At 41.1% G+C, this 1153433-nt stretch overlaps 35 protein-coding genes, 4 long non-coding RNA genes and 4 other non-coding genes across 57 annotated transcripts; 20 read left to right on the forward strand and 23 right to left on the reverse strand.

The window, feature by feature from the left end:
* Nucleotides 1-16459: 16459 nt before the first annotated feature.
* Nucleotides 16460-58770, forward strand: LOC141783038 (uncharacterized). The gene is made up of 5 exons (XR_012597199.1): nucleotides 16460-17269; nucleotides 35061-35214; nucleotides 42349-42600; nucleotides 57733-57933; nucleotides 58493-58770. It is a non-coding gene; the product is annotated as an uncharacterized LOC141783038 (long non-coding RNA).
* Nucleotides 38035-45479, reverse strand: LOC141783015 (hatching enzyme 1.2-like). The gene is made up of 4 exons (XM_074659915.1): nucleotides 44920-45479; nucleotides 42384-42562; nucleotides 40446-40527; nucleotides 38035-39391 (listed from the first exon to the last, which is right to left on the reverse strand). Exons 1-4 carry the CDS (start codon nucleotides 44991-44993, stop codon nucleotides 39259-39261), a joined length of 468 nt encoding a protein of 155 aa, XP_074516016.1. The 5' UTR covers nucleotides 44994-45479; the 3' UTR covers nucleotides 38035-39258.
* Nucleotides 53423-58979, reverse strand: LOC141782961 (hatching enzyme 1.2-like). Its single transcript, XM_074659811.1, has 6 exons — nucleotides 58745-58979; nucleotides 58489-58606; nucleotides 57768-57946; nucleotides 56117-56198; nucleotides 54825-54949; nucleotides 53423-54041 (listed from the first exon to the last, which is right to left on the reverse strand). Exons 1-6 carry the CDS (start codon nucleotides 58977-58979, stop codon nucleotides 54034-54036), a joined length of 747 nt encoding a protein of 248 aa, XP_074515912.1. The 3' UTR covers nucleotides 53423-54033.
* A 10342-nt stretch (nucleotides 58980-69321) lies between these two features.
* LOC141761678 (hatching enzyme 1.2-like) lies at nucleotides 69322-75331 on the reverse strand. Its single transcript, XM_074625220.1, has 8 exons — nucleotides 75266-75331; nucleotides 74761-74782; nucleotides 73364-73498; nucleotides 73107-73224; nucleotides 72385-72563; nucleotides 71220-71301; nucleotides 69964-70128; nucleotides 69322-69382 (listed from the first exon to the last, which is right to left on the reverse strand). Exons 1-8 carry the CDS (start codon nucleotides 75329-75331, stop codon nucleotides 69322-69324), a joined length of 828 nt encoding a protein of 275 aa, XP_074481321.1.
* Nucleotides 75332-80978: 5647 nt separating this feature from the next.
* On the reverse strand, nucleotides 80979-86986 carry LOC141761686 (hatching enzyme 1.2-like). Its single transcript, XM_074625234.1, has 8 exons — nucleotides 86921-86986; nucleotides 86416-86437; nucleotides 85019-85153; nucleotides 84762-84879; nucleotides 84040-84218; nucleotides 82875-82956; nucleotides 81621-81785; nucleotides 80979-81039 (listed from the first exon to the last, which is right to left on the reverse strand). Exons 1-8 carry the CDS (start codon nucleotides 86984-86986, stop codon nucleotides 80979-80981), a joined length of 828 nt encoding a protein of 275 aa, XP_074481335.1.
* Nucleotides 86987-93399: 6413 nt separating this feature from the next.
* On the reverse strand, nucleotides 93400-107865 carry LOC141782666 (protein NLRC3-like). Its single transcript, XM_074659282.1, has 13 exons — nucleotides 107756-107865; nucleotides 107579-107674; nucleotides 107374-107490; nucleotides 107143-107253; nucleotides 106586-106711; nucleotides 105092-105170; nucleotides 103568-103793; nucleotides 100263-102060; nucleotides 99995-100168; nucleotides 98158-98331; nucleotides 98005-98051; nucleotides 94917-96294; nucleotides 93400-94677 (listed from the first exon to the last, which is right to left on the reverse strand). Exons 2-12 carry the CDS (start codon nucleotides 107656-107658, stop codon nucleotides 95711-95713), a joined length of 3516 nt encoding a protein of 1171 aa, XP_074515383.1. The 5' UTR covers nucleotides 107659-107674; nucleotides 107756-107865; the 3' UTR covers nucleotides 93400-94677; nucleotides 94917-95710.
* A 34789-nt stretch (nucleotides 107866-142654) lies between these two features.
* On the forward strand, nucleotides 142655-732576 carry LOC141783034 (uncharacterized). The gene is made up of 2 exons (XR_012597198.1): nucleotides 142655-142940; nucleotides 731384-732576. It is a non-coding gene; the product is annotated as an uncharacterized LOC141783034 (long non-coding RNA).
* On the forward strand, nucleotides 217269-222962 carry mex3b (mex-3 RNA binding family member B). The gene is made up of 2 exons (XM_074659296.1): nucleotides 217269-217999; nucleotides 220191-222962. Exons 1-2 carry the CDS (start codon nucleotides 217720-217722, stop codon nucleotides 221597-221599), a joined length of 1689 nt encoding a protein of 562 aa, XP_074515397.1. The 5' UTR covers nucleotides 217269-217719; the 3' UTR covers nucleotides 221600-222962.
* Nucleotides 253668-320114, reverse strand: efl1 (elongation factor like GTPase 1). Its single transcript, XM_074659384.1, has 23 exons — nucleotides 319960-320114; nucleotides 319582-319684; nucleotides 318603-318670; nucleotides 318434-318518; nucleotides 318146-318279; nucleotides 317632-317769; nucleotides 317229-317458; nucleotides 315558-315681; nucleotides 314772-314851; nucleotides 314088-314224; nucleotides 313853-313975; nucleotides 312503-312602; nucleotides 303317-303474; nucleotides 302808-302968; nucleotides 301025-301160; nucleotides 273337-273468; nucleotides 272984-273131; nucleotides 266259-266388; nucleotides 266004-266130; nucleotides 265539-265743; nucleotides 263942-264435; nucleotides 261127-261311; nucleotides 253668-254271 (listed from the first exon to the last, which is right to left on the reverse strand). Exons 2-23 carry the CDS (start codon nucleotides 319670-319672, stop codon nucleotides 254083-254085), a joined length of 3375 nt encoding a protein of 1124 aa, XP_074515485.1. The 5' UTR covers nucleotides 319673-319684; nucleotides 319960-320114; the 3' UTR covers nucleotides 253668-254082.
* Nucleotides 328510-328616, reverse strand: LOC141762224 (U6 spliceosomal RNA). Its single transcript, XR_012592755.1, has one exon. It is a non-coding gene; the product is annotated as a U6 spliceosomal RNA (small nuclear RNA).
* On the reverse strand, nucleotides 329576-329682 carry LOC141762216 (U6 spliceosomal RNA). Its single transcript, XR_012592751.1, has one exon. It is a non-coding gene; the product is annotated as a U6 spliceosomal RNA (small nuclear RNA).
* Nucleotides 330641-330747, reverse strand: LOC141762222 (U6 spliceosomal RNA). The gene has a single exon (XR_012592753.1). It is a non-coding gene; the product is annotated as a U6 spliceosomal RNA (small nuclear RNA).
* LOC141762228 (U6 spliceosomal RNA) lies at nucleotides 331535-331641 on the forward strand. The gene has a single exon (XR_012592757.1). It is a non-coding gene; the product is annotated as a U6 spliceosomal RNA (small nuclear RNA).
* Nucleotides 338619-362901, reverse strand: LOC141782751 (ADAMTS-like protein 3). Its single transcript, XM_074659429.1, has 16 exons — nucleotides 362773-362901; nucleotides 358670-358880; nucleotides 358386-358565; nucleotides 357457-357610; nucleotides 353122-353868; nucleotides 352465-352705; nucleotides 349231-349358; nucleotides 348846-348983; nucleotides 348377-348559; nucleotides 348110-348235; nucleotides 347655-347915; nucleotides 345921-346104; nucleotides 343897-344101; nucleotides 343706-343809; nucleotides 342450-342664; nucleotides 338619-342142 (listed from the first exon to the last, which is right to left on the reverse strand). The coding sequence occupies exons 2-16, from the start codon at nucleotides 358805-358807 to the stop codon at nucleotides 342024-342026; spliced, it is 3123 nt and encodes a 1040-aa protein (XP_074515530.1). The 5' UTR covers nucleotides 358808-358880; nucleotides 362773-362901; the 3' UTR covers nucleotides 338619-342023.
* Nucleotides 378533-512515, reverse strand: LOC141782833 (ADAMTS-like protein 3). The gene is made up of 15 exons (XM_074659609.1): nucleotides 512246-512515; nucleotides 509430-509545; nucleotides 490930-491049; nucleotides 423886-424013; nucleotides 415202-415247; nucleotides 411523-411759; nucleotides 402541-402667; nucleotides 392061-392135; nucleotides 389597-389754; nucleotides 384904-385015; nucleotides 384652-384790; nucleotides 384222-384272; nucleotides 381753-381963; nucleotides 381154-381301; nucleotides 378533-378621 (listed from the first exon to the last, which is right to left on the reverse strand). The coding sequence occupies exons 2-15, from the start codon at nucleotides 509493-509495 to the stop codon at nucleotides 378533-378535; spliced, it is 1707 nt and encodes a 568-aa protein (XP_074515710.1). The 5' UTR covers nucleotides 509496-509545; nucleotides 512246-512515.
* On the reverse strand, nucleotides 518353-519289 carry LOC141761884 (uncharacterized). Its single transcript, XR_012592659.1, has 3 exons — nucleotides 518936-519289; nucleotides 518659-518829; nucleotides 518353-518543 (listed from the first exon to the last, which is right to left on the reverse strand). It is a non-coding gene; the product is annotated as an uncharacterized LOC141761884 (long non-coding RNA).
* lmnl3 (lamin L3) lies at nucleotides 522229-532744 on the forward strand. Of its 2 annotated transcripts, XM_074659582.1 has the most exons (12): nucleotides 522229-522866; nucleotides 526369-526525; nucleotides 527328-527453; nucleotides 527587-527757; nucleotides 527855-527980; nucleotides 528990-529210; nucleotides 529300-529519; nucleotides 529661-529768; nucleotides 530483-530599; nucleotides 530871-530981; nucleotides 531109-531180; nucleotides 532432-532744. In XM_074659582.1, the coding sequence occupies exons 1-11, from the start codon at nucleotides 522454-522456 to the stop codon at nucleotides 531145-531147; spliced, it is 1809 nt and encodes a 602-aa protein (XP_074515683.1). In that variant the 5' UTR covers nucleotides 522229-522453; the 3' UTR covers nucleotides 531148-531180; nucleotides 532432-532744. The 2 variants fall into 2 exon arrangements, with proteins under 2 accessions (XP_074515683.1, XP_074515674.1); XM_074659573.1 differs by lacking the exon at nucleotides 531109-531180.
* On the reverse strand, nucleotides 534323-543438 carry LOC141761889 (E3 ubiquitin-protein ligase MARCHF3). Its single transcript, XM_074625548.1, has 5 exons — nucleotides 542727-543438; nucleotides 538763-538971; nucleotides 537742-537946; nucleotides 534843-535049; nucleotides 534323-534582 (listed from the first exon to the last, which is right to left on the reverse strand). The coding sequence occupies exons 2-5, from the start codon at nucleotides 538945-538947 to the stop codon at nucleotides 534424-534426; spliced, it is 756 nt and encodes a 251-aa protein (XP_074481649.1). The 5' UTR covers nucleotides 538948-538971; nucleotides 542727-543438; the 3' UTR covers nucleotides 534323-534423.
* On the forward strand, nucleotides 548590-550083 carry gjd6 (gap junction protein delta 6). Its single transcript, XM_074625560.1, has one exon. The coding sequence runs from the start codon at nucleotides 548732-548734 to the stop codon at nucleotides 549908-549910; it is 1179 nt and encodes a 392-aa protein (XP_074481661.1). The 5' UTR covers nucleotides 548590-548731; the 3' UTR covers nucleotides 549911-550083.
* sh3gl3a (SH3-domain GRB2-like 3a) lies at nucleotides 554608-589232 on the reverse strand. 2 transcript variants are annotated; one of them, XM_074659688.1, is made up of 11 exons: nucleotides 588995-589227; nucleotides 567331-567399; nucleotides 566930-567002; nucleotides 566695-566838; nucleotides 566240-566373; nucleotides 564153-564311; nucleotides 563850-563953; nucleotides 562528-562652; nucleotides 562345-562377; nucleotides 560026-560091; nucleotides 554608-559856 (listed from the first exon to the last, which is right to left on the reverse strand). In XM_074659688.1, exons 1-11 carry the CDS (start codon nucleotides 589037-589039, stop codon nucleotides 559654-559656), a joined length of 1155 nt encoding a protein of 384 aa, XP_074515789.1. In that variant the 5' UTR covers nucleotides 589040-589227; the 3' UTR covers nucleotides 554608-559653. The 2 variants fall into 2 exon arrangements, with proteins under 2 accessions (XP_074515789.1, XP_074515800.1); XM_074659699.1 differs by lacking the exon at nucleotides 560026-560091 and having other exon boundaries at nucleotides 588995-589232.
* Nucleotides 599790-671392, reverse strand: bnc1 (basonuclin zinc finger protein 1). 3 transcript variants are annotated; one of them, XM_074659396.1, is made up of 5 exons: nucleotides 671245-671392; nucleotides 611659-611761; nucleotides 608819-609054; nucleotides 604640-606711; nucleotides 599790-602790 (listed from the first exon to the last, which is right to left on the reverse strand). In XM_074659396.1, exons 1-5 carry the CDS (start codon nucleotides 671260-671262, stop codon nucleotides 601977-601979), a joined length of 3243 nt encoding a protein of 1080 aa, XP_074515497.1. In that variant the 5' UTR covers nucleotides 671263-671392; the 3' UTR covers nucleotides 599790-601976. The 3 variants fall into 3 exon arrangements, with proteins under 3 accessions (XP_074515497.1, XP_074515505.1, XP_074515514.1); XM_074659404.1 differs by lacking the exon at nucleotides 671245-671392 and adding an exon at nucleotides 623608-623959; XM_074659413.1 differs by lacking the exon at nucleotides 671245-671392 and adding an exon at nucleotides 620527-621140.
* Nucleotides 691710-695912, reverse strand: LOC141761903 (uncharacterized). Its single transcript, XR_012592663.1, has 3 exons — nucleotides 695328-695912; nucleotides 692177-692252; nucleotides 691710-691764 (listed from the first exon to the last, which is right to left on the reverse strand). It is a non-coding gene; the product is annotated as an uncharacterized LOC141761903 (long non-coding RNA).
* Nucleotides 708984-711615, reverse strand: LOC141761906 (C-type lectin LmsL-like). The gene is made up of 6 exons (XM_074625581.1): nucleotides 711531-711615; nucleotides 711049-711166; nucleotides 710829-710968; nucleotides 710146-710301; nucleotides 709781-709907; nucleotides 708984-709161 (listed from the first exon to the last, which is right to left on the reverse strand). Exons 2-6 carry the CDS (start codon nucleotides 711116-711118, stop codon nucleotides 709091-709093), a joined length of 564 nt encoding a protein of 187 aa, XP_074481682.1. The 5' UTR covers nucleotides 711119-711166; nucleotides 711531-711615; the 3' UTR covers nucleotides 708984-709090.
* LOC141761908 (C-type lectin LmsL-like) lies at nucleotides 714873-717286 on the forward strand. The gene is made up of 6 exons (XM_074625596.1): nucleotides 714873-714906; nucleotides 715266-715383; nucleotides 715464-715603; nucleotides 716154-716309; nucleotides 716548-716674; nucleotides 717124-717286. Exons 2-6 carry the CDS (start codon nucleotides 715314-715316, stop codon nucleotides 717192-717194), a joined length of 564 nt encoding a protein of 187 aa, XP_074481697.1. The 5' UTR covers nucleotides 714873-714906; nucleotides 715266-715313; the 3' UTR covers nucleotides 717195-717286.
* On the forward strand, nucleotides 719217-732053 carry hdgfl3 (HDGF like 3). Of its 3 annotated transcripts, none has more exons than XM_074659851.1 (6): nucleotides 719217-719512; nucleotides 721891-721967; nucleotides 725326-725464; nucleotides 726665-726826; nucleotides 729394-729531; nucleotides 730795-732053. In XM_074659851.1, exons 1-6 carry the CDS (start codon nucleotides 719429-719431, stop codon nucleotides 730819-730821), a joined length of 627 nt encoding a protein of 208 aa, XP_074515952.1. In that variant the 5' UTR covers nucleotides 719217-719428; the 3' UTR covers nucleotides 730822-732053. The 3 variants fall into 3 exon arrangements, with proteins under 3 accessions (XP_074515952.1, XP_074515962.1, XP_074515971.1); XM_074659861.1 differs by having other exon boundaries at nucleotides 719219-719512; nucleotides 729397-729531; XM_074659870.1 differs by lacking the exon at nucleotides 719217-719512 and adding an exon at nucleotides 719513-719598.
* A 1428-nt stretch (nucleotides 732577-734004) lies between the features above and the next one.
* Nucleotides 734005-741747, forward strand: LOC141782681 (histone-binding protein RBBP7). 2 transcript variants are annotated; one of them, XM_074659309.1, is made up of 13 exons: nucleotides 734005-734167; nucleotides 736421-736565; nucleotides 736997-737142; nucleotides 737648-737824; nucleotides 737939-738054; nucleotides 738348-738508; nucleotides 738662-738788; nucleotides 738876-738953; nucleotides 739174-739250; nucleotides 739692-739749; nucleotides 740024-740134; nucleotides 740657-740769; nucleotides 740863-741001. In XM_074659309.1, exons 1-12 carry the CDS (start codon nucleotides 734152-734154, stop codon nucleotides 740759-740761), a joined length of 1317 nt encoding a protein of 438 aa, XP_074515410.1. In that variant the 5' UTR covers nucleotides 734005-734151; the 3' UTR covers nucleotides 740762-740769; nucleotides 740863-741001. The 2 variants fall into 2 exon arrangements, with proteins under 2 accessions (XP_074515410.1, XP_074515417.1); XM_074659316.1 differs by lacking the exon at nucleotides 740657-740769 and having other exon boundaries at nucleotides 737651-737824; nucleotides 740863-741747.
* A 2619-nt stretch (nucleotides 741748-744366) lies between these two features.
* txlng (taxilin gamma) lies at nucleotides 744367-756801 on the forward strand. Of its 2 annotated transcripts, none has more exons than XM_074659654.1 (11): nucleotides 744367-744476; nucleotides 747918-748026; nucleotides 748619-748763; nucleotides 748852-748943; nucleotides 749045-749215; nucleotides 750098-750292; nucleotides 750839-750958; nucleotides 751082-751156; nucleotides 751698-751790; nucleotides 751880-751975; nucleotides 752583-756801. In XM_074659654.1, the coding sequence occupies exons 2-11, from the start codon at nucleotides 747934-747936 to the stop codon at nucleotides 753018-753020; spliced, it is 1518 nt and encodes a 505-aa protein (XP_074515755.1). In that variant the 5' UTR covers nucleotides 744367-744476; nucleotides 747918-747933; the 3' UTR covers nucleotides 753021-756801. The 2 variants fall into 2 exon arrangements, with proteins under 2 accessions (XP_074515755.1, XP_074515764.1); XM_074659663.1 differs by having other exon boundaries at nucleotides 744411-744523.
* Nucleotides 756802-758195: 1394 nt separating this feature from the next.
* ccdc102a (coiled-coil domain containing 102A) lies at nucleotides 758196-828709 on the forward strand. Of its 3 annotated transcripts, none has more exons than XM_074659543.1 (10): nucleotides 758196-758373; nucleotides 792098-792559; nucleotides 792660-793046; nucleotides 800563-800804; nucleotides 800888-800996; nucleotides 801880-801996; nucleotides 802998-803207; nucleotides 813394-813564; nucleotides 814178-814281; nucleotides 822712-828709. In XM_074659543.1, exons 2-10 carry the CDS (start codon nucleotides 792191-792193, stop codon nucleotides 822845-822847), a joined length of 1845 nt encoding a protein of 614 aa, XP_074515644.1. In that variant the 5' UTR covers nucleotides 758196-758373; nucleotides 792098-792190; the 3' UTR covers nucleotides 822848-828709. The 3 variants fall into 3 exon arrangements, with proteins under 3 accessions (XP_074515644.1, XP_074515664.1, XP_074515654.1); XM_074659563.1 differs by lacking the exon at nucleotides 758196-758373 and adding an exon at nucleotides 761467-761558; XM_074659553.1 differs by lacking the exon at nucleotides 758196-758373 and adding an exon at nucleotides 781875-782191.
* A 43388-nt stretch (nucleotides 828710-872097) lies between these two features.
* dok4 (docking protein 4) lies at nucleotides 872098-938936 on the forward strand. 2 transcript variants are annotated; one of them, XM_074659712.1, is made up of 10 exons: nucleotides 872098-872193; nucleotides 895516-895636; nucleotides 908708-909123; nucleotides 928736-928843; nucleotides 930117-930231; nucleotides 931347-931466; nucleotides 932504-932693; nucleotides 935612-935750; nucleotides 936379-936493; nucleotides 937244-938936. In XM_074659712.1, the coding sequence occupies exons 3-10, from the start codon at nucleotides 909058-909060 to the stop codon at nucleotides 937393-937395; spliced, it is 1005 nt and encodes a 334-aa protein (XP_074515813.1). In that variant the 5' UTR covers nucleotides 872098-872193; nucleotides 895516-895636; nucleotides 908708-909057; the 3' UTR covers nucleotides 937396-938936. The 2 variants fall into 2 exon arrangements, with proteins under 2 accessions (XP_074515813.1, XP_074515821.1); XM_074659720.1 differs by lacking the exon at nucleotides 895516-895636.
* Nucleotides 938937-946976: 8040 nt separating this feature from the next.
* nadsyn1 (NAD synthetase 1) lies at nucleotides 946977-961970 on the forward strand. Its single transcript, XM_074659510.1, has 21 exons — nucleotides 946977-947265; nucleotides 949264-949324; nucleotides 949550-949666; nucleotides 950309-950362; nucleotides 950469-950558; nucleotides 950979-951030; nucleotides 951129-951217; nucleotides 951322-951439; nucleotides 951622-951753; nucleotides 952743-952814; nucleotides 953457-953575; nucleotides 953710-953758; nucleotides 953863-953965; nucleotides 954633-954801; nucleotides 955005-955140; nucleotides 956036-956142; nucleotides 957659-957790; nucleotides 958814-958883; nucleotides 959514-959642; nucleotides 960219-960395; nucleotides 960995-961970. The coding sequence occupies exons 1-21, from the start codon at nucleotides 947181-947183 to the stop codon at nucleotides 961112-961114; spliced, it is 2181 nt and encodes a 726-aa protein (XP_074515611.1). The 5' UTR covers nucleotides 946977-947180; the 3' UTR covers nucleotides 961115-961970.
* Nucleotides 961971-964912: 2942 nt separating this feature from the next.
* Nucleotides 964913-989180, forward strand: tpcn2 (two pore segment channel 2). Of its 2 annotated transcripts, none has more exons than XM_074659359.1 (25): nucleotides 964913-965321; nucleotides 970494-970542; nucleotides 972088-972164; nucleotides 972379-972556; nucleotides 972714-972830; nucleotides 974195-974301; nucleotides 975416-975488; nucleotides 976868-976967; nucleotides 977074-977139; nucleotides 977897-977961; nucleotides 979575-979666; nucleotides 979820-979901; nucleotides 981023-981112; nucleotides 981215-981334; nucleotides 981426-981485; nucleotides 982604-982732; nucleotides 984265-984314; nucleotides 984463-984559; nucleotides 984677-984748; nucleotides 985838-985911; nucleotides 986145-986250; nucleotides 986573-986655; nucleotides 986775-986856; nucleotides 988607-988698; nucleotides 988789-989180. In XM_074659359.1, the coding sequence occupies exons 1-25, from the start codon at nucleotides 965152-965154 to the stop codon at nucleotides 988865-988867; spliced, it is 2310 nt and encodes a 769-aa protein (XP_074515460.1). In that variant the 5' UTR covers nucleotides 964913-965151; the 3' UTR covers nucleotides 988868-989180. The 2 variants fall into 2 exon arrangements, with proteins under 2 accessions (XP_074515460.1, XP_074515453.1); XM_074659352.1 differs by having other exon boundaries at nucleotides 964915-965317; nucleotides 970487-970542.
* A 10089-nt stretch (nucleotides 989181-999269) lies between these two features.
* pop4 (POP4 homolog, ribonuclease P/MRP subunit) lies at nucleotides 999270-1008710 on the forward strand. Its single transcript, XM_074659328.1, has 7 exons — nucleotides 999270-999418; nucleotides 1002526-1002584; nucleotides 1003464-1003699; nucleotides 1003858-1003935; nucleotides 1004020-1004081; nucleotides 1005306-1005407; nucleotides 1007883-1008710. Exons 1-7 carry the CDS (start codon nucleotides 999412-999414, stop codon nucleotides 1008017-1008019), a joined length of 681 nt encoding a protein of 226 aa, XP_074515429.1. The 5' UTR covers nucleotides 999270-999411; the 3' UTR covers nucleotides 1008020-1008710.
* Nucleotides 1008711-1017103: 8393 nt separating this feature from the next.
* On the forward strand, nucleotides 1017104-1021281 carry LOC141782700 (pleckstrin homology domain-containing family F member 2-like). Its single transcript, XM_074659341.1, has 2 exons — nucleotides 1017104-1017476; nucleotides 1020293-1021281. The coding sequence occupies exons 1-2, from the start codon at nucleotides 1017230-1017232 to the stop codon at nucleotides 1020892-1020894; spliced, it is 849 nt and encodes a 282-aa protein (XP_074515442.1). The 5' UTR covers nucleotides 1017104-1017229; the 3' UTR covers nucleotides 1020895-1021281.
* A 3468-nt stretch (nucleotides 1021282-1024749) lies between these two features.
* Nucleotides 1024750-1026590, reverse strand: LOC141782723 (pleckstrin homology domain-containing family F member 2-like). Its single transcript, XM_074659371.1, has 2 exons — nucleotides 1026218-1026590; nucleotides 1024750-1025790 (listed from the first exon to the last, which is right to left on the reverse strand). The coding sequence occupies exons 1-2, from the start codon at nucleotides 1026462-1026464 to the stop codon at nucleotides 1025192-1025194; spliced, it is 846 nt and encodes a 281-aa protein (XP_074515472.1). The 5' UTR covers nucleotides 1026465-1026590; the 3' UTR covers nucleotides 1024750-1025191.
* A 12873-nt stretch (nucleotides 1026591-1039463) lies between these two features.
* Nucleotides 1039464-1043550, reverse strand: drc8 (dynein regulatory complex subunit 8). Its single transcript, XM_074659903.1, has 7 exons — nucleotides 1043390-1043550; nucleotides 1043199-1043283; nucleotides 1042144-1042216; nucleotides 1041740-1041816; nucleotides 1040456-1040498; nucleotides 1039887-1039953; nucleotides 1039464-1039727 (listed from the first exon to the last, which is right to left on the reverse strand). Exons 1-7 carry the CDS (start codon nucleotides 1043409-1043411, stop codon nucleotides 1039609-1039611), a joined length of 486 nt encoding a protein of 161 aa, XP_074516004.1. The 5' UTR covers nucleotides 1043412-1043550; the 3' UTR covers nucleotides 1039464-1039608.
* A 2120-nt stretch (nucleotides 1043551-1045670) lies between these two features.
* Nucleotides 1045671-1060056, forward strand: pcsk6 (proprotein convertase subtilisin/kexin type 6). The gene is made up of 21 exons (XM_074659477.1): nucleotides 1045671-1046010; nucleotides 1047357-1047461; nucleotides 1048472-1048582; nucleotides 1048667-1048810; nucleotides 1048912-1048988; nucleotides 1049198-1049286; nucleotides 1050326-1050498; nucleotides 1050596-1050808; nucleotides 1052605-1052705; nucleotides 1053405-1053508; nucleotides 1053676-1053793; nucleotides 1054230-1054418; nucleotides 1055526-1055662; nucleotides 1055772-1055927; nucleotides 1056292-1056394; nucleotides 1056473-1056669; nucleotides 1056759-1056846; nucleotides 1056935-1057038; nucleotides 1057249-1057378; nucleotides 1058636-1058748; nucleotides 1059635-1060056. Exons 1-21 carry the CDS (start codon nucleotides 1045849-1045851, stop codon nucleotides 1059730-1059732), a joined length of 2712 nt encoding a protein of 903 aa, XP_074515578.1. The 5' UTR covers nucleotides 1045671-1045848; the 3' UTR covers nucleotides 1059733-1060056.
* A 1926-nt stretch (nucleotides 1060057-1061982) lies between these two features.
* rwdd3 (RWD domain containing 3) lies at nucleotides 1061983-1064514 on the reverse strand. The gene is made up of 5 exons (XM_074659788.1): nucleotides 1064382-1064514; nucleotides 1063252-1063487; nucleotides 1062893-1063114; nucleotides 1062439-1062557; nucleotides 1061983-1062334 (listed from the first exon to the last, which is right to left on the reverse strand). Exons 1-5 carry the CDS (start codon nucleotides 1064497-1064499, stop codon nucleotides 1062220-1062222), a joined length of 810 nt encoding a protein of 269 aa, XP_074515889.1. The 5' UTR covers nucleotides 1064500-1064514; the 3' UTR covers nucleotides 1061983-1062219.
* Nucleotides 1064515-1066504: 1990 nt separating this feature from the next.
* On the forward strand, nucleotides 1066505-1092796 carry plekho2 (pleckstrin homology domain containing, family O member 2). Of its 2 annotated transcripts, none has more exons than XM_074659531.1 (7): nucleotides 1066505-1066910; nucleotides 1081979-1082128; nucleotides 1082980-1083102; nucleotides 1087177-1087281; nucleotides 1087370-1087468; nucleotides 1088759-1089079; nucleotides 1089174-1092796. In XM_074659531.1, the coding sequence occupies exons 1-7, from the start codon at nucleotides 1066902-1066904 to the stop codon at nucleotides 1090476-1090478; spliced, it is 2112 nt and encodes a 703-aa protein (XP_074515632.1). In that variant the 5' UTR covers nucleotides 1066505-1066901; the 3' UTR covers nucleotides 1090479-1092796. The 2 variants fall into 2 exon arrangements, with proteins under 2 accessions (XP_074515632.1, XP_074515624.1); XM_074659523.1 differs by lacking the exon at nucleotides 1066505-1066910 and adding an exon at nucleotides 1069294-1069426.
* A 1069-nt stretch (nucleotides 1092797-1093865) lies between these two features.
* ankdd1a (ankyrin repeat and death domain containing 1A) lies at nucleotides 1093866-1106183 on the forward strand. Of its 2 annotated transcripts, XR_012597176.1 has the most exons (16): nucleotides 1093866-1094155; nucleotides 1096201-1096304; nucleotides 1096427-1096525; nucleotides 1096690-1096788; nucleotides 1096865-1096969; nucleotides 1097856-1097954; nucleotides 1099211-1099309; nucleotides 1099955-1100053; nucleotides 1100173-1100271; nucleotides 1100820-1100918; nucleotides 1101042-1101140; nucleotides 1101359-1101454; nucleotides 1101745-1101946; nucleotides 1102902-1103033; nucleotides 1103360-1104268; nucleotides 1104416-1106183. XR_012597176.1 is itself a non-coding variant. In XM_074659635.1 (15 exons), exons 1-15 carry the CDS (start codon nucleotides 1094122-1094124, stop codon nucleotides 1103419-1103421), a joined length of 1527 nt encoding a protein of 508 aa, XP_074515736.1. In that variant the 5' UTR covers nucleotides 1093866-1094121; the 3' UTR covers nucleotides 1103422-1104396. The 2 variants fall into 2 exon arrangements, 1 of the variants encoding a protein (XP_074515736.1); XM_074659635.1 differs by lacking the exon at nucleotides 1104416-1106183 and having other exon boundaries at nucleotides 1103360-1104396.
* A 1455-nt stretch (nucleotides 1106184-1107638) lies between these two features.
* znf414 (zinc finger protein 414) lies at nucleotides 1107639-1111747 on the forward strand. Its single transcript, XM_074659733.1, has 5 exons — nucleotides 1107639-1107796; nucleotides 1108005-1108115; nucleotides 1108587-1108692; nucleotides 1109495-1110042; nucleotides 1111437-1111747. Exons 1-5 carry the CDS (start codon nucleotides 1107745-1107747, stop codon nucleotides 1111610-1111612), a joined length of 993 nt encoding a protein of 330 aa, XP_074515834.1. The 5' UTR covers nucleotides 1107639-1107744; the 3' UTR covers nucleotides 1111613-1111747.
* Nucleotides 1111748-1114078: 2331 nt separating this feature from the next.
* Nucleotides 1114079-1124148, reverse strand: mtch2 (mitochondrial carrier homolog 2). The gene is made up of 13 exons (XM_074659745.1): nucleotides 1123992-1124148; nucleotides 1119717-1119801; nucleotides 1118536-1118642; nucleotides 1118237-1118263; nucleotides 1118092-1118145; nucleotides 1117907-1117964; nucleotides 1117663-1117714; nucleotides 1117506-1117565; nucleotides 1117041-1117134; nucleotides 1116434-1116481; nucleotides 1116269-1116336; nucleotides 1116111-1116186; nucleotides 1114079-1114904 (listed from the first exon to the last, which is right to left on the reverse strand). Exons 1-13 carry the CDS (start codon nucleotides 1124076-1124078, stop codon nucleotides 1114818-1114820), a joined length of 903 nt encoding a protein of 300 aa, XP_074515846.1. The 5' UTR covers nucleotides 1124079-1124148; the 3' UTR covers nucleotides 1114079-1114817.
* Nucleotides 1124149-1130017: 5869 nt separating this feature from the next.
* LOC141782954 (hatching enzyme 1.2-like) lies at nucleotides 1130018-1135020 on the reverse strand. The gene is made up of 8 exons (XM_074659798.1): nucleotides 1134922-1135020; nucleotides 1134266-1134328; nucleotides 1134017-1134172; nucleotides 1132946-1133066; nucleotides 1132679-1132857; nucleotides 1130477-1130558; nucleotides 1130261-1130385; nucleotides 1130018-1130141 (listed from the first exon to the last, which is right to left on the reverse strand). Coding segments are annotated over exons 1-8 (807 nt in total). The 5' UTR covers nucleotides 1135001-1135020; the 3' UTR covers nucleotides 1130018-1130139.
* A 2254-nt stretch (nucleotides 1135021-1137274) lies between these two features.
* LOC141782919 (low choriolytic enzyme-like) lies at nucleotides 1137275-1145196 on the reverse strand. The gene is made up of 10 exons (XM_074659776.1): nucleotides 1145032-1145196; nucleotides 1143862-1143892; nucleotides 1143702-1143767; nucleotides 1143058-1143210; nucleotides 1142140-1142260; nucleotides 1141384-1141562; nucleotides 1140995-1141076; nucleotides 1139187-1139308; nucleotides 1138836-1138899; nucleotides 1137275-1137519 (listed from the first exon to the last, which is right to left on the reverse strand). Exons 1-9 carry the CDS (start codon nucleotides 1145095-1145097, stop codon nucleotides 1138844-1138846), a joined length of 876 nt encoding a protein of 291 aa, XP_074515877.1. The 5' UTR covers nucleotides 1145098-1145196; the 3' UTR covers nucleotides 1137275-1137519; nucleotides 1138836-1138843.
* Nucleotides 1145197-1153433: the final 8237 nt, after the last annotated feature.

Below are 1153433 nucleotides of genomic sequence, written 5' to 3' on the forward strand. Positions count from 1 at the left end.
GACGGTCTTATGACTAAAATGTGTATATACTTCTTTTTTTTAGGGCTGTCAATCGATTAAAATATTTAATCACGATTAATTTCATGGTTTTCCATAGTTAATTGTGATTAATCGCAAATTAATCACATTTTTTATCTATTCAAAATGAACCTTAAAGGGAGATTTGTCTCCCTTTAAGGCGAGTGGGCAAATATGCTGCTTTATGCTAAATGTATGTATATATTTATTATTGGAAATCAATTAACAACACAAAACAATGACCGATATTGTCCAGAAACCCTCACAGGTACTGCATTTAGCATAAAATCATATGCTCAAATCATAACATGGCAAACTGCAGCCCAACAGGCAACAACAGCTGTCAGTGTGTCAGTGTGCTGACTTGACTATGACTTGACCCAAACTGCATGTGATTATCATAAAGTGGGCATGTCTGTAAAGGGGAGACTCGTGGGTACCCAGAGAACCCATTTACATTCACATATCTGGAGGTCAAAGGTCAAGGGACCCCTTTGAAAATGGCCATGACAGTTTTGGAGTTTGGAGCGTTATTTAACCTCCTTCATGACAGGCTGGTATGACATGGTTGGTACCGATGGATTCATTAGGTTTTTGTAGTTTCATATGATGTCAGTATCTTCACTTCTTAGCTATAAAACTGAGCTACAACCTAACCATCACAAGTTGCGGAGCGCTATATACCCTCGACCACGTTGTCGCGGGGGTATATTAATGTTGAGTGATAACGTATGTTATGTATTATCTAGATTCTCTTGATCATTCTGATTTGATTAGAGAGCTGTCTTGAGAACCCACAGAGCTCTTTTTCTTCGTTTAGCTGAGTTATCACTTGCACAAAGAGTACATTGCTGTTAACGATAAAGATACTTTAAGAGAAAACAACATGTTTATTGTTTTAGGCTTGCTCAAACCTTTAATATACAATCCACAAAAAGCTAATGAGTTTGGTAAAAGAACAAATCGACAGGCGTTTTGACAAGGAGCCTTCAGTCTGTCACATTCTTGTGTTGTTTGTTGTGCCTAAATTAGAGCAGCATCCGCTTTTTATCTTTTGTGATTTTTTTATTGGTTTCAGCAGCTCGTCTCAGTCTCCGAGACGGTTCAGTCTGGAATTCAGACACACATCTTCGTGAGCAGCACCGTCTCTGGTGTTAATCACAGGAATTTTGGATCTTTTAGAGAAGCTCACATCAAAGCCTTTGTGTGTTGAGTCCGTTTTTTTTTGGATGAAAATGAGATTATGGAAAGGTACATGAAAAGACCCAAAATGAACACTATAAGTGTACTACTTGAATACTATAAGCAAATTATTTAAACAGCATTGTATAGGAATGATTCTGTCCCACACTTTTTTGGTGAATAAATCATGACGTAGACGAAGCCTCCACTGAAGCTTGACCAAATGTGTGAGTTTATCGATCTAATCTCATAGCACGAAGGTTGTATTTTGACTAAATGTCTCACCTTTTCAAATGAATAATTAGAAAATAGGGCAGAAGCTGAATCACCCACCAATCTCCCTCATGGACGTCTATTTCTGGGCTCTTAATTCTGCCATCTGCCACCTTCAGCAGGTGTTTCTCTTCCTGCACCACGAGACCGGCGTAACACAGGACAGACTCGGCTAATGACCCGCCCCAGCTATCAGTTAATGATGGGAGAAGACCTCAAATTGGTCCCGATGTCCCTCTCATTCTCTCTTTCCCCCACCTTCTCTCCATCTCTACCATCGCTGTCAGTCTTTTACTGACTCTCTCCATGCCTCTTCATGGTCATCAATCCCTCCATCCACTTGGGATTTAGCCAATTAACCTATAGCCGGTGTAAATGTGCCAAGCTGAGAGATGAACAGCACCAATGCCTTGCTCTCTCTCTCTATATCTGTGGAGTGTGGGGGAAACAGAGAGCTTGTGTTTCTGTTGCTCTTGGTGAGTGCATGTCAGAGTCATCTTGGCTGGCATTAATTAGTGAGAAAAGCATCTGCTGCAAATAGTCCAAAAATCTTTGAAATGTCATCTCTTGGAATACAAATTTTAAGAGTTAGAGGATGTGGGAAATATTTCATCATAAACAAAGACGGCAGTTGGATTTTTTATTTTATTTTCCCCAGTGTTAAAATTAAGACTTGTCTTCAGATAGAAGGTGACGTGATGCGTAGGCAGCTCCAGGCAACCTTGTTAATAACAAAGCACCGTCTCATCTGTGGAAATAGGGGATATGGTGATAAGCCTGAAACATGACATCTTCATCATCCCTGACATTAGGCTTTTATTACTGCTCCATGCCTCCCAGAGAGACTGATGGATGGAGGGAGGGAGAGATGGATGAGGTGAGGATGGATAGATAAATGTGGAAACGATTATAGAGGGTGAGAAGCAGGGGAAAAGAAAGATGGTTGAAATCCTTGTAGAGTAATTAAGGCCTTTACACACTGAAGGCGTGACGAATATACGACACGAAAACGCGAAATACTTACCTGTTAATATTATGTGTTTAGGGCTTTTATTGTGAAAGGTGAGAACGGAAAGAGTGGATCTGGTCTGCGCTGCCTTTGTCAAGATTGAAAGGAGTAATAAAAAAGTTTGCCATCCTGGTTCGGACTACGGATCCTCCGTGTTGTTGTTTCAAAATTCGCTGTTTTGAATCTGAAATAGGTCACCTACGTCATTCATGCAGATCTGATATGGATCTTCATGGATTTTTTAAATGAGTGCCAGGGCTCCGTCTAATGAAGTATTTCCCTCGAAAGGGAATTATTCCGCCATAGTCCGATTATTTTTACTGCTAATGCAAAAAAGATTGATGCACGTAATGCAGAACAAAAATCCACAACCGCGAGCTCCGCACGGAGAGTCGGAAACATACATACTTTATAATTTCATACATACAATAAAACAAAAACAAAACAATACATACCAGTTAAAGGGATTGTTTGTAACTTCTTACTCGTATAAATCACTGCGGGTTGGTGTCCTATGCGCGCTCGCGTGTGGCTACGCTGTTCAGACAAGACTCCAACACAAACTACACGGAAGCACCAAAACAGCAAAGTTGTATCTAGTGAAGCCCGTCTGTTAAACAGTGTCGGAGGACGCGGGGGAGACCGTAGCTTTGGTCTCGGGGGCTGGAGTCTCTGCTATACTCCGTTCCTCCGCCTGCCTGACTTCACTCACACATCGCGCTCGTTCTCGCTCTTTGGCTCCACTCTCACGTGTATGTGTGCACACAACACACCGCAGAAATCGCCTCACTGTTTTGAGCAATGCTCGTCCCTTTAAAGGGACTGTTTGTAAGAATCAGAAATTGCTTGTTAATAGCGACGCCTGTGGTCGTTAAGTCAACGAAAGACAGCGTCCTATTTCTCGCGCTTGTGCTCGCTCTACATAGACATGAACGAGCATCGCTCAAAACAGTGAGGCGACACATGTCAGCTAAAATCACAATATCACTCTATATTTCAGCTGCTTGGCAGTAATGTTAGCTGACCAGACAAAGGTCTCTCCATGAATCAATGCTGATCCTAGTGTTGGCTTTTCCTGCCTCAGCCTCCCGACCGCAGCCAGAGGAAACAGGGAAGACACCGGCACCCGGTCGGAGACGATTTCGTTTTGGAGCCCCGTCACTTCACAAGACACGGGAAACCTCTGTTGGTCTGGAGGAGCTGCAGCAGTTATTTATGCTCAAACGTCACTAGACAGAGCTACGAAGTCTTCTGCAGTGTGTAGTGTGCACACATGCGCGTGAGGTGGAGCGAGCTGAGTGAAGGCAAGCAGGCAGGCAGAGGAGCAGAGTACAGCAGAGACTCCGCCCCTCGAGACCAAAGCTACGGTCTCCCCCGCGTCCTCCGACCGCGGCCAACACTGTTTAACAGACGGGCTTCACTAGATACAACTTTGCGGTTTTGGTGCTTCCGTGTAGTTTGTGTTGGAGTCTTGTCTGAACAGTGTAGCCACACGCGAGCGCACATGTGACACCGACCCGGGTGATTTATACGTGTAAGAAGTTACAAAGCAGTCCCTTTTAAGGGTCCTGGTTTTGGGGTTTGAAAGTACGGTGCTGGTTGATTGCCGTGTAGTGTGTTTGTGTGTGTGTGTATGCATACATATATTTCTTACAAACAGTCTTTTCCTCAGCCTGGATTTATGCCTCTGTGGAAACATGTGCAAATGTGAATATGAGTAGATAAGTAAAATGAGTATTCCTCCACGGCAGTGATGTAACAGGCTAATTTCATTAAAAGGGATCCTGATTTGCCTCTGGTTAATTATTCATCACAGCGATCCACGAGTGTCTTCAGACTCCATCTCAACCTCCGTGGAGGGAAGATGCCGCCTTCCACTATCCTGAATATTTCAAATATTTGAATATGATAAGGTTATATTGAGTTGGTGGTGTGATTTGTTGTGTTTAATTTTTAATGATTATGTATCTACCATATATATCTATCTAGAATATTTTTAATATCTTAAATTGCTTTTTTATATCTTAGATCCATATCTCAGGCTTAACTCCCTCATTTTCAAACCACAGATGGCAGCCAAGCGTGCGTCATGCCCCATACAACTCTTCGGTGTGTTTGCATACTAACCAGTAGCCTTCCTGCAGCCATAAATCATCAATCTGTCTCGTATACTTCAAAAAAACTCAATTAAGAAAAAGATCGAGTCTTTAGATTAGCCATCTGCTTACTAACATACTGCAGAAAAAATTATTTGGGTGTTTAATTTATCTTCTCCATGGTGGAGTATGTTGTTGGGAAATGAATTTCGCAGGTTCTTGGGGTTGTTATTATTAACATCAAGGGCTTCGGAGAGCGTTGCTTCAGGTTGCGAGGGGCCCTGTCACTGTGGGCTGCTCTAGTTTCATCATTAGGTCTGTTTTTATGGAGCAGGCTGGCAAACTAAATATAGCCGCATAGTGGGATCAGTCGCACAGCAGAAAGAACAAAACCGGCGCTGTTGTTGTTGTTGATGGTGATAAACGCAGATGATGCTGTGAGTCAGAAACAATGCTTTCCTCAACTCCAAGTTACGTAGAAAGAATTTGTCCCAGATGTATCGTTGAGATCCAGTGTTGGGTGACATTACTTTTAAAACTTATTAACTTATTATATTACAATATTACTGCCATTAAAAAGTGACTCATTTAGGTTACAGCGTAACCTACTAAATGACTAACTCATAACGGTGAAAACACACCAGGCAGCAATGAGGTGAGGCTCGCCGAATAATCACAACTTTCTGCGGCCGGGAGGCGTATTTGTTTGAAATTCTTTGTAACATAGGTCAACATGTCACAAGAGTCACTTATTATTATTATTATTATTATTATTAATAATAACTTACGGAAACATTGCGTGGAGTACTTTCACCTTCCATCTTTATCTCGCAATCGACACGGCGCCCAGTAATCTCTGTAATTGTCTCCATCCTCAGTCCTATTTATTGAAAAATGATAAATACAATCATCTCCAAAATTCACAACATGTTTTTATCTAATGAAATATTCTATACTTCTAATATAATAATGTACTTCTCCAAACTGGGGCTGCCCGACCGCCATCTACTGTAGGTAATACACTGACCGAACAAATCCTTTCAGTTCAGGTACTGACCATTGTTCCGACGGCCCATTGCTCTGAATATTCACACTCTTCGTGCAAGAAACAGAAGTAGGTGGTTAATTACTATGATATCATCGGACCTTTTTACCAAGGTACCAGTACTAGTTATGGTATGCACTACCTTGGTACTGTCAAATATGTAAGGGATAATGTACAGCAAGCCGGTCATTGTTGTGAAAGAATCCCCAACAGGGTCTTTCGTCGCCCTGGAGGGGATTCTTTCACAACAATGACCCACTAGCTGTACATTATCCCGCTTATTACACAGCTCCTTACTTAATAAATCAATAATTTGACACAAAAACGGTTCACCAGAGCCCGACATCAGAACTGCGCCCATGGCAACGGTCTGCTATAGAGAAATTACAGACCGCAGAACGCCGTGATTGACCAATCAGAATCGAGGATTCAACACAGCCGTGTAATAAATCATGGTATATGTACCTATTGTCAAAAATACCATAGTATGTTAAATATATCATGATGCACCACGGTACTATCAAAATCACCATGGTATTGGTGCCATTCCTAACATACCTACTACTGTAGAATGTACAATGGTATATCAAATAAAATAATGGACTGAGGCAAATGAAAAATACAGTATCCAACAATTTGATTTTGTGAATTAAAATATTGAATCCAAACAGATTGCCTAATGTGAAAATACATTACATTAAATAAGTGTAATGTTTACAGAAAACATAGAGACAACTTAAAATACTAAAATACATAGGCCAATAATAAAACAATGGTCTAACAAATTCTTTAACAAATGTGTGTGTGGCAAAGAACAACAAATCGAAATGTCTGCATAAGGGGTAAATCTGTGGAGTAGCATGATTTTCTCTTCATGATCTTGGCCCGATTGGACAACTTCTGACGAATGAATGCCTTTATTTCAGCGTCGGTTTTGTCTGGGATTACTTGAGATGGGGCTGTTTACTTGAGAAATCAATATCTTGACACAAAAATGGTCCGACATCTGAACTGCTGTGAGCGTCCCCGGAAACCTCTGCAGCCAACATCAACTGGAAATAACCAAGCCTGCCACCTTTTTGTCCCTGCGTTGTTGAACCAGGTCCTGGTACTTGGTGGCTTTCCTCTTTGAGGCCTCTTCGCGTCCGACTTCCCACGAGACCGTCAGTTCAATCAGGATGATCCTCTTCGCCTCCTCGGACCATTATGACCATGTCAGGCCTCAGGGATGTTTGAACGACCTGGCGAAAGTCTGCAGGAGTCTCTTCTTGGTCTTCTTGGAGGAGGGTGGCCTCTCCTCCTCCTCCGTAATGAACTGGATGGATGGAGCTTGTCTCACATCAGTTTGATGCTTTTTTTCATCTCTCCTGCTCACAGATGTCAGCCAGCTGCTCCGGCTGGACCTTGTCGTGACACCATCTGCATCTGTGTTAGAATTACCAAGTTATTATTATGTCATACTTATAAACATTTTTAGCCTGAACTAAATAACTGAAAGTATTTCCTTTATTTGGCAAAGACAAAATAAACACTCTCCCTGCAATTTCCCCGGATGATTCAGAATATAACCAGGGAAAAATGATTGTTGGATTAAATACCAGACTGCGAGGTCCGACGGCCATAATTATACCCCTGAGACAACGTAGTCGGGTATATAGCGCTCTGTCCATCCGTCTGCGTGTCATACTTTCGTTTCCGGAGTACAACTCGAAAACTATTTAACTTAGGAACTTAGAATTTGGTATGTTGGTTGACTGTGTGGTGTAGTTGTGCCTTTTGGGGGTTAGAAGTCCAAGGTGCCCAACATTTTTAAAATTTTGGCCAAAAACTATAATTTTTTTTCCATTTCAATTTCGTTTCCGGAGCAGAACTCGTTCTATTAGTTCCAAAAGGGCAAAACCTCTGGCCCTACTTTAGTAGGAGTCAAGCAGTGAGCGGGGGGGGGGGGATGTGACCCATGCTCACTTTTGCCTTGTTCTGCATAATAATTAGCCATTATTATTATAATGGAATAATTGTTTAATCCATTATTGCCATGGAAGCAAAGGGTAGAATAGTTGGGAAGGTACTGCCGCAGATTTAGACCCGGGAGACCCATGGAATGTCAGGAGCGCGTGGCGGCTGCGTTACCTGTTGTTTTTTATTCCGGCGTCCGTGTTAACAGTTTAGAGCAGCCCCACTGCCTGCGTGAGACGCGGGTCTCAGCTGCGTCTCTTCTAGAGAATAGAGCTCTTGCCTATTTTTGACGCGTGCCGCGCGTGTTTCACAGCAACAACAGACAGTGAAGGTGATCTATTGGGTTTATATTGACATCATACCAGCAACATTACTACAGTTTCAATGTCTAGACATCTGTAGAATATGTCACAGACAGTGAAGGTGATCTATTGACTGTATATTAACATCATACCGAATACATTACTACAGTTTCAATGTCTATCTGTAGAAAATGTTACGGAGATGAAAAAAAGTAAAGACTTATTTTTAAATCAACACTTCCTGTTTTCATTTCAAAATAAAAGCCCTCAAGCGTTTTTTCTGTGGAAAGAATTCCTTCATTTGTTAACACGAGGCTTTTATTCTGAAATATGTGCCGGACAGTGTTGTAGAACATGCAGTGACTTGGAGAGCTCCATGATTGAATATAGTACGGAGTTTTAATTGTGGATTATTACTATTATTTACAAATCACTACACGTTTCTTAACCTTTCTCTGTCTAAAATAAATATAAATGATATTTATAATGAAATGAAATGGCCATTTAAAGGCAGACTCTGTGTAGAAAGAAAGAGCTGACAGCAGCAGAAAGGCAGCTGGTGTGAACACTCGACGCTTGAATCACGCAGCCGCCACGCAGGCGTTACAGTAAAGTGAGTCACCGTCCATTAAAATGTTTTTTGAATATTTCTGGTCGATTTCCTCATCAAGTTCATCTTTAATATTAGAAAAGGACTTTAAAAATCCCTGAAGTATATGAAATATATCTGTCAGCTCATAAACATCTTGTCAAATAAACATGTTTATGTGTAAGGAAGTGATATATATTCCTGGTATGTACCGTTTACCTGAGCAGCCTGGAGTGTTTCAGTGTCTATATTCGTCTCAGTTGATGTTAGCCTTGATAACCTCTCTATCCAATTTTCCTGTTAGAACTAATGGACTGTTGAAGGACATCTCTGTGGTGGACATTTCCAGACCTTTGAAAAAATCACAATAGAACTACCTGGAAAGATGCAGCTCTCCGTATGTAAGAGAGAGAGAGAGAGAGAGAGAGAAAAACGATAAAATTGTATATATTTTTCCGTCTCTGCCAACAAAATTTTGCTCACATTTCCTGGAGGAAAATAAGATATAACAAGAGTTCCTGGCAAAATCCCTGACGTCTCTCTCTCACACACATCAGGATATTTTGTACTGTCAGTTAAGACTGAAAAAAAACACAGCAGTCAAATTTCTGAATACATGGAGGTGAAATTTTGCCTCAAATGGGGACGTGAGAAAGACATGCAACTGACTTACAGTTTCTCAGGAAGACTTGACTTGGACTTCTCCCTATAGTGCTTGAAGTGCCACTACTCTCTAATTCACGTGTTGGCGTGTAGATCGGCCGGTATCGGCAATCTCTTGCAACTTATTCCTATTTATTCATTATTTTTTAAGCATGTGTCAGTCATAGTCAGCTGTGGTTTGATTGCTATTGGGATATGCATCTTCTATAGTAGACCTACAATACTCCAATAATATTCCAACTGGAACATTATAGGGTTAAGGTGGTGTGTTTAGTGTTAATAGTTAACCCTCTGAGACCCACAATAGACCCGTTTTAGTCTTTTTTTAGGGGAGTACAGGGGGTCTTTAGGGGGAGATAGCAGGTCAACAGTAGATGTCACATAGAAGTGGTGTACATCATCTGAAAGCTGGTAACCTAAAGATTAATTTGAGATGCAGCTCAGCACTGTGTGTTAAGTTGGTCTAGTCATCACATTGTGATAGAAGTATATGATTCTCATGTATGTCTCATAAGTTGTTGTAGCAATTTTTGGGTTGATACCATTTGTTACACAGATTTGGTGCCAGATTCAACCATTTTGTACCACTTGAGAATTGATAAAAATGATCAATAATCCCTCCAAAATACCATATAAAGACACCAAGACCTTGAGGAACACCATAGAAAAAGACTTGCTGTTATTTGGTTTCAAAAACTTTTGACATTTTGGAGATTTCTGCAAGAATTGCATTTTTCGGCGATTGGATGGCGAGCACTTCTGTTGTGTAAACTGCTCAGAAACCCCCTTATTGTCAATCCAGCTAGGAAAGCCATCCATCCTCTGAATGCTCTAGGTCTCTAGTTTGTGGCTGTAAAGTTTCATGAGGCTGTGATTATCCTAGAGGTCACCACAAGGTCATTTTATACAGTGAGGTCACGTTTAAAAAAAAAAAAATGGTCTCACTACAATGAAATGGTTACTATGGAGACTAACATCATCACACATGAATACAGTTGGGCTCATTGAATCCACAAGAGTCTCAGCTTTACAGAGATACACAATTTATGTAATTTCAAGACTGTTTAGGGACCCCAGTATGCAGAAATATTCAAATACACCATTTTAGAATAGGCGAAAATAACACATTTATACTGCAGTCAAAAAACTGCATGATTATTGCCCAGAACTGCATGTGATTATCACACTCGTTGGTACCCATAAAACCCTTTTTCATTCATATATCTTGAGGTCAGAGGTCAAAGGACCCCTTTGAAAATGGCCATAAAAGTTTTTTAGTTGGGAAGCCTCCTTCCCAACTAGTTAGCATGACATGATTGGTACCAATGGATTTCATATGATATCAGTTCTTTCACTCTACCTCTCAAAATGAACCTGCTACAGCCTCTGAAAGACAGTAAAGTCGGTCGGGATCATCTGCGATCCCGCGAGTCTCGGGGTTAATGCATGTGTACAGGTGAGTGAAAAAATTTCCCCTAGAGGGATTGATAAATGCCGCCGCCTTCTCCATAAATTTCACATCTCCTGTTGCATTTAAACCTGCTCAACACGTGACTTGAAATTGCTGCCCTGAAATCAAACTGCCTGGAGGTGCAGCAGAGGAGATATGTGACAGACGGGCATCCCATGTGAGCCATAAATCACTGCAGGAAAACAACATATCAAACATTCACGTGGAACATCCAATCTGCTGTTTATCATCCCTTCATGTGGTATTTTGAAACCCCCTCAATGTGTAAATTAAGACCTGAGCTCATCCAGGGAGACGTATTTTTCTTCGTCACACTGTTTCTTGATGGATGACGAATGTGAGGCGGGGAGTGTAGCGTGACAGCTGAGAGAGAGAGCGAGTTTCTAAATTTCTTCAATGTGACTTTGAGTGCTCTCAGACAGACTGTGTTTGTGCACCACCGGCCATAATCCTGTTAGGACACCTTGACGCTGAAAATCCAGACAATTAAACGAATGTGTGTGTGTGTGTGTGTGTGTGTGTGTGTGTGTGTGTTCATTTCACCTCACAGATGGGCGGAGTGGAGTGGCTGTCACAGTGTGAGCACAAATATCCGTGTGTCAGACTTGAGGATGGCAGGAAATCATCACTTCACACACAGGTGGCAGTAATCTCTCTGTGCTGACATGACCGTCTCAATCTGTCTCTCTGCCCCGAGGCCTCCATCGCAGACCGGATTCAATTTGCCTCCATCAAAATGCAATTTTTCTGCTTCGCCACCGCTCACCTCTCCTCCCTCCCTCCCTCCTTCCTCCTTGAACTTCCTTTTCATCTTCCTATCTGACACCTCCCCTCGCCATTTACTTCCTGTCTCTCACGTCATCTCATCTTTCTCCCCCTCTCTCTCTGTTTTCATCTTTCAGACTCTTTTTTTTTTTTTTTCCCTCACAGGTCGGATCCTGATATTTCCCCTGAGGTTCCTTCACCAGCTCGTCTTGTGTTGTTTCTCCCTGTATGATTGGGGGGTGGAGACGGGAGGCGGTGGTAACTTTATCCCCTCGCAGGCCGATAGATGCTCTCACATCAGAGGTTAGGGATGATCGGATATAAAAGAAGATGAGGTGGCGTGAAGGTTTCACGGCCTGGAGCCTCTCTCGGGCTTCTCTGCTGGTAAAGAATCTCTGCACCGGGCCGGCTGACGGCTTCATAAAAGATGATGAGATGCATGTAAAATGGTTTAAAATGGGGCGTTTTAAAGGCAGAGTTTCGTCAGATAAAGATGTCAACGCTCCTGTCACAGAGACATTGGTATGACTACACTGGAAATAGAATAAAATTAAATACAGTATATTCCGAATGGAGCATTTTCTGATTAGGACATGTGCGATATGCCGATATTCAGGTTTTAGGAGCATTCTTTGGACATGTAAACGGTGCATTCTTAATATGTGTCTCAATTAGGATCTTTATGTCAGTTTGCGACACGCGGTCTCTTGCCTGTTTATGGTTAGCTCTGTGCGTTGGACACAAACCAACAAGCAGACAGTTGCAAGCACAAAAGAAAAGCCCACATTTTCTGGTCGGAAGGAGAAACACACCTACTTTTAAATATTATGAAGACTTTGATATCAACAGGTTTTTGGATATGCGCAAATATCTAGGGCTGTCAATCGATTAAACTAGTTAATCATGATTAATCGCAAATTAATTGCGCATTTGTTATCTGTTCAAAATGTACATTAAAGGGAGATTTGTCAAGTATTTAATGCTCTTATCAACATGGGAGTGAACAAATATGCTGCTTTATGCAAATGTATGTATATATTTATTATTAGAAATCAATTATCAACACAAAACAATGACAGATATTGTCCAGAAACCCTCACAGGTACTGCATTTAGCATAAAACAATATGCTCAAATCGTAACATGGCAAACTGCAGCCCAACAGGCAACAACAGCTGTCAGTGTGTCAGTGTGCTGACTTGACTATGACTTGCCCCAAACTGCATGTGATTATCATAAAGTGGGCATGTCTGTAAAGGGGAGACTCGTGGGTACCCATAGAACCCATTTACATTCACTGATCTGGAGGTCAGAGGTCAAGGGACCCCTTTGAAAATGGCCATGACAGTTTTTCCTCGCCAAAATTTAGCGCAAGTTTGGAGCGTTATTTATCCTCCTCCGCGACAAGCTAGTATGACATGGTTTTCTAGTTTCATATGATGTCAGCATCTTCACTCTACAACTCTTCCTACAACCTAAAGATCTCAAGTTGCATTAATGCGTTAAAGAAATTAGTGGCGTTAAAACGAATTTGCGTTATCGCGTTCATTTTGACAGCCCTAATTGATAGACTACTTGACTAATATAATGCAGTGTGACTGTAGATTAATCATCCTGTGATGTCTTTGAAACATTTGTGATACCAGATTCAAAATCTTTCTTTTTGAACTCATGCAAAGCATGTTTAACAGGGTTTTTTAGCTTCTGCTCGCAAAATGTGTTAATTACTTTTGATAAGAGCAATTCACATTGTTTTCCTCAGAGAGTAAACAGACAAGGAGAAAGCTAATAGCGTTAAAGCATTTAGCAACAACCTGTTCCCTCAGGAGCAACGGATACCTGCAGTATGACTCGACAGAAGGGGAATTTAGAGCTATTAATACTTGATGTTAGCAATGAGTCACCTTGGTAAATAACTTTTCATACATTTTCCATACCGCTGGATTTTGACAAAACATGTTATCTCGGCTGAATGGAAGCGTGTATTTTCATTTGAAGAATTGCAACATGCATTTAAAAACGATAATCTCTCAGCTATGATGGAAATGCACAAAGTGTAAACAGAAATAACCTGTTATGGCCATTTTAAGAAGTCTGCTAGAATGAATCATTACGCTGAATTATACTGTAATTAATTACTGAAGGAGTTAAGAAAAGATAAACTTTTATTGATCCCCAAAGGGGAGATTATTTATAAATATTCTTTATGGGTGAAGACAGAAGGCCGGTGCGTCCGAGGGTAGGAGGGAGAGATATTTCTTCTATAGATGAAACAGGACAGAGGATTGTCAGGCCGTTGTGCTCTCTTTCTTCTCCTCCTGTGGGTCATTGTGATTCTTTTGAATGCTTGTTGAAGGCCAGGGTTGCATGCTTAAGCTTGTTTTGGTCTCTTTTGATTGATTTCGATTGGAGTGAATGACGTGGGATTTGAGCTGCCGATTGGCCTCATTTCCCCTGTGCCAGAAGAGTAGTTGAAAATCAAACCACACTTTGTTTACTAGCCCCTCGGGAGTGTCGGGATCCAGCACCTTCTTTATCACTCTGAAGTCATCTTCTGATATTGACGCATGATGAACTGTTGTGTCGGGTCCTTTCTTTCTGAGGGTTTTCACTGTTGAATATATTGTTGCTTGTTGTAAAACTCTGTGTCTTTGATGAGACACCAGGACCGACTGAGCGGTGGGTCATTAATGAAACCGTTAAGTTCAGCACGGAGACCAACTGAACCGCTCAGGCCATAGAGCTTGTGGGTCTGTGTACGTTCAGCCAGTTACGCTTTTTCGTTTGAAGCCAAAAACGAAAATACCGTGGTTTTCTTCTTTTTTCGTTTTAAACCAAAAGCGGAAAAGCGTTTTTGATTTCTGAATCAAAAAAAGAAAAAAGGACAAAACCAAATACAAAAAAAAATCTAATTTAGTTTTTTTGCCAATTCTTTTTGTCGTTTTTTCATTTTGAATTGAAGACTAAAGAACGGCAGACAAGGAACCCCGAAGTAAAAGCTAAACATTTCAAATTAAAAGCCAAGAAGAGAGATGGGTCATTCTAAAAGTGTATAATATTATGCGAGCACAGGATCTAGGCAAATTAAATAAATACATAAATGCATACATAACCAACATAAATAAAGATTCTTTTTGTTTTGCTCTTTTCATCTAGACCTGACGTAATACGATAGGTTACTCTGTGACGGGCGGCTGGTCTCTTCATGGGCCACCAAGCTAGCCAAATCACAACTGATATCTTACTTACACTTAGACTGGTACACCAATACCTTTCCCGGCTTCGGCTATACTCTTGGCGGCAATTCTTCTTCTTCTCCTGTAGATTTTATGGCAGGGAGAAACACTCAAGATGACACAACGGGCTCTAATATACTGAAAATATAAATCACCGATTTATTTTTGCAGATTTATGTTGGCCTATTTATTTATTTTTCTTCTAACGTTACCCTGGTATAGATCCTGTGCTCGCATTTATAAATGTTACACCTTTATAGAATTCTCTCCTCTTGGCTTTTATTTTGACATGTTTACTTTTACTTCCGGGTCACATGTCTGCCGTTCTTTAGACTTCAATTCAAAAGGAATAATGAAAAAACAGAATAACCAAAATTTGATTGTTTTTTTGTATTTGGTTTTGTCGTTTTTCGTTTTTTGATTCAGAAACCAAAAACAGAAAACGACTCTGCTTTTCCGTTTTTGGCTTCAAACGAAAAAGCAGAGCTGCCTGAACGTACATGGATCCTTGTGATACTCTAAAGTGAAAATTAGACGTCAAAGCAGTGGTATGTAGATATTACATCACTGCCAGGAACCCGTCAGATTGCTTGATTAGAGCTACCCATTTTATAATACAGCAACACAACATAGACTAGATTAAATAAGTAAAATTAATTCAGGACATAAAAACAAATAGCTGTTTAAATAAATATGAATAGAAGAGTTGTTTATTATGAATGGGAGTGACTGATCTGCACCATTAAATGAAAATCGTTTTAAAATGTGGCGGTGTGACTTCAAATCCCTCTGCAATTGTCCTTTAAATCCACAAACAGTAACTGGAAACAGACGAGGATGTTTTTGTCCCCTGGGTGAGAGACAATATGCCCCAACACATTTAACAGTCAGCCGTCTCCGAGGAACTTGTGTGAATTATTGCCACCAGCTGCAAGTGATGATGAACATCCACAAACAGGACGGCTGTTTCTGTAAACACACATCTCTCTCCGTTTAAAAAAACTCAATACCACAGAGCAAAAAATACGTCACACTTCATCACATTTGTGTCAATTTGTTGACAATTACTGTTTAATCAGTGAAAAGATTATTGAGTCCAAGCTAATGAGATGGATTTCCAGTACATCAATTGATGCTTCGCTACGCCCCACCACCACCACCTCCACTTAATTACTGTTGCTATGCCTTTTAAAGAAGGAGCAATGTGTACCATTACGGGATCTATTAGCAGATATGGAATATAATATTCAGAAATATGTTTATTAGTGTATAATCACCTGAAGAATCGTTGTTTTTTCGTTAGCTTATAATGAGACCTTCATATCTACATAGGGAGCGGGTCCTCTTCACGGAGTCCGCTATGTTGCTCCGCCATGTTTCTACAGTAGAACGGACAACCTAACTCTGGCTCTAGAGAGAGACTCTGATGTTTTTACGCAGACACTGATCGACCGTGTTGCTCGACATTTTTAGGAAAATGCAAGAAAAATACCAAAATAACTTTTCGTAAACTATCATACGAACCGTTGTGTGACGATACGTTGATTATTGTGCTTGAAGTGTGGTTAGCTAGTTAAGCCGTGGACACACATGGAACATCAGGAACGCGTGGCGGCTGCGTTACCTGTTGTTTTTTATTTCGGCGTCCGTGTTAACAGTTTAGAGCAGCCACACTGCCCGTGTGAGACGCGCGTCTCACAGCAACAACAGAAAGGGAAAGTGATCTATTGACAGTATATTAACATCATATCAGCAAAATTAGTACACTTTCCATGTCTAGACATCTGTAGAATATGTCACAGACAGTGAAGGTGATTTTTTGACGGTATATTGACATACCAGCAAGACTTTAATACAGTTTCGATGTCTTATCTGTAGAATATGTCATGGAGATGAAAAAAAGTAAAGACTTATTTTTAAATCAACACTTACTGCTTTCATTTCAAAATAAAAGCCCTCAAGCGTTTTTTCTAAGGACAGAATTCCTTCATTTGTTAACACAAGGCTTTTATTCTGAAATATGTGCCGGACAGTGTTGTAGAACATGCAGTGACTTGGGGAGCTCCATGAATGAATATAGTACGGAGTTTTAATTGTGGATTATTACTATTATTTACAAATTACCACACGTTTCTTAACCTTTCTCTGTCTAAAAATAAATATAAATGATATTTATAATGAAATGAAATGGCCATTTAAAGGCAAACTCTATGTCGAAAGAAAGGGCTGACAGCAGCAGCAGCCACGCGTGTCCCAGGGCTTAGCCTGACACTTTAGTTCTTGTATATTTGGTTTTAGAAAGGTCAAACAGCAGGTTGAGAGACCCAATCCTGAACAAACCTGTCCTGATTGGACAATCACTGTTTGGGGGAAAGTGATTTTAGTGAATGATCAGTTCCCTGCTGACTAATGCAGTTATTTGCCAAATTTATAGCACTTTCACTTTTACGTTTTTTTTTAATTTTTTGTGATATCTAAACTAGATTCCTGTAGAGAGAATGTCAGGACACTCCGGCTGTTTTAAATGAAAGCAAATCAGTGGAAAGTAAAATCTCTTGGATGTCTTTTGATCCGCATGAGAATGTGCAGAGAACCACACGGATACAAGAGAAGAAGAAGAAGAAGAAGAAGAAGAAGCGGAGAAAATTTCACAGGTTTTCTCAAGGTCAGTGGAGTGTGCCCGTCTCTGCTGTTATTGAGTAAAGACATGGCTCCCACGCTGCTCTCCAGGGGCTCTCTGATTGGCTGGCTCGCTGCCAACACGTTACCATGTGAATTAATGATAACAAAGACAGATCGTCTCTAACTCCACACAACACACGGTGCATCTGTGGGCTGTTTAACTTTGCCAGAATGGTACAAGAAGAAGAACAATGCAGATTAGATAAATACCGCTCAATACGGCCGTGATTGGAAAAACTCAGTCTGACAAGGAATAGTTTCTTTCTTTTTATGAGGCTGATTTGGACCAACAAGTAAAATCCATGTTGTGACTGTAATTTTTGGGGGCAAGGGGATATATTTCTGGGGTTCCGGTGTAGCCAGCGGATATCCGGAAAGATACTGGCATCATATGAAACTAGAAAACCTAAAGAATCCATTGGTACCAACCATGTTATACTAGCTAGTCGTGAAGGAGGATAAATAACGCTCCAAAGTTACGCTGAATTTTGGCGAGGAAAAACTGGCATGGCCATTTTCAAAGGGGTCCCTTGACCTCTGACCTCCAGATATGTGAATGTAAATGGGTTCTATGGGTACCCACGAGTCTCCCCTTTACAGACATGCCCACTTTATGATCATCACATGCAGTTTGGGGCAAGTCATAGTCAAGTCAGCACACTGACACACTGACAGCTGTTGTTGTCTGTTGGGCTGCAGTTTGCCATGTTATGATTTGAGCATATATTTTATATGCTAAATGCAGTACCTGTGAGGGTTTCTGGACAATATCATTGTTTTGTGTCATTAATTGATTTCCAATAACCCATAACAAAGGAACAAAACTGACTGAAGAAGGAAGGACAACCACCGCTGTAGTCATGGCAACCGCGGCTAATGCATGAGCTAATGCAAAACGTGAAGCATAAAGTAGTAGTAAGATGGAGCTCAGAAATGGAGGACCAACTTGTTAATTTGTGGCAACAACACGTTATTTAACGTGTCCCCATGACTTCAACCATTATTTTTCTTTTTTATTTGTAAATTTATTACTAATTCTTTCTGCCCGTCATCCACCATGTTTGTTTTACACAATTTTTTTTTTGCATGTTCAGATGCTTCATTACAGTTCTGCAAAAATACCTTACTGTATAAAAATAATATAAAAAATAAATTATAAATTATACAACAAATGAACTGTAATGAAAGGAAAAGATGAATAAAAACAAAATAAATACAAACAAACAGAAAACATTCGGGGTCTGCTAAACAATTGGAATAAATTTGAATGTCTTAACAATTTAATTGTTTACACAAAGTCACGTTTGATCGCGAGAGATTTTGCGAGATTCCTGTTTTTTTAGTCGGACTCTTGTTGTTCATGAATGAATCTGTTAGTGTGTGTTGTTTTGACTGTTTTGGTGAAATCGTTGCTCTCCACACACTATAGGAACAAAACTGTTAAATTGAACACAACATGCTGTTATGTGTGAAGTCTTTGAAAAGTCTTTTAGTGTAGTTCAGCCTTTAGTCCGTCACATTTAGTGTGCAAGGAGATTGAAGAAACACAGATTTTGGGAAATTAAGACGTCCTGCTCACAGAAGTAAGAACTCAACTTCACCCCGACACCCCCCTCTGGACGGTTTTTACACTTACTTCACCATGACAGGCCCTTTGAGGCGAATTTGTGATTTTGGGCTGTATATATAAAATTGACTTTACTTTAAGGAAAGTAGCTGTAGACTCTTGTGGAGTTGAATATTTTTTTAACACAGTGGGATCTCTCTTTTTTTTTTTTCCAACCCGTAGCAGAGCACAACTTCAAGATCACCCAAACACAGAGCAGTAAGAAGAGTCTCCCAGGAGACCAGCCATATATCCCTCGAGCTGAGCCTGGGCAAAGACAGATATTGGTTTTCCTGATACTGCAGTAACCCTTGTGGCACATTGTTGGCCTGTTTGCCTACATTCTGCTCCATCACCCTGATCTGAGCTGACAGGAGCATCTAAAGCTGCTGAGCCTCAGCTCCTGGTCCAGCAGCTATCGACTGGCTGGTCATCAAGTCTCTCAGGCACCTAAATTGATCTTCACGCGTAAACGCACCGACACAAAACCCACAACTCTCACAGTGGCATCCTCATTAAAGAGTAAATCAACTCTAAATCATTGTTACATGCTGGGCCGCTCCCCAGTCAGGAATATCAAAGCAGCTGTTTCCAATTAGCTTTCAAAGTTAGTGTTTTTATTTAAAGTGGACCTATTATGCTTTTTCCCTTTGCCTTAGTGTGTTTTATATTTTATTTTTTTTGTGCATGTAAAAGATCTGCAAAGTTATAAAGCCCATGCCAAAGGGAGTTACTCTTAGTGGAGCGGCTAAGCTGAAATATTCATAACATTATTGTGCATTTTGCATAAACACAACACATTTGGCACAGATGTAGATTTATATTTTATGAAAAAATATAGATATCGTGGCGCTGCAAAATGTGGCCCCTGGGGGCCGTGCCTGCCCTTTTTCAAAATAGCCGTCAGATAGGTGCTAAATATTCCAAAATGTTGCAAAAAACTGATTTTATGACTTTTGATGATATCCAAGGTGTGTTCAAGCTGATTATATCAGATGTCAGAAGATCACAGGCATGTTTTTTTGTCCCCCCATTTTAACCCAAATTGCGATCTTTTCCTAACTAAGTAGTTTTTGTCACGTAACCTCCGTACCTAAGTTACGCCACTTCCGGTGTTATTTAAACCTAAACCGCGATCTTTTCCTAAACCTAACCTAGTAGTTTTTGTCACGTAACCTCCGTACCTAAGTTACGTCACTTCTGCTGTTATTTTAACACTAACGTAACCTAGTAGTTTTGTTGCATAAGCCTAACCAAGTTGATCTATTCCTAAACCTAATTAAGTAGTTTTATTTTGAAAAGACTGGAGCGGAAACTGACAGACGCGTCCCGTGTTGCTGGACATTCGTAGGAAAAAGCATGTGCTGTGTGCTGAGCGTCACGAAAAAAAAAGAAAGGGAAATTTGTTTCCGTAGACACAAATCAAATAGATTAAATATCGTGACTATTTCACGAACTGCCGTGAGACTATGTTGGATGTCACCAAGTATCACACTTTGCCCATCGGCTGTTTAGCCACGCCCTCAAACAAAGCTAGTTAGATCGGAGCTGAAGCAGAGTCCGAAAAGTTTGGTTCGGTTGACCAATCAGAGCAGACTGGGCTTTGCATGTAAACATGTTCTAGTAGAAACAAAAAATACAAGTATGCACCTGGAAATAAGCGTAATATGTCATCTTTAATTCCCCTCAATCTGCCTCATCTGCTTCTACATCATTAGATAAATTGCTTCAATCGACAGGATCCATTATAGTCAATCCGATCACAGTTGAGCTTCACATCGAGGTGGAGACGGTGGAAATAAGTCTGAGGCTGCTGTTAAAGGTCCTTTTTGTTCCCAAATGTCCCTGGAGGAGGTCATTGTATTTCACACATTATCAACAACAGATCCTGACTGCAGCCGCATTGCATTCTGGTTCTTTTCCTTAACCCCCCTGTGGAAGTAGAAATTGGTCTCCGTGTGTCTTCTCAGATAGATTTCTCCCGGTGTGATTTAACATAGTTAGAAGCCCCTCTCTCGCTTTGATTCTGACAGACAGACTACGAATACAAATTTTTAGATCCCTGAAAAATGTCTGAAAACTCCACTGCAGGTGTTCTGGAAATATATTAAATTGTTGTCAGTGGTGGCATATATAATCCAACCCTTTACTCAAAGTTGCATCACTTGAATATGGGCTTCACTGTGCAGAATGATGTATGAGTTTGAAGCCCCAAGTGAGCTAACCTGATCTCATGGGAAGGCGTATAAATACCACGGCATTTTAAGGGCATTCCACGTGTCATGATAACGCATTTCAGGCTTTTCATGTGTCACAACCACCGGTCACCTGGTTGAAAGTTGTTGACCTGTCCACCTCCGTTCTCGCTCACCATAAACTGGCATAAACTGACCAGCCCGTTCTCATTCCCAGGGCGTTAAATACCGAGGCTTTTAAACTATAAAGTGCTCTGAAAATGTAGTGGCGTTGTAGAAAAAATAATACTAAACTGGTCAGACTGGTCTCATACACCGTTCGTAGCTATTCCTACGAAAATGAATACACTGTAATTTGTATATTTCCCATGAAATCAATTTGTATGTAATCAACATAATTATGAACCAGGAAAGAGCGACAAACGCCATGTTGGGAGGAGGTCACGGTGGACTTCCGCCCAGGAGACGTGCTCGTAACTCGTGTCAAACCAAGAGTCAACGTTGATGTATTTGTCACGTAACTTAAGTTACGCCACTGCCGGAGTTATTTTAACCCATACCGCGACCTTTTCCTAAACCTAACTAAGTAGTTTTTGTCACGTGACTTCTGTATTAAGTTACTCCACTTACGTAGAACTTTTAACCCAAACCACAACCTTTTTCTAAACCTAACTAAGTAGTTTTGTTGCCCAAACCTAATCAAAACTGTATGCATGTATGCATGAGTGGAAATTGACACATGCGTCATGTGTTGCTGGACATTCGTTGGAGAACGCACAAAAAATAAGGAATCATTTTTCGTAAGATATCATACGAACCGTTGTATAGAGGATACGTTGAACTGGTTGTTGACGTTTGGCCAGTTAATGAGGTATAAAAATTACTCTGAATAATAAAATGGAGAGAGAAATGCAAAATACTTCAACCCAGCTCAACCATATAAGGAGAAATACTTTTATTCTATGAAGCTTTACTGGATTTTTACAAAATTTTCTTGAATTAGGGACAACGCATCAGCTCTTCATTTTTGTAATATTATTATGAACTGAATCTACATCATTTAAGTTTGGTCCCACGGTAAGCCTTTTGTTTGCAGAGCCCATCTTCCCCCCCACCCCTCCAGGTTTTAAAGAGCTCCATAGAGGAGAAACTCTCCTCTCATTACCTTCATCTAAGACCAATAACAGATGGAGGTAATGAGAAGAGAGCCAGCCTACCTCAGCCACATAATGAGCTCAAATGAATTGTGCTCTCTTCTATGGCAACACTTTGCATCCCATAACAAAGACTGAATGCTGAGCACAACACACACACACCCCCGCCTCCAATTCACACTCAAATTAACGGACATCCACATGAGTTGAATTTGAAGTGAAAGGCCGGACGTGTTGGAGAGCGAGCGGCTCAGACATCAAACACCTGGTGGCTTCGGTTTGTGTCGTGATCTGCGGCGCTCATCGTATGAATCCATTCAGACATTAGCATCACGTCAAACGGATTAGACAAGGACACAGAGGCTCATTTGTTCATAATATATCAGGTGTGTTGAGTAGAATAGACTAGATAATTACAGTAGATGATATTTGGATAATTTTGGTTGCAGAATTAAATATTTATAATCAAAATGTCTGTTGTTTATTAGACTTGGGACTTCATGGAAATTAGGATTTGGGACTTGTTGATCAACTGTTTTGGCTCAAGTTTTAAGATTTCACCGTTTACAGTGTTTCATTTTAATTCACATAATTTAAAGAAACTTCTCCTGTGTGCTGAGCATGTAGGAGAACTATGGTGGCCAACGTGAAAACATTATTTGCCATATTTAGAGTGTTTGGTTTGTCTGTTCTGGGCTACTGTAGAAACATGGGGGTCAGCTCCATGAAGAGGACCCGCTCCCTTTGTAGATATAAACGGCTCATTCTGCAACCCGGTCTCACGGGAAGGCGTAGAAATAGCACATTACACAGACATTCTGCATGTCTTGAGCATGCATTTCAGCCTTTTCGCGTGTCATTTGTACGCCACGCAAACGTCCGCAGTTAAGTTCAGGCAATAAAACCACTTAGGTTAATATGGAGCACACACTACACAAGAATTAAGCTGATTTTGGGCCCGATTCCTCCCTCTCGACAACGGTCAACTAAACATTATCTTTCCAGATGTTCCAGTGGTGTGAGAGATGTCAAGAGTGTTTTTTACATCCCCTGATCGGCTCTGAAGTCCATCCTGGACGCACCGATTTCATATCGTGAATATTAAACATGTTCAATATTTACGATTGGATATTCTGTTGTGTGTGAGGAACCCCGAAGATGGACGATGACGCAGTCACGTGGGAAAGAACGATAGCCAATTGATAACCAAGCTGACTGAAGAAGGAAGGACAGCCACTGCCATCATGGTGGCCGCAGCTAATGCCTGAGCTAATGCAAATTGCGAAACATGTCTCTATGACTTCATCCATTATTTTTATTTTCTTTGTGAATTTCCAGTAGGCCTACAAAGTAGTGCAAAAACTAACAGCGCTAATTCTTCCTGCCCGTCGTCTGCCATGTTTGTTTTCACTAAAGTCGCGTTTGGTCGCGAGAGATTGTTTTTTTAGTCGGGACTCTTGTTTTTCATTAATGAATCTGTTAGTGTCTTGGTACTGTTTTGGCAAAATCGTTGCTCTCCACACACTATAGGAAGAAAAAACCTAAGAATCGTTGTGGAGGCAATTTGTGTAAAGAAGGACTCGAAAATCAAGAGAAAATCTTTTAAAGGTTTAATAAACACTTGCAAGTGGGCAAACAACCATCAACATAAATGTTCAGGGCTGAGAGCCCTGAAGCTCTCCGTTTCGTGGCATTTATACCCTTGCGTGCAGGCTCACAGTCGTATATCTCAAATTGTCTGTCTGACTGACACTTCTGTCCTTTTTAGGGTTACTTGTCCTCAAATAGGCGCTACAAGTTCGTTGACTAGGTGACCGACACCGAAACAGAAATAGGCCTTAAGGGCAATGAGTGTCACCTGTCATGACCTGAGGAATGTGCACGTTTGTATTTTTCCAACACAATCGTAAATTGCGTTAATTTTTACGTGGAAGCGCTTACAATGCAGTCCATACAGGATACACAAATGACACGTGGAAATCAAGAAAGGTGTTCTTATTGCACGCTAAATGTCTTGCGCGTTATCATGGCATTTATACACCTTTTCGTATGAACGGGCTTTATTCTAAAGTAACGAAAACACAACGATTCATAAGGAGCCGTACTGTGTGGAGCTTTAAAAGTGATCTCATAACGAAGATATTAATTCTAAAACTGAAGTCAAAGAACAGTCGTATTTTTCTTTTGTCTCTCAGTCCATTTTAATCATTCAGTTCACTCTATTGTTTACTTATAAACTGAACTACTTCTGATTCATTGGCACTTCTGAGACTCTGCGGCCCTCCACACCCTGAGAGCTGATGGGAGTGTTGCCTAAATGCTGTTTTGATTCTGAGTTAAGATGATGGATAATCCAAATCAATTGTCTGTGATAAATGAGTTGTAAAAAAAGCCTTTTAAGTGTGTGTCTGTGATTGTCTGTGTATGTATGTGTGTGTGTGTATGTGTGTGTGTTACGCCCTAGAGGAGTGAAAAAATGTTTCCGGAGATGAAACGCAACAAGCTAGAAGCCGATTGGTGTCAAGACATCGCAGATTGCCTCTGACATGACAGTTGGCCCTGACGGCTCGGTTACCTTTTTCCAGCTCTCTTTCTGCTCTATACTTTGCCGGTGTACTAACTGCAGGCTAACAATAGAGCCAGATATGAGATAGGAATGTTAGCATGGCAATATATATGCCATATATCAGCATAATCCCAAGCCTGCGGGCGGATCTCCGTGCTCCTCTGAGTCCAATTATAGAGAGTGTGTGTTGTGTGAGCAGACAGATTGTGTTGCAGATCGAGCCCCGGATCCAGCCAGCGCCAGCGCCTGCCACCTCCTCTCATCCTCGCTCTGACACCCACACACATATACCCGGCTATAGAAACGCACACACAGGGTAGATGAGATGTAACGAGGCATGCTGTGCCGCTGCATTGTTGTTTACTCTGCCACATTTTCCCCTCATATGTATAGTTAACAAGACAGACTATAACCATTTAATGGTGTGTGAGCAAAGGGAGGAAAAAAACACCAGCTCGCACTCTCTTTCAATTTATACATCAGCCCTACTTCTGCAAAATGTGTTTATATATACTTCTAATTTGATTTACCAATTGGTGCCTGGATTACTTTCAGTGTGACAGCCTATAAATCCTTCGAATTAAATGACAAAATACCTCCCAGAACGACCCACTTTCTGTTCTGACGCCTTCCAAATCTGTTAAAAATCACTGTGGCAAAACATTAAAGCGTTTTCTAATCTGACAACACGAAGATTCAGTTGGGTTAAGGCACAAAGACTATGGAAAGCAAGCCCTTCTACCACTGTGAAATTAGGTGCCCATGGGTGTTTTCAGACTACTGGGTTAGTCTTTGAGCTACTGGGTTAGTCTTTGTGCTACTGGGTTAGTCTTTGCACTACTGGGTTAGTCTTTGTACGACTGGGTTAGTCTTTATGCTACTGGGTTAGTCTTTGAGCTACTGGGTTAGTCTTTGAGCTACTGGGTTAGTCTTTGTGCTACTGGGTTAGTCTTTGCGCTACTGGGTTAGTCTTTGTACGACTGGGTTAGTCTTTATGCTACTGGGTTAGTCTTTGCACTACTGGGTTAGTCTTTGTACGACTGGGTTAGTCTTTATGCTACTGGGTTAGTCTTTGAGCTACTGGGTTAGTCTTTGAGCTACTGGGTTAGTCTTTGAGCTACTGGGTTAGTCTTTGAGCTACTGGGTTAGTCTTTGTGCTACTGGGTTAGTCTTTGTGCTACTGGGTTAGTCTTTGCGCTACTGGGTTAGTCTTTGCGCTACTGGGTTAGTCTTTGCGCTATGGGGTTAGACTTTGTGCTACTGAATGCTTCGAAGCTTCGACCATTACCATGGTAACCAACCTCCAAATCAGTATTTAAATGCTTTGTTTTTATGTTTTCGAAATAAATAATGAAGGAAAGAAAGAAATAAGGAATAATCCCACAACATTATTTATATTATTAGTTATTCTCAGACAGATATCGCTATTAATTATTTGTAGAGGTGCGTGTGTCTACAGTAGTGCCGCAGCGGCGCTGTCCCGAAGCTTCGAATATCTTTGAATATTTCTCACCGAAGCTTCGAAGCCCAAAAAATGGTATTCAGGACAGCCGTGGATCGCTGAATATTTCCTTTTAATCAGAGGATGAATCCGACTGACTTCGGTTAATACCCTGACTTCTCCTGCAGCACCACCAGTAGTTTGACACGTTTGGGTTTTAGTTTTAGTGTTGTGTCTTTACAACTATTGGATGGATTGACATGAAAGTTTGTACAGGTAATTTCAGTTTGTCCCCTACTTTAGATTATGTCTGACATTCCCATAACCCTCAGCTCCACATTGTGTTTAGTGCTAATTAGCAAATGTTTGCACGCTGACACATTCCTCTGTTCTGCTTCTGTGTCCTCGTTAAAATCATCAACAGACAAAAAATGTCACAGAAGTGAAGGTCGGAGGTCGTAGGCAGGGAGTCGCTGGAATGAGTCATGTCATTGTGCTGTGATCATGTCCGGCTTAGCGCTGTGTGGCCCTGTGGAGTCTTTAAAGCCACTGATCAGAGGCTCTGAGGCTGTAATGACACCCAGTGGGAGGAGGCTATTGCTCAGTGCCAAAGACCTTCTTCCTCTCTGAACACATCTGCTTCTCATCTTCCCTCCTCACCTTCCCACCTCACTTTGATATATCTTTTAACTGACACTCTGTCCTTCAGCCTGCCATCTCCCTCAGCATCCCTTTCCTCGCCATCCCTGCTCCACGATTCCTCAGACTTCAATTTTCTTCCCGCGAATAAAAACTGATTTTACATCACAGAATATCTTCCAGCGAGAAAATGTGCACATCCAGTATTTCTCATGGTGTAGAGAAGCTCAGTGTCTTACATAGAAGGAGCTTCTATTCTTGCTTTTATATTTAGTAAATCAGTACCTCAGTCTTTAAAGACACGCACATGGAAGTGCAGGTTTATCTACTGCAAAGTTTGCCTTCACCTCCATCGCACATGTTTCTGCACCAGGAGGTGGAGGAAGAGAGTAAAGACACCAACTGACTTTAAAAAACACACCACTCCGACCTCTGATAGCATGCTACCAAGGTCAAGTGCCATTTTCCTGGATCCTGGATAATAACCTGCTAATGCAACACGTGACTGCTGGATAACGTTACAACCTACTAAACTAACTAATCTGGTCTCATTGGTTAATGTTAACTTTCTGCTAACTATTTCAACAGTTTATCCATTAGCTACTCTTAGCTAACTATTTCAACTCAACTAACACTCGTGATCCTGGAGAGTGAGTGACTGAACATATTGAGAGAAATTAGTATTTTCTTCAGCCATTGTTAAAAAAACAAGCCAACATTACTTGCTAGCCAGCGTTAACTAACGTGTTCAGAAGAATTTTTCTACCTCCACTTAACGCTCCGCCCACAAAATACCTCATCATGTTTACTAACAGAAAAGGGGTTTATTTGTGAATCAGAATCAGGTCAGATCCGAGTCACAAAAGCCCTTCTCTCTCTCTCTCTCTCTCTCTCTCTCTCTCTCTCTCTCTCTCTCTCTTTACCTCCATCTCCATCCCTCTCCTCCCCCCATCATCTCTCAGTTCATCCATCCATGCATCTTTTCTGGTCCCCAGTGAAGCCAATCCCATTCACACCCTGGAAGAGAGAAACACCTCTCAGAAGTGTGAGTGTGACGGTGTGAGATGGAGAAAGTGAGACAGACAGCCCGAGAGAGGTGAAGAGGCATCATCAAAACAAGACGGGCCAAAAAGTACAGATTTAGATTTGATAGAAGTTGAGGGGGAGACACAAAACGAGGACGACAACGGGGGGAAGGCAGTTTAGAAAAAGAAAAAAGATGTCGGACTCAATTTTAAATAGCAGCTGGAGCCTTCTTCTCTCTGTGTGATCCGGCAACCAAAGACGGACTGATATCCAGTCAGTGTTGTTCATCGCCTGGAAGAGTTCACTTTCTTTGCAAAGGGAATTCATTGTGTTTAAATGACTAGTTCAACATTTGTTTTGGATATACACACATTTGCTTTCTTGACTAGAGTTAGTAGAGAAGAATGAATGTGAAGTATGAAGCTAGAGTCAGCAGGTGATTAGCTTAGCTTAGCATAAAGACTGGAAGCAGAGGGGAATAGGTAGCTCTGTTCTGGCCAAAATGTCTACATACACATCTAAAGCTCATCTTGTTTGTTTAATTCGTACAAATAACACAATCTAAAAACTTGGGCTGTCAACGCAAATTCGTTTTAATGCCATTTTAAAGCTAAATACTAGCTAGATACTGACATCACATGAAACTAAACAAGACTCGGTCAAACCGAGTCTATGGCTGGACCATATCAGTCTGTGAATTTGTGGCTAAATTGATAGTCAGAGGTCATGTCTATTATGTTTTGTGAACAGTTTTTTCCACTTATATCTTATATCTTTGATTGAAACTTAGAATGAAGCAAATTACATTCAATAAGAGTAAATGGTAACATTTACTAGTCAGTATATTATACATTTTATACAAGGTGAAAAGGTATTATCATGACATACAGTATGATAGGTTAAAAGTGTTTCAGTTTTTTATTAAAGCACTGACTTTGTTGCTGCCGTATTTATTAATGAAAATAGAAAAATGATATGAAAAAAATGTACAATGTAAAGTTAGGGTAGTGATTAATAGCAGTGACAGCGAGTCTATGTTAACAGTGTACACCAGACCAGTGGTGGAAAGTCCTCAAGTATTGTACTAAAGCACAATTTTGAGGTACTTTACTTGAGTATTTCCATTTTATGCTACTTTATACTTCTACTCCACTACATTTCAGCGACAAATATTGTACTTTTTACTCCTCTACATTTATTTGACAGCTTTAGTTAATTTGCAAATTCAGATTATAAATGCAAACTATAAATCAACAAATAAATGATGTCTTATTATTATAGATGAAGCTACCCAGCAGTATATAAAGTAATTTAAATGAGCTCCACATTTACCAGCTGCAACATTAAAGTGATGAACTCATTAATGCATCAGTAATTATACTTTAGTAATATAATAAACATTATAACAAAATGGGGCCATTTTGCATAGTGAGTAAAACTGTTTGGTATCGATCAAGCGAGAAATGCTGAACTAAGAGAAGTCATTTAAAAGAAATTCCAGCAGACCAAAAGCAACCAGAGAACATACAATGTGATTACCCATGCAATATAAAGTACATACAGGATTCCTCTCTCTCATTTCAGACACAGCTGAACCTATTTTTCTATGATTTCCATGTCTATATTGAATATTTATGACTATACTCCTGTGGTGAAATAATGATGCAGCTTTTACAGTTGCCATGAAATTCCCTTTAATGTCAACTACATGACCCATTTTAAAGGAGACATGATCATTTGTTCCTTTTTGAGGTAAGAAGTCCAGGGTGCCCAACATGTATTCCCAAGACACCCTGGACTTGAGGACAGTGATCTAATAACAAGCTAGATTGTGCTCAATAGACTAATTTCATTAGATCCAAAATGGCAAAACCTTTGGCTCTACTTTACTAGGGGGCAAGCAGTGAGCGAGGGTATGTGAGCCATGTCTTTTTTATCGATTTAGGAAATTTTCCACCTTGCTAAGACAAAAGGCCATGCCAGTTTTTCCTCGCCAAAATTAAGCGGAAGTTTGGAGCGTTATCTAGCCTTCTTAGTGTCAAGCTAGTATGACATGGTTGGTATACCAATGGATTCCTTAGGTTTTTTTGTTTCATATGATGTCAGTGTCTTCACTTTAGCTTTAAAAAGGCATTAAAACAAATTTGCGTTGACAGCCCTAGTTTTTAAATGTTGTTATTTGTATGAATTAAACAAACAAGAAGAGCTTTAAATGTGTACATAAACATTTTGGCCAAAACAAAGCTACCTATTCCCCTCTGCTTCCAGTCTTTATGCTAAGCTAAGCTAATCATCTGCTGACCCTAGCTTCATACTTCACATTCATTCTTCTCAACTAACTCTTCTCAAGAAAGCAAATGTGTGTATATACAAAAATGTTGAACTAGTCCTTTAAACACCATATATTCCCTTTGCAAAGAAAGTGAACTCAAAATTATGCCCAAGGCACCCTGGACTTGAGGAAGGTCAGCTAATAACAAGCAAGATTGTGCTCAATAGACTAATTTCATTAGATCCAAAATGGCAAAACCTTTGGCCCTACTTTACTAGGGGTCAAGCAGTGAGCGGGGGTATGTGAGCCATGTCTTTTTTATCGATTTAGCAAATTTTCCACCTTAGCCAAGCTTAAAAACGTATTAGATAAACTTAAGATTAGACTTAATAGACTTATATTTAGATTTTTCCGCGTACAAATGGAAAATGCACATGGAAAACAGGTGGATGCAAACATACTTAGTGTTTCAGGGGGGTTTTGAACTTACATATTATGGCATAAAAGTTGGCTGAATATGAAATATTTCCAGTAGCTTTTGACCAAAATGAACATCAGAATCAGCTTTCAAAATGGTGCAGAAGTCCTGAAAACACGAAACAACTCTCTGTGACTCCGACCTGAACAACATGGAGCTCAAACAGAAAACCTTTTGTCTGCTGTCCAGGGGCTCCGGCTACAAACTACCCCATTAGTGTTGAGTCTTGACATGAATGAATGAATGTGTGTGTGTGTGTGTGTGTGTGCGTGTGCAGAGTCTCAGTAGTTTGGTACACCATCCACCTTCACCGACGCATTCTCCCCTCCTCCTTAAACGTGCTGTTGCTAAGATACCAGCCGCTCATCTTTACTCCTCCACACACACCCAGCCCTTGTATGTGTGAAAGAGATGTTTCTCCCTACCTCCTGACTATCCTTGACACACACACACACACACACACACACACACACACACACACACACACACACACACACACACACACACACACATCTGTATAAATCATACCGCCACAGCCGCTCGTCACCTTAAAGGTCACTGTTTGACGAGGAAGAAAGGTGTTTTTTTTTTTGCTCCTGCCTCACACTCGCCTGCAGACACGTTCCCGCCTCCTGAAACCTGGAGACAAATTAAACAAGAGCGTCAGACTGACCCGAGAGCAGCTGAGACGCTTCAAACAACAACATTTACATCCCACAACTCTTTAAACAAAATGCCATCATGCGCCAGTTCTCCATTAAAAATATATATTTTATTTTTTACAGTATGTGTTTGTTTTGTCTCCAGACACTCAGCATATGGCCGCCGGCAGTAGAAATCCAACACATTGAGGTAAAACTCCCATGAGGCTTTGACAGTGTGCCAGTGGAAAAGACTCATGGGATACAGTATGCTAATAAAATACTCTTGTGTTAGCGATCTGAAGTTTTACTGTCCAGTACTGCAGTCGATATACATTCATGTTTCAGACACTGATGAAAGAAACTCAAGTCACAGCCACGATCATAGACTGTATATAAGAAGTGGACATAGTCAACGTGGCGTCACCCATTGGCTTGTGGATTACGGTTTTGAAGCCCCATGTTTGGTTTTTGGCCGTCGCCATCTTAAATTTTTGCCATCACCATTTTGGTTTTTGGCCATGGCCATCTTGGTTTTTGGCCCGTCACCATCTTGATTTTTGGGAATCGCCATATTGTTTTTTTGCCGTCGCCATCTTGATTTTTGACCGTCGCCATCTTGGTTTTTGGCCGTCACCATATCGGTTTTTGGCTATCGTCATCTTGAATTTTTTTTGGCCATGACCTTCTTGGTTTTTGGGCATCGCCATATTGGTTTTTGGCCCGTCACCATCTTGGTTTTGGGGCAACGCCATATTGTTTTTTTGCCGTCGCCATCTTGATTTTTGGCCGTCATCATCTTGTTTTTTTGGAAACAGAAGTGCATTTAGCATAAAACAATATGCTCCAATCATAACATGTCAAACTGTAGCCCAACAGGCAACAACAGCTGTCAGTGTGTCAGTGTGCTGACTTGACTATGACTTGCCCCAAACTGCATGTGATTATCATAAAGTGGGCATGTCTGTAAAGGGGAGACTCGTGGGTACCCATAGAACCCATTTACATTCACATATCTGGAGGTCAGAGGTCAAGGGACCCCTTTGAAAATGTTCATGTCATTTTTTCCAAGTTTGGAGCGCTATTTAGCCTCCTTCGTGACAAGCTAGTATGACATGGTTGGTACCTATAGATTCTTTAAGTTTTCTAGTTTCATATGATACCAGTATCTACACTCTGCCTCTTAAACCTTTAATTTAAAAACATTAGTGACGTTAAAATAAATTTGCGTTAATATTGCGTTAATTTTGACAACCCTACAGATAATACTTACAAACTTTTACTTCAGTAAGGTTTTGAATGCTGGACTTTTACTTGTAGTGGAGTATTTTTACAGTGTGGTATTAGTTACTTATTAGTTATGGTGACTTTTAGTCAAGTAAAGGATCTGAATACTTCTTCTACTGCCATAAAGGCAGCTGAAAGTATCTGAGAGGAGGCTCTTTATGGACCACTACGACCTACAACATGAGTGTCACGTGACAGACAAAGCCGTCAGCAGGCTACTTTTTGGTAGCTTTACAAGCTTGTCTACTTGAACAGTGAGGGTAATCGGTGTAAAAGCCTACCTTACAAATACTGTAATTACTTCGACGGTATTTAAACATGGTGTGGTTTTAAATTTATCTAAACCTACAGTGGTTAGTTCTTCTGTTAGCTTATTGTGATTTGACTTGCAGCAACGTACTGGCTTATTATTACTAGTAATTGGCATGATGCACCTTTAATATATTCAACAAATAATCAACTTTTAAAACTATTTATCTATGTCAACAGATCAGACAACATTTTGGTTGCAGTTATAACACAATCTGTGCATTAAAACAGCTGATATGTAGTCCAAATCTTCCTGGTTGAATAAGTTATTAATGTTGCTTATGAGGAAACCGCCCCAGAAAACCATCGATCACATGGGCTCAGTAGTCATGTAATATTTACCAGCTGACTAAAGGCTGTAAAAATGTCCGCCTCATGCTCACACACACACACACACACTGAGTCAGACACTGTAGGGATTGCTGGTGTTTGTCTGTACACATTTGTACCCATATGTAAGTGTGTGTGAATGCCTGCAGCACATTAGATGGGAGGGATGCCTCTCAAAATAAAAGCTTACTGTGGAGAGACACTTTCTGCTGGCGCTAAAAAACTCGCCTAATTTTAGTTTTTGCCAGGGAAACGATGAGAGCGCACTGAGCTGGGAGACGAGTCCCAGCGCTGCCGAGTGATGAGTCACTTCAGTCGAATAAACAGCAGAGAGAGAGGAACCAGCGAAAGGAAAAAACAGGAGAAATGATCTGTTTATGTGGACCGTCCATGCTCCAAGTGTCAGCTACCGGTCGGCTGATGAAGTTGGGGAATATTTTGCTTTCTGAGCACCTAAAATGTCAGAAAAATTTGAGTTAATAAATGAGAATGTTGTGAAAAGATTGCTTCTCTGTGTGTGTTGTCCAACAGCTAACATGAGGCGTCTGCATACCTCTCCGTCACGACTGCTGCCTCAGTTGTTTTTATTTTGCTCAGTCAGCCCCCCCGCCTCCAGCCATCACTTAACCCAGGCCCATCATGCATTTCTGAAGCACTTCCTAGACCTCCACTTGTCTACCAGATGCCCTCGGGACTTTCCCACACAGCGTTCGAATTGCACCGTGGCTTTCGGGGGAGATTATTTTTCAGGGTTGGGGGGTGTTTCAGTACTCAAGCTTTCTGGGGAGTTGAGGTCCATGTAGCTCCCCTGTAGCTCCCTTGTATTTCAAACCCTGTTTCGAGGAAACAAGTTGTTTAACCTGGAAACCGTAGCAAAACGTTGCACACTGTTGCACACTGTTTTCAGGTTGAACGTGCCCCAGTTCACATTCCCAAATCATCCCCACCTGCAGACTCACCTGCCTCTCATTAACTCATGAATCCTTCAGTGTATATAACCAGCTCACCAGATCTTTCCCTTTGCCAGTTCATCATGTTGTGCACTTCTCTTCCAGCCGTCTGTATCTGGTACCTGTGTTTTGACCTGTTTCACTGCCATCTCATGTCTGATTGTAAGCCTGATCAAAGTCCTTTTTCTTTGAACTGTTCCGCTTTTGGGACCTCAATCCTATACACTGCTTCAACGGAACTGCATTGCTAGGTAGAAGCTTGTGCCCATGTTTACTTCCTGTCAGCTGATATTATTCACATACACTGCAACAGGAAATATGGTGCCTTCAAATGGGGTCGTGTTTACCATGTTCACGAGATGAGTCCATATGAACGCCACCCTCATGTCGTATTCACGACCTCGTAAGTGGAAAGTTTCTGAAAGCTCAGAGTTCACGACTTGTGACGTGTTTGTTGATGTTGTGAGAAATGGCGGAGGCCAGGGAAGTTAATTTTTTAGCGTATAATAAGTTAATATATTGTAATTTTGTTTTTCTTCGTAACGTTTTTTTGTCTGAGGAAAATGTTCATATTCCCAACTGCCTCATCTTTTTCCTCTGTCATTATGCCTTTGGATTTACTGCATTATGTTACCCGCTTGTTAGCTTGCTAAATTGTTAGCCTCTATGGCTTCTAGACGGCAACAGTAACGTGAGTATTGCCGTTCTCACGACTTTAACCACTTGAACCGCAAACATACCGCATACACAACTTCCCATGTTGTAAACACAAGCTCAGTTCCATTTGAAGGCGCCAATAAACTGGGAATGTTCAGGTTTACAACTGTGAAATGGTTAATTGCCTCGTACACACATCCGTGACACTCTCCTCTCTTTTCAGTACTGAGGCTTTTCTGCACCGGACCATGGTGGACCGTCCTGGGACCTCTCTCTCTCTCCCTTTGGCTGTCGGTGTCTCAATCCAGACTTCTCAGACCTTCCTCCTCAAAGATGACTCACCTCTTGTCTCGTCTCCCTCTGCATGAATGGTATCGGTGAGTTTTGCCTCTTGTGTAGTCTGTCCTCTTTCCATGTCTTCATGCAAAGGCTGGCCCACTCCAAAAGATTTTTCAAATCTTAACAGATGTTGAAAATGTGAGAGAGCCCAAACATAACAACATGAGTTAAATATAACAGTGTTGTTCCTATAGTGTGTGGAGAGCAACGACTTGACCAAAACAGCGCCCCACACACTAACAGATTCATTCATGAACAACAAGAGTCCGGACTAAAAAAAACAAAACAGAAATCTCGCAAAATTCTCTCGTGATCACGCGTTACTTTAGTGTAAACAAACATAGCGGGACGACGGGCAGGAAGAATTATAAATGTTAGTTTTTACTTCGTACTGAAAATTCATGAAGGATGGATGGATGAAGTCATGGAGACACGGTAAATAAACTTGTGTTGTTGCCACAAACCAACAAGTTGGTCCTCCATTTCTGAGCTTCATCTTACAACTACTTTATGCTTCCTGTTTAGCATTAGCTCATGCATTAGCCACGGCCGCCATGACGGCAGTGGTTGTCCTTCCTTCTTCAGGCAGCTTGGTTCACTGTTGGCTATCATTCTTTCCCACGTGACTGCGTCATCGGCCGTCCTCAGGATCCCCCACACACAACAGGAGATCCGATCGTAAATAATGAACATGTTTAACATTTACCATTTCAAATCTGTGCGGCCAGGATGGACTTCTGAGCTGATTGGGGGATGTAAAAAACACTCTTAACATACCTCACACCACAGGTACGTCTTGAGAGATAATCTTTAGAACCATCAAAAAATCAGGGCTTTGCTGAATATTGTCAGGAGGGGAGAACTGGGCCCTTAATTCTCGTGTAGTGTGTACCTGGCGTTGGAGAGGAGGTTGTGTGGCTCAGGTCTTACCAGTTTTGCTGTCTTGGATGTAAAAGCGTTCTTTTCAAGTAACATATCCAAACCGTTTTTTAAATATCTGACATGGCTTTCTGGATGGCAGTGTTGTTGGGTCGGTCCACGACTTTGGTCCAGATTGAAATATCTCAACAACTATTGGATGGATTGCCATAAAATTTTGTAAGAATTATAGAGTTACCACATAAAGATCAAGATAATGAAGACTTTAACAATCATAATAGTGTGTTTTCTTACTTCGTCGACTAGTCTAAGTTTAAACTTTCGTTTCAACGTCAGGGTAATTGGTCATCAGGAACATCCCTCCTAATTACTACCAGTTACTTTTCAGATTAAGATTTTTGAAGTGCCTAGTTGGGGCCCATTGTCATGTCTCATATGTCCATGAATTGTCATAACAATTCCCCTCTAAACATCTCAGTTGGTTTAATTTAAATTTAAACTGTTTGAGGCTCAAAGAGGTGAAATTATTTCACAATTGCATGTTTTTTCTTGCATCTCCTATTAATCATATCATTATCTGTTGACCTTTGGAGGGGCTCGAGTCCGACCCGTAGGCTGGGACTTAATGGACTAAAACCACCAAACTATATACTGTACATCCTGTAAAGTCTGTAGACGGTCATGGACCTGAACAGTACATCCATCTACAGCAGTGGTCTCAAACTCAATTTACCTGGGGGCCGCTGGAGGCAGAGTCTGGGTGAGGCTGGGCCGCATCAGGTATTCCACAAAAAAAGCTTTGTTAAAAAAAAAACAATCTTCTCAAACGTCATTATTAACAGTTCTTTAACTTGAATGGGTTCTTCTGAACATGAACGGTTCTTCTGAACATGAACTGTCCTGAACATTAATGGAACATTGAAGAACATGAACGGTTCTTCTGAACATGACCTCTATTGCGTCTCCCACTTTTCCTGAAATTGTCTGTGCTCGTCACCAACCTTTCTCTTCACTGCAGGCTTTGAAAAAGACATGATTGGGGCTGTGTGACAAGATATATATTCATTCCACTTGGTGTCACTCCGCAATAAAGTTGTGCCTGCTGTGTTTGTGTTGCTCTGCAATTACACCACCAAACCGCTAGTTGGCGGCGGCGTCTCTATGAGTTTCCTTCTTCTTCTTCTTCTTCTTCTTGTACTACAAACAGAAACTGAGCGGAGTTGGAGCTAATAACTGTTGAACCACAGAACTTTTACTGACATTACTGGAACGGCGAAAAGAGAAAATACATCTGAGTCGATTTGTGTGAACAAACATTGAAAAGATCGAGGCAGAGAGAAGTTGAACTTTCTGTGGTTGTCCGGGGTCCTGGCCGCTCAGCATCGCTGAGAGACTGGACCAATCACAGCTGTTGCGGTCTGCGTCGCCGCGACGTGTAGTTACATTTCTGGAGAGGTGCACGTCAGGCTACGGCGTCGATTCAACGCAGAAGTATAAATCAAGCTTTAATCAAGCTTATGCGATGTTACACGGGCGCCGCCATAGTTGTTGTGAAATGTTTCTCTGCTTGCATCAAGCCCGGCCGATTGCCCGCCCCCGGGAGCCATATACCCCACTGTGATTGGTAGGTTCGTTCAGCTCGGGCTCGCGCAACAAAGGGACCTTCCACACACAACGCGGCAAAGGGCCATTCACATAAAACTTGCGGGCCGCACTAACATTAAACTTTCATATCAAGGTGGGGGCCACAAAATATCGTCTTGCGGGCCGCAATTGGCCCGCGGGCCGCGAGTTTGAGACCCCTGATCTACAGTAAAACAAAGAACTGATGTGTGATGTTACACTGAAGAGCTGAAAAGACCAAATGATCCAAACTGTACACTCCCGTAAAAACCATGGAGGGGTGCTGCCTCCTTTTGGTGGAAAAATAAAATGACATATTTTTTGTTTTTGTAGATTGTATATTTATTGGACACATATTTCCCTTCATGGTAGAGATGAATACAAAGTCATTGACTATAAATCCCAAATTTCAAGAAGAAACCACAAAATTAAAAAAGTAAGGAAAAAGGACATTTAGCTCAAATTGTCCTGATTATATTAATTGTTATTGCCAGGTAATTCAGAATACTTATTTTTTTAAGTTATTAATTGCTATTGGATCCCATCAGACTTCCCTGCTTGTGTCTGCACACAATTACCATAGCTGTAACACATTCTGAGTTATTTCTATTTTATGTTACATTTTGGTATATTTGGTTTTAGGTTTTGCATACTTTTACTACACTTCATGAATACAGGACTTTTACTTGCAATGGAGTATTTTTACAGCAGTGTGTTGCAATATTTACTTAAGTAAAAAATCTAAATGCTTCTCCTACTGGTAGTTCATATGAAAGATAGATAGATAGATAGATAGATAGATGAGTCATAGATCATCGTCTCTTGGCTCTGTGAGCCAGCTCAGTAAAACCTTAACCAAATCATAAAGTTTATTGGTTTTAAAACCAATGAAAAAGTGAGTCAATGATTTAAATCAAATTACAAATTGTTAAAACACAAAGTAAGAACAAAGTAATCTCCCCATTAATTCCCTGGTTAGGAAACAAACAATCAGATTCTGATTAATATCTCATATCAATATTTACTTTCCTTGTTATTATGGTACATGGTAACCCAATCAGTGTAGTGGGATGTGTTCACTGTGTTTTAGGAGGAAACACTTCATTTTACAGGTCCGTACATTTCATGGTAATTAGGTGATATTTAGCAAGTAACCTATTTGAAATGTATTTGAAAATACTGCCAATTTACCCCAATATTTACCTTAAAATTACCTTATTATAAACATGATTTAATAATTATTTGCTAAAATAGCATATAATGGTTAAAATAGGGCCCTTAGGCTTGAGAAGCGGCTGCTCTTCATCGGAGGTGGAAAACTAATAGAAGACACTTCTGATCAGGCACAAATCTCACCATTGTCTGACTCATTGTCTACACAAATGTAACCTGGTAGCTAATATCATGATTCAGGGAGTTTTTTAAAAGAAATTTCAAATAAGTTATTTGCTAATTATTATCTATTTATCAGCAGACATGTAAATAAAGCATATCAATTAACTTTAATTTAAACAATTAAATTTGCAGGCCTGTAAAATTAAGTGTTACCTTTTAGTTTTACAGAATATAGTGTTAATTCTTCACTCACTGCATCCGTAAAGCTTGTTGACGCGAAGGATGTCAGTTTGGCTCATCTCTTTGGCTTTTCCAAGGACTTGGTCAGGGTTGCGCTTAGCGACGATGGTTGGCTGCCCGTTTTTGGAGAAGGCGTACCTTGAGGAGCACACAAACACAAGATTGTTGTTATATAGTTTATATACTTGCTCCAAACCCACAATTGATTTTGTAAACAGTGCTGCAGGAATGAGTTCTAAAACCTAGAAATGAGTTAGCATTTTAACACTTCCTGTTCCCTTGTCTGGAAGTCAGTGAGTTTTTTGAATGGGTTCTTTAGTTAGATGACTGTAATAAGCTTAAGAGATTTTAACGTTTTGTTCTACGATATATAAAATCCGTCAGTAAATATCCCACTCATGAATTTTGAAGCTTCTATGTGTCTTAAAAAAGGCGGTTGCTAACAGGTGGCTAAATGAGACTACTACGCTGACGTTAGCTTTTTTACTTCTGGCAATTGCTTCAAAAATTATAAAAGTGGTGTTCATTTGTGAAGATTATCTTGCTGAACAAAACGTGTAAGTATCATAAACGTGTGTTTGCTATAGAGTTTATTTTCTGCAAAAATTAAAAACGCAAGGTACCGCATTTAGCATAAAAATATGCTCAAATCATAACATGGCAACCTGCAGCCCAACAGGCAACAACAGCTGTCAGTGTGTCAGTGTGCTGACTTGACTATGACTTGCCCCCAAACTGCATGTGATTATCATAAAGTGAGCATGTCTGTAAAGGGGAGACTCGTGGGTACCCATAGAACCCATTTTCTGTACATTCACATATCTGGAGGTCAGAGGACAAGGGACCCCTTTAAAAATGGCCATGACAGTTTTTTCCTCTCCAACATTTTGCTTAAATTTGGAGCGTTATGGATCCATTAGGTTTTCTAGTTTCATTTGATACCATTAACTTCCCTCCAGCTTTAAAACTGAGCCCACTACAACCTAAAAATACCAAGTTGCATTAATGCGTTACAGAAATTAGTGTTGTTAAAACAAATTTGCATTAATACGTTATTATCGCGTTACCTTTGACAGCCCTAGTATTATTATAGGTTAAGCTACACAGAGTATTAGTTAGCATTAGCTCCACCTTTACCAGCTGCAACATTAACATGCACACATTAATGTTAATGCATCACTAACACACTTACTTGCTGTAGTGCATGATAGAGTTGAAGTCGTAACCAGTACCCAAGTTGTTAGTGTTCTTCTTCTGGAAGTTTCTTTCAGCTCCTGTACAGAGGGAGAGTTTTCTTCTTCAGTAACAGTGCAACTTTCTGCAACCTTCTGCAGTCTGGTGCATGCAATCAGGAGTTTACATACTAGTTAATATCTTGGCTGACCTGATGGCAAACCATCTTCCTTTCTGCAGTTATATGTAGATATAAGTCTGGCTTCTATTTGGTTATTAGATAACCTCAAAGGTTGTGTACTGACATTATTGGCTTTTGCTTACATTGAATAGGATTGAAATTTAAGTTCTGTGATCAGGAGAGCAAAACAAGCGCGAATACAAGAAATTTAGTAGTCGATACCAATACAAGTGAAATACCAATATTCCCGACTCAGGACTGTGCTGCTTACCGGCTGATAACAGCTACGTTAGTAGCTCTCCCCATGCCGGTTTCAACACAAATTTGTTGTTCCCGATGTCGCATTATCGGGGAATAAAAAGGGTGCGTCTCCTGGACGCGTCGATAGTGAGTTTACTGGATCCCAAACACATTTTATATCATCTCCAGAACGCCGTTATTCTCGAGCCCTGACGGTACCTACGGTACTGTAGTAAAATGAGTACCGTCACGTTTTCAGAATTTTGCCATCGACTTGGTACCGAAGTATCAGTTCTTATTAATATACAGTGTTGTGAATTTTGTCCAATTCTTTTTTTTATGATTAAATACATGCACAACGCCTACGCCTACGATGTGTCCTCCTGTTGGTTGAAAATGCACCGGTATGTTTACGTATTATATTGTTTTATTCTGTTATCTACGTATGTTTGAATAGTGCTCGTGGCTCCGCCCCTTCCGCTACGTAGCCAAGATGGAGGCAGTTGAGTGTGGAAAGTGTCCAGCGTTCCACACTCAACGATCTGACCGTTTTGAGTACAACATCCGGGTACTTTGAGTGCACTGCATTTGCCGTACTACCCAATTGGAACGCACTATGCACTCAAAATAATGAGTATGTAGTACAGAAGATGGTAAACATGACCCAATTAGCATCGTCATTGTGAGCATGTTAGCCTAACACAGAGCTGCTAGCATGGCAGTAGACTTTGTTATTCTGTTATAGAGAGGCGAAGTCCCGCCCCTTCCGATGGACCACCATGGGACCTTATTTTTGAAAAAAACATGATCGGTAGTCAACGGAGAGAGATAAATATTTTTTTTGTAACCTGTTTGAATTGCACCATGAATCACACATATGATGTTTGTGATTTTAAAAGATAATTTTGCAAGTAAAGAAAGTCTCAGTTTGTTGTAAAACTGCTGAAGTATCAGACTGTGAAAATACGTAATTAGAAAGACGACACACCCAAAAGTGTCGTAATGACTTCTCTCTCTCTCTGAAGCTACGATGCCTGTGTGTTTCCTATTGGGATGAACTCACACCAGCAACGGGTCTGACTCGTTCTTTCTCTTCCCGGCTGATAAAAAGACCAGGAGTCGCTGAATAAAACACATCAGGTCAGATAATGTTTCATTTGTGCGTGAATTGAGCTAAGTTAGCTAGCTAGCTAGTGTTGGTGACGTATATTGTGCGAGACGAGAGCTGTAGATCACTTAACGGTTTCATGCAAAACTAGATGATATTACAACAAACTGCAACTTTCTGAAATTGACAAACATCATTTGTGTGATTCATGGCGCAATCCAAACAGGATCAAAAATGATTTGTCTCTCGTCATTGACCACCGTACATATTTTTTCTGAAATAAGGTCCCATGGTGGTCCACCTGACCGCCTCTCTATTGGTGACTCTTCAGTCAATAAGCTATAAACTCACCCCTCCATTGTTCTCATCTCATTGTGCAACACATGAAACCAGGACTGTGAAATAAAGGTTCTCGTGGAATAGCTGACCTGGCCTGATGTTCTGGGTGAGGATGGAGATGTATCGGTCTCTGTCGGAGCGGACTTGCTCGTGGTGGAAGCCCAGAGAGTGGAGAGCTTCGTGCTGCACCGTGCCCTTGTACACGCAACTACCTTGCTCCAGGGAGATGAGCTGTCTACCCCCCGTTTGGCCCAGGAAGGACCAACACCTGTCACACACACAGTGGAATCCCAGTAAAAAAAACAGGTATTGTTTTAAAAATATTCTAAATATAGCGTACACTCAAACGGATATTGCTTCTTTTTTTTTTTTTAAGTTAGTTTAGGTGGCTAAAATATTTTTTTCTGCCGTCCCTGTCCACATCACTGTATTGCTTTGCTCTGCTGTCGGTGCTCCTGTCTGTTTCTCCAAACTGGGGGCACAACGCCGGTCATCCACTGTAGGTAATACACCTACAACACCCGAACTATCCCTTTAAGGTTAGGATAGGTCATCAAGCAGAGAGTCTTGCAAGAATTTTTTGCACATTTTTGCAACTCGTGGTTTACCTTCCAGACACGACCCTTTCTCGTTAACCAGCCAAAGTGTTTATGAGGCATACCGCACCACACATGTCACTCACAAAAGCAGAATATAAACCAGTGTGTAGTGGTGGAAAATTACTCAAGTACTGTACTTAAATAAAAGGTACTTTTTTGCTTTACCTGAGTATATGATTTTTATGTTAATTTATACTTATAGTTCAATACATTTCAGAGGGAAATATAAATATTGGGTATTTCTGCAACTACCGGAATTTTTAAGTCCTAGCGATGAAATTTTGGATGTATGTTAAAGTTTTCAGTGCAATGATTGATAAATATATACACGGTATTATTACCCATCTTGACATAAAAAATAAATAGTGTGATTTAAGAAAATGTATGCATTATTTTACGGTTAAATGCCACTTTTCTTCATGTCCCTCAACTGTGATTCTCAATGTTGAGATACGTAAAATGAGCTAATTCAATTATAATATGATATTATTTAAAATGGAATTATTTTATAGACATATTACTTAACACCGTATTCAAATTATATATTTGTTTACAAATCATTTATAGGATTTAAATGTTCCACACTTCTGAGTCCTTACCGCGACACTGAACAAATGCCACAGTAAAAGTTTAAACAAATCTAGTTTCTATGGAAACAGAAGTTAGCAGGTGAGCACATGGATGACAGGTTCAGCCGCCCACATAGGTGACCCTCAGGATCAAGAAAAAACAAGGTGAAGATCACCTTTTCTTCTCAAGTATTTGTTATGTGTCCTTTCCATACAGCTTGGTAATTGTGTATTTTGAACTACATTTAAAAAATAACTTAATATTACTGTTGAATTCATTTACAGTATATTAGATGCTAAGAGTCAAAGCTAACATAGCACACCTTTCTAGCTGCCATTTATCTGCAATATCAGAAAAAAAAATATTTCCGCAACAGCTTTAGGCATCATAAAAACACCAACATATTTTATATTTTTTGTGTATTAAGACTGACATCTATAGTTACTTCATCTATAGTTAGTCTTACTGAGAAAATCATGAAATCCCCCATTTTTAGAAAATGTTTTTATATTGATATTTATAATGATGCACAAAGCTGGATGAAAATGAACATAAATGTCTTAAAATATTAATTAAAAAAAGGAAAATGTATAAAATTACGGATATCTAGAACTAGAGTTTTGCCTAGTCAAAATAGAATGCAGATATCTCTACAAATATCCTGTAGCTATTAAATGTTGAAATGGCTTGCCATAGTGAATCACGAGAGTCGCTAGTCAGTGAAGTTAATCCCTAACTAAGTGGTTGTGTTAGTTATACCTAACTTCCTGTGAAAACGGAAGTTTATTTTGAAAGGACACTATGCATGTAATGAGCGTATATTGACACGCCGTCCCTGGTCCATCTAAAAGTAACGCAAGAGGGGTACCCCGTGTGTCGGCCTCCGATGCCGAGGGGCGCTGACCAAGCGGCGGTATTTGATGAGTGAGAATGTGTTGACTGCAAAGTACTTTTACTTGTAATACTTTACATTTTGCTGATAAATGCAGGATGAGGTCTGAATGCAGTATTTTTTACTTGTAATGGGAGTACTTTCACGTTGTTGTGCTGCAACTTTTGCTTAACGGATCAGAGAACTTTTTTCAACACTGACAGAATGCAAGATGATGACCAAACACAAGCAATCAGAAAATGGGTGCAGAAAGTAACACATGTAATCACAGATTAATGAGATCTACTTCTCATTAAATCCTGTGTGTGTGTGTGTGTTTGTGTGTGTGTACTCCTTTTCATGACAAATGAGGACAATTCTATGATAACACACCTTCAATATACCTTAGACAACATCTCAACAGATGGATGTATTTGTAGAAGCATGGCTCGGAAACACTTTGATTCCCAGGTCTCTAGGACCTTGGGAAAAGCACGGCCCCATTTGTCACGTCTTTTTCAAAAGTCTTGATATTGTCTATAAACCTGTATGTGTGCGTGTGTGTGTGTTGGTGTATGTTCCTACCCAGATCCAGGGAAGAAGTCGAGGTAATCCCATTGCCAGGTCTTCATGACAAAGGTAACGCAGGTGTCAGTCATGAAGCTGTTCAGGGCATTGACGATGATGATTGTCTCGTCTCTGGCTACAGAGACAAAGAACAGGCTGCTGAGAAGTGTTCTCCTTAAACAGGCCTTCCTTCCACCTTAGTAACTCACATACCAAACAAAGCTGACGTTGACTAAACAGGTTTTTAGGAGGCAAAAAGGTCACTGCAACTTACTGTAACTGGAGGAGATGACATAGGGCACATAGACCTTGCCGCCTCCGGACCTGGGCCACCTGCAGGTTCTACCCCGGCAGCGTAATGCATTCCTCTGCCTATTTGACATAATGTCGCCGTCCTGTAGTATTGTTGCTACAAATAAACAGAAACTTATATGAATATTCACACCAGGAATCTGGCGTTTAACATGTTTGATGGACATCGACCAATGAGCTAAGGCTTTTTTTTCCATTATTGATTAACCCTATGACACCCATAATAGACCTATTCTAGTCTTTTTTAGGGGGTACAGGGGGTCTTTTGGGGGAGATAGCAGGTCAACAGTAGATGTCACATAGAAGTGGTGTACATTAGTAACTCACATACCAAACAAAGCTGATTTTGACTAGACTGTTTCTTTAGGAGGCAAAAAGGTCACTGCAACTTACTGTAACTGGAGGAGATGAGATAGGGCACATATACCCTGCCGTTTCTAGACTTGGGCCACCTGCAGCCTTTAAACGAGCAGAGTAATGCATTCCTCCGCGTATTTGGCATAATGTCGCCGTCCCGTAGGATTGTTGCTACAAATAAACAGACACTTATATGAATATTCACACCAGGAATCTGGAGTTTTACATGTTTGATGGACATCGACCAATGAGCAAAGGCTTTTTTTTCCATCATTGATTAACCCTATGACACCCATAATATTCTTGTCTTTTTTAGGGGGGGTTTAGGGGGAGATAGCAGGAGATGCAGCTCAGCACTGTGTGTCAAATTGTTCTAGTCATAAATCAGAAATAAAATTTGATTAATAAATTAAAATAATTATAAAAGTGTATAAGGGTTTACAAAATTATCATAAAAGTATATGATGACCATCCCCATGCTCAAATATGTCTCATAAGTTGTTGCAGCAATTTATGGGTTGATACCATTTGTTACACAGATTTTGTGCTAAATTTAACCATTTTTTTTACCACTTGAGAAGTGATAAAAAATGACCAATGATCCCTCCAAAATAGCATATTAAGACAGCAAGACCTTGAGGAACACCATAGAAAAAGCCATGCTGTGATTTGGTTTCAAAAGCTTTTGTCATTTTGAGATTTCTGCAAGAAATGCATGTTAAGGCGATTGGATGGCGAGAACTTGTTTTGTGTAAACTGCTCAGAAACCCCCTTATTGTCAATCTAGCTATGAAAGCCATCCATCCTCTGAATGCTCTAGCTCTCTTGTTTGTGGCTGTAAAGTTTCATGAGGCTGTGATTATCCTAGAGGTCATCACAGGTCATTTTATAGAGTCAGGTCAAGTTTGAAAAAAATGGTCTCACTACAATGAAATGGCTATTTTAGGGACTAACATCATCACACAAGAATACAGCTGGGCTCATTGGCTCCACAAGAGTCTCAGCTTTACTGTGATACCCAATTTATGTAATTCAAGACTGTTTAGGGACCCCAGTATGCAGAAATATTCAAACACACCATTTTAAAATAGAAAATAGCAGATTTATGCTGCATTCATAAAACTGCATGTGATTATCATAAAGTTGGCATGTCTGTGTTTTCGCCATCATGTATTTATAGATTATATAAAACTTCTGTCTTACTTAAGTTTTGGTTCGCTCTCTCGATGCCTTCAATAGTTGATTCACTTTCCAGCTCTTCTGAAAGAAAACCAGATGATACCAGAAACTATTAGCAGCAGTTTAGCTTGTAAATTGCTCACATGTCAGATGTGAATCGAGAGGAAAGAGAAAAGAAATACATTTTAATTTCAATATTTGAGAGAATTCTCCATTAATCAACTCACCTGTTTCGATTGCACTCTGCAAAACAAAAGCACAACAATGCACAATTTAAAACCATGTTTTCTAGCGATAGTTCTGTTTCTGTCAAGTGAAAACCAGAATAAAAATGTCCTTTGTTTTTAAAAAATTCCATTCATGTAAATTAAAGAATGCTCTTTTATGGATTTTGACAATCCTCCAACATCTTAAAGGCTCATAAAATGATTTTAAAAAACAACTGAACTATCTCAAAAATGCATCAAGCTCAAAACAAATTTTTTTTTTTCTATTTTAGTTCATTAAAAGAGAAAAAAATAAAAAAAATTTATGAGCTAAAAGAGATGTTGAGAATTTTTTTTACCCCAGATTTTGAAAATTCTCCACCATCTTAAAGGCTCATAAATTATTTAAAAAAACAACCGAACTATCTCAAAAATGCATCAAACTCATAACAAAATTTCCTTTTTCTCTTTTAGTTAATTAAAATGAAAGATTTTAAGGATTTTTTTATCACAGATTTTGACAATTGTCCACCATCTTAAAAGCTAATGAAATGATTTAAAAAAACAATTGAACTATCTAAAAAACGCATGAAGCTCATAACAAAATTTCCTTTTTCTCCTTTAGTTAATTAAAATTAGAGATTTTTAGGGTTTTTGTCTTTAATCCCAGTGTTAAAAGAGTCAGACTTACCCAAGGAGCGGCCGTCACCGAGAGGAAGAGGAGGAAAAGGCAAACTGGAGTCATGACGGTGGTCATCTTGAGTTCAATCTGTAAATAAAGTCAAAATGTGAACAGTGTTTTTTCAGTTAAATACAATAAGTTAAGAACAAAAAGAATAAGAAGGAGATGAGAGGAGTTTACCTGTTGCACCTGTTGAGTCTGATGCTCGATGCTGCAGGTGCTCAGCCCATCCCTCTTTGTAGGCAACTCTCAGAGGGTGCGTCCGAGGATTCATCATTATCTGTTGCACCCAGCTGTCACTCAAATACTTCATGTTCAAATATATGAATATTATATATACGTTATAATTGATTAAGTTATTTAACAGTTTTATTGTGGCACAAATTACAACTTTTTATATTCTATATTATAAATATTTGTTTATTTTTATGAAATGGAAAGAAATTGTTTGTAAAACAAAATCTATAAATATTACATACATATTTGTAACACTTTATTAATATAACTGGATAATATAGTATAGTATAGTATTATAATAACTGGATTGTAAACCGTCCATAAACATTATTTGGATTAATATTATAAAGTTGAAAATCATGATTATAATACATTGTTAAATGGTTAATAAATACTTTGTAAAGCATCTATAAACATTGGTTTCTTGTCCATTTATCTATGTAATGTTTATAGATAGTTTTACAAATGATTTATTAAAGGTTTGCATATCATTTGGTAAATATTTACAAATACTTAATATAGAATATAAAATGTTATAATGTGTACAACAATAAATTAATAATAAATGCTTTACTACTGAAATCAGAGTGTAATTATCACAAACAATGATAGAATAACAGAAATGATAGCATTATTAATAATTAGTAAACATTATTAATTATCATTTCATTGTTTGTTAATAGTAAAATAACTATTATCTAAGTTTAATTAACATTTTTTAACCATATATAAACAAACTCACTGTTTGGTAGTAGCTATAATCAATAACAGAACATCATAGTTTATAAGCTCATCATATGTTTTGTATTTCAAATCTTAATTTGTAAAGTACCTATATAGCTGCCAGATGAGTGTGTTTGGAGCAAAAAATACAATATTTTGCTCTTTGCAATGTAGTTGAGTAGATGTATAAAGTAGCATTACATGAAAATACATCGAGCAACCCTTGTGTAGGTTAAGTTAGTTGCACTCCACCACTGATGATATCAGATATAACCAAAAAAAAGAAAGGAAAATAAGAGTAAATGCAAGAAAAACAAAATCAACAATGAGCCCTCAGGCCTGTTGTGTCAAAAACTGTTCATGACATCGAGAAGCAGTGGAATGTATTTAGAAAAGTGTTTCTGTAAAACTCAACATGTTTCTGGGTGGTAAAACTTCTTCTCAGGGATGAGGCTATTTTTACCCAAAGTACAGATGTTATGTAACTTCTTTTCTCCGCAGGTCAGAGCACAACAACCTTCATCAGTCAACACTCAGTAAGTAGATCGTCTTAGATGGGAGAATGCATGTGAATGGATGAGTCATTGTCAAGTGACAAACTAACAAATGGCTTATTGATCACTTTGAGAAAGAAGGGGTTGGTAAACATATATTACTTCATGAAGCTTTCCTTAAAAGTGACTAGAATAAGTTAAATCTTTATTGATCCCCAGAAGGGAAATTCAGGTGTTTCAGCAGCACAAAGACAGATATAAGCACAGATAAATAGATAAAATAGGGCTGTCAAAGTTAATAATTTGTAAACGCATTAACACAACTTGAGATTTTTACGTTGTAGTCAGTTTTAAAGATAGTGAAGATACTGGTATCATATTAAAGTAGAAAGCCTCCTGAAGGAGGTTAAATAACGAACTTCCGATTCGATGATTCCGATGATTTCCAATAATAAATATATACATACATTTGCATAAAGCAGCATATTTTTCCACTCCATGTGATTAATCGCAATTTTTACAACAGTTTGTTTAAGTGGGATGTAGGTTAGCATACAATAGATTTATCTGCGATTGACTTTTTGGCAAATAAAAGAAATATGCAATATATTTGCACATCATCACTGTGCAAGCAGAGTTTGTGGCAAAGGAACTGCAATACTTTTCCACATGTTGGGTTTTAATAAATGTTTAAAGGTCAGAAAAAAGTGTTGATTTTGAAACTATTATTATTATTTTACACATACAGCAGTTGGATCTGAGGGACTCCAAACAACGAGGAAGTAAAGTCAGTGTTAAAGGGTTAAAAGTCAACAGCACTCAACTCCAACAACAAAAAAAAACAAAACTTGTTCACCAGGAAAAACACATTCAGAGTTCAGAACGGACAGATTCAAGTTTGTTCATCTGACAGAAATATGCAAGAGGCAGTGATTTTCGTCACGTTAGGACACTCATCGCTCATGTCAGTTTGGTTATGACACAAAGCAGGACGTCTTTTAGTTGGAATTCGTACATAACGTTACATAACAACAACACAAACCGGTTGTTTGGGAACAGAGACGTTAATACATCCACCACGGTACAGGCTTACAGCATACAGCCATTGAGTGTATTTGAAGGTAATAAAAGTGATGAATTCAACATGCTGAATTGTCTGAAGTTAGTGTAAGGGAAAAGGTCATGGTTGGGCTTAAAGTAAGTACCTGAACTAAGTAAAAACGTACGGAAACAACTACAAAAAACACAAACGTCAATAAAAAACACGTGACAAACGCCAATGTAACATACAAAACAAAACAACGGTCTCGAACTCAGGTCTCCTGCTCAAAAGTTTGTTGTTTGTCGAACCCATCCACCTCCTCATCCGCCTACCGCAAGTGGTCTTTCTCGCTTTTTATACTACATCACTAACTCTTATCGTAGCATTGACATGCATTTTACATTGCAGTCAGTGCAGGATACATGCCGTACAAATGACACACGGAAATGAACAAAGGCGTACTCATTATCGTGGCATTAATATATGCAAATGTGCGTACGCCACCTCCCACGCAACAGGTGTGATCTATAAAAACAAACTTGATGGTAGAATGTGCGCACCAGTACGTAAACTTTGACCCATGCGTACGCACATTATGGAAGCACCGTGGTATGGGAAACTGCCGACGCAGACGGTGAGGTGGTGAATTGAAGCCAGACTGTAGATATTAAATGTCATTATACGTATAATGATGCCTCAGATTTAACTTCACTAAACTATCAATTTAGAACTTTGATTAATAATTAAATGAATAACTATAACCAAAATAGATAGTAAAGGTTGAAGGATATCGGAGTTCTTGACACAGCAGCGGTTGGCATTATTCACTCTTGTACAACATTAAACAGACCAGCATGTTTAATCCACAAACGTTTATTTACAAAATAATAAAGGTGTAAAACACAATATTAATCTAACTAAATAACTAAACAAAACAAACCAAACACTGTGTGTGAGCATGTGTGTGTGTGTGTGTGTGTGTGTGTGTGTGTGTGTGTGTGTGTGTGTGTGTGTGTGTGTGTTTGAATGTGTGTGAGAGAGTGAGGGGGAGAGAGAGAGAGACAAGATGTCTCAAGATGTCTGCACATGCCTACAGACAATATGGCTGACTGTAAAACTACAAAGATGGCTGGATTAAAGTTGGCCGCCAGGATGTCACCACATGGCCTCTTTGTTCTTCGGAACACATGTGCTCAGGAAGGACAAAAGGGGGTGTGATGTGGGGGTTGAGATTATCTGAATGTGTATGTTATGTTTTAAAACTAATTCACTGTTTATGTATGTGATCTTAATGTGTGTCGGACTATGCAGTCGGTTAGAAAAGATGGTTAATTTGCATGCAAGACCTTTTGTCTATGTGGCATAATTTAACACATCAGATGTGGCAAAACCAGCTACCCAAATATGTTAACTACAAATAATATCACAACAATCAAACTCAATGAATAACATTAAACATATCAATACAGGTACATTCACAGAAATCAAATTTGAACAGTCTTGCTCAGGCGTGTGCAATTGCAAATACTAAAGTAAGCCCAATACGTTACCAATCCATGGCAGAAAGGGTTGCAATTCCATGTGTTGAAGTTGTGGTTCCAAGTCAAAGATGTTGTCTTTGCTGTGTGAGATCCAGTTGTGCAGCTTGGAGGGAAACTGGTCATGTCCTGTTTCTTCAGCTTGGTAGCTTGATGCTAACTTCCTTGCTCTTGTTGCTTGAAGTTAGCTGGTCAAAAGGCAGGCTCTCGCGTCTTTTGCCTTAGAAGTTCCTTGTGTTTCTATGTCTGTTTTCAAACAGTTCATAGATCAGAGCAAAGCTACTTCTGCAGCTTCTGGTCTGCAGGGAGAGCTGAGGTGAGAAGAGCAGCAGCTCAACTCCTGCCGGTCAGCAGTTATTGAGGAGAAGAAAAAGAGAAAAAAACAAAGGAGTGTCCTTTGGTTTTGTCCTGGGTGAATTTCACAAGTACATGTGAATAAGTCATCATGCTACAGTAGCAAATGGTTACTGAGCTGAATCCATGGGTCAAGGATCATGTGACTGAGTTCATGTGGTTTCTTCCACCATCTTGATGGTGGGTCCCAACACAGATCCAAACCTTTTTTTAGTCATGTGATTGGCTTTTGGATGGCAATATCATTGGGTCGGTCCACCACGTTGGTCCAGATTGAAATATCTCAACAACTATTGGGTGGATTGCCATAAAATTTGTTTCAAACATTCATGTTCCCCCTTCAGGATGACGTGTGATCATTTTGGTGATCCCCTGATTTTTAATTTAGCACCATCAGGACAAAATCTTAATTTGTTCAATACTTTCTGACCAAATACCTGCAAAGATTATGATATCAGTTTTTGTTCAGTAATAATTAGTAAGTGTGAGCACCAGCATAACATCAACATTAGGGATCATGTGTACCACAGTGTTACCACATAAAGATCAAGATAATGATGACTTTAACAATCATAATAGTGTGTTTTCTTACTTAGTCGACTAGTCTAAGTTTAAACTTTCGTTTCAACGTCAGGGTAATTGGTCGTTAGGAGCATCCCTCCTAATTACTACCAGTTACTTTTCAGATTAAGATTTTTGAATTGCCTAGTTGGGGCCCATTGTCATGTCTCAGATGTCCATGAATTGTCATAACAATTCCCCTCTAAACATCTCAGTTGGTTTAATTTAAATTTAAACTGTTTGAGGCTCAAAGAGGTGAAATGATTTCACAATTGCATGTTATTTCTTGCATCTCCTATTAATCATATTATTATCTGTTGACCTTTGGAGGGGCTCGAGTCCGACCTGTAGGCTGGGACTTAATGGACTAAAACCACCAAACTATATACTGTACATCCTGTAAAGTCTGTAGACGGTCATGGACCTGAACAGTACATCCATCTACAGTAAAACAAAGAACTGATGTGTGATGTTACACTGAAGAGCTGAAGAGACCAAATGATCCAAACTGTAGACCCCCGTAAAAACCATGGAGGGGTGCTGCCTCCTTTGGTGGAAAAATAAACTCACATATGTTTTGTTTTTGTAGATTGTATATTTATTGGACACATATTTCCCTTCATGGTAGAGATGACTACAAAGTCATTGACTATAAATCCCAAATTTCAAGAAGAAACCACAAAATTAAAAAAGTAAGGAAAAAGGACATTTAGCTCAAATTGTCCTGATTATATTAATTGTTATTGCCAGGTAATTCAGAATACTTATTTTTTTAAGTTATTAATTGCTATTGGATCCCATCAGACTTTCCTGCTTGTGTCTGCAAACAATTATTTCTATTTTATGTTACATTTTGGTATATTTGGTTTTAGGTTTTGCATACTTTTACTACACTTCATGAATACAGGACTTTTACTTGCAATGGAGTATTTTTACAGCAGTGTGTTACAATATTTACTTAAGTAAAAAATCAAAATGCTTCTCCTACTGGTAGTTCATATGAAAGATAGATAGATAGATAGATAGATAGATAGATAGATGAGTCATAGATCATCGTCTCTTGGCTTTGTGAGCCAGCTCAGTAAAACCTTTACCAAATCATAAAGTTTATTGATTTTAAAACCAATGAAAAAGTGAGTGAATGATTTAAATCCAATTACAAATTGTTAAAAAAAACATAAAGTAAAAAAAAAGTAATCTCCCAACAGGTTACTGGTACCATGTCTGACCTTCCTTCATCAGTCTCTCTGACAAGCTGAAACAATTTCCTGAAGGTTTTCTGTGCACATTATAAGCTAATATCTTAATGAGAGACAGCATGTTGTCAAAGCTGTCTGTTTGTTGTTTGAGGTTATATTCTTGCCGTAGAACAGATTGGGGCCTTTGGTTGAATCACGACAAGTCGAGAGTTGAAGTTATCTGGAGGTCGACCCTTTTCCTTCCGTCATTAATTCCCTGGTTAGGAAACAAACAATCAGATTCTGATTAATATCTCATATCAATATTTACTTTCCTTGTTATTATGGTACATGGTAACCCAATCAGTGTAGTGGGATGTGTTCACTGTGTTTTAGGAGGAAACACTTCATTTTACAGGTTCTTAAATTTCATGATAATTAGGTGATATTTAGCAAGTAACCTATTTGAAATGTATTTGAAAATACTGCCAATTTACCCCAATATTTACCTTAAAATTACCTTATTATAAACATGATTTAATAATTATTTGCTAAAATAGCATATAATGGTTAAAATAGGGCCCTTAGGCTTGAGAAGCGGCTGCTCTTCATCGGAGGTGGAAAACTAATAGAAGACACTTCTGATCAGGCACAAATCTCACCATTGTCTGACTCATTGTCTACACAAATGTAACCTGGTAGCTAATATCATAATTAAGGGAGTTTTTTAAAAGAAATTTCAAATAAGTTATTTGCTAATTATTATCTATTTATCAGCAGACATGGAAATAAAGCATATCAATTAACTTTGTATTCTTTTCCTGGAAATGTATTAAATAAATTACCAGCTATTGGAAAATAGATGAATATAATTGATAAATAATGTTTATAATAAAGTAATTTTTCATAAATGTTGAGTTAAATATTGCGGTAATTTGGCAGTAATTCCAAAGAAATTTCAAATAGGTAATTATCATCTAATTACCTTGAAATTTGCAGACCTGTAAAATTAATTGTTACCTTTTAGTTTTACAGAATATAGTGTTCATTTTCCACTCACTGCATCGGTAAAGCTTGTTGACGCGAAGGATGTCAGTTTGGCTCATCTCTTTGGCTCTTCCAAGGTCTTGGCTAGGGTTGCGCTTTGCGACGATGGTTGGCTGCCCGTTTTTGGAGAATGCGTACCTTGAGGAGCACACAAACACAAGTTTGTTGTTATATAGAGCTGCACACAAACACACTGGCTCAAAACTGGAATGAGTCCTAAAACCCTGAAATGAGTTAGCATTTTAACACTTCCTGTTCCCTTGTCTGGAAGTCAGTAAGTGTTTTGAATGGGTTCTTTAGTTAGATGACTGAAATAAGGTCTGTGGTTAACACAAGCTTAAGAGACTTTAACGTTTTGTTCTTCGATATAAAATCTGTCAGTAAATATTCCACTCATGAATTTTGAAGCTTCTATGTGTCTTAAAAAAGGCGGTTGCTAACAAGTGGCTACATCAGACTACCACGCTAACGTAGTACTTCTGGTAATTGCTTCAAAAATTCTAATGGCAAAACTGCAGCCCAACAGGCAACAACAGCTGTCAGTGTGTCAGTGTGCTGACTTGACTATGACTTGCCCCAAACTGCATGTGATTACCATAAAGTGGGCATGTCTGTAAAGGGGAGACTCGTGGGTACCCATAGAACCCATATACATTCACATATCGTGAAGTCAGAGGTCAAGGGACCCCTTTGAAAATGGCCAGGACAGTTTTTCCTCACCAAAATTTTGCTTAAATTTGGAGCGTTATTTATCCTCCTTCACGACAAGCTAGCATGACGCGGTTGGTACCAATGGATTCTTTTTTGGGTTTTAAATATAATATAATATATCTTCACTATAAATTTAAAACTGATCCCGCTACAACCTAAAAATTAGTGGCGTCAAAACAAATTTGCATTAACACGTTATTATCGCGTTAACTTTGACAGCCCTAGTATTATTATAGGTTAAACTACACAGAGTATTAGTTAGCATTAGCTCCACCTTTACCAGCTGCAACATTAACATGCACACATTAATGTTAATGCATCACTAATTATAATCCAGGTGTATATATATATATATGAATCTGAAATGGGCCATTCTGCCTAATTAGCACTTTTACTTTCGGTACTTTGAGTATATTTTGATGTTCATACTTTTGTACTTTAGCTTGAGTATGATTTTCAATACAGGACTTTTACATGTAACATTATTCAATGTAGTATTGCTACTTTTACTTAAGTAAAAGATCTGAGTACTTCTTCCACCACTGGCTATGCATCCAAAGACACACATGCATGCACTCACACAGACACACTTACTTGCTGTAGTGCATGATAGAGTTGAAGTCGTAGGGAGTACGCAAGTTGTTAGTCTTCTGCCTCTCGAAGTTTCTTTCAGCTCCTGTACAGAGGGAGAGTTTTCTTCTTCAGTGACAGTGCAACCTTCTGCAACCTTCTTTAACCCCCGTTGCGTGCAATCAGGAGTTTACATACTAGTTAATATCTTGGCTGCCCTGACGGCAAACCATCTTCCTTTCTGCAGTTATATGTAGATATAAGTCTGGCTTCTATTTGGTTATTAGATAACCTCAAAGGTTGTGTAGTGACATTATTGGCTTTTGCTTACATTGAATTAAAGTGAAATTTAAGTTCTGTGATCAGGAGAGCAAAACAAGCGAGAATACCAGAAATTTAGTAGTCAATACCAATACAAGTGAAATACCAATATTCCTGATGCAGGACTGTGTGCTTACCTGCTGATAACAGCTAAACTAAGATGGTAAACATTACCCAATTAGCATCGTCATTGTGAGCATGTTAGCCTAACACACAGCTGCTAGCATGCAGTAGACTTTGTTATTCTGTTATCGAGAGGCGAAGTCCCGCCCCTTCCGGTAGACCAAACATGATCGGTAGTCAATGGAGAGAGACAAATATTTTTTTTTAACCTGTTTGAATTGCACCATGAATGACACATATGATGTTTGTGGTTTTAAAAGATAATTTTGCAAGTAAAGAAAGTCTCAGTTTTCTGTAAAACTGCTGAAGTATCAGACTGTGAAAAATACGTAATTAGAAAGACGACACACCCAAAAGTGTCGTAATGACTTCTCTCGCTCTCTGAAGCTACGATGCCTGTGTGTTTCCTACTGGGATGAACTCACACCAGCGACGGGTCTGACTCGTTCTTTCTCTTCCCGGCTGATAAAAAGACCAGGAGTCGCTGAATAAAACACATCAGGTCAGATAATGTTTCATTTGTGCGTGAAACGTAGCTAAGTTAGCTAGCTAGCTAATGTTGGTGATGTATATTGTGCGAGACGAGAGCTGTAGATCACTTAGCGGTTTCACACAAAACTAAATGATACTACGACAAAGCTACTAACAGGCGGCTGTGGCTCAGAGGGTAGAGCAGGTCGTCGACCAATCGGAAGGTCTGTGGTTCGATCCCTGGCTGCTCCGGGTCACAGGTCGATGTGTCCTTGAGCAAGACACTTAACCCCAAATTGCTCACGAAGGCATAGCCATCGGTGTGTGAATGAGTATTTAGATTAGATCCTGATGGGCAAACTTGGCACCTTAGCAGCCTCTGCCATCAGTGTGTGAATGGGTGAATACTGACATGTAGTGTAAAGCGCTTTGAGTGGTCGGAAGACTAGAAAAGCGCTCTATAAATGCATTCCATTTACCATTTACATCAAAATGCGGCTTTCTTGACTTGAAAAATTATGTTTTAAATTGACAAACATCCTTTGTGTGATTCATGGCGCAATTCAAACAGGATCAAATTGTCGTTGACCACCGTTCATATTTTTTCTGAAATAAGGTCCCATGGTGGTCCACTGGACCGCCTCTCTATTGGTGACTCTTCAGTCAATAAGCTATAAACTCACCCCTCCATTGTTCTCATCTCATTGTGCAACACATGAAACCAGGACTGTGAAATAAAGGTTCTCGCGGGATAGCTGACCTGGCCTGATGTTCTGGGTGAGGATCCTGATGTATCTGTTTCTGTCGGAGCGGGCTTGCTCGTGGTGGAAGCCCAGAGCGTGGAGAGCCTCGTGCTGCACCGTGCCCTTGTACACGCAACCCCGTTGCTGCAGGGAAATGCGCTGTCTTCCTCCCGTACGGCCCAGGTAGGACCAACACCTGTCAGACACACATACACAGTGAAATCACAGTGAAAAAAACAGGTATTGTTTTAAAAATATTCTAAATATAGCGTACACTTAAACGGATATCGCTTTTTTTTTTGTTTATTTAAGTGAGTCTTTATTTTAGGTGGCTAAAATAAGTTTTTCTGCCATCCCCGGCACTGTATTGCTTTGCTGTGCTGTCGGTGCTCCTGTCTGTTTATCCAAACTGGGGCACACCAACCATCAACTACTGTCAGTAATACACTTACAACACCCGAACTATCCCTTTAAGGTTAGGATAGGTCATCAAGCAGAGAGTCTTGCAATAATTTTTGCACGTTTTCCAACTCGTGGTTTACCTTCCTTCAATATACCTTAGACAAAATATGAGCAGATGGATGTATTCGTAGAAGCATGGCTCGGAAACACTTTGATTCCCAGGTCTCTAGGACCTTGGGAAAAGCACGGCCCCATTTGTCACGTTTTTTTCAAAAGTCCTGATATTTTCTATAAACCTGTATGTGTGTGTGTGTGTGTGTTGGTGTATGTTCCTACCCAGATCCAGGGAAGAAGTCGAGGTAATCCAGTTGGTCAGTCTTCAAGACAAAGGTAACGCAGGTGTCAGTCATGAAGCTGTCCAGGGCATTGACGATGATATTTTTCTCGTCGTCGGCTACAGAGACAAAGAACAGGCTGCTGAGAAGTGTTCTCCTTAAACGGGCCTTCCTTCCACCTTAGTAACTCACATACCAAACAAAGCTGACGTTGACTAAACAGGTTTTTAGGAGGCAAAAAGGTCACTGCAACTTACTGTAACTGGAGGAGATGACATAGGGCACATAGACCTTGCCGCCTCTAGACCTGGGCCACCTGCAGGTTCTACCCCGGCAGCGTAATGCATTCCTCTGCCTATTTGGCATAATGTCGCCGTCCTGTAGGATTGTTGCTACAAATAAACAGAAACTTATATGAATATTCACACCAGGAATCTGGCGTTTAACATGTTTGATGGACATCGACCAATGAGCTAAGGCTTTTTTTTCCATTATTGATTAACCCTATGACACCCATAATAGACCTATTCTAGTCTTTTTTAGGGGTTACAGGGGGTCTTTTGGGGGAGATAGCAGGTCAACAGTAGATGTCACATAGAAGTGGTGTACATCATCTGAAAGCTGAGAACCTGAAGATTGTGTGAAATTGTTCTTGTCATAAATCAGAAATAAAAATGAATGAATGAATTAAAATTAATTGTAAAAGTGTATAATGGTTTAGAACATTATGATAGAATATGATGTCATCCCCATGCTCTATTATGTCTCATAAATTGTTGCAGCAATTTGGGGGTTGATACCATTTGTTAGACACATTTGGTGCTTGATTTAACAATTTTTTTTACCACTGGAGAATTTATAAAAAATGATCAATAATCCCTCCAAAATAGCAGACCAAGACATTTTGAGATTTCTGCAAGAATTGCATGTTTCGGCGATTGGATGGCGCTCAGAAACCCCCTTATTGTCAATCTAGCTAGGAAAACCATCCATCCTCTGAATGCTCTAGGTCCGTAGTTTGTGGCTGTAAAGTTTCATGAGGCTGTGATTATCCTAGAGGTCACCACAGGTCATTTTATACAGTGAGGTCAAGTTTGAAAAAAATGGTCTCACTACAATGAAATGGCTCCTATGGGGACTAACATCATCACACATGAATACAGTTGGGCTCATTGGATCCACAAGAGTCTCAGCTTTACTGTGATACCCAATTTATGTAATTCAAGACTGTTTAGGGACCCCAGTATGAATAAATATTCAAATACACCATTTTAGAATAGAAAATAACACATTTATGCTGCATTCATAAAACTGCATGTGATTCTCATAAAGTGGGCATTTCTGTGTTTTCGCCATCATGTATTTATAAATTATATAAAACTTCTGTCTTACTTAAGTTTTCGTTCGCTCTCTCGATTTCTTCAGTGGTTGATTCTGTTTCCAGTTCTCCTGAAAGAAAACCAGATGATACCAGAAACTATTAGCAGCAGTTTAGCTTGTAAATTACTCACATGTCAGATGTGAATCGAGAGGAAAGAGAAAAGATATACATTTTAATTTCAATATTTGGGGGAATTCTCCATTAATCAACTCACCTGTTTGAGGTTCATCAACCATTGCAAGCTGCAAAACAAAAGCACAACAATGCATATTTTTTAAATCATGTTTTCTAGCGATAGTTCTGTTTCTGCAAAGTGAAAACCAGACAAATAAAAAATGGCTTTGTTTTTAAAAAATTCCATTCATTTAAATTGAAGAATGCTGTTTTATTTATTCTGACAATCCTCCATCATCTTAAAAGGCTCAAGAAATTATTTAAAAAACAACTCAAAAATGCATCAAGCTCTTAACAAAATTTCTGTTTTCCTCTTTTAGTTCATTAAAATTAAAGAGATTTTGAGGATTTTTTTTATCCCAGATTTTGACAATTCTCTGCCATCTTAAAGGTTCATAAATGATTTCAAAAACAACTTAACTATCTAAAAAATGCATCAAGCTCATACCAATTTTTTTTTTCTCTTTTAGTTCAATAAAAATAGAGATTTTGAGGACTTTTGTTCTTTAATCCCAGTGTTTAAAGAGTCAGACTTACCCGAGGAGCGGCCATCGCCGAGAGGAAAAGGAGGAAAAGGCAAACCGGAATCATGACGGTGGTCATCTTGAGTTCAATCTGTAAATAAAGTCAAAATATGAACAGTGTTTGGTGGTTAAAAAAGAAGTTATAGTGCTAAATACAATAAAGTAAGAACAAAAAGAATAAGAAGGAGATGAGAGGAGTTTACCTGTTGCAGCTGTTGAGTCTGATGCTCGATGCTGCAGGTGCTCAGCCCATCGCTCTTTATAGGCGACTCACAGAGGGCGTGTTCGAGGATTCTTAATCATCTGTTGCACCCAGCTGTCAATCAAATAATTCATGTTCACATGAAGCTGCTCAAGAAGAAGAATTGAACTCACAGTGATTTTCCAGGAAGCACTCAGTAATTATACCATTATGTCATCGTGCACCAAAATAGCCCATGTTGGTTGGATAATTATTACTGATGCATTGATGTATAAGCAGCATTGATAGCAATTTATAATAACCATCATTTATAATTAAAATTTAGTTGATAGTTATTTTACTGTTATCAAACCATAAAATAATAATTAATAACGTTTACTTATAATTAGTAATGCTATAATTTGTTATTTAACAGTTTACTGTAGCACAAATTTTATATTCTATATTATAAATATTTGTTTATGTTTATGAAATGATTTGTAAACCTTTAAGAAATTGTTTTTAAAACAAAATATATAAATATTACATAGATATTTGTAACACTTTATTAATGGTTAATAATGGTTTGTAAACCGTCCATAAACATTATTTGGATTGATATTATAAACTTTCAATTGATGATTATAATACTTTGTTAAATGGTTAATAAATACTTCATACTCCATTTACCTCTGTAATGTTTATAGATGTTTTGCAAGGGATTTCAAATGATGCTTAATATAGAATATAAAATGTTATAATGTGTGGAGCAATAAATTGTTCATAAATACTTTACTACTGTAATCAGAGTGTAATTATCGTCTCCTATCAGCTTTGGTACGATATATAATTTATGAACTAATTATTTCATATTACACAAACTGATGATAAAATAAAAGAAATGATAGCATTACTAATAATTAGTAAACAATGATTATCATTTCATTGTTTGTTAACAGTAAAATAACTATTATCTAAGTTTAATTATACATTATTTAACCATTTACCATATGGTAGTACCTATAATCAATAACAGAACAACATAGTTTATAAGCTCATCATATGTTTTGTATTTCAAATCTCAATTTGTAAAGTACATATAAAGCTGCCAGATGAGTGTATTTGGAGTAAAAAATACAATATTTTGCTCTTTGCAATGTAGTCGAGTACAAGTATACTGAAAATACATGAAAATACATCGAGCAACCCTTGTGTAGGTTAAATTAGTTGCACTCCACCACTGATGATATCAGATATAACCATAAAAAAGAAAGGAAAATAAGAGTAAAGGCAAGAAAAACAAAATTAACAATGAGCCCTCAGGCATGTTGTGTCAAAATCTGTTCATGACATCGAGAAGCAGTGGGATGTATTTAGAAAAGTGTTTCTGTAAAACTCAACATGTTTCTGGGTGGTAAAACTTCTTCTCAGGGATGAGGCTATTTTTACCCAAAGTACAGATGTTATGTAACTTCTTTTCTCCACAGGTCAGAGCACAACAACCTTCATCAGTCAACACTCAGTAAGTAGATCGTCTTAGATGGGAGAATGCATGTGAATGGATGAGTCATTGTCAAGTGACAAACTAACAAATGGCTTATTGATCACTTTGAGAAAGAAGGGGTTGGTAAACATATATTACTTCATGAAGCTTTCCTTAAAAGTGACTAGAATAAGATAAATCTTTATTGATCCCCAGAAGGGAAATTCAGGTAGGGCTGTCAAAGTTAATAATTCGTGTGAACGCAAATTTGTTTTAACATCACTAATTTCTTTAACGCATTAACGCAACTTGAGATTTTTAGTCAGTTTTAAAGATAGAGTGAAGACACTGGTATCATATGAAAGTAGAAAGCCTCGCGAAGGAGGTTAAATAATGCTCCAAACTTACGCTAAAATTTGGCGAGGAAAAACTGCCATGGCAATTTTCAAGATATGTGAATGAAAATGGGATCTATGAGTACCCACGAGTCTCTAAATGCAGTAACTGTGATTTTTTCTGGACAATATCTGTCATTGTTTTGTGTTGTTAATTGATTTCCAATAATAAATATATACATACATTTGCATAAAGCAGTATATTTGCCCACTCCCATGTTGATATGAGCATTAAATACTTGACAAATCTCCCTATAAGGTACATTTTGAACAAAAATGTATGATTAATTTGCGATTAATCAACTATTTTAATCAATTGACAGCCTTAAGAAAAAGAAAAAAAAATAGATAAGAACTGATTGATTTTTGGTGGAGTTTTACAACAATTTGTCTCAGTAGGATGTAGGTAAGCAAACAATAGATTTGTCTTTTGGCAAATAAAATAAATTTACAATATATTTGTACATGCATAGCTCATATTATATATAAAACATGAAGTATTTGTTTTTTTGTAAAAGCAACCCTGATGTGAGCTAAAGGAACAAACTGTTCTCCGAGGTACACAGGAATGAGGCACGGCTGCATGTTACTGTTGACTGTACATTACATACAGTATGTAACATACGGTACAACTGCTTTGTTGTTCACACTTGAGCATAGATTACACACCCACAGTAGATAAGAATAGAAAAGATCAGACAATGGTCTCCTGGGTGTGTTTGTTCTATGAACCATCCACCAACCCTCCAACCTGCCCTTAGTGGATTTTCTCGCTTGTTATCCTCGTTGTTATCAAAGAACGTATATTGATAACACGTGAGAGTCAATTGGTCGTTCCATTGAGACATCAGCGTCCAGCAGCAGAGCTACGCTGCCGCCATTTTGGACTGAAAGCGACTACCAGACGCCAGTAAAACGTCCGCTTACAAAGTGCTGTACAAAAGTAAAACTAAATTATTTGTACTCTACTCTCATATTTAATGTCTCTACTGAAATTGTTCTAGTGTTGTACAATATAAATATTATAAATATGCATACTATAATAACTATTTACTTACTTTTTAGCTTTTTTGCTTCCTAGAGGAGCATAAAGTTAGCGATGGACATAAATAGAAGATAGAAAAATCCAGATTTTGAGAGCCATCTCAAACGTTTTCATGTCAAGGATCTAAAATGGAGTCCAATAGACCACAGACCATGGATGTAGAAGAGGTTGTGTTCTGTGCTTTTGCCCTGCGTGTTAGTAAACCTACAACTCCATTAAATTCTGTTGATGTCGTGCTAATAGCACCACTAGCTACTGGCCGATAGCCGGTTGTTTGGGAACAGAGACGTTAATACATCCACCACGGTACAGGCTTACAGCATACAGCCCATGGGTGTATTTGAAGATAATTAAAGTGATGAATTCAACTCTGAATCGACCGAAAAACCTCCAACACGGGCAGACTAGAGCCGACGGTGCAGGACACACTGCAAAAACTAGGCCGACGGACGCTCGCCAATGGCCCCAAACTGTCCGACGCCCGACCGTCGCCTTGTTGTGTCGGGTTCTTTAGGTTTAGAATAAGATCGACTTGGTTAGTCTTAGGCAACAAAACTACTTAGTTAGGCTTAGGAAAAGATCGCGGTTTGGGTTAAAATAACTCTGGAAGTGCTGTAACTTAAGCCCGGAAGTTACGTGACAAATAAATCAACTTTGACTTCTGGTTTCACATGTTTATTTTAAGCCAATCATGAGGTTTTTCCAGAACCTAAATATGGGATTTTGTTGCCTAAACATAACCGTGACTGTTTCACGGTAACGTCATGGCGTATAAATGACACGCGAAAAGCCTAAAATGCCTCATCATGCAACACGATGTCACGTTTTGCCTCACTGAGGCGTGAATATTACACGTGTTTATTTAAGTTAACTAAAACCACTCACTTAAGTTGAGGTAACGAAACCATTTAGTGAGGTTTAGGAAAAACATCATGGTTGGGCTTGAAATAAGTACACAAACTAAGTAAACTACGTACGGAAACAATGTTACATCAGTTCGGAAAGCACAAAACCACAAAACGTGACAGGCTTCACTAACGTCACCTGCAAAACAAAACACCTCTCGAACACATCGTCTCATAGTTGAAGTATTGTTTGTTGTACCCATCCACCTCACCTCCCGCCCACCATAAGTGGTCTTTCTCCATCTTTAATTTTAGGTCATTGCATTTCAGTCAGTACAACATGTTGCTAAAATGACACGCCTAAAGCACAAACGGCGTCCTCGTCACATGTTTTTGCGTTGCACATCAATCCTGTCATCCACATGCCTTTCCGTCTGTCTCGGGGCTGTATCGTGACATGCAGAATGTCCTTCAAGGTTCGTGCTGCTGTATTTACGCCCTCCCATGATATCGGGTTGGGTGAACACATTATACCGTCAAGTCATTGTATAGACGTAATGAAGCATACCAAGCTAAATGACTGAGAGCGAAAAGTATAGGTTATGGAAGGATCACTTAACCAGCCAATCAAAAGCTGTGACAACAGTCAAAGTGAAATATGCTATGTCAAATACATGTTTGTGGTTCAGGCAGGTCATCAGTCAGACTGCAGTTAACATATCTGTCTTTAACCCAACTGAAACTCTCACATTTGGGTTTTTTCCACCTTTCAAAAACCCGTCTGTTTACATTGAACTCCCCCAGTGTGCACAGTGTGACCTTCTAAAGCTTCAATTATTATACCACAATATGAAAAACAACTTTTGTTGACTTGAAAGTCAACTTTCCACAGTGAGAAGGAACCAAGCAGGTTTTGAATGGGAAGAAGATTGATTTTGTGACCATCGTTTCCGGCTGAGACGGGTCAGTATGTAAAGAGACTGTCCAACTCAGAAAAACAGCAGCACTTTGTTCAAATGTTTTTAGATCTTTATGGCCAACTCTCGTCTCTCAATGGCAAAGGCAAGTAGCACAACATTGTTCAACATAGTCAGTCACAGTGAAATAGTCACAAAATTGTATCTACTTGATTCGTGTACATATACACGAATTTCCCTTTTTTTCCCGTGACGCTCAGCACGACTTTCAATAACGTATTTTTTGTGCGTTTTCCTACGAATGTCCAGTAACATGTGACGCATGTGTCAAGTTCCACTTCAGTCTTTTCAAACTAACACTAGTAAGGTTTAGGAATAGATCGACTTGGTTAGGCTTAGGCAACAAACTACTTAGGTTTAGGAAAAGATGGACTTGGTTAGGATTAGGCAACAAAACTGCTATTTCAACTGTTTACCCATTATTTTTAGCTAACGTTAACTTTTAGCTAACTATTTCAACTGTTCATCCAATACTTTTAGCTAACTTTTAGATAACTATTTCAACAGTTTATCCATTACTTTTTGCTAACATTGAACCTGAAGTGTCTTACTTCACCCATAAAGCATTGCATGACAGGTTATCTAAGTCATTCCTGCATTATTCACTCATAGGGATGCTTCAACAGTTAAATTAAAGTGTCTACAGCAAGTCTAACTTCATGTTATATCTAACACAAAGAATAGGTCTAATTGCATGCAACTGGCCCTGCTTTTGTCTTGTTGAAACAGCTAAGGACCGTCCCCAAACTGTTGCCGCAAAGCTGTAAGAACACGCTGCTTTGGGTGTATTTTGTTTATTTTAGGTGTCTATAACTTGTTAATCTGAGTTTTAAATTGAAGGAGCAAACAGGAAAACAGGAACTTGCAAATAAAACGACCCATCAACTCTCCAGTTTAGCAGTGAAGCTGAGAAGGAAGCATCTTGAGTTATTCATCAGCTTTCTGGCTCAGCAGGTTACAGCAGTGATTAACATGTGAAATGAAGAAATAGAATGTGTATGATTATCTCCCTAGTACAGTACATCCTAAATGATTGGAATGTAATTATGAAATAGTGTTTTTAAAACGTGTTGTGTGTGTGTTTGACACAAGGGCGCAATTGTGTATCGTGAGCGATTAAAGCTTGGCACGTAACATGGAATAAAATGTTCATTTGATTATTTATACAACAGATAAAGATTTTTGGATGACAGTGGACTTATGCGGTACGGTGACGCAACCTACATTTTATCAGGCTGTTGCCTCACACTTCAGACTTGTTAGTAGTGTTATGTTGAGACTGGTGTCTGTTTCAGAAAGTAAGATTAGTGAAAACTCTGAATTTTTTAACCCTGAGATGAGGGAAACTCTTGACTTTTCATTTCCAGAAAGAGAGGTAACTTAAACTCTTTATACTATGAATTTGACCGTACATGATTTTCTTCTGAATAATTTATTTTTCTTTTCCTGACATCATTCCATTGAATTCCATTTTGTATCATATGTGCAACACAAAGAAAGAAGCCATAGCCAAAGCAAGTTCATCGGCCACTTTGTGACATTTATTATACCCCCGCGACAACGTAGTCGGTTTCCTCCTTCCGTCCACGTGTCACACTTTCATTTCCAGAGCAGAACTCGGAAACTATTGAACTTAGGAACTTCAAATATGGTATGCTGGTTGACATCGTGGTCTAGTTGTGCCTTTTGGGGGTTTGAAGTCCAAGGTGTCCATTAATTAATTAGTTAATTAGTTAATTAGTTAATAAGTTAATTAGTAAATGCCCATTAATTCCATTAGTTCCAAATGGGCAAAACCTTTGGCTCTACTTTAGTAGGGGTCGAGCGGTGAGCGGGGTATGTGAGCCATGCTCACTTTTGCCTTGTATTTACTGTATATACCATAGTACTATCTTCATGAAGATAATACTTAATGGCCGCAAAGGTTTGGCTGGAATTCAAACATATGTCTGGTTCTGCCTGCAGTTACATTTATATAACAGTTACGCTGCTGTTAAGAACGTTGGAATCTGTGTCGCTAATCCTGTTCTTTGTTCAAGATCTCAAACTCTGATCAGTTAGACAAACAATATTTCAGCCTGAGAAGACGAGACAAACAGAGAGAGACAGAGAGAGAGAGGAGGGGAGACATGTTTCTGTGGCTCAAAGAAGTCAAAGATGTTATCTTTGCTGTGTGAGATCCAGTTGTGCAGCTTTGAGGGAAACTGGTCATGTCCTGTTTCTGCAGCTTGGTAGCTTGATGCTAACTTCCTTGCTCTTGTTGCTTGAAGTTAGCTGGTCAAAAGGCAAGCTCCCGCGTCTTCTGCCTTAGAAGTTCCTTGTGTTTCTATGTCTGTTTTCTAACAGTTCATAGATCAGAGCAGAGCTACTTCTGCAGCTTCTGGTCTGCAGGGAGAGCTTAGGTGAGAAGAGCAGCAGCTCAACTCCTGCCGGTCAGCAGTTATTGAGGAGAAGAAAAAGAGAAAAAAACAAAGGAGTGTCCTTTGGTTTTGTCCTGGGTGAATTTCACAAGTACATGTGAATGAGTCATCATGCTACAGTAGCCAAGGTTTACTGAGCTGAGTCCATGTCACAAGGATCATGTGACTGAGTTCATGTGGTTTTTGCCACCATCTTGATGGTGGGTCCCAACACAGATCTTCAAGATCTTCTGGGACGTGTGGCCCAGATCCTACCAATTTTGCTCTGAATATGTCTTGGGTGTAAAAGAGCCCTTTTCAAGTAACATATTCAAACCTTTGTTTAGTCATGTGATTGGCTTTTGGATGGCAATATCATTGGGTCGGTCCACCACTTTGGTCCAGATTGAAATATCTCAATAACTATTGGGTGGATTGCCATAAAATTTGTTTCAAACATTCATGTTCCCCCTTCAGGTGATCATTTTGCTGATCCTCTGATTTTGAATCTAGCACCATCAGGACAAAATCTTAATTTGTTCAATACTTTCTGAATCAAAAATGATGATATCAGTGTGTGTTCAGTAATAATTAGTAAGTGTGGGCACCAGCATAACATCAAAATTAGGGTGTATGTGTACCTTTAAGTGTTACCACATAAAAATCAAGTTAATGATGAATTTAACGATCATAAAAGTGTGTTTTCTTACTTCGTCGACTAGTCTAAGTTTAAACTTTCGTTTCAACGTCAGGGTAATTGGTCGTTACCTAATTACTACCAGTTACTTTTCAGATCAAGATTTTTTAAGTGCCTAGTTGGGGCCCCTTGTCATGTCTCAGATGTCCATGAATTGTCATAACATTTCCCCTCTAAACATCTCAGTTGGTTTCATTTAAACTTAAACTGTTTGAGGCTCAAAGAGGTGAAATGATTTCACAATTGCATGTTATTTCTTGCATATCCCATTAATCATATCATTATCTGGTGACCCTTTGGAGGGGTCAGAGTCTCAGTACTGGACTAAAACTACCAAACTATATACTGTACATCCTGTAAAGTCTGTAGACGGTCATGGACCTGAACAGTACATCTATCTATAGTTAAACAAAGAACTGATGTGTGATGTTACACTGAAGAGCTGAAGAGACCAAATTATCCAAACTGTAGACCCCCGTAGAAACCATGGAGGGGTGCTGCCTCCTTTTGGTGGAAAAATAAAATCACATCTTTTTTGTTTTTGTAGATTATATATTTATTGGACAAATATTTCCCTTCATGGTAGAGATGAATACAAAGTCATTGACTATAAATCACAAATTTCAAGAAGAAACCACAAAATAAAAAAAACACATAAAAAAATAGAGGACATTTAGCTCAAATTGTCTGGATAATATTATAATAGTACAACAGATCTGGGCCTTTGGTTGAATCACGACAAGCCGAGAGTTGAAGTTATCTGGAGGTCGACCCTTTTCCTTCCGTCATTCACCCTGGTTAGGAAACAAACAATCAGATTCTGATTAATATCTCATATCAATATTTATTTTCCTTGTTCTTATGTTACATGGTAACCCAGTCAGTGTAGTGGGATATGTTCACTGTGTTTTAGGAGGTAACACTTCATTTTGCAGGTCCGTAAATTTCATGATAATTAGGTGATATTTAGCAAGTAACCTATTTGAAATGTATTTGGAAATACTGCCAATTTACCCCAATATTTACCTAAAAATTACCTTATTATAAACATGATTTAATAATGATGTGCTAAAATAACATATAATGGTTAAAATAGGGCCCTTAGGCTTGAGAAGCGGCTGCTTTTCATCGGAGGTGGAAAATCAAAACTAATAGAAGACACTTCTGATCAGGCACAAATCTCACCATTGTCTGACTCATTGTCTACACAAATGTAACCTGGTAGCTAATGTAATGTAATGTAAATTCTTTAAAGATATTTCAAATAAGTTATTTGCTAATTATTATTTATTTACCAGCAGACATTGGAATAAAGCATATCAATTAACTTTAATTAAAACAATACAATTTGTAGACCCGTAAAATGAATTGTTACCTTTTAGTTTTACAGAATATAGTGTTAATTTTCCACTCACTGCATTGGTAAAGCTTGTTGACGCGAAGGATGTCAGTTTTGCTCATCTTTTTGGCTCCTCCAAGGTTTTGGTTAGGGTTGCGCTTAGCGACGATGGTTGGCTGCCTGTTTTTGGAGAATGCGTACCTTGAGGAGCACACAAACACAAGATTGTTGTTATATAGAGCTGAACACAAACACACTGGCTCAAAACTCACAATTGATGTTGTAAACAGCGCTGCAGGAATGAGTCCTAAAACCCTGAAATGAGTTAGCATTATAGCACTTCCTGTTCCCTCGTCTGGAAGTCAGTGAGTTTTTTGAATGGGTTCTTTAGTTAGATGACTGTAATAAGCTTAGAGATTTTAGCGTTTTGTTCTACGATATATACAAATCCCAACAGGCAACAACAGCTGTCAGTGTGTCAGTGTACTGACTTGACTTTGACTTGCCCCAAACTGCATGTGATTATCATAAAGTGAGCATGTATGTAAAGGGGAGACTCGTGGGTACCCAGAGAACCCATTTTCATTCACATATCTTGAAGTCAGAGGTCAAGGGACCCCTTTGAAAATGGCCAGGACAGTTTTTCCTTGCCAAAATATTGCTTAAATGTGGAGCGTTATTTACCCTTTCTCCTGACAAGCTAGTATGACATGGTTAGTACCAATGGATTCTTTAAGTTTTATAGTTTCATATGATACCACATTTTCCCTCTAGCTTTAAAACTGAGCCCGCTAAAACCTAAAAATAGCAAGTTGCATTAATGCGTTAAAGAAATTAGTGTTATTAAAATGAATTTGCATTAACACGTTGTTATCGCGTTAACTTTGACAGCCCTAGTATTATTATAGATTTAGCTACACAGAGTATTAGTTAGCATTAGCTCCACCTTTACCAGCTGCAAAATTATCATGCACACATTAATGTTAATGCATCACTAATTATAATCCAGTAATATTATATTTTTATATATATATATATATATATATATATATATATATATATTTGAATCTGAAATGGGCCATTCTGCCTAATGAGTACTTAAATATTAGTTATATTTTGATGTTCATACTTTTGTACTTTAGCTTGAGTATGATTTTGAATAAAGGACTTTAATGTAACATTATTCAATGTAGTATTGCTACTTTTACTTAAGTAAAAGATCTGAGTACTTCTTCCACCACTGACTATATTTCCAAAGACACACATGCTCGCACTCACACAGACACACTTACTTGCTGTAGTGCATGATAGAGTTGAAGTCATAGCGAGTATCCAAGTTGTTAGTCTTCTGCCTCTTGAAGTTTCCTTCAGCTCCTGTAGAGAGGGAGAGTTTTCTTCTTCAGTGACAGTGCAACCTTCTGCAACTTTCTATAACCTGGTGCGTGCAATCAGGAGTTTACATACTAGTTTATATCTTGGCTGCCCTGACGGCAAACCATCTTCCTTTCTGCAGTTATATGTAGATATAAGTCTGGCTTCTATTTGGTTATTAGATAACCTCAAAGGTTGTGTACTGACATTATTGGCTTTTGCTTACATTGAATTAAAGTGAAATTTAAGTTCTGTGATCAGGAGAGCAAAACAAGCGAGAATACCAGAAATTTAGTAGTCAATACCAATACAAGTGAAATACCAATATTCCAGATCCAGGTGCATAAAACACATCAGGTCAGATAATGTTTCATTTGTGCGTGAAACGTAGCTAAGTTAGCTAGCTAGCTAGTGTTGGTGATGTATATTGTGCGAGACGAGAGCTGTAGATCACTTAGCGGTTTCACACAAAACTAAATGATACTACGACAAAGCTACTAACAGGCAGCTGTGGCTCAGAGGGTAGAGCAGGTCGTCCACCAATCGGAAGGTCGGTGGTTCGATCCCTGGCTGCTCCGGGTCACAGGTCGATGTGTCCTTGAGCAAGACTCTTAACCCCAAATTGCTCCCGAAGGCATAGCCATCGGTGTGTGAATGAGTATTTAGATTAGATCCTGATGGGCAAAGTTGGCACCTTAGCAGCCTCTGCCATCAGTGTGTGAATGGGTGAATACTGACATGTAGTGTAAAGCGCTTTGAGTGGTCGGAAGACTAGAAAAGCGCTCTATAAATGCATTCCATTTACCATTTACATCAAAATGCGGCTTTCTTTACTTGAAAAATTATGTTTTAAATTGACAAACATCCTTTGTGTGATTCATGGCGCAATTCAAACAGGATCAAATTGTCGTTGACCACCGTACCTATTTTTTCTGAAATAAGGTCCCATGGTGATCCACCGGACCGCCTCTCTATTGGTGACTCTTCAGTCAATAAGCTATAAACTCACCCCTCCATTGTTCTCATCTCATTGTGAAACACATGAAACCAGGACTGTGAAATAAAGGTTCTCGCGGGATAGCTGACCTGGCCTGATGTTCTGGGTAAGGATGGAGACGTATCGGTCTCTGTCAGAGCGGACTTGCTCGTGGTGGAAGCCCAGAGCGTGGAGAGCCTCGTGCTGCACCGTGCCCTTGTACACGCAACCCCGTTGCTGCAGGGAGATGGGCTGTCTTCCTCCCGTACGGCCCAGGTAGGACCAACACCTGTCAGACACACGTACACAGTGAAATCACAGTGAAAAAAACAGGTATTGTTTTAAAAATATTCTAAATATAGCGTACACTTAAACGGATATCGCTTTTTTTTTTGTTTATTTAAGTGTGTCTTTATTTTAGGTGGCTAAAATAAGTTGTTCTGCCATCCCCGGCACTGTATTGCTTTGCTGTGCTGTCGGTGCTCCTGTCTGTTTATCCAAACTGGGGCACACCAACCGTCAACTACTGTCAGTAATACACCTACAACACCCGAACTATCCCTTTAAGGTTAGGATAGGTCATCAAGCAGAGAGTCTTGCAATAATTTTTGCACGTTTTCGCAACTCGTGGTTTACCTTCCTTCAATATACCTTAGACAAAATATGAGCAGATGGATGTATTCATAGAAGCATGGCTCGGAAACACTTTGATTCCCAGGTCTCTAGGACCTTGGGAAAAGCACGGCCCCATTTGTCACGTCTTTTTCAAAAGTCTTGATATTGTCTATAAACCTGTATGTGTGTGTGTGTGTGTGTTGGTGTATGTTCCTACCCAGATCCAGGGAAGAAGTCAAGGTAATCCCATTGCCAGGTCTTCATGACAAAGGTAACGCAGGTGTCAGTCATGAAGCTGTTCAGGGCATTGACGATGATGATTGTCTCGTCTCTGGCTACAGAGACAAAGAACAGGCTGCTGAGAAGTGTTCTCCTTAAACAGGCCTTCCTTCCACCTTAGTAACTCACATACCAAACAAAGCTGATTTTGACTAGACTGTTTCTTTAGGAGGCAAAAAGGTCACTGCAACTTACTGTAACTGGAGGAGATGAGATAGGGCACATATACCCTGCCGTTTCTAGACTTGGGCCACCTGCAGCCTTTAAACGAGCAGAGTAATGCATTCCTCCGCGTATTTGGCATAATGTCGCCGTCCCGTAGGATTGTTGCTACAAATAAACAGACACTTATATGAATATTCACACCAGGAATCTGGAGTTTTACATGTTTGATGGACATCGACCAATGAGCAAAGGCTTTTTTTCCCATTATTGATTAACCCTCTGACACACATTATATACCTAATCTACTCTTTTTTAGAGGGGTACAGGGGGTCTTTAGGGGGAGATAGCTGAAGACCTGAATACCTGAAGATAATTTGAGATGCAGCTCAGCACTGTGTGTCAAATTGTTCTAGTCATAAATCAGAAATAAAAATGAATGAATGAATTAAAATGAATTGTAAAAGCGTATAAGGGTTTAGAACATTATGATAGAAATATATGATGACCATCCCCATGCTCTATTGGGTCTCATAAGTTGTTGCAGCAATGTTTGGCTTGATACCATTTGTTACACAGATTTGGTGCTAATTTAAAAAAAAAATTTACCACTGGAGAATTGATAAAAATGACCAATAATCCCTCCAAATAACACATTAAGACACCAAGACATTTTAAGGATTTCTGCAAGAATTGCATGTTTCGGCGATTGGATGACGGGTGCTTCTGTTGTGTAAACTGCTCAGAAACCCCCTCATTGTCAATCTAGCTAGGAAAACCATCCATCCTCTGAATGCTCTAGGTCTCTAGTTTGATCCATCCATCCTCTGAATGCTCTAGGTCTCTAGTTTGTGGCTGTAAAGTTTCATGAGTCTGTGATTATCTCAGAGGTCACCACAGGTCATTTCATAAAGTGAGGTCAAGTTTGAAAAAAATGGTCTCACTACAATGAAATGGCTCCTATGGGGACTAACATCATCACACATGAATACAGTTGGGCTCATTTGACACACAAGAGTCTCAGCTTTACTGTGATACCCAATTTATGTAATTCAAGACTGTTTAGGGACCCCAGTATGCAGAAATACTCAAATACAACATTTTAGAATAGAAAATAACACATTTATGCTGCATTCATAAAACTGCATGTGATTCTCATAAAGTGGGAATGTCTGTGTTTTCGCCATCATGTATTTATAAGTTATATAAAAATTTGTCTTACTTAAGTTTTCGTTCACTCGCTCGATTTCTTCAGTGGTTGATTCTGTTTCCACCAATAACTCTTCTGAAAGAAAACCAGATGATACCAGAAACTATTAGCAGCAGCTTAGCTTGTAAATTACTCACATGTCAGATGTGAATCGAGAGGAACGGAGAAGATGTACATTTTCATTTCAATATTTGGGGGAATTCTCCATTATTAAACTCACCTGTGTCATCAACAATTGCACCCTGCAAAACAAAAGCACAACAATGCACATTTTTAAAATCATGTTTTCTAACGATTATGCAGTTTCTGCAAAGTGAAAACCAATAAACGAAATAAATAAACAAATAATGTGCTTTGTTTCTAAAAAATTCCATTCAAGTATATTAAAGAATGCTTATTTATGGATTTTGACGATCCTCCACCATCTTAAAAGCTCATGAAATGATTTTTAAAAAACAACTCAAAAATGCATCAAGCTCATAACAAAATTAATTTTTAGAGATTTTGAGGATTTATTTTTATCCCAGATTTTGAGGATTTATTTTTATCCCAGATTTTGACAATTCTCCGCCATCTTAAAGATTCATAAATGATTTAAAAAACAGCTGAACAATCTCAAAAAAGCATCAAGCTCATACCATTTTTTTTTCTCTTTTAGTTCAATAAAAATAGAGATTTTGAGGACTTTTTTTCTTTAATCCCAGTGTTAAAAGAGTCAGACTTACCCGAGGAGCGGCCGTCACCGAGAGGAAGAGGAGGAAAAGGCAAACTGGAGTCATGACGGTGGTCATCTTGAGTTCAATCTGTAAATAAAGTAAAAATGTGAACAGTGTTTGGTGGTTAAAAAAGAAGTTATAGTGCTAAATACAATAAGTTAAGAACAAAAAGAATAAGAAAGAGATGAAAGGAGTTTACTTGTTGCACCTGTTGAGTCTGATGCTCGATGCTGCAGGTGCTCAGCCCGTCGCTTTTTATAGGTGAATGACAGAGGGCGTGTCCGTGGATTCATCATTATCTGTTGCACTCAGCTGTCATTCAAATACTTAATGTACACATGATTCATTTTCCAGGAGGTATTTAGTAATTATGCCATTATGTCATCATGCACCAAAATAGCCCATTGGTTGGATAATTATTACTGATGCATTGATGTATAAGCATCATTTATGTAAAAATTTAGTTGATAGTTATTTTACTGTTATCAAACAATGATTTTGGCTGTCTGTACTGATTGTAATGCAAATGCATCCGCGTGAATATGCTGCGTTCAGAGCTAGTGACGTAAAATAAAAAATGAGAGACTTCTTTCTGGTGGCCAGGAGGGGAGGTGGATGGGTCCAACAAACACAGGACTTTCAACCAGGAGAATCCCGGCCATCCTCTTTCTTTCAGTGTTGAGTTATTTTGAAGTTACGTTGTGTTTACATATGGTACATATTTTACTTAGTTTACATATTCTTATTTTAAGCCAATCATGACGTTTTTCCAGAACCTAAATAAGGGATTTTGTTGCCTTGTTTGTTTCACGGTAACGTCATGGCGTATAAATGACACGCGAAAAGCCTAAAATGCCTCATCATGCAACACGATGTCACGTTTTGCCTCGCTGAGGTGTGAATATTACACGTGTTTATTTAAGTTAACTAAAACCACTCACTTAAGTTGAGGCAACGAAACCATTTAGTGAGGTTTAGGAAAAACATCATGGTTGGGCTTGAAATAAGTACACAAACTAAGTAAACTACGTACGGAAACAATGTTGCATCAGTTCGGAAAGCACAAAACCACAAAACGTGACAGGCTTCAATAACGTCACCTGCAGAACAAAACACCTCTCGAACACCTTGTCTCATAGTTGAAGTATTGTTTGTTGTACCCATCCACCTCACCTCCCGCCCACCATAAGTGGTCTTTCTCCATCTTTAATTTTAGGTCATTGCATTTCAGTCAGTACAACATGTTGCTAAAATGACACGCCTAAAGCACAAACGGCGTCCTCGTCACATGTTTTTGCGTTGCACATCAATCCTGTCATTCACATGCCTTTCCGTGTGTCTCTAGGCTGTATCGTGACATGCAGAATGTCCTTCAAGGTTCGTGCTGCTGTATTTACGCCCTCCCATGATATCGGGTTGGTTGAACACATTGTACCGTCAAGTTATTGTATAGACGTAATGAAGCATACCAAGCTAAATGACTGAGAGCGGAAAGTATAGGTTATGGAAGGATCACTTAACCAGCCAATCAAAAGCTGTGACAACAGTCAAAGTGAAATATGCTATGTCAAATACATGTTTGTGGTTCAGGCAGGTCATCAGTCAGACTGCAGTTGACATGTCTGTCTTTAACCCAACTGAAACTGTCACATTTGGGTTTTTTCCACTTTTCAAAAACCCGTCTGTTTACATTGAACTCCCCCAGTGTGCACAGTGTGACCTTCAAGGACATTCCCTTTCTCTAAAGCTTCAATTATCATACCACAATATGAAAAACAACTTTTGTTGACTTGAAAGTCAACTTTCCACAGTGAGAAGGAACCAAGCAGGTTTTGAATGGGAAGAAGATTGATTTTGTGACCATCGTTTCCGGCTGAGACGGGTCAGTATGTAAAGAGACTGTCCAACTCAGAAGTTTTTAGATCTTTATGGCCAGCGACATCTTGCAGCGCTGCAAGTAACAACTCTCGTCTCTCAATGGCAAAGGCAAGTAGCACAACATTGTTCAACACAGTCAGTCACAGTGAAATAGTCACAAAATTGTATCTACTTGATTGGTGTACATATTTCCCTTTTTTTCCCGTGACGCTCAGCACGACTTTCAATAACGTATTTTTTGTGCGTTTTCCTACGAATGTCCAGTAACATGTGACGCATGTGTCAAGTTCCACTTCAGTCTTTTCAAACTAACACTAGTAAGGTTTAGGAATAGATCGACTTGGTTAGGCTTAGGCAACAAACTACTTAGGTTTAAGAAAAGATGGACTTGGTTAGGATTAGGCAACAAAACTGCTATTTCAACTGTTTACCCATTATTTTTAGCTAACGTTAACTTTTAGCTAACTATTTCAACTGTTCATCCAATACTTTTAGCTAACTTTTAGATAACTATTTCAACAGTTTATCCATTACTTTTTGCTAACATTGAACCTGAAGTGTCTTACTTCACCCATAAAGCATTGCATGACAGGTTATCTAAGTCATTCCTGCATTATTCACTCATAGGGATGCTTCAACAGTTAAATTAAAGTGTCTACAGCAAGTCTAACTTCATGTTATATCTAACACAAAGAATAGGTCTAATTGCATGCAACTGGCCCTGCTTTTGTCTTGTTGAAACAGCTAAGGACCGTCCCCAAACTGTTGCCGCAAAGCTGTAAGAACACGCTGCTTTGGGTGTATTTTGTTTATTTTAGGTGTCTATAACTTGTTAATCTGAGTTTTAAATTGAAGGAGCAAACAGGAAAACAGGAACTTGCAAATAAAACGACCCATCAACTCTCCAGTTTAGCAGTGAAGCTGAGAAGGAAGCATCTTGAGTTATTCATCAGCTTTCTGGCTCAGCAGGTTACAGCAGTGATTAACATGTGAAATGAAGAAATAGAATGTGTATGATTATCTCCCTAGTACAGTACATCCTAAATGATTGGAATGTAATTATGAAATAGTGTTTTTAAAACGTGTTGTGTGTGTGTTTGACACAAGGGCGCAATTGTGTATCGTGAGCGATTAAAGCTTGGCACGTAACATGGAATAAAATGTTCATTTGATTATTTATACAACAGATAAAGATTTTTGGATGACAGTGGACTTATGCGGTACGGTGACGCAACCTACATTTTATCAGGCTGTTGCCTCACACTTCAGACTTGTTAGTAGTGTTATGTTGAGACTGGTGTCTGTTTCAGAAAGTAAGATTAGTGAAAACTCTGAATTTTTTAACCCTGAGATGAGGGAAACTCTTGACTTTTCATTTCCAGAAAGAGAGGTAACTTAAACTCTTTATACTATGAATTTGACCGTACATGATTTTCTTCTGAATAATTTATTTTTCTTTTCCTGACATCATTCCATTGAATTCCATTTTGTATCATATGTGCAACACAAAGAAAGAAGCCATAGCCAAAGCAAGTTCATCGGCCACTTTGTGACATTTATTATACCCCCGCGACAACGTAGTCGGTTTCCTCCTTCCGTCCACGTGTCACACTTTCATTTCCAGAGCAGAACTCGGAAACTATTGAACTTAGGAACTTCAAATATGGTATGCTGGTTGACATCGTGGTCTAGTTGTGCCTTTTGGGGGTTTGAAGTCCAAGGTGTCCATTAATTAATTAGTTAATTAGTTAATTAGTTAATAAGTTAATTAGTAAATGCCCATTAATTCCATTAGTTCCAAATGGGCAAAACCTTTGGCTCTACTTTAGTAGGGGTCGAGCGGTGAGCGGGGTATGTGAGCCATGCTCACTTTTGCCTTGTATTTACTGTATATACCATAGTACTATCTTCATGAAGATAATACTTAATGGCCGCAAAGGTTTGGCTGGAATTCAAACATATGTCTGGTTCTGCCTGCAGTTACATTTATATAACAGTTACGCTGCTGTTAAGAACGTTGGAATCTGTGTCGCTAATCCTGTTCTTTGTTCAAGATCTCAAACTCTGATCAGTTAGACAAACAATATTTCAGCCTGAGAAGACGAGACAAACAGAGAGAGACAGAGAGAGAGAGGAGGGGAGACATGTTTCTGTGGCTCAAAGAAGTCAAAGATGTTATCTTTGCTGTGTGAGATCCAGTTGTGCAGCTTTGAGGGAAACTGGTCATGTCCTGTTTCTGCAGCTTGGTAGCTTGATGCTAACTTCCTTGCTCTTGTTGCTTGAAGTTAGCTGGTCAAAAGGCAAGCTCCCGCGTCTTCTGCCTTAGAAGTTCCTTGTGTTTCTATGTCTGTTTTCTAACAGTTCATAGATCAGAGCAGAGCTACTTCTGCAGCTTCTGGTCTGCAGGGAGAGCTTAGGTGAGAAGAGCAGCAGCTCAACTCCTGCCGGTCAGCAGTTATTGAGGAGAAGAAAAAGAGAAAAAAACAAAGGAGTGTCCTTTGGTTTTGTCCTGGGTGAATTTCACAAGTACATGTGAATGAGTCATCATGCTACAGTAGCCAAGGTTTACTGAGCTGAGTCCATGTCACAAGGATCATGTGACTGAGTTCATGTGGTTTTTGCCACCATCTTGATGGTGGGTCCCAACACAGATCTTCAAGATCTTCTGGGACGTGTGGCCCAGATCCTACCAATTTTGCTCTGAATATGTCTTGGGTGTAAAAGAGCCCTTTTCAAGTAACATATTCAAACCTTTGTTTAGTCATGTGATTGGCTTTTGGATGGCAATATCATTGGGTCGGTCCACCACTTTGGTCCAGATTGAAATATCTCAATAACTATTGGGTGGATTGCCATAAAATTTGTTTCAAACATTCATGTTCCCCCTTCAGGTGATCATTTTGCTGATCCTCTGATTTTGAATCTAGCACCATCAGGACAAAATCTTAATTTGTTCAATACTTTCTGAATCAAAAATGATGATATCAGTGTGTGTTCAGTAATAATTAGTAAGTGTGGGCACCAGCATAACATCAAAATTAGGGTGTATGTGTACCTTTAAGTGTTACCACATAAAAATCAAGTTAATGATGAATTTAACGATCATAAAAGTGTGTTTTCTTACTTCGTCGACTAGTCTAAGTTTAAACTTTCGTTTCAACGTCAGGGTAATTGGTCGTTACCTAATTACTACCAGTTACTTTTCAGATCAAGATTTTTTAAGTGCCTAGTTGGGGCCCCTTGTCATGTCTCAGATGTCCATGAATTGTCATAACATTTCCCCTCTAAACATCTCAGTTGGTTTCATTTAAACTTAAACTGTTTGAGGCTCAAAGAGGTGAAATGATTTCACAATTGCATGTTATTTCTTGCATATCCCATTAATCATATCATTATCTGGTGACCCTTTGGAGGGGTCAGAGTCTCAGTACTGGACTAAAACTACCAAACTATATACTGTACATCCTGTAAAGTCTGTAGACGGTCATGGACCTGAACAGTACATCTATCTATAGTTAAACAAAGAACTGATGTGTGATGTTACACTGAAGAGCTGAAGAGACCAAATTATCCAAACTGTAGACCCCCGTAGAAACCATGGAGGGGTGCTGCCTCCTTTTGGTGGAAAAATAAAATCACATCTTTTTTGTTTTTGTAGATTATATATTTATTGGACAAATATTTCCCTTCATGGTAGAGATGAATACAAAGTCATTGACTATAAATCACAAATTTCAAGAAGAAACCACAAAATAAAAAAAACACATAAAAAAATAGAGGACATTTAGCTCAAATTGTCTGGATAATATTATAATAGTACAACAGATCTGGGCCTTTGGTTGAATCACGACAAGCCGAGAGTTGAAGTTATCTGGAGGTCGACCCTTTTCCTTCCGTCATTCACCCTGGTTAGGAAACAAACAATCAGATTCTGATTAATATCTCATATCAATATTTATTTTCCTTGTTCTTATGTTACATGGTAACCCAGTCAGTGTAGTGGGATATGTTCACTGTGTTTTAGGAGGTAACACTTCATTTTGCAGGTCCGTAAATTTCATGATAATTAGGTGATATTTAGCAAGTAACCTATTTGAAATGTATTTGGAAATACTGCCAATTTACCCCAATATTTACCTAAAAATTACCTTATTATAAACATGATTTAATAATGATGTGCTAAAATAACATATAATGGTTAAAATAGGGCCCTTAGGCTTGAGAAGCGGCTGCTTTTCATCGGAGGTGGAAAATCAAAACTAATAGAAGACACTTCTGATCAGGCACAAATCTCACCATTGTCTGACTCATTGTCTACACAAATGTAACCTGGTAGCTAATGTAATGTAATGTAAATTCTTTAAAGATATTTCAAATAAGTTATTTGCTAATTATTATTTATTTACCAGCAGACATTGGAATAAAGCATATCAATTAACTTTAATTAAAACAATACAATTTGTAGACCCGTAAAATGAATTGTTACCTTTTAGTTTTACAGAATATAGTGTTAATTTTCCACTCACTGCATTGGTAAAGCTTGTTGACGCGAAGGATGTCAGTTTTGCTCATCTTTTTGGCTCCTCCAAGGTTTTGGTTAGGGTTGCGCTTAGCGACGATGGTTGGCTGCCTGTTTTTGGAGAATGCGTACCTTGAGGAGCACACAAACACAAGATTGTTGTTATATAGAGCTGAACACAAACACACTGGCTCAAAACTCACAATTGATGTTGTAAACAGCGCTGCAGGAATGAGTCCTAAAACCCTGAAATGAGTTAGCATTATAGCACTTCCTGTTCCCTCGTCTGGAAGTCAGTGAGTTTTTTGAATGGGTTCTTTAGTTAGATGACTGTAATAAGCTTAGAGATTTTAGCGTTTTGTTCTACGATATATACAAATCCCAACAGGCAACAACAGCTGTCAGTGTGTCAGTGTACTGACTTGACTTTGACTTGCCCCAAACTGCATGTGATTATCATAAAGTGAGCATGTATGTAAAGGGGAGACTCGTGGGTACCCAGAGAACCCATTTTCATTCACATATCTTGAAGTCAGAGGTCAAGGGACCCCTTTGAAAATGGCCAGGACAGTTTTTCCTTGCCAAAATATTGCTTAAATGTGGAGCGTTATTTACCCTTTCTCCTGACAAGCTAGTATGACATGGTTAGTACCAATGGATTCTTTAAGTTTTATAGTTTCATATGATACCACATTTTCCCTCTAGCTTTAAAACTGAGCCCGCTAAAACCTAAAAATAGCAAGTTGCATTAATGCGTTAAAGAAATTAGTGTTATTAAAATGAATTTGCATTAACACGTTGTTATCGCGTTAACTTTGACAGCCCTAGTATTATTATAGATTTAGCTACACAGAGTATTAGTTAGCATTAGCTCCACCTTTACCAGCTGCAAAATTATCATGCACACATTAATGTTAATGCATCACTAATTATAATCCAGTAATATTATATTTTTATATATATATATATATATATATATATATATATATATTTGAATCTGAAATGGGCCATTCTGCCTAATGAGTACTTAAATATTAGTTATATTTTGATGTTCATACTTTTGTACTTTAGCTTGAGTATGATTTTGAATAAAGGACTTTAATGTAACATTATTCAATGTAGTATTGCTACTTTTACTTAAGTAAAAGATCTGAGTACTTCTTCCACCACTGACTATATTTCCAAAGACACACATGCTCGCACTCACACAGACACACTTACTTGCTGTAGTGCATGATAGAGTTGAAGTCATAGCGAGTATCCAAGTTGTTAGTCTTCTGCCTCTTGAAGTTTCCTTCAGCTCCTGTAGAGAGGGAGAGTTTTCTTCTTCAGTGACAGTGCAACCTTCTGCAACTTTCTATAACCTGGTGCGTGCAATCAGGAGTTTACATACTAGTTTATATCTTGGCTGCCCTGACGGCAAACCATCTTCCTTTCTGCAGTTATATGTAGATATAAGTCTGGCTTCTATTTGGTTATTAGATAACCTCAAAGGTTGTGTACTGACATTATTGGCTTTTGCTTACATTGAATTAAAGTGAAATTTAAGTTCTGTGATCAGGAGAGCAAAACAAGCGAGAATACCAGAAATTTAGTAGTCAATACCAATACAAGTGAAATATCAATATTCCAGATCCAGGTGCATAAAACACATCAGGTCAGATAATGTTTCATTTGTGCGTGAAACGTAGCTAAGTTAGCTAGCTAGCTAGTGTTGGTGATGTATATTGTGCGAGACGAGAGCTGTAGATCACTTAGCGGTTTCACACAAAACTAAATGATACTACGACAAAGCTACTAACAGGCAGCTGTGGCTCAGAGGGTAGAGCAGGTCGTCCACCAATCGGAAGGTCGGTGGTTCGATCCCTGGCTGCTCCGGGTCACAGGTCGATGTGTCCTTGAGCAAGACTCTTAACCCCAAATTGCTCCCGAAGGCATAGCCATCGGTGTGTGAATGAGTATTTAGATTAGATCCTGATGGGCAAAGTTGGCACCTTAGCAGCCTCTGCCATCAGTGTGTGAATGGGTGAATACTGACATGTAGTGTAAAGCGCTTTGAGTGGTCGGAAGACTAGAAAAGCGCTCTATAAATGCATTCCATTTACCATTTACATCAAAATGCGGCTTTCTTTACTTGAAAAATTATGTTTTAAATTGACAAACATCCTTTGTGTGATTCATGGCGCAATTCAAACAGGATCAAATTGTCGTTGACCACCGTACCTATTTTTTCTGAAATAAGGTCCCATGGTGATCCACCGGACCGCCTCTCTATTGGTGACTCTTCAGTCAATAAGCTATAAACTCACCCCTCCATTGTTCTCATCTCATTGTGAAACACATGAAACCAGGACTGTGAAATAAAGGTTCTCGCGGGATAGCTGACCTGGCCTGATGTTCTGGGTAAGGATGGAGACGTATCGGTCTCTGTCAGAGCGGACTTGCTCGTGGTGGAAGCCCAGAGCGTGGAGAGCCTCGTGCTGCACCGTGCCCTTGTACACGCAACCCCGTTGCTGCAGGGAGATGGGCTGTCTTCCTCCCGTACGGCCCAGGTAGGACCAACACCTGTCAGACACACGTACACAGTGAAATCACAGTGAAAAAAACAGGTATTGTTTTAAAAATATTCTAAATATAGCGTACACTTAAACGGATATCGCTTTTTTTTTTGTTTATTTAAGTGTGTCTTTATTTTAGGTGGCTAAAATAAGTTGTTCTGCCATCCCCGGCACTGTATTGCTTTGCTGTGCTGTCGGTGCTCCTGTCTGTTTATCCAAACTGGGGCACACCAACCGTCAACTACTGTCAGTAATACACCTACAACACCCGAACTATCCCTTTAAGGTTAGGATAGGTCATCAAGCAGAGAGTCTTGCAATAATTTTTGCACGTTTTCGCAACTCGTGGTTTACCTTCCTTCAATATACCTTAGACAAAATATGAGCAGATGGATGTATTCATAGAAGCATGGCTCGGAAACACTTTGATTCCCAGGTCTCTAGGACCTTGGGAAAAGCACGGCCCCATTTGTCACGTCTTTTTCAAAAGTCTTGATATTGTCTATAAACCTGTATGTGTGTGTGTGTGTGTGTTGGTGTATGTTCCTACCCAGATCCAGGGAAGAAGTCAAGGTAATCCCATTGCCAGGTCTTCATGACAAAGGTAACGCAGGTGTCAGTCATGAAGCTGTTCAGGGCATTGACGATGATGATTGTCTCGTCTCTGGCTACAGAGACAAAGAACAGGCTGCTGAGAAGTGTTCTCCTTAAACAGGCCTTCCTTCCACCTTAGTAACTCACATACCAAACAAAGCTGATTTTGACTAGACTGTTTCTTTAGGAGGCAAAAAGGTCACTGCAACTTACTGTAACTGGAGGAGATGAGATAGGGCACATATACCCTGCCGTTTCTAGACTTGGGCCACCTGCAGCCTTTAAACGAGCAGAGTAATGCATTCCTCCGCGTATTTGGCATAATGTCGCCGTCCCGTAGGATTGTTGCTACAAATAAACAGACACTTATATGAATATTCACACCAGGAATCTGGAGTTTTACATGTTTGATGGACATCGACCAATGAGCAAAGGCTTTTTTTCCCATTATTGATTAACCCTCTGACACACATTATATACCTAATCTACTCTTTTTTAGAGGGGTACAGGGGGTCTTTAGGGGGAGATAGCTGAAGACCTGAATACCTGAAGATAATTTGAGATGCAGCTCAGCACTGTGTGTCAAATTGTTCTAGTCATAAATCAGAAATAAAAATGAATGAATGAATTAAAATGAATTGTAAAAGCGTATAAGGGTTTAGAACATTATGATAGAAATATATGATGACCATCCCCATGCTCTATTGGGTCTCATAAGTTGTTGCAGCAATGTTTGGCTTGATACCATTTGTTACACAGATTTGGTGCTAATTTAAAAAAAAAATTTACCACTGGAGAATTGATAAAAATGACCAATAATCCCTCCAAATAACACATTAAGACACCAAGACATTTTAAGGATTTCTGCAAGAATTGCATGTTTCGGCGATTGGATGACGGGTGCTTCTGTTGTGTAAACTGCTCAGAAACCCCCTCATTGTCAATCTAGCTAGGAAAACCATCCATCCTCTGAATGCTCTAGGTCTCTAGTTTGATCCATCCATCCTCTGAATGCTCTAGGTCTCTAGTTTGTGGCTGTAAAGTTTCATGAGTCTGTGATTATCTCAGAGGTCACCACAGGTCATTTCATAAAGTGAGGTCAAGTTTGAAAAAAATGGTCTCACTACAATGAAATGGCTCCTATGGGGACTAACATCATCACACATGAATACAGTTGGGCTCATTTGACACACAAGAGTCTCAGCTTTACTGTGATACCCAATTTATGTAATTCAAGACTGTTTAGGGACCCCAGTATGCAGAAATACTCAAATACAACATTTTAGAATAGAAAATAACACATTTATGCTGCATTCATAAAACTGCATGTGATTCTCATAAAGTGGGAATGTCTGTGTTTTCGCCATCATGTATTTATAAGTTATATAAAAATTTGTCTTACTTAAGTTTTCGTTCACTCGCTCGATTTCTTCAGTGGTTGATTCTGTTTCCACCAATAACTCTTCTGAAAGAAAACCAGATGATACCAGAAACTATTAGCAGCAGCTTAGCTTGTAAATTACTCACATGTCAGATGTGAATCGAGAGGAACGGAGAAGATGTACATTTTCATTTCAATATTTGGGGGAATTCTCCATTATTAAACTCACCTGTGTCATCAACAATTGCACCCTGCAAAACAAAAGCACAACAATGCACATTTTTAAAATCATGTTTTCTAACGATTATGCAGTTTCTGCAAAGTGAAAACCAATAAACGAAATAAATAAACAAATAATGTGCTTTGTTTCTAAAAAATTCCATTCAAGTATATTAAAGAATGCTTATTTATGGATTTTGACGATCCTCCACCATCTTAAAAGCTCATGAAATGATTTTTAAAAAACAACTCAAAAATGCATCAAGCTCATAACAAAATTAATTTTTAGAGATTTTGAGGATTTATTTTTATCCCAGATTTTGAGGATTTATTTTTATCCCAGATTTTGACAATTCTCCGCCATCTTAAAGATTCATAAATGATTTAAAAAACAGCTGAACAATCTCAAAAAAGCATCAAGCTCATACCATTTTTTTTTCTCTTTTAGTTCAATAAAAATAGAGATTTTGAGGACTTTTTTTCTTTAATCCCAGTGTTAAAAGAGTCAGACTTACCCGAGGAGCGGCCGTCACCGAGAGGAAGAGGAGGAAAAGGCAAACTGGAGTCATGACGGTGGTCATCTTGAGTTCAATCTGTAAATAAAGTAAAAATGTGAACAGTGTTTGGTGGTTAAAAAAGAAGTTATAGTGCTAAATACAATAAGTTAAGAACAAAAAGAATAAGAAAGAGATGAAAGGAGTTTACTTGTTGCACCTGTTGAGTCTGATGCTCGATGCTGCAGGTGCTCAGCCCGTCGCTTTTTATAGGTGAATGACAGAGGGCGTGTCCGTGGATTCATCATTATCTGTTGCACTCAGCTGTCATTCAAATACTTAATGTACACATGATTCATTTTCCAGGAGGTATTTAGTAATTATGCCATTATGTCATCATGCACCAAAATAGCCCATTGGTTGGATAATTATTACTGATGCATTGATGTATAAGCATCATTTATGTAAAAATTTAGTTGATAGTTATTTTACTGTTATCAAACAATGATTTTGGCTGTCTGTACTGATTGTAATGCAAATGCATCCGCGTGAATATGCTGCGTTCAGAGCTAGTGACGTAAAATAAAAAATGAGAGACTTCTTTCTGGTGGCCAGGAGGGGAGGTGGATGGGTCCAACAAACACAGGACTTTCAACCAGGAGAATCCCGGCCATCCTCTTTCTTTCAGTGTTGAGTTATTTTGAAGTTACGTTGTGTTTACATATGGTACATATTTTACTTAGTTTACATATTCTTATTTTAAGCCAATCATGACGTTTTTCCAGAACCTAAATAAGGGATTTTGTTGCCTTGTTTGTTTCACGGTAACGTCATGGCGTATAAATGACACGCGAAAAGCCTAAAATGCCTCATCATGCAACACGATGTCACGTTTTGCCTCGCTGAGGTGTGAATATTACACGTGTTTATTTAAGTTAACTAAAACCACTCACTTAAGTTGAGGCAACGAAACCATTTAGTGAGGTTTAGGAAAAACATCATGGTTGGGCTTGAAATAAGTACACAAACTAAGTAAACTACGTACGGAAACAATGTTGCATCAGTTCGGAAAGCACAAAACCACAAAACGTGACAGGCTTCAATAACGTCACCTGCAGAACAAAACACCTCTCGAACACCTTGTCTCATAGTTGAAGTATTGTTTGTTGTACCCATCCACCTCACCTCCCGCCCACCATAAGTGGTCTTTCTCCATCTTTAATTTTAGGTCATTGCATTTCAGTCAGTACAACATGTTGCTAAAATGACACGCCTAAAGCACAAACGGCGTCCTCGTCACATGTTTTTGCGTTGCACATCAATCCTGTCATTCACATGCCTTTCCGTGTGTCTCTAGGCTGTATCGTGACATGCAGAATGTCCTTCAAGGTTCGTGCTGCTGTATTTACGCCCTCCCATGATATCGGGTTGGTTGAACACATTGTACCGTCAAGTTATTGTATAGACGTAATGAAGCATACCAAGCTAAATGACTGAGAGCGGAAAGTATAGGTTATGGAAGGATCACTTAACCAGCCAATCAAAAGCTGTGACAACAGTCAAAGTGAAATATGCTATGTCAAATACATGTTTGTGGTTCAGGCAGGTCATCAGTCAGACTGCAGTTGACATGTCTGTCTTTAACCCAACTGAAACTGTCACATTTGGGTTTTTTCCACTTTTCAAAAACCCGTCTGTTTACATTGAACTCCCCCAGTGTGCACAGTGTGACCTTCAAGGACATTCCCTTTCTCTAAAGCTTCAATTATCATACCACAATATGAAAAACAACTTTTGTTGACTTGAAAGTCAACTTTCCACAGTGAGAAGGAACCAAGCAGGTTTTGAATGGGAAGAAGATTGATTTTGTGACCATCGTTTCCGGCTGAGACGGGTCAGTATGTAAAGAGACTGTCCAACTCAGAAGTTTTTAGATCTTTATGGCCAGCGACATCTTGCAGCGCTGCAAGTAACAACTCTCGTCTCTCAATGGCAAAGGCAAGTAGCACAACATTGTTCAACACAGTCAGTCACAGTGAAATAGTCACAAAATTGTATCTACTTGATTGGTGTACATATTTCCCTTTTTTTCCCGTGACGCTCAGCACGACTTTCAATAACGTATTTTTTGTGCGTTTTCCTACGAATGTCCAGTAACATGTGACGCATGTGTCAAGTTCCACTTCAGTCTTTTCAAACTAACACTAGTAAGGTTTAGGAATAGATCGACTTGGTTAGGCTTAGGCAACAAACTACTTAGGTTTAAGAAAAGATGGACTTGGTTAGGATTAGGCAACAAAACTGCTATTTCAACTGTTTACCCATTATTTTTAGCTAACGTTAACTTTTAGCTAACTATTTCAACTGTTCATCCAATACTTTTAGCTAACTTTTAGATAACTATTTCAACAGTTTATCCATTACTTTTTGCTAACATTGAACCTGAAGTGTCTTACTTCACCCATAAAGCATTGCATGACAGGTTATCTAAGTCATTCCTGCATTATTCACTCATAGGGATGCTTCAACAGTTAAATTAAAGTGTCTACAGCAAGTCTAACTTCATGTTATATCTAACACAAAGAATAGGTCTAATTGCATGCAACTGGCCCTGCTTTTGTCTTGTTGAAACAGCTAAGGACCGTCCCCAAACTGTTGCCGCAAAGCTGTAAGAACACGCTGCTTTGGGTGTATTTTGTTTATTTTAGGTGTCTATAACTTGTTAATCTGAGTTTTAAATTGAAGGAGCAAACAGGAAAACAGGAACTTGCAAATAAAACGACCCATCAACTCTCCAGTTTAGCAGTGAAGCTGAGAAGGAAGCATCTTGAGTTATTCATCAGCTTTCTGGCTCAGCAGGTTACAGCAGTGATTGACATGTGAAATGAAGAAATAGAATGTGTATGTACTGTTTATACCGGGATTAGACTGTATTTTCTTCAAACTAGGGTTGTCAATCGATTGAAATATCTAATCGCGATTAATCTCATGGTTGTCCATAGTTCAAAATGTACATTAAAGGCAGATTTGTCAAGTATTTAATATTCTAATCAACATGGAAGTGGGCAAATATGCTGCTTTATGCAAATGTATGTACTGTATATATTTATTATTGTAAATCAATTAACAACACAAAACAATGGCAGATATTGTCAAAATATTGAAAATGGCCATGCCAGTTTTTCCTCGCCAAAATTTAGTGTCAGTTTGGAGCGTTATTTAGCCTCCTCTGCGACAAGCTAGTATTAGTATAGTATATAGTTTTATACGATACCAGTATCTTCACTTTAGCTTTAAAACTGAGCCGGTTACAACCTAAAAAACGCAAGTTGCAACAACTTAATTGATTCCAGTCAGATGTTTTAGAGGACGACTCTATATGTCTGAATGGTCTTTCATGCTTTTAGGTTGTAGAAAGTCCTCTTTACATATGGATACTATTTTGTTTTGTACATGGAGAACAAAACGCTGTACGATGCTTCAACCAGACTGACGATTGAAAGGTATGTTATAATGTGTACAGATTTAAACAGAAACAGGATCCTGTTTCAGTGTCAGTGCACGATAATACATCCTAATTTATTAGTGGATTATATTTTGTCTTTAATAATTAGTATCTGCAAAGTAAATAAAGCTGTCAGATAAATATAGGGCAGTGAAAAGTAAAAAAAAATTGCCTCTGAGATGTAGTGGAGTAGAAGTAAAAGGCAGCATAAAATGTAATTACTTACATATTATGTAAGTACCTCAACATTTTACTTAAGCACAGTACTTGAGTAAATGTACTTAATTACTTTCCACCACTGTCTACTACACATGTTAAACCTCTGTATAAGGAAGAGACATCTGCTGGCACAAAGCCAGTTGGAATACTGTACATTTGGTTTTAGTAAATGCCAGTGGTGGAAATTAACTAAGTACATTTACTCAAGTACTTGTACTTTACTTGGGTATTTCCATTTAATGTTGCTTTATACTTCTACTCGACTACATTTCAGAGGGAAATATTGTACTTTGTGCTCCACTACATGTATTTATGACAACTTTAGTTACTTTGCAGATTATAAATACAAAATATGATCAACAAATACATTTAATTTCACAAGCTTTCCACAGTATTTAAAGTAATTAAAATTTGCTCCACCGTTACCAGCTGTAACATTAAAGTGATAAACAAATTAATACATCAATAATTATATTCCAATAATATAATATATATGATTCTGAAATGGGCCATTCTGCATAATGAGTACCTTTAATTATATTTTGATGCTATGCTTTTGTACTTGATTTGAAAGCAGGACTTTCACTTGTAACATACAGTATTTGTACACTGTATACTTAAGATCTGAGTACTTCCACCACAGGTAATTGCCACTCTGCTCTCGTGCACACATGTTAATGGTATGTAAGTACATGTGATGAGATGTGACTGGAGTGAAGGGTGTGTCCAGGGCTGCTCTGGGGTGCAGTTTTGTGTCCTAGTTACATGTAACTCAAGTACAGTATGTACGTGATACCTGTGTTTCAGGTTAATTCAGTAATGCAACAACCATAAAATGTGCTGTGCTAAATACGGTAAGACTTCCTTTTACAGGTCTGCATATTTTAATGGTAATTAGGTGATAATCAGCAAGTAATCTATTTGAAATTTCTTTGGAATTACTGCCAAATTACCCCAATATTTACCTAAAAATTGAGCAAAAATTACTTTATTATAAACAATATTTAATAATTATATTCTGCTATAGCTGGTAATTTAGTTAATACATTTCCAGGAAAAGAATACAAAGTTAATTGATATGCTTTATTTCAATGTCTGTTGATAAATAGATGATAATTAGAAAATAACTTCATTCAATCATGACATTAGCTACCAGGTTACATTTGTGTAGACAATAAGTCACACAATGGTGAGATTTGTTTTGGTTTTCCACCTCCGATGAAGAGCAGCCGCTTCTCAAGCCTAAGGGCCCTATTTTTACCATTATATTCTATTTAAGCATATAATTATTAAATAATGTTTATAATAAAGTAACTTTCGATACATATTGAGGTAAATATTGGGGTAATTTGGCAGTAATTCCAAAGAAATTTCAAATAGGTTACTTGCTAATTATCACCAAATTACCATGACATTTGTGTTACCCAACATTGTTGTTTCATGTCTCTGTTTTCCAGACACCTGTACCTGCACCTGCCTTTCTGTCTACCCGCCTGTCTACCTGCACCTGCCTGTCTAGGCAAGGCAAGGCAAGGCAAGGCAGCTTTATTTGTATAGCACATTTCAACAACAGGGCAATTCAAAGTGCTTTACAGAAACAACTACCTGCACCTGCCTGTCTATCTACCCGCCTGTCTACCTGCACCTACCTGTAAGCTGATTTTCTTCAGCTAATCACTGAAATTCTTAATTTTTACCTGGACTATCTGCATTTGAGTCCTTCCCCTGTTGCCCCGCACACACCAGCCGTCATTCTTTAAAAGTTATTACCAAACAAATAATAATAATAATAAACTTTATTTGTATAGCACTTCTCCAAACATAGTTACAAAAGTGCTATACATAAGTTAAAATAGTGCAAACATCAAGATATAAACAATACAGAATAAATAAATAAATAATAATACTAAATAATAATAATGAAAATTATAATAATGAAGGGATTGCTTTAAAAAGGTAAATGGCCGTACACGATGCAGTTTATCTTTTGAAAACTAAATTCACACACATCAATGAGAAAAATTGCAATTATAGTTCTTCTCTTATCACATAAAAAGACTTTAACTTTGATCCCCTCATACATTACTGTAGCAAAACTATGTACTGCCCTGCTCTCTAGTGGCTTTAACCGTGTATTGCACTTGACAATAGTTTATTGGAAAATCCACCGTAAAAAAACAGAATTTATACTGGACTGTATTGACTTTTGTAAATATATTTGTGTAAAAAAACGTCATAAAAAAATGAGTAGTATAGTTTGTTGAAAAACATCATTAAAAGTCAGTGCAGTATGTTGTAAAAAAAGTCATATGTTGAAAAACGTAAAAAAAAGTCATAGTATAATATGCCATAAAAAGTCATAAAAAAGTCATAGTATGGTATGTCAAAAAACATAAAAAAGTCAAAGTATAATATGTCCTAAAAAGTCATAAAAGTCATAGTATAGTATGTGAAAAAACATCAAAAAGGTCAGTATAGTATGTCAAAAAACATAAAAAAGGTCATAGTTTAGTATGTCGAAAAATGTCAAAAAGGTCATAGTATAGTGTGTCGAAAAAACATAAAAAAGTCAAAGTATAATATGTCATAAAAAGTCATAGAAAAAGTCATAGTATAGTATGCCAAAAAACATCAAAAAGGTCAGTGTAGTATGTCAAAAAACATAAAAAAGTCATAGTATAGTATGTCGAAAAAATTAAAACAAAATCATATCAGAGCAAAGAAACACATATAACACATGTTACCTCAAGCCCCAGATAGTGTAACTGAGTCCTTGTTTTTGTTTAATTAGTTTTTTTATTGTCTTTAATGAAACTATACAAACTACATCAAATACATCTCACTTAATCAAACTTTATTTGTCTACAAAGGTCAATTGGTTGTGCAGCAGTGAGACACTAAAGATAAAAACACAAAAACACATGAACACACCTTAAAGATACAAAATAGACAAGTTAAGAGGATTTTAAAACTATTTGAGAATAAATTCAATTATAAATTAAAACTTGGGGTCCTGGATGGGTATACTGTTTGTGCAAAAGAGTGAACCAATATCAATATTAAAGGAGACATATCAGGCTTATTTCCAGGTTCATACTTGTATTTTTGGTTTCTACTAGAACATGATTACATGATTTAATATTCAAAAAACACACTATTGTTCTCATAGTGTCTGTCTGAATATGCCTGTATTCACCCTCTGTCTGAAACGCTCTGTTTTAGCGCCCGTCTCTTTAAGAAGCCCAGTCTGCTCTGACTGGCTTGGGGGTTGGTAGGAACTCCAGATACCCAAATGTATGAACACAATATCACTGAAAAAGTGAGTTTTTCATGACCCGTTTAAGAGAAATAAGGCCTACTGCATATTTAATCACTCATTCAGTAGTTTTAGATTATGTTGCTGTGTAGATTTGTAGATAAATACTGGACTTAAACTAAACGATAAATAAAAAAGAAATATGCAAATGTTAATTGTTAAATGTAGTTTTTTGTAAAATTAGATTACATTTTAGACGTATCATGCACTCCCGAGATGTCTCTTGAGCTGACTGCATTACATTCCACATTTTTGGTGTGGGACAACAGGATTTTCCAGTCCACCAAAAAAGCCAGAAGCCCAGGTTTGGCTTTACAGATTTCAGTTCTTTTTAACTGGCTCAGGTGTGTTGGTCTCAGTCTGTGTTGAGAGCTGAAGTGAATCAGTGCTCTACAGTCACTATTTCTAACTCCTGTATCCCTTGAATATGGAGGACGGAAACAATAAAAATAGATGAATGAAAAAATAAATGACCCAATAAATAAATATGTAATTAAATGCAGCAAAAATTTAAAATATATGTGGCCATTAATTAATTGATAAAATGTGACAATAAAGTTTTAATTTTAGTTATCATCTTTGTATTAATTCCCTTATTTATTTACTTTTTAGAAAAATGTCCCTTTCATTTATTTGTATTAATTTATTTAGTTTTACATTTATTATTATTTATTTTATATTTATTTTTTAAATGTATATATCAATTAATGTGTTTATTTATGCATTTATTTATTTCTTCTACATGCATTTATTTATTTCTGCAACATAGTCATGCACCCTGACCCTGTGATTGAGTGACAGCCATCTCATTTGCATAATGAGGCAGAAATAGATAAAGAAATGTAAAAAGAAAAGAATGCAGAAATACATTTTGAAATAAAGTTTGGGGAAATAAATAAGGGGTGAAATGCAAAGGGAAATTTGTGCATAAATAAATATATAAATGCATGAATGCATAAATAAATACATACGTTTACAAATAAATGCAAAAATAACTAAATAAAAAATGTATGCAAAAATAAATAAATACAAATAAATGTTAAAATAAATAAATACATTTAAAAATCGATAAAAATATATACATAAATAAATAAAAGGTAAAATTAAACAGAGGCATAAATAAATAAGGGAATTAATACAAAGATAAATAAATAAAGAAGCAAATTGAAACAGAAATATCAATTTGTCACATTTGATCAATTAATTAATGCATTTATTTTTAATATTATTTTTGCTGCATTTAATGACATATTTATTGAGTCATTTATTTATTTATTAATTCATTTATTTTGTATTTTGGCAGGTTCCGTCCACCATACTGGAAAACCCATATACATAAATATATAACATATATAACTGAGTTTTTAAAATGCTGATTTTAACATTGTTATTTGGTGAAACTTGAACTGAAGGTCCTTTCAGATGCAGCGTGAGAGCGGCCACCGCTGCGTTCTGAAATCCGTTATTTCCAATGGCTTGCGCCACGCAACGCTGCGTCGAGCAGCGCGTTGTGAAGTGCGGCGAGCGCAGCTCAAACCGCATTGTGTCGTGAGCAGGTCTCTTCTGCTGGGAAACGACATTAGGTGTAGCTGTATTCTCGTCCGGGTTGAAACAGTAGGGATTAAACACGCTGTACAGCGCCAGAAACATGTTGAGGAAAGGAAAAGGAAAAAAAAATGTGGAGAAAAGTGTCTAGGGAAAATTGCGAGGGTTGGCAAGCATGCACGCCTCGATGTGATCGCCTCAGTTTGGGAACCACAGGAGACAACACTCACTCTTCAATCGGTGACAGATGAACTGAGGATGGTGAAAATCTCGAGTCCGCCCCAAGCTCACGCATTCGTCCGAACCCAAACGCAGGGTAGAGGGGTCCAGTGAATGTGGAGTGGAAGGTGTGGAGGTGGATCCGTTTGACCGAAGACACGATGGAAGGAAGACAGTAGAAGGACACAGAGCCAGCGGGCCAGTCCAGATACACCGCTACTCTGTTGGAGTCGGAGGGCGGGAGCGTGGCCACGTCTGTTGGTGCGTTATTGTGCCAGGCGGTGTAACTCTGAGCAGAGCAGAACAGACTCCAGGACTGATCGTTCCAACCGATACAGCAGTCGTCACCGTCTCCTCTCCTGTTGATTCCTCCGTACGTCACGCCGATATGAACCCTTCCTTTCCACTGGACCTCCCAGTAACAACGGCCAGTCAGACCGTCGCTACACAGCAGCTGTTTCCAGCCGTCGAATCTCTCCGGATGATCAGGATACGGCTGCTTCTCTTTCACCAACATCACTCGTCTGTGGTCGTCAGACAGTGAGAGGTTTCTGTCTGCTGTGTTTGGGTCCAGTGAAAGCTCACAGAAATCTGATGGAAGGAAATAAGACACAAAAACACAGCGTTAAGGTTGACTTGCAACCACTACTGCAGCTTCCATGGCAATAGAAAATGACGTTACACGGATACATCCCTCGCTACTGATTGGTACGGGCAAATGTCAACAGGAACACAGTGACCGGCTGAACGAAGTGAAACATCATTGTATAATAATTAACCACTTTTAATGCGGGACTTCACAGCAGTCATTTTTCACATCCACTTCAGATCTGAGAAGTGTAGCCAATGCTGAAGTGCCTTAAACTTGCATTCTCTCTAACAGCCAGCAGGGGGCGACTCCTCTGGTTGCTAAAAGAAGTCTAATTGTATAGAAGTCTATGAGAAAATGAGCCTACTTCTCTCTTGATTTATTACCTCAGTAAACATTGTAAACATGAGTTTATGGTCTCAATCGCTAGTTTCAAGTCTTCTTCAATACAACATGATGCTCATTTAGTAAATGATGGTCCCATTTAGAGTCAAATAGACCATAAAGCAGGGGATGCTTTAGGGCGGGGCTACCTTGTGATTGACAGGTTGCTACCACGACGAGTGTCAGAGCCTTTCGAGGTGCTGGTAGGCTTGTTATGTTATCTTTGGACAGAGCCAGTCTTCATGCTGAGCTAAGTTGTCTACGAGGCTTATTGAAAGAGGCTGCGACACAGTCTTGAGCTTTATGGGGTATGACACACGTTCAGTGTAACTGGAGCTGCGGCCGTGCGTTACTATTGGCTAAAATTTTGGCGAGTGCCAATCAGATTTTACTGCGCACGTGTTGTACCCCAAAGATATGACGCGATGATGATGCGTGACATCTCCTCTTTTCACCCTCCTTGGCTGTCTCCTGGCTTTAGCTTCATATTTAGCGTACACACATTAGAGGGGTCGATCGTCTCATCTAAGTCTTGGCAATATAAGCGGATAAGAGTATTTACCAAAATGTTCAAATATTCCTTAATGCATAATCTTTTTTACATGAGGATTTAGTCAATAATCAGATCACTAGCCGTGTTTCCATCCACGTATCTTTTAGCACATTTTGAAGTACGGCATTAGAAAAGCTGTATGGAAACAACTGAATTGCAAAAATAAGTTTTTACGCTCGCCTGATGTGGTTTTTGTCTTTGTCAAAAAAAGAGTTGATGCACTAAATGGGTTATGGAAACGAATACATTTTGACGTAGCAAACACTTAACTCACATGACTGATAAACTGTTTCTGCTGTCAGTATCTTCCAGGATATATATTTATATTGTCTTTGGTCTCCAGACAACATGAAACGTGGCCAATACTAGCTGATATGAAGAAAACAATCAAAACTTGTCCAATAGGGAATGGGAATCACAGAGCATTGTGGGGGTGCGCCGCCATTTTTGGAGGGTAGTGTACGGACCTACAACTAGACTAGACTAGAAACAAATTCCTCAAGATCTCTGCATTTTTCTCTCGTAGATAGTTAGATGGCCAAGTTGACTTGTTTTGTTTCCGGTTCACAACCTCTACCTCTTCTTCTACTCTGTTTACTGGCGGATTACAGCGATGCGTCACCTATAGCGACCAAACTACACCGTAGCCAAGTTTATTTGCCAGTCGATGGAAACGCGGCTAATTTGCATTTCTTTTTTTTGCGACATTGTGCTTAAAATTCGCTTGACAACTGAATGGAAACACGTCTACTGAAACTAGAAACGTTTAACTTACACCTAAGAGGTGATGGGTTCAGTCGACACTTTCCACAATGATCCATCCTGTGGAAGAGGTAGAGAATTGTGAATGACAGAGAAAGACACATGAACATATGAACACATATGCAACAGGCATAATGTATCTGTACTATTATATAATCTACTCTACTTGAGAGTTTCCAGTTTCCAGCGTGGGTCATCCCGTCCAGCACACAGCAGCGTCACTCCTGAGTCTCCTGGGTGGTTGAAGCTCAGATCCAGCTCTCTCAGATGGGACGGGTTGGACTTCAGAGCTGAAGCCAGGAAAGCGCAGCCTTTCTCTGTGACCAGACAACCTGAGAGCCTGCAAACACATTCACAAAACTTCATGTTAGATTTACACCTTCATTAATCAGTCATTTAGATACTGCAAAGCTTCATCAACTGTTACATTGAGAGGTTCACTCACTTTTTACCAGGACAGTCAGTGTTCAACATCTGCATGACTGCAGACCCTGCAACAACCTGCCTGTCAATGTCATTGCTTCCTCTAACCCTCATTTTAGCAACCCAGTGATTAAGTCTGTGATTTGCTCCATTGAATGCTCAACTCAATTGGTCAGAAATCTTTTGTGGTATTTTTGGTATTTTTTTTTATCACCGTAAGCCAAAAGGAGTGGAAACAATGAAATATTTTCTCATGCAACATGTTATTATTCTGGTTGTTTTTAAGAACAAACAGAAACTGACTTCTAAAGAGGTCACATAACTTTACTGATTAGGGATGTCACAATACCAGAATTTTAAAGGGACTCTATGTAAGAATCAGAAATTGCTTGTTAACAGCGACACCTGTGGCCGTTAAGTCAATGAAAGTCAGCGTCCTGTTGCTGGCGCTTGTGCTCGCTCTACATAGACATGAACGAGCATCGGTCAAAACAGTGAGGCGACACACGTCAGCTAAAACCACAATATCACTCTATATTTCAGCTGCTTGGCAGTAATGTTAGCTGACCAGACGAAGGTCTCTCCATGAATCAATGCTGATCCTAGTGTTGGCTTTTCCTGCCTCAGCCTCTCGACCGTGGTCAGAAGGAACAGGGGAGACACCGGAGTTTTGGTCGGAGACGATAATGTAACTCTTCTGCAGTGTGTAGTGTGCGTGCATGCACGTGAGAGGTGGAGCGAGTGAGAACGAGCGCGGTGTGTGAGTGAAGGGAAGCAGGCATGCAGAGGAGCATAGCACAGCAGAGACTCCGGCACTGGAGACCAAAGCTACGGTCTCCCCTGTGTCTTCTGACCGGGGGGCTGAAGCAGGAAGAGTTAACACTGTTTTGCAAGACGGGCTTCACTAGATATAACTTTGCGGTTTTGGTGCTTCCGTGTAGTTTGTGTTTGAACAGCGTAGCCACATGCGAGTGCGCATGGGACACCGACCCGCAATGATTTATACGTTTAAGGAGTTACAAACAGTCCCTTTAAACACATGGATTTATTCAAGTTTCTCACCAACATTTACACCTACATTTTACAAGATTACATTTGAACACATCATGACAAAAGTTAGAATTTACCTTTGCCTAATTACACATTTTTACTGAATAGAGCCTGAACGCATCATAATGTTGTTAGCTGTTAGCAGCTAGTAGGCAGAACAGTCCTGCACGGAGCTAACAGCAAACGTCAACTGGCTCTCATCCTGCTGATTTCCAAACAGATTTGTTGTTCACAATGAGGCATTATCAAAAGGAAAAAATAGGGTGCATCTCCAGATAATGAGTTTACTGCGTCCCAAACACATTTTATATTGTGCCCGGATAGATGGGACGCCGTTAGTCTTGAGCCCTGACGGTACCTATGATACCTACGTCGTGTAGAAAAACAAGTATTGTCACGTTTTCAGAATTTTGGCATCGACTTGGTACCTAACTATTGGTTCTTGTGACATTCGTTAACGGTGAATAATGTGAATGGTTCTAAATGGTTATAATTCATCTATTTTGTTAATCTGTTGAACGAATACTGACCTGAGAATCTCCAGTCTACAGTGTGGACTCTTGAGTCCAGCTGAGAGCAGCATGACTCCCGTATCCTGCAGGTCGTTGTTACTCAGGTCCAGCTCTCTCAGACTAGAGGTCTTGGAGCTGAAAACTGAAACCAGAGCTTCACAGCTTTTCTGTGAGAGTTTACAACCACTCAGCCTGAAGAAGACAAAGTTTGAATATGAAGTGTTAGCCTTTACAGAAATTATCATATTGAACATATTTCATGCTTCCATGTATCTGTACAACCTACAGCGCTGTTTTGGATGCTTTGACCACTGGCAGCAGCCTCAGGAAAGCCTCCTCTGAAGCAGAGAATTTCCTCAGGTCAAGCACGTCCAGATCTTTTTGTGATGACAGCAAGATGAAGACGAGCGCCGACCACTGAGAAGGAGAGAGTTTGCTTCCAAAGAAACTTCCTGACGTCAGGTACTGTTGGATCTCCTCCACTAGAGAACGATCATTCAGCTCATTCAGACAGTGGAACAGATTGATGCTCCTCTCTGGAGAAGGATCGTCCCTGATCTTCTTCTTGATGTACTGCACTAGTGTCACTTTGGCGTCTTGCTTACTTCCTGTCGTTTTTAGCAGGCCTCGTAGGAGAGTCTGATTGGTCTCCAGTGAAAGGCCAAGGAGGAAGCGGACAAACAAGTCAAGGTGTCCATTTGGACTCTCTAAAGCCTTGTCCACTGCATTCTGGTAGAAGTGTTTAAAGTTAAATTCACGCTGTAATGGCACTGAGTTGAACCGCCTTTGTCTTCTCAGGAGATCGATGCCGGTGTTGATGAACTTCAGGAAGACATAAAGTGCAGCCAGAAACTCCTGAACGCTCAGATGGACAAAGCAGAACACCCTGCCCTGGTTCAGCTCATCTCTGAAGATCTCTGAGAATAGTCCCGAGTGGACAGCGGCAGCTTGTATGTCAACGCCGCACTCTTTCAGGTCTGCTTCATAGAAGATCAGGTTTCCTTTCTCCAGCTGCTCAAAGGCCAGTTTTCCCAGAGTGAGAATGGTGTTCTTGACCTCTCCGTTCCAGACCGGATCCGCCGCTGCCGCCGCACTGCTGTGATACTTTACATTCCCCTGTTTGGTCTGAACCACCAGGAAGTGGATGTACATCTCAGTCAGGGTCCTGGGCAGCTCTGCTCTCTCTCTGAGTTTCAACAAACGGTCCAGGACCGTGGCAGTGATCCAGCAGAACACCGGGATGTGGCACATGATGTGGAGGCTCCGCGACGCCTCGATGTGGGAGATGATTCTGCCGGCGTGTTCCTCGTCTCCGAATCTCCTCCTGAAGTACTCCTCCTTCTGCGGGTCACTGAACCCTCTCACCTCTGTCACCATGTCGATGCATTCAGGAGGGATCTGATTGGCCGCTGCGGGTCGTGTGGTTATCCAGATGTGAGCAGAGGGAAGCAGTTTACCTCGAATGAGGTTCGTCAGTAGCACTTCCACTGAAGTCGACTCTGTGACGTCAGTCAGGATCTCGTTGTTGTGAAAGTCCAGATGAAGTCGACACTCGTCCAGGCCGTCAAAGATGAACACAACCCGGAACTTTTCAAACCTGCAGATTCCTGCTTCTTTGGTTTCAGTAAAGACGTGATGAACAAGTTCCACCAAACTGTACTTTTTTGCTTTCAGCAAATTGAGCTCTCGGAAAGTGAATGGAAAGACAAACTGTACGTCGTGGTTGGCTTTGTCTTCAGCCCAGTCCAGGATGTACTTCTGCGTTAACACAGTTTTCCCGACGCCGGCCACTCCCTTTGTCACCAGAGTTCGGACTGGTTCGTCTCTTCCAGGTAAAGGTTTGAATATATCCTCACAGCCGATTGTTGTTTCTGAACTTGCCGTATTTCGGGATGCCGCTTCTATCTGTCTGACCTCATGTCGTTCGTTGACCTCACCGCTCTCTCCCTCTGTGACGTACAGTTCTGTGTAGATCCGGTTCAGAAGTGTCGGGTTTCCTGCTTTGGCAACTCCTTCAAACAAACACTGAAACTTGTCCTTCAGTTTAGACTTTAGTTTACGTTGGCAAATCACAGCAAGAGTTTCTGAGGAAGTAACAGATGACATCAGTCAATAGATGTTTTAGTAAATATGTGAAATATAACTGTATCCTGCAAAATTACCTTCCCACACCAGGGCCGTCAATCGATTAAAATACTTAATCGCAAATTAATCGCACATTTTTTTATCAGTTCAATAATCAAAATGTACCTTAAAGGGAGAATTGTCAAGCATTTAATACTCTTATCAACATATGAGGGGACAAATATGCTGCTTTATGCAAATGTATGTATATATGTATTACTGGAAATCAATTAACACAAAACAATGATAAATATTGTCAAAATTTAGCGCAAGCTTGGAACGTTATTTAACCTCCTTGCGACAAGCTAGTATGACACGGTTGGTACCAATGGATTCATTAGGTGTAGGAGCCCGCTACAACCTCTGAAAGATTGATTGCATTAATGCATTAAAGAAATTAGTGGCGTTAAAAGGAATTTGCGTTAACGCATTATTATCGCATTAACTTTGACAGCCCTATCCCATACAACTAAACAGAATTCTCAATTACGTTTCGAGGGATATGTAATACTTCCAAGATTACGGTCGCATTTTTAAACAGTTTTAAACACGTGGTTAACGTTGTTTATCGAAAAAAACAACAAAAAAAACAACAACACTACTTCCTTAGGTTGAGGCATAGACTGTATATAAAGATGTACAGAAGTGAAGCCAAAATATCCCGGATACAGGAGCTGCCATCTTGAGGTTTTGACGTCATTTGGAGCCAGAGTCTGCGCAGTAGTGATCGGGCGGTGGAGCCGCGGTATCGAGGTCATCCGCCCGAACAATCGCAAGCCGAGCACGGCCGCAGGTCGTCAGCGAGAGAGACTCACAGCTGTCAATCATGACGTCTCGCCCCCTTTTTATAGCATCAAATAACTAATTAAAACCAAACTTATAACATCAGTGTGATAAGAACTACTTAAAATGACAGAAACCATCTTTGGGAAAAATATATTTGATGTGTACCTTGACTTTTTAGTTTGGCCCATGCCCCATCCTCTGACATGGAGGAAGTGGAATTTATGACCTTATACTCGTCCGTCTTTATATAACTTTTTTAGAATCATATTTGCTCCAATCTTGCCTACTGCTGCTTTAATTAACGTTTGCTCGTTGTACTACGTCGCCGCAAACGATCATTACAAACGTATTTGTGATACATCAAAGACAAACGTAATCTGCGACAAAATACGTTCACTCAAAACGTAATTGAGAATGCAGTTTAGTTTGGGTTTAGTATGGGAATATAATTTTTGGGAGACAGGGCATGTGAGATGTCACATTTTGACGAATGCATACATTTCTCAACGCTCCGGTTCTGCTAATCAAAACAACCTTAATTTAAAATAATGTTGCTTAATAAAATGTACTTTATTCAGGAATCCAACTTCATGTTTTGTAGTTTCAAATCTGGAGTTCATAGATCTAATAGAAAAATTCCATATTTCTAGAAGCGTTATGTGATTAATAAAAGCATCTTACTGCTCTGCAGAGAGTCAGCCAGCTGCTCCTGCTTCATGTTCCTCAGGAAGTTCAGCGTGAGCTTCAGAAATGCGTCGATGTTGCTGCTCCTCTGCTCGTCTTTTTCTTGACCACCTGCGACTTCATCGTCTTCTTCCAGCCCCTCAAAGCCTTCTGAACTTTCTAGAACTTTCTTGAACTTCTTCAGCTCGTTCTTCACAAAAGTCACAATGTTGTCTTCAAGAAGCTGGAAGAGTAAAGTGTATAATTTATTCACAATGATGGAAACAAAGGTACACTTTGTAATAACCATCATTTATAAATGGTAAATTGATTAATTAAACTTAGTTAATAGTTATTTTTTCTGTTAACAATGACATGATAATTAATAATGTTTACTAATTATTAGTAATGCTATCATTTCAGTTATTTTATCATTAGTTTGTGTAATATGAAATAATTACTTATAAATTATATATTGTATCGTAGCTGATAAGAGACAATAACAATTACATTCTGATTACAAAAAAACAGTAAAGTATTTATTAACAGTTAATTGTTGCACACATTATAACATTCTCTATACTATATTAAGTATTTGTTAATAATTACCAAATGATTTGTAAACCTTTAAGAATGTGTGTGAAACATCTATAAACATTACATAGATAGATGGACCAGAAACCAATTATTAACCATTGACTAAGTATTAACTATATATCTAATAAATGTTAATAGATGCTTTACAACATATTTATTACCCATTTAACAAAACATTATAATCATCAGTTGCAACTTTATAATATTCATCCAAAGACGGTTTACAAAACAATTATTAACCATTAACAAAGTCTTACAAATATCTATCTATGTAATGTTTACAGATGTTTTACGAACAATTTCTTAAAGATTTACAAATAATTTTGTAATCATTATTAAATACTTATATAGATATACAGTATATAGTATGTAAAATGTTATAATGTGTGCAACAATAAACTGTTACGTGACAAATAAGTCAATGTTCACTTCTGGTCTCACCAACAGCGATCTCCTGGGTGAAAGTCTGGTGTTATTAGACCCACCTGTCCACCCCGACCTCCACCCTATGCAGACTTTATCGCTCTTTATATTACATCACCTGTCCCGTCTCACGATTACATGGATTACACACGAATTATAGTGCATTACTTTTCGTAGGTATAGCTATGAACGGTGCATGAAAACAGCTTGAAAATGCGTCACATTGGAACATAATCCACTTGGAGCTCAGCCAACGGATGAACAGTCATTGTGTGATCTAACAGGTTTTGAATGCACGGGACTTTCCTGACGGTAACTTAAGAAGACTTTGGGTGACAGACGGTGCCAAAACAAGATAAACACAGGAAGTTCAGCTGCTTTTGAATTTGTACTTGTATTTGTGTTTAAAACTGTAGACAGAAATCATAGCATTCGTTTTCACTCATATACATTCAAATTCAGAACACAAAGATTCAATGTTTGCACCATATGAAGTAAAAAGTGCTGTTGTACTTATATTACCATGAAAATGGAGTCCAGGTTCTGTTGATGCTTCTGTGCAGGTCGATTACTGAGAACGCCTGACCTCTTCCGGTGAGCTCTGTAGACCCAGAAAACATGAAGTCATATATACACACCTACACACACACTGATGGTATACAGTATGCCCACAGCCTCCATCCTTCCACGCTTCCCATTCATTGTCTATGTGAGCAACCGTATAATGCATTCTGGTAGCATGGCGGTGCGATTCGAGAGGCGGTCCGTCACGTTGGCCGCTCCTAATTGGCCTAAAGTTGAGGCTAATTTTAAATCGGGGGTGTCCAGCGCGACTCGCCGTCTCTGGAAACTCCCTAGAAACTTTTAAACTAACCATCGTCGATCTAAAATAAAGACGGATTCAGCAACTGCAGGGCTTATTTCTCACACAAAATATTTTCAACACATTTCGGTGAAAGAAAAGTTTCCATACGAGCCGCCATGTTTGGTTCCGGTTTGATAAAACACGCCCCTGTGGACACGTACCATCACAGATGTTGTATTCTGCTGTGAATTTGTGGATGTGATGTCTTGAGTGAAAAAAGTTTGATGGATATTTTTCAAAATCATTGATTTCAGTCTACCTGCACTGACGAACATTTATTGTCATTATAAACCCATCCATTATCTTCACCCACTCAGCCTTTGCAGGGGCAAATTCACCAAAACGTTGAGTTGTGGGAGGAAAGGAAGAATGTTGGCCAACCGCCAGGTACCTTCCAGTTACTGACGACAAAAACAATATAGCTTTTTTCCATCACTTACTTCCTTGAAGTACCTGAGTTAAGGGGTTGTGGTTTGGGTTAAAATAACTACGTAAGTGGCATGACTTAAGTATGGAAATTACCTGACAAATAAGTCAATGTTGCCTTCCGGTTTCACACGGGACACCAACAGCGATCTCCTGGGTAAAAGTCTAGTGTTTTTAGACGCATCTGTCCACCTCGACGTCTATGTGGACGTCATCGCTCTCTATTAGGGCTGTCAAAGTTAACGTGTTAACACAAATTTGTTTAAATGCAACTTATTTCTTTAACGCATTAACAAAACTTGCAATTTTTAGGTTGTAGCGGGCTCAGTTCTAAAGCTAAAGTGAAGATAAAACCTAAACCTAGAAAACCTACGGTATCCGTTTGTATACCACGTCATACTATCTTGTCGAGCAATAGGCTAAATAACGCTCCAAACGTACGCTAAATTTTGGCAAAGAAAAACTGGCATGGCAATTTTCAAAGGGGTCCCTTGACCTCTGACCTCCAGATATGTGAATGAAAATGGATTATTTTGGTAACCATGAGTCTCCCCTTTACAGACATGCCCACTTTATGATAATCACATGCAGTTTGGGGGGCAAGTCCTAGTCAAGTCAGCACACTGACACACTGACAGCTGTTGTTGCCTGTTGGACTGCAGTTTGTTATGATTTGAGCATATTTTTTATGCTAAATGCAGTACCTGTGAGCTTTAAATTCTTACCTTGGCTCAATAATCGGCCCTTCATTCTTGAATTCAATAGGTACACTTATAGATCGGCCACTCTTCATGGACAAACAGTCTGGAACATCTGGAACAGGTGAGTCTGGTCTCTCCTGCTTCACCGGGCTTCAACACAACATAAACATTCAACATTCAAACTCCAGGTTATGAATTGAACTTTAATTTCTGACTCTACGCTGCGGTCCAAATCTTTTTTAAAGTAGGAGTCTTGAAAAAAAGGGGTGTCTCACAATCAAGGTCAATATGGTAGCTATATTATAAGCAAGTTAACACTGAAAATAACACTGTTTAAGAACGCGACAGGGCGCGCTTTGCAAGTGCACTAGAACATTTTTTGACGGCGCTTCTGCGGGCTCTGTCTGCAACACAATACATAGACGTCTTTGACATAACGTCGACACTTGAACCTCTTCACATTCTGTTGATAACGTTAGAAAATGAAAATGAAAATTCTGGCCAGATCTTACACATTGCATCTTTAAATCATGAATAATACAGGTCAACTGCAATAAAATATTCATGCTTTAAATTCTTACCTTGGCTCAATAATTGGCCCTTCATTCTTGAATTCAATAGGTACACTTATAGACCGGCCACTCTTCATGGACACACAGTCTGGAACATCTGGTCTCTCCTGCTTCACCGGGCTTCAAAACAACATAAACATTCAACATACAAACTCCAGGTTATGAATTTAACAAATTTTCGACTCTAATTCAAGTCAGCTAAGTCACGCAATAACAAACTTGTGTGTTTTAAATTCTTACATTTGATTATCAGATTGGCCTCTGTCCTCGAACCCGATTGGCTCCCACGTAGACCAGCCGCTCTTCGCGGACACACAACCGAGTCCAGGCAAGTCTGGTCCCTCCTGGTTCACCTGGCTTCAATGTAACATAAACAGTACACGTTTAACTTTAGAGCTCTGAGAGGATGAACAGTCATTAACAGTCAGAGAAATGTTTATCTCACCTCTGATGATCTCTGGTCCGGCTGTCGTGTTGCTCAGAAGTGGAGAAGTCGTCGACCTCTCTCTTGTTGGACACATTCATGTTGGAGCGTATACACCTTTTACAGAAATCATGATGATCACCTCTATCACCAGTATGTCACATTAATTACAGTTCATTTGTGAGTAAAGATTCTTACCTGCCAAACTCACATCCATAGGTTATCAAATTTTAAAAACACTGTAGAGAAGCATTAAAACAGAAATCCCTCCTCATTCTCCGACTGTTCCTGAGTGTTTGTGTGCTTCTGATTTATTTCTGTCACATCCTCCTCACATAAGTTTCACATGCTCAAACCAGTCCAACCTGTTGCAGAGGCTAAATCTGTCACAGTCACAGATCACCTGACGTAGTTATATTGTGTCCCCAATAGATGGTGGTAATTAACATCATAACCTGCCTACCTTTGACCTTAAAGGCTCTGAAAACATACGTGATGGAGTCCTCCAATGAAGACCCAATTTCAAAAGATGATTTCTCTTTTTTAGTCTGTGCTCTTCTTACTGGTTTGGAGATGGGCTGGGCTTAGTTGGGAAAAGGTGATGCAAGATCTCTGTAAATCTTATCAAACCACACCCACACGTTCCTCAGACTGCAGCAGATTAGATTTCTGATAACTAATACTGTTTCTTTTCACCCCAAACTTTAACTTTGACTGTTGCTTATTTACTCAGGATTTTTTAAATTTTATAGAGGAATATTTAAAAGTAAGTTTTAACCTTAAAATAAGTTAAACAAGTGAGGGATAATGTACAGCGAGCCGGTCATTGTTGTGAAATAAGTGAAATAATTCATAGTATAGTATGTCGAAAAATGTAATTAAAAAAAGTCATAGCATAGTATGCTGTTTTTTGAGCCTTAATGCCTTTATTGATTGTGACAGAGTAGTATTGAAAGGAGGAGAGAACAAGGGGAGGACATGTAGCAAACGGCCACAGGTCGAAAACCCGGGCCGCTGCGGTAAGGACATTGGGCACCTGCTCTACCAGGTGAGCTACAGTGGCACCCCTACTATGACTTTTTTTAATGAAATTTCTCGACATATTATTCTTCGAACAAAAAAAGTAATAGCACACTATATCAAAGAAATTCATAGTATTTATGTCGAAAAAAGTTGTAAAAAATGTATATTGTAGTATGTCGAAATAAGCTGAACTGTATGATGAAAAAATTCATAAAGTATGTTGAAAAAAGTAAAGTATTTATCTCTGAAAAAGTGATATAATATGTCGAACGAAGTAAAAAATGTAAAAAAATATGAAGAAAAAAGTCTTGGTATGTCGAAAAAGCCATGAAAAAAGTCATTGTATAGTATATTATGTATGTCGATAAAAGGTGTAAAAAAGTTAAACACAACGTTGTCGTAAAGCTTTTCTCCGAAGACAACTGTCTATTGACGTGGCTCAATAAGTTTAATGACAGATGACAGATTGTGGTTGACAGAGGAAGATAGCTAGCTTGAACAGGATGAATTCATGTGAGGAAAATCATCGCTCAACTTTTAAATTCACGCGGGCAGTGTGGCGGCTCTAACCTGTTAACATGGATGCCGAAATAAAAATCAACCGGTTCCGCAGCCGCCACGTGCTGCTGACGTTCCCTGTGTGGACGGGCCATGAGGCAGCAGACCCTCAAGTTCAACCATGTTGGTTTTTCAACCAGTAGGAGATTGTAGCTACAACATTACTCAGCCAATAATAACGCTGAGAGTGTGGTAAACCCACCCCTCCTATTGTTTTGGACAAGAATGCTTTTATTATTCCAGGGAAACTCAGATAAACTGACTTTATCAATACTCTTGAAGAATGAATAATAAAACATACATTGGATCCTGCCACTCAACAGATGTGGGGTTGAAGGAAGGTCTCTTCACCCCCTCTCTTTCTCTCTGTGTGTTTCTGTCTGTCATGCTCTGATCATGGAGCCGAAGAAGGAGAACGCCAGCCAACTGTAATGTGGATTAAGGCCCTGAAAGAGTGTGTGCCAGCCGCCAAGGCCCTGCTGTTCCAGGATGACAAGCTTAAAGTCAAAGCTCCACGGCAAAAATATATATCTGTTGGAGCAGGAGGGTTCATCCTTTTAAAAAATGACGGTCCTCCTAAATTAGGGTGATGAGTGAGGTACCGGCTCAATGATTAATGCCACCTAATCTCATAAACAGCTCAAAGCTAACACTGAATATTATCAATTCCCTGCAGATTTGCGTGTTTTTTCTCTTTATACAGTGTATGTGCTTTGAGCAGGATCAGATGATAGTTGAGGGTGGCATTTGTTTTCAGCTCTACAGCATCCACAGAAACACACAAGCCCGTTCCAGCCGTGCTTTACTTTTAAGTCATCTTTCTTTAAAGGTCCAGTGGATAGGATCTGGCGGTATCTAAGCGGTGAGGTGAGGAGATTGCAACCAATTGAAGACTCTCCCGTGTGCCAAGTGTGTTGGAGAGCTACAGTGGCCCTCTCTAGAGCCAGCTGGAGCAGAACCAGCGCATAGAGTGTGTGTACGTGGGAAATGAGTGATGAAGCAAGAGAGAGAGAGTGGTGGCGACGGGAGCGAGAAATGTTATTGACTCCAATTTGTCCGTTCTGGGCTACAGTAGAAACATGGCGGTGCAACATGGCGGACTATGTGGAGAGGACCTACTCCCTATGTAGATATAAAGGGCTCATTTTAAGGTAACGAAAACACAATGACTCTTATTATCAAGTGATTATACTAAATACTAAAACATTTCTGCCAGTAGATACCCCTAAATATTACACACTGGTCCTTTAAAAAGCCAGCATAACTCTCTCTGAATACCGTATGGGTTAACTTAGCCCTTATTTTAGTTTTCAGAAATCGGCAAGCTGGGGCATAAGAACACTCCTGTCTCCTGTCTCCCATCATTGAAGTGAGTTATATGGTACTTTTCTGATGACAGAAAGTGATATTCTACACCACTGTTCGTGAACCGAAGGTCTGTGGACCCCTATAGTGCCTGGCTCATTAAAGTTAGACATATACTTATGTATGTTTTTGATATAGAGATGTGAAGTCCCGCTCCTTCTGGTGGAAAATATATGTACAGTAATCAACGGCGAGAGACAAATGTTTTTTTGATCCTGTTTGAATTGCGCCATGATTCATGTGATGTTTGTAAATTTAAAACATAATTTTGAAAGTCAAGAAAGTCTCAGTTTAAAGGATAAGAATAAGAAAATATTCTTATGCAAGGCCCAATGTGTGTCTGACGTTCAGTTCTCAAGACAAAGGCTGACAATGGACAAGCTTCTGACCTGCAGCTTCAAGGTACTTTCTTTTGAGTTGACTTTACTCTTGCAACATATATATAGGTATGCAGGTTTTGTATTAAGACAGACTGTTGTTGATTGTTGTTTGATCCTGCAAGAGATCAGCTCCAAGGGGAGGATTCACGAAAGGATTGTGTGGGTTTTGCGCCTGCTAAACCTGCACAAATAAGAACAAAATAAATTCTCAAAGCACCCGCAAAGGGTGAAATGCACCCCTGACTGCGCTGCGAAGCAAATAGTGTCTCATGCTCCTGTGCTATTTGCAGGTATTTAAATGAGGTAATACACAGACATTTAGCGCAAAATTGGCCCTTTTCTATGCAAATGAGCCTCATTGCAAAAACAGTCCAATTCCCGGTCGAGATCAAGCGCTAATAGCCACACACAGTTACAGTGTAATTATAGCGTCTTCAGAGAGTTGGTGGTAACTGAAGAGTATTTATAAGGGGTGTCACGCCCAGACTTTCCAGCTATCTTTGCATATTTAATCCCAAATCTCTGTCACATTTAAATTCCTTGCCTGAAGTTTTGAGGAATGCACCTCATCGGTCAGGACCTGTAGCTCGAGATCTGAAAATATTCTTTTTCTTTCTCTCTCTGCCATTGTTCAGCCTACTGTGTTCTTGGCGCAAAGGCAACATTTATACATTGCCACATGGATAATTGAGGCAAAAAAAGGGCACATTTTGCACTCAGCTGCAAAACTTTGTGGGTGTGTTTGCGCTGTCATATCATTGGCGCGGTATCTTCATTGAATCGGACATTGAGACGAGGCAGACAACGGTAGCAAGTGATGCGCAATTCATGATGTTACCAGCGGCCGCAATCCATTCTTTGTGAATTCTCCTGTTTGCCATCGTCCAGGTTGACATTACAAGGGAGGCTGACACAGTGTTTCACTCACACTAGAAGTCTGTCTTGCATTTTCAAAGAGTTTTCAGCAGATGCAACACTCCGGTGACGGCTAAGCAGTGACCCTGCAGCAGCCGTCTATCCAGCCTTCCCTCTCTCCTCCAAAATCACACTGAACCAAGCGTAACTTTATCTCACCCCAAAGGCATGGTCACTCCTCTTTCATCCCCTACCACCACCACCACCACCTCCTCCTCCCCATCCCACTCCCATAAGCCCTCAGTCAGACACTTGACCTTGCCTGCACAACCCGTCACCCATGGCTGCATAATAAAACACATCAGTGTCTTTATTCTTCTCTCCTCCCTCTGGCCAAATGATGTCAAGTCTTCAACACACACGCACACGCTTGAACATACAAACATAAGTACACACAAAGATTCCCATGTGTTCAAAGCCGAATCCTCCACTAATTTGAACCATTTGTTTGTGACTCATACTGATTTCTCTCTGATTGTTTTTATGTATTTGCATCTGTGTGTATGTTTGTGTTTTCCTAGTTATCTAGAGCAACATACAATTAGCTCATAACGGCTGCCAACGGAAAGCAACGCAGCACATGGTTCATCATGCATCCATTGATTGACTAAAACAGGTAGAACCCAGCGGCCCCGCAGGGAAAGCTCTACCGGAGAGGCCAGACACACACCGTCACCCGACGGTAAAGATCAAAGTAAGCGCGCTACACATATTGACCGTCATCTTTTCTTATAAAACGTCCGGTGTAATCGGTAACACCGGTGTCGTCACAAGTTTATTAACCCGTGGGAAAATTTCCTCACCGTCATATCCCTAGATTAGAGACTACACATTTATAACAGAAAGCCAAGGGGCGTGAAGTTTGAAAGAAATAGCCTTCGCCAGGTAGACAGGCACTAACGAAAAGATGCTATTTGTTGCATGATGGGAAATGTAGGATCCAGTGTTATTCGTGCTTGACCTGTATTAAGGGTTGTGTCTCGAAGGTAACCTTCAAATGGTGAAATCTGAGCTGAGGTCTGCAAAAACTTGCAAAAACTCTCGTGGCCTTAACCATTCAAGATCAATGCCTAACCTTAACCATCTCGCGAGGATTTCCCCAACTTGCGGGTTCCCTTCTAGACACGTCCCATATTAGGTACTACAAGTCGGGATATCTCGGCCTCTGCTGTATTGATCCCCTGTGTCCCCCGAATTTATGGCAGTGCGTTAGTAAATCAATGAGGCACCCCTTTAACATCAAATCAATGTTTTAAACACACTTTCTCCAGACAGTTTAATCCTTTTAATTATTATTTTTTTTTCATTATTGTATTGGCAGTCTACTATAAAAAGTGACATAAATGTGAACATGTAATGCATCATCACTGTAGATTGATTTTTTGCGGTTGGGATCACAGACGCAGTTTGCGTAGAAAATGCATCTTATATTTTTTTTATAATAACGCAGAACTAATAATTTATTATAATGATGAATAATATTGGCCTTGATGTGTCTTCTTATTGACAGAATAAGAAACCAACAAGATAAGGAAATAGATTTGCGGTCTTTTTATTTACTTATAGCCTAATAACATCGACCACTCTGTTAAATCTGCACTTCTCTTACGCCATGTACAAACCACGGACCTCTCAGCTGTGCGGTCAAGGTCAGACTAGAAACGTAGCCACTTAAAAGATGGGTGAGTAGTAGTTGGTCTCTTCTGACATTTGTGTTTTTTAGACAGAAAACAGGTTTTATACTGCGATATTTACTGAAAATGACATACAATACAGCCAAAAGTAGCCTCAGTAAACTTTTAGGTGATCTCTTTTAGGTCCGACAAAAGCTCAAAACGGCGCGTTGCACAGTGCTTCGTCGTTCGCGGCCAGTTAGGAGTCGGACATTCCAATAGAAAACAATGCAATCACACTGATTTTGTCAGCTACGCTTGTATTATGTAGGCCATTAGACCTCTTTGCATTGTATACATCACATTCCCTCTAGATTTTTTTTGGTGTGAAGCCCCAACCTTAAAGTTCAAACTGCCCCTATGGTTGGGATATGATCAAACATCCAAATAATGACATAATACTCCCCTCCCCTCCCCCAGTTGTTGTTAGTGTTGGTCTGAAGCTCTATTCTGGTGTTGGACCACTAGGGGTCGCTGTAACACCGGCTGCCACCCTGTTATGAAACCTTTGTTCCTCTTTGTCTGACTGCAGCACTGCTGCAATGTAGACAGACAGGGGTGGGGACCTTCTCCTCACTGCTCTGTGTTTCCTCTATGTGTGTGTGTGTGTGTGTGTGTGTGTGTGTGTGTGTGTGTGTGTGTGTACGTGTGTGCATGGATATGTGTGAGAGCGCATGTGGTGTGTGTGTGTGTGTGTGTGTGTTTTGTCTTACTGCAGCAGTCCTGTGCTGTAGACTTTTCTAGGGCGGGGTCTCTTTTTCTGTCCGTTTGCTCTCTTCATTTCTCTTCATTTATTGTCATGACTACTCATCAGAGACTGTACTGCACATGTAAAAACCATGAATGAAAACAGGAATATAAACATGGTTTAATACCACATAATCAATAGCTCTAAAAAACAACATTTTTAATATGCAAATGTGCAAACCATTCAGAAAGATCATTTGAGTCTAACTCTGAGCAGTATTATTATTATTCATGTCATGTCTGGCTCTGCTGATTGCTCTCTGGCAGATAGATTAAGCAGACATCTGATGCTGATGCTCATCATGAATGAAACAAGACACACACACACACACACACACACACACACACAGCAGCATGTCTACATAGCATAGAATGAAACACACATCCCAGAGCAGAGGAACAATGCCAGACAGGTGTGATTCAAACATGAATCCTTCTAGGAAATATTGCCACAGATGTGCATAAGACTATATATTCTCCCAGCTCACATTCAAACCATACTGACGGTGCACTCAGGTCACTCTGTCTTCACTGCGACCTCAGTTTAACCCTCCTGCTCATGTCTGGCTGCACCATGAATGATGCTGCAATGTAGGGCTGACCGATAAATCGTATTTTCATCGTCATCGCGATACGAGCATGCGCGATAAACACATCGCAAAAGGCTGTCTGAAACACGATGAATAAAGAAAAATGTATGTATTTAGGGATGGTTACTGAGACCTGACATTAAACTGGCTCCGGGGCTAAAGACTGTAGTATTTATCATCACGCTGCAGCATCTTCTGCTCTATGTCGGAGCTCTCCACACACACACACACACACACACACACACACAGCTAAGTTAGCAAACAGCTCAAGTCGAGTTGATGACAAATATGCTCATTACTGTAAGTAAGTGCAATAAAACTTTGCAAGTGTAACGGCGTGTCCACCCCCCGCGTGAGCAGCGCCTGCGGAACCTGCTGTTTTTTATTTCGGCGTCCATGTTAACATGTTCGGCTCTGGGTCAGCTGCGCTCTTCTAGAGATTTGAGGTCTCGCCTATTTTTAACGCGAGCCGCGCATGGTTCACAGCAACAACAGTGACAGTGAAAATTATCATTTGATAGTATATTGACATCATACCAGCAACATTACTACAGTTTCAATGTCTAGACATCTGTAGAATATGTCACAGACATGAAAAAAAAGTGAAGATTTATCTTCAAATCAACACTTCCTGCTTTCATTTTAAAATAAAAGTTTGTGTGGACAGAATTCCTTCATTTGTTAACACGAGGCTTTTATTCTGAAATATGTGCAGGACAGTGTTGTAGAACATGCAGTGACTTGCACGGCTCCATGAATGAATAAAATACAGGGTTTTAATTGTGGATTATTACTAATTATTTACAAATTACCACACGTTTCTTAACCTTTTTCTGTCTAGAATAAATATAAATGACATTTATAATGAAATGAAATGGCCATTATGAAAGGCAAACTATGTAGATAGAAAGAGCTGGCAGCAGAAGCAGATACGTAGCAGAAACGCAGATGGTGTGAACAACCGACGCGTGAGTCACGCAGCAGTTCAGCGAGGCAGCCGTAAAGCTAAGATACGTTATCATTACACCTTTTCAACAGCCAATTGTAAACGAGTCCAAGTTATGTAGTTGAGTTGTGAAGGACTTTAGTTCCCTCTAGTAAGCCGTGTTACAGTGTTTGTGTTTTGGGAGTTCATTGTGTAGGGTGGAAAGGAAGGCGTGAAGCAGGGATGCGCTGTTATTAACAGACTACGGAGCCTCCGTGTCATAATTTATTATCTTCATAAAGTATAGGAGCAACGTAACCCTCGGCTACACAAGCTAAAACAAAAGCTGGCAGTAGATCATGTAACTGTTTAGGTTGGTTTGCCATATATCTTTACTTATAAACTTATCCCATAAACTTAGATTTGTTTCCATTGAGATATTAATGAGGTTATATGGTGACTTTGCTGTTGTAAACATTCCAGTTGTTGCTCTAGAAACAACATTTAGCCTAGTTGTATTTAAAATATATGTATAGCTAATATGCACACTTCAATATTTGTTTATTTATCGCAAGTCATGTCGTCATCGCAATATTGAACAATGTTATCGCACGTCGCACATTTTCCTCATATGATGCAGGCCTACCGTGCAGCACTGACGTCTTCAACTCAACCATTCACATTCTCCTGTGCTACTTGAGGGAAGGAAGAGAGAGAGAGAGCAGTATAGGTAAACACTGCAGCACCCCAGGGCCCGCTCTGTCAGGGTGGGTTAGAGTGCACATCTAATAGCTGGGAGCTGATAAGACAGCCCTGCTAATTGCCGCTCATTATCTTCTTACATTTGCTGCAGTAACGGCACTTAACTGGTGAGTGTGTACTGGACCCACTGACCCACTTAGAATGGGAGAGATGGCCGACAGCACCCATGGGAGTCCTGTAGCCTGCTTGAGATGCTGAGGTAGAATGTCAGATAGTCGCTGTTCAGTGGAGAGTCTGGCTGTCTGAAGACACGGTGACAGTCGTTACCTGTCAGCTGTCTGCACCGGCAGTGACCTCGCTGTATTATGACAGCTGTCAGTCACTGTGTGATATTGGTTTAGAGCAGGGTCTGAAATCTTATCTGCCACTTTTGAAATCTCTGCGCTAAATGAAGGAATAACATTTTAGATCTGATGTCATTCAATGTTTGATGTATTTTACATAAAAAAATATTATATACATGGTAAATTACAGTGTTCAAATTACACTGTAGCTTCCGGGGGATCCCTAGTTTTTGGGGATGGGAGGGTACTGTACAGAGTACTGTACTTTGTTATTGTCATCTATAGTGGTTAGTTGCATAAAAACACACAATTCAAATGATTGATTATTTAAATATTTGCTTTGATTAAAAAAAAACTTTAGATAGATAGATAGTAACTTTATTGATCCCGTGGGAAATTCAAGTTTACGGCATCACAGTTCCATAGTGCAAACATATTAGTAAAAACGGCACAAGTAAGTAATACAGTGTATAAAAAAATATACCAGATATAAAAATAACAGGAGATGAAGAAACTGTTAAAAATGAAAATAGTGCAGGGTAACAACTGAGATACGGGACTATTAAAAATGTGAATACAGTGCAGAAGGTGATATAGTGCTGGATAATAAAATATAGGAGATATAGATATTAAGAAATGTCAAATATGTAATATAATGCAGGATAAGAACTGAGGTAGAGAGTTTTTTTTTTTTTAAATAGACTGAAGTGCAGAATAAAGCTGTACATTGTTGTAGAATACTTGGTAAGTTCTTAGGAAGTTAAACAGGTCATAATTTCTCGCCAAAAACGTAATTTTACAAGATAAAATTTGAACGTATCATGATAACTTTGTTATTTACCTTCATCCAATGGTCATTTTACTGAGCAGAGTTTGAACGCCTCATACTAATAACTCAATGGCACCTCCGTTAACGTTAGCAGCCCTGTGCTGCCCACCGGCTGCTAACAGGTAACGTTACTAACTCTCCTCCTGTTGATTTCAACACAGATTTGTTGTTCACAGTGAAGCATTATCAGGGGAAAAATATGGTGCGTCCATTAGTAGCGCCATGCTGTTGAGTTTTTTTTCTCACTGTCGTGTCTACGGTCCCAAACAAACTGAAACATTATACAGCATGCGTATGCGTCATTGTGCATGCGTAACTGTCGAAAAGCATCAATAAGAGGAACAGCGATGTACCCCTGTAAGAAGTGAACCACCGTTGTGACGGACGAAAAACCCTTAAGTTTCCTCGCTTACCCTAAATCCTGCTTCGGATTACAGGCCTCTGATGTTGTCGAGGGGAAGTAAAAGTGACAAAGACTTGCATTAGGAGGTGCAAGATAACAGGACAAGACTCAAAGCAGCCTCCAATTAAAGTGTTAGACTTGGACCAGAAATGTCCCAGTACAGTGCTGATAGGGTGCGTCTCCTTGTAGCCAGAACCGTCTGCTTTGTTTGCCAGCCGTGTGTTTGTTGTTTGTAAGCTGACATGAATTAGCTTAATTGGAAACTAGAAGCCTGTTAAAGATGTAAAGCCACAAGAACAGCTGGATGTCTTAATTACTCAGCATTGATTAAACATCAGCATCGCAGACATTCTGTCTCAGTCACTCTCACTGGATGAACAGCAGGCAGCACAAAGTACCTCATCTAAGTGTTTTTCATTATTCAAAAGTTATTGACATTTCATTAATGGGAAACTGGTGATTATACAGTTGAGCTACTCTTTCAACTCGTGAAGTCAAACTTTCAAAAGACGACTGTTGATCAATGAATTTTGAATTAATTTTCACTTTTAATAATCAAATTAACTTGAAAATAACCCACAGATATATAACCTGCAATCAATTATTTTCAAATGACTCTGTTTAGTGTGACACGGTTACTTGTAGTGTCAAACCTACACAGAAAAGCTATTATGCAGCTATTAAGGTCCTGCAGTGACGTTGCCATCTAGCCCCGGGTGCCATATTGAAGGGCAGAAGCAATATACTGTTTATAAATAACAATGGGACAATGCAACATGAAATAATTTCCTCTACACTTCAATCATGCATGCAAGTGATGGAACAGAATTTTTCAAATCGCTTTTGAGAAACAGGCCTTGGTCTTAAGAGCTTGATTGATACATTAATACATTTATTTTAGACATAAAAAAGGTTAAGAAGCGTGTGGTAATTTGTAAATAATAGTACTATATTATATACTATAATAGTAATAAAACCCTGTACTTTATTCATTCATGTAGCCGTGCAAGTCACTGCATGTTGTACAACACTGTCCTGTAAATATTTCAGAATAAAAGCCTTGTCTTTACTAATTCTGTCCACAGAAAAAAAACGCTAGAGCGCTTTTATTTTGAAACGGAAGCAGTTGATTTAAAAATAAACCTTTATTTTTTTTCATGTCCGTTACATATTCTATAGATACAGACATTGAAACTTTAGTAATGTTGCTGGTATCAATTTCACTGTCTGTTGTTGCTGTGAACTGTGCGCGGCAAAAATAGGCGAGTTTACATGCGTATAACTAGTGTGACGTAGCCTGAGTTGACAGCTGTATTGAGATTGAATGAAATGTATTTAAAATAGGAGCGTATATTGTTTATGAGTGCATACTGTTGTTTTCAGCAGCTGAACAAATGCTGTTTCAGAGCAATGAGACCCGTGATGTGCCTGTTTTATTGATCACACACCACACCCTTTCCTCTATATCCTACTTCTCCCAGCACTTTTGCTCTCTGCACTGCTGCACATACATAAACCAAACTAGCCGGTGCACACACAGTCCGAGATCTGCCACTTTGCGCTTGTAGTTGCTCTTGTGCGATTCAAATTGGGCGCTCTAGAGTTAAATGTAAGAGCAACACAGATGAAGGCAAAGCCAGTTGTGATGGCATAAAGTAAACGTAAAAATACTGTTGTCTAAAGGGAAAAAAAAATCCACCTTCAAATTATTTAAATGCTTCACATCCGTGCATATCTTGAAGAAATGGTCCAGTCAACTTCTTGGTGTCCTCACTTTCCCTCAGCTGGCTTCATCTACTTCTACCTGAGTTAGTGATTTTCTTCATTTCCAACAGTAAAAATCAACAGTGCCAGAGAGGAGGGAATAAAAAGCCCTGAGCACATGCAGAGAGGCCGCTAGCAATAACAACAATTGAGAAGAAGTGAGGCACCCCACTCAATGAAAAACACCTCTATTGAGGCCATGTGCCACTTCCTGCTGCTCTGTAGCCAGTCTGTGAGCGTCAGGGGCCGGCTGGCGAGCGAGCTATGCGGTGATTGTGGAGCTTTGCAACTTCAAAAAGGCAGATAAACACAGGTTCCTGTTAATTTAAAATGGATATTTGTGTTGTGATATTTAAACAAACTATCCGTCAACAAGGAAATAAAAGCCTCTCGTCTACAGACCGGTCTCTAGAAAGCACTAAATGGTTTAGGGCCAAAATACATTTCTGATCTTCTGCTGTGTTATGAACCATCCAGACCTCTCAGGTCATCTGGATCAGGTCTGCTTAGTGTCCCCAGAGTCAGAACTAAACATGCAGAAGCAGCGTTCAGTTTTTATGCACCAAATATCTGGAACAAGCTCCCAGAAACCTGCAGGACCGCTCCAACTCTCACTTCTTTTAAAACAAAGCTTAAAACTTTCCTGTTTGCGGGTGCCTTTTATTCTGACACTGCACTATAACTTTTACTCTTGAGTTTTATGCAATTTTAGCTTCTATCCTAGCTTTTATTTTTAGCTTGTTTTTATTTTCTAATCTTTAATGTTTTAATGTTTTTATAACTGTTTTAATTATTTCTTGAATGTTTCTGTAAAGCACTTTGAATTGCCCTGTTGTTGAAATGTGCTATACAAATAAAGCTGCCTTGCCTTGCCTTGCCTTGCCTTGCCTAGAGAGCTCCAGCCAGCTCATAGCGGTCTGTGAGCGTGACCGCCCGGCTGGAGAGGTAGCGACTCCTACAGGCGCTAGTAGCTGTCACGGCAGTTTGTGGAGCTTCTAAACTCAGAAAACGTTGGTGCAAATGTTGGATTCGCCATCTAATATCGTAAAACTGCCAATATTCAAAATCTACACAGTTGATTTCTCGCTTCAAGTGAATTTAGTGATGAAATAGCTACGAAAAATGTAAAAAACAAGCCGTTTTTGGCTGATGTTGTTGTACCCATAGCCTGTACCGTTCCAGCGCTTTGCATTGTGGGATACAGTAGGCGAGGTAGACTGGTCCGATGCATACTGGAGATTTTTTCCAAATCAGTATGACATCTGGGTATTTTTGTCATACTGTAGATTTTGCTTTTGTTCGCATACTACATGCTACATTTTGTCCAAATCAGTACGTACTACTAGTATAGTAAGAGGTTTCGGATACTGTGTTCTGTACATTGTATTTTTTTCCTGTGACTGTTACTTTCTTTTAAACCAAAGGCTGATAAAACTGCTTTACTACTGCACAGGAATGGCTCCAGGTGAAACTGAAGTCAAGTCCTTGATTACAAGTTGCTCTGCTATCTCCTCATTTCAAGATATACTGTATAGTTCATTGTTTTGGCAGGCTTCTCCACAAGTATCAAGATAAAAAAACACTGAAACAAACTCTTCCATGAAGTTGGAAACAGGTGGACTTGTTTTACTGCTCTGGCAACATCAGTTTTAATCAAAATACAATTTTAAATGAACGACTCCATCGGTGCTCTTTGTTGTAAACGCCCAGGTGTCTTTTTTCTGTCTATTCCTTTTCACCGAAACGCAAAAGCAGCCAGAGGAGGAGTCCCAGTGGACATGTACACTGTGACAGATAGCAGTATTGATGCCTCTACATGAGCTGCAGTCGTGTCTGGTGGTTAATGAGGCTGTGCAAATCCCCCCCACCCCCCAACTACAGTGTTGTTCTCAGTGTACCTGCACGAGGTGTCCTCCACTGACCCCGAACCAGCCTGTGGGAGGAAAGAGAACCCTTCCCTCTAGGAGGATTAATAAAGAAGATGAAATCAAACGCTTGTGTCTTCAAACAGATTAGAATAATATGCATGTGATTAATGGCCCAGCTGAGCCGCAGGGTTGTGATAAATGACCTTCCTGTGTATGATCGGCTCCAGCTGCTGCAGAGCCACTGTTCTGCCCGGCAGTGGAGACACTGGCACTGACTCTGCATGTCCATGTAGCACATACACTCGCACACATTGACTCTGAAAGGACACAACGCACACGCCAGACAGAGCGCTGGATGATTCTGAACAACTTAAGCTGGACATACGCTGTACGATTTTAGCCCGTTTCTGGCCCAAATTTTGAGCCGCACAACTCATTTTAGAGTCGGACTGAACTTCAGCTTTGTCGTTTAGCCGTGCAGCGTACAGGGGGACCGAGGACCGATTAACAAGGTCTTCATCCTTGAAGTCTCTTCAGATACAGATGCTACCACACACTTCTAGTAGGTCACAAGTGATGATTGAAAGGGATTATTTTTGTATCAGTCTATACATGTTTTCTTTTGGAAAATCCTGCTCATTCTGTCTTCAAAGAAACTTAAAAAGGCTGAATTCACATGCCAAGTCCTTGTTAAATTTTACAGAGGAGCAATAGAAAGCCTCCTAGCTGGAAACATTACAACTGGCATGGTTTGTGCACGGCCCAGGACAGGAGGGCTCTGCAGATCACAGGTACATATCTACCGAGCAACAGTGATATTGGTGAGGTGCCTGTGTAGAGACACTAAGGATACTATAAGACAATACCCACCCAGCCACAGCCTGTTCACCCTGCTGCCGTCTGGCAAGAGACACAGAAGTATCTGCTGTCGTACCACGGGACTACAGAGCAGCTTCTTTCCTCAGGCTTTGAGACTTCCCAACTCATCTTCTGTTCTCCACCATGTTTTTCTTGTGTAGTATAAAAGGGACTACAACTTGCAATTCGTTGTGCAACCGTGTGTTGTAGAATGACAATAAATGAACCTTGTAACAAAAACCAAACCAACCACAAAGAGGAACATGCTGTATTTCATGGTCATCCCGTTTGTGGTCGGTTTGGTCAGGTTTGGTTTTGGTCAGACCATTTTAGAAACAAAAGGGGTAACTCAAAGATGAACACTACTAACTAAACTACAAATTAAACAAAACAGAACAATTAGTCAGTTGGTTCATCAGTTTAAATATTTTAATAATCAACCAAAACGAAATTACCACTGGCTTCACTATAGCCAGGATTCATTGTGGGTCATACAAAAAGTAAGGCACAAAAAACTCTTCGGAATAAGGAGACACACATCTAATTGTCCCTTTCCTTTTGTACCAAGTTGGGTCCCAGAAAGGTAACAATGACCTGTTTAACATCCTAACAAAAACCTGTATGCAAACAGTAATAAGGGAGTAGATGTTGAAGTACATGGGATCTATTGTTTTACTTTTGTTTTTTACCGTAGTATCGAATTGGTATCGAGGATCGTGGAATTTCACTGGTATTGGTATCGACTACTAAATTTCTAGAATTGTGACATCCCTAATGTAGGCCTATGGGAACTGACAAAACGCTTAAAATGTATTATTTCAACGGCAAAAGGCGCAATGAAAAATTTCGGGTGCACCTAAATTATGCACCAGTACAACCGATTTACTCCGAGTTACTCTGGAGCCCTACAAGCGCAGATAAACTGGCAGCTAGTGGAGCTAGTGGCAAGTTTCCTATGCAGTTAGCTACTAGCTCAGCCTGGGGGCTATATGTTTACTTTAGGTTTTTCTCAGAGAAAACATCTGTCTTGTGTTCCTTGCCCAGTCACGTTTCCACTCCTTCTACCGTACAACTAGAATGAAGTAAAACTGTTGTAATCTTGTTGTGTCATTGTCTTTGACGCCTCTTTCAGCATTAATATTCAAAAGGTATATTTATCCAAGCTTTTCTGCTAAATGCCAAACAACACTTCCACTTTTTTTTTTTTATTTAGCATCTCGACACTTTTTGAGTAATTAAAAAGGGGGGCAATAAATCACCTCAGCTTCAAACACAGCTATTTACATTATTCATATTTACCCAACAAGCCGGCTCGGGAGAGATTAACACATGGGAGCCATCTTTTTGTTCTTTTTATGCTGCAGCTCAGCTTTGAATTGCCCACATGGAGCTAACAGGATAAATCCACTATTATGATCGAGGTCTCTGCTACATTAAAAAAAACAACACAAGGCCCCCTCTCTCTCTCTCTGAGCCCTCAGGAAGACTTTCCACCGCTATTACCTGTAGGTTTGATGGGCTTTTAGACTCTAACATCCTGAACGTCTCCTTAGTCAACAAGCATGCAGCTGTCAGATGCTATAAAACGTCTTGTGCTTTGGGTGCAAGCTAACATGTGTGCACAGATGTGCAGGTAAAGTTTGCTTGAAATCACCACAGGTTTGTTTATTCAGCTTCAAAACTAAATAGTTTTGTAGTTTAGTGTCAGTTTTCTTTTAGGATGTTTTCACATCTAGTCCCTTTTAAACAAACCAAACTCAGTCTCAGTCTTAGTTCCTCTGGAGCTCAGACCCACATATAGTCCTAATGAAATAAACTCATTAAGCCCATAAACATCTGAGTGGTGTGTATGGTACTGATGGATTAGTAGGTTTTCTAGTTTTATATGATACCAGTATCTTCACTCTAGCTTTAATACTGAGCCCGCTACAACCTAAAAATCGCACGTTGTGTTAATGCGTTAAAGAAATTAGTGTCGTTAAAACGAATTTGCGTTATTATTGCATTAACTTTGACAGTTAACATTCATTGTCCTTTAAAAATTGTGACGATTTAAATTACGTTTATACATCATTAAACACAGGAGAAGTCGTCTAAGGTAAGTCTATCTGCAATTAATAATGACATGAATAATGTTGGATGCGATAGCAATGGGGTGAAACAGAAAACAAATTGGCCGGGGTCGGAAACTGGTCTGTCTGCCCCAAACGCCGGGATTTCTCTGTGTCTAATGAGCAGGGGCTAAAAAACATGTCACTAACAAGCATAAGAAATATCATCAGAAGGTAACAGCCTGAAACACAGAAAGAGACTCGATTTTGATGTCGCTGTTTGTCCTTTTACTGCGGAGCTTTCAGCATGCGGAGCCAAAAGGAGGAGCAGCAGCGGTAATGATGTCTAATGATAGAAACTAGTTAGACCTCCAGATGTAGGTCCCAGAGTGTGCGCCATGCAGCCAGACATCCATCTCTAATTCCTGTGTTTATTTTAAGGCCTGTTCGCCCTATATGTTACTCTAGCCCTCTGCAGCTGGCCTGACTGACTGCCTTTGTTCACAGTAACCCACCACCACCACCCCCTCAACCCTAACCCCTCTCCTCTTCCTCCTCCTCCTCCTCCTCCTCCTCCTCTTTCTCAGCCTCCGCTCCCAAAAAACGCTGCCTGTACTTTTATTTTTCCTGGCAGCGCTCACCTCCTGCAGCTCTGTCAGTCTGTCAGAGGAAAGCACAATACTGTGGGAGAGAAGCAGAGGAGATACCTCTCCATGCAAATCACAACCAGATGCTTTTCCTTTCCTTCCAAATTTCTTCTTTTTTCCCCTCTCTTCTTTTTTCATCCTCGTCCTCTGCTCCTCTCACCTTTCTCCTAGAAAAGATTTAGCAGAATTCAGCATACATAAACAGCTCTTCCAACAGCAAACTTAGTTCATTCAACATTTTAACAACAGCTGAATGTCATATTTTCAAAAGTTCGACCTTTTGATATTCTAAATATATCGAGGACAGTGAAAGACAGCTTTCTAACTCACTTTCGAGGTTTTTCTAACACTCTTTCTTCGGTCTATTTTTTCATTGCTCGGCTCACTCGCCCTCTTTTTCCCCCCCTCAGAACTTAAAGGCTCTTAATATTTGCCCAAGGAAGTAAAGCGAATAGGAAAAGTATTTCTTGGCTCAGCATGGTAGGGGCGGCATGTCCCCCCCCCACCCCCCCACCCCGCTACAGCCAAATCATATCCAGATGGAGTATAAAAAAGGAAGGAGTCATGGATTAGCTGGAGGTAGCTGCCATGTAAATGGACGTTTCCTGTTTGTGTTGGTCTGTTAAAGACGGTTCTACTTGTGCGAAGGCTGAGGGGAGCTTCTTTATTATGGCAACCAATGATGGCGGATCACCAAATAACAACAGCGGGTCAGGCAGTAAAGGCAACCGTCACCTGTGGATCAGTGCAACTGCTGGGGAGTCGCAGTGAATACAGTACAGCAGCATCTGTGGCATGCACCACCAAGGACAGGAACATTTTACATGTAGTCCATCGGTTACTTGCCCCTTTGCCCCCCCTTGATAGAACCACACCTATCTTTGATCTCTGCCTTCAGTCGATCTCAACTACACCTGCACAGTTTCATGACTGCATCTTGCAGGGTTGCGAGGCTATCGCTGTTACAAAATCTGACATCCGAAATATAAACACTTAATTTCACAGGTCCGCAAATTTGCAAAGATTTGCAAAAGCTCTCGAAAGACACGCTGCCCGACGACCAATCCTAACCTTAACTATTCAAGATCAATGCTTAATCCAGGGGTCAGCAACCGTTACTATCAAAAGAGCCATTTTAGGCACAAAAGAAAATCTGTCTCGAGCTGCAAAACATTTGAGAATTGTGATGAAGGTAACAGTTTATAGTCTAAGTATATAGTATATAAGTCTAATGCAGTGAGGGCCAAAGTGCAAATGTACTTTATAAATTAGGGCCACATTGAGGGAAAAAACATCTAAGATTTCCACAATAAAGTCATAATATTACGAAAAAAAAGTCGTAGTATAACGAGAATAAAGTCATAACTTTACGAGAAAAAAGACGTAATATAACGAGAATAATGTCATAACTTTACAAAACAAAAAGAAAATAACACGTAAAATTACTTCTTTATAATATTATGACTTTATTCTCTAAATCTCAGATTAATTTTTTTTCCTACAACAATGAAAAATGAAAATGAAAAATGAAAAAATATTTTTTTCATTTCCATTTTTATAAATCCACAGGGAGCCACTGGAGAGGGGCTAAAGAGACACATGTGGCTCTGGAGCCGCAGGTGGCAGACCCCTGGTCTAACCTAACTGATGCACCAGCGGGGGCGCTGTTTTACAAAGAAGAAGCCTTATTACGTGCTGTTTAATAAGTGACATCAGCATCAGAAATACTTTATTGAAAATGGGAAATTACAGTTTTAAGTTCCATGTTCAGTCATCTATTATTACATTACTTTTCCTGATGTTTGAGATTTTTGCTGTGGTATCATTTTCAGTTTAGGCAGGATATCATATCGAAGTCCAAATGTTGGTATTGTGATAACACTAGTTCAGACGGGACGCTCTGCTCTGCTGCAGTCCTGTGTTGTGTTTTATCCTGATAAGATATTTGGATTTTTATCATTCGGTTCTTACCTAGAACCTGCATCCTGTCCTTTTCATGCAGATACGATGTTTCCCTTTATGGATATGCAGGGACATAAACAACCATAAATGCTGAATGAACTGGCTCTCTGTGTCTGTCAGTGGTGACTCACCCGGCCCACTCTCAGACTCGGTTAGGAAACTGACCTGAATTTCAGCTTCCAGAGAAGAGAGGTGCCCGTTGAAGATGCACTATAACAAAGATCATGCATTTCAAGCTCTAATAATATATATTTTTTAAATAATATATATTTGTTTTTATTTAAATTTTTAAAAAAATTATTATTATAATTTTTTTTTAAATATTTAATTTTTTATTTACATTTTTTTTTAAATTAATTATTATTCTTTTTTTATTTAATTCTTTTTTTTTTAATACTTTGGTACTTTTTTTAAAAGGATTGTCTAGTGTATCCTATGATAATAAAAGAAGCATTCAAGCAACTTTCCTTAGCATTTAGAGGTTTCTTTTTTTAATTAAAACAAAAATTATATTTTTTATTATTATTATAAATATATATATATATATATATATATATATATTTAATTAAAACAAATTTACTTACATTTTTTTAATTCTTTTATTAAATTAAAAATAAAATGTAATTAAAAAAGAAATACATATATTTTTAAATTTCTTTAATTTCTTTGTAATTTTTTATATTTTATTTTAAAAAAATGAAATTGTAATACTTTGGTACCTTTGGTAAAGGATGGTCTAGTGTATCCTATGATAATAAAGGAAGCATTCAAACACCTTTCCTTAGCATTTAGAGGTTTCTTTTTGATAAAAAAATATAATAATAATAGGTTTTTATTTTTTTGTAATATTTTCTTAAATTAAAAAAAATATATATATATATAATATATATATATATACATATATATATTATATATATATTTTTGAAAAGAAAAAAAACGTTTTTAATTTTTTTTTACGCACCCTCTTATGGTATTCACAACCTCATAATTTCAAAGTTTCTCAAAGCTCCGAGTTCACGAGTTGTGACATGTTTGTTGACGTTGTGAGAAATGGCGGAGGCCATGGAAGGGACCAATATTTAGGGCATTTAAACACTGTAACAAAAAAGGTGTTTTGAATTTCTTTGACTCTCTGACTTGGGACTTGCAAAACAATGACGTTGTCCCACATCTGCACGTCGCAATTCTAGCTATCGCTTGTGCCATCAGCTGCGTATTCACATGTTCTTATACTCCAATGCTTTGGAGGTCACCCATGGGACACAACTTAAACACACACAACCATTCCCCCCCCCCCAATCAGATGTAATGTGATATATTTTCTCTTGCAGACAGGTGTGCTTTCAGGTCCCAGAGGACAGCATGGCGGCAGCAGATAATACTAACCACAGACCACTGCTTTCTCGTATCACTCTCTCTCCATATCCACAGGAAAGAAAAGAAACATATTTGACTGTATGTGAACTGACAAAAGGAAATTTTCCCCTTCCAAGGAAGAGCCAAACCCCCGGGACAAAGCAAACAGTTTCAGGAAACTCATTCTATACAAATGTTCTGATGAACTGCCAGCAATTCATTACAGTCAATCACTTTTAATAACCTCCATTAGACTAATTACTGTTCCAGTAAAACGCCAGGAAACTGCACTTTTGACCATTCTTTTAACCCCGAGACCCGCTGACATTACCGAGGCTCTAGTAGGTTCAAGTTTTAGGGCTAGAGTGAAGACCGAGATGTCAGAAAACCTAAGGAAACCACTGGAACCAACCATGTCATGCGACCGTGTCAGGAAGGAGGCTAAATAACGCTCCAAAGTTGGGCTAAATTTTAGCGAGGAAAAACTGCCATGGCCAAGCGGTCCCTTGACCTATTCTAAAATGTCGTATTTGAATATTTCTGCATACTAGGGTCCCTAAACAGTCTTGAATTACATAAATTGGGTATCACTGTAAAGCTGAGACTCTTGTGGATCCAATGAGTCCAACTGTATTCATGTGTGTGTTTGAAACCTGACCTCTCTGTATAAATTGACCTGTGGTGACCTCTAGGATAATCACAGCCTCATGAAACTTTACAGCCACAAACTAGAGACCTAGAGCATTCAGAGGATGGATGGCTTTCCTAGCTAGATTGACAATAAGGGGGTTTCTGAGCAGTTTACAAAACAGAAGCGCTCGCCATCCAATCGCCAAAAACATGTAATTCTTGCAGGAATCTCCAAATGTCAAAACGTTTTTTGATCCCAAATCAAAGCATGGCTTTTTCGATGGTGTTCCTCAAGGTCTTGGTGTCTTAATGTGGTATTTTGGAGGGATTATTGATCATTTTTATCAATTCTTAAATGGAAAAAAATGGTTAAATTTAGCACCAAATCTGGGTAACAAATGGTATCAACCCAAAAATGGCTGCAACAACTTATGAAACATAATAGAGCATGGGGATGACCATCATATACTTCTATCATAATGTTCTAATCCCTTATGACTTTGACACAGTGCTGAGCTGCATCTCAAATTAATCTTCAGGTTCCCAGCTTTCAGATGATGTACACCACTTCTATGTGACATCTACTGCTGACCTGCTATCTCCCCTAAAGACCCCCTGTACCCTCCTAAAAAAGAGACAAAAACGTGTCTATTGTGGGTCTCAGAGGGTTAAATGTTAACAAGGAAACTTGGAGTATAAGGAGTATAGGAATATAATGATATGAAAATGATGAAGATGAAATTGTAACTATGTGTTCTACTTGTTCATATGACTTTTAGTGTTTGTGTGTCTACAAGTATACATTGATTTGATTCTGTGGTAAATTTCCCCGGCGTTTTTTACAACAAGGAGAGATCCCGTCTCTCACGGCCACCGCTGCCCGGTTCAATCAGTGTCCAGTCAAGCACAAAGCATTGGCAATTCAGAGGGCCGGGTCGAATGTCACCAGAGGTGGAGGACCCTCTGCACCCCCCCACCACCTCCCTCCACTGTGCCCTGACCCAGCAGATCGCCTCTCAAAGGTCTTATTGTGAGAGCAGTAGAGAGGAGAGACCATCAATCTTCTGCCTCAACCATGTTCAGGAAAAGCATTGTGTGGTGCAGAGGATGTGAGGCGTCAGAGTTAAATACGCCTGGCATTCTTCATGCACGCATAGGTGCACACCAAATGCCAGCAAGTGCACGCTAGTAGCAAACACACATAAGTCCGATTCTGACAATGTAATCATTCCATATAACATATCTAATGAGAGAAATGTAAACTATATAATGAATGCAATGAAATTGTTATAGCAAAATGTGGTCTTCAAAGTTTTTCAGTAGTTTTATGGCTTTTTTTTCCTTCTTTTTTTTACAAATTTCAATCAAAATCAAATCAAATCAATTTATTTTTGTATAGCGTCAAATCACAACAGAAGTTATCTCAAGACGCTTTATATGTAGAGCAGGTCTATGACCGTACACCATAGTTTTGAGACCCAACAGGATCCACCAAGCGCACTGTGGCCAGGAACAACTCCCCGATTACTGGGAAGAAACCTGGAGCAGAACCGGGCGCAGGGCGGGCGGCCATCTGCCGAGACCGGCTGGGGGGATAGATAGATAGAGTGAGAGAGAGAGAGAGATAGAGAGAGAGAGATATAGAAGCAGCCACAATAGCAGTCTAGCAGCTGTAATAACTAATACAAGTAGGGCTGATAACACAAAACCAATAGTGGTGGATGGAAAGAGTGATAATACAACTATCGGAAAGCCAGCACTGTCCAGCATCTCTCCTCAGTACGTCCATGTGTATTGGTGTGGGACGTCCCTGCGATCGATGCCCGTGCATTGGTTCCTGCAGCATCAGCATGCTTGCTGGGAGCTCTTGATGTCTTTGGCAGTGATTGAGAAGTGTTATTCTCCAGGCTGCCACATTGTCATTAGGTGTTGGAAATCCCTCGTTAGCATTGGTAGTCCCTCGTACAGACGTAGTTAATTAGGGATGGTAGCAGTTGGTGTCAAGCAGGCACCGACGCGATGCAGCCACAATACCGGAGACCACCAAGATCCAGGTGAAACCCTGCTCCAAGTGTACCCATGCTCCAGGTATAACCTCGCTCCCTGGTGTGATCCCGCTCCAGGTATGACCTCACTCCAGGTGTGACCCCGCTCCACGGTTAGCTGCGAGACAAGGAGGCACAAGGACTCCCGGGAAGGAATGAAGTTAGTAACAACATGGACATGGGACATGAGTATATACAGAAGGAGAGGGGAGCTCAGTGTGTCATAGGAAGTTCCTTATGACAGTGTGTCATAGGAAGTCCCCCGGCAGTCTATGCCTATAGCAGCTTAAGTATAAGCGTTATCAAAGAGGAAAGTCTTTAGCCTACTCTTAAATGTAGAGACGGTGTCTGCCTCCCGGACTGAAACTGGGAGCTGGTTCCAGAGAAGAGGAGCTTGATAGCTGAAGGCTCTGGCTCCCATTCTACGTTTGGAGACTCTAGGAACCTCAAGTAACCCTGCATTCTGTGAGCGCAGTGCTCTAGTGGGGTAGTAGGGTACTATGAGCTCTTTAAGATATGATGGGGCCTGACCGTTTAGCGCTTTGTAGGTGAGGAGGACGATTTTAAAATCTATTCTAGATTTTACAGGCAGCCAGTGTAGAGAAGCTAATACAGGCGTAATATGATCTCTTTTTCTAGTTCTAGTCAGTACACGTGCTGCAGCATTCTGGATCAACTGGAGAGTCTTAAGAGACTTATTGGAGCAGCCTGATAATAAGGAATTGCAGTAATCGAGTCTAGAGGTAACAAATGCATGGACTAATTTTTCTGCATCATTTTGACACAGGATGTGTCTGATCTTCGCAATGTTACGTAGATGAAAGAAGGCAGTCCGTGAGGTTTGTTTTATGTGAGAGTTAAAGGACATATCCTGGTCGAAGACAACTCCCAGATTCCTTACGGTGGTGCTGGAGGCCAGGGCAATGCCATCTAAAGTAACTATATCATTAGATAATTTTTTTCGGAGGTGCTCAGGGCCTAGTACAATAACTTCAGTTTTGTCTGAGTTTAACATCAGGAAATTGCAGGTCATCCAGGTTTTTATGTCCTTAAGGCATGCTTGAAGTTTAGTTAACTGGTTTGTTTCGTCTGGCTTGATTGATAGATATAATTGAGTATCATCTGCATAACAATGAAAGTTTATGGAGTGTTTTCTAATAACATTGCCTAAGGGAAGCATATATAAGGTAAATAGAATTGGTCCAAGCAATGATTTCTCAAAGTATTTTATTTCATTAATAAACAAAATATAATTCTGTTTTTCCACTTACATACATGGATATGATGCTTTCTCATTAGAACTACTGAATTAATTACAAAAGAAATGTGACTCCATGCATAATTGTCCAGCACAGTTTTTGTCTATGCAAAGTGGAGAAAACTCTGAAGATGTTTCACAAAGAAATATGGTGTACATTATAATAAGACCTTGGTAGTCTACATATGCCTGGTTGGTAATCAAGGGAAAACATAAACAACAAAAATATATATACTCCCCTCAAAATTCAGGTATCTATAATGCCTATATGAATACATTTAGTAAAGTGAGAAGAGCTCCAAAAAATGAATATCTAGTGACAAATGTAAGAATGTTTGAATGTTCAAAAGACAATAAAGCTCTCTGGAATTTTAACATTCAAAACCGCTCGCTCTGGCTCTATATATACGAAGTTTCGCGCATCTACAGCCTATTTTCACTGATCAAAACAACGCTGAGAGCAACTGACTCTGTTGAAAGAGTTGAAAAATCTCAACTTTGTGCAAATGAGCCCGTCCAGCGTGATGCGTCAGGTAGGGATGCACCGATACCGATACCAGTATCGGGTATCAGGTCCGATACTGTGCTCATGTACTCGTACTCGTACGCAGTACTCGCAGTGTGACGTCAACCTCTCGTCACCATCTTTCGGGTCCCAATGCACGCGCTAACGCTCCACCTCGGCCGGCGCGCGCCAGCCCTCACTTTCATTGCGCCACAGGGTTTTGTTTGCACCCTCTAACTCGCATGGTGTTAGACTCCTTGGTCCGTGTTTCAAGACGGGTTGGGTGGGTTATCGACATCACCGCAGACCCCTGGCGCCTTTTTACGTGGGCCGAGCCCCGCACTGAGGACAGTCCGTCCCGGTCGACAGTCGCACCGGGAGCAGGGAGCCCCGTCCCTTCCCGGCGGGGAGAGAGGGCGCAGCGAGCACTTTGTCCACGGCCCCGGGAAGGACCTTCGCCCCAAGCCTTTCCAACCCGACCTAGAGCCGGTGGTGGCGCACCGCCTCGTATGTGGGAATCCCCAGCCTGCCGTGTGTCGCTCACACCCTCCAGCTGGCTGTTAACGAGGGTCTTTTGGCACAGAGAAGTACTCGTATCGGTACTTGGTATCGGCGAGTACCCAAATGTAAGTACTTGTACTCGGTCTGAAAAAAAGTGGTATCGGTGCATCCCTAGCGTTAGGCTCACAAAACTTGGACCAAGCAGTGAAGCTAGGCGATCTAGTTCTAAAATTAAACCAGATTCAGCAGCGGCATCGCCTATTTCTTGCTTAAATTGATTTTTTGGTGGCTTGTTTAGATGGAATAACAGAAAGTTTACGAGTAGGCCGCCACGCTGTTTCCTGTTTGAAACGGCGAGCAGAAAACCAGGGACCAATCAGGTCAAAACACCCAAACTATCCCTTTAATCTCACCTTCACTCTTTCAGTGCATATCTGTGTCACAACAACTAAATAACCAAATCTGAACGATCATTGCCAAATCGTTGTGTTAAATTATGAATATTGTCCATAATAGCGTTATTTTAACTCTTACATATATGTATCGGCCTAAAAGAATCCCATATCGGTAGGAGTCTAGTTTTATATTCATCTAGATCGTACCATTTCTAGATGATTATTCCCAGAGTCCATGTTGCATCAATGAAAATAGATTCTAACAAAAACATTTTATCACAAGACAGTTGCCTCATTTAGCCGTGTGCTCATTATCGAACGGAGACATGCATATGAATGGAGTGCCAGCAGCCCAGCTAGAGACAGCCTACATGAACAGATGGTGGAGAGTTGATGCTGTTGGGTGAACGACAGTCAGTCGTTTCCTGATTTTGGTGGCAGCGGGCCAGTCAGATTATTCATCCATCCGCAGGATGTTTATGAGGACGCCTGTTAAGTCATGGCAGTTTTATTAACGGCGGTACCGTCCCATATGGATATATAAGTGAGGGACAGAAGCTATTGATTAGAGACATTAGATCTTATTTTCTCTCGCTGGGTTACTTTTGCCCAACGGAGTTTTAATAGTGGATTACTACTATTATTTACAAATTAGAACACGTTTCTTAACCTTTCTCTGTCTAAAATAAATATAAATGACATTTATAATGAAATGAAATGGACATTATGAAAGGCAAACTATGTAGAAAGAAAGGGCTGACAGCAGCAGCAGAAGCAGCAGAAACGCAGCAGACACGCAGCAGACACGCAGCAGACACGCAGCTGCAGACTGTCCAGGGCATTAGGATTAGAAAACGGTTGTGGTTGACGTTAACTTCACTAACTAACGACTCATGTGACAAAATAAGTCGTTACTTTTAGTTTCACACGGGACACGAACACCGGTCTCCTGGTTGCAAGTCTTGAGTTTGTTTGACCCATCCGTCTGCCCGCCGTTAGCGGATTTTAATGCTATTAATACTACGTCACTCGTTCCGACCGTCGAATAACACCACGGCTGGGTTTACACTGCAGTTAGCTGAAAGCACGGTTCTTCACATACTGGTGTTAAAGGGTTCCTCCGTGCGTCAGTTTCCGATGCCGAGGGGCGCTGACCAAACAGCGGTATTTGACGAGTTGGGAGTGAGAACAGGTTGTTTACTTATATACTGTAGGTCATAAAGAGGCATCAGTATTACATCGAGACTGTTGCATTACCAGTTAAAAGTTCCTTACAGTAAGTTTAACCAACACCGCTTACGTAAGTTTGGTTGCACGCGTACTTATTATACATAACAAGTATTTACAAGTACTTATTTTAACCAAGTAGTTCTGTTGCCTCTACAACAGGCGCACTGATCGCTCGTGTTGCTGGACATTCGTAGGAGAACGCTTGATTGTTTCTCTGTCGTACTAGTGACATCGCTCAAAGCGTGTCTGCTGTCCCCGGTGATGATACATGTCTTTTCAAACTGAACTCTTGCCATGAACACCAGAAACCACAGGTGTTGCCAAATCAACCTGAACTGAAATCTTTACACGTGACAGGAAACTCTTACTGCATGTAGTACTTCCAGCCTCATGACAGCGCGTACATAAGAATATGCATGAATGCGTGTGTGATGCCACAGACAGTTACCTGCTGCTGTGTTTGATGGAAGCAGTCTCAGTGCAGCTGTGCGATCCTGTTACAGCTCAGCCTGCGGACCATGAAACCTCCCATCAGACCGTGACCTGATCTCATTCCCAGAGCCAGATACCAATCTCAGCGTCCCATTCCACCAAAAGAGTCGGCTGGGGCCAAAGCTGAAGGACGGCCGCTCTTCTGCCCTTGTTTAGGTACCACAAGTCCTCCAAATTCAAAGCAATTTTAAGGGGTTTAGCGGTGGGGCTGTTAATGTTTCACATCAATAAGTTCAGACCTCCCGTCTGCGGCAGCTGTGGAGAACTTCTGTGCTGCGAATGGCAGCTTGTGAAAATGTCAGAGCCGCACACATACAGGGAGTGATGTACTGCATGTAACAAATCCCCTCCAATTAGAGCAGATACTTTGGGTTCAACATATTTTAACTGGAAATGACACTTTTAGAGGCTACGCTAATATCACTCATGAAATTAGGCTGATTTGCATCTGCTGCTTGACACAGAGAGTCGAACGTAACATAATTCCTGTTTAGTGGATTCTGTACATGTCAAGTCAAGTCAATTTTATTTGTATAGCCCAAAATCACAAATCACAAATTTGCCTCGGGGGGCTTTACAATCTGTACAGGATACGACCACCTCTGTCCTTTACAGTGCGACCCTCTGTGAATCAATCTTAGCGTTAAAGGGACTCTATGTAAGAATCAGAAACTGCTTGTTAAAAGCGACACCTGTGGCCGTTAAGTCAACGAAAGTCAGCGTCCTGCTGCTCGCGCTCGCTCTACATAGACATGAACGAGCATCGCTCAACACAGTGAGGCGTCACACGCCAGCTAAAAGCACAATATCACTCTATATTTCACTCTACAAGGTCTCTCCATGAATCAATGCTGATCCTAGTGTTGGCTTTTCCTGCTTCAGCCTCCTGACCGCGGCCGGAGGGAACAGGGGAGACACCGGAGTTTTGGTCGGAGACGATAACGTTACCCGCTCCGGTGCTCCGTCACTTCACAAGACACGGGAAACCTCTGTTGGTCTGGAGGAGCAGAGACTCCGGCCCTGGAGACCAAAGCTACGGTCTCCCCTGTGTCTTCTCACCACGGTCGGGGGGCTGAAACAGGAAGAGTTGACAATGTTTTGCAAGACGGGCTTCACTAGATAGAACTTTGCGGTTTTGGTGCTTCCGTGTAGTTTGTGTTGGAGTCTTGTCTGAACAGCGTAGCCACACGCGAGCGCGCATGGGACACCGACCCGCAATGATTTATACGTGTAAGACGTTACAAACAGTCCCTATAAGGGGTAGCCTGTTGCTGCCATTATAGATTAGCTCTGAGCCTATTCACCCACAGCTAACACAGCCTCGCTAACTGTTACCGTGGTTTGTGTCAACTGTTGCACTTTTGCAGATAGGGTGTCTCTTCTAGAGAGACGTGTCCGTTAGAACAGCTCATCCCCAGATGAACAGTAGGCTTACTTCACTGAACCACTGGCTGGCTCGTTACTGTAGTGAGCAGGGATTTGGTTTTGTCCATCACTGGCCTTCTTTCTTGGGTCATCTGACATTAGGGACTTGGTCCTCGGCAGGTCGCAGATGATCCGAGAGTGTAGACTTGGAGTCCACTAGCTTAGTCATGATGTCCAGCGAGAGAGTATCCGATTCATAGGGGCCGGTGTTGCTTTAGTCTACAAATCTATTTTTAATTTAACCTCCAAACTCAATATTTAATTCAACTCATTTGAGGCTCTTAAATTCATCTCCATCAACAATGAATTGCTTTGTCCTGGGTAACAGGCTCCACTTAGTGGTACTCAATAGACTCTATATTTCAGACCCAGTTTGCCATGTTATGATTTGTTTAATGCTAAATGCAGTACCTGTGAGGGTTTCTGGACAATATCTGTCATTGTTTTGTGTTGTTAATTGATTTACAATAATAAATATATACATACATTTGCATAAAGCAGCATATTTGCCCACTCCCATGTTGATAAGAGTATTAAATACTTGATAAATCTTCTTTTAAGGTACATTTTGAACAGATACAAAATTTGATTCCTTTGCGTTTTCTTGTGTTTTTCGTTAGCTTAGAATGAGCCCTTCATATCTACATAGGGAGCAGTTCCTCTTCATGGAGTCTGCCGTGTTTCTACAGTAGCCCAGCTTTTGTGATTCCAGAGAAGAGCACATTTAATTCCTGAGTCTCAACATTATCATTTGTTTTGATAACTTCACATTCCTATTATCTTCAGCATTACAAATGATCCAAAAGTAAGACTACAGCACGCTGTTGGGTCTAATAAATCAGATCAGAGATAAGGTTATCAACCAAGTAATCAATAACGTATAATAAATGACATTTTGAAAGTGAGTGGTGTGTTCTACTCCGTCTGAACTGTAGTGTGTGTGTGAGTCCGATCCAACTCAAACAGTGTCTGGTTCTGCAGCAGACTACGGCTGTGAACTCTCTCTCGCACCGAGATGCATTTATCTCTAAACACCCCTCCGACATCAGGTTACAGCAAGAGACCGAAAGAAATACGTTCTAGCATGTGCATGAATAATTTCCCCTTCACTTGAAATGGTTTTATGTATCTGTGACTGTGTTGCTAAGAAAACAAATAACCCAGAGTGTGTCTTAGAGGGGGAATGTTGCAGCTGCAGTTTGGTAATTCATTACTCAGTGTGTGTTTTTTGGGCAGGCGGTGAGCATCCAGACTTCATTCCCCAAAGGATCACATGCCTTTCCAGACCGTAGCAGTGTGAGCATTTACAGTATCAGACAGTTATTGTAATTCTCACTAGAGCACCACGGCTATCAGAGACAGTAGCAGTTGAATGAGTGTCCACTCTGCAGTAAGACCTCGTCATTTTAACAAAGATAAATTCAACAATTGCAGCTCACTCATTATTATCAACCACACATGATGTGTTTGTTAACAAATGAAACCTTCATTGCACAACATGAGACTAATATCCTACAATCTAGCGTTAAATATTACAATTACACAGAAAGTTCTGACTTTCTACAACACGTGGTGTTCGCTGTCAAAACTAAGAGCTAATCAGCTCTTTGATCAGGCGACAGCCAGGCGTTTCCCATAATGCCCTGTGTCTTGCAGTCGGTGGAGAGCGACTGCGGTGCCTGGCTCTAAAAACTGCGGCCGCCTCGATCTCGTGAGGTTATCGTTGCCCGTGTGAATGACGTCAGAGCGAATCGGCCTCAAGTCGGACACAAATCTAACCAGCATGCATTGCGCGGCGACGATTCTGCGCAGGCCTGGCTCATCACGAACGAGCCTAATGGCGGTTAGTGATGGTCGGGATGGCTGTAACCATCGAATGAGAGCAGTGCAGAGCAGCGTCCGTGAGCTAGCCAGTGGGGCACGCTCACATGCACTAAAAGCACGCCGGCCCGGCAATGTCAACAAAGCACAGAGAAGTTCTGATTACAACTCACAAACAGAGGAGAGAGACTTCATTCTCTGCTCAGGTAGACATTACTGCTCTATATCTTTAATAGCTGTTTGCTGCTATATTAATGCACTGGATATCGTATAGAGAACCTTTAAGTAAAGATCTAAGTACTTCTTGCACCAATATAAAATCCAATAAGTGGACATTTTTTACCACCAGTGGCAGCCCTGGTGTGTGTGTATGTGTGTGTGTGTGTGTGTGTGTGTGTGTGTGTGTGTGTGTGTGTGTCACAGTTCTTTTTGTGCTTTTCAGCAGTTAGCCTTCAGACAAGAGAGGAGAGAAGAGGGTTACTACAGTATGTAATGTACGGTCACACTCCAGTAGACTGATAGATAAATGCTGGGGGGGGGTCTGATCCTCACTCTAACTCGGCACTCGCCACATTTCATTTCATCTTTTCAAACCACTCGGCAGCTTATTCAGTCCAAAAGGTTACCTTATTCTATTAATGGGCTGCTGCTGCTGCCTGAGGATGTCATCCATACCGGAGAACTCTAACGCAACATTTCTTTCTTCTTCTTCTGACCCTATATTTACTGGGTACGTGTGAGAGTGAGAGAAGCAGTATATGTTTGCATAGTCATCTCCTGTCTGGTCACCTGTGGGGTCACATGCTGCATTCTACGCCCTCAGATTATTGAAATACTTTTTCTGCTTCTGTAAAGGAAGAGCTTCCAGCCGTGTTGATGCGATGTTCTTGAATAAGGAAGGAAACAACGGGACAATATTTAAAATCTCTACACCTCCGTCAGGGCTGTGATTGGCCCACATGACGTCTGAACACCTCATGTGTCTCAGCTGCTTCGCGGAGCAACAGCAGCATGTGTTAAAATGAGCTGCTGTTGTGAAATGAGTTTGTGAATATTGAAGGTGACAGTGGATTGTCTCTTTTCTTCTTCACTTGAAGCTCCCAGAGTATGTTAAGGTTGTTCTAACGAAGAAACACTTGAAGAGTCAATCATCAAGAGTTTTATGCTTGAGCGGTTTTCCTGATGAGGGTTTGCACGCTGAGTCCAAAAGTGTTTTGGGGATATCCTTTTATTTTTGTATTATACTGTTTTATTATGCCTCCGCTCCGGTCCTCAAATTTGGCACAAACGTCCTCTTGGACTCAAAGATGAACTGATTCAATTTCGGTGGTCAAAGGTCACTGTGACCTCACAAAACATGTGTTTGGCCATAACTCAAGAATTCATATGCTAATTATGACAATTTCACACAAATGTCTAACAGCATCAAATTGATGAAGTGATGACATTTTGGATAGACATGGATATAAACTGCAACTTGACTGGTTGGCGGAGGCAGACAACCTTGGGAAAACTGAAAATTAATAAATATATTAAATGAAATAAATTGGTTGAGCTATGTTTTAACCAACTTCAAGTCCTCACTGATATATAGGACTGATCTCACTAGAAGGCGTATAAATAGCACGACATGTTAAGGATATTCTACTTGTCATGATAACGTATTTTAAGCTTTCCGCGTCATTTAATGCCACGTTGTAGTTGTGAAACGGTCACACAAAATCATTTAGTTAGGTTTAGGAAAATCATCATGGTTGGACTTAAAATAAGTATGTAAACTAAGTAAAATACATACGGAAACAACGTAAAAGAAGTACAGAAAACACGTCACAAACGCCACTAAAGTAACTTCACAATAACTCAACAACACTTGGGGACATGATAGCATACACATGAGACGCCAGAAGCAACAACAGCGTTGTTATTGCACGTGAAATGACTTACACATTGTTGTGTCATTCATACGCTATTTGGTGAGACCGGACTGCTCTCCCTCTGTGTCCAATGAAAGAGCGGAGCACAGATTTTACAACTACTCCTCTGCTTAAATTTCAGACGCCATTTCCTCTGACGTTGTGGTCATTCTGCGGTGATAAACCCTAAATAGGAATGTCGAAACATATAGTGGGTGTCACTTTTCTTTCATTTCTCCTGCTCAAAAGCTCGGTGCGGTCTGTTATTAAATAAGGACAAATGCAGTTTGACTATTTAGTGCCTAAAAACAGCAGCAAATCCTTAGTTAATTAATCTCCCCCAAAAAGTCAGCAGCTCTGTGAGGCTGTACATCCACAGTGGTGCTCTGAGTAAAATGCTAATGAAAGCATGCTAACATGTTCACAATGTGAAAGTATTGGACAAATTGAAATTTTGACTCGATGATGGCACTACATGATGCATCCCGTGGGACACGTGAACCAAATTTTTTCACGTGCCAACCCATCAACTATTCACTAAATGTCAGCGGACCGCCAAAGCCATTAGGATCCATTTAACGAGGAAACCATGAATGTCTGTACAAAATGTCACAACAATTCAAACCAAAGGTTGTTGAGATATTGCAGTCTAGAGGAGATGGACATCTTTGGGTCTTTGCATTTCTATGACAATTTTGTGAATGATATCACCAGTGTTCATACTTGCCAAGCTTGAGACCTCAAAAAAAAGGGAGGATTCTAAACCAAACATTTGAGTTTCAGACACTTTGTTTCCTGCATTCTGGTGACTTTTAAACAATGAAAATAACAAAAATTAACTTTTAATTTTGCTATATATTCACAGGAAGGAAAATGGAATATTTCGCCCCTCTGGTGTGAACTTGACATGTGAATCTCTTGTATAAACTAATATTCATCTGTTTTTATTTATTTTTATTTTAGTTCTCTCCATTTCTCTCTCCTTCTCTCACTCACTGAAGGTCCTTTCAGACACAACGTGAAAATGCCACCACTGCGCTCTGAAACCTGTTATTTCCAACGGCTTGAGTCGCGCCACGATGGCTTTTCGCAACGTCAAGCAAAGCCCAACTTTGGGCGCTGCACGCCATGATGTGCACTGAACCCAACTGGCGAGTGCCGTTCAAAGATGAGCTCAAACTGCACTATGTCGAGAGCATAGTCTGCTCTCTTTCGCCAAGAAACGACAGTTGGTGTAGCTCTAATGTCGTCCGGGTGGAAACAGTAGGGAGAATCGTCACCATGGGAGGAAACTGGAAGAGAACGATGAAAAACAGGAGTGTCCCGGGAAAATCGAGAGGGTTGGCGGGTATGTATTATAATACAGTACTAACAATATATACACATGCAGTATTACAGTGTACTCGTATCAAAGTCAGGTTGCTTTATCATCGCAGTGAATATTTCTTATGGGAACAGTTGAATCCTTGTTATCCGTCACATCTGCGAAGTGAATTGAAACAGCAGTCCAAAGTGAGGAGGGGGGGGGAGATACTTTCTATGCCGCTCACATTGGCAAAGAGATCTATAATTCCCTCCAGTCCGCCGTCTCCCACACAAAACATCTCTATCTCCCCACCTTCATCAGCTCTACATTCTAACTCCATCTCTCCTTTTCTGTCCCCTTCCACCTTTCCTTCCATCCTCACTCCTCACTCCATGGGACGGGTGTTTGGTGTGATTATGAAATCAGATCACAGAAGACACGTCTGCTGATAGACAGATACAAAAAAGAAAAATCAAAAGCAAAAAGGTTTGATCCGTGTCTTTAACAAGAATTCTCAAGGTAAATACAGATGTGAAGTGAAAACAGATGTTTTTATTGGAGATTTTTTTTCCTGACATTTCTGCCTAATACGCAAAAATACGATAAAAAATGATCAATAATCCCTCAAAATACCACATTAAGACACCAAGACCTTGAGGACAACCATAGAAAAAGCCATGCTGTGATTTGGGATCAAAAACTTTTTGACATTTGGAGATTTCTGCAGAAGAATTGCATTTTTCGGTGATTAGATGGCGAGCACTTCTGTTGTGTAAACTGCTCAGAAACCCCCTTATTGTCACTCTAGCTAGGAAAGCCATCCATCCTCTGAATGCTCTAGGTCTTTAATTTGTGGCTGTAAAGTTTCATGAGGCTGTGATTATCCTAGAGGTCACCACAAGGTCATTTTATACAGTGAGGTCAAGGGGAAAAAAATGGTCTCTTACTACAATGAAATGTCTCCTATGGGGACTAACATCATCACACATGAATACAGTTGGGCTCATTGGATCCACAAGAGTCTCAGCTTTACAGTGATACCCAATTTATGTAATTCAAGACTGTTTAGGGACCCCAGTATGCAGAAATATTCAAACACACCATTTTTAGAATAGGCGAAAATTACATTTATACTGCATTCAAAAAACTGCATGTGATTATCATAAAGTGGGCATGTCTGTAAAGGGGAGACTCGTGGGTACCCCTAGAACCCATTTTCATTCACATATCTGGAGGTCAGAGGTCAAGGTACCCCTTTGAAAATGGCCATGACAGTTTTTCTTCGCTAAAATGTAGCCCAAATTTGGAGCGTTATTTAACCTCCTTCCTGACATGTTAGTATGACACGATTGGTGCCAATGGATTCCGTAGATTTTCTGGTCTCATATGATATCTGGAGCTTCACTCTAGCCCTAAACTGAACCAACTAGAGCCTCTGAAAGACAGTTAAGTCAGTCGGGATCGCCTGCAATCCAACAAACATATCTCCTGAAAGGACTTCCTTGCATTTTTGTGTTATCACGTTATTATCGCGTTAACTTTGACAAGCCTAATATTGACCCTGCTCCATCACCTCTCCCTCACTTTCTTTTCTGCATCCCCCCCCTCCTCTATCTTAGCTCCAGCACCATCTGCCTGGTGGAGGGAGCAGCTTGCCTGCTCTGCTGCCTCCTTTTCCCCCACGAATAGCACAAGGCCAAACAAACACAAACCAGCCACCAGCAAACACACTACTGCCTGCTCCATTGGAAATGTGGACATCTGAATACATACTCGCGCTGAAGCAGTTTGTTTTTTACCTAATGTGCTTCACAATGTTTGCAACCGTTGTATAAAGGTTCAATTCCTACATTACAGCAAAATATGATAAACTAAAATTCAGTTTCAGAGCCCTTAAACAGTACTGTTGAGACCAGGAAATGACAACGTGAGAGTAAAATAGACGAGGAGAACAGCAAAAGGATCAGCTTCGATGTAGTATCAGAGTGATAAAACAGGTGTAAGAGCACGGAATCAAATAAAAGGACGGTGTTTCAGTGCCCTCAATTCAAGCACTACAGGACGCCCGGCTCAGGAAAAAGGGCAGGAAGGATTGCCATGGACCCTGCAGACCCAGCCATCCATCTGCTCCAAATAACGTCTCACTAGAAGAGGAACACCTTCAACCGAGAGGATCTTTCCCAGCCCAGGTCCAACCTGCACAGTTTGTGCTCACTATCTCCTAAAGCTGACGAAACTAGTACTGTTAATATTACTTCTTAAATGTTACATTCAATTTTATATGTAATCATTATGGCTGGGACGATTCACCTATTTCCCGATTCGATACTATCACGATACTTGGGTGCCGATTCGATATGTACTGCAATTAAAAGTATTGTGATTCTACAAGTATTGTGATTCAATATTGCGATTTATTGAGATTTTGTTAACTTTTTTAACACTAAGCCATGGAAAAAAGTTGAATCATACACTTCTAGGGACTTTTACTTTGGAAAATATCTAAATTAATACAGTAAGAATGTTTGATTTCCAGCATGTATGTAGTCGGAGATGTCCTGAAGTCAAATATATCAATCATTGTCAGGCATTATTTATTACATTTTTCCAGCAACGACATTTCCTTCACAAATTAGTGGCATTTTCTTTTTAATTTATAAGGGACATGTAATGTTTTATACTTCTGGTGAATATAATCCATCAATCTTATTTCCATATATGTATTTTTTATATACAGTTCCTTTTGTTAACACCTTATTTTGAAAACCGGACGTAGTCAAACGTGTATATTTCCGCTAACTTCGTTGCAATCTCTGAGCTCTTTATGCATCCATGGTCAGCTCCATCTGGGCCGTTTGAATGCATTTAACATAAATGTCAGTATATGGGTGCTCTACAGTTGTAGCGTCGGCCCATTTGACCACGGAGATGAGAATGACAGCCGGCTGAACCTCACGTTACTGTGATACGATGATGTTTCCTGTCCATGACAGAGTTAGCATGCAGCTTTAGCCGTGACGTCTAGCTCTGCTTTTCCTGCAATGTGTGAAACCCAAAGTGTTTCCATCCTTTACTGGATGTGTAGTGTTTACCACGCTGGATTTAACATGTGAGGATGCAGGTCGTATCCATAAAGACCCTCCGCCCTTTTCTGCTTTTTCATTTCGGCTCACGGCGGCCGGCTGGTTTGTTTTTGTCGACGGATACGGAACGGATATGACGTCACGTTACTCAGACTACAACAATAAAAGCGGTAACTTCCTTCTACCTCCACATAGACTCAAATGAAGCAAATATATCGATTCCAGCATTAAAAAAAATATTTCAAAATCGTAGTTCACCTCAGTACTGTCACCTCTTACTGTACATGGTGAAGGTTTTTCCTCTACTTAGCTTGGCTCTAGCTACCGATCACCTGCCCACTCGCTGAATTTTTTGGATTGGATGTCCCAATGCTTACAACCACATCTGGGAAGCATCTGGACTGCAACTTGGACATGAAAATCCTTACCAAACATGCGTGATATGTTTGTTAGTGGTCACCTAGGCCTCATTAAACCTGCTATTATCAGGCCATCTGTTATCGTGGGTGTTTACAGCTGGTATAACGTTATCTCAGTTTGTACCACCAACTTCATACATATCTATTCAACATTTATTCATGTGCACTATTATTTGTTTACAATTTACAGATAGTTTGACTTGTATATAGACATCATCCATCTCTATTTCTAATGGAACTGTGTGTGTCATTGAGAGCAACGGAAACCAGAGTGAAATTCCTTGTATGCGTACACATATGTCTAATAAAGCTGGTTCTGATTCTGCCTGATATATGTCGTCTTCCTCTGTGCCATAAAGCTCCATTGTTGTCCAAAAACTATTAATAACACATCAATGAGCCACACTGTTGCACTGGGTGACATGTTCCTTCATTATCATGAACTCCCACATACACTTCGTACTCCTTTTAATTCTCACAAGACCCCAAAATGTGATTTAATCCACCTCTGAAAATAGTCCCCCAATGAACGTACTAGTTGCTGACAATATTTTCTTAAAATAATCAATTAATCGTATTTCTGATTGGGGGTTTTGCTTTAAAAAAATACTTCAATGGTGAATAGATTATAAATTGTGGTTGATTAATTTCCTGTCAATCGACTAATTGACTAATTTATTTCAGCTTTAATGGACTGTATTTAGACCTGGCCGAGATCTGATCACAGTTTGTTCCAGACAACATCCAGATGTAGTCATGAGTTCTTAACATTGACCAGTGCTCTCTTGGCTTCAAAGCTTCCATGTCAACTGAAAATGAAGTCAGATGTCAAAAATTCAAAAATCAAAGCCCCTCACCAAGAAAGGAGACAGAAAACGTCTACACTTGTCCACAGCTGGTGACTACACTATGTGTATCTCAATTCTTATGTTTGACCATAGAAATCTTTCCAGTGTGGTGTGGGTGGATTTTACTCAATAGCCTGACGAGAATAAAATTGTGAAGGAAACACTGAATCCTCAAGTTCCTGGCATGAAAATGGTCAAATATAGAAGCTGATTAATAGAAGAAACGAGCACATTGACTACTAGGATGAGATCATCTTGTGTGCAGGTTTATTAGGACCCGAGCAACGACAACGTCGGGCAGCGAAGACTCTATTGAAACTGTAGGAATTATTCTTTTTCACAAAGATGATCGTATTTTTGAGGGCCTTAAGGTGCTCAAAAAGTTGTTGAACTTTGCACACTTATCAGACGCGGTGTAAAATTTTATATTTTAAGGGTCTCGGGGTTGGTTGTTGCAAAATGGCTCGCTAGCGCCCCCCTACAAAGTTTGAAAAATTTAGCCCCTCCTTCAGGTTTCTCTTACATGTATGAAATTGGGTAGGAAGATGTAACATGTGGAGACACACAAAAAAGCCTCTTGGAGGTATGCCCAAAACTCAACAGGAAGTCAGCCATTTTTAATTCAATGTGCAATTTTCGGCCATTTTTGGCATATAACAGGCTGTGTACTTTTACGAACTCCTCTTACAGATTTGATCAGATCGACTAGAAATTTGGTCAGGACCATCTAAAGACCTTAACGATGAAAAGTTATTAAAATCCTGATTTTTCATTGAATGACCTTGCCGTGGATAAGGTCATGAACAGCTGTCTTCTTGTTGAAAGTCTTGTGTTTCTTTGACCCGCCCGCCCTGAGCGGACTCTCACGCTATTAATACAACGTCACTTGCTCCAACCAGCAAATAACAACGGGGGTGGGTTTGTATTGGAGGCAGTTGAAAGCCCGGTATGTCACATACTGTTGCTAAAGGGTGCCTCCGTGCGTCGGTTTCCAATGCTGAAGGGGCACTGACCAAGCGGCGGTATTTGAGTGAGAACGGGTTGTCTTGGAAACCAACCTGATCTCATGGGAAGGCGTATAAATAGCACAACATTTTAAGTACATTCGGCTTGTTATGATAACAGATTCTAAAGCTAGTGGACCTTGGGTTGAGATTCTTTTGGCAAACCCGCTGATTCCATTGATTTAGACTGTGCTCTTTCAGCCTGGACATCAATGATGTTTCATGGAATTACTGTATGTTTCCATTTGTTCTTGTTCTTTACTCTAAATCCCATCTGAAACAAGTCGTCTTGTTTGGTTTGATTCCGTCCGTCCTTGGTTGTCCGTTTAGCTATACCACCCATCTGTCTGACTTCTACATCCCTCCGTCTCTTTCACCCTGCACCCTCCCCTCAGTTTTTCTCTCTCATCTAGTCTCACTCTGCTAGCCTGGAGGCTGGCCATCTTTGTTTCTCTGGGCTCTACTGGCCTGCCTCAACACTATCAAATATGTAACAGGGACATAGATCTTGGATAGTTTTGCATTGACACTCCCTGATGCCCTGATGCAATGATTTTGTTAAAGAGCCCAACACCACCCCTGAATCCCCAAAATACGCGCGAAGTAAATTTGGGAATTTGGGAGAAACATAATCTGGAGGTGTATTTTTAACCTGAGAAAGTCCAGATCTCTTTTTAAATCTTCCGAAATAGCTGCATGAGCCACCACAGGAGACAGACATCAACAGGGAAAATTACGATGAAGTATCACTAATTTGAAGACCAAATTTGCAGGCCAGTGATTTCACAGTGATACAAACACATTTTGGCTCTTGGTTGTGTACTTTGTGATCTCAAACAAATCGACTAGTAGTTTATGTCAAACCTATTGTGAGACAGAACTTTATAACATTTTTAGCAATTCTGCAAAACCCCAGATTACATTCAGTGACAGCAGTTTTAGCATTCAGTGGTGACATTTGTATTGCTTTCTACATTATACATGTATTTACAAGTCCAGTATCCCTAATAGTATTATGTTCATATTAGGCACTTCACAATTTATGTCTGATGCCATGCTCAGTACCAATGCAATGAATGCAATGTGCCCTTCGTACAGCTAGGTGGAGAGTAAGGCTGTGGAGGTTGACTTTGAGTCCACTGTCCAGGTCCCATTCATAAACTGTATATAGGAAGTGGACGTAGTCACCCTGACGTCACCCATTGGTTTGTGGACTGCCGTTTTGAAGCCTCAAGTTCAGTATTTTGGACGTCACCATCTTGGTTTTTTGGTTGTCGCCATCTTGGTCTTTCGCACCAGAAGTGACACGAGAGGGTGGAGCCAAGTACAACCCAATGCTAAATAAGACAATTTTTGGCAACCAAAAAGGTTATATTTAACTTTCATGAACTGAAAACACACTGTGAAAGGGTTAAAGTTCTACGACGAAAACACGGACAACTCCCTGACCGGACAACGCTGTGGTAGCGACTTGTCAATCACAAGGTAGCCCCGCCCTAAAGCATCCCCTGCTTTATGGTCTATCTGACTCTAAATGGGACCATAATTTACTAAATAAACATCATGCTGTATTGAAGAAGACTTGAAACTAGCAATTGAGACCATAAACTCATGTTTACAATGTTTACTGAGGTAATAAATCAAGTGAGAAGTAGGCTCATCTTCTCATAGACTTCTATACAATCAGACTTCTTTTAGCAACCAGAGGAGTCGCCCCCTGCTGGCTGTTAGAGAGAATGCAAGTTTAAGGCACTTCAGCATTGGCTTCACTTCTCAGACCACGGAGTTGCCCACTGGTCCCATTACATACCTCAAATTAACGATGGCCTTTGTATTAAGCACAACCGTAACCATAGATAATGAAGAAGGTGGGAATTTAAAGAAAATTGTTATTGGATGTAAAATAACATCATTGAATACAGGGTTTTGCAAAATCCTTCAATATCAACATTCTTGTCTGGTAATAGGGTTGGGTTAAGGTTAGAGAAATATTGTGATAATGGCAAATAAAATATGGTTAAGGTATGATTAACTTTAGGCAACCATTGGTTGAGGTTATGGAATGATCATTAATAATAAAGTGAACGCACTGTAGAATTTCAAAATACTTGTTTTGTCAATGTAGTTTAATGGAATCACATCAAACTGGCTTTGAACTGCAGGACATCATATTGGTACAAATTGGATTGTGGACCATGTATATTGATGTGTATTGTCTGAGATGCACGCCCCTATTGACAAAATAGGAAAGAAACTCCCAGCTGATCCAAGGATTCACACCATGTTCATCCCTCTCACTATCTTACTGAGGTATATTTAAATGTTTTTGTTATATTTTTCATCTTTGTGACCAACCGTTTAATGAGCCTCTGTATCTGCAGTCTCATTTTCCTTCTTCAGGTTCCCAGAGTTAACACAGAGAAGTACTGAAGCATTTTGTTCTGGACCACCCACATGCGCCAACAATTTCCCCTTAAATTAGACACAGAGGTGCACTTTAATTGGTATATATATTAAGCATTTAGCAACAGTCTGTACATGTTGCAGCAGAGCAGCTCTGTATTGAAATAGCTTAAGAGTGAGAGGAGGGGTTTTATAATTAGTGCTTGGAGATGCAGATTATGGCCTATGGTGATTTGATCTGACCTATTTTGGAGGAAGTAGGGCAGCAAACTGACTTTTTTTTTTATTACAGAGATAGGTGCCCCGCTGCAGTGCTGTCTCTCTGACAGAAAGTGCTAGGTGGACACACACTCCAGCAATGACATGGTTTATCAGGATTAGACTGGTTTAAGTGAAATCTTACCCCCATTATTCACCTGACCAAAGAATATTCATTGGTCTTTTCTCCAAGTCCAAGAATCTGTTCACAACCTCCCCTAACCTCTCTAACCTTAATTAAATGTTTAACCCAGATGTCACTCACAGATATTGTAGAAATGTGAGTTTTAATAACCAGGGTCTGAAATTAACTTTTTCAATTTCCTTCGCTCCAAGTATTTTTTTTTTGTCTGCCACTCAGAAATTGTATCTGCCACTTTTGAAATATCTGCGCTAAATGAAGGATCTGATGATGTTTTTTTGTTTTTTTTGGATCTGATGTTATTCAATATTTGATATTTTTTACGTAAAAAAAAACATATGCATGGTAAATTACAGTGTTTGAATTACACCGTAGATTCTGGGGGAGCCCTATTTTTAGGGGGAGGGAGGGTACTGTACACAGTACGGTACTGTCCTCTATAGTGGTTATTTGCATAAAAACACATAATTGAAATGATTATGATTATTTAAATATTTGCTTTGATTAAAATAATTCTTGGCAAGCTGTTATGAAGTTAAACATGTCATAATTCTCTCTCTAATATCTATTTTATAATGCAAAAACTTCATATTACGAGATTACATTTGAACACATCATAACGTTGTAATTTACCTTCAACCAACAGTCATTTTACTGAGCTTGAACGCCTCATAATAATAACTCAATGGCACCTCCTTTAACGTTAGTAGCTCCGTTATGTAAGCATGCAGGACTGTGCTGCCCATCGACTGCTAACAGGTAACGTTAATAACTCTCCTGCTGATTTCAACACAGATTTGTTGCTCACAGTGTGACAGTATCAGGGAAAACATACGGTACGTCCCCTCAGGTTTAGTAGCGCTATGCTGTTGAGCGCTTTTTTTTTCTCTCCGCCGTGGCTCCAGTTGCAAACAAACTGAAACACGATACATTGTATGCGTCGTTGTGCATGCGTAACTGTCGGAAAGCATCAATACAATCAATCAACAGTCACAGAGGCATGAGATGCCAAGGAATCAGAAAACTAAGAGCCAAAGAGAACCAATTCTCTATTCTCATCTCTAGCGTTTTCCCTATCTGCCAAAGTGGTGTGTGGCCTGAAGATTTCACCCGCCACAACCAGCAATTTACCGTTGGTATAACGTTGGCATTGGACGTAAAGCAACAACAACAAAGGGGTTCTGGGCCAAAAAAACATCATCCTCCAAAAGATTCAAAATGACGAACTCATGTCACATTCTGTGCGGTCTTCAAAACATTTTGTACAGAAAAGGCCATTGAGCAACTCTATAAATTCAATAACATCAATAGCATCATGACATTATTATGACTTTACACTGCAACCTAAGGGGCACACAGTTACATACAGTTCATGGTCATGAAAAAGAAGCCAGCGAGACATAAAAGGTAAACATATATGTTTTAAAATTAGAATTCGTGATTTGCCTTTTGACAATTCTAATAATGCAGAGATAAGGAATGCATTGCTTCATCATTCCATAGAGCCAAAAGGTATTTTCAGATTTCACACATTCCCACACATGCATAAAAACAAAACAAAAAACAGATGAGAGCAGCAATGTGAGCAGGCTGCAGAAACCCCAATGCACTGCTGTGTGTAACTGAGGGGAGACATTAACGCCATGCACTCCCTGATACAAGAGGGGAAATACTCACCATTGACGATTTCTCCTTCAAACACATTCAAACATTTTCCTACTCAATGTGTATTTTGTTTTAGAGATTATATTACTGAAGCTAAAATGTTGTGAAAAAAATTATGAGAAATTATGGTCCCATTCAGAGTCAAATAGACCATAAAGCAGGGTATGCTTTAGGGCGTGGCTACCTTGTGATTGATTAGTCATTACCACGGCATCATTATTACGGCGTTGTTAAGTGTTCGGTTATACTGAAAGACATTCTAGGAGTCGGCTGGTTTTTTTCCAGTAAGTATTTCATTTTAAGCATGTTTCTCACCAGCCAAAATTAGCATCCCAATTAATATCACACTTAACATGAATTGCTGATACAACTTGGTAACCAAGCTAGCTAGCTAGCGTACGTGTTATCTGGCAACCTGGTGTTTGCTATGCTAACGGTACCTGGCCCCGCCGGGCCCCGCTCCTCTTTAGCCCCTCCTCTGATCGTCCAAATTTATGGTCACTTCTGGCTCCAAAAATCCAAGATGGTGATAGCCAAAATGCCAAAGTCGAGGCTTCAAAACGTTGGTCCACAAACCAAATGGTTGCTATAAAATTCCATGCCAATGTAGGCAATCCTTAGAGCCATGCATTGTCTGAATTATCAAGTTTAGTAGACATAAGTTACTGTGTGTGCATACACTCAGCCTCTCCAGTCCATTAAGGAAGTGTTCCCAGGCTGTGGCTTTCTAACTGTGATGTTAGAGACACATTATTTTCCCAGAGAGAAGGCCACAAAGAGCAATAATCTGCACTACACCACCCCACTCGTATGTAGCACTCTAACCTCAGAAGTGGTCATTAAGATTCAGGGCACTGAAGAGACGGCTGAAAGTAAAATGACTTATCTTGCCTGACGCTCCTCCGACTCAATTCGGAGAAAGGTTGAGATGAGCACTCAGGGCAGCAGAGGGAAAATGCCAGCAGTGTGTTAAATGGATGTTATTGAACAAGTTTTGATTCCATTCATACCGATGCCTGTTTTGGATCGAGGACGTCATTTGGTGTCTCACAGCCCTCGGAACAAGATGGTAATGAGTGTGGTTGTGTAAGGGCTCTATCTAGGTAAATGTGTCAGAGGTGGGAGACATCCTTTTTGTTTTTCCTCTTGTCCCCAGACCGGTGGAGAGGCTCATTAATGCAGCAGGGAAATGTTGCCTCTCGGTTGCAAACTCCCACGCGTTGTCACTCTGAAAACACAGACACACACACACACATGGCACATACAGACACATGGACGTTTATAAAAGCATCTGCACAGAGTGTAGGCGTAGAGCAGATTTTCAGGTGCAGATAAAAAGCTTCTGCTGTTGTTATTGTCTCTCTGCCGACAGGAGAGGAAGACAGTGTGGGAGCAGAGAGAACCCAAAGGCTGCCATACTTCCCCAACTGATATTATATTAGCCAGCTACTGCATCTACTGATCATGTATGCAAAAATGTCCATTTAATATCCAATTTCCATTGCCTTATATTCAGTTTTGAGGCATTCTCTTTACTCCACTCATTTTATACATCAAGATCAGTTTATTTGAATGTTATTACCACTAAAAAACAGTTGTATGGTCTTCTGTGACAACCTTGATGATGTCATTAGTCTCTTCTTGGAGATTATAACGGGTATGTAATCACGAGAAAGAATGTATTTCTCATCTTTTGTCTGACTCAACAAAACCTAAAACCCCAATCAGAGATATGGCGTCATATGTTATGAGCACGATAATATATAAAATATATATTATTTCACACATGCAGATATGAACTGCCACTCGCACAATATAAAAGAGTTGTACAGGCAGCTGTGAGTGACAAGCTCTCCAAGTTGAGTTCTGCTCGCGCAAATCGACCTGACTTTCGTCAATTTGAGGGTGGAAACCAAAGGGAGGCACTGACCCTATATGATTGGACACTTTCAACGCGATCACACCCAACAGACTGCTGTATGTTGCCGCCATTCATCTGCGTGTCTGCCATATTGGAGTGGTCAAGATCCGCTTGTAAAGAAATACAATTGTGTATTGAGAGATGCAGACTTCTCTACAAAATCGACTGTAGTCGTCTTTCCATTCAATTGTCAAGCGAATTTTAAGCAAAATGTCGCAAAAAAGAAATGTGAGTTGGGCACGTTTCCATCAAAAGGTTTGGAGTGAATAAACTAGGCTGCGTAGTTTGGTCAGAAGTTGACGCTGTAGGCTACGCATGGCTGTAATCTGCCAGTAAACAGAGTGAAAGTAGAGGTTGTGAACCACAAAGAAAACAAGTCGGCTTGGCCATTTAACCATCTACCAGAGAAAAATGGAGAGAGGTCTTCAGGAATTTGTTTCAATTGGGCACGTTTTAATTTTTCTTTCACCTCAGCTAGTATTGGCATCACCTCTTTTTCGATAAAGGCAAAAACCAAAAGACCCATCCACCTCCCTACCGTCCACCATAAGTGGTCTTTCTGATGCATTTATATTGCAGTAAGTACAGGATGCATGGCGTACAAATGACACACGGAAATCAAGAAAGGTGTACTTATTGCACGCTAAACGCCTTGTGCATTATCGTCGCAATACCTATTGCAATGCAGATTTGATTGGCTGAGTAGCATCTTGTGAGAACCGAGTAAGGGTTAAATCAGCAGCAACTGGACTTGGTTTAGGTTCTTGAAGACGTTTCACTTCTCATCCAAGAAGTTTCATCCAAGCTGAAGAAGAATCCAAGAGCTTCTTCAGTTCTCAACTGAAGAAGCTTCTTGGATGAGAAGTGAAACGTTAACCCTTACTCGGATACCATGACCTGGATGACTGAGAACCTTCACAAACATATCTTGCGAGAAGATTTACAAATCATGCAATTGGTCTGTGAGTTTCCTGGGCTGCTAAAGCAGTGGCGTAAAGGCTAGAAAAGCTGCAACAGTGAAAAAAGAAACGTTCTGTCAAAATGTAATAATTCTCAATAATTTATTGGTTATAGGTCCGATATCGTATATTGCGATATAGTCTCGGCCAGCCCTATTGGGACATACTATACCAAAAATACTGATTATTGAAGCTTTATACTGCAACAGTGACAAATGGACAGAACAAAAAACAAAAGGCATCTTGGCTGCAGTCAAGTTCAGTTGGCATCACACCTGCTCCAACAGCTCCAATAACACAATAAATCTGAAACAAAATATGCAACATTCACCTCTGAGTAGGTGTAACGAGCTATGGAAACCAAACCAAGAGTCCAATGAAAGCTTCTGCTAACTTAATTATTATTCCAGCTGCAGTGGACATCATGTTGAAACTGGTGAAATAACCTGCAATTATTCATGAAGTTAAAAACTATTTTTCCTCAGCAGTTGCAGACACAAATCAATATGTTTTATTTGTACAGGGACAGGAGGAAAATAACCAATAGTCAGACTAGTCTAGACACACAAACATACACCTAAATCCATCCTTGTACATCACTATGAATGTATATTCCATAAATAAACAAGAGTGTCAGTGTCAGATGCAGTCTGATTAATTCTATATACAGATTTGACATTTTGATAAGATTATACACAAGTTTGCACAAGTAGTATTTATTAGTGATTTATGATTATTTAGTAGTGGAAGTGGCAGTAACAGTACCAGTGTTAAGGCCTTTACACACCAGGGACGTTTTTTTCGTGTGATTATTTCGTCAATAATATTTTTTAGAGCCGTTGTTTTCGTCATCAATACTTTCACACAGAACGTACTTTTTTTCAGAACAAGGTAGATTTTTCTGAGCTTTCACACCGCAAATAAAGGCATCAACCAATCACGTTGTGCAGAACGGGCTGAGTTGTACCTTTATTTAGGAAACAACAACACAGAGGCTCCGTAGTCTGAACCAAGACGGCAAACTTTATTGATCCTTTCAAGCACAGACCAGAGGCCTGTACTACGAAGCGAGTTCAACATACCCAGGGTATCTCCTCGTTATCTGGCTTCACTAACCCTAACAACTGCGATACAGTTTAGCGGTCCTAAAACGCTGGTTATGAACTCGGTAATTTAACCCAGGGTTTCTCAGTCTGGCTGCGAGCGCGTTCACGTGAACTGGGCGGTGTTTGCAGCATCTGACCAATCACAGACATGGACAAGTCCACAGATTTGCAGACAGACAGGCAGAGCAGCATATTCTACAAAGTGTAAACTATATTAGACAATTACGAAGAAATTAAACATATAATCCAGGCTAAAAGTAACACAGTTGAAGCTGCCAAATGCAGGAAGGACAGCTGGCAAGAAAAAATAAGCTATTTTAGCATCTAATTATTAAATAATATTTATAATAAAGTAATTTTCGATAAAGTTTGAGGTAAAAATTGGGTAATTTTTGCAGTTATTCCAAAGAAATTTCCAATATCTTACTTTCTAATTATCACCTAATTACCATGAGATTTGCGGACCTGTAAAATGAAGTGTTGTTGTTTTTATTTTTTCATTAAGTTATTTATTTTACAACTATCTATAGTGCTTTAAATCACAGCAAATCATGCTGCAAGATTAAGATTGTTACCACATTGACAAAAAATGTTACTTGTATTTTTCATCACGGTTTTAAATTGTACTTTTTTATTTACATTTCACGGTGGAAAAAGTGTGAATATATTTTGTCAACATTTTCTCCGACAAAACTAATACCGAATGATGTGTTTTTCTTGGTTTCCATTGAGTATTGTGATATTCTAAATGTCGTCTCACAGGTTTTTCCACCCTGACAAAACAGAGCATACTGAGGGAAAAAGGCTGAATGCTTGTCAACATTTATCCTCCAGTGTGTTCAATCAGTTGTGCAAAGAAGCCACGATGTGATTGGCAGCGAAGGGGACGCGTCTCTGGATTCCTTCACTCTCGTCCTAAAACTCTTTGTTTCGACCCTTTTTCTCTTTCATAATGTGCTTCTCTATTTATATCGGCGACTCTTTTGTCGTGTCGGTATCCTCTCCTTCCACCGCTGACCTCTCTTGACCCCTCTAAGCTGCCGTGATGTCACACTATATAGGCCCAAATGACCTTTAGAGGGATCTGTAAGCCTTATAGCCCCTGACCAGTGGGAAAGTGTACCCTTCCCATCGAGACTGAAGAAGGATGATGTGTCACACACACACACACACACACACACACACACACACACACACACACACAAATTCAAACATGCAAGACAAGAAGAAAGCACAAGCATGCATGAGCAGATCAATGAACGATCCCAATGAGCGATGGGGGGAAGGGTGGGAGAGTTGGGAGGAGGATTTCCACTATTATTGATACTCCTCAGAGGAGAACTTTGGCTGCCTCTTTGTTCAGACCACTTCTGCACTACAATAAACTCAATGAAGTGAATGCAGCAAACAGCACACGGAGGAATATACCAAGGTCTTGGTAGATTGTCTCAGTAATCGTGTGTCCCTGAGAGGGTTCACTGGCTCTGCTCCTCTGTCTTAACGCTTAAAAGATGTACATCCTGATTTGTGATAGCATCGAATACTAGCCCCCGAGATCCACAATTTAAAACTCATTTTACAGGTCCGCAAATTTCATGGTAATTTTAGGTGATGATATTATATGAAATTTCTTTGGAATTACTGCCAAATTACCCCAATATTTACCTCAAAATTTATCAGAAATGACTTTCTTATAAACATTATTTAATGATTATATTTCCCAATAGCTGGTAATTTATTTAATACATTTCCAGGAAAAGATTACAAAGTTAATTGATATGCTTTATTTGCATGTCTGCTGGTAAATAGATTAAAATTAGCTTTTAAAAAATCCCTGAATCATGACATCAGATACTAGGTTACATTTGTGTAAACAATATATCACACAATGGGGAGATTTAATTATTAAATCGGGTTTATAATAAAGTAATTTTCGATAAATTTTGAGGTAAATATTGGGGTAATTTGGCAGTAATTCAAACAGATTACTTGCTTATTATCACCTAATTATCATAACATTTGCAGACCTGTAAAATTAAGTGTTACCCAACAATTTTATTTATTTTTTAATTTTTTATTATTAAGTTATTTATTTTACAACTATCTATAGTGCTTTAAATCACAGCTAAGCATTCTGCAAACCATGCTGCAAGATTAAGGAACACTTAATGAACACATAAATGGTAAATAAATAGTTAATTAAACTTAGTTAATAGTTATTTTAACAATGCCATGATAATTAATAATGTTTACTAATTATTAGTAATGCTATAATTTCTGTTAATTTATCATTAATTTGTGTAATGTGAAATAATTGGTTTATAAATTATATATTGTATCATAGCTGACATCCAACCCGACAGAGTTTCATAATGAACCGAAAAATATTTTTTCTCAAAGGAAAATATTTCTCCTTCTGCCAAGAGTTTGATTGACAGATGGTTCATCCAATCACCTGCCAAGTATTTTTTAATTGAAAGTGCCTGCCCTTTGCCAAACAGTTTCTAATGGCAGCTTCTCGGATGGTTCTGTGTAACAAACCATCTGGCGGGTCGGGTTAGGAGAACATACAAACTCCACACAGAAAGTCCTTCATGCTGCGAGGAGACAGAGCCATGTATAAATATATTACTTGAAATGTTTTCACACCAGTTTAATTTCTTGTTTGCAACACTTTAATAACCACTAACTGAAAGGGATTTACAGTCAATAAGCATACTTGCCAACCCTCCCGATTTTCACGAAAATAGTTCACCGAATTGTGTTTCTGAAAACATTTGAGGCGAGAAATAATGCAGTCGTTGAATCTGTCTTTTGGATCGACAACATTTATTTTAAATGATTCTCGGGAGTTTCAAGAGGCGGCGAGTCGCGTCGGATGCCCGGGATTTGCATAAAGTAGACTAGACCTCAACTTTATGCAAATAAGAAGCGGCCATCATGACGCTCCGTCTCTCGAATCGCGCCGCCAAGCTACCAGAATGCATTGCACAGCTGCTTACATAGACAATGAATGGGAAGCGTGGAAAGGACGGAGCCTGTGGACATGTACCATTACTCGATGCAGCGAAAAGCTGTCGTGGCGCGGCGCTGGCAGTTGGAAATAACGTGTTTTAGAGCGCAGTGGTGGTGTTGTGTCTGAAAGGACCTTCACTGAGTGAGAGACGGAGAGAGAAATGGAGAAAACTAAGAGAACGAAACATTCAAGCAAGATTAAAAATAAATAAAAACGGATGAATATTAGTTTCAAAATCAAAAGTTTAACATAACAATGCTGTTGCAGTGTACTTATTATTTTGTTATCTCTTTTAAAGTCACCAGAATGCAGAAAACAAAGTCTCTGAAACTCACATTTTTTGGAGGGAGGACCCCAAGACTACCCCCGCTTTGGTTTAGAAATCCTCTCTTTTTTAAGGTCTCAAGGTTGGCACAGTATAACCACAGCGAACTCATTAACGTAACCGTTTGATTCATGTGTTTCTCCAATGACCTGCCATCTAGTTCATGACCTCTGTGACCTTAGTGCCTCAGTATTGCCTTATCTGCTTCTAACTGTGTACATGTAACAGAATGAGACACACCAGGAGAAGGAGGACATGTTGCTACAAACATAGAGGAGAGAAAGAAAGACTAGGCGAATAGAAACGTATAAAGATAACCTATGGTTGGTGTTTATTTTGACAGCAGGAGGGCTGTTTCCTGCTGGGTAAACTAATTGGTATATCCTGCCATCAGGACTGAATATTGTACCACGAGTTCAGCTGCCAGCTAATGAGCATGTTGCCTCTCCAAGACTGGTAGAGGGAGAGAAAACAACTCTCAGTTTCGGCTTCACAGTTTGGGATCACAAATATATTTTAGATTCTATTGTTGTATATTAATAACTCTCATCATGTATGAGACGGTCTGTTTGTATCAGGGCTTGATTGGTTTATCTTTTTAGCCCCACTAGTAGCTAACGTCTCACCCATCTCACTCTCAGGAGGGAAAAAGCTCAAGAGAATAGTTCCCCAAATGTTGAACTAGTCCTTTTCTACATGAAACCTTCTGAAATATAAAAGGGTTCTCGGTAGAACCCCCTGGTTGGATTATTGTTGCCTTCCAATGAAACTCGTGAGCACGTGTTTGGTTAAGTCGTGAAGAACATCGCTGCTAGGCAACGGTTCTAGAACCATTCTACGGTGTAACGGTGACACCCATATGGTGCCTTCAAATGGAGTCGGCCACCTGGTGGAACCTTTTATAAAGGAACCAAAAAGGGTACTCTTACAGTATGAGGACAAGCTGAAAAACCCTAAATGGTTCTAGTTAGCACCTTTATTTCTAAGAGTGTACGATTAACAGTGCATTTATTGCAAAGTTTATTACAAATTTTAACGCAAATATCCTAACTGCTGCAAATAAAGTAATTCTGGGTCGCAATAATTACAAATACACGCAATATTTGTTAGAGGCGAAATGTGTAAATACTATTTAAAAAAATTAAATATTGGGGTGCTGCAGAGATGTCCTGGCCTACACATCATATTCTACAGACTTAAGAAAACATCTTTGTTTGGTTCAGGTCCCTGCAAAAATAAAAAATGATGATGCAGGGATATTAAGGATGTCAATTGATTAAAATATTTAATCACAACTCATTTGATTATCTTTCAAAAAGTACCTTAAAGGGAGATTTGTCATATTTAATACTCTTATCAACATGGGCAAATATGCTGCTTTATGCAAATGTATGTATTTATTTAATATTGGAAATCAATTAACAACACAAAACAATGACAGATATTGTCCAGAAATCCTCACAGGTACTGCATTTAACATAAAACAATATGCTCAAATCATAACATGTTAAACTGCAGCCCAACAGGCAACAACAGCTGTCAGTGTGTCAGTGTGCTGACTTGACTATGACTTGCCCCAAACTGCATGTGATTATCATAAAGTGGGTATGTCTGTAAAGGGGAGACTCGTTGGTACCAATAGAACCCATTTACATTCACTGATCTGGAGGACAGAGGTCAAGGGACCCCTTTGCAAATGGTCATGCCAGTTTTTCCTCACCAATATTTAGCGCAAGTTTGGAGCGTTATTTAGCCTCCTTTGCGAATAGCTAGTATGACATGGTTGGTACCAATGGATTCCTTGGGCTTTTAAGTTTCATTTCATACCAGTATCTACAACCTAAAAAGTGCGTTAGAAATTAGTGGCGTTAAAATGAATTTACATTAACGCGTTATTATGGCGTTAACTTTGACAGCCCTGAATGATGTAAAAATGATGCCCACGTCTTTAAATTCCTGCCCCCAGTTTGTGATGCAGGCTGACTGCTGAAACGTTTGAGTCTCTAAACCCTGATAGCCGATAATGACAGTAACCCTGAAGACATCATTTTTGACTTGATGAAGCTCTTCCAGAGACACGGAGGACATTATACAACTGTCACAGACATTTTCACAGACTGAGTAGAACTCTCCGTGACAAGTAAGATCATTTTGATGTGTAAAATTGCTGGATTGCTCCTTTTAACTACAGCTGTTCCTAATTTGTGGATGTTTGCGACACTGTCATTAGATACAGCTATCAAACAGAAGAGTGAGTTGTCTTGATCGTTTGGCTACTCTTTTCTAACAGTTTGTCTCTCTGAATCTGTGCGTCCCCTCTCTCCATCATTTGGTTTCATTCGTCTGACATAGCCACACATAACTTTGAGTTATGGAGTCATCCAGTTCATGTCAGAGCAGAGTGGAGCAAGCGTTTGAGTCTGATCACTGGAAATACTGATGGATGGAAAGTCTGACCCTTGGAGGCATGCCTACTTCAGCACCCAAAACCATTTAGACATTACCAGGCTGGTAGAGTTGTGCTGGTGGAGTTGTGTTTCCATCACTTTAGAAGACATTACGTTGGCATTCATTTCCTGGAGACTTACCCCAACCATAACCACTACTTGCCTAATCCTACTGTAACCTTAACCTAAACCTAAACCTAAAGTCTTCATCTTAAAATGTGATCATTTGTTACAGCCCTCATTTTATTTCAGCTTGGCCACATGACATCACACACCTCCCAGAATACATCGATACTCTCAATCATCCCGTTTCATTCCCAGGGCGTCAAATACCGACGGTATTTTTGGTTTCATTAACAAAAACCTTGATGAAATATGTTCGTCAACGACCTTTTTTTCCATGACTAAGACAGGACGATGACGAGACGGCACCGACGTCATTAAACACTAACAGTGACGATATCAAACATGCAATATTGTTGACAAAAAAAGACAAGACTTAAATGTAGTTTAAAAACATAAAAACTTTACCAAAATCTCTCTATTTTTGTCACCTTCCATAGACATCGCGCTGCGGCGGCGGCGCTTAGTCCGTCGCTGTCGTTCTTGTCTCACACCTCAGTCTTGACAATTGTGCTACTATAATGCATAATTGGCGGTTTGCAGGTCGGGTTGGGTTTGGGTGATTGAGTAACGCATATTTTTACATGTTGGTCGGTTGGATTGGCTTTCATAACGGACCGCTGGGTACGACTGAACCGTGCATCTTAAATGAGCGTCAGCAGTCAGGAGGACTCAAACCCGTCCATCCACACCGACCTCCTCCCTAAGTGGACTTTTCTTGCTCTTTTTGCTACGTCAGTTGCTCAGACTGTCTAATACTGACGCGGATGGGTTTACAATGAAGTTGGTTTAAAGCCCAGTGTATCTCATACGGACACTAAAGGGTGCCTCAGTGAATCGGTATCAGAAGCGCGTGGCGGCTGCAGACCCTGTTGTTTTTTTTTATTTTGGCGTCCATGTTAACAGGTTAGAGCGGCCACACTGCCCGCGTGGGCTGCGTGTCAGCTGCATCTCTTCTAGAGATTCGAGGTCTCGCCTATTTTTTACCGCGAGCCATGCGGTTCCAAGCAACAACAGACAGTGAAAGTGATCGTTTGACAGTATGTTGACATCATAGCAGCAACACCACTACAGTTTCGATGTCTAGATATCTGTAGAATATGTTATGGACATGAAAAAAAAGTAAAGATTTATTTTTAAATCAACACTTCCTGCTTTCATTTCAAAATAAAAACCATCAAGTGTTTTTTTTGTTCTGTAGACAGAATTCCTTCACTTATTAACACGAGGCTTTTATTCAGAAATATTTAGCAGGACAGTGTTGTAGAACATGCAGTGACTTGTACGGCTCCATGAATGAATAAAGAACCGGGTTTTAATTGTAGATCTTTATCAAATGAGCACACGTTTCTTAACCTTGTTCTGTCTAAAATAAATATAAATGACATTTATAATGAAATGAAATGGCCATTATGAAAGGCAAAATTTATGCATAAAGAAAGAGCTGGCAGAAGCAGAAAGTGTGGACGCCGCACGTGTGAGAGACACAGCAGTTCAGCAAGGCAGGCAGCCGCCACGTACAGCGTCAGTATTTGACGATTTGGGAGAGAGAATAGGTTTGAAATAATCAACTACATACTACCAGTATGAACATTTTTATTCAATAGTTTCCTACGTGTCAGGTCATTACAGTATCATTGTACAGTATTAAACCGTGTCTACACAGGAGACGTCAGCTTCAATACACTGATATACTTTCTGCTGCTGATGCTGATAACTTATATTACTGTAACATGTTTCATCTCTGTCATGTTCCCATGAGCGTATTATGTCAGTGTGCAAGTGCAAATCTGCAGACTCCACCGTTCATTGAAATGTTAATGGAAATAATCCTCTTTTCTTTTAGTTTGAGAGTTTATAGTTTTAGAGCCTCCGCGGTGCCAGATGGGATTCATTGTTGTGCCAGTCAGGTTCAATCAATGAGAGGAGACTGAATGGATCCATTCAGACCTGGTCCTGATTGCAGTCTCTTCAGGGTGCGCTGGAGGTGCCACATTTTGTTTGGTCTGAAATGATGAATGAGCTTTGTCAAAAACACAACTGAAAAAAGGAGAAAGACCAAAGCCATTAAAGTAAATCTAGAGGGGATTGAGTCATCCTCATATAAATAAAAAACGTCATGTGTGCTCGTCTGTGGTGTTTCATTTGGATCTTTGTGCAAACAGAGGTTTCCTGAAGTGGACTTATTGAGTATAGGACCGTGCAGAGGTCTGGGTGAGACGCAGGTAGCAGGCCTGCGGTCCATCATGTGTCCAGCAGATGCCGGATGAAGGCGGATGTATAACTGCTGTGTTGTGGCGAGCTCCAGCGTCGCCCTGCGGATGTTGCGGTCGCTGTCATATCCCAACAGTTGGGAAGACAAAAGAAACAGCTGGGCCCAACGCAGCCCCAGCTGTGGTCCGTGGCTGGGCACAAGCCAGCCGCTTTGTAGGCGAGTCGATCGGTCAGTCAAGTTCACGAAATGTTAACTGTTCATGTCTAGTCTTGTATTGTCATCAGGAGTGAACATCTGGAGCAGTGGGAGTTTTCCCGGTGGGTCAGTCGACTTCAGTCCAGCAATTTAACACTAAAAAATATAAAAAGTTTTACTATTCAGCTGTTTCCAAAATTCATTCTCAGCTGAGCTGAGCTCCAGAACATCAACAGTGAGCTAGAAGGATATTTTGGGATTTAGCAGCACTATTGGGTGCCTTACCTAGGGCTGCACAATTAATCGAATATTAATCACGATCACAATTTTGGCTTCCCACAATTAATTGAACATGATCGCCTGCCATATTGATGTTTAAAATGTGCGTTCTGCTCATAGAAAACTGCTGCATATCAAATCAAGCGCTTCCTAAACTAACAACTAGCCACCAGCCGGTGATGGAGATGTTTTGTCTTCACTTTTGGGGATAGATATTTTGACCCCTGTACTAGAGGACGGAGGAGGATACGTTATAGAAGGAGGATAGAGGATACGATTACGACCGCACCGGGGGTTTAAACCGCTTCAGAGTTCATGTGTTGACACAGTGGCCTGCAATATCAGTTCAAAACAGATTTAATATGAATTGAGAAAAACGACTACCTGCATGCCACTGTTCATTAAATACTTACAGGCAGAGAGACGGGGGGTGCAGAGGAGGGAGTAATACAGCGAGGGAGAGACAGACTGGTGGGTGGACGACTCCCTGGCTGTGAGCAGATTACTGTGATGCTGCTGCTGAGATGAAACAGGGAAGAAGAGCACATGGCTGCACTGAGAGATGGAGGAATGTTGTCTGAGGGAGAGACTCGAGTGGAAAGGAGGAAGATTACTGTTAGAATCTCACACACACACACACACACACACACACACACACACACACACACAGTACATAAAGCCAAAGATCAGCCTGAGGGAAGTGGAAGGGCTGACTGGGCTGGCTTGAAGGTGTGAAGCAAGAAAAGAAAAAAAACGGAAGACGTTGAGATAAAAGGAGGTGGCACTTTGCCGGTGGGTTGTTATACAAACCATTTTTTTTGTCAGTGACAGACACTCACATTAATAGAAAGGAATGACACAGCAGAGATACCAGCAGACATGGAAATAGCATATCAATTAACTTTGTATTCTTTTCCTGGAAACGTATTAAATAAATGACCAGCTATTGGGAAATAACTGAATATAATTATTAAATAATGTTTATAATAAAGTAATTTTTGATACATTTTGAGGTAATTTGTCAGTAATGCCAAAGAAATTTCAAATAGGTTACTTGCTAATTATCACCTAATTACCATGAAATTTGCAGACCTGTAAAATGAAGTGTTACCTAAAGTTGTCACTCATAGTGACAAACCCACTAACTCTGCAGTCACTGCACATTAAAAGGAATTTAACTTTTTTTTCTCAATGTATCAGCCTGTTCTCATTCCCAGGGCGTCAAATATCGATGCTTTGTCACGGCCATCGCTACCCTTTACCCAGTATGAAACTCACCAGGCGTTCCATTAACTGTAATGTAAATCCGCGGCAACAGTAAGAAAGTGCAAAAGTGAGAAAGTGCGCCGGGAGTGCGGTGACGTGCGGGGAGATTGGATGGGTCCAACAATCATCCAGGAGGCCGCTGTTCGTTAAGTTTCACCTACACGTTACAATCAGCTGTTTGTGTTGTGTTGTGGGAAAATAGCATGCAGAGTCAGTGTGAAGAGTGCGTGTGCACGTGGGAAGTGAGTGGTGAAGCAAGAGAGAGAGAGAGTGTGAGAAAAACGAGCGAGCAGCGGAACAGAAGAGTTAAATTAGCTCTGAGAATATCAGTGAATGTTCAGTGGAAGTTGTAGTTTGTGCAGTGTTACGTCCACTAGGTGGAACAATAACTGAACAACCAATGATTAGAGAAAGTCAAAGTGATGTGCAAATGTAAAGGTTTTTATTAAAGATTACTAAAGGTTAACAAAAAAAATGCGGTGTAGGTATAGGGACAAAATGGTTGTGCCAAATAAATGAAATCAATAAATCAAAACCAGGTCTAACTGATTGTCTGCCTTCTCTGGAAACAACACAAACAAGGCTGACTAAATTATGCTGAGTGGAGTGACGGTTAACTATGGAGCGAGTAACGCTATGGACCAAAACTACGGTGTCTCCCCTGTTCCTTCCGACCACGGTCGGGAGGCTGAAGCAGGAAAAGTTAACACTCGGATCAACATTGGCCTTCGACTCATGGAGGGACCTTCGTTTGATAAGCTAACATTACTGACAAGCATGTTAAATATATAAAGATATTGGGGTTTTAGCTGGCTAATGTTGCTAATCAACATGATGCCTGTCAATCAGTCTCCTGTGTGTCATCTCTCTGTTTTGACCGATGCTCGCTCGCGTCTACGTAGTGCGTACACAAACGCGAGCAACGGGACGCTGACTGTCGTTGACTTAACGGACACAGGTGTCACTGTTAACAAGCAATGTCTGATTCTTACAGAGAGTCCTTTTAAGTTTCGTCTTTTCCTTTGGAAGTTTTCTCTGATGACGACCTTCTTTGGACACGGTGATAACATCCACTCCAGCCACTGCAGCTAATAATAAAGCACATCTGGGAATGAACTTAGAATCAGAGACGGTAAACGGCCGGGGCACGGTGACTTCACTGTTATTCATTATTTGTGCTCTGTTGCATATTAGTCTTTTGGGACCAGCAAAACGCAGCCTGTGGTTTCACTCCATGTGTAAAGTGAAATGTATTTATTTAACATGTCAGTATTTTATTTTGAGGCCAAACCATGATTTCCTGTGTACGTGTGGAAACAGCATATTGGTAGTTGGCTATTAGCAAGTGGGCAGAATACACAACCCTGCCTGTTTGCCTGTCATATGACACATGAATCTTTAATCCTTATTATGTAATGCTAATGTCACATATGATCAATTAATGAGGATGCCATCATGAGCTTTCCATATATTATTGATGACACTGAGCATGTAGCTTGTTCTATAAGATGATCTTTTCATTTATAATAAGGAAGAAACTATATATTCCTGGTGATCTGGGTAATTTGAGGTGTGAAGCATTAGTGGTGAAGTTATTTAGTCATGCTTTTTAGACTACAACTATGTGAGCCTCACAGATTTCTTCTAGCATTCATGTGCAAGATCATCTGTTCACTTTAATGCTGAAAAGACCAATATTGTCTTAAATCATAAAATGACCATATTATGTCATCCCTAAAAGGGTTTGTTATTTCCACGGACAGGCTCAGATTGTTATTATAAGTGTCTGACGACATCATGGAAAGGACCCGACAGAGAAATATAACATTTTCTTTACCTTTCGCTTGATCCGGTCTGTTCGTTATTGTGTCCAAGGCTCTGTGCAGACCTGGTATTAACATGCGTCCTCAGTGATCCTCCGAGTGGAGGTGTGAACGCACTCAAGACGCATTGAGGACGCATTGAGATCGGATCTTTCAGACCACATTCAGAGGTGGTCTGGGCCACATATGACCACTTTAGCAGTGTGTACGTGAATGCGTCCTGGGCCACATTAAGGACTGCCTACTCATCTGATGTCCAGCTGGGATCACCGCGCTCCTCAGGTGAATAAACAGGCAGACACGGGCGCTTGTCGGCATGGAAACGGCCTCTGTGCTCTACTGTATCCTGACGGTACAACTGTATTTTATTAAAATATATCTTCTTTATAGGCTAAATATCTACAGACTATCAGACTAGGCATGTGAAGTGCATTATTATCATACTGTCGGAGACGTGTTGGAAACGTGTCAGTGTTTTTGTTCCGCTGCTTTGCGCGGAGCTGACACGCAATCGCCCGCCCGCCTGTTCTCTGTCCTCACCGGCTCTCGAGCGCTGTACCCCGGTGTTTTCTGGCAAAAGCAGCAGTGCCGGCGGCGCAGAGGTCCCGGGGGACGCCGGTACAATAACCTTTTATTTTGATGTTAATACAATGTACCAGAATTCACGAATATGAAGGATATTACTACTATTATGTCACAGCGGCTGCTGTATTAGCCGTGTGTTTACTACGTGTTTATTTGCATATAGAGCGGGGAAGTGAGATCGGATCACAAATGGCCACTGAAGACGCATGTGGAGACGCATTCTAATACCAGGTGTGAACAGACGTACTTAAAGCTGTCCACTTTTGATCCGATCACTGAGGACGCATGTTAATACCAGGTCTGAACAGGCCCCAAGTCCCGCTCAAGAAGTCTCGTTGTGAAATCTGAATATCCGTCTACTCTGGCTCAAATAAATACGGGCGGCCATTGAATTCAAAGATCTCATCCACATTGTTGAAATCATCTAAATATTCATTCATGACATTGAACATCTTCTAGTTAACACTAAGCTACGCTTTCTGTACGCCAACACAACAAACACTTTCCACCATGGATGTGTTCCACTATTCCACCGTTGTCTTCTGGCAACAAGTCACCTCGGCAGATTTCAGACTTCTCTTTGAGCGAGACTCTTTCTATAATGTTGTCAGACACTTATAACAACAATCAGAGCCTGTCATGGCGAAAACAAGCATTTTTAGTGCCGATATCTGTGGTGGAGTTCCCAACACTGAGAAATGTATAGTAGGCTTCGTCAACAGATCAGATCCAGGCCTGTTGACTTGTCTCTATGTGTTTACAAAAGAAGAGAACAGAACAGGAAACAGTATCTTGGTGTATAGAAACGTGTAGAGTAGAATCATTTAGAAGCCTTCTTGATGTTGGCCATCCCTTCAGATGGTAAATGTGTGGGTGGGTCAAGTAAGGCAAACGAACCCCATGGGAACAGCAGCCGATCTGATGCCTGTTAGCCTGGATTTCATTACCACAACTTTCTAATGACATCCACACCTCTGTACAGAGAGACATGAGGTCCCAGCCCCGGAACATCTGCCCAGGCTGATGTCAGGGAGGAGCAGGCGGAGCAGCTGTCAGCTCGGGTTAATGCTGACGCGGAGCAGGAGGAGACACTACGGCAAGCCGTTTTAACATCTAACAGCTAAGCTTAACTATTTCAGACCGAGTACAAGTACTTACATTTGGGTACTCGCCGATACCGAGTACCGATACGAGTACTTCTCTGTGCCAAAAGATCCTCGTTAACAGCCAGCTGGAGGGTGTGAGCGACACACGGCAGGCTGGGGAGTCCCGCATACGAGGCGGTGCGCCGCCGTGACCGGCTCTAGGTCGGCTTGGAAAGGCTCGGAGCAAAGGTGCTCCCAGGTACGATACCAGATACTGGTATCGGTATCGGTACATCTCTAGCTTAATTACATTGTGACGAGTCAGAGTTCCAGTTATTCCAGATATCTATGACGTCATCCTGACTAGTCAAAACGACAGTTAGAGATATCCTAAATATCCTATATAACAGTTAAAATGCCCAACATTACGGGCCTGATGATGCTGAATGGACCAAAGATTCGGCTGACGGTATGACAGACGACACAAGAGCTGCCCAATAAATGTCACATCTCCAGGGTTTTTAGTTTCGTTCGTCCCATCGAGGCGGCTCCTTCACCACACCAGATCTTTTTACTTCTTTCTAGGGAATTTCAGTTTACAGCTATACTGCTCCAAAAATAACTGTTGCAAGTGGAAAATAAATATTTTATTTCGCCGAACACATACAGGCCTGTCTGAGAACTGACATGAGGGTGTTCAACAGCTTGGGAAGCAGGTGCTCTCAGATGGCTATTGTTGCTTAGCGGGGCCTTTTCTTCCTCGTTGAGACTATTGAGATAGATGATACAAAATGCATTGGCCGTATGGACGAGGGGTTTACAGAGCTGCTGCATTTTTGTTGATTCAAACCAGGACTTGTATAGATTTTAGAGACTTTTAGGTTATTCATTTGAGTCCTTTTCAATCATTTACAATCACAATCATGTATCATTAACATGCCAATTAATGTTGCAGTGGTGACTAAACACATCGATAAACTATTTAACCTCTAGTCAGTGATCAACATCAAGAAAATATCAGCAAAATGAGATTGAGATGTATACACTTGAGGTATTTTTATGTTCTAACTCACACACAGGCTCCTCCCTCTACTGGACTCTATGCATAATACTCTCCTCCAATCCAAACAAACCAACAAATCAACAAACAAACAAACAAACCAACGCCGGTGAAAACATAACCTCCTTCCTAGGACTTCGGCCTAGGAATAACGACCTCCTTCGGCGGAGGTAATAATACATTGGCCTTATACAGCGCCTTTCAAGAAACCCAAGGACGCTTTACAAAGATGAAGATGAAGACAATGTGAGGCTGTGAGCTCTGAACTGCGAGCTGCAGTAGCACGAGTTTGACTTAATGCAACATAAAAGCATAGTTACAAACAGCATATGTAGTTAATGTGACCCAGTTATTTCAAAGATGCTACCTGTCAAACCCTTAAACATCACCATCACCCCCACAACCCCTTATAAACAAACACACGAGAACAGTGTGATTTACTTTCTTTTATTCATGATTTTTTAGTTTCAACTGGAGCAAGAAAACTGCCATCAGTGATGAATGTGTTTGAATAAGCGTATTTCACGCACTGTGTACAAACAGAAGCTGACAGACCATTAACAATGCTTTTTCCCAAAAGAGCACACTGTAAGTGTAAGACAGCGCATTTTAGTTAAAGACAGATCCCAGACTCGACATTTCAGCAGCCAGGCCAAGAATCAGTTTATTTCACTATTTAGATGACAGGTAAAAACTTGTTATTCATGCTCAACTTAAAGGCATAGTGAGTAGTGTCGGTTGCAGTTATTAAAACACAACATTCAAAGTTGGCCCCTTTTCCCCGCCTCAACAAGGGTTAGGGTGATCGCTAGAGGGGTGAAAGCCAACACCAGATTCACTCTCGTTTTGTCCATTTGCCGTTTGTGTTCGCCTTTTTTGTAGCGTCCTCTTTGGCACCTGGTCGCCACGTTTTTTATAGAGGTTGATGCCCAGAAATGTCCTGCAAAATAAGAAAATCCAGGCAGAGGGCAGATGATTGAGAGGGATTGTGTTTATATCAGTCTATACATTGTTTTTTAGGAAGATCCTACTCATTCTACCTTTAACTGATGATATCAATGAGTTTTAGCCATGCTTGCAGTGTGGCTCTAAGAACTGGGTAACACTTCATTTTACAGGTCTGCAAATTCCATGGTAATTAGGTGATAATTAGCAAGTAACATATTTGAAATTTCTTTGGAATTACTGCCAAATTACCCCAATATTTACCTCAAAATTTAATCCAAAAATACTTTGTTTGGCTGTCTTGACTTGTGACTTGATTCTGCACTTTTATTATTATTATTAAAATTATTTTATACCTATTATAAATATTATTTAAATAATTATATTCCACTGTTTCCCAATAAGCAGTAATAAATAGCTGGTAATTTATTTAATACATTTCCAGGAAAAGAATAAAAAATTTAATTGATATGCTTTATTTGCATGTGTGCTGATAAATAGATAATAATTAGCAAATCATTTCTTTGAAATTTCTTTAAAAACTTGGTTTTCCACCTCCGATGAAGAGCAGCGCACAGCCGCCTCTCAAGCCAAAGGGCCCTATTTTAACCATTATATGCTATTTTAGCAAATCATTATTAAATTATGTTTATAATAAAGTGATTTTTGAGGTAAATATTGGGGTTATTTGGCAGTAATTCCAAAGAAATTTCAAACAGTTTACTTGCTAATTATCAACTAATAACCATGAAATTTGCAGATTTATAAAATGAAGTGTTACCGAGATGTATTGATATTGAACAGTTGTCAGTTGTCATGATCCGTAATGATGAGCAGCGCCTTCAGTGTCAGACGCGGTAACAATGAGTTTATTATGTAAAGACCGCCTGCTGCTGTTACACACTGACCTGCAGCAGATCCGCCTACACGGGGGCTCTCGTACTTGATGTGCGATCAAGAGAGATGGCTTAAGTGCTGTTGCTGGACCATTAGCTTTGCATCACAGGCTTTTACACTCCCACCCGCACCCTCCCATGTGGAAGCTGGCTCTCTCTCCTTCTTCTGTCTTTCTGCTGTTCTACTTTGTCTTTGACTTACCAAAGTGGAACTGTTTTTACTAAACAGTTTTAGTGAATGGATCATATTTAGGATCCATAAATGTAGTGAAAGTTATAGGAAATCAGTTGTGTACTCAAACCTGGTAATCCATTCTGCCCGCGTTAGACCGAAATCCATTCTGCCCGAGTTAGACCGATAACGTGCACTCACTGGTCACGTCAGCTCATTGGAGATCGTTATGTCAACTCAATAATATTAATAATGCAGGACTCTGCCTGCACCAGGAGAAGCCTTTTCAGCAGCCCTAATGTTGAATGCACACTGTGGTTGTTATCTAGCGGCAAATTTAGGGGACTAATTGTTATACAGTAATTACCATCATGGCCACAACATTTTGAATTTTCAGTTTAACAGGGTATTTACCACTGATGATGTACATGAGCACAACCACAGATGTATTCATTTTAAAGGTTCTATATTGTAAAAAGTGAGATTTCCTTTTAAATATGGTGGAGTAAAACTGTAGACGTCACTGCCTTGATGAGATTACTATTGTGAGTTAAAACTAGAGACCATCTTGTGATGGGATCACACCAGCCGCCAGCTGGGCCAGGGGCATAAAGGCCCAGACACACCGACCCGACATCAAAGAAGTAACGGCGACAAAGGCGGACCGTTGAGTCGCCTCACGCTGCCTTTGTTTCTGCCAAAAAGTTGCACTCAAACACACCGCAAAGACTACAGCTGACGGCCGACTACCACATACGTTCTGCGCGAGATGAAATAACTCTCCACACAAGCAGGCGGCAGTAGTCTGTATTCGTCATTCAAAAAGGGAAAGCTGTTATGATACGTGAAACAAAGCGGCGTATGTCGACCATTTTCTCACCACTTGGCTTCATTCCAGCTGGCCATGTGGTTGTGAAAATATCCGTGTATTCTGATCAGATGAGATGAAGATGAAAAATGAGAAGAGCCTTCTGTGTTTTTCGTTTAACCTGAACAGCCAATCAGAGTGATTTCTCTCACTGACGCTGAATCGTCCGAAAAAACGCACACACTTGTAGACTAGAGCCGACGGTGCAGGACACACTGAAAAAACTAGGCCAACAGAAGCTCATCGACGACCCCAAACTGTCTGACGGCTGACCGTCGGCTTAAAGTGTCAGGACCTTAAAGTGGACCAATCGCCCTTTCCCCACTTCCTACCCCCTACTTCCTTCGCCCTTACGCAGAGCTCAACCACACACCTGTAAAGTTTTGCGTCAGCATCTCGCACGGTTGCGTTGCTATCACAGTGGACAAAATCTGTCCACAGACAGACAGAAATATAAATACCTGGCAAAGCACTTTAAACCTCCTCTGTGGTAGTTCCTGCTACAGCAGGTGTCTCCAGGACCACATCCTGCTCTGATGACTCACACAAACACTCACAAGGTGGAAACAACACCGGCGTCGCTGTGGCGGCTGGGAAAAAAAATCCCATATGTAATAAGTAGATGAATTACTATGTAATAAGTAGATGAATAGTTGCTTCAGTCACACTGCACCGGAGTGATCCTGCCGTGAGCCACTAAATGCCAGGAGACGTACTAATTTAATCAGAAGGCCACTGAGGGAGAGCAGTGAGGGGAGAAGAACTGTATGAAGAATAACCTGCTGCTGCAGACGAGCTCCTTTGGCTTACGGTTGCTGTACAGTTCACTTTCCATGCAGTTGTTCATTGCAGTACTTTTTTGTTTCGGTAACTGAAGTGGTTTTCATTGTCTTGTACTGAAAGGTTGATGATTAGATGGTAAGAGTTGTCTTATCTCTTGCTCTCTCGGTGGGCGGTATTTCCCTCAACTGATCTCAACACGGCTGCTGGGTCACAAACTTCTCACTATAATGAAATGTCTCCTATGGGGACTAACATCATCACACCTGAATACAGTTGGGCTCATTGGATCCACAAGACTCTCAGCTTTACAGTGATACCCATTATATGTAATTCAAAACTGTTTAGGGACCCCAGTATGCAGAAATATTCAAATATGCCATTTTATAAATGACGAAAATAACACATTTATACTGCATGGTTTTTGCCCCAAACTGCATGTGATTATCATAAAGTGGGCATGTCTGTAAAGGGGAGACTCGTGGGTACCCTTAGAACCCATTTTTATTCACGTATCTTGAGGTCAGAGGTTAAGGGACCCCTCTGAAAATGGCCATGACAGTTTTTCCTCACCAAAATTTAGCTTAACTTTGGAACGTTATTTAGCCTCCTTCCTGACAAGCTAACATGACATGGATTCCTTAGGTTATCTAGTTTCATATGATATGTGTACCACCACTCTAGCTTTAAAACTGAACCTGCTATCATTTTAGAAAAGGCGGAAACAAACACATCTGAGACCCACAATACACACGTTCTTGTCTTTTTTTTAGGGGAGTACAGGGGGTCTTTAGGGGGAGATAGCAGGTCAACAGTAGATGTCACATAGAAGTGGTGTACATCATCTGAAAGCTGAGAACCTGAAGATTAATTTGTGTCAAGTTCATCTAGTCACAAATCGGAAATAAAAATGATTAATAATCCCTCCAAAATACCACATTAAGACACCAAGACCTTGAGGAACACCGTAGAAAAAGCCATGCTGCGATTTGGGATGAAAGACTTTTGACATTTTGTAGATCTCGCACGGTTGCGTTACATTACCTCTTCCACAGGCTTGGAGAAATCCTGCACAGTGCAAATAATAATGTTTCGCCGATTGGATGGCGAGCACTTCTGTTTCGGAAACTGCTCAGAAACCCCCTTATTGTCAATCTAGCTAGGAAAGCCATCCATCCTCTGAATGCTCTAGGTCTCTAGTTTGTGGCTGTAAAGTTTCATGAGGTTGTGATTATCCTAGAGGTCACCACAGGTCATTTTATACAGAGAGGCCAGGTTAAAAAAAAAGAATGAAACGGCTACAATGAAATGTCTCCTATGGGGACTAACATCATCACACATGAATACAGTTGGGCTCATCGGATCCACAAGAGCCTCAGCTTTACAGTAATACCCAATTTATGTAATTCAAGACTGTTTAGGGACCCCAGTATGCAGAAATATTCAAACACACCATTTTAGAATAGTTGAAAATAAACTGCATGTGATTATCACATATTATCTTTACATGTTTGTAAAGGGGAGATCCATTCCAGTTAGGACAAAATGTTCCTTCATTCACAGATAATCTACTCTAAACTGCTCCTTTAGCGCACCCTCCTCCTTCCTCCTCTGTCGGTCTCCCCTCCTCCCTCCTTTCCTCCTCCCTGCTGTATCTCCGGCACAGTGTGCCATTGAGTTGACTTTAATCCCTGCCTTCTGCCTCTCTGCTGTCAGCTCTCAGCGCTTCAACAGCTCCCCTCCACCTCATTACTGTTAGTGAATGACAATGCAGGGCTATTCTCCAGAGAGGAGGAGGAGGAGGAGGAGGAGGAGGAGGAGGACGACGAGGAGGAGGACGAGGAGGAAGGTACTGTAGAAGGGCTGGAGTATGGGAGGCTGATGGGCTTTAGAGTGAAGGAGAGCCTCCAACCTATCACACACTCAGTCTGCATCTTCAGCTTGTGTGTGTGTGTGTGTGTGTGTGTTTGTATATAAGTGTGTTCATGTGTATCTCAAGTGCTGAAGATGGGGACATTTTGTCTCATTTCCCCTCTGCCTCTTCGCCACTTAAGAACAGTACGTGGGAGAGAAACAGATTCATCTGACAACTTGCATTACATTGTCACTTTCACGCATTTGGTTCATTAAGTTAAGGACGTTGCTCAGTACACGCACACGCACACACACACACACACACACACACACACACACACACACACTCACACTAGGCGTCAAAGTTAACGTGCCAATAACACGTTAGAGCAAGTTCATTAACACAACTTGTGATTTTTAGGTTATAGTGGGCTCAGTTTTAAAGCTAGAGTGGAGATACTAATATCATATGAAACTAGAAAACCTGATGAATCCATTGGCACCAACCATGTCATAGCTAAATAATGCTAAATATAACGCTAAACACAAACTTACGCTAAATTTGGTATTAAAAAGAGTATTCTTTACATACTTTAAAATGTGTCTGGAGGAGGACTTTAATTTAAACCATTTGTTATTCCAGTCACAGCGGAGTGTCGTACATAAAACGTGGTTTGAGGGATCAACTGAAGGCGACCAGACATGGCCATAATGACCGCCATAATGGAAACCATATTCCCATCAAGAGCTCCTCACAGGTTATGTGAAAACACACTACATTAAAACACTCAACGGGAGTGGTTCTATAAATCTTCATGACTGTTACGTTGAACAGTTTCCAGGTGTGGATTAATGGAGGAGTCGGAGACGGGATGTCACAGAGGTTGTGCTAAAGGAGCGGTGCATTCACTAAACCAAAAATCCTCAGGATCCAGGATACCTGGGGCCTGGACTACGAAGCAGGATTTGGGGTTAGTGAGGTAACTTCAGGGTTAACCCTTCAGGTTTTTCAGTCCTACGAAGGTGGTTCACTTCTTACCGGAGTAGATCTCCATGGTAACTGATGCTGAACAGCTAATTTACGCACTCACACATCTGCAAATTTACCAGCTGTCCTTCCCACATTTGGCCACCTTTTAGTCTGGATTATGTGTTTAACTTCTTTATATTAGTATGATATTATAGTTTGCTCTTCCTTTGTACAATATGCCACTCATAACCACATGGAGAAACCCTGGGTTGATTTACCGAGTTGATAACCAGCGTTGTAGGACCTCTTAGCGGGGATCCCGTTTAGTGAAGCCAGATAACGAGAAGACACCCTGGGTATGTTGAACTCGCTTCGTAGTACAGGCTGGTACTCTGGTCAGTTATAATCGGTTTCATTTGTTGCAGATGTGCACGAACGATGTTTGTTCCTTCATGCTTTAATAAACCAGGCCGGACAGATTAAATCATCAAAGTGTACCAACTCATTCTCTCTGAGGGGGGCTGTGGTTTACAACCATGACCCGCCGTGTGACTACACAGGAGGCCAGTGTGCACGGCTACTTTTTATGGTGTTTTTCCAGCATTCACTCCCCAGTTCAGGAGCTAATATTTGTTGAGTTAAGTGGTTGGGGGAGCGGTGGGGGGTGGGGGTGGTGTTAACTGACATTGGTAAGGGTCTAGAAGTTGGGCTGAACTGGAAACATCTTATAGGGTTTCTCCATGGTGAGGAAGGTTAGTCACCGAACCATGGTGCTGGCACAGTTGACTGTTTACCTTGTTGTTGTCTACATGATGTGTTGAAGGTATGCTGGGGCCTGTTCCAGAAAGAAGAAAAGTGTCTTGACTGAACCTTACAAATCAGGCAGGGCTAAAGCTGTGTCAAAATGTCATGCACACCTGGGCAACGATAACCTCACGAGATCAAGGCGGACGCAGATTTTAGAGCCAGGCGCCGCAGTTGCTCTCCACCGACTGAAAGACCCAGGGCATTATGGGAAACGCCTGGCTGTCGTCTGATCAAAGAGCTGATTGGCTCTTAGTTTTGAGAGCAAACACCACGTGTTGTAGAAAGTCACAACTTTCTGTGTAATTGTAATATTTAACACTAGATTGTAGGCTGTTAGTCTCATGTTGTGCATGAAGGTTTCATCTGTTAACAAACACATCTTGTGTGGTTAATAATGCAAATAATAATTATTATAATAATAAAGGTTATTTATAAGCACTTATCAAAACGAGTGCTCATTATGTGCTTTACAAGATACATAAAAATAATAAAGGATAGAATCCAATGCCAGATACATGCACATTTCCACATATATTTACAAACAAATATAAATAAATCCTAACGTGGTCTGAAAACTACAAGTGGCCTACAGATCGGATCTAACAGGAAGTAACTATTCCTGTGACTTCCTGTATATTCTGTGAAGGCTGCTGGAAACGGCTGGAAACTGTCCGACTTGACTTTGTCACTGACCCCTGCTGCTGCTGCCGCCGCCTGATCTCGTCTACTTTCCAGGGGAGGCGCAGTTCATCTCCAACGAGCCTATTTATAACACAGTTTAAGCTGCGCTCGCAGCACATCACAGCATGCAGCGCCTAAGTTGGGCTTTGCTGGACGCAGCAAAAACTGACTCGTTTCTACCAGAAGTTCACACCAGAGGGGCGAATTATTCAGTTTTCTTTCCTGAGAATTAAAAGTAAAATTAAAAGTAGGCCTATTTAACTTCGTTCTTTTTAAGTCACCAGAATGCAGGAATTGAAATCCTCCCTTTTTTTGAGGTCTCAAGGTTGGCATGTATGGTGCTGACAGAATGGAGATTCTCTAGCCTGTGTTTTTTGTTATTACTCTAGAAACTGAATTTATTCTGCAGTATCTGTCAGTTCAAACTGAATTAGTCCGAGAAGAAGTACATGAAAAGGAGACAAAATGTCTCATACATGCAGTAAACTCAGTGACACATCAAACGTATCTGTGATGAGTCCCGGCCTGCTGGCTGCAGTCCACCAGACAGACGGTCGGAGCTTATCGATGATATCGACTTGTTTTGGGGGGGACCTTCTCGCTGAGCTCATCAGGCCCGGTCACAATGGCTTTGTATTGATCACAGATATGTTGCCGGGTAAACATGGCCGCCTAAAGGCCAGCACTTCAACACGAGGCCACAGCAGCAAACTCACAACAACAACAACTACTACTTGTCAGTATTCTCATGTACCCTGGCAGGCAGCTTTATATACGTATCTGTTGAGGTTGAGCTGATGGATCAATACATGACACAGATAGTCAGCAGGGGGCATGCTGGGATTTAGATCTACTGTTGCTTTTGTGTCGATGAGATTGGATGTATGACCCTACACACAGAGAGAGAGAGAGAGAGAAAGGTACACACTAGTGTGTAGAGGCATTCCCTCATTAAAGGGCTGAGACTTTGACACTTTGACCAGTGACTGGCTCTCGGTGTAAATCAGGCCTCGCTGCCTTCGTTCCCTCTGCCAGGTTTTATGACTACCAGCAGCCAGACTACAAAGAAGCTGTTACACTAGCAGTGACTTACGCCAGTCACTTTATCCGAGCCATATGTGGCTGAATCCCCGGCCTCCGCACATACTGTCGATCAACACCCGCAGCACCGCTCTGGAAATATGCTCCACAAGAAACTAAAGCTGTGTATCTGAACACACTGTATGTGTAGTGCATGTGTTGCATGTTCTGGATGTGGGTTTCCAGCCCGGTCTCACCAAGTGGCGTATGAATGATACGGCAGTTTGTAAGTCATTTTGCATGCGATAACAACGACGTTCTGGCTTTTGGTGTGTCATTTCACGCCATGTAGTCTTTACTGACTGCAGTGTAAACGCATCCAAAAGCGTTGTTGAGTTATTTTGAAGTGACGTTAGTGACGTGTTTTCCGTACTTATTGGTGCCTTCAAATGAAACTCGTGAGCTCGTGTTTACAACACGGGAAGTCGTGTACACGATATCCTTGGCGTTCAAGTCGTGAGAACACTGCTGCTAGGCAACGGCAATATTAACATTACAGTCGGTGTCTAGGAGCCACAGATGCTAACAATTTAGCAAGCTAGCAAGCAGGTAACATAACACAACTAGAATTGCACTCGGAGAGCGCAGACCTCCGCCAAGGTGCGTGACTTTAAAAACAGATCCCATCTCACAGCTGGCGGTACCTTGAGGTGGTCGGCTTGTTATTAACACGGTGTGTTTCCGTGTGACGTATCGGCGGATGCCTCTCTCATTCAGCAACCTTGTTATGTCTGTATAACGTTACACTACGTTGTCTCTCATCCCGTCATCTACCGCTTTGTTCTTTCTCACAGCGGAAGGACAGAAGCTTCCGCACACATCCACACACGTATCCACAAACCTAACTAAGAGGTTTTGTAGCCTAAACCTAACCGTGACTATTTCACGGCAACAACGTGGCGTGAAATGACACGCATAAAAGCATACAATAACATGTATATCATGACACGCGGATGTCCTTAAAATGTCATGCTATTTATACGCCTTCCCATGAGATCAGATTGGCGTGCCCATATGTTCCTCTTTGTGGACACATGCACACACACGTGCACGTGTGCTCCATTAACTTTGAGCAGGTCTTTAATGATTCTGTGACACAGAGGCCCACACCTCATCCCTCACTGATCACACGCTGCTCTCTCAGGACAGCAGAGAGAGAGAGAGAGAGAGGAGAGAGGGACGGGTCAAAGAGGGCCAGAGACACGTGGAGGACGTTCAGAGAATGACATACATACAAGGAGGCAGACAGAAAATAGGTTAAAATAGATCAGTTTTACACCAATTGGAAACACAATTGGACTTTTCCAGACAGTGTAGTTAAAGCTGCAGTCGGCGAGACTGGAGCAAATATGATTAAAAAAAGTTGTTTTTATAAAACGGTCGGTATATTGTGACAGTAGTATATGAAACAGGTAACCTGAAAAAAATCATGTGCCTCCTCCGGTGCTCCTAACGGCATGACAGTTGCACTGCGCTATGTGGCGCTTTGTGTTCTTAGTGTTTCTCTCCACGGCGAACAGAGAATCAAAAAAAGGGAGAAATTTCGTGATGAATTGAAGAAAATGGGCGTCGCGTTTAACAACAGCAAAACTATGGCAAACATCCAATCGCGCGGGAAAAGAAACACCACTTTACAACTGCAAGTGGAATGCATTTTGCAGTTCAACAAGATGGAAAGACTGGTGACCCTTCTCTAGAGAAATGATTCAGCAGAACTTCAGGAGAATTCCCCTTTTTAAAGTTTTAAAAGCTGATCATCTTCTGATTCAGGATTGTCCATACGAAGGAAAAAAAAGTAGTCAGTAGGCTACAACTGTTATTCTAATGTCTCAGATATATATTTTATATCCTCTTCTGCTGATCTCATTTTCAGGTTCTGTCTACAGGTTGTCAATATTAAATAGGCTACAACTAAAAAAATGCTGTGTATCAACAAAAGTTAATCCCACATCTCCGCTGTTCATTGCAGTCATCCACAACTGGGCCAGCCTTTCCCAGAGTGCTCCTGCCAGGTCGTTCTTCATGCACGACAGAGGCCACTGCTGCCGCACAGCGCCCACACATGTACCAGACCGTAGCCCAGTTCAAACCAAGCAGCGGTGGCTGAGAAGTTAAGGGTTGTCATGATGCTTGTTCACTGATAAAAAATGTCATATCAGGCAAACAAACGCCCATGTCACTTATCTAAAATCATTGAACATGTGTACACCTGTGCCTCACCTTGACACCCTTCTTGATGTCCATGATCTGAAGGGGGGAGGGGGTGAACATTTTAGAAGAAAAGATAAACAAAATTTACGTTTACTGTTAGCGGGATCGCAGTTATTAGGGTTAGTTAAGCCAGATAACGAGAAGATACCCTGGGTATGTTGAACTCGCCTCCTAGTTCAGACCTCTGGGACTGAAACCAGGACCTTAAACCCTGGCACAAAAGGTGTGACTGCCAGATGGAGGCGCTAATCCAAGAGTTCATTGGTGAAGCAGCTGCAGTATGAGAACATATGAGGTTTAATGTTGGACTGCAGGAGAGCAACTGCATATCTCTTTCTTCAGTCCTCTTTGTATTCTCTGTTCTCTTGATCAGCTTTCCTTTTCTTTTCCAACCTACTGATTTACAACTAACTACCATTGGTTACTCAGAACAGCCTCTAGACAGATTTTAGATTTGGACAGGCCAAGGGAGAGTTGAGTTTCAAGAGCTCATTAGCGGCGGCTGGCAGTGTGGAGGCATTAAAGGTAAATGGACTGTTTCGGGGCCACGGGGCTGAGGGGTCAGAGCGGCCGAGACAGCCAAACAATCCACCAGCACACATGGACAACTTTACGCTGTTGGAAAACTCAGTGTTCTAACATCTGGATTTTTCCAGCTAACGTTGTAAAACAGGCAGTATGTGGCTGAGGCCCAAGCTGCATGCTGCTAAATGAAAGACAGATTTTGGCCTATCACAGCAGGAGGACTTGTTACTTTTCAGTACTAAACTTGAAAAGATTGAATTCTTGTCCCCATTAATAATATCCAGGAAATTAAAGAAGAAGACTAAAAGAAATAACAAATGAAAATGTAATTTTTTGTTATTAAGTCTCCTCTTCAAAACAAATGAGAAAACACTTCTTCTTTCTAATGCAAATAAGGCACGAGGCTGTACACCAGTGCATTTTCACAGACTCATGAAAATTGGTGTCTCTATGTCTAGTGAGCTTACACACAGATGTACAGTATGTTCCCATACTACAACATCACACCCGATTTGACTGTTATCAGGCTATTTAATAGGCGTTATCAGTCACTATAAGCACCATAGATGTGGGTCAGTAGGGGCCCACTACGCCTACTACGTTGTAAAAGTGAAAGTGAAACTTTAAAGCAACACGTTCTAACATGTTGTAAAACTGAATGAAAAGTCACGTTTTGAACACAAACACAGAGGCTTCTTTAGGTTTAGGCAAGAAAACTACAACTTCTTTAGGTTTAGGCAACTAAACTACAACTTCTTTAGGTTTAGGCAATAAAACTACAATTTCTTTAGGTTTAGGCAAGAAAACTACAACTTATTTAGGTTTAGGCAACTAAACTACAATTTATTTAAGTTTAGGCAAAAAAATGACAACTTCTTTAGGTTTAGGCAACAAAACTACAACTTCTTTAGGTTTAGGCAATAAAACTACAACTTCTTTAGGTTTAGGGTTAGGGATAATCAGCTGATTTTTCTGCCCAAAACTAACTTGTAAACTCTCTCACATGGAGGGAGGATTTTTAGCAGAAATGGTGGTGAAGTTATCCTTTAATATTTTGGAGGGATAACTAATCATTCATTGTTATATTTCTACTCATTACCAGCACATCCTGTAATGCTGTGTTTCCACTGCAGATAGGGTCATGTCTAGAGGGGAGCCTGCAAATTGCAAAATCTGATCTGCAAAAACTTGCAAAAACTCTTGCGAGACTCGCTGCCCAACGACCTATCCTAACCTTAACTATTCAAGGTCAATGCCTAACCTTAACCATCTCACAAGAGTTTCCCCAGTTTTCTCCTCTAGCCAACACCTGCAGATAGATCTTCAACAGGACACTTTCTCATGGATGTAAAAAGAACTGAATCCTTTTATTGGCAACCAAACACATCTGCACTTCATCAACTGTACGGCGTAATGTACAGCATAGATTTGTGGGCTGCCAATTTTAAAAATCTGGGTCAAGTGAATTAGCTTGGCTATTTAAAAATGGTGGGTTTGTGCATGAGAGAGAACATCTGCCAATCCAGACAAGAGAGAAAGGACATGTTAAGAGTGTAAGATGAGAGAAAGAACAGGGTGATGAGAGTACATCCTCTTTAGAAAGTGTCAATTTTATGAGAAGATGTTTTGTTTGTTTTTCACGTTACCTTAACTGGAGTTCAGGAGGTTGAGAGAGTTCCTACTACCTCCAGTGTCTGATGTTTAACTGTTTTCACGTCACCTCCTAATCAACGCACAATAGCCCATTTTCTTTTGTGAAAAGTGGAACACCTTAAACTACTCCACCGCCGAGGCTGATGGGATTGCTTTATATAGCCTGGCGTCTGCCCACAACTCTTTCAAAAGCTGTTTTACAGCCTGCGGGTCACGACCGGTGAAAAGCTCGCTTTCTGCCTCATTTCACCTCAGGGCCATTATTCCTCATGCCATCCTCCTTGTGTCGGGGAGGGAGCCGGTGTGCAGTGAGTATCCTGCAGTTGTTAGAGGATCAGGAAATCTGTGTTCACAGCACCAAATGGAAACCTGCGGAGGAGGCTCACACCTGGCTAGCGCCCGCTGTTATTCAGAATAATGGAGACAATACAAGTCAGTCAGTTGAGTAGGAACTGGAAATATCTTCTCTCATTTAATGTTATCTCTGCTGAGTCAACACACATGTAGACATGATTTAAATCTTTTGTGTCTTTTGTTTGGGGAAGTAACCTCTTTAAATGTGCACGTGGCCTTATTAACCTCAATGATGCATTAATGCATTTTAATTCATTGATAAACCTCTGGGCTTTAATAGCTCATATGTGTTTCAGCAAGACACAAAACGCTTAGCCTCGAGCTCTCTCCTCTGACTAACTGTTTCTGATTCATCCAAAATGCACTCCAGCAATCATCACCTACAGTCACGGACATCATTTGTACACAGGCAGTCGGGCACTTATCTAAAGCAGCTGGGCAAAATGCGTTCATTCACTCACTGATGGGCGTATTATGGACCTGTCACCATATTACGTATTACTAATACGCGGTCACATGCAAACACTCAAAATGTGCACTATCAAGAAGCTGCCATTTACCCAGGGAAGATTTGTTGAGCACAGATGATAATTTTGTTTTGAATACTTTATTTTAAAGTTTTTAAATATGCAAGTACAGTACAACTTATTCCCACTAAAAACTCAATAATACAATTCTATACACAAGAAACAGAAAACAAGGAGGTAAAAAACATAATTATCTATTATTAAAGGGACAGTATATGTATATATACAGTAAATGAGACCTTCCGCGACTTTCTTGGTTTCTTCTATCAGCCTGTAGACTGCTTTTAATGCGAAGAGTTCAGGCCCATTTTTTTCCGGGAATATCTAACGGACGTGACGTCATGCACGCTCGCGAGTGCCTCTACTCTCATGTTATGATGACATCACCCTAAAAAAATCTTGAACAAAATTCGCAATTTGAATAAAGTGATTCGTCGGATAAATGAGCCAATCTCTTTTTTATTAAATCAACTTTCTTCTGTCTTTTGACTTCAGTGAATCTATTGTTTTTGAAAGGCTAAACCCCAACAAATATGGACTTAGGCAGAATATTTCGTTGATAAAAACATGTTGCGTTTATATTTTTTCAGTAACTCTTGACTTTTGGTCTTTACAATGCTCTGGGGTTATTGGAAATGTTTGGATCACACAAATCTGATCATGGTGTGAGCCGTACCAGAGCGAAAAATTGGAGCAGGATGGAGCAGGAGATAAGGCAAAATCCTTCCGCTCACACTCCCCCACTCACTCATGCTCCACTCCGCTCACATTCTCTGACAAATGGTCATTTATTTCAACACATGGGCACAAAAAAGGATCGATTGTAGGTATCATTTCACTGGAGAAGTTTCGATACTACTTGGGTTATTTCGATCAAAGGTATCGAGTACCGATATCCAGCCATAGTATCACTGCATAGGAGCATGGATATTAAATCAGACAAAGACACACACACACAGCAAAGTGGGGTGGGGGGCTCAGCTACAGCACACTCTAACACTTTGTGTTCAAGGCCACATCTGTCTTGTCTCCAACGCCTGCTGGCTAGGATCTGTATGTGAAAACAGCCGCGTCTCTATTTCGAACAGCATACCCCTGCACAATAATCACGATGGTAATTTTAGGCCGTGCTCAGCGTCAGTGACAAGACTGAACCATCATTAGTATGTGCGGAGGGGCAGCCACTGTATGGGGTCATGGAGGGGATGCTGGCGTGCTGCCAGACTGCCGAAGCAGGGCGTTGGAGATGATCGGACTATAAAGCCCGAGCCTGGCTTTTGTTTAGGTTCTTGATGTACGCTAGCTGATCAAGGTCATTGATCAGATTCAATGAAATTTCAATCAGTCATTTGAGGCCGGTAGCTGTGCTTGATAAATAGCAGGCTTGGTCAGGGCGAGGCTGATGGGGGTAATATGAGTGTTTCTGCTGTGTTACTGATGGTAAGAGCAGCATTCACAGCCTTTGCTTATCCCCCCACATGCTGCCACCTGCTCCTCAGTGGGGGGTGGGGCTGTGGCAATCTATGTATGGGGGGCATGGCTGGGGGGGTGTTAGTCACTGTGGAACAGCCAAAATCCCAGCCACTAATCAGCACTCTCAATCGGAGAGGTGTTGAAGGGTGTCTGAACTCCTCTTAAGGTTTGCCATTTTTGATTTTGCTGAAGATCTGTGAAAATTGCTCAAACCTGCCAACCTCTCGGGTTTAGACAGGGGAGCGTTGCTATTTCATTAAACCCCTGAAGTATCAGAGGCACGACACATCTGTTGCATCCTCAGTTTTTTTGTGTGTGTGTGTTTTCTGCCTGAGCTGACACTAGACAAGCCTCAGCACCTGTCTACATTTTAATGCCAAAAAGATATGTGCGCACACATATACACACAGACACGTACACACTTAAACACCGCATACACACTGCCGCTGCAGCCCACTCTGCACCTCTCAGCGCAGCGCTCCAGGAGCAACAGTACAAATGAGTCAGGGAAATGTGTAGGTGGACTCTACATTCAACCCAGCCATTAGAGGGAGGGAGATGTGTGTGTGTGTGTGTGTGTGTGTGTGTGTGTGTGCATGAGTGTGCAGAAGGGGGTGGGGGGGGGGACACCTAGGTTCTGAATAGCTTTTAATTCTGGCTGTGCTTGTAATGTTCCACCGTGAGAGCCAGATCATGCCCCATGGATTGGTTCTGGTTTTTTTTACAATTACTGTGCTCATCCTCGGTGTATCTTGGGATAAAAATGTGCCGTCTCTTCTTTACTAATTAAAGGATTGATTCACCCAAAGTACTAAAGAAACATCATTTCTCTCTCGACTCCATGCAGGTATTATTTTTGGTTTTAATGTGCTTGGATTCACACTTTATTAGTCTCTGAGCTCCACCACAATACAATGGAAGTGAAAAGCATTTTGCTCATGGGTCTCTTCCCAGACAGTCTCCGTTTAACTCCGTTAACAGGTTTCACTGGAGCTACCTGCTATTGAAATCAAAACCATGTATAAAGTTGGATCGTGTACGGTCAGTCTGTGAATTTCTGGCTAAATTGTTACACAAACAGTCAGTGGTCATGTCTATATATACTGGAAAAACAAAGTTCGGAAACTTGTGTTTGGTCGATTATTTATCTGTTGTTACAATGCTAATTGGCATTGTATTTTACATGGTTGGAAAGCCTGTTTATTTACCTTCGCAATGATGTCCAACCTGTAAGGATCATGCATTTGTGGGATGAGCAGCACAGCTGATTATGTGGTTAGTGCCCAAGAAAAATTTGCCAAAATGCTCTGCCAATGGTAAACTTCCTTGTTACTGATAGAGAGTTCAATCATCCAATCCACCAAACAACTCAAAACAAGAGTCAATACCAACAGGAGAATACACTGTTTACCATTGACGGAGCATTTTGGCAAATTTTTCTTGGGCACTACCCACATAATCAGCTGTGCTGCTCATCCCACAAATGCATGATCCTTACAAGTTGGACATCATTGCGAAGGTAAATAAACAGGCTTTCCAACGATGTAAAATACAATGTCAATTAGCATTGTAACTACAGAGAAATAATCGACCAAACACAAGTTTCCGAACTTTGTTTTTCCAGTTTATATGTCTATAATGTTAAATCCAGCAGTAGATGTCCACCAGGTCCGGCGGGGACTCGCTGCTCCACTCAACTGGCCATTCAAGCGGTGACGTACCCGATCGTGGAATGCACCCGATTGGTTATTGTTTTGAAACGGCATGACGCCATGTTGTTACCATGAAACAAAAGGCAACAAAAGACAGTTGAATAAAATCGATCAGACTGTGATACGATCAAAAGCTCCAGAACAAGCGACCAAAAATGTGCCTTTAGTGGACATTGTTCAGTCATCTTTCAGCTCAGATCTGGTGGTTGAAATAAACCTGAAATGTGTTTGTTTTGGAACTCATATTCAGAACTACTTCCATGAGACGCGAGAGTCACAACCCGCTGAGTATTTCACACCACCACAATAAAAAAACTGTTTACTGGAGAGAATATCAGATATATTTGGTACGGGCTGCCAGTTTGTCACGTTTGAGAAATCCTCTAGAGACGCAGCTCCTACAGCTCACACTAAAGATGTGTCTGAAAAGAAAATGCTTGAATGTTAAGACTGACAGTGAAAAAACTGAAACACCTGCAGACATTATTACTAGTCAGCTCAGGTAGACCTGGTTGCACCTTAAATACTGTTTGTACTTGCAGTGTTGTGATGATCGAGGGTACCTATATTTCTGTTGTACCGCCTTTGCATTAATGTCAGTGATGAGTTACCCAGTGACCTTTGGGTCCAGATCATTTCTGATTTGTATTTTTTGAAAGTACATTATGTAAAACACACATGTGCTTCCACACTCTGCTGCCAGAGTCTCGCTGCCTTTGCTGCACACCCCCCTGACACTAGTCAACCTCTCTCTGTTTTTTCTCTCTCACACACAGTCTGACTGGCCTTCTGAGACTCTAAAATATAAAGAGGAAATGTTTACTGAGTGATATCATATTCTGGAAAAAGACAGAATAGCCTTGAAAAAGCGTTGACTCTTTTTCTGTTCATGTCATCACATCTCTGTCTCTACACTTTGGGCCAGTCTTGTTGCTGCTGTACATTTAAGCTGTCGATACGTCATGCTGTGATATTGCCAGACAAATTCTAGCACATTTGATTCTGCTTGGCAAACGACTTGTTTCTGTCTCTGATGCTGATTTCAATGAACAAATGGTTGGTACCAGCTGCTACATGTCTGCATGGCACAGGGACATATGATCACAATCGCAGTATTTCACTCAGTGCTTTGAATATAGTTGGTCAAGATCTCAGTAAGAATCAATATAGAGTTTTGGGTTCTGGTTCTTAAGTAAGAAAACGTAACCAAAAATTCCAAAAAGTCCAGCCCTACAAGATAACCTTGCTAAACAGTATGTTAAATGATTCACTCCAATTGCCTACAGAGGGATAAGGGTAGTTTTAATAAAACAATATTGAGTGTGTAATATTGTGGTTTGCCAACTGAAAGAGAAGGAAAGAGACAATATTTAACCATTTTCCTTTTGTTAGAGAAGAGTCACAAAGGCAGCCAACTGACTCAGTAATGTCAGTTACACAACATTATGTATCTACATTAGTCGCAGACTTCAAGAGTTCGGGTTTACTTTCCTAGTGCATGCACTCTTTGCGAGCCTTTAGTGTGTACAATCCACGTGGTCACAAATTTTGGGGCGGACTCTTTGTGTTTTTATACACCCTTAAGTACGGCCAAAGCTGAGGCCCCCTTGATCCCATCATAAAGGGTTATACCTAGAACCATCTGTGAAAGGTTCCACCCAGAACTCCCTTTGTTTTCCTGGGTTGGCGGTTTAGGAGACTAACCATAGAACCTCTGGCACCCTAACTCTGGTTTTACTTTAACATGTGAGCCTGCTGCCATGGGAGCCGTATCCAGCTGCCTTAGGCTTTGAGGTTCTCATGCTGATGTGGTCCAGTGCAACCCACAACACCCATGGTTCCAGATCATGTTTTTTTGCGAAGAGCTTTCATGAAACGAGTTTGACTCAAGCCCCCCAGGAAGAACGCCGGTCGTTGATCCCAATTTTCGTAATGGCCAAACGTTGGTACTACAACTTCCGTGTCCGTCAAGTGATGCCATTGGGCCCAAAAATACTTTTTCCCATAGTCTTACATTGGGAAAGAGATGTCTGTAACAACTACTCAGTACGAACACTTATTTAAATCATTAGGTCCTAAAAGTTGTAAAATGCGAATCCAGAGTTATTTCCCTTCCCTTCCATGTGACCGAGCGGATGCTACTGCGCCTACTCCATGGACCCAAAGGATGCGGAAGATCGCCAGAAGATCCGGGTACTTTTCCAGTCAGAAGTCGAGCCATTTTGGCATCATGTGCCACTGAGCAACTTTCATAGGAATGAACGGGGCCCTACCTCCAACACTGTATCCAGTTCTCTTAATACATCCATGGTTCTACTACAGCCGTTATTATTTCACTGGGCGAGGCTGTTCAGTTATATTATACAGTAAAACCAGGATGAAGCCTTGCTGTCTAAGCGAATGTTCCACAGTTGTTAGGGATAGGATACCCTGGGTATGTTGAACTCGCTTCGTAGTACAGGCCTCAGGAGGAGGAATCCCAGATGAGGTCTCAAAACTACTATTTAGAAATGACACAACAGTTCACACATGGCGCTTGAGCGTGAATCTGCTAGTGCCAAACCAACGCTGATTTGTCTCCGATTAGGGCTTTCATTGGGGAGCTCCAAAAACTGTTGTGCGAGTGGAAAATCGGGGCTAAAGTCTTGTAGTGTAAACTTGGCATTAGGCATATTCATCTATTCATTGCCCACACTAAATATTTCATTGTTCATAAACAAACAGAAGCACATGGATAATTATCCAAGATAGCATTGTCAAACTTTCCGGGTGCAACTGAGGAAGCTAGGCTGGTTAGAGTTATGCAGTGTTGCATACTGCGATGGTAGCGATGCTTAATCCCCTTGGAAGAACAAGCTACTCACATTTTCCTCATGGACACACATGGATGATTGTTTCGATGCAAAGGTCTGATGTGTGGTGAAGCAGAGTGGTGTAGTCGGGTAAGTTACTGAACATTAGTTCCAACAGCTATATGATGCTCCGGGATCAGCCGGGAAAAGACGGTGTAAACCATTCAGGAGGGAGGGCGTACTGATTGCAGGTCAACAGCAAGGCTAACATTGCTTACATACTCTTGTACAGTAAATATATTGAAACAGCCTGAGGCGGTGCTATAGCATTTTCTAGTCCTCCTGCCAGATCGACCATCACTCCATGCTGCAGTCCAAGCTGCTCCATCAGGGACTTTCAAGCTCCACCAACTCCAAACTTCCCCAAACTCACTCTCCCCCATCCACTTTAACTTTACTTTTCTCCGCTGGTGATTGAACTGCTCGGTGTAGAGGCAGAGGGTGGTTGGTTGGGGTTATTTTTTTAGCAGTTTGTATCCAGAGCACAAGATGAAGCCAATGTCTGTTTCTTCTTCTCCTTCTTCCTCAGCTGTTGCTCTGTAAGACAGTCTCTCTGTATCTGAGGGAGAAGGTTGCCGGTCTATATTTACTTCAATCAGTAACCTTCAGCATACAACATGATCCTCAGTTACATAAAAAAGGAAAATCAATACCAAACACGCACGCACGCACGCAGGCACGCAGGCACACACACACACACACACACACACACACACACAAAAACTTGAGTGGAATCTCAAAGAAAGATTGTTTCACATAAAGAAAAATTCTTACATTCATATACACCTTAATGTACAGTATACAGTCTACTACATTTGTTTCTCTGTCTCTTCCTCTCTCTCTCTCAATGTACGACACAATATCAAATTTGTTATTTTAAGGATCTCGGGCTTGGGTGTTGCAAAATGGCTCGCTAGCGCCCCCCTACAAAGTTGGAAAAATCGAGCCCCTCACTCAGGTTTCACCTACATGCATGAAATTTGGCAGACAGATGTAACAAGTGGAGATGCACAAAAAAGCCTCTTGGAGATATATACAAAACCCAACAGGAAGTCAGCCATTTTGAATTTAATGTGCAATTTTCGTCCAATTTTAGCGTTTTATAGACCGTGTACTTTAACGAACTCCTCCTACAGATTTAATCAGATCGACTTGAAATTTGGTCAGGACCATCTTAAGACCTTAAGGATGAAAGTTATTAAAATACTGAGTATTCATGCAACAGGAAGTTGTTTTAACTCCAGTGTATAGTCCAATCTGCCCCAAATTTTCTCAGGCATGATAAGGGTCCAGGCCTGAGGTCATTAACATGTCCATATTGAGTCATACTCATAGCGCCCCCTAGTGGCAACAGGAAATGACATGTTTTCTATTTTAATGTACTCCTCCTAGCAGGTTGAGCAGATCCACTTCAAATGTGGTCAGAAAAGCCTCAAGACCTTGATGATGCATTATTGTGAAGATTTCGTTGCCGTGGCATGGCAGCCGATTGCCGTGAAACAGGAAGTTTTTCTAACTTCAGCGTACTTTGTCAAATCTGCTCCAAATTTCTCAGCCATGATGACGGTCCAGGCCTGAGGTCATTAACATGCCAATATAGACTGATAGCCCCGCCCCAACACGTTGGCTCCACCGTTTTTCATAACTCATGAACCGTTTGTCATAGAGTCTTGTGGGAGGTGTCATATCACTCAGGAGAGAGTTCCTGTTTCATTGGTATTGTTATCCCCACCCCCTACACATTAACCCCGCTCCCTTTCATAACTCATGAACCGTTTGTCATAGAGTCTTGTGGGAGGTATCATTGGACTCAGCAGGGAGATTCTCTTCTATTAGTGACGGTGTTCCCCACACTCTACACATTTAGCCATGCCCCCTTTCATAACTCATTAACCGTTTGTCGTAGACTCTTGAAGAAGGTGTCATTGGACTCAGCAGATAGTTCCTGTTTCATGGATGAAGGCTATCCTCACCCTTCACATTTAGCCACGCCCCCTCAATTGCTGTGAGCTGGAATGAGTTAGAAACATGAAACTTGGCACAAAAACTGAAAATTCCTGAGAAGTATGACCCCAATCGGTCACATGGTGGTGCTGTAATTAACGCCAAAAAACGGGATTTTGGAAAGGCCACGCCCCTCACACCGTAAGTCCGATTGACTTGAAATTTGACACACGTGTGCTCTATAAAAAAGCGTCTTGGATCACTAAATTCCTCCTGAATAGATTTTCCGCCATTTTTGAAAAACACATTTTTGACATTTTCTGTGGATCATCATTGGACAAAGCTTATCAAAAGCTTGTTGATACCTCATTGTGTTTTGAAGATGTTGACCAATGAACTTCGCAAAAGGCAGGGCTTAGCAGGAAATTGGCCATAATTCATTGTCCATTAGTCCAATCATCATAAATCTTGGTAGATATCTTCAGTATGTGCTTGGGAACACGTTAACATTTCTGAAACCTGCAGATTTCCTGACTAACAAATCCAGAAGGTTCAAAAGGTAAAACCATGTGTAGGTGTGTGAGAGAAGCTCTCTGTGTTTTGCAGTATTCTCAGTGGAACAGACACACACACACATACATTCTTTCACAAAAACTCAGCCAGGACCGAACACCAAGCACTGACTGTGCCAAACTGTGCTAGGCCAACTCGCCCACGCTCTCTGAAGACCCCGGCCTGCCGGCGGACTGCTGTCTTTCCAAACAGCCTGAACTGAACATGGATCAGTTTGCTCTGAAATGGCCCTCCTGACACTGTGTTTCTGCATCATGAAACACAGTGCTCGTTCCTTGATCGCCTTGATATAGAGGAGAAAGCGTTTCACATGTCTTCTGTTCCCACACAAAAACAATAAGGAAAATGAAACACACAAGCGGGGTAGTGGGTAACAGTTTCCATTGTGTTTGCAGCTGACACGAGGAGTTGGTGGGATGGAGCCAGATGAGCTGCAGCACAAGTCCAGGACTCCGAGGTAATGGACTGTAAAATGATTTGCCCTATCATTACAGGATGCAGAGAATAGAGCTGTGACCTCTGCTGAGAGACACAAAGTGTGTATGTGTGTGTCCATGCATGCATTTGTGTGATAGTGTCTTTCCTGCTTGTTTACTGTATACACAAACTGCTGAAGACACAGAATCCACAAGACTGTCATACAACAGGAATGTTCTCTTGAGCCAAGTAGACTCAGTCCTTCATATGATGTGTGTTCTGCCTTCGGTGACACATTTCAGACTAAAGACCAGTTAATTGGGGAAGGCTTGTGCAATTGGGGACAAAAGCCGTGTCCCCCCAATTTGGAAAAAGAGCAGATTTTTGGGTGAGTGGTTAAGGTTACGTTAAGTTAGTGTGTGTGTGTGTGTGTGTGTGTGTGTGTGTGTGTGTGTGTGTGTGTGTGCCGCTGCGTGACATTCAAGCTAAGTGATGCCGTGCTTGCTCCAAACTGTGAATTCACACTACAGACATTAAAATCAACTGACTTCCCCTCCTATGTGCCCTGTTTTATCCAACCCATTCTCACTCCCAACTACTGTAAATACCACAGCTTGGTCAGTGCTCCTCAACAAAAGGTGACCATATTATCAAACCCCCAAACCAGGACCCTTAAAGCCTCATCCACACTGGGAACGTCAGGAGCGCGTGGCGCCTATTTCTGATGCGGTTCACAGCAACCACAGACAGTGAAAGTGATCTATTGACAGTATATTGACATCATATCAGCTACATTACTACAGTTTTCCGATGTCTATCTGTAGAATATGTCACTGACAGTGAAGGTAATGTTACGCAGATGAAAAAAAGTAAAGACTTACTTTTAAATCAACACTTCCTGCCTTCATTTCAAAATAAAAGTCCTCAAGCTTTTGTTTTGAGGACAGAATTCCTTCATTTGTTAACATGAGGCTTTTATTCTGAAATATGTGCCGGACAGTGTTGTAGAACATGCAGTGACTTGGAGAGCTCCATGAATGAATATAGTACGGGGTTTTAATTGTGGATTATTACTATTATTTACAAATTACCACACATTTCTTAACCTTTCTCTTTCTAAAATAAATATAGATTACATTTATAATGAAATGAAATGGCCATTATGAAAGGCAAATCTATGTAGAAAGAAAGAGCTGACAGCTGCAGCAGCAGAAACGCAGCTGGTGTGAACACCCGATGCGTGAATCGTGCTAATATGCGCTCACCATAGGCGTTTTCGTCAGGGTGGCTCACTCGGCGCAGCTGTGGCGCATTTGAGCACGAGGTGGGATCAGAATGAAGACATTAGGTGGGTGCATTAGAGGCTGTGACAATCATAACTTATCACATTCACTACTTTCTCCCCATTTAATCACAGGGCTATCCTCCTCATGTCACACTGGCAGTTTGGGAATCTTGTAAAAAGTTTTCCTCAGAGGAAACTTATTGTTGTCTGGGACTACGGAAATTATTTTTCAACTTTAGTTTTGAACCCGAACAATCTCTGTCACATCATGTTGTTCGCCACAGCCTCAGGCTATTATAATTGAAATTGTGGAGCTCAGACCACATATTGTCCTTAAAACACATTAATTACCTCCAAAAAAGGAAGTTTATGTGGTAGCTTCATCTAAGTATATAATCAGCAGCTACAGGAAAAATCCAAAACCATTTTAAGATGAGAGGATATGTAGGAAGGATCTTTGAACAGAATGAATGAGCTTTAGAAGTTTAGGTATATCTTTCTCTGTTTCCAATCTAAACTAGGTTGATCACTTCCTGACTTGACTCAGAACTGAGATTGATATCAATCTTTGCATCTGACTTTCTGAAAGAAAGTAAATAAACATATTTCCCAAAATGTCAAACTATTCTTTAAACATTCATTTGATTCATGACTCATGTCTGTTTGTCATCAGTTGAACACAGAAAAGAGCGGATTTCCAACTAAATAAAGTAAGATGCCTTAACATCTTTTTTTTACCCCCCCCCCCCAAAGTAATGCAACTGGTCAATAATATATGTTTCAGCAGCATTTCCTCCCACTCTGTCTCCATCATTAAACACACAGACTTTGCCCTCACAGCGCTGTGTACGACAGCAGTTTGACAGCCTTTGCAAAAAAACGCCAAATTTGATTTTATTTGGAGTAAAGTCAGTCAGCTTTAAGAGTCCGGAGTGTGTTGTTGTGTGGAGAGTCCCTGCAGCGAGGATCTGTGAAGGGTTCGCACTGAGCTCCTGTCAAAAACATTGCTCTCTGAGGAGGTCTCTAGAAAACACTTTACAACCATTCAGAGGTTATAGGCTGGTTAATGGTTATTATTACGTAGCAACAGTATCCAGAGGCAGAGAAGTCTCTGGTGAACACTGAGCCTCAATAACCACAAAACTCCAGGTACTGAAATTCCAGCATGAACACCACCAGGCGTGTAATCGCAATGGGGAAAGAATATTTGTAATTGACCAGACATATCGTCAGAGCTAGGGATGCACCAATTTATTGGCCAAACATCGATATCGGCCGATAATCGCCTTGTTGACTACCATCGGCCTATCAGCAAATAAGATGACTTCGCCGATGGCAGTGGCCGATGTTTATCTGTTGTGTTGCATCAACGTTCATCATGGGAACGAACCTGGTGTGTGTGTAATGTGTCACTAGAAGCCTGTCAGTCCCACAAGGAGTGATGCAGCACCCAGTACGTTACAGTGGGAACATCCTCCATGCTGTGCACATGTCAACAATTTGCTTCTAGCTCGTGAGTGTGTACCAAAGTTTTTCTGTGTCCTCTCTGATCTCTGATACAGAAATTAATAACTCGCATGTCTACACATGTAAAACACGAACGCTTGAATGACACCCTCATTGATGTACACATGATAAATCCGTGTGTACAACTGCTGCTAAAGAGTTAATAATGAAAATACAGAGAAATTGATTGCTTTTACAAAACAAGCTTGTGTATCGAATTTGTGTCAGGTGTGTGCACATTTGGTCTGAATTAGAACATTTTCTATCTGTTCAAAATGTACCTTAAAGGGAGATTAGTCAAGTATTTAATCCTCTTATCAACATGGGAGTGGGCAAATATGCTGCTTTATGCAAATGTATGTATATATTTATTATTGCAAATCAATTAACAACACAAAACAATGACAAATATGGTACAGCATTTAGCATAAAAAATATGCTCAAATCATAACATGGCAAACTGCAGCCCAACAGGCAACAACAGCTGTCAGTGTGTCAGTGTGCTGACTTGACTATGACTTGCCCCAAACTGCATGTGATTATATTTAAACTGTCATGAGGTCAAGGGACCCCATGACAGTTTTTCCTCGCCAAAATGTAGTGCAAGTTTGGAGCGTTATTTACCCTCCTTCACAACAAGCTAGTCTGACATGGTTGGTACCGATGGATTCCTTGTGACTTCTAATTTTATATGATATTAGTATCTTCACTCTAGCTCTAAAACTGACCCCGCTACAACCTAAAAATCTCAACTTGCATTAATGCGTTAAAGAAATTTGTGGCGTTGAAATGAATTTGTGTTAACGAGTTATTATCGCGTTAACTTTGACAGCCCTAATTAGAATAATTTTAATTGGTCTAATTTTATTATTCTACCCAGTCAAGCTTTTCACCGTGACCAGTCGTCCATGAATAGACAAACATGCTTATTATTCTGTTTCAGGGTTTGTGTGTGAAAGTGGTGTCAGTCTGCAGACCCATCCTCCACCAGCTTTCACTACCTGTCCCTTACAAATTACATTTCGAAGCCATCCGTTACACTTGATTTAGCATTTTAACAGCTACAGGCGGTGCAGTGCATGCCGCGCGCTCGTTTCAAAACACCTCCGTGCTCCTGTAGTCAACTTGTTTTGGCGTTCACCGAGCTCAGAAAGGTGACTGCGTGGCTGACTTTGAGCAAACACGAACACCTTATAGAGTCAAATAAATACTGGCCAACCTGGTTAATTGCTTGATTTAAAAAAGAAAACAAGGTAAACATATTTCCTTGTGACTGTTTTTCTCTCTTACAGTCGGGAGCCTAATCCCTTCAGCCTGCTCGTTGGGATTGTGATAGGCCGTATATTTGCTTCCTCAAATGGCTTAATCTCTCCCAAGCTCTCTATCCACCCACACGGCTACATTCATGTGAGTGTTGGCCTTCTTTGTCGAGTGAAAAAGAATGTGTTATTGAAATGACCATTGCGTAAGTATTATCTTTTTTAGCATGCAAAGTGGAAGCAGTATTTGCATTTTAAAGAGTTAGAAATTATCCAGAGTACCCCTCGAGCTTCCCCTAATCATTTGTTCTGAAGCCATATTGCCATCATTTGAAAAAATGCATTTGATATGTTCGCACATTTTATTTGCATATGCTCACTGAAATGATGTACATTGAATGGAAACACAATTCTTCAGTGAGGTTACGATAACAGCCAATTAGGAATCCATCTGTGGAAGGTTGTAGTCGTGGCATGGGATGAAATTATCTTGAAAAACGTGCTCCTTGTTTTTTCTTTATTTAATTGTCTATTTTAGTCTTTTATTTCACATATCTGGATGTTTTTTTAATTGAGGTATTCACACACAGTATGAGCTTTAGTGCACTAGATTTGTACTCTTTGCGTGGGTGTGTTTTGCTGGTGAATATGCAGAGTCTCAACCCTGTGACTCAACCTCCAGCTGCGCTCCTGCTAAGAGCAGACTGTGGAAATACTCACTGCCTCACAAGGTGCCCCTGAGGCTCCGATCTCAAGTCAGCCTGTGCACTCTCAAATCCCAAACCTAAAAGCAGGGAAGGTATATAAGCTGAGATGACCTGCAGATCAGCATCCTTAGGCACGGTGAGTCCAGTCTGTGAAAGCCCAGCGCAGGAATGTTAAACTGGAATATGACAAGATGGTTGTGCTCTGATGAAGGAATGAGGATGGGATGTTCAACATTATTTTGATCGATTGAGATTAAGGTCACTTGACAGTCGTGTTCTACTTTTCTGTAGCACTTTTCTTGCAGTATGTATATACCACCCATTTCCATTCATTCTGTGCCAGATTGCCTGATGTGCTTGCTACTTGCGTTTTAAGGCCCAGACACACCAACCTGACATCAGAGAACTAGCGACGACGAAGGCCGACCGTTGAGTGGCCTCACGTTGCCTTTGTCTTGGCCAAAAAGTTGCACTCGAACACATGACAAAGACTACGGCTGACGTACGTTCTGCACCTGCGTGAGATGAAATAACTCTCCCTACCAGCAGGTGGCGGTAGTCTGTATTTGTCATTCAAAAAGGGAAACCAGAAGACCGAGGACGGCGGCTTTATACGAGCCGTTGTTATGATACGTACACAAAACAAAGTGGCGTTTGCCAACCATTTCGAAACCACTGTCTCTCACCAGTTAGCCGACGGGTGCCGCCACCACCGATTCAACATGCTGAATCGGCAGAAAAAACGAAGACACAGGCAGACTAGAGCCTAGAGTCGTGGCTGATGATCGGACCGTACAGTGTGAGCGCATAAATCGTGAGCTTTGGCTTTGTATCGCAAACGATCTACTTGTACAGTAGGACTAGGAAGTACACAACAACATTTCTAAAATCGTACAATATATGCCCAGCTTTAGGCCGGCTCGTTGTTTTCCATGAGGCCAACCACCGTTGTTCCGCCTGCAAATGTGATAATGATATTGGAACAGACGCCGCCTGCAAGCACTTCTCATCGGTGGAGCTGCGTTGGTAGCCTCCGATGTCTTGGTGATCTTTGGAATGAGCCGGAGAGTGCCGATAAAGTCGTCCGAGTTGTGAGATCTAATGTCCAAAAGTTCTTGTCGGCTGTATGATATATGTATGCAAAACTGTTCTGAGTGAACAGATGTTGAGCCTGATGTTGTGCATGCGCCGCCATCTTGGTCTATCTTGGGAGGACAGCCTCTGTTTTCATCCCTTTCCCATTTTTGATGTGTCTCCAGTCATATCCTGATCTCCAGATGTAAACAATGTGCTCCGAGCCGACAGAAACATACACCGGTCTGTTAATGGTGTTCAGGGCAGCTGGGAGTAATTGCCTCCAGCCCTCAGGGGGAAGCTGTGGAGCTTTGACTACCAGTAAGGGAGGATGCTGGAGGGCTGGGCGCTCTTACTGGGAGTGTGTGTGTGTGTGTGTGTGTGTGTGTGTGTGTGTGTGTGTGTGGGTGGATGAGTAGGTGGGAAGAGAATAGAGAGAGTAAGCGGGAGGTTGGGGTAGCAGTGCTTTGAGCATTGCTTTTGTGTGTACAAATGTGGCTCACAGATATGAACGCAGTGTTCAGAGAAGATGGAATATTTAAAAAAATGAATAACAGAAAGCAAAGTCCACACTGTCTCCACTTTGGCCTGCCATTCTTTACCCAGAATTTTCCACCATTGTAAACTGAGCTTTTAAAACACTGGATTGCTGATCTTCTCAGATATGATCAATATCTGTTTTTTGATTTACATATTTTTGTTCGTATTTTGGATTAGAAAAGCTATGTGGAAACAGCTAAATTCAATGAAACGTCTTCAATTGCGGAAAAAAAGTTTTAAAGTCGCCTGAGGTTGCTTTCGTCGAAAAGAGTTGATGCGCTAAAAGAGATACGGAAACACATTTTCTGATTAAATTCTGACATAGCGAACATTTAACTCCGCTGCCGGCCGTCTTCTCGGATATTCCCACAACGTACGAAAGCTTGTCTTCGTCTCCAAACAGCATGAAATATGGCCAATACTCGCTGACGTGAAAGAACGATTACCTGTTCTTCTCATTCAAGAGATGTAATGCTACTCATAGTGTCTAGGTGTTTCAGTGTGGACAGCAAGCTTTTCAAACAAGGAATATTTAACATTGCTGGTTTCATCTATCTGTGTCCAGATGCCTTCCGACTTTTTGTAGACCGGACTGAGTTGTTTTCTGTGTTTTGGGTTTTCTGTACCGTGTTGTCCCTCTTGTGTTCCTGTACTGGCTTCCCCTCCTTTGCCTATCTACACACCTGCTCTGAATCAACCTCGTTAGTTCTTGCCAGCAACATTGCTGAGGATCTGCTGTTAATTTTAGCCGTACAGTCACCATCTCACACCATGGAAACAAGGTGAAATCAGGTTGTCCTTGCTAGTTAAAACTCTCATATTCTCACTTCTGAGACAAATCGTACAGACCTATTACTACTCAGTCAGCACACAGCAGGTTCAGATCCCTGCTGCTTTTCCTTCCAGCCATCTAATCAGGGACGGATTTATAGGTGTTTGGAGCAAAAATAGCAGCATCACTGACTGCAGTCAAAATACTAAAAAAATAATGACTGCCAAAATGCTAACCTTTTAACAGTTACCATACCATAATGTGTTGTATGTTAAAACTGTTATTATATTTATATATCGGAACAAAAATACCGACATCACATGCACAGTTCACAGAGCACAGTAGTTGGTCTGGCTCTATCTATCTGGCATGGAGAGGAGGTTGTGTTGCTCTGGCTCTATCTTTCTGGCATGGAGAGGAGGTTGTGTTGCTCTGGCTCTATCTTTCTGGTGTGGAGAGGAGGTTGTGTTGCTCTGGCTCTATCTTTCTGGCATGGAGAGGAAGTTGTGTTGCTCTGGCTCTATCTGTTTGGTGTGGAGAGGAGGTTGTGTTGCTCTTGCTCTATCTGTTTGGCGTGGAAAGGAGGTTGTGTTGCTCTGGCTCTATCTTTCTGGTGTGTAGAGGAGGTTGTGTTGCTCTTGCTCTATCTGTTTGGCGTGGAAAGGAGGTTGTGTTGCTCTGGCTCTATCTTTCTGGTGTGGAGAGGAGGTTGTGTTGCTCTTGCTCTATCTTTCTGGTGTGGAGAGGAGGTTGTGTTGCTCTGGCTCTATCTTTCTGGTGTGGAGAGGAGGTTGTGTTACTCTGGCTCTATCTTTCTGGCATGGAGAGGAAGTTGTGTTGCTCTGGCTCTATCTTTCTGGTGTGGAGAGGAGGTTGTGTTGCTCTGGCTCTATCTTTCTGGCATGGAGAGGAGGTTGTGTTGCTCTGGCTCTATCTGTTTGGTGTGGAGAGGAGGCTGTGTTGCTCTTGCTCTATCTGTTTGGCGTGGAAAGGAGGTTGTGTTGCTCTGGCTCTATCTTTCTGGTGTGGAGAGGAGGTTGTGTTGCTCTGGCTCTATCTTTCTAGTGTGGAGAGGAGGTTGTGTTGCTCTGGCTCTATCTGTTTGGTGTGGAGAGGAGGCTGTGTTGCTCTTGCTCTATCTGTTTGGCGTGGAAAGGAGGTTGTGTTGCTCTGGCTCTATCTTTCTGGTGTGGAGAGGAGGTTGTGTTGCTCTTGCTCTATCTTTCTGGTGTGGAGAGGAGGTTGTGTTGCTCTGGCTCTATCTTTCTGGTGTGGAGAGGAGGTTGTGTTGCTCTGGCTCTAACTTTCTGGTGTGGAGAGGAGGTTGTGTTGCTCTTGCTCTATCTTTCTGGTGTGGAGAGGAGGTTGTGTTGCTCGGGCTCTATCTGTTTGGCGTGGAGAGGAGGTCTTGTCGCTTGGGCTCTGAATAATTAACTCAAAAGCTGAACCACTCCTCGGAGCCGCTCAGCTTTTGAGTTAATTATTAACATTTTTTTTAACCGTTTGAACCGATAGCGTTAATCGGTTAAAATGCTTAATGCCGGTTAACGGTAAAACTGTTAATTATGGACATCCCTAGTATGTATTTATTGTAAATCAATTATCAACACAAAACAATGACAAATATTGTCCAGAAACCCTCCCAGGTCCTGCATTTAGCATAATAAATATGCTCAAGTCATAACATGGCAAACTGCAGCCCACGTGAAAAAATGACTCAAATAAATATGAAATATCATAGAAATGCCAAAATAGAGCTGGAGGGGGGCTTTAAACAAGTGATGTAAGCTTCACCTGACTTCCATTCCTTAATATATACACTCCAGACAAGGAGAGGAACAAGAGTATTGGCCATCCAGTGTGTGCTGAGACATGCTAGGTCATCAGATGGTGGCCTGACCCACATGGAGAGAACAGAGCCAGCATTGAGCTCCGGCGAGCCCCGCTGCCGTAGCGCCTTCCTGGGAGAGCTGAGAGGCCAGGAGACTCGCCTTGTTCTGGAGCTCTGCCAAGCAGCCAATCAATGCAGTCTGGAGTCAATGGAAACAAGAATCACAGCTCCTTTTTTTTTTACCGTCCACCCATCTGTCTCTCTGTAGAGCGAGGATAAGCAACACCCATCTTGGAAATTATTCACTATTGTTCCCTCGTTTCACCTTTTTCTTTTCAGGACTTCCTCCCTGTTTTCTTCCCCCCAGTCTGCAGTGAACAAACACAAATCTGCTCTCTCGCTCGGCTAATTTTAGTGGCTGACCCAATTCCACACTGAATGAAATAAAAAACATATACAACATGATATATGTTTATGCTCGCTCTGGAGGGGCCTGAAGCCAGATTAGTGGAAGTCAAACCAATGATATACTACTGTTTCATGCTGTGATTAAGAACCAAGAAGCCAATACGGTATGAGCGTGTTGTCATTTCAGCTTTCCTCTGAAAGATCTGTTTGACTTGAGGTACTTGTCTGGCTTTAGTTGGATCTGAATCAATATTTGCCCAGTTAATACAGATCTCTTACCTGCAATGTGCTCATGTTTACAGTGCACTGATTTAGTAGTTTGGTATACAAACTATCTACTTTTAAATCTTTGTATATTGTTATACTAACAACGTGTTGCTCTGGCTCTATCTCTTTGGTGTGGAGAGGAGGTTGTGTTGCTCTGGCTCTATCTCTTTGGTGTGGAGAGGAGGTTGTGTTGCTCTGGCTCTATCTGTTTGGTGTGGAGAGGAGGTCGTGTTGCTCTGGCTCTATCTATTTTGGCATGGAGAAGAGGTTGTGTTGCTCTGGCTCTATCTGTTTGGTGTGGAGAGGAGGTTGTGTTGCTCTGGCTCTATCTATTTTGGCATGGAGAGGAGGTCTTGTTGCTCAGGCTCTATCTGTTTGGCATGGAGAAGAGGTCGTGTTGCTCTGGCTCTATCTATTTGGCATGGAGAAGAGGTTGTGTTGCTCTGACTCTATCTGTTTGGTGTGGAGAGGAGGTTGTGTTGCTCTGGCTCTATCTGTTTGGTGTGGAGAAGAGGTCGTGTTGCTCTGGCTCTATCTATTTTGGCGTGGAGAGGAGATCGTGTTGCTCTGGCTCTATCTGTTTGGCATGAAGAAGAGGTCTTGTTATTCTGACTCTATTTATTTGGTGTGGAGAGGAGGTTGTGTTGCTCTGTCTCTATCTATTTTGCGTGGAGAGGAGGTTGTGTTCCTCTGGCTCTATCTATTTGGCGTGGAGAGGAGATTGTGTTGCTCTGACTCTATCTGTTTTGGCGTGGGGAGGAGGTTGTGTTGCTCTGGCTCTATCTGTCCATCCTTCACAAACCCGCTTTTAAAAATGGCAGCCTTCCAAAACTACGCTGTACAGCGTGCTATATACAGTATATATACTGTATATATACTGTATATGTATATATCAGCTAGTAAATCAGGTTCCTCCCCTGTCCAGCCCCGGTCACCCGTCAATGACTGTGATTGATTACTCCACATCTTCAAAAGGCCATGTGGATTATTGGACTACATTTGTATTTGGAATTGACCCAGAATACATTTTTCAGAGTAATCCAACCAGCACCGGTGGACCCAGTGACACACACACACACACACACACACACACACACACACGCACACACACCCACACACGCACACACACCCACAGTTTAAGTGAAAAAAAAAAAAAGTTCAAAGCAGCGACCAGACGCAGTCACTGGGACAAAGACTGGATTCATGCTGCCAAACCTGCTACAGTCAGCTTCCCATTAAAAGAAAAAAAAAAACACTTTCAGCAGCAGCAAAACATGGCAGTAAATTAAGTGCTTGTTTCAGTCCAGGCCTGGCTGCTGCTGATTTGGGTGGAGACCTCTTCACGCTCTGCACCCGAGGGTCCCCAGAGTTAGTTCAGGTGGAAGTCCCCTCTGGACTGGAGCTAACAGATGCAACCGGTCAGCATACTGAGCCCGAGCAGGAGAAGCTGACAGGGAGGCTGCATTGTTGAAACAATCCTGTAAATGTATTTGGTAGCGCTACTTGTGTTTCTCATGAAGCATCACAGAGATTTTTAAAGGCTGGTACTTCAATCTTTGAAAGGCTCTTGTGGCTGATACAAAGAGCCTGTGTTCATAAGGCTTAAATTTAACCACATTCATACCAGTAAATTCAATTACTCAGTGCTTCCAACTGTATTTTGCATCTGTCAGTCCCTCTGAAAGACTGTTTACATGATTGTGGGACAGTGTGACCGACCAGCTCCTTAAAGCAGCACTTTACCCGAATCACAAAAGATTTTGCAGACACTTTTATTTCCCACGCTTATGAGGTATCTGTGATATTTGAGATTTTTGCCTCCACGTCAAGTATGTTTTATATTTACCATCTCCCGTCTTATAAAGAGAAAAAACATTGGACACAATAAAAAAAATTAAATAAAATAAGATGTATTGTTTGATAATGTTGTAATAGTGGCACGAGTTCTTTTTTTCTTTTTTTTTCAGTGCTTTAGCGGGTTTAAAGGTTAAAGCCTTGCCTAGCATACTGCAAAATACATCGCTTTAACCGTTGCATACTGCATACTACTGCAGGAACGCAGTATGTACTGGATACTGGATACTGCGTTCGTCGGTAGTATGTAGTAGGCTGTTTCGAATACAGCCGACATGACGTGATATGGCGCCATGACATCCTCTTTCAACCAAGCCCCCAGGAAGTGCGCCAGTCGTCGATCCGGACTTTCGTAGTGGCCAAACGGCGGTACTGCAACTTCCGTGTCAGTCACGTGATGCCATTGGGCCCAAAAATACTTTTTCCCATAGACTTACATTGGGAAAGAGAGGTCTGTAACTCAGCAACAAATTTTTTTTGAGGTGAATCAACTTCCCAGTACGAACACTCTTAATAGTGCTTATTTAAAAAATTATGTTTTTAAAGTTGTAAAATGCACTAATAGCTGAATGCAGAGTTATTTCCCTTCCTCCGTTCATGTGAGTGAGACCCAGACTGAGGCTGGAGCGCAAGCCGTGTCGACGACGTGACGTTGGGACCCCGTGACCGAGTCATGTGACCGAGCGGACGCTACTCCGCCAAGATCCGGGTTCTTTCCCAGACGGAAGTTGAGCCATTTAGGCTTCATGCGCCAATGAGCAACATTATTATACTATGTACTGCATATTTTGAATACCTAGCATAAAATGTAGTGCAAATAGTGAAAACGTGATCATAAGTCATCGTTCCATTGTGATTGAAGGTTTCGCCAAAGAGACATAACAGCTGACTGCATGTTATCTCCATCACACACTAATGGAGGCAGCCTCTATTCTCAGTGCATTACCGCAGCCTCTGAGCTCCGCTGGATCTCACCCACTGGTGCCATTCTCCAGTCCATTAGGATCTGATTTCCGCCATGGAAACATCACTGAAAGCCCATTCTCCGTCTTCATGTCTGTAATGTCCCATCACTGCCAGCGAGCCCGGAGCGATCCATCCATCCCTCCATCCATCCACCCCACCCCACCGTCCCTTCATCTTCAGCATGCAGCTGGGCAGGCAGCCCCACCCAGAGCGAGCCAGAAACCATGATCTAATGTTTATACAGGAACGCCTGCAGCTCTCTGGCTGAGGAGGGGAGGTTTAGGATCAGGACTTGACCGATACAGAGTCTTTTAAGGCCAGTACCAATACCAGTAGTTTTACTTGGTGTATAATGTGCAGTGGTGCTGTAAGGATAACACTTCAGCTGGAGACATTCTCACATTAAAGCTACCAGCACCTGGATTTTAGTGTTGATAGTATCTTTAAAGGTGCAACCAGTGGAATTTGAAACTTGATGACTTTAAGTATTTCATCTCAGCTTGCCACTTTCCTTTCACTCCATTCTGAAGACTGAGCTGTTCCAAAGAAAAACTATATGGTTTATTGCAACTTTGGTTTTACATTGGCCACCTTAAACTTTTGCAGAGGCTGCCATGCAAGGTGCCAACCTTTCCAACCGCTTACCTCGGGAAAAAAATTATCCTCTGATTTACGTTACTGATTTGTCAAAGCACCAGAATTTCGCATCTTCGCCGTATGAGAGCAGTGCAGAGTGGCAGCGATCAACTAGCCACAAAAACAGGGACTCACATGCACTAACATGCACGCGTGCCTGGCCGGCTACATAAACAAAGCACAGAGAAGCTCTGATTACAACTCACACAGAAGGAGACTTCATTCTCTGCTCAGGTAGACATTACTCCTCTTTATCTTTACATAGACAACCCACTGAGCAAAGACACATCTAAAAGACATCAATTTAACGTCTCTGTCGATGTCCAAAGACGTCCACTGAGGAGCCAGAATGAATGTTTTTGCAACGTCTTTTTTAATCGTCTTTTTAACGTTCAACTATTGATGTCAGCCTGAGTTGCACGTCCACGGACGTCCAAAAGGCGTCCTAGTCAGATGTTCAAATATTGAACCGAACTTGCACGTCCACCAGACGTACAATATATATATATATATATATATATATATATATATATATATATATATAGACATAGACCTACAACAATGATAGATACACATTTTAATGTTAACAAAAAACAGTTATTCATTTCCATTTTTAAAAATCCACATGGAGCCACTGGAGAGGGGCTAATGAGCCGCATGTGGCTCCAGAGCCGCAGATTGCAGACCCCTGGTCTTTAATAAACTGCATTATATAAATCATATCAGAATTGGATGAAATAGCTGAGACCAGATCAGATTTTCAACATCTGCAAAAGCATTCATCTTTCTCAGCATATAGCCCTAAATACACTCATCCATCACTGAGCAGGATATGAAAATGCAACACTGAAAAAGACGATATAGAAAACACATCTCAGAGGGCCAGCCATCTCTTTTCTCTTTGAAGGGGTGGATGTTTTTTTCCTTTTTCTCTCTCTGCTCCATTCATAACTGGAGGCCACTAAATTCTGCTGAGCCAGGAGGAGACGTGATGGAGCGTTATTTTTTCCTCCTCTCCCCAACCCGTCAACTGTTTATACACCGGCCTCGTATATTCATTGGCGAGGAATAGGGCAGGGGTTTCCCGCTGGGCTGCCGAGTGACCAGCAAGCAGTCTGGAGGGATGGGGGATGAGGGGGGCGGGGTAAGGGGACTGATTAGGCTCTGGAAAAGTAGAAATTAGTGCTTCTTTCTGGAACATTTTGCTGCTGCTTGAGTGAAAAATCACATTTAACTTTCCAGGAACAAAGAAAAGCAGCTTTGTTCCTCTCTTCATGTCCTCATACTTGTCAGTGTCAGTCCACAACAATCTATATGACCATTATAAAAATGATTCATGAAAGCATTAACTGACCTGCCACCCCTATATGGTTATGGTGAGATAAGTAACTAAACCCACTTGATTATGGTTAGAGCGAGATTGACTGTGAAGGGGGAAAAAAATTATGATTTAAAAAATGTACTTGGTTAAGGTTAGAAAATGATTGCAATCATAGCAAAAACTTGGAAATGAAAAGATTGCAATAACGGTTAAAAACAAGAAGATCTCAATTATGGTTAAAATGAGAAAGAGAAAGGGCGTGGTCATGGTTGAATAAACAACTTAGTTGAAGGTGCTGAATTTGCACACAGAGCATGTCTATGATTCAGGGATTGTCTTCACACTCTCAAAATGGTGATGGCTGAGCGGCTAGCAGCTAACAGTGCAAACAAAGAATGTTTATTGCTAAGAAGTGAAAGTCAATTGGTCGTTCCATTGCAACATCAGCACCCAGCAGCAGAGCTACGCTTCCGACATTTTAGATTGGAAGCGACTACCGGACGCCAGTAAAACGTTTGCCTACAAAGTCCTGTACAAAAGTAAAACAAGGTTATTTCTATTCTATTGTCATATATTTAATGTCTCTACCGAAATGCCCTGTGTTGAACGATACAAATATACAACACACACATAGGGGGAGAGACTTCATTCTCTGCTCAGGTAGACATTACTCCTCTATATCTATACATAAACAGTAGTTGTTTGCTGCTATATTAATGCTCTGGATTTTAAATTTAGCACCTTTTAAGATTAGGAAATGATCACGATCAAAGGTGAAAATAATACTTAGTTTAGGCTAGGGAAAATATTGTGAAAAATGATTTTAAAACCTGGTTAAAAATATGGGAAAGATAGCAAGTTAAAACTGAAACAAATTGTGATTATGGTTTAAAAGGGAAAGATTGCGATTGTTGTTAAAAACTTTGTTTAAGTTAGTGTTAAGGAAAGATAGCGATAAGGAGTAGCTCATGATTTTAGCAAAGGGAAAGATCATGGTATTGGCAATCATGATGAAAAAACTACTTGACAATCGTCAACAAAGCTTTGAATTTTTGATGGTTCTAAAGATAATCTTTCCAGATATTCCTGTGGTGTGAGGTAAGAGTGTTTTATACATCCCTGATTGGCTCTGAAGTCCATCCTGGATGCACCGATTTAAAATGGTAAATATTAAACATGTTTAACATTTACGATCTGATATGGTGTTGTGTGTAAGGAACCCCGAGGACAGACGATGATCTGCGAAGATTTGAAAAATCCTTTAGTGTGGGCCAACTTTAAGTTTAGGGAAAGATCGTGATTAAGAGATAACATTGACTGTTGTGGCCTCCCATGTCAAATGCACACTTTTTGATGACCCAACCATCAAACCTGACCTATACTCCCTGAGAGGTTTTGTGCATTGTGTTGTGACATCATGCTATATCCTCCCGTACCTCTGAGAGTCTACGGTCATTATTTGGCGGTCAGCGATTGACTGAATATCAGAAGAGAAGCAGAACGAGGGAGGCAAACACAAAGAGCTGGGTTGTGGCTGGCTGTCGAGGAGGAGGAGGAGGAGGAGGAGGAGGAGGAGGAGGAGGAGGAGGAGGGGATGGTAGGATGAAGGAGGAGGAGGAGGAGGAGGGCGAACGGTGCGCTGTGGTGCATTGTGGGCCGGCGGCTCCAGCTGCCCTGCCGCTGTGCTGCTTGGCTCAGCCAGCGTCTGGCAGGCAGCCAATCACAGCGCAGGGAAGCAGTGCCACTTCAGTTCAGTGTGTCAGAGCGAACAGGGGAGGGAAGAGGGGAGGAAGGGAGGGAGGAGATATAGAGATGTAAGGGAGACGAGAGGAGAGGAGGGAGGCATGGAAGGAGCAGATGAGGGAATGAGGGGATAAGAGGACGAGATGGAAATGGGAGGAGGCAGAAGAGAGAGAGAGAGAGAAAAGGGAGGGAGGGAGGGAGAAGCAGACAGCGCTGCATCCATACCTGCCCATCCCAACACATAGCCTGCACCATTTCTATAGCTTCAAACACTTCAAAGCAGACTTCCCCTCTGCATGGGTGTGGAATAAAAACCCTTTTCATTTCTCCACCACTGACATCCAGGGGTAGATAAAAAAAAGAAGAAAATGCATACTGATGAGGCTGATCTCCAACTTCAGTTACCTTTACCTCTCCAGCTGTCAACAAGAAGAGGAAATGAATCATCCTTCCTTTTGTCATCTGTTATTTGCCTGAACGCCAGGCAGCAGCACACGCTCTAATTATGTTCCAGACTTCAATACAATTTATACTGAAGACATCCTCAGTGACAGCTCCCGTCTTTCAAGCCTCAACTCTTTCAAGGTTTTTTTTGTTTGTGTTGTTTTTTTTGCGGTGTGTGTGTGGATTATAGTGGCGGGAAGATTAATACCATTTAAATGATTCCCCTGGTTAGAACAAAGAGGCTTTCACTTCACTGATTACATCCAGTGGTGTTAGAAAAAGGAAATAAGCTTTCTTGTGTAAAAAAATGCACCACAACCAACAAAAAAACCGAAACAAAGTGTCTAACCTTGAGTCTGGATCGGGTTACGGTCTGTGGCTTACACACACACACGCACACACACTCAGTGTTCTCCCGCTAACCTGCCACAAACCAATACCTCACCTTTTGCAGCACCACAAAAGAGAAATGTCTGCAACACCAAGTGAAACCCACCATATTTGTGTGTGTGTGTGTGTGTGTGTGTGTGTGTGTGTGTGTGTGTGTGTGTGTGTGTGTGTGTGTGTGTGTGTGTGTGTGTGTGTGTGTGTGTGTGTGTGTGTGTGTGTGTGTGTGTGCGTGTGTGCGTGTGTGTGTGTGTGTGTTTGTGCGCTACGTGCCAGCCGGTCCCGAAACCACACGAGCACACTGCATCCTTCCATCTCCATCTGTGTCTGCTCCTCTCTAGCTGTTCCTCCTCTCTATGAGCCCTTCACCTCTGATATACTGTACAGGGGGTGGGGGAGGGGGGTTCCTGTGTTTTTTTTTCACTCCACAGTTTCATGAGATGCAGTTTGTAGTCCATTGCAACCTTCTTCAGCTTGGTTTCATTGGGGTGTTTTTATGTCCTGAGTTCTGACTTGTGTGATCCAAACATTTCCAATAACTCCACAGCGTTGTAAAGTCCAAAAGTAAAATTGTGTTGAAAAAAGATAGATGTTTCATTTCCCAAATTCACATATTTTTTACCTAATGGAATATTCTGCTTCAATCCAAATGTGTTGGCGTATAGCCTTTCAAAAACTACATTTTCACTGAGGTCACAAAACTGTTTTCTCTCCTAGCACGCCTAGCCTCCAAGCCCCCCAGGAAGAGCGCCGGTCGTTGATTCCAATTTTTCGTAATGGCTAAACGGTGGTACTACAACTTCTGTGTCCGCCATGTGATGCCATTGGGCCCAAAAAGACTTTTCCCCATAGACTAACATTGGGAATGAGACGTCTGTAACTCAGCAGATCATTTTTATTTTAGGTGAATCAACTTCCCAGTACGAACACTGTAATAGTCCTTATTTAAATCATTAGGTCCTAAAAGTTGTAAAATGCATTATAATAGCCGAATCCAGAGTTCCTTCCTCCGTTCATGTGAATGAGACCCAGACCGAGGCCGGAGCGAGGGCTGGAAGGCGGCGTTAGCGAGCCATGGCGACAGCGTGACGTACTTCTGCTCCATGGGCTCAATGGATGCGGAAGATCACTGGAAGATCCGCGTACTTTTCCAGTCGGACGTCGAGCCATTTTGGCTTCATGCGCCACTGAGCAACTCTTTATAGGAATGAACGGGAGCCCTGCCTCCAACGCTGTATCCAGTTCTCTTAATACATCCTTGCTTGCCGCACGCAAAGGAAGGCACGCACTGACGAGTTATATTCATCAAAGCAAGATCTCAGGTTTAAGTAAGGGAGGCTTAAAGGAAAGTAGTTAGGTAACCACTGGGGTTAAAGATACAGCAGGAAGCCTATGACGTGTGCATGTATACGTGTATATGAGGTCAGGGCGTGACGGAGAAGTGTGCAGACAGGAGATTCTGTATCCTGTGACCTGCTGCTTACGATGACCCAGTGTCTATGTCTGCAGCTCCAGCATGGTGGCTGGCAGAGCAGTCGCTAAGCCCTGTCTGTCTCCGTCGCTCTCTGGGTTAGAGCAGACTAAGCTTTTCTTCCTCTCATTAAAAGGCATACGGGTAATCGCCTCTAAGCAGCTGGCTAACGCCTAATACCAAACAACAAATATCAGCGATGGCGCTGCAATCGGCGTCCCGGCTGGGCTAAAAGAAAGAGCAGTGGGACACATTGTGCAACGCCACGGCAACACCAGCCGCTTAATTAAATTCAGTAGCACTTTACTTCACCAGGCCCTCGAAGCTTACAGTGAGATTTTTACACCAGAACTGTGAACACAAACAAATGCCAGGGAGAGATGGGAATGTAGATAAACTCAGCTGCAGAGAAGTGTTGCTTTTTGGTTTATTTCTCTTCCGAGGAACAGAGACGAGGTGCAGCCAGCAGCAATACAGGGATTACATTTAAAACAAACTGACAGTAGCTGAGCTTAGCTAGATATCACAGCTACGTAATCATCTGATTTGATGGATATCAGATTGGGTGCTGAGATGGCATGATATTGAGAGATTTAGTCAAATAACAACAACAAATATCTTTATAAATATCAAAATATATTTTTAAAACGTGTGACAATTTGGTACGAAAAATGCGGGCTTTGTTTGCAAAGGCCTGAACTCTCAGTGGTCCTCAGAGGGTTCCAGGGGGTTCCCCAGCAAAACTGGAAGTCGTTTAAATTAAAGTTTAGTTTAATTAAAACTTGTGGTGAGATTGTTTTTTTTCAACTGCTGTTTTTCGAGGTCAAGAATGAATGAGCCAGTATTGGACAAGAAATTCTTAAAGTGCTTAGGAAAAAAAAGGAAATTGAACATCTACGTCTCCGTGACAACTTTATGACTTCATGTGCTGATGAATATGGGCCCTGCTGCTGAATTTGCCCCTCTGGTGTGAACTTGGCGTGTGAATCTCTGGCATAAACTAATATTCATCTGTTTTTATTTATTTATGCTCCTGCTTGAGTGTTTCTTTCTCTTAGTTCTCTCCATTTCTCTCTCCGTCTCTCACTCACTGAAGGTCCTTTCAGACACAACTGGACAACGCACCACTGCGCTCTGAAACCTGTTATTTCCAACAGCTAGCACCGCAGCAAAGCCCAACTTTGGGCTGAGCGCAGTTTAAACATGAGCTCAAACCTTGCTGTGTCGCGAGCACAGACTGCTCTCTTCCGCCGGGGAAGCGTCAGTTGGTGTAGTTCTATTGTCGTCCGGGTGGAAACAGTAGGTATTATACACACTGTTCAGGTCCAGAAAAAGACTAACATAACAAAAAGGAAAAAAAAAAGTGTGAAAATTTGCCATAAATTGGGAGAAATACGGAAGTGTAACCCAGGGAGGAAACCGGGAGAGGGCAATGACAAATGGGAGTCTGCTGGGATAATCGTGTCGGGTATCAAGCCTCAACACTTTTTGGTTCTGACCAAAATGTGTCCAGAGTATTGGAAACTTTAAAGTATGGACAGCTGGCGTTGAATATCTAGTCAGATCTGTAACCATGTTTACTTCTTTTATCAGAGAGTTCCAGATTTAAAAGGGCTCTATGAAAAACGTGAGTCTCCTGGGAAAATGTTGAGGGTTGGCATGTATGCCGTGAGTCAAAATCTTATCAAATACACATCTGATATTTTCCCATTTGTAGTTCAGGATTTAAGAAAGTATGGGAAACACTTTGCCTATATAGAACTGAATAGATTCAGGATCACTAGGAATTGGGAGGAGGTGGTGGTGTGTGGGGGGGGTGTGGGTGCGGGGGGGCTGAGGTGTCAAATATTAACAAGAGGGTCCCATCCCATCACCTCCTCCAGTTCCTGAGCGGCTCCTCATTAGCATTGGTATTGTGCTCCAGGAGTGAGGCGACAAAGCAAAGTGCTTCTGGTCTCAACGGTTTTCAATCGGCTTGAAATCCCCTTTGTGTTGGCCAACCCCCCCGCCCCCCCACACACCCCCGCCACCCCCTACCCCCCTCATCCTCCTGCCTCTCTCGGTCTATGGCCGTCCACAAAGGCCACTGACCCGTCACCCTGCAACGCTCTTAACGTTTAGGCTTCATAATACCAGCACATTACTGAGAAAGAGTGCAGAAATCATTATGCAAAACGGCCTGTAGCTATTGTCACCCAGCCTCTGCACTGCTGGATCGGAGGTGTATTAAATGCCTTTTTCAAACATTATTACATAAAGGCTGGAAGGCTTTCCACTATCAAACAGGACTCCCTTACCAAAATAAAATAAAATGTATTGTCACTGTATAATAAATGTTGAAGCAAAGAACACTATCACATTATCACATTATCGGTATTGATACCAAAGCAACGTGATAACACTTCTGCTCACACACAAGAATATCTGAGTTCATGGGGAATTAAACATAATATATTATGGCTTTGTGAAAACCCCTGTATCTTCAAAACATCACTTTTCATGAAAAACATTAAATTCAGTGGGTTTTTATGTGCTTTATTTGGAGTCAAAGCTGCAACCCCCAATGTGAATACATATACATTTTATTCTTAAAAATAATCTTAACTAAAGATTCACACTTACTTACTTTTGCAAAGCTTTCAACTGGTCTCTTTCAGCAGATGGAGAATGCTCAATTTGCATGGAGATACTGGAAATATCTCAGTTTATATAGTATATATTTTTTAATTAAAAGAACTGAAAGGTGCAAATGAATGAAATCTTATTGCTCATTCATGTTTATGCCTTTATTTCTCAAAATGTTGTCCATGTGTAGTTTAAATTTTCTCCTTTTTCACTTTTTCATAGCCTTAACAAACGTATCTGTATTGTAGTATAACACCTTATTCCACTTTATTGTATTATGCTGAATAATTTGTATTCATATGTTGAATAATAGTGATTTTATTTGACATATGAATTATAAAATATAATTTAAATGGAGCCTGGGCCATCTAGTCTAGTTCCTCCATCCAATCTAGTTTCCTCTCTGAATATTAAAAAAGATATTTAGTTATCTAACCCTAAACCAAATTCTTATCTTGATGCTCTCTTCTTCTAATTTTTTTTTTTTTTATTGAGATGGCTTCACATCGTCATTATTTGTGCATTATGTGTACAAATAATAATAATGGCAAAATCTAAATCAACCGTTTCTTCTTCAAATTAGACCCCAGAGAGGTTTAACTCCCTGTTATGAGCAAACTGTAATAAAACTCCAATCCAAAATTATCTGAAACATGCCATCAGTTCAAAAGTGTTTAAAAGCAATTCTCATTAAATGATTAAAAGTCCTGAGGTATCAAGATCATAAAACAATGTTTTCTTAGCTGTTAAGGAGAGCCCAGATCTCAACGTATATATCAACGCCACGTGTTGTAAAAAGAAAGGAGGTGTCTTTCCTCTATTCCAGAGTGAAAAACAGGATTAAAATGGTACCCTGGAGGAAATTTACAGATTGGATGTCCATGAATTGATTTATTGAGATCATATTACTCTTCAGTAATATATTTAGTAGGCTAAATACTGTATATTTCTTTTCTTTTTTTAATCTCTTTATTTTTATTTACAGTTCAAACTTACAAAAGTTTATAAACAAACTTTTAAGTAATGAGCTTAGAAAAGAACAGAGAGACAAAACAGGATGTACACAAAAGAAAACAACGTCAGCATTAGAAATTATAAAAGATAAATAAATAATAAATAAATAAATAGGAAAAAAAATTAGATGAAAAAAAAATAAAATAAAAAAGGTGGGCAGAGATATAACAACTAGGTTGGATGCTGTATTCAAGTAATTTACGTATACTATGGATACCTGCGAATATATGTACACATACATTTCCATATCTACACCTATACATATACATTATACACGTATACAACATACACAAATGTTCATACATACACATATACAGTATATACCCATATAGATATTCATAAACCCACAAATATTTGTTTGTATACACACATATATATATATATATATATATATATATATATACACACACACACACACACACATATATATATACATACACACATAAATACATATACACATATAGTATATATATATATACACAAAAATATAGGCATACTTTTCAACATGTACATATATTTCTACACACACACATATATATATATATATATATATATACATACACATATACACTTGTGTACACATATACTGTCTTTTATTACCTTTTATTATTCTTAAAGACTACTGTCTCACACTCAACATGTGAATTCAAGCACGTACATGCATGAGTGTATGTATGATCCATGTGTTTTATGCGTTTATGTACTTTGTGACTTTGGTATGTTGTGTGATGCAGTGGCTCGGAGCCCAAGACAATACTGTATATTTCATGCATACAAAACAATGCTATAGAAGTGTCTGAACAATTATTAGAAACAAAAAGAACTACTGCTTTTAGTATTAGAAACTATTGTCTTTCATTACCTTTTATTATTTTTAAAGAACCACTGTCTCACACTCAACATGTGAATTCAAGCACGTACATGCATGAGTGTGTTTATGATCCATGTTTTAATGTGTGTATGTACATTGTGACTTTTGGTATGTTGTGTGATGACAAATTTGCCTTTGGGACATTAAAGTATGTCTTATCTTATCTTATCTTATCTAGAGTCTTTCAAAGACCAGCTCAAGACCCACCTCTTTTGTTTGGCTTTTGAATGAACTTGAATTGTGATTACTAATTGGCCTTTTATAGTGCTCATTATAACAGTCTTTTACTCGTGGGTTTTATCTTGGTCTCTGTCTGTGGATATGTGTGAGATTTTGTTGTCTGCTCTGTTGACCTGTTTTTATTCTGTTTTTATTCTGCCTATGTCTGTAAAGCACTTTGGTCAGCTCATGTTGTTTTAAATGTGCTATAGAAAATAAAGTTGACTTGACTTGACTTGATATGTATACATATAAACTGTATATACATACTGTATAATTCATGCATATAAAACAATGTGATAGAAGTGTCTGAGTAAACATTAGAAACAGAGTGAGAGACAAAGAGACTGAGAACAAAGAAGGGGGCGTTACCTTTAAGCCCCTCCTCCTAGACCCCGCCCACTCACCTCCCCAGCCAGCCAATCAGCTCTCAGATATGCAAATGAGCTCGCAGCACCGCATCGTCCCAGCCCAGGCAGGTGACGTCACCAGCACATCTCTCCTCTCTGTCTGGCTCTGCACAGAGAGCTCAGACAGAAGCAACAGAGGACCTGAGGGAAGCCACGCCGGGGAGGGGCTCAGCTGCTTGTTCAGGAAGGAAGGAAGGAAGGAAGGAATATATTGTTACTATCTATCTCTCTATCTATCTATCTATCCACCAACCGGCTCTGGAATAAACTCTTTTTTCCTGTGCAGCAGCAACAAAGTAACAGCATCCAGTTTTCTAATCTGGGAGAACAAAAAAAGGAGGGTGGATGTTTTTTTTATGTAGCTGCTGCTTGCACTGTTTTTTCTGCACAGATTTATTTGCACTGACCAGTTGAGAGAAGAGTCCAGTGCTTTTCTCCCCTCCTCCTCCTCTTCCTCCCCTCTTCCTCCCCTCCTGGTCACTCCTTTTTTTTTTTGGGTTGTGCATCCTATCCCTGAATCCTCCTTTGCAACGCTGCAAAAGTCGCAGAGATGCCCAGCTCGCTGTTCGCCGACAGCAGCAGCAGCAGCAGCAGCGTCCACCACCACCACCACCACCACCACCAGGGAGGAGGAGGAGGAGATGTTGCACTGGACGACCAGAGTCAGAGAGCCCTGCAGATCGCCCTGGATCAGCTCTCCCTGCTCGGCTTGGACAACGACGACAACCCGCTGTACGACAACCAGGAGCCCCGCAAGAAGAGCGTCAACATGACCGAATGCGTGCCGGTGCCCAGCTCCGAGCATGTGGCTGAGATTGTGGGCAGACAGGGTGTGTGTTTCTCTGCTTCTACACACTTATTATAGCTGATATATGGTGTATACATGCACCCATATATATATATGACCATATATATATATGGGTGCATGTTCAATTGCAAAACATGACAAATATATATATATATATATTTGTCATGTTTTGCATGTTGCTGAGATTGTGGGCAGACAGGGTGTGTGTTTCTCTGTTTCTACACAGTTATAGCTTATATATGGTGTATACATGCACCCATATATATATATACATATATATATATATATGGGTGCATGTTCAGTTGCAAAACAAATATATATACTGAACATGCACCCATATATATATGCAAATATATATGGTGTATGCATGCACCCATATATATGCACATATATATATGGGTGCATGTTCAGTTGCAAAACATGACAAATATATATATATATTTGTCATGTTTTGCAACATGCACCCAAACCACTTTCAGGTACGAGCACGTCCCGAGCTTATTATCCTGTGTGGGTGGGAGAGGAACCAGAGTGCCACTAGAAAACTGCATGTTTTATGTTAAAACCGACTTGCTTTTGTGCACAAGCACTTCCAACTGCGTTTTAATCTCTATTATCTAAATGTGTAGGTACCACTGGAGAATTCGGCATGTCTATATAATCCACCAGGATCTGGCAAACAGTTCAATAAAAAACGTGAACTTTTTAGTGAGCGTCTCGCCAGTTTAGTCACACACTGTTCCTCCTCTATAAATACACAGCTGTGGGCGGCAGTCGAGCAGCAAAAACCAATTCAAAAAAGTTGACATTTAGGTGAAATGAGAGCCTGTTGGGATGTTTCTGTACAGGCCGAATTGATCGAGAGGCCTGAAACAACTCTGATAAAACACTAAGTCATGTTTTCAGGCTTGTATACTTTTATAGGCATGTAAAGATGCTTAAAATGTAAACAAATTGAATGGAGGTTCGTTTTGGGGGAAAGAGGACTGGGGTTGAAGTGAACTCCCTTTTTTAAATTAAATTACAGACACTTCCAAATCATTTTGGGTGAAGTGCATTATTATTATTATTATTATCATCATTATTATTATTATTATCTGGTAAATTACATCATGTAAGGCTAAGTCACTAAACTATGAGCTCAGAGGGAGCTCTCAGGAACTCCAGATGTGTCTTTCTTTGTTTGCTTGCAAACCTTATATTTTGATAAGGAGCTGTACAGGATCAAATTAGGACACCGGTCACGATCTTACCTTGCCACAGGCAGGCAGCAGACGCCCATATAGCTGCACACAGACCCAGCTAAACCCAGCAATCCTCCAGCTGTAGGGCTGCAGGGCGGTACTGGTGCTTGGTTACATATGCGGAATCTTTTCCCCCTCCCTGCAACACTGCTGCTGCTGCTGCTGCTGCTGCTGCTGTTGTTGTTCCCAGAAAACAAAGGAACCACATACTCCCACCCTCCACTTTACTTACAGTGGGACGTTTGTGATGAGACTCCTCTCCATCACCCACTCCCCTTTTGTCAGGTTATATCAGGTTGTACATGGGGGAAATTAAGCAGTGGATTAACCGTGACCTCTGGGATTATCTTAAGGCAAAGCGAGCCTCCATAAAAGACAACCCTATCCTCGTTTAACCTACACCAATTTGATACTAACTCATTATGAATTTATGTCGCTATGCAGACTGAGTTGAGGTGGGTTCACCCTCCTCTTCATCGCTGGTTACGTCACCCTGTCCCACTCAGCTGGCTTCACTCTGCTAATTATGTCATCCTCCTCAGCCGGTCCCATTTTGATCATAAAGAGGTGTGTGTTGGTGGGTGTTGGAATGCAACTTTATGCACCAGTGCTATGAAGGGATTATTTCCCCTCTTTTCCATAAAGCTATTAGTATAAAGCGATGTTGTAGATGCCGGGTATATTGTAGTGAACGAACGGGGATCATCACAGACCCAGAAGTGAGCTTTCTTTTGTGAGTTATTTTTGTCCCCCGCTGTATGTTTGTGGTGGTGCAGCATGTGGTTTGATTTTGTTCTTCTCCAAAAGGGGCGGTTTCACCCGTTTTTCTGAGGCCACTTGGCCTTTAGAGAAACAATAATAAACATCCAGCAGCTGTTTTGGATAGTCTATAAGTAATGGTTTAACACATGACATGTTGTTATTTTGAGTACTCACTTTGCCTTTTTTTCGCTTCCTTCCACGCCTCAGGTTGCAAGATCAAAGCGCTGCGAGCGAAGACCAACACCTACATCAAGACCCCGGTTCGAGGCGAGGAGCCTGTTTTCGTGGTGACGGGCCGGAGGGAGGACGTGGCCATGGCCAGGAGGGAGATCATCTCCGCCGCCGAGCACTTCTCCATGATCCGAGCCTCCAGGAACAAAAACACCAGCGTGAACGGGAGTGGCACCCCGGTCCCCGGACCGCCCAACCTGCCCGGACAGACCACCATCCAGGTGCGGGTGCCTTACCGCGTGGTGGGGCTGGTTGTAGGCCCTAAAGGCGCCACCATCAAGCGCATTCAGCAGCAGACCCACACCTACATCGTGACGCCCAGCCGGGACAAGGAGCCGGTGTTCGAGGTGACGGGGATGCCGGAGAACGTGGACCGAGCGCGCGAAGAGATCGAGGCCCACATCGCCATGAGGACAGGGGGCATTATCGAGCTTCAGGACGAGAACGACTTCCACGCCAACGGGACCGATGTGGGTTTCGATATACACGGGCACGCCACCCTGTGGTCCAAGCCCAGCGCCGGGATGACCCCGACCTCGGTTCGCAAACCCTTCTCCAACTACCGCAACGACTCGTCGTCCTCCCTGGGCAGCGCCTCCACAGATTCCTACTTTGGCAACAACGGCTCTCGTATGGCCGACTACAGCCCCCCCAGCCCCGCGCTCAGCTACACCACCTCCAACAACAACAACGGCAACAACAATAACAACAACATCAACGTCAACACCAACGGCAACGGGTTCGATTACGGAGGCGAGGTGATCTCTCCCGACTGCACTGATCTGACTTTTGACTCACCGTCGGGGTTCGACTCTGCGCCGACCCCGCCGGGCCTCCTGTGGTCCCAGTACGACAGTCGCATGACCCCCTCCTCCACCGGAGGTAGCTCCCCCACCTCCACCTCAGCCATATTCCCCACCAACACCCCCACTAATGCCAACGGGGTGGTGGTGAGCCAGAGAAGGGGTAACGGTTGCACCCCGCAGCCCAGACTGTCACCTCCCCTCCACAGCCACACCGGAGGCCCCGGCGAGCACCCGTTAGCCCGGAGGGTGCGCAGCGACCCGGGCGGAGGCCCGCTCAGCTTCCCCGGTTACTCCAGCACTATCGCCTCCCTGCCGGGCCCTCACCTCCCCGGGGTCCCGTGCGACTCCTCCGCCTCGTCGTCCTCCTCCTCTTCCTCCTCCTCCACCTCCTCCGGCACCAGCCGGAAGGGCAGCCGCGACTGCTCGGTGTGCTTCGAGAGCGAGGTCATCGCGGCCCTGGTCCCCTGCGGGCACAACCTCTTCTGTATGGAATGTGCCAATCGTATCTGCGAGAGGAGCGAACCCAAATGCCCTGTCTGCCAAACCGGCGTCACTCAGGCTATACGTATATTTTCATAAAAAGCGCAACTCTATGACTGTCTCGACGGGCTCCAATAGCAACAAACAAGACTCCTCATACTGCTTTAACGGGATCAGCCAATCACCAGTTTGGAAAGTGTACATAGATATACATATGTATGTAAGAGGCTGCAGTATCCAGAAGAAGGGACAGACACCCCTTTTTTGGGCTCCGTCGTAGTTGTTAATAATATACTGTAGCTTGAGGGAAATATTTTCAACATCTAAGTGCATGTTTTAAATATTACAGCATAGTAATCAATAGTTCTAGTAAATTGTACCCTATATTTATGAAGTGAAGAGACACAGGGGGGTCAGGACGGAGGTACGTGGGTCAAGCCTGTCAGCTGGCCGAGCCCTCCAGTTTTGCCGATCGAATGTAGTAAGAGGCGAGGCCATGGCTGGGAAACGTGGAGGGCTTCCAGCCAAACAGGACTATTGACTTACAAAAGATACTGCAGCTCGAGGTCAGTAACCACGCGAGGCAGAGCAGCAACAACATATCCTACATATATATGTATAGAATCATTTCCACAAAGTTGAAAAGTTTTAAACGACATTAATACAGATTGAAGTATTTTATTCTTTTTTGACTTGAAAGATTATATTTCTTATTGCAAAGATGTTTACAGATATTTTAATTTAAGTTCAGTGAACTTTTTTGTAGCTGGGTTGAAATATTGTTTATTTTTTAGTATGGCCTTATTGGCAATTGATCACTGTATTATTTTAATATCACACGACTGTGGGAAGGAAATCCAAGTCCACAAAAATGTGTATTTGCATTTGACAGTATTCCGTTGGGATGGAGTTTTTTTATAGGTTCAGCAAAAAAAAAATGTCTTTTAAATCTGCTTCACCCAGCATATTTTTTATTCAGTAATATAAAGCATATTTTATTCTATATTATTATGAAACATTGAAATGTACAAAACTTAGTAAGTTGAACACAAAGAAACCGTTTATGCTTTCTAAAAATTTGTATGAATTAGATTCCAGTGGGAATTACAGGCTTCTGTTGCACCACTATAGTTTTAGTATTTCTATTTTAATACATTTGTTTACCACTTGTTTATGTATATGTAGGTGAAGTTACTTGAGCGTAAATGTACTTTATTGAGCAAAGTTTAAGAACAAAGTATATTTTATTTTATGATAAAAGGGCCTTTAACCTCATGGTCAAATACTAATATTATATTTGCTGAGACAAGATTTGAAAAATGTATCAAGAGTTTTATTTTTCTGACATTTAAAGTTATACATGATAAAAAAAAAAAAAAAAGTAAAACTTAAGTAATGGTGCTACTTCATGTTTTTTTAAGTATTTCTATATAAGTCCAATAAAAGAAAATGGTACATTCACGAGGTTGTGTGCTTCTCGTGTTCTTGCTGTTTGGTTGTGCTGCTGACGGGAGGTGAGCAGCAGGCTGATGAGGACTGTAATAGTTTTCTGAACATTTGACCCCTTCTCTGCTTCCTAATAGACGCTCGGTGGCGGCGGGATTATCACGGTGGCCTAATTATTGAGTGTAGGCTGGTGCCGGTCAGACAGAGGGGGACTTGGCCTGCCTTATCACTAATTAGAAGTGCTGTGTGATCTCTTCTTATGCAACCTGGTTCTTCTGGGGAGTGATGGGCTTTTTGGACTTTTGGTCGAACAAAAGTAGATGTTTTAAGTAGGGCTGTCAAAGTTAACACAAATTTCTTTCAAAGCCACTAATTTCTTTAACATTAATTTATCTTTGAAGGTTGTAGCAGGCTCAGATACTGGTATCATATGAAACTAGAAAACCTGATGAATCCATTGGTACCAACCATGTCATACTAGCTTGTCAGGAAGGAGGTTAAATAACGCTCCAAATTTACGCTACATTTTGGCGAGGAAAAACTGACATGGCCATTTTCAAAAGGGTCCCTTGACCTCTGACCTCAAGATATGTGAATGTAAATGGGTTCTATGGGTACCCACGAGTCTCCCCTTTACAGACATGCACACTTTATGATAATCACATGCAGTTTGGGGGCAAGTCATAGTCAAGTCAGCACACTGACACACTGACAGCTGTTGTTGCCTGTTGGGCTGCAGTTTACCATGTTATGATTGGAACATATTGTTTTATGTTAAATGCAGTACCTGTGAGGGTTTCTGGTGAATATCTGTCATTGTTTTGTGTTGAGAATTGATTTCCAATACTAAATATATACATACATATTTGCCCACTCCCATGTTGATAAGAGTATTAAATACTTGACTAATCTCCCTTTAAGGTACATAGATAAAAATAGATAAATGAATAGATAAAAAAATGTGGGATTAATCAAACTTTTTTAATTGATCAACATCACCTGAGGCCCTGGGAACATTTTTAGTCATTTTGTAGACTAAACTATGAAAGAAATATGTGTTTGTTTTAAAGTAACATTAAACCCATGTACTTTTTAAAAAAGCTTTAAGAAAGCTGAATTTCAAAAGAAATAGAATTTTGGCACAGCTGGATTATCAAACGGGCAAAGATCCCAGCTTCTCTGTGTGGTAATGTGATTAATTACACGTTGGTTTGGTAGTATGCACCACTAAATTACAATTTAAAAACTAAAATGGTAATGGTATTTCCATTCCTAACTTGACTATGACTTTCCCCCAAACTGCATGTGATTATCATAAAGTGGGCATGTCTCTAAAGGGGAGACTCGTGGGTACCCATAGAACCCATTTACATTCACATATCTGGAGGTCAGAGGTCAAGGGACCCCTTTGAAAATGGCCATGCCAGTTTTTCCTAACCAAAATTTAGCGCAAGTTTGGAGTTTTATTTAGCCTCTTTCGCGACAAGCTAGTATGACATGGTTGGTATCAATAGATTCATTAGGTTCTTTCTAGTATATATGACAGTGTCTTCACTCTAACTTTAAAAATCTACCCACTACAACCTCGTAAAGATTGATTGCGTTCATGTGTTAGATAAATTAGTGACGTAAAAATGAATTTGTGTTAACGCGTTATTATCACGTTATAATAACCTGTTCCACTTGACTGAAGGAGGCAGCAGCTAACACAAAGAAAGTCTGGCTCTGTTGAACTTGCTTGGTAGTTCATCCCTCAGCTCAGGTATATATAAGAGCATCAATAGATCATTGGCTGACCTTGACACAAGTTGAACAGGGAAGAGTTTTTCTTTGTTTTGTTCTGTGATGAAAGAAAGTGAGTTTTGCAAGTGACAGTGGCTTCTAGCTTCTCTGGTGTGTTTGTGTCCCATGACGGTGTAAATGTGGTTGAGGAGGCCTTAAAGCCCCCCCCCCCCTCCAGCTAGTTTTACTTCCTGTTTTTTGGTTAACGTTCTTTCTCAAACAGAGAATGGGGGTGTGGTTAATAGTCAGAAGTAATTCATCACCATGGCAACCAGATTGCATCGTTTTTTTAACCCAGTTTAGATGAATTTACTGTCAAACCACAAATGAGACAAGAATTATCTCAGCACACCGACTCTCTCTCTCACTCGTTCTCTTCTTCACCGTCTCCTCCTGGTGAGGCGGTCGTCTGGCTGCTGCTGATCCGAGGAGCCGCACCGCCACACGCCGGACCGGAGGACGGATAGACATGTTGCAGAGGTTCCATCGTTTGAAATGCAGTTTCAGGACGTTTTGGAGGTTCACCGTCCACCAGCACCGGCCGCTCTCGTCTCAGCTCCCAGCACCGACACCGCATCGGGCCGCACTGGGATTCATTTATTTCTCTAACGGGACTTTTCTCTGGTTTTCTCTTGAGCTGAAAGTTGTGACGGCATTGGCTGCTTTCCATTAATTCATCTCCAGCAGGAGGAGACGGTAAAGAAGAGAGAGTGTGAGAGACACAGTCAGTGTGTTGTGTTAATTCTGCCGGTGGGATTTGGTGTAATTCACTGCGTTGATTGCAACGTTCTCTGCAAACACAAATGCCATTGTGAAAATAAACACATGAAACTAAGGTGGAGGAAACTAAAAAATAAAATTAAACCCCTCAGTTAGCTAATGCAACAAGTTGGGCTAGCTAACTAGAGCTAACTAGCTAACTAACTAGAAGACAAAGTGACAGACAGATGAACAGATTGATCGGTTTGCTGCTGCAACAACCTCCTTTTTTTAACTTTGAGCACAAAATGAAGTTGTTTTTTTTGGCAAGAAATGACTCAAATAAATATGAATTTCATAGAAATGCCAAAATACACTGGAGGGGGAGCTTTAGGCAAAGCATTCTCAATGGGCACAGAACTATTGGAAATGTAAAGAGTAAAGACATGGGACAATCAATCCTGTAATATGGTCAGTATCGGCCTTCATCGCATTCCAAAAAAACCCATATCAGTCAAGAGCTGCAGCGTCTGGGTCACTTGTTCACACCCTGATTTAATGTTATCTGCAATCTGCTGGATGTGTCAAAAGCTCACAGTGTGTGTGGGTGTGTGTTAGTGTATGAACACTCTTCTGTCTGTCTGTCATAACAGAGCACTTCCTCCCCTCCCCCACCTCCTCTTCCTCCTCCCCCACCTCCTCCTCCTGCTGAAGTGCAGCCTCATGTCATGTGGTCCCGTTGGAAACACTGACGTTTAAACACATGCTTTGCTGCAAGATAGTAACTGTGGAGAGAGAGAGAGAGCCGGCTCTAATGATACGTTTGAAATGGAAACATCCAACACGGAGCCCACAGAAACTGGCCCCATAAACCGTATTATTAGGAAGCAATCTCACCGCTGCAGAAAAAGAGCTGACAAGTGTTTTTTAGCCAAATGCACAACACATGGAGCTCACATACTGCTGCCCCCGTGGTCAGAGCTGCACTAAACGAAGGGAGGAAATAAATGACATACAGTGGTAGGCCTGACTCACTTTACTGTCATCATGGAGCTGTTTCTGTACATCTGCTCCAGGAAGCCTTAATGACATTCATTATTTTGATCATTTATACTGTGATACATTTGAAGATAATCCACTACAGATTTTGGAGTATTTTACATCAAATGAGATGAGAACCACCTGCATCAAAATGTGTACAAACATGTAGGAAACATTAAACCAGGGGTCAGAAACCTTTACTATCAAAAGAGACATTTTAGGCAAAAATAAAAAAATAAAAATCTATCTGGAGCCGCAAAACATTTGATCATTGTGATGAAGGTAACACAGTTTATAGTCTAAGTATATAGTATATAAGTCTAATGCAGTGAGGGCCAAAGAGACAATGTACTACGGAGTATTAGGGCCACATTGAGGGGAAAAAATCAGAGATTTCAAGTAAAAAGTCGTAATAAGAGAATAAAGTCGTAATATTACGAGAATAAAGTCATAACTTTATGAGAAAAAAATAAAATAACACGTAAAATTACTTTATAATATTATGACTTTATTTTCATAATATTACGACTTATATTCTCGTAATATTATGACTTTATTCTCGAAATCTCAGATTTATTTTTTTTCTTAAATGTGGCCCTAATACTCCGTCGTACCATCGTACCATAGACCTGCAACAATGATAAGTAAAAATGAAAATGTAAACAAAAAAACAGTTATTCATTTCCTCGCTTTTCAGATTACCTGTCTCATGTTTTATAAAAATAAGTGGTAACACTTCATTTTACAGGTCAACAGATTTCATGGTAATTAGATGATAATTAGCAAGTAACCTATTTGGAATTACTGTCAAATTACCCCAATATTTACCTCAAAATTTATAGAAAATATTTAATAATTATATTCCGCTATTTCCCAATAGCTGGTGATTTATTTAATACATTTCCAGGAATAGAATACAAAGTTAATTGATATGCTTTATTTCCATGTCTGCTGGTAAATAGATAATAATTAGCAAATAACTTCTTTGAAATGTCTTTAAAAACTCCCTGAATCATGACGTTAGCTACCAGGTTACATTTGTGTCGACAATAAGTCACACAATGGTGAGATTTGTGTCTTCTATTAGTTTTCCACCTCCGATAAAGAGCAGCCGCTTCTCAAGCCTAAGGGTCCTATTTTAACCATTATATGCTATTTTAGCATATAATTCTTAAATAATGTTCATAATAAAGTGATTTTAGATACATTATGAGGTAAATATCGGGGTAATTTGGCAGTAATTCCAAAGAAATTTCAAATAGATTACTTGCTAATTATCACCTAATTACCATGACATTTGTGGAGCTGTAAAATGTTAAAGTTTACCGAATAACTGTTTAAAATCATATTTGCTCCATTTCTACCCGCTGCTGCTTTAACTTTCAGAATCAGAACACAATCACGGCTCCTATCACTAAGAGGGGAGGAGAAGAACATGCATGCTACCAGCCAGACTGTTCCCCTTGTCTTCATCTAGTGCGTCTTCTAAACTGAGTTGTTCTTCTTTGTGTTCACTTTATGACTGCTCATGTGTCATTGGAATATTGTTTGTGTTCCAATATTACATGACTTTGCTTTAAAGGGACTGTTTGTAACTTCTTACAGGTATAAATCTACCGGATCGGGATCCCATGCTCGCTCGCATATGCGCGTTCGCGTGTGGCTACGCTGTTCAGACCGCTCCTCTGCCTGCTTGCCTTCACTCACACAACGCGCTCGTTCTCGCTCCACCTCACATTCATGCGCTCACTACACACTGCAGAAGAGTTAGTAGAATATCTAGTGAATGTTCAGTGGACGTTTGTGCAGAAATAACTGCTGCAGCTCCTCCAGACCAACAGAGGTTTTCCGTGTCTTGTGAAGTTACGGGGCTCCGCAGAGAGAAACGTTATCGTCTCTGACCGGGTGCCGGTGTCTCCCTGCGGGCGCAGTCGGGAGGCGATAACGGGTTCTCTTCCTGCTTCAGCCCCGGCACCGATCCGCTTTTCCTGCTTCAGCCCAGGAGGCTGAAACAGGAAAAGCCAACACTATGATCAGCAGTGATTCATGGAGAGACCTTCGTCTGGTCAGCTAACATTACTGCCAAGCAGCTGAAATATAGAGTGATGTTGTGGTTTTAGCTGACGTGTGTCGCCTCACTGTGTTGAGCGATGCTCGTTCATGTCTATGTAGAGCGAGCAAATGTGAGCAACAGGAAGCTGACTTTCGTTGACTTAACGGCCACAGGTGTCGCTGTTAACAAGCAATTCTGAAAGTTACAAATAATCCCTTTTAAAGTAATTTTCGATACGTTTTGAGGTAAATATTGGAGTAATTACCAAAGAAATTTCAAATAGGTTACTTGCTAATTATCACCTAACTACCATGAAATTTGCGGACCTGTAAAATGAAGCGTTACCCAATTTTCCTCCACTTCTCATAGTGAAACTGGAGGACTTGAATGATCATTGCAGATATAGTTCACAAGTTCAATGTGAGTAAAAGAAAAAAGCATGTCAGACACACATCGTCTCAGAGTCAGTGATGAGTAACGCATTTCTAGAGATGGGAGTTCATCTGTTCTGTGGGTCAGATGATAAAACCTCCCATGATAACTGATAATGGCGTGGATATACAGTCGTTCTGAACTTCCTCTATGGGTGCGTGCTGAGTAGAAAGAGGATGGCAGGCTTGATCTTTGAGAGCCATCAGCTGGATCGACGGAAACGGAGCGAGATGACAACTCGTCTCTTTTTTAAAAAGCTCCGTCTGGCTGAGCATTTGGCTGCAGACGAACATGTCTGGTGTGCCAGTCTGTGTTAACAGCAGAGGAACAACAGAGCATGTCTGGCATCTTCCACGCTTTGACCTACATCTCATGGATTTAATGGACCTCCATTTGGTCGCACGCACACATTATAGACGACCGACACAGGGGAGGGAGAAGCCGAGGCCTTGCAGAGTGAATGTCTATATTTTATTCATGCTGTGCTCCCTGCTTGTCGCCACTCTGTAGTCTAGCCATTACTTGTGAGGTGATTCACCCATTTAAACACACTTTCTCCCAACAAGCAGTTGTCACACATCCAGCTTTGTGTGCAAAGTAGGTACACAACAAAGACGAAGGCACTTAGGTGAGATCATAGTTATTCATCGCAAATTAATCACACATTTTGTATCTGTTCAAAATGTACCTTAAAGGGAGATTTGTCAAGTATTTAATACTCTGATCAACATGGGAGTGGTCAAAATATGCGGCTTTATGCAAATGTATGTATATATTTATTATTGGAAATCAATTAACAACACAAAACAATGACAGATATTGTCCAGAAACCCTCACAGGTACTGCATTTAGCATAAAACAATATGCTCCAATCATAACATGGCAAACTGCAGCCCAACAGGCAACAACAGCTGTCAGTGTGTCAGTGTGCTGACTTGACTATGACTTGCCCCAAACTGCATGTGATTATCATAAAGTGGGCATGTCAGTGAAGGGGAGACTCGTGGGTACCCAGAGAACCCATTTACATTCACATATCTGGAGGTCAGAGGTCAATGGGACCCCTTTGAAAATGCCATTTTCCTCGACAAAATGTAGCATAGGTTTAACGGTTATTTAACCCCCTTCCCAACAAGCTAGTATGACATGGTTGGTACCAATGGATTCCTTAGGTTTTCTAGTTTTGTATGTTTAAAACCACAGTCCACTACAACCTCCGAAATTACAAGCTGCATTAATGCGTTAAAGAAATTAGTGGCGTGAAAACAAATTTGTGTTAATGGGTTATTATCGCGTTAACTTTAACAGCCCTACTCATGACATTTTGCTTCTTAAATAATTGGGATTTGTCATAACTTTACATTTCTTTGTAGTTTTGGCCATCTTTTCTACTGGTAATGACTAAAATAATTGCTGAGATACTACGTAAGCAACAATCTAGCTTTGGATCTCGGGTTGGGTATTGGGAAGCACCAGTCGGGTTAAGTCAGGTCAGATCTTAAAGATGTGTACGAGCCGAGTTTGGGTCTCAGTTGTGGGCTGAACTTGGCAACATCGCCCAACAGAGCAAGAAACACAAACAGCTGATCGAACAGGTTGTAAACAAACTAAGGCTGTCAAAGTAAACGCGATAATAATGTGTTAACGCAAATTTGTTGTAACAAAGCCACTAATTTCTTCAACGCAAACTACAACTTATTTAGCTTTAGGCAACAAAACTACAACTTATTTAGCTTTAGGCAACAAAACTACAACTTATTTAGCTTTAGGCAACAAAACTACAACTTATTTAGCTTTAGGCAACAAAACTACGACTTCACAAACATTGTGTTTTGGATTAAAAGAACTACAAAGACAAAGACAACTTCACATTGTTGGTTTCAGTTTCATGCCATCTATACTACAGCGCCTGACTTCTGCTTCTGCTCCTGTCATGATTACTACGGTCGCTAGAGGTCGCTGTTGTGTTCTTTTATACCTTCTTTCAGTGATCTACCATGTGAAAAGATGATAAAACCTACTAGTGGGTGTAGTAGGCCCCTTTTGACCCACATCTATGGGGCTTACAGCGACCCAAAACGGCTATTTAATAGCCTGACAAAAGTCTAATCGGCTGATATTTCACACTAATCCTTACATTCAGAACCTGATATTCGCCATTAGTCAGTGTGGTCCGTATATATGAGCTGATTTCAACCTTCTCCTCCAGCGTGTCCCTGCCTGTAAGCAGCAGAGCAGCCTGTCTGTGGGTTTTCCCCTCCACTGCTGAGGGAGGAGGAGGAGGAGGAGGAGGAGGAAGAGGAGGGAGGAGGGAGGAGGAAGGGAACTGGGTTTGTTGTTCAAAGCCCAAGCTCGGCATATGCATTATAAATGAGCAGGGTTTTGAGACACGTCTCTTCCTCTCGCGCTCTCTCTCTGCTTCTTTCTCTCTCTCTTTTCTCTCTCTCTCTATATGTGTGTTTGTGTAAGTGTGTGGGATTGTGTGTGTGTGTGTGCCTTTATGTGCATAATGGATTTTTATCCTTCGCAGAGCACAGCGGTCACAGTTTGTCTGACTCCACATGGTCTTTATTATGCCAGACGGAGAGTGTATCAGCGGAGACATACCAGGCCAGCGTCTGCCCTCTGTCTCTGTATCTCTACACACACACACACACACACACACACACACACACACACACACACACAAAGACACAGACAGTGGTGACCTCTGCCTCCCCGCCACTTTCACCTCTCACCTCCCTGTTTGCCAGCAAGTCCTGTGGCCTAAACCTCACACCGAACACTGTTCCTTGTCGTTTTTTTCCTTCCGAATAAAGGCATAACTCACACATGCATACACCAACTCTGATTATGCTCTCTATATGTGGGAAGAAAGGTGCTGAGAGCCTCCTAATGGAAGCAACCCATTACACGCTCTATGCTTTTTTTCCTATTCATCACTTCTATATTTACTTCCTTTTCATTTATGCTTAAATGCCACAGTGATTTGCAGTCCCCTCCGAATGTGGCCGGTTGTTGTGGCTGACTAAAGTATACGATCGTTGCCCACGCTCGCAAGATGTGAGCTGAACTCCGTCCTGGTGGAAGGGCTTTATGCAAATGTGTGCCGACTGCAACTGGTTCATTCCTCTTCTGTCTGGAGAGCCGACACTGACTCACACTAACATGGCAGAGAGCGAAACATATAAAAAGATCCAGTCCGTCCCTCTGCTGCTGCATTTACACCTTTTGATGGATGGAATTAGATTAGGTGAAATTAGACTGATGGAGTGGAACAGTCTTTTGGGGGCACAGCCATTTCTGTTCCTCTCTCCTGGCTTTGTGTCCTCATCTTTTGAACACATACTCATAATGCCTGAAGAGGAGCTTCATAGTGCACTTGGTGGTGAATATTAATGCTCAAGGATTAAGTCAACTTTATTTAAAGGAATAGTTTAACATTTTGGGAAATTATCTTCTTTCTGACGATCGATATCAATCTCATGTCTGTGCATTAAAGGGAGAGTTTGGGTGTTTTTGAAGTGGGGTTGTATGAGGAGTTACCGCACAGAACCAAAGCAATGTCCTGCTGTGGACGAGGACGTCAGCAAAATGTAATTTAGACACCTAAAAGAAAGGCCCATTTAAAAGAATCACCATCAGTTTAAGTGTACACTTAAAGAGATATTTGATTTGGGCCTTTTTTTAGGTGACTAAAACAGTGCTTTGCTTCCAAACTGGGGCTGTCTACTGTAAGTAATACACCCAAACTCTCACTTTAAGTATGAAGCGGGCTCCCACATGGGTAGCCTAACTTAGCATAAAGGCTACGAGCAGGGGGAAACAGCTAGCCTGGCTGTCAACTCAGTTGAACCTCATGAATTAACATAAATAGTTAATGTGTAGGTTAAACTAATGAAATACATCACAGCTTTAGAAGTGAGTGTGATAATTAATTGTGACCTTGGTAATTTAACAAAATAATCTTTAACTTGAGGTCCACATACAAGCTTTCTGGAGCTGAATAAATAAACACTGAATAAAGCAGTTTTGTGTTAGAAATCAGCGTTTCTCCGATGCTGTTCAGCGAACACAAGACGTCCCGGAGGGGCTGCGAGCCGAACTGCCAATAACGTTTGCTCTGCGTGTTTCTCTGATAACTTAAGATCCAGAGGTCCAATGACTAAAGGCCTTCATCCGGTTTAAATATTTCGTTAAAAAAAACTCCCAAGCTTTAAAAAGTGTATCTTAAAACTGGATAAAAGGTCAAACCTTCGAGGTGTTCCAGGCTAGCCGTTGCCTTCTGCTTCTTCATGCTAAGCTAGGATAACCACGATGTGATTCCGGCCCCACACTTAACGCATGAGGCAAGACATGATACTGATATCTTCTCATCTCGTTATAAGAAAAAAAAAGCATGTTGAACTGTTCTTTTAGCATGACAAAAAAGCTGGTAATTTAAGTTTTATTTTGTGAACCTCGTGTTCCCAAGATCAGAAATGAACTTTCATGCTCAAATATGAAGGTGTATATAATGTGGAATATTTAAGCCTCTCCTTCATTTGTCCGTCTTGCTTTCACTTTCATTTCAACAGCTCAGTCTGTTGTTTTTGTCCTCTGTTAGATTTTGAGACGCTTCATTTCATCGTCATATCCTTTGCATGCTGAAGTGATGTATGCCTGCAGGCTGCCTCTGTTAATTCTTTCAAGACTGAGATGTTTGGCCACCACATGGCTCACAATTTTACAGCGCAACATAAGTTGCGGCTTGTTCGGTGGCAGATGCCTGCACAGTCATTTCAGCACTTTGATATGTACGGTGTAAGCCCAAAGGCGAAGTTATGCAGCCTGTCATTATGCCGGGGCCGTATACTCCCTGGTTAGGTAGCAGAAATGTTTTTTGTCGCCATGTTAGTCCCTCCTAAAATAAAAGATGATGTAGAAGAGGATTAAACATGATCTCTGGTGATGTGACCAGCTGCTGACACGCTGCTTTATAGTCGATGGGTCGTCTGTTTGTATGAAGGACATCAAAACTCCTCAGATGATCAGAAAGGCTGCAGACAAAACAACAGTTTATTGAGATTGAACTGAGAGTGAGTGAAATGTCATTAAGGGTGCTTTTCATTATGCTAAAGCGTCTCCTCGATTCCTTTCTTCACCTCCTCTCCTCGCGTCTTAGTCCCGCCCACAAGAGATGCGAGCAGAGGAGGCAAGGAAGAGAAGCGAGGAGTTGATCCATCCTCGCCTCGGAGCCTTCGTATTAAAGCAACGTCGACAAATGTTTGTATGAAAAGTACTATACTGTACAAATACAGGGTGACATATTTGATTGAGTGATCTACTTCCTGAGCCACAGCTGCCCCTAATATCGTAAAGTAGTTGTGTAAATGAAAATGAAAAAAGAGAGGTAGACAGAAGTTCAAACCCTGCGTACTTCTCACCTGCACACAGCTGGCCAATCACAGCGTGAAGAGGGTGTGAAAATGCAAAAATTAAATGAAATGTTCAACTTGTTTAGGTTTAGTTGACAAGAAAAATGTAAAGTTACAAGTTAAAAATGTATGCAAAAATGAACTGAAATGCATGCAATCCAAAGTAAATACATACATCTATATGAAGTGATCAAGTTGCCTCCTCTCTCATATTGTGGTAGGTAAGGTTGCTTGTTTTGGGCTTTTTTTGGGGGGGGAGTTGCTTGTTTCTCTCGCGAGATCTGGCAACACTGCTGACAGGATGTTTTGCCTGTACAAAAAAATATATAAAACCCATAATCATACATAGAACATAGTGTCTGCAGTGACTCGGAGAGAGAGAGAGAGAGTCTTTTCCTTTTCCTGAATCTACCGCAGAAGGAGATTTTTCTAATGTTTCCGTCGGCATGGTTTAGGACACTTTGCATTACCAATGTTTGGCCGCTGGCAGAAATTCTGTGGGGAAGCCAACGCAACAGCGCACCGGGGTTAAACACAGCAGGCATTTCCGAGACAAAAGCCCTCTCTCTCTGCCGCCGCGCAAATACAGCGAAGGGCCTACAGTGGCACAGATTAGTCAGTAAATTGGCTCGGGCTGCTTGAATGAGAGCCACTGCATATCTCATGAGGAGGACGCAGACCCCCTTTCATTCCCCCCAGAACAGGCAGGCGGAGGGGGAGGTGTCAGAGAGATTCAACACAGATCTCGCTGGGTAAAATGTTATCACTCAGCCACATGGCTTCCCGGGCTAGAGTGAATGGAGAAGGTGTTCATATCGCATCACGACACCTACGCAGCATGGCATATTCTTCTCGGTGGCATGAAATGCTCGGAACCATTTTTTTCTTACCAAAGTGTTTCCGGCTTAATTCCATTCCGACGGTTTTTGAAATCCTCACCGTGGCAGACAGTAAATGTTTACATCCTACCCTATTATAACGGCTTCTGTCACAGCGTCTCTCCGATCTCAACCCATACTGTGTTGTCTACTCTTTGTCACTCACAAAAATGATTCAGCGATATCGCCTCCAGATGATTCACATGATATTATATGAGTGTAGGATGTCTGGCTGTTGTTTTAAGAGAGTACTTTATGAAAAGAGCAGAATGAGTCATTAGCTGTTTGGAGGAGAGGAAACGTAATAACAGGGGTGGCTGGCAGAACAAGACAAAGCAATCCTAATGAAAGATAAGAGGGTCTCCCTGATGCATTTTTTTCATATGCGCTCCTTTTGTCTCCTCTTGCCCTGGGATTTTTTAGCATGGAGCACAATTAAGTAGGCGTAGTAAGTCTTCGGATCGGTAATTACCGTTGTGTGTGCGCTCTGTGCTGCGGGCTTTCTCTCTCTTGACATCAGCATGTACAGTATTGTGCTGAAGAGGGAGGCCCTGTGCAACATAAAGCTTACTCACATGTGGAACTGGACCACTTGAACCTTTTCAGAAGCCCAACATTTATGTTTCAGAGATAGACTTTAACCACCCGCTCTTTTTAATCGCCATCATTCTGTGACATTGAAAAAGCAAATCCTAAAGTGGTACAATTCTTGTCAATGTCTGAAAGCTCTGCTAATCACTAGTTTTGTTTAAACAATGGATCAAATGACTAATGGGTAATGTGAAAGGGGCAACCCGATCTCACGAGTATAAATACCACGACATTACAAAGACATTCTGCGTGTCATGAGTTCACATTTTAGCCTTTTCTTGTGTCATTTGTACGCCACGTAAACGTCTGCAGTTAGGTCAGGCATGAAAACCACTAAGTTAGGGTAAGGAAAGAATGTCATGTTTGGGCTTAAAATAAGTAAGTAAACAAAGTAAAACACGTACGGAAACAACTACAGCAAACGCGTCACAAACGTCTACAAAAAACTCAAACGTCACTAACGTAACTTACAAGACAAAACAGCGGTCTTGAGCACGGGTGTCCTGGTTAAAGGTCTGGTGTTTGTTGGGACTCACCTGCTGGAAATCCTCTGTTTGGTGGAATCTACCTTTTGACCTGTTATTGACTATGGAGATGTGTTGTTAATGAATGCTTCTGCTCATTGTCTTCATGCTGGATAGCGTGTATCACGGGTCACTGAGATTCATTACAAACTGTCCTTCTTTGACTCACCATTGTGTACTCTACTCTAAAGTAAATTGGTCATCCTTATGTGTCATTGGTTTGTGTTTATCTACAAAAGCTTTCTGGGTATAATTCCTTCTTACTTGTCTTCTCTTTTAAAAAGGAAAACTGGAAGTCACAATCTTCGTTTTATGGACATTTTGCAATTTGTTGTTCCCAAAGTACGAACTGAATTGGGAAAGAAAGCTTTTAGGCTTGGAATAATTTACAATCTGTTACCTTGAATGAGTTTAAGGTTCTGGTGAAATCGCTGCAGTCCAGGTTGTCTGTGTGTAAGTGTTTTGTATGAGCAAGTTTTAATGTTGTTAATTTATGTGTTGTCTGTTACTTTTACTATAACTGTGTTGCTGCTATCTTGGACAGGTCTCTCTTGTAAAAGAGATCTTTAATCTCAATGGGACTGACCTGGTTAAATAAAGGAAAATAAATAAATAAATGTTTGGTTTAGGCGAGGGGTGGCGCCTGGGTAGAGCCAACCCGGTCTCATGGGAAGGCGTTTAAACACATTTTTGCGTGTCATTTGTACGCCATGCAAACATCCACAGTTATTTTTAAGAAAGAAAAACAGTTAAGTTAAGGAAAAATGTCATGGTTGCGCTTAAAATAAGTACGTAAACTAAGCAAAACACGTACGGAAACAACTATAGAACAAGACGTCACAAATGTCAATAAAAAACACGTGACAAATGTCGTTAACATAACTTACAAAACAAAACACCGGTCTTGAACGTGGGTCTCCTGGAAGAAAGACCTCCCCACATGCCCATAAGTGGTCTTTCTCTCTTTTTATACTACGTCACTAACTCTTACCGTAGCAGTTATACGCGGATGCGTTTACAATGCAGTCAGTACAGGATACATGGCGTACAAATGACACATGTAAAAGGCGTACTTATTACATGCTAAACTCCTTTATTATCATGGCATTTATATGCCTTTTCGTGCAAATGGGCTGGGAGAGCGTGGAGGAGGCAGGACACGATTACACCGCGGTCACGTGGCCGGTTCATAATATGGTCATAAACAACTGAGTCTCTAACTGTTCCTTTAATTTGTCCGACACAAGTTCCCGAATCTCGTCGTCTCTCCAGTTAGACATTTTCATATTTTTGTTGCGTCCTCGAGTAGATGACTCTTCTTCTTCACCGTCGGTTGTTTGTTTTCTTACTGTTTTGCACCAGTCGCATGATAGAAACGCCATCAACACACCTTCTCGCTCGCCGTGAACATTGCACAGACTTTGTACTAGGAGGTGGCAGGGGGAAGTCCGGTCCGAATGACATTTGCGTTCACACAAACAGCTCGTCCGGGTATTGTCTAGATAAGTTCCGGGTTGTAAATGCATACGTGAAAGGGACTATGCAATCATGTGAATGTTAGGCTTTGTGTACTTATACAGCAGCTAATCTGAAGCAGACAATCAGGACAATGTGTTCACCGACTGAGTCCTGACACTGGAGCTCAGAAGACGGTTCTGAGCCTTTTGAAGCTGCAGCTAAGACTTGTTTTTCATCCAGGCAATCATTAATAATCCTGGCACACACATACATATACATTATGCACAAACATACAGTATGACTCCTGTGATTGGTTCCTGACTTTAAGAGTTAATCTTCACAGCTCACCAACTATTATGCATTATGCTTTAGTGTCTGTATGCATTCACACTGCACCTACACAGTGTGTGTGGGTTCTCCCCCGCTAACAGCTCTGTGGACAGGATTACGGCGAGGCTTAGCTGTAAGAGAAGGAATGCTGCTGTATTTGCAGTCATGAATGGAAAATAATCCCTCTGATGGAAGCTTGGCCTGTAATGATTTAAGGAGGGAAAGTTCTGCTGATTAGCGGCTACAGCCAGTACATCTCAGTCTGTGTGTGTGTGTGTGTGTTCATATCTGTCGACAGGTCCAAGTGGCCTTCGACATCAAAGCCCAGAGCCCCAGATGCTTCCCCCGCAACCTCCCACGCACACAGCTGCACACTAACACGCTCACATGTGCATTTCCATACAGCACAATGCCGTCCATTCTGGTCCCCATTACCTGCTGGAAGCTGTTGATTGATTGATTGGAAGCAGCAAACAGCAAACAAGGAGTTTACGCATGGCTGCCTTGTGTGTGGACCCCCCTGCGCTTCCATTCAAGCTTCCTGTCAGTGATTGGCAGATGATTATCCAGGCCGCTGCATGCATGTGAAAGGCAAGCTGTGTTTGGGCCTGCCATCTTTGATTGGCTTTGGCTTGATGGTGCAGTAATTGTTGCCCCCGCAGGGGTCGATCAGCCAGGCTAACGCTTTTCATGCAGCCTGTTTTCTGTTCTCAACTGCTTTATCTGTAATGATTCAAGCTTTGCATCGGAGGTCCTGTACAGACCTGGTATTAACATGCATCTTGGGTGATCCGATCACAAGTGGACAGCTCTAAGTACAGGTGTGAATGCACCCAAGACACATTGAGATCCGGACGCTCAGACCACATGCGGTGGTGCCATACTAGCCAACCTTGAGATCTTAAAAAAAGGGAGGATATGAAAACCACAGAGGGGGTCCTTAGTTTCAGAGACTTGGTTTCCTGCATTCTGGTGACTTTAAAAGTAGAATAATAAGTACAATGCAACAGCATTTTTATGTTAAACTTTTGATTGTACCTTTAACTCCCAGGAACAAAACTGAATAATTCGCCCCTCTGGTGTGAACTTGGCGTGTGAATCTCTGGCATAAACTAATATTCATCCATTTCTGTCTCTTAGTATTTCTTACTCTTAGTAATAACTACTGAAACCCGTTATTTCCAGTGGCTTGCGTCGCGCCACGACAGCTTTTCGCAGCATCGAGCAAAGCCCAAAGTTGGGCGCTGCACACTGTGGCGAGCGCAGACTGCTCTCTTCCGCCGGGAAACGACAGTTGGTGTAGCTCTATTGTCGTCCAGTTGGAAACAGTAGAGATTATACACACTGTTCAGTTCCAGAAACAGACTGAGATAACGAAAAGGAAAAAAAAGTGTGAAACTTTTTCATAAATCGGGAAAAATCCGGGAGAATTGTGACGCCGGGAGGAAACCGGGAGAGGGCGATGAAAAATGAGAGGGATAAATAAAATACTTCTTAACATTATCAATTACATCTGAGAAAATGTCTGCTGAGGAAAAGGTGTAACAAACCCCCCACCCCCCATGAGTCAGGACCTCAAGACTGAGACTGAGACCTGTTTGAGACCTTCCCATATTCACACATTATTCACTCTTCATCCTCAATATAAAACTCTTTTCACACGACCTATTGTTACTATTGTGGGCAGATTAGTGGTTTTGTTCCTCTCCACAGTGGCAGCACCACAGGAGAGCAGCTCATTCACTCACACTGACTGTCTAAGACTTGTTTTGCAGATGAATGACGATGAAATGATGTTTATCTGCCATCAGCAGCAACCGGGGAAGCTCATCCCCCCCCTTCAATAACCCTATCACACCCCGTAGTTATCGAAGCATTATCACCAGAGTTGCCAAGTCTGCTTATTATAAGTAACTTACAAATATTGGTAGTCATGGGTTGCGTTTTTTTGGGCTTGTTTCTAAAGTGTAGTCGCTCATTTGGGCTCCTGTCTCGATTCACAGGCAGTTTTCCGTAATTGTAAGTGTGATATACGAGCATATCATGCCGATCTGGTTCAACATGTTAGCACTAAAATACATAAAAGAAACGCAGCACCGTTCTCTTTAATGAGGCTTACCCTTGCGTTTCCTTTAACCCTGATTCCCAACGGCTCGGTCTCGGCGTAGCAAAATAACTCGGCCTTTAGTGCATTTTTACAACTTATTGGACCTAATGATTTAAATGAGGACTATTTAAGTGTTCATACTGGGAAGTTGATTTACCTAAAAAAAAATGATCCTCCAATTTACAGACGTCTCTTCTCAATGTCAGTCTATGGGAAAAAGTCTTTTGGGGCCCAATGGCATCACGTGACGGACACGGAAGTTTTGATTTCTCCGTTCGGCCACTACAAAAATTGGCTTCAAAGCCCGGCGCTCCTCCTGGGAGATTGGATGTTTCCCTCAGGAGTTGGTGGAGACCAAAGACAGAGAGCTAAAAGAGAGAGAATATTGGACTTACATTCATCGGGTGGGCAGACACATGACTCCAAATGAATGCTGATATTGCTCTGTGTCTTCTAGATATGTAAATATATATAAAAATACAACTTTATAAAGGTGAGAATATGTCACCAAGTGGCCAAAAATCGGTTATTGATTCACGGTCTATGCAAAAATGCAAAAATTAAACGAAATGTTCAACTTGTTTAAGTTTAGTTGACAAGAAAAATGTAAAGTTACTAAAAATGGATGCAAAAATGCATTATAATGTAAAACAAATTCATACATCTATATGAAGTGATCCAGTGGCCTCCTCTCTCTCATGTTGTGGTAGGTAAGGCCGCTTGTTTTGGGCTTTTTTTCGGGGGGAGAGTTGCTTCTTTGGGGCTTGTTTCTGTAGACATGGTTGTGTGTTTCTCTCGCAAGATCTGTAAACACTTAATATCACTCTCATCTCATTTACCAGATTGACTACAACATATAACTATAAACATTTACTGCCCTTTTTTCAGTCTGACAGCAGCCAAGTTTCAGTTAAAATGGAAAAGACATCACTGCAGCAATAATGGACCAATAATTTGATTTAAACACAAATTGCAACGTACCGTATGAGTGTCATGTGAGTTCAACTTTACAACAAGACCTTTGTAGAGTCGTTCTCATCACCATCGTCATTTCCATCAAAGTTAAAAAAAGTTCAACTCGTGTACCGCTTCATTCATAAAACAAGGACGTATTCCAGTTTGGATTTAGGACCATTTTAGGACGAGGGGAGAGCATTTCTCTTTGTTTGATAACATTAAAAATGTATTTAGGCTCATTTTAAAAAAGACAGAGAGAAAAAGAGAGAGATTGGATGAGTGAGCGGTAATAGAGACACTGATTTTGTGGCAGTTACATTCTAAGGCCCGACAGACGCTCTTGGTTTAATTTTCCTCCTCTGCATGTCATCCATTACATCCAACGTGCATCATTAAATATATGCAGCAGTAAATGTCGTCGCAGTGAGACAAAACATAAGGTTTATATTGTTCGACGTATTTCTGAGATGAAACGGGCGGACACACTGAACACGCTGCATGTGCAGGAGGCAAGCTTTGCATCAACTGCATTCCCAGTGTACGTGAACGGTCATGTGATATGCGTTTTCAGGCGTGGTATATCTGGACGGAGATTAATTCTGAAACGGCCCTAAAACGCTCGTCTGGACGGAGAACGTTTTCATTTTAAAACACCGTTTTAAAACAAAACCAAGATTAGTGTGGATGTAGCCTTAGCAGAGTCATACTGTGTTGTTGTTGACCCACAATCGTCCTCGACAATCTTGCTGAGTTGGCTTCAGACGGTGATAAATTCCAAGCAATAAAACAGAAAGTTAGAATGCTCTGCACGAATCAACGATAGAAGAGAAATGGTTTTAACAGGTTGCATTTCAACAGTGAACCTTGTGTTGGGTGATGAACCGGTTGACCCTGCAGAGCCTAGCCTGCTCCCCCCCTCTCCCTGCACTGTGCCTACTGTAAAGCATTTGCTATGCTCCTTTGAACAGGGAGCACCATTTCCCTGACAATACCCAACCCCCTTTCCCCCCCGACGACCCCCTCTACTCCCCACCCCACTGACCCATTTCTTATGTTGATCAGACAGTGTGTGAAGTGATGCAAACTGCTGCTGTTGCTGCTGCTGTGGAGTCTCCCCCTCAGGCTCAGAGAGAAGCACAGGGCTTTACACATTCATGAGCTGAGCGGAAAAACCCATCCTCTGCGTTCGTGTGTCAGTTTCCTCCAGCTGAGTGTGTTTGGATGCACGATATTAGCTGTGACTACTGTATATGGGAGCGTGTATGGAAGTGCATTAGTGACAAAACTACTGTGTGAAAACGAACTAACGTGTAAGTCCAGATTTGTAAGAGCAGAACTTGCTTTGAGGGCGAGCGAGCGAGGACAGAATGGTGAGTGTAATCGATGTTTTCGGGGGGCGCAGGACGAATTGTGACCTGATTTAAGCGAGCAGCAGGGCTTCCGTTGCTTGCTGTCTTCAAAGCTGCTCGCTCTCAGTTTTGGCAGTTTGCCGCAAACTCCAGCTGAGTGCAGAGTAACCTCCATTGGATCTGACCTGGTGATGTCATGGGTGTGTCCTTTTTAACACATGCACCTGTCAATTCCAGATTTTGCAGAATCCGCCACGACAGTAGGGGGAATGTAACTGTGTTCTACGTGCAGACAAAATCAAAATGTAGATCTTAAAACATATTACACTGTGCGATTGAAAGTCCTGTGTTTGTTGGACCCATCCACTTCCCGTCCCACCCACTACAAGTAGTCACTTTTTGTTCTACATCACGAGCTCCGAGTGTAACATATTCGTGCAGATATGCGTTTACATTGCAGTCAGTACCATCTACATAGCGTACACATGTCACACCAAAATATATAATATGGAAGAAAAGGGGCTACAGGGTAGCAGGTTTCTTCATGAATATTTTCAATATACTATACTATGACCTTTTTATGACTTTTTTGACATAGCATACTATTACTTTTCTCATGAAATTTTGACATACTACGACTTTTTTAATGAATTTTTTCGACATACTGTACTGTGACTTTTTTAATGAATTTTTTCGACATACTATACTACGACTTTTTTATTACTGTTTTCGACATACTTTAGTGTGACTTTTTTTCAATAAATTTTTTTAACATACTGTAGTTCCACTTTTTTCATGACATTTTTCAACATACTATCACGTTTTTTATTTTATTTTAAATTTTGTGACTTTTTTATGATATTTTTCGACGGACTGAAGTATTACTTTTTTCGACATACGTCTAGTTACTACAATACAGCTCTTTCAAATCAGTTACTTGATTCAGTGGAATTAGAAGACAGAATCGAGAGTATCAAATGCATACTTAAAAATCATTAACACTGCATTACATTAGATTGCACTGCATCTACTGTAAGTTCAGTTTTCAATCCGTCCATCGGCTGACACTCGACGTGTATAAAAGGTGTTTCATTTTCCAGACTGGTTTTAAGGTTTAAGTCCGTCGTGAAGACCTTACTTCAAAAGTTCTTGTCACAAAAGGTGTTGCATAAACAGGATATGAAGTCTTTTGCATACAGAGGTCTGCAGAGTGGACACAGTCTCATGTCTCTCTTTGATTGTTTTTTTACATGGTATATTATCACTTGAGGAACAGCTCAGGGCGGTAGATATCTGGTTGGAATCTGCAGTTTGTGAGTTCGATCCTTATGTGACCCAGTCAGTTTTGAGGGTTAACTTTAAATGAAGAAGTCAAATACAAGAAGAAACTCTACATCAGAATGTCTGGTCAGGTAGCTCAATGTGGTCGATATCTGGTTGGAAAGCTGGAGGTTGTGGGTTCAATCCTTATGTGACACAGTCTGTTTTCAGGTCTAACTTCTAATGACGAAGTCAAATATACGAAGAGAACAGTCCTCAGTGCGTGTGGCATTGGTGGCTTGGTTGCTAAGTTCCCGGTTCTGGCTCCAGCAGAGTGGGGGTTTGATCCCCACCCTCACATCGATGCCCGGTGTGGGTGCTAAGGTTAAAAATACAGGTTAGGGTTATATATTAGACAGGTTAGGGCTAGGGTTATATATTATTATTATAATATACTATTACTCTTTTTCAATCAATTTTTTGACAATTTTTTAAAGTCAAATACAAGAAGAAACCCTACATCTGTGTATCGGTCAGTTAGCTCAGTGTGGTAAATATCTGGTTGGAACACTGGAGGTTGTAGGTTTGATCCTTATATGGCACAGACTGTTTTCAGATCTAACTTCTAATGACGAAGTCAAATATACGAAGAGAACAGTCCTCAGTGCGTGTGGCATTGGTGGCTTGGTTGCTAAGTTCCCGGTTCTGGCTGCGGCAGAGAAGGGTTCGATCCCCACCATCACATCGATTCCCGGTGCCCGACAGTGGAGTGAGACGAGCATCTCCTCCCAGGCTTTCCGACAGATACGACTGGGAGGTTATGCAAATTATACTGAATTGTTACAAAATAAATATAATATATAACCCTAATGCTGAGGTAAGGGAAATGGGATGGGTTTCTTCCTGGGGTGGTGATTGCTTGACTGAATGGCTGTGGTGACTGTTTCTGTAACTGCCTTGAACACCTGGCGGTGGCGCCAGCAGTAACGTCCATCGGCCAAGGCTTTAGATGTTGAAGGGATCCTCTACCAGCATATAGAGGTGAATATATTAGAAAAATAATAAAGGAAGGGTTATATATTATACAGGTGAGGGTTATATATTATACAGGTTAGGGTTAGGGTTATATATTATACAGGTGAGGGTTATATATTATACAGGTGAGGGTTAGGGTTATATATTATACAGGTGAGGGTTATATATTATACAGGTGAGGGTTAGGGTTATATATTATACAGGTTAGGGTTAGGGTTATATATTATACAGGTGAGGGTTAGGGTTATATATTATACAGGTGAGGGTTAGGGTTATATATTATACAGGTGAGGGTTATATATTATACAGGTGAGGGTTAGGGTTATATATTATACAGGTGAGGGTTATATATTATACAGGTGAGGGTTAGGGTTATATATTATACAGGTGAGGGTTATATATTATACAGGTGAGGGTTAGGGTTATATATTAGACAGGTTGTGTATTATATGTGTATTATATAGGTTGGGTTTATATATTACTCAGGGTTAGGGTTATGGATTATACAGGTTTATTTTCAGTAAAAGAAACACAGGGTTAGGGTTTATTTTCAGTAATATTTGTAACAACTTCAGATTTTCGGTTGCATAACCCCCCAGTTGTATCTCTCAGAAACCCTGGGAGGAGACACTCGTCTCACTCCACTGTCGGGCACCGGGCATCGATGTGAGGGTGTGCCACACGCACTGAGGACTGTTCTCTTTGTATATTTGACTTCGTCATTAGAAGTTAGATCTGAAAACTGACTGTGCCACATAAGGATCGAACCCACAACCTCCAGTACTCTAACCAGATAACTACCACACTGTGTTATTTCACAAGTCATAAGATAGCATGTAAAAAATAAGACTACAAAAAAGTCATAGTATGTTGAAATAAGTCATATTATATAATGTCGAAAAAAGTCACAACAAAGTCATATTTTAGTATGGCGGAAAAAAACCATAAAAAAAAGTTATGAAAAAGTCATTGCATACTATGCCTCGACACACCATACAATGATATTATTCAACATACAAAACTATGACTTTTTTTCGACACACTACACTACACACTATACTATACTACACCACTACTATTTTGTATGACTTTTTTTTTACAGTCAAGTGAAGTCAATTTTATTTGTATAGCCGAAAATCACAAATCACAAATTTGCCTCTGGGGGCTTTACAATCTCTAAATGAAACGACACCCTCTGTCCTTTACAGTGTGACCCTCTCATCGGATAAGGACAAACTCCACCCCAAAAAAACGTTTTAACAGAGAAAAAAATAATAATTAAGAAACAACAGGAAGAGCCACAGAGGACGGATCCCCGATCCTGGATGGACAGACTTGCAATAGATGTCGTGTGTACAGAGAAACAACATAATTAAAATACAACATAGACAAAAATGAATACATATAATGTGAACATGTGTGAGAAGGTGGATCCAGGAGGATGTCAAGCTACTTCCCGGCGTCGCCAAACATACAACACAACCTCCTCTCCACGCCAAACAGGTTAAACCAGAGCAACACGACCTCCTCTCCTTGGCTAATAGATAGAGCCAGAGCAACACGACCTCCACTTCACCATGGAACCTTGAGAGAGGACAAGATTTTTGTTTTGAATTCACAGTTGCTTTGATAATGTCAACGTATGTTACCCATGCCAATAAGCCCCGTTGTTACTGAATTAAATTAATAGAGAGGCTAAATCTCCTGGAAGACGGAGGTCCAGGTCCGTCATGTGGAATGAGGCACCACCAGCCGGAGAGGCAGAGAGACGTCACAGAACGGCTGATGGTCCGGCACAGAGAAGCCTGAGTGAAAGGAGAGGCAGCAGTGCTTGTGAGACATAAACAACGAGGGGTTATTGAGAGGCAGTGGCTTAAAATTTATATTATTCTCGTCGGCAGGACTACTAGGCTTAAATTATACATTGAGACCGAGACCAACCCGCCAGCTAACTGGTTGAAAGTTAGGGCAAAGAGATGGGTTTTGAGTTTGGACATACTTTACTATGACTTTTGTTATTATTTTTTTCGCAGATTATACTATGATTTTTTCAAGACATTTTTCGACATACTATAATATGACTTTTTTATGGCTTTTATTTTTACAAACTATGCTATGACTTTTAATGATTGTTTTTTATTTACTCTAATATGACTTGAAAGTTAGGGCAAAAAGATGTTTTTTGAGTTTGGACATACTATAATATGACTTTTATATGACTTTTTATGACATTTTTAGCAGATTATACTATGATTTTTTATGGCTTTTTTTTTACACACTATAATTTGACTTTTTATGACTTTTTTTCGACATACTTGGACATATTTAATGCTACCTGAAATCTAAGTCCGCAAAACCTGCGCGGTTAGAAAGAAATTAAATATTTTAATAACTGGCTAACGACTAATTGAAAAACAATACTACAATATTTTTTTAAAAGAAAAATATAGCTTATTGTCTTTCAAATCAGTTCCTGTCTGGGCACAGTTGTCATTTAGGAAGTGGGCATTGCTGGCCTCAAGCCAAGCTCTTACTCTGAGGACTAGAAGTCAGATGCAGGCTTCTAAAATATATTCAAACCAGACTAGTTCTCACAAGCATAGAACTACAAGCTGCAAGAACACACACACACACACTTAACACTTAACACTGGCCTACTGGCCTGGCACAAGCTGGCACACTGGCCGGGTAATTGGCCTCTCAACACACTCCACTCCTCTACAACCCGAACAAATAGAGAGAGAATGAATGAAGGCAGAGTCAGCTGGCACATGAATAGAGAGCCAGCCAGAGATTTCCCTAGCAGACAATGCAGCGTGCAGCGTACAGCGACAGCGTGACAAAGCGTTCACTTAACCACATCACTGTCCTGGCATCAATATGAGTGTGTGTGTGTGTGTGTGTGTGTGTCAGTGCCCTGTGCTGTCTTGCCAGATGGACAACAGAGTGTAAGGGATCCTGTGTGTTGTGTCTATAGGGACTAGCCAGAGAGCTCCTTTAGGGCATTTCTCCAGGAAAGAAAATCAACTCAGCTCTGCAGAACACATTAGCAGAGCATTGTCTCAGCACAGAGAGAGAGAGGGAGTGAGAGTGAGAGATGTTAGAGAAATAGAAACCTCTGGCTGCCTGTTGAATGAGGAAATATATAGACAGTAAGGTCATTCCCCCGTGGCAGCAGCAGACGAAACAAGCCTTATGGCGACGAGGAGGAGGAGGAGGAGGAGGAGGAGGAGGGAAACATCATCTGTTACTCCACTGAGTGTGAAGCTTTCAGGAGCTTCACTCACAAACACGTTCTTCCAATATATTGATTTGTCAGCACTGACGTCTCATTAAAAACCTGGGTATGAATGAGTAGTGGCTGAACATTCGGTAAAAAGCTGCAGTAAAATGAGCCTCACCCAGCGTAGAAGAGCTGCTTTCAGGGGGAGGCTCCTTCAACTCCGCTGTAATAAGGAGCGCTACAGGAAATCATTCCTGCCAACATCCATATCAACACACAATGACTCTCCTCTGTGCCGGGACAGGAGACTTATGTTCTGAGTGGCAATGCACAAGACACATTCGACTTGAATTTGCACAACACATATTTTACTTTCAAGTTGCACAGCAGAGATATATCTTTAATTGTATTTTTTATTTATTTTACCTAGATAAAAGTAGTAATTGGTATGTAGAGAGATCTATCTATCCATCAAAGTTATAGTTACCCCACTTTTTGTCTTTTTGAAATAAACTTCTCACCGTACAGTCCCCACAAATAAGTGATTATATTTAAACATTCTGTATCAATGATAATTTTACTATTTTCAGCAACTGACAAAAACAAGGAGTAAAAAAAATCACACATTTATGGACCTCCAGTTGGTTCAGTTGAACCCGACTCTGATCGTTTGCCACAACATGCTTTGGGTGTCAATCACAGTCTGTCACAGTGATGCCAGGTGTTTTCCCCGCGGAATAAGGCTACTTTTGAAGTGTTGATAGCAACGCTGTTAGACTTTAAAAGCATTGTGTACGGTTTGGCAGAGGCATATTTTGAGTTCTGGTTTTGGGCTGGTGTTAATTGACTGTTGGGCTGGTTTTAGGCTGGTTTTATTGGCTGTTGTGCTGGTTTTGATCGGCCGTTGTGCTGGTTTTGATCGGCCGTTGTGCTGGTTTTGATTGGACATTGGTCTGGTTTTGATTGGACATTGGGCTGGTTTTGGACTGGTGTTAACTGGCTGTTGGGCTGTTTTTATTGGCTGTTGTGCTGGTTTTGATCGGCCATTGGTCTGGTTTTGATTGGCCATTGGGCTGGTTTTGATTGGCCATTGGGCTGGTTTTGATTGGCCATTGGGCTGGTTTTGTCACACAGGCCAGGCAACCCTGGTCTGTTAATCCACACAGGAGTCTCACTGTTTACAAATGTAAGAAACATGAAACCAATTAGCTTAACTGAATGGACTGAAAATGTAACATAGGAGAAGATAGACTAGCGTACGTTGAATGAACCTTCTTGGTCCACTGAGTCCAGCCAAACTTAAATTTAGCTAAAACTGACGACAGGATTTATTCCTGCTTCAAGTCTTTGTCCTAAACTTTAAAGGGTCAGTTCACCTAAATGACAAAAAAAACACATTTTCTCACTTACCCCTAGTGCTATCTAGCAAAGCAGAAATTAAATTTGAAATTCCAATTCCTTGACACCACGAGAGGGAAGTGAGAAAATATGTTTCTTGTAATTAGCATTTGTGTAGTTTAACTAACCCTTAAACTGTCCTTTAAGTCACAAACGCTTTTGAACATGCTCACACACAGAGCGAGCGCCTGGCCACCTCAGCTCAATAAGAGCCAGTGTGGTTTGTGCTGGAGAGCGGAGGGAGGGAGGGAGGGAGGGAGGAAGAGGGATGAGGTAATGGCAGAGGTAGCCCAGCTCGGCTCGCAGGAAACAAAGGCAATTAATTTGAGAGCGGCAGCCTCGAGCCGGGCCTCGCCTTACCTCACCTCTCTGAAGACACGAGAGACAGACAGCAGCCTGCTACTGCAAACTCAACACAATTGCCTGCTCCGCTGTGTTTTCCACACATTTCTGTGCTCTTTTACAACCTGCCGGGGTAAAGAAAGGAAGAGGCTTTCTTTTTTTTTTTTTACTGTCCATGCTGATGCTGCAAAAAAAACTTCCAAGAAGCCTGTGTCTCCTTCGGGGGAATGAGGAAATGATCTGTTTATAGCAGGATTTTGATTCAGAGCGCAGTCAGATGTGGGACAGTGTCCTGAAGAGGTAGTGAAGTGAGGAGACGGGACGCAGGAGGACTAACAACAAATCTCATTTATTACTTTTAAATTCAGCTTCTTCACAATACAAACTTCCATCATGGTACACAGTGTGTCAGCTAATAAAACAGGGCACGCATTACAGTCCCAAACAGTCCAATCCAGAGACACAACCCAACAAACCAGTCGCTTGTTCCTGCTGTCTGTGAACTGAGGCTGGTCAGGCAGGACAGATGGAGTGTTGGTTGGTAAAAGATGCTTTTAATTAAGTTTTGCTCTCTTCCTTTACGTCTTTCACACTGGAAAAAAAAAGCGTGTCTTCTTTAGTACACATACTGTATTTTTGCTAACGATGGCGGTATTGTAGAAACGATTTCTCTACAGCATTAGTCGTCTAGTTTACCGTTTTACCGGAGACATTTTAATGCCTTTGCTGGCATCTCACAATCTGGTCGTCACACTATACAAGAAAATAAAGTATGTGCTGCCGTCTGAGAGCCAACTACACATTAAGGCTGGATGACATCATGGAGCATTCATATCACAGCACGCATTGTGACTTGTCATAATAAGAAAAGTGCATGTGTTACTAATAACATTAACAATGGCTCCTTTAATGTTATAACTTAAAAATCCCAAAATGTAACTATTCCTTTAACCGAGTTACATCAAGCACACAGCCCATCTGGAACTGTTAAGCCCCACTGGTTTTTATTATTATTATCATTATTATTATTATTTATTTTTGGATAAGTTCTCTCCAGGAAAGCAGCAGGAAGAGCAGCGCTAAGAAAAGAAGAAGACCTCGGGAGAGAAACAGCAAAACAGGAAGAACGCACGGCGCTTCACTTTGTAAATTACTAACAAACCCAAAAGGTAAAACAACTTAAGACTGTTAAAGGAGGGTGTGTGTGTGTGTGTGTGTGTGTGTGTGTGTGTGTGTGTGTGTGTGTGTGTGTATAATGAGGAGACCTATTAGGATCCACTCCACATGGGGGGGGAGTTGCCAATCCGCTTATTATAAGCGACTTGTTTTCCTGTTAAGTCGCTTACAAATATTGATAGTCACGAGTAGGGATGTCACGAGAACCGATACTTCGGTACCAAGTTGATGCCCAAATTAAAAAAATGTGACGGTACTCTTTTTCTACAGAACCGATCGTACCGTACGATGCCTGTAATGGTCATTGGTAGTGATGTGACGGTGAGGAAACTTTCCCACCGGTTAATAAACTTGTGACAACACCGGTGTTACCGATTACACCGGACGTTTTACAAGAAAAGATGACGGTCAACATGTGCAGAGCGCTGACTCTGATCTGTACCGTCGGGTGGCGGTGTGTCTGGCCTCTCCGGTAGCGCTTTTGCTGCTCAGGTCTACCTGGCGCCGCTGCTCCGTGCACACCGGCTGTGATGGCTCCATCCCCCTCACGGCGATTACCTCATTAACATTATGGTTTCCTTATAGCGTTGAGATTAAACATGAAATATTGCCAAATAGGGACACAGCCTCGCTCATTAGATTACATTATGGTGCGTTCAGTTTGTGCTACGTGTGTGAATTGACGTGCACAGAATGAGGCAATGCTATATGCTGCAGTCGGCATGTGTTGCAATGAGGATGGAGTTTTGCCAGGACCCCCTACAGGGCTTCAGTTTCAGACCTGTCACCTTCTTCATCTCAGCTTTAGGTGTGAAAGCAACTCCTAAAAGCTGGATAAAATCACCTCCGCTATGTTAGCCGTGAACAAGAGTGATTATTTGATATGTGATTTTGCCGCATAAAAAGCCAATACAGACAAGACGATGCGTCCGTCTAACACTAATAAGTACAGTACATGGGGAAGGGACGGAGCGAAAGAAGGGAGTGGGTGGATGAGATGAGGTGTGATATAAAAAATAGATCCATGGAAAGTCGGCGGTGTGAGGAGAGCTGGGAGGAGGAAGTGACAACAGATTCTTCGTTATTCTGTGCTGAGGTCAGTGTAGCTCTGAGAAGCATTAGTCATTATTTCTGTTTGTATATGAGAACCACTTCAGGAAAACATCAGAACATTTAGATGCGTGAGTCGGGTTGATTTTATTGCTGTGATGTGTAAACAGCCCCGCTGCTAGCAGAGAAGCTCACCGCTGTGGCCTCCCATCCCTGATAATTAAAACACTTCTCATTTCACCATTTTTTCACCATATTTGTATTTTCCAAATTGAAAAGCCGACTTCAGGGTCTGCGTAATGAAATTAAAAAAAAGGAATCAGGGTGAAGACCGTGGGGAAGACACTGCTGTTGAATTAATCTGAGTCACTTGAATGAAGCAAAACTGCCAGATTTCTCTGGGAAAAAAAGAGCTCTTCAATTATGCATGACTGCAACCGAGTCTGTGATGCGAGACGAGCCTGTCCTTTTCGTTGCATTAGCCGAGGTCTCACAGGAGGAGCTCGCCAGCCATTAGCAGTCAGCGAGTGCGCCGGGCTATCAACTGGCAGCACGGGCCTGACAACGGGATGAGGCTATTTGCAGGCTTTTTCCAGAGCGTGACACATGAACACATGAGACAGTGATGTAGTGTTTGATTGCATTAGTGCAGAAATTGAGCACTGAAGAAGCACACAGTGAAAACCATTGACCTCCCCTGACATTTCAGCACATATTCTGTTTCTATCAGTCCAAAATACATTTATTTGGGTAGTGACGTTCGGGAATACTGTAATGAAAAATTCAATAAATTGTTTGGTTTTAGGTATGACCTTGAGTGGACTCCCTTTTTGACACATTCCCTTTGTGACAGTACCACAATGTACCTTGATGATGGTTAGGGATGCACTGATTACACTTTTTTTAGTACTTACATTTGGGTACTCGCTGATACCTAGTACCGATACAAGTACTTCTCTGTGCCTAAAGACCCTCGTTAACAGCCAGCTGGAGGGTGTGAGCGACACACGGCAGGCTGGGGAGTCCCGCATACGAGGCGGTGCGCTGCGACCGGCTCTAGGTCGGCTTGGAAAGGCTCGGGGCGAAGGTGCTTCCCGGGGCCGTGGACAAAGTGCTCGCTGCGCCCTCTCTACCCGCCGGGGCCCCCTGCACCCGGTGCGACTGTCGACTGGGGCGGACTGTCCTTGGTGCGCCTCAACCACGTTGTGCCCCCAGGGTGGGGCTCGGCCCACATAAAAGGCGCCAGGGGTCTGCGGCAATGTCTGCAACCCGCCCGACCCGTCTTGAAACACGGACCAAGGAATCTAACGCACGCGCAAGTCAGAGGGTACAAGCAAAACCCAGTGGCGCAACGAAAGTGAGGGCCGGGGTCGGGCGCAACACCGGCCGGTCTCGCCCGCACCGTCGGGGAGGTGGAGCGTGAGCGTGAGCGCGTGCGATAGGACCCCGAAAGATGCTGACGAGAGGTTAATGTCATGCTGCCGTAAAGTGGTATTGGAGCCGTTTTGCGAGTACGAGCACGTGTACATGAGCACAGTATCGGTATCAGTGCATCCCTAATGATGGTGAATAAAGCCATGTCATACAACAGTAACTCAATAAAGCGATGACAAATAATGTCCATATCCACACATTTGTTTATTTAACTTATCATTTACAATCCAATGGGGCCATTTGATTGGCCAGTATTTACTTGCCATGCTCTATTTCTGAACATATTAGCCTTAAAGACAAATGATTCCTAAAAAACACAACAGACTTTTGGATACATATTTTATCCTCAATATGTATCATTCACTCCAATTAATCATGACCAAACATGTGTATGGTAAATGGTGTAAACTGTTGAATGAACAGTACGAGCGGTTCCACTGCTGCTGTGACGGAGGTATCTTTGTAAATAGTGACTCCACGGTGTACAGTATGTGTCTGCAGACCTGGATGGATGGATGGACGTCACCAGTGTGTCACAGCCAGACTGGAGGAGCAGCTGCTACCGGAGGTATCTTTCTGTGTGTTTGTGTGTTTTCTTCTCTACTTGTTCTTGCTGAGTGTTCTCTGCTTCTCCCCGTGCTCCACTATCTTCTCCTCCACGTAGAGGCCTTTGCGGCGGCGGACAGCGTTCATGTATTTGAGGGACAGGTTTGCAGAGTCTGCTTTCTCCCCGAAGTGCAGGTATTCTTCCTCTGTGGTGGGAACCCAGTATGGGTCGCTGCTGATCACCTACAGAGAGGAAGAGAGGGATAGAAATGTGATCGTATAAAGCTCTACCAAACGTTCTGAGGACTTTTAGTCATACTTGACAACATTGAGACTTTAAAAAAGGAAGAGTTTGAAAACCAAAGCGGTGGGTCTGCGGTCCTCCCCCAGAAAAATTAGAGTTTCAGAGACTTTGTTTCCTGCATTCTGGTGACTTTAAAAGAGTGAAAATAAAAAAATAATAAGTACACTGCAACTTTTGATTTTACCTTTAACTTCCAGGAAAGAAAACTGAATAATTCGCCCCTCTGGTGTGAACTTGGCGTGTGAATCTCTGACATAAACTAATATTGATTGTTATTATTTTTGCTCCTGCTTGAGTATTTCTTTCTCTTAGTTCTCTCCATTTCTCTCTCCGTCTCTCGCTCACTGAAGGTCCTTTCAAATACAACGCAACAACGTCGCCACTGCGCTCTCAAACCTGTTATTTCTAACGGCTTGCGTCGCGCCACGACGGCTTTTCGCTGCATCAAGCAAAGCTCAACTTTGGGCGCTGCATGCTGTGTCGAGTGAGCTCAAACTGCACTGTGTCGCGAGCATAGACCGCTCTCCTCCACCGGGAAACGTCAGTTGGTGTAGCTCTATTGTCGTTTGGGGTGGAAACAGTACACACTGTTCAGTTCCAGAAACAGGCTGAGATAACGAAAAGGAAAAAAAAAGTGTAATAAATCGGGAGAAATACGGGAGAATTGTCGCCCCGGGAGGAAACCAGGAGAGGGCGATGAAAAACGGGAGGGTTGACAAGAATGCTTTTAGTCCCTGGAACTACTTTTAAAGGAACTAAAAGGTTCCAACCTGCAGTTCAGTGCGTTCGCCTGTTTCATCTAAAAAAACAGTTTAGTCTCACTGTGATGACGACGTTTACTGCTGCATATATTTACTGATGCACGCTGGATGTAATGAATGAAATGCAGAGGACGACCTTTTCTCTAGTTAGGTTCACACACACACACACACACACACCATACAGCTGGGTCACTTGGTCCCAAAGGACAAAGGACATGAGCAGAGTGTTGGTGTTTGTGTGCATGAGACAAACACTCTCAATGCTGCAAACTGATGCGTAACACATAAACACACACACACACATCCACACATTAAGAACAATTACAGTAGCAGGGCAGGCAGCAGGGTCCTGCACCTGGCTCTGGTTACACTGGGACAGATGGCAGAGAGCGAGCTCCAACAACGGGCGGATTACAGGAGACAACAAGCACCAACCACGCACGCACGCACACACACACACACACACACACACACACACACACACACACACACACACACACACACACACACACACACACACACACACACACACACACACACACACACACACACACACACACACACACACACACACACACACACACACACACACACACACACACACACACACACACACACACACACACACACACACACACACACACACACACACACACACACACACACACACACGAGCAGCATATGCTGGAGCACAATGGGATCCAGTAGGGGGGTGAGGAGGGTGATGAGGGTGAGGAGGGACGGGCAATTCTGCAACAGTCAAGTGCTTCACTGACTGAATTAAAGGTGGTGGAGTTCAACCGAGCGAGTAAGACGTGGACAAAGCCACCAGTTTCAGAAGGAGACGCCTGCAGCAGAGATAATAACTCATATAAGTCAGAATGAACACTCTGATAAGGGAGAGCTATTTTAAAATGTCACCGTAACTGTGAAGTACTGTCTTTAATTATTTTTGTACAAGCTAAGTTGGAGCTTGACAAGAGTCAGCGCAGTTATAGAAAAAATAGGTAATGGTTAGTTTTACAGGTCCGCAAATTTCATGGTAATTAGGTGATAATCAGCAAGTAACCTGTTTGAAATTTCTTTGGAATTACTGCCAAATTATCCCAATATTTACCTCAAAGTCTATCAAAAGTTACTGTATTATGAACATTATTTAATAATTATATTCCACTATTTCCCAATAACTGGTAATTTATTTAATATTATATATTTAATATTAATATTATTTAATAATTTAATTCCAGGAAAAGAATAGAAAGTTTATTTCCATGTAATAAAGTAATGTTCAATAAATTATGAGGTAAATATTGGGTTAGTTTGGCAGTAATTCCAAAGAAATTTCAAATAGGTTACTTGCTCATTATCACCTAATTACCATGAAAGTTGCGGACCTGTAAAATGAAGCGTTACCAAAAAATATGCTATTTTACAACATGAATTTTACTGCCATCATTTTGGCCAACAAACCTCTATAGACCTCTAAAGGCCAGCGTATATTGTAAATTGATTATTTATTATCTGGTATGATTATACCTGGTTTTAGTATTAGAAACTACTGTCTTTAACTACCTTTTATTATTTTAATGAACTACTTTCTCACACTCAACGTGTGAATTTAAGCACGTTCATGCATGAGTGTATGTATGATCCATGTTTAATGTGTGTGTGTACTTTGTGACTTTGGTATGTTGTGTGATGCAGTGGCTCGGAGCCCAAGACAAATTTCCATGTGGGACAATAAAGTACATCTTATCTTATCTTACAGTATGCAATATAACGCTGTAATAATTAGGTTTGGGGTTCTGAATGAATTCACATATTCCAAAAATCAATTTTTTTTCACTTATTTTTGGCATTAACCCTTTAAACTCTGCAATAGAAATGGTCCTCCAGTGTCTACATTGGTATTTTTGCTTCTTGTGATGTCATTTAAAATGCTTTATATCCCTAAAATCTGTACAACCTATAAGCTATAAAAAGTTATATAAGTCAGTAAACCATAATAATTGACAAAAGTAGTGAAATTGTGTCAGAAATAATAAAAAAATCTGATGTTTTTTCATAAAATGTTACTAAATAAACACAGAAAAGAATAGACATTAAGATGATTTTTAAAACAAATCTACAGCATTATAGATTTTCATGAAATGCTTATTGTCTGACTGATACTGAATTTTTGATCGATATTTTTATCAAGATCTTATCACATAACGTGTTCAGTTTCTTGAATTATACACGATACAGATCTGTCTGTGATAAGGCGCTAGGTATCAACAGGCCAAGTAAGGAGAAGCATTTCTCACAGCCTCACACGGTAGTTGTACTGTCAGACAGATGCCTCGGCTGATCAATACAAGACTCATTCACACGACTCTCCAGTCTGCAGCTCAACAAAAGCTCCATTCTGATGGAAATCTAATGTAAACGTCCCCACAGGAGCCACTAACCCTCCAGTTACACAACAATACAACGCTCGAAATCTGCTCTCGCTGCCTCAGCGCTCATTCATATGTTAATCCAATATCCTGGCCATATCAAATCACTGTCAGGGAGAACGTTGACATCAGCACTAAGCAGCAGGCGAGTCCTGAAGCTGAGAGGGGCTGTGGTGGGGGGAGGGACCGCGGAGAGACCGCGAAGGGACCGCGGGGGGTTCAGGACCAACTCTTTGTGTGAGGAAGCGTCGTCTGCACATAAATGAAATCAGACAGACAACTTTTAATGAGACAAAGACAATGGATGCAAAACAATGTGCTGGGCTGTGTATGGGGGTTGCAAAGTGCTGTGAGATGGTGGGGGTTAAGATGTTGACCACACTCTAAGAAAAACATTTTCCGTTTAGTTTACGGACATTTTCCTCAACCCTAAAACTTCTGTTGATTTACAGGATGTCCTCTGTACCATTCAAGGACACTTCTGTTAATCCTAAATATTCCTGCCGTATCTGGTAACGTTAATGATCGACAACAGCTGAACTAAACAACTAAACAGCTTTCCAACTAAAACAATACTGAGCTGAACGGTAAGTCCTTAACACAAATCATTTTGATTAGATATTAATGGTTGATTTTTTTGACCTCAGAAGTGTGAGAAAGGTTTCTCCAAACCCGAAATTTGAACTAAACTTTGCCGTGTGTGATGCTCTCTGCCTCTTCCAACTTTCGCGCTAGTGGAGGTTCTTGTTCCCAGAATGCAATGCGTATTTAAAAATACAGGTAAAACTCCTGTGAAAGATCGATACAGATAATTCCTTCATATTAGCACGGTACATTGGCCTGTATTTTTAAGGTCATGACTTTCTTCATTGTATTCATGTGTGATGATGTTAGTCCCCATAGTCTCCATTTCACTGTAGTGAGAACATTTCTTTAAAAACTTGACATCTCTGTATAAAATGACCTGTGGTGACCTCTAGGATAATCACAGCCTCATGAAACTTTACAGCCACAAACTAGAGACCTAGAGCATTCAGAGGATGGATGGCTTTCCTAGCTAGATTGACAATAAGGGGGTTTCTGAGCAGTTTACACAACAGAAGTGCTCGCCATCCAATTGCCGAAAAATGCAATCCTTGCAGAAATCTCAAAATGTCAAAAGTTTTTGAAACCAAATCACAGCATGGGTTTTTCTATGGTGTTCCTCAAGGTCTTGGTGTCTTAATGTGGTATTTTGGAGGGTTTATTGATCTTTTTTATCAATTCTTGAGTGGTAAAAAATGGATAATTTAGCACCAAATCTGTGTAACAAAATGGTATCAATACAAAAATTGCGGCAACAATTTATGAGACATAATAGAGGATGGAAATGGCCGTCATGTTTATTTCTGATTTATGACTAGAACAACTTGACACACAGTACTGAGCTGCATCTCAAATTAATGTTCAGGTTCTTAGCTTTCAGATGATGTACATCACTTTTATGTGACATCTACTGTTGACCTGCTATCTCCCCCTGAACATCCTCTGTCCACCACCCCTACCCCTCTAAAAAGAGAGCAGGATGGTAAGGGGTTAATAAAGCAGGTGGCAGTCAATCACAGTGAGAATATTTCCGACATGTGGCTGAGATTCATCTCTCTCTCTCTCTCTTTTTACAGACAACTTGACCCATTATCTCAACTGACGCTGTCCATATGGCCCGCAGGACGTTGAGACCCGCGTGCCGCGTGTGTGCGCGGCTCGAGCAGCCAAGCGGCAGGTTTAACGGTCTAACGCACATGTTGTCTGGCGTGGCTTTGATCCCGACTCCCCTGAGGGAACCATCTCATTATCAGTGACCTACAGCCCCACAGAACCAGCTCAGGCCTTCTCCAGCTGTGTGTGTACACGCGTCCGTATACACACACAATGGATTCAGAAAGTAGTGCTTTTTACAGAATTTGTGTATATATGATAATTAATAAAAATTATATATAATCTCACATACTGCTGGACCCATCAGCCAAATATCTTTTGTGCTCATTTATGACTATTATATTATGAATTTTTTTCTCGTAAAGTTATGACTTTATTCTCCAAATATTACGTCTTTTTCTTTTGAAGTTATGACTTTTTTCTCGTTATATTATGACTTTATTCTGTAAATCTCAGATGTTTTTTCCCTCAATGTGGCTCTAATACTCCGTAGTACATTGTCTCTTTGGCCCTCACTGCATTAGACTTATATTCTATATACTGAGACTATAAACTGTGTTACCTTCATCACAATGCTCAGATGTTTTGCGGCTCCTCACTACTCTTAACCGGCCGGTAGGGGCCGCCGGTGATGAACAACTGCTTCAGTTCGGACTCTTGTTTCTGTTATGGATTACGAATTGTTCCTCTCTTGATTTGCACGCCTGCAGTTACATATACTGTGTGTATAACTATTGCTGCTAACAGAGCTAACAGCTAACGGGGCTAATACAGCTAACGGAACTAAACACTACGGCTGCCCCCTCTCAGTCGATTAGTCGACTAATAGGTCGTCTTGGTCTCAGTCATCTAAGATTTCTTTCGTCAATTAGTTGTTTTTTTATCCTTTTTTCCACGCTGAATGACTTATTTACAAGAAACTTATAGTAAACACAAGATCTAAAGTGGTACTTTTGTGAGAAACTCAGTTTTACAGATCTAATTGAATAGCCGATAAAATCGTATCGAGTGTTAGTCGACTAAGAATTTCTTTGGTCGAGGACAGCCCTACTAAACTCACAGCAGGACTCACAGTTTCTGTTCAGAGGAAGCGTTGCAAAGTGGTGAATCCGAGTGAACCCTTTAAAACACTACAGTCACACAATAACACAAAACTAACTAACTGATTAAGGCAGCGGTAGACCTGCAACTCACGGTGTTCTGCGAGGTAAAATAACTGTCTTTGTCAAAGGAGTCTGGTGGCTTTGAAGAGCGCAGAGATAACAGCTTCACTTCCCTGTTGGAAGGGCTGTCTGACGGCGAGGTAAAGCGGTGAAAATACTCTAAATACAGCGTACACTTAAATGGATATTGATGCTGCCCCCGTCCACAGCAGTTTGTTTCCGTGTGGTAACTCCCGTCTGTTTCTCCAAACTGGGGGCGTGTCGACCAAAAAATCCGAACTATCCCTTTAAATCACTGAAGAGAGGAAAAAATGCTGACACAGCAAATCAAGTATTTGGGCTGAACTCCTCCTGAGGAAATTGATTGTTATGAAACATGGACCCCATTTCCCTCTGGTATTAACATAATCTGGATATCCTATCTTGGATGAAGAAACACACGTGTGAATGTAGGTGTAGACGCACGCAGAACACATTGCTATTAGAACGTGATAGAAAATGTCATCTGTACAGTGAGAAGACCACATTCTTAAGAAATCAATCCACCATGTTGAAAGGCCGCCTCTTCCTGCTATCTAGAGATGCCTGTTAAAAAGAAAAGAGCCCACAGAGCAGCGGTGCTTTGGGAGACTTGAGGAGACCGCTATGACCTGCAATATGGGTTACATGATTGAACCACACTGGCAGTAGTGCTAAGTACAAAAACTACCAAAAAGTGTACATATGATAATTACCTCCCAGTGGCTGAAGACCAGCTGTGGACTGGCCAAGCCGCTGGTCCTCTTGCGGATCTCGTCTGCAAATCCGAAGCTCTCGGCCACGGGCAGAACGGCCTTGATGATGAACATGTCCGTCCCTTCCTTCATCTCTTCTTGTAGGACTCGACCCTCTCGCTTCCCCAGTACACCATACACTCGGCCTGGTATAGGAAGAGACGCAGGGTCAGGACACAAGATCAGATTCCCCCGAAAGACTGCTTTCAAAAAAATTATTTTCCAGGTTTGATAAAATTATAAACCACATTTAACCTAGTTTGGAATTTCTGTACAGCTATTTATTGTTACTTATCCTTCGAGGCCAAAAAGAGGCTTGTCTCTGCCACCTTTATGTCTGTGCTGGACTATGGCGATGTTATATAGACATGCATCTTCTCAGAGCCTAGGGACCCTGTATCCTAAACCTTCATATAACACTAAAGAGAACACAGACTGTGGATGAGGTTCTACGTATGGTTTCGTGGGCATGAGCAGCTGACAAACTCTACATCACACACAAAACCTCACAGCGATGCAAACAGGAAAGCATAATTTACCCTTTAGTCATACCTTACATAAGGTTTGAGAATGGGGAGAGACACACACACACACAGAATAAAATATAATGAGCTTGATGACGATGAGAGAGACGAGGTTCACACTTCCACACATCGTGATGGTGATAACAGACAGGCTCCTGCATGTGTGAATAATTATCCGGTGTGTAACGCAGCAACATTGTTAACACTCTATGTGGCCAGACAATACACACTACCAAACTACTCTCATCTCTCATCTTCAACCACTTATCCGGGGTCGGGTCAGCTCCAGCAGGGGACCCCCAAACTTCCCTTTCCTGGCCCACATTAAGCAGCTCTGACTGGGGGATCCCCGAGGCGCTCCCAGGCCAGTGTGGAGATATAATCTCTCCACCTAGTCCTGGGTCTTCCCCGTGCCCTCCTCCCAGCTGGTCGTGCCTGGAAGGAGGGCATCCTTATTAGATGCCCGAACCACCTCAGCTGTCTCCTTTCAACGCAAACTACTCTAGAATGAAACTAGTCACATGTGATCTGAGGGACCTTTAACGCATTAACGCAACTTGCAGTTTTTAGGTTGTAGTGGGCTCGGTTTAAAAGCAAGAGTGAAACTAGAAAACCTAATGTATCCATTGGTACCAATCATGTCATATTAGCTTGTTGTGAAGGAGGTTAAATAGCGCTCCAAACTTGCGCGAGGAAAAACAGACATGGCCATTTTCAAAGGGGTCCCTTGACCTCTGACCTCCAGATATGTGAATGTAAATGGGTTCTATAGGTACCCACGAGTCTCCCCTTTACAGACATGCCCACTTTATGATAATCACATGCAGTTTGGGGCAAGTCATAGTCAAGTCAGCACACTGACTCACTGACAGCTGTTGTTGCCTGTTGGGCTGCAGTTTGCCATGTTATGATTGGAGCATATTGTTTTATGCTAAATGCAGTACCTGTGAGGGTTTCTGGACAATATCTGTCATTGATTTGTGTTGGTAATTGATTTCCAATAATAAATATATTCATACATTTGCATAAAGCAGCAGATTTGTCCACTCCCATGTTGATAAGAGTATTAAATACTTGACAAAATCTCCCTTTAAGGTACATTTTGGACAGATACAAATGTGTGATTAATCACTATTAACTATTTTAAGCCTCAGTAATCAATAACAATAAGTACAATCAGTATCAGGTATAGTAAATCAATGCACTGAGTAGTAGAGATGCATTAATACTGATTATAGGCTTACATTGGCACCTGAGGATTTTCCCAGAATTAAAGCCTTTGAGGCTCCTTTAACATGTCAGACAGATTTATGAGTTGCTTTTCAGTTATTTACACAGAGGGAATCAAATCTAAAGGACCATAGCTGAATGAGTTAGGATTAGCTAATTTAATTGGACACAGGTTAGAATCAGCCTCAGCAGAGGTGTGGGTGCTTCTCAAACAGCCAGACGGAGCTCAGGAGTGTTTCTTTGGATATTGTTGTTCAGTTAACGCCTCACTTAATCGGCCTGCTCTGATTCGGCTGACCAAGCAATTCTCCGTGTAACGAGCTGCCGTGGCTGGCTGCTAACAAGCCTGGAGATATTGTTTACCGACACCTTAAACGGCATTTCAAGCCTCATTTTCATTGTAATGACTTTCAGAGGACAACAGCTTTTGGGGGAGTGTTAGGGAGCATTAGTCAGAACGTTAGCTCTGCAGCCTCGCCTCTTCGTCTCAGGCTGGAATTTTCAGGACATCTCGCTCCTGACAATGAGGGGTGGGAGTGTGTGTGTGTTTTTTAGACAATAATGACAGCAGTTTGGTGGGATTCTTTCCTCAGAGGTCACCCGTGTGTTAGTTAGTATGACCTCGGGATGTTTGACTGATGATGTTTATGCAGGTATAAATCTCACATTGTAATCAGATCTCAGTCAGGTGTGAATCAAAACTGCAATCCACAAACCGACGGGTGACGTCGCGGTGACTACGTCCATTTCTTATACAGTATACAGTCTATGTTTCACACCTGAAGAGACAGATATCTCAAAACCGGGACAAATAAAACCCAAACTATCTACATGGATAGATACCACTCGACCAGAAGTCATCAACTTTTACTATCAAAAAAGACATTTTAGGCAACATAAAAAAAAAGAAAATCTGTCTGGAGCCGCAAAACATCTGATCAAAAAACCTAGAGAGACTGACCAATGTCAGACCAAGAATATTCCCTTTGTGTGGCAGAAATTGTTGGACAATGCTCTCTTACCCAACACCTCAGCCGTGGCCATGATCTCACAGGTATACATGGCAGCCATGAGTCTCTGGGGCTGAACCTGGAAGGCGTGGCGGCAGGCCTCCTTCATGGCAGCGATGAGCTGGCCGGAGACGGGCCCGTAGCATCCTGCAGAGGCCGCCTCCGGCCTGCGTCTGGCCTGGCTGGGTACATACGTCTCATTGCTTCCTTCCACTTTGCTGTCTGCTGAAGCCTGATGGGATACGGAGTCCTGATGTTGTGGTGGCAGGGCTGAAGACTGGAAGTCCCACTTCTCCACAGAGAAGCAAACTCCCATCAGGGGCTCCTCACACATGGGCCCCGACAGAGTCGCTAGCTGGAAGCCGCTGATGACGCTGTTATCCAAGTCTCGTATAACGGAGGCCTGAGCTCTGGCCTCGACGGCTATGTCCCCCCTGCTCAGACAATGCCACACCGAGAGCCGCTGGTAGCCCTCCACACTGTTCAGCAGGATGTTGGGACCATATCTGAAAACAACAGAAGTAACTCAATTAATAACAGTTTTATGTTTACTACAAATCACTTATTTGAGTTAATACTAGGGCTGTCAATAGATTCAAATATTTAATTGCGATTAATCGCAAATTAATCACCCATTTTTCATCTGTTCAAAATGTACCTTAAAGGGAGATTTGTCAAGTATTTAATACTCTTATCAACATGGGAGTGGACAAATATGCTGCTTTATGCAAATGTATGTATATATTTATTATTGTAAATCAATTCTCAACACAAAACAATGACAGATATTGTCCAGAAACCCTCACAGGTACTGCATTTAGCATTACACAATATGCTCCAATCATAACATGGCAAACTGCAGCCCAACAGGCAACAACAGCTGTCAGTGTGTCAGTGTGCTGACTTGACTATGACTTGTCCCAAACTGCATGTGATTATCATAAAGTGGGCATGTCTGTGAAGGGGAGACTTGTGGGTACCCATAGAACCCATTTACATTCACATATCTGGAGGTCAGAGGTCAACGGACCCCTTTGAAAATGGACATGACAGTTTTTTCTCGACAAAATGTAGTGCGAGTTTGGAGCGTTATTTAGCCTTCTTCCCGACAACATTGGTTCCAGTGGATTCTTTAGGTTTTTCTAGTTTCATATGAGACTCGTAATTAGACTTTATTAAATAATGGATTTTTTTTCCAGAGAAGAGAGAAACATTATTTTATAAATGACACTGAGATTTGGTAATGGTTTATTTCAACCAATTAACCAATTTATATTTGATCTCCCTCTTGCCTCACAAAAAAAATAGAGGATGAGCAACCTCCTCTGCCTCTATGGACCAGCCTCCACTGGTTTAAAAGCAGATTAGGAATAAATGCCTGTCTCAAATACAGGCCTGGTTCCTGGTTCCTGGTTCCTGGTTCCTGGTTGTGCGGTTGAGGTAAATAGAGGCCAAACCTCCGTCAGGAAAAGGTCAGTCTACTCTGTTCTCTGAATATATTTTCCCCTCCCCTGATTCACGTCCTTGTTGTGTCTCTGCTTTAAATCTCTCCCAGAGGAGCCGCAGCTCGTCTGAACTATAGTCCATGTTGCTAAAGCCAGTAACAAACCTGCGAGGCCCAAAGGCCCAGATATGCTCCACGGCATTCCTCCACTTCCTCCCCTGCAGCAGGCTCTCCAGCTGGGCTTTGAGTCCAGTGATGGCCTCCAGGGTCCTGGGGCTGACGTCCAGACTCTTCCCCTCCCTCAGGGACATGTTTATCTGCTCCAGAGTCCGGATCAGCTCCGTGCTACTCTCCAACAGACTGGTCACCTCTGACAGGAGAAAATATTGTTATGGTTTCATGGAATAGAGAAAATACGACACTTCACACCCCCAGGGGTCCGTGGCACTCTGTCAGGGGGTCCGCAAAAATGATTTGTTATAACTTTGGTATCACTAAAAAGAACATATCTACAGATTGGGGACCATTTGCACCAATAAAACGAGCATATTGTGTCCATTACAACATAAAACCAGGTCTGTTTGACGTATCCTGAGACCTATAGTACTGCTTGGTGTGTCCAGGTCTTACCCTGTGGCAGGGGGATCGCCCGGACGCTGACAGTGGCCAGTCTGTTGGGGGTGGTGAGGGTGACCAGACCGCCGGGGTCGACATGTAGGGTGTCAGACGAACGTCCCTGAGAGGCCTCTTCTTTCACCTAGCAACGCACACATACACACATATTTAGAAACTAATCGTTTTTACAGAGAGATATTACTCAATGTAGAAGCTTTTTTTATGAACTGGTTATTGTATATTGATGTGGACTACGGTTCAATGACTGACCTGGTGAATGATGGCTACTTTGTGCTGCTTGCCCAGGTCTTCGTTCACCATGTCCACTTTTGGAGGACGTATCACCGTCTCTCTGAATGGGATGATGGGCTTGGACGCGCTGATCTCAATTTTAGCAAACCTTCAAAATAAGACAAGTTAAAAATCCTGTTATTGATACTAATGACAGATAATTTGATATTCACCTGCATTACATTAATATAAGAACGTGAGTTACAAAAGCCGGAGAACTGAGAATTGAAACAGTAGTCAGTAGTCTCATTGTTTTGAATGTAGTGTGTTTAGGCTGCGGCGGTGGGGACTGCAGGTGATGCCGACGATGGCGACGGGCAAAAACCAAGATGGAGATGACCGAAAACCAAACCTAAGGAGTTGATTGGTGCTAAATAACGCTCCAAATTCAGGCTGAATTTTAGCGAGGAAAAACTGGCATGGCCATTTTCAAAAGGGGTCCCTTGACCTCTGACCTCAAGATATGTGAATGAAAATGGGTTCTATGGGTACCCACAAGTCTCCTCTTTACAGACATGCCCACTTTATGATAATCACATGCAGTTTCTTTGAATGCAGTATAAATGTGTTATTTTCTCCTATTCTAAAATTGTAATATTTCTGCATACTGGGGTCCCTAAACAGTCAGACCATTTTTTGGAACTTGACCTCACTGTATAAAATGACCTGTGGTGACCTCTAGGATAATCACAGCCTCATGAAACTTTACAGCCACAAACTAGAGACCTAGAGCATTCAGAGGATGGATGGCTTTCCTAGCTAGATTGACAAAAAGGGGGTTTCTGAGCAGTTTACACAACAGAAGTGCTCGCCATCTAATCGCCGAAAAATGCAATTCTTCTGCAGAAATCTCAAAATGTCAAAAGTCTATTACCAAATCACAGTATGGCTTTTTCTATGGTGTTCCTCAAGGTCTTGTTGTCTTAATGTGGTATTTTGGAGGAATTATTGATCATTTTTTTATCAATTCTTGAATGGAAAAACATTTTTAAATTTAGCACCAAATCTGTGTAACAAATAATATCAACCCAAAAATTGCTGCAACAGTTTATGAGACGTAATAGAGCATGAGGATGACCATCATATACTTCTATCATAATGTTCTAAACCCTTATACACTTTTACAGTTCATTTTAAATAATTAATTCATGTTTATTTCTGATTAATGACTACAACAACTTGACACACAGTGCTGAGCTGCATCTCAAATTAATCTTCAGGTTCCCAGCTTTCAGATGATGTACACCACTTCTATGTGACATCTACTGTTGACCTGCTATCTCCCCCTAAAGACCCCCTGTACCCCCTAAAAAGAGACAAAAACTGTCTATTGAGGGTCTCAGAGGGTTAACTGCAGTCTCTGGTGTTAGTAGAAAAAACATTTTTCAAGGACAGACAGTATAACACCCGTAAAATACTTGATTTATAGAAAAGCACTTTGACCTGCAAGTTAAGTAACCATGCAGGATGAAGCGTCACCCTGAACGACTGACCTGAAACAGTCTCTCAGAGCGCACTACTGAAAGAAGACACATTTGTCTTGGACTGCAACTAGCAGTTATTTTCATTATTGATTCATCTGCAGATTATTTTCTTGATTAATCAATTAATCATTTGGTTCTATAAAACATCAGAAAACAGATTCCCATTTCAATATCGTAGAGGATAAAGGGATATCTAGTTTTGTCTGAGCTACAGCCCAAACACCACAATATTGAACTTAGAATAATGTAAGATCAAGAAAAGCAGCAATTTAGTATTTTTTTAAATGACTTAAACATTTAAGCAGGTATTTAAGAAGTTGTCAATTAATTTTCTTTTGGATCGACTAATAATTTCAGCTCTACATTTTGTCCATGTTTAAAAAAAACTCTCCACTAACAGCGGATGTAAAGTCATGTGTCTGTAAATGGATTCAGTATCAGTGTCAGAGGTTTGAAGCCCTCCGCTATACAACGTGTTATTGTTCATATTATTATTATTTAGAGCGTCTCACATGGATTATATCCAGCCTTGCTCTGTGCTGTTTATAAACCGTGACTCCTCCAGGACAGATTTAAAGCAGAGACACGGCAAGGACATGAATATATATATTCAGTTTGTCTCCATGTGGCTTTCAGCACGTAAACGTCTTTTTTTTAATATGGGATATTAAAAACGTTCTCTCGTCTATCTGAAATCGTGTTACCTGTGTGAAGGAGGTTTTATCTTTGGGGCAAAGAACAGTTGATTTAATTTTGGTGTTGATGTGGACAATTACAGTTCATTCTTTTACTCAGAACTAGGAAAGTAATTGAGATATAAACTTGACTCTGAAATCCTAGAAGTGTGTTTGCCAGACATTTCTTCACTCAGATTTCTTCAACACTCTTGTAGTTTATCCCTCGGCTCGTCTTGTTGCCAGAGCCGGCAGTAGCTTTGATTGCAGTGTCAGCTGTAGTCTGTAGACGAGTACTTCAAATGGGAATAGGAGCATTTTCTTATCGGTGACGGATCAGTTGTGTCTTGTTGTTTTCTTGCTGACTTGCTCCCTAATTGGATCTAGGGATTTAATGCCATTCAGTTGATTTAGTGCGGACATTCATGGTCCCCAGTGAACAAATTCTACTGACGTTGGGGATTCCCTGACTTTTTAATCTCGTGCCACCTCGAGGTTGACATTTGTGGTTCCGGTTGAAATGTCCTGACAAATATGAAATTTAATTCAGACTGGGAGTGAACAGATATGCTGCTGTATGCAAATGTATGTATATATTTATTATTGTAAATCAATTAACAACACAAAACAGTGACACATATTGTCCCGAAACCCTCACAGGTACTGCATTTAGCATAAAAAACGAGGAAGAGAGGGAAGTAGACCTGCTTAGGATGTTTAAAAAAAGGTGAGCATTCCCAAATAATGCAGGCTTGTTGCGTTTGCGTCGACTCTCTAGATCCCAAAAATTGTGAATTCCTGGACGGACTGAACTATCCATCAGTTGCACTACTGAACACTGTTTAACCTGACAGCCTCTGAGTGTTTGGCACCTGACCCAGTTCTGATGTCAGAGACAGAGAGAGAGAGAGAGAGAGAGAGAGAGAGACAGAGAGAGAGAGAGAGAGAGAGAGACAGAGAGAGAGAGAGAGAGAGAGAGAGAGAGAGATATAATCCCCTCAGAGTGCCAGAGCTGTGATGATGTCACAGTCTCGTGCTCACTCGAGTGGCTGAACAGCGCTGACCTCATTCTGAGCGTGACAACGCTGCAGGTCAGACTGCTCTCCAGCGATGTCACAAAGGGCTCAGACTGCCATCGGCCAGACGACCGGTCACCTAACCAGCCAATGAGCCGGCCAACCGAGCTAGTCAGTCATGTAACCATCAGCCAGATTATGAGCCGGTCAACTAGCTAAGAAAACATCTAACGGGCCATCGAGTCACATCACCAGCCAACAAACCAAACAACAAACCGATGATCTAGTCATCCAGGAAGCCATCCATCTATCTAACCAGGAGGACACCTTGCGAGCCGAGTAGTCAGCCAGCAGGCCAGCCCTTGTCCTCCTTTGCCATCTCTGTCCCGAGCCGTCTGGCCCCGGCTCTAAACATAGCAGCAGCATTACACATGGCCTCCTTTCTTTAGCTGGAATCCCACAAATAGAGTGGAATCCTCTGCCACTGACACGGCGAACAGAGGCTTACTCCCAAATCACGCCTAACACGGCCAAAAGAACCAATTCAAGGTGCAGTGTGTAGGATTTGGCAGCTTCTAGCGGTGAGGTTGCAGATTGCAACCGACTGAAACTTCTCCCGTGTTGGAGAGCTACGATGGCTGACGCGAAAATGTGAAAGGCCCTCTCTAGAGCCAGTGTTTGGTTTGTCCGTTCTGGGATACTGTAGAAACTAGAGGTGGGAAAAAAAATGGATTCTGGGCTTTGAAATCAATTTTTTTTAATGCCAGAATCGATATATTTGCTTCATTTGAGTCTATGTGGAGGTAGAAGGAAGTTACCGCTTTTATTGTTGTAGTCTGAGTAACGTGACGTCATATCCGTTCCGTATCCGTCAACCAAAACAAACCAGCCAGCAGCAGCAAGCCGAGACGAAAAAGTAAAAACCGTCCGAGGGTCTTCGTGGATACGACCACATCATCATTTTACTGATGAAGCTTAATTAGTGAGCTGAATCTGCCAGCAACAGTTCTCATTTCAGCCAACAAAGCTAGAAATGAGAAGCTGCTTTCGTCTACCTCTATCTGACGTCAAGGAAACACCGTCTTAAAAAATTACTAAGAATATAACATTATCATGGTCAAATTTGTGCCTGTGAGAGTGGAAACCTCGGGAGGCATAAAAACGGTAAGTGATCGAGAATCAGCTTCAATTTGAATTTGAAATCTTACTGTAGGTTTGAGAGCACAATCTGTGAAAATGACTTTTCATCTGTGTGTGTGCAGAAGCTGGTAGACGCCATGCAGCCGTTTGTAGAGAGATGTGTTCGACCTTGTTCCACCCACACCCGTCTGTCTGCTGCAGCTTCTCTGTCTCGTTTCTTCTCCCGTCACTCTTTTCCTCCTCTACTCTTTTGAACTTTAAAGTGTTCTTCTTTGAGGCCGACTTTTCCCTCTTTGTGATGTGCTCCATTTCAACCCCACGAAATTAGTTTCTTGTGTCTTTTTTTCATAGTTGATGTCAAACTGCTCACAGATACAAGGCTTCAGTAATTACTACGTGTAAAAAGAACACGCAGACGGACAGAAAGTGCTGCGTCGGTGTTCTTGAGATACATCTGTGTGTGTGTAGTGTCATCAAAATACTACACGTTCATGTACTGTTAGTACAAGTGCGTGTGCATGCGGTAGTGCTACTTGAAATGTCCCTTCCACACCGCACTCACGCACGCACGTACGTTCGTCTGCCCCTTTATTTGTTTCATCAACGCGCGCAGGTGCATGAGCGAACATATAATAATATATAATACATAATACAAAGTTAATTGCTTTATTTCCGTGTCTGCTGATAAATAGATAATAATTAGCAAATAACTTCTTTGAAATGTCTTTTAAAAAACTCCCTGACACATTTTGCATAAGCAACATCTAAAATGTCTTCATGCTAAAAAGAAATGCATCTTTAAGCTGTCTTCTATTAGATATGTGAAACCAATAAGGGATCAAAGCTTCATCACATTTCTACACACGCATATGACTAGGAACATACAGAAATACACACTGCTGATTACCTAATATAATACGTTAGTATCATTTCAGCAGCAGAGCCTGCATGGCCGTGTCTGCTCTCACTTCCTATGAACTGACTGATTTCTATTCCCTCGCTGAGAAGGCAGCAGCTGAGATGAGGCACCGCTTTCCAAAGCAACGGGAGCGCACAGCGCAACGCAACTGTCGTAGATAGTTTCAGTTGTCATTTTCACGTCCAGCGCCCACGTTGTGTAAGTAACAAATGTACTTGCGCCCATCTGTGTGTCCACGGGCGTGTTGGTCTTAAAATGAGGGGTTGTCAGGTGCATTATTGGTGCATTGCTATCTTGAGGCAGCAGAAAGGGATTGACCAACAAAAACCTGGTCTAAAGTCTGGCGCAGTATTTTCCTGCTTTTTAGAGGACGCATTATTCAGATAGTAAGATGTGTCTACAGGCAGGTTCACAACTTGCAGCAGCAGCTCTCCTCCTCCTCCTCAGTTAAACACAGTGTTTGCGCTAGAACAACGTTTTTATTTATGTTAAAGAAAAACACTAAATTCAGGCGTCAGGTGACGACTCAGAATATAATAGAATATAATGCAGTAAGGCTCTCAGGCATTCTGTGTTGTTCAACCTGCAGCGTTGCTCTCAGCGCTCCTCCGGTCACTGCCGTGACCAGAGAGATCACGGAGCACACACGCCTCTGTGGCGTCTCCTCTCATCATCCCCTCTGTGTGTGTGAGTGTAGACGTAGGCTGCTTCAAAGTTTGCGGGCCTTCTCCCCATAAACGGCGGCGTTTTGGGGCTGATGGATCAGCGCGTTACGCACCGACACCGTCTCTCCGGCAGAGCCCGGCTGCAAGACTGTGCGTAATAGCACCTTGCAATCAGTGTATGAACGTGTGTGTGTGTGAATGGGTGAACGCTGACACGTAGTGTAAAACACTTTAAGTGGTCGGAGGACTACAAAGGCGCTGTATAAATCCAAGTCCATTTACCATCTCAAATAAAGCTCCAAAGTTGTTGTGGAAACAGCGAGAAAGCAGTCTCTCAACTTGATCTTAACTGACTTTGCATGTTCATATGAGAGCACAGCAGCGACACTAGAACTCTCTAAAAATCTATCTGTCGGTCTGCCGGTGTTGTTGTTCTGAGGAGGCGTGCAGCGTCCAGATAGAGACACACACAGTCGATATGTAATGACAGCCAGATAATGATGCTGCTGAAATTGGAAACAGATTCTCTCTTTCTCAGTACATGAACACACACTGTATTAAACCTGCACTACACAAGCAAATACATGAACACAGTCACTACAGAGGAGTCCACAAACACAGAGAGACAATCAATCCGACTTAGAAAAAGACGCATATGGAGAAAAAATGGAAAACAAGGAAAACAGACACCACATAAGGAGCGCAGTTATTAGTACCGATACACGAGGTTCTGTAAAAATGAACTAGACAGGACTAATGGAGCAAAGATTTAAAGCACCCAAGCAGAGACACAGAAACACACTGACCGGTCTCTGAGGTCATCCAGGCAGCGTTGGAGATGGACCTCACCAGCGGTGACCAGAACGTGTTCTCCTGTTTCCTGGATCAGAACCTCAGCGCAGGGATCCGCCTGGTTCAACAAACGCATCCCACGGACCAGCTTCGGCATCTCACCTAGCGCACACAAATGAAGTTTGGGTTCCAGGACTCGTTCCTTACATGACTTTATAATCTCAGAGAATAGTAAAATGTTTTCTCCAAAGGTTACCACTTTAATGTGAACACTGTATTCACTGCTAACTAGGTGTGTGTGTGTGTGTGTGTGTGTGTGTGAGAGGTGTGTGTGTGTGTGTGTGTGTGTGTGCCTTCTTAGACCTACTTGGATGTTTGGGCTCTATGGCAACCCGTACAATGGGCGTGGCCTCAAAGTTGAGCGGGATGAAGGGCGGGCAGGCGGGGGAGGTCGACAGGGTGGCCGACTTCAAGATGCACTCCTCCAGACCTCCGATGCCTGATAGAGGAAGAGGATAAAGAGAAGAACATCAACAGATAGCAATAAACAGCATTATAGGAGGGTCAGGGTATGAGCAGAAATAAATGAAGAGAAAAGAGCAAAACAAACAGAACCATCCATAAGGTGACTGACTCGGCCACACACACACACACACACACACACACACACACACACACACACACACACACACACACACACACACACACACACACACACACACACACACACACACACAGCTATGAGCTTTCATTGCATCAGCGGCCCTGCACAGCACCGACCCGACACCTCAACTCTATCCTGCATCTTTGGATGAGGTGGAATGGGCAAGACGTCTCTGCAGCAGCACGACACAATCATCTCTGCAGGGTGCAATACTCTTGCACAACACATGCAACAAGAGCTGTTAATTGATTCAAATATTTAATCGAGATTAATCGCAAATTAATCACATTATTTGTATCTGTTCAAAATGTATCTTAAAGGGAGATTTATCAATTATTCAATACTCTTATCAACATGGGAGTGGGCAAAGTATGCTGTTTTGTGCAAATATATGTATATATTTATTATTGGAAATCAAATAACAACCCAAAACAATGACAGATATTGTCCAGAAACCCTCACAGGTACTGCATTTAGCATAAAACAATAAACATGGCAAACTGCAGCCCAACAGGCAACAACAGCTGTCAGTGTGTCAGTGTGCTGACTTGACTATGACTTGCCCCAAACTGCATGTGATTATCATAAAGTGGGCATGTCTGTAAAGGGGAGACTCGTGGGTACCCATAGAACCCATTTACATTCACTGATCTGGAGGTCAGAGGTCAAGGGACTTGTTTGAAAATGGACATGACAGTTTTTCCTCGCCAAAATTTAGCGTAAGTTTTGAGCATTATTTAGCCTTCTCTGGGACAAGCTAGTATGACATGCTTGGTACCGATATCTGTGGATACTGTCTTCAACAAAGTTACATTTACATTACTATTTTATATATGTACTTATGTTTATATTTCAGCCCTATATTGATTGCAAGGGCTGGTCTGTTTCACGAGTCTCCTGATTAACTAGCAGGTACAGTAACGCAGCAATGATGAAATGATTCCCACCAGTACGGTCCTGGTTACTAGGTGGTTAGATTTGTTGCTGGTTAAAAGCCATACTGATTTCCAGGAACCTGCTGTGGGTGTTATGTGGGTAAGGTCACTAAAAAAAGTACAATGTAACCAAATCAAAAATATAACAACAAGAAACAGACTGAGTTTTGCTGGAAACATCCCGAGATTCACTTGGAAAGGGATGAGAGCCATCGACAAGGGAGGGAACCGAGGCTTTCTGTTCACAGACTCTTCTCCAGCCTTTAACACCATCCAGCTCCACACTGCTGCTCAGCTCACATCTCAAGCTAAATGTGAATGCTTGTAGGCAGGAGGACTGGACTTGTTTTATTTACAGATCTCAGTGCTGCTCCTCTCACAGTCTCTGTACAAGAAGAGCGATGGAAGTTGCATTCACTGGTTTTTCAGTTTTGTCTCTCTCTCATACAGGAAAACACGTCCCAGTTGAGAGCCTTACTGGATGTTATGTAACAAGATTCCAGGATTTCACAAGATGCAACTGTAATAATCCACAATAAATTACATTATAATTAAATCACAGGCCTTAACTGTGATATTACTATTACAGCCTGCAAGCTACTGTGAGTTCATCAGAAGAGAGGTTTCTCTACATGCAGAATAAATGTGTAAAATTGATCATATTTTTCAGTTTATTTGAATTTAACCTATTTTTCAATGTTTTAAGTTATTGATGGGTTAACAGATAAAACAGTTTTTCAGTATTTTAAAACGGTTTTTAAGTGTAAATTGACTTTACTGTGTTGATTTACTTTACTTTAATGCAACTAGTAGCCGGTAATTTACTGTCAGTCAAATATTTTACAGTGTACAGTTTAATTCTACAACAGCCTACTGCTAAATCACAGTAATCTAAACATTTACTATGAAGTTACAGTTAAAGTGGGCAGTATATTTTTGGCATCATTGGGCAAAAATTCCATAATAACCTTTCAGCATATTGTAATTCAAGTGTTCTGAGAGAAAACTAGACTTCTGCTCCTCCTCATGGCTCTGTTTTCAGGCTTTAGAAAAAAGACTTTGACCAATCACAGGTCATTTCATTGAGAGATCGTTCCTATTGGCTGTGCTCCGGTCATGTGACCGGTACGTGGCGTTCCTTCAAGCCATCTCAACCTGATCTCAACACGGCCGGTCACAAACATTCTCATTTAACAGCTAAACAGTGCCCTACAAGATGATTCTGAAAACATGTGAGGAGAGAAATAGGCATTAACGTAACAGAATATTGATTCATATTTGATCAGCGCTGCCTAGTTTGACCGTTTGGTCGGAGATCAGAGTGATCGACAACCGGCTCTCATAGACGGCAGCTGGACAGCAGACCTCAGATCAGCTCTTACTGCTTGTTTTCCTCCGGTCTGTGAAATCTTGCAGATGCCGTTAGGAGCAGCGGAGGACACAGAGGAACATGATTTTTCTCAGGTTACCTGTTTCATGTTCTACTGTCACGATATAGCGACCGATTTATAAAAATAACTTTTTTTCAATCATATTTGCTCCAATCTCGCCTACTTCAGCTTTAAGAGAGTAATTCTACAGCAGCAAGCTGCTAAATCACAGTAATATACTGGCATAACTACTGTGAGGTCAAAGTATACAGCTGTCGTTTCACAATACCTCACTGTAATAATGATACAGCACCTTTACTGTGAAAGTAATGCAGCTAGTAGCCAGTCATTTACTGTGAATGTACGGTGAAATAATAGACAGTGCGTGTAGCAAAAAACAGGAGTGACATTAATGTCCGTAAACCTTTCGTTAGCTTTACAGTTTAGAAAAACAAACAGAAGACTAAAGACGTCTTTATTGATATTTGCACATTAGCTAAAAAACCTAATTAGATATACTGATTTAAAGACAGCTGTTATCTAACTCAAGGCAATTCTGACTTTCTTTTCACTTTCATTCTCCCTCTCTCCCTCGGTTTTACTCACCTTACCTTTCTCTCACTTCTACTAATCACTCCATTCCTTTGCTCTGTGAGCTAAATTCTTTCTGATGTGATCACAAAAATAAAGTTAATCAATCCACAAGGGGCTGATCATTATTCAACACCATACCTCCAGATCCACTGGGTTATACATCCTTTAATATTTACTAAATTCTCCCACCGAAAGATTAAAGACTTGTTTCTATCTTTGCTTCGCAGACACTACGCACACTTTATCTTGTGCACGTGCACAGTCTTTGGGTTTGTGGCTTTGTGTGTACAGAGCCCGAACACACACGGACACACACACAAGGCTGAGAGCTGGCTGACTAACTGCTCGAGCAGATGCAGGACATTGTTGGCCGCCTCCCCGCGTAACTTGACACTGTAATTACCCTAAGGTGACTCGATCCCTACAGGCTTTCCAAGCCAACAAAGAACAATAAAACTGAAAGAGGGGAAAAAAAATGAACTCAGAGAACCCCGTCCAGCCCACAACCCCCTTGCTGCAGACACACAACCGACTTGATTTCATATGAAATGCATATATAGCGGCAGAGCTGCAGCTTCAACGACTCCTTTGAATGTGTTCCATTGGAAAACAATACACACACTCTCACTAGCTCCAACACAGGGCTACACGATTATGGACAAAATGATAATTACGATTATTTTGATCCATATTGATATCATGATTATTCATTGATTTTAGCGACAACGTGTTTTTATTGCACTTTCACATTTAAATAAACAGAGCGCTGCTTTCACTTCCATGCTGTGCTACATCTAAATAGACATGAACAAGCATTGCTCAAAACAGTGAGGCGACACACGTCAGCTAAAAGCACAATATCACTCTATATTTCAGCTGCTTGGCAGTAATGTTAGCTGACCAGACGAAGGTCTCTCCATGAATCAATGCTGATCCTAGTGTTGGCTTTTCCCGCCTCAGCCTCCCGACCGCGGCCGGAGGGAACGGGGGAGACGCCGGAGTTTTGGTCGGAGACGATAACGTTTCTCTCTGCGGAGCTCCGTCACTTCACAAGACACGGGAAACCTCTGTTGGTCTGGAGGAGCTGCAGCAGTTATTTCTGCACAAACGTCCACTGAACATTCACTAGATATTCTCAGAGCTAAACTAACTCTTCTGCAGTGTGGAGTGTGCGCGCATGCACGTGAGAGTGGAGCGAAAGAGCAAGAACGAGCGCGGTGCGTGAGTGAAGGCTTCAGACGGGCTTCACTAGATAGAACTTTGCGGTTTTGGTACTACCGTGTAGTTTGTGTTGGAGTCTGAGTCTGAACAGTGTAGCCACACGCGAGTGCACACGTGACACCGACCCGCAATGATTGATACGTGTAAGAAGTTACAAACAGTCCCTCTAATGTACAAATTAGGGCTGCCCGACGTTGGAAAAAAATGACATTGCAATATTTTTTTCTGCTATATATATATATATATATATATATATATATTGCAGTATGAGAAAATACACCCCCCCTCTTTGTTAGCTACAGTTTAAAGTGAATTGCTTAAATCTGGTGCACTTCGAGAGCAAAATTAGCAACAATAAGAGCTAAAATACACAATTTTATGCTCTTAATTTAATAATAAACACATTGGTTGTATAGAAAGCAGCTTTGATTGTTACGAGTGTGAGAATCTGTATCGCTGGGCTTAAATTTAGTTACACAAACTCCTCTTCCATGCTCAAATCATGTTACGCTCATGATTCTGTCCTCCCTCATGCACAAATCTAATTCAGCTCTTACAGATCCTCGCCTGTTCACTCTCAAAGGTTGACTTGCAGAGGCTCATTTTTTTTGTTTTGTGCTCTCTCAAATCTTTTGTCGTCAATATACATTTATTCCAGAAATCCACAGCGAAAACAACCCAAGATAAGAGATCAAGTTTCTTGTACATCCCTGTATCTCTCTTTTTCCCCTCAGTTCATACCTCCACTCCATTTTCATTACCTCGCCTCTCCCATATGGGGCATAAGAGGATGGGAAAAAATGTCATCTTTATATAACCAGAGTCACGGCCAACTCTACTTGTGGTTGGAGGAAATGTCTTCAGGCTTGAGTCATCCTGAGCTCTGCAGTCAAACATAACCAGGCTTAGTCCCGGGACGTGTGTGCATACAGTTTGTGTGTGTGTGTGTGTGTGTGTGTGCGTGCATGCGTGCGTGTCCGTCGGCATTCAATTCTCAAATCTTGCCCCAAGTTTGGTCGGTCAAGAGTTGTTGTTAATCAGTCTTCCCGGTTAGATACAAGTAACACATGTGAGTCCAGGTTCCTTCAAATTTGGATCACCAGAATCTGGCTGAACTTCAATCCACAGTGCAGACACTAACTGAAATTGTAGATTAAACGATGAAGCATATAGGCCTAAAGCCTAAGGCTTATTTGTCATGTACTAATTATCTATAATCTAATAAAGTCTGAACTGACATCAGAACACTATAGCCTACCTCACTAATAGGAATGCACCGATACCAGTATCAGGTATCGGGTCCGATACTGTGCTCATGTACTTGTACTCACCAAACGGCTCTGATACAACGGCACAGACACCACTTTACGGCAGCTTGACGTTAACCTCTCGTCACCATCTTTCAGGTCTTATCGCACGCGCTCACGCTCCACCTTCCCGACGGTGCGGGCGAGGCGGGCCGGTGGTGCGCCCCACCCCGCGTGGCCGGGATCCCACCTCAGGCGGCGCGCGCCGGCCCTCACTTTCATAGCGTCACGGGGTTTTGCTTGCACCCTCTGACTCGCGTGTGCGTTAGACTCCTTGGTCCGTGTTTCACGACGGGTCGGGTGGGTTGCAGACATCGCAGCAGACCCCTGGCGCCTTTTACGTGGGCCGAGCCCTGGGGGCACGATGCGGTTGGAGCGCACTAAGAACAGTCCGCCCCGGTGACACTTTGGCCACGGCCCCGGGAAGCACCTTCGCCCCAAGCCTTTCCAAGCCGACATAGAGCCGGTCGCGGCGCATCGCATCGTATGCTGGACTCCCCAGCCTGCCGTGTGTCGCTCACACCCTCCAGCTGGCTGTTAACGAGGGTCTTTTGGCACACAGAAGTACTCGTATCGGTACTCGGTATCGGCGAGTACCCAAATGTAAGTACTTGTACTTGTACATGGTCTGAAAAAAGTGGTATCGGTGCATCCCTACTCACTGATACGGTACCTCAGGATGATTAGGAGTAATCCCATAGTACTGATGTACAAGTTCTTGTCATCCATTTTCCAGACAAAAGTAGTTGGGAGACTTTCAACCAGACAGATCACCTGTGGTGTTTCAGCAAACTTAGAGAATAAATTATTAAGCAAACAAGTGGATATATTTCTGGATAGTTGGCTAACTTGGAATCTGGATAAGTTGTTTTGCAGGGATGGGCTGGCTATCTGGAGCAGCAGTAGAGTTTTCCAGCTGGGATGGTTGACCTGAAGGCAAACATCTTCCATGCTGTTTGATCCCACATTCAGCTTTCCAGCTACATGTAGCTCCAAGTGGATGTCTGTCTGCTTTAGAATACATCATTTCTCAAGAGACCATCTTTCTTTGTTTTTCATCGTTACGTCGTTCCTTTCATATGACTATTGACTGTTGAGCTGCACGTGTTTTTGATTATCCAAACCGAGCGTCTAAGGACAGAGGATGTATGCTGGAGAGACTATAAATCCCCCTTGAGGCATATTTGTGATATTGGGCTGTATAAATAAAAGAGTCCATTGACAGAGACAAATGGTTTCCTGTCTCCTTTAGTTTGTAATTTCAACACAGGGTATTGTCAGCGGTGTCCTTTTTTTAAAAAACAGGCCATGTGGAAATAAGCAAATTTGCTTCCAGCTCATCATAAAGTTTAGATCGACATGTCTCTCATAGAATATCTGATTGGTAGTGAATAGTGTAACTGTTCGAGTGAATTTTGTACTTCTTACTGCGAAGTAACGCTGCCTACATCACAGCTGAGCTGACAACGTATTTCCACACAACGGTTACAACGGTTACAACGGTTATCTTACAAAGTTATTCCTCCGTTTCTTTTATTTTCTACTTGTTACATGCATACAGTCTTTTCATAATAAACTTCCGTCTTCACAGGAAACAACTTCCTTAGGTTTAGGGCAGTAATACTACTTAGTTAGGAAAAGACCGACTTGGTTAGGTTCAGGCAACAAAACTACTTAGTTAGGTTTAGGAAAAGATCGACATGGTGAAGCTTAGGCAACAAAACTACTTAGTTAGGTTTAGGAAAAGATTGACATGGTTAGGATTAGGCAACAAAACTACTTAGTTACTTTAGGCTTAGATCATACTTTAGATCATGGTTTGGCTTAAAATAACTCCGGAAGTACGTAAGTTACGTGACAAATAAATCAACATTGACTTCTGGTTTCACACGGGACATGAACGCCGATCTCCTGGGCAAAAGACCGGTAGTTTTGACTTTGCATTAATTGATTCCGTAGGATTTACACAAATTACAGTGCATTCTTTTCGTAGGTATAACTACGACCACTGTATGAGAGTAGCCTGGTGAGGGAAGCTCATTGATTCTGTCGGTGATGATGTCATCTCTGTGTATGACAGAGACATCCAAAGATTATCTGTCTATGTTGTTTCAACCCAATCTATTTGATTTCCTCATTAGTGCTAGACAGAGATTCAGGCTAGGATTAGGACAAATGAGGAAGTGGGACTTTGTGCCTCATGCATGTAAATAATAGAGGAAGTCTGACTGTCATTGTCAGGAAGCATCCCAGAGCCAGACGTATGGCATGAATTAGGTTCTACACTTTTTGTCACCTTACAAAAAAAAAAGAAATATTTCGAGAAGCACTGTAGCAGTGGAAAAAACAGCAGATTGAAAACCAATAAATACGACGTGGGGCTGGAAATTGTTAAATGTTCTGTGCGGATCGTGTTTTATTAAGTACAAGGCCAGAGCCTCGGAAATCTGCTCCCTTTTAACATCCTATGGAATTTCCCTCGCACTGGAAAGTCCCACTTAGGCTGCAGAGAGCCAAGAGTGTGTGTGTGTGTGTGTGTGTGTGTGTGTGTGTGTGTGTGTGTGTGTAGCCTAGATATGAGCATATTGGGAATGGATTGGTAGTGGTGGGGGAGCTGCACTACTGGCCAAATAACACACAGGTTATTATATTACCACTGCTGGGTGATATGTCTGATAACAATATCACACTAAATTGGAATACGCCATGTGACAAGTGTATTCATCAAAATGGATATGCCATTTCTGGTTAACACGTATTTTTCTCAGATAAAAAAAAGAGACCACTTATGCCCTATTTCTCCAAATAGAAACGTCGACTCAGCTTTTGCAAAACAGCTAATCAATGAGGTTATGAATAATGTGAACGTTAGCACTAGCTGAGTCAACGTTAGCTGTGGAAATAACTTTAAGGGTTGTTCTAGGGCTGTCAATGGATTAAAATAGGTAATCTTGATTAATCGCAAATAATCACAAATTTTTTATCTACTCAAAATGTACGTTAAAGGGAGATTTGTCAAGTATTTAATACTCTTATCAACATGGGAGTGGACAAATATGCTGCTTTATGTAAATGTATGTATATATTTATTATTGTAAATCAATTAACAACACAAAACAATGACAGATATTGTCCAGAAACCCTCACAGGTACTGCATTTAGCATAAAACAATATGCTCAAATCATAACATGGCAAACTGCAGCCCAACAGGCAACAACAGCTGTCAGTGTGTCAGTGTGCTGACTTGACTATGACTTGCCCCAAACTGCATGTGATTATCATAAAATGGGCATGTCTGTTAAGGGGAGACTCGTGGGTACCCATAGAACCCATTTACATTCACATATCTAGAGGTCAGAGGTCAAGGGACGCCTTTGAAAATGGACATGACAGTTTTTCCTCGCCAAAATTTAGCGTGAGTTTGGAGCGTTATTTAGCCTCCTTCCTGATGAGCTAGTATGACATGGTTGGTACCGATGTACATTTCTGAATGCATATGTTAACATTCTGAGAGTATGGCAGAAAAAACATCCAGACTTGATTTGCTGATATTCCAGCTACAAACCTCAGCTGTCTCTCTCTTTCTCTTTAGGCTCTGTCTGTCTGAACACCTTTCTCATGACTCAACTAAAGGTCTGCTTACATTCACTGAACATGTGTCTGTGTGTGTGTGTGACTGAGTTGGTAAGGGGGGGGGTTGTTATAGCCTGACATGCGTCAACAGAGTGTGATGCATGTGTGGGCAATGAACAAAACAACCCATACATTCACACTGCCACAGTCACCTTTGCTTTTTAATAGCTTGAGGGGGTTTGGGGGGGGGGGGTCTGACTCATGAACACACAGACAAACATAATGGCCCCCCCAATCCCTCATGTTTCAGGCTTCCATTAGGCCTGATTTAACTCACACTCTGACTAGAGTGGCCTGTAAAGTAGTTCTAGTTTAGGCTGCTATTGTCGCGCTCTGAACAGTCGCACAGAAGCCACGACCTTCTCCTCAGAGCACGACTCAGAGTGTTTGTTGTGTGTGGGTGTTTTTACATCTGCATCAAGTGAGAGGCCCCGTTTTCTCTTTCATTAATCTGCATCCAGATACAAAACTGAAATCACATGCATGAAAACCGGATGTAAAATCAGGCACTGAGTAATAGAGATATAATTTTTTCCTTCCTGATACCAATTGGGATACCTGAACCCATCACTTTTGGGTTGTTGGAATCCAGTTTCCAACGTTTGCTGCTGCAGTTCGTCCTTGTTTCCCCCCTTTTGCCTTGGTGAAGTCGTCATGCTCTTTCGTGTGATGCGTCTTCAAATGTTTTATAAGATTGCTGGTGTTGGACATTGGCAGCACTAGTGCCAGCCCTCAAAACGGACGCCTTACATACTGTATATATCGCCGTTTTACTTGTTGGATTTTCCACTGTGAAATATTGCCAAATGGCTGACTACCCTTACAATCTCCACCAGCACCGCACTCTTGTTGTTTGCTATCGTCACGTGACAAATGACCTGCAATCAGCTCTTCTTCGCTGCTCTAAAACAGTAGTTGACAGCGGCAGCCACGATACATCCAGGAAGAAAGCACAGTGAAGGCTACTGTTTTGGAGCGGATTGGAGCGGTGCATTGACTGGCGTACGCATTTCCAATACTGGTATCGGTATCAGAACAACTCTATTGAGTAATGCATTCACTTAAACCACACACAGGTGGTAGCAAAAAAACATAGAAGAACAAAACATACAAACGATAAACTTCAATGTGGTGAGGAAGTATGCCATTTGATCACAGGCCTACGCTTAAATGTGAAAGGCTCAAAATCTTAGACTAAACACTGGCCATAAAAATCACATTTCATATCTTAAGCCTTGGCCTGGATCGGTTTACATGGGCACTAGGAGTTGGCGCTGGACACATGAGCTCTGATCAGGGTCGGCACAGTGGGGGCCCAGCTGCCATCTAGACCGGGATCTGATTGTGAAATGACAACGGTAGGACGGATCGCTGGAAGGACGGAGACTGTGTTTCAGTGTGCATTAAAGGCAGGGACAGCCTGAGGATGCTTGTGCAATCTCAATGTGTTTAATTTACACCCTTTAATCATTACAAAGGTTGTGGCTGCTTCATTCCACTGGATCCAGTTTCACTTTACAACAGTATTTACACTCCCTTGATGAAAAGCAACAGTGCTACACAGAGCCTTAAAACTAGCTTGACCCTACAGCAGACTAGCATCGCTGGTAGCCACTAAGCTCAGACTGACTGCATTATGCAATAACACATCCAACAGCACCGTTACCAGTTGCCAGTCTCCCAACAACACCGTTACCGGTTGCCTGTCAGTCTCTCTTTCATTCTCTCTTTCCAGTCTGCCTATAGTTTTCATTTACATATTTTTGTTGTTGTCAGACGACGGAGAGAGTGTGAAATTTAATCGCAGCTCATAAACATGTTGACCAGCAGCTTACCAAACTGCTGCTGAGCTGCAGATAAAAATCATCATTTTATCATCAGGTTAATGACGGAAGCTGTGCTGTGAGATTGGCTCTATTGGCACATAAAATGAGTGATAACAGTTTGTCAGCCACAAAGCATCTGATACCACATCTAAAAAGGAGCTGTGTATTTATGTTTGAAAAACAACTTCTTATAAATGTGGCTGCTGAGGAACAGACGTGCCTCGGCTGAGGCTGATGGGAATGCCATCGGTATTTAGACATAAACCAATGTTTTGACCTGTAGGGGCGTAACGATACGTATCACTTTTCATGGTTCCGATACGATTCACGGACGATATTTGGCTCATCTAGAGCGATACGATACGATTCAATGACTTGAAATCGATAGAGTAAAAAATGCTTGCCAAAAATTCAATCAGTGTGAAATAAATAGCTGATACTGGACAGGTCAGGTCAGGATTCCTCAAAGCTTTTCATCAGGGAATCAGGGATAAATTAATTATAGATATAAACAAGTAAACAACAATTAATGGCAAATACATACACCTTTTATTTGAAAGTAATAAAAAGTGCAACTTCAGGACCCGCTGCTTTAGTTCTCAAGATACAAGGCAGTGCAATATTTAACAAAAATGAGTGAAAGTGAAACTCTGCCGACCGGCTCGTCTGCACCGCAACGCCGCTACCGGGTGAGAGAGAGCGAGGAGTCCCGGCAAAGGGGCGCCGTTCATCTGCATGCACGTTATACACAGGGAGAGTGAACCGCAGTTACGTTTAATAGATCCATATAACGTTTGTTGTATCAATATAAAATTTGTACCTTGTATTTAGGCACGACAGATTATTTACCTTGCAAATCGATTATAGATGGATATACGTCCCCCGTGAAGGACAACTTGCCGAGTACCTATCGATGTAGTTGGATCATAGGAATATAAATCAATACATCGATGTAGTAGATGAATTGTTACACCCCTACTTTGGCCTGACGATGGCACTAGATGAAATGTTAAGGGATCACTAAAGTTATTACAATCCATCCTGAGGAGGGCATGGAGATCTGTACAAGATTTCAGTTGTTGAGACATTTCACTCAAAATCACAAACGCCAACCTCACGGTGGCACAATAGGAAAAGTCAGGGGATTTAAAGTAATTGGGGTCCATGAACGTCTGTACAACATGTCATGGTAATCCATCCGGTAGTTGAAGGGGGATGCTTCGCAGGAAGAGTAACAAAAGCGCATGTACAGCAAAACATTGCTAGCGGAAACACTGTTGTGCCGCCAATGGGGACACTCCAACACTCGACCGACCAATGGTGCGACATCATCACTCATTCACTCATCAGTCAGGGACGGACTTTAATGTTTAAAGGGCTGGCCCGGCTTTGCTGCGGTCCAGAGTAAACACACTGTGAACTGCTTTAACATGTGTGGGTCTATACAAAGGTACAGAGATGCTGGAGAAGCCTCCTGTTTTCCTTAGAAACGATACACGGAGGAGCCAGCTTCATTAATCTCAATGCTAGCAAAATGCCTGTATTTTCCACTTCAGCAGAACTGTCAGACCCTTGTTGATGTCTTTGCTATTATACCAAAAGGAATCAGGGCCACGGCTATTTTAAGACTAAGTGAAAAAAAAAAAAAAAAAAAAGCCACTCCACAGAGATCTCGGTATTCTCTCATTTTACAGCCAGACAACATATTTCTTTTTCAGTCCTGGCAAGATAGACGCATGACTCACACAATGTATTCTTGAAAGAGGAGGCTGAAATGTCAGGGTAACTGCTGGCTTCATAAAGTCAAATCTTATATTTTCTAGTGGTATCTAGCCGTGTGTTATGTGCAGAGGTTTTGAGATATCCAATGCTCCCCAATGACTACTGCCAGCAACTAAATACAGTACTATAGTGCTACCGTCCCATATAAAGGGCATTTAAAGTTGACAGTGGAAAACTCAGTAGGCAGGAGTATGTGCAAAAAAGGTGGCATTTATAGCAAAAACACTAAAGAAACAGAGGCAATGATGAGCTCCGGGAAATGCAACATACAAAAAATTGTAAAAAAAAAAGAATAAAACTTGCAGCCTCACATCACATCAAGCTGTGACCTACTATCCTATCATTACAGACCAGTGACAGACCTTTTACCTTCTCAGCCTCACCTAACTGGAACCTGTTTACCACCTCAGGTTACCAGTGATGGGTTTCTGTGCAACGTCATCACAGAGATTTGCGTACAACTTCGGGGCAGAGCCGAGCTCCGAAGCAGAGATGACGAGGAGTTGTTGAGCAGTAAACTGCACCAAGCGCAGAAAAGATGGATTGAGAATGTTTAATATTCTGGGGGGATCACATGCCTTTGATGAAAAACAGAAGGAGATTATAGATCCATCCATGCCTGATGGGCAAAAGCATTCTAGTCACACAGCGCTAGCAAAGCAGCGAGCTGTCACGCTCCACAGATCGATAAAAATGAACTGATCAACAACACACAGGCAACAACAGCTGTCAGTGTGTCAGTGTGCTGACTCGACTATGACTTGACCCAAACTGCATGTGAAAAGCGCCTACAATGGGCACGTCATGAGCATCAGAACTGGACCACGGAGCAATGGAAGAAGGTGGCCCGGTCTGATGAATCACATTTTCTTTTTACATCATGTGGATGGCAACGAGTTGGAGGTGTTGACTCGGCCTCCAGATTCTCCAGATCTCAATCCGATGGAGCGTCTGTGGGATGTGCTGGACAAACAAGTCCGATCCACGGAGGCCCCACCTCGCAACTTATACAAGACTTAAAGGATCTGCTACTGACGGCTTGGTGCCAGACACCACAGCAGACCTTCAGAGGTCTAGTGGAGTCCAGGCCTCGACGGGTCAGGGCTGTTTTGGCGGCAAAAGGGTGAGCTACTCAATATTAGGCCGGTGGTCATAATGTTATGGCTGATCGGTGTATATATATATATATACTGTATATATACAGTATATATATCCTCATAACTTTAGTGAGGTCCCAACACAGATCAGTCCAGCCATTACACGTCTGCTTGATCCCCACAAACTACTCTCTCGGCCCTCTTCTTACTGTGAACACTAAATATGTGTAAACAAGAGGATAGATAGCAGTTCAATAACATACTATATGTATGTTTGCACAATTACACTCTTACATTATATCAACAACTCTATGCTACCACTGATAATTCAATTGAACAGTCGATTGAGTTCATTCCAGGCGTGTCTCTTTTCCTCCTCAAGTGTTGACTCTGTGTCTTTGTTATGTCTACTACAGTAATCATGTTGGGTGAGATTACATCATCAAAACATCTGTAACACACTGGTCCCTGCTCAGCGTTACAGTGGTACAGTGTTACAGTGTTACAGCCTCAGTCTCTGTCTTTGTTCCTCTGATCTCTTTGTCTGGAGCATCGAGAGAAGCAGCAGCCGTCCACTTTCACTCCTCACTCGCGCCATCTATCGGCCGTGTTAACGCAGCCGGCGTGCCTGTACCGCATGGCTCACACAAAGAATGAGGGCAGGCAGCCAGCAGTACTCGCACTGAACAATAGAGGAACACAGAGTGAGAGGGGAGACGTGAAGATGCGCATTATGGCTGATGTCTATGACGCTGTATGAAGCCCCCGACGCCCCCACTGCTGCACAGAGGTGAAACAATGGAGGTGAGCAGGAAATGAAGGTCAGTGGTCGGACCCTGGGGGGCTGTCCCACCGCCATGCTCTACAGCCATCTGATCTGCCTGCAGCCAACACACACACACACACACACACACACACACACACACACACACACACACACACACACACACACACACATATATATATTCTGCTGGGTGTCTATTTAGGCCAGTGACTTTCTAACTTTACACCGCTCAGAGCTGACCCACCTACAGCCTGCTTCTGGAGTTTTCCCCCACCGATCAGCAGATGATTAACGGAGGACAACTTCTATTACCACTCGTACTTCACACCTTATAAATGGAATGAATTAAACAAGATTTTCAATCTTAAGGCCCAGACACACCAACCCGACATCAAAGAAACTAGCTGCGACGAAAGACGACAGTGAGTCGCCTCACGTTGCCTTTGTCTCGGCCAAAAAGTTGCACTCGAACACACCGCAAAGACAACAGCCGACGGCCGACTACCAAGTTCGTTCTGCGCCTGCGTGAAATGAAATAACTCTTAAGTCTGTATTCGTCATTCAATAAGGGAAACTAGAAGACCGAGGACAGGATGTTTAACTTTGAATCCATTTTTATGATGTCTGTGATCGCCTCCGATGCTGTATTTGATGTTTTCACCTCGTGAGCCTGTGTGTGTGTGTCATCACGGTGAAATGTGGTCCTAGAAACACCTACTGTAGCGGGACCTACCACAGAAGCAGTATATAGAAAAAGTCAATCTTAGATTAGCTTTTAGTCTAAATCCATGTACAAGTCAAACAGATAAATAATTCAACTCAAACACACTTGTCAGAGTTTCTGGTGAGGTCTGAGTCAATGCTTCTTTTCATAACACACACCACCAAATAGACAGCTATTTAGCCTAACTGTGGGAATCACATGGGAAGAGGTATCCTGTTGCTAATTTCGTACGGGTTTCTGAAACTCTGTAAGTGAACAAAGAAAAGTGATGTGGAGTGACTGTAAAGGTTTTAAATGAAGGGGAATCCCTGTTCTTTTCCTTTCCTCATCCATCTCTTTCTTCCTCGCTACATCTTTTGCTCAAACAGACTAACAGACTTGTTAATGTGAGCTTCAAAGACCTGAGAGTAGAGGAGAAAAAAGGAGAGGAGAGGAGGGGAGGGGACGTGAGAGAGAGAGGGAGGGAGGAGGTGGTCAATAAATTTCCAAGGGGAGAGCGGAGGACTGATGAGGTGCAGGATGTTTCATGGCGGTGGGATCCCAGCAGGGCTCGGCTGGGAATGGAAACTGTGTCAAGGACGACTGAGGAAGAGACGGATGAGTCAGGAGCATCAGAAAACTCTCGCTGCCGCTAACGCACACCAGGAGGCCCGATTCAATCTCTGTTCACATCAAAGTCCATTCATTACGGATTTTTTGACAAATACATTCATCAACAACAGCAGTGTTTTACTCAACTAAGACAAGGCAAAAGTGAGCATGGCTCACATCCCCCCCACCCCCCGGCTCACTGCTTGATCCCTACTAAAGGAGGGCCAAAGGTTTAGCCCTTTTGGAACCAATAGAATTAGTCTATTGAGCACAGTGTAACTTGTTATTATCAAATATTTTGGGCACCCTGGACTTCTAATCCCCAGGAGGCACAACTTGACCACACTGTCAACCATCATAACAAATTTGAAGCTCCTAAGTTAAATAGTTTCCGAGTTTGAAAGTGTGATACACAAACGGACAGAAGGACGGACACGCGGAACGCTACATACCCCCGACTACTTTGACGCAGGGGTATAATGAGTCAATATGAGTCAACAGATGCATTCTGACCTTCAAAAGACAAAACAAGACTCAACTGAGGGATTCTTGCCTCCCCTCGCCAAGCTTCCTCTCAAATTCAAGGCGACCACTAAAGGTCCTGACGCACCAAGCCGGTGGTCGGCCGTCGGACAGTTTGGGGCCGTCGCTGAGCGTCTGTTGGCGTAGTTTTAGCAGTGTGTCCCGCACTGTCGGCTCTAGTCTGCACGTGTTGGAGTTTTTTCGGCCAATGTTAAATCGGCGGTGGCGCCCGTCGATGAGAAAAGTCACTCTGATTGGCTGTTCGGCTTAAACAGCTGAAACGGACGTGGGGAAAGAGGGCAAACAAAGAAGGCTCTTCTCTTTTTTCATCCTCATCTCATCCGATCGTTCCAACACACGGATATTTTCACAGCGACATGAACGTCTGGAATGAAGCTAATTGATGAGTGAGAGTGATGTGAAAATGGTCAGCAAACGCCGCTTTGTTTCATGTACGTATCATAACAACGGCTGATATATCCGCCCTTCTCGGTCTTCCTGTTTCCCTTTTTGAATGATGAATACAGACTACCGCCGCCTGCTGGTGCGGAGAGTTATTTCATCTCATGCAGGCGCAGAACGTACGTGGTAGTTGGCCGTCAGCTGTAGTCTTTGCGGTGTGTTCAAATGCAACTTTTTTGGCCGAGATAAAGGCGACGCGAGGCGACTCAACGGTCGGCCTTCATCGACGCTAGTTCTTTGATGTCGACTTTCTTTCCCCCAAAAGAGAGGGCAGCCTCGGGGATAACGAGATGCTGGTCTGGTCTATAGTTTGGAGCCATAAAGCTCCTCTGTTAGATCTTTTTTAGGACATGGCAAGGGAACAAATCAGAGATCAGCGTTTTTGAATCTTCAAGTCGGATTGTGGGTTTGTCAAAAAAGAAAAAAAGAAATCACTGCTCCATTTGGTTTCTTACATAACTGGAAAAGTAAATAAATGTATGACAGTGCTGAGATGAAATTGATATCATCATTTGACCATAAGTGAAACAGCGAAACAACTCCAAAATGTTGGATTGTTACTTTAAGAAGAAAAGCCTAGCTTTCATGCAACCAGGCTCAAAAATCTCCAAAAATAAACATGAACTCTAATTGCCACATTTCCCAGACAGAAGATTAAAAAGCAAATCAGAGACGTTGGACTGTCTGAAGTGGATCTCTCTCTAGAGACAGTGCCATTACTCATGATCTGATCTGAGCGTGCACTGAGATGAACCCAGCTGGCCTCTGCCATAACCCCCGTGTGGTTGACATCAGTAGAATCATTCAGTTGGTGTGTTCTGCTAAAGATCTGGGTCGCTATAGTCACCGCTGGCACGCAGAGAGAGAGAGAGGCCTAATGCAAAACAAATGTTTTCATAAAGTCGCCCAGTGTTGAATCAGCATCATTCATTTTACTCAGACTCCTTTTTTCCTTTTTTTCCCCCTCCCTCCCAGAGGACTGACTTGGATGACTCGGGCTGTGGCTGAGTCTCTTCAGACAGCTGCTTCACATTAGGTCCCGATGATGAGAATTTGATGTTGCCCACGTCTTTAACCCCTGTGACAAACTGTTGGCCTTACTAAGCTCACCATCAAACACCATCGGGCTGGCTGTGTGCACTCCCTCAGCTGCAATCACAGATAAATCCCGATGCTGGCTCGGGTGTACGGTACTAATCGAAAACACTGAAGAGAATTAAACAAAAGGACTTTTGTTTAGGTAGTCGGAGAGTTTCCACAGTCCCAATACATGCTATTCTGCCTTTTATGGGGGAAATATTACACCAAAGATCTGCCAGTTTATTGAGGAGTTGTTTTTTATCAGCTATAACCATGGTAGATCAATTGATAAATAAGTCAAGAGAAAAAAAACACTGTTTACTTCAACACACATCTGGTCTACAAGCTGTTAAATGTTAGAGGTGCTTCTTACCGCTCTGCTGCCCTCTGTAGTGCAGTTTAATATAATGTATTCTACAAATACACTATACAGACAAAAGTACGTGGACATTTAAACATCACATCAGAGCTTTAATCTGCTGCTATTTCAGCCTCCACTCTTCTAGTTTCAGTCTTTCCACCCAGAGGTTGTACCTTATACCAGTGAGGTCCAACACTGATGTTGATCGTGCTAGGGTTCATCTCAAAGGTGTTGCAGACTCAATTTCAGCTTCATGTTGAAACAGGATGAAAATGAGACTAAATAAAAAAATAACCTCTGATAACAAAAAAAACATGCCTCTAGTTATAACTACAAGGGCACTCAGAGAGCGCATGCCCTATCTCGCAATGTTAAAGGGATAGTTCGGGTGTTTTGAAGTGGGGTTGTATGATGCTACTTATCCAGAGTCAGTGTGTTACCTACAGTAGATGACGGTCGGCACGCCCCCAGTTTGGAGAAGCAGACAGGAGTATCAGCACGCGAGCAAAGCAACGTACTGCTGTGGACGGGGGCAGCAGTAAAACCAAAATCAATATCCGTTGAAGTGTACGCTATATTTAGAATATTTTCACTGCTTTATCTTGACGTCAGACAGCCCTTTCCGACGGGGAACTGAACTGAAAGTGAAACTCCTCTACGCTCTCTTCAAAGCCACCAGACTCCGTTGACAAAAACAATGATGGATACGTTTCACTTTCAGGTCCGTTTCCCCGTCGGAAAATATTCTAACTATGGATAAGTACCTCGATCAACCCCACTTCAAAACACCCAAACTATCCCTTTAATGAAAGTGAAAAATGATTTGAGTGTCCGCCCTGTGATTCGAATCCGATACAGAATGTAATGGGTTCTTCTTTGGCCCACGCTTCACCCTTCCACCAAGTTTAATGAAAATCAGTTTTACTGTAATCCTGCTGACAAACAGACAAACCGAACCAAAAACATAACCTCCTTGGTGGAAGCAATTATGCATGCAAGACAAATGTATTGTCTGTTGGATAAAATGATACCACAACTAACAATAATCAAATAACTGACATGCTACTAAAAACTAATATGTATTTTCATCAAAACCTTTCCCTTCACTGGAAATAAAAGTCCCAAACTGCTGTATGAAAAACAGACCCAGCCCGAAAATATACTTCTATCCACACAGACCACTTCCAAAAGGAAAAAAGAACAACCACTGCCTCATCACCATCACCATGCCCCGTTAAGAGACCTGACAAACGAGTCAACTCCCACTGATCATCTAAAAGACAAGATGAATCAGATGACACCATGCTGTGATCGTTTATGAGAAATCAACATGAATGTGTGAGCTGGAGGCATCTCAGCATGAAGAATATGATCTGATGTGGTTAAGCGAGCGAGCGAGCGAGAGAGAGAGAGAGAGAGAGAGAGAGAGAGAGAGAGAGAGAGAGAGAGAGAGAGAGAGAGAGAGAGAGAGAGAGAGAGAGAGAGAGAGAGAGAGAGAGAGAGAGAGAGAGAGAGAGAGAGAGAGATCCTTGGAGTTGGGAGTGAGCAGGGTCACTGTGGCAATAACGGATGCCAGCCATGGAAAATAAGAGCGTTGCCAAATACTAATATGATTACTATGGCATGCTTTGGTATTATTTCTGCATGTGTATGAATTTTAACTTCACTTTGACGAGTCCTTGAAGGTCAATAAAAAAAACTAGACTATAACTAACTATAAAAACAATTAACTTGACAACAAGCACCTTGACTGGTTGGCGGTTGTACGCCTCCGCCAACCAGTCAAGTTGCAGTTTACATCCATGTCTGTCCTAAATGTCATCACTTTATCCTGTTAGATATTTGTGCCAAAGGCCTTGGAAGAAGGTATTGTTTTCACTGGCGTTGGTTTGTCAGTCTGTTTGTCTGTCTGTCTGTCTGTCTGTGGAGGGGTGGAGTGTAAGACAATGAACAATCCATTAGATTTTGGTGGCGATCCGGATCATGATCCGGATTCAGGAATTTTTTTAGAATTCCGATCAGCCAGAACATTAAGACCACAGAGTGTAACACATGCGCAGTGTAACTGATGTTGTGTTGATGACGCATGACCCCGCCTCCTTCCTCCCTCTGAGAGCAGAGAGATACGTGTTTGGATGTGTGGCGAGACATCGAGGTGCGGGAGCTGCTGTCCATCCGCGACGAGAAAGAAAAAAGCAGTAGATGACGGGATGAGAGACAACGTAGTGTAACGTTATACAGACATAACAAGGCTTCTGAATGAGAGAGGCATCCGCCGATACGTCACACGGAAACACACCGTGTTAATAATAATAAGCCGACCACCTCACGGTACCGCCAGCTGTGAGCTGGGATCTGTTTTTAAAGTCACGCACCTTGGCGGAGGTCTGCGCTCTCCGAGTGCCATTCTAGTTAGCATATGAGTTCTTGATTTATGGCCAAATACGTGTTTCGTGAGGTCACAGTGACTTTGACCTTTGACCACCAAAATCTAACCAGTTCATCCTTCAGAATTTCAAGGAATTCCCTCCTGAGCTATCACGTTCACGACAGTGGGATGGACGGACATTTACAGACGAACTGACAACCCAGAAACATAATGCCTCCGGCCTCAGCTGTCACGGGCACAGATGCATAAAAACCATTCAAGAGGACTACCTACATTTTCTGATGATATCAAAAGTGTTTAAATGTCATAAGGTTTATGACTGTAGACTTTGTATGTGTATGTATTCATTTGATCAAAACAGCAAAGCCTTAGAAAAACATAGCTCACTGAAACTCTACTCCCAAAGACAGGATGAGTCAGACTCCTTTCCAAGTAAAATCCTGACACACAATCCTAGTATTATGGATATTTACCTCCGCCAAGGAGGTCATGTTTTCGGTTCGGTTTGTTGGTTTGTTTGTCTGTTTTTTCAGTAGTGTTACGGAAAAACTACAGGCCTGATTTCATGAAACTTGGTGGACGGGTATAGCATTGGCCGAGGATGAACCAATTAAATTTAAGAGCGGATTGGCCTTGGCGGAAGTCTGCGCTCTCTGAGTGCCCTTCAAGTTATTAATGATTGTGATCAAGAAGGAACCTGTGTAATGAAACCTGCTGCAAAACCAAGAGTAGGACTTCTTATAGCTATGTAACATTCACCATTTTCACCATTTTTGTATGAAAAAAAATTGCAAATTGGCTGAAAACATAACCAACCAACCAACTGACCGAACACCCCTTGCTGTTGCCGGTGCCGTGATGCTAGCATGGCTAAAAAAATCAAACTTGCACTGTGTGCTTAAACTAAAAAACATGTGTGAGTCATGAATAGGATCTAATGTCAAACTGGAGCCATGGTTCCAAGACAATAAATCCACCGCAGTCCCATCTGCAATGACATCAGTTCACTTTAGAAGTCTTCCACATTAGACCCTTTTACAGGAGTGATACGCCTTAGTTCTCGCACGATGTTCCTGACTAACACTTAAGGTGCTTTAAGTAAATACAGTATGTCCATTTAATAACATGTAGTGGTAGCTGTAGGAAACACTGCAAATTCTATATTGAAATCTGACCTAAAAATGTCAAGCAAACTATCCATTCTGTAACCCAGAGCAGTATTTATGAAGTACAAGTTTATTACGTTTCTTTTGTCAGGTTTTTTTATGAAAGGGTTAAAATAATTAAAATGTATTCAAAATATATTGATGCATTTTTTTATATGAAGATGCTATTGCACACTTTGGGACCATCTGGTATCATTTGTGACCTTTTGTTGTTTTAAAGCTGAATTAATTGATTTCTTTTTTTTTTGGCCACTTGGGGGCAGTAGAACAAGCCAAGAATACAACGGACATATCATCACTTTAAAAAGGTTATTTTGCAAAGGTTTAGTAAACAACAGTTGCCTGTTTACACATCCAGTAGACACAGAACAACATTACCATTTATTTGGAGTCGTGTTTCTGGCCTGAGTCCAATATTCACTCTCCTTTTAGCTCTATGTTGGTCTCCACCAGCTGCTAAATGCTCTAGGCTTGGGCAGTCTTCCGACGGTATGATTTTCGATACCGTCACAAACACAGTCGCTCCACTTTCTATGATTCTGTACTGATGTGATGTATTGTAGTGCAGCGCACGTGCCACCAGAGGTCAGTATGGTGTAGCCAGTGTATTGCAAGCCCGGCGGCCCATAACATTAGCGAGTGTGCGATCGACAGAGAGAGAGAGAGAGAGAGAGAGAGAGAGAGAGAGCGGAGAACGTAGCAGTGCAGTGTGTGTACAATTATGGATATTTGTTCGTCAGTGAATGAATGCTAAACTCCCGAGGTTTGCTTGCCACCTGCTGATTAAAGTGAAGAGGCCACGAAGGTAGCAGCTAACTTCGGCTCAGGCTCTTGAGGTGGGCTGGCTTTTAAGGTAATTTTAGTGACAAGCCGCTCCTCGGAGTGTTGCTCACTCCCCCTCCCCCAGCCATCATATACCGTCATACACTGTCATATATCGTCATATACCGCCATATACCGCCATATACCGCCATGTACCGCCATATACCGTCATATACCGCCATATACGTCATGTATAGTCACGTACCACCACGTACCGTCATGTACCGTCAAGTACCGTCAAGTACCGTCATGTACCGCCACATACTGTCACATACCGTCATATTCCGCCATATACCGTCATATACCGTCTAATACCTCCATACACCGTCACATACCGCCACATACCTTCACATACCGTCACATACCGCCACATACCTTCACATACCGTCACATACCGCCATATACATCATATACCGTCATATACCGTCATATACCGCCATATACGTCATGTACCGCCACGTACCGCCAAGTACCGTCATGTACCGTCATATACCGTATACCCCGGTGGAATATCAGGAAGGTATGAAGGTAAGGAAAAACAGATACCGCGCAAGCCTGAAATGATCCACTATAATCACCTGCTACTGTTAATTTGTCTGTCTCCTGTTTGGTGTTGGACGGTAGTTTTCTTAACTGAAAACAGCCTTCTGCTGCTGCTGAAAACGAGGTTGATGAAAGCCGCTGGCCGGAAACACCAAAACAATTAGCTAAATGCTGTTTAAAAAAAAGCTGAGCTGCATATTGGGTAATTATTTCTTACTTATTACTCTGTGGGTTTGTCTTTATGAGCGACTCCTTTAACATTACACAAAGTCATTTCATCCACTGAGCCATAAAACACATAGATTGGTGCAGCTTTAACACCACTATATGTTGCACTTTGGTGCCATGTGGTGGTAGTATCGAGAATGACACTGTGGAAGGCACGTCGCTATAGCCATCCTTTGTTGAGTTCAAACATGTTGTGTTTTAGAAGATTTTGAAGCAGACAAGAGTTTTGAGTCAGTTATGTATATGAATATGTATGTAATACAGCTCAACATCCTTGCTGGATTAAATGACTAATAAAACTTTATCACAGCTCATCCTTACTTCAGACGGACAGACAGAACAGAGAGGGACCTTCATTTAGCCGAGGTTGTTGTTTCCAACAGCTGGAAGGAAACAGATGAGGGAAGGCAGCACGATACAGAACAGCAGCTGCCTTTCCTTTGTCTGTCTACCTCTCCTCGTGCATGTTTTCATTTAAAAACCGCCAGAGTAGAGGGGGTCTCACTCTCATGATACACTGACTTGCAGACACACACTCACACACAAAGACAAACACAGCGCTTTGTCATGCAGTCCGCTCAGTGTGCCGTCATGTGGTTAACTAGAAAATGATGTTTCCCACATCAAATGCTGCTTTGTTTGTGTATATTTGTGTGAGAAAGTTGTGTGTGCAGTTCTTCTCCTCTCCAATTACTTGCTCCAGCCGTCAGATAATAACGGGGGTCTAATCAAGGCCGGGCCTGGTGGGGTTTACACACTGGTGCTCCGCTGGCAACGTCCCCCCCCACTGCCCTGCCCGCAGTCCACTAACAGGACAGGAATGATGACTCCCACATGGCCCAGGCACACAGAGAAAGACGAGTGTGTTTTCGTGGATGTGCACAGAGCAGAAATTGTTTGCACACTGCCTGCCGCTAGTTCAACTTTCTGCTTAGTCATCGAGTTTCTTAGTGGAATGCGCTGAGATCCCTGGGGAAACAGGCTGATGTGTGTCTTACTTCATCATGGCTAACCATCACAGTTAACACAAGAAAATAAAGAGAAACTCCTCCCTCGGGTGTTTTTAAACTGCACCGGTCTGCGGCGAACAACCATCGGCCCCGAATTTGCTGCACAGAATCAGAATATATGCCGGTGGAGAGAGGAGCGGCAGTGATCGAGAAGCCAGGAGCTTCAAATTATAAATACGCCATGTGAGAGGGGACTGAAGTTCATGCTACATATATGAAAGCTGTGGATATTTTCCATTCTGATCTATTAAGCCCATAATGTCAGAGACGACACAAATTGAGGACCTCAACTCAACAACGCTACCTCATGACCAGTAACCGCGGCAGTGCTACTGCAGGGCTGAGTTTTCTCTTCCATTCTCCAGTAAACGTGTGGCGGCGACGCGCTTTGAGTTCAGGCTGGTGCACGTCAAGGGTAGAATACGAGCAGGGAGGCAGGGAGGCATCGGATTGGTTCTTTCCAAGCGGACCGCGAGGCAGTGATTGGTAGACGTTTTTACAGGATTACAGCAGCTACAGATGACGGCTCTTTTCCGGCCCTTTTTCAGAGCTCATCAGTAATGGATCGCTGTCGGGGTGTAAAGACCATTTCAACCAATATAACAGATAGTGGAGACTGGAGAACATCGTCAACCCTGACTTTAAGTTACGTCACTTCCAGAGTTATTTTAACCCAAACCACGATCTATTCCTAAAGCAATCTAAGTAGTATTTGACGCAGAACTTCCGTACTTAAGTTACGCCACTTCCAGTGTTATTTGTTCAGGAGACCGGTGTTCGTGTCCCGTGTGAAACCAGAAGTCAAAGTTGATTTATTTGTAATGTAACTCCGTACTTAAGTTACGGCACTTACGGAGTTATTTTAACCTAAACCGCGATCTTTTCCTAAACCTAACTAAGTAGTTTGTTGCCTAAGCCTAACCAAGACGATCTTTTCCTAAACTTTAACAAAGTAGTTTTATTTTGAAAAGACTGGAACAGAATTGCGTTGTTGAAAGTCGTGCTGAGCGTCAGAAAAAAAAGGGAAATTGGTGTCTATGTGCGCGAATCAAATAGATTACATTTATTTGACTATTTCCCAAACTGCCGTGAGATTGCTGTGAGACTCTTAGGCCCTGTAGACTGAGGCCTAAGAGTCACAAAGTCTGACCATGTTAGATCTAAGCCTTAGACTTAGTCAATCTCTGTGTAACCAGCCTGTGAACTCCGGGCTCTCTACTCTGAAGGCCGCTCCCGAAATCCATTTTACGGCCCATCTGTGAGCTGACAGTCCAAACTAAATAAGGAGCGGAGGGATCTGTGATGCTCACTCAAGGGTGATTTGTATTATCGACATCTTGTTCCTACCGTGCATTCTGCCCCCCGCGCCCATACCGACCGATGACTGTACATCAATATCCTAATGCACGTCTCCTTCATAATTCATGACGGTCTCAATGGAGGATATCACACAGGTCAGACTTTGATTCGGTGTTAGCAGCACTCAGGATCATTAATGTGAGGTCACATCAATACTGTGCAAAGTAACTATCAACACATCATACATATACTATATACAAGCATACACAAATACACACGTGCTGTAGTACATCTGGATGTGTTCAGACAGACATTTTAGAGGTGGTGCAATCACATACACGGTAGAATCGGACTAATTCTGGATTTCTGAGGCTGATACCAACATCCAAGACCAAGATATGTCCTATTACTCCACTTCATGAACATCAAAAAGTAGAGAGATTGAAACAGTAACACTTCATTTTACAGGTCCGAATATTTCATGGTAATTAGGTGATAATTAGCAAGTAACCTATTTGAAGTTTCTTTGGAATTAATGCCAAATTACCCCAATATTTACCTCAAAATTTTGGGAAGTAATTCCAATTTTTTTTCGAATAGGTTACTTGCTAATTATCACCTAATTACCATGAAATATGCGGACCTGTAAAAGGAAGTGTTACCACTGAAACTTAATACTGTGCGGCTGCAAATAATGATTATTTTCATTATTGTATTATTTTCTCAATCAACTGAATAATCGTTTGTCTATTAATTTACTGCATAGTGAATAGTGACAGTAATAGTGAAATATGCTTAATACATTCCCCATAGCACAAGGTGTCTTCTGTGATCCGATCTGAACAGTCCACAATCCAAAGATATTTAGTTTACGATGACATCGAATGAAGAAAAGCAAAAACTTTTTGGAAAACTGTCATAGAATAAAGAACATCACCATATGCATAAAATCTGAGTAAAAGAAGTTTACTGTCATAAAAGGCATCAGAGACAGACATCTGAAAACTACCTAAAACTTATCTGCATGGAGAGATACCACCAAAGGTACGAGAGAAAAAATATGTTTTGTTGTTTTACTACTGGCACATGAAAATAGGAGTCAGTAACAGAATAAAGTCTACTCAATATCTCCTGTTGATCTTGAACTGAGCATGTCTTACTGAGCCCCATTTGGTCTGCTTGGCCAGGACAGGACTCAAGGAATATACGCACATCACAGAACATTATTCTTTTACTTCAGCAGGTGCTAACTGCTGAAGCCGGAGCCTGCGGGAAAGTATAAATAGTACTTAATTAGCTGTAATGTGTGTCTAAATGTGTAGACTAGTGAAGGAGGTCATGCATGGATATGCTTCTGAGAAAAAAAAAGAAAAGCACGGTTGGTGGAATGTAAAGGCAACCGACAGAGCCGTCTACAGTCAGGGACCACTGAGTCATATCAAGAACACACATTGAATCGTGTGATTGTCAGAGAAACAGTCTCTTTCTCTGATTGTCTGTAAATATAGCGGTTGAAATATATCAGCTTATTTGATTAAGTTGATGTACTTGAATGATTCTTGCATTTTTTTTTTGGTGTGTCCAAAAAAGCAAGGAAGAGCCACTGTAATGCAATAACAAGAAAGAAGAGATGGACGTACTTACCCAGGACATTTCCTACGGGCACCTCCTCCAGCTCCTCCAGCTCTCTGCCCATCAGCAGGTAGAGGTTTTCCATGGAACAACAGGACAAATGTGGCACCTCTGGTACACGGTCTGAAGCACTGCAACCCTCTGGCAGCTGGCGGAGATGACAGAAGGAATGAGCATGAGGAGCAAAGAGGCTCACAAATGTAGCATTTACAATCAGAGGTTTTTTTGAGATCACAATGCATGGACAGCTACGTTAATATTCCATTTCCAAGTTGGGATTTAAAAAGCAAAGTCCAATGGAAACAGTAAATTTGATGATTTGTTTAATTTGTGTTGTAGAGGAGCGGTAGCTTAGATTATCTGTAATGACCAAAGTATCAAACATGTAGTTGCTGTGACGTATAAGCAATCATTGCTTTCGTAGTAAGCACTACAGCTCCTGCTTTGTTGGTTTTCTGCGTGAGCTTTGCTGACGTAGCTACATTTACACTTTTAGTGTTTTGCATCCTGGGAAGATTTGGTGTGTCATTTGTGTGACTCAGGGCTTGGTCACACATGCGCAAATTCTTGTCACCATCTTTCAGGTCCCATCGCACGCGCTCACGCTCCACCTCCCCAACAGTGCGGGCGAGACGGACTGGTGATGCGCCCGACCCCGCGGAAACGGGATCCCACCTCAGCTTGCGCGCACCGGCCCTCACTTTCATTGCGCTACAGGGTTTTGCTCGCACCCTCTGACTCACGCGTGCATTAGACTCCTTGGTCCGTGTTTCAAGACAGGTCGGGTGGGTTGCAGACATCGCCGCAGACCCTTGGCACCTTTTACGTGGGCCGAGCCCCGCCCTGGGGGCACGACGCGGTTGGAGCGCACTGAGGACAGTCCGCCCCGGTGACACTTTGTCCAAGGCCCCGGGAAGCACCTTCGCACCGAGCCTTTCCAAGCCGACCTAGAGCTGGTCGCGGCGCACCGCCTCGTATGCGGGACTCCCCAGCCTGCCGTGTGTCGCTCACACCCTCCAGCTGGCTGTTAACGAGGGTCTTTTGGCACAGAGAAGTACTCGTATCGGTACTCGGTATCAGCGAGTACCCAAATGTAAGTACTTGTACTCGGTCTGAAAAAAGTGGTATCGGTGCATCCCTAGTTTTGCCCTTTTGGAAAAATTTTGGGCACCCTGGACTTCTCACCCCCAGAAGGCCCAACTACACCACACTGTCAACCATCATACCAAATCTGAAGTTCCTAAGTTAAATAGTTCTAAACGAAACGAAAGTGTGAAACATAGACGGAGGAAGGACGGACAGACGGAAGGAGGGAAGGAGCGCTATACCCCCAACTACGTTGTCGCGGGGGTAAAATAAACACATAAGGTTCAGTAAAGTGTTGTATAACTTGCTGTCAGTCACCGCAATTGGATTTCCCCTTGTGGGTCCCTGTAGCGCTGTCAGTCACAGTACCTGTCAGTCTATGTGACATCATCTTTAGAGCTCTTGGTTTGTTTGTAATAAGTCAGCGTGAACATGAAACACACCGGAGCTAAAAGGCAACAATGGATGATGTTTTCACCTCTGGGTCAACTGAACTGCACTACAGGTGTGAAAAAAGAAATGGAGAAAGTCATAGAAAACCTGCCGAAGTCCTTAAAAGATAAACAAGATATTTTGGAGCTGGGGCAATTCTAAACACTGGCATATTAAACTTAATATTTCAATGAGAAAATGTTGCATATTTACAATAGATTTGTACATACAGACAGAAGAGAAGTGTGTAAAGATTGATTGATAACTGTGGGTTTACCATGTTCAGGCCGTGGGCGGGGTCATACTTTGGTCCCAGTACAAACACTCTCTGTCCCTTCTTGACCACCCCGCTGTAGACCCGCGCAAACGCTATGAAGGTCTGCTGATCCTCTTCCTCGCCTGGCTTTGAGTCTCTCAGTGTCAGACTCTCCATCTTAGCTAATGGGGAGAAACAAGATAAAAGTGCTGCTGTGAGACTCAAACACAGGGAACCATCTCACTTGTGCATACTCCTACACTTGATGCTGGATCTTCCTTTCTTCTTTTTGTCTTTATTTAACCCTTTGTGCATCACTAGTGACATTTTTAGCATTTTAATTTTGCGATCATTTTGGCTGGTAATGCATACGGCATACATTTTTAGCAAAGGTGTATGTTTCAGAGTATTGCACAGTTGAATAATTGCACAAGTTATTGTACAGTGTTTGTGTGTATTTAGAGAAACAAAGAGATGATGATGAAAAGTGAGAAATAGAAATGACTCAGGGAGTGGAGAGTCGAGCTTACCTGTGCCAGATCCTGCAGGTTGGCCGTCCTGTGGCGTCGACTCTGAGCCGGTGAGGTCTTTGTGGCTCTCTGCTGCTGTCTGATCAGCTGCCATCCTGTCAGCATGTCTCTGTCTAGCCAGCTCCCTGCGCTGGGAAATCTCCTCGTGGGTCAACGGCCTAAAAACACACACAGTTGGAAGATGTGAAGTGAAGGGTGATACAGAGAGCTTTATTTATCCCCGAAGGGCAATTCAGTTTCTGCAGTCCACCGACACATATACACACATTCATACTGCACAATCATCATTGACAGAGGGAACACAGTAGGTGGCATATGGGTAGGTGCAGAACAATAAAAGTACAAGATTAAAAATTAAAAATCTTCGCAATAAAAACAATGAATACAAGAATAAAAACGAGACGAGATAAAAGAATAACGGAATAAATAAATAATTAGAATAGAATAAAGTGCCAAGAGTATTTGCACATCGCAAATTGTATTCCAAGAATGTACCTAATGCAAACACAGACAACCGTTATGTGGTTAGTGCAAAATAATTGTACATTCAAAGTAAATAAAACATTTTTTGTTGTCGTTCATTCATGATAGTTACTCTGCATTCAGCAGTGTAATGGCAGAAGGAATGAATGACTTGGAGTAGTAGACTTGGGTGTGTGGTCGCAGTGATCATCTCATTAGTATGTGTCACTTCAGGTGCCGGTGAGAAGATGAAATACAGATGTGAGCACAGGTAGGTCCACCTGCTGGGCAGTGCGGTGGAGAACCACTCATCGCTCGTTGACTCCAGGGAAGTGAGGAAGAGTTTGGTTGTGATGTGTTACTGTATCCAGCGTACAGCAGCAAAATTGAACGTCAGTAAATGAGCTGCAGCCTGTGAAGGCCATCTGCGGACGACATGCTCGACTCAGTCCACAGAGTCCTGAAGACTTGCCTTCGCTGCTGCACACAGAGCGCTATCGCTTGTTTATTCACAGTTATTAACACTGAATGGGTCCAAATTGCACCAACTTCGACACTGTGAGTCCTTGGGTCCCCAGCAATACACCCGTCAAGTGTGAAGTAGCCGAGAGCGGATGAACTCAAGATATGCGAAGGACACACACACACACACACACACACACACACACAGATATACAGACAGACAGACATTCCTTGCTTTACAGGGCGTTTTCATATTAGCTATGATTGCCCCCCCTCTCCACTCCCTCAGCTTTCACATTAGTAAAGTTGGTCCGTACCCGAGTACACTTGCGTCATCACCCACGTGTAGATCAGCTGTTATTAGTGGCGGAGCATCGTAAAACACTTCAGACATTCAAACTTGACAGAAACAAAATAAAACTCACCAAAACTGTCGTCGTTAGTCTTTCCAACAATCACCAACTCTGGTTTGGTTGAAATAAACTCTTATTTCACAGAGTTTGATGTGAAAATATGCCGACTTTACACTCTTGAGAGTACGGTACGGAGTGTTGACACTAATCAAACAAACTGGACTTTGGGGACAAGTGTACTCGGATCCAGGCCCGGATCCCTGATGTTAAAGCCCCCATAGTTATAGATAACTCAGACAGCCTGACTATATTCAACTCATGCTGTGATAAAGGAATCTCAAACCACATGAATATATTTCTTTTTCTTCTCTTTTATTGGCGCACCAACTGTAACCACCGTCTGACAATCCAATGACTAGCTATTCAATAAATAAACTGCGATATCAATCATCTGTCACAAAGCATGTATTTTAAAAAGTATATAAATTCAAAAATTAAATTCCACTGTAACCAAACTGACATGGGATATTACATGAACAAGTTTGACATGCATTGCAACGGCGTCAGCATTTATATCCATATTGGACAACGGGAGTTCTGGGACTTCTGTAAACACCTGACACATTCTGTCTGCCTTTCTGACCAGAGTTCATTTCTAAAACATGGGCTGTGGTCAAAAAATCTAAAAAATGACGTACTAATGTCTTTTCCTAACAACTTTTCCTTGACCTCGATGGAAAACGTCATGAGGTCAAGGAAAGATGTGAAGGAGAATTCAGAAGGACTGAGGAAAAGACAACCGTGGTGTTAAGAGAACCTGACTGCACTTTCACTATAAGCTCCGTAGTTATGATGCGACGCCGGTGGATGTTATTGACGTGGTGAAACTACAATGTTCTGAAGATGGACTACAGAAGGCGCTGCTTCCCCCTGTGCGTTTTTAAATAGGTCTTTCAGTGACAGGCCGCTTCACCCGCAGTGTTAAAGAGAGATACAGCAGGTCCTTCTGCTGCTATAACACTTTACATCAACATATAATAAAGGATTATCTGACCTTATCACTTCATTACTAAGGTTTGAATTTAAATAAAAAAGGAATAACCTACAGGCTACCACAAAGTTTATATGATAAATATTGAGTTATTTTTGAGTCATGTATATTTCTTCTTACTTCTTTTCGTTATTTGTTATTCTTGTTTTTTCACTTATTTGTTACATGTTCGAAATGAATAAACAGAAATAAAGTGAAACGAAATGGTTGTCACTGTCCACTCTTATTTATCAACATGAATCCCAATTAGTATATGACTATGAAAATATCATACAAGATAAGCATATCGTTTGTTTTCATGAACGGCAGAATGATGCGTCGCTTTAGAAGGATGGTCCAGTGTATCCTACGCTAAAGGAGATAAGAAAGGAAGCACTGAAGCACCTTTCCTTAACATTTAGAGAACTAGAACAGCTCTACTGAGATACTTCACTCCGTTAGGAACCTTCGTTACAGAAAAAATACTTTTCGACCGCAGCCATGTTCAGTAAACATTCTTCAACTGGCAAACTTTACATTTTCTCAGATAGTGGGGCAAGCTGTAAAAACAGAAAGTAATCATCCCTGCATTAGTTTTTATGTACGCACTGTGGTCTGTGTGTGCATGTGCAGTGTGGTCGGAGTGTTAGCATATATGTGCGTACCCTCTTCAAAACGACCACAGTGACTATAGCAACACAGCTGCTCACAATAGGCCCGAGTGACGGCATCCAACACACAGTTCGGTTCCATGATGACAAACCACTTAAAACAGCCCATAATTTGCCCGCTGACAACAGCAGCAGCGCTGCCGACTCACTGAGACTGATTGCACCTCTCTTTTGCATAAATTTGATATAAATGGGGCCACAGCCTGAATTCAGGATTCCAACAGGAAACCACAAAAGCAAAAACCCACACTGGATGATGGCCTAGCCTTACAGCTTCAAACAGCACAAGACAGCTCACTCAGTAGAGCTCACTCCTCTCACAGTATTTACCCCAAAACCAGAAAGAAACCAAAAACAGACGATGTGAAAAGTGAAGTTTATCGATGTATTTATTTGAGCCAAACATCTAAATAAACACATCGCTGTGGCGGTACATACAAAGCTTCGTGCTTCCCATCAGACCAGTTATAAGTCTCTGTTTTTTCCCCTCAAAAGGTCAAATCAGTCGCTCATTGGTAATAATGGGAAAGCCAGGACTTGGTTTCTGGCCTCGCCTGCTGCGGTTATGAAGTAATGGCTTCCAAATACTGAAGCTGGACGATCGCAACCACAAGCAGACCTTTTAACATTGTGCAACGGGAGGAAAAAAGTGAGCTGGAAAATCAAACAATATATTGATATTAAAGCTGTCTGCAAAACGCACTTCATCGCTTTTGACCGCTAAAGGATCTTGATTGTTTTCCATTCTGTCTCTCGAGTGTATGAAATCGAACTGAGCAGCGACTGAGATGATTTCTGACGTTGGCATGTATGCCACATGTTGAGAAACCGTAAGCTGAAGGCAAAATTTGTAAAGCTCTGAGCCATCTTATTAGCTGTCATGATGGAGAAGACTCTTCTTATGCACCCGATTCGACTGTTATCAGGCCATTAAATAGACGTTATCAGTCACTATAAGCACCATAGATGTGGGTCAGTAGAGGCCTACTACACCTACTACGTTGTAAAAGTGAAAGTGAAACTTAAAATCAACACGTTCTAACATGTTGTAAAACCGAATGAAACGTCACGTTTTGAACACAAACAAAAAGGCTTCTCTAGGTTTAGGCAATACAAATACAACTTCTTTACATTTAGGCAACAAAACAACTTCTTTAGGTTTAGGCAACAAAACTACAACCTCTTCAAGATTAGGCAAAAAAACTACAACATCTTTAGGTTTAGGCAATACAACAACAACTACTTTAGGTTTAGGCAATAAAACTACAACTTCTTTACATTTAGGCAATAAAACTACAACTTCTTTAGGTTTTGGCAATAAAACTACAACTTCTTTAGGTTTTGGCAAAGAAAACAAAACACTTGCTTATGTTTAGAGAAAAACATTGTGTTGATTTCCATTTCTGCTCCGGTCGTAATTACTACGGTCGCTAGAGGTCGCTGTCATGTTCTTTTATACCTTCTTTCGGTGATCTACCATGTGAATAGATGATAGAACCTACTAGTGGGTGTAGTAGGCCCCTATTGACCCACATCTATGGGCCTTATAGCGACTGATAACGCATATTTAATAGCCTGACAAGTCTAATCGGCTGTCTTATAGAAGGAGCTTTTTTTAGGCATTTCTTAATGTTTTTTTCAGGTCCATAAATTATAACAAAATTATGGCAATGGCTTTTATTAGCCATTTCATTTGAACCAAGAGTTCCACCAGTTTTCACTGATTAGATCTATTCCTTGGGTTGAAGGTGTCGCACAGTAAACCACTCATTGACAGTAGGCTGTCGGGCCGTGGTGGCATACAGTATGTATATGAACCACTCCTCTGTAGACAGCTGTAGCCATGGGCTGCCACAGAAATGTCTGTAGTGTGTGTGTGTGTCTAATGTAGGTAGTGGGCAAAAGTGAATGGAAGCTCTTGCAGGCTCATTAGCTCAGATTTTGGGCAGGCTTTTTCCTTCCCCCGGCTCACAGTCTGAGATGACCTTTACTTCCTTCTTTCTTCTCTCTCTCTCTCTTTCTGTATCTCCTCTTCCCCATTCTCTAACCCGTCTCTGACAGCCTGTCTATATCTCTTCTCCTCTGCTTGCCGCTCTGTTTCCTTAGCAGTGCTTTGGCAGAGTCTGCAATTAAGGTCCAGTACTGTGACAGGAGGGGGAGAAGAGAGGAGAGCAAGAGAGACGATGCCAGCCACAGGGCTGAAGTGGGATCTTTCTTCTCTGCATCAGATATGCTGGAGAAGAAGCTGAAAACAGAGGAAAAGTCATGGGACGGGAGCGCAGTGAGCTACGAGCAGATCTGCTGTATGTATTTCTGGATCTCAGCGTATCAAGAAGACACAAGAATAAGCTCTGTTTTTACTCTTCCAAAGTTCTGATTGACTTCAGATGTTCAAGGTTTGTTTTGTTTCATACAAAAATGCTGTTGGAGAAAAAAAACATCTGACTCCAAATAACAACACTGCAATGTCTAAACTCATAAATCTGAATTTTCATGGTTGGATATGGCCTCCCAGATCTTAAAGGAGAAGTCTGGTGATATTCTATATATTTTCTATTAACATCAAATCCCACTAAAAGCTTTCACGGCCAGCCCGGCTATGTCAACAAAGCACAGAGAAGCTCCGATTACAACACACACAGAGGGAGAGAGACTTCATTCTCTGTTCAGGTAAAAGTCTGTAAAATGTCAGAAAAACAATTCTGAAAAATGTTCGAAAACAAAAAAGTCTGATAAATGTTCGAAAAATAATTCAGACAAAATGTCCAAAAATAAAGTGTGTAAAATGTCCGAAAATAAAGTGTGTAAAATGTCCCAGAAAAAAAAGTCTGAAAAATTTCCGGAAAAAAAAATCTGAAAAATTTCCGGAAAAACAAAAGTTTGAAAAATGTTTGGAAAAAAAAGCCTGAAAAATGTTTAAAAAATGTCAGAGAAGAAAATCTGAAAAATTTCAGAAAAAAAAAAAAATCTGAAAAAATGTCTGAAAAAAAAGTCTGTAAAATGTCCGAAAAAAAAGTCTGAAAATTGTTAAAAAAAAAATATTCTGAAAAATGTTCGAAAAACAAAAGTTTGATAAATTTCAGAATTTTTTTTTTGAAAGATGTCGGAAAAAAAAGTCTGAAAAATTTCCGGAAAAAAAAGTTTGAAAAATGTCAGAGAAGAAAATCTGTAAAATGTCCGAAAAAAATGTTTGAAAAATGTTCGAAAAAAAAAGTCTGAAAAATGTTTAAAAAAAATGTCAGAGAAAAAAATCTGAAAAATGTTAAAAAAAATATTCTGAAAAATGTTCGAAAAACAAAAGTTTGATAAATTTCTGAAATTTTTTTTTGAAAGATGTCGGAAAAAAGTTTGAAAAATTTCCGAAAAAAAAATCCGAAAAATGTTCGAAAAACAAAAAAATCCGAAAAAATGTCGGAAAAAAAAGTCTGTAAAATGTTCGAAAATAAAGTTTGAAAAATGTTCGAAAAACAAAAAAATCCGAAAAAATGTCGGAAAAAAAAAAAATGTAAAATGTCCTAAAACTGTTGAAAAAAAATCTGAAAAATGTAAAAAAATAAAAAAATCTGAAGAAATTTCGGGGAAAAAATCTGTAAAATGTCCGAAAACTGTTGAAAAAAAATCTGAAAAATATAAAAAAATTAAAAAATCTGAAGAAATTTCTGGAAAAAAGTCTATAAAATGTCCGAAAAAAGATTACTCCTCTATATCTTTACATAGACAATAGTTGTTTGCTGCTATATTAATGGATATCAAATCTAGCACCTTTAACTTTAAGTTTTCTTGTGGGGGAGCATGCATCCGAACACCGGTAGAGGGTCCGAGGTCCAACCACCAAAGTCTCACTGAACACTGATCTTGTTTATCTTAGAACACCGTTTAATTTGACTCAATCTCACGTACACTCCCTGCTTAGGGTTAAGGCATGTTGCAGACTGGTAATTCTGGTACAGTCATTAGTTGAGGACAGCTGTAATGGTTGTCATAGGAGTTCACTACACTCCAGTGGAGCAGTTTACAGCTTCGGCAAAATTAAGCAAATGCAAATTACTCTTTGGTGCACAATGAGGCGGAGCGAAGACAATGAGCTTCATTAATAGCTCACACATGTGATCCACAGACCAGCTCAGACCATTAAACCAATACTGGGACCAACACTTTAATGGCTCCCCAACATCAATCCTAGTCTCCTGTAAGCATCTGCTTCCAATGACAAATGGCACAGAGTCGTACTGTTTGCTATAACGTGTCATCCTGGCCTTTTAAGTGTGAGGGAGGTTTTGCTATTCATCTCGTTGAAGGAGGTAGTGGACCTCGTCTCCCAGCTTCATAAAGACAGAATGCGTGTTAGATTAATGTGCCGAACACTGAAGGAGGGAGCAGTGTGATGTTTGAGTGCATGCAGACCCTAAAGCGAGACAGGCCAGGCCAACTCCATCTATCACTGACTGTGGAGGAGTCGGGGGGGATTGTGGTCTACCCTCAGTTCACCTCCAAGAAGGACTCATAGATGAGGCAGGGCTAAACAATGTATTCCCCCTCAGGGAGAAAGAACCAAAGATCTTCCTACTAGTAACAGAGTAACAGGTCATGCCTAGGCATGTCATAACTCACTTGATTTTTGCCTCCTTGCACACAAGTTTCCTACTGTGATCTTACCAAGCATATTTTATTTCTTCCTTTGGTACTAAACTCCACTAATTTCATTAACGGATTAAGGCAACTTGCGATTTTTAGGTTGTAGCTGGCTCAGTTTTAAAGCTAGAGTGAAGAAACTGGCATCATATGAAACTCAAAAAACCTAATGAATGCATTGGTAACAACCATGTCACACTAGCTTGTTGTGAAGGAGGATAAATAACATTGCAAATTTATGCTATTTTATTTTAGCGAGGAAAAATGGGCATGGCCATTTGCAAAGGGGTCCCTTGACCTCTGACCTCAAGATATGTGAATGGAGATGGGTTCTACGGGTGACCACGAGTCTCCCCTTTTGTTTCCCCACATTTGTCATAATTAGCATTTTAATTCTTGTTATGGCCAAATGTGTTTTGTGAGGTCACAGTGACCTTTGAACACCAAAATCTATTCAGTTCATCTTTGAGTCCAAGTGGACTCCAGGCGGACTGGAGATATCGCTTTCACGACAATGATGCGTAACGACGGACAATCCGAAAACATAATGTGTCCGTCCACGGCTGCCATCGCTGCGGAGGCATAAAAAGATGTAGTACTTTGGGGTGTGCCAATCCATGGATGAATTGTTGGAGGCAGGGTCCCGTTCATTCCTATGAAAGTTGCTCAGTGGCGCATGAAGCCAAAATGGCTCGACTTCCGACTGGAAAAGTAACCGGATCTTCCGCATCCATTTGGCCCACAGCGCAGTAGCGTCCGCTCGGTCACACGGTCACAGCCGTCACGCTGTCGTCACGGCTTGCTAACTCCGCCTCCCAGCCCTCGCTCCAGCCATCGGTCTGGATCTGATTCACATGAACGGAGGAAGGGAAATAACTCTGGATTCGGTTATTAGTGCGTTTTACAACTTTTAGGACCTAATGATTTAAATAAGGATTATTCAAGTGTTCATACTGAGAAGTTGATTCACCTGAAAAAAAATTATCCGCTGAGTTACAGACGTCTCTTTCCCAATGTAAGTCTATGGGAAAAAGTGTTTTTGGGCCCAATGGTATCACGTGACGGACACGGAAGTTGTAGTACCGCCGTTTGGTCACTACGAAAATTGGCATTGATGACCGGCGCTCTTCCTGGGGGCTTTAGCCAATCTGGTGAGTGATAAAATTGCTGTTTTTCTGGGGAACTGATTTGCCGGAGAAGACGGACAGTAGTACATCCCGACGAGTTGAAGAGCATTAAGTTACTGTCTGTGTATGAAAACAATGGGAGTCGGTGTTGTGTCATGTTATTTGGGTGAAACAACACTTTAGATAATGTTCTGTGTGTACTACAGTCAAAGAAATGTTGTGAAACTAAATAGCAAAAACTGAATCAGTGGCGGTGCTGGGAGTTGGTATTTACGAGCTGGTTCCTAAGAAGTTCTGTGTAACTTCAGGCCCACTGTGAGCCAACTCCTCTCCCTCCTTTAGATCCAACAAAAAACAGACATATGAGGCATATTATCCACAGGACATGAGGGAAGCACAGGACTGCAGCACCATCTACTGACTACACACAAACACACACACACAGTTACCTCTGTCTGTTCTGAGGCAAGGCCTTGGTGTCCACGGCAAACATCTTGGAGACAAAGATGATGAGCGGATCATTCTCCCCACTCGAACACTGGAGGAACGCTGGAAAGAAACCAAGCGGAGGAGAATGAGTCAAACACTCATCTGAAGTCACGACACAGGAGCCAGATAAAAGCTTTGGAGACTGCTGGCTGCTTCCAGTAAGCAACACTGCAATAAAATACGTTATCCAAATATGGTATTCTTTTGAGATGACACACAACACACATACACCCTATGACATATTTCAAGTGGACAGAAGGATATAATTAACATTTTTCATTGTGCAAAATGTGCAAAATGACAAAAAAAAATAAAACTTATCTGCTGACTAATGAATGTAGATGATAGGTCAGTTTATTTTTTATTAATTCATTTTAACAACTATTTTTATTTCCTTATTTTTGCATATGGATTTACATATGGATTGGATGTCTTTGAGGCTTATCAGAAATGCAGAGGGGGAGCAGGACAGGAAGTCCAACACATAATTAGCTTATATTTAATACTTTGAATAAATGTATAAAGAAAAGAACACAGAGATAAATAAGTTTGGGGAAATAAATAAGGGGTGAAATGCTAAGGGAAAATCATGCATAAATAAATAAATAAATGCTCAGACACACAAATAAATAAATAAATACATACATTTAAAAAAATAATAATATATAATGAATTGAAATAAATAAATACTAAAATTCAAAAATAAATGCATAAATAAAAATGAATGCATAAAATACATAAGTAAATAAAAAAATTCATAAAAATAAATACAATAAAAAGTAAACGTGGAAGTTTAACAGAAGACTAAATAAATAAAGGAATTAAAACAAAGGTTAATAAATAAAAAAGCAAATCAAAACCGAAATATGAATTTATGTCACGTTATCAATTAATTAATGACACATTTATTTTTAATATTATTTTTTTATAATAAATAAATACATAAAAAGTATGTGCAAAAATGAATACATAAATAAAATGAAATGCAAAACAATACATATATAAATTTAAAAATTCATAAAAATAAATACAATGAGAAATATACTGTAAGTGGAAATTTAACAGAAGACTAATAAAATAAAGGAATTAATACAAAGGTTAATAAATAAAAAAAGCAATTAAAAAACAGAAATATGAATTTATGTCACGTTATCAATTAATTAATGACTACATTTTTTAAAATATTATTTGTACTACTTTTAATGTCATATTCATTTATTTATCAAATCATTCATTTATTTATTATTGTTTTGTTTTTATTCTTGTGTGTGTATGTGTGTGTGTGTGTGTGTGTGTGTGTGTGCGTGTACCTCTTTTCAGCTCTTGCGTCTGTTCAGGCAACGAGTCGAATCGTCGCGCTCCGACACTCATCAGTTTCTCCACCCTCTCCGCCGCCACGTCTAACGGACTGGGAAGTTTCTCACACACCATCGCTGCGGTCTGCGTTAAAGAACACTTGACACCAAATGCACAAACACCCCCACAAAGAAATGCTCAACTGAGGCACAGGAAGTGATAACAGAGCTGATAACAGATAAAGGATACAGAGGACAGCCTGGGACACCGGTAACCACTGGCTGCAGATGGCAGAGAGGAGGACTTTGGGGTCGGAGTGACGAGAGTCCCTGGCCATCACCTTGACCCCGAGTGATGTCATCATCTTCTCCACCTTCTCTTTGTCTCTAGTCACAGAAACAGGAAACAGTATTAACAGACAGACTGCAACACACTCTGACCTGTATACCTGTTCCATTCCACCTATTTTGTGAAAATATCATGACCACATATGGGTTCTCATGGCATAGTATGATCCAAGCTTTGGCACTCGTGTGGCTTTGAGAAGCCGAGGCTCAAAGGAGAATTCTGAGGTGTATTTCCCATAAATGTGGCCATTGTGGCTCTATAGGTCGTGCTAACTTTGCACTTACCATCTCCGTTGAAGAGATTAAAAGGAAACGAGGACTTGTGCAAAAACAACATATAACTCTTACAGCTTTCCAAAGAAACATGATTTTTACATGAATCATTTCAAATGCTTGTTACTGAGTCTAACTTAAAGTGACCACAGAAAGCAGATGCCTCTAACGGCAATTATGGCTAACTGCATAGGGATCTACATCCGAGGTAACTTCCCGACTGACCTAAGCACCTTGCATGTTCATCTGCACTCACTGGGTTGTTTACAAGTATGCAAGAAAGTGTTCCAGGGTTAGTATCTTTAGTACTCACCTCCTGATGACCACAGCATCATATAAACTCCAAATGTTATCCAGCACGAGCTGCACAAACAGCTGCTTCTTCCCTTTGGCCTGCAGCAAAGAGGGAGACAAAGAGAAACACATCAGAATGAATGGAAGAGATGAAGAAAGAAACAAGAGTTTGACTGAGAACTTGTTTTGATTACATAGCTCAGATATAAAGGCCACTGCAGGGCAGCACTTAATACCTACAGAGGTTACATAGTCACTCTATAATCTCGTTAGGTGTTTGTGTTTCGTTTTTAATTCTTTGGACATTTTGCTGATGTTGTTACCTATAACAAAATATGACTGCAGTGCACCGATGTTTCCTTTTGAAACATCAAAAAATGTGTGTCCATGTAGCATTTTTCACTGGCAGAGCGCTGCAACAGTGACGACACCAGCGCCTTTCTGAAAAGTCACGAGATTTTCAACTACTCCTATTTTAATATGCCAGTCCAAGTAATCAGAAAACAACAAGAATCAGCTGTTATTTGCAGACATGCCTGAATAATTACATTGCATTAAGAAAAACAAATAATGAGCCCTAAACAAAGAGTACGATTTAATGTGATATATCGCTCTGCTTACAATGGATCAACGATATACGTCTCTATTCACCATCCAAGCAGCAGCAGTAAGTATTTGGTAAACCTCTGATTTCTTTGTCAGTTAAAGAAAATGTTAAATCATGGGGTAAGAGAAAATAACATGGGAGAAAGATTGAAAATACAATGTTAAAGAAGACCTTAGAAGGACTCAACAGGTACATTACCTGAGCTCCTTTCATGATTTTCTTTGCTTTTGCATTGAGGTAGAAATCTCCCCAGAGGGTTTTGAGCAGCACCTCGGCCTTAATGCCCATCCTCTGGCTGTAGATGTGGGCAAACTGCTGGATGCTGCAAAACAAAAAAATCATACTCTCAATCTCCCATTTACATTTATTTATGCAGCTTCACTGACAACAGAAATCTCTATTGCAATCTACGCTGCAGTGTTTAGCTCTTTTTTAGCTTTGAATAAAGTGGAGCTTTCAGGGTAAACATGATTGTAGTAGTTGTCTGCATCTCAGCTACAGACGGTAAATGAGAGTCTTGGGTTCAGACGAGGACAAGACTGCCGTCTTCGCTGGGACTTCATTGATTTATTCATAGCAGAGTGATCCTAAGGACACAGCTACCCTCAGTGGGTCTTTTAAGGTAACTGATGGTTCTGTGATAATGTTGAGGGTCATATTGTGTCACATATATTAAATCTGAGTTGACAGCACCATCTAGTGGACGCTTGACAATGTATCTGGGTGTGCCTAAAGATAGTGAATGAGGACACAATGAAGGCATTTATTAAGTTACCGGGTTATTCCAGGGCTCTATTAACCAATTATGATTCCCCGGAAAAAAAATTCAACTTGGGGCTCTTTAAAATCATCATATAACAAAAACAACTACACAAACGTGCTGGTTAACAACATACGTGTTTACAAAGAAAAGGAATATGTCATCTTGCCGACTCCTTCCATGTTTTGTTTATTTGTCTTTTTTTTTCACTCTCATTTCTGTTTTAACGTCACAATACCGTGCAATGCATTTTGGGTTTTTCCCTTAAACTAAAGTTTGCAGTGTTGCAGACTTACGGAACGTGTTCATAAAGAACTAAAAAAAAGTCAACCCGAGAGCCCTCGAACACTTAATGATGCCACAGTGGGACACTTAGTGGACTTAGCGGGAGTGGGCACCAAATCAAACTAAGGTATTATCAACAATAGACTCGTTGGAGATGAACTGTGCCTCGCCTGGAAAGTAGATGTGATCTGGCGGCGGCGGCAGCAGGGGTCGGTGACAAAAAGCTGCGGTCAAGTCGGACAGTTTCCGGCCGTTTCCAGCAGCCTTCACTGAATTTACAGGAAGTCACAGAGATAGTGACATCCCGTTAGATCCGATCTGTAGGTCACTCGTAGTTTTCAGACCACGTTGGGATTTATTTATATTTATTTGTAAATCTATGTGGAAATGTGCACGTGTCTGGCGTTGGATTCTATCCTTTATTATTTTTATTTCCGCCTTGTAAAACACTTTTTGTAATAAGTGTTATATAAATAACCTTCATTATTATAATAATTATTATTATTATCAACCACACTGTAATAATAATACACTGAAACTGAAATGACATACTGAAGTTTTGTTTTACTTACTCACAAAACGTAAGATCGGGAAAGTAAACTGAGTAATTTGCAGATAAAGATACTTCATTTAGCACTTTCTTGATATATATTGCAGAGAACTCGTATCATGACTGAAACTGAAATAGTCACTCATTGCGCCATCGGCAGCCTCCAGTTAAACAGCCCTCTGCGGTTTTGAAGCCGATCTCTACGTCTGAAGACCTGTGCTTCTACTTAAGACCCTCCACACCATTAAGAGCTCAAGAGGAGAAGCAGCCTCACCTGAAACCCCATCCGTCTATAGCGCTGGCAAACACCACGTTTCCTTGGTTAGGAGAAAAGTAGAGTAGGGAGTCGTCAGCATCCTCCAGCCCAGCGCTCCAGTCATAAACCTGATCTGCACTCGGTGTCTCACTCTCTTTCTCCTCCTTCTCCTCCTCCTCCTTCTTGTCTTTCTCCGCTCGCTCCTCCAGCACTCTGGATGTGAACAAAGACCCCGTCACTGCGTTCACCTAGGAGGAGGAACAACAACGCTTAGTTACAGGGGTTTACAAAACGCTACCAACGAAATACACAAATCACTTTAATGATTCAAGACAGCTGAACACTGTGGCTGAGTGTTACATTAAATATATACTGAAGATATCGGCTACAGATTGAGGCCGGTCAGATGAGAGCCCCTCACCTGTTCCAGGATCTTCTGCAGGTGGATGTAAGCTTCCTGAGAGGTGAGTTTCAGCTCCACGATGAGTCGATCGATCTTATTGATGACCAGAACGGGCCTGATGTTCTCCAGCCACGCTTGACGCAGCACAACCTGAGTCTGTACACAAAACACACACACAACGCAAAAAATCTAAATAAAAATCACTTTTCACGTCTCTTCTGCCGAGGTTTGACTGAGGTTTTACCCCTTTGAAAATGGCCATGCCAGTTTTTTCCTCGCCAAGATTTAGCGTAAGTTTGGAGCGTTATTTAGCTTCTTTCAGGACAAGCTAGTAGGACATGATTTAAATCTGACAGTCAGTACTTTAACCTCAGTTTCATTTCAAACATATCAATCAATATCACCGTACCGGAGTACAGAAACAAAAATAAGTCCACGCTTCTAGACTCAGTATGTTCATTGGAAAGAAAGTGGATCTACAGTATATACTGTACCTTCTTTATACAGAATGAGACATAAAGTCAACAGTTACCTGTGGACAGACTCCCTCCACAGCATCAACAACCACGATGGCGCCGTCACACAGCCTGACAGCGGTGGAGACTTCTGAGGAGAAGTCGACGTGACCGGGAGAGTCGATCAGATTTAGTAAGTAGTCCTGATCTCCTGAAGGAGACAAAGACACACAAACACTATTTAGAGTCTGCTCCTCAAGCAAATCATCACAGAATTAGTCCTGGACGGTAATGAACACCACAGAGTGAGGACAATTAGTAAGAAGTGTGGATTTTTACCTCAGGGCGAACCAAAGTGGACTTACCGTTTCTGTAATGCAGAGAGATGGCGCTGGACTTCATGGTGATTCCTCTGATCTGTTCATCCTCCCTGCTGTCCAGATACCTCAGCTGGCAGATTAACAACACCACAAATAAATGACAAATAATGACAAAAACAACTAAACAACATGACGGTGAGATAAAGCCTCTTACCTTCCCAGCCAGTCGACTTGATATGATTCCATTACTCGCCACTAAGCAGTCGGCGAGAGTCGTTTTGCCTGCAAAGATGCAAATGGTTCCAAATGATTTCACTTCCTCAGTTTACAGCAGACACTTTCACCTGATCATTTTAACGCAACCTGCACCTGTACGATTTTTTTCTCATTCGCTTTGGCTCAATTCTCAAATTTTTTTCAAAACAATAAGCTCAAATCTCTGCATAATTAGTTTGTTGTTCACAACAGATTAGAATTTCTCATTCATTCAAGCAAATTGCACGTGTTTTGTGTGTTATGTGCAAAAGACTCCGCACAATAACCACTTGCACATGTCCTGTTGATCAAAACTGATGCGTTGATTCTCAGTGAAGTTGTCGTCCTCTTCACGACTTCTAAAGATTCTTTCATCGTTTGAGCCATCCCATGCAAAATGATCCATTCAATTATCAAAATCTGTCAGACATGCATGTATATTCCATAAATATCTATGATGAGGAGGTACAATTTGTCGCAGGATAAAGTTAATTTTTCCCATGTTCTTTTTTCCCCCAGGTTTTATAGTGGTATCAAACATATCTATTTCAAATATGATCTTCCATCTGGTAACCAAGCAACCACACAGCGTCACATCATTGAGTGACATGCTGCATTCACTACCATATGTGAAAACTATAAAAAGAAAAAAGTGCTATTGTCAGTGACTGAATTGCATACCTTTTTATTATTGTTGTTTTCTAGCAGAATGTACAGCATGAAAGCTGAATTAAACTGTATCAATCAAATTATGTAATCATGAATGTGTCCTTTGTAATTGTAACTGGCAAGTACAACCTAAAAACATGATCCTGATCAAGCCCCCCTGAGCACCTCTCCATTTATTGTTGTTTGTGTAATATCAACTTGTACCTTTCTTTTATATTATATGTGTAAACAAATAAAATCTAATGAACACATTTAGTCAGTCAACTCACCATGGTCAACATGTGCCAGGATGCACAGGTTCCTGATGTTTGCAGGATTTTTCTGCAGTGCAATGATCTTCTCCAGGCTGGTGTGTCCCATGGTGAACACCTACTGTAAGGATAATACACTTTAGTAATGTTACAGTACATGAAGGTATGTTAGCTCTGCTTACTTAACGTTACTGGATAGCTAGCAAAGTGTAGTCGGACAATACAGTTTGAACACAACACATGGACTTTGTTAACGTGAGTACAATGAACACAAAGGGTGAAACTACACTGGACTCTCAGTACTGACTCAGGTTCCTCTGGTGTAACTGACAGGTGATATCTGCTAACTAGCTAACCTCATCATAACTACTCTCAGAAAGAAGAATAAAACCCAACCTGGCTCCTAAAGTCTCCACACAGTATCGCTATAACGTGCTACGCCGCTGTGGTGAGTTAAATCCAGCAGTACTGTGAGAATAAGCTCATGTTTTAAAGACATGTGGACATTCTGCACTCACGTTGTTTACCCGGAAGTTGATGAAGCACGTTAATCACGCCCACTTGCTAAGATAGGTGCTGCGTTCATGGAACATAGTAAAAACGAACTTTCTCCTGCGGCTTCATTTCTTTTAAAGGTTGTACTTGCCAGTTATAATTACATAGGACACATTCATGATACACAATTTGAATACCGTTTAATTCTGCTAGAAAACAGCAATAATAAAAAGTATGTATTCATTCACTGACAATAGCACTTTTTCCTTTTATTTTTTGGATTGTTTTCCCATATGGCAGTGAATGCAGCATGTCGCTCAATGATGTGACGCTGTGTGGTTGCCCTGGATACCAGATGGAGGATCATAGGGGTATAAATACAGCAGCCACTTTATATCAGAGTCAGAAATACTTTATTAAACCCCTTTGGGAAATTGAGTTATGTATGTTTTGCTCCCGTTGTAGAATATAAATATATATATGAAAATAGAGAAATCATAATGGAAATGTATATACTGTATATAACAGTGCAAATAATGCTGAAAAGTAGGATCTATGCAAATAATATAAATGCATGCATTTATAAAAATGCAAGAATAGTGTGTAGATACTGTATATAATATATATATAAACTGTATATATAAAATATACAGTATGTACTGTATATAATACATATATAATGTATTCATACTTTGTATTTATATTTATATAAATTTGTGGAAATTCTATTTATATAATTTATATATGTATATATAATACATATATATAGTATATATATATACAGTATATACATAATAAAGTATATATATACTGTATATATAATATACTGTATAACATATATATATAATATATATATACAAACTGTATACATAAAATATACAGTATGTACGGTATATAATATATATATATATATCAATATATGTATTTATACTATGTATTTATATTTATATAAATATGTGGAAATTATATTTATATCATTTATATATGTATATATAATCAGAATCAGAATCAGAATCGTATTTATTGCCAGGTGTAAGAGGTATACACTAGGAATTTGCTTTGGTTATGTTGGTGCAAGTCAAAACAGTATAATAACAAAAGAATAGATAAACGTTAGAATAAAATAAGAATGAAAAATTGAAATTCTACTAATATACAATTTACAAAATAAGTTATAAACAAAAATAAACATGATAAAAAATGCATATATATATACATATATATATTGTATATACATACAGTACAAACATAATATAGTATATATATACTGTATATATATTATATATATTATACAGTATATTATATATACATATATAAATTATATAAATATAATTCCCACATATTTTTTTAATATATATACATAGTATAAATACATATATTGATATATATATATATATATATATACGGTGTAAAAAAAAAGTGTTTTTGTAATAATTTTGTGACAACCAATCATTGTTTCTGTAGAGCTTTTATTTTATAAACAGTGCATCTAGCATCACAGACAGCTAGGGCTTTTATTTTGTATTGTATGCAGGTGCACTCTGGGTAACCTGCAGCAGACAGAAACTCTCTGCTGCAGGTGAGCTGGTTCGCTGCTAGCTACAGTAGCTCCTCTGTAATAACCTGTTAATAATATCATTTAAGTTGTCACAAAGTGTGGAAAACTTCACCCGCACCTCCTTAAATGCACGGTGGAACCTGACGGCCTCCACAAAGTCAGGGTACGCTGAGGAGTAGCTGATGAAGACGTCCTGTAGGTTCACACAGAGAGGTTAAAACTTGTACTGTATAAATCTGACTGAAGACTGGCCATCAACGGGGACTGAGACCCTGACTTCTCTCGCTCCTTCTGGTGGGAGGCAACGAGATTAACGGCATAGCCCACGTCATTCTCCAGGAGTCAGAGGACGGTCTTGCCCCGATACCGACCAAGCTGAACCTTCCACCGGAAGGTACTTTTCCAAATATATGTATTAGTATCTTTTTGAAATCCACATAAACCACTTTTCACATCGGCATAAATTACATCCACCGCACAGCACTTATTTAAAAAGTCAAACATGCTGCCGAACACCTTAGCATTTAAAAGGCTATTTTTCAAACGGAGTCCTGCGCAGTGTGTAAGCAATGTTAGCAGCGAGCCTCTAACGTTAGTTGATTAAAATGGTTTAAACAGCATGGACGTTAGGTGGTTAACACAAAGCAATGATAAATAGTGTAACGTTATAATTCGGCGGATCAGGTGTCGAGGAGCTCCTGGATGAGGAGCGCCGATTCCTCTGGCCCATGCATTCGGCGACGGCAGTGGAGCCTCCACTCCTTCCTGGAGATCCTCTTGATCACCTCGGCGTCAGTCGGTGCAACCATCCCGAGGTTCCCCTCCAGCTGGGACCGCTTAGCCTCAATGAGACGGCGGGCATCTCCAGGGTTGACCTCGAAGATGCAGTGAGACAGCTGCCTCATGAAGGTGGAGTACAGCTCGTGGCTCTCTGTGGTGACACCTGCTGCAACGCGTCGCATCAGGACGCTGATGAGGACCTGCCTGTACTCATTGCCAACGCTGGTAACCCAGGCAGCCGTGTCAGAAGCGGTACCTGCGAGCTTCTCCGTCACCTTGAGGGAGAGAGAGAGAGTTCAAATGTTAATGTGAGTGTATGAACACAGCTGTGGTGTAAAAGCAGCTGTAAGAAAATATTAAATTGTGACAAACTTTACTCGCCTTCTTGGTGGAATCCATCTTCAAGATGGATCCGAAGGTGAATGGTCCTGGCCTTGTGCTCCTCCAGCCACGTCACAACGTCGTAGCTGTAGACCGTCAGCAGCCAGATGGGTGAGGGTAGACGGGGCATCTGGGGCAGTGGTGGAAACTTCCCCCTCACCGTGCACAAGGCTAGGAACTGCTCGCACACGCCGAGGTACTGGATCACTCTCTGCATCCAGGCGTCCGAGTGGTTCTCCCGCAGGGTGTTGAACAGCCGATTAGCACCGTTGCCCAGAGTGCGAGACCTCAGCTGTATAACCACCCTCAGGTCACAGGACAGCCTACAGAAACACAAGACTAATATTATATACAGCCACATGAATACATTAACCAGGAGATATATATATATATATATATTTAATTTCTTCTCTGAAAACTGGCAGCTTTTCAAATAATGACTGTTTCCTCTAAATATTTGCTGTATACAGGTACACTGTGCTCTCCACGACTTTTTCATTTGTCTTCTTGGAATGTATTCAGGCCCTGCAAGCTGACCCAGCGCCAGCCACCTGGTTGAGGCCGTTTGCACCCGACTCTGCCAGCTCCACCTCGCGGTTCGGGGCGGTTCACAAACACTCGCTGCTCCCTCATCCTCTCAGACTATGTGGTCATCAGAGAGGCAGTGCTGGCCAGCCCGAGGTTGATGGCTCAGACTGAAATCCAGCTCTTTGAACTGAATCAGAGGACCCTGCCCCAGTGGTAGGAGTTAAACATGTTGATGTGTTGTAATCTCTACTGTCATTTAAGAAGCTGAAGAGCCTAAAAACAGCCTGTGTTTGTCTTCTAGGTTCTCTCGGCGCCAGAAAAGAGTGGGGGAGGGATAGCTATTGCCGTCCAGCCTCTCCCCTCCAGGTGCCTTCATCGCCCCTGCTGGCCAGCCTCCTCTTCCTGGACCTCAAAACAATAGGCTCGTTGGAGATGAACTGCGCCTCGCATGGAAAGTGGACGAGATCAGACGGCGGCAGCAGCAGGGTTCGGTGAAAAAAGGCTGCGGTCAAGTCAGACAGTTTCCAGCCGTTTCGAGTAGCCTTCACTGAATTTACAGGAAGTCACAGAAAAAGTTGTGACGGCCCCTGCTTCCTGTTAGATCCGATATATATATATATATATATATATATATATATATATATATATATATATATATTTTGGAGGCATTATGTTAGGATTATGCTTTCATTCTTGTGATTTCTTCAAATCTGGTACAAACGTCCACTCGGACTCAAGGATGAACTGATTAGATTTGTGTGGTCAAAGGACACTGTGACCTCAAGAAACATGTTTTTGTCCATAACTCAAGAAGTCATATGCTAATTGTGACAATTTCACACAAACGTCTTAACAGGATAAAATTATGAAGTGATGACATCTTGGACAGACGTGGATGTAAACTGTAACTGTTTGTTTTCACTGTACTTTATGTTCTTTGTTATTTTATTTTTGTTATTTGAATAAAATGAAAAAGTCTGCAATTTATTCTGAAGCTTTATTATTTCTGATTATTTATAATTCATTACATAACTTTCGACATTTAACTGCAACACTAGTCAATAAAACACATCATCCAATTGTGGCAGTACTGATTCCCCTTCAGCTGACCAGGCTGAAGAACGAGAACCAGTTCCCACCCACATAGAAATACACAAAAATGCCTCCTTAATAATAATAATGAACAAATGCCTCTTCGATAATAAACAAATAAGGAAACTGATATGTTGTTTTTTTTATTTTCCCTTTTACCGTCCTTTAAAGTTTCTCCAAATGAAATAGACCAAAAGAAATGGGTATAAAGGGGTTTCAGTGAAAATCAACAAAGGAACAGAATAACTAAATAAAGCCTGCAGGCGCTAGCTTATCACGGGGCTATCGTGAGGCTAAGCAAGCTGCTCGCACGAACAGTACCTAATCGTCCTAATGCAGGTAACTTAATTAAAGGGTGTTTATTTTGTGTTTCCCCAACTAGGCTGGCCAACACTTTCTCAATCAGCAAAACACAAAAGAGCACAGGAATCTCAAAAAGGGCCTAAAACAGACCAGAGTTTCTGGCTTGGCTGATAATATATGTTGTAGTTATTCAAGGACGGATCAGAATGACACTGATGGGTTTGCAGCTTCCCCACCTGTCTTAAGCCCTACAGAAAGGGCGTCGTCACACCCTGATTGGCCGAGAGGGGGAATGCACCAAGCTGCTCTCAACTATCATTTAAGAGCCAACAGGTGAACTGAATAACCCTCCAATCACTCAGTAATTCATCCAAAAAAAAAAACAGCAGAGAATGGGCGACTGCCACACATTTCAATTCAGAACATGTTATTTGTCCCGGGGGTCAATTTGCATGACAAAAAATTCAAACCGAGCCTGTTTCTCTACGGAATACAATCATTGCGCTCTACAAATTAAAGAGACACTGGCATGTGCTTCAGGCAGAACCATCTTTGAAGGATTGCTGTAAATCCCCGCCCCTTTTTTCTCGTTCAGGAGCACCCACAATTAAAAACAGCATCATGTACAACAATATAACTCCAAAAAAAGACCACATGGCTGACGACAACTGGCATGTATCGCTGTGGTAACTGTGCCTGTTGCAACAATACAACAAACACAAAATCATTCAACCATCCGCCACACCGGGAGGAAAGGTCCTATCCGGGGAATACATAAACTGTAAATGAACACGTGATCTACACGTTACTATGGCCCCTGTTCAGACCTGGTATTACAGTTTTTCTCGATTGTTTACACACATTTTCTGAAAGCATGCCTCATACTCTCAGAACTCTACACACAAATCAAAAAAACACACACACAATGGGCAAAACCCCTCAATTCTCCTGCAAAATTAAACTTTACATTCAAAACAATGTAATTTCTTCTCAAAATGGTATTTTGTTTTCAAATGACACACACAAACCATCATATGAATACACATTTATAAGAACCAGTTGAACACTGATGTGCTCAATGTAAAACACTATGATGAATGGAAAACACTTCTTCTCCATTCATCATAATGACTTATGCCTTTTTTTTGTTCAGTGTTACACTTACTACAGACAGTACTTACATATATAAGTGTGTTGTAAAATATTTTAGAATATTGTTTTTATACTCAGAACACACAAATACACGGTAACAAATATATTTTATTTTCCCCACAAAAACAATGTACACAGTGTACATCCCAACCAACACAAAGTTGCACATACAGTGGTCTACATACAAAACAACAGAAGAATTTACTGTATACAGTTACAGGAAAAAAAACTATGCTGCATCCTCTCTTCTGTTTCGGTCTGGCCACAGCACCTCATCCACATCACAAGCAATGTTTTCCCTGGCCAAGCAGCGGGGGAAATATCGCTTAGCATGTTGAATCCAGCCATGAAAAGCATCAACTGCTATATCTCCACATGCGTCTTCCATAGCTTGGAGAAGGGGTATACGCGTTTGTGGATTTCGGTCATACACTTTCCATCTCCAGGCAGAAAAGAATTCCTCAATAGGATTGAGGAATGGAGAATATGGAGGGAGATAAACAACTAAAAAGCGTGGGTGGGCAGTGAACCAGTTACGAACCAGAGCAGCCCGGTGGAAACTTACGTTGTCCCAAATGACAACGTACCTGAGCTGCTCTGGGCCGTCTATCTGATCTGGCGGAATGAGTGTGTTGTGTAGGGTGTCCAAGAATCTGATCAGATGGGCAGTGTTGTAGGGGCCAAGGGTAGAATGGTGATGGATGACGCCATGGTGGGTAATCGCTGCACACATTGTGATGTTCCCTCCGCGCTGGCCAGGGACTTCAACAATGGCACGCTGGCCGATGATATTCCTTCCCCTCGTTCGTCTTTTTGTGAGGTTGAATCCAACCTCATCAATGAAGATGAACTGGTGCTCCACTACAGCCACCTCTAGCTCAAGGACTCTCTGAAACAGACATGGAGTGGTCACTATTGTGAAGCACAATCATTATGATTACAATACTGAAATATGTATAATTTATGCAGTGTTGAGAGTATGCATCAATTGTGGGATTGTATAGGACTTACTTGCACATAGTTATATCGCAATTCTTTGACTCTTTCTGAATTGCGTTCAAATGGCACCCTGTTGACCTGCTTCATCCTCAGATTATTTCTGCGCAAGACACGGTCCAGTGTTGATAAGCTTACCCTATCAACATTTTGAAATATCTCATTGTTTTCTATTATTTTTCTTTGTATTTGCCGTAATGTTATGGCGTTATTTTCTAGGACCATGTTCATGATTTCAGTTTCCTGTTCAGGAGACAGAAGACGTTCCCGACCACCTTGTGTTGGTAATCTTTCAGTTCTGCAATACAAATAGTAAAATACTGTAAATACTGTGTAGGAATACATTTCCCAAATACTTGAAACATACTTTATTTTTACAGTCCTACAGAACAGTCCACAGGCAATATTGTACTACTGTACTCATTGAGTACTGTATTGATATGCAGTACTGCAATTTTCTAGTGAGAGTAGATGTCTTACCTATTCTCATTTCGGAAAGTCCGGATGATGGATGCTACAGTGTACCTGCTCAAATTTGGCTGTACTCTTTGCCCAGCCTCCCTCATTGTTAGACCATGGTTGACCACATGGTCAACCAAAGTGGCTCGGATCTCATCAGAGATTACGGTCCTTGGCCTTCCTCGTCCTCGTCCTCGTCCTCCCCGTCCTCCTCCTCTTACTCTCACTCCTCTGGCTCTGGCTCTGGCTCTGCCTCTGTTTCCAATGTTGGCATCCATTGCTCCAAAACAGAAGAGCTCACCTGTTGCCCTTTTATGCTAAAGCTCTGATTGCTAATTGTAACACTGTGTGACAGGTGTTTGCCCATGTGATGAGTCAGTGTGCATAGTAGGGCAATTGACTTTAGAATTTTGAAAGACAGTGTGTTCCTTGTGAAAACGAGATTTTCTTCATGAAAATTGGGCTAAATGCAGAGAATTGTGTGTAGTGTTTTGAAAAAAGTGTGTTTTAGAACTGCAATTTGAGTGTAAAGCAGGAATTGTGCTTGTAGTTTAGCAGAATTGGTTCAGGGGGTTGGTGCATGAGTTACATGTTGTGGTCATTGTGTGTCAAGTACCAGTATTTGTGTGTAAACAATTGAGAAAAACTGTAACATGCGTCCTCAGTGATCGGATCACAAGTGGACAGCTTTAAGTACGTCTGTTCACACCTGGCATTAGAATGCGTCTTCAGTGACCACTTGTGATCCGATCTCACTTTCCCGCTCGATATGCAAATGAACACATAGTAAACACACGGCTAATACAGCAGCCGTTGTGATGTACATGAATGTCAGCAGTAATATCCTACATATTTGGCGGTCGGGTGTCAGCTCCGTGCAAAGCAGTGGAACAAAAACACCGACACGTCTCCGATATGCGTGCTATGTCCATAATCATATATATATATAGACGCCGCATTGGAACAAGGAAGTACGGCTATGTTCTGTTCAAAGAGTCTGATGCAAAAGCTTGGCCTCACAGGAAAGAAGGCCCATATTCTCCTACAGACCACGGGGCCAAGAGAGAGTTGTAAGTAGCTGTATCATGTCAGGACTGGAGGTGGCTGGCTTAAAACTGCTGCGAACTGCCTAAAACTTACACACTGTTCACAGGGGGAACAGTCCAAACAAGGTGTTGATGGACACCTCTGGACAAAAAAAAAAAAAGTGGAAACGCTTCACGGTTATGCGTGTCATCCTTTCGCAGGGGCCATGCTAATCTTCTCTGTATCGATTCCAATTTGTCGTATGTGCTGCCGGAGCGAGCACACTGACCCTCAGGTTCTGCCTACCCTTTGAACCCCTTGTGGTCCAAATAACTCCTTTACAGCGGTTCAGGCTGGCAGTCCGTGATGCCTAGTAGCCTGTTAACCGAACTCTTAAATGTCAAAAGGGTAAGGGGTGAGGTTTTCCCCTTGTAGACATCAATGTCTTTGCAATTTGTATAAACTTGCAGCTAATAAGGATAAGCCCAAAACTGCCCTGACACAGGGAGGTGGGCGGTTCCCAAGTTGCCTTTTCTGGCCGGGTGCTCCTGTGTATCTGCTGCGGAGCAGAAGGTCAAGGGTTCGATCCCCGCCTGCGGCAAGGATGGAGAAGAGGTAGAAGAGTAAACTCCAACGTAGCGGCACTCAACCGGGGATTTGTGAGTATCCCCACACCCGCCCGGCGCCTCACACCTTGGGCAACTCCAGAGAAGAATAAAGTCCAACCCCTATCGAGGAGTACGGTAAAAGAACCGAGGCTGTGCGTAGAGGTGAGCCCAACCAGACCAAACAGATAGCGCTCCACTTCCCGCACAAGCTTCTGCTCCTTCCCCCACAGAGAGGTGACGTTCCACATCCCCAGAGCCAGCCTCTGCCGCCCGGGTCTGGTCCGTCGAGGTCCCTGGCCTTCACTTCCACCCGTGTGACAGCGCACCCGACCCCAGCGGTTCCTCCCGCAGGTGGTGAGCCCACAGGATGGAGAGGAGTGGGGTGCCTCATTGCTTCTTCGGGGTGTCCACCAGGCGCTCGCTGACGGGCCCTCCGTCTGGGCCTGGCTCCACAGGAAAGAAGGCCCATATTCTCCTACGGACCACGAGGCCAGGAGAGAGTTGGAGTAGCCGTATTGTGTCAGGACTGGAGGTGGCTGGCTTAAAACTGCTGCAGCTGCCTAAAACTTACACACTGTTCACAGGGGGAACATTCCAAACAAGGTGTTGATGGACACCTCTGGACAAAAAAAAAAAAAAGTGGAAACGCTTCACGGTTATGCGTGTCATCCTTGCGCAGGGGCCATGCTAATCTTCTCTGTATCGATTCCAATTTGTCGTATGTGCTGCCTGAGCGAGCACACTGACCCTCAGGTCCTGCCTACCCTTTGAACCCGCTGTGGTCCAAATAACTCCTTTATAGCGGTTCAGGTTGGCAGTCCGTAACGCCTAGTAACCTCGTAACCAAACTCTTAAATGTCAAAAGGGCAAGGGGTGAGGTTTTTCTCTTGTAGACATCAATGTCTTTGCAATTTGTATAAACTTGCAGCTAATAAGGATAAGCCCAAAACTGCCCTGACACAGGGAGGTGGGCGGTGCCCAAGTTGCCTTTTCAGGCCAGAGGCTCCTGTGTATCTGCTGCGGATCAGAAGGTCAAAGGTTCGATCCCCGCCTGCAGCGAGGATGGAGAAGAGGTAGAAGAGTAAACTCCAACGTAGCGGCACTCAACCGGGGATTTGTGAGTATCCCCACACCCGCCCAGCACCTCACACCTTGGGCAGCTCCAGAGAAGAATAAAGTCCAACCCCTATCGAGGAGTACGGTTCCAGACCCGAGGCTGTGCGTAGAGGTCAGCCCCACCAGATCTAACTGATAGCGCTCCACCTCCTGCACAAGCTCCGGCTCCTTCCCCCACAGAGAGGTGACTTTCCACGTCCCCAGAGCCAGCCTCTGCCGCCCGGGACTGGTCTGTCGAGGTCCCTGGCCTTCACTGCCACCTGTGTGACAGCGCACCCAACCCCAGCGGTTCCTCCCGCAGGTGGTGAGCCCACAGGATGGAGAGGAGTGGGGTGCCTCATTGCTTCTTCGGGGTGTCCACCAGGCGCTCGCTGACGGTCCCTCCGTCTGGGCCTGGCTCCACAGGAAAGAAGGCCCATATTCTCCTACGGACCACGAGGCCAGGAGAGAGCTGGAGTAGCCGTACTGTTTCAGGACTGAAGGTGGCTGGCTTAAAACTGCTGCAGCTGCCTAAAACTTACACACTGTTCACAGGGGGAACATTCCAAACAAGGTGTTGATGGACACCTCTGGACAAAAAAAAAAAAAGTGGAAACGCTTCACGGTTATGCGTGTCATCCTTTCGCAGGGGCCATGCTAATCTTCTCTGTATCGATTCCAATTTGTCATATGTGCTGCCGGAGCGAGCACACTGACCCTCAGGTTCTGCCTACCCTTTGAACCTGTTGTTGTCCGAAAAACTCCTTTATAGCGGTTCAGGCTGGCGGTTTGTGATGCCTAGTAGCCTCGTAACCAAACTCTTAAATGTCAAAAGGGCAAGGGGTGAGGTTTTTCCCTTGTAGACATCAATATCTCTGCAATTTTCATAAACTTGCAGCTAATAAGGATAAGCCCAAAACCGTTCTGACACAGGGAGGTGGGCGGTGCCCAAGTTGCCTTTTCTGGCCGGATGCTCCTGTGTATCTGCTGAGGAGCAGAAGGCTAAGGGTTCGATCCCTGCCTGCAGTGAGGATGGAGAAGAGGTAGAAGAGTAAACTCCAACGTAGCGGCACTCAACCGGGGATTTGTGAGTATCCCCACACCCGCCCGGTGCCTCACACCTTCGGCAACTTCAGAGAAGAATAAAGTCTGGAACCGTACTCCTCGATAGGGGTTGGACATTATTAGGCGGGGATCAAACCCTTGACCTTCTGCTCCGCAGCAGATACACAGGAGCACCCGGCCAGAAAAGGCAACTTGGGCACCGCCCACCTCCCTGTGTCAGGGCAGTTTTGGGCTTATCCTTATTAGCTGCAAGTTTATACAAATTGCAAAGACATTGATGTCTACAAGGGGAAAACCTCACCTCTTGCCCTTTTGACATTTAAGAGTTTGGTTACGAGGCTACTAGGCATCACGGACCGCCAGCCTGAACCACTGTAAAGGAGTTATTTGGACCACAAGGGGTTCAAAGGGTAGGCAGAACCTGAGGGTCAGTGTGCTCGCTCCGGCAGCACATACGACAAATTGGAATCGATACAGAGAAGATTAGCATGGCCCCTGCGAAAGGATGACACGCATAACCGTGAAGCGTTTCCACTTTTTTTTTTTTTGTCCAGAGGTGTCCATCAACACCTTGTTTGGACTGTTCCCCCTGTGAACAGTGTGTAAGTTTTAGGCAGTTCGCAGCAGTTTTAAGCCAGCCACCTCCAGTCCTGACACAATATGGCTACTCACAACTCTCTCCTGGCCCCGTGGTCCATAGGAGAATATGGGGTTTCTTTCCTGTGAGGCCAAGTTTGTGCATCAGACTCTCTGAAACAGAACATAGCTAGGTTGCGTTCGAATAGTCAAATAATTACGTCCTAAGGTCTTTTCCTAATCACTTTTCCTTGACCTCAGTGGAAAACGTCACGAGGTCAAGGAAAGATGAGAAGGAGAATTCAGAAGGAGTTAGGAAAAGACAACAGCGGTGTTAGGAGAATCCGACTGCTCTTTCACTAGGCTCCGTCATTATGACGCGACGGCGACGGATGTTAGTGACGTCAGTTTGCTGTGGTGAAACTACAATATTCTGAAGATGGACTACAAAGGTGCTGCTCCCCCGGTGTGTTCTTAAATAGGTCCATCAGTGACAGACTCCTTCACCTGCGGTGTGTGAAAGAGAGATACCACAGCTCCTCCTCCTGCTGCTGGAACACTATCAACAGATAATAAAGATCATCTGACCTAACGTGGAAGAATATCACTTCATTACCACGGTTGGAATTGAAATAAACATGAATATATGATAAATATTAAGTTAACTGTTGGAGTTATGGAGAAGGGGTAGGACCATATACTGTAAGTGTAGGCTGTACTTCTTCCAACTTCTTTTCGAAATATTCGTAATATTTATTTATGTAAATTATTTGTTAATTGGTTGTTTACTGTTCATTTTATTAGTTATTCTTGTTTTGTTTTTTACTGAGGTATTTGTTACATGTTCAAAATAAATAATTAATTAAAAATAAAGTGAAACAAAATGGTTGTCACTGTCCACTCATATTAAACATGAATCCCAATTAGTGTATGAGGGTATGAAAATAATATGCAAGATAAGCATATAGTTTGTTATTATGAACGGCCGAATGGTGCATAGCTTTAAATGCTGCGGCCGCAAGGAATTGTGGGATGTTATTCTCTCGTTTCCTTTCGTAAAGGATGGTCCAGTGTATCCTATGCTAAACGAGATAATAAAGGAAGCATTGAAGCTCCTTTTCTTAACTTTTGGTGAATTCGAACGGCTCTTATCATGGCTGCTACTGAGGTACTTCCAGGTCATTTCACTCAGTTAGGAACCTTCCTAAGCAAAAAGGACTATTCGAACGCAACCCTGTACTTCCTTGGTCCAATGCGGCGTCTATGGGTGCATCCCAAAGCTCTTAATTGCATCCCTGTTTCCCTCACTTAAGTCTTTTCCTTGCGTCTTAGTCCCTCCCACCAGGGAAGTATGGAGAGACGCAAGGAAACCATGCGAGGAGAGAGGAAACGAGGAAATACGATTTAAGAGACATGAGACGGTCGTTTCCTCTGAAGCGTCACGTGAAGCGACGTCCGTTTCTGATGACAGCAGCAGCTGATCACATCTGGATCAGCTGTCAGTCAGCTTTAACAGCTGTTTGTGTCTGAACTGTACTAATACTAATAAAGACAAGTGCAAGCTGCAGTCTGTATTTTTACTGTGGACTGAGTCATGCTTAGAGGACCAGGAACCATCTCTACTGGATCAATATCTTTATATTATTTATTCATTATTAGCGTCTGTAGTTATTGATATTCTGATTGTGAGCTCATTATTTCATAACCCAGAATATGACTATGGTGTTTTTTGAACACTGGACATTATTTATTAGGCTAAAGGGAAAATGTAAATGATGTAACTCATATCAAGCCCGACGTTCAGGAATCAGCCTCATGTGACTGAATGGAAATGAGGATAAATGATGTAAAAGGTGTTTGTTGCTGACAGACAGACTCTCCTTCTCTCTCTGACTTTAATAGTTTCATTAATAAAAGTTAACGGGGGAAATAACAGATCATGAAAAGAAAAATCATTCTAATAAATAAATAAAGTTATTTTAAGTCAGTTTGTCAGGTTTTATAAACCCCTCTGACTGTCAGGCTGCTTCACTGACGGTGTGTGAAGCAGAGCTACTGCAGGTCCTTCTGCTGCTGCTCAGAGCTTCAGTTAACACAGATTATAACTAGATGGTGAATCAGAAGACAACTAAACTATAAAACGTTTAATCTGGGATCTGTTTTCACTCCGGTATGAAACTCCAGTGATGTTGAGAGGTAAAGTTATCAGATCAGTCTGATCGGCAGCAGCGTCCAATCAGTGACTGATATCCAATAAGGGGGCGTGTCGGTCGGTAAAAGACTTCCGTGGAGGATACACTGGTGTATCCTCGCTCATAGCTCCTCCGGCAAGCCTCCTCGATCCTCGCTCCTCGATGCACAAATAAGAGCTTTGGGACGGTCTTCAAGATGGCGCACCAGAACAACTTCCGGTTCAAGCGAGGATCGAGGAGCGAGGAAACGAAAATTAAGAGCTTTGGGACGCACCCTATATATATATATGATTATGGACATAGCACGCATTGGTACTTGAGGTTTGCATTGTTGCGGCCAAATCAGACTGACCGTGGCTGTCTTTTGTGAACAACTCCTCAGATTCATTCAGCCATTGTTTAACATCCCTTTGTCATCGTATTTCACGATGCCAGCAAACCATTCATTTTGTTTATCTTGTACATCCTCTGGGAGTAAAGGAATCAACATATTATGTGACACGTTGGCATTTTCAGAAAGTTGAATTAAACTCTCCATATGGGTTTGCACAAGAGAGGAATTTTCTTTTCCTCTCATAAGTGTTTTTATTTCTGATATGAGTCCTTTAATTTTATTCACAATGATTTTCCTGCTGAAGCTTTTCGATTTAGTGACGGCCCCTCTGTGTTTGGATCCTCTGCTGTGTTTGCTTTCTCTCTGCAGGGCTGCAGACTTGATGAGGCTAATCAGCAGCATGGGACACACCTGGGCCCGGTGTGTGACCTGCTTAAAAGCCAGAGCATGCAGCAGTCTGTGGCTGGCAGATCTCCTTGTGCACCATACCTTTGTTTTTACAGCACAACATCCACTCCCTACACTACTGACTCAACAAATTCCTCCTGTACACTCTTTTGCCATATTTTTAGGTACTTTTTGGTTAATAAATCACTTTATTTGTTCAGTATACCCGTGTCTCCCGTTTTTGTCACAGTTCTAGAGCCAGGCTGTGACAAATGGGGGCTCGTCCAATTCTTCTTTTTCAGCCTTTGTCGTGTTCCAGGTAAATGTGAGTAGTGCTTTTTTTCCCACATTTCTCTCAGGACCTTAGCAGGCAGAGTTGGTAAGGTATGAATGAAGTTTGGTGTAATCAGTGTAACTCGTCTCTGGTGCGTCGGTACCGCAGAAGCGGAGTTGTCTGCTCCTGGTGTTGCTGGTTTAAGTCCTGGTGTTGTTACAGTTGGAGCACGGTAAGCTTCAGCAGCAAGTTGAAAAGGAGAAATTGTCTCAGGGAAAGCCTGAATGTTTTCAGTCGTGTCCTGTGATGTCCTCAGATCCCGTTATGCGGACCGTGAGCAGCGCACGGACTACTTAGTAAAGTAAGCCTCATCATGAGAAAATACATCGCTGTAACCGAAAGTCAGACGTTGCTCCACAAGTTAAAACCCCACTGTTTTCACCAGCTCAATGTGAAGGGCATGCTTTTTGGTCCCATATTCTTAATGTTTTAGCTGTTCTGCTTCTATACTGGTCTTCCACTCTCTGCTCTGGCTCTCCCTTAAAGCTCTTAAATTTGCCTCTCCAGATACCGGGGGTTGTGGAGTTGGAGAGACCGAGGAGAGAGGTAACTGTTTCTAATTAGAGCACATTTTGTTTAAATGACAAGATAATGTATTTTTTTTTAACATTAAAGTTTGTTAAAATTGTTACATTTATGGGTAAATGGGTGTAGTTAGTAGTTGTAGGTCCTTGCTGGGATTCCGGTACTCGGACTCGGACCTCGTTCTTATGCTGTGTTGTCTTTCTCTATTCAGGGCTGCAGACCTGATGAGGCTAATCGGCAGCATGGGACACACCTGTGCCGGTGTGCTCCATGCTTAAAAAGCCAGAGAGCATGCAGCAGTCTGTGGCTGGCAGATCTCCTTGCACATCATACCTCTGTTCCTTGGTTTTTGGTTCCTTTCCCTTGTTTTTACAGCACAACATCCAGGCAGCACATTTTCACACATCCACTCCCTACACTACGGACTCTACACATTCCTGCCATACACACATAGTTTTAGTTCTATAGAGCCGGGCTGTGACAGTTTTATTATACCCCCACAACAACGTAGTCGGGAGTATATAGCGCTCCACGTGTTTCTGGAGCAGAACTCGGAAACTATTTAACTTAGGAACTTCTAATTCGGTATGATGGTTGACATCGTGGTGTAGTTGTGCCTTTTGGGGGTTAGAAGTCCAGAGTGCCCATTAGTTAATGCCCAATAAAGCTGAAGTAGGCGAGATTGGAGCAAACGTGATTTTAAAAAAGTTATTTTTATAAAACGGTCGCTATATCGTGACAGTAGTTCATGAAACAGGTAACCTGAAAAGAATCATGTTCCTCTGTGTCCTCCGGTGCTCCTAACAGCATCTGCAAGATTTCACATACCGGAGGAAAACGGCAAGAGCTGATCTGAGGTCTGCTGTCCAGCTGCCGTCTATGAGAGCCGGCTGTCAATCACTCACGAACTCCGACCAAACGGTCAAACTAGGCAGCGCTGATCAAATATGAATCAATATTATGTTACGTTAATGACTATTTCTCTCCTCAGATGTTTTCAGAATCATCTTGTAGTGCACGGTTTAGCTGTAAAATTAGAAAGTTTGTGACGCCGCTGCCAATGCACAGCCAATAGGAACACTCTCTCTCTGAAATGACCTGTGATTGGTCAAAGTCTCCCATCACGGGTTAGATTTTCTAAACCCTGAAAACAGAGCCATGAGGAGGAGCAGAAGTCTAGTTTTCTCAGAACACTTGAATTACAATATGCTGAAAGGTTATTATGGAATTTTTGCCCAATGATGCCAAAAATATATACTGCCTACTGCCACTTTAATTTCATTAGTTCCAAAAGGGCAAAATCTTTGGCCCTACTTTAGGGGTCAAGCAGTGAGCAGGGGGATGTGAGCCATGCTCACTTTTGCCTTGTTCACCAAGGCCTTTTCTACACTCCATTTCAAAACTTGCAAGACCAGCATTTATTTGACTCATTTTCCTCCTTTAATGTCTTTCTTTTTCTATTTTCCTCACAACACATTGTTTGTGCATTTGAAACACCGACAGTAAATTCATCCAACAACGAGCATCACATTCTCACATTCAGCAGAGCTGCGCCACTTTCAAAGAGACTAACAGCAATATATGCAAACAGCATTCCTCCATTAATATCCAGCTTAATGCGCACATCCACATAGGTGAGGCTGAACTCACCTGGCTGTGAGGCTGAACTCACCTGGCTGTGAGGCTGAACTCACCTGGCTGTGAGGCTGAACTCACCTGGCTGTGAGTCTGCCGCATGTAGTTAACAAGCAGCGCCTTCCTTCGTGTTTTATCTCCGATGATGCTCGTTTCCTCTTCACATTAATCCTCGATCCTCTGCGCCTCATGGTGATGTTTCCTTCTCCTGGTGCCTTTATGTTGACTAAACTGTAGTAGAGACTTCAGGAAACACACTAAACTCCGCTGAGTGATGTGGTTTTATGACAATGACCAACTTGTAATAGTTTATAACGTGCGTATAATCTGGATAATAAACAGCGACCACCTCACCCTCTCTCCCCACCTAACACCAGCTCATTAAGTACCGCCCACCTCCATGTGACCCAAATCTCCCAACTCATCGTGATCACATAATAATAATAAATGACAATATCTAAGGAATACCAAAAATATAAACCATCACAAACCTAATTAACATTAATAAAAACATTACTCCTTTCTAAAATTGTTCGTTTAATTATCACTGTCTTTTCTATGTATTATTATTTATTTTTATTTATTATTTTTATTATTATTATTATTATTATTAATCTTATTATTAATAATAATTGTATTTGAATTTTTAATGCTGCGGTTGTCTTTTCTATTTATTAATATTATTTTTAGATTTATTATTTTATTATTTGTATTATAATTTTTCTCTTTTCTTAATTTTATTTCAATTTTGAATGCTGAAGTTGTTTTCTCTAGTGTACTTATTGTGTTCGTCTCTAAGCTCAACTACTTAAAAAATTGGTTTATAAACTATTGTAATTAGGAACTGTAAATTGCATATATGAAAACAACCTCAAAAAAAGGGAAAAAATAAAGTATGAAAAATTTGTTTTAATTGTTCGTGCGGCTCCTACAGTAACGAAAACACAATTCTTATTTTTAGGTGATTATACATATAAATGTAAGAAATCCACCGGTACTAACCGTGTCATGCTACCATGTGGTGAAGGAGATTAAATAACGCTCCAAAGTTGGACTAAATTTTAGTGAGGAAAAAGTGGCATGGCCATTCCCAAAGGGGTCCTTTGGGAATGGCCTCTTGACCTCTGACCTCAATATATTAATATAATAATATAATATAATTTCAAATAAGTTATTTGCTTATCTATTTATCAGCAGACATGGAAATAAAACAAATCAATTAACTTTGTATTCTTTTCCTGGAAATGTATTAAATAAATTACCAGCTGTTGGGAAATAGTGGAATATAATTATTAAATAATGTGTATAATAGTCATTTTTAATCAATGAGGTAAATATTGGGATAATTTGGCAATAATTCCAAAGAAATTTAAAATAGGTTACTTGCTAATTATCACCTAATTACCAGGAAATTTGCGGCTTGTAAAATTAAGTGTTAAGTGTTGTAATGTACATCCCCGTCTCAAACTTAGATTTTAGGAAACTAAAATCTAATAAAAAAAACTTCTAAATAAATGCAGGCAAAGACTATGGGTCCACATTGATGAAGTGATCAAACTGTCTTTATTCCTTTGCCATGTTATCTAAAGCACTTAAATGATTTGTTGTACGACCTCATAATTCCCTCAGTCAAGCTGCATGTCAAGCCCAAAAGCAGTGTAACGTCACCACATCAGATATATACTGTGTTGTACAGCCATCAGTAGACGGGGAAACACTGAAGAATGCATGATACCTGCCGCGTGGCGTTTCACATCGGAGCTAATAAAACATCTGAGATTTGCGTTTATACACATGCAAATAAAACCAGGTGAGTGGTAGCAAACATAACCACCTAATCAACATATACACGTGCTTTATACTCTAACGATCTTCAACAAGGAGTTAAAAAGACACTTGAATAATAAGTAAGAAAATAATAGTCGCACACAATCTACATACACTCAATATACGATATTGCACTTAGAACACAGTATATACAACACATTTTACAATGCAGCACATCGGTATGATAACCCAACACAAAGATAACATGAGTAGACCCATCAGTCAAAATCTATGTTTCTCTCACTCTACAGTCAGTTTTGCCTCAATGAGCAAACACCAAACACGTCCTTCACACGTAACATCGCAATTATTTTACAAAACCTCCGGTACTGGCGTGGTCGAGAATCATAGAGTGGCATTGATGAATTATGTGGATATGAATTCTCACAACTGAAGCTCCACCAACAGCAGCAGCTATATCTCTTTCTCTCATCAGTGATATGTGACTACAATCACAACCCGGTACCTTCACACATGTGAATGGTCTTTTAAGGATTTTATGTATGACCTGACATCACTATTATAAATTAAATACAAGACTTCCACTGCTTGATTCTGTGCACCATGAGGGTTTAACCAGCCCAGGAAATTATATTCATACTGGATGATTCTGCAGCACGGGATTTGTGCCGACGTTCGGCGCCAATGCAAGAAGCATTCTGTCCTTTAATGTGGTAAAGAAAGGGGCGTGGAGGTTGAGAGGAGTGGTGGATGGGTGTGTAGCCGTCTGACTTTTTATGCAAAAGATTGAAGTTTGTGACCCTAAACCTCTAACCCTAACCAATCGGTTACCCTTATCCTTACCACTTTCTAATTTTACAGCTCACCTCCAGTGTATTGTGGCATTACTATGATATTTTAAATTGATTTGAGTGTTTTTCTGGCTAAGTTGATTAGCCACACTGTTCTTTTTTTTTTTTTGACAAATAACTTAATTGTGTGTTCAAAGTAAAAAAAAAAGAAGAGAGCGAGTGAGAGAGAGTCGGCGTGTTGCGCTAATTCTTGTCTCATTTGTGGTCTGATAAACAGTAAATTCATCTAAACTGGGTTGAGAAACGATGCAATCTGGTTGCCATTGTGATGAATTATGTCTGACTATTAACCACACCCCCATTCTCTGTTTGAGAAAGAACGTTAACCAAAAAACAGGAAGTAAAACTGGCTGGAGGGGGACTTTAACCTAACCCTAAACCTGACGTAACCGTGATCTTTCCTAAAACATAATCAAGTATTTTAGTTGCCTATCCTTTATTCATATGTCAAGCATTTCTTATTAGCCATAACCACTATCTTTCCCCAACCATAGCCATCCCAGAATTGCCACAAAGATTAGAAATAGATCATTTCAAAAACGTTGGCACTGAACATAATCAAGGGGTTTTGCTAAATTGTCCAGCATCAACATCCCGTCTGTTAGTTTTACAGATGTGTAGTTTTGAAGGCCAACACGACATTCTGGACTGAAGTCACCAATAGTCGAGGTTTGTGGTGATGTTTTTTTTGTGTCAATATCTTTAAATCGGATCATTTTCATGTCAAAGAAGAACAAGAATTCAGTGTGTGTCTACCAAACGTTTAAACTCATCAGGATGGAAAAGCCTTTGAAACAGCATCACAAGACACTAGATCACACGTGGGACACTGGAGGCCACGCTATAGAAATGATCTTGGGGTTAGCAGCTCTTTAAAGCAAGGCGACATATTGTACCCATTTAATGGGAGGGAAAGCCAGGAATAGATTAAAGGGTAGTTTCGGTTTACTACAATTTGAGTCTTATTATGAGGTGCACTAACTTTCAGTTTTTACCTCCAAATAAAGTGGTTTAGACAGTACGGCCTGTTTACAAGCTGTCTGGCTTATCGTATAGCAATAAAGTTGCTGTGTTGCCAGATCTCTACGGAAGCCGTGAAAGGCAAGCGAGAATTTTTATTTTTTTCTGGAGATCCATTTTCTAAGTCTGATCGAAATTAGTTTCTTTCCTGTGTTTATGACTTAAAGAACAGGTGGAATTTTTTATTTTTTTTTTGCCAGGATAATCTTTCCAAGTTACTTTCTATTAAGGCTGAAGTGTTTCTTGTTGTAATACTTATTTCGACCACCAGGGGGCACCACTACCCCGTGTTCAAAGTAGGACTAAGCATTCAGGTTTTCTAACGTAGCGCCTCTGGGATTGAAGCTGTTATTTTTGTAAAATCAGCCTAAAACATTTTTTTTCTTCTACCTGTTTTCCCTAAGAGGCAAAAAAAGTTACTTAGAAAAATCTGCTTAAAAAAAGATTATTTTTACCTTTTTCACAGACCAAAAAAAGTAACGTCGAAAAATTATCCTGGAAAAACATTTTGTCCCACCTGTTCTTAAGTCATAAACACAGGAGACAAAATAATTTAGATCAGACTTAGAAAAAGAAAAATCGTGCTTGCCTTTCAGGGCTTCCGTAGCTCCCAGCAATTCGGTAAAGAGTAGAAATTATGATCAAAACAATGAAAAATAGACCCAAGTTGTAATAAACTGAAATTTGGCTTTGATATTTTATATGAATATTTTTTTTAAAAAACACTTTTGAACAATTACACAAATAAATAAAGAAAATGTTTACTAGTATGTAAGAGAGTGTAAAAGTATGACTACAATAATTCACGGCTGTTTTTAGCTGCTGTTTTGATAAACCTCATCGATAACTCATATCTAATAAAGGACAATAAGTCTTGTTTACAGGAGAGCAGTGGTACGCATTCTACTATAAATTTGGCCGGGCTGCCAAAAAAGGAATATGTAATGAACGAATGTCACTGTAAACTAAACCGGAAAGTCCAAAACAAAAACTCCATTTGATCCACATAGTGAACACTCGTCTTCATATTAGGAGGTTGGGTCCAAATCAGAAAATAAAGCCCCGTCGTCCTTCCAGCCTTTTGAGGCTCAGTTCAGGTTCCTCTCAGGAAGGGACATAATTTGGACTGAAGCTTGTCCACTTTAAATATGTGCAGTTCTTCTCGAAGCATCCACTCATAGACGATGTCTTTTCAGTATTTGCTCCGTCGTTTGTCTCATGTACTTTATAGTCCATCTGTTTTATACAAAATAGTGTGGTGTTATAAGTGCTCGCTGCCACTAGGTGGAGTCCGGATCCTGTGAACAGGACCCACAGCATCTCTGCTTGTACATATCCAGGTAGCACAGCTTCAGTCTCTTCACCACACTGCAGTACTGGGTGGTGTCCTTGCATTCACCTGCATGGGTTACAAAACAACTCCATGTAGTCACTAAAGAAAGATACAGGTCCCTATAGTTTCTCAATAATTCAATAAAAAGAAACAGATGTCTATTTTCTTAGGAGGTTTCTTGGAATGGAGGAAGATTTATGAGTAATTAAGTACATTTACTCAAGTACTGTACTTCATTTGACTTATATATTATACTACAAAAGGAACATATCTATCTGTCTGTCTGTCTGTCTGTCTGTCTGTCTGTCTGTCTGTCTGTCTGTCTGTGTCTGTCTATCTATCTATCTATCTATCTGTCTATCTACAGACTTACTCCCACAGGTGGTGGTGTTGCAGTGCTGCCAGGTGGAGGGCCGTGGAAGCCAGTTACAGTGCTGGTCGGCCAGAGTCCTGCCGCTCCTGCGGTGAACACAGTCCACCCTGCGGGACTGAAAGCCGCTCCCACAGACCACCGTGCACGCCCGCCACGCACCGGGATGCCACTGGACATCACACAGGTCAGAGGAACAGTTGCGTACCGACGCAGGCCTGAAAGACAGAAGTTTGAGTTTTGAGTGCTACACGTTCGTTACAGTGTCTCTTTACCTCGGACCTGTTTCACAAAACAGGTTTAATGTGTTATCTGGAGAACTATGCAGGGTGAAACCTGGAACCCCACAAAGAGGTTTAAAATACATATTATTACATGTGTTGTTGCTTATTAAAGGAATCACTCAACATTTTAGTAAATACCTTTATATTTTTTCCTATAAATGAGATGAGGAAATCATTATCAATGTCATGTCTGTGTGTTAAGCAGAGCTGGAGTCAGGACGTGGTTAGCCTAGCTTAGCATAAAGACTTGAAGCAGGGGAAACCAGCTAGCCTGGCTCTGTCTAAAGATCAAAAATGCACCCACCGGTAACACCTCATTTTACAGGTCCGCAAATTTCATGGTAATTAGGTGATAATTAGCAAGTAACCTATTTGAAATTACTGCCAAATTACCCCAATATTTACCTCAAAATTGATCAAAAATGTCTTTATTATAAACATTATTTAATAATTATATTCCGCTGTAGCTGGTAATTTATTTAATACATTTCCAGGAAAAGAATACAAAGTTAATTGATATGCTTTATTTCCATGTCTGTTGATAAATAGATAATAATTAGCAAATAACTTATTTGAAATTTCTTAAAAAAAACTCCCTGAACCATGACATCAGCTACCAGGTTACATTTGTGTAGACGATGAAGAGCAGCCGCTTCTCAAGCCTAAAGGCCCTATTTTAACCATTATATGCTATTTTAGCATCTAATTATAATATAATATTTTTAATAAATCAATTTCCAATAGATTTTGAGGTAAATATTGGGGTAATTTCAAATAGTTTACTTGCTAATTATCACCTAATTACCATGAAATTTGCGGACCTGTAAAATGAAGTGTCACCTTGGATTGCATTAGCCTTTCCAGGTGTACCTACAGTGATAGAAGTGGCCAATTAAGACGTGTGTATAGTATTACTACTACTAGTTTAGTGAGAATAGTAATAATGGTGATTGTCATTGTGTTTGTGTTGTATACCTGTCCCTGAGATCACAGTCTGAGTACGAGGAGCCGTTGGTATGTTGGCAGCTGACAGATCTCTTCTGTACGGTGGTGGTGGGGCCTAAACACCTCCCTGAACACTGGAATTGAGTAACATAGAGTTTATATTCTTTAACAATACATTTTACACTACACACATGTTTAATTCTGTGTTTCAATGTGTATACCTTTCCCCATGAACTGGTTACCCAGGTTGGGCAGTTGTTGGCGGTGCACTGCTCTGAGTCTGCGGGCTGGCTCGTCCTCTCACAGGCAGCTGCTGTCAGAGTCCTCACAGCACCTCTGGAATCCAGCTGCTGACAGGAGACCTGCCTCCGTTTCCAGCCGCCGCCACATGAGACTGAACACTTTGACCACTCTGATACCAACCACCTGAAATGATGACACGAAGAGATCACACAATCACACAAACATATTTTGTCTGTAGTTATTAATCACACATTTTGTATCTGTTCTAAATGTACCTTAAAGGGAGATTTGTCAAGTATTTAATACTCTTATCAACATGGGGGTGGACAAATATGCTGCTTTATGCAAATGCATGTATATATATATTATTAGAAATCAATTAACAACACAAAACAATGACAGATATTGATCCAGAAACCCTCACAGGTACTGCATTTAGCATAAAACAATATGCTCCAATCATAACATGGCAAACTGCAGCCCAACAGGCAACAACAGCTGTCAGTGTGTCAGTGTGCTGACTTGACTATGACTTACCCCAAACTGCATGTGATTATCATAAAGTGGGCATGTCTGTAAAGGGGAGACTCGTGGGTACCCATAGAACCAATTTACATTCACATATCTGGAGGTCAGAGGTCAAGGGACCCCTTTGAAAATGACCATGCCAGTTTTTCCTCGCCAAAATTTAGAGCAAGTTTGGAGCGTTATTTAACCTCCTTTAGGACAAGCTAGTCTGACATGGTTGGTACCGATGGATTCATTAGGTTTTTTAGTTTCATATGATACCAGTATCTTCACTCTACATCCTAAAAAATCTAAAGTTGCATTAAGGCGTTAAAGCAATTAGTGGCGTTAAAACAAATTAGCTTTAACATATTATTATGGCGGTAACTTTGACAGCCCTTGACCTTGAGTTTTGTGCCTTTTCAGCCAACAACACCACAGTCCTGGCTTGATGTGAGCTAATAGTGGGTCATTTGTGTTGCATTAGCGAGTGAAGCTGGCTCAGTGTGTGGCAGCGGGGGTGGAGGGTGTGGGGGTTGACTGAAGGGCTGTATGATGGGTGAAGGCAGGCTGGCAGAGCTGGAAACAGCAGGGGGGTTCAGGGTGAGGAGATTCTGCTGACAGTTACACTTCTGTTCTGATCTGGCTGCTCTTCATGAATACGTTAGCAGCCTGCGCTCTCTGTGTGTCTGCTAAAACCAATATCAATCAGTCAATGTAATGCAGTTCTAATCCGTCAATATGAAAATTGGTTGTCAATTAAGAACCTCCATTCTGGCCTCAGTGACGTTCGGACAGACCTTCAGTTATCAGTTAGTTTGAACTCAGCCAGCAGGTGCAATGTGTGATATCAAGCATGTGGCTCGATATTACTGTACACAATGCACCTTTAAAGTGCTTAAATTACTTTTGACATAATTGGTAAGGATCAGCCATTATATTGCTATTTTTGTAAGTCCAGGCATCGGTTCTATCCATTATGATGACGTTGCACTCAGCAAATGACCAAAGTAATCGCTAAAATCTGGGAACCCAGAGGCGTAGCTAAAAATAGGTCCGATGTAGCAATAAACATGAGCAGTCAGAGGCTGTAAACAACAGCTTTTGCCAGATGAGCTACCACTTTACTTGGAGCTAAGACTGAAAGTGAGTCACTGATAAATCTCTACAGTATGTACAGCAGCTCAAAGTTGACCTTGAGGTTTGTATAAAACATGTATGATTGTCCCGTTTGACCTGTTATTAGTGATGTCGAACGTGTCCAGAGATCTCAGTAATGACCTCGGTAAGTGCAATGTTATCATAACTAAGAGAATCCATGGCCTGAGTTACCTTAATAAAACGTGATGTTAAATAAATTGTGGTTTTCCTAAATAAATCAAAGCGAAATAGGCAACAAGCCACATATTTTGTGCTTGCATTTCTGATTACATTTGGTCTGAACAGGTGGTATCGTGAGTGATCATATATTCCTGATGTCTACGTATAGGTGTACCTGGGAGAGCAGTCCTGTCTGTTGCAGGGGACTGGGGAAGTGATGGGTTTTGGGATGTGCTGACACATGGTAGGCTGAACATCCTTTCCGTCCAGAGTGACACAGTGAATCCTCCGCAGCCAAGTCCCTCTGTTCCCACAGGAAGCGCTGCATGTGGTCCAGTCTCCAAAACGCCAGCCGAACCCTGCGGACCCAAACGTATAACACAATCCATCCACAGGATCGAGGAAACGGCAACAGATAGAAGATTTCAGCACACCGTAGGAAGCAAACAGCTTTAACCACCATCCAAGGCTTTGCTAAACTAACTGTACATGCACAAATTATCAATTTTTTATTTCAGATTTGAAATATCCATCTTACAGGTAAAAAAAATTGCCTGAGGGAAAGCCGAGACAGCTGGAGGAGGCGCTGTATAATGTATAAAAGAAAAACTAAACACACTGATGTACTGAGTTACTCAGTACATCAGTTTTTGGAGTTTAACTCCACAGAGTTACAGATTCCATATGTACGGAGACGACTGACCCCACTGGGGCAGTTGACGTGGATACCTCTTTAAGACACACCACTATGTGGCCCATGCTTGGGCTTAAAAAGCCCAGGTGTCCATGTATTCACCTTTGAGATTAACATTGATTGGAACGGTGTCCAAACGGCCTTGTCCTGGAGAGACAGTCTCTTCACTCAGAGAACCAAGGTTACAACATAGCCGAGCAAGACGTATCAAGACTATCTCGCTACACAATTAAACTGCCAATATCTGCACTGGTATCTACACCGATCAGCCATAACATTAAGATCACTGACAGGCAAAGTGAATAACATTGATTATCTTGTTACAATGGCACCTGGCAGTGGGGGGGATATATTAGACAGCAAGTGAACATTTTTAACTTTGTGTTGGAAGCAGAACAAATGGGCCAGCGTAAGGATTTGAGCGACTTTGACAAGGGCCAAATTGTGATGTCTAGACGACTGGGTCAGAGCATCTCCAGAACTGCAGCTCTTGTGGGATGTTCCCGGTCTGCAGTGGTCAGGACCGACCAAAAGTGGTCCAAGGAAGGAAAACCGGTGAACCGGCGAAAGGGTCAGACCCGAGGCTCATCGATGCACGTGGGGAGCGAAGGCTGGCCCGTGTTGTCCGATCCAATAGAAGAGCTACCGGAGCTCAAACTGCTGAAAAAATGAATGCCGGTTCTGATAGAAAGGTGTCAGAACACACAGTGAGGAGCAGTTAGTTGTGTATGGTGCTGCGTAGCTGCAGACCGGTCAGCGTGCCCATGCTGACCCGTGTCCACCGCCAAAATGCCTACAACGGGCACGTTGTGAGCATCAGAACTGGACCACGGAGCAATGGAAGAAGGTGGCCCGGTCTGATGAATCACGTTTTCTTTTACATCATGTGGATGGCAACGAGTTGGAGGTGTTGACTCGGCCTTCAAATTCTCCAGATCTCAATCCGATGGAGCATCTGTGGGATGTTCTGGACAAACAAGTCCGATCCACGGAGGCCCCACCTCACAACAAACAGGACTTAAAGGATCTGCTACTGACGGCTTGGTGCCAGATACCACAGCAGACCTTCAGAGGTCTAGTGGAGTCCAGGCCTCGACGGGTCAGGGCTGTTTTGGCGGCAAAAGGGGGACCTACTCAATATTAGTCAGGTGGTCATAATGTTATGGCTGTGCATACACGGACTCCCCCCACACACGTAGATCAACTAAAGCTCACCTTCAGTGTGAACATGTATCCAGGCAGACAGCATTTGTCTGGTACTGTTGATGAGGGTCTGGCATCGGTACCGGCCTGAGAACTTCACCTGGAGCGTGTTGACCTCAAGGACACGACCTCCCACCAACATCCTGTACTGCAGACCCCGACCCGGACCAGGGCCCTGGGTTTGAGTCTGGGCTGGACCTGAAACCTCCTTCAGGGTCTGGTTGTTGTAGTCCCACCGTACCGGCAGTTTGTGGTCAGGAACGACCGGACAACCTGTTGAAAGACAAAAGGCAGACTGAATGTAAATATTTGACCTTTTAATGGACTGATGTCAAGAGGAGCTTTGTTTACAGGCGTCGGGGAGTAACTATCGCATACGTGAAACAAGTTGTACAGAGATTTTTGTGGCTCCAGAGGGAGCTGTGCTAAAGTCTGATGAAATGCCTTAAGTGATATCACTTGAGTACCTATACGCAGAATGTCTCCAGGCTTGATAAAGACACTCGTTCCCCGGTGTGACGCCATCAGGACCCTTCTCCTGTTCAGCTCTTGTGAGACTGGAACGATCCTGCTTCCTCCAGCAGGGTACGGACCTGTATATACACATTCACACCCAACATGTTATTCCAGATGGATTCATCCAACCATGACGATCAAAATGAAGAGTTTTCGATCCTCTGAGCCTGAGTGTTGATATTAGTGGTATATATGAAGAGCAGTTTGGTACGACCCACCGTAGACCTGCAGGACAGTAGAAGCGGTGGACTTCCCTATGGCGTTAGTGGCGGTGCAGGAGTAGGTGCCTTGGTTGTGTAGAGAAACATTTCTGATCCACAGCGAGCCAGACGGCAGAGAAACAGCTCCGGCATCTAAAGGTCCGTTCTTTCTGTTCCACGTCACTGTGGGCTGAGGAACGCCTGCCAGACAGACAACACAGAGGGACCAATCAAATGCATGAGTCACATATTAAATTACAGGCCCATATTAATATGTAATTATTCAGTATGTACACGGTATCAATGAAATACTTACTGGATACTGAGACAAGGATGTAAGTACAAGATTTCTGTAGCTATTATAGTTTTCCCTTTAAACCTCCCGGGGTCAACGCTGTCGTATACGACAGAAAAGTAGTTACTCTTTTTAGAATATCTCTGGAACGCTGCGATGTAGAGACTAGCTTTGACTTGCATTGTGACGTACCGGTGACGGGGCAGTCCAGAGTGAGGTTAGCGCCCTGGCGAGCACTGACTCGTCCCCCAACCGTGGTCCTCAAGCTGTGGCCCAACACCACCCCGAGGTCTGAAACATTCCTCCATGACACCGTGATGGCTGGTGGCTCTGAAGTTTCACAGAGATCAGTCACTAATACAGTAGATCTCATTTGCAGTGTTATGGTCATGTATTTTAGAAAATGACTGATGCTTGTTACATAATAAAGAACATACCTGGGAACCGTTAGAAATCAGTATCCAATACTTTGTTTTACAATCAAATACCTGCAAAATTCCCATCAGTATCAACTGGACTTTGCATTTAAAGGGTCCGGGTAAAGCAAAAATATATGTGTTCTGAGTTTGTCACTAACCTGCCACCAGTAGCTGAGACGTCTCGGAGTCTGAACCGTGTGTGTTGGCAGCTGTGCACTTGTACAGGCCTCTGTCGAACGCTCTGGGCTGAAGGATGTGGAGTCCTCCCGAGCTGTCCCAGGAGACCCTGCAGACACACAAGGTCTATGTTTACATCAGACATTTTGAATAATAATAATAATGTTTATTACCCTGTTGACTTTTTAGCAATGTTGCCGTATTCACAGAGCGACTACGTTGGTAAGTAATAATAAAAGCAGTGAAAGTAAGTATAATCATTACTGGATGAAAAGGAGAGACCTCAGACAATCTGAAAGTTGTTTTAAAAGGTCAACCTCATGTTGCAGAGAGACAGCTACAGCTGTTGTCGCGCTCGGTTCACTCCACAGCTACGATGCTTTGAAAAAAATGGAGTCAATGTAGAACATTGTGTTTTACTCCACAGCTCACAGGTCCTGTAAATGTCAATCAAGTCTCTGTCTCACCTTGGCTTTGAGTTGTGTCCGTCTGTCTTTCTTCCTCTAAGATTCTCTCTCTCTTGTGGTCAAATTAAAACAGCAGTCTGACATTTTGGGAAATGTGTTTGTTCGCTGTCATCAGATCAGAAGATCAACATCAATATCATCTCAGTGCATCCGGTACAGAGCACCGAAGAAGGGGAAACTGAGGCCAGCTCCATCAAAAATACATTTAACAACTCCAAAGCTCTTACTTACACGTCGTATCTTATCTTATATATTTAACCCATGTAAAATTGTAGTTTAGTTAGTACTGAGGCTCTTTCTTGACAGGAGAAGATCAGCGGCTGCACACAGCATCTCTAAAGTCCTCTCCTGATATTGATGTTTTCATCAGACTCTGGTTCGTATGGCAACCCAAAACCTTTCTCAAAATGTCACAGTGTCCCTCAGGAAAAGCCAAGCAAGTGAAGAAAAAAAGTTACAAACAACTTTCAATAAATCTTGAGGTAAATATTGGGGTAATTTGGCAGTAATTCCAAAGAGCTTTCAAATAGGTTACTCGCTAATCATCACCTAATTACCATGAAATTTGCCGACCTGTAAAATGAAGTGTTACTGAATGGACGGACGCGGACGGATAGATGGACCACCCAAAAACATAATGCCTCTATGGCCATGGTTGTCGCCGGCACGGAGGCATAAAAATGTTTAAAATCCAAATTTTGGACATTCCTCTACTACTATACTACTCTGCTACTCTCTCTAGAAGTCAGTCGTGGGGTGATTGGCAGGGCCTCCAGCAAATTGGTGTTGGCCTCCACATGCAGCTGCCTGCTCCAACATCTGAGAGTATCAGCGAGCGGCGGCTCTCAAAACCTCAATCTGCATATCAAACCTGAGAATTGAGTAAATCATTTCTATTTTATTTTGTTTTTTTGAAGGGTGGGCTATGATTTTTTATTCTACAAGGACATTAACAGTACAAGTTCCTAAAATTGCAAAGTGTGTGGTTTTGCTTCCTTCTCACTTTTTCAAAAGGTCATCAGTATTCATGAGACAAGACCTACTCAATGAGACAGAAACTCAATAGCACAGTTCACTTGTATGCCACTGGAAATGCCAGACGTTGCATCGTATCTGCAGGCTGTTAAAAATATCCATCACAACTCAGAAATATGATGCATCAGCATATCTGGACAAACTGATGACACACGATACTAAAATCTGCTGGCTCTCATGTGCCCCTGGTTTCAAATATTAATAAGTTGCAATGTTGAACACTATATATAAAATATAAAAACCTGATATGTGTACACTTCATGCAGTATAAATGACATTCCCACTTTGCTGTATCATCGCTCAACATGCCTCAAGGAAGCAGAACCAGCAGAGGAACCAAAAAGATGCTCTTCTGTGAAATTGTCTGCTACAGTCAAACAAATAAACTGGTTTGTTACCAGCCACGACAGCAACGCTGGTATTGTTTTCACGTGGTCATGGAGACAAGTGCAGTACTGTTTTGAGTAAGTTTGCCAGGTGTAGCGAAAACACGATTCTTAGTTTCAAGTGATTATACACTAAAGAAAACATACTTATTCATATTATATTCAGTTTCTGCCAGTAGATCCCCCTACATCCTACACACTACACCTTTAAGTCATTGACAGGTAACTCATTCATTGGACAGTTTTGGTGATTCTAAATGGACCCACTTGGGGAAATCCAATTCCAGTGACCGACAGCGAGTCGTGCTTCTCCATTACCAAACCCAATGTGTTTATTTATCTTGTCACAAAGAGATCAAGTAAAAAAAGAGAACATTATTAACTGATACTGCAACTTTGAAGATTCATGAATTCTTCAAGGCTTAAAATGAGCTGCTAGTAACAGGTCCTTAAATGCCAAACCAGCAACAGTGCAGGTTTGTTCACAGTTATCTGGATCATGGACAATCATTTTCAAGTTTCAAGTCATTTTCTAAATCTATGGGTGTAATAAAAAAAATAGATTCAAATTTTTCTGATTGTTATCAGACAAAAAAAAAGTAGTTGTTAATTGTGACAATTTTATTTTAATAAAATTGAAATAACATCTATATAATGGTGAACCAAATGGAGCAGCTGGATTGAAACAATCAATTCATTTTTTGGAAATTTGTTGAGAAATGTAATCCCTAAAGTTTAGTCTGATTTATGGGAGATTATTTCAGGATTTACAGCATAAAAAGAATATGTTTAATATGGTTCCTCAATTTTAAATAACTATTGGCATGACATGTGATATAAGTTCTAATATTATTTAAGTTTATACAACAGTACCGTTTCTGTACATTTTGAATATCATAGATGAGCTATGCTAAGGTTATGTTTCTATTTACTAATATTCTGTTATGAGCGCCCTTGCTCGGACATCTTCAAACTCGACCTTCATTTTGATCTCAATTTAACATCTGTAAAGTTTTGTGAAGGCTGTGACACTATCACGGTCACAAAATCTGTCCACTGACAGACAGAAATATAAAACACCTGGCAACTCACACACACACTAACAAGGTGAAAAGAATACCAGCGTCACTGTTGCGGCTGGTAAAAAGCTCTCTGTGGCAGAGATTTGGACTATTTCTATGAAACAGAGTTCATTGAAAGTATGTTTGCTGTCCCAGGTTTTATTATTTGGTATATGATCAACATACTTGGATAACATTTGCAAGGTATCAGAACTTTGTGAAACACTTATTTGACTGGTATGTGAGCAGTAGCTCCAGTACGTTACCTGTCAGTGTGCTGCAGCAGAGCTCCATCTTTGGTCCAGCTGATTTTGGGAGGCGGCGAGCCGTCTGCAGGACAGAGTATGGTCAGCGATCGGGTAGTGTTGGTGAGGAGGCCGCTGTGTCCGATGCTGATGTTGATGTTCTTCTGGAAAGTCAGCGGGAGGGTCTGCTGCCGTCTGACGATCACTGGTTGAGTCGCGACTGTCTCCAGTGGAGAGCGCTCAGACCAGTTGGGCAGTCTGTCTGTGGAACAAATCACATACAAACATTACATAAGGAACATTTTCATCCCTAGAGTTGAGACCAAGATCAATATTCTGGTCTGTCAATATCATGGACAGATATTATCATTCCGGCGTTGGTTTGTTTGTTGGTTTGTTTGTTTGTCTGTTAGCAGGATTACTCCAAAAGTCAGCAATGGATTTGAATTACATTTTTTGGAGGGGTGGGGTGTGGCACAATGAACAATCCATTAGACTTTGGTGGTGATCCGACAACTGTGGATCCGGCATTTTTTCACATTAAACTCGGTGAAATTAGAGTTGAGTTTGACCAAAGCACACTTGGTGAAAAAAAGAGTTTGTCTTACAGAGAATAAGAAGAGCATCTCAAGGTGTAGCTTCACACTGCAGCCTAAAGGCAGCTGGGGTTCTAGTTACCTTTAGCTTGTCCTCGTCCCTCTGTAGTCCTGGTCCAGAGCTGGGCAGCAGACATGTGTGTCAGCAGCGAGGAGATGAGTTCTGAGGCCTGTTCCTGTTGGATCTCTCCTCTGTCGGCCTGCAGGGTGATGTTAATCAGCCTCTCCTCCACCCGTGGCTGCAGCGAGGCCCCCTGGCCACCAGAGGGCAGCAGAGACACACTTACTCCAGGCCAGAACGGCTCCAAGCCCGAGGAGTGTCTGTGGCAACTGGGCAGCATGTCCTCCCAGTTGGGACGAGGACTGGCGGTGGACAGTCTGCCTGCTGTCGACCTGCTGTCACCGCCTATCAGTTGGAGGGTGAAGATGTCCGAGGCGGGTCCGGCGACACACTTGTACACCCCGACATCCTCCGCAGACAGGAAGTGGATCTTCAGAGAACCGGATTTGGTGACGCCCAGGCGTTTGGAGCTGGGGAGGGGTTCTCCGTCTTTGAGCCAGTGGATGTAGGCTTTGGGGAACCTTCTGACGGGGCATTTGATGACCAGGGAGGTGTTGGGCAGGAGGTAGGCGTGGCCGCCGACGGTCAGGTGGAGGCGCTTCTCCTTGCGGGTCTGGATGTAGATTTGGTGCAAACCCATCAGCAGGGGACACTGTTTAACCCCGAACTCATAGCCCCGGGCCTTCGGTGGACGTCTCACCGTCTGCCTGACTTGGTTCTTCACTGGAACCTTCTGGGTCTCTTTGGGTCTCATCTCTTTCTTGTGTTCTGTTGAAGGAAATACAGAAAGTGAATTTTTCAAGTTGATGCATGAATCTGTATTTTTTAAATGCAACAAAAGAAAGTCCATAATAATATAAAGAGACACAGATTAAGTTGTTTCAAAATATAAATTATGAGTGACCGGGCTTACCTGATCTAGTACTTATAATTTGTCCAATTTGTGCATTAGTTGTTCTAAAGTAAAACATGATGAGTCAAATTAACTGAATTAAGGAAAACAAGTTCGACAAACTTAAAGGAATAGTTCAACAATTTTGGAAATACGTTTGAGAGTGAGATGAAAACTGAGAAAATACCCCTATATGTCACTAAGTATTTATTGATTTATTAATTTATTTGACAGAGGCAATACATGTAGGCATTGTTACACTTAATTAAAGTGCAACCGATGCAACGTACATACAGTAGGACTTCTAGCCGTAGCAAATTCACAGACTCTGGTTAGGCTTTTAAGAAAATAATAAAAATACATAATACCACATCGTACATAAAATCAGATACTGTATTGATGTTCCCAATCAATAATGAGAGATCACAGGTTTGGTTTAGTTTCAGCCAGTGTTTCACCTTTTCATTTTTCATGTCAGGTTGTATTTTTATTTCTGTTGGTTCCAAAAATGTATTCCTTTACTGAAAAAGATGACCGACCGAAGGTTGTTTTGCGCTGTGCTACCCCCATTTGTCGACCCCCTAGTGGCTATTATCTATTGGTATTCATTTTGGTGACATATGGACAAAGTACAGCTGCATGGGGCGAGATTGTTCACACATTTAAAAATCTATTTGATAAAAGAAAACTTGATAAAACTGAGCAGCTTGTACTTTTTCCAGAATTAAACAGTGGTGCCATTTCATTCGTTTTTGATCCATTATTTTCAGTGCTTGTTTATATAGCGATGCAACAGGTTTGACAGTTGATTGTGAAGCTTTAGCTCCATACAGTAACACAATAAGACAAGTGTGAAAATATCATGGCAGAGCATAAACAGTTGAGCTGCCTTAAAGGGTATGTATTATCATATCACTCTAAAACAGTTCAGATTTGCCTTTACTGTCCTGCATAACTTTTAATAACCTGTTTAATTAAGACACTGTGTCTCATTTGTTTAATCCAGCAATGCAGAAACTTTCGGGATTTAAGGTGAGTTACATGCTTAAATTAACAAACAAGATACCAAATATGAATTGGTGGTCTGATGATGATGTGCATTTCTTCCCTCTTTGGACAAAGCCAGTCTGTATCCTGCTGCTTCCAGTCTTTATGTAAAGCTAGGCTAACCATGTCCTGACAGCTTTTCTGATCTCACTCTTTGAGCAGAAAGTGAATAAGTGTATTTTTAGATATTATATTATTTATATATATATGTATATTTTTCCAGACAAACGTCTTACACTATATCAACCTTCGACATTCTCATATACTTAACGGATGAAGGGTGAAGACATATTCTGGGACAGTCCATGGGAGACCTGGAGGTCGGTGGTTGATGGGGATTGGCTATTAAGATTGATGTCAGTATCTGTATATGGTAGGGATATATATGGCTGTAAAACATTTGAACTCTTTGTATGGTTGTAACTTCTCTCAGAAGTCTTCCCCAGGACCTCTGGGCTCAAACATGCAATCATTTATTTGACCTATGAACCTATATCGCGAGGCGGTATACATTTTCTGTCAGCTTCTGTATTTATTACAACACAGACTGTACTATATTTAACATGGAGTAGGAAAGCTGAGTGAATTCCACAGAGACATGTGTGGGCGGAAGCAGTGTGACACCTTTATTTGTGCACTGTCACACATGTCAGCTAAAAACCATATCACCAGAATAAGACCTGACAAATAGAAGCAGTTTGGGTCAGAGTGAGTAATGATGATTGTAAACCAAACTGATTGATGGTCATACTTAGACTATGAGAAAAATGCAAACAACTCCCTCCACGCCGTCTCCCCTTGGAACTCCTGGGCTAAAGGGGAAATAGCCAAATAGATTTGACATCATTAACTCAAGTTAAATATTGTGAGAGATAAGATCCGGGGCAGAGAAGTTTAAACATGGTTAGAAATATGGGAGAGCAGCTCGAGGCCACAGTGATTATTACTGGATGGATCGGCCTGCTGACTACTGGCTTTGGTATCCATTAGTGAAGTGGACACACTGCACTCTTAAATTGTATCTACTTTTACCTGAAGAATTGTATTGATGCAGCATAAGGTTAAGGAGGTTAACCCTCTGAGACCCACAATAGACCAGTTTTTGTCTTTTTTAGGGGGGTACAGTGGGTCTTTAGGGGAGATAGCAGGTCAACAGTAGCTGTCACATAGAAGTGGTGTACGTCATCTGAAAGCTGGGAACCTGGAGATTAAAATGAGATGCAGCTCAGCACTGTGTGTCAATGTTTTAGTCATAAATATGTTATAAATATTATTTAAAATTAATTGTGAAAGTGTATAAGAGTTTAGAACATTATGACAGAAGTATATGATGGTCATCCCCATGCTCTATTATGTCTCATAAGTTGTTTTTGGGTTGATACCATTTGTTACACAGATTTGGTGCTAAATTTAACCATTTTTTATCACTCGAGAATTGATAAAAATGATCAATAATCCCTCCAAAATACCACATTAAGACACCAAGACCTTGAGGAACACCATAGAAAAAGCCATGCTGTGATTTGGTTTCAAAAACTTTTTGACATTTGGAGATTTCTGCAAGAATTGCATTTTTCGACGATTTGGATGGCGAGCACTTCTGTTGTGTAAACTGCTCAGAAACCCCCTTATTGTCAATCTAGCTAGGAAAGCCATCCACCCTCTGAATGCTCTAGGTCTCTAGTTTGTGTCTGTAAAGTTTCATGAGGCTAGAGATCCTAGCCTGTGGTGATCCTAGAGGTCACCACAGGTCATTTTATACAGTGAGGTCACGTTTAAAAAAAATAAATAATAAATGGTCTCACTACAATGAAATGTCTCCTATGGAGACTAACATCACCACACATGAATACAGTTGGGCTCATTGGATCCACAAGAGTCTCAACTTTACAGTGATACCCAATTAATGTAATTCAAAACTGTTTATGGACCCCAGTATGCAGAAATATTCAAATACACCATTTTAGAATAGGAGACAATAACATGGGGGGGGTTTCAGAAGATATTCGGCCATCCGACAAGCACTTTTGATGAAGCCTAATCCTCCCATTGACCAAGCCTTGACCTTAATCCCAATTAACAAATAGTAGCTGTCGAGCGAGAGAGAGAGAGAGAGAGAGAGAGAGAGAGAGAGAGAGAGAGAGAGAGAGAGCAGGGAGCAGCAGCTGGAGAGAACATTTGACAAAACACATTCAGACTCTCAGGAGTCGTTGCGGCATTTTCAAGACGTTCAGCTGTGTGTTTTACATTCTGTGTTCCAGCTGAGGTGAGTTAGAGGGATTCACAGAATTTTTTTCACACCCACAAACCCCCTTTTTTCACACCCCTAATAATCATGATCTGTTTTTCCAAACGTGAACATCTAGTACATAAAGGTATTTACACTATGTGTGTGAGTTTGAAGTGTGCGTTCTTACTGGGACAGGCCATCATGCGGCAGGTTCGTACGAGGGGTGGGGAGGCCAACCCTGAGCACAGATCCCTGGACAGCGTCACCAGGTGGCCCATGGATGTCAGCTGGCGACAATGTGGCTCCCGACGCTGGATCCCCAAACCACAAGACACCGAGCACTGCAGAGTGAAACAGAACAGATTAGCAATGATTTAGACTAATAACACATCCTTATGGTCAGACAGAACGTGGATATGAGATGATTCTTCCTCAGATTGGGTTATGTTTAGCAACGATGGTTTTAACATTTAATGCCAAATAAGATACAAGTACATACAATGACCCCTTCGAAAATGGCCATGCCACTTTTTCCTCGCCAAAATTGAGCGTAAGTTTGGAGCGTTATTTAACCTCCTTCGCAACAAGCTAGTAGGACATGGTTGGTACCGAGATTCCTTAGGTTTTCTAGTTTCATATGGAACTATAAAACCATGGTTGGGCTTAAAACTACTATGTTTGCACAGGGAAAATGACACTGAACGCTGTGAACACGGGACACAAACGAACAGCCGATGTAACGTTAAAAGGGAAATTTAACGCACGGGACACGAACAGCGACCTCCTGGATGAAAGCCTTGTGTTTGTTGGACCCATCCACCCACCCGGTGTGTGTCTTTTTGCTCTAAAAGCTACGTCATTCCACTTCCTTTCCTTGAGCATTTAATATTGATTGTAAGTGGAAAGCCCAGTGCGTCTCATACCAACGCTAAAGGGTGCCTTAAGCATCGGTATCGAAGGCCGACGGCCATGACAAAGCGTTGGTATTTGATTCCCTGGGAATGAGAACGGGCTGAAATGAAGACTTGATCAGGCCATAGTTCTGCTTTCATTCAAGCTGGCAGCCTCCAGCTCCCCTCCATGATTTCTTTCATTCCTTCCCTTGCTGGCGCTCACCTTTCCCCATTCTCCTCCTGCCAAGTAGGGCACACAGTCAGTGCTGCTGCAGCCTCTGTTAGTGGCAGGTTTGGCACCCCAGCATGCCCTGTCTCCCAGCCTGCTATAAGCCCCGGTGGACAGGAGCTGCTTACAGTAGACCTTCCGCACCTGGACCCCTCCACCACAGGACTGGGAGCACTGGAGGGAGGAAGCAGAAGAAGAGGAAGAAGAAGAAGAGGTAGGAATGGAGGAGTTCAGTCAGATTTTAATTACACGCAGACACAAGAACAAAAAGTCCACACCTGCTGCCACGGTTCGGTCTCCCATGCTGCGGGACAGTCCACCTGGTTGCAGGGTTGCAGGATGGGCGGTTTGAATTCCCTGCATTCGTCCTCTGAAACGGTCAGAATATCCTGCTGGTCGACGGACAACAGACGCATGCAAAACACACTCCTAGTCTGTATGCCGACGCCGCAGGACGCAGAGCAGCCGGTCCACGCTGTCACCTCCCATCTGCAGAGAGAGAGAGAGAGAGAGATATAATGGAACAGGTCAGACACAAAATACTGATAAATATTAGGATGCAAGCTCTTTCTAGAGAGATGGACTGCGGAAGAGGTGATACCTTTTTCCACTTTCATCGACAGTATTAAATGACCCATTTGTGGCTCATTTGTGGCCCTGCTACAACCTGGTTCTTCCCACCCACACTGTGTGGGAGAGATAAAAGGTATGGAACTGAGGATGGAGGAATCAGGGCAACATGTATCCTGAAATGAAGCATTCTTGCTCAGTCCAGCGCACATCTTGTGCTTTTGATGTCATTTGGAGCCAGAGTCTGTTTTCAGTAGAGCCCGTAATTGGCAACCTTGAGACCTTAAAAAAAGGGAGGATTTCAAAACCAAAGCGCGGGGATCTGGGGGTCCTACCCCAGAAAGAAATTGAGTTTCAGAGGCTTTGTTTTCTGCAATCTGGTGACTTTAAAATAATGAAAAGTGCACTGCAACAGTATTTTTAAGTGAAACTGTTGATTTTACCTTTAACTCCCAGGAAAGAAAACTGAATAATTCGCCCCTCTGGTGTGAACTTGTCGTGTGAATCTCTGGCATAAATTTATTTTTGCTCCTACTTGAGTATTTCTCTCTCCAGGTCCCTTCAGACACAACGTGACAACGTCATCACTGCGCTCTGAAACCTGTTATTTCTAACAGCTTGTGCCGCGCCACGACAGCTTTTCGCTGCATCGAGCAGAGCCCAACTCTGGGCGCTGCACGCTGTGGCGAGCGCAGCTAAAACATGGGCTCAAACTGCGCTGTGTCACGAGCATAGACTGCTCTCTTCCTCCAGGAAACGACAGTTGGTGTAGCTCTGTTGTCGTCCGGGTGGAAACAGTAGGGATTATACACACTGTTCAGTCCCAGAAACACACTAAGATAATGAAAAAAGAAAAAAAATGCGAAAATGTGTCGTAAATCTGGAGAAATATGGGAGAATTGTGACTTCGGGAGTGGGCAATGAAAAACGTGAGTCTCCCGGGAAAATCGGGAGGGTTGGCAAGTATGTTGGGGGCTGGAGCCGTGGTATCGAACCAATTGCTTGTTAGTGAGAGAATCACAGCTGTCAATCATGACGTCCCACCATGTTTTTATAGCAATAAATAACTAATTGAAACCAAACTTATCAGAAAAATAAACACTTGAACATACATGTCCCATCCCCTAACATGGAGGGGGCAGGCTTTATAACCTATACTGCAGCTGTCCACCAGGGGGCGATCCAGTTGTTTTGGCTTCACTTTTGGAGAGCTGTCACATCGTCCGTCTTTATATACGGTCTATGATCCAGCATCATTCCTAAGTGCCATTAATCACTCATGATGTCAGCGCTTGTAATGGAATATTCAGATTTGTTTCATATTTCAAAACCTGTTTTTGAGATATGAAATAATGCCTGATGTGGCACTAACTGTATTTCTTTGTGAAGTTTTTGCTGTTTAGTTATTTCCTCCAACAAAACAAAAGTGAAAAATTATTAATATTGCCAATTGAATCTTAACTAAGGGTGCCATAATACTGCTTTAACAGGCAGGCAGTTACCAGGAGAGCCAGAGTTAGGCTCAGTCTAAGCCAGGAAACTCAAGTACAGTCAGACAGCTGCAGACACATCAGGCCCTTTACCATGTCAACACCTTATCCAGGTTTCTCTTCACTATATTCCATATGCACAGATCATTTCTCAGCTCGAGTTACAGTAGTGGTTAATAAGTAAAACAAGATTTGAACACCGAATAAAAATGAAAGTCTGAAACAAGTAATGTCAAATTTATGTGTGAAGGATCAATGCCGTTGCTGCATTTATTTTAGATGCTAAATCTTTCTTAAATGTCTGAACTGAAGATTCAGACGTGGCTGCTGAAAGCACTGGACCTCATATAATACAACTATCTCACACAGGGTCCTATTGCTTTCATAAAGTTCCTAAAGTCAGACAAAATACAAGGCAAGAGACGAATCCCCGCAGAGTAGAATGATGTATAGCGGTCACTAGCAGAGAGAGACAGAGAGAGAGAGTGAGAGAGAGTTATAGACAGACAGAGAAGAAGAAGAAGAGGGAGTTTATACATCTCACTGTTGGTCTCCCAAACAGCAGACAGCAGTGTGTGAGTGTGTGTGTGTGTGTGTGTGTGTGTGCGTGTGTGTGTGTGTGTGTGTGTGTGTGCGTGTGTGCGTGTGTGTGTGTGCACTTTGCAGCTGCTTCCTGTAAATATCCATTAGAGGAGGAGAGAGCGATAAATCACTGTGTGTGAATCAGACATGCTTCCAGTTTGCAGGACTGCTAGATGGGCAAATATCCATCTGCTGCCTGTAAATGCAGTGACTTACATGTATAGCATGCACACACACACACACACAGAGAGAGACCCACGCACACACATGCATACACTTCTGGTTAAATAATAGGACCATCTTGTGACTACTGAGCTACAGCTGTTTTTGCAAAATGCAAACTGATGTCCCTCTATGATTGTCCTCACATGCCAGTCGTCCTCACTTGCACTTGAAGACGTGGTTAGTGTAGTTTAGCGTAAAGACTGGAGGCAGAGGAAAACAGCAAGCCAAAGTGAATAGAATGTGCCTACCAACACCTCTACAGCTGATCAAGTTACCATTATCTGGTTCGTTTGATCAGAGCACAATCACAAATATAAAACCGACAATTGCTTGCTGGAACAATTTCTTGAAAGCTAAAGAAAAGTGACTGTGCACTGCTGCAAGGAGTCCTGTCATGAGGTTGCCAGGTTTGGTACCATCGTTCCCGTACGGTGACCAAAGCCAAAACCTGTGCTCATCAAATGTATCGGGCAAAAGAAGCACCGAAGCACCGGGCGGATGGACACATTGTTGTTTGCCAACAGTATACCTTCATTCAGGAATAAATAAAGTAGGTCATTGTTTATGGTGTGTGGATATAACCGATTATATCCCCAGTCCTGTAGTGCAACACAGAGGACACATTTACACTGAGCCTTTTTCTTGTTTTTGGACAAACGAGTATTAATAACTTAGCCCTTCGTACCTAATGAGAGAAGTGCAGGATACAGTCCTGTGGTAGCTCACTGAGCTAGATGTAGTTTCTTTCGTGCAGATTGATTGCATTCTGGGCGAGTAGTCGGACTTACACATGTATATTGATCCAAACATTGTTATCATAAATAGTGCAAGTCTCTTGCAGTAATACTCTACTCTTAGGCGATTTGTAAAATGTGGTCCTGGAGACACCGACTGTAGCAGGAACTACCACAGAGGAGGTTCTGAGTACTTTGCCAAATGTTTATATTTCTGTCTGTGGACAGATTTTGTCACCGCGACGGCATCAACCGTGTAAGAGGCAGTCGCAAAACTTTACAGGCGTGTAGTTGAGCTCAAAGCAAAGGCAGAGTTTGAGGATGGGTAAGGTCCAAGCAGGGTTGTTGCAGGCAACGTATTTTTCAGCTATACAGCGAACTCAACATTATGTTCTCCAGCATTTTCATTCTCCAAGGAACAGACGGGTTGTTGTGTTTGGCAAGATTAAATGGAGGAAAATATGTAATTTGTAAAACTGAAAAAGAACACAAAAATACAAGCAAGTAAGTATGTTTGTAAGATCTAAATAATAAGTCTAGTACATCAGTAGAGAAAAGATTGCTGGCATAACCAACATGTGCATAAAGGTATGTTAATGTATGTAAAAAAAGATGAAAATACAACAGTAAATATCATTTACACAAAGCTTTAACCACTTTACACTAACACATCTCTGTGTAGTTGACAAACAAACTAACCATCGTCAAAGATACTGTATTCAAACTCAAGAAATGTTAACATAAACGTGTTCACATAACTGTTAATAATAGATGACTTACGGATGAGGCCGGTTTTGTGGACTTTATGGCACAGGATTAAGAGGATTATACACTGAGATGCTCACACTATGAGTCCCTGAGCAAAAAGGAACTTCCTGAACACCACTTCCTGTTATTCTGCATATTTACTTTTAGCTCACTTCCTCTTCAGCACAGCTATTCACAATCACCACTAGGTGGTACTAAAGGGCATACAAAGAAACCGTTACACCGGTCTCAATACATGTCTGAGAGAAGAAAGTCGCAACTTCAGCACCACGGACAGCGCTGTGGATTTATCTACTGTATACACAGCACAGTTGGGCTACTGATGTTTCAGAGCCGTGGTCGGGGCCGTAGAAGCTAACCTCAGTCCGATAAAGGATCAATGAATTAGGCAGACTAGTTGGACATATTCAGTCACTTTGCTAACAGATCACGACTCAAATCACCAACAGACGCTGTCCAGAAGGCACAGGCTGACTCATAATGGCATGCTTTATTTGCTCTTTGAGGAAAACTCTCCACAGGATTCTTTAACTATCAGTGTGTTCACAACAGGGATGAAAGTAGTACATGTGATTGGCCTTGACTGCCTCCAAGATACCTATCTATAATCCATGATAATGTATTCCCACCCATATCCAAGTGTGCCACAGGAGCACCAGGCAACCTCCCGACACACTGAGCAGGACGCACTCCTATGAATCTGCTGCCGTGCCAGCAGCTCTGTGAAGCTGTACCTGACTGGACTGTTATCAGCTCATTAAATGTGCGTTATCAGTCATTATAAGCCTCATAGATGTGGGTCAGTAGGGGCCCTGCTACAGCTAAACTTAAAAGCAGGCTGTTCACATATTGTGAAGTAATGCGCTGTAATTTGTGTATATCCCACGAAACCAATTAGAATGTAATCCAGGTAATTGTGAACCAGGAAGTATAAAGAGCGACAAACGCCGCGTAGGGACGAGGTCATGGTGGGTCCAAAAACACTGGACTTTCACCGAGGAGACCGGCGTCCGAGTACCGTGTAAAACCAGAAGTCAACGTAATTTTCGTACTTAAGTTACAGCTCTTCCAGAGTTATTTTAACCCAAACCACCGTCGCTGGAGGTCGCCGTCGTCTTCTTTTATTCCTTCTTTCGGTGACCGCTCATGTGAATCGTTGATAAAACCTACCAGTGGGTTTAGCAGGCCCCTTCTGACCCACATCTATGAGGCTTATAACCAGTGATAATGCCCATTTAATGACCTGCAAACAGTCTAATCAGCTGTACGCATGCTAACATGAGTATGGAGATAACAGCGTTATTACGGATGTGTAGCAGGAAAAATCTTCTACTATCTACCATGGTCATCATCTTACTAGGGCTGCTGCTTCCAGCTTTTAAACCGGAACCAACATGACGGCTCGTTTGGAAACTCTCTCTCTTAATTCACGAAAATAGTTCACCGAATGCGTTTCTGAAACATTTTATACATTTTAAAATTTTTTAGAAATAATCCATGCAGTTGCTGAATCTGTCTTTATTTTAGACCTGTAGCCTATAGACCTCAACTTTATGCAAATGAGGAGCGGCCAACGTGACGCTCCGTCTCTCCAATCGCGCCGCAACGCTCCCAGAATGCATTGCACAGCTGCTTACATAGACAATGAATGGGAAGCGTGGAAAGGACGAAAGGCTGCGGACACGTACCTTTACTGGATTTAACATTATAGACATGACCACTAACTATTCGTGTAACAACTTAGCCGCAAATTCACAGACTGACCGTACACGGTCCAGGCTTATACTCGTTTTAACCAACCTTTGTTATTATAGATGACTATGGCAACTTCCTCTGTACTACCTCACACAGACAGGCAGCTGCTGACTGAGGGAGAAAAGTCAGATTTTTGTTTCAATGTCATTTCATCTTTATGTCTTATATCAAAGTGAGCAATCAGATTGTTGAAATAAAGGGGACACGGGGTTTTGGCTGCTTCAGAGATTGATTTCTGGAAGATCCATTGGCTTATTTTTCCAACTGTTTTGCAGCACCCAGGCCAGAAAGAAGCCGGTAGCCACAGTGAAGCAAGTGATGACATTCTAGCCGGTGTCAAATCAGGGAAAAGTATGATATCAAGGTTTGAAAATGACTGGAGCTATACAGTCATACTCCCATCCATCCATCCATCTTCAACCGCTTATCCGGGATCGGGTCGCGGGGGCAACAGCTCCAGCAGGGGACCCCAAACTTCCCTTTCCCGGGCCACATTAACCAGCTCTGACTGGGGGATCCCGAGGCGTTCCCAGGCCAGAGTAGAGATATAATCTCTCCATCTAGTCCTGGGTCTTCCCCGTGGTCTCCTCCCAGCTGGTCGTGCCTGGAACACCTCCCAAGGGAGGCGCCCAGGAGGCATCCGTGCTAGATGCCCGAACCACCTCAACTGGCTCCTTTCGACGCAAAGGAGCAAGGACTCTACTCCGAGTCCCTCACGGATGACTGAGCTTCTTACCCTATCTCTAAGGGAGACGCCAGCCACCCTCCTGAGGAAACCCATTTCGGCCGCTTGCACCCGCGACCTCGTTCTTTCGGTCATGACCCAACCCTCATGACCATAGGTGAGAGTAGGAACGAAGATTGAACGGTAGATCGAGAGCTTTGCCTTCCGGCTCAGCTCTCTTTTCGTCACAACGGTGCGGTAAAGCGAATGCAATACCGCCCCTGCTGCTCCGATTCTCCGACCAATCTCACGTTCCATCGTCCCCTCACTCGCGAACAAGACCCCGAGATACTTAAACTCCTTCACTTGGGGTAAGGACTCATTCCCTACCCGGAGTAGGCAAACCACCGGTTTCCTGCTGAGAACCATGGCCTCAGATTTAGAGGTGCTGATTCTCATCCCGACTGCGTCACACTCGGCTGCGAACCGATCCAGTGAGTGCTGGAGGTCGCAGACCGATGATGCCAACAGGACCACATCATCTGCAAAAAGCAGCGATGAGATCCTCAGCACACCGATCTGCAAACCCTCCTCCACCCGACTACGCCTCGATATCCTGTCCATGAATATCACGAACAGGATTGGTGACAAAGCGCAGCCCTGGCGGAGGCCAACCCCCACCGGAAACGAGTCCGACTTATTGCCGAGGATCCGAACACAGCTCTCGCTTTGGGCGTACAGGGATTGGATGGCCCTGAGAAGTGCCCCCCTCACCCCATACTCCCGCAGCACCCCCCACAGTATCTCCCGGGGGACCCGGTCATATGCCTTCTCCAAGTCCACAAAACACATGTAGACTGGATGGGCATACTCCCAGGCCCCCTCCAGGATCCTTGCGAGAGTGAAAAGCTGGTCCGTTGTTCCACGGCCAGGACGGAATCCGCATTGTTCCTCTTCGATCTGAGGTTCGACTATCGGCCGAACCCTCCTTTCCAGCACCTTGGAGTAGACTTTACCAGGGAGGCTGAGCAGTGTGATACCCCTGTAATTGGCACACACTCTCTGGTCCCCCTTTTTGAAAAGGGGAACCACCACCCCGGTCTGCCACTCCTTAGGCACTGTCACCGACTTCCACGCGGTGTTGAAGAGACGTGTCATCCAAGACAGCCCCTCCCCACCCAGAGCCTTCAGCATTTCTGGGCGGATCTCATCAACCCCCGGGGCTTTGCCACTGTGGAGTTGTTTGACTACCTCAGTGACTTCCACCAGGGTAATTGATGATGGTCCCCCATCAGCTTCCAGCTCTGCCTCTACCATAGAGGGCGTATTGGTCGGATTCAGAAGTTCCTCAAAGTGCTCCTTCCACCGCCCGATTACCTCCTCAGTTGAGGTCAACAGTGTCCCATCCTTACTGTACACAGCTTGGATGGTTCCCCGTTTCCCCCTCCTAAGGTGCCGGATGGTTTTCCAGAAGCACTTTGGTGCCGACCGAAAGTCCTTCTCCATGGCTGCTCCGAACTCCTCCCACACCCGCTGCTTTGCCTCCGTCACGGCAGTGGCTGCTGCTCTTCGGGCCCGTCGGTACCCTGCAACTGCCTCCGGAGACCTCCGAGATAACATATCCCGGAAGGCCTCCTTCTTCAGTCGGACGGCTTCCCTGACCACCGGTGTCCACCACGGTGTTCGAGGGTTGCCGCCCCTTGAGGCACCTAAGACCTTAAAACCACAGCTCACCGCCGCAGCTTCAGCAATGGAAGCTTTGAACATCGTCCACTCGGGTTCAATGCCCCCAACCTCCACAGGGATGCCAGAAAAGCTCCGCCGGAGGTGTGAGTTGAAGATCTCTCGGACAGGGGCCTCCTCCAGACGTTCCCAGTTCACCCTCACTACGCGTTTGGGCTTACCAGGTCTGTCCAGAGTCTTCCCCCACCCTCTGACCCAACTCACCACCAGATGGTGATCAGTTGACAGCTCCGCCCCTCTCTTCACCCGAGTGTCCAAAACATGCGGCCTCAGATCAGATGATACGATTACAAAATCGATCATCGACCTTCGGCCTAGGGTGCTCTGGTACCACGTACACTTATGAGCATCCTTATGTTCGAACATGGTGTTCGTTATGGACAATCCATGACTAGCACAGAAGTCCAACAACAAACGACCACTCGGGTTTAGATCAGGGAGGCCGTTCCTCCCAATCACGCCACTCCAGGTGTCTCCATCGTTGCCCACGTGCGCGTTGAAGTCTCCCAGGAGAACTATGGAGTCCCCTACTGGAGCCCCATACAGGACTCCATTCAGGGTCTCCAAGAAGGCCGAATACTCCGAACTGCTGTTTGGTGCATACGCACAAACAACAGTCAGAGTTTTCCCCCCCATAACCCGAAGGCGTAGGGAGGCGACCCTCTCGTCCACCGGGGTAAACTCCAACGTAGCGGCACTCAGCCGGGGATTTGTGAGTATCCCCACACCCGCCCGGCGCCTCACACCATGGGCAACTCCAGAGAAGAATAGAGTCCAACCCCTATCCAAGAGTACGGTTCCAGAACCGAGGCTGTGCGTAGAGGTAAGCCCTACCAGATCCAACTGGTAGCGCTCCACCTCCCGCACAAGCTCCGGCTCCTTCCCCCACAGAGAGGTGACGTTCCACGTCCCCAGAGCCAGCCTCTGCCGCCCGGGTCCAGTCCGTCGAGGTCCCTGGCCTTCACTGCCACCCGTGTGGCAGCGCACCAGACCCAAGCGGTTCTTCCCGCAGGTGGTGAGCCCACAGGATGGAGAAGAGGGGGGTGCCACGTTCCTTTTTCGGGGTATCCCCGGCCGGGCTCCGTGGCAAGCCCGGCCACCAGACGCTCGTTGACGGGCCCTCCGTCTGGGCCTGGCTCCAGACGTGGGCCCCGGGCTTCCTCCGGGCCGGGTAACTCCTCCTCTGCCTCGTGTCGTCATTGGGTTTTTTGTGAACCATTCTTAGTCCGGCCCCTCACCTAAGACCAATTTGCCATGGGAGACCCTACCAGGAGCACGAGGCTCCAGACAACACAGCCCTCAGGGTCATAGGGACACACAAACCTCTCCACCACGTTAAGGTGATGGTTCCCGGAGAGATACTAAGCCTTATATCAAAGTCATATACAGTTTTCAGAAATTCACTTGTGTGTGCTGCTTAATGTTGGAGCTGTGTGTTATTAGCTAATCATTTTCCCAGAGCAGGAGGAGAATCCAGCCTGTGTCTCCAGGACTGCCAGAGGGACAAGAAAGCCAAAATAAGTGGGAAGTCTGCAAGCTGCCACTAACACACCCGCTGACCCGCCTGCTGGCCTCCAATCTGACCGGGTTGGTTTCATCAAGCGGTGGGTAAATCCACCTAAACTCTGGACCCCAGAGCTGGAAAGCTTTAAAATGTCAGGCATCTGGCCAAGTAATTATTGAATCACACTAGTATTGTTCAGCAACTACATCAGATCTACTTCCTTCACAGGAAAACAATGTGACATATAGGCGTTTGTAGGGTTAGGGTAATATATTGCATTAACTCAAGTATTTGTTTTTGCATGTAAAATGTCTACATCATGAAAATCAGGTTTATATTTTACACTATATACGTATGCACACTTACTTTGTTTGCACTCTCTCTATCTGCCCAGCTCTGTAGCTAATGCTAACTAGCCAGCTGTCTGCAAACATCAGACTGATGTCTGTACTGAAGATCATTAGAAAAGTGGATGTCCTTTCTCTGCTTATTTGAATCATCTGGTTCTGACAGTCCATACTTAGCTGTGTTGTGATGACTGTATACAAGAAGTGGATGTAGTGCATATGATGTCACCCAATTGGTTTGTTAACTGCCGTTTTGAATCCTCGAGTTTGGCATTTTGGTGGTCACATCTTGGTTATTTGCAATCGGAAGTGACACGAGAGGGTGGAGCTAAGTACGAATGACTTTATGGACGAATAAACTGAAACTTTGGTGTGGCGGGAGTAAGGGATCACTTCTCAGGGCCATCCAATCTCTGTACGCCCAAAGCGAGAGCTGTGTTCAGGTTCTCGGCAGTAAGTCGGACTCCTTTCCGGGGGGGGTTGGCCTCTGCCAGGGCTGCGCTTTGTCACCAATCCTGTTCGTGATATTCACGGACAGGATATCGAAGCGTAGTCGGGGAGAGGAGGGTTTGCAGTTCGGTGTGTTGAGGATCTCATCGCTGCTTTTTTGCAGATGATGTGGTCCTGTTGGCATCATCGGTCTGTGACCTCCAGCACTCACTGGGATGAGGATCAGCACCTCTAAATCTGAGGCCATGGTTCTCAGCAGGAAACCGATAGATTGCCTACTCCGGGTAGGGAATGAGTCTTTACCCCAAGTGAAGGAGTTCAAGTACCTCGGGGTCTTGTTCGCGAGTGAGGGGACTATGGAACATGGGATTGGAAAAGAGAGCTGAGCCGGAAGGCAAAGCTCTCGATCTACCAGTCAATCTTCGTTCCTACTCTCACCTATGTTCTCTGAGTTGAAAGGAGCCAGCTGAGGTGGTTCGGGCATCTAGTAAGGATACCCCCTGGGCGCCTCCCTAGGGAGCTGTTCCAGGCACGACCAACTGGGAGGAGGCCACGAGGAAGACCCAGGACTAGGTAGAGAGATTATATCTCCACACTGGCCTGGGAACGCCTCGGGATCCTCCAGTCAGAGCTGGTTAATGTGGCCCGGGAAAGGGAAGTTTGGGGTCCCCTGATGGAGCTGTTGAACCCGCAAGATATTTTTATCCATTATCTGAATAAAAAAACAATTACCTGTTAGAAGTGCCTTTGGGTGGACTAAAATACTGAAAAGTCCACATGTTTCTATTATTGATGCATATATCTTTTTTTCAGCAAAAGATCCGTTTGTGTTGCTGTAAAAGCCTGTCCCTGTACCCAGGAGCCACACAGTCTACTTGTGTTTCTCCACCAGCCCGACCACTTCACTATAGCCCCCGCCCGACCGCACGTCTTATTGTGTTTATTCAGTAAGGTATTTGTTTTGGATGGCCAAATATGGCATATAAATCAGTCTACAAAGAACCAGCTCTCTGCAATGGTCCCGAACCCTCTGACTGCACTCCGAGCTGTAATCCCAGTGTTTATTCAAAGCGATGCAGGCAGCTCTGTTTAGTTTTCCTCTAAACTCCATCAATGAACTTCATTTCCAAGTTATTCTAACATGGTAAGGAAAATGATTTACCTTTTTTAAAAGTTGCGGTTCATTCTCTCTGCTCTCTGTGAATGTAGAAGGCATGAAGGATTCTTTTAAAGGAGACCACAGCACAGAAGAGTTTGCTGCAAATATTGGAACCACGTGCTCGCTGTGTATGTTACAAATTACTGGGTCTTATTAGAAGGACTGTAATAGTGATTAAGGGACTGGTTTTCTGATCATAATCTCCTGGTTTCTGGGTCTAGATTTGCTGACGTCAGCTTTGATGTCCGGAGGCCTTTTCCCCTCCCTTCTTTCAAATCTCATTAAGTTGTGGAAAAGAAACATGAGCTCCTGTTCCCTGCACACTGAGTGTTGGCAAACAAAGAAGAATCTTTGAGATAAACTCCCTGATTGTGGTCTAGCAACCAATAGTGTCACCAAAAACCCTTCAATTTCCACCTAACTTAGTTAAGTCTTTTTGATAATTTTACAGGTCTGCAAATTTCACGGTAATTAGGTGATTATTAGCAAGTAACCTATTTGAAATTTCTTTGGAATTACTGCCAAATTACCCCAATATTTACCTCAAAATTGATCAAAAATCACTTTATTATAAACATGATTTAATAATGGTTCAAATAGGGCCCTTAGGCTTGAGAAGCGGCTGTTTCGCTGCTCTTCATCGGAGGTAGAAAACTAATAGAAGACACTTCTGATCAGACACAAATCTCACCATTGTGTGACTTATTGTCAACACAAATGTAACCTGGTAGCTAACGTCATGATTCAGGGAGTTTTTAAAGACATTTCAAAGAAGTTATTTGCTAATTATTATCTATTTACCAGCAAACATGTAAATAAAGCATATCAATTAACTTTGTATTCTTTTCCTGAAAATGTATTAAATTAATTACCAGTTATAGCGGAATTAAATAATTAAATAATGTTTATAATAAAGTCATTTTTGATCAATTTTGAGGTAAATATTGGGGTAATTTGGTAGTAATTCCAAAGAAATTTTAAATAGATTACTTGCTAATTATCATCTAATTACCATGAAATGTGCGGACCTGTAAAATGAAGTGTTTTATTAATTATCTTGGGCAGCAGTAAGCACAGGATGCAGTGACGTTGCCCGGAAGGGGAGGGAGAACGCTGTGTGAAATACGCAGCCAATAGTCATATGTGTGATCGAGAGTTCAAAGTTAAACTGGACACAAGCACAGACAGACCTCACTCACCCTCGCCCCCCCACTGCGGCTGGCTTGTTCTATGTGTCCTGTGACCTTGTGGTCTCTCACCTTGGGGGGCACGGCTCAGGGTAACAGATGCGGATCATTACTGGCGGCCTGCTGGACGAATCACACAGAGAGTCCTCCACCTCTACTCTCTGCTTCCTGTTAACACACCTCACAACTGCTGTCTGCTTCCCTGGGCAGAGGACACAGACAAGAACCAGTTGGACATGAGAGGACAATAGGAATGGACAAAAGCATTTTAACTGCCAGCGTCCATTTGAGAAACCTCACCAGCGGCACACGTGGCTGAGCAGGCGGTGAAGCCCCTGTAGTCCCAGCTGTACAGTTCATCTGTCTGTATGTAAGGGACCTCCTGGTCCTGGAGGCCTGCAGAGATGCCTGGAGCTTTGGTACACGGCCCCTGGTTGCAGGGCCTCTCCAGCTGGGGTCTGTCCTCGCCACACTCCTCCTCCGGAAGGTCCACCTCCGTCTTGGTGAATGAGAGCAGCACCCGGCACTTCACCTCCCGAGTCTGCCTGCCAGGCCCACAGGTGGTGCTGCAGGGTAACCAGGGCCCAGGTATGAACCTGAACACAGAGGTGGAGAACATACTGGATACAGAGAGAGCCATGGCAAAGAGTGTCGAAGCAAAGAGGCGAAACTCCGGTGCTTTTTTGACAACACCTGCTAGATGGCGCTGCGGTAGAGTGGTAGGGTGTGCATATTAAGATAACCAAGAATGCTGAAAATGATCTGATAAAACATTGGAGCATGCCCTTTGGATTTGCCATAAAATGCAAGAACTCCATACTTCTGTACATAGAGGTGGCGGATCATGTGGGGCAAGTGGAGCAAAGTCCCACCTGCTAGCAACAGAAATAAAGTGTGGTTGCTGCTGTTATTGACCATTGTACTACAATTTAAGGTCAGTGGCTGGATAGAATAGTTCAAATGGTGTTTTAATTGTTTTTGGCTTGAGAAGCCGCTATGTGGGGATAGCCCCACACTCGCAATCTAAAGTGCCCTGAGAGTGCAACAATACTCGTGCCCAAAGCCTTTGCCAATGAAAGCAGATGGCACCGATTTGAATGCCAAGTGGGGCTGATTGCCTGAACAGGCTTTCGGGATCTCCAGCATCTTTCTGAGATGATTACCAAACAATCAAAGCAATGTCTAAACTGACAGCACATATAAACGACGAATTGAGCAGAATAACAGCAAACAGAAGAGAATAGGTATGTGCTCAGTCAGATTATCAGCTGTGTTGAACTGTGTGGAAAATGTTTTTTTTTCCATTTACAAATGCCGCTGTCTGTACATGAACAGACAGTAACGTAGTATTCGCAGTGTGAGAGTCAGCTTACAGCATGTGGGAGGGGTGGTGGTGGTGGATGGGTCAAACAAACACAACACTTTCAACCAGGAGGCCGCTGTTCTCGTGTGCCGTGTGAAACTAAAAGTATAAAGTTGACTTATTTTATCACATCAGTCTTTAGTCACTCGTCGGTATCGTCACACCGTGAGTCTTGTGAGTCGCTAGCCAGTGAAGTTAACGTCAACCACCCTACCTAAGTGGTTGTGTTGCCTAAACCTTAGTTCCTGTGAAAACTGAAGTTTATTTTGAAAGGACACTATGCACGTAACAAGCGTATATTGACACGCCGTCCCTGGTGCGACGCAAAAGGGGTGTCCCATGTGTTGGTCTCCGATGCCGAGCGGCAGGTATTTGACGAGTTGGGAGTGAGAATGTGTTGGCAAGATATTAATCGGTGATTGATAGTGAGAAAATTAGTTAAAGAAGACTGATCACCTGCACAATATATATATATATATATATATATATATATATATATATTACAGAGATATGATGCAATCTGTATTTCATTGGCACCACTGTTTCCCTTTGTTTTTTGTTCTCTCCATCCTCAACATGGCGTGTAGAATACTGCAGACTGGGCAGACTTGTTTTTCATGTTGTGATTGAGCTTTTATATTAAAGTTCGTTGCAGAGATTTCAGCGCAGCAAAGACCCCGTGTTACTGAGGCTTCCATTACCGCTGTACTAGTGTAAACATGTCAGTATCTATTAGTATTACTGCTTGTACTGAGGAGCTGTCTGTTTACTGTTAATATGCTCCCATAAAAACAGTGTGTATGCTGTGTATCTCCTGTCACTACAAGCATGCGTTGAGTTTCCTTCTTGTATCCCATGTACTGCAGCCTCTGTTCCACGGTGTTGAAAGAGGAGGAGGACTTACAGACGCTCTACTAGATTTTGAGTAAGCATTTTTATGGAAAACCAATCCATATGATGGTAACATGTAAAATTGCAAAAGCGTTTATGGATTCAAGTGCATGCTTTTTCTGCCTTTATTTGATAGTAAAAGTAGAGACATGAGAGAGGTGCATAATCCAGGCATAGTTGGACTGTGCATCACATGCTGCCCATATTTTGATATCGTATTTGTCCGGTTTGTTTGGTATACGTTATCTGAAGGGACAGCGACCCACAAAATGCAACCAGACATTCATCCACAGACACGAGGGGGTCTGCATTGTAAAAAAGGGTGATCGCTGGACCCACTTGTCCCATACCATACCATATCGCTGCAAGTTTGTCACAAAGCGTATGACATGGGAGAAAACATGGAGAGTCTTCAGAGACGTGGTGGTTGGAAAGATTACCCTTCCAGTGTGAGGCTTACTGATGCTTTGCCTTTTGACTTGGGACACTCCAGCCAAAATGAGCAACCCAATGGAGGCTTTGCAAGTGGGTCACATCCAAGTCTTTCCAGCTGTCCTCATACAGTTCAAGCGGGGAGAGGGATCACGAGAACTGTCCTTCAGTTTTTGGGGGTTAAGAGTTCAGTAGACAGATGGAGGTAGGGACAAAACCAGATGTGGCCCTTCTGGTTCTTAGGGCTCTCTTATATCAACGTCCGGAGGGCATGAGGTTGTAGTAAATGGACTTGGACTTGGACTTATATAGCGCTTTTCTAGTCTTCCGACCACTCAAAGCGCTTTACACTACATGTCAGTATTCACCCATTCACACACACATTCATACACTGATGGCAGAGGCTACTAAGGTGCCAACTTTGCCCATCAGGATTTAATCTAAATACTCATTCACACACCGATGGCTATGCCTCCGGGAGCAATTTGGGGTTAAGTGTCTTGCTCAAGGACACATCGACATGTGACCCGGAGCAGCCGGGGATCGAACCACCGACCTTCCGATTGGTGGACAACCTGCTCTACCCTCTGAGCCACAGCCGCCCTAGTAGGGGTATGATTCTCACTTCGGGTGCAAGAAGTCCGGGGTTCAAATCCCGTACGAGCCCCCCATTTATGTTATGCCCCTGTCTAGGGGGGTCGGAGCTAACAGTATTGAAGGTGTGTGTAGTGTCTTTAGCTATTTGTGAGGCCTTCTCTACATCTGTTTCTTATGGATGATGCTGAGTGGCTCCTGTTTCTGCCTGATGATCTTGCTGCTGATCCTCCAACAACCCTGTTGAGGAGGTTCAGGTTGATAGCACTCATCCCTCCAAACCATGTTGTTATATTGAAAGCCAGTATGAATTCAACGAAGGCTCTGCAGAATTCCTGAAGGACTGACTGACTTATACTATAATCACGCTTCCAGTATGACCTTGGGGAGCACTAGTTTGAAATAAATAAATCTTATCTAAGGCCTCTTTGAATGAAGGTCACTCAGAGCAAACTCTGTTTTTTGCAGTTTTGGGATTATGTCTGTTGTATGCTTTACTTTCCTTATCTGGATCCAATTCTCAGCTGCTTCTTTAAGTTTATTTAAGTGCCAGTACCTCAAACCGAACTACGTTTTAAGTACAATGCATTCTTACTTTCCATTCCAATCTGTACACGGCAGATAACATGACTATGATGACTTGCTTCAGTTCACTGAGTCTCTTCCCCTTCCACCCTAACTCCAGCTGCTTCATGTAATGAAATCCTAAAGCTGCTGACTGGCAGATGCACCAGAGGTAATGTGTGACAGTGAGCTTGTTACAGCAACCGAACACGGGTGAGCAGAGAGAGCAGAGGTTCCCTGGAGGTGAGTCTTTCTGTAGGGCTCTCTTGAGACGGGTGAGAAATTAAAGGAAAACCCTGCATGAATGGGTCACATGACATCAGAGAGAATAAAAACCTCATTAACGATTATTAACATTCATGCATGTCTTGCACGTTGTAGCAATCCCTTGACTAGCTTGAAGCGACGCTGCTATATGAGCTCTATTTTTTCTTCCTTTGCAGTGGAAGGACTTTTTGACAGGAGGTTTGAGATAAAGGTAAAAGGTGGAGGTAAAGGTGAACTCGCAATGCAACCTCCTACAGATGTGTTCTGGCTGATCTGATCGTTTTCCCTTTGCAATGCATTCTGCATGCCTTTATCTTCACGAACATTTTAAAATGTGTCGACTTGAGCAAAAAATGCTTGTTTACAGAAGGGATTTATGAATCTGCTTCACAAAGACAAAGGAAAAGGAGAACGACTGGAACGAAATAACAACAGAGACTGTTTCTGGTGAGTTCAGTCAGAGGCTGAGCTGAACACAAACACACACAGTCACACTCCTACACACACAGTTGGTGCATCGCTACTATAGCTAGCTTACAACTAAGGTCTGTGCCATATAGTCCATGGTCTGTTGGTCTAAACCAGGGGTCGGCAACCTGTACTATCAAAAGAGCCATTTTAGGCAAAAGAAAAAAGAAAAGAAAATCTGTCTGGAGCTGCAAAACATTTGATCATTGTGATGAAGGTAACACAGTTTATAGTCTAAGTATATAGTATATAAGTCTAATGCAGTGAGGGCCAAAGAGACAATGTACTACGGAGTATTAGAGCCACATTGAGGGAAAAACATCTGAGATTTACAGAATAAAGTCATATTATTACGAGAATAAAGTCGTAACTTTACAAGAAAAAATTCGTAATATTACGAGAATAAAGTCATAACTTTACGAGAAAAAAAGAAAATAACTTGTGAAATTATTACTTTATAATATTGACTTTATTCTCATAATATAATGACTTTATTCTTGAAATCTCAGATTTTTTTTTTTTCCCTCAATGTGGCCCTAATTCTCGGTCGTACCGTCGTACCATAGACCTACAACAATGATAAATAAAAACGAAAATGTAAACAAAAAACAGTTATTCATTTCCATTTTTAAAAATCCAGAGGGAGCCACTGGAGAGGAGCTAAAGAGCTGCAGGTTGCTGACCCCTGGTCTAAAGTCACGACACTGTACAGTTGGTACTAGGGGTGGAACAGTGTGTTAATTTGTCCCAAACACAGGACGTTCGGTTCGGTATGCGAAATTTCGGAAAAGTTGTCAAGAAAAGTTACACATAAATCATGTTTCTCTGGTAAGGGCATCCTCTAAAATTCAAGTTACAAACTCTTCAGAGCCACCCTTCAAACCTTCAGGGGGACGTGTGTGATTGTTATACTCTTTGATACTAGATTTAATTTAGCTGGAATATCCCTTTAATGCATGCAGGGGTATTAACCCTGGGTTTTGTAGCATGCAGGGTAACCACCAGAGCTGAGCTTCACATGCTCATCAAATTAATGTGGCTTACATAAGATTTACCGGGCTGCATGTGATGGAGATTTGCCATAGGTGTGTGTGCAAAGTGTTTGAGGTGTGTGTGATCTCTGAGAACTGATGGATCCCAGGGAGGCTATCAGAGCTGACCAGGCCCGGAGCAGCAGGCAATAATCACATGCTTATCATCAGCAGCAAAGAGAGAGGAAACAGAGCAGGACAGATTCACACAGCCCTGGATAAGCTGTGTGTGAGTGTAGGGCGATGTGCCTGAAAAGTGTTTGATTAGCATGAATAAAGAGTGCATATATGCTGAATCTACTGGCATTATATAGAATCTTTCAGACATGCAAATGTACTATTCAAAATGTCTGTATCTTGCCTGAATTAGCACCCTAGTCACTTTCATGAAGTCACAATGAGAATCTCACCAGAATGGTGCGCGGTGAATTCAGCAAACTGTATCCATTGTATTCAGCGAGCCACACGTCGCTGCTGCGGTATGAACCCAAAATAAACAGATGTGCTGAGATTTAATTGCAATAAACAGATCAAAAGGATCCGAAATAACTACATAATGATGTTGATTTCTAAAAAGTGTGAATACATGCTTGGTCAGGTCTGTCCGCAAGACGACAAGCAAACAACTTTTAAAATGCTTGTTTTTTAAATGGAGTTTGGATCGATCAGTGCCAGGCTATGCAGCTGCTCCATCAACACTCAAGATAAAGTCTAGGCATAAATACGGCAGCGACGTTGTTGTTTCTACCATAGACAGTCATAATACATTTATACACAGAGTTTGGTCCGGTCTCTGTACAGATAATGATGTACTATCGTAGCTCTGGGTGACCACAGACACATACAAGATTATTTTCCTCCATTTCTGATTCAATAACACCAGAACGTCAGTGACGACAGGAGGAGAATCTCAACACTGATAGGCTTTAGAGACACATTGTACCTGACTCACTCAAGCTGAAATATTTCAGATATTTCGTATACGCACTTCAGCAAATAATGTGAAACCGAACCAGACTAAATAGAACTAAAATAGAACCAAAACTATAAATTTCACTCTGATTCGGACGATGGTTTGTTGTGAAAATGCCCTACTGTATGTCTATGTAGACAGTGGAGCAATGCCATTCTGACTGGTACAGTATATGCACAGACGGGGCGGTGTCATGAAACAATAAAGTGTAAAACTTTAAAATATATACAAATTTCCACTTTTAGGTAGAGAGAGCACAACATTAGGACTTAAGGGGATGTGGCCCTTCTGGTTCTTAGGGTTCTCTTATATCGACGTCCCGGACGAGCCCCCAATTTATGGGCAATGCATGTTGTCTATGTGTGTAAATGTGTGTGAACTCACGTGGGGTCCTCTGTAGCAGTGTGCTGTTCCTCCAGCTCGTGGGCTTGTTTTAACCAGGGCGTCTTGGCCTCCACTGGCAGGGACTCTGACAGAAGAGAGACAGAAAATGAGTTACACCTCCAATCATCCCAGTCTAACACCAGCGATCAGGGCCTGAACTCATCAAGCACATCAGAGGATCCTACCTGGACCCAAAAAGTTGTATAACCTGGGGACGTCATCCTGTCTACTGCAGGACTCAGAGCTGTCCCAGCAGGAGGTGAGTAGGCGTGGACCTACTGCATGGCTCTAACACTTTACATCAACATATAATAAAGGATTATCTCACCTAAAAATGACCTGATCTTTCAAAATACCTACGGTCAACATGTTTCCTTGTGGGTCTTTCACACAGAATGTGGCGACGGCCGCTCTGAAACCCATTATTTCCAACGGCTGGCATGGCGCAACAACGGCTTTTCGCCGCGCCAAGAAAATCACAGCAAGCACAGCACAACTTCTCGCACTTCTCTCGAAAAACTTAGCAGCATGTGTTGCTGAACTTGCATTATATTATAGGTACACTTTATGTGCATGTTCCATGAGTATTTGATCTTTCTCAGACTTGACAAATTGGTCCTATTTGCTATAAGTTGATAGTGATGAGGAAAGCAAAGAGACAGGACTGCTGTCCTCTGCATATGGCCGACACATTCATGAATTTGTGATGTAACTATTTGTCTCTTTCTTTTTCTTTTACAAATCTCACAAGAGAGATTTATAAATCTGGGGACAGAACACTTTCTGCCATTAGGACGAACACAGACATCATGCATCTTAAACTGTCATGGTTACCAGTAGAGAAAAGACTCGCCTTAGGCACGGGCACATTCTTCAGTAACAGCATTTATTCTACTAAACCTGGGTTTTTATAATTACCAAATGCAGCGACATTTATCCTGCCATCAATCACTGCCCTCTTTACAGACGTCAATCCTGCAGCAAATCCTCATCCAAATACCATTTAAAAATAGATCGCTTAAGCAGCTGATCGATAGTCCAGTGTTGGGCATGTATAATGTTTTGTTCTTTTTCCCTGATAATGGACCATGAGGCTAAATAATTATAGATGATGAAAATCAATATGTATGAATGATGGGAAAAATTTAATGACCGTTTTTTTAACGTAAGGCAGTTAAAAGTGAGGCTATTTCATTGATGCATTCCACCCCTTTACGCTCCCACTGTGATTGTGTCTTAAATGCGCACTATTTTTATTGATGTTTATGATGCTATTCATTACTATTACCCTTTTTTTTCTTCTTTTTTTTTACTTTCTGCATCGCTATTTCATACTATTTTATTATTTTATGCTTATTTTATGTCTATTTTTACTGCTGTGAAGCACTTTGGGCTGCAACTAAAAAAATAAATACCATTTCCCAAAACCCGATCACCCTTCAGCCCAAAAGCCAGCTAATATCTTTATGTACAGTCCATCATTTTGTATTCTCTTTAAGTGGAACTCGGCGTAAAGGTCTGTGCCCGTGTCTCGCAGAGAGGTATCTGAGTTTTTGCGTCTAATACAGAGGTCTATTATTATGGACGAAAGCTCTTAAGTGGCATTTAGAGACGTACCGTCCACATGCGTGCGTGCAAAACTCTGAGCTTCTCTGGGAGAGAATGACGAGCTTTTAAAGAATCCAGCAGTTTAATGAGCGGCGATGCTCGTTTACGGTGGAGGACGGATCATAAATTAAGGCCTCGTGATGGAAGCTGATGCAAATGAAGCCTGCTGTTTTTATGGTGGAGGTGGTGACTGGTGGGCATCGAGGACAGCACGCACACATACACACACACACCACAGCTAATGCGCTAAGCATGACTGAAAAAAAACCCTGAGTCATAACTACAGTGCGTTCAGCCTACTATATATCAAACACTATAAGAGTAAGAAACACATTTTTATATTATATTTGTGCTGTATTAACATGTATGTTACGTGGCTTCTATTTTAAATTGACCTTTGGATCAGTATGTTGCAATGTTTTAGTACTGCATGGTCTGTAGTTTTGTACCCAAATGTTCAGTATATAATACGTGTATGCAACGCTGCTATGTATTTTTCAGAGTGCAGATAATATAAGGTATCTAATGGGATGTAAAAGTCATATATCACATACATGTACAACTAGAAAAGTGCAGTCAGTAGAGTGCAGATCATCACCAGGCGTGTCTCCCTCTCTCCTCCCAAACTAAGAAGAGATGAATATCACTCAGCCGTCCCTCCCGGCTCCCTAACCGTCACGATGGTGGTGAAGATAACAAAAACAGGGATTTATATATCTCGTATCGTGCCTAACTTTAGTGGATTCTAACATATCGGATATGGAATGAATCTGCAGATGTTCCGGATCAAAATGAGACCAAACTATGGATGTCAGTTTCTGAGCCACGAAGGGTCAAAATGTGACCTGCAACAGACACGGTAAAGCTCGTTTTTAGCCCAGCAGATTGCGAGAAATTGCAGTTGTTGATCACTTGCAACCCCTACTGGCCGGTTAAAGCCTGTCCGTTATGTTCTTAGCTTCCTTATAATACACACACAGAGACTCTCTGTCAGTTCTTAGTGTCCTACCTCGGGCCTTGTGGCAGGCGATGGGGACCAGACAGTCTTCCTTAACGTGAGGTTTGAGCGACGCTTCGCAGCCTCCGATGTGCTGCCCACGATGGTCGATGCACAGAACCACCCGGTACCGCAGGCCACGACCACATGTCACCGTGCACTGCAGCGGGACGGCAGCACACACACACACACACATTATCTCACATGTTATACACTTTACAAGTGGCATCAATCAATTCAAGCGATTAACAGTTATTTTCATTATCGATTCCCAATATGTTTTGGCTCTACTTGTGATCCTACCAGTTTATACGTCTACCGGTTGTGACCAGTTCAGTCACATTCAGGCCATTTGAATAGTGAAGAAGTAAAATGATTCAGACATTTTTAAGAAATGGGAAAAAGGCTGTAAAATAATGAAATTAATAGTAAAAATAATAATAAAATTCTGCTTTCTTCCTGTGTTAATCATCTTGTGACCCCTCAGATTGATCTTATTCCCCCTTTGGAAGTCTGGAAAACGAATTTAATAAAAAACAAGGTGAATTTTAAACCTCTGAATGAAGCCGTCTGGTTGCTCAGATGAGTTTACGGCTGGTGTTAACACTGACCTGAGACCACTCCATGGCCACCCACTGGGGACAGGCGAAGGTGTTGCAGATCTGTCGGGTGGTAGGTCGGGGGGAGTGGGTGCACTTCCACTCATCCACCTGGGAGAACTGTCCGTGGGTGTCCTCCTCCACGCACAGCACGCTGCGGTCCTGCCAGCCGCCGGCTTCACCGCAGGACACCGAGCACTGGGTCCAGGGGCCCTGCTCCCAGCTGCACACACAACACAACACAACACGGGACAGGACAGGACAGGAGCAGAGCTCAATTAATGCTTCCTCATGTCATTTAAAGATGCATCGAACATTGTTTGATCTTCATAAAATGTCCAAACCTAAATTTAAAATATAACAATGTTTTTTCAATGAAGCAAAACACCACATCAAACCTCTGGATACTGAAAATACAAAGAATCAGTCCTCTGAACTCTTGTATGATCTGGGTGCTCCTACAAAATACACTAATACAGCAAGAGGGTCGCAGGTTCAAACCCGGCTTGCGGCCCTTCTGTGTGGAGTTTGCATGTTCTCCCCGTGTTAGCCATGGATGAATAAAGAGAACTGGATATAGCGTTGGAGGCGGGGCCCCGTTCATTCCTATGAGAGTTGCTCAGTGGCGCATGAAATTTAAATAAGGGCTATTCAAGTGTTTGTACTGGGAAGTTGATTCACCTCAAAAAAAAAATTATCCGCTGAGTTACAGACGTCTCTTTCCCAATGTAAGTCTATGGGAAAAAGTCCTTTTGGGCCCAATGGCATCACGTGACGGACACGGAAGTTGTAGTACCGCCGTTTGGCCACTATGAAAATTGGCATCTACGACCGGCGTTCTTCCTGGGGGGCTTGGTCCCTGGCCCCAAAACGTTTGGGAACCTCTGCCCTATGACATCACAAGTTTGAGACTTACTTCTCTGGTTTCTGGCTTTGAGAGAGAGTATTCTCCGAGGCTTTAATTTAGGTGGTGTTCCCCTTTAAATTAAAATGAGGCCATTTCCCCAATTGTTAAGGTACAAAGCAATACTGTAATATTTACAGTTATATTATTAGATGACAGTCGACACAATAAAAATGCATCCAGTGTGCAGCACATAGCAGTGATAATATAATTCACTGTAACATTTCAACAGTTGTTGGACTTCAGCAGAGATTAAAGTCAAGCGGGTCCTCTGGGGAAAAAAGCCTCACACCCACAGTACGGGTATACTCACATCAATGAACTCTCTCTCGGCACCGATTCCACACACACATTTCTGCACTGAACATATGCCGGTGTGCAGCAGCGTGCTGCGGCGCTACACAGACTAGCGAAGTCTAAAGGAAACGGGGAAACTTATTATGGTTCTCTCCCTGTGACGGAGTGTGAGGCAGGCAGTCGCACCTGATGGGAACTCACAGAGCTCAAAACACCACATGGATGGAGCGCACAGCCAACTAACTTTTGGGAGGAATTCAAAAATAAAAAATAAATCATATGCAAAACTGGAGCAGTCTCTCCCCGATGGATAGATGGAAGTCAGACTGAGGAGAGGAGAAGTGTTGATTGATGGGTAACGCTTTACTTTGGGAGACAGCTGCTGTGGAAGAGCACTAACTGAGAGTAACTGCTTTTAAGACACAATGAAATGAAGATGATTTCTTTTCACCGTTTGCTCGTTGAGTTGGGATTTAATTTATTTCTTTGGGATGGGGGGGGCTTAGAGGAAGGGACGGTAGACTTTTTTTGAGGAGCAGTGAAGGCCTGACTATATTTTATTTTCTATTATGGCCTTCCCTGTGATTTGTGGTTAAAAACACATTTCCATTGTTCATAAATATGCTCATCAGGACTTTTTTATTTTTACCATCACAATTAACTCACGAAGGCAGGCAAGGAATTTGATCTGCAACTTTTGAAATCTATGCACTAAATGTAACGTATCATGATACAGAGGTTACGATTCAATATATTGAGATATTTTAATCTCATTTTAGGAAAACTGCTCTATTTCTCTGACATTTAAAAAAAAAAAAAAAAAAAAAATGTAAGAATGTGTAGAATTTAAGAAAAAAATTAAACATTTAAAGTGACCACAACCAATAAATTAATAAATACAACATAAATGATTTTCTAGTAGGAATATGAAACTGCAAGGCTGTAATAAATTTGGCAGAATTGTCACGTCACTTTTTCATGTAGATAAATTCCTCCAAGCAACTTTTGTGAAGGATTTACAGCATTTCTCCCCGAGACTTCGACGTGTTCAGGTGACTCTCCGTAACTCTTATTTACTGTTACTTCTCCTACTTCAGGGTGCTTCAGTGGATGTATTCCAACCAGTAATCATATCACAGAATTATGAGCACTTGCTGCCCACTCACGTCCTGTGTTAGATCTCAGCCAACACCCCGGCCAAATTGGAAACATGTCAAACAATAGACGAAAGACAGCAGTAAAGTAACTTTTTAGAATGAAGGATTGTAATGGTGACTCACCGAGGCAGAGGTTGGAAGTGATCATACGGCATCACCTCTTTGAATCCATCACTGGAGGATAGAAAATATCAGAAAACACTGTATGAGACTGTGATATCCATCCAGGTATTAGTCCTAGTCATGAGGTTATTAGAATCTTGGGAAAGCTAAATGTAAGTCCACACAGAGTGCTTATTAATAGCAGTTTGCTCTTCAAGGTTATAATAAAGTGGTACACTGCACTGCTGATTTAGCATTTCTGCTCTTAAGCTTTCGTGATTAAATCCTCCATCGATCCAGCCCTTCATAAAAGAAGCATTGAGATGAGCTGAGAAGATAATCAGCGAGAGAGGAGATGTGACTTTAACTTTCCATAACCGTCACTGTGTCATAGAACATTCATCAGTTTGATCATAAATGTAGTTATGTAGCAACTAGTATTGCTCTCTACCTCTCTAGGCAGGGGTCCATGTTGCACTCCTTGAGTTTCGGTGTGGGTTTGGTGTTTTCAGGGTAGCTGTTGCAATGATGCTCAGGCAGGGTCTGGTTGGATCGGATGTCTGTGCACTCTGCAGAGTTCAGCTGATAGCCTGGGGGAGGAGAGCGGACACAGATGAAGCTGGATACACAAAAGCTGAGGATCAATAAAAACTCAAACAATGTCAAACCATTACTCAAACACAAAGAATGATGGTCACCTCACCTCCTCCACAGGTGACCGAGCAGGGGAAGAAGTCCGTCTCTCTCCACTGGTACCTGATTGGCTGGTAGAATAGAAACTGGACCACTGTGTCCTTGGCGCCACCGTACTTCATCTGCACAACATACAGGGTGAACGAACAGTAGAGAGGAACAGCGTCATGTTAAGCAGTGTAGTGTAGGGTAGAGGAGATTAGAGGACAGAACAGGGGAGGAAAGTAGAGCAAAGGGGCCTGCTATACTGGAAAGAAGCCATTATTATAAGTGGGTGCATTAGAGGCTGTGACAATCATGACTTATCACATTCACTACTTTCACCTTCTTTAATCACTTGGCTATCCTCGTCATGACGCACTGACAGTGACACTGGGACACATCTACCTGTAGGCTATTCTAATTAACAATGTGGAGCTACAGACAATATTTTAGCCGGCCTTGTTTGAAAAAAGATGACGAACAGGTGAAAGACGAACGGAGGGTCCTGAGGGAGCAGAAGTTTTAAGTGATTCACAACTTTTTGCCGACGTGCCTGTTGATGTGCAGAAGGAACTGTGTAGAATAATTAATAAAAAAAACACATTTAATGTGCACATTTACGGCACGGGCGGTTTTGTGGTTATTGTACAACAGTCTGATGCTGGTTGCACAAAATGTAACCAGCAGATCTGCCGTGCCCGTGTGTAATGACGGCTTGACAACGCGCAACAACCCTCCAGAGACTGCAGCAGGTCACGCAGCCTCTATACACTTAGCTCTTGTGCACAAATTCACTAAAACATGGGAACGAATTATATCTTTATATCTAAAAATGTGTAAATTGTGGCCTCAATATATATATGTTTTCTCTCTATGGCCACTCCTGGGCTCCGTAGGAAAGATGTAAAGTTAAACAAAGTAGTGTCAGTGATTTTGAAACAGTGAGATCACATCCCCCTGAAATCTCTGGCTAGTATTTTTGACACAAACTGAAATCTTTCTAATCTTTCACTAAGTTGTTCAGTAAGTGAAAGAATTACACCTCTTTAATTCAAAGGGAGGGAGCCGCCTTAGATAAGAAAATGAGTGCTTTCCAACAGCCCCTTCTTTTCTTTTGATGATGTAATTGATGTGTAAGTCATTCAGCGAAACTTTGAAGCTTTGGCCTCGCGGACCAAACTACTGAATCTTCTATAAACTGACCTTTCAAACACAGAATGTGATATGTTATATCTATCACCAGTTCACCCGTTCTCATTCCCAGTGCGTCAAAAACTGACACTTTATCGCGGCCGTTGGCGTTAGATACCGACGCACAAGGCACCCTTTTAAGCCCAACTATGTTGTATATTCCTAAACCTAACTAAAGTGGTTTTGTTGCCTAAACCTAAGCACATGTTTTTGTTTAATTCATAACGTGTTTACTGCAACCGAAAAGTGACACCAAGCGGTCTGACAAAGCGTCAGTATGTGCGGAATTGGGCTACTTTTGAAGTGTTGCCGCAGGTTGAATTTTGTGTCCGCTGGATTGGAAGACCTATTTTGCCGCAAATTACATGAATAATATCCCCCCAAAAAACTAATCCTATCAAACTGACTTTAGATCAGCCCATAGCCTACACACATGGACATGGGACATGTCACACACAGGTTAGTGTAAAGCTACATGTTCACAGAGCTATAGTTTATTTATGATAATATACTATATCTAATTAAAAAGGCCATTTTGGGACCTCGGTTAAAGGACTGTTGAGGGAAAACTGATTTTAATGCTGGCACACTAAACATTTATGGTGTTACTCTGTAGATATTAAAATACATTTGGCATTGACAGCAATGCTGTTGGACTTTAAAAGCAGTGTTTGGCAGGGGGATATTTTGAGTTCTGGTGTTGGGCTGTTTTTATTGGCTGTTGGGCTGGTTTGGTCACACAGACCTGGCAACCCTGCTGTCGGAGCTACCATGGAGCCGACACTGTCACCAAAAAACTTGTATTGACAAACTTGTAAGAACTTGTGTTTTGGACTGAAGGTGACTGATGTACTATCAAAGGACGCCAGTAAAACGTCCGCCTACAAAGTGCCATACGAAAGTGAAACAAATTATTTCTATTTTATTTTCATTATTATAATGTCTCTGCTGAAATGGCCTGACCTGAACAATAAAAATGAATGGTTCGGGACGAATCCACGTACCGTTACACCCCTACAAGGGATCCCTTTGAAAATGTCCATGCCGGTTTTTCTGTGGTTGGTACCAATGGATTCTTTAGGGTTTTTAGTATCATATGATGCCAGTATCTTCACTCTAGCTTTAAAACTGAGCTGGCTACAACCTCCGAAAGACAGAATAGTGCCCGGATCAGCCGGCGGCTTAAGATTTAATTAAAAATCGATACAGCGTTTTGGAGAATCAATACAGTATCGCAAAACATAATATTGCAATACTCATGTGAATCGATGTTTTCTTACACCCTTAGTAAACATCCAACCCAACAGTACAGCACCAACACTTTCATCTGCAACACCCTACCCTTCTCCTCCCCCTACATCTATCCTCTCCTCTCCTCTATCCTTTCCTACCCCCACGCATGGCGTAACCAGAAACTGCTGTTACAACATCTACTCGCAGTGAGTCCCATACCGCGGTGGCAGCTGTGACATCATTTTCAACGGTTAAGCGTGTGAACAGACTGTAACAGCTGTATTTGAATTGAGATCCAGAGGGGAAAAGTCTTATTCAAATGTTTCTCTTATATCCACTTGAGATTTGTGAAGTGCGGAGCTGCAGTCGGCTGAGTGGATATCGGGAGTCAAAAGCTTTGGTTCCAACATAAACTGGACTAATCCTTTTCATCCGCATCAGATAAAAGTGTAAGTGATGGAGGATTTGGATCACACTCTTAACACATCTATTAAATCAAATCTGTCGTATCAACACGGATACTGACAATATATAACATATAGGCCACTTTAATAGCTTAACTTGTCTGATGGGAATAAGATGCAGTAACCGCTCTGTCATCTAAATCCTGCATGTTACATGATGACATTGGCTCCATGTTAAAGGATATAGCTGATTTTAATCTTTATATTTGTTATCATCAACAAGTCCTATGAAAAGTCTGTCATGCAGCCCCAAGCCACAGACACAAAACGGTCACAAATACATATTTTAAAAGAATCATTCAACATTTTTAGGGAGCACTTCTTATTCAGGCAGTTAGTCAGATCTCTTTACAGGCCCACTGGTACCAAACCTGGCAACCTCACTGTGACCACAAGCTTCCGAGAAGCTGCACACAGTCACTGCACCGAGACCGAGTTCCAGTAGAAAGCTTTACGGATATTTCCCCAGACTCTGAACTACTTCTTTAGAAATGGTTCAGTAATTCCCTCCTTTAGCAAATGTTACTCAAACAGGAGTAAAAAAAAAAGTGCATTTATTGGGGATTATTTTCACCACCATTTTTCAACATGTGGTACCTATTATGCTTGTAGCAGGTGCGTACTTGTATTTGGGGTTTCTACTAGAACATGTTTACCTGCTTTAATGTTCAAAAAAACGCTTTACTTGTCTCATACCGGCTCTTTTCACCCTCTGTCTGAAATGCTCTGGTTGGGCTCCTGGACAACAATTGAGCTCTATGGCACAGAGGAGTAAAATACACTCACCGGCCACTTTATTAGGCACACCTGTTCAATTGCTTGTTAACACAAATAGCTAATCAGCCAATCACATGGCAGCAACTCAATGCATTTAGGCATCTAGACGTGGTGAAGACGACTTGCTGACGTTCAAACCGAGCATCAGAATGGGGACGAAAGGGGATTTAAGTGACTTTGAACGTGGCATGGTTGTTGGTGCCAGACGGGCTGGTCTGAGTATTTCAAAAACTGCTGATCTGGGATTTTCACGCACAACCATCTCTAGGGTTTACAGAGAATGGTCCGAAAAAGAGGAAATATCCAGTGAGTGGCAGTTGTGTGGACGGAAATGTCTTGTTGATGTCAGAGGTCAGAGGAGAATGGGCAGAGTGGTTGGAGATGATAGAAAGGCAACAGTAACTCAAATAACCACTCGTTACAACCAAGGTATGCAGAATACCATCTCTGAACGCACAACACGTCCAACCTTGAAGCAGACGGGCTACAGCAGCAGAAGACCACCCGGTACTAGCAAGGTGTACCTAATAAAGTGGCCGGTGAGTGTCTATCTGGCTTTGGATGGACACACAATACTTGTTAGTGGGATACTTTTATTGTTGGTTTGGGTCTGCACATGGGATTTGTTCACCAGAAGAAAATATAATAGACTTATCCTTTAAAACAATAGAACGGTGTTAGAATGAGGTCCCAATGGTGAAGTCATTAAAAAATGCCTTCATCTTTGCAAGACATCTGACTGTGTGGAGGCCCAGTTACGCTGAAGTGCTCATCTTAATTAGAACAGCAACATAAAAGGGGTTGTGAAATAATACAGTCATTACAAATTGGAAGATTTACTTCTATTTAGATTAAGAAAGGCCTCTCCAACTGTGATACAAGAAGTGCCGCTGGCAACAACTTCACAATCTTCATTACAAAAAACTCCCCGCATAGCTAAATATTACGCAACAGACTGATTTATTTATGTGGTATCTCTAATAAAATATGTACATCAGAAGCCAAAAAGTCCTACGGGCTGTTTTGCTATAAACTTCCTCTTTTCCTTTGTTTCACCTTGATAATGTAGTCGGCGTTGAGTGGGCCGTGTGTCCTGAGCGTCTGCCTCTCCGTCCCTCTTTGGAAGTCTAAGGAGGTGTTTCCTATCACGTAGGAGCCTGTAGACAGCAGACTGGTCTCCTCCTTCCTCCCCTGAAGAGAGACGGCTTCGATGACTGAGGGAGACAGAGCAAGATGAACATTAATTACTATCATTTTCAATATTAAAGGGATGGTATGTAGGTTTTTACACATACAAAAAGTTTTTTAATCGGTTGTAACCTAACCTAAAAAATGAGACCTTCCACGACTTTCAGGCTTTCTGTTTTTCCGGGAAAATCCAACGAATGTGATGTCATGCACACTCGCGACTGCCTTTACTCTCTTCAGCTCCGCTACAGGGCTAACGGTGTGCAACCATAGCGAACGTTCGGTTAGAAATGGAGTCCGCTTACGCCAACAAACGACCAGCCGCCACCACAACTCAGACTCCAACACAAACTCCACGGAAGCACAAAATACAAAGTTATATCTCGTGAAGCCCGTCTTGCAAAACAGGAATGTGGACGACGTCGGAGGGGGGAAACTAGGATCAAAATCAGCCCATGTCTTTGCTTCACGGAGGAACCTTCGTTTGGTTTTGGGAGTCAAAACGGCAAAATTGTGCAAAGCATGTGAAATATATAGTGATGTCGTGGGTTCAGTCTCGTGTGGGTCGCCTTTCTGTTTTGACCGATGCTAGTGCGAGCAAAAGCGCGAGCAACTGTTGTCGATTTCTGATTCTCACATAGAGCCCCTTTAACCTCATGTTTTAACTTAGTATTCACATATTACCTTCATGAAGATGCCCAAAAAATGCACGAAACATGATGAGCACACCTCTCCTACCTAATACAGAAATAAAGAATAACTTCTAACTTGAGACCTGGAGGGCAGTGGGATTAAACTTCCCCGACGGTTAGTGCAAAAAAACAGCATTACTTAGGGAGGGAGATACCATCAGACAAGGTAGAGCAAACCAGATAATACAATTCTGCAAGAGCACAACTCAAGTCAAAAATCAATAAGTCAAGATGAGGATGCAGACTGCGAAAAAATGCAAAGAATAGGATGGAAAAAAAGTAATCTACCATACAGAATAAAAGTGGGTATAGGCCACATCTTTGGCTTGCTCTTCGCCGCAGACCTCTGGCACCTTTTACGTGGGCCAAGATGCGGTTGGGGCACTGAGGACAGTCCATCCCGGTTGACAGTCGCACCGGGAGCAGGGAGCCCCGTTAGTCCGCGGCGAGGTCCGGGCGGGGAGCGTTGTAAAGCTACGGCCGCGAGCCACCTTCGCCCCGAGACTTTCCAAGCCGACCTAGAGCCGGTCGCGGCGCACCGCCTCGCATGCAGGACTCCCCAGCCTGCCGTGTGTCGCTCACACCCTCCAGCTGGCTGTTAACGAGGGTCTTTCGGCACAGAAAAGTACTCGTATCGGTACTCGGTATCGGTGAGTACCCAAATGTAAGTACTTGTATTCGTACTCGGTCTGAAAAAGTGGTATCAGTGCATCCTTAGTTGCAATGGAACAAACAGTTGACCTTCACTTCTTAGCAATAAACGTTCTTTGACCCGGTGTTACCATGAGTGAAAATATAATTCGACTTCTGATAATATGTAGTTCATGAACTTGGGAGCGAGGTTAACCGAGCTGTAAATGTGTGTTTGATTTCCTCTCTTTTACTGTGGCGGCTCTCTCCCTTCAGCTTCTCTCTCCAGCCGCAACACTCATCTCCCGCTAGTCTACGAACGATCTGCTAAAGTAATTCTCAGGTCACTCCTTGATTCCCAAACATCTGACAAAGCACACATCCAGTAAATCCTGTGGCTCTTTGGGGGTGTTGCTCTGTTGGAACTTGAGTATATTAGCAGGGTGAGACTTGTGTCGGGTTTATCTGTGTTCATTGTGGGCTCTTGCAGTCCTTTCAACTGACAGTAAAATAGGCCAGGAAAACCCAAATGACACAAACAAAAACTCAAACAAAAATGCTCTGAGGATGTAAATCACAGGGTTCAGGCTATGTAGGACGTTTTTATTTATTGCATATCCAGCAGATGGAAGGTTTTAGGGAAAATTCTTTCTTGCTCCATATTCCAATCCTAAAGGAATATAATAATGTAACTACCATTCCTCAATACGCTATGGTCACATTCACACCTGTTGTTTGTTTCATTTGGTACGGACCAATAAAAAATGTTTCACACTGACTTATGAAAAACATACTAAGGGGAATAAACATATCCTTTGAAATTATTTTTCTTTTAAAAGGTCCTAAGGTAATGAAAACACAATGATTCTTATTTCAGGTGATTATACACTAAAGAAAACAACAATTAACGTATTATTATTCTATGCCATTTCTGCCAATAGTTCCCCCCTAAATGCTGAACACTGTTCCTTTAAGTACTCAGAGTATGGACTGAACTTGTCGTCACTCACCTATCATATCAGGTCCTTTGGTGTTGAGTCTGAGAAAGCGGCTCCCTAACGGCATCTCCAGCACCGTCTTCATGGCTGCAAGGCAGACACAAGGTTGGAAAAGTTTAATTTCAACATAAAGCACAATGTAATATACAGAGCAAATTAAAAGGATAAAAAACCTGCACAGCTGAGTGGAGGATTGAACACCTTCAGTGTTTGAGAGCATTCTCCACCTTCACCATCAAAACACCAAAAGAGGGAATTTGTGCAACTTTGGAAGAACAGTGCTCGTCCGTCCAGTTGAATTGAGTTGACCTTTGACCATTAAAAGGCGTTTCACACCAAGCATGGATTTTCATCGGAAAAATTTGCATTTGTGCGAGGGAAAAAATATTCGGATGGACCTTGATTTCAGTGGTAGTTAACGTTAGCCCCTTAGACATTCTCTGTCTGGATAGGTGTTTGTATGGTGGACTGGACACGGGCACTATTTAGGAGGAAATAGTATATGTGATATAAAAGTTTGGCCTGTTTTTTGTTGATGTCCTCGGCCTGTTTGTGGTATAACTTCTGTGTGCTTCTATTGTTTTATATGTCCTGTAATCAGGGCATCCTTAAGAGCTTGCTCTCCACTGCCTTCCCTGTTTAAACAAAGGTTATAATAATATATAACTATTGGATGTGTAATAGGAAACTGCTAACACATTTGCTAATTCAATGTGTTAACAAAGATTTGTTTTCAGCTTTTTTCACTGCTCCCCAAGTCGCATTAATGTTAGCTTTAGAATTTTTATTTAACACACATTTTTTTCACTTAAAGGGACTGTATGTACGTTTTTACATGTTTTTAATTTTTTTTGTTTTGCCAATGTGTGAACAGGTTGTAAACTAACCTAAAAAACGAGACCTTCCACGACTCTCTGGGTTTCCTCTATCAGCCTGTGGACTGCTTTTAATGTGAACCCCATTTTTGCGGATGTGACGTTATGTGCGCTCGCGAGTGCCTTAGCCATAGCTAACGTTTTGTTACAAATAGAGTCCGCTAATGCCAACGAACGACCAGCCCCCACCACAACTCAGACTCCAACACAAACTCCACGAAAGAAGCCCGTCTTGCAAAACAGGAATGTGACCGATGTCAGGGGTGAAATTAGGATCAACATCGGCCGGGCCTTCGATTCATGGAGGGACCTTTGTTTGATAAGCTAACATTAAAGCTAAGCATGTGAAATATATTATGATATTGTGGTTTTAGCTGCTAATGTTGCTAACGTTAATCAACATGATGCCTGTCCATCACGTTCAATCTCGTGTGTGTCGCATCACTGTTTTGACCAATGCTCGTGCGAGCAAGAGGACGCTGATGACGTCCACAAGTGTCACTGTTAACAAGCAATTTCTGATTCTTACATGGAGCCCCCTTAAAGATACATTCCCAGATGTTGTTGTATAATCTAGTAGCACCCTGAAACCCCCAAATTTCCATCACATCAAACCAATGAACATACTCAATATCTGTGTATATTTCTGTGTCTATGCAAACACACTTTGCTATCCATCAAGGCAATAACCTCAGCAAAAAGGAAGTCACTAATTCACAAATCCTGTTTTGCTGCTGTAACAAATTATGGTGATCACTTTCTCGCAGTGCATTAATCTATAACCCTTCCAAACCCACAGAAGCCATCATAGCTGCAGTTTCTCAAAAATAATTACATGTCCAATCAAAGCCTGAAATCCCCATCGCTACATTAGCATTCGGATTTGTTCCTATTTACGTCTTATAGCCGGCCGATTGATGTCCCTCGCGACGGTATCATAACTGACAATTTAACAAACATCAAGTGAGTGATGCAGTCTAGTTTATTGTGACCTTGAATCTTGTTAGTGCAATGAACTAAGCGAGATATGATTGTGAGAAAAAGGAAAAAAAATTAAAAGACAAGTGACTTTTGGGGGGGAGATAAAAGAACTGAAGATACACAGGAACCAAAGCATGTCATTTTAATGCATTATGCATAATGTAAGCCTTTGAGAATTGACTGTTAAAAGACAATTTTGACAATTTTAATGTGAAAACGGGAGTCAAAACATCAAAGAATACAGTGTGAGGTGGGGTTTTTTTCCGACGGCGTGTGTGCTCATGAATATCTGTATTTGTGAGGACCATCACTGACAGTATAAGACAATGGAAAACCTCCCAAGTGTGGATTTGATGCTTGTGCTTTGAGCCAAGAGGGAAACCGTGACAATTTTAGAAATTCTACTAGTCTTCTAAAACATGTGAAAACGTTTTTATAAGGCATTTAATGACTGTAGCGGGAACCGAGGAGGGAAGTATTTTGCCTTTGACTAATCATATAGCTTAAAGAGAGAAACCACACCAAACGTCCAGCTGGGTGTGTTGACAGTAGTGGGAGTTCACCTCGCTGACTCAGTCTTTAATAGCGGATATTTCAACATTCCCTCTAAGGACTTAATACATCTGGAAGTTTTAGAACTATTAAAATGACCACCAGACTAATTACAACAATGGCTAATATTCTTCAAGACCACAGTTATAAACAAAACCACTGATCACTGGGGTGAAAACATGTCAGTGTGTCAGTGTTGCAAATTTATTATGTTTGTTCCCATTTGTTCAAGCTTGAAAAAGTACCTAGTTTTCAGCTTGTTATGCTTTTGTTCAAAGTGAAAATCAAAATTAATTACTGTTGCTTTCATTTGAAAAAAAAAAAAAGTGGTAAATTGCAGTTTTCAGGTGCTTTCATTTCTGTATGAGAGAGAGAGATGCGGGGCAAACACTAGACAAGAATCGAGCCAATTTTGGGCCCGATTCCCCACTCCTGGAAATCGTCAGCAAAGCCCTGATTTTTTGATGGATCTAAGGTTTATCTCTCCAGATGTTCCTGTGGTGTGAGGGATGTTAAGAGTGTTTTTTACATCCTCCGATCGGCTCGGAAGTCCATCCTGGACGCACCGATTTTAAATCGTAAATATTAAACATGTTCAATATTTACGATGGGATATACTGTTGTGTGACGGGAACCCCGAGGACAGATGATGACGCAGAACGATAGCCAATTGACAAAGAAGCTGACTGAAGACGGAAGGACAACCACCGCCGTCATGGCGGCCGCGGCTAAAACATGAAGCAGTAGTTGTAAGATGGAGCTCAGAAATGGAGGACCAACTTGTTGATTTGTGGCAACAACACAAGTGTTTATTTAGCGTACCTCCATGATTTCATCCAGCCATCCTTCGTGAATTTTCAGTATAAAGTAAAAACTAACTAATTCTTCCTGCCCGTCATCCGCCATGTTTGTTCACATTAAAGACACGTTTCATTGGGAGAGATTTTGTGAGATTTACGTTTTTTTGGGAGTTTGTGGGGACTCTTGTTGTTTATGAATGAATCTGTTAGTGTGTGGTTGCTGTTTTGGCCAAATCGTTGCTCTCCACACACTATAGGAACAAAACTGTTAAATTGAACACAACATGTCGTTATGTGTGGGCTCTCTTATGTTTTCAACATCTGTTAAGATTTGAAAAATCTTTTAGTGTGGGCCAGCCTTAACTTGTATTTAAGTCCCATAAATAAAAGAATAAATCTCCTTCACTGATCTCATTGCTTGTTGTTGAGGCCTGTCACTGTTTTGACAGCATCAGCTGAAGGAGACCACCACACTGCAGCCACCGCCATCCCTAAATCTGCCTGCTTTACAGCTGCACAGCAGCACCGATCAGCTCCGCAGACCTAAATAACATCCACATGTGCGCCGTTAAACGTCTAACTGGTCAATCATGAGACTCTTGTAAGGTCACGCTCACAGCGTACACAAACAGCACAGAGCTCAGCTATTGAAAGTATTTACTGCTGTGGAAGGATTTCTGTTTTCCAGACTGCAAAAATACTTCCCGACTTTTCACACTCGGAGTGTTTCTCCCTCTGTGGCTGAGCGAGGAGGTGTAGTAACGAGGCGAGACCTTTATAGACAAATGGAGTGTTAATTCTATTTTCCACATTTTATGAGAGTTACTTTTCCTTCTGGCAACAAATGAGCGCTGAGCTCAAACAATTAAGCTGCTCTGGCTGCCAGCCACAGGGCTTTGCCCCCTAACGTAATTATGCTTGGAAACTGCATCTGCAATGTCCTGAATTTATAGGCTCAATGGAATGAAGTTAGCTGCAGCCATTTGCATTTCTTTTTTCCTGTACTTTAATGGAGATTAAATGCAAAGCCAGACATTAAAAAAAAGACATTCAAAATAAATAAGGGAAATGAAACACAGATAAACAGTTATGAGCTCATTTTACACGAGTCTGCAGGGGATACCGCAGACAATTCATATTCCAAATATAATGACTGATATATATATAGAGTTGAATCATGAATAATGGATGTGGAGGAAGAAAGGTGAAACTCTGTCTGTGATGGTAAATAAACTCATAAACCCAATGTAAGCCTAAATTGTTGTGTTGGTTTACTGTATCGGCTCTCCTCTTTTGGGACATTAAAAGCCGAAGGCAAGGTAGCGAGGACATGAGAGGTAGAGGAAACATGTTTAAAGATAACCACAGGTTTACAGTTTCCCCATTGGCCTCTGATGAAATGAGTGCACACTTCAGGCCATTTCACAGTCTCAAAAACATACAGTATATATTCACAGTATACAAAGTAAAACAAACTCCAGTATTGTGGTATAATTCTAAAGATACTGACACATACTATAGTTTTTTATGAAGAAAAGAAGCTCTTTGTAGCAACATTATTATGAATCGATCAAAATATGTAACTGTTTAAACTGTTTAAACTGTTTAAAATGTACCTTAAAGAGAGATTTGCTAAGTATTTAATACTCTTATCAAAATGGGAGTGGGTAAATATGCTGCTTTATGCAAATGTATGTATATATTTATTATTGGAAATCGATTAACAACACAAAACAATGACAGATATTGTCCAGAAACCCTCACAGGTACTGCATTTAGCATAAAACAATATGCTCAAATCATAACATGGCAAACTGCAGCCCAACAGGCAACAACAGCTGTCAGTGTGTCAGTGTGCTGATTTGACTATGACTTGCCCCAAACTGCATGTGATTATCATAAAGTGGGCATGTCTGTAAAGGGGAGACTCGTGGGTACCCATAGAACCCATTTTCATTCACTGATCTGGAGGTCAGAGGTCAAGGGACCCCTTTGAAAATGGCCATGCCAGTTTTTCCTTGCTAAAATTGACTGTAAGTGTGGAGCGTTATTTAGCCTCCTTTGCAACAAGCTAGTATGACATGAATGGCACCGATGGATTGTTTAGGTTATCTAGTTTCATATGATACCAGTATCTTCACTCTAGCTTTAAAACTGAGCCCGCTACAACCACAAATCTCAAGTTGCATTAATGCGTTAAAGAAATGAATGGCCTTAAAACAAATTTGCATTAACGCATTATTATCGCACCAGGGTGTCATAGTCACTGTTTTCTGGAGTTGGAGATTTCGGGTACTTCTCATAGGATATTCAACACAACTTTTTTACTTTAACATGTGAGTCTGCAGCCATGGGAAACATATCCAACTGCTTTCTGCTTTGAGAGGCTCATTAAAGAGCCGTGCTGATGTGGTCCAGAGCAACCCAACACAACACTCATTGTTCCACATCACGGTTTCATGAAACTAGTTCTACTACAGCCTTTATTATTTCAGTGGTGCAGTGCATTTCAATTCCAGGCTGTTCAGTTATATTATAAAGTAAAGCTAAGATGAATCCTTGCTGTCTAAACCAAGGCTCCACAGAGAAGTCTTGAACTGTAATTTCAGATTTTTAAGCCTTTAGAAACTAGAACTTTTGATAAAAAGTTGTTTTCTGACGTCCACGTCTCTCGATGGGGGATTAACTCTTTTAACCATTTGTCCATTTTGAGCGTCTGCTTCTCTACACAGTGTATCAGGGAGTGGAGTTATAGAGTGTATCTTCAGCAATTCGACGGGGCTATTCAGATTATTTAAGGTTGCTCGTCTATTTATAGGTCAGTTTGAAAATGTAATCTACGACGGAGTATTAGGGCCACATTGAGGGAAAAAAATAAATCTGAGATTTCGAGAATAAAGTTATAGGTTTACGAAAAAAAAAAGTCGTAATATTACGAGAATAAAGTCAGAAGTTTACGAGAAAAAAATCTTAATATTATGAGAATAAATTCATAATATTATGAGAATAAAGTCATAAATTTGAGATAAAAAAAGTCGTAATATTACGAGAATAAAGTCAGAAGTTTACGAGAAAAAAATCTTAATATTATGAGAATAAATTCATAATATTATGAGAATAAAGTCATAAATTTGAGATAAAAAAAGTCGTAGTATTATGAGAATAAAGTCCTAATATTATAAAGTAGTAATCTTACTTGTTATTTTAGAGGGAAATAGAGCAGCCTGTGTGAAAATGAGGAACGTGGAGCATCTTGTGAAGTTATACTTTAGTTTTGGTTTCACAAATCACAAATTACTTCATCTTTTGGCACATCAGCACCACATTATCATCATCAGTACCAGGACCTTGAAAAGATTGTGCAAGAAACTGCGTTTATTCCGAAGAAAGAGCCACAGGGACCTGATGGGGAAACTGACTCTTTTGTGGAGGAGGAAATTACCTTTCTTTCTCGTAAAGTTATGACTTTATTCTCGAAATCTCAGATTTTTTTTCCCTCCGTCGTAGTAATCAGACTATTTGACTTTGAAAATGTAAATCACTTTCTTTCTTTGCATACCCCCTACTGTATGTATGTCCCAGTTTGGGAGTCAGTGGACGATGCCACCTGTAACTTTAGGCCTTCACCTCAAAAGCTTCATGCAGCCGGTATAGCAGCCCAACAGCCCAGCTGATTATTGTCAAGTGACTCTTCCTCTGCCAGAACCTCTAAAGGACCTGGCAGGAAGTAACATGTCATCACATCACACCTGTGACTTACTGGACAGCTCTTTTTTTTATTATTATTATTAAAGCCAGAGTCGGTTGCTTGGATTGAATTCCTCCTCCTAGATCTACAAGGTCTCTAAAGGTCCAGACACAGTGCTGTGAAAACGCACACAACTGCCCACTGCTACAAAAAAGTTCCAGCATGTCGTCATTGTCTCGCTCTTGAGGACGTTATTTGGGCTTTGGAGCAAGGGAGGAGGATTCTTGGATGAGGAAAGATGACTTAAGTGCAACTGGCAGTCACAGACAAACCCGATGCTGTGGACCAGAGCTCTCCGACAGCTATACGGCAACTCTTTCCACTATTTAGAGCCCCGGTCTATCCACATTACTCGAGTGCTACAAAGGCAGCCTTGTGCCGGCCATTAGGGGACATTGGCCGTGGTGCTGACTGGTGAATGTGCTATTAGGGGTGGGATGATTAACACAATATTAAAGATCCTTAGTTGGGCTGGGTATTGAGCCTTCATCAGCAAATGAAGTCCTAATGAAGGCCTGATGAAGCTGTGGAAAAAAGCTAGTGCAGTGCTGAGGCGCAGTTTTAGCAATTATATATAGATAAAGCACTCCCTCTTGAAAACAGTATTGATTAAATTTAAAAAACTTTTTTTAATACAGTATATGCGTGTATATATTTGACCAGGAATATTACAAACGAAGCACTGGAAGGACCAATTCTTCGGCTTAACTCTTGTGCTTGTTTTATGCATGTTTATGCAGACCCCTAACAATTTATAATTATTTATTAATTAATTAATTTATGTTTATTTATTTTTTATTATTATTTTTATTTTATTTATTTATTTTAACTATGACTATTTTATTTTATTTGTTCATTTGTGTGCATTTACTTATTTTTTTTATTTTTGTACAGTTGTTTTTTCAGAAAGAAAAAGAAAAAGAAAATAACTTTTTTAATTTTTTAATACTAAAATTATGAATTTTTATGATTGGTTTGATATCTGTATTTGTGGTCCTACTGACTACACCATTATTTCGTATGAAAGGGGTACAGAGCGGCAAATATTGATAAATAAAATATTGATATTATGAGATTCCAAACATTTAAAACCATAGAAAATGTGGTCTTCAATATTTTGCATTCTCACTCCTGTGTACATTTGATGGACAAAATAAAGGAAACACCTTTCTTGAGGGTTTTATTCCATTGGTATTGCATCTCTTATGCTTTTGTAGAACGGCACTAACTCAACCCTGCTGTTCTCTAAATATCCCCCACATATTAAAAACCCAGAGAAATATTTACATGGTCTCTGGCTGTGATTTCTAATACCAGCCATATTCATTTCCACTCCCCGAGGCATGCCAAAACAACTTAATTTGAAACATTTGATATAATACTCCAGCTCGAGAGCCAATAACTCTGCTATGCACATATAGATTTGCTGCCAGTGTGTACTTCATTAACCTGTTGAAACTTGGGGAAATGCCGAGCAGTCCTGGGAACATTTAAACAAACTTCCGCCCCAGTGGAAATTGCATTTTCATATTTCCAATATTGTAAAGCTGTTATTTGTGCTGTTGGAGCCTCCGCATCTATCAGGCAAGCAGAGTGTGTGTAGTAAACAAATCTTCTACTCAATTTATATAGAGAGAGAGAGATATGCATCTGTGAATTAAGTGTCTTTGCTTTTAACATGAAGAGTTTACAAAAACGCTGAGAAATGAACATTAAGTATTTGTGGATTCATTGGTTGGTTTATTGAGCAGTATTCAAGAAAACTGCAGCAAGCGATGAATACTGATCTACTCAGCATTGTTTTCCTCTAATCTCTCATGACAGACTGAATGATCAGTGCTGAGCCAATTTCGTTGTTCTAAAACTAAGATGGAAACTGATTAAAACTCAACACATTTCCTGCTTGGCTCTTCTCGTTAGGCACGGTGTTTTGTTTTTAGATCTAAGCAACTGCAAGCCAAAATAATTGGGTGTTAAAATTTATGAAAACCTGTGCAGAAAAAGAAAAAGTCATTGATACGTGAATGGTGTAGCTCCATCTGGTAGTGGGCAGGATGCTGCGGCCAGGTGGCGTTTTAATACGGGTGGGAAAAAAAATCAATTCACCTAGGTATCACGACTTTTGTTTTACGATCTTGAAATAGATTTTTTTAATGCCAGAATCAATATATTTGCTTCACTTGAGTCTCTGTGGAGGTAAAAGGAAGTTACCGCTTTTATTATTGTAGTCTGAGTAACGTGACGTCATATACGTTCCGTATCCGTCAACCAAAACAAACCACAGTGAGCCGAAACTCACTTTCTTTTTCGGATGTATGTTTCAGACATTTTTCTGCTTTTTTGTGGGCTTTTTTTATTTTATTTTTTTATTTTTTTTACATTTTTCAGACTTTTTTTCAGACTTATTTTTGGACATTTTTCAGACAATTTATCAAAGTTTTTCCGGACATATGTCAGACTTTCTTTTCTGCCTTTCTTCGGCCTACTTTCCTACATCTTTTCAGACATTTTTTCAGACATTTTTAGAGAAATTTTTCGGAATTTATTTTGAATATATGTCGTCCTTTCTTCAGCCTTTTTCAGACATATCTTCAAACATTTTTTTTCTGACATTTTCAGACATTGTTTTGGACATCTTTAGGACATTTTTAGAACATTTTTTGGAATTTCTTTTGGACATATGTCAGACTTTTCTTCTGCCAAAAGAACAAAGTATAAAACGTTGGAGGGTCAGCGTGGATACGACCTGCACTCTCACATTTTAAATCCAGCGTGGTAAACACTACACATCCAGTAAAGGATGGAAACACTTTGGGTTTCACACATTGACAGGACAAGCAGAGCTAGACATCACGACTAAAGCTGCATGCTAACAGGTTATCGTGTCACGGTAATGTTGCGGTCAAGCCGGCCATCGCTCTCATCTCCGTGGTCAAATGGGCCGACGCTACAACTGTAGAGCTACCATATACTGACATTTATGTTCAATGCATTTAAACGGCCCCGATGGAGCTGAAAACGTTAACAAAAATTGCAATAAATCGTAATATCGCGATACATATCGAATCGGCACCCTAGTATCATGATAGTGTCGAATCGGGAGATCGGTGTATCGTCCCAGCCCTACATTTTAAACGTTCAGCCTTGATAAATAAATGGCGTAGGCCATGAGAGAAGAGCAGGCCAAAGCTGAGATGGCTCCTGGAGGCCTGTGGACAGATCCAGCTTTGTTACCTCCCATAGAGCCAGACCGGAAGGACGGCTGGGCAGAGATATACAGTACTTGTTTTGTCTACAGTTATGAAACCGGCAGAGATATATTAGGCCTGAGCTGAGGGTGAATTCTCTTAAATGACCTAGAAAGCTCATGGGCCGAGCTATTTGCGGAGGGCTGGAAGGTGACGGACTTAGTAACTTTCGGAGGAGGGCAGATTTAAAGTCCACTGTGTGAAGTATGAAGGATTAACTTGGTGAACATGAGACTTCGAAAGTGGAACCAGAGTGAATGAAGACATGCATGCATGTTGGACACCTACATTGTTCTGGTGTAAGGTGGGGTAGGGCCTGTCCTCGCACCAGCCGGCATGTGGAGCCGTCGCCACCGCAGACGCCGCAGTTATCCTCCCTGGCACCACTGGCCAGCTGGCGATCACAGCCCACCTCCTGTACACACATCACAAATAAACACTCACAAAGAGATATACTGTAGGGCTGAATATACAGTAGGGGAGAACAGGGTTGGTCGTCTCACTTTTTACTTTCAGAGGCTCTAGTTTTAGGGCTAGAGTGAAGACACAGATATCATATGAAACTAGAAAAACCTAAGGAATCCATTGGTACCAACCAATGTCATGTTGCCATGTTGGGAAGGAATAAATAAATATAACGCTGCGAAGTTGGGCTAAATTTTGGTCATTTTCAAAGGGGTCCCTTGACCTCTGACCTCCAGATGTGTGAATGTAAATGGGTTCTATGTTACCCACGAGTCTCCCCTTTACAGACATGCCCACTTTATGATAATCACATGCAGTTTGGGGCAAGTCATAGTCAAGTCAGCACACTGACACACTGACAGCTGTTGTTGCCTGTTGGGCTGCAGTTTGCCATGTTATGATTTGAGCATATTGTTTTATGCTAAAGGCAGTACCTGTGAGGGTTTCTGGATCAATATCTGTCATTGTTTTGTGTTGTTAATTGATTTACAATAATAACTATATACATACATTTGCATAAAGCAGCATATTTGTCCACTCCCATGTTGATAAGAGTATTAAATACTTGATAAATCTCCCTTTAAGGTACATTCTGAACAGATAAAACAAATTGCGATTGATTGCAATTAACTATGGAAAATCATGCAATTAATTGTGATTAAATATTGACAGCCCTACTACTGTTTATTGTTATCACAACTGATGAAACTGAAGGCTCAAGCTAGGAAAGTAAAACCTTAACTGCAATGAACCATCGTTTCTCTTCAAACAGACCTGCTAAACATCAGCAGGTTAACATTAATTGTGACCATGTTGGCATGACAACCACTATCATTTTTACATGTAGAGTACTCCACTAGAATTGCTTAAACAAGAATTTCTACTATGAGCGTTACAGCCTCACAGAGCCGCTAGCATGGCTGCGGGATGTTGTCGCACATCTTTGCAGCCGAAACAGGCGCCCGTTGTGGAGGCTTTAAATTACATGAACATGAGTTTGTGTGCATGTGCTATACATATATGCAGAGGACTGGAGACCTCCTTGTAATCCTCCTCCCACAGCGTGCTCTATGATGAAATTCAACCTGAATAACATGAATAAAATACAAGAACCACAAAATAAAAGAAGCATTTATAATCACTTTCATCTCAGTATTTCATTTCAGGTCACGGGATGCTTGTAAACAGTCTCGAGCAACACGAATGCGTGACCAATTAAAAAGGATCCCAACATTACTGTGCAGGCAGTGTTACCAAAATCTCCATGACAAGCAATTGTTACAAAGCCGGCATCACATTTGAATTAGACATCCTGGAGACATATATCTACACCGATCAGACATTACGTTATGATCACTGACAGGTGAAGTGAATAACATTGATTATCTTGTTACAATGGCACCTGGCAGTGGGGGGGATATACAGTATTAGACAGCAAGTGAACATTTTGAACTTTGTGTTGGAAGCAGAAAAAATGGGCCAGCGTAAGGATGTGAGCGACTTTGACGAGGGCCAAATGGTGCTGGCTAGACGACTGGGTCAGAGCATCTCCAGAACTGCAGCTCTTGTGGGATGTTCCCGGTCACCAAAAGTGATCCAAGGAAGGAAAACCGGTGTACCGGCAACAGGGTCAGACCCGAGGCTCATTGATGCACGTGGGGAGCGAAGGCTGGCCTGTGTTGTCCGATCCAATAGAAGAGCTACTGGAGCTCAAACTGCTGAAAAAGTTAATGCTGGCTGCGATGGAAAGGTGTCAGAACACACAGTGTGGTCAGCGTGCCCATGCTGACCCGTGTCCACCGCTAAAAAGCGCCTACAACGGGCACGTTGTGAGCATCAGAACTGGACCACGGAGCGATGGAAGAAGGTGGCCTGGTCTGATGAATCACGTTTTCTTTTACATCATGTGGATTGCAACGAGTTGGAGGTGTTGACTCGGCCTCCAAATTCTCCAGATCTCGATCCGATGGAGCATCTGTGGGATGTTCTGGACAAACAAGTCCGCCCCACCTCGTAACTTATACAGGACTTAAAGGATCTGCTACTGACGGCTCGGTGCCAGATACCACAGCAGACCTTCAGAGGTCTAGTGGAGTCCACGCCTCGACGGGCCAGGACTGTTTTGGCGGTAAAAGAGGGACCTACTCAATATTAGGCAGGTGGTCGTAATGTTTTGCTGATCGGTGTATATAAACTGAAATTTAAGTTACTCTTTCAAATTTTTATTTTTATGCACATCTGACATAAACAAATCGTTTTTTATTTCTGTGTGACTGAACAGTGAATTTTATTCTTAAATTAAAAGCTTTGCAAATAAAAAGGTGGGTCACCTGAGTGATTAAATTCTCCTCACGCTCACACACACACACACACACACACACACACACACACACACACACACAGATCTGGTGGCTTGTCATGCTGAGTTACTGTGACAGGCTGACAAAGCAAAGTGGCACATGCACACATGGACAGACAGCATTACACACCACTGCTCTCTTCCACTTTACTCCTAGGAATTGTATTTATTTTCTCCTCTCCTTGTATACAGCTGGATTTCATGCAGCTGTGTGGTGTATTATTAATCCATATACACGCACTAGAGGAGGGATTGGCCTCATTCCGTCACCGACAAACTTTCTACTACAGCGCCACGGCAACCACAGCAGCCCATCCTGCGCTTCTGCCTCCATCACCAGCCAGGTGATGCCATTCCATCCCCGCCATGCCGAGCGCCCTCCCTCTCTGCACGCCAACACCGCCAGCAGCTTCTGTTTGAGCACACATCCATCATCCATCTCCCATTACTGCCAACAAGTACCTGTGAGTGTGTGTGTGTGTCTGGCCTGATTGTTGCTGGTTTCAGTTCAATGATGCACCAGAAGCAGCCGGAGAATTTCTCTCCAGAAATTGTGGATTTTTTACAGACAGATTCAGTCACAGCATTCAATCTAAGTTTAATTTACTGGCCGTGTGCTCGCCAAACAACCCTAACCGAACTTTTTTTAGCCTGGAAGACATGAGCTCCTTTTAATGAGCGTTTTGCCAAACAGCAAACAGCTTCCCGATACTGAAGCCCTGTCCACACTGATGTTGTTAAATTGGAAAATTGATCCTTACAGTGCCTTCTGTTTCAGCTTCCACCCACACAGAGTTGATATGTCCCTTCAGGGAAAACAGAGCTTTATATGTTGCTGCTTGGACTCAGGAAACTGATCTTTTTTTATAAGAAATGTCTGATGTTCGGCAGTCTGATGTTCAGAGTTTCTGCACAACAACTGAGCAAAGCAACCAATTAGGAACCCATTCAAGTCAAACCCTACTTGTTTACAAGATATTGGCCTTCATTGGATCGAGTACAGTAGAGCGCTGACAGGAAATGATTACATTATGCGCAATAATTGCGTTATGAGTCGCTACATGTGGCCTTCACAAGCTCTGAAGATAGACAAAAGACTTTTCAGAGATGCCAAGGTTGCTTGTTTAACCCTCTAAGGAAATTAATCAGTTTGTTACTAATCATCACACATACAGTAAACAGGAGGTGTCACTTCGTACCAAGAACACATTTGCATGTCTGTTTCTGTGGAGGAGCGAACACTCCATTTAAAAATCCCTTTTTTGTTCCTTCAAGGTGCAACTTTTTCATTATTCAAACAAAATATTAGAAATTATTCCAGCTTTGGCACCCCGTGGCGTTTCCTGAAAGCGCAGCGATATCAGTGACAGTGACTCCTGCTGTTCGCCATTCAAAACAGGGCTGGGAAATGAGGGAAACTCTCTGTTGGTATTGTGCTTTTTAGTGTGCAAATCCGAGAAAGAAATCAGACTGTAAGTGACGGAGCTCGGGTGTATTTGGAAGGATTAGAAGCATGTAATACTGTGTAGCATCGTGAGTGCGTGCATATGCTACAAATGGCAGATTACTGCAGCTAAGAAAAAAGGCAATATTAAGATTAAAGGGAATGAACGATTTCTTGTAGGCATGGCGGTTATTTTGTTTCGATTTGCCCTCATCAACAGTGAGTGATTTATCCAGTCCACCGCCATCATACTCGCCAACCCTCCCAATTTTCCCGGGAGAATCCTGTTTTTCATCGCCCTCTCCCGGTTTCCTCCCGGTGTCACAATTCTCCCATATTTCTCCAGATTTATGTTACATTTTCACACTTTTTTTTCCCCTTTTCGTTATTTTAGCGTGTTTCTGGAACTGAACAGTGTGTATAATCCCTACTGTTTCCACCCGGACGACAATAGAGCTACACCAGCTGTCGTTTCCCGGCGAAAGAGAGCAGTCTATGCTCGGAACGCAGAGCAGTTTGAGCTCATGTTTAAGCTGCGCTCGCCACAGCGTGCAGCGCCCAAAGTTGGGTTTTGCTTGACGCAGTGAAAAGCCGTCGTGCCGCTGGAAATAACGGGTTTCAGAATGCTGTGATGTCGTTGTCGCGTTGTGTCTGAAAGGACCTTCAGTGAGTGAGAGAGAGAGAGAAATGGAGAGAACTAAGAGAAAGAAATACTCAAACAGGAGCATAAATAAATTAAAACGGATGAATATTAATTTATGCAAGAGATTCACACGCCAAGTTCACACCAGAGGGGTGAATTATTCAGCTTTCTTTCCTGGGAGTTAAAGGTAAAATCAAAAGTTTAACATGCTGTTGGAGTGTACTTATTGTTTCGTTATTTATACATATATAACATCTCATTAAAATCTCAGCATTTGCTATTGTTAACTGAAACCTTTGTGATTTTAACAAATGAGAAAACGTCAGCAGCGAGTGGCAGCAGGTGTGATGGAGGTGAGAAAGTATGCAGGATTTGAAATTCTCTCTCTATTTTTCCTCTTTATTTATTTAAAACAGCTACAAAAACAATTTCCTTTTGTTTTCCGGCTGCCTTAATCCTGTCGTGTACCTCGTAACTTTTTTATTAGCTTAGTTTTAATGGTCTAAAAGCTGAGACGAAGCTTATTCCAGCATGAGAAAGACAACATTCTACTGCAAGTGTATATATGTAGAACCACAGAATAGGATCTGACATGTAATGTTGATACTAAGGCTGTTTTCACATGTAGTCCATTTTAAACTAACCAAATTCAGTCCTCTTAAAGGGGACCAACAGAAAAGGGACTCAGTTGTTTTTGCATTCACATTGTCAGTTCATTTGGAAGCGGACTCGGTTCTGTTTCTGGTCCACTTCAGCTCTGATGGAGCCTCAGTCCTCTTTCTGTTCACACTGTAGTTTCACTGGAGCTCAGACACCACACAGTCCTAATGAAATAAACTCATTAAGCCCATAAACATCTGAGTGGTGTGTATGGAAAATGCAACACTTTCGTCAAGTTGCTGCCATCAGTGTTTTAAGGTGTTTTAGGGTGTTTTAGGGTGTTTTAGGATGTCCTGTCTGTGCAATCAATGCATTTATTAATGTGTACCGCAGGTACCGTATGAACCGTACCACCTCACGAGGAGATCTGAGTTTGTTTCGAGGGCTGAAAGGGAGTCGAGTCCATCACCGCTCCGTTACCCTTCAGCTACTTAACATTACTTGTGTATTTTTTAAACATAAAAGAAATATGAGAACTACTTTTCCTGTATATATATATATATATATATATATACTGTATAATAGGACAGAGGGAGTCGTATCCTGTACAGATTGTAAAGCCCCCTGAGGCTATACAAATAAAAGTGACTTGACTTGAATATAAACGGCGGTTCTATTGTAGCCGGATGTTCCAGGATGACAACTGTAGATGAGGAGAGCTGTAAGCCTCTTATAAAACTCCTGTATTAAGACATCATTAGAGGATATTATGCTATTTCAAATGTCAGATTGTAAATGCATCTGCCTTTTCAAGAGAAGGAGCTGCATTGTGAGCCGGTGCTGTGTGATGTAGACGGATGGATTTGCATAAGTAGAGCATGTTTTTAATGGATGTGGTGAGGATGCTATACAATCTCTCCCTCTGTTGTTTACTCCTCTACTCCCTTTCTTCTCTCACAAATTTTACACTTTTTTTCCTTTACTTCTCCTCTTTTGCCAGAGCTCCTCTCGAGATCGGTCTCAAGACCACTTTTTGAAGGTCTCGGTCTTGTTTTGTCTCGGAATCGACTCGGTTTACTCAGCCTTGTCTCGGCCTCTGTATTTTATTTCAAGACCACAACTGCAGGGATATCACTACATATATTCCATTTGTATGGTTGTACTGTGAAGAAATGATGGGTTATGTATCTTTGTGTGTGTGTTGTAGAGTTTTCTGAGCCGTGGCCGACAAGGGTAGTTGGCGGGGGGGGGGGACCCGGAACGGTTGGTTTTGAAGTATATTTCCTTTGTCTTGTTTCTGTTTTGTTGTGAGGAGGTGTTGCATGGGGATTAATTCTGTTTTGTTTTATTTTCGTTTGCAGCAAGTGAGCCGCTGCCTTGGTGATGCGCTTATTTTGTTTGGTTTTGATTAGTTTTGTCCACACCTGGCATTTATTTCTGCACAAATGTCCATTGTACATTCACTAGATATTCTCAGAGCTACTACAGTAACTCTTCTGCAGTGTGTAGTGTGCGCACATGCACGTGAGAGGTGGAGCGAGAGAGCGAGTGAGAACGAGCGCGGTGTGTGAGTGAAGGCAGGCAGGCAGAGGAGCAGAGTACAGCGTCGACTCCGGCCCTGAAGACCAAAGCTACGGTCTCCTCTGTGTCTTCTGACCACGGTCGGGGGGCTGGAGCAGGAAGAGTTAACACTGTTTTGCAAGACGGGCTTCTGTGTAGTTTGTGTTGGAACAGCGTAGCCACACGTTAGCGCATGGAACACTGACCCGATTTATACGTGTAAGAAGTTACAAACTTTAAGATGCAGTTTTAGTTATTCATGTATGTTCCCAGTGGGTGCTCAACCTCTTCCCACGTGATTGGCGCATATGTACAACACTGATATGTATTGCTGTTGTCTGTTATTACAGCGGGTAGTCACTAGTGGGAAGGTATAGTCTATGCTCAGTGTTATATTGTCTGTGTTATATTACAGTCCATTTTTCATGCAGTCATAGCTGGTGATGAGAGTGTCAGGTGAGCAGCACTTTACCAGTGGCTTTGTGTGTTTTTAAATGCCAGTAAAAAAATCTCCCACAAGTGTACAGGTCAGGGTGGGTGGTTATGGCTATTAGCTGGAGTACTACAAAAATTGCCTTTGCAAAAAGTGTGATTTGTTATTTTCATACAGCACGTCAAACAGACAAGTGAAAAACAACAAGCCGTCCAAAACTCATCAGTTCCTGTTCCCCCACTTCAACAAAGATCAGAATTCACTCGACAGTTGGACGACAACACTCAGTAGCTTCTAACTCTCTCTGCGACATCACCTACGATGAGAGGAACGCTATATAGAAGTAATTGTTTCGGAAACGGGGTTGTCAGGCGTGATACGTGTGCTCCTCCTCCTCCTGTCAGCTCAGTGACATACAGCCTCTGATCACAAGCAGCCACGCAGCCTGGGAGTGAGTGGAAGCCATCCAGTAAATCCCGCTCTGTGCGTCCTAAAACAAAGCTCAACTAAATATAGAGTCTCTGACATGATTATGACACTGCAGGGACCAAAGTTTCCATGTCCCAGCTCACCCCTTTCAGTTCACGATGGCCCATTAATACATGTGAGACAACATGATCGGCTGCAGAGCAAAGCAGCAATGTGGAAACTACTGCTTGCTATTCTTTTCGTTTTTAATGTCATTATCTCAAAATCATTATTTCGTTATCTCAAGAAAACAAGCGAGAGAACAAGATAAGCAATCTGTTATCACAAGAAAACAAAGGGTTGTTTCCTCTTATTACTTAGGGGCTGGTAATACTAGTGCTGTCAATCCATTGAAAGATTTAATCGCAGTTAAATGCATGATTGTCCATAGTTAATCGAGATGAATCACAAATTAATCAGGCATTCTTTATCCGTTCAAAATGAACCTTAAAGGGAGATTTGTCAAGTATTTAACACTCTTATCAACATGTGAGTGGACAAATATGGCTGCTTTATGCAAACATATGTATATATTTATTATTAGAAATCAATGAACAACACAAAACAATGACACATATTGTCCAGAAACCCTCACAGGTTCTGCATTTAGCATAAAACAATATGCTCAAATCATAACATGGCAAACTGCAGCCCAACAGACAACAACAGCTGTCAATGTGTCAGTGTGCTGACTTGACTTGCCCCAAAACTGCATGTATATATATATTTACTAAGTTATTGTTGTTTTATATATTGTTGTTTATTACTGCAATGTCTTGACACCGTTGTATTGAGATACAACAGTATATGTAAACCCCCCAAAAAATGTTTTTATTCAGTATAGAATTTTTTAATCTATTTAAAAGACGACACGGGTTTATAAGAATGTATCAGGAACACAAAGGCCACTTTTCCACCTGTAGTTCGGGTCAGTTGGTCCCCACCAAAGAAAAATAAAATACCCATTGTTCACACAGACTTATCCAGGAAGGCTCTCTCACTGACTCTCCTGCCATTAAAAGACAGTGAGCAGCAGTAGATGCATGCTTTGTGTAATTCTGCATTGCTGTGGTCTAGTTTGGGGAAATAATAAAACGAACAATTCATGGTAAAATATGAGGATGACGGAGAAGTCCTGAGACATAAAAAAACGACAAATAAAACTAAAGGAGCAACACAGAACAAGTTTTACATGTGGTCTCCTCACAAGCACGCACAATTGATACTAAGGATTGCCTCATTCACAAAGGTAATGAGGAAATAGGTGGATGACACTGACTGGACAACGTCTGACCTACCCGACACACTCCACTGATGCACATGTCAAAAGCATCCGCCCGGCACCGTGTCCCGTCCAGCACCTTGGGGGCCAGTTCGACAGCGAGACCTCTCCCTTTAGCCTGGCAGCGCAGAGCGCAGGGTGCTGACGGGTCATAAGGTGACGGGAACCATTCGTAGGTGACACCCTGGTACTTGATGTCGTTGTGGGCTGAACACTGCTGGGACCGGAAATCACCCGACTCTGCTGGGCAGTCCTGAGGAGAGGGACGGACACAAGAAATCATTTCAGTGTCACTTTATTAAGTCAGCATTTCTTTCATATACCATTTCACAGGTCATGGGTCTCCTACTTTAACCCCCTGAGACCCGCGATCCTGACTGACTTTACTGTCTTTCAGAGGCTCCAGTAGGTTCAGGTTTTAGGTTGTAGGGCTAGAGTGAAGCTACATTTAATATCATACTAAATCTAAGGAATCCGTTAGTACCAACCATGTCATGCTAGCTTGTCGGGAAGGAGGCTAAATAACGACCCAAAGTGGGGATACATTTTAGCGAGGAAAAACTGGCATGGCCATTTTAAACAGGGGTCCCTTGACCTCTGACCTCAAGATATGTGGATGAAAATGGGTTCTTATGGGGAACCACGAGTCTCCCCTTTACAGACATGCCCACTTTCCTAGGTAGACTGACAATAAGGGGGTTTCTGAGCAGTTTACACAACAGAAGCACTCGCCATCCAGTCGCCGAAATATTAAATTCTTGCAGAGTTTTTGAAACCAAATCACAGTAAGGCTTTTTCTATGGTGTTCCTCAAGGTCTTGGTGTCTTAATGTGGTATTTTGGAGGGATTATTGATCATTTTTAACAATTCTCGAGTGGTAAAAAAAAAATGCTTAAATTTAGCACCAAATCTCTGCATCACAAATTAATCTTCAGGTTCCCAGTTTTCAGATGATGTACACCACTTCTATGTGACATCTACTGATGACCTGCTATCTCCCCCTAAAGACCTCCTGTACCCCCCTAAAAAAAAGACAAACAGACTGGACTGTGGTTCAGACTGGACATATAGGAAAGACCCAGCCTGTCTGACCATGGCAGAGGAGGTAATGGTGCAGACAAGCGGTTGTCATCTTAACACCTGGATGCCTCTTTGGACTGAGAGCTGTCTCGGATCGATGAGGGATGCTTGTTCCTCCGGGTGACAACTGGCAGACTTTTGTCAGCCAATAACTCTCTCTTCTGATTGAAAACACATCTCGTCTGACACATCAGCTTCGCTCAGTCTACGTATCCTTCAGACGCCTATATGGAGCCCAGTAAACAGAGCCTTCAGTTCAGACAGAGGTAGCCTCCGTGTGTGTGAAGGAGGGGGGGGATAAATATTATCCTGGGACCATTTCCCAGTGGAAGCTTCATAATGAATCCAGACTAAACCACTTCAGTGGGGAAGAAGAGAAATACGACTCTGATTACAGAATGGTTGTTTCAACAGGCTGAATGTGTTTCTGTGGTTTGGGAGAGTGCAGTCCGGCTGTAGAGCTATACCATCACGGGGGGGATGTGCTCGTGGTTGTTGGTCTCTCGTGGATCAAATGACGACTGTTGATATTACGTGATGGACTGTCAAGGACCGCTGGAGGGGTTATTCACTTATATCATTAAACAGACTTTATTATAGCAAAATAATCGATGCGTCCTTTATTCCCCTGCCTGGCACACCAAACAGCGTGGCACATATTTGTGGTATGATCTGAATTAATACCCAAATGGTCACAGAGGGCTGGGAGTACGTTTAATGCCTGCAGAGTCCTCCATTTCGTATTCTTTCCTCTTACAAGTAACCAGATCAACAGGAAATAGTCTCTCAAAGAGAACGCCCCTGGACGTGGCCCCGTATCAGACTTCCTCACAGCTCCCTGGTGATCTTCTGATCCTTAACAACAAGCTGGGGGGAAAAGATGAAGATTTGGGGGAGCTGTTGAGGATGGAGTGTTCTATGAATAAGGTCGGGGTGTGACAGCATTTAATCAAATCTGAATCCAGTGTTGAACTCTTATCTTTAACTCTTTGGTTCGGCTTTCATAACTTTAAGAAACCAAAGTTAAAAAGTACTCAAAGATTCAGTTGGGATCTTTGGGTAGGGATGCACCGATACCGATACCAGTATCGAGTATCGGGTCCGATACTGTGCTCATGTACTCGTACTCGCAAAATGGCTCCGGTGCAACAGCATTGATACCACTTTACGCCAGCGTGACGTTAACCTCTCGTCACCATCTTTCGGATCCTATCGCACGCGCTCACGCTACACCTCCCCGACGGTGCGGGCTACACGGGCCGGTGGTGAGCTCGACCCTGCGGGACTTTCATTGCGCCATAGGGTTTTGCTTGCACCCTCTGACTAACGCATGTGTTAGACTCCTTGGTCCGTGTTTTGAATACGGGTCGGGTGGGTTGCAGACATTGCCGCAGACCCCTGGCGCCTTTTATTTGGGCCGAGCCCCACCCTTGTGGCACGACGTGGTTGGGGCGCACTAAGGACAGTCGCATCGGGGCCCGTCCCTACACGGCGAGGAGAGAGGAAGCAGTGAGCACTTTGGCCACGGCCCCGGGAAGCACCTTCGCCCCGAGCCTTTCCAAGCCGACCTAGAGGTCGCGGCGCACCGCCTCGTATGCGGGACTCCCCAGCCTGCCGTGTGTCGCTCACACCCTCCAGCTGGCTGTTAACGAGAATCCTTTGGCACAGAGAAGTACAGACAACCCGAAAACATAACCCTCTGGCAACGGCTGTCGCTGGCACGGAGGCTTAACAAATAGGGCTGAAACGATTTCTCGAGTAACTCGAGTTATTCAATTAATAAAAATCAATGCAAATTCTTTGCATCCAACAGGGGAATGACAGAGAAGTACTATAGAGCCACTGTGTTAGTGGTATTGAAAAGGACCACAGACAAAGTAACATTTGCTCTTTAATGTGCTGCAGCTGACCAGCTGATTAGCTTTCTAGCCTGCAGAATGACATTAGCAGTGCACTTTGAATGTTTGTTTGGTGGCTCATTCAACAACTAAGGTGCAGGACAAGACGTGCGTTCATGTTTGTAAGTTAGATAAGAAGGAGCAGGAAAGCTAATGTGGGTTGTTGTTCACAGTGTGTGCCTCCTGTGTTGTGTAGCAGGCTGCTGTTTTGTCTGTCAGTCAGTGTAACCGGTGATAGAATGCTAATGTTACTGCTTTATGCAAATATTTGATTGACTATATGGAAACAATGTAATAGAGAACAAACAGTATTGCACAGAGAGAATATAAATTGGTTAGGTTTAAGGAAACATCTTGGTTATCGTTATCGTATCGTCATAGTTAAAATAAATCAATGTTGTTTATCGATCCATCTACACCCAAACTCTTTCCTATGCAGACTCTGTGGCTCTATAATAAAGTCACCTGACTTCGTCTTTTGCTCCCAACGGAGTACATTCAGAATACCTACGGACGCTGGAGGGCTTTGTCACTTGAACGTAAACATAACGTTGTTTTGGGGCACTTGCTGAAACTACTGATTCATTTCTACTGGGAGGGCAGTCACATGTCACCTTCAAAACACTTATACTAGTCGTCCTCTCCAAGTTAACATGTAAACGTCTAAAATGAATTTAGTAACTAATATTAACGATGGTTGCTAAAGTTCAGACTCACCATGTTGCTGCAGGTTCTGTAGCGGATGTTTTTGCCACCACAGCTTCTGCAAAGGAAGATTAAAAAAAAAAGGTTCTCAGCACTTTTGCAAATCAACAGGTGATTCAGTGACACTCAAGCTGTGTGAAAACACACACAACTACATGCAAAAAGCTGTCAATCAAAAGCTTTAGAAACAACGAACGCCACTAATGAAGCACTCTTTTCTTGTTTATAGGTGCCAGACTTTTGTTCACCTGACAGAGATAAATTCACAGATTGTTTTATAAGGCTACAAGTTTAATTACTCTGTGTCTAGTGTTGTTCTGTTGGGAGTTCTTCTCCCCGTCCTTCAGCCTGCTTTTAATATTTTTCCTACTTTTTCACCTTGAACTTTGTTGAACTTCTCTCAGTTTGCTCTGGATAGGACCTGCAGGTAAATCCCTGAATGTGAAGTAAACGTGGTGGATAAACAAACACACACGCATCTAGTAAAATATCCATGCATGTGCACACACACACACACACACACACACACACACACATACACATACACACCTGTAAAGTTACAGCATACTCCACCTGCAGCACACATCACCTAGCCAGCAGCCATCTCAGCACTTCACTGAGCTCCAGCTGGCAGAGCCCAAAATGTCAAGCTAAAGTGAACTCACAGATATGCACACACACACAAACACGCACATGCGCACGCGCACGCGCACACACACACACACACACACACACACACACACACACACACACACACACACACACACGGCTTGAGAGTGAACCTGAGCCCTGTGTTAAATGTGCCATAGCAGAACGTTCTTTTTCCCCGTGACAGCATGGACTCGCTGTTAAATCTGTTCCACCTTGTTAGCAGCAATAACAACAGCCATTCTCTCGGTGTGTGTTAACTGCCATTAAGTGCACGTTTTCCCCTGCCGGCGTACAATAACACGAGACTAAACTGGTAGCAGCTCATTTATCCCGGTGTAAAGCAGGCGTGGTCTAATCTCCCATTTTAATGAGCAGATAGAGAGCTGCTATCTCCAAACTAAACCAAACACAGACAACAGCGAGCCGTGTTAATGAACTAATTAATAGATTTCAGCCATTATAATACAAGGATAACTACTCAACCATGGACAGACAGTTTGTGTGTGCTGCAAATGGGTGTACTGTGCTTTCAGGGTCTAGGGAAGTCTACAGCTACAGCCATTAGTCTTCTACTAAACTCACAACACTGACATGACCACAGTGCATCTGTTGATGTCAGGACAGGACACAACCACCACTGCACCACACAGCAGAATGGGAAGGAAACAAATCACCATCATGTTCCCAATGTGTTCCAATCCCCCGTTAATTACATCATTGTGTGAGCAAGTCTGCATTTTTAAATCTCTTGTTAGTAATAGTCATGTTTCTATTATTATGATTATTAGTAGTAGTCATGTTTCTATTATTATGATTATTAGTAGTAGTCATGTTTCTATTATTGTTACTGCTATTATTACTGATATTTCTACTGTCACTCTATCATATCCACCACTTTTGATTATTGGGTAACACTTCATTTTACAGGTCCACAAATGTCATGGTGATAATTAGCAAGCAAGCTATTTGAAATTTTCTTTGAAATTACAGCCAAATTACCCCAATATTTACCTCAAAATTTATCGAAAATGACTTTTATTATAAACATTATTTAATAATGTTTATAATAATAATAATGGTAATTTATTTAATACATTTCCAGTAAAATAATACAGAGTTAATTGATATGCTTTATTTCCATGTCTGCTGATAAATAGATAATAATTAGCAAATAACTTATTTGAAATTTCTCATAAAAAACTCCCTGAATCATGACATCAGCTACCAGGTTACATTTGTGTCGACAACTCCGATGAAGAGCAGCCACTTCTCAAGCCTAGGGGCCCTATATTAACCATTATATGCTATATTAGCGTATAATTATTAAATAATGTTTATAATAAAGTCATTTTTGGATCAATTTTAAAGGGAAAATATCGGGGTAATTTGGCAGTAATTCCAGAAGAAATTTCAAATAGGTTACCTGCTAATTATCACCTAATTACCGTTGAAATTAGTGTACCTGTAAAATGAAGCGTTACTGATTATTGTTATTAGTCTATTATTATTATAGCTGTTGTGCTGTTATTGTGATTGCTGTGCATCTCTCTCTCTCTCTCTCTCTCTCTCTCTATCTCTCCCTATCTCTTTTCTCTCTCTCTCTCTCTCTCTCTCTCTCTCTCTCTCTCTCTCTCTCTCTCTCTCTCTCAACCCAACCAGTTGAGGCAGATGGCCACCCACCCAGAGCCTGATTCTGCCTGCCTGAGGTTTCTACCCGTGAAAGGGAAGGTTTTTTCTTGCCACTGTCGTACCAAGTGCATGCTCATGGGGGGATCTCTGTGAATTGAACTATTCATCCATCACTTTCAGCTAATCTATTTTGACTTCTCTGCCCAGACAGCAGCAAACGTCGGAGTTACATTCCCAAATGTAGGACAGAGGCAGTCTGTGTGACCTTAACAGCGGCAGGTTGCACACGTCGGTAATGCGTCGGCTTACAGCCCTTCATTACAGTACTGGAAAATCCTGTTGTTTATAGTGACATAAAGAACAAGAGCACATTCTGTGAAAGTGGAAGGGTATAATTTACTTCCACGTCGGATTGATTTTAAAAGCATTCTGAATATGTGAGCAATGCCTTTGATAATGCATAACAGAGATTTCTGTTGTCTTTCACCAAGAAATGTACAGCTGGCGGAATGAAAAGTGATGATTACATCTAATGTCGGGTGTCTTTCTGAGGCCAGTTGAAAACTGAGGAAAAGATTATTACGACCTGTCAGGAGGCAGATGCAGGGATGAAAGTAATGAACTTAATAGTATATCGACAGAACAACTTTATATATTCAACACAATTCAGGCATTGATAAAATGTGCTTTTGAACCAATCAGTACTATCGCCACATTCTTCAAAGTAGAGGAAGAAGAAAGATGCCTCAATGTCATCGGTGGAACTATAAACTATGAGGCTGTGAGGAGGATTCACTTAACGTGAACTGCTTCAGGCTCATTCACAGAGTGCTTACTGTACATAAAGACAAGACATAGAGGAATAACTTGCTAACCTACTTTTTTAAATAAACAATGAAAACACAATCAGTGATTTCCGCGGGAGTGGAAAAAAGAGAAAAATAGAATCGTCAACCTCCGAGGCTGACAAATGAAGCCAACGTGGAAGTGCCAACAACTGCAGTTCATCTAATGGCCGCTTCAGACTAGCTCCAAAAGGGAGTCAATCCCCATAGACCCCCATGTTAACCCTCTGAGACCCTTAATAGACCTGTTTTTGTCCTTTTTAGGGGAGTACAGGGGGTGTTTAGGGGGAGATAGCAGGTCAACAGTAGATGTCACATAGAAGTGGTGTACATCATCTGAAAGCTGAGAACCTGAAGATTAATTTGAGATGCAGCACAGCACTGTGTGTCAAGTTGTTCATAAATCAGAAATAAACATGAATGAATGAATTAATTAGATTTTAGGTTTTAGAACATTATGATCAAAGTATATGATGGCCATTCCCATGCTCTGTCCCATAAATTGTTGCAGCAATTTTCGGGTTGATACCATTTGTTACAGAGATTTAACAATTTTTTACCACTGGAGAATTGATAAAAATTATCAATAATCCCTCCAAAATACCACATTAAGACACCAAGACCTTTAGGAACACCACAGAAAAAGCCATGCGGCGATTTGGTTTCAAAAACGTTTGACATTTTGAGATTGCTGCAAGAATTGCATGTTTCGGCGATTGGATGGCGAGCGCTTCTGTTGTGTAAACTGCTCAGAAACCCCCTTATTGTCAATCTAGCTAGGAAAGCCATCCATCCTCTGAATGCTCTAGGTCTCTAGTTTGTGGCTGTAAAGTTTCATGAGGCTGTGATTATCCTAGAGGTCACCACAGGTGTCACTACAATGAAATGGCTCCTATAGGAACTAAAATCATCACACATGAATACAGTTGGACTCATTGGATCCACAAGAGTCTCAGCTTTACAGTGATACCCAATGTATGTAATTCAAGACTGTTTATGGACCCCAATATGCAGAAATCCTTAGTGAGAATCTTTAGGTTTTCTACTTTCATAGCTTTACCCTAACTCTAAAAGTGAACCTGCAGAGCCTCTGAAAGACAGTAAAGTCAGTCGGGTCTCAGAGGGTTAGGCTGGTAAGTGGATCTCTAGTTAAAGGGGACATATCATGCTCATTTTCAGGTTCATACTCTATTTTGGGTTTCTACTAGAACATGTTTACCTTTTTCTAATGTTCAAAAAACACTTTATTCTTGGAGAAGCCATTGGAGAAACGGGAACGCGCCGATTGCACCAGTATGGTGCTTCAGTTTGACTGAGTTATAACACTTACAAGAAGGGCTGTGACTTCTGATAAAAAAATTGTTAAAACTGGGTGCTATGGGTTAATTTAATTATTACACCACAAACGATCAAAGCAACATCATTTAGCAAAAGCATTGTTCATCTTTTACGATTCTGGTGTCCGCCAACAATTTACATTCTGGTCATTAAGAGCTAAACAGCAGTGGACAGTGTCGGATATTTTAGCCACAGACAGACAGATATTTCCTCTGCTTGTTGAGTGTTGCCGTGAGGAGTTAGAGGGAGTTAATGGGCCTTTAAAGGGGAGAGAGAGACACAGTCTGGCACAGAGGAGGCAAAGCAACGGGCAAAGAAAAGCTCCACTCCAAAAGAAACACTGGACCCAGACAGAAAGCCAGTGTGTGTGTGTGTGTGTGTGTGTGTGTGAATGAAGTTGCAGATTAAGCTGGATGGACTCACTCTAGCTAGACACTACTGTCCTCTGTGGTCCAGAGCGATGGACGCACACACAAATAACAGTCAACTAAAAAGTATATCATATAATATTAGAATCAGAAATACTTTACTGATCCCCGGGGGGGATATAAGAATAAGAAATGAGAATATAAGAAACATGTATAAATATTTGCATTAAATTGTCAGTAGTCAGTATATTTTTGGCATCATTGGGCAAAAATGTCATAATAACCTTTCAGCATACTGTAATTCAAGTGTTCTGAGAGATAACTAGACTTCTGCTCCTCCTCATGGCTCTGTTTTCAGGCTTTAGAAAATCTAGCCCGTGACGGGAGACTTTGACCAATCACAGGTCATTTCAGAGAGAGAGCGTTCCTATTGGCTGAGCTCCGGTCATGTGACCAGAACTTGGCGTTCCTTCACCAGATTTCACAATGGCGGCGGCGGCACAAACTTTCTCATTTTACAGCTAAACCTTGCACTACAAGATGATTCTGAAAACATCTGAGGAGAGAAATAGGCATTAACGTAGCATAATATTGATTCATATTTGATCAGCGCTGCCTAGTTTGACCGTTTGGTCGGAGTTCGCAAGTGATTGACAGCCGGCTCTCATAGACGGCAGATGGACAGCAGACCTCAGATCAGCTCTTACTGCTTGTTTTCCTCCGGTCTGTGAAATCTTGCAGATGCCGTTAGGAGCACCGGAGGACACAGAGGAACTTGATTTTTTTCAGGTTGCCTGTTTCATGAACTACTGTCAGGATATAGCGACTGTTTTATAAAAATAACTTTTTTAATCATATTTGCTCCAATCTCGCCTACTTCAACTTTAAGACATACAATATATAACCACAGTGCAAATAAGCAAATACAAAATGCTGAGAAGTGAGATCTATTAAGTGTGTTTAATATAAATGCAAGAATAGTGTCAATAAGAATTAAATAAGAATATTTCTATAAATGTACAGTATAGCTGCAATATTAATGACAGAGTATTGCACAGTTTAATCATCGCACAAATTATTGTACAGTTGAGTTAAGTCAGTATTTAAGATGCTGTAACAGTTGACGGGTAAGATAAATCCAGGAATTACAACCTTACAATAGTCTGAGTGAAACAAACCTGGTTATATTGCAGTCAGTATCTATAATGGAAAATAGGGGATGAGCATCTGGAGTAAAATGTTATGGTCTTAGCTGACATGCTCTTCCAGGGCTCATAAACGTCGGTCTGTCAGCACTAGTACCTCTACTCCCCACAGGAGAAAAACCTCCTCCACAGGAAACATCCAGTAGAGCAACACCGGCCCAAATATGACAAAACACAACCATAAAAACCCAAAGGCCAGTTTGCAGGGTGTATTTACTCCTCTTTTATCTCTTTCAGTACTATTCATTTCAACTCATAACCATGAGGTGCCAATTAACGAGCTTGAGCACCGCAGTGTGCCTTCGCTGTTTGTTTGTGTGCCGTAAAAAAAGTTCTTACTTAGGGAGAAATTTCAGCAACAGCATGGGCGAGAAAAGTGAGGCTGAGCTGCAGTCAGATATAATGGAGACAAATGTGTTGCCAGGAGGCTATAGAACGATGCCACGGGGCACAGTCTGAAATAGATTGGCTGTGATGACTTCCTGAACAAGCAACACTGCACAACAAATAGCTGAGCAGTGAGAGCAGACAGCCTGAATGTGGCTTTTGAAAACAGCAGAGATTTGAAACCCACACACTCGATGCTTTTATCAGTGTAAGGAAAATACAGAACACACCCAACCCAGACACTGTCTCCTTGACTTCCTATAGCATCCCATCCACACCGACCCACAGAGACGGTCTGGACTCTGTCTGAGTCTCCAGCTCCTTTTTTCCCTCTCTTCAATTCAATGAAGCTTCTTTTTAGTGATGTAACTGTTTTCCCAGATCAATCAGCAAAAGCTAAACAAATAAGCCAACCCAAGTTGTAATAAACGACAATTATCCTATGCAATGATGCATGTTCTTATGTATGTTTTTATTTTGTTTAATTATCTAGTGATTTGTATTTTTCCGCAGCGGGTGTGTGTGGATTTTTAGCCACATTAGTGGCATGGCTCTATGCCACTCTGTTGATCAGTCCCAACACATTCTCACTCCCAACTCGACAAATACCGCCGCTTGGTTGGTGGCCCTACGCTTCAAACTATGACGCTCTAGGTATCCCTCTAGCCTCAGTTTCAGACGTGTCATGGACGGTGTGTCAGTTTCCGCTCGTTACATGCATACAGTCTCTTTTCAAAAGAAACTCCCGACGTAGATTTACTTAGTTTTTAGGTTTACTTATGCAACATAATTTCTTGGTTAGGTTTAGGTAACAGAACTACTTTGTTAGGTTTAGGCAATGAAACTACTTGGCTAGGTTTCGGGGAACCAACTACTTAGTTAGGTTTAGGTAACAAAAGTACTATGTTAGGTTCAGGCACAAAACTACTTGGTATGTTTAGGCAACCAAACTACTTGGTTAAGTTTAGGCAACGAAACTACTTGGCTAGGTTTCGGGGAACCAACTACTTGGTTAGGTTTAGGCAATGAAAGTACTTTGTAAGGTTTCGGGGACAAAACTACTTGGTTATGTTTAGGCAACGAAAGTACTATGTTAGGTTCAGGCACAAAACTACTTGGTAGGTTTAGGCAACAAAACTACTTGGTTAGGTTTAGGCAACGAAAGTACTTTGTTAGGTTTAGGTAACAAAACTACTTGGTTAGGTTTACATATTGAAAGTACTTTGTTAGGTTTAGGTAACAAAACTAATTGGCTAGGTTTCGGGGAACCAACTACTTGGTTAGGTTTAGGCAATGAAAGTACTTTGTAAAGTTTAGGTAACAAAACTACTTGGTTAGGTTTACACATTGAAAGTACTTTGTTAGGTTTAGGTAACAAAACTACTTGGTTAAGTTTAGGTAACAAAACTACTTGGTTAAGTTTAGGCAACAAAACTGTGACCTACTGTATTTCTATTTACTGTAATACACCAAATATAATTTCCGTTCTGTCTTTGTCTGTTTCTGAGTATTATTTACTTCATTTAATCACAACTGTGATGAATGTGATGGATGTTTTTCAACCGACTGTTGGCTGAATATTTTTACTAGTCTTCTTTTTTTTTTTTCTTCTAAATAAATCTGACTTACCTCGAGGTTTGTTTACAACGTCATCTCAGCAATTAACTCTGTATTATTACAGATAAGAATGATGGCCAAACCTACTGTATGTAAATAAGAGGCGAGCTGTGATATACCGGAATTATATTTTAAAGCTCTCAAAGATCTGTCCATTTGTTTTGGGGCAAGTGAACAACATGTGATCTAATGTCAGACCAAACTTGATAAATGTCTGGCTAAACTGTCTGCTATTACTTAATGTACCGACTATTAACACACGTTTGTTTGGCATCAATGAGATACAAAATATTCATGGTCACTAAGACCTCTGTATGCATCCTCCTCAGACTCCAAACATGATGTATCTCCAAAGCCTGAGTCTACTGGTGAAGAGACTGAACTGGAAACATGTGCTTAACAGGTACCATAACAATTCAGCAGGATCATTTGTGGTACGATCAATGTGGTTCAGGTGAGCAGATTTGCAGCTTTGACCAGTTGACAGTTTTAGTCATTAAACAATCTCATCAACTCGAGCAGCGGGCAGCAGCTCTGTACAGCGATCACATATTCTTTTTCCTTTTTAATAATCAGATTTCTGCCACAGGGTATCTCCATATTTCAAAGAAGCTGTCAAGTTGTGTCTTGTTAGATGTTTTTTAAAAGAGGCTTACCCTCCGTTGAGACAGCGTCGTAGAGAGTAGGAGGCTCCTCCTCCACAGGTGCGAGAGCACTCACTCCAGGAGCCCCAGGCGTCCCACCCGATGTCCCTATCTTCATCTGAGCGGGTCGTCCTGGACGCCTACAGAAGGACAAACACCAACACAATCAGGTTAGATATTTACGTAACACAAAGAACACACAGTTCTCAGATGGGATATCTTAGTTCAATATTAACAATATTAATAGCCCCTGGTGATGTATATCTAATGTCAGACCACATTCTGACTATTTTCAGGTCAACGCCGTACGGTGAGTCGGCAATGAAATAGATCAGACAGGACCAGAAAGAAGGATAGAAACTTCAGAAGGGCCTGGACGGCTCCACACTCAGTCACAAATGCAGTTCAATTTCATACACCTAAGATGGATTTAGTCTGCATTTCCTGAAATGCTGTCATGTTCCCTTGGGAGACGTCAAAAAGCTCATAGTGGTCACAAGTCCTTCAGTGCCTGTTGCAACCTGCGGAAGAATCAAGGTCTCTTTGACAGAAACTCTCAGCAATCCAGGCATTACTACGGACTTAATATTCAATATTATTATTGCACTATATGTGTGTTGTGTGTGCTTTTTTTGAATATGTGCCATGCAACTTTCATCACATCGCTTCCACATTCACCATTAAAGTGGCAGTAGTCAGTATGTTTTTGGCATCATTGGGCAAAAATCCCGTAATAACCTTTCAGCATATTGTAATTCAAGTGTTCTGAGAGAAAACTAGACTTCTGCTCCTCCTCATGGCTCTGTTTTCAGGCTTTAGAAAATCTAGCCTGTGACAGGAGACTTTGACCAATCACAGGTCATTTCATTGAGAGAGCGTTCCTATTGGCTGTGCTCCGGTCTTGTGACCAGAACTTGGCGTTCCTTCACCAGATGGTGGCGGTGTCACAAACTTTCTCATTTTACAGCTAGACCGTGCACTACAAGATGATTCTGAAGACATTTGAGGTGAGAAATAGGCATTAACGTAACATAATATTGATTCATATTTGATCAGCGCTGCCTAGTTTGACCGTTTGGTCAGAGTTTGCGTGTGATTGACAGCCGGCTCTCATAGACAGCAGCTGTACAGCAGACCTCAGATCAGCTCTAACTGCTTGTTTTCCTCCGCTATGGGAAATCTTGCAGATGCCGTTAGGAGCACTGGAGGACACCAGAGGACACAGAGGCACATACTTTTTTTCAGGTTACCTGTTTCATGTACTACTGTCAGGATATAGCGACTGTTTTGTAAAAATAACTTTTTTAATCATATTTGCTCCAATCTCGCCTACTTCAGCTTTAATACTGCTCGGAGGTCTGCCCTGAAGAGGCTGGGGGTGAAAGCAATGGAGAGGACCGAGGTACAGGGGTCAGGGGGGTGTCAAGGAAAAAGGTTGCAGCGCCCAAAGGACACTTTGTTCTAGTTTATCAAACCCATGTTCATACTGAACATCAAAGTATTTCATTTATTTTCCTACAAGATCTGTCCCTGAAGAATGAATGTTTTTTTTGGATGGCAACGTTGATTGGGTTAGTTAGTCAACCAGTTTGGTTCAGTCTTAAATAGCTCAGAAACTATTGGATGGATTTCCGTGAAATTTGGTGCACACATTCATGGTCCCCAGTGGATGTATTTACCATTTTGGTGATCTCCTGACATTTTCACTTTGTCCAATACTTTGGACACTTGGTAGCATGTTTTTTCAATTACGAGTGGTGTAAGAAATTACAATCAATACATTACAAGTACTAATCCCAGTAACGCTGTGTTACTTAGAAAAGAAGGGTCGCCTTGTTCACTACTTTACAAGGAGTTAGATCAGAAGGTTGGTATCAGTTTCATCTCTGTACGTTCAGCGGACAGACGTGTTAGCTTGGAGGTGGGTTGTGGTCAACAAGTCTGACAACACAAGACAACATCTCCAATTCAAAAATGAAAGTGTTTTCTGACCTTACACAGCTGTGGTTAAAGTTTGGTTTAGGCAAATAACGAACTTGGTAAAGGCCGTTTGACACCGCCGCACAAAGCAGCCTTAAGTGCCAGTATGCGTCGCACTGGGCTTTCCATTAACTATAATGTAAACCCATCCGCGGCAACAGTGAAAGCACAGGACTTCCTTTCAATAAGATCTTGGTTTGATTGCTGTCAGTAAACCAACAAACCCAACAAAGGGAGAAACCTGCTGCAGGGTTTTAAAAATAACTGCTCTGAACCAAGTAGGTGTGAAAAAATACTCAACAATAAATTCTTGATAAAGCTTGAGCTAAAAAAGCTTAAAGGCCCAGTGGGACGTACTGAAAGTGTGCCATGCTGGCAGAGATCATTTCTGTTCACACAGTGGCAGCATATACTGTATATATATATATATATATCCACACTGAGCCAACGCAGCAGAAGATCAGCTCAGTTTGGATCGGTGTGACTGGAAAGTAACAAAATCCCAGTTAACTGTCAACTGTCTCAACGCAGGATCAGAGACACACGTGTACACCCCTGTGGGCAATAATACTTCTAGAAAAAATAAACTAATAATAATAATCGCTAGAATATATATCAGATTGCATGAATTCAGGATAAGGTAGAATTGTCCCGTGTGTGTGATATGACAGCTGCTACTCTGTGTTGAGACTCCATACGGAGTAGATGCATTCACTTTCAGTTTGTAGAGTAAAAGAGTCCAGCAGTTGCCGGTGCAGACCACAGCTCTCACTGTGCTGAATGATGGGCTGCTGAAACACTAAAGAGAAGCACCACTCGACCCTCCGTGGCCACTGAACAGCAGCATTACCTCACAGTCCTGTGATACACTCATCTGTTTTAGGCAAGTGGTCCCACCAAGCTGCGACAGCCTTCACGCATCTCGGCCCAGACCTTTTCTCTCCTATCTTATCTGCTGTGTTAAAAGCTCAGATGAAAGAGAGAGAGTGACGGAGAGAGAGACTGATATAGCGAGGGAGAGATGGAAAGAGAGAGGGTTTTCCTGGCTGCATGTCACCAAAAATAGGAAAATTGGCTTCCCCTGGGTCAGTGATGTCACCGCAGACCCTACGGTGCCAAAGAAAAAAAGGAATCTCATACTGGGGGCTGCAAGTGTGTGTTAGGAGGAGGAAAATTGAAGCACATTGTAGTATTTATGGAAAATAAGTCCAAGAACTGAAGAAGTGAGCTTTCTAAAGTGCTTTTAAATTGTGCCCTTCAACCGGTGCGTCACCGGGCCAATAGTCAAAACACGTATTTATACAATTCAGAAACCTGTTTTTCCTGGAGAAGTGGTAGGGAAGGCCCTCCACCAAAAAGCTCTGTTGCCGTGTCAGTGAAACCCAGAGCACAGGAACAAACTCTAATTCCTCTGACAATGTTATTTATGCCTGGTCAACCAGAATTAACATTTCTGACATGCCTCCGCAGGTTCCATTTCACCCTGCCTCCCAGGCCCCGGATCACTGGCTGACCTTGGAGCCGGCAGAGCGAAACACTTTGCAGTCTTGAACCTCGTTATACGTCGTACCCCCACGTAGACGGGATCGCTTTGCGCGTCTTGGACTGTTGCACTGCGGCGGGGACTCAGTATTCTCTCGCTTTTTCCTCCGCCTGCTGCAACCGAAGAGACAGACTGATCCGCTAGAGAGGAATTAGACACGTTAGCACTCCGCTAATAGGATAAAACCACCTTTTGTTGTCGGGCTCAGCCGGCTAACAGCCATCACAGACCTCCAACAGTAATAACATCGGCATGAGGAGAATCTGTCCAGCCGAGGCTTTTTCTGGCCTGCCTGGCCTATTGTGTGAGCTCTGCATAGTTCAGTATCAGCAATCTGTGTCCACTGACAACCCAGTTGACCTGGACATGTACAGTATCTTTCTCAATTTAACATGATTAGGACTCAACATGGTGCTAAGCTAGTCCCTGAGTGCAAGCTCCATTAGTATTACTGTCGGTAATTTTACAGGTCCGCAAATTTCATGGTAATTAGGTGATAATTAGCAAGTAACCTATTTGGAATTTTTTTGGGAATTACTGCCAAATTACTCCAAAGTTTACCTCAAAAATGTATCGAACATTACTTTATTATAAACATTATTTAATGCTTAAATAGCATATAATGGTTCAAATAGGGCCCTTAGATAATAAAAACGTTTAATAGCAATTAATCGCATGATAGTATATAGTTAATCAGGATTAATCCCAAATGAATCGCACATTTTTTTATCTGTTCCAAATGTGCCTTAAAGGGAGATTTGTCAAGTATTTAATCCTCTTCTCAACATGGGAGTGGGGAAATATGCTGCTTTATGCAAATGTATGTATATATTTATTATTGGAAATCAATTAACAACACAAAACAATGACAGATATTGTCCAGAAACCCTCACAGGTACTGCATTTAGCATAAAACAATATGCTCAAATCATAACATGGCAAACTGCAGCCCAACAGGCAACAACAGCTGTCAGTGTGTCAGTGTGCTGACTTGGCTATGACTTGCCCCAAACTGCATGTGATTATCATAAAGTGGGCATGTCTGTAAAGGGGAGACTCGTGGGTACCCATAGAACCCATTTTCATTCACATATCTGGAGGTCAGAGGTCAAAGGACCCCTTTGAAAATGTTTTACCAATTGATTTCTTACGTTTTTTAAGTTTCATATGATGCATGTATCTTCACTCTAGCTTTAAAATTGAGTCCGCTACAACCTCCGAAAGATCGATTTGTTCAATGCGTTAAAGAAATTAGAATAAATCCCTGTTTTGTTTTGATCTTTGCTGCCATCTTGACTGTAATGGAGCTGGGAGGGACAAATGAGTGAGATCATCTCTTTGTTTGGGAGGCGAGAGGAGACACCTGGCGGAGATCTGCACTCTACTGGGTCTCTGAGTTTCTAGTTAACAACTTTAAATAAACCTTTATAAGAGGTTCCTTGTTAGAAAGTTTTGTCTCTTTAACTACTTTATAACTTTAACGGTCAGGATATTTTCGGAAGTCAAACAATTTACTGATAAAAAGAGGATAAACTAAGACGCTCCTTCAGCCTGTTTTGCTCTGATTTCATTATTGAGTGGGACCACATAAGCTAACACTACTGTTGATTTAAGCTATAAACTTAAAGGTCCCATATCGTAAAAAATTTGATTTTCATGTCTTTTATATTATAAAGCAGGTTTAAGTGATACGTGAATACGGTGAAAGTATCAAAACACTCAATCCATGGAGAAATACACACAGCCCGTATTCAGAAACTGTGCGTTTGAAACATGCCAATTTCTATGTCCATTTGTGATGTCACAAATCTACAATAATTAGGCCATTTCACAGTTTTAAATGTAAACATACTAAATGTGTCCAAGTTTATTTACAGTTGCAGTGTATGTGAATGACATCAGCTGACAGGATGTAAACATGGACACAAACTGTTGCCTAGCAACGCAATTCCGTTACCATTCCGTTGAAATGCGCTAAAACGGGGCGTTTCAGACCAGAGGGTGAATACAGGTATATTCAGACAGACAGTATGAGGAAAATAATGTGTTTTTTGAACATAATAGCATGTAAACATGTTCCAGTAGAAACCCAAAATACAAGCATGTACCTGAAAATGAGCATGATATGGGACCTTTAATATAAAATTCTACAAATTGATAACAGAGAGATCCTGCTGTTTGGTTGATATATTGAATTGAATGTGGATTTGGACAATATTTATTGAGGATGATAAAGCTCTTAAGTATGCAACCGGAGTACCTTTTCATAGTTTTGCTTCCTCCGACACCGTTGGGTGAATCCATCATTCATTAATTTCATTTATTGATTCTTTCATTCACTGATTTATTTATTGATTCCTTCCCTTTATTCCTCTTTTTTCCTCCAGTAATCCCAAATTGCATCATAGATTTTCCTCTTTGTCTGAGAATCATGAAACATGTATAAGTGCAAATCCTATTAGGCTGCTTCACACTTGATCTCCTGCAGAGTTTCGGAGCTGGTAAACAGACTTGCATCACTTTGTTTGGTTGTGGGGAGCTCAAGCAGAGTGAAAATAGCCAGCAGCATTAATCTCAGTTTGTGTACTGATATGGGAGTGTGTCTGAAGGGATTAGAAAAAAAAAAAACCCGGCCTGCCTCCGTATGTGTATGAGAGTGTTGAATGCAGAATACAATCTACTACTTAAGAAGTCTGTTTAATGTATTCTCAACTGGTTTACTCCACCGTCGGTGTGTGCATGCTGCGCCTATGGATTCAATCTCGATCCATATTGTTGGTGCAAACAATCACACAACCCGTGTACAAGGAAGGTTTATTTACCCAGTGCCTGTGGCAGAGGTCTGCAATCCAACCATGTCTGCTAGAAAGTTTATATGAAACTAATCCGCATTAGCGAGTGATGTTCGCTGGCAACACAGAAATCAGGAAGGAGGTTCACAGCAAAATGAGTGAGTGCAGGCCAGAGCACACAAAGGCCTCCGCAACTATTTGTATCCCGTCCCATACGTCTATAGTCTGTGTGGAATCTTTAAAGGACCATATGATGCATTTTAGCTCCTTAACAATTAATCATGGATAATTTTTTTTCCAAATAAAATTCATGCAAGACTGTTTTTGATGGTGGATATGGACATTACCAGTGGGACAACCTCTGGTTCTGAGAAGTGAAGCCAATGCTCAACTTGCATTCTCTCTAACAGCCAGCAGGGAGCGACTCCTCTGGTTGCAGAAAGAAGTCAGATTGTATAGAAGTCTATGAGAAAATGAGCCTACTTCTCACTTGATTTATTACCTCAGTAATCATTGTAAACATGAGTTTATGGTCTCAATCGCTAGTTTCAAGTCTTCTTCAATACAGAATTTAGTAAATTATGGTCCCATTTAGAGTCAAATAGACCAGCGGCTGCGGCTGCGGCTGCGGCTGCGTGGCGTGGCGGCTGCGTGATTGACGCGTCGGGTGTTCACAACAGCTGCGTTTCTGCTGCTGCTGCTGCCAGCCCTCTGTTTCTACATAGAGTTTGCCTTTCATAATGGCCATTTCATTTCATTATAAATATAATTTATATTTATTTTAGACAGAAAAAAAGTTAAGAAACGTGTGGTAATTTGTACATAATAGTAATAATCCACAATTAAAATCCCTTACTATATTCATTCATGGAGCTCTCCAAGTCACTGCATGTTCTACAACACTGTCCAGCACATATTTCAGAATAAAAGCCTTGTGTTAAGAAAAAGGGGAATTCTGTCCACAGAAAAAACCCTTGAGGGCTTTTATTTTTAAATGAAAGCAGGAAGTGTTGATTTAAAAACAAGTCTTTACTTTTTTAAATCTCCGTAACATATTCTACAGATACAGACATTGAAACTGTAGTAATGTTGCTGATATGATGTTAATATACAGTCAATAGATCACTTTCACTGTCTGTTGTTGCTGTGAACCGCGCGGCTCGCGTCAAAAATAGGCAAGACCTCGAACCTCGAGAAGAGACGAGCATCTCTCGTGGGCAGTGTGGTTGCTCTAACCTGTTGACACGGACGCCGAAATAAAAAACAACAGGTAACGCAGCCGCCACGCGCTCCTGACGTTCCCAGTTTGGACGAAGCGTAAGAGTCCAAATGGTAGTAAGCATTATGCTTAATCGGTGTTACCATTATGAGGGGGTCCTTGGAAAATGTTCTCCCCTTTAAGGGGTATCTGGCCCCAAAAACTTTAAGAACCCCTGTCTTAGTGGAATGTCACTTTAAAGAAAATATAGTTTAAATACAGTTACAATTTTTACAGTTACATTTTTCTTTCCCTTCCTGCAGTGTCGATATAAAACGAGGATCTGCTGGACTGCTTTGACCTGCTAAGTCCGTCTCATTCATAAGGCTGGCGGGTTGGACTCCGGACTCATTATAAACGATTAAGCTCATTCCCTGGCTGATTGCAGCGGAGCCCTCGCACTAGGAGACCTGGCCTCAAAATGCCACTGACAACTGTAGAAACGTAGTGTACCAGCCCTGATCAACATCACACTGTGCCCTTTATACGCAACCCCTCAGCTGTTTATCATGCTTGGGAGAGCTGTGTTTACTGAGCACAGCCAATATGGCGAGCCGTGCACAGGGTCCCTGACCAGACTTCACATGAGACTCGTCAATGACATCATGTATAGCAACAGGACAAATAATAACAACCTATAAAAGATTTAACGGCTCTGGAGAGAAGCTGTATTGAATCACGGTGATGGAAGTGTCAAATGGCGGCCAAGAAGTGAAAAATCACCTCCATCTTTCTCCTTATCCTGTGTTTGTTTAGAGCGTTTGGTCACGAGGCAATTTGCAGTTGTGGTTGAGATGCCTAAAATGTTCTTTATTGAACATAATTATTTTCATATTACATGCAAGACTGTCCTCTCCTGAAAAACAACACGAGCATTCGGTGGTAAAACGATGAAAACTATGTCTGCTCAATGCAAATAATGACCTCTTAGAAGCAAAGGTGGATGTAATGTGACGATAGCAACGCAAAAACTCTAAAAGCCCTTTACACTAGAGGAACTTAACAACATGCAACTTAAGGCGTAGCCCTTTTCTCTGGTTCTGCTCTTGTTTCCACTTTATACTCGCCGTCCTTTAGGGGCGAGTTCCTGAACCTAAGTTTTGGCAAGAGGTGGAACTAAATCCAAGTTACAGATTCTCTGGAGGGGAAGAAATGCTGCAGCTGGTTTGCAACACTGCAAACATGTTGATTACAGTAACAACACTGAACATGTGTGGCAGGAAGTTTGTTTCAATATACATGAAACAATATACAATATTCTACTTCAGAATATCCATAAGTTTTGCAGCCTTGTAATGCATTTGCACACGGGACTGCACCAGCCTGCACGCTCATATGACATATCCGGTTCTGCCAGCTTCCTGCTAGCTGTATGCGGCTGTAATAATGGATATATTGGTTGTAATTCATCACTTTTATTATCTTATAATACACCCATGGGCTGCATGCTGTAAGCCGTGGTGGATGTATTAACGTCTCTGTTCCGAAACAACCGGCTATCGGCCAGCAGCTTGTAGTGCTAGTAGCATGACGTCAACAGAATTTAATGGAGTTGTAGGCTATTTACTAACACGCAGGGCAAAAGCACAGGACACAACCTGTTCTACATCCATGCTCTGTGGTCTGTTGGAAATCCATTGTGGATCCATGACATGAAAAAGTTTGAGATTGCTCTCAAAATCTGTGTGCTGGATTTTAAATAAATAAGGAAGTGAATATAATAGTATGCATATTTATAATCTTTTTATTGTTCAACACAGGCCATTTTGGTAGAGACATTAAATATATGACAATAGAACGGAAATAATTTTGTTTTACTTTTGGACGGCACTTTGTAGGCGGACGTTTTACTGGCGTCTGGTAGTTGCTTTCAGCCCGAAACGGCGGAGGTGTAGCTTTGCTGCTGGGCGCTGATGTTGCAATGGAACGAACAATTGACTTTCACTTCTTAGATGGACAGAACACGTCACTTAGTTTTGGTTCTTAGCCTGTTTGCTTTTTGTGGTTGCACGGAGACAGAGAGCGAGAGAGATAGAGAGCTAAGCTAACAGTAAAGCTGGCAATGCTATCCACAGCTGCTGGATGCAACAGGATGCACATTCAGCAGGCTGAGCTGCTGCAAAGCCGACAGTGCTTCAGAGTGCAGCAGCAGGTATATTAGGAAGACCTCGTACTGTGCGAGTTAACGGCTTCAGTGGCGAGGAAAAACTCCCAGGCTGAACGCCTTTCTATGTCAAACTCCTAATCAGCTCACTAATACTCAATACATATGGTAACACTCTACCTAACACATATATCTATCACATATATACTGTATATCTATCTATCTATCTATCTATCTATCCATCTATCTATATCTATCTATCATATATATCTACCTATCTACCTAACACATCCATCCATCCATCTATCTATCTATCCATCTATCTACCTATCTCCCTCCCTCTTGCACGTTAGTGTGTAGGCTGCAGGCTGGCACAGCTGCTTCCAGCTGTTTTGATGAAAGCAGCAGGCTCATTACCTGGATGACAGGTGCCAAAGGAGCTCAGCATTCACACTAAGTACGAATACACTCAACGCTCACTGAGACACACACAGTTGTGTCGTAGCTCCTCAGCTGCAGCGCTGCCAAAGCAAACAGCCGAGACAGAGACTGTGGCGTGCCTCATCATACTTTTCGTAATCAGGTAGGAACGTGCATTACACAGCACATGCACATGTATCACAAAAAGTTGTTTGTCTATTCTTGCGAAACACCGTTAAATATTTACTGGGCTGCGGCCGGTAATAAAAAAATGACAAAGGTGAAATCCATTCTGCCATAAGCAACCCATAAATCAAAGAGGCGATTAAGCACTTTACACAAACACTGTAATTAATTTTCTGCTTCGTATTCAACATTTAATCCCTGGTTTCTTGCAGGGAAGCTCCTATATCAAGTCGGGGTTCAAATAGCCAAAGTGTAATTCTTTTGGAAAGGCAGCCCTCGTCTTCACAGCGGGGTGAGACTGACCACCGAGTCCTTCACAGCTGCTGCAGAGAAATGCGGGCTCAGGACTCAGCTGAGAGCTGAGAAACAGCACGGGGATTTGAGGTTTTTGTAAAATGAGGCATCTTCCTGGATCCTCTCTGACATCCTGATCCGAGGAGACTGGCCAGTTCGGTTTATCATTCTCCCCTAGAGACGTATCAAGTATTCACTCTGACTCTTAGATGAACCGCTACGAGCTCTTACGAGAAACATGAACCAAATGTCAAGGTTTTTAGTTGGAAATTAACTCATGTTAAGACAGAATGCATTTCTCTGCAGCAGCTGTATCGAACATTTAAAATACCTCAATTAAAACAAAAAGTGAAATGCAATACACATTGTATTTTCATTTTATGTGTGCATTTACTGTCATAATTAAATAAAAAAAATCTAAAAGCACAATTATTGACCTTTTTTATATTTAATAACTGAATTAATTGTTTTTTACCACCTGATTAGACTGTAAATAGGCGTTATCAGTCACTATAAGCACCATAGATGTGGGTCATGGGGCCTACTACACCTACAACGTTGTAAAAGTGAAAGTGAAACTTAAAAGTAGCACGTTTTAATATGTTGTAAAACTGCATGCAATATCACGTTTTGAACATAAACAAAAAGGCTTCTTTAGGTTTAGGCAACAAAAACGTTTTAGGTAAAAACATTGTGTTTTGGGTTCAAACAACTACAAACATAAAGACAACTACACATTGTTGGTGTTTTGTGTCCTATCCATCGTCCCCGACCTCCACCCCTTATGGAGTTTCACACTGTCTATACTACAGCACCTGACTTCCGCTTCTGCTCCTGTCACAATTACTACAGTCGCTAGAGGTCGCTGTCATGTTCTTTTATTCCTTCTTTCGGTGATCTACCATGTGAATAGATGATAGAACCTACTAGAAGGCGTAGTAGGCCCCTATTGACCCACATCTATGGGACTTATAGCGACTGATAACGCCTATTTAATAGGCTGACAAAAGTCTAATCGGCTGTTTTTACTGTCTGTACAGCTTCCTGCAGCACAATCAATCCCCTAAAACTGTAGTCAATCACAAATGTAACTAAATGTGTAGTCAATAGCCTGCTAGCCGAACAGGAAACGGTTTTAATGTGAAATGCTCATGTCAGCAATGATAAGCCACACCCCCAAATTGTGATTGGACAGCACGCAAAACTGCAGTGATGCTGTGAGGTAGCATCAGAACAGTCCGATTGGTCACGAACAGATTTCCAATAATGGAGCGTGTCGGTCCGGTGAAAGACTTCAGTGAAGGCTGGACTCATATATCCTCACTCATGTCTCCTCAGAGATCCCTCCCCGATCCTCGCTCCTCAGAGCAGAAATAAGAGCGTTGGAACGTCCTTCATGATGGCGGACCAGGATGATGAATAAGGGAATTGGCACGTATCCATGCAAAGCTCAGTAAAAAAAAGGAATAAGTTGGAGCACCTAATCCACTGCTGACAGCCAGGAGGAAGTGAGCTGAAGAAGTGTCTCAAGCTACACATGAACGGCAGACGAAGAAGAGGAGGTTTTCACTGGAAAAGACTGGGGAATATGGAAGCATCCGGGATTAGAATCATTATTAGAGGAACATATGATTTGCCCTGATCAAAACCACAAACTACAGTAACTATGGGAACGATCCAACACGTCCTCTTCCTGTCAAGCTGCAGAATTGGTCCTGCCCGAGGACGGTACACCAGAATGCTGAAGCCTTTGAAGCAGCAATCAGGATAAAAAGGATAGAGCCTAATTCTTAACTGTTAGGAGTTCAAGCATCACATACACATTAAATATGAAGGTAAGTGAATACGAAACATGTATTAGTGATTAGGTACAAGCTTGGTTGGCTAGAGATAGGGGAATGTGAGAGAGGACAACTCACCAGAGATATGCAGCCCAACCGAAGACTTGTTATTTTGTTCCAACATCCAGAAATCTGTTTGGCTTGAAGCACTGACTGTACTGAGTAAAGATGCTACGTGATGCATATTAAACGAGAAAGATTATATTGACTGACACTGAGCTAAAGGTTAAGGGTAAATAATGAGGCTGAAGAGCCAGGGGTCTACTTGGTGGAGGGAAGGGTGCAGTGGACCATATTCACAGAAGCAACATCCACTATTAGTTTAGATTTGGGAGTTTGAGATTTTGGGTTTAATGGCAAAGACGGCTTCGGAAGCTAGAAAGAGCTCCAAGACAAAATTTCTAAAAGCCACTAGAGCTAGAAGCAATTGTTGAATCCAACAAAATTATTAGAAATGAATAGGGGTGTAAGGATTCATCTACTACATCGATGTATCGATTTATATTCCTACGATTCAACTACACCGATAGGTATTCAGCAAGTTGTCCCTCACGGGGGACGTATATCAATCTGAAATCGATTTGCAAGATAAATAATCTGTTGGATAGATACTAAGAATTTGCAACGTTATATGGATGTATATTTTAGCACTTTTATTAGTAAAGAAATGTTATACGTTACTCCGGTTCACTCTCCCCGTAAACATCGTCATGCGCCAGCTTGGCCGGCTCTGCAGCGCAAGCGTGCATGCAGATGCCCCTTTGCCAGGACTCCTCGCTCTCTCACCTGGTAGCGGCGTGGAGGGACCGGTTGGCAGAGTTTCACTTCGGGGGGCATTACGTGACAAGGTGTTATCAATCTACTTGACGAGGGCGGCTTCACCCACAGGTGATTTCCACGTGCACATTTGTTTTGTATTATTATGTAGCGTAAGTTTGGAGCGTTATTTAGCCTCCTTCCCTACAAGCTTGTATGGCATGATTGGTACCAATGGATTCTTTAGATTTTCTAGTTTCATTCGATACCAGTATCTACACCCTAGCTTTAAAACTGAGTCCACTACAACCTCAAAATTGCAAGTTGTGTTAAAGCATTAAAGAAATTAGTGGCATTAAAATGAATTAATGCATGACTATCGCGTTAACTTTTACCGCCCTAATTATTACATCTGATCATATTGTTTAAATGGAAACAGCCCTCTAACTGTTTGTTTTCAGACTAATTCACTTAGTTTTGCAGCATCTCTGTATAAGTAGATGCTCTGCTGGTTCTACTGCAGCAGACTCTACCTCTTCAAATCCCTTCCATCTATTTTCCCCTGCTACTATTTCACTAATTCTTCAGTTTCATTCCACTCTGCCTCTAAAAAAAAAACTCCTCTTTTTCTCTCACACACATAAAACACAATACAGCCCTTATGAAAGCCCCTTCAGCTCTTGTCTGTATCACAAAGCTGCAACCAGCTTCCCATATGTGCACCTACTGTAAGTGTGTATGCGTACCACCCACGCTGCTGCTGACACATCTCCTCTACTTCTAAAATGTGTTTCAAATTCTCTAACACACAGTTGTTGGAGAGATTTTCATTTAACTACAATTTTTGGCACTAAAATTAGCGTCACACAGGGGGGTCTTTTTTTTCCCATCTGGCCATTCCTTTATTTCCTTTTGTGAAGCGCTGTTCAGATATCAACAACCTGCGAAATAGCAATTTTGCTCTTCATTGACTTTTAATTATATTCCTGCTCCTAAGCAGCAAACAATCTGTTCGTACCTGCCTGAGGAAATTAGCATGGGGCACTTGACTTTGAATATGTGTGTGTGTGTGTGTGAGAGAGGGAGAGACAGACAGAGAGGATATAAAGCCTAGTGAAGCTGGTTATAGGAGCCTCTCAAAGGGACGTAACAATATTTGTCCATTAAAACGAGCTGTGAGAGAGCCGTGAATGAAGAGTGATTCATCACAGATGCAGCCATTCATGTTTAGCGTGCACCCTCTTAACCCTGATATATAAATTGATGGTGCAAAACAGTATAGTCGCCATTAGAAGTCACCACACCAAAAGCAACCAGGGAACAGCTTCTGATGAGGTGATATGACAATATATATCGTCAAAACTGTACAAAAATGTCTATTTTTTATATTTTTTCTATATCGTTTCAATTGTGATGTCGAAAAACCAGTGGACGAGCTGCGTTACGGCTATATTTACATCATTTGGACGACGCTTTACATTCTGATCTTTGAGCGAAGTTCGAGCGGGCTTTTATTCTGAAACATCTACAAGACAGTGTTGTAGAACATGCAGTGACTTGGAGAGCTCCATGAATGAATAAAGTACGGGGTTTTAATTGTGGATTATTTCTATTATTTACAAATTACCACATTTTTCTTAACCTTTTTCTGTTTAAAATAAATACAAATGACATTTATAATGAAATGAACTGGCCATTATGAAAGGCAAACTCTATGTAGAAAGAAAGGCGTGGATGCCACACGCGTGAAACCCGCAGCCGTTCAGCGAGGCAGCCGCCACGCGCTCCTGATGTTCTCTGTGTGGACAGATTGTTGTGCTTGATTTATGCAGCAGAGTTTTCAATGAACGGAGCATTTTAAACGTCAATATCGCAGTCGATCAATTTCATTTAATTGTGGGAAGCTTGAATCGTGATTGTGATTAATATTTGATTAATTGTTCAGGCCTACATCACTGACAGCTTTTTAAGTACACAAACATATTACATACTGTATATATTGGACAATTCAACATCTTGCTATTCATGTCCAGTGCCAACGTTCAGTGTCAACACAGGAAGTAGTGTGGCCTATGTGGCGAGGTAGAAAGAGAGCATGTGGATGTCAGGTGGTCTGGTGGATGTTTGTGTTCACATCCTGTCACAGACTTGCAAGTGGGGTTTGTTGTTTTATTAACTATCTTTCCCTAACCTTAACCACATGTTTTAGTTCCTTAACCTTATCCATACCCTCACCTTAACCATGATATTGTAAACTTTGAGAATTTGGCATTCCACATAAAAAGGTGTTGAACATGTGCAAAATTTACCAACACCGCTAACATTCTTGTCTGGTGATGCAGTTGGATCAATGAAGGTGAAAAGAGAAGAAGAAGTTTACTGCTGTGCCCAAATCAAAGAAGAATTAAAGAAGAATTGACATTTAAAAATGGATTCCCTTAATTTGTTTGTCTCCCTTTCACACACACAGTTGCATGCACAAACAATACACATTCACACACACAGGAAGATGGAAGTATAATAAGGAGCTCCTGCTGGGAAACATCTTTCATTTTCGGTGTTTACTCTGGCCTGTTGCTTTCATCCAGCTACTAATAGAGCTGCTGCACTGTTTGCACAGACCATCCAGGCTATATAGGCAGCGCTCCGTCAGAGCTGCACAAGGTGTGAGGGCTTCATAGAGTCGCTGACAGAAGAAATAACTCTCTGCTGTCAGACAAGATGTTATACAATGCTGTAGGATACAAACAGGAAACTGGGGGAGGCTGCTTCAGACAACATCTATAGCCTTTATGGCTCCATTTCTGTTCACGGCATCTCTGACTCTCCACTAATAAGACCATAGCATCAAACAAGTCCAGATTCAGGGCAGCATATTTCTGATGATGATGCCTCGCTTCCTTTTTGTGGGACGGGGGTTTGTTTTTCCAACAAATACCTACCTGACGCCAGAGACTAGATGTGTAAATGATGCTTGTGCAGAAAAAAAACATGCAGGTGGTGGAAGTAACGGATTAAACCTACCTTATAGGGCTGGGACCATTCACCTATCTCCCGATTCGATACTATCACGATACTTTGGTGCGGATTTGATATGTATTACGATTTTTAAGTATTGCGATTCTACAAGTAATGCAATTTATTGCGATTTTTGTTAACTTTTTTACACTAGACCATGGGAAAAAGTTGAATCATACACTTCTAGGGACTTTTACTTTGGAAATTATCTTAATTAATACAGTAAGAATGTTTGATTTATAGCATGTATGTAGTCACAGATGTCCTGAAGTCAAATATATCAGTCATTGTCAGGCATTATTTATTGAAAACCGCATCCATCGGGGCAGTTTGAATGAATTTAACATAAATGTCAGTTTATGGGTGCTCTACTGTTGTAGCGTCGGCCAATTTGGCCACGGAGATGAGAGTGCCAACCGGTTTGACCGCACGTTACCGCAATACGATAACGTTTTGTTAGCATGCAGCTTTAGCCGTGATGTCTAGCTCTGCTTTTCCTGCAATGTGTGGAACCCAAAGTGTTTCCATCCTTTACTGGATGTGTAGTGTTTACCACTTTGGATTTAAACTGTGGGGGTGCAGGTCGTATCCACGCTGACCCTTGTCTCGGCTCGCTGCGGTTTGTTTTGGTCGATGGATACGGAACGTATATGACTTTACGTTACTCAGACTACCTCCGCATAGACTCAAATGAAGCAAATATATTGATTCTGGCATTAAAAAATCAATTTCAAAATCGTTTTTTCCTGCAGTCGCAGGGTGGCAGAGCTCCACGGAGCTCCCTGTCCAGAGAGGTGACAATCTATAAGGAAACATTCACTGTCCGGCCCAGCAGTTTGTGAACAGAACACAAAAATGCACAACAATGCAATCAAATAAAGGATGGCGTCATTATGAGTTACAGTTAAGGTTAGCATTACCTCGGCATAGGTAGAAACAGGTTTCATCTTCCTTAAATAAGAGGCTTAGTGGCTGTCACAAAAAGAGAGAGCCAACAGAGTTTTTGTTATTTGACTTGAATCTTGTGAGATGATGTCAGTGAACTGCACAGAGTGAGTCATGTTTACCAGCCTGGCCAGCCAATCTGTGATGCTTTATAGCAGAGGATACCGATGAGATGAGACAGTCTAAAGTCCCTAATGTGGGTGGATGTGAATGCATGAGTAGAAGGTGGCGCTCTGCTCGGTTTAGGCTGATAAAAAGCTTTTCATTTTTACATGAAGATCTGTTCAGCCGTGCAGAAAGCATACCACACATAAACACTGACTCAGACAGGCACAGATGCTTGCGAACACTAACAAGGCTCAACAGTTTTGAGAGGCCCTACAGGCCACCCACCAGTCATCAGCCGGGACCAAACATTTACTGAGAGTCCTGTTTCTCTGAGCGCTGCTCCGGGTATGTGGGGCTCGGCCAATCAAATCCCCGACCGCTAATTTGTTCCGCAATAATTCTCGAGGCCGGGGAGGAAACGTAAACTGTATTTGTGAGAAATAGGAGGCTCTCACTGTAAATCACTTGTCTTGTATTATAGAGGAGCTGCTCTCAGGTTGCCTCGGGGTAAGCATGCGGCTCAGCCCAGCAACCGGTGCATGGCTGTTTGTTTTTTAATCAAATGCAGCAGAGTCATAAATCAGATTGTCAATTAGCATTATTAACATTAAAAAGAACAGTGCTCTGTATTTCTCTCTTCTTGCTGAGAGCGGAGGCAGACGTTGATCGTTGCGTCTTAATCAGAGTGTTTTGAGTTATTTTGTCGTCTCTCTGCTGTGTTTGGCAGGAGCAGATGGTCTCCGAGGTCCCTGTGAGATACAGGATTTAGATTCAAATCCCTAATATCATGTTTTTCTCTCTCTCTCTCTCTCTCTCTCTCTGTGGCAGAGCAATGTATAGCTTTAATAAAACATTCTTCTAATGAGGCTGTGAAAGAATAATGAAACAAAAGGCTGCACTGCAGGGCATTTCTGCACTACTGTAAAATCTATCGCTGCTTTATATTAATCATGTTATCAGTCCATAACAGCCTTGACTGGAGTTTAATAAGGAATCTATTTGTGAAAACCTCTCATTTAATTAGTTTACATATATTGTTATCCAGATATACAAAACGTCAAAGGTCAAGTCCATACTGATATATTTGCAGATTGGATTTCTAAATGCTATTTGTGTTAGTCAGTGCAGATACATTGAAAGGGATGATTACATGTTAAATAGGGTCCATCACTGCTGGAGGCTTTGCATCAATACCGAAGATCTTGTCATCTGTAGAGAAGCATCAGCTATTATTAACTGTGCAAAGACGACAAAATGACAAAATGATCATATTTCAGGACACATTTGTTTGCAGTCACAATTAGGGCTGTCAAGGTTAACGTGATAATAACGCAATTTTGTTTTAACGCCACTAATTTCTTTAATGCATTAACGCAACTTAAGAATTTTAGGATGTAGTGGCCTCAAACTAGAAAAAGCTGAGGAATCCATTGGAACCAAACATGTCATACTTAACCAAACTTACGCTAAATTATGGCAAGATAAAACTGGCATGGCCATTTTCAAAGGGGTCCCTTGACCTCTGACCTCAAGATATGTGAATGTAAATGGGTTCTATGGGAACCCACGAGTCTCCCCTTTACAGACATGCCCACTTTATGATAATCACATATTTTTTATGCTAAATGCAGTACCTGTGAGGGTTTCTGGACAATATTTGTCAATGTTTTGTGTTGTTAATTGATTTCAAATAATAAATATATACATACATTTCAATAAAGCAGCATATCTGCCCACTCCCCTGTTGATAAGAGTATTAAATACTTGATGAATCTCACTTTAAGGTACATTTTGAACAGATAAAAAATGTGTGACTAATTTGTGATTAATCACGATTAAATATTTTGTATATTTTAGACAGCCTTAGTCACAATAAATCCCCGGTTAACAATAAATGCATGGGTTTACCATGTTGATTGCCAGCTCCGCACATGATATGCTGTGCGTTGGGCACCAAGTAACGGTGGGGCACCAAAACAGCCCAGTTATGGTAACGCTGCCGCAACAATTTTGGAGAGAATGGCCCCAACAGAAGTCGGGGGCAGAGAAGAGACGTATAATGAACGGAGCTTTCATTTGACAACAGTCTAATCGGCTGACTGAGAGACGGCACTCAGCAGTCCGCTAGCTTGTTGCCCTCGCTACCAATATCAGCTGCTCTGATTCAACACAGTGGTGTCGTTCTGTCGGGAGATGCAGTGACTTAATGTTGTTCAGAGTAGAAGAGCTAGCATGAGTAAGGAGGAGCGTATCTGTTGTGTGGGTCTAGACAAAATGTTGTTTTGTATTCATTCAATTAAACATTACAGCTGTGGTTGTTGCAGACACACCTGGTGGAGATCTGCACTACATTGAGTGCACTTTTCTAGTTTAATAATGTTTGTTCAGTTACTATTACTCTACACACACTGTGATCATTACAGTCAGTGCTGCTGTCAGGGCCTCTCCCTCAGTTACCTTACAGCCAGCGCTCTTCCAACTGCTGTGTACACTGTCTGGTATTAGAGTCCATTCCCAATCTCTGGCAGCAGCCCAAGCCAATGAGAACGCAGGGCAGTCAAAGCACCAGGAGAAAATATTTATACAATTCCACTACAATCAATCCATTGTTCCTGCCCCCAATTTAATCAGTAAGCACCCACTTCTAATTCCAGCTTCATTTGTTTCAGGCGTTCAATACTCCTCTCAGTCTGTTTTCCTTCAGTAATAGCTATAGGTAGATCTTATATACAGCCCACAATAAAAACTCAACTTATTGTTTGTTAATACAGTTCAATACATACTCTGTTTTCTGTGATTAGCACTGATTTAAAGCTTCTGTTGATGTTTGCCTTCTCGAGTGATGCTTGGACACTGTGAAATCTCTGAAAATATTCAGAAAGTCTGCTGTCAGAAACTATTAACATTGTGCCAAAACACAGCATCCACCAAGGGCAACATGGAGAGCAAAACTAAAGAACTGGAGGACTCGTCGGCTTTTGATCTGAATAAATTCCCTGCAAGTCTCATTCATTTTCATTCTCCTTTTCAAAAACCCAATTTCTGTCTGGTGCATTTGGCCTTTAAACCTTCCTCTTCAGTGAATGATTGGAGTCATGACTGTGTGAGCAATGAGAATAAATTGCACTCTTGATAGGCGATCTGAACTTGGTTTTGCCATAACTCTTTTTCTTTCTCTCCTTTAGAAATCGCTTTGTGTTTTGACGACAACTTCACACAGATGCGGGTAGGTGATAATAACGAATATTGGGAGTTTCAACAAGGACTAAAACTCATCTGAGGAAAATGTCACACCTTCAAGCTCACATTTTTTGAGACAGCAGTATGCTGTTCTACCAAAGTGAAATGATATCAGCGTGTTTGATGAATATGAATATCAGCATATGAAAGACAATCTCCAAAAACAAAGCATATCTTTATCAAATCTGTATTAATGCTCTCTAATGCCAACACCGTCTCTCTCCGCCACCAAACAGCAATTTATGCTTACTACCTCTGATTCAGCCGATTAGACTGTTGTCAGGCTATTAAGTAGGCGTTATCAGTCTCTATAAGCCCCCATAGATGTGGGTCAAAAGGGGCCTTCTACACCCACTAGTAGGTTTTATCATCTATTCACATGGTAGATCACCGAAAGAAGGTATAAAAGAACACGACAGCGACCTCTAGCGACCGTAGTAATTATGACACAAGCAGAAGTGGAAGTCAGGCGCTGTAGTATAGATGGTGTGAAACTTCATGGGTGTAAGTGTGCTTGTTGCCTAAACCTAAATAAGTTGTAGTTTTGTTGCGTTAACCTTAAAAGTTGTAATTTTGTTGCGTAAACTTAAAGAAATTGTAGTTGTGTTGCCTAAACCTAAAGAAGTTTTAGTTTATTGCCTAAACCTAAATAAGTTGTAGTTTTATTGCCTAAACCTAAAGAAGTTGTAGTTTTATTGCCTAAACCTAAATAAGTTGTAGTTTTGTTGTCTAAACCTAAATAAGTTGTAGTTTTATTGCCTAAACCTAAATAAGTTGTAGTTTTGTTGCCTAAACCTAAATAAGTTGTAGTTTTATTGCCTAAACCTAAAGAAGTTGTAGTTTTGTTGCCTAAACCTAAATAAGTTGTAGTTTTGTTGCCTAAACCTAAATAAGTTGTAGTTTTATTGCCTAAACCTAAATAAGTTGTAGTTTTGTTGCCTAAACCTAAATAAGTTGTAGTTTTGTTGCCTAAACCTAAAGAAGTTGTAGTTTTATTGCCTAAACCTAAAGAAGTTGTAGATTTATTGCCGAAACCTAAAGAAGTTGTAGTTTTGTTGTCTAAACCTAAAGAAGTTGTAGTTTTGTTGTCTAAACCTAAATAAGTTGTAGTTTGTTTTGTTTGCGTTGAAAACGTAACTTTTCATTCAGTTTTACATGTTAGAAAGTGTTGATCTTTAGTTTCACTTTCACTTTTACAACCTAGTAGGCGTAGTAGGCCCCTAATGACCCACATCTATGGTGCTTATAGCGACTGATACGCCTATTTAATGGCCTGATAATAGTCGAACCGGATGTCTGATTCAGTACCATTACTAACTCTAACATAATCAAATTGTTTAAGAGCTCAACAGGGAGGGTTCATTCCTTCACACAAAGAATAACAATAGGCCAAAATCAATGGAAATGATCTTGTTTGTTTTCAGTCACTTGGCTCTAGAGTTGGCTCTGTCAGGCGGTTGGTCGGTCCATCACTGGTCCAGACTGGAAACATCTAAACTATGAATGGATTGACATGAAATTTGGTGCAGACATTCATGGTTCCCAGAGGATGAATCCTAATCACGTTGCTGATAGCCGGACCTTTCCTCTAGCGCATAGACTGTATATAAGAAGTGGACGTGATGTCACTTGCTTGCATCTCGCCTCATCTAACCCATCCTGGAGACTATATGCCCCATAATGCCCGAACAGTATACTGCCCAGAACATAACACACAAAGTAAAAAAATTAAATGTAATCCAGCTGGTTGAGTTTACTATGTTTCCATTCATGTTGCATTTCATTTCTGCATATATGGAGCACTGTAATATGAATTTCAGCATGTTAAAAATAGTCCTCTTTCTTCTCAGACTGAGGAACTTATTAAGCCGTCTGATGTTTCCTGGAAGAAGCTGTCAGCCATTTTTAAGAGCACCAGTGACACACTCTCTCTCTGCAGAACAAGAGAGAGAGAAAGTCCTGCGGGGGGGCTCAGACTTCATTGTAATTGGGGGGGAGTCTTTCTGATGAGCACCAACTACAGAGTAAACATCAAAAGACTGCAGACAGAGAGGGTGAGGGAGGACGAGGGTAAAGGTAGAAGAGAAGAAAGCAGAGGAGAGGGATAAAAGGTGAGAGGAGGGAAGAGAGCAGTGAGTGATGGAGGGACAACAATAGTATGAATGGAGGAAATGAGTCCCGGGGCCCGCTGGGTTAATGATGAGGAAGCTGAGGAACCCTGGGTAGTCCTGCTCTCTCTGATGAAACTCAAAATAGACACACAAACACATGTGCGTTACTATACTTGTGAGGACCCTTGTGGACTAATCTAACCTCTAACCATTTACATGTCCAACATTGATCTAAGAATTGATCTAGTCTGCTCCCCTTTCAACAGCAGGTGCTTTTGATGATTTAACTGTAAATGGGAAAGCCCTTTCATACCAGTCTGCTCTCCTTAAAGCCCCCTGCAGTGTATTTTGTCATTTCTTTGATATTTACTTGAGTCATTTCCTGACTCAAGCCACACTGTTTGCCAAAAGTTGTTTGATAAATAACTTTATTTTGTGCTCAAATAAAAAAAAAAAAAAGAAGGTAGTTGGTAAAATGGGAATATGACATCTGACTATAGTAGAAGCTGCAGGTCAGACATCATCCTCCAAGCTGCAGGTGCACTCATGTTCGTTTGAATCTGAGCAGCGGCAAACTGATAAATCTGTTTATCTGTCTGTCAGTTTATCTTTCCAGTTAGTTAGCTAGTTAGGTGTAATTAGCTAACCCAACTTGTTGCAGTAGCTAACTGAGGGGTTTCATTTTATTTGTTTAGTTTCCTCCACCTTACTTTAGTGTGTTTATTTTCACCAGCTTTGTTGTTCTTTGTTTTTAGCTGCATTTCTGTTTATGTCCAAAGAGAGAGCAAAATAACCAGAGTCAAATTCCCGGTATGTGAACTCATAACTGGCCAATAAAGCTGATTCTGATCTTTATTTCAGATGCACTGATTGAGCAAATAATGAGGTGAGCTCGACTGGTCAGGAAACCGTCATTGGATGTAACACCTTGCATTCGATGTAACCTAGAAAGCGGGGGTGGACAGCCTCCAACAAACTGAATCACCACAAGAATGTTCCAGCTATTAGCTATTATGGGATCTGAAGGCGTAGGAAAGGGAAAGGAGGTTGTGTGTGTGTGTGTGTGTGTGTGTGTGTGTGTGTGAGTGAGTGAGTGAGGTGGTGGGGGCGACAAGGTTGAGAGATGAATGCAAATATTTGGTTGCTAACAGTGATCAGACGCATATGTCAGGCCATCATCAGCGGTGGGAAGAAGCCAGGAGGGGAAGCGAGCGGAGCGGATAAAAGGAGAGGATGAAGAATCAAAGAGGCCGGACGAGACTGACGGCGTGCAGCGTTCATAAAGCAGTCATCAGGTTGATAGTTTGTGTAATAGATGTCCAGCATCTGGCGTGGCCATCAACTACTGTGCAGCACTGATCAGACGGATATAGGCTGCACATGTTAGCCATGCTAACTTGAACCAATCTGTTGGACTTTCAGCATTAGTCGGTGTGCTTACGGTGCACGGATATTTGTGTCGGAATACATCATGGCTGTAGTCAGGGTCTGAAATCATCAGAACATCGGCCACTTTGGCAGACAGGGAAACCACTAGGGATGGGAATTCCCGATTCCTTGGCATCTCATGCCTCCGTGACAATCGATTCCTCTTTGATGCTTTCCGACAGTTACGCATGCCCAATGCGTAACGGCATATGCACACTGTATCATGTTTCAGTTTATTCGGGACACGGCGGAGAGAAAAAAAGCGCTCAAAAGCATGATGCTACTAAACCTGAGGGGACGCACCGTAGTTTTTCCTTGATAATGTGACACTGTGAACAACAAATCAACAGGAGGAGAGTTAGTAATGTTAGCCGTTAGCAGCAGGTGAGCAGTTCAGTCCTGCTTGGTTAAATAACAGGAGCTACTAACGTTAACGGAGGTGCCATTGAGTTACAATTATGAGGCGTTCAAACTCTGCTCAGTAAAATGACTATTGGGTGAAGGTAAATTACAACATTATCATGATGTGTTCAAATGTAATCTCATACAATTAAGTTTCTGGTGAGAAACTTGTTTAAAGGAGATGTTTTTACAGCAATATAAAATAGATATTTGAGAGGGAACTATGACCTGTTTAACTTCCTCGCAACTTACCAAATTTTTTTTTTTTTATCAAAGCAAATATTAAAATAATCATAATCTTTTGAATGGTGTGTTTTTATGCAAATCACCACTATAGATGACAATAACAAAGTACAGTACAGTACTGTGTACAGTACCATCCCACCCCCTGAAGCTACGGTGTAATTCAAACACTGTAATTTACCATGCATATAATGTTTATGTAAATATATCACACATTGAATGACATCAGATCTAAAATGTTTGTAGCATGCAAAAACAAATACTTGCCTGCCACAGTGGCAGGAAGTGAGAAAAAAGTTAATTTCAGACCCTGACTATAGTCATAAACAGACAGCCAGTGGGAAAAATACATTGCCTGTGCAGTGCATTAGCATTTAGTATGGAACATAAACAAACAGCTACTTCCCATGAACCACTTCAGTTGCAAGCACAGGAGGAGGAACAAACTGCTGAAATGCTCTCCTTTGATCAGATCTGTTTGTTCTTACAAGCACACCAGTTATATTTGCCTCTCTAAAAGATCCTGAATCCAGCCTGATGGAAGAGATCCTCGGTTGGAGAATGATATTGACTTCCTCGTGTTGTCGAGCAAAACCTCGTCAGTCAGTGCATTGCAATTTCCATGTCCCGGCTCCACGGCAGGTACTGTATCTCTGTGTTCTCACTCACCACTTAATAATGGGAAGCAGAATAAGAAGAGGGAAAACATTCACTCTCCGACACAACGAGGCCGGCAGGCCGAACACGGAAGAGGCAATTTAGTTACACATAGCAATCTGTCATTGTGCACATTAGCAGTGCTGTCACAAGTGAGTAACTTGACATGAACCACGTTTGCTGCTTTCAAGCGCTGCCTTTGTGTGAGAAGCCAAATGGAACCATACTAAAGGAGTATTAACCCTATCTGCCTCACCCCTAGAAAAGAAGTCCAGTTGGACGATTCCACGCATCACCATTTACGTCCAATGCCAACGTCCAATGCCAATGCAGGAAGTAGCGTGGCCTCTATAAAGTAAGGGTGAAAGTAAGGGCTGGGTAGATGGACGTGTAGTGAATGTGACTTTCATGCAAGAGACGAGGGCTGGGACGATTCACCTAGTATGTAGTTTAAGATTAGCTTACTCGTTAGCTATAATTCACATTAAACTGAACATTTCCATTGATGGTGAGGTGAGACGAGGTGAATAGGACTTCTCTGGGAATATTAGAGTTGACGTTTCTGTCCTCATTCATCTGTACGTGTCCTTTTTGTCGGACAAGATGCATAAAATGACCGCAGCATCTGATTGAGGTTTTCTGTCAAAGTCTGTTGACGTTTTCTTTTCCTAATGGAAAGACGCTTTAAACGCTGCCATAGCCCATACCGTATTCTGTTTAGTGTTTATTACTTCATTTTCTGTCTTCTTGTATTTTGTCGATTTCTCTGTTGTCCAGCTCTTTGTGATTCTTCTGCCGTTAGCCATGAATCTAAAGTTTCCAGCTCTCCAAATATATTAAAATTAATATCAGAAAAATACTCCATGGTCTTTTTCTGATGGAGCAGCGGAAACGTCTATTTTTTTGCCACAGCTGACGTTAAATTTACCGGACTTCTTTCTGCGCATTGATACGATCGGACGTGGCAGCGGTCTGTTATCTGCTATAAAGAAATAACAGACCGTAGAACACCATTATTGACCAATCAGAATTGAGTATTCAACACAGCTGTCTAATAGTGTTTAATAAAACATACTTATGCATTATAAATCAGCTATAAACCATTCATGAGAACAATGTTCATGTTGTCATATTGAGAAAAATCTCTTTTGCTGTTGTTTCTCTTCCTAAAGACAGTCTCTTTACTACACTTATATATCCCACGCACGCTTTTAATTATGGTGGTGTGCTTGGTAAGTCATAAGTAAAAGGGTGCGTGTTTGTTTGAAGCATATTGAGGCCTTTAAACTATGTGTGTTACCACTATTGCTATACTTGCATAAGCACAAACACACACACACACACACACACACACACACACACCATTTAGCTCCATCATTCCTTCCCAGTGCGGCTGCACTGAGTTATCTGGTCCGGCAGCTGGTACTTTGGAAACACATCGAGGATAATGGAACATCCGATGAGACGCCGTAGCCGGGGCTGAGAGTTAGCAGACCACACCAGCTTCGCAACCGCAGCTCCGCAAAGCACTTTAGAGACCCACATCACAGAGTGGAGAGGAGAGGACGGCAGCAGCATAAGAATCAGGCCAGAAGATTGCCAGAGTGATTCCCCAGACCGGCGGAGAAAAAAGGTGGAGGTTGGAAGTAAAGGAGCTACTGTAAAAGGTGTTACTGAGAACGATATTAAACTCCTGATTACTACAGTAGAACTGTTCAGCTCACACAGCGGTGGACCTTAGTTGTACTGAGTATAGATCCTATAGAGCAAAAAAGACTGAGTAGCGTGAACAAGTGCATTAAAGCGAAAGCAAGGTGGTGATTAAAATAGAAAAAGAAGCACTTAGGTTACTTTCACTGGCTGGTCTAAAGGTTAAACTAAAAGAAAAGAAAAGAACAAGACGAGATAGAAATCCCTCTTCTGGAGCAATACTGGGATACTGGGACTTATAGACACCTCTCCCAGGTTTCTGTCTGTCATGTTTATAGTAGTGCTGGGACGATACACCTATCTCCCGATTCGATACTATCACGATACTTGGGTGCCGATTCGATATGTATTACGATTCTACAAGTATTGCGATTCGATATTACGATTTATTGCGATTTTTGTTAACTTTTTTTAACACTAGACCATGGGAAAAAGTTGAATCATACACTTCTAGGGTCTTTTATTTGGAAAATATCTAAATTAATACAGTAAAATTTTTTGATTTTCAGCATGTATGTAGTCAGAGATGTCCTGAAGTCAAATATATCAGTCATTGCCAGGTATTATTTTATAGGGGACATGTTATGTTTTATACTTCCGGTGAATATAATCCAATCAATCTTATTTCCATATATGTATTTTGTATATACAGTTTCCTTTGTTAACACCTTATTTTGAAAAATGGACGTAGTCGCATGTGTATACTTCCTCTAACTTCTCCAAGTGCGTCAAGTCGTATCCACGCGTACGCTGAAGGAGGTTGCGTGTATGGTACAAGAGATCTCCCATGAGCAAGCATTGTTATGCGTCAATGGCAAGAAAACACTTCCCATCAGTTGCAGCTGCTAGCGCCAGAATACAATGGAAAAAACTCTAAATTCAAATGAGAGAACTTAGCCTTTCATTATAAAATTGATTAGTCTATAGACGAGTAGCTCAATAGTTCCCCTCCTCTCCAGCATATTGCCAATTTTCATCCCTGCAGCCATGAAAATTGTTCTGACGCACAAATCACTTCTTTCTCCAGTTAACTAAAAGAGCTCCTTTTTGTTTTTGTTGAATATTTCAGATTATTACCTCAGTTTTTGGTTCAGATTGTCAGCAGGATTACAGAAAAACTACTGGCCCGATTTTCATTAAACTTGGTGGAGGGGTGTAGCGTGGGCCAAGGAAGAAGTCATTGCATTTTGGAGAGGATCCGAATCACAGGGCGGATACACTAATTATTTTCCCCTTTCTTTAACATTACGAGGCATTTGGCCTCTCCGAGTGCCCTTCTAATTTTTTTACATATGTTTTCAAGACATCGTAGAGGGCGGCCACCTACTGCTTGAGGAATTTGTAATGAAATAAATGGTGCTACAGCTTAAGATAAATGATAACTGCTAGTCCAGCCGCACAGCAGTTTGTGAAATAGTCCCGAAATTTAATGTATTGATTCGTGTGCATAGATGTAATCCACGTAAATGTGAATCGGGAAGTATAAAGAGCGCTAGGGAGGAGGTCGGAGTAGATTGGCGGGTCAAAAAACACAGGACTTTCGCCCAGGAGACAGCTGTTCATGTCCCGTCTGAAACCAGAAGTCAAATTTGATTTATTTGCCACGTAACTTTCGTACTTAAATTACGGCACTTACAGAGTTATTTTAACCCAAACCACGATCTTTTCCTAAACCTAACTAAGTAGTTTTGTTGCCTAAACCTAACCAAGTCGATCTATTCTTATACCTAACTAAGGAGTTTTATTTTGAAAAGACTGGCGAGCAGAAATTGACACGTTGTTGTTGAAAGTCGTGTCTATGTACACAAATCAAATAGATTCAATTTCGTGACTATTTCACGAACTGCCGTGAGAATGTGTTGTAACAGTAATGGTTAAAAAATGCCCTGTTTCCATTAAAAATACATATTTGATGTGATTTTGGTCATTGTGCTATTGTATTTTTCATATCAACATTGACAGTCTGGATAAGAACTTGCTCTTTGATTTGTCTTTAAAGTCAAGTCTCGAGTCTTTGACATAAAAACATAAAAAAACAGATCACTCCCCGCTGATGGAAATACAGTGTTTGAATCCCAGCACGTTTTTGTGACCTCCTGAGAGCTGCATTTCTTTTTTGGCCATTGTTGGCTAATGTGGACCGTAGAGTCATAGCTAATTAAATTGTACAAGAGAAAATACACAAGGGGAAGCGAGGGAAAGAGGGGGGGGGAAAGGAGGAAAAGAGGAGGGTGAAAATAACACACAAAAATAGTCTTTCAGAGGAAGCAATTAGTCCTTATTATGGAGCATACCACTGTGAGACGGGGGTGGCCGAGAGTTGGACAGCAAAACTAAGGAAGGCACACAGAGAGAGAGTTAGCTTTAATTGTAACTTCCATAATTTCTTGTACTTTTTGTACAGTACATTATTTGTGTCAAACTAAAATCAAAAGTAATTTCTGAGAGTAAAACGTGTGTAGAGTGAGTTTGGGAGGGTTTGCGTGCGACTACACCACAGGACATGTAAAGAAGAGAAACATTTGGCAAATGCCATGTTGAACGCCAACTTAGACAGGAAGTTGTTGGGGATGGCGTCTCACTTTCACCCCTTGCATCCTGACCAACAGTCAACACTGGTTTATTTTAACCATGACCAAAATCTTGACTGTTGGGCGAAGGTAAATTACAACGTTATCATGATGTGTTCAAATGTAATCTCGTAAAATTAATTTTTTTGGCGAGAAACGTGATTGAATCCAGATGTTTGAAGGAGAAGTTTTGACAGCAATATAAAATAGGTATTAGAGAGAGAATTATGACCTGTTTACCAAACTCTAGCTCTAAGCAGATTGACAACATTTTTTTTCTTTAAATCAAAGTGAATATTTAAATAATCATAATCATTTGAACTCAGTCCTGATTGGATAAAAAACAGAGCTACTAACTTTAAAGGGGGTGCCATTGAGTTACAATTATGAGGCGTTCAAACTCTGCTCAGTAAAATGCTGCCAAATTACCCCAATATTTACCTCAAAATTTATTAAAAATCACTTTATTATAAACATTATTTAATAATTATATTCCGCTATAGCTGGTAATTTATTTAATACATTTCCAGGAAAAGAATACAAAGTTAATTTGAAATGATTTATTTCCTTGTCTGCTGATAAATAGATGATAATTAACAAATAACTTCTTTGAAATTTCTTTAAAATTCCCCTGAATCATGACATTAGCTACCAGGTTACATTTGTGTAGACAATAAGTCACACAATGGTGAGTTTTGTGCCTGATCAGAGGTGTCTTCTATTAGTTTTGGTTTTCTATCTCCGATGAAGGGCAGACGCTTCTCAAACCTAAGGGCCGTATTTTAAACATTATATGCTATTTCAGCATATAATTATTAAATAATGTTTATAATAAAGTGATTTTTGATAGATTGTGAGCTAAATATTGGAGTAATTTGGCATTAATTTCCAAAGAAATTTCAAATAGGTTACTTGCTGATTGTCACCTAATTACCATGACATTTGCGGACCTGTAAAATGAAGGCATTTCTCAATCTGTGTTGACAAAACCTGCCTTGTCTCTCTCTCAGTGTGAGATGTGAAGCGTAGCTGTGTGTGAGCAGCTATAGGCTGTCAGCTGTGGCCTCTGGGCCATGCAGAGCTGTGGAGGAGGTCTCACCCTGACAGAAGGATTTAGGAGGGTCAAGTGGAAGGCAGTTAATTGGTCTCGTCTGGCAGAGTGACCAGTATCCCCCCCCATCACCACACACACACACACACACACCAGGTACAGCCTGCCCCCGGTCCAGTCCCATCTACACAACTGTGCTTCAATTAGTACTGAAGTTGTACTTTGCTGCCAACTAACATTAACATGTGTGCACAGCGGTTCACACTCACAGACACACATGTCATTCCTGGTAAAAGTGTCCCACTGACTTGTTTTTCAGTATCCAGTATCTCAGCGAGACATTTGGAGAAGTTGCATTCTACAATTACAAATAGTAGATATTTTGAAGGCTGCATTTATTGCAGTATTTTTTGTCTTAGTACATATATATGAATTTAAAAATACAATATGCATCATTCCCCCAACAGAATGTTGTTCATGGTTGACTTGGACTCAGTATTTTGTGTTTTAATCTATTTAATTTTATTCATTTATTTTCAATTACTCATTTATTTTATTAATCTTTCTTATATATGTTGCATTACATTATATTTAGGGCTGTCAAAGTTAACGCGATAATAACACGACACTAATTTCTTCAATACATTAACTCAATCGATCTTTCTGAGGTTGTAGCGGACTCAGTTTTAAAGCTAGGAGAAGATACTGGTATCATATCAAACTAGAACACCTAATGAATCCATCGGTACCAACCATGTCATAGTAGCTTTTTACGAAGGAGGTTAAATAACACTCCAAACTTGCGCTAAATTTTGTCAAGGAAAAACAGCCATGGCCATTTTCAAAGGGGTCCCTTGACCTCTGACCTCCAGATATGTGAATGTAAATGGGTTCTATGGGTACCCACGAGTCTCCCCTTTACAGACATGCCCACTTTATGATAATCACATGCAGTTTAGGGCAAGTCATAGTCAAGTCAGCACACTGACACACTGACAGCTGTTGTTGCCTGTTGAGCTGCAGTTTGCCATGTTATGATTTGAGCATATTGTTTTATGCTAAATGCAGTACCTGTGAGGGTTTCTGGACAATATCTGTCATTGTTTTGTTTTGTGTTGTTAATTGATTTCCAATAATAAATACTGTATATACATACATTTGCATAAAGCAGCATATTTAAATATTAAATACTTGGCAAAATATCCCTTTAAGTTACATTTTGAACACATAAAAAATTAATTTAAGATTAACTATGGACAAAAAAAAAGATTAATCACGATTAAATATTTGAATAGATTGACAGCCCTAATTATAGTATGTTATATTTATACAGATATTTACCTCCGCCAAGGAGGTCATGTTTTCAGTTTGGTTTGTTTGTCCGTCAGCCAAGATTACGGTAAAACTAAGAGCCCAATTGTTATGAAACTTGGTGGCAGGGTGAAGCAAGGACAGAGGAAGAACCCTGAATCACGGGCGGATACACAAATTATTTTTCTTTTGGAAACAGCCTTGGCAGCAGTCTGCGCTCTCCGAGTGCCATTCTAGTTATTTATGTATTTATTAATCCGTATGTCCTCAGTAATATTGAGATCCCTGCTAATCACACAAGCCTGTGGCGGTTCAATTCTCTGTGAGACCTATACCACACTAAAAATAAACGCACTAAAGCATCACATACATTCATTCAGTATGTTATTAAGTTATTTCATCATACTTTTACTTAATATCACTGAAGGCACAGCGAGCAACCTCAGCCTCCGCCTGAGTGATCTCGTGGTTATTTTAAAGTACAACTGCTGGAAAAAATGCATCAAATGAGAAAAGCTTTGCATTAGCTCAGGTCTCTTTCTGGCAGATGAAGAACCTTTAGTATGTATTTAAAATGTAATTACTATAACTCCCATGGGGGTTGGAGGGGAACCGCCAGGACGCCATTCACGGAAAGAAATTAATATCAGTTTTTCCCCCATAGGTACATCATGTATTTGTCAGAGTAATTACACTCCCTGAGCAAAGATATGAATTAATTAAAGTCATTTGAAGGAAATTCATGTTTTGGCCATCTGGGAACAGTCACGAACCGAACTCCCAACCGACCACGTCTTTTAACCTCACGCAGCAACACTGAAAGAGATTTCACAGAGGACTCTATATTTAGTAGAGTTTTCCATTAAACACTGCATAATGATTCTTCTTAAATGGAACCGGATACCTCGGTTCATCACTCCGTGTGCCGAATGTGTCAGCGCCAAAAGGTCTACTTCTGAGAAAGTGACATTAAGGAAAATAAACTTTGGATGAATTAGAAATAGAGCTCATAGACAGATGGAGCAGCTTTTGAATGATGATGTGTTGTTAGGAGGCTGTGTGAGGTTGATGTAAGCCACTGTAATGTGGGATTATGTAGAGTCAAAAGCTACCATCCATCAGACATACCTTCTCCTGAATTACTCTCCTCACTTCATACCGCAAATCCTACATTTTTTGTACCATTCGGTAAAGTAGTCTACTGCCTGGGGCCCCTAATAGCTGTGGACACTAAACATTATGATGCTTTGAGTTACTTTCCATGCCAAATATTGACCTATACAACATGGAATTTCAAGACATATATCAACATCATCAGAAAAAAACAATACATCTTCCAGTAACACAAACTTTCAATTAGGGATGCACCGATACCCGATACCAGTATCGGGTATCGGGTCCGATACTGTGCTCATGTACTCGTACTCACAAAACGGCTCCGATACAACGGCACCGCTACCACTTTACGGCAGCGTGACGTTAACCTCTCGTCACCATCTTTCAGGTCCTATCGCACGCGCTCACGCTCCACCTCCCCAACGGTGCGGGCGAGACGGTCCGGTGGTGCGCCCAACCCCGCGGGGCCGGGATCCCGCTTTAGTCGGCACATGCCAGCCCTCACTTTCATCATCACAGGGTTTTGCTTGCACCCTCTGACTCGCGCGTGCGTTAGACTCCTTCGTCCGTGTTTCAGGACGGGTCGGGTGGGTTGCAGACATTGCAGCAGACCTCTGGCGCCTTTTAAGTGGGCTGAGCCCCGCCCTGGGGGCAAGACGCGGTTGGGGTGCACTAGGACAGTCCGCCCCGGTCGACAGTCGCACCGGGAGCAGGGGGGCCTGTCCCTCCCCGTCGGGGATTTCTGATTTATAACTAGAAGAACTTGTCACACAGTGCTGAGCTCTCAAATCATCATCTCATCATCATCTCAAATTAATCTCCAGGTTCCCAGCTTTCAGATGATGTACACCACTTCTATGTGACATCTAATGCTGACCTGCTATCTCCCCCTAAAGACCTCCTGTACCCCGCTAAAAAAGAGACAAAAACGGGTCTATTGTGGGTCTCAGAGGGTTAAACTGTGGCTGGACTGGACTTAATACTTCTCCCTGTCCATTGCATAGTTTTTTCTAAAAAAGTGCCAACATTTTATCATCACCCTATGATCCACAGTAACAACAGAAAACAAATAAACTGTCTTAACAGATGGGTGGTGGGGAGGGGAGCGGTGGGGGTTCTGCAAGCCGAGCCAACCAATCTGCTAAAACACTCAACGGGTCGTCGTGTCGCAGAGTCAGTCGCTGAGCGAGGTTCTCCTGCCTTCAGAGCGTCCAGTGGTAAACACAACAGCCCGTAACCATGGTTTCTGGAAAAGGTAGCGGAGCGGCCAGATCAGGTGGATGTGTTACAGGGAGAGTTAATGTGGAGATGGAAACAGACCCAGGTGGAGCTCCCAGGTGTAAAGACTACTGTAGCCCAGTTCTGTGACATCAATGATGAAGTGTCCCAGATGCAGTCCACGCTGCCGCTCTGCTCCACAATGCACATCAAATACAAAAACTGTTATTTACTTTAGATTAGATTAGATTTAGGTATAACTTTAGATATTTATTCAGACCTCGTAATAATGATTTAAATGTGTTGTACTGATATGAGAGTGTGAGATAAATGAATTTCATTAATGTTTTTATTCAATTCATGTAAAGACAGTTGATCCACGACTGCTGTTCAGAGATGGATGGATGGATTTGGTACACCGAGCAAATAGTTTGTCATATTTGGTCGACCCAAATTAATATTAATGAGGTGGAAAAACTATGAGAAACACGTCTCAACGGTCAGCCAACAAAAGTCATATCATCTGCATATGTGTGTAAACCACAGTTGTTGTTTTGAATTGGAATTGTATTGACAAAACAGAAGAGCGCAGTAGTAGATAATATATAATTGACAGTAAATTATCCTATCTTCTGGGGCTGGGACGATTCACCTATCTCCCGATTCGATATAATCATGATACTTGGGTGCCGATTTGATATGTATTTCTTTTGATATTGCGATTTATTGAGATTTTTGTTAACTTCTTTAACAGTAGACCATGGGGAGAAGTTGAATCATACACTTCTAGAGACTTTTACTTTGGAAAATATCCAAATTAATACGGTAAGAATGTTTCATTTTTAGCATGTATGTAGTCAGAGATGTCCTAAAGTTAAATATATCAGTCACTGTCAGGAATTATTTATTAAATTTTTTCCAGCAGCAACATTTCCCTCAAAAACTAGTGGAATTTTCTTTTTAATGTATATGGGACATGTAATGTTTTATACTTCTGGTGAATATAATCCAATCAATCTTATTCCTATATATGTATTTTTATATATACAGTTCCTTTTGTTAACACCTTATTTTGAAAAATGGACATAGTCCCACATGTATACCTCTGCTAACTTCTCCAAGTCTGTCGCTAGCTCTCCGTTTGAATGCATTGAACATAAATGTCAGTATATGGGTAATCTACATTTGTAGCGTCGGCCCATTTGACCACCGAGATGAGAGTGATCCACCGCCACGTTACCGCAATACGATAACGTTTCCTGTCCATGACAGAGTTAGCATGCAGCTTTAGCCGTGATGTCTAGCTTTGCTTTTCCTGGCAATGTGTGAAACCCAAAGTGTTTCCATACTTTACTGGATGTGTAGTGTTTACCACGTTGGATTTAAAATGTGAGGGTGCAGGTCGTATCCATGTTTTATACTTTTTCGTTTCGGCTCACGGCAGCCGGCTTGTTTGTTTTGGTTTTTAAAACGTATATGACGTTACATTAGACTGCAACAATAAAAGCGGTAACTTCCTTCTACTTCTGCATAAACTCTTGAATTTGTGATACATAGTTGAATCGATATTTTTCCCCAAACCCTAGTAATTATAGTATCAAACAAAACAGAATTGGGCAGATCAGACTTTTAAAATATCGTATAATTGCAATTGGTGAATCTCTAGTTTACTGGATCTGTTGATCAAACAGACACATTCTGTTCCAGCCTCACTGTGAGATCCACAGTGACAGCACAGGAGTACTTTCACATGACAAACTGTGTGACGCAGCTGTAAAATGACAGCTAAATCGATCGTTAAAGCAGTTCCAGCGGTATTACAGCTATAATCCAGAGGACAGGACAGTCCTGCATGTTGCCACGGGGACACATCTGCAGAGAGGACAGACAGGCTTCCTCACTGCACGTCAGAGAGAGAGTGAATCAAACCCAGAGTCAACTGACTTTGTTTTCTCCTCCTGCTGCTCACGAAACACACCTCATTCATCTCCATCACATGTTGTCTCAGCACCCACTGGGTGACATGCTGGGCTGATGGAGGTGAGAGACACACATGCGTCTCCCTTTCTCTTGGTGCCTGTATGTTTGTGTGTGGAATGTTACTCGGTAACACTTCATTTTACAGGTCCGTAAATGTCATGGTAATTAGGTGATAATTAGCAAGTAACCTATTTTAAGTCTAACTGACATCACATTCAGGGTTTACGCCAGAAAAGTTGTTAAGACCGGCGGCCGAGTGTCTGCTGAGGAGCAAAACTCGGCTTGTCACTAAAATGAGAATATAGCTGCTCCACCTTAAAGGTCAGTCCGCCTTAAAGGAGCAAACTGCTGTCGTTGCTAACTTCAGAGCTCACCCCTTCACTTTAATCTGCAAGTGACAAGCAAGACATTGTGACAGGTACTACTCACCGTCCATCACACGTACAGAGTGTTCCTTTATTATTTACGACCCCAGGAAGAGTAGCTACTAGTGCTGTCAATCTATTTAAATATTTAATTGTGATTAATTGCACATTTTTTATCTCTTCAAAATGTACCTTAAAGGGAGATTTGTCAAGTATTTAATACTCTTATCAACATGGGAGTGGGCAAATATGCTGCTTTATGTAAATGTATGTATATATTTATTATTGTAAATCAATTAACAACACAAAACAATGACAGATATTGTCCAGAAACCCTCACAGGTACTGCATTTAGCATAAAACAATATGCTCAAATCATAACATGGCAAACTGCAGCCCAACAGGCAACAACAGCTGTCAGTGTGTCTGTGTGCTGACTTGACTATGACTTGCCCCAAACTGCATGTGATTATCATAAAGTGGGCATGTCTGTAAAGGGGAGACTCGTGGGTACCCATAGAACCTATTTACATTCACATATCTGGAGGTCAGAGGTCAAAGGACCCCTTTTAAAAATGGTCTTTCCAGTTTTTCCTTGCCAACATGCAAGTTTGGAATGTTATTTAGACTCCTTCACGACGAGCTAGTATGACATGGTTGGTACCAATGGATTATTTAGGTTTTCTAGTTTCATATGATACCAGTATCTTCACTCTAGCTTTAAAACTGAGCCCACTACAACCTAAAAATCACAAGTTGTGTCAACGCATTAAAGAAATTAGTGGCGTTAAAACAAATTCGCCTTAACATGTTATTATCGCGTTAACGTTGACAGCCCTCGTAGCTACTGTTCCAGTACAGTAGCTAAAGCTGAATTTCTGTCATTTTGATATTGTTTTAATCACTACTTATTAAAAAAACACACAGTAAACAAGTGTGTGTGTATTGGTGATTGGTGGTGTAGATGAATGGAGAGTGTTTATTAAAAGCAGCCAGAGGCACCCGAGGGTGTTCCAGGAGGACCAGAGGGGAGGCAGCTGTGGACCCTGACTCTTTCATCTACAGTCAAAGCATCCAGCAAATGAAGTTATTTCACACACACACACACACACACACACACACACACACACACACACACGCACACACACACACACACACACTTAGAGTGACATTTAGCCATGGTAAGGGTTATTCTTATCCCCGTGGACTCCCTATGGGGTTGAATAACCTCTTCACAAACAGCCTGCAGCCTCCACTCTCCTTGCATATGGATTAGAGACATGTATTTGTATGTGTCTGTGTGTGTGTGTGTGTGTGTGTGTGTAGGAGAGAGAGAGAGCGAGTGGCTGTGGGTGTTTGTGAGGTTGTTTTGGTGGCATTTCTAAACCCTCAAAGTCACTTTGTCACTTGGGTAAAAGGCCAAGCGGGGATTCAGCGGGGACTCAATTAGTCCTCAATCATCCGCATGAGACACTGTAAAACAAGAAAGTGACAAACTGAGAGGGATGTTTCCAATAAGAAGTGTGTGTCAGCCTTTCTGTAAGAGGGCGGACGACGCAAAGCAAGAAAAGAGGACGGCAGCTTTTGAGCACAATTATCTCAAACCACCTCAGAAAGAGACGCCAGACAGAAGAGCAGAGGAACTCCGTTGCAGAGACTATATATACAGTAGCACTTTGGCAAAGTTTGCCGCAGTGCAGCTTCAACCGAAGCTGTCCTACATTGTAAATATGTATGTGATTCCAGTATAATGCTATTCATATCAGTGATTTCTGGGCCAAACACAAAAGTTGGGGCAATTAGATGGCATGGTGTAAGGGAGAAACATCATTAATATGATCCGGCGTGCATCAGCAGCATGTGTCCTAGAAGAAAGGAGCAATCTCCCAGCAGCCTGAGTGTGTTTCTGACCTGCATTCTGCATTTGGGACAAACAATTTCCTTCGCTCCACTGTTTTCTAATAACATCTTCACAAGAAGTAGAGAAGGGAGGCCACATTATGCGTTCTTAAAATACGTTGTGTGTGTGTGTGACTTGATGGGCTTTCCCTCTAAGGAGAGCGCTGTGATAATGAAGCTCTATTTGTGAGTTTCTCAAAGCGTTCGCTCAAGATAACACGGTGCACGGCTCATTTCATTCTGCTTATAAAACACAGCTGAACGGGTCAACTGTGTCCCTGAGGGAAGAGCTTTACTTTTCAAGTTATACGATGAGAAAGCTACTGTGGTGGAAAAAAAATAATAAGTAGGGCTGTCAATCGATTGAAATATTTAATCGCAATTAATTGCACATTTGTTTTCCGTTCAAAATGTACCTTAAAGGGAATGTATGTACATTTTTACATGTATAAACGTGTTTAATCGTTTTTATTGCCAAAGTGTGCACAGATTGTAACTTAACCTAAAAAATGAGACCTTCCACTACTTTTCTGGGTTTCCTCATTCAGCCTGTAGACTGTTTTCCGGGAAAATCCAACGGATGTGACATCATGCACACTCTCTTCAGCTCCGCTTACAGGGCTAACAGTGTGCAACCACAGCTAATGTTTGGTTAGAAATAGGAGTCCACTAACGCCTTCGATTCATGGAGGGACCTTCGTTTGGTTTTTGGGTATCAAAACGGACCCCGAGATGGCAAAACTCCTATTGGGCAGGTAAGCTAACGTTATTGCCAATCATGTGAAATATAAACTGTATTGTAGTGATATTGATGTTTTTTTGCTGTCAATCGCGTTCAGTCTCGTGTGTGTCGCCTCACTACGTAGCGCGAGCAACAGGACGCTGACTGTCGTTGACTTAACGGCCGCAGGTTTCACTGTTAACAAGTAATTTCTGATTCTTCCATAGAGCCCCTTTAAAGGGAGATTTAGCAGAAATTTAATAGGAAGTATTTAATACTCAAATATTCTGCTTTATACAAATATATGTATATATTTATTATTGGAAATCAATTAACAACACATATCAAAGAAAAATATTGTCCAGAAACCCTCACAGGTACTGCATTTAGCATAAAACAATATGCTCAAATCGTAACATGGCAAACTGCAGCCCAACAGGCAACAACAGCTGTCAGTGTGTCAGTGTGCTGACTTGACTATAACTTTGCCCCAAAACTGCATGTGATTATCATAAAGTGGAAACAACAGTTGATAAAAAAGTATTGCCACAAGGCCAATTAATAGCTGTTATGCAACTTTTTATCATGTAATCATTTCCTTCCTCTCACTCTCTCTTTCTTGAATGCAGTTTTGATTTCTAATGTTATCGTCATTATCTTTGTCACTGTTTTCCTGATGGTTGAGGTAAAGGGTGAGATTTCCCTCAGGAGTTGGTGGAGACGAAACCAGAGCTAAAAGAGAGTGAATATTGGACTTCCATTCATCTGGTGGACAGTGACACGACTCTGAATGAATGATCATTCTCCTCCATAACTGCTGCATATGTAATGAAGCAACTGTTTGCTAACACGTTCAACATATCAACTTGAATAGTGATTATGTGTCAACGCTGTGTTCACAACTCGCAGGTCTATATGAAGCTGTTTGCATGTTTACACCTGTCAAATTAGCAAAAACAGTTGTGACTTCCTCCATCTTCACACAAAAGTCAAATTTCACACTGAGCTGATGAAAATAGAAACTAGAAGGACAAGCAGCTCTTGCAGAAAAAACTGCAGATCCACTGAAATACAAGGACGTCACTGCAGACGGGATGTAACGTACAACCATAAGTAATTACGGCTGTAATAATTACTGAGCATTTAATTCAAAGCACTGATGTGCCTCATTACAGCTAAGAGAAGAAACCTGTGTGTTGGTCAACTGCAATTATTGGTTGTGTTAAACTATAAGCTATTATCATCATTATCATTGGTAATATTGGCTGCCATATGAATCATTTCTCCACAGAAACCAATACAGTCTCATCTTATCGTATGACGACAATAACAGTTAAATGTAATATTCCTTTTGAGGCAGTAATCATTCTGTTGTTTTTAGCTGTTCCCTTTATTCAATCAGTGGATCTTTCATGTAGGACTGGATGTCTCCATGTCCTGCTCTGCCCTGCTGAAATCTTATTTACTGCTTTAATCAATCTAATGCACTGGACAGCAGACTCTCAGGAGCAAATGAAATACAGCCACATGAGCAAATCAGCAGAACTGCTTTGCCAAATCCAAAGATGTAGAAGATAAACTACAGAGCTCAGACTTCCCACTTCACCCCCAACACGGGGCAGTGGTGGCCCAAAGTTTAGTGACGTGACGTCATATCCGTTCCGTATCCGTCAACCAAAATAAACCAGCCGACCGCATTGAGCCAAAACGACGTGCATATGACCTGCATATGTTTTAAATCCAACGTGGTAAACACTACACATCCAGTAAAGGATGGAAACACTTTGGGTTTCACACATTGACAGGAAAAGCAGAGCTAGAGATCACGGCCAAAGCTGCATGCTAACTCTGTCACGGACAGGAAACGTTATCGTATTGCGGTAACGTGCGGTCAAGCCATGTCTTTATTCTTTGATTTTTTTGGTTGCTGGAAAACATTTTTAATAAATAATTACTGACAATGACTGATATATTTGACTTCAGGACATCTCTGACTACATACATGCCGAAAATCAAATATTTTTATTGCATTAATTTAGATATTTTCCAAAGTAAAAGTCCCTAGAAGTGTATGATTCAACTTTATCCAATGGTCTAGTGTTAAAAAAGTTAACAAAAATCACAATACATATCGAATCGGCACCTAAGTATCGGGATAGTATCGAATCGGGAGATGGATAAATCGTCCCAGCTCTACCTTCTAGTATCTGCTCAGCTCGCTTAGAACCTCGACTGAGGTGGTACCAAAAAAGTACCAGGTACTAGCTACAACTTTTGCCAATGGAAAACCAAAAAAAGCAAGCCGAGTCGAGTCGAGCCGTGCCGTGCCGTGCCGTGCCGTGCCGTGCCGTGCCGTGCCGTGCCGTGCCGTGCCGTGCCGTGCCGTGCCGTGCCGTGCCGTGCCATGCAGTGGAAATGCAAATTGGGATTGTAACTGTGCGAATGTGATCCGGGCGTTCCTGCAGAAGAGAGGCTTCCTCTCAGTGAAACTTCCCTGAATAAATCAAATAAATCAAAAGGCCTCTTTTCCTTTTTCTTCCTGCCTTTTACTTTCTCATTCAAACAGCTTTTACTAATTATTCAGATTCTAATCATGTTTTTGTTCGACTTGTTGAATGAGACAGTTTGAACAGAGCTTTGGGGGACAGCGTGTCGTATCGAGACAAAGCAGGTGGACTTTGAGCTGTGTGGAGCACAATAGGCCCAAGTGCCTTTTTCCCAGAGGGGGTAATAAAGCGTGAAATCTATGCATGGCTCCTTTTTTGTTACAAACACCATGCTAATCCGTTTGACCCTCTCTCCTCCCACCCGCTATAATAAAAGTACAGTGATTACGGTCGTGTGTGTGTGTAAAGCATCAAATCGCATCACAACTCGCCTCTCGACAGCCAGGTTTCCTCAGGGACCGGCGGGTTGGTGGTGGTGGAGGGGGTTACTGTGGTTACGACAGAGGTTCCCTCATCCATGCCCGGACAAAAAGAGATGGAGGGAGGGCGGAGAGGAGCGTTTGCATTCATTGCCGTGTTTAATTCGATCTGTGTTTAACTGGCGGGGAGGCTAAGTGACTGGTGCCTTGACCCCCGGGGTGAAGAGGAGAGAAAAGGAGGAGAACCGACACCGAGGAGAGTTTAAACTTGATATATGATGCTGCTATTTCTTGTGAAAGAGACTTAAATTAAAGCTCCAGTAGGCAGTTTTGGGACAAAACTTCCATAATAACCTTTCAGCATATTGTAATTCAAGTGTTCGGAGAGATAACTAGACTTCTGCACCTCCTCATGGCTCTGTTTTTAGGCTTTAGAAAATCTAGCCCGTGACGGGAGACTTTGACCAATCACAGGTCATTTCAGAGAGAGAGAGCGTTCCTATTGGCTGAGCTCCAGCTGGTGGGCGGTGCTTAGTATTTCCTCAACAGATCTCAACATGGCTGCCGGGTCACAAACTTTCTCATTTTACAGTTGAACAGTACACTACAAGATGATTCTGAAAACATCTGAGGAGAGAAATAGGCATTAACGTAACATAATACCGATTCATTATTTGATCAGCTCTTCCTAGTTTGACCGTTTGATCGGAGTTCGCGAGTGATTGACAGCTGCTCAGAGACGGCCGACTCAAGCTTGGCTCTGATTGGTTGTTTTCCTCCGGTCTGTGAAATCTTGAAGATGCCGTTTGGAGCTCCGTTTCTACCCACTGCAGCTTTAAAAACAGTATTCGCTCATCTGTTGTTTCTCTGCTGTTATAAAAGACACGTCTGAGCTAACCACAGCCACTCGACTGGCCCATGACCCTCTACTGGTGGGCTGGAGGAAATGCTGTTTGTTAAAGGCCAATGAAAATAGAAATATTGAACAAATAATGGTACCATCCCTATTAACTATCTAGACATATAGAGTGAACCTCACTGCCTACTGTTGGGTGATGCCGGGCACACACTACACGAAAATCAGGTAGAATGAGGTATGTTAAGAGTGTTTTTTACATCCTCCGAAGTCCATCCTGGCCGCACCGATTTCAAATCGTAAATATTAAACATGTTCGATATTTATGATCTGATAACCTGTTATGCTTGGGGAACCCCGAGGACAGACGATGACGCAGTCACGTGGCAAAGAACGACAGACAATTTAAAACCGAGCTGACTGAAGAAGGATGGACAACCACCGCTGTAGTCATGGCGGCCGCGGCTAATGCATGAGCTAATGCAAAACGCGAAGCATAAATTAGTAGTAAGATGGAGCTCAGAAATGGAGGACCAACTTGTTGATTTGTGGCAATAACACAAGTGTGTATGACTTTGATTTTTCAGTAGTAGTGCAAAAACTAACATCGCTAATTCTTCCTGCCCGTCGTCCGCCATGTATGTTCACACTTAAGTCACGTTTGATCGCGAGATATCTTGCGAGATCTCCATTTTCTTTTAGTTGGGACTCTTCATGAATCTGTTAGTGTGTGGTTGCTGTTTTGGCCAAATCGTTGCTCTCCACACACTATAGGAACAAAACTGTTGGATTTAACGTAACATGTCATTCTGTCTTGCATGAAAGAATTTGATTTCATTGCATTTCTGCCTGAGATTGCCTTATTTCTAGATAGTGACACTTTCTAGTCGTACATTTGCATTGGAAGCTAATGCAGGTTGAATGATCTCACCACTTTGGTAGAACTGTTGACACGGTTTTCACAGAAGTGCCAGAAAAAGACAATAAAAGAGACTAATAGGTGTTTGAGATGGACTTTGTATTCATTTATTTATTTGCAGGGCATGATTTAAATGAGCAGAGGCGTTTCAGTGTGTTGTATTTCTGCTCATGGCAGATGTCTTTTGTGGGCTCCCTGGCAGCCAATTTATGCCCCCTTTGTCCCTGGGATGAAGCGGCGAAGCAGACATAACTGGATCTGTGCAATATGTCAAAAGTTTTAAAAACACCCATATTTTTAAGGACGTCGGCAGAGCCATAAAGTTTCACAAGAAAGCAGCTACTATTCTCTTACGGCGAAAACAGAGACACTCGGCATGTTTGCACGCTTATACTTTGACAATAATAGATCCAGTTAAATTCCTTGAGGAGCAACAACTTCACACACAAACACACACACACACACACACACACACTCAATCAGTACCAAAGGCCTGCTGTGTGGAGGGAGGTAAACACAGCCAGACCTCTTCTTCTTCTTCTACCACCCTGTGGGCTTTACCGTGCTTGTTTAACCTCGCCAACCTACACGCTCTCACACACACACACACACACACACACGCTCTCACACACACACACACACACACACACACACACACACACACACACACACACACACACACACACACACACACACACACACACACACGCTCCACAGAATCACTGAAATAGAGGTGAAGTGAGGTCAGGCAGTTTGCGAGCAGATTACTGAGCTGTTGATGGCTGGCTCTTTAATTCTTGACATTATTAAAGGGTCAGAGGCAATGACAAGATTACCTGATCAGATAAATCATAAAAGCAATCATTATGTCTGAGAGATGACGATAAAAAAAGGACATGGTTTAATGAAAAGCAAAGAGTCAGGAGCTAAGTACACAAACAAGTCCATGACTGCGAGTCACGACAGTTTTTCCTCGCCAAAATTTAGCGTACGTTTGGAGCATTAATTAGCCTCCTTCCTGACAAGCTAGTATGACATGGATTCCTTAGGTTTTCTAGTTTCATATGGTATCTTCACTAGCTTGAAAACTGAACCAACCAAATTTTGTTAATGCTTTAAAGGGACTGTATGTACGTTTTTACACGTATAAACATTTTTAATTGTTTTTTATTGCTAATGTGTGAACATGTTGTAAACAAAGTTTAAAATTAGACCTTTCGCGACTTTCAGGGTTTCCTCTATCAGCCTGTAGACGGCTTTTAATGTGAAGAATGCAGGACGTTTTTTTTCGGGAAAACCCAACGGATGTGACGTCATGCTCAGTCGCGAGTGCCTTTATTTTCAGCTCCGCTACAGGACTAACAGTGTGACACCATAGCTAACGTTCGGTTCAAAGTCTGCTAACGGCAACAAACAACCAGACTCCAACACAAATTCCACGGAAGCACAAAAAATGATATATAATAATTATAATTATATATAAAAGTTAATCTAGTGAAGCCCGTCTTGCAAAACAGGAATGTGACCAACGTTGAGGGACCTTCGCTTGGATTTGGGAATCAAAACGGACCTCGAGCTGGCAAAATTCCTATTGAACGGGTGAGCTAACAGTACTGACAAGCAGGTGAAAGGCCACAGGTGCCGTTAAAACTAATTTGCGTTAATGCGCTATTATCACATTAACTTTGACCGCCTTATTATTAATATTAAATTAACCCTATTGATCCCCTGGATGGAAATTTAGCATTACAAGCACAAGAAAAAGAGGTACGGTGGTAGCAAGTGTCAAGCAAGTGTCCCACCTTGCCTCACCTTTGCTGCACTTGTAGCGCTCCGTATAATGTGTCACAGCATACCAGTAGGGGGCCCCTCAGCTTACACACAGCTCTGCACAGGTAAACCCACTGCTGCACTGTGATGTCACGCTGCACTGAGATGGCACTGCACATATTAAATGTTCAGTGAACGACCAGAAGAGGAGGTAACATGTTGAGGAAAACTGTATGCAAGCACACAATTCCACAACGATGCAGCTTTACCACATACAGCCAGAGCTGCTGTCGTTTCTAATGTCTGGTTTGTCTCCCAGTAATCAAATAGTTTTACTCAGTAGAACACCAGATGGTTGTATGCGTTCTCATCACCAATGTAAGAAACATGTACTGTAGTGCTTGCAGCAGAAGGAGAAAGAGGAGGGGGAGAGGGAGTGACGGCCACCTCTCCTTCCCACAGTGACTCACAGTTTGATGGCCGCTGTGCAACAATCAGCAGAAAAACCACAAGCTGTTAAAATGTCCAGGTTTACATAAACTTGTTTACTGTTACTGACAACCTGTCGCTGTGATCGGGTGGATTATTCTGTTTGACTGTTGTGTCTGTTCCCTTTATATATATATATATATACATACAAAGATATTTATGTTAAATACATTCAAACGGCCCCGATGGAGCTGACTATGGATGTATAAAGAGAACGGAGCTGACGGGAGAGGTAATAACGGACTCCGCTAGTGAAGTTAGCCGAAGTATACACGTGTGACTACGTCCGTTTTTCTAAATAAAGTGTTAACAAAGGGAACTGTATACACAAAATACCCATATGGGAATAATATTGATTGGATTATATTCACCAGAAGTATAAAACATCACATGTCCTTTATAAATTAAAAAGAAAATACCAATAATTTGTGAGGGAAATGTCTTTATTCTTTCATTTTTTGGGTTGCTGGAATTTTTTTTTATAAATAATTCCTGACAATGACTGATATATATTTGACTTCAGGACATCTCAGATTACATACATGCTGGAAATCAAACATTTTATAATGTATTAATTAAGATATTATTCAAAGTCCCAAAAGTGTATGATTCAACTTTTTCCTATGGTCTACACCAAAAATCACAATAAATCATAATATCAAATCGCAATACTTAAAAATAGCAATACATATCAAGTATCGTGATAGTATCAAACCGGGAGAAAGGTGTATCGTCCCAGCCCTACTAAGTAGCCCGCCGTCCGACCAGCGGGCTGGTGGCCAACGGCAGCGCTGTAAAGATAAAACGAGGGCGTATAAATCTTTGGATGCCTATACTGTAGTTGACATATCCTTCAGTAAAGTCAGTCAAAAAGAGAGTCGTATTGTAGCTCGCTAGATCTCAAATGTATGCAATATTGATTTTGGCACCAAACCACACAGCAAGATGACATTTTAGATGTGCAACTTTAGCCCACTACTCTGAGGTGCTTCATGTTTTTCCTCCAGCTAACACCGTGACGTGATCATGACGTCGGCTGTAAAAGGGTCTTTAGTCAAGAGTCATTTTTGCTTACCCTATATCTCTCTTGTTTGTTGAAGAGGTTTTATTTCTTCCACAGTGCAGCCAGTGTTTTTCTCAGGAGGCACTTCAGAACAGAGCAGGTATTTGCTAACATGAATGCTTCGACCAAGGTCATCTGCTTGAGGTCTGGTCTCAGCTTATTGCAGGGTGGCTGACTGCGAGTGCTTTCACAGATATGCCTACAGATCTCTCAGATGATGTGGATAAAGCTGGGCGTACACTGTACGATTATAGACATGTTGTTGCGTACTTCCTACTCCTACTGTACGAGTAGATCGAAGCCGAAATTGGGTCCGACTCTAAAATGAGTCTCAAAACTTGGGCCAGAAACGAGCTAAAAATCCTACAGTGTACGCCCGGCTTAACAGAGTGTTTACGCTGCTGCTTCTATCCAGTCCGCTGCTTTTTTTCCCCTTCTCCGTTCTCACCAACAGCCTGCGCCTTCTGGCTTCAGCCTCCATCACCTTCAGGCACTTACAACCCCCCCGCTATAACATCCAGTCATTATCCGCCAGCTTAACGCTACAATAACACTCCGTGTGATTAATGGGCACGGAGAAAAGATCTGACATAATAATGTGCACATTTCTTCAAATAGTATACCCCCTTCATACGCGGGGCCTTGTGGTTGACTGAGAAAACTTAAACAATTAAGGCCCTTCGATTTATCATGCCTAACATGAAATGTAAGGTAATGTGCAGCGTGAGTGTGTGTGTGACGTGAGTATTCTTAGACGTGTGTGTGTGCGTGTGTGTGTGTGTGTGTGTGTGTGTGTGTGTGCGTGTGTGTGCATGTGTGTGTCAGGATCATGAAATTTACTTGGCTGCATGTTTCGCTCTGCCATACCTCACTGTGTATTCCAGATGTTCCATATAGTGACTGGTATATATAGAGCCGCAGGCTGTAGATATTAGTGTGTATGTATCAGTGTGTATGTATGAGTGTGTGTGTGTGTGTGTGTGTGTGTGTGTAACTGGCAGGTAAAGCAGCAGCTCTGGGCGATGCCGTGTTTCTCTTTCAGCAGCTTCACAATGCGATGCGGGCTCGGTTCCAAGACAACCACAGGGGAAAGTGTTAAAACCAGATGTCACAGCTGATCACTCCGCTGCTCGTTGGGCCACTTTTAACGTCTGCTTTTTGTCAGGAAAGCGTGCGTAGCGATTAAACAATGGACTCCGACACATAAATACAAACTGGAATTTGGAAACTGTCACTTCACATTTGTTCACGGCCACGTATGATACTGTAGGAACGCACAGGGTTTTCATATGAAGTTGCACAAACTCTGCGGCGTTTTTAAAGAAGTACTCCACCCCCAAAACCTTCACGTCTTGAGGAGGTGGGTGTTTGATACTCCTCATGAGTTGAAAGGTGGCTCTAATAAGTCTGTAGGTTGCTTATAGAGTCAGCTTGGATTCAAAGCACATCCAGAATCAAGGTGAAGAACAGAAAAAAGAAACGTGTCAAAACATTTCAAAGTGTTTTAAAACATCCATGGCAACTTCTCAAACCTCCTCCTGAAGAATAATTCACTTCTCCACCTTTTATCAGTTCAGTACTTTCCAAACTTTTGCACTGCCAATAACATAAAAAATGTTACTTCTGGTGGAGCTTGGAGCTATGATCAATGGTGTCTCTCCCTGTGTATAACATCATCGACATGCGCCAGCTTGACTGGCTCTGCAGTGCGAGCGTACATGAACGGCGACCCTTTTGACTCCTCGCTCTCTCACCCGGTAGCGGTGTGGAGGGAGACGGACACCGGTCTGCATGAGCTGCCGGCGCTTGCCGTGCAGAGGAGTCGGTTGGCAGTTTCACTCTAGGGGCGTTACTAGCGAGGTGTTATCAATCCCTGATGCGCATTCATGTTTTAGTCAGAGAAAAGTACTTTCTTTTTCCCGTTCTGATATCAATGTGCACCACGCAGCATCAGCCTCACGTATCCAACCGGAGAGCAGACGCTCCGCCAGGCAAATTATCACGGGAGTAAAGTAAAAAACCAAAACAGAAATTCAACTAACGTTAGTCTAACGTAGTTTAAAAATGTTGTACTGTATGTTTTCATGTATGAAAAGAAACCAAATGAACACTGTAAGCGGACTTCTTGATTTCTATAAGTGAATTATTTAAACAGCGTTTGTATAGGAATGATTCTGTCCCAAATTACCCTTTATATTAAAAATGAGTACAGAAGCAGCAGGTTAAACCACTGTTCATTTAACTTGAATAGAAGTTGGTTTAATATATTTTTTGTTAAATATTGCACTGCCTTGTATCTTGAGAACTAAAGCAGCGGGTCCTGAAGTTGCACTTTTTATTATATTCAAATAAAAGCTGTATGTATTTGCCATGAATCGTTGTTTACTTCTTTATATCCAGAATTAATTTATCCCTGATTCCCTTCCAAGAAAAACTTTGAGGAATCCTGACCTGCACTGTCCAGTATCAAATATTTATTTCACACTGATTGAATTTTTGGCAAAAAAATAGTTACTGTATCGATTTCAAATCATTGAATCATATCGTATCGTATCGTATTGTATCGTATTGTATCGTATTGTATCGTATTGTATTGTGTCGTATTGTATCGTACTGTATCGTATCGTACTGTATCGTGTCGTACTGTATCGTATCGTATTGTATCGCGTCGTATCGTACTGTACCGTATCATACCATACCGTATCGTATCATATTGTATTGTATCGCACTGTACAGTATCGTACTGTATTGTATCGTATTGTACTGTATCGTATCGTACTGTATTGTATCGTACCGCTCTAGATGAGCCAAATATCGTCCTTGAATCGTATCGGAACCAAAAGTGATACGTATCGTATATATAATCGTATATAATAATATCGTTACACCCCTAGGCTGCGGTCAAAAAGTCAAAAAATTACCTCCTAACATCTTTTCCTAACCATTTTTCCTTGACCTCGATGGAAAACGTCATGAGGTCAAGAAAAGATGTGAAGGAGAATTCAGAAGGACTTAAGAAAAGACAACCGTGGTGTTAAGAGACTCAGACTGCACTTTCACTATAGGCTCCGTAAGTATGATGCTAAAGGAGATAATAAAGGAAGCATTGAAGCTCCTTTCCTTAACATTTAGAGAATTCAAACAGCTCTTATCACGGCTGCAACTGAGATACCTCTGGGTCATTTCACTCCGTTAGGAACCTTCCTAATCAAAAAGGACTATACAACCTCACCCCTAGTCCACAGTGTTCTTGAATACAGGCTGAAACGATCTCCTGTAGCTGGTAACGTACGGCTTAAAGCACAATGTGAATCCATCCCCAGCTCCAGTAGCAGAGCTACTATTCCCCACAGACTGATATCCAGGCCCGCTGTTCACCGGCAGGCCTCTCAGTCCACTCCACACACACTGCCTGCTTTGTGAACACTGTACTCCTACAGGACTCACAGGAAATAACACACATAGGGATACATATACACATGTGTGTGCGTATGCGCTTCTGTACGTGTCACGTTACTAATTTCTACCATTAGAGCAACGCTTTTCCAGGATTAGGAAAAAAGCGTAGCTAATGGTTCTGAGATGCCAACGCAATGAGCACAATGAAGGGTCAGGACGGGGAAACAGGTACAGAGAGCTCCTGTTGGAACACGTACGGATTATGATGCTGCAGAGAAATGAAACAGCTGGACTGAGAAGAGAGGAAGGATGAATGCGAGCGCTGTGACGACAGCAACAGCACACACGAGTCGGGAGACAATTTTACACCCCGCATCTGTATATAGGAATGCACAGCGCAGACACTGAGATTCAGTCATGTTGTTGCTACAGTACGCAGCTTCTCCTATTGTTTGTTCTTTTGAAGAAGTGCAGTCATGAATGTTGCATGAGGGGATAGCACGTATACCAGGCTGCCAGGAACAGCATGAGGCTGCTGATGCTGGAAAACAAACCAAGTGAACCAAGTCGCCGCAAAGTTAACGAGGCGGAGAGATGCGTTGTGCCATCCCTCGAGTCACGTCACTATATGACACCCATCAATGCCTCTGAAGCTCACTAATTAATTACTCTTTGTTTGTTTAATCTGGACGTGAATAGTGTTGTTTAAGGGGAAGTTACATGCTGGAACTATTTCTTTACAAACTTGGGCGCAGTGACGGTGGGCAGCGTCACAGCGACGCCGTCTGGTTTGGCACCAATCATACATGTAGGATATTTATGTGGCGATTAGGGCTGAGACAATACATCTATCTCCCAATTGGATATTATCACAATACTTGGGTGCTGATTCGATATGTATTGCGATTTTTAAGTATTGCGATCCGATATTACAATTTCTTGCGATTTTTGTTGGGAAAAAGTTGACTCATCAATTCTAGCGACTTTTACTTACCACTTCTAGGGCTGGGGCGATTCACCTATCTCCTGATTCAATAATATCATGATACTTGGGTGCCGATTTGATATGTATTTCTTTTGGTATTGCGATATATTGAGATTTTTGTTAACTTCTTTAACACTAGACCATGGGGAGAAAGTTGAATCATACACTTCTAGGGACTTTTACTTTGGAAAATATCTAAATCTAATACAGTAAGAATGTTTGATTTCCAGCATGTATGTAGTCATAGATGTCCTGAAGTCAAATATATCAGTCATTGTCAGGCATTACTTATAAAGAAATCTCCAGCAACCCGAAAATCAAAAAATAAAGACTTTTCCCTCACAAATTACTGGTATTTACTTTTTAATTCATAAGGGACATATAATGTGTTATACCTCTGGTTAATATAATCCAATCAATCTTATTTCCATATATATATTTTGTATATACAGTTCCAATTGTTAACACCTTATTTTGAAAACCGGACGTAGTCACACGTCTATACTTCCTCTAACTTCTCCAAGGTGTACTCTAGCTCTCCCGTCAGCTCCGTTCTCTTTATCCATCCATGGTCAGCTCCGTCGGGGCCGTTTGAATGCATTTAACATAAATGTCAGTATATGGGTGCTCTACAGTTGCAGCGTCGGCCCATTTGACCACGGAGATGAGAGTGACGGCCGGCTTGACCGCACGTTACCGCGATACGATAACGTTTCCTGTCCATGACAGAGTTAGCATGCAGCTTTAACCGTGATGTCTAGCTCTGCTTTTCCTGGCAATGAGTGAACCCCCATGTGTTTCCATACTTTACTGGATGTGTAGTGTTTACCACGCTGGATTTAACATGTGAGGGTGAAGGTCGTATCCATGCCGACCCTCCGCCGTTTCCTACTTTCTCCTCTCTGCTTGCGGCGGCTGGATTCAGATTCAATAGATTGCTATCGAAGTCAATCCTTCCCTTGGCAGGAAAACTGCTGAGCACATTCCTGATACCAAACAAATCCCATAGGACACACTTGACAGTGTAAAGGACATCTTTAAATGATTTAAAACTTTTAGTCTTGTTAAGGAAGTACCACCACGGACTCAACATGTCGGTTTAAATCCATCCCCCGTAGCATGCCTGTGACTGTGCTCTTATTACAACACAGTCACTCTGAAGACGATGCCATCATGGTGGAGGGAGGATGAGAAGAGTGAGCGAGGCTCGCGCTGATGATCAATAACCCTCCTGCTAATATGAGAATGAACGGCATTAATCAAACAGTGAAAGCGTGGAGCGGGGAAGGTTGCGGAGGCCTAATGAGATGCAATCAGACCCGAGTGTTAAAAGAGCAGCTGTTAATGGGCCTTCGCTGAATGTCACCTGCCGTCGACGAGAGCGTCGTAGAGATGTCCTTACCCGGCAGACGCCGCATTAGATCGGACACTTCGGTGAGATTACACGTCATCCCTCACTCTGCTCAGGGCCCGTTGCTATGACAGCACAACAAAAAATCTCCAGCACTTCCACTGAGACCTGAAAATACCTTCACCTCTGCTGTGTGTGAGTGCTCAACTGAATACGTATTTGAATTATTTATTTGAACAGTACTTAACCCAGCCTGATGGAAAACCTTTTAAGAATCTGTTAGTGGAAAGCATGAATGGATAAAAAGATAATCCAATACAGTCCACAACTCTAAACACACACTGATCCTCGCTATGAGGGGCATGTTATTACCTTTCAGTCAGCCCTCTGTACTGTAACCAAAAAACACCATATAAACCTAAAACTACCTAACCTTCACAGCAGCATGCCCATCCAAAGCTCACATTAGCAACAGTCTGGCTGACACTAAAAGGTATTTTTGCTTAGAAATCAATATAAATCTCTTTGGTGTTTGGCTTGTGTACCACTTATTTGGTGAAAAAAATGCCAATTGAATGACAGAATGTCTGTAATGTAATTTAATTAGTAAAACATCTGTGTTGGTGGATACTAAAACTAGTTTGTTGTATCCCTTCATTTCATACAGCCCAATGGTGTGGTCAAATCAAAATGCAAGCGCAAATGACGCGCCGTAAACACGCAAAATTTGCATCACTTGAGTGAGAAATTTGCGTGAGGCTGTGTTTTGAAAGCCTAGCCAGTGTTGAGATTCTCCTCCTGACGTCCTGACATTGTTGAATCAGAAATGGAAGAAAAAAATCTTGTATCAGTCTGTGGTCACCAAGAGCTACGATAGTACATCATATCTGTACAGGGACCGGACCAAACTGGCACTGATCGTTCCAAACTCCATTCAGAAAACAAGATTTTAAGAGTTGTTTGCTTGTCGTCTTGCGGACAGACCTGACAAAGCATGAATTCAGACTTTTTACAAATTGGAACCATAGTTACGTAGTTATTTCGGCTTCTTTTTGATCCGTTTATTGCAATTAAATCACAGCAAAATCTGTTTTATTTTGGGTTCATACCGCAGTAGCGACCTGTGGCTTTGCTAGATACAGTACAGTGCGATGGCACTGTATGTGAATACGGCTCGCCGCCGTGTGACGTTATGAACCCAGAGCAACCTACAAATCAGCAACCATGGGTGATGGAGGAAATGGCAAAAAGAAAAGTTGTTGGTATCTATGGAGACAAGCTCCTTCTCTTCTCCGGCACGTCTAGTGCGAATGAACACAAATGATACCGCCGTCTCAACTTGCGCGAGTAAAGCAAGTCGAGACCGCTAAATGCGTCAGTAGGTTACTATTCGATAACCTCGCTAGCTTGTCTCTTTCCCATCATTAAAAAGAGCCTCCCTTATTTCCTCACAGAAATAATGAGAAGTTTCTTCTGTAAGGGTTTCTGAAAAACGTTTCTGGAGACCCATCCCACAGACACACACTAAAATACATACATGCAGACATACGGCACAAACACTCCAGAATCCAACAGGCTGGATTGGCACTCAAGTGTGTGCAGAGTTATAATCTCATCATCATAAATCAATATGCCAACCACGGAGCGGCATTTATGAGCAACCCGCAGCAAGCAGGCGAAACACACACACACACATATTCACACACATATTCACACACATATTCACACCACAGACCACAGTGTGGCTGCAGGGGGATTTCGTCTCCTGCATGTGTCACCTCAAAAATAAGCATTAGAGTTAAGAGCCATTAGGCCACAACCACAGTTTCTCTTTTAACTGCCATTAGAAAGCCAGTTTCCAGCACAAGCACTCAATAGCCTGTCTGTCTCTGAGGCTCAGCTGGCTGTGGACACGTCCACTCATGCCAGGCGAGCCTCCTGCCACACTGCTCTGTCAGATTTTATTAGCAGTTATTGACATGTAAAGGATATTCTAGGGATTATAAAGGCTCTTTGTCTATGTCTACTAATGGGTTTGCCAGTGTATTTATTATTTGTCATAGTCTGGATGGCTTTAACAATATGTTCAATATGAAGACGTGATTAATTGGTCAAAATGTCAGTCTAGGTTAGGTACAGTCTACTTGACACTTATCACCTTCCTTTCACCCTGTTTGTTTATCGCTCTTTATACTACGGTCACCTGACTTCCTCCTTTACTCCCGCCATACCTATCATAGCTTGAAGCGTAGGGCCAGTGACCAAGCTATTTGATGACTTGGGATTGAGAATGTGTTGGACATTGCTGTCAAACTGGTGAAGAAACATGAGCAGTCAGACACGTTAAAACAACTTAGTGGGAAGATAAAATGAAGACCAACGAGAAAATTATTACTCAAGCTGTTCTATCACAGTTTACAGGCTGACTGACAAATGAAGTGGTTTAGATAATCTAGATAAACTGTCGGCTTGTTTACAACCTGTCTGATCGTTTCACAGCTCATGTTTCTTGTCACATCCACCAGCAATGTCTCCACGTCTACACATCTCAGTAATTGCTTGGTGAGTAAAATGTTATTTTAACTAGAGATGTTCCGATGCCATTTATTCCTACCCGATACCAATACCTGAATTTGCAATATTGGCCAATACCAGTGTGATAAATATAATAAACTCGGAAAATAAAGTTTGGAAATTTGTGTTTGGTGGATTATTTCTCTATTGTTACAATGATAATGGTCATTGTATTTTACTTGGTTGAAAAGCCTGTTTATTTACCTTCACAATGATGTCCAACTTGTAAGGATCATGCATTTGTGGGATGAGCAGCACAGCTGATTATGTGGGTAGAGCCTAAGAAAAATTTGCCAAAATTCCCTGCCAATGGTAAACAGTGTATTCTCCTGTTGGTATTGACTCTTGATGATTGAACTCTCTATCAGTAACAGTAATCAGTAACAGTAAGTAAATTACCCACATAATCAGCTGTGCTGCTCATCCCACAAATGCATGATCCTTACAAGTTGGACATCATTGTGAAGGTAAATAAACAGGCTTTCCAACGATGTAAAATACAATGACCATTAGCATTGTAACAACAGAGAAATAATCCACCAAACACAAATTTCCAAACTTTTTTTTCCAAGTTTATCTTCGTTGCTTTTAGGCTATCTTTGTGGAATTTATCTCGTTGTTGGAATGCGGTTTCCAACGTTTGCTGCTGCGGTTCGTCCTTTTTTCCCTCCTTTGCCTTGGTGAAGTTGTGTTTTTTTTTTGGGTGATGCGTCTTCAAATGTTTTATAAGATTGCTAGTGCCACCCTTCAAAACCGAAGCCTTACTTATTGTACATATCACCACTTTTACTTCTCGGATTTTCCATTGTGAAATATTGCCAAACATTTTCCTCGCTCTGACTACCCTTACAATCTCCACTAGCACTGCACTGTTGTTGTTTGCTATCGTCACGTGACAAACTACCTGCAATCAGTTCTTCTTCGCTTCTCTAAAACAGTAGTTGACAGTGGCAGATATGATACCTCCAGCGGGACAGCACAGTGAAGGCTACTGTTTTGAAGCGACGAAGAAGAATTGATATCCGGTTAAACAATTCGATTTTTTTCTGGGTTAGTAATTATGGTATCGGATCGGTGTATAGACTGGCGTACTCGCCGATACCCAATGCTGAACAACTCTTAATTTTAACTGATAAAAACAAAGGCCAAAACTACAGGAGTTGTAATAAGCTGGAATCAATCATTAAATCTGCATTAATCTATATTTTTTACATCAACCATGTATAAAATGACAACCGTGTGTGGAATGCCAAAGGTGTCGCTCATTAGCGATGGGGTCGATAGCATTTCATTGAATCTGAATCCAGTTCCGAAGCCGCTTATCAAATACGTATCTTTTAAGTAGTTTGTTCGACGGCAAACTAAGATATTTCTTAATAAAAAAAGTGTACTGTTTTTATTTCATTAAATATCACACCCAAACCACTGAGATTCTACTGTGCTCAGAGGGTGTAGTAAGCTTTCCACCGACTCACTGACTCATTTTCCTTTTGGTGAGTGGGGAAAACTCAGTTTGCTCCTCACTGGTGGGCTGTGCTACAGCTGCAGATGTGGAAATAATATTAATTCTACTTTATCATTCAGCAAATGTCAAGTAAATAAATCACAGAACATGGTGTAACGCTGGCTGAGGCAGAGAACTCGCCCTTTTCAAGTTATCAAAAATAACACGAGTTTCCTACTTTAACATTATGACCCGTAGATAATACAGTAGGGCTGGGACGATTCACCTTTCTCTGGATTCGATATTATCACCATACTTTGGAGCCGATTCGATATGTATTGCGATTCGATATTGCCATTTATTGCGATTTTTGTTAACTTTTTTAACACTAGTCCATGAGAAAAAGTTGAATCATACACTTCTGGGGACTTTTACTTTGGAAAATATCTTAATCAATACAGTAAGAACGTTTGATTGATAGGTTTTCTACTTTTTGAGCAAAACAAAATACCACAGCCCTTTTTCTCTGTTTTCTCTGATCACGTTGCAACAATTACAAAAATGTTTGCACCTTTCTACTGCATAGACATCCCAGTTTTATGAAAAGATCATCTTTCCAGCGATGAAATACTTCTTTGAGGTTGTCGGCCATGTTCAGTCTTGTTGACAACTGCGCTGCTGAGTGCACGTGTTTGAATAGGTCAGCAGTTTATTTTTCTTTGCAGATCGCTGTAGTATCAGGAAGAAGCAAAAGAGACTAAGAGAAAATTCGATAACGGATTTGTTGGTAGCAAAGCGAAAGATGCTAAATTCCAAATTCAGGGCATGTCTATGACTGAGGGATTGCCCCCACACGGCTCTCAACATGGCGATGGCTGAGCCGGCGGCTCGCAGCTAATGGCGTTAACAGCGTTAACAGTGCAACAACAGCAACATTACTGACAGAGCTAACTGTGTCAACCTGGGGGGGGGGAACCGGAAGGTGGGCGCTACGCTTCCACGACAATGTTGTGAGTTGGATGGCGTTATCAGCAGCAACCGCCGTACGAGACTTGCACAGAGCGGCAGCTAAATTTAGAATTCAGCACCTTTAAAGGGACTATATGTAACTTCTAGAAAGTCCTTGTTATTAATGACACCGGTGGCCGTTAAGTGAACAGCAGTCAGCATCCTGTTGCTCGTGCTCGCACTCCGTAGGCGTGAGCGATCATCCTGGGCATCGGCCAAAACAGTGACGTGATATTACATTACAATATACCACCGTTTCTATCTGTAATGTCCAATCTCCATGATACTAACTAGCTTACAATTTGCAAATTACTTCATCAGCTAACATTATGAAGCAAAACCGTCCCGAGTCTTTTACATAGAAATCAGTCCACAGGATAGGCAACCGAGAAAATCGGGGAAGGTCTTAGTTTTTAAGTTACATTACAATCTCTTCACACAATGGCAATACAAAGCGATTAATACATGTCAATTGTTACATATAGTACCTTTAACTAATCCAAGTATTTTACCAACTTGGAAGAAGATCCAAAATGAGAACCGGCTATCGGAAACCATACCCACAGAGAATTATTAACTCTGCAAGTCTCTATGTAGCTTTTTTTTATCTCTTTTTGGCTAATTGTTTTGATTCTCTTGCCACCGCTCTCATCAAGCTCATTTTCAGCAGCTGTTTTCAGTAAAAAATCTCTGATAAACACGCTGTAACTACCTGCCCAGCACCAAACAGCAGACAGACACAGCTAGCAACCAGGTGGTGAACATAATGGAGCATTTAGCAGCCAAAGAGATTGATTTTGTGAGTTGGTGGAGACTGAAACGGAGCTAAAAAAGATAGTGAACATTGGACTAGGACTTGTAATTCATCAGGTGGACGAAAACAAGACAGCTGGATGTCTAACAAAACGATTCTTTGCTAACACATTAGTCATTACAACAAAAGGCTTTGTGCTACCTCTCTCTTTACTACAGCCAAGGGGAATTACTTGGGACAACTGGAATTAATCTTATTATGAATCACAATAAACTATTACATCTGAAACTAATATAGAACGAGAGCTCAGAATAATAATAATGTAGTTCAGTTTCATCCTCTGTGAAGAGTTTGATGGTTGGGTTACAATCCAACAAAATATGGCCCACATCATGCCCCTGTTTCACTTCCCTCTCTGCAGGCTCAACACCGGTTGCCATCGATCTTCAGCATCGCACTCATCCATCTTCACAAATCACCTTTTTACATCTGTTTCACAGAGACGGGGTGGAAGCGAATGCCTCCCAAATTGAAATGCAGCTGAGCCAGCGGCATGCATAGCTGCAGATTTAAAGTCGGTCTGAGGCAGCCGGCCTGTACTGTAGCGAGACCTTAGGGAAATTATAGTCACTCGCAGTGACACTCACGGCGTCTCGCCCGCTCTCCAATGCAGGTAAAACATTATGACTAGACTCTATTCTCAGAACAAACTGTTTTTTTATTCCCATGTATCCATAATAACGTATCAAGGCTGTGAGATAAAACAAGGCACTTTTATCTTAGTGTAATGCTTTTTACCTTCCGCCCTTCTAGACAGGAGGAGAGGGAGTGTTAAAAGAGTAGTGCAGAGAATATGAAACATGCAAAAAGGGGAGAAGGATAGAGGTAACAGCCTTGGATAAGTCACAACCGGAGACAGAAATATAGCCTCAGATCAAGTTGTTGCTGCTGGCTGCCCCGCTGTGATGTCTCCTACCTGCGTCATGTTCTCTATTTGTGGCTCAGGCCTCTTGTCAGACAATGGACTAAGAACTGGCGACTGAGCTCTGAAAGCCTGACATCTCATATTGGAGCGTTTCAACACAGCTGGTCACACCCCACGCCTGCCTTGATGTTGCATTTCTATAAAACCTGGGTCCCAATCTTACCTATAGCGAGCTGTGAGTCAGCTCCCTCTCCTCGCTTGTGGCGGCACACGTGCAGAATGCAATTTGACTTGGCGCTAACTGGCTCTGTTTTTTTAATATGAATGAGTATGTGAGGCTGCTTTGCCAGAGGCAGATGATAAGGAGTTCGAGGAACATTCACATTGCAGTCACAAGGTGTGCAAAGTAACACGCACACACACACACACACACACACACAGTGTGGTGAGGTGATGCTTTTTTCTGAATGAGACTCTGATTGCATCTGTATTGCCGTCTGTAGCTACGAGGTTTTGAACCAAAAAAAGGAGGTCACTTTCACCATTTTCATATTGCCTTTCTTAAGGTTACATCATTTTGAGGGGTTAGCGTTGTATTTAGCAGAAACTAAATAGGTTGTTTCAATCAGAAATGACCTTTAAAATAACACCCCACCCCCCTTTTCTTAACCTTTGCTGTTCTGTTCATACAAATATGGTGTTTTAGGACATTTACACCCCATATACACCTAGAAATGATATCTGGGTAATGATCACGGACTATAGGATGCACCGATTTATCGGCCAAACATCGGCCTTGTTGACTTCAATCGGCCTATCAGAGAATAAGATGACATCCACCGATGGTTGTGTCCGATGTTTATCTGTTGTGCTGAACACAATCTTTAGCAAATTACGAATCTATTTATATATAATTGATAATGAAAATGATCTTTATTAACAGCCCATTGCTTACAGTGTAAGAAGATAATCAGAACCGATCACTAAGGGGCCCGAGGCAAAAATGACCAATGGGTCTGATTTCAGCCACACCCCCCACCTCCTTCTCCAAATTAGTTTGGATAATTTGACCAAAGACAGATTTATTAAAAAAATCAAATCAAAATATGCCCTTTGTAAGAATAGTCAGTAGTCAGTATATTTTTGGCATCATTGGGCAAAAATTCCATAATAACCTTTCAGCATATTGTAATTCAAGTGTTCTGAGAGATAACTAGACTTCTGCTCCTCCTCATGGCTCTGTGTTCAGGCTTTAGAACATCTAGCCCGTGACGGGAGACTTTGACCAATCACAGGTCATTTCATTGAGAGAGCGTTCCTATTGGCTGTGCTCCGGTCATGTGACCAGAACTTGGCGCTCCTTCACCAGATTTCACAATGGTGGCGGCGTCACAAACTTTCTCATTTTACAGCTAGACCGTGCACTACAAGATGATTCTGAGAACATCTGAGGAGAGAAATAGTCATTAACGTAACATAATGTTGATTCATATTTGATCAGCGCTGCCTAGTTTGACCGTTTGGTCGGAGTTCGCGAGTGATTGACAGCCGGCTCTCATAGACGGCAGCTGGACAGCAGACCTCAGATCAGCTCTTACTGCTTGTTTTCCTCCGGTCTGTGAAATCTTGCAGATGCCGTTAGGAGCACCGGAGGACGCAGAGGAACATGATTTTTTTCAGGTTACCTGTTTCATGAACTACTGTCACGATATAGCAACCGTTTAATAAAAATAACTTTTTTAATCATATTTACTCCAATCTTGCCTACTTCAGCTTTAAATATGATTAATCGCAAATTAATGTCACATTTTTTATCTGTTCAAAATGTACTTTAAAGGGTAATACTCTTATCAATATGGGAGTGGGTAAATACGCTGCTTTATGCAAATGTATGTATATATTTATCATTGGAAATCAATTAACAACACAAAACAATGACAGATATTGTCCAGAAACCCTCACAGGTGCTGTACCTGCTAACAGCTGCCAACAGATGTTACATTATGATGCGTTCAAGCTCTATTCAGTAAAAAAATGTGTATTGGGCAAAGGTAAATTATAACGTTATCATGATGAGGTCAAATGTAATCTTATGAAGAAAAAAAAAATGTAAGGATGCGTTGTGCGGCGGTACCTAACGCCGAAGCCTTTAACATTATTAACCCTGGGGGTACGGGCTGGGTAAACATACAGTCTTTCAGTCTTTCAAATAAAAGCTGTAGAAAAGCGAAGCTTTGAACTGAGGTAACCACCTTCTCACCCGTTGTGCACTTTGCCAGGCCGAGCTGCTGTTTACAGCAGGAAATGACATTGTCAGGGGAACAAGAATTGGCCGTTAACAACCTTCGCTAGAGAGTCAGAAGTGGCAACCGTTACTTACTAATGCTGACAATACACAGCGAGCATTTCTCCTGCCTCCAGAGAAAATGATTGCTCTTTCACTGACCTGTTGATTGCGCTGTTAGAACGGCGGCCTGCAACACCATCAAGCAGTTGAAAAGGCACCCTTGACTCCGTCAGCAGCGTCTGTCTTAGCCACATATTTCCTCCTACACTGCTACTGTCAAAAAAAAATACTTTAGAGGCGATCCGCCGCCTCCTCCTCCTGCCAGTGTGTTTAATAAGGAGGTGATGAGAAAATGTGTGATATTTGTGTCTATTAAAAATGTGTTTATACGGGTGTTATCAGAGCGTAGTGACGTGACTGATCTTACATGGCATCTCCTCAGTGCAAACTGTCAGAAGGAGTGCATGACGGGCTGCAAATACTCCAAAGCATAAATCAGCAATTAAAACATTCAAAAGTTGAACCACTCAACACTTCCCCATGTTTTTCTCTTGTCTTGGATACATTTGGTAGAGCTCTTTTTCCCCCTTTCTGTCCCGTTCTCAAATAACTTTCTTCATTTATTAGAAAGAGTTTTATTTTTGATGATCTGTTATTTCCCCCGTTAGCTTTTATTAAGGATACAGTTAAAGTCAGAGAGAGAAGGAGGGTCTGTATTTTACACCTTTTACATCATTTATCGTCATTTCCATTCAGTCACATGTGAGGCTGATAATTCCTGAGCGTCGGGTTTGATATGAGTTACATCATTTACATTTTCCCTGACTCATTCAGCCTAATACATCATTTCTAGTGTCAGAATATCACTAATAATGAATATACTATACAAAAGCATTGTGCCAGTAAAGATGGTTCCTGGTCCTCTAAGCAGGACTCAGTCCACAGTAGAAACACACTGCAGCTGTTATTCATGTGCAGGTGTTTGTTAAACAGGTAACAGGCTACAGAGAGAAAACACTGCTGCTCGACTGTGTGTCTTTATTAGTATTAGTACAGTTCAGACATAAACAGCTGTTAAAGCCGACTGACAGCTGTGATCCAGATGTGATCAGCTGCTGCTGTCATCAGAAACGGACGTCGCTTCACGTGAGGCTTCAGAGGAAACAACGTCTCATGTCTCTAAAATCATATTTCCTCTCTTCCTCTCTCCTCGTGTCTTTTCCTCGCCTCCTCCGCTCGCATCTTATAAGTTTCACAAATCACAAAATACTTCATCTTTTGGCACATCAGCACCACATTATCATAATAAGTATCAGGACCTTGAAAAGATTGCGCAAGAAACTGCGTTTTTTTTCTGAATGAAGAACCACACGGACCTGGGGGAAATTGCTTCTTTTTTGGAGATTGGACATTTTTTTTCTCGTAAAGTCATGACTTTATTCTCAAAATATTATAACTTTTTTTTCTTGAAATAGTGTGACATTATTCTCCTCTTTATTCTTCTTTTTTCCCTCAATGTGGCCCTAATACTCCGTTGTACACTACAGACAAATGTACCCAGAGATGTCCTGGACAGTATGTGCCTGAATCCCTGTTATATATAAGCCCTTTACACTCCAATGACACACACTTGGATAACTTTGGCCACATGAAGCCAAGTCCATCTCCTTTGGAAAGTAAAGCAGTCATTTACAGTACAGAGTTCATTCCTCTCTGAGAGTAAAAGCCCTATAGAAAAGCTCTGTTGAGACATTTCCTCACAGACACAATATGTCATCCTCAACCTTTGTGCAGTGAAGGCTCTGGCAGACAGCAGTACAACAACAACAACAACAACCGTGACCACTGCATACGGCCAGAGGACTCCAGGCTCCAAACGAGGCGTGTGTGTTTCGTTAGGGATCATTTGGATGATGTTTGTCAGCGGCGAGGCTTTCAAAAATACAATGTTCTCTCAAGTTCTTAACCTGATTTATGTGGATGTGTGTCCTTATTAACCGCACTCCAATGCCAGATGGATCACTTTACCGCTCTGCTCTGCTTTATTCAATCAGAAGGAAGGAATGGGTGCATTGAGTGTTGCATAGAAAGCAGAGAAAATGCTCTCAGAGCAATTTCTATGTTTTGAAGCAGTGTTTTTTCCCAAACAGCGGAGAGTAGAAAATGACCTCGCTCTAGACCATCAAAGCACACAGAAACTCTACAGGAATGCAATATGAGACCAACACTACTTATAGTGCCAACACCTACTTACAGTACTATTCAAATACAAGCCTTAAACTCAGTTTCCCCACCAAGCGGAGCCAACGGGTATGAAAGTCTTTAAACTGTGGCTGTATCGAAACCGCCTACTGCATACTACTGAGGAACGCAGTATGCAGTAAACAGTATACAGTACATACTGCGTTCCTCGGAAGTATGCAGTATGCAACAGTTAAAGAGATGTATTTTGCAGTATGCTAGACCAGGATTTAGCCTTTAGACCAGCTTTTGTTGTTTGTTATGTTTGTTGACTTTATAAGATCCTGCAGGTTTAAACTATTTATTCTAACAGCTCATAGTGAAGTCAGACAAACAGGATCATCAACGAGGGGAGACGGGAAATATACAACATTGATCCACAACATTTACTCAAACTGCTTTTTCAGTTACAGCAACAGTTACTTTCCCTCGTCTCTTCCCTCGCCACTCTGCTGCTCTGTAGCCGGTCTGTGAGCATCACTGGACGGCTAGCGAGCGAGCTACACCCGCGGGCGATTGTCAACTTTTCAACTCTAAAATGGCAGATAAACACAGATTCCTGTTGTGATATTTAGACAAACTATCCGTCAACAAGGAAATAAAAGCCTCTCGTCTACAGACCGGTCTCTAGAGAGCTCCAGTCAGCTCGTAGCGGTCTGTGAGCGTGACCGCCCGGCTGGCGAGGTAGCGACCCCGGCTGGCACTAGCTAGCTGTCACGGCAGTTTGTGGAGCTTCTAAACTCCGAAAACGTTGGAGCAAATGTTTGATTCGCCATCTAATATTGTTAAACTGTAAACATTCAAAATCTACACAGTTGATTTCTCGCTTCAAGTGAATTTAATTAATTTAATGATGTAAAAAACAAGCCGTTTTTGGCAGCTGTTGTTCTCTACCAATCCAGCGCTTTGCATTGTGGGATACAGTAGACGAGATGGGTTGGTCAGATGCATACTGGAGATTTTTTCTGTAGCTGTATAGCGGCGTGTACAGTTTATTTGTCGGTGAATAAATGCTACAACTCCTCAGGTCAAGACCTGAGCCAACTTCCTCTATCTTGCAACACCGGCCCAGACTCTCTTAAGATGGACTAGTTATTCTCCTTCAACTGACAAGACACTCCTCTGAGTTCTGCTCAGATTTTTAGCTATGTTTTAATATTTCTTTTAACCGTTCAACCGATAGCATTAATTGGTTAAAATTCTTAATGTCAGTTAACGGTTAAACGGTTAATAATTAACATCCCCAATGTTAACTTAAATAATGAATCACCTCAGATCCTCTCTGGATTGTGATGAACGGAGAATGAACTGTATTCCTCTTTTCTTTTTTTTGCTGTGGACGCCTGGAAGCCCCCCCCCCCCCGGGACCTCGCTAGGAGCACCACCTGTCTAGTTGATCTGCTCGCTGCTGTTCTACGTGTGCATGAAGCAGAATGTAGGACAGACGGTGAACTAGAAAATGCGAGGGCATTATTAGCCATCCTGGTGGGAAAAAACCCAGGAAGCAGCACTGCTGCTGCTGACACGTCAGATCTGCTACCTGCAGCGCACCGCCGAGGAGTAACAACCGGAGCGTGCATCGGTTAGCGCATCCAGCTCGTACAGCCTGAAGATGTAGATCAGAGAGCCAGCAGTCCTCCACCTGTTACTCAAACACCAACCTGTAGCTTCTAATCCACTCTGCTGCACTGAAGCGACACCATCTGCTGCTCACAGCAACACTAAACACCTACATGGGGCCTTAAGCATGTCTGTGTGTGTGGGCTGTATTTCTATGTGTTTGCATACACACTGGGCCAATTTGGTTTTAAATACATTAACTATCTCTGACATGACATAATCTTCTTTAAAACCTTAAAGGCCTCCTCCAAACAGTTTCTCAAACAGAGAATGGGGGTGTGGTTAATAGTCAGACGTCATTCTTTACCACGGAAACCAGATTGCATCGTTTTTCAACCCATTTTAGATGGATTTACTGTTTATCAGACCACAAATGAGACAAGAATTATCTCAACACACCGACTCTCTCTCACGCTCTCTTTTTCACCGTGTCCTCCTGGCGAGGCGGCCGTCTGCTGGCTGCTGCTGCACCGAGGAGACGCACCGCCGCACGCCGGCCACAGCGCACCGGAGGACGGATAGACATGTTGCCGAGATCCACCGTTTGAAATGTAGTTTCAGGACTTTTCTGGAGGTGCACCGTCTACCAGCACCGACCGCTCTTTCCTTAGCTCCCAGCACCGATACCACATCGGGCTGCACTGTGATTCATCTATTGCTTTAACTGGACTTTTCTCTGGTTTTCTTTTGGGATGAAAGTTGTGCGTTCACCGTCATTCAGACCTCCGGTATCGGCTGCTTTCCGTTAATTTATCTCCAGCAGGAGATAGTAAATGTTGTGTAATTCACTGCGTTGACTGCACCCGTTCACCGCAAACACAAATGCCTTTGTAAAAATAAACACATTAAAGTAAGGTGGAGGAAACTAAAAAATAAAATGAAAACCCTCAGTTAGCTAATGCAACAAGTTGGGCTAGCTAACTACACCCAACTAACTAACTACACCTAACTAACTAACTACACCTAACTAACTAACTAACTAGAAAGACAAACTGACAGACAGATAAACAGATTTATAGGTTTGCTGCTGTTCTAACCAAAGTGCATCAGATACAGGTGGAGAAATGCACTGTTTTCCACAGACGAGATCATAGTTCATCCCTTGTTGCCCCATCCACAATAACCGGCTCGCTGTACATTATCCCTTACTTGATGACATTTCAGTTCAAAACATTCGCATCAGCTTTTGCAAACCCACACTGGTCCATCAGCAGCAGAGAAGAGAGAGTGGGACTGACCTGGTCGTCGTATCTGTAGGTTAGAAACTGATCCTCTGTAGCATCCTCCATGAAGCTGCCCTGAGGTGAGAGGGCGAACTCTGGTAGGAACACTGCAGTCTGGGGCTGGCCCTCTGCACACTGACAACACACACACACACACACACACACACACACACACACACACACACACACACACACACACACACCGTTTCAGGGAATCGGTATCCAGGTGAAGGGCATGGGAATAATATCACAGATCATGATCATGCACCAAATCTGTAAGAATTCAACACACACACATATACAATACACAAGAAAGTTGGACAATTGGACACTTTGGTGCAGTATGATGGGTCGGCTCGACCGCACGTTACCGCGATACGATAACGTTTCCTCTCCGTGACAGAGTTAGCATGCAGCTTTAGTCGTGATGTCTAGCTCTGCTTTTCCTGCAATGTGTGAAACCCAAAGTGTTGCCATACTTTACTGGATGTGTAGTGTTCACCACACTGGATTTAAAACGTGAGGGTGCAGGTCGTATCTACGCAGACCCTCCGCCGTTTTCTACTTTTTCATTTCGGCTCGTTGTGGTTTGTTTTGGTTGACGGATACGAAAGGGATATGACGTCACATTACTCAGACTACAACAATAAAAGCGGTAACTTCCTTCTACCTCCCCATAGACTCAAATGAAGCAAATATATCGATTCTGGCATTAAAAAAACTTGCGATAGGTGACACATAGGTGAATCGCTTTTTCTCCCACCCCTATAATTTAGTGAGCTAAAATCTGGACCTGACTGGTGTTTTTCTAAACAGAAGCTGTGAAATCATCTCCCCACACAGGTCAAGATCCCCTTCCCTCCAGCTCTCCAGCCATCCCTCCTCCTCAACTCACAGGAGACAAAAGCTGAGCTCCGATACCTCCAAACCGTCTGCTGAGTCTTCATAAATTCTGCTCCACTTGGAATATCTTCTATTAATTTCACTGTGATTTATACACAACAGTCGGGAAGCGTGGACGTCTCGCGCTGGGATTTTTGGATGATCAGCATAATCCAAAGGCAGAGAGGAGAAGAGTGATTATCAGGCTAACAGGGCCTGAGACTGTGCTGCATACTGAGGCTGGATACGAATAACTGGCATCTGGCATTTAGAGGGCTCCCCCGAGAGAGAGAGAGAGAGACTGTGTGAGTGTGTATGTGAGCGACTTGTATTGTGTGCGAGTGTAGATGATCTACCATTAAGATTAGCAGGAGTGGTCTCCTGCAGGCTTTTAGAGCCACTTAGAGACAGACACAGAAGAAGTGCCACTGGTATGTGTTTCCCTGAGGAGTGTCTGAGGCTGGCTCACTTCCATCACTTACTAACCTCTCCGTCTCTCTCTCTTTCTAAATAGATTTTTGAATGACTAAATCGATATATTTGCTTCATTTAAGTCTATACGCAGGTAGAAGGAAGTTACCATTTTTATTGTTGTAATCTGAGTAACGTGACGTCATATCCATTCCGTATATGTAAAAAGCAAAACGAACCACAGGCGGACGCAACAAGGAAGTACAAAACAGCGACCTGCACCCTCACATTTTTAATCCAAAGTGCCAGGCGTCACTCTCGTCTCCGTGTTCAAATGGGCCGACGCTACGACTTTAAAGCGCCCATATACTGACATTTATGTTAAATGCATTCAAACGACCCCGATGGAGCTGACCATGGATGTATAAAGAGAACGGAGCTAACGTTCTCTTTATCCATCCATGAGAAGTAGCGACAGATTTTTAGCAGAAGTATACACGTGTGACTACGTCCGGTTTTCAAAATAAGGTGTTAACAAAGGGAACTGTATGTGCAAAATACATATATGGAAATAAGATTGATTGGATTATATTCACCAGAAGTATAAAACATTACATGTCCCTTATATATTAAAAAGAAAATACCACTAATTAGTGAGGGAAATGTCGTTGCCGGAAAAATTTAATAAATAATTCCTGACAGTGACTGATATATTTGACTTCAGGACATATCTGTCTACATACATGCTGAAAATGTAACATTTTTACTGTATTAATTTATATATTTTCCAAAGTAAAAGTCCCTAGAAGTGTACGACTCCCCATGGTCTAGTGTTAAAAAAGTTAACAAAAATCACAATATCGAATCGCAATACTTAAAAATCGCAATACATATCGAATCCTCACCCAAGTATCGTGATAGTATCGAATCGGGAGATAGGTGTATCGTCCCAGCCCTAGTGTTTATCACGCATGTTCATATCGCGATGACGATGAAAATTTGATTTATCGGTCAGCACTTATCCCCTGATACTGATGGATGGATGGATTTCGTTTTAACTTCCCATGGACTCAAATGAGACAGAAATGTCAATTCTGGCATTAAAAAAGTAATTTAAAATTCGTACAAAAAGAAATTCACGATACAAAAGTGAATCGATTCCCCCTTTCAACGGACTTGGAGGAAGTATACACGTATGACTACGTCCAATTTTCAAAATAAGGTGTTAACAAAGGGAACTGTATATAAAAAATACATATATAGAAATAAGATTGATTGGATTATATTCACCAGAAGTATAAAACATTACATGTCCGTTGCTGAAAATCAAACATTCTTACCGTATTAATTTAGATATTTTCCAGATTAAAAGTCCCTAGAAGTGTATGAGGCAACTTTTTCCCATGGTGTAGTGTTAAAAAGTTAACAAAAATCCCAATAAATCCCAATATCGAATCGCAATACCTGTAGAATTGCAATACTTAAAAATCGCAATACATATCGAAACAGCACCCAAGTATCTTGATAGTATCGAATTGGGAGATAGGTGAATCGTCCCAGCCCTAGTAGACAGAGAACAGTACGGTAACGGTACATATCTCTGACTACCTACAAATGATTTCAATAGCTGGTGACTTGCCCTTTGTGTGGGAGAACTTGTGCTTTTACTCTGACAGCTGTTTGTTCTGCTACGCAGCTCTAATCAAGGTCAGTACGAGTGGGTTGGCACTGAAAATACAAAGTCACGTCTGAGAGGGGCGTGATTTGTCATTTCAATAGAGGATATGTCCCTACAAGGCCACACACACACACACACACACACACAGTGACAGAAAGTCAGGTCGTCTTGCTGTGAAGTTACTGAGTCGTGGCCGTGCAGCGCGGCGTGGAGCAGTTCCCCTAATTGAGTTTACACACCAGTGGAAGGACAGTGTCAGGACAGCTGTCACCCTGCTAGCACCCTGCAGTGGCTGGTTCACACTGGATCACTGGCTTACTTCAGGGGAGCCAATACCGGGATAATAATACAAGGAGGGCAACCCCCATCCCGCGGGACGCCATACTGTACCGGAGGAGGCAGCTGCTACATGGTGAGGGAGGGATTACTCGTTAAAGCCAGGAGTGAAACTCCTGTGCGGCAGGTCAGAAATCAAAGCTCGAGTTTGTTCACATCGAGAAGGATGGAAGACTTGTTCTGCTCCAGCGGCTGACCACAATAAGCAGGGGTTCTGCAACATGTTCGAGGTCAAGTCCAATATATATGATATGAGGGTGATGATTCAGTCCATCCTCGCTGGAAACCCCCTCACGTATTTGCTTCTTCTTTACCTTCGTCGTTGATCATATCAAAATGTAGCCTTGTGCAAGACACACAGGGAAGTTCAGTAGCTGATTGGAGAATGATTGATTTTAAGTCAGGTTTCTTTAAGGAGCCTTAACACAGCTCACTTCCCCTTCCTCATTCTGTGCTGTTTGAATATTGTGTAACGACGCTTTCAACTGCTATCCTGCCCTGATAATCAGACTAAACTACCATTTATGTTCACCTCAGTCAGCCTGTGGTCATGTTGGCTGAAGGTATGGAGTTTGAAAGACATGGGCAGGTAGGCTCTGACAGAAAGATGCCCTGTTGCTAGGGATGTTAATAAGCGATTAATAGCTATCGGTTAAACGGTTAAAAGAAATATCAAAAATTAATTAAGAAGCTGAGCAAAACTCAGAGGAGCAGCTCGTCACTTTATGGGAAAAGTTGGTCCACCTTAAAAGCCCACCTTAAGAGAGTCTGAGCCGGTGTTGCAAGATACAGGAAGGAATCTTGCATGGATGTATTAAGAGAACTGGATACAGCGTTGGAGGCGGGGCCCCGTTTATTCCTATGAAAGTTGCTCAGTGGCGCATGAAGCCAAAATGGCTTGACTTCCGAGTGGAAAAGTACCCGGATCTTTCGCCGGTCTTCCGCATCCTTTGGGCCCATGGAGCAGTCTGCTCGGTCACGAGGTCACAGCCGTCACGCTGTCGTCACGGCTCGCTAACTCCGCCTCCCAGCCCTCGCTCAAGCCCCGGTCTGGGTCTCATTCACATGAACAGGGGAATGGAAATAACTCTGGATTCGGCTATTAGTGCATTTGACAACTTTTAGGACTAGGCTATCGTACTGGGAAGTTGATTCACTTCAAAACAAATTGTCCGCTGAGTTACAGACGTCTCTTTCCCAATGTAAGTCTATGGGAAAATGTCTTTTTGGGCCCAATGGCATCAGGTGACGGACACGGAAGTTGTAGTACCGCCGTTTGGCCACTACGAAAATTGGTATCAACAACCAGCGCTCTTCCTGGGGGCTTGGGGTCTTGACCTGAGGAGTTGTAGCATTTATTCACCGACAAATAAAGTGCACACACACTGCTACAGCTACGTTCACAGCTATAACACCACCAACAACCCCACACTCACCACCGCCACACGAACACGGTCTGTCAGACATTCGCTAACATTACGCCGCGCTAACAGACCATATGTGTGTGTGACAACGGCGACACAAAGCCACCAGCAGCGCTACAGCTCCGAACGTAGCCTAAACCGAACAGACACGGTCTGGCGGACACCCGCTAACGTTACGCCGGGCAGACACACAGCTGACAAACTTGCAGCTAAACTAAATGAACTGGGGACTCAGTTGTCTGTTTTGCTCATACACTGCAGCTGGCGCACCGCTGCATGCAACGCACTAATCTTGTCGGTTAATGGTTAATAATCGGTTAACGAGGGTCGGTTATCAGTTTAAAAAAAATAATCTAAATTAGCATCCCTCTCTGTTGCATTATGAGAAATGCAAGATCCAGTGGTTATGGAGCCTGCCTCTGCTTTTTAATGTGTCCTATGTGAGACTCCTAACTTTATGAAAGTGCAAAACCCCTTAAAATGCATCACGTATACGATACGCACCTTCTCTTCTTTCCACCAACACATAAAACAGTCACACAGATTATTTTGTCCTTTATATCTAATTCAGCGTACAAGGCCGCCTACTGTAAGATAATCTTTTCTTATTATAGAGGCTGAAAGAATGGGATGAAAGGCTTTCATCTCATCATGTCTAAATATACAGGATCTATTTTGACCCCGTACAGTTCACCACTGGAGTTTACAGGATGTCTATACAGTCTTTCCTATCATATTTTAATAGGCTTATTTTATGTTTTCTACTTACAGAAAGAGATGGAAGTTGCAGTGGGATAATATCTTCCACCACCTCTTCCTACGAGTAAAAAAACATGCCAAGAGGGATATTTAATAAGTTTTAATACTACAATCAATGTGTGACTTGATATACAGTACGTACGGAGTAGAACAGTAAGTAGTCCTCTCAATGTTCGGGCCTACTGCTTCAGACTAGTCTGTGTCTGTATCTGCCATCGGTTTTCTGTCTGTGTGTGTTGAGCAAGTGAAGTGTGAGAAAGTCATTGTTAATGAGGGCTGTTTATATCCATGAATGGGCTTTTGTTAACGGCTGATGATCTGGGTGTGTAACCCAAACTCTGGAGTGATACAGCCATGAATGGGAAATCTAGCTAGGAAAGCCATCCATCCTCTGAATGCTCTAGGTCTCTAGTTTGTGTCTGTATAGTTTCATGAGGCTGTGATTATCCTAGAGGTCACCACAGGTCATTTTATACAGTGAGGTCAAGTTTTAAAAAAATGGTCTCACTACAATGAAATGTCTCCTATGGGGACTAACATCATTACACATGAATACAGTTGGGCTCATTGGATCCACAAGAGTCTCAGCTTTACTATGATACCCAATGTATGTAATTCAAAACTGTTTAGAGACCCCAGTATGCAGAAATATTCAAACACATCATTTTAGAATAGACGGAAATAACACATTTATCCTGCATTCAAAAAGCTGCATGTGATTATCATAAATTGGGCATGTCTGTAAAGGGGAGACTCGTGGGTAACCATAGAACCCATTTTCATTCATATATGGGTCTAACATATTTGTGAGCATGTTTGAAAGGCAGTCCATCTTCTTAAGATGTATGCGTGTGGTTTTGTTTCCGTGTTCCACTGTCTCTACACCAGCACTTTAAATGTAACATAACACAGCTTGCCTCTTCAGATAATTAAGAGATACTTGAAGATCAGAGAAACCCTAGAGAGCACCATAAATAGAATTCAAAGGAGAGAGCGGGCGCACAAGAAATGTAGGATTAATGGAGGCCAAAGATGGCCCTCGCTTCCTCATTGGGATCCACTTAAAGCTATAACCAAACTTTACAGAACATCTTATCAGACTGACACTGCAGGTCACAAGAATGCTGAGCGCTTTAACTGAATACAGAGCAGTTTAGTGCAGCTCCACGCTCCAGTAAGACCAACGGCCCTATTTAAACGATATACTGTATAGTGCATGGTCTAAAGTGCATTTAGGGCGTGTCCAACTCCACTTTTGCTAGTTAAGCGGCGCATAATCTGGGTGTAAAGTAAGGCGCAAGGGGCAAAGGGGTTGTATTTACTCTCTTAATTAATCATAGGTGTGTTTTGGACGTAACAGGAATCAAACCAATCAGAGTGTCATCTCCCGTTCCCTTTAAAAGTCAGGTGTGCTATTTAAAAGTGAATTTGGCAATTTAAGCGATAAGCGAGCGGATTTCTGCTGAGGAAACGGATCTGCTCGTCTGCGAAGTGAAAGTCCGCGAGCAGGTGTATGTGGTGCTTAGCCGGTGGACCCTCTTCCTCCGCCGTTTCCCAATCCTCTGTCCCATTAAAGGTCCCATATTGTCCCATGTTCAGGTTCATACTTGTATTTTGTGTTTCTACTAGAACATGTTTACATGCTGTAATGTTCAAAAAAAACTTTATTTTCCTCATCCTGTCTGCCTGAATATACCTGTATTCACCCTCTGTCTGAAACGCTCCGTTTTAGTGCATTTCAATGGAATTGTGTTGCTAGGCAACAGCTTGGGTCCATGTTTACTTCCTGTCAGCTGATGTCATTAACATACACTGCAACCAGGAAATAAACTGGGACACATTTAGAATGTTTAATGTTTAACCGTGTAAATATTGTATATTTGTGACATCACAAATGGACAGAAATCCAAACGGCTTGTTTCAAACGCACAATTTCTGAATACGGGCTGTGTGTATTTCTCTGTATATTGAGGGCTTCGATACTTTAACAGTATTTATAAAGCACTTAAACCTGCTTTATAATATAAAAGATATGAAAATCTTACTTTTTACGATATGGGACCTTTAACAACTCCATCTGACTGCATACAGGCTTGCAGTTGGGCGCTGCCGGAGAGGCGGCGGCGGTGCGTAACGTGCTGATTCATCATCCTGTGAGAGAGAGAGTCGGTGTGTTGCGCCAACTCTTGTCTCATTTGCGGGCTGATAAACAATAAATTCATCTAAACCGGGTTGAAAAACGATGTAATCTGGTTGCCATGGTAATGAACTACGTCTGACTATTAACCACACCCCCATTCTCTGTTTGAGAAAGAACATTAACCAAAAAACAGGAAGTAAAACTGTCTGGAAGGGGGGACTTTAAGGTCACTATTTGATTTGATTTTCGATCGAGTCTTTGATTCGTAAAGATCAACAGATCATTGGTTTTATGACACCTTAATGCCATTTACATGTCTTCTTTAAAAAGAGAACTGAACTCCCTTTTTATTTAGAAAGTGTTTCAAAAATCCGACTACAACAGTCAATAACAATATAAAAAGTTGTGACCCACCTCAGTACATAATAATTACAAAAACAAAACAGAACTCCTTCTGCAGCGTTACAAGTGTGCTGTAATCTACAAAAATACAGTTTTGTTGCCGTTTACTGTCACTGTCGCTCGTTTCTCTGGACGTCTGTGCGCTGAGAGACGGCACTCAGCAGCCCGCTAGCTTGTTGCTCTCAACATCAGCTGCTCTGATTCAACAATGTTGAGCTGATAAAAACGTGCATGTGGGCTGAAATTAAACCGTGGTGTTCTGTCGGGAGATGCAGTGACTTAATGTTAAACCAAGGGCCTCCTCACAGACAACAAACACAGCTCAGGGTAAATAGAGATCAGCTGCAGCAGAGGGGAGAATGAAGTTGAGGAATAAATAGAGAAAATGAGAGGATGAGGAAGAGGAGCGATTGAAGCCAGCTGATTGGCAGAGCCCCAGAGCAAAGAGGAGAAACAGAGCTGACGGCTTGGGAGTGAATGGCCACACTGTCTGTGTGTATGAATGAGCTTTTCAACTATCTGCACTTGCACATACACACACACACATGAAGCATGTATGCAGTAACTGTGAAGGGGTGAAGAGGTGACTGGTGACGGCCTGGCTCGCTGCGGTTTGTGTGGAGACCTACAGTGATCTTTTCACTCCTCACCTTTAGCTGAAATACCAGCGCCGACATTGAACCTGAGCGTGTGTGTGTGTGTGTGTGTGTGTGTGTGTGTGTGTGTGTGTGTGCGTGTGTGTGAGAGCAAGAGATGAACAGGTCACTCTGAGAGAGCAGACTTCTCTCCTAAAGAAAATGGAAAGCCTGAAAAATGTGTGGGAATTTGAGCAGCACGTATCAATAAATAACCAGAAAGTGTAGCAGTCAGGGCTCTCAACTAACTTTTATCACCATCCTCCTGGAGGAACTGTCCCGAAATACAACCTAAGCCGTAGGGCTGTAACGATTCATCTACTACATCGATAGGTACTCGGGCAAGTTGTCCTTCACAGGGGACGTACAGCCATCTAAAGAATGGCTATAAAGAATTTGCACCTTATATTTAGGCACGAGAAACGTTATAAGGATGTGTTTTTTAGCACTTTTATTAATAAAGAAATGTTACTCCGGTTCACTCTCCCTGTGAATAACGTCACTGACATGCGTGCATGCAGAACAATGCTTTTGCCGTGATTCCTCGCTCTCTCACCCGGTGGCGGCGTTGAGGGAGACTGGCACCGGTCTGCATGAGCTGCCGACGCTGCGGTGTCAGCAGAGTTTCACTTTAGAGGCATTACGTGACGATGTGTTATCAATCCACTTGACGACGGCGGCTTCACCCACAGGTGCTTTCGCCGTGCGCATTAGTTTTTTTAAATGACCTTTTCCCATCATGATATCAATGTGCACGCAGCATCAGCCTCATTTATCCAGCCGGTAAGTAGAAATGATCACGGGAGTAAAGTAAAAAAACTAAACAGAAATTCAACTAACGTTAGTCTAACGTAGTTTTAAAATGTTTTTCCGTATGTTTTCATGTATTAAAAGAACCCATATGAACACTGTAAGCGGACTACTTGATCGACTATAAGTGAGTTATTTAAACAGCGTTTGTATAGGAATGATTCTGTCCCAATGTTTATATCCATAATTCATTTATCCCTGATTCCCTTCCAAGAAAAACATTGAGGAACCCTGACCTGCTCTGTCCAGTATCAGTTATTCATTTCACAGTCACACTGATTGAATTTTTGGCAAAAAAAAAGTTACTGTATTGATTTCAAGTCACTGAATCGTATCGTATCGTATCATATCGGTCTCGATGAGCCAAATATCGTCCTTGAGTCGTATTGGAACCATGGAAAATGATACGTATCGTATCGTTGTAAAAACGGAGCGTTACACCCCTATTAAGCCGTCCCGAATTGAATGTGGACTATCCCGAATTAAAAATCTTTGTTTTTCTACATTATGTTAAAGGTCACTTTGAATGATTAACTGAAGATAAAGTGGTTTATTTATATTCATAAATTTATCCCAAACTTTTTTTTTATTTTAAAAAGTAATTTTCTTGTTATTTTTTATTTGTTATTTGCGTGTTTGTTTTGATTTTGATATTAACAATGCAGCTAAGATACATTTAAATATTTTTAATGTGTAAAAAGCTGGCCTGCAATATGAGGAAAGGCTCTTTTGCTCTTTTGCTTTGACACCAAAATCCTCCACCATCGTCATGTCGGTCAACTATCCTGTCTCTCGTGCTGCGACTCTCCTGCTACTGTACAGGGAAAGAAAGAAAGAAAGAAAGAAAGAAAGAAAGAAAGAAAGAAAGAAAGAAAGAAACCTCACCTCTTGCCAAGCTCTCCCTCTTCCACATGTATTTCATTAAACTTTATTTTTGCTGCTCTCCAGAGCCTCCCACTCTTACTTGAACACATTTATGCGTCCCACTGACTTAAACCTTCATCTATAACACTGCAATTACAAGCAGCTGCTTACCAGTCGCTCCTTCAGGAGGTATAAATCAGAGTTAGCAGAGCAGAGAGCAGTCAGGAGACATTACAGGTTAACAAGTTAATGGCAAAGGTGGCAAAGACCAAGATGAAAACTTAATAAAGCCACACATGAACCGGCCAGGAAGGAAGGAAGGAGAGAACAGGGGGGAGGGAAGGAGGTGATGAGCAGGGCTCCAATAATAATAATAAACTCCACAACTCCAACTCCGCTAGAAAGACGTGAAAAGATAAGCACATTCCAGCCATAATGAATCCACAACTGAATAATAAACATGAACCAAGCTGTGAATAAATAATGACAATGCTGATAACGGCGGCAGCTTGGGCCTACTCAGCAGGCCACATGGTCAAAATTATATTATTCCAGATGGATATCTTAATCGTTCCTCGTCTGGGTTTCCTTTGAACAGAGCTGCCTCTGAAAGTGTGGAGGGTCGGGGGGGGATGATTGACACTGAAAGCCTGTTCCTGGCGTTGGTGCTATCTGCCGGTGAGGATCTAATGAACTCAATTTGTCAAAGTTCACTGAAAAATCAACAAAAGCACGGGCCCTAGCGTTTGACGCTTCTTTATATTCACACCAGAGAGGAATGAAAGATCTCCGACAACGATATAAAAAAACGACATTCTGGGCTCACGCTCCCTCGCTCAGAGTTGTCCAAGGGGCCCCGCGCTCATGCAGCGCCGTGACCCCGTCCCTGATGTACACCCATGATAAGAGTCTCTCAACAGCCGGGGATCACAGACAGTTTTGTTCTCATTAGCCTTCGCTAACTTGGGATTCCTGGCACACCAGCAGATATGGGGGGATTTTCTTAACGTAACACGGGTGTACTCTAACTCCAACTTTATTTGGTTAAACCAGGGGTCTGCAACCTGCGGCTCCGGAGCCACATGCGGCCCTTTAGCCTCTCTCCAGTGGCTCCCTGTGGATTTTTAAAAATGGAAATGAATGTTTTTTGTTTACATTTTCATTTTTATTTATCATTGTTGTAGGTTTATGGTACGACGGAGTATTAGGGCCACATTGAGGAAAAAAAATAAATCTGAGATTTCGAGAATAAAGTCATAATATAACGAGAAAGAAGTCAAAAGTTCATGAGAAAAAAAGTTGTAATATTATGAGAATAAAGTCATTTTTATTATGACTTTTTTCTCATAAAGATATGACTTTAGTCTCATAATATTACAACTTTTTTCTCGTAAAATTATGACTTTATTCTGGAAATCTCAGACCGGATGAAAACAAGCAGTAAGAGCTGATCTGAGGTCTGCCGTCTACGAGAGCCGGCTGTCAATCACTCGCGAACTCCGACCAAACGGTCAAACTGGTCAGCGCTGATCAAATATGAATCAATATTATGTTACTTTAATGCCTATTTCTCTCCTCAAATGTTTTCAGAATCATCTTGTAGTGCACGGTTTAGCTGTAAAATGAGAAAGTCTGTGACGCCACCATTGTGAAATCTGGTGAAAGAACGCCACCGGAGCACAGCCAATAGGAACGCTCTAAATGAAATGACCTGTGATTGGTCAAAGTCTCCCGTCACGGGATCGATTTTCTAAACCCTGAAACAGAGCCATGAGGAGGAGCAGAAGTCTAGTTTTCTCTCAGAACACTTGAATTACAATATGCTGAAAGGTTATTATGGGATTTTTGCCCAATGATGCCAAAAATATACTGACTACAGCAGCTTTAATCCTGATTAACTACTGTATGAACAACCATCGATTGACAGCCCTAGTAATAAATAATGAGTAAGGGCCGTGTTATGCTTGTAAAGAACTAGTTCATATGTTGTATTGACGGACCACTACGGAAGGAAAAAGTGTTTATAGCTGTTTCATGCAGTCACACTCAACAGCAGAGTGAAACGCCGCCCATGATGAAGAGAGGAGCAACGTGATAATCGTTTGAATATAATGTGGATAACAGCACACACACTTTCTCTCAGTCAGTCTCTCCTGGAAGACAAGACTGTTGCACTCGGCTGTTCACATGAAAAGTGAGGTATGATTGTCAGTTTCATAAAGTTACTGAAACCCCAGTTGTTACGTCGAAAACTTGTGGGTGGAAGGGGCGTTTTCAAAAGCTATTCGACCATCTGAGAAGAGCTTCTGATGAGCTTATTTTACATTTTTCAAGTAACTGTTAAAAAGTAGTGGAAGATGTCTTTCAATGAATTTTAAAGAACATATTATATAATCTTAAAAAATAGCTTTTCTTGCTCTGGTGGCATGCCCTTTCTCTCTCTCTCTCTGGCCTTTCCTTCTAGTCCCTGGCTGCTCTCTGCAGTTCCTCCACCTCTGTCATCATTTCTACACACAATGGCAATAGCAAACTGCATTCCTCGAAGCCATACCTCATAGCTCGTTGGCATCACGGACAATGCTGTTTTCAGAGGAGGGTGAGAGGAAAAGCTTGGTGATTTCGTCGGTTGTTGTTTGTGAGTACGGGTGGGGGGGGGGAGAAGAGGAAGCTGGTGGGTGAGACGGGGAAAAGTGCGAGCTTGTAGATGGGTTATGTTTGAACAGTTGTCCCTGCAGCGAGGCTGAAGGATGACAGGAAGAGACTGGCGGCACCAGGAAGGCCAGGCCAACAGGAAATAGGCAGAGGTGGTCACTCTTTACTCTCTCCTCTACCACTCCACCCTATCCATCATTTTCTCTGCTCCCCTCCTGTTTTGTGCAATAATGCCGATAAACAAGTCTTCTTTTGAGGCATTTCCGCAACCATTGTGTTATCAGTTACAAAGCAAAGTGACAAAAAGAGGGGGTATGCAAGGTCAAATGCAGGAAAAGGAAAAAAAAAAAAGTTTGAGAAAGAGAAAATCAGCTGAGGTCAATGCAAACTAAGCTCTAAAGCTCTAAATCTTGCAGCACGTCTAGCAAAACACCCAGACAATAAAAGGCAATCAGGCGTGATTCTGATCCCACATCTGCTTGTGATAATCCACGCAGCTATCCAAGCGTGCACCCTAACCCTCCACCACCGCCGCCGCCGCCACCGCCGCCATCTCATCTACACCCAATCACTCAACTTTAGTCCACTGGATCCAAAACATTCCTTCACTTCTCAATTTACCGCACAAAGTCCCTTCAATGAATTCATATAGTAGATATAACTGTATTACAGAAGAACGATATGGATCATACATCCACAGCTACCTGCCCAGAACCAAACACTACTGACAGACTCCAGTGTCTTATTAACCCTCTGAGACCCACAATAGACACGTTTTCGTCTTTTTTCATGGGGGTACAGGTGGTCTTTAGGGGGAGATAGCAGGTCAACAGTAGATGTCACATAGAAGCGGTGTTCATCATCTGAAAGCTGGGAACCTGAAGATTAATTTGAGGCACAACTCAGCACTGTGTGTCAAGTTGTTCTAGTCATAAATCAGAAATAAACATGAATTCATTAATTAAAATAAATTGTAAAAGACCTTAGAACATTATGATACAAGTATATAGTGGTCATTCCCATGCTCTATTATGTCTCATAAGTTGTTGCAGTAATCTTTGGGTTGACACCATGTGTTATACAGATTTGGTAGTCACATGTGTCTACTTCCTCTAACTTCTCCAAGTCCATCTCTAGCTCTCCCGTCAGCTCCGTTCTCTTTATACATCCATGGTCAGCTCCATCGGGGCCGTTTGAATGCATTTAACATGAATGTCAGTGTATGGGTGCTCTACAGTTGTAGTGTCGGCCCATTTGACCACGGAGATGAGAGTGACGGCCGGCTCCACCGCCACGTTACCGCGATACGATAACATTTCCTGTCCGTGACAGAGTTAGCATGCAGCTTTAGCCGTGATGTCTAGCTCTGCTTTTCCTGTCAATGTGTGAAACCCAAAGTGTTTCCATCCTTTACTGGATGTGTAGTGTTTACCACGCTGGATTTAACACGTGAGGGTGCAGGTCGTATCCACGCAGACCCTCCGCCGCTTTTTAACTTTTTCGTTTCAGCTCGCGGCGGCCCGCTGGTTTGTTTTGGTTGACGGAGTTGGAACGGATATGACGTCACGTTACTCAGACTACAACAATAAAAGCGGTAACTTCCTTCTACCTCCACATAGACTCAAATGAAGCAAATTCATTCTGGCATTAATAAATCTATTTCAAAATTGTAAAAATGTTCCCACCCTCACTACTTACTATGCTTAATACTGGAAGAATCCCACTAACACACACACATGTGGACGACATGGGCTAATGCACCTGCTTCCACACACACACACACACACACAGTGATGTGGACTTATCCACAGGTGTGTGTGATAAGGCTTGGCAGGTAGCAGAGAGTGAGGGCAGAGTGAGGTCAGAGGCCCGTGTGTGTGTGTGTGTGTGTGTGTGTGTGTGTGTGTGTGTGTGTGAGACTAATTGGAAGGCAGGTGGAACACCTGTCTATCCTCCTTTACTCGGCTGTCTTCTCATTCTGCTATCCCTTCACATCCCTCTGAAGGGTCACACATGGATCATGTACAGGGACGCGGTGTGAAAATCAACAAGCTGATGAAAGTTAAAACACCGAACATGAGGACAAGACAAGAGTATAGCGTTCATCACACAAGTAACGGCTTCCTACATGGAGTGATTAGTGAAAAGTGGCGCCCATCAGTGGAACAAAAGTGAGCAGAGGATATACCATTATCAGCAGCGACAGATAAACAAGCTCTATTTTGACGCTTTTTTTAGGCACTCTGGCACCATCTTTATATTCAAAGTACATGTCTTAAATCGTTGAAAACACGATATACTGTATGTACCTCAAGAAGTGTTGTTTACTTTTCAGATTAATTATGAATTGTGATGTTAAAAGTAGGGCTGTCAAAGTTAACGTGATAATAACGTGTAAACGCAAATTTGTTTTAACGCCACTAATTTCTTTAACACATTAACGCAATCGAGCTTTTAGTTGTAGCGGGCTCAGTTTTAAAGCTAGAGTGAAGATACTGGTATCATATGAAACTAAAAAACCTAAGGAATCCATCTGTACCAACCATGTCATACTAGCTTGTCGTGAAGGAGGCTAAATAACACTCCAAACTTGTGCTAAATTTTGGAGAGAAAAAACGGTCATGGCCATTTTCAAAGGGGTCCCTTGACCTCTGACCTCCAGATCAGTGAATGTAAATGGGTTCTATTGGTACCCACAAGTCTCCCCTTTACAGACATGCCCACTTTATGATAATCACATGCAGTTTGGGGGCAAGTCATAGTCAAGTCAGCACACTGACACACTGACAGCTGTTGTTGCCTGTTGGGCTGCAGTTTGCCATGTTATGATTTGAGCATATTGTTTTGTGCTAAATGCAGTACCTGTGAGGGTTTCTGGACAATATCTGTCATTGTTTTGTGTTGTTAATTGATTTCCAATAATAAATATATACATACATTTGCATAAAGCAGCATATTTGTCCACTCCCATGTTGATAAGAGTATTAAATACTTGACAAATCTCCCTTTAAGGTACATTTTGAACAGATAAAAACACATGATTCATTAAATATTTTAAGCGACTGACAGCCCTAATTATGATACAATTATACGTGCACTTTTCACCTCTCCATCATCTGCTGTCTGTCTCTTGTATATTTGTATTCTTGCATTGTAACTGCTGCTAATGGTAGAGTGTTTAAAAAGCACAGAGTCCATGTGGCTGTGTAAACTGAGCAGTTAACACCATGTCCAAACCTCCAAACTTAAACTCCCAGTTCAGCACAATAGCAAGAGATCAATAGTAAACACTGCCCGGCCTGACGTCCCAGCCTCCTAAAAATAGATGGAGGAAATATTCCTGCTTCTCTAAAAGGTTCAGCGCCTTTATAAACAGACGTGGTCCAAATAAAGATCCCTTTGCTGAGTTGATGGTGGAGAACACCAGGTCCACAGCAGCCTGTTGTCAGGGATTAAGTAGCTGCTATATTTGCCAGAGAACATCCTGCGCTCAGTATTGCTTCATATAAAGAGGTGACATTCACATGTACAGAGACTCCAGCAGGCTCTCCACGCAGCCCCCGCGGCCTTTTGACCCAAGCAAACAATTTGATTCAGATCAAATTAGGCAACGGAGCTGACAGCAGCCGCGGCGAGGAGTCAGAAGCCGGGCGTGCGGTTTGTGAACCCTGACAAGGTTTCTCTAATTGGGTCCGTGTTCATGTTATTCAACGATGAATGTGATGATCCGCCGTGGGAGCCAGGAGGTAAAAGCAAAAATCTACACTGAATGTACAAAATGATAACAGAGTTTCTGTTTATCTTTATGTTTTATTCCGATCTCCATTAGCCCCGCTATTCTTCCTGGAGTCCACTCAAAGCACTGTGAACTCTTAGGCTACATTTCAGGACATAATCACAATACAATCTTTACCAACTATGACCAAAACAACAAAAGTAGGGATGCACCGATACCGATATCGGGTATCGGATCCGATACTGTGCTCATGTACTCGTACTCACAAAACCGCTCCGATACAACGGCACCGATACAACTTTACAGCAGCGTGACGTTAACCTCTCGTCACCATCTTTCGGATCCTCACACTCCACCTCCCCGACGGTGCGGTTGAGACGGGCCGGTGGTGTGCCCGACACCGCTGGGCCGGGATCCCACCTCAGCCGGCACGCGCCGGCCCACACTTTTATTGCGCCACGTGGTTTTGCTTGCACCCTCTGACTCGCGCGTGTGTTAGACTCCTTGGTCTGTGTTTCAAGACAGGACGGGTGGGTTGCCGACAGCGCCACAGACCCCTGGCGCCTTTTACGTGGGCTGCGGCATGACACGGTTGAGGCGCATTGAGGAAAGTCCACCCCGGTCGACAGTCGCACCGGGAGCAGGGAGCCCCGTTACAGTGCGGCGAGGTCCGGGCAGGGAGCGCTGTAAAGCTGCGGCCGCGAGCCACCTTCACCCCGAGCCTTTCCAAGCTGATCTAGAACCGCACCGCCTCGTATGCGGGACTCCCCAGCCTTCCGTGTGTCGCTCAACCCTCCAGCTGGCTGTTAACGAGAGTCTTTTGGCACAGAGAAGTACTCGTATCGGTACTCGCTATCGGCGAGTACCCAAATGTAAGTAATTGTACTCATACTCGGTCTGAAAAAAAGTGGTATCGGTGCATCCCTAAACAAAAGTGACAGCAACGAAACACAACAATATTCAAGACACAACCCAACACACAACACAGGACCTATAGGTTCAAGTTAATACAATCACAGAGTTATAGAGATAAATATGATTCATTAGTGGTTGGACCATATTATATGTCAAAATACAAGAACAGAGCAAGCAATAACTTCTTTTATCATAAATATTAACAGGACTTTATATTTATCCAACATTGAACCTTTTATGATTTGATGTTAGCTAAATATCAGCAGACAGACACAGAGAGCTGTTACACTGTGAGGCTACATCGAGAACCCAGCGCCTGTTGAGTCTCTTGTTCTGGAAAAAGAAAAAAGGTGCTGACGTTTAAATCCTGGATAACAACACTGACTGATACCCTCCACCTGGAAAGAATCCCACATATGCTTAACGACAGACTGGAGGTATGTGACCGATGATCTCCTCTACAGAAGGGACGGACAGTTATGACGCAATGCACACATAGTAGTCTGTATCACCCGAGAGGTGGCGCTGCTCAGGGATAGGAAGGTGGTTTAAGGCTCACCTGATGTTGCTGCGTTGTATGTGGGCTTAGTTTTTTATTTCTATTTAGTTTATCGTATGTTTGCTTGTCTCTTTTTTGTCTTATTTTGCCTTTATTCCCTGGTATTGTTTGTCTTTTGTTGTTAAATATCTGAAATGAGGCATGATATCCACTTCACAGAAGTCTGTATTGCTATGTGCACATGCTTCTTAATAAAATAAACAAGAATCCAATGCCTGAATCATCTATCCAATTATACTCCATCCATCCATCCATCCATCCATCCATCCATCCATCCATCCATCCATCCATCCATCCATCCATCTTCAGTACCTGGACAGAGGGAAGCGTGAGGAAGATGAGGACAGCCCTCCAGAAGGTAAATGACTCCATCTTCATCTGGATGTTTCCCCAGGTCTGGGTCTCTCTGCAGCCGGGTGAGCCCCAACCTGTGCACAGGAAGTGACGTACGTCAAGTTAAAATGTTTCTGCAGTTGTTAACTGTGATATTAAAAGTGACACCACACGCGATCAAAATGATTACATCACGTCCAGCCTCACTATGTGCATTGTGCATGTATTAATACTACAAAATACCATCAATTAAGAAAAAGATAAAAGTGAGTTTTAAGAAGAGATTTAAAAGAGGATACTGAGTTTAAGCTCCACAGCTGAGGGGCACCAAAGGCCTGGTCACCCTTGAGGACAAGTCGAGACTCTGGAACCGTTAGGTAGTAGGGCCCTGCTAGAGGATCTCAAGCAGCGATCAGGCAGATCACAGACACAGGCAGGAACCAACCCTCACGATTTTCCCGGCAGACTCACGTTTTTCATCGCCCTCTCCTGGTGTGTATAATCCCTACTGTTTCCACCCAGACGACAATAGAGCTACACCAACTGTCGTTTCCCGGCAGAAGAGAGCAGTCTATGCTCGCGACACAGCGCAGCTTGAGCTCATGTTTAAGGTCCGCTCGCCACAAAATGTTTTCAGAAACACTTTTCGGTGAACTATTTTCGTGATATAAGAGAAGAAAGTTTCCAAACGAGCCGCCATATTGGTTCCGATTTTGAAAGCTGGGAGCAGCAGCCCACGGAGGGAAAGCGATCATCAAATCAGGTGCCGAGTGCCTTGAGTCTAGTGGCAGCCCATCTAGCGTCAAAAGCGAGGCGATTGCTCGCGATAAAAAACACCCTCTGTGGACACGTACCATCAGCCTGCTGCACCACGCGCAAAGCTTCAAATAGCTTCGAATATTTCTCACTGAAGCTTCGAAGCCCAATAAAATGGTATTCAGGACAGCCCTAATATTAATTGATGTTCAGAGTTGACATTTAAATAATCATATAGGCCTAAGTCATTCATAAATACAAAAATCTGTGAAATAAGCTTACAGTATATTCTCTTTTTTGCATATGATTGTAAACTGAATCTCTTTGGGTTTTTGGACTATTTCAAAACATCCATTTGGAACATTTGTAATGGACATTTTTCATTATTTTCAATTTTTTATAGATTAACATACATTATTAATCCTGGGTAAATTAGAGCCAGTAGAAAAGGGCACCTCATTCATTAAGTTATTGTGACTAGCCATGGTTAATTATAGTGACCGAAACTGGAAGAGGCACAACTCTTTAAAGGGACCTATTGTAGAGACTACTACTGTTTATTAAATTAAAGGAATTACAAACAACAAGGCTTACTTGCATAACTAAACGTGAAGTGACGGTCAACAGAAAATATCCAGGCCTATTTCACCATCTTTGTCTCTAACTCCTGCAGTTCAAGTGAACAGGTAAACATAGGAGAAACCACACGCCTGTCCCAACTACCGGAAGTGATGAAAAACAAATAAACAAATAAACAAATAATAATAAACAACAGGCTAAATACACACTTTGGCTCCTACAGGTCAACTTTACCAGTCTCTGTTACTCACATATATTGTCCTTTGTTGTTATCTTGGTGATTAAATGTCCAACAGAGTCCCATTTTATTCCACCTGTAGCAGAGTGCCGGGAAAACTCCAAACGATAAACTTGTAGTTACTGAATTAAAACTACTTTGGGTACGTAGGTTTAGTCAGACAGCACAGGGACAACTTCTTCTGGAGAACTTAATTAGTCCACTTTTAGTCGAACCACTGAACACCGACAACAACCGTGAAGCCATCACCTCATCATCATATCACTCCGCCAACCGTTAGCCCTGCTAAAATCACAGCAAGGTGCACCATGTTATGTAGTTCCTTGGAACACAAGACTATATATATATATATATATATATTTATATATATAAAAATATTATGGAAATCATTTACATAAATTAACTGCATATATATATATAAATGCAGTTAAATTATGTATTATTATATTATATATATATATGTATATATATATAATATACATATATATATATATAAATATATTTATATATATATATATATATATATTTATATATATAAAAATATTATGGAAATCATTTACATAAATTAACTGCATATATATATATATAAATGCAGTTAAATTATGTATTATTATATTATATATATATATATATATATATATATAATTTGCACGTCTTTGACATGGAAAAAGTTTGTCAATCTTGACAAAAATAAATATTTTTTACAATTATAATTTATGGGATTAATCAATAATGAAAATACAATATTGGTGAAGTCAAACTGGTGTCGCACAGCAAACCACTGGGAATATTATAGGATTATTATTCTAGGGAGTTATTGCACTGGAAGGGGAAATTCACCTGCATCTGTGCAGAACCACAGCGACCAGCAGGCTGTTCACATGTAGATGCATGTATAGTATAAAGCATGAAGCGTGTGCAAAAAGTTTGTTAATCTTGACAAAAAATAAATATGTTTTACAATTATAATTAATTGGATTAATCAATAATGTTGTTAGTTACAATATTGGTGAAGTCAAACTGGTGTCGCACAGCAAGCCACTGGGAATATTATAGGATTATTATTATAGGGAGTTTTTGCACTGGAAGGGGAAATTCACCTGCATGAAGGAAACACTGTGCAGAACCACAGCGACCAGCAGGCTGTTCACATGTAGATGTGAAGTATAAAGCATGAAGCGTGCACAGATCACAGTTTCTAAGGGAGGAATAACCAGCTTACCTTGTGGAGGAGGTCGGGCTCCTGCGCTCTTTATGCGCTCATATGGAGAGATGCATCAACATCAGTTATTCTCCAATAAAAACAACAACAGTGCGGTTTTATCCACCGAGCCCAGATTCCAGATCCCAGATCCCCCCCACAGTGTGTCCACACCCAAACACGTTAACGTCCACAAAGTGGTAGAGAGAGACCGGTGAGAAGTCACACAGATCGGTACTTTGCGTCTCCGGTAAAGTGTCTCCAGCTCCGTCTGCTGCCTGACACATAACTTGGGTTCAGAGTCAAGTTATACGCACATTATATACAGCTTCCGGTCATCACTTTCAAAGTAAAACACATGCAGACAAACGTGCTCTCTAATGAGTTTATTCATTTATTCATTTATTCATGTATTTATTTATTTGGACAATTAATAAGTCATTCTTATCAAAGAGGTAAATATTTGTTGTCAATTCCTCTCTTTGTCCCCGAGTCAGAGTAAACGTCAACGCGTCCATGTGTGTCCCCCGTATAGGAGAAAATATTGAAAATATCGAAAATATCAAATATCGCGATATCATGTTTTTTGATACTGTATTGATTCTCAAAAATGCAGTATCAATTTTTAATTAATAACATTTTACATGCAAAGATTTACGGCAGAGTATAAGGGCAACATTGAGGGAAAAAATACACATTTGACATTTTGAGAATAAAGTCATAATATTACGAGAATAAAGTCGTAATATTGTGAGAATAAAGTCATAAGTTTACGAGAAAAAAGTCATAATATTGTGAGAATAAAGTCACAACTGTGTGTGTTTTACCTGTTATATGTTTTATCTGCCTCATTTAGTCTTGTCAAGTATTTGTTTTAAAGCACTGACCAGAAGTGGCAACTGTGAATCTCGTTGTATTTAATACAATGACAATAAAGCTTTTTATTCTATTCTATTCTATTCTATTCTATTCTATTCTATTCTATAGGTCAAAAGTCATAATATTATGAGATAAAGTCATATCTTTCCCGTCAAAAAAAGTCATAATATTATGAGATAAAGTCATATCTTTACAAGAAAAAAAAGTCGCTATATCATGAGAATCGGCATTGGCTAACTTTGGTAGTACACCAATATGGAGGCCAATGTCCCTGATCATTTTTGGAATTAAGATTATTATTTTAAATGGTAGCTCTACTGATTCCACTGACTGAGCAGCTGTGATTACCTTTTCTCTAAACAGTACATCTCAACTTCCCTGGCTGATTAAAAACATGCTTGAATTGTGAAGGGGAAACAGGTGATTTCCGGCAGCACCCTGCTCTGTCTCCATCAGCTTGACTGAACGCTGCGTAGGAGAGCTGATGACCAACCCCTGTCCCATGTGGTGTGGAGGAGCAGAAAGCATATGAGGCAGGCAGCACTCATCTCCATCACTTCATATTCCTGTAGTCAGTCAGTGTTGTAGAGCTGCATGTCTGTCTAACTGCTGCTATTCTCCTAATGTTCAGCTACACTACACATGGGCTGATGTGTCACTGGTGCCTTACTGTGAATTGACATAATAGTGGCATACATAGTTCATGGTATTTCCTTTGTTAAATTATATATAGAGAATATTTTTATATTACATATTTGCAGTTAAATATGGAACATTGTGATCACCACTATTCACTATATTATCTGGGCCCCTGCATCAAAATCTAGTTTTAAAGGGACTGTATGTAACTTTTTAGACTTATTTTGTAATCGTTTTTTTATTGCCGATGTGTGAACAGGTTGTAACTTAACTTAAAAAAATGGGAATTTCTGGGTTTCCTCTATCAGCCTGTAGACTGTTTTTAATGAGAAGAACATGGGGCAGTTTTTTCTGGGAAAAATCCAATGCATGTGACGTCATGCACGCTCACAAACGACCAGCCTCCAACACAAACTCCATGGAAGCACAAAAAACAACAACAAAGTTATATCTAGTGAAGCCCGTCTCGCAAAACAAGAATGTGACGGACGTCGAGTGCTGTGGCCATTTTGTCGGAAAAATCAAAATCAAAAATTTAAATCAAAGGGCCGTAAACTGACGCACCATGGGTATGTGGTTTACACAGGCAAAAGAGTCCATCGTCCCTGCAAAATGTATATGTTTCTGATGGTTTATTTATCCAAAAAAGCAAGCAAACGAAGCATAAAGAAGACATAGATGTCACTGCCTCTGTTGTTCTTGTAAAAAAAAAAACATAAGCCCACCCAGGTGCATGCTGGTCCTACCTGCCTACCTACCTATATAACCACAGATGCCCACAGTGTTACCCAATTCATGAACAAAAAGAAAACAAAATACTAAATAGTCTATACTAAACAAGAAAACAACAATTGACTTTCACTTCTTAGCAATATATACGCTCTTTGGCATCCTCTTACTGCAGCTAATGCAGCCTCAGCCTCCTCTCCGCTGCATTCCCATAAACTCCGGCTCAAATAAATACAGCTGAACATCCAGAGTCAGCCAAAGCACAGTAAAACGTCTCCTCATCCATAACATCCTCTGCACTCATATTTTGGGATGCCATTGTGAAGCGAAGAGAACATGAAGTTCTGTTTTTGAGCGATATCTAGAGCTGGCTACCTAGAGTAGGAGACTTCCAAGAATCCAAACTGAAATAGCCAAGTTTTTTTTTGTTTTTTTGTGTCACTGTCACGTCAAATGACGGCGCCAGATGCAGGAAGAACAACAGACTATTTGCAGCAGGAGAAGTCAGCTTTCTGAGTCAATATGGCACACACTGAGGAATTTATTGCAACTACATTTACCATCAACACTGATTGGACATCCACATAAAACATTTTCCCTTTAATGATTTCGGCTGATGCTGAGTTTACATGGTGCAAATTATATTATATGAATTTGTGTTTAATGAAATGATCACACAGCAAACCTATTGGGCCATGTCCTATTCCAGGAATAATGTAGAAAATGCACAAAGAAAGGCAGGAATGGGGGAGCCCAGCAGTTTGCCCCAGGAGGACCCACAGCTTAAACCTGCAGTCTGTAGAAATGGAGCAAATGGGATTTTAAACAGTTATTAATATTTGTAATTATAAAATGGTCACTATATCCTGACAGTAGTTCATGAGACAGGTAATCTGAAATAAAAATCATGTGCCTCTGTGTCCTCCGGTGTCCTCTAGTGCTCCTAACGGCATCTGCTGCTGGGAAAAGAAAAACAAATCAAAACAGTAAATGCACCGCTGAAAATAGTCCCCAACGAATGCACTATGTCCTCCTTTGAATAACATTTTGGAAAAATGTCTTGTGACCTGCTTTCGAAAGATTTATGTTTCAGTAGGAACCAATGTGCTCAGAGCTGAGTGCCACAGACCAGGTAGGGAACACAGAAAGTAAACATTTCATATTCTTGCCAAGGGATTTGTTGACTGATACATGATATAGAATAACGCCAGTTTTACGCTTTAAAGGGACTCTTTGTAAGAATCAGAAATTTCTTGTTAACAGTGACACCTGTGGCCGTTAAGTCAACGACAGTCAGCGTCCCGTCGATCGTGCTCGCACTATGTAGACGCAAGGGAGCATCGGTCAAAACAGTGAGGCGACATATATGAGACTGAATGTGATTAACAGGCATCATGTTGATTAACGTTAGCAACATTAGCAGCTAAAACGACAATATCACTCTATATTTCACATGCTTGGCAGTAATGTTAGCTGACCAAACAAAGGTCCCTCCATAAATTGAAGACCCGGCCGATGTTGATCCTAGTTTTCCCCCCGATGTGCTTCCGTGGAGTTTGTGATGGCGTCTGAGTTGTGGTGGCGGCCGGTCATTTGTTGACGTTAGCGGACTCCATTTCTAACCGAACGTTAGCTATTGTTGCAAACTGTTATGGTACGTGTCCACAGGGGCATTTTTTATCGCAAGGGGACGCGCAGCTTCCCAGCATTGGAAGCTTGGTCTGCCACTAGACACAAGGCTCTCCCCACCTGATTGGACAAACGCTTTCCCTCCGTGAGCTGCTGCTCCCAGCTTTCAAACCAGAAACAATATGGCGGCTCGTTTGGAAACTTTCTTCTCTTATTTCACGAAAATAGTTCACCGAAATGTGTTTCTGAAAACATTTGATGCGAGAAATAAGTCGTGCAGTTGACGAATCTGTCTTTATTTTGGATCCTCAGCGTTTATTTTAAAAGTTTCTCGGGATTTTTGAGAGGCGGCGAGTCATGTCGGATGCCCGTGATTTGCATAAAGTAGCCTGGACCTCAACTTAATGCAACTGAGGAACGGCCGTCGTGATGCTCCGTCTCTCGAATCGCGCCGCCACGCTACCAGAATGCATTGCACGGCTGCTTACATAGACAATGAATAGGGAGCGTGGAAAGGATGGAGGCTGTGGACACGTACCTTTAGCTCTGAAGTGGAGCTGAAGAGAGTAAAGGCACTCCCGGGCACACATGACGTCACATCCGTTGGATTTTCCTGGACAAAAAGGCCCACATTCATCACATTAAAAGCAGTCTACAGGCTGATAGAGGAAACCTAGAAAGTCGTAGAAGGTCTAATTTTTTAGGTTAGGTTACAACCTGTTCACACATTGGCAACAAAAACGATTAAAACATGTTTATGTAAAAACGTACATACAGTCACTTTAAGAAACTTACAATGAGGTTTATGTGGGAGTTGTAAAATAAAAGACTGAAACAGCTGGGGGGGGGGGGGTTAAATGGAAGTAACAGCTCTGGTGAAATGATGTCGTCGTCTTCAAGATCCCAAATCAGTCCAGTTTCACATCCAGTAGCCTGGTTTCTGTCAGCGTCCATCATTCACCTGAGAGTAATACACACACCCTGATTACCCCTGTAGTTCAGCCAAACAGAGCTCTGCCATCCAAAGGGGGGATCAAAGGGTGTGTGTGTGTGTGTGTGTGTGTGTGTGTGTGTGTGTGTGTGTGTGTGTGTGTGTGTGTGTGTGTGTGTGTGTGTGTGTTGCAAGCCCAGCACACACACACACACACACACACCACCACCCCCTGGCTTTTATTATGAGGTGAAGAATAGAAGCTGGCAGTGTATGAAGGGCCTGGTTGTGACTTTGACTAATGAGAACATCAAAAAGCTTCAGTCAGCAAATGACCTTAAGGTCCTCAGCTGTGCACATCTGTGCTCTGTGGAAACATACTGTATGTAATGTATGCAGGGATGACACACTGCCAACACATCGGAAGGTTTTGTACTTGTATATGGTGTAGTTGAATTGACTGCATTATAATTAGGGCTGTCAAAGTTAACGCCATAATAACCCGTTAACGCAAATTTGTTTTAACGCCACTAATTTCTTTAACGCATGGCCAATTTTCAAAGTGGTCACTTGACCTCTGACCTCCACACTGTTAAGAATTTCCCAGTAAAATAACAGTAAAGAACTGGCAGCAGGGTTGCCATTATTCTACTGTAAAATTAACATTATTATACTGTCGCTGAAATTTACAGCTTTGTACTGTTAATGAAAAATACAGTATATACAGGTTTTTTGATTAATTTCACAGTATTTTATAGTTAATTTACTGTTTAAAGATACATTATATAGCTGTTTTTCCCCTTTCTTTTACATTATCTTACTGATTTGTTTTAATGCACTATTTAGGTTGTATTTTTTACATACATTTTAATAAACATTATTTTTTGCCTATATGAATCGACTTAGCAGGTTACAGACAAAGGAATAGTCACACTAAATACAATTAAAGGCACTTGTTAAGAAAAAGGCTATAATTAAGGCTATGATGCCCAAAATGTCTGTCTATATGGCTATAAGCACAGAATGCAAACCATAACAACATGTGAGTGAAGAACAGAGCTAATTCACTGCTTTTACAATCATGTACAATGTGTGAGAAAAGAACATCTACAGCTTATCTTATTGCACTTTACTTTTTATTTTCATATGAAGTTCAACACAGCGCCAACAAAAACCTGACACAGATAACAAACCAAATTTCAGAAGAAATAGCATTTCTGAAGACATCTGTCAATCTTACTAACCTTACTTTGTGGAACAGCTACAGACAGTTGAGCTATATCATAGTTAAAACAAAACTCTCAAATAATATTTTGCCTTATATCATAATGAGCACCAACACCACCAGACATGTGACATCATGTCCAAGTATGAATATTCAGTCTCTAACAAGGCACATGGATAAGTGTGGAAGTCCAAGTATTGGGCGATGGTCGGGGAGTGAGTTAGTGAATGACTTATGGCCCACTCAAAGACACCAGTTCTCTCAATCCAGCCTTGGTAGCCCGCTGACTGTGTGAGAGAGAGATATATGAGTTCCAACACAACTTTCATTGTAACTTCTCACATAGAAAATCAGCGTGTGTAGCCCTCATTTCCTCTTATCATGTATGTAATGTAAACTCACCATTTTAAATGAAGTCCCACTCAAGTCCATGAGTCCCATCAGCAGAGTGGATACATGTGGATATACGGTTGTAGTCTTGTCTTGTAGCTCGTGAATTTGCCAGTTTTCTTTGAGAAGACTTTGCCCTGTCCATCCTTGGTGCCTCTCTCAGGGTTTATTCCTACGGTGCACCTGAAAAATGATAGTGTTTCTTCAGGTACTGTGTAAAAATCAAGTTGTGTGAATCACTTAGATTAATGCCACAATAAAAATACAGGTTTTACTGAAAGTATCTAACCTTGAGATTAACTTGAGCGTGCAGGTGTAGAAGGTGGAAAATAATGCAGCAAGCCCCATCAAGAAGGTGGGCTGGATCCCCTCACATATGAAGTGGCCCTCAAGGCTGACCATCCAGCGCCAATAGCTTCCTGCTGTTTCACCTGAAACTTAGAAAGAATTTTCCTCAGTCAACTTCATGGATTTTTAGTCAATGTTTGAAATGAATTGTGTTGAGTGGTGTGCATTACTGGTTGAGAAACCGTTTTTTGATCAATTATGAATATTCTGACCATCTGATCTATAGAACATGTGGTTTTCAGATATCATTCAAAAACACTAGTTAGCTAGTAAATAACCTTGCCTTCAATTTTGTATCTGCTCTGCTGAATTACCACCCAATAACCAACATGCACTGAAGTCTTAATGTTACTTTAAATGTTGAAGGGACTTCCATAGACTGTAAAATGTATACACCGTCGTTATGCATGAATTCACTGGCAAAATACATGTGTCAGCACATTAACTTAGATATTAACTTGAATACATAGATATTAAAATGAGCTCCTTGTGTTGTCCGATTAATGTGCAATCATCTGTGAAATTCTAGCTAGCTGTTGAATCCCTCTATCATGACATGCACATATTCTGTAATGCAAACTAACTGGAAACATCACTGATAACCTTTGCACAGATTTATTAATTAAATAAAATTACTACTTACCAAATAATCAGTAAGATGGGAATGGATGAAGAAAAGAACGGATCCAGCCTCACATGTGCAGATCAGGTGAAATGCTCTTCCCAGAATTCAAAAAATACTGCATGAAACTGTTATTCATGATACTTTAGACTGTTGATCAGCAGTAAAGTGCTGTTTTTTAAGAATACATTATAGTTCAGTTAAAAAACGGCCTATGAGCATAATTTAACAGATTTTCTTTTGTATTAACAGTAAAGCACTGTTTTTAGCAATAACAGGTTAATACTGTTGAAATTCTGCTGTAAATTAACAGCAATTGTTTACAGTGCAGATATGTGAATGTAAATGGGTTCTATGTTACCCACGAGTCTCCCCTTTACAGACATGCCCACTTTATAATAATCACATGCAGTTTGGGGTAAGTCATAGTCAAGTCAGCACACTGACACACTGACAGCTGTTGTTGTCTGTTGGGCTGCAGTTTGCCATGTTATGATTTGAGCATATTGTTTTATGCTAAATGCAGTACCTGTGAGGGTTTCTGGACAATATCTGTAATTGTTTTGTGTTGTTAGTTGATTTCCAATAATAAATATATACATACATTTGCATAAAGCAGCATATTTGCCCACTCCCATGTCGATAAGAGTATTAAATTACTTGACAAATCTCCCTTTAAAGTACATTTTGAACAGATAAAACACGTGTTTAATTATATATTTGAATCGATTGACAGCCCTAATTATAATACAATTATACAGTAATGTATAAACTGTATATTCAGTTACCCAGACAGTCAATATGTCAGCCAGTAAATATTGCATGTTGTATATGAATAGATGGATTCCACATTGTACAAACTGAATTAACAGAAGTGTTGTGTGATGGAGGTCTGGCGCCCTCTTTCATCCAGACATATGCAGCAACATTTACAGAGAAATGTACTCTCACTAATCATTGATGACAATTATCATCTATAATAGTAATTATTATAACCTCACACATTTTACTTATTTCAAATTTGAAATGTTTCAGAATGTATAGTTACAGTAGGCTATTACTTGTTTTTTCATTGAACACTTTCAGTTTTACAGATTTTATCACCATCCTACTAAAGTTGATGTGTTAATGTATATATTTAATATATATATTTATATTAATATGGGATCAAACAGCTGAGAAAACAAGGCAGTGTTTTGGTGTGTGACATCAGCTGCCAGCAGTTGGCCAGTCATCTCTCTCTATCAGCTGATGTCCTGCAGGAATCTCACTGAAGTCAAACTAGACCGAGTTACACTGAAACATACCGGAAGTTAACTGGATTTGCCTTCAAAGTAAAGTCATAAAGAAAAAAAGCGTTTAGTATGAAACTGTACTGTTTTCATTTTTAATTTATTTCACATAAATTCACTTACAACACCAGATATATTTTTTTATTAAAGAACAAAACATTGTATCTTGCACACTTTTGCTAATGTATATAGTGGGTTATTCTATGTTTATGATTTAGATTTTTTTGTTATGTTAGTTGTAGTAGTCAGGTATATTTATAGTGTATTCCAATATATTTTGTGTTCTTTGGATATATTTCTTTAGTGTTGACATGTACATTTTATATACTGTATTTATCACTTTATCTGTTCCATTATTTTTTGCCATTTTTAAAAACAATTTTATTTTATTATGTTTATAAACCCCTTACATTCATCATCTTTATCCACATGATCTTGTCCTATGTGTTATCCATTTTATTGTTTTGTTACTTTTGCAAATGATTTACAGCCTAATCGGTCCAGAGCACACAATATATTGTTCCAAACCCAATGGTCTCATGAAACATTGGACTTACCAGGGTTAAACTCACTCAGTTTAATAGGATTTAGTTGGATTTCCAAAAGGAATCTATGTATCATAAAGTGATTCTTAGATTGTTCAATTGCAAAAATGTGTAGCCTATACTAGGGATGCACCGATACCAATACTGGATCGGATAGCCTATCAGGCCGATACCGACTACTCAAATAGCTGGATCAATGTATCGGTGAAAATGGGGCCGATCTATTAAATTCAATTCTATGTTTATACACATTATATAGTGGAATTCCTGTTAAATGTCCTGCCTCTCGTTTGCACTTGGGTCCTCACTGCATTAGACTTAATAGACGATGTTACCTTCATTTATAAAGCTCAAATACAACCCAGACAGATTTTTTTAATAAATTGATTAATTTATTTTATTTTATTTATTATTGATTATTTTAATAATTTTTTATATTTATTTTATTTTATTATTTTGTTTTGTTTTATTATTTTGTTTTGTTTTGTTTTATTTTTTTATTTTATTTTATTTATTATTGATTATTTTGTATATATTTTTATATTTATTTTATTTTATTATTTTGTTTTGTTTTATTTCATTTAGTTTTTATATTTAATTTAATTTAATTTAATTTAATTTAATTTAATTTTATTTCATTTCATTTCATTTCATTTCATTTGGGCCAAAAATGGCTCTTTTGACAGTAAAGGTTGCACAAAAACATCCTTTAGTACCGTATTACTTTGAAATATTTCCCCCGGTAATGCATGCTGTATTCAGGGTCACCTGCTCTAACTCGCTCTTCACCAGTTCTCAGTGCGTCAACTCGTCAGCTGTGATGACTTTCAGCTGTGAACGTGTTTAACGCAGAAACAGGAGGAGTACTACTTAACAGGTAGAGAGGAACCAGGTGCGGGTTTCCTACATGTGGTGATGAGATGATCAGTGAACTTTATTCATCCTAACTATCACCACTCTCATCCACTGCTCGTGTTAGGACCCTGACTACACCTCCATCATGGCCTCCGCCACCTCGACCCCCGCTGCCGCCGCCACCACCGGCCGCTCCAGCCGCTCTGCTAGCCGGCGAGGCACCGCAGCCTCCCCCGGCCTGCAGCCCGGATCCTCCAGCTCCACCAGTCCGACCCGCATGTACCGCATCCAGGAGAAAGATGAGCTCCGACACCTCAACGACCGCCTCGCCAACTACATCCAGCGGGTCCAGGAGCTGGAGAGCGAGCGGTCCTCCATCCTGTTCCAGCTGGAGGAGAAGGACGAGTCGAAGAGCCGGGAGATGGGCAGCGTGCGGCGGCTCTACGAGGAGGAGCTGGCCGACGTGAGGAAGTCTCTGGACGGCCTGGCCGGAGAGAGGGCCCGCCTACAGATCGACTACGGCAATCTCTGCGAGGAGTACAGGAAACTACAACACAGGTCAGGAGTGATTTAGGATGCAACTATGTAGCAGCGTGAAGGATGCAGCCATGTAGGACCATGCAGGTGAAGGAGCAGCTGATGCACCAGACTCCACTCAAAAAAGGGCTAATTTAACACCGTATTGCTTTGCTTTAGACAAACACACCTGCACAACACAGATGAGGACATTTCTGTGTCTCTGTGTAATTCAGAGTGAATACGGGCACCTGTTTTTAGTAATATTTCTACTTTTTTAGCTGGTTCACACTAGGGATCGACCGATATGGTTCCTCAGGACCGATACCGATATCAATTATTAGTAATCAAGTAGACCTTTAACCGATATTAGGTCTACGGTACAACGGAGTATTAGGGCCACATTAAGGAAAACAAAATAAATGTAAGATTTCGAGAATAAAGTCATATTCCGAGAATAAAAGTTGTATTACGAGAATAAAGTCATATTAGTATATATAGTAGAAATTTTACGTGTTTTCTTTTTTCTCTTAAAGTTACGACTTTATTCTCTTAAAGTTACGACTTTATTCTCGTAATGTTACGACTTTATTCTCGTAATGTTACGACTTTATTCTCGTAACGTTACGACTTTTTTTCGTGTAATATTACGACTTTGTTCTGGAAATCTCAGATTTTTTTTCCCTCAATGTGGCCCTAATGCTCTGTAGTACATTGTCTCTTTGGCCCTCACTGCATTACTTATATGCTATATACTTATAAACTGACTATAGAATATAAACTGTTACCTTCATCACAATGCTCAAATGTTTTGCGACTCCAGACAGATTTTCTTTTTTTTTTTTTGCCTAAAATGGCTCTTTTGGTAGTAAAGGTTGCTGACCCCTGCTTTAGACGAACACACCTGCACAACACAGATGAGGACATTTCTGTGTTGCTGTGTAATTCGTAGTGAATTCGGGCACCTGTTTTATTAATATTCTTACTTTTATAGCTGGTTCACACTAGGGATAGACCGATAGGTTTTTTTTCAGGACCCATACCGATATCAATTATTAGTAATCAAGGAGACCTTTAAAGGGACTATTTGTAACTTTCAGAAATGCTTAACAGCAACACCTGTGGCTGTTAAGTCAACGAAAGTCATGTTGGATTTGTGTTTGTGCGCAAACCCAACATAGAAAAAATGTACAAAAGGGTACAAAAAATGTACCCTACATAGACATGAACGAGCATCGTTCAAAACAGTGAAGCGACACATGTCAGCTAAAACCACAATATCACTCTATATTTCACCTGCTTGGCAGTAATGTTAGCTGACCAGACGAAGGTCTCTCCATGAATCACTGCTGATCCTAGTGTTGGCTTTTCCTGTTTCAGCCCCAGAGGCTGAAGCAGGAAAAGAAACGTTATCGTCTCCGTCTGCAGCCGGAGGGAACGGGGGAGACACCGACACCCGGTCGGAGACGATAACGATTCTCGCTGCGGAGCCCCGTCACTCCACAAGACACGGGAAACCTCTGTTGGTCTGGAGGAGCTGCAGCATTTATTTCTGCACAAACATCCACATTCACTAGATATTCTCAGAGCTAAACTAACTCTTCTGCAGTGTGGAGTGTGCGCACATGAACGTGAGGTGGAGCGAGAACGCGCGCGTTGTGAGTGAAGGCAAGCAGGCAGAGGAGCGGTCTGAGCAGCGTAGCCACATGCGAGTGAGCATGGGAAACCGACCCGGTAGATTTATACGCTTAAAAAGTTACAAACAGTCCCTTTAACTGCTATTTTGAACCGATACACATTTACAGTAAAAATGAAACTCTTGTTGTCAAAAATAGGAATAAAACTTCGTTGAAATGCCTTAAAGCATATGTTTGATTAAAAGAGAACTTTTCAACATTATCTTAAAATGAAGAGTAAAGTGGAGGTTTCAACGAAGATAAACGATAATTTAAATAAATAAATAAACAATATCTCCCTGAAGTTTTATCCCTCAGTGTTAATAGGCTATTGCCGGTGACGTGTAACCAATCAGATAGCGTTGTGGGCGGGACATTGAGCCAGACTGCACAGTGGAGAGCACTGACCGAGAGAGGAGGCTGCATAAGAGCCGAAGTAGTGCATTTTTAAATGAATGTATTTTTAAAAAAAATAACGAGACCGATAATCGTAAACATGCTGAAAAATGGTGCTGAAATTTGGTAGATCTCTAGTTAACACAGCTCCTGTATTTCAAGATGGGGGGGGCCTGAACTTCTTTACACACTTCATCCTTAATAAGAGTTTGGTTGGAAATTTCCACCTGGCCCATTTAGAGAAGTATGTTGTAGTCATTGTTTTGAAATGTGTAAGGTACGTGCCTGTTGTTGGCAAATATGCGGCACTATTTCCTTTTTGTTTTTGTTATGTTGGAAACAAATGGATATGCTAAAAAAAAAACAAATATATTTGCAAAAAAACAAACCATAAAATAAAAAGACAACATGGAAGAGATGAAGTCATAGTTCATTTCAGCAGTCTGACTAAGGGTGTTTTCACATCTAGTCCTTTTTAAACAAACCAAACTCCGTCCTCTTAAAGTGGACCAACAGAAAAGGGACTCGGTTGTTTTTGTGTTCACATTGTCAGTTCATTTGAAAGAGGACTCAGTTGTGTTTCTGTTCCACGTGAGCTCTGATGGGGCCTCAGTCTTCTCTCTGTTCACACTATAGTTCTACCTTCATCACTGCTGCTCAATGCTTTCCCTGTCATTGACATTTTTAGGGCTTCCACACAGAATACTGTCCAGGTTGTCTAAAAAAAGGAGCATATCTGTTGCGTCAGTTTCTCACTTATCAGTATCTATTTTCTATGGCTATGAAAACATCTCCTTCAAACAATTGTATTTATTTTCAAGTTTCTTGCCAAAAACTACATTTTACAAGATTACACTCGAAAACATCATGATAACATTATAATTTTCACCCAATATTAATGTTTTGAGTTTGAACGCATCATAATGTAACTCAATGGAGCCTCCGTATATTAGCTGTTAGCTTCGTTATTTAGCCATCAGGACTGTGCTGCCCATCGGCTGCTAACGGCTAACGTTAACTAGCTCTCCTCCTGTTGATTTCAACACAGATTTGTTATTCACAGCGTAGCATTATCAGGGATTGGTGACTAGAAACCATTAATGCCGATCTCCCGATTGCATATTTTTACTGAATATTGGCCGATAACGATCAGTGGCTGATCAAATATGCCATCCCTGACGGCAAGCCTAGAGGGCTAAAATGCAATGGCAAAGTGAACCTGGAGAGCGTTGTGTTCACAATGCACAGGATAAATGTACTGCAATGTGGGCTTAAATCGAGGTTGAACTGTTTGGAGATATCAGGTTTGTAACAGATTAAGGTTTAGGCAATCCTAAATTGTTAAACTAAACTGAGAAGAGGTGCTGTGTATGTATGGCGGTGACCAAGGCAGCATTAAACTGACAGATATATGAATGGAGTTTGGCATGAAATGATTTCTATTGTGCTCATCTGATGTTCTGCCACTTCAGGAACCAGAAGAAGGAGAGCGATCTGGCGAATGCGCTGGCCCAATGGAGGAAAGTCGAGGCGATTCTGAGCGCCAAGGACACAGAGTTCACCAAGCTGCTGTCTGAGAACAGGAGGCTGGATGAGGACTTAACTGACGTGCAGGGCCAGCTAGAAAACGTATGAACCAAAGCTACATTTACACATGATAGGTGATCTACATACAGGGCTAACTGGAGATGTAATGATCTCCATGTTGGAGGTTTTAAAGCCCCCGTTAGTAGAAATAGAAAATGTCTTAAGTTTAAGTGCAAATTATTACTTTAACATCGAAAACATTTATTTACTCCTTAAATTAAATATTGATACAAAACTTTCAATAAGTGGTGTGTAACAAGGTCTCCCTGATTGAAGTGTATTTTTAAGTATCTATTGACAGCAGACGTGCCATTTGCCTTCATTTCATGCTTGGAACACACCCTACATTTCTTAATGTAGACCACTGAGCGATCCTGCTACAGTTACACATCATATATTGCTGGATTCAGCACAGTCATACCATTCCAGCAAACCCTGAATGGTGTTTCTGGGACAATCCCTGCCAAAGCTACCTAAAAGTAAATGAATACATTCATCATAGACCTTCAAATTTCATATTTCCGCTTATTGTATTTGTAGTACTGTATGTCCTCATTGCATTAATATATTCACATTATGTTTCTTCACACATGTAGAGGAGCCCCCTGCCCACTATCGCACCAAATTTGGAATCAATCAGACCTTGCATTATGAAATTACACGAGTTCAGGTGTGTCATCTCCCCTTTGGCATGGCTTTATTTTGCATTTCTTTTATTTATGGGGTGTGTCATATCTGTCAATTTAACCACTTTTGCAGTAAAATATTTTAGGTGTCTTCCCACTAGCCTTTAAAAGAGAGATGATGATTTATCTGTTTGTGGGATGGTGGGGGTTGTCACCAGGTGGAGGGCGTGCTGGCGGACACAAAGAACCAGCTGAGCTCTGAGATCCTGAGGAGGGTGGACCTGGAGAACCAGGCGCAAACACTCAAAGAGCAGCTGGGACTCCAGAGGAACATCAGTGAGCAGGTAAACCACACAAGTTGACTATAAATTACTAACCTTCCACCTCAACAGAGTTCCTGCCTTCCCCTGAGAGGAACCCGTTAATATTCTGCATCGCCCCAGGCTCATATGTGCACATTTTATTGATGTTTTGCAGGAGATCTTGGAGGTCCGAAGCCGACACGATAGTCGTCTGGTGGAGTTGGACTCGGGGCGACGGAGAGAGTTTGAGAGTAAAATGGCCGAGACGATGCAGCAGCTCCGCCAGGACCACGAGTCTCAGCTGCTTCAGTACAAAGAGGAGATCGACAGGACCTTCAGTTCAAAGGTAGAAACAAAGAACTCTGATAATGTCTTTTAATAAGTGTCCAGATTTATTTATTTTGAAGTTTCTGATATTCTATTGAACCCTTTTTGCCCTACAGTTACAGAACGCCCAGCAGGCGGCGTTGGAGAAAAACAACGTTGCGTCAGCTACAAGAGAAGAACTGGAAACCACCAAGCTCCGAGTGGAGAGCCTCAGCTCCCAGCTCCAACAGTACCAGAAAGATGTAAGTGCAGGCCGTAACACAACACACAGACACATCTGCAGGGCCGGCTTAAAGTCAGGGTTGACGATGTTCTCCACTATTTGTTATATTGGTTGAAATGGTCTTTACACCCCGACAGCCATCCATTACTGATGAGCTTTAAAAAGGACCGGAAAAGAGCCGTCATCTGTAGCTGCTGTAATCTTGTAAAAACGTCTACCAATCACTGCCTCGCGGTCCGCTTGGAAAGAACCAATCAGATGCCTCCCTGCCTCCCTGCTCGTTCTCTACCCTTGGCGTGCACCAGCCTAAACTCAAAGCGTATCACTTGGCGTGTTAATCTCTGGCGTAAACTAATATTCATCTGTTTTTATTTATTTCTGCTCCTGCTTGAGTATTTCTTTCTCTTAGTTCTCTCCGTCTCTCACTCACTGAAGGTCCTTTTAGATACAAATTGCACCACTGCGCTCTGAAACCCGTTATTTACAATAGCTTGCACTGCGCCACGACGGCTTTTCACTGCATCGAGCAAAGCCCAACTTGGGCGCTGCGCTGTGTCGCAAGCATAGACTGCTCTCTTCTGCCGGGAAACGACAGTTGGTGTAGCTCTATTGTCGTCCGGGTGGAAACAGTAGGAATTATACACACTGTTCAGTTCCAGAAACAGGTTGAGATAACGAAAAGAAAAAAAAAGTGTGACAATTTGCCATAAATCGGGAGAAATACGGGAGAATTGTGACCCCGGGAGGGGAAAATCGTGAGGGTTGGCAAGTATGCATGACGGCCGTCTAGCCTGCCACCTTCTGGGGGTTGCTGGTCGCCCTCAACAAAACAAAAAAATTCACCTCAAATCCAAATTTCGCCTTGGGCACCAAAAGGCCTAGAGCTGGCTCTGCGCATCTGTTAACAAAACAAGGTCAACTGTGTGGAAAATACCTCATAGTCCAAGGCCACAGTCTTCCTAACTCCCATGATACTTATCAGATTATTTTGTGTTCTGCTAACATTTGTCTTGATATTATTCTGTCAGAAAACGGTGCTGGAGGGCCGCTTCCAGGATCTGGAGAGGACTCTGGACGGGGAGCGGGAGGTTTGGAAGCAGAGACTCGGTCAGAAGGAGCAGGAGATGCTGACCATGAGGAGCCAGATGTTCACCCAGCTGGAGGACTACGAGGACCTGCTGGATGTCAAACTGGCTCTGGACATGGAGATCAACGCCTACAGGAAGATGCTGGAGGTGGAGGAGCAGAGGTACAGTACGGCTGTGATCTATGTATATAGCATGGATGATACCTGCCTGGCTGCTTTTATTTAAAACCAAATAAATGTGTTTTCTTCAGATTGCAGCTGTCTCCCAGCCCCTCCCAGCACACAGCCGTACCCCGAACACACGAACACAGCAGCCACAAGCTCCGAGGGAAGAAACGGAAACACGAGGGAGCCTCCGGCAGCTCGCCCGCCTATAAGATGTCCAGTCGTTCAGCAGCGCACAGCACCGTGAGCGTAGCCGAGGTCGACATGGACGGGAAGTATGTTCGACTGAAGAACAACTCCGAGGCGGTAAGGCTGTGATGCAGCTGCATCGTGGTTTCTTTAAAAAATCGATTCCCATCCCTAATTTGTTATTTACTTGGTTAAAGCATGAATACTTCTTTATATGCATCATTTAACTGCTTCTTGTCCTCATCTGTGCGTTTCCAGGAGCAGCCGCTGGGCGGTTGGGTGGTACGGAGGATGTACCCGGACTCTGGAGAACTCTCCTTCCACATCCCCTCCCCCTGCGTCCTGGCTGGTGGGCAGACACTCACAGTGAGTAGTTAACTGTATGTTTCCCACGATTACATACAAAGTCGAGGCGAATAGATGCAAATATATGGCGTGAAATTCATGTGACGCTGTGTCGCGTGAAAGTGAGATTCTCCTCCTGACGTCCTGACGTTGAATCTTGTAGCTGTCTGTGGTCACCCAGAACTACGATAGCACATCATAGATAGACCAAACTCTGTATATAAATGTATGTGTATGAACCACAGACTGTATGGTAGAAACAACAACGTCGCTGCCTTATTTTATGCCTAGATGACTTTATCTTGAGTGTTGATGGAGCAGCTACATATCCTGGCACTGATTGATCCGAACTCCATTCAGAAAACAAGCATTTTAAGAGTTGTTTGCTTGTTGTCTTGCGGACAGACCTGACAAAGAATGAATTCAGACTTTTTACAAATCATCAACATCATGTAGTTATTTCAGCGTCTTTTTGATCTGTTTATTGCAATGAAATCTGTTTATTTGGGTTCATACCGCAATAGCAACGTGTGCAATGGCAAATTAACACAAATGATGCCGGCGGTCCAACTCGCGCGAGTAAAGCGAGGTGAAAATTCGCTTCGCTCTTGGTGTGAATGCAACATTGGGGAGGGGGGGGGGGGGACAATTCAGATTTGTTGAGCATTTTAATAGGGGCCCTCCCAAGTAGGTGAAATATATAATTAACAAAAGTGTGTGTGTGTGTGGTGTCAGATCTGGGCAGCAGGTTCTGAGGCGGAGGCTGATTCTGGGGACCTGGTTCTGCAGGGCCACAGGAGCTGGGGCCCTGTCACTGATATACGGGTGGTTCTTATGAACCCCAACCATGAGGTGAGTGGAGCAGTGTGTACCGGTGCATTCTGGGAGATGCAGTTTCAGCTTCAATCACTGCAGTCAAAGTCCTTAAAGTATCTTGGTCTACCCCTCATTATGAAGTGATCTACTCCGAGTCATGAGATGATACTGTATGTGTCAGGATGATACTGTATGTGTCAGGATGAAGTGGTGTTTATTCAGAATGCCTAGTGCGAATCCTTTTTGTCTCGGCTATCTTACGACGTTGGATGTAACTCACCACAGGAGTCATGTGATGCGTTCTCAGGAAATAGCGGAGCGCAGGGTGTGTATGCAGGACCGAGGTGATGAGGAAACCGAACTGGACTTTGATGAAGAGTACGTGGCAGGCAGTGACATCCAGCACTTTCGGAGACAGGTAAACACGCCGGCTCATAAACAACCAGTAGTTCCATCACCTCAGTGTGCTCTTACAGATAAAAGCACAAATGCTTCAGTATTATGAAACTTGATGTCACTTTTCCCCCCACCTGCCTACACTGAAGCCAAAGAGGAAGAAGAAGAAGTGTTGTTCAGTCTCTTGAGCGCGGAGCAGACGGCGTGCTGTACAGGAGGAGGTGAGGAGGGCGGCGCTGCCCTCTCTGCTCGTACCCGCTGTGCTCCGCTCTGTGTGCTGGTCACAACATGCATTGCTTGTTTCATACGTGTTTCATACGTGTTTCATACGTGTTGGATTCGCTGCTGCCTGTTGTGTTTTATTCATCAACATGCCAAACATCATCACAAAGCAAGTTCAGTTCCATCTGTCTCTCTCTGGGTTACCTCCACTGAGTCTAAAGCTGTGATCAGACCAAGAGCAAAGCGACTGTAGTTCAACAAAGCATCCGTTTGCCTGGATTAGGCCATAGTTAATCATGATTTATCGCAAATTAATCGCACATTTATCTGTTCAAAATGAACCTTGAAGGGAGATTTGTCAAGTTTTTAATACTCTTATCAACATGGGAGTGGACAAATATGCTGCTTTATGTAAATGTATATATTTATTATTGGAAATCAATTAACAACACAAAACAATGACAGATATTGTCCAGAAACCCTCACAGGTACTGCATTTAGCATAAAACAATATGCTCAAATCATAACATGGCAAACTGCAGCCCAACAGGCAACAACAGCTGTCAGTGTGTCAGTGTGCTGACTTGACTATGACTTGCCCCAAACTGCATGTGATTATCATAAAGTGGGCATGTCTGTGAAGGGGAGACTCGTGGGTACCCATAGAACCCATTTACATTCACATATCTGGAGGTCAGAGGTCAAGGGACCCCCTTTGAAAATGGAAATGACAGTTTTTCCTCGCCAAAGTTTTGCACAAGTTTGGAGCTGTATTTGGCCTCCTTCGTGACAAGCTAGTCTGACATGGTTGGTACCGATGGATTCATTACGTTTTTTTCTAGTTTCATATGATACCAGTATCTTTAGCTCTAGCTTTAAAACTGAGCCCGATGCAACCTAAAAAACGCAAGTTGTGGCATTAAAAAGAATTTGAGTTAACGCGTTATTCTAGCGTCAACTTCATTTGGTACATACACAAAGGAAGTAGCAATGCTAATGATGCATTAACATACCGTACTAATGATGCATTCTCAAAAGCTAAAATGAACTTACTCTGCTTGTTCTTCAATAGAAAGAGCCACGAAGGCAGCTGTTTGTTGCCCACCAGTAACCCCCTCACCCCCTCCAGACTCATGTGCCATGCCTTCCTCTAACTGTGCTGCCTGTATGAGACCAGCATGTTTCCCCTGATTCTAGTTGATTAAATATATGTGTATATATAACGCCGCTGTGCTCGTTTATTATTTCAGGATCTGTCTAAGGAGGAGGGGAGCTGTGCCGTCATGTGATTTGCTGCCTGGAAAACCTGGACCGGCTCTGGCCTCGAGTCTGGTTCCAGTTGTTTTCTCCTACAACGAACTCCACTCTGAGAAACTACAGTAGGACTTTGACACATTAGTCAGACGCCTTAGAGCAACAGCATCGACCTCAGTATTCCTCACTCGTCTCATGGCTCTTAACTGCACAAGATGATTATGAGCTTTGCCTTGAATTGATCTCATTTTAAATGTGTGTGTGATGTATAAAACTTAATAAAGCATAATAAATTCATTATGGTAGAGACACCAGTATTGAAGACTGTTTATTACAATTTATGCAATTATAGTTGAGTTTGGTGGGAAAAGCTGTGTGCATGAAGGTGCTCCCAGTTCACTGACTCACACAACACTTAATAAACTAAATCAACAGAAGAGTTAACGGGTTAGCTCACCCAAATACCCAACAAAAAAATATCATTTGAACATTTTTCTTTCTTTCCTTCTAGTGGTATGTAGGGTAACACTTCATTTAACAGGTCCGCAACTTTCATGGTAATTAGGTTAATTATCACCTCTTTGGAATTACTTCCAAATTACCCCGATATTTTCCTAAAAAATTACTCTATTAAAAACATTATTTAATAATTATATTCTGCTATTTCCCAATAGCTGGTAATTTATTTAATACATTTCTAGGAAAAAGAATACAAAGTTAATTGATGTGCTTTATTTCTTTGTATGCTGATAAATAGATGATAATTAGTAAATGACTTCTTTGAAATTTCTTTAAGCCTGTAAAATTAAGTGTTACCGTATGTAGCCATGCAGATGGTTTTAGTTTTATTTGTCCTTCTCACAGCATTGGAAAAAACATCCATGTGGCAGGAATAGTGAGCAGAGCCTTATTGAATTGTTTGTGTGTGAACAGCTGATGAACTGTCACATGGATGACGTGCCGGAGCTAAAGCATTTCTTACTTTAGTTCTTCTTTGTAAAGTTGCAACAGATTGTCTACGAGGAGGAAAAATAACATCCGATTAGTCCAGAACGCTTCATTGTCTTCAGGAAATGATAGATTGTCACCGTGGACTCTAAAAAAAAATACTGAACATGTCCACAGTTGCCAGAATGCCTCTTCTGATTTGGAGACGGTGTCACAAGATGTTTGTCTTCATCGCATTAAAACAGACTCAAAGGTTGTCAGAAGTCTTTAGATTTGCTCATTTGTCGCCGTTGTTCCCAGTAAAATGTTCCAGAGGCTGGTGTAACAGTCCTCCAGCTCTTGAAGGAGTGTAGCTACTCATAACGTAATAACTGTGCATAATGTCATAATTTAAATGTAATAAAAGCTCATGATGTAATAAAACCATGAGCACATAACGTTATAACAGTTTTGTTCATAACTTAAGTTATTACATTATGAGAACATTATTATATAATAAACTTATAAGCAAAAAAAAAAGTTGAATAATGTAATAATAAAAAGTACTCTCCTTGTCTCTTAAAGCCTTATAGGAAACCTTATAGTTTTAAATGGCAAAAGTAGATGATTTAAAGCAACTGGACAAGAGGACATTTTCATCAATTAATTTATAACTTTTTTTATAAATGTATACCTGGTTAGAAGTGCTTCTGTGCTTTAAGAGACAAGGAGTATACTTTTTTTAATTTTTTTTTTTTAATTAAATTATTACATTATGCGCTGAATTTATTACGTCATTCAGCTTTTTTTTACTAAGTTTATAATGTAATGTTCCCAATGTAATAACTTACATTATGAACAAAACTGTTATTACGTTATGCACTCAATGTTTTATTACATTAAGAGCTTTTATTACATTTAAATTATTACATTATGCGCAGTTATTATGATATGGCTTCATATCTGCTGCCATGTCAGGACTGGGACACTCTGTTCTCCACTTCCCTTTTATATATATATATTTATATATGAGGTATGTTCAGGTTTGTAGACCGGAGTCTCTACACCATTGTCTCTTTGTTGGTGGTCTTGCTGAGGGTGTTTGTGGACGGGGTCTGTTGGTTAGAAGCAGTGTGGGCAGGTGAGGGAACCTGCAGTCTCACTCTCTGGTCAGTCTTCTTCCATGTCTTGAACAGATGCGTGTGATAGCGCACAGATACCTGAGAAACAAATCAGCATCATATTTCAGTACAGCTGGTAAAGGTCAAGTATGGAAGCTCATAGGGGACTTCATTAAAAATGATAATGTAAACTTGAAAATGTAATTCCACAATATCATAATTTTCCACATATGTATGTGCTTTTTTAGTAAAACATAAAATGAAAATGCAATAATCCTAGCAACCAAATCAAATGAATTTGTAATGTGAAAGGGGCTTAACTCTGAATTAACTCTGACAAGTCTAGACCCTGAACGCACCATGGTCCAGAAGACGTATATGGTGAAGAGAGCCAGCGTGAGGACCAGCAGCCCCAGGGCCTCCATGCCGTTGGTGTGGTAGAGGTCCATGGCTCCCTGGACACACAGCCATCCTGACAGGCTGGCCAGCGGCGTGATGAAGAGGAAACACACGGCGTCACCACACAGCGTCCTCCTCTGCTGCTGCATGGATGGAGAACACAACCACTGGGGGGAGGAAGAGGAGGGGGAAGACTGGTTAATAAAGATTTAACTATGTGTACAATATGTAGAGATAGAACATCTGGGTGGAAAGTATGACATCTGGCCAGCAGGTGGAGTTAAATGCTTGGATCCTGTGAACTGTTGCATGCAGTTAGTAGTAGTAGTAAGTAAATAGTAGTAAAAACCACAATATGTAACTGTTCAACTATAATGTTATATCAGACAAACATTTTCAATCAGTTTAGTTTTCAATCACATGATTGTCCATAGTTTATCATGATTAATCACATTTTTTATCTGCTCAAAATGTACCTCAAAGGGAGATTTATCAGGTATTTAGTACTCTTATCAACACGGGAGTGGGTAAATATGCTGCTTTATGCAAATGTATGTATATATTTATTATTGAAAATCGATTAACACAAAACAATGACAAATATTGTCCAGAAACCCTCACAGGTACTGCATTTAGCATAAAAAAATATGCTCAAATCATAACATGGCAAACTGCAGCCCAACAGGCAACAACAGATAGAACCCATAGAACCCATTTTCATTCACTGATCTTGAGGTCAGAGGTCAAGGGACCCCTTTGAAGATGGCCAAGCCAGTTTTTCCTCGCCAAAAGTTTGGAGCGTTATTTAACCTCCTTCATGACAAGCTAGTATGACATGGTTGGTACCAGTGGATTCGTTTATAGTTTATATATTTATAGTTTCATATGATACCAGTATCTTCATTCTAGCTTCAAAACTGAGCCCACTACAACCTAAAAATGGTATGATTATCGCGTTAACTTTGACAGCCCTAATATATATATATATATATATATGTATATATATATGGTCCCTAACTATGATGTTAGAAATACTGACATGAGTCCAATGGTTTTATGGTTTTGTGTGATGACCAATCTTAAATGCACGTCATTGTCTAAAAGGTTTTTAAAAAATCAATCATTCTGGCTGATTGGACTCATGCTCAAGTTGAAGGTGGGCGGAAGTGAGGTCACCGGACCCGTGTATTAATAAGGATGATAAAGGCCACACCCAAACAGCTGCAACAAAGCAAAGTCTGCACACACCCACACCCACACATAGGAAGATGTCTAATCAGCCAAAATAGTGATATCACTACATAGACTTAGATAGAGATGTCTAACACCTCCAGAACATTCAACTGTACTACATTACTAACATAAAGCCATGTGTTTCTGTGCATGTGCGCGCATGTGTCCAGCATTGCCTGACAGCAGGCTTATGCCGTTCACTGTGTAGCTTAACCTGGTGGAGAACGTGGTGCTTAATCAGCAGATTACTGGCTGTGACCACACATGCAGCAGGAAGACGAGGAAGGCCACTAATACACTTCTCCTGCACCGTGCTCTGCAGAGCAGCGAGGAGGAGGAAACACCATCTAATCTGGCTCTCAGGCTAAGTGGCTTTAGTGGGGGTACAAGCGGTCCAGCTAACAGCAGCAGGTCCTCCAACGTGAAGGCAGCGACTGGCTGCAGGAGGCTCCTCCCACACTGACTGGGACGTCTGCTGTCTCATTGGGAATAAAAGAGCAGGCCTACTGGACATCCGGTTTCTCACATGTTTTATCATCGGTTGAATGTACATTCGAATTTCTATGTCGGAGTATTAGGGCCACATTGAGGGGGGAAAATAAATGAGATTTCGAGAATAAAGTCATAATATTACAAGAATAAAGTCAGAAGTTTACGACAAAAAAGTCGTAGTATTATGAGAATAAAGTCATAATATTAAAAGTAGTAATTTTACGTGTTATTTTAGAGGGAAATAGAGCAGCCTGTGTGAAAATGAGGAACGTGGAGCATCTTGTGAAGTTATACTTTAGTTTAGGTTTCACAAATCACAAAATTCTTCATCAGCACCACATTATCATCAGTATCAGGACCTTGAAAAGATTGTGCAAGAAACTGCGTTAATTCTGAAGAAAGAACCACACAGACCTGATGGGGAAACTGCCTCTTTTGTGGAGGAGGAAATTACTTTTTTCTCTTAAAGTTATTACTTTATTCTCATTAAATTACAACTTTTTTCTCATGAAGTTATGACTTTATTCTCGTAATATTAAGATTTTTTTTCTTTTGAAATAGTATGACTTTATTCTCATTAAATTCTTATTTTTTTCTCGTAATATTAGATTTTCTTTTCCCTTGATGTGGCCCTAATACTCCATCGTAGTATTTCAGTGGGGCTTATTATCACATTAAAGAAATAGTTATATTTATATTTCGGAAAATACGCTTATTTTCTTTCTCTCTTTTTTGAGAGTGAGATGAGATGACTGAAATCAATCTCACGTCTGTTAGAGGAGTCTTTTTGAACTTTTGAACTGAACAGAGCCAGTTAGCTCTCTCCCTCCCTTTGCTTCGAGTCATTTAGCTAAGCTAAATTAACAACATCCCGACTGTAGCCCTGATCTTAACTCCCCGACATGATACTGAACAATCTTCTCATCTCACTCCGGGAAAGAAAGCAAATAATGTTGTCTCCCAAAAATGTTGAGCTATTCCTTTAACTGACTAAAAAGACTAGGTTTAAAGCTGCAGTGGGTAGAAATGGAGCAAATGTGATTTTTAAAAAAAGTTATTTTTATAAAACGGTTTAAGAACTGAATGCTGAGAAGCAGTGAGTGTCAATAAATGACGATAATCTTAAGGGCCTACCTCAGTGAGAGGTTTGGGCAGGCGCTCCAGTGCATACTGGTGGTGGCAGAGTTCACAGTGGCTGCTGTTGGAGGCGGTGAGCCAGTGCTCCAGGCAGGCCCGGTGCACCATGGCCAGGCTCCCAGAGCACTCGCAGGGGGACAGCAGCTCCCCTGAGGCGCTGCCTTCGTGGCAGATCCGACAAAACGGCTCGTCGCTGCACAGACTAGAACACAGAGAGAGACAACAGTCATGTCAGAGGATAGAGGAGTGTATGTGAGGATGTCTGCTGTAACATTTCCCTTAGTGTTGTGAACTTGTGATAGGAGATAGGAGGAGAGCACCGTTTGTGTCCCGTGTGAAACCAAGTCAACGTTGACTTATTTGACTTTACTGTTGTTACGTAACTTTTGTACTTATCTAACGCTAGTTACAAAACAAATGTAGCCCACTTGTTTTAACCCAAACCAGGATCTTTTCCTAAACATAACCAAGAAGTTTTGTTGCCTAAACCTAACCAAGAAGTTTTGTTGCCTAAACATAACCAAGAAGTTTTGTTCCCTCAACATAACCAAGTAGTTTTGTTGCCTAAACATAACCAAAACGTTGTGTTGCCTAAACTTAACCAAGACGTTTTGTTGCCTAAATGTAATAAAGTAGTTTTGTTGTCTAAACCTAATCAAGTAGTTTTGTTGCCTAAACCTAACCAATAAGTTTTGTTGCCTAAACCTAACCAAGAAGTTTTGTTGCCTAAACCTAACCAATACGTTTTGTTGCCTAAATGTAATAAAGTAGTTTTGTTCCCTCAACATAACCAAGATGTTTTTTTTGCCTAAACATAACCAAGTAGTTTTATTGCCTAAACCTAACCTAAACCCTGAAAGTGAGGATTGTTTGCCTGGGGGGTATAAACTTAAGAAACATTATCCGTTTTCACGATAAACACCTTTAGACATAGTCGAACGACACGTTGAATGACCTTGTTTGATTCATGCATACTGAACCCTTAACACAGACAGAAGAGATGAGACTTGTGTGTTACCTGTCTGTGATTGCTGCACACTCCTCAGTGGCCGTGTCCGTGCGATAGAGCGTTACTTCCTGGTTGCAGGTGTTGAGTTCCTCCTCCAGCCCGTGCTCGGGCATTAACTTGACCTCCCCCGCAGGGCTGGACACCCACGGGACCAGGATTTCCTCTGCTGTCATGTCTACTTTATAAGGGGCCATTCACTCATGTCAGGAGCATCACATCTGTTAGCAGAGACATAGACAGATGCAGACAGGTCAGAACTCAAGAGATACTAATACTCCCGTTTTTCATCGCCCTCTCCCGGTTTCCTCCCGGGGTCACAAAAGAGAAAGAAATACTCAAGCAGGAGCAAAAACTTAATGAATGAATGAAAACCGATGAATAGCCAGTTAGTTTATACCAGAGATTCACTCAAGTTAACGCCAGAGGGGCAAATTACGTTGCGTTGCGGTGCGATGCGGTGCGATGCGGTGCGATGCAATGCGGTGCAATGCTATGCGGTGCGATGTGGTGCAATGCGATGCGTTGTGCTCAGGTGCGTTGCGCTCAGGTGCGTTGCGTTGCGAAGCGGTGCGTTGCGGTGCGGTGCGGTGCGTTGCGGTGCGGTGCGTTGCGGTGCGGTGCGTTGCGGTGTGGTGCGATGCGTTTGCTAAGGTGCGTTGCGCTCAGGTGCGTTGCGTTGCTTTGCGTTGCATTGCGTTGCAAAGCGGTGCGGTGCGGTGCGATGCGTTTGCTAAGGTGCGTTGCCTTGCGGTGCGGTGACGGTCTACAGGTACAGAGCAGGAGGGAGAGGAGGAGATAAAGAGAGAGGAGTGCGGTGCGCGAATAGCAGACAAGATGAGTGACACTCAGAAACGAAGCAGCATGTAAAGTTATGGTATTTTGGAAATTATAAGGTTTAGTATAATTATATTGAATAATTTAAGTGATATATGTGCACACATACTAATCTTTAAGGTCAAAACAGCTAAAGCTAAATTTGGCTGAATTATAAAAGGCAGAAGTGGTCAAATGAAGAGCCGTTTGGGAGCAGAAAGAGCCGGCTCTTCTCTTCTTGGTGAGCTGAGCCAAATGATCCGGCTCACTAAAAAGAGCCGGAATTCCCATCACTACATATTACAGACTGGGGCTGCAGGTGATGCAGGTAACAACACGGAAGTGCCTTAGCCAATCAGAGAGCAGGTCTACCGCACCCTGGCCAGACTAGAGAGTGAACGTTACTCAAACGTTAGAGCGACTCTGTCGGTAGAGGAACCTGCTGCTGAACGGTACAAATATAACTCGCATAAAGCTGTAAACACAATATAACGTTGTCAAATCAGCATGGTAACAGTCTGTACTCTGTTATGAGCTCGTAGATGTGTGTTCGTGTGAGTATCTGCTCACTGAAAGCTGCTGAGCGACACACAGGAACTCGCTAACGGTCGCAAGCTTTCCAGCAAATTGGTTCGGAAAAGGGTTCATTGCTCACGAAACCACCTGGTGGCCAAAGAGTGTAAAACAGGCAGATATGATCTTAGCCATGTGATAAGATCAGATATTCCTTTATTAGTCCCGCAGTGGGGAAAGTGCAGAAAACAAGATGCATCAACTAACACAGTAAAAAAAAGAGCTAAACAAAGTGTAACAAAATATGAACCATTTAAATAGAAGGAAGTATAAAAAATAGGAGCAGTATATACAGTATTGACAATAAACAAGACTAGAAAATTGCACAAGTGGAAAATGATATTGCACAGTGAGAATGAATGAATGAATGAATGAATGAATGAATGAATGAATGTAATTCCACCTGAAAATATCAGGTTATTGTCAGTTTGTGGTGTGTAAGTGTAAGAGCTCTACTGGGAGAAGTGCTGGTTGTGGTCTACTGGGACCACAGATCTGTGATATTCTGTATTTAGAGCCAGTAAAGGCTGTTGGGAATGACTATAAACAATGAAAAATATATATATTACCATTTAATCAATTTATATCTATATAATATATAATATAATGTATATTTTCTAGTAAGTATATCATGTGTATATAACATACATGTATAATAAATTGTAATTGTTTTATTCATCTTAGGTGTATAAACCAATCCTTTGGTCAATAATTGTATTGTATTGTAGTGTGATATAATATAATAATGGTAGGAGGAGTAATATTAGTGTTCTGTGTCACTTCGGGTTAGTGGTATTGGTTGAACCAGTGAAGATCTGAACCACTTCATGAACCAGTCACGTGATATGGCCGGGCAGCGAGGCTTCGGACGTCATCAATGACGTCATTGGTCTAAAACGATACAAGCCTCGATACACGCATCGCGGAACAGTGCAATTAGCTAGCTAACTGTTAGATAAGATAAGATGGAACTTTATTAATCCCGAAGGAAATTCTTGTGCCAGAGATTGCTCAGAAATACGACAAAATTACAACAAGTTCAAGTGTATAAAATAAAAAAAGTACTATTTCTAGCACCAGTGCCTATTAGAATAACAATTAAGTAAGATACATTTAGTAAAATGAGTAAATAAGATAAGTAAAATAAAAAAGGTAAAGTAAGCTAAAAATCTGAAAAAGAAGTAATATTGCACACAATGAACAGTGATATTGTACATGAGAATGTAAAAGTAGTATTGCACATGATATTGATATAATTTTTGTTCTCAGTGTTTTCAGCTGTCCTTCCTGCAGGAGGGGGAGGAGTTATATAGTCTGATGGTCACTGGTAGGAAAGACCTCCTGTGGCGTTCTGTGGTGCACCTCGGTGGTCTCAGTCTACAGCTGAAGGTGCTCTGGTTTGACTCCAGTGTGGCGTGCAGAGGATGAGAGGCGTTGCCCCTGATGCTAAGTAGTTTCCTCAGCATCCTCCTCTCCGACACCTCCACCTCCACCTCCACCAAAGACTCCAGCTCAACTCCCAGGACAGAACCTGCTTTCCTGATGAGCTTGTTGAGTCTGTTAGCGTCAGCTGCCTTCACCCCGCTGCCACAGCACACTACAGCATAGAAGATGACGCTGGCCACCACCGAGTCATAAAACATCTGCAGCATGGTTCTTAGGAACACTGACAGCAAGAGGGTCATGACTTCTTAACTTACTATACTATAACTTTTTTTTTTACATACTATACTATGACATTTTCTTCGACATATAGTATGACTTTTCTTTTACATACAATACTGTGACTTTTTTCTACTCTTTTTCTTCAACATACTATACTATGATGTTTTTTCGACATACTGTACTATGACTTGTTTTCCACATACTATATCATGACCTTTTATGAAATTTTTTCCGACATACTAGACTACGACTTTTTTTTCTCGACATATTATACTATGACCTTTTTTTGATATACTATACTATGATTTTTTTTTACATACAATACTATGACTTTTACGACTTTTCAACATTAATGCGATTAAAATTCCAATAAACTTTCTAAATTCCATTGTTTGTAATGCAGCAGCCTGTATTATCTTCACTTATTTCAAGATACAGACAGTCATTTCTGGTAAATTCTTTAAAAAAAAGTAGATTTCTACTGAAAATTGACTGGAATGTTCTCACTTCTTTAAGAAAATGTGATTTTTAGGACTCATAATAGCCAGAAATTACTTGATAAAATTGAATTTTACAAGATATATTTGAACTGTCTCTTACCTGTATCTAATGCAACAGACAGGTGACTCCCACTCATAACATTTGTACTAGCGCTTGTACAAAAGACAGTAGTGTAGCACAGATTTGGCTCAGGTCTACATGCAGCTCACACTGTTCAAAACCATCTGCATGATATCAAACTCTGTTCATGACAAGCTGCTGTTCACCACAAACACAGAAGCCCAAGCAGTGACACATGAAACACAACACACACACAGAGCACATACATTACAGTAAGAGCTAATGACAGCTAAGCCAATAGGCTTCAAACAACACCTTTTACAGTATAAAGTAAGAAGTTAACTTCTAACAGTAGTCTTACCACCAGCTGGATATATCCACAAACCCTCTGTGATGGTGTGTGCTCCCATAAAGTGAAAACAGCCTTCTCCCTCTCTGTTTACCAGGGTGTATGTGTGGAAGCTTCTCCTCCTATAAAGCCTGCCAGCAGATTAGTGTGGCTGACGGACGGCGGTGAGAATAGTGAGGGATTAGACGGAGGGGAAGGTAAGGGCCACGCCAGACAAATGGAAAGCACATCAGAGTGAGTTACACCGAGCGAGAGCAGCACCTCACCACATCCCCCCTTAATCCTGTTAGGGGGCTACCAGAGCGAGCCTTTCACTGGCCTCCCAGCTCCTATGGTAATGTAGGCTGCTGGAGGCCGAGGAGGAAGGACATGAGACTGTGTTGTTGTTTGGTTTTTTGACAGGTATGTCTGTGGAGGGGAGAAATCCTCATTCATTGATTTATACAACAATCCGTAGTCTTGCTGAGATGGAAATCTGATGGCAAGTGTGGACAAACAGAACGATGTCCCCCTTAAGAAATGAATTCAATGTAATTTTTGCTTGTTTGTTTGTTTGTTTCGGGCCTTCACTTCCACTCAGATCCTCCACCGCAGATTCATTAGACGATCAGAACTATAGTCATAAACCTCATTTGTGTCAGGCTGTTTTGTGGCATCATTTCCACCATTGTTGATTTTCTAACCTTCATCTTTGTATATTAGTTTCCTGTCTTGTTTTGCAGATTTTCCCACCCTGGACATTGTCCTCCCCCCTGGGTTTCCTCTTGAAAGTGTTGATCTCTGTGAGGCTGGCTTATGTGTTATTATATATAGGCCCTCTCTCCATTTCTGAGAGCGAACAGGGCTGGTTCCACTATGTTATCCATTGTGAATACCATATATAAAGTCATAGTATAGCATGTTGAAAAATGTAATGAAAAAAAGTCATAGTATTGCATGTCATAAGATTTCATAGGAAAAAGTCATTGTATATGTCGAAAAATTTCAACAAACATATGTTCTGTTTTGACAAGCTGTATTATTACTTGTGAAATAGCTGAGGGTGGTAGATATCTGGTTGGAATACTGGAGGTTGGTGGTTCGATCCTAATGTGACATTGTGAGTTTTGAGGGTTAACTTCAAATGGAGAAGTCAAAAAGAAAAATAAATATTACATCATTGTATCTGGTCAGTTAGCTCAGTCTGGTAGATAACTTGTTGGAATACTGGAGGTTGTGGGTTCGATCCTTATATGGCACAGTCTGTTTTCAGTTCTAACTTGTAATGACAAAGTCAAATATACGAAGAGAACAGTCCCAAGTGTGTGTGGCATTGGTGGCTTGGTTGCTAAGTTCCCGGTTCTGGCGGGGTTCGATCCCCACCCTCACATCGATGCCCGGTGCCCGACAGCGGAGTGAGACGAGAGTCTCCTCCCAGGGTTTACCAGAGATACAACGGGGGGGTTATGGAACAGTTTCCATAATATATATGTATTCATTATATATAATAAATAACATATATTATAACCATGACCTATATGATATATAACCCTAACCTATATAATATATAACCCTAACCCTAACCTATATAATATATAACCCTATCCCTAACTTATATAATATATAACCCTAACCCTATATAATATATAAATCTAACCTATAATCCACCAGGCATCAATGTGAGGGTGGGGATTGAACCCCGCACTGCCGCAGCCAGAATTGGGAATTTAGCAACCAAGCCACCAATGTCACACACACTTGGGATTGTTCTCTTCGTATATTTGACTTCGTCATTACAAGTTAGAACTGAAAACAGACTGTGCCACATAAGGATCGAACCCACAACCTCCAGTACTCTAACCAGATATTCCTAGTTATCTACCACACTAAGCTATCTGACCAGATACACTGATGTGGTGTTTCTTTTTCTTTTTGACTTCTTCATTTGAAGTTAGACCTCAAAACTCAGTGTGTCACATAAGGATCGAACCAACAACCGCCGGTATTCCAGATATCTACCTCCATGAGCTATTTCACAAGTTGTGATATGGCATGTCAAAAAAGGAGTACGAAACATATATATGTTGAAAAAAAAGTCATTGGATAGTATCCAGAAAATAAAGTCATAGTATATAAAGTATGTGGATATAGTCATAGTTTAGTCTGTAAAAAAAAAAGTCATAGTACAGTATGTTGAAAAAAGTTTAAAAAAAAAAGTCTATCGAAAAAAAGTCCTGGTATATTATGTCGAAAAAAAACAGTCATAGTATGGTATATCCGGAAAAGTAAAATAATAAAATAAGCCATAGTATAAAAAAATCATATGTATGTTGAAAAAAAAGTCATAATTTAGTCTATTAAAAAAAAGTCATAGCACAGTATGTTGAAAAAAGTCTTAGTATATGCATCTGATGCATCTAGATGCATAATGCATCTGTCTGCAAAAGGAAAATGTATTCTCCTTTAATTTCAAGGTCTCAATCAGTGATGGAGAGATGACCCAATAAAACCCGGCAACCGGGAACATAGAAACATATAGTATGTCGAAAAAAAGTCATATAATAATATATCCGAAAAAGTAAAAAAAAAGTCATAATATAGTCAGTCGAAAAAAGTTATTGTACAGTATGTTGAACTAAGTCCTAATAAAGTCATATTATGTTATGTCGAAAAAAGTGATAAAAAAGTGATAGTATAGTATTTCAAAAAAAGTAATATAGTATGTTGAAAAAAGTCAAAGTATAGTATGTCGAAAAATTTGATACAAAATTCTAGTTTATATTTAAAAAAATGTCCAAAAAATCCTAGTAAAGTATGTAAAAAAATATGAAAAAAGTTATAACATAGTATGTCAAATCATTTTATGAAAAAATTCCTAGTATAGTATGTTACAAAATTTGATTAAAAAATGCATAGTTTTTTACGTCGAAAAATGTCATAAAATAATCATGTATGTTGAAAATATGATGACAATTTGATGAAAAAGTCATAGCATAGTATGTTGAAAAATGTTATTAAAAAAATCAGAATATAGTATATCGAAAAATATAAAAAATAATATAGTATTTGAAGAAGCTTGATAAAAAAAAGTCATACTATAGTATGCAATAAAAAGTCATGATAGTATGATGAAAAATGTCATAAAAATCAAAAGTATAATTCGTCAAAAAATTGGATGAAAAAAGTCACGGTACTGTAATGCAGAATAATTTGGGGTAATCGCTTATTATTGTGGAAACATTCAAAAGTATTGACTATTAATATTCAGCAACTTTAAAATGAAAATAATGTTATTTTTCTACCTTACAGCAATAATTATTTCAAATGAACTGTTTTTGAGTTAGACTGACTGAATAGATTAAAACATGTCCGTGTGGAGCCGGTTCAGAGCCAAGCCTGTGTTCTAAAGGAAGCCCTTCCATTCATATTTATAGCCTGCTCTCTCTTTCTACACATAACAGCAGATAAAAGTGATGCTGAAAAACAACTCCTGAGCATTGTGAAGAAAGAGAAGGACTTTCCCTGCCTGGCAGACCTCTCTTTCTCTTTCTCTCTCTTCTCCCTCTAATCCTGTCTGTTATTCATTCCCAGGCTGCTCCTGACAAAGCCCAGAGGGAACGCATATCATTGGGAATTCCTTCATGAACAGACTGAGAGGGTGGATAATTCCTTTGACATCGGCGGGACGGCAGCGCGCAAAGCCCCAGACGTGCAGGAGAAAAACATATATGCACAGGGCCCCGTCACGCCACTCTGGAGAAAAGCCACTTCCTGTCCTCTCTGGGTGCAGAGGGCCCGTTGGACGCTGCCTCTGGCTGCAGGTCTGGGTCGGCTGATGTTGTGTCTGGGCTTTAGTCAAGGTCTGTTTGCGATCGGCGGACCCTTTAACCCCCCGCCTCCATTTGCATTGTGCTAGATGAGACCGGGGCCCTCTCTAATCCTGCTAGGAGCGAGGGGCCACTCTCCAGTCTATCGATCCCTCGCTTCATCAGGTCCCAGAACAGCCATTAAAAGATGTTAATCCAGCGTGTGCCTCAGTCTGGATCGATAGGAGACAAAAGCACTGTTGGGGGCTGTCTGAGACATTAACTCACACATGTGCTTCATGCTCTACCTGTACGCCATCATCATCATGATAAAGTGCTAAACACCTGCTCCTTGGTGTACCACTCTTAATAGGAATAACAATAAGATGTAAAGGGTTGAGTGTGCTTTGAATAAAGCAGTTTGTACATCGCGAAAGAAACATACGGGGATACATGACCTGATGCAATGTATCCTCATACAACGGTTTGTATATCTTACGAAAAGTTTAAAAAAAGTTACATTTTTTGAGCGTTCTCCTGCGATTGCCCAGCGTATGAGCGATCAGTGCGCCTGTGCAAGCTCCCTGTTGAGGCAACAAAACTACTTGGTTAGGTTTAGGAAAAGATTTTAGTTTGGGTTAAAAGTAGTACGTTTGTTATGTAAAATAAGTATGTTTGTTTCGTAACTTACGCACGTGGCGTCAACGTTGACTTAGTCTCACAGGGGACATGAACAGCAGGCTCCTGGGTGAAAGTCCGAGGTTGTTTGACCCATACATCTCAAGTCTCCAGGAAGAGCGCAGGGCTTTGAAGCCAATTTCCGTTGCGACCAAATTGGGGACTTACAATTTGTCTGTGCATAAATGCTACAACTCCTCAAGACCAAAGCCAAGCTCCGTGTCTTCCCAGTCGCCTGCTGACTAAAGTGAAGGCGGTTAGCCCTGGAGTTAGCCCTGGAGTTAGCAACAACTCCGGCTCAGGCTCATTTAAGGTGGATCAGTTATTCTCCTTTAAGTGACAAGCCGCTCCTCTGAGTTTTGCTCAGCTTTTTATTTAATCTTTAATATCTATTTTAACCGAAAGCATTAGTCAGTTAAAATTCTGAATGTCGGTTAATGGTTAAACGGTTAATTATCAACATTCCTAATACACACACCTCCAAACACCGGGCCAATCACTGATTGTCAGATTTTCTGTTTTGGAAAGTTCCAAATAAATGGTCTGATGTGACCCCTCTGATTGTGCCATCAGTTGTTTAAACGCTTGACTTAAAGCATACTGAGGCTTCAACAATATAGTCTATATAGTACAGTGTGAGTTAAATAACAAATGTTTCTATTCATGTCATAAATAGCCTGCACGGGCAGAGCTCTGAGACTCAGACGGGGCTTGCCAGGACTGTTTGAAGTAAGGAAAAGGGGTCACTGAGTGTTTTATCTGGGGACACGACGATTTGATGCTAGCAGACCTTTCAAGGGTCTTTTTTTAAAACACAGATAAGACGACTGGCGAGTGGCCGGAGAGGAGAGGAGCAGTCACAACAAACCCACCGGACACCAGACTGAACTGGACCAAACCAAAATTCTTATTTGCTCTGACGTGTGTGATCCTGACACAAACTTCTTCATGTCTTTTTTGTACATAACAGCATCCAGGATTTGAAAGTGAGCATGCTCTTCTGTACTGGTCATCATTTAAAATATACCTTTCCATTAAAGGAAGAGCCCATTCGCTCTCAGAGGACTAATCTGTGAAGAATGCTCTATCAGTCGGCGCTATCAGCCGCTCCTCCAGTAGAGGAAGGAGGATGTGTCTCGGTTTTAAAATGGATCCCAAAGACGAGAGAGAAGTAACCGCGCCAAGTGAGTCATGTCAAGTGGACATCCTTATCTATGAAAGATGGGAAGGCTCTCTCTTGCAATGGCTCCACTGCTCTCAAAGCAGCCAAGCAGAGAGCAGGCTTCAGCCTCGGAGGGTAGGTGCTCTGACTTTAGGAGAACTTTCTGACTAAGAAATGAGAAGTAAGAGTTTGGAGAGCTGAGAAAAAAAGTGTAGATTAGGTAGGTTAGTGTAGCCCAGATCAGGTCTTCTTCAAGGTGGTTTAAGATGTCAGCAGGTCCAACAGGGTAGGAGTTGAGGAGGAGGAGGAGGTGCGGTGGATCGGTCCCGAGCAGACTGCCCTACTCCAGGCAGTTGGTCCCTCCTCGAGGCAGCCGGCAGCCACAGGCCACCATGACGGAGTGGACCCTGCTCAAACGTCTCCTGGACGCCGTCCACCAGCACTCCACCATGATCGGTCGCCTGTGGCTCACCGTCATGGTCATCTTTCGGTTGCTCGTCGTCGCCGTGGCGACCGAGGACGTGTACACCGACGAGCAGGAGATGTTCGTGTGCAACACGCTGCAGCCGGGATGCTCCACCGTCTGCTATGACGCGTTCGCGCCCATCTCGCAACCTCGCTTCTGGGTCTTCCACATCATCAGCGTCTCCACGCCGTCCCTCTGCTTCATCATCTACACGTGGCACAACCTGTCCAAGCTGCCCCACAACGCCACCCAGAGGCAGGGGCAAGGACCAGGGGTCATCCCGGGGCAGGGAGGCCCAGACGTAGGGCAAGGCGGCGGACGGGAGGCGTACGATCGGAGCTGCGACTCGGACAGCTGCTCCATCCGCTCCCACAAGCATCTGGGTCACAGCCTGGCGGATGTGCTGCAGGGCGTCACCGCCCAGAGGGGAGACCCCAACAACATGGCGTCCTTGAGCCACGCTCAAGCTTGCATCGTCAGGGAGGAGAGCGCGGAGGGTCCTGTGGCCTCTGGAGGCGTTCTGTCTAAATGTTACATCTTCCACGTGTGTCTACGGGCCGTTCTGGAGGTGGGCTTCGTCCTGGCCCAGTGGAAGCTGTTTGGCTTCCAGGTGCCCGTCCACTTCCTGTGCACCTCGGCCCCCTGCAGCCAGCCGGTGGACTGCTACGTCTCCAGGCCAACGGAGAAGACCATCTTCTTGCTCTTCATGTTTTGCGTGGGGGTTTTCTGCATCCTGCTCAACCTGCTGGAGCTCAACCACCTGGGCTGGAAGAAGATCCGGCAGGCGGTGAGGCTGCGGGAGACGGCGTCCTGGGGACGTTGTCCTGGTATGAGGGGGGGGTATGAGACCTTCCCTCCAGACAGCCCCTCTCTCACATCCTCGTTAGGCTTCAGGGACGTGACCAGCACCACCTCCCTGCCCACTTTGGACCTGGTGGTGGGTCACCAGCCGGACTGGACCTGTGCTGTGAACTGTGAGGGGGTCAGAGAGACGAGACCGGATCAACCACAGAGACTGGACTCCTATAAAGGAGAGAGGCAGCCTCTGAAGAGCAAGAGGACCATTAGAGAGTCTAAACAGAGGAGTGCTGAGGTCTGGATATAGACTACGACCAACGAACGCATGTTGCTGCCTTTACTTGTTTGACCCGTGGATCTCACTTTGGAATTTAAAGCTTATCAATTAACTTAGTCTCCTGGAAATGAATTAAATAAATTACCAGCTATATATAATGATTAAATAATGTTTGTAATAAAGCCATTTTCGATGAATTTTGAGGTAAATATTGGGGTAATTTGGCAGTAATGCCAAAGAAATTTCAAATAAGTTACTTGCTAATTATAAATATATATAAATAAAGAGGGTTGATCATTTAAGGCTTATCTTTTTTTGTTTGCGATCCCTTAATACAGAACAATGTCTACTTGTTACCCTCACAGGTCGCATGACTTGTGAGCAGTTGAGTCATTTATAGACTGTTTCGTTATAGCTCTCAATAGCTCTCAGAGACATAGAGTTCAAATCATATATTACACTGTAAGAAACGGGCAAAGATGAGAAAATAAAGATAGTTCTGTGGAGCAATTTTTTTTTTTTTAGTTTCCTACAGCAGCAATAATCTAGTGGCTTTGTGCACTGAACTAAAATGTTTACACTAGGGCTGTCCATCAATTAAAATAGTTAATCGCAATTAATCGCAAATTAATTGCACATTAATCTGTTCAAAATGAAACTTAAAGGGTCAAGTATTTAATACTCTATTCAACATGGGAGTGGGCAAATATGCTTGCTATATACAAATGTATGTATATATTATTGTAAATCAATTAACAAAAGAAAACAATGACAGCTATTGTCCAGAAACCCTCACAGGTACTGCATTTAGCATAAAAAAAAAACTGCAAACTGCAGCTTTGTGTTCAGTTCAGTTCAGAGCGCAGGTTAAATAACGCTCTAAACTTGCTCTAAATATTGGCGAAGAAAAACTGGCATGGTCATTTTCAAAGGGGTCCCTTGACCTCTGACCTCCAGATCAGTGAATGTAAATTGGTTCTATGGGTACCCACGAGTCTCCCCTTTATAGACATGCCCACTTTATGATAAACACATGCAGTTTTGGGGCAAGTCATAGTCAAGTCAGCACACTGACACACTGACAGCTGTTGTTGCCTGTTGGGTCAGAAGCACACTATTGTCTAAAATATCATCGTGTGCTGTAACATTAAAGTTTCCCTTAACAACGGCCATATGGTGTAATTCACAGATCAAGACGCACACACACAAAAAGGAAAAAAGCCGGCTCGGTATTTGTTCGTCATTTATTTACGCAATATATTTATGAATATATTCATTTACAACATCTATAAAACACATTTTTGCATAAATTATGCTACTGAAAAAATAAAACACAGCAGCCACTTTCCTTTGCCTAGTACGAGTTGGTTGTAAAATGAATACTGAGGAGAAGAGACTTTTGTGAACTGCGAAGGCAAACAGAGGTACAGTGTTGAGACAGATCTCGTTTTAGTGTATCAAAAGTCAGTCGTTCAAACTGCGGGGACGAACTACAAAAAAATAATAATAAAAGACTGAAAACAGGCTAATCTCGTCTTCAGTCTGAAATCTGTAAACACTTTGGGAATGGATGGTTAGTATGGATGATTCCACTTGTTTCATGATGACTGCATTTACAACAATTAACACTTCATTTTACAGGTCCGCAAATTTGAAATTTCTTTGTAAATAATGCCAAATTACCCCAATATTTACCTCAAAATGTATTGAAAATTACTTTATTATAAACATGATTTAATAATGATATATTAAAATAGTATTTAATGGTTAAAATAAGGCCTTTAGGGTTAAGAAGCGGCTGTGCGCTGCTCTTCATCGGAGGTGGAAAACCAAAACTAATAATAATTTGAGGTAAATATTGGGGTAATTTGGCAGTAATTCCAAAGATATTTCAAATAAGTTACTTTCTAATTATCACCTAATTACCATGAAATATGCAGACCTGTAAAATGAAGTGTTACTGGAGACTGAATGGATTAAACCTCCTGATGGACACTCAGAATGCAGTTTAGTTGCATGTGTAGGTCACTTTGTAAGGAGGAGACAGAGTTGTGTATTGTGTTGTGCTAAAAGCTCCCCGGAATCCAAAATCCATAAAAAGAAATCCTCATGCGACATCTTGAACATCTAGGCAATTGCAAGCTAATAGTAAAAGTATCCAATACATTTTCTTTATTTTCTCTCTATTGTATATAAAGTTGAGTTGGTCCAGGTAGAATAAAAGACGAAACTTAATAACGTAGATTAAGAATGTATTCGATCGAGTACATGATGGGATAAATACCCCGATATATAAAAACACACCTCTGGAGGGGAATAAAGATAAATAAATATTAAAATAGTGGTTGGTCACTAATACAGGATAGCTAAATGTTGAGTTGGGGGGGTTTTAATTACCTGTAATCTGATAGCACACATGATCAATTCAGTATAATGTATCACAGCACTAATTCCATCAGGATTATGTCATACTCACGTTCTTTTTAACGCCTGAAAATTCATCAAAAATGACTTTATTATAAACATTATTTAATAATTATATGCTAAAATAATGAGGTAAATATTGGGGTAATTTGGTAGTAATTCCAAAGAAATTTAAAAGAATTTAAATATAATTTAATGAATTAATTATAATTAAATTAAAATAAATGATCACCTAAATATCATGAAATGTGCGGACCTGTAAAATGAAATGTTACCAGAGTTTACAGTTAATTTGCCTCTGAACACTCTAAATCTATTATCAGGAGCGAGGAGTGCTTGTTATCAGGCTACTGAGGAGTTTTATCATGATGGGACTTCCTAAATAAACATGTCTATCAGCACTTATCCTACGGTTTAATGACAGCTGGAATGAGACGTCTTGATTTAAGATGTGATACAACCATTTTTTCCAACCTACATTACAATAATTCAGAAGGTGGATTCATTATAGTACAGTCCAAAGAACATCTGTGGTTATATATATATAAATCTAAGTATCTACCCCTTTGACTTCACTTGGTATATATCTGATATGGCAGTGGTTCTAACCCTGTTGTGAACAACACAAAGTGCAACGCTGGAGAAAAAGGAAAACAATATAAACATACAGATTAAAAGGTGCACGTCCATAAACGTAGGTAGATTCTAAAGCTTCAGTGCAATACAGACCACATTTCATAAAAAGCACTTTCAGAGTGACAAGGCCTTCATCCCTATCTGACACAGAGTGGGCGGTACAGTCCTTACATTATGTCACAATAAGTCAGAGCATGTAAACAGAGAGAGAGAGAGAGAGAGAGAGAGAGAGAGAGAGAGAGAGAGAGAGAGAGAGAGAGAGAGAGAGAGAGAGAGAGAGAGAGAGAGAGAGAGGGGAGACATTTAGAGAGTTCACTTCAGTTCCTCATAAAAACACGTGTTCAGGGCGACACTTAAGAGCACAGCAGGCAAACAGGCAAAGTCAGTGTGAGGAGGAGAAGGAAAAACATACAACACAAGACAGGAGTCTATAACAGAGTAGTCATTTTTACATCACCAACTGTCTACCAGGATCCCAGTGGAACGTGAGGCTTTGGATCATTGGTGACTTTTAACCCTCTGAGACCCACAATAGACCCGTTTTTGTCTTTTTTAGGGTGTTACAGGGGGTCTTTAAGGGGAGATAGCAGGTCAACAGTAGATGTCACATAGAAGTGGTGTACATCATCTGAAAGCTTGGAACCTGAAGATTAATTTGAGATGCAGCTTACCACTGTGTGTCAAGTTGTTCTAGTCATTAATCAGAAATAAATGTGAATTAATTCATTAAAGTGAATTGTAAAAGTGTATAAGAGTGTAGAGCATTATGATCAAAGTATATGATGTCATCCTCATGCTCTATTATGTCTCATAAGTTGTTGCAGCAATTTTTGGGTTGATACCATTTGTTACACAGATTTGGTGCTAAATTTAACCATTTTTTTCACTGGAGAATTGATAAAAATGATCAATAATCCCTCCAAAATACCACATTAAGACACCAAGACCTTGAGGAACACCATAGAAAAAGCCATGCTGTGATTTGGGATCAAAAACATTTGACATTTCTGCAAGAATTGCATTTTTCGGGGATTGGATGGCAAACACTTCTGTTGTGTAAACTGCTCAGAAACTCCCTTATTGTCAATCTAGCTAGGAAAGCCATCCATCCTCTGAATGCTCTAGGTCTCTAGTTTGTGTCTGTATAGTTTCATGAGGCTGTGATTATCCTAGAGGTCACCACAGGTCATTTTATACAGTGAGGTCAAGTTTTGAAGATATGGTCTCACTACAATGAAATGTCTCCTATGGGGACTAACATCATCACACATGAATACAGTTGGTCTCATTGGATCCACAAGAGTCTCAGCTTTACTGTGATACCCAATTTATGTAATTCAAGACTGTTATTTATACTGCATGAAAAAAACTGCATGTGATTATCATAAAGTGGGCATGTCTGTAAAGGGGAGACTCGTGGGCACCCATAGAACCCATTTACATTCACTGATCTGGAGGTCAGAGGTCAAGGGACCCCTTTGAAAATGACCATGCAAGTTTAGAGCGTTATTTAACCTGCGCTCTGAACTGAACTGAACACAAAGTCAGAAGCACACTATTGTCTAAAATATCATCGTGTGCTGTAACATTAAAGTTTCCCTTAACAACGGCCATATGGTGTAATTCACAGATCAAGACGCACACACACAAAAAGCAAAAAAGCCGGCTCGGTATTTGTTCGTCATTTATTTACGCAATATATTTATGAATATATTCATTTACAACATCTATAAAACACATTTTTGCATAAATTATGCTACTGAAAAAATAAAACACAGCAGCCACTTTCCTTTGCCTAGTACGAGTTGGTTGTAAAATGAATACTGAGGAGAAGAGACTTTTGTGAACTGCGAAGGCAAACAGAGGTACAGTGTTGAGACAGATCTCGTTTTAGTGTATCAAAAGTCAGTCGTTCAAACTGCGGGGACGAACTACAAAAAAATAATAATAAAAGACTGAAAACAGGCTAATCTTGTCTTCAGTCTGAAATCTGTAAACACTTTGGGAATGGATGGTTAGTATGGATGATTCCACTTGTTTCATGATGACTGCATTTACAACAATTAACACTTCATTTTACAGGTCCGCAAATTTGAAATTTCTTTGTAAATAATGCCAAATTACCCCAATATTTACCTCAAAATGTATTGAAAATTACTTTATTATAAACATGATTTAATAATGATATATTAAAATAGTATTTAATGGTTAAAATAAGGCCTTTAGGGTTAAGAAGCGGCTGTGCGCTGCTCTTCATCGGAGGTGGAAAACCAAAACTAATAATAATTTGAGGTAAATATTGGGGTAATTTGGCAGTAATTCCAAAGATATTTCAAATAAGTTACTTACTAATTATCACCTAATTACCATGAAATATGCAGACCTGTAAAATGAAGTGTTACTGGAGACTGAATGGATTAAACCTCCTGATGGACACTCAGAATGCAGTTTAGTTGCATGTGTAGGTCACTTTGTAAGGAGGAGACAGAGTTGTGTATTGTGTTGTACTAAAAGCTCCCCGGAATCCAAAATCCATAAAAAGAAATCCTCATGCGACATCTTGAACATCTAGGCAATTGCAAGCTAATAGTAAAAGTATCCAATACATTTTCTTTATTTTCTCTCTATTGTATATAAAGTTGAGTTGGTCCAGGTAGAATAAAAGACGAAACTTAATAACGTAGATTAAGAATGTATTCGATCGAGTACATGATGGGATAAATACCCCGATATATAAAAACACACCTCTGGAGGGGAATAAAGATAAATAAATATTAAAATAGTGGTTGGTCACTAATACAGGATAGCTAAATGTTAAGTTGGGGGGGTTTTAATTACCTGTAATCTGATAGCACACATGATCAATTCAGTATAATGTATCACAGCACTAATTCCATCAGGATTATGTCATACTCACGTTCTTTTTAACGCCTGAAAATTCATCAAAAATGACTTTATTATAAACATTATTTAATAATTATATGCTAAAATAATGAGGTAAATATTGGGGTAATTTGGTAGTAATTCCAAAGAAATTTAAAAGAATTTAAATATAATTTAATGAATTAATTATAATTAAATTAAAATAAATGATCACCTAAATATCATGAAATGTGCGGACCTGTAAAATGAAATGTTACCAGAGTTTACAGTTAATTTGCCTCTGAACACTCTAAATCTATTATCAGGAGCGAGGAGTGCTTGTTATCAGGCTACTGAGGAGTTTTATCATGATGGGACTTCCTAAATAAACATGTCTATCAGCACTTATCCTACGGTTTAATGACAGCTGGAATGAGACGTCTTGATTTAAGATGTGATACAACCATTTTTTCCAACCTACATTACAATAATTCAGAAGGTGGATTCATTATAGTACAGTCCAAAGAACATCTGTGGTTATATATATATAAATCTAAGTATCTACCCCTTTGACTTCACTTGGTTTATATCTGATATGGCAGTGGTTCTAACCCTGTTGTGAACAACACAAAGTGCAACGCTGGAGAAAAAGGAAAACAATATAAACATACAGATTAAAAGGTGCACGTCCATAAACGTAGGTAGATTCTAAAGCTTCAGTGCAATACAGACCACATTTCATAAAAAGCACTTTCAGAGTGACAAGGCCTTCATCCCTATCTGACACAGAGTGGGCGGTACGGTCCTTACATTATGTCACAATAAGTCAGAGCATGTAAACAGAGAGAGAGAGAGAGAGAGAGAGAGAGAGAGAGAGAGAGAGAGAGAGAGAGAGAGAGAGAGAGAGAGAGAGAGAGAGAGAGAGAGAGAGAGAGAGAGGGGAGACATTTAGAGAGTTCACTTCAGTTCCTCATAAAAACACGTGTTCAGGGCGACACTTAAGAGCACAGCAGGCAAACAGGCAAAGTCAGTGTGAGGAGGAGAAGGAAAAACATACAACACAAGACAGGAGTCTATAACAGAGTAGTCATTTTTACATCACCAACTGTCTACCAGGATCCCAGTGGAACGTGAGGCTTTGGATCATTGGTGACTTTTAACCCTCTGAGACCCACAATAGACCCGTTTTTGTCTTTTTTAGGGTGTTACAGGGGGTCTTTAAGGGGAGATAGCAGGTCAACAGTAGATGTCACATAGAAGTGGTGTACATCATCTGAAAGCTTGGAACCTGAAGATTAATTTGAGATGCAGCTTACCACTGTGTGTCAAGTTGTTCTAGTCATTAATCAGAAATAAATGTGAATTAATTCATTAAAGTGAATTGTAAAAGTGTATAAGAGTGTAGAGCATTATGATCAAAGTATATGATGTCATCCTCATGCTCTATTATGTCTCATAAGTTGTTGCAGCAATTTTTGGGTTGATACCATTTGTTACACAGATTTGGTGCTAAATTTAACCATTTTTTTCACTGGAGAATTGATAAAAATGATCAATAATCCCTCCAAAATACCACATTAAGACACCAAGACCTTGAGGAACACCATAGAAAAAGCCATGCTGTGATTTGGGATCAAAAACATTTGACATTTCTGCAAGAATTGCATTTTTCGGGGATTGGATGGCAAACACTTCTGTTGTGTAAACTGCTCAGAAACTCCCTTATTGTCAATCTAGCTAGGAAAGCCATCCATCCTCTGAATGCTCTAGGTCTCTAGTTTGTGTCTGTATAGTTTCATGAGGCTGTGATTATCCTAGAGGTCACCACAGGTCATTTTATACAGTGAGGTCAAGTTTTGAAGATATGGTCTCACTACAATGAAATGTCTCCTATGGGGACTAACATCATCACACATGAATACAGTTGGTCTCATTGGATCCACAAGAGTCTCAGCTTTACTGTGATACCCAATTTATGTAATTCAAGACTGTTATTTATACTGCATGAAAAAAACTGCATGTGATTATCATAAAGTGGGCATGTCTGTAAAGGGGAGACTTGTGGGTACCCATAGAACCCATTTACATTCACATATCTGGAGGTTAGAGGTCAAGGGACCCCTTTGAAAATGGCCATTCCAGTTTTTCCTCACTCAAATTTAGCCCAACTTTGGAGCGTTATTTAACCTCCTTCCCGACATGGTTGGTACCGATGGATTCCTCTAGTTTCATATGATATCTGTAGCCTCTGAACGACAGTAAAGTCAACTGGGATCGCCCGCGATCCTGCGGGTCTCAGGGGGTTAACTCTGTGACAAAATCATAAAAGCATGTCGTAAAATAAGATAAAAGCAACAGAATGTTATGATTAAGACTCTACTGTATAGTTGTCAACTACAGCTGAGGAGATGAACCGCGGAGGAGGTGAAACCTACGATCAGAATAGTCACCGACTCTTAACTCACTGAATTAAATAGTGACAATAAAATATTCCTCTATTTTTCTGGGGACAAACTGGAACTGGTCCTCAAGGACCCCCGGAGGTCCTCAGACCTCTGGGTGAGAACCACTGTTCTAGACTAGATATTGTCTTTGGATGTCGTAACATGGCATAAGAGTTGTCTTTTCCTGCTTTTAAAGGCTGCATTACAGCAAAGTGATGTCATTTTCTGAACTAACCAGACTGTTCTATTAATTGCCTTTACCCACTGAGTCATTATATCAACATTACTGATGATTAGTTATCAAAAATCTCATTGTGTAAATATTTTGTACACCAATAGTTACCAGTGTAATATCATTATCCAGTTATTTGGTCAAACATATCGTGATATCTGATTTCCTTGATATCTCCCAGCCTTAATTTGGGTGAACCGACTCTTTAAACACCAAGCGAACCACCTGACTGCATTTGTTCTTGTTAGCTTCTCAGCTAGCTAGTAGCTCAAGCCATCACTATGATGGGATTTGTGAATCAAACACAAAGCCTCTATTGTGTTTCGGGGTAACTATATGACACTGGGATGGGAAATATCCTGAAATGTAGTGACTAAAAATTGATGTCCAGTGGTGAACTTCAAGCAAAGCTAAGGAGCCTCGAGGGAACGTGTCCACAGGCTCCGTCCTTTCCACGCTTCCCCATTCATTGCCTATGTGAGCAGCCGTGCAATGCATTCTGGTAGCGTGGCGGCGAAATTCGAGAGACTGTCCGTCATGTCGCCGCTCCTCATCTGCATAAAGTTGACGTCTAGGCTACTTTATGCAAATCCCAGCGTCCGACGCGACTCTCCGCCTCTCGAAACTCCAGAGAAACCTTTAAACTAAACGTTGTTGATTTAAAATAAAGACAGATTCAGCAACTGCACGGCTTATCTCTCTCATAAATAAAACCACATTTTGGTGAACCGGTTTGAAAGCTGGGAGCAGCAGCCCACGGAGGGACAGTGTTCGTCCAATCAGGTGTCTAGTGGCAGCCCATCAAGCGTCCAATGCTGAGAAGCGAGGCGATCCCTCGCGATACAAAAAACGTCCGTGTCCGGTGAGGGGGCAAAAACGAGGCAACAAGCATGAACAGGGAGCAGCGTCTTTGTGAGGGACTGATGGGAAGAGACGACATTTTCACCCCGGTCAGACCGAGAGGATCCGACCAGGCAGTGTCCCACTTAATGGCTTGGGTTTCAGTTGGCTTCAGGTTCATAAATGTCAACAGAGAAAACAACGTAATCAGCGAAATTTGATCTCAAGTCAACGTGGGGGAAAGAACTACTACCTCTCCGGCTCGGCTTGAAAACGGGCTGAGCCCCCCCCCGTGCGTTTCACGCAGTCTTTGGAGGACTCGAGGTCGCCGGTCTTCACTGAGGCAGGGGGACGATGACGTCCACGTAGTTGATGGGGAAAAAGCCGGACTCGCCGTTGATCATGCCCTCGTACCAGTTCTCGTCTATCTGGTTGGTGAGGATGATGATGTCGCCCTCCTTGAAGCCCAGCTCGCCCTCGTTCTCGGGCTCGAAGTCGTAGAGGGAGCGGCAGCACGGCTGGTCCAGCACCTCCGACTCTGCACCGCAAGAAGAGATTAGAGAAATGACTCCTTGCACACTCATGAGGAGAAACGGCTGCTTTCCTACCTGGTATGATGAAGTGTATGAGGCTGCTACTAATGATTCTGTCCACTGATCTTTTGAGGGCTGATTTATGTGAATGCAGAGTCAGTGTGTGTTACTCACGGTGAATATTGCCATTGGTGGTGGGGCTCTCAGGCCATGACAGTGGAACAGAGCTTATATGATCAGCTGGGTGAGATGTAAAGACAAATGAAGATGGTTGTTGAGCACGAGACAACACAGAACAATGCACACACTCAGTTCCCAAATGGGCTCTTTAATCTAAATGCTCGCCAACCCTCCCAATTTTCACGGGAGACTCACGTTTTTCAATACCATCTCCTCCCCGGGGTCACAATTCTCCCGTATTTCCCTTTTCCTTATCTCAACCTGTTTCTGGAACTGAACAGTGTGTATGATCCCTACTGTTTCCACCCAAACGACAATAGAGCTACACCAAATGTCATTTCTCGGTGGAAGAGAGCAGTCTATGCTCGTGACACAGCGCAGTTTGAGCTCATGTTTGAGCCGCGCTCGCCGCATAGCGTTCAGCGCCTGAATTTGGGCTCTGCTTGACGTAGCGAAAAGCAGTCATGGTGAGGCGCAAGCCGTTGGAAATAACGTGTTTCAGAATGCAGTGGTGCCGTTGTCACATATTGTCTGAAAGGACCTTCAGTGAGTGAGAGACGGAGAAAGAAATGGAAATACTATAATATAATAACAGAAAGAAATACTCAAGCAGGAGCAAAAATAAATAAAAAACAATGATTAGCTCATGGCAGAGATTCACGCGTCAAGGTTACGGCAGAGGGGCGAATTATTACATTTTCTTTACTGAGAATTAAAAGCAAAATTAAAAGTTTAACATTAAAATGCTGTTGCAGAGTATTTATTATTTTCATTCTTTTAAAGTCACCAGATTGCAGTCAACAAAGTCTCTGAAACTCTCATTTTTCTGGGGCTTTGGTTTTGAAGTCCTCCGTCTTTTTAAGGTCTCAAGGTTGGCAGGTATGTTAATCTACTGTGTACCGCTCCATATTGCATGTACACCCGTTGTGTCTGATGTTTGCCAGCAGAGGGCACCAACGTTTTCTCAGATATTGCCACGGACAAGACGTGGACTTATATCTCCTTTTCACCTGCTTATCAGCATATCAGTGTGCCGGAGGATTGTAACCACAGCGACTCCACTTAATGCACTTGGCCACATCCTCAATAAAAGCATGAATCTAACTTTCACATAAGAGCACAGCAGCTAATAGATCTAACCCTGAACACACAGGCAAAGGAGGCAGCAGCTATTTGGAAGTTCATTAACAACAAAACTATTGATTGAACACAGAACAAATATAAACCCTATAAGACTAATCTGTGACTACATAACCTCAGTTTGTAACGAAGGCTTTCTGTTATACATTTCCTAGGGACTGACTGTTTGATCTGGACGGCCAAAAAAAAATATCTGTAGAAAATGTTCACCTGTATGTGTGCTACAAATAATACAAGCATGTATTAGAAAAAATGTGCTCAAATCATAACATGGCATACTATGACTGGACTATGACTTACCCCAAACTGCATGTGATTATCATAAAGTGAGCATGTCTGTAAAGGGGAGACTCGTGGGTACCCATAGAACCCATTTACATTCACACATCTGGAGGTCAGAGGTCAAGGGACCCCTTTGAAAATGGCCATGCCAGTTTCTCCTCGCCAAAATGTTGCGGACTTTGGGTAGTTATTTAGCCTCCTTCACAACGATCTAGTCTGACGTAGTTAGTATCAATGGATTCCTTCATTTTTTTGTTTCATGTGATACCAGTATCTTCCCTCTAGCTTTAAAACTGAGCCCGCTACAACCTAAAAACGCAAGTTGCGTTAATGTGTTAAAGAAATTAGTGGCGTTAAAACAAATTTGCGTCTAGCCCTAAAAATTAATAAAATAATTTATATTAGATATTTTCATTTAGGCATTTAACTAATATCATTTTCTATTGAAGAAAATGTAAATTTAAGGATAATAGAAAATAATATGGATGATAAACAGGGTTAAACAGTTTACTCAGATCTAGAAATAACACCAATTAGCTTATGTTTAGTGATATAAAATCCACATTACTTAACAATTGTTCTCAAAAATAATTATCATTACAGTCAAATGTTTTTTGTTTTTTTTAGTGGTAACTGCTGTGTAACTTTTTTACTTTTGGTAATAATGACAAACTGCTGGTAAGTCATATCTTAAAGCTGAAAACTATCATTAAAAAGCATACAGGAAGCAGCACGCTAACTGAAAGGGTTTGTCGGGAGGATACCGGTGGACGGGGAACAAGTGAGAGGTTTAAGGTCAAAAGATGTAAATAGTCTAAAACAGTGTAGACGGTAATCTGCATGTGGTGAGGGAAGAGAAACACCTCAACACTGTTATAAAAGAATACCTACTTTTCCCATTGACTGTGTGGTTGATCTGGATATCTGTAAGGGATAACACAAAAAAAAGTATATGCTAGAACTCAAAGCAAACAATGAAGATGGAGCAAATTACAGAAGAGAAAGCAGAAGCAGTGAAGAGGTGAGATAAAGTGTATGTGCGGTAGTGTAAGTGTGTGTGTGTGTCAGCGGTACCGGTGGATCTGAGCGAGGAGCTGTAGGACAGGCCGTTGTGCTGATTGTTGTCCAGCATCTCCACGCTGCTCATGATGGACTTTGGTTTGAACTCTCTCTTGGGCCGGCTGCTGGCTGTGGATATCCTGGAGTGAGAGTGAAAAAAACACTTGTTCCATTAGGCAAAACAAATCATTACTTTGAATTAGCTCCACCTTCTCGGTCTCGTTGCCCCCGACCGTGCTTACAGTACACTGCTGCTGCTCTTTCCACACCTGCGGAGGCCCTGAGAGGTAGAAGTGAGATCTGGTGATCCATTTTCAAAGTCTGATATAAATTGTTTTCTTTTCTGTGTTTGTGACTTAAAGCTAGGGTCGGTAATGTTGCAAGAGTACTTTGGATTTTAAACATTATCGTGAAGGAGGTTAAATAACGCTCCAAACATACGCTGAATTTTGGCGAGGAAAAACTGGCATGGCCATTTTCAAAGGGGTCCCTTGACCTCTGACCTCCAGATCAGTGAATGTAAATGGGTTCTATGGGTACCCACGAGTCTCCCCTTTACAGACATGCCCACTTTATGATAATCACATGCAGTTTGGGGCAAGTCATAGTCAAGTCTGAGTTTGCCATGTTATGATTTGAGCATATTGTTTTATGCTAAATGCAGTACCTGTGAGGGTTTCTGGACAATATCTGTCATTGTTTTGTGTTGTTCATTGATTTCCAATAATAAATATATACACACATTTGCATAAAGCAAACATATTTGTCCACTTCCATGTTGATAAGAGTATTAAATACTTGACAAATCTCCCTTTAAGGTACATTTTGAACAGATAAAAAATTAGCGATTAATCGTGATTAACTATTTTAATGGCTTGACAGCCACACATCTGACAAGTTTGGCATATTTCTTTTTAAATTATAGACAAAACATTCAATCATTTTCGTCAAAAAGTATCATCTGGGTATTGGAAATGAAAGGCTGGTGTCTCATTGGCCATGGTATTAAGACAGTTAGTATGATAGCAACTAGTCTCGGCTGCTCTCGGGCTAAACCCACGCATTGAGAAAAATAAAAACACAACATCACTGTGACTCCAAAATGACATAGAACATGTAGGTGGACCTGTACCACATTCATTCAAGTATGTAGACACCTTAGTTTCTAAATATCCTGCCGTCACCACCGGCATGCTTTCAGTGTCTCAACCACTCTGTGTGAAATTACTCTTTGAACAGCAGAACCAGTGTGAGGTAGTGATTCTCCCACAGGGGACCGACGCTGCGGAGTAATTACTGACAGCAGATTGAAGTGTGGCCTCAAGCGCCTTCCTTACCTCTTCTGCAGCTTTCCACTGAGCTCCTCCAGGATTTCACAGGACTGCCTGTGGTACTCTACGGCCGCCTCGATCAGCGCCGACAGCTGGCTCACCTGCTCCACCTATTGGCCACAAGACAACACACACACACACACACACACACACATTAACTCACCCTCCATCACCAGAGAGACATAACTCCTTTAAAAAAACAAACTCTGGCACATTACACTTTGTAATTCAAATATATCAAAATCACTCCAGAGGACTAAAACCCTCTGCTACCTCAGAGTGGGGTTTAACTAGTTCTGTCTCTCTTACATCGTTCTCCAGGAAGTTGAACATGCTCCTCTCGGCGAGCTCTTTGCTCTCGTCAAACTTCTCCACCGCCTGCCGGATCTCCTCGTCTGGGATCTTCCCCTGACGCTTCTTCTTGTAGTCAAAGTCTAACCGGCGGCCCTCCAGCTTCTTCAGGTGGTGCTGCAACACAAAGAGGAACACGTCGATGTAATATATCCTGTTTGGTTCTTTGTTTACAACACACTTCTTCTGCAAACACTCTGTATATACTGTATGACCTGTATGTATTGGCACATACTTACAGAATTACATAATGATAATGATAACAATGCAATCTCACACACCCTTTACATGCAGTATGCAGACAAATGCACATTTTATTCATTCTTTTTTCGTCCTATGAATGTGACCTCTGTGTACAAAATTGATCACATAGCATTGAATGCAAAGGTATTATATATTGAGGCTGGTATTACGTTTATGACTTATGAATTCATGGACTGAAGTGAAAACCGGATTGTTTATTCAGTCCTGTGCACGGCTCATTACCTGGGTGGAATATGGTCTCAAAAAAGTACAAAAATGCAAGTCTCCCTCAAGAACAATCCAAGGCACACTGTAGTGTTTGAACAAAATTAAAATCCCTTTATTTTACATGGCAATGATTGTTTAAAATGACCAACGTGTTGCGACCAACATAGGTCTTCATCAGGGTCACAGTTGACTGGACAAAGGCCCTGTTCAGACCTGGTATTAACATGCGTCCTGACTGATCGGATCACAAGTGGACAGCTTTAAGTACAGGTGTGAACGCACTCAAGACGCATTGAGGACACATTGAGATCGGATCTTTCAGACCACATTCAGAGGTGGTCTGGGCCACATATGACCACATTCTTTTAGGAGTGTGTACGTGAATGCGTCCTGGGCCACATTAAGGACCGCCTACTCATCTGATGTCCAGCTGGGATCCGCGGGATCACCGCGCCCCTCAGGTGAATAAACAGGCAGACACGGGCGTTTGTCGGCATGGAAACGGCCTCTGTGCTCTACTGTATCCTGTTGGTACAACTGTATTTTATTAAAATATATCTTGTTTGTAGGCTAAATATCTACAGACTATCAGACTAGGCACGTGAAGTGCATTATTATCATACTGTCGGAGACGTGTAGGTGCCAGCGGCGCGGTGATCCCTGGGGCCCGCTGGTACAATAACCTTTTATTTTGATGTTAATACAATGTACCAGAATTCACGAATATGAATGATATAACTACTGACAGTCATGTATTATTACGTCACAACGGCTGCTGTATTAGCCATGTGTTTACTACGTGTTTATTTGCTTATAGAGCGGGGAAGTGAGATCGGCTCACAGGTGGTCACTGAAGACGCATGTGGAGACGCATTCTAATACCAGGTGTGAACAGACGTACTTAAAATTGTCCACTTGTGATCCGATCACTGAGGACGCATGTTAATACCAGGTCTGAACAGGGCCAAAGACTCCTCTGTAAAGGGGAGACCCATTTTCATTCACATATCTTGAGGTCAGAGGTCAAGGGAGCCGTTTGAAATTGGCCATGCCAGTTTTTCCTCGCCAAAATTCAGCCCAACTTTGGAGCGTTATTTAGCCTCCTTCCTGAAATAGTCAATCCTCTCACTGATGGTCTTGTTTACTGATGTAGGTCAAACGGAGGCATCGGTATTTAACTGAGACTGTTTAATAACTAGTTAAAAGTTCCTCACAGTAACTTTAAGAAACATTTTTGAAAGCAGGACTTTTACTTTTAACAGTATTTTTATAGTGTGGTATTAATGGTTGTATTAAATGAACCTAAAGCTGCATACATTGTGTAAATGAAATAAAGGTAACCGTTACACTGGCCTAATAGCAGACAGTTCTTGGCACATCCTGGAAGTGTTGTCACATTTCCCCCATGTTGCAAACACTGTCACCATTATAAGGATTTGAGGGCGAGGTTTTGAACTATGGAACAAAACCAATAGTCTCTCATACTGTAGTTTGTGCCAATCATAAATTAAAAAAAATGACACACACTTGTGTTTGATGAGTTTAGCTACAGGACACAGGCTGCTGTGATGTACCGTGATCTCTTTGAGGTCCTTGTCCTGCAGATTCTGCAGGGGGTCAACAAAGTTTTGTTTGACACTTATGTCCAGGGAGTCCTTCACATCCGCCATCTGCCTCATGGCCTCACCCATATCCACCAGAGCACAGCCTGCAGGACAGACAGACAAAGCACACCTCGTCAGTTAACCTGAGGTCTTTGCAGCGGGGCGCTGAAACGTAGAAATCATCTGAGGACGTGCACCGTGTCACAGACGTGCTGCTGTGTGTCTGTGATGTAATGTGGTTTTTAAATGCTACATTTTGAAATCTTCTATGCTTTTATTGCATAAAAGGGTTTACATACTTTACTCTTCAAATGTGCAGCAGTCAAACAGCAGTTTATGCTAATGTTGAATAAGAACTCATCTATATACATGTACGCCTCTCTGCAGCAGCTTTCTAAGAATTTCTGGAAGATGAGAATCGGTACCGAAGACAGAGTCGTCTCCCAGCTCGTTGCCGTAGCGCAGCATGCAGTCTCCCAGCAGGCCTTCGGTCTGAGGGTACCCGGTGGTCTTCACCTGGCCCCGCATCTTAGACACCGTGTTCAGCATGTTCAGTTTGGCTCGAGAGGCTGCAAAGGAAAACAGTGAATATACTGAACTCATTTAGCAAGACAGTGGCTGAAACTAAATAATGTGATTCATCTTTCTTTCTTTTTTTACCTGGGTTAGGCTGGAGGTATTCTGTTGTTTTGGACAAGAGGTCAAACACCGACTTGTTGGTCACATCAATTTTCTAAAAAGGAGCAAAACAAAACATTTAAAAAAAGGAGAGATATTGATTGCAGCTCGGCTCTGCCCCGAAGTTGTGTGCACATCTCTGTGATGACGTTGCACAGAAACCCGTCTATAGCAATAGTTCTTCATTCTGCTTGTTTGTTGTGACATTAAAATTCAGGAAATCAATGACCATCACCAAAGTCCCACCTCCTCTTACGTGTTTAATCAGCTGAAGAGAAGTTGAAAAGGACTTTCAGTCCTGCCTGTACTGATGAAATCAACCCCCGTACTACCACGTGTAACACTATGCATCCACCGTGAGTTTACTGCTGAACTGAACTCACCCTCTCCATCTCCATGAAGTCTTCATCCAGCTTGGTCCCCTCGGCCCCGCTGATCTTCTCACTGAGTAGCTGCACAAAGAGAGCAGAGAGACAATGATGGAGGACTATGTTGTCGCTAAAATCAATGAATAATCTCAATCTCAATATTGATCAAAATAATCGTGACTATCATTTTGGCCATAATCGTGCAGCCTTACTCTGACTCAGAGGACAATTTTTGAAGTTGTGGCAATGATGTTGAGTTAGTGAGAGATTCTGTGGGCTCATACAGTATATGTTGTATCTGAACATTAATGTAGTCATATCTCAGTAAAGCCACGACCACGTCCCACCAGTTGTTCCATTATTCATCGTCGAGCATCATCAGGATTTGTCTCTAGATGACATCATCCTCACAATCTGTCTCTCTCTGTTGTTCAGACGGGGTTCAAATAAACTCAGGAAGACAAGATCTCCCCCAACTAATTACTAACATTGAGACAGATCCAATTTCAGGTTGAATATAATTTTGAACCGTAGTTCAGACTTATATTATGGTACATCTTTGTTGGAGTGATTTCCAGTGTGGACTACATGTTTTCAGTGATCTAAATGACTACAGACCAGAGTGACTCTATGACTGCCAGTGTTATATTCACACTATGCTTTTTTTATACTCAGAAAGAACACATTGAGAAGCCAAGTTAATATTTTAAAAACAAAACTAAAAAAAAGGTAAATGGAGGCACCGTATTGGTTTCTTTATGAACGCCTCTGTTCACACACAGCTCAATATCACTGTTAGAAATGTGTCATATGACAGATGACAAATCATGAATTTAAGGTACCATCAGGGTGAGTGGGCGCAGAAACACACAGGCAGGGAGAGAACGAGTACTGGAATATGTTGCTGAAGTAAAAGTACTGTTGCTTAAAAAAGTATAATTACTACATTTTTAAAGGAGATGGTTTTAAGGCCAACACACACCGGCGCTGAACGGCCTGCGTCAAAACAGCTGCCCCTATTATTTTCATTTTCACACTTGGCGGCTCGTTGACGCACCGCCACACGTCACTTCACGCCACTGTCCTATTTCCAGCCCCGCTGCCCTGAAAAAGACCGTTTTCCCCTCCACTCACTCCCTGCTTACTATACTTCTCCCCTCCCGTAGCAGCTCGACTTCATATCTCCTCACTCACTTCTTGCCGTCACTCTCTCTAGTGTGTGTCCATGAATTAATGAGGAGAGACCAGTTATTGAGGTCAGGATATATCCCGAGCTGTAGTCTGAAACATGTCCCGACAGCCTGTCCCCCTGGAGGTGAGCCCTTTCAGGTGAGAAATCAAGTTTAAGTAGAAGACCTGGATGTGTCCACACATTTCTTTTTATTCAGATTTAAAGCTAATGCAGTGTAACAATACTTTATAAATTCACATCGTAATGAGTGGGAGTGAGAGATTTGCATTTAGTTGTTTAGGTGACTGACTGCTTCGGTTAATAAACTGGTATTATATGATATGAGGACATTAATAAACATGCTATTGGCCCTGCATGGTTTTAAATGGTGTTTCAAACAGAAGAATGGGACATTGACATCATTCCCTGGTAGATTTAAAGAGGATTAAAATTCTGTGTGCAAATTGTGGACTAATACTGAGAGATTAGGGGCAGTCGGCCAGTTAGGAAGAAACATCTGATTACCAGCCCGCCTCTACTTCTTCAGTGATTTTCTGCATTACCAAGACTAACTTTGAAAAACCTAAAAAATGAAACAACCACAGCCATTTCTTATTCCTGAGGCTTTTTCAGTCTTCTACTCATAAACTCTACGCTGACTGCGTAGGTAAAGGACTAGAGGTGGAATCAGTGATTACAGTGATACGCGGGGACGTACAGTACATCACCATGTGGAGCAGAGTTACCTGGACAGTTTCTCTGACTCTACTTTTTGTTGAAGAGTACCTTGACAAGTAATACATCTGTATGAGTGAGGTACTCACACCTTCTTACTAATTCTGAGTCTCCTTGAGGTTTAATGTACGAAACAAAGTTTTATTATTTTTGAATAGGAATTTTCACGCAATGCAAGAAACATTATGTTTATGTAATGCTTGAATTTAGTAAGGGTTAGATGTTACATATGCTGTTTACATTACACGCCCCTTCTTCTCAGGGTCATACCTCAGTCAAACACAAACACACAATACTGTCTTGTGATTTTTCACAGCTACTATATCTCGGTGCTAAACAGCAGTGCAGCTGTGCTGACACTTCACTGTGATTCAGAGTGATATAAACACCATTATAACATGTTCCTGGTTGCATCCCGACAGCCTGGTGCTGAGTAAAGACGCTGAGCCTGATGGGTGGGGTGTAAGAGGAGCAGGGCAGGAAGTTGCGGTCATCACCTCCAGCATGCTGCATTGTCTTGTGTCGGTAAATGACGACAGCAGCGCTGGAGTCAGTGATGCTGCTGCCAGGCTTTATGTAAAGCCATGAGACTAGATCAGCAAACGATGTACAGTACGACTGAGGCTTTGGGAAAGCATGATTTTGTTTGATGATTTGAAATGTCGTAAAGAGCAAGAACACAGCAGTTCCCAAGAATCGAATGAATTTCACAGCTTCTGTTTACTTCACTGATGTGACAACTCTGTCTTATCTTGATGAATGCAACTGTCAAAACAACAGAACTGAGTGAAGGTCTTACAGCTGTGTGTGTTAAGACACAAATTCAACAACAGGGAGGTAAAAAATATATATTTTTTTATGATTTTAAAATAGACTTTTTTAAAGCAAGAATCAATATATTTGCTTCATTTGAGTCTGTGTGGAGGTAGAAGGAAGTTACCACTTTTATTGTTGTAGTCTGAGCAACGTGACGTCATATCTGTTCCGTATCCGTCAACCAAAACAAACCGCAGTGAGCCGAAACGACAAAGTAGAAAACAGCAGAGGGTCTTCATGGATACGAGCTGCACCCTCACATGTTAAATCCAGCGTGGTAAACACTACACATCCTGTAATGGATGGAAACACTTTGGGTTTCACACATTAACAGGAAAAGCAGAGCTAGACATCACGGCTAAAGCTGCATGCTAACTGTCACGGACAGGAAACGTTATTGTATTGTGGTAACGTCCAGGTCGAGCCAGCCGTTGCTCACATCTCCGTGGTCAAATGGGCCGACGCTACATGTTACATGATACATGTATCTTATAAATTAAAAAGAAAATACCACTAATCTGTGAGGGAAATGTCTTTATTCTTTGATTTTTGTGGGTTGCTGGAAAAGAGTTAATAAATAATGCCTGACAATGATCCTGATATATTTGACTTCAGGACATCTCTGATTACATACATGCTGAAAATCAAACATTTTTACTGTATTAACTTCGAGATTTTCCAAGGTAAAAGTCCATAGAAATGTATGACTTCATTTTTTCTCATGGTCTAGTGTTAAAAAAGTTCACAAAAATCGCAATATATATCAAAACCGGCACCCAAGTATCGTGATAGTATTGAATCGGGAGATAGGTGTATCGTCCCGGCCCTGCTAAACATTTTAGAAATGTGGTCCGGTAATAAGAGAAGTGCAGTTTGTTGCACAAGCTCATGGGAAGTTTGATTGGTGTAAAATCAACCCTGACTGCAGCATTGCAACGACTTAGTTTCACAATAAACTCGCCACTTTAATCAGATGTACCATCACTATTGATGCTACGACAACCTACAAGTCAAACCCTCACCATTCAGTAGTTTCATGAATACAAGCACCGGTGGTTTATTCAGCCAACCTGGCAAATCTAAACAGAGAGCCATACTGCCCCTGTCCAGGTACAGGTGGTGTGAATATGTGAATGTGTCCAAGGCTCCACTACAAGAGCTGCCGGCAGTAGGAGAGTCGAAGGCACCAAGTGGGTCAGAGCCTGGATAAAATTAGCCGACTCCGAGAGGAGAAATGAGCCCAATCTGGCTGCCAAAGCCTTTCTAGGACAGAGGAGGGGGCAGGACGGTCCCACTGTACATCTCTACAGTCTGCTCCATCAAGTCAGCGGCTGTTATAGACTTAAGATCATGTTTTCACTGAATAACTAAATGAACGTTTTATTCATGCAGTATACATGTGTTATTTTCGCCAATATATTAAAATGGTGTGTTTGAATATTTCTGCATACTGGGGTCCCTAAACAGTCTTGGAATTACATAAATTGGGTATCACTGTAAAGCTGAGACTCTTGTGGATCTAATGAGTCCAACTGTATTCATGTGTGATGATGTTAGTCCCCATAGGAGACATTTCATTATAGTGAGACCATTTTTTAAAAAACTTGACCTCACTGTATAAAATGACCTGTGGTGACCTCTAGGATAATCACAGCCTCATGAAACTTTACAGACACAAACTAGAGACCTAGAGCATTCAGAGGATGGATGGCTTCCCTAGCTAGATTGAAAATATGGGGGTTTCTGAGCAGTTTACACAACAGAAGTGCTCGCCATCCAATCGCAGAAAAATGCAATTCTTGTGCAGAAATCTCAAAAGTTTTTGATCCCAAATCACAGCATGGCTTTTTCTATGGTGTTCCTCAAGGTCTTGGTGTCTTAATGTGGTATTTTAAAGGAATTATTGATCACTTTTTATCAATTCTCAAGTAGTAAAAAACAATTAGATTTAGCACCAAATGTGTGTAACAAATGATATCAACCCAAAAATTGCTGCAACAACTTAATTAATGTTTATTTCTGTTTTATGACTGAAACAACTTGACACACTGTGTTGAGCTGCATCTCAAATTAATGTTCAGGTTCTCAGCTTTCAGATGATGTACACCACTTCTATGTGACATCTACTGTTGACCTGCTATCTCCCCCTAAAGACCCCCTGGACCTCCCTAAAGAAGACTAAAACTGGTCTATTGTGGGTCTCAGATGGTTAAAAGAACACAGTAGTTTTGACTTGAAAAAAACCTGGTGTTTTAAATGAAAGGGGCAGCAGCAGAGCTCACTGGGACGATGACGTGCTCCGGGGCCAGATGCATTAGTACAAGCTGCAGCAGCAGGTGACAGCTGGAGGCAACAAATAACTGGTGTTGGCCCTTTTTAATCCACAATGACGGCATCGCATCTACACATTTAGAGCTGCAATTATCCTGAGCAGTGAACTGAGAGTGAAATACAAAGGCTCAACAGGCACTCTGAGAGTTAAAAACGTTCAGATCGAGGTGCTTTGACTTGACTCTCCAGCGAGCATCGCCGTCAGGATGTTAGTTTGCTTCTTTTTTAAATCCCAGATCAAAGACGCCACCGGCGTTGCATGTTGGCTTACAGTCATTTCTTTGATTGTGTGACTGTGTTGTTGGATCTGTGTGTTCCTTCTTCCTGTACTCTGAACTCAGGACTTTACAGAAAGGCCTGGGGGGAGCAGGTGGGTTCCTTCCTTTGTAGAGAGCGCACACGTTTTTGCTCACTTTGCTCAGTCTAAACAAACACAATGATGGCCCAGCAGCAAAACAATTACACCTTTACAGGAGAACACATTATCATAGAGCATTTCCCTACGAGTTTCATACTTTACTAGGGCTCTTGTGGCTCGGTATTTTATTGCACGTACTTAAAATTTAATTTCTATAAGCAAAAATAACACTATAGTCACTACCAACACTAACCACCATATCTAGTAGGGCAGCGACGATTCACCTATCTCCCGATTTATCACAATACTTGGGTGCCGATTCGAACTGCTTTAACACTAAACCATGGGAAAAAGTTGAATCATACATTTCTAGGTACTTTTACTTCGGCTAATACCTAAATTAATACAGTAAAAATGTTTGCTTTTCAGCATGTATGTAGTCAGAGATGTCCTGAAGTCAAATATATCAGGATCATTGTCAGGAATTATTTATTACATTTTTTCCAGCAACCCAAAAATCAAAGAATAAAGACATTTCCCTCAACAAATTAGTGGTAATTTCTTTTTAATTTATACGGGACATGTAATGTTTTATACTTCTGTTTATTTCCATATATGTATTTTGTGTAGTTCCCTTTGTTAACATCTTATTTTGAAAACCAGACGTAGTCACATGTGTAGATTACAGCTTTCGACTTTGGCAGTCCAACGAAGCTGCAATTTGCAGTTCACTGTTCAGTTTGTTGTTCAGTCATTTAGAACTAATAGTAGTATTTCAGTTTCAAGTTGGCTGAAGAGTACCAATTAAGTATTAATTAAATCGCAAAAAAACATCCTTATAATTAAAGCATCAGTAGGTGAGATTGGAGCAAATATGATTACAAAAAGTTATTTTTATAAAACGGTTGCTATATCGTGACAGTAGTGCATGAAACGGGTAACCTGAAAAAAAAAATCATGTTCCTCTGTGTCCTCCGGTGATCCTAACGGCATTTGCAAGATTTCACAGACCGGAGGAAAACAAGCAGTAAGAGCTGATCTGAGGTCTGCTGTCCAGCTGCCGTCTATGAGAGCCGGCTGTCAATCACTCTCGAACTCCGACCAAACGGTCAAACTAGGCAGCGCTGATCAAATATGAATCAATATTATGTTACGTTAATGACTATTTCTGGTGAAGGAACGCCAAGTTCCGCATGACCGGAGCACAGCCAATAGGAACGCTCTCTCTCTGAAATGACCTGTGATTGGTCAAAGTCTCTCGTCACGGGTTAGATTTCTTAAAGCCTGAAAACAGAGCCATGAGGAGGAGCAGAAGTCTAGTTTTCTCTCAGAACACTTGAATTACAATATGCTGAAAGGTTATTATGGATTTTTTTCCCAATGATGCCAAAAATATATACTGACTACTGCAGCTTTAAGACATTTTATTTACCATTAAGTCCTAAACTTTTATCAAACTAATTATTGAGATAAAGTCTTTTTTTTCCAGTAAATCTCATTAAACACGAACATGATAAAGTGAAATGGTCGTAATCTCTTGGAAGAGATTTGCCTTTAGATTCCAAGGCTAATAAGGAAGGTTGGATTTAAAGACAGCAAGGTTAATTCAATTATTCCGATTTTGCAGGGTGTTAATGTCGGCTCACACTAATTAATGCAATGCTGAGATTAATGTTCGGCACGGACTGTTTTCCCGTCAGCCTCACAGCGTGGTGGTGGTGGTGGATCTTGTGGGAAATTAGTGTGGAGAAGTTAATGCGGGATTCCAGGTTGGCTGGACGGAGGAGAAGAATGCAGAGGGTTAGGAGTGAGATACTCTGCTTGTTTGGTGCTCATTGTGTGACTCGTTGTCAGTCTGTCACAGATAACACTTTCCCCTCAGCTATGCTATTGATAGGAGGGAAAGTGACATGAAGTCAAACCAAACAGCCTACTGGAGTAAACAGCAGTTTCCCTTCAAAACAATGTGGAAGCTCTCGAGGAGCTGAATCACTGGCCTACACACACGTACACAGGCATTGTTGCTGTGGGTTTGTGTGTGTTAGCAGAACCATATTGTTTAACTGTGTCTCCCAAAGGAGCTGTATTGGAGAGGCAAAGAGGGGACAGAACAGAGGCTGTATTCTAAACCTCACTATAGTAGTGGTACGTACTGATTTGGCCAAAACGCAGCATGTAGTATGCGAACAAAAGCAAAATCTACAGTATGACAAAAACATCTGGATGTCATACTGATTTGGAAAAAATGTCCAGTATGCATCGGAGTTTTACAATATAAGATGGCGAATCGAACATTCTCTCCAACGTTTTCGGAGTTTAGAAGCTCCACAAATTGCCATGACAGATAGCTAGCACCTGCCGGGGTCGCTACCTCGCCAGCCGGGCGGTCACGCTCACAGACCGCTATGAGCTGGCTGGAGCTCTCTCTAGAGACCGGTCTGTAGACGAGAGGCTTTTATTTCCTTGTTGACGGATAGTTTGTTTAAATATCACAACACAAATGTCCATTATAAAATTAACAGGAACCTGTGGTTATCTGCATTTTTAGAGTTGAAAAGCTCCACAATAAACCGCGGGCGTAGCTCGCTCGCCAGCCGGCCAGTGACGTTCACAGGGTGGCGAGGGAAAGAGCCGCCTCTGACGGGGCAGAGAGATACCTACTGAGACAATATGATCCTTTTTAACATTACTCTAGTATCTGTAGGGATATATCTCTTATTTCGTCATGAGCTCTTGGAATAAATAGTTTAGGGGGTGGTGCAGCTAAAAGTATTTTATAAAGTAAACAAACATTGGTCATAATAAAAACAATTCAAGAGCTGGTTTAAAGGCTAAAGCCTAGCATACTGCAAAATATTTCGCTTTAACCGTTTCATACTGCTGAGGAACTCAGTATGCAGTATGTACTGTATACTGCAGTATAGTATAGAGTTGTCAAAAATATTGAGAGACAATTTTAACAACAAGTAGCTCCTATTATTGGATTGAGCTATGACCTTCCTGCTGTTTTGAGCGGGAGTGTGTTTGTTCAGTGGTGGGTGGGATGAGTTGGAAACTGGAGCCTCCCGATGATTTCCATCTGAGATAACACTGTTTTGTAATGGCACTACAGGAGGTCTGTTTAGTAGTTTCTTACTGAAATTTGATTTCTCCTCACATTTTTGTGTACAGACATATTAAAGGGATAGTTCAGGTGTTTTGAAGTGGTGTTGTATGAGGTACTTATCCGTAGTCAGTGTGTAACCTACAGTAGATGGCGGTCGGCACGTCCCCAGTTTGGAGAAGCAGACAGGAAAGCAACCAGACTCCATTGAAAGAAACAGTCATTTTACCTCGCAGAACACGGGAGTTGCTGGTCTACCGCTGCCTCGAACGGTTAGTTTGTTTGTGTTACTGTGTGACTTTGGTTATTTCGTATTCACCAAAGTCACAAAATAGCACTAACAAACTAACCGATTGAAGCAGCGGTAGACCAGCAACTCCCGTGTTCTGTGAGGCAAAATCACTGTTTTTGTCAATGGAGTCTGGTTGTTTTGGCGAGAGCATAGATGGATACAACAGTTTCAGTTCCCCGTTGGAACAGTCTGTCTGACGGCAAGGTAAGGTGGTGAAAATATTCTAAATGTACACTTAAACAAAGGCTAACGCAGTAGCACAAAGGCCAATCACAAACAATGAGCTAATAGAGGCTAAAAAGCTCAGTAGAGGTACAGAGTTGGATGACGAGTGTGTTTGGGTTCGTCAATGGCAGCCACACTCGTATTACACATTAACTATCCTTTGTTTGAGGGGAAAATCCTTCAAAGTAGCAGAGACATCACCTTGACGACACTAAGATAACACAAGGCAGGCATACATCCCAAAGCTGCTATGAATTCCAATCTCTTTACGTAGTCTTCTGTCACAGCGGCTTCAGCTGCGTGTGTCTATCTAATAAGAGCAACACATCCTCGCTACAGATAGCTGCTCTTCATTGATTTGATCGGATCAATGAAAGGCTGGCAGCTGATTGTATGACCGGCTCAATAACACACAGTACAGTGTTGTCAATGTCGGGTTCAGGGTCCATGAAATGGCTTCATGGGTTCCCAAGCTGAGTGATGGATAGTTTGTCACGGTTTGTTTTACACCAGCTAGAGGAGGTTGAAGACTCTAACCAATGTTATCTTTGCATATACATGTATACAGCTTTACAATTCAATACTAAACTAGAGTTAGTGCCTCACGGTTGTATGCCTCCACCAACAAGTCAAGTTGCAGTTTACATCCATATCTGTCCTGTTAGACGTTTGTATCGCGATAGTATCGAATCGGAAGTAGGTGAATCGTCACAGTCATAATAATTAGCATATGAATTCTTGCGTTATGGCCAAAAATGTGTTGTTTGAGGTCACAGTGACCTTGACCGTTGACCACCAAAATCTAACCAGTTCATCAAATTCCGTTCACGGTGTTCCTGAGATATCACGGTCACGAGAATGTGACGTATGTACATACGGACAAACATACGGCGGATGAACGACAGACAACCCAAAAACATAATGCCTCCACGCCGGTGACAGCCGTAGCTGGAGGCATTATGTTTTGAGTCGTCTGTCCGTTCATCCGTCATAACAAACTACAACAAAACCTTTTCCCTCCCATACGTGTTATTGGTACAAAACCTTTAGTGTCTCGTGTCTCCATTTATCAGGTCTGGAAGTTGAAAAGCTTGAGATGTCCTTGGTTAGATAACACGCTGAAAAGAGCCTTTCATTCACCATCTACTGTACACACACACACACACACTATCTACCCAACACCATTGTTAGTGTGTGTGTGTGTGTGTGTGTGTGTGTGTGTGGAGGGGGTATTCAGGGTTGTTGACCTGTGGGTGAAACTTCTTTCTTCATGTGTTCAAGTTTCAGTGTGTGCAGGAAGGAGGAGGCAGCAGGCAGTCTAGCAGACATTGTATTGTTAATGGCTATTCAAAACCGCCTACTACATACTACTGACGACCGCAGTATGCAGTATGAAACGGTAAAGCGATGTATTTAGCAGTATGCTAGACCAGGATTTAGCCTTTAAACCAGCTCTTAAAGCACTGGACAAAAAAACTAACTCGTACCACTTTTGCAATAATATTGAAAAATACAACTTTTGTTTTTTTGTTTGTTATGTTTGTTTACTTTATAAGATACTGCAGATTTTATTTATTCTAACAGCTCATAGTGAAGTGAGACAAACAGGATCATCGGTAAATATAAAACATTGATCGACAACATTTACTCAAACTGCTTTTTCAGTTACAGCAACAGAACAGTGGACTGATCTCCCTCCAGATATTACAGTAATGTTAAAAAGGGTCATGTTGTCTCAGCAGGAACCTCTCTGCCCAGTCAGAGGCAGCTCATTCCCTCGCCTCTTCCCTCGCCACTCTGCTGCTCTGTAGCCGGTCTGTGAGCGTCACGTCACCAGCGGGCGATTGTGGAGCTTTTCAACTCCAAAAAGACCACCCGGCAGGCGCTATAGCTAGCTGTCACGGCAGTTTGCGGAGCTTCTAAACTCCGAAAATGGTGGAGCAAATGTTTGATTCGCCAACTAATATTGTAAAACTGTAAACATTCAAAATCTACACAGATGATTTCTCGCCTCAAACCTTTTCAGAAGTGAATTTAGTGATGAAAAAGCTACGAAAAATTTAAAAAACAAGCTGTTTTTGGCTGCTGTTGTAACCGCAGCCTGTACAGTTCCAGCGCTTTGCGTTGTGGGATACAGTAGGCGAGATAGACTGGTCCGTTGCATACTGGAGTTTTTTTCCAAATCAGTATGACATCTGGTATTTTTGCATACTGTAGATTTTGCTTTTGTTCGCATACTACATGCTACATTTTGGCCAAATCAGTACGTACTACTAGTACAGTGAGGTTTCAAATACAGCCATTATATTGTTTATGTTTCCCTTTAAAACAGACAGGCAGATGTATCCAACCCCAACCTACGAAGCCATACACCACTGCTCTGTTTGAGAGAATCAAAGCTGTCGTTGCAGGAGAATCATCTCCTGATAAACTGTAAGTGAGTTAACAAGGTCGTCTACTGAAAACAGACAATTAGAAGATTTACTAATTAATTAATCTTTTCTCAAGAGAGAAAAAAAAACAACAAGGCATCAGACAGGGTGGCATGACATTATTGGATTAATCCTCCTTCGTCATGCCTGGGTTAAACCTGCCATTCCAGGTAATGGGCTCATTAGAGGCCTGTCCAGAGCAGGGACACACCAGTCCGTTACCATCAGTAGCGTCGTTAGCTGAAGAGCCCTGGTCAGATCTAATGGAATTATTATTCCTTCATTCGGGCCACATGGTGTGAGTGGAACATAAAATCATAATGACAGCCGGTAAACAAGCAAGCATGATACCACTTATATTCCATTTTCTTATTTTTCCAACCACTGTTCTCGAGTTAAACTGGGAAAACTGCCACTGTAAAAGAATTACACCATTGATATCTTGTCAAGACTGTCTACCACAGCCTGACTGATGCTGAATTTTCGAGGACAATACCGATATCAATACTCAAAATAGAATAACAGCATATCGATTTTTTTTACACATACACATCGGGATGTCACGAGAACCAATACTTCGAGTACCAAGTCAATGACATAATTCTGAAAACGTGACGATACTCGTGTGAGCATGAGTATCATCGGAATAATAATATTCGCTGAAACCGATATATCTGCGATAGGCCGATATCAGCCGATGAAACTGGCTGACCAATAAATCGGGTCGAACTAGAGTCGGGCTCTATTAGCTATCTTTTATGTTGAAAACATATACCGTATGTTTTCCATAGTCTTCTACTAATAATGAAAAATTTGTAGTTACTTTGTTACTTGTGGAATTCCGATTAATTAACTACCGCTGATAAAATCTGCCAACAAAGTTCCTCATTTCCACCAGCGAAAGCAACAGATTAAAAATGGGAAGCCTGTAACCTCAAGGTTTGATCTTTGCTAATAAAAAATGAGCTGCAAACTAGAGCTGACCACATCCAGGTAGTTTACCAACGAGGAAGTGGAGCCATAATGGAAACTGCTATTGCAACTCATCCCATACCCATAATCCTTTCTGCTCCTGCTCATTTCCTCTGGATTTCTATGTCTCCCTGAAGAGCATAAACCGTAAACTTTCCATCAGGAGCTCTTAAACCAGAAACAAATAAGGTCTGGGTCTGTTTTCTGAAGATTGCACTTCACCTTCTCCCACTGCTCTTTATGCCGTTATTATCCCCCCGGTTCTGCACTCTATTGTTCCAAGTCCCCCACAATCGGTCTGTCATGTCAGCTGCAATCTCATTTCCACAAATGATTTTTGAATCCCAACTGATTATTTCTGCAAAAGTTTCCCACAAATGCTTTTTCAATGTGACGAAGACGTCAGCTGACATTTACATACTATTGCTAGATAGCAGCTCGGTGCATGTGGAGTACGCTGTTGTGCATAAATAGCGGGATTGCGACCGCAGCCGAGGTCTTTTGTCAGCGGAGAAGAAAAGCTACCGAGATGATATTTCACTCTTTGGGAAATCCTTCAAGGGGACACCTTGTTTCCATATATCATGTATCAGCTGCTGTTCAGCTGTAAAGCTCTCTCATTCTGTACCACCAGCATAACCACGTCACAGTGAAGCCACACACAATGATGATGATGAGCTGATGAAATGTTAATGAGCTGAACGGCTGCCGGCTAGACCACCAGGCGACTGTGGCTCAAGTCCCTGCATCGCTCCGTCATTAAAGATGGATAGATTCTTTTCACCGAGGTGTCGGCTCTATCTCTAGTTTCTGTGGCAGGCTGCAGGTGTACATAGGTTACAGTGATAACATGTTGCTACTAAAGAGAAAAGGTAATTGACGTTGCACGTGACAGCACAGTAGTTCTGCACCCTGACCTGTGGCGACGACCCTGACACATTTGAACCTAGACTGTTCCACTGATAGGGACTGTAGGTTTATAACCTTAACCTGGGCATGCACTGTACGATTATAGAAATGTTGTTGTGTACTTCCTACTCCTGCTGTACCAGTAGATCGTTTGTGGTGTAAAGCCAAAGCTCACGATTTATGTGCTCACACTGTACGGTCCGATCGTCAGCCACGTCCTGCCAGAATCCAAGTCTCATTTATCCAGTCATAGGCTCACTACTTCCCAAACACATGCATCTTCACTAAAACCTTGTGTTTAAGGTAAGATGCTTGTGTTTGGGAAGTGATGAGCATACGACCGGATAAATGAGACTTGGATTATACTGCATTAGTTGTGTGATGGATTGTGAATGGATATTTAGTTTTTTCCTTATAAAATGGTCAAATCAGAAGACTGCTAACAAATGTTACCAACCCACTGTGAGGAGCCTCGGTCAGATCCAAATGAAATGTCCTGTCAAATATATAGAGCTCAACGGTGAGGTTCAGGAAGTGAATATCCCATTCATATTAACCATAAACTGTCAACACTTCCACTTTCACAGTAAAGGTCTACCACAACCTTCACATGAAAGTGCATTGTGAAGCACATGCGGGTAGTGACGCAGCAGTAGCTTTAGCTTTTAGCACAGCAACACTCGCTACTGATAAGCACACAACCTACGCACAAGTTATTCCTTAAAGGAGTTTGCTACTCGTATAACACATTTTAGTTTAAAAAAGCATCTTCTAAACACCCAATTCCCTGATGCCAAGGCCTAACAGGGAGTCAACTTAGACTCTGCGAGCTGCCGGGCTTGCAGCGCACAGGCAGAAACCTTGTACGTTGCGATTACAATACATCAGCTGAAATCAGTGACATGAAAAAACACTTGTTGAACCAGAAGACTGGCCAACTCTAAATCTGTCTTTCAAGACCTTAAACTTAAAAGTCCAACTCAAAATATATATTTTCAAACTTCCAGGGCTTCTGGTTGTGATTATATGATTTAAGTACTGTAGCTTCAAAGATGTCTCAGATGCTGTATAGACAAAGAAAAAGTGAAACTGCCGTTGTAATTTTTATGGAGTATACAATGGTGAAGAGCCCGCCTGCCACTGAAGTGAATACATCCCACTCAGATGAAGGAGAAATCACAGTGGAGGACAAAGAAAAGGGGTAATTGCAGGTTTTTATGACATTTGCCTCCCTTCTGAACATGACACATCAAGAGTATTAGTCACAAAGCTCCAGTGAGTTCCACCTGTACGGTGAACTTTGCACAGTAAACTGAGAAACTACAACAGTGCTGCTGTTATCGAGTCATAGATAGAGTCAGGACAGGTTGGGCCTTCAGCTTCTTCATACATCCTCCTCACATTTACTGTCACACTCAATGTTCTTTTATAGATTTATGACTGTTACAACTACAACATAGTATATAAACATAAGGTGCCACATCTGTTTGTTTAACTATGATCCTATGAAACTAGACAATCTAAGGAATCCATTGGTACCAACCATGTCACACTAGGAGGCTTAATAACGCTCCAAAGTTATGCTAATTATGCTAAACTAGCATGGCCATTTTCAAAGGGGTCCCTTGACCTCTGACCTCAAGATAAGTCTCCCCTTTAAAGACATGCCCACTTTATGATAATCACATGCAGTTTGCGGCAAGTCATAGTCAAGTCAGCACACTGACACACTGACAGCTGTTGTTGCCTGTTGGGCTGCAGTTTGCCATGTTATGATCGGAGCATATTTGATATGCTAAATGCAGTACCTGTGAGGGTTTCTGGACAATATCTGTCATTGTTTTGTGTTGTTAATTGATTTCCAATAATAAATATATACATACATTTGCATAAAGCAGCATATTTGCCTACTCCCATGTGGATAAGAGTATGTAATAAAAAAATACAAATCTCCCTTTAAGGTACATTTTGAACAGATAAAAAATGTGGGATTAATTGCTATTAACTATGGAACTATGGACTATGGATGTATAAAGGCTTATACCTTTGGCTTTTTAATCAAAATTCAGATACTTTCTAACATAGTTCTTCTTCTTTTGTTCATCATTAGTCATATTTTTAGATATTGCACAACCATTTTGATAACGTGATAAGTATTTCATCATTCTCTAGTTCCAGCGTCTCATATGTGAGGATTTGCTGCCTTTCTCTGTTTTCTATCATTGTAAACTGAATATGTTTTGGTTTTGGACTGCGGGCTGCACAAATAAATAAGACATCTGAAAAACGTCTTCTTGGACTCATGGTCATGCTTCAATTCAGTGAATCAGTATTGACTTAGAGGGCGAGGATGAACACTGGTGATTCATCTAAAAAGGCCAGTGATTCTATCCAGCTACGTTCCTCTCGGCTCTCTCCAATAATCGTGGAAAACGATTTAGATGGTTGAAATAAGCAGGATGTGTATCCCTTCCCAGTTATCTGTTGATGGTTCAGAGAGATTATCTGGTCTCAGCCCTGCTCTCTGTGCATCTCCACTTCAGGAAGCAGGTGAAACAATATTTTTGACATACATGACAGTTCTAAAAATACTGTACTTTTGTTTCCTTTTTGCGGCGGTGATAGGTCTGATTGATACAGTCTGGCTGTTATTATCAGAAAGTCTGTGTATTTCCAGAAGCAGGAAACCAGGGTGGGTGACGTAAAATGTTAGAAAAGGCTTTGAATAGTTTTACAGCTCTGACTACTCATCACTGCATGACTCAGAGAACACCAGCAGGTAGCGAGATCAAACAGGTATCGGGGAAAATACAGTACACGTTCACATGTGAAACTACTGCCTGTGAGTCATTTGCCTTTTCACGTGGATAACAACCCCCTGTGTTGGAGACCTGACCTTCGTGTAATCTCATGAAACAGGCTGTGAAAGAGAAACTGTACAATTACACTGATCACAGAGTGGAGGGGATCGCACACCACGGCAACCATGAGACACATAAACAGGAAGTGGCAGGCTGACATTTAGCTTGTGCACACGGGGATGACTTCTACAAGATAAATGATGACATTCATATTCCCCCTGCATGAGCCCAGATGGCCAACAGGAGATTTGCTCTCTGCTGTGCTGTGAGGGAACAATAGAGAGAGATACTCTGAATTAGACAATACCTCTCTAATCTGTGGCCTGCTCTATGATTCACCCAGATGCTGGTCTAAGGTCAGCACCACTGTCAGCACTCTTTAGTTACATAACCGATGGTATTTGGTCTGGGAATTTCAATGTCACTCCAGACAGCTCTAATCTGAGGTATTTCCACTAGGGATGAGGTATAGGGTTCGGAGGAATTTCAGCAAAATACCTCACCAATATCACAATCCGTAAATTCTCTAAATTATTTATTAGATCATTTATTTTCCTTAAACAGCAGCACAAAGATGCATCAGACTTGCATTTGCCTTTGTTTTAGATGTCCCCGGTTCTATTTTCTGTATTTATTAGGGCTGTGATTTGGCAAGAATCTGGTAACCCCTGTATCATGATACGTACTGTATCATGATACAGGGGTTACCATTCAATATATATTGCGATAAACCGCAATGCTGTAAGTGATATATTGAGATTTTTTTTCAAATCTAATTTTAGGAAAACTGTCAGTATAAAGAGTATAAAGAACACACTACCATATATGTAAACAATCCGAGTAAAAAATGGCTACTATGTGGATTAATTTATCATTTTAGAATAGGTGAAAATAACACATTTGTACGGAATGCAAAAGAAAATGCATTTTTTTTGCCCATAATATTACAGTATGCAAACGCTGGACACTATACGGTGGCATAAATATCCCACAATGCAATGCGGTAGCGATGACAACGTTCATAACAAACATTGACGGACAGCTCTGGGACATCGATAACGCTTCAAATTAAGTGTAAGTAAGTATAAGGTTTCACTTTGCTAGGCGTCAAAGGTCACACAAGGTTAGCGCAGGTTACCATAGTTACACATCTACAACCGGTAAGGATGCTCTCGGGAAGTGACGACGTAAAATGTACTGCTCTGTATGTCTGAAAAGATGCACACAAGGGCTGTCAATCGATTCAAATATTTAATCATGATTAATTGCATCATTGTCCATTGTTCAAAATGTACCTTAAATGGAGATTTGTCAAGTATTTAATACTCTTATCAACATGGGAGTGGGCAAATATGCTGCTTTATGCAAATGTATGTATATATTTATTATTGGAAATCAATTAACAACACAAAACTATGACAAATATTGTCCAGAAAACCTTAAAGGTACTGCATTTAGCATAAATGCTTAAATCATAACATGGCAAACTGCAGCCCAACAGGCAACAGGAGACTCGTGGGTACCCATAGAACCCATTTTCATTCACATATCTTGAGGTCAGAGGTCAAGGGACCCCTCTGAAAATGGAAGAGATTTTAACGTTTTGTTCTACAAAATAAAATATACCACTCGTGAATGTTGAAGCCTTTATGTGTCTTAAAAAAAGGCGGTTGCTAACAAGTGGCTAAATGAGACTATTAAACGTCGTCACACCGACTCGTCCTCCTTTACAGCCTTCGTTGTGTATATACTCGCGTTCATGCGACCGTGGTGTAGTTTGTTTATAGCCTAACGTTAGTTTTTTACTTCTGGAGATAAAAGTGGTGTTCATTTGTGAAGATATCTTTCTTAACAAAACGTGTAAGTATCATAAACATTTGTTTGCCACAGAGCATATTTTCTGCAATAATCCAAAACCCAATGGAAAAATCCCATTTGGCTTTTTGTCGTGGGAACCGGGCCAGTCCAAGCTTGAAGCTCTACACAACAAAACAGTCCAACCCAATAGTGTCTGGTCAGGTAGCGTGAACCACTCTATGCCCAATGCGTCAGCAGACTACATGTATGATTAGGGAACACCTAACAAATGGACCTGTAAGGGGAACACATGCCAAACTCCAGCTTAATCCAATCCATTATCACCTGGAAATATAATATTGGCTCTTACTTTACCATCTTAAAGGGTTTAAACAAAGCTTGTCTCAATCATGAAGAGACGCTGCTTTATTTATTTAGACAGACAGATGATCCACCAGGCAGCGTTTGTTTCAAATGGCACGGTATCTAAATGTTAGAACTGGTTCACAGTTACTCACAGCCGCCCACCATGGTGTATTTTGGTGGCAAGAGACTGTGGGAATAAAACAGGCCGATCCTTTCTAACTGGAATTTTATGACTATTGGATGCATGCCAAGATTACACAATACCTACAACCTCTGTGTGTAAACTGTTATTATAAGAAGGCCTGTTGATTCAATGTCTCTGATGGCTCCAGGCCATTTCTACCACTTACAGTGACAAGTTTGAAACATACGGCTAGTCTACAGAAGACACTACTTTTGATTCTTGTGTGACGCGGTCAAAACAGACCTTTGGATAGTAGGGGTGGGGAAAAAATTGATTCACTAATGTAATGTTTTTTTTTTTATATATTTGATTCATTTGAGTATACATGGAGGTAGAAGGAAGTTACCGCTTTTATTGTTGTAGTCTGAGTAACGTGACGTCATATCTGTTCCGTATCCGTCAGACCAAAACAAACCACCTGGTCAATGAGACAGTAGAAAACGGCGGAGGGTGGTAAACACTACACATCCAGTAAAGTATGGCAACACTTTGGGTTTCACACATTACCAGGAAAAGCAGAGCTAGACATCACGGCTAAAGCTGCATGCTAACTCTGTCATGGACCTGAAACGTTAACGTATTGCGGTAACGTGCGGTCGAGCCGGCCGTCAATCTCATCTCCGTGGTCAAATGGGCCGACGCTACGACTGTAGAGCACCCATATACTGACATTTATGTTAGATGCATTCAAACGGCCCCGATGGAGCTGACCATGGATGGATAAAGAGAACGGAGCTGACGGGAGAGCTAGAGACGGACTTCGCGAAGTTAGAGGAAGTATACACATGTGACTACGTCCGAATTTCAAAATAAGGTGTTAACAAAAGGAACTATATATACAAAACACATATATAGAAATAAGATTGATTTGATTATATTTACCAGAAGTATAAAACATTACATGTCCCTTATAACTGTCCTCAAAGTGCTTTCTCACTGTCCCCAAAGTCCGTACTGAACTGGGAAAAAGGGCGTTCCAGTATGCTGCTCCCTCTTCTTGAAATCAGCTACAAAATGACCTGAAACTTGGAGAGCTGGTCTCACTGAATGTCTTTAAAGTGCTTCGAAAGATTTGGAAACAGGCACATCTGGCTGTAGATGTTTTGAATGTTGATGAATGTTTTTTGATACCTTATGATTCTGTAATTTGCTCTTTGTCTTCGTTTTTGATTGTTATGTTTGTTTTATGTCTGCAACCGTGTCACTGGGCTGCTGCCTATCTTGGCCAGGACACTCTTGGAAAAGAGATTTTTAATCTCAATGAGTTTTTACTCCCGGTTAAATAAAAGGTTAAATAAAAATTAATTAATTAATTAATTAATTAAAAAGAAAATACCACTAATTTGTGAGGGAAATGTCTTTATTCTTTATATTTTTGGGTTGCTGGAAAAAATGTAATAAATAATGCCTGACAATGATATATTTAACTTCAGGACATCTCTGACTACATACATGCTGAAAATCAAACATTTTTACTGGATTCATTTAGATATATTTTAAAGTAAAAGTCTCTAGAAGTGTGTGATTCAACTTTTTCCCCATGGTCTAGTGTTAAAAAAGTTAACAAAAATTGCAATAAATCGCAATACTTAAAAATTGCAATACATATCGAATTGGTAGATAGGTGATTTGTCCCAGCCCTAATGCTGTGACATCTGGACAAAAGATAATTAGCCATGCTCACTAGCTAAATAGAATCTTAATAGCTACTGTAATAAAACTAGATTTATGTGTGGTTTCCTTCAAGGTCTCTCACATTTAGAGATTCAGAATCTGTTCTCTCTCCTATAGAGATAACGTCATGCCAAACTACAGCAGAAAATGTTATATATGTATGTATATATATATATATATAAATATAGTACATACATACATACATACATACATAACATACATACATATACATATACATACATATATACATACATAACATACATAGATAGTAACTTTATTAATCCCGAGGGAAATTCAAGATATATATATATATATATATATACATACATACATACATACACACATACATATACATACATATATATACACACACATACATATATACATATGTATATATATATAGATATATATACATACATACATATACATACATATATACGTACATATATATACATATATACATACATACATATATACATACATACATACACACATACATATACATACATATATACATATATATATATATACATATATATATATATACATATATATATATATATACATATATATATATATATATATATATATACATATATATATATATACATATATATATATATATACATATATATATATATATATATATATATATACATACATATGTATATATATATAGATATATATACATACATATATACATATACATACACATATATATATATATAGATATATATACATACATATATACATATACATACACATATATATACATATATATACATACATACATATATACACATACATACATATATACATATGTATATATATATAGATATATATACATACATATATACATATACATATATATAGATATATATACATACATATATACATATACATACACATATATATATATATACATATATATACATATATACATACATACATATATACATATGTATATATATAGATATATATACATACATACATATACATACATATATACGTACATATATATACATATATACATACATACATACATACATATATACATACAAACATATAAATATATAAATATTAGGATTATTTATGCTTAATAAACAAAGATTATTTATTAGTATTGTTTTATAGCTTTTCCTGACACATGATATCACCATGTTTCTGCTACTGATACTAGCTTGGCAGCAACAGTGTCTAATATTTGAAATTGTATTAAAGTGGTGAATAAAACGTCAATAACAACGCCGAAATATCCACGAGGGTTTAAGGTTTCGTTATCACTCTTAAATGAAATCAAACAATGAATGTTTAATTGTTAAATATGCGATAATATATTTAATTTTCGGATTTTTCAGCGGAGTTTGGTGTGACGTTGGATCTCTGTGTAAAATGTAACTTAATGTGAATGAAAAAGTAACAAATGTATCGAGTGTGATGTGACGTTCCATACCTGACTGGCTTTGTGGAACTGCTTCTTCAGTCCGGCCACAGACATCTTCCACACGGGCTGTTAAAGCTTCACCTTCTGGAGACAAATGATCCGTAAAAACACAGAATAAAACTGGTAAAATGTAGGTTGAAGAAAGAAAGGAGAGCAGCTGTACTCCACACAGCAACACTGCACTCATCAGTCACTACCGCTCAAGATTGCAGCAGCAAGTGAAGAGCTGAGGACGATGCAACCGGAAATACGGTTATTGTCTTCAGAATAAAAGTGTCATATTGAACACTGAAAATTTACGCTTTTTATTTCTTTACTTTTTTTTTTGCTTTTCATACAAAAAGAACAACTTAAATGGTGTTAGTGACGGGACATGTATTTACTGTCACAACCTAACTATTTATGTATTTATTCATTTGATAGGGACAGAGCACGTTAATGAACATCAGTGTAAAATACAGGATAAAGATAGATAGATAGATGGATAGATATATTATTTCAAGATGTCTTGTTACAGCAGCTCTCGCTCACTGTTGAGCTTTTTCTCCTTTACTGTTGTCAATTTGACTTCTTTTATAATATTTTTTACCTGCTATTGTTTGTAAGTGATGCACACACTATATATTCTTACTGTATATACTGCTCCTATTTTTATATTTCCTTATAGTTAAATTGTTCATATTTTGTTACACTTTGTTTAGCTCTTTTTTTTTTTTTTTTTTACTGTGTTAGCTGATGCATCTTGTTTTTTGCTCTATCCCCTTTGCTGCTGGACACTGCAAATTTCCCCACTGTGGAACTAATAAAGAAATATCCTATCTTATCTCTTATCTTATAGATAGACAGACAGATGTACTTTATTGATCCCAAATTGGGAAATTATTGTTACAGCAGCAGGTTATCCAGGCAATGCACATGCAGGAACAGTACATAAAATGTACATGTCAACACTAAAGAAATATATCCATAGAATACAAAATGTAAATAATATTGGAATACACTACAAATATAACTGACAACTAGCATAAAAAAAAATCTAAATTATAAACATAGAATAACCCACTATATACTGTACATTAGCAAGTGTGCAATAACATACTATATACATTAGCTAAAGTGTCCCTAAGCAGGTAACAATATACCAATAAAATTAATTGTTTTTTCAGTATTCTTAAGACAATGGTTTTAGTTGTGAGTAACACTTTATACTTTTCATTAATCTCAGACTGTTGGATTCTCAAAGTATGTTTGGGATTGTCCATTACAGATCTCCACAACGTCAAATCCACTAATCGGGGCATCAACTAGTGAAGAAGTGAAGTAACTGAAGGTTAGGCTGGGTTTTTATGATCAAAATAGGGCCTGCCCTAATTTAGCAATTAGCAAAACACTTGTGCAAGCTACGTTCTTCAGTGTTTTAGACTATGGGGACATTATTTACATGCATGCTGCCTCCTACACTTCGCTGCAGTTCTTTGCGTTTTATATCCAACTCATGATCATATTTAAACTCAGTCTTACAATTTATCAGAGGAGGAAGGCCTATATAAAATGTGTTCTTTATTTCACTGCAGACTCATTTTCATTCAGTGCTGTCATTTACACAAGGCTGTCTAATGTGTTGTGAGACAGTCAGTTTTATTTTGAAAGTGAAAACCGGACGTGGGATCTAAGTCATGTGGCTTGACTAGTTGATTGGCGGAGGAGGAGAAGGGTTTCCTGAATCGCAGAGATGTCGCCACATCTCAAAGCTGATTGGCTGAGAGCTGCTCGTGCGGAGGAAACCGCTGTGATGACTTCAAACACGTCGGAAATATCAAACAACCACCTGATGAGAAAAACAACAACTGTAGAATATATGACTGACATGATAAAAAAATACAGTAAACAGAAATATCTGTAGTCTGTTTCTCAGTGAAACAGGAGACATCTTGTGTTCATGAAACTTTTAAAATGATTTGCTTATTATACTATGAAACCAGCTGACTTTACTGTCTTTCTGAGGTACTAGACCAGGGGTCAGCAACCTTTACTATCAAAAGAACCACTTTAGGCAACAAAAAAAAAATATGTCTGGAGCCACAAAACATTTGAGCATCGTGATGAAGGTAACAGTTTATAGTCTAAGTTTATAGTATATAAGTCTAATGCAGTGAGAGCCAGAGACAATGTACTACGGAGTATTAAGGCCACATTGAGGGAAAAAACATCTGATATTTTCCAGAATAAAGTCATAATATTACGAGAAAAAAATCATAAATTCAAGAGAAAAAAAAGTTGTAATATTACCAGAATAAAGTCATATCTTTGAGAGAAAAAAAGTCGTAACATTGCGAGAATAAAGTCATAATATAACGAGAAAAAAGTCATAACTTCAAAAGAAAAAAAGTCGTAATATTACGAGAATAAAGTCATAACTTTACGAGAAAAAAAAAACATAACACGTAAAAATTACTACTTTATAATATTAAGACTTTATTCTCGTAATATTACAACTTTATTCTCGAAATCTCAGATTTTTTTTTTTTCCTCAATGTGGCCCTAATACTCCGTGGTACCATAGACGTACTACATTAATAAATAAAAATGTAAACAAAAAAAAGGTTATTAATTTCTATTTTTAAAAAATCCACAGGGAGCCACTAGAGATGGGCTAAAGAGCCGCATGTGGCTCCGGAGCCGCAGGTAGCAGACCCCTGGTCTAGTAGGTTCAGTTTTAGAGCTAGAGTGAAGCTACAGATATCATATGAAACTACGAAACCCAAGGAATCCATGTGATGCTACCATGTAAGGAAGGAAGTTAAATAACGCTCTAAAGTTGGGCTAAATTTTGGCAATGAAAAACTGTCATGGCCATTTTCAAAGGGGTCCCTTGACCTCTGACCTCAAGATATGTGAATGAAAATGGGTTCTACAGGTACCCATGAGTCTCCCCTTTACAAAAGTAGTAGTATTATGAAAATGAAGTCTTAATATTATAAAGTAGTAATTTTAGAGGGGAAATAGAGCAGCATACCGTTTGTGTGAAAATGAGGAACGTGGAGCATCTTGTGAAGTTATACTTTAGTTTAGGTTTCATAACGAAATACTTAAATCTTTTGGCACATCAGCCCCACATTATCATCAGTATCAGGACCTTGAAAAGATTGTGCAAGAAGCTACGTTTATTCCAAAGAAAGAACCACACAGACCTGATGGGGAAATTGCTTCTTTTGTGGAAGAGGAAATTACTTTTTTCTCTTACTCTTTTCTTGTAAAGTAATGACTTTATTCTTTTCATATATAACTATTTCTTGTAAAGTTAAGATTTTATTCTTTTAATATTACAACTTTTTTTTCTTGTAAAGTTATGATTTTATTCTCGTAATATTACTTTTTTCTTTAAATAGTATGACTTTATTCTAAATAAATTACAACTTTTTTCTCGTAATATGATTATTATATTCTCAAAATCTCAGGTTTTTTTTTACTCCTCAATGTGTTCCTAATACTCCGCCGTAGTAACCCACCTGGAGGTTAAGTGTACACTGGACCAGTATAATCTAGAGTCGTAGGGAGGGGTAATGAACAGGAATCAGACACGACAATAAGTAAGCAGAACACAGAGGTAAATTTAAAAGCGCTTCTCAATCCAGGTGCTCAGCACGGCTGGCTCGCCATCCCCCTCATCAGGGAGAGATTTCAATCCAAATCCAGAGTTCAAAGGTCTCCATAAAACCTGTGTGGCTTACATAGTAACATATGCAAATCTATCCAAGCTCTTAACTGTACAGTTTAATTTTTATCAATATCAACATATAATACAACTTTTCAGTGCATAACCCATGAATGAAGGATAACTGTTGCATCACAATATTAACTTGATACACACATTAAATTAGGATAGATAACATGTACCTCTAGAATATAAACCATATGTTGTCTAAAACATATTATCAGAATCATTGTGAACAAACGTACTAGTGTGGCAGCATGGACTCAGACAAAGAGACCTGAACAGGACACACCCAGCCTTTATATAATAACCTCCCCTTCTCTAGACTCCTCCCTGGATGATGAAGGTGAATCTGCACCTATTACTACCTGGAGGCTACAGATTTTAAACAGTGATTTACAAGTGCTGTCTTCAAATGTAAAGATAAGTTATATTATAATTACATTCGCAATATAATAGTATTTATTATAGAATATTATTGTGAAATGAATACATGATTACTGTAAGCTACTGTGAATTTATCAGGAGACAGGTTTCTCTACATGCTAAATAAATGTGTAAAATTAATCATATTTTTGTGTTTTTTTTAATTTAACCTATTTTTCAATGTTTTAAGTTATTGAAGGGTTAACAGATAAAACTATTTTTCAGTATTTTACAATGTTTTTTAAGCGTAAATTTACAGCACAGTACTGGCTACTGGTAGCCAGTAATTTACTAATTTAATGTAATTTACTGTCAATATACTGCACAATCACAGTAATCTGTTAGACATTTACTGAGAAGTTAGTTAAATACAGTAATTCTACAGCAGCATACTGCTAAATCACAGTAATATACTGGCATAACTACTGTGAGTTGTATACAGTATACAGCTGTCGTTTCACAATTAACCTCACTGTTAAAATGATACAGTACCTTAATTTAATTTACTGTGAATGTACAGTGAAATATCTGTTGAGTTGTGGTGCAGGCAATGTTGCTTGTGACTGGTCTTCTCCACCACCAGGCGGCGCTGCAGGCCTGCAGAGGAGCAGCTATCAGAACCTGATCAGAACCAGTACAGATGTGGTTTCCAGCAGCAGAGGGCAGACCTGCAGCGGCAGTGTCCACTCCTGTGCTGGCATGAAGTTAGACCATGATTAGGTTTTAATTTGTGTACATAGTTGGATTAAGGCTGTAGGACATTAGACTGCTTCTAGGATACCGGGGATCGTCAGCCAATGGAAATTATATCCATGAAATTTTATTTGTTTTTCTTAATTGCATAATACTGATGGATGTAATAGAGGATTTTTATAAATCATGGCAGGAACCCAACTGGCATCGATGAACATGTTACAGTCCAGAGAAGGAAAAAAAAAACTTTCACTCTCCTTCCCTCTGCTTTTTCTCCTCTCCACCTCCTCTTCCTCCTCTTCCTCCTTTTCCTCCCTCGGCCTGCAGACTATTTGGAAGAACAAAAGTCATCTGCTGTCCATCTGGTCGCTGTGCCGGGGCGGTAATACCCCCTCATATTCCTCAGCTTCCCAAGCACCCGTGGACAATCCATTCTCTCCCCCCTTCTCCGCCTTACCCTCCAGTTCTACCCCTCCATCCCCCCCCCCCGCCACCCCCGCCGACCCTGATCCCCATCCCCGGACCGAGAGGTGGGATCCGGTGTCAGTGCCCCAGAAAGACCCCTCTCTCTGGAACATGTGGGGGGATCAGAAGCCGTGTTGTTCAGAGGGCTCAGTTTCACTGTTTGGGATTCTCACAGTAGCGTGCACGTATCCGTTGCCTCCCAGGTGCTGGCTCGTAGCAAATCTAACTTTCAAGATAGCAATCAGCTGATGTATTCTCATGATAAGCATGAGAATATTTTGATTTACTTATGTTTTCTGGGTACGTCATAGAGAATGGTTTTCATCACACTGAACTCTGTCACACTGTGTGAGTGATTTCATCGTTTTAACCATTGTTTTTATATCAGTCATGATATGGATGGATGGATCATGTGTAATGTGAAGGGCGTCGCTTATAAAGACAACCCAGCACAGAGTCTGCAGTTCCCCTCAGCTCTACAGAGCCATTTAGCCTCCTTCAGCTCACTGTTTTGGTTTTACAGCCCGCAGCTTTACTGTTTGGTTCAGTCTCACTGCTCTCAGATAGCAGCAGGCAGCTGTTTTCAGTTAATAAGCTCTGATAAACCCACTGTACACTACCTGCTCTGCAGTAAACAGCAGACCGACACAGTAAGAGAACCTAGTGGCACATTTAGTAGCTAAGAGGGACAGATATTTACCTCAGAAGATGGTGGAGACCAAAACAGACCAAATGAGAGAGAAACATGTCGCTGATGTTGCTCAATGTCTGCTGGATGTGTAAATAAGCAATTGGTTGCCCAACTCTGTCGCCAGAAAAAAAGTTGACAATGTAAGTTTCTGCAATCCAGAGATACGTTGAATGCAACGTTTTTGAACCATAAATACGTTTCATATCAGCTTCATATCACACTTGTAGAAACGCACAATGACACGTGGTTATTGTTGTGAAAGATTGGTTAGGTTTAGGCAACAAAACTACTTGGTTAAGGATAAAAAAAAACGTCAGTGTTTGGTTTAAAATAATAACGTAATGACGTAACGTAGCGACGTAATGTAACGGTGTAATGTAACGACGTAACGTAATGTAACAATGTAATATAACAATGTAATATAAAAATGGAATATAACAATGTAACGTAACAATGTAACGTAACATCGTAACCTAACAACGTAACCTAACAACGTAACGTAACAACGTAACGTAACAACGTAAGCCAACAACGCAACGTAACAATGCAACGTAACGACCTAACGCAACAACGTTAAGATTGGTAATTTTATACTTGGAGGTCTTCATGCGCCATCGAGCAACTTTCATAGGAATGAATGTTGTATCCAGGTCTCTTTATACATCCATGTTAATTTTTAAAGTACATTTTTTGTTTTCTCTTCCAAATAAGTTTGGCTAACCTGGGGGTTTGTTTCAAACCTGTCTGCTCATCTGACAGTTCATGTTTCTGCCTGTGACTTCTTTACAGTGAGGTTGCACCATCCATCCATCCATCTGTTATCTGTAACCGCTTATCCAATTCGGGGTCGCGAGGGCCTGGAGCTGATCCCAGCTGACATTGCGCGAAGGAGAGTACACCCTGGACAGGTCGCCAGACTATCACCGGGCTGACACATAGAGACAGACAAATATTCACACTCACACCTACAGGCAATTAATAGTCAACAATTAACCTGCATGTCTTTGGACTATGGGTGGAAGCCAGAGAACCCGGAGAAAACCCACGCTAACACGGGGAGAACATGCAAAGTCCACACAGAACGGCCCCAAGCCGGGTTTGAACCTGTGACCCTCTTGCTGTGAGGTGACAGTGCTAACCACTGCACCACCTCACAACACCACGCCTGGTAATTAACCAATAGGCAATAAAAATACTGACACAACTTACGGCCAAAACAAGGTTGTCCTCTATCGTATTTATTTGCTGAACCGGTGCCAAGCGGTGGTCTAAAGGTGGATGGAACATAATCTCACCTTGTGTTAGTGCAACTTTAACCGCTGGATGCTTTTCACAGTTTGTGTTTAGTCACACCAAACAGTCAATACTGTAAAGACGCGTCCACGCTGACCATGTTGCTGTGTGTGCTGATGGCTCAGCCTCAGTTTCAATCTGTTCCATATTTACCACTGAACGCTTTCTGAAAGTGGTCCACTGCTTCTTAAAAATAGCCCTAAAGATGCAAGTTGTTCCAGATACAAACAGCTCTGTGGAGGAAGCTGAGCAAGTGCTCCACCTCTACAGATCATCCAGGTTCTCTGCTGAATATTGTCGCCTACATACAGCACACAGGAGGGACTGAAATAACCCATTGTGCCCTCTCTGAGTGGTACTAGATTTCTGCAACGTGCCAGAGAGAAAGGATGGGAGCCACTTGTCAGAACTGGGTTTTTCAGCTCCAAAGTGATGAGGAACAGCTCTGCAGGCTCACTAATGTACAGTAAATGTGATGGGTGGGTTGGATTGTTGAGTTATGCAAGGCTTTCAGCCCTCTGTAATAGTGCAATACTTTGGCATGTTGCGTAACAGATTTGTCCTCCTCGCTTTTTCAATGTGGGCCCAACGATACTTCCCCTGTCCCTGGTCCATTTCCATCCATGCCCTTTAACTTTGCACAGCAGTATTACAGCGATTAATTCACCTCTTCAATAACTGTGAGAGCTTTTTTTCAGAGAGTGTAGTGTATGCCTTTTTGCGGCAATGCAAATTTGAATAACTGCTGAATGTGATCTCAGTGGCTCTTCCATTTTATCATGCCTAAAGAAAGGATCACAAAAATCAAAATGTAACCAAAACACTATTAATCAAGTTACAACAAAATATCTGTTGCCTCATGGTGGCTGTTTTCACCACTGTTACGCTGCCTCTGCATGCATTTAGACATTGCTGCTGCTGCTGCATCTGTGTCTACATGTGTCCAGCTGTTTGGTTTGGTTTCCCAGTCTGGCCGGTGTAGCAGTGAAGAGGTCAAGCGGAGGTTCACCTGAACACAGTTATTCTGTGGACCACACCCCTCCTCAGCCTGTCAACAAGGCCTGATGGCAAGATAACCTCTGAACACACAAGTCCTCCTTAATGAGCCATTTCATCTCCAATTATATTCTAATTTTTCTTGAATCTGCTGAAATATTGTTCTGAATTTGTGACTTTGTCCTGAAATAAAAGACTCAAGCCTTCGTCTCTACTTTCCTGTAATTTCCACATTATTAGTATTTACTTATGTTCATAAAAGAACATGAAAGAAAACGTGTATATGCATCTTTCAGGACCTTCGCCTCGCTCAGAGGCCATCCTCACCATAATAACACCACTTTAAACTGGGCATACACTGTACGATTATAGAAACGTTGTTGTATGCTTCCTACTCCTACTGTACGAGTAGATTGTTTGCGTTGTAAAGCCAAAGCTCACGATTAATGTGCTCACACTGTACGGTACGATCGTCAGCCACAACCTGAGCGTTCACACTGTAGGCGTAAAATAGAAAAAAAAACAGGCCCTTCAGCTTCTGAGGACCGTTCTGGCTGTTGACAGTTGTCAATAAAGATTGATTTGAAAACTCCGAGGCAGGTAAAGTTTGTTTGCCAGCAGAGGTCTGTACGGGTCACGATGCTAACAAGGCAGAAACGTGCTGCCTTGATCATCTGTGCCATCCTGTCTGCTGAAATGTCAAAAAAAAAGAGGCAGCGGCGTAACATTATATGGACTCGCAGGTAGCAAGGAAGACGTGGACAGTAGCCTATGGCTTGGTCATTGCAGAGAGAATTGGAGGTAAGCTAGCTACGTTCTAGTAGCTATATCTATTGAAGCCTACATTGTTCTCTTGAGAGCTACGCTCTGATTACTGTAGAAAGAGGAGAAAAAACGCACTGACGTTGGGGAATCGGCTCGTGGCTCTGCTTCAACTGTGTGAGAGCCTGTGGTCGGCCAACTAAAATTTCTGATGCCTGACGAAGCTGAAATTCGGTCCGACTCTAAAATGAGTCGTGCGGCTCAAAATTTGAGCTAGAAATGGTCTAAAATCGTACAGCGTACGCAGCTTTAGGAGCAACGATATACAGACGGTGGCTGGTGTTACCACGGTTTTGCACTCCACTGAGATTTTCTCATAAATTTCAGAATTTATAATCTCTCAAATTTTAATTTTTTTTCTCGGAACATTACCCCCCTCCTCCCGGTCCATAATTATATATATATTTTTTTACCTACAATGGCTCTAATACGCCATAGATTTGCACTAGAACCAACTCATTAGACAGATTTTTTATTAATTTAAAAAGTTCAGTTCACCCAAATTTCATAAAAGCAATTTTTCTTACTTACCCGTCAACTCACTGAATGTAACCTCTTTTCATATAGAGACTGTTTACTCAGGAGAAAGTTATTTCAATGATAATTCACCTAAAGAGATGCTGGTGGACACTGTTGAGAGAAACATAAATTAAATTCACGTCCACAGCAGAAATCTTAGACACGAATATCTGGATACATGAATCCAAAACTACCTCATGGCTAGATACTGCAAGAAGTTAAGTGACAAAATATGTTGTTTTGTAATTTAGATGAACTCATCCTTTAAGAAAAAATGTATATTTTTTGTTTTAGAATGACTTAAGAGAAATATTGTTTTATAGTGAAGCTTGTATGTCGTCCTCCCAGCAGCTTTATGTGTCTGTTAGAGGCTCATCAGTGTTGCTCCGCCTAACACTGAGTGTTACAAGGACTCCAGGGAGTCAGCCGGGATCAGATGATACGGCTGCAGAGATGAGCGAGGCGACAATCCTCCTCTTTTCTTTGCTCGCATTGGTGCAGTTAAACAAGTCACTTCATTTTACAGGTCAGCAAATTTCATGGTAATTAGGTGATAATTAGCAAGTAACCTATTTGAAATTTCTTTGGAATTACTGCCAAATTACCCCAATATTTACCTCAAAATGTATCGAAAATGACTTTATTATAAATATTTAATAATATTATGCTAAAATAGCAAATGATGGTAAAAATAAGGCCCTTAGGCTTGAGAAGATGCTGTGCGCTGCTCTTCGTCGGAGGTGGAAAACTAATAGAAGACACTTCTGATCAGGCACAAATCTCACCATTGTGTGGAAATAAAGCATATCAATTAACTTTTTATTCTTTTCCTGGAAATGTATTAAATAAATTACCAGCTATTGGGAAATTGTAGAATATAATTATTAAATAATGCTTATAATAAAGTAATTTTCGATACATCTTTAGGTAAATATTGGGGTAATTTGGCAGTAATTACAAAGAAATTTCAACTAGGTTACTTGCTAATTATCACCTAATTACCATGACATTTGCGGACATGTAATGTAAGTATAAACCTGTATATATATAAGAATATGATGTGTTGCTTATATTGGTTCTCCTGCTGAATATTATACAGCGCAATCAATACATTTCATTCACAAACATACAGGTAATGATTGTGCTTATTTGTTTAATGGACAGAACATTGAATGGAATGAGACTTGCAAACATATGGCTTTTTATTTAATTGGAATGAATATTGTAACATTAAATCAAAGGAAACATGAACACCTATCAACATATGTCGGTTTTGCTCCTTATTCTTTTTTTTTTTTTTTACAAATCCAAACAACAAACAAATGGGATCTTAAAATCCGACCCACTGCATTTTTAAATACAGAATGAAAAACAAAATATGCAGAGCAAAACCAGAAACAGTAGACCGTTTTGAAATAATCAGACATGTACAACACAATGTTCTTGTTCATTCATTTTTGAAAAAAAAGAAAAAGAAAAACATGTAATGTTAGTGGTGAAATTTTATACAGTATATTTTTTGGTTTCTTTCAGATAACAAATTACTCTATTCACAGAATATACAGTTCAATAAACATTTTGTTTACCAGTTATTTAATTTTTTTAGGGTGTGCTCACGTGAGGGGCCGTTGTTATGAATTGCATTTTTACTATTATTATTACTATTTCTCAGTGTTTGACTCATTCACAGTACGTGTTTCTAGCCTCCAGCATGTCTTCCTGCTGTTTGTCCAGTCAGTCAGGATACTGCAAGCAACCACACAAACAATACAAGAGCAATGCCTTAATCAAGTCTAGTCCCATGAGCAGATTTCTTTACAAAAACAAGAGATTTTTTTCACACCGATCAGTCAAAAATTTTTGTTTTGTTTTGGTGAATTTTATTGTATTTTACAACAGAGCCCACCCCTGAATACTGCTGTTAATCACAAAGATGAGAGAAGACTGGGCGGGCTCCTTTTAATACTGCATACCCATCACACACTGTGAAGGAGTTTCTATACACACCTGTGGACTGGAAAAAATCTTTGGTCAACATTAGCAGTATGCAACAACCAGAACAGTAAAGACGGATCATATATAACACCATACAATAACTTATTGGTCAAGCTCACAACACGATAGCTTTTTTTCAACAAAGACTTATTTTTGAAGACCGTTGTCCAAATGAAATGAGAATGACACATAGTAGAAGTTACTTCACTACTGCTTTTGATCATCACGGGGGAAGATGTGAACATCCGACAACAAAAACAACTGGCGTGGTGATACAGTTTCATGGCTCATCAACTCTCACTTGGACAACACGTGGACAAATTCAGGTTCGTACAAATGAATCTTTTTTTAAAAGGTCTAAACTGGGCTGTAAGGCAAACCAATGCAAATAAATCAGTATCGCATTACAACGAACGGTCGCACTTCTCAAAATTGAAAATGAATTTACTGGCTTGCAGAAAAAGACGGCAACGCCTCATTTTATAAGTCCGGAAATTTCATGCTAATTAGGTGATAATTAGCAAGTAACCTATTTGAAATTTCTTTTGAATTACTGCTAAATTAGGTCAATATTTACCTAAAAATTTATCAAAAATTACTTTGTTTGGCTGTCTTGACTGGGGACTTGACTCTGGACTTTTATTATTATTATTTTATATCTATTATAAACATTTCATAATTATATTCCGCTATTTCCCAATAAGCAGTAATAAATAGCTGGTAATTTATTTAATACATTTCCAGGAAAAGAATACAAAGTTATTTGATATGCTTTATTTCCATGTCTGCTGATAAATAGATAATAATTAGCAAATAACTTCTTTGAAATTTCTTTAAAATACTCCCAGTATCATTACATAGCTACCAGGTTTTGCCTGATCAGAAGTGTCTTCTATTAGTTTCGGTTTTCCACCTCCGATGAAGAGCAGCGCACAGCAGCTTCTCAAGCCTAAGGGCCCTATTTTAACCATTATATGCTATTTCAGCATATAATTATTAAATATATTATAAAAAATATATATATTCGTTTTTACAATAAAGCAATTTTTGATTAATTTTGAGGTAAATATTGGGGTAATTTGGCAGTAATTCCAAAGAAATTTCAAATAGGTTACTTGCTAATTATTACCTAGTTACCATGAAATTTGTGGACCTGTAAAATGAGTTGCATTTGCCACAACAAATGAACTCCTTATTGTACTTTTTTTTCTCCTTTCTCCCAAATATGACAACAGGATGAACTACGGTGTGGAATTTAAAAAGTGCTAATTGGTGAGCCTTCTTTAGGTGCCCAAAAACAACAACAACGACAACAACATCAACAACAAAAAGACAATTACAACCAAGGAAATCAGTCATGTTGGCAGCTCAAATCCCTACTCCTGGTCCATCGAGGCTCCGGAGCCAACAGCTAGGTTCCGGTGAAGGTTTGGGTTCTGGCTGTGCCTGTTTCTGCTCCGCACAGAGGAGAAGGATGTGTCGCAGCCCGGGACTTTACACTTGTGAAGCAGTCGCAGATGGACAGTCTTGTAATGGGCTCTGAATGTGCCCTTGTTGCTGTAGACCTTTTGGCAGACGTGGCAGGTTATCGGAGATCCGCCCCCACCTCCTCCCTGAAGCCCGCCTTGTCCTCCCCCAACGCAGCCCAGGGTCCTCTCGCCCCCGAGTGCCAGCTCCTCTCCCCCTCCTGGCCTCCCCACGCCGATCCCATCGCAGCTTTCATCGCTGTCCCCCATGTGGAGCGCTTCCTCATCCTCTTCAACCCCTTCCTCACTACCGGCGCCATCTGAATCCCAGGAAGATCGAGCGCTGCCGCTGCCGCGAGGCGGTGCGGAGGACGAGGTGCTCAGGTCCAGGACTGCCCCGTCCTCCCCACTTCCACCACCGTCTCCTCCTCCTCCTCCTAATCCCTCCATTTCTGCTAAGGGAGACGCCTCGGCGCTGTTTGGTGCAGTAGACATTTTGCTCATTGGGAAGACCAGGCCCATGCGATTGTGTCCTCGGAAGATGACGGAGGTCTGGCTGGTTGGGTCTCGATGGGGTAGGTCTCTGTCCCGCTGGTCCTGGTAGTAGTCCAGGCCAACCGAGTCTCTGTCTCTACAGTGGGATGAGGGCAAGTACAGGGTGCTGGCTGGGCTGAATGAGTCTTTGGTCAGCAGCTTGTGGTGCAGGTTCAAGTTCGCACTGTGTCTGTAGATAGAAAAACAATTCAATGTATCGTACATCACATGTCTTTTTATCCAATATACCTTAAAATGACATAAAAATAGACATTCTTATTGAGGCCCTGTCCACCCTAAAATGCCAAAGCAATATGCAAGAATGTCTCCTTTTAGACGTCCTAATGATGAAAAGTCAGCAGTTTTTGCTATTTCTTTTTTACACAATAATTATTGTTGTTAGAGGAAGTGTAAAGAAATTAATGCATTAACAATGAAATTCAGAAAGAATGGATTGCGGCCGCTGACGGCACCATGAATTGCAATTGCAAACTTGCAACTGCTTTCTGCCCCGTCTCAAAGTCCAAAGATATTGCGCTAATTATACTACAGCGCAAACATGCCCATAACGTTTTGAAGCTGAGTGCAATTTGTCCTTTTTTTGCATCTGAACACAGTAGGCAGAACAATAGCAAAAGAAAAATTACATTTTCAGATGGTGAGCTACAGATTTCCACAAACGAGGTGCAGAAACATTCCTCAAAACTTCAAGCAAGGAATTTAAACGTGACATTTGGGATTTACTATCTCAGTCTGTCTTCATGCGACACCCCTTTATTAATGCGCTTCAGTTACCACCAACTCTCTGAAGACGCTAATAATTTCACTGTAATTGTGCAGCCAATTAGACTGTTGTCAGACTATTAATTAGGCGTTATCAGTCGCTATAAGCACCATAGATGTGGGTCAATGGGGGCCTACTATGCTACTATGGTAGATCCCCAAAAGAAGGTATAAAAGAACACAACAGCGACCTCTAGTGACCGTAGTAATTATGACAAGAGACAAAGCAGCAGTCAGGCGCTGTACGTATTCAGGCGCCGTAATGTATTTAAACCCAAAACACAATGTTTTTCTGGTTTGTTGCCTAAACATAAAGAAGTTGTAGTTTTGTTGCCTAAACCTAAAGAAGTTGTAGTTGTATTGCCTAAACCTAAAGAAGTTGTAGTTTTGTTGCCTAAACCTAAAGAAGTTGTAGTTTTGTTGCCTAAACCTAAAGAAGTTGTAGTTTTGTTGCCTAAACCTAAAGAAGTTGTAGTTTTGTTGCCTTATTGCTCATAGTGACTGATAACGCCTATTTAATGGCCTGATAACAGTCGAATCAGGTAAACTGTGTGTTGCTATTAGCGCTGATCTTTGTGAATTCAAATGTTTTTGTAATGAGACTTATTTGCATAGAAAAGGGTCAATTTTGTTGCCAAATGTCTGCATATTACCTCATTTAAATAAGTGCAAATAGCACAGGAGCACCAAGACGCTATTTGCTTGGTGGTGCAGTTAAGGTATTTCACCGTTTATGGGTGGTTTGAAAATGATTAATTAATATTGTTTTTTTTTTATTATATAATATTGTTTTTGCTTTATTTGTGCAGGTTTAGCGGATGCAAAAAACATCTGCATATTCACACGTGAGGACTGCACATATCATCCATGTGTACAGTCTTAATACATTTTGGCTGCATGCAGAAATCTGCGCAGATCCTGTGTGGTCAGGTGCCAACATTTTTCACTGCACAGATACTCGCAGCTACATGAATTTGGAAAGTATAATTTGAGCTTGAGGGCCTAAGAGTCTGCCGCTCTAACCAAACTAGAGCAGCTGATGTCAGTACGTTGCTATGATCTGATGCTATATTACTGATCTACAGGGTCTCTGCTTCAGGGAACCATGAGGAAACTGCCAACTGAATGAGCTAAACACAGCAACGCCTTAGAGTTGGGATTTGAACTCTTGCCCCATCGGAAACAGTAAATTTTACATCTGTGAGCAATCCTGATACCTGCACTGGAACAATACCAATAAATAGGCTGCCTCTCACCTGTCTCGGCTCCTGCGGGAGGGGAAGGCAGCATTGCAGCCGTCCACTGTGCACATGTGCATCTCCTTCAGGTGGACATTTTGGTAGTGCATCTTGACGCTGTAGGGGTTCTTAAAGGTCTTACTGCAGATCTCACAGTGGTGCGGCAGGTCAGCGTTGGGGTCGAGGTGAGACAAACCTAAGTCACCGTAGTCGTCTACGCAGCCGTCCGATCCCTCCCTCTCGCGGTCTATGAGCTGGAGAGCGCTGCCGTTAGTTAGCCTGTGCTCACCGTCATCCCATCTGAGCTCTGAAATCTTGTCAGCCGAGTTTGTATGCTCCCTGTCCTCCCTTTCTTCATTGCCATTGGGTTCCTGACAGAGTAAGTTGTTGTCACAGTGATTCTCCGTCAGTCTGTCTTCGAAGGGGGAGGATGCAGAGGTGATGACCCCCGTTTCAGCTTGCCTTGACCCATCATCTTTGTCCTCCCTCGCTGTCATTTCTCTATCTAAAGTTTGGTCCAACAGATACTTGGCGCCCTCCCTTTCCTTCTCTTCACCAATGTACGCCTCCCTCTCCTCCCCAGCTCGTCTTGCGCACATATGCCCTTCTGCTCGGATCCCGTCACACTCTTCCTTGTCCCGGCCCTGTAAAGGAGCCTCGTCTTCAGAGCTGCTCCCCTTATCCATCTGTTCATCTCGCTCCACCACCTCCTTCTCTATCTTTATCGGCATGCTTGACTTACGAGACTTTTTCTTTGGTATGGGGTCTGCCATGCAGAGTTCAGGGGCTGAGATGGGTTTGATGGGCACCGAGGAGGATAACAGAGGAAGGGAGGGTAGTGTTCCCGGGGTGTTGGCAAGCTCTGCCGGCGTTACCAGGCTGCGGTAGAAAGGCAGGACTGGCTGTACTGTTTTTAAGTTAGGGAAGAGGATGCCACTCTGGCCCATGCTGGGGAACGAGCTGCTGTGGAGTTTAGACCCGGTGTCCACATGGCTCACCATGTAGCTGGGCACTGACTTATGGCTTTCTGCAGAGCAGACAGGGATGGGGGTTCCATATTCGGACCTCTTTTCTCCTTGAGAGCTGTCGTCGCCAGACAAACTACCCCGCATGTCTTTGTCCCGGTTGTTCCGGTTCATAGGCATGTGTAGCCGCGGGTTCGGGTTGGCACTGTGGCGATTGCGACTGCGCAGCGAGCTGAACACCATGTTGCAGCCGTCAATGGTACACTTGTGCTTAATCTTTAGGTGCACTGCATTGTAGTGGATTTTCAGCGTGCCTTTGTCGTAGAATGTCTTCTCACAGGCGTTGCAGTACACGCGACCTTTCTTCAGAGAGCATCCTCCCCCACTACCTCCGGAGACCCCTCCGCCGCAGCTCCCATTCCTGTCCAGGGAGCGCATCTTGCCATCGGGGGACATCTGTGTTACATCAGAGCTCATGGAGGGCGTGCACGGCGTGGAGGGTCCATCCGAGTAGTTGTCACTAGTGGAGAAGTCCTCTGCTTCGATCTTTGTGGTGGTGGAGAGGCTGTCCATTGGCTTGTCTCCACCTCGGTCTAAATCAGAAGTGAACGAGACAGAGCTGGAACCGAGCAGGCTGCTCTCTGGAGGGTGTGAAAGAGGGAGGGGGTTGTCCCTCCCTAGACCGTCCCGACCTTGATCGTCTCGTCTCTGACTCTGCTGCCCCACCGACCCGTGGCACGACTGCTGGTTTTGCGGGTGCTGTGGCGCCCCCGTCGGCGAGCCCAGAAACGGTGCGGGGACGGAGCCCAACAGCTGGAAGGGCAGCATGAAGGCCATGCTGTTGACAAAGTTCTCAAAGTGGTGCATGCTGCTGCTGCTCAGCTTTTCGACTTTGGACGTAGAGAGGTTGGCAGCGGTGCGTGGGGTGTTGCGCTCGATGAAAGTGCGGATGTCTGAGTTGGTGCGGGTGCTGGGGACCAACACCGCCTGGCCCTCCTTGTCCTGCAGAGCCATCAGCTCCACTATGGACTTGGTCTCGCCAAAACGCAGGAACTGCTGCAGTGTGGCGATCTCCTCCTCGAACGTCATGATGGCCCACCGGTCCAGCACCTTCCCTGCTACATCCTGCAGACAGGGCAGGGGAGAAAAGGATATGAAATAGATTGAGAAGGAGAGGGAATGTGAAAAAAAAGAGAAAGGAGAGAGAGCAATTTCATCATTAGCATTATAAGTGTCTGTTGGGTTGCTCATACATATTCACAGAGTGGGTTAGATGACACGCCCTATAAAGCAGACTGGCAGGGCAGCTAAATAAAGGAATCAGATGGAGCATTAATGCAAGCGGGCAGTGAAGAACCCTGAGAACCCTCATTACACAGACACACAGCGTTTCATCTTGCAGGTCATTTCTCTTCATTTAAATCATGTGGATTTACTCACTCTGCATCAGCACAAGGACACACACACATCCGGGTGAGAACGTGCATACGAGCAGACACGTACACTCATATACACACTCCCAAAGGCATGCAGAAATAAATACGCGCACAAACATACCACACATAGACACTGGAGTAAGGGGAGGGGTGATCAGAGGGCGGCTCACGTTGATCAAGCGGGTCCTCTCTCCCTTAGCCCAGCAGTAATCACATGTGAGTTCGGGTGTCTTTGAAAGTGAGGAGCGGCTTCGTGCCGTAACCGCGATTAATATTTCATCACAGAGCATTCATTGGGCGCCTGTCGAGGATTCTGACTCTACGTTTGCCATTAGATGAGCTAACATGAATTAAACGCAGCACAACTTGAATACTTGATGATGTACTAATCGAAGTGAGAGCTCTCGCAACCGACACAGCGCCTGCAGCCCAGGCCTCGGCCGGGGCTTGGCTCCGGCTTGAGAGGAAATCTGAAGCAAAAGACATAATATTTACAAATCTACCCGGCACAGTTTGGAGACCTCCCCGAGCTGGTGGTACCACAGCAACAAGCAGGCGGGGGAACCGAGAGGGTCCATGGCATTGGTCGCCTTCATCACATCCCCGCTCTCTCCTGTCTGCAGCCATGCTTTCCTGACCCTCTTCTCCCCCCTCCTCCTCCTCCTCCTCCCTTCTTGTCTTTCTCAGAAATTCCCTCTGTCTCTCTCTTCATAGACTCACTCACTCAGTTTTCAGGTCACATGTTGGCTGCTTTTAGAGGCTTTTCCATCCTGAAAAGCATTACACTACATTCCATGTTTTATTTTATGTATAGTTCAACATTTTTTGTTGGGGATCAGACAGAGCCGGGGTCAGATTGTTTTAAACTAGCTTATTACACGGCTGTGTTGCATACTCGATTCTGATTTGTCAATCACGTCATTCTAAGGTCTGTTATTACTTTATAGCAGACCGTTGCTATGGGCGCAGTTGTGATGTGACTCTGGCGGACCGTTTTTGGATAAAATTATTGATTTCGTAAAGATAGGGTCGACGATGTTGGAAAGCTAGCATAATTTGAAAGAAGCATCGCCTCAGGAGCTCCGTCTAAACCCCCACACACACATGCACGAGCACCGCTGCATCGTAACTACTTCACAGACTCAGAGCGGAGAGAGGACCTCAACTCAACAACGCTACCTCACCAGTAACCACGGCAGTTCTACTGCAGGGCTGAGTTTTCTCTTCCGTTCTCCAGGAAACTATGGCGAAAAAGCGATGTAAGCTTTCGCACCGCTAAAATAAAGACATCGACCAATCACGTTGTGCGGAACGGGTTGAGTTGCACGTATATTTATGAAACAACAACACGGAGGCTCCTTAGTCCGAACAAGGACGGCAAACTTTCGTTCTGTTCATTTCATTTGTTTCCTTCCATTCTTACCTTTCACAATAAAAGCCCTAGATAAACATATATACTCTTTGCAGGTGAGTATTTTGCATTTTCTTGTAGTTTATTCGTCACGCCCCCGTTGTGTAAAGCCCTTTAGGTACTTCCGCATTGGCTTCACTTGTCAGACCCGTAGGTTGCTGCCTGGTCCTGACTCCAGCTCCGTACTTAAAACCCAAACCGGACATTGATAGGGTCCTCTCATCTCACTCTCAGAAAGAAAGCAAATAAGATTTTTTTTAAGTCTGCAACAAGTGTTCAGAAACCCACACTGGTCGAGGTATAATCCTAACAACATGTACTCTAAACACACACACACACACACGCACACACACAAAGAACACAGTCTTCCCCTCCCACTGCTCACCTGGAGCACGTATCCTCGTATGTAGTCCTGCAGGGTCCAGTCCAGTGCGTTGAGGATCTGGATGACCTCCTCCTGCTTGAGGACAGAGAAGAGGCGGTCCAGGAGGATCTTGAGGCGGATGGGGATGGCCTGAGTACCGTACAGCATCAGGCTGCAGATATCGAACACCACGTTGGAGTGCACAATCTCCACCTGGCTGCTCTGGTACATATGGTGCACCTTCAGTTTACTCAGGGCTGGAATACACACAGCAGATTTTACTGGGTTAGATTTCATGAGACGACACTGGACAAAAAGGGATGTAGGGAGGCTAGAACAAGTATTTATACAATTTATAAATGTAAGCAATACAGAAAACAAAATAATTAAAAAAATATATTAAATATTTTTTAATATTTTAAATAATTTTGTTTTTGCAGGCAAGCAACTTTTCTTTTCTTTTTTTTTTACATTTTTAATAATTTTTTATATATATATATATTACACTTTAAAAAAAATGTTTTTGCAGGTGAACAAATTATTCATTATTTTAAATTTTTACATTCTAAATAATTGAATATATATATATATATATATATATATATATATATATATACCATTATTACACTTTTTTAAAATAATTTTGTTTTCAAGGGTGAGCACATTTTTTCAAATTTTTAATTTAAAGAAAAGTAATAGTTCTAATAATTTTATTTTCTGTATTGCTTACATGTATGTATATATATATATGTATATATATACATATATACATATATATATGTACATTCATACATTTAAAACATTTTTTAGCTGAAAAGCCGACAAGTAAGAGGTGTGATTTATACAACAATAAATTAACATATTGAAATACTGTATGAGCAATGAACAATAAATAAGAAGTGTGTATACTCCTTTGTTAATATTCTAAAATGCCACACAGGTTCAGCGGTACTCTGCCTTAGCTGCAGGATCACATGAGTACATTATGAGCGTATGTCTGGACAGGCTCATTCTACATCAATGGATAACATCAGTTGAGTATGATTTATTTATTATCTGGAGAACATAATGCATGATTCAACATGTGAGGAGCATGCTGCTTCATTTTCATAGTATTCAGGTTCATTTAGCAGAGCTACACTCGTGCTGCACCTACGTTAAATGAGCGGAAGAAGACGAACACACGTTTGAGATGTAACCAAACCTAACTGTTGTTGAGAGGCTCTATTTTACTTCACACCAGCAGTAACAATATTATTATTATTATTCCAAATGATGGTATTTCTCTAAAAAAAATGTTTCTAATTTGTAATATGCATGCAGATAGCTTGGGTTTTATTTTTCCCGGTTTTGAGATATCTCTTCTTTTTTTTTTATTTCTGTTTCGTCAAAATACAATGGAGGTGAATGAACTCTGTTTTGTGTTACTGGAAAATGTAATTTAAAAATTCAACAGTAACACCGAGAGGTGTGGGCTCATGAATCTCTTGATTAAATAAAATAAAATAAAAGACTTTAAACTAGATTTAATATTAACACTGATGACTTTGCTTGGACCTCAGCCTTTTGACTTGACCAAAAAATAAAAAGTATGTTGTGAAAAACTGAATCAATTATAATTCCTGACAGTGGATTTACTGTGAATCAGTGTGGGAGGTAAAAGGTGCGTTTGTCAGACTGCTGTGGTCGACAAAAAACAGACGGCAAAATGCAAAACATTCAGCTCTGAAATGACATTTTTGTGTTACAAAACTAACCCATGAATATTATTGAGTCTGTTTTAAAGCAATAAAACACTAATTTTAATTTTATTTATGTAGATTCACGCATTAAATTTGGCAAAGGGTGCCATAATCTCTTGTTTAAGGCACAAGGTTCAGGACTTTATAGCCAAGACATGAGACATAACTGTGACTTAACCCTCTGGGGTCTAACTAAGACATTGTTTTGCTATTTTTTGGTCCACCTTTTGTAAAAATTACTCCAGAATCTCAACACTGTAATTCACAATCATGACAATTATATATATTTTTTTCAGGACAAACTGGGCTATATAGAATATGTAAGCTGCAGTGATGTCACATGAATGTATAAATAATTAAAATGACCATAAAGACAAAAATAAAAAAAATAAAACGGAAATTGAATCTCACAGAAATGTATTCAAACCACACAGAGAACAATAAGGAACAAGGTGTTTGGCTGTTGAAAAATGTTCTCCCAAATCATAAGAATTAGTGGGAGAAAAATGATCATTCTAACCAATACACATTAAAAGATACATACATTTTTTTACAGAGAAATCCTGGCCTTTTCTTGTCCGTTTTTCTACAAAAAGTAAGCTCACAGCAGACTTTCATTGTTGGATTTATCCCTTTTATGAAGTCTCTGACACTGTTGTTCCAAGCTGGATTACAAACCGCCTGAAAGGATTACGATAGATCCCTATTAGAAAGCTACGGTGCTGACGAAGCAGCTGCAAGTTAAAGTTAAAGTCTCTACACCGCAGCGTTCTGGAGATATTCTAAAAAGAGTAACTAAAGTACTTTTCTGTCGTATACGACAGCGTCGACCCCACTAGTCAAATATCCTTTCCCATAAAGTGTCCCGGTCACTCTGGATAATCACAGAACACACTGTCGACAGTTTTCATTTCATCTTTCTACTGATAAAATAGCAACTAAATTTTTTGTAAGATAGGTTGAGTTTTTTTAAAAGGTAGAGATGTCAGAGACAAATTAAACTTAAACTCTTATAGTGGTGAGAAAGTCTGTTTTTTCTGAAAATAAAATCACACCATACATATTATTGAACAGGAGCCTCAGTTCTTTGCATCGCCAGTAGAAACAGCGAGCTCTTACCGTGTGCTACCCAGCCATGCTTGCAGTTTTCACACTGCCTCCTCTTCAGCTTCCCAGGCTTGAAGCTGTCACAGTTACAGTTCACCAAAGTGCAGCAGATTGCCTGTTAAAAACACACAGTTGATCTTTTTTAAATGAGCACACAACAAAAAAAATAATCATGTTTTTACAACACAAAGTACCTCCATATCTTGATTTAAATACAATTCTATCAATCCAAAACAAATATTGAGTGTTTTCTTGTTCAAACACTTTTATCAAGCAGCTGATGCTGAATAATTCAAAACCCCAGACACACCCCTCAGTGTTTCATAAAATGAAATTAATGAATGAGTTTTAATGCAATTTGTGATTTTTAGGTTGTAGTGGGCTCAGTTTTAAAGCTAGAGTGAAGATGAGTGGTATCATATGAAACTAGAAAACCTAAAGAATCCATCGGTACCAATCATGTCATACTAGCTTGTCGTGAAAGAGATTAAATAATGCTCCAAATTTACGCAAAATTATGGCGAGGAAAAACTGGCATGGCCATTTTCAAAGGGGTCCTTTGACCTCTGACCTCAAGATATGTGAATGAAAATGGGTTCTATGGGTACCCACGAGTCTCCCCTTTACAGACATGCCCACAAAAAAAAGAAAATCCTGTTTTTACAACACGAAGCATCACCATATTTTTTGATTAAAATACAATCTATCAATCCAAAACAAATAGTGATTTTTCTTGTTCCAACACTTTTATCAAGCAGCTGATACTGAATTATTTAAACCCCAGACACACATTTTTTTTTTTTTTTGGGCTGCAGTATTTCATTAAATGAAAATATTCTCGTATTATTTCGTTCACATTTTTACAGACATATTTGATACTGTTGTTGAGTAGAATCTGAGCCGTGAGTGGTTCCGGTGAGTGTTTTTAAAAAGGTTGAAGTGCCGTTTCTAAATTCCTAACATCAAAGATGCTACGTTATTGATGTTAAGCCCTTTTTTATATTTCCTATCACTCCAAAGGTATAATATTTCCGAGTGGTCACGTGTGTATTATACGCAGGAATGCAGCATAATAGCGCTATAATACTGAGTGTGCCCCGTCATCTCGTCCTTCTGTGGCTGCAGCGCTGCTTAACTTACAACAGCTCCATGAAAAATGTACAACCGTCAAGTTGCCCACGGAAACCCTAAAGAAAGAACACAGATGCCTCGAGTCATTTCGCTCTCCCTTTGTGTATCACTCATTGCCGGGTTGGCCCTGCGAGTGCAGCGTTAGCACAGGTGTGTGTGTGTGAGTGTGTGTGTGTGTGTGTGTGTGTGCCTTAGGCGTTGATTGATTGAGATGGTTTTGGTGGTCCAGGTGTGTCCGAGACCTTTTGGTTACTGTAGATAGTAGCTGCCCTGCAGCTCGCTGAAACACACACTCAGGTCAGAGGACTCTGTCCATTAGCGCATCTGCTAATGGGGGGTTTATCTTTTCAGGATAAACATGCAGTGGACGGACTCAAAGTGAGGAGTGAATGGCATTAATGAGTCAAGTTTTCTGGGTAGCTGCTGACTTGGCAGCGACCCTGTGAGGAGAGGACTCACTGATACACTAAAAAATGTCTCTCTCTCTCTCCGCGTTGGAAAAAAAAAAATCATTTACACACCAGGAACTGAGGGAAAAGCATCATCAGATTTATGATCAAAGCCGGTGTTGTTAGTGCTACATGGTGAAAAAACCTCGGAGTGGCTGCACTACGCCACCTCTCTCCCTCTGCATCTATAATGCATGATCAGTGGGGGTTTTAGTATACATGAGCGGCATGCTTAGCTCCCTCGCCGGAGCTCGCTCCCTCTCCACGAGCGCAGAGAAAAGGGAGTGTGGGTGGGTGTATGGGGAACCTCCTCCTCATTTAGTGAGCCGCTTGGCTCTGCGCTCGAGGCTGGGCTTGTCCTTGAGATCTGGGATCACGTTATTTCACCTCACAATAACCTCCCATCATTAGGACGGATAAAGTGACCCGATGTTGAAGGTGGCGGCAGCTACCTGGCCTTGAAGCACAGCGGGGGCAGCTCCGGCCTTCAGTCCCGTGATATCCGTTTCTCTCTATCGCCCTCTCTGTCGGGTTTGATCTCCGGCCGGCTTGCCCAGCCTCCTCCGGACAGTGGCGAGGTGTAAAAAAAAAACAGCCCTTTGCTCATCTCTCAGCGACGTAATCCCATCATTACAGAGCACCAAGAACCAACACGGCCCAATTAGGCTAATCCCATCCCTCTGTGGGTGCACACACACACCTCCTGCTGCTGCTCACACTAATATACATCTCAATCAGGTGCCCCTGCTTGCTCACCAGCCTGTAACACACACACACACACATTCCTATGCACAGTGTGCTCCAGGTCCTTTATCTTAATTAGCGATTCATTTCATGAGTTCCTGAGAAGAAGACGAAGAAGAAGAAGAAGAGGAGGAAGCATGGCAGCGCGGGGCGGGCCGGGGCTTGGGGACCGAGCCTCACCACCATCTCTTTCTCTGTTCTGTTGTCACAACAAAGCCGCGGCTGCTCGCATGCATCACTGGAGTCGATGACAAGAAGACTAATTGCACAAAATGATGCGGCCAGGTCAGCGTGTGTTCTGAAGCCGGAGCTAACACGGTGTCGTTTCTTTATAACAGTGATGTGTGACAGAGTGGCCACACATCAACCTCCACCTTGAATACATTACACACGCCTCTAATTAGCATCTTGCTAGTACATGTTGAATAAATGACTACTGGTGGTGGTGGTGGGTTTTCAACTAACACATAAACATTTTTAATAGTAATGCAACAAAAAACTAGGACTGTCATGGTTAACACGATAATAACTCGTTAACGCAAAGTCGTTTTAACACAAATTTCTTTAACGCATTAACGCAACTTACGATTTTTAGTTTGTAGCGGGCTCAGTATTAAAGCTAGAGTGAAGATACTGACATCATATGGAACTAAAAAACCTAAGGAATCCATCTGTACCAACCATGTCATACTAGCTTGTCGCGAATGAGGCTGAATAACGCTCCAAACGTACGCTAAATTTTGGCGAGGAAAAACTGTCATGGCCATTTTCAAAGGGGTCCCTTGACCTCTGACCTCCAGATATGTGAATGAAAACGGGTTCTATGGGTACCCACGAGTCTCCCCTTTACAGACATGCCCACTTTATGATAATCACATGCAGTTTGGGGAAAGTCATAGTCAAGTCAGCACACTGACACACTGACAGCTGTTGTTGCCTGTTGGGCTGCAGTTTGCCATGTTATGATTGGAGCATATTGTTTTATTCTAAATGCAGTACCTGTGAGGGTTTGTGGATCAATATCTGTCATTGTTTTGTGTTGTTCATTGATTTGCACTAATAAATATATACAAACATTTGCATAAAGCAGCATATTTGTCCACTCCCATGTTGATAAGAGTATTAAATACTTGATAAATCTCCCTTTAAGGTACATTTTGATCAGATAAAAAATGATTAATCAAAATTAGATATTTTAATCGATTGACAGCCCTAAAAAAAAACATTAAAAAGAAATTTAAATTGTTATTATTAGAGTTTTTTTTACTCTGCATAATAACTTTTCTTTTGCTATACCTAATTGTGTCACTTTTCCAGTGGGAACACAATACATACTCAAACAAACTGGTGCTGTGGAACTGGGGGAAAACTCTTACTAACAACTCCTACTACTAGTACTATACTACTAACTTACTTACTCACTTTATAAAGGCTGCTTTATTAAAGTTAGTGCAGTCTGTTCATTAATAAATTAGTCAAATTCTCACTGAAGTGAGAAAAAAAAGAAGAAAAGTTCAACATTTACTGTTTCTCCAATGTGAGAATTTGCGTATTATTTTCTGTTCTATATTATTATAAAGTTCATATCATTGGATTTTTTTTAATGTCGGTCAAACAAAAAAAAAAAACGAAGCAATTTCAGAAACCTGTGATGGACATTTTCTCTATTTTCTGGCTTTTTAACGACAAAGCGATTGATTGATTAACCGAAAAAACAATCAACAGATTAATCAATAATAAAAATAATCGTGGCGTAACTGCTTTAAATATTGCAGCAACTATTTATAAAAGCAACTATTTATCCGTTTAACTTTGAGGCTATAAAGGAAATTACAAGCGATAACAGTTCACACTGAGCGTATAGAGGAATGTAATAAAAAACAACTGAACAAAAATGTTTCTCTTTTATATCATTAGAGTTTTTTTTAGTCTGCATAATTTTTTTTTTTACCATACCTAATTTTGTATTAAATTAATTTTGTATTAACTCCGAGCTTCTCTTTCTGCATTCATTCATGACCTTGGAAAATAGAAATACTATCTAATAAAAAACTCTAAGTAGCCATTTTTCCAGAGCTTTCAGCCACATCTTTTGAACACGTGTGATGACGTCTGAACTAACTATCTGCTGATGAAAACCCGGAATGAGCAAGTTAATGCAAAAATAGGATTTTAAATAGTGGGGAGGAATGAAATACTTTTAAAAACTCCTATGTGAATGTCGCAGAAGACATCTTTCATCTCTGGGTACTATGAATCTATACAGCCTTGGTTTTCTATCTGAATCTCTTTGTGTGGCACCGGCAACACTACCATAGCAAACCTTCATATATATATATATTTTTTTCTTCAAATTGAAAGCATATTCAGCCTCATTGTGTATGTCTCCATGCTTCTACCAGCCCCTCAGTGTCAATCTATTTGTTGCAGTTAAAGGCGTTCTGTGCACTCAGAGGTCAGGCTGTGTAGGAAGGATAGATGGAGGCCATGACGGGAGGGTGAGGTTAAGGAAAGAGGTGAAGAAGGCAGGGACGACATAAACACTACAACAACCCAGTCCCGGGTTTAAACACCTTTAAAAACACACGAGACAGCGGTGATGATTTCAGGTCAGTTAACCTGTATATAATATTTCTATATAGCAAAATTAACTATATTATCACGATTAGAATAATTCATAATTCAACCCAGTCAGCAAATTCGCTTCTTCAGTCCACTCTATCCTAAACAACAACGTACATTTCCCTTTTTTTCCTCAGCATGACTTTCAACAACAGATTTTTCGTGCGTTTTCCTACAAATGTGCTCCAGTCTTTTCAAAATAAAACTACTTAGGTTTAGGAATAGATCGACATGGTTAGGTTTAGGCAACACAAATACATAGAAAGTTTTAGGAATAGATTGTAGTTTGGGTTTAAATATCTTCGGAAGTGGTGTAACTTAAGTATGGTAGTTACGTGACAAATAAATCATCGTTGACTTCTGGTTTCACACGGGACACAAACGCCGGTCTCCTATAGGCGAAAGTCCTGTGTTTTTTGACCAACCCAACCTCCTCCCTACGTTGCGCTTGCCACTCTTTATACTTCCTGGTTCACAAAGTAGTGGATTACATATTGAGTTCATGCTGACCATCAAGAAAAAAACTTGAAATTTGTGTATACACGTATCAATACATTCAATTTTGTGACTATTTCAAGAACTGCTGTGCAACTGGGCTGATATGAAACACCTTTCCACATAAAAACACACAAGATGATATTATCATGACTGATTAGAATCATTCATAATTCAACCCAGCTGCTACCTCAGTCCACTCTATCCTAAACAATAATGTTGAAATTATGTTAACAGTTTAAAACAATATCAATGTATAACACAGTCTCACAGCAGTCATGAAATTTCATCTATTTGATCTATTCACAAAGAGACGAATTTCACTTTTCTTTGTGACGCTCAGCACGACTTTCAACAACAGATTTTTCATGTGTTTTCCTACAAATGTCCAGCAACGTGTGACGCATGTATCAATTTAGGTTTAGGAATAGATCAACTTGGTTAGGCTTAGGTAACAAAACTACTTCGTTAGGTTTAGGAAAGGATCGCGGTTTGGGTTAAAATAACTCCGGAAGTGCCGTCACTTAAGTACGGAAGTTACTTGACTTCTAGTTTCACACGGGACACAAACACCGGCCTCCTCGGCGATAAATGCTGTGTTTTTTTACCCACCCGACCTCCTCCCTATACGCGGCGTTCACCGCTCTCTATACTTTCCCGATAAACAATTACGTGGATTATATATGAATTGATTTCATGCTGACCATCACGAAATAACTGGGCTGGTATGGAACACCTTTCCACATAAAAACACACAAGACATCAATGATGATTTCAGGTCAGTCAACCTGTAAACAGAATACTGTTTCCATTTATGACACGGCTTTGCTGAATACTCGATTCTGATTGGTCAATCACGGTGTCCTACGGTCTGTTATTTCTTAATAGCAGACCGTTGCTATGTATAACAGACCGTTGCTATGCATGGGCGCAGCTCTGATGTCGGACTCTGGCGGACCGCTTTTGTGTCAAATTATTGATTTCTTAAGTAAGTAGCCATGTAATATGCTGGATAATGTACAGCGAGCCTGTTATTGTTGTGAAATAACATCGCCCTGTTGGGGTTTATTTCACAACAACGACCGGTTTGCTGTACATTATCCCTTACTAAGCTAATTTAACTATTATCAGCTGTTTCCTGGCTTTCGTGAAATTTCAATCAAGTTCGCTTCTTCAGTCCACTGTATCCTTATTTTAAATCATATTAACAATTGTTAATCTATGTGGTGACCTTTAGATGTAGAGTGTGTGGATGTTATATATAAAAACTACAGTTTGCATTCGAAGACAGAGACAGAAAGAAAACAAAAATGTTCTGTGTGCTCAAAGTGGAACATCATCTTCATTCCTCTGCTGGGCTAACAGCCACGACATCCTTCACACCCACACACACACACACACAAGAAATAAAATGAAATGGTCCTTTCTGGCTCTTAAAATAAAATCCTGCCATATGAATCCTGAATGGCCACGGAGACTCAGCAGAAGTGAACAGCTGCTTTGGACGGAGACAGTCCAGGGGACGGACGGGGGGACTTGTTGGCCTAATGCGCTGGAAAACTAATCAATTAGCAGCAGCTCGGCACTCACACACACTCACACACACACACACACATACACTGACTGACTAACTGACACTCAATGGGGGAAACAAGCGTTGCTGGTGCCAAAGAGTGAATAACAACAGGGCGATCAGCAGCTCCGAGGAAAGAGATCAGATTTTATTATCAGCCGTTAATCAGTTAACAAGACGATCACGGCTGGAGGGAAGTGAAGGAGAGTTTCTCTGCTGATGGGAAACAGAAATGTGGCACCGATTTGATCCATTTAAAGGTTGACTTTTTGTACGAATTAAAACACATTTTCTTGAATAACTTGGCGGTAACTTTACGCAACACAGACTGGGAGCAAGATGTGGATTATAGTTCTGTTTATTATGATTATTGGCATTCATAATTCTTCTTTTTAGGATTTTAGTGATAGTGATACGACTTCCTATTAAAGCAGCATTTATAAAGGGTTCAGAAAGTGTAACTAATGGATGTATTAATGATTAATAAATGATTTACTAATGCTTTATAGATCAGTTATGAGAAAACAGTGTCAGGTTACAACATCCTTTTGGCCGGTGTTTATCCTCCAAACAACTAGTTCTGATTAAAGGTTTACAATGAACTGATAAAGTAACATTAGTAAATGATTTATAAAACAGTTTATAAACCCTTTATAAAGGCTGCTTTATTAGAAAGTTAGTTGATTAATCAATTACTCAACCAAAATAAAGAAACATTTACTGTCTATTCAATGTGAGAATTATTATTTTCTGTTCTATATTATTATAAAGTTCACATCTTTTATTGTTGGTCAAACAAAAGAAAAGCAATTTCAGGAACGTTTTTCTCTATTTTCTGGCTTTTTAATGACAAAGATTGATTAACCATGTAAACAATCAACAAATTAATCTATATTAAAAAATAATAATAGCAAAATAAAAAGTAACTGCTTTTAAATGTTCAGCAAAAACATATAAAAGCAACTGTTTTATCCATTTAACTTTGAAGTTATAAAGGAAATTACAAATGAAAATGTACAGCCAAACTCACATTGATATTGTGAATGTAATAAAAAAAAAAAATTAAAGGGTAACACATATTTAAATGGTCACTAAAAAACAAACGGCACAGCGATCAAGAAAAGCTGAACATTCACACACACACACAGAGGAAAATAAATATGTGATGCAGCCAGAACACACAGACAACTCTCAGGAATTCAGTGGGAGCGCGGTGTTCCTGGTACCACTCTCGCATCCTGCTCGTAACGCCGACTTCCACCAATAAAACCACCTCACAGCGCCAAAACTTGTAGCTGCGTTGACTACACACCACCATGGCCCCACCACCGCCGATCACAGTGCTGTGCGCGAGTGAAGAGAACACAGTCTCATAAATAAATCACGCCTTGGACCGGGTTGTGTATTTGACAGCGAGGCAGTAAAACGTTAATTGATGACAAGTGTTAGTTAAAGCGAGGTTACGATACATGAGCTGCTCAGCGGGGCGACGTGATCCGGCCTCAGCCTGCATGATTTAATGTCACTCACACTGAGGAAGAGGAAGCACTTTAACACGCAGCGCCAGATAAAAATGATTAAACATTGGACTTTTTTTATACGCAAAACCCCCTCAGCCTGCAGAGCCACCCAGTTTTAAAGTAGAATACACGTTCCCTTAACGGCGCATTGGACCTGAAAAGGAGAAGACAAACCCAGGGAAAAGCCTGAGCGAGTACAAGTAGTGACAGGCTGTGTTTGAGCCTATTAAGAGTCCAAAGACAGCGTGAACAACTCATTATTTCATACTCATCCAGCAGTCAATCACAAGAAAGCACACACATGTTCCAACACTGACGCGCACAAAGAAGGTAGCAGATCTTTTACCTGAATATCCATGAGAAAAAGGGTTGGCTTCTTTAAAGGAAAAAAAAAAAAAAGACAATGTGGTGTTGGTTGGTGGTGGTGGGGAGGGAGGGAGGGTGGGGTAGGGGGGAGAGAGAGAGAAGAGGAGAAGAGGAGAAGGAGGCGAGCCAAAGTTTGGCTTCCTGGTGTATGTGGCTCCCCGTTAGGAACTCGAAGGGAGTGTTTGGCTCGGAGAGGGAGTAAATGAGGGGAACATGTTAGTACACTGAGTCTGAGAGAGTTTGGCTCCCAGCTACGCTCTGATTCATATCAGATCTCAAACCCCCCCTTCTCCTCTCCTCGCCTGCCTCTTGACAATCTTGTCACATCTGGCTGACAAATCCTCACAAGCCTTTTGGTGGCAGCGCGGAGCAGACGCAAGGGGTGGCTGCTGCGAGTTAAAGGGGGGGTAGGTTGGGGGCCAGCTCGAGGAGACGCTGAAGGGGGGTAAAAGGCTGGAGCAGATACACCCCCCCCACCAGCACCACCACCACCACCACCACCATCCTCTCACGAATGGACCATCATGAAGCTAATGAAGCTGACGAGGCTGGCAGGCTGCACACACACACAAAGCGAAGCGCAACTCTGTGAAGACGAGCAGGGGCCCTATATGTATGTGTGTGTGTGTGTGTGTGTGTGTGTGTGCGCCCCGGGGCCCTGCAGCACTAAAGAGAAACACCCACAGAAAGAGTTGTTGGAGGAGGTGGAGAAGAAGTGAAGGAAACAAGCGACAGAGAGAGGGAGATAGTAGCAGGCATAAAGAGATAGGACATGAGTGTGTGTTAAAGGAAAGACGCACACACACACACACACACACACACACACGCACACACACACACACATACATATATAAATCTAAATCACTTTCATGGATTGCTGGAGTAATGGCCTCTCACACACAATGGAAAAGGCAACCTGTTAGAGGAGCATATAAAATGTTCTCCTCACATGGAGAAACGATGGCAGATTATAAATTGTTTAACATTATATTTGTTATTATTATATTTTGATTTAGATATTTGTAAAAATTTAACAATTAATAAATACCAAACTCTGCAATTATCTAAAAATGTAACGTGTTTGACATTAAAAGTTGTAGATATGAATCTATTTTACATACCTTGAGATAACTCATCAGATTTGTTTTAATTTAGAAGCATTCTCGTTATTATGAGGCTCAAAATAGATAATAAAGATGATAAATGACAATTTGTTATAAAACAAATTGCTGACATTTAGACGTGTGTGTGTGTGTATGTGCGTGCATGTGCGCATGTGTAAGTGCGTGTGCATCCTTACACAAGTATATGGATTTATGTACACCATGTGTACGTAGGTGCAAGGTACACCTGTATAGGCTGTGCAGACATACCAATTTATGTTAAGGTATATTGTGTATATATATATATATATATATATATATATATGCATGTTTCCATAGTATTATTTGTACGCCAGGTATTGTTATGTGCATGCACAATATACCATGAATCAATTTAAGTTGAATTGTTTTGGATCTGTATATGTATACATGTTCTTTTCTGTCAACGTGAACTAATAAAAAGTTGTTTTCAACAAAAAAGATTAAGCGTCTATTTAATTTTTTTAATAAATAAAAGAATGTGGTAAAAGAATTAAGTAATAAATAAGTAAGTGGCCTTTTCAATTAGCTGTTTTTATTTCAGCTTTGATGATCTGACAGTGTTTCATTTATTAAATCTATCTCATAATGTTGTGGATGTTAAAGTCCAGCCTGTCTGATGCTGCTCCTCTCTCCTCTAACAGCGAATAAAACCACAATTTGTTTCTCCTTCAACTGTTTAGCACTGATTACACTCACACACACACACACACACACACACACACACACACACGCACACACACATACTGTACACACACACACACACACACAGTGTGTTGCCGCTGCCGCTACCGCCACCGCCGCCACCAACATGCAGACAGCTCAGCTAATTGTTACATTATGGCTGCAGCAAAACATTAGGCTGCTCTTAAATTACATTGCAATAGGCTGTGGCCGGCAGCCAGGAGGCTACAGGAGGCTACAAGAGGCTACAGGAGGCTACAGGAGGCTACAAGAGGCTACAAGAGGCTACAAGAGGCTACAAGAGGCTACAGGAGGCTACAAGAGGCTGCAGGAGGCCAGACCGCTCTGCTCCCCAAACTACAGATGGGTGGACGGATGGAGAACAGGCCCAGGTGAGGACTGGAGGCTGGTTTTCTCTCCTCACAGGAGATTATTGTCTTTAGGACGAGGGTACAATAAAATAAATACGGATAAAGTTCATAGGATTGGTTAGAATGAATCAAAAGAAAAAATGCAGAACATGATTTAAGAAAAGCGACTGAAATGGAGGAAAAAAAATTAAATAAGAGTCCTTCGCCGCTGAGAGAGGACGTCCAACTTGTCTGCTATTGTTTACTGGGAGTTGTCTCTCTGGATTCTTGGAAGGCATGTGAGGACAATCTCTGTCCACGCTGACCGCGGCGAAGACGTTCTCATTTGCTTACAAAAAAATGTCAGCTTTTTTGGGTGAGTTTTGAAAAGTTTCAAGAAAGCTGACTGTTTAAAAAAACTGTCAATTACCAAACAGCTGGCATCAAATCACTTATCACTCACTTATTCATTGATCAGATAGTTCCTAATTGAATTTTTTTTTAAATGCTAATTTTATACTATTTTATTAAGGCAAAGTTTTTGTAGTTCTTTTGTTTTTAGAAACTGCTGAAAAAAAATGAACATTTCTAAAAAAGAAAGTTATCAGAAAAAAATCATTTTGGTATAATACTGAAACTCGTTTTGTCACTAACGCTACCCAGCTCTATTGATCACCATGTGACAACTTGTAACAACAAATCCTAATAAATCAGCATAAATCAGCATTTCTCTTTGGCACACATAAAGTAGTGAACGTCTTCAATCCTGAAACATTTCTCCCTCAAAGTCTCTGATCTCCGTAATAAACTCCTTCCACTTTGCTTTTGTCAAACATATCCTTCTCGTGTGTGTGAACAGACAGTGAATAGCAGCGTCTCTCTTACCTCGGCCATTGTCATTTAGTCGGATGTTTCCAAGGATACCGTGGAGTTTGCCATTCCCCGCGAGTCCCACAAAACAACTGCCTCCAACTCTCCCCGTCCGCACAAATACTAACGCAAAAGAGCCATCACACACAGCAGCATCTCCTTCAACAACACAGACACCGACACACACACATGTACTCTGTCTGCTCTCTCACACACACACTGAGCCACCAACAAAAAAAAGAGACGTAGTAGTGCTTCAAACACACACACACATACACTCGCTCAAACACACACACACACACACGCCTCCTCTGCTTTCTCTCCTCTAATGTTGCCGTGGACTGGCTCTAAACTACTCAAGATGTTCAGTGTGTGTGTGTTGAAACTGGGCACAGGGGATTGGAATGAGATCCTCCCACTCGGCATTCTCACCTCAGGAGCTGCTCCCTCCCTATAGCCTGCACACACACACACACACACACACACACACACACATATGGAGGTGTGCATGCTCTTTCACTCACACACACACACACACACACACACACACACACACACATGTCTACCCCCTCAGAGTCACAGGGCAGTCCCCTCACAGCTGGCTGGAAGAGGGCATGACACTCATCTTTCACAGAGATTTGATCAAAAGGAATCACAAAGGCTGGAGGCTCTCCTAATGCAGTCAGGGGAGAGACTCTCTCTCCTCTCTCTCTGTCTGTCTGAGTAATGCCCTAAATCAACGCTGCCCCTCTTAGTGCACACACAGCCCAGTGTGTGTGTGTGTGTGTGTGTGTGTCTGGATTCACCTTAACACAGCTCTGTGAACAGCCTCCATAACAAGTTATGCCTTGTGCCGTCAGGAATGTGTCAGCGTCTGTGTTGAGTGTTTCTCGGGAGGAGGGGGACTTCACACATGACAAAAACTAAATCTGTGTTATCTTATAGGGAATACGTGGACCTCATACTGGCCAACCTTGAGACCTTAAGAAAAAGGGAGGATTTCGAAACCTAAGCGGGGGAGTCTGGGGGGCGTCCCCTCAGAAATATTTGAGTTACAGAGACTTTGTTTCCTGCATTCTGGTGACTTTAAAGGAGTGAAACTAACAAAATAATGAGTACACTGCAACACATACTTGCTAACCCTCCAGATTTCCCCGGGAGACTCCTGTTTTTCATTGCACTCTTCCCAGTTTCGTCCCGGGGTCACAATTCCACCGAATTTCTCCGGAATTATGGCAAATTTTCACAATTTTTTTTCCTTTTCGTTATCTCAGCCTGTTTCTGGAACTGAACAGTGTGTATAATCCACACTATTTCCACCCGGACGACAATAGAGCTACAGTAACTGTCGATTCCTAGCGGAAGAGAGCAGTCTACACTCGTGACGCAGCGCAGTTTGAGCTGATGTTTGAGCTGTGCTCGCCGCAGCGTGCAGCGCCCAAAGTTGGGCTTTGCTCGATGCAGCGAAAAGCTGTCGTGGCGCGGCGCAAGCCGTTAGAAATAACGTGTTTCAGAGCGTAAAGACCCCACGAATCCTCTCTATTTTTAAGGTCTCAAGATTGGCAAGTATGCAACAACACCATTTTTATGTTAAACTTTTAATTTTACCTTTAACTCCCAGGAAAGAAAACTGAATAATTCGCCCCTGTGGTGTGAACTTGGTGTGTGAATCTCTGGCATAAACTAATATTCATCAGTTTTTATATATATTTTTGCTCCTGCTTGAGTCTTTCTTTCTCTTAGTTCTCTCCATTTCTCTCTCACTCACTGAAGGTCCTTTCAGACACAACGCAACAACGTCACCACTGCGCTCTGAAACCCGTTATTTCCAAGTTTGGAACGTTATCTAGCCTCCTTCTTGACAAGCTAGTATGACATGGTTGGTACCGATGGGTTCTTTAGGTTTCTTTAGTGACATATGATACCCGTATATTCACTCTAGCGTTAATGTGTTAAAGCAGTTAATGGTGTTAAAACAAATTTGCGTTAACACATTATGGCGTTAACTTTGAAATTAAGATTTTAAAACAAATACTGCTCAGTTATCTTTTCTAAAATCTGGTATCGCATTGGTACTTATAGAAAGACTTTACAAATGCCCAGCCCTTGTGTTAAAGCTAAATAAAAATAAGCCACATGTTTGTCAGGCAGTTAAGAGCTACAGTGAACATAAAGGGCAGATCCTTTTTGATGACGTTCTGCCTCCTATTGAATCTATATTATGAAACACAAAAGATCAAGGTTTCCCATTCTAAGCACAGCTGAATGCTGACGGGAGATGCTGTGTACAAGTTCAAAACTGTGTGAAATGACACAAACACTTTAGAGACGAGCTTTAAAGTGTTGACCTTACCTAATGAAAAAGGACTGCCACTTAATTCCATATGTTTTCTACAACTTATATATATATCTATTCAACTGATGGTGATTTCATATACAGGATAGCTGCGTTAGATTCATCAAATACGGGTTACGGTCACAGTTTTCACCCCTCGTCCTTTACTCTTACTTTTCCGTTTCTGTGTCTTTTTTTTCTTTCCTTCTTTTCCTCTCCGTGGCGGAGGGAAAGCTCTGATGAGTTTAGCCATTAGAGGCATCTGCTAATCCACAAATTACACAGCAAGTTTAAACAGGTACACCTGGTGTGCTCCACCTGTGGCAGCTTCAGGGAGGAAGGGAGGAGGGAGTCGGGGGGGATAAAGCCACCAAGCTGAGACACACTTTAAAGGGTTCAGTAGATAGAAAGCACAAACAGACTTTAATTCTTTTTTTTCTTTAAATCATTAGTTGATGAATTAATTGACATAAAAATAAATGAGCACTATAATAATCAATTAATCGTTAGTAAGTCATCATAATCGTGGGACAAAGGTGTCAAACATCCTACAGTGGGCATTTTTCATTAAATTAAAGACCATGATTAACCGAAATGATTGGCAGATTAATGAATAATGAAAGTAATCTTTAGTTGCAGACCTACTTGGTATTAGAGCTTTGATTCTCTCCCAGAACCCGATTGAGCCCGACCCGAACCCAGCTGTAATTTTTCAAAATTCCCCTGGGCTTGAATCAGGTCGGGTTTGTGCCAATTCACTGGTGTTTGTTATTTATTTATTAATTGATATATTAAAAAACAAACGAGTGAACAGGCTGCTCTCGTTCACTGTTCGTACTTATACCTACGAAAAGTAATGCGCTGTAATTCGTATATGATTGTGAGCCAGGACGAGCAGGGCTGCCGCTGAGGAAATAGTATAGTATATAGTAGTATAAAGAGCGACAAAGTCTGTGTAGGGAGGAGGAGGCTGGTGTGGATGGATGGATCAAACAAAACACAGGACATTAACCCAGGAGAATGGCGTTTTAAATTGATACGTGCGTCACGTGTTGCTGGACAATTGTAGGAAAACGCACAAAAAATCCATTATTGAAAGTCGTGCTGAGCATCACGAAAAAAAAGGGAAATTTGTGTCTATGTAGACGAATCAAATAGATTAAAATTCATGACTTCACGAACTGCCATGAGACTGTGTTGTACATTAACATTGTTTTAAACTGATAACATAGTTTCAGCATTGTTGTTTAGGATAACTAACTAGTTTGTTGTCTAAACCTAACAAAGTCGATCTTTTCCTAAACCTAACTAAGTAGTTTTACTGCCTAAACCTAATGACGTTGTTTCCTGTGAAGACAGAAGTTTATTTTGAAAAGACTGTATGCATGTAACAAGTGGAAAACAAACCAAACGGAGGAATAACTTTGTAAGATATCATATCATCACTAAGCAGTTTGCTGCATAAGCCTAACTAAGTTGATTTTTTCCTAAACCTAACTAAGTAGTTTTATTTTGAAAAGACTGGAGCGGAAATTGACACGTGCATCACGTGTTGCTGGACATTCGCAGGAAAACGTGCAAAAAATAACTAATAAATCTTCGTAAAATTTCACACGAACCGTTGTTTGAGGATACATTATAATGCAGCACCTCCAAAAGTCACTGCACCATATTTATATAATTTAACAGCTTCTTGTATAATCTCATTTGTCTACTTTTAGGGGGTTCAGTGCCTTGCTAAAAGGTAACTCAACTGAAGTGGGAGGGAAGAGCATTACTCATCCACTTTCCCCGCCCACATTCTCCCAGCGAGGAACTCACCCTGACAAGCCTCCAATCATGAACCCGCTTCTCTAACCTCTAGGCTAGCAACACCCCCTTGACTTGACATTCACAAATTTGCCAAGCAGCCGCGCTAACTGATAAAAATGCAGCTAATGGCCCTTGAAGTTGGACATTAAAACTGCATTACTTTCCACGGGAGATCAAAGCCGTTCTTATTTGTGAAAAGCCCAAAAATTTTATGAGGTTACATATATGGATGAGAGACACCCCGTCAAGGCATGTAACGCAGGGTTGGAAAGCCCTCCACTCCCCTGCGGTCGTCCAGGCAAGCAGATCTGCTTACCGGCCTTGTATTTATTCCATACCTAAGGGATGCATACCAAACACAGCCCCAGACCTGGCCTGGATTAGGTCTGCACTGCCTGTCAGATTGCTGCTCCCTGGGCTGGAGCGCGGCAGACGTATTTGCACCCCGGGGGCTGAGCGTAGAAGCTGCAGCTAAAACCACAGCAAATAAACTCCATGTGCAGCAGAACAGGTCACGCTGCCTACTTACATGTCTGTCATTAGCCTTCCTGCAGGGGGAGAGTGAAACGGGCCTGAGTACTTGAGCAGATGAGCAGCTCTGGGAGAGCATTACACACTCCTTTACACTTTCTTTATTTGATGAAGCCGGGCGTATATATCAGATGTATCACCTACTAACCGTTACCTTCCCATGAAGATCGAATTGCTGTTACGACCCGAATAAAGTGACCCATACTCACTCCCAACTCGTCAAGTACCCTTTAGCGTCTGCATGAGACGCACCAGGCTTTCAACTAACTCCAATGTAAACACATCCACGTCAACTGTCGACTGACGCCGTTTAAGGTAAGGACGTGGATTCCAAGCAAAAATAATATCCGATAATATTCTCTGCCGATGCTACACAATGTATTCTCCTGCTATGCTGATTGTTGCACCGATGGAGTAACAGCTTTTGACCTGCAACGAATCCTGGTTGAGGAATGGAACGCCATCCCACAGCAACGTGTGACCCGGTTGGTGACCAGCATGAGGAGGAGGTGCCAGGCTGTATTGGCTGCGTATGGATCTTCCACCGCTACTGAGGCTCCTGACGGTGTATTAAATGAATAAAGTGTAAAATAGCCAATATGTCTTGTTTGTTCCTTGTTAATGATAGAGAGTTCAATCATCCAATCCACCAAACAACTCAAAACAAGAGTCAACACCAACAGGAGAATACACGGTTTACCATTGACGGAGCATTTTGGCAAATATTTCTTGGACGCTACCCACATAATCAGCTGTGCTGCTCATCCCACAAATGCATGATCCTTACAAGTGGGACATCATTGTGAAGGTAAATAAACAGGCTTTCCAACGATTTAAAATACAATGCCAATTAGTATTGTAACAACAGAGAAATAATCGACCAAACACAAGTTTCCAAACTTTTTTTTCCAAGTTTATTTTTAAGACAGGATGAATGCGCATAAAGTAATCGTTTTCTTTTTATAATTTAATGACTGTTAAAAAAATCGAAAAACCCAGTAAACCACTGTTCATGTCCCGTGTGAAACCAGGACAATGTTTAATTATTTTACCCTAACTTTTGTTACATAACAAACCTACTTATTTGAACCCAAACCACGATCTTTTCCTAAACCTAACCGAGTACTTTTGTTGCCTAAACCTAACCAAAAACCACTACCTAAAATCTAAGTATACCTATTTTTACTTTGAAGTTTATTTTGAAAAGACACTGTAAGCATGCCATGTAACAAGCAGAAACTATACGTTTCCTGTGAACACAAGTTTATTTTGAAAAGACACTACGCATGTAACGAGAGGAAACTGACAGGCCGTCCCTGACACGTCCAAAACTAACTTTAGAGCAGAGGTGGGCAATTACTATTCCTAGGGGACCACATGAGAAACCCAGATTGTTGCCCGGGGCCAAACAAATTCTGTCAGACGTAACCTCTATTTTATCACTAGATTAAATTATAGAAAACATACTGCGCACTTATTTTTCAGCATTTATTATACTGAAAATCATTCCGAACATAATATCATTAAGAAAGCTACATTATATGCAGGAGTCTTTGAACCATACAGGACTGACTGTTTTGGGTAGTAATGTTTTCTTTAACAAAACTTAACATTTACCTCAACATTACATTGCTTTCTTTCGTTGCATGCAGCTTTGTAAAAAGTCCTTGCTGCTTTTGTAGCTCAGCTAACAATCCCTCGGCTGTCCTCACGTTCTCATCTCCAGATAGGTTTCTGTATTTTTCCGCATGTTTTGTCTCGAAGCGACTGCTCAAGTTGTATTCTTTGAATACAGCCACATGTTTGTTTCAAACTAAGCACACAGTTTTACCATCAACCTCTGTGAAAAGAAACTTAGCAGTCCATGACTTTTTATAGACGTGTCGCCTCAGCAGGTGACGCTACTTCAAATATAATTTTATGTCAATGTCAAGTGTGACAAAATAAAAGCTATTTTCTTTACTGTGTTTTTAGGTTGCAAATAAAATTGTGTGGTCTGTCTGAGACCTCCCGGGCCAGGCAGAACCATCACGAGGGCCGGTTCCAGTCCGCGGGTCGTATAATGCTCAGGTTTGCGCAACAGGGATACCTAGAGCGTCATAGTTTGAAGCGCAGGGCCACTGACCAAGCTTCAGTATTTGACGAGTTGGAAGCGACAATTTAGTTGTATAAAATTATGGGGGAATTCTTTTTAATTTTTAATTTTTCATTGTCAATAATTCCGACGATAATTGATTAATTGATGAATCTATTAAATGTCAGAAAAGTGAAGCATGGCCACAACATCTCTGAGTAGGTACTGACATCTTTAAATGTCTTGTTTTGTCCAGCCTGCAGTCTAATATGATGATATAAAACAAAGATAAGCAGCCAATCGTTACACTGGAGAAACTGGAAGTATTTTCAGAGTGTTTTTTTAGATTATTTAATATCTAATTTCAATACAAAACCCTACAAGGGAGGTTGTGTGTGTGTGTGTGTGTGTGTGTGTGTGTGTGTGTACATGCCGTGTGTCGTCCAAGTGTCGGCCTGCCTTTCCTCACTTTAGTTGACAGTAAAAAAAGCCAAAAGGGAGCGATTACCTCCCTGTTCCCTGCAAACTGTCCGTACCAGGCTCCAGCCACCACGCCAAATGGCCCGAGGTTTACCTGTCACTCCCTGCCATTATTCACTACAGAAACTCTCATTGGGTCACTGTAAATCACGCAGAGAGCAGGAAGACTTTAAATCAAGAAGAGAGAAAGGAGATCTTGATGTGTGACAGCGGCTTTTTGGCAGCCTGGGGAATCACTATTGTGTATTTCAGCATTACAGGACTCATTTGTTTACTCCCGCCCGTGTAGATACGCAGCGTGTGATGCAGTCAAGCAACAGTATGTGTGTGATTGTGTGTGAAGGAGATGGAAAGCGATGTAACAAGAAAAAAGTGAGGAGAGCGCTCTCGCCGTGCAGCCTGAGAGGAGGTCAGGACTGCTGGTGTGTGGGAGGCGCAGGGCTTTCATACAGATTTGGTTTTATATAAAACAGCATTAGTGAAAGCAGAGCTGGCCACTGAGTGCACTTCAAATGTTAAAAGAAGACCACAGGATATTAATGCTTACTATGAATATATTCTTCTCTCTTTAGTTAGTGGGTAAAGTGTATAGGACTTGGAGGTAAAATGGGAGCGATACTGATGGTACCATGCTCGGTGCACACGTGGTAAACGGTGCACAAAGACGTGCAAAACAAGGTTTGTGGACGTCAGCTTTAAAGCTGACCAGTTCAATTTTATATGTGAGATCCTTATTTGTCTCTATCAGTGTTTGAGTTACACCGTGTCTTTCAGGGGAGCCCTAATTCATTTGATATTATTTAGCCTGGGACAACAAAGACAATGTTCACCATTGCAAAGTTGTTTTAATTGCTCTCTGTCAAGAAACAATAAAAAGTCATGTTTGTGTTACGTTGTTAAACAGACCGGACCGAGGCTGCATTCCTTGACTATATGATCCCACAACATCAAATGTTTGTCCTACGGAAAACACAGCTAGATAACTTTTCCAACAACTACTCTAAACACAACAGCCAATGTTCGCTGCACGAAGATAACATCTCAATGCAAATGCGTCATCATTCAGTCGGCTATGTGTAAAACATTGCTGCGTTGTCTTCCAGACCGTGGTCAGGAAATTCAGCGGAGACTACAGGGCCAAAGTTGATGCTGACTTTGGGGTTAACCCCTTTCACTTTACCCAGCAGCTGGGAAGCAAGACTCAGGACCTGCAGCATTTATTCGTAGACAAACTGAAACCTACACCGTACATTTATTAACACTTTACTGCTAATTTCCTCTCCTCTCTGATCGCCAACACCTGTCTGCTCTCAACGCTGCGCCCATCACTCTCTCTCTCTCTCTCTCTCTCTCTCTCGCTCGACATCACACACTATGCACTGAGCTATTCCTTAGCAGCATGGCCATGAAATTACCAAAAGTGTGTTTGGCAAGCTCCCGACACGCTTGGCAGGGTGCACCTGACTGCAAACTGCGAAGAGTGATTTCTCTCTTCAGCCGATTCAACATACCGAATCGTCCGAAAAGCCTCCGACACGGGCAGACTAGAGCCGACGGTGCGGGACACACCGCAAAAACTAGACCGACAGACGCTCACCGTATCGGGGCCTTTACTTCAGGAACAGAACCTGGAATTCATTCTACTATTTTTTTTACTACAGCTCTCTATACATCCACGGTTCTAACAAAGACGCAAGCAAGAAGGAGTAAAACCTAAATCGTGAGCAAGCTAACTAGCTAGACAGGATATTCATTAGAGATATCTGCAACGTAATATTGCCTAGTCAAAACTCCAATTCAAGATATCCCTAATTCTATTTCGACTAGGCAAACCATTTTGACTAGTACGATTCAAACTACTTTTGCCATTCATGTGTGTGGGGTTTCTCATTACGGATGTCCACAATTCAGTTGCGGATATCCGTAACTGAATTGTGGACATCCGTAATTCCAGTTTCAGATATCTACAATGTAATTCTGACTAGTCAGAATTCCAGTTCAAGATATCTTTAATTCCTCTCAATTGCAGATATCTACATTGTAATTCTTAGATACCTAAAATTAAATTTGGACTAGTCAGAATGACGTTGTAGATATCTCTAACTGGAGTTACGGATAGCCAAAATGTAATTACAGATATCATGAATTAGAGTTTTGACGAGGCAAAATGATGTTGCATATATCTGTAATTACGTCAGCAGCTACGGCAAGTGGGAAGAGGAAGCTGTTCAAACATACTATGGTGCTGCACTGCAGTCGTATTGGTTTATAAAGTATGTCTGGAGACAATAAATCTACAATACGCTGTAAATTTCTACCACAACTTTCTAGTGAACGAATCTCTCGTTCCTCACAGATTCCTCGATGATGAGCTCTTTCTGTTTCATGTCATTTTCTAACTATCTGATCCACAGCGGTCCCTGACCACTCGTCTACACGTAGAGACTGACGTTATGTGTCCAGCTCGGGCCAATATCCAATGGGAAGCCTTGATGAGCAACGTCATGCACAACAATTCTGACTAGTCATAATGACGTTATAAAGATATCTGTAACTGTTATTTAGGATAGTCAGAACCAAATTCCGGATATCCCTAATGTTAATCTGGATAGTGAAGCTTAGCTATTAAATGTTAAAACGACTTGCCATAAGTTTTTAGCTGCTCGAGTGCTCTATAAAGATAAACACCTGTTAACGCAATTACAGCAGTGGCAGTGAGAATGAGCTCAGCAGTGGCTGACAGGCCTCCTTTAAACTCAATCTGGGACTGATCATCTGTGGGGAACTCAGTAGGAAATACAGCTAATCTATTGTTGTACAACTACTGACAGTGTTGGAAACCACAGACCAAACTGAAGTCCCACTTCAACTGCAACGGCCATCTATCTGTCAAACTCAACTTTCTATGCGGCCATTAAACATGTGAGTCACCGTTAAACGTCACTTTCCACCCGGCGGTGAGAATCACATGTAGGGTTAGGGTCCTCTGTGATGAGGACGTTCTCCAACATGTCTCATCTCAGTTCTTGAGTCTAGAGCAGAGCGGGGGGGGGGGCTCTGGAAAGACGTCTGGCCAATATGAGGGGAAACTGATGGGAACCAGCTGCCGGTCTGTTCGACCGCCACTGAAATGGTGTGAAGACATCCCTCTGAAGGACACATTGGACACACCTGCAGGTAAAAGCATTAGCGGGAGCAAAAACAGCTCAGCAGCTCTGCTCCTTTAAACACACGCAGTCGACATCATTGGTGCTATAAACTGATGAGATAGGCAGCATTCCTCTCAAGAAATGTATCTCCGACAGTGGAGAGTAATAACAGGTAATGTCAAATGGTGCTCGTGAGGCTTTTAGAGCTGCATGAGATTATAAACATTCATGTAAGAGAAGATGAATACGTAACCCAACAGTTTTTCAGTATTGATTTATCTGTCAATCTGTCTTTTAGTCATAAAAATGTCATCACAATTACCAGTTTTAAATAGCTTGGTTAAACATGATCCAACTGAAAAACCCAGCCCAGTGATGCCAACTCTTTTCCAATGAATTACTAGCAGCAGTAGCTCCAAAAGTCTCTAAATCTACAACAATAGTACGACGAACATCTGAGAATTCGTACAACACAAGCAATAGGAGGGAACAACATGAGTAAGTGCCAACAACAACAGCAGCTTCAAGTCTGATCGGACAGAGGTGCTATGTCACCATCATCCGTAACAATATCAACAACGTCATCAATGTCATCATCGTCATGAATATCCTAATCAACATCAACAACATCCTCAATATCCTCATCATCAATATCATCGTCATCAACATCATCAATAGCATCAATGTCATTAGGTGCGGAGGTGTTCATGAATCCAGCGAGAGAGTCGCCAAGTCGGCAACGCTGACAGTCCGTCTCTTCAGGTCCCATTTGACTCTAAATGGGACCATAATTTACTGAATGAACATCATGCTGTATTGAAGACGACTTGAAACGCATCGGGCCTTCCACTAACTACAATGTAAACCCCCTACTATAGTCCTATAGTCATTATTCGACTCGTTCAAGTGATCGGCTATAGCTTGAAGCTCGCGCGTGCAAACTTTAAACAAAATTTGGGGAAACTGCTTTTGGTTTTTGTGCTTCAAAAACTTGGAACAGTTTACAAAACACATTAAAATGAAACACATTAACATTGTTTTATTGTTGTCATGCTGACTGCTTCTTGTAATTCGTTAATTGTGTTCTGTGTGTATTTATTCTGTTTTATTGTACTCTCAACATCATTGTAAATGATTCCTTGAGATTTAAATAAAGGTTGAATGAATGAATGACTGGCTAAATGATACATCAATAAACCCTTAAAAATCATTGTCTGCTTACAGCTACATTACAGTGTGTTATAAACCATTAATTAATTGATTATATATACTGCTTATAAATGCTAAATAGGGGGTTTAAAATAAAGTGTTAGCAATTTAACCAGTTTTTTCAGTAGCTCAGCTTTCATTTTAATCCTTTTATTTTGTTTCTCTCCGCTGACAAAAATATTAAATCTATTTGCTTTGGTGGGGCAGTTGAGTGATCAAGCTGTTAAAATATTAAAATGCGAGTAGTCACATGACACAGATATCGCATTAGATTACAAAAAAAAAAAACAATAGTCATTCCCACATCTCTTCTTCCCATCGCTGTCATCCCATGGTGTGGCGACAGAGCGTTCGCCCAGCAGATAGATTAATAAAGCTGCTCCCTTTCCTCTCATCCTTCCATCCCTCCATCCCTCCATCCCCTCCCAGGAGTCTGGTATTGATCAGACATGTCCACATTAGAGGGAGGGGAGATGCTTTTATGATAATCCACCCACCCTCCCCGCCACTCGTAATGGCTGCATTAGACGCTCATCCCCTCCGCACCCGACACCTGGCCCTCGCTCTCTTTGGACTTACTGTTTGCATTACAACACTGTTTAATGGGCTCTTTAGAGGGGCCGAGGGGGCTGGGGGGCGCGGGGGGCAGGAGGGGAGGGCAGGAAACTTTCCAAGAGTTTCCAGTAGATGAGGACCCAGCGAGGAGCCACTGGGAAGGTCCGGTGCGAGAGTGATAGATGGCACCATGTTGAAGTGGAGGGCGGAGGGAGCTGGAAGTGGGGGTCCATTACCTATTACTGAATGCCCTCTCTGTCTAGCCACGCCGCTCGGCTGGCTGTCTGATGGCTGACAAACTCTGGGAAGTGGAGCTTTGGATGAGTGTGTTCTCTGACCGGACCCAGACAGAGGGCCAATCAATAGCTCTCTCTCGCTCTCTCTCTCTCTCTCTCTCTCTCTCTCTCTCTCTCTCTCATTACTTTCCAGTCAAAACAATCCAGACACTTTCTGACACAAATCCAAAGAGTCCGTCCACAAAGGTGCCAGAGCTGAAACTAAAGATCCAGGTATAGGACACTTGTGTTGGTAGGTACTAACCGGAATCAGCACACCAACAGCGTGATGCTCTCGCTCTACCTCTGCATTATTCACCAGGCTGGCTGGATGCAGCAGAGTGGTGGGGCTCTCAAGATGTCTGGCTCAAAAGAAAAAAAACACACAAGATTGAAAGACAGAAAGGAGAAAAAAAAGAGAGGAAAGAGCCACCTGGACACCATCAGTCTCAGCGAAGGTAAACATCTCCCACATTCCTCCCGGCACGCTGGCCTACAGGGGTCAAAGGTCGTGATGACAAACGAGTGACCCAGGAGCCCTGAGAGGCCAAGAGAGGAGCCTCTGGAATCTCTCAGCAGGGGGACGAGGGGGGACACGGAGACATATCCAGCGGCCCAGGAGCCGTGGATAAAGGGATAGTGCATTACGAGGTCTCAGGGCCACTCTGCAAGACCCAACCTGTGGCTCTTCAAGGAGAAAAACAACTCAACATGAGCTCAAACATAAATGTATTGGACTGATCGGCAGATCTCCCTCTCAGTCTCCAGCATTCCCCTTTCTACCCCTGATGGAAGTCAATGCTAAGATATCGTCATACTTGCCAACCTTGAGAACTTAAAAATAGAGAGGATTTCGCAACCAAAGTGGAGCTCCGGGGGTCCTCCCTCAGAAGAAACTGAGTTTCAGAGACTTTGTTTCCTGCATTCTGGTGACTTTAAAAGTCCCCCTGACGTAAACTAATATTCATTTGGTTTTATTCATGTTTTGTTCCTGCTTGAGTATTTCTTTCTCTTAGTACTCTCCATTTCTCTCTCCATCTCTCTCACTGAAGGTCCTTTCAGACACAACGCAACCATACTTGGCAACCCTCCCAATTTTTCCTCCCAGTGTCACAATTCTCCCGTTTTTCTCCGGATTTTCACACTTTTCTTTCTTTTTCCTTATCTCAACCTGTTTCTGGAGCTGTACAGTGTGTATAAGTCCTGTTGTTTCCACCCAGATGGCAATAGAGCTACACCATGTGTTGTTTCCCTGCGGAAGAGAGCTGCTCACAACCATAGATATACAGTATATACGCTTTGTTGGACACAGTCAATGGCACTGGACGCAGCGAAAAGCTGTCGTGGCGTGGCGCAAGCCATGGGAAATAACAGGTTTCAGAGCGCAGTGGTGCCGTTGTCGCCTTGTGTCTGAAAGGACCTTCAGTGAGTGAGAGAAGGAGAGAGAAATGGAGAGAACTAAGAAAAAGAAATACTCAAGCAGAAGCAAAAAATTAATGAATCAATAAAAACTGATGAATATTAGCCTTGTTTAAACCAGAAGTTCATGCCAGAGGGGCAAATTATTCAGTTTTCCTTCCTGAGAATTAAAAGTAAAATTAAAAGTAGGCCTATTTAACATAAAAATGATGCTGCAGTGTACTCATTATTTTGATATTTTCATTCTATAAAAGTCACCAGAAAGCAGGAAACAAAGTCTCTGAAACTCTGGGCGAAAACCTTTTGCTACTTCGAGCAAGGCCCGACCCAAACAAAAGCTCAAACTGCGCTGTCTTTCTTCTGCCAGGAAACGACATTTAGTGTAGCTCTCTTGTCGTCCGTGTGGAAACGGTAGAGATTATAGACGCTGTACAGCACCAGAAACAGGTTGAGATGACAAAAAGGAGAAAAGAAAGTGTGAAAATTTGCCATAAATCGGGAAAAATATGGGAGAATTGTGACCCCAGGGAGGAAACCGGGAGAGAGCAGTGACAAACGGGAGTTTCCGGGAAAAATCGGGAGGGTTGCCAAGTATGGGTATGGTGTTCATCAAGAACCCCCGTGATCAGGTTCAACAGTAGCCCATAAAAATATCAGACCGAAGAAAGTTTAGAAGTTAAACTCAACTTAGATAAGAAAAAAAAGGGAAAGGAAGCGAGTTTCAACTGCAACCTTTAGACTAAGCTTCTAGTTGTAGTAGGAAGTCAGTTGTAACTGAGGAATGTGTAATGACAATATTTCATGTGTAAGGAATGGTGGGCATGTGGGAGGGGGGTTTGAGGGTGATGATGATGAGGCACATCTGGAAGCTGCGCTGGACTCCTCCCAGGTGTCCACCATCTAAACTACAGTGTAAGCATTCAAGTTTGGATTAAGCTGGGTCTTCGGAGGCTATTTGAGCACATTTATACTGCTGCAGCCCCACACACACACACACACACACACACACACACACACACGCACACACACGCACACACACACACACACACACACAGCTCCAAGTGGGGACATTAGTAGAGGCAGTTACAGGGACATGCTATTAAGTTGTCTGAGGAAATATCTGCACCTCATTCTTCCCAATTCCCCATATCTGCGTGCTCTTGAGCAAACCATTTAAAGTGTTGTGGTGAATCAAATGAATTAGGGCTCTCAAAGTTAACGCGATGCCACTGATTTCTTTAACGCAACTTGCGATTTTTAATTAACTTCTTAAAAATCTGACAGGTGGCCAATTTTTCAGTGGTTGTAGCGGGCTCAGTGTTAAACCTAGAGTGAAGATACTAATATGTATGAAACTAGAAAACTTAAGGAATCCATTGGTACCAACCGTGTCATGCTGGCATGTTGGGAAGAACGCTAAGTAATGCTAAAAAGATAAACAAAATTTTGGCGAGGATAAACTGGCATTGCCATTTTCAAAGGGGTCCATTGATTTCTGACCTCCAGATATGTGAATGAAAATGTGTTCGATGGGTACCCACGAGTCTCCCCTTTACAGACATGCCCACTTTATGATAATCACATGCAGTTTGGGGCAAGTCATAGTCAAGTCAGCATACACATACAAACATACATTTGCATAACACAGCATATTTTCCCACTCCCATGTTGATAAGAGTATTAAATTCATGACAAATCTCCCTTCAAGGTACATTTTGAACAGATACAAAATTTGTGATTAATTTGCAATTAATCGCAATTAACTACGGACAGTCATGCGATTAATTGTGATTCAATATTTTAATCAATTGACAGCCCTAGAATGAATGCAGCTTTAATTAAAAAAGTTGGTAAATCTGATGCCAAACAGTGATTTCTAATAATAATAATAATAAATTGATTCAAAAGAAATAGAGAAATAATTGAATCTGTCAATAAACCTATGATGGTACATTTCATGTTAATAATAAGCATACATTGCAAATTTGGTTTCTTCTAATAGTAATGGTAAAGCTTGATCAGAGCAACTGCTTTTAAAATGTTAAATCCATTTAGATTGCCTGCTGTACGACCAAATCAAGTGCTACCATTAACATTCATCCTCTTCTATAATATTCAGCCTTTGAGTGCACTGGACAAAGTATTTTTCTCTTCATACGTCTGCTATTTATAAATCACGCCTGCATGAGCAGAACCAGAGTTACACACAGCTGGCAGGACAAAATGAGATGAACTTCATCTGGTGAATAACCGACACTGTGGTAATAGTTGGCAGGTTGATCCATACTGAGTGTAACAATGCACACATCTTCAGAAAGTACAGATGTGAAGGCAACTTCCAAGTGCAAAAAGAAAATCATTTTAGTAGCCAAAGATGTATTACTACATCTCTTTTGGAATATGTTGATTACATGTAGTGAACACACACTGCTGGTGCTACTTGGTGACGAAAAACTAAATGTAGATAGAAGTATGATTTGTATGGCAAGCTGTTTTAACATTAAATAGCTAGACAGGATATTCATTAGAGATATCTGCAACAATCTGTTATTAGAGTTTTGACTAGGCGAAATGAACTTGCAGATATTTGTAATTACGTCAGCAGCAACAGCAAGTGGGCAGCGGAACTTATTCAAACATACTATGGCGCTGCACTGCAGCCATGTGGGTTTATAAAGAGTGTCTGGAGACATTAAATCTCTATAGTTGAACAAAGCTCTCGTTCGCCACAAAGTCCTTGATGATGAAGCCTATAAAGTATAAAGTGATACATAAAAAATACATAATACAACAGAATTGTTTTAAAAATCCCTAAAAATAACAGGAAAACTCATCTCTGATGCAACATTTACAGGAAATAATCTGCTCAAAATTCATCCAAATTGCTCGTTTTACAAAAACTTCCTGCCGTTATTGCGTTCACTATTTGGGTTGAGTTTATCAGTTGTTATGTAGTGTTTCATATGATATCTTACGAAAAGTTTGTTTTCCTACGAATGTCCAGCAACACGAGCGATCAGTGCGCCTGCGGTGTTTAGGCAGCAAATCTACTTGGTTAGGTTTAGGAACAGATCGTGGTTTGGGTTAAAATAACTACAGAAGTGGTGTTACTTAAGTACGGAAGTTATGTAACCAATAAAGCAACATTTGATTTCACACGTCTGGTGTTTTTAGACCCACCCTTCCACTCTGACCTCCTCCCTACATGGACTTTATTGCTCTAACATCACTTGTCCTGGCTCACGATTACCTGGATTACATTCAAATTGATTACGTTGTTTATATAGAAATTATAGTGCATTACTTTTAGTAGGTATAGCTATGAACAGTGTATGAGAACAGCCTGAGTATATACTGTATACAATTTGCATGTAATATGTATGTAGTAGTTTCAAGATAACGTTGTAATTTACCTTCGCCCAATAGTAATTTTTGCCGAGCATTGTTTGAACGCCTCATAATTGTAACTCAATGGCACCTCTTTTAACGTTAGTAGCTCCATTATTTAGCCAAGCAGGACTGAGCTTCTCACCGGCTGCTAACAGGTAACATTAATAACTCTCCTCCTGCTGATTTCAACACAGATTTGTTGTTCACAGTGTCGCTTTATCAGGGTGCGTCCCTTCTGGTTTAGTAGCGGCATGCTTTCGGGCGCTTTTTTTTTGTCTTCGGCGTGGCTCCAATCAAACAAACTGAAACATGATACAGTGTGCGTATGCGTCATTATGCATGCGTAACTGTTGGAGAGCATCAATACAGAGGAATCGATAGTCACGGAAGCATGAGATGCCAAAGAATCAGACAACTAGGACCTGGTTCGCTATTCCCATCACTAGTGTTTTCCCTGCATGCCAAAGTGGCCTGAAGATTTCACCCGCCACTGCCAACGATTTACCCGCATTTGGTGGTTGGTGGGTGCTATTTTTAAGAACCTGATCCAGGTTCATGTGAGGATCTACCTCGCTTAAGTGTCTCTGAGCGAAGACACAACCAGCTCCAGGCCTGCTGCTGTGTAGCTGCGCCTGACCCTGACCTCTGACATCGACAGCCTCTGAGCTGTTTCACACAGGCACTGATGGTACTACTCAGTCCTGTGGTGATGCTCATTGCTTTCCACATCAGCCTGTTGTGTGTAGGCAGACGACAGAAGCTAAGCAGATAAGATGTGAGTCAGACTGAGAACAGGGGAGCTGGTCGTCCCAGCTTGACCTGCGAACTCCCATCCCAGCTCTCTCACACACCCCGACAAACACACATATTCCCATCCGCATTAGTAAAGTACTTCCTCGGAAAGCTCATAGCAACTCATAGGTACCATGACTCATACAAGGACATCTGCTGCCTTGTCATTCCCACTCATATCCAGCCTCTCTACAGGCAGCTAAGAGAGGGGATTTATGCAATACCTTATCACATTAATCACAAAAGGAAAACTTTTAAACCGCGGGTTGGGTTTCCTTCCGTCCTCCCCAATTTTTTGAGTCACCAGCCGCCACTGCTGTGTGTCAAAGCAGTGATATTTAACGTCATAACTTTGTCAAAGAGAGCTTGAGCAACACTTCCAACGGTGACTCTGTAACACTGTAGCTCTCTGGTTCCCAACCTACATTTGACATGTATGAAGTATTGTTGCTGTCCCCTGTGCTTCTGCGGGTTGGTGGTGCTATCAAAAGTACATATGGCACATCCCGGCCACCGCCACTGGGGGCAGATCAGCATCGGCAAGTGGCGCTGCCCTTCAAAGGGGAGATCGGGGCTTTTGATGGGGGAACCGTTATGTTCGTCTCTGTCCCCGCTTCTGACAGCCATGTGATCTCAGTGAAAACTAAATTAGCAGACACACTCTCACACACACTTTAGCAGGCAGCTGGCTGGAGAGCCTGTCACAAAGCAACTCACAAAGGGAATAATTTAATCAGCGAGCAGCACCTTTCATATGCTTTCCCCCTTAGTGACATTACATCAAACTGGGCCATGGGTGTCACTAGAGAGGGGACAGAGGTTGAGTGACTTAAGCGACATGCACATAAAGGTTAGACCTTCATAGAGGGTGGGTCCTTTTTCAGCATCATTTACCTCTGATATGATGTTTAATTACATATGCCTTGTAGCCTACAGCCTATCCCATCTGACACTTGGCAAGAGGCTGGGTGGTACAATGAGTCATTTGATCAAATTCCAGACAGTTGGCCATAAATCACGTGTCAATGGAAAGAAGTGATTAGTTGCAAATTCGCAGGTATAGCGGCATGAGTTGACATGAAGTCATATCCGTGCGAGATGACTACATTGAAATATTTGCAGGACAGTGTTGCAGTGTTGTAGAACATGCAGTGACTTGTTAATTGTGGATTATTACTATTATTTACAAATTACCCCACGGTTCTTAACCTTTTTCTGTCTAAAATAAATCATGCACACCACATATGACAGGCAAACATAAGAGGGCCAGTGTTACACCAAAATCTTTGACCATCGGAATCTGTGACCGCAGAGAGCCAGCAACACATGAAGTCACCATTTCTGAGGGCTGTTGTCAAAAAACGTGTGTGTTTTAAAAACATAAACGTATTTTAATATCTTTAATTTAAAGATATAGTCAAAAAACTCAAAAAGAAAAGCATATACTCACACACACTCATACATACATATAACCTATTTTATTTATTTTATGTTTCTGATGGACTTATGTTGCTTACTTTACATTTGCTTTTGGATTTTATGTTGATTATGTGACTTTTGTATTTGCCTCTAATGCTTATTGAAGTGAGATTCCTTCTATAAGCCCTTTAGGTTTTTCTTTTTATATCTCACCTGCACAACTTCTTTTCTTTTGTTGTTTTATTTCTGCTGCTTTGTTTTATTATGCAAACAAATAAATCTCAAATCTCAAACCTCCATAAAGCCTCCAGTGTCTTTTCTGTTGCTGAGAGATACAGCGAGATAAATAAAGTTGCAAGAGAACAATGAATTCTGCTGTAGGTGTACATTATCATATCCTTTTTTTGTCTAAACAGCCCAATTATGAGACGCTGTCATGAGCCCCGCTCTCCTTATCCTGTGTGAATGTGGCCTCAGGCCCTCCCATTGTCTGTAGTACAGGAAACACAAATAACACTGTATCTATGATAACAGAGGTGGAGGCCACTGACTGGACCACAGATGGGGTTTTTATGTTACAAATCAGCCTGACATTTTGGCAAACGCTTTCAGCAAAACAATCCCTAGTTTGACACAAATGAATACAGGACGAAGATAAAAACGCTCAGTCATGCAGCGGAGGTGTTTAGGAAGCGATGTGTCAGTCAGCAGAGCAGCTGGAGATCAGGGACGTCTTCGTGTTCAGCTGGGTTATCCACATGATTTTTTATCTTTCATAATTTTCTATTGATATCACGATAATATCGGGAATTCTTTTGGCCACGCTTATCATGTAGTTAAATCTTTACGATAATCACATGCAGTTTGTCGAAGTGATAGAAAGATAAGAAAGATAGTCGAAGTGGGGACATTAGTAGAAGCAGTTACAGGGACATGTTATTAAGTTGTCTGCAGACTTATTTAAACTGTCGTAGTGAATCTCTAGAAAGGTTTCATTCAAAACGTATTGCAAATTTTAACCGAATTTTGAGAAAATCTGCAAAAGAAAGTGCAAATTAATTAGGGCTCTCAAAGTTAACACTAATTTCTTTAACGCAATCTGAAATTTTAATTAACTTCTTAAAAGTCCGACGGGTCGCCGATCTCTCAGAGGTTGTAGCGGGCTCAGTGTTAAACCTAGTGTGTAGACACTGGTATCATATGAGAAAACCATCCATTGGTACCAACCGTGTCATGCTAGCATGTTGGGAAGAACGCTAAATAACGCTCCAAACTTGCGCCCATTTTGGCGAGGAAAAACTGTCATGTCCATTTTCAAAGGGGTTCCTTGACCTCTGACCTCCAGATATGTGAATGTAAATGGGTTCTATGGGTACCCACGAGTCACATGCAGTTTGGGGCAAGTCATAGTCAAGTCAGCACACTGACACACTGACAGCTGTTGTTGTCTGTTGGGCTGCAGTTTGCCATGTTATGATTTGAGCATATTTTTATGCTAAATGCAGTACCTGTGAGGGTTTCTGAACAATATCTGTCATTGTTTTGTGTTGTTAATTGATTTACAATAATAAATATATTTATACATTTGCATAAAGCAGCATATTTGTCCACTTCCATGTTGATAAGAGTATTAAATACTTGACAAATCTCCCTTTAAGGCACATTTTGAACAGATAAAAAAATGTGAGACTAATTTGCGATTAATCACGTTAAATATTTTTAATCGATTTACAGCCCTAATAATAATAATAATAATAATAATAACCATAAACTTGAAGCTTTCCAAAAAATTGTTGAGATTAAAAAAAAGTCCTCATTTCTGCTCCCGCTTGATCTTGAACCCCTCAGGTCATGCAAGCCTCCAGGGTATTTTCAGAGGTAGAGGAGGTGGTGCTGAGAATTGGGGGTGGGGGTGATTACCAACAGGTTCATATGGAGGCCTGGAGGCTGCTGGGACACATTGTGACCTCCCCTGGGCTTTGGGCACAGCGAGAGCTTGGAGAGGGGGGAGGAGAGCGGAGGAAGAGGGGAGAGTCAAAGAGGAAAAGAAGAAAAGAGGGTTCTGTGCGTGTCTTCATAGTGTTTAGTTGTGATTAGATTGAGCAGCATCTCTGTGGTGGCTGTATATCCATCTGCCGCTCAGGGCTGAGCGGTGTGTTCCTGTTGCCACCCTCATGACCTCAGACCTAAACACACCAATTAACCACCACTGGACTTTCCACTTTTCCTCAAACTCTGGTCCAAACAAACACACCAGCACATCTAACCCCCCTGCCTCTATTCATCTTTGATCTGCTGCCTCTTGCTCTGACCTACAACAGAGAACATCGCCCTCTTTTAGCCAAGAGCAGATAGCCAGGAAACACATTCACTTGTGTACTTGTAAAAACACTTTCTGAGATACAGAACAAGCAAAACAAAATAGATAAATCATGTATTCAAGAGTTGGTTTAAACCGATATCTTTGTTTGCATACGTTTTGGGCTGATATTGGCATTTATTACTAATAAATGAATGCATATATTTTTTTATTTTTTATTTTACTTTGGATATCTGACCCCAAAGACTGCCATTATCCTAAAAACTATATTATATAATACAAATCTGCTTTGCAAAGTACATATTGGAGGAAACATAATTGCTGCCTGCATTATGTTTACTGATAAACTTGCGCAAGACTCTTCAGTGCCATTTAAGGCCAAGACACAACAACTCACATCAAACAACTAGTGGCAATGTTGAGTCGCCTCACGTCGCCTTTGTCTCGGCCATAAAAGTTGCCCTCGAACACACCGCAAAGACTACAGCCGACGGCCGACTACCACGTACGTTCTGCATCTGCGTGAGAGGAGTAACTCTCCACCCCAGCAGGCGGTGGTAGTCTGTATTCATCATTCAAAAAAGGGAAACCGGAAGACCGAAGACGGCGGATATACAAGCCGTTGTTATGATACGTACATGAAACAAAGCAGCGCTTACCGACCAGTTTCACATCACTCTCACTCACCACTTAGCTACATTCCAGATGGCTATATGGTTGTGAAAATATCCGTGAATTTGAATGAAGAAGAGCCTTCTCTGTGTGTCCTCTTGACTTTACTCGATGACTTGCTTTGCTCACCTCCGTTTCCCTTCTCGTGCACCGATTCGCTTAAGCTGAACAGCCAATCAGGGTGATTTCTCTAACCGACGGGCACCATCGCCGGTTCAACTCTGTGAATCGGCCGAAAAAACTCCAACACGGGCAGACTAGAGCCGACGGTGCGGGACACACTGCAAAAACCAGGCCGACCGTCCTCCCTTGAGGCGGGGCCTCTTCTATCAATTCAATGTATTTCCTTGTTTTCAAGCTAATCTGTGATCGGCCAAAACACTTAAAATGACGACCAGAAGAATACAAGATTTACATGCCGTTAGTCCAATGATGATTTCAAGGAAAGAAGGTCTGGATGCTTCCTCATAAATACCTAAGAGTGAATAAAGTTAAGGAATTGTCCTTCAAAATTACTCATAAATATTACCCTGTCAATCAATACGTGCAGAAATTTAAAAAAGACAAAGACCTTTGCAGATTTGTCATTGATCATATCTTTAAAAGACATTATTATGGGAAAAAGTGGTGTTTGGTTTCTTCTTAAAAAAAACAAAACAAATATTGTCTTATAATAAATAAATGTTTTCTTTAATCTTTTATTCATAAATATAAATTTAACAATAAATATTGCTGTTTCCTTCATGGATAATTTTACTTAGAAAAAAGGCTATTAAGACACTGAATATATGTAGGTTTTAATATTTTTGTATAGTGCGATATACCTCTGGCTCTTTTGTTATTGTTATACTGAATGTGAATTATAATATTTTGTTCAATAAATAAAAGAAAGTAGAAATAAGTTGCCAACTAGTGTAAAATAACATGACGCCGTGGATTTTTTGAGTCACCAGCCGCCACTGGAGCTCACAAAGGGGCTTTTGTACATTCCTGTCTCTACCTGTCATTCATTCATTCATGACATGCAGTCAATTTGCAGTCTAATAATACTAATAATGATTATAATCAGTTATTTATTCGGGAGCTCTTTGTGACACCAAAGAATGTATATGAATATAAACATCAGAAACCTTTAAGTGCTGCATAAGCTTCTGTCAGTCACGGGAGTTTGATTTCCCCACGTGGGTGCTGATGATGACTATACATGTAGCAGGTTTTACAGGATCTCCTGGACATATTTCTTGACCAATATTATGCAAAAGCATCCAAAAATTAAGTCCTTGACCTACTGTACACTGTAGAGTGTTATTGTGTGGGTTTAAAAGTATAGGTGGGATGTTTATTTAAGCCTTCTTCACTGGATTTAGCTTTTATGTGAGCAATAACTATACGCTGAAGTCTAGAAAGTTGGTGCTGCCAGTTGTGTAGTTGTGCAATTTCAGCCAACGTGAGGCTCTCAGCCAATGACGAGAGGGAACTTGTGAATACGAGAGCCTGCCACTGAAAACAGCTTGTGGTTTGGAGGGATAGACAGAGTAGAATAAATTAGATTAAACACACACTATTTTCTTTCAATTAAACAGCATACATTCACTTTAGAGTTGCTTCAGATACTTTTGATTGAATAAAAGGGCAGTCAATGTCGCTGAATTTGCACTTTAAGAGTGTTTTGTTTCTCCCAGAATCCATCTCTTGTATACCTCGCTGCCGGGGGGGTGTGGGGGTTGATGATTCAGGTTAACGCTTTAGAAGTCTGTGTTCATGTGGAAGCACAGAGACAAATCACCTAAGGGCCTGTGTTGTGGCATGGCTGTGTCAGGGCTGTGTTGGGACTTGTAGCAGCTGAGTCTTGACACTGAGCCCAGCAGCACCCGAGGGCCCCTACGCATGCTATGGTGGCCTGTGTAAAGGGCCGGCACAGTGAGGCGACAGGAGCCGTTCTTCGCTTCATGTTGCCCTCTTGGGGCTGGTAAAAGATGGAAGTGGTACAAAGGTAAGTATTGGATTAAGAATTAAAGAAGGAAAAAAAGAGAATTTGCACTCAGTTTATGACGTATCTGACATATCGGCCCGTTCTCATTCCCAGGGTGCCAAATACCGAGGCGTTGGAGTATGATACCGCCATGCAAGGCCCCCTTTAGCACCAGTATGAGACGCTTTGGGCTTTCCATTAACTACAATGTAAACCCATCCGCGGCAACAGTAAACGCTATTTCTTTTGACCATGTGGCCAAACATTACTCATTGCACCTTTAAACATTAATACAGAACCAAAAAAATAACTGATGCTGCTGTTTCTCTTTGACAGTCTCTTAAAGGGTGTGGTTGGCTTTAAAATTCCTGTTGCATACAATACAAAGTATATACAATATGGTTTGTATGAGCAGAGAGAGAGAGAGCCACGACGGTTGAAATGACAAAACGTTTGACTAAGTGAGTGTACAGCTTTGATTCACAGGTGTTTGCTTTTTCTTCCAACCAAGCTTGACCCAAGATGGCATCAAGCGAGGCAATTTGAAATGAATACAGCAAAGAGAGAAAATTGGATTGTGGAAGCTGTTTTACAAGTCTGGGCTGATCGATGTGCACATGACGCGCGCACAGAAAATCTTCTCTGAGGCTATCATTTCAACATAAGAGAGGAGAGGTGCCTCATTAGGAAGGCTGGCGTTGCAGAACTGAAGACTTCAGATAAACTTATCAGTATACAAGACCCATTTCAGGGAGCGTTCGCAGGACTCGACGCAGCCAATTTTGACTTTCTCGCTACAAGTCGGGGCAAATGTGTTTCAGGCCGTGTACATGAGCAGACAAAGAGACAGTGGTAGTCCCCGGAGTGAGCGCTGGATTGTTTACTACATGGCCAGTCTCTCTGTTTGACACTGACACTCTCTCACAGGAACCCAGAAACCGGGTCGCCTCCGAGACGGCCGAGACAATGAAGAAGAAAGGGGTGTCTCTCTGGCACACACACACATGTGACAGACCCTCTGCCAATCAAGTCTCACCCCTTGTGTGTTACACTCAGTGAATTAAAGAGTTCACTTCATTAGTCCTCCAGATGCTTGTCCTTTAATGGCATTCAGCTGCACAGTTACATTTTTATAAATGACACACATGCATGCGACAACCACACGGACCGAAATTAGCCCCCACTTGATCTTTTTTTTTTTTTTTCTTCCCCTTTTCCCCTCAATTTCGATGTCGCTCACTCTCTCTTTTTTTCTGCTTCTTTAGTGAAATGTGAGACTCCGGCAGCATTCCTTTCTAAATAGCCTCTGAGAGAGCGAGTGTGTTTCAGAAAGAGAGAGTGCAGTACATACAGAAAGAGAGAGAGAGAGAGAATATGGTAGCAATGGACACAAATAAAAACACTTTTTCTGTTATTTATTCTCCATTTTAAACACCTAAAGGAAAAATAAATGGGGCGGCCCACTTGATTGACCTGAAGGCTGACAACACACTCACAGATTACAGCTGCAGCGTGGCTCACCAGTTTTTTTCTAAACGGGAACACATTTATGTAAAAGCAAAAAAAAATCTGCACACATGTACACGGCCTCGGCGTGGCGTGTCGGCGCGGCGCGGCTGACAAGTCCGCCGGGACGAGCGGCGTTAATCAGAGCAAGATGTTTATTTTCATCTCTTTAATGATCAGGATAGACCCGCTCCGCACGGACACCGATATGTTTTCCACCGACGTACATCTGTTTGTGTCATGATCAATCCGCTCTGACACATGCAACTCCCATCAGCCCCCCCCCAACCTCCACACACACACACACACACACAGCTGGGCCTCCCCAACAGCCATCAGGCTAAGGGACATAATTACCCAGGCTGCTTGTGACATTCCTGTTTAAGGGTCACGGGGGGGAAGCCCCTCCACCTCTTACCTCCTCTTTGCATGCACACACACACTACCACACACACTTCTTCATGCATGACTGGCTTATTTACTTTTATGGAAAAATTGTTCTTTAAAAGTCATAACATTCCAGCACACCCTACAGATTATCTCCATAATAATGCAGGAAGAAAAGTAGGAACACAACATTTTGTAAAAGCAAAGTGAACTGATGTTTCCACAAGGTCACCACTGCATTGGAAATCCCAGTATTCTGCAACTTACAAACACAATTTCTAAGAAATATTAAAGCCAGATGATTATCTAAACCAAAAGTAAGCACACCAGGAAGTCAGTCTGGGAACTATGATGGATGTTTTGCAACAGACAGTTTGGGTACTAAGTTCACCGTTCATCTTAGTTTTCTCCAAAATAAAATGAACTAAACTGAGATTCTGTTCACAACCATCTGCTTTTGTTCCTTGCCATGTCAAACTTCTTTCCGCATAGTGAGTAAAGCGTTATATTCATAGACATATACTCTATACATAGATGCCACATTGGATGCTTCAGCCCGTTGCAGCGATATGTCAACATGGGCACCATATTGGCCCCGGCAAGACTGGCCTGTAACCAAGCCCCCAGAAAGAGCTCTGGTCGTTGATCCCAACTTTCGCAGTGGTCAAACGGCGGTACTGCAACTTCCGTGTCCATCACATGATGCATTGGGCCCAAAAAGACTTTCCCATAGACTTACGTTGGGAAAGAGACGTCTGTAACTCAACGGATCATTTCTTTTGAAGTAAATAAACTCCCCAGTACGAACACTCTAATAGCCCTTATTTAAATTATCAGGTTTTAAAAGTTGTAAAACGCACTAATAGCTGAATCCAGAGTTATTTCTCTTCCTCCGTTCATGTGAATGAGACCCAGACCGAGGCTGGAGCGCAAGCCGTGACAACAGCGTGACGTGTAGATTCGGGTACTTTTCCAGTCGGAAGTCGAGCCATTTAGGCTTCATGCTCCACTGAGCAACTTTCATAGGAATGAACAGGATTCTCTTAATACATCCATGCCTGTAACCCTATACAAGTGAACGGGGGAGCTGTGACGTTAACGTATTTAACAGTTTTTCACAGAAATCTTTGGGAAAAGAAAAAAAAATAATGTTAACTTAACGTTACTCCTTGTAGATCCTAAACACTTGAATATAAAACGACTCATTGAAATCGGTTGAGAAATGTAGACGTTATAGTGCTTTTTATCAAGAAAAACGGCAGCTCCCCCGTTCACTTTTATGTTTTTATGGGCCAGTCTTGCCCTGTCCAATATGGCGCCCACGTTGACGTATGATCCAGGAGTCAATGCGGCGTTTATGGTTATCATAACCAATAGAAATAATGGCCAAAACTATTTAAATTGTAAATTGTAATAAACCACAATTATCCTTTAATTGTCCCAATCTAAAAGAAAGGAAAAGTGACCCTCTGGCCTTCTTGTCTGTACGACTCATCAGTGCTGTTGTCCTTTTTGGTCATCAGTCTTGCTAAACCATGTCACCTGGAGCGAGGAGGTGGGGGTAATTGGTGCACAGCAGGGGTCAGTGAGTGGCTGGGGGCCGCGGAGCTGGTGGAGGCGGAGGTGGCGGCGGTGGGGTGATGAAATTGGAAAAGCATGTGGAGATAGATGTGACTGCGAGACGGATCCAGACACTTCCAGATGCCCGGGCGCTGAGGGGCCGAGGGCCGCTAGCAGAGCCACCCTCCCGGGGGATGTGACTCACCTGGAAGGAGGGCCAAGCACTGCCAGATGTGGAGGAAGCCGCCTGGGTCCCTCACGCCAAGCCCGTCTAACACTGTCTCGATTGTGCTACAGCATATGCTTCCAGTCAAGGGTGAAAAATGCAGGCACCAGCACATGCCAGAAGTCTTTCAAGCATAGCCCAGCAGTCAGCCTCCAGCCTTACACCCACTCTGATCCACACACACACACACACACACACATACACAGAGATCCTCCCAGTCATCCAGCCAGTGTAGTGCAGACATGTCACCACACAGCAAGTCAAGGCTGGTTAAACTGTAAAGCAGCTAGAAGGGACCCAGTCCAGACAACCAACCCTGGGGATAAGCACTACACAGCACTCAGACAAACACACTGAACATGGTCCACACCTCAGCAAACATGGCAACCCATGTCCAGGATGAAAGCAGGAGGCAAAAAATGCAGAGAAAGGAGGGAATAAAGGAGTATTACACGTGTCTCGGTGTTGAGACACAGGCTGAAGTGTCAGCCAGGGTCCAAACTAACACAGATGCCCCCCGAATGAGCCGCCTGAGTCAGACCAGACGGTTCCATCCCCCGTAGTAACATCCATATTGTGCTAATGGACCGCGGGACCCACGCGAGCCAGCGCAGCCTTGACTGCATCAGACACAAGAGTGACACGATCGGAAAAAACCCAGGCAGCCCCACTTAACCTGACGCCCACTCTCTCGCACACACACAAGACGCTGATTTTGCAACACTGGGAATCGTCACTTGGCCCATCTGTGTGTCTTTGTGTAAGTGTGTGTGAGCCTTGGAGGTGTTTCTGAGTGTGTGTGTGTAGGGACATGCAGCTGGTGAGCACACATCTCTTTCATACAAGCAAATCTCATCCAAATCCCCCCTCACCTGGAGACAACACACACACACACACACACACACACACATTTGCACACACGCAGATGGCTACCTCCAGCCTGTAAAAGTCCGAGGGCCCTGTGCAGGAATGTGCGTGTTGCACAATGACCTCATTGTGCCGTGATATGGCTTGTCTGAGCCACGCTCTGTGGCAGAGTCACACCTGTTCCACCTATGCCAAAGGGGCTGACAAAGCCAGAGTTACATCAATCAGCATTTAGAGCACATAGACACACAGATGAGAGACACATGCGCTCACATGCAGAGGCACACACACACACACACACACAGTGCTGATGTGGCACCGTCTCCGTCTGCAGCAGGGTGGCTCCCCCTGAACACTTATTATATTCAATGAGTTGGGAGACGTTATGATGGTTTGACATATTTCAAAATGCTTCATTTGCTTTGACTTGTTGGCTGTTTGAATAAGTTCACAAGTACAACAGAACAGGCTCAAACAGGACACTTTGTCACTCTTAAAAAATATTTTCAGCATTTAATTAGAACTAAATGTCAGTCTCGCACCTTCCAACTGAAAACTTAAGTGGTTCAAATACCGGTGTCTGTTTCCTGCCCTCCCGAAACACAGGACATGATGACATCTAAGTCATAATTGCGTCCGTGGGTCCTCCCCCAGAAAAATTTGAGTTTCAGAGACTTTGTTTCCTGCATTCTGGTGACTTTAAAAGAGTGAAAATAACAAAAGTACTCAGCATTTTTATGTTAAAACTTTTAAAACTGAATATGTTGCCCCTCTGGTGTGAACTTGGTGAGTAAATCTCTGCTATAAACTAATATTCATCCGTTTTTATTCATTTATATATATATATATAAACTCGGAAAAAAAAGTTTGGAAACTTGTGTTTGGTGGATTATTTCTCTGTTGTTCCAATGCTAATTGCCATTTTATTTGACATCATTGGAAAGCCTGTTTATTTATCTTCACAATGATGTCCAACTTGTAAGGATCATGCATTTGTGGGATGAGCAGCACAGCTGATTATGTGGGTAGCGCCCAAGTAAATTTTGGCAAAATGCTCCGTCAATGGTAAACAGTGTCTTCTCCTGTTGGTGTTGACTCTTGTTTTGAGTTGTTTGGTGGATTGGATGATTGAACTCTCTATCAGTAACAAGGAACAAACAAGACATATTGGCAATTTTACACTTTATTCATTTAATACACCGTCAGGAGCCTCAGTAGCGGTGGAAGATCCATACGCAGCCACAACAGCCTGGCACCTCCTCCTCATGCTGGTCACCAACCTGGTCACACGTTGCTGTGGGATGGCGTTCCATTCCTCAACCAGGATTGGTTGCAGGTCAGCCAGCGTGGTTGTGTTGGTCACTCTAACACGTACAGCACGCCCAACCTGATCCCACAAGTGTTGAATTGGGTTGAGGTCTGGACTCTTGGCAGGCCGTTCCATTCTCTCTACTCCCACATTGTGGAGGTAGTCTGTGATAACCCTGGCTCTGTGGGGGCGAGCGTTGTCATCTTGGAGAATGAAGTTAGGTCCCAGATTGTGGAGATATGGGATCGCCACTGGCTGCAGAATCTCATCCTGATATCTCACTGCATTGAGATGGCCTTCAATGATGACAAGCCTTGTTTTGCCAGTGAGGGAAATGCATACAATCAGCATAACAGGAGAATACACTGTTTTTTTGGCAACGTTTCTTGGGCGCTACCCACATATGGGCGGCTGTGGCTCAGAGGGTAGAGCAGGTTGTCCACCAATCGGAAGGTCGGTGGTTCGATCCCCGGCTGCTCCGGGTCACATGTCGATGTGTCCTTGAGCAAGACACTTAACCCCAAATTGCTCCCGGAGGCATAGCCATCGGTGTGTGAATGAGTATTTAGATTAAATCCTGATGGGCAAAGTTGGCACCTTAGTAGCCTCTGCCATCAGTGTGTGAATGGGTGAATACTGACATGTAGTGTAAAGTGCTTTGAGTGGTCGGAAGACTAGAAAAGCGCTATATAAGTCCAAGTCCATATTCAGCTGTGCTGCTCATCCCAGAAATGCATGATCCTTACAAGTTGGTCATCATTGTGAAGGTAAATAAACAGGCCTTCAAACGATGTAAAATACAATGCCATTTAGTATTGTAACAACAGAGAAATAATCGACCAAACACAAATTTTCAAACTTGTTTTTCCGAGTTTGCCAGTGTTTGGTTTGTCCGTTCTGGGCTGCCAAAGAAACAACATGGCGGATGCGTATAGCTCCATCCTCCGGTTCCCCCTCCACGTAAACACTGTTAGCATGTTGAGAGCCATGCGGAGGCAATAGAAATGCTCCAAATCTCACATTTAGCACCTTTAAACTGCCCCCTTTTACACACACACACACACCTGGTCAATCGCTGTGTCAGATTATTTCTGAAAGTTACAAAAACTGACGAATGCAGCCTCCCGATTCCACTGAAGAAACCTGGGTTTCAGACGCTGTGAGACGATCTGACAAACACTCCGTTTGAAGCATACTGAGGCAACTAAGTGGCACTTACTGTAAATGAATTAATGAGAACCCGCCTGGGCTGACATTATGAGCCAGTCTTAGCTTATCCGGTACATATGTCAGCCAATAAAGAAGACAGATTGCAGTACGGAAATGCCAAAGATATGTTTTGAGGTCATTTAGAGTTTTATAGTTTCTTAATTGTTCTAGGCTGGATATTTATATATTTGAGTCTATTTTTCTTTTCTCAACTTTAGTACACTTTTGTGTTGTTGTTTGCAGTTGCTGATGTAATTTAATGTCCAGTGAATTCACATTAGCCTGTTGCGTTACAACTTTAAAATATCACGCGGGCTTTACTGTCTTTCACAGGCTCTAGTAGGTTCAGTTTTAGTGGGTTTTTTAAAGTTTTTGATGCCAAATCACAGCATGTTTTTTTTTCTATGGTGTTCCTCAAGGTCTTGGTGTCTTAATGTGGTATTTTGGAGGGATTATTGATCATTTTTTATCAATTCTCGAATGAAAAAAAAGGTTAAATTTAGCACCAAATCTGTGTAACAAATGGTATCAACCCAAAAAATTACTGCAACAACTTATGAGACATAATAGAGCATGAGGATGGAAATCATATACTTTGATCATAATGGTCTAAACCCTTATACACTTTTATAATTCATTTTAAATAATTCATTCATTCATTTGTGTATATTTCTGATTCATGACTAGAAGAACTTGACACACAGTAATGAGCTGCATCTCAAATTAATCATCAGCCTCCCAGCTTTCAGATGATGTTCACCACTTCTATGTGACATCTACTGTTGACCTGCTATCTCCCTCTAAAGATCCCCTGGACACCCCTAAAAAAGACAAAAACAGGTCTATTGTGGGTCTCAGAGGGTTAAGTATATGCATTGTAAATAACCACAATTAAGGGATCCTCAAAGGGATCAGAAATGTAATTTTATCTTTTGTGTTTGTGTTGGAATATGAATATCGTCACAGACACACCCATTCAGGCTATAGAATAAATGGATGATTGAGTAAAGGTCTTCACTTCACTCCATTAGAATCGTACAGATCATCACTTTGAAACTGAAATTCAAAAGCACATTAGAAATCACAGTCTCCTTCACTACTTGTTTCCACTAACCAATATTTGTCACAGTCACTTCCTGGAGCCCACGACAGACTCATTAAGACGGTTGCCGCAGTGTCATCTGATCCACTGGCTCATTGGTCTGACGGGTCCCCAGTGCCGGAAGAGCACTTCCAGGAAGCCCATCGGCTACTCTTGCGATAAAGGCTTCGCTGCAGAGGGCCAAAGTGATCAGGGTCAGTGGGAAATGACTGCTGTTTGTCATATTATCACCACCACTCTGAGAAGAATCAATCAATAGCAATCTTGTGAAGGTCTCTCTGGGAGAGCTGCTGCTGCTGCTGTTGATGATGCATACTAACACTGATGGGAAAGCTTGCTCGGAACCACCTCACGGTGTCACAATGAACTCATCAAGGAATCAGATGATGAAGCCATTTAAACGGCAGAGTGAGAGCTAGACACCGTATATCTACATTTCACAGATTCACACAACTGTCACGGCAGATTCATAGTTTGTTTCAATACTAGGGCTGCGGTCGAAAAGTAAAAAACAAAATGACGTCCTAATGTCTTTTCCTAACCGCTTTTCCTTGACCTCGATGGAAAACGTCATGAGGTCAAGGAAATATGAGGAGGAGAATTCAGAAGGACTTAGGAAAACAACCGTGGTCTTAAGAGAACCCGACGGCACTTTCACTACAGGCTCCGTAATTATGATGCGACGGCGGCGGATGTTAGTGACGTGAGTCTGCTGTGGTGTTAAATAGGTCTTTCAAGTGACAGGCTGCTTCACCCACCGTGTGAAAGAGAGATACAGCCGGTCTTTCTACTGCTGGAACACTTTACATCAACATATAATAAAGAAGACACAAATACACTCCCCTTTCCCTTTTTTCCTTTTTTTGTGTGAATATATAATATGTATATATACATTATGTATATGTGTATACGTATGCATGTTTGCACGTGTAGGCGTATGTGGCCTATGTGTATGTATGTGGATATAAGTGTGTATATGTGTGTATGTATATACAGTATATATGTAGATGTGAAAGTGTGTTTACATATGTATGTTTTTCTTCTTCTTTTCTCCTCAGTTATCCATTTACTCTTTGTTCTATCTTACTCTTCTGTTCTGTATGTACCGCTCAGTGTATAAAATACAAGATACTATTGCAAATGGATGTGGATGTATTAATCATGAGTCATTTTCAATAAAAGTATTAAAAATAAAATATATAATAAACAATTATCTGATCTAATGTGGACACCCGGTGAAAAATCTCACTTCATTACGAAGGTTACTAATGTGTAAGTTTGCGCTAAGTGTATTTCACCGATGTTGCAGCCAGTACTACCCTGAGTGGACAGTATTTCCCCGCTGTAAGACTTGATACTAACTTATAACACTATTAAATCCATGCTCTACTTTATAACGGCACTGGTTATGTCAAAGCAAGCGACTAATGTGCCTATTTGGAAATCACCTCCACCATTAACTGCGACCTGGGTATGTTTTTTCCTGTATTTAATCTGTATTTGTGACCGTGAGCAGCGGCAACTTGGATGTGTGACGCAACTATGTCGTGGCAGGTGTATTGCTGAGGACCCAAGGAAGCGCAGTGTCGACTGTGAAGTAGTTTGTGGGAGCCGTTCAGCGACACCACAGGCCAAACATTCAGCCCGTTTCTGAACAGGCATTACATTTTCCATTCTGATTCCATTGTACTGGAGGGGAGGCAGACATATCAGAGACAGATATCTCAAAACCTGGACGAATAAAACCAAAACTATCTGAATGGCTACCACTAGGGGGAGGTAAGAAAATATATAGTCACCTTCTTCCTACACACTTCCACTCTGTTTGCGCGTTCGCGTGGAGGGTCCGCCATATTAAGTACCGTTCCAAACCAGTTAGTGGGGAGTGGAAGTGGGTTATAAAACCCTCCAACGGCGAGGCTGCATCGATGCCGACTTGCCAACGATCGGACCTAAGATCTATGAAACTGCTCAAACTAAGATGAATATTTAATTTATTTTACTTTATTGTCATACATACGTTATCGACTTAAAGTAAATAGATTGTATTTAGGATCAAATATACCCTTGTCCACTCTAGAAAACAGTAGACATGTTGTAAATTGTTGTATATTTATACATATATACAACATATATTTATAATTTTTTACCCCTACCAGCAACTTTAAAGCTGCAGTAGGCAGTATATATTTTTGGCATCACAGGGCAAACATTCCATAATAACCTTTCAACATATTGTAATTCAAGTGTTCTGAGAGATAACTAGACTTCTGCTCCTCCTCATGGCTCTGTTTTCAGGCTTTAGAAAATCTAGCCCATGACAGGAGACTTTGACCAATCACAGGTCATTTCATTGAGAGAGCGTTCCTATTGGCTGTGCTCCGGTCATGTGACCAGAACTTGGCGTTCCTTCACCAGATTTCACAATTGCAGTGGCGTCACAAACGTTCTCATTTTACATCTAAACCGTGCACTACAAGATGATTCGAAAACATTTGAGGAGAGAAATAGGCATTAACGTAACAGAATATTGATTCATATTTGATCAGCGCTGCCTAGTTTGATCGTTTGATCGGAGTTCGCGAGTGATTGACAGCCGGCTCTCATAGACGGCAGCTGGACAGCAGACCTCAGATCAGCTCTTACTGCTTGTTTTCCTCCGGTCTGTGAAATCATGCAGATGCCGTTAGGAGCACCGGAGGACACAGAGGAACATGATTTTTTTCAGGTTACTTGTTTCATGTACTACTGTCACGATATAGCGACCGTTTTATAAAAATAACTTTTTTTAATCATATTTGCTCCAATCTTGCCTACTGAAGCTTTAAGTACCATTCCAAACCAGTTAGCGGGGAGTGGAAGTGGGTTATGAAACCCTCCAACGGCGAGTTTACATCGATGCCGACTCAACCAGCTGCCTTCACTGACGACGTGCAACGCCGTTTTGTGTTCGTCATGGAACGCGATCCAATGTCAGCTCCGTGAAACTGCTCAAACTAAGATAGATATTTAATTTATTAATTAATTTATTATTTAATTTATTCTTTTTTTACCACTGCATTTATTTATACAGAACATTTACATTAATATTCTTATTTATTTATACTATTCTTGCATATTTACACAGTTAATGATAGATCCTATTTTTCATCATTATTTGCAGTGTTGTTAACAAATTTCATATTTGTATTTTCTTATGATTTCTTTATGGTGAACAGAAGTAGCGTGACCGATTAATAGGATCTGAAAACCAGGATCTTTAATACTGTGTTTTGCCGTATAAGCAGACATACGTAGGCTCCTTCCCACCAAAGTGCAGTGCAGTTTGAGTGTGCTGGAGCAGACGCTGACAGCGACCAGATCCTGGTGTGTTGAAACAGTGATCTGGGTGGGTATGAGAGCACGGTGGGTTAGCGCTGGTGCTGTGGAGGCTGCAGCTGAGAGCTCAGAGCTGTGGGATTGTGGGATTGTGTCAGGCTGAAAGGGGATCCAGCACAGGGCAGAGAAACACAGCAGCTCCCCCTCACTGCTGGAGCACACCGCTGACACGCTGCCAAGTTCTCAGGGCTCCGCAGCACACACACACATGCACACACACACATGGTGCAAGCACAAGAGCAAAAAGTACATATTCATACAGAGTTGCACACACACACAGTCACATGGCATTCACACAATGTTTCACATCCAGTCACACACATTTGCACACAAAAATACATGCATATATCATCGACAAATAGACACACAGATGCAACCTCAAACACACACACATGCAGATGCACACATATCCAAACATAAAAGTACAGACTCTCACTTCAAACTAAAGCTTTGCTGAGTTACAAGAAGCACACATAATAGCCTATAAGGTGCTCCTCGGTGACATACCTTTGTGATTTTTTTTAAAGTACTGAGAGATTGTAGAAATGTGGAGGGAGGATCGAGGAGGGAGAGAGAGAGCACAGACATTTTCACCAGCAAAATGGATTTCTTTTGTTTCTGATTCATCTCATCTTCTGCAGCCAAGTGTCAAATAGATTCAGATTTTGAAAAGCAATGTAGTAGTCATAAAAGTAAATCTGTATCTTGTTTTTTCGGTTGTTTTCTGCTGTTATTTTGTGGTCAGCATTGAAAAGAGTTGAAGGTATAGTTTGACATTTTGGGAAATACACTTGTTCACTATCTTGCCGATAGTTAGTTGTCATGTCTGTACGGTAAACATGAAGCTGTATACTGCCAGCAGTTGGTTAGCTTAGCTTAGCATAAACACTGGTTTTTACTGGGGATTATGTGACCTCAACGTGTCCACATTTTTATCAACTCATTTGAGATAAAAAAAAACTGTTAATACGTTCATCTAGATCGCCTTTACTGTAATTATTACATTTGCTCAGAGCAATATTAAGCAGCAGCCAGTGCAACCCAGTAACCAGAAATAATGTTAGCATTGTACGTTTCTGCAAACCACGGATACGTTGAATGTCGACGTTTCTGAACCAAAAATATGTTTGATGAATACGTGTCATATCAGCCTCGTATCACGCAAGTAACAACGTAACGTAACAACGTAACGTAACAACGTAACGTAACAACGTAACGTAACAACGTAACTCAATAACGACCGCGCTCAGCGGAATTTCTTACGTAACGTAACATAACAAGTGTACGTCAACGTTTTCTTTTGGTTTCACACGGGGACACAAACAGCGGTCTGGGTGAAAGTCCTGCGTTTGTTTGCATGCAAGAATTGATTTTTGAATGACTACAACACTATTAGTGTTTATGTGTTTTTTTTAGGGCTATCAATCGAATAAAATATTTAATCGCAAATTAATCAAACGTTTTTCTGTTCAAAATGTACTTTAAAGGGGAATTTATCAAGTATTTAATACTCTTATCAACATGGGAGTGGGCAAATATGCTGCTTTATGCAAATGTATGTATATATTTTTTATTTTAAATCAATGAACAACACAAAACAATGACAAATATTGATCCAGAAACCCTCACAGGTACTGCATTTAGCATAAAACAATATGCTCAAATCATAACATGGCAAACTGCAGCCCAACAGGCAACAACAGCTGTCAGTGTGTCAGTGTGCTGACTTGACTATGACTTGCCCCAAACTGCATCTGATTATCATAAAGTGGGCATGTCTGTAAAGGGGAGACTCGTGGGTACCCATAGAACCCATTTACATTCACTGATCTTGAGGTCAGAGATCAAGAGACCCCTTTGAAAATGGCCATGACAGTTTTTCCTCACTGAAATTTAGCGTAAGTTTGGAGCGTTATTTAACCTCCTTCTCGACATGCTAGTATGACATAGTTGGTACCAATGGATTCCTTAGGTTTTTTAGTTTCATATGATGCCAGTATAAGTAGCCGCTACAACCTAAAAATCGCAAGTTAGTGGCAGTAAAACAAATTTGCATTAACGTGTTTTTATCATCATCATTACAATCCACGTACCAATAATGTTTCCTCCAATACATTGGATGTGTATTCTACACACACTACTGGCTGGAATAAAAAAGACAAAACACATGTTGGGATGTCTGTTTTGTGACGGGTGTTGAGCGTGACCTGTTAGGACCCATCAGGGTGAGCCATCAGCCAGCCGTCCAGTCACTCCAGTTCCTGTGATGAGTTCCAGACTGGCTTTTGCTCCTTGTCAACCTCCCCCCACCTAAAGCCTGCCTCTGGACTCCCTTCATCCCTCGCTCGCTTTTCTCCCTTGTGTCCCATCGCCGCACATCATCAATACCCCTCAACTCTTCTGTCACACACACACACACACCCTCCCACGCACACACACACACACACACACACAGACACAGAGCCCTGCCCTTCACCCCCTCAGCACCCCTCTGGAACCCCTCACTTCAAAAGCCTGCCAGCTTAACATGTCATTGATTAGAGCAGGAGGGGCCTGCAGCCTAGGGGGTGTTGGGGGGGTGTTGGGGTTTCACCAGCTATCTATCACTACTGGGGAATCACACACACAATCAGACAATCAAAGACAGCACTCAGATCTCATACACATATCCATTATGGCCTGCTGTGGACTTGTGTCTTCTCTGAGGCCTGTACTACGAAGCAGGATTTGGGGTTAGTGAGGTAACTTTCAGGGTTATCTTCCCTACGACGGTGGTTCACTTCTTACCGGGATAGATCGCCATGGTAACTTATGCTGAACACCTAACCTGCTCCAGAGCAGGTTACGTTCCAGATAAGAGATCAAAGCACCGCCTACTGACCAATCAGAGCTCTGTGCGCAGATCGTATGATAATATTACAAAAATACAGAGAAGTTTAAGTCATAATCCAGACTCAAAACAACACAGTTTAAACTGACAAATGCAGGAAGGTTGCTGGCTGTATGCTGTGGGTGTTTACCGCTTTGAATTATGTTTTTATATTTATATTTTAACTTGCTCTCAGGTCCGTTTCACACCGCCCGGAGACGGGGACGCAGCTGAAATAAGGCTGAACTAGTCATACACGCCACAACTTCATCAATATCATAATGTAAACCACTGTAATCTAATCATCCATTCTGTTTTTAAAGCTATTTATAATATCACTGCCCCGTCTAGACAACTATATCTAACTTTGGAGTGTTCTGTTAAAGCTTCAGTAGGCGAGATTGGAGCAAATATGATTTAAAAAAGTTGTTTTTATAAAACGGTCGCTATATCGTGACAGTAGAACATGAGACAGGTAACCTGAAAAAAATCATGTCCCTCTGTGTCCTCCGGTGCTCCTAACAGCATCTGCAAGATTTCACAGACCGGAGGAAAACAAGCAGTAAGAGCTGATCTGAGGTCTGCTGTCCAGCTGCCGTCTATGAGAGCCGGCTGTCAATCACTCTGAACTCCGACCAAACGGTCAAACTAGGCAGCGCTGATCAAATATGAATCAATATTATGTTACGTTAATGCCTATTTCTCTCCTCAGATGTTCTCAGATCATCTTGTAGTGCACGGTTTAGCTGTAGAATGAGAAAGTTTGTGACGCCGCCGCCATTGTCAAATATGGTGAAGGAACGCCAAGTTCCGGTCACATGACCGGAGCACAGCCAAAAGGAGCGCTCTCTCTCTCAATGAAATGACCTGTGATTGGTCAAAGTCTCCCGTCACGAGCTAGATTTTCTAAAGTCTGAAAACAGAGCCATGAGGAGGAGCAGAAGTCTAGTTTTCTCAGAACACTTGAATTACAATATGCTGAAAGGATATTATGGATTTTTTGCCCTATGATGCCAAAAATGTACTGCCTGCTGCCACTTTAAATTAATAAATCTGTTAATTTACGTATTCACACATCTGCATTTTTTTTCTTTTGCCAGCTGTCCTTCCTGCATTTGGCAGCTTCTACTTTTTTAGTCTGGATTATGTGTTTAACTTCTTCGTATTTGTCTAATATTATAGACGTTTGTAAAAATGTGCCGCTCTGCTGACGGTAGACTTGTCCATGTTTGCGATTGGTCAGATGCTGCAAACCCCGCCCCTTTCATGTGAACGCGCTCGTAACCAGACTGAGAAAGCCTGGGTTGATTTACCGAGTTGATATCCACCGTCGGTAGGACCACTTCACCGTTGTTCGGGTTAGTTAAGCCAGATAACTAGAAGCTACCCGGGGTATGTTGAACTCTCTTCGTACTACAGGCCCTCTGGTGCACAACATCCCGCTTCTATTTAATTATCAGTCCTAGAAACAGATGGAATGCAAACACTGATAACAGCAACGTCTGCGGTGAGTCATCATGTTCTGCATCATCAATCATAGGATCATTTTCAAGTGCGATGGAAGCTGTTGCTCCGCTCTGCCAGCGTGTGTAGGTGGTAGCAGCTAGCGGGGGTTGGCTAAGGGGGTTGGTCGCGGTGAGTAGCACCCTGGGGTGGTCTCGAGCCTCCCCTGTACACCTGCACACACATAGACACGGTCACGGACAAAGGTATGCTTACACACACGCTCACACACACACACGCACACACACACACATTCCCAGGTTGGACATGTGGCAGGCCACCCAGCGCTCTCGGTGCTCCCGCTCCTTTAAAACACATCTGGTAGCTCCATTAACGCGGCAGCAGGAGAGAGAGAGAGAGAGTTACTCCCTCCGTCTCCGCTGAATCCTCACTTACACTCCTCATCGAGACCGCACCACCTCGGCGAAGGGGATAATTGGCCAAATGAGATGTTTGCACACAGCCGACTGTGTATGTCAACAACCTATTTAACAGCGATTATGCCTTGAGCAATGATGTTTTAGCGCAGGTTTTCCCTGGCTGCCCTCCTTCTTGCCCTACTCTCTCTCACACACACACAAACATTCTCCCAAACACACTCATCAGTGTTGCTGTTTTGCAGCAGAAATACGGGAACGGAGGTCGTTTCTACCTCCGTAATGCTGTTGTAGTGATGTAGAGCTCTCTGCAGAGTGTGTATCATGTTCATGAGGCAAGTAACAGCTACTTTAACACGCCTACACATTGTCTGTTTATGCATGAGACAATAGCAAAACCCACAGCGCTCCCCCCAGTTATCTGGTCTCGTCATCGTCACATCTATATGGAGCGCCAACTGTGTTCACATTCAGGTCTTGTGGCAGCTCCAACCTGTCCTACGCAGGGAAAGAAGTGCTTGAAATGAGTCAAAATGCTCTCCAACAAGCTGTTTGATCCTGATGCCATTTAAAGTACGCCGACACCGTCAGTTTCTTTCCACTTTCTCTTTTTTTTTTTGCTTTTCTAAAAGATGCAGTGGTGCAGTTTGGAAGCACAAAAGGGAAGTATAAGGCCAAGCACTAGGCTGGTCGAGAGAACCTAAAGCAGAGGCGGCAACTCCTACATGATTTCATCTGGATAAGTACACAATCAAAATAACAAGAGGATGGTTTCTTTTTGCACCGCAGGGTATGATTGTCTTCAACGCTATACCAAATTATACTGAACGCGCAGTGATTTCAGTATCTCCAAAAGGCCCTGATGTCCCCTGCCACAGTATGGCCAAGTATTGATTTTTTCAAGTTGTAGAAAAGTTAGGTCTCAATGTGTAGTTGGTAGCAGATCAGCTTTCAGCCACAATATCATCTGTAAAAGCAGGATACAAAACAGAGAGCGCCACAGAGAGGGAAATCAGATGTTCTCCAGTTGATATCCGGAGCGTTAATATAGCAGCAAACAGCTATTGTCTGTTTACAGATTAGGGCTGTCAAAGTTAACGTGATAACGCGTTAACGCAAATTCATCTTAAATTAACGCGTTAACACAACATGCGATTTTTAGATTGTAGCGGGCTAACCTAAGGAATCCATTGGTACCAACCATGTCATACTAGCTTGTCACGAAGGAGGTTAAATAACACTCCAAACTTACGCTAAATTTTGGCGAGGAAAAACTGTCATGGCCATTTTCAAAGGGGTCCTTTGACCTCTGACTTCAAGATGTGTGAATGTAAATGGGTTCTATGGGTACCCACGAGTCTCCCCTTTACAGACATGCCCACTTTATGATAATCACATGCAGTTTTGGGGCGAGTCATAGTCAAGTCAGCACACTGACACACTGACAGCTGTTGTTGTCTGTTGGGCTGCAGTTTGCCATGTTATGATTTGAGCATATTTTTTTTATGCTAAATGCAGTACCTGTGAGGGTTTCTGGATCAATATCTGTCATTGTTTTGTGTTGTTAATTAATTTACAATAATAAATATATACATACATTTGTATAAAGCAGCATATTTGCCCACTCCCATGTTGATAAGAGAATTAAATACTTAACAAATCTCCCTTTAAGATTAATTTTGAACAGATAAACGTGTGATTAATCACATTAAATATTTTAATCGATTGACAGCCCTAGTAAAGATATAGAGAAGTAATGTCTACCTGAGCAGAGAATGAAGTCTCCCTCTGTATGTGTTGTAATCAGTGCTTTTTTTAGTGCATGTTCATGCATGTGAGCATGCAACAACTAGCTGAACATTGCTGCACAGTTGGTGATAATTATCTGATTAGTTTAGCAGTTTTAATATTGCTTTATTAGTGGCATTTAATGAACACCATTTCTCATAAACCCAAGATTATTACTTCACCAGCAGTCAAGTGGTGAGCTACGAGATTGTCCACAGAGGGCTGGACACCGTAGACATGTTTTAGACAGCAGAAATTACAGCTGGAATTACTGCCAAATAACCCCAATATTAACCTCAAAATGTGTTGAAAATTTGTTTATTATAAACATTATTTGATCATTATATTCCGCTATTTCCCAATAGTTGATAATTTATTTAATAATATAATAATACATTTAATTTATTAGCAAATAATTTATTTAAAAACTCCCTGAATCATGACATTAGCTACCAGGTTACATTTGTGTAGACAGTAAGTCACACAATGGTGAGATTTGTTCCTGATCAGAAATGTCTTCTATTAGTTTTGGTTTTCCTCCGATGGAGAGCAGCCGCTTCTCAAGCCTAAGGGCCTTATTTTAACCATTATATGCTACTTAAGCATATAATTATTAAATAATGTTTATAATAAAGTAATTTTTGATACATTATGAGGTAAATTTTGGGGTAATTTGGCAGTAATTCCAAAGAAATAATTCAAATAGGTTACTTGCTAATTATAACCTAATTACCATGAAATTTGCGTACCTGTAAAATAAAGTTTTTCATTCAAATCAACAGATTCAAAATGTTTGACAAGCTCTGATGTCTTTCACTCTGGCCTGGCCAAAGCAAATAAAGCTGTAAAATAAAGTTGAATTTCATAGCTACTTTTCCAGAAGTAAAGTTTGACGGGGTTCTAGTTTACATTCTCAACGCACCTTTATTTGCCGGGGAACTTTCGGCCAAGTCTCCCCCCGATCAACAGCGTTGGAGCTCCACAACCGTATGGATAGACCATATCTCCAGGCTAAGCCATCAGAGATGTTCAGCTCCCCCTTCAGTGAAAGCGCTCCAGGTCAGTGAAACCAGAGGGGAGAGGGAGAGTCAAGCTGACCAGACCCTGAACAACTTTCATCTCTGATTACACAGCTTCTCTCTCTGGAGTGTATACACTTCTCCACCCCGGCATACTGATCAGGCCGATTAGCCCTCCATGATCACTGCAGCTCCACAGACTGGAGCGCCCCCCTCCCTGCTCCACCCGCGCCTCTCTCTATCCTCCACCCCCTCCCCGAACCCTCTCCTACAGCACCTAGGGTTATCGTCAGAAGTCTATAGCCCCTCCGAAGTCTCAGTAGAAATCAGCAGGGCTGGATCGGTGAGCAGGCCCGGGCCAGAGGAGGCTTGGGAGAGGGAGGAGAGGTGCTCTGGCTCTTAAGAGACTCCCCTCCCGGCTTTTTGAAGGAGGAGGGCGAACGGAAGGAAAATCAATAGGCAACGAGCAGGAGGCCTGTGATGGCATGGCTAATCGGGTTTCTGCATTAATGTTTCAGATGCTGGGAGAACTCATTGCCGGGCTGGCTGTACTCAGGGCCTCAGCGCAGCCTTGCACAATAAGCAGCAAAACACCTACACACAAAAGGCAGCTGTGTAGCTTCACACACATTCACTCACTCAAGCACAAAAAAAAAAGAAATGGTATCAATAAGAAGCTGTGTTTCCTCACACAGTCACAAAACACTTTGGGGGTTATGACAACAGTGTGGTTTTTCCCTGATTATATGCAACCATAATTCAAAAGAGCTGATAACACATAAGAGGTCTGGGACAATTACCTGAAGCAGGCACAAAGAGGGGAGGGAGCAGAAGTACAAGAAATTGCCCTGAAAAATGCAAGCCGTAGGTCACTGTTGAGATAAGCCCTTAAAACTGGTGGTGTGTGTGAGAGCCAGAGAGAGACATGCAGCAGCAGCAGCAGCAGCAGCAGCAGCCGCTATAGCTGATGTGTTGGAGGAGCAGTCCTCCCAGACACTGAATCATAATCTCTGTAAACTCTGCCGGTATTCAGTGTTTATGCCACAGTTTTCCACATTGCTTTCCTCTGACATTAGCCGTAGTATAAATCAGGGTGCGACAGACAGGCAGCTCCCTTCTAGAGGCTGGTACGGGAAGGGGAGCTGCCACGGGCTGCACCCTGGGCCCCCACCCGCCTCCACCTCCACCACCACCACCTCCCTGCTTCACCACCAGATGTGCTCTGCTATCTGCTAACCCCCACCCCAACCAACCCCCCCACCCCCCAAAACACACGCACACACAGGCACCCTCATCCCACCACTCACACTGACACCACTAATGCCTCCAACCATGCTGAAATATTCACTCTCTGCTCTCCTACGCTCTAGCTCTGCTGGTCTGCAGCTTTGACTACAACAACAACAGCGATAGTTTAAGGCTTACTGCAAAAAGTGATGTAGTTCTGCTGCTGCCTTCAAGTACCCAACCCAGGCTTTTTTTTTTTTTATTATTATTATTATTAATAAGTCACCAAATGTTCATCTTGAACGTAGCTGCACAATGTTCACTGACAATTTTTCACGTTTGATAGATTGGCAGTGTAGACATGGGGGGAGACAGGGGTGTGGCATGCAAGACTGTAATCTACGGTAGCTGACACGGGCAAACGCAACTACATTGGCCCGAAATATTTCCATTAAAGAGGACATATGCTCATTTTCAGGTTCATGTTTGTATTTAGGGTTTCAACTAGAACATGTTTACATGCTTTAATGTTCCAACAACACATTGTTTTTCTCATACCGTCTGTCTGAATATACCTGTATTCACCCTCTGTCTGAAACGCTCTGTTTTAGTGCATTTCAACGGAATGGCAACAGAATCGTGTTGCTAGTCAACTTCTTGGGCCCATGTTTACTTCCTGTCAGCTGATGTCATTCACATACACTAAAACAGGAAATAAACTGGGACACATTTAGAATGTTTACGTTTAAATCTGCGTAAAGGGTCTAAATATTGTATATTTGTGACATCACAAATGGACAGAAATCCTAACGGCTTGTTTCAAACGCACAATTCCTGAATACGGGCTGTGTCTATTTATCTGTGGATTGAGCGTTTTGATACTTTCAGAGTATTTATATATGACTTAAACCTGTTTTATAATATAAAAAGACATGAAAATCTCACTTTTTAGAATATGGGACGTCCACACAGGGAACGTCAGCAGCGCGACTCACGTGCGGCTCGGTTGCATTGCAGTTGCGTCTCTACTAGAGATTCAAGGTCTCGCCTATTTTTACCGCGAGTCGCACGCGGTTCACAGCAACAACAGACGGTGAAAGTGATACTTTTGACTGTTTATTGACATCATATCAGCAACATTACTACAGTTTCAATGTCTAGATATCTGTAGAATACGTCACAGACATGAAAAAAAGTAAAGATTTATTTTTAAATCAACACTTCCTGCTTTCACTTTTTTTCTGTGGACAGAATTCCTTCATTTGTTAACAAGGCTTTTATTCTGACATATTTGCAGGACAGTGTTGTAAAACACGCAGTGAGTGAGTGTTATCCATGAATGACTAAAGGACGGGGTTTTGACTATGAATTATTACTATTATTTACAAATTACTGCACACGGTTCTTAACCTTTTCCTGTCTAAAATGAAGCAGCAAGAAACGCTGCCGGTGTGGACGACCCACGCGAGGGTCAGCGAGGCTGTCTGGACAAGCCGTTAGGAGAAACCTGCTGCAGCTTCAGAGACGGTGCTCAATTCAAAAACACATACGAAAATCCTAAATAAATACAGAGGAAATGTGCTGCAAATGAAAAAAAAAAAACTACTGCAGAACGCTAAAAAAATACATTAACAGCAAACACACTGCAAATAGAGTGCTGCAGGGATGACGTATTTTTGTAGGCCAACCAGGAAGTTAGCATCGCCCTGGTTCCCTCGACAAAAAGCCAATGGGATTGTTCCATTTGAGTTTTGGATTATTGCAGAAAATAAGTTTTGTGGCAAACACACGTTTATGATACTTACACGTTTTGTTCAGCAAAATAATCTTCACAAATAAACACCACTTTTATGATTTTTGAAGCGTGAATGCAATCACTAGAAGTAAAAAGCTAACGTTAGGCTATAAACAAACTACGCCACGGTCGCATGAACGCAAGTATACATAACGAGGCTGTAAAGGAGGACGAGTCGGCGTGATGACGTTTAGTAGTCTCATTTAGCCACTTGTTAGCAACCGCCTTTTTTAAGAATTAAAAATTCACTTTTTTATTTTATTTACTTGTGTATTTTATATCGTACAAAAAAAATGTTAAAATCTCTTATTAAAGCGGCAGTCGGCAGAATTGTTTTGGCATCATTGGGCAAAACTTCTGCACCTTTTTTAATAATATTTGCTCCAATATTGCCTACTTCAGTTTTAAGCTTGTGTTAACAACAGACCTTATTTCAGGCATCTAACTAAAAACCCACTGACTTTGAGACGAGGGAACCGGAAGTGTTAAAATGTTAACTCATTTACGGGTTTTAGGACTCATTCCTACACAACTCTATACAGAAACCATGCAAAGTCAAAAACACAAACAAATGCAACAGAAAAATGCTGCACATCCCGTCAACACAACGGTAGCCTGTAGGGGGAGCGCTAAACCGAACAACACCAACCCTTCAAGTGTTTTTGAACACACCTGAAGATATTAATCACTTTAGCTAAAGTTTAGCCGACATAAAAAGGAAACTGTACTGAACAGATGCTATTTCACATTTTCTTCACACAATTCATACATTGCAAAGTTAATCTAAACATTTAAGTGGTTACCTCTGGTAGTGTACGGATTATTTTGATACAGAAAATGTGCAATAAACTGACATTTCAAGCTTTTTCATCACCAGAAACCCTTCATGAATTCAGCAAAAAAGAAACCAACCAGACTAAAATGTGTTTAAAGTAATTGACAACAGCAAGCTGTGTAGTCAAGATCTGAGTATGCATTTAGCTTGGTTCATATTGGATAAGCCTAAATACCAATTTATCCTAATGGTCCAGGAACTAGGTTTCATTTTTAAGAGCAGGGTATATACTTTTGATGAATGTAAACAGTAGTAAATGTAGTAAATAAATTCATTCAGTGCTTGACTCACCAATGACATGATTGTCATGAAGTTGACGTTGACTCCTGCACTTCCTCAGCTGCTTCAGAGGAGCAGTTTGGTGGCAGTTCATTCAAAGAGGCCTCAAACAAGCAGAAACAGGGACAGCAGAGTTCACCATGTAGAGGACAGCCACAGCTTTGCATGAGGCAGCTCTGCTAAGCAGCACCTGCAGCTCATCAATGACTCAGGTGATTGACAAGGTGACAGTCGAGGCTCCGCCTTCACTATTGAGGTGACACTGGGCAAGAGGCTGCATTCATGTCTTTATTGGAGAAATACAAGCTTCCTACCAGAAAACACCAACAAGGAAATGTATGGCAGCACAGAGCTGCCATTGTTAGTGTAATAAAAAGGAAAAACACTTTGTGATAAACTGGTCTCTCTCTTTCTTTTATATGATTCTTAGTTCTCTCTTTTATCCTCATGCTGCGCTGCATCCACCAAATATCAATCACTCCGTTCATCTTCTTTTCTTTCTCCCTTATCTTTAGCTAAGCAATCAGACATTCATGTTCCCCTCAGGTAGACATTACTCCTCAATAACTTTACATAGACAATAGATGTTTGCTGCTATATTAATGCTCTATATTGAATAGAGAACCTTTAAATAATTTTAGAGTCGGTGAAAAAAAAAAGAAAGAGAAACAGGTCTCAAACACAAACCGTATGAAATGTGTTGATCTGTCAGGGTCGTATGTACGACAGCGAATAAGGGTAGTTGCTATGTAAAAATAAATAATTACGGAGCTGGGGGGAATGGGGGAATATTCCAAGAAAAACTATTCTGAGATGAAGTGATGTGGCTCCTTAACAAATAACCCAACTATTTTTCATTACCACGGTTTTGCACTCCACTATTGTGCCTATAATATATTTTCTTTCTTTCCCTACAATGGCCTTAATATACTGTAGTACATATGAGCAATAGCACTTGTGTTTTTACGGCTGAAAACCTCTTCTTTCTGTACAGGTTTGAGAGCAGTGTCAGGTTCAGGTTAAGCCTCCAGGACATCTTTCATGTATCAGTGTGCGCTGTCATTAAGGCTGTTTGTTGTCCTTCAGAAATACAGCACTTCACAGACTTAACAAACGCATACAGCGCATGAGTGCATGTGTTAATAGACTGTGCATGTTCATGCTCGCACATAAAACATGCTCTTTTTCTACCTCATACACACTGAAAAGGCATCCTGTTTCTGAGGTGCTCTCAGATCTTCGAGCAGAGCCGTTCTACAGTGACAGTATTGATTGTTCGGCAGCAGACACTCGTTTCTTCTCTGCTTCGACTCTCATCCTGGGATCTTGAGTCTCTTCAACCCCATTCTTTGAGTCTGCCGGTTGCTTATTGCTTCCCTACGGGGGCCTTGCCCTGGACAGAGGTGGATGTAAGGATTGGAATGCCTTATTCATGTCACTTGAATGTATTCTTGCTCGACAGCTCCGTACAGACAGGAAATGGTTGTCCTCACACACATACAACAGACTGAGGATGAGGAGAGAGAGACACGCTGACGGATAAGAAACATCGACAAAATGCATAAAGTAGTAGCTGTCCTCTTATTGAACTCCACTTTTCTATGTCTACATCTTCCCTAAAGGCCCGGACACACCAACCCGACATCAGAGAACTAGCGGGAATGAAGGCCGACCGTTGTGTCGCCTCACGTCGCCTTTGTCTCGGCCAAAAAGTTGCACTCGCACACACCGCAAAGACTACAGCCGACGGCCGACTACAACATACGTTCTACGTCTGCGTGAGAGGAAATAACTCTCCACACCAGCAGGCGGCGGTAGTACGTATTCATCATTCAAAAAGAGAAACCAGAAGACAGAGGATGGTGGATATATGAGCTGTTGTTATGATACCTACATGAAACCACTCTCACTCTCCACTTAGCTTCATTCCAGATGTTCATGTCGCTGTCAAATATCCGTGAATTGGAACGATCAGAAAAGATGAAGATGAAAAATGAGAAGAAGCTTCTGTGTGTTTTTCCTCTTGACCTTACTTGTTGACTTGCTTTCCTCACGTCCGTTTCTCTTCTCATGCATTGATTTGTTTAAGCTGAACAGCCAATCAGAGTGATTTCTCTCACCGACGGGCGCCGCCGCCGATTCAACATACTAAATCGGCCGAAAAAACTCCAACACGGGCAGACTAGAGCACACACCGGAAAAACTAGACGCTCACCGACGGCCCCAAACTGTCTGACGGCCGACCGTTGGCTTGGTTTGTCAGCACCTTAAATCTACTTTCATTCAGGCAGGTACAGTATAGCTTACAGTATATAGTTGGGGATCATTATGGGCAACTAAACGTCAAGCTACATCAAGTGAATTTGGGGCACATGCTGGGTAGGGCCGGGCAATCAATAAAATGTTATTTTCAGTTACGATTTTGTCTTCCAACGATTATAAAAAAACAAGATAATCGAGATAAAACGATTATTGTGCCGCATTACGTTTCGCAATACTGTATGTATAAATATAAATCCAGCGCATACCTTTTCAGTGCACTTTTGCCGCCGCTCGGCAGGTCAGAGACGGCCACGCACTGACACTGGCTGGCAGGTTTCGCCGGGCGCATTTCCTCCGTGGCGGTGCGCTGCAACAAGCTCGGCTTTGAGCTTTACAGCACCGCTCGCCCTGGTGTGGCCCGGGGCCGTGGACTTAGTTATCACTGCAGTTCCCTCTCTCCCTGTGGGGAGGGATGAGGCCCCCTGCTCCCAGCGCGTCCAGCAGGCACGGAGCAACATTAGCATTCATTTGGAGTCATGTTTGAGTCCAATAGTCACTCTCCTTGTAGCTCTGGTTTGGTCTCCACCATCCTCTGACTCAAAAATATCTATATCTTTAGCTAAATTGTTCACAACCTGCTAAGTGGTCACTAGCTAGTCTCTAACTTTGTCTATGTTCCATTTGGTATCAAAAATGGGGTTTGATAAATGATCCTTTGGTCATAAATGATGAAAATAATGACTGTGTCTCCTATTTTTATCATACAAGAGTTTTGTTGATTTTACTGAAGGTTTCATTCAAGTCTACAATTGTTCTTCATGATTAAATTGATGTGTAGGTGAAATATGAACAAATAAAGAATCCCAGCTTTCACCTGGATGTCACGGAGCAGAGCGTGACCTTATAGGTACTGGGTACAGGGTCATGGTCGGGTCACAGCGCTGGCACATCCCCATCCAGAGGAGGGGTGTGTTAATCCTCCTCAGGCCCAGGAATGCCACCACTGGCCCAGCCGCGGTTAGGTCCCGCAGCCGGCAGCGGGGGCCTCCGATGCTAATTGGAGGCTCTGAAGCGTTGGGAGGCATGCAAATATCTCCGGCTTTACTCAGATACCCTTCTGTTCCACTTCCAGTCCTCTCCAATCCCCTCATTCCACCTGACTGGAGGAGAGGAGGGAGACGAGGCGAACACAGCTGCCGGTTTGTTGCCTCCTTCCCGTGGGCCTTGGCTGTGTGGAGGGAAAAGGGGGTAAGGGGGGAAGGGCGGGGGGGCGCTGCAGCCGCTGTTGCCTTGATTAGGGGCTGGGCTTCCAGGCCCATGTCATGTACTGTACATCAGAGGAGATCAGCAAGCCAGCCTGAAAGTCAGATGACACCAAGCACATGCACAGCGCTCCTTAACCCCCTCCGTCACCCCCCCTCCACCCTCCTCCTAGCTTCATCTCACCTGTCTGTCTCACCCCCCGAACATAACTAACCCCCCACTCTCCCCCTGGGACAGATCAGAAAAGGCAACCTGCAGAACGCTGGTGGTTATCAAGAGAGGATGAGAGACATGAAAAACAAGAGGAATGGCGTTTCGGTGGGGGCCGTCTGGGTAAAGGACCAGAACAGACCAGGCACGAGGAAGATGTTTAGACTTGGGCGGAGCGCTTGTCAAAACCATCAGGCTTTAGCCTTTGATGAAGACCTTTTGGTTCAGGACTTGAGAGTCACTTGACATTCAGAAGGTGTTAGCGGAATAATTGTCAAGAATTCGTCTTCATTATTTATCTTTGGTTTCATTCTGTCTGGACAAAGACAAACGGTCAGTGTCACGAAATGTTGTAAAATACAAGATAAACTGATTATTTCATATTTTTCATTTGGACAATGAAGCACTGATTCATTTAAAGCCTGTTTTTGTCTCTTTTAGAGGGGTCCAGGGGGCCTTTAGGGGGAGATAGCAGGTCAACAGTAGATGTCACATAGAAGTGGTGTACATCATCTGAAAGCTGGGAACCTGAAGATTAATTTGAGATGAAGTTCAACATCGTGTGTCATAATCCAAAGAACATTATGATGGAAGTATATGATGGAATTTTTGGGGTTGATACCATTTGTTACACACATTTTGTGCTAAATTTAACTATTTTTTTTACCACTCAAGAATTAATAAAATTATCATTATTCCCTCAAAAATACCTCATTGAGACACCAAGACCTTGAGGAACACCGTAGAAAAAGTCATGCTGTGATTTGGGATCAAAATCTTTTGACATTTGGAGATTTCGGCAAGAATTGCATTTTTCGGCGATTGGACGGCGAGCACTTCTGTTGTGTAAACTGCTCAGAAAACCCATTTTATTGTCAATCTAGCTAGGAAAGCCATCCATCCTCTGAATGCTCTAGGTCTCTAGTTTGTGGCTGTAAAGTTTCATGAGGCTGTGATTATCCTAGAGGTCACCACAGGTCATTTTATACAGCGAGGTCAAATAAAAAAAAAAAAATTAAAAATGGTCTCACTACAATGAAATGGCTCCTATGGAGACTAACATCATCACACATGAATACAGTTGGGCTCATTAGATCCACAAGAGTCTCAGCTTTACAGTGATACGTAATTTATGTAATTCAAGACTGTTTAGGGACCCCAGTATGCAGAAATATTCAAACACACCATTTTAGAATAGGTGAATTTATACTGCATTCAAAAACTGCATTTTCCCCCCCAAACTGCATGTGATTATCATAAAGTGAGCATGTCTGTAAAGGGGAGACTCGTGGGTACCCATAGAACCCATTTACATTCACATATCTAGAGGTCAGAGGTCAAGGGAGCCTTTGAAAATGGCCATGCCACATTTTCAGCCGGCACTCGCTCCTGACGTTCCGTGTGTGTCCCTTTAAGGATTACAACTTTGAGGCTGTTCTCTCTCCTCTGTAAAGTTTGCTGTCCTTGATATGAGAAGCACCTGATTCAGCTGCACGGAGACTCACTGAGACTCTCTCCTCATCTCAAACATCTTCCTTTTATTGGATCCCTGATTCAGTGGTGCAGCTGAGAGCAATAGGAAATCTTTCAGACCATCATGTCCTCTCTCCCGCCAGCCTCTCCTCAGCTGTGTCCTCTCCGAACTCTGACCGACGCACATGTGACAACCATAAGGGGAATGCGATGAGTCCTTTGCGGCACTTTTTTCTTGGCATACCGGGCCATAAATTAGCCTTCTCTCCTGTGTGTCTCCAGTCTCCCCCCGGGTTCTTCTCCCTCAGGTCCCCTTTGAGATCCAGCAGCACATGGCCACTAAGAGAGAGAGAGAGACAAGTGTTGAACAGGTCATCCTCACAGCACTACCACACACTATGCTTCCTGCCCCACTAATACCTCACCACCACCCCTCTGCTCCCCCGTTACTCTCAGAGGAAGTCCCCCTTTCCTGAAGCCATCACTCTTGGCACCCTTAGGTCAGGACTAAATGTGACTTATGGGCTCAGACAGGGACGGGGCTCTGCAGCTTGTGTTTGTGCAGCAGCTAAGAGCAACACATATGGCCGAGCAGTGTGAGGTACTGGTTTTCTAGTGTACTGAGTTGTGGGCGGAAACCACTGTGTTTTCTCTGCCTCCCCTTTGATTGGAAGAAGCATTTGGTTTTTTTTGTCCATAACTAGACTCAGCCGTTTGACCTCTCTTCGAACCGTGATGTGTTTCTTGGATTTACACTTTTGGTACGTTGCATGAAATGTGAAAATAGTTGTAAGGCTGTGAAACAGCATTAGTGCGACTCCACGTCCAGCTGAATGTAGCCGGTGAACCACAGACAAAGGATGATAACTGCAGAACAGTTAAATTAGATGCTTAATGTATAAAAAGCTGTTCAACATTACAATTAACTATTTAAAAGTCTTGCGCCTCTGTGACCTTCAAACCTTCACAGCACGCTGGACTGAGAGCAGGTTTGTAGTGTGAAGCCCGTGTATTGACCGGGCTGTCTACAGGTGGTAGATTGATATATTTGACTGACTTTACACAGAGAGGTGAGCATCCAGGCTATCTGTCCAAAGTCATTAAGTTGTTTTGTACATGACTGTGTCAAGATTTGCACCTATTGATATTTGTGGTTGGAGGAGCATGACAGGACGGTGCACTGATTGCCCCGATATATCGATACCAAACCAAACCACACATTAACACTGATATCATCATCTTTTAAAGGGACTGTTTGTAACTTCTTACCCGTATAAATCATTGCAGATCGGTGTCCCATGCGTGCTCGCGTGTGGCTACGCTGTTCAGACAAGACTCCAACACAAACTACACGGAAGCACCAAAACCAGAAAAGTTCTATCTGGTGAAGCCCGTCTGTTAAACAGTGTTGGCCGCGGTCAGAGGACGCGGGGGAGACTGTAGTTTTGGTCTCCAGGGCCGGAGTCTCTACTGTACTCTGCTCCTCTGCTCCTCTGCTTGCCTTCACTCACACACCGCGTTCGTTCTCACTCTTTTGCTCCACTCTCACGTGCATGCCCGCACACTACACACTGCAGAAGAGTTAGTCTAGCTCTGAGAATATCTAGTGAATGTACAGTGGACGTTTGTGCAGAAATAACTGCTGCAGCTCCTCCAGACCAACAGAGGTTTCCCGTGTCTTGTGAAGTGACGGGGCTCCGCAGAGAGAAACGTTATCGTCTCCGACCAAAACTCCGGTGTCTCCCCTGTTCCCTCCGACCACGGTCGGGAGGCTGAGGCAGGAACAGCCAACACTAGGATCAGCATTGATTCATGGAGAGACCTCCGTCTGGTCAGCTAACATTACTGCCAGGCAGCTGAAATATAGAGTGATATTGTGCTTTTAGCTGACGTGTGTTGCCTCGCTGTTTTGAGCGATGCTCGTTCATGTCTATGTAGAGCGAGGACAAGCGCGAATAACAGGACGCTGACTTTCGTTGACTTAACGGCCACAGGCGTCGCTGTTAACAAGCAATTTCTGATTCTTACAAACAGTCCCTTTAAGAGTTTAAAAGGATGCTGAAATATCTACATAATGATGCTGATTTGTAAAAAGTCTGAATTCATGCTTCGTCAGGTCTGTCCGCAAGACGACAAGCAAACAACTCTTAAAATGCTTGTTTTCTGAATGGAGATCGGATCGATCAGTGCTAGGCTTTGCTAACGTTTTAGCTGCTGTGTGTGAATACTGCACCCTGCAGGACAAATTAGCACACAAGCGCTGTTTTTTAATCACGCTGGTAGCGGACCGGTACACGGTTTTGGCCGATACCGCAAGTTTAAGTATCGGAATCGGTATCTGGAAGGAAAAACTGGTTATCAGAACAAATAACAGGTAGGGTTATAGATTTGAAAATGCTGTCTAACAGTGGATTGAAATACTGTAAATGATTGTAAATATGTCCAACCAGAGTGTAAAAAAAGATTTCTATCAGAATCCCACATTTGTTTTCTTGATAAACAACTTGGCGCTGATAAAATCTCCAGTCCAACTTTGACGAATTCACAGACAGCGAGTTGGAAAGCCTTGAGCTGTTGTACAGTAAGTGTTGCGATTAGATGGAGGGACCCAGGAAGCCACAGAGCTCCATTGTACTCGTATGTCTTCTGTCAAAGCAGACTGGCCGTCCAAGGCCAGTTTCTCCAGGCGCAGGAAGGAAAGACAGTCAAGAATCAGAGGAGTGAATCGGGCGGAGGAGGGATGGGCTGATAAGGACGAGAGCTAGAGGAAGGAAAAGGGAGATGGAGGAGTGAAATATAAACAGAGAGGTGGTGCTCGTCTGCTGTGGTAACCGGCGGTAATGGCTGTGCCCTCTTTCATGTTGCATCGTCGGGAGAGGGGGCTTAGAGATTTATTTGGACGTCAGTATCAGGGGAGGGGGACCTGCAGGACATGGCCTGACAGGATGACCCCTTGACCTTTCCTCTTGCCAGAGCTGCTTGGGCTCCCATGAAATACCCAAGGGGCCCCCGAGACTAGCCAGTGTGTGTCAGGGCCCTCAGCAGTGTCAGATAGCTTAGGGCCTTTTTCAAATGTATTTTTCAAAAGGGGGGAAATCAATAAGTTGGGTCGGAGAGAGAGGCGGCTGCAGAAACATGAGCCTGTGATATTTACTTTTGCTGTAAGGCACAGCGTGTTCAGAGCACTTGTGCAGATGTGCCTCCAAGAGCATGTTTGGTTGTGAGACAAAAATAAGTCGATAAATGGACCTGAAGTCACTTTTTTTATGTGGGACGCAGTTTGTGCACTCAATAGCTTATATTCAACATTTACAATGTTTTAATGTAAATAAAATATATACTGTATCATGCATTTAGAAGAGTGTATCATGCTTTCCTTTTTCCCCAAGCCCATTGCTTCCTGTATCGGTCCCATTGATTCCTGGGCACTGTCGTTTTTTAACAACTCAAACTGGATGAAAGAGTGCATTTGTTGGGGACTGTTTTTAGCGGTGGATTAATCCACATTTTAGTGAGTATTTGAGGCAGCAGGACGGTGTGTGTGTGGGACTGAGTCATAATAAACTACTGTGTGTGTGTTCAAAGTGATGTGAGGAACATGTCAGCCAGTGACACAGTGAGGCTCATTGATGTGTTTTTATGGCGCACAGAGGAAGACGAGATATCAGGCTTTGATACAGACACAATACTTGTTTTAGGATCAATTTATTTTTGGTTTGGGTCTTTCCTTTAGAATATTGAATATTACCAAACATGTTATGAATTCATTTTATACCCCAAATAATTAGGACTGTCAAATATTTAATCGCGATTAATGATTGTCCATAGTTTATCACGATTAATTGCAAATTTTTGTATCTGTTCAAAATGAACCTTAAAGGGAGATTTGTCAAGTATTTAATACTCTTATCAACATGGGAGTGGACAAATATGCTGCTTTATGCAAATGTATGTATATATTTATTATTGGAAATCAATTAACAACTCAAAACAATAACAGATATTGATCCAGAAACCCTCACAGGTACTGCATTTAGCATAAAACAATATGCTCAAATCATGACATGGCAAACTGCAGCCCAACAGGCAACAACAGCTGTCAGTGTGTCAGTGTGCTGACTTGACTATAACTTGCCCCCAAACTGCATGTGATTATCATAAAGTGGGCATGTCTGTAAAGGGGAGACTCGTGGGTACCCATAGAACCCATTTACATTCACACATCTGGAGGTCAGAGGTCAAGGGACCCCTTTGAAAATGGCCTTGCCAGTTTTTTTCTCACCAAAAGCCGCTACAACCCTAAAAGGAAGTTGCGTCAAATAATAATAAAATGCAAATTTGTTTTAGCACCACTAATTTCTTTGACTTCAAGACTGTAGCGGACTCAGTTTTAAAGCTAGAGTGAAGATACTGGTATCATATGAAACTAGAAAACCTAATGAATCCATTGGTACCATGTCATACTAGCTTGTCGCAAAGGAGAAAAACTGTCATGGCCATTTTGAAAGGGGTCTCCTTTTAAGGTACATTTTGAACAGATAAAAAATGTGCGATTAATGATTAATTAGGAGACAGGGCTGGCAACCAATACTGGATTTTTGAGGCTGATACTAATCTCTTAAATATAGTTATTAAAGAATTGTTATTAAAGTTATGTTTACCTTGTGCAAAATCACCAGTACTCGGGATAATTTGGTGTCTGCCAGAGATGATTTGGCTCTAATCTTCCCCCACACGGGGGAAGATTAGAAAGTATATCAAAAGTATATCCACACGGATATACTTTTTAATCCTCCAGGTACGTATTAAATAAATGAACAATGTCACTCACATGGCAGCCACTTGTCTACGTATACACGCCGTTAAAAGCAAGTATACCAAGAGCTCAGAATATTTAGCCAGACTAACGTGATCAAAATCAAATCTTCCCTCCACGTATTCACACTGCAGATAGAAAACAGTTTAGGACGGGTTGTGAAATTGCAATGACAGCGGTGTTATTCTCCCTCACCCAGGGTTTCCCCACCATGCATCTTGGATTGCACTCTGGCCAGAGACAAAGCGGGTAATTGGATTCACATTGTGTCTGTGAGGGGAAGCGGGGAACAAACCCCACCTCTCCCCGGGCTGGCCCATGGCGGCCAGTGTGATGGTGATATTGTACTGACCCTGCCTATCAGGGGTCACGATGGGGAATTATAGTGTCAGCTGTCAAGCTGAGACCCATATTCTGCCCAGAGGTGAGGCACATTCACAGCTCCAGAGGACTAAAACCAGGCTCTCTGAAACACACACACATACACACTTTATCTCTCTCTTTTTTGAGTACTCATTCTCTCTCGCTGCACAGCCCTGCTCTCATTGGGTTTATGGGCCTATTGTTGCCCTCCAGGGGTGAGAGAGGGGAGAGAAATTACCAGCTACAGCAGAGCTTAACCACTGAGTCAGAGTGACAGACACTGAGGGCCGATGGCTGCTGGAACATCAGTTCATACTCTGTTAAAACAAACACAACGCTGGTAAAAGGCAAAGAATGGCCCTCAAAACGACAGTCTGTTAGTGGAAAACACATCATTGTTGGTTTTGGGGTTTTTGTCAAAGCCACAACGACATCGGTGCCACATTTTTGTGTAGAGTTCCACACTTAAAAAAACTGTGGCCCCTTTTAAGGAATTATCATGAACTGAAGATCAGACGGCAATGTGAAATCTGGTCGAATTAATAACCCACTTACAGCTTCAGTAGGCAACAAGTCAGCTACACAGCACTATCTACTGTCTCTAAAGCCCCTTTCACACATGCACTGCGAACCTGAACTTATCTAGACATTACCAGGAGGAGCTGTATGTGAGAACGCCCAGAATATCCGATTCAGTGAGCACAGAGAGCGAGTGGGCGTGTTGATGGCGTTTCTATCATGTGACTGGCGCAAAACCGGAAGAATACAAACATTTGAGGGTGAAGAAGAAGAAGGGTCATTTACACGAAGACGGCAACGAAAAATGTCTAATTGGAAAGATGATGAGAATCCCGGACTTCTGTTGGTAAGGGCCGACGCCTAAATCGTAAAACCAATTCGAAGACCTGCCAAAGGCTCTGTTGATTTTGACCAAATTACAAACTAGCTACGTGACCACGGAGTAATCCACGCCATGTTCTGCCTCCTGCACGCTCTACCCAGGCGCCAACCCTCGCCTAAACCAAATGGAGTCCAGCAAGTAGAGAATGCATCTGACCGGACAATCTCCTCCTCTTCTCATGTAATGCTGAATCGGCCGGAAAAACTCACCGCTCGCCGACGGCCCCAAACTGTCAGACGGCCGACCGTCGGCTTGGTGTGTCAGAGCCTTTAGGTGGGCCACGCCCCCAGTTAGTTAAAAGGTTAACTAACCACGTTTCTGTCCATACAGTTGGTTTCATTCTCAGGGAACTTGACATATTTACTTTTCAAATAGATCTTTCACATTAGTGAACATGTATTAACCATTTAACATTACATAGTCAGTGAGTCTTTACATACAGTATATATGTGGTGATAATACCATTTAATGATTATCTGACTCCTGTCTTACTGTACCCAGTTTGTAGTCAGGTCAGTCAAATGTAACTGGAGATTATCACATCAAAATATTGCCTTCCGAAATATAGCACCAATAAAGCTTCAGTAGGCAACAATTCTTTTGGCATCATTAGGCAAAAATTCCAAAATAACCTTTCAGCATATTGTAATTCTGAGAGAAAACTAGACTTCTGCTCCTCCTCATGGCTCTGTTTTCAGGCTTTAACAAAATCTAGCCCGTGACGGGAGACTTTGGCCAATCACAGGTCATTTCAGAGAGGGAGCGTTCCTATTGGCTGAGCTCCAGCTGGTGGGCGGTGCTTGGTATTTCCTCAACTTGATCTCAACATGGCTTCCGGGTCACAAACCTTCTCATTTTACCGCTAAACAGTACACTACAAGATGATTCTGAATCAAACAAATATTTGTCTATCTCCGTTAACTACCATTCATATTTTTTTTCCAAAACAAGATCTCATGGTGGTTCACCGGAAGGGGCGTTACTTCGTCTCCCTATTATTATACCCCGTAACTTTCAAACACAGTTGCTTTATAAACTAGATGACTTGCGACCGAATGCAAAAACATTCAACGTATCCGTCGTTTGCATAATCGTACAATGCCAGAATGCCATGATTTTTTCAGATTACCTGTCTCATACACCTGTAGTGGGCCTGATTCTGGTTGTGTATAAGGTAAGGACACATTTCCTGGGACTGTCTTTGAGCAATTTATTTTCCCACCAGCAGCAACTGTAGTTGTGAAGAAACAAAACATTCACAGGGTCTCTCTTGTATTCATGCTCTCAGTGTGTAATATAGTGTAAAGTCACTCCATGCAGGTAAACAGACTCAACAGTACACTCTTGTGTGGCGAGCTACACAGCAGCTCTGCAGCACACACTTCTCCTCTAATTATAGCGGGTTAATGCATGAAAAATAAATCAAATGGCAACTCTAAAGCTTAACAATGCTAATATAATGACTTTAAGTGTGTTTTTAAGTAATTTTAACCTCACATTTACAACATAAACAATGAAAATACAAACAGCTGAGGACATTTTTTCCTTCCCTGGAAGAGTCCCGGAGCAAACAGGAAGTAATGCCAACAGAAGTGCGGCAAGTGTAAAATAAGATGCTCGCTATACTTCCATCGATAACCTCCGACATTTCTCTTTATGGGAAGGTGTTTAACCTTAACATGAGACCCAACCTACTTATGTACACAATTTTATAAGAACCTACTAACACAATATCAACAATACTTAAGAAACATAGAAAAAGTTATCGCGGAAATGCTATCGAAGCACAGACTTTTATTTTGAAGGATGCAGTCCTTCAAAATAAAAGTCTGTGCTTCGATCCACATAGAATTCTTCCAAAATATATAATGAAAGTAACTTTTCTTAATCATATTTGCTCCATTTCTACCCACTGCTGCTTTAATCGTATATTTATAATCATTTTAGTCACTTTTCTATTGAAGCATTGGGAAGTAAACTGTGTAGCTCTTATATAGACCTTTAAGTAGATCTCCTCAATGAGTACACAAACATGCATACTCACACACTCACACAGTGCTGCGGGCTAGCTGACCTCTCCTCACAGCCAGCCGTGTGCTTAAGAAGAACCTGTCTCCTGTCCAGTTTTTTCTATCTGTTCTCCCATCACACGCTGACACCACAGCAGCACTTCAAAGAGGCCTGCTTTTGATGGTAACCATCAATATGCATTTCATCCTGCACCACTTTCTCCCCAGCATTCCTCCCTCTGTGTCCTCTCTCCTCAGTAATTGCCTTCAGAGCCAATTAGCGCAAATTATTTGCGACCGCGCTGGTGGTAAAAACCCAGCGCTCGTCGGCAGAGGTGTCCTGGAGGTCAGATGTATTAGCTCAGTGGCTCTCATTTTTCTGTAAGCTCTTTCCGGTCTCTACTTGTACAAATAGGCTATCAGTATAACCCGTGTCAACCTCCCTACATTAATCTCCAAATGTGGCGCGGGAGGGGTTCTGTAAATGCATTATTAGAAGAGCAGCAGCAGCTCACAATTCTTCAAGGCTCTTCGGTGGAATGCTGCCCTAAACATGTGAGACTCGTAAGTATGTTTAGTTAATTTGTCGGGTTTCTGTGTTGGCGGTTTGCATCCGCAGCCTAAGCCGATGTTTGGCTAATGCTGCCAGGGCCATTTCACTGCGGCGCCTGCCTGTATTCCCCCCTCGGAAAATACATGTTTTACTCTGTGAGCCAGATCAAAGCGGAGACGCCGGGATCAAAGACCGGCATCACGCCGCTTTGGTCACATCTGTGTTGTTTACATGAATGCTAAAGGCACTTATATATCAAATATTACCAACTTTGAAAGATATATGTGTTGAATCAAAGTATTTTGATGTCACTTTTGAAGTACATCAGTGCATTTGGGGATAATTTTGAAAATCTCCCCGACAATTTCACAACGATTTTGTAAGCCTTTAAACAAGATGAGCCCTGCTAGAGTATGCATCTGTTTGCACCCATTCCGCCACATCCTCGCTATCAACAGCGCGGCCCCCTGTAGGTATGTTCTCTGAAGAGCTTAGCCGGGCTCCCAGTGTCCACGCAATGGACTTAACTCTGCAGGATCAAACACTTGCCATCAGTCTTTAACCATAGAAGATATGAAAATAATGAAACAGAGAGGAAGGGGAAGGGGGGGATACTGTACCTCGCTCAGGCTGTTGTTTATCTGTTGACCTCAGATATTCTCTCCTCGGTAATCTTCCCCGACGGGAGGCTGAGGAGGAGGTGAGGCAGCTGAGGGGGGAGTGGTGGGTGGAGGTTGGTGGGAGAGCAAGGAGGGAGGAGGAGGAGGAGAAGAAGGGGGTTCAATGACCTGTGAGCCGGCCTGCTGTTGGGCTGGGGGCTAAACACCCACCCGACCGTCGACCCCCCCTTTACCTCTAACTGGATTATAGACCTTGCCATTCCCCTTGCAAAGCAGCAGGCCAGATCTGACACCCCCCCACCCCCCTGCCTCCAACACACACATATATATATAATTAGGGGTTCATCTCCTCCTCCTGTTGTTGGTCTCTTCACTCTTTCTCCGAGTTCTCCTCGGTCCCCTCCAGGTACAGTGATCCCCCCACACACACACCTCCCTCTCTCTCTCTCTGTCTCTCTGCCAGCAGCTGACCCCTGCCAGAGTGGTATGTGTTGGAGATAAGTATGTCAGGACTCAGGAGGAATGTAAGGTTCAGTGGTTTGGGGTGATCTGCTGCGTCTGGCTCTGTTTCACCGCCGGGACTCGCTGGCGGACCAAGACAAAAAAAAAAAAAAAAACATTTTCGCCTACAAAGAATGACATGCTCAACATAAACAACATCAACTGATATGTTGAAATGCATTGTGTTTTCATATAGTTGGATTTGAATTTGATTGTAATGTTTTTAATATTTCATCATAGCATTAAAAGGTAATAGATTAACCCCCTGAGACCCGCGATCCTGACTGGCTTTACTGTCTTTCAGAGGCTCTAGAAGGTTCAGGTTGGGGCTACGGTGAAGATACTAGAAACTAGAAGACCTACGGAATCCATTGGTACCAACCGTGTCATGCTACCATGTCAGGAAGGAGGCCAAATAACGCTCCGAAGTTGGGCTAAATTTTAGCAAGGAAAAACTGGCATGGCCATTTTCAAAGGGGCCCTTTGACCTCTGACCTTAAGATATGTGAATGAAAATAGGTTCTATGGGTACCCACGAGTCTCCCCTTTACAGACATGCCCACTTTATGATAATCACATGCAGTATAAATGTGTTATTTTCTCCTTTTCTAAAATGGCGTATTTGAATATTTCTGCATACTGGGGTCCCTAAACAGTCTTGAATTACATAAATTGGGTATCACTGTAAAGCTGAGACTCTTGTGGATCCAATGAGCCCAACTGTATTCATGTGTGATGATGTTAGTCCCCATAGGAGCCATTTCATTGTAGTGAGACCATTTTTTATTTTTTTTTATTTGACCTCACTGTATAAAATGACCTGTGGTGACCTCTAGGATAATCACAGCCTCATGAAACTTTACAGCCACAAACTAGAGACCTAGAGCATTCAGAGGATGGATGGCTTTCCTAGGTAGACTGACAATAAGAGGGTTTCTGAGCAGTTTACACAACAGAAGCGCTCACCATCCAATCACAGAATAAAGCAATTCTTGCAGAAATCTCCAAATGTTAAAAGATTCTGATCCCAAATCACAGCATGTTTTTTTCTATGGTGTTCCTCAAGGTCTTGGTGTCTTTATGTGGTATTTTGGCAGGATTATTGATCATTTTTATCAATTCTCGAGTGCTAAAACATTGTTAAATTTAGCACCAAATCCGTGTAACAAACGGTATCAACCCAAAAATTGCTGCAACAGCTTGGAAACACAGAAAAAGCAACTCTTGCAGAAATCTCCAAATCAAAGCATGGCTTTTTCTCATGCAGACTGGCGCCCGTCTTCCTCCACGGCGCTACCGGGTGAGGCGCCGTTCATCTGCATGCACGCTCGCACTGCAGAGCCGGCCGAGCTGGCGCATGTCGATGACATTATACAGGGGGAAAGTGAACCGGAGTTTAACATTTCTTCACTAATAAAAGTGCTAAAACATACATCCATAGAACGTTTGTTGTGCCTAAATACAAGGTGCAAATTCTAAGTATCGTTACAACAGATTATTTACCTTGCAAATACCTTGATTTTAGATCGATATACAGTAGGTCCCCCGTGAAGGACAACTTGCCGAGTACCTATTGATGTAGTTGGATCGTAGATGAATGGTTACACCCCTGAGTGGCAGGTATCTCAAACTATCTGTATGAATCAATATAACTGAGAGAATAAATATATTTTTCTGCAAATGGTTTACTGACTCTTTATAAAAACGCAAGCAAGGACTAAAAACGAAGTCGAAAAACTGCTGTCTTTCTCACTTCCCTGAGAAACAATGAGGAGATATACAACTGCATTCCCAACGCAGAGAGAGAGAGAGAAGGAATAAAAGACACATAGACCGTATATCGTATAGTCTTCCTCCTGCTCCCAGCGCAGGAGAGGTGTGCAGCACGGTTCATTTCAGCAGGCAGGTCAGCGCTTCAAGGTCCTACACCGGCTGACTGACAGTTTGCTCTCACAGGGCTGAGTGGCCTGAGCATTTCATGTGTAAACCAGCGCTGGTCTGGCTAGTTTCAGATGTCATGACTACGAGCTGGCAGGAGGAGAGCAGCCACAGCAGATGCAGTCCGACACTCCCAGGCCCCGGAGCCAACGCAGCAACACAAATGCCTGCTCACGCAACCGGAAGAGGTGACAAAACACATCAGGTAACTTTGCCTTTCCGGATGGTTCCCACCCTCTCCTGTCACAGATGCGAGATGCCTTCACGTCAGACGTTAACGGTCACTGAAAGTGACAGGCGCCTTTTCCGGGGCGGGACGTCGTGTGCAGCAGCGGCGGCGGCGTTTAGCTCGTTAACAGATGCCAACTGGTACCAGTGAGAGAAAACAGAGCTGTAAATATTGATGTTGTAACAAGGATGTCTCATCGTCCTCAGAGGTCACTGAAGAAAATTAGGTGTTCATGTGCACAGTGGACAGATGTCAGGAGAAGAGGAGGGCATAATTAAGAAGCTCATTAGTGGCCCTGTTGATATTAAATAGGACAATATCTTAGGGGTTGACCACTTGGCATGTTGTTCGGTTTGCATGCATTGAAAGTCAATTACACAGTAATGTCTCATATCAGGGCTGAACCAAAAATCAATATCACAAATAAACCTTCAGTAGGCAAAAGAAATTTGGCATCATTGGGCAATAATTCCATAATAATCTTTTAGTATATTGTGATTCAAGTGTTCTGAGAGAAAACTAGACTTCTGCACCTCCTCATGGCTCTGTTTTCAGGCTTTAAAAAATCAGTTAAAAAATAGGTTTAGGAAAAAGATCGACTTGGTTAGGCGCAGGCTTCAAACTACTTAGTTAGGTTTAGGAAAAGATCATTGTTTGGCTTAAAATCACTCCTGAAGTGTCGTAACTTAAGTAAGGTAGTTACGTGACAAATAAATCAACTTTGTCTTCTGGTTTCACACAGGACGCAAAGACGTACTCCTGGATTAAAAGTACTGTATTTTTTGACCCACTCATCCACCCCGACCTCCTCCCTACGCGGCATTTGCTGCTCTCTATACAATCCACAATTAAAACCCCGTACTTTATTCATTCATGGAGCTGTTTACATCACTGCATGTTCTACAACACTGTCCTGCAAATATTTCAGAATAAAAGCCTTGTGTTAACAAATGAAGGAATTATGTCCACAGAAAAAAATGCTTGAGGGCTTTTATTTTGAAACTTCAGCAGGAAGTGTTGATTTAAAAATAAATCTTTACTTTTTTTCATGTCTGTGACGTATTCTACAGACGTCTAGACATTGAAACTGTAGTAATGTTGCTGATACGATGTCAATATACTTTCAATAGATCACTTTCACTGTCTGTTGTTGCTGCCACGCGCTCCTGACGCTCCCTGTGTTGACACGCCAAAACACATCAGGTCAAAATTGTCTTTAACAAAATATAAAGTGAATGTCCTAAAGAAACATACAATAAAAACTAGCAAGTATCAAACTAGCAAGGCTTATCATGGCTCATATTATGAATTTGATGCTTCGCAGGGGTCCATGACTGAAACATAGCATCTCCAATAACCTCAGTGCTAACAGTGGGATTTGTTTTCCCACACACCTGTCTACAAGGTGTGCATTAGACAACACTTAATTTGACCCGTGACATAAACACACACTGACTGACAGGGATTAGTAGTTTGTATTTGAGATTATACCTGAAATTCATAATGTCATTTTTGGTACTTATCTGTTTTTTTTAACCAGTCCTATTTCATTGTAGATCTGACAAAAAAGCCAGAGCGGTAAAAATACATTATTCATAAGTGCAGCGGGATTCAGGAGAGGGCTTCATTTTCTAAATAGATTCAGTCATCTGTCACTGATAGATCACATAATCAAATCTCCAAACAGCACCGTGCATGTACAGCAGAAAATAAAGAAACGGGGGATATTAGATGATAATTAGCCACAGTTTTGTTCTCTCGGCAGATGCGGTTGAGTTTACTACAGGGGGTTACATGCTGGAGCCGGGTGGGGAGGGGTGGCAGGGTGGCATACCAAGTCCAGTCATTAATCCTGTCGGCTTCTTGAAATCTCACATCACAGCCAGGGCCGCGGCCGTCAGCCAATCCCCTCCGCTGCTGCAATTGGTGACATTACACTGAAATATTAAACACTTGTGCGCATCGTGCTTTTTTAAATGCGCCGAAGCATATTTTGTGTAGTGCTTAGGAATATTAAAGCATAATTTATATTTCAGGAGTTTGACACCTTGACATTTTGGCACCTCTGTTTTGAATTTCAGCATGCGGTTTGACATGTTTGTATTAATAACATTGTGATCTCGGAGGGCCATGGCCTCGGGCTACTTGAACAAGACTACTAAAGAAAGGGATTTCAAAAGGAATCGTAGAGCAGCCTAGGGACTCGTCAAAATCAGCCCTGATACTGTTGCCCTGATAAAAATCCATTACCCACAAACGTGAGGGGGGATGGTGGTGGTGGTGGTGTGTGTGTGTGTGTGTGAGAGAGAGAGAGAGATACTGAGGCCTGTGAGTTTTCTCAGGCAGTGCAGTACGTTAGAACGTCGTTCAGTGTTTCATTGGCCGTTATTGGACCGTTTGTGGTGAACACGGCCCGGTGTGATCTCCTCACTGCATCACGATCAAACATGATCTCCTAAACCAAATATCTATTTTTCAGTCCAAGCTCAGTTTGCATTGGTTCAGGGGGCTTACTGGACCCCCTAGAATTGCATATTATATTTATTATAAAAACGTAGAACTAATAATTTATTGTAATGACAAATAATATCGACCTTGTTGTGTCTTCGTATTGACAGAATAAGAAACTAACAAGATAAGAAGATAGATTTGTGGTCTTTTTTATTTACTTATAGCCAAATAACATCGGACACTCTCTGTCCACACAACGTTAAATATGCACTTCTGTTACGCCATGAAAACAAACCACGTCCCTATCAGCTGTGTGGTTAAGATAAGACTAGAGACGTAACCACTTGAAACATGGGTGAGTAGTACTTTGGATGTTGTTCGTGTTTTTTAAACAGAAATCACAGGTTTTATACTGTGATATTTACTGAAAATGACATACAATACAGCCAGCAGTAGCCTCAGTAAACTTCCAAGTGATCTCCCTCCAGCCTGCTGCCTCCTTATTTAGGTGTTTGTAGTGAAATGAGGAGGTGTCGTATCAGATAATCTATTATCTATCAGTCCAAACATGTTTGTGCAATGGATTGTCAGAGTTGTATTAACAAAATTCAGAAATAAACTCTGTTTAAAAAAATAATAATAATTGGGTTAACACGTGGACTCAAATGCAGCACAGAATGAGAAGGTAAGTAAAGAACAAAGGAATTTATTATAAAATAATGCTCCTTTAAAGGGTGCTGGGGTTTGGGGTGTCCGGCTTGACAGGGCTTGTGTCTACGAGAGGAGGTGGGGGGCCGAAGGGGCACGAGGAGCGGGCTCCGGAAATCCTCCCGAGGGTAAGGTGAATTGAATTGTGATCCGGGGAGGGGGAATGGTGTCGGAGAGTTAGCAGGCAGGTAAGTAGCAGGGAGATGGAGCGGAGGCAGCTGGCAGGTAGGCAGACCTGAACAGAGGAGAGCAGTGTTACACAGGATCCAAAAAACTGGCAAAGTCAAAGCAAAAAAGGTACACAAGGTGATTTGGCCTGGGCGACGGAACGATCTGGCGACGTCTGGGAGGAAAACCGGAGTTTATATATTGCAGGTAGGTGTCTTGATAGGATGATTGAGGTCAGGTGGGCCAGCAGCAAGGAGAAGGGGGAGGAGGAGGAGGGAAACACAAAATCAAAATACATTGAAGTGCAACTCAGTAAGGACATATCACTGTGCTAATACTTTCTACATGTGCAGGTTAGTCAACAATCATGTTGCTCTTTGGTTCCACTTATTAAAGTTTTCTGCCTCCAGAGCAGCTTCGCCTCAGACTAAAACCTCAGTCTTCATTCTGTTATTAACCCAGACATCCTTTTACTTTACCATCATCTGCTCATTATTATCCGTTTACTGGCAGTGGCTGTGTAGGCAGCACAGGTCCTGTAAAAAAGGACTTGATCTGAAAGATGAAACATAAGAATTAATATGCAGTTAGTACGAGACAGAGTGTAACACAACACACAGGAGCAGAGGGGAGCGCCAGTCAAACGTTATTGGGTTATCGCGCTGCAGTTGTGGAGACGTGCACTCTATACGTCAATTATATTATCAAATATTGCTCTGCCAGACACCTCTGGGGTGACATTTATCACCCAGACATGTGATACTTCCTCAGTCCAGTGTTCATATTGGACTGAGGAATGCATATTGGTATGATTTTTGGATGACCTAAAACTCATTCACCTTATAGTTACGAGTGAAAGAGGACTTCAGTATTAGGTTTTAATCTGTATATTACTCATTATAATCGTTTTATTCACAGTTAATCGGTGTGCAATATGATCGCGGGCGGTCCTGACTGACTTTACTGTCTTTCAGAGGCTCGAGTAGGTTCAGTTTTAGGGCTAAAGTGAAGCTACAGAAATCATATGAAACTAGAAAACCTAAAAAATCCATGTCGGGAAGCAGGCTAAATAACGCTCCAAATTTTGGCTAAATGTTATCGAGGAGAAACTGGGGACGATTGACCTCTGACCTCAAGATATGTGAATGAAAATGGGTTCTATGGGTACCCATGAGTCTCCCCTTTACAGACATGCCCACTTTATGATAATCACATGCAGTTTGGGGCAAAACAAAAAAAACATTTTTTGTTTTCGCCTATTCTAAAATGATGTATCTGAATATTTCTGCATACTGGGGTTCCTAAATAGTTTTGAAATACATAAATTGGGTATCACTGTAAAGCTGAGACTCTTGTGGATCAAATGAGCCCAACTGTATTCATGTGTGATGATGTTAGTCCCCATAGGAGCCATTTCATTGTAGTGAGACCATTTTTTCTAAACCTGACCTCGCTGTATAAAATGACCTTGTGGTGACCTCTAGGATAATCACAGCCTCATGAAACTTTACAGCCACAAACTAGAGACCTAGAGCATTCAGAGGATGGATGGATTTCTTAGCTAGATTGACAATAAGGGGGTTTCTGAGCAGTTTACACAACAGAAGTGCTCACCATCTAATCGCCCCAAAAAATGCAATTCTTGCAGAAATCTCAAAATGTCAAAAGTTTTTGATCCCAAATCACAGCATGGCTTTTTCTATGGTGTTCCTCAAGGTCTTGGTGTCTTAATGTGGTATTTTGGAGGGATTATTGATCATTTTGATCAATGCTCGAGTGGTAAAAAAAAGGTTAAATTTAGCACCAAATCTGTGTAACAAATGGTATCAACCCAAAAAAGTGCTGCAACAACTTTAAACTTTAGACATAATAAAGCATGGGAATGACCATTATATACTTCTACCATAATGTTCTAAACCCTTATACAAAATTAATTTTAAATAATTGAATAAATAATACATGTTTATTACAAATTTATGACTAGAACAACTTGACACACAGCGCCGAGCAGCATCTCAAATTAATCCTCAGATTCTCAGTTTTCAGATGATGTACACCACTTCAATAACATCTACTGTTGACCTGCTATCTCCCCCTAAAGACCCCCTGTACCCCCCTAAAAAAAGAGGCAAAAGAGGGTCTATTGTGGGTCTCAGAGGGTTAAAGAAAAAAGCTCTACACCCCTGGTCAAATTTGAGAAAACACTTGAATTAAAGGATAGGTTCACATTTTCTCAAGTCAGTGTTAGAACAACACTCACATGCCCATAATGTACATGAAAAGTGTCCACACTGATGGCAAAGAGTCCTTTTCCAAAGTGATTTTAATGTAATGGGTGACAGAAGCCAATCCTCATTCTGTGCAAAAATGTACTTTAAAGTTCAGCTGAAGCTAATATGCTGCTGTTTGTGTTAGTCAAATCAAGTGGATGTCTTCCAAAGTTAGTGTTTTTAGTGCAGAATTCCCTCTTTGTGTTTCCTCTGATGGTGTGACCTTGATGAGCAGCAGAGGCAGAGTAGCAGAAAGCGGGACTTTTGTCCTCAACAGACTGGAGAGCAGAATGAAGGCCCTGAAGAATAATAAGAAGTGTACGCCAGCGCACACTGCTGTCAGTTAGCACGACAGATAAGAGAGCTAAGTTTCTCGTTGTAACGAGAACATTTTTTACAGAGATCCTTTTCATGACATACCAAAGTCATTTCCATGTTATAATGACATTTTTTTTATTACTGCATTATGCAGCTGCACAGCAATCACGCTAAAAATGTCTTCACTACCGCTCACAGTAGTGTCCAACATGCATTCAAATACAGAATAAAGAGAGACTTTTTAACTAAATGTGAAAGGAAAAGTTAATGGGTTTTAAAAGGTGACACATGGAGCAACTACGGTCTTCCTGTTCAACCTGTCTTACAAAGTAAAACAAAATTAGGGCCGTCACAAAGTCGTTTTAACGCCACTAATTTCATTAACACATTAACTTGTGATATCGATCTTTCGGAGGCTCAGTTTTAAAGCCAGAGTGAAGATTAGCGCGGTCTGGCGCTGTGCCCGGAAGCCGACTTCAGACTATCCTGTGTTTATCTTTTTAGTGGTTTAATAGTTCTGAAATTGTCGAGAGGATTTCGGTTTCTTTTCGTATTTGGGTTTTCTGTGATATTTCTTGTTGTCTTTGTTTAGTGTTTCCTGAGGCCTGGACAAGGAAGCAGGATTTAAGAGTTAGCGAGGTAACTTCAGGGTTAACCCTTCAGGGTTTTCCGTCCTACGACGGTGGTTGACTTCTTACCGTGGTAGATCGCCATGGTAACTGATGCTGAACAACTAACCTGCTCCGGAGCAGGTTATGTTCCAGATAAGAGATCAACTCGTATAAAAGCACCGCCTACTGACCAATCAGAGCTCGGTGCGGTGATTGTATGATAATATAATTTGTGATTAATCGCGATCAACTATGGACAATCATGCGATTGATCACTTTTAAATATTTTAATCGATTGACAGCCCCAGTTTAAATAAAGTCAAGGTTAATATAGGACTGAAATCTGAGTTAAGAGTTATCGTTGGATTAAAAATACCTTCACGTTCCAGTTTTTCTCTCACTACTTCAAGTGTCTAAAAAATCTCACTCACCTCTAACACGAACATGATTATATTTTTTAAAATCACATAGCATTGATGTTCTAGTTGTCCTGTTGATCATGTGCGCTGCGGTCCTTCCTGCTGACTGGCTGCCCTCTGAATGTGAAACCACAGGGGTCTCAGACAGTCACGACCATCTGCACTGTTCTCCATCGCTGCACAGAGCGGCCCGCTCCACCTGATTGTCTCGTGGTTATCTCGGTCTCAGCGCTGCACTGAATTGTTAATGATTTACAAATCTCCCACATGAGACAGTAAATGGTTGGACTGTGTCGAACATATATCTACTGACCGCACTGTCCGCCCACACGGTGAGTCACAGCGCTGGCCCTTAGGTCACCGCTGTTTGAAGTGCTGAGCGAGATGATAATGTGTTCTAACGAAGCTTTACTTCTGACTCAAAATAACACACTCCCAACAAAAAAAAAAAAGTTTTTCCTCTGCAAAAGATTTCCTCTCTTCTTGAGGCAGCACCTTTTACCCAGTCAGGCTGCTCCAGAAATCCAGCCTTACAGCCAGGACACGGGCTCTGGATATTGAAAACATAGATTGGTTTAATTGAATTTCCAGTGTCCTCCGGTCCGAGTCACCAGAGTAGAGATAATTCCCTTATCCACATCAATGCAGGCCCTCTGCTGGGCCCAGTGAAAGGGGCTGTGGACCTGCTGTTTGCTGGCAGGATCTGCCACAATCACTTACACAAGCCTTGTTAAATACCCCCGCGATTTCCTGACTCCGCTCAACCCACACTGATGGTGAACTAAGTTAAAGGAACCAAACAACCGCCGCTGAGACAAATAACCCCGGATCATTGTAGTGCAATTTGGTGTCTTAAAATGGCATTAAGCTGGCTGAAGTAATGCCACGAGATGCTGGACTTGATGTGGGCTGTGCTGCAGCGAGCCGGGGGTCTGATGAGGAGGGCTGAGCATGGCCCCCACACCACAGTAAACACCATATAACCAGCTGGCTCCTTCTTTCATCCTGCTCGCTCACCCAAGTGTCCATTCTGGACCCAGGCTGACGCCAACACACACACACACACACACACACACACACACAAAAATAGAGGCCGACTTGTGAAAGACGTTGTTGTAATACAGATTTATGATTTTATTTATTGTCTTTTACGTACAGTAAACTCTCCAGTGAACACACAAACTACCTTTTTACCCCTCTGATCTCAGCAAATAAGTAAAAAACACATAGGCTGTATCCGAAACCTCATACTATACTAGTATTATTACACGGCTGTGTTGAATACTCAATTCTGATTGGTAAATCACAGCGTTCTCTGGTCTGTAATGTCTCTATAACAGACCGTTGCTATGTATAGCAGACCGTTGCTATGTATAGCAGACCATTGCTATGTATAGCAGACCGTTGCTATGTATAACAGACCGTTGCTATGTATAGCAGACTGTTGCTATGTATAACAGACCGTTGCTATGTATAACAGACCGTTGCTATGTATAGCAGACTGTTGCTATGTATAACAGACCGTTGCTATGTATAGCAGACTGTTGCTATGTATAACAGACCGTTGCTATGGGCGCAGCTCTGATGTCGGACTCTGGAGGACCGTTTTTGTGTCAAATTATTGATTTCTTAAGTAAGTAGCCGTGTAATAAGCGGGATAATGTACAGTTAGCGGGTCATTGTTCGTCATTTGATAGTCATTGAATCAGCAGCATCGCCCTGCTGGGGATTCATTCACAACAATGACCGGCTCGCTGTACATTATCCCTTACTGATTTGGCCAAAATGTAGCATGTAGTATGCGGACAAAAGCAAAATCTACAGTATACCAAAAATACCTGGATGTCATACTAATTTGGAAAAAATCTCCAGTATGCATCGGACCAGTCTACCTCGCCTACTGTATCCCACAATGCAAAGCGCTGGAACGGAACAGGCTACAGCAGCCAAAAACAGCTTGTTTTTTACATTTTTCGTAGCTATTTCATCACTAAATTCACTTCTGAGAATGTTTGAGGCGAGAAATCAACTGTGTACATTTTGAATATTGGCAGTTTTACGATATTAGATGGCAAATCAAACATTTTCTGAGTTTAGAAGCTCCACAAACTGCTGTGACAGCTAGCTAGCGCCTGCCAGGGTCGCTACCTCGACAGCCGGGCGGTCACGCTCACAGACCGCTGTGAGCTGACTGGAGCTCTCTAGAGACCGGTCTGTAGACGAGAGGCTTTTATCTCCTTGTTGACGGATAGTTTGTTTAAATATCACAACACAAATGTCCATTATAAATTAACGGGAACCTGTGAAGGCGGCCGTTAGCTAGCTAGTGGGGCACGCTCACATGCACTAAAAGGCGTGCGCGGCCGGCCCGGCTACGTCAACAAAGAAAGGAGAAGCTTGTATTAGTTTGGTTATCACTTACAACTCTTTTTCAATTTCAGTTTAATGGCGCTCTACGGGCTCAGAGGAATCAGACAATACTTGTTAGTCGGATCAGTTTGTTGGTTTAATAAAAAGTAACAGCGCTTCTCTTTTAAGCCACAACGTATTCTTCAATCATATCTGTTGAAATGTATTAATAAATATATAAACAATTAAAATCACTCATATTCAACCGCTTATCCGGGGTCGGGTCGCGGGGGGCAGCAGCTCCAGCAGGGTACCCCAAACCTCCCTTTCTCAGGCCACATTCACCAGCTCTGACTGGGGGACCCCGAGGCGTTCCCAGGCCAGTGTTGAGATATAATCTCTCCACCTAGTCCTGGGTCTTCCCCGTGGCCTCCTCCCAGCTGGTTGTGCCTGGAACACCTGCCAGGGGGCATCCTTACTAGATGCCCGAACCACCTCAGCTGGCTCCTTTCAACGCAAAGGAGTAGCGGCTCTACTCCGAGTCCCTCACGGATGACGGAGCTTCTCACCTATATCTCTAAGGGAGACGCCAGCCACCCTCCTGAGAAAACCCATTTCGGCCGCTTGTACCCGTGATCTAGTCCTTTCGGTCATGACCCAGCCCTCATGACCATAGGTGAGAGTAGGAACGAAGATTGACCGGTAGATCGAGAGCTTTGCCTCCCGGCTTAGCTCTCTTTTCGTCACAACGGTGCGGTAAAGCGAATACAATACCGCTGCTCCGATTCTCCGGCCAATCTCACGTTACATCGTCCCCTCATTCCCTACTCGGAGTAACAATTCAAATATTTTAGATAAATATCTAATATGGATATTGATGGTAGACATATATGTATATTCAGGGTGTCTACAATAACTTGATTGAAAATGCTTTTTTTCTTTGACTAGTAGGAAGAGATAACATTTAAATTCCTTCGGTATTCAGTTTGTGGTTTTTTTCCACGCTTTGATTCAAGCCATCTTTGATGTGAACTTGTCCATAAATAGAGTAAAACCTACCTAAGAAAAAAGAAATGGCAGTAATTGAATTCTTTGAGCGGCGTCTGTTTGAAATTATAAATGAAAGTTTTAGAAGTTTTCTAAGAGTTCACTGTTGAAAGCCGACTGTTCTGTGGTTATTTACTGTATGTCACAGTTCTTTCAAGCAAGACCAATCGAGGCTCTTTGTGTGTCCAACGTTTTTAAAAAGTGTCATGTCTCACAAAGTTTCTATGAAGCGGCGCCTCTCATTGGATATGCCATCGTCTCTGATGTGTACGATGATTTCTCTCTTTTGTTGGCTGCTGTATAGAGACAGGTTTAAGTGCCTTGGCGGAACTCCTATTCACTCCCATGTTCAGCACTCTCCCATGGCCTCTTCTCCATTTCCAGTGCCCAGAAAAAAAGATGTCATTGTGAACCTTGACCCCACCCTGATCCGCATCCACTCTCCATCAGGAAGCCAAACACATGCCTGAACAATTAACTCCTGCACTGCCATCAATTTAGCTCAGAGGGAAGAAAAGATTGAGTCACCCAGGTTCAGGCAAAAAAGAGATGGGTAAAAACACGAGGATAAAAGGGTTTTCTTCAGAAAGAGAGAGAAAAAAAACATGTTTTTTAGTCCCTGAAAAGTAACTGTCACTGGAGTGACAAGGAGACACTATTAAGAGCCTCCGTTCATTCAGCCGGTTTGTCTGAACTGTTCAACAGACAATTACGGGGAGTCATGAGGGTTATGTTTATCTTGAGACCAGGCCGGTGAGGAGCTGCCTTAAAAGCCATGGTGAATTTAAGAGGCAAGTACATCTGCTTCATAAACTTGTGATGTTGTGTCTCAGTATTGATTCCTGTCCAACGCAGCCGCTGATGGTCAGCAGAAGGCTGATGGCAACGTGACCCGCTGTCTGCTCAGGTCACACTGAAGCAGCTCCTGCTCTCTACTGGGGATTAGATGCATTCAGCTCATATTGGCCTTGTATTGAAAACAAGACGTCGCCAGGTATAACCATACATCTGGTGCGAAAGATGTAAATAATGCAGGTTAATTATTATTGTGGGACTGATGCACATACTTGCCAACCCTCCCAATTTTCCAAGGAGACTCTCGTTTTTCATCGCCCCCTCCCGGGTTCCTCCCGAGGTCACAATTCTCCCGTATTTCTCCCGGTTTATGGCAACGCTTTTTTTTCCTTTTCGTTATCTCAGCGTGTTTCTGGAACTGAACAGTGTGTATAATCACTACTGTTTCCACCCGGACGACAATAGAGCTACACCAACTGTCGTTTCCCGGCGGGAGTGAGCGATCTATGCTCGCGACGCAGCGCAGTTTGAGCTTAATGTTTAAGCTGCGCTCGCCACAGCGTGCAGCGCCCGAAGTTGGGCTTTACTCGATGCAGCGAATAGCCGTCGTTTCAGAGCGCAGTGGTGTCGATGTCGCGTTGTGTCTGAAAGGACCTTCAGTGAGTGAGAGACGGAGAGAGAAATGGAAAGAACTAAGAGAAAGAAATACTCAAACAGGAGCAAAAATAAATAAAAACGGATGAATATTAGTTTCATTAATTTCAATAATTTCGATAACTTAACTCATTCAGACATGCTGCAGTATTTCCTTATCCTCACATTGCATTTGTTTTTATTTATTTTTTTTCTTGAATACAACAAACTTAGGTCAGGCTAGCTCATGAGAGCTGGAGGTGGGAGGCCAGGGAGGGAGGTGTTTGCAGGTGTAGCATGATTGACACAGTTCTCAACAGTTCATTGTGTTTACAGAACAGCCAGCAGTTACTGCTATTGGTCCACATTTCGCCGCCCTTGCCAAAATGGACACACCGGTGCTGTAGATTCTGCATTTGTACATTGGTCCGTCTGATACCTACAGCCCACAGCTTCTGCAGCTCCTCCGTCTGTCTCTCTTTCATTTGCTTTCTCTGTTTCTTCTCATATTCCCCTCCAACCCTCCACCCCCAACCCTCTGTTCCCCCTTGACCCCCATCGCCCCCCAACCTGCCAATTAATGCCAATCAGGCCAGCGGTGGGCTGATGTGGTAGGAGGGTTTGGGACTGGGACCACCTGGCTATCGCTCACAGCTGGCCTCTCCTCCCTACCTGTCAGGCCTCTCACAACACCCTGTGTTGTACACCACAGAGGAGCGAGAAGGCTGCACCGCCAAACCTGTGTCCGCTATGGTTTATTAATGCTGGGACACACTCTTTCACTCTGTGTTTGTGTGTGTGTGTGTGCTATCTTTTACTCTTTGGACATTTTTGAGAAGATCTTCAGGGCCACTTTTCACAGGTGGTTAATGTAGGTTAGGACTTGAATGTTAAAGTCAGGTTACAACTGGATTAGTTGAAATTAGGGCTGTCAGAGTTTGTTTAAATGCCATTAAAGCTTCAGTAGGGAACAATTGTTTGGCATCATTGGGCAAAAATTCCATAATAACCTTTCAGCATATTGTAATTCAAGTGTTCTGAGAGAAGACTTCTGCACCTCCTCAAAATACTGCTGCTGGTTTACAAAGCACTAAATGGTTTAGGGCCAAAATATATTTCTGATCTTCTGCTATGTTATGAACCATCCAGACCTCTCAGGCCATCTGGATCAGGTCTGCTTTGTGTCCCCAGAATCAGAACTAAACATGCAGAAGAAGCAGCGTTCAGTTTTTATGCACCAAATATTTGGAACAAGCTTCCAGAAACCTGCAGGACCAACTCCAACTCTGAGTTCTTTTAAATCAAAGCTTAAAACTTTCCTGTTTGCTGCTGCCTTTAATTAGAGCTTTTACTCTTTTGTGTTTTATTCTATTTTAGCTTCTATCCTAGCTTTTATTTTTAGCTTGTTTTTATTTTCTAATCTTTAATGTTTTTATAACTGTTTTAATTATGTCTTAATGTTCTTGAATGTTTATGTAAAGCACTATGAATTGCCCTGTTGTTGAAATGTGCTATACAAATAAAGCTGCCTTGCCTCCTCATGGCTCTGTTCATGCTTTAGAAAATCTATTTTTTGACTTTGGCCAATCACAGGTCATTTCATTGAGAGAGAGCGTTCGTATTGGCTGTGCTCCGGCTTGGGGGCGGTGCCTGGTATTTCCTCAACAGATCTCAACATGGCTGCCGGGTCACAAACTTTCTAATTTTACAGCTAAACAGTACACTTCAAGATGTTTCTGAAAACATTTGAGGAGAGAAATAGGCATTACAGTAAAATAATATGACCCGGCAGCCACGTTGAGAGCTGCTGAGGAAATACCAAGCACCGCTCATCAGCCGGAGAACACTTGAATTACAATATGCTGAAAGATTATTATGGAATTTTTGCCCAATGATGCCAAAAATATATACTGCCTACTGAAGCTTTAAGTGACTTTACAAATCTCCACTTAGTAAACACGCTAATAATTAGTTCAAGTACAAAATTATGATCAGTTCAACAAGCCAGACAGCATCGGCATTTCATTATGTTAACTGATTTTTTTATTATTATTCATTATGAACAATTTATTTGATGCTATTCTGTAATGAAACAGTAGACCTATGGGTTATTTTTCTGGGTTTTTAATGCAGGGAGACACGCTCTATAATATGTACAATAATCAGTAATCCTGTGGTGCCACTGCAGATGTGACTCCGCCACTTAAAGTCCGTGTCTGGGACGAGCTGAAACGGTGGTGGTGGGTGGTTACAATCCACTGCTGACAGATGTACACCCACAGGCTCTCATTCCACGGCCCAACCATAACCTCCTCACTGCTCTGTGCACTTTTTAGGACTGACGAAACAAACGGAGCGACACGTTGCTTATGAGGAAAGTGAGACATTTATTAATGATTGTAAATGTCAATCCGTTTAGTTCTAACTGTACCACTTCATTAGATTGACTGCAGCTGCGTCGTTGCAGCTGCTGTCCGGCCTTTCACCACCAGTTCAGTGATGTCTGTCTCCCAGGGCTAAAGTGTGGTCTGCTTTTCTTCCCAGTTCATTTATAACACGTTTACCAAAATGTGACGCTCATCTGTAAATTTAACAACTTTACTTTTTCTTCTCCTGCCAGCTAAAATTATTTATGTCACGTTTGGCGAATTGTCCACACCGGCAGCGTTTCTGCTGAGAAGGAGCATGCGTATGGACAGTAGAGAAGTAGCCTTTTATTTAAACATTCAGTGTACGGAACCACGTATGGGACTACAGTCAAAGAACATATATTGTCAAGAAGTGAAAGTCAATTGTTTGTGTCATTGCAACATCAGCGCCAAGCAGCAAAGCTACGCTTCCGCCATTTTGGACTGAAAGCGACAACCGAACGCCAGTAAAACGTCCGCCTAAAAAGTGCCGCGCAAAAGTAAAAACATATTATTATATTATTATTATTTCTATTCTTTTGTTATATTTAATGTCTCTACCAAAATGGCGTGTGTTGAACAATACAATATTATAAATATAATAAGCGCTTTCAGTCCAAAATGGAGACAACGGCTATTGTAAAAAAAAACATCGTAGTTTACCCAACTTTGGGATACGGCGAGCGCAGCTTAAACATGAGCTCAAACTGCGCTGTGTCACGAGCATAGACTGCTCTCTTCCGCCGGGAAATGACAGTTGGTGTAGCTCTATTGTCATCCGGGTGGAAACAGTAGGGATCATACACACTGTTCAGTTCCAGAAACAGGCTGAGATAACGAAAAGGGAAAAAAAGTGTGAAAATTTGTCATAAATCGGGAGAAAAATGGAAGAATTGTGACCTCGGGAGGAAACCAGGAGAGGGTAATGAAAAACAGGAAAACCACGAGGGCTGGTAAGTATGCAAAAAAAAAACATGAACCCATAAAACAAACTAAACAAGCTTGTGTCATTTATACACACTACTTGACATGCAAATAAACTGAAACATTGGACTGAAGTCAATAATTAAGCAGTTAATTAAACACTGTTCATTTTGGGGAACAGTGAAAAGGGAGAAAGGCAACCTTTTCATAAACAGACTAACACATTGTTGGTTTTAGTCTTTACATTCTAAAGATATATAATGCAAAGCTTTATATCAGCAATAGAGCATGTCTTTTTCAAATGCCAAAATGGACTAATAACATGCAGTATCACAGTGTACCATGTGGTATGTATGCGTGTGTGCATGTGTGAGGGAGAAAGAGAGAAACTGAAGCCTGTCACAGCGCCTCACAGCCGCCTCACCATCACCCAGGAGTCTTGGCTGCAACCGTCCGTTTCAGAACTCAAGATCCTTCTAGAAATTGTGCCTGATCTCTGTGTTAAATAATGCATCAACAAATTTTTTTTTTGTAATGTAAAAAAAAGCTGGCTTTTAGCAGCGTTAGTGGGACAGTAATGCCACCTGACAATCACTCCCCGAAGTCTTGGCTGTGGCCTGCAGGAAAAGAGTCAGACTCCTTGTGATTGACAAGGACAAAAAGAGGAGTCCCACTTCTGTTTTTGAATTGTCAACCACAGCCATGGGATTTGAGAGTGGAGGATGAAACCGTGACTTTGACTACAAGAAGCAAAGGACTTAAGCATGACAAGTGTGATTACAATATCCAGGAAAGTCATTTAGGGCGCCAAGGTAAAAGACAGTCTCAACAGGACATTCAATTATTTATAACACTGGGGAGAGTGGGTACTTTCAAGGCCAAACAGCTTACAAGGTGTATTCTCAGATACTTCAGCAACAACTCCCACTATTTACAGTTACAATAAAACTATTCCATATAAATGTTATATATCAGTCACTTTATCAAAAGCCCCGCTATTTGAAGTCGGCCCGTCATGACACCGATGGACCGCCGTGATGATGAAGCTTCTGTCGTAGAGGTAACGAATCAATAAAACTGACGCTGTGATGCAGGCCTAATAGGAAACCTGTGAACTCCGATCGATAGCGGGGAGATGTATTTTCTTTTACACGGTGTATTAGCTTTGAAATCCACCACATTTTCAACATGTGGGTTTAATTTGATAGCTGCTGGGGAGGTGAATACATACCCTGCTGCTTTCCATTCTTAGCTCTATGATTAAGTCCCATGATTATTATGCCTCACTTAACTAGTCAGAAAAAAAAACAATCAGCAGCAGCTTGGGTGGAAGGTTCAGTATGAAAATGCAGACCAGTATTGTATTCGTTCTTGGAGCAATAAATAACTCAAAAGTGCACCCACACACATATACATACTGTAAGTACCAAGAGGTTGTTGTTATTATTAAATGGCATTGTAAAGACTTATATACAAGCATGCATATTTTAGTGCAGTCATTCCCAAAGACGGGGTCGCCCAACACGTTCTCATCCCAACTCATCTCATACCACTGCTTGTGGCGTCACTTTAGGATTAGGCATCAAAACCACTATAGTTAGGTTTAGGAAAGAAATACATCTAATGACACTGAACGTTAGGGGTGGGGAAAAATATCGATTTACCTTTGTATTGCATTTTTTTTTACAATTTTGAAATTGATTTTGTAATGCCAGAATCAATATATTTGCTTAATTTGAGTGTATGCAGAGGAAGAAGGAAGTTACCGCTTTTATCGTTGTAGTCTGAGTAACGTGACGTCATATCTGTTCCGTATCCGTCAACCAAAACAAACTGCAGCGGGCCGAAACGACAAAGCAGAAAACGTTGGAGGGTCTGCATGGATACGACCTGCACTCTCACATGTTAAATCCAGCGTGGTAAACACTACACATCCAGTAAAGGATGGAAACACTTTGGGTTTCACACATTACCAGGAAAAGCAGAGCTAAACATCACGGCTAAAGCTGCATGCTAACTCTGTCATGGACAGGAAACGTTATCGTATCGCGGTAACGGGCGGTCAAATGGGCCGACGCTACAGCTGTAGAGCACCCATATACTGACATTTATGTTAAATGCATTCAAACGGCCCCGATAAAGCTGACCATGGATGTATAAAGAGAACGGAGCTAACAGGAGAGCTAGAGACAGACTTGGCGAAGTTAGCGGAAGTGTAGCTCTATTGTCATCCGGGTGGAAACAGTAGCGATTATAAACACTGTTCAGCTCCAGAAAACAGGCTAAAATAACGAAAAGGAAAAAAAATTGTGTTCAAATTTGAAGATAAATCGGGAGAAATACAGGAGAATTGTGACCCCGGGAGGAATCCGGGAGAGGGCGATGAAAAACGTGAATCTCCCAGGAAAATCGGGAGGGTTGACAAGTATGCTCCCGGCGCACTTTCTCTGAACGTTTGCCGCGGGTGGGTTTACATTGGAGTTAATGAAAAGCCCGGTGTGTCTCATACTGGTGCTAAAGGGTGCCTTCTGCGACGGTACCGAACGCTGACAGCCTTGACAAAGTCTCGGTATAGATGGTCTGTTGTGAATTATTATCCGAGTCCGGCCCTGGTCACATGACTCTTCTGTCCCTCGCACACACATGAACATACAGCCACAGCGTAGCCATGCTCAGTGGGCTGCAAATGCAGTGTGAGCAGATGTGAAAAGTATCACTGGCGTAGTCACACACTTTTACAGCGAGCAGCAATCGCGGACAGACATCCATACCAGATGCCGTGTGTGCCCTGGGCTCAGAGGCATCACTGCGAGGGGAAAAGCCAGTGCGGGGAAATAAGCACCTGTCATGTGCCAACTGAAGTGTTAAGTGCACAAATTGTGGAGGCGAGGGTGATGTTTCCGCAGGGGTGACAGCTCTGGGTCTGGGTGCCATGTCAGGCCCTGGCATATCATGCAGAGCCCCCCCTCCCCCCTGCAGCCCACCCCCGGTCCCGCCGCTTGCCGAGGGGCACAATGGCAACTATTATTTACTGGATGTCTGCCTCATTTCCTCATATTCATCCTGGCTGGCCATCGCAGGGCCACAGGGGGCGTGCTGCCCCCCCTCCCCTCCCCCTTGTGTCATCGCTGAGGGGCGGCAGTGGCAAAAAAATCTCTGGCGAGCATTTAGATCATTTATTCAGAGCGCCGGGTGTCAGCCGCAAACCAAATTGCCCACATTTGTGTGCCGGGTTCCTCTTCTCGCGCCTCTCCCTTCAGGTTGGACGTGAATGCGAGCCGTGGAAGGTGCATCGCGCCGGGTGTCAAAGGGCCTCTCCACAAACTAACACTAATGCCACACGAAGGTCTTTCTGTGAACAGTGTGAAAGTGCGAAATGTATGATAAATTGAGCGTGCCAGGGGGGCTTTATGGCTGTGAAGTGCTGTGGCTGGTCGCAGGCATTGTTATGACTATGGCTATTTAGGATCATGGGAGTTGACAGTGCACTACTGGCAGCCATAGAAGCCAGATTTATCAGGGTTTTGTGCACCAATGAGCAGCAGTCACAGTGTCAGAGAAAAAACACTAAGTTTTAGAACATTTCTGAATTTAACAGAACTTCAAGGACGCGATAAACACCAGCGGCTAATGCTATCAGCTAAAAAGCCTCTTCCAGCGAGGTGACAGCACCTCAGAAATACCTTTTTTTTCATCTGACCACCTGTTGTCAAGGTGTTAGCAGCTGAGAGGTGTGAACAAAAGAATAAGTGGATGCATTCAGAGACGAATAGCTGGAGAGATAGATAGAAGGCAGGTAATCGTTTGGGGCTAATGGTTTCCTGATGTTGAAATAGCGGTACATGACACCGGCTCAGCAGTCCACAAACATCTGCAGGAGACAGATGAGAAGCATGTGAGCCAGGGCAGGACAAGCAGTCTAGTCTCTCTCATCCTGGCCTTTGCCGCCACCCACAGTACAAACCGCTCCTGAGCACACACACAACCTGGTGGCAAATGTGATCCTGTCGCTTTGCTATAAAGATATCTGAGGTCCCCCCCTCCCCCCAGAATAATTATTAGAACACACGACAGACATTTCCTAGTATGTAGTGCTTCTCCACACATATCACTTAAAGTACACATTGCTCACACACCAGACATCTTTCTTCTGACTTCACATGAGGTAGATGGTTGTCTCCTGCTGCCATCTGCTGGAAGATTTTATGAAACACGGTCCTCACACATCTAAAAAAAACAACAAAAAGTATCAACTGGCTTCCCAGTTTTGACCCTTTCCTGCCTCTTGAGCCCCTCGTTGAGGTTTCACCTACATGTATGAAAATTGGTAGGCAGATATAACATGTAGAGATGTACAAAAAAGCCTCTTGGAGGTATACCCGAAACCCAACAGGAAGTCAGCCATTCTTAATTAACTGCGCAATATTATGGCAATTTTTGCCATTTTCAGTCCCTGTAGATTTAACCCGATCGACTTCAAATTTGGTCAGAACAATCTTTGAACCTATGTGATGAAAAGTTGTTAAAAGAATACAAATGTATTGAACGATGTCGCCGTGGTGTGGCGGCAAAGAAGCAACTTTCGCCAGAAAAGAGTATGTTTTTCCAATCTGCTCCAAATGTCTCATGTTTCATAAGAGTCCCAGCTCGAGGACATCCATATGCTAATTTTGACTCATTGTCATAGCGCCACCTACTGACAACAGTAAATTACGTTTTGCACTTTGACGTAAATTAATCTGATCCACCTCGAGCTCAGCTCAGAAAAGCCTTAAGTCATTGAAAATGTTGTAACTCGACTCCAGATGCTCAGATCTTTTCCAAACTCCACACTTTTGATGGGAGTCACGGCCTGAAGACATCTACAGGCCAATTTTGAATCACCATCATAGCGCCACCTACTGGCAACAGAAAGTTACAGTTGCTCTACTTTGGCGTACTACTCTTTGCAAGTTAACCAAATTTGGTCAGGAAAATGTTTTCTTGATTCAACATGAAACAGGAAGTTGTTTTTGAAGGGCTAGGGTTGCGTGCAAACGCACTAAACTTGGGTTTAACGCGGTACATTTCACTTACATGTATTCACATGTATCACATGTCAACTTCAAAAAAAATATCTTGGGGCCATGCTCTAAACCCAACAGGAAGTCGGCCATTTGGAATTATTGTGCGATTTTTTGTATATTTTTGGCCATTTCCAAGCTCTGTACTTTTACAAACTCCTCCTATAGATTTAACTTGATTGACTTCAAATTTGGTCAGCACAATCTAAAGACCTTAGTGATGAAAAGTTATTAAAAGTTTGTACTTCCATGTAACTCGACTGTACTCCGTCAAATCTGCCCCAAACTTTTCCTACTTCATAGCAGTCCAGGCCTGAGGACATCTACATGCCAATATTGATATAATGAAGCTTTGTGTTTTCTACTGATAACATGGCATTAGGACCGGTGGATCAGTGGCTATATCTATCATACTGCTGAATACAAACAGAAAAGAAACAAGAACCATGAACATGTTTGCTGATGCTGAACGTTTATTGCAGTAAATGCAAAAGTTTGCATCGGTTACAGTTTGAAGCAGACGGGTCCAACTGGAGCTCTTCATGTTTACTCTGAACTACCCGACTCTCACTGCACACACATAGGCCTTCTTCTGCAAACAATCCTCATCGTTCCAGAGTCCCCATTCTGGAAAACACAAAACAGGAAAGACTTGATTCAGTGTCAATGATTTCAGGGTTAATGGTAATGATGCCTCACAGGTGAAATTATCATGTTTCCTTTACATAGTACCAACTTGCTATGAATTGTTCGTCTGCGCTCAATGCTTTGTACTATAACACTACTCTAAAGCTTGTAACATCCCTTTTAAAAAGCTCTACAGCTCCGCTTTAAAGCCTCTGCCTCGAGCGGAGCGTCACAGAGTCAATAAAGAATAGTGGTACATAATGTGTAACAGACATTGGGATCAGAATCAGTTCAGTGAAAGATTACAAATTTGCTTTAAATGTTGCACTTTTAGGGATTGATATACATGACCACTGAGGGTTTGTTGGTCCTCATACTAAGGGTTAAATGTGCACAAACTCTCAAACACAAGAAGAAAAGGATGAATCTGATTCTATGAGTAGAAATGAGCGTAAGCACATTAAATAAATATGCTATGTTCTTCATTCATACTCCTCTGGCCTGTTTTTTTGTGCTGCTTTAATAATCATCCTCGGTAACGTCTTCTCTTCTCTGTGGCTCAAAAGTCTACATTCATGTCTAGTAAGTTATTAACTCTTCTTTTGAGCCTTTTACTTACCCCCGTAGTTCATCTCAATACAGTTCTCTTCCCCATCATGGTTGTCCGGCTGGCCACCAGCCCAGCGAAAATAATGGGACTCAGTAGCATCCGTCCAGGCCAAATTAGAATCAGCATCATCATCATCCTGAAAAGAAAAACAAAGGATTACCTGAGGGTAGTTTGCTGACATTCGTAAAGTGTATTTTGTTCATCCAACCATCCATTTATCATCAGATGAACTATCCACTCAGTCAGATGGTTTATGATAGGCCCAGTTTATGCCTCTCATGTCTTTGCATTCAAGTAGGCTGCTTCCTGCCTTCTTGGATACTTGGTGATTTAATTGTAAATACATTAGATGCACAAACTGAACAGAAACATACCTCCATTGGCTTTGTCCTTTTGAGTCCGATCCAGTAATGAGCTTTTCCGTTCTGTTCGTTGTACATGGCACATTCCACTTGACACAGCTCGTCCAGACTGTGGATTGACACCAGATGACCCACGAAGATGCCACTTGTGTGCTGGTTACAGGCTTCCTGAAATCAACAGAAATAAAGAGAATTAGTCCTCACTGACACTTCACCATGGGTGCGTCCCAATTCCCTAATTTGATATTTCCGGCCCGCCATCACGAAGGCCATTGCCATTTCTTTACCTCTGCTCTGAACAGCGAGAATACACAAGAGCACCCTTAAAAAAATGTTCAATGTCAAATGGAGAAGAGCAAATGCAAAAGGGAGGGAGGAAAATGAAACAAAAGATTACTTTAAATCTTGATGATTCATTTTCTCTTTCAAATTTTCTTTTTTGTCTTAAAGGAAAATTTCGCCACAGACATCCCTACTGTCCATTTTCCTTTTAATTTTAATTCTGCTAAATGACCCTCCATAGCTGTGCCTCTGTCATCAGAATATACTTCAGATTACACGTGAGAGTAAAGGACGTCTTGTTTCCTCTTTCCTCGCATCTTTTGCTGTACTTGTGAGAGGCAAGTGACAGTCTGAACAGGATGAGGTCACATCTACTGTCTGTGGTCTGGTGTGTGTGTGTTTGTTTTTATCACCTCTGCATCATCAAAGCTCAAAAAAGCCGTATGGTGGAACGCCTTCACACAGCGGTCATCCATCTGGAACCAGTTGTCACCACCAATGTCTTTGTTGCACGGTGTTTTATAATCGGTCCTGCACATGTTTTCAGGAGTCCCTGTATCACAGAAAAAAGAAGTGCTGTCAGTTTTGTGTTCATGTTTTCTGTGTAGAACATTATTTTTGTTTGGCTCTTACAGTATGCAGAGGCCGACATGGACATCAGCACCACCAGAAGGAGGATGGCAGTTACCACAACAGGACTCATGGCTCAGGGCTCACTGACTCTCACAGCACTCTACAACTGGAATATCACCTGCTGACACAGGGACTAATCAGATATAGCTTTTAATTCTTTGACTCAGAGTTTTAAAGAATAACTATACGCTCAAATTCTACTAGTTCTTACACAATATGTGTATTTCTTGAAAAAAAAAAAAAAGCTGCAATACAGAGAGATTAATGCACAGTTAAGATGTTGTACACTTAATGTACATCAGAATATGATCTCAGATTTGGCTAATCTAATATTGGTTTAACTACTGACTTGGGCTTGACTTGTTCAAAGTGCAGTTTGTTTTTAGCTTTTATGCCTGATGATGAAGTGTTGAGACCTTTAAACTCAAATCTAAAACCTCTAAAGATCCTTTCTGTCGCCCTGAAACACAAAGAGAACTCACCTCAGGTGTGTTGGTCTTGTTCTCTGGTCCTCGTCCGTCTGGATGTCAGGTCTGATCTTTGCCACAGTTAAATACTCAGAGCTCATGACCTGAATTGATCTGATATTATTTTAACATTTTAATGATCAAACAGTAGCTTCACCCCCAGGTCTGAGCAGAACTCCACCCTCTGCATCATTTTGAAAACACGGATGTGGGCAGGAGTTGCTCCGTAACATCTCCTGGCTTCTGATTAGATGGCGTCAACTTTTTTTTTTTTCATATAGACAGAATTTTAACCAGTAGATTGTGTGTTAACACCAGCATTGATGTGTTTCATCAAAGAACATCATTTAGTTTACAGTCCAACAAACACAAGGCTTTCATCCAGGAGACCGCTGTTTGTGTCCCGTGTTCACAACGTCAAATCACATTTTCACTTTACAAACCTAGTAGTTTTAAGCCCAACCATGTTGTTTTATTCCTAAACCTGAGAGGTTTTGTAGCCTAAACCTAAGCAAGTGTTTTTTCTTTAATTCACAACATTAAGCACGTTTTTACTGCGACCGGAAAGCGAAGCCGAGGGGTCTGACAAAGCGTTAGTATGTGAAGAGTTGTTGGTTCACACCTACTTGTGATGTTTTTCTTCTCACATGCCTGTAGTAGTCAAGCCCCCAGGAGGAACGCCGGTCGTTGATCCCAATTTCCGTAGGCCATTGGATGGCGAGCACTTCTGTTGTGTAAACTGCTCAGAAACCCCCTTATTGTCAATTTAGCTAGGAAAGCCATCCATCCTCTGAATGCTCTAGGTCTCTAGTTTGTGTCTGTAAAGTTTCATGAGGCTGTGATTATCCTAGAGGTCACCACAGGTCATTTTATACAGTGAGGTCAAGTTTTTAAAAATGGTCTCAACTACAATGAAATGGTTCCTATGGGGACTAACATCATCACACATGAATACAGTTGGGTCCACAAGAGTCTCAGTTTTACAGGGATACCCAAAATATATGTAATTCCAAGACTGTTTAGGGACCCCAGTATGCAGAAATATTCAAACACATTTTTAGAATAGGCAAAAATAACACATTTATACTGCATGTGATTCTCATAAAGTGGGTGTAAAGCACGTCTGTAAAGGGGAGATTCGTGGGTAACCAACTTTAGAGTGTTATTTAGCCTTCTTCCCAACATGTTAGCATCACATTGGTTGGTACCAATGGATTCCTTAGGTTTTTAGTTCCATATGATATCTGTAGCTTCACTCTAGCCCTAAAACTGAACCTGCTAGAGTCTAGACAGTAAAGTCAGTCTGGGTCATGCCCAGCCCTGCGGGATTCTTACTACTATTACTACTCTTAATACTACATCACTTGCTCAAACAACGCCGCGGGTGGGTCTACATTGGAGTTAGATGAAAGCCCGGTTCGTCACATACTGTTGCTAAAGCGTGCCTTCAGGTGTCGATTTCCAATGCCAAGGGGCACGTACCAAACGGCAGCATTTTACGAGTTGGGAGTGAGAACGAGTTATCCAAATCATTGTTGGCAGTTGCACAGTAAAACACACAGACACAGAGCCATAAATCACCTAATGAAACACAGCAGCACTTCGTTTCCCAAGAGTTATTAGAATAGACTAATAATCTTTGTGTTGCTTCTCATCATAACATGAGTTTTCTGCAGGTGTCCTCCCCACCCTGAAGTCCTTTCACAGCAACATGTTTAACTTGTATTTGTCTTCAGCAGCTCTGAGTTATCCTTCCAAGAAGAAATAAATAAAATGCCCGTTCAACAGTTTGTAACAGTAACAGCTCCTCTAAAGTTAACTTAAAGGGAATGTATGTAAGTTTTTACACTTATAAATGTTTTTTAATTGTTTTTTATTGCCAATGTGTGAACAGGTTGTAACCTAAACAAAAAAATGAGACCTTCCGCGACTTTCTGGGTTTCCTGTATCAGCCTGTATGCTGCTTTTAATGTGAAGAATGCGAGATGCTTTTGCTGGGAAAATCCAACAGATACGACGTCATGCCTTTACTCTCTTCAGCTCCGCTACAGGGCTAACAGTGTGCAACCATAGCTAACGTTCGGTTAGAAATGGAGTCCGCTAATACCAACAAACAACCAGCCGCCACCACAACTCAGACTCCAGCACAAACTAATATTTATTTGTTTTGTTCTTTTCATTAACACACGAATATCTTTTATCCAAAAAGTGTGTGATAAATTACAGTGAGGGTCTCTACAGATGTTATACAGAACTCTCATGTAATTGACCCTCTTCTCTCTCACACCCTCACATGGGCTGTTTCTTTATGTCGGCAGGTGAGAAGCACTATGTGGCTACTCCTTTCAACACACCTGACACTTCCACCTGATCCCTTGCACTCCTCTAGAATGGCTGCAGCCGAGTAGTTGTACTTCTGTTTTCACCCAGTAGAGTGTACCATAGGACCAGTAGCCTATTTCATCCAGACAGGAGTCCAGATTCAGATTCAGATTCAGACAACTTCGGGCCAGATACATAGAAAGGATGATAGAGGGCTACTGTAGCTTATTTGAATAAGATTATTTCATAGCTATTAAGCTCTATGAGCTAGCTCTCAAAAGACACAAAGGTACACAATCCTTTTTGTTATTTCTCCAGGCGTGGGCAACGGCAAATTCCGAATAAGATAATGTATTGTATTTTTTTAATTATTTTTTGTGATGTACTATTTCGTTGTGCAGCGTGAATTAAAAGCCTAATTAATTATATGTGGAAATCACCTTTGTGGTCCTTTCCAGCAGAGGTCCCCACCTCACCATAGAGCATACTGACGCTTTGTCAGACCCCTCGGCGTCGCTTTTCGGTCGCAGTAAAAACGTTCTTAATGTTGTGAATTAAAGAAAAAACACTTGCTTAGGTTTAGGCTACAAAACCTCTCAGGTTTAGGAATAAAACAACATGGTTGGGCTTAAAACTACTAGGTTTGTAAAGTGAAAATGTGATTTGACGTTGTGAACACGGGACACAAACAGAGGTCTCCTGGATGAAAGCCTTGTGTTTGTTGGACTGTAAACTAAATGATGTTCTTTGATGAAACACATCAATGCTGGTGTTAACACACAATCTACTGGTTAAAATTCTGTCTATATGAAGAAAAAAAAAAGTTGACGCCATCTAATCAGAAGCCAGGAGATGTTACGGAGCAACTCCTGCCCACATCCGTGTTTTCAAAATGATGCAGAGGGTGGAGTTCTGTTCAGACCTGGGGGTGAAGCTACTGTTTGATCATTAAAATGTAAATATAATGTAGGATAAATTCAGTCATGAGCTCTGATTATTTAACTGTTGCAAAGATCAGACCTGACATCCAGACGGACGAGGACCGGAGAACAAGAACAAAACACCTGAGGTGAGTTCTCTTTGTGTTTCAGGGCGACAGAAAGGATCTTTAGAGGTTTTAGATTTCAGTTTAAAGGTCTCAACACTTCATCATCAGGCATAAAAGCTAAAAACAAACTGCACTTTGAACACCAACATTGTTATTTGATAAATGAAGCAAGATTAGCCAAATCTGAGATCATATTCTGATGTACATTAAGTGTGCGACATCTTAACTGTGCATTAATCTCTCTGTATTGCAGCTTTTATTTTTTTTTTCAACAATACACATATTGTGTAAGAACTGGCAGAATTTGAGCGTATAGTTATTCTTTAAAACTCTGAGTCAAAGAATTAAAAGCTATATCTGATTGGTCCCTGTGTCAGCAGGTGATATTCCAGTTGTAGAGTGCTGTGAGAGTCAGTGAGCCCTGAGCCATGTGTCCTGTTGTGGTAACTGCCATCCTTCTTCTGGTGGTGCTGATGTCCATGTCGGCCACTGCATACTGTAAGAGCCAAACAAAAATAATGTTCTACACAGAAAACATGAACACAAAACTGAAAGCACTTCTTTTTTCTGTGATACAGGGACTCCTAATGAAATGTGCAAGACCAAATATAAAACACCGTGCAACAAAGACATTGGTGGTGACAACTGGTTCCAGATGGATGACCGCTGTGTGAAGGCGTTCCACGATAACGCTCATTTGAGCTTTGATGATGCAGAGGTGATAAAAACAAACACACACACACCAGACCACAGACAGTAGATGTGACCTCATCCTGTTCAGACTGTCACTTGCCTCTCACAAGTACAGCAAAAGATGCGAGGAAAGAGGAAACAAGACGTCCTTTACTCTCACGTGTAATCTGAAGTATATTCTGATGACGGAGGCACAGCTACGGAGGGTCATTTAACAGAATTAAAATTAAAAGGAAAATGGACAGTAGGGATGTCTGTGGCGAAATTTTCCTTTAAGACAAAAAAGAAAATTTGAAAGAGAAAATGAATCATCAAGATTTAAAGTAATCTTTTGTTTCATTTTCCTCCCTCCCTTTTGCATTTGCTCTTCTCCATTTGACATTGAACATTTTTTTAAGGGTGCTCTTGTGTATTCTCGCTGTTCAGAGCAGAGGTAAAGAAATGGCAATGGCCTTCGTGATGGCGGGCCGGATCAACTTCCGGGTCGAGCAAGGAAATATCAAATTAGGGAATTGGGATGCACCCATGGTGAAGTGTCAGTCAGGACTAATTCTCTTTATTTCTGTTGATTTCAGAAAGCCTGTAACCAGCACACAAGTGGAAACTCCGTGGGTCATCTGGTGTCAATCCACAGTGTGGTGGAGCTGTGTCAAGTGGAATGTGCCATGTTAAAGGTCCAGCCCGGAAAAGCTCATTACTGGATCGGACTCCAAAGGAAATGGGTGATCGTGGTATGTTTCTGTTCAGTTTGTGCATCTAATGTATTTACAATTAAATCACCAAGTATCCAAGAAGGCAGGAAGCAGCCTACTTGAATGCAAAGACATGAGAGGCATAAACTGGGCCTATCATAAACCATCTGACTGAGTGGATAGTTCATCTGATGATAAATGGATGGTTGGATGAACAACATAAACTTTACGAATGTCAGCAAACTACCCTCAGGTAATCCTTTGTTTTTCTTTTCAGGATGATTATGATGCTTATGATATTATGGTCTGGACGGATGGTACTAAGTCCGATTATTCTCACTGGGCTGGTTGGCAGCCGGACAACCTTCATGGGGAAGAGATGTGTGTAGAGATGAACTACTGGGGTAAGTAAAAGGCTCAAAAGGAGAGTTTATAATTTACTAGACATGAATGTAGACGTTTGTACCGCAGACAAGAGAAGACAGGATGAACACTTTCATGATTCCTGGAGGATGAGGTAACACTTCATTTTACTGGTCCGCAAATTTCCTGGTAATTAGGTGCTTCTCCAACAGTATCTACCAAAGCTGAAGTATCAAAGAGGTGTACACAGGATGTGCTTCTCAATCTGTCACAGACTATAAAAACAGAGCTGTAGAGCATTTTAAAAGGGATGATACAAGCTCTAGAGTAGCATAGTGTTATAGTACAAAGCAGTGAGTGTAGACGAACAATTCATAGCAAGTTGGCACTGTGTACAGAAAACATGATCATTTCACCTGAGAGGCATCATTACCATTAACCCGGAAATCAATGACACTGAATCAAGTCTTTCCTGTTTTGTGTTTTCCAGAATGGGGACTCTGGAACGATGAGAAATGTTGGCAGAAGAAGGCCTATGTGTGTGCAGTGAGAGTCTCGTAGTTCAGAGTAAACATGAAGAGCTCCAGTTGGACCCATCTGCTTCAAACTGTAACCGATGCAAACTTTTGCATTTACTGCAATAAACGTTCAGCATCAGCAAATATGTTCATGGTTCTTGTTTCTTTTCTGTTTGTATTCAGCAGTAGGATAGATATAGCCACTGATCCACCGGTCCTAATGCCATGACATCAATAGAAAACACAAAGCTTCATCATATCAATATTGGTATGTAGATGTCCTCAGGCCTGGACTGCTGTAAAGTAGGTCAAGTTTGCTTGGGTGTGGCCCCCTTGCCAAACAAATCGCGGGCGACCCCGACTGACTTTACTGTCTTTCAGAGTCTAGTAGGTTCAGTTTTAGGGCTAGAGTGGAGCTACAGATCTTTTATCTCTCATCTTTTGTGTCAGACCTCCTGAAGTTGTTGTATTTTATCTTCTTAAATTTATTTCTAATATTAATAATAAAGTAGATGAAGTAAGTCTGTATCAACTACAACTTGTGTGTGGCAAAGCTCAGCTTGTTAACATCACTGTTGGGAGATGCTTCCACCAAGTGGCCGCTAACTGTCATTAAGCAGTGGGATGCCCAATAACATGGAGACGTTTGAGCTGCAGTTACATGTGTCTGATTGGTCTGTGCAGTCGCTGAAAGATGGGTTATTTGACCATTGTCATATGTGTTGTATCACTTTTTTAAAATCGTGTGATAAAGTGATTACAAAACAGGTGAAGACAAGTGCAGGGACATATAAAAATATATATATATATATTATACAGAGAAAAACAAAGAACAAAAACAAAAACAAAGGGGACACAAGCAGGGATAATGGCTGTGTGAGTGGCTTTGAATGAGGCTAGGTGGTAAAATATGACATATAGCTACACTTAAATACACATATACTGTACATATGCACACATATCTATAAATACACATACAGATATCTTTCTTTTTATTTGTAGAGGATAGGGGGAAGAAGATAAAAAATAAATAAATAAATGAATGAGTAAAATAAATAAATAGATATACACACATATATATTAATAATAATGAATATTAATAATAATAATAATAGTGATGATGACGTTATGATAATAACAACAATAATAACTGAAAACCAAATGTATAAAATAAATAAATATATATTTATATATTCAATATATAAATAAATATTTATTTATTTAAAATGTTATATATATACATTATATATATATATATTGGGGGGGTTCCACTTATTATTGTTAGTATTGTTGTTATTGGTATTATTATCATAACGTCATCATCACTATTATTATTATTATTAATAATAATAATAATAATTATTATTATTATTAATATATATGTATATGTATTATTCATACAAAGAATATACATAAATATATTGAATATGTATTTATTTATATATTAAATATATAAATACATATTTATTTGTATTTATTTACTTAAAATAAAAAATATATTTAAAAAAATTAAATAAATGTATATATATATATATATATATATATGCATATATATGTATATGGTTTTCACTTATTATTGTTAGTATTGTTGTTATTGGTATTATTATCATAACGTCATCATCATCACTATTATTATTATTATTATTATTAATATTCATTATTATTAATATATATGTGTGTACATTTATTTATCTATACAAAATATATAAATAAATCTATTCAATATATATTTATTTATATATATTATATATATTATATATATATATATATATATATATATATATAGATAGATACACATATATTGGCAACTTTCACCATGTGTTTTTAATTGTATGCTCATATGTTGTAGACGCAGCACTTGTTCATCTTTTCATTCATTCTTGGATTAAAACACGTTCACGAAACTGTATTTTTAAGAGAATAAGAGCAAAAACAAATATTTAACAACATATAAGTGCGTCATTGCTTTTATTTCGATGACCGGAAGTTTGCCGTGTCCTCTTCTGACACTCTGTGCGTTGTCTTCTTCCAGGTACCAACTTAGTGCTGAGGCCATTCTCGGTCACAGTTACTCTCAGAGTCGTGCGTAAGAGGATAACCCTCTCCCAGGCCCAGGTTTTACGCGTCTATTTTTAATTATTTATTTCCGTGTAAAACTGCAGTCTTGATATAAAAACATTGATGGTCGATAATTTCGCCCTGCGTTGAGGGCCCCGGGGAGATCTGCAGAAGAAGGATTATAAAGTCACATCCGTGTTTGTGTTTATATCCAGAGACATGGCTCGACCACGGCCGCGGGAGTACAAGGCAGGAGATCTGGTTTTCGCTAAGATGAAGGGATACCCGCACTGGCCGGCGAGGGTGAGTCTGGGATGCGGCCGGGCTGGGAGCGCAGGGAGGCGGGGTGGCTTCACACAACACAGCCGCTGATCGGTGCTCTTCTCTGGGTAAACACAGGAGAGGATGCTGCACAGCTCGGCTGGCTGACTGGAGCTCATCTCTCCATCATCTCCACAGACACAGTCTGCTCTGCGTAATTCTCTCACTGGAGACCTGAGACGTCCATTAAAAAAAACATTTTGTTCAACGCAACATTTTCAAAAATGATGATAACATTTGATTTGGGGCTCCATTTTCTCAACACGTTTTTCCTGCTCCATGCAGCTCTTGCTTTAAACATGCACTAAAGGTAGATAGTGCATGTTTAAATGTAGATAGTGCATGTTTAAAGGCATGTTTAAAGGTAGATAGTGCATGTTTAAAGGTATGTTTAAAGGTAGATAGTGCATGTTTAAAGGTAGATAGTGCATGTTTAAAGGTAGATAATGCATACGTAAAGGTATGCATGTTAGGTAGATCGTGCATGTTTAAAGGTAGATAGTGCATGTTTAAAGGTAGATAATGCATACGTAAAGGTATGCATGTTAGGTAGATCGTGCATGTTTAAAGGTAGATAGTGCATGTTTGTCTACCTTTAAACATACACCATCTACCTTTAAACATACCTTTAAACATGCACTATCTACCTTTAAACATACACTATCTACCTTTAAACATACCTTTAAACATGCACTACCTGCAACCATCTTGGACTCTAACCACTGGCGCACTTTACACTTACTTTACACTATACATCCTATATACCACTTTATAGACTGCACATATGCACATATTATATTTATTTATTGTACATACTACATTTATTTATTGACGGACTGCACACACTATGTTCACCCATTCACTCTGTATCTTTTATATCTCTATTATTGTATTTTTTTTAGAATTTTTGTATACCTTTACCTCTCCTGTGTTTCACTCTGTTTGCTGATGTTGCTGCTTTGACACCTGAATTCCCCTCTGGGGATTGATAATGGTTCATCTTATCTTATCTTATCTTATAAGGTTGTAACGCATTTGTTTTTTGCATGTTAATGATTTCATCCACTAATTACTCCAACATGTGCTTTTTCATTGTAATGTTTGCATTCAGCTGTCACACAGGGAATAAATGAGCCAGTAGTTGACCTCAGGTAACCCGCAGCGTCTCTGATTCAACACTACTATCAATACACTCCTCTCATTTACAATATATAATGTCATGTGTTATTATTATTATTATTATTATTATTATACACTATAGCCACATAATAGCAGACAGAGTATGGCCTCAAATTCAATGGCGCACATGGGCTGTCATGTTGGTTAGGAGTTACTGTCAGCTTCCATTTGTAACCTCTAACAACAAATTACTTGGAGCATCTCTTTACTATTGTATATATAGTACATATACTTTATTGTATATGTATGACAAGACAAATAAGCCCATGTCTGTGTATATATATATAACACTTCATTTTACAGGTGGATAAATATTGAGGTAAATATTGGGGTAATTTGGCAGTAATTCCAAAGAAATTTCAAATAGGTTACTTGCTAATTATCACCTAATTACCATGAAATTTGCGGACCTGTAAAATGAAGTGTTCACATATATTTAAGGTTATATGGTAGACATTAAAGCTGCAGTAGGCAGTATATATTTTTGGCATCATTGGGCCAAAATTCTATAATAACCTTTCAGCATATTGTAATTCAAGTGTTCTGAGAGAAAGCTAGACTTCTGCTCCTCCTCATGGCTCTGTTTTCAGGCCTTAGAAAATCTAGCCTGTGACGGGAGACTTTGACCAATCACAGGTCATTTCAGAGAGAGAGAGAGTCTTCCTATTGGCTGTGCTCCGGCTGGTGGGCAGAGCTTGGTATTTCCTCAACTTGATCTCAACATGGCTGCCGGGTCACAAACTTTCTCATTTTATAGCTAAACAGTACATACAAGATGATTCTGAAAACATTTTATGTGAGAAATATGCATTACTGTAACAGAATATTGATTCATATTTGATCATCGCTGCCTAGTTTGAACGTTTGATCAGCGTTTGCGAGTCATTGACAGCTGCTCAGAGATGGCAGACTCCAGATCAGCTCTGATTAGTTGATTTCCTCCGGTCTGTGAAATCCTGCAGATGCCGTTAGGAGCACCGGAGAACACACAGACACATGATATTTTTCAGATTACTTGTCTCATCAACTACTGTCAGGATATAGTGACCGTTTTATAAAAGCAACTTTTTTTTAATCATATTTGCTCCATTAATGCCTACTGCTGCTTTAACAGATCACTGGTCATCTACAGAAAAATATAATACATATTGAGTAACAGTTTCTCTCTCCCTGTCCTTCAGATTGATGAGCTTCCAGAAGGAGCTGTCAAACCGCCCGCCAACAAGTACCCCATCTTCTTCTTTGGGACCCATGAAACGTAGGCACCGTATTTTAGACATTGCTGCTACATGAAGTTTCTTGTGTATAAATAGGACTCCGTATTTTAATATAAACATTTTGATATCCCTCCCAAGGGAATACTTTTGTCAATACCTTAGTTTAGGCTATATCACCATGTTAAGAGTGAAAGTGAAAGTGAAATTCTTGACCTTGGAAATAAGAGTTGTATAACCTTGTTTGTATAAGCAAACACTTTTTAAAATAAATGGGGTCAGCTATGGTTTTACTTCTAGATAGATAGATAGATAGATAGATAGATAGATAGATAGATAGATAGATAGATAGATAGATGTACTTTATTGATCCCAAATTGGGAAATGATTGTGTTACAGCAGCAGGTTATCCAAGCAATGCACAGGAACAGAACATCAAATGTACATGTCAACACTAAAGAAATATATCCATAGAATACAAAATATAAAGAATATTGGAATACACTAAAAATTAACCTGACTACTACAACTAGCATAAAAAAAATCGAAATTGTAAACATAGAATAACCCACTATATACATGAGCAAGTGTGCAAGATACTATATACATTAGCAAGTGTGCAAGATACTATATACATTAGCAAGTGTGCAAGATACTATATACTTTAGCAAGTGTGCAAGATACTATATACATTAGCAAGTATGCAATAACATGCTGTATACATTAGCAAGTGTGCAAGATACTATATACATTAGCAAAGTGTGCGAGATACTATATACATTAGCAAGTGTGCAATATACTATATACATTAGCAAGTGTGCAAAATACTATATACATTAGCAAGTGTGCAATAACATACTATATACATTAGCAAAGTGTGCAAGTTACAATGTTTTGTTTGTAATAAAAAATTAACTATAGAGCTGAGAGTTCTCTGTTAGACATCATTTGTTTTTCCAGACTGTTTTAGTACTAGTAGTAGTAGTAGTAGTATTAGTAGTAGTAGTAGTAGTATTAATAGTAGTAGTAGTAGTAGTAGTAATAGAAGTAGTAGTAATAGTAATAGTAGTAGTAGAAGTAATAGTAGTAGTAGTAGTAGTAGTAGTAGTAGTAGTAGTAGTAGTAGTAGTGGTAATAGTAGTAATAGTAATAGTAATAGTAGTAGTAGTAGTAGTAATAGTAATAGTAGTAGTAGTAGTAGTAGTAGTAGTAGTGGTAATAGTAATAGTAGTAGTAGTAGTAGTAGTGGTAATAGTAATAGTAGTAGTAGTAGTAGTAGTAGTAGTAGTGGTAATAGTAATAGTAGTAGTAGTAGTAGTAGTGGTAATAGTAATAGTAGTAGTAGTAGTAGTAGTAGTGGTAATAGTAATAGTAGTAGTAATAGTAGTAGTGGTAATAGTAATAGTAGTAGTAGTATTAGTAGTAGTAGTAGTAGTAGTAGTAGAAGTAGTAGTAGTATTAGTAGTAGTAGTAGTAGTGGTAGTAGTAGTGGTAATAGTAATAGTAGTAGTAGTAGTAGTAGTAGTAGTGGTAATAGTAATAGTAGTAGTAGTAGTAGTAGTAGTGGTAATAGTAATAGTAGTAGTAGAAGTAATAGTAGTAGTAGTAGTAGTAGTGGTAATAGTAATAGTAGTAGTAGTAGTAGTGGTAATAGTAATAGTAGTAGTAGTATTAGTAGTAGTAGTAGTAGTAGTAGAAGTAGTAGTAGTATTAGTAGTAGTAGTAGTAGTGGTAGTAGTAGTAGTAGTGGTAATAGTAATAGTAGTAGTAGTAGTAGTAGTAGTAGTAGTGGTAATAGTAATAGTAGTAGTAGAAGTAATAGTAGTAGTAGTAGTAGTAGTAGTAGTAGTAGTAGTAGTAGTAGTGGTAATAGTAGTAATAGTAATAGTAATAGTAGTAGTAGTAGTAGTAATAGTAATAGTAGTAGTAGTAGTAGTAGTAGTGGTAATAGTAATAGTAGTAGTAGTAGTAGTAGTAGTAGTAGTGGTAATAGTAATAGTAGTAGTAGTAGTGGTAATAGTAATAGTAGTAGTAATAGTAGTAGTAGTAGTGGTAGTAGTAGTAGTAGTAGTGGTAATAGTAATAGTAGTAGTAGTAGTAGTAGTAGTAGTAGTAGTGGTAATAGTAATAGTAGTAGTAGTAGTAGTAGTAGTAGTGGTAATAGTAATAGTAGTAGTAGAAGTAATAGTAGTAGTAGTAGTAGTAGTAGTGGTAATAGTAATAGTAGTAGTAGTATTAGTAGTAGTAGTAGTAGTAGTAGAAGTAGTAGTAGTATTAGTAGTAGTAGTAGTAGTAGTGGTAGTAGTAGTAGTAGTAGTGGTAATAGTAATAGTAGTAGTAGTAGTAGTAGTAGTAGTGGTAATAGTAATAGTAGTAGTAGTAGTAGTAGTAGTAGTAGTGGTAATAGTAATAGTAGTAGTAGAAGTAATAGTAGTAGTAGTAGTAGTAGTGGTAATAGTAATAGTAGTAGTAATAGTAGTAGTAGTAGTGGTAATAGTAATAGTAGTAGTAGTATTAGTAGTAGTAGTAGTAGTAGTAGTAGAAGTAGTAGTAGTATTAGTAGTAGTAGTAGTAGTGGTAGTAGTAGTAGTAGTGGTAATAGTAATAGTAGTAGTAGTAGTAGTAGTAGTAGTAGTGGTAATAGTAATAGTAGTAGTAGAAGTATAGTAGTAGTAGTAGTAGTAGTAGTAGTAGTAGTAGTAGTGGTAATAGTAGTAATAGTAATAGTAATAGTAGTAGTAGTAGTAGTAATAGTAATAGTAGTAGTAGTAGTAGTAGTAGTGGTAATAGTAATAGTAGTAGTAGTAGTAGTAGTAGTAGTAGTGGTAATAGTAATAGTAGTAGTAGTAGTAGTAGTGGTAATAGTAATAGTAGTAGTAATAGTAGTAGTAGTAGTGGTAGTAGTAGTAGTAGTAGTGGTAATAGTAATAGTAGTAGTAGTAGTAGTAGTAGTAGTAGTGGTAATAGTAATAGTAGTAGTAGTAGTAGTAGTGGTAATAGTAATAGTAGTAGTAGTAGTAGTAGTAGTGGTAATAGTAATAGTAATAGTAGTAGTAATAGTAGTAGTAGTAGTGGTAATAGTAATAGTAGTAGTAGTAGTAGTAGTAGTGGTAATAGTAATAGTAGTAGTAGTAGTAGTAGTGGTAATAGTAATAGTAGTAGTAATAGTAGTAGTAGTAGTGGTAGTAGTAGTAGTGGTAATAGTAATAGTAGTAGTAGTAGTAGTAGTAGTAGTGGTAATAGTAATAGTAGTAGTAGTAGTAGTAGTGGTAATAGTAATAGTAGTAGTAGTAGTAGTAGTAGTGGTAATAGTAATAGTAATAGTAGTAGTAATAGTAGTAGTAGTAGTGGTAATAGTAATAGTAGTAGTAGTATTAGTAAGTGTCTCTCTCCCTTCTTTAGTGCATTCTTGGGCCCAAAGGATCTTCTACCCTACAAGGAGTACAAAGACAAATTTGGCAAGTCCAACAAGAGGAAAGGGTTCAACGAGGGCCTGTGGGAGATCGAGAACAACCCCGGAGTCAAGTTCACAGGCTATCAGGTCAGTCGGCAGTCTTTTGTATCTGTGGTCCAGAGAGGAGACATGAGGGAGACAACAGGAGAGATGCCAGACAGACTTGATACTCAACAAAGCCACATTGTTGCCTCACCAAAAGTGGAAGACGCAACTGAAAGGGCTTTTAGTGTTTGCTGTAAGAAAGATACATTTGTATCCACCTTATTCCTAGCGATTGTATTAAAAAAGTCTAGTAAAACATGTGTGAACACCACCTATTACACCTCAAACAGGATAATGTGATCACAGCTCTGCCTTCTACTACGGAGGGATGGGAGGACGGCCTGAAGAAGTGGCCTCAGATAACCTACACTAGCATATTTAACTACGTTATTGACTCTACAGACGGTGAAGCGATGAACAATCTGAAAAGGTTTTGTTTTTTTCTACACACAGATAACCGTACTTAAACTATTTTTAGTCTAACGCTGCCCTGCAGTCCGTACCATAATCTGCCTTACATTTTAAACTTTACAGAAAATAGTGAAAGTAATTGGCTGTCATTAAACCAACGCTACAACGATGTGTCCTCCCTACACATGAAATCATACCTGATGATCTCCTGGCGCTGCTGTCTGTCCTTTTTAAGGACCCGACGTCTCTTCTCCACTGCTCTTTCTTAGCCTAACCACAAAGTAGGATACGGGTTTTCCTCCGTTGGCTTTTTGTCCACTAAATGAAATGAGTACACGTAACGTTAAAGGGTTTATGATGGTCTCTTCAAGTTTAGGTTTCTCAGCCACATTCTTCTGGATTCCTCGTCTGTAGGTCGGCGATGGAAACAATCCCTTTTTGTTTTGGGTGCATGTTCAACACACTGTTGTTGAAGCCACATATTTAGCTTTGTCTGGTTGTTAGTACAGCTGCGAACAGCGCAACAAGTACCAGAGCGCCGCAAGGACATTTTAGAAAATGCAAAATTTAACGTTAGTTAAATATCTGTTCAAAAATAAAGCAGGATTTGCTAAATTGAAGGTGAATTACTGTTGCTATGGTTAGCGTATGGGACTAACTAGATTACTGCCACTAACGCTACCTCACCGGAAGTTAGCCCCATAATGGTTACTACAGTAACACCCCCGAGAATAAGGTGGATAAACTCTCAGTCTCACATTTCTAAATTTGAAGTATCAGTTTCTGTGGTTAGTTTTGCAAAAAAAAAAGGTGTACATCTTTCGTACACAGGCCATCCAGCAACAGAGTTCATCAGAAACAGAAGAGGGAGTAAACGCTGCTGACGGCAGCAGCGAGGGTGAGGAGGGCGACTCCGTTGAGGAGGAAGATGACAAGGAAAAGCTGAAGGCAGACAAGACCGCATCCAAACGGAAAAAGACGGCCACCGCTAAGGTACCTCACTTCAGCTGGTGAACACACTGACTCAGGAGGGGGGGGGCAGATGACAACTCAGGTCTAATAGGAGCACTGAAGGTGATGTGCAGCCAGTCTAGAAATTATATGATCAGTTCAGAGGCTAGATTTTATGAATTTAGAAGCAATCTTTCATGTCACGTTTCTTATTGGATACTTAGCATGAACAGTGCTTTGGAGTAAAGGTTGGGAAAGGATCATGTACAAACAGGTTGATACTGGACTCTCTAAAGGGCTCACTCAGTATACTTCAAACAAACCAGTTCATACACTACACCTCTAAAGGTAAATGTGTTCATGTCTGTTCCAAATGACCACACATGCATGAATGCATGATTAAAAACCTGCCCTCACCATTGCACTGGGTGACATGTTCCATCATTACCATGAACACACACACTGTAGTTTATTTTGCAGCAAATGTGGATTAATCTGCCACTGAATATGGTCTCCAGCAAATGCTCTATTTCCTCCTGTTTGAGCAACATACTGTGTATCTGATGCATATTTTTAGAGGGACGTATAAAACCTATGAGCAGTTCTTCAGTGTATTGGGATACTCAGCTGTTCATGGACACAATATTTACTGTTCCAGTTAAGGATTTGTTGAAAACAGCAACCTGGCTGATTCCTTCAGTGTTTTTTTTTCTGCTGAAATTTAGACTATAGCTTCACTGTATGACATTTTCATTCCAACATGCTCTTTAACAGCCTCTGTTCCCGATGATTTTACCGTATTCATCATTACGGCGTTCTCTTCTGTTTGACCTTGCCTTTATTTTGAAAAAAAAAAAAAGCTCTGAGGTTTGAAGGGATGGAGTGCTGCAGAGCACTGCCACACTGTGTTACTGTATTAGTGCGTAAGCCATTGCTGCTGTAAATGGAAGCAGGTTGAAAAAGACACATGCATCCTGCCCCTCGCTTAGCAACCACTGTTGCCTAGCAACTGGGCTCCATTACGCACAGCACATGTGGTGCATCCGAAGGAATGTGGCGCTGTTGTGGAGAGGTACGCTGATGTGTGTGTACAAGAGGTACAGCTGAGAAAAGATTAAATGTGATCTCTGTATTTATGGGGTGGTGAGAGGTGGGAACAATCATTTGGTTGTTTTCAACGGCAACCTCTCACACACACACACACACACACACACACACACACACACACACACTGACCAAAGGGAAAATTATTTAAAATGGAGCTCTTAAAGCATTTAGCATTGGGATGGGATAGGTTGTGCCACTGCTACTATTGATGCATTTTTGCATTTGTTACCATGTAGATGGTGACCATATACATTTTAGGTATCTTCACATACAAAAAATGACAGCAGACTTTACAGATGAAATATAATTAATAATGAATTAATGTCAAGAAATATATATTTGAATCGGAATTTTGTGTGAAGACAAAATCTTAACACCACTTCAGAGCAATTGGCCTGAGAGAAAAATTTATAGTGACGATAATTGCATCATATGAGACTAAAAACCCTCATGTCATACTAGCTTGTCACGAAGGAGGCTAAATAACGCTCCAAACTTACGCCAAATTTTGGCGAGGAAAAACTGTCATGGCCATTTCCAAAGGGGTCCGTTGACCTCTGACCTCCAGATATGTGAATGTAAATGGGTTCTATGGGTACCCACGAGTCTCCCCTTTACAGACATGCCCACTTTATGATAATCACATGCAGTTTGGGGCAAGTCATAGTCAAGTCAGCACACTGACACACTGACAGCTGTTGTTGCCTGTTGGGCTGCAGTTTGCCATGTTCTGATTGCAGCATATTTTGTGTGCTAAATGCAGTACCTGTGAGGGTTTCTGGACAATATCTGTCATTGTTTTGTGTTGTTAATTGTTTTACAATAATACATATACACATACATTTGCATAAAGCAGCAGATGTATCCACTCCCATGTTGATAAGAGTATTAAATACTTGACAAATCTCCCTTTAAGGTACATTTTGAACAGGTAAATATGTGCGATTAATTTGCGATTAATCGTGGTTAACTAGACTATAAACGAACTACACCACGGTGGCATGGGCGTGAGTATACACAACGAGGCTGTAAAGGAGGACGAGTCGGCTAGTAGTCTCATTTAGCTTCTTGTTAGCAACCACCTTTTCAAAGACACAGCTTGTGTTAACCACAGACCTTATTTCAGGCATCTAACTAAAAACCCACTGACTTCCTGACGAAGGAACCAGAAATGCTAAAATGCTAAGTCATTTCCGGGTTTTTGGACTCATTCCTGCAGCACTTTGTATATTATAGCAAGCGACGGAGAGCCCAGCATGTCGTTCGGCGGTGTAACAGTTAATAGGGGCTCATTACACTACACAGAGACTCCTTATAGATGTGTTCACAGGGGCACTGTGTGCAGAGGAGTCATCTAAGCGTCCTTTACAGTCTAAATGCTTATTGTCCTAATCTAACTGTGTTGGTCTATCCCCTGCAAAGCATGACGTGCTGCTACTCACATTTTTAGAAAATTCTGACACTCAGCAAGTGTTCCCGTATCCTGATCTGTGTGTCTGTAGCAGAAATCCTCCAAGCTGTCGAGGATCTCGTCTGGAGAGGATGGCCTGGAAAAGGACGGGAAAGATGACGACCAGAAGAGCGGCTCAGAGGGAGGAGACGCCGACAACGACATCATCCAAAATACCACCGGCAGTAAGGTGGGATTCATATACGCCGACATATTTAGCACTCCAATCGTTCATTAGGTGGGGAGGAACAGGCCGCAGTTTAAAGGTTAATGTTCCATAATCGCTTTGCTTCAAATCTCACAGTTTTCTGACCTGAAGGGATTTTGATGTTCTGCATCTTTTTATGCCTCTGCGCTGTTTTTTGGGTTGTCCGTCCATCCGTCCGACCCTTTCTCGTGAACGGGATATCTCAGGAAGGCCTGGACTGAATTTCTTCAAATTTGGCACAAATGTCCACTTGGACTCCAGGATGAGCTGGTTGGACTTTGGCGGTCAAAGGTCAAGATCACTGTGACCTCACGTCCTTCCGCAAGGACAATCGCACGATTGTCCATAGTTAATCATGATTAATCGAAAATGAATCGCTCATTTTTTATCTGTTTAAAATGAACCTTAAAGGGAGATTTGTCAAGTATTTAATACTCTTATCAACATGGAAGTGTGCAAATATGCTGCTTTATGCAAATGTGTGTATATATTTATTATTGGAAATCAATTAACAACACAAAACAGTGACAGATATGGTCCAGAAACCCTCACAGGTACTGCATTTAGCATAAAACAATATGCTCCAATCATAACATGGCAAACTGCAGCCCAACAGGCAACAACAGCTGTCAGTGTGTCAGTGTGCTGACTTGACTATGACTTGCCCCAAACTGCATGTGATTATCATAAAGTGGGCATGTCTGTGAAGGGGAGACTCGTGGGTACCCATAGAACCCATTTACATTCACTGATCTGGAGGTCAGAAGTCAAGGGACACCTTTGAAAATGGCCATGCCAGCTTTTCCTCGACAAAATTTAGCCTAAGTTTGGAGCGTTATTTAGCCTCCTTCACGACAAGCTAGTATGACATTAGGTTCTTTAGGTTTTTCTAGTTTCATATGATACCAGTATCTTCACTCTAGCTATAGAAAACTGAGCCCACTACAACATAAAAATCACAAGTTGCGTTAAAACAAACTTGCGTTCACGTGTTATTAACGCGTTAACTTTGACAGCCCTAATTCACACTTCAAAAATCAAAAAAGTGCCGTTCAATGGTGGAGATTATTTTACCGAATCCAAAACCAAAAGGAATAATCCCATCGTCTTTTTGTCGAGGGAACCAGGGTGATGCTAACTTCCTGGTTGGCCTCCAAAAATACGTCATCCCTGCAGCACTCTGTTGGTTTTTGTTGTTTTAATTAACTTGATTAATAATGTTTCTTTATTGTTGTGTCCCCCCAGAACCAGCTGCTCATAGAAGAACATTAAAGGGAAGAACGCATTAAAGGGAAATCATTCTTTGTAGCTGTGATGTTGGAAAGGTGAATCTACAACATGATTTCTCATCAGCACCATCTCCTGGCTGCCATCGTCACCTCCACTCCTCTGTTGGATCTCCAGTATGTGTTTGATGTACCCGTACTGATATACTGGTATCACGTGGATGCCAGGGTATAACTGGGCATTATGTCACACTGTTTTTTCAGCTGTCAAACTGAACGCCAAGGGGCCGCGTCGGTAATCAAAGCCTTCGTCATCTTGAACTCTCTAAAATAGACAGATTAAGATTTTTAATCACCAGTGACTCTGAATGCTTGTGAGTATATATTGATAAATAAACGTGACGTATAGGATATTTAAAGGGGCATTAAGTACTTGACTTGATTATTATGGTGTTCTATCGGCAACAATTAGGCATTGTGATCATATTAGCTGTGTTTATATGGAGCCTTTTCTCTGCTAGGCTCAGACTATAATAGCCCAATCAGAATACAAATGTTTGTGGCTGTAAAGTTTCATGAGGCTGTGATTATCCTAGAGGTCACCACAGGTCATTTTATACAGTGAGGTCACATTTCAAAGAAATGGTCTCACTACAATTAAATGGTTACTATGGGGACTAACATCATCACACATGAATACAGTTGGGCTCATTGGATCCACAAGAGTCTCAGCTTTACAGTAATACCCAATTTATGTAATTCAAGACTGTTTAGGGACCCCAGTATGCAGAAATATTCCAACACACCATTTTAGAATAGGTGAAAATAAGACGTCTATACTACATTCAAAACAATGCATGGTTTTTGCCCCAAACTGCATGTGATTATCATAAAGTGGGCATGTCTGTAAAGGGGAGACTCGTGGGTACCCATAAAACCCATTTTCATTCACATATCTTGAGGTCAGAGGTCAAGGGCCCCCTTTGAAAATGGCCATGCCAGTTTTTCCTTCCCAAAATGTAGTAGTATTCAGTAGTAGTATGTCAAACTCTCAAGTACATCACAGTAGATTACTTACTGCCTCTTTAATTATTGTTGAAAAGTGACTTGTTATATGTCCTCAGAAAGTCAATATTACAGTAGTTTATAAATTCTGTTACAGTAAAAAATACAGTATTTCTTCTCTGTGCAGTTTGTGACATGATATAATACAGTCGTGGCACATTTAGATGACGGTGGGTTGGAGTGGCTCGTGTTCTTCCCAGTACTTCATAATCACACATAGTATAGATAGCCATCAATCAGTATTTACACTGTTCCATGCATACCTATCTATCGTACCACTCATGATCACCTGTCACTGTGTACAAATACATTTGATAAGACTTCCATATATATAATCTCCTACCATCTATGATATATGTTGGGTATTGCAGTGTACTGATCACTCTAGTTGTAGCTTGGAATTGCTTTTTTTTTTACCAGGATAATTACGGGAGGGGGTGTTACGGGATATTCAGTCATTAACTGTCATAAACATTATCCATCACCATATATGTTACTCTTTTATGTAACCAGAAAAAGACAAAATGGAAATACATAGATAAATGTATGAAGTGTTGTGCACAACTGGGTTACACATTGTAACTCAAAATTAACTATCTCTGTATATTTGACTTTTGTTGTAGAATATAGGATAACTATTCTACTCGGACTGCTCTCTCTAGGTAAAAACAGCTCCATCTTTTTATGGAAAAACGTGATACATCTGTTCTTCTGTGTATCTGTGAAATAGATCACTGTATATTTCAAAGCTTTTTATAGTGGCATGCTCTACTGTTGTACTCCAGATCATTCTTATATGAAAGTATTCATTGGTTCTTAGTTCAAAAATCTGATATTTGTTAGTTTGTGTGATGGACTCGGAGGAAAAAGATCCACTTTTTTGTTTCGGTTGCCTCGTCTCAATGTCTAAACCTGACGGTAAACTGAACCACATCAGGAAGAGCTGTGATAATGGTTTTCATCTGAAATGTTGTGAATACAGATAGAGTTTACTTAGATTGATTAAAGATGACACCAGACTCTTTCTCTCTCTGTGCCGGTTGCCTTTACTTTGCTTCCGCTAATTGTTGTCATGAGATTATAGACCTACCGTATATTTATTTTTTGATGATAGCTGATTAAGACACTTTCTGTATGTAAACTCATGCTTTTTTAATTTTATTTCCTTCAAATCTTTGTTATGCTCGTATTTGGAACATGTTTTGCATTTTCAAGGTTTGTAATTTACTGTAAACTGTTTTTTGCTGTTTATGGACGAGACTTTTACAAAATAAACTCATTGGAATGCAAAGTGAGGCCGTATTGCTCATTACACACCACAAAAACAAAATTGTTATCTTAATTAAATCAGCTGTACTTGTTAGCCTCAGATGCACTTTAGCTCATCTGTGATTTGAGCTAATACTAAACATTACCATAACTATGGAGGACCACAAGAGTCACGTAAATAGTAATACAGCATTTAATTGATTAATTACTAGTATAATAAAAATAGTCATTAATAAATATGTTTACAAATTAATGTATTAATCTATGAATAAATGGACAAAAATTACAAAGTATTTCATTATTTGACATTTTAATGGGCAATAAAAAAAATTATGAAAAGAATTTACAAATGAAATATTAATCCATAAATAAGTAGTTCAAATAAAAAAGGGATTCACATTCACATTTGTGTTTTATTTTTCATTTTTTTTATTTATTTAATTTTTATTTTTTTTATTTTGTTGTTTTTTAATTAATCCCTTTATTTCCTTCATATGTATTGATTTAATTGTTCTTTGTATTGTTTACAAATTTAAAATAAAGTCTATTGAAAAAAAAAATAATAATAATAATAATTATATATATATATATATATATATATATATATATATATTAACCCCTGGCATGTTTTGTATTTTATGTTTATTTTTTATTTTTTAATTTCATTTTTATTTTATTTTTTATTTTTATTTTTTAATTAATCCCTTTATTTCCTTCATATGTAAGGCATATGTTAAAATAAAGTCTATTGAACAAAAAAAAAAATATATATATATATAGTACACACACGAGTTCACGAGCTTCACTTAAACGCACCACAAGTTGTCTGCGCAGTTCCCTACCTATGCGCAGTCCGCAGTATTGACCCTTGTTGGTAAGCGCGTACTGACGCATGCGCAGTACGCATGGAGTAATTGGGCGCTGAAAAGGAAGCGTCTCTTCAGTAGAGGAGTCTACTAGCAGCTATAACAGCAGCAGTACTCACTATAAACAACCTACTACTCTGCCGTAGAGCATCGTGACAGAGCGCAGAGTCTGGAATATGGCTGATAAAGAGGGTAGGTTATAACCACAGCTATATATATGTCTAATATTAAAGCAGTGGCCTGTTTATCCTCGTGTAACCGCTTTGTGCTGTTAGCATGGCATGCTAACATGCTAGCTCAGTGAAGTCCTCTCAGGAGGCGTGTTGGGTTTAGTTTAACAGTCTGTGTGCTGTTCTCTGCTGTTATAAAGGACGTTTTATGTCAAACAATATACTCTTCTAAGTTCACCAAACATCAACAACACTACCAGCTATGATCATGATTCTTTATTTATGATTTAGTGTCGTTATTGTGACGTTGAAGTAAGCTAGCAGGCTCTACCTGTAGTTTATAATGGAGTTACATGTGTCTGTTGAACCTCCAGCTGCTTCAGCAACACCACACTGGTTCTGTTTCTATCTGGTTATAACGTCACTTAATGTGTAACTAGTTGTCCATGATTAATTGTAATTAATCACACATTTTTTTTAACTGTTGAAAATGTACCTTAAAGGGAGATTTGTCAAGTATTTAATACTCTTATCAACATGGATATTATGCAAATGTATGCATATTTTTATTATTGCAATCAAATAACAACACAAAACAATGACAAATACTGTCCAGAAACCCTCACAGGTAAGGCAGCTTCATTTGTAGAGCACATTACATAAACATTCAAGAACATTGAGACAAAGTGCAAAAGAATAATAAGACATAATTAAAACAGTTATAAAAACATTAAAGATTGGAAAATAAAAACAAGCTAAAAATAAAAGCTAGGATAGAATATAACACACAAGAATAAAAGCTCTAGTGCAGTATAAGAGCATAAGTTTAAGAGAAAAAGAAGTGATATTATGATAATAAAGTCATAAGGCAAGGCAGCTTTATTTGTAGAGCACATTTCTGCAACCATTAAAATAATAAGTTATATTACAATTATAAAAGGAAATACTTTGTACAAGGCATATTAAGAACATATACAGTATAAGATACATTTTTGTGTGAGAAGGTGTCGTATGAATTATCTATTTAAAAGTCTGATGGCCCGGGGGAAAACAAATATTCCTCAGTCTGCTGGTGAGAGTCCTGGGGGTCCTGTATCTTCTACCAAGGGTTAGAAGATACTGATACATCCAGCATCATAGCACATGTAGTGCTATGATGCTGGATGTTACAGGGACTGTGATAAATGCAGATGTTCTGATTGCATTAAAAGAAAAGTAGGGCTGTCAATCAATTAAAATATGTAATCGTGATTAATCGCATGATTGTCCATGATTAATTGTAATTAATCACACTCTTTATCTGTTCAAAATGTACCTTACATTTTTTAATTTAATTTGTCAAGTATTTAATATTCTTATCAACATGGAAGTGGGCAAATATGCTGCTTTATACAAATGCATGTATATATTTATTATTGGAAATCAATTAACAACACAAAACAATGACAGATATTGTCCAGAAACCCTCACAGGTACTGCATTTAGCATAAAACAATATGCTCCAATCATAACATGGCAAACTGCAGCCCAACAGGCAACAACAGCTGTCAGTGTGTCAGTGTGCTGACTTGACTATGACTTGCCTCAAACTGCATGTGATTATCATAAAGTGGGCATGTCTGTAAAGGGGAGACTCGTGGGTACCCATAGAACCCATTTACATTCACATATCTGGAGGTCAGAGGTCAAGTGACCCCTTTGAAAATGGCCATGACAGTTTTTCCTCACCAAAATTTAGTGTCAGTTTGGAGCGTTATTTAACCTCCTTCACGACAATCTAGTGGGGCATTGTTGGTACCAATGGATTTGTTGTAGTTTCATATGATACCAGTACTCGTTACTCTAGCTTTAAAACTGAGCCTGCTACAACCCCCTAAAGATTGATTGCGTTAGTGCGTTAAAGAAGTTTGTGGTGTTAAAAGGAATTTGCATTAACGCGTTAACTTTGACAGCCCCCCAAAAAAGTAAACTTTTTTACTCAGATTTCATGCATATGGTGGTGTGTTCTTTATACTATGACAGTTTTCCTAGAATTAGATATAAAAAATTGCAATATATCACCTTGCTTACAGTATTGCAATTTAATCCTAACCCCTGTATCATGATACGTATCGTATCGACAGATTCTTGCCAATGCACAGCCCTATGTGTAACCGTAACTGTGTGCTTAATCAACTTTTCCTGAGTAAATATGTAAATGTAATCTTAGAAAAATACACTAGGTGCTACTATATGCTGTTATACCTGTAATTTATACCATGTTGTTTTGCTATAGTGTATGATGATGCGGTGGAAGAAAGGGTCATCAATGAAGAGTACAAGATCTGGAAGAAAAACACACCTTTCCTGTATGACCTGGTGATGACTCACGCGCTGGAGTGGCCCAGCCTCACTGTCCAGTGGCTTCCAGATGTCAACAGGTATTTACATGGACTCTATCTTAGTGCCCATAAAATGTGGTTTAAATCCCAACAGCAGTTAGTGTGTGACAAGCTACTTATTACAGCCAATGTCTGTAATAAGTACATTATTATGGACAATAATGTGTGCCACTGTCCAACACCTGCATGACCGGACAGTCATCCATCTCTTTGGGAGTCTGTTTTTGCCGGTGTTTTCCTGCAACATCTATTTCTCTTGGTCCTCTCTTGGGTTTGTTAACAATCAAACTGCACGTCAAAGCCAACATCTGGTCAGAAGTGGGACAGACACAGCCCAGTGCTCAGTGTGTCAGCCAATCAAACGTCTGTCCAATCTCCTCCCGCTCTCTGTGATAACTTAAAGGAAAAGCTATATTTGCCACAGAGTAAACGCCAAATTATAATCATGTCCATTTTGTGGAACTTTGCAGGCCAGAGGGGAAGGACTACGCTGTTCACAGGCTGGTTCTGGGGACCCATACATCAGATGAGCAGAACCACCTTGTGATCGCCAGCGTCCAGGTACCAAATGATGATGCTCAGTTTGATGCCTCGCACTACGACAGCGAGAAAGGAGGTAAATACACCAGGAGTCATCCTGTGGACGATGTCATATATATATACAGTTGCTTGTCATATGAGTTTTGATAGACGCTGTATTTGTCAGAAACTGGATTAAACACTGATTAGCTCAGACATTTTATATGGTGAGAGAATTCTTTATGCTGAAACTGTGTTCTTCTGTCTTCCAGCAGGTATGTTGATGGGTGCCCAGCTGTGTGTAGGTCTGCTGAAGGTAGTGTTAGTATGTTAGCATGGCCACTGAACAACTTTAAGGTATAGTCCAAGTCTAAAGCTTAATACACATGAAACCAATCTAGCATACTGTACATATCAAAATAAAAGGGTAAAGTAATAGTTTAACTACATATTGGTTTGTGAGTTATCTGCCTTTCTAATTTTTTGTTCATCAGCCAATAAAATATCAGCGACCAATATTGTGCAGTAAAAAAGACTGACCAAGCCAGGTTTAACCTGCAGGTGTCCGCTGTCCATACTAAAGTCTCATTGTATTCTCTTGTCAGAATTTGGTGGATTTGGCTCAGTAAGTGGGAAAATCGAGATCGAGATCAAGATAAACCACGAGGGAGAGGTCAACCGAGCCCGCTACATGCCCCAGAATCACTGCATCATCGCCACCAAGACTCCCACCTCTGACGTGCTGGTCTTCGACTACAACAAACACCCATCTAAGCCAGGTTGGATCCCTGCTGTGCTGATCTACTCGTGACTACACGCATCAGAATGCACGATAACGCCAGTGAATCACCACATCATGAAGTGTGAATGTAGTGTTTATTTGTGTGTTTCAGATCCCAGTGGGGAGTGTAGTCCTGACTTGAGGCTGAAAGGCCACCAGAAAGAAGGCTATGGCCTTTCCTGGAATCCCAACCTCAGCGGCAACCTACTCAGTGCTTCCGATGACCATGTAAGTGACCAGAACTAAAAGCCAACAGGGCCTTCGTTTACTGGTTATACAGTGCACATAATAGTGTGCCTGAAAGAAGGGTCCACAGGTTTGTTCAGACTGAAAGCGGAGTGACTTTTCAAGACAGTTTGATTACATACACAGTCAATGGAATGACGCTAGAGGATGCGATAAACACAGAATCCCTTTAGACGGTACAAAATAAGGCAAAGGCATGTTGCTGGAGTTAAAAATGTTTAAACCTTGAGTTGAGCTTAAAAATTGATTGTGCTCCCCCTCTAATTTTTCTCCAGACCATCTGTCTATGGGACATCGGGGCCGGCCCAAAGGAAGGGAAGATCGTGGATGCAAAGACCATCTTCACTGGACACACAGCAGTGGTGGAAGATGTCTCCTGGCATTTGCTCCATGAATCTCTGTTTGGCTCAGTGGCCGACGACCAGAAGCTCATGATGTAAGTGGTCGATAGAAATTGGCGCTCTGTTGTCTGGTTTTGTGAATGGGGACAAAAGATTGATCAAGTTATAAGTGCTCTGTCTCATTGTTTTATTTCTAACCAAATAAATGATGTCCCTGCTGCCTTTGACTGTCCCTAATCCTCCACCAGATGGGACACTCGGTCCAACACCACATCCAAAGCCAGCCACGCAGTAGATGCTCACACTGCTGAGGTCAACTGCCTGAGCTTCAACCCCTACAGCGAGTTCATTCTTGCCACTGGTTCTGCTGATAAGGTAGAGGGAAGAAGAAAATACACTCTGAAGTAAAATGGAATAAATTGGAATAACTATTTAATGCAACGGTTGTTTTGTTTCTCTCAGACTGTTGCACTGTGGGATCTAAGGAACCTCAAACTGAAGCTCCACTCCTTTGAGTCCCACAAAGATGAGATTTTCCAGGTAAGAACTTAAATTGCTTCCAAATGTTTATTTGCAGTTAAACCTAAAGACCCCCTGTACCCCCCTAAAAAAGACAAACGGGTCTATTGTGGGATATGAGCCGAACCTGTTTTTTTGAGGTGCTGCCTACCAAGCCTAGGTAGAGTTTTTACAAAAAAAGTCCATGCTGCTATTTGAGCGCTACATTGAGCTGCCAGTGACCAACTGTCCAATTCATTAGGTACAATGGTCTCCTCACAATGAGACGATCCTGGCCTCCAGCGGCACCGACCGACGCCTCAACGTCTGGGATCTCAGGTAATTACTGTCCAACATATCTCATAATCCATATCTTAAATGTTTTGGTAAGGAGTTTTTAGCAAAATCTCAGGATACTGATCAGATGCCTGAACCATCTCAACTGATTTAGTTTAATAACTAAAGGAAATTACAATTTAAATACGGTGCATTAGGGCATCATAATAACTAATATCAATACAATATATCATCTCCTCACCGTCCAATACTACTTGTATTACCAGAGGGCTGTAAGTATCAGTGTAGACCAAGCTTCAGCTGTTTGAAAGGGTTACCACATTGGTTTCAACAGTACACCTATACTGAGAAGAAGAAGTGAGTAGAGGCTGACCAATACTGGATTTTTCAGACCAATTGCTCACACAATGTGGTAAATATTTGTGATTCTAAAATGGAAATACTGAAGAGGAACTAACTAACCAATTCATTTTCTTTTTCTAGTAAAATCGGTGAGGAGCAGTCAGCAGAAGATGCTGAGGATGGCCCACCAGAGCTGCTGGTAAGTGATATCCTATGATCAAGATTACTGTATTCAGTCACTCTTAAATCATCCTGAGATCTTTACTGTTGTCAGTAGCCAATAAACCTTCCTACACTTGAACACAACAAGCAGTGGGTATAATGTGATTGGACAGCCGTTCAATACACAATTCAGACACGGAGTTACTAATGAATTTCAAAGCCCTGATCTTTCACATTTGTAGGGTTTGTCCATGTTTCTAAAGTCCTGCTTGTTGTTGTTATATCTAATTTCCACCTTTTTTCCTCATCAGTTCATCCACGGCGGCCACACAGCCAAGATCTCCGACTTCTCCTGGAACCCCAATGAACCCTGGGTCATCTGCTCAGTGTCCGAGGACAACATCATGCAAGTGTGGCAGATGGTGAGTACAGCTGCCGTCCATCACCCACACAGCTTTTCTTTTTTGGGGATTATGATGGCTCCAGTCTCTCCCCATGAACCCAGTAGAACATCAGACCCAAAGTTAACTGACTGAGGTCATTTGGCAGATGTTGATGTCGGCACTGTATGATATGCCAACACCTCAAAAGCATTCTTTATCATTGTGTAATTAAATGTTTTAAACTTTCCAAAGAGAATTATGCATAAAGAAGTTTATGCAGGCTTAACGTACAATGCAAGCACATAATCTATCCCACTGCATGTGTCCAAATCCATGGCTAATCTCCTGACAACCGACCGCCCGCCCGCTCTCCTCCCCGGCTCTCTGGAGCTCTGTACCCCGCTGTTGTCTGGCAAAGGCAGCGGTAACCTCATATTTTGATGTTAATAAACCAGAATTCAGGAATATGTAGGATATTACTACTGACATTCATGTATTAATATCATGTCACAACGTCTGCTGTATTAGCCGTGTGTTTACTACGTGTTTATTTGAATATAGAGCGGGGAAGTGAGATCAGATCACAAGTGGTCACTCAAGACGCATGTGGAGATGCATGTTAATACCAGGTCTGAACAGGGCCTTGGTCAACCCAGCGTCAAATGAGAGCTGAGGTAGAAACCTACAAATCTACAAGCTAGAGAAGCACCTGCTGCCTTTCTACAGTGTGTTCATGAATGTCTTCCTCCTCCCTTCTTCTTCTCCAGGCAGAGAATATCTACAATGACGAGGAGCCAGACAACACCCCTGCATCAGAGCTGGAGGCTCAGGGATCCTAACCCAGCTCTGCATGAGGCTCTCTCCAGGCACCCTCCCATCCCCACCCCCACCCAGCCCAGCCTGTCATTTCCCTCTCTGGCTCATCAAGTTCAAAATGAAAAGTGTCTTCTCTCCACATGACGGAACGGTGTGGAGAGTCAGAGACAGCATGGACTCCACCCTTGCAAACAGACATTGGATTCAGGCTCATCTGGCTTACACTTCACCGCGGCCCAGGTACCCAAAAGCACTTCAGAACTTGGTAGGATAGGAGCTGACATGTTGGACCTGCTCAGGTGGTAGTATCTCCAGTGTTTGGGGATAGGTTTGTTGTGGTGAAGGAACCAGAAAGTCACTGTAAGCTATTAAGACCAGTTAACTTCAAAGTGCTCACGCAAGGAAAACATGAGAAGTGTCATTTTACATTTTGACTCATGAGTAGCCAGAAACCCACTAGCTAGTAGGCTTCCCTCAAGACACCGATATGTAATGAAACGCGGACAGTAGAAGACGATCCGAGCACTGAAATGCTTTTGGAAAACCTGATCTACATCTGTCCAAGTGGCTGTTATTTTTTGTTACATAACATCATACTTAGCTGACACCTGACGGCTGTCCTTTGAAGAAACATTTCCTGCTGTGTTTGCTTCCCGTTCATAAGGTACATAAAACTCTTCAGTATTTGGTTGAGTGAAAGGTCTGGGACTAAATTAGTGCACTTGAGGGTAACGCACATCTTTCTCATCTCCTCTTTCTGTTGTTGCATAATGTGAAATTTCCATGTTTTGTTTCCTGCACCACAAATTGCAATAAAACTTTTATAACTTTTCAAAGATACGTTTCTCATTTATGTTAAAGGTCTGGTGTGTAGGATCTGGCGGAATGTCCCTCTCTAGAGAACTGGACATTGCAATATTTTTTTTCTGCAATATGAAAAAATACAGGAATATTCACCCTACTCCTTTTCTTAGCTACATTTTAAAGTTAAATGCATCAATCTGGTGCACTTTGAGAGCAAAAATAACAACATTAAGAGGCTAGATAAACAATGTTATGCCCTCAATATAATCATAAACACATATCTATCCCCAAAAGTGAAGCCAAAACATCACATTCAAATAAGTTACTTGCTAATTATCACGTAATTACCATGAAATTTGCCGACTTGTAAAATGAAGTGTTACCGTTCTTAACTATACTGTGCAAAAGCATCCATTATCCAGCTGTACCAGTAAACAGTATAACAGGCCGTCACTGCATTAATGCCAAACCAAACTCATACAGGGAGCAACTATTTACTTAGTAAAAAAAACAAAAAAACATTTAATATAATCCTTCTGGTGCTCAATTTCCACAGACTAAGGGACCGTTTTAACTTCTCAAATTCTCTAAAAGGTTGTTCATTTTACTGTTACCAGAATGATGCCTCGTGAGTATTTCTGGTGTACACAGTAAGTCAAGTAAATAAGTGAAGACAAGCACAACATAAACAAGTAAATGTTTTGGACCACTAGAGAACTTGTACTTCACATTATAAGGCAAGATCCACCATCTGGTGTAGGGATCTACCTGGTAAACTCTGATACTTTAAATTCCCTGTCAAATTATTATTATGACCTATTTGGTTTTGCTTTCTAAAACGCGTTCCTAATTCTCCACACACTCCTCACACTAGGCTATTTAAATGTTCATTTCCATTTGGTTCATACCAGGGAATGGGAATTAGTAGTCACCTCACAATCACTTCCAACATTACAGTTTACTCTCCTTTAGGAGGCAACCTTCATGACATTTTTTCAACATAAAAGCTGCAGTTATACCAAAGAAGAAGAAGATGATGACTTTAATTCCCTGAGATGGTTTAGACACAGTAAGTAGTTTCTGTAGTTGTTGATGGGATTGGGTATCAAGTGGCTGTTGTTTTCCTCCCTCTCTGAGCTCAGAGCTTTTTTGCTTTTGGTTTTGACTTTAGCTGCATCAAGTTAGTCAGATTATTACCGGATGTGTAAGGGTATACCTCCACATTAAAAGCCTAACAAATGTCAAGTGCAAAAGAGGTTACAATTAGCCTCCATATGATGGGTATGGTGCAGTTTGTGTGTATATTTGCTGTGAAGTTAATTAATATTATACTTAATACTTATTTTCAGATTAATTAAATGAGATATAGTTACATTTCATTTTATAGGTCCGCATATTTCATGGTAATTAGGTGATAATTAGCAAGTAACCTATTTGAAATTTCTTTGGAATTACTGCCAAATTACCCCAATATGTGCCTCAAAATGTATCAAAAATGACTGTATTATAAACATTATTTAATAATTATATTCCACCATTTCTCAATAGCTGATAATGTATTCAATACATTTAATAATATAATACATTTAATTTATGAGCAAATAACTTCTGTGAAATTTCTGTGAAAAACTCCCTGAATCATGACATCAGCTACCAGGTTACATTTGTGTCGAAAATAAGTCACACAATGGTGAGATTTGTTCCTGATCAGAAGTGTGTTCTACTAGTTTTCCGCTTCTCAAGCCTAAAGGCCCTATTTTAACCATGAGCTGTACTGAGCTGGAGATTAGCCATGGATTAGGACACATGCAGTGGGTTTGGATAGATTGTATGCTTGCTTTGTACGTTAAGCCTGCATAAACTTCTTTCTGCATAATTCTTTGTAAAGTTTAAAACACTTTGAAAACACTTCATTTTACAGGTCCGCAAATGTCATGGTAATTAGGTGATAATAAACAAGTAACTTATTTGAAATTTCTTTGGAATTACTGCCAAATTATCCCAATATTTACCTCGAAATCTATCGAAAATTACTTTATTATAACCATTATGTAATAAGTATATGCTAAAATAGTATGTAATCGTCAAAACAGGCCAGATAAACAATTGTATGCCCTCAATATAATCATAAACACATTGGTTGTATAGATAATATCTATCCCCAAAAGTGAAGCCAAAACATCTCGAACGCCGGCTGGTGGCTGGATGTTAGTTTAGGAAGCGCTTGATTTGATGTGCAGCAGAAATATTAATAAAATAATTAGAATTACTGCCAAATTACCCAAATATTTACCTCAAAATTTGTCAAAAATTACTTTATTATAAACATTATATAATAAGTATATGCTAAAATAGCATGTAATCGTTAAAACAGAAATAGGTTACTTGTTAATTAAAAATAATAATTAAAAACTGGTGAAAAATCAATGACAAAGAAAGAGGAAATCTGTGATTTAAAAACAAAAGAATTTTTTTTTTATCTCTTTAGTTAATAATAATAATAATAATAATAATAATATATAATAATAATATATAATAATAATAATAGTTGCCTGCTAAACAGGAAAACAATAAATATTTTACAAGGGTTTTATGAATTTTGGAGTAAAATTATTTTATTGGTAGAATCTGATCTTTATACATCCATGCTCGACCACTGCTTTATTTTGAAAACCTTTAACCGGATGTTCTACATGTCACAGACAGCAGCAGCTCGCTTGATCACCTCGTCCTGCTTCATCCAGTGTAGAAACACAGACAGGTAAACCTCTCTAGCTTTCTCACCTGATTTTACACAACTTCAATACGGTATGTAACCTGTCACTGTCAGCCGGAGCGTGTAGCTTTTATATTCGATATCATTCATGGTATTCGCTGAAGTAAAAGTTGACATCTCGTGTTAGCACAGCGAGGCTAGCTAGCTGTTAGCCTGTTAGCACATGATTAGCATTAGCACCATTAGCTAACAGCAGCACTGACTTGTCAGGTTATATTAGAAATGTGCTTCACACTTCTCCTGTTAACTTGTGTCAATAAGCCATGTACTCACACTGCCAGTGTTAACAGCGGTGATAAATACAGTGCTTCCTGTGCTGTAGAGCTAAGTAGCGTTAGCTTAGCATAACTAACACGACCAGGAACCGCCGTTCTGTCCTGAGTGGATGGAACGTCACACCAGACTCCCTCTGAAATCTGGAGGTTTTAAGATTAAAACGTTGATATGTCAGAAGACACTGCTGATATTGCATCCCTTAGGATATATTTTTAATGTACATATAGTGTCCTTCAATTCGGCTTAAATATTATACTTCAATTGGTGCGCATTTCTTTATTTTTTGTTACTTTTTGAAGTTACAACCAGGGATCTACAGCTACAGGAACCACCGTCAAGTATGCAAGATTATGCACATGAAGTAGGCTAATGTTACACGCAGGTTGTGTAGATTTAAAAACAATTTAAAAAACAATCCTTAAAAAAAAGCAAAAGTTAGAAAAATGTCCGGAGAAATGAGGATGAGGATAAAAATAAAAAGCAAAAAAAATCCCCCCAAAAGTCTGAAAAATGTGTGAACATTTCAAAAACTGTCTGGAAAATTTCAAAAAAAAATTCAAAAATGTTCTGAAAATATTTGCCCGAAAAATGTCAGAAAAAAAGTTAGAAAAATGTCAGTAAAAATCCGAAAAATATCAAAACGTCACACCAGACTCCCTTTGAAATCTCGAGGGTTTACGATTTAAACGTTGATATGTCAGAAGACACTGCTGATACAACATCCCTTAAGATGTTTTTTTAATGTAGATAAAGTGTCTTTCAATTCGGCTTGAATATTATACTTCAATTAGTGCGCATTCCTTTATTTTTTGTTACTTTTTGAAGTTACAACCAGGGATCTATAGCTACAGGAACCTCCATCAAGTATGCAAGATTATGCACATGAAGTAGGTTAACGTTACACGCATGTTGTGTAGATTTGATGGGATGTAGGTAGAAGATAAGATAAAATAGAACTTTATTAATCCCGAAGCAAATTCTTATGCCAGAGATTGCTCGAAAATACAACAAGTTCAAATGTATAAAATAAAAAAGTACTATTTCTAGCACCAGTGCCTATTAGAATAATAATTAAGTAAGATGCATTTAGTAAAATGAGTAAATAAGATAAGATAAGTAAAATAAAAAAGGTAAAGTAAGCAAACATCAGAAAAATATGTAATATTGCACATGTTGGATATTAATATTGCACACAATGAACAGAAGTTTGCATCATATTGAGTGCGTATAGGAGCTAACAAGGCTAGCACTGTAGCAGCTAGCAGGCTGCATGTTTTGCAGGAAACTGCAGAGGTTGGCTCTGATATTACACGACCTGCTGGGGATAGTGTCTCTTCTCCAAAAGGTCCATAATGCATAATAAGGTTACCATTCTCAACAACAACAACACTGGCTATATAGTTGTACAGCTGTATATTTAACGTTGAAAGATGGATCAGTAAACGTTGTTTTTGTGTAGGCCAGAGACACTGACATGGTAAAAGTGGTGGCCTGGATATACTTGATTTATATTCTGTCTAGTTTGGAGAGCTAACTTTATGTCTGTCTTTAAATCAGAGGGTAACTCGTTGTTTTTTTTCTGCATGCTGAGTGACATTAGTCAGTTCCAGGCAGCCTGCTGCTGCTGCTGTACACACGTGGTTGACTTTTGCTGCCTGCTGTTGAAAAGGATAAATCTCTTATTGCATTGCTAAGATGGTATTAACGTGACACGCTTGTTTCTCAATCAGGGTTTGTCACATGGCAACAGCTACAATTACTGTAAAAGCTAAGCACATTTATTTAATTTTTTTTCAGAGAAGTTATGTTTTTGACATTGTATTATTGACATCTATCTGTTGCTGTTAGCCTGTACAGGGCTCCAGACTAACTTTTCACATTGGTTGCACTGGTTCATCTAACTTTTTTTTATTTTAGGTGCACCCAAAACATTTCTACCCTGCCTTTTAGCACCGCAATAACACATTTTAAGCATTTTGTCAGTTCCCATTGGCCTACACTATGGATGCCACGATATTAGAAATTTAGTAGTCGATACCAATACCTGTGAAATTCCACGATGCTCTACCAATTCGATACCACAGCAAAAAACAAAAGTAAAACAACACACCTTTTGCCCTCCCTACTTGTGAAATGAATTCGGCGCCTTATACCACACTGCAGCATTTTCCAGAAGGAAAAACAATCAATAGTTCTCTTCATTTTGAGTTATCATTTTGTTTTATGGTTGTGATTTTTCTCAAGGAAAGAGTCCAGGGCGCGGTTTGACACACAGAGACAGATAAACTGCTAAATGTCAGGCGCACCGATGCGGCCGATGAAAATATTTAGTCGTACTTGACAGATTTTTGGTTGCATATGCATATGCGGTGGAATTTATTTGGCCAGCTCTGAAGGAAATGGTTTATTGTTTGCATTGGGAAGGTATGGAAGCCCATTTCTGCCAAGCAAAAAAAAAAAGAAAGTTGAAAAAGAGTTTCTCTCACTCTGACAATCTGGTATACACCTATATACACCATCCACAGTCGGGTAGGGAAATGACTTAGATAACTTTTTTAATTAAAATGATAGACTGCAATTCAAAGGTGTTTTTATTCAGCTTCGATTACGACTTCTTGTTTTTACATTTTTAATTGTAAAAGTGTAAATACATTTGGTAACACTTCATTTTACAGGTCTGCAAATTTGATGGTAATTAGGTGATGATTAGCAAGTAACCTGTTTGAAATTTCTTTGGAGTTACTGCCAAATTACCCCAATATTTACCTCAGAATTTATCAAAAATTAATGTATTATAAATATTATTTAATAATTATATTCCACTATTTCCCAATAGCTGGTAATTTAGATTTGAAAACAACCAAGGTTGTATAACCCTGTCTCATAATATCTCATGGTGCAGTGTTTTGGTGCCTGGTAAGCTTTATGGATGTGTTATTCAAACTGAATTTCTGGCTCATATGTTATCGCCTCGCTTAATACTTGAAGCAGCACACCCTCACCATCGCAAACAAGCCAATTGTTCTTTTTTTATCATCTCAAGATTATATTCAGTGCGACTCCCACGACTCATCACTAGATACAAGTATTTGGTCATGCAGTAATCTCATTTATATTTTCTAACTAGTCTGGTTTACTGTGCATTTCTAGCTTGTGATCAGCACTAATGGAGACAACAGGAGTTTGTGAGATTGATGTGGCGACCAGAAGAATCGTGGGAGGTAGTGACTCTCCACCCGACCTGGACAGCCCATGTCAGGTAAACACTAAACTCAACTTGTGTTATTTGTGTGTGTGGCGTGATGTGGATGTTCTCTTGTTTGTTTTGAAAGTTCAGTAAGTACTAATGGATTATCTGCAACTGTTTCTTTAAAAGTAGCTATTCATTGTTTAGCAGTAGTGCTCTTTCAATACATGAGTTTTGATACCAATACCTAAACCATCCTTTTTTTTACAAATTCCTTTTTTATTTCATTAAAAAAAACACAAATTCTCAAACATGTTAAATGTTCTCTAAACACAAGCTGGCGTAAGATTTTTGTCTACATAAAATTGTCTAAAAACCTGCAGAATTTTGGTTGAAATCAGGAACTGTCAGATCAGAAAATATGTCATTAAGATTATGAACAGACATTTCAGTACTTGTCAGTTTTTGCTCCTCTAGTGAGCAACATTTTCCTCCAGCAGCGGGCGCTTTGAGGTGGCATTAAGTCATTAAGCACTGAACCCACAGCTTCTTTAGTGGAGCTGCTCAGTGAAAACTGACTAATTGAAATAGAGTCTCTTCAGTGAGATGTTCTAGCTGCTTTGTGGTCATCTGGATGTGTGTGTGTGTGTGTTTGTGTTATCAGGAGGAGGTTGCAGGCTTTGGTTTGGGGTTGTGCTGTGCTGAGGAGGTGAGGGGGGAAACTCCAGGCAGAGAGGACAGTCCCAGCGACCTGGGGGAGGCAGAGCTCGACCCCGGAGGAGACCTCAAGGCAGAGGACCAGGCTTTTGGTAGGAACACTACAATGTGTCTCACAAGCACTTAAGATACATGCTCTTCGTTTACAACCCTGTACATTCATTGTGGTTTATGTTCCAGGAAAGGAGGTTGCTCTTTTGATGCACGCCCTGAACTCCCTGGCTACTCCTGAGGAGAAACTAGCTGCTTTGTGCAAGAAATATGCCGACCTGGTAAGCTGAATATCTGAATATCTGCATTTGATAAATAAAAAAACAACCAAGTTTAAGCATAATGTGATCCTTTTGACGTTGGCTGTGTGTTTTGTGTTCAGTTGGAGGAGAGCCGCTGCATGCAGAAGCGTCTGAAAGCGCTGCAGAAGAAACAGTCTCAGATAGTGAAGGAGAAGATCCACCTGCAGGGGGAGCACAGCAAGGCCATCCTGGCCCGCAGCAAGCTGGAGAGCCTCTGTAGGGAGCTGCAGAGACACAACAAGACACTGAAGGTACAGCACACCCATTCTGCTTCTGTCTTTCATCTTCTGTTTGTCTTGACAGTAACGAGCAGCACCACCACCTCGCACTGTCATAAGGCAAACAACCACTTCTCAAATAAAGCTGGACATACACTGTACGATTTTAGCCCGTTTCTGGCCCGAATTTTGAGCCGTGCGACTCATTTTAGAGTCGGACTGAATTTAAGCTTCGTCGGCCGTCGTTTGCCGTGCGGTGTACAGGGGGGACCGTGGACAGTTTAACTCCTCCCGACCGAGCAAATTCCTCAACGTCAGTGCCTTTTTTCTATTGTTTTTACAATAATCAGAGCGTAGCTATCAAGAGAACTAAATTGTTATCTTGGCTACAATAGATATAGCTAGTAAAACGTAGCTAGCTTACCTCCAATTCTCTCTGCAAAATGGACAAGCCATACTGTCCACGTCTTCCTCGCCACCTGTGAGTCCATATAACGTTACGCCGCTGCCTTTTTTTTTTAATGTTCCAGCAGACAGGCTGGCACAGATGATCAAGGCAGCACGTTTCTGTCTTGTTAGCATTGTGACCCGTACAGACCTCTGCTACCAAACAAACTCTACCTGCCTCGGAGCTTTCAAACCAATCTTTATTGACACTGTCAACAGCCAGAACCGTCCGCAGGAGCCGGTTGTGTTTTTTTTTCAACTTTACACGTACAGTGTGAACACTCAGGTCGTGGCTGACGAGTGACGAGTTGTGAGCACATAAATCATGAGCTTTGGCTTTAAATCGCAAACGATCGACTCATGCAGTAGGAGTAGGAAGTACACAACAACATTTCTAAAATCGTACAGTGTGTGCCCAGCTTTAAACTCCTTGTTGACCTCCTCTCATTCCCGCTCCCGTCACCGCAGGACGAAAACGCCCAGCGGTCCAGGGAGTACGAGGAGCAGCGGAAGGAGGCCATGCTTCACTTCCAGATGACCTTGACCGACATCGAGGTGCAGATGGAACAGCATAGCTCCCACAACACCAAGCTGAGGCAGGAGAACATGGAGCTGGCCGAGAAGCTCAAAAAGCTCATCGAGCAGTACGAGCTCCGAGAGGAGGTAAGGGTCCAAAACCTGCGTTTTAAAGCAGCAGTATCTTTGTGTCAGCCCCTTTGTAGCCTCCACTGCAAACACAGAAATCAGGGTTGTCCAGAAACTGGGATTTCATTGAAACTCTGCCGTCTCTGCTGACTGGTATTTGTTTAAATCCTCTTTACATCTTTACAGCGATCAATAAATCAAATGCTCTGAAAAAAAAGAGAAAAAGATCTGGTAACTGTTGCTGTCGCAGGACTGTAAGAAAGAACCCAAACATTTCATTAGGGCCTGTCTACTCGTTGTCTTGCTTTCCTCACTTCCTTTCTCTTCCCGTGCACCGATTAGTTTGAGATGAACTGTCAATCAGAGTGACTTCTCTCACCGACGGGCGCCGCCACCGATTCAACATGCTGAATCGGCTGGAAAAGCCTCCAACACGGGCGGACTAGAGCCGCCGGTGCGGGACACACCGCAAAAACTAGGTTGACAGACGCTCACTGATGTCGGCCGGGCGACGGCTTGGTGTGTCAGGGCCTTAATAGATATGTGATGTGTCCCCTCTTGCAGCACATAGACAAGGTGTTCAAGCACAAGGAGCTGCAGCAGCAGCTGATGGACGCCAAGCTGCAGAGAATCACCGAGATGATGAGAGAGGTGGAGGAGAAGCAGCAAAGAGAGAGAGACTTTGTGAGTACATCTTTTTTTTTTCTGAGGGCCTGTTCTAGTGTTCACTGCACCATCAAATACCAACCAATCAGTGGTATTAACAATATTCAGGATCATGAAACTGACTGTACTGTGATGCTTCAGCTGCTGAAGGACGCCACGGAGTCCAGACGCAAGTGTGAGCTGATGAAGGAGCAAGAAACACAGCTCAAACAACAGGTAAGTTCACATTTTTTAATTGATAGTTTACATGCAAAGATTAACTCAGTCAATAATTTATTCCTCTCAAAGTAGAGCTATGATGTTGGATGTAGAGCTGCAATGATTAATGAATTAGTTGTCAACTATTAAATTAATCAACAACTGTTTTGATAATCCGTTTTTAATTTTTTTTTAACCGTTTTATTTTTGAGTTGTGGACAAAACAAGACATTTGAGGACGTCCTCTTGGTTTTTTTCCACAATTTTCGGACATTTTTTAGACCAAACGACAAATCGATTAATCGAGAAAATAATCAACAGATTAATAGACGATGAAAATAATCATTAGTTGCATCCCTGGTTGGATGTTACAGGGAATGGGATTAATGCAAATGCAGATCCCACCGTTCTGATTGCATAAAAGAAGTAAACTTTTTATACTCCGATTTTATGCATATGGTGGTGTTTTTTTTATACTACAACAGTTTTCCTAAAATTTGATTTTAAAAAGTCACAATATATTGAATCATAACACCTGCTCTCATCTGATCTCCCTCAGCTCTCGCTGTACATGGACAAGTTTGAGGAGTTTCAGAGCACTCTAGCTAAAAGCAACGAAGTCTTCACCACCTTCAGACAGGAGATGGAGAAGGTAACTGCCGGACTTCCTGTTGGCTAGTGTTTGTTTGTGTCTCACTTTTTTCCCTGCCGGCTGTTTAACTGTCTGGATTTACCTCCCAGATGACGAAGAAGATCAAGAAGCTGGAGAAGGAGACGACACAGTGGAGGACCAAATGGGAGAGCAACAACCAGGCCCTGCTGCAGATGGCCGAGGAGGTGACTCTTATGATCCACACACTTCTCTTTGCTGCTCACCGATTTCAACACATTATCATTATCAACATTTTTGGGGGAAAAAATAGGGTGCGTTCTCCTGGACGCAGGGCTTTCAGTTCAGGGAGATGTGATTGAAAGCTCTGGCAGGATAATCTCGTTTTAAGGCCCATCTACTACTTTTTTTCCAAACTGCTAATTCCAAGGTAGGGATGTGACAGTGGGGGGAATTTTCCCACCGGTTAATAAACTCGTGACAACACCGGTGTTACAGATTACACTGGATATGTTACAAGAAAAGATGACGGTCAATATATGTAGCGTGCTGACTGTGATCTTTACCGTCTGGTGACTGTGTGTCTGGCCTCTCCGGTAGAGCTTTTGCTGCGGGGTCGCAGGTTTCCACCTGGCGCTGCTTCGCCGTGCTGAGGACGGAGCGGTCACAGCCGGTGTGCACGGCGATGGCCTCACTAACGTTATGGTTCCCTTATAGCATTGGGTTTAAATCTGAAATATTGCCAAATAGGCGCTTTTGCTTTTCGCTTTGCATTGTCTTGTCTGTCAACTCTCCTTTGATGCTCATGAAACGTTGTGTTGTGTTGTGTTGTAGAAAACTCTGCGTGATGGCCACTTCAAGGCCCTGCAGGGGAAGCTGGAGCTGCTGGAGAGGCTGTGCAGAGCCCTGCAGAAGGAGAGGAACGACCTCAACAACCAGCTCAGCCTCCTCCAGGAGCAGGAGCAGAAAGACAAAGACAAAGACAAAGGGACCACAGCACCTCCTGAAGCCCAGCCACGGGAGCCCTCCCCCGGGGAGGAAGATGGCGGCGATGATGACGTGGCGGGGAAGGAGAAGGATGAGGAGGAGGAGGAGGCAGAAGAGGAAGATGAGGAGGGCTTGGCTCAGGGTGACGTGCTGGAGACGGAGGGCATCCACCAAGCCTCCAGACCACCTGAACTGGACCCCACACCGGCTGCTACTGACACAACCACTACTGCTACGACGACGCCCAGCCAGCCTGCAGAGACACCGACCTCACAGCAGGACTGAACGAGCCTCCGCCGCCTCTCTGTGTGTGTGTAGGTGTGAAAGGTGTCATCACACACCTCCAGCCGAGTTCCATAACTAGCCAGAAAAACCATCTTGGATGGGGATAGAGATTTCTTTTCTTTTTTTTTAATTCTAGACAGAAACTGAACCCATACAGTATCTTTTTTTTTGTGCGATAGTTAAAGAGGAATAAAATGATTGTATCGAGGATTCTATTCTAAAACTTTTGCCCACGTTTACATTGGTTGTAATAATTGGCTTTATGGTGAGCACTTAGTACTCCCTGTTTTCTACCATAACTGTATTTTCATAGGAAATTTCCATGCAGTCAAATTGGCCGTTTTCTTTCTCTCTTCACACGGCCGCTCCCTGTAGTGTCACATGTCTCATTTGGAAACTCTAGTTTGATTAAATTCAACAGTGGGAACATCACATGCATATTGTCACAGGTCACTTTTTCTTAACGTAGCCTTACTGTCGGCATGTGATCTGGAAACATGGAAGAGGAAATGGGGGTCAGAGTGTAGAACAAGTCAGAGCTTGGGCTTATTTCACGTCTGTGTTCGGCTGCAGGGTATTAAATATTTTTGATCACGTCATATAACTTGGATAAGTTTTATTTTCTTGATTAGAGCAGGAAGTCACAGTGAAATAGAAAGTCCCGCCCCTTCCGGTAGACCACCATGGGGACTTATTTCGTAAAAAATATGAACGCTAGTCAACGGAGAGAGATACATTTTTTTTTTATCCCGTTTGAATTGCGCCATGAATCACACGTTTGTCAATTTAAAACATAATTTTGTGTGTCGTCTTTCTAATTACATATTTTCACAGTCTGATACTTCAACAGTTTTACAACAAACTGCGACTTTCTTGACTTGCAAAATTATCTTTTAAATTAGAGTAGATTATGTTTAAATTAGATGACATGTTCTTGCAATATCATGACTTCACTATTGAAATAGAGCATCAGAGATTTACAGCAAAAGATTCAGCATGCTTTGGCAGTGCAGAAGAAGGGCCCGTTCGATCTGATATCTGATCTGTACGTTAACATTCAATCATGAGTTTAGAAGTACCGTATCGGCCGACATCGTTGGCTGTCTTCAGTAGTAGAGCGAGATGTGATGATGTCACAGATACACCAGTTGCTCCTCCTCTGTTTGGGGTCGTTTGCTGCCCCTAGTGGTCGATCCATGTGTCGTTTGTAGTATTAAAGCTAACTTCTGTTCCCAGAGGTGGCACCAAGTCAACCAGGACTGAAATCTTCAACTTTCATCTCCGATTTCACCTGTTTTCTGTCCCTCCTAAGAAATGTAATAATAATAATTGTAATGGAAAAATATGAGAAATTTAACCAAAATGAATGAAGCAGGTCAAAGACAATTATTTTGTTGCTGGCTTGTTGCCCACTTGAGAGACGACTAAAGTGATGTAAGGAGTTGAAAGCTCAAGTGAATGTTGTTGTGCAAATTTGGGTAACACTTCATTTTACAGGTCTGTAAATTTCACGGTAATTAGGTGATAATTATCAAGGAACCCATTTAAAATTTCTTTTAAATTACTGCCAAATTACCCCAATATTTACCTCAAAATTTAAAACATATAATATTTTTGCTATTTCCCAATAGCTGGCAATTTATTTAATACATTTCCAGGAACAGAATACAAAGTTAATTGATATGCTTTATTTCCATGTCTGCTGATAAATAGTTGATAATTAGCAAATACCTTTGAAATGTCTTTAATAACTCCCTGAATCATGACATCAGCTACCAGGTTACATTTGTGTAGACAATAAGTCACACAATGGTGAGATTTGTGCCTGATCAGAAGCGTCTTCAATTAGTTTTGGTTTTCCACCTCCGATGAAGAGCAGCCGCTTCTCAAGCCTAAGGGCCCTATTTTAACCATTCTATGCTATTTTAGCATAGAATTCTTAAATAATGTCCATAAAGTCATTTTAGATCAATTTTGAGGTAAATATTGGGGTAATTTCAAAGTAATTTCAAATAAGGTTCCTTGCTAATTATCACCAAATTACCATGAAATTTGCGTACCGGTAAAAAGGAAATGTTACCCAGATTTTTTTAATGAACCATGTAATTTGATTTCCATATGGTCGTGTACGAGTCAGGAGTTCTGAAACGCCTTCGTCCACTGGCAAATTATGTTTGCAAAATCAAAAACCCGTCAGAATAATGGGCCTCGACTAGGGATGTGACGGTGAGGAAAATTTCCCATCGGTTAATAAACTCGTGACAACAACGGACATGTTACAAGAAAAGATGACGGTCGATATCTGTAGCGTGCTTACTGTGATCTTTACCGTCGGGTGGCTGTGTGTCTGGCCTCTTCGGTCCAGCTTTCGCTGCGAGGCCGCAGGTTTTGACACCAAATCCTTCGCCATCGTCTTGTCTGTCGACTCTCGTCCCGTGTGTGAAACATGACACCTGCTGCTCTGAGCTGAGACTTTGTACGGAGCAGATGCATTCACCTTCAGTTTGTAGCGTCTGTTGTCTGACTATCTATTGATAACACGGTGCTGATACGCCAAAATTAACTAAGTGGGTTTTATTTCTCTAAAAAAAAAAGCAAAACGACAGTGGTGGTGGTGGATATGTAATGTAATCGGTGTGTGCCCGACCACCGTGTAACACCGACTACCCCGACATGCCTAGCCTCGACATCTCGGACACTTGATACCGGAAGAAGACTGGTTTTCTTTTCTAATGCGTCTGAATAAAAAGATTGATTTCCATCAGCAGATGAATATCAATAGGAGCTGCAGTTATTGTACACAAGGAAACTCATCCGTGAGTGTAGAGCGAGCTGATACGGTGAATGTAGGAAATCGATCGTTGGCGGCGTCAAAGCAAGTTGTAGATTTCCCATTGTGGGCTTGTTGTACTCGTGAAACTAGTAGCGTTAAGAATCTTAGTCACTAGTTTTCTTCTTTGTCAAATCTTTAACCCCGCTCGCTCCACTACCGAGGCAAACGCTCATCATGCAGTTCTGCAACAGGTCCAAAAACCTTCGATATAGTACTGAATGATGATCTGCTAACCTCCCTGCATCCTTATTTGGAATCTCAGTCTTTTATTTCTGGGTATAACTACAAGACTGAAGTTCTTTTTCCCCTCTCCAATCTCCATCCTTTGAGATATCACAGCGGACGGGAAAGACGTTAACTCAACAAAATGTAGTGAAGATTCCCACATTTGTTGTTCCAGCCAGCAGTTCTTCAAGTGGCTGTCCTTTATTGTGAAGTCAGTGAGAACCATACTGACAAATAATCTTCCTCAACAACACAACGACTGCTGGGTGACCCACATGTAGCTGGGTGTAACGTCCTCTAAAGACGTCGCCTTGCAGCCCCGTTGATCTGATCTCCTACGTTTCTCCTCCATCTCATGCGTTCATCTACACATCGTGTGGATTTTAAAATCTAAATTGATGTGAACGGGGTCAGCTGCGTTGATTGTCTTTCGGGTATAGAGAGGTCAGGTCTAGTCTAGTCCAACAGGGAAGACTTTTCAGCGTCCGTTTCCTCTTTGTTTGGCGTTGCCCCAGATTGACTCTCAGGTAATGTCAGAATCTACCTCTGCAAGGTGAGACTAACTGTGAAAGAAGAGGCTTGAGTCACCATAGCTACGCAGAGCTCTATATTTTACTATAAAAATATAAAAAGAAAGACGAGCCCACGACCCCTCTTTGATTGTACAATGTTCTTATAGTTCTGTCTTGCTTTTCAATAAACATTTTGTAGAATTTGCAATAAGTCTGGATGTATTTCTTCACTCAGTAATTATTGGGTCTTGTGTCATTTCCTGAGAAATAAAGTGGACAGCAGGTGTCATTTGTATGTGCAGCAGACCTCAATAGAGGTCTTCAAGCCATGCCATAGACCTACTTTTAAGGGAAACCACATAGAACTGTTATGTATGTATGTACAGTATGAAGTGTTGTTATGGCCATCAGGGGGCACCAGTGTTGTGTTTTCTGATGTATTTGTCAAACTAATCTCATGAGATTTAGCTGGTGTGTTGTTTTTAGTTTAGCATTTATCTAGGCTGATCAAGCCAACTCCTTATTGGCTCAGTGTAACTTCCCTAGATTATTGAGCTATTTAGACTTTTTATGATACATCTTTTCACATTAAGAGCTGTTTAATTATTGACAGAGTATAAAACAACGGGTCCCTGGTGGGCACTGACATAGACATGTAAAAGTACCAGAGCTGTCCCCAAAATACTTTAGCATGCTATACAAAATACCATGGTGAAATTATCAAGGGAAGCCAGGTTACATTTTCTCTGCTCTATTCATGTGCATGTGTTGTATATTTATACATATTTAAACAACATATTTATTATTTTTTAGCCATATCGGCAGCTATAGCTCCATATATTTCTTATTTGTATTTTCTTTTGATTTCTCTATGTTATGTTTATATATATATATACACACACACACATATATAATTTTTTTTATATATATATATTATTTTTTATATATTTGTATTTATGCAAAAATAAATATATATATATATATTATTTTAATTTATATAAAAATATATATATATATATATTATTTTTTATATATTTGTATTTATGCAAAAATAAATATATATATATATATTATTTTAATTTATATAAAAATAAATATATATATATTATTTTTTATATATATTATTTGTTTTATTTATATAACTATATATATTGTTTTTTATATATATTATTTCTTATATATTTTTATTTATGTAAAAATAAATATATATATATTATTTGTTTTATTTATTTCATTTATATAAATATATATATATTTTTTTTTTTTCATTTTTATCAAAATAAATATATACATTATTTTTTTATATATATATATATTTTTTTTTCATTTATATTTTTTATATATTATTATTGTATTTGTCTTCATTTATATATATATAAATAAATATATATATAAATCTGAATTTATTAGAGAGAGCACATTCCAGCAGCTCTTCTCCCGGTGCTGTAGTAATTTCAACTGGGAGGTCTCCACTCAGCCAACCAATCAGCGCTCGGCTGTGTGTTAGAAGCAGAACCTGATTGGCTGAGAGCAGGGAAACTGTTGTCACATCGACAGCTGATTGGTCAGACGGGTTGTCGGGACCCGCCTCTTTTCCCTCCTCAGCGAGGACGACGTTTTCCATCCAGAGAGCAGAGAGAGAGAGGAGGAAGAAAAGAGCAGAAAGAGAAGAACCAGCACACCGAGGTTTTGCTTTAATAAAAAGGGAACCCTCTGCTACTATACCAGGATATAAACACACCTTCCAGGAGGAGATAACAGCAGCTATCACCTTTCTTTCACGGTATGTTCCTCTGCTTCTGTTGTCATAGTGGCTGAGAGAGTTAGAGACACACTGGTGTCAAATGACTCCAAAAACCATCTCCTTCTCCTCTCTTTCTCACCATGTGCATCCTCTTTATGGGTTATTAATTACAAAAAATACCAAAGAATAGAAACATTGTCTGCTGTAAAGCTACTTTGTTTGTTTTATGCATAATGTCTCCTGGTATGTCAGATGCATTGTTCTGCAAGAAAGGAAAAAGGCTCTTTTCACTGTTGGAGCCACTGTGAAGTTCACACTGTGGTTTTCACCCTTTTGCATTTTGACTTTTTGAAATGTTTAACTCGTATGCAATGTAAGGAAAATGACTTCAGTTGCAGAGAGTATAGCCTGTAGCAGGGCTGCAGGAAAGTGCAGACTGGCTCCTCCAGAAGAAGTTCAGTAACCTAATTCTGCATAAACCTAAACAACTGTAACCACCATGGCACACATGAAGGATGCATTCACTCCTAGCTGCAGTAAATGGGTCTCTGGTATTTGAGATGTGACCTGAGGATTGAGGTTCCAGCTCACTGGAGTAAACCATCTCCTCCTTCTTCTCTCTTTTTGGGGTATAAATCACCAGAGAATAGACACATAGTCTGCTGTGAAGGGAGAGTTCAGCTACTTTGTTGTTTTATCCATAATGTCTCCTGGTTTGTCAGATTCATTGTTGCTAGTAAGTAAAAGGCTCTTTTCACCGTTGGAGCCACTGTGAAGTTCACACTGTTTCTCCTCCTTTTGCATATTGACTTTTTGAAATGTTTAACATGTGTTTGTAGATGTGTAACTACCTGCAATGTAAGGAACATGACTTCAGTTCCCAGAGAGTATAGCCTGTAGCAGGGCTGCAGGAAAGGGCAGACTGGCTCCTCCAGAAGAAGAAGTTCAGTAACCTAATTCTGCATAAACCTAAATAACTGTAACCACCATGACACCATCATGAAGGATGCATTCACTCCTAGCTGCAGTAAAATGGGTCTCTGGTATTTGAGATTTGACCTGAGGATCCAGCTCACTGGAGTAAACTATCTGTACTGAACACACTGAGATGTGGTCTTCCTGACTGTGGTGGTCTGGGATCAGCTTCATGGGAACTGTGTCATGGAGGTTTAGGGCTGGGTTTGTCCCAGTTTGTGCCTCTCCTACAGGGGTGCACGATGCATGGCCAAAATGATATTCACAATGATTTATCACGATTATTCCTTTTATTTTAGGGACAAAAGATTTTTATTGCACTTTCACATTTAAATAAGCAGCACTGCTTTCACTTCCATGTTGTGCTAAATTCCTGCTAATTATAATTTGTTTTGCATCAAAATAAGACTTAAACTAAGGTTCTTCTTCTTCTGCTGAATTCAGTGCCTTTTCATTTTGCGTTTTCTACAAGCGGAGCACACATTTTAAACGTCGATATCGTAGTCGATCATATTCATTTAATTGCAGGAAGCCAAAATGGTGATCACGATTAATATTTGATTAATTGTGCAGCCCTGCTCTCGCGTACATTCAAGTCACAGAGTGAAGCATCCTGTAAGATCTGCAGGGACCGATAGAGACGGTCATGTAACAACACTCACTGCTGGTTTGCCAAATCTTCCAAAATGTCCCGTCTGTATAGACAGGAAGGCAATCCAGGCACTCCAGAATACTAAAACAATTAGGAAGGAGATATATTAAAAAGCCTTTATTGTAGTGGCTAAATCATTAAAAAGTCAAGATGTTTCGACCAGTGTAGGTCTTTGTCAGGGCTTAAAACAAACAGAGCGGATGTGTCCTCACCTATATGGTATCAACAACCAATGGGAGGCAGTCACATGATCACCATAGTATTACAAAATATTACAAAATATCACAAAGAAATAACACAGAAACAAGTCATTTATGTCCATCATCAATGAAACCACTCCTACTTTTCAATGGAGGCTGCAGAACAAACATTGGAGCCTATTCAGGGAGAAGAAATATATACAGTATATGAATATATCTAATTCACATGTAAAGTCTATATCCTCATTAAGACCAGGATACTTTAAGGCATCCAGTCGATGGATCCAAAAAGTCTCCCTCTGGTAAAGTTTTGTGTCCCCCCTGATCAGTGGTTTAATATGTACGATGCCCTCTATGCACAACAAAGAATCATTAGCACCGTGATACTCACTAAAGTGTCTAGCCATGGGGTTAGTCACTATTCCTGACTCTGTCTGCATATTTGAAAGGTTTTTTTAACCAGTGTCCAAAGCTGTGACTCTATTTTCCAAACAAAGATGGTTGCAATATCTTCTTGGCTGCTTTGTTGGACGTGTACAAATGTTTTATTATCAGTTATATTGGTCCATATTAATGTTACATATACTATTTACTTTAATACACAAAAAATTATTTATGTTTTTCTTGGGTTGCACAAAATTAAAGCACTTTCAGTTCCCTTGTCTGGAAGTCAATGGTTTTTTTATTGGCGTTTTAGTAATAAGCCTGAAATAAGGTCTTTAACGTTTTGTTCTACGATATAAAATACGTCGGTAAATACCCCACTCGCAAATTTTGAAGCCTTTACGTGTCTTAAAAAAGCCAGTTGCTACGACGTTACAGCCTCGTTGTGTATACTCGCGCTCATGCAACCGTGGTGTAGTTCGTTTATAGCCTAACGTTAGCGTTTTACTTCTGGTGATTGCATTCACAAGCTTCAAAAAACATAAAAGTGGTTTTCATTTGTGGAGATTATCTTGCTGAACAAAACGTGTAAGTATCATAAAAGTTTGTTTGCCACAGAGCTTATTTTCTGCAATAATCCAAAACCCAATGGAAAATCCAATTGGCTTTTTGTTGAGGGAACCAGGGCGATGCTAACTTCCTGGTTGGCCTCCAAAAATATGTCAGCCCTGCAGCACTCTGTCAACAAATATAACAAAAAAATGTTTTTGAAAAAGCTTACCAACCCTAGCTTGAAGAATACATCCCACAGAAAATCCTCAGGCTTTGTAACGTTTGGGCTGACTTGTCTAAAAACAATAGAAACAACTACAGGAAGCCCCACCTTCACAACATTTCATCCCAATAGCTCCCATCTGAACAGATTTGATGTTTGTATTCTGCGTTCCAGCAGCGGGAGAACAGCATTTGTTTTTGATTCATATGGTGAAATATCCTGGGTGGTCTCCAGCCTGGTGAGTTAGCATGGATTATTATTGTTGTGCTTTTGTTGTTGTCAACTGAAGTGCTGCTATAGTTTCAATTTAAATGCCGGTCTCCTCGGTCCCAGCAGACTCACAATCTCTGCTGTAGAGCTCATGGACATTCAGTATTTGTCGTGACCGAGAGAAAGAGGTAACCTGCTTCCTGGGTGATCTGAATGTTTGTAGACGGAGCCTGTGCAGCCGCTGGAGATTTGACCATCCAAATCCCCTCTGTGTTAGAAGTGGTTAAATCTCTGACCGCTTTTAGAGAGTCAATGAATCATCTCCAAACCACCACATGAAGAAATGGAAAATCAGCTCAGCATCCAGGAGAACGGAACAAACAGAAATATAACTGCAGGCAGGTGGAATGAAATTCAAAGTTGCGCATACACTCTACGATTTTAGCCCGTTTCTGACCCGATTTTTGAGCCACACGACTCATTCTGGAGTCGGACTGAATTTCAGCTTCGTCGGGTGTCGTTTGCTGTGTAGTGCACAGGGGGGAACGTGGACCGATTAACTCCTCCCGACCGGCCGTCTGATAGTCGGATGAATTTCTTACATATCAGAAATTTTCGGTCGGCCGACTACAAACTCTCCACGAGCCAATTCCCCAACGTCAGCGCCTTTTTTCTCCTCTTTTTACAGTAATCAGAGCGTATCTATCAAGATAACAATGTAAGCTACAATAGATATAGCTACTAAAACGTAGCTAGCTTACCTCCAATTCTCTCTGCAAAATGGACAAGCCATACTGTCCACGTCTTCCTCACCACCTGAGAGTCCATATAAAGTTACACCGCTGCCTCTTTTTTTAGACGTTTCAGCAGACAGGATGGCACAGATGATCGAGGCAGCACGTTTCTGCCTCGTTAGCATTGTGACCCGTACAGATCATGGATGAACTGGATACAGCGTTGGAGGCGGGGCCTCGTTCATTCTTATGAAAGTTGCTCAGTGGTGCATGAAGCCAAAATGGCTCGACTTCTAAGTGGTACAGTACCCGGGTCTTCCGGCGATCTTTCGCATCCATTTGGCCCATGGAGCAGGCACGGTAGCCTCCGCTCGGTCACATGGGTCTAACTCCGCTTCCAGCCTCGGTCTGGATCTCATTCACATGAAGGGAAATAACTCTGGATTTGTCTATTAGTGCATTTTACAACTTTTAGTACTTAATGATTTAAATAAGGACTATTCAAGAGTTCATACTGGGAAGTTGATTCACCTAAAAACATTTTTAGTTACAGATGTCTCTTTCCCAATGTAAGTCTATGGGAAAAAGTATTTTTGGGCCCAATGGCATCACGTGACGGACACGGAAGTTTTAGTACCGCCGTTTGGCCACTATGAAAGTCGGGATCAAAGCCCGCGCTATTCCTGAGGGCTTGTCAAGAGCCAACTTCCTGTATCTTGCAACAGCGCTCAGACTCACTTAAGGTGGACCAGCTTTTCTCCTTTAAGTGACGAGCCGCTCCTCGGAGTTTTGCTCAGCTTTTTAATTAATCTGTAATATTTCTTTTAACCGCTATCGTTAATCGGTTAAAATTCTTAATGTCGGTTAACGGTTCATTATCAACAGCCCTAAACTGGAGGCAGGTGGAATGAAATATAAGGTGGTTGAAATCAGAATATTTGATGGGAAGGTGTTGAGGATCATGTTGGATGTGAGGGGTGTCCCTTTCTGGTTTCACACAGCAGCAGTCAGCACCATCTGTTCTGCTGCCTGTAGCTGCTCTGATCTGTTGGTGAGACGCCACCACCGGCCTGCTCTCTGCTCTCTCACACGCCTGTCCTCCATTTAACTCCCTTCAGTCGGCCTTATTGGCTCTGAACGCTGTAAACCGTAGCTATCCGTCTCTCTCGTAAACATACACACACATACACTGACATGTGGACGGCACACACACACACACACACACACACACACACACACACACCTGCACACGCTGCAAAGGGTGACTTCTGTTCTGTGTGTGGTTGTCATGGAAACAACGTGTTTCTGAAAGCAAAAGACCGACCAATAGAGCCATGTGCTCCTGGTTCAGACACCGTGTCTGACCTGTACAGTATCATAGAACGAGGTCTTCTTCTTCAGGATAGACTGTTTGTATGTAAATAAGGCTCCACTAATTGATATTGTTGAGAGCTAATGAGCCAAAACATTGAAGAAGAACTGTGGGAAAGGATTGGTTACTGTGATGCCTTTTCAAGGATTTAATTATGCTTTCGCGTTGTCAGTCTGTCCGTCTGTACCAGGCAGGCAACCTCTGGTTCTGAGAGAAAATGAGTCTACTCCTCACTTGATTTATTACCTCAGTAAACATTGTAAACATGAGTTTATGGTCTCAGTCACTAGTTTTAAGTCTTCTTCAATACAGCATGATGTTCATTTAGTAAATGATGGTCCCATTTAGAGTCAAATAGACCATAAAGCAGGGGATGCTTTAGGGCGGGGCTACCTTGTGATTGACAGGTCGTTACCACGACGTTGTCCGGTCCGGGAGTTGTCCGTGTTTTCATTTTTTATGACGGATGGAACAGGTGACATGGGGATCTTTTTGCAGGTTTATTTGGAAAGATAAAAAGTTAAAAAGGTAACTTTACAAATAGAAACATGTGCAAACGTGCCGTACCGTGAGGTGGTCGGCTTATTATGAACACGGTGTGTTTCTGTGTCGCGTTACGACGGATGCCTCTCTCATTCAGCAGCCTTGTTGTGTTCGTTACACTACGTTGTCCCTCGCCGTCCTGTCATCTACCGCTTTTTTCTTCCTCACCGCGGACGGCCAGCAGCTCCCGCACCTCGACGTCTCGCCACACATCCGTGTTGTTCCTCGTCCGTCGTTCACCTCCGGTGTGTCTGAAATCATTCCTGCTGCCGCCCCACAGTTTGTTTATGAGCTACGGCGACCTGTGACCGTTACGTCACGGACTGTGCGCCTTCATTTGCAAGCGAATATGTTTGTTAGCGACCCTGGGGCGTGCCATTCACATCGAAATCGACCCTGGTCCGACCCGCCTCTCGACCTGGGTCACGAAGCCGAGTTAGTCAACGCGGGTTAACCCTTTCATACACACAATCGACCCTGGTTCAACCCTGGTTGAGACTAAAAACTAGTCAGAAACACCCGTGGCGATGCCTTCCAGTTGCTTGTTCCAACTGTAAAATCAAAGACCTTCAATTCATGGTGGATATCAAACAAAGCAAAGCGTCAAATTCCTCACATTAGTTATTATTATCTTTGGCATTTTTTTTATCAATAAATGACAAAAGCAATTGATAATCAAAATAGTTGTTGAATTATATATTTATATTCTATCAACTGCTCATTTCAATGATATACTTCTATAGGAATGACCTGTATAGTAGAGTTGCTCTGGCACGGCAGGGCTGAGTGAATACTGACCAGGAAAACTGTAAAGCTGGCACCAAATGCTTAGTTCTTATGCGTATTCAGATTTGATGGTTTGGTCCGTTCGTTCCAGTGTGTGTCCTGGGTCCGTCCAGCAGACCTTTTGTTTGTCTGTCTTCCTGTGTGGGATATCAACATCCTCTCATTTGTCGCTCCACCCTCTGAAACTCAAACCCAAACCAGACGAGCCAAGTCTTTCTACTGCCTCTGTCTCCGTACACGTCTCTCTGTCCCATCACTTATCTGCTCAAACTGCTTCTTTCTGGAACTGTATTTCCCTTACTGTAAGAACAAAGCTGACTTCTGTGGTAAGAAGAATGCTGTCATATTTGTTCTCGTGCAGTTGGAAGCAGTTGGTATGTATCTGACAGCCTGTGTGTGCCAGGCCGACAGTGTACCTTCAGTCACCCCGGCTGCTTAAACACATTCCAATCCCCCTCACACTGTTTACTTTCCTCTCAGCATCTCTCTTCTACCTAAACTCTCTCTCTCTCTTTCTCTTTGTTTCTCTCTAAACTCTCTCCGTTCACACGCTCTGCCCTTTCTGTCTCTTAACTTCTCAATCTTTTTCTCCTCCCTCTGTGTTTTTCTCTCCATCTCAGTGACAGTCAGTCAGGCCTCTCCAAGGTCTTGGAAGTCAAGCTGTTGTCAGCATAGGGACTGTAGAAGCATACTCGCCAATGCAACCCATTTTCCCCGGGAGACTCCCGTTTTTCATCGCCCTCTCCTGGTTTCCTCCCGGGGTCACAATTCTCCCATTTTTCTCCCAATCTATGGCATTTTTTTCCCCTTTTCATTATCTCAGCCTGTTTCTGGCGCTGTGGAGCGTCTATAAGCTCAACTGCTTTCCACCCGGACAACGATAGAGCTACACCAAATGTAGTTTCCCGGCGGATGAGAGCAGTCTATGCTCGCGACACAGCGTGCAGCGGCCAAAGTTGGGCTTTGTATTTTCACTGCGGTCAAACACTGTTATCTCTCCAGCTTGCTGCTCGCAAAGGGAGGACACACTGATGAGTTATATTCATTATTAAGGAAAGTTGATTTAATAAAAAAGACTCTTTTAATCCGATGAATCACTTTATTTAAATTTAGTTTTTTTTTCCTTTTAGTTTTTTTTAAGCCGGGCGTACACTGTACGATTTTAGAAATGTTGTTGTGTACTTCCTACTCCTACTGAACGAGTAGATCGTTTGCGATGAAAAGACAAAGCAACGATTTATGTGCTCACACTGTACGGCCCGATCGTACGTGTAAAATAGATTAAAAAAAACACGGAGGAGGAGGAGGAGGGTCTGTCAGACTGATGAAGATGCTCAGGTCACATGTTTATAGATGGTTGTATTTTTCATTTTCTCATGTCATCGGTTCCCTCTGAGACTTCACCGTCTCTCAGAGGCTCTAGTAGGTTCAGTTTTAAAGCTGAGGGAAGATACTGATGTCATGTCTGTAAAGTCTGAAAAATTTCTGGAAAAAAAGTCCAAAAAATATCCCAAAAATGTCCCAAAAAATTCTGAAAACGTCCGAAAATTGTCCAAAAGAAAGAAAGAAAGGCAGAAAAAAAGTTCAAGGAAGACGTGGACAGTATGGCTTGTCCATTGCAGAGAAAATTGGAGGTAAGCTAGCTACATTTTACTAGCTATATCTATTAAAGCCTACATTGTTATCTTGATATCTATGCTCTGATTACTGTAAAAAGAGGAGCAGAAAGACACTGATGCTGGCAAACAACACCCGACGAAGCTGAAATTCAGTCCGACTCTAAATGAGTCATGCGGCTCAGAATTCAGGCCAGAAACGGGCTAAAAATCATCCAGTGTATGAACAGGGTTAGGGTGAGGTCGTCCTAAAATAGGAGGACAGACATTCAAAGCTTTGAATGTAAAAAAAGAAGACATTTGGTACAGCTCTATAAATGTCTCTCTGTCTCTCTCTGACTGTCAGTTGTGAGGTGATACGCTAACTGTTGATTCACCGTAGGTCACACTCAGAACTGTTAATACACAGTTGCATAAAATGTTATCAAACTCCAACAGAAGCAGTGATGAGAGCTGCAGTGTGTTTTATTCTTGGAGGGAGTGTGTGTCCATTTCAGTGGAACAGTGTGTGTGTGTGTGTGTGTGTGTCTATGTTTAGCTGTTTGTTTAGGACTTGGTAATTATGGCTGGCAGCAGAGTTGAGTTAGAGCAAGCAGAGGAATGCCTTTGGTCTGCTCCTGTCACTGAAACCGTTCAAATGCTTTAACCTCTCTCTCTCTCTCTGTGTGTGTGTGTGTGTGTGTGTGTGTGCATTCTTTTGGTAGGAGTATGCATTTTTGATTGACTGCATGTGTGTGCATGTGTGTGTGTGTGTGTGTGTGTGTGTGTGTGTGTGTGTGTGTGTGTGTGTGTGTGTGTGTGTGTGTGTGTGTGTAACTTTGGTGGTGCTTTGAGCATTGACCTCTGAATTCTTGAACACACACGTACGCACACACACACACACACACACATTCTCTTTCCAGGCTCCTTAACTAGGAAGAAGTCATAACTTATCCTGTAACACACTCGTAATAAACACACATGCATATGAACACACATACACGTACACACACACACACACACACACACACAGCCTTCCTGTTTGAGTGGAACCACCGGATGACATCATCGGCTGCTTCTGGTGGCCTCTAGGTGATCTGTCTTCCAGATGTAGAGAATAGGAGCAGCAGATGGCCGTGCTGGGTGGAGTCACTGACAGTTGGGGGTTAACCACCACCCTCCTGTTATTTAGGCCTAGTTCTGGTTTATACCCTAACTATGTTTTAGTTACTGATGTTTGAAGCTGATATTCAATGTTGTGCCAAAAATATTGCAAAATATTACAAGAATTTAATGCATCAACATTTTGTGGGTGAGGTTGCAACTGATGGAACGGGTCCACAGGGGTGTTTTTATCGCGAGGGATCACAACCGGATTCCCAGCATTAAAGTGGGTGTAGTATATTTTTGACATCATTGGACAAAAATTCCATAATAACCTTTCAGCATATTGTAATTCAAGTGTTCTGAGAGATAACGAGACTTCTGCTCCTCCTCATGGCTCTGTTTTCAGGCTTTAGAACATCTAGCCCGTGATGGGAGACTTTGACCAATCACAGGTCATTTCATTGAGAGAGCGTTCCTATTGGCTGTGCTCCGGTCATGTGACCAGAACTTGGCGTTCCTTCACCAGATTTCACAATGGTGGCGGCGTCTCAAACTTTCTCATTTTACAGCTAAACCGTGCACTACAAGATGATTCTGACAACATTTGAGGAGAGAAATAGGCATTAACGTAGCATAATATTGATTCATATTTGATCAGCACTGCCTAGTTTGACCGTTTGGTCGGAGTTCGCGAGTGATTGACAGCCGGCTCTCATAGACAGCAGCTGGACAGCAGACCTCAGATCAGCTCTTACTGCTTGTTTTCCTCCGGTCTGTGAAATCTTGCAGATGCCGTTAGGAGCACCGGAGGACATAGAGGAACATGATTTTTTTCAGGTTACCTGTTTCATGAACTACTGTCAGGATATAGCAACCGTTTTATAAAAATAACTTTTTTTAATCATGTTTGCTCCAATCTCGCCTACTTCAACTTTAAACGCTTGATGAGCTGCCACTAGACACTCGGCACCTGATTGGACGAATGCTTTCCTTCAAGCTGCTGCTCCCAGCTTTCGAACCGGAACCAACATGGCGGCTCGTTTGGAAACTTGTTTCTGGAAACATTTTATGCAAGAAATAAGCCGTGCAGCTGCTGAATCGCTGCTGATCGACAACGTTTAGTTTAAAAGTTTCGAGTCGCGTCGGACGCCAATGATTTGCATAAAGTAGCCTAGACCTCAACTTTATGCTAATGAGGAGCGGCCAACGTGACGGTCCATCTCTTGTATCGCGCCGCCACGCTACCAGAATGCATTGCACTGCTTGCTTACATAGACAATGAATGGGAAGCGTGGAAAGGACGGAGCCTGTGGACACGTACCTTAACGGTTATTTTCTGCTTATATTTTCTTGCAGGACTCCAGGCTAACTTTCTCAGTTGGTCGCAACAGCACATGATTTGGTCACACCTTTTTTTTGGTACAGCATGGTATTAGCTAATCAGTGACGTTGCATCCAGTCCGTATTGCCTACAATACACACGCAGCATAGCTTTCCCCTCGTACTGCAACCATGGGTACTGCGTTAGCCACTGTGGTTGAAAGTAGTATATTTTTCTTCTTCACCTTCTCTCCCTGCCTGCACTTTCATCATCCATAGCATCTTAGTCGGAGCCTCTCGTTGTCGCTCCTTCTCCACCAGCAATGAATAGTTTATATCTGTACCCATGCCCGTGGCCTTCTGTAGCGATACACACAGTGGTGTGTGTGAGTGGGCCCGCCTTCTGCCCCCCACCCGGGGTCACAGACAGATTTACTCAGCTTTAATGCTCAATTGCTTCTGCTGTTACTCAGACAACACCATGGAGATCTGCCTCTCGGTCACATCAGGATCTCTAATCCATTTCTGCTCCCATAACGTGTCTTTAAAGTGTATTCTTATCTCAGTCTCTCTGGCTTTAACCAATGCACCACGAGTTTTCACCCCGTCTGCGTCTGTACAGCGGCTTCAACCGTAAAGTGTGACTGTAAACTGTAAAACACAGGACTGAGAGTGGAGGCGTGATTAGAATCCAGCTTGAATCATCATGACTGTGTGTGACAGCGTGAATGTGATGTGAATGTTAACAGTGTTTCCTGTGATGTACGACTCCAGGCCTGACCTCTCTGCCTCACCTGCCTCAACGCTTAATTAACCTTAAAGCAGAGTGTAATTAACGGCTCTTTAGAGGGCCCTTACAAACTCATCTGCACACTCAGCATGACAGCAGGCTTTATGTGTTTACACCCCCTAACATAAATTTATATCACTCTCAACTCACTGTAAATTCCTCTGTTTGCAGCTTTCAGTGTGACATAACCACAAATGATGTTAAAACAGGTGAGACACATATTGTTTGTAAAAATTTGGGCTGTCAATCAAACATTTAATTTCGATGAATCGCATGATTGTCCATAGTTATTCAAATTAATCATACGTTTTTTATCTGTTCAAAATGTACTTTAAAGGGAGATTTGTCAAGTTTTTAATACTCTTATCAACATGGGAGTGGAATAAATATGCTGCTTTATGCAAATATATGTATATATCTATTAATGGAAATCAATTAACAACACAAAACAATGACAGATATTGTCCAGAAACCCTCACAGGTACTGCATTTAGCATAAAACAATATGCTCACATCATAACATGGCAAACTGCAGCCCAACAGGCAACAACAGCTGTCAGTGTGTCAGTGTGCTGACTTGACTATGACTTGCCCCAAAACTGTATGTGATTATCATAAAGTGGTCATGTCTGTAAAGGGGAGACTCGTGGGTACCCATAGAACCCATTTACATTCACATATCTGGAGGTCAGAGGTCAAGGGACCCCTTTTGAAAATGGCCATGACAGTTTTTCCTCACCAAAATTTATCCTAACTTTGGAGCGTTATTTAGCCTTTTGAGGGAAAATCTTTCCCTCAAAATACCAGAGCAGTGATTGATTGCTTCAGTTGATGTTGTCGAGACAATAATGATATTCATTTTGTCTATACTGTCCATTATTTCTTGGTTGTAGGAGTAGAAGGTCACAGCAGTGTGCAGTAAGTGAGTGTGTGTGTGTGTGTGTGTGTGTGTAGGGATTAGTCATTAGTGCTTTACACACCCATATTCCCCCTTTTTGAAGTTCTTTAAGTCGCTGGATAAGCTCCCTTGTGTCTGTGTGTTGCGCTGTAAGCTTGTTTGGCTGATTTGCTTGCATTTAAAAAGTGGTCTGATCCCCATTAGGGCCCGTTAACCCCTTCTATCCCTCTGTGCCTTGGGGGCCCACACTGAGCTTTGTGTCACACAGGCTGTGAACTCTGCTTCCTTGTGGGAAAAGATTAGAGCCAGACAGATTCCTGGTCATTTCAGACGGTATTAGACCAGAGGCCTTACAGTTACATATCCAAAGACAGCTGTTAGTCTCATCCACAGACACTGACACTACGCTACAGTCACATGCTCATAGTGTTTTATCTGCAAGACTATCTTCCACTTTTGGTGCTGTTTTTAAAGCAAACGGAAAAAAATCTCCAGTATGCATCGAACCGGTCTACCTCGCCTACTGTATCCCACAATGCAAAGCGCTGGAACGGTACAGGCTACGGTTACAACAACAACAGCAGCTTGTTTTTGAACATTTTTCGTAGCTATTTCATCACTAAATTCACTTCTGAAAATGTTTGAGGTGAGAAATCAACTGTGTAGATTTTGAATATTGGCAGTTTAACGATATTAGATCGTGAATCAAACATTTGCTCCACCGTTTTCTGAGTTTAGAAGCTCCGCAAACTGCCATGAGCTATCGAATACAGCCACAGACTCGCTAGTAGTATACCTTTGCCATTCTGGCAGTGAATGTGGGCGATATGAAGTTTTATTGTGAAAGTGTAATCATCTCTTTTTCTTGCCTTAATATCTATTTCTATCTCTGTCCTGGAATTTCATCATCCCCACCTCAGCAGCTTCTGTAGTGCAGAAGAAGAAGAAGAGCTGCGTCCTCCGTCTATTTACCTAATTGTACACATTATGCAAACCTCTCTGAGCTTTGAAGCTGCTGTAGCCTGCAGAAATGCACCTTTTTTTAGCTCTGCGTTCTCAACGTCTGAGGCGAGTTGAAAATGCTTCAATAAGCTCACATAATAATGATGACGATGAAGGTCATAGTGACTACAGATAAACGATTGTGTATGACTTAAAAACATAGTTAAAGTGTGGTCATTATAATGCAGTATATGCTGTTGTACAAAGGGTTTGATTGAGGTGCTAATTTGAGCTGTTCCTATACCATCAGCAACACTCAGCAAACTCTGTTCTCTGGTGTAGAGCAAGGCTGTATTCAAAACCACCGACTACATACTGCGTTCCTGAGTAGTATGCAGTATGAAACAGTTAAAGTGATGTATTTTGCAGTATACTAGACCAGGATTTAGCCTTTAGACCAGCTCTTAAAGCACCGGACAAAAACTAACTCGTACCACTAGTGCAATATTATCGAAAAATACAACTTTGATTTAGTTGTTTATGTTATGTTTGTTGACTTTATAAGATCCTGCAGGTTTAAACTATTTATTCTAACAGCTCATAGTGAAGTGAGACGAACAGGATCATCAACGAGGAGAGACGGGAAATATAAAACTAAAATATATTTATTTAATATATATAAACACAGAACAGTGGACTGATCTCCCTCCAGATATTAGAGTCATGTTAAAAAGGGTCATGTTGTCTCAGCAGGTATCTCTCTGCCCCGTCAGAGGCGGATCTTTCCCTCGCCTCTTCCCTCGCCACTCTGCTGCTCTGTAGCCGGTCTGTGAGCGTCACGTCGCCAGCGGGTGATTGTGGATCTTTTCAACTCCAAAAAGACAGATAAACAGAGGTTCCCGTTTATTCATAATGGACATTTGTGTTGTGATATTTAAACAAACTATCAACAAGGAAATAAAGCTCCAGTCAGCTCATAGCGGTCTGTGAGCGTGACAGCCCGGCTGGCGAGGTAGCGACCCCGGCAGGGGTCACAGCAGTTTGTGGAGCTTCTTAACTAGGAAAACGTTGGAGCAAATGTTCGATTCGCCATCTAATATCGTAAAACTGTAAACATTCAAAATCTACACAGATGATTTCTCACCTCAAATCGTTTTCAGAAGTGAGTTTAGTGATGAAATAGCTACGAAAAATGTAAAAAACAAGCTGTTTTTGGCTGCTGTTGTTGTTGTAACCGCAGCCTGTACCGTTCCAGCGCTCTGCATTATGGGATACAGTAGGCGAGGCAGACAGGTCCGATGCATACTGGAGATGTTTTCCAAATCAGAACGACATTTGGATATTATTGGCATACTGTAGAGTTTTGCTTTTGTTCGCATACTACATGCTACATTTTGGCCAAATCAGTACGTACTACTAGTACAGTATGAGGTTTCAGATACAGCCCATGAGATGCACTTGAAAAGGTAGTAAGTGAATCGTGGAATATCACTGGTATTGGCATCGACTACTAAATTTCTGGTACCGTGACTCCCATATTCATTAAGAGTGTTTCTCCTCTTCATCCTCTCTTGTTTGGGACACTTCACGTCAAATGTTGTGGGGATTTATGTTGTAAATATGTCTGTTGAGAGCATCCAATCCAGGAGGCTCACATACCAAACTGTGAAGAAAGTGTAGTGGAAAGTGTCTCCCTGTCTTTAGGCTCTCATCTATCCTCCTCCTCCTCCTCTTCCTCCATCACCTGACATGATATCACCTCCATTCATCCTCTCCTCTCTTGTCTTTCTGGTCCTGTTGAATAAATGATGGCAATGTGATACTGCACCAGCAGCCTGTGCTGAGCTGGACACTCTGACACACTCACTCTCTGAGGCTTTCTCTGCCTCTCATGTATAAATACAAAAAAGTTGCAGTCACACAGTTTTGACTCTGACCTTGAAGCACAAACTCACTTTGAGTTAGTAGATTAGCTTTGTACCATTTGTAGCAAAGACTGTAGAATAGCAGAATCTATACAGAACAGAGCTGCACGCTGGTTTTTAGGTGTTCATACGTTTGCTCCTACTTTGGCTGTTCAGGGTGATATGGGATGGATTTGATATGTGAGAATACAGGATCAATAAGAAGGTTTTTCTTTGGAGTAAATCACATAATGCTCCACGGGCTACAGAACTTCATGCTATTTTTGAGGAAGCTGAATTACAAAATATGTATAGTAGTAATTTATCATGCAGCATGAACACAATTAGAAGAACTTGCTAGATTTGAAGTAGAAAGATATATTGTTAAAACCAAAATTACGAACATATATTCAATTAAGCACAATTATGGTGCTGAATCTTATGTTCTAGCAAACTTATCAAGGAGTCAAAGGTCTTGAGTTGCACAGTTAAGAACAGGAATCCTTCCTCTGACCCTAGAAGTCAGTAGATTTAAAAACATCCAGGAGGACAACAGGTTGTGCGAAGAATGCGAGTTAGTAGAAGTTGAAAATGAATCGCATTTTCTTTTGTATTGTTCATAATACATGTTATAAATTAAATGTCTGTTCAAAGTCCAGAAATGTTTTGGTGCTCGGATGATGACAAAATGGAACGGCTAATTAATTTTAAAGGTCCCATATTATAAAAAAGTGAGATTTTCATGTTTGTTTTTTTATTATAAAGCAGGCTGAAGTCCTATATAAATACTGTGAAAGTATCGAAACGCTCAATCCACAGGGAAATACACACAGCCCGTATTCAGAAACTCTGCATTTGAAACAAGCTGTCAGGATTTCTGTCCATTTGTGATGTCATAAATATACAATATTTAGACCCTATACACAATTTTAAATGTAAACATTCTAAATGTGTCCCAGTTTATTTCCTGGTTGCAGTGTATGTGAATGTCATCAGCTGACAGGAAGTACACATGGACCCAAGCTGTTGCCTAGCAACGCAATTCTGTTGAATCGAAATGCGCTAAAACTGAGCGTTTAAAACAGAGGGTAAATACAGGTATATTCAGGCCGACAGTATGAGGAAAACAAAGGAGTTTTTTTTAACATTACAGCATGTAAACATGTTCTGGTAGAAACACAAATTACAAGTATGGACCTGAAAATGAGCACGATGTGGGACCTTTAATGCTTATAAGTTTTGTTCCTCAAGCTTGGAGAAAACGTCAGGATGGTTTATTTGTCTGGTATTATTTGTAATTTATACTGCTACTCTGGTATCTGCCTTTGTCTTTTCTTTACTTTCTAAACAATGGTGTAGTGTAATGGGCTGGCCATGTTATTTATGCATGACACAATAATGATAAAATCAAATCAAATCATGTAGCATAGTGCAGTTTATGTTTGCGTTTGTGTGTGTTTCTATTGGCATGAAGGGCGTATGCTGTGAGGAACCACATGGTGTGTGTGTGTGTGTGTGTGTGTGTGTGTGTGTGTGTGTGTGTGTGTGTGTGTGTGTGTGTGTGTGTGTGTGTGTGTGTGTGTGTGTGTGTCATGCTTCAGGAATGTATAATTTGTGCTACGTTGGAGCCTTTCGCTGCACCTGGGGCCTCATGGGAGATGAATTTCTCTTTTTTTGTATATTTTTTTGCACAGACGTGTGTGAGATAGAGCTATTAGATAGAGCGATTTTATCCAGCAAAGTATGCAGACACCAGGTACCAAAGTGTCTGTGGTCGGTGAATCATCCAAATTCCAGCTTTGAGTTTAACCACGTTGAGTCTCACAGTTAATAAGATTTTAAAGAGCAACTTCAAGTATGAAACCTTCAAAAGTCTTTAATTACCTGCTAACAAGCAGACTTTGCTGCAGTAGTAGGTAGGTATGCGTTGGGTAAATAACAGATCACGTGACTGATTGCTGTAATAATACTTGGCAGTGATAGCTTAGTGACTCCACATACTCTCCATTATGTTGTTGCTTGGTATGGTTACCATCCCTTGGTTACCATACAGGCCGGGGTTGCTATTGATCAAGAGAGAGAGAGAGAGAGGCCATCACACATTGAAACCAATTGGTGCCTTCAAATGAGGTTTACCGTGTTTACGAGTTGAGCCCATATGAACGCCCCCTCATGTTCATTCATGCATAATAAGTTAATATATATTGTTTTTCTTGGTAATTTTATATGTCTTAGGAAAATAATGATATTCCCAACAGCCTCATCTTTTCCATGTCAGTCCTTTGCATTTACTGCATTATGTTACCCACTTGCTGGCTCGTTAAATTGTTAGCCTCTCTGGCTTCTAGACGCCGACAGTAACGTTAATATTGCCGTTGCTTAGCAGCGGTGTTCCTCATGACTTAACCATTTGAATGCCAAGCATATCGTGTACACGACTTCCTGTGTTGTAAACACAAGTTCATGATTTTCGTTTGAAGGCACCAAATGTCTCATCAACCTGATACAAGAGCTACACAGTATTGTGACTGAGTACTTAACTGTAGTACTGTGTACTGAACTCTGACATCCAATGCTCGGTATGATTCTTAGTCAGCTACCGGCATGGCTCTAGTGATGGCACTAGTGATGGCTCTGGTGATGGCACTAGTGATGGCTCTAGTGATGGCACTAGTGATGGCTCTGGTGATGGCACTAGTGATGGCTCTAGTGATGGCACTAGTGATGGCTCTGGTGATGGCACTAGTGATGGCTCTAGTGATGGCACTAGTGATGGCTCTGGTGATGGCACTAGTGATGGCTCTGGTGATGGCACTAGTGATGGCTCTAGTGATGGCACTAGTGATGGCTCTGGTGATGGCACTAGTGATGGCTCTGGTGATGGCACTAGTGATGGCTCTAGTGATGGCACTAGTGATGGCACTAGTGATGGCTCTAGTGATGGCACTAGTGATGGCTCTGGTGATGGCTCTGGTGATGGCACTAGTGATGGCTCTGGTGATGGCACTAGTGATGGCTCTAGTGATGGCACTAGTGATGGCTCTAGTGATGGCACTAGTGATGGCTCTGGTGATGGCACTAGTGATGGCTCTAGTGATGGCACTAGTGATGGCTCTGGTGATGGCACTAGTGATGGCTCTAGTGATGGCACTAGCCGTGTTTTCATTTAATTGTCAAGCGAATTTTAAACAAACTTTTGAAATGTCTCAAAAAGAAGAAATGGGAATTGGGCGCAGGTATTTCCATCAACTGGTTTTGAGCCATAAAAATAAACTCAGCGAAGCTTGGTCAGAAGTTGGCGCTATAGGCGTGCATGGCCAGTAAACATAGAAGAAGAAGAAGTAGAGGTTGTGAACTGGAAACAAGGAAATTTTTCATTCACAGGCCAAACGCTGGCATTCAGATTGACAAAAATAACCATTTTGTTAAAACAAACAGCAAGGATTGGTGGTGGGGCATGACTTTGACTGGCCAACACGGTGCATTGCCAGGTGACGTTGCATTTTATTACACGGTTTGTTGAATACACAATTCTGGCTGGTCAATCACGGCGTTCTACGGTCTGTTATTTTTTTTATAGCAGACCGTTGCTATTGGTGCAAATCAAATGAAACTCGTGTTTACAACATGGGAAGTCGTGTACACGATATGCTTGGCGTTCAAATGGTTAAGTCGTGTGAACACCGCTGCTAAGCAACGCCAATATTTCCGTTACTGTCGGCGTCTAGAAGCCACAGAGGCTAACGATTTACCAAGCTAGAAAGTGGGTAACATGAGACAGGAAATGCAAAGGCATAATGACAGAGGAAAAGGATGAGGTTGTTGGGAATATCAACATTTTCCTCAGACTTATTATAAAATTACGAAGAAAAACAGTATACGACTAAAATTACAATATATTAACTTATTATGCACCGAAAACTGAACTTCCAAGGCCTCCTCCATTTCTGACAATGTTAACAAACACCTCACAAGATGCAAGAACATCCATCGCCTTGTTGGGGTTTATTTCACAACAACGACCAGTTCGCTGTACATTGTCCCTTACATATTGCTGCTCCTGTCAACCCAGGTTACTCTGTTTTGCTAGTGCCCTTTAGGTCGGCGACCCCCAAGCGAGACTGGATTATTGTTAGCTGATCTCTACGGGGACATTTCTTCAGGTGTTTGTCTGTAGAGTCGGGGGTTATGTTATATTCCATCACGGTGATACAGCTGAAATACCTCTGATCCTTTCCTTTGATAGTGTAATTAAGACTGATTCTGCTTGATGAGGCGTCTCATAGCAGACTGTTTACAGCCCAACATATATAGATTTCTTCCTGTGAAAAACTCTTGTTATTTCAGTCGGGGGGGTAAAAAAAAGAAAAAGAAACCTCCAGCTCCGCTTTGATGTTTGGAAATCTCCCACTGGCTCAGTTTCAAGATTTCTCCGTCTTGGAAGAGGAAGAGGTTTGATGTAGAAGTTGGAGCCAAAGCTGAAATGATTAGACTTGCATTAAAGCTGGAGAATTGTACTGTCAGCCATTTTTTGATATAATGGAACGGAGCGGCTTCTGGAGGCTTTGTCCTGTTTCTCAAAAGATCAGTCCAGTATTACTCTTTGTGAAGGTTTGACACAGAAAATGTCAGAGTCATCTTTGTGTTTGTGAATTGATTTAGGGCTGAATGTTTTCATCTGACATGTGGACTTATTGTCCTCTTTGTGAGTCACTTGTTGCAGTCGTTTTGTCTCAAACCCACGCCTTTCCGATAACTGGATGCGTTCATGTGTATACCCAGTACGGTTCATGAGTCGTCTTTGATGTAGGTCGTCTCACATATGCTATGAATATTTCTCCAGTGCGTCGTGTTACTGTTGACAGCCTCAACTTAAGCCAGGACATTAAATTGATCCTGATCCAAAATCAGTGGGAAAGAGCGTTTAGCTGTGACAGCTTAGACCTTTGTTGAAAGGCCAACAGTCTGTTGGAATTGTGGTCATGTTTCCATTCAATTGAGCAAATTTATAGCAAACTTTTGAAATGTCACAAGAAAGATATCCAAATTAGGCGCTTTTCCATCAACTGTCATGCACCACTGAGCAACTCTCATAGGAATGAACGGGAGCCCGCCTCCAACGCTGCATCCAGTTCTCTTTATACATCCATGGTCTTGAGCTGAGGAGTTGTTTGCTCAGTGGCGCATGAAGCCAAAATGGCTCGACTTCCGAGTCACGTGGCCACACTCGGTCACATGACTCGGTCACATGGCTCGGTCACGGGTCAAAGCCGTCACGCTGTCGTCACGGCTCGCTAACTCCGCCTCCGAGCCCTCGCTCCAGCCTCGGTCTGGGTCTCATTCACATGAACAGAGGAAGGGAATTAACTCTGGATTCGGCTATTAATGCATTTTATAACTTTTAGGACCTAATGATTTTAATAAGGACTATTCAAGTGTTCATACTGGGAAGTTGATTCACCTCAAAATTACAGATGTGTCTTTCCCAATGTAAGTCTATGGGGAAAAAGTATTTTTGGGCCCAATGGCATCACGTGACGGACACGGAAGTTGTAGTACCACCGTTTGGCCACTATGAAGATTGGCATCAACGACTGGCGCTCTGCGTGGGGACTTGCTCAAGACCTGAGCTAACTTCCTGTATCTTTCAACACCGGTTCAGACTCTCTTAAGGTGGACTGTTAAGGTGGAACAGCTTTTCTCCTTAAAGTGACGAGCCACTCCTCTGAGTTTTGCTCAGCTTTTTAATTAATTTTTAATATTTCTTTTAACCGTTTAACCGATAGCATTAACGGGTCCCAATTCTTAATGTCGGTTAACGGTTAATTATTAACATCCTCATTCCAAGGTAATCCATTTTATGGAAGCACTCTGTGATCCATCATGTAAAGGATAATCCACCAAAGGGGGCGATAGAGATGTTTTGGCTTCACTTTTGTGGAGCTGTCATGCCGCCTTGCGCTCATCCTACAGCAGCAGCCTGTGAAAAACTCCTAAGTGTTGGGGCTGCAGACCAGAGTAGAAGAGTATACAGTATATTTCTCTTTTTGCCCTTCTGCTCTCTGTTGTATGAAAAATGCACTGAATTCAGGTGAAGAAGAATCTTATTTTAAGTCTTATTTTGATGCAAAAATGTGTACATTAGCGGGAATGAAGCACATTGTGGAAGTGAAAACATTGCTCTGTTTTTTTAAATGTGAAAGTGCAATACAAATATTTTGTCCTTAATAGCAGTGAATAATTGTGATAAATAATCGGGATCTCAATATTAATCAAAATCATTGTTATTATCATTTTGGCCTTAATCGTGCAGCCCTAATCCACAGTGAGTGGTGCAGTTATCAACCACGAGCTGACGATGGCGCTAGAGGACCAGTCAAGGGGTCTCCAGGATTCTTTCAATTCATCCTGTGGGGAACATGAAGGTCTGAACTAAATGTCACAGCAATCCATCCAATAGTTGTTGAGATATTTCAGTCCTAGCTCAAAACTCAGGGAGTGGAACCACAAACCCCAAAACCCCAAACCCCCGTACACACAGTACTGCACATCAGTGCTGCTCCTATTCTCAGCACCACTGTTCCCTCAGACCTGCAGGCTGCGTGGTCATACACAGAGATGCATTCCCTTCTCCTTCTATCATCTGCACTGATGCAACTCCACAGCCTTCACACCCAGTCACACGGGAGGAGGAGGAGGAGGAATGACTTGATTTGTGTTTCAAACAGGCTCCCCACTGAACACGTGTAGCTGCTGTCAGATAAAAACCTTTCATCTGCATGAACTGAGCTGTGATGCAGAGTCATGTTTACCTTGTAACTGTCATTTAGAGTTGCAATCACAGCAGGAATTTCAGCAGGGTTTGTGCCAGGGCTGGGACGATTCACCTATCTCCTGATTCGATATGTATTTTGATTTTTGTTAACTTCAACTAAAGTTGAATCATACACTTCTAGGAACTTTTAATTTGGAAAATAGCTAAAATAATACATTAAAAATATTTGATTTTCAGCATGTATGTAGTCAGAGATGTCCTGAAGTCAAATATATCAGTCATTGTCAGGCATGTGTATACTTCCCCTAACTTCTCCAAGTGCGTCTCTAGCTCTCCCGTCAGCTCCGTTCTCTTTATCCATCCATGTTCAGCTCCATCGGGGCCGTTTCAATGCATTTAACATAAATGTCAGTGTCTGGGTGCTCTACAGTTGTAGCGTCGGCCCATTTGACCACGGAGATGAGAGCGACGGCCGGCTCGACCGCACATTACCGCGATACGATAACGTTTCCTGTCAGAGACAGAGACAGAGACAGAGACAGAGTTAGCATGCAGCTTTAGCCGTGATGTCTAGCTCTGCTTTTCCTGGTAATGTGTGAAACCCAAAGTGTTTCCATCCTTTACTGGATGTGTACTGTTTACCACGCTGGATTTAAAATGTGAGGACGCAGGTCGTTTTCTACTTTTTCTTTTTGTGTTTTGGTCGTTGGATACAGAATGGATATGACATTACGTTACTCATACTACAACAATAAAAGCGGTAACTTCCTTCTACCTCCACATGGACTCAAATGAAGCAAATATTTTGATTCTGGCATAAGAAATCTATTTCAAAATCGTAAAAAAAACAACAACTAATGTTTACCCTGTAACTGCCATTCTGAGTTGCAATTACAGCAGGAGTTTTCAGCAGGGTTTGTGCACGCCAAGCCACATGCTTCTCGTGTTGAAATAGAGTGTTTCACACAGCACTGATTGACAGCACCGAACACTAGAACGGGACAAGTGAATGAAGCCTTTGAGTCGGATAGCAGTGTGATTGTTATTTTCTTTCAGTGTGTGGTTGAACCCTCCAGGCCCAGCCAACCCCACTGAGCCAGAGAGCTCTCCAGAGCTGCTTCTCATTTAGAGAAAAGAACACACACACACGCTGACTCACTGCAACACTCACACAGAAACACACACACACAGAAATGTTGGCGAGCACTGGGGGAAATCCTTCGTAGCGCCACGCTGTATCTCTTTATGGCCACATTCACATAAATCAGTGGTGTGTGTGTGTGTGTGTGTGTGTGTGAACACCCTCTGTCGCCTGCGGTGTGTTTTGTGTCGGCCATGACCCCTTTGCTCAGACTGTTGCTCATTCCAACAAGATAAGCTGACATTTGCATTGACAAGTGAAATAAACAGTGGTGTTTGTGTGTGTGTGTGTGTGTGTGTGTGTGTGTGTGTGTGTGTGTGTGTGTGTGTGTGTGTGTGTGTGTGTGAGTAGGGGTACGGAGAGAGGGTGAGAACACAACGCCCGGGTCAACATGATTTGTTTATAACGTTGAATATACGAGAATAGAAGTTGAGTTTGGGCTGTATGGCATATGGTCAGCGTGGACAGATGTTCTGTCAAAGAGTTTATCACCACGCCGCTCAACCCGCCGGCTGGCCGTGCATTTTATGGGCCCTGTGATGACAGAGGGCGGGGTTCACCATTCACATGGACGTTGGGCCAAGAAAGGGGGAGAGAGAGAGGCAAACTGGGAGACAGAAGGACGGAGAAAGTTGGGAAGTAGCAGAAAAGGGATATACGGAAAGAGAAGAAAATAGAGTTTGGACCGCCGGTGAAAGCTGTGTTTTATGATTCATCTCCGGCTGAAATAAGTGAAGTCACAGAGGCGAGCGAGGTAAGCGTGGAGGTGGAAGTAGCTTTGAAATGAGACTTAAGTTGTCATTCAGTTCTCATGTGGGATCCGCTGCCTGAGCTTGACTTGTGAATTATAGTTTTGTGAGTTAACTGGAACTTATTTTCGTCTTGATGTAACTGTGGCTACCAAATGACATTGCACTTAAATTTGGGATTTTGTAGTGCTTTTTATTTTAACCCCCCCTGAGACCCGATTTGTCTTTCAGAGGCTGTAGCAGGTTCAGTTTTAAAGCTAGGCCATGTCATGTTATAGCTTGTCGGGAAGGAGGCTAAATAACGCTCCAAAGTTATGTCATGTCATGGCCTTTTTCAAAGGGGTCCCTTGACCTCTGACCTCAAGATATGCGAATGAAAATTGGTTCTATGGGTACCCACGAGTCTCCCCTTTACAGACATGCCCACTTTATGATAGTGCAGTTGCATGCAGTTTGGGGTAAAAAATGCAGTTTTTTGAATGCAGTATAAATGTGTTATTTTCGCGTTTTATAAAAATGGTGTATTTGAATATTTCCCCTCCTGCCGACATGAGAAGACGCGCTCCGTTGTAGTCAGCGCTCGGTTCAGTTTGTCATTTGCTATGCAGACGAACAGTCAGTAAAATGTGTTTTCAAAATGTGTGAATCACTGTCGCCGCGTGAGGTCCTTGAGCATACAGTCATAAATGAGTAAAAAGACAAATACCAGGCCGATTGGTCCAGCAGTATGTGAGATTAGCCTTGGAAAGACAGACAGACACAGAGATGAACACACATGACTGAATACCTAATCTCCTAGTGGAGATAACAGTAATAAAAAGGCTGGATCCATAATCCAACTCAGTAAGATCTTTCATTAATCATAATCCGTCGAGGCATTGAGTCCATAATAATTTGATATTTGCTTGTGTCTTTTTAATGTGTTTGGCTCGTACTTCTTGGTTATCTGGTCCATCTTGTCAACGAGATGATAATGCTGCTCTGATTGGCTGCGGCTCCTCTCGATGTACCGCAGCTCCATCCATCAGCTTAACGATCAACTGATCCTAAATAAATGGTGGCTTCATTGCTCTGCCAGAGACATCAGTCACTGTGCTGGCTGCAGCTCTGGAAGGGACTAAACAGGGAGGCAGGGACAATATAAAGTATATTTAGGGCTGTCAGTCGATTAAATTGGTAATCGCAAATTAATCGCACATTTTTTATCCTTTCAAAATGTTCCTTAAAGGGAGATTTGTCAAGTATTTAATACTCTTATCAACATGGGAGTGGAATAAATATGCTGCTTTATGCAAATGTATGTATATATTTATTATTGGAAATCAATTAACAACACAAAACAATGACAAATATTGTCCAGAAACCCTCACAGGTGCATTTAGCATAAAACAATATGCTCAAATCATAACATGGCAAACTGCAGCCCAACAGGCAACAACAGCTGTCAGTGTGTCAGTGTGCTGACTTGACTATGACTTGCCCCAAACTGCATGTGATGATCATAAAGTGGGCATGTCTGTAAAGGGGAGACTCGTGGGTACCCATAGAACCCATTTTCATTCACATATCTTGAGGTCAGAGGTCAAGGGACCCCTTTGAAAATGGCTTTGACAGTTTGTCCTCGCCAAAATTTAGCGCAAGTTTGGAGCGTTATTTAACCTCCTTCACGACAACGTATGTTAAAACTGAGCCCGCTACAATCTCCGAAAGATTGATTGCGTTAATGCATTCAAAACATTTGTGGCGTTAAAGCGATTATGCGTTAACGCGTTAACTTTGACGGCCCTAATTATATTTCATTCATGCTTTTGTTTAGTTTTAGGTGTGTTTCAGCACGGAAATCGCTAATGATAATACTAACATTGTTAATCAGAATAAAACAACTGTGAATAAATGGATTAAGATCCAAAGGTATACAGCACACTGGACATTGGTTTGTTTTTAGCCTAGAACATGAGTCCAAACCAGTTCTTCCTGTTCGCCCCTCAGTGGTTTATAGGTATTGGTATTTTGTATTAAAAGTCAACTACATAATCTGTGTAATTAGATTTTATTTGCAATTTAAAAGCAATCTCAACACTTAAACCAACCACTGTCTTTGGTTGGAATACATAACTCTGTGCAAATATGTATTTAAAAGACGTGATGTCAACAGGTTGCCAAGAATGTCTGAAATATGGCGTCCTCTATAACTGCTGCTGGAAACATTAGAGTCTAAATCATTTAATCTTTCTCTGGTTAACAATCTAATGTTCAGGTTACATGTTTCTTGTCGTTTCTCCCTTCCTGTTTCTTGTTTTTGTCCCTCCTGTTCTCTACATTGTTCTTGGATACTGGGGCTATCATTTTTTTGTAGACAACAGAACAGAAATCCGTCACTGAAATGGAGCTCCTGGTCCCAGTTTGTATGATTGAGTGGTTTTGTTCCCGCTCATAAAGGTGTAGATGTTAAAGGTACTACATGTAACTTTCAGAAGATCCTTGTTATTAATGACACCTTCACCACACCATGACAGCTCTCCATGTTGTCCATTAATTCCTGATAATGACAGCACTTCAGTCATTATCCCTTACATAATGTTCTGTAATGTTCCTATATTTCATTTGGACCATTGGCATTGGCATTGGACAAGGCGCATAAACGTCATGTTCTTTGGATTTTCCCCGCAAAACAGTCTCGAAGTCCTTTACATAGAATTCAGTCCACAGACTGGCAACCGAGAAAGTCGGGTAAGGTCTCCGTTTTTAAGTTACGTTACAATACGTACACATATTTGCAATATAAAGTGATTAAAACACGTACATTGTTACTTATAGTACCTTTAAGACATTAGGAAAAAGCCCAAACAATATAAGCAAAAAAACTGTTCTCTGGTCCCAGTTTCTCAAATGGGAGGATTTGCTGCTTTTCTGAAAACTAGTAATTTCAAGATGTCATCTTGAGCGTTGGGGAAATTGTAAATTATCCCATTTTTTTTAAAATTTATAGATTAAAAAGTGAATGAATTATAGGGATTCTGAATTATGGATTTTGAAGGGCTTGAACATTTCTCATTATTTCGATGAAGCCAGTGAATACTTCCTCAGTCTGTGACACCTCGTGGCAGCAGGTTAGAGTTCAATAAGATCAAACCTATCAGATACAAACGACAGCTAATACACGCTTGGATAGATAGATAGATAGATAGATAGATAGATAGATAGATAGATAGATAGATAGATAGATAGATAGATGTACTTTATTGATCCCAAGGAACAGTACATCAAATGTACATGTCAACACTAAAGAAATAGATCCATAGAATACAAAATATAAAGAATATTGGAATACACTATAAATAAACCTGACTACTACAACTAGCATCAGAATCCACAGAATCTAAATTATAAACACAGAATAACCAACTATATAAATTTGCAAGTGTGCAATAACATACTGGATACATTAGCAAGTGTGCAAGATACTTATTTTGTTCTTTAATAAAAAATAATTGAGGTAGTGAATGTGCAAATGTAGCTGTGGAAGGAAATAAACCCTGATTGCACAGAATAATTACTCTCGTATACTTCTGTATAGTTTTATGCTAGTGATGTTTTCATTTATGTCACACACATACTGGTGCTGTTGCTGCACCATGCAGCATCTTTTTACGGACATAAAGATGCTGGAACTGAAATATGGAGGAAAAAATAAGACAGAGATTTTGAAGTCCAGTGTAGGAAGCAGAGAAAAAACAACTAGCGCATACCACACACCCAGCCAGAAATATTGTTCTAGGGAGCTGGAAAGAGGGAGTTCCAGTGCAAGTTAGTGCAGGTTAACAATGAATGACACATTCCTACATGGATGTATATGAACATGCTAAGACGTCCTGCCTCTACTCTCCTCTCTTCATATGTTGCTCCCTGGCCGAGGAGATGACTGTTAATCAGTCCTGCTTAAAATAGGTGATGGGCTCCTTTCTCGTTGCCAGTAGATGAGTGTACCTTTCTGTTTTTATCTGGTGTGTCACATTCAACTTCGCAAACGCGCCAGAAAATAGGGTTGGTAAACAATGAAAATATTACTGTGGTTACTTCTTTTTTTATTATTGTTGGAACAGTGGAAAGACTAACAAAGAAGGTTTTGATGAGTTTTATTTTGTTTCTGTTGAGTTTCAATGAAGTGTGTTTTACAAGGATCAACGAAATTACTGTTTCTGTTAATGGAGTGTGGTGGCTTTGAGGAGAACATAACGGTTGCTTCTTTCCACATCTAACTTTGTGAATTAAGGGTTTATTTCAACCAAACCAGAGTTGGTGATTGTTGCAACAGTGGAAAGACTAACGTTAACCAAGATGTTTTTTTTGTTTGTTTCTGTTGAGTTTGAATGAAGTGTTTTACAACAATGAGCGAGGTAAAATTACTGTTTCTGTTAATGGAGTCTGGTGGCTTTGAGGAGAGCATATAAAGGCTGTTTCTTTCCACATCTAACTCTGTGAATTAAGGGTTTATTTTGACCAAACCAAAGTTGGTGATTGTTGGAACAGTGGAAAGACTAACAAAGACGTTTTTTTTTTTTTTTTTACAATAAATTGTAATAATTGTCCAAATCCCTGTTAATTGTATTTATTATATATTCACTTCAACGTGTGTCAGATAGTATCGCACCGGAAAAGGGTGGAAAATTAGCGTGCAGCCGGGTGTCATGTTTCCATCACCTACGATCGGAGTTTGAGCCGATAAATACCCGTGACTACTGCCGAGTCATTTGTCCTGGGAATGAATGCAGATTGTAACCTTTCCCATTGAAGACAAAAGTCAGATGTTAGTGGGTTTTTCGTCCAGACGGTCTTTTGTGCATGGAAGCATGTACTGTATATGGATGCTGGTTGTGACTGGAGAGCCAGAATAAACCAAATAAACGACACAAAAAAATTCTAAATACTCGCCTGCGAATGTTATATGTCTAGGGCTTTTATTGTGAAAGGTAAGGATGGAAGGAGTGAGTGGTTGATTCCTTTATTCGCGGTGCAAAAGCTCAGAAAAATCAACCTTGTTCCAACAAAAAAAAAGTACTCTACTTTTTCGCCGCGTAATATTCCCGTTCTGTCTATACAGTTTTTTTAGGTAAATCCTACTCATTGTGCCTTTTAATGCAAATAAATCTGCTCCTCAAGTCCTCATTAACTGGCAGGTTTTCTGGGAAGAATCTCAGTTTGTTAAAATAGAGCGTCATTAAATTCAAAGCGATGCGTCACCAGAACACATGGCGTTGTGTGTGTTTCATGAGCTGAAGTTTTCATAAAGAATTACTGCTGTGGTGAACTCTGTCAGGCCTTCCTCATGCCCCCCCATCCTCCGCACACTAACTCTCTTTCCCAGACTTTGACCCAGATTTGGGATTTTTCATGAATAGGCTGTTGTGGTTTATGGTGTGTGTCTGTGTGCATGTGTGTGCATGTGTGTGTGTGTGTGTATGGCTGCCAGTTACTGTCCTGATGTTTAACTGGGAGATGAACTAGAGGATGAGATTTGGAACAGGAGAAGCTGGATCGGTCACAGTGAATGCAGCTCATTGTGTATAGAGATGAAATGAAACCCTGAGTGTAGTTTTTCTCCCTCGTTGCTTTGTGTTTACTTTGCTCTTCAGGAGGAAATGTTTGATTCGTCTGTTTGCCAGAGACTGTGTTGATCTCCATTTAGTTTTGATCCTTGTTCCAACAATATTGTTTTCTTTGTTGTTTTGTTTTCACAGCTTGGTACGAACAAAAGTTCCCATTTTGCTTTGTGGGATGCAAACAGGAAGTTGCCTTGGAGTCAGTGGGTCCGTCACAATACCATAAATGGACACGCTTGGTTAATAAGGTTATCCTGTGACTCGCACAAATACAAGACTCAGTGGAGTTTTATTTAAGTTCCACATAATGAACACAAGTAGGATCATCCAAACAGTATTACAGTATTACAGTTACAATCAGATGACAGTGAAAAACAAACATTCAGGAGCTGAGAGGAATAATATACTGTCACTAATAAAGCGATTTAATTGAATTATCCAGAAGCCTGTAGGTCCACATACAAGAGACTTTGAATGGTTTCTGTCTGATGCATCTCCAAAAAAAGAAAAGTGAAGCCAATGCTGAAGTGTCATAAACTTGTAGCCAGCAGGGGGCGACTCCTCTGGTTGCAAAAAGAAGTCTGATTGTATAGAAGTCTATGAGAAAATGAGCCTACTTCTCACTTGATTTATTACCTCAGTAAACATTGTAAACATGAGTTTATGGTCTCAATCTCTAGTTTCAAGTCTTCTTCAATACAGCATGATGTTCATTTAGTAAATTATGATCCCATTTAGAGTCAAATAGACCATAAAGCAGGGGATGCTTTAGGGCGGGGCTACCTTGTGATTGACAGGTCGCTACCACGGCGTTGTCCGGCGTTCGGTTGTACTAAAAGACACTCTTGGCTGTTCGGATGCACCTTGCTAACCAAGCTAGCTAGCGTTAAGGCTGGCCCACACTAAAAGATTTTTCAAATCTTAATAGATTTTTAAAATGTGAGAGAGCCCACACATAACGACATGTTGTGTTAAATTTAATGTTCCTATAGTGTGTGGAGAGCAACGATTTGGCCAAAACAGCACACCACACACTAACAGATTCATTCATGAACAACAAGAGTACCAACTAAAAAAAAAAGGGAAATCTCGCGACATCTCTCGCGATCAAACGTGACTTTAGTGTGAACAAACATGGCTTATGACGGGCAGGAAGAATTAGCGATGTTAGTTTTTACTTTGTACTGAAAATTCACGAAGGACAGATGGATGAAGTCATGGAGACATGTTAAATAAACACTTGTGTTGTTGCCACAAATCAACAAGTAGGTCTTCCATTTCTGAGCTACCTCTTACTACAACTTTATGCTTAGTGTTTTGCATTAGCTCATGCATTAGCCTCGGCTGCCGTGACGGCGTTGGTTGTCCTTCCTGCTTCAGTCAGTTTGGTTCTTATCGTTCTTTCCCACGTGACTGCGTCATCGTCTGTCCTCGGGGTTCCACACACACAACAGGATATCAGATCATAACATGTTTAGAGATTGGTGCGGCCAGGATGGACTTCTGAGCCGATCATGGGATGTAAAAAACTCTCTTAACATACCTCACACCACAGGAACATCTGGAAAGATAATCTTTAGAACCATCAAAAAATCTGGGCCTTGCTGACGATCGTCGGGAGGAGGGAAGCGGGCCCAAAATCGTCTTGATTCTTATGTAGTGTGTACTCAGCGTTAGATAGTAACTTAGCGTTTGCTATGCCCTGCCGGGCGTCGCTCCTCCACAGCTCCACCCTCTCCTCCAAATATGGTCACATCTGGCTCCAAAAAAAAAACAAGATAGCGACGGCCAAAATGCCAAACTCAAGGCTTCAAAACCAGAGTCCACAAACCAGTGGGTGACGTTATGGTGTATACGTCCACTATGGGACAGACTTAGTATACAGTACGCTTTTGAATATGCCACCTCTAAAGGTCAATCATATTGTTTGTCTTTAGTGGTTTGACCCTCCACTAAGCCCCCCACCTGCTAAAGCTGAACCTGTTTCATTTCCTTTACTTCCTGTTCCCTGCGAGTTGTTCCCACAGTTCCAGATCTCCTCCGGAAACTTCCTCTGGAGGGGCGAGAGGAGGAGGAGGAGGAGCGGTGGGAGGGAAACAGGAAGGAGTAGAGCTTTTCTTGGCCCAGACAGTTTGAGGCCATCTTCACCACAGCCAGAGATGGTATTTTTCTCTACGGGATTTCTCAAGCCAAAGCTGGCACTGACGGGGGAGATAAAATCACAGTTTGGCCCACAGATCCCCGAGGAAACATTTAGTCATTACACTATAAATGTGTTTTATTATTATTATAGGCCTACACCGAAGAAAAATACAAACAATCTATCTTGCAAATGTTTATGGGATCGCCAGAAAGTAAAAAGAAACATGTGAATGAAAAGTATTAAATTATGAATCTACATATTGGTGCAGTATAATCCGTCTGTAGATGGAGGGAGAGCAGGATTTAGACAAATGAGGACCAAGGGGGATATTCTTGCTAGTGATGCTGCACAAATTTAGCCTGAATTCAAAGGGTTTGTAGTGGCTTAATTCAGTTTAAAGTGGTGCACAGGGCTCATATCTCCACAGCCAAACTATTTGGCATGTAATCCTACGATTAGTCCCAACTGTGACAATTCTAAAGCCTCCCTTATTCACATGTACTGGTCAAGTCTTACCAAGTATTGGATAGAGATCTTTCACACTTTATCTCAGGTGTCAAACATCAGATTGGAACCAAATCCTCTGGTTGCTCCGTTTGGGGTCACCGGAGGTGAGACGCAAATGACTGCAGAAAGACATCGTACCTTATCCTTTAACAGGAGAGACTTCAGAGAGCAGGTCCAAAGCACATTGGAGCACACAGATTTTAGGCAATAAACTTTATTTAAAGACTAACGTTTTGACGCCATCAGTACCTTATCCTTTGTTTCCCTTCTGGCTCCGCGAGCAATCCTGCTCAGGTGGAAGGGCGCTTCCCTCATACACTCACACACAATGGTTGGCGGACATCATGTCCTGCTTAACACTTGAGAAAATCCGATACTCGCTTCAATATTCACATGGGAAAAGTATGGGGCCCCATGGGGAATTGTTTTATTGTTGATATACATAGATTATATACATCCTTTGTTCTGACTTATTTATTTGTTGGCATTGGTGCTAGCTGCTATTTAGGGATGCACCAATCCGACTTTTTCAGAACCGATAGCGATACCTGGACTTTGGGTATCGAACGATACCGAGTACCGATCCGATACCAGTGTTTAATTAATAAACTGTATGCCTCACTGTGTGGAAGTCATTGGGATCATTCTTTTATGGCATCATCAGGCTTGACTTAAACATTGTTTTCCTAACTTTGTAAAACTAAATGTAACCAATACGTACATAGTATTTATTATTAAAATAATAAATCGTACACCAGAAACTTGGTAAAAAAATCTTTAAAATTTACAGGAATTATTTAAATTAAGTTCATTTTGCTGCACTTTTGCTATATCTTGCAAAACCTCGATAAAAATATTTTGATTTAAAAAGGGGTTGTGGTGGAATCGGGGATGAGTCAGAGAATGACTGATGAGTGGTGAAAGTGGCGTGCTGTGAGAGGCGGAGATGAGAGCGTGAACACGAGAGGATCAGGTGTGCAGCTGTAAGGAATCATGACTGTTCCGGACATACGTCAGATACAGTGTGTTTGTGTTTAGATTCTTACTTTGAAAGTCATCTGTCTGTCTGTGTTCTCAGGGCCATTTGTTTTCTGTTTTACATGAAGCTGCTTCCCATTAAGCAGTAGAAGTAGTTCCAGTCTCAGTCATGTGTAGCAGCTGTCAGCCTGTCTTTGGATTGATTAGGTTCAGAAAGCAGACAAGGGGGTTTTTCCTCCCTAAAGGCAGCACCGTGTGTCTGTCAGTGATTTCATCGGACTGTTTCTGTTGTAAAGTTGGATTCCTCACTTTTTCTGATCAACCTTGAATTGTTTTATTCTCAAATTCAGCCCATTTTCCAGACACACGAGGGTAACAGATGTCCGTGTACGTACGTGTTAAAGCTCAAGTAGGCAACAGTTTTTTGGCATCATTGGGCAAAAGACTCCATAATAACCTTTCAGCATATTGTAATTCAAGTGTTCTGAGAGAAAACTAGACTTCTGCACCTCCTCATGAAGATTTCAGATGACCTGTCTCATGCACTACTCTCAGGATAAAGTGACTGTTTTAAGAAAATAACTTTTTTTAATCGTATTTGCTCCGTTTCTATCCACTTTAACTTAGATCTTCTCCTGATAGCTGAGTAACATTTCTTCCTGTTTGTGTGTTTCTGTCTCCAGGCTGATCAGTGCCTGAAGAGGATGACGCTCTCCTGAATCCCCCTCCGCTCACACCCCCCTACCCCCTTCATCCTCCTCACCACCGCCTCCATCATGAACCACACCCCCAGCCCCCACCTGTCCGATGGCGGTAAGTCACCCGGAGGCGGCGGCGGTCTGCTGTGCAGCCTGGGTCTGGGGTCCGACAGGGGGATCCGCTCCCCGGACAGCCTCACCCACACCCCCAGCCCCACCGGAGGAACCCCCAGCTCCAGCCCCCCGCTGCTGCTGTCGCCCGGGTTGGGAGGCTTCGGGCTGATATCCCTGGGATCCTTGGGCGAGGGCGCTGGGGCCGACTGGGAGAGCAGGGAGGAGCTGAGGCTCAGGGAGCTGGAGGAGGCTCGGGCCAGAGCGGCCCAGATGGAGAAGACCATGAGGTGGTGGTCGGACTGCACCGCCAACTGGAGAGAGAAGTGGAGCAAGGTGGGTTACTGAAACTCTTTATTCATGACTTGTTCAAGATTTAGGTCTTGTCTTGAGGCTGATTAGTTTATCTTGTATCGTCTGTATCTGTATTTCCCAGGTTCGTTCGGAGCGTAACCGTGCACGTGACGAGGTTCGTCAGCTGAGGCAGCGCCTGGACACCCTCACCAAGGAGCTGACCAGCGTCCGGCGGGAGCGGCAGGAACTGACCTCAGAGAACGAGACGCTACGGCAGGAGACGCTGCGCCTCCGCGGCGACCTCGCCACCGACGCTCCTCCTCCTCCATCTGCCACTTCTCCATCTTCCTCCCCAGCACACCCTCGCGGTGCGTCCTCCTCCTCCTCTCCGTCTTTACCTCCCTCCTCCCCGGCCTCCTCCTCCTCCTCTAAGGTCAACGCTGACGGCAAGCTGGACAGGGTGGGGGAGGGACCGCCGGGGTCTCCGGAGCCAGAACCGGTGAGGGACGTGGACTTGGACAGACAAAAGGTGTGTTTAGATCATTTTCATTTGATCAACTGGTGTCATTGAGATGAATGTTTTTTTGTCTAGGCTACAGAAGCAAAGTCACATCCGTCATCCTGCAGCTAGATGATGGGAAATATTACTGCTTTATATTATATATATATCATATTACTGCTTTAGATATTACTGAGTGTGTTTTTTAGGGAAGAAGAATTGATTCTCAAAAATACAGAACAAAGTGCGTCCCTTATCAGTTCAAAATGGAACACGTCTTTATTACTACTACTACTACTACTACTACTACTACTACTATTATTACTACTACTACTACTACTACTACTACTATTATTACTACTACTACTACTACTACTACTACTACTACTACTACTACTACTGCTTACTACTACTACTTACTATTTACTTGTAAGGTAAAGGTGGCCAAAGGTCACTGTGACCTTACAGATTACTCACCTTTCTTGTGAACACGAAATCTCAGGAACCCCGAGAAGGTATTTCTTCAAATTTGGCACAATTCGCCTGAAAAGCCTCCGACACAGCCGACTAGAGCTGACGGTGCGGGACACACCGCAAAAACTAAGCCGACAAACGCTCACCTATGACCCCAAACTGTTCGACAGCTGACCGTCGGCTTAGTGCGTCAGGGCCTTTAACCCACAGGCAACATTTAAAATCAATGAACATGACTGTTTTTATGACAATATTGGATTTCGATATGATTTTAGCATCATAATGATGATGTACGTTCCTACCAGGTTCATTCACTGCATGACTGTCTGGTTGTTATACCTCTTTAAGGCATTATATCATCGGGTTGCCCATTTGTACCATTCTTGTAATATCTCAGAAACACCTGGAGGGAATTTATTCAGATTTGGACTCAAGGATGAACTGATTAGATTTTGGTGGTCAAAGGTCACTGTGACCTCACAAAACAGGTTTTTGGCCATAACTCAATAATTCATATACTAATTATGACAATTTCACACGAACGTCTAACAGGATGAAATGATGAAGTGATGACAGACGTGGATGTAAGCTGCTACTTGTCTGGTTGGCGGCGGCATAAATCTCTTCTGACATTTTATAAACAAAAGGATTAATTAAAAAAATGATTGACAGATTAATCAATAGTGAAAAAGTTGCTGCTTTAGATCCGACTGTAGGAAGAGCAGGTTCAGCTTTCAGCCTTTTGAATTTGTGTTTGAATGTTTATGCTAATGTGAAGTAGCATGGGGGGTTGTGTTCTGTGCTGCTGACTTGCTTGATATCAGCGTGCTCATGTCCTCTGCTGCTGTGTGGACAAAGTGACCTGAGCCTCAGTGAATGTAGGCCAGACTAGCTGCTGTTAGACCGCTCACCAGAACTCTGTGTGTGTGTGTGTTGGGGAGGGGTGTCCTATTTAAGAGACGCTGGCAGTGTGGATACCCAGGTACACACACACACACACGTTCTCATGATGCTTGCTGATCCCTGAGGGCTCAGTAATGCTGCAGTACTTCTTCTCTGTCAGACCAACGCTGAACCTCAAGCATATCCGGTTCTTTCCAAACACAGAGCTGACCTGCTGCTTCGCTCGGCCTCGTTCGTGTTCGACACACGAGATACTTCGGCCTTCAGCCACTGTGAGGAGGCCATCTTATACTGAAAACACAGTGAAACAGGAACTTCTGGAACTCAAATTACTGAAAGCTCAGCCCGACAACATGACCTCACTTAACAGTATGTCGTGTGGTTCCCTCTATTTGTCTGGACGGTACATTTATATTGTTGCTAATGTCATGTTTAGTTTTTTTAGTGCTCTTTAACCCCCTGAGACCCGATCCCGACTGACTTTACTGTCTTTCAGAGGTCTAGTAGGTTCAGATTTAGGGCTAGAGTGAAGCTCCAGATATCATATGAAACTAGAATAAATCCGTACCAACCATGTCGGGAAGGAGGATAAATAATGCTCCAAATTTTGGCAAAATTTTAGCGAAGAAAAACTGACATGGCCATTTTCAAAGGGTCCCTTGACCTCTGACCTCCAGATCAGTGAATGTAAATGGGTTCTATGGGTACCCACGAGTCTCCCCTTTACAGACATGCCCACTTTATGATAATCACATGCAGTTTTTTTCATGCAGTATAAATGTGTTATTCTCGTCTATTCTAAAATGATGTATTTGAATATTTCTGCATACTGGGGTCCCCAATCAGTCTTGAATTACATAAATCACTGTAAAGCTGAGACTCTTGTGGATCCAATGAGCCCAACTGTATTCATGTGTGATGATGTAAGTCCCCATAGGAGACATTTCATTGTAGTGAGACAATTTTTTGAAACCTGCCCTCACTGTATAAAATGACCTGTGGTGACCTCTAGGATAATCACAGCCTCATGAAACTTTACAGCCACAAACTAGAGACCTAGAGCATTCAATTGCCAAAAAAATACAATTCTTCTTCAGAAATCTCAAAATGTCAAAAGTTTTTGGTAATTTTTATCAGTTCTCGAGTGGAAAAAAAAGGTTCAATTTAGCACCAAATCTGTGTAACAATTTTGATATCAACCCAAAAATTGCTTCAACAACTTATGAGACATAATAACCCCCTGTACTCCCCTAAAACAGTAAAAAAAACTGGTATATTGTGTGTCTCAGAGGGTTAAGGCACAGCGTTTCCCACAAGCCCAGGACTATTGTGAGTTAGACATCAGCAGCTTGACCTGTAACAGGGGTCACCATACCCCCAGATTACTTTTTGTCCTGTAATGTCCTCTCAACAGCTGGTGGGGACCTGTCCCTCCGGTCAGGTGGGATCACATTTTGTTTTTGATAATTGCTATAAAAGCGTCACTGCCACCGGCAAGGGCCTGATTTCCACTGGGGACGAAAGGGACACTTTTGTCCGACCCATTTATACAGTCTCAGAGCAATAAACTGCATCCAGGCTGCCCTGACATCGGAGTGTGAGAAATGCAAAGGGAAAATCATGCAGAAATATAAAAAATAAATAATGCATAAATACATAAATAGAAAAACACATTTAAAAATAAATATAATATAAATAAAAAAATAATGCAAATAAAAATAAATAAACAAACAAATGCAAAAATAATAATAAGAAAAACATTTAAAAATAAATTCAAAAATAAATAAAAAATAAATGCAAAAATGAATACATAAATACATATAAAGGAAAATGAAACAGAAGAGTAAATAAATAAGGGAATTAATACAAAAATAAATAAATAATGAAGGGATTTAAAACAGAAATATCAATTTATGCCACATTTTATCAATGAATTAATAGCTATATTTATTTTTAATATTATTTTTGCTACATTTAATGACATATTTATTTATGTATTTATTTATTGAGTCATTCATTCATTCAGTTCATCTATTTTCATAAATGAGATGAGCCCCTAGTAGATGAAAATCATAGTGACAGCAGTACTTATGGTCCCAGTAGTAGTAGTAGTAGTACTAGTAGTAGTAGTAGGAGAAGGAGTAGTAGGAGTAGTAGTAGTAGTAGTAGTAGTAGTAGTAGTAGTAGGAGAAGGAGAAGGAGTAGTAGGAGTAGTAGTAGTAGTAGTAGTAGTAGTAGTAGTAGTAGGAGAAGGAGAAGGAGTAGTAGGAGTAGTAGTAGTAGTAGTAGTAGGAGAAGGAGTAGTAGGAGTAGTAGTAGTAGTAGTAGTAGGAGAAGGAGTAGTAGTAGTAGTAGTAGTAGTAGTAGTAGGAGAAGTAGTAGTAGGAGTAGTAGTAGTAGGAGAAGTAGTAGTTGTAGTCAAACTACCATATGTGTGCGTGAGCTGTAACCTCACAGTGAAGGTGTGTGTGTTAAAGCAGCAGTGAATAAACATCACTGCCTATCAGACTTGACCTTCAGCGAGCTCAGGCGGAGTTTCCATGGTAACACACACATGCACACAGGCACACACAAATACACGGACAACAGAAATACACTTTGAGGCCGTAGCGTTCCCAGTACACCATCATAATGTGGCTAACTGGTACCCACACACAGCAGAGCCTCATTTCCTGTCTCCGTCCATTGTTCTGGTTCTCACACACGCTGAGTACTTCCACATGTGGCTCAGTTTGTGGTCGGGCTCAGTGACATCTGTTACACAGCGGCTCCCTCTGTTGGGGAGGATCTGTAACGACAGCAGCAGCAGCAGCGGCAGCATCACAGCTCTGTTTTCTGTTTGGTAGACCTGTTAGTGGTCAAGCATGTAAACGTTTTTAAAAAGGATGTTATGTGCTCTTCGTCGGCCACTTGTGTGTGAGTTTCTCAGACTTTGTGGAGTAAACAGTTTGTAGATCGACCTCACCGCACTTTTCAAACATGGCGTCATGGAAAATCCTCAAACCGCAGATTTGAAAATAACCCTTAGTGGATTTGAAAGTATTCCAATGATACTAAATCACATTTAATGGTGAAGTTTGTGCGGCTCAAAATGTTTAATACAGCTTATTAGTGACATCTTTCAAAGATCATGATGTTGACAATCAGTCTTTGTCAGGAAAGACTTTTCAACGTTTTAAAAGGCTCTGGCATCGGATGCATGGATGTATTAAGAGATCTGGATACGGCGTCGGAGGCAGCGGCGCCCCATTCATTCCTATGAAAGTTGCTCAGTGGCGCATGAAGCCAAAATGGCTCGACTTCTGACTGGAAAAGGTACCCGGATCTCCCGGCGTTCTTCCGCATCCATTGGGCCCATGGAGCAGGCCAGTAGCGTCCGCTCGGTCACATGGCTTGGTCACAGCCGTCACGCTGTCGTCACGGCTTGCTAACTCCGCCTCTCAGCCCTCGCTCCAGCCTCGTTCTGGGTCTCGTTCACATGAACAGAGGAAAGGAAATAACTCTGGATTCGGCTATTAGTGCATTTTATAACTTTTAGGACCTAATGATTTAGATAAGGACTATTCAAGTGTTCGTACTGAGAAGTTGATTCCCCTCAAAAAAAATTATCCGCTGAGTTACAGACGTCTCTTTCCCAATGTAAGTCTATGGGAAAAACTATTTTTGGGGCCCAATGGCATCACGTGACGGATATGGAAGTTGTAGTACCGCCGTTTGGTCGCTACGAAAAATGGCATCAACGACCGGCGCTCTTCCTGGGGGGATTGATCGGATGTGAATGTCTTCCTTCGTTTGTCCACTGACTCTTGGTTGATGACCTTTGACCTTTTTATCCAGTGGATGCTGTGAGTGGTTTTGGTCTGGGTTAAAGAGACAGCTACTTGCCAACCTTGAGACCTCAAAAAATGGGAGGATTTATAAACCAAAGTGGGGCTCTGGGGGTCCTCCCTCAGACAAATTTGAGTTTCAGAGACTTTGTTTCCTTCATTCTGGTGACTTAAAGAATGAAAAATGAAAAATAATTATTAGATTAAATTTAAATTGACAAACATCATATTTGTTATCCATGGTACAATTCAAACGGGATCAAAAAATATTTGTCTCTCTCCGTTGACTATAGTTCATCTTTTTTTTCTGACATAAGGTCCCATGGTGATCCACTGGAAGGGACGGGACTTTGCCTCTCTATAGTGAAGGGATTACCTGCCCAACTCTGCCTCTGATTGGCTAGTACCCGTTGCCTTCGTTGGTTGGACTGGTTAGGTTTAGGAAATGAGGAATGATATTGGTTAGGGTTAGGGTAAAAATCTCAATTTATTGCACACCAGAACACCGGAAATATAGCCCCTCGCCCCAGAGGCTTGTCCGTCGTTAGGCCGATAGCCGATGGGTTCCGAGATTGGACCGAGCCCAAATTATACTCAGTCTAGTTGAGTCAGGTCGGGTCTTAATACCGTATGATGCCACGGGTCTCTGCTCTGTGTGTCAGTACCCGGGTGGATCCCGTGGATCTGAGTGTGCTCGGTATCAGCCCTGATCATGTGGTGTGTTATAACCACTACAGGAGCTCTATGCTGCTTCACCACTAAATAAAACTCTCACAGGGTCCATCATGTTGGACTTTTTCTTTACAACTCCCAGTCACAGAATTAGATATTTATGAGCGACTCCTTAAAGGCTGCATGATGATTATCTGAAAGAACCACGCAGCCCTACGGAGCCTGTGTGAGACAGAGACCTCAACATCTGGCAGATGCTGTGAAGGATATAGGGGTGAGGAGGGAAACATTTTTACTGTTGCAGCGCCAAAGCAGACAGATTTACTACGTGGAGAGGAGGACAGGCTCGACATTTCCAATTTAATTTCTGTTAAGGCCGTTAAACAAAATGAGATGTGAAAATGTTTGGTCAGGAGAACCCACCCAGGAGTGTCAGGGTTCTGGCTGGCAGGAATCTGAGAGATGAAAGAGTTTGATTTGTGGCCTTGTTAGGGAGGAAACGGAGGGCGGAGTGGAAAACCGTGAGGACAGAAGAGAGAAATATTGTTTCATAACGGGCCCATATTTCTGAAAACTCCTTCAACATCAGAGCGCTTCGTATGAGTCCGGACAAGAGATATGAGTAGTTTGGAATGAGACTCATATTGTATTTGAAAGTGAAAGGAAGCCGTTATCCCTGCTGATGTTTTGTAAGGAGTTAAGGAACGTTATGGTACGTGTCCACAGGGGGCGTTTTTTTATCGCGAGGGATCGCCTCGCTTCCCAGCGTTGGATGCTTGATGGGCTGCCATTAGACACCTGATTGGACGAACGCTTTCCCGCGTGGGCTGCTGCTCCCAGCTTTCAAATCGGAACCAACATGGCGGCTCGTTTGGAAACGTAAAATAGTTCACCGAAATGTTTTATGCGAGAAATAAGCCAACGACAACGTTTAGTTTAAAAGTTTCTATGGAGTTTTCGGAGGCGGCGAGTCGCGTCAGACACCCGTGATTGGCATAAAGTTGAGGTCTAGTCTACTTTATGCAAATCACGGGCGTCCGACGCGACTCGCCGCCTCTCGAAACTCTCTAGAAACTTTTAAACTAAGCCTCGTTGATCCAAAATAAAGACAGATTCAGCAACTGCACGGCTTATTTCTCGCCTCAAATGTTTTCAGAAACACGTGTCGGTGAACTATTTCCGTGAAAGCCAAGTTGTTTCCGGTTTGAAAGCTGGGAGCAGCAGCCCACGGAGGGAAAGCATTCGTCCAATCAGGTGCCGAGTGTGTTCTGGTGTCGTGTCACTGGACCGGACCCGACGTTTTCCATGGTAACAGTACGCTAATCGTCTCTCCTAGAGCGATTGTATTAAAGAAATCCAGTAAAACACGTGTGAACACCATCTAAAGTCGACGAAGTGGCCTCAGATAACCTACACTAGCATATTTAGCTACTTTATTGACTATAGATGGTGAAGCGATGAACAACATGAAAAGCTCTGAGGCTGTTTCTCAGTAGATTTTCCAGAAAGCTGACTCTCTATGATATTAGCCAATGTCGCGATATAAAATGACATTTACTGTGAAAGAGGATTGTGTCCATATTGTCCACCCCTTGACCAAACTATTGCACTATCACTATGCCCCCCTTATGTTATTGTCTCGTCCCTCTCTCTGTCTCCTGCTCTGTCAGGACTTGGAGGTGCTGGAGTCGGTCCTGCGGTCCAGGGCCCCGGACGGTGACACTCAGGAGGCCTGGGAAAGTCGCGGCGGCGTTAACCCGTCCACCTCGCGCTCGTCCTCCGGTCTGAGCCGGCAGGAACGCAGCAGGCAGCTGTGGGACGACATCAGCACGGTGGAGGAAGACGCCAGCAAACTCAACGCCCTGCAGCTTCGCCTGGACGAGTCCCAGAAAGTCCTGCTGAAAGAAAGAGAGTAAGAGACACAGAAAATCCATCACTGTCTCGGCTGCAGCGTAGATGTGAATGTGGACTATAATGTCTCTGTGTCTTCCCCAGAGACAAGCTCGCACTGAGTAAGAGCATCGAGAGGCTGGAGGCTGAACTCACTCAGTGGAAATTCAAATACGAGGAGCTCAGCAAGACCAAACAGGAGACCCTCAAACAGGTGAGACATCCGGGACCACCACTCATAGTGTGGGAGTGGGAGGGTGTAGGGGCCGTAGAGTGTCGGGCTCAGGCTGAATGCCTCTAGACAGAAACATGCCTGATGTTTTGGGCAGTGCTCCACCACTAGGGGGCAGTCCAGGCCTGCAGAGAGGAGAGCCGTGGGGAAGAGAAGGAACACAGGTCTTATAGAATGACTCACTGAATGACAACACCAGTTAGATAGAAGGGGGGGAGAGGTCAGAACATATGTGAGATGGTGATGGTGGGCGTTCTGAAGATAAGCGGGGTAGAAGAGATGGAGATGAAAGCAGGAGAGGGTGAAGTGCTGAAGGTGGAGAGGAGGCAGAGATGCAATGATCAGATAAGAACAAGGAGGGATAAAAGGGGAAGGTAAAGGAGTTTGGGTTCACCCTTATCTCCACGCTTGTTGTCCGAGATACTACAGATCACAGAGGATGCTCGGTTCCTTTGAAGAAGGACCGGGAGCGTCTTTACCTCCAAATTAAATGTGTAGATAACACTAAATGTCAAGCTATTGCAAAGTTTGAGGATAGATGTTGTTGAGATATTGAATGATTGAATTTTGTATTTTTTGGTTTCATATGCCCCTCAAAGTATCATCATGCGTTTCTGAAGTGAACAGTCTACGGTACGGTCTGTGCATTTAATAAGCAGCAAGGATGTGAATGTAGATCCTAGCACTCGTTTCCAGCTGTCGTTGTAGAGTTGCACCTTTTAAAAACAGGGGATGTCAAAGGAAGGATAATGTCTACTGGGTTAACGCTGCTACGTTTCAGTGGTCCTGCAGTGTTTGCTCAGAAACATTAACAATAAAGAGCACATTTTGTCTTCCCCCCACCCCTCTTCCTAACACCATCTAGCTGAACTTGCTGAAGGAAATGCATCAGGATGAACTCGGCCGCATATCTGAAGACTTGGAGGACGAACTGGGAGCCCGGACCAGTATGGACAAGAAGCTAGCTGAGCTACGAGCTGAGGTGAGGAGACTGGAGAGCAGAGGAAGAGGAAGAGGAGGAGTTAATGTGTGTGGGCTGATGGTGCAGCTCCTCACAAACTAAACCTCGCCTGGGCTGCGGTCGAAAAGTCTTTTTCCTCTCTTAGGAAGGTTCCTAACGGAGTGAAATGGCCCAGAAGTATCTCAGTAGCAGCCATGATGAGAGCTGTTTGAGTTCTCCAAATGCTAAGGAAATGTGCTTCAATGCTTCCTTCCTTGTCTCCTTTAGACCATCCTTTACGAAAGGAATGGAGATAATGCCGCCCCACAATTCCTTGCAGCCGCAACTTTTAAAGCGACGCACCGTTCATGAAAACAAACGACATGCTTATCTTGCATGATATTTTCTTGCAGTCATTGATTGATTAGTGTACAGAAACGCTCAGCACAACTCTCAACATCATATTTTACGTGCAGCCACGCGTGACACCCGTGTCAATTTACGCTCCAGTCTTTTCAAAATAAAACTCCTTAGTTAGGTTTAGGAGTAGATTGACTTGGTTAGGTTTAGGTAACAAAACTACTTAGTTAGTTTTAGGAAAAAAGATCGCAGTTTGGGTTTAAATAACACCTGAAGTGGCGTAACTTAGATAGTTACGTGATGAATAAATCAACTTTGACTTGTGGTTTCACACGGGACACAAATGCCGGTCTCCTGGGCAAAAGTCCGGTGTTTTTTTGACCAACCCGCCCTATCCAGCGTTCGCCGCTCTCTATACTTACATGCAAATTGATTTTGTGCTGACCATCACGAAAAAAAAGGTGAATTTTGTGTCTATGTACACGAATCAATAGATTAAATTTCGTGACTATTTCAGGAGCTGCTGTGCGACTGGGCTGTCACAGCAGGAGTTTCCCTGTAGAACTGCAGGCTGTTTATCACTGAGCAGGAGGAATACAACCTTTTCTCTAATATTTATGTTATCACCATCAAAAATACATTCCAGTGTCCTCAGCCTCTCTTCTTCTCTGTGTCTCCGTCAGATGGAGAGGCTGCAGGTGGAGAACGCCGCAGAGTGGGGGCGCAGGGAGCGCCTGGAGACGGACAAACTGGCCCTGGAGAGGGACAACAAGAAGCTGCGAGCTCAGGCCGAAGACCTGGAGGAGCAGCTGGCCAAGAAACGGCGGCAGGCCGCCTCCGCACTCGACACCGACCTCAAGGCCATCCAGACGGAGCTGTTCGAGAGGAACAAGGTGGGCAGGACGACGGTCCTTTTATTGGACATCCCAGTTAGCTATTGAAGGACAAATTCACTTTATGACATCGTGGGATCATTTCCTCTCTACACCGATTCATACACACTGATGAGATCTCTTTACATGTTACGAGATTGAGCCCTGACCCCGCCTCATCTGAAACACTGTCAGTGTGTGTGTGTGCGTGTGTGTGTGTGTGTGTGTGTGTTTGAGAAAAGAGAAAGAGAGAGATTGATAGTGTTTTGTGTATAGTGTTGAAACCATGGTATTGATCCGGTCAGAGAAGGAGAAACAGGGCAAGCGGTTAAGACACCGGACGGACACACACACACACACACACACACACACTCACACAAACACACACATACACACACACGCACACACGCGCACACACGCACACACACGCACACACACGCACACACAGGTTGATTGATAGTAGCATCATCTTCAACCCCAGCCAGGGCTTTGGGCATCACTACCACTGCACAGATTGATGTTCACTGTCACACTGCGACACACTGATGTGCACGCACACACACACACACGCATGCACGCACACACACCCTGGAGGAGTAATAGGGGGTGAGAGAGAGCAGAAGGTGGTGATAGATGAAATGTATCAAAGAGAGTATGTTTGTGTGTGTGTGAGCTTATCAACACCTGCGTGATACGATGCTCATGTGCTACAACTAAAGCTGGACGTACGCTGTACGATTTTAGCCCGTTTCTGGCCCCAATTTTGAGCTGCACGACTCATTTTAGAGTCGGGCCAAATTTCAGCTTCGTTGGGCGTTGTTTGACTTGCAGTGTACAGGGGGGAACGAGGACCGATTAACTTCTCCCAACCAGTTGCAGACAGTTGGATGAATTTCTGACATGTCAGAAATGTTGGTTCGGCTGACTACAGGCTCTCGCACTGTTGAAGCCACAAGCCGATTCCCCAACGTCCGTTTTTTCTCTATTTATTGAAATAAAATAGATGTAAGCACTTCCAAAATCCATGACATGTTTTTGCAAAACGAAAAATCATGTATCAAACCATATCTGTCAGCGTTCAACCTTTCAAAACAAACTTCACTGCGGTCAAAAAACGTTTCGCTCTGCCGCTTGCCACACACAGAGGGAGGCACACACCTGAATATATGGTGCGGCCTCACTGGGAAACGCCTTTCCTATGACTCTACCTATTCACAGCGCTATGCTATGCAATTAAAACAAACAAAATAAACTATAATTAAATATTACTGGACTAACTTTATAAAACGTTGACCCCATTAGTCACTTAAGAAAAAAAAAAACATGTGAGAATAGGGTTGAAAGGTTGAAAAATACCAAAGTTACCCTTTAACTGAGGAGAGATGGCAGGCCTGACTACAGCCCGCCAGCCAAAGGAACTTCTCAAAGCATAATTTCTATACAGTATAAGCTGGCTCCAGAGACGCTTAGCTAATGAAAGAATCAACAAACGGTTTCACCTCTAATCCCACACAGACGGGACCGCTCCAGGGTCTGCCTCGGGCTCACATCATTACACCTCCACCTCGTATAGCGAACAGAGCCGCTGATAACTGTGAACACACCTCCTGACATCAATAGTGACTCCGCTGATGGAGTCGTTCCAGGGCCTTTTGGGTATCAATTAGTGAGTCTAGTGAGTTAACACATTTCATATCATGTCTCACAGAATCTTCCATGAGCTGTTGACTGTTAATCATACAAAGGGAAGTTGATTTGTGTTGCACCTCTCAGACATAAAAACAATGGTTTTACATCAGGCAAAGAAGTGAACAGCAATTATCCATCCATCCATTTTCTTCCGCTTATCCTGGGGCAGCAGGCTTAGCGGGGTATTCAGACGTCCCTCTCCACAGCAACGTATTCCAGCTCTTTCTGGGGGACCCCGAGGCATTCACAGACCAGACGAGATATATAATCTCTCCAGCGTGTTCTGGGTCTACCCCGGGGCCTCTTACCAGTCGGACGTGCCCGGAAACCCTCCAAAGGAAGGCGTCCAGGAGGCATCATGATAAGATGCCCGAACCACCTCAGCTGACCCCCTTTCGACGCGAAGGAGCAGCGTCTCTACTCCGAGCTCCCTCCGGATGTCTAAGCTCCTCACCCTATCTCTAAGGCTGAGCCCAGCCACCCTACGGAGGAAGCTCATTTCGGCCATGTGTATCCGCGATATCATTCTTTCGCTCACTACCCAAAGCTCATGACCATAGGTGAGGGTTAGATAGACCGGTAAATCAAGAGTTTTGCCTTCCGTCTCAGCTCCCTCTTCACCACAACGGTCCGGTACAGCGCCCGCTTAACTGCAGACGCCGCACTGAACCACCTGTCCATTTTATCCTCACCCCGAGATACTTGAACTCCAAAGACTCACTCCTAACCCTGGAGGGCGCAGTCCACCGTTTTTCCGACAGCATTTAAAAAAATGAAATAGAATATGATAATAATCCATACTATATATTTATCATAGAATAAGAAAATACCTTCAATGAAATAGATGTCTTGTTATGACACCTTTGGGCACCAGATGGGGTTGTTTACCCAACATGCACCTGTCCGTCTGGCAGGATGAAGACAGCCGGGACATACTGTGATGAGATATGTGGACATTTCTGCTGCTTGGAAAGATGGATAGGCAGTTTGTAGATATATTTCATGCTAAAATGATGATCCACGATGGCTGTGTTATTACTTTAATTTGATTAATGGGAACGGATCACTAAAGAGCAAAGAGCGAGGGAAGTAAGAGAGCTGTGTTCTGTGTGTATAACGCACACGTATGTACTGTATGTGTGTGTGTGTGTGTGTGTGTGTACTGTATGTGATGAGCTCCAGTCATCTTAATTGGTCCCATTAGCAGCAGGTTGGGTGGCACGGCCCCTCCGCTGGCAGATATGTAAAGTGTTGGTCAGTGTAATGGCCTCCATTACCACCTGTCCCACAGGGGTTATTTATGAAGCTCTCAGGTTTATTTAATGCTGCAGTTAGCGATGCACACACACATACACACACACACACACACACACACACACACACACACACACACACACAACACACACAGAACAAGAGAGTGTAATTATTCCAAGCATCCAACAGGATGAATGAGCTCAGAGGCAGGAGGATGAGTATGGTGAAGATGATGAAGAGAGGAAGAAAGGTAAAGAAAGAACAGAGAAACAAAAAGAAACAGGTAGAGGTGCTGATAGAGGCAGAAAAAAAACAGCATGGCTGAACTCGCTGACCCGACGATGCTCTACCGTCCGTGTGTTGAAACAATATTTTCACCGGCGGACGACATTTTCTTACCGTCTGTGCGCAAGACAGCTTTTTACTACCGTCTTAGTCAAGTTTCAGGTTTGTGATAATGTTTCACACAGTGCTTGAAGTGGAAAAAAAGTGCTGTTACTCACATGTTGGTGTTGTTAGCCTACATTCTGAATCTTTAGTGACTTAAAGCGTTAATATGGAGAATATTTTTTGGCATCATTGGGCAAAAATTCGATAATAACCTTTTAGCATATTGTAATTAAAGTGTTCTGAGAGAAAACTAGACTTCTGCTCCTCCTCATGGCTCTGTTTTCAGGCTTTAGAACATCTAGCCCGTGATGGGAGACTTTGACCAATCACAGACCGAAGCTTGGCGTTCCTTCACCAGATTTCTACGATGGCGGCGGCGTCACAAACTTTCTCATTTTACAGCTAAACCGTGCACTACAAGATGATTCTGAAAACATTTGAGGAGAGAAATAGACATTAACCTAACATAATATTGATTCATATTTGATCAGCGCTGCCTAGTTTGACCGTTTGGTTGGAGTTCGCAAGTGATTGACAGCCGGCTCTCATAGACAGCAGCTGAACAGCAGACCTCAGATCAGCTCTTACTGCTTGTTTTCCTCCGGTCCGTGAAATCTTGCACATGCTGTTAGGAGCACCGGAGGACACAGAGGAACATGATTTTGGTCAGGTTACCTGTTTCATGAACTACTGTCACGATATAGCGACCGTTTTATAAAAAATACTTTTTAAAATCATATTTGCTCCAATCTCGCCTACTACAGCTTTAGGACACTCAATAGGCCTATCTGTAATATTTTTGTATTGTGTGATATACCCCTGGCTCTTTTTATTATTGCTATATTGAATGTGAGTTATGTTCTTTTCTTTCATAGAGAAAGAAAGTAGAGATAAGTAGTGTAAAATGTCATGACGCCGTGGGTTAGTTTTCCTCCTTTCCTCCCCAATTCTATGAGCCGTCAGCCGCCACTATTGTCCATTTGCATATTCTTGGTGCTTTTATTAATCTAACCTCTGATATTTTTTGTTCCGTCTTATCCGTCTCTTTCATTTTCTTCCTCGTCTTTTATTGAGCTGATCTGTTCTGACCAATCTGGTTGGAGCAGTGCCCGTAAGTCCCTCCCCCCCACCGTATCGCCCTGATTATAAACCCAATTCTGCTATTTGCTCTGTGTGTGTGTGTGTGTGTGTGGAGAGAGTCTTCACTGTCTGAATTAATGCTAAATTCAGTACGGCAGAGGGGGAAGGGAGAATAGAGATTCTTTGTGTGTGTGTATGCAGGAATAAGCATGTGTGTTATGTACACCAGTTATCTCCTCATCTGTTTCTTTTCTTCTTCTTCTTCTCTGCTTCTTCTTTCCTCACGTTAAAGGATCTGTTTTGTCAAGGTGATGAATGTGTAAATATCTCTGGGCATAAGCCTGTGGTTTATATTTCTGTGTGTGTCTTTGTTTTAGTGGAACAGATGTAGCAGCAGACTTCAGGGTCTCTCCAGTCAAGGAGAAACATTTAACAGGCAGTGTGGCGTAACACACACACACACACACACACACGTACAGTAACACACACATAATTGTGCTTTTGTGTGTGAGCGTACAGACACAGATTTGGCACAAATACATAAACCCATAATGGAGTATTATGAACACACACACACACACACATATGCATAAGAAACTTGAATGAACAAGCATCCACACAGGCGTACACGGACACATATTCATGCTCATAGATCCTTCAGTAATCCCTCCTGTTTAATAGAGTCAGGGACTCCCGGCCTCTCGCCCTCCTCCCGTTCATCCGCCAACCCCCACCCCCTTCCTCCCCTGCCCTCTCACACATTCATTACATAGTCTTGAAATGATGAAACTGCGGGGAATAGTGAGCTTCCCGGCCTATATAGTAGAAACCTGCTTTCGTCTGACAGATGACAGCAGCCACGACTCGGTGTGTGGATTAAAAAGGGGCGTTGACCCGGCTTTCTAATGTTTTATAATTGCTAGAAGTGTTTTTTTTAATTTGGCTAATTGGCTATAAGTCACGGTGAGTTTTGTTTTCACACCAGCAGGCTTTTTCTAGGTGTCACATTTACAGGAAGTGGGACTTTAGGGATGTCAGCCACTCTCTAAGAAAAAAAATCCGTAGAAAAAAAGATTATTTCCTGGCAGAAAATTGCCAGTACATTTTCCGTTAAAGTCAGGGTTGACGATGTTCTCCAGTAGACACTATTTGTTATATTGGTTGAAATGGTCTTTACACACTGACAGCGATCCATTACTGATGAGCTCTGAAAAAGGACCGGAAAAGAGCCGTCATCTGTAGCTGCTGTAATCCTGTAAAAACGTCTATCAATCACTGCCTCGCGGTCCGCTTGGAAAGAACCAATCAGATGCTTCCCTGCCTCCCTGCTCGTACTCTTACCTTGGCGTGCACCAGCCTGAACTCAAAGCACTTTCCAACATCGTCGACCCTATCTTTAAGTTTATGGACATTTTCTTCAATCCTAAAACGGAAATTTCTGTTGATTAACAGGATGTCCTCTGCACCATTTACGGACACTTATGTTAATCCTAAAATGGAAAATTCCATAAATTTACAGATTGTCCTTCATACATAGCCAAAACGCGGGCCCAACCTTTACATTCTGCAGGGAAAACAGACGCTAACGCTAGCTTTTATACGTTACCTATTGGTCTTTGTGGACTGCCTGAGGCTAACACTGGGGCTAACTCTACCGGACGTCCTCTGAAGTCTAAAATATAAGCATTGGTAAAATGTTCCTGGCGTATCTGGTAACGTTAATGGTCGACAACAGCTAAACTAAACAACAAAACAGCTTTCCAACTAAAATGATACGGAGCTAACGTTTAGTCCTTTACATGAATCATTCTGGTTAGACATTAGTTGTTGATTTTCTCCTAATCCGAAGTTTGAACTAATTAACGTATCTTTTCATGCATAGCTCATCTTTCTCCTGGAGATAAATTAATGGAAAGCAGCCGATGCCGTTTTGGGGGTTTTGCTGGGTCTGGACAGGTCCGTACGACGGGAAGCGCACAACTTTCAGCCCAACAGAAAACAGAAAAAAGAGAAAAGTCCTGTTAGAGAAATAAACGAATCACAGTGCAGCCGGGTGAGGTGTCGGTGCTGGGAGCTGAAGCGAGACCAGCCAGTTCTGGTCGACGGTGCATCTCCAAAACTGAATTTCAAACAGTGGACCTCGGCAACATGTCTATTCGTCCTCGCAGCTGTGGCCGGCGTGCGGCGGTGCGTCTCCTCGGTGCAGCAGCAGCCAGACGGCCGCCTCGCCAGGAGGAGTCGGTGAAGAAGAGAGCGAGAGAGTCGGCGTGTTGCGCTAATTCTTGTCTCATCTTGTGGTCTAATAAACAGTAAATTCATCTAAACTGGGTTGAGAAACGACGCAATCTGGTTGCCATGGTAATGAATTGCAACTGACTATTAACCACACCCCCAATCTCTGTTTGAGAAAGAACGTTAACCAAAGAACAGGAAGTAAAACTGGCTGGTGGGGGGCAGTTTGCCGTGTCAGACATATTGGGTGATCTCATTTTTCTCATGTTCAGGCTGCACTCTGTCTCTCTCCTTTGTTCTTATGTATGCTCACCTTTTATTGTCCTGTAACATACCAACCCTCCAATTACCACCTCCCCCCCACTTCTCCTCATCTGTCTCCTCATCCCTGCATCCCTGTCTCCTTCCACCACCCCCCCATCCTTTTAATTATTCCCTCCTGCATCACCCCGCCGCTCTCTTTGTTTGATCTGGCTCTGGGGTTACACTAGTATTTGTGTGGCATTCAGGCATTCTGCCTTGATTATCAGCTAAATATTCAGTGAGGGGGGGAAGGGAATGTGTGCCACCTCTCTTAAGGAATTTCTCATTATTTAAACAGATAAAGCACCGACTCCTCTTCTAATTAAAGTATGTCAGCTCTGTACATGTAACACTCTCAGTCCAAGGCTAAATCTGTGTTGATAGATTCGGTAATACTTCATTTTACAGGTTCGCAAATTTCATGGTAATTAGGTGATAATTAGTAACCTATTTGAAATTTCTTTGGAATTACTGCCAAATTATTCCAATATTTACCTCAAAATGTATCAAAAATGTCTTTATTATAAACATTATTTAATGATTATATTCCGCTATTTCCCAATAGCTGGTAATTTATTTAATACATTTCCAGGAAAATTTAATTTTAATTTTAAATGAATTTATTTTAGCAAGTAACCTATATGAAATTTCTTTGGAATTACTGCCAAATTACCCCAATATTTACCTCAAAATGTATCCAAAATTACAACATTATTTCATAATTATATGCTAAAATAGCATATAATCGTTAAAATAAAAAAAAAAATTTAAAATAAAAAAAAAATTTGACCGGAAATGTGTTAAATAAATTACCAGCTATTGAGAAAAAGTGGAATATAATTATTAAATAATGTTTATAATAAAGTAATTTTTGGTAAATTTTGAGGTAAATATTGGGATAATTTGGCAGAAATTCCAAAGAAATTTCAAATAGGTAACATGCTAATTATCACCGAAATACCATGAAATTTGTGGACCAATAAAATGAAGTATTGCCAAAGAATCAAATATTTAACACATAATAAACCTAGAGGGTGGATCAAATACAGATATAAATAAGTAAAGGGCATTTCCCACTCCTTGATCCGCGCTTGTCTTTTATTGTTCCTGTAGATCTCTCATTTCTCTCCATCCTATTGTTGTATAAATGCAGAAACGCTTTCTTGGAAGCGGCTCCGTCTGGGGAGCCGTAATGTGTGAGACGGCAGAGAGAGGGGAGGTCTGAATCAACGCCATCAAAGTACATGAAAGTGCAGTCAGTGACAATGGTGCATTATTGATGATGCCATTAGCTCCAAGTGCAGCCTTTCCTCAGCTGATGCAAACCTGTGGAGTAGTAGCTTTTTTTGTTGGCTCAAACCGGACCACAACCTGAAATTACAGCCTGATAAATAGATGAAAAACCGGTTTGGAACACAACCAAATGTTATCTAAAGACATGTCCAATTAGAGGCCATTACACCCACGTATGTGTTGGATGTTGTTCCTGCTCTTTCAGATAGCTGGGGGTTTGCGTAGAAAGCTGGGATAGAGAGCCGTTCCTAGCTACAGTCTCTGTGTAACACATGACTTTCCTTCCTCACTGACAGTCTTGTTTCTATTGGATATATGAAGCATTTCTCATAATCCACAACAAGAGTTCAACCAGGCTTAACTTGAAGTGGACATAGTCACTGTGACATTACCCATTGGTTTGAGAACCGCCGTCTTGAAGCCTCGAGTTCGGCATTTTGGCCGTTGCTATCAACAGCGGTTATTTCTTCCATGGTTGAGGGCGGAAATGGCGCGTCTAACACCTATGAACACAAATGATACCGGCGGTCCAAGTCGCGCGAGTAAAGCGGGGGAAAATTTGCTTCGCTCTTGGCCTGAACACGGCATAATAAGAGTGCCAACAGCACTGCTGCTATGCTTGGTCCTGGCAGTAATGCGTTCAGCTATAGCAGAAGTCATCGGCCATACTCATTAATAATGGATTGTTTATTGTGGAAGGTCTGAAGATGCTTTATGGGAAGTTTGGTGGGAGTCACCTTTTGATTTCATTTGGATATCAACACAATATTGATTTCATATTTATATGATTGAAGTATTTACTTTGTATTGACATTAGAGTCTGACCAATACATTGTGTTATTAGGGCAGATTTCAGTTTATATTATTTATTTTATAGTACAGAAATGCCAAAATGTGTTTGAGGCATATTGTACTCATAATTCCTTAATAGCCAAATTTCAACTTCTTTAAGTGATATGTACGCCACTTCTTTATTCTATCAAATGATTCTGGTCCCAGTCTAAAGTGATTGCAACAGTTATTTGCTGTCCCTGAGAAAATACAGTAATTTAGTCCTTTTGAGGAAAAGCTGGTAATTTATTTAATACATTTCCAGGAAAGTTTTATTTTAATTTTAAATGAATTTCTATTAGCAAGTAACCTATATGAAATTTCTTTGGAATTTCTGCCAAATGACTCCAATATTTACCTCAAAATTTATCGAAAATGACAACATTATTTCATAATGATATGCTAAAATAGTATATAATCGTTAAAATAAAAAAATAAAATGTTTAAATTAAATTAAAATTTTCCTGGAAATGGATTAAATAAATTACCAGCTATTGGGAAAAAGTGGAATATAATTATTAAATAATGTTTATAATAAAGTAATTTTTGATACATTTTGAGGTAAATATTGGTGTAATTTAGCAGTAATTCCAAAGGAATTTTAAATAGGTTATATGCTAATTATCACGTAAATACCATGAAATTTGTGGACCTATAAAATTAAGTATTGCCAAAGAATCAAATATTTAACACATAATAAACCTAGAGGGTGGATCAAATACAGATATAAATAAGTAAAGGGATAGTTCTATGACATTACCTGTATTGGTTTACACCCCTAAAATCCAGTATCAGTCAGGCGCTAATTGTTATATTTACGTGAGTTTCATTTGGCGTGGATCTTCAGAAAAGTATTTATATATATTTATAATATTATTACAACTAATGATATTTATTTGTTAATAATCATTTTTCATTATGAAATACATTATTTGCTCTTTGGATTCCATGTTTGAACTGATCTTCATATCGTAGATCAGCAAATATTTGGTGTTTTTACTTCATAAGTAACTTAAACAATTAACCGATTAGTCGGCTAATATTGTTTCAGTCGAGCTGGTTGACCAGGATCAGCTCTGTGGTGGAAACAGCCGTCTCTAAGCCTGTCCTCTCTGTCTGTCTATTCTGTCCTCAGGAGCTCGCTGACCTTCGCCATGTTCACTCGAAGCTGAAGAAGCAGTACCAGGAGAAGATGGTGGAGCTCGCCCACGCCAACCGGAGGGTGGATAGCCACGAGGCTGAAGTCAAGAAGCTACGCCAGAGGGTGGAGGAGCTGAAGAAAGAGCTGGGACAGGCGGAGGATGAGGTGGGAACAAGTCTGTACTAGAGAATATCGAGATATTATGTTTTGTGATACTGTATCGATTCTCAAAAACACTTCACATGCAAACATTAACTCAGTCAGTTGCACGCTGTGGCGAGAGCAGCTTAAACATGAGCTCAAACTGCGCTGCGTCGAGAGCATAGACTGCACTCTTCCGCCCGGAAAACGACAGTTGGTGTAGCTCTATTGTCGTCTGGGTGGAAACAGTAGTTATTATACACAATGTTCAGGTCCAGAAACAGGCTGAGATAACCAAAAGGAAAAAAAAAAAGTGTGAAAATTTGTCATAAATACGGGAGAATTGTGACGCCGGGAGGAATCCGGAAGAGGGCGATGAAAAACTCCCGAGTCTCCCGGGGAATTAGAGAGGGTTGGCAAGTATGTGTAGCGTGACTACACATACTCTACCTCCACTGAGACAACAGACATAATAACAACATCAGGTGTCTGTGTTACACTTCAGACAACCCTTTCATGTACCGATCAGCCTAAACACCGTCACCCTCAATTAATAGTTTAGTGAGACTTATGAGATCGCCTTTTACAAATAAGTGTCTTCCTTTGTGTGTGTGTTTGTGTGTTTGTGTGTATTCAGTTGGATGAGTCCCATAACCAGACCAGGAAGCTGCAGAGGTCTCTGGATGAGCAGGTGGAGCAGACTGAGAACCTGCAGGTACAATTGGAACACTTACAGTCAAGGTAAGACACGTGCGCACACACACACACACACACACGCACACAGAGACACACACACACACACACACACACACACAGAGACACACACACACACAGTAGAGTAGCTTTAGAACGGAGCAGCACAGATTTCAGGTGGATGAGCCAGGCTTGCTGCTAGAAAGCAGAATAACACTTGGTAACACATGTGATGTCATTTCCTGTATTACACCCTTACCTGACGTTATCCATGAGCATGACATGGTTGTAATGGAGGCTGAGGTAAACTCGGTACAAACATGATGCCTGATGGCTGCAGTGCATCAGTATGAATGCTGCCCGTTCTCTTCCATGAAATAGACTAGTCTGTTAGCCTTAGCTTCGAGCTAGGCAGGCGTGTTTCAGCAACCAGGCTATCATTCAGCCTGCCACAGCTCCATCCACGCTCCACCAAGATGGCGATGGACGGAGTCGCCGGGAGCAGCCGGGAGCCGCCCACTTTGATCATCATTTTTAAAGATGTAAAGATTTTAGTCTTGTCTTTTTATATAGCGTCACCTTTAGTGTTTACTGATGTCGGTGCCGTCTCGTCATCGTCTCGTCTTAGTCTTGAAAAAAAAAAAGGTCGTTGACGAACATACTTCATCATAGTTTTTGTTAACGGAGTTAACACGGTTTAAGACTTGTTATTTCTGTAAGTCAACTCACATTAACCTGTACAGCTGCATCAATCAGACCTCATGCCTGTTGCCATTTCCCTTTGACGTAGGTAGCTAGCTAGCTATGTAGGAAAATTGTTAGTGAGCACAGAATGAGAACTATTTCAGATATGGACCGGACGTTTGAGTGTTACGTTGCCTGAGAATACACCGATCCCAGTCCTCTAAATGTATCCAACTTTTGAGTCTTTCAGGCGTTGGAGTATTAGGCGAAGGAAATACTCAACGCAAATAAACCAAAGCTACGAACATGTGTGTACATTGCAGAAATAAGAGATGAACTGTAGAGGCACTTTAAAATCAATTCACCAAACAATAGTGAACATTAGCACTACAAGTAGTCCCTCGATCAACCAAACTGCAGGAGTTGTATTCACAGACTAATTGCACTGAGTCTACTGTCTGACTCTGGTACTCTGGTATATGAATCTGGCGAGGCCTGAAGCCCCCCACCACTCCCCAGTGGTATCTTTGGTATCCTAAGGCATATAGGCAGCAGTTCGGAGTGTGTCAACAGCAGCGAGTATGTACGAGAGCTGTTATCAGAGTCAGGTGGAGTTGAGTAGACACTTGTTGTACTGAACGATGTCAGCAGCGAACGCTATGATCAGCCCTGAGGGGTAGACGTGTGTCAGTCAGTCACCACTCACACTGCTGCAAGCTCAACTTCATAACAGTGCTGGAGTTTTTGACACTATTAAAGGGATAGTTTGGGTGTTTTTAAGTGAAGTGGGGTTGTATGAGCTACTTCTCCATAGTCAGTGTATAGCCTACAGTAGACGACGGTCGGCACGCCACCAGTCTGGAGAAACAGACAAGAGTACCAGCACGGGAGCAAAACAACGTACTGCTGTGGACGGGGATGGCAGAAAAACATATTTTAGCAACCTAAAAGAAAAGATCACCTAAAAACAATTAATATCCATTTAAGTGTGCACTATATTTAGAATATTTCAGCGCTTTATCTTGCCGTCAAACAGCCCTTTCTGACGGGGATCTGAAAGTGAAACTTATCGATGCTCTCTCCAAAGCCAGCAGGCTCAGATGACAAAAAACAGTAGACATACGTTTCACTTTCAGTTCAGCTCGCTGTCGGAATATATTCTGTAGTAGTCCGGTAGTTTGTAGTCTATAAAAGCCTAGCAGAAGAAGGTGAGAGCTGTTGTCAGTGTCAGACTCAGAATGTCAGGCTGTAGCTGTTTCCTTAAGCAGACGGCTACCAGTGCAGACACGGTACATACCCAATGCAAAAAATGAGTGGAACGAACAAACATTTTTGACCAGCACTACTATACTGTTGAATTTATTTTGCTAAATATTTTTGGGGGTATTTTTATGTCTCCGCGATGGCCGGCATTATGTTTACTGGATATCCCTGTCCGTCCTATTCTTGTGAACGTGATATCTCAGGAACACCTGGAGGGAATTTCTTTAAATTTGGCACAAACATCCACTTGGACTAAAGAATGAAGTGATTGGACTTTGGTGGTCAAAGGTCACTGTGACCTCACAAAACACGTTTTTCAGGATTAACTCACGTATCTAGCTTACCTCCAATTCTCTCTGCAAAATGGACAAGCCATACTGTCCACGTCTTCTTTGCCACCTGAGAGTCCATATAACGTTACACCGCTGCCTCTTTGTTTTAGATGTTTCAGCAGACAGGATGTCACAGATGATCAAGGCAGCACGTTTCTGTCTTGTTAGCATTGTGACCCGTGCAGACCTCTTCTAGCAAACAAACTTCACCTGCCTCGGAGCTTTCAAACTAATCTTTATTGACAACTGCCAACAGCCAGAACGGTCCTCAGAAGCCGACGGGATCGTACAGAGTGAGCACATAAATCATGAGTTTTGGCTTTACATCGCAAACGATCTACTCATACAGTAGGAGCAGGAAGTACACAACAACATGGTACAGTGTATGCCCAGCTTTAAATGATAGCGTGATGAAGTGATGACATTTTGTACAGGCATGGATGGAAACTGCAACTTTACTGGTTGGCGAAAGCGTACAACCTGCGACTCTTTCACTCTCGGATTCCAGCATTATAAAATATTCTACACCGGCATCTTGTCATCAAAATCCACAAAGATATTGGAATATCTCAGAAAGAGGCTTACGCCAAAATGTCATTTTTTTACTCAGTTTGAGTGATGCCATGTTTAGCAACAACACTCCCAAACACGCCTCGACAACCGTGAAGGCACTTTTACTCCGAACACACCATGTTCAGGTGTGATGTGAAGCTGACAGCCTACTTGTAGCTGCCAGGCTCACCGTGAGCCTCGGCACTCGCTTCTCTTACTATTCACAGATTAGCTTCTTCTGATCTGTGTGTGTATGTGTGTGTGTTGCCTGTCTTTCAGTTCAGCTCTCCCTCTCTATCAGCTCTGCACAGTCCTCAGCTCCTTGCTCTCTGCCTCTCCCTCTGCATTCTCTCCATTTTCTCCACGTCGTCGCTCCGGCACCCCGACAGCCAATCGCAGAGCTCCCAGTCGCGGGTTACCCTAGTAACAGAGAGCTCTCTTGTTGCTTTGCTCTGTGGAGGAGTGACAGCATGTGTTGGCATGGCAACGGCTTCAGAGACTGACACAAATCTGTGTGTGTTCTTGTAGAGGGTGTAGCTTAAGAGACTGCTTGACTAGTGTGTGTGTGTGTGTGTGTGTGTGTGTGTGTGTGTGTGTGTGTGTGTGTGTGTGTGTGTTTGCTTCATGTTGATGGTGATGTGTGTGTGACAGCCTGTACTGTATGTGCTGTGTCATTTAGTGTGTGTGTGTTAGGGCTTGCCGCAGTAGTCGGTGTTACCGATGTTACACATTGGTCGGGCACAAACCGGTTATATTACGTACCAACAGCTGACACCGCTTCACTCTAGCTTTGAAACTGAGCCCGCTACAACCTAAAGAAATCTCAAGTTGCGGTAACGCGTTATTATCGCGTTAACGTTGACAGCCCTAATTATAACGTTATCCGCCAGATGGTTTGTTATACAGAACCATCTGAGAAGCCGTCATTGGAGACTGTTTGGAATAAGGACGGGCTCTTTCAAAACAATACTTGGCAGGTGATTGGATAAACCATCTGTCAATCAAACTCTTAACGAAGCCAGTCGGGAGACGAACGGAAACATCTTTTCCATCGAGAAAAACCTTCAGTGTCGTTTTTTTGCTCCTCTTTCAATGAAGAAATACTTTCCAGTTCTGATCGAATGAACAGTTGTCTCTCCTCAGTGTCGTCACGCACGCCTAAACCTAAAAGTAGCTCCTCACAGGACGCTGATTGGTCCGCTCACTGGCTTGCCGGACACAAATGCATTACTTGAAGCCTGACAAGATGGATTTTCGTGTGGTATGTGATCCTGCCATTCTCGTGTGACATTGCGGGAATCCAGCTGCTGTGCAAAGTAATATGCATGTAGCTAGCCGGGCATTATAAATGCTGGTGTGACTGCGTGGCCTTATGAGCAACACAGCTGTCTCCCAGCACCAAAACTGTTTGGCAACCACAAAGTCCTCCGATACACAATCACACACGCTGCCCTGCAGGCAGCGGTTGCTCATGTTTCCGTCAGTGGAACATGATCTGGTGCATCCTGGCCACACTGTCCTTCTGGCAGGTGTTTTTGTGCAAAAGCCATTGATCCTCCTCATTACTCATTGAAAGAGTGACCACAACACAGCTGGCTGGCAGCTGGATGGCAGGCCTATCTGTCTCTTCCTCCCCCCTCATGACTCTCTCTCTCTCTCTCTCTCTCTCTCCTTCCTCCTGTCTTTCTCTGTATATTGATAGTCATTCATGTCTGTCACTTTGCTAAGTGTTTGTAGGCTCAGTAGAAAAGCTTTTAGTGGCTGAGCTGTTGTTGTGGTCCAAATGGTATGATGGTTTATCTACCAGTTGCCCCGACCATGAACTGGCCTGCTGACTGAGAAATATCTGAAACTAGTAGATAGAAAATGAGGGAATGAGAGCCAGTGAGGGGAGGAAAGGAGGGAGGAGAATGGGAGGGAAAGAAGGTGAGTAGAGGAAACAGAAACAATGAAGAGATGAACCAAAGGAAAGTGGGTGATCCAAACTAGTGATGTGGATACGGTTTGTTGAGTTGTCATGGAGATGGCTCAGTTGTCATCACGAGACCTGAGTGTAGAACAGGCGGTTGTATACGTTCAGTCTCTTGTCCTGACCACAATGAACCTCAATGAACCACCGTGTGCTCGGAAGGAGACAGAGACCGACCTTTTTAGAACCGTCTCAGTCCAGTTGTTTGAGTTTGAGTGACAAGCGCACACACCAGATAGGGATGTTACGGTGAGGACATTTTCCCACCGGTTAATAATCTTGTGACGGCACCGCTGTTACCGATTACACCGGGCATTTTACAAGAAAAGATAACATTCAATACATGTAGAGGAGGGCGCTTTATCATGTTTTCTATACTGGAAGGGCATCCTGGAGGGCATTTCATCATGTTTTCTATACTGGATGGGCATCCTAGAGGGCACTTCATCACGTTTTCTATACTGGAAGGGCATCCTAGAGGGCACTTCATCACGTTTTCTATACTGGAAGGGCATCCTAGAGGGCACTTCATCATGTTTTCTATACTGGAAGGGCATCCTAGAGGGCACTTCATCATGTTTTCTATACTGGAAGGGCATCCTAGAGGGCACTTCATCACGTTTTCTATACTGGAAGGACATCCTAGAGGGCACTTCATCATGTTTTCTATACTGGAAGGGCACCCTAGAGGGCACTTCATCACGTTTTCTATACTGGAAGGACATCCTAGAGGGCACTTCATCATGTTTTCTATACTGGATGGGCACCCTAGAGGGCACTTCATTATGTTTTCTCTACTGAAAGGGCATCCTGGAGGGCACTTCATCATGTTTTCTATACTGGATGGGCACCCTAGAGGGCACTTCATCATGTTTTCTATACTGGATGGGCACCCTAGAGGGCACTTCATCATGTTTTCTATACTGGAAGGGCATCCTAGAGGGCACTTCATCACGTTTTCTATACTGGAAGGACATCCTAGAGGGCATTTCATCACGTTTTCTATACTGAAAGGGCACCCTAGAGGGCACTTCATCATGTTTTCTATACTGGAAGGACATCCTAGAGGGCATTTCATCATGTTTTCTATACTGGATGGGCACCCTAGAGGGCACTTCATCACGTTTTCTATACTGAAAGGGCACCCTAGAGGGCACTTCATCATGTTTTCTATACTGGATGGGCACCCTAGAGGGCACTTCATCACATTTTCTCTACTGGAAGGGCACCCTAGAGGGCACTTCATCATGTTTTCTATACTGGATGGGCACCCTAGAGAGCACTTCATCATGTTTTCTATACTGGAAGGGCACCCTAGAGGGCACTTCATCATGTTTTCTCTACTGGAAGGGCACCCTATAGGGGACTTCATCATGTTTTCTCTACTGAAAGGGCATCCTAGAGGGCACTTCATCATGTTTTCTCTACTGAAAGGGCACCCTAGAGGGCACTTCATCATGTTTTTATAATAGAAGGACACCCTAGAGGTCACTTCATCACGTTTTCTCTATTGGAAGGACACCCTAAAGGGCACTTCATCATGTTTTCTATACTGGATGGGCACCCTAGAGGGCACTTCATCACGTTTTCTATACTGGAAGGGCACCCTAGAGGGCACTTCATCATGTTTTCTCTACTGAAAGGGCACCCTAGAGGGCACTTCATCACGTTTTCTCTACTGAAAGGGCACCCTAGAGGGCACTTCATCATGTTTTCTATACTGGAAGGGCACCCTAGAGGGCACTTCATCATGTTTTCTATACTGGAAGGGCACCCTAGAGGGCACTTCATCATGTTTTCTCTACTGAAAGGGCACCCTAGAGGGCACTTCATCATGTTTTCTATACTGGATGGGCACCCTAGAGGGCACTTCATCATGGTTTTATAATGGAAGGACACCCTAGAGGGCACTTCATCATGGTTTTATAATGGAAGGACACCCTAGAGGGCACTTCATCATGTGTTCTATACTGGAAGGGCACCCTTGGCCGTCTTCACACCTTTTCACACACCGGGTTATGTCAGAGCTGACAGACGCAAACATGGTTGTTGTCAAGACAAGGTTAAAAATGAATTGGAATATGTGATTAGCATCTTTACATTCTTGGATCAGGGAAGACACCCACTGAAATGCATAAGAGGATTTAAGTTGACTCTGGCTTCCAGAGAGCTGAAGGCTCGGCGCCTCAAACCATCCAACCATCCTGACAACTCGTGTGTTCAGAGAAAACGAGGGCAGCAAGACAAAAAAACACTGAGCAGAATCAAGTGTGGCCAATTCAATCTTCAGGGTCTGTTTCATAATAGACCTCGCTTGCATCTTTGAAAAAAAAAAATCAATAGTCATTGCCTTTCTTAAATCAATTGGAAATGCATACAGCCCAGGGTGAAATTAAATTCTTTCTTTTCTTTTTTCCATTTTGTGGCTCATTGAAATCAACTCTGGCATGTAGATCACATATTCTCTGGTATTTTCATTCGTCCTCGGCATAAATGAACCCAGAGATATAAAAGATGTCTTTAGCTTTAGCTGTAGTCAGTTGGTATAGTGGATTCTCCATGTCTTTAAATGATGAACTAGATTCAGTACTGATCTTTGTACCCATTGATTATCCCCCTCCTTTGACTGACAAACCAGTTTACCTCATTGAAGAGACACAGTATTCAGTACCAAAGCTATTAGAGTGGAAAGACTGTCAGAACTCTGACTGAAATGATTTCAGGTATATATTTTTTAACGCTCTTGTGTTAAGCCATGCTAGCTGTGGGGCTTCAAGGAGGACAGTGCAGGTTGGTTAGTTGGTCTGGTGGTTCAACAGAGCTCTGAGGAAATGACACAATACTCCAAAATGATAGATAGGAATATTTATTCTCTAACTCCTGCAAACTGAAGACACACAAGGCTGTTTTTAACTATTCTGGATGTTTTGTGAAGCACTTTTTGTGTGTAGTAAAATCTAAAGATGCGTTACTGGTATTAACAGTAAACAGAACGTACGTGGTTTGTTGTGAATGTGTGGAGATTGGCCCTGAATTATTTTCCCAGTCCGGCAGTCGACACTGGGGAAACAGGACAGTGGTGTCTCCAGAAGCATTTGCCTGCGTCATGTCATGTGTGTCACTCTTTACTTGTTACATCTTGAAGCTGTTATAACTATAACTGTTATAACTATGGCTGTCAATCGATTAAAGTACCATAGCACATTTTTTATCTGTTCGAAATGTACCTTAAAGGGAGATTTGTCATGTATTTAATACTCTTATCAACATGGGAGTGGACAAATATGCTGCTTTATACAAATGTATGTATATATTTATTATTGTAAATCGATTAACAACACAAAACAATGACAGATATTGTCCAGAAACCCTCACAGGTACTGCATTTAGCATAAAACAATATGCTCAAATCATAACATGACAAACTGCAGCCCAACAGGCAACAACAGCTGTCAGTTATTATCGTGTTAACTTTGACAGCTCTAATATTATATAATGTTATAACTAAGTCACAGGTCAACTGTGAGATTCTGTGATACATTGAATCTTTGCTGTTGGATGAATTCATTACATCACCAAGTATGTTCCTCCAGAACTGATTTATCTGGCTTTCCTTTCTCTGGCTGTTTGTGTAATTGTGTTTCTCTCTCTCTCTCTCTCTCTCTCTCTCTCTGTTAGACTGCGGCGGCAGCAGCAGAGTCCTAGTCTGTTTGGGAAAATACGTTCGGCTCGGTTCAGCCCAGAAAACCCAGCAGACGGTCAGACCAGCGACCTGGACGAGGAGGAGGAAGAACTGCAGCTCCAGATCCCATGACACACACACAAACACACACACATATACATATAGTGATACAGGATATACTTTTACAGACATCAGCAGACACATAATAAAGTTAAATACTGATGCTCCCGGGGGAAACTTTGTCTCTCCAGATATGGTGACAGTTGTGCAACAGGAAGCAGCCGTCTTCTGCTCAACCAGCAAGTTCTCAAAAGACCTCTCTAAGGGTGTTTTCACACTTAGTCCCTTTCAGCCCTCCAGACGAACTCAGAGCGATTAGTCAGTATGGTGGTCTGAGTACGGTTCGCTTCATGTCTGCGTTGCAGTACGCTCAACCTGTACATTGTGAACACAAAGCGCTCCAGGTTTCGCTTTAAGGATGTCACGAGAACCGATAACTTCGGTACCAAGTCGATGCAAAAATTCTGAAGACGTGATGGTATTCGTTTTTCTACAGTACGAGATTAATGGCGTCCCGGCGTCCCGGGGACAAAAGAAAATGTGTTTGGATTTTGGCGAGAAACTTGAATAAAAACAGTAGTTTAAAGGAGATGTTTTTACAGTTTTAGAGACATTATGTACATTTTACGACCACCACTTGAGGACAGAGAAACGTGTCTTTCTGTCTGTATCGGTCCTGCCCCCAAATGCTCATTATGATTGTAATAATGGAAGACAAAAGACATTAATAATTGCATTGATTGCACAGGCTGGACATCCTAAAACACCGTAAAACACCGTAAAACACCGTAAAACACCGTAAAACACCGGTGGCAGCAACTTGACGAAAGCTCTGCATTTTCCATATATGTTTATGGGCTTAATTAATTTATTTCATTAGGACTATGTGGATCTGAGCTCCAGTGAAACTACAGTGTGAACAGAAAGAGGACTGAGGCCCCGTCAGGGCTGAAGTGGACCAGAAACAGAACTGAGTCCCTTTTCTGTTGGTCCACTTTAAGAGGACTGAGTTTGGTTGGTTTAAAAAGGACTAGATGTGAAAACACTCTAACATTATGGGTATTTTACTCAGAGTCAAATCAAAAGGTCAATATCACTTTAATGTCTCTGTTGGGATGCAGATGTTAATGATCAATAATCAAATTAACCTTAAAAACAAAGCACGCCAAGTCAAACAAAGAGAGAAACCACACAATTGTTCATCTGAACGAGGTGATGTGACAGAGTTTCCACCCAGCAGCAATATGACAAACACTAACCCTTACACAGAACACTCACACATTCCCATACACACTAAGACACACTCACACTATATAGACACACACACAGCTACGAGATCAAACCCAGCAGGGAGGCATGTGACTGACATTAACGGGATGTCCGGACAGTGGGACGCTGAATGAAAAGGATCTTTCTTCAGCTTCCACCAAAAACCACTCCAGCCGAGGCCGACGCTCATTCTTACCTCATATCATCACAAGCGTTACACCACCTGTCCCATCTGAACTGTGCTACTGTGGTCAAACAAGCCTCAAACCCACATCCACATCACCAGTACATACAGCCGTCAGCTGTGAGGAAAAAGGCCTTTCGTGATAGTGTTGATATCACAAAGGGAGTAGCAGTCATTTTAGGGAATTTCTCCCAAATATCGAAGATTCAAAGTCTCTTTTCCCACGAATCTAAAGATCACAACCACTGCTGGGAGCACACTGCACCACGTTTAGCCTCATTATAGCTGCAAGCTGGACAGAGTTACAGCAGCGGCACCGGAATGAGTTTTGAGGGGGAGTCAGCTTTGGATGACGTAATACAGTGCTTGCTATCGGATCTAGAGAGACTGTGGTGGGCGTCCTCCTCCACGTAATAAAGTTAAATGCATCAATCTGGAGCACTTTGAGAGCAACATTACGAGGCTAGATCTATGAAGAACTTGTATGGTTGTCTGGTTATGAATGCTGATGGGAAGAAGTCACACATCATAAGAACGGTATACGAAATGGGGAGAGAGGGCACTCTGTGCAGCGAGAACTCCACGACCCCGGGTAGTGGTGAGGTCCGGGCAAGGGATGCTGTAAAACTCACCGTCCGGCCTCTCCAAGCAGACCTCGAGTCAGTCGCGGCGCACCAAACGATGCGTCCGGCATCGTAACTGAAACTGTAGCGTGCTGGATGTCAGATCACTTTGATTTCATTAGAATTAGGCTACACAATGGTTGATTGCGATTGGATTAAGATCCACACTCTGCTCCACCGATTGCAAAACGTGGATAAACAGATTCAGGGTCTTTTTTGGGGCGTCAACCTCGCGTTTACCCACGTATTGTTGGAAGAAAAATAGACTTGAAGCGTAAATAAAGGCTTCAGTCCAGGTTGCGGTTACGTGAGACACAGCTGAGACGAAGCCGTGGAGACAGCACAGAAGCGGTTTCAGATCATGGATGGATGGAAAATCTGTAGTTCTTCCTGCATCCAGCACCGTCATTCGACGGGACAGCGATGTAGTTGGTGGTAGTGAGAACTACAGATTTCTAGTGTCTGCCTTTGGGTAACCAGGGAGCGTGCTCTAGCTGCTGCTCAAAAACAGAACTTCGTGTTCTCTTTGCTTGTATTGTAAACAATGAAAATGGCTTCCCGAAATATGAGTGCAGAGAGATATTATAGACGAGGATACATTTTACAGTGTTTTGTCTGACTATAGATATTCAGCCGGATTTATTGAAGCCAGAGTAATGCGCGCAATGCATCCTGGTACATGTTGGCAATGCCGGCTAAATCCTTCTGAATTCTCCTTCACATCCTTCCTTGACCTCATGACGTTTTCCAACGAGGTCAAGGAAAAGTGGTTCGGACAAAGACATTAGGACGTCATTTTGTTTGACTTTTCGACCGCAGCCTAGTAGTCCTTTACTAGTGAAAGCTTTTCAACAGTATAGACTACTATAGTATTATGTACTATAGTACACACACACACTGGTGGAACCAAACCTTTCCAGACAGCAAAGGGTAGAAATACAAAGTTGTGTTGTTCTGTCCTCAGTTTGTTGTTGCAGGAAAGATCTGGATGCAGTGTTTATGCTGAGTATTCAGTCATGTTCCTGGTGGAAAATCCCACAAATCCCAAGTATTTATGTCCAGTAATTCCCTCAGGACCGTAGCAGTATTTAGACATCATGGGATAATGAACCACTCAGTGAGACCCAGACCAGTAAAACTCCTGCAGGCTCCTTTCAGACGGCCCCTGTATTCAACAGTAGGGGAGTTCTGGACACGCTGGGTGTTGGACCGTTAATTTATTTGTACATGGCTGGACTAAACCTCCCGCCGGTGAAAGAGCTCCAGTCCAGCAGTGGATACACGCAACAGTGAAAGCAATAAAACATTCATTTATCTTCCGCCACCATCCGCCGTCACCGTCGGCCTCGGCCTCCGCTCTGACGCTGGAACGGGACCAAGATATTTTTACTGATCAGGATTCTGAACTATTTATGTTGTCGTTGTTATGGTTTAGTTTTTATAAATGATCTGTACCACAGTGGTTTTGTATTAGCTCTATAAATGTCAACTGTACATATAAAGAAAGGAGAGTCTCTGTCTTTATTCTCCGTCCTGGATGTGTTCATAATGACGCTTTTATTTTGAAGAACTTTCCAGCGCTGCCTCGCTAACGTCACAGTTCTCCTCAAGGTTTCTCTAAAAACGTACACTTTTCCTAAATAGGCTGGGCGAGTGATTTCTCACGGACCAGCAGGAAGTTGATGAAGTTGCCATGGTGATGTTGGTGATGCTCATGCTTAGGTTAATCAAATCTTAATTGCAATTCAGACACGTATTGTCTGGATATTTCCAGTGTGTTCATTGAACATGAAAACGTGGATCGGGAGGAGAAACTCTTGTTAGATGAATCTAACGAAATGAACGGAGTCTCTGTCCGTCTGTCCGTCCTTTGATTTTCTCCTCAACCGTTGAAACGATCGACTTCACACTTGGCGAGTGTGTTGCCGAGGACCCGAGGAAGTGTAGTGTTGAGTGGGAGTTCTTGAGATCTACAGGACATATTTAACAGTAGTGTGTTATGTACACACTGTGTAGTGTAATGAGAGGGGACCCCTATTAACTGTTACACCGCCGAACGGCATGCTGGGTACAGCTCGCTCTCCATCGCTCGCCGCAATATTAACTGTTACACCGCCGAACGGCATGCTGGGTACAGCTCGCTCTCCATCGCTCGCCACAATATTAACTGTTACACCGCCGAACGGCATGCTGGGTACAGCTCGCTCTCCATCGCTCGCTGCAATATTAACTGTTACACCGCCGAACAGCATGCTGGGTACAGCTCGCTAAGGAAGCTCAGTGTCAAGTGTGAAGTTGTTTGGTTGAGCGGTTCAAAAGAGTATAGAAGCAAAGCGATGAAACGCCGGTGTTTTATTGACAACAGCCGCTGCTGCAATTTTGGACTGAAAACGCGTGTTATATTTATAATATTTTATTGTTCAACAGGCCATTTCAGTAGAATATGACAATAGAATAGAAATAATTAAGGTTTACTTTTGTACGGCACATTGAAGGCGCACGTTTTACTGGCCGGTAGTCGAATAAAAATGTAACTTCCATGGCTCCGCAATTTCTGACGTCAACAAACACGTCACAACTCGTGAACTCTGAGCTTTCACAAACCTTCCACTTACGAGGTCGTGAATACGACATGAGGGCGGCGTTCATACGGACTCTTCTCGTAAACACGGCCCCATTTGAAGGCACCATATGTCCACTTCTTATATACAGTCAATGGTCTCCAGCAGCTCCTGAGGGAAATACCTATCTCTTTAGCCAGATGCTAATGCTCTGAAAACAGCTGCCTGCTTCTGGAAACAAGGTTGATGAGAGCGGAGTTTCAGGATGAATATGAGCTACAGTGTTTCGTGATTTCAGCACTATCTGCAACACATCACTGTCATTTGATTTAACGTTAACAGAAATAATGCAGGCTTAGTAACTGATTAGAGAGATGGTTGAAGGTAAATGAGAACATACTGTATGACCTCCACGGTCTAATAATAGGCAGAATGATTACTGTAGCATGAGAGGGTAAGGACGCCAGAGAGTTAAAAAAATCAGAGACAAAGGAGTCGGGAGTGAGAAAGAGTGCTAAACTCACTCACACACACACTCTCTCGTGGTGTGTTTGGCAGTGCAGACCGGGGTGTGTGCTGCGCAGAGTAGACGCAGTAATGAGATTGAACCTCAGCCTGACTCCCCACACACAGCATGGGGGGAACAGCTCGCATCTCCCTCTGAGATCATATTCATTACTCTCCGTGTGTGTGTGTGTGTATAATGAATGTTTTACCCTTGTGTAGACTAGAGTCAGAATGACTGAAATCATAAGACACAACTTTGGCTCGTTGTGTGTGTGCTTACTTTGCATAAAACAGATAGTTGTGTATTGGCAGTTTAGACGAACCAACTTGTACAAGTAGTCACTATGGTGCCCCTGGGATAACAGCAAACACACACAACGTGCCCACACACTCAAGCTGTTCGCCGTGAACTACGATGGTGGTGTGTGTTAATGTTTAGTTCGATCCCATGAGCGCAGTATAAGATAATTCAGAAAACTGTTGGCTAAGCATGACACGCACACTGTAATGCGTTGAGTGTGTGTGTGTGTGTGGTGTTCAATGTATGTGGAGGTGGTTGTTTCCTCTATTTGAAGTGTGTGTGTACAAAGCCTGGAGCTTAGTTCATTATGTTAATTTTCTCAATGTCTTTATTAGGCCAGTAATGGCTGACAGCAGGAAGGCAGAACATTACATTGATCCCTCTATAATTATTCCACAGCTACCACTGCATCTCCTCGTATGCATGTACTGTATGTGTGTGTGTGCAGGCTTTATGTATCACTACAGAATACAACCGATGTGAGAATGACTCCTTGTGTTGTGAACAATAATTGAATCGTTGCTTGTTAGATTTCTTCTATTTCTCCGTATCGACTGTGGCCGTGATGACGGGCTCCCTCTCTGCCTCTCTGTTCAGTTTTATGGCACTGAATCGGTGTCTCTTTTGTAATAAACCAATTTAAGCTCGACTACATGTGAACAAGGCCAATAAATGATCCTGAAACACACACACACACACGCAGGTCATTACCATCGTCTGTTTGCTAACTGAGAGACATTGAGTTTCTTTCAACCTCTTATTTTCATCATCATTGGCTGTCTTTTTTTTTCATGTTGAATGTGACCGTTCCTTCTCGACCTTGGAGAGCAACCTTGTCTCCTGAAAATTGCGCTCCCAATAGGGCTTCCCGTTAACGCCACTAATTTATTTAACGTATTAATACAACTTGCGATTTTCAGGTTGTAGCGGCTCAGTTTTTAAAAGCTGGAGTGAAGCCAACCATGTCATACTAGCTTGTCGGGAAGGAGGCTACAAAACGTGCAGAATTTGCGCCAATATTTGGCGAGGAAAAACTGTCATGGCCATTTTCAAAAGGGTGAAAATGATACAATTCTCTGGCAGGATATTCTCTTTTTTTTTAAATCTCACTTTTTATTTCGTTAAGAAAAATGATTACAATGAGCTAAACCATAACAAATACAAAAAAATATGTACATATACTAACCGATAATAATAAAAACAATTTATTCAAAAACAAGGGAGGAGAAAAAATGGTAGTAATAATAATAATAATATAATAAAAATAATAATAAAATAGAAAAATACAAATAAATAAAATTATAAAAGAAAAAAATGAAAAGAAAAACTATAATAAATAAAAAAGTTTAAAAATGTAAATGTAAAAATGTTACATTTTGAACGGATACAAAAATTTCTATCTATTCTATTAATCGATTAATCAGAATGATCTTGTCCCAACAAAAGAATATATACAACATAATCACACAAAATAAAAACGTAATCTTTCGGGATGTCAGAGAGTTCATAAGATACTGTTGGCTAAACTCATCTTGTTGTCTGATTGCTTATGTTGCTGCCCCTACAGGCTCAGATGTAAAGCTGTGTCTAGAGATATATCTTTAGATTTGAGTAAAACATTATCATAATGCATATGAATATGACCAAAACTAGAATCAGGTTTAATGCTAATGATTGCTTGTTTACAACAAAGCTGATGGTGAGCAGATTAGATCCATGAATGAGTAATGAAATGATCTGTTTCCAGTCGATTATGGAACAGAACCGAGCCGCGTGTCTTCAGGCCTGTAGAACTGTGCTGGTTTTATGTGTAGAAAACGCCCTCCGTCGCAGTAAACCGCTGCTGCCAAGAGACTCCAGAGGCTGACTTATGTCACCTTTTATTACTTTACGAGTAAGACATCTTCACACATGGCAAATAAAGAAAAAACAAAACATAAAGTTTGTACATGTGCATGGGATGTAGAGCTGGAACTGTTCCATAGTCAGTTCATAAGCTTTGACATGATCTATTCTAACACGCCGCCAGCAAATATGATCATAAATCATCTTTATAAACACGGCTTTAGGCGAATAATGAGTCGAGACAATACACAGAGGTGTGAGAATCCCATTTTTGTGAGGCTGTTGTTTCTTGACAGAAGGAGGGGATGGTCTGCTGGGGTTTCTGCACAGACACACTGAGACAGAATGAAGGAGGGAGAGCAGGCTATAAAATAATTGTCCCTTTTAGTGCCGTCAGAGCAGAGAGGACCGAACAGTCTGATGGGCAGATGAGACAACAAATACAATTGCTTTTCTGGCAGCTTTGCTCTGTTTTCATGACAGGATCCTGTAATGTATCTGACACACACACACACACACACACACACACACACACACACACACACACACACACACACACACACACACACACACACACACACACACACACACTAATATAGCTGTTGTTATACAACCACAATGTCCATGGTTTGATTCCAGCCAAGGACCGGTGTTGTGATGTCATGTCCCCTCTCTCCTCCCTTGGGGGTGTAACGATATGTTTTTACAACGATACAATACGTATCACTTTCCATGGTTCCAATACGATTCAAACATGATATTTGGCTCATCTAAAGCGACATGATGCAACACGATACGATATGATACAATATGATACGATACAGTACGATACGATACAATATGGTACGATACGATAAGATAAGATACGATACGGTACGATATGGTACGGTACGATACGATACAATACAATATGGTACGATACAATACGATACGATACGGTACGATACAGTGCGATACGATACGATACAGTACAATACGATACGATACAGTGCGACACGGTACGGTACGATACGATATGATACGGTACGGTACGGTACGATACGGTACGATACAGTGCGATACGGTACGGTACGATACGGTACGATACAGTGCGATACGGTACGGTACGATACGGTACGGTACGATACGATACGGTACAATATGGTACGATACAGTGCGATACGGTACGGTACGATACGGTACGATACGATACGGTACGGTACGATACGATACGGTACAATATGGTACGATACAGTGCGATACGGTACGGTACGATACAGTACAATACGATACGATACAGTGCGACACGGTACGGTACAATACGATATGATACGGTACGGTACGGTACGATACGGTACGATACAGTGCGATACGGTACGGTACGATACGGTACGGTACGGTACGATACGGTACGATACAGTGCGATACGGTACGGTACGATACGGTACGATACAGTGCGATACGGTACGGTACGATACGGTACGGTACGATACGATACGGTACAATATGGTACGATACAGTGCGATACGGTACGGTACGATACGGTACGATACGATACGGTACGGTACGATTCAGTACGGTACGATACAGTACGATACAGTACGATACGATACAATGCGGTACGATATGATACGATACGATACGATACGGTACGATACAATACCATACGGTACGATACAGTGCGATACGGCACGATACGATACGATACAGTGCGATACGATACGATACGATACGGTACGATAAAACGGTACGATAAAACGGTCCAATACGGTACGATACGATTCAATGACTTGAAATCGATACAGTAGCTTTCGGTCAAATCAATAAAAATAAAAATCAATCGGTGTGACTATGAAATAAGTATCTGGATACTGGACAGTGCAGGTCAGGATTCCTCAAAGTTTTTCTTGTAAGGGAATCAAGGAAAAATTCATTATGGATATAAACAAATAAATGACAAATACATACAGCTTTTATTGAAATTTGAAAATAATAAAAAGTGCAGCTTCAGGACCCGCTGCTTCAGTTCTCAAGATACACGCAGTGCAATATTTAACAAAAAAAATAAAATAAACCAACTTCTATTCACGTTAAATGAACAGTGATTTAACCTGCTGCTTCTGTTCTCATTTTCAATATAGACAGTATATAGTGATCAAAAAGTTCGGGACACTAATCATTCCTATACAAACGATAAATAGTTTGCTTATGGTCGATCAAGTAGTCTGCTTACAGTGTTCATTTGGGGTCTTTTCATACATGAAAACATACGGAAAAACATTTTAAAACTACGTTAGACTAACGTTAGTTGTGACTTGATTATTTGTCTCGCGGATCGTCTGCTTTCTGGCTGGATACGTGAGGCTGATGCTGCGTGCACATTGATATCATGAAGGGAAAAAGGTAATTTTCTTTGAATAAAAAACGAAGCGCACGGGGGTTGAAGCTGCCCTCAAATGTCAATGTGATTTTTTTGTGAGTTTTTGTTACTTCTGGACCAGACCCTCTGCTCTGGTTCTCTATAAAGTCTCCTCACACACAACTGTAGTGTTGATCAATCCTATCATTAATTCATCTGTCAAATTCTTCCTTACAGAAGTTGACAACATGACTGCGTAATATGTTTTTTTATCAATATAATTAACAATTTTAATATAATTATTAATACAATGCAACCTGTGATTACAGGGCTGTGCTAGCCTCCACGTTAAACCAGGTGACGGCAACGACAACAAGCAGAAACCTTCCATTCATCGATTTGAGTGTTTCAGTTTACTTTCTTCTTACAGATGCACAAACTGTGTGTGTGTGTGTGTGTGTGTGTGTGTGTGTGTGGGGGGGTGTGGGGGTGTGTGTGTGTGTCTTCTCTTCTATCCTGTCTTTCTGTCTTTCTTTTGCAGGCAGAAGACAGGCTGTCTGGTCTCATTGGCTGTAATTACAGGCCCTGTCACCTGGCTGTGCTAACCCTCTATTACTACACACACACACACCCACACACACAGTTTGTTTGCATCCTGAATCATTTAAAGCAATATGTGTTATACTGAGGTGACACTATTGCTAAAGATATGAAACTTGTATGAACTTCATGGGGAAATATAAAATACTGAAGTAAGTGGATACAGAGGAAACACTGAGTAAAGGGCAAGGGTCGAGATTGGGAGCATTTCTATTGCTTCCGCACGAAGGATGACAGTATTTTCAAACCTCCAAAGTGGGACCCTTTTGTGTAATGCACGTTCATGCACGTGCATGCACACTAAAAGGCACACGTGGCCGGCCCGGCTATGTCAACAAAGCACGGAGAAGGACTCCATTTCTAACTGAACGTTAGCTATGGTTGCACACTGTTAAACTTTGTTTATACTCAATTCAATTCAATTCAATTCAATTTATTTTTGTATAGTGTCAAATCACAACAGAAGTTATCTCAAGACGCTTTATATATAGAGCAGGTCTTAGACCGTACACCATAGTTTAGAGACCCAACATGATCCACCAAGCGCGCTGTGGCCAGGAAAAACTCCCCGATTACTGGGAAGAAATGAGAAGATACTTGTGTGAGACACCGTGGCGCGGGCCTCCGTCGATGGCGCGTGCACTACAAGCATGCACAGAGGCGTTTATGCTCAGAGCAGTATGCTCCAAATGCTAGGAGGCATACAAACAAAATATTCTGCGAATAAGCGTTACCGGAAATGAAAGTAGGCTGCCTGGCAACAGTAGTAAACAATAAACACCGACGTACGTACCGCCAAAATGTGCATTTGTGTACTGTAATTATTACTGTCGCTTACCTCCAAGTCTAAATTACTTTCTGTCTCTCGGTGCTTCCCCTCGGGTCGCCACTCATTCCAAGAGCACCGGCGTCAACTTTCTGAGCCTTCGCGCACCACGCAAAAGCCGTGATGACGTAATTTTCTGGCGCACGTACCTCGCGCCGGCTTCACTACGGCGAGCATAAACCAAGCTTTAGCCCTGTAGCGGAGCTGAAGAGAGTAAAGGCATTCAAGAGTGCGCATGACGTCACATACATTGGATTTTTCCAGGAAAAACGGGCCCGGGGATCTTTACATTAAAAGCAGTCTACAGGCTGATAGAGGAAACCCAGAGAGTCGAATAAGGTCTCATTTTTTAGGTTAGTTTACAACCTGTTCACACATATTTCAGTTGCATGCTTCAGATCATTAAAAGAGGCTTGTGTTTTTAAGGATGCTGGTTTAATTCCTTAGATAATAACATGGTGCATTGTGTGAATGAAGTGACAGAATAACACACTCTCCTCCTTCAAAGCCAGTTACAGCTCCCATCAACCCACAGCCGCTCTGATGGACCTTCTCAGTGGTCACCAGTAGAGGACTGTGGTCACCCTGGGCAGCTTAGTTAGATTGTTTGTTGGAGGCAGGAGGTTGATGGAAAAGGGCATAAAGCACAGTCAACGTTCCCAGAAAGAATAAAAGTAAGCATAGAAGCACACAGATAGCAGGACCTTGGAGGCTATTAGCTGCTTTAAGGGTCCCTACTTGCTTTCCAGGCTGCCGTTGCTTGTCCATCTGTTCGCCGTGGATTGGATATGATACGACTCCCAGCACTGCCTCTGTGTTTACTCTGCTAGAGAGCTTTTAATGGCAGCCTTAACGTCACTCTGTTATGCCTGCTAATGTTCCCGTTAGTGTGTATGTGTGCACACATTCTCTCCATTAAAGCCCCACGCGTCTCAGCACTTAAAGTCTGCAAGAGACTTTATGATTAGGGCTAGATGTTTGTATGAATTCTACATTATGATACTAATTACCTCGTGCACCGGCTCTCCCGGAGCCGTGGGCTTTGGAGCGAGCGGCATGTGAAAAAATGCCCACGTTAACAAGCCTTTTGGTCTCATATTCAACATTACAATTTGATCTAAAACAAGTTAAAAACTGTCAGCTGGGGAGATAATTCAACTAAACTACAGCGTTGTTTCAGAACTTATTACAAACAGTATTTGAAAAATGGAGAATAATGCAGTGCTCAGTGCTGTAGGAAATTCACAACCATTTAAAGGAACAGTGTGTAGGATCTGGCGGTATCGTTGGAGAACTACGGTGGCCAACGCAAAAAAACGAATGTCCTTCTCTCGAGCCAGTTGTTGTAAGAGTTAGCACTTGTACTTGTACTCGGTCTGAAAAAAAGTGGTATCAGTGCATCCCTAACTACGGGGCAGCATAATGTGAATAAGTCGCTAGCGAGACTCTTCTCCTCTGTAGTTCCTCCGCTGGTGGAATGAGTTACCGAACTCCATTCGATCCGCAGAGTCCCTTTCCACCTTTAGAAAAAGCTAAAGACCTGCATCTCTTTCATGAACACCTCAGCACCTAATGACACTGATGCTATTGATGATATTGAGGATGTTGTTGTTGATTAGGATATTCATGATGATGACATTGATGACGTTGTTGATATTGTTAATGATGATCAAAAAAAAATCTGCGTCTATCCAACCTGTGCGTTGCCTCTGTGCACCGCCTGTCGGCACCTGTGTCCGATCGGACTTGAAGCTGTTGTTGACACTTCCTCACGTTGTTCCCTCTTATCTAGATCCTTGCTTGTGTTGTACAAACTCTCAGATGTACGTCGCTTTGGACAAAAGCGTCTGCTAAATGAAATTGTAGAATTGAAGAATTGTAGGGCAATCCACTTCCTGCACTGAACGTTGGCATTGGATGTAAATTGTGAGGTGCAGACTTGTCCAATATTAATTAATTCCTGTTTAGATACTGATGATGTCATCAGGATTACCTTGACTTCGCCTTGAAGACTACTAATTTACATGACTAATTTTTCAGTGAGCGACTAGTGATGCCTCAGTGCTCTACTGAACGATTCAGGAGGTCTTCTGTTCCAGCGGCTGTCAGATTTTTTTATTGAACATTTTTAGATATGGCCTAGATCCATGGTACCTCTCAGCTGTTGATTATGTCTCAGAGGGCTTCTTATGATGTTATTTATTTATTGGTATATTGTAAATACTGTGTTTTTGTTGTTTGTTGTTGTTTGACTTAGTGGCAATCGACTTTCCACACGGGGATCAATAAAGCTGTATATCTATCTATCTACATCAGAAATTAGTGGAGCAATGACATAATGAAGCTTGAAAAACGTGGGCATTTACCAGGCAGGGTCTAACAACAAATCTAACATTGGTTGCACCATGGAAAACCCGTGTATCAATTTCAATTTTGACCATTATATTTTTGTTCTTTGCGAGTCCCCTGACTTTATGATACTAAATCTCTGGACTACCTCTCCACCGGTGAAGTCATTGTAATTCAAACATCTTATTCTTAACATATTCCATAGCTCTGTTGTTGTATCTAAATATATAAACACAACAATCAGTTAACATTCAGTGATACCGTTTGGGTTTGTAGCCATACGTGCATCATGCTGCAGAGCAGAGCGGCAGCATCTTTCCCGCCCTGTGTGATTCAGACACTCCAGTATAATAATAACAGACGGGCAAATAACTACTGATCATTTCTTGAAAGGCATGTTGTCATCTTTTCTGTTGTGTTGTGTTGTGTTTTTCTTCCTGAGACGTTACGGCTCCGAATTGCCTCATCTGACAGTTGGATGGAAACGTTGCTTTTTTATAATCAAAGTAATGAAAGAAAATTCACAGTTCATCTCACAGACTGTCTGCGTGCGATTGTGTGGAGGAAGAAAGGGAAGAGGTAATGGAAGAAGAGAGACACCTGAGAGCGAGAGGGAAGGATTTAGTGATGGAAGTGATGTGCAGTGAAATGAGAAAGATTGGATTTCTCTTGCCTGAATATTTTTGCCAGTTAGTTTCTAAATTCTTCTGGTTGGAGAAGTTGCGGAGCCGAAGCCTGTCTCCTTTCTCTTCTTATGCTTTTGTTCTCCTCTCTTCGGGAAGAGGAATGACTTTATGATGGAACCTACTCGGATTAACCAGGAGGCAGTTATGCTGAGATAATGACACAGTGGTCTGTAATCATGAGACAACTATTTATCTCCAGACAACATTATACGGTAATTGTCTCAGGGAAACGGCCTTAAACAAGACTGAGTCTATCAGACTGTACTTACAGCTGCTATAAATGCTGTGAGCTAACCGCGGCATGGTGACATGTTGATGGGAGGGTGGGGGGCTGTAGCTCAGCGGGTCGAGTGGTCGTCTTTTAACCGCAAGGTTAACACTTCGATCTCCAATTCCTACCATCTGCGTTTCAAAGTGTCCTTGAGGGCTCCCTGGGCTGTTTCACAGCAGCCCACTGCTCCTAAATGCTGAGGACGGGTTAAATGCAGAGGTCAAATTTCATGTATTTATATATACGATGAATCGATGACACTTCATTTTACAGGTTCGCAAATTTCATGGTAATTAGGTGTTAATTAGCAAGTAACCTATTTGAAATTTCTTTAAAATTACCCCAATATTTACCTCAAAATTGATCAAAAATTACTTCATTATAAACATTATTTCATAATTATATTCCGCTATTTCCCAAATAGCTGGTAATTTATTTAATACATTTCCAGTAAAGGAATACAAAGTTAATTGATATGCTTGATTTCCATGTCTGCTGATAAATAAATAATAATTAACAAATAACTTCTTTGAAAAACCCTGAATCATGACATTAGCTACCAGGTTACATCTGTGTAGATCAGGGGTCACATGCGGCTCTTCAGCTCCTCTCCAGTGGCTCACTGTGGATTTTTTTAAAAAAATAGTGGAAATTAATAACTGTTATTTGTTTACATTTTCAATTTTATCTGTCATTGTTGTAGGTCTATGGTACGACGGAGTATTAGGGCCACATTGAGGAAAAAAAATAAATCTGAGATTTCAAGAATAAAGTCATATTAATAGAATAAAGTCATAGGTTTACGAGAGTTGTAGTATTATGAGAATAAAGTCATAATGTTATAAAGTAGTAATTTTACGTGTTATTTTCTTTTTTTCTTGCGAATTTCTGACTCTTTTCTCGTAATATGATGACTTTATTCTCTAAATTTCAGATTTGTGTGGGGCTCTAATACTCCATAGCACATTTGCATTATACTTAGACTATAGACTGTGTTACCTTCATCACAATGCTCAAATGTTTTGCAGCTCCAGACAGATTTTTTATTTTATTTTGCCTAAAATGTCTCTTTTGATAGTAAAGGTTGCTGACCCCTAGTGTAGACAATAAGTCACACAATGGTGAGATTTGTGCCTGATCAGAAGTGTCTTCTATTAGTTTTGGTTTTGGCGATGAAGAGCAGCCGCTTCTCAAGCCTAAGGGCCCTATTTTAACCATTATATGCTATTTTAGCAAATATTTATTAAATAATGTTAATAATAAAGTATTTTTTTTATAAATGTTGAAGTAAATATTGGGGTAATTTGGCAGTAATTCGAAAGAAATTTCAAATAGGTTACTTGCTAATTATCACCTAATTATTATGAAACTTGCGGACCTGTAAAATGAAGTGTTACCGATAAATCTAATAAAGTTTAGCAGGGTTGTTTACCATGTTCATCACTTTTAACACCAAACAGTCTCCAGCAATAGCTGCCTACTAGTCAGTCCCTCCAGGAAGTTTGACCTTGCAATTTCGTCCAATCGCCACAACTTTTCCGCAAATTTAACCAATCATCGCAGTCCCCCTCGCGCCCTCGTCACCAAACTCACTTCTTTCTTCTTTCTGGTAATGGTCATAATCTGTTCTCACGTTCACTTCTCCCATTCGACTGAATAGACTCAGGACCTGCCGCCAGCCTCCTAAAGGTGGCTAAACGAAGTGTCACATTCCCGATTGGTTGCCGGGCACATTTACATTCGTGAGCCTCTGCCTCAAGATGGTTAACGTTGGCACACAGCGTGAGTGAAGGAGATAATTTGAGCATATCTTTTATGCTAGATGCAGTACCTGTGAGGGTTTCTGGACAATATCTGTCATTGCTCCGTGTTGTATTTGTCAGTAATTCCAAAGAAATTTCAAATAGGTTACTTGCTAATTATCACCCAATTACCATGCGGACCTGTAAAATGAAGTGTTACCAAATATTGTACAATAGTAAACTACAAATATTACACCCCCAACGAGCAGAAAAGGCAGAGATTTTTGTTTCGATGTGAGTAGGAGTGAAGGAAGCCTCGCAGCCTTGCAGGTCGACAAGCTGTTCCATCAGCTGGATAGAAATGAAAGTCACAGCTGGAGCTCAAATGAAACCTGATGTTTACTGTCATCGTGGACAGACAGGGGCAGCCGCAGCACTCAGAGGGGAGCCGGGTCGGAGCAAGAGAGCCATTTCTGTACCGCGGGGTTGGAGAGGAAGTTTCCATTAGATCAGCTGGCTTTTAAGTGTTATCACAGCAGAGAGCAACGCTGCAGATAAAAGGTCCAGAGACCATTCTGATCGTTGTCCTCGGGGCAAGATCACGCTTAAGAGCCAGATTCAAGTCAATTCATCCCACAGTAGCTTCTGTAAAAAATCATTTTATATATATGAAATGTTCTTTGTTGAGAAAAATCTGTTAAAGTAACAGTTGTATTATATCAATTTCAGCTTAAAGACGCACTCTCTGGTTTTGTTACGCACCCCAAACCCCCAGATCGTTCCTTAGCTCAGTGTTGATGTTCTGAAACTAAAATGTTTAATTCATGAGTGTACTTTTAGGCTACATCCACGCAATTAAAAACGAAAACGATCTCCATCCAGACGAGCGTTTTAGGGCCATTTCAGGATTAATTTCCGTACATACTACCACGTCTGAAAACGAATATCACATGACCATTCTGGGCATGTCAGTGTAAACAGTAAGCAGCGCTGGACGCGGGAATTGTTGTAATGCGCTGGAATAAGAGCTTGCCTCCTGTAGTGGCATTATAAAATGCAGAATATAGCTGCACAACAGCTGCTAGGATAGACAACCAGGTCAGCAACGCTTGTAACTCGTTATCCATGTTGAAATTAACCGCCGGTGGTCGAAGGATGATATCGTTTGTTTTATTCCGGAAAAGGTTCAAGTGATGGGGCGTGACGAATCAGGAAAGGATGGCTAACAAAACCCAGTCAAGAAGCCAACGTAGGCATCTGCGTCATCTTTTCCAAAGGTCTCCGTTTCTGTCCGGCCAGACTAAAACGCAACCCCGGAGTTTTAAAACTAAAACCGGGTCAGCAGGGTTTTCAAACGTCTCGAAAATTGGTATCAGCACCAACTCTAGCTTATTAGTTAAATTGTGCGTGAGTAGCCTGTTGTTATTCTATCTTACCTGACATGATGAAGTTGAATCAGACACCTTGGTTCTTCTCTGTTGTGGCTCTCTCTCTTTTGTTTTTTTTCATTTTGTAGGTGGTGCAGATAATTTGCTTAAACCTTTTTATTATATGAATATTTCTATATGTTTAGAATTATGGTCATCATCATCATGGTAGGGCGGTAAATGAGTCTAATGGTACGTGTCCACAGGGGCGTTTCTTTATCGCAAGGAATCGCCTCGCTTCCCAGCGTTGGACGCTTGATGGGCTGCCACTAGACACAAGGCACCTGATTGGACGAACGCTTTCCCTCGTGGGTTGCTGCTCCCAGCTTTCAAACCGGAACCAACATGGCGGCTCATCTGGAAACTTTCTTCTCACAAAAATAGTTCACCGAAATGTGTTTCTGAAAACATTTTATGCAAGCAATAAGCCGTACAGTTGCTGAATCTGTCTTTATTTTAGATCGACAACGTTTAGTTTAAAACTTTCTTGGGAGTTTCCAGAGGCGGTGAGTCGCGTCGGATGCCCCTGATTTGCATAAAGTAGCCTAGACCGTGGACACGTACCTTTAGTAGTGTACAGGAGCCTCACAAATATCCCTAGAACTTACGCTGCTTTCTTTCTCTTCTCCTATATGTCACGGTGCCGGCGATGGTTACTCACATGAAAGGAACTGAGCCCACATTGAGGCCACGTCCAGGTTCGTGTTACTCATCTCTGCTTCCTGTGTCTGAACGGCCCACTGGTTTTGGATCAGCCTGGTGACCTTTGCTGCATCCATAGTCCGGACTTCCTCTCGTATACTTCAAAAGGTAATGCAACATGCTTGTCGCTACGCATCATCTCAGATACCTCAAATAGCATATTTCCTTTGTGTCAAGATGCTGCACGCTTGCCCACCTTTCACATCCAGAGGACCAGAGGAGAAGGTCAGGCAAGCTTGCAGGAATTCAAAGGAAATGCGGCACATAATTATTCATTCCCATTGCATAATAACTTTCATAATTTCCTATCTAAATCCATTCTCAAGGTTCGGCAGCAGTGCATCTTCTTAATATTTCAATAACAACTGTTCATGCAACATGTTTCTCATCAGAGTTTCGTCCCCTACATTGATCCTCTCAACTCGCAATCCATTCAGATTCTCATCCTTAAATGCTGCTGGACATTAAATGTCTCTTTTATTCATCATGTGCTAAAATGCTGAAACTTTGTAAACCTACAGATATATTTGTTTACTGTATTTGAGGTAAAGTAGAATTTATTTTGAACTGTTGGGCCTACAGTAGATGTACCTGTACCCCCCTACAGTACATGACTTACACTAACTCCTAATAACTGAGCTTCTCTTGTGTCTTTCAGCCGATCTTTCTAAATGAACCGTTAGTGAAGCTGCCAACAGACCCGTCAGGAGATAAACCTCTGTTCCACATCTCTCAGAGTTTACACGTCAAAAGTTTTTGATCCCAAATCACAGCATGGCTTTTTTTATGGTGTTCCTCAAGGTCTTGGTGTCTTAATGTGGTATTCTGGAGGGATTATTGATCATTTTTATTGATTCTCGAGTGATAAAAAATGGTTAAATTTAGCACCAAATCTGTGTAACAAAATGGTATCAACTCAAAAATTGATGCAATAACTTATGAGACATAATAGAGCATGGGGATGACATCATATACTTCTATCATAATGTTCTAAACCCTTATACACTTTTTACTATTCATTTTAAATAATTAATTAATTCATGTTTATTTCTGATTTATGACTAGAACAACTTGACACACAGTGCTGAGCAGCATCTCAAATTAATCTTCAGGTTCCCAGCTTTCAGATGATGTACACCACTTCTATGTGACATCTACTGTTGACCTGCTATCTCCCCCCACAGAAGACAAAAACGGGTGTATTGTGGGTCTCAGAGGGTTAATAGTGTGGGTTTGGCTCTGCTGCTTATCTGGTACTGTACTGTACTGGGTTTATTTACCAGTGAAGTACAGCCCCACCTCTTCTTTTTCTTCCACGTCCCACCACTCAGTGTTCCTGCTGTAGCTCTGCCCGGTATGGAAATGCATTTCTGTTTGAGGAAATCGATTTGGGGATACTCCAGCCCCGGAGAAAGTCATTTCTACCATTTATCATCCACGCAGCTAAAGCATGAGAGGGCAATAAGGGAAGCAGCTCAGACGATGAAGGTGGAGTATAGGTTTTAGATTACTGCAAATAAAAAAAGGGAGAGCACATTTTTTGATTGGTTGCCGTTATATTACTGCAAGAAATTGAAATAAAATATGTTTTTATAAGTGTTCCCAGGGAAAATATTAAATTACACTGCTGAGAGCTGCTACTCTATCTCCTTTACTGCATCCTACGCACACATTCACACTGCCCACCTCTTCACCCTTCAGCCTTGCTGTTGCTGCTGAATGGATTAGGAAGCTGGACTTCTCAGTTCCCTCCTCTGCAGGAGCTCTGAGGAGAAGAGTCACCTAAGCAGAGAACAATCAACGAACAACTTAGTGGTTAAATGAATAAACAAGTATCACACACAAGAGGAAACAAGACTCAGACCAAACAGACCATGATCGGTCAGTCTGTGAATTTGTGGCTAAATTGTTCTACAAATAGTCAATGGTCATGTCTATAACGTTAAATCCAGCGCTGCATGTCCATAAGGTCCGGCGAGGACACTAGGGGATGTGCTACTCCACCAAAGAGCGTATATTGACAAGAAATGAAAGTCAATTGTTCATTCCATTGCAACGTCAGCAGCAAAGCCACGATTACGCCATTTTGGACTGAAAGACGCCAGTAAAACGTTCGCCTAAAAAGTGCCGTACGAAAGTAAAACTATTGTCATATTCTACCAAAATAGCCGGTGTTAAACAATAAAATATTATTGGTGAGGCGACAAACACGCGACTGAACGTGATTGACAGCTAAAACCAAAATATCACTATATATTACACATGCTTGGCAGTAATGTTAGTTTACCTGTCCAATAGGAATTTTGGTAACGCTTCATTTTACAGGTCCGCAAATTTCTTGGTAATTAGGTGATAATAACAAGTAACCTATTTGAAATTTCTTTGGAATTACTGCCAAATCACCCCAATATTTACCTCAAAATTTATATATATTATAAACATTATTTAATAATTATATTCCGCTATTTCCCAAATAGCTGATAATTTATTTAATACATATTCAGGAAAAGAATAGAGTTAATTGATAAGCTTTATTTCCATGTCTGCTGATAAATTGATAATAATTAGCAAATAACTTATTTTAAATTTCTTTAAAACATTAACTACCAGGTTACATTTGTGTCGACGATAAGTCACCCAATGGTGAGATTTGTTCCTGATCCGAAGTGTCTTCTATTAGTTTTCCACCTCCGATGAAGAGCAGCCGCTTCTCAAGCCTAAGGGCCCTATTTTAACCATTATGCTATTTTAGCATGTAATTATTAAATAAAGTTTATAATAAAGTGATTTTTGATACATTTTGAGGTAAATATTGGGGTAATTTGGCAGTAATTTCAAAGAAATTTCAAATAGGTTACTTGCTAATTATTACCTAATTACCATGAAATTTGCGGACCTGTAAAAAGAAGTGTTACCCACATTTTGCCGGCTCGGGGTCCGTTTTGATACCCAAAACCAATCGAAGGCCCAGGCCGATGTTGATCCTAGTTTTTCCCCCCGACGTCGGTCACATTCCTGTTTTGAAAGACGGGCTTCAACAGATATAACTTTGTTTTGAAACTGTGTTTGTGTTGGAGTCTGAGTTGTGGTGGCGGCTGGTTGTTGTGGTCATGCCTTTCTCCATGTAGGAGGTTTGTTTCAGGGACAGTGGGTATTTTTGGGACAATGGGCCTTCGGAACAATGGGTGTTTGTTTTCGACATTTTCCGGACTATTGGAGTTTTGGAATATTGAGCCGTCAGAACAATGGGAAGTCCCGTTGGAGATACGGTTACACGTAGTGATATATTCACTTTCCCTTTTCAGCAACAGTTACGTTACTTGTGTGTTCTTCACTATTGATTTTAGAAACATGTTAGCACAGACTGAAATGTTTGTATGTGTGTATGCTACAGTCGGCCACCTGAACCAATAGGGGCGGGCGATTCTGCAAAATTTGGTTTTGATCCGTTACCAAGTAATACAGGGCCAGAATCTTGATGCTTTTTATAATTAAACGCTGTTTATGTACTTTTGTGTTGCTTCGCACTGTTAATTACTTATCACATGCATATTAAAAAAAAAAAAACAGGACACTTTTTAAAGGCAAATAACAAATATGTTTTTTTTTATTATTGTAAATTGAATGTGTAAACGTCAAAAAAGTATTTTTTCTTTTAATAAACAAAGTGCAACCATTTATTTATTGAGAATAATTCATGTTTTAAAACTTTTTTTAGTGCAAATAACTACAAAAAAAAGCACAAACTACCCTCAACATTCACTCACCGCTGTGAAATAGCTCCAAACATGCTCCTCTTTCTTCAGCCGTCATGTGTCTGTCCGAGTAACTATATAGTCTGGGTGCGTTCCGCTGTGCGTGCACAAGAAGTGGTACAACAGATCATTGTTTGCACGGACAGTTCTACTCTTTGATAAAATACAAATGGGTGTAGAAGAGAGAAAGTGATCCCTTTTTTAGTGTCGATCCTGTTGACGCCAGAATCGATCTTCAAAACAAGACGCAGGTATGGGTAGTATCGATATTTTCAGATCGATCTGCCGACCCCTATGAACAAGACCTGCTACACTATAGTTACAGCAGGTGTGTGTCTGTGTGTGTGTGTGTGTGTGTGTGTGTGTGTCAGCAGAGTGGACCTCAGTCCCAGCCCATTAGAGCAGCTATCAGCCTCAACAGTAACAGATGGCGCTGACTGCCCCTTTCAGCCCATTTGTTACTGAGAGAAATAAACAGATAAATAAAAAAACATCACTACACCGATGCCTGCGAGACCAAAACAATGTTTAAAGCTGTTCAGCGGCTACTTGGAGGTGTGTGATTGTGTGTGCGTGTGCGTGTGTGTGGGCAGCAGGGTAATGGATCCTGATGGAGCGTCCAAAGCTCAGAGCAGACATCCAAAATGTAGCCTGATGATTACAGTGAACTGAGCAGCAGAGTAGCTGTAATGGAGGCGGTCATATAACAGATTTATCTCCTTCTGTTTAAAGTTATTTTATATTTTACAATCTTTTGCTCATTTTTAATGTCAGTATGTGGAAAACATGGCGTGCAACTGCTCTCTGCTGTAATGGCAGTTTCCCTTAGTGGTGATGGCGTAGTGTTTTGGATCAGAAGCACCTGACATGAAATCGTTGCTGGATACATTTTTTGCAGCACAATTTATACCAACACGGTCTCACGGCAGTTCACGGAATAGCAGAGACATTTAATTTATTTGATTTGTGTACATTTGGTGTCTTCTAATGAAACTCGTGAACTCATGTTTACAACGTGGGAAGTCGTGTACATGATATGCGTGGCGTTCAAGTGGTTAAGTCCTGAAGAACACTGCTGCTAAGCAACGGCAATATTAACGTTACTGTCGGCGTCTAGAAGACACAGAGGCTAACAATTTAGCAAGCTAGAAAGAGGGTAACATAATGCAGTAAATGCAAAGGCATAAAGACAGAGGAGAAAGATGAGGCCGTTGGGAATATCAACATTCTCCTCAGACTTATTATAAAATTATGAAGAAAAACAATATACGACTAAAATTTCAACTTCCATGGGCGCCACCATTTCTCACAACGTCAACAAACACGTCACAACTCGTGAACTCTGAGCTTTCAGAAACTTTCCACTTACGAGGTCGTGAATACGACATGAGGGGGGCGTTCATATGGACTCATCTCGTAAACACGGTAAACACGACCCCCATTTGAAGGCACCAATAGACGCAAATTTTCCTTTTTTTTTTCATGCCGCAACAAAACTACTTAGTTAGGTTTAGGAAAAGATTGCAGTTTTGGGTTAAAAATAACATCGGAAGTGGCGTTACGTGACAAATAAATCAACTTTGACTTGTGGTTTCTCACGGGACATGAACACCTGGGCGAAGGTCCGGTACTTTTTGAGCCACCCATCCACCCCGACCTTCTGCCTACGTGGCGTTCGCCGCTCTTTAAACTTTGGGCCAAAAGGTATTTTTTGGGCTCAATGGCATCACGTGATGGACACGGAAGTTGTAGTACCGCTGTTTGGAAAATTTGCTTCAAAGCCCGGCGCTCTTCCTGGGGGCTTGTGCATGACAGCATGGCGGAAAAAAAGTTAGCTAAGTAGCCAGCCATTCGACCAGCGGGCTGGTGGCCAACGACAGTGCTGTAAAGATGAATTGAGGGCGTATAAATCTTTGGATGCCTATAGTTGACTATCCTTCAGTAGAGTCAATGTCAGAGACGGAGAGAAAGGGTTGCTAATAGTCTCCATCTCTGAAACGTTTCGCCGATGGTGTGACGTTGACACAAAAAGGGTCTATGAATCCATTTCATAAATGTACAGAGACAACAGCAGGTCTTATGGGCGCTGTACTTCCAGCAAAAAGTGCATTAATCCAGATTTAAAAGCATCCCAGAATTCACTACGTGAATAAAAGCAGAGGACAGAAGGTTGAGACAGTTAAAAAGGATCCGTCTGTGGAGCTGCGTTTAAAGATACTTAAAAAATGGACCTCCAAAATAAAACCAAACAAACAAGAAAAAGCTTCCCTTCACCTTTGGCACAGTGTAGTATTTTATAGCAGAGGAACAAAGTGCAGAGAAAGCTTGCAGACAAGGTTAAACAAAGCTGTAGTGTTACAGAAAGTTGGGCTGTTTATTCTGGAGCGATGCTGACTCTGAAGGTTAATTACAACTCTAACCTTTCCACCTCCCCTTATTTCTCCCTCATCTTCCTCCCCCGCTCGCTTCATTTCAACTTGCTGACTTTGAAGCCACACAAGGAACAGCAGGAGTCAAACCCTGATAGGACAGGCGGCTTTCCTCCGTCGAATAACTTTCTTGTTTCCACCCTTCGTCTGATATTCAATTTCTCTCCCTTCACCACCACCATCTTCCTCCAGTCCAGTCGTTTGCAATCCCTCCATCCCTTTGTCATTTATTAGTTTACCTCCACTCCTTTCTCTCCTGGCCAGACTGACTCATTCTCCCAGAGAGCAATAACATCTGTGTATATGTGTGTGTTCTCGCCACGAATTAGTCACAATGCTCTTTATTACTCCGTCTCAGCGCAGCGCTAAAGTGCTGCAATTACTGCTCACTTCGGTGGGAATCTCAGCCTCGCTGCTATACTGTTCTTTGTAACAGACAATATTGGCAGCATTGTGTGAAAAACTCTTCATCTTTTATTTGAATGGAGATCAACTAAGTGATGGAAGAACGCATTATACATTTAAAGAAAACAGCAAACGATAACGGTTGAAAATGACTCACAGGATTCGTCAGTAATGGATGTGAATCCATGAGAAAACACTTGTGTTGTTTCTTGCTGAGCAAATATATTAGATTTTTAGATTTTATTTGTTTACACATATAAAAAAGGTACAAGTAGAGATTATATAAACAACAACAAATGTGATGGAGAGGTGCAACAAACCCTTGGTGGGGCACTCTCCAGTGCATACCTTAATCAATTTTAGAAAGGGAATAAATTATTTAAAAGGATGGTGAAGAGATATAGAAGAAGGAAAAAGAAATAGATATCACATGCATTCCAAAGACAACGTAAATAGAAGATTCACATGATAATATCATCAGTAAAAACTCATTATCAGTATTACAGAAATAATCTATAAGGAAAACATTGGGGAGATAAAAACAAACCTTTAACAGCTTTCATAAATTGTTCTGGTGAAAACTTTAGAAAATAAATAATGTCCTATACTGTAAGGTACAGTACTTGTCTCAAGAAGTTATCTCTACTTTATGTCCTGTAGGCATGTTTACTTTCTTGCACATCAGTTACAGAGAGCTGCTCAGGATGGATGATGGGCAAACGAAGTGTAGGACTTTAATAAGGAGTCTTATGTGTGTTTAGTTAGCCTATAGATGGTGGTGATAGGTAATTTGGGGCAAAGCCCCACCTGCTGGCAGCAGGAAAATAGTATGGCTGTATTCAAAACCGCCTACTACATACTACTGACGGAGTAACGTAGTATACAGTAAGTACTGCATACCGCGTTCCTCAGTAGTATGCAGTATGAAACAGGTAAAGCGATGTATTTTGCATTATGCTGGATGAGGCTTTAGCCTTTAAACCAGCTCTTAAAGCACTGGACAAAAAAAACGAACTTGTACCACTATTGCAATATTATCAAAAAATACAACTTTGATTTTGTTGTTTATGTTATGTTTGTTTACTTTATAAGATACTGCAGGTTTAAACTATTTATTCTAACAGCTCATAGTGAAGTAAGACAAACGAGGGAAGACCGTAAATACAAAAAAATGCTCGACAAAATTGATTAAAGGTAAGTAAGTAATTTTAGAGTAATGTTCAAAAGGGTCATGTTGTCTCAGCAGGTATCTCTCTGCCCCGTCAGAGGCTGGTCTTTCCCTCACCTCTTCCCTCGCCACTCTGCTGCTCTCTAGCCGGTCTGTGAGCGTCGTTGGCTGGCTGGCGAGCGAGCTACGCCCACGGGCGATTGTGGAGCTTTCCAACTCCAAAAAGACAGATAAACACAGTTTCACGTTAATTTATAATGGACATTTGTGTTGTGATATTTAAACAAACTATCCGTCAACAAGGAAATAAAAGCCTCTCATCTACAGACCGGTTCTAGAGAGCTCCAGTCAGCTCACAGCGGTCTGTGAGCGTGACTGCCCGGCTGGCGAGGTAGCGACCCCGGCAGGTGCTACAGCTAGCTGTCACAGCAGTTTGTGGAGCTTCTAAACTCCGAAAACATTGGTGCAAATTTTCGATTCGCCATCTAATATTGTAAAACTGTAAACATTCAAAATCGACACAGTTGATTTCTCGCCTCAAAAATGTACGGAAGTGAATTTAGTGATGAAATAGCTAAGAAAAATGGAAGCACTTTGCATTGTGGGATACAGTAGGCGAGGTAGAATGGTCCGATGCATCTTGGTTCAAAAAAGGTTGAGCGCCCCTGCTCTACATGAACTCGCAAAATTAACAACGAATTTGATGACAACCGTATCCTCGATTCTCCTATAACGGACATCCTGCCCTCTCTGTCTCCTCCACTCCCTGATCTGGTCTTGCAAGACTGCCTCCAGCGCAGAATGGTGTGACTGCTGCAGAATTAAGTATATGAAATATTCAGCGAGTCCTTTTCTTGTTAAAACCGCTCCCAGAGCCGATGAGAATCCACTTTCCCTTCGTCCAAATGCACCGAGCCCCATTCCACCCCCCTGTCCTCAGGCTGTCAGGAAGCCTGCGTGAACATGATAGAAAAGAGTCATTAAGTATTCTGACAGCAACATATTGTTTGTTGTTTCGGCTTTTACTTTGATGGGGAAATGAGACATTCTGGCATGCAGACTCGTGGCTTTATTTCCACTCCTGCCAGAATTTTTGGCACCCTAAAATTGGCCAGACTGTGGACAAATAGAGCTATTGTTCATTCATTGTGGATCCAATATTGTTGAAAATACCCCAAAATTAAGAATGAGTGCGCACACAGCACAGCACTTTAAACTTTGTCATTTCTAATAGGAAATAAAAGAATGAATATAGTCTCCTGAAAAGCCATTGACATAAATTCTCCCTCCTCTGCTGATCTCCATGTCATCCGAAGGGACTGGGCCTGGTAATCTGCTTATGTTGTGCATGCCCATTAAACTTGACGGAGACATCCGGCTGCATACAAATGTGCTCTGTGCACTCTGACAGAAATATAATGTGGCCCAAAAAAACAAGAAAAGGGTTCATTCTAGGGCTGTCAATCGATTTAAATAGTTAATCGCGATTAATCACACATTTTTTATCTGTTCAAAATGTACCTTAAAGGGAGATTTGTCAAGTATTTAATCCTCTTATCAACATGGGAGTGGACAATATGCTGCTTTATGTACATGTATGTATATATTTATTATTGGAAATCAATCAACAACACTAATCAATGACAGATATTGTCCAGAAACCCTCACAGGTTCTGCATTTAGCATAAAACAATATGCTCAAATCATAACATGACAAACTGCAGCCCAACAGGCAACAACAGCTGTCAGTGTGTCAGTGTGCTGACTTGACTATGACTTCCAAAACTGCATGTGATTATCATAAAGTGGGCATGTCTGTAAAGGGGAGACTCGTGGGTACCCATCGAACCCATTTACATTCACATATCTGGAGGTCAGAGGTCAAGGGACGCCTTTGAAAATGGCCATGCCAGTTTTTTCCTCGCTACACTTTAGCGCAACTCTGGAGCGTTATTTAACCTCCTTCACAACAAGCTAGTATGACATGGTTGGTACCAATGGATTCATTCGGTTTTCTAGTTTCATATGATACCAGTATCTTCACTCTAGCTTTAAAACTGAGTCTACTACAAGCTAAACATTGCAAGCTACGTTAAAGAAATTCGTGGCGTTAAAACAAATTTATGTCATAGCGTTGACTTTGACAGCCCGGATACCCGCACATCAACACGCAAGTGCTCACACGTAAAATCCTGGAAGCAGATAAATTGTCACACAGTTTCAAACCAGACCATTATAGCATGCCGTTGGTGCTGGGGGTTACTCCACCCCCACCCCGATGAAGCTCACTGTGTCAGTGACTTTCCAATGTGGAAGGACAGTCTAGACGGTCTGCTATCAGAGCTAGTCAGCTGCTAACTGGTCCCACTGGGCAGAGCAAGAAACCACAAAGACTCAACACACACACAGAGAAAAGGGATAACCGCAGGCTGACATAACCATTGCTTGTTAAAGGAACTATCACATGACAGAGGCAGAGCAACACACATTACAACACACATCATGCTTTTGTAGATATGGAAGCAGACAACTGAACTGATTAGAAGGCGTAAAAACCAATGGAGACATTCAGTGACAGATCCCCAGCAGCATGGAGAGCAGAGCGTCTCCAGAGAGCGTCCTCTGAACTCTGTTGGCTTTAATGCAGCAGTAGGCGAGATTGGAGCAACGCTCACTTTGGTTTTGAAATCACCCCCTTTTCTCAAGGTCTCAAGGTTTGCGAGTAGAGGCCATCCATACCATGATAACACTACTAGCCTATAGGAGGAATGGAAGTCAGACGGCGGCTGGTGGTACCACGGTTTTGCAATCTGCGACTCACGTCAGTTTCACAGGTGTGTCGGAGAACTACGGTGGCCTTCAGGTAAAAATGTGAAAGGCTCTCTCTAGAGCAGGGGTCTCCAATAAGTAGCTTGCGAGCTACCGGTAACTCGATACCCGTTGCCGAGTGGCTCGCCAATGATTCAGAGAATATGTACAGAAATGTGATAACACAAAGTCACTTCGATCCAATCAAATTCACAGACATCCCGCCCTCTTCTGCCACAAAATGATTATTTGCCAATCAGCTGTTAATTAAACGAGTTACACTGCAGTGACGCTGTAACATTAGGCGATGTTAGCAGACTAGCGAGCACCAGATTTGACAATGACCGCAGAAAATTGGCAGGCCGGTAAAATGCAAAAAACATACTATTTTCAAGAAGAATAAAAGTTTTTTCCACGAATGTGAATGACAAACGTGCACGTCTCATTTGCGTTGCGAGCGTTTCAGTGGGTAAAAGATGTAACGCCGAGCGTCATTTCACCAAAGTCCAAGGCAACCTTTCACGGGACTTTCTGGCTTGTAGTGGTCTACGAACGGAGACGGTAAAGGAGCTGAAAACAACGCTTAAAAGACGACAGTCTCCGTTAACCAAACTGACGAAGAAAGCCAATGCAGCAACAGAGGCTTCGTTTAAAGTGGCGCACATCCTAACAAAAACAGAAAAAGCCCTTCGCCTATGACGGGATTGTAAGAGAGGCGATGACTGCGGTGGCTGAAACGTTATTAAAGGACGATAAAAGTAAGACAGAAATTATGTCTGCTGTTGGTGATGTACAACTTGGTGTGATGAGTAGCTCTCGGCCGCTTTAATTTTGTCAAATTGGCTTTCAGAGGAAAAAAGGTTGGAAACCCCTGCTCTAGAGCCAGTGTTTGGTTTGTTCGCCCTGGGCTACTGTAACTCATGGCAGACTCCGTTACGCTGCAGTGACACTGTAACATCAGGCGGTGTTAGCAGACTAGCAAGCACCAGATTTGACAATGACCGCAGAAAATCGCCAGGCCCATAAGAGGATCCACTCCCTATGTAGATATGAAGAGCTCATTCCAAGCTAACAAACAACACAACAATTCTTAGTTTCAGGTGATTATATACTAATGAAAACATAGTTATGAATACGTGTGAATGTGAGCGTAACTGGTCTGTCTCTATGTGTCAGCCCAGTGATAGTCTGGCGTCCTGTCCACGGTGTACCCCGCCTTCGCCCAACGTCAGCTGGGATGGGCTCCAGCCCTCCTGCGACCTTGTAAAGGCTAAGCTGCTACAGATAATGGATGGATGGATCTTTGGGTCAATACAGCCCTCTTTTTCCTTCCTACCACTTCAGTCGTTCACACTGGGCTTCAATCAATGCCGGCATTGTATTTTGTGAACCAGTGTGTGTACTCTACCATCACAGGTAGATATCTCACCTGGAATAATGGAGGCTGCACTGATAGAAGATGCTGTAAGCACCAGTAATGGGAATTTGATTGAATGCTTGCCTGAGGACTAGTGGATGGGATAAGCTACAAACACATCCTCCCCCTGTGTTGTTGTTGCCCAGCGTGTTAGCCTCGTGTCTCCAGCACTGTGTGAACACTCATTAGCTGTTTAGCCCCGGGGCTGCCTCAGGATGAGGATAATGAAACACCAGAATTGTTGGAGAGGTAGAGAATGAAACAAAACAAGCCATGTGTCCTTTTGAAACTGGCAGGTGAGAGGAGGGAAGAGATGGAGAAGTGAAAGTTTGTTGGCCTACTTTCTACCTGTCATTAACGTGCGAACGGAAGATTCTGTTAAAATCTAATTGGATGGATTACATTTGTGCCTGAAGATGGTTAAAAATGGTGTAAAATTGTGTTCACAACTATGACGGAGTATTAGGGTGACATTGAGGGGGAAAAAAAATATGAGATTTCGACAATAAAGTCATAACTTTACGAGAAAAAAAGTAATTTCCTCCTCAGCAAAAGAGTCAGTTTCCCCATCAGGTCCGTGTGGTTCTTTCTTCAGAATAAACACAGTTTCTTGCACAATCTTTTCAAAGTCCTGATACTTATTATGATAATGTGGTGCTGATGAGCCAAAAGATGAAGTATTTGGTTATTTGTGAAACCTAAACTAAAGTATAACTTCACAAGATGCTCCACGTTTCACACAGCCGCTCTATTTCCCCTCTAAAATAACACGTAAAATTATTACTTTATAATATTATGACTTTATTCTCATATTATTCCAACTTTTTTTCTCGCAAATTTATGACTTTATTCTCATAATATTACGACTTTTTCTCTAAAACTTTTGACTTTATTCTCATAACACGACTTTTTTTCTCGTAAACTTATGACTTTATTCTCATAATATTATGACTATATTCTCGAATTCTCAGATTTATATTTTTTCCTCAATACTCCGTCGTACACAACAATTTTTTATTTTGTTAACGCTTGTTTTTCAGGCCCATAATTTCCCAGGAAGTCTCATCAAAACTTTTCTCCATAGCGCTACTGGTGGTCAAAAGTTCAACAGGGTAGCTTTAAGCAAAACTCTTTAATGAATTTACTTAAAGCTAGGGCTGGTAATATTTCAGTCATTTTGTTGTCTCATTACATCCCGACAGCGATCAATAAATCAAATGCTCTCACAAAAAAAAGAAGAAAAAAATCTGATATCTGTGGCCGTCACAGGACTGTAATAAACCCATCCGATCGTTATATTCTGCCCGAATGAAATGACTGAATGGGCTACCTACCTGTCTGCCCGTGCACTAATTGCGCGTCACCGGAGTCTTCCACCAGCTGCTAGCTTGACAGCTGTGAGTACTAACAACAGTCACGTTCGTTGTTTACGTTCATAATGATAATTTTTGGGGGAGTGTCTTTGGAGGGAAGCCTGAAGGGACGGACCGTCAGTGTTGACGACTTTCTCTCTAGATTTACGGACTTTTGGAGCTAATGCTGTTCTGGCCTGAGAAAAAGAAACTTTCAGTTAATTTTTGCAGAACCAAAGTGGTGCTGATTCTTATTTACTACAGGCTTTATTGCTTGTCCTTTGAACCCTGTAGGCGGTGATCTTTGTTTTCCTTGCACTCTTGAGTAGATATGTCAGATAGGCTTTATGAGGCATACAATAAGCATGATGGAAATGTATATTAATGAGGCTTATCTTACTCATTGTTTTATTTTCTTTCTTCATTTCAGTTTTACTCCTTTCTCTTACTGTCAGTACTAAACGGTGGTGCTCAATAAATCCATCATTCATTGACTACAGTGTGTTGAAGGATCTGTCTAGTTAAGGAAGGGGACTCTTTGATGAACTACTTTCATTGGAAAAGAGTTGTCATCACAGGGCTGGGTTTATAGGTTGGATCATTTTAAAAATCTACTGTACTCTTGCTAGTTTCTCAACATTACCGACCCTAGCTTTAATCGACTGTACAGGCTACTATGAAACCAGATCACTCATATAGTGCAAAACCTCCGAGAATTATCATCAACTCTGCTTTTAGCTTTTTTTATACCATTATTTGGGTTTTTGCTCACATCAATCCGATATAGTGTAAATACCATGATAATGCACAAGGTGTTTAGTGTGCAATGAGTACGCTTTTCTTGATTTCCATGTGTCTTTTGTTCGCCATGTATCCTGCACTGACTGCAATGTTAACGCATCTGCGTATAAATGTTACGGTAAGAGTTAATGACGTAGTATAAAAAGAGAGAAAGATCACTTATGGTGGGCAGGTAGGGAGATGGATGGGTCCAACAAACACCGGACTTTCAACCAGGAGACCCGTGTTTGAGACCGTTGTTGTCCAGTGTTTTATTTTGTAAGTATTTTAACTGGTACACGTAAACATCAGCACATCTTCCCTATTCTGGCCTCTCTTCACTGGCTCCCTTTGCGTTTTAGGATTGATTTTATTATTAACATATAAATCGTTAAATGGGCAAGCTCCAACTTCTCTCTCAGACCTTTTAAAACCACATCTCTTATCAAGGACACAGATCCACTGACCAGCTGCTTTTGATTGTCCCTAGGTCTACGTTGAAGCTCAGGGGTGACCGAGCCTTTGCAGTTGCAGCTCCAAAGCTCTGCAAAGCTCTGGACCGCTCTGCCTCCACATGTTCGGCTGTCCCCCACACTGCCTGTTTTTAAATCAAACCTCAAAACGCCCTTTTATTCCTTGGCTTTTGGCTCGACATGAGAGATGCCTTTTTTAATCCTTTTTCCTTTCCTCTTGGTCTTAACGCTTTTATTATTTTTAATGTCCTGTTGGTTTTAAATTGGTCTTAGTGTTGTATTGTGTTGTTTTTATGTTTTTTTGTTTAATTGTACAACACTTTGGTCAACTTTTCTTTTTTTTTAATGTGCTTTATAAATAAATTTAGATTGGATTGGTTTGGAAGTTAATGTTACTGACGTTTGTCACTGTTTTATTTTGTTGATGTTTGTGACGTGTTTTTCGTAATTGTCTCCGTACGTGTTTTACTTAGTTTACTTGCTTATTTTAAGCCCAACTATGACGTTTTCCCTTACCCTAACCAAGTGGATTTCTTGCCTGAACCTAACTGCGGACGTTTGCATGACGTACATGCCGGTGCCAGTTGTCAGTGTGACATGACAGAAAGAAAAGTGCAGACAAGCCAATGAGAATAAGCGAGTGAGAAAGTGTGTGAGAGAGGGATCGGAGTGTAAAGCAGTCAGTGCCAGTAAGTGGATATTGCTCTGCAGCCAAGAACCTCTTTAATATATAATGCTGCAGAAGTAGCTCTCCTCCTCTCTCGTCATCCATCATCTGCACGCATACACACACACACATACTAAATTATACACCACAGATGCCCTTATGATCACAAGACAGAACCCCTGTCACAGACACTAAAATTACTGACAAAGACACAGCGTGGAGGGGGAAAGAGGAGTCTTGGGCCCGGCTAGCAGAGTGGACATTTATATGGCTGATGAGCTGAGAGGAAAGCTGCTCCATCAGCTGGCATTAGGACAAGACTGAACATCAACACCTGCACTGTCAGTACAAAATATCGAGCAATATCTTCACACTTACTGCCTCAGTTTATGCCTCTCAGTATATCACGCTCTGCACATACACTTTGGTACATTCTCTGTAGATTTATCTTGTCTTTTTTTTCTGTAAATATATTCCCGCTATCCACGGCTGTAGGTCCTTTCTTAACACACAGATTGGTATCTTCTCAATCAATCTTGACTCCGCCTCCGTAAGAACTGTTTAAATTTTTTTTGAATTACTGCTTCAAAGTTACTCTGAGTAACTTTTAAATGGCTATGAAACTATCTCAATGTAATACTGATGCTTCTATATGACCTACGTAAGTAAACAAGAACATCAGCGAGAAGATCGGCTATTTCTATAAAGTTATTCTGCTTGTCACCGGTGCCAATGACAATGTAAATGCTCCTACTACTATACTATACAACGCTTAAAAAGCCATCCCTCTTCTCAACTGCCACACCCATACATTTCTTCACATTACTTCCTGCATTCACATTGACGCAGTCAGCAGTTTCCATTAATGACCGAGAAACCAACGTTGCCATCCATGGCAAAATCTATATCGACAGTTTGGCCAATATCTTGCCTCCATCCTCCATTCCTAACCTTTATTTTTTATTTCCATACTTGTTTCGAAACGAAGAAGAAGATCACTGGCTGATCTTGGTTCTTGTTTTATCCCATTACTTGCTGCTGCAATGACCCAGTTTCTTTTTTAAATGGACCATTAAAGTTTCATCCTCTGTTAAACAGTATTAGAGAGATAAAGGAAGAAAGGCCGGAAGAAAGCAGAAAAGATTGAGATAAAACTCAAGAAAAACAATAAAGACTAAATAATTAGTTTGTGTGCGTACCTTTAACAGACTGTGGAGAATAGCAAGAGAGAGAGAGAGAGAGAGAGAGAGAGAGAGAGAGAGAGAGAGAGAGAGAGATAGAGAGAGAGAGAGAGAGAGAGAGCAATTTGCCAAGTAAGTGGAGAAATATTGGAAAAACTCAATTTTGGTTTATACAGCAAAAGTAAAGTGTCTTCTCCAGGGCATTGTGACTGTTGGCTTGGCAGACATAAAGTACAAATGACACAACTAGGGTTGCTGTCAGTCTGGGTTTGTCTGTATTTGTTGCTGTTGATGCAGTTTACCTGCAGCTCTCCTGTCATTAAAGGGACTCTATGTAAGAATCAGAAAGCGTTCGTTAACAGTGAAACCTTTGGCTGTTAAGTCAACGACGGTCAGCGTCCTGTTGCTCAAACTACGTAGACAGAGTGACGCACACGAGACTGAACATGATTGACAGCTAAAACCACAATATCACTATATATTTCACATGCTTGGCAGTAATGTTAGCTTACCTGTCAAATAGGAATTTTGCCAGCTCGGGGTCCGTTTTGATACCCAAAACCAATCAAAGGTCCCTCCATGAATCGAAGGCCGATGTTGATCCTAGTTTTCCGCCGACGACGGTCACATTCCTGTTTTGCAAGATGGTCTTCACCATACTACTTTGTTTTTTTTTGTGCTTTTGTGGAGTTTGTGTTGGAGTCTGAGTTGTGGTGGGGGCTGGTCGTTTGTTGGCGTTTGTTGACACCATTTCTAACCGAACATTAGCTACGCCTAAGGCACTCGCGAGCACAATTGATGTCACATCCGTTGGATTTTCCTGGAAAAAAACGTCCCGCATTCTTCACGTTAAAAGCAGTCTACAGACTGATAGAGGAAACCCAGAAAGTCAGGTCTTATTTTTTTAGGTTATGTTACAACCTGTTCACACATTGGCAATAAAAACGATTAAAAAGTTACATCAGTCCTTTTAGAAAAACTCATCAATGGTTTTGTTCAAATTCCCACTACTAAGGAGCATCCGTTAGGGCAGGTTGTGAATCATTACTTAATCCTGTCATGGATAGATTATGACCTTACCTAGAGGGCCATAACTGACAGCGTGTTGAGACACCCCTGTGTCGTTGGCTTTTAATTAATCGTTGACATTTGCTAATATTCTTGCAGTTCCTCACAAGTAGTAACAGATACAGTCTGTGTAGAAAGAAATTAGATGACATTATGTATAGCAAATTATATATTTAAATGATGTATGTGCCACAGAATAACAAACAATTTGTTTTGTTTTAAATTAGAAGAAAATTACAACTAAAGTCATCACCAGCAGCTGAACAGTTGTGTGTGTTTAAGTAAAGTTTATGTTACCGTTATGTTACAGAAGTTGCAGCTGGTTTGACCTGCTGGCCGTGTTGTTGGAATAAAATTGAACATCATGAAACATCACAACTTATTTTGTCATTTTACTTGGGAGATTTTTGCAAGAAACGACTGCCTGCCAAAAGGCCCACAGCACTCGGTATCAGACAGTCAGCCGCAGCAGAAGTTGATATTTGCCAGCAGTTTTGGAAAGGCACCAGGGTTCCCTCCAGCATGGATTAAAAACCCGCAGTTCTGCTGACACTGGAACCATTTAGAAGCAATTTATGAGAAACCTAGAAGAGCGCAGACAATGGTGCATTCACGTGCTCCTCGGATGGTCCCATTTCCACCCGTCGGTGTGTTCATGAGCTTTAAGTCATAATGTGGAAACGACATGGACGCTACAAAGAAGATGTGTTGTATTTTATTGCTTAAACAACACGTTAGCTGTTTTTGAGTTGTTGTTCCAACTTGAGGGGGCATTCACGGGAATTTTCCCAGCCGGGAACTCATTTTTCTGATTATTCCGACACCTTATGAATGCAGCACAAATGCCCTATCACAGTGTTAATGAAATTGAAACACAATGCGTATGTATAATGTACAAACAAACAAGCCAAAAACAACCTCCTTAGTGGAGGCAACTAACTGTATGTTGACCTGACGTTAGCAGGTGTGTTTTCTTGTTGAAATATGATCCTGATGGGTTTTACGGGTAGCCTTCTGCGTATCGGCGCTGAATCTTTTAGCGGTACGGAGTACCGGATCGTACCGACCTACTTTCACCTACTCATTACTTCCCAAACACATGCATTTCCGCCAAAATCTTACTATTTAAAACTCTTACTCCACTACCGTCTCATGCTTACGCAGGCGCACTACTTGTCCGGACTCGCACATTTTACCCAGGATGCTTTGGGAGCTCACTTGTGTGAACTTGGGGTAGGTGAGCCCCAGCATGTATTTAGTGTCAAACCACCCGATTCGACTGTTATCAGACCATTAAATAGGTGTTATCAGTCGCTATAAGCACCATAGATGTGGGTCATTAGAGGCCTACTACGTTTTAAAAGTGAAAGTGAAACTTAAAAGCAACACTTTCTAACATGTAAAACTGAATGAAACGTCACGTTTTGAACACAAACAAGAAGGCTTCTTTAGGTTTAGGAAACAAAACTATAACTTCTTTAGGATTAGTAAAAAAAACTGTTAGGTTTAGGCAATACAACTTCAACTTCTTAAGGTTTAGGCAACAAAACCTACAACTTCTTCTGGTTTAGGCGACAAAACTACAATTTCTTTAGGTTTAAGTAAAAAAAACAAACAGTTAGGTTTAGGGAAAAACACTGTGTTTTGGGTTAAAATAACTACGAACACAAAGACAACTACATATTGTTGGTTTTACACAGGAAGTGAGAATTTCACACTACAGTGCATGATTTCCGCTTCTGCTCCTGTCATAGTTACTACGGTCGCTAGAGGTCGCTGTTGTGTTCTTTTATACCTTTTTTCAGTGATCTCTCATGTGAATAGATGATAAAACCTACTAGTGGGTGTAGTAGGCCCCTACTGACCCACATCCATGGTGCTTATAGCGACTGATAACGACTACTTAATAGCCTGACAACAGTCTAATCGGCTGGTCAAACAGCGATAATGTTGGATGACAAGCTCACAACTGTTCTCATTTTTGTTGTAGCTATAGCTGAATATTGCGTCACCAAATGTTGTTTAGTAGTTTCTTGGTTTTTTTTTTAATGATTTTCCTGTTTTCTAAGATGTGAGGACCCACTAGCTGGTCAATAATGGTCAACATCTGTCATCATCCTCAGGGACAACAGTTTTATCTCTGTAAGCCTTTTGGTAATTCACCAGCAGCACTGATGTCTCGGATAAAATATTTCAGGGTTGTTACCAGAAAGATTTTGTCTCCAGCTCTTCGGAGAATTTTGTAGTGATTTTATTTTATTTTTATCTTATTCCAAGGTATGATGGTTCCATCTAAAAGTACCTATTGTCGTTCTGGGAGAGAGGAATGTGAGGATTAGAAGATGCTGAATCAGTTCTCTGCTCCATGCGGTGTCGGGGACAGAATGATGTCTGTAAGGCTTCAGTTTTATCAGCCGCTTCTGCCTACGCTGCAAAAAACTGTCCAAAAGTACAGTACACCTCAAAATAAAAATGCAGTCATTATCTACTCCCTGCATGTCAAATGAAATTCCTTTGAAGTAGGTTGGACCAATAAAAACAGTGAGTTTATAACCATGATTTCATCTTCCATCTCTAACTATTGAAGTTAAGAGGGCCATCTTCTCGCAGCCACCAAAAAAAACATTAAATATCCATCAAATTAGTGCAAACAGCTTGTGCAGCATAATTCAAGAGTGTCTTAAACTATTCCAAAAGTCTGCCTCCTTATGTCCTGTGGGATCATTTCAGTCTACAGTTGCAGAGGGGCAAACAGAGACTCAAGTCCAAGTCCTATTTTTCAGACGAGAAATATTTCACCATTTGCTTAACATTCATCTGTTGGCAGAAATGGACTATACTATTAATAAGTATGTTTTCTTTAGTGTATAATCACCTGAAAATAAGAATTGTTGTGTGTTTGGTAACTTAAAATGAGCTGTTTATATCTACATACATACACTAGCTCACTTGTTTGCTCACACACATTCGCCGCCTCTCTCTCTCTTGCTTCACCACTCACTTCCCATGTACACACACGCTCTAGATTTTGAAATCAATTTTTCGATACATTTAATTAATTTTAGTCTATACAGAGGTTTTCAATCAACTGTGTGTTGACATGGCAATAAAAGTATTGATTGATTGATTGATTGATTGATTGATTGATTGATTGATTGATTGATTGAGGTAGAAGGAAGTTACCGCATTTATTGTTGTAGTCTGAGTAATGTGACGTCATATCAGTCTTGTATCCTTCAACCAAAACAAACTGCAGCTGCAGCGAACCGAAACAAGACACATACAATAAAGTATGGAAACACTTTGGGTTTCACACATGGCCAGGAAAAGCAGAGCTAGACATCACGGCTAAAGCTGCATGCTAACTCTGTCATAGACAGGAAACGTTATCGTAATGTGGTAACGTGCGGTCAAGCCGGCCGCCACTCTTATCTCCTTGGTCAAATGGGCCAAAGCTACGACTGTAGAGCACCCATATACTGACATTTATGTTAAATGCCTTCAAACGGCCCCGATGGAGCTGAACATGGATGTATAAAGAGAACGGAGCTGATGGGAGAGCTAGAGAAGGACTTGGAGAAGTTAGCGGAAGTATACACGTATGACTACGTCCGGTTTTCAAAATAAGGTGTTAACAAATATACAAAATACATATATCGAAATAAGATTGATTTGATTATATTCACCAGAAGTATAAAACATTACATGTCCCTTATAAATTAAATAGAAAATACCACTAAATTGTGAGGGAAATGTCTTTATTCTTTGATTTTTGGGTTGCTGGAAAAAATGGAATAAATAATGGCTGACAATGACTGATATATTTGACTTCAGGACATCTCTGACTACATACATGCTGAAAATCAAACATTTTTACTGTATTAATTTAGATATTTTCCAAAGTAAAAGTCCCTTTAGGTGTATGATTCAACTTTTTCCAATGGTCTAGTGTTAAAAAAGTTAACGAAAATCGCAATAATTCATAATATCGAATTGCAATACATATCAAATCAGCACCCAAGTATCGTGATAATATCAAATCGGGAGCATTGGTATCATCCCAGCCCTAAAACCAACACCAAACTCTTTTGAGCTGCAGATTGTATCATCCCTCTGCTAAAGAGTGTCATTTTCTGCACACATAACATCATTTTTACACTCTGATTGGATGTTTCTCACCAACCTCGGGAGTCGTAGTCTCACCTTGTGTTTTTATGTACACAGGCTAACACCTTCCACTTTTGATCAAAGAACCCATCTTTGCTAATAGAGTTGCTCATCTTTTGTGCTGAGGACTCAACCTGTAGAGTTTCACGCCCTCCGAGCGTTGGAAGTGCTCCAAAACTGCCAGTCACCTGAAATTGTCAATGCAGAAAATAAACTTTTACTGTACCTCCTCTGGATGCCAAAAAAACATTCCCCACTGGACTGAGCCAGACAAGCTTTCAATGATGAGCAATGATTAAGACAAACACGGTGTTATTGCACAAATCAGACAGTAATGCAGTGAAGCCCTATGAGCATTGATAGGCCACATTTTCACCTTTTAACCATTAAGCATTTATTCACTGTTGGAATAAATGCTAGTCAAGAGAGGAGCAAACCTTTTAGCAGTAAAGTCTTTCATTGAGGGCCTTTTATTGTGGATATAAAGACTGAGAGAATGCATAACGGAGGAGGGAGGGAGGGAGGAGGTGACGGACCAGTGAATGTGTGGAAAGAAGAATTGACTATACAAACAAATATTGCAAACACAACTAATCTCTTGGTGGATTGAATTGGCATGGCCGCTGATATAAATAGGATTGATATCCAACAGTGCTCCTGGAATCTATATCTCTCTCTGCTTTCCATTTACAAAAGCACATGCTCGGCAATATTTCCCTAAATGAGGCAATGTGGAGGAATGAAACTGTGCACAGTTTATTTTACTCTCCAGTCTGGTTGGCTGACCCTATGATGATGTGTGAGCTGATGTGTTTGCACCTGAATGCATCCCCTCAACCAGCGAAGCCATCTTTCAACATCAAGGAAGCATTTCTCTAAGGGAAAGAAATCGTTAAGATTTTAACGGTACTCTTAAAGCGGCAGTAGGCAGTATATTTTTGGCATCATTGGGCAAAAATTCCATGACAAGATGATTCTGAGAACATCTGAGGCGAGAAATAGGCATTAACGTAACATAATATTGATTCATGTTTGATCAGCGCTGCCTAGTTTGACCGTTTGGTCGGAGTTTGCGAGTGATTGACAGCCGGCTCTCATAGACGGCAGCTGGACAGCAGACCTCAGATCAGCTCTTACTGCTTGTTTTCCTCCGGTCTGTGAAATCTTGCAGATGCCGTTAGGAGCACCAGAGGACAGAAAGGCACATGATTTTTTTTTTCAGGTTACCTGTTTCATGTTCTACTGTCACGATATTGCGACCGTTTTATAAAAATAAGTTAAGAGTACCGTTAAGGCTGAAGTAGGCGAGATTGGAGCAAATATGATTAAAAAAAGTTCTTTTTATAAAACGGTTGCTGTATTGCAACAGTAGAACATGAAACAGGTAACATGAAAAAATCGGTATTCTTAATGGTTCTTTTTGTTGTTTTATAATAGAAAAAATTAAACAAATTAATAACAAATCACTTACAATGTAATTAGGGCTCAAATACAGACGGGGGGTCGGCGAGGCCCTTTTGAAATCACTATGTTTATTATTCTTCTACTCCAAAGTGAATCACATTTTTGAGGGTTTAAACATGCTCAGAAACGAACAACACTTTGCGCATGAATCAGAAGTGGTGAAAATTTATATATTTTATGGGTTAAGCATATAGGTGTGGCAAATTGGCTCGATAGCGCCCCCTATTGAGTAGCCCCGGCGACACGTTTCACCCAGATGTATGAAGTTTGGTAGGTATATGTAACATGTTGAGACGTTAAAACAAGCCTCCTGGAGGTATACCGTAAACCCAACAGGAAATCGGCCATTTAGAATTTAAGGTTGGGTTTTTTTGCCATTTCCAGTTGCCTCGTAGAGATTTAACCCTTTCCTAATTTCTACAAGCTGGGAGCATGCTGACCGTTATCTACTGTAGGTAATACACTGACTATGGAGAAGTACCTCATACAACCCCACTTCAAAACACCTGAACATTCCCTTTAACTCCTTGATTCATCCACACTGCGAGTCACGGTGAGAGACAGCATCATAATATACTGGGCATTTCCCAGGCGTGGAACAGTTTCTTATTCTGCTGTGTGTGCGTATAACAAGGTAGGACTGAAATATTGTGTGTGTGTGTGTGTGTGTGTGTGTTCTATTTAGATTACAATCCATTAGCTGTGGGCTGGAGGAGTGCCTGTGCTGAATGGAGGCTTTTGTTCGGCAGGCGTTTAAATAAAGAGAGCTAACTCTGAAATAACCTCGCTAATGAGATGCCACATTTTAATACAAATCACCCTCCGTGCTACTTTATGGCTGTTATTATTTAAATTTTCTGTGTTTGGGTGTGTGTTTATTGGTGTCATTTGTTTTCCCAGAGAAAGGGAATGCAGCGTAAGAGGTAATGTTTGAGATAAATTCCAGATCCAGACTTTATGTCTCATCTGCTTTAAGACACAACTGAAGGTGACCTGCTTTTAAATGTCATACCTCAAACTTTAAACCTGCAGTAGTCAGTATATTTTTGGCATCATTGGGCAAAAATTCCATAATAACCTTTCAGCATATTGTAATTCAAGTGTTCTGAGAGAAAACTAGACTTCTGCTCCTCCTCATGGCTCTGTTTTCAGGCTTTAGATCATCTAGCTCGTGACGGGAGACTTTGACCAATCACAGGTCATTTCAGAGAGAGAGCGTTCCTATTGGCTGTTCATCCAACGGAGGCAGCTGTCAATCACTCGCGAACTCCAATCAAAAAATCAAACTAGGCAGCGCTGATCAAATATGAATCAATATTCTGTTACTGAAATGCATATTTCTCGCATAAAATGTTTTCAGAAACATCTTGTAGTGTTCTGTTTAGCTGTAAAATTAAAAAGTTTTCTACGGCTGGTGGGCGGTGCTTGGTATTTCCGCAACTGATCTCAACATGGCTGCTGGGTCTCAGGGGGTTAATACTACGTCACTTGCTCCGACAGTCAAATAATACCGCGAGCGGGTTTACATTGGAGTTAGATGAAAGCCCGGTTCATCACATACTGTTGCAAAAGGGTGACTCGGAAATGGTTAGCTACTAGCGGCTGGCTCACCTGTCGACATGTTGAGAGCCGTGCGGAAACAATAAGAATGCTCCCAATCTCGCATTTGTATCACCTTTAAGTTTAAAAAATTTTATTTTTGGCAAAATATACGTATTCATAAGTAAGTTTTCATAATGCAGAATAAAATACTGTTATACTATTACAGTATATAAACGTAATGGATCTCATCCCGATAGAGTGACCAACACAACCACGCTGGCTGACCTGCAACGAATCCTGGTTGAGGAATGGAACGCCATCCCACAGCAACGTGTGACCAGGTTGGTGACCAGCATGAGGAGGAGGTGCCAGGCTGTTGTGGCTGCGTATGGATCTTCCACCGCTACTGAGGCTCCTGACGGTGTATTAAATGAATAAAGTGTAAAATAGCCAATATGTCTTGTTTGTTTCTTGTTACTGATAGAGAGTTCAATCATCCAATCCACCAAACAACTCAAAACAAGAGTCAACACCAACAGGAGAATACACTGTTTACCATTGGCAGAGCATTTTGGCAAATTTTTCTTGGGCGCTACCCACATAATCAGCTGTGTTGCTCATCCCACAAATGCATGATCCTTACAAGTTGGACATCATTGCGAAGGTAAATAAACAGGCTTTCCAACGATGTAGAATACAATGACCATTAGCATTGTAACAACAGAGAAATAATCCACCAAACACAAGTTTCCGAACTTTGTTTTTCCAGTATATATTACAGTATGTTATTGGATAACTATTACCGATGCATTATTTAATATGTATGTAGCATTTTACAGTTGTATTATAGCTGGTTACGGTGGAGCTTCTGTTTTTGTAATTTAATCCACAAAAATGCATCTTATTTCATTTATTTATTTATTATTATTATTATTTTTTTTTAATATTTTGCCTTTCTTCTGCTCCGCTCCGTTTCTCTCCTCGTTTCCTCATCACACCAGTGATAATTTTGTGTTTTTCCTTCTAATTTCCATTTGACAACACGCTGCACTAACACACAAACACCGTCTGGAGAAACAGCATCTTTATCCCAACAGGAAGTTGTGTGTGTGTGTCTGTGTGTGTGTGTGTGTGTGTGTGCGCGTGCGTATTAGCTCAGCGGTGTGTGAAAGGTGGAGACAGGGGTGATATTTCTCCCAGACACACTCTGCTCCAGCTCTCCGACTTCACCATATGGAGCCCATTACACCCATTTATGAACGTTCTACATCAGCCACAAACACACACACACACACACACACACACACACACACACACACACACACACACACACACACACACACACACACACACATGATGCACCACTGGTAGTGACATACACTAAAACAGACTCGTTTGATAGCACCGCAGCGCCGGCGTAGAAGGAACATATGTCATGTAATAAATAAGAGAGCGTAAACATTTACCCCTGCAGTCTGTTCACTGTGTGTGTATGTGTGTGTGTGTGTGTGTGTGTGTGAGTCCATGTTTGTGTGCATTTTTGTGTGTGGGCATAGCGTGTGTTGTAGAGGCCTGTCAGTGCGAGTCTTCATATCTGTGTTTTGTCCCATGCGCCTCACTGTGTCAGTACTATCACGCCCTTATCAGCTCACTGGCACCAAACCTCTCTGTCTCAAGCACATATACACACACATATACACACACATACACACGCACACGCACAACACACACACACATACACGCACACACACACGCTCCTCTGTTTCTCTCTTTATACCATAAACTCTGAGGGACAGTCAAGCCGGCATTAGCTGATACAGCGTTTTCATATTTGAATTTGTTTCTGGGTATTAAGTTCATGGTTGAAACTGTGTGTTTGTGTGTGTGTGTGTGTGTGTGTGTGTGTGTGTGTGTGTGTGTGTGTGTGTGTTTGTGTGTGGGAGGGTGTTGGGTGTTTGGGGGGTTGTTTTGTCTGTTTCCTCTATATACTTGTAAGACTCGGCTGCTCTGTTGCGCTTCACTTCCTACATCTTAGGTGCCAAGGAGTCCCGATGCCAAGCTCTCTCTCTGTGTGTGTGTGTGTGTGTGTGTGTGTGTGTGTGTGTGTGTGAGAGAGAGAGGGGAGGGGGGGGATACAGAGAGTGATACAGTGTCGGGTTGTGTGTGTGAAGTTTCCACTGTGTCATCACCATACAGTTCAACAGACACCTGGGGGACACACATGCATTGAGCGTGGATGTATACACACACACACACACACACACACACACACAGTACTGTAGAGATGATGGTTTGTTATTAACCCTACCGTAACTCTTGTAATACAGCACCCCTCACAATCAACCCTCTGAGACCCACACTAGACCCGTTTTTGTCTTTTTTAGGGGGGTACAGGGGGTCTTTAGGGGGAGATAGCAGGTCAACAGTAGATGTCACATAGAAGTGGTGTACATCATCTGAAAGCTGGTAACCTAAAGATTAATTTGAGATGCTGCTCAGCACTGTGTTTCAAATTGTTCTAGTCATAAATCAGAAATAAATATGAATGAAGAATTATTTAAAATGAATTGTAAAAGTGTATAAGGGTTTATAACATGATAGAAGTATATGATGATAATCCCCATGCTCTATTATGTCTCATAGGTTGTTGCAGCAATTTTTGGGTTGATACCATTTGTTACACAGATTTGGTGCTAAATTTAAAAAAAATTTACCACTGGAGAATTGATAAAAATTATCAATAATCCCTCCAAAATACCACATTAAGACACCAAGACCTTGAGGAACACCATAGAAAAAGCCATGCGGTGATTTGGGATCAAAAACTTTTGAGATTTGGAGATTTCTGCAAGAATTGCATTTCTCGGCAATTGGATGGCAAACACTTCTGTTGTGTAAACTGCTCAGAAACCCCCTTATTGTCAATCTAGTTAGGAAAGCCATCCATCCTCTGAATGCTCTAGGTCTCTAGTTTGTGGCTGTAAAGTTTCATGAGGCTGTGATTATCCTAGAGGTCACCACAGGTCAAGTTTCAAAAAATGGTCTCACTACAATGAAATGGCTCCTATGGGGACTAACATCATCACACATGAATACAGTTGGTCTCATTGGATCCACAAGAGTCTCAGCTTTACAGTGATACCCAATTTATGTAATTCAAAACTGTTTAGGGACCCCAGTATGCAGAAATATTCAAATACATCAAAGGGGAGACTCGTGGGTACCCATAGAACCCATTTTCATTCACATATCTGGAGGTCAGAGGTCAAGGGACCCCTTTGAAAAGGGCCATGCCAGTTTTTCCTCGCCAAAATTTAGCCGAACTTTGGAGCATTATTTAGCCTCCTTCACGACAAGCTAGCATGACACGGTTGGTAGAAATGGATTCCTTAGGTTTTTTTAGTTTCATATCTGCCGTCTTGCGGTTATCGTGGCATTTATACGCCTTTTCGTGCGAACGGGCTGCTTATTTCACAGTTTGTGGGTTGGTAGGAACTCCAGATACTCAAATGCACTGAAAAAGTGAGTTTTTCATGATATGTTCCCATCTTTTGATGCCAACCCTTTGATGAAAAGCATATTGACATTGTAACGTTCCATAGTCTAAATGCTTTATAGGATGCTATCATTAAGTAAATATGCAATATACATGAGGAGGGGAAAGTAATGTGAACACCTGATGCAGAAGGGCTCTAACTCTAACTTCATCTCATGGGAAAGCACTGCTACAACATCACGTTCGGTCACAGTTAGCAGCATTTGTCAGCTATAAAGGGGCCTGTCTGGAGCAAGAAAACTGATGTATGAGTTTTCAAAGAGACAACTACCACAACTCCACAGAGGCTGAAGCTCTGGGGCTGAACTTTGGGAGCATCAGTCAACAAAACGGTGAAACTGTCACATTAAACAGTCTGAAAAAAAATCAAGTCGTGTTATTTTTGTCTACCTCTGTCGGAGCAGACCAACACATGAGTTGAAACGTTGCCTAATTGGCCTGTTGTAAAGGATGAAACCTTGATAGTGACAGACCTGAGCTGCTCGGTGCACAGCAGGTGTGCACACTTTCAGCACCATCAAGCGTCATGCCGTTTCCCCCCCCCACTCATACTCTCACCTGATTGGCTGGCTGATTGATTGGCTGTCAGGGTGACTGATGGTGTTGGTGCTCTTATCCAGCATATCCAAGGTAACGCACCGATGCGACACCCCGAAAGCTCCCCAATCAGCATTTCTCGGTGAACAGAGCGAGAAGGAGAGCGGTGTGTTCATCTATCATTCTGATAGTAACTGGTACAGCTCCCCTGAGTCTCACAGTTGACCCCATTCAAACCGTCTATTAGTGAAACTGTACTGTCGCCACACAGATTGATGTGTGAGCTCCTCTGACCTCCTCATGTAGGCTAATGGAACGCCATAATAACCTGTTATGTGGTTGGATCACAATGGTTGAAATGACATGAATTGTATTCCATCGTCACCGTCGTACACCGCCTCTATTATTCCAGCAGCCGTGCTTTATGCATGTGTCTTTTTTCCACACTGACACTTTCAAGTGGACTCAATCTGAAATGACAAACCGGAGGTCTCAGGGCAGTTAAATGGAGATTGTTGTGTGTGTTGAGATCTACCCGAGCAATCCGTTCTCTCTCCCAACTCGTCAAATATGGATGGGTCAAAAAAACACAGGACTTTCACTCAGGAGGCTGCTGTTCGTGTTCCGAGAGAAACTAAGTCGACATTGACCTATTTTACTTATTTTACCTTACTTACTAACTGGCATTAGTTAACTACGCAAGTAAGCATAGTTATTTTACTAATTTAGATACATACGTATTTTAACCCAAACCATGATCTTTTCCTAAACCTAACCAAGTACTTTTGTTGCCTAAACTTAACTAAGTAAACCTATGTTGGAAGTTTATTTTGAAAAGACACAAGCGGAAACTGTACATTTCCTGTGAATACAGAAGTTTATTTTGAAAAGACACTATGCATATAACGAGCGGAAACTGATAGGCCGTCCTTGACACGTCCAAAACTGATGCTAGAGGAGTTTGAACTGGAATTAAGACTAGTCAGAATAAATTGTAGATATCTGAAACTGGAATTATGGATATCCCAAACTGAATTGTGGATATCCGTAATGACAAACCCCAACTCAAAAGTGGCAAAAATAGTTTGAGTCGTACTAGTCAAAATAGATAGATTATTGTCTAAGCTTTACAATGATATATGACTTCAAGATATTGTGTGTTGGTTACCCTCTTTTATTCTGGATCTATGTGTAAAAAGATGGAACAATTTTAATGATGGAGGGATGAAAAAAGGAGTGATATCACATAGATAGCTACCATTGCTGCAATGCTGTCATGCATTTTCCAACACAAGGGGACATACTGTAGACCTTTAATAAAAATCCCCGTAAAATTTTTCGTAAATTCATAAATTCATGAGCCTGGTTTGATAGCTCAGGGCTTCTGCCCTTTTCTATCCATAGGAAGTCGTTGGAGGGAGGAGAGAGGAGATGGAGGAGGAGCCCAGTTGGTGTTGAGGCATCATGGCCCGGCCAGTGAGGAGTTATTTTTTTCTTTATTTTTATTTTTTATTTTCTTCCTTTTCCTCATAACAAAATAAAATAAAATGAAATATGGATAAAACAAAATGGAAAGAAAATAAATTAAAGAAAGAAAAATAAATAAATAAATAAATAAACAAATAAATAAATAAAGAAAGAAAGAAAGAAAGAAAACTTTAAAAAAGCCAGGAGTTTTTTTTTTCCTCCCTTTTTTCTTCCTTCCTTCTTCCTTTTCCTCATAACAAAATAAAATAAAATGAAATATGAATTAAAAAAATGGAGAGAAAAATAAATTAAAGAAAGAAAAAATAAATAAAAAATAAATAAATACATAAACAAATAAAGAAAGAAAAAAAGAAAGAAAAAATATATATATATATATCACCATGAGACTTGGTCCCTCCAAACTGGCACCACCAACCTCCTGGCTCATGCACTAACTGAGTCTCTCTACTGAGTATTACGGTAGGAGGCGGGTCCTGCTGGAGCGTGGCTGGCCGGCTGGGCGTGTTCTGTCATTGTTTGTGTGTGTTGTCCTGTCTGGCTGCTGTCCGCTCCGGTACGGCTCGGTACGGTACGGATCATCAGCGACGCAGACACATCCGTACAGAGAGAGAGAGAGAGAGAGAGAGAAGAGGTGGAGAGGTGCAGTGAGACGCATCAGCTGCTGCGTACTAAACAAACCCACCGTGCGTCAACAGACTGACTGGCAGCGTCTCTTCCTCCTCACAGCGGTCCGGTTGGATTTTACTGCGGCGTCTGCTGCAGCTGAAGGCGGCAGAGAGGAGCTGGAGGAGCCGCAGAGAGGAGCTGGAGGAGCCGCAGAGAGGAGCTGGAGGAGCCGCAGAGAGGAGCTGGAGGAGCCGCAGAGAGGAGCTGGAGGAGCCGCTGCAGCAGGAGGAGGAAGGTCAGCAGGCAGCAGAGGAGAGTTCACAGGTAAGACGCACTGATGGAGGGATGAGTTCATGTGTGTTTCTATACCTGTGATGCTCAGTGTGATTAATACTGCTGGAGGTGACACTTCACCTGCATATTGTTCATTCTCTATATTGCACTATATTGCTGTCATTCATGAAAGTTTTCTGGCATATTGTCACTTTATGAACTACGTTTCACCAGTGAGCTCTTCTGCTTCTCCACACTAGAAGTTTCTATAAGTTGCTGGGATATTGCTGCTCAATTATAGCATATTTTATTATATATAAAAAAATGAAACAAAATATTTAATCAGATATTTTCTTCAGAAACCCAGAGGACTATTTTGCTGTGGTGGTATCTAGGGGTGTAAGAGAATATCGAATATGTCAATATTATGTTTTGTGATATTGATTCTCAAAAACGCTTTTTAATTAATAGTTTACAAAGATTGACTCAGTCAATATTTGTTTTCATTGGGAAAGATATGCGTCCTCTCAGTGTCCTCTCAAAGTAGTGCTATGATGTTGGATGTTACATAGACTGTGATAAATGCAAATGCAGATCCTACTGCTCTGATTGCATAAAAAAGTTAAGAAAATTTGATTATGATTTTATGCATATAGCTTTCTAAAAACGACTTTCCTAAAATTATATTTAAAAAATCGCAATATATCAAGATATATTGAATCGTAACCCCTGTATTGTTATGCATATCGTATCCCCAGATTCTTGGCAATACACAGCCCTAGTGGTAACCATTATTATTATTATCTAATCTGTGATTAGTAAATTTTTTTAGAGAAAGATTAAAAAATAAAACAATTAAAATAATAGAATATAATAGAAAATACTTTATTTTTTGCTTTTTGCATGCAAAAGGCAGAAATTTGTCCTTGGTTTGCATGTGCAAAAACTGCTATTAAAAGTGTACATTAAAACAACATCTCATCCAGGCAGGACATATTAAAGCACAGTCACATAAAACAGCAATAGAAACTACATTAAATATGAGCACCAGGTACCAGGACTGAATCAAAGTTAAATAAATAGATAAATAAGTCGATTGAGAGAAAATTAATTAAACATTTTGATAATCAATTAGTTGTTTGAATATTTAAAATATTTTTAAGCAAAATGCCACTGGCTCCAGCTTCTACATGTGGGCTGGTTTTAGGAATATTTCTGAATATTTTTATTTTTTTATAGACCAAACAATTGACTGATTATCCTATAATGGAGAACATAATTTGCAGATTAAACAATAATGAAAGTAATCTCAGTTGGAGCCCTACAAAAAAACCAACAACACCACGATGCATTATTTTCTTTCTTATTTCCAGCCATGACTCCTGTTAGAGATGCAGTTAGTGTCTGTCGAGCTGACAGGATCCAGAGTCAGTCTAAAATAGTTTTGCATTTTCATTCAAGCAGCATGCCTGTTAGTGTTACGCTGATACTCTTCATGACCACGGATCAAGTTCAGGTAGCGACCTTCCATCACCTTAACTGTCTCCGTAGCAACGATATACTCCCTCTGGGTTCTCATCCCTCCTTAGGCCATTCATTAAAAGCAGCAGATTGGTTGTCACTGAACAAATTCATCATTAGTAGTTGGTTGGGTTTGTCTGTAGTCGGGCTGCATGATTAATAGAGTATTAATCGTGATCACGATTTGGGCTTCCCGCAATTAAATAAACATGATCACCAAATTGACGTTAAAATGTGTGCTCCGTTTCTGCTTCACTTTTGGGGAGCCGTCATGCCCATAGACTATAAGAAGTGGACGTAGTCAGCATGACGTCACCGTGACGTCACCCATTGGTTTGATGGACCGCCCTTTTGAAGCCTCAAGTTTGGCTTGGTTTTTGGCCATCGGCAACTTTTTTTTTTGGCCGGTTTTTGGACGTCGCCATTTAGATTTTTGTCCGGCGCTCTCTTGGTTTGTGGCCGTCACCATCTTGGTTTTTGGCCATCAGCATCTTGGTTTTGGGCTGTCACGCCATTTTTGTTTTTAGTCACCCTCTCGGTTTTTAGCTGTCGCCATCGGGGTATTTGGCCGTTTCCATCTTGGTTCTTTTGCAACCAGAAGTGACACAAGAGGGTGGAGCTAAGTACAACCGAACGTTGAATAAGACATATTTAGGCGACCAAAATGCTATAATTAACTTTGATGAAGTAAAAACACACTGTGAAAAGGTTAAAGTTGTAAGACGAAAAAACGGACAACTCCCAAGCCTAAACATTTTGGTACAGTTTTATATTGTTTCTAGAAGATGCACTGTGTGAATAAGGACCAGTCTTATTTTGATGCAAAGATTTGTACATTAGCAGAAATGTAGCCCAACATGGAAGAGAAAGCAACGCTGGTTATTTAAATGTAAAAGTGCAACAAAAATATTTCTTCCCCTAAAATCACTGAATAATCCTGATTATCATTTTGGCCATAATCATGCAGCACTGGTCTGTAGTATAGAACAGTGAGGTGATTTCCACTTTGTCACACTTATTTGCTATTTCCTGTCACAGTAATTTCTAACCACCTGAAAAGTACCATATAGAGTGATGTTTTCTCAGGGGACTTTTCTGTAGCTGTTAATGCAGCGCAGGTCTCTGTTATCTCACAGCAGCCATAAAGCCATCCTGGTAATATCCTGGTGAGTGTGTTTGATAATGCAGGTGGAGGAGAGAGAGAGGAGGGTCGGGGGCGCGGGGAGTTGAGGGCATCCAGGGTGAAGGATTAGTCTTCCACACTGAGGCACATGAGGACAGTGCATGCTTATGCCTCTGGAGAAGATTTGAATATATGAAAACATGTTATTAAGAGTTGTGTGTGTGTCCTACAGTACCCTTGATGAACTATATCTGTAGCCTCTGTTGCCTTCACTGGTGTCTTATGAGGATAGACACACACACACACATTTCTACCACTGAGAATACCTCCTCTGCTAATGAATCAGTTGTCATGTGTGTGTGTGTGTGTGTAAGTGTAATCTATAGTGCTAATGATGCACACACATGATGCGCTCATGGTGAAGCTGTCTAATTATGCACACAGAACATTCACCAGTGTATCCTGAATGATGTACATGCATGCTCTTACATTATTTGTATTCTGTGTGTGTGTGTGTGTGTGTGTGTGTGTGTGTGTGTGGCTCAGAGGGGAATACAGTGGGGAGATGGAGGGAGGGAGGGAGGAGATGGGGGATGGAGGGTAAAGGAAGAAGGGGTAGTGAGGAGGAGCAGGAGAAGGAGGTTGAGAGGAGAATGAGAAAAGGATGGGGGGAGGACCACGGAGGAGAAGGAGGAGGAGGAGGAGGAGAGGGGAGACTTCTCTCCAGTGTTTTTCCTGCTCTAATTTGCTTTGACAGCTGCTCCATTGGCTCAGGCTCTGAAGCAGCCTTTACGTTGTATTGGAGGGAGAGAGACACTAAGTATTCCTGCTGTCTCTCTAACATGGCTTAATTGGTGATGCTACAGTAGCTACAGTCAGGCTGGTGCAGTTCTGCAGTTTCGCTACAGACTCTCTCTGTAGCGGGTCTCTCGTCTTGCTAATTATCCAATTCCTCCGCTTTGCGTTATAAACCAGAGATTGTGTTTCTGTGAGAGTAATTAGGACAGCGAGAAAGGAAATCCATGTTTTAATTGTAAAAATTGGAGAATCAATCTGCTTCAAAATCTACAAATCTGCACCCTTTTTTTCTTTTAAACAAGCAGCAGATTGTTAAAAATGTTTTCTCTTTGACTGCCGGTTAGAAAACTAAATATTTTGAAACACAAAAACAAATGAATGCTACATTACTCTTAGGGATGGGGAAAAAATGGGGAAAAAAATTATTCACCTATGTATCGCAATTATTTATACGATTTCGAAATCAATTTTTTTAATGACAGAATTGATATATTTGCTTCATTTGAGTCTATGTGGAGGTAAAAGGAACTTACCGCTTTTATTGTTGTAGTCTGAGTAACGTGACGTCATATCTGTTCCGTATCCGTCAACCAAAACAAACCAGCCGGCAGCCGCGAAAAAATAGAAAACGGCAAAGGGTAAGCGTGGATACGACCTGCACCTTCACATGTTAAATCCGGCGTGGTAAACACTACACATCCAGTAAAGTATGGAAACACTTTGGGTTTCACACATTGACAGGAAAAGCAGAGCTGGACATCACGGCTAAAGCTGCATGCTAACTCTGTCACGGACAGGAAACGCTATCGTATCGCGGTAACGTGCGGTCAAGCCGGCCGCCACTCTCATCTCCGTGGTCAAATCAGACACGTGTGACTACGTCCGGTTTTCAAAATAAGGTGTCCCTTATAAATTAAAAAGAAAATACTGATAATTTTTGAGGGAAATGTTTTTATCCTTTGATTTTTGGGTTGCTGGAAAAAAAAATGTAATAGATAATTCCAGACAATGACTGATATATTTGACTTCAGGACATCTCTTGAAACATTTTTACTGTAAAGTAAAAGTCCTTAGAAATGTATGAGTCAACTTTTTCTCATGGTCTAATGTTTTACTGTCTACAGAACCGGTCTGACTGACTCTCTGCTGGTTGAAGTAATCTGCTGAACAATGCACGATCGAAGCGTTGACGCCAAATTGTGTCCAAACTCAAAGAATGTGCCGACTCTGCTCAGTCACCTGTCTGCGATGATACATCACCTGTGTGTGTGTGTGTGTGTGTGTGTGTGTGTGTGTGTGTTCGTCTTGTCCTCCACACTATTATTTCAGCTTATTACCACTCGCAGCCTGTTTTTACACGTAGACAAAGTGACAATTAGGCTTTTAGACAGAGCTCTGGTTTATGATGCTCGCCAGACTTGTGTTAACACGCACACAGATCTGTGCACATATACACACACGTTTGGCGTTTAGTCTAACTAAATCCGTACGGTTGCGTCCTCCTCTCCATCAGCTTCTATTCAGCTTTCTTTAGTGAGATTAAAGTTGTATGAGTGTCTGTGTACATTTGCACATTATGCAGGTTTTGTCAGATGGATGATGAGAGTAAACGACGAGAGAGCAGCAGACGAGTGGGATGACAGAATATTGTGATAGATGGCTCAGAGACAGAGCGTAGTATGTCACCCTATGGGCGTCATACGTCAGCTGTCACAGCAGTATGTACACTGTCTGCATGTCTTCTCCTCTTAGTATCCACATGACACACTGGACAGTTTTTCTCCGGGAAATGGAACTGAATGCGGAAATTTGTGCTCAGTCTGGTGAAATAAAGCTTCATCTTCACAGCACATTAGTTTGGAAAAGAAACTCTCTGAAGTCCTGGTGTCAGATGACTCCCAGGTTGCCTCATAGAGATGACAACAAAGAACAAAACATGACAGGGTTGGACGATAAGACTGAAGTCTATGTCATGATGAATTGGCACAATTAGTTTGATAAAGATGAGGTTTTTTATTCAGACATCGGTCCATGATATTTTATTCTTTTTCTGATTTCTTTGTTCTGACTGATACAGTAAGAAAGTGTAACCACAGCCTGTGTTGCTGGATGTTTAAAGTCTTATTCCTCATATAAGTTGGAGCTGTATGTAGATATAATGTCCTGAAACAAGGCAGGTCGGTCTACTAGTATCAGGAATGTGACTCTTGCTTCACAAATCGAGTCAGTTTGCATTGGGAGCAGGTGGAACCGTTGGACTTGTCATTTTTAAGCACATGTCAGTAGTTGTGCACACAGTTTTGCTGCACAATGACGGATAATTAGCATCATTTTGGGTGTGCTTACTTTTAGTTTTGTCTGATTGTCTGTCTACTTGTGTTTCTTGCTCAATGTGGATTTTTGTTGTGGCAATATTTTAAATCAGATTAGATTATAACCAATAAATAAACCAGAATGGTCCTTTAATGACCTTTCATGAAGCCCTCTAATTGATATCTGTCTTCTAGTTCTGCCTTGTTTATTGTCTCTTTCATTTCATCAACTCTTTCATGCCCTCATCGTGGTTTTGTTCAGACTTCTCCTTAAAGCTCCAGGTCAGTCCTGGGCAGTTTGTAGGAAATATTAACAGGTGATTAAGACCTGGGGCCTGTACTACGAAGCAGGATTCGGGGTTAGCGAGGTAACTTTAGGGTTAACTCTGGGTTTTCAGTCCTACGATGGTGAATCACTTCTTATCGGGGCAGATCGCCATGGAACACATAACCTGCTCCGGAACAGGTTATGTTGGAGATAAGAGACCAACTCGTATAAAAGCACCGCCTACTGACCAATCAGAGCTCGGTGCGAGGATCGTATGATAATATTACACAAATACGAAGAAGTTACAGTCCATAATCCAGCTAAAAACAACAGGAAGGACAGCTGGCTGCATGCTGTGGGTGTTTATCGCTTTGAATTATTTTTTTATATATTTTTTTTTTACATGCTCTCAAGTCCATTTCACACCGCCGGAGCTGAAAGAAGGCTGAAATAGTCACACATGCAACATCATTATCAAAGGACATAATGAAGTGTAATTCATTCATTCATTCTATTTTTAAAGCTTTTTTATAATATCACTGCCTCATCTAGACGACTTCATCTGACTTTTGAGTATTCAGTTAAATTAATAAGTCTGTTAATTTACGCAGTCACACTTCAACAGTTTTTTCTTTTGCCAGCTGTCCTTCCTGCATTTGGCAGCTTCTACTGTGTTACTTTTAGTCTGGATTGTGTGTTTAAATTCTTCGTATTTGTCTAATATTATAGTTTGCTCTTGGTGTGTAAAATGTGCCGCTCTGCTGAAAGTAGACTTGTCCATGTCTGTGATTGGTCGTATGCTGCAAACCCCGCCCCTTTTATGTGAACACGCTCATAACCACATGGAGAAACCCTGGGTTGTTTTACCGAGTTGTTAACCACCGTCGTAGGACTGCTTAGCGGGATCTCGTTTGTTAGGGTTAGTGAAGCCAGATAACGAGAAGACACCCTGGGTATGATGGACTCACTTCGTAGTACAGAGGCCTCTATGCATAGAAGTTCAGTCTTGATCTTGGGAACAGTGTTTTTGACAAACTCCAAGGTCCTCGTACTGTCGTCATGTGAACAGGTTGTTTAATATCAACGTCATTATAGTAATGGCTGTTAAATGTTGTTGGTCCACTGTTTAAATGTAGCGTTAGTTTGTGGGGAGCTCTCCTCTCCCTCACTGCTTGTTTTCGTTTTATTTGCTCATCAAGTTAACAAGCTCAGCAACTTGATTAACTGAATGAGTTGGTGGTTTTGTGTGAATGGATCATAATCAGTACAGGCAGCAGCTGCAGCGCCAGCATCACTCTGTGTGTGTGTGTGTGTGTGTGTGTGTGTGTGTGTGTGTGTGTGTGTGTGTGTGTGTGTGTAAATCATGGCTATACTGCCTGTTTCTGTGTCTGGGGACTGGAGCTTGGAGCAAAGGATTGTGGGTGCAGTCTGGTTCTGGTTGACTGGCCCTGACAGAGAGAGAGAGAGAGAGAGAAAGAGAAAGAGAGAGAGAGAGAGAGAGAGAGAGAGAGAGAGAGAGATGGTCTGTAATTAGTGCTCAAAGCCAACTGACTGCCACATTCCACATCTGTAAATGACAGAGTGGAGGCTGGACTCTCTCTCTCTCTATTTCTCTGTGTCTCTCTCTGTCTCTCTCTCTCTCTCTCTGTGTCGCTCACAATTGGTCAGACCAGTCGTTTCCACATCATAGCGTTCAAACCCTCCAGAGGAGATGAAGGCGTCCTCACCGTCCCCCTTCCTCTTGTGCCTTTATCTTCTCGTCCTCCTCCTCCTCCTTCTGTGACTCCATCCCTTCATCTTGTTTCAGTAAACAAGGTGACCAGATCACCTCGATAGAATCTCGATGCTTCAATATGCTTGAAGCCGGTTGATTTAATGTGCTTTGATGTGTTTGCTTCATATTTTAGATAGATGGATTCTGACTGGACTGTAATGGGTGACCCTCTATAAATGTGTGTGTGTGTGTGTGTGTGTGTGTGTGTGTGTGTGTGTGTGTGTGTGTGTGTGTGTGTGTGCTCTGATGATTTACTGGGTCTCTCCTTCCTCAGTGTGATGGATAGCAGGGTGCTGGCCGGCTGTCCTCGCTGTCAAACTGTGCTTCAGTCTATATGTGACAGTCTCCATAGAGAAAACATAGTCAATATCAAACCAAGGCAAGAGAGCACCAGTCACACTGTAATAAATTATAAAAAGCTCTTTAATAACATTTCTATCTTTACGAACTCATGTACAGAAATGGAAAATAAAGATACCAAATATGCCATGCTGAATTCTGGGAAGACGACATGTTCGCATGTGTAAAATGATGCATTAGGGATGCTAATTTAGAATTTTTCTTTCAACCGATAACCGACCCTCGTTAACAGATTATTAACCCCAGTTCACCCGTCAGGGAGAGTTCCTGTAGCAGCCACGGTGCTGCGTGTATTGTCGAGGACACATGCAGCTACTTTACCGCACCGTTTTGTTTAGCTGTGAGGTTGTCAGCTGTGTGTCTGCCTAGCGTAACGTTAGCGAGTGTCCGACAGACCGTGTGTGTGTGTGTGACGGCGGGGAGTGTGGGGTTGTCGGTGGCGTTCTAGCTGTGAACGTAGCTGTAGCAGACAGTGTGTTTAGAGTATATTTGTCGGTGAATAAATGCAACAACTCCTCAACTCAAGACGGGAGCCAACTTCCTGTATCTTGCAACGCCGGCTCAGGCTCTCTTAAGGTGGATTGTTAAGGTGGACCAGTTATTCTCCTTTAAGTGACGAGCTGCTCCTCTGAGTTTTGCTCAGCTTTTTGATTAATCTGTAATTGTTTTTAACCGATAGCGTTAATCGGTTAAAACTCTTAATGTCGGTTAATTATTAACATCCCTATGATGTTTACAGCCTCAATATTTCCTAACAAAGATGATTAGTAATGATTAATGTAACTTTGGTTTGATTATTTTAGGGTGCCAGAAAAAAAACGTCCTTATAGCTCGTCAGTGCGAGCAGCTTATTACGACTCATATTTGCGTTTATTGTTAGGTGATCTCTGGTGGCCATAGCAGTTATGACGGGAGCAAAGGAGGAAGTCAGGCGAGCTGTGATTAGGGACATTTGATCCACCACACAGTTGTACAAGCAGGGATACAAAAGCCTGCAGTAGTGCACAGATACCGTTTCCATGGTTGCCACGCATAGCGTCTGGCGCTTACTCGCGGAGCGCTTGTCTGCAAGAGGAGCGCGGTCAGACCCTGAGGATCCAAGCGAGAGTGTCGCTCCCCGTCTGAAAAGACCTTAATGCGTGAACAAACAAACAGACAAACCGAACCGAAATCATAACCTCTTTGGTGGAGGTAACTAGCTGTATGTTGACCTGATGTTAACAGATGTGTTTTCTTGTTGGAAGTGTGATCATGAGTGACGGGTTGTACGTCGGTTTTGGCAGCTGCTGTCCCCTCTTCCCGATATACCGCGTACCGACACTGAATCTTTTAGTGGTACGGAGTGGTATCGGACCATACCAGTCTACTTTCACCCCTGTGTATAGTCTCTGTCAATGTAGCAGCTCCTCAGTAAACGTAATGACAACACAGTAATTATCCCCCCATAATATTACGGTAAAAGACGCCTCTTTTTTCCAAGCGGTTTACCTTACCTGTTTGTCACCATTTATGACACATGATGTCCAGCTGTAGTCTAGACTAATAACAGTGATAATCAGGTAACCAGACGACATAAATACATATGATGTTTAGCAAAGTGCTGCATCAACTTGTTTTTCTAAGACGGGTCCATGTAACGCTGATGATGCAGGATGACATCACCAAAACTGTGTGTGTGTGTGTGTGTACACCTGCAGGATGTCAGATAGCTGCACATGTGAAGCATCTTCACGTTGATGAAACAGCTTATGGCATACTAAAATATTTATAGCAGTTTTTCGATCAGTCTCTCGTCAGTTGCTGAAATGGGAATCCACCAGATCTTCTATAAAACGAGAAACTGCTGAACTCGGACTTTGTGTGTTTTAAAAGTGGCATCGATCTGATTTATTAGAAGGGTAGTCGTATGTAGTTTCTATAAAATGCACTTAGCATCATAAGTAAGCAGACTCAGTCATTTCATTTCTCTGTTCACACCATTTCACAAAGAGAGAGAGAGAGTAGGATCAAAGATTATAGAAGTAGCATGGTCATTTTCAAAGGGGTCCCTTGACCTCTGACCTCCAGATATGTGAATGTAAATGGGTTCTATGGGTACCCACGAGTCTCCCCTTTACAGACATGCCCACTTTATGATAATCACATGCAGTTTGGGTCAAGTCATAGTCAAGTCAGCACACTGACACACTGACAGCTGTTGTTGCCTGTTGGGCTGCAGTTTGCCATGTTATGATTTGAGCATATTGTTTTATGCTAAATGCAGTACCTGTGAGGGTTTCTGGACAATATCTGTCATTGTTTTGTGTTGTTAATTGATTTACAATAATAAATATATACATATATTTACATAAAGCAGCATATTTGTCCACTCCCATGTTGATAAGAGTATTAAATACTTGACAAATCTCCCTTTAAGGTACATTTTGAACAGATAAAAAATGTGCGATTAATCTCGATTAAATATTTTAATCGATAGACAGCCCTTAGTTTCATTACATGTTATTGCAATGACTGATTTTACTTTTAATGGATGTTAAATCTACAAAGATGGAATCCAATTCATGTAACTTTGTCCGTCTGCTGGTGAGGTGGTGTAAATCTGCTGCTGCTGGAAATGACGTTGATGAGAGCGGTGAGACTGGTGGGCTGTAAAACTAAAACAATGAACTGAAAGAGGAGTTCCGTAGAGCTGAAGGGAACTGGTTGGTGACAAGTCTCTGTGGGTTCATTACTACAAGCAACACCTTTCACATTATTACACAGTCATTTGATCCATTGGTAATTTAGAAATATATATCAGAACAGCTTTAAGTAAAGTTAAAACAAATGATAGTTTGTAGTTTTTTTTAGTCTTGCAACTGAAATTAGAACAGACAAATCACTTTAAGCTCAGAAGGTGCCGTGAAGAAGGACTCTGAGTTAGTTCTACTATACAACGTGTGATAATGCCGGGTACACACTACACGAGAATCAAGACGATTTTGGGCCCGATTCCCTCAACCCGACAATCGCCAGCAAAGCCCCGATTTTTTAATGGTTCTAAAGATGATATTTCCAGATCTCCTGTGGTGTGAGGTATGTTAAGAGTATATCTCTCACATTTTCAACATCTGTTAAGATTTGAAGAGTCTTTTAGTGCAGGCCAGCCTTGAGAAGGACTTTGTGCTTGACTGGAAGCCAGAGAGAAGAGAGGCCAGTGTCGAGGTGATGTGGGACCTGTGGCTAATGTTTGCCAAAAGCACTGCAGCAGCACTCTGTACCGGCGGGAGCCAGCTCATCAGAACAAAGAACGTACAGTCATGACAATATAAAAGATGATATAAAGACTTCATATAAGAGTAAAGCAATAAGAGCCGGAGGAGGATTTAATGTTGAGGATGCTCCGGGACGATCAGCTGCTGAAACGGCAAACCCACTGATTACAGATAGCATGATTACATGGATCTAATAATGAGCAGGGCTCCTGTTTATCAAACTCATTAGTAAAACTGTTAATTGCTTTTTATCAACAGAAAAGTGTAAAAGTAACCCTTAAGAGCAACTCTTAAGTGATCACATGATTAATCACATGAGGGCATTCCTTCACTTTCTGACTTCACCGCTTTCAACCCTCTGAGACCCACAATAGACCTGTTTTTGTCTTTTTTATGGGGATCCAGGGGGTCTTTAGGGGGCGATAGCAGGTCAACAGTAGATGTCACATAGAAGTGGTGTACGTCATCTGAAAGCTGGGAACCTGAAGATTAATTTGAGAAGCACTGTGTGACAAGTTGTTGTAGTCATAATCCAAAGAACATTATGATAGAAGTATATGGTGGCTATTCCTGTGCTCTATTATGTCTCATAATCTGTTGCAGCAATTTTTGAGTTGATACCATTTGTTACACAGATTTGGTGCTAAATTTAACTATTTTATTTTGATATAAATGATCAATAATCCCTCCAAAATCCCACATTAAGACACCAAGACCTTGAGGAACACCATAGAAAAGCCATGCTGTGATTTGGTTTCAAAAACTTTTGAGATTTCTGCAAGAATTGCATTTTACGATGATTGGATGGCGAACACTTCTGTTGTGTAAACTGCTCAGAAACCCCCTTATTGTCAATCTAGCTAGGAAAGCCATCCATCCTCTGAATGCTCTAGGTCTGTAGTTTGTGGCTGTAAAGTTTCATGAGGCTGTGATTATCCTAGAGGTCACCACAGGTCATTTTATACAGTGAGGTCAAGTTTCCAAAATAATTGTCTCACTACAATGAAATGTCTCCTATGGGGACTAACATCATCACACATGAATACAGTTGGGCTCATTGGATCATAAAGAGTCTCAGCTTTACAGTGATACCCAATTTATGTAATTCAAGATTGTTTAGGGACCCCAGTATGCAGAAATATTCAAACACATCATTTCAGAATAGGCAAAAATAACACATATACAATAGCACAGCAGTGTCTGGTGGAGGGCAGTTATTATTATAAGCAAGATTATAGCAGAAGCCAACATACCAACGCAGCACAGCATCTTTCCTCATTAGCTGTTTCCTCTGTGTTTCTTTGTGTGGGGGTGTGTATGGACTTTGATGTGTGTGGGCGCCGTGCCCAGCTGTTTGTTCCATCCTGCCTTTCCAGCCCCAAAACAACTGTGTGATTACTGTCAGCACTGGTGTGTCACGGCCTGTCACACTTTGACAGTGGGGATGAGTGGGAGGCTGGCTGGCTGGCTGTGTGTTTGTGTGTACTACAGTATGTCATCACTGACCTTTATCTGTGAATCCTTTCACCTCCTGTGTGTTTGTGGTCTCGGGGGTTGAAAAGCGAGTCTGTGGAATAATTATCCTGATATAAATCTGCTTTTGTGAGTTTGGGTGTGAAGCAGTTGTTAAAGGACCAGTGTGGAGGATTTAGTGGCTTCTAGCGGTGCAACCAACCTCTCCCTTCCTCAGCATCGAACTAAGACTGTCAATTAAAATATTTAATCGCTGGATTGCGATTAAGCGCAAATTAATCACACATTTTTTTATCTGTTCAAAATGTACCTTAAAGCTTCAGTAGGCAGTATGTTTTTGGCATCATTGGGCAAAAATTCTATAATAACCTTTCAGCATATTGTAATTCAAGTGCTCTGAGAGAAAACTAGACTTCTGCACCTCCTCATGGCTCTGTTTTCAGGGTTTTAAAAAATCTAGCCCGTGACGGGAGACTTTGACCAATCACAGGTCATTTCGTTGAGAGAGCGTTCCTATTGGCTGTGCTCCGGCTGGTGGGCGGTGCTTGGTATTTCCTCAACTTGATCTCAACACGGCTGCCGGGTCACAAACTTTCTCATTTTACAGCTAAACAGCACACTACAGGATGATTCTGAAAACATTTTATGAGAGAAATAGACATTAACGTAACATAATATTGATTCATAATTGATCAGCGCTGCCTAGTTTGACCGTTTGATCGGAGTTTGCGAGTGATTGACAGCCGGCTCTCATAGACATCAGTCCTCAGATGAGCTCTGACTGGTTGTTTCACTCCGGTCTGTGAAATCTTAGGAGCACCGGAGGACACAGAGGCACATGATTTTTTTCAGATTACCTGTCTCATGCACTACTGTCAGGATATAGTGACCGTTTTATAAAAATAACTTTTTTTTAATCACATTTGCTCCCTTTCTACCCACCGCAGCAGCTTTAAAGTAAGATTCATAAAGTATTTAATCCTCTTATCAAAATGGGAGTGGGTAAATATGCTGCTTTATGCAAATGTATGTCTATATTTATTATTGGAAATCAATTATCAACACAAAACAATGACAAATATTGTCCAGAAACCCTCACAGGTACTGCATTTAGCATAAAACAATATGCTCAAATCATAACATGGCAAACTGCAGCCCAACAGGCAACAACAGCTGTCAGTGTGTCAGTGTGCTGACTTGACTATGACTTGCCCCAAACTGCATGTGATTATCATAAAGTGGGCATGTCTGTAAAGGGGAGACTCGTGGGTACCCATAGAACCCATTTACATTCACATATCTGGAGGTCAGAGGTCAAGGGACCCCTTTGAAAATGGCCATGCCAGTTTTTCCTTGCCAAAATTTAGCTTACGTTTGGAGCGATATTTATCCTCCTGCGCGACAAGCTAGTATGACATGGTTGTTGGTACCAATGGATTCCTTAGGTTTTCTAGTTTCATATGATGCGAGTATCTTCACTCTCAAACTGAGCCTGCTACAACATAAAAATAGCAAGATGTGTTAATGCGTTAAAGAAATTAGAGGCGTTAAAACAAATTAGTGTTAATTGGCGAGTTGGGAGTGAGACCGGTTTGGCTCCCTATGAAGATATAAACGGCTCATTCTAACGAAAACACAACAATTCTTAGTTTCAAGGTGATTATACACTAATGAAAACATAGTTATGAATATTATATTCCATTTCTGCTAATAGATCCCCCCGAAATCCTTCACACTTGACCTTTTATTTGTTACATTAGCATGATGAGGAACCACATGCAGAGCAGTTCTAGTATAATAGGCCTGTTATATTTCCTACAGCCGTGATGTTGATGAGCTGCGTGATAAAGCAGCTGCTGCCTGTGTGTCTGACTCTCTGTAACAGCATGACTGCAGATAAGGAGTGGAATTTAAAGGAACGCTTTTTTGGGGAAATATGCTTGTTTGTCTTTTTCGCCCAGAGTAAGATGAGAAGATTAGTAACTGTTTCGTCTCCACAACAGGATGCGTTTAGCTTCGCTCAGCACAGAGGCTGCAATCAAAAGGAAACGGTGAACCTGGGTGAACCTTCCTCCTATGGTTGGGTATTTCATTCACCAAATTTCATTATTTCATTCACCAAATTAAGTTATTTTCCCAGGATCGTGTCCAGTGGCCTTGGCATGATCAAGGAGTTGATAAGCTAGCGTGCCAGCTAGTAGAAAAGTTTTCTACTTCCGTTTAACCCTCTGAGACCCACAATAGACCCTTTTTGTCTTTTTTAGGGGGGTCCAGGGGGTCTTTAGGGGGAGATAGCAGGTCAACAGTAGATGTCACATAGTAGTGGTGTACATCATCTGAAAGCTGGCAACCTGAAGATTAATTTGAGATGCAGCTCAAGTTGTTGTAGTCGTAACCCAAAGTACATTATGATGGAAGTATATGGTGGCCATTCCCATGCTCTATTATGTCTCATAAGCTTTTGCAACAATTTTTGGATTGTTACACAGATTTTGGGCTAAATTTAACCATTTTTTTCCACTTGAGAATCGATAAAAATGATCAATATCCCTCCAAAATACCACATTAAGACACCAAGACCTTGAGGAACACCATAGAAAAAGCCATGCTGTGATTTGGTGTCAAAAACTTTTGACATTTGGAGATTTCTGCAAGAATTGCATTTTTCGGTGATTGGATGGTGAGCACTTCTGTTCTGGAAACTGTTCAGAAACCCCCTTATTGTCAATCTAGCTAGGAAAGCCATCCATCCTCTGAATGCTCTAGGTCTCTAGTTTGTGGCTGTATAGTTTCATGAGGCTGTGATTATCCTAGAGGTCACCACAGGTCATTTTATACAGTGAGGTCAAATAAAAAAAAAAATGGTCTCACTACAATGAAATGGCTCCTATGAGGACTAACATCATCACACATGAATACAGTTGGGCTCATTGGATCCACAAGAGTCTCAGCTTTACAGTGATACCCACTGTATGTAATTCCAAGACTGTTTAGGGACCCCAGTATGCAGAAATATTGAAATACACCATTTTAGAATAGACGGAAATAACTCATTTATACTGCATGAAAAAACTGCATGTTTTTTTTTTGCCCCAAACTGGCATTTCTACCAACTGCAGCTTTGAAGAACATTTTTAAATGAAGGTGGTAAATTAATCTAAAGTGTAATATGTCACAGTACATAACAACAGATATTTATTGACGATGGTTAATCCCCTCTATAATTTAATTGTTGCCGACTATAATTCATTTTGTCACCTTCTTCTTTTGCAAATTCATGAAGTCCCTGTCTCATGCCAATGAGATGGAATGATTTGAATTGGAAGAAGAGAGAGAGAGAGAGATGGAGAGAGAGAAGAGAGCGAGAGAGAGAGAGAGAGAGCAGCGAGAGAGAGAGAGAGAGAGAGAGAGAGAGAGAGAGAGAGAGAGAGAGAGAGAGAGAGAGAGAGAGAGAGAGAGAGAGAGAGAGAGCGAGAGAGAGAGAGAGAGAGAGAGAGAGAGGAGGAGAGAGAGAGAGAGAGAAGCGAGAGAGAGAGCGAGAGAGAGAGAGAGAGAGAGAGAGAGAGAGAGAGAGAGAGAGAGAGAGAGAGAGAGAGAGAGAGAGAGAGAGAGAGAGAGAGAGAGAGAGAGCGAGAGAGAGAGAGAGAGAGAGAGAGAGAGAGAGAGAGCGAGAGAGAGAGAGAGAGCGAGAGAGAGAGAGAGAGAAGCGAGAGAGAGAGCGAGAGAGAGAGAGAGAGAGAGAGAGAGAGAGAGAGAGAGAGAGAGAGAGAGAGAGAGAGAGAGAGAGAGAGAGAGAGAGAGATGGAGAGGGTGACAACTGGCTCCATGTCAAAATCAATGCGGACCTCATTAATAATTCAAATGTTTTTGTATTAGATGAAACTCGTAAAGAGTAATGGAAAGAAAGACGGGCCCGGAGGCGAGGGAGAGGCCGAGTTGAGGGGGCGACTTCAACGGCAATTATAACCGACAACCTTTGATTTCTTTTCGGTCCAAAATGTCAATCCATGTCCGTGATAACGCCGACTCACAACTGTTGCCCAAATGTCTGCAGTTTAATAGTCCTGAGCGCTGCAGCTCTGCTGCCGTCTCCGTCAGATTACTGGTGTATATGTGTGTGTGTGAGAGATAGAGACGGAGACACAGACAGACAGACAGACTGATGGAGATAGAAAGAGACAGAGGAAGAGGCCCTGTCCTTTTCTTTAATCTCTCTCTCTCTCTCTCTCTCTCTCTCTGTGTGTGTGTGTTTGTCTCTGTCTTTGACAACAAACACACACATGCACACTTGACAGGCGCCAGTCTCTGTAATGTCTGTAGACAGCTCAGTGGTCCGTCCCAGCACGGGCAGATGGTGTTCATTGACCAGTGCCCTTTCCCTCCCTCCCTCCCTTCCTCCTTCCTTCCTTCCTTCCTTCCTAGTTCCCTTCTTTCCTTCCTTTCTCTTCCTTACGACCTGTCCAGACCGCTTGCGTGAGCAGCGCGTGGCGGCTGCCTCGCTGAACTACTGCGTGTTTCACACGTGTGTCGTCCACACCGGCAGCGTTTCTTCTGCTGTCAGCTCTTTCTTTCTACATAGAGTTTGCTTTTCATTATGGCCACGTCATTTCATTATAAATGTAATTTATATTTATTTTAGATAGAAAAAGGTACACAACAGACTGCCCTGCACTGTCAATAATACCCAACATCCGTTATTTATTTATTGGTCTCATTTTGTTTGTTTTGTTGGAATTGCCCTGTCCCGTTAATTTTGTCATGTCACCCGATGTATTTTATTTTAGTTTGTTTGTCTTGTCTTGCTTCACTAAATAAAAAAATGATTAAAAAAAGATAGAAAAAGGTTAAGAATCGTGTGGTAATTTGTAGATAATAGTAATAATCCACAATTAAAAGCCGGTACTTGGAGCCCTTTAAGTCACTGCATGTTCTACAACACTGTCCTGCAAATATATCAGAATAAAAGCCTCGTGTTAACAAATTAAGGAATTCTGTCCACAGAAAAAAAAAACCGCTTGAGGGCTTTTATTTTGAAATGAAAGGAGGAAGTGTTGATTTAAAAATAAATATTTACTTTTTTTCATGTATTCTACAGATACAGAGATTTAAAATGTAGTAATGTTGCTGGTATGATGTCAATATGCAGTCAAAAGATCACTTTCACTGGCTGTCGTTGCTGTGAACCGCACGGCTCGCGGTAAATAAAAAATAGGCGAGACCTCGAATCTCTAGAAGAGACGCAGCCGACATGCAGCCGAGACGCGTGTGAGACGGGCAGTGTGACTGCTCTAACCTGTTAACACGGACGTCGAAATAAAAAACAACGCTGCTGATGTTCCCTGTGTGGACGGGCCTTTCCTTCCTTCCTAGTTCCCTTCTTTCCGTCCTTCCTTCCTTAGTCCCTTCCTTCCTTCATCCAATCCGAATAAAGGCACGTCCCTCTATAGCCTTGAACTTTGAAAGCCCTCAGCAAACAGTAGCAATTGCCAAGGATTTAATGCTTCCCACTGTGCCCTGCTGCATGTGTGTGTGTGTATGCATATGTTTGTTTGTATGTGTGTGTGTGTGTGTGTGTGTGTGTTTGTGTGTGTATGTGCTTAGAGAGATGAAATAGTCGGCCAATTTAGCGTCTGTAAAGTCTGTCTGTGTCCTGGTCCAGCTCCACTGCTGAGGGATGAAGCTGTTATGAGGTACATTTTATCGGGCAGTAATTCACAATAATTAGGCGTTGTACTGCTGGAATGGTTCTATTTTATTCTCCTTCAATACTTTTCAATGTCTTTTCCAATTAGATTTTCACTTCTATGAAGCTATTTCTGTTCTCTTTATGCCCATTTTGCACTTTATCGATGAGGCTGCGTTGATGCTGTAATGTGGCTAATGCTGTGATGGTGTATATTACAGGTTTAAGGCAGGATTCATTATGGGTGAGTGTGTCTCACTCTTTGAGGACAGGATACGTGTTTTTATTTGTTTTTTAATCGCACAAAATGTTCAAAATGTACCTTGAAGGGAGATTTGTCAAGTATTTAATACTCTTATCAACATGGGAGTGGACAAATATGCTGCTTTATAAAATGTATGTATATATTTATTATTGGAAATCATCTAACAACACAAAACAATGACGAATAACAAACCGACCACAGGGTTTTGTGATTTTACTAACAAACTGAGCTGCTGATCGTGAAATCTGTTCAGGAAGCGATCTGTATTTAAAGCTGAAGTAGGCTTTAGATTGGAGCAAATATGATTAAAAAAAGTTTTATAAAACGGTCGCTGTATTGTGACAGTAGTAGATGAAACAGGTAACCTGAAAAAAATCATGTTCCTCTGTGTCCTCCGGTGCTCCTAACGGCATCTGCACAGATCCTGTGCAATTTCACAAACCGAAGGAAAACAAGCAGTAAGAGCTGATCTGAGGTCTGCTGTCCAGCTGCCGTCTATGAGAGCTGGCTGTCAATCACTTGCAAACTCTGACCAAACGGTCAATCTAGGCAGTGCTGATCAAATATGAATAAATATTATGTTACGTTAATGTCTATTTCTCTCCTCAAATGTTTTCAGAATCACGGGCTAGATGTTCTAAAGCCTGAAAACAGAGCCATGAGGAGGAGCAGAAGTCTAGTTATCGCTCAGAACACTTGAATTACAATATGCTGAAAGGTTATTATGGGATTTTTGCCTAATGATGCCAAAAACAAACTGCCTACTGCCACTTTAAGGCCATGTATAGAAGCATACCAGTGTGTGTATTTTCCCTGATTAATAGGTCAAGCTGCTGTGCTTATATCCAACTCTGTGCACTTTGTCAGTTCATTAACTCCATTAGAAAGTGTGTGACAGCGATCCCACAGTAATACGCCTCATGCATGTGTCTGCGTGACTATGTGTTCGCACCAGTCATCTGGGAGCGTTAAAGTGCTGCATAAATTTGATTTCCCCATGTGGGTCCTGATGATGCAGGATGACAATCGCCAAAACAGTCCAATCAGTTTTTTTCCGGACCAAATGAACCGAACTACTGATGTGAAAGCACCCTAAATGATTGGTGGTTCGTTCCCCGGTTCCTACTGTCCGGATGTCGTAGTGTCCTTAAGCGAGACCCCAAGTTGCTCCCCGGGCGCTTCACAGCATCCCACTGCTCCTAAGAATGGGTTAAATGCAGAGGTCACATTTCATGTATGAGGAATATAATATAGTTTGATTTAATACATTTTAATTCATGTGTCTGTTTCCATTGTCGCATTTTGTTGTTATCGTTACAGCAACCTTTACACCTCAGCCAAACCTAAAAACCTTTTTGAAATATTTTGTCTTTTGTCTGCAGTTCCACTCCACATTAAAACAGGTGGATGTAAACACATTCAATGAGTCGTTCAGGTATATAACATACCGTAGAGGAAGGGTCTATGACATTTTATTGATATCTGTGTGTCTGTGTGTCATACTTGGCAACCTTGAGACATTAAAAAAGGGGTGATTTCAAAATCAAAGCGGTGAGTCCAGGGGTCCTCCCTTTGTTTCCTGCATTCAGGTGACTTTTAAAGAATGAAAATAACAAAATAATGAGTACACTGCAACATTTTACCTTTAACTTCCAGGAAAGAAAACTGAATAATTCGCCCCTCTGTTGTGAACTTGTCGTGTGAATCTCTGGCAAAAACTAATATTCATCAGTTGTTTTTTTTTTGCTCCTGCTTGAGTATTTCTTTCTCTTAGTTCTCTCCATTTCTCTCTCCGTCTCTCACTCACTGAAGGTCCTTTCAGACACAACGCGACAACGCCACCAGTGCGCTCTGAAACACGTTATTTCCAACGGTTTGCGCTGCGCCACGGCGGCTTTTCGCTGCATCGAGCAAAGCCCAACTTTGGGTGTTGCACGCTGTGGCGAGCGCAGCTTAAACATGAGCTCAAACTGCGCTGTGTCGCGAGCATAGACTGCTCTCTTTTGTGAAGGCCCACGCTTAATGTTTTACACCCGCATTACACAGCAGCGCCCAATTTGTATTGACACGTCTCTCTGGTCGGCTGCCCTGCCCGTTTCAGAACAAGCAAAGTCATGACAGGCTGCCAAATGAACATAATTGGCACTCTGCTGTCACAGTCACCGTACTCATGAATACAGGCCTTCATGTAGTCTCACACACTGATATAATACACACACTCCCTGTTTTTAACATGGTGACTTAGCTCTGCTCATTTATGGTCATGTTCTAATCACATGTTGTCGGTCATTGCTTTAGTTTCCTCCAGTCTGGTGTTGTCAAAATGCTCTTTTCATTTCAACATATCCAAATAGTTGACAAATCCAACCAGCGTCCGCTCTGAAGGTCTGAAGAGAGCTGTCTCTTGTGATGTGTGAGATAACGTGTGAGTGGTTGTGGCCGTGAGCGAGCGTGTGTGTTTGTAGTGTATGCATACAATCATCTGATACGGGGCTGGAGACGCAGTGTCTTGTCTGTCTATGGCCCAGCTGTCCAGGGACGTGTTTGTGGGTGAGCGTGGGAGTGCAAGTTTGTGTGTGTGTGTGTGTGTGTGTTTATCCCCGCCGTTATCTGTGACAGATAGTTATGAGCAGACAGACTGACGCTTTCCCAAGTGTTAGCCTTGAGGCAGACTGGGGAGAGGCATGAGGGTGTGTGTGTGTGTGTGTGTGTGTGTGTGTGTGTGTGTGTGTGTGTGTGTGTGTGTGTGTGTGTGTGTGTGTGTGTGTGTGTGTGTGTGTGTGTGAGAAAGAGAGAGAGAGAGAGAGAGAGAGAGAGGAAGAGCTGAGCTGAGCTTCTGAAATGCTCCGTTTCATCCTAAACTCCCCCACTTCTGGTTCTCTTACTTGTTCTTTCCATCATTGCTTCCTTCCCTTTCTCCTTTCAGTTCCTCTCATTGTCTGTCTTTGCTGCTGTCACATTAGTCTCACATCCAGTATTAAAGTAGTTTTTCGTTCTGAAAGGACCACACTACGAATTATGCCTTATCTGACTTATGAGGTCAGAGGTCAAGGGACCCCTTGTGAAAATGACCACGCCAGTTTTTCCTCACCAAAATGTAGTTTGGAGCGTTATTTAACCTCCTCTGTGACAAGATGACTGTGACATGGCTGGTACCAATGGATTTCTTAGGTTTTCTAGTTTCATATGATACCAGTATCTTCACTCTAGCTTTAAAAATGATCCCGCTACAACCTCCATAACATCGATTTGTGTTAATGCGATTAACGTTACAAATTAGTGGCGTTATTATCGCGTTAACTTTTACACCGTGGCTTCCGGGGGAGCCCTATTTTTCGGGGGTGGGAGGGTACTGTACACAGTACTGTGCTGTACTTTGCTATTGTCATCTATAGTGGTTATACATATATATATATATATGATTATTTAAATATTTGCTTTGATTAAAAAAAATCTTGGCAAGCTGCTTAGAGCCAGTGTTATGAAGTTAAACAAGTCATAATTCTCTAATATCTATTTTATATTGCTGTGAAAACATCTACATACAGCTGGATTTATTTAATTTTCTTACCAAAACATAATTTTACGAGATTACATTTGAACACATCATGATAACGTTGTAATTTACCATTGCCCAATAGTTATTTTTCCAGAGCAGAGTTTGAACGCCTCATACTTGTAACTTAATGGCACCTCCGTTAATGTTAGTATCTTCATTATTTAACCATGCAGCACTGAGCTGCCCACCTGCTGCTATCAGCTAACGTTACTAACTCTCCTCCTGCTGATTTCAACACAGATTTGTTGTTCACAGTGTCACATTATCAGGGAAACAATAGGGTGCGTCCCCTCAGGTTTAGTGGCGCCATGCTGTTGAGCACTTTTTTTTTCTCTCCACCGTGGCTCCGGTCCCAAACAAACTGAAACATGATACAGTGCGCGCATTGTGCAGCGTAACTGTCAGAAAGCATCAACACAGAGGAGTCGATAGTCATGGAGGCATGACATGCCAGGGGATCGGACAACTAAGAACCCGTTAACAGGAACCGGTTCTCTATTTCCATCTGTCTGCCTAAGTGGTGGATGGCCTGACGACTTTTCCCTCCACTGCCAACAATTTACCCGCATTTGGCGGGTGGCGGCTGCTAATTTCAGACCCTGCTTCGGATACCAAAAACTTGTCCCGTTGCCTACAGATTCTGCATTCATATACAGATATCTGTTTATAGAGATTAGTCACCACACAACTGTTTGAAATAAGCTAAAATATGTCACACAGCACTGAGTGAGTTTGTGTTTTTTTGTGCTGTTTTAGGGTGTAATGCTTTTATCTATATCACTGGTAATATATAAAAGCCGAGTAGGCTGGAGAAATTGAGATCTTTTGTCAGTGTCGTACTTGACTCATGTCGTATGAGTGCAAGGCTGTAGCTATTTCCAAGAAGCAATATATACCAGTGCAGACCTGCTGCATACTGAACTTTAAAAAAAAAGTGTCCAGAGAAAATCTTGGTTCTGACTGAAGTTTCTTGTATTCTCTAGGGTCCCCTGTCCTGCTCTGTGCTCCCTGAGTCATTCAGGGTCTCCCTCCACCAAAGGCACCAGCAACCGATATGATCCCTCACTGGCTTCTCACCACTCAACACAGCCAATTGAGTTGTAGGTGAGTGCTTTCAAACCCCCGCAGCACCCAAGCACACTTTCAGATGCTTTGAAAATACTTTTGAAATGTTATTAGGCTGTGACAGATAATAGATGAGCAGCATTTAAGTTTAATTTTTACACATTTTAAAAAGTATATAATGTAGCATTTATATTATATGATATTATCAAACAGTAGTGCATTATAACTTGGTTTGAAATAAATCTTAAATTGCATGCAAGCAGAGTAGGCAGCGCTCCAGCAGCCGCCGACGCCTGGAAGGCGCACTGGTGCGAGTGGTCTGCATAGCGGGCAGTGGCCTGGTCCCTGGCGGAGGGTGGAGACAGTCGGCGTCAGGCTGCCTCACTACGAAAAACGCTAGTCTAGAAAAAGGCTTTTTTTTCTCCCTCCCCTGGCAACTAGTGTCAGAGTAAAAACGCCGCTGCCGTTGTCTTTACGCGCTGAGCCATCCTCGTTGCGGGCCTGGTAGCTCCGAGTCTTGGGGGGTCTTACCAAAGGTCTAGAGGCTCCAACTCTGTGCCCTTCCAGGCCATCGTGTCTGCAGGTCAATCAGAGCAGTTTTTGATTTTTGCGTTCTGCGATTAGGCTCATATTACAAGTCACCGCTGATGCTGTTTGGCGTGCCTAACGCTCCTGCTACATTTCAGCGTTTAGTAAACACAGTCTTGTGTGTTGGACGGCGCTGACTTTGTGCTGCTGTGTTGAGCATTTTTTTGCGTGCTGAGCCATTTTTGAGTGCTGTGTGTCCGATCAGGTTGTAATAGACCTGTGGGGTTTTTTTCCGGCTTGGTGTTTTTGTGGTTGGCACTTGATTGGTAGTTGCTTCTGATGATGGAGTTTAATCTAAAAGAGCATGGTAACTTTTGTGATACCACTGGATTTCTTCTATTCAAATAAATCAATGTAATTGAAGTAGGGATGTTAATAATTAACCGTTTAACCGTTAACCGACATCAAGCATTTTAACCGATTAACGCTATCGGTTTAAACGGTTAAAAGAAATTAAAGAAATATTGTCGGTTAACGGTTAATAATTGGTTAACGAGGGTCGGTTATCGGTTAAGAACATTTTTCAAAATTAGCATCCCTAAATGGAAGACATATAATATTGTGATTGACCCGCTACAATGTTTTGGGATGAGGAAATCGTAAATTGCTCAGTATGCAGAATTTCAGGAGCTGTGCAGGAATCCGTGTGGATTCTAAGTGTTTTATGTGCAGGTGTAGACTGTGGTTTTACATGCACCTGTGTGTCCGTGCGTGCGTGCGTGCGTGCGTGCGTGTGTGTGTGTGTGAGTGTACCATTGTGGAGAATATGTGCAGGTGTGTGTCGCAGTAATAGGATGAGAATATGGGCCGGGGTTACAGAAAATGTGATAGAGGGATTGCCATGAGAGGAGAAATGGAAGAGGAAAGGACAGTGTGTGTGTGTGTGTGTGTGTGTGTGTGTGTGTGTGTGTGTGTGTGTGTGTGTGTGTGTGTGTGTGTGTGTGTGTGTGTGTGTGTGTGTGTGTGTGTGTGTGTGTGTGTGAGTGAGATAGTGTTTGTTGAAAGGTGTTACAGGGTGAAACTGGGTTAGAAAAGCTCAATTCCTCATACAGTAAAGCCTGCTATCAATCATACGCAGACACCCACAGCCACGGCGTAAAGTGCCAACAGGATTGGCCACAGTTTCATTATTGTTGGAACAAGAAAATTCAATCAGCCAATCAAAGAATCATCTGAGTTGCTTTGATTCTTCACCAGCTCTCCTCCTCCTCCTCTCTCCTGTTGTTTATGTTTTTCTCTTTTCTCTCCCCATCTGTCTTTGTTTTTCCTTGTTGTCTTTCTTTCTTTCCTTTTTCCTTCTTTCTTGATTTGCAAATAATTCAAGGTGACATGTAATCAATTCTGTCTGCTTTTCTCTTTGAAAATTCATGAAGACTCGGCCTCAAAGCTTTCCGCTCTTTACAGATTGTGATCATTGTGTTGATGCTACACATGTATCATTTTTCATAGTGAATAAACAAAAATCTATGAACTTGTATGTATGTTATATCGTGGCAGTAGCAGAGAAAATAAATGAACTAGAGATGATTAAACTATTTAAATTAAAGCTGCAGTGGGTAGAAACGGAGCAAATATGATTAAACACAGTTATCTTTATAAAACGGTCGCTATATCCTGACATTAGTGCATGAGACAGGTAATCTGAAAAAGTCATGTGCTCTTGTGTCCTCCGGTGTTCGGTGTCCTCCGGTGCTCCTAATGGCATCTGAAATGCTCTCCCCTCGTCCTAAAATGGTCCTAAATCGATACTAGAGTACTTCCTTGTTTTATGAATGAAGCGGTACAACAGTTGAAGCTGTTGAAGCTGTTGAAGCTGTTGAAGCGGCGGTGCTGTGTGTGTGTTTCACCAATCAGCGACAGTCATCCCTGAAAGTTTTATACTTTTAGAAAGTACTTCTCCCCGACAAGGGCGTTTTTGGGGGGTAAAAAGGCCCCAGAAAGTTTCCCCAGAACTTAAGTTAGACTCTGATCTCTGCAGTTGAAACGCAATGAGTTCTTCAAAAGGTTCTTAGCTCCGGGAGAAAGTTCCTGTGGTGGAAACGGGGCTAGTGTTAACCTGGGGGGGGAACTGGAGGGTGGTTGTTACGCTTCCACAACGTTATCCCACTGGCTAGCTACTGTGCATTCAGGCGACTATTCCAGTAGCTCTCCAGTGGGACACACACACACACACAGATTCCATTCACATGATGAGTATCAAATTAAGTACTTTATTGGTATCGGTATCACTTTAAGGGTGTATTTAAACCATACCCAGCCCTACAGAGTATATACATGAGCTGTATCACGAGCAGCTGGATCGAGTCCGGCCAAAACATTATACATTTTTGTACAGAAGATATTGAAGATGAATGACTTTCATGAATTTCGATATGATTATTCTTGTTTACCAGAGGATGAATGAAAATGTTTTACCCCCATATGTTGTCACCCTATAGCTATCAGGTCAAAAATTCCACTTGCACAAAACGTATCGATTAAATTGCCATGAAATGAAATAGCTGAACGTCTGCAGAGAACTGCTTTGTAGAAAGAGGATATCAACGTGTCTGTTGAGCACCTGCAGCCTGCTCTCACACATGCACAGATGTGCCAGTTGTTAGGGGGAAGGTGTCATACAGTAGAGTAGACTGCTTCATCAGTTCCTTATTATAAACCTCACCTTTTAATGGCTTCTGTTTTGTCCAACCGAGTGAACTGCTCCAAAGATTTCTGTTGGACGCCGTTGTGTGCCGGTCATGTGCTCATTGACAGAGTTCCCTGATTGATTAACAGATCAATTTCTCTGGTGTTTATGTTTTTCTTTGTGTGTGTGTGTCCATGCATGGGTTGGGATGTTTGATGCATGTGTGGGCTGCACTGTTCTAAAATTGGACCAATGGAGGGAATCAATGAAGATTGAGGTCTGTAATTAGTTCAGCTTAATTAGTAGAAGTCTGTGTGTGTGCCCAATGATGTTAAAATATTCTGCCTACTGCCGCTTTAACTCTGCACAAGAAAGATATCATACGAACCGTTGCATGAGGATACTTTGGAATGAATGGACGACTGCTGTGAAGAAAAACTGGCTTCATAAACACACATTAATATTGATTTGAATCCTGTAGCTGTGCGTAACCAAAAGGAATTTGATCTTAAATTGTAGAATAATGAAATAATGAATGAAGCGGTAGGTTTACGTTTCAGTATGTGGATGATACCGGCTGCTCTGCATGCCAGAACTGACCCAGGATCTTAGATGAACTGACTGATATGTAGGTACATCGATTTTCTCAAAAGGAATGAATAAGAGAGAATGGAAGAGTGAGAGATGGAAAAATGAGAGGAGGGAATGTGTAAGTAAAAGAGAGGAAAGCAGTGAAAGGAAGAAGAAGAAGAGAGGAGACAGGCATGGAGGAATAGGGGCTGATTGCCTGACTGATTTCATGAGTCACTTCTCTGCAGGCGAGAGGCTGGAGAGACAGGTGGCTCACTGTGATGTGTGTGTGTATGTGTGTGTGTGTGTGTGTGTGTGTGTGTGTGTGTGTGTGTGTGTGTGTGTTCCCATGGCAGATGTGATCTTTGATGTTCAAAAGTGTCGACCTGAGAAGGAAAATGCTCAGGAGAGGATAAAGGTCACAACACACAAACATACACACACACATACATTTTTGTCTGTTGGAAATTTAGTGTTTGACGTAGTTGCACGTTCGTACACACAAACGGCCGACTCCTACACGTCCAGCTTTGAACAGTCAGACTATTCATACACTGAACTGCTCAGCTATTGCCTCGTGTAGTAATATTCTACAGATCTGTAAATTCTGTGTATTTATTAGGGCTCTCAATACATTAAAATATTTAATCGCAAATGAATCGCACATTTTTTTTTTCTGTTCAAAATGTACCTTAAAGGGCGATTTGTGCAGTATTTAATACTCTTATCAACATGGGAGTGGGCTAATATGCTTGTTTTATACAAATGTATGTATATATTTATTATTGGAAATCAATGAACAACACAAAACAATGACAGATATTGTCCAGAAACCCTCACAGGTACTGCATTTAGCATAAAACAATATGTGATTATCATAACATGGCAAACTGCAGCCCAACAGGCAACAACAGCTGTCAGTGTGTCAGTGTGCTGACTTGACTATGACTTACCCCAAACTGCATGTTTGGGGAAAGTAAAGGTCACTAATTAAGACTTAATATCTCATTTGTTTAATCCATACAAAAAATATAAAAACAACACATTGAAATCAGTTGGGAAATGTAAACGTTATCGTGCTTTTCAGCAGCTCCCTGTTCACTTGTATGTGTTTGCAGGCCACTCCTGACTTCCCCAATATGGCGGAGACTCTGACTTATCGCATAGGGGTGTAAGAAAATATCGATACACATGAATATCACAATATTATGTTTTGTGATACTGTAATGATTCTCCAAAACGCTTTTTAATTAATCTGTTAACCGCTACTCGATTTTGAGCGGAGCGGGCTCAGTTTTTTGGTGAGGACAAACTGGCATGTCCATTTTCAAAGGGGTCCCTTGACCTCTGACCTCCAGATATGTGAATGAAAATGGGTTCTCTGGGTACCCACGAGTCTCCCCTTTACAGACATGCCCACTTTATGATAATCACATGCAGTTTTATATCGCCCTTGCTTACACTACCATAATATATCGCAATATATTGAATCTTGACCACCGTATCAAGATACGTATCGTATCGCCAGATTCTTGCCGATACACAGCCGTAGTATCGCAGCAACGAGCTGAACCGGCCAATGTGGTATCTACATACTGTATATACATCTATGCTCTTGACCGCTACCACCTGCAAGAAGAGGTCACGTGACAGCTGAAGGCGTCAGTATAGGCTGCTTTTCGGTATCCTTGTCTACTTTGTGCTGTAGAGTGTAAACAGTGAAGTACATTCCCAGTAAATACAGAGAGCCAAGTCAGCCTGCCTGTTGAGAATGACTAAAGTGTCAGCATCCATCGAGATGACAGACGAGTGACTGATATTGACGTGGAGCGACTGCAAAACCCCTCGCTGATATTTTTTATTGTTTTTATGTACAAAGCCAGTAAAATATGACTCACTGCATGTGTAAGAAGTCCCATCACGGATGCTGTTACTGGTGATAGAGGCTGCCATCTCTTTCACATTCATTGTTCAGTGTTCGCGCTCTTTATACCAACGCATCACAGTTCATTTGACATTGATATACAGACACTGTTGGGTGAGAAGAGCTGGCTTAGTCAGTCAGAATAGACTGTGAACACTCCACTGATTCAGTGTCATCACACACACAGGAAGAGCCAACACGGGATCAATGAGGGTGCATCAGTGCATCGATGTCGTGCCCTTGTTATGAATTAGATCTTGCCTAGATAAGAAGCCTTTTGTGTGTGTGTGTGTGTGTGTGTGTGTGTGTTTGTGTGTGTGTGTGTGTGTGTGTGTGTGTGTGTGTGTGTGTGTGTGTGTGTGTGATTTTAATAACTGATCACTATTCAAGCAGATGAACGACTGACCCATTAAGTCTTTGCTAGTTCTTGTTTTGTATTATCTCAATGCCTTCTTTTATATGACAGAATCCAGTCAGTTAGTTTATTGCCCCGTCTTCTTCTTCTTCTCTGTTTGTGACAGGTTCCCGAGGCGTTCCCCCGCTTTTCTGTGATTATTATGACGCTCATTTAGCCGACAGCGTAGATTGATTTCTGCTCCAAGGCTCACAGTCGTTGGTATGGAAGTCTACAGGCGCCAGTATTAAAAAGAAAACATTGAATGAAACTGATATCTCATTTTCCATTTGTGATGTGTGAGACAATTTCAATAAAAACATACAATATCTTCCTTTTTCATTTTTGAAAATTAGGACAGTCAACCTATTAAAATATTTAATTGCGAGATTTTTCAAGTATTTAATACTCTTATCAATATGGGAGTGGACAAATATGCTCGCTTTATGCAAATGTATGTATATATTCATTATTGGAAATCAATTATCAACACAAAACAATGACAAATATGGTCCAGAAACCCTCACAGGTACTACATTTAGCATAGAAAATATGCTCAAATCATAACATGACTTGCCTCAAACTGCATGTGATTATCATAAAGTGGGCATGTCTGTAAAGGGGAGACTCGTGGGTACCCATAGAACCCATTTACATTCACATATCTGGAGGTCAGAGGTCAAGGGACCCCTTTTGAAAATGACCATGCTAGATTTGCCTCGCTAAAATTTTGCTTAAGTTTGGAGCGTTATTTAGCCTCCTTCCCGACATGGTAGCATGACATGGTTGGTACTAATGGAAAGGGAGGGAAAGGAGAGGAGTTTTGGGGGAGAAGGGCACTGAATGCGTTGTATTTGGTCCTTCTGGTCATGACAGTGCTTATTCAAGCTCCGTCGTTACAGCTCTTTTATGCAGATACCGGAGCTCATTGGTTTCGTTTGAGTGGGCTTAATAGCATATCATCAAACCTGAATTATGATAGCATAGTCGGTGGATCGTTGAGTTCTGTATGGGACACATGACCTGAAAGAGGAATACTTAAAAAAAAAAAAATGATATGAAATGCAGTGGTCTGGTTTCATAAGCTCATAAACTGTAGAACCGTCAAAATGGTACAAAATCAAGCACCCATGTCGGAACGTCATCTTTCTCGTTCTCCACCGTCTCTTCAAAGCTTCACTTCTGTCTAGTGTGGAAGAACGGCGCTCTAAAACAACCCAGCACATTTTGCACCAAGGCTTTTCCACCATTCTGAGTCATTAGTACCTGAAAAGCCTGAAAGATGAATGTTTTGATATCGAAATGGGATTTCAGTGAGTGCAGTTTCCAAATCACAAGAGCTGCTATTTAAATAAAATGATTAAGGTTTAAAAGGTTAGAGGTCAGAGTTTTCGTCGGCGACTGTGACTGTTTAACGGACTGACTGAGAGAATTTACTAAGCTGCAGCTAATAATGTTAAACCTGTGAGTCGTCCACACCATGACATCAAACTGGTTGCTGTATTCTGGTTAATACGCCCTCTACATGCCGGTATCAATACTTTTTATGGTAAACTCGACCAAGGATGAACAGACCGGATCAAGCAAAAGGTAAAGACACACATTTTATTCAACCTGGTCTAACGCCAAGGCGTATAAATACCACGTCATTACACGGACATTCAGCGTGCATTTTAGCGTTTTCGCGTGTCATTTTTACGCCACGCAAACATCTGCAGTTAGATCTAGGCAAGGAAACCACTAACTTAGGTTCAGGCAAGAAAACCACTTTGCTATAGGGTAAGAAAAAACATCATGGTTGGGGTTGCAATAAGTAAGAAAACTAAGAAAAATTAATACAAGTACGGACACAACGTAACACTACTACAGAAAACACGTCACAAACGTCAATTATAAAACACATGACAAACTTCACGTCACAAACATCACTAACGTAACTTACAAAACAAAACGCCGGTCAACAACGGTCTTGAACACTGGTCTCCTGGTTAAAAGTCCAGTGTTAGTTGGACCATCCACGTATAAAAACCACGATAATGTGCAAGGCGTTTAGCGTGCAATAAGTACGTCTTTCTTGATCTAGCGAGTGTCATTCGTATGCCATGTACTCTGTACTAACTGTTATGTTAACACATCTGCATTAAATGCTACGGTAAGAGTTAGTGACGTAGTATAAAAAGAGAGAAAGACCACTTGTGGTGGGCGGGTGGCGAGGTGACCGGTGTTTTGTTTTGTAAGTTACGTTAGTGACATTTGTCATGTGACAACCGGTCAGCAACGGTCTGGAACACCGGTCTCCTGGTTAAAAGTCCGGTGTTTGTTGGACCCATCCACCTCCACACCCGGCCACCATAAATGGTCTTTCTTTCTTTTTATACTACGTCACTAGCTCTTGCCGTAGCATGTATACGTGGATGCGTTTACATTGCAGTCAGTACAGAATACATGGCGTACAAATGACACGCAGAAATCAAGAAAGATGTACTTATTGCACGCTAAACGCCTTGCGCATTATCGTGACATTTACATGTGCGAATGGGCTTGTTTATTTTCCATAATGTTGTCAGACACTTATAATTAATATAAAACAAAAAACTAAAAGCGATATTGATACTGCAGAAACAGCAAATGGACAAACACAAACACAGCTGTGTGAAAACAGCAGCTGTAGCGTTCAGAGTGTCCGGCCACTGTCTGGAACAATAGTTGGCCTACAGCCGGACCTGGGGCATCACAAGAGCCTTGAAATGTCTTTTTGCCGCCTCTGAGTCATATGTAGTTGATGGCATTCTGTCCGAATGTGGCCCAACGTGCAGCCCTCTGTGATGTGTAGCCATGTACTTGGGGTTAGCCTCCAGCCTTGCCTGAGGTGTGGCACGCAGGTCGGTGAGCTGGAAGAAGCACAATCCACCCAGACATCAAACGTGATGCCCCTCCAGGAGTCATCTGCTGCTATAGCACACACTGCCTCGCTGCCAGCAGCTGGAAACACAGTACATCAGTACTAAGTTTAATGGCTGATTTTTGCTTTCTGCTGTAAGTTACATTTAAACTTACACTAGTTTGGCACAAGTACAGTAAATTAAGTGACTTTTTTTTAGAGATTAATTGCAATTTAAATCTGCATTCAAACACAACTTCAGCCTCATGTTCGTCATGATTCATTCGCCAAGCCTGTTTGCATTCCACTTTCTTCAACACACAAACTTTTCCACCTCATCCAATCGATATTTTGAGGTTGGTTTTTTTTCTTGCTACGATCGACCCCTTTCACATAAGTCAACGTTACTTTTAGTTTCACACGGGACACGAACTGCGGTCTTCTGGTTGAAAGTCTTGTGTTCGGTTTGAACCATCCACCCGCCCTGAACGGACTCTCACGCTATTAATACTACGTCACTTGCTCCGATTGTCGATTAACACCGCGGGTGGGTTTACATTGGAGTTAGTTGAAAACCTGGTTCGTCACATACTGTTGCTAAAGGGTGACTCCATTCATCGGTTTCTGACGGGGCACTTAACCAAATGGCGGTATTTGAAGAGTTGGGACTGAGAACGGGTGGCCATGTTGCACCGCCATGTTTCTACGGTAGCCCAGAATGGACAAACACTGGTTCTAGAGAGAGACTTTCACGCTTTTACGTTACCTGAAGGCCACTGTAGTTCTCCAACACACCTGTGAAACGGCTGTTTGTGAGCCGCAGAGTGCAAAACCGTGTTACCGCCAGCCGCCGTTTGACTTCAGTGGCTCCTAAAGTAGTGTTATCATGGTAAGGATGACCTTTGAACGAGGCGGACGGCGTTGCCACGGTTTTGCACTCAGCGGTTACTACAGTCTTGGAAAGGGAGGAGTGAGCAGAGGGGTACTCAGTTGGTTGCAATGTGCAACCACACCATTAGATGCCACCAAATCATACACACTGTCCCTTTAAAAAGCTCTGTAGAGCTAACACAGAATCATTTGATCCATAGAGCAGCTTTAAAATCACAATTTGATATTTTCCCAAAATCCTTAATCCCATGTTCCTGGTGGTACTCAATGGAAAGTGAAGAGTAAGGCCTACCAGAGGCTTCTAGTCTTCTTAGCGATGTGCTTAAGTATTTATGATGACCATACTGATGTCCACAACTGACTTATTCATGTTATAAAAGATGAATAGCGCACCTTGAACACGGTGCATCCTGAACAAAATATTTATCCAAGGTGGTGCAAATCAACACCTCCATTAGGACAAACAAAGATTATAGATGTATTTACACATTCATATGTACATGTTTGTTCTAGTCATTGACAGCTGTGTGTGTGTGTGTGTGTGTGTGTGTGTGTGTGTGTGTGTGTTTGTGTGTGTTTGCATCATTGTGTGCTCGTCCATTCAGTCTGAATCTGTGTGTTTGTTTAATAGTCTTTTGTGCCTGAGCCACTTAGCTAAACCAACATTGCCATAATGATAAGCCTCTTTTGCCAGCTTTTTCTGTGTGTGTGTGTGTGTGTGTGTGTGTGTGTGTGTGTGTGTGTGTGTGTGTGTGTGTGTGTGTTAATGATCCCCTTGTTAAAGTTTAATGTCTCTGTTCCACTGTTGTCAGGGAGATTTACCACTGAGCCCTATGGGAAATGTCTGCCCCACTGCTCCTAGCCTGATGGCAAACACACACACACACAAACACACACACACACACACACACACACACGCACACACACACATTGGGTTGCACATGTGCATCTGCATGCTCAGGATGCATAAATGGCCGTATAAGTCACGTCACCTCTTGTATATCAGTTTCATTACCGCAAGTGAGTCAATGAAGACGGCAAGTGTACTCGCTCTCTGGAGGGGAAATGTGTGTGTGTGTGTGTGTGTGTGTGTCTGCTGTACTTCACACATGGCTTCCTCCAGCACTAGGTCAAGCACATCGTTGTCTCCTCATTCCTGTGTGTGTCTGTGTGTTTGAACCAGTCCATCCGCAGACTGAAGGAGTGTATTTTTCTTACGCTGAGGACTGTGACAGCAGCTCTCTCTCTCTCTCTCTCTCTCTCTCTCTCTCTCTCTCTGTCTCTCTCTCTCTCTCTTTCCTGTATCAGCTAAATGTGACATAACACTTTATTTGGACTTGTGGTGCCTTTAAATTAAACTTGTGAGCTTGATTTTCCAACATGGGAAGTCGTGTACACGATATGCTTGGCACAGTGGTTACGTCGTTAAAACACTGCTGCTAAGCAACGGCAATATTAACGTTGCTGTCGGCGTCTAGAAGCCACAGAGGCTAACAATTTAGCAAGCAAGCAAGAGGGTAACATAATGCAGGAAATGCAAAGGGATCTTTACAGACTTATCTGTCCACATTTGATTGTGTCAACACTTAGCTGGGGTACACAAGTCAAATGTTTGGACCACTTCACCATAGCCCGTTTCCAGAGATCCTTCCCACCCTGAGCGTGACGTAAGAGCAAAATGGTCGTTAGGCTCATTACCTCCGCCAAGGCCGAAGGCCTAGGAAGGAGGTTACGTTTTCACCAGCGTTGGTTTGTTTGTTGGTTTGTCCGATTGGACGATAACTCCAAAAGTCCGCAATGGATTTGAATGAAATTTTTTGGAGGGGTGGGGTGTGGCACAATGAACAATCCATTAGATTCTGGTGGCGATGGATTTTTTTTAATAACTCCGCTCAACCTGTGCATTAACACCACAGGCTTTAGGGCAGCGACGTACATGAAACTTGCCCTGACGGAGGTCTGCGCTCTCCGAGTGCACTTCTAGTTTCTAGATAAGTTCAGACCATGACCCCAGGATTTTTCGTAGTGGCCAAACGGCGGTACTACAGCTTCCCTGTCTGTCACGTGTTGCCATTGGGCCCAAAAAGACCTTTTCCCAGAGACTTATATTGTTAAAGAGACGTCTGTAACTCGGATATTAAATAAAGCGGATCATTTGTTTTGCGGTGAATCAACTTCCCAGTATGAACACTCTAATAGCCCTTATTTAAACCATTAGGTCCTAAAAGTTGTAAAATGCACTAATATTTGAATCCGAGGGCTGGGAGGCGGAGTTAGCAAGCCGTGACCACAGCGTGACGGCTGTGACCCCGTGACCGAGCCATGTGACCGAGCGGCCGCTACTTCGTCTGCTCCATGGGCCCAATGGATGCGGAAGATCGCCGAGAGATCCGGGTACTTTGCCAGTCGGATGTCGAGCCATTTTGGCATCAAGCACCACTGACTAACTTTCATAGGAATGAACGGGGCCCCGCCTCCAACGCTGTAGCCAGTTCTCTTAATACATCCATGGTTCAGGATAGCAGTGCCTGTGTGAAAGGGGATTTAGAGTACAGTGGGTTTATCTGGGCTAAAATAGGATAAAAGGCTGCATGCAGCTGAGGGGAGCTGTAGAGTTTTACTGACGACTCACGTCACACAGTCGTTTGATTGTTAACATCAAAAAGAAGCAGCTTTAACAAACTAAGAAGCAGCTAAGGGCACCGGATCCATGTCTGCACAAAGGCGTTAATACTGTAACCTCGTATCTACAGCGGCATTGCAACCATAATGAATGCTGAAAGGATGAAGAGATCAGCGTGTTTGAAATGGAAATGTAACTAGATGGAAACAGGGAATAAACAGCGTGGCATGATGGGTAAGCAGACTCTGATTAGAGAACAGATTAAACCTCAGACATTTTTATTTCCTGGAGACAGTGTCTCCTAATAGATGCTGCCTCCTGTGATACACTTTGTAGAGCGTTACAGCTTCATGCCATAGCACCACACACACACACACATAAGTTTACACGTGTGCTCATTTACTCCGATTCAAACAATGAAAGCATTCTGTACATTACAGCACAATGCCCTGCATCCATCCCGCATACTTGCCCTCAATAATGGTGCGTGCCACCAGCATGAATAATGAACGATAATGTCGTGCTCCTCACTCTTCGATGAATAATATATATATATATCCATTTCTGCCTCTCTCTCTCTCTCTCTCTGTCTCTCTGTCTGTACATTTCTTAGAGATGTCAAAGAAGGAGATGAAGGAAGAACCGTCCGGTGAAGAGTGAATGAAAGAAGGACGGAGTGAAGGAAACACACAAGGAGAGCAAGAGGCAAAAGGAGGAGAGAAAAAGGAAAGAAAAGGGAAGATGTGAAGAGCTTCAGGAAAGAAGGAGAGACGGAGTTGAGGAAGTGTTAGAGGGAGGAAACACACAAAAAGAGACGGACAGCGAGGACGCCAAACGGTGGACAAAGAAGCTGCTGGGAGCTCTGGGAAGGTAGGACGGGAAAGCGAGGGACTGGTCGAGGGAGGGGAGAAACATCTGGATGGTCTCCACAGCGACGGCCAGCAGGTTACCCCCCCTCCGAAGATGGCCTCCAACTTCAACGACATCGTCAAGCAGGGCTACGTACGCATGCGCAGCCGCAAGCTGGGGGTGAGTGTGTGTGTGTGTATACAGTATATTATGTGTGTGTGTGTGTGTTCCCCCCCATTAATGTTTTATCACAACCATCACAAAAAGACAATCTCTTACGAAAAGTTATTCCTCACAAACGCCCAGCAACATGTGTCAGGTTCCGCTCGTTTCATGCAGTCTTTTCAAAATAAACTTCCTCCGGTGCTCCTAACGGCATGTGCAGGATTTCATAGACTGGAGGAAAACAAGCAGTCAGAGCTGATCTGAGGTCTGCTGTCCAGCTGCCGTCTATGAGCGTCTTTCAATCACTCATGAACTCCGACCAAACGGTCAAACTAGGCAGCGCTGATCAAATATGAATCAATATTATGTTACGTTAATGCCTATTTGTCTCCTCAAATGTTTTCAGAATCATCTTGTAGTGTACTGTTTAGCTGTAAAATGAGAAAGTTTGTGACCCGGCAGCCATGCTGAGATCAAGTTGAGGAAGCACCAAGCACCGCAACTGTACTCCGGTCATGTGACCAGAACTTGGCATTCCTTCACCAGATTTCACAACGGCAGCAGCGTCACAAACTTTCTCATTTTACAGCTAAACCGTGCACTACAAGATGATTCTGAAAACATCTGAGGAGAGAAATAGGCATTAACGTAACATAATATTGATTCATATTTGATCAGCGCTGCCTAGTTTGACCGTTTGGTCGGAGTTCATGAGTGATTGACAGCCGGCTCTCATAGACGGCAGATGGACAGCAGACCTCAGATCAGCTCTTACTGCTTGTTTTCCTCCGGTCTGTGAAATCATCATCATCATATTTGCTCCAATCTCGCCTAGTTCAGCTTTAAGTGAAGATGATGATAATGAGAAGGATAATGATGTTGTTGTCGTGAAACTAATACAGCAGGTCAGTGCACCAGAGTCAAAACAAGTAGATGCATATTAGAAGCCGATCTGTATCATCATGAGGTTTTAATACTAAGTATGCTCCTGAATGACCTTCCCATGTATATTCTGCATGACCTCTTGTTAAACCGACGCAACGTCTCCACTCTATCTGTCTTGTGTACATTTCTGCCCGTGGCTCGAGCTGCGTGGGGAATGCTAATTTGAACGAGCATGAGTCACATTCAGATGGCGTAGGCAGTGGAATTCAACCTCGCATGACTCACATTATGGAAAAAAAAAAACACAAATCAATTTTGAGCCAGGTTCTGTTCAACAGCTCACTTCAAATAATGCTCTCCTCTGCTATCGCTGCTCGCACAGCCGAGCGAACGGCGCCGCTCGGCTCTCGAGAGAGAGGGGGACTGACGACTTTCCCATTTCCAGCAGGAACTCAGTGCTCAGGATATTACCAAAATAAAGTTTCTTGTCCTTAAGTTAAGTAGCTCAGTTACCGGCTTATATGTATAGAACAAATGTGGCCTGAGGGAAATAATGTTCTTGCTTTTTAGTGCTTGACCTACAGTGACCACAGTGTGGGTTTTTATCCTTGTTTTTACTGGCACATCCCACACAATCAGATCTTTAGCAGCGTGGCTCTAAGGATGACACTGGTGGTTGGCCAGAGTGAAATATCTCCACAACTGTTGGATGGATTGCTACGAAGTTCTGATTTTCTCCAGAGAACGGATCCTAATGACGTTGGGGAGTCAGGGTGATCCCCTGACTTTTTCTTCCAGTGCCACAGTGAAGTTCACAGTCACGGTTTTTAATGAAAAAATAGGCGAGACTTCGAATCTCTACTCACGCAGGCTGTGTATCTGCTCTAACCTGTTAACATGGGCACCAAAATAAAAAGCTAGAGGTTCCAAGGCGCACGTGCTGCTCACGTGTCCAGTGTGTCCTGGCTGTAAGAATGAATTTCAGCAACTGATTGGCCCGTGAAATGTGCTACAAATACGGGCAATATATGAGCATGAAAGTGGTATTGATTGGCCCGGCCAGTGTCATTTATATTTAAAAATAATTCACAGAAAAAGCTATAAACTCATTCAGTAACACTTCGTTTTACAGGTCCGCAAATTTCATGGTAATTAGGTGACAATTGGCAAGTAACCCAATTGAAATTTCTTTGGAATTACTGCCAAATTACCCCAATATTTACCTCAAAATGTCCCGAAAATGACTTTATTATAAACATTATTTAATAACGATATGCTAAAATAGCATATAATGGTTAAAATAGGGCCCTTAGCCTTGAGAAGCGGCTGTGCGCTGCTCTTCATCGGAGGTGGAAAACCAATAGAAGACACTTCTGATCAGACACAAATCTCACCATTGTGTGACTTATTGTCTACACGAATGTAACCTGGTAGTTAATGTCATGATTCAGGGAGGTTTTTTTAAGTTATTTGCTAATTATCATCTATTTACCAGCAGACATGGAAATTAATTTTGTATTCTTTTCCTGGAAATATATTAAATAAATGATCAGCTATTGGGAAATAGCAGAATATTATTATTAAATAATGTTTATAATGAAGTCATTTTTCAATAAATGTTGAAGTAAATATTGGGGTAATTTGGCAGTAAATCCAAAGAAATTTCAAATAGGTTACTTGCTAATTATCACCTAATTACCATGAAATTTGCGGACCTGTAAAATGAAGTGTTACCACTCAGTTTTATTGACACTACATTTGAACTGTGTGTCGTATTAACTGGATCAAATTCTGCTTTTACAGTTTCTCTCTTTGGGAATCTGTGAGTTTTTTTTGTTTTGAACATTAACTGCTCTCCCTGTCTTATTTTTCCTCTCTTTTTTTCTCACTGCTCCTGCCATTTAATTGCTCTGTGTCTTCTTTTTCTCCCTCTGCGGTTTTCTGCCCAGAGCGCTGATTCTTCACTTCTCATTCTTCCTTTTCTGCCTCATTATCTGTATCCTTCCTCCGCATCCTCTCTCTCTCTCTCTCTCTCTCTCTCTCTCTCTCTCTCTCTCTCTCTCTCTTTTGCCCTTTTTCATTTGCTCTCTTAATCCATCGTCTCCCTGTGCCAGTTCTGTTAGCAGTCTGCCCATACAATATGTTGGGATGTGTAGTGTGAAGCAGAGACCGTTTGGCGTCGGTGGAGTCCAGCTGGTGTGCTAAAAGCTCCTGACTGGTTTTACAGTAACAAAAAAACAGTCAGTTACTCTATATTATTTGTTTTACTGAACACAACTGGATTCCATGTTCGGCTAATGTTACCCTCTTAGCTGTTATTAATAGTATTAGAGTATCAGGGATTTCTACAAACAGTAATACAATTGAAAAGGAGCTATACACTGTACGAACACTACAAATATGGGTAACACTTAATAATAAAAAATATTTATAAATGGTAAATTGATAGTTAATCAAACTTAGTTAATAGTTATTTTACTGTTAACAGACAATAAAATGCTAATTAATAACGTTTACTAATTATTAATAATGCTAAAGTTTCTGTAATTTTATCATTTGTTTGTGTAATATGAAATAGTTAGTTTATAAATTCTATATATAGAGAGACGATAACAATTGCATTCTGATAACATTAGCAAAGTATTTATTATCAGTTTATTTGAGTTGTATTCAGTCGAGCCGAGTTTATTCGCTCCAAACCAGTTGATGGAAATTTTGCATTTCTTTTTTGCGACACTGGACAATTGATTGGAAACTGCTACTATGAGCAACATTTTTCACGTTACACACATTACACAGTCATTTGATCCATTGTTAAAGTCAGGGTTGACGATGTTCTCCAGTCTCCACTATTTGTTATATTGGTTGAAATGGTCTTTACACCCCGACAGCGATCCGTTACTGATAAGCTCTGAAAAAAGACCGGAAAAGAGCCGTCATCTGTAGCTGCTGTAATCCTGTAAAAACGTCTACCGATCACTGCCTCGCGGTCCGCTTGGAAAGAACCAATCAGATGCCTCCCTGCTCGTACTCTAACCTTGGCGTGCACCAGCCTGAACTCAAAGCGCGCCGCCGCACGCTTCCTGGAGAACGGAAGAGAAAACTCAGCCCTGCAGTAGCACTGCCGCGGTTACTTGTCATGAGGTAGCGTTGTTGAGTTGAGGTCCTCTCTCCGCTCTGTGTCTGTGAAGTAGTTACGATGCGGCGTAAACCTAGAGCTCCCTATCTTTGATATAAAAATATTTATTTGTGCAGCTTTAAGATTGAAAATCCAGTCTGTTTTTTGCTAGCTTTTGTTTGTGAATTGGTGATACGTTGGTTAGCATTAACAAAGTCTCAATGAGCCTCAGATTTGTGTGGAGACCCTGGAGGGTGAGCAGTTTCACGTAGTAAACCCAGGAGAGGGGCCGGGGTAGAGAGGAGGGCATGAGTTCAAAGAGAGGTAAAAAAGAGAGGTAGTCTCTGTATCCTGAGGGCAGAGAGGACATGCACAGCTGAGGTCCTCCTCAAGGCTGCGTAGATGCACTACCCAAGTCATGCTTAATTTACCTCAACAGGAACAACAAAGCCAGAGAGGGAAAAAAGCCCCAGACATGCAAAAATCCCAGCGCACTCTGACTGAAACTAACTTTGCATGCACTGATGCACCCATGGATGTTTCCACGCAACGGTCTGGTTTTCGTTTCCTGCTTCAGTATTGCCACAGTCCCTTTGAGCATAATGAAGTGTTGTATTGATGAGATCGATATTGATCAGCCTCCGGGCATGGGACACCCTCCTTAACCAACCTCCCACTGATTAAGCATGCTGTCAATGCTCTGCGCTCAGATGGTTAATCGGCACCAAGTCTAAAAGCATATGTGAGATGTGTTTGTACCATCTGTCCATATGCTTAGGTGTGCCTTGTGGGTATGAGGAAACAAACGCTGGGGTAGTTTTCCCCCCACATTCTGCACGGAGCAGTAAAATACATTTGGATGCGTTCCAAAAACTTTGAGATTAGTAGGCTAAACACTGCCTAGATTAGTGGAATGTGGAGAGAGCTGTACTTAAAGCCCCCCTCCAGTGTATTTTGGCATTTCTATGATATTTCATATTTATTTGAGTCATTTCCTGACTCAGTTGATGAGCCACACTGTTTGCCCAATTTGTTTTACCAAATAACAAAATTTTGGGCTCAAAGTTGAAAAAAGAAGGTTGTTGTTAAAACAGGAATATGACGTATGAGTATAGTAGTAGTTTCCTCCAGCTTACTTTAGTGTGTTTATTTTCACAATGACATTTGTGTGTGTGGTGATGGGTGTTACCGGTGTTACATTGTGGTCGGGCACAGACCGATTATATTACGTACCCACCGACCCCACTGTCGTTTTGCTTTTTTTTTACAAAAATAAAACCCATTTAGTTCATTTTGGCGTATCAGCGTTGTGTTATCAATACAAAGTCGAATGACGGACGCTACAAACTGAACCTGAATGCATCCATACGGAGTCTCAGCTCAGAGTAGCAGGAGTCATATTTCACACACAAGGGACGAGAGAGAGTTGACAAAATGATGTGAAGCGAAATGCAAAAGCGCCTATTTGGCCATATTTCTAATTTAAACCCAATGCTATAAGGGACCTTTATGTTGTTATGAATGTTATATAACGTTAATGAGATAATCGGCGTGGGGAGGACAGAGCGGCCACAGCTGGGTGCGCTGCGGAGAGTTGGAAACCTGCGGCCTGCAGCAAAAGCTCGACCGGAGAGGCCAGACACACCGCCACCCGACGTTAAAGATCAAAGTAAGCGTGCTACAGATATTGACCGTCATCTTTCTTCTAAAATCTCGGGTGTAATCGGTAACACCGATGTTGCCACGAGTTTATTAAGCGGTGGGAAAATTTCATCAACGTCACATCCCCAGACGAGGGCAGCTGGTGCTGGTCAACGGTGCACCTCCAAAACGTCCCGGTACTGCATTTCAAACCCCGGAACTCGGCAACATATCAATGCGTCCTCCAGTGCGCTGTGGCTGGCGTGCGGCGGTGCTGCTCCTCTGTGCAGCAGCAGCAGCAAGACGGCCGCCTCGCCAGGAGGAGACGGTGAAGAAGAGAGCGAGTGAGAGAGAGAGAGAGTCGGCGTGTTGTGCTAATTCTTGTCTCATTTGTGGTCTGATAAACAGTAAATTCATCTAAATTGGGTTGAGAAATGATGCAATCTGGTTGCCATGGTAATGAATTACATCTGACTATTAACCACACCCCCATTCTCTGTTTGAGAAAGAACATTAACCAAAAAACAGGAAGTAAAACTGGCTGGAGGGGGGACTTTAATACCTTGTATATGTTGCTCCTCGACAGATGTATGTTATATTAAAAAAAAAAAACTAAATCATTCCCATAGATTAATAGAGGACGAAACACCTATCTCGGTGCCCTGGAAGAGTCTCACGGTGTGAATTAAATGTGACACTCTCTGAGTAAACTTAGAGACGAGACTTAGAGGCGTAGGTGAGAGCTCAGCTAGCATGCTGGATATATCACTTCAGACACCTCCTCTGATCTCTGCTGATCCAGCACAGATATCTGTGAGACAATAGGATGAGTTTCACACATCATGCACACTGGAGAGAGAGAGAGTATTACCATTAAAATCCCTTTAGCTGTCTGCAACTGCACAGAAGAAGTGGGTTTGATTGAAGGGCTGCAGAGACACACGTGGCAGCTTTGGGTAGCTTTGGCTGGAGACACAGGCTGTGTCCGAAATCATTCACTACTCGCTATCCAGGGAGGACTATATAGTGAGCTCATCAGCAAAATGAAAAAAGCTGCGATGGACATTAAACCCAGGGCTAGTAGAAGTGCATCGTAGCCCTGGGCTTAGGCTAACTCTGGGTTAACAATGCGTGTGTGAAAAGGGGCTACATTATCCCAGGTCAGCTCTCAGCTCAGGGCGAAGAATATGCAGTGTGAAAAGTGCGTGCACTGAAAAATGTAATGAAATGAAAGTACATGATGATCTTTTTACCGTTCAGTCTAATCTCACACTCAGCCTGCCACATCCACTTCCCTCTCTTCAGTCCAGAGAACCTGTAAATGTGTTTTTATATGCCTTGAAGGCATCATTATGTAAGCAGCCCTCTGAGACTAATAGGTCAGCCCACTATCGAGCCGGAGCGCCCTGATCTGGCATTCAGCTTCACCTCTCCTCTCAGCAGCGCTCTCTGGCTGCAGGCGCTCTCCACATTCAATATCCTCCTCCGTTCCTGCCGAGCACGCTGCTCCTCCTGCTTCTCCTCATCTGGCGCTGCTTTTCTTTTGTTTTTATAGACAGTGCCGTGGTTATCGGGAGGCAAATTCAGGTCGCTCAGTCTTGACAAAAGTAGCTTTAGACTTCATGACGGTGCAGGATACATCATGTTCCTAGTTTTTTTGGTCTTTTTTTGAGACATTTGTAAAGATTAAAATAAAACATTACTGTAAATGCTGAAATAAAAGCTGGTATTCAAATAATTGCTTAGTCTCAAATAATAGGCCGACACCACAAATACAGACTGGTCGCTAATAAAGGTCAGGTAAAAACATTGTTGGGATCTGGAATTACCCGTGTTACAATAGCTCATGGGGTGATCACCATCTACGTGGACCATGGATGTATTAAGAGAACTGGATACAGCGTTGGAGGCAGGGCCCCGTTCATTCCTATGAAAGTTGCTCAGTGGCGCATGAAAAGTACCCGGATCTTTCGCATCCATTGGGCCCACGAAGCAGGCGCAGTAGCGTCCTCTCGGTCACATGGCTCGGTCACGGGGTCACAGCCGTCACGGCTCGCTAACTTCGCCTCCCAGCCCTCGCTCCAGCCTCGGTCGGGATCTCATTCACATGAACGGAGGAAGGGAAATAACTCTGGATTCAGCTATTAGTGCATTTTACAACTTTTAGGATCTAATGATTTAAATATGAATGAATGAATGAAAGACTTTATTTCGAACATATAATAAATAAAAACAGATACAAAATAATAACAAACAAAACAAGAGTTATAGTGTCCGAAAAGGAGTAGGTAGAAGAAAAACTTATATTACCCTACCCCTTTCTCACTTCTCCTCTATTAACTCATATATCATAGAATGATAATATAATATAATATAAAAACTATCTCAGATTTATTTACATCCCAAGTTGAATATATGAACAGCATCCCAAGTTTATTTACAACCCACAAATACATCCGGAGTTAAAAAGTATATAACCAACCTTTAACACAACTCTTCTTCAACCATGTACCTCCCAAAAATATCTTTCTTGTATAGCTTTTTAAATTGATTTATATTTGTGCTCCCCTTCAACCCATCACCTAACCCATTCCACAAATCCACCCCACAAACTGAAATACACATACTCTTCTTTTTTGTACGAACACAATGCTTTTTAAAATTAAATGTTCCTCTTAAATTATAACCCCCCCTCCCTGTCACAAAACATTTTTTGAATATTGCCCGGAAGTGAATTATGTCTTGCTTTAAACATAATTATTGCGGTTTTAAATTTGACCAAATCCATAAATTTCAATGTATGTGACTTCAAAAACAGTGTGTTCGTGTGTTCCCTATATCCCACATTATTTACTATCCTGATTGCTCTCTTCTGTAGTATGCATAATGGTTGTAAGTTGCTTTTATAAGTGTTACCCCAAACTTCTACACAGTAATTCAGATATGGTGATACAAGTGAAGAATACAGAATGTGCAGTGATTTATGATCCAGTGTGTGTCTTGTTTTCCCTAAGACTGCTATGCTCTTTGCCAGCTTTGTTCTTACATAATTTATCTGAGGTTTCCAGCAGATTTTGTGGTCCAGTATTACACCCAGAAATGTATTTACATATACTCTTTCAATAGTCACATCATCTATTATCATTTGTACTGGTATGTCTATTTTTTGGTTTCCAAATAACATAAATTTAGTTTTGTCCAAATTTAATGACAATTTATTTCTGTCAAACCACCGTTGCAATTTTCTAATTTCTGATGTGTCCACCTCCAAAAGCTGCTGCAGATTTTCCCCAGAACAAAAAATATTTGTGTCATCTGCAAATAAAACTAAATTCAGTGTCCTTGATACCCTACCTATGTCATTTATATACATAATAAACAATTTTGGACCCAATACTGATCCCTGCGGGACCCCACAAGTAATACCTGAGCATGTTGATTTGTAGTCCCCTATTTGCACGTACTGCTGCCTGTTTCCTATATAACTTCTCAACCAGTTCAGCACTACCCCTCTTATACCATACCTTTCCATTTTATTGAATAATATATCATGATCAATGGTGTCAAATGCTTTTTTTAAATCTATAAATACTCCTACCGCATACTTCTTGTTATCAATACAACTGGTTATTTCTTCTGTTAGCTCCATTAATGCCATTGCTGTTGATCTGTTTGCTCTGAACCCGTATTGACTGTCTGTCAGTAAATGGTGCTTGTCAATGAAGTTATCTAATCTTCCAATGAACAGTTTCTCCAATATTTTAGAGAACTGGCAAAGTAAAGATACAGGCCTGTAATTAGTGAAATTATGTTTGTCCCCAGTTTTATATAGTGGAATAACTTTAGCAGTTTTCATTTTATGTGGAAATGTGCCAGTTATGAATGATAAGTTACAAATGTAGGTTAGGGGGTTTGCAATACTGTCAATGACTTTCTTGACTATCGTCATATCGATTCCATTCAAGTCAGTAGATGTTTTATTCTTGCACTTGTTAACTATGTCTATGATTTCTTTTCTGTCTATAGCTTTGATATAAATTGAGTTTGAATTTCTTGCAATGTGGCTTTCAACACCCTCCCCATCCTTTGGAGACGTGTCATTGATTTTTCCTGCCAACTTTGGTCCCACATTTACAAAAAATTCATTAAACCCATTAACCACATCATTCATATCATTTAAAGACCTATCATTATCAATAAAATATTCAGGGTAACTTGAGCTAGTCGAACGGTTTCTAATAATACTGTTTAATATATTCCATATGCCTTTTATATTGTTTTTGTTATTTTCTAGTAATTTGGTATAATATTCCTTCTTGCATATCCTCATAATATTAGTTAATTTATTTTTGTATTTCTTATATTTATGTTCTGCCTCTTTAGTTTTACATTTTATGAATTGTCTATATAGAGTATTCTTTTTTTTTACAGGCATTTTGCAGTCCCTTTGTGATCCATGGTCTGTTTGTGTTATTATTCCTAGTGTTATCTTGTTTTATTGGACAGTTTTTGTCATATAATGACTTAAATATATTTAGAAATGTTTCATATGCTGTATCAACATCATTTCCTTCATAGAGGGTTTTCCAGTTTTGTGATAGCAATTCGGTTCTGAATGCATTTATGGATTCTTCTGTTCTCAATCTCCTATATTTGATTTTATGGTCCTCCTTCTCTTTTCCACAATCACAGTCATGGATCACAAAAACTGGCAAATGGTCACTGATGTCATTCATCAGCAGCCCGCTCACTAAGCTACTTTCCATGTAATTTGTAAATATATTGTCGATTAGAGTTGCACAGTGCGCTGTTATTCTGCTTGGTTTGGTGATCAGTGGATATAAACTCATACTATACATTGTGTTAATAAATTCGTCTGTCATTTTGTGTTTGTTAGGATTTAGCAGGTCTATATTGAAGTCCCCACAAATGAATGTAACCTTCTGATTAGTTTTGGCAAATATTTTCTCCATACTGTCTTTAAAAGTTTCAATGCAGGCTCCTGGTGCTCTGTATACACAACTGACCATCACATTTCTTTGGTTTTCCATGCAGATCTCTACAGTGATGCATTCCATCACATCATCAATTGTGGTTGACATGTTTTCTAAAATCTTATATTTCAGGCTATTTTTCACGTACAGGGCCACACCCCCTCCTTTTTTGCTCTTCCTGTTCATGTAATTGAATTGATATCCTTTTAACTCGAAATCTGCTTCTTTCTCAGAATTGAGCCAGGTTTCAGATATTGCAATGACATTGAATGGTTTTGTGAATTGACCTAAGTATTCTTTGATGTTTTGGTGATTAGCATATAAGCTTCTACTGTTGAAGTGAATAATTGACATTCCTTGAGCTGACTTCACATTGCTGTTATACTGTTCATCGGTGTAGTAGCAACATGTATTGTTTAGATGGTTAAAAAAGTTATTGTCAGGATCAATATCTTCCAGTTCCAGTTCATGCATATTGTGTTCAGATAATGTTCAGTGAATGTTATGTAATTCCACAAGAACCCATTTTCCACAGACAGGTATGATTACCTTGTTGTGTTGTTCTGATGTCACTGGTATTTGTCCAATTCTTCAATTTCTCTGATAACCAGCACTCTGGCCTCCTCTGGTGACCCGTTCAGTTTGATGATCACTTTACAGTTTGCAGTCCACGTTGATTGAATTTTCCTCTGCTTCCTTAGAAAGCGTGCCTTTCTGGCGATGTCTGCGTTATTCTTTGTAAGATGTTCATTCACATAAACGTCGGACCCCTTTAGCTTTCTTCCTTGTCTAAGCAGCGTATTTTTGTGCTTTCTGTTGGTAAACCGGATTATTAAGGCCGGTTTGTCGCTCTTGTTCCTCCGGGGGAGAGGGTGGCATGACTCGATGTCGGTGTTGTTGATGGAGATGCCTTTGTTGTTGAAGAAATCCGTCACCTGTTGTTCAAGGGACTGTTGGTCGGGCTCGGTGAGCCCCCCGCCGTCCGCTGGTGTCACCGCCCGGGCGTATGACCGTGACCGTGGCCTGGTCTCCAACCTGCTAACGATCACATCGTTTATGCGGGAGTACTGCTCCAGATCCGCCACCCGGCACTCTAAGAGGGTTATCCTCTTGTCCTTCTCGACATGTTGTCTCTTCAGCTCCTTAATTTCCCCCATCAAGTCCATTATTAGTTTTTGCTGTTTAGACACAGTTGCAATTTCTCCAGACATAAAGTTCAGCGCCTTCTTTATCTCTTCGATCTCCTCGTCCAAGATTGCACTGCTTTGTTTGGTTGTCTATTCAAGTGTTCATACTGGGAAGTTGATTCACCTAAAAAAAAAAATTATCCTCTGAGTTACAGACGTCTCTTTCCCAATGTAAGTCTATGGGAAAACGTCTTTTTGGGCCCAATGGCATCACGTGACGGACACGGAAGTTGTAGTACCACCGTTTGGCCACTAAGAAAATTGGCATCAATGACCGACGCTCTTCCTGCGGGTAATAATAGCCAGAACCAGCTGTGATTAGATTAGATTTCCTTTATTGTCATTGTACAGGTACAACGAAATTGAGAAATTAGAAAAGAAGAAAAAGTTGGTGTTCCCCACGAGCCAATCAAAGCGCCCTCTGTTCCTGTCATGCTCGACAGAAACGCCCCTCCACGACTGCAATCAGACCCGTCTCCGGTCAACAGACAAAATGAAAATACCCATTTCACAAAAACATGTTAATGCTCTCTGGAGCTGGTGTAAACATATCAACACCTTTGAGTGATCATCCCACAATGCAGTGCTTCTCCTCATCTCCTGTGCAGACTGATGATGCTTCTGTGCAGGACGTTTTGGCCGACCACATATAACAGAGTAGTTACGGGAGCTATTGAAATGAGTCTGAATGCGTTTTTCCACCTCCACATTGATAAGTGAAGCACCCAGATGATCACTCAATATCATTATCTCGGCGGCTGTTAGCACTGACCTTGCTTCCTGTGAGAGGAGCAGGCCAAAGTCATGGCCAAATATAGCAGCTCGACTATTACAGAGCCACTGTTGCTGAAAGGAGTCATCTGCTACCATTAGTCTGCAGGCGTTAGGACCGTGCAGCAGCAGCAGCAGAGGTGGCGGCCTAAAGCTTACTGAAGCAGGTAAGATAAGATCAGATCAATCTTTAATGATGCCTGTGGGGACGGCGGGGAGAGCAGGACGCAGCATTCCCAGAGGCACCGCAACAGCAGATCGATCCTCCGTGCCCAAAGCTGATTGTCCTGCTGGGAAAAGATGTGTCTAATCAGATATAGGAATAGGTCGCACTTTGTTTGTGCAGCTCTCCTCTCTGTCTGGGAATTGAACCCTGATCTCCTGTGTGATTGGCGGGCTCGGCGCTGATGAGGAGGGAAGGGCTTTTGTCTGCTTCAAAAAAATACCATCAAGATGCACTAGAGGAGCAAAAGTTAGTCTAGTGGACCTGGAATCAACACTGGGCGGTGGTGATGTTACTGTAGAAGTAAGCAGTGAAACACTGAAGCAGTATGTTGCAGTAAAGGGCGTGCATTAGGGATGGGAAAAAAATCGATTCACCTATGTATCGCATTTTTTTTTACGATTTTGAAACAGATTTTTTAATGTCAGAATCAATATATTTTTTTTATTTGAGTCTATGTGGAGGTAGAAGGAAGTTACCGCTTTTATTGTTGTAGTGTGAGTAACGTGACGTCATATCCGTTCCGTATACGTCAACCAAAACAAACCACAGCGAGCCAAAACGAAAAAGTAGTAAACATATCATATGTATATGGTATCATATGAAACTAGAAAACCTCAGGAATCCATTGGTACCAACCATGTCATACTAGCTTGTCGTAAAGGAGGTTAAATAACGCTACAAACTAACGCTAAATTTTGGCGAGGAATAACTGTCATGGCCATTTTCAAAGGGGTCCCTTGACCTCTGACCTCCAGATATGTGAATGTAAATGGGTTCTATGGGTACCCACGAGTCTCCCCTTTACAGACATGCCCACTTTATGATAATCACATGCAGTTTGGGGCAAGTCATAGTCAAGTCAGCACACTGACACACTGACAGCTGTTGTTGCCTGTTGGGCTGCAGTTTGCCATGTTATGATTTGAGCATAGTTTTTATGCTAAATGCAGTACCTGTGAGGGTTTCTGGACAATATTTGTCATTGTTTTGTGTTGTTAATTGATATCCTATAATAAATATAAACATACATTTGCATAAAACAAGAATATTTGTCCACTCCCATGTTGATAAGAGGATTAAATACTTAATAAATCTCCCTTTAAGGTACATTTTGACTTCTCCCCGGCTCTGACTGGTTGTTTTCCTTTGTGCTCGGTGGAATCTTGCAAATGCCATTAGAAATACAAACAAGCCAGAGCGTTTTTTTTTCCCCCTCTATAGCAGAATGATAACGTGTGGAGCCGGACCTTTCTTTAGTGCTGACACAGCGCTGTAGAGACAGGTCTGGCTATGTGAGACTACCTGGCTGGTTGCCCTGAAATGTGTGCTTTGTTGAATTTTTTAAAGCACCATATGTTGCACACAGCATGGCATGATGTTCAGAGACATGTGGTCATCAGTTTCATGATCGGGACTATATTTTGCAGCCATGCTGTAATGCTTGTATCTAGTCAGGACACACAGAGCGTCCTAAAACATTAAAATGTTCTGGCACCTGTCCTGGTCAACAATGATGCTCATTCAGAACACAGCCAACGTACCAGAAGACACATTTTACACCATGTTTGTAATTTCACACATCAAAATCAGCAGCAGGAGTCCAGTAATATCACACATTACCAGTTGGCACATTTTCCCCTTTTTTCACAGCGACTGATTCAGAATCCACACAATCATACACAACCAACGGCGTTCAAGACCTCTCGCTGCTGCAGAGGATGACAATGAGTGGAAACAATAGGATTAAAGAAGAGGTGCAATGTTAAATGTATTTTGTAAAGCAGTAACGTCATCATCACTTCACAAACAGACAGACAGCAGCCACAACACACTTTGAACCACAACCCTAATTAGCTTTCTAGCTACTCAGTATGCAGGGACACATATCTTGTGTTGCAGCTTGGCTCACTGAATGAATTACAAACAAACATTCACCAGAGGGACGTGCACTGCTAATGTCAGTTGGCAGGTTATAGTCAGCTGTCGCACATTAAACGGCTTAAAAACCAGTACATGTTAACACCAGTCGTACACCGTTGGACAGTTTGGGGCCGTCAGTGAGCGTCTGTCGGCCTAGTCTTTGCGGTGTGTCCCGCACCCTCTGCTCTAGTTTGCCCATGGAGATCGTGTTGCTCTGGCTCTATCTATTTGGCATGGAGAGGAGGTCGTGTTGCTTTGGCTGTATCTATTTGGTGTGGAGAGGAGGTTGTGTTGCTCTGGCTCTATCTGTGTGAAGAAGAGGTTGTGTTGCCCTGGCTCTATCTATTTGGCGTGGAGAGGAGTTTGTGTTGCTTTGGCTGTATCTATTTGGTGTGGAGAGGAGGTTGTGTTGCTCTGGCTCTATCTGCGTGAAGAAGAGGTTGTGTTGCTCTAGCTCTATCTATTTGTTGTGGAGAGGAGGTCGTGTTGCTCTGGCTCTACCTATTTGGTGTGGAGAGGAGGTTGTGTTGCTCTGGCTCTATCCATTTGGCGTGGAAAGGAGGTTGTGTTGCTCTTGCTCCATCTATTTGGCATGGAGAGGAGGTTCTGTTGCTCTGGCTCTATCTATTTAGCGTGGAGAGGAGGTCGTGTTGCTATTTTGCGTGGAGAGGAGGTCTTGTTGCTCTGGCTCTATCTGTTTGGCATGGAAAGGAGGTCGTGTTGCTCTGGCTCTACCTATCTGGCATGGAAAGGAGGTTGTGTTGCTATGGCTCTATCTATATGGCGTGGAGAGGAGGTTGTGTTGCTCTGGCTCTATCTGTTTGGCGTGGAAAGGAGGTCTTCTTCTTCTTCTTCTTCTTCTTCTTCTTCTTCTTCTTCTTCTTCTTCTTCTTCTTCTTCTTCTTCTTCTTCTTCTTCTTCTTCTTCTTCTTCTTCTTCTTCTTCTTCTTCTTCTTCTTCTTCGTCCCTCTCAGTCACAGAACCCCCCCTCCGCTCTCCTCTCCTGTCTTGTACCAGGACACACTGTCTTGTATTCATTCCTTCTTTCTTCATTATTACTTCGCTATATCTCGCTGTTGTCCTCTGTTCTGTCCTGTTCTCTGTCTCTCCCTGCTGCTTCTCTGCATTTCCTTTGACAAAATGTAATGGGCTTTTTAATTGTAAGTCAATTTACTACAGCTGCTGTGTTTAATGTCTTTCTTTCTCTCTCTCTCTCTCTCTCTCTCTTTGTCAGTGTGTGATGCAATTACAGCTTACTGGTGGTTCTTACCACCTTGCTGTAGTTCTCACTCATCTCCTAACAATAACATGAACAGCGTGAGGTCTAAAACCATCGCTGAGATTCAGTCACCATAAAAAGTAGTACAAGAAGTGATATTTGAATTTATCTAAATATTTAAATGGTTTTCTCCGTTAACAGCAGCATTGTAACTTGGTCCAGGGACGTGACCAATAATCAACACGACAATGCAAAGTACTCGCCGGCAAGTATTATATGTCTAGGAGCTTTTATTGTGAAAGGTAAGAACGGAAGTAGTGGATCTCATCTGCATTGCCTTTGTTTATATTTCTTATTGGACATCAATTAATAACACAAAACAATGACAGATATTGTCCAGAAACCCTCACAGGTACTGCATTTAGCATAGAAAAAATGCTCCAATCATAACATGGCAAACTGCAGCCCAACAGGCAACAACAGCTGTCAGTGTGTCAGTGTGCTGACTTGACTATGACTTGACCCAAAACTGCATGTGATTATCATAAAGTGGGCATGTCTGTAAAGGGGAGACTCGTGGGTACCCATAGAACCCATTTACATTCACATATCTTGAGGTCAGAGGTCAAAGGACGCCTTTGAAAATGGCTATGACAGTTTTTCCTCAACAAAATTTAGTGTAACTTTGGAGCGTTATTTAGCCTCCTTCACGACAAGCTAGTATGACATGGTTGATACCAATGGATTCATCAGGTTTTCTAGTTCCATATGATACCAGTATCTTCTAGCTTTAAAACTGAGCCCGCTACAACCTAAAAATCGCAAGTTGTGTTAACATGTTAAAGAAATTAGTGGCGTTAAAATTAATTTGCGAATTTCCGTAAGAGAGCAATTTCTAAGGCTCAAGATATTTCAGTGTCCTCTTCATCCTACCCTCCAGATGGATATTTAGACCTCCACAGGTCAGGTCTAACAGGCTGAATCATTCCTTTATTTCTTGGGCCACCAAGCAGTTAAATGCTCACGATGACCAAACTGATAATTAGTTTTCTGTTTAACTACTAGAGGCTGATGATGATGGTTTAAGTTTCATCTAATCTAAATGACATGAGCCTGCTACAACCTCTGAAAGATCAAGCTGCGGTAATGCGTTAAAGAAATTAGTGGTGTTAAATTAATTTGCGTAAACGCGTTATTATCGCGTTAACTTTGACAGCCCTAGTTGTAATACTCATTTTGTCCACAAGAGGCTGAAGTGCACCTCTACCCCATGTTTTAAACAGGACTAAAAACATTCATGTTTTCTTCCAGGTGAGTTTTAATTTCTCCATGAGCTCTAAACACAACACACATATATTCTGTAAATTAAAACTCAACAAGAAGAAACAAAATAAAGAAAAAAAAATCACCTTACAAGTTTTCACAAGAAAAATTATCTTGGTATAACTTTTTTTTTCTCACCGGTGTCACAGAGGGGAAAAAAAATTAAGGAACTTAGAAAGATTATCGTAGCTTCGACTTGTTCTTAAGTCATAAACACAGGAGAGAAAAACAATTTAGATCAGACTTAGAAAATGGATCAGCAGCATTTCTTTCCTCCCACTTGCGTCTCAGGGCCTCCGTACTTCTGCTTTCATGTCCACTATCTCTCTTTTTATCCCATCCTCCACATCATCCATCTCCCTCCTCCTCCTCCCTCTTCATCTTTCCTTTCCCCTGTATCTCTTCACCATCCTGTGCTCGCAGTAATCGGGTCTCAGCAGACGAACTAGCTGTGAGGAGCGCTAAGTGAAGTTAAAGAGAGGAGGCGGTGGGAGGGACGGGGAGGATAGAACGTGCTAATTGCTCCCTTCTCACATCTTCAAAAGATGAAACTGATGTGAAACAGTTTGGAGTTCCTGTTATTCCAGAGGGTTCACTCACATTAAAGCGCGAGGAAACGATGCTGTTACACCAGGCGTGGCGTCTGTGTAACCTTGAAGTGCTGTGTCGGCAGTAGACTTAAATGGATATGTGGGCATTTTGAATAATGGTCAGCTGTTTTTCTTCTTCATCACACATTTGCCCTTCAGTTCAACTAAAATGACTTATTATTTCTTAGCAGCCCATGAATTTTTAAGTGTGTGCTCAGAGGAGTTTTCACAAGTAAAAGAAATGTGGCTTCAAAAAGAAAGCTTGTTTCAGACACTAGATTGGGAAAAGATTAGACGGAGAAGGGATTTGAAAATAATGAAATGTGACGCATAAGTACTGCTGTGTTATTTATATTTCTTTTTTAACACCCCTCCCTCCTATCATGCACGGCATGTCAGGTGAGTCACTGTTCCAGCTGTGAGCAACACAACTAGCAAAACAGAATTATTTATCAGGAAGCATCTTATTAACTGAAGATAATACTCTGGAAATTTACAAATCCATCAGCTTTTATGTATTTTATGCCTATACATCTTTAACCCCCTGAGACCTGCACAGTCTTGGGCGATTCTGACCGACTTTACTGTCTTACAGAGGTTGTAGCTGGTTCAGTTTCAGAGCTAGAGTGAAAGTCCAGATATGATATGAAACTAAAAATCCATCGGTACCAACCATGTCGTAGTAGGTTGTCAGGATGGAGGCTAAATAACGCTCCGACGTCAGGCTAAATGTCGGCGAGGAAAAAATGCCATGGCCACTTTCAAAGGGGTGCATTGACCTCTGACCTCAAGATATGTGGATGGAAATGGGTTCTATGGGTACCCACGAGCCTCCTCTTTACAGACATGCCCATCATGAAACTTTACAGCCACAAACCAGAGACAACGGGCCGATTGCTTGTCTCCCGGTATTGCTGCTTGCAGCGTTGTTGGGGGGGCGTGTCCGTTCGTAACGCGCCCGTTAGGAGCATTTTCAAGAACCGCTCAACACTCGTTGTTGGTTGTCGTTAGTATATCCAGCATCCAGCAGCTAAAGTGAACTGCAGTCAACGAGCCGCGGCCTGTGAAGGCCCGCTATACGAACAACATGCTCCACTCTGCAGACCCCTGAAGCCCCGCCCCCGCTGCTGCACAGAGCACTTTTTTAGTCAGTTAGTTTATTAATGATATCGCGCGTCCAAATTGCACCAAATTGGGTCCCCAGCAACACACCTGCCAAGTGTGAAGTCGACCAGATGAACACTTCTTGAGATATGCAAAGGACACACATACACACACACACACACACACACACACACACACACACACACACACACACACACACAGACAGACACAGATTGCCTTATAGTTAGATGAGCATATTTATGTTTAGTACAGCCGTTCACAGCTTAATAAAAAACATAAAAAAACATCAACAGAATCAACGATAGATGAATTATTGATGAGGTAACAGGAAAACACACATTGCATCATGTCAGTAAGTCCACATATGATAGCATACATTATGTACTCCTCCTTTAATAAAGCAGTCTACTGTTGGAATCTTTTATTTCTGCTACTAGTTACTGTAGTCGTGGCTTTCTCTTCGTGCGACCCGTGTGTGTGGATGTACTTGTTTTTGTTCTGTCACATGAGGTTTGATCAACTCACTGTTTCTGACAGAAAATAAAAGTACTGTTGAATATTATTTGACTTTGATGCTAACTCTGTGTGTGTATCTGTGTGTGTGTGTGTGTGTGTGTGTATATTACAGATCTACCGGCGTTGCTGGCTGGTGTTCAAGAAGTCATCCAGCAAAGGACCTCGTCGTCTGGAGAAATACCCTGATGAGAAGTCTGCCTACATCAGAGCCTTTCCTAAGGTAGGTGTGTGTGTGTGTGTGTGTGTGTGTGTGTGTGTGTGTGTGTGTGTGTGTGTGTGTGTGTGTGTGTGTGTGTGTGTGTGTGTGTGTGTGTGTGTGTGTGTGTGTGTGTGTGTGTGTGTGTGTGTGTGTGTGTGTGTGTGACAGGTACAAGCAGACACACACTGACGGGGATGAAAGCAGTCAGCCTTCACATTAAAGACTTGTGAGCTCAGCGTGAATCAACAATCCTTCTTCTTCTTCTCTTCTTCTTCACTCTCTCCCTCTCAGAAGTCACTCATCTGTCATTCTTCATCATCAGCACCTCTCCTTCACTTGACCTTCTGCTTTCACACTCCTTCATTAACATCCTTCAACACACCAGTGGACTTAAAGTGATGTTGTAGAGTGACTTTGCTCCATTTTCCTCCTGTATTTTCACTGGTAGAACAATGTGTTTCACAGAAGGTTTCTCTTTTTGTAACTCAATTGTGAATCTGTTCAGACTGAATGCGATCTTCTGACCTTTGAGTCACAATCAAGTGACCGAACATCATCAATGAAGAAAGTTAAAACTCCAGTAGGCAGGCTGAAGCAGATATTAAAAAGTTTCACTATATCCTGACAGAAGTGCACGAGACAGGTAATCTGAAAAAAATCATGTGCCTCCGGTGTCCTCCGGTGCTTCTAACGTCATCAACAAGATTTCACAGACCGGAGGAAATCAACCAATCAGAACCGAGCTGGAGCCTTGCGGTCTCTGAGCAGCTGTCAATCACTCTCAAACTCCGATCAAATGGTCAAACTAGGTAGCGCTGATCAAATATGTATTAATATTCTGTTACTGTAATGCCTATTTCTCTCCTCAAATGTTGTCAGAAACATCCTGTAGTGCACGGTTTAGCTGTAAAATGAGAAAGTTTGTGACCCGGCAGCCATGCTGAGATCAGTTGAGGAAATACCAAGCACCGCCCACCAGCCGGAGCACAGCCAATTGGAACGCTCTCTCTCTGAAATGACCTGTGATTGGTCAAAGTCTCCCATCACAGGCTAGATTTTCTAAAGCCTGAAAACAGAGCCATGAGGAGGAGCAGAAGTCTAGTTATCTCTCAGAACACTTGACTTACAATATGCTGAAAGGTTATTATGGGATTTTTGCCCAGTGATGCCAAAAACATTCTGCCTACTGCAGGTTAAACAAGACTTTTATATCCGGAATAATTGATGCTGAAAAATAACTCCTCACACTTTAATCAACTTTGTTAACCATTTTACGCTTCACCTTGTTGCCTAGGTGACAGAGATTAGCAACGTCAAGAATATCACACGGTTGCCTCGAGACACCAAGCGGCAGGCGGTGGCCATTGTGTTTACAGACGACACCTCACGCACCTTCACCTGTGAATCAGGTAATGCATGGACACACACACACACACACACACACACACACACACACACACAAACAGCATGCATACTTACTGTTGATGCAGTTATTGGTTATCGCACCAGACCCTGTGTGATGTCTGGTGATTTACAGTTCATTAAATGTTGGTTTGCAATACATTAGACAGTTGTTGGACTGTGTAGGTGAGTAAGTGATGGATGGATGGATGTGCATGCACATTCAAACCTCTGCAGATGATCCAGAACGCAGCAGCGCAGTGCACAGGGTGCATTGCCTCTGTGCACCGCCTGTCGGCAACCTATGTCCCATCAGACTTGAAGCTGTTGTTGCCACTTCCTCATGTTGTTCCCTCCTATCTAGATCTTTGCTTGTGTTATACAAACTCACAGATGTACGTCGCTTTGAACAAAAGCGTCTGCTAAATGAAATTGTAGAATTGTAGAATTTCTTATTTTTTATTCATTTTTTAATTTGGGCAATTTGTGAAAAAGTTTAAGGAATTGTGCAACATTGTGTGAAATACGCTGATTTATTTGAGAGTGTGATGAGATGATCAATCTCATGCCTGTGTGTGTGAAGTACAGAGCTGGAGTCAGGGCTTATTTAGCCTAGCTTAGCATCAAAACTGGAAGCAGGGGAAACAGGTAGCGTGGCTCTATGCAAAGTTAAAAAATATACCTATACCAACGCCTCTAAAGCTCCCTGATTAACATAGCGTATCTCGTTTGTGATGTAAAAATCACAATTTGGGATTGGGATTGCAAGTTACTTATCTATGTTAAGTTAAGTATCTATGGAGACAAGCGTGAATGACCACAAATGATACCGACGGTCCAACTCGCAGAAGTTCACCAGTGCTGTGCAGCAGTAACTGTTTACATCCAGCTCGACTGATTCATGACGACGCATCAAAGTATTCATCTCTAGTCTCAAAACACCTGGCAGAAGAGGAGGCTGTCATTTCACCATTTTACTTCTTTGTTACAGAAATGCTGGTGATTCTAGTAGATGTGATCTCTCTCTCTCTCTCTCTCTCTCTCTCTCTCTCTCTCTCTCTCTCTCTCTCTCTCTCTCTCTCTCTCTCTCTCTCTCTCTCTCTCTCTCTCTCTCTCTCTACAGAGCTGGAGGCAGAGGACTGGTTTAAGACGCTGTCAATTGAGTGTCTGGGCACACGGCTCAATGACATCAGTATGGGAGAGCCTGACCTCCTGGCTGCTGGAGTGCAGTGTGAACACACAGGTAACTCACACACAACACCCTTAGGCTTCAGAAGCTGCTCTTCATCGGAGGTGTAAAACTAATAGAAGACACTTCTGATCAGACACAAATCTCACCAATGGGTGACTTATTGTCTACACAAATGTAACCTGGTAGCTAATGTCATGATTCAGGGAGTTTTTTAAAGAAATTTCAAATTAGTTAAAGTTATAAAATAAAGTTATTTGCTAATTATTATCTATTCATCAGCAGTCATGGAAATAAAGCATATCAATTAACTTTATATTCTTTTCCTGGAAATGTATTAAATAAATTACCAGCTATTTATTACTGCTTATTGGGAAATAGCGGAATATAATTATTAAATAATGTTTATGATAAAGTTATTTTTGATAAATTTTTTAGGTAAATATTGGGGTAATTTTGCTTTTTATTAAATTAAATTTGGGACTATTTATTCATATCTTGCACTGTAACTGCGCTACAATTTTATTCTCCTGTTTAATCAATCTCATTTTATTTTAGCTGTTAAATATTTTCTTTATATGTGTGTTTTTATATTGTCTTGCGTTTCTTTTCTTAATGACTTTTATGTCTTATGTAAAGCACTGTGAATTGCCTTGTTGTTGTAATGTGCTGTTGTATACAAATAAACTTGCCTTGTCATGCCTTAAAAACAGGTTTAATAACATTTTACAAACTATTTATTATAAATCATTTGGTAATAATTAACAAATACTTAATATAGTATATGAAATGTTATAATGTGTGCAACAATAAACTGTTAACAAATACTTCACTAATGTAATCAGAGTGTAATTGTTATCGTCTCTTATCAGCTACGAGAATTTATAAACTAATTATTTCATATTACACAAACTAATGATACAACAATAGAAACGATGGCATTTTTAATAAATAGTCAACATTATTAATTATCATTTAATTGTTTGTTAACAGTAATTAAACTATTAATTTAATCAATTTACCATTTATAAATGATGGTTATCAAGACGTCCCTGACGTTGTTGCTGGTCCTTCCTTTGGTCTCTCCTCAGAGCGTTTCAACGTGTTCCTCCTCCCGTGTCCCAACCTGGACATCTACGGGGAGTGCATGATGCAGATCACCCACGAGAACATTTACCTCTGGGACATCCACAACCCTCGCACCAAGCTGGTCACCTGGCCTCTCTGCTCGCTGCGCCGCTACGGACGTGATGCTACCCGCTTCACCTTCGAAGCCGGGCGGTGAGACCAGGGATGGGATGGCTGGGGGAGGAGGGAGGGTTACATGCAGGTTTACACACATCATGGGTTGCCACACACATATAAAGTTAGTGTCAAGTTAGGGACAAAACACGTAGCAGTGTGTTTTTAAAGTGTAACTTCGGTATTTTTCAACCTGGACCTTATTTTCCCAGCTGCTAAACAAGCTGTAATGTAATCGCTTGGGGCAACTCCTCACCATCAATGTACGTCCAGAGAAATTAAACTTTTTCTCACCTTTCGCTTGATCCGATCTGTTTGTTATTGTGCCCCAAGTCCCGCTCAAGGAGAAGTCGCGTCACATCCACATTGCTGAAATCATCTAAATATTTAACCATGACATTGAGAATCATTTAGAAATCACTAAGCTATGCTTTCTGTACTCCAACACAACAAACTGTGACGAGACCTGCAGTCCTCTCTCCAGCTCTCACTCACCAATTCAACAAGTCACGTGACACAATAACAAACAATGATAAAGCACTTTTAGTGGACGTACATTGACGGTGAGGTGTAGCCCCGAGCGATTACAATGCAGAGGCTTCGACACAGTCTTTGGGAGTGATTGTAGACCTGCAGCATTCTCCCTCAATACTGGAACAGTTTAAGAAGTTGTTGTCCCTGTTAGTCACAAACACATGAGAAAATAGGCTCTAGGTTACTGTGACCAGACGTCCCAGTTTGCCTGGGACTGTCCCAGTTTCAAACTAGGTGTCCCGAGTCCTGACAAATATCTGTAAAACACTCAAATTGTCCCGTTTTCAACAGTCACTAACAAATTGTTTCGGTTTTCACCACAATTCAAATAACGATAACTGATTATACTTACATAAATGTTCATGTTCTGTCCCACGTATTCATTCATTTGTGTGCACGAGATAAGTGTATATACAGAGAGCCAGCACAGCGCACCCCGCTACGCGTCTCTCTCTCTCTGTCAAGCCACAATAACACACAGACACGGCAGATCGGCTGGTTACATTTTGTGCAACAAGCATCAGACTGTTGTAAAATAACCACAGAACCCCCCCGTGCTGATGTGCACATCCAACGTGTCATTTTGATTAATTATTCTACACAGTTCCTTCTGCGCATCAACAGGCATTTCGCTCCTCTTATAACTCCCTCAGGACCGTCCGTTCCTGTCTTAGTTTCACCCGGTGTAATAGCATGTGGCTGTGTTGAGCAACATGATGTGACAGAGATTGTTCGGGCTCAAAACTAAAGCTGGAAAATAATTCCTGTTGTCCCAGACCAGGGAAACTCTCTACAGGATTCCCAAACTGTCAGTGCATCATGACGGGGGGATAGCCCTGTGATTGGACGCGGGGTACACTTAAGGGTCCCGGTTTGGGGATGAAATATACCGAAGTTACCCTTTAAGATGAAACGCTCAATCTTTTATTGGAACTCCCCACCAAAGTGTGTGAATGTGTACCTGTAGGTCAGCTTACGGTCAGTCCAAGGATACCCCTCTCTCTCTGTCTCTGTCTCTCTCTCTCTCTCTCTCTCTCTCTCTCTCTCTCTCTCTCTCTCTCTCTCTCTCTCTCTCTCTCTGTCTCTCTCTCTCACTCTCTCACTCTCTCCCTCTCTCTCTCTCTCTCTCTCTCTCTGTCTCTCTGTCTCTCTCTCTCTCTCTCTAGCTCTCTCTCTCTCTCTCTCTCTCTCTCTCTCTCTCTCTGTCTCTCTCTCTCTCTCTCTCTCTCTCACTCTCTCCTCTCTCTCTCTCTCTCTCTCTCTCTCTCTCTCTCTCTCACTCTCTCTCACTCTCTCCCTCTCTCTCTCTCTGTCTCTCTCTCTCTCTCTCTGAGCTCCATGAGGAGATTGATTGAATAGATTAGACGATGAATCAATGCAGGGTCAGACCTCTTTATCTCCCCCTCTTTGATAAAACCTGACAAGCTAAGATTGGGTCAGCATGCAGATAATGGTGTGTGTGTGTGTGTGTGTATGTGTGTGTGTGTGTGTGTATATGTGTGTGTGTGTGTGTGCATGTGTGTGTGTGTGTGTGTGTGTGTCGGCAGTCTGAAACAAACCAAAACAGCAAGAGAGCCCTCTGTCTGTGGGTGTGGCGTACTGCCTCGTAGTGTATTCATTTACAGCGAGTTTACTGCCATTTAATTTCATTGAGTTAACATTTATTACTAGCCTCACGATATGGACACAATAATGTGCATGAACTAAAACAGAAACAGACCATTTTAAATGAGTAACTTTACTTTTACTGGCTTGTAAATTGATGACCAGAGAGCCTAAGGACTCAATGATGATCACAAGCACCATTACAAAGTGTTAGGTCATTATATTATATTATATTACATTATATTATATTATATTATATTATATTGTATTATATTATATTATATTATATTATATTATATTATATTATATTATATTATATTATATTATATTATATTATATTATATTATATTATACAGGGACCTCTCTACAAGTATTAACCTTAAACAAGAAAAATAGGCCAAAGCCATACTTGACAAATGTGAGTTTTAACAATTCCTTATGAATTATTTTCGATCACGTAAGTAGGGTTACAGGCCAGTCTTGCCCTGTCCAATATGGCGCTCATGTTGACGTATCGCTGCAATGAGCTGAAGCGTCCAATGCGTCGTCTATGTATATATATGTCTATGGTGAACTTAGCTCCATTTGCATTTTTGCATTGGAATTTTGATTCGGACACGACGTAGAACGGCTTTAAAACTGAGAATGCTTCTGTGTTTCTGTTACGTTTGTGTTCTTGTCAGAATAAAACAGCATTTAGATCAGAAGACACAGAGTCACTCCCTGAAATCTCTCATTGATTCATTTCTATTAGGTGTTGTAGGAGCTCATTTAGGTTTTCCAGACTGTAAAGTCCTCCATTATATTGTCCGTTGTAGGATGTGTGACAGCGGTGAAGGCCTCTACACCTTCCAGACCAGAGAGGGGGAGCAGATCTACCAGAGGGTTCACTCCTCGACGCTGGCTATCGCAGAGCAGCACAAGAAGGTCCTGCTGGAGATGGAGAAAAACAGCAGGGTGAGAGCCTGGCTAACACCCATATACTGTACACACTAAGACATGCTTACAAGTGTGTTCTACCATGGCTCTGGAAGGGGGGGTTAACAAAGACCCAACAACGTTATCCCCAAGGCCCCAGAGGCCTGCACTATAAAGCAGGATTTGGGGTTAGCGAGGTAACTTCAGGGTTTTCCGTCCTACGAAGGTGTTTCACTTCTTACTGGAGTAGATCGCCATGGTAGCTTCTGTTGAACACCTGCTCCAGAGCAGGTTATGTTCCAGATAAGAGATCAACTCGTATAAAAGCACCTCCTACTGACCAATCAGAGCTCAGTTCGCAGATCATATGATAATTTTACACACATATGAAGAAGTTTAAGTCATAATCCAGGCTGAAAACAACACAGTTTAAACTGACAAATGCAGGAAGGACATCTGGCTGTTTGCTGTGGGTGTTTACCGCTTTGAATTATGTCTTTATATTTATTTTTTTACTTGCTCCCAAGTCAAGTTAAGTCAAATTCCCAAAACTCTTAGACATTGCATCATTGCATCATTAATTGTGATAATTGATACATGAATTGAAATTACTAATCTACAGTGCTGTTTTTTTAAATACCTGATGTTGTGTGTTTATGACTGCCAGTTGATGTCGATGGGTTCAGAGCCCGGCTCCTACCCCTGTACCCCCACCGCCATCCTGCCCCGATCTGTCTACTGGCACCACATCACTGGAAACCAGACCGGTATGGATGGCAGCGGTAGGCCTTCAGACAATTAGTATTTTTTCTTTTTCTTTTGTAGGCATTATATTGTATACTATAGTGCAAAAGCATGACATCTAATTTCTCAGTTCATTTTTTATTGTGTGCCTGTACCTAGTTTACTGGCTCCAAACAAACCTAGGTAACTCTTCATTTTACAGGTCTGCAAATTTCATGGTAATTAGGTGATAAATAGCAAGTAACCTATTTGAAATTTCTTTGGAATTACTGCCAAATTACCCCAATATTTACCTCAAAATTTATAGAAAATTACTTTATTATAAACATTATTTAATAAGTATATTCTGAAATAGCACATAATGGTTGAAATATGGCCCTTACGCTTGAGAAGCGGCTGTGCGCTGCTCTTCATCGGAGGTGGATCAGGCACGAATCTCACCATTGTGTGACAATTCAAATAGGTTACTCGCTAATTATCACCTAATTACCATGAAATTTGCTGACCTTTTAAAATGAAGTGTTACCAAATAATGGTTCAACAGTTTGTGCTTATTGGCTGAGCAATATCAATCTCATGTCTGAGTGTTGCAGAGCTGGAGTCAGGATATGGTTATCCTAGCTTAGCAAAAAGACTGGAAACAGGAGGAAACAGCTAGTTCGGTTTTGTCCAAAGTGGAAAAGCACAGCTACCGTAGCAGCACCTCTGAAGCTCATTACCGTTAATGACCACATTGTATCTGGTTGGTGCTGCAGTAACAGCATGTGTTTCTTCTGCTCTGTCTGTAGGTGATGCTGCAGAGGACGACCTGCTGTCCACCCGCCTGCCTCCCGACCACCACGCCACGCTGCCCCTGGCAAACGCACTCGCACAGTCCCAGCCGCACATACACACACACACACACTCCCCGACACACTACCCCACCTACCCTGGACAGTGACACACACACACGGACATTGAAAAAGACGCAAACACACACACATGCATGCAGGCACACACAGTGAAAGAAACACACACTGTCCCTCCTTATAGTAGTTTTACAGCCCAACGTTACACCTCACAGGAGATGTTGTAGGCGGGACTAACACTGGCCAACAGACCGTGCTGAATGCAGAAAGCAGGAAGTGAAAACTAAGTTCAGCAGAAGACTGCAAAGAGATTGAGCTTCCTTACATGACTGCAGCTCCTACAATTCCACAGTAGACGGGGGATATTTGACGTTTTTCCACACTCAGGATGAGAAACTCTGGCAGATTGGCATACTACTACAGTTTAAAGTAAAGACTGGAGGCTCTCAGTACGCTTTAAAAGTACAGTGAGTAAGATCTGGCCAAAATTTAAGTTTAAAATGTTCAAAAATTGAACATAAATGGAGCATTTAGCAGCAGAAGAGACAGATATTTCCCTCAGGAGTTGGTGGAGACCAAAAACAGAGCTAAAAGGTGCAATGTGTAGGCCTAATATCTGGCCAGAATTTTTGTTTAAAACTTTCAATAATTGAACATTATCAACAGAATGTGAAGAGATTACAGTGTTGACGTCGTCTATGTATAGTGTTGCAGAGATATCTACTGAAACTAGCATGCTAACCAGCTAGCCCCGGCCCGTCCTGTCTTGTAATACCACTTGTATCTCGAGAGGCGATAGTGTAGCGTCCAGTCTGCCCTCAGTCCAACATGAGAGGACCAAGAAGTAGAGCCAAAGAAGGTATATTGATAAGAACATGAAAGCCAATTGGTCGTTCCATTGCCACTTCAGCGCCCAGTAGCAGAGCTGCACGTCCGCCATTTGGACTGAAAGCGACTACCAAACGTCAGTAAAACGTTCGCCTACAAAGTGTTGTACAAAAGTAAAACTAAATTATTTCTATTCTATTGTCATATATTTAATATATCTACTGAAATGGCCTTTGTTGAACAATAAAAATATTGTAAATATGCATATTATTATTATTATGCCCGGCTGCTTCCCAGAGGAGCATAAAGTGAGCGATGGACATAAATAGAAGTGAGAAAAATCCAGCACACAGATTTTGAGAGCAATCTCAATCTTTTTCATGTCAAGGACCTCCAAAATGTATGTATAATAGACCACAGACCATGGATGTATCAGTAAATAGCCTACAATCAATGTAAATTCTTTGCTAATACTACATTAAATTCTGTTGACGTCGTGCTACTAGCTGCTGGCCGATAGCCGGTTGTTTGGGAACAGAGACGTTGATACATCCACCACGGTGCAGTCTTACAGCATACTGCCCATGGGTGTATTATAAGATTATAAAAGTGATGGATTACAGCCAATATATCCATTATTACAGCTGCATACAACTAGCAGGAAGATGGCAGAACCGGATATGTCATATGAGCGTGCAGGGCGGTGCAGTCCCGTGGGTCTGGTGCACGTTCATTATGCCGTGGAAAATAACCATGGATTCAGCTATTAGTTGATTTAACAACTTTAGGACATAATGGTTTAAATGAGGGCTATTTAAGTGTTCGCACAGGGAAGTTGATTTACCTAAAACAAGAAATCCTATGATTTACAGACGTGTCTTTATACATCCATGGCCACAGACTGGTGTTTTCAGTCCAAAATGGCGGCTGTTGTTTAAATAGCACCAAAGTTTCTTCTCTTTGCGTCTACCGTAGAGTCCCCAGTTAGTGACACAGAAAACACACAGATGGCTAGTGTAAACTATAGGCCGACGCCATACGTGAAGATTATAAGCATATGGTAAGATGTTACACATTGCACCTTCAAACCACCTATATGTTGTCCAACCAGGTCTAAGTGTTTCCACCCGTCCAAATATGTGCGTCGATATGATATTTTGTATGATTCACTGCGTCGAGACTTCAAATTTTCACCCCACCTCCCTCCGATTGTGGTCATTTGGAACAGGTATAAACACTTATGCAATGTGTATGAAGACACATCATAAAAACCAAGTTCATTTGAGGCATATTAAAGCCTTTACAAACAAACAAAAACATCTTGTTACCAAGCTACCTGGGTAGATTTTAGTGATGATGGAATGTTGGTGGAATGTCCAATATTTTGTATATGGTGGATCTGATGTTCTTGCCGGAGTTTCTCACCCCAAGAGTGACACAATTTCTGCCATGGGATTAACGTCAATAAGGCCCAGTTGTGTTACAGTGAAATACTGCGTGGACCGGGACTGCACGGTGCCTTAATAGCACCACATGGACTGTGCTATCATTGGAAATACATCTAGGGTTCCCTTGTGGAAAGTTCCCAGTGTACCAGTGCCAGCTGACACACTTTGTCCGAAGAACACTTGATAATTCCACCGTACGTCCACGTCTGGATCAATGCCTTTTGATTTTGCTGATAACTGATGTTAACTTTGCAGTTAACTGGATCTGTTTGCTGTGCTGAGGTTCTGGACCTTGGAGTGAAACTGTGACCGGATTCATTTTTATGGATTGGCTCCTGTACTAAACTGGATATTCACCCTTAGAGCTTCAGACTTTTCTCTGGGATGTATCCTATTACACCTCCTAGTAGCCACATGCTTCTATTGAGCTATATTTGCACAACCCTTAGTTGGTTATTTTCTTAGGTTATTCTAGGGTTAGAAGTGGAAGAGGGACTTACAGTGTAGAGGTCAACAGATAGGGATTTTTTGAAAGCCCGTACTGATGATACATTTGGATTGAACCTGCCAATAACTGATATTCAGTGTCTTTACATATGACCCCTTGAATGCCAGATATTATTTTTTCCCGACTAGTTTATTTTTTACTAGAGCGACAAAACCCTAAACGCTGAAATGGGAAAATCTCCACTGAAACACGGGAGAAAAATAGGAAAACATGTTCAAACATTGGCTCTCTAAAGGGCAGGGGTGGGAATGATACAGGGGAGTCTCCTCCTCCCACAGGGTTAGAGTTCATTTCTGCTCTAAGGTCACACCAGAGCGGAACTAGAACTTAACTAACAAAGTCTTCCCATAAATGCAGCATTTATCAACTCTGTTATTGTCAAAGTAGATCATAACTCAACTTGTTCTCACTCCCACACTTGGTCATTGCCCCTCAGCGTCTGATACCGACATACCGAGGTACCCTTTAGTGTCTGTATGAGACGCACCGAGCTTTCAGCTAACGCCAATTTAAACCCAATCCACATCATTAGATGGTCAGAACAACTGACGTAGTATAAAGAGAGTGAAAGTCTGCGTAGGGGGAGAGGTTGGATGGGTCAAACAAACACAGGACCGATTTCACCGCTGTTCATGTCCCGCGTGAAAGTAAGTTAACTTTGCGGTGTTACCGTAGTTTTGTTACATAACTTCTCTACGTCACCAACACCAGTTACATAACATCCCAGTCGCCCAGCAGTTAGTGAAATAGTCACGAAATCGACAGGTGCGACAAGACACTATGCATGTAACAAGTTGAAAGTTACACGCCGTCCCTGACACGTCCAAAAGTGACACTAGATGGTACATAGAGCGTCACAGTTTGAAGCGTAGGGCCGTTGACCAGTTGACGAGTTGGGAGGGAGAATGTGTTGCATAATTCAACCCGTTCTCACTCCCAACTTGTCAAATACCGTCGTTTGGCCAGTGCCCCTACACAAACCGACGCACAGAGGCACCCTTTAGCAAGAGTATGTGACGATCCTGGCTTTCAACTAACTCCAATATAAATCCACCCGTGGCGTTATTCGACGGTGGGAGCAAGTGACATAGAATTAATAGCGTGAGAGTCTGTTCAGGGCGGGCGGAAGGGTCAAACAAGCACAAGACTTTCAATCAGGAGACCGCTGTTTGTGTCCCGTGTGAAACTAAAAGTAACGGTGACTTATTTTTTCATGTGAGTCACTAGTCAGTGAAGTTAACGTCAACCACGACTGTTTCCTAACCCTAACTAAGTGGTTGTGTTGCCTAAACCTAACTTCCTGCGAAAACGGAAGTTATTTTGAAAGGACACTATGCATGTAACGATCGTATATCGACACGCCGTCCCTGGTCAAGTAATGCAAGAGGGGTACCCCGTGCATCGGTCTCCGATGCCGAGGGGCACTGACCGAGCGGCGGTATTTGACGAGTTGGGAGTGAGAATGTGTTGCATAATTATGGGAGGACACTGAACCAGATCTACGGTCATTTATTTCCAGTCTTACCATCGTACCCTGCGTACCGACCCTGCATACCAACCCTGCATACCCCAAAGCTGTTAAGGACAATGTCAAAGAAGACTGAAATGAAGATCTTTCATCAAGGCAGCTTGACTTTGCCTTCTAGTACACTTTGTCTGACAGAGAACTTAGCTGTTCATTTTGTCGGTACTTTAGAGGTGAGGTAGTGGTGGGGAGGAAGACGATTAGCATGCCGAACGACGAACCGCCAGAAGGTTGGATCATGTTTTTCCTCAACTGTGGGCTTATATGGGAGATATCCTTTGATCGCTGCCTTTTGATTCTGTCATAAAGGTTTAAGACTGTTAATGTGAGAGTGGAGATTTTTCCACAGCTAGTCCTGGAACACACCGACCACCTTTACACACCATCGTGAAATGCCTCGTATCTGGATTGCGTCTAGATCTGATAGAGCTTGATTAATGCTGGAAATCCTTACATTTCATGGTTTATGTTTGTTTTTATACTTCATTTTAACATGACAGGGCTAAGCGTTTTGTGGTTGTTTACATGATATTGTGTGTAGATGTGTTTTTGTGTACTTACATACTGTATAACTTGAGTTTTGTACATATTGCTATTTATTTCCTATGGAATGTGTGTGAGAGTGTGTGTGATAGCGAGAGAGAGAGAGAGAGAGAGAGAGAGAGAGCGTGAGAGCGTGACATGAGGGATTATTGGAATGTGTTCATTTAAAATGCAGACACCACTTTTTTTGTACCTTGTAATGTTGAACAAGTAGATGATAGCCGGTCCACACTTTGTCGGTGTGTCTCTCTTCACACATAAATCTGCACCTTGAGTGAACAACAAGAGCGTATTATTCACCATCCTGTCTTCTGCACCGTTCCCCTCTCACACAGCATGAATCTTTTTTGGCCTTAGATAAACCACGAACACATGCCGTGCTGCTGTTTTTGTTTGTTTGTTTGTTCTGCGTCCTACAGAGAGGTGTTTCATAAAGAAGGCATTGTGAAGAGCCTGTCTTGAATGAGCTCAACAAACTGTTTCATAAAGCCAACTCAGAGCTAATAAAGTCAGACTAAGTCAAGTCTGGAAGTTTGGAACACAGATCTGAAACGTCAAGCACAGATTACATCGTTAAAGGAAACACACATGTAATGTGATGTGTGTGATGATCACATTTAAAGGGGACATATCATGAAAAACTCACTTTGTCATTGCTCATATATTTGGGTATCTGGAGTGTCTACCAACCCACAAACTGTGAAATAAATCAACCCGGTCAGATTTTTTTGGGCTGCCTAGATCAAAAAACATGTGATTCAATAAGCCATTCAAAGTTTGCTTCCCTTCCTATGTCACATGCAGGCTTATTAGAATATACCGTTAAGCCCCCGAGGAAGAGCGCCGGTCGTTGATGCCAATTTCCATAGTGGCCAAACGGCGGTACTACAACTTCAGTGTCCGTCATGTGATGCCATTGGGCCCAAAAAGACATTAAGGCATGTAAATATGTTCTAGTAGAAACCCTAAATACAAGTATGACCCTGAAATGAGCATATTATGTCCCCTTTAAAAACGATAATATTAGGAAGAAAAGTTCAGTTGAATTATGCTACAGTAACTACTGGGTTTGTCCAAGTGACATAAATAGCCTTTGTGTGATGAAAGTACAATTTGAATACCTTCAGACTGGTTGCTTATCTTCAGTGATTTTGATAGTTGTGTTTCTGTTTCATTTCTTTAATTTGCATGAAAGAATATGGTGAAAATGCTACTTTCATTCAGGCTACAGCCGCGGGTCAGAAAAAAATACTGCCTTTAATTTAATTTAATTTAATTGAATTACTCGAATAGCCTTCAGCAAAACAAAGCTAGAGTCTAAGAGTACAGCGGCGCTTTGAGCTAATTGCTAATGTCAGTATGCTATGAAGCTCACCATAACAATGTTAACCTGTTGATGTTTATTGATTTCCATTTTTCCCATCTTAGTTTAGCATATTAGCATGCTAACATTATCTAATTAGCACTAAACTCAAAGTACAGCGGAGGCTGACTGGATTGTCGTTCATTTTGCAGATATCTGGATTTACATTTTGACCTGATGATGGCGCTGAGAAGTCAGAGGATGACCAAATTTAGGTAACACTTCCTTTTTCAGGTCTGCAAAGTTCATGGTAATTAGGTGATAATTAGCAAGTAACCTATTTGAAATTTCTTGGGAATTACTGCCAAATTACCTCAATATTTACCTCAAAATTTATCGGAAATTACTTTATTATAAACATTATTTAATAATTATATTCCGCTATTTCCTAATAGATGATAATTTAGTTAATAATATAATGATACATTTAATTTATTAGCAAATAACTTATTTTAAATTTCTTTAAAAAAACTCCCTGAATCATGACATTAGCTACCAGGTTACATTCGTGTAGACAATAAGTCACACAATGGTGAGATTTGTGCCTGATCAGAAGTGTCTCCTATTAGTTTTGGTTTTCCACCTCCGATGAAGAGCAGCCGCTTCTCAAGTCTAAGGGCCCTATTTTAACCATTATATGCTATTTTAGCATATAATTATTAAATAATGTTTATAATAAAGTAAATTTCAATACATTTAGAGGTAAATATTGGAGTAATTTGGCAGTAATTCCTAAGAAATTTCAAATAGGTTACTTGCTAATTATCACCTAATTACCATGAAATTTGCGGACCTGTAAAATAAAGTGTTACCCAAATTTACAACAGTAGTTCATACTGTGAAATAAGCAATAGCTGTTAAGACATTTCACTATGAACCACAAATGTCAACCTGCTGGTGGCGTTAGAGAGGATCACCCCAAGTTAGAAGGATACATCACCTGGGAACTATGAATGTCCGTAACGCATTTTTTTGCTCCTCTTTTCGAGCTACTTTGCTGAATAAGTGAACATTTCACCTGCTCGTGGTAGTAGATGAATAGTCATTAGGATTCATCATCTGGGAACCATAAATGTCTGTGCAAAAATTCATGGCAATCCATCCAGTACTTGTTGAGATATTTCAGTTTGGACCACAGTGGTAAACTGACTAAACCTCTTCATTGAAACAGAGTTAGTCTGGCTTTACTGGCGATGCTGCTTTGTAAAACACCCCTCTGGTTATAAAAGTGACACAACAACGTGCTAAGTGGAAGAGATGACTGACGGCAATGGCTGGAAAAAGGATGGAAACCTACAGCGCCGACAGTTTTCCCTTCCAGCACCGGCTGGTTATAGTCACTGGTTTGTGACTGTAGTGTTATCACACTCTCGCCAATGGCTATGAGCTCCCCTTAGCTTTGTAACGGATGACAAGATGTTGTTTTCACCCATTTACACTGTCCACACCAAGTGCATGTTTTGTAGAAAAATAAAGTCCATTGATTACTTAACGGTAGCTCTCCATTGTGATGTCAATCCTTTGAATGTTAACGCTTTGCCTTTTCTTTTTTTTAAAACTATTGGCACATGTAAAATATTGGACATAGAGTTGAAAGATTTAGTCTACGTTCATCTGGTGTTTTGGGACGGTATTAAAGATCATGTATAAAAGCTGGTAAGTTTACAATAAATGAATGAATGACAGATGTTGCTTGTAGTGACGGACAGCTCCACAGAGCTTTTTGGCATCTTTTAGCTCATTGTTTTGGTTTTATAGCCCATAACTTTATTGTTTTGTTTCAGTCTCACAGCTCTCATCAACGGCAGCAGGCAGCTGTTTCCAGGGGGAAAAGAAAGAAAGATAGATCTCTGGTGAATGGAGATATATATACTACCATGAAGTCTAAAGGTGGCTCTGACAACATGGACTGTTTTTGTGATTATGGCCTTCAGCAATGGTGGAAAAGAATACTTACGACGTCAAGTCTACAATAAGATTTACTGTAATATTACTGTAATATTACTGTAATATTACTGTAAGCAAGAAAATATCCAGCTAGTAAAACTAAAATATATCACGGTTTCCTTATTTATGATATTGTTTTGACTTTCTTCCTGCTGCCTCTACTATGTGCTGAAAATATTAAAACTTTTCCATGAAGGACTGACATTACAGTATTTTCAAATAAAAGAACATTGTCAGTGAGAAGGATATAGGGAAAGTGAGGGCAGCAGATGTGGGGGGCACTTCAGGCCAGCGGGTCCAAAGAGTGGATGATGAGTATCCCACTCCGACTTAAGACTGGAAACTGATTACTCTATGGAGACCGAGGGGCATCCCGGTGGGACTCCCTGCAGCTGTCTCAATTTGCCTGCAATGACGATAATTATAAAAGAACTTTTAGGACATTTTATTGAGGATTTTGAGGACAGTTATTGTTAAAGTTATTGCAAAGTTTATATAAGTTAGAATAGGGACATGGTGGTGACATTGGTGGAAAGTAAGTACATTAACTCAAGTACTGTACTAAAGCACAATTATGGGTGTTGAGTATTTTTCCTACTTCCTACACCTGCATTTTGAAAAAAAACAAACATATAATAAGCTAAGAAAATACGGTGTTTTTCAAGGGTTAGCGGTTGATAACCTTTTTGACTTGTGACCTTCACTAGATATGGACAATGGAACCTGCCAAAACAAAAAATAAATGAATGAATGAATAAATAAAAGTCATTAAATGTAGCAAAAATGATATTAAAATAAATGTAGCCATTAGTTAATTGATAAAATGAGACATAAATTGATATTTCTGTTTTAATTTGCTTCTTTATTTATTTATCTTTGTATTAATACCCTTATTTATTTACACTTCTGTTTAATTTTCCCTTTTATTTATTTATTTATTTATTTGAGCACACGTATGCTCTGATGAAGGTCTGACAGACCGAATGCTTAGAATAAAGTGGAATACTGTATAGATCTAAGTGTGCGGATATCTTTTCTATCATCTTTTGGACTCATTGATTCTTCCACTGCCTTAGCAAAGATTAAAACAGGTGGAGCGGTTGTCATCCTGCATTACCTATTTATTACATTTTTTATTTTAAATTTATTTATCTATTTTTGAATTTATTTGTATTTATTCTTTTATTTTGCATTTATTTATTTATTTGTGCACTTATTTATTTATGTATTATGTATATATATATATATATATATATATTAAATGTATGTATTAATTTGTCATTTATGATTTGTATTTTATTACGTTTTATTATTTTAGTATTGTTATTTGCGATTAATCACGATTAAATACTTTAATTGACTGACAGCCCTAATATTTATATTATTTTGAAACTGTGGAATATCTTTACTGAATGTTTTTTAATGAAAAATCTGAACATGTACTTTATAGTACTATATTGAACTTGAACGGAAGTGTTCAGTATCCTGTGGAGGCAGTAAAGTGCTCAGAAACGTCTTAAACCACCAGAAGAAGAAGAAGATAGAGACGTTCTGTAACTTCTGCAGATCAGGTTGAGTTTCCACACACTGTCAGGGAGATAAATAACTAGTCTATAGCTACACTATCTAGCTATACCTGTGCAAGCTTAATAGCATTTGCATTGACCTCCTCTGTTGTAGCAGCAAACTAACTAACTACCGTTATTACTAAGACCATGGGACGCAAAGTGACCCTCGCTACCTGCTCAGTGAATCAGTGGGCTCTGGACTTTGAAGGCAACCTGCAGAGAATCCTGAAGAGTGAGTCAGACTGTTACTACTGGAGAGTCTCTGAAGCTGTTCTAGCTGCAATATACTGTAGCAACTTAAAGACTGTAACTGCTGTGAGAAGAAGGTGTAGTTCTATGGTTTTATTATTAACTTCAGCATGCATGCAAAACCGACTTCCTCAAAACAGACCATATATAGTCTCTCTATAACATGTAACATGATGCCAGGAGTGTTACATTAATTTTAAAACCTTATATTAGATGCCTGCAGTGTAAACTGGTAAACTGACAAGGTGTGTCAGGATTTCATATTAAAGGTCCCATATCTGTTTAATTTTCCCTTTTATTTATGTATGTATTCATTTTTATTCATTTTTCAATGTATCTATTTATTCTTGCATTTATTTTTATTTATTCTTTTATTTTGCATTTATTTATGCACTTTTTTTTATTTATTTTATAAACATATGTATATATATTTAAATGTATGTATTTATTTATGTATTTTTTATTTGTATTTTAATACTTTTTATTATTTTATTATTATTAATAATCGCAATTAAATACTTTAAAGGTCCGATATCGTGCTCATTTTCAGGTTCATACTTTTATTTTGTGTTTCTACTAGAACATGTTTACATGCTGTAATGTTAAAAAAAACAACCTTTGTTTTTCTCATACTGTCTGCCTGAATATACCTGTATTCACCCTCTGTCTGAAACGCTCCGTTTTAGTGCATATCAAACGGAATTGCGTTGCTAGGCAACAGCTTGGGTCCATGTGTACTTCTTGTCAGCTGATGACATTCACATACACTGCTACAGGAAATAAACTGGGACACATTTAGAATGTTTATGTTTAAAACTGTGTAATTATCTAATATATTATATATTTGTGACATCACAAATGGACAGAAATCCTATAATGGCTAGTTTCAAACGCATAATTTCTGAATACGGGCTGTTTGTATTTCTCCGTATATTGAGTGTTTTGATAGTTTAACAGTATTTATAAAGCACTTAAACCTGCTTTATAGTATAAAAGACATGAAAATCTCACTTTTTACAATATGGGACCTTTAAAAATATGATTAAAAAAGTTATCGGTGCTCCTAACGGCATCTGCAAGATTTCACAGACCAGAGGAAAACAACCAATCAGAGCTGATCTGAAGTCTGCCGTCCAGCTGCTGTCTCTGAGCAGCTGTCAATCACTCGCAAACTCCGATCAAATGGTCAAACTAGGCAGCGCTGATCAAATATGAATTAATATTTTGTTACGTTAATGCCTATATCTCTCCTCAAATGTTTTCAGAAACATGTTGTGGTGCACTGTTTAGCTGTAAAATGAGAGAGTTTGTGACCCGGAAGTAGTTGGGCCAAGGGGCCATTAGCCCCCCTACTTTATGGCCCTGTCTCACTTTCTCTCTAAGGTCGTGAATCACTGTATCCCTGCAAATGCCCTGATATTGCAACACAGCAAAAAAGACATTCAATCATTCTCCTCCACCCCGTGCATGTCCAGACTTGAGGGTGTCAGAAGTATTTTTACTCTACAGATGTGCTCTCAGATGTGTGCTGAGTTGTTGCTGTACAGTGCCCTCTCTGTCCCTGTGGGGAAGGGACGGGATTTTAATAATTTTGAGATAATGCATGGACACTTACACAAATTACGTTTGTAATTTGTGCAGCTGAAGCCACACTAACACCGTTTTATGTTAATATCTACCCATAAGCTCGACCCGTCTACACCAGAAATTAAACGTCAAGATATTTCTGCCTTTTTTTATCAATCTTTCACAGGTCTCCTAACTTTGTGGAAGTGCAATAGCGAATCACTGAAAACTACTAGTACAGGAACTGACATCTGCTTCCACCACTGGTCAATGCATACAGAACCAATAATAGTATTTTACCAAAATAACAATAATCCTGCCTGTTGTCTGTCTGTCTGTCTGTCTGTGTCTGTCTGTCTGTCTGTGTGTCTGTCTGTCTGTCTGTCTGTGTGTCTGTCTGTGTGTCTCTCTGCAGGTATTGAGGTCGCTAAAGCTCATGGAGCCAAATACAGACTGGGCCCAGAGCTGGAGATATGGTATGATGATGACATGTGTATATTCACATATTGAAATGCCATAGTATAGATAGTTTTTGTCCAAACTATCATCTTTAGAACTACTGGACTAACAGCAATAAGATGATGTCAGCACCTTGTAGTGCAGAGCTTCTCTAAGGTGCTTTCCTGGTGCTAACGACACCAGAGTTTGAGATTTACTTCACTGATGTCTCTTTTCTGATTCCCTACATTTCTTTTTTACAGCGGTTACGGCTGTGCAGACCACTTCTATGAGTCGGACACGTTGCTCCACAGCTTTCAGGTCCTGAGGAAGCTTCTAGAGTCTCCCGTCACCCAGGACATCATCTGTGATGTGGGGATGTGGGTATCACCTTGAAACCATCAGACCGGTTCAAAAGCTGTGTTCTGTCTAAACAAAGAGCACCACGTTGTTTTAGCAGATAATTGGACATTTGAAAGTTTCATATCAAAGGGCTTCAGTATCCCATAAATCATGCAAGGTAACAGGTGTTGCTAGGGCTGCACGATTTTGAAAAAATATCTAATTGCGATTATTTTGACTAATATTATAATTGCGATATGATTTGCGATATTAGAGGGAACGATCACTTTGACATCATTATTCTCATTTTCATTGAAAAACATATGAAAATGATTATGGTGTGATTTTTGCAATGATCTGTAGCAAACAAAGATGTTTTTTAAGCCTGTGAAGTATGAAGTGTAGGCCAGGACATTGAAAATCGCAGCAGTCCATATTGCAATTTCAATCAAATGTTGATGAACTGTGCAGCCCTAGTTGCTTCAAACTGCTGTGACTCTAAATGTTTTCAGTTTTAATTAAAACAATATATGCATTGCTCAGAAGATGGGACACTCTTCACATTCGCAGCCCCCATTTCTGAATTTAAACTGACAGAACAAGCTTGTTTTTACCTATAAAAAAATCTCACCTTGTGTTGCTGGAAGTCCCGTTTGGTGACACATTCTGTTCCCCTTCAGGCCCATCATGCATCATAATGTGCGCTACAACTGTCGGGTCCTGTTCCTCAACAGGTACGTCAGCACACCAGTCTGGTCCCTTCTATTTTTATGCACGTTATATATAACTTGGCTGAACTTTTTTTTTTTTATCTCTGAGCATTTGTCCTCCATCCTGTAGAAAGATACTGCTGATCAGACCTAAAATGATGATGGCCAACTACGGGATCTACCGAGAGATGCGCTGGTTCTCACCTTGGAACCAGTTAAGGTCGGTCATCACTCAGAAGTCTACCACAGGCCCTTCTTTATCACTCTGTACCTCCATCATTATGAGAAAACTTAATTGTTGATATATGATTTATATTAGCAAAATATTTATTGTATTCATTACTTTCATTTGCCATGAACCTTACACATGATATTTTTAATTGGTTAGGGTATGATGAGGGCAATCTAATTAGGATTATCTAATGCTAACTGCTACTGACGACGTCTCATTTTCTATATTGACAGTTCAATACACAAGATGTATTTAGATGAGTTGTATTTGTGGAAGCTAGAACACTTAGTCTTTGAGCTAAGGCCAAAACTTTGATGCAGTTTTGTTTACCAGTAAAGTGATTTTATTTCACTTTGGGAAATGACGCATGGTAGTGAAGGTACTTGTCTTTTTGCTTGTTTCTTCAAGGCATGTGGAGGAGTATTTCCTGCCCAGAATGATCCAGGAGGTAACAGGGCAGGTAAAAAAAACAAACCTTATCATCGTCATTTTTTCAAAACAGGAAACATTAGCAAAGAGAGGGTCAGAGTTTTTATAATCCTTGTTTGTGTTCATCAGGATACAGTCCCATTCGGTGACTGTGTGCTGTCCACAAAGGACACCTGCATCGGCACTGAGATATGCGCGGAGCTGTGGAACCCCAGAAGGTACAGTAGAGCAACAGAGGATTGTGTATAAGGATTACATGGGTGTTGTAGTTTTCTGTGTACTGTCTGAAACACAACCCTAACTCCTAACTCTTTTATCTCAGCCCCCATATTCAGATGGGTCTGGATGGGGTTGAAATCTTCACCAACTCGTCTGCCAGCTGCCATGAGCTCCGCAAAGCTCACCAAAGGGTCAACCTGATCAAGACAGCCACCACCAAGGTACACTTTAACCCTCTGAAGCCCAAAACACAGGCAATGCAAAGCAGAGATCACCAGAGGGCAGTGTTGCACCACAAATAGACGACACAGTACCACCATAACCTCCTGTGTTCTTAACACAATGCAACAGCTTGTCTAAAATCAGCAACAGCATTAAGTGTGTATTGTTGTTGTTGTTCCAGAGTGGAGGTATCTACATGTATGCCAACATGAGGGGCTGCGATGGAGACCGCGTCTACTATGACGGTTGTGCCATGGTGGCCATCAACGGAGACATCGTGGCTCAGGGAGCACAGTTCTCACTTAGTGATGTGGTATGTACGGACATGGAAAAGAACCAGACCCGGCTACCTGCGAATAAGACTTTATGTAGTTGGAAATCATAACTGATAGGTGTAACGTGACATTATTCTAGGTGTGGACAAAGGAATGAGTTTCCTGTGTGTACAGGTCTATTGGGTAAGTGTTGCAGGGCAGGTCGTACACACAGACAGCCGGAAGACAGCATTCCTGAGTCACAGAGAGCCAGACTGATCTGTTTGTGTGTAATACTTCATTTTACAGGTCCGCAAATATCATGGTAATAAGGTAACAATTAGCAAGTAACCTATATGAAATTTATTTGGAGTAACTGACAAATTTACCCCCAAAATTTATGAAAAAATACTTTGTTTGGCTGTCTTGACTTGGGACTTGACTCTGGACTCTTATTATATTATATTATATTATATTATATTATATTATATTATATTATATTATATATATTTTATTTATTTATTTATTTATTTATTTATTCCGCTATTTCCCAATAAGCAGTAATAAATAGCTGGTAATTTATTTAATACATTTCCAGGAAAAGAATACAAAGTTAATTGATATGCTTTGTTTCCATGTCTACTGATAAATAGATGATAATTAGCAAATACTTTATGTGGAATTTCTTTAAAAAAAACTCCCTGAATCATGACATTAGCTTCCAGGTTACATCTGTGTAGCCTTGCTTTTGGGGACAAAATGCACGTCCCCATAACGTAAATCATTACATATTAGGGTGAAGACTTGGTTTAAAGTTAGGGCAAGGTTAGGTTTAGGTCAATTAGAATAAGGTTTATGATTAGGCATGTAGCAGTTCTGGTTAGGGTGAGTCTCCAGGAAATAAATGCCAGTCAATGTAATGTCCTCTAAAGTGATGGAAACACAACATGGGTGTGAGTATGTAAGTGGTTAAGGTTAGGATTAGGCAAGTAGTGGTTATGGTTGTGAAGTGAACGTCTCTGTGTGTGTGTGTGTGTGTGTATTGTAGGAGGTGATTACAGCCACTCTTGACCTTGAGGATGTGCGTAGCTACAGAGGAGAAGTCTGCCAGCCGAACATGGTAAGACAGCACAGCCCTAAAACCTTTGTAATGTGCAAATGTATGTATATATTTATTATTGGAAATCAATTAACAACACAAAACAATGACAGATATTGATCCAGAAACCCTCACAGGTACTGCATTTAGCATAAAACAATATGCTCATATCATAACATGGCAAACTGCAGCCCAACAGGCAACAACAGCTGTCAGTGTGTCAGTGTGCTGACTTGACTATGACTTGCCCCAAACTGCATGTGATTATCATAAAGTGGGCATGTCTGTAAAGGGGAGACTCGTGGGTACCCAAAGAACCCATTTACATTCACATATCTTGAGGTCAGAGGTCAAGGGACCCCTTTGAAAAAGGCCACGCCAGTTTTTCCTCGCCAAAATTTAGCGTAAGTTTGGAGCGTTATTTATCCTCCTTTGGGTCAAGCTAGCATGACATGATTGGTACCGATGGATTCCTTAGGTTTTATAGTTTCATATGTTGCCAGTATCTTCTTTTAGCTTTAAAACTGGTTCAGTCAGACATTCACACATAGCTCAGTCACAAGTAATAACACCTTTCTCCATTTCATGATCACTGTTTTTGGTTTTGTACGTGTCACTCTGTCCTTCCATTTCCTCTCCCTCTCCATACTTCTCTGTTTGCAGGACAGTGAACCTTGCCACAGGATCAAAGTTGACTTCTCTTTATCCAGTGGTGATGATATCTACCTCCCTACCCACCAACCAATAACATGGAGTTTCCATACACCAGAGGAAGAGATCAGGTACAAATACTTACATTTCATTTGGTACAGAATATGTATTTTTTCTTCACATAAAACCAGTATCATCTAGTAGCTTCTGCAAAGGGCCAGTTAAAGAAAGCCAGCGAACAACAGCTGTCACCTGTGTTGTTCAGTCTAGGGCCGGCCTGCTGGCTGTGGGACTACCTGAGGAGAAGTGGACAGGTGAGGAAGAACACACACACTGAAGATAAATGCTGCCGTACCGTGTGTAATTGTGTGTGTCTCATTTAGAGGTTATTATGTGACGGTTGTGATTTGTGTCCCAGGCTGGTTTTCTGCTGCCTCTGAGTGGAGGTGTCGACAGCTCCTCCACCGCCTGTATCGTCCACTCCATGTGTGTGCTGCTCTGCCAGGCTGTAGAGGACGGCAGTGAGTACGCACTTTAACGCATTAACACAACTTGCGATTTTTAGTTTGTAGCGGGCTCAAAACTAAAGAATCCATCGGTACCAATCATGTCATGCTACCTTGTCAAGAAGGAGGATAAATAACACTCCAAACTTAGGCTAAATTTTGGCGAGGAAAAACTGTCATGGCCATTTTCAAAGGGGTCCCTTGACCTCTGACCTCAAGATCAGTGAATGTAAATGGGTTCTATGGGTACCCACGAGTCTCCCCTTTACAGACATGACCACTTTATGATAATCACATGCAGTTTGGGGCAAGTCATAGTCAAGTCAGCACACTGACACACTGACAGCTGTTGTTGCCTGTTGGGCTGCAGTTTGCCATGTTATGATTGGAGCATATTTCTTTATGCTAAATGCAGTACCTGTGAGGGTTTCTGGACAATATGTGTCATTGTTTTGTGTTGTTAATTCATTTGCAATAATAAATATATACATACATTTGCATAAAGCAGCATATCTGCCAACTCCCATGTTGATAAGAGTATTAAATACTTGACAAATCTCCATTTAAGGTACATTTTGAACAGATAAAAAATGTGTGATTAACTATTTTAATCAATTGACAGCCCTAACATATATACTGTATGTATATATCCCCTTCTTCTATCTCTCTGTCCATCTACCAGACAGCCAGGTACTGGAGGATGTTCGCAGAGTGGTAGGGGATGACTCCTACCGTCCTCAGCACCCAAAGGAGCTGTGTGGTCGCATCTTCACCACCTGCTACATGGCCAGCGAAAACTCCTCACAGGACACGTGCAGCAGGGCCAAAGACCTGGCCAAGCAGATCGGCAGGTAGGCACGATTCAACCTGAGCACGTCAAATAATAATGAATATAGGCCATTATATTATTATTTATTTCAAACCCAGAGAAGCCGGGAGCTCTAAAGTGCAGCTTCATCTCTAGTCTAGATTATCTCCTGTAGAATTATTGTCCTTTAGTTGCTTTGGAATAAAACTGTTTTCATCCTTTGTCATTTGTCTCTTTGGTTTGCAGCACGCACATGAATATTAACATAGATATGGCGGTGAAAGGCATTATGGGTATCTTCTCAGTGGTTACTGGAACTTGTCCTCTGTTTCGCGCCAATGGAGGAAGCCACCGAGAGAACCTGGCTCTGCAGAATGTTCAGGTTAGACACTCAGTCACACTCAGCCTGAGTCTCTGTTTGTGTCATCATGACGGTTTCTTTCCTCCTCTTTCTTCGCTTTATTCTTTTACTCTGTTGACCACGTTTTAACGTCTCTCATCAACGTGTTCTGACAGTTTAACCACGGTGGTCTTCACACTGATGCTGTCACCGTTTTGCAGTTTTCATTAGTACCACAGGCAGTTTAGTATTCACTTCCTGTTCAGCCCAGTCGCGCAGCAGTTCATGAAATAGTCACAACATTTAATGAATTGATTCGTGTACTTGGACATGAATTTAAATTTTTTTTCATGATGGTCAGCACGAAATCAATTTGTATGTAATCCACGTAATTGTGAACCGGGAAGTATAGAGAGTGGCGAACACCTGGCGTGTAGGGAGGAGGTCGGTGCGAATGGGTGGGTCAAAAAACACCGGACTTTCGCCCAGGAGACTGGTGTTCATGTCCCGTGTGAAACCACAAGTCAACGTTGATTTAGTTGTCACGTAACTTCCGTATTGAAGTTACGGAACTTTCGGAGTTATTTTAACCCAAACCGTGATCTTTTCCTAAACCTAACTAATTAGTTTTGTTGTCTAAGCCTAACCACGTCGATCTATTCTTAAACCTATGTAGTTTTATTTTGAAAAGACTGGAGCGAAAATTTACATGTGCGTCACATGTAACTGGACATTCGTAGACAAACGCACAAAAAATACGCTGTTGAAAGTCGTGCTGAGCGTCACGAAAAAAAAAGGGAAATTCGTGTCTATGTACACAAATCAAATAGATCAAATTTTGTGACTATTTCATGAACTGCTGTGAAACTGTGTTGTCCTGTGTGTGTGTGTGTGTGTGTGTGTGTGTGTGTGTGTGTGTGCGTGTGTGTGTTGCCAGGCTCGAGTCAGGATGGTCCTGGCCTACCTGTTTGCCCAGCTGAGTCTGTGGTCCCGGGGGAAGCCAGGTGGATTGCTGGTGCTGGGCTCAGCCAACGTAGATGAGAGGTATTACTGCAGCTACCACCTGACCACAGACATAGTCATATTTCATATTTATTTTTTAAAATAAATTAGGAGCTCCCCGACAAAACGCCCATCAGCGCTCGAGCAACATGTGTGAACTGCTCAAAGACGCCTCACAGACACATTCCAGATATCTTGCGTGCTAAATATCTGGACCTGTCGGGGACTCTGGCCACGAGCTACAGCCAATGAGAGCAGGAGATACGGGTTGATGACAGGATCAGTTTACTTTTTTGGTGAATTTATTTTTGTAGACAAAAGCCACAAGAGGCTGAAGTGCAGCACTCCCCCAGGTTCTAAATAGGACTAAAAGCATTCATGTTTTCTTCCAGGTGAGATTTAATTTCTCCATGCACTCTAAACACAAGGTACAAACAGTATGTATTGTGTGTTAGCAAGTTATGTAGATTAAAACTATACTGGAAGAACACATGAATGCTTTTAGTGTATAACATCGGGGTAGTGGTGCACTTCAGCCTCTTGTGGCTGAAATGAGAATTACAACAACAACAAGCACGATGATCCGGAAATAAAAGAAAGAAGAAAAATCCACCTGTTTCACAGATGGAGAATTTTTTTATTTAAGTAAGTAAGAAAGAATATCCTGGCAAACCTTTTTCCTCACCTGTTCTTAAGTCATAAACACAGCAGAGAAAACAATTGCTGAAGCAAGCTGAAGAGATTTGAACGTTTTGTTCTACGATATAAAATACATCAATAAATTTCCCACTCATGAATTTTGAAGCCTTTATGTGTCTTAAAAAAGGCAGTTGCTAACAAGTGGCTAATTACTAAACGTCATCACACCGACTCGTCCACCTTTACAGCCTCGTTGTGAATACTCACGACCGTGGTATAGTTCGTTTATAGCCTCACGTTAGCTGTTTACGTCTGGTGACTGAATTCACACTTCAATTCAGAAATCATCAAAGTGGTGTTCATTTGTGGAGATTATCTTGAAAAAAACATAAAAAAGTATCATAAACGTTTGTTTGCCACAGAGCTTATTTTCCGCGGTAATCAAAAACAAAAATCTTGGCTTTTTGTCGAGGGAACCATGACGATGCCAACTTCCTGGTTGGCCTACAATAATACGTCGTCCCTGGAGCGCTGTATTCATTTCATTGATGTTGGAGGACAAAATGTAAGCTCTCCCAACAAAAAGTTGAACCTGGCTCAAGTTTTGCCACAACACAATGCAACGTACGCTGCTTCGGCCAATCAAATACATGCAAGCGCTCATTCCTGGTAGCTGACTTTGAGATCATTCTATTGTTATTTTCCTGACAATCATAAAGAGGGAGGATAGCGTGATTACAGCAGTGATAATATGTAAAATCCTGTCTCAGTGTTACAAACCGCCGTGAAGTGTTTTGAAAGGTTTATGTTACTCAAACTGGCCCTCTTGGATCTTATTTCATCAACTTACCGGATACATTTCTTGTGGAGAACAATTACAGCCTCACTTTTCTCCTGTTAAACAACTTCTCCTGCTCAGTCTCACAGGTTATTTCACAAAGTACGACTGCTCCAGTGCTGACATCAACCCAATAGGAGGCATCAGCAAGACGGACCTGAAGAGCTTCCTGCTTTACTGCGTCGAGCAGTTCCGGCTCACCGCTCTGAGAGGGTACGGTCAGCTGACAAACTTGAACTGTTGGGTAATACACCTGTTAGTTTTCGAGAACACAGACACCGCAAAAAGGTGGAAGGGTTCAAAAGCTGAAGCAGAAATCAGTTCCCGTATTTTACCCTCTAGGTAGAAGTGGAAGTAGCATCAGGATTTATGGGAAATGTGTCAAAAACATCAGCACCACCAGTTGTTTTACTGTTAAACGGGACATATCATCCACCGTTATGTCTTTTTTAGGGAGGTACAGGGGGTCTTTTGGGGGAGATAGCAGGTCAACAGTAGATGTCACATAGAAGTGGTGTACATCATCTGAAAGCTGAGAACCTGAAGATTAATTTGAGATGCTGCTCAGCACTGTGTGTCAAGTTGTTCTAGTCATTAATCAGAAATAAACATGAATTAATAAAACAATAAATTGTAAAAGTATATGATAGAAATATATGATGGTCATTCCCATGCTCTATTATGTCTCATAAATTGTTGCAGCAATTTTTGACTTGATACCATTTCATACACAGATTTGGTGCTAAATTTTAATTTATTTGATAAAAAATTATCAATAATCCCTCCAAAATATCACATTAATACACCAAGACATTGAGGAACACCATAGAAAAAGCCATGCTGTGATTTGGTATCAAGAACTTTTGACATTTTGAGATTTCTGCAAGAATTGAATTTTTCGGCGATTGGATGGCGAGCGCTTCTGTTGTGTAAACTGCTCAGAAACCCCCTTATTGTCAATCTAGCTAGGAAAGCCATCCATCCTCTGAATGCTCTAGGTCTCTAGTTTGTGGCTGTAAAGTTTCATGAGGCTGTGATTATCCTAGAGGTCACCACAAGTTATTTTATACAGTTAGGTCTCACTATAATGAAAAGGCTACTATGGGGACTAAGAGCGTGTGTGCATGTATGTATGTATAGTTAGGTTTCATGTAACAGTCATTGTTTCATAGAAACTTTGTCATATACTGCAAACCACAAACAGAGCATCTTGTGATGTTTTGGTTTCCTCTGCAGCATCCTGTCAGCTCCACCCACCGCTGAACTGGAGCCGCTGACTGACGGACAGGTGTCGCAGACAGACGAGGTAAGAACTGGAAATATGAATGTAGACCTTTTAACCTTTTGAGCTACTGTTACTTTAGGGTTTTCACTTATAAGTAACTTATTGCACATGAGTCCAGTTGGGGGAAAGAAAAAACATTTCTACACATGGGAATGTTGTTTTAACTGCAACAGTTAAAACAATATCTAATCTAGTTTATATAGTGTTGTCAAGCTATTAACCAGTAATATTTGTAAGCATATACTTGCAAACTACTCAAGTGGCTATATGCTTCCACAAGAAGAAAGCTACTAGTCTTCCTACAGTATTATTATTATAGTATTATATTATATCAAAACAACAAACAATATTACATATCTAACCTCTTTGTTCTTGTCACAGTATTTTGTTATGGGAAGCATTCAAACAGTTAGAATGCAATAAGTACGGGATAATGTACAGCGAGCCGGTCATTGTTTTGAAAGAATCCCAGACAGGGGATGGGGCTGAGTTTCAGGCTACTTGTGGTTCATAGAAACGACTTAACCTGACAGACTCAGCTCAGTTACTCTGCACATGGGACTATCAGCCGGCATTTGCTTTTATTTCCTCATCCTCCTTTTCCTATTTTCTTCCATCTTTCCTCTAACCGCCTCCCGCCTCCGTCCTCAGGCAGACATGGGGATGACCTACCCCGAGTTATCTGTGATTGGACGACTGAGGAAGATCTCCAAGTGCGGCCCCTTCAGCATGTTCTGTAAACTCATTCACATGTGGAAGGATGCGCTCTCACCCACGGAGGTCAGTTAACTCCTTCACAGGGTGGGACATTTATTCTGCTGATGTGCTAGAGAATGTAACCCTCCTCTATAGGAATAATGTGGCGTCCAATCTTAAATAAACCCTAAATCTATAATGACATTTTATTGACTGGGTTTTCAGGGTTTTTTTTAGATTATTTTAGGGCTGAATGATTTAAGGAAAATATCTAGTTTTTTTCTCTGAATAATATTTTGATAACAATTTAAATTGCAATTATTTTCTATAAATTGAATCTTTAATTGTGGTACAAGTCACACTTGTACCTAGAATAATTATAAATTTGACTTCTACGTGAATAGAATCAGATAAAACAAGGGTTATTGTTGTTGTTTTTTTTCAAACCAGTCAGTCAAAGAAAGGTCAACTTAGTAAACCAGGCTAATTATGTATGGAGAAATTTATTTTTTTAATTATTAAAATTTGGCTGGGTAGTTAATAACACATTTTTCTGTGTTGTGACAAACTCAGAACAGATATTTATTTTGCTTTACTCCGACTTTAAAATGTGTTTTTTGAGCACTGATATGAATATTGTGTATCGACGTCTTCCTTCAGGTGGCCCAGAAGGTGAAGCACTTCTTCCGGATGTACTCGATGAACCGCCACAAGATGACCACGGTGACGCCGTCCTACCACGCCGAGAGCTACAGCCCCGATGACAACCGCTTTGACCTCCGACCTTTCCTCTATAACACTCGCTGGACCTGGCAGTTCAGGTGCATCGACAACCAGGTAGCAATAATAATGCTGCGATCAGACAAAGAGCGGAGCGACTTTTCGCTTTACTTGCGCGAGCTGGACCGCTGGTATCATTTGTATACATTCACGTTAGACAAGGCGGAGAGGAGGAGGAGCTCGTCTCCATAGATACCAACGACTTTTCTCTCCGCTATTTCCGGCGTCAACCGTGGAATAAATAACAACTGCTGCTGCTTTGTACATGTTGTGGAAGTCCCAGATACTGTATGTCAGAAAACAAAACGCCGTCGTGTCTGGGTTCATAACATCACCCGGCGGCGAGCTGTATTTACATGCAGCGCCATTGCACTGACTGCAAAGCCACACATCGCTGCTGTGGTATGAACCCAAAATAAACAGATTGTGCTGTGATTTAATTGCAATAAACAGATCTAAAGGATGCTGAAATAACTACATAATGATGCCGATTTGTAAAAAGTAAACACACCATAAGTAAATCTAGAGTTTACACCTAGTACTTGGCAGTACATTAGTTTCTATTTGTAGAGCATACTATTAGTTCTCTTCTTTACAGTCACACTTTGTCTTCACATAAGTCTGACGTAAGTCATTTTAATTTCCATTTCTTTTAGATACCGCTGCTGAGGGCTCCATTGCTGGTTGCTGCTGCTGGAGGGACATCTTGGCCGGCTGGAGCAAAAGAAGCGCCCCCTAAAGCAGAACCTTTAAAAACAGGAAGTGACCAGTTGTAACTTCCCAAGGATCTCTTGGGATTTCTAGGTTAAGAGAGTTTGTTTATTTCTTTATACATAAGACTGGAGTTTGAGTTGAGAGACGATGTGTACGACCGGATTGTCTCACCAGTAACTAGTTTACAAGCTCATTATAAATCAATAAAAAGCTAAATCATAATCAGACGATAGCTGGTGGGTTACGAGATTTCATTTTGGCCAATGCGCTCCTCCTCTTCTGCTCTCCACACCGACTGTTTACCTGCATTCAACCAAAGCCTATAATATCCCATAAACATGTCTTTATTTAGACAGGGAAATAGATTGGGGTGTAATTTGATTTATTCATAATGCACATTCTGCCCAAGCTCACCCTTACAGTACATCCTGTATATGGAATTGTGCTTTTGGGGTTGAGGTGAATAACAAGGGAAACACTAATTCTGAGGTGCTGGTTCTCAACCACTGGTTACGCTGTTAGGTGGAGGTTTTATTCCTGGGAGATTCTTCAGTTAAGGGTTAATGGTGCTCAAATACTACAACTATGACAGCTTAGATTAAGACTGTGAAAGACCTTTTCCTCCAACGTCTGGGACCTTTTGTTTAATGTTGTAAGTTGGTGTTTGGGGAAGGGTTGGGAGAGGTTGAGGGGTTGCTGGAAATAAAGTGATTCCAAAAGACATATTAAATTCTTTTTACCATGTGTTGTTTGTACATGTTGATTAATGACACAATGAATTATTCTGGGTGTAAGGTGTATTGGAGAGCTAAATCCCACCCCTTTCTGAATTTTCTTATTATGTCTCTATTCTATGTTTGTCAGCTCGTTGTTTCTGTCATTGTTGATATTTGTCTGTTTACATAAATTTATATGTCTATGTCGAATCTTGAATGTTTTTTGTCGTTGTTGTTGTCTGTTTATTTATTTATATGTCACCGCTGCTTTTTTTTAAGTAATATGGTTTGACTAAGATTATTATTATGATTATTATTATCACTTTTTGTCCCTTCATTGGCTATTAATTTGAAAGAGAATGAAAACAAAGTAAATTTAGTCCTCCGAAGAGGGAGGGGGGTCGCGGGCCCAAAAAAAGAAGAAAAAGAAAGATGTATTGGAGAAAGCAACAGCAACAAACATCAGCGTAGAGAAAATAATTAACATGTTTCATCTTTCTTAGTACTGTTTTTTAATCTTATCTTTTTTTCTTTCCATCATATACTTCTATCATAATGTTCTAAAACCTTTATACACATTTGCAATTCATTTTAAATAATTAAAGGGGCTGTATGTAACTTTCAGAAAATCCTTTTATATTAATGACACCTGTGGTCGTTAAGTGAACTGCAGTCAGCCTCCTGACATCCCACCACGTCGTCCATTAATTCCTGATAATGAACCCCTCATCGGGCATTATCCATTACATAATGTTCTGTAATCATCCTCTATTTTAATTAGGACCATTGGCTCCATGATACTAACTAGCTTCTAGTTTTTTTTATCAGCTAATGTTACAAAACAACCAACCAATGGCAACCGAGAAAGTCGAGGAAGGTCTCAGTTTTTAAAGGTCCCATACCATGCTCATTTTCAGGTTCATACTTGGTTCACAATTGCAACGGATTTGCGTTGCTAGGCAACAGTTTGGGTCCATGTTTACTTTCTGTCAGCTGATGTCATTCACATACACTGCAACAGGAAATAAACTGGGACACATTTAGAATGTTTACGTTTAAAACAGTGTAATGGTCTAAATATTGTATATTTGTGACATCACAAATGGACAGAAATCCTAACAGCTTGTTTCAAACGCACAATTTCTGAATACGGGCTGTGTGTATTTCTCTGTATATTGAGCGTTTTGATAGTTTAACAGTATTTATAAAGCACTTAAACCTGCTTTATAATATAAAAGACCTGAAAATCACACTTTTTACAATATGGGACCTTTAAGTTACGATACAATCTGTTCACACATTGGCAATATAAAGTGATTAATACATGTTAAATGTTACATATAGTGCCTTTAATTAAAATTAATTCATGTTTATTTCTGATTTACGACTAGAACAATATGACACAATGTTGAGCTGCATCTCAAATTAATCTTCAGGTTCCCAGCTTTCAGATGATGTACACCACTTCTATGTGACATCTACTGTTGACCTGCTATCTCCCCATAAAGTCCCCCTATACCCCCCTTAAAAAAAAGAGACTAAAACAGGTCTATTGTGGGTCTCAGAGGGTTACCGTTTTCTAATTCTTTCCCTGGGCCATACGGACACTGAACAAACAATAAATCTGTGCAACATTAATACACTGAATGTGAATACATTTATCTGTGCAATATATCCTTGATGCAATATACACCCCAAGGGCAACTACCTTTGTTTACATTTTATTTATTACATCTATACCCTACCTATATTACAAGTGCAATTACCTCTGTTTACATTACATCTATTTTTATATTTTATACCTCTAGTGTAACACTTCTGTTTATAGTTATTTATTACATCTACTTTACCTGTTTTATTTGCTTTATAACTGTGTGTTTTACCTGTTATATGTTTTATCTGCCTCGTTTTAGTCTTGTCAGGTATTTGTTTTAAAGGTCCCATATCGTGCTCATTTCCAGGTTCATACTTGTATTTTGGGTTTCTACTAGAACATGTTTACATGCTGTAATGTAAAAAACAACAACTTTATTTTCCTCATACTGTCAGCGTGAATATACCTGTATTTACCCTCTGTCTGAAACGCTCCGTTTTAGCGCATTTTGACGGAATTGCATTGCTAGGCAACAGCTTGGGTCCATGTGTACTTCCTCTCAGCTGATGACATTCACATACACTGCAACCAGGAAATAAACTGAGACACATTTATAATGTTAAAGTTTAAAATTGTGTCAAGGGTCTAAATATTGTATATTCGTGACATCACGAATGGGCAGAAATCCTGACAGCTTGTTTCAAATGCAGAATTTCTGAATACGGGCTGTGTGTATTTCCCTGTGGATTGAGTGTTTTGATACTTTCACAGTATTTATATAGGACTTAAGCCTGCTTTATAATAAAAAAAACATGAAATCTCACTTTTTTTATAATATGGGGCCTTTAAAGCACTGACCAGAAATGGCAAACTGTGAATCTCGTTGTATTTAATACAATAATGACAATAAAGCTTTCTATACTATTCTATTCTATTCTATTCTAATTACTGCTTTACTTCTGCAACCAGCCACTCTCAGATGTCTCTCCTGCAGTAGGCTGCTGCTGCAGAAGGCAGCATGTGCAGTCAGTGTACTGCAGCCTGCAGCATATGCAGTCAGTGTACTGCAGCCTGCAGCATGTGCAGTCAGTGTACTGCAGACTGCAGCATGTGCAGTCAGTGTACTGCAGACTGCAGCATGTGCAGTCAGTGTACTGCAGACTGCAGCATGTGCAGTCAGTGTACTGCAGACTGCAGCATGTGCAGTCAGTGTACTGCAGCCTGCAGCATATGCAGTCAGTGTACTGCAGCCTGCAGCATATGCAGTCAGTGTACTGCAGCCTGCAGCATGTGCAGTCAGTGTACTGCAGCCTGCAGCATGTGCAGTCAGTGTACTGCAGACTGCAGCATGTGCAGTCAGTGTACTGCAGACTGCAGCATGTGCAGTCAGTGTACTGCAGCCTGCAGCATATGCAGTCAGTGTACTGCAGACTGCAGCATGTGCAGTCAGTGTACTGCAGACTGCAGCATATGCAGTCAGTGTACTGTAGGTGGAGTCTGTGTTTTTAAAGTGTAAAGTGATACTAGAGTCAGGAGGAGGAGGGTGGAGCAGAGCAGAGGGGCGACTTCCTAAAAGCACATTCCCTTCTGTGTGCCCTCAGCCTGACGCATGTTATGTCCTCTCTCTGTTGAAACTATGTAACTCTGAGTATAGTCCATAACTGGAGGCTATAATAGAGAGAGAGACTAAACTTTCTCAGGAGCTGCTCCACTCTTGACTGTTTACTTTCACTTTCACAGCTGAGCAGCAGCAGCCACAGAGGAGGAACTTGTGGTAGAGATTTCCTGGATGGAATCGGACAGTCTGCTGACCGGGACTGTGAACGGAGCCTCCGAGGATTATGGCTCCTTGCCGGGCAAAGAGCACGGAGGGGCTCCGGGCAGCAGCAACAGCAGCAGGAGGAAGATGTCCTACGAGGTGGCCGGACAGTCGTGCGGCGTCGAGAGCGACTCAGGTGAGTGGAGGTGGAGCCTGAGTTATGATATGACTCTCAGGTCGGTGGTGTCTCCTCTGTTTGGGCATTTGTTTTGACAAAAGGTAGTGGTGGAAGAAGATTCAGATCCTCCGAAACAACCTAAAGTCCTATAGGCTACTTTAAAACTCAAATACTCAAATAAAAGAACACAAGTTGCATCAGCAAATTATACTTTAAGGTACTATAGGCTATTAAAGGGACTATTTGTAACTTTCAGAAATGCTTGTTAACAGCGACACCTGTGGCCGTTAAGTCAACAAAAGTCAGCGTCAGGTTCACGCTTGTGCTCGCTCTACATAGACATGAACGAGCATCGCTCAAAACAGTGAGGCGACAAACATCAGCTAAAACCACAATATCACTCTATATTTCAGCTGCTTGGCGGTAATGTTAGCTGACCAGACGGAGGTCTCTCCATGAATCAATGCTGATCCTAGTGTTGGCTTTTCCTGCTTCAGCAAAAGCGGGTCGGTGCCGGGGCTGAAGCAGGAAGAGAAACGTTATTGCCTCCCGACTGCACCCGCAGGGAGACACCGGCACCCGGTTGGAGACGATAACGTAACTCGCTGCGGAGCCCCGTCACTTCACAAGACACGGGAAACCTCTGTTGGTCTGGAGGAGCTGCAGCAGTTATTTCTGCACAAACGTCCACTGTACATTCACTAGATATTCTCAGAGCTACTAACTCTTCTGCAGTGTGGAGTGAGCGCGCGTTCACGTCTAGAGGTGGAGCGAGACAGCGAGAACGCATGCTGTGTGAGTGAAGGCAAGAAGGCAGAGGAGCTGTGACTCTGGCCACACGCGAGCGCGCATATGCAAGCGCGCATGGGATCCCGACCCGGTACATTTATACGCTTAAAAAGTTACAAACAGTCCCTTTAAGTAAGTAACTGTGTAATAAGCGGGATGATATACAGCAAGCTGGTCATTGTTGGGAAAGAATCCCCTTCAGGGCGATGAGAGACCCCTCCGCTGTGAGCGTCGGGGTGCAGCATCGCCCTGTCGATGATTCTTTCACAACATTGACCGGCTTGCTGTACATTATCCCTTACTTATTACACGGCTTTGTTGAAGACTCGATTCTGATTTGTCAATCTCAGCGTTCTACGGTCTGTTATTTCTTTAAAGCAGACTGTTGCTATGTATAACAGAATGTTGCTATGGGCGCAGTTCTGATGTCGGACTCTGGCGGACCGTTTTTGTGTCAAATTATTGCAGCTAGCGGGCCCCTATTGACCCACATCTATGGTGCTTGGCGACTTATAACACCTATTTAATGGCCCGATAACAGTCGAATCGGGTTCAGCGGCGTCTGAGGCCCTGTTCAGACCTGGTATTAACATGCGTCCTCAGTGATCCGATCACAAGTGGACAGCTCTAAGTACAGGTGCGAATGCACTCAATACGCATTGAGATCGGATCTTTCAGTCCAATAACCTTATATTTCGATGTTATAAAAATGTAAAAAACATTTTACCCAAATTCACGATATTACTACAGACATTCCTGTAGTATTACGTCACAACGGCTGGTGTATTAGCCGTGTGTTTACTACATGTTTATTTGCATATAGAGCGGGGAACTGAGATCGGATCACAGGTGGTCACTCAAGACGTATTCTAATACCAGGTGTGAACAGACGTAGTTAAAGCGGTCCACTTGTGATCCAATCACTGAGGACGCATGTTAATACCAGGTCTGCACAGGGCCTGAGATACTCAAACCATCCTTCCACATTTAAAGTCACTTTAGATCACATTTCTGATGTTTGGTCTGAACAACAACTGAACCTTCGACCATGTCTGCATGACTTTATGCACCGAGTTGTTACCATACGGTACAGTTGTACCTAAATAAAGTGGCCACTGAGTATATAGTATTAGAATATATTAAGGCAGCAACTAACAACTACGTTAAAATGATGAATATCTTTCAAGTATTTAATAGAGTAATTCTGTAAAATGTCTTAAAATTGTTAATAATGCCCGCCACAATTTCCCAAAGCTGAAAGTCTTTTAATGTCTGTCTCTAATGTTTGGAAGGTGACTTGGCTTCCTCCTCGTGGTGCTTTATCAGGTCTCCAATCAGTTCATCTGATTCTCACGTCAGAGCCTAATCAATTAAAGTGGTATAAAAACTGTCTTTGACTCAGACGGTACAGACTTAATGTTGGTGTAGAACAGGAGAGTATAGTAGAAAAGCAGAAGGTGGTAAAAAAGCACATTCTGTGAGAAAAGCAAATATATATATGTATTATTTTAATTAAGATACGTTGATTTCCTATAGCTTTGATTAGTTTCATTCCACTTACTATGATGCACAAGACCGTAAACTGTTGTGCAAATAAAGTGAGAATCCCCCTTTGTTATACTCATTAAAGATAATAGAATTAAAGTAGCAGTGATGTGTCCTGTGACTCCAAAATTAACTTTTGGGGTTATCTTTTCAAAGGCTGGTAAACTGATTAAAACTGATTTTAAAAAAAACCTGAAATTTCCCGTCCATAAAACTGCATAATGTCATTAAAAACACTGAAGCAGCTCATTGTACTGCTGTTGCTGCCTCTCTCTTATCCGTGCAGCGCCACTTCTCTGAAAACATTCTTGTGAACAGTGAGACATTCTTCATTCGGTTCTTTCACCGCGCTCTTCATTTCTTTCTTTTAGGTTGATCTACTCTGGCAATGTGTCGCCACATTTGCAGACTCTCTTTGCAGTTAGCACCAAATTCTCCTCTGCGCGCCGATCATGTGGGTAAAACTGCATCTATTTATACTTCTCTTCTATTAGGAATTGCCATCCAATTAAAATGTGTTGCAGCTCTGAGCGACGTATTGTTATGTTGTGGCCAATGTGTATGTAAAAAGCCTACTGCCCCCTCAAGACTGTGTGCTGTATGGTGTCGCACAGTGTTTCCCATTAATCACCTAAGACCTGCCACGCTTTCATAGTGAACCAAAAATATTTATACTAGGGCTGTCAATCGATTCAAATATTTAATCACAATTAATCGCATGATTGTCCATAGTTAATCGCTATTAATGGCAAATGAATCGTAAATTTTTTTAATACCTTAATGGGAGATTTGTCAAGTATTTAATACTCTTATCAACATGGGAGTGGGCAAATATGCTACTTTATGCAAATGTATGTATATATGTATTATTGGATATAAATTAACAACACAAAACAATGACAAATATTGTCCAGAAACCCTCACAGGTACTGCATTTAGCATAAAGAATAATCCAATAGTTGATAATTCACTTTAAAGTATTAAGTAATAGTAATTGTGATGTAGCATAGCAACGGTCTGCTATCCATAGCAACGGTCTGTTATACATAGCAACGGTCTGTTATACATAGCAACGGTCTGTTTTAGAGAAATTACAGACCGCAGAATGCCGGGAATGACCAATCAGAATTAGAATTCAACACAGCCGTGTAATAAGGAGTTTATAATAACATAAACATTAAATATTAAATTTTTATTTTAAAATGACTGCAGATATGTATATTAATGTATGACGTTAATCCACAACTTTAAAGTTCACAAATTGAAAATTACTCCATAAATCTGAATCTTTTAGCTATTTCTGTCATATACTATATTGTTGGCCACTTAAATGCGTACAGGAAAATATGAATAGATAATATGGATGTTGTTATTTTTATTGTAATTGTATTTATTGTAATATTGTTTATATGTTATATTGTCAGTACAGGATTTCTCTGACAGTTTCTCTTTTTCTCGACTGCAACAAGTGTGAGAAGTGCAGCTCACACTTGTCTGTCCACTGTGGTGTGTGTGCGTGTGTGTGTGTGTGTGGTGTGTGTGTGCGCGCGTGTGTGTGCGCGCGTGTGTGTTTTGGCTGTGTGTGTTGCAGCCGTTTTAAGTGTTGCCCTGTCAGAGGCTCCCACCGCCACTATGACACATCCTGCTGTGAAGCATTGAGTCAGCAGTGTGTGAATGTGTGAGTGTGTGAATGTGTGTGCGTGTGGCCAGGACTGAGTCATCATGTCTGTCTTTGTAACTGCTGTGTGGAACAGTAACAGTCATTGAACATAATCACCTGACAGCTGTGGAACAAGCTCATGCTGAGTCTCTGATAGCTTCTATTTACAGTGTTACTCTATTTTACTAGTGCTGTCAATCAACTCAAATATTTATTCGTGATTAATCGCATGATTGCCCATAGTTAATCACGATTAATCGCAAATTAATTACACATTTTTTATTTGTTCAAAATGTAGGGTGAGTTAGCCTAATGAGGAACATGTTTTGCATTCATATTTCTGGTATATATTAAAGCCAATACATTAAATCTACACCCAGTAAGCTCATCGTCCGGTGCGCCGCGACCGGCTCTAGGTCTGCTTGGAAAGGCCCGACTGTGAGTTTTACAGCACCTCTCGCCCCGGACCTCGCCGCTGCCCGGGGCTGTAGAGTGCTCGCTGCGCAGTGCGCCCTCTGACGGGAGGGACGGGATACCCGGCGCGACTGTCAACCGGGGCGTGCTGTCCTCACTCAGTTCGAGGGGTCTGCGGCACCCCCGTCTCCGTTTGCCGTGCTTATGATGTGTGACTTCTTGCCATCACCATTCATAACCAGACAACCTTTACTAAACTGTTTACCAGAGCACCAAGTCCTTCAAAGATCTAGCCTCGTAATGTTGCTCTCAAAGTGCTCCAGATTGATGCATTTAACTTTAAAATGTTCAAAACGTTTTTCCAGGGGAGCATGCCCAGCCGCAGTCTCTCAAAATCCAATGGCAAACATTGTATTACGTCATCCAAAGCTCATTCCGGCGCTGCTGGATTGGACAATATGAAAATAGACACAGACGCCCACCCGTAGTGGGGAGTTTTGTGTGTTTGAGTAGAGATAAACCACAGTTAGAAAAGTAAGACACACCTTTACCAGAGTTTCAGTTTTTCCCAGTTTTGCCTCAAGAAAGATCCAACCTCCAACCCGGCTCCCTATCCAACCAGTTCTGTTGTTTGTTTTAGTCTGACAATTAGTCTATTGTTGTACAAGGAACTATGTTGAGCTATTTACTGAGAGGACAGTTGAGCTCACCTCTGAGTGATGTAAAGACATATGTTGTTGTTCAGATGGTCCTACTCAAACTTGTCTCACTGTTCACAGACGACAGGGACCTCTACATCCAACAAGCTGTCGTACTCATCGAGGACGCCATACAGGTAAGCACAATGACTTTCCTTCCTTATTTCTCTTTTGGTCATTAGTAAGAAAAGTTAAATGGAAGTAGTATCATATTGAGAGTAGGGTTGGCCCTCAGAGTCTTCTTTCCTACGTCCTTCATGCTCATGAATTCACATTACTGTAAGATTTCTAAAGCTGGACGTACACTGTACGATTTGAGCCCGTTTCTGGCCTGAATTTTTAGCCGCACGACTCATTTTAGAGTCGAATTTCAGCTTCGTCGGGCGTCGTTTGCCGTGCAGTGACAGGGGGAACCGAGGACCGATGAACTCCTCCCGACCGTCCGTCAGATAGTCGGATGAATTTCTGACATGTCAGAAATTTTGGTCAGCCAACTACGGCCTCTCACACAGTTGAAGCAGATCCACGAGCCGATTGCCCAACATCAGTGCCTTTTATCTCCTCTTTTTACAGTAATCAGAGCGTAGCTATCAAGATAACAATGTACTCACTATAGATATAGTAAAACGTAGCTGGCTTACCTCCAATTCTCTCTGCCATACACATCTTCCCTCCACCTTCGAGTCAATCTACGCCAGCACCTCTTTTTTAGTTTTTGTTTCAGCAGACAGGATGTCACAGACGATCAAGGCAGCACGTTTCTGCCTTTTTAGCATTGTGACCCGTACAGACCTCTGTTAGAAAACAAATTTTACCTGCCTCGAGAGCTTTCAAACTAATCTTTATTGACAACTGTCAACAGCCAGAATGGTCCGCAGGGGCCAACGTGCCGTAGATTATGACAGCGGTGTGTACTCGAGATATACAACTTAGACTCGAGTCACAAATTTGATGACTTTAGACTCAATTTGACGAAATAATTAAAGATCTGCAACTCGACTTGGTCTTTAACACCAGTGACTCCAGACTTCACTTGAACTTGAGCCTTTTGAGTTGAAAATAGATACCCTCCCCCAAGCCCAAAGATTAAAAAGTATGTTATTTAAAAAGTGTGTGCACCAACTGCCCGGTACCGGAGGTCACTCCGACAGCATCGGGATATTGGGTTTATTTATTTCTTGAGAGATCCTTTATTGATTTGTTTGACTCATTTATTTTGTTGAACTCTGGACTCTTTATTTATGGTGAGTATTATTGGGATTATCTTACACTTAATTCCCCAGATCCACTTTGTTTGAACTAATCCGACAGTAGCAAGATGCAGGAGAGAACCATGAAGGACTAACGTTACGTTACTGAGCACCAGTTAGTGTCAGTTACTCTGTTGTTAAAATGGGATTACATTTGTTGAAGAGCGTATTATGACTTGTTTAGGACTCGAAACTCAAAGTTAAGGACTTGGGACTTGAGTGCAAAGACTTGAGACTTACTTGTGACTTGCAAAACAATGACTTGGTCCCACCTCTGGATTATGGTATGTGAAAATAGACCTAATTAGGTCGTTGGACTTTGACTACTACCCTAAATGTCCCTCAGCCTAAAGATTATCAAAAAGTCTTTCATTATTTTACTACATCACATCTTGTTGACTGTCTTCTTCCCTTTTGTTTGCTTGCTCATAGTACCGGTCCATCAACCACCGGGTGGACGCCCGCTCGCTGTGCCTGTATCGATGGTACTACTCCAGGATATTCCAGTGGTGAGTTCACACCTTCAAACACCTGTTCAGCTCATGTATGGATAAAAAACTGCTACGGACCTGAGTTAGGTAGACAATGGGTGAATGCTGACATATAGTGTAAATCGCTTTGAGGGGTCGGACGACTAGAAAAGCGCTGCATAAATGCAAGTCTATTTACCGTATTTCTACCATATGCCTACATCCATTTGTCACCCATCTTTCCCTGCACCAGGGGTTTGGGCCTAACCATCGCGGTGGTGTTGCTGCTGGCGTTCTTGGAGCGCCCGTCCTCCATGTCCATGTCCTCGGACCCCCGGCATCGCTCTCCTCCCTGGGAGCCTCCCTGCGGCCTCACCGAAGGCATCGAGATGGTCTGCCTTGTCATCTTCGCTCTCGATCTCGCCGTTAAGGTAAGCAGCGTGGGAAACATTTTGCTCCCAGGACCTTGGCAGCTGTCATGGATTTTGTGATGTTTGCAAATAATCTCGCTGCTTTTGATAGTTATTCATTATCTTCTTATTTGTGCGTTTGAACCGTACTGCTTCACTCTGTCTGTTTTGTCCTCAGAGCTACCTGATTGGCTGGGAGGAGTTCAGAAAGAACAAGTGGCTGATCGGCTACATGGTAGTCATTACATTCTCCATCATCGACTGGATGTTGTCTGTCAGCATGGTGTGTGATGAGGTGAGTGAGGCCGTCCTCCTCGGTCACGCTTCTGGAGATGCAGTGTGGTTGTAGCTGTAGAGAAGTCAGTGGGACAGTTCGCCATAGAGCAGAGAAATCTGACTGTAGGCCACTCTCATTATCAGTCATGGCCCAATTCGAAGTTAGTCAAATACATTACAAATGACTGGCAGTGGTCTTGCTTCGTCCATTTTATCGAGGATACTTCGGGAGCTGCACATCAACCAGCAGTGATGGGGGAGAATTTGCAGAGAACTGCTGACTGTTAAACTGTGTCACCAAACTGTGTCTTATCTCAGCAAGCCATTTGGTACTTCACTGGTGGTCCCATCGTGTTTTAAACATAAGATATAATAACTTCTGTAGATAAATATAGGTCTCAGAGAAAACATTTAATATTTGTTAATGCCAAATTAGTTTGTCTGAAGGTAAAATTAAGGCTCATTTAACAACAGCGCTGCATATTTAATAAATATATATAAACTAGGGCTGTAAAAGTTAATGCGATAATAACGTAACTTGCAATTTTTAAGTTGTACCGGGCTAAAGGTTTTAAAGCTAGAGTGAAGATACTGGCATCATATGAAAGTATAAAACCTAAAGAATCCATCGGTACCAATCATGTCATAGTAGCTTATCGGGAAGGAGGTTAAATAACGCTCCAAACGTGCACTATATTTTGTCGAGGAAAAACTGGAATAGCCATTTTCAAAGGGGTCCCTTGACCTCTGACCTCCAGATATCTGAATGAAAATGGATTCTATGGGTACCCACGAGTCTCCCCTTTACAGACATGCCCACTTTATGATAATCACATGCAGTTTGGGGCAAGTCATAGTCAAGTCAGCACACTGACACACTGACAGCTGTTGTTGCCTGTTGGGCTGCATTTTGTCATGTTATGATTTGAGCATATTGTTTTATGTTAAATGCAGTACCTGTGAGGGTTTCTGGACAATATTTATTAATTATTTTCCAAAAATAAATATATACATATGTTTGCATAAAGCAGCATATGTGTCCACTCACATATTGATAAGAGTATTAAATACTTGACAAATCTCCCTTTAAGGTACATTTTGAACAGATAAAAAATGTATACACTTTGTATATTGTAAATATACATTACAGTGAGTATAAAGTGTGTATCTGTTGACCGCATGTCACAGTCAACACGGATGAAAACTCTGGAAAAGGTAGTTAAGTAGACTTTGTAGTTGAAATTATTTCTAGTTCTGTTGAAGTGCATGTACTCGTTCTTGTGACTTCACACATGGCCTGCTCTGTCTTGAGGAGGGCCGAGTGAATTCAAATGACTCACGATCTTTCTAAAAAAGTGATCCTATCTTTTCTCTTTTAATCAGACACTTCGAGTACGGCGACTCCTCCGGCCGTTCTTCCTCCTGCAGAACTCTTCCCTGATGAAAAAGACGCTGAAGTGCATCAAGAGGACTCTGCCAGAGATCGCCAGGTATTTGACTGCTTTACGGAGGTCTATCTAACATCTACTGATTTAAAGGGGTATTGCATTACTAATTACTCTGGGGGACTGAGGGGTTTAGCTCAGCACACTGAAACTCCAGTGACACCTGCAGCTGGCACACTCATCTTCTACTCTCACTTCTCGAGTCAGCGGGTCGCTGCTTCCCCATAATGTGGCCGCAGGCTGACGGTGATACACTCTGACTGCACCACCTCTACTTCATCATACACATGCGTCTATTTGTATTATTGCAAATCAATTAACAACACAAAACAATGACAGATGTTGTCCAGAAACCCTCACAGGTACTGCATTTAGCATAAAACAATATGCTCAAATGATAACATGGCAAACTGCAGCCCAACAGGCAACAACAGCTGTCAGTGTGTCAGTGTGCTGACTTGACTATGACTTGCCCCCAAACTGCATGTGATTATCATAAAGTGGGCATGTCTGTAAAGGGGGGACTCGTGGGTACCCATAGAACCCATTTTCATTCACATATCTTGAGGTCAGAGGTCAAGGGACCCCTTTGGAAATGGACATGACAGTTTTTCTTCGCCAAAATGTAGAGTCAGTTTGGAGTGTTATTTAGCCTCCTTCTTGACAATCTACTTTGACATGGTTGGTACCAATGGATTCATTAGGTTTTTTAGTTCCATATGATACCAGTATCTTTACTTTTAATGAAAGTTGCGTTAATGCGTTAAAGATATAAGTGACGTTAAAACAAATTTGAAGGCTCTATTATCGCGTTAACTTTGACAGCCCCAATTTGTACATACAAATGTGAAAGGAGAAGTCAACTACGACCCAATCACAGAGCTTTAAAATCTGTTGTTTGCACCTCTAGCTGCGTGCAGAAGCTTTAAGTTGACGCTTTGTAGAAACCTGATAACACAGTGTTCAGTTTGGATCAGTTCACTTTCAGATTCTGGGTCAGTTTAAGCTTCTGTGGTGCCGTATTTTGTTCCCAGATGCATCAACAAACATCCTGAAATTGGTGCAGTGCTGACTGGCTTCTTTTTCTATAGCAACAGTAGCTAAGGCTCATGGGTGATGTAATATTTAGAGTCATGTGTGTGTTGTCCTGTCTGTACAGTGTCATCCTGCTGTTGGCGCTCCACCTCTGCCTCTTCACTATGATCGGCATGCTGCTGTTTGCTAAAAGCGAGGTGAGTTCAGGTCACATCACGCCCTGATACACACTACTGTATTGTACTGCTGACACTGTGGCTTGTGTGGACATGTTTGTGGACATGTGTGTGTGTGTGTGTGTGTGTGTGTGTGTGTGTGTGTGTGTGTGTGTGTGTGTGTGTGTGTGTCTGGACTTGTCCCAGACTGTGATGGCATCTCAACAGCCAAGGGTCACTGTCCCAAAAAAAAGCCACTCTTCATATATCATTGAAAATGCAGTTGCAATAACAGAGACATCAATTAAAAAATGATTAAAATAATGTCACAGACTGACTCAGGGAAGGTTGGATGGATAGGATATCAAATATATGTAAGCAAGAGCAAAGCTTTAACTCACTAGATGGTGGAAGGAAGAAGGTGAATATATGAAGCCACTTTAATATATTTGAGGCCCAAACAATTTCCAAAAACTTGTGGTTTGAATTCTAATATCAAACGCTGCTGTAGATACTCATTTATTTACTCCAAAACTAGGGATGCACCGATTTATTGGCCGTACATCGGTATCGGGTCAATATTCACCTTGTTGACTGCCAAGATGACATTTACCGATGGCAGTGGGCGATGTTTTTATCTGTTGTGTCACATCAGTTTTGTAAATGTTCTGTTAATTATTAAAAAAAAAAAATAAATCATGTGAAAGAAGGTTATATTAGAGATAGTTGAGTTTGAGCTCATTCAAAGACAGTGTAATGAAATGCTCAATGGCTTTAGAACAGCTCAGTTATTTTTTATTTTTTGTATATAATGAAGAGGTCTTTGTTTCCCTGTCACAAAAGGGGAACAAATAACAACAAAAACAAAATAAATAGCATCATCAAAAACATCAGTATCGGCTATCGTACAAATTGTTATTCTAAACATCAGTATCATATCTGCCCAGAATTTCACATCGGTGCATCCCTATCAGAAACATGTTTTACTTTAATAGAAAGACAGATTAAAGAAAAGCTTAATGAGAGATTGTAGTGAATTACAGAGGCTAGTACAACAGCTGGCCCAGAGGTGACGTGTCCAGCTCGCTGTTATAAAAGACATGCTGTACGTGATGTCAGGGATCATGTACAGCGAGCCGTTATCCAACTTACACAGCTACTTACTAAATAAATCACTAATTAGACACAAAGTATTGATTTACAAACGGCTTGTTTTCTACGAAACATCAAAACTAACGATAAATTCCTGTCACAGGTCATCTGACGGTAGAGTAATGTTTATTTATTCTCAAAACAGAAACAGAAAAAACAACAGATCTTTATTCTTATTTTTTAAAATGTATTTCAGTACTATATTAACACCAGCGTAGAGAGAACAATACGAGGTTTAAGTCCACTCTGCCTCTCCGTCTGTGTTTCAGGATCCAGAGAAGAACGGGGAGTGGAGGTTACATTTCAGAGACCTGCCGAGCTCTCTGACCTCTCTGCTGGTGCTGCTCACCACGGCCAACAACCCAGATGGTACACAATCAGTCACATGATACACAACAAGCCGTGTTGTTGACTGCTGGTAATCTCTGTTTCTGTGATGGAACTCCTTTTCAACATGTCTTCTGTCCCGTCACAGTGATGATCCCTGCCTACTCCCTAAACAGAGGCAACTCCATTTTCTTTGTCCTCTTCAGTGTGATTGGTAAGTAGTGATTATTATTGCATTTGTCAGTGCAGCGGCTTTAAAGGGATAGTTCAGATGTTTTAAAGTGGGGTTGCATGAATTACTTATCCATAGTTGGTGTATTACCTACAGTAGATGGCGGTCGGCATGCCCTCAGTTTGGAGAACCAGCACAGGAGCAAAGCAACGTACTGCTGTGGACGGGGTGTGCAGCGGCATAACAGATTTTAGACACCTAAAAGAATCTATATCAGTTTAAATGTACGCTTTATTTGGAATATTTTCACAGGTTACCTCGCCATCAGACAGCCTTTTCTGACGGGGAACTGAATCCGTCATCTATGCTCTCTCCAAAACCACCAGACTCCATTGACAAAATGAACAATTTTACCTCGCAGAACACGGGAGTTGCTGGTTTACCGCTGCCTCGATCGGTTAGTTTGTTTGTGTTATTGTGTCTCTTTGGTTTTTGGAAGGGTTAGTTCAGATACCAAAGTCACAGAATAACACAAACAAACTATAAAACGGTAAAACAGCTTCAGTTCTCCGCCGTAAAGGGCTGTCTGACGGCAAGGTAAAGCGGTGAAAATATTATAAATATCACATAAACTTAAGATGATAAACTTCCGTCTACAGCAGTACAGCTGGTACTTCTGCCTGCTACAATAACCCCACTTCAGAACAACCAAACTATCCCTTTAAGTGACTTGAAGTGGTAGTACGTTATTGTGTTGAGTGAAGTGTTTAAAGAGGGAGTTTGTTTTGCCTCCTGGCAGGAACCTACTGTCTGATGAACTTACTGACGGCCATCATCTATAACCAGTTCAGGGGATATTTACTGGTGAGTCACACATACAGTATGACATCATCATGCAGTTACAGCTCCACCCACTACACGCACAGTCTGTTTTGATTATATTAGCATTAATGTGAGGCTGTGAGACGATTTTTTATATTTTTACTAAGCAAATCATGACTGCTGTTACTTAATTATTCCCAGCTGGAAAAACAGGTCTGTCAACAGAGAAAAACCCCACGCCTTAGCAGTGGAAGATCTGTCATCTGACATATACCGCAGCATATACGCCCAACATTGAGTCATGATTTTGTGCTAAACTCATATTGAAAATCATATTGAGCCTCAGCATTACCACTCTAACATGTACGTCCTGGGATTTTAGCATTGCAGTTGGAGGATTCACAAGAGATGAAATCGAAGCATTAGAGGCTCATTTTATCCAAACTGGAGTCTACAATTCCCATAATGCAACCAACACCGTCTTTTCCAAGCTCCACAGGAAGAGCGCCGGTCGTTGATGCCAATTTTCGTTGTGGCCAAATGGCGGTACTATAACTTCTGTGTGCGTCACGTGATGCCATTGGGCCCAAAAATACTTTTTTCCCATAGACTTTCCCAGAGACGTCTGTAACTCAGCGGATAATCTTTTTTTGTTGAGGTGAATCAACTTCCCAGTATGAACACTTGAATAACCCTTATTTAAATCATTAGGTCTTAAAGCTATAAAACACACTAATAGCTGAATCCAGAGTTATTTTTCCTTCCTCCGTTCATGTGAATGAGACCCAGACCGAGACTAGAGTGAGGGCTGGTAGGCGGAGTTAAAGGACACGCTACTGCGCCTGCTCCATGGGCCCAATGGATGCAGAAGATCGCCGGAAGATCCGAGTACTTTATCACTTTACAGTCGAGCCATTTTGGCTTCATGCGCTACTGAGCAACTCTCATAGGAATGACCGGGAGCCCGCCTCCAACGCTGTATCCAGTTCTCTTTATACATCCATGATTTTATCCTTTTCGTGTGTCATTTCTGCGCTAAGCAAACGTCCCCAAAAAAACACTTAGTTAGGGTTATGGAAAACTTCATTGTTCGGCTTAAAATAAGTACGTAAACTAAATAAAATCAAAAACAACGGTCTCCAACGGTCTCCAACAGTCTCCAACACGGGTCTCCTGGTTAAAAGTCTGGTGTTTATAAATATATATAAATGCCACGATAAAAAAAATATCCTTCAGCAGACCATCAAATAGTCAAAGTTTCATCCTAGTTTTGCATCACCAAGCAACGATAATGTAAAAATGTATTCTGACTTGAAGTTCACTTTGAATTACACAACTATAGCAAGATTCAAAAGAGAAAAAGTGTACCCTGAAGGGTCAGAAAAGAGATCCCGAACTGTACAGCATGCTTTTGAAAATGGTCATAACAAATGTGAAGTAGTAGTTACTACATGACCTGTACTTTACTTGTTCACCTGAGAGAGTGTGTAACAGGTTGCTGGGTTGTGACTGCCCTCTGCTGGAATATAAGAGGAGTCTAACTGGATTATAACATTCTGACTTCTTAAAGCCCACTAGAGACGAATACAGTAAATACACTGCACACAATAACAATGGAAAATGCTTGAAGGCTTTCTGTTCATGTTCTGGTCCAGTTGTCGGTCCAGACGTCCATCATCAGGAGACGACTGGGGATCCGAGCTGCTTTCCAAGTCCTCAGCTGTCAGGGAGCCCAACGAGCTGCTGAGTAAGAGACACACACACGTTTTATCTGAGTTGAAACCGTTGTATTGTCTGCTGCTTGTATTGTCAGCGCAGTTTACAGTAAACAGGCTTCTGCACTCCACCAATATCAAATGAACAGAAAGCATGGAGAGTGATGTGTTGTTTTCTCCGTCAGGGAGCATGTGGGTGTTGATGTGGTGCTGAAGGTGATGTCCGGGGTCCACATGAAGAGCTACTACAGAGCGGCCATCACTAAGGTCAGAGCCGACACCACACACACACACACACACACACACACAACCACTCAAAGGGCGTCTGTCACCAAAATACAATACAAATTATGATTACTTTTATTCTAGATGCATGCGGAGACTGATAATACAAACTACCTGCACAGTCTGTAGTGTGATATCCTGCACACTTCTCTGAAAGTAACCACACCCCATCTGTCTTTTCTTTATCATTTTAATTTTCTAAAAAAACAAAACTTACAATCCCTCAAATGCATATAGTGCACATGATTTGAGATGTGAAAAGCATATTCAGTTCTAGCGCATAGACTGTGAATAAGATATATATTTACTTGACAAATCTCCCTTTAAGGTACATTTTGAACAGATAAAAATGTGCGATTAATTTGTGATTATTAATTGTGATAAAAAAATTAAATCGATTGACAGCCCTAATATATATAGCATAAATCTTACCACAAATGAAGCTCTTGAATGGGTTAGAACTAGGGATGCTAATTTTGAAAAAAGTTTTAACCGATAACCGATTATTAACCATTAACCGACAAGATTAGTGCGTCGCATGCAAAACAGGCAACTGAGTCCCCAGTTCACCCGTCCGGGAGAGTTACTATAGCGGCCACGGAGCTGCGTGTATTGTCGCAGACACATGCAGCCACTTTCACAGTAAAAGTCCGCCACCACCACCGCATTATTTAGTTTAGCAGGTTGTCAGCTGTGTGTCTGCCCGGCGTAACGTCAGCGATTGTCCGACAAACCGTGTGTGTGTGTGTTTGTGCTACGTTGGCAGCTGTAGCGTTGCTGGGGGCTTCTTGCTCCCAGTAGCTGCACACATACGGTCTGTCAGCGCGGCGTGACGTCAGCGAGTGTCCGACAGACTGTGTGTGTGTGGCGGCGGTGGTGTTATACTGTAGCTGTAGCAGAGAGTGTGTGTTTTGCTCAGCTTTCTAATTAATTATTAATATTTCTTTTAACCGTTTAACCGATAGCGTTAATTGGTTAAAATTCTTAATGTCGGTTAACGGTTAATTATTAGCATCCCTAGTTAGAACACATTGAGATGAGAAGATGCATCCTCCGTTTTTTCTTCACCTTGACTGTTCTCCTTTACAACATCTGGACTTCAGGAGGCGGGGCGGTATGCAGATGTGGGCTACCTGGATCGAGAGCAGTTCAGGAAGATATTTGACGAGCTGGATAAAGATCGCATTAAGGAGGTAGAGCTGTGCCCTCAAAGATTCATTCAACTTCACGTTTCACTTTGACATCTGCTTCATGTCTCTGACTCTGTGTGTGTGTGTGTGTGTGTGTTCCTCCAGCACCCTCCCTTGCCCCAGTACAACTCTCCAGTCCTGCAGAGGCTCCAGGTGGTCTTCAGTCACTACTATGTCACTATACTTGGCAACGCGGTGGCTCTGGCCAATGTCATATGCATATGTGTAAGTTGCACGCACACACAGACGCATACATGTATATACTCATACACCCTCAAACGCTGACCAAGCTGTCTACCATATGTGTGTGTTTCAGACCGTCCTGGTGTTGAATTCAGAAAAGTCCACGACAGAGAGAGACAACTTCATCATAGAGGTAAACACAGTCAGATCATGTCTTACAGATGTTCATGGTCCACAGAGGATGATTCTTAATCATTTTGGTGACCCCCCTGACCTTTCCTCTTATACCACCATCAGGTCAAAATGACACCTTAACTAACTGTGAATATTGAATCCTGATGGTTTCGGTTATGGAGGGTTTTTAAGGGCCAAAAACTAAACAAAATATTAAGTAAATGCTTAAATACATGACTAAATAAATAATGTGCCATCGGCTCTGGGCCCCTGACTTTTGATGGATTTAAGTTGACAGATTTATTTATTTTGCTGCAGCGTGTTACACTATGGATAATAAGTATATATAATTAAATTAAATAATAACTAGTTAAATAAATGTTTGAATAAATTAATAAGTAAATAAATTTATGAATGTATATTGGTAGATTTTCAACTATTTTATTCTTATTTTATTCTAACGTTTTACTCGTCCTATTTTTATTTTTTACTGCTTATTGGCACCAACGAACCAAAGCAAATTCCTAGTGTATGCCTGATACACCTGGCAATAAATAAAGATTCTGATTCTGATGAATGAATAAATAAATAAATAAATATACAAATGTGCAAATATATATATATATAAATAAATAAATGTAACATTTATATATTTAATGTCTCATTTCATTTGTTATTTATTTATTTATGGTGACAAATAAGTATTAATTAAATCATTATTTATATAGTTAAGGATTTAATTATATAATAACTTATGTATTTATATATTTAGTTTTGGCCCTTAACACCCTCCATATTTGGTGACGTATCAGGTCACAAAAAAATCTAAATCTAATGAACTGATTGCCATGAAAGTTTGCTTATACTTTACTTGTTTTTTTAATGTATATTATTTGAACTTCTAATATAATTATGTTGATATAATAATATAATATCAACATAATAATAATAATATTACAGATTTTCACCACTTTAAGCTTCCCGTTAAGACAAACTAAGTCTTTAAAAATATCAGAATCATCAGTAGGTTGTTGTTGTTTCATTTAATGTTTTTTCGGGTATAAATAAGATGAACATTGCAGCCTGGTTGAAATTGTGAACATAACCTACTTCCCTCTTCTACTGTCCAACTGTCAGATCATCAACCTGTGCTTCATCCTATACTACCTGTTTGAAATGTGCGTGAAGATCTTTGCCTTCGGCTGGAAAGGATACCTGTCCTACAGGAACAACATCTTTGACGGCTTCCTCACCATCCTGCTGCTGGTAAACCTGCTCTACCTGCTCACTCTCAGTACTGTCATATTTACTTTAGCACAGCTGCACTTAAGTCAAAAACGATGACACTAAGGACCAGATTTACATTTGATCTGTTGTGGCTCGAAGATTTGGACAGGGTTTAGACTGCATCTTCAGTATGAAGATAATACAGAAGTTTAAATGCAGTTAGACCAACCTATGGCAGTATTTTAGAAGTGTAGCATTGTCATCGAGTGACAACTCCGTGTTATGCCATTTCTGTGTTCACCCTGATATTATTTTTTTCATACTTTATTTTTTCCCTTTTTCCGAGGTTGTTTTCATATATGCAATTTACAGTTCGTAATTACAATAGTTTATAAGCCAATTTTTTTAAGTAGTTGAGCTTGGAGACGAACACAATAAGTACACTAGGGAAAACAACTTCAGCATTCAACATTGAAATAAAATTAAGAAAATAAAAAAATAAAAAGAATAATAATAATAATAATAAAAAATAAATAATAATAATAATATCAATACAAAGAAAATAGAGTAATAATAATAAATTAAATAAACAAATAAGAAAAAAAAACTGATTATTAAAGGAACAGTCCATCATTTTAGGGGACAGCTAGCCTGGCTCTGTCAACGGTAGAAAATTCACCTACCAGCACCTCTAAAGCTCACTGATTACCATTTTATGTCTCATTTTTGAATCCCTTAACACTCTGGCGGCCCGCCGGCAGGCCCAGCCGCTATTCTGTCTTTCAGAGGTTGTTGCGGGCTGAGTTTTAACGCCACTAATTTCTTTAACACATTAATGCTACAATTTAAAGCAAGAGTGAAGATACTGGTATCATATGAAACCAGAAAACCTAAAGAATTCATTGGTACCAACCATGTCATACTAGCTTGTTGGGAAGGAGGATAATTAACGCTCCAAAGTTACGCAAAAGTTTGTCGAGGAAAAACTGTCACGGCTATTTTCAAAGGTCCCTTGACCTCTGACCTCCAGACCTTGGGCAAGTCATAGTCAAGTCAGCACACTGACACACTGACAGCTGTTGTTGCCTGTTGGGCTGCAGTTTGACATGTTATGATTTGAGCATATTGTTTAATGCTAAATGCAGTACCTGTGAGGGTTTCTGGACAATACATGTCATTGTTTTGTGTTGTTAATTGATTTCCGATAATAAATATATACATACATTTACAAAAAGCAGCATATTTGCCCACTCCCATGTTGATAAGAGTATTAAATACTTGACAAATCTCCCTTTAAGGTACATTTTGAACAGATAAGAAATGTGTGATTAATTTGTTATCAATAGCGATTAAATATTTTAATCGATTGACAGCCCTAGTCACCATACGGTCACTGTACATGTGTCAACGTTGTGTGTTCATTACTTGTTTCTGCTGCCCCCAAGTGGCCAAAAAGATCAGTTATTTCATGTTTAATGAAGTAAAATGTTTCATGATGAGCATTTGATTTGTTGCTATATTTACCACTTTTGATATTCGTCACTGATCTTATGTGTTTTTCTCTCCATCAGATCCTACAGATCACTATATATATCACCTACAGGCTTCCTTACTCTCAGTGGTAGGTTGTATTTTCTTCCAATCATTTTAAAGTAAGTAAGCTGTGTTACATTATCTGCCAATTGTCTCACGTGTGTGTGTGTGTGTGTGTGTGTGTGTGTGTGTGTGTGTGTGTGTGTGTGTGTGTGTGTGTGTGCGTGTCACAACAGGGACCCGTCCCATGGTGTAATATCTCTGTGGGAGATGGTTCGTCTGATCAACATGCTGATTGTGTTCCGCTTCCTGCGCATCATCCCTGATATCAAGGTACGATATAGCCATGATAACCGGTACACACAGATGCTGCAGCCTCATCACAATTACATTCCTGTGTCTGTCTTTATGTCCCTTTCTGCTTTTAATACGTTCCATCTTGTCGTCCAGCTCATGGCTTTGGTCGCGAGTACGCTGTTGGACCTGGTGAAAAACCTCCGAGCCTTTGCAGGGATACTGCTGGTGAGTCAGCAAACACCACATTACAAGTCCAGTGTGAAAGATTTCAGGGGATCTAGTGGCAGAAATGGAATATGATATTCATATCTTTGTTTTCTTTAGTGTTTAATCACCTGAAAATAAGAGTTAATAATTAACAACACAAAACAATGACAGATATTGTCCAGAAACCCTCACAGGTACTGCATTTAGCATAAAACAATATGCTCAAATCATAACATGGCAAACTCAAACCCAACAGGCATCAACAGCTGTCAGTGTGTCAGTGTGCTGACTTGACTATGACTTAACCCAAACTGCATGTGATTATCATAAAGTGGGCATGTCTGTAAAGGGGAGACTTGTGGGTACCCATAGAACCCATTTACATTCACATATCTTGAGGTCAGAGGTCAAGGGACCGCTTTGAAATGGCCATGCCAGTTTTTCCTCAACAAAATTTAGCGTAAGTTTGGAGCGTTATTTAGCCTCCTTTGCAACAAGCTAGTATGACATGGTTGTTACCGATGGATTCATTAGGTTTTTCTAGTTTCATATGATACCAGTATCTTCACTCTAGCTTTAAAACTGAGCCAGCTACAACCTAAAAATTGCAGGTTGCATTAATGCGTTAAAGAGGTTAGTGGCATTAAAACAATTTTGCGTTAACGCGTTATTAATTGACAGCCTTAGTTTTTACCTGAAGGCCACCGTAGTTCTCTGACACGCTATTCAGTTGGTTGCAATCTGCAACCTCACCATTAGATGTCACTAAATCCTACACACTGCTCCTTTAAATCAACCAGCTGATCTACACTTACTGTTACCTATAAAAATATGATATAAAATAGTATCTTTTCTATTGATGGAGTCACATCACAGACACATTTTCAAACCAATGAAACCTAAGTAGAAAAATAAAAAATATATGTATATTACTAATATATTTTAATATTTACACTACTAGTGTTGTGAGAAAACCTTTTATCTTCTATTTCGTTCATCTTCATGCTTTTGAAGAGGCTGAATCATGACATGAGATCATCGCCTTTGGCTCATAAAACCTTTTTTCAAACACTTCATGTTCATGTCTTCTTCTTGCTCTCTGTGCAGGTTGTGTACTATGTGTTTGCTGTGATTGGGATCTGGCTGTTTGAGGGAGCCATTAAACCTCCTCCAGACATGAGGTATGAAGTCATCCGCAGTAAGAACACATGATGGAGACAAAAACAGAACGAGGCTCAAAGACAATTTATGACAGCTTCAGGCAGACTACCATAACACTGACATTCACAAATAGCTTCAAATGAAACGGACCATTAGCTAGATTAAAATTAAGATTTCTCTGGGTTTGAAAACTGTTGTAAACATCTGGGATAATGTAAGTACACAACTCAACACCTCCCTGATTGTGTCCCAGTGTGGTCTCCAACTCCTCCATGGAGAACGTCACCTCTAACTTCAGCATGGAGTGCGGCACCTACGAGCAGCTGGAATACTGGCCGAACAACTTTGATGACTTCGCTGTGAGTAACAACAACAGTCAGATCTTCATTGTCTTCTAATGTACAGTGAAAGGATCAAATCTTGGATTGAAGTGCATGTTTTTGATTGATATGTGTTTATTGTGTTCTATTCCTTATTATTACACGGCTCTGTTGAATACTCGATTCTGATTGGTCAATCGCAGCGTTCTATGGTCTGTTATTTCTTTATAACAGACCGTTGCTATGTATAAGACACCGTTGCTATGTATCTTCTATGTATAGAAGAAGTGTAGAAGAGTAAAAGAAGAGTATCTTTCCCTCCCTCTCTCTCTCTCACTCTCACTCTCTGTCTCTCTCTCAGGCATCCATCATTTTGCTGTACGATGTCATGATAGTCAACAACTGGCAGGCCTTCATGGATGCATACAGCAGATACACCACTGAGTAAGAACATATTTTATATCTGACATGCACAGTCAGCAGCTGATGCAGCTGATGCAGCTGATGCAGCTGATGCAGCTGATGATGATGACGTTGATAATGAGCGTGTTATTTTTCCTCAGGTGGTCGAAGATCTACTTTGTGTGTTGGTGGCTCACCTCCTCCGTCATGTGGGTCAACTTGTTTGTGGCGCTCATCTTAGAGGTCAGTTCACACAGACGGATACCTTCATTCACAATCGATTCAAATACTTAATTGTATGATCGTCCATAGTTAATCATGATTAATCAAATTTTTTGTCTGTTCAAAATGTCCTTTAAAGGGAGATTTATCAAGTATTTAATACTCTTATCAACATGGGAGTGGACAAATATGCTGTATGCTATATATTTATTATTGGAAATCAATTAACAACACAAAACAATGACAGATATTGTCCAGAAACCCTCACAGGTACTGCATTTAGCATAAAACAATATGCTCAAATCATAACATGTCAAACTGCAGCCCAACAGGCAACAACAGCTGTCAGTGTGTCAGTGTGCTGACTTGACTATGACTTGCCCCAAACTGCATGTGATTATCATAAAGTGGGCATGTCTGTAAAGGGGAGACTCGTGGGTACCCATAGAACCCATTTACATTCACTGATCTGGAAGTCAGAGGTCAAGGGACCCCTTTGAAAATGGCCATGCCAGTTTTTCCTCGCCAAAATTTAACATAAGTTATTTAACCTCCTTCTCGACAAGCTAGTATGACATGTTTGGTACCAATGGATTTGTTTTCTAGTTTCATATGAGGCCAGTATCTTCACCCTTAGCTTTAAACTGAGTTGCATTAAAGAAATTAGTGGCGTTAAAACGAATTTGCGTTGACGCTTATTATCGCGTTAACTTTGAAAGCTCTAATTTATTCATAAAATGGCTACAGAAAAAGACATCAAACATAGTTCACAGTAGTTTCGGTCAACAGTTTAGATGCTGTTCAACATCAGTGCACAATGTATATTAAACTGCATGAAACAATGGAGCCAGAACTTTTTCTTTATGCATTTAAATAACCTGCCTATGGATTTGACTGACTTCAAATGGTGCCATGCCATTGGTCTGATCGGCCCATTATTCAGAACCCCAGTAGTTAAAGTGTCCTATTGGACTGAAAGCCCGTATAGTCCGACGGCCCGTTTTACCAGAAACAACAGCCCACTTTAGTTTATTTATCTAAGGTCACAGAAGATCTGTTAAAGTTAAATATCAGCCGAAATGAATAGTCTTTCTTTATCATACAAAGTCATACGTTATGATTTACATTATGATTTATACGTTATCTGTTAAATTGAACAATATGTTTTCAGAGTCTGGAAAATTGTAAGGCTCCAATTTTCAGAGCAGTGGGCTTTTGTTTTCAGGATAACGGATAGTCGGACTATGAGCTTTCTGTCTCATGCAAGATTTTTTGAACTATTGGGGTTTTAGAATAATGGGACGGCAGCTAGATTCTTGCGATGTCATGAGATCACGTGACAATCACAGGATCACATATTATGATAATCCATCTTGTCAGGCTTCAAGTGATGCATCTGTGTCAAGCCAGCCAGTAACCGGACCAATCAGCATCCTGTGAGGAATGACAGCTGGCGTGGCTTAAGCGATTGTTTATTCTAAACAACAAAGATGGTTTATCTGATCACCTGCCAAGTATTTTTTGAAAGTGCCTGCCCTTTTCCAAACAGTTTCCAGTGACGGCTTCTCAGATGGTTCTGTGTAAACAAATCATCTGGTGCGTCAGGTTACCTTGAAAAGACGTACACCGTCAGTGCCACAAACAAGGGAGGAACATCGGAAAGGGATTTGTGGTTTATGTGACTTGTTGAAGAAAGATGTGGAATAATGCCAGCCATATCTTTTTATATAAACTACATATTAAATACTCTTTGTCTCTTGTCTTCTAACAGAACTTCATCTACCGGTGGGACCGTAGTCACAGCTGCTCTGTTACAGATGTGGAGAGGATTCGATATGAAACATCTGTTCAGCTCATGTTCAGGTAGGATGACGCTGCTGTTTGATTGTAAGTCATATAACTCAGAAATCACAGCTAACTCTTTGTCCATGACTTTCCCCTCTTTCTCTGCAGAGAGCAGATTCAGGAACCAACGGAAGAGGAATTACTATGTCAACTACACCAACACCCCCACTTACACCTAGACTGGTGACACACACTCACACTCAGCACCAGCACCTACAACCAGTCAAGAGACTGTTCCTAAATTAGTCTGTTTTCTACTACTAGTGTATTTTAATTTTGGATTATTGTAATATATAATTAATTACTACTACACTGTTTCTCAGTGGCAGAGGCTCTGTGGAGGAAGACGTCATGTCTCACATGAGTGGGTGGCTCTAAAAGCCATAGAGTATGTATTAGTATCTTTGAAATAAGTGCACAAGAAATTAATCAAACTGTGAATACAAAAAGCTCAATTTTAAATACAGAAACATAAAGCACATAAAGAAAGTAAATCCAAATTTCCAAGTGTTACTACTTAATTTTTTTGTTTGCCAAGTTGTGGCACCAACGACCACAAAACCATCAGTTTCACTAGACTTCAGTATGAAGTGTGCCAAAATATTACAACTGTTATATACCACCACCAGCAGCATAGGTTTGGTTCTCCAAAGAACTAACGATTAAGGGTGGGGAAAAAAAATTATATCGATTTTTTTAATGCCAGAATCAATATATTTGCTTCATCTGAGTCTATGCAGAGGTAGAAGGAAGTTACCGCTTTTATTGTTGTAGTCTGAGTAACGTGACGTCATATGTGCTCCGTATCCTTCAACCAAAACAAACCGCAAAAAGTAGAAAACGTTGGAGGGTCTGCGTGGATACGACCTGCACCCTCACATGTTAAATCCAGCGTGGTAAACACTACACATCCAGTAAAGGATGGAAACACTTTGGGTTTCACACATTGACAGGAAAAGCAGAGCTAGACATCACGGCTAAAGCTGCATGCTAACTCTGTCACGGACAGGAAACGTTATCGTATCGTGGTAACGTGCGGTCGAGCCGGCCGTCGCTCTCATCTCCGTGGTCAAATGGGCCGACGCTACAACTACAGAGCACCCAGATACTGACATTTATGTTAAATGCATTCAAACGGCCCCGATGGAGTTTACCATGGATGTATAAAGAGAACGGAGCTGACGGGAGAGCTAGAGACCACCTTGGAGAAGTTAGAGGAAGTATACACGTGTGACTACGTCCAGATTTAAAAATAAGGTGTTAACAAAGGGAACTGTATATACAAAATATATAAATTATATAGATTATATTCACCAGAATTATAAAACATTACATGTCCCTTGTAAATTAAATAGAAAATACCACTAATTTGTGAGGGAAATGTCTTTATTCTTTGATTTTTGGGTTGCTGGAAATTTTTTTATAAATAATGCCTGATAATGATCCTGATATATTTGACTTCAGGACATCTCTGACTACATACATGCTGAAAATCAAACATTTTAATGTATTCATTTAGATATTTTCCAAAGTAAAAGTCCCTAGAAGTGTGTGATTCAACTTTTTCTCATGGTCTAGTGTTAAAAAAAGTTGACAAAAATCTCAATAAATCATAATATCGAATCGCAATACATATCGAGTCGGCACCCAAGTATCGTGATAGTATCGAATCAGGAGATAGGTGAATCGTCCCAGCTCTACTAACGATACACTATAAACACAGGAATACTCATTCAGTGTCACTGCCATGAATATTTACACTCTCATCTCTCTGGGGATAAATATGGGGTGAAAAATATATGAAAATATTCACCACAGTTTGGGGGTCCAGGCTTAATGTATCGGTTAAACCACTAAAAATCAGGAGGTTTTATTCTTTGAAATATAGGTGTTTTATTGCAGTTGAATTAAACCATAAACCATAAAAATTCAAGTACATTGTCTCATCACACTGTGGTATGTGGGTTAGCAAAGAATGTATGTACAGTATGTTTATATACTGCTGCTGTAATATGAGAGTAGCCTTCATGTTTACAAAGAATTACAGCGGAAACCGCTTATAGTGATCACGTCCGTCTGGGTCAAATCGATCACTATAAGCGGATGATTATTATAACCAAATTATTTTTCTTTAATTCTCATGCAGATTATTTATTATATGAATATAAAGTAATGAAACAGACGGCTTCACTATTTACTGAATTTTATTGACCATTTCAAAAATACAGTACAGATGATTTAAACGCTTTCCTAATTTCTGTACTGTGTATAATTCAAATACGCTATAATACAGTACATAAAATATGTATAATTAGGCTGTAGTCTAAAACAGTATTGTGCTGTTTACAAATAGAGTAACGTCAGTAAGTCAGATAGGCTACTAAACCACAGCTCGATGGTGGTTTCAGTGCATTTAGAAATTTTGAACATCCCTAAAAATAAACTGTAGAATAAAACTGAATGGCATAAACTGAATCCAGCAGCCGTGCAAGGTTTTATTTATATAGCCTAATATTACAAATTTGCCTTAGGGAGCTTTCGCTCAATTTGGAAAAGGAAAAACTCGCCCCCCCCCCAAAAAAATTGTATTTGCGAAAAAATTTAAGAAACCTCAGGAAGAGCAACAAAGTAGTATCCCTCTCTCTCAGGACAGGCAGATGTGCAACAGATGTGGTGTGTACAGAATAGACCAGGGGTCAGCAACCTTTACTATCAAAAGAGACATTTTAGGCAACAAAAAAACAAAAATCTGTCTGGAGCCGCAAAACATTTGAAGGTAACAGTTTATAGTCTAAGTATATAGTATATAAGTCTGATGCAGTGAGGGCCAAAGAGCAAATGTACTACGGAGTATTAGGGCCACATTGAGGGAAAAATCAATCAGATCAGAGATCAATCAGAGATTTCCAGAAAAAAAGAAAATAACACGTAAAATTACTACTTTATATATATATATGACTTTATTCTCGTAATATAATGACTTTATTATCATAATATTATGACATTTTTCTCATAAACCTATGACTTTATTTTCATAATATTATGACTTTATTCTCGAAATCTCAGATTCATTTATTTTTCCTCAATGTGGCCCTAATCCTCTGGCGTACCGTCGTACCATAGACCTACAACAATGATAAATAAAAATAAAAATGTAAACAAAAAAAAACAGTTATTCATTTCCATATTTTAAAAATCCACAGGGAGCCACTGGAGAGGGGCTAAAGAGCTGCATGTGGCTCCGGAGCCGCAGGTTGCTAAGAGACCCCTGGAATAGACCAACATGGTAAAATTACAGTGTACAATGTAAACAGCTTGACTGTTTCTATTATCTATTCTGGGCCATTAAACAGTGTTTGATTTTAGTTATCTTCAACTTGTTCTATGAAGCAACATGATCAGGTCAGAGCAGGTGAACAGCAGCACGGTTCAGGTCCATAATAGGCTTAAAAAAAACAGACGTTGGCAGCAGATGCAGCGGTAGCACACCTGTTGCCTATTTATAACATCTAACAATAGCCAAACCACTTTCGCAAAAACATGTCAATGATCAATTTGGTTGTTATTGAATTACTCTACACGTGCTGTGCTCACTCATGTAGAGATTCGCTGCGGGACTTTTGTTCCTGCGCGTGTGGAATGTGAGCGAGTTTCTGTAGAGGATTGTTGTTGAGTGCGTTCCCACACTGCAAACCTCTACCGGGAACCAGGAAACACCTTTGACTGGAAAGCATTCAAGTAATCAAGGCTCGCCTGTACAGTATGTACTCTATGTTCTGATGGGTCTCTGCACTTTACTGTAGAGCAGTGAAACACAATCACCAGATACATGGCCCAGATTTATTCACATCCATGTCGAGTGCAGCATTTCATAAAGAAATGTTCAAAATGTTCCCGTCTCACAATGGTGTGGTTTACTTTTCTCCTGGATCCACACCAAGAACCAAATACTTTAAAACATTCTGCTAACTATTGGAACCAAAAACAAAAGCTCCTTTGTAGAAGTAAATGTCGTGTTTCATACCAAAGTGTTTTTGAATACATGCAACCTGTGTAATCTAGGTCGGAGAACATGCAGCCTCGTGCATCTGTTAACGTGACTGCTTTATAATCACACCTGAGACATCAGTATGTCAAAATGTCTGGAGTGACGTGCACGTGTGAGAGAGTTCAGATACTCTGGGGCTGTGGTCGAAAAGTCTTTATCTCAGTAGCAGGCATGATGAGAGCTGTTTGAATTCTCTAAATGTTAAGGAAAGGAGCTTCAATGCTTCCTTTATTATCTCCTTTAGCGTAGGATACACTGGAGCATCCTTTACCAAAGGAAAGGAGATAATGACGTCCCACAATCCCTTGCGGCTGCAACTTTTAACCCAACGCACCATTCTGCCGTTCATGAAAACAAACGATCTGCTTATCTTGCATAATATTTTCACAGTCATATACAAATTGGGATTCATCTTGATAAATATGAGTGGACAGTGACAACCATTTCGTTTAACTTTATTTGTATTTATTTATTTCGAACATGTAACAAATAAGTAAAAAACAAAACAATAGTAACAAAAAGGCTACGTCTTATTCTAACAGTAAACATTACGACGGAGTATTTGGGCCACATTGAGGGAAAATAATCAGAGATTTCAAGAATAAAATTATAATATTATGAGGAAAAAAGTCATAATTTAATGAGAATGATGTCATACTATTTCAAGGAAAAAAAGTCTTAATATTACGAGAATAAAGTCATAACTTTTACCGGGAAAAAAAGTAATTTCCTCCTCCACGAAAGAGTCAGTTTCCCCATCAGGTCCGTGTGGTTCCTCCTTCGGAATAAACGCAGTTTCTTGCACAATCTTTTCAAAGTCCTGATACTTATTATGATAATGTGGGGCTGATGTGCCAAAAGATGAAGTATTTGGTTATTGTGAAACCTAAACTAAAGTATAACTTCACAAGATGCTCCACGTTCCTCATTCTCACACAAACGGCACGCTGCTCTATTTCCCCTCTAAAATAGCACTTAAAATTACTACCTTATAATATTATGACTTTATTCTCATACCACGACTTTTTTCTCTTAAACTTATGACTTTATTCTCCTAATATTATGACTTTATTCTCAAAATCTCAGATTTCTGTATTTTTCCTCAATGTGGCCCTAATACTCTGTCGTAAAAAACATACAGCAAACTGTCAATAAACAAATAATGAACATAAGTAAATATTAACCTAAAAGGAGCAGGAAGAAGTAACTCAAACAATTAACTCAATATTTATCATATAAACTTTTGTGACTGGTAGCTTATATTCCTTTTGTTTATTTCAATACCAACCTTTGGTAATGAAGTCATATTTTCCAAGTAAATATGAACAAATGTTCTGTCTTTCTAGATTTTTCTGGTCTAGAAAGGACAAAGTGTGCCTTGGTATTTATATAAAAACAGTTCAAATGCAGTTTATTTGTAGGAAAAAAAAGGGAAAACTATTTTTATTGAAAGGTTTTGAGGGAGGTTTGAATGCAATTTTCTGATATTTGGGTTTGTATTTCAGTCTGTCTACTGTTATAACTGTGTATAAAAATATCTAGATTTTAAATAAATATTTTGCAAAAGACTTCATTTTGTGATTTTATTGGATTTTTTTTTATCAAGAAAAGCACTTCACTTGGGGGTATCACCTTCCTTTGTGTTTTAAATTAGCCAATTAGCTGTTATGTGCGGCCGTTCCCTCCGTCTCACCACATTACAAACTTCCTTAAGAAGGTAAATTCACAGTTTATAATTGGTGCCGCTGAACTGATGATCTTTATCTCACCTGGCCTCAAAGATTCTTATCTTGTCAGCAGAATTTGATTTGTGATATTTGTTGAAATTCTCTTTACATCCCGACAGCAATCAGTAAATCTAATTCTCTGACAAAAAACAAGAAAACAATCCATTATCTGTGGCTGTCGCTGGACTGTAATAAACCTAAGCTACCTGTCTGTCTACCTGTGTGCACTCATTGATACCGGAATCTTCCACAAGCTGTGAGTACTAACAACAGCCTTTGTTCATTGTTTATGTTCATAATGATCATTTTGAGGGAGTGGCTTTAGAGGAAGGCCTGAAGGAGTGTTAGGGACTTTACCTCTTGATTTAGGGACTTCTGGAGCTGTTGCTGCTGGGTACTTTCACTGGGAAAGAGTTGTCAACACTGGACTGGGTTTATAGGTTGCATAATTTTATAAATCGAACGCACTCTTGCTAGTTTCTTAAGATTACCAACCCTGCCTTTAAGAAAAAAATAATGCACCAGTTTTATCCGTTCAGTTTCTTCACACCACATGTACAGTGTTGTATGTCTACTGCAGTGATACTCAGCTTACGAATCGGGTGTCGGGTGACCTGCTGACCTTTTTCTAAGTCACAAGTTAAAATAAAGTGATTCACAATGGGGATTGTTTTGTACATTTAAAGTTGCAGTGGGTAGAGATGGAGCAAATATGATCACGGTCACTATATCCTGATAGTAGTGCATGAGACAGGTAATGGAGAAAAAGAAATCAAGTGCCTCTGTGTCCTCCGGTGCTCCTAAGGGCATCTGCCAGAAAAATTAATTAAGAATGTAAACATCGTTGTGACTACGTATGAGTTTAAGCAGCCAAGAATGAACAATCATCTACGAGAGCTGTGGTTTTGAGGTGCAGAGTTAGTGCAGGAGGTGCGTGGATGTCAGGTGGAAGAATGTGGAGAGGAACTGAAATGAGGAAACAAACTAAAGTGCTGTCGTAAAAGGTGCCTCCAAAAAGAAAAGTTGTTATGTCATCGTGTGATGACTGGTCAAAATGATTACATGTCTTTCACCATCAACCCTTTTTGTTTTCATTATGTAAAGCTTGTGTTTAAATGTTTGAACGGACTTGCTCCTCTGCCTTTCTGCAAATACATCGTGAGACTACAGAGCTGTAGCAGATCCACCAGAGCAGCTTCAAGTGGCAATTGTAAAGTTCAATTCTGCAAAACATCTTCTGCTCAGACAGCTTTTTCCGTGAAAGGAGCGAAGTCTTGGAACTCGCTATCTGATCACTTGAAATTTGCAGCAAACTTTACCACTTTTAAGAGAGCAATCAAATCCTGTTTAATTCAGCGACAAACCTGTACTCATGCCTAGTTTTTAAATGTAATGTTTTTAAATGTGTGCTTTATTGTATATATTTATTTTTTCTGTACCCATTTCTGTTTTAATTTCTTATTTTCACAAAAAGCCCTTCTAGGGACAGGTGTTGCAAATTAGCATCTGCCATAAGCACTATGATACTGGCATCAGATATGTTTTTAAGTTGTCTATGTACATTGTATTCGTCCCTATTAAATAAACCATGAGAGATGTATTATAAATTAAAATTCACCTTTGAGCTTTCATGTAAAGTCATATACAGTTAACAGAAAATGTGCCACAAAATGACAAAAACCCTGCAACAATAAAAGAACCTGCTGTAGCTCAGTGAAAGAACAACTAATTGTTCTTACTCGTCATAGATATTTATGGAATATACATGTATGTCTGACATATTTTTATAATTGAATGGATCATTTTTCATGTGATGCTCAAACGATGAAAACATTTTTAAAAGTTGTGAATAGTATGACAGTTTCATTGAGAGTCAACTCATCAGTTTTGATTGACAAGACATGTGCAAGTTGTTATTGCACTGACTCTTTGTGCCAAAACGGATGGAGCCAGGCTTCACAGTCACCTGTCAAACCTGTTGCATCGCTATATAAACAAGCACTGAAAATAATGGATCAAAAACAAATGAAATGGCACCACTGTTTAATTCTGAAAAAGTATAAGCTGCTCAGTTTTGATCAAGTTTTCTTTTATCAAATTGATTTTTAAATGACCCAGCTGTAATTTGTCCATATGTCACCAAAATGAATACCAATAGATAATAGCCACTAGGGGATCAACAAATGGTAACTGCAGAGTGACACAGCACAAAACAACCTTCAGGTCGGTCATCTTTTTCAGTGAAAGGAACACATTTCTGGAACGCCCCACCAACGGAAATAAAAATACAACCTGACCTGAAAACGTTTAATGAAAAGGTGAAACACTGGCTGAAACTAAACCAAACTGTGTTTATTGATTGGGAACATACAGTACATATGTAAATTGATTGTAATGTACAAAGTTGTACTATGTGATTTTATGTAAAATGTGATTCTGTATTTTTTTATTTTTTTATTATTATTTATTTTCTTCTTCTTAAAAGCCTAACCAGGGACAAGGTCTGCAAATCAGCTACGGCTAGAAGTCCTATATACGTTGCATCGGTTGCACTTTAAATAAGTGTAACAATGCCTACATGTATTGTCCCTGTCAAATAAACTAATAAATAAATAAATAAAAACACATGTAATTTGCTTGAATGAATGACAAATTCTAAACTGTTGTGAACAAAAAACTAATTGTTTAGAGATTTTACATTTTTGTTTTGAAAAAAAAAAAAAATCGTATTCAAGAAATGAGAAAAGCTGTAATTATAAAGTGCTTGTGATGCTGGTGATGCGTGGTGATGCGTGGTGATGCTGGTGATGCTTGTGATGCTGGTGATGCGTGGTGATGCGTGGTGATGCGTGGTGATGCTGGTGATGCGTGGTGATGCTGGTGATGCGTGGTGATGCGTGGTGATGCTGGTGATGCTGGTGATGCGTGGTGATGCGTGGTGATGCTTGTGATGCTGGTGATGCTGGTGATGCGTGGTGATGCTGGTGATGCTTGTGATGCTGGTGATGCTGGTGATGCGTGGTGATGCGTGGTGATGCTGGTGATGCTTGTGATGCTGGTGATGCGTGGTGATGCGTGGTGATGCGTGGTGATGCTGGTGATGCGTGGTGATGCGTGGTGATGCTGGTGATGCTTGTGATGCTGGTGATGCGTGGTGATGCGTGGTGATGCGTGGTGATGCTGGTGATGCGTGGTGATGCTGGTGATGCGTGGTGATGCGTGGTGATGCTGGTGATGCTGGTGATGCTGGTGATGCGTGGTGATGCGTGGTGATGCTTGTGATGCTGGTGATGCTGGTGATGCGTGGTGATGCTTGTGATGCGTGGTGATGCGTGGTGATGCTTGTGATGCTGGTGATGCGTGGTGATGCGTGGTGATGCTGGTGATGCTGGTGATGCGTGGTGATGCGTGGTGATGCTTGTGATGCTGGTGATGCGTGGTGATGCGTGGTGATGCTTGTGATGCTGGTGATGCTGGTGATGCGTGGTGATGCTTGTGATGCGTGGTGATGCATGGTGATGCTTGTGATGCTGGTGATGCGTGGTGATGCGTGGTGATGCTGGTGATGCTGGTGATGCGTGGTGATGCGTGGTGATGCTTGTGATGCTGGTGATGCGTGGTGATGCTGGTGATGCGTGGTGATGCGTGGTGATGCTGGTGATGCTTGTGATGCTGGTGATGCGTGGTGATGCGTGGTGATGCTGGTGATGCTGGTGATGCGTGGTGATGCGTGGTGATGCTTGTGATGCTGGTGATGCTGGTGATGCGTGGTGATGCTTGTGATGCTGGTGATGCGTGGTGATGCTTGTGATGCTGGTGATGCTGGTGATGCTTGTGATGCTGGTGATGCGTGGTGATGCGTGGTGATGCGTGGTGATGCTGGTGATGCGTGGTGATGCTGGTGATGCGTGGTGATGCTGGTGATGCTTGTGATGCTGGTGATGCTGGTGATGCGTGGTGATGCGGGGTGATGCGGGGTGATGCTGGTGATGCTTGTGATGCTGGTGATGCTGGTGATGCGTGGTGATGCTTGTGATGCTGGTGATGCGTGGTGATGCGTGGTGATGCTGGTGATGCGTGGTGATGCTGGTGATGCGTGGTGATGCTGGTGATGCTTGTGATGCTGGTGATGCGTGGTGATGCGGGGTGATGCTGGTGATGCTTGTGATGCTGGTGATGCTGGTGATGCGTGGTGATGCTGGTGATGCGTGGTGATGCGTGGTGATGCTGGTAATGCGTGGTGATGCGTGGTGATGCTGGTGATGCGTGGTGATGCGTGGTGATGCTGGTGATGCGTGGTGATGCTGGTGATGCTTGTGATGCTGGTGATGCGTGGTGATGCGTGGTGATGCTGGTGATGCGTGGTGATGCTTGTGATGCTGGTGATGCTTGTGATGCGTGGTGATGCTGGTGATGCGTGGTGATGCGTGGTGATGCTGGTGATGCTTGTGATGCTGGTGATGCGTGGTGATGCTGGTGATGCGTGGTGATGCGTGGTGATGCGTGGTGATGCTGGTGATGCTTGTGATGCGTGGTGATGCTGGTGATGCGTGGTGATGCTTGTGATGCTGGTGATGCTTGTGATGCGTGGTGATGCTGGTGATGCGTGGTGATGCGTGGTGATGCTGGTGATGCTTGTGATTCTGGTGATGCGTGGTGATGTGGTGATGCGTGGTGATGCTGGTGATGCTGGTGATGCGTGGTGATGCTGGTGATGCTTGTGATGCTGGTGATGCGTGGTGATGCGGGGTGTTGACGGTAGAGGGCGACGTTGAGCTTCACCCGGACTGTCAACCGGAAACTGTTCAGCAGCAGCAGAAGAAGAAGAAGAAGAAGGAAGTGAGGCGGGTGTTACTTTCAAAACAACACGTGTTGGTGTTGATCAGTGTTTCTGCTGTCAGAGCTGGTGTTGAATTTATAAACCGTTTTCTTCGGGAAAACAGCGAAAACGTGGAAATGGACGGTGAGTTTCATTGTCGAAGAGTAAAAGTAAAGTTTCAGTTTAAAGTAAACGTAGTTTATGAATGTTATACATCCATTAAACACCTCTTTATCAGTATAGTATCTGTGTAGAGCTGCTGGAGGAAGAAGAAGCAAAACAGTGCAACACATTCAGCACCAAATCTGTGTAACAAATAATATCAACCCAGAAAATAACTGTTGAGACATAATAGAGCATGTGGATGATCATCATTATACTTCTATCATAATGTGCTTAACCCTTATACACCTTTACAATTAACTCTAATGAAATAATTCATGTTTATTTATGATTAATGACTATAATAACTTAACCCTCAGTGCTGAGCTGCATCTCAAATTAACCTCCAGGTTCCCAGCTTTCAGATAATGTACACCACTTCTATGTGACATCTACTGTTGACCTGCTATCTCCCCTAAAGACCCCCTGGACCCCCTAAAAAGAGACTAAAACAGGTCTATTGTGGGTCTCAGAGGGTTAAATACCACAGAGACATCATTACTCTCATCAGTGCAGTGTTTTGTTGTTGTATGTGCTCATATGTATTGTTTTATTTTACCCCCAGTAACATTAGTAACCTCGTCATACAGGCTTTTGCTGAGTTCTGGCTCCAAATTACTAGAAAACTGATCCAGGCAGCTTTAATAAAAGAAGTCAAATGTTAATTGTAGCTTCTGTACAAGAACTTTGCCTAAATAAAACTTCAAATTGTATTTGAAATCAGAAACTGTCCAATCAAAGAGTAAGTAAACAAGATAATGACTCTGACCCTGACCAGATATTCAACGGCAGCTTTCAGTATGTGACAGATGTTGATACCAAAACGTGTTGAGACTCGACACCAATCTGAACCCACAGAAGAAGACAATGTTCTTCTTGGTCTGGAACGTGACATAGCTCATCAGCCGGTGTCTGATCTTCTGGGGAGAAGTAGGTTAAGCTTTTGTTGGCTGAGATTCGTTGTTGTTATCAGTGGAGCGTAAACTATCTTTATACTTTCTCAGTCTAACTGTACTGAACAGCGGTGCAGCCGGTCCAACAGGTCTGTCTACTCTACGATAAGAATCTCTTAGATCTCCTCTTTGACATTCACGCGGTCACTTCCCTGGCATCACATCTGCTGTTCATACTTTGGATTTGGTTCCCTTGAGGCGGTGCAGTCTCTGTATTAAGGTTACCACAGGACAACTGAGATCCTCATTCATCAAAGTCAGAGAGAAGTATCTGTACTTATCATTCAATGGCTTATTCACCTCTTTAACACCGAACCAGTCTATTTAACATTTTTCAATTGTGGAAGCGGCAACTGTCTTTGCCGTCTTATTTGCTGGGGGTGGCGTTGGTGACGGCCCGGGATCTGGGGTGCTTTTGCTTTGTTTTTTTCAAAATCTTGGGGGCAGTTTTTGCCCTTCCATTATGCTTTTTAGGAGCACTATGAGATTTCTTGGGCTGTTTTTTTGCCCTTTTCTCCCCCCTAATGTCCTACACTGACTGGTCTACAGAATACAATGGTAGACTGAGAAGTAGGACTGGGCGATATATCGATATTATATTGATATCGGGAAATTAGACTAGATACCGTCTTAGATTTTGGATATTGTAATATGGCATAAGTGTCGTCGTTTCCTGTTTTTTCTTTTTTTGTATATTATGTTTATTGAAAACTTTTGATGACAACATGTAAACCAAACAAAAATCAAAACCCATAACCCAACCTACAAATTCACACACCTGCACACATTTACACCCGGGGAGGAGTGGTACAAATAATTAAGAGAGAATGATCTAAAGTGTGCCAAGTACAAATTAGAATCATACATGTCATTACATACAGTATCATTCACATGTGATTGTTAAATGCAAGCCGTCCATAACGGGGAGTTTTCAACAACAGAACAGAGAAAAGGAAAAACAAAACAATCAATATATGAAAACAAATGCTGTCAAACTTCTGTTCCTGTTTTTAAACGCTTCATTACAGTAAAGTGATGTATTTTTCTGAACGTACCAGACTGTTCTAGCTGTTCTTATTGTTTGCCTTAACCTATTTAGTCATAATATCCACATTACTGATGATTATTTATCAAAAACGTCATTGTCGACGAGAGAAGTAAAGTTTCAGTTAAAAGTAGACCTAGTTTATGAATGTTTTTGACCCATAAACCTGTCTGATAACCAACTCTTTATCAGTATGATATCTGTGTAGGGCTGCTGGAGGAAGAAATAGAAAAACAGTACAACAAATGGTTAAATTTAGCACCAAATCTGTGAAACAAATAATATCAACCCCAAGAATGACTGTTGAGACATAATAGAGCATGTGGATGATCATCATTATACTTCTATCATCATGTTCTAAACCCTTATACACTTTTACAATTAATTCTAATGAAATAATTAATGTTTATTTATGATTAATGACTAGAACAACTTGACCCATCACATTAAATATTTTGTAAAAGCACAAATAGTCAACCCTACACTATCGATGTATTTGGTCAAAGGGAGAGAAGGGAGCTTTTACCACAGCGGTGTTTCAGTGGTGTGAGTAAAGTTGAAATCCAACAACAAGGTCAACAGATTAGATGACGGTCCAGCTACAGATTTTTCCCCCTTCGTAGTTTCTTTGGCTTCTTTATCCGGGTTCTCACGCACTCTCTGGGAAACCAGATGTTTTTTTCGTACAGCTTTCCAGTCCCCACAACAGCTGGCTCTGAACTTTAGTTCATGAAAGAAGTTGGATAGGACAGCAATGGGGACATTTTCTAGTATGATTATACTGACTTTAGAGCTCAATTAGTTAATCAACTCTGACTTCATGGTTAATTAGTTAATAGGAAAAAATAACAGATGGACTAATCGATCATGAAAATAATTGTTAGTTTCAGCCAAAATGTACGTTTTGTTTGGAGACAGCTTTAATATTGCTAGTAGTAATAAGATAGAAGTTGTTGTTGTTGTTGAAGTTGAGTCTCTGAGGCCGGCTCCTGGAGTCTACGTTGGCCCAACAACCACTCCTGCATTCTGGTCCAGCTTCTCAGTGAGTTGATCCGGTTGTGTGTAACGCCAGTTTTGTTTGTCCCGTTCAGCGGAAGCACTTCTTCGAGCCCCGATTCCTCCGGATCTGGTGAAGCTTCTTGGTGTCAAGGTAAGCAGATACCTCTGAGTTCAGTTTCCAGTCATGTTGTGCAACTTTCCTGCAGAAAAGAGAGTGACACGAGATCTAGTGATGAAACAATTTGTTGATAAATCGATTAGTCAAGAGTAAGTTAATCTGCAACTCTTTTGAGGATTCCTTGATTGAGTAAATGATTATAGTGATGATAGTAAAATAAATATCTTTGGTTTTGGACTGTTGGTCGGCCACAACAAGCCATTTTAAACTACAAATTCATAACAAGAATTTTCACTATTTTCTGACATTTTATATTTGTCTATATACAATCATATGTGAAAATATATTTGACCCTTATTTTTCAAAATGTATGTTTAAAATATATTTTTTAGGGCTGTCAAAGTTAACGAAATAATGCTAGCTGTTGTTGCCTGTTGGGCTGCAGTTTGTCATGTTGTGATTTGAGCATGTTGTTTTATGCTAAATGCAGTACCTGTGAGGGTTTCTGGACAATATCTGTCATTGTTTTGTGTTGTTAATTGATTTCCAATAAGAATCATATACATACATTTGCATAAAGCAGCATATTTGCCCACTCCCATGTTGATAAGAGTATTAAATAATTGATAAATCTCCTTTTAAAGTACATTTTGAACTGAAAAAAAGTGTGACTAATTTGCCATTAAATATTTTAATCAATTGACAGCCCTAATTTTTTTGCATTTGTTTTGATCTGTAGTTAACATTTGTATTTATTTGTTAGTTTATTTAACTGGGATAATACAGATAACCATTGTTAGACTGGTTAAACAGTTTATTTCAAAAGCTTGACCAAACTGTACAGACTGGACTAAAGTAAATCTACGTTTCACATCTCTGTAAATGTCTTTGGCGTCGTTGTCTCATTTCCAGTCTCAGACCCAACGTAAAGCAGAGGCCTTCACCCAGGCGTTCCTGAAGAACAGCATTCAGCAGCAAGCGCGTGACGAAGAAGGTCTGAAGAACATATTGAGTTACAAGGCTCTGATTCTGGGCTACGCCAGGCCCAAGAAGGACAAGTCCAAGAGGACCAGCAAGAAAGCCAAAGGACTGAACGCTCGGCAGAAGAGGGCGATGAAGGTCTTCCAGATCAAGCCTGAGCACCAGAGGTTGGTGAGGGAGGAATCTGAAGGATGGGACTGTCATTGAAATGTATTTGGAACATTTATGGTCATCATGACTGCATCCAAGTATTCTTGTGATACATTTCCCATTTAGCCAGATGTTTTCCTCCCCAGCATCACCGTGTTTATCATCATCACTGTAGGTACGAGCTGTTCCTGCCTCTGCATGAACTCTGGAGACAGTACGTTATTGACCTGTGCGGCGGACTGAAGCCAACGAGGTAAATCAGTTTGGAACTCCACAGATGTGAACCCCTGACGTTCCTCATTAACTGCTTTACAAGTCTTTTGTTTTGTTTTTACAGTAATCCACAGTTTGTGCAACAGAAGCTTCTGAAGGCAGACTTCCATGGTGCCATCATCTCAGGTAGATTTTTAGTTTTCTCAAAAATTAACACCACGATGACTTTAATCAGTATCATTGTCAATATTGCAATACCGCACTATTGAGAAGCCAACCGCAGGGGATGGAAAGTAACCGCCACAACCGCTATGTTCACATTTTTTCTTTTTTGACTTCTATTTACACTATGTTACAAACACCAGCAGCGTGACGAGGAGCTGAGCGTCTATTCTGCACACGTTTGGTGTTTTTTTTCTGGTCGGCGAGAGTTGAAAAACATTCAACTTTTGATAAAACGCTGCGCTCAGCGCCGTCCAATCACGATGGAGATGGGGCGGGACAAATACCACAACGACCAACCGTCACAGTCCTCATGTGGGCTACAAGTATTGAACAACAACAATGGAGGATAAATTATTACACACAGACCCGCGGGTCCGTCCTCTCTCCCTATACGTGCTTCAGCCGTCCTTTCATCCAGAGCAAGTCCTCTACCGTCTGCCGACATTTTTACTTCTGCGGATATTCCATATCATAGCAACCGGACGCAACCAAAGTGTCCCAGCTGAAAAAAACGCTTCGCCTCATTGCACTTCTTTGTTCTGCAGTTAACAATAAACAACTATTTAATTAAAAAATAATGTTTTTAAACTGTCATCATTGTTATTTAAAAAGCAACAATATACCTAATAATAATAATAATAATAATAATGCTTATTTATTTAGCACAAAAATCAGGATAAATTAAGTAATTTGCAAAAAAACAACAACAAAAAAAACTGCAATGTCATCGCATATCCTGCTACTGAGCCAGTCATTGTTACCGCAAGGGAAATCCTTTCACCGTGACTGCCCTGTCGCTGTCCAGTGTTTGGAAGACTATGGTCATTTCAGTCGATATGAGTGCTGTGTTGAACGTCTGTATGAAGGAGAGAACTATCAACCCTCCATCTCACAGCCTGGTTGAGATACGGCAAGATTGTGACCTCTAGTACAGCGTGAATGTGTTATGTGACCTGATCTTATCATATTGATCGATGTCAGCTGCGCTTTTATCGTGAAACCATACGAGTACGTGTTGTCTACCTGATGATCAGTTTACCTTTTTTTTAACGACATTGATGTGAGCTGATTGTGGGTCAACTCCTGATCACTGCTTAACACCTTAAATCATCTGGATGCATTTCTCTGAGCACGGACTCAGCTGTGACAGCGTTGTACTAATAGTTTGTTTCTTTTCTCTCACAGTGGTCCGGTCTAAATGCCCGTCATATGTGGGGACTACAGGGATTCTAGTCCAAGAGTTCAAACATGTCTTCAAAATCATCACCAAAGAAGACAAACTGAAAGGTTAGACAGCTGGACGCGTGTGTGTGTGTGTGTATGTGTATGTATGTGTGTGTGTGAGAGACACAGTACATTTAATAACACGAGACAAGTTTACCGCTAATTTCTTCTCTGCTCCGATCGCCAACACTCGTCACTCGGAACCCCTACCTCCTTCTGGCCCAACATCCTAGAAAGAGACTCAAAAAACATATAACTGCACCTTTTATTTCCGTTTACAATCATTTGCATAATGTGTGTGGGGATAAAAGATGAAATTTAAAACCTATTGTTGCTGCGCCAAAAAAGCAGTGGAAACAAAAACAGTGGAATTTTCCGTTGTCATTGCCGGAAAAGCACAGGTGTAACCTGATAGCATCAAAAACAACCGCATTCCGTTCAGGTGAGCTCGGTCCTGGCTTCAGGTTATTGTGTGGGCTGGCTCACTGGTTTGAAACTTGTTGGAACTGAGCCATCGTCAGCAAAATGTGTTTTTTCTGCCAGGTCACGTCTACAATCTGTCAATCTGTCTGCCGTGGAAAGATTCTATTCATTACATTGATTGATCATTGATAACACGTATTTAACGTACCGTAATACAGTATGATTCAATATATATAATGATTTCAGCAATATCGGCACCAGTGTACTGCAAGCCCGGCGGCTCGTCGGGCCTAAGTCGACCCACCGCCAGGCCTGAGCATCGGGGGAATTATGCATTTTGAATATGTTTTTTTAAAACTAAAATGTGTTATACAAGTAGTAAACTCCTTTAAAGCTGGAGTAGGGCAGGTTTAACGGTCACTATATCCTGACAGTAGTGCATGAGACAGGTAATCTGAAAAAGATCACGTGCCTCGGTGTCCTCCGGTGTCCTCCGGTGTCCTCCGGTGCTCCTAATGGCATCTGCAGTAGTTCACAGACAAGAGGAAAACAACCAATCAGAGCCAAGCTGGAGCCTTGCCATCTCTGAGCACATATTTAGCAACAACAGTAGGACTTTTTTTACAAATATTCTTTATAGCTGAGATCCAGGTTGCTCGACAGTACCTGTGAGGGTTCCTGGACAATATCTGTCATTGTTTTGTGTTGTTAATTGATTTCCAATAATAAATATATACATACATTTGCATAAAGCAGCATGTTTGCCCACTCCCATGTTGATAAGAGTATTAAATACTTGACAGATCTCCCTTTAAGGTACATTTTGAACAGATAAAAAATCTGCAATTAATTTGCGATTAATCGATATTATCTATTTTAATTGACAGCCTTACTATTAACCTAAATATTGACTAAATGTATATCTAACACATTGAATTAACCGCTGTAGACTACTTAATCTGACACACTTTATTTTTCACGAGTTACTTGATCCAAATACTGGATGTCCTGGTTCAAAACCATTAAGTTGGTAAGATTCAATTATTATCATTATTAGGCTATTTGATATGAATGAAAGTGTAACTGGAGAAATGGCCTCCTGTAATTGATGTGAGGTGATCAATTAGAGAGAGCACTTTAACCAGACAACAGACACATTTAATCTGGAGGTTAAACTGTTGCTTGAGTACAAAACAGCAGTAAACCAGTACGAGTCTTAAGCTCTCTGTGGTCTATTGGTCTTATTCCAACACAGTCTCATGTGAAATAGTCAAGAAATGTATTCTATTTGATTTGACAGTCAGCTACATTTCACTCACAACTGAAAACAGCAGCATGTTAGACTGTTATTATTAACTCTGAATGAATCACATTACATTTACATTATGGGGCAAGCTACTCCTCCCAAAACACATGTAGGCCTAGAACTCTTTTTCAATTTGGAGCCAATAAACACATCTGTTTTAAAAAATATATATTTTCTTTCTTAAGATATGTCCCCTTTCTACGACGGAGTATTAAGGCCACATTGAGGGGGGAAAAAATCGGAGACTTTGAGAATAAAGTCGTAATATTACAAGAATAAAGTCCTAACTTTACAAGAAAAAAAAAGTAATTTCCTCCTCCACAAAAGAAGCAGTTTCCCCATCAGGTCAGTGAGGTTCTTTCTTCAGAATAAACGCAGTTTGTTGCACAATCTTTTCAAGGTCCTGATACTTGCCAAAAGATGAAGTATTTCGTTATCTGTGAAGCCGATACTGAAGTATAACTTCACAAGATGCTCCACGTTCCTCATCTTCACACAGGTGAACACACTGCTCTATTTCCCCTCTAAAATAACACCTAAAATTACTACTTTATAATACTATGACTTTATTCTCATAATACAACTTTTTTCCTCTTAATCTTATGACTTTATTATCGAAATCCCTTAATAATACAGTGATATAATACCGTCACCACAAAAACCAAAATAAATACCGTGATATACATTTTGGGTCATATCGCCCACCCCTACTTGGACAGTGTCTGTCTGAGCACTGGTTTGATGTCCGTGTTAATGATTCATGATTAATGTTTGTTTGTTTCCCTCCCCCTCCACTCGTTGTGTGACAGTGATCCCTAAAAGAAACAGCGTGTTTGCAGTGGAGATCAACGGCTTCGTCTCCCACATCTACGGCAGCAAGTTTGAGCAGCGAGCCAGCGAACGCTCCGCCAAGAAGTTTAAAGTGAAAGGAACCATCGACTTGTGACGTGTCTACTACAGGAGGCGGTGACGCACTTCTACGCCCTCTATCGGCAGTCGGAAGGAACTTTAATAGCAGTGGTCGGTGTGTAGCGGATGCATTGTGGACATTTACTGTATATGAGACTGAAAAACAACATCTGGAAAGTTATATTTCTGTTTTTGGTTCCGTTTACACCTCGCTGAATATGGATTTTACACACTCAGGATTAGTTTACTTGTTATGGGGAGTTCTAAACAGCCAGCGATAATAACGCGTTAACGCAAATTTTCTGTTAACGCCACTAATTTATTTAACCCATTTACACAACTTGCAATTTTTGGGTTGTAGCTCAGTTTTAAAGCTGGAGTGAAGCTTTTCGTGAAGGAGGCTAAATATCGCTCCAAACTTACGCTAAATTTTAGCGAGGAAAAACTGGCATGGTCATTTTCAAAGGGGTCCCTTGACCTCTGACCTCCAGATATGTGAATGTAAATGGGTTCTATGGGTACCCACGAGTCTCCCCTTTACAGACATGCCCACTTTATGATAATCACATGCAGATTTGGGGAAAGTCATAGTCAAGTCAGCACACTGACACACTGACAGCTGTTGTTGCCCGTTGGGGTTGAGATTGCCATGTTATGAGCATATTTTTTTGACAATATTTGTCATTGTTTTGTGTTAATTGATTTCCAATAATAAATATATACATACATTTGCATAAAGCAGCATGTTTGCCCACTCCCATGTTGATAAGAGTATTAAATACTTGACAGATCTCCCTTTAAGGTACATTTTGAACAGAAAAAAATGTGTGATAAATTTGCGATTAATCGATATTATCTATTTTAATTGACAGCCTTACTATTAACCTAAATATTCACTAAATGTATATCTTACACATTGAATTAACCGCTGTAGACTACTTGATCTGACACACTTTATTTTTCACGAGTTACTTGATGTCCTGGTTCAAAACCATTAAGTTGGTAAGATTCAATTATTATTATTATTATTAGGCTATGTGATATGAATGAAAGTGTAACTGGAGAAATGGCCTCCCGTAATTGATGTGAAGCGATCAATTAGAGAGAGCACTTTAACCAGACAACAGACACATTTAATCTGGAGGTTAAACTGTTGCTTGAGTACAAAACAGCAGTAAACCAGTACGAGTCTTAAGCTCTCTGTGGTCTATTGGTCTTATTCCAACACAGTCTCACGTGAAATAGTCAAGACATGTATTCTATTTGATTTGTGTACGTAGACACAAATTTCCCTTTTTTCTTTGTGACGCTGAGCACGACTTTCAACCACTTTTTCCTACGAATGTCCAGCAACACGTGACGCATGTGTCAACTTCCTTTCCAGTCTTTTCAAAATAAAACTACTCCGTTAGGTTTAGAAAAAGATCGACTTGGTTAGGCTTAGGCCAGGTGTAGGAAAGATCGTGGTTTTGGTTTAAATTACACCGAAAGTGCCGTAACTTATGTATGGAAGTTAGGAAAAGATCGTGGTTTGGGTTAAAATAACAAATAAATCAACTTTGACTTCTGGTTTTGCACAGGATGCGAACTGCGGTCTTCTAGGTGAAAGTCCGGTGTTTTTCGATCCACCCCGACCTCGTCCCTACGCGGCGTAGGTTCTCTATACTTTCCAATTCACAATATGAATTGATTTCATGCTGACCATCACAAAAAGAGATGTGACATTCGTGTCTATGTAAATGAATCAATACATTACATTTCGTGACTATTACATGAACTGCTGTGCGACTGGCTTCCTCAGAGGTCTGCTCACAGTGGAGTGGAGAAATAAAACAGGAGGTCTTTATTTAGCCCTCGTTAATGGGAGTCATTGAACTGTAAAATGAGCTCTTGTAAGCAGCCAGATGGAGAAAATGTCTGCTGTTCGACAGCAGTGTTTAGTTTGTTTAGCTCATTTAGTTTTATTAACTCATGTATATTGTACAGTAGAGGACAGAGCAAACATTTGTGTAACCAACCACACAAATGTTTCTCTCTTCGTCCTTTTTGTAACAGGAAATGTGAAACATGGTGGGCTGTGAGCTGTGTTGGCGTGAATACAATACAACACTTTGTGTGTGTGTGTGTGTGTGTATTTCCCTGAACTCCTTCACCTGCTCCAGGGGGATGTCCAAGCACCTGGGCGCCGGTTTGCTTCTCACACACACCTGGCCTTGTTCGAGAACTGGCCCAACCACGTACTGGTACTGCTGACCTAGAACACTGTGTGCTTTGGCAGTGCAGAATTATAGTAGACTCAAAAACTTCTACTGTACCAACAACAGTGCACTATTTTAAGACAACTGTGCCGGTTCAATAGAGGTTTAACTCGGATCAGATTAAGCCTGCAGAATCCAGACTTTCAGGTTTGCATCGGGTACATTGTGTGAAGCCAAAGTTGTATGCGTGCTAGTGTTTTATAAGTGTACTGTAAAGTGCTCATTAATGAGGACACATGGTTAAATAAGGTCTATAAATCTCACACCTTTTAAGATGCATCTCAGGAAAGCTAGGATTAACTTTCATTTGTACCCAAAAGCATTGGCTTTCAAAGTGGCAGCAAATAATAATAATTCCATCCATAAGTAACACAATGACAGAATATATAATAATAATAATAATAAACTTTATTTGTATAGCACCTTTCATACAGTAGTTGCAGCCCAAAGTGCTTAACAGTAGTAAAAATAGACATAAAATGAGCATAAAATAATAAAATAGTATACAATAGCAATGCAGAAAGTAAGAAAAAAAAAAGGTAATAGTATAAATATTATATTATACATCATAGACATCAATAAAAATAGCGCTAATGTAACACACACTCACAATGTGAGCGTAAAAGTGGCAGAATGCATCAATAAAATCGCTCATTTAATACACAATAGTCACATTGCGAGCGTAAAGTGTCTGAATGCATGATGTATGACTATTTTGGTCATTGGGTTTAATACACTTTCTGTAATAAACCATCTAAAATCATATCAGATGGGGGACCCCGGAACAAAATCTTATATCAAATGTGGGTCTGTTGTCTACTTTGTGTTAGTTTCGGGGTCCTTGATGTGAAAACGTTTTCCCTAATGGGGGAAACTTTCCCAGTGAGTAAAGTAATGGAACTATTGAGGAAGTTATCGTAACATAATCTTTATCGAACAAGGAAGTCCCACGAGATTAAAAACTCTTTTTACAAGTGAGACCCAGCCCAGATATAACAAGATGCTGAATCACGGCAGCAACAATAGGTTACGACACGATACGTTACATCATGCAGCGCATTAACATTTGGCTATACTTCGAACACCTGTAAGGTTAAAATGGCTCACATACTATATGCCCTTTTCACAGCAGACTTTTTGACTCAACAGATTTGAACATGGCTGCGGGGTCACAAACTTTCTCATTTTACAGCTATACCGTGCACTACAAGATGATTCTGAAAACATTTGAGTAGAGAAATAGGCATTACAGTAACAGAATATTAATTCATATTTGATCAGCGCTGCCTTGTTTGACAGTTCGATAAGAGTTTTCGAGTGATTTACAGCTGCCACCGTTGAATGAACAGCAAATAGGAACGCTCTCTCTCTCTGAAATGACCTGTGATTGGCCAAAGTCTTGTCAAGAGCTAGATTTTCTAAAGCCTGAAAACAGAGCCATGAGGAAATGCAGAAGTCTAGTTTTCTCTCAGAACACTTGAATTACAATATGCTGAAAGGTTGTGATGGAATTTTTGCCAATGATGCCAAAAACCATTCTGTCTACTGCAGGTTTAAATAGAATTGAGGCATCATTAAAGGTGCTAAATTACCTCCGCAGGGCTCTCAACATGGCGACAGCTGAGCCGGCTGCTTGCAGCTAACAGCGCTAACAGTAAAAACAACGACAAAAGACGAGCTAACAGTGTTAACCTGGGGGGAACGGAATGGTGTGTGCTACGCTTCTGCGACGACGCCATCGGTTGGAACGGCGTTATCGGCTGTAACAGCGTGGAGCAGGGCGGCGGCCGTGAGCTTGCTGGTGGGGCTGCCTCACATGCACTAAAAGGCTCATGTGACTGGCCGGCCATGTCAACAAAGCATGGAGACGCTCGGATTACATTAGGCGGATCTACGGAAATCTGTAGTTTGGGGCTGGGAATGACGTCACACCCAAGTGGACCATGTTCCGGTACAACAAGTCGGAAAAAGTGCTAATAAACAGTATATTACTACAGCTTTTTTACTGTAGATTTGGAGGCCAGTGTTGGTGAGGTTCGTCCGACTATCCAAGTCGGAAATCCGACTTCAGGGGGCATTCCAGTTGAAACTTCTGACTTTCAAATGGAACGCATACTCCGCTATATCTTTACATAGCTAATAGTTGTAGGCTGAAAAACTGATCAGCTGTTAGATGCAATCTGTTGAATTATTCTTAATGGGTAATAATTGCTCTTGTGTGTGCGTTTGCCACTTAAACTACCTACTGTAGCTGTGCCGGCCTGGATGTGATTTGGGTGTGATCACTGAAAGTATCCGCCTGTTTGTATTTGAGTCACAACGCCTGTTTCTAGAACAAGCAGATGAGTAATGACAGAGAGAGGCTGTAATTTATCAATTACAATGCCCACGTCTGTTTGATAAAATAATAAATGAACTGTTCATCATGATGTTGTTGTTTTTTAAATTTGTGAACGAATATAATTAATGAAACATTATCTAAAGGTTTTCTGAATCTGCTCTTCTGATTTATAGAATATGATTTTACACGGCAAACATTTCCAGAAGAATTGAATGTTCAGACGAAGGCTGTGAGAAATGATAAAAAATAATCATTTAATTAGTAATAATAATGGTCCAAAATGATGTAAGATTGTTAAAAAATTCAGAATGTGTTTCTTTATCTTGTTGAATAATATGTAGGAGCATCATGACGGGACTCTGCTCCTAAAGCCTGAATGAAGAGCTCACACACCTCAGCTCTGTACCTGTCTGTCTGGCTGCTTTTGATTCCAGCCTATAGACATCCTATAATATATTATAGTGCGATACCGCAAATACAGGAAAGCACACTGTACAAACACACCACCGTAATCCTATAATGTTCCAGTTGGAGTATTATTGGAGTATTATAGGCCTACTATAGAAGAGCCCGCCTACAACGCCGTTCTCTTTATACATCCATGGGTTCGTCAGACTTCAGGGGCATTCCTATTGCATCTTCCCAGTTCAAAAGGAATATATACTCCTCTATATCTTTACATAGCAAATAGTTGTGTGCTGCTATATTAATGCTCTGGATATCGTATAGAGAGAACCTTTAATGTTATCAGTACCACCTGTGGAAAATAAAATCATGTTCATAGAGTAACTGTGATTAAAAACTGATCAGCTGATTTATTCCTAACGGGGCGCGTTGCCACTTAGCCTACTGTAACCGTGCCGGCCTGGATGTGGTGTGGGTGTGATGACTAAAAGTATCCACCTGTTTGTGTTTGAGTCACAAAGACAGTTTCTGGATCAATTAAGTTAACTTTCATGAAAACATTCATGTGCAGATGAGTAATGACAGAAAGAGGCTGTAATTTATCAATTACAATGGCCACGTCACTTATGTAAAATAATAAATGAACTGTTCATCATGATGTTGTTGTTTTTTTATTTGTGAACGAATATAATTAATGAAACGTTATCTAAAGGTTTTCTGAATCTGCTCTTCTGATTACAGAATATGATTTTACACGGCAAACATTTCCAGGAGAATTGAATGTTCATGCGAAGGCTGTGATAAATAATAAAAAATAATCATTTAATTAGTAATAATAATGGTCCAAAATGATGTCAAATTGCATAGTTTTAAGTCAAAAAAATTCAGAATGGGTTTGTTTATCTTGTTGAATGATATGTAAGAGCGGGACTCTGCTCCTAAAAACTGAATGAAGAGCTCACACACCTCAGCTCTGCATGTATACCTGTCTGTATGTCCGGCTGCTGTTGATTCTAGCCTATAGACATCCTAAAATATATTATAGAGCGATACTACAAATACAGGAAAGCACACTATACAGTACAAACACACCACCTTAATCCTATAATGTGCAAGTGTGAATATTATTGGAGTATTATAGGCCTACTATAGAAGATGCGTAACCCAAGTATAATAATATAGCAATATATTGTATAGAGAACCTGTAATGTTATCAGTAACACCAGTGCAAAAAAAAATCATGTTCATAAAGTAACTGTGATTAAAAACTGATCGGCTGTGAAATTCATTGAATTATTCTTAACGGGTAAACATTTGCTTGTGTGCACCCGTCGCCCCTTGGCCTACTGTAACTGGCCTGGATGTGATGTGGGTGTGATGACTGAAAGCATCTCCACTTGTTTGTGTTTGAGGCACACAGCCTGAAGCAAGAACATTTTAATGAACGTCCATTAAAAGCAGCACAATGCCAAGATGAGTAATGACAAACAACAGTTGGCAGCTTGTGGCGGTTTCCCTCTCTTGGTATTGGTAGTAAATTGTTGTTGTTTTTTTCAGTTTCTCGTTTTGTGTCATCCAAATATATTTTGACATATATATTTCCTCATATATTTTTGAAAACCAGAAGAATCAATGAGATCTAAAACAAAAGTTATCATCAACATGAATATTAAAATCCCCCATAATTAAAAAACTGTCCATTTGTGTCAGTATGTCACAAAAAAAGGTAGAAAACTTTGTAATTGTAAACAAGGCCCTGATGGTCGATATAAAATAGCTATAATGTAACTTAGAGTGCATAAGAGGTACCTGAAATGACGTAAAAACTGTAGTGTTGATTGGATTTAGCATTAATGATCAGAGGCCTGTACTACGAAGCGAGTTCAACATACCCAGGGTGTCTTCTCGTTATCTGGCTTCACTAACCCGAACAAACGAGATCCCGCTAAGCGGTCCTACGACGCTGGTTATCAACTCGGTAATCAATCCAGGGTTTCTCTTTCTGGCTACGAGCGCGTTCACATACTGTAAAGGGGCGGTGTTTGTAGCATCTGACCAATCACAAACATGGACAAGTCTACTGTCAGCAGAGTAGTATATTATACAAACCAAGAGCAAACTATAATATTAGACAAATACGAATAAGTTAAACACTTAATCAGACTAAAAGAAACACAGTTGAAGCTGCTAAATGCAGGAAGGACAGCTGCAAAACAAATTGCCGATGTGTGAATGCGTAATTTAAGACTTATTAATTTAACGGGATACTCTAAAGTCAGATATAGTCGTCTAGATGGGGCAGTGATATTGTAAATATATAGGTATATATATAGGACTATAATTGACACTTCAATATGCTCTTTGGTAATGATGTGGCAGGTATGACTATTTCAGCCTTCTTTCAGCTGCGTCCCCGTCTCCGGCGGTGTAAGTAAAAAAATAAATATAAAAACATAATTCAAAGCGGTAAACACCCACAGCATACAGCCAACTGTCCTTCATGCATTTGTCAGTTTAAACTGTGTTTTTTAGTCTGGATTATGACTTAAACGTCTTTGTATTTGTGTGATATTATCATACAATCTGCGCACCGAGCTCTGATTGGTCAGTAGACGGTACTTTTAGTTGATCTCTTATCTGGAACATAACCTGCTCCGGAGCAGGTTAGCTGTTCTGCATCAGTTAACATGGCGATGGTAAGAAGTGAAAAACCCTGAAGTTACCTCGCCAACCGCAAATCCTGCCTTGTAGTACAGGCCTCTGGAGTCATAAATGCCCCCACCTCTTTTTGATTCACGTGATACTTGTAAACTAGTGGAATTTAGGGGAGATGCTTCATTTAGACTTACAAAGTCATTTGGAACAAAAATCCATTCATCCATTTGCTTCCGCTCATCTGGGGCCGGGTCGCGGGGGCAGCAGACTAAGACGTCCCTCTACCCAGCAACGCTTTCCAGCTCTTCCTGGGGGACCCTGAGGTGTTCCCAGGCCAGACGAGATATATAATCTCTCCAGCGTGTTCTGGGTCTACCCCGGGACCTCCTACCAGTTGGACGTGCCCGGAAAACCTCCAAAGGGAGGCGTCCAGGAGGCATCCTGATCATACCCTCACTCATGAACAAGACCCTGGGATACTTAGACTCCCTCGCTTGAGGCTTGAACTGATCAGCTGTGGGATGCAATGAGTTAAATTATTCTTAAAGGTTAAAAACGTGCTCTTGTGTCAACATGTTCGCCACTTGGCCTTACTGTAGCCGTGCTGGCTTGGGTGGAACTTAGGTGGGGCGACTTGGGTGTGGTGACTAAAAACTGTTCCACCTGTTTATGTTCGAGGCACACAGCCTGAAGGGAGAACAATTTAATGAACGTACAAAACCACAGAATGTTCAGATAAGTAATGAGACAAGAGTTGGCAGCCTGTGACAGTCTAATCCTTTTCTTTTTACTCCAGCTGCTCAGCTAGTTTGACAATACTGCATCTGTTTGTAAAACGTGAGCTCTCGTCAGGTAGATTTTACTCTAGTTTCTAGTCACTCTATTGGTGTATCAGATTGCCTTTTGTATTTCCAGTTTCTCATTTTGTGGCCAGTAAACATGTATAACCTCAGTATATACCTCAATATCACATATTGTCACTCAGATGTTTAAAAGGTGTAGATTTATTTTGAATTGCGTTGAGATTTGGTGAAATAGAAATATAGATTCACCAGTTGATATATCAATGAGCTATAAATAGTGGAAGCCACAGGTTCCTTTGAATTTATCGTAGTCAGTCAGAAAACAACCTCCAGAAGTCCTGATAGTTATTAGATTCAGTCAAGAGACACGACTTATGTGTAAAATCAGCACATAAAAAGTGAAATACCCAGCAGAAAATTAATTCCAATTCTAAAAATGTTCTGTAAATGCCGATTAACGTATTTCTTGTGTCACTTTCTATGAATTCAAATAGCATTTTATTTTTCATTTAACCTTTATTTAACCGGGGAATGCCTTGTCTTAAAGCTGGACTTACGTTGGGCAGTCCTACTGCTTCACCACAACGCGTCACCACAATCAAGACGTCAGCACGACGCGTCACCAAGCCAAAGACTTTTGTGCTCGAGCCCAGCCGCTTGCCTCATCAGACAGACGAGACGAGCACATGACAACATCTCACACCTACAGAGGCGTGGAGCTATCAGCAAAACCAGGCTGACGACAGCTGACTGTTGACTTGTTTACTAGATCCAAAGGACACACCATGGTGGAGCAGCTAACGTTTGCCCAGGATAACCGGCAGCGGATCCACGCTGTTGAGAACTCATTTGGGCCGTTGGGGAAGCCCCTGTCCATGCCGGGCCGGGTTCTGATCGGAGAGGGCCGGCTGATGAAGATGAGCCGCCGGGGGCCACAGCCTAAAGTCTTCTTCCTCTTCAACGATGTGCTGGTGTACGGCAGCATCATCCTGAACGGCCGTTGGCACAAAAAACAGAAGATCATCCGTCTAGGTGAGCAACTCATCTGCTTCTCCAGAACACTTGATCCAACTAGACATTAGGCTGAGATTAGGTAACTTCAGACTCCCAAAGAAAAAGGTAAACAAGAGCCAAGCCAGTTGGTCAGCTGTGTGTGTTTATTTATATATATATTTAGAAATGTGTCTACACCGGTAAGAAGAGAACCCCTATCGTAGGACTGAAAACTCGGGGTTAACCCTGAAGGTACCTCACTAACCCCAAATCCTGCTTCGTAGTACAGACCTCTGGAGTCATAAATACCCCCACCTCTTCTTGATTCACGTGACACAAGTCATTTGGCGTTAGCCAGGTTTCACATAGGCCCATGCAAGTAGTAGAAAGTGATATATGTATATATATTTCAAAGTTAATTTATTGTGATTTTACAACACGGGGTTATGCACCAAAATGCAGTTGCAGTCCCTTTATGCTATGCTACATAAGAAAAGCAAAAAGATTCATGGCTATTTTTTATGGTGGGGTGTGGAGGATGAGTTGATGAGTCTCACATCGTGAGGAGAGAAGCTGCTCCGTAGTCCAGTGGTACGGCAGCGGATACTTGTGTATCTCCTGCCAGACGGCAGCATGGTGAACAGGCTGTTGCTATCCTTCAGGCTCTGCGCAGGCACCTCACCTCACCGATATCACACAGTTCATTTACAACCCTGGATTTCCAAAAAAGCTTTTGATACAGTTCCTCATAAAAGACTACTGTCAAATTAAAAATCCTATTGTAGAGCAGAGCAGGGTGAGTTGAGCCAATTTTTACTTGCGAGGGAGTGACAGTTAATGTCTCCAACAAAAAACATGTACATATATTTCAGGATGTGGTGCATCCTTGGGAATGATCACTTTGCATCTAAAATAACCAGTTTTCAAAATATGACTTTCCAAAAAAATTGGTATTGGAGCCTAGGGAAATGTTAAGCCATAGTGCGGTACACCTAGTCTATCAATCATACCTGTCTGACACTGGTATGAGGTTATCAAAGAACTCGCATTGTGCCTGAAGGCAGTGGCTCTGCAGAGAGATGTTGCTTTAGGAGGGCGGCATATATACATGTACGACTAAAATGTGAACCAACTACATCCTACAAAAGGTTAGCAGTTGATTAGTCTATATGTTCATCTTTTTATTGATCCTTTATTGAACCATTGCAGTTTATATTGATATTTACATAACAAGTTGAAGCTAAGCAATCTAATTATATATAATTATGAATGGCTCAACTTCCTCCAGGCCTTTTGCCTCAAATTACCACACCGCGGGCATTTTAACAAACCTGTTTCATCCAGCAGTTTAGAGCTAACGCCGTGCTAACTGTATAGCCTCACATCGTAACATCCTAAAGCACTAACTCTTTTTCATTTATTTTGATTTAAATCATTCCTACTAATGTGTTTCTCTGATAAGAGAAAAAAAAAACATCTTCACACTTGCTGTGAAAGCACAAAACGAGCTTCCACCAGAGGTAGTGCAGGCTCCTTCAGGTAACTCTTTTAAAAATAGATTGGCTAATTCTGGTCAACAAAGGATGATCACTGATTTGTGATTATTTGGGAAATTGTTATTTTTAAAAAGTATATTGTGGTATTATTTTGTTGTATTGTTTTTTTGTTGTAGATGGAGGGTCTGGTGTGGCGGATTTATATCCAGATTTTTTTATGACATACTATACTATGACATTTTGATGACATTTTTTTTTTATATACAATGACATCTTTTTAATGACTTTTTTTATGACAACCTATACCATGACATTTTATGATACTTTTTTAATGGCAGATTATACTATGACCTTTTTTATGACATTTTTTATGACATACTATACTATGACTTTTTTATGATTCTTTATGGCATACTATACTATGACATTTTTATGGCATACTTATACTATGACATTTTTATGACTTTTTATGGCATACTATAGTATGACATTTTTTATGACTTTTTATGGCATACTTTACTATGACATTTTTATGACTTTTTATGACATACCATACTATGAAATTTTTTATGATTCTTTACAGCATACTTTTCTATGACTTTTTATGGCATTCTTACTTTGACATACTATACTATGACATTTTTTATGACATACTATACTATGACATTTTTCATGATTCTTTATAGCATACTATACTATGACATTTTTATGACATACTATACTACGACATTTTCTATGACTTTTTATGGCATTCTTACTTTGAAATACTATACTATGACATTTTTATGGCATACTATACTATGACATTTTTTTATTCTTTATGGCATACTATATTATGACATTCTTATGACATACTATACCATGACATTTTTTATGATTCGTTATGACATACTATACTACTACACTACACTATACTAATATTTTTATATACTTTATTATGAGTTTTTAAAGACATTTTTTTTACTTTTTGTGACATACTATAGTGACTTTTTTAATGATATTTTTATCTTTCTTTTTTAATATTAACTTTTTCAAGCAATTAGGGTTAGGTTAATTAATATTTGAGGACTTTGGTTAGTTTTAGGTGTTTTGTAGGTTGTGAATGTTACTGTATAGCCTAATACATGCGGTAAACATCTATTCTTAAATATAAATAATCTGCTTAGTGTCTGGGCTCTTATTCTCAAGCTTCAGATAGCTTATCAGGGTTTCCCATTTCACATATCTCCATTATAGCTTATTATTGTATTTGAACAGTTTGTGAATAAACTGAAACTGACCAAGCTGTAAACTGGGAAGTTCTGTCATGTCTCACTTTCCTTCGCTGACATGCCGCATATTTTGTTTTCGTGATTTCAGAGGACATCCAGCTGGAGGACTTGGAGGACGGCATCAAAATGAGAAACCAATGGCTGATTCGCACACCACGCAAGTCCTTCTACGTGGCAGCCATCTCAAACGAGGAGAAGCGAGCTTGGATCGAACACATGGAGAACTGCCGGTCCAGTCTGCTGCAGAGCGCTGGCTGCAGGCCTGGGTCCACCTTCGCCATCACCTGGATCCCTGATCGGGCCTCTGCGGTCTGCATGCGCTGCTCCAACAGGTTCTCCGTGACCCAGCGTCGACACCACTGCCGAAAATGCGGCTTTGTGGTGTGTGGTGGGTGCTCCAAGAAGCGAGCGGTAATCAGCCACATTCACCCGACTAAGGTGTTGAGGGTCTGCACCATGTGTCACTCGAGTCTTACGACGCTGGACGCCAAAGAGGTGAATCGTCTGAGGTTAAGCAGCACAGAGCAGCTCGGCTTGGATGATGATGATTACGTGGAGGCATACAGTGAAGAAGAGGACGCAGAGGAGCAGATGGAGGACGATGATCCCAGCATGTGGGTGGACTCCCAGATGGAATCTCTGTCCACCTATGTCTACTTCAGACCAGAGCATGTGAAGCCCAAAATGTAAGCACATCAAGAGTGCTGCAGCCACTCAGAAAAAAAAACTTGTATTGGACTTTGGGTCTTTCTTTAACATGGACACAATACTGCTGCACCTTTGTGCAGTAGGAGCAAGTAAAAAGACATTTTCACTCTGTCATAAACATGACTAGACAATAATGTATTAAGTAGAAGAATTTTGTACATAGTGTATTTATTGATGTGAATACTTTGTCTTTTCACATTATTCTGTTTGTGCAACACTGTTGCTGTGAAGTCGTCGCTTGAGTTCAGTCTGCCTTTCTAGATTTTTATTTAAGTCTGATTTCAGTAACGTGTGAATATGTCAGTGTTTGTGTACATGAAATCATTTGGACTTTAACCACATTAAACATGTGAAAGCCTCACAAAAAAAGTTTATAGCTATCATTCCAGTACTGATTCAAGAATATACAACAGATCTTTCCTAGAAGTGATCACGGATTCTGACTGTACCTGTAATAAACAAAAATAAACATGTGTGGAGTGTATTAAATCCTTCTTATTATCAGTAATGCTGGCAAATATTGCAGCCACTGTGTAGATACTGTACAGTATACACATGGACTTTTATGGACTTCATTTGGCACTGTTATCAAAGCCAAGTAGCAGCTAGGAGGTTAACACAGCATTTTACATTACTCTTTTCTCACTTAGAATAACTCCCTTTACTTGCATTACTCAGTGCTGACGAAAGAGTTTAAGGAAAAAAAAATAAGTTATAGTACAGTATGTAGAACATTTTCACGAGAAAAAGTAATACTATCGTATGACAAAAGATTTTACCAAAGTATGTCGAAAAATTTCATGAGAAAAAAGTCATATTATAGTATGTTGAAAAATGTCATGAAAAAAGTCATAGTATATTATGTCAAAAAAGTTCATGAAAGAAACGTCATCGAAAAATTTCCCCCCAAAAAATCATAGTATAGTATGTCAAGAAATGTCACCAAAAAAGTGTCATAAAATGTCTCGACATACTATACTATGACTTTTTGGTGAAATTCTTGACACATAGTCATGACTATGACTTTTTTTTTCGTGAAAATGTTCTACATACTATACTATGACCGTTTTCGAAATACTATACTATGACTTTTTTATACTTTTTTTCGACATACTCTACTACGACTTTTTTTCATGAAATTTTTCAACCTACTATACCTTGACTTTTTTGGGTGAAATTTTTCGACGTACTACACTATGACTTTTTTCATGGCATTTTTTGACATACTATACTATGACTTTTTTTGGAGAAATATTTTGACGTACTATACTATGACTTTTTTCATGACATTTTTTGACATACTATACTATGACTTTTTTTGGTGAAATTTTTCGACGTACTATACTATGACTTTTTTTGGTGAAATTTTTGACATACAATACTATGACTTTTTTCGTTAAATTTTTGAATATACCATAATATGACTTTTTTTCATTAAATTTTTCAACATACTATACTATGACTTTTTTTGGTGAAATTTTTCAACATGCTATACAATGACTGTTTTAATGAGATTTTTGAACATACTATACTATGAATATGTCCATGAGATCTTTGACATGCTATACTATGATTTTTTTTGGTGAAATTTTTCATCATACTATAGTATTACTTTTTTTGGTGAAATTTTTTAACATGATATAGACCATGACTTTTTTGTCATAAAATTCTTTCGAAATACAATACTATGATTTTTTTTGGTGAAATTTTTCGACATGTTATACTATGATTTTTTTGGTGACATTTTTTGTCATACTATAGTATTACTTTTTTTGGTGCAATTTTTCGACATGCTACAGACTGACTTTTGTCATAATTTTTTTTCGAAATACTGTACTATGACTATTTTTTCATGAAATGTTTAAACATGCTATACCATCACTTGTTTTCATGTAATTTTCCACATACTATGTACTATGACTTTTTTTCATGACATTTTTCAACATATTATACAATGACCTTTTTTCAACATACTATAATATGACTTATCACTTTTTTCGACATACTATACTATGACTTTTTTATCACTTTTTTAGACATACTATACTATGACCTTTTTTCGACATACTGTAATATGACATTTTATTACTTTTTTCGACATACTATACTTTGACATTTTTTTTAATATTTTTCGACATACACTATGAACCATAAACTGACCTTTTTCCTCAAATTTTTCGACTTTTTTTGACATACTATTCTATTACATTCTTATAGCTTTTGTATGATATTTTTATAACACTCTATACTATGAATGTTGTGTTACAATGTAACATTTTTATGACATACTATACTCTGACATTATTTTATGATATATTATGTTGTGAATTGTTTGTGATTTTCTCATATTAAATTATGCTATGACATTTTTATAACTTTTGTATGACATTTATATGACGTATTACATGTTGACATTTTTATGACTTTTGTATGACTTTTCATGATATCCTATTTAATATTTTTTGTAAGACATTTTTAAGACATACTAAACTACAATGAACCAAGTCCAGTTGCTGCTGATTTAACCCTTACTCAGATACCATGACCTGGATGATTGAGAACCTTCATAAACAATAAACTACAATGTTTTTTATATGACATGCTATAGTAGGACTTTATGACATTTGTATGACTTTCTTATGATATTCTATACTATGACAGTTTTATAACTTTTGTATGACATTTTTATGACATACTATACTAAGACTTTTTTATGACTTTTGTACGACAGTTTTACAAATCTATAACTTTTTATGACTTTTTTCTATGAGATTTTTCTGGTATAAAATACAATAACATTTTTCATGAATTTTTATGGTTTGCTATACTATTCGTTTTTTATGACATATTTCATGACTTTTAATCACATACTCTACTTTGACTTTTTTTATGGCTTACTATTCTATGAGATTTATTATAACTGGCTATGACATTTTCATGACATACTATACTATAATTTCATAGTATACTATGCCATTTTATGACATATATTGTGAGTTTTTATGAGCTTCACATTACATTTTTATGGCATACTTTATAACAACTTTATGACATTTTTATAACTTTTTATGGCTTACTACACTATAACTTTTTATGTTACTTTTTGTGATACTTTTTTAATGGCATACTATACTATGACTTTTTTTATGTCATACTATGACTTTTTCTCTTTTTTTTTACCCCTGGGTCTTTTACTGGTGTTCTATTTCTATACTATCCCATGTATACTGAATCTGTGTTCTTTTGTTTAATAATAACAAAGGAAGTACAGCCAAGTAGCCAACTAGTATAAAATAACATGATGTTGTGGGTTGGTTTTCTTCCTGTTTCCTCCAAAACAGTGAGTTTTTAAAAAGGTTAACATATAGAAATGAATTTTCAGCAGTGGCTTAAAACAAACCACAGATTCAGATCTGATGGAACAGGAAAGGCTGTTCCAAAGTTTAGTAGCTCATGAAGGGAGCCAAGAATCCGGGTGATGTGGGACCAACAATTAGCCTAGCTGCTGCATTTGGCACCAATGAGCTAGAGATCACTGAGTTATGCAAGTAAAGAGGGAGTTAGTCTAAGTGAGAAAAGAGTAAGGTAAAATGCTGTGTAAACTTCCTAGCTGCTACTTGGCTTTGATAACAGTGCCAAATAAAGTCCATAAAAGTTCATAGTGTACAGTATCTCCACAGTGGCTGAAATAATATTTGCCAGCATTACTGATAATAAGTAGGATTTACTACAGTCCACACACGTTTATTGATGTGTATTACAGCTACAGTCAGAATCCATGATCACTTCTAGGAAAGATCTGTTGTATATTCTTGAAGGATTGATAACTATAAACTCTTTTTATGAGGCTTTATCATGTTTAATGTGGTTTAAGTCCAAACAATTCCATGTACACAAACACTGACATATTTACAAGTGACTGAAATCAGACTTAAATAAAGATCTAGTAAGGCAGACTGAGGCTGACCTCAAGTGTTCTCGTCAAAATCCTTTGACCACATTATCAGAGAAAATCAAGCGACAACTTCACAGTAATAGTGTTCCCACAAACAGAAAAATGTGAAAAGACAAAGTATTCACATCAATAAATACACATAAATACATATACTGTACAAAATTCTTCAACTTAATACGTTATTGTCTTGTCATGTTTATGACGGAGTGAGAATGTCTTTTAACTTGCTCCTACTGCACAAAGCTGCAGTAGTATTGTGTCCATGTTAAAGAAAGACCCAAAGTCCAACACAGGGTTGTTTCTGCTACAGCACTCTTGATGTGCTTATATTTGGGGCCTCACATGCTCTGGTTTTAAGTAGACATAGGTGGACAGGGAGTCCATCTGGGAGTTCATCCACATGCTGGGATCATGGTCCTCCATCTGCTCCTCTGCCTCCTCTTCTTCACTGAATCCCTCCACGTCATCTTCATCTGAGCCCATCTTCTCTGTGCTGTTTCCCCTCAGACGAGTCACCTCTTCGGCGTCCAGCGTCGAAAGACTCGAGTGACACATGATGCAGACCCTCAATACCTTAGTCGGGTGGATGTGGCTGAGTACCGCCCGCGTCTTGGAGCAAGCGCCACAGACCACAAAGCCGCATTTTCGGCAGTGGTGTCGCCGCTGGGTCACGGAGAACCTGTCGGAGCAGCGCATGCAGACCGCAGAGGCCCGATCAGGGATCCAGGTGACGGCGAAGGTGGACCCGGGCCTGGAGCCAGTGCTCTGCAGCAGACTGGACCGGCTGTTCTCCATGTGTTCGATCCAAGCTCGCTTCTCCTCGTTTGAGTCGGCTGCCACGTAGAAGGACTTGCGTGGTGTGCGGATCAACCATTGGTTCCGCATTTTCATCCCGTCCTCCAAGTCCTCCAGCTGGATGTCCTCTGAAATTATGAAAAAAATTGCATTTTAAGACAAGGTAATAAAGATATGGACACTATTGAATGGTAAACAAGCAGTCAAGAAAAGTGAGACATGACGGAACTTCCCAGTTAACAGTTTGTTTTTGAAAGATTACAGCTATCTTTTGTTTCATAATGTCATCTAATCTTTTGTTTCATAATGTCATCTAAACAATGTCACTGCCTGTAGCTGCAAGCTTACAGAGATGTAATCAGAGTAGCCCACAGCCAACTGGCTTTCAGCGTGAACTGTTTTCACCCTTAGTTCTAATTCTTGTTCACTTTTTACAGTCAAAGCATTTCAAAACCTTAAAAATGATGAAACAATTAAGCCTAATCTTTCTCCTCAGGAGAGTTTTTTGTCAAGTTGGATCAAGTGTTGATGAGCAGAAGCAGATGAGTTGCTCACCTAGAGGGATGATTTTCTGTTTTTTGTGCCAACGGCCGTTCAGGATGATGCTGCCGTACACCAGCACATCGTTGAAGAGGAAGAAGACTTTAGGCTGTGGCCCCCGGCGGCTCATCTTCATCAGCCGGCCCTCTCCGATAAGAACCCGTCCCGGCATGGACAGGGGCTTTCCCAAAGGCCCAAATGAGTTCTCCACGGCGTGGATCCGCTCCCGGTTATCCTGGGCAAATGAAAGCTGGTCCACCATGGTGTATCTTTGGGTTTAGTTAACAAGTAAACAAGAGTCCTGTTGTGTTTTTGCTGATAGTTCCACGTCTCTGTCGGTGTGAGACATGTGTTTGTCTTGTTTGTCTGATGAGACAGCAGCAATGCAGAAGCACTTATAAAGGCTTCAGCCTTGGTGACATGTCTTGGTGACGCAGTGGGACTTCCCAACGTAAGTTATGCTGTAAGACAAACCCATTTTACAAGAAGAGAAGGGAAGGGAGGGAGCGCCACTTAAATTCATGAGAAAGTGACTCAAGAAATGATGTTATCATGCCATCTTTCACAGAATGACAACATGTTTACACCTAGAATTCCTTTTCTGCTGAGCACTTCACTCTTTACGTGCTGATTTTACAGAAGTCATGTGTCTTGACTGAATCTAATTATTTGTCAGGACTTCTGGAGGAAATTTGGAAATGTTTGACTGACTATGATAAATGATGAATGATGCTGTCATACTCAATGCTCATTAACTATTAAAAGGCCTAAAATATAAACATAAATAAAATATAAAATAAAGTTTTATACATTTATGATAGACATATATACATACATACATCATATGTATGTATGTATGTATGTATGTATGTATGCCTATGCATGTATGTATATAACCATGTAGGCATGCATTTATGTATGTATGTACTGTATGAATGCAAGTTTTATACATTTGTGGTAGTCATACACCGATCAACCATAACATTAAGACCACTGACAGGTGAAGTAATAACATTGATTATCTCGTTACAATGGCACCTGGCAGTGGGGGGGGAGGGATATATTAGACAGCAAGTGAACATTTTGAACTTTGTGTTGGAAGCAGAAAAAATGGGCCAGCGTAAGGATGTGAGTGACTTTGACAAGGGCCAAATTGTGATGGCTAGACGACTGGGTCAGAGCATCTCCAGAACTGCAGCTCTTGTGGGATGTTCCCGGTCTGCAGTGGTCAGGACCTACCAAAAGTGGTCCGAGGAAGGAAAACCAGTGAACCGGCGACGAGGTCAGACCCGAGGCTCATTGATGCACGTGTGGAGCGAAGGCTGGCCCGTGTTGTCCGATCCAATAGAAGAGCTACTGGAGCTCAAACTGCTGAAAAAGTTAATGCTGGTTCCGATAGAAAGGAGTCAGAACACACAGTGCATCGCAGTTTGTTGCGTATGGTGCTGCGTAGCCACAGACTGGTCAGGGTGCCTATTGGCTGATCGGTGTATACATACATACATAAATTACATGTATGCATAGGTAAATGGTAAATAGACTTTCCTAGTCTTCCAACCACTCAAAGCACTTTACACTATGTTAGCATTCACCTATTCACACACACATCCATACACTGATGGCAGATGCTACCATGAAGGTGCCAACCTGCCCTTCAGGATTTCATCTAAATACTCATTCACACACCAACGGCCAAGCCTTCGGGAGCAATTTGGGGTTAGGCTTTCTTGCTAAAGGACATTTCGACATGTGACCGGAAGAGCCGAGGATCGAACCACCGATCTTACGATTGGTGGACAACCTGCTCTACCCTCTGAGCGCTGTGGCTCAGTTTTAAAGTCAGAGTGAAGATCCTGGTATCATATGGAACTAGAAAACCATGTCATGCTAGCTTGTCGCGAAGGAGGCTAAATAACGCTCCAAACTTACGCTAAATTTTGGCGAAGAAAAACTGCCATGGCCATTTTCAAAAGGGTCCCTTGACCTCTGACCTCAAGATATGTGAATGAAAATGAGTTCTATGGTACCCACGAGTCTCTCCTTTACAGACACGCCCACTTTATGATAATCACATGCAGTTTGGGGCAAGTCATAAGGCTCGTTGGAAATAAACTGCGCCTCGCCTCGAAAGTAAACGAGATCAGGCGGCAGCAGCAGGGGGAGGGGACGAAAAGCTGTGGTCAAGATGGACAGTTTGCAACCGTTTCCAGCAGCCTTCAAAGAATTTACAGGAATTCAGAGAGATAGTTTCATCCTGTTAGATCCGATCTGTAGGACACTTGTACTTTTCAGACCACGTTGGGATTTATTTAGATTTGTTTATAAATATATGTGGAAATGTGCGTGAATCTGGCATTGGATTCAATCCTTTATTATTTTTATGACTGCCTTGGAAAGCACTTTGTAATGAGCAGTCTCTTTGATAAGTGCTTATAATTGATCTCAATTATTATAATTATTATTATCAACCATAGAAGATACTTTTGTTAACAGATGAAACCTTAATTGCACAACATGAGACGTTAAATATTAAAATTACACAGGAAGTTGTGACTTTCTACAACACGTGGTGTTTGCTGTCAAAACTAAGAGCCAATCAGCTCTTTGATCAGGCGACAGCCAGGCGTTTCCCATAATGCCCTGTGCCTTGCAGTCGATGGAGAGAAACTGGGCAAGTCGGGATCAAGTCGGACACAAATCTAACCGGCATGCATTGCGCGGCGAATGCTGGTGATCTATTCTGTGCAGGCCTGGCTCATCTCGAACGAGCCTCTTGTCAAGACAGCAAACTGACACACTGACAGCTGTTGTTGCCTGTTGGGCTGCAGTTTTCCATGTTATGATTTGAGCATATTTTTTATGCTAAATGCAGTACCTGTGAGGGTTTCTGGACAATATTTGTAATTGTTTTGTGTTGTTAATTGATTTCCAATAATAAATATATGCACACATTTGCATAAAGCAGCATATTTGCCCACTCCCATGTTGATAAGAGTATTAAATACTTTACAAATCTCCCTTCAAGGTACATTTTGAACAGATAACAAAATATGTGATTAATTTGCGGTTAATCGTGAATAACTATTTTAATCGGCTGACAAAAAAATATAGTTTTTAAATAAATGTATCTGCTTATAATAGGACACAGTGGTTCACAATAAAATGGTGTTAGGTTTTCACTGGAACCTTGTTAGACTGGTATTTTCCTAAACCTCTAAGTAAAAAAGTCCCTAGACTGAGTGAACAATACACACCCTTCAACATGCCTGTTGAAGGGTGTCTCTTTCCATTCCATGCAACAAACATTAGTGTTATAAAACTGGTTTTTACCACCAGCGGGAAAAGCCGTAACAATGACTCATGGCTTTGACTGAGGTGTCAAACCTGTTTGACTTACTAAACCTGCCAACACGGAAAAAGGAACATATTGTTTTTGTTCCGTGTTGGTAAGAGTACACCGTGACCTGAGAGCGACGATGTAATTCAGGCAGTACTTATCTTATACAACACATGCATTTGCTTTGTGTAAAGGAACTCTTTAAAAATATCCTATTGTGAAGCACTAACAATAGAGAGTTCCTTATAATAATAACAATGATATTCGATTTTATTTATAGAGCACTTTTCCTAATAATCAATGACATGTTACACAGTTTAAAATGATCAGAGAAAACAACACACTAAAAATATACAACACACAACATTAATCACACGTTAGCCATCACTACCAAGTACTCACAAATGTTTCTGGTACTTTTCTCAGATCTCCCCTAGTTCTTATTATTCCAGAGTAAGGGCTCAGATTTGAGTAAAACAATTCATATTTATTGATTATGGTCATTTATTTGGTGTAACAAAAGAAAATATTGAATGCAAACGAATTCTTCATACCTGGTCATATATTATAAGTCATAATCAATGTATATTACTCGCTTATAATAACAAAATAATAAAGAATAGTGTAAGATCTGGTTCTGTATCTGGACTGTTCACAGTGGTGGAGTACTCTATTAAAGTACTATTTGAAGGTACTTGTGCTTTATTTGAGTTTTTCCATACTGTACTACTCCACTGTATTTTAGAGAGAAATGTTGTACCTTTGACAATATTAACTACATGTACAGTACATGTTTATGCATACAGACTATTCCACCTGGACCATTGTTAACATTATAATGCATCAATAATAATACTCCAATGCTCTAATGTGTATAACACTGCATGAAAGGGGGCATTTTCCATAATGAGCACCTTTACTTTTGATACTTAGAGTATATTTATATATTTGGCTTATAGTATTTCTGTACATCAGTAAAGTTTTTAATGCTGGGCTTTTACTTGCATTTTGTATATTGCAGTATTACTCGTTATTTAGTAGAAGTGTCTGAATACTTTCCAAGGAAACTGCACACAGACTTAGTTTAAACCACAAAGATTTCAGATAAACGAGAAGGAAACAAAGTGTGTTAATCTAAGATTTCAAAAACGTCACCACCAAAACATTTCTCAGAGTAGTTTCCTCTTTATATAAACTGCTTTTCTAAGAAAATGAAGCCAGATATCAACCTTGCTCCAGGAAAAGACAGAAATGCTTCTTGCTTGTACTGTTTGTTTTATTGAAGTGAGTAAAAATGCTGCATAGGCTTTGTCATATTAGGTTTATTTCTGTAGAAAGTAGTAGAAGTGTTGACTCTTTTGATCTAGAAGACAGGAAAATTCTGGACTACTTCTCCAATCAGCTATTTAACCAGGCAATAAAGGGAAAATTACTGGGGCTCACCACTAAAAACAATCAGTCATCATACAGGAAAGGAAGTGCGACAGCTTGAGGACTGGTGCACCGGTGCACGTTACACACTCTCCGAATTAAAGAAGAAAACTGAATCACTTTTTCTAGTAGTCATGACTTCAGTATGCTGTAATTGTGAACTGTCTAGCAATTATGTGACAGTTGATAATTACAAGATCTGCATCATGTCCAGGTCTATTGAAGTCAGCAGAGTTGTTCTTTAGAACCAGAAAGTCACATCCTCATGGAGGAAAACTATATTTGCAGCCTGAATCATTTCTAGCAACAGTCAGCTGCATTTAGATTTAGATTGTGTTGTGGGAGTCAGGGTATATAGAAGTTAACCACTGGATAAGTATTATTGAAACCCAACCTATGACTTAACTAGAAAAGTGCACTCAGTAGGGTGCAGATCTTCGCCAGGTGTGTCTCCATCTCCCCTCGAAAGATAACAAAAATGGGGGATTTATTTTAGTGGATCATAACATATTGGGTATGGAATTAATCTGCAGATCCTCCAGTTCAAAATGAACCCAAACTTTTCTATAGACAACAGTTTTTAAGTCACAACAAAGGTCAAAATGTGGCCTGCAACAGACTAGGTAAGACTTGTGTGTGAGCCTAGCAGTTGTTGATCACTCAAAGCCGGTTAAGAGGAATCAGCAGTCAATGACGGCATAAAATAGGTTTTATAGTTAATAAAAAAGTTTTTTTCAAAAATTGCAACCCAGTTGTCAGAAAAAATGTTGGCATTGGATGTTTCTGCAAACCATGGATAGGTTGAATGGTGACATTTCTGAACCGACAAGGCAAAAGTGAGCATGGCTCACATACCCCCACTCACTGCTTGATCCCTACTAAAGTAGGGCCAAAGGTTTCGCCCTTTTTGGAACTAATGGAATTAGTCTATTGAGCACAATCTAGCTTGTTACTAGCTCACCTTCCCCAAGTCCAGGGTGGCCAAAATTTTTGAAATTTTAGGCACCCTGGAATTCTAACCCCCAAAAAGCACAACAACACCACACTGTCAACCATCATACCAAATTTGAAGTTCCTAAGTTAAATAGTTTTCGAGTTCTGCTCCTGAACAAAATAGATGTCCTACACATAGACACGTAGAACATACCGCCTGAGGAACAGCATGTACCCTGAGGCTATTAGGCACCTAAACTCTAATGCATAGGAGGAAATTAAGCTCCAGTCAACACACACTTTAGGAATGCCTTGCACTAGACACATTAGGGGAAGTTGCAATAGCACAAGGCTCTTCACAGTATTTTAGCATTTTAGGATCTTATTGGTTTGAATGATTGTATAAATGCATCTGGTTGTCTCCTATGTACATTGTTTTTTGTTTTTTATATGTGTGTGCTTTAGTTTGTTTTTAATGAGCACTGCACCGAAACAAATTCCAATCAACTGTGGGTTGACATAAAAGTATTGAATTCAATAGAAGTCGAAAAATCTCAGTTTTTGGCCAAAATTTCCAAATTTTGGGCACCCTGGACTTCTAACCCCCAAAAGGCACAACTAGACCACACTGTCAACCATCATACCAAATGTGAAGTTCTTAAGTTAAATAGTTTCCGAGTTCTGCTCCGGAAATGAAAGTATGACATGCAAACGGACGGAAGGACGGACACGCGGAGTGCTATATACCCCCGACTATGTTGTTGCGGGGGTATACCAACATAACAACGTAATGTAACATGTTACGGTCTTAGAGTGACCGTTCGATATTGTTATTGTTGTATATTGCTGTGCTGCGCTCTCTCTTTTGCTCCTATTCTTTTGGTGCGCTCTGCTGTGCCTCCTCACCGAGATGACGTCACGTCTGGGGATCCCCTTCAGGGCCACGCCTCCGGACCGCCCTCAGGTGGATACCTCAGTTTCCCGCCATTTGTGGTCCTGCCTCCGATACGTCACCACTGTGTCTACCCCTCCACGGCCGGGGCGGGAACTGGCCGAATCGTTTAAAAGATGACCGGAGATGAACAACAAGTGTGGCTGTGATTACGCTTGATCAGTCCACCTCGTTGCTTCTTTGTGTGTGGTTAACTTTGTAATATAGAAGCATTTGTTATTTGGTTGGAACTGGGCTAAAGAGAAGCATTTAGGTCACATAGTAATGTGCTAGTTGGATAGTCTTTTCCTCTGTGTAATGCACTAGTTTAAGAGGTGGCTGCCATTCGTGTGTTTTGTTTATTAGTGTTGAGAGCAGTTAAAATACGGTTTTATTTCTTGTTTATATTTAGTTGTTTGCCAGCTCAGTTGGTAAATTGCCTGCAGCCTGTTTCTATCATATGCATTTAACAATAAACGGCTACTTTACGCCTGATACCATCGGCTCATGTTGCTTCCCTTATGCCTAGACCTAAATGGGACGTAACATAATGGGGGCTCGTCCGGGATAATTGTAACCAATTCCCAAGCTAATAGTAGCTGTTAAATTGTTTGTGAACAATCACAGTAAATTTGTCATTCTATAGGTGACCTAATTGTTGATTAGATGATGGCTCCCTTTGACCTGGAACGGTTCGTAGCTCATCCCACTTGGGAACAAATTGATAAGTCGTAAAGATGACTTGCTAATTATCGCTAATCACTTCCAAATCTCTCCCTCTCTAAACAGTTGTTAAAAAATGAGCTTAAGGCTCAACTAGTCGGTAAATTGGTGGAACTGAGGGTTCTTGATTTGCCGGCTCTGCCTCCTAAGGTGGCTGTGCAGGACCATGGTGCTCTGAGTGAAGCTGCGGGTAGCAGTAGCTTTCCTGAGGGAGAAACTCCCCGCGCAGCTGGCGCATACGCTGATAGGGGCGTTGATGGTAAGGGAGATGGGGTGTTAAAGACGCCTGTCACTCTTCCACGCTATGATCCTCTGTCATCTTCTTCAGCGGGATCTCGCGATGAGGCCCGTCTTAAAGTGCGTTTGGCACGCCTCCAAATCGATCCTCGGAAAAAGGCACAGGTCCGACAAGCACACTACCAGTTGGAATTGAAACGACTGGAAATCAAAGCAGACAAAGCCATCAAGCTGCGTCAGCTTGAGCTTGACTCCCAGAGAGAAGCGCACCTGTCCGAGGCTCTCGCTGTGTCTGCAAATGCGCCCTCTGTTTCTGCTGGTTCACCTCATAATTCGTTTGACGTAAGTAAACACATATCTTTGGTGCCATCATTTAGAGAGAACGAAGTGGATTCATTTTTTTGTGCTTTTGAATGCATTGCCACGGCTCTTTACTGGCCGCAAGATATATGGGCCCTGTTGTAGGTCACATAGTAATGTGCTAGTTGGATAGTCTTTTCCTCTGTGTAATGCACTAGTTTAAGAGGTGGCTGCCATTCGTGTGTTTTGTTTATTAGTGTTGAGAGCAATTAAAATAGGGTTTTATTTCTTGTTTATATTTAGTTCTTTGCCAGCTCAGCTGTGATTCTTATTTCAAGTTTGCAGTCGTTTTTGTTTTATTAAGTTATTGATTTCGGCGCCATTAGAAGCCCGTTCCTAAGTTACATTTTGTCAGCACTTGTGTTTGCTGCAACTTGTTGGTAAATTGCCTGCAGCCTGTTTCTATCATTTTAAATTGTGCATTTAACAATAAACGACTACTTTACGCCTGATACCATCGGCTCATGTTGCTTCCCTTACCTCTAGACCTAAATGGGACGTAACATAATGGGGGCTCGTCTGGGATAATTGTAACCAATTCCCAAGCTAATAGTAGTTGTTAAATTGTTTGTGGACAATCACAGTAAATTTGTCATTCTGTAGGTGACCTAATTGTTGATTAGATGATGGCTCCCTTTAACCTTTCTCTAAACAGTTGTTAAAAAAAAGAGCTTAAGGCTCAACTAGTCGGCAAATTGGTGGAACTGAGGGTTCTTGATTTGCCGGCTTCGCCTCCTAAGGTGGCTGTGCAGGACCATGGTGCTCTGAGTGAAGCTGTGGGTAACAGTAGCTTTCCTGAGGGAGAAACTCCCCGTGCAGCTGGCGCATACGCTGATTGGGGCGTTGATGGTAAGGGAGATGGGGTGTTAAAGACGCCTGTCACTCTTCCACGCTATGATCCTCTGTCATTTAACAATAAACAGCTACTTTACGCCTGATACCATCGGCTCATGTTGCTTTCCTTACCCCTAGACCTAAATGGGACGTAACATAACAACATAAGGTAACAACCGTAACAACCCAACAAAAACACTATAGTTAGATTTAGGACCCATCCACCTACCTTACTGCTATTTAAACTACGTCACTCGCTCTGACCGAATGAAAAAACTTCGACATTCAACGCATCCCTGGTTTGCTGAAACGTACAAGGCCAATATTTTTTTCAGGGAGACTGGGCTGAAAATTGCCAGAAATTACCACAGAAAATATCAGGCTGATGGGTCCAGCAGTATTCAAGATTAGCCATGGACAGACAGACACACAACCGAACGCATGATCTCCTGGGGAGATAAAAAATTTAATGAATAAAGTTGGTGTTGTATCAGATGGGCTGATTTGAGGTGGACTCACTTAAATCATCTTGTGAGGATGCTGTGCTGTGTGTGCATGTTCATAATTGTCATGTAGAGCAGCTGAAGTCGACATCAGCATGCGGATGTGGCAGTGTATTGTACTGTATCTGTTAAAGAGTAATACAGAAAGTAGGTAGTATATCTCAGTGCCATACAGTATATGTGTGAATGTTTCAGTTCTAGTGTAGGCCTTTGCTCATGTTTATGAGGCTGAGCAGTATTGCAACGCCGTTGCCTCGTATAGCAACCCTGCGGTAATATTGCATCAGGAGGTAAAACTATTTGTTTTGACTGTTCGGAGAGTGAGACATTTAGAAATACATTAAATAGATGTCAGTTATAATAAACTATCAAGATGATTTTACACACATAGCCCATGGTTTTATCATTTCACATCCTTGTTTGATACATTATGCTGTTATGTTTTGGAAAAAGTACCGTTTATTTGAATTATCTTTTATTTAAGGCTGTCAATTGATTAAAATAGTTAATTGCGATTGATCACACATTTTTTTATCTGTTCAAAATTTACCTTAAAGGGAGATTTGTCAAGTATTTAATACTCTTATCAAAGTGGGAGTGGGCAAATATGCTGCTTTATGCAAATATATGTATATATTTATTATTGTAAATCAATTAACAACACAAAACAATGACAGATATTATCCAGAAACCCTCACAGGTACTGCATTTAGCATAAAACAATATGCTCAAATCATAACATGGCAAACTGCAGCCCAACAGGCAACAACAGCTGTCAGTGTGTCAGTGTGCTGACTTGACTATGACTTGCCCCAAACTGCATGTGATTATCATAAAGTGGGCATGTCTGTAAAGGGGAGACTCGTGGGTACCCACAGAACCCATTTACATTCACTGATCTGGAGGTCAGAGGTCAAGGGACCCCTTTGAAAATGGTCATGCCAGTTTTTCCTCGTCAAAATTTTGCATAAGTTTGGAGTGTTATTTAACTTCCTTCACAACAAGCTATTATGACATGGTTGGTAACAATGGATTCCTTATGTATTTCTAGTTTGGCAACTGTTTGCTAACACATTCAAAATAACAACTTAATAAATGTCGTGGCCAAAGAAAAATAATCAATAAATGCGGCTTTGAGCTTGGTTAACACAAACATCTGTGATACAATTTATAAAATTAAGTGTTCATTACTTTTAAAGACATGTAAGTTGTTGTTTTTTTCCTCATTCTTGTCTTGAACAGCTCTACGTGACTCCACACAAGAGTACTTGGCAGTCCCAGAGACATGAGTCACCGATAAGGCAGAGAACACCAGCGCCCCCTACGGTGCCCGGTCAGGAAGTGAACAAATATTCAAAAACACATCTGCTTCACAGGGTGCTGGATTTGGGTGAATTTCTAAATGCATTGTGTTGATTCTTCACACCCAACCTCGGCCACAGCCATATATTCACAGTATGTTGACAGTAATATCCCTGATACTAAATGTAATGATATCAGAGGAATACTCTTTTATTGTCGTAGGTTGGGAAGGATTTTCTGGAGCGAGGTACATCATGCTTTTGGACAGTTGGTTTCAATACACCTAGAATATTTATCATGAACTTGTACCATATAGATTTAACACCATATTCACTTGTCAGACACTGTTTTCACATTTTAAATTGCTTTAATTTTCAAATGATTGGCTTTGATATGGCTGAGACTGCCCCTTGGAATTAGGGGTAACTCCCAAAAGTGCATTTAAAGGAACTGTATGTACGTTTTTACACGTATATATGTTTTTTTGATCGTTTTTATTGCCAATGTGTGAACAGGTTGTAACTTAACCTAAAAAACGAGACATTCAACGACTTTCTGGGTTGCAGGATGTTTTTTTCCAGGATGTGATGTCATGCACGTGTAATGGGTCTGAATCTGCGTTGTGTTGTGTATAAGGTAAGGACACACTTCCTGAGATGGTCTTTGAGCAGTTTATTTTCCCACCAGCAGCAACAGCAACTGTAGTTGTGAAGAAACAAAACATTCACAGGGTCTCTCTTGCATTCATGACAGGGAATGAAATTAGCACCTGCCACCTGCCTAATACAGGGTCAATGTTGGCTGTGGCAGGTAAAGATTTCAGGTCACCTGCCACCATGGCTGGCTTTTATCATCCCTCTCTGGCCATTTTATTCTTCTTTTTAAATTGTATTTTATCCCCAGATGTTTCTTGTTTTTATAATCCCTCTGTTGTATTTTATTATTTGCTGATTTATTGCTTTTGCTGTTTTTTGTTTTGTTTTTCTGAAAGCACTTTGTAACCTTGTTTAGAAGAGTGGTATATAAATAAAGTGTATTTATTATTATTATTATTATATATTAAGAAATATTATTTTTAAAAAGCAAAAAAAAAATAGTCAGTGATTAAAGTTACTTTATCCATATTTCTACTGTCTCTTACCACTGACTCAGTGTTGACTAGGTGTGGAAGAAAATACTGAAAATATTATGATATATATATATATATATATATATATATATATTGCAATATTATGTATCACAATTTTTCTCAAAAGCCCTGTATTGATTTATAATCAATATATATATTAATTACATATAATTATTTTAATTGCAAAGAGAAATTCAAATGCAGATCCCACTGTTCTGATTGCATAAAAATGTTTTTTTTTTAAAGTACTCAGATTGTATGCATATGGTGGTGTGTTCTTTATACTGTTTTCCTAAAATTAGATTTTTTAAAAATCACGATATATCGCCTTGCTTACAGTACCACAATATATCACAATATATTGAATCGTAACACCTGTATCATGATAGGTATCGTATCACCAGATTCTTGTCAATGCACAGCTCCAGTGTTTACAAATCTAAAGCGTTCAACATAGATTTCAGAAGTGGCAGACAAAAAAATTGTAGAAATGTTCAGTGACCTGCCCCAGTGGCATATGAGGAAACAAAATTAATTTTAGACTCTGATTCATGCTTTCAGCGCCTTCCCAGTAAAAGTCCCAGAGCAAAGAGAAAGTAAATAATAAAATAATAAACTGCAAATTATATAATTAAATTAATCTAACAAACTGCATTTTCCATCAGAAAAATAATTTGAAAAAAAATAAATAGCCATGCATAAACCCACATACCTGTAGTTGTGAAGAAGCAAAACATTCACAGGGTCTCTCTTGCATTCATGATCACTAAGAGCTCCATGCAGGTAAACAGACTCAACAGTACACTCTAGTGTGCTGAGCTACACTGCAGCTCTGCGACACACACCAGCCTCGACACACTTCTCCTCTAATTATAGCATATATATCATAATTAATGCATGAAAATAAATAACATGGAAACTCTAACGCTTAACAATGCTAATACGATGACTTTGAATGTGTTTTTAAGTAGTTTTAACCTCACATTTAGGACATAAACAGTGAAACTACAAAGAGTTGAGAACATGTTTACCTTCCCAGGAAGAGTCCCGGAAGAGGAAGTAACCCTGCATCCTTCAAAATAAAAGTATGTGCTTCAGAGTATTATTTGAGGGGGGAAAAAAATTCTGAGATTTCGAGAATAAAGTCATAATATTATGAGAATAAAGTCATAAGTTTACAAGACAAAAAGTCGTATTATGAGAATAAAGTCAGAAGTTTACGAGAAAAAAAAGTCGTAATATTATGAGAATAAAGTAGACACCCTAGATATCTAGGGAAGCCCAACTTGCAAAACAGGAACATGACCGACGTCGGGGGGGGAAACTAGGATCAACATCAGGCGGTCCTTCGATTCATGGAGGGACCTTCGTTTGGTTTTTGGTATCAAAACAGATCCAAAATAAATTCCAAAAATAAAATGTTTTAGCTAAATAATGGACTTCTCCTGCATTTATACATTTTCCCAAATCTGTCAATTTGAGCAAACAGTACTTTATCTGAATTGAAAGACAATTCTGGAAACACAAAGTCAGGACTGAGATACTGTATGTACATTTATTTATTACACCATATCTGAACTACTAGCCCGCATTAAGAGCATGCAGGCATGAACACAAACACCAAACACACACACAGACTTTTGTGTTTCTAACAGTTATTCAGACACACACACACACGGAAATTATCTAAATGTTAGAGTCGGTGGTCAGCTGGTCGATTAAGTCTTTATAATAGATGAGGTTCTTGTCAGGGTCAGCGAGCGCCGTCAGCATCTCCTCCATCTCCTCCTGATTGAACAGCTCACCTGGTTTAAACACAACACAGCCATGTGTCACATATTATATTATAGGATGATTTGTGGAAGTAAGGGGAATGTTAGACACACAAAAACACATCTATGAGATGATCTGCTTTTCACCACACTAACAAATCTCTCTTTAAGAACGGAGAGTTTCTTCTTTACCTTCCTGTGTCATGTACTTTGTCAGCTCCTCAAGCTCCAGGTACCCTTTCTTTTCTTTGTCCAGGACCTGGAAACACAGAGTTATTGCCTTTATGCTTTAACAAATATCAGTAACTAACACTGTTTTTTAGATAGGGTTGACTCAGGTAAAATGGGCCACTTTTTGGTAAATGGTTTATAAGACCATTAAATATCAACTTTTTTATTTGAAATAGCCTGTCAAAACATTGCTCATAAACATGCTTTGTTTGTAAGCTTACTTATGATTGATTTATCATCCTTATTAGTGATGAGTGAAATTTGCCATGTCATGCTTACCATACAATTTCTCTGACATGCTTTATGTAACACGATGCCCTGCCCACATTAGCAATCTCAGACCGATCAAAACTATTGTTACGACATGCCAACTAGTGTTGTAGCAACAATGCAAGATCAGTTATTGTGATTGGCTGTAAAGTTTTTAAGTGCTATGATGCTCCAACCTTATCTGGCCAATTTTACATGACTCAACCCAACTGCGCAGTCGCTGGTACCACAACACTGGAGAATATAAGGAAACAGCTCACCTCAAAGGCCTGAAGCAGAAGGTCCTCTGTGATGGGAGGGAACCTAATACACAGATGCACGCACGCACACAAACACATCATTGTTATTTGTGTCTGTTGCCAGTATTGTCATGATGGCATTCCAAAAAACACTGTGATGAAACATGATACTCTATTAGTAACTTCCACGCCAGCACTGTGTCAAGTTGATCTAGTCATAAATCAGAAATAAACATGTATTGATTAAATAATTATTTCAAAGGAATTGTAAAAGTGTATAAGGGTTTAGAACATTATGATAGAAGTATATGATTTCCATTCCCATGCTCTATTATGTCTCAAAAGTTGCAGAAATGTTTATGCTGATACCATTTGTTACACAGATTAGGTGCTAAATTTCACCATTTTTTTTACCACTCGAGAATTGATAAAAATCAATAATCCCTCCAAAATACCACATTAAGACACCAAGACCTTGAGGAACACCATAGAAAAAGCTATGCTGTGATTTGGTTTCAAAAACTTTTGACATTTTGAGATTTCTGCAGAAGATTTGCATTTTTCGGCGATTGGATGGCGAACACTTCTGTTGTGTAAACTGCTCAGAAACCCCCTTATTGTCAATCAAGCTAGGAAAGCCATCCATCCTTTGAATGCCCTAGGTCTCAAATTTGTGGTTGTAAAGTTTCATGAGGCTGTAATTATCCTAGAGGTCACCACAGGTCATTTTATACAGTGAGGTCAAGTTTAAAAAAATGGTCTCACTACAATGAAATGGCTCCTATGGGGACTAACATCATCACACATGAATACAGTTGGGCTCATTGGATCCACAAGAGTCTCAGTTTTACAGTGATACCCAATTTATGTAATTCAAAACTGTTTAGGGACCCCAGTGTGCAGAAATATTCCAACACACCATTTTAGAATACGCGAAAATGACACATTTATACTGCATGCATAATAGACATCATATACTTCGATCATAATGTTCTAAACCCTTATACACTTTTACAATTTATTTTCAATTAAATAATTAAATAAATCATGTTTATTTGTGACTAGAACAACTTGACACACAGTGCTCATCTCAAATTAATCTTCAGGTTGCCAGCTTTCAGATGATGTACATCACTTATATGTGACATCTACTGTTGACCTGCTATCTCCACCTAAAGACCCCCTGTATGCCGCCAAAAAAAGGCAAAAACGGGTCTCTTGTGGGTCTCAGAGGGTTAATTCAGTTAGATATACAGAACAACACGACTGGCAAAGTATACTTTGGAGATAATAGACGTGTCTTACTTGTGCTCCAGCATCACTCTGGTCATGGCTGGGAGGAACTTGTCCAGATGGATGCATCCTGTGTGGTCCTCTCCAATCTGGCTGAACAGAACGAAGCTGCTGAGTTTTTGGCCTTTTAACAACAAGCTGAGAAGTTTCTAACAAAACTGATCATAACATCACCTTATAGTAAGTAGTAATTTGTTCTACAACAAAAAACAATAAGTGCAATTTTCAAAAACTAATATATGGTGGCACATTTCAATACAATGGTATCCAGGTATAGCAGATATTGTTGCATGACTCATATATGTAAAGTGAAAGTCCCCATTAATTACTGCACACCTGAGGAAAGCCTCAGATGATGAGTTTGACCGGTTATTCGTCCAAAATATAAACTAAATATAAGTGAACACTGTTCTGACCTCAGCTATTAAGTCATGTATGTCTGCCTGAGTGGGGAAGCAACCCAGGGAGTAGATGATGGTGCCAATCTCCCTGGAACACAAACGTCAGGTTAGACACACTATTTAACTACATGTAAGTATAATCAGTAAAATATGTACATATATAAAAGGGGAAATCACACAAGTAAAAGTAAAAGCAAAATGATAATCTAAGGCACAACATAGTGCAGTTAAAATAAATATAAACACAAGTAAATATAAAACAGTAATGTAAATGTAAATTTGTAATTTAGTTGAAGAGGGGGATGGGAAAACTGAATGTAAACAGGATTTAGTATGTACTGTATATGCATGATGAGAAGTAATATACATACTACATTCCTGTTTACACCTATATATATATATATTTATATATTATATATATTTATATATATTCAGATATATTATTTATTTATATTATTAAATTATATTATTTATATTTATATATATATATATTATTATTATTTTTTCCAATAAACTTTATTCTAAAATTGTTAATAATTTATTTTATTTTATTCAATCAACACATAGGTAAAAAATACATATAAAGGAAATAAAGGGATAAATTAAAAACAAACATAAAAATGAAATACATTTTAAAGAAAAAGTGACATAAAACACAAAACATGCTAGGGGTTAATATAAATAAATAATTAATAGTAACTTAAATAAAAACATTAAAATGGGAGCACAAACTCAACATTTTACTAGCCTTTTTGTTATTTATGCATAAGATATTGTCATCTCTGTTTACATATATTACTTGTAACACACTACATCCTGTTTACATTCAATTTTCCCATCAACTAAATTACAAATTTACTTTTAAATTTAGGCTACATTACATTTTATATTTACTTATGTTTAAATGTATTTCAACTGCAAATATGGACTTAACAAAGGTAAGAGCCTGTAGACCTATACAAATATCCCATTAACATGTTTTTACACCTATAATACATCCCATCTTGTGTATCCATAACTTCACATTAACTGAGTCTGAAGCTCTGAGTTGTTGTGATTTAAATGCTCACCTGACATCCACTGTGCTGTTGGACTCGTAGTCAAACGCCTCAAAAGCTGCTTTAATCTTCTTGTGGAGATCTGATACTATGACCTCTGACAGACAGGAACACAGCCAAGAGTTAACTTATTAATGAAACAAGAAGTCCAGCGACAAAATCATCTGAACGTGATCATTTAAACTAGTAAATAAGATACAAACCTGCATTTTGCTTGTTCTCCATCCTGCCTGCTCGGTTGGGGATATTTTCCTACTATGTCCCGCCCTCCTCTGCCTCTGATTGGCTGAGCCTAAACCCTGACCAATCAAATCAACGAGCGCAACAAGTACTAGCCAATCAGAGGCCGAGAAGGGCGGGTCATACATTCCCTCCATAGTTGTTATTCTGTTGCATAGCAACCGGCTGGTTTTGTTAATTAAAGGGACACATAGCTATAGTTTGATAACCAGAGACCAGTTTCAGAAATGCGGGATTAGAGAAAAAAATCTGAGTTAGTTAAGCCTGAGATGATGAGATAAACTCTGGGTTTTCAGTTCCAGAAAGAGAGATAACTTGGAGACTTGTAAGAGTAGCTCTGGGTGAGTTACCGTGGTAACAGTTACCATGGTGACTGACACTGTGAAGCTAACTTACTTGCAGGTTGTTGTTTTTTAATTTATTCCAATAGTTTAACAGACCACGAATGTTTTTTGTTTGTTTGTTTTCAATTTTTATTTTTTTCTTATTTTTTATGCATCTTTTCCTTTCCTTACATTTTATTTGATGTATGATTTATTTAATATTTTTTGCAGAATTGTAATGAAAAATCTGAACATGACAACAAAAGACTTCACGAGAACCCAAACTAGTTTTTTTTAGCAGTGAAGAAACAAGTTCATGCTTTTTGAGGGAGTTTTTTTTTTCCTGTATTCTATCTATTGTACAGAGAAGGAGGAAGAGAAGGAAAAAAAAACAAGTCTAGTAAAATACTATGTATATTGAGGCACACAGCTCCCAGTATATTACCATGAGTTTTTGTAACAAAAATCTTGAAACTTTTTTTTTCTTATTTTTTCTATATTGTATTAAACTTTTGAATTAAAAAACTTGTATTTTTTTTTTCATTTCAAAAATTATTAGAGGATAAACCCCTTGAGATGCATCATCTCGTTTTCAAGGGGGTCCTCGGGCACAAAACATGGAAGGTAACAACATAAATAATAATAATGTTAATAAATTAAACAAAAACATAAATTCAACAATAAAACAATCAACATCAACAAGGACATACACACAAAGGCTCTCCCTCCATCACATCCAAAATCACACCAACATAACAGGAAAATAATGAACATAAAAATAATGATGAAAATAATAACAAAATGACATTATGTCAAAATACTAAGTTCATAAACTGAAAACAAAGGCAAGTTATTGGTTTTTAGTACATTTTGTTATCCTTGTGTTTTAAACGTGTTCTGTTTTTATAGTAAAGCACTTTGTAAATGCATTTTAAAAGGTGCATATAGATAAAGATTATTAATATTATTATTATTATTATTATTATTATTTAGTGTTTAGCAATTGTGATGGTGACCCTGTGAGAGGTGGAGCCCCTCTGGAGCCAAATGTTTTTTTTATTATAAACTAAAACTGTTGGACTACTCTCTCACTCTGTCTCTATGTGTTTTCTTCACTAGATGGCAGCGGAGTCAAGACAACGCCGCAGTCAGAGCAGTCAGTGTTTTCAATGTGGCATCACTTTAGATACATGAAGAGTGTCATAAAGTCTGAAATCTTCCTCTATTCATTCTGACCCAAATGCTTCGAAGCTTCGACCATATACTGTATATATATATCTATATCTATAGATATAGATATATATATACGGTATAATATATATAAATGATAAGTATAAATCACAAAATAGCTCACGAAATAAGGAATAATCCCACAACATTATTCATATTCCACATGAAGAATTATTGGTTATTATCAGACGGATATTGCTGTTTGTTGTGCGGGTGTGTTTGAAGCAGCGCTACGAAGCTTCGAATACCTTTGAATATTACTCACCGAAGCTTTGAAGCCCCAAAAAATGGTATTCGGGACAGCCTTAATTCTATCACATAGCCAGTGGGCAGCATGTGAGACATATTATAAAACTGTACAAAGCATAATGATCTCTGATAGGTTAACATCAAACCAGCCACGTTGATGTATCCATGCTCAGTGTTTGTTCACATTGGTCTTAAAAACCTCAGTGTGTTTGTAGAAATAGGTGATTCATTGGTCAGTGACACATACTGTACCTTCAAACACATCAGCAAAGCAGGGCCAATACCTGCCCAGTAGTAGTAGTAACTTCAGAGAAATAACATAATCAATTGCATAAACCTAATCAGAGCAGGTGAGAGCAGCAGCATCCATTGAAGGAGGGCGCTCATCTGATCTGATCTGATCCTCTGTGTGTCTACTCTGATCTCTGGGCCACTGGCTGCTGCTGCTGCTGGGAGCTCTTAACACACAGCCCCTCCGTGGTTTTCAGTGAAGTTCACCGGGATGTGTCGTAACCACAACATGATGGATTTATGACAGACTTTCTCCAACAGCTGCGCTGCTCACTGATCCACAGATCCAACTAAAACCCCACTTTGCTTTTCCCAACTTTGAAGTCAGGATGACTTTGTTCTTGCTTTTCATGGTATTAACTGTAGAAACCATTAGTCCATCAGTGGTGTCGGGGAGCGTTTATACAAACCACTGGGCCGTGAGGATCACAGGAGGTCAGGAACAAGCTGATAGGATCGCAGCAAAATATGGATATATCAATTTTGGACAGGTAATGACACCGTTTATTTCTGCTGTTATGGATGTCTTATTTGTTACATAGTGGAATGAAGTAAAGTAGTATGAAATACACTATTTGTGAGATCAAGTGTTCACAAACATGAAACTATAATCAAGCTATAATCAAAATGGCTACATCTAAGACATAGGTTATAGACCTCAATATTGTTTGGATGAGGTTTGTTGAAAGAAATGAGAAAAAAAATACAAAAAAGTTAAAGTGTAGTATGTCGGAAAAAAAGCAAAAAAAGTCAGAGTATGTTGAAAAAATGCAAAAAAGTGGTAGTATAGTATTTTGAAAAAATGCAAAAAAGTGATAGCATAGTATGTTGAAAAAACGCAAAAAAAGTGATAGTATAGTATGTTAAAAAAAAAAAAAAAAGTAATAGTATAGTATGTCGAGAAATGCAAAAAAAGTGATAATATACTATGTTGAAAAAATGCACAAAAAAAGTGATAGTATAGTATGTTGAAAAAAATGCAAAACAAATTATAGTATAGTATGATGAAAAAAAAAAAAAAGTGATGGTATAGTATGTTGAAAAAAATGCAAAAACAAAAGATAATATAATATGTTGAAAAAATGCAAAAAGTGATAGTATACTATGTTGAAAAAATGCAAAAAAGTGATAGTATACTATGTTGAAAAAATGCAAAAAAGTGATAGTATACTATGTTGAAAAAATGCAAAAAAAAGTCATAGTATAGTATGTCGAAAAAAAAAGTCATATTATAGTATGTTGAAAAAAATGCAAAAAAAACCCCCTTCTTAACCCTTTATAAAGGTTGCCTTATTAGAACGTGGTACTGGATCGGCCTACAGTCTGTGGAGGAGGTAGGATGAAGACAGATGTAGAAGAGGAATGGTTTAGAGTAGACAGTAGTCTGAAGAATGTGACTGCAGTGTGCCAGCTGTGCACATGTGCTGAGAATCCTGCTCACATTTTTGGTCCAAAGTCTAGAGAGAACATGCATATTTATTCCGTTACATCATATACAGATGGCCCAAATGTGTTTTTAATGTAGACCGCTTTGTGGTTTATGTTTGTATTTTAACCTCTTAAGCCCTATGGTGTTGGAAGGTGGAGATGCATAGACAGATATATCCAAAATAAATCAAGAATAGCTCTACAACTACCAGGTCTATATGCATGATCTTGGTCTCTATGGATAGGTAAGACCTCAGAGAACCGGTACTGGGTCCGTCGGGTAAAAGAGGTTAAAAGTTCAAACCACATCAGTGTAAAAACAATTTAGATAACAGCAGCTCAGATAGATAGGAGTTTCAGTGTCGTTGTTGTCATTGTCTTGATGTTGCTGTTGGATGTGTTTGGTCAGATAGGAAGTCTGGAGGACCATTACCATTTCCACCACAGCAGAGTGGTTCGCAGAGCTGCGTTCTCTTTGAAGGGCCCGCACAGCTTCATCCATATGGATCCTAAGGTGAGACTCGGATCACTTTCTCTCAAGTGAAATCAAAATGTACAACAGAGGAGATATCCTCACATGAACACATGTCACATTTTCCTCTTGTCTAAAGCCTTCCGAGCAGACCAGTCAACCCTGGTCATAGTTTAGAGTAGTTCACACATTTCTGTATTTGTTCCATTTCTTTATATAGTGGTGTGAAAATGCTGTACGCCTCTCGTGATTTAAAAAAGATTGACCCATGTTCTCTTCCCAAAAGGAAGTTTATTCAAGTGTGCTATTAGTATACTTATTTTAAACTTAAAATAAGAGAGTATACTTTCAGTTTACTTTTTATGTGCTTATCAGAGATATACTTAACAACAGTATACTTATGGCTCATACTGACAAGTATTCAGAAAAGTATTCTTGGATAATACTTGCACTTAATCTTTTGATCAAGATATACTTAAGAAAGGTATAAGTTAGTATACTTGTAGTATAAAAACTATTTAACTAGTAGTTTACTGAATATACACTAAAGTGCACTTTCATAAACTAAAAAGTGGGCTACTGTACCAGTATAAAACTAGTAAACTATAAGTTCAATACTTACACATAAAAGTATACTTTTATGAACTAAAAAGTGGGCCTATTTAGTCCCAAGAAATATTGAAGTAGTACACTTACAAGTATAAAACTAGAAAACGACTTATAGTAATAGTTGTAGTACAAAATAAGACTTAAATGTAAACTAGTTGTGTACTCAAAGTCTACTTTTCTTACACTTAAAGTACACCTAAAAGTATACTTTTATAAACTAAAAAGTGGGCCAATTTAGTCCCAAGAAGTATTAAAGCAGTGTGCTTATATACTACTAGTTGATATTAGTAAACTTACTACAGAAAGTCTACTTGGGAAATATATACTTGAACTTTGCTTAAGTATACTTCATAAAATAAACTTGACTGCTTTTTTGTAAGGGTTGCGTGGTTCTTTTTTCTCTTGAAATTGAAATATAGTGTTGTTTCCATTTCCATCTTTAGGTGGACTGGGCTCAGCAGCAGGTAGTAAAACAAAGAGTAAAGAGGTTTGCCCAAAGTGACCCAACCTTCATTCATTTCAACGACCCCAAATGGTCCAACATGTGGTACATTGTAAGTACACTACAATGAATCGTTTCCATTTTGACGAGACAAGAGAAAGAAGTTTGGGTGCCTGTCGTCCGTGTTTCTTTCCAGCACTGCAACGATAAGAGCGGCAGCTGTCGCTCGGAGATGAACATCCTGGCGGCCTGGCAGAGGGGCTACACCGGCAAGAACGTGGTGGTCACCATATTGGACGACGGCATCGAGAGGAACCACCCTGATCTGGCTCAGAACTACGTATGTGTTATCCATCCAAGAGAGATAGAAGCTTCACTAACTGTCTCAACTTCACCTATTTGCTGCCATTTCTTCTGTTTTCCTTTATCATTTCTCAATAGGACCATCTAGCAAGTTATGATGTCAATGGGAATGACCACGACCCGACACCACGTTATAACTCCCGCAATGAAAACATGTAAGAAAGAATACCACCAATGTCTTGAAAATGTTTTAGGGTCAAAGGTTTTTGACCTTTTCAAAGTGGTGACTTTAGTTTGCTATTATTCTGTATTAGTTATTTCAGATATGCCTCCGAGAAAAGTTTCCATTAATCTGCCGTTGAAACAGATCCCAGCTATGTGTGTCAGGCTGTAATTTCTGTGTTTGCTCTCTGTCTTCATGTAGACATGGAACTCGGTGCGCAGGTGAAGTTGCAGCAGCGGCCAATAACTCCCATTGTATCGTCGGGGTTGCCTATAATGCTCACATTGGAGGTAGGGTTCTCTGTCCTTTTCTCAACACTTAGCAGTTTGGTCAGTTGAGCCGCCACTTTGTTCCAGACATAAATATCTCAGCAACTATTGGATGAATTGCCATGAAACATGGTGCAGATATTCATGGTCCCCACCCAGGGTCTGAAATTAGCACCCACCAAATGCGGGTAAATTGTTCGCAGTGGCGGATGAAATCGTCAGGCCATCCGTCACTTTGGCAGACAGGGAAAACGCTAGTGATGGAAACAGAGATTTGGTTCCTAGTTGTCCAATTCCTTGGCATTTCATGCCTGTGTGACTATCAATTCCTCTTATTGATGCTTTCCAACAGTTATGCATGCACAATGACGCATACGCCATATCATCTTTCAGTTTGTTTGGGACCGGAGACACGGCGGAGAGAAAAAAAAGCGTTCAAATGCAATGCTCTACTAAACCTAAGGGGACGCACCCTGTTTTTTTCCCTGATAATGCGACACTGTCAACAAAAAATCTGTGTTGAAATCAGCAAGATGAGTGTTAGTAAAGTTACCTGTTTGCAGGTGGGCAGCACAGTCCTGCTTGGTTAAATAACGGAGCTACTAACGTTAACAGAAGTGCCATCGAGTTATTATTATGAGGCGTTCAAGCTCTGCTCATTAAAAATGACTGTTGGGCAAAGGTAAATTACAACGTTATCATGATGTGTTCAAATGTAATCTTGTAAAATGAACTTGAATAAATCCAGGAGATGTTTTCACAGCAATATAAAATAGATATTAGAGAGAGAATTATGATCTGTTTACTAGCTTTAAGCAACTTGCCTAGATTTTTTTTAATCAAAGCAAATATTCAAATAATCATAATCATTTGAATTGTGTTTTTATGCAAATAACCACTATAGATGACAATAGCAAAATACAGAACAGTACTGTTTAGGCGACAGTATCCTCCCACCCCCTAAAAATAGGGCCCTAATGAAGATGCAATGAAGACTGGGTGCCTTACATTCATTCCATTTGAAATGAGTTTGATATATTGGGATTGACCTTGCACACAGGGATTCGGATGCTGGATGGTGACGTGACTGATTTGGTAGAGGCCAAGTCCCTGGGAATCCGACCTGACTACATCGACATCTACAGCGCCAGCTGGGGACCAAAAGACGACGGCAAGACAGTGGACGGCCCAGGGCTGCTGACTAAGCAGGCTTTTGAGCGAGGCATCAAGAAGGTTTGATAGGTCACAAAGAAAAGACAGAGCTTCTCTTATGCATGTACAGAATGTGTGATGTTTGAGTGGAATCACAGCATCACTATGTGTCGCACAGGGACGCAAAGGCTTGGGGTCCATTTTTGTCTGGGCGTCAGGAAACGGTGGTCGTCAGGGCGATCACTGTTCATGTGACGGTTACACCAGCAGCATCTACACCATCTCCATCTCCAGCACCACAGAGAACGGAAACAAGCCCTGGTACCTGGAGGCCTGCAGCTCCATCATGGCCACGACATACAGCAGTGGAGAGTTCAACGAGAGGAAGATTGTGAGTACTGCATACACTTCATCAACTGTCGCTGGATGTGTGTGTTCACTTTGACAGTTTTATAAGGTGATAATATTTCACATATACTACAAAAAATACCTAAAAACATAGGTTTTTAGGTAGTTTTTAGGCTTACTTGGTTAGGATTAGGCAACAAAAGTACTTGGTTAGATCGTGGTTTGGGTATAAATAATGTTTGTAACGTAAAATAAGTTAGTTACGTACGTAAGTTACGAAACAAAAGTAAGGTCAAATAAGTCAACGTTGATGGTGGTTTCACACGGGACACAAACAGCGGTCACCTGGGTAAACTTCTGTGTTTCTTTGATCCAACCATCCACCCCGACTTCCCCCCTATGTGGACTTTCTTGTTCTCTATACTACGTCAGTTGCTCTGACTGTCTTATACTGAGGCGGATGGGTTTTCATTGGAGATAGTTGAAAGCCCGGTGTGTACAGACGCTAAATGGTGCCTGAGGACCACTGACCACTGACTGCTGAGCATCGGTATTTGACGAGTTGGGAGTGAAAAACGAGTTGTCCATATCTCTAGGTCCACCCTCAGGTCTGCTCATATTAAGCAAGACTCGCCCTGTTGAGGCTTGGCAACCAAAATGACAACCTGTGACCATGATAGTATGCTAAGTTGTTGGCATGGAGCAAACGAGACACATCACTGAACCTATGAGTCATATTTGTATTCATGTTCCGGTCATTTGACTGTTAAAGTGACCAACCACTATTGGTAGCTTGATATAAAAGGAAAAAACTAAATGGAGACCTTTTCTCCAAGTTATGACTTCATGAGAAGTTATGAGAACAGCTTTCTTGTCCACCGTAGGGATGAGATAGGAGGTGAGGCATGTACTCCAAAGACATGAAGCCAAAGTGTACAAAGGTTGTTGTAAGGTGAAAGTTGTATGCATATGCAAGTGGGTACAGTGTGTGTGAGTGTGGGAGAAGACCAAAGATCAGCGAGGTTGTGTTTGCTTAGACTGTGGCGTGTCTCTTACGTCATGTGGAGAGTAGATAGAAAACACGAGAAAGATGACCAAGTGAAGAGACATACTGATTTATGTTCACACATATAAAGGTAGTAGTAGTAGTAGCAGTGCTGCAGTTAACAATGAACAGAATGAGAATGAGAATGAGAGTGAGAATCAGGAGCCGGGTCGTGTCTCGGCTCTGGCTACCAGCCGGGTCTCTGCGGCCCGGTCACACACTCTGTTCCTCAGTGTAAATATTATGCTTTGGTTTGTGTAAAAGCAACCAGAGTGACGAGAGAAGCGATGTATAAGGTTGAGGCCAGCCAAACAGTCAGGTCAGCTTGTGTGGAGAGGATTAGTTTTGCTTCACGACTACTCTACTGTAGCCTAGATTAGACCTTTGAAACACTCCCCACTTTTTTTTCAGTAATTCAAACAGGCCTGGTGGTGTGTTCACTGACAGCTAGCCATTTAGAGATTTGTAAATAGGATGTGACAACGGACATGTGACAACGGACCCCAACTGGACTGATTTTTTTGCAAGAGGTCACAAGCCAAAGAGGTTGAGAACCACCTGGTTTAACTAGTAACTATATCTGTAAAATAAAATGAGTAAAAAGTTCAATATTTCCCTCTGAAATGTGGAAATATAAAGTAGCATAAAATGGAAATGTTCATGTAAAGTAAGGCTGGCAACGCACATGTATAGTCTGATCTGCATTCTGTCAAATTAAGGGCTCTCTGTAGACAACCAACACAGCATCGATTGCCTCAAATGAGAGCTATATACTGTGTTTGTGCTGCTTGCAGGTAACCACTGACCTCCGGCACCGCTGCACCGACGGTCACACCGGCACTTCTGTCTCTGCTCCCATTGTGGCTGGAATCATAGCTCTCGCCCTGGAGGCCAAGTCAGTCATCATTAATGTTATAATCATGTCATTACTCTGTCCCCCCCTCCACTTTCACCATCTGTCTTCTATCTTTATGTCTGTTTAGCTCTTCTGCTGACAAGACACTGTTATCTAGAAACTGCAGTTACACAGCCAAATAAAAATACATTTTTAGACACCCCTTCATAAACATTAAAGGAATACTTTATCTTAAGTCTTGATGAATTGAAGTAAATGGACGCCACGTTTAACAACAGAAAAACGATATAAAAACATCTGTTTAAAAACTCTCACATGCTTATTATTTAAAACACTTCAGCATAAACAGTACTGTACGAAAAAGTAGTATACTTCAAGCTTATTTTATGGAATAAAAAGTTCAAGTATATTTCCCCCAAGTATACTTTATGTAGTAAGTATACTAATATCAATGTACTAGTAGTTTACTTGTAAGCTACTTCAGTTCTTCTTGGGACTAAATTGGCCCACTTTTTAGTTTATAAAAGTGGACTTTTAAGTGTAGAATAGTATACGTTTAATGGTGTCTTGCCGTTAAAGTTGACCAGTGGAACAGTCGGCCAAAAACAGGGTGCATTTCTTCAAACCTGGTTGAACTAAAGAAACTGAATTGACTTGTCATAACAATGAAAGGCTCAAAGCAAACAAAATGACGGTCGTGAGTCACTCTGAGATGAACAGTGTGTTTGGATTCTGCAGCCTGTTGCTGACATGGAGGGATGTGCAGCATCTTCTGGCAAAGACCTCCAGACCGGTCCACCTGAAAGCCGATGACTGGAAGACCAACGCTGCGGGACTCAGAGGCAACACTGCATTCTACTTCTAATACTCACATAGAACATTGACTGTTTTAATATTCAAAATACTTTCAACAACACTGAAGCCACAGAGAATTATAGGAGGTCTCAGTATAATCTGTCTTTACGTTGTCATTGTCTTGTAATCAGTCTGTGTGTGTGTCTCCTCACAGTCAGCCACCTGTATGGGTTTGGCCTGGTGGATGCAGAGGCCATGGTGCTGGAGGCTTCCAAGTGGAGGACGGTTCCTCCTCAGCACATCTGCAGTCACGTGCCTGAGCGACGCACCAGGTGAGCTAAACTGCAGCCAGGTTTAAAATGAAAATCTTTCATTCAACAAGTTGAAGGGATATAAACAAGTATCTATCCCTTGATACACAATGCCCAATCGGAACTGAAGAGTGGAAAATACTCAAAAAAATATGTGAGAAATTACTTTCGGCTGCATCTGTGTTTGAATTCCAGGATGGATGATGACAGATGTTTTTGGCCTTGTCTTGTTGAATCAATACCACATGTATCTTATTCAACAGCAAATAGTTGCATGCTTTAAATAACAATTATATAAATCTATACCAAACAAATAAAAGCCATAACCAAAATTCAACACAAATATATAACTTATAGGGCTGTCAAAGTCGATAATAACGCCTTAAACTCAAATTTGTTTTAACGCCACTATGTTATGTAATTGCATAATGCGTATATGCTTATGGCTGTCCTATAGGTACATCCATGCTGACCAGATTCTGAACAGCAGCGTCACCACCTCTGGGTGTTCAGAAGAAGCCGAGCAGCACGTGGCTCACCTGGAGCACGTGGTGGTCAAGGTCCTGCTCGTCCACCCGCGACGGGGAGACGTGGAGATCAACCTCATCTCTCCGTCTGGGACCAGATCACAGCTACTGGCCAAGAGGTGAGCGCTACACTGCACACACCAATGCATGCTGGAGGTCCACCTATATACTGTATGAATCCCATCACATTGGCCTTTTATTAGAGGCTCAGTTTGACCAAATTCCCCAGTTGTTTCTATCTGTGCAGATGCTGTAGTTTCATCTGTAGAGGTTTGGACAGTTTTTACTATTTTCTGCCATTATTTTAGTTTAGTGAAACAAAGGGATGCATCTAAAACATCCATCTACAAATATGTTTGTTTGAGTCTTTCCTCTGATGGAGCCATTGCAGACCCCAGTGGTCGGGTTGACTGCTGTGGGTTGTGGAGGCGCCCTCTCAGGTGACATTGAGTCCATTCCCTCTGGACTGCCGGGGTCTACCCTCCTCTCGTCTGCTTCCTGCTTTTTATGCCTCCATCTCATCCCGAACCTGGTTGAACTACACCTGGACACTCATTCACCGTTGCCCCTGTTTGACGGCCTCTCTCTCTCCTGGATTTCCATCTGCCTTTGAGTCAGTTCATACAATTGATCAACCCACTCCCTGGTGGAGGCTCCTGTGACCTTCATCAGCAGCTGAAGTGGTCCCCTTGGCCACCCAGAAAAGCCCCTGGGTGCTGATGTGGCGTCCTTGCCTGGTCACTCTGCACACTCCTGGTGTTGAACTGCCTTGGTTGCTTCTTGGTCTCCAGTCTCTATGAGGACGAGACGTCCCACCACTGCCACCAAATATCCATATAAAGGGCAGATGAGGTGGTTTGGCACTGTGATGGAATAGCAGTTTCACTAGCAGCTCTGTGAGGTTTAACTTTGAGCAGTGATTTGAGCTAAATGCTAACGCAGGGTTGCCAACTCTCACTCTTTTGGCATGCTGTGCCAATACAGTACATTAACAGGCAGCTGCCAGTGTGCAATTTCATGTCATATTATTCCTAGGTGCATAAATGTGGGTAGGAGCAGGGACATTGAGAGATTTAAGGTCTAAATGTCTCAGAATTTTGACACTGTTTTTGGTCTCCAAATCTCTAAACTGGCCAAAGATTCCATCATGTCTAAATGGTACAGTATAAACGGCCTGTGAAGGGGTCATTTATCTTGTTAACATCACCTCCCTGTTGTGTTTACAGGTTGTTTGACAGCTCTAATGAGGGCTTCAGGAACTGGGAGTTCATGACTGTTCATTTCTGGGGCGAGAGGGCAGAGGGCACGTGGACTCTGGAGATTGTTGACACACGATCAAAGCTGCGCAACCCTGAGTTGCTGGGTAAGGTCCAACAGCACATGCACACTCAGGCACATATTTAGATTTACCATTACTATTGAAGCTGATGTCCTTATCCAGAAAAAAAAGCTTTATTTGTAACTTGGCACAGGCAACCTAAAAGAATGGACACTGATCCTTCATGGCACGTCTCAGACGCCGTACCAGAACTGCAGTACTCAGCACTCCCGTTCGAGGATGCTGGAGAACCCGGTCCCAGAGGAGATCCTGGAGGAGCCAGAGCTGGAGGAGGAAGACGAGTACCATGGTGAGAGAATCAAAGTAGTTCATTTTTTTCCCCCCAACTTTCACATCTAAACCGAAATAACTAAATATTAAGGCTCTGGCTTTAAAATTGAGCCCGCTTCAACCTAAAAACCACAAGTTGTGTTAATGAGTTAAAGAAATTAGTGCCGTTAAAACAAATCTGCGTAAATGCACTATTATCATGTTAACTTTGACAGCCCTAGTAAATATATTATTGCAGTTACCAATCAAAAATTTGTCCGACATATTTTCTCAAGGACAGAATAATGAATGTAGCACGGAAAGAGAGCTTTTATTAGCTGTTTGAAATGATGAGGACGATGATGATGATGGTGTTGATCATAATCAATGTGTTGTTCATCCAGGACCGTGCCACAGTGAGTGTGGAGACCAGGGTTGTGACGGACCAGATACTGACCACTGCCTCAACTGTGTCCACTTCAGCTCAGGCAGCTTGAAAAGTGGCAGGTAAGAGTTGATAGAAGAAGGAAGTGGAACCAGAACTACTCAATATAGTTTCATTAACAATGGATCACATGTGTGTAGAACCTGCGTGAGCCACTGTCCAGGGGGACACTACGAGGACGTAGCGTCTCGTCGCTGTAGACGCTGCTATAAAGGCTGCGAGGGATGTGTCGGCCGATCGGCCGTCGAATGTCTCTCCTGTCGAAGAGGCCTTTACCTCAACACACTCAACTCCAGCTGCATCGATACCTGTCCCCCAGGTTACTTTGCTGATGAGAGTAAGTCAACTGACCACTGTGTAGACCGAACTCAGTCGGCCTTTTTTTTTTATTTCCACCATTATATTGATGCTTGCTGTCTATGCCAGATCAGAGACAGTGTCTGAAGTGTCATGACACCTGTATGAGATGCCTGAGGTATGCGGACAGATGCACAGCCTGCACCGAAGGCTACAGGTATGGAAAGACACTTAAGACAGCTGTATATTCATATTTTACCTTTGGTTTAAAACAGTATTGTAATGTAGTTGATGTTGGTCTCTAGGTTGGCAGGGATGACTTGTGTTCCTGAATGCACCAATGGGACCTTTTTCCACGTGGAAGAGATGACCTGCAGCCCGTGCCATTCCTCTTGTAGGACTTGTACAGGTCAGTGTGTTTGCCAGGTACAGTATGTGCAGTTTCTACAGAGAAGCAGCAGAAATACAACCTTGTAGTCATGAGGCAAATGCTCATTTAAAAGCCTGAGGTAAACAAGAATATATTTTGATCTTTCCAAAAGCACTGTGTGCTCCTGATAACGTGTCATATAGTGACCTGGAGGTTTTCACCCTGCATGGCATTGTGTTTGCTCCCCAGGGCCGGGTAAGGAGGAGTGTATCCAGTGTGTTGAGGGCTACCTGCAGCAGGAGTGGAGGTGTGTGCAGGCCTGTATTCCTGGCTACTACTCTGCAGAGGCAGCAGGAGTCCCTCATAAGATGTGTCACAGGTGGGTGATTTTTAGTCTTACGAATATCGCTGGTTCATCTCTGGATCATTTTAAATTATCAGGCTAATAACAAAACTGGCAGAGTGAAACCCAAAAACACGACCAGGAGGCAGTTCAACAGTCAAGTAAAGCTTTTACTTAATGAAACAGGCAGATGTCAATACCAGGGCAGTCATTCTTAGATCTGGACGGAGCAGAGGTCAAACTTTTGTGATTTACTGAGCCTCTCATTGTGGGGAAAAAAGGCACAGGCTACTGGGAGTAAATCAGTGCTAAGCATTTGGAGAAGACAAATTCTCAAAAAATGGCTGAGAAAACAATTCAGGCGTGCTTCTGAAGGAGATGAAAGTGATTCAGATGAAGATGGATTACATTTAAAAACAGCTTAACAGCAAGGTGGACGGGCTGTATGGTTCACTGGAAAAGATTCTGAAAGGAGAACTTAAGAAGTGCGTTAAAGAAATACAAGAAAATATTGATTTAGAAATCGGTGCACTAAAGGCACGCTTGGATCAGCTGGAAGAAAAACTTCAATCAGGGAACTCAAACACTCCCAACAAGTTTGATGCTGATGTGTGGATCGTCATTATGATTTACCATACGACGGAGACGGAAAATTAAAAGAGCTTTTGGAGGTGGGTTGTGCTTGTGAACAGTTTTCAACACCGGTTCCAATGCAGCGATTGCGAGCCAGAGGCCCCAAGGGTGGTGAAAGTGGAGTTGAAAGAGAAAAGGTGGCCGTGCTGCGTGGGAAGCACAACCTGAAATCCAACCGGCAGTTTACAAAAGTGTACGTTCGATCGGCAAAGTTAGCACACTAATCGAATCATGGAATCAAACTTCGAAGCCCTACTTCGGGATTTACTGGCGGGGAAGGATACTGCTACTCTGGTTTCTGCGTCCGTCTTTTCTTTATGTTCTAAATAATGGTGTCTTGTAAGCCCGTTTGCGCTGGGCATATTATTTATGCATGACACAATAATAAATAAAATAAAACCAAACCAGGTAATCAGTCCAATAGGCAAACAAATCTGACGAGGGGCAGGCAACAGGCAAGGTCAAGAAAACTAGTAAATCAGGCAGGACAAGGAAACGCTGGAAAGCTAGGTGGCAAAAACTCTAGACAATCTGGTGAACTAGGATGGGTATCCCCAAGAAACTCTCACTATATAAAAAGGAAATTAATTAAATGTGTGTTTGTTTAGGATTTGATGATTCCAGCTCTGTACTGGTTTTGATTTCGCTTTGTCTCTCAAGGTGTGAGGAAAACTGTCTGAGCTGCAGTGGCCCTGGAACTACTTGCACCAAATGCAAAGAGGGTTACAGTCTGGTCAGCAGGACTTGTGTTGTGAACGCATCCTGTAATAACGGTGAGTTTGAAATTGTAACCCATCAATCAGCTTCATTCACTTCAGGGCGATGCTGTGCACCCGTATTGCCAGTACTGGAGGAGCTCTGTGAACGACCTCCATGCAGCTTTTTCTCTCCAATGACACCTCATTTCTGTGCTTTATTTTTTACTTCCTCGATCATTTATTTAATCTATTTCATGTTTGGATAATGTCAGCTATTGTAACAGCAAACCTCCCTGTCTCGCATCTGATTTGCACTCCAAAATACTTAAAGTAAAATTAAGTGTTGCCAAATTCTGCTTAGCAAATGTTTTACGAGGAAGGAAATGCATTCAACGCTGTTGTAAAGTGAGGTGCAGGAGGGCAAGGTGAAAGGTTATGAAGAGAAAACATCTCAGTGACAGGCAGACTTTTAAAAAAAGTCCTCTGCTTTCAAACACACTGCTCACCACAGGACTGGAGCTTACACACATACTAATATAGAGCCCACCCTTCCAGTTCAAACTGGCCTATCAGGTGAGGACTACTGTTGGCTGAGACTGGAGACACCTGCAGAGCACACCTGAACACACCTGGAGCCACTCAGTCCCCGTCAGTCAATTAACCACTCAACTACAGACCAAAGAAAACAAAGAAAACTGTGTGACCCATCCCACTGGGCTTAACCAAACACATTTATTAGACCTCAAAGACACACACAATGGGCCCTATGCAGGAACCATTCGTACGTACAGATTTGTGGTAAACTTCATTTTACAGGTCCGCAAATTTCATGGTAATTAGGTGATAATTGGGAAGTTGAAATTTCTTTGTAATTACTTCCAAATTACCCCAAAATTTACCTCAAAATGTACTTTATTATAAACCTTATTTAATAATTATATTCTCTGCTTCTGTCTGTCAGCGGATGAGATGTTCTGTGAGATGGTCAAGTCCAACCGTCTCTGTGAGAAGAAGCTGTACCGTCAATTCTGCTGCCGGACCTGTCTGATGAACGGATGAGGAGCCGGCCACCTCCCGGTATACCTCCTCTTCCTCCTCCTCCTCTCCTCTAAACCTGAAGCGTCATCATGTTGTCAAACCTGCGTCAGTTACAGTCATTCATAAAGAACTAAAAATGACTATTACAGGGTATAACATGTTTTTAGAATGAAGCTCTTCAGTTGTATTTTTGCATGTTGTTGAAGGCAGGTGTGATTTTCGTAGAACATTTTGAATGTGGACAATTACTATGTACAAAACTGCATTATAATGGTTGTGCTTTTTGCAGCACAACGTACTGTTTAAAAACAGTTTTTATTCAAAGACAGTAAAGAATGGAGCTGACACTTGTTTTATTTCTGGTTTATCAAATTAGTTTTACTTTCTATATCACGTCATGGTCTCAGTTTAAGGTTCTGAATTATTGTCTATTTCCCTTCACCTGTTTCAATGAGTTTTTTTTTTTTATTATTTTGAGCTGGATATTTCCAGCTCTGTTAAAATGTAAATAATAAAGCACACTGAGCTTTTAAAAGCCACAAGTCCTACGTTGGTTTACGGTAACTGCTATGACCACAACTTAATTAAATCATGATGCTATCTCCCCAATGCTAGCTCTGCTATTTTTAGCCTTACATTACAGAGCGGTTGAACATCTTTCAGCTCATTGTTGTTTTTCCAGCTTCATTTTAATGTTTGTTTTTTTCACTCTCACGGATCTCATCAGCGTCATTTCCAGCAGCAGGCAGGCAGCTGTTTTCAGTGGAAAAGCTCTGATAAACTCACCAGTGTAGCCAGAAATGTTGGGATTCGTGGGCCTTTTATGGGCCTGGAAAACACAAGCCCCCAGTCCTATTAAATCTAGCACCAATCTAAAGCTAGAGTGAAGATACCGGCATCACATGAGGTTAAATAACGCTCCAAATTTACGCTAAATTTTGGCGAGGAAAAACTGTCATGTCCATTTTCAAAGGGGTCCCTTGACCTCTGACCTCCAGATATGTGAATGTAAATGGGTTCTATGGGTACCCACGAGTCTCCCCTTTACAGACATGCCCACTTTATGATAATCACATGCAGTTTGGGGCAAGTCATAGTCAAGTCAGCACACTAACACACTGACAGCTGTTGTTGCCTGTTGGGCTGCAGTTTGCCATGTTATGATTTGAGCATTGTTTTATGCTAAATGCAGTACCTGTGAGGGTTTCTGGACAATATCTGTCATTGTTTTGTGTTGTTAATTGATTTCCAATAATAAATATATACATACATTTGCAAAAAGCAGCATATTTGCACACTCCCATGTTGATAAGAGTATTAAATTCTTGACAAATCTCCTTTTAAGGTACATTTTGAACAGATGAAAAAAATCATAAAATCCTAAGTGAAAAATAATAAGTTGAATTATGCTATAAGGGTAACACAGTGTTTTTCATTCCGTCAGTGCTTCACTCCGCTTCATAAAGTCAGTTCTTGAGGATGAGGATGGAGCTATAGCAGTCATTCACATATTACAGCCTTCACAGAGCCACATGTTCTGACACCACACAACAGCTGTAAACTGGTGAACGACCTGATGTTCAAATTCTGGAGACGAAGCAACAGGAATGTGTTGTTTTCATGTCCTCTTGGTGTCCAACTTAAAACTGGCTCATCTGAGACCCAGAGCTGTCTGTGTGCTGATGATGATGTTCCTGGTAATGATGAAGATACTCTCCTTGTTCTGTTTTATATCAGACCCTCCTGTCTGGTTAGTGTCAACTGAAGGCAGGCAAGTGAGGACACAAATTAGTTTCATAATAAACACATGTGCCTGTGTCCATTCCATGTGGGCAACTTATTCCATTAACATCAGATTAAAGAGCCTGTCAGTTAATTGCTGGTATTTTTACTGTGTCTGAGCTGTAAACATGGTCCAAGATTTCTCCCAAATTTCCCGGTGAGCCTGAATGTACAATTACAATATCTAATCCACATTTGTAAATATTCAGTTTTAGCAAGAAACTGAGATATTCCTAAAAACAGACTGAACTGTTTAAGGATGCCATTAATCAAAGGAGAAATAGTAGTGTCACTCTTAAAGACTTGTGTGTCCCGAAGCACTAAAAAGGTCATGAAAATGTTATGCTGAATTTGTGTAAATGACGTGGCTTTCTGATTGTTATATCTATATGTAATAGCTAACATTGGTTATTTTGGTGAGAGAGAGACAGCTGAGAACATTTAGATCTGTACTACGAGTCAAACCCTTCAAGGAACAACACCGCCCTCTGCAGGCACACCTCTGCACAGCATATTTTATTATTTATACCATTCTGGCATTTATATTTAACACACTTAAAGCTTCAGTAGGCAGAATCTTTTGGAATCATTGGGGGAAAAAAATCCACAATAACCTTTCAGCATATTGTAATTCAAGTGTTCTGAGAGAAAACTAGACTTCTGCATCTCCTCATGGCTCTGTTTACAGGCTTTAAAAAAGGATGTCAGGATGTAACCGGCGTGCTGTCAGTCCCTTAATGACGGCAGGATCTGCTGGTAAAGCTCAGTCATGTTGATTTCCTGGAAGGCCGCGGTCAGCTCTGGCAATGACTCGTAGTTCTTCACTCCAAACCCCTGGAGACTGAGAGAGAGAAAGAGAGAGAGAAACCATATGAGTGCAGTAGTAATACCGCCGTGTGTCTCTGCTACATCAGAGTCATACTGTACGTCTGTGATGATCCATACCTGTGTCCACAGGAGGAAGACGAAGGGCTTTCGATGAGAACCTTCATCATCCTCTCTTTGCATTTCTTGCCTGAAGAATCCACATCCACCTTCACCGTCTTCAAAAGGCGGCAAAACTCCTGAAGAGACACGATTACAGTCAGAATACACTCAACACTCTTTGGTTATACAGTTGTTTCCTACACTGGACGTAGTTTCAGCCAGCAGCTCTGGCTGCTATCAGTGATGCTGGAGGGAAACTGCATGGATTAAGATCCACAATAATGCTGTAAAGAGATGTTATAATGCCATACATGGCCCGTTTAACATGTACTGTATGTTTTCCAGTGCATATTGAATACATCTTTAAATTCACCAGACGTGGTCCTACAGCATGTCCATACAGGATATATACAATTAAGTACTGTCTACAAGTCTTTGTGTGATGGCGTGTTAAACATGCGGGTTGGTATACCTTGATGTTGGGTCTGGCTCCCTGCAGAATAACCAGTATACTTCGTCCCAGTAATAACCTCCCAGTGAGCTGCAGCTGCTGAGTCCAGCGCTCCAGCAGACCGACGTAACGATTTCGAGATCGGATGTGATCCAACGACAGAACCGCCGTCCACTCCTCCTCTGTTTCTCTGTCTTTCCCCTCCTCCTCGCCACCTCTGCAGCTCTCTGTCACCTCCACACACTGCTATTTATAACACAGATTAAATGATTATTTGAGGAGCATCACTTTAACGTAAAAATATTGTTGTTGCTCCATTAAATGCAACCAGCTAAATGTCTAAAGTTACAGCTCATCAGAGAGTCAGTAAGTTAATTTACCTGCAACCACTCCACTAGCTGATGCACCATCGGTTCCGGTGGTAGAGCTGCAGCTTGATCCAGCAGCTTCTGTCTGATGTCGTGACACTGAGTCCTAGAGAGGCCGGTGGAGGAGACGGAGATGGCGGGGGGGCAGGAAGGGTAGTCGGGGTGCAGATGGAACAGCAGTCTCACGTCCAACCCTCTTTCTCCTCCTCCAACAGTGCTGTTGATCTGGACCGTGAGCCCATCCTGAGCTAGAAGGCAAGGCAGAGTGATGTGCAGCACTAACACACAGTAGCATTTAAAGTCTAATATTCATATTTTTTTAACCCTCTGAGACCGGTGATCCTGACAGATTTTACTGTCTTTCAGAGGCTCTAGTAGCTTTTTAGAAAACCTAATCCAGTGGTACCAACCGTGTCATGCTAGGTTGTCAGGAAGGAGGCTAAATAACGCTCCTAAGTTACGCTAAATTTAGGTGAGGAAAAACTGGCATGACCATTTTCAAAGGGGTCCCTTGACCTCTGACCTCCAGATATGTGAATGAAAATGGGTTCTATGGGTACCCACGAGTCTCCCCTTTACAGACATGCCCACTTTATGACAATCACATGCAGTTTTTTGTATTTTGCATACATAAATGTTAATTTTCTCCTATTCTAAAATGGTGTGTTTGAATATTTCTTCATACTGGGGTCCCTAAATAGTCTTTAATTACATAAATTGGGTATCACAGTAAAGCTGAGACTCTTGTGGATCCAATGAGCCCAACTGTATTCATGTGTGATGATGTTAGTCCCCATAGTAACCATTTCATTGTAGTGAGATCATTGTTTTCTCTTTTTAAAACCTGCCCTCACTGTATAAAACGACCTGTGGTGACCTCTAGGATAATCACAGCCTCATGAAACTATACAGACACAAACTAGAGACCTAGAGCATTCAGAGGATGGATGGCTTTCCTAGCTAGATTGACAATAAGGAGGTTTCTGAGCAGTTTAAATCAAAACCAGTTTAGTCAAATTAACCTTCAGGTTCTCAGCTTTCAGATGATGTATACCACTTCTATGTGACATCTACTGTTGACCTGCTATCCCCCCTAAAGACCCCCTGGAGGACGGTTGTTTACATGTTGTTTACTAACCTACCAGACTGGAGGAGTCTGAACTCTCCTGCTCTGCAGTAGATGGAGGACAAAACAGAAACTTCCTCTAAAGCAGCTTCAGACATCATTAATTCATCTACATCCTGTCTTCGTGTCTTCATGTCTTCACGTCTTCACGTTATTTACTAACATGTTTCAGTGCAGTGGATATTTACACATGTCCGCACCTCTTTGTCGTCCGAGTAGTTGCGCATACCATGTTCACCAGTTCCGCGTCCCGATATCTCTCTCTCTCTCTCTCTCTCTCTCTCTCTCTCTCTCTCTCTATATATATATATATATATATATATATATATATAGGGCATGATTTATTACTTATTTATTTATTCTTCTGTTTAATTTTCCCTTTTTTCTGTATTTATTTTTATAAATTGTTTTCATTATTTATTCATTTTTGCATTTATATAAATATATATATATATATATATTTATAACGCTATATATATAACGGTATATATATAACGCTATATATATACCGCTATATATATAACGCTATATATATACCGCTGTATATATAACGCTATATATAAATGTATGATTTATTACTTATTTATTTATTCTTCTGTTTAATTTTCCCTTTTATTTCTGTATATATTTTTAGAAATTGTTTTAATTATTTATTCATTTTTGCATTTATATAGATATATATTGTTATATTGTATAATAAATAAGTAATAAATCATATATATATATTGTTATATATATATTATTATATATATGTGTGTGTGTGTGTGTGTGTGTGATATATATATATATATATGTCTGTATGTATGTGATCTATTACTTATTTATTTATTCTTCTGTTTAATTTTCCCTTTTATTTCTGTATTTATTTTAATAAATTGTTTTAATTATCTATTCATTTTTGTATTTATTTATGTATATATGTATATATATATATATATATATATTGTTATGTATTGTTATATATATGTGTGTGTGTAATTTTATTTCTGTATTTATTTTTAGAAATTGTTTTAATTATTTATTCATTTTTGCATTTATTTATTTATATACTGTATATATACAGGAAGGAAGCTAGCATACAGTCAATCTATGCACTCTGACCCCATGATGAAACTTGTTGAGTGACAGCCCCCTCATATAGTGAGGCAGAAAGGCATAAAGACATGTAAAAAGAAATGCATAAAGAAAAGAATACAGAAATAAATAAGTACTATGTACTACTAGTATAATATTGTATACACGTGTTATTTTCTTTTTTTCTCGTAAAGGTATGACTTTATTCTCGTAATATTACGAATTTTATTCTCGTAAAGTTATGACTTTATTCTCGTTATATTGTGACTTTATTCTCGTAAAGTTATGACTTTATTCTCGTAATATTATGACTTTATTCTCATTATACTACGACTTTTTTCTTGTAAAGTTACGACTTTATTCTTGTTATATTATGACTTGATTCTCGTTATTTTACGACTTTATTCTCGTAATCACAGATCTTTTTTTCCCTCAATGTGGCCCTAATACTCTGTAAATGTACGTAGTACATTTGCACTTTGGCCCTCACTGCATTAGACTTATATACTATATACTTAGACTATAAACTGTGTTACCTTCATCACAATGCTCAAATGTTTGACAGATTTATTTTATTTTTTTTGCCTAAAATGGCTCTTTTGATAGTAAAGGTTGCTGACCCCTGAGTTAGGCTATAATATTATTTTTTTTAATAATCGGCGCCTTATTAGAAAGTGGTGTCATCCTGATTTTTTTTTTTTTTTTCAGAAGCAATAAAAGGTTTGGTTTGTCTTTGATACTAGTCTATTGCAACTTTTTAAACATCCCCTCACTAACCAACAACAGGTCCAGGAACAGCCACACCTACCAGGAAGTGTTGAGTGTAGTAACATGAGAGGCCACTATAATAATTCATCATCCAGTGGATCTATATCCTCCTAACAATATATGGGTGCTAAAAAAAAGCAGTATGAAAGCATTTAGCCTTGTTAAAAATAATAACCCTGCAACAAAATACCCTGAAAGTTGGTGAACGATGGAGAAGTTTGTGCTCTCTATGAATCTCAGAGGATGCTGCAGCTGCAGCTGTTTGCAGCTTGTTTTTGTGCAGAAAAGCAAAAGATGCAACCAGCTATATAAACTTCACTACACGTTGAACCAGGATGCCTCTCAGATGATGATGCACATCATGTTGCTCCTCCTCGACAGAGACTCTTCGATGCAACAGTTTATAAAGAAAGAAGAAGAAGGGACTTCTTCAACAACCGGAAACCAAACTTTTTTCTACCAACTTTTTTTTTTTTATAACTTCTCTGAAGCAAAAGAGGAAAAAGAAGAAGAGAGTCGACCCTCTTCTGCATGGTGTCATAAACTGCACGGTTCCTTATTCTCTTCATTTGCGTGTTGCTTGTTGGAAATGTGACCAACAGGAGGAGAAGAAGTAAACTGTTTCTGGAGAGGAGCAAGGGGCGACATCGAGGGATTTTATTTCGGCACATAACGGATTCTGGTCCTTTTTATCATGGAAGATGTGAGTAGTCAGTTAACCCTCCACTGTGTGTCATGCTGCTTTGCTACTTTGTATCACTTTTATGTCCTCTTTGCTTTGAAGTGTTGCAGTTTTTGGATACTTTGTTGAGAGTTAACTCTTCAGTGATGAGTAAAACTGTCTGCATGGGTGCGACCAAGTTATTAGTGCTAAGTTATAGGGCCCATAGAATACAATAGGTGGCTATATTGGTGATTATGTAGCCTAATAGCAGGCTAATTAATGTTAGTTTGAGGAGTTTATACAAATACAAAGACTGTCTGCTTGAAGTCAACATTATTTGGCACCAAAAGCACCTGCCCCACCTGTCAATCTGTTGCATCAACTTGTTGGTCAGAGTCCCAAAAGAAACTCCACACAGCGACGACAAACTGCAGAGAGCAGCCACCAAACTCCATTCAAAAATATGCAATTTTATTGTTGCACTAAGTGTGGATGCAAATTTATAACCTTTAAAACACAAAATCACACTTTTTTCAGAGTCTTATATGTACTTTGGTGAATTCGGCATTATTATATTCTCCATTTAGCACATATGTGAATTGCATTTCAACATTTAGTGTTGGGTTACACATAAACGCCCCATAACGGTTCATATTTGAGGAACAACATGATCTAAAGGTTGACATTGCAAAAATTAAATATACCTGGTGGATTATACCTTTGCCGAATTAACTATGATAGGCGAATATGACTAGAAAAGTGTTAACAAAGGCTTAAAAACGTGTCCTGCTTTCATTATAACCAATTAAATTGTGATTTGCCATATTTATGTATGAGGTTTGGCGTGCTGTTGTCAACAGGGTAATAGAACAGTGTCGATATTTGATTTGTGCCATCAGATTAGAAGAATACATTTGGCTACATTCTTCATGCATAACCTACATTAACCGACGACAAACTCCAGAGAGCCACAAAACTCCATTCAAAAATATGCCATTTTATTGTTGCACTACGTGTGGATGCAAATTGATAACCTTTAAAACACAAAATCAGGCTTTTGTCAGAGTCATATGTGTGCTTTGGTGAATTCGGCATTATCACAATCCCCATCTAACACATATGTGAATTGCATTTCATCATTTAGTGTTGGGTCACACATGCACGCCCTCATAACGGTTCAGCAACATATCTAAAGGTTGATAATGCACAAATGTAATATACCTGGTGAATTGTACCTAAGCCGAATCCACTATGATGGGCGAATATGATGGCTTAATAACGTTTCCTGCTTTCATAATAACCAATTAAATTGTAATTTGCCATATTTATGTATGAGGTTTGGTGTCAACAGGGTAATAGAACAGTGTTAAGTAACACTCAATATTTGATTTGTGCCATCAGATTAGAAGAACTAATACATTTGATCTTAAAACATATAGGCTACATACTTCATATATAACCTACATTAATGTAACAATTGATTAGCTGCACACCTCAATGCTGGTTTGACATTTTGAGGAAGCCAACTTGCTAGAAAAAGGAAGTGAAGTACAGACACTATGTTACCTACAGTATGCAGGGAAACTTGTTGCAAACATTTTAAAGCATGCTGTGCCTCGCCCTTTGATTTATCATAAACTATTAGATTTAGCTGCCAGAATCTGATAATTAAAAGCAGCCTTTCTTTCACTCTCCAGACTATGAAGGCTATAAACCATGAAACAGTTACAGCCCACATTTAAACTATAAGAATATGTTCTCCCTTATTCTCACAGGCATCTTCCACCATAAACAATGTGCGTTGGCAAGTAGTGGACACTGTAAGACAATTATAACTGTGACTTAATTCGCATTTAAGTCAAATTAAGGCAATAAATCGAGCTTAAAGCTGCAGTAGGCAGATTGGAGCAATTCTGATTAAAGAAAAAGTTATTTTTATAAAAGGGTTGCTATATCCTGACAGTAGTGCATGAGACAGGTAATCTGAAAAAAGAAAATCATGTGCCTCCTCCGGTGCTCCTGATGGCATCTGCAAGATTTCACAGACCGGAGGAAAACAACTAATCAGACCGAGCTGGAGCCTTGCTGTCTCTGAGCAGCTGTCAATCACTCGCAAACTCCGATCAAACGGTCAAACTAGGCAGCGTCAAGCCCCCAGGAAGAGCGCCGGTCGTTGATGCCAATTTTCGTAGTGGCCAAACGCTGGTAATACAACTTCCGTGTCCGTCAACGTGATGCCGTTGGGCCCAAAAAAAAAAGAGACGTCTGTAACTATATTATATTTTTTTTAAGGTGAACCAACTTCCCAGTACGAACACTCTAGTATCCCTTATTTAAATCATTAGGTACTACAAGTTATAAAATACACTAATAGCCGAATCCAGAGTTATTTCCCTTCCTCTGTTCATGTGATTGAGACCCAGACCGAGGCTGGAGCAATGGCTGAGAGGCGGAGTTAGCAAGCTGTAACGACAGCGTGACGGCTTTGACCCCTTGACCGAGCGGACGCCTGCTCCGTGGGCCCAATGGATGCGGAAGATCGCCGGAAGATCCGGGTACTTTTCCAGTCGGAAGTCAAGCCATTTTGGCATCATGCGCCACTGACTAACTTTCATAGGAATGAACGTGACCCCGCCTCCAACGCTGTATCCAGTTCTCTTAATACACCCATAGGCAGCGCTGATCAAATATGAATCAATACTCTGTTACTGTAATGACTATTTCTCACCTGAAATGTTTTCAGAAACATCTAGTAGTGTACTGTTTAGCTGTGACCGGGCAGCCTTGTTGAGATCAAGTAGAAAAAATACCAAGCACCGCCGACCAGCCGGAGCAAACTTTCTCATTTTACAGCTAAACAGTACACTACAAGATGTTTCTGAAAACATTTCATGTGAGAAATAGTCATTACAGTAACAGAATATTGATTAATATTTAATCAGTGCTGCCTAGTTTGACCGTTTGATCGGAGTTTGCGAGTGATTGACAGCTGCCTCTGTTGGATGAATAGCCAATAGGAACGCTCTCTCTCTCTGAAATGACCTGTGATTGGCCAGAGTCTTCCGTCACAGGCTAGATTTAAGAGGCACCAAAGTCTAGTTTTCTCTCAAAACACTTGAATTACAATATGCTGAAAGGTTATTATGGAAAAAAAAGATTTTCCACTAGGTATACACTTACACAGAAATAACACAGTCATAGTTCCAGATTTGTAAGTGATTCACCAGAATCTCTTACAACAGAAGTATGAGGTCATTGTCATAACGGTGGGCTCTGACTGATGACTTTCAAAGGTTGCAGCCTACAGTACTTTTTTTTGCATCTATCAGTTCAGCACGTATTTTGTGGATGGCGTTGTGTCAGGATTGGAATCTGAGTAGATGCTTGTGCAGCAGATGGTGGAGTCGAGTCCTGCATTGCATTTTGGGAAGTCACACAAAACAGTGTAGTTTGATAGAAACAGTAACTTAAAGTACTTGGAAAAAGAACGAATGACATTATGAAACAGGTTAATGCATTATTTGGCAATGTCTGTGATATTTGAATTAGATTTAATCTATAAGATTTACTTTAAACCTTAACCAGTATTATTCATGGGCATTTTGTGATGTGAGAAATGAGAATATGACGTCCAGTGTGGCTGGGGATTCACAAAGTACAGATGGGCGAGGGCTAGTAGGACTTACTGAAAAGGATCCAGTAGAACATGTAAGAATATGTCAGCATTCAACCCTGCTAATTGGAGTCCGAGGCAAGATTTTGCTGAAGTCACACTCAAATGAAAACGTGTTTTTGCTTATAAATTTTGTCAAAATTGTAAAAAATTAATTTAAAAAAACTAGGGCTGTCAATTGATTAAAATATTTAATCACGATAACTAAATTAAATGTTTTTGCTAAGACATTTGGTTAAAATAAAAAAAAAAACTAGTAAAAACTTTTTTTTAAATATTTAATTACGATTAATGACATGATAGCTCGTCGTTAATCTGTTCAAAATGCACTTTAAAGAGAGATTTTTCAAGTATTTAATACTCTTATCAACATAGGAGTGGGCAAATATGCTGCTTTATGAAAATATATGTATATATTTATTATTGGAAATCAATTAACAACACAAAACAATGACAGATATTGTCCAGAAACCCTCACAGGTACTGCATTTAGCATAAAACAATATGCTCCAATCATAACATGGCAAACTGCAGCCCAACAGGCAACAACAGCTGTCAGTGTGTCAGTGTGCTGACTTGACTATGACTTGACCAAGCTGCATGTGATTATCATCATGGGCACGTCTGTAAAGGGGAGACTCGTGGGTACCCAGAGAACCCATTTACATTCACACATCTGGAGGTCAGAGGTCAAGGGACCCCTTTGAAAATGACCATGACAGTTTTTCCTCTCCACAATTTAGCGTAGTGTTATTTAGCCTCCTTTGAGACAAGCTAGTATAACATGTTTGGTACCAATGGATTCTTTAGGTTTTCTAGTTTCATGTGATGCCAGTATTTTTAAAACTGAGCCTGCTACAACCTTAAAAATAAATCGCAAGTCACATGAATGCGTTAAAGAAATGCTGCATTAAAACAAATTTGTGTTAACGTGTTATTATCGTATTAACTTTGACAGCCCTAAAAAAAATAAAAAAAATAGGAAATTAGGGTTTTATTTATTCTATAGTGACAGAAGTCAGTATGGCTTCATTAGGGTTATCCAGGTGGCAGATATGTTGGTTCCAACTGAGGATGTCAGTACTATAATTTGATCGGTGTAATATTGTTAAAGCAGACATGAAAACTAGGTTGTATCACTTCATTTCCAACAGGCAGGTTGTAGGCAGGCAGTGTAAAGAGACAGAGGTCTTAAACTACTAACGGTATGATGCTGCGTGGGCTTTTTTAAAGAAGCCTGTATCAATGTTCACAGATTATATAAAAGTATGACGTGCCCAAGTCAGTAGTGTTCCACAATGTGACATAAATGTGTCCAAAAAACATTTTAAACCTCTTTCGAAAAGTAGAAAATGTGCTCAGTATCTGCGGAGTATAGTTAATATCTTCTATATTGCTGTGTGGATATTGTAATATAGCTAAACTGAAACTAGCACTCTGTGTTTATTACTGGAAAGATTGTATGAACACCCACTTCTCGGCTGGCTGCCCATTAACAGCTGTCTGGCTCTTTTCTGTGTCTTTACTTTTCATTTGTCACTTCCCGTTCTCCTCTTCTCTACTTCACATTCTCTTCTTTATCTTCCACCCCCTCGAACCCCACTGTCCATGATGATCATTCGTCCGCAGCTCTGTGAGTCATCCTTTTATCGCCACCCCACTGACCTCGAGTGCAGTGGTGTGACGTGTCTGCCTGACCCGTTCAGCGAAGAGGAAACAGACCGCCACATTATGTGACAGGCAGAAAACAATTAACCCTCTCTCATCATCGTCCTGCTATCCAGGCCGCTGCTACACAATGATGTGTGTGTGGGCGTGTGTGTGTGTGTGTGTGTGTGTGTGTGTGTGTGTGTGTGTGTGTGTGTGTGTGTGTGTGTGTGTGTGTGTGTGTGTGTGTGTGTGTGTGTGTGAGTGAGTGAGAGTGCATCGTGTTTCAGGGAAAGTGAATTTATGAAAAAGAATAGTGAATGCATGTGTGTGTTCTTGCAGGGACAAAACGTCCTCAAGAAGATGGAAAATGCTCATTTGGAAGACATTGAGCTCATTTCTACTACTGCTACTGCACAACAAGGCTGGGATGATTCACATATCTCCCGATTCGATATTACCATTTATTATAAGTGGTATTTTCTTTTTGATTTATAAGGGACATGTTATGTTTTTATAATTCTGGAAACTATAATTCAATTAATCTTATATACTGTATATAAATATATATACAGTATATACAGTTCCCTTTGTTAACACCTTATTTTGAAAAACGGACGTAGTCACACGTGTATACTTCCTCTAACTTCTCCAAGTCCGTCTCTAGCTCTCCCGTCAGCTCCGTTCTCTTTATCCATCCATGGTCAGCTCCATCGGGGCCGTTTGAATGCATTTAACATAAATGTCAGTATATGGGTGCTCAGTATAGCGTCGGCCCATTTGACCACGGAGATGAGAGGGACTGCCGGCTTGACCGCACGTTACCGCGATACGATAACGTTTCCTGTCCGTGACAGAGTTAGCATGCAGCTTTAGCCGTGATGTCTAGCTCTGCTTTTCCTGTCAATGTGTGAAACCCAAAGTGTTTCCATCCTTTACTGGATGTGTAGTGTTCACCACGCTGGATTTAACATGTGAGGGTGCAGGTCGTATCCATGTGGACCCTTCGCCGTTTGTCGTCTCGGCTCCCTGCAGTTTGTTTTGGTTGAAGGACACGGGACGGATATGACGTCATGTTACTCAGACTACAACAATAAAAGCGGTAACTTCCTTCTACCTCCACATAGACTCAAATGAAGCAAATATATCGATTCTGGCATTAAAAAATCAATTTCAAAATCGTAAAAAAAGAAATCGTGATACATAGGTGAATCTATTTTTATTTCGCACCCTGACTTCACAAGGGGTTAATTTATAGGATTAAACAGAAATAGTGAAATACTGCTGTTGTTTGCTTCTTTGATATACTTCTCCATGTTTCTCACTATTTGTTCTTGATAATATCAGGACATGTCTCTGTCCATCCGTGTCCTACACACACAGAGTTACAAAGTGGGAGGACTTTTCTTTCACAATGTCAGGTGATTGACAGTTGCATCTCCACAGCTGGGATGGGCATGATGACGATTAATCAATTCATCAATCGTCTATGTCAAAAAGTAGTAAAAAACGCCCATCACACCTTCCCAGAGCCCAAAGGGATGTTGTTAAATTGCTTGTTATTCAACTATGGTTCCATATTTTGGTCACAAATAGAGAGGAGAGGTTCGACTCATTTTACCGACACTAAAGAAAGTTTTCAAGTCACTTGTGTCACCCAGAGATTGTTGGTGAATCCCCCATCGGCCCATATGAAAAGGTTGCCTTTCTCCCTTTTCACTGGACCCTGTTCCCCAAAATTAACAGTGTTTTGTGTCGGCTTAATTGTTGATTTCAGTCCAATGTTTCAGTTTATTTGATATCAAGTAGTGTGTATAAATGACACAAGCTTGTTTAGTTAGTTTTATGGGTTTTTTGTTGTCCTGCAGGGGATGGAGGGGTAGATCAGCAGCTCAGCAGCTCAATCAAGGAAACAGGTTTTCTTCATGATGTCCTCTGAGCAGAGAGGGGCTGGGCTCTGTTAACATGCAGGATGATAAAGGTCAGATAGTTCTGCAGTAAATGACTGATTCTATAATGGTTGGTGGGCTCATTGGTATGTGTGGGTGCCTCAAGATAGATTGAGATGTCAGCAGTAACTTAGAGATCTTGTATTAACGGTCTGTTCATTATTCTGTGTGAATTTGGATGCTTGCTCGGTTTAGCTCCCCCTATACGTACCTGGTCAGGTGGTATTAGGTTCCAGTTAGGTGAGGCTGAGAAGATAAAATCCCATTCACTGGAGTAAGAGGGGGGAAAAGGAGGTTGCAGCTTTCTTTTGTTTGGTGTTCTTTTGATTCAGTTTAAATGTAGATTCATTGAATTTCCCAGGTTTCTTTTTTGCCCTTTGTTTCAGTCAACTTTTTGTTAATAAATACTACTTTTTTGCACTATACTCCTGCTTATCAATCTGGTTCTTCAACATCCCTTTTTTAAAGTTTCCCAGTGCCAAACCACCTCATCTGCCCTTTATACGGGTTGGTGGCGCAACACTATGTCATAAGACTTTATTGAGATAGGAAGCCCCGCCCCCTCCATGTTAGCGGATGGGACATGGACCAAACTAAAAAGTCAAAGCACACGTCAAATACATTTTTCCCAAAGATGGTTTCTGTCATTTTAGATAGTTCTTATCACGCTGATGTTTGTGCAAGTGTTCAGTTTTCTGATAAGTTCGTTTTTAATTAGTTAATTGATGCTCTAAAAAGGGGGTGAGACGTCATGATTGACAGCTGTGATTGACAGCTGCTCTGAGTGAAGTAGTCGCGCAGCCGGAGGCTCGGGAAATGTACGAGAGAGGAGATGTAACTTTAACTTTCCATTACTGTCACCAGTCTGTGTAATAGAGCATGTGTCAGTTTGATCATAAATGTAGTTAAAGAGACATTTTGGTTAGTTGTTGTGTCTTTCTAGCCAAACAGCTACCGTGCTGCTAACGTAGCAGCTAGGTGGCTAGCGCAAGCAAATTGCGACCGTGCTCGGCTCATGATTGGCTCGGGCGGGTGTGTGGGTGGGACGTTGTCATTGCGGCTCCAGCCCCCCGATCACTACTGTGTAGACTCTGGCTCCAAACAACATCAAAATCTAAAGATGGCATGTCCCCTATCATCCCCTATCATGTCCCCTTATTTTGGCTTCACTTCTGTACGTGGAGACGGGTCATCCATCTGCTGGTGCCTTCAAATGAAACACTCGTGAGCTGGTGTTTACAACATGGGAAGTCGTGTACACGATATGCTTAGCTTTAAAGTGGTTAAGTCGTGAAGAAAAGCCGCGGCTAAGCAACGGCAATATTATCGTTACTGTCGGCGTCTAGAAGACACAGAGGCTAACAATTTAGCAAGCGGGTAACATAATGCAGGAAATGCGAAGGCATAATGAGAGAGGAAAAAGATGAGGTCGTTGGGAATATCAACATTTTCCTCAGACCTATTATAAAATTACCAAGAAAAACAAAATACGACTAAAATTACAATATATTAACTTATTATGCACCAAAAAATTAACTTCCATGGGCTCTGCCATTTCTCACAACGTCAACAAACACGTCACAAGTCGTGAACTCTGAGCTTTCAGAAACTTTCCACTTACGAGGTTGTGAATACGACATGAGGGGGGGCGTTCATCTGTCGTAAACACTACCCCATTTGAAGGCACCATATGTATATATATATATACATATATATATACAGTGTTTGGTCTCCACAATAAGTGAAACGAAGAGTTGGGGTGTGTTTTTCATGGCTAATTATAAGGATGTCCATTATTGACAGTACGCTATATGACAGTAAAATAAAGAACACAACTTATATTGGTGCAGCACCTTTATCGTGTTGTTAGCAAACACTTCGGAGCTTTTGGGCCCACCTGTGGTCTGTGGTGTGATATGTAGAGCAGCGGCCTCACAGTTTTAAACATTAGTACCCTAAGTGTGAAAGTTTCAGTATGCAGCGTGTTAGAATGCATACATTGTGTACAGTGATTGACTTGAATCTCAATGCAACACTGAGGAACAAGCAAAGCCTACATCTGTTTCTGATAGTATAGGGTGTGGACAGTTTCATCAACCCTGCAGTTATGTCATTTATTGCATTACATTTGGCTGTGACAACATTGGCAGCAACGACACAAAAACAGGAACCTCACGATGGAGGCGAGCATCTCTGAATTTGACCTTTCCTACTAGAACTTTATTGTTTTTCATTTCAGCTTTTTGTGTGCAGCTTTTGTCAGGAAGAAGTGGAGTCAAGTTAATTATCCACTGTTTGCCAACTTTTTTTGATAAACAACTTAATTTTGTACTCAAAGTCAAAAAAAAAGAAGGTTGTTGCTAAAAGGAGAATATGACGTATGACTATAGTAGAAGCTGCAGGTCAAAGGTCATCCTCCAAGCTGCAGGCGCACTCATGCTCGTTTGAGTCTGAGCAGCAAACTGATAAATCTGTTTATCTATCAGTTTGTCTTTCTAGTTAGTTAGCTAGTTAGGTGTAGTTAGCTAGCCCAACCACATTAGATAACTGATGGATTTCATTTGATTTTCAAGAGAAATCAAGAGAAAAGTCCCGTTAGAGAAATAAACAAATCCCAGTGCAGCCCGGTGAGGTGTCGGTGCTGGGAGCTGTGGCGAGGGGGGTGGGTGTTGGTGAACGATGCACCTCCAAAACGTCCCGAAACTGCATTTCAAAAGGCGAACTTCTACAACATGTCTATCCGTCCTCCAGTGCACTGTGGCCGGCGTGCAGCGGTGCGTCTCCTCGGTGCAGCAGTAGCCAGCAGACAGACGCCTCGCCAGGAGGAGACTGTGAAGAAGAGAGCGAGAGAGAGAGAGAGAGGGTCGGCATGTTGCGCTAATTCTTGTCTCATCTTGTGGTCTGATAAACAGAAAATTAATCTAAACTCGGCTGAGAAACGATGCAATCTGGTTGCCATGGTAATGAATTATCTGTTTGAGAAAGAACCAAAAAACAGGAAGTAAAGCTGGCTGGAGGGGGGGGGGGCCTTTAAGGCTGATAACGGGTTAATCGTACCAGCAAAACAACATATTTGTCCAGCCCCCATGTCTTCTCCCAGCTCGGGTGGGGTTGGTGGGGTTAAAGTGTGAGCTCCAGCGAGGCTTGTGGTGACTTCATGCTGGGCAGGTCAGCGTGAAAATCAATGAATGCCAGATGCTCCCTGACCTAAAACTTCATCAGAAACACATGTCTGCTAAGGTGTGCCTCTTCCACGAAAACCCTGCGCTCGGTTTTCTCTTCCTCTTTTAAGACCCAGCGTGCATGAGATACCTTAGCTTTAGCATGTTGTCATTTTTGTCTCTTCGTATTATTATTTTAATCTGCACATAGATGACGGTTGACGTGTCAACTTTCACCACGACAACTGCGGCAGATAGATCGTTTGGACGTGTGTGGGCAGTTTTGGGTGAAAGGTTTGGTTAGGTCTGTGTTTCAGTGCAGAGCAGACTTCCTGTTAGTCCAAAACTGGAGCCCCTTAACCTACTATCTGACATCACAGTGCAGAGCTATACTAGTCAGTCATCTCTCACTGCTGCTCTGCTGCAAGGGTTTGATCAGCGTGACGCTGTACTGAAGTGTTCCACCTACATGTAGCCTCATTTTACCCCGTGTCAGAGGCATGCCAAGGCCACTCTGTGCCTAAAAGGTGCTTTCCTGGACTGCACAGTGAATCTGCTTTCTCTTCATGTGGTGAACGTTTATCCTAGTTGCACTATCGCTCTATTTTAAAGTGTTTTTTACAAAGCAGCTTTTTTTTTATTTTCTGCCCTTCTCGCTCTCCGTCTGGCACGTCTTTCCTGCCTGCTTGGCTCTCCTTTCTTTGCAGCTGCGCTGCCGTTTACCAAGTAGAAGCACACTTGCAGTTACAGTGAAAGTGGAAAAACAGTTTGATGACCTCCCACCTAATCCCCCCCTCAAAAAAAAAATAGAAAAAAAAATAGATATCCTGTGGAATTTCCTCCAAAAGAAACAAAAGGCTGGGAATTTTGCAGACACCTGCACTTCAGGCGGTGTTTTAGTCACCATGGAAAAGGGAGTATCTGGGTTTACACAGAGCTTACTCCACAAGTCTATATGTAGACACAGGTCTATATTTCACGGAGGTCAGCAGCCACAGTAGTCTGCTTGGATTCACAGCAGTTACAATAGATTATAATGGGGAACAAGTTTCACTGGGAAAATGATCAAAATAGATTACAATAGATTAGATTCAACTTTATTGTCATTGCACATAGTACAAGTACAATGAAATGCAGTTTTGCATCTAACCCAGGGGTCTGCAACCTGTGGCTCTGGAGCCACATGTGGCTCTTTAGCTCCTCTCCAGTGGCTCCCTGTGGATATTTAAAAATGGAAATGAATAACTGTTTTTTGTTTAGATTTTCATTTTTATTTATCATTGTTGTAGGTCTATGGTAGGACGGAGTATTAGGGCCACATTGAGGGAAAAAAAAAAAATCTGAGATTTCGAGAATAAACTCATAGGTTTACGAGAAAAAAGTTGTAATATTATAATGTAGTAATTTTATGTGTTATTTTCTTGTTAAGTTATGACTTTATTCTCGTAATATTACGTTATTTTTTTCTCGCTAGGTTATGACTTTATTCTCATAATATTACGTTATTTTTTTCTCGTTAAGTTATGACTTTATTCTCGTAATATTAGGACTTTTTTTTCTCGTTAAGTTATGACTTTATTCTCGTAATATTACACATTTTTTTCTTGTTAAGTTATGACTTTATTCTCTTAATATTAGGACTTTTTTTCTCGTTAAATTATGAATTTATTATCGTAATATTACGTTATTTTTTTCTCATTAAGTTATTACTTTATTCTCGTAATATTACAACTTTTTTTCTCATAATATTATGACTTTATTATTGAAACCTCAGATCTTTTTTCCCTCAATGTGGCCCTAATACTCCGTAGTACATTTGTACTTTGGCCCTCACTGCATTAGACTTATATACTATATACTTAGACTTAACTATAAGTTGCATACTGATGAGATGTTGTATAATACATTTTGTATAACAAAAAATAAATGGTATATAGGTGGAGTTATATTTATATCTATACACGGAGTGGTTATGTACATAGACCTATATGCATATGGGACTAAGTGAAAATATATGAGATGAATATAAGAGAATAGATTCTATAGGGACTAAATGAATACTATATAGATGAACATTAAAATGTCCATCAGCGTATAGTATGCCACTATATGGCTAAACACAATGCTGCTATTCGTCGCTAACAGTAGCTTTTCATATTTAGCAAAAACCCGATTGTTTGACTGATACTGATGAGCATAAGTAGAAGTTAGTTATGCTGGAGGAGAGCTTTGAGAAGTTTATATGGATGTTTTCTTTTAAAGAAAATCTCTTTTTCTGTAAAATTTAAATCTTTTTTTAAAGGTGTTTTTTTTGCATCTTCCATCATTCCCCAAAACACACTGGCATTGTTTTGTGAGTTTGTAGCTTGTAGTGGTTGAACACAGCAGTAGTTTGTGCCATTTTCGTTATGGATGTAAACTGTTTCAGTTCCCTTACATATCGCTCACAGTTTCATTATTAATCACACTAGTGAGAATGTTCTGTGTTGCCTAGCAGCTGCTGCTGTCATGCTCTTCATGTTGTGCCCTGATAACTGCCCCTGTTTGGCTGCTTTGTAGACCAAAGCGACATTGCTATTACTTAGGCCTACTACCCATCTGTAGACAAAGGCCCAGTTCCAATACACCCAATATACCCTCTCTCTTCCCACTTCCACTCTGTTTGCGCGTTCACGTGGAGGGTCCGCCATATTATGAGTGGAAGTGGGTTATAAAACCCTCCAACAGCGAGCAGCCTGCGTCGATGCCGACTTAACCAGCTGCCCTCACTGACGACGTGCAACGCCGTTTAGTGTTCGTCATGGAACATCCAATATCAGTTCCCTGCAACTACCGGTACATTTACTCGTAAACTGCTCAAACTGATAAGACATTTAATTTATCCTACTTTATTGTCATACAGACGTCAACAACATAAAGTAGATAGATTGTATTTAGGAAAAAAATATACCCTTGTCTAGTCTAGAAAACGTTAGGCGTGTTCATTTGATTGTAAAGTGTTTAAACAACATATATTTATTATTTTTTACCCCTATCAGGAGCTATAACCCCATAATTTATTATGTCTTCAACTGTGCAATACAGACTCAACAGTGCAATAATTAAGTGCAATAATCTGGTTTACTCCGGCATTAACACTGCATTTATTTATACAGAACATTTAAACTTATTTCATTCTTGTATTTTTATAAATGCATGCATTTATATTATTTTCATAGATCCTATTTTTCAGCATTATTATTTGTACTGTTGTTATATATATTTCTTATTTATATTTTCTTATGATTTCTTTATTTTTATATGTTTATATTCTAGAACGGGAGCAAAACGTAACTCAGTTTCCCCTCCGGAGATCAATAAAATATTTCTGATTCTGATATTTATTTCCTTGCCGGAGAGAGAGAAGTTCGTCCCGAAGTGGCCGCTGTATTGACACCCTCCACCTTAAAGAAGGAGCTTCATTGAGCTGTGAGTGCGACTACAAACGGAGTTCACTCCACCACGGAGTGGGAGGGTGTAGGGACCGGATTGGAATTATGCCCCAAACATGTCGAAGGCTAATGTGCAGAGCAAAGCTCAAAAAAGTAGATATACTCTCTAAAGGTGTCATAGTCTGAGGTGAGATGTGTCAGAGGCGCGGCTTGCTTAAGAGGCAGAAATGAAAAAGTCCGATAAGAAGTGAGAGCTGCTGCTCTTAACAGGCCTCTGCCCCAGTTCTCTAACGCCAAACTACTTTTGCAATAACACCCCACTGTAAGCAGAACTTAGCTTTTTCTCACTTGCTGCACAACCTCGATCTGAGCTTAATCACTAAAGTGTCAAAACAGGAAGAAGTCATTACATGAGCTGATGTTACTAATAAGTAATTTACAGTACTGTGACACACACACATTCACTCACCCGCTACACCAGTCACTGCTGTCAGCATAAAGTTCAACACAGCAGTTGCTTAGAACAACCATCGTTTTCTATGTAAGACTCATGACTGGATAAAATGGGCAACTTTAGTGGGTAACTTTAGTTTATATTGTGCTCAGGTGAGGTGATGCATATTCCTGAATACAATTTGTGGGGGTCAATAACAGGTTTAGTTCAGCCAGCCCACACACCGATGGCATCTTCACAGGTTGACACCACAAACGACATGACAGCTTCCCAAAAGTGAAGCCAAAACATCTGGATCGCCCAGATTTTTTTTTTTCCAAAGATGGTTTCTGTCATTTTAAGTAGTTCATATCACGCTGATGTACTGTATGTTCAAGTGATCATTTTTCTGATAATTTTAGTTTTAATTAGTAATTTGATGCTATATAAAGAGGGTGAAAAAAAAAAAAAAAAGCTGCTTTGTAAAACCACATTAAAACAGAGCAATAGTGCAACTAGGATATACGTTCACCACAGGAAACCACTTTTTAGGCACAGAGCAGTATCTTCACTCTAGCTTTAAAACTGAGCGCGCTACAATCGTAAAATCGCAACTTCCTCAACAGCCCTAGATAGAAATGTGCAGATTATATAATATGCTGGTATGTTTACCAACTATCAAATCAATACTTCAGTCCTGTTCTAGTACAGGTATACTGTGCAGTACCAATTAGTAACAATAACAAACTGAAAGTGATAATGTCTGCACTGGTGTGTGTTTTGAGTGTGACTTCCTTCCTCTTATCATTGCAGGGTGCAAAAGAGGATCCAGCCCAGAGTAAAGAGCCAAAGTTCCTGGGTAAGGCCGGCTGGGTGAAGAAGGCCTCCAAGGGGCTGCTGGCCAGCTATAAGGACCGCTACGTCCGTGTGGAGAAGACAGAGATTGTGGTGTATGAAAATGAGGTACCTACATAAGTTATATCTCCCTACTCATGCACCATATTTCTACAGAAAGCTCTCAAGATATAGATAATACAGTTACATGATTGTTCAGAATACCTTGTCTACAAAGACAATATAGTACTCTTTAGTAGACTGTTGATTCTCTCCTTGCAGTATATGTTGATATTAATCAAAAGCTAAAAGGATGGCATCTTCAGGTAACACTTTATTTTACTGGTCCGTAAATTTCATGGTAATTAGGTGATAATTAGCAAGTAACCTATTTGAAATTTCTTTGGAATTAAAACATTATTTAATAATTATATTCTGCTATTTCCCAATAAGCAGTAATAAATTACTGGTAATTTATTTAATACATTTCCAGGAAAAGAATACAAAGTTAATTGATATGCTTTATTTCCATGTCTGCTGATAAATACAGTAGATAATAATTAGTAAATAACTTCTTTGAAATTTCTTTAAAAAACTCCCTGAATCATTACATTAGCTACCAGGTTACATCTGTGTAGATGATAAGTCACACAATGGTGAGATTTGTGCCTGATCAGAAGCGTCTTCTATTAGTTTTCCACCTCCGATGAAGAGCAGCCGCTTCTCAAGTCTAAGGGCCCTATTTTAACCATTATATGCTATTTTAGCATATCATTATTAAATCATGTTTATAATAAAGTAATTTTCGATACATTTTGAGGTAAATATTGGAGTAATTTAGCAGTAATTCTAAAGAAATTTCAAATAGGTTACTTGCTAATTATCACCTAATTACCGTGAAATTTGTGGACCTGTGAAATGAAGTGTTACCAAAACTCTTTATCCTGTATTTGAAATGAGAAACTAACTTTGTGTTGCAGGACCTGCAGAACTGCTTAGAGAGGGTTGACCTGGAAAACTATGATGAATGTCGTGAATTAAAGAGCCCGTTCAAGAAGAAGCACAGACTGTTACTGATTCGATCATCCAAGCCTGGAAATAAGGTGAGCTGAGAGATGAGAGAGGGTGGAAATTAGATCTGTCAAAGCCCCAAATTTTAATGCATTAACGTAACTTGCGATCTTTAGGTTGTAGCGGGCTCAGTTTTAAAGCTAGAGTGAAGACACTGGTATCATATCAAACTAAACGAATCCATTGGTACCAACCATGTTATACTAGCTTGTTGTGAAGGAGGTTAAATAACACTCCAAACCTGCGCTAAATTTTAGCGAGGAAAAACTGGCATGGCCATTTTCAAAGGGGTCCCTTGACCTCTGACCTCCAGATCAGTGAATGTAAATGGGTTCCATGGGTACCCACAAGTCTCCCCTTTACAGACATGCCCACTTTATGATAATCAGATGCAGTTTGGGGCAAGTCATAGTCAAGTCAGCACACTGACACACTGACAGCAGTTGTTGCCTGTTGGGCTGCAGTTTGCCATGTTATGATTTGAGCATATTGTTTTATGCTAAATGCAGTACCTGTGAGGGTTTCTGGACAATATCTGTCATTGATTTGTGTTGTTAATTGATTTCCAGCAATAGATATATACATACATTTGCATAAAGCAGCATATTTGCCCACTCCCATGTTGATAAGAGTATAAATACTTGACAAATTTCCCTTTAAGTTACATTTTGAACAGATAAAAAATGTGTGATTAATTTGCGATTAATCGTGGTTATCTATTTTAATCAATTGACAGCCCTAGTATATTTAGAGCTTCGTGTATATGCTGTGGTAAGAAGTTAAGTCCCTTTTTTGGCTTGAAAACAAAGTCACAGATGCATCTGAACCCTGACACACATGGTAACAGGATGTGTACAAAATATGATATGTGAAAAACAGAAGTTGGAAATCATGAAGTTTAGTCGTGGTTTAGCGAGCCTGATGAGAAGAGATAATTCGTTGAACACGTTATTATTAGAAAATGATTCACCTCGAACAAAGGTCGTAAACATTTTTACTACTTTTCCACTTTAAAGATGCACGAATCAGTGTGTTATATTAACAGTGGATAAAAAATTTGAATAATTAATTAGAATAATTTATCTTAGGCAGTTGGTAGAGACTAAAACAGAGCTAAAAAGCAGAGTGAATATTTTACTTGCATTCATCAGGTGGACGTAAAAAACACTCAGTATAAATGCTGAAGTTGCTTCCTGTCGGCTGGATTTGTAAAAAAGGAAAGTGTTTGCTAACACGTTCCCTTTAACATGAATTTCAAAGTAACACGTTTCATCTTAAAAACAAGAAGTTGAATTCGTAATAAATAAAATACTCTGTTCCTCAATTCAATAAAGTCAGGTTTTCCCTCCCTACTGCTACAGCCTTACATGATCTGGTTATGGTGGCAAGTTTAACAAATAATTGCAAACTTTAGATAGAAATTGCTGATTATTGAGTATGCAGTAACTCTTCAGCACAGTTTCAATTAGGCTGTGGGCTGTTGTGGGCTGTTGTGAGCTGTTGTGAGCTGTTGTGAGCTTCCTCATTGAGGTCAGCTTTAATTTTTGTGCAATGGCTCTAACAAATTGAGTTTGAGGTCTGAGGTCTGAGCTCTCTAGTTACAGGCTTCCTTTAGGCCACTGCTGCTCCCACACAGTGTTGCAGTCAGGCGGCAACCTCCGGGTCTGAGAAATGAAGCCTGCGTGCGTGCGTGCGTGCGTGCGTGCGTGCGTGCGTGCGTGCGTGCGTGCGTGCGTGCGTGCGTGCGTGTGAGAGAGAGAGGTACACATTTACTTCACAAACACACAGTATTGCTCTCTTGTGCAATTTGTGTCACTTTTTCCCCCCAGTCAGTAAGTCAGTCAGTCCGGAGCAGTGAGCAGGCTGAGGAGGAGTGAGTCACACTCCAGTGTGCACAGATGTTTCAGTGTGTGTACAGATGTTACTGAGCTCTGAGCTGTGTCTGGACATACTGCTGTCTTTACTCATCTCAAACACCACCACCAGTTCCAGCTGCTCTTCTCTGGTTGTGGCTCCACAGCCTGTAATGGGTTTTTTGATGATAGTAGTAGCATACTTTAGAGGTTAGATAAACTATGACAAAGAGGCGTATACATACTGTCACTTATGCACACAGGCACGCATCCACATGCTATTACATCCACAAAAACAGCGGCTATAAACTAAGATGCACAGCAGGAAATCCGTTAAATGTTTTGCATTAATAAACCTGTAACATTTTCATGTGTCATGAAAGAAATAAACTATGACCTAGAGGCTCAGGCGCTCATCTACATAGTGTCAGTCGTTATGCAAACAAGCGCGCACACACTCCCACGCATTTTATACATCCACAAAATCAGAGGTTGTAAACACAAATACACAGCGGGAAATCTGTTAAATGTATTGCATTAATAAACCTGTAACATTGGGCCACCTTCACTGGTTACGTAACTAATTAAAAGATTAACAATATATTTATTAAGCCACATCAAGAACCGGTGTTTAATAACAACCACATGCGTGCTCATCCAGAAACGTAGCCACAATTACAAACATGCAAATAATACCACTCACAGTGCAGCTTACTACAAAGCAGGAGAGACAGTTTATCAAGGTGCATGAGTGGATTTACAGTTTGAACTCACTACTAGAACAGCTGGCGTTTACGACTGTGAGTGCAGAATCTCCTCAACACAACTTCTTTCCATTCGTTGCGTAATTTTCGAGTGAGATCATTCCCATTGGCTGCTCATACAATGTGGATATATAGTTGTTTTTTTTAATTGGCTAGAGAGAGGGGGTGTTTTATAGGCTAGTACAATAATAAATAACTTCCATTACCAAACTGTATGACTTAATTTTACTTATAGCTGTAAAAGTATTTGAGTTTTGTTTTTTTGTCAGGAGACAATTCAGCTGAGAGGGGGTACAGTGACCTTTTTACACCGTAGATAACGTTGGTAAAGACAATAAATTAAAGGCAACCTGTGTAGTTTTTGACCTCTAGTAAAGCGATGGAGCTACTATTTCTACTTTTCTTGGCAGAATTATGAATGTTGAGACTAAACCAGTTGTGTTGGTTTCCCTTTATTCCACTTTCAGAATAAAGGGAAGTAAAAAAAGGGAAATGTTGCTACAAAAGATTGTTTTGCAAGTTGAAATACCATCGTTGGACATTTAATCCCCTATTTGTAAAACTCCTGAGTTCCTGAATCCGCTGGTAGTTTGTAGTCTATTGTGGTTGTTCAGGGTGAATGAAGTGAGTCGGGTCTGACCAGGATGTGAGCAGCTACTTGGCGTCTGCTTGGTTTCTCCGGGGTAACCCTCCCCAGCTCTGGCTCTGCATGGCTGGACCGACCATGCCAAAAAGACTGTTATAAAGCAGCGCAGCAGCAGTGTGTCTCGCAACCAACCAACCTGCAGCTGCTTTCCACAGTTATACATGTATAGATAATGTAGTCCTACAGCAGTGGTTCTCAAACTCTTTCTGTCATTCCCCTCTTTGGAGGAAGAAATATTTTCATCATTTTCGTCAGTCAATTAAAATATTTAATCACGATTAATGGCAAAATGTACCTTAAAGTGAGATTTGTCAAGTATTTAATCCTCTTATCAACATGGGAGTGGGAAAATATACTGCTTTATGCAAATGTATGTATATATTTATTATTGGAAATCAATTAACAACACAAAACAATAACACACATTTAGCATAAAACAATATTCTCAAATCATAACATGTCAAACTGCAGCCCAACAGGCAACAACAGCTGTCAGTGTGTCAGTGTGCTGACTTGACTATGACTTGCCACAAACTGCATGTGATTATCATAAAGTGGGCATGTCTGTAAAGGGTGTAAATAGTAAAAATGTTTACGACTTTTGTTCGAGGTGAATCATTTTCTAATAATAACGTGTTCAACGAATTATCTGTTCATACCATGGATGTATAAAGAGACAATTTGTTTACACTTCCTCCGTGTAAAAGATTTCCCCCCACCTCTCATGCCAGAACCACTTGCCTACAGTAAATGTTTTACCTTCGATCATCGGCCTTATTCTGAAATGACTGTTCTGTATTCACCGCTGACAGAAGTCGTCTCTCTGCTCTCTGTGTCTGACAGGTCAGTGATGTGAAGTTTCAAGCTCAGACCGCAGAGGAGAAGGAGGCTTGGATTAAAGCTCTGCTTGACGGCATCAATCGAGCAAAGAACAAAATCTTTGATGAGGTAAACAACATCTCTTCATTTCATCCTCACTGAGTTTTTAATACACGTTCAGTGGAGAAGGGAATGAATGAGCTTCATGTTTTCACAGGTGACGGTTGATGAGAGCAGTAATTTAGACCATGTGACCCGATCGAGGCCCAAAGGGAACCGCAACCGGCGGCCACCGACCAGGATACACATGAAAGAGGTGTGTGTGTGTGTGAGAGAGAGAATCCATTCATGTGTGTGTAAGAAGACACTGTGTGGTTAGCTCCGTCGCTACAGTAAGTCAGTCGAGATTTGTATCTCAGCTTTGTGTTGAGTTTATTGTTCTTCTCGTGTTTAGATGGGTCTCTTATTGGTTCAGACACACACACACACACACACACACACACACACACACACACACACACAGGAGGTATGCATGTGTGAATGTGTGTAAGTCACTCTGGATAAGAGCGTCTGCTAGAGGGCTGAACTAGACTAAATCATTCCTGTTGATTTCATGCCAGATTTATATTTCTATAGCTCCCATAAAGTATTCTGATTTGGTCTGATCTGGTTCTGACTAGTTACTGTCTGTTTATTAAGCATATTTAAAATACTATATTTTGTATTACCAAATATGTATTAAGTATATTTTGCTATATTTTAATAAAAAAGTAGGGCTGATTAACGCAAATTTGTTTTAACGACTCTAATTTAGCTAATTAACGTAACTTGCGATTTTTATTACCATGGCAAAAATTTATTTTTTTAAGGCTGTTGACAGTATTTTTCAGAAAACTTGTAATACAAAAATTAATTGCCTTAATGTAAGTAATCAACAGGGAAAGTTTCATGGTTATGCTGTATCTATTAGTAACATTTTTACCCTATTCATCTGTAATGTCTCTCCTTAATATAAACTCCAGAAACATTAACAGAAATATGTTTGTTATTCACTAATCTCGCTTCTAATTCACTGTGTTTTGATCACCGTTAAGATGCCGTCAATGAAAGTCAACACATTCCTAATCTCTTCCCTTTCTGGTAGACTTTTAATTTGAAATAACTGCTGAGTTTCATGTTTATGTTTCTTTATTTTGCACACATTAAGACTACACAAACATAAAAAAAAAATAAAAAAAGTGTAGGAAGAGGCAAAAAACCCGCTGGGCTTATTTGAAGCCTCCACCTAGAGACAAGAATAACGTACAGAAATAATATGACTACATAATAGTGATGATTAGAAAAAGATATAATAACAAGAAGCATTGACAGCGGCTTAACAATGATTGAAAAAAGGGCAACCCAGAAGTGATAAGAATTAATTAGTGAATAAAACAGTATTTCTGTTAAAAAGAGAAACTCTGCAGCAGAGTGGTCAGCCTTTTTTGTTTTAACTCGGCCTTTATTAGCAACCAGCCCATGTGTTTGTATAACAGCTTGATGGTATATTGGCTTTTAATTGAACTAAATGTCTTGTCTGCGTGATATCTTTTTTGCCCTCTAACAGGTAGCTGATGTGTCGTCTGACGGTATCCTGCGTTTGGATCTTGATCTTGAGAATGCCATAATGCCTAATGGGACCCATCGCGCCACTGTTGATGGCACTGCAACCCCCAAAGAGGCAATCAGAGTCCCAAGTCCTCCGTCCAAGGCCAGTGAAACTGCAGAGAGACGGTCCGGGGCGATTTCTGAAGAGGAGGCTCAGACCGAGCCAGAGGTCAGTCCCCAGAAAAAGGTCATCAAACCCCCCATGCCCCCGACCAAAGAGGCTAAACCCAGTTCACCACCTGAGGATGAACCTGATCAGGATGACGGCCCAGAGAAAAAGGTCTGTATGATGATGCGATATAACCATTATCATTCAATGCAGAAATATTTGTGTGTTTGCATAATCTCTGAAATATGATTTCATGTTCATTAAGGTCCTGAAGCCTCCTATGCCTCCGTCTAAAGAAGCCAAGCCGTCTGCTTCACCTGTGGAAGAAGCTACAGAAGCTGAAAAGAAAACGACGGGTCCACCACCACCAACCCCTCCCAACAAACCCAGCTCCAGCAGCTCCACGAGCAGCCCGGCAGAGGCCTCGCAGTCCAGGCCGAACTCCCACCTTCCCACCCCTCCATCCAAAGAGAAGAAGCCCTCCCATCCTGCTGAGGAGCCGGACCAAGAGGTTCAAGACTCGACTGATGAGAATAAGGAGAAGGAGGAGACAGGAACAGATGAGGCGGACCAGTCGGTTTCTAAAGATCTACCTAGTGATGTTGAACCTGAGAGTCCCAGCGAAGAGGTACGGGTTTCTGGAGAAGAATCAGAGGAGACTATGACTAAAGCATCCGACAATGAGCCCACAGAGCAACTCAGAAAGAGTCCCAGTCCTCCTCTAATCCCCAAGAAAAAGCCTGTTCAGCCTGACGAGCAACACACGAACGACAACATGACTATAACGCAGACTGATGAGGGCCAGGACTCCGCTGCATCACTGCAAACAGCCTCAGATACCTCAGCCAGCTCTCCTCAATCAGAAGAGGCTCTACCCAAGAGGGAAGTCCAGTCAGTGGTTGTCTCTGTGAGTGACCCGGTCGCTGACGGCCTCAGCCTGAGTCCACTGCTCTGTCACCTGCCGGGGGAGAAGAAAAAGAAGACGGAGGAGAAATCCGTCGACAGCGGTCAGCACTCGGACGACGACAGCGAGGGCTCCGGGAGTGAAGACACGCTGGCGGCTTCCACGCGTGCGTTGAGAGGAAGCAACGCCGGGCTGGATGTGTTGGACGCCAGTGAGGAAGTCATTCAGCAGATTCCCGTTAGTATAAGGCCGAAACAGGCCCCACCCAAACCTCAGGTCAGACCGAAGATCTTTCCCTCTCGGCGTTCAGAGCCCACTCCTCCTCTCAAACCCTCAGCCAAGGTCAGGTCAGCCTCAATCGGAGATCTGCTGTCTGACTCTTCAGTCCGCGTTCAGGCGAAACAGCCCACCGGAGCTGTGGTCGGAGGCGACGCGGCCCCTACCGATGACTTCAGGAAACTTGAGACTGAAGTGGCGCTGGAGATGGAGAAGACGAGGGAGCTCCAGAGCAGAGTGAACCAGTCCGGGGGGGGAGGTGACGGGGAGGGCGCGCCGGAGGGCCTGCTGGCCAAGGCCATGGAGAAGCTGAAGAAGGCCGACCACGTCCTGAGGGAAGTCAATAAACTGAAACTCGCAAGGAGCTCAAGCACCAGGAAGAGCTGGTGAATGTCAGTCACAGAGAGAATGACCGTTCGCTAAACCCGTCTCCTCAACAGTTGACATTTCAGAGGGCAAAATCAGCTAGAAATGAGAAGCTGCTTTTGTGTTCCTCTGACTGAAATCACTGGTTCCCTGCGACCCTTTAAAGCAGGGGTCAGCAACCTGCAGCCCTTTCACGCCTCTCCGGTGGCTCCCTGCGGCTTTGACAAAAATGATATAGAAATGAATAATGGTTATCTTTTAACATTTTAACTAAGTGATTCTTGCATTCACCAACTGCAAACGTGTAGCCTACACACCACAAATTTTAACATTTCAGGAGGGCTGACCTGAATGCTTTGAAGCTTCGACCGTTGCCATGGTAATCAACCTCCAAATCAGTGTTCGAATGCTTCGTTTTCTAATCTTTTTATATATACAAGTATTTAATAACAATGTATAAATCCCGAAATAGCCCATGCAATAAGGAATAATCCCACAACATTATTCATATTGAATATTAATTATTATTAGTTATTTAACTAAAACAGGGGAGATGGAGACCGACAGACAGAAGAACATGTCAGCCTGCCCACGCCATGCTGCTCCGCAAAGCTTCGAAGCTTCGATGCCCAAAAAATGGTAATCGGGACAGCCCTACATTTCAGTCAACTAACTGTGTGTCATATAGCCTAAATACGTACGTCTACGGCCCCGGCGCCTTATCCTCTAATTTTGACAATCTACACGTGTTGGCTAGTTTTGAGTTTCTCTAGCTGCAGTCGGCTTCCAAATCCAAAAAAAGAGGAAAATCTCAAGGGAAAATAGAGAATTTAAAGGTACTGTTTGTAACTTCTTACACGTATAAATCATTGCAGGTCGGTGTCTTATGCACGCTCGAAGACACAGGGGAAACCGTAGCTTTGGTCTACAGGGCCGAAGTCGATGCTGTACTCTGCTCCTCTGCCTGCCTGTCTTCACTCACACACACCGCTCGTTCTCACTCGCTCTCTCGCTCCACCTCTCACGTGCATGCGCGCACACTGCAGAAGATGGGAGCCTGCAGCAGCATGACACAGTATCAGCACTGATTCATGGAGAGACCTTCGTCTGGTCAGCTAACATTACTGCCAAGCAGCTGAAATATGTGTGATATTGTGATATTGTGGTTTTAGCTGACTTGTGCTGCCTCACTGTTTTGAGCGATGCTCATTCATGTCTATTTAGAGCGAGCACAAGCGTGAGCAACAGGACGCTGACTTCCGTTGACTTAACGGCCACAGGTGTCGCTGTTAACAAGCAATTTCTGATTCTTACGTAGAGTGCCTTTAATAGTTCACTATCTCTTTTTGATAGTGAAGGTTGCTGACCCCTGCTCTAAAGGATAGCGATTCTACCTAAGAGAAAGGAAAGCCTGTTACAGGTGTAACAACACTGGCTACGGGAGGGTCAGGGTTTAGCGAACGGTCACTTGATTGAGACCAGAATGACAGAAATCTCTCATTTTCTATGGTTATGCGGCACATGCAACTGTTTGCTCAGAATTAACTAAGTGCAATTATTTCTAGTTTAACTTTCTCTGCAGCTGAAAATAATGCTTAACGTTCTACTGTGTATTTTTTTGTTAATATTCGATATTTTCAAGAACGATTACTTGAAAGTTAATTAAAAAAATAATAATAATATAATGACAAAGCAGTACTGTCAATACATTGAGAACATGCAAAAACAAAAGTACTAAAAAGTGTTAATACCAAATTACACAAATTGTTTTAATAGTTTACTCTTTCTTTTATTTTCAGATACCATGTTCTTGCTGGCAGTTTTTTTTTATATATTGTACATAATTGATAATTTTACTACAGCATCTGCTGTTTATTGTTGATGACGAAAGATGTACCAACCTAGCTCAGGAGTTTTCTGAAATTCATCTTTTCAGTTAATCATAAAGCAAAATGAAGAAGTGCTTCTCCACATGGAATGATTCCAGTTTTATTATTAATGATATGTTTTTCATACTGATATTGTACATAACACGGAACGCAGAGCTTGTAGCAGCCCGTTTGGCTCTAACTAACCCTTCTTACAGTTTAATTTTGCATTCATTTGATTTTATGAATATGTGCTCCTCTGTGATGTTCCTCGCAATTTGAATCATGAATTCAGAATTTCCCCTATTTTTGTCCAATGCTTTGTTATTAAAAAATGGTATGACAGTTAGTGTTTAAGACTATTTTAAATATGTCACGCCATTTAGAGTATGCAAGAATATTTTCTAACATTAGTTATAATTTTGTACTCTTTTGATAAAATTTGCTATTGCCCAAATAAACAAAGGGAAACTACCTGTTTACATTTTGTGTCTTTAATGCATTATCGTTCTATTGGTTTCCTTTTAGAAAAGAGAAAATAGACCATAAATTGATGGAGAGAAATTCACCAGAATGTAGGAAATAAAGTGTTTGATGCTCAAAATGTCCAGACCTGTGCCCTCTTGCTATGGTCCGGACAGAAAAGGCCACAGATGAAACCCATATTTAAATATGAAGACCTTTAAAATGTTGCTTCCTCCTCCTACCTGTCTGCTATAAAGTTTGCTTTCAGTGAGTGTGGCAATAATATGCAGCCTTCCTACATTTCAACAATTAATTTACTGTACAGAGTCCTGATTGACCTGTTAGACGTAATGAAGGTAAATGGAGAGTAATGAAAGGTAATGAAAATAGCTGCACTGCTATGGAGTTACTTCTGTATATTTATTATGCAAGCAAGCAGAATAGATTTGAGAGCAAAACTATCGACATGCAATCAAAACAATTTTTTATTACAAGTAAAATGAATCCAAAAGTTTTGTTTTTCAAATCCGAAAGTTTTGCAAAAGCATTTTTCCATTTCTTAACAGCTAAAGTACAATATTTCCATATCTTTCTATATATTTAAAACAGTATTCCTGGTTATTTTGCAGGTGGAAATCCAATCCCACATCTCTGGGATTGGATTTCTATTGTCTCTTTCTCTCTCTAGTTCTATCCCCCTCTTTCTCTTAATCTAAACCATTGCGGACAAACAGAGTCTGCGAACCAGAGGACAAAACGGCACCCAATAAAGTTTGGACAAAAAAAGGGTGCGTTCCTGTCCTACATAAGGAAAGAGGGCTGGGTAAACAAATGATCTATGTCGGCCCCCCCGCAGCTGCAATCGGATCTGTCTCAGATTTTCTAAAGCCTGAAGACAGAGCCATGAGGAGGACTAGAAGTCTAGTTTTATCTCAGAACACTTGAATTACAATATGCTGAAAGGTTATTATGGAATTTTTTGCCCAATGATGCCACAAATATACAGCTTTAATCTTTTTTTTTTATTACAGTGTGGAAAGTTTTGCTCTCAATTCTGTTTGATTGGATGATAAAGACACAACAGTAACTCCATAAACTGCCCTACACTTAGAGGTAGCACAGTTTCTAAAAACCGGATGGACTACATTTTATTGTGAAGGCCGTGACCGGAAGTCCGTTATAAACCGTTATAACTCAGTGTAGCTTGATATAAATAACAGACATCGCGTCCAGCCTCCTTTCATTCATCTGCTGACAAATATGCTCATAATAATAACACTAGAATGAGAGAAGAGATGACAGCGGCGAGTCAAAAGCTTCTTTAAACAGAGCAGATGGAGGACGAGCTGGGTTCGGAGGAGGACATCTGTGAGTAGCGAACCACTCTGCTTCAGTAGTGTTTCGGTTCAACGAGCGACCGTGTTAACTGGTGACTCAGCTAAACGTTTCCGTTGTTACTGGTGATAACTTGCGTAAATGGATGATGTAGGTAATGAACACAGATAAGTAATGTGTTTAAAATTGATTAAGTGAAATTTAAGGCTTTTATGAGGACTCCTAGATACATTTGTGTTTTCAACAGCTGCCGTAAACACGACGCATTCTGCTGAGAGGCACCAGTTAACACGGTCACTCATTACACCGAAACACCACCTGTCATCTGTCAGCAGCAGCAGGGTGTCGACCAGAGAGCAGATAAACAGGCTACTACTACAACCCAGCTTAAAGGTGCCATATCGTGCTCATTTTCAGGTTCATACTTGTATTTTGTGTTTCTACTAGAGCATGTTTACATGCTGTAATGTTAAAAAAAACACTATTTTCCTCATACTGTCTGCTTGAATATGCCTGTATTTACCCTCCGTCTGAAACGCTCTGTTTTAGTGCATTTCAATGGAATTGCGTTGCTAGGCAACAGTTTGGGTCCATGTTTACTTCCTGTCAGCTGATGTTATTTACATCCACTGCAACCAGTAAATAAACTGGGACACACATTTAAAATGTTTACGTTTAAAACCTCGTAATTGGTCTAAATATTGTATATTTGTGACATCACAAATGGACAGAAACCCTAACTGCTTGTTTCAAACGCGCAATTTCTGAATATGGTTTGCGTGTATTTCTCTGTATATTGAGCGTTTTGATAGTTTAACAGTTTTTATATAGAACTTAAACCTGCTTTATAATGTAAAAGACCTGAAAATCTCTCTTTTTACAATATTGGACCTTTAAAAAAAAAAAAATGAAATACTGTCACTTTGCTAAACCCCCTGAGACCCGCTGACTTTACTGTCCTTCAGAGGCTCTAGTAGGTTCAGTTTTTAGGGCTGGATTGAAGACACATATATCATATGAAACTAGATAACCTAAGGAATCCATGTCATGCTACCATGTCGAGAAGGAGGCTAAATAACGCTCCAAAGTTGGGCTAAATTTTAGCGAGGAAAAACTGCCATTTTCAAAGGGGTCCCTTGACCTCTGACCTCAAGATATGTGGATGGAAATGGGTTCTCTGGGTACCCACGAGTCTCCCCTTTACAGACATGCCCACTTTATGATAATCACATGCAGTTTGGGGCTAAAACGATGCAGTTTTTTTCATGCAGTATAAATGTGTTATTGTTTCCTATTCTAAAACGGTGTGTTTAAATATTTCTACATACTGGGGTCCCTAAACAGTCTTGAATTACATAACGTGGGTATCACTGTAAAGCTGAGACTCTTGTGGATCCAATGAGCCCAAATGTATTCATGTGTGATGATGTTAGTCCCCATAGGAGACATTTCATTGTAGTGAGACCATTTTTTTCAAATGTGACCTCACTGTATAAAATGACCTGTGGTGACCTCTAGGATAATCACAGCCTCATGAAACTTTACAGCCACAAACTAGAGACCTAGAGCATTCAGAGGATGGATGGCTTTCCTAGCTAGATTGACAATAAGGGGGTTTCGGAGCAGTTTACATAACAGAAGCGCTCGCCATCCAATCACCGAAAAATGCAATTCTTGCAGAAATCTCCAGAAATTTTGAAACCAAATCCCAGCATGGCTTTTTCTATGGTGTTCCTCAAGGTCTTGGTGTCTTAATGTGGTATTTTGAAGGGATTATTGATACATTTTATCAATTCTCAAATGGTGTCCCACTTTAAGGCAACTCACCCTAGTCTACACATGGTGGAGGATTGTGGGAAGTCGCCCACTGACCCGTGTTAAATTCTTGTCCAACCTGCAGTGGCTTCCACACCTGCACTAATACTGTATTCATCTGCCAAGTGCAATAGTGTTCAGTGCTTCTTAACTCCATTCTACTACAGCCAATGATGTAGGCTATAGGGTTAATACCTGAGTCACTGAATACAGTGCAGAGCAGACTCACACTAATATCCCTCCTCGTCTATCATCCCTGACAGTGCTGTGGTCAGAGAAGGAGTTCCACGATGCTGCGAAGAGGAACGACCCCGGGAGAATGCAGGAACTGATCAAGAAGGGCGTGGACGTCAAGGCCAAAAATAACGTGAGCCTTGCTGAAGGACAAACATTGAAAATAATTTTTGTTTTTGAATAGTCAATATATTTGAGAGTCGGCCTGCACTGTGAGGAGCTCTCAGTCATGTATCTCTACCTGTCTCTGTCCAGATCGACCGTAAAGCTCTGCACTGGGCAGCAGGAGCTGGGAACGAACAGGCTCTACGTCTCCTACTGGACCACGACACCGACGTCGATGAGAAGGACACCGTATGTACACGTTCCAATGACCATTGACCTCTGAATTCATTCATTCATCCTAACACAAAATATAATAATCCACTAGTATGTTATCTCAGGGTGCAGGGTATACACAGGTATATACAGTAACTTTGCTGTTACTGTATGTAACACTTCTAAATGTTTGTCCACAGTTTGGCATGAATGCTCTGCTTCTGGCCTCCTGGTTCGGTCACCTAAAAGTCCTGCAGATCCTGGTGTCCTGCGGAGCGAAGCTCAACTCTGAAAACAAAGTAAGAGCTGCTTCATGTCCTCATCACTACAGACTCAAACTACGAGCTCACTGTCTGACTGATATCTCTCTGTTAGGATGGTCTGAGCATGCTGCACTGTGCTGCCCAGCGAGGCCACATCAGAGTGTTGGAGTTCATCATGGAGGACCTGGAAGACATCTGTCTTGACAGAGTTGACAAGGTGACTCCTTGCTTGGCACTGTTTTACATTTTGCAGACAGATGTTGGTCAAATGGTGAGAAAAGAACTGTCCTTGTGTAGAACATATGAGTCTAAATCCTCCTCCTTTCTTTCCATGTCTTTACTATAAGTGAGGTGAGGTGAATCAAACACGACCCTTTCATGTGAACACTGTGTGTATATACAGTATACCGTAGTCCCTTTTAATCGCCGGTATGGAGACACGTTTTGACAAATAAACGCAGGGTAACTTCTGTCAATATGGAGATGTTACACATCGTTAGATCGGTCAGACTCTCCACATTTCAATTGAAATAAAAAGTGGCGACTCCTTACCTTTTAAAGCGGTCATAAAGTCAGAATATGTGTCCATTCCTTGATTATTTATATTCCTTTAGTCTGTAAGAGTTCACAAATCAAAAGAATCAAAACCAAGTTGTGAATATTGTCATGTGAAGTCCACTAAGAACTACAGGTTTCCCCTCTCCACCTTTCTTTGTTTAGCTTTCACCCCGTTTTCGTTTCGTTCGGCAGGCCGGCTCGTCGATGACGGGCAGCTAGGTTTTAACAGGATAAAGAAAGGTGGTGTGGTGTGCCGTAAAATGAGCGTTGTTGCGAGATCAAATGATTCGTAACTGATATGTTTTTCGATAGTTCCGTACTGGAATAAATGATCAATTCGATAATATTTCTCATCTTTGCTGAGCATGAGTTTTGTGCGAAAGGAATTAAAGGCCCGTCCCATATAGACGCCTGTCCCAAATATAAGCGGGTTGAGTTACAGTAAGTGATTGAAGCAAATAAAAGCCTGTGCTATTAACTGCAGTTTTACGGTATGTACTGTACAGTAGCTCCTGTGTGTAACCTGCTGATGTCTCTCTGACCAGTCAGGGAAGACGGCGCTTCATCTGGCTGCTGAACATGGACAGTTTGAAGTGGTGGAGTTTCTGATTGGAATGGGATGCGCACATGGTTTAAAGGACAAGGTAGTGACACACACACACACAAATCAAATCAGTAATTCAGTACTCAAGCAGACAGAATAGGCTGTTGTGCTTGATGAAAAGAGAATAAGAAGTTATTTTAGTGAAGAGCTAAAATGTTATACTTCAGTATTTGATTTGTTCGGCTGCCACAACCACACCTCGGCCGAGCCGAGCTAATACGAGTTGAAATGCATCCAAAGTTTTAAAGCCGTCTTTAAACCAACAAACAGCATGAAGGCGGATGTGTTCTGACTTTAAATCCTTGTGTACACTGAGCAGGGATAGAAACGGTCCTGTTACTGTAACTTCCAACAGCTGCCTCAAAGTAAATACACTTCAACTGCCACTATTCATCGTACAGCCGAGGTGAGGCTAAATGCCACGGTTGGTGGTTACCATAAAACATTCCATCAGAGTTAGTTTGATTTTCTTGTGCTTTTTCTGTATTTTTATTTAACTTTTTTTAGTCATAACAGACGTACATGCAGCTCCGAGGTGTTCAATAAATTCTAGTGATCCATTTTCCTAATTTCATGTAAATTGGTTTATCTGCCGTGTTTACGACATAAGAACAGGTGAAAAGTTCCTTTTAAAAAATAATTTTCATCTGTGAAACAGGTGGAGAAAAAACGTTTTGCCCAGAACATTTTTTAAGTTACTTTTTTCCCATCTGTGAAAACAGCTGAAAAGTTTTGCCAGGTGAATTTTTTTGTCAAGATTTATTTATTTTTTCTCTTCTCTGTTTGTTGTTGTAATACTCATATCGGCCACAAGAAGCTGAAGTGCATCACTTACACCATGTTCTGCACAGGACTAAAATATAAAACAGATATTAGAGAGGGAATTATGACCTGTTTAACAGCTTACCAAGATTTGTATTAATCAAAGCAAATATCTAAATAACCATTTGAATTGTGGGTTTTTATGCAAATAACCACTATAGACGACAGTAACGTAATAAAGTATAGTAGGGTTCCACCGGAAGCTACGGTGTAATAAGAACACTGTAATTTACCGTGCATATAATGTTTTTTATGTAAAATATATCGAACATTGAATGACATCAGATCTAAAGTCATTTAGCATAGATATTTCAAAAGTGGCAAAAAACAAACTTGCCTGCCACAGTGGCAGGAAGTGAAACAAGTTAATTTCAGACCCTGTTAACAGCCCCTCTTGACGTGCTTCGGTGGTTATAGTGTGTGAAGAGGAAGCTGAGTTTCTGGCTGTAATGTGTTGTTATGTCTGGACTACAGGAAGAGAACACAGCCATCCATCTAGCAGCGAGGTGTGGCCACACAGAGGTCCTGCTGAAGATGGTGGAGACCGGAGTGGACGTCGATGAAAGAAATATAGTGAGTGGACGGCACTGGGCTGCAGACTTTAAGGCCCAATTTATATTACTTAATTAGAGGGACTGTGGTGCATAATTAGCAGCCTGTCTGCATTTTCTCCACGTTACTTTTTAGTTTTACAGAAGCATTTTTGTCAGTTGTGTTGGTCACAGTAGTGCCATGTTTACTGTAAACTTGCACCATCAAATAAACACATTTTGTCTGTGTGGAGAAATAAAATGCAGGTCAAGATCTATCTTTTGAGGAAGTAATAAAACCAAAGACCTGCTAAAGGTTTCACCTCAAGAAGCATGCAGGAATAATACAGTGGGCAGTTTACACAGTTTTAAACCTCTGCATAGTGTCAATATGTGTTTAGGTACTGGGCACATAAAGATGATAATAGGCTTAGGCTCTTAAACATATAACTTTATAAAAGAGTTCTTCAGATCTCTCTTGGTCAGAGGCGACTTTAGTAAAGTTATTAACCCCTTATTAACCGGTGAAAGAAGTTGCTCTGATGTCCGTACAGGACAAAAATGTCTGCGTCAAAGACTTGCCAAATTATATATAATAAAATATATATTATAAGTATATAAAATATAAACACCCCATCACAAACAAAGCTGCACCATGGTATCATCAATGTACCTGCTGTGTTTTTAGGATGGTCTCACAGCGTTGCACATGGCAGCTGATGGAGGTCACTATGAATGTGTCAAACTGCTGCTGGAGTCCGGCTGTAACGCCAACGCACAAACTAACGTAAGCTTTGTTCATTCCATGTCATAAATCATTTACAACAAGATATTACAAATAGATTTTTTTTTATCTTTCGACAGTCTGAAAGAAAACCGGAGTTTAAACTTTTCTTCTGTCTGCAGAGGAACATGAATGCTCTCCATTACGCGGCTCAGCATGGCTTTGACCGAGACACCAGTCTGCTGCTGGAGGCAGGAATCAACAGAGATGCTGTAGACAATGTAAGTAAGATGATGTAAGGACTTATTTCTTGGTTTGTCTGATGTAGTAGAAAACATTGCCACCCTGGCCTCTTTGGGTGGAAAAGTACAAGTTTGTTGCGCTCCTGGCCACTCCAAATCATCGCATGTGATTTTGGAACGGTGTGGTTTGTTGCAACGATAGACATATATACTGTACATAGACGCCGCATTGACTCCTGGATCGTACGTCAAGAGGGCGCCATATTGGACCTGGCAAGACTGGCCTGTAACCCTATACAAGTGAATGGGGGAGCTGCTGTTTTTCTGGACAAAAAAGCACTGTAACCAGGGTCTGAAATTAACACCCGCCGCCCGCCAAATGCGAGTAAATTGTTGGCAGTGGCGGGTAAAATCGTCAGGCCATCCACCACTTTGGCAGAAGATATAACAGAGAGCATAATATACGATGTGCTATTCTCACAGCCACCAACTTAAAGAAGGGTCCTTTGTTTAGGTGGGCAGCTCTCTTATTATTCACATATCAGCTGAAATGTTCTTATTGTCTTCTCTCTTTGTGTTTGAAACAGCAACACAACACAGCGCTCCACCTAGCTGTGTTCAACAACCACGCAGAGGTTCTACGGCTGCTAATAGATGCTGACTGTGACCTGGACATCACTGACGGTGTGAGTACGCACCTCTACAGCTCTACTGGCACACATTAAAGAACATCTCTGTGTGCCCACGTCCATTGTGATACATCTTAGAATGCATTTACTGTACATGACGCTGTGTTATGTGGTTGACAGAGACAACAGAGTGCGTTGCACATCGCAGCAGAGTACGGCTGGCAGGACTTGGCTGAGATGATGCTAATCTCTGGTGTTAACCTCAATCTGACTGACAAGGTAGCACACAGCACACAGCGTCACCCAGGACACAATAAAGCTTCTCAAGTGTCATGATTTATGGCTGTATTATAATTAGCTTTTTGTGTCATCTCTCTCTTTCTATTCTAATTGTGAATTCCAGGTTATATGTACCTGCTAATACTCTTGTATCTATGTCATCTAGCAGAGTAATGTACTTCCTTTTCTCTGTTTTACTGACTACGTGATATACACAGCAGGGGAAGACGTGTCTGGAGGTGGCGGCCAGAGGAAACCAAGTCATCTTGGTCGACATGATCATCAAAGCTGACCGGTTTTACAAATGGGAGAAGGTGAGCTTATCCTCATTTGACCGGCAGTGGCTCTGTTACTTTCACTACGGTTTGCCAAGGTTCCTGCTGCGCCAAAGCAATTACAGCCATGTGGGATTTTTGTTGTGCCTTGGGGTTGTTGACACTGTTTACCTTGGTTTTATCTGCATCTAATAACACTACCCCTACCCAAGATATAATTCAGAGTGAGCTTTGCTGGTTTTAATACTTATTTAATGTTAACTCCAGATGCTTTGTACGGTACACCACATGTATACCTATACATGTACACTTGCTATGAAAACCTTCAGGATCAGATGAGCCGTGAGCTGGACTCCTGGGTGGCGAGGCCTCTGAGCTTCAAGCAGGACCACCAGTCAGAGACGCAGCACCTCCGGTCTGTCCTGTGGAGCCTGGCCACCAAGCACCTGTGCCGCGGGGAGTGGAAGATCCTGGCACAACACTGGGACTTCAGCGACGCACATATACGAGCTTTAGAACAACAGTGGACAGGTGAGCTATGCTGATACTGGAACATGGTTTGAATTACACACATTAACACACACTACTGCTGTTAAACATCTCTGCACATGAATGGCTCCAGCAGGGAGATATCTGTTTGGATACCATTAAATCATGTATTGTTTTATTCTGTAAATTACTCACAGCATTTTTCACAACCTCGGCATTGGCTGATTCTCTCTACTAGCTGTCTGATCCCAGCAGCTGAAAGGTTGATACCACCTCTCATTATCTGTACATACAGTACATATGGAGCAGGAGTCAGTTAGCTCAGCAAGGGAAACAGCTAGCCTGGGTCTTAATCGCACAATATCTAGCTGATTTGTCAAGTATTTAATACTCTTATCAACATGGGAGTGGACAAATATGCTGCTCTATGCAAATATATGTATATATTTATTACTGGAAATCAATTACCAACACAAAACAATGATAGATATTGTCCAGAAACCCTCACAGGTACTGCATTTAGCATAAAAACAATATGCTCCAATCATAACATGGCAAACTGCAGCCCAACAGGCAACAACAGCTGTCAGTGTGTCAGTGTGCTGACTTGACTATGACTTGCCCAAAACTGCATGTGATTATCATGAAGTGGGCATGTCTGTAAAGGGGAGACTCGTGGGTACCCATAGAACCCATTTATATTCACACATCTGGAGGTCAGAGGTCAAGGGACCCCTTTGAAAATGGCCCTGCCAGTTTTTCCTCGTCAAAATTTAGTTTAGTTTGGAGTGTTATTTAGCTGCTGATAAGAGTATCAAATACTTGACAAATCTCCCTTTAAGGTACATTTTGAACAGATAAAAAATGTGCAATTAATTATGGACAATCATGCGATTAAATATTTGAATCGATTGACAGCCCTAGTTTTCACTCTTCATCTTAACTAGGACTTTACAGAGATATTGATACGTGTTATAATTCTGAATTGAATCTGCAGGTATGAAAAGCTTCAAAGAGCATGGTCACCGAATGCTGTTAATCTGGCTTCATGGAGTGGTGATGGCATCGGAGAACCCGATCAAAGGCCTCTACGAGGGGCTGGTGGAAATCTCGCGGACAGACTTGGCAGGTGAGCTCATCAAACTGCACCACGGTTTGTATTCATGTTTAACTGTCACTGCTATACGGAGGCATCAAATTGACATGGTTGTGCTGTGTTGTATTAAAGCTACTGTGTTCCTGAACTCGTGGCGTATTGGTTACACGTCTGTCTTATGTGATCAAGGGGAACGCACATTATTAAGTTGTATGATTTTGACCAACTCCATCCAAAGACCAGTAAAGCGGCCTTTATTTAGGTCTTTCTGTGCTGGTCATTTCCTGTATGTCAGTCTGTGAGGTGGTGGGTGGGATGTGTAGGTGCATGATGTCTCCTTGTTGTTTTTAATCATCCAGAGTGCATCCGGCAGAAGGCGAATGCAGAGACGAGCTCTCCCAAAATGTGCTCTGCAATGTGATCAACACTGAGTGAACGCGAAGGTAGTCTCACATAGCCAAACCTATCTCCACAGCGCTGTGTCAGCACTAAAGAAAGGTAGTATCATTCTGCTATAGGGGGGAAAAAACACTTGTTTGTATTTCTTTAAAACAATCACAATCGTCTTGTGGGGGCGCTTACCACAGGATGCAGCGACGGTGCCCTTGTAAGATAGCACAAATCCACTTCACATTCATCTATTTAACTGTAAATGCCCATGAAAAAGCTTTATATCATCCATAGCATGACCTGTTTACATAGTCACACATTTAATTAATACCGTGATTGTTTGAGTTTAGGTCATAGAGAATTTATTTTAGTGTTAAGGAAAGTGATGGTTGTAAACCTGTAAAATACCTGGTGAAAATGTAAAATACATTTTGTTTGTTTAATGCATGCAGCGAACCCCTGCTGGAACCACTCATACACTACTGTTTCTCTGTACTCTGTACACCAAGGGCTTTTTAGCACATTATCATTCAGCCTAATATGATGTAACGCTTTCTCCTGCAAAGTTCCTTAAAGCTGCATTGAGTATTGCAGAGGAAGCCTGACCAGGGTGACTGTTGTCAGGCTATTAAATAGGCGTTATCAGTTGCTATAAGCCCCATAGATGTGGGTCAAAAGGGGCCTACTACACCCACTAGTAGATTATATCATCTATTCATATGTTAGATCACCGAAAGAAGGTATAAAAGAACCCGACAGCGACCTCTAGCGACCGTAGTAATTACTTTCACCCAGGAGACCAAGAGAGTTTTCATCCCGTGTGAAACCAACAATGTGTAGTTGTCTTTGTGTTCGTAGTTATTTAAACCCAAAATACTGTGTTTTCCCCTAAACTCAACCAAGTGTTTTTTTTACTAAACCTAATGAAGTTGTAGTTTTGTTGCCCAAACTTAAAGAAGTTGTAGTTTTATTGCCTAAACTTAAAGAAGTTGTAGTTTTATTGCCTAAACATAAATAAGTTGTAGTTTTTGTTGCCTAAACTTAAAGAAGTTGTAGTTTTGTGCCTAAACCTGAAGAAGCCTTTTTGTTTTTGTTCAAAACGTGACGTTTCATTCAGTTTTACATGTTAAAACGTGTTACTTTTAAGTTTCACTTTCATTTTTACAATACAGTAGGCGTAGTAGGCCCCTAATGACCCACATCTATGGTGCTTATAGTGACTAATAAAGCCTTTTTAATTGCCTGATAACAGTCAAATTGGGTGCTAGGAAGGTGATCGGATTAAGCGCTTTATTTACACAGTGCAACCGGAAGTACACGTGTAACAAAATTTTAAAGAAAAACAAACAAACCTGGCTTAACCGAGGAAAACTCGGCTCAAATAGTAGTTAAGGCATGATCACACGCACACAGCTACACGGACAACTAGTGATGTTCTGCTATATGTTACACAATTTATTCATATGATTATTTATTTCATAAAGCCTTATAATTTATTTAATATCAAACACATACTCACTTTGGAAGATCGGTGGACGCTGTTGACAACTTTAAAACGCTGTTTTCCTCTGTTCTATTGTGTGCTGAGGCGGTGCTATATAAATAAATATTTCCAGGGAGAGAGACGACACCAGCCTCACACTGCGGCAGCTTTCACATATTAAAAACACTGTACATTTATGATTCAATCATATAACCACAGAAGCACATGAAAATGTTCAGATAAACGTACCAGCATCTTTATTATTATAATCTTGTTGTTGTTGTTATAAACATTGATGTCAGGTTTTAAACCTCAGCTACAGTCTTCTCTGTCTCCGTGGGGGACGGGACGTCAGGCTCTGCACTTTCTGTCTTTGTGGCCTTAAAGAAAAAAAATGTTTCATTCAGTTTTGGCTATAATTGTTTGTAGAGAAAGAGCATAACGACAACTTCATTCCATTAGAACGAGCGACATGATCAGCCTCGGTTTAATCCTCAGTTTAACCCAGTTATCTACAGCACAGTTGGGAGGGAAAAGACGGCTTGGTGTTGACAAAAGCTTTGGTTGATCTGGTCATAACTGGTAAACATATGCAACGGCTGGTGGCGGGTAACAAGTAGACATAAGGTTTATTTTGAAGGGTCACCAGCCAAAATGTTGGAAAGCACTGTTAACTAGATAACTGGGTTAACTGGGCATCCTTTCACTGGCACAAGAAATGGGAACGACGGCCAGAACTATGAAAATAAAATATCCAGTTTATAAAAAAACAGAACTTCTGTGTGTATATTTACAGGGACATTATGTATTTTAATGCATGGTGTAAATAAGATTAATGGTGTATATGCATGAAATGAATACATATCTCTTCCGAAGTACTTTCACAAAGTAATGACAACAGTTTTTGTAATGATTTGTATGATAAATCTAATGTTTTTATAGCACTGTATTGTAGTATGCCAATGTACTGCTGCTTTTTTGAATGATCCTTTAGTGGTTTAATCAAGAACAGGTTATGTTAAGAGTTTGGTTGTCAAGCAGCTAACTCATACGTGTAGGTGGAGTATAAATATAAGTTGTGTTTGCATGAGTTGAAGATATTTTTGTGTGCAGACAGTCACCTTTTAAAAAGCCTGGCTGGTCCTTGAACCCCTCATGAGTGATTATTGTATAAAGATCAATGCAATAACTACATTTTTCTGCACCGATGCAACTTTCTTTTTGTATAATTAATGTATAAACTTCCAATGCAACTATGTACATACATGACATGTTCATAAGATCAATAAAAACTCCACTTTGAAAACAAATGTGCACGTTGTAATTTTCCCCTACAAAGCTGAACCATCGTTCACTAACGGCAAACAGAAATAGAAGCTGAGTCAGTGATGATTTATCAGTTTACACAGGAGAAATGATTGCAATATTGTTAGCAGTGCAGAGAATAGAGGAGACCATTGAGAGCAATCATTTGCTCAGACTCAAGTTCATCACTAGCTAGTTCACAGTACAGTCATTCAGACAGCAGACCAGACATTTTTATTGAAATACTAATAATAATATTTGTATGAATACCAGCACATATTGGTGTCAAAGGAAATTAAATGGTAGATAAGGTTGCAAAGGAGGTTACAAAAAATAATTGTATTGATTTAACAGTTAGCAAAACAGAAATGAAGAGCATTATTAAACAGAAACTGAAGGAAAGATGGCAGAAGCAATGGGAGGAAGAGAGGAAAGGACGGTGATTTTACAGAGCTTAAAGGAAATTAGGGAGAAATGAGTTGTGTAGGAAGGATTAAATAGGTAAACATGATAAAGGTAGATGTAAGGGGAAAGAGGAAAAATGGTGGAGCATGTTGTATTGCATTGTGAGAGATATGAGGAAGAAAGAAGGCATTTGATTCAAGGCCTTACAGAGATTTTTATTTGTATTTTTATTTTGTATACTTTATTTAAAAAGTTCAATACAATATATTCGCAGGTTCAGATTTTTCATTACAATCCTGCAAAAATATTTTATAGTATAAAAAAAACAAAAAACTGACAATAACTGCACTATACTGTATACTGACTGTGCAATATCATTACTACTCAGGTGTAATTCATACTGTGCAATATTTTCAGGTGTAATTTCATTTCATTCTCACTGTGCAATATAATTTTTCCACTTGTGCAATTTTTTAATAGTCTGTTTATTGTCAATACTGTATATACTGCTCCTATTTTTATACTTCCTTCTATTTAAATGGTTCATATTTTGTTACAATTTGTTTAGTTCTTTTTTTTTTACTGTGTTAGCTGATGCATCTTGTTTTTTGCACTATCCCCTTTGCTGCTATATTCTGCAAAATACCCCACTGCGGGACTAATAAAGGAATATCTGATCTTATCTTATATTAAAACAAATCAAATGTAAGGAAAGGAAAATATGAATAAAAACATTTTTTTAAAAACAAACAAACAAACAAACAAAAAAATAAAAAACATTCAGGGTCTGTTAAACAATTGTAGCCTTACGGAGATTAAAATACACTGTGATTTAATATTCTACAAGAGAACTCACTAAATCAGTGTTACAGAATATTATTAAAGTATATTAAAAATTAATATATTGAACAAATATTAGTTTATTTATTTATATATTTTGTAGTTATTGTTTTTTTTAATATTGTAAATACTAGCCAGTCTGATCCACACTTCAGACCAGTTGGTGTCAGTAATGCACCAAATCGTTGTTTGCCAACCGCCAATAAACCTCCAAAGAAGAAGACGAGTTTTGTCGCATTGCATTCTGGTTCTTGTGGTCCGTGTCCTCTATTGTTGTCTTCTCTGCAGAGCTCTAGCTCTAACTGCTCTGCCTCCACAACAATGATGTCTTCGGGCAGCACACTTTCACAGACTCCTGAAGCTGGAAGCGGAGGTTTGTAATTCATCTCAAACATTTTAAGACTGATGCTGAACTCTTTACGTTTGTGTTTCATTTAGCTTAAACTACATTAACTAGCTATGTGACTACTAAGCTAGCCAGTCAGCTAGCTGTAGCATGCTAACCTGCTCTAGTTCCACATTGTTGTTGTCACATAACTAGATAATTAAGTTGTATAAAGTTGTATAAATGTCCCTTTCAGGAAACAAGAGGGTCCCGTGTCCGTTGCACGGCTGTAAGCGGGTTTACTCAGACCCGACCTCTCTGGAGAGCCACATCAAGGACCATGAGATGTCTGCTGAGTCCCTCCCAGGTGAGTCAGTCTCTCCCAGGTGAGCTCCCTATAGGGGGAGATAGCAGGTCAACAGTAGATGTCACATAGAAGTGGTGTACATCATCTGAAAGCTGAGAACCTGGAGATTAATTTGAGTTGCTGCTCAGCACTGTGTGTCAAGATGTTCTAGTTATAAATCAGAAATAAACGTGAATTAATTATTTAAAATGAATTGTGAAAGTGTATAAGGGTTTAGAACATTATGATAGGAGTATATGATGGTCATCCCCATGCTCTGTTATGTCTCATAAGTTGTTGCAGTAATTTTTGGGTTGATATTATTTGTTACACTGAATTGGTGCTCAATTTAAAAATATTTTACCACTCAAGAATTGATAGAAATGATCAATAATCCCTCCAACCACACCATTTTAGAATAGGAGAAAATAACATACTTCATGAAAAAACTACATGTTTTTTGTAAACACTGTCTGTCTGTCCTCTCCTCAGGAAAGGTCTTGCTGTGCTCCACTGTCGGCTGCAGCGGTTCCTTCCCCAACATGCAGAAACTGATGGAACATATGAGGCATCACCACAAACCCAACATATTCTTCCTGTGAGTTGGTCTTTATGTTACTCAGTGCTTGAAGTGGGAAAAAAAACAAGTGCCAGTACTCCGCTGGCTCCTCCATCGTCAATATCTTGCTCTTATTCATTTATTTATTTATTAATTATACTTGGGCTATGCATAATACTCCAATAATATTCCAACTGAAGCATTATAGGGTTAAGGTGGTGTGTTTGTATATTTACTCATATTGTTAATAGTTAAAGTGCTTTCCTGTGTTATTTGTAGCCTATAGTATCACTCTATAATATAATATATTATAGGATGCCCATAGCTTTGAATCAACAGCAGCCAGCCAGACAGGCAGGTATACATTCAGAGCCGAGGTGTGTGGGCTCTTCATTCAGGTTTTAGGAGCAGAGTCCCAGTCAGGCCGCTCCTACATATTATACAGAGACACATTCTGAATTTTTACAGTGAATAAAAGAAACTAGTAGATATTGGGTTTGGGGGTCGTCCTCCAAGAAAATTAGAAGGCTTTTGACTCAAAATTATGCAATTTCACATCATTTTGTACCATTATTACTATAGATAACTCCCACAAAGCTTAAAAACAAAACTTACTATAGTTGAATAATTATTTTATTATTTACACATATCAAAGCCTTCGTCTGAACATTTAATTCTTCTGTAGATGTTTGCCCTGTAAAATCATATTCTATAAAATAAGAAGAGCAGATTCAGAAAACTTTAGATAATGTTTCATTTATTATATTTGTTCAGTAAAATGTTTCATACTGTGTATTCAGTAGTAAAAATGTTTGAGTATGTCATGTTGCTTCTTCTGAAGGTGTGAGAGCTGTCGCACAAAGCTGCGTTCCTACCGTGGCCTCCTGACTCACCTGCACACCTGTTCCAAAGTGCCACGGGGCAAACCAAAGTCGACTGAGCCGCCTGCTGCTGGGACCAACCCAAACATAACCCCCATGGACGTGGACCAGAAGCCCCCTCCATGGCTGGACTCAATGTCTACACCGCAGCAACTACCCCCTCAAATCCCAACCCCAGAGGGTTCCCTCCTCGCTACTGTTCTTAAGCCAGACCCCGATGTCCCCCCTGTCCTCAGTCCCCCCTTCTTGTCTAACCCGGTGACCTCCCCTCCCCAGCTTGCTCCCCCGCAGCTCACAGAGGCAGCTGCTCCCCAGCCTCAGCTCAAGAGCGAACCCTCCGCCATGCCTGTATCTTTAAACCTGGGTGGCCCAACAGCAGCTCCCGACACCCCTGATGCCCAGGCTCAGCACCCGACACAGACCAGACCCCCTGAGCTCGTCCACCCTGCTCCAGGATCAGCTCCACGCTCTCCTCCTGGGACCACAGCTGTCTGGAAGAAGAATCAAGGTGAGCCTCTCTCTCTATACGATGCGTATCATGATACAGAGGTTACATTTCAATATATTGTGATATATTGCGATACTGTAAGCAAGGCCATATATTGCAATTTTTAAAAAATCTTATTTTATGAACATTTTCACAGTATAAAGAACACATGACCATATACATAAAATCTGAGTAAAATAAAACGGGTTATGCAGTCTGAACAGTGGGATCTGCATTTGCATTTATCACAGTTCCTGTAACTTCCAACAAACTATTTTGAGAGGGCACATCTCTTTGCAAATGAAATAAAGTACTGACTGAGTTAATCTTTTTACGTAAACTATTAAAAATACAGTGGTGTTGAGAATCAATACTGTATCGCAAAACATAATATTCAATATTTTCCTCCATCCCTAGTGTCAGCGTGTGTCAGGGCCTTTAGTTCACAGTTAATTCAAGCTCATGTTTGGGTGCTGTTTCTGCCTAGTTGATTATAGAATAGCTCACATTTTAAATAGTCTGTAAGTAAAACACTATTTTCACAGCTACACCTGTCATCTTTTTTTTTTTTTTTTTTTTAAAGTTATTTTTTTGGGGGCATTTTCCATTTTTATGCCAGGACAGTGGATAGAGTCTTGAAAGGGGGGAGAGAGAGAGTGGATGCGGAAAGGGCCACAGGCCGGATTCGAACCCGGGCCGCCGCGGTCAGGACCAAGCCTTAATACATGGACGCCCGCTCTACCAACTGAGCTAACCCAGGCGCCCACACCTGTCATCTTTTACAGAGTTGAATTCTTTCACATGATTTTTAAAATCTAAAACCACAGCTGAAAGTTTCTGTAACAAATTAACTGTGTGTGAAAGAACCGAAAAATCCTGCACACTGTTGGTAGGTCATGTAAAATGAATCAATTTCAGGTCTGAGGACTGAAACATTGTTAATCAACTGTACTCACTTTATTTACAAATAACTTCGTAGTAATTATAACAACTTGTACGTCAAATTCAACAGACATGCAGTTGGTTTTCTTGCCTTGGCAGCATACAGTAAATCTAATTTTTCTGTTCAGATATACTTTATGTGAAGCTGTACATTCCTCTTCCTACCTGAGTTATCTCAATATTGTAATGCTTCTGCAAAGTTTGAAGTGTCAGGTAAAATAGCGCAGTTATAATGGCTAAAGCTATGCCGAATGTAATCAATAATGTGAGGCGTTGAGAAAGAATCGACTGAATGAAGCTCTTTCTGAATCCCCAGTGATGTTGGACGCTTCGGAAGTCATCAGTCACATTTTGTTTGACTCTAGCTCTGACACAATGTATTGATAGGAGTGAAGCTTCAGTATCATCCGCCCATCTATAGGTCACACAGAAACAACATTTTGAATTTGAAATTTTGTCTGTTCATCCATCAGGTATGTCCTGCAACAGACGCGTCCTTTGGGAGCACACTAGAGGGCGCTACACATGTGTGCAGTGCGGCCACACGACAACCAACCGTAAGGAAATCACTCAACACATCAACGCTAAACACGGCGGTAACAAACCTGCAGAAGACACAGGGAGCTCTGGTGGTGCCACTAACACATAGCAGGAAGCAGGAAGACGCATTTACTGAATTGTGCATTGTGGAGGCATATGTTGTGTTTTTGTTGTCCTCAAGAACTCTTCTTCTGTTGATAGAAGTTTCTGTCTTTATGTTTAATACACGTTTATTCTGAGTGAAGAGCCTGCAGTAGTGTCTTAATCATTTTACATTTCTCTATCCATTTCCACAAAGACTTAACAAATGAGTTTTTGCCTCCTGGCACACGTACAAAGACTTTTCAATAAATATTGGAGTGCTGGATCTCTCACTGCAACTTGAAGACTTCTTAACTTGACATAGCTAATCACTACTACCACTATCTCCATTGATGATGGCTTTTTATGTTCAGGTTCAACCTACTCAGAGTTGATTGACTCTGAACCAGTTTCCCATCTCAGGATTAGTCAACTCATAGTTCAGGCTTAGACTGGGCTGCGGTTGAAAAGTGTTTTTTTTTGCTTAGGAAGATTCCTAACGGAGTGAAATGACCCGGAAGTATCTCAGTAGCAGCCATAATGAGGGCTGTTCGAATTCTCTAAATGTTAAGGAAAGGAGCTTCAATGCTTCCTTTATTATCTCCTTTAGCGTAGGACACACTGGACCATCCTTTACCAAAGGAAAGGAGATAATGCCGTCCCACAATCCCTTGCGGCCGCAACTTTTAAAGTTGCCACCATTCTGCCGTTCATAGTCATATACTAATTGGGATTCAGGTTGATGAATATGAGTGGGCAGCGACAACCATTATTTATTTCTATTTATTTCGAACAAGTAACATAAGTAATCTACAAAACAGTAACAAATAAAATTAACAGTAAACATACAGCAAAGAAATAATCAATATAAATAAATATTATGTCCGAAAAGGAAGAAATATACATTGAATGGTTCTACTCCTTCGCCATAACTCAAAAAATATCTCAATATTTATAAACTTTGTGGTAGCCTGTAGGTTATTCCTTTTTATTATTTCAATTCCAACCTCGGTAACGAAGTGATATTTTTCCCTGGTTGTCCACGTTAGGTCAGATAATCCTTTATTATATGTTGATGTAAAGTGTTACAGCAGCAGAAGGACCGGCGGTATCTCTCTTACACCACGGGTGAAGCAGCCTGTTGTGGAAAGACCTATTTAAAAACGCACGGGGAAGCATCGCTTTTTGTAGTCCATCTTCGGGACATTGTAGTTTCAGGAGTCTATAGTGTAAGAGAAGTCGGATTCTCTGAACACCACGGTTGTCTTTTCCTAAGTCCTTCTGAATTCTCCTTCTCATCTTTCCTTGACATCATGACGTTTTCCATCAAGGTCAAGGAAAAGTGGTTAGGAAAAGACGTTAGGGCGTAATTTTGTTTTAACTTTTCAACCGCAGCCTCAGTTTGTTATTAAACCTGCTTTCTGAAACGGGGCCCAGATGTTGTTTAAAGGATCAGTGTGTGGGATTTAGAGGAATCTATTGGCAGAAATGAAATTATTTTCATTCGTTTATAATCACCTGAAACTAAGAATTGTTGTTTCTGTTAGTTTAGAATGAGTCCTTCATATCTACATAGGGAATCGTTCCTCTGTACGGAGTCGGCCATGTTTCTACAGTAGCACAGAACAGAAAAAAACAAACACTGGCTTCACGTTTTTATGTTGAAGGTGCAGCTTGAATTTGTTCTTCTACACCCTTGGAAAGAGAAGGGTGAGGGAAGGTATTCAGTTGGTTGCAATCTGCAACCTCACCACTAGATGCCACTAGATCCTACACACTAGTCCTTTAACTTTTCTCCCTGCACAGCTTCACTTGTGTAAACTGTTCTTTGTACCCCGCCAATTGAAGTTGATCAGTCTGGTGTTATATGTGTCAACAAATCGATGAAAAGACCAAAACCAACAACGTGGTAGTACATCTCTCAATACAGTCTGAGGCCCCAAGCCCATCGGTTCCCACTGTAAATAAAAACAAATATATTGGTTCATTTTGTATAAAAAGGTTCAGTAATTTCCCTAAAACAGCTGCTCACTGTAGTTTGTAATCGAACGTTACTCAAACATTTTCTTTGGGGACTACTTTCAGCGGTGGATTAATCCACATTTGGTGCTCTAGTGAGTGATTTGTGGCAGCTGGATGGTGTATTTGGGATTGAGTCAAAATAAACTAGTGTGTGTGTTCATGGTAATGAAGGGACATGTCACCCAGCGTAACAGTGAGGCTCATCGACGTGTTTTAATAGTTTTTGGGCTCAAATGGCACAGAGGAAGAAGATATATCAGACTTTGATACACACATAATACTTGTTAGTAGATACATTCATTGTTGATTTGGTCTTTTCATGGGATTAGTTGACAAAAAGAACATTGCCACCAGTGTCAGCCCTGTCCTTTAACTCAAACAGCTCTTAGATGCTTGTTTTCCTTTTGATGGTGTTTCTTTAGTGCATTTACCATTTCACTTACTTCTACACCAGACACCTTTCACAAGAAAGACGAGGTCAAAAAAAAGCAGTTTTTATTTGGGTCAGTCAGAATGAGTTGATACAAGCACTTGGCTGCTCAGAGTGCCAAGAGGTTATTGGTCATCTCCGGCTACCCTCCATGCCTCTGTACATCCAAACATGCTCCTGAACAACCATCTCATCGGGAGTCTTTTCCCCTTCTTTTCACTAGCATTACACGGCCGCCGAGCAGTGAGCTTTATGATAATTAACACAACAAGACAATACCACATGACAAGAGGTCCCACTTGATCACTAACGTGTGAATTATTAGACATTACCACATGCAGACTGAAATGTTGTTTTCAAACAAACGAATCTCATCACGTGGACGAAGGGGAGTCATTGTCAATAATCTATGTTAAAAAAAAAAAAAGGAGGGAGGGCGGCTTTCACATTGGTCATCATAACATTGTTCAGACAGGTTTGACAGCATCCTTCCATCACATTTTGTACATGTGGGTTTTAAAAAGATTAATGCACCATCTCGTTATCTTACAGCCCTGCAGTTTCAATCTGTAAATTTCTGTTAATAAAACCTGCTAGAAATTCATGTTTCTTTTTTTATTTCACATGATTGCAGGTTGTCAAGAAGAAAAATAAACCCTCATAGTAAACAAGTGCATACAAAAAGAAAAGATTAAGTGCCGACTGTCCAACCTCCAGATCAGGCAATGTTGAGTTTGTTTTTATTATCACAACTATGTTCAGCTCAGTTCTCTTGAGGCTTTTAAAAAAATCTCTTCTGGTCAATTGCGTACATCTTTCCTGCCGGAAGCTTTCGGAAAAATAAACTGTTGCCTCTGCTCATGTTGCCCTGGAATGAAAAGAGAGAAGACGGTATAGTTTAGTAGCGGCCCGTCAACTGGGAAGATTCATTCAAATGAGCTTATTCCATCTGTGGTTTGATCAGACTGATGCTTTGATATTGAGAGTGTTCCAGTGGAGCAACCCCTCCCTTCTCTTCACAGGTCAACTGACAAACATCCTGTCAATTCAAAAACCTGATCAGGACTTAGAAAGCATTTTGTGTTCTCAACAATTATGTTGACTTTTATGCAAGTAAAAGACTTTAAAAGGGGACATATCATGAAAAACTCCCTTTTTTCATTACATACATTTGGGTATCTGGTAGGGCTGGGACGATTCACCTATCTCCCGATTCGATACTATCACGATACTTGGGTGCCGATTCGATATGTATTGTGATTTTTAAGTATTGCGATTCGATATTGCAATTTGTTAACTTTTTTAACACTAACTAGACCATGGAAAAAAGTTGAATCGTACACTTCTACTTTGGAAAATATCTAAATTAATACAGTAAGAATGTTTGATTTTCAGTATGTTTGTCCTGAAGTCAAATATATCAGTCATTTTCAGGAATTATTTATTACATTTCCCTCACGAATAAGTGGTATTTTCTTTTTAATTTATAAGGGACATGTAATGTTTTATACTTCTGGTGAATATAATCCAATCAATCTTATTTCCATATATGTATTTTGTATATACAGTTCCCTCTGTTTACACCTTATTTTGAAAACCGGACGTAGTGACGCGTATACGTACCACTAACTTTGTCGCTATTTCTGAGCTTTTTATATATATTTTATCCATGGTCAGCTCCATTGGGGCCGTTTAAATGCATTTAAGATAAATGTCAGTATATGGGTGCTCTACAGTTGTAGCGTCGGCCGATTTGACCACGGAGATGAGAGCGACGGCCGGCTTGACCGCACGTTACCGCGATAAGATAACGTTTCCTGTCCGTGACAGAGTTAGCATGCAGCTCTAGCCGTGATGTCTAGCTCTGCTTTTCCTGTCAATGTGTGAAACCCAAAGTGTTTCCATACCTTACTGAATGTGTAGTGTTTACCACGCTGGATTTAACATGTGAGGGTGCAGGTTGTATCCACGCTGACCCTCCGCTGTTTTTTATTTTGTCATTTCATCCGGCTGCAGTTTGTTTTGGTTGAAGGACACTGAATGTATATGATGTGTTGTGTCTGTGATGTTTTACCTCTTTGCTTAGATGCCTCCAGCAGTCCACCCAGGTGGGATATACTGATGCATAGGGAGGCAGGCCTCCAGCAAGCCTGTGAGGACAGAACAAATATAAGTCTCTTTGATCTGAACACTTTAGAGGATTAACAAACAGCACATAGCCTGCCAACTCACCCGCAGTTATTGACCGCCATGAGGTTTGACACCAAAACAAAAGGGTATGTAAGCATACTGGCGAAGAACTGGAAGGAAAGAGCAGAGGAGGAACGTGATCCAACTACAAGTTACAGTGTTGTGTTAAATCTGCTGGTGTAGAGGGGCCACGTTAGTCATACTTACGCCTGTCACAGCCTGAGAGCAGTTCTTGATTTCTCCCGTGTGACTCATCTGTACAGAAGAACAGATTAACAACGTTAACTATGTATTCTCTTTAAGCTTTTTGGGCGTTATCTATAGTAATTATAATGGTCCAAAATTATGTAAAATTGCATAGTTTTAAGTAAAAAAACTTTCAATTTTGAGCAAGGACCCCCAAGCTACCCTCAACAAACGTGAAAAAGCTTAATATTGAGCCCTATGTGTTGTGCTAGAGAGGTAGAGTGATTGCTTCTTGCAAGTTCCAACAGTTAAACAAACAAAAAGCAACATAAGTGGTATATGATGATCGGGGTGTGGTGGTATTTTGTGCGTGGCGTGGGTGGAAGTTCAAGTGAAGGCATTACCAATTTGCAGCCCTACACTGAACTGTTTTGTCTCCTGTGTAGGACTAGTAGGTGGTGGGTTGGTCACTCTTTTAACAAGATAAAGAAGGTGCCTCCACTACAGCCCTGTGAGTAAATGCTACCTGAGAGGTGTATTTCAGGGCAAGTGGGTCCTTAAACCAAACCCCTATACACACAATACAGAACCCTTAACGGGATTAAGCAGAGTGAAAGAAGAGGTATACCGAGTCATCAATGGCGTATGTATTGATGAGGTGAGCCAGTATGTTACAAATCCACAGAGACAGGATGTCACCGAGCAGGCGAGGAATCAGACCACTGGAAATAAAAAAAACAAAAAAAACATCATTAATAAATCATGAATATTAGGAAAAATAATCAGCATACTGGATATAAGATCACACCACTGTAAAAGAATAAATTAACACTACAAATCAAAGATATAATCCAGTTTGCCACTGAACCATATGCATTAACACAGCTTAAATTATTTTATAAAAAAATTAAAAAGCCCAAAATGTCCCTAGTTCATCAACATAGTGTGTACTGTGCACATATGCAAGCATACAGCAGCACCAAGGCCAACAATCTAATGGGGCATTTTTGCCTTTAAAGTGATGAAAACACACCACAATGATTGACCATCAAGGCAATGCATTAAAAACCGTATTAAAGAGAGTCAAACTTACGCAAAGAAGCCCAGTATGCCTTCTTCTCTGTAGACTGTGACGATGGAGTCAAACACCCCACTGTGAACAGAAGAAAATAGATATATTTTTTGAAGTTTTTAAACAACCTTAATGGCTCTTCTCATTGAGGTTTGTGTCTAAAACAAGAAAAATGTACCTGTATTTTGTTTCTCTCCCAATAAACTGGACCATACATCGCAAAGTAATCACTGAAAAACAAGTCGAGGAAAACATACTTGACATGCAGACTAGAGTCTCCCCACACAACAGATTGCCAGATTCAACCAAAACATTGAAATACATCACAAGTGAAACCACTTCAGAGCTCTAACAAAGCATCTGGAACTTATTATCACACGCATTAATGCTGTAGTTAAAGCCATCGGACATTCATGACGTACCATGAAAGGGATGCGTGACGACGGTGGCGCAGGAACGAGCTATCATCTCTTTGGTTGTCTGTGGAAGAGACAGAAAACAATCAACTGAGATGTATGCATGAAATATCTAGAGGTGAAATAACAACCGGCACTTGAGTTAGCTCTTGTTTGGTGTGTTGCTTTTTGGCGGCTGTACAGCGCGTTACCTCGTTAACAACGTGCTGTAGGGAGCCCTCCACAGCCTTCTGACCTCCCAGTACCTGCACAACAGAAAATAACCTCAGCATCATCTCTCTTTAAAGAATATTATGGTAATAGTACAAACAATAAATCAGGAAAAAAAGCTCTTACCTGAAGTGTGCCTTGTTCCTGACATTTCTGTAAGGAAACTAGAGGTTAACATGATAAAACTGCCCTTCTGAATAAAGACTTGGTGAGTTACAATTTACATCCTGGCAAAGAAAGGAGTTTATCCTACATTAGTAACATTAAATCAGCACCATATCCAATATGTATAATAACCCATTTACGCCAGGCATTAATATACATCCTGGATGTCCACTTCTGTTTGTGGTATATCATGACATCTATACTTTCATCCGAAGAACATGTGTGATTACATGCTTTTATGGAGCACTATTCAGGCCTACCTGCACAACTCTGCTGTGCACAATTGTGCCGATGGAGCCAGCACAGAGCCTCGGGCCGAGCCCGTTGAAGAGACCCGCTTTTCCATCAATCTTGATGATGTGTTTTGCTGAAACATTCAGAAAATACACATCAGGACATGTTTAAAAAAAGGCATTTTAAAAACAGTATGATTTTTATATAAAGTAAATGCCAGATTTGCAATTTTTAAAAACAGTATTTCAGATCTCACTTTTTTACAGATTTTAGAAACAACGTGAACGGTGACCCATGATGTCAACATGAGCATTTGTCACTGTAAGGTTGTAAAAAGAGATGTACGCCATGTAGTGGTCAAATACAAACTCTGATTTTTCTGAGTTTTTGGACTGGTTCATTTGTGTTATTACTCTATCAACAAACTTTAAGGTGACCATAACCTAAATTAAATACAAAAATCAAACTGCATTCATAAGATAGCCGTACCAGTGGTTTTGCTTGTCAAATACTCGGGATGCACAGATACCGGATCAGATATTGGTGACAATGGGGCGGATCTATTCAATTCAGTTCTATGTTTATATACTGTATACATTATATACTGGAATTTTAATTCCTGTTTAAGTTTTGACCAATTTGCTGCTGCATTAAAACAGTTTACACTTGAATTGTAATTGTGATATAAACATAACTTTGTTTGCTTACAAGAAAACTTACAGGACACCTTTAAAGGGAAATTACAGTTCAAGAGACGTGTCTTTACTGTTTAAGTACAAAGACATCTTTACTTTTAGGGGCCTCATATTCCTACTGACAAGCAGAAAAACTGCTGTCACATACTCCCACTAAACATCAGAAATGAAAAATAAATGAACTGCATAAAACACCACAACTGAAGCCGCTTTCAGACATGCAACTCATTTCGCAAAGGCTGCAATTTTACAAGTTGTTCTCATGTTTGAATAAACCATCCAGTTGCTTTTTGTAAAAGTCAAGAGCGGAATCAGACTAGGTCAATTTCAATAACACTTCCAACACAGCTTAGGACTGCCAGAGTTGACACATTTAAGTAAAAGCTACAGCAGCACAAGGTTAAATACCCAGAGAGAAAAAAAGCACATCTCTTCCAGCATTCCTAAGAGCACTGTGATAAAGGTTACAGATTCCTTTGTGAATAGGTCTCAATGTGGAGAGTCAGACTCACCATAGGCGAACAGTCCAGGCAGCTGGTAGACTTGTCTGCCAAACAGGTTCCTGCCCAGGGAGGGAGCGAGCGGCTCATGTCCTACCTAACAACACACACAATTGATTTATTTAACCAGATGAACCAATTCTTATTTAAAATGACGAGCTGGCAAAGAGGCAGCGACAGAAGTTTTTATTGGACTTTATTAGCTGTAATCCACAGAAGACATTCCATAAATGTGTACCATGATTTCCAAGTATTTCACTATCCACAAACGTTAATTTTTGTATTTGTGTTGTGTAAAGTCACATGCACAAAAAAAAAAAGGCAATTTGTAAATACGCATAACTTACTCTGTAAATACGTATTTTAATTCCACATAAAAATTGTTATAGGTTTACATCTAAAGTGATATATATAAATATAAATGCGCAAATATCATTCCACGTGTAGAAATAGATGCACAAATGCGTATATATCACTTTACATGTAAACCTTAAAATACGTATTTACATAGTAAGCATATTGCATATTTGCAAATCGCCCTTTATTTTTGTGGATGTGACTTTACACAACACAAATACAAAAATACATGTTTTTGTGGATAGTGAAATATTTGGAAATCATGGTACACATTTGTGGAATGTCTTCTGAAGATTAAAACTAATAAAGTCCAATAAAAACGTCCATATATGTCTGGTGTTCCAGAGAGGCAAATCCAGAAGCAGTAATAATAAAGAGTGATAAGCAATATGCACTGTAACTGTATGTTACTTTCACTTTAGTTATGTCTCAGCACCACAAACTGTGGCTCTCCCAGACGTCCAGGTTTCTTTTTAACACATTTAGTTTCCATTTTTCCCTAAATGTTTGTTCACTTTGTCAGTTGAATTCATTTAGTTTTCACACTATATTACAAATGTTTCTCTGTGGGCTACTTATTCAGACTTTAAAACAACTTTGACTGTAAAGCTACAAGAAGCTTTCTTTACTGATTAACATTGACTTTAGCTAATTAGTCAACAGCTAAGTGTTAGCTATCTTACAAGCCACTTTAGTGGGCCAAAGGGCGCCTGTCTGTAAATGACAAGAGGTCCCTTTTATACTGTTATAGATTCAAGATTCAAGCCCTTTATTGTCATTGTGTAGTACAACGAAATTAGATTGTGACAATCCCATAGGTGTTAAAAAAAGATAATACAATAAAAAAGAGTTATTGCAATAAAAATATATAAAGGATAATACAATATAAAATATAAAAATACAATATGTATATTGATGAGATGACAGTTTTGCCAGATTATTGCACAAAGTGTGCGTCAGATAATTGAGTGATCAGCATGTTATTAAACATATCCATAACAGTAGATTTACATTGCAAAAGTGGAACAAAAGTGAGAGATACTTATATTCGCAATGCAGTCATTCATGTTTTATTGCAAGTCAATAATTTGTTATCAAAGATAGATAGATAGCTAACCAACAGAACAGTGTGCTGTAAAACCAACAGAACAAGAAGAAAAGTTAGTTTGTCCCACAGGTTACACAGGTCAACAAAAGCTCCTGAGTGTGACTCTGTCAGGAATATAAACTAAAAAACACTTTGTCACTTTGGGAAATTGTTGTAATTGTTGTAATAAGCAGCAACATAGAGGCTGTAACATCAGATAGCAGAGCTGGATGGCTGACAGCTAACTAGCTGTTATCTCTAGCTATTCATTATATCATTATATAGCTACCTAGAAAACATAATATAACATATACATATATATATATATATATATATATATATATATATATATATATATATATATATATATGTATATATATATATATGGATGTATAACAGGACCAGTAAATGACAAGAGGTGCTCGCAATGCAGTCATTCATGTTTTATTGCAAGTCAATAATTGTGTTTTATTGCAGTCAATAATTGTGTTTTATTGCAGTCAATAATTGTGTTTTACTGCAGTCAATAATTGTGTTTTATTGCAGTCAATAATTGTGTTTTATTGCAGTCAATAATTGTGTTTTACTGCAGTCAATAATTGTGTTTTATTGCAGTCCATAATGTGTTATGAAAGACAGCTAGATAGCTAACCAACAGAACAGTGTGCTGTAATACAAAGAGTACAAGAAGAAATGTTAGCTCGTTCCTGACCTTTTTTTACTGTTATACAGGTCAACAAAGAGGGGCTTTGCTGACTTGTTGTGTGAATCTATCAAGAATATAAACTAAAAATCACTTTGTCACTAAGGGAAATTGTTGTATTTGTTGTAATAAACAGCAACATAGAGGCTGTAACATCAGATTGCAGAGCTGGTTGACTGACAGCTATCTAACTAGCTGTTATCTCTAGCTATTCACTGTATTGCTACCTAGAAAACATAATTTATAAAGTAATTTAGCTAGTTTACAAGCTACTTTAGTGGGCCTGTCAGTAAATGACAAGAGGTCCCTTTTATACTGTTATAGATTCAAGCCCTTTATTGTCATTGTGTAGTACAGCAAGAGGTCCCTTTAATAATACTGTGCTAACAATGCAGTCATTCATGTTTTATTGCAAGTTAATAATTTGTTTTATTGCAAGTCAATAATTGTGTTTTATTGCAAGTCAATAATTTGTGATCAAAGATAGCTTTACTTTGTCACTAAGTGAAATGGTTGTAATAAGCAGCAACATAGAGGCTGTAACATCAGATTGCAGAGCTGGATGGATGACAGCTAACTAACTAGCTGTTATCTCTACCTATTCATTGTATTGCTACCTAGAAAACATAATTTATAAAGTAATTTAGCTAGTTTACAAGCCACTTTAGTGGGCCAAAGGGCGCCTGTCAGTAAATGACAAGAGGTCCCTTTTATACTGTTATAGATTCAAGATGCAAGCCCTTTAATGTCATTGTGTAGTACAACAAGAGGTCCCTTTAATACTGTTATAGATTCAAGATTCAAGCCCTTTATTGTCATTGTGTAGTACAACAAGAGGTCCCTTTTATACTGTTATAGATTCAAGATTCAAGCCCTTTAATGTCATTGTGTAGTACAACAAGAGGTCCCTTTAATACTGTTATAGATTCAAGATTCAAGCCCTTTAATGTCATTGTGTAGTACAACAAGAGGCCCCTTTAATAATACTGTTATAGATTCAAGATTCAAGCCCTTTATTGTCATTGTGTAGTACAACAAGAGGTCCCTTTTATACTGTTATAGATTCAAGCCCTTTATTGTCATTGTGTAGTACAGCAAGAGGTCCCTTTAATACTGTTATAGATTCAAGATTCAAGCCCTTTAATGTCATTGTGTAGTACAACAAGAGGTCCCTTTAATACTGTTATAGATTCAAGATTCAAGCCCTTTAATGTCATTGTGTAGTACAACAAGAGGCCCCTTTAATAATACTGTTATAGATTCAAGATTCAAGCCCTTTATTGTCATTGTGTAGTACAACAAGAGGTCCCTTTTATACTGTTATAGATTCAAGCCCTTTATTGTCATTGTGTAGTACAGCAAGAGGTCCCTTTAATACTGTTATAGATTCAAGATTCAAGCCCTTTAATGTCATTGTGTAGTACAACAAGAGGTCCCTTTAATAATACTGTGCTAACAATGCAGTCATTCATGTTTTATTGCAAGTTAATAATTTGTTTTATTGCAAGTCAATAATTGTGTTTTATTGCAAGTCAATAATTTGTGATCAAAGATAGCTTTACTTTGTCACTAAGTGGTTGTAATAAGCAGCAACATAGAGGCTGTAACATCAGATAGCAGAGCTAACTAGCTGTTATCTCTAGCTATTGACTGTATACCTACCTAATAGCTCCTTAAAAACACAACTTATATATATATATAAAGATATGTAACAGGACACAGAAGTGTTCTTGTACATTATTCATACAGATAACTAAAGAAACAGCTCTATAAATACAGTGTAAACTTTAATAACTGGTCCAGACAGCTCACTTCCGGCTGCTGCAGAGTGTTTAGGAGACAGAAGGTCATCGGGACAAACACACGGACCAATCAGGGAGTTCATGCTCAACATTAGCTGCTATGTGTGTTAAATGATAGCTGAATTAAAGAGTCCTTAATTCACTAACAGGTTTAGGTCATGCTCAGTCATTTAGTGACGTTAAACTGTGTTATTATCAGTGACAGTTTGACAGTTCTTCAGCTGCTAGCTAGTGGAGTTATCGCAGTATTTATGTTATAAAATACTCATCTAAAGGTGATTTAAGCTGCTATTAAACACCTGTAACGTGTTCCCAGAGTACTCATGAACGTGTCTTACCTGGATGAGGACTTTAATGTACATCAGAGGGTGAGAGAGGACGGTGAGACCTGAACCCAGCAAGACCTGGCCACACGTGTCCGCCATCTTTAGAGAGTCAGTGAGGAGCTGAGAGAGGAAGCTGTTTCTCTGTCGTCGTCTGACGTCAGAGGAGAAGATGACGCGCTCTTATCTATAACGGTACCGACATCTAGTGGTCGTCTGCTGCTACTGCTGCTGCTCCACTGGACAGGTTCACTCATGGTTTTATATTACATTTGCTTTGGTTTAATTCTTGAATGAGAATTATTTTTATTTCCAAAGAATAAACTCAATATGACGGAGTATTAGGGCCAGATTTAGGAATAAAAAATAAATCTGAGATTTTGAGAAAAAAAAGTTGTAATATTGCGAGAAGAAAGTCATAAGTTTACGAGAATAAAAGTTGGAATATTATTAGAATAAAGTTATGAGTTTAAGAGGAAAGAAGTTGTAATTTTATTAGAATAAAGTCATCAGTTTACGAGAATAAAGTCATCAGTTTACGAGAATAAAGTCATCAGTTTACGAGAAAAAAAGTCGTAATATTACGAGAATAAAGTCATGAGTTTATGAGAAAAAAAAGTTGTATTATGAGAATAAAGTCATACGTTTTTGAGAAAAAAAAGTTTTATTATGAGAATAAAGTCAGAGGTTTACGAGAAAAAAAGTTGTGTTATGAGATTTAAGTCAGAGGTTTACGAGAAAAAAGTTGTAATATTATGAGATGACGTCCCTATTTATAACGGTACCGCCACCTAGTGGTCATCTGCTGCTACTGCTGCTGGCTCCACTAGACAGGTTCACTCATGGTTTTATATTACATTTGCTTTGGTTTAATTCTTGAATGAGAATTATTTTTATTTCCAAAGAATAAACTCAATATGACGGAGTATTAGGGCCAGATTTAGGAATAAAAAATAAATCTGAGATTTTGAGAAAAAAAAGTTGTAATATTGCGAGAAGAAAGTCATAAGTTTACGAGAATAAAAGTTGGAATATTATTAGAATAAAGTTATGAGTTTAAGAGGAAAGAAGTTGTAATTTTATTAGAATAAAGTCATCAGTTTACGAGAATAAAGTCATCAGTTTACGAGAATAAAGTCATCAGTTTACGAGAAAAAAAGTCGTAATATTACGAGAATAAAGTCATGAGTTTATGAGAAAAAAAAGTTGTATTATGAGAATAAAGTCATACGTTTTTGAGAAAAAAAAGTTTTATTATGAGAATAAAGTCAGAGGTTTACGAGAAAAAAAGTTGTGTTATGAGATTTAAGTCAGAGGTTTACGAGAAAAAAAGTTGTAATATGAGATGACGCCCCTATTTATAACGGTACCGCCACCTAGTGGTCATCTGCTGCTACTGCTGCTGGCTCCACTAGACAGGTTCACTCATGGTTTTATATTACATTTGCTTTGATTTAATTCTTGAATAAGAATTATTTTTATTTCAAAAGAATAAAGTCAATATGACGGAGTATTAGGGCCAGATTTAGGAATAAAAAATAAATCTGAGATTTTGAGAAAAAAAAGTTGTAATATTGCGAGAATAAAGTCATAAGTTTTTGAGAAAAAAAAGTTTTATTATGACAATAAAGTCAGAGGTTTACGAGAAAAAAAGTTGTGTTATGAGATTTAAGTCAGAGGTTTACGAGAAAAAAGTTGTAATATTATGAGATGACGCCCCTATTTATAACGGTACCGCCACCTAGTGGTCATCTGCTGCTACTGCTGCTGGCTCCACTAGACAGGTTCATTAGTGTATACAATTTATTTCTTTAACTTTATTATTTGATAATGAAAATTCTCCAAAAAAACTATAGTTCGCAGGACACTGTTATGAAGTACTTTCTGCATTTATTGTTTTTCTATCCAGAATATAGAGGAGACTGGGGACGGTTGCAACAAGTGTTATTCCTCCAATCAGAATCATACTACAGGTTCACTCATGTTTTTATATATTACAGTTTTTTCTCATTTGCTTTGGCTAAATTCTTGAATGAGAATAATTTTTCTTTCAAAACAATAAACTCAATATGACGGAGTATTAGGGCCAGATTTAGGAATAAAAAATAAATCTGAGATTTTGAGAAAAAAAAGTTGTAATATTGCGAGAAGAAAGTCATAAGTTTACGAGAATAAAAGTTGGAATATTATTAGAATAAAGTTATGAGTTTAAGAGGAAAGAAGTTGTAATTTTATTAGAATAAAGTCATCAGTTTACGAGAATAAAGTCATCAGTTTACGAGAATAAAGTCATCAGTTTACGAGAAAAAAAGTCGTAATATTACGAGAATAAAGTCATGAGTTTATGAGAAAAAAAAGTTGTATTATGAGAATAAAGTCATACGTTTTTGAGAAAAAAAAGTTTTATTATGAGAATAAAGTCAGAGGTTTACGAGAAAAAAAGTTGTGTTATGAGATTTAAGTCAGAGGTTTACGAGAAAAAAAGTTGTAATATGAGATGACGCCCCTATTTATAACGGTACCGCCACCTAGTGGTCATCTGCTGCTACTGCTGCTGGCTCCACTAGACAGGTTCACTCATGGTTTTATATTACATTTGCTTTGATTTAATTCTTGAATAAGAATTATTTTTATTTCAAAAGAATAAAGTCAATATGACGGAGTATTAGGGCCAGATTTAGGAATAAAAAATAAATCTGAGATTTTGAGAAAAAAAAGTTGTAATATTGCGAGAATAAAGTCATAAGTTTTTGAGAAAAAAAAGTTTTATTATGACAATAAAGTCAGAGGTTTACGAGAAAAAAAGTTGTGTTATGAGATTTAAGTCAGAGGTTTACGAGAAAAAAGTTGTAATATTATGAGATGACGCCCCTATTTATAACGGTACCGCCACCTAGTGGTCATCTGCTGCTACTGCTGCTGGCTCCACTAGACAGGTTCATTAGTGTATACAATTTATTTCTTTAACTTTATTATTTGATAATGAAAATTCTCCAAAAAAACTATAGTTCGCAGGACACTGTTATGAAGTACTTTCTGCATTTATTGTTTTTCTATCCAGAATATAGAGGAGACTGGGGACGGTTGCAACAAGTGTTATTCCTCCAATCAGAATCATACTACAGGTTCACTCATGTTTTTATATATTACAGTTTTTTCTCATTTGCTTTGGCTAAATTCTTGAATGAGAATAATTTTTCTTTCAAAACAATAAACTCAATATGACGGAGTATTAGGGCCAGATTTAGGAATAAAAAATAAATCTGAGATTTTGAGAAAAAAAAGTTGTAATATTGCGAGAAGAAAGTCATAAGTTTACGAGAATAAAAGTTGGAATATTATTAGAATAAAGTTATGAGTTTAAGAGGAAAGAAGTTGTAATTTTATTAGAATAAAGTCATCAGTTTACGAGAATAAAGTCATCAGTTTACGAGAATAAAGTCATCAGTTTACGAGAAAAAAAGTCGTAATATTACGAGAATAAAGTCATGAGTTTATGAGAAAAAAAAGTTTTATTATGAGAATAAAGTCAGAGGTTTACGAGAAAAAAAGTTGTGTTATGAGATTTAAGTCAGAGGTTTACGAGAAAAAAGTTGTAATATTATGAGATGACGCCCCTATTTATAACGGTACCGCCACCTAGTGGTCATCTGCTGCTACTGCTGCTGGCTCCACTAGACAGGTTCATTAGTGTATACAATTTATTTCTTTAACTTTATTATTTGATAATGAAAATTCTCCAAAAAAACTATAGTTCGCAGGACACTGTTATGAAGTACTTTCTGCATTTGTTGTTTTTCTATCCAGAATATAGGGGAGAGTGGGGACGGTTGCAACAAGTGTTATTCCTCCAATCAGAATCATACTACAGGTTCACTCATGTTTTTATATATTACAGTTTTTTCTCATTTGCTTTGGCTAAATTCTTGAATGAGAATAATTTTTCTTTCAAAACAATAAACTCAATGTGACGGAGTATTAGGGACACATTGGCATAATTTTATGAGAAAGAAAGTTGTAATATTATGAGATGACAAGCCCTATTTATAGCGGTACCGCCATCTAGTGGTCGTCTGCTGCTACTGCTGCTGGCTCCACTTTAAAGGTTCACTCATGTTTTTATTTATTACAGTTTTTCTCGATCGCTTTGGCTATTTTTTTTAAACAATCTTAAGATTCTCTAAACTGTGAATAATATTTCTAAATATAAGGAAATCCTATCGTGGCGCGATAAATAGGTATTGACGATAACTGTGATATTTAAAAATGAAATCTTTTTTGTTTTCTATTAACTTATTTGTTTATTTAATTCATTATAATTATTATTATTATTATTACATTTTTCATCTTTGTATTAATATTATAATTTTTTCTCTATTCTTTTTATTATTATTATTATTATTATTATTATTATTATTATTATTATTATTATTATTATTATTTTTCTTAATTTTATTTCAGTTTTGAATGCTGAAGTTGTTTTCTCTAGTGTACTTATTGTGTTCGTCTAAGCTCAACTACTTAAAATATTGGTTTATAAACTTTTGTAATTACGAACTGTAAACTGCATATATGAAAACAACCTCGAAAAAAAGGGGAAAAAATAAAGTATGAAAAAATAAATAAAAATGAAATATTGATACGTTGATAATACAGTATGATAATATTATTTAAATAGTTCTGTGCCTCTTAAATCGTTTGTTATATACAGTTATGGTTACAGACTCTCTCTACCTCCCTTCACTTGTATTTTGAGTGTAATTAATTTGCCAAAAAAAGAGACAATAAACAAAGTTAAAGAAGAATTTGACTGAAAGCATTTATTTTTTGCATAATATCGCTATCATGAATTATATTGGCCACAATAATTGTGTTGTGAAAATCTGATATTGCGTCAGCCTTAGTGGCAGGTGACCTGAAATTCTTACCTGCCACAGCCAACATTTACCCAGTATTTGGCAGGTGGCAGGTGGCAGGTGCTAATTTCATTCTCTTGAGTGCAATTGTCACAACTGTTTGATGGGACATCATAACTCTATTGCATGTTTGCAAAAGGTAATAAATCACTCAAAACACTTCATTCATGCTCCTAAACCCAGTTATTGTGTGTCAGTAAATTGACCACCAAAATGAAAAGTGTTTTTTTTCATCATGTGAGCCGTACTGGTCAAAATGATTAGATGTTTTTTCACCATGGCGGTCAACCCTGGAAATGTTTCATATATGCAAATCTGTTTTGTTCTACTTTTTTTGTACACTGACTGCTTACTGTACGATACCAGAATGTCAGTTTTGTCCAGCTGAATGCTGAGGATATTTTTTAATATGTTAGAATGTATTAGTAGGGACATTTAAAGAATAAGTGGACCGAATTTTCTTCCTCATTATTACAGAATAAGCAGTCTAAATTCGAATATGTTGAGTAATGTGTGTGTGTTTCTAACGAATGATTTCTGTGTATGAAATGTACTTCTTTAACTTTATTTGATAATGAAAATTCTCCAGAAAAAAATTTGTTCATTGGACACTGCGTACCATCATGAGTTATTTTATACATTTATTATTGTTTTTCTATCCAGAATATATTTTATTTTTCATTGCAAGGCTTGGCACTATAAGAGAGTAAATTGATTAATTTAGGAGAAATGTGTTTTATTATCATTATAATGTAGTTGCCAAAGTCTTTGCCCGCTCTGCCTGGTTGGTAATCCGGCCTTGTTGCCATTTCCCTAAAACAATTCCTTAAATGTCATCCCGGTTTTTATTCATTCAATTTGGCTTAATTGATTATTATGGCTGTTTATTATTAATATTAAGAATCACACGTTGTAGAACCAGTTACTGCAGAAGTATAACTAAATTAAAGCTCCTCTAAGTTCCTTTAAATATTTACTTTGGGACATTATAATGTAATCATCACACTTGACATCATACCAGCTGCTTGTTATGAATAAATACATAAATAAATGATTGAATGAATATGCTCAGTTAACCTTTGAGAAAACAAACAAGGATGTGATGAAAGAATGAGAAGAGAGTGCTGCGTTTCTGTCAAAGTAACTTTATATTATTGACTGTTGTGCTGATGAGTTCAGGTCTGCAGCTTCTCACGAGGAGACAGTCTTCCCTCCGATCCGTCTGTCAGCACATCTGAAAGGGCTTCTTCTGTAACAGAGAACAGCACAGAGGTGGATTAGGTCCAGACTGAGTGTTGAATACAGACTGTAGACAGGCGGTGTGTGTGTAGATATATCATCATAAATGTGCTCATGTGTGACACTCACAGCACTTATAGAGTGTGTTGAGCCTGGCGATGTCATTGCGACTCATCTGCTTAGCGTCGCCAAAGGACACGTTGGAGTTAGGGATGGGGACCATGGTGGGCTGGTTGTTCTTGGAGAAGGCGTACCTATACGAGAGGACACAGAGCAGTTAGACCGAACCACAGCACATCCTGTGAAGACACAGCAAGGCTGAAGTGAAGCCATGTTGTTTCTCACTTGTGGTACTGCATGACAGAGTTGTAGTCGTAGGGAGTGCCCTGGTTGAGGGTGGCGATCTTCCTGAAGTTGTGCTCCATTCCTAGAAAGAAAAAAAACATTAGTTAACATTTAAGGGACTGTATGTAATTTTTTACACGTTTCTTAAAATATTTTTTTATTGCTGATGTGTAAACATGTAGTAATCTAACCTAAAAAATGAGACCTTCCGTGACTTTCAGGTTTTCCTCTATCAGCCTGTAGACTCCTTTTAATGTGAAGAATGCCGGCCTTTTTTTACGGGAAAATCTAACAGATGATTCAGCAGAGGGGTCTAGCATCGCCCCGAGCCGTTTATTTCACAACAATGACCTGCTATCTGTACATTATCCCGCTTATTACACGGCTCCTTACATTAGAAGTCAATAATTTGACATAAAAAACGCCCGCCAGAGTCCGACATCAGAGCTGTGCCCATAGCAACGGTCCGTTATACATAGCAACGGTCTGTTATAAAGAAATAACAGAGTGTAGTAATATTCAACAAAGCCGTGTAATATATAGTGATATTGTGGTTTTAGCTGTCAATCACGTTCAGTCTCGTGTGTGTCGCCTCACTGTTTTGACCGATGCTGCAACAGGACGCTGACTGTCGTTGACTTGACGGCCACAGGTGTCACTGTTAACAAGCAATTTCTGATTCTTACACATAGAGCCCCTTTAAAGTTACGTTTGTTTGGTTTGAATTCACTTTGACTCTGGACAGAAAGAAGTCCAGCAGCTGGAGAAAGATCCCAATAAGCTGCAGAGCTCCGTGGTTTGGTCCTGATGGTTTTATATATTCAGAAAAAACTGCCGTCACACACTGAGCTGCTGTTTCATGTAGGATCAGTGATTTGTTAAACTCTTGTGTTCCCCCTGGCAGCGTGATGTTCAGGCTCTTTTTGTCCACTAGGGAGCAGCAGGGGCTCACTATACTTATAATGAAAACAACATGAGAGGAGACTCAACTTTTCTTTGAAGTGAGCAATTCTTCTCATCTAAAGTCGCATTTAAAAAAACAAACAGCTTTTATATGTATTTCTTTTAGGAAAATCATGTCTTCCATGTAGCACACAGACTGCTATAGGGCCATGTTAGGTAGAACTCCCACTCTAAAGCAGAAGACTACAAACAAAGATTACAGGACTTAGAGACCAAAGCATGTTATCTGTTTATAAGTGCTCTTTAGCTACAGAGTGTTTTAAACTCACTGAGAGATATGAAAGTGCCATTTGCCGCCAGCCCTCTTAAAGAGAGGCAAAATGACCTGTGGTGACATCTAGGATAATCACAGCATCATGAAACTTTACAGCCACAATCTAGAGACATATAGCATTCAGAGGGTGGATGGCTTTCCTAGCTAGATTGACAATAAGGGGGTTTCTGAGCAGTTTACACAACAGAAGTGCTCGCCATCCAATCACCGAAAAATGCAATTCTTGCAGAAATCTCCAAATGCCAAAAGTATTTGACAACAAATCATAGCGTAGCTTTTTCTATGGTGTTCCTCAAGGTCTTGGTGTCTTAATGTGGTATTTTGGAGGGATTATTGATAATTTTTTATCAAATCTCGAGTGGTAAAAAATGGTTAAATTAAGCAAAAAATCTGTGTAACAAATGGTATCAACCCAAAAATTGCTGTAACAACTTATGAGACATAATAGAGCATGGGGATGACCATCATATACTTCTATCATAATGTTCTAAGCCCTATACACTTTTACAATTTATTTTAATTAATTAATTAATTAATTAATGTTTATTTCGGATTTCTGACTAGAACAACTTGACACACAGTGCTGAGCAGCATCTCTAATTAATCTCCAGGTTCTCAGCTTTCAGATGATGTACACCGCTTCTATGTGACATCTACTGTTGACCTGCTATCTCCCCATAAAGACCTCCTGTAGGCCTACCCCCTTAAAAAAAAGACAAAAACGGGTCTATTGTGGGTCTCAGAGGGTTAATGAGAATAAACAGCAGATGAGCTGAACTAAAGCAGAACTGTCTAATATCTGTGAGGTCGTATTTTCAGTCTATTTGTTCACATGAAATATTAAACATTAGGCCTGCATGTTTTTTAGGGGGAACAGATGATATCAGTGTCTCTAATGTGAATGTACTTGTCTGCAGTTTGCTGGCTCTCCTCTCTAATATGTGAATAATCATCATCTCCATTACCAGACTGGACGTTCTGCAGCACGACTCTGATGTGGTTGTCCCTGTCAGAGCGGGTCTGTTCATGGTTGAAGCCCAGAGCGTGGAGCAGCTCATGCTGGACGGTGCCGTGGTAAAGGCATCCCTGACGGGCCAGAGACACCACCTGCTTACCACCACGACGGCCGACGTAGGAGTAGCAGCTGGACAGGATCACAGGTGAGTTGACACAACACTGAAGTCTGAGAGAAGCTCTCAACACAAACTGTCCCTTCAGCGTCACTTTCTTACCCGTTCTGGGACTCGATGCTCAGCCAGTCGCGGTCGCTGCTTCTGGTGGGCCTGAAGCGGATGCAGGAGAAGGAGGAGAAGGACTCCAGTCCACGGGTGATGATGGCCTTCTCACGGGAGGCTTGCAGGACCACAACACACTACATTTAGCTTTTCACCATCACAAGAACAACAGAGGACCATACTGGTCCTAATATTTCACAGCTTTTCTTTTCTGGAAATTGATTAAAATATTTAATCGCGATTAATCTCAAATTAATCACACATTTTTTATCTGTTCAAAATGTACCTTAAAGGGAGATTTGTCAAGCATTTAATACTCTTATCAACATGGGAGTGAGCAAATATGCTGCTTTATGCAAATGTATGTATATATTTATTATTGTAAATCAATTAACAACACAAAACAATGACAGATATTGTCCAGAAACCCTCACAGGTACTGCATTTAGCATAAAACATATGCTCAAATCATAACATGGCAAACTGCAGCCCAACAGGCAACAACAGCTGTCAGTGTGTCAGTGTGCTGACTTGACTATAACTTCCCCAAACTGCATGTGATTATCATAAAGTGGGCATGTCTGTAAAGGGGAGACTCGTGGGTACCCATAGAACCCATTTACATTCACACATCTGGAGGTCAGAGGTCAAGGAACCCCTTTGGAAATGGCCATGCCAGTTTTTCCTTGCCAAAATGTAGTGTAAGTTTGGAGCGTTAATTAACCTCCTTCGCGACAAGCCAGTATGACATGATTGATACCAATGACTTCCTTAGTTTTTCTAGTTTAATATGATAATATGATCTTCTCTCTAGCTTTAAAACTGAGCCTGCTACAACCTAAAAATGACAAGTTGCGTTAACGCGTTATCGCATTAACTTTGACAGCCCTACAATTAACAGTAAGCAGCAAACAGTCTGTGTGATTCTGGTTGATCAGTTGGTTCTCTGGTTAGTCTCACTCTCAAACCTTTTGTTAAAATTGACGCTACAATTATAATTAGAGGTGAAAGCCTACTGTATATGGACAGAGCATATGTGGGCCTCCCAGGCCTCCGTGTAACACTTACAGAAGTGGTTGGTGATGTAATAAGGAATGTAGACCTTCCCGTCGGTGGACTTGCCCCACTTGCAGCCTCTGCTGGTGCAAGGGTCGGCGTTTTTCTCGGCCTCGCTGTCGATGGCGATATCTCCTCCGGTCAGAATGGGGTCACTGTCGGAACGGACTGAAACACATCACACGGCAACTCAAAAAACTGCTGAACTTCTACTAATGGAAGAAGGAAATGTAAATATGACTGCAGCAGCTTCACACTCACTCAGATTTCTGTTGGCTCTCTCCAGAAGCTCCGAGACAGAAAGCTCCCCCAAGTCTTCCTCTGCACAGTGAAGTCAACAACAACAACACTATTTCACTTTGTATAGAAATACACCAGTCACAACACTGTGCATGTCAGTAGGCTACAGTAGGTCTGATCATTAGAATAGATGACATACCTGCCTGTAGGTTCAGCGAGGGATTAGAGGAGAAAGAACAAACACGTTAGGAATAGACACAAAATTACAGCTAAAAGTTAACAATCATTAATCAGCCAAATAACCAAATACTGTCTTAAAGTAGCACGTTCACATTAAGTCTGTTAGACGTACAAAGAGATTATGAGACGAACGTTCAGCATCGTAAAGCTTTGTAGATATTTTATGATCCAAACTGTGTCATCATCTGTGCGAAATGATGCAAACACTTCTAAAACATAGAGCCAAAGCAGTGAAAAATGGTGCTTAAAACTCAACTGAGGTGTAAATAAATGCTCAAATTAACAGAAGATGACCGGCTTCATATGAGAGACAGGAGTCCTTTCATGGTTGTGACAGTCGAGGTTAAACATGCATTTTAATACCATCATGACGACTGAGCAGATATCACTCCGTGCTTTCATTGTCCATCGGTCCTCTCACACTATGATCCATCCTACCTCATTGTCGGCCCAACAGCAGGCAGACAACAGCAGCAGAGCCAGAGCGGAGAACCTGAAAACAGACATGCGAGCCATAACAGCAGACCTGCAGGACACAGACAGGAATCAGCTTCAGCTTCCATTCAGAGGAAAGGTACAGTTTGAACCAAATAACTCTTCACACACCGAAAGAAAGTGCACACATTGTGCTGTGAACTGAACTCACCTTGGATCCTCTGTGTGGACTTGTGCAGCTGAGGTTTCTCTCCAGGTTTATATACATGTTCGACTGCGTCGGTGAGCCCAAATATGGATTATCTGGGTACTAAGAAAGCCAATGAATCAGCTAAACTCACAGGCTTATCAGTCACATATGGTTCAGACACATGCGCAGACAGAAACATCTCAATACCACTACTGGTGGGAAAAAGGACACTTGGTGCATTTACTGTACAAAACAAGTGTGATGAGTTGTCAGTTGCATTAATTAAGTTGACCTCAGCTGTTTTTGTAAATTATAAATGAAACCATATACTTAGTTTACAAAGGTGAAGCTGGTGAATGACAAGTCACACATGTGCAAAGGTGTAGCCTACAAAATAAAAGGAGCACCTGGGAAGTGTAATGAAATGCTCTCTCTATCATGTTGTCCAACTCTTTACAATCAAAGGTAGTCTATTATAAAATAGCCCAGTCGCACAGCAGTTCGCAAAATAGTCACAAAATTGAATGTATTGATTCGTGTACATAGACGCAAATTTCAAATATCTTTTCTAGAAGGTCAGCACGAAATCAATTTGTATTTAATCCACGTAATTGTGAACCGGGAAGTATAGAGAGCAGCGAATGCCACGTAGGGAGGAGGTGGTTGGGTGGGTCATAAAACACAGAACATTCACCCAGGAGACCGGTGTTCCTGTCCTATGTGAAACCACAAGTCAAATTAGATTTGTCACATAACTTACGTACGTTACGCCACTTCTGGTGTTATTTTAACCCAAACCGCAATCTTTTCCTAAACCTAACTAAGTAGTTTGTTGCCTAAACCTAACCAAGTCGGTCTTTTCCTAAACCTAACTAAGTAGTTTTGTTGCCTAAACCTAACCAAGTCAATCTATTCCTAAACCTAACTAAGTAGTTTGTTGCTTAAACCTAACCAAGTCAATCTATTCCTAAACCTCACTAAGTAGTTTGTTGCCTAAGCCTTACCAAGTCAATCTATTCCTAAATCTAACTAAGTAGTTTGTTGCTTAAACCTAACCAAGTCAATCTATTCCTAAACCTCACTAAGTAGTTTGTTGCCTAAGCCTTACCAAGTCGTTCTATTCCTAAACCTAACTATGTATTTTGTTGCTTAAACCTAACCAAGTCAATCTATTCCTAAACCTAAGTAAGTAATTTGTTGCCTAAACCAACCAAGTCGTTCTATTCCTAAACCTAACTAAGTAGTTTGTTGCTTAAACCTAACCAAGTCAATTTATTCCTAAACTTAACTAAGTAGTTTGTTGCCTAAACCTAACCAAGTCGGTCTTTTCCTAAACCTAACTAAGTAGTTTGTTGCCTAAACCTAACCAAGTCGTTCTATTCCTAAACCTAACGAAGTAGTTTGTTGCCTAAGCCTAACCAAGTCAATCTTTTCCTAAACCTAACTAAGTAGTTTGTTGCCTAAGCCCAACCAAGTCATCTATTCCTAAACCTAACTAAGTAGTTTTATTTTGAAAAGACTGTAACAGAAATTGACATGTGCGTTACGTGTTGCTGGAAATTCGTAGGAAAATGCACAAAAAATACGTTGTTCAAAGTCGTGCTGAGCGTCACGAAGAAAAGTGAAATTTGTGTCTATGTACACAAATCAATAAAATGACTACAAATTGCCATGTGGTGGAATGAACTCCTCTTTTCACAAATGTAGTAATTATTAAAGGTATTGTATGGGATCGTATATTTACCAGCCGCGACAGCGATGCCGTTATTGTTGTCATCATGGCAGAATGTGGTCCTGGAGACAACTACTGAACTACCACAGGAGAGTTTTTTGAGTATAGAGTATTTTGCCAGGTGTTTTTATGTCTGTCTGTCTATCTGTGGACAGATTTCGTCACCGTGCACAACTGTGCAAATTGTCACAAAACTTTACAGGTGTGTAGTTGAGATCAAAATGAAGGCTGAGTTTGAAAATGGGTGTGGCCCGAGCAAGGTCGCCGGAAGTAGGGGGGCCATAGTGTGCTTCAGGGAATACCTATTTTTGTAGGCCAACCAGGAAGTTAGCATCGCCCAGGTTCCCTAACCAAAAACTTTTGTTATGGTGAATGCTGGTACAACACTTTTATCTTTTCAGGTCTAAATATCAAACAAACACACACGCTGAGGTTATGAGATATGCAAAACATTTTTTTATTCTTTTTTAGTATTCATTCAAGCGTACAAGCAGTTTTTATTGTAAGTGCACATTTGTGATGGTGTCATTGGACACTTTGCATTCCTCATTAGGGCAGCACACAAGCTAATTTCATCAAATACTGAATTAAAGCGCATTCATTTAAGCACAAGATGCATTTCTGGTTTTCCTTGTAGAAAAAACGTTGCATCAGTTTGCCTCATTTCCTTTTGATTTCCTGTTGGAAAAAAAAGGGAATTTGTTAAAAATATTGAATGAATATGCGTACACGTGCACACAAACACGTGCACATGGGCATGTACATAACACAAGACACCTGAATCCTTCCTGATGGTCTAGTGGTTAAGATGACTATCACATAACCATAACATCCCTGATTCAATGTCGAGCCCCTCTCTCGCTTCCCATGTTACTTTTGTTTGTATAATTGTTTTTATTCATTTTTACACCTTCCACCACCTGTATATCATAGGTTGATGTCTGTCTAACAGGAAACAGGGATGCACATAAATGTACATTCATGTTTCCTGTCTGTATCTCTCACTTATGGAGGATGGAACCTGCCAAAATTAAAAAATAAATGAATAAATAAATAAATGACACAATAAATAAATATGTCATTAAATATAACAAAATAATATTAAAAATAAATGTAGCCATTAATTAGTTAATTAATAAAATGTGACATAAATTGATATTTTTGTTTAATTTGCTTCCTAATTTATTAATCTTTGTATTAATTCCCTTATTTATTTATTCATCTGTTTAACTTTCCCTTTTATTTATTTACGTATGCATTTTTATTATTTTTTCCAGTGTATTTATTTATTTTACATTCTTTTTTTATTTCTTTATTTGTTCATTTTGGTTTATTTATTTGTCCTTTTTTATTTTTTATTTATTTTTAAGTGTAGGAATTTATTTATGTATTTATGCATTTATTTCTTTATTTTAATTCTGCACGATTTTCCCTTTGCATTTCACCCCTTATTTATTTGCCCAAACTTATTTATTTCTGTATTATTTTCTTTAAACATTTCTTTATGCATTTCTGCCTCATTATGCAAATTAGGCGGGCTGTCATTTAACATGAACAGAAGAGTAAATAAATAAGAGAATTAATACAAAGATAAATAGATAAAGAAGCAAATTAAAACAGAAATATAAATTGATGTCATATTTTATTAATTAATTATTAATTAATGGCTACATTTATTTTTTATTATTATTTTATTATTATTATTTTATCTATATTTAATGACATTTATGTATTTATCGAGTCATTTATTTATACATTTATTTTTTATTTCGGCAGGTTCCTCCCTCCATAGTCACTATCTTAGGATGGCAAAATGACAGAAAAACTACAAAATTTATGATAAAAATTATTAAATAAAAGCTACTAAAATGTAAAGAGAGGGAAACTTCCATCTGAAGACAGAATGTATAGCTAGGTTAAACTAAACATTACATCCCACTGATGTTAGCGTGTACATAGCAAGTTCGAATAAAACATGCAAACCCACAACTTACTTTCATTTCTAGTGGAAATGTTTTCTTTGCACCGGTTCCGGGTCAAGTGTGGAAGCAGTTCCATCTGACATGAATTAAAAAAGACAGCAAAATTAATTAAATTAATTTAACAACACATTTCTTTATGGTGCTGCTTCAATGCACATGGAAATACAAACTGTAGGTCTGTGTTCAATCTGACCTAGTCTGTCCATTTAATCAGTAGAAAGATAGTATGAGAGAGTACTATAGATGGATAGCCAGGTAAGAAGACAGATGAGAATGTAGGTAGCTCAGAAGAAATAGATATTAGAAACAAGTAGGAAGTTTAGTTGGGGAGATAATAGACTACATGTTTAAAAAGGTACTTACTGCAGTAAAGGCGGTTCACCCGAAGGATGTCATTAGCACCCATTTCGGTGGCCTCACCAATGGCTACACTGGGGTCAGGGATGGGCACGATGGTTGGCTCCCTGTTCTTGGAGAAGGCATACCTATGGTGCAAATACACAGCAGTGATGACAGGTTTAAACTATACATTTATCACTTAACTCTACACCATCATCTATTCACACATCCAGGAGTTGTGTTTGTGTCCACCATTTGGCAAAAAAAAAATTTAAAGGACGAGTTCACATTATTTCAAGTCTGTCTTAAAACAATATTCACGTGGCCATATGTACACTGAAATAAAATTGTAAAGTTATCGGACTCTGTAATCGTTCCTGCTGTTCATACTGGCCGTAAAGAGATTGTGAGCGATGGGGGACAGTCAAGAGTGCTTGCTCTTTGTAAAAATACATTCTAAAGTTCATATAAAGCTAATATGAGACTTCAACAGTCTGAAAGGAGTATCTTCCAAAGTTATAGTCCTTTTCGTAAAAAAATCCCTCTTTATTTTTTCATGGACAGTGTTTCTTTGCTTATGCTGAGTACATACTACGCAAGAATCAAGCCAATATTGGGCCCGATTCCCTCCTCCCGACGATCGTCAGCGAAGCCCCAATTTCTTGATGGTTCTAAAGATTATCTTTCCAGATATTCCTGTGGTGTGAGTTATGTTAAGAATGTTTTTTACAAACCTCCGATCGGCTCGGAAGTCCATCCTGGCCGCACCGATTCCAAATCGTAAATATTAAACATGTTCAATATTTACGATCGGATATCTTGTTGTGTGTGGGGAACCCCGAGGACGGCAGATGACGCAGTCACATGGGAAAGAACGATAGCCAATTGAGAACTAAGCTGACTGAAGAAGGAATGATAACCACCGCCGTCATGGCGGCCGCCGCTAATACATGAGCTAATGCAAAACGCGAAGCATAAAGTAGTAGTAAGATGGACCTCAGAAATGGCAGACGGTGTTTATTTAACGTGTCTCCATGACTTCATCCATTATTTTTCTTTTTTCTATTCAGTACAAAGTAGGGAAAAAACTAACCTCGCTAATTCTTCCTGCCCGTCATCCGCAATGTTTGTTTACACTAAAATCACGTTTGATCACACAAGATTTTGCGAGATTTAAGTTTTTTTGAGTCTGGACTTGTTCATGAATGAATCTGTTAGTGTGTGGTTGGTGTATGGGTTAAATCATTGCTCACCACACACCATAGGAACAAAACTGTTTGATTTAACATAAAATGTTGTTATGTGTGGGCTCGCTCAAATTTTCTGTTAACATTTAAAAAATCTTTTAATGTGAGCCAGCCTTTAGCTGCTGTGGAGGGATAGTAGCAAAAAGAGGGAATTTTTTAGTAAAAAGAGTGTAACGTTGGAAGATACCCACCCCATTTGTCTAACTCCGACTGCTCAAACCTCCTATTAGCTTCAGCTTAGCTATAGAATATGTTTTTGCACAGAATGAGGATGTAGATTTTGTCTCTTTCATTGGAATTGCATTAGGAGAACCGTTTAACTGATCGGTCAAAATGCTTATTGTTAACGGTTAATTATTAACATCCCTAATTAGTACAGGATCTCTTCATTGCCAGCAGGGAAAGAAAAAATAACCTGTTCAACATACATATGGGCATGTGAGTATTGTTTTAACACAGACTTGAAAAAATATGAACCCTTCCTTTAAAAATGCATAGTTGTGTACATTACATGATTTCATAATTGCATAATGATACCGTTGTAGTTGAATATTATCAAGTTCATTGAGTGAACAGAGATGCTACCTTCCATACTGCATGACAGAGTTGTAGTCATAGGGAGTGCCAAGGTTGTTTGTCTGGACCTTGTCGAAGTTGTGCTCCTGTCCTGCAGGTGATCACACAGCTCAATCAAATTTTGCCACTGAAAATGGCTGAAAAGTGCAGCAAGTGAATAGTTATATCTGCTGGAAACTACATTATTTCTGTACATATGGTTGCTCATTCTAGAGGTATAAACATGATTCATATCCCTAGCTACTATATACCATACATTTTTCACTTGAGAGCTTAAAAGTTATCAAGGTCAGTGGTACTAATTGTAACACCCCATTTTGGTTGTTTATATCTTTTGCGAAAGCATTACCAAAGTTCCATCTATATTTGTCATAATGAAAGTCTATAGCACAACCCACCGTCAATGACGTTCTGCAGCTGGATGGTTACATTGTTGTCCCTGTCGGACCTGGTCTGTTCATGTTGGAAGCCCAGGGCGTGCAGCAGCTCATGTTGGATGATGTTCTTAAAAACACAGCCCTGGCGTTGCAAAGACACTATCTGGCCTCGACCAATACGCCCAACATATGAGTAGCACCTGAAAGAGAACAGTAAATAAAACTACCAAACAGTAAAACAGTTTAAGAAACCCCATGAGAATATCTCACATTGTTCACCCTCGACCTGAGAAACTCGTGTTTGATGAAAAGCCTGCAAGCGTGTAAGACCCTTGGTGTCAATAGGGTCTATAATTCTTTAAGTGTATTGCAGATATCCGTAAATCAGTCCTTCCTAGTCAAAATGAACATTCCCGATATCCACAATGACATTCTTCCAAATTTTCTTTTTGACTGGGATGAACTAGATTACAGATATCGGCAATTTATATCCCATCTAGCTATTAAATTGTAAAACAGCTACTTATACTTTGTAAGGATTTAAAGATGTCTAAAGTTTGGTTTTGACTAGCACAATCAAAGTTGTAGATATCTTGACATACGCCTACAATTTCTACTATTAAGAATGTTAATGCAGATGTCTTTAATTACCATTCTGACTAGTGAGAATACAATGTTGACTGGGAGAAATGCTGTCATGGATATCTAAAATGTGTGTGGTTTGATTAAATGTTGAAACAGCTTGCCATTATGTGGTATGTATTGTGTGGTCCATACCCTGAGCGCGACTTGATGTTCACAAAGTCCCGCTGACGATTGTTGCGTTTGATGAAGCGGATGCAGGTGGTCTGATTAAATGACCTCAGACCTTCGATGATGGCGTTTTTCTCACGGCGGCCTTGACAGTAAAAAAAACAAAAACATTTATTATCAGTTAAGTTGGTTTTATTGCTGTCATCTTCTACATCAGTCTACATCATATTAAAGTTTTTTTTTTTTTAGCACAATTACTCTGCTAGTATATTTTTATACTACTACTATTACTATTAAGTGACTAGTAGGCCTATTACTGCTACTAGTACTACTATACTGCTACTACTATGAGCCTATACTACAACTGCTACTGTTGCTGCTGCAATTACTATACTATTACTACTACTACTATAGCCTACATACTCTTAAAACAAAGAAATTGCTGTTTTTTCTTGTTTAAAACAGCGTTAAAAACTTTGTAAGAAAGTGCATATATTAAGCCACACTAATACTGCTAGGCCTACTACTACTACTACTGCTGCCACTATTGCTATACTATTGCTACTGCTACTTTAGCCTATCTACTACTATTACTACTGCTATACTATTGCTACTGCTACTATACATATTACTAGTACTACTGGGCCTACTACTACTACTACTACTGTTACTACTGCTGCTGCAAATTCTACTACTGCCACCACTAGATCTACAACTGCTATTGCTACTATTACCTTTATTTCTAGCCTTCTACTTCTACTACTACCACTATAGGCCTACTGTAACTACGACTACTACTATTTACTGCTTCTACTACTAGTCTAGTAATGCTACTACTAAAATACATATACGGTATAAAGTGTGCATGTGATATTGGTAACTTATGAGCACTAATAGCCTATAGAACCAAAATAAAAGCGCTGCCTTCAGTAGGCTACTTACTGTACTGGTTGGAGATCTTGTAGGGTATGTAGACGTTGCCATCGGCGGCTTTGGGCCACAGGCACTCTCCTTGTGTGCAGGGATCAGCGTTCTGTAGACCTGTTGGCACTGCTATGTCTCCATACAGCACCAGAGGCTCATCAAAGCCCTTTCCTGCAAAATGACACGAGGATGATCGAGGAAATGTTTTCATCTTTTTAGTTGTGCTGCATTTCATTTTCTTGATTTATCTACTGTGTTAAAGGCAGCGGGGCAAATCTTGGTCTGACAGGCCGACAACCTCTCTGTCCACACTGATGGTTCTGTTTAGAAAGTAGTATCTCTCTGCTGTATAACCTACTTCCAGTACTGCAACACCAGCATTAGTATTATTGCTAATGTTTCAATGAATACTTAAAAAATAAAGTAATTTTTGGTACATTTTGAGTTAAATATTGGGGTAATTTGGCAGTAAATCCAAAGAAATTTCAAATAGGTTACTTACTAATTATCACCTAATTACCATGACATTTGCGGACCTGTAAAATGAAGTGTTAACAATACTTTTGTTCTATATTTAAGGTTAGATTATTACTACTGTACATTTGCTGCTGGAATGATATTTTATACCAAAGGGATAATTAAAGCACTTGAGATGAACATACCAACATTGATATTCGCCTTCTCCAACAGCGCGGAGATACCCATATCACGTTCCTCAACGTTGTTGCCTGTGGAATAGAAGCAATTTGTTCATGTATCAGTTATATGATGTACGATATATATTTACAGAGTGTTACTGTCTGAAAAGTATCCACATCTTACCAGAGTGCTCCTCGCTCTTTTCAAAACCAGCCTGTAATTAGCCAGAGTAAAAGTTGGAAAATAGAAATAGCATAGTGGAAACTTTGAAAGCTATTCCTTTTTCAAAGATTTTAACATACAACTTTCAAGGCAGAGAGAACAAAATATGTGCATTCCTGCATTGGATTAGAATGTAATGCAATCAACAAAGTATACAATGAAAGCTGTTTTGCTTTTTGCTATTTACCAAATTGTCTTTCTTTAGAAACAGTTTCCATGTCAATTTCCCCACAATTAAATAAAAAGTTTGAAAACACTTCATTTTACAGGTCCGCAAATGTCATGGTAATTAGGTGATAATTAGCAAGTAACCTATTTGAAATTCTTTGGAATTTCTGCCAAATTACCCCAATATTTACCTCAAAATGTATCGAAAATTACTTTATTATAAATGTTATTTAGTAATTATATTTAGCTATTTCCCAATAGCTGGTAATTTATTTAATACATTTCCAGGAAAAGGCTACAAAATTAATTTATAAGCTTTATTTCCATGTCTGCTGATAAATAGATAATAATTAGCAAATAACTTGTTTGAAATTTCTTAAAAAACTCCCTGAATCATTATATTAGCTACCAGGTTACATTTGTGTCGACAATAAATCACAAAATGCTGAGATTTGTGCCTGATCAGAAGTGTCTTCTATTAGTTTTGGTTTTCCACCTCCAATGAAGAGCAGCGCACAGCCGCTTCTCAAGCCTAAGGGCCCTATTTTAACCATTATATACTGTTTTAGCATATCATTATTAAATAATATTTATAATAAAGTAATTTTTGATGATTTTTTAGGGCAATATTGGGGTAATTTGGCAGTAATTCCAAAGAAATTTAAAATAGGTTACTTGCTAATTATCACCTAATTACCATGAAATTTGCGGACATGTAAAATGAAGTGTTACCAAAAGTTCCCCTATACTGTATGTTGAGCAGTCAGTCAAATTGACTTGACTTGACAGTTAAATAGTCAGTCAATATACTGCTGATTATAATATATTATTGAAGAAAAACTGAATTTGACTAATATATGACAATGCATCACATTTCATTTCAAATTGTGTCATAGAAAATGATCTAATTATAGAGAAAGTAAGTGTCCGTCTGTCCATATTAATGTGTCTGCTGATGCTTACCGGTATAGTGAAGCTGTAGACAGAGCAGAAGAGGACACTGAGCACAGCAGTCTGGAGGAGCATCATGGCTGGTTATAGGACAGCAGGGGCAGACCAAGACTATGCCTGGGGGAACAGTGTGTGCTCCGTCTTATATAGGTGGGAAAGCCAACTAACCTTCATCCTAATATGGCATACAGCTCACCCAAGACTTGTTTTATTCAGTTTAACTGGAAGTGGCAGTTATTGCTCAAAACGAACTATGGTTTGCACAAGATGTGGGTTTGCTGTTTGTCCCCAGCAGGAGCAGATTACACATTTTAGCAGTTAATGTGTCAATTCATTTATCAGAAAATGATCTTGTTTGTGACTCCAACATAAAAAAACACTTAATTTAGTAATCTCAAGGGGCAGAAAGCCATGTTTTATAAATTTTTTAGTAACGGTTTTATTTCCCAGATCTTAGCCGTTTTTATGGCTGCAGCAGTACACTAAATAGAAATATTCCACACGTGCAGTTGTGCATCATTTAATACACAGTTTCCAAAAAAATCAGCCAGACAGATATGTTTAGATCTCCTCTCAAATTATAAAGAAAGTTCTTTGGGTTGAAATCTTGTTGAAAGATATAATAGTAGTGATGGAGTCATGGGGTCTGGCAGGACTGAAAAGACTGTAGAAGTTCAGGATAAGATAAACTTAAAAAACAACAGCTCATAATGTCTTCCAAATCAACACATTTTGACAATTGAAGTACTTCTGCTTGGAAAGGAAAGAGGCCCCAATGATTTTACGTTTTAATGCATCACTTCACAGTATTACTGTTATTATCTCCGCCAGGAGATTATGTATTCTGTCATGTGTGTGCATGCGTGAGTCTGCATCTCTCTGTCTGTCCACGGCTTATCTCGGTTACTGCTGGACTCATCAGCCTAATATTTTTTGTGCTAGCTTGATCAAGGACTTCTCGTGGTTGCAGTAATTCACACTTTTTGAAAACATATTTTATTGACTGCTTTATACCATGATTGACTTTTAACTCCTCAGTCCTCTTAAAGCGAGGGTATAGGCAGAAAATTTCATTTTCAGCATATTTTAATTCAAGTGTTCTGAGAGAAAACTAGAGTTCTGCAACTCCTCGTGGATCTGTTTTCAAGCTTTAAAAAATCTATTCTACGTAACTATCTCTTACCGTAGCATATTTACGCAAATGCATTTACATTGCAGTTAATACAGACTACATGGTGTACAATTGACACGCGGAAATAAACAAAGGCGTTCTTATTGTACAATAAATGCCTTGCGCATTATTGTGGCATTCATACGCCTTTTCCTGCGAACGGGCTGGTATATTAGTCTCAGGAATATCCTACATAGAAGTGAAAAAGTTAAATTAAATATGCATTTATATACTGCAGAAAGTGGGTGAATTTGATGTTTGAAAGAATGTTTGAGGGGCAGGGGCAGGGAAATTGTAATGGTCACCAGCTGCATGCAGTGGGGCACCAGCACACAGAAAGTTTTCTAGCATGTAGGGCAGCCTTTGTGGCACTGCATCATGTTTTTTCAGTTTTAATACCACCCTAGACGGCACTGCATACACGTTGCAAAGCAACTATGAACTACATTAAAACTCAGTGAAAGACAGAAAATAAAATTGTATATTTTTATAACAGGTGCCTTCTTATGCATATAGAATGTATTTTAACAAAAATAACAATAAACACTTAAAATAATCACTTTAATATGGAAGTTACGACAGTTAATTGTTTCGGTTGTGGACTGTCAACTGGTTTATGTAATCAGTTTCACACACTAAGTTTATGTAATACAGTCTGCTGCAACTACTTCTCATCACAATGAGACCAAGACATTTCTAAATAGTGGTGATGTGGCTTTGTCTTGTGACATTTCTACTGATGTGACAACTAGTGAGGAAAGTTTCAGTATCACCAGTGTGTGATGCATGTTTCATTGATCAACAGTCACATATGTTTCAGACAGATACGCAGACAGAAACATCTCAATACCACTACGGTTGGGAAAAAGGACACTTGCATTTACTGTACAAAACAAGTGTGATGAGTGTTCAGTTACATTAAGTTGGCCTAAGTTGTTTTTGTAAATTATAAATGGAACCATATACTTTGTTTACAAAGGTGTAGCCTACAAAATAAAAGGAGGACCTGTGCAGTGTAATGAATTGCTCTCTCTGTCATTTTGTCCAGCTCATGGTGGTTGGATAAAATTAAAGGAGCGCTCTACAATCAAAGGCAGTCTATTATAATATAGCCCAGTCGCACAGCAGTTCGTGAAATAGTCACAAAATGTAATGTATTGATTCGTGTACATAGACAAAAAGTCAAATTTTTTCGTGATGGTCAGCACAAAATCAATTCGTATGTAATCCACGTAATTGTGAACCGGGAAGTATAGAGAGCAGCGAATGCCACGTAGGGAGGAGGTGGATGGGTGGGTAATAAAACACAGAACATTCACCCAGGAGACCGGTGTTCCTGTCCTATGTGAAACCACAAGTCAAATTTGATTTGTCACATAACTTACGTACTTAAGTTACGCCACTTCCTGTGTTATTTTAACCCAAACCGCTATCTTTATCTAAACCTAACTAAGTAGTTTGTTGCCTAAGCCTAACCAAGTCATTCTTTTCCTAAACCTAACTAAGTAGTTTTGTTGCCTAAACCTAACCAAGTGTTGGGGACGCAGATAGGAGTCGGTTTAGTAATTAGAAAATCTTAAAGATAGTTATCAATATTAATAAAATTAATATTAATAAATTATCAATACATGTTAATAATAACAGGGCACCAACCACCATTGTACATAAGCTCAGAAGACAGTAAAATGGCTATCAAAAATAAATAATAATTATCAAAATATGTATTAATTATATTGAATAATATGATTTAATTTATATTAAATAATCCTCAGGGCACAACTCTTTGAAACAAAGAGAAAATGATAGCACATTAATGTAGTCTCATAGATAAGTCTCATTAAATATACTAAACTATCAATTTGGAACTTTGATTAATAATTGAATTAATAACTATAACCAAAAATCACTATAACAATAGATACTAAAGGTTGTAGAATACTGGAGTTCTTGACACAGCTGCGGTTGGCATTATTCACTCTTGTACAATATTAAACATACCAGCATGTATAATCCTCAAACATTTATTTGCAAGATAATAAAGGTGTAATACACAATATTAATATAACTAAACTAAACAAGCCAAACACAGTGTGTGAGTGTGTGTGAGTGTGTGTGTGTGTGTGTGTGTGTGTGTGTGTGTGTGTGTGTGTGTGTGTGTGTGTTAGAGAGAGAGAGAGAGGGGGGAGAGAGAGAAACAAAGACAAGATGGCTACTTGTCTAAAGATGTCTGCATGTGCCTACAGACAATATGGCGAGCACTGTAAAACTAGTTCTTCGGAGCACATGTGCTCAGGAAGGACAAAGGGGGGTGTGATGTGGGGGTTGAGATTATCTGGATGTGTATGTTTATGTTTAAAACTAATTCACAGTTTATGTATGTGATCTTAATGTGTGTCAAATAATGCAGTGGGTTAGAAAAGATTGTTAGTTTGCATGCAAGACCTTGTCTATGTGAAGCATAAGCTAAACACATCAGATGTGGTGAAGCCAGCTACCCAAATATCTTAACTACAACAATATCACAACAGTAAAACTCAATGAATAACATTAAATATATCAATACAGGTACATTTACAGAAATCAAAGTTGAACAGTCTTGCTCAGCCGTGTGTAATTGCTCATGCTAAGATAAGGCCAGTACGTTACCAATCCATGGAACAAAAGGTTGCAATTCCAAGTTGGAGGAATTGGAGAAAGTGGATCCAGGCTCAAAGATGTTGTCCTTGCTGTGCTCAAATCCAGTCGTGCAGATTGGAGAGAAACTGTTCCAGTCCTGTTTCTACAGCTTGGTAGCTTAGTGCTAACTTCCTAGCTCTTGTTGCTTGAAGTTAGCTGGTCAAAAGGCAGGCTCTCACGTCTTCTGCTTTAGAAGAATGTTCCTTGTGTTTCTATGTCTGTTTTCTAACAAGCCATAGACCAGAGAGCTAAGTTGGGGAGAGCAGCAGCTCACCTGCCTTCTTCAGCAGGGCCAACGGGAAAGAAGAAAGAGAAAGAACAAAGGAGTGTCCTTTGATTTTGTCCTGGGTGATTTTCACAAATACCCTCTGCCACCCTCTTGAATGGTGAGCCCCAACACAAGTCGATCTATTCCTAATCCTAACTAAGAAGTTTGTTGCCTAAACCTAACCAAGTCGATCTATTCCTAAACCTAACTAAGTAGTTTTATTTTGAAAAGACTGTAACAGAAATTGACATGTGCGTTACGTGTTGCTGGACATTTGTAGGAAAATGCACAAAAAATACGTTGTTTAAAGTCATGCTGAGCGTCACGAAAAAAGTCTATGTACACAAATCAAATAGATTAAATTTTATGACTATTTCACAAACTGACGTGAGACTGTGTTGCATAAAATGACTACAATTTGCCATGTGGTGGAATGAACTCCTCTTTTCACGAATGTAGTATTTATTAAAGGTATTGTATGGGATTGTATATTTATCAGACGCGACAGCGTCAGCACTTCAACATTATTGTTGTCATCATGGCAGAATGTGGTCCTGGAGACAACTACTGAACTACCACAGGAGAGTTATTTGAGTATAGAGTATTTTGCCAGGTGTTTTTATGTCTGTCTGTCTATCTGTGGACAGATTTCGTCACCGTGCATAACTGTGCAAATTATCACAAAACTTTACAGGTGTGTAGTTGAGATCAAAATGAAGGCTGAGTTTGAAAATGGGTGTAGCCCGAGCAAGGTCGCCGGAAGTAGGGGGGCCATAGCGTGCTTCAGGGAATACCTATTTTTGTAGGCCACCCAGGAAGTTAGCATCGCCCAGGTTCCCTAACCAAAAACTTTTATTATGGTGAATGCTGGTACAAAAATTTTGTCTTTTCAGGTCTAAATATCAAACAAACACACACACTGAGGTTATGAGATATGCAAAACATGTTTTTATTCTTTTTTAGTATTCATTCAAGCGTACAAGCAGTTTTTATTGTAAGTGCACATTTGTGATGGTGTCATTGGACACTTTGCATTCCTCATTAGGGCAGCACACAAGCTAATTTCATCAAATACTGAATTAAAGCGCATTCATTTAAGCACAAGGTAATACTTACGTTGCAGTCAATGCAGACTACATGGTGTACAATTGACACACGAAAATCAACAAAGGCGTTCTTATTGTACAATAAATGCCTTGCGCACTATCATGGCATTCATACGCCTTTTCCTGTGAATGGGCTGGTATATTAGTCTCAGGAATATCCTACATAGAGGTGAGAAAGGTAAATTAAATATGCATTTATATACTGCAGAAGTGATGTTTGAAAGAATGTTGAAGGGGCAGGGAAATTATAAAGGTCACCAGCTGCATGCATATGGGGCACCGACAGGCAGAATGTTTTCTAGCATGTAGGGCAGCCTTTATGGCACTGCATGATGTTTTCTCAGTTTTAATACCATCCTAGACGGCACTGCATCACGCTTTCTCCACTGGAAGGGCACCTTAGTGGGCACTTCATCATGTTTTCTCCACTGGAAGGGCACCTTGGAGGGCACTTCATCATGTTTTCTCCACTGGAAGGGCCCCCTAGTGGGCACTTCGTCATGTTTTCTCCACTGGAAGGGCACCCTAGTGGGCACTTCATCATGTTTTCTCCACTGGAAGGGCACCCTAGTGGGCACTTCATCATGTTTTCTCCACTGGAAGGGCATCCTAGTGGGCACTTCATCATGTTTTCTCTACTGGAAGGGCATCCTAGAGGGCACTTCATCATGTTTTCTCCACTGGAAGGGCACTGTAGAGGGCCCTTCATCATGTTTTCTCCACTGGAAGGGCACCCTAGAGGGTACGTACTCATATTTTCTCTACTGGAAGGGCACTGTAGAGGGCACTTCATCATGTTTTCTCTACTGGAAGGGCACCCTAGAGGGCACTTCATCATGTTTTCCCCACTGGAAGGGCACCCTAGAGGGCACTTCATCATATTTTCCCCACTGGAAGGTCACCCTAGAGGGCACTTCATCATGTTTTCCCCACTGGAAGGGCACTGTAGAGGGCACTTCATCATGTTTTTTCTACTGGAAGGGCACCGTAGAGGGCACTTCATCATGTTTTCTCCACTGGAAGGGCACTGTAGAGGGCGCTTCATCATGTTTTTTCTACTGGAAGGGCACTGTAGAGGGCACTTCATCATGTTTTCTCCACTGAAAGGGCACTGTAGAGGGCACTTCATCATGTTTTTTCTACTGGAAGGGCACTGTAGAGGGCACTTCATCATGTTTTCTCTACTGGAAGGGCACCCTAGAGGGCACTTCATCATGTTTTCCCCACTGGAAGGGCACCCTAGAGGGCACTTCATCATATTTTCCCCACTGGAAGGTCACCCTAGAGGGCACTTCATCATGTTTTCCCCACTGGAAGGGCACTGTAGAGGGCACTTCATCATGTTTTTTCTACTGGAAGGGCACTGTAGAGGGCACTTCATCATGTTTTCTCCACTGGAAGGGCACTGTAGAGGGCACTTCATCATGTTTTCTCCACTGGAAGGGCACCCTAGAGGGCACTTCATCTGTATGTTTTCTCTACTGGAAGGGCATCTTCTGATTTATGTTAAATCTGTCCTATACTTCTATTATTTGTCCTGTTTATAAATCTGATGCTGTAGAACCTTTGACTATTCATATCGATCAATAAAACATGCATCACACACTGGTGAAATTGAAACTTTCCTCACTAGTTGTCACATCAGTAGACATGTCACAAGACAAAGACACATCACCGCTATTTAGAAATGTCTCGTGATGAGAAGTGGTTGCAGCAGACTGTGTTGCATAAACTTAGTGTGTGAAACTGGTAACATAAACCAGTTGACAACCCAGAACCAAAACAATTAACATGCTCGTAACTTCAATATTAAAGTGGTTATTTTAAGTGTTTATTATTACATTTTTAAAAATACATTCTATATGCATGAGAAGGCACCTGTTATAAACATATACAATTTCACATTTTCTGTCTTTCACTGAGTTTTAATGTAGTTCATAGTTGTTTTGCAATATGTAATATATGATTTGTTTGTTTATGTAAACAAATTATACATATATTGTTTTACATTTGAACATGTGATTGCCATTTTGTGATTTATTAGACAACAGCTAATATATTTAAATACGTAATATTAATTAGCCATTTAAATGGCATAGTATGTGTCAAATGTAGTCTTTATGTTAAGGGGTCAGTCAGATTAAAGATGGAAATAATGTCACAATAGTTTTTTGACAGTGGTGGAAGAAGTACTCAGGTCTTGTACTTAAGTGAAAGTAGCAATACTACATTGTAAAAATACTTTGTTACAAGTAAAAGTCATGCATAAAAGTACATAAGTATTCAAAATATACTAAGAGTATACCAAAAGTAAACATAGCTATTCATTATGCAGAATGGCTTTTTTCAGAATATTTGATATCCCTGGATTAGTGTGTTCATCACTTTAATGTGCAACTAGTAAAGGTGGAATTTATTTTAATTACTCTATATACTGCTGGATAGATTAATCTAAAATAATACATAATTTAATAGTTGATTAATACAAAATATAAATCAAATAATAAATTATGTATTATTAGTTGATTCCGATTATTAATACAAAATACAAATCAACTAATAATACATCATTTATTAGTTGATTTATATTTTGTATTATTTATCTGAATCTGCCTCTCAAAATTATACTTAAGCACAGTACTTGAGTAAATGTACTTAGTTACATCCACCACTAGATTTTGATGATACTTATGACACTTATGTAATCATTAAGGTAGTCTCAAGCAATGTTTGTCTTTTTTTTTAATTCAAGCTTTTATCCCTCAGTCATTGTTCCTGTTTTTGCGAGACTTTGCAAGACTGTGTGTACCAAACACATTGCAACTGTGCCCACTATTTGGAGAAGTCATATAAACACAAAAAAGGCTTTTGCAACTCTACACCTCTGATTTTAACCACACAGACGAGATTTGTCTAAACACCAGTTGAAAGGCGTTATCCTCAACCTGGCAACCCGAAAAACAGTTTTAAACAATGACTGATAACTAAAGTAAGCATTATTAAAGCCAGTGGTGGCAGGTTGTGTCGGAGTAAAAAACACCATCGCCGTTGCGTCTACGCATGGAGCATCCGGTTGCCCGTCCGGTAATGCTTCTCCCTGTGAATTATATTCATGGTAAGCCCGTGCATTAAGACAGCGGTGCAGGGAAAGTGTGTGTTTTCGGAACAACGGGATTTCGGAACAATGGGTGTT

Source organism: Sebastes fasciatus, chromosome 2 (genome assembly GCF_043250625.1).
Source record: "Sebastes fasciatus isolate fSebFas1 chromosome 2, fSebFas1.pri, whole genome shotgun sequence".
In the NCBI taxonomy this organism is placed as follows: Eukaryota; Metazoa; Chordata; class Actinopteri; order Perciformes; family Sebastidae; genus Sebastes; species Sebastes fasciatus.

Excerpts from the sequence above, each read along its gene's own strand:
- mex3b (XM_074659296.1), top strand. The coding sequence starts at position 217,720 with ATGCCCAGCTCGCTGTTCGCCGACAGCAGCAGCAGCAGCAGCAGCGTC. Across the intron at positions 218,000-220,190 it reads TGAGATTGTGGGCAGACAGG|GTTGCAAGATCAAAGCGCTG; the intron begins GTGTGTGTTTCT and ends TCCACGCCTCAG.
- LOC141761906 (XM_074625581.1), bottom strand. The coding sequence starts at position 711,118 with ATGAGTCCTGTTGTGGTAACTGCCATCCTCCTTCTGGTGGTGCTGATG. Across the intron at positions 710,302-710,828 it reads TGAGCTTTGATGATGCAGAG|GAAGCCTGTAACCAGCACAC; the intron begins GTGATAAAAACA and ends TGTTGATTTCAG. Across the intron at positions 709,908-710,145 it reads AAAGGACAAAGCCAATGGAG|GATGATGATGATGCTGATTC; the intron begins GTATGTTTCTGT and ends TTTTCTTTTCAG.
- txlng (XM_074659654.1), top strand. The coding sequence starts at position 747,934 with ATGGAGACAACAGGAGTTTGTGAGATTGATGTGGCGACCAGAAGAATC. Across the intron at positions 748,764-748,851 it reads GGCAGAGGACCAGGCTTTTG|GAAAGGAGGTTGCTCTTTTG; the intron begins GTAGGAACACTA and ends TTTATGTTCCAG. Across the intron at positions 749,216-750,097 it reads GACACAACAAGACACTGAAG|GACGAAAACGCCCAGCGGTC; the intron begins GTACAGCACACC and ends CCGTCACCGCAG.
- LOC141761908 (XM_074625596.1), top strand. The coding sequence starts at position 715,314 with ATGTGTCCTGTTGTGGTAACTGCCATCCTTCTTCTGGTGGTGCTGATG. Across the intron at positions 715,384-715,463 it reads CATGTCGGCCACTGCATACT|GGACTCCTAATGAAATGTGC; the intron begins GTAAGAGCCAAA and ends TCTGTGATACAG. Across the intron at positions 716,675-717,123 it reads TGTAGAGATGAACTACTGGG|AATGGGGACTCTGGAACGAT; the intron begins GTAAGTAAAAGG and ends TGTGTTTTCCAG.
- LOC141782666 (XM_074659282.1), bottom strand. The coding sequence starts at position 107,658 with ATGAATGTGTCCAACAAGAGAGAGGTCGACGACTTCTCCACTTCTGAG. Across the intron at positions 107,254-107,373 it reads GGCCAATCTGATAATCAAAT|CCCGGTGAAGCAGGAGAGAC; the intron begins GTAAGAATTTAA and ends GTTGTTTTGAAG. Across the intron at positions 103,794-105,091 it reads ACCTGGACTCCATTTTCATG|CTTCTTGAAGACAACATTGT; the intron begins GTAATATAAGTA and ends TTACTCTTCCAG.
- LOC141761678 (XM_074625220.1), bottom strand. The coding sequence starts at position 75,331 with ATGACCACCGTCATGACTCCAGTTTGCCTTTTCCTCCTCTTCCTCTCG. Across the intron at positions 74,783-75,265 it reads CGGTGACGGCCGCTCCTCGG|GGTGCAATTGTTGATGACAC; the intron begins GTAAGTCTGACT and ends TTTGTTTTGCAG. Across the intron at positions 73,225-73,363 it reads TCTCATCTCCTCCAGTTACA|CCAGAGACGAGACAATCATC; the intron begins GTAAGTTGCAGT and ends TTGTCTCTGTAG.
- LOC141761686 (XM_074625234.1), bottom strand. The coding sequence starts at position 86,986 with ATGACCACCGTCATGACTCCAGTTTGCCTTTTCCTCCTCTTCCTCTCG. Across the intron at positions 85,154-86,415 it reads TGCAATTGTTGATGACACAG|CAACAATCCTACGGGACGGC; the intron begins GTGAGTTTAATA and ends GTTTATTTGTAG. Across the intron at positions 84,219-84,761 it reads GACTTCTTCCCTGGATCTGG|GTGTTGGTCCTACCTGGGCC; the intron begins GTAGGAACATAC and ends TGTGTCTGACAG.
- mtch2 (XM_074659745.1), bottom strand. The coding sequence starts at position 1,124,078 with ATGGCGGACACGTGTGGCCAGGTCTTGCTGGGTTCAGGTCTCACCGTC. Across the intron at positions 1,118,264-1,118,535 it reads TGCACAGCAGAGTTGTGCAG|AAATGTCAGGAACAAGGCAC; the intron begins GTAGGCCTGAAT and ends GTTTCCTTACAG. Across the intron at positions 1,118,146-1,118,236 it reads AGGAACAAGGCACACTTCAG|GTACTGGGAGGTCAGAAGGC; the intron begins GTAAGAGCTTTT and ends TCTGTTGTGCAG.
- LOC141761889 (XM_074625548.1), bottom strand. The coding sequence starts at position 538,947 with ATGGCCCCTTATAAAGTAGACATGACAGCAGAGGAAATCCTGGTCCCG. Across the intron at positions 537,947-538,762 it reads TGTGCAGCAATCACAGACAG|TCTGTGCAGCGACGAGCCGT; the intron begins GTAACACACAAG and ends TCTGTGTTCTAG. Across the intron at positions 534,583-534,842 it reads TATACGTCTTCTGGACCATG|GTATCTGTGCGCTATCACAC; the intron begins GTGCGTTCAGGG and ends TTTGTTTCTCAG.
- gjd6 (XM_074625560.1), top strand. The coding sequence starts at position 548,732 with ATGACGGAGTGGACCCTGCTCAAACGTCTCCTGGACGCCGTCCACCAG.
- hdgfl3 (XM_074659851.1), top strand. The coding sequence starts at position 719,429 with ATGGCTCGACCACGGCCGCGGGAGTACAAGGCAGGAGATCTGGTTTTC. Across the intron at positions 725,465-726,664 it reads TCAAGTTCACAGGCTATCAG|GCCATCCAGCAACAGAGTTC; the intron begins GTCAGTCGGCAG and ends TTTCGTACACAG. Across the intron at positions 729,532-730,794 it reads AAAATACCACCGGCAGTAAG|AACCAGCTGCTCATAGAAGA; the intron begins GTGGGATTCATA and ends GTGTCCCCCCAG.
- dok4 (XM_074659712.1), top strand. The coding sequence starts at position 909,058 with ATGGCCTCCAACTTCAACGACATCGTCAAGCAGGGCTACGTACGCATG. Across the intron at positions 909,124-928,735 it reads TGCGCAGCCGCAAGCTGGGG|ATCTACCGGCGTTGCTGGCT; the intron begins GTGAGTGTGTGT and ends TGTATATTACAG. Across the intron at positions 930,232-931,346 it reads CACCTTCACCTGTGAATCAG|AGCTGGAGGCAGAGGACTGG; the intron begins GTAATGCATGGA and ends CTCTCTCTACAG.
- efl1 (XM_074659384.1), bottom strand. The coding sequence starts at position 319,672 with ATGGGACACACCAGCCTGGAGAAGATCATTGCACTGCAGAAAAATCCT. Across the intron at positions 318,671-319,581 it reads CCTGGCACATGTTGACCATG|GCAAAACGACTCTCGCCGAC; the intron begins GTGAGTTGACTG and ends GCATCTTTGCAG. Across the intron at positions 301,161-302,807 it reads CCGCCCACGGCCTGAACATG|CTGCCAGAGGGTTGCAGTGC; the intron begins GTAAACCCACAG and ends CATCTCCGCCAG.
- nadsyn1 (XM_074659510.1), top strand. The coding sequence starts at position 947,181 with ATGGGACGCAAAGTGACCCTCGCTACCTGCTCAGTGAATCAGTGGGCT. Across the intron at positions 947,266-949,263 it reads CCTGCAGAGAATCCTGAAGA|GTATTGAGGTCGCTAAAGCT; the intron begins GTGAGTCAGACT and ends GTCTCTCTGCAG. Across the intron at positions 960,396-960,994 it reads TCAGGTGCATCGACAACCAG|ATACCGCTGCTGAGGGCTCC; the intron begins GTAGCAATAATA and ends CATTTCTTTTAG.
- LOC141782833 (XM_074659609.1), bottom strand. The coding sequence starts at position 509,495 with ATGAAGATGGAGTCATTTACCTTCTGGAGGGCTGTCCTCATCTTCCTC. Across the intron at positions 402,668-411,522 it reads GCATCAGTGGAGTGTGTCGG|GAGGTGGGCTGTGATCGCCA; the intron begins GTAGGTCAGACG and ends ATGTGTGTACAG. Across the intron at positions 392,136-402,540 it reads CCACCTTACACCAGAACAAT|CCATGAAGACGGTGCTGGAG; the intron begins GTAGGTGTCCAA and ends TCTGCCTTGCAG.
- LOC141782681 (XM_074659309.1), top strand. Across the intron at positions 737,825-737,938 it reads CAAACACCCATCTAAGCCAG|ATCCCAGTGGGGAGTGTAGT; the intron begins GTTGGATCCCTG and ends TGTGTGTTTCAG. Across the intron at positions 740,135-740,656 it reads TCATGCAAGTGTGGCAGATG|AGCGGGGAAGTGAGATCAGA; the intron begins GTGAGTACAGCT and ends ATTTGAATATAG.
- LOC141783015 (XM_074659915.1), bottom strand. The coding sequence starts at position 44,993 with ATGACTGACACCTGCGTTACCTTTGTCATGAAGACCTGGCAATGGGAT. Across the intron at positions 40,528-42,383 it reads CACCCAGAACATCAGGCCAG|GAGCTGAAAGAAACTTCCAG; the intron begins GTCAGCTATTCC and ends CCCTCTGTACAG. Across the intron at positions 39,392-40,445 it reads TCTATCATGCACTACAGCAA|GTACGCCTTCTCCAAAAACG; the intron begins GTAAGTGTGTTA and ends GTGCTCCTCAAG.
- tpcn2 (XM_074659352.1), top strand. The coding sequence starts at position 965,152 with ATGGAATCGGACAGTCTGCTGACCGGGACTGTGAACGGAGCCTCCGAG. Across the intron at positions 970,543-972,087 it reads TCATCGAGGACGCCATACAG|TACCGGTCCATCAACCACCG; the intron begins GTAAGCACAATG and ends GCTTGCTCATAG. Across the intron at positions 984,749-985,837 it reads CCTTTGCAGGGATACTGCTG|GTTGTGTACTATGTGTTTGC; the intron begins GTGAGTCAGCAA and ends CTCTCTGTGCAG.
- znf414 (XM_074659733.1), top strand. The coding sequence starts at position 1,107,745 with ATGATGTCTTCGGGCAGCACACTTTCACAGACTCCTGAAGCTGGAAGC. Across the intron at positions 1,107,797-1,108,004 it reads TCCTGAAGCTGGAAGCGGAG|GAAACAAGAGGGTCCCGTGT; the intron begins GTTTGTAATTCA and ends TGTCCCTTTCAG. Across the intron at positions 1,110,043-1,111,436 it reads TGTCTGGAAGAAGAATCAAG|GTATGTCCTGCAACAGACGC; the intron begins GTGAGCCTCTCT and ends TTCATCCATCAG.
- lmnl3 (XM_074659582.1), top strand. The coding sequence starts at position 522,454 with ATGGCCTCCGCCACCTCGACCCCCGCTGCCGCCGCCACCACCGGCCGC. Across the intron at positions 526,526-527,327 it reads TGCAGGGCCAGCTAGAAAAC|GTGGAGGGCGTGCTGGCGGA; the intron begins GTATGAACCAAA and ends GGTTGTCACCAG. Across the intron at positions 527,981-528,989 it reads TCCAACAGTACCAGAAAGAT|AAAACGGTGCTGGAGGGCCG; the intron begins GTAAGTGCAGGC and ends TTATTCTGTCAG.
- LOC141782961 (XM_074659811.1), bottom strand. The coding sequence starts at position 58,979 with ATGGAAAAAAAAGCCTTAGCTCATTGGTCGATGTCCATCAAACATGTT. Across the intron at positions 57,947-58,488 it reads GACTTCTTCCCTGGATCTGG|GTGTTGGTCCTACCTGGGCC; the intron begins GTAGGAACATAC and ends TGTGTCTGACAG. Across the intron at positions 56,199-57,767 it reads CACCCAGAACATCAGGCCAG|GAGCTGAAAGAAACTTCGAG; the intron begins GTCAGCTATCCC and ends CCCTCTGTACAG.
- rwdd3 (XM_074659788.1), bottom strand. The coding sequence starts at position 1,064,499 with ATGAAGACACGAAGACAGGATGTAGATGAATTAATGATGTCTGAAGCT. Across the intron at positions 1,062,558-1,062,892 it reads GAGCCAGACCCAACATCAAG|GAGTTTTGCCGCCTTTTGAA; the intron begins GTATACCAACCC and ends GTGTCTCTTCAG. Across the intron at positions 1,062,335-1,062,438 it reads TCTTCCTCCTGTGGACACAG|TCTCCAGGGGTTTGGAGTGA; the intron begins GTATGGATCATC and ends TCTCTCTCTCAG.
- LOC141782700 (XM_074659341.1), top strand. The coding sequence starts at position 1,017,230 with ATGGTGGAGCAGCTAACGTTTGCCCAGGATAACCGGCAGCGGATCCAC. Across the intron at positions 1,017,477-1,020,292 it reads ACAGAAGATCATCCGTCTAG|AGGACATCCAGCTGGAGGAC; the intron begins GTGAGCAACTCA and ends TCGTGATTTCAG.
- ccdc102a (XM_074659543.1), top strand. The coding sequence starts at position 792,191 with ATGAACCACACCCCCAGCCCCCACCTGTCCGATGGCGGTAAGTCACCC. Across the intron at positions 800,805-800,887 it reads GTCCTGCTGAAAGAAAGAGA|AGACAAGCTCGCACTGAGTA; the intron begins GTAAGAGACACA and ends TGTCTTCCCCAG. Across the intron at positions 800,997-801,879 it reads AACAGGAGACCCTCAAACAG|CTGAACTTGCTGAAGGAAAT; the intron begins GTGAGACATCCG and ends AACACCATCTAG.
- pop4 (XM_074659328.1), top strand. Across the intron at positions 1,002,585-1,003,463 it reads TGAAGCTTCTTGGTGTCAAG|TCTCAGACCCAACGTAAAGC; the intron begins GTAAGCAGATAC and ends TCTCATTTCCAG. Across the intron at positions 1,003,936-1,004,019 it reads GGCGGACTGAAGCCAACGAG|TAATCCACAGTTTGTGCAAC; the intron begins GTAAATCAGTTT and ends TTGTTTTTACAG.
- LOC141782723 (XM_074659371.1), bottom strand. The coding sequence starts at position 1,026,464 with ATGGTGGACCAGCTTTCATTTGCCCAGGATAACCGGGAGCGGATCCAC. Across the intron at positions 1,025,791-1,026,217 it reads ACAGAAAATCATCCCTCTAG|AGGACATCCAGCTGGAGGAC; the intron begins GTGAGCAACTCA and ends TCATAATTTCAG.
- sh3gl3a (XM_074659688.1), bottom strand. The coding sequence starts at position 589,039 with ATGTCTGTGGCCGGACTGAAGAAGCAGTTCCACAAAGCCAGTCAG. Across the intron at positions 567,003-567,330 it reads ACTTCATGGAGATGGAGAGG|AAAATTGATGTGACCAACAA; the intron begins GTGAGTTCAGTT and ends GCTCCTTTTTAG. Across the intron at positions 566,839-566,929 it reads ATACCTCCAGCCTAACCCAG|CCTCTCGAGCCAAACTGAAC; the intron begins GTAAAAAAAGAA and ends TTTCCTTTGCAG.
- LOC141782919 (XM_074659776.1), bottom strand. The coding sequence starts at position 1,145,097 with ATGATGCTCCTCCAGACTGCTGTGCTCAGTGTCCTCTTCTGCTCTGTC. Across the intron at positions 1,143,768-1,143,861 it reads AAAGAGCGAGGAGCACTCTG|GCAACAACGTTGAGGAACGT; the intron begins GTAAGATGTGGA and ends TCTATTCCACAG. Across the intron at positions 1,141,563-1,142,139 it reads AACATCAAGTCGCGCTCAGG|GTGCTACTCATATGTTGGGC; the intron begins GTATGGACCACA and ends GTTCTCTTTCAG.
- LOC141782954 (XM_074659798.1), bottom strand. The coding sequence starts at position 1,135,000 with ATGGCTCGCATGTCTGTTTTCAGGTTCTCCGCTCTGGCTCTGCTGCTG. Across the intron at positions 1,134,173-1,134,265 it reads GAGAGCCAACAGAAATCTGA|TCCGTTCCGACAGTGACCCC; the intron begins GTGAGTGTGAAG and ends GATGTGTTTCAG. Across the intron at positions 1,132,858-1,132,945 it reads AGCATCGAGTCCCAGAACGG|CTGCTACTCCTACGTCGGCC; the intron begins GTAAGAAAGTGA and ends GATCCTGTCCAG.
- plekho2 (XM_074659523.1), top strand. The coding sequence starts at position 1,069,397 with ATGGATGCGGAAGATCGCCGGAAGATCCGG. Across the intron at positions 1,083,103-1,087,176 it reads CATCCAAGCCTGGAAATAAG|GTCAGTGATGTGAAGTTTCA; the intron begins GTGAGCTGAGAG and ends TGTGTCTGACAG. Across the intron at positions 1,089,080-1,089,173 it reads ATGACGGCCCAGAGAAAAAG|GTCCTGAAGCCTCCTATGCC; the intron begins GTCTGTATGATG and ends ATGTTCATTAAG.
- bnc1 (XM_074659396.1), bottom strand. Across the intron at positions 606,712-608,818 it reads TACGAGGATACGTGCTCCAG|GATGTAGCAGGGAAGGTGCT; the intron begins GTGAGCAGTGGG and ends CCCTGTCTGCAG. Across the intron at positions 602,791-604,639 it reads TCCCGCAGGAGCCGAGACAG|ACACAGTGCGAACTTGAACC; the intron begins GTGAGAGGCAGC and ends TTCTATCTACAG.
- drc8 (XM_074659903.1), bottom strand. The coding sequence starts at position 1,043,411 with ATGGAGAACAAGCAAAATGCAG. Across the intron at positions 1,042,217-1,043,198 it reads AACAGCACAGTGGATGTCAG|GGAGATTGGCACCATCATCT; the intron begins GTGAGCATTTAA and ends TTTGTGTTCCAG. Across the intron at positions 1,039,728-1,039,886 it reads AAAGTACATGACACAGGAAG|GTGAGCTGTTCAATCAGGAG; the intron begins GTAAAGAAGAAA and ends TGTTTAAACCAG.
- LOC141782751 (XM_074659429.1), bottom strand. The coding sequence starts at position 358,807 with ATGCGTCTGTTGTCCGTCGACCAGCAGGATATTCTGACCGTTTCAGAG. Across the intron at positions 348,236-348,376 it reads TACTGTCCTGCAGGTCTACG|GTCCGTACCCTGCTGGAGGA; the intron begins GTGGGTCGTACC and ends GTGTATATACAG. Across the intron at positions 342,665-343,705 it reads GACTGTGATCTCAGGGACAG|GCCTGCGTCGGTACGCAACT; the intron begins GTATACAACACA and ends TCTGTCTTTCAG.
- ankdd1a (XM_074659635.1), top strand. The coding sequence starts at position 1,094,122 with ATGGAGGACGAGCTGGGTTCGGAGGAGGACATCT. Across the intron at positions 1,097,955-1,099,210 it reads CACATGGTTTAAAGGACAAG|GAAGAGAACACAGCCATCCA; the intron begins GTAGTGACACAC and ends TCTGGACTACAG. Across the intron at positions 1,100,272-1,100,819 it reads ACAGAGATGCTGTAGACAAT|CAACACAACACAGCGCTCCA; the intron begins GTAAGTAAGATG and ends TGTTTGAAACAG.
- pcsk6 (XM_074659477.1), top strand. The coding sequence starts at position 1,045,849 with ATGACTTTGTTCTTGCTTTTCATGGTATTAACTGTAGAAACCATTAGT. Across the intron at positions 1,049,287-1,050,325 it reads CTATAATGCTCACATTGGAG|GGATTCGGATGCTGGATGGT; the intron begins GTAGGGTTCTCT and ends CCTTGCACACAG. Across the intron at positions 1,056,847-1,056,934 it reads GCCTGCACCGAAGGCTACAG|GTTGGCAGGGATGACTTGTG; the intron begins GTATGGAAAGAC and ends GTTGGTCTCTAG.